This window comes from Pleurodeles waltl, chromosome 8, assembly GCF_031143425.1.
Source record: "Pleurodeles waltl isolate 20211129_DDA chromosome 8, aPleWal1.hap1.20221129, whole genome shotgun sequence".
NCBI classification, from domain to species: Eukaryota; Metazoa; Chordata; class Amphibia; order Caudata; family Salamandridae; genus Pleurodeles; species Pleurodeles waltl.
In genome coordinates this window covers 1,328,186,648-1,329,095,961 of record NC_090447.1, presented here as the reverse complement: position 1 = coordinate 1,329,095,961, position 909,314 = coordinate 1,328,186,648, and the positions used below count along the sequence as shown (strand labels likewise).

The following is a 909,314-nucleotide window of genomic DNA, read 5'->3' as shown; positions in this document are numbered from 1 at the left end:
ATTTTCTCCGGCCTTGCCGCCAAAAGTGGGGCCTGGCCGGAGGGGGCGGGCAACTCCACTAGCTGGAGTGTCCTGCTGGGTTGGCACAAAGGAGGTGAGCCTTTGAGGCTCACCGCCAGGTGTGACAATTCCTGCCTGGGAGAGGTGTTAGCATCTCCACCCAGTGCAGGCTTTGTTACTGGCCTCAGAGTGACAAAGGCACTCTCCCCATGGGGCCAGCAACATGTCTCGGTTTGTGGCAGGCTGCTAAAACTAGTCAGCCTACACGGATAGTCGGTTAAGTTTCAGGGGGCACCTCTAAGGTGCCCTCTGTGGTGTATTTTACAATAAAATGTACACTGGCATCAGTGTGCATTTATTGTGCTGAGAAGTTTGATACCAAACTCCCCAGTTTTCAGTGTAGCCATTATGGTGCTGTGGAGTTCGTGTTTGACAAACTCCCAGACCATATACTCTTATGGCTACCCTGCACTTACAATGTCTAAGGTTTTGTTTAGACACTGTAGGGGTACCATGCTCATGCACTGGTACCCTCACCTATGGTATAGTGCACCCTGCCTTAGGGCTGTAAGGCCTGCTAGAGGGGTGTCTTACCTACACTGCATAGGCAGTGAGAGGCTGGCATGGCACCCTGAGGGGAGTGCCATGTCGACTTACTCGTTTTGTCCTCACTAGCACACACAAGCTGGCAAGCAGTGTGTCTGTGCTGAGTGAGAGGTCTCCAGGGTGGCATAAGACATGCTGCAGCCCTTAGAGACCTTCCTTGGCATCAGGGCCCTTGGTACTAGAAGTACCAGTTACAAGGGACTTATCTGGATGCCAGGGTCTGCCAATTGTGGATACAAAAGTACAGGTTAGGGAAAGAACACTGGTGCTGGGGCCTGGTTAGCAGGCCTCAGCACACTTTCAATTGTAAACATAGCATCAGCAAAGGCAAAAAGTCAGGGGGCAACCATGCCAAGGAGGCATTTCCTCACACAACCCCCCCCCAAACGAAAGAGGATGAGACTAACCTTTCCCAAGAGAGTCTTCATTTTCTAAGTGGAAGAACCTGGAAAGGCCATCTGCATTGGCATGGGCAGTCCCAGGTCTGTGTTCCACTATAAAGTCCATTCCCTGTAGGGAGATGGACCACCTCAACAGTTTAGGATTTTCACCTTTCATTTGCATCAGCCATTTGAGAGGTCTGTGGTCAGTTTGAACTAGGAAGTGAGTCCCAAAGAGGTATGGTCTCAGCTTCTTCAGGGACCAAACCACAGCAAAGGCCTCCCTCTCAATGGCACTCCAACGCTGCTCCCTGGGGAGTAACCTCCTGCTAATGAAAGCAACAGGCTGGTCAAGGCCATCATCATTTGTTTGGGACAACACTGCCCCTATCCCATGTTCAGAGGCATCAGTCTGCACAATGAACTGCTTAGAATAATCTGGAGCTTTGAGAACTGGTGCTGAGCACATTGCTTGTTTCAGGGTGTCAAAGGCCTGTTGGCAGTCCACAGTCCAGTTCACTTTCTTGGGCATTTTCTTGGAGGTGAGCTCAGTGAGGGCTGTCACAATGGATCCATATCCCTTCACAAACCTCCTGTAGTACCCAGTCAAGCCAAGGAATGCCCTGACTTGAGTCTGGGTTTTTGGAGCTACCCAGTCCAGAATGGTCTGGATCTTGGGTTGGAGTGGCTGAACTTGGCCTCCACCTACAAGGTGGCCCAAGTAAACCACGGTTCCCTGCCCTATCTGGCATTTGGATGCCTTGATAGAGAGGCCTGCAGATTGCAGAGCCTTCAAAACCTTCCTCAGGTGGACCAGGTGATCCTGCCAGGTGGAGCTAAAGACAGCAATATCATCAAGATAAGCTGTGCTAAAGGACTCCAAGCCAGCAAGGACTTGATTCACCAACCTTTGGAAGGTGGCAGGGGCATTCTTTAAACCAAAGGGCATAACAGTAAACTGATAATGCCCATCAGGTGTGGAGAATGCTGTCTTTTCTTTTGCTCCAGGTGCCATTTTTATTTGCCAGTACCCTGCTGTCAAGTCAAAGGTACTTAGAAATTTGGCAGCACCTAATTTATCAATGAGCTCATCAGCTCTTGGAATTGGATGGGCATCTGTCTTGGTGACAGAATTGAGCCCTCTGTAGTCCACACAAAACCTCATCTCTTTCTTTCCATCTTTGGTGTGAGGTTTGGGGACTAAGACCACTGGGCTAGCCCAGGGGCTGTCAGAGCGCTCAATTACTCCCAATTCCAGCATCTTGTGGACTTCCACCTTGATGCTTTCTTTAACATGGTCAGATTGTCTAAAGATTTTGTTCTTGACAGGCATGCTGTCTCCTGTGTCCACATCATGGGTACACAGGTGTGTCTGACCAGGGGTTAAGGAGAAGAGTTCAGGAAACTGTTGTAGGACTCTCCTACAATCAGCTTGCTGTTGGCCAGAGAGGGTGTCTGAGTAGATCACTCCATCTACTGTGCCATCTTTTGGGTCTGATGACAGAAGATCAGGGAGAGGTTCACTCTCTGCCTCCTGATCCTCATCTGTTACCATCAACAGATTGACATCAGCCCTGTCGTGGAAGAGCTTAAGGCGGTTTACATGGATCACCCTCTTGGGGCTCCTGCTTGTGCCCAGGTCCACCAGGTAGGTGACCTGACTCTTCCTTTCTAGTACTGGGTAAGGGCCACTCCATTTGTCCTGGAGTGCCCTGGGAGCCACAGGCTCCAGAACCCAGACTTTCTGCCCTGGTTGGAACTCAACCAGTGCAGCCTTTTGGTCATACCAAAACTTCTGGAGCTGTTGGCTGGCCTCAAGGTTTTTGGTTGCCTTTTCCATGTACTCTGCCATTCTAGAGCGAAGGCCAAGTACATAGTCCACTATGTCCTGTTTAGGCTCATGGAGAGGTCTCTCCCAGCCTTCTTTAACAAGGGCAAGTGGTCCCCTTACAGGATGACCAAACAGAAGTTCAAAGGGTGAGAATCCTACTCCCTTCTGTGGCACCTCTCTGTAAGCGAAAAGCAGACATGGCAAGAGGACATCCCATCTCCTTTTGAGCTTTTCTGGGAGCCCCATGATCATGCCTTTTAATGTCTTGTTGAATCTCTCAACCAAGCCATTAGTTTGTGGATGGTATGGTGTAGTGAATTTATAAGTCACTCCACACTCATTCCACATGTGCTTTAGGTATGCTGACATGAAGTTGGTACCTCTGTCAGACACCACCTCCTTAGGGAAACCCACTCTGGTAAAGATACCAATGAGGGCCTTGGCTACTGCAGGGGCAGTAGTCGACCTAAGGGGAATAGCTTCAGGATACCTGGTAGCATGATCCACTACTACCAGGATATACATATTTCCTGAGGCTGTGGGAGGTTCCAGTGGACCAACTATGTCCACACCCACTCTTTCAAAGGGCACCCCCACCACTGGAAGTGGAATGAGGGGGGCCTTTGGATGCCCACCTGTCTTACCACTGGCTTGACAGGTGGGGCAGGAGAGGCAAAACTCCTTAACCATGTTGGACATATTGGGCCAGTAGAAGTGGTTGACTAACCTCTCCCACGTCTTGGTTTGTCCCAAATGTCCAGCAAGGGGAATGTCATGGGCCAATGTTAGGATGAACTCTCTGAACAGCTGAGGCACTACCACTCTCCTAGTGGCACCAGGTTTGGGGTCTCTGGCCTCAGTGTACAGGAGCCCATCTTCCCAATAGACCCTATGTGTTCCATTTTTCTTGCCTTTGGACTCTTCAGCAGCTTGCTGCCTAAGGCCTTCAAGAGAGGGACAGGTTTCTTGTCCCTTACACAGCTCTTCCCTTGAGGGTCCCCCTGGGCCTAAGAGCTCAACCTGGTAAGGTTCAAGCTCCAAAGGCTCAGTTCCCTCAGAGGGCAGAACTTCTTCCTGAGAAGAGAGGTTCCCTTTCTTTTGCTGTGTTGCAGTTGGTTTCCCAACTGACTTTCCTTTCCTCTTGGTAGGCTGGGCCATTCTTCCAGACTCCAGCTCTACTTGTTCACCCTGTGCCTTGCACTGTGCTCTTGTTTTCACACACACCAGTTCAGGGATACCCAGCATTGCTGCATGGGTTTTTAGTTCTACCTCAGCCCATGCTGAGGACTCCAGGTCATTTCCAAGCAGACAGTCCACTGGGATATTTGAGGAGACCACAACCTGTTTCAGGCCATTGACCCCTCCCCATTCTAAAGTAACCATTGCCATGGGATGTACTTTTCTCTGATTGTCAGCGTTGGTGACTGTGTAAGTTTTTCCAGTCAGGTATTGGCCAGGGGAAACCAGTTTCTCTGTCACCATGGTGACACTGGCACCTGTATCCCTCAGGCCCTCTATTCTAGTCCCATTAATTAAGAGTTGCTGTCTGTATTTTTGCATGTTAGGCGGCCAGACAGCTAGTGTGGCTAAATCCACCCCACCCTCAGAAACTAGAGTAGCTTCAGTGTGGACCCTGATTTGCTCTGGGCACACTGTTGATCCCACTTGGAGACTAGCCATACCAGTGTTACCTGGATGGGAGTTTGGAGTGGAACCTTTCTTGGGACAGGCCTTGTCTCCAGTTTGGTGTCCATGCTGTTTACAGCTATGACACCAGGCCTTTTTGGGATCAAAGTTTTTACCCTTGTACCCATTGTTTTGTGAAGAGGCTCTGGGCCCACCCTCCTGTGCAGGTTTTTGGGGGCCTGTAGAAGACTCTTTACTATTTTTAGTTTTGGTTGTCTCATCACCCTTCCCCTGGGGAGTCTTTGTGACCCCTTTCTTTTGGTCACCCCCTGTTGAAGTCTTGGACACCCTTGTCTTGACCCAATGGTCCGCCTTCTTTCCCAATTCTTGGGGAGAAATTGGTCCTAGGTCTACCAGATGCTGATGCAGTTTATCATTGAAACAATTACTTAACAGGTGTTCTTTCACAAATAAATTGTACAGCCCATCATAATTACTTACACCACTGCCTTGAATCCAACCATCTAGTGTTTTCACTGAGTAGTCAACAAAGTCAACCCAGGTCTGGCTCGAGGATTTTTGAGCCCCCCTGAACCTAATCCTGTACTCCTCAGTGGAGAATCCAAAGCCCTCAATCAGGGTACCCTTCATGAGGTCATAAGATTCTGCATCTTTTCCAGAGAGTGTGAGGAGTCTATCCCTACACTTTCCAGTGAACATTTCCCAAAGGAGAGCACCCCAGTGAGATCTGTTCACTTTTCTGGTTACACAAGCCCTCTCAAAAGCTGTGAACCATTTGGTGATGTCATCACCATCTTCATATTTTGTCACAATCCCTTTGGGGATTTTTAACATGTCAGGAGAATCTCTGACCCTATTTATATTGCTGCCACCATTGATGGGTCCTAGGCCCATCTCTTGTCTTTCCCTTTCTATGGCTAGGAGCTGTCTCTCTAAAGCCAATCTTTTGGCCATCCTGGCTAACAGGAGGTCATCTTCACTGAGAGCATCCTCAGTGATTTCAGAAATGTGGGACCCTCCTGTGAGGGACTCACTATTTCTGACTAACACAGTTGGAGACAGGACTTGAGGGGTCCTGTTCTCCCTATTTAGGACTGGAGGAGGGACATTGGCCTCCAAGTCACTAATTTCTTCCTCTGTGAGGTCATCATCAGAGGGGTTGGCTTTTTCAAACTCTGCCAACAGCTCCTGGAGCTGAATTTTGGTAGGTCTGGAGCCAATGGTTATTTTTTTGATATTACAGAGAGACCTTAGCTCCCTCATCTTAAGATGGAGGTAAGGTGTGGTGTCGAGTTCCACCACCTGCATCTCTGTATCAGACATTATTCTGCTAAGAGTTGGAATACTTTTTTAAGAATCTAAAACTGTTTCTAGAATCTAATTTCAAACTTTTAACAAACTTTTAAACTCTAAAAGACAATGCTAACAGGGACTTAACACACAAGGCCCTAGCAGGATTTTTAAGAATTTAGAAAAATTTCAAATTGCAAAAATGAATTTCTAATGACAATTTTGGAATTTGTCGTGTGATCAGGTATTGGCTGAGTAGTCCAGCAAATGCAAAGTCTTGTACCCCACCGCTGATCCACCAATGTAGGAAGTTGGCTCTGTATGTGCTATTTCAAAGTAAGGAATAGCATGCACAGAGTCCAAGGGTTCCCCTTAGAGGTAAAATAGTGGTACAAATAGATAATACTAATGCTCTATTTTGTGGTAGTGTGGTCGAGCAGTAGGCTTATCCAAGGAGTAGTGTTAAGCACTTGTTGTACATACACATAGACAATAAATGAGGTACACACACTCAGAGACAAATCCAGCCAATAGGTTTTTATATAGAAAAATATCTTTTCTTAGTTTATTTTAAGAACCACAGGTTCAAATTTAACATGTAATATCTTGTTCGAAAGGTATTGCAGGTAAGTACTTTAGGAACTTCAAATCATAAAAATTGCATGTATACTTTTCAAGTTATTGACAAATAGCTGTTTTAAAAGTGGACACTTAGTGCAATTTTCACAGTTCCTGGGGGAGGTAAGTTTTTGTTAGTTTTACCAGGTAAGTAGGACACTTACAGGGTTCAGTTCTTGGTCCAAGGTAGCCCACCGTCGGGGGTTCAGAGCAACCCCAAAGTCACCACACCAGCAGCTCAGGGCCGGTCAGGTGCAGAGTTCAAAGTGGTGCCCAAAACACATAGGCTAGAATGGAGAGAAGGGGGTGCCCCGGTTCCGGTCTGCTTGCAGGTAAGTACCCGCGTCTTCGGAGGGCAGACCAGAGGGGTCTTGTAGGGCACCGGGGGGGACACAAGCCCACACAGAAATTTCACCCTCAGCAGCGTGGGGGCGGCCGGGTGCAGTGTAGAAACCAGCGTCGGGTTCGCAATGTTAGTCTATGAGAGATCTCGGGATCTCTTCAGCGCTGCAGGCAGGCAAGGGGGGGGTTCCTCGGGGAAACCTCCACTTGGGCAAGGGAGAGGGACTCCTGGGGGTCACTTCTCCAGTGAAAGTCCGGTCCTTCAGGTCCTGGGGGCTGCGGGTGCAGGGTCTCTCCCAGGCGTCGGGACTTTGGGTTCAAAGAGTCGCGGTCAGGGGAAGCCTCGGGATTCCCTCTGCAGGCGGCGCTGTGGGGGCTCAGGGGGGACAGGTTTTGGTACTCACAGTATCAGAGTAGTCCTGGGGTCCCTCCTGAGGTGTTGGATCGCCACCAGCCGAGTCGGGGTCGCCGGGTGCAGTGTTGCAAGTCTCACGCTTCTTGCGGGGAGCTTGCAGGGTTCTTTAAAGCTGCTGGAAACAAAGTTGCAGCTTTTCTTGGAGCAGGTCCGCTGTCCTCGGGAGTTTCTTGTCTTTTCGAAGCAGGGGCAGTCCTCAGCGGATGTCGAGGTCGCTGGTCCCTTCGGAAGGCGTCGCTGGAGCAGGATCTTTGGAAGGCAGGAGACAGGCCGGTGAGTGTCTGGAGCCAAGGCAGTTGTCGTCTTCTGGTCTTCCGCTGCAGGGGTTTTCAGCTGGGCAGTCCTTCTTCTTGTAGTTGCAGGAATCTAATTTTCTAGGGTTCAGGGTAGCCCTTAAATACTAAATTTAAGGGCGTGTTTAGGTCTGGGGGGTTAGTAGCCAATGGCTACTAGCCCTGAGGGTGGGTACACCCTCTTTGTGCCTCCTCCCAAGGGGAGGGGGTCACAATCCTAACCCTATTGGGGGAATCCTCCATCTGCAAGATGGAGGATTTCTAAAAGTTAGAGTCACCTCAGCTCAGGACACCTTAGGGGCTGTCCTGACTGGCCAGTGACTCCTCCTTGTTTTTCTCATTATTTTCTCCGGCCTTGCCGCCAAAAGTGGGGCCTGGCCGGAGGGGGCGGGCAACTCCACTAGCTGGAGTGTCCTGCTGGGTTGGCACAAAGGAGGTGAGCCTTTGAGGCTCACCGCCAGGTGTGACAATTCCTGCCTGGGAGAGGTGTTAGCATCTCCACCCAGTGCAGGCTTTGTTACTGGCCTCAGAGTGACAAAGGCACTCTCCCCATGGGGCCAGCAACATGTCTCGGTTTGTGGCAGGCTGCTAAAACTAGTCAGCCTACACGGATAGTCGGTTAAGTTTCAGGGGGCACCTCTAAGGTGCCCTCTGTGGTGTATTTTACAATAAAATGTACACTGGCATCAGTGTGCATTTATTGTGCTGAGAAGTTTGATACCAAACTCCCCAGTTTTCAGTGTAGCCATTATGGTGCTGTGGAGTTCGTGTTTGACAAACTCCCAGACCATATACTCTTATGGCTACCCTGCACTTACAATGTCTAAGGTTTTGTTTAGACACTGTAGGGGTACCATGCTCATGCACTGGTACCCTCACCTATGGTATAGTGCACCCTGCCTTAGGGCTGTAAGGCCTGCTAGAGGGGTGTCTTACCTACACTGCATAGGCAGTGAGAGGCTGGCATGGCACCCTGAGGGGAGTGCCATGTCGACTTACTCGTTTTGTCCTCACTAGCACACACAAGCTGGCAAGCAGTGTGTCTGTGCTGAGTGAGAGGTCTCCAGGGTGGCATAAGACATGCTGCAGCCCTTAGAGACCTTCCTTGGCATCAGGGCCCTTGGTACTAGAAGTACCAGTTACAAGGGACTTATCTGGATGCCAGGGTCTGCCAATTGTGGATACAAAAGTACAGGTTAGGGAAAGAACACTGGTGCTGGGGCCTGGTTAGCAGGCCTCAGCACACTTTCAATTGTAAACATAGCATCAGCAAAGGCAAAAAGTCAGGGGGCAACCATGCCAAGGAGGCATTTCCTCACACATCTGCACCATCCTCCTGCAGGAAAGGAACCGGACGTCGCAATGCCAGATTGTGAAGCATACAGCAGGCCACGATGATATGGCACACCTTCTTTGGTGAGTACATCAGGGATCCCCCTGTCATATGCAGGCACCTAAACCTGGCCTTCAGGAGGCCAAAGGTCCTTTCGATGATCCTCCTAGTTCGCCCATGGGCCTCATTGTACCGTTCCTCTGCCCTGGTCCGGGGATTCCTCACTGGGGTCAGTAGCCAAGGCAGGTTGGGGTAACCAGAGTCACCAATTAGCCACACACGTTGTCTCTGTAGCTGCTCCATCACATAGGGGATACTGCTATTTCGCATAACATACGCGTCATGCACTGACCCTGGGAACTTGGCATTTACATGGGAGATGTACTGGTCAGCCAAACAGACCACCTGCACATTCATCGAATGATAATTTTTCCTGTTTCTGTACACCTGCTCATCGTCTTTTGGGGGTACCAAAGCCACATGGGTCCCATCAATGGCACCAATGATGTTGGGGATATGTCCAAGGGCATAGAAATCACCCTTCACTGTAGGCAAGTCACCCTCCTCTGGGAAAATGATGTAGCTCCGCATGAGTTTCATCAGGGCAGACAACACTCTGCTCAAAATCTTTGAAAACATAGGCTGAGACATTCCAGATGACATGGCCACTGTTGTCTGGAATGACCCACTTGCCAAAAAATGAAGGACTGACAAAACCTGCACCAGAGGGGGAATCCCTGTGGGTTGGCGGATGGGGGACATCAGGGCTGGCTCCAGCTGGGCACACAGTTCATGGATAGTGGCACAGTCAAGTCTGTATCGAAGTATTATATGGCGTTCTTCCATTGTCGACAGGTCCACCAGCGGTCGGTACACGCGAGGATTCCTCCTTCTCATCGCAAGTCCCAGCGGACGGTGCCTAGGAAGGACAACATGGAGCACAGAGTCAGGCAAACCACAGGTACGTACAGACAGCTTGCACAGTTAAAGAATGGCAATGGGTTGAAAGGCGTGTATGTGTGGCAATGCAAGGCCTAGGCCTGTGTGTCGCAGTCAAAATTAAGCCATGTAGGCCCTTGAAATGGCGGATGCCTGACCTGTGAAGTGGGACAATGGGATGTGAGGTCAATGCGCTGGCGGGGCACACCGTGGCGGTAGGCGGTCGAAGACCGCGGCGCAAAGCCGCATTGGTTAACATTGAAGCCTATGGGTTTCAGGAGCCAATGACGATGTGCGCCGGCGGTCGCGGTACGCACCGCCGCGGGCGTGACCGCCATTTCCTAGCTGATTGATCACTCGAGACCTGATCATCCACAGGAGAGGACCTATACTGCAAGTGCTGCTGTGACCTCGGTCTGGAAGTGACAATGGCTGCTGCGACTGGGGAAAGGGCCCCTGCCTTCATGTCTGAAGAGTTGGAGAAGCTCGTGGATGGGGTCCTCCCCCAGTATGCGCCACTCTACGGTCCTCCAGACCAACAAGTGAGTACACCGGGTGCACATGGAATGGGCTATGTCTGTGTGGATTGGGGTGGATGTAAGTTGGTGGGCGAATGAGGAGTGCAACGCACGACAGATGAGAGCATGTGCCATATGGCAAAGTTGGTGGGGGGGGGCCAATCACATCTAACATGCAGGTCATTGATGATTTCCTCCTTTCCACCCTGTACATGTCAAATAGGTCAGCGCCCATCAGAAGATCGAGATTTGGCGTGCCATCGCCAAGGAAGTCCGGAACTTGGGGGTCCACAACAGACGGGGCACCCACTGCCGCAAGAGGTGGGAGGACATCCGCCGCGGAACAAGGAAGACCGAAGAAACACTGCTGGGGATGGCCTCCCAACCTAGGAGGGGTGCCAGTCGCACCATGACCCCCCTGATGTCCCGGATCCTGGCGGTGGCCTACCCTGAATTGGATGGGCGCTTTAAGACATCACAGCAGACACAAGGGGGTGAGTATCAGCACATTCTCCTATCTTTCTGCGCAGTGGAGGCGTCTGGGTGGGGGAGGAGGGCTGTGGGTGACATTAGGCCAGGGTGCTTTCTGTAGTGTAGTCCTCTCCCTTAGGCATGGCCCTGTGCCCCCGGCCCCCACCTCTGTAGGGTGACAAGTACAGCCATTGATGGTCCAGCATCACCCATGTGCGCGTTTGACGTCTCTTGGCCTGTTGTCCTAGTCAGTAGTACTGAGTAGTGTACCCCGAATGCGCGGCTTAGTGCATGAGGCTCCTGTGTCTGTCCTCTCCGCCAACGGTGTTGACATTGCATGCACTCAACCTGGTCTTCTTTTTTCTTCCCCCACCCTTTCTCTTCATCTTCTTGTGCATGTGTGCATTAGCATCATCAGGCGGAGGAGATTTGGCATCGGAGCACGAGGGAGCTGCAGGACACAAGGCCCCGGTGGGCCCAGGAACAGACACCGAGGGCACCAGTGATCCGGAGGGCGAGGGGAGCACCACAACGGGGACCGGTGGTGAGACCAGCGACTCAGACACGTCCTCGGATGGGTGCTCCCTAGCGGTGGCGGCAACATCCGGGCCCCCCGCCTCTACAGGTACAGCCGCCACCCAGCGCACCAGGACCGCCCTCCCAGCAGCCGCTCAGCCTACGCTCCGTGCCCGCTCGCCCAGGAAGGCGCGCGTCTCCTTCACCCCAGGCACCTCAGCCCCTGCCCCTGTTGCCCCTGCTGCCCTCAGTGCGGAGTTCATTGACCTGGTGAGGACGCTCATTGTTGGGCAGACTACCCTTTTGAATGCCATCCAGGGGGTGCAAAGGGAGGTGCAACAGAGCAATGCGTACCTGGAGGGCATTCATTCGGGTCAGGCTGCCCATCAACGAGCGTTCACTGCTCTGGCCTCAGCACTGACAGCAGCCATTGTCCCTGTTTCCAGCCTCCCTCTTCTGACTGCCTCCAGCCTGTCTCTGTCTCCTGTTCCTCAGCCTATCCCATCCACACCATCAGACCAGCCTGCACACCCCTCAACACCCAAGAGCAGCTCATCCAGACACAAGCACCACAGATCCCACAAACACTCACCCAAGCAACACACAGATGCAGACATTCCAGCAGTCACAACCACCTCTGTGTCCCCCTCCTCCTCGTCTCCCTCCTCCCTCCCTGTGACATCTACACTCACACCTGCATGCACCCCAACATCAGCCAGTGCTTCCATCACCACCTCACCCTCCAGTACAGTCCACACTCGTGCAGTCACCACCCCCACTGCCATTTACACGTCCCCTGTGTCCTCTCCCACTGTGTCTGTCACCCCCTCTTCCAAGACACACAAACGCAGGCAGCCACCCACCCAACAGCCATCCACCTCACGTCAGCCTACAGCACCAGCACCTTCACCCAATGACAGCACACCTGACTCTCCTACAACCACATCCTCTTCCTCCACTCCCATCACCACTTCTCCTACCCTTTACCTTGGACCTAAAAAGCTTTTCCTGGCTAATCTTAACCTCTTTCCCTCCGATGAGCTCCCCCCTCCTTCTGCAAAGAGTCCCAAGAGCACCGCAGCCACCACCAGCCCAGCTTCGAGTGTCACTGTTGTGCATGGGTTCTGGAGTCCACCCTTTGCCAGCAGTGACACATCGATCAGCAGCAAGGACACGTCCAGCCCCCCCTCGGCAAGAGGACCCGCAAAAACAAGGGCCGCCGTGCGAGGAGTGACAGGGCTGCCCGCAAGGAGCAATGTGCGGCCACTTCACCAGCCACACCATCTAGGGGAGGCAAGGGCCCGAGAGCCCCATCAAAGGAGCGGAAGGGCAGCAGGAGCGCGGAGAAGGTGGACCCCACATGTCACATCCCAGCTGGGAAGGAGGACACTAAAGAGGCCAGGAGTCCGTCCCCGAAGGGTCCAGAAACGTCACGGTCCGAGGGCGACTGAGCAGGGAGTGCAGCACAGGTCTGGCTCCCTTGACCTGCTGGATGAGCACCGCTGAAGAGGGCCCCGCCGTGAAGATAGGCACCGCTGAAGAGGGCCCGCGGTGCAGAAGAGCACCGCTGAACAGGGACCCGCCGTGAAGATAGGCACCGCTGAAGAGGGCCCGCGGTGCAGAAGAGCACCGCTGAACAGGGCCCCGCCGTGCAGAAGAGCACCGCTGAAGAGGGCCCCGCCGTGCAGAAGAGCACCGCTGAAGAGGGCCCCGCCGTGCAGAAGAGCACCGCTGAAGAGGGCCCGCGGTGCAGAAGAGCACCGCTGAACAGAGCCCCGCCGTGCAGAAGAGCACCGCTGAAGAGGGCCCCGCCGTGCAGAAGAGCACCGCTGAACAGAGCCCCGCCGTGCAGAAGAGCACCGCTGAAGAGGGCCCCGCCGTGAAGATAGGCACCGCTGAAGAGGGCCCGCGGTGCAGAAGAGCACCGCTGAACAGGGCCCCGCCGTGCAGAAGAGCACCGCTGAAGAGGGCCCCGCCGTGAAGATAGGCACCGCTGAAGAGGGCCCGCGGTGCAGAAGAGCACCGCTGAACAGGGCCCCGCCGTAATGATAGGCACCGCCTAAGAGGGCCCGCAGTGCAGAAGAGCACCGCTGAACAGGGCCCCGCCGTGCAGAAGAGCACCGCTGAAGAGGGCCCCGCCGTGAAGATAGGCACCGCTGAAGAGGGCACGCGGTGCAGAAGAGCACCGCTGAACAGGGCCCCGCCGTGAAGATAGGCACCGCTGAAGAGGGCCCGCAGTGCAGAAGAGCACCGCTGAACAGGGCCCCGCCGTGCAGAAGAGCACTGCTGAAGAGGGCCCGCCGTGCAGAAGAGCACCGCTGAAGAGGGCCCGCGGTGCAGAAGAGCACCGCTGAACAGGGCCCCGCCGTGCAGAAGAGCACCGCTGAACAGGGCCCCGCCGTGCAGAAGAGCACCGCTGAACAGGGCCCCGCCGTGAAGATAGGCACTGCTGAAGAGGGCCCCGCCGTCTCAAGCACCGCTCCGCTGGGCCCTTCTTCTCAAGCACCGCTCCGCTGGGCCCTTCTTCTCAAGCACCGCTCCGCTGGGCACCGCCATCTCAAGCACCGCTCCGCTGGGCACCGCCGTCTCAAGCTCCGCTGGGCCCTTCTTCTCAAGCACTGCTCCGCTGGGCCCTTCTTCTCAAGCACCGCTCCGCTGGGCACCGCCGTCTCAAGCACCGCTCCGCTGGGCCCTTCTTCTCAAGCACCGCTCCGCTGGGCACCGCCGTCTCAAGCACCGCTCCGCTGGGCCCTTCTTCTCAAGCACCGCTCTGCTGGGCACCGCCATCTCAAGCACCGCTCCGCTGGGCACCGCCGTCTCAAGCACCGCTCCGCTGGGCCCTTCTTCTCAAGCACCGCTCCGCTGGGCACCGCCGTCTCAAGCACCGCTCCGCTGGGCCCTTCTTCTCAAGCACCGCTCCGCTGGGCCCTTCTTCTCAAGCACCGCTCCGCTGGGCACCGCCGTCTCAAGCACCGCTCCGCTGGGCCCTTCTTCTCAAGCACCGCTCCGCTGGGCACCGCTGTCTCAAGCACCGCTCCGCTGGGCCCTTCTTCTCAAGCACCGCTCCGCTGGGCCCTTCTTCTCAAGCACTGCTCCGCTGGGCCCTTCTTCTCATGCACCGCTGGGCCCTTCTTCTCAAGCACCGCTCTGCTGGGCACCGCCGTCTCAAGCACCGCTCCGCTGGGCCCTTCTTCTCAAGCACTGCTCCGCTGGGCACCGTCATCTCAAGCACCGCTCCGCTGGGCACCGCCGTCTCAAGCACCGCTCCACTGGGCCCTTCTTCTCAAGCACCGCTCCGCTGGGCACCGCCGTCTCAAGCACCGCTCCGCTGGGCCCTTCTTCTCAAGCACCGCTCCGCTGGGCCCTTCTTCTCATGCACCGCTCCGCTGGGCCCTTCTTCTCAAGCACCGCTCCGCTGGGCCCTTCTTCTCAAGCACCGCTCCGCTGGGCCCTTCTTCTCAAGCACCGCTCCGCTGGGCACCGCCGTCTCAAGCACCGCTCCGCTGGGCCCTTCTTCTCAAGCACCGCTCTGCTGGGCACCGCCATCTCAAGCACCGCTCCGCTGGGCACCGCCGTCTCAAGCACCGCTCCGCTGGGCCCTTCTTCTCAAGCACCGCTCCGCTGGGCACTGCCGTCTCAAGCACCGCTCCGCTGGGCCCTTCTTCTCAAGCACCGCTCCGCTGGGCCCTTCTTCTCAAGCACCGCTCCGCTGGGCACCGCCGTCTCAAGCACCGCTCCGCTGGGCCCTTCTTCTCAAGCACCGCTCCGCTGGGCACCGCTGTCTCAAGCACCGCTCCGCTGGGCCCTTCTTCTCAAGCACCGCTCCGCTGGGCCCTTCTTCTCAAGCACTGCTCCGCTGGGCCCTTCTTCTCATGCACCGCTGGGCCCTTCTTCTCAAGCACCGCTCCGCTGGGCACCGCCGTCTCAAGCACCGCTCCGCTGGGCACCGCCGTCTCAAGCACCGCTCCACCGGGCCCTTCTTCTCAAGCACCGCTCCGCTGGGCACCGCCGTCTCAAGCACCGCTCCGCTGGGCCCTTCTTCTCAAGCACCGCTCCGCTGGGCCCTTCTTCTCATGCACCGCTCCGCTGGGCCCTTCTTCTCAAGCACCGCTCCGCTGGGCACCGCCATCTCAAGCACCGCTCCGCTGGGCACCGCCGTCTCAAGCACCGCTCCGCTGGGCCCTTCTTCTCAAGCACCGCTCCGCTGGGCACCGCCGTCTCAAGCACCTCTCCGCTGGGCCCTTCTTCTCAAGCACTGCTCCGCTGGGCCCTTCTTCTCAAGCACCGCTCCGCTGGGCACCGCCGTCTCAAGCACTGTTTATGGTTCACTGTGCCCACCATGCCTCCTCCTTGACCAGTGGAGACTGTCATCCACCTGATGGACTGTGGCTTTGCACTCCCCAGGATGGTACAGTGGGCAGCCCACCCACTGTAGAGACATTGAGAGACTGTAGCTTTGCACTCCCCAGGATGGTACAGTGGGCAGCCCACCCACTGTAGAGACATTGAGAGACTGTGGCTTTGCACTCCCCAGGATGGTACAGTGGGCATGGTGGCTCCTCGTGGATCTGGCGTCGTGGACTCATGTGGCTGTGGTGCCCCCCCTCTTCCCTTCCCCCTGAGGTGCCTGTAGTTTTTACATCTGATGCCCCTGCAGTGTTCTCTGCATAGGACTCAGGTCTCCTGTGTGGGCTTTGCCCTTGTTTCTCAGAACTTTGGCCCACGGACATGATGAATTCATAGGATGTGCAGGACTTGTTACTTCAGTTATACACTGATGTGTATATCATTTGTTTTCTTGTAAATATCTTTCATGGTTGTACGATAATTTTCAGGAGCTTTTTTGTACATAAATATTTATTCCAAATTTGATTATGTCATAGCATTTTTCAGGGGTGTTTGGGTGGTGTCACTGTGACTTGTTGCTCTGCATTGGTGTGTACATAGTTGGGGGTGGGGGAGGTCGCATATGTGTGTGGCCGTAACCTTTCGTCCTCCCCCTCCCGTGTGTCGTAGGTGCAGTACTCACCGTTGTCGTCTGCGCCGGACTTCGTACTCGTGGTAGATGAGAAGGTAGGCGAGAGCAGGTAGGATGTTTAATTCGGGTTCCATGCTGTCCTCCTTCCTCCTGGAGTGCGTAGTGGTGTGCGTTTTCCCGTTCGTAGTCTGTTTCTGACGTGTTTTTATCGGCGGTGCTCCCGCCCCGGAAAAGGTGGCGGATTGGTGAGTTGTGATAGTGTGGGCGGTACATTGTCTGCCGCCTGCCTGTTGGCGGTGACCGCCGCGCTGTTTGTTTGTACCGCCGTAGCGGTCGGAGTGTTAAAGTGGCTGTCTGTGTTGGCGGTTCCCGCCAGGGTCAGAATTCCATTTTTTTGACCGCCAGCCTGTTGGCGGGTTGGCCGCCGCTTTAACACCGACCGCCAGGGTTAAAATCACCCCCTAAGTCTAATCCTAGGGTGAATGGAAATGCTGTATCCATTCCTGTTGCGAATTGTGTACTTGCGCTGTTGGGAAGGAATGTGAAAGTTCCATTGAAGTATAATGAGTTTGTAATGAACTAAGAAGATGTTTAGAGTATGTTAGGATATTAGGATTTAGTACATATATTTATTATAAAAAAATGTATTATACATTAATTATAGATTAATTATTAGGTTACAGATATGCAGTATAATCCAATGGTAAACTGCAAGGTTGTTGTTAATTTATTTTATTTTGTTAATTGTTGGGGAAGGGGAAATGTGGTATTTGTTATGTAACTACATGCTCCATGTTAACTAGCAACAAGTGGAGGGGATTCGGAAAAAGGAATGTGGGGGCTCGTGAGGATGGTCGGGGAGCAGTGGAAGGTGTTAGAGATGTTACCGCATGCCCAAGAATAAAGTAACTTGGAAGTTACCTGACTAGTGTTATGTCCCTACAGTTCGGTTCACCAACCTGGTGTGTGAAATCCACTATCTAGTCCTTTGTGACTAAAATATAGCTAGGCGTCAACAGGTGCATAGCACTTAGCAGGGCTGTGTGTTAGTACAGTGGGCCCAATTAAAATGAAGACTGCGACTTTCAGAATGCGCCGATGTGTTAGATCAAAAGCCCAGAACTAGAAAAGTTGCTTCCAGGTGACATGGTGTCATCTGCTCAGGAATATCTACGTAAAATAATATTTTGGACAATACGTGATTTCGTAAGAAAATTAAAGACTCAAACTACTTCCAAAACAAAACAAATCCTCGAGGAATTTGACATTTACCGCTCTACTTAGATCCTAGTGGGGTCCCATGTCCGACTCGGACCTAAAAAGGAAAGGAGTGGAAGTGTAACTAGTGACAGAGAGAATAAACTCGGGTAGTATGGGCATCTTCCGACTGATAAATGAAAGTTGCAACTCTCCCAAAAGTAAAATAATATATTCGGCACAAACTTGCAGGTAACACTCTACGCATTCTTAAAATCTGAACAGTATTCAAACACATTCATTTTCAAAATGCTAACTTAAAAATACTAATGGCAGAGTCGGCAACCCTGCCTAGCCGAAAACTTCATTACTATAAAGTAGCCGCTGACTTACAGACAGTGAGCAGAGGTTCTTAACTTTACTCATAACTAGTCGCAAGCACCCGTCGTTAATACGACATTTAGATTCCGTCCCCCTTTGGATATTACAACTTAAACGCTAACGCTGACAGGTGCCTGACTCCGAAATGGCCACCAGCATGAAGCGGACGCACCAACCGGCGTTGTGTCTCAACAGCAGGCGGCGCACACCCAACGGCACGTACATCAAAACGTCTGTTGCATTACGTAAAGACTCGCCAGACCGGCGGTGCCGGGCATGCCAGGATTGTGGCGGTTCGGGTCAAATTTTCAGCCGTGCGATACCCCATGTCCCAGGTCTCGCGAAAAGTAGCCAGCATGGTTCTGCCCAACGCGCGTTCTATCACCTTCGCTTGGGGCAGATGAACACGCTTAGAGGGAGGAGGAATCGCATGCCGCTCAAGCTCGCGGGATCTCGCGAGACGAGAACGTCAGGGAACATGGCGACGTCTAATCTGTTAAAGGTAAGAAAACCAAAGAACCGGAGCTACTACATATTCCCTCGAAATAGAGCTATGTAGCGGGACATCTCACTATGCCATCACCATTCTGACCCTTCTTGACTACTGTCATCTCATGTCAAAACACCTTCTGGTTCCTGCCCAACTCCCACTGGTGCCTGACACTCCGCTGCTTGTTCTAGCTTAGCCCTGTCAGTCTTGCTGTACGTTACCATTCTTGTCACTTAATTCTTTTCTGCAAGACAGTATTAATTTAAAAACTACATTACCCGCCCCTCAAACTCCCATGTGGTAACCTGCAGCTTTCATGTACACTCTGATTTATCGCTTCTATTCAGTACACCTTAACTGAGTCCTTTCCTTGGTGCGTCTCTAACAGACCCAGGTCCCGCTTGCCGCGTCTCTACTGAACTCTCTCGTCACTGTGCTTTTTCCTTTACCACTAAGCTGCTTGCCTCTAATCTTTATCTTTCTGGCATCTTATTTACTGCTCCTTAGTTTTTAGGGCTTTTAGTTGCCCTTCTGGATTCTTCCTTGCTTCCCCTCGGGGTGAGGAGGGATCTAATACTACTACTACTGCCTGGCATATTCTATGATGGCTCTGCTTCCCATTCAGCTGCCTCTTTAGTGTACCTTCCACCCTTTGCTCATTTTGTGCATTTGCTACCACTATGGTAGCTTCTCACCCCTTGCTGCATCCACAGTAGAGTCAATTCTTGCTCTTGATGCATATCTGGTGGAGCTGCTTTCGCCCCTCTCACATGCTGCTTCTGCGGGATAATTTCTTGCTTCACCCCTTTGCTGCACACTCGTGGAGCTGCTGCCACGCTGGTTTGTTCCCCTGCTCTCTGCCCTTTGTAGTGAGCTGTCTTCTGGTGCTGCCCCTGTGTTGGACTGTAACCCCCCGTGTGCTTTCTGTAATGTGCGTGAACCCGTGGCCCAAATTTCAAGCCCCTTTGGTGGGCTTGACACCCCACCTGCCATTGTGGGTCCCTGTGGTTGACTTGACACCTTCCTCATTGTGTGAACACCAACAGAGCTCAACACCCCTCACACCTCCATCCCCTCGGTGGACTCGATAGCCCCCCTCTTGTCCTCTCCCTCTGATGGTCTATGCACCCCTTCACCCCTGTGCGGCCCCTTTGCTGGGTTAAACGCTCCTCTTATACGGCCCCTGTGGTGGGTTCAACACCCCTCTTTATTGTGCACCCCCAGTGGTGGGCATACCCCCCTCCTTGTGCATCCCATATAGTCAGGGCACAAGTCCGCCCCTCCTCCCCCCAAAAAAATAAAGTGGGGGGCTACCAAGTTACACCACAGCGCGTGACATCGCATGTGGCATTACAGGAAGTGACATCACAAGAAGTGGCATCACAACCCGTGACTTTATGGGAAGTGACATCACAAGAAGTGACATTAGATCTAAAGACCTCACATATGGTGAGATAACTTTGGCGTTAACACAGTTGCTGGAAAGATCTGTGTTTTGTCTAGTGCCTCTTTTAACTCAATGTAGTATAGATGGTTAATGTAAAAACTGCAAAGTACATCATTTAACATGCATAGGGGAGATTTTTATTTTATGTAGATAGCTAAGTGAATTACTACTTTTAAAACAAAGATAATTTTGTTACTTGCAGTTCATAAATGTTATCCCTTCTAATATAGCGCAGTGAGCTATGAAGGACGATAAGTGACTCTTACACCTTGTAACCCTCACTGTCTTATGTAACATCCTGAACATTGATGTGCAAACTTGTGAGACTGAATGTCAATGTAATGAGTGTGTTTGGTTTAAAGCGCTCTGACACCCTGCATTTTGATGTGTAGCACTATAACAGAATAAAAAAATAGCAGTATTTAAATTATTTTGTGTAAATACCGGGACAGACCAACACATTTGACATTCTTGCAGCAGTGCATGCAAATCGCTTATATTCAGGGACTGTGCAAAGTCAAAGTGTGCCAGTCTTAAGTACCTGCAAAGTGCTAACAAGCTGTGAGCCTTTGTTTCCCCTCCACTACATTTACATCCAGATGATAGCCTCCAGATAGGTGCGAGGCAGGATACTCCAACAAAAGCAGGCCTGAAGGCTCCTTAAATCTGGCCTTCGTATGGACCCAGCTGGACTTTGAATTATGAAAGCCCCCTTCACGTTGTTGCTTGGATCGAAAGCAGACAACTTGCAGACGCTGTTGAATGTTTCCCGGTGTCTGAAAATTACACAAGACATGTTCAGCATTTTACAGTAGGGCCCAACTTCTTGGCAGGGTGGACGGTGTCCACCCTGTGAAAATAGTGGGTGAGCGCCGTTCACTCGCGCCTACTCCCGACTTGTTCCTTGCATTTGGTGGGCTTGGTTCCCATCCCACCGTACATCCCCACCATAGTCGGATCAACACCCACCCTCGCGTGTCCCCTGGCTTGACACTCCTCCTGCGTAGCATGCAGCCTTTGCCGTTGGTTCAAATCCCCCCTCTACCATTTGTGCGTCCCTGTCGTAGTTGGCCTCTCGCTCCTAGGCGAGACTGCTGGCTTAGGGATGACAGCACTTTTGTAGGTGACTAAGCCACTCCTACAACAAGTTGCAATTGTCGGCCCAACCCTCCCGGCTCACAAGCAGTACCTCACCGAAACTCAGAAAGCAAAGGTGATTACTGGCAGCCTTGCCCATGCACTTTAGATGGTGACATCTCAGGGAAGTCGTGGTGGAACGGAAGTTATCCTTTTCTCACGTTAGTAACAAGTCTCAGTCACACACAGGCAATGAAGGAGACTTAGGAGAGTTTTCAATAGGTTTATTGAAAAGACTGCAATCTACGATAAAATACATGAGCTGCAATGATTAGGATAATGAACAGTAACAGAAGCATAATTGTGAAGATTATAGTTGTGAATACAAAACCCCTCATCATCTTGCAATAAACATGAGAAGGAAAAAAAATCCCTAGCAAAGAGACCCTAATCTCTAACCTAATGAGAGCTTGGTATGATAAACCTAATCTGCCAGTACCATGTCCATGAGAAGCTTCCCCCCCCCCCCCCCCAACCCTTGTTACCTTGGAATGAGATCTCTAGGTCAGACTTCATGGTGACACAAAGGCTGAGCCCTGCAGCAAGGTGACATGCAGTGTAGATGGCACCTGGAAGGAATCCCTCTAATGACCTTGTCCATGTGAGATGTATTTATACAGATCATGTAGGACCCCTGACGCAGGTATGTTCCCAAACAACTGATAAGGAGGCAGACTTGTGATGGCAATTCTATAAACAATCCCCAACACGTGTACATTATGTTCCTGTCACACGTAATTGAGAAAGGAACGTGATGTGAATACCTGCGTACACCACTGACCATGATGCTGGTAATGATGCCTTCACAGAGTGGCACTGATAATGCGAATCAAAACATTTCTCTAACTGTAAACAGTGGCAGCTATCTTAAAATAAATGGACTAAAACTGAGCAAACTAGGTATGTTGAGTCACTATGTGACAGGCGCACAAGCCAAAGGGCTAAGCAAAACTCTTGAGTCCCAATAAAAACTAAACTGGATTTACCACAGCTTCTGTGGTGGGACTTAACCCCCCTGCCTCCCTACTTGTGCAGCCCCTGTGGTGGGTCATGACTCCTCCCTCCATGCATTCTCTGTGGTTGACTAAACACCATCATCCTTTTTTTGCCCTGTAATAAAGTGACCCTCTGTCGTAATCATATCTGTGTAGAACCCACTCACTTTGCCGGCTCTCAGGTGGCTCTTCTGCTTCCTGCCCTCATGGGCCCTATGGTGGAAGCTGCTTCTGTGCCCTTACAGCTCCTTTGATAAATCCACCCCTTAAAAGAATCTGCTTCTCAAGTGACAGACATTTATCCCCATCCCCTCATTGCCATTCTTCCAGATTAGTCACCCCTCAGACGTCCCTGCTGTGGAATGCTCGATAGGGTACACAACAAGCAACTGGTATGACCCAGTAATGTGTTCACCGGATTTAACAACATAATAAACCACCAGTTCAATGGTCTGAAGGGTTCTAACTGTCGTTAGAGCCATTTATTGTACCTTATATTATTGTTTAACATTTATGTGTAGTTTATTTTGATTCAGATTCATCGGACCGTAAACTGCTAATTCAAATCAGTGGTTTTCAATTTTTTAGCTTCCCTGGTTGGTTATCTGTTGTTTAAAAATGTGTGTGCATTTGTATACATACGTAAGCCGTCTTATTGAATGTTTGCCAGTGGTTTCAGAGTTTTTATTTTACAGAAACAAGTTGTTTACCTAGGAGCTATTTCCCTATAATTCACAGTACTGAATTCTTCATTTGTAGGATATTTAATTTCCCTAAATAAATAAAATAAATGGATGTTTAACACAGCATTTTGTCTTTCTTTACTGACTGGGAGGAAAAACAGCTTTGACAATGACACTGCTTTCAGAGCATTATTCGGTACACATGAAAAGCAAATTCTTGTTGGCCCATTATCAGTTCAAGCATCTACCAATTAAACTTCCCCAGTTTTTGCAAATAAAACTTGTAAATGCAGAAACCTGACAGCCAAAACGTTTTATATTGTCCCGAATTGCACTTTCTTTATGTATGTGCTACAAAAGAAGAGCATGTTTTTTATTTTCTTATAACATGCTCTGCATTTAAAATGTAACTCACAATAATACTCATTGTTTCCTTTGGCCTCGTGGTTTGTAAATGTCACCAGAGCCTCTCAGTGGCAATACAGGCTCATATTGCACATTCGCTTATTTTGTATTCTCTTAATTTACATGTTGATTTATGTTTTTGGAAGGAGTGGCTCTGAGAGATGGATTTGATGTCTAGGAAGCAGTTTTTCATGTGCAGGCGAGGTTCTTGAGCTGTTTGGTGCAATATTAAGATAACATTGGGCTCTGAAGGCAACATGGCATTGTTTAACTTTAATGAAGAGACTTCTGATTAAACAGAGCAATGAAGCTGAGCTAAGTGTTATGATCATTTCATTGTCTAAAGCACTGTTATACTTGGAGACGTCATAGCTAGGGAGAATAATATCAAAATGAAACCATTCTCTAACAATAATTCCCCTAAATTATGGAAAATAATTCACAAAAAATGATCATCCCATAAACATAGTTTTGCACATCAGTGCTTTTGTGGAATGAATGTATTTATAATGGTATATTCTAGTCTTCCATCCTTAAACTGATAGTTAATTATCACATGACTGTAAGACGCCATTACCAAATATTGCAGAGGTAAATAAATTTGCAACTACTTCAAGTCCGTTAAATACTATACAAGAGCAAAGATATAATTACATTTGCAAACACTTGTTTAATTGCTAAATTGGATGTTGTGGAAAACTAAACTGCTAGATAGCCTTCTAGACGGTATCTAGCATTGATCCTTGAAGGCTTAATTCATACCACAACGTTTGAGTACATATTGATTAATTGCATGTAACATGAACACAACCCTCATTCACCAACATTGAGTGCCCATGATCAACTTTATTTATATTAAATACATTTTTTGTTGTAAATCAAGACTTATTAGTAAGGCTGCGATGGATCCCATCATATCTGAACCTGTAGTCAAACATTGCACATACATATTTAATTTCACCACCCTCAGTCTGGCCTACATTTTTGGATTAAAGATATCAGCAAAAATGTTACACTTTCTATGGTGCTTGATAACAAAAAATCACATTTTCAACATGTTTCATAAGAAATAGGCAAGGGAATGAACACAGTTGCGAGCAGGAATGGGAATACAAAAGGGGATGAGAGGTATATGGAAAAAAAAAGTTAATTATTGGGTTTTGGGTGACAACTAAGAAGTATAATACAATAGCACTTTATGATTAAGATAAAGCCATGAAGAAGAAAACAAACTACCCCGATTCCTCATGTCAGTCTATAAGAGGAAGCAATCTGGTAGCTATCCAGTGCGTCTGCTCCATCACTCCATGTTCGTTCATACTTTATCATCCTTAACTTCCACCAGTGCTGCACAAAACCCCCTCAACCTGAACTAACAAGAACAATTTGCTCATATCTCAGATGTGTTGGGTACCATAGAGATCGGAGTCCAGAGCAAGTTCTTTTTTTGGCACCTTTTTTCATCAATTGGCTGTCTGAGAACAAGAAGCTAACTTCCCATCAGTTTGTAAGGAGTTTCTTTTGTACTGTGGCATCTGTATCATAACCCTGCAGCCTGTATCTGTCAAGACAAAACTAATCGTAATACTGCCTTTTCCAGCTTGTTTTTGTTGCTTAGTTGGTGTCTACAAATTAGAGTTTTGGGGGTCTTTGCGATCCCCAGATATGCAATAACTCCTTGAGTTATACTGTGGCTGTTCGCACCATTGTGTTGATCTGTAGTCGGTTTAGGTAATCCCCTCTAAGTTGTCATGTCTCAATCCCAGTAAATGGGTTCTCTGGGCTCTCTCATCTGCTGGGATAAGATAGTCCAGTGTGCTTTTGACATGTACTAGGATTTATTTCCACAAAGTCTCTTTAACTTGACACACCCATGATACCTGGATGTAGGTTTCAGGTGTCTGCCCGTGCCTCCAGCAGACATTTCAGCAGAGGGAAACATGCATCTGAGCTGCAACAACATTAGGTACCATTGGTTCATCTATTTGTATGGCAATTCTCTTCAGGTTAGACTGGTATATTTTAGGGAATTAACACCACAATCTCTCCCATTGCTTATTTGAAATAGTTGTTTCAGTGTCTGGTATGAGAGTTTATGGATTGGCTTGCTATTCTTAACAGATTGATATATTTTGGATACAAGGCTGTTGGAGCCTAAAAGAGTACAGAACAGTTTCTTGAAAGGGGTAAGAGGTGTTGCTCAGGTTAATGTGTTGGGAGGATAGAGTGCCCAGTGTCCCAGCTGGAAGGAGTAGGGTAAGCTGATTCCATGACATGGATCTCTTGTTTGCATTGTTCAGAAGACTTGACAGCTCCTCCCTGGAATAGATCACTCTGGGCCTAGCATTCCCCGACTACCGTTCTTGAAAGGACTTGGACATATTTGCTGGGTTGAAGTCAGGGTTTAGTGTAATCGGGGCGTTGGTTGAGGGGAATGGAGTAAGGCCCCTCTGGACAGACATGATTCCAAATGTCCAGAACCTTTTTTTATTAGGGTATCAAGATATACACCTTTCAGTCATTTTGAACATGCGAGCCAATGTAGGGTCCCAGAGTGGTCTACACAGGGGATCTTTGTCCATGTGAAGCTATTTTTTTTCACTTTCCCTGACCACCTATTCAGAAATTTAGGGTAGGTGTGCTGCTCAATAATATGCACCTAAATCATGACACTCTTCTGGGTGTCGTTTAGAAGTATAGCAACTGTTAGCAATTTTGTATTGCTCCAGATGAACGTGCTAAGCTTATTCTTGATGGAGTTGATATCTTTGATAGCAATTGGCATAGACCTAACAAGAAGTTGTGTAGGGTATGTCATCTGCTGAGATTTTCCAAGATTTACCTGCTAAATCCCAGCCAGTTTGCTTTGGTCCAGTTGTTTAAGTGCTTTGGTATGTTAAGACCTATATATCTGATTGAAGTTTTCAATGAAAGGGGGTGTGTCTTTGTAACTCATCTGATCATATGGAATCATTATAAATAACATGCGTTTTTTTTTTTTTTCTTTACTGATCTTGGTTGAGGAGATTTACTAACTCGGGGAGGTACTCAGATGGGTTAGTTGGCATAAAAAGTACTTCCGCAATATCAATAGGGCTTTCGGAGCATCTTTTCTTTTGACAGGAATGGCTGTCTAAGTAGGGTTATTTAAGTAGTTTCATATATCAAATTATGTTTTGTGGCTCCTAGTATAGAGTGACAGAAAGATACCTCTAAAAGCATCAATTTCTATACTCCTCTATCGTCCAGGACCCATTCTCCTGTTTTATTTTTTTTATGTGCCTTTGATAGTTGGAGGCAAAGTTTCTTAGCCAGTTGGATTGCCATCTTTATCTCCCTTGCCATAGAAGTGTTGTCCCAGGTTTCAGAGCAACCTTGTTTACTCTATGCTTTCAGGTGACTCTTTAGGATGACCACTTGTCTGAGTCCTCCAGTCTGGGTTCTTTTTATGCTGTCACTCTAGGGATGCAATCTCGGTGGAAAGTTTGTTGTCTAAAAGTCTCACTCACTCATGTGATTGATCTCGCTGGAAATGAGTGAGCCTCGAAGTGTGGCTTTAAATGCGTCACATATTGTTTGTGGCTCGCTTAGGGGGTGTGTCCAGAGTAAAGTACTGCTTAGTTGCCAACTCAGTGGCTGCCTTGTTAACGGGGTACCATAAAGTGTCTAATTTCATGGGGCACCAGTTAGAATCTTTTAATGGGCTCTGAACACCTTGCCGCCAAAGAAAGCCCTGTGTGCATGATCTGATATAAATTAATCTGAAATTCTCAAAGATTCTAAGGATTGAAATATGATGTGGGTAATAAGTATGTAGTTGATACATGTCGAATGTGCTTGAGAATAAAAGTAGTAGCCCTCTGTGTCAGGGTTAAAGTATCTCTATGCGTCTGAGCTTTAGCTCGAGTTTTTTTTTTTTTTTTAAGGAGAGTCAACATAGCTCCTGTTCCCTCATATATGCTTCTGTCTCTGTCTGATTACCAGACTAGGTTATAGTCTCCAGCCATTCTCTGTGTATCATTCAGTTCGTCTTTTAGTGTCTTGCACCGGAAAGGATCTTGTGTAGCATTCCTGGCATATATATTTAGGAGTGTTAAGTGGGATCTATGATGTTGGAAATGCTCTTTAACATATTGTCCCTCTTTGTCTCTATGTGAGCTTTACATAATATGGCCACTCCTGTGGTTTTCCTCTTTGCTAGTGCCCATACCTGGTGGGGAGTTTGCTTATGGTGTGTGCAGACTTGATCTTGTCATGTTAGATGGGTTTCTTGTAGAGATAACACCTGGGAGTTTTTTAAAGCAATAACTCTCTACCTGGTGCCACTTGCCCGGTGAATTCAAGCTCTTCACATGTAAAGTATTTAGTTTAAGGGAATGTATAGTTCTAATAACTAACTGGATTTGGAGCATGGAAGGGGTTACCATCATTTTGGAGTGATTCAGTAATGTATACACTCAAGTCCTCTCTCCCCTCCCCCGCCACACAAAGACATGGTGGATAAAAAGGACAACCCAGGAAACCCTATATGCAAATTACAGGAACAAAACAATCATGACCCCTAGCAAGGAGAAAACTTCAAAAGATAGGGACATCAGGTCGAGGCAGGCTGGCAGCATCCTGACTAACCCTTCCATCCCAGGAAAAAAGATAGCTGTTCAAAGTCCCACTGCTAGTTTGCTATCTTTGGCTGATATGTTTTGGTGCCAGTCCTTGGGACTCCCCTCCAGTTTCTTCAGGTGCGAGATGACAGCAGCTTTGGCCTCTTCAGTTGAACTTGTGAGTTGTGATTGTGGCTTGCTTCAGACAGTTTGTCATTCTGGACATCGCCCTTGTCGATTGGATGGGTGTGACTGGCATTAGATTCCCTGGTCAAACCCCTGAAGCCTCTATTAGTGAACAAAGGGTTCAGTGCTTCTCACTCAATGTAAAGCGATGCTAAAAGCATGGCCCCTCTGATATGGCGTTTGGTGCTCTTGAAGAAATCAGTGATGGGGTAAAAGTTTGTATTTTTTCCCAAAGTGATCACTGTGAGATCTTGGTATAACTGGATGGGACAGTTGTAGGCGAGCTCACCTTTCTCCCTTTTGATTTTCAGAATAGCTAATTTTTAAAATCAAACTAATGAACTCTCTTAATGATGTCTGGCACACTGTCGGTGTAGGGCCTTTGAGACCCTGTGTGCATGACCTAGCCAGAGGGGCAGGCAAGTGAAAGACCCTTGAATATCTCCCCTCCTCAGTCCCTGCGGTTGGTGCTATTGTCGGTCCAGGGAAGGCTCCCTTTAAAGCGCTGCTGAAGTACAGTGGGCCCCCTTATGGGGGTGCCCCTGGTCTAGAGTGTGGAGGCAGCAACAAACAAAAAAAAATGGTAGAGGTACAGGCCCAAGACCCCACAGGTACTATCTCTGCAGTTGCTCGCTGACCAGGGAGCCCGTTCTCCACAGGAGAGAAAAGTCAAAATGCTGAAATACAAGGCCCAAAAGTAAGTGCACCAGCTCTTTCCAGGTGAGACTCTGAGGGTAGATGACACAGTATCCAACATTGTCACTCTTCCCCTCACTCACCTTATCCCTGCTGCCCAGCAGAGCCTGCCCTGCAGCAACTGTGTGGGTCAGTGGCCTCTAGCCACGAGATACACGGCTGATTTTGGCTTCAACATGGCCCTCCAGTCGATGGCTCCAACTCTTGCCCACAGGGCCCTCTCTCTTTAAGAGCCCTGGGGCCCTGTTTCATCAAAAACCGCTCCTGGGTGGGCCTCCCCTTTCAAACTTCAGGAGGAATCATGCCTCACTCTGGTTCCAGGCCAGAGTGCCCTCTGCTCCTTACCAGGCCCCCAACACCACCAATGTCCACAGGGGTTCTGTAGCTAATCAGAGGCTCCAGTGTACTCTCTCCCTCTTCGGAGCACTGGGGGCCCACTACTTTTCAAGCACCAGTCGAGACGCTACCCTACTTGCAGAACAAGATGCCAGGTTCCGCCTTCGTATCCAGAAGGCAGCCTGTATTCGTGCTGTCTCTAAGCTCGCAAGTCCAATTTTTAACCTCAGATAAGTCCTTCAGTTTTTTCTTTTTTAACTTTATTTTCATTTTATACATGTTAACATTGCTGCATTGGACCAATGCATAGAAAGAGCATATACAAACACATTATGCATAGTTACTGCGATACGCCTTCGGCGAAAAGGATGTATATGAGTATGTATTACAGTATATAATATCTGTGTGCCATTACGCTAGTGTGGGCAGGGGTCCCTTTATCCAGCGCATAGCTACCCTTCAGTATCAAAAGTCTCAAAGTTACTAGTCGTCGAGTTCCACGGGGGACCACCAGGTCGTGTTTCAACAAAGCCAGCAGCAGGAAAAAGGCCACTCACAGGCCTCACCTGTGATTTCCCCCAGAACCTTAAAAATCTGCGGTAAAAATAATTTTATACCTGGGCAATGTCCTGCCATGTGCGCAAAACCAGAGTCCTACTGACCACAATGAGGGCAATAGGGGTCCTCCCTTAATCCATAGCTAAACAGTCGAGCCGGGGTGTAATAATTCCTGTTAAGGTATTTAAAGTTGATCAGCTGTTCAGAGAAATGGTACAAATGACTGAACAACAATAAGCCTGCTACTTTTTAGTAATGGGGATACCGAGATCAGCCTGCCAGTCCTGGCATGCCCTTGAGGGACCAGGCTTCGCAACGTCTTGTGTGTAAGGATATAAGAGAGACACTGCTCTCTGAGGAGTTGTCAATTGTATCAAATATGTAAATGCAGGCACCTCTGGGGGCTCCGCCAATGTGTCATTCATCAAGGCCTTCAATGCATGCCATGTCTGGAAATAATGAGATTGTGCAACTGGTCTGGCCTCGGCCACCTGCACACGGACTTGCTCCCAGTCCTCAAGCATCTTATCCTCCTAGAAGTCACCCATACGATGTATGCCAAGTCCGCGCAGTGCATCTATCGCCGCCCGCTCCCGTCCTGGAAGAAACCAGCTACACCACTCCAGAGGTAGACTCTGAGAATAAAGCAGGGTTCTCTCTGCACGTCGGCTAGTTTCTTCAAAAGATGCTTTGTTGTGCCAACTGGGTCTATTGTATGGTATCGACGCACTGGCCGGTCAAGCAGGAATAGATGTAGCGACAAAGGAGCCTCCCCATTGCGCTCCAACCAGAGATGAAGCAGATCGGGGAGCTATGTAATCAGTAGAAAGCAAACGTAGCTTGCGCAGCTCTATAATACAGTTCGAGTTCTGGCGCACCAAGGCCGCCAGCCAAATTAGGTAGTGTGAGCGTGCCCCACTGCACTCATGGCTGCACCACCTCCCGTAATATCGAGATATGCAGAATTAATTAAATTGTAAGGGGGGGAGCATATGCCACGGTAGGCGCATTACTCGCGCAGGCTAGGGGCTCTGCCACCAGTGCAAAAAGCAAGGGGGAGATGGGACAGCCCTACCGTGTGCCTCTGGTGATGACAGTTGGTTTGTATATCAGCCCATTAACCCGCATGCGGGCTAGGGGGGACCCTATACACCCGGGCAAGCCGTAAGATCACCTACCCCACACACCAACTCTGCGCAAAATGGATATCATGAATTCCCATTCAACAGAGTTGAAGGCTTTTTCCATGTCCAAAAAATTACTGCAGCGCCTACATCGGGGTCTATGTGAGAGATTACCACAAAGAGGGTCCGGAGGTTGTAACTGAAGGAACGATCCGGTATAAATTCTGACTGTTCTGGACCCACTTTGCTGGGAAGAAGAGACACCAACCTGTTGACCATATACGTGACGTATATAGGTCACGATAATACCCGCAGAACCTCTCCACAACCTGCGGGGCTCCACGCTCCGGCACCCCAGGTCGGCGTTTACCGTTATCACCTCCTCCTCCCCCACCCCACGATTGTTCTTGATAAGAGCAGCTAAAGTGGCACTCAGTCTCTCTTTTTCACCATAAACTACGGCTGTAGCGTATCTGCCAAGGTGCATCACTTTGTTTGCTAGCTCATTATATTCAGCCAGTTTAGAGCGGATCAGACCTAGCAGCGTCCTCTCTGCTGCCGCTACATGAGCGCCCTCCAGTTCCCCCAACTCCCCTTCTAATTTCCGCAGACGGTTTGTGGTGGAGTGGAGCACCCCTGCATGTTTAGAGATAGTAATCGCTCAGATATATACTTTGAAGGCCTGCCATATAGTAGCAAACTTTGGAACAGAGCCAAGGTTAGTGCAAAAAACTTTTGTCTGTGGCGTGTGCCAGCTTCCCACGGAATGCTGTGTCTAATAATGAGTATTGTGGGAAACGTCAGGTAAATATGCGCCCTTGGGGGCAGCCCAAGTCTAGGACCAGGTGCACTGGGGAATGATCTGAGTATGTGTGAGGAAAGTGGCTACACTGACGCACCCCGGCTAACACGCTTCATGAGATGAGCCAGTAATCATGGACTGTGGAATAGTTTGTAGCCTCTCTCCCGTGGTGAGCGATATTGCCATACATCTACCAGGCCACTGGCCTCAAATATTGCCACAATGGCACGGGCCGCTGCGGAGGGCCGCCTTGGGTGCCTGCAAGAGCAGTCCAGATTAGGGTCCCGCACACAGTTAAAATCGCCTCCCCAAATCTGTGGCAGGTGATCATAAGCTGCTAGCTTAGTGTGCAAGGTGTAATAAAACTGTGAGTCATCATAATTGGCCCTGTAGACCCCTTCCAGTAGTGCCTCAAAATGCTCTTTATGACAGTGTGCGACAACAAAACGACCACCAGGATCAGTACACACCTCCTGTAGAACAATTCCTGATTCCCTGTGTTCCCATATGAGAACCCCCCCTCACCCCGGGCATGGGTCGTAAACCCAGAAGCACAACAATCCGCTTGCATGCACCACACCGTGAGCAAACCAGTATTATCAGGCAAATGTGTCTCTTGTAGAATAGCTGCATCTATCTGTTGCCGCTGAAGATACAGCACCACTTTGCTGATCTTGCGGTGATCATTCAATCCTCTCACATTCCAGGTTAAGAACCTCAATTTAACTGTGTTCTCAGTCGTAGTATCCTTATTCTCCATCATGCTAGTCCCCGCCAAGCATCACAAACAGCCAATATTCGCAACCCACCACAGGCAACAACTCTAATATTGGTTCGCACAATATTATTGTCCAAATGCTGCAAAACCCACCTTCTCCCATGCCATGCCGCCCAGCAATCGACATGGCCATACATTACTTACCCTTGTCCCTCCCAACTCCCGAACCGTATTACCCAAAGACCAACAATGTGTACACACATGGAGGCAGAGAGTGCCACACTAGAATTGTGATAACACATAGGCGTAGTGAGGCCGAAACATGTGTATAATTGCTCCAATTGTGCAGGTAATGAACAAAAATTTAAACGGCAGGACGGCACTCTCACTCAGGGACGCCTAGCCCCCATTCAGCGCCCACTAATCATATTCCCACTGAGTCAGTAAAGACACTCCACAGGGCCAACGAAAAGTCCAATTTTCCCATGCACACATACATAACAAGCAGACCACCCAGTAAACTCCAGGCATATCCCTTTGCCCCAATACAACAATCAACTAGACCAACATTTAACAAGGTTAAGCAATATCCCAATCGTGACACCTAGTGCTTAAGTTATGTGACCATGAATCAGTCCTGCTCATCTTTGTCCTTCGAGGGTGCTCCCTCAGCAGTCGTAGGCGGAGACAGCATACTCCCGGCCCAGGAAGACACACATCGTTTAAGGATTTGTTGCACACTCTTAGGGTCATTGAAGATCTTAGGTTTCCTGTCAATAGTGACCCGCATTCGGGCCAGGTATAACATTGCATAGTCTAGCTTTAACCTCTGCAGTTTGCGCATCACCGGTATGACTTGTCTCCTTGCCTCATACACATGCGGTGTGAAATCTGGGAATATCGAAATGTTAACTCCCTCATATAGAAGTTCTCTAGACCTGCTAAGCGCCGCATCCTGATCTCTATAATTGAGGAGCCTTGCTATGATGGGGTGGGTGCCGGGCTCCCGGTACCCGGGGAGAGCGGGGTGGGGGAGCCAAGGAGTGGTGCGCCCTCTCCACCACAAACAATTCAGAGAAAGCCTTGTGGCCCAACAGGACTATCAGGAGGCGTTCAATAAAAGTTTCCATATACCCAATAATATCTGTGGATTCCACCAGGCCAACAATGGTGCACATTATTCTGTCAGGAGCGACCCTCCAGTTCCTCATCCCTGGCCTGCAGCACTGAAACAGTTTTCTTGAGTTGCTTCTGTGCCTCTGTTGAAGCAACCCTGTCATCCTTGATATCCGATACTCGTTCCACTGCATCCAGTCATTCTGCATATTTGTCTATACGTTATGACATTCTGTCCATTCTATAGGCAAGGGAATCGATCTTTCCGTCAGTTTTAGTGAGGCTAAGTTGCATGGTTGTCAGGATTTGGCATAGTTCGTTGCACATTTCAGGTCCCGAGGTGTCAAGGTCAGCCCCTGCAGGTGCTGCATCCTCTTCGTGTGACCTATGAGACCTGCACCGTTCGAAATGTAGTTTGGTTTGACTCTTATCCATTTTTCCCCTGGTAGCCAATGTTCCCCGAAGTGTGTCCCAGGTCAACCACTAGAAAGTGAGCAACAGTCCGGAGCGGGCGGTAGACCAGCATAGCCAGTAACTAGTGGGGTGAACTTGCCACAGGAGGCCAAAGAGAGCATGCCGGCAGTCCAATCACAATCTCAGTGTCCGTATGCATAAGCAGTTCTGCACATCAAAAGGACTAGGACAGGTCTAACCCAGCAGCCACACGCCAACCCGGCCCGGCCCCCATATCCCGCTTGTCTGCACCGCTAATGAGGAAGGCCCCTCTGTGCTCAATTAATGAAGTGTCTGCCGCTGTGAAGAGCTCTCGGGGTCAGTGCCACAATGCAGGTACAGGTTTTTGCAGGAATGCCAGCCAAATAGCTATGCCAGGTGGGCCCCATATGAGAGGGGGCAGCGCTGTGGCCTGCACACTGTAGGTAAACATGTAAGGTCAAGGATGCACGTAACCAGGCACCCTGGGCACAAGGCCAGTCCAGGCAACCAGGTGGAGCTCATTGCATTGCCTCCAGCGCACCACAGCACCTCAGTGTTCACCCCACATGCCTCCATGCAGTAATGCCCCAGAGCAGGCCCACACAGGGAGGAGCAAGGTGATTGGGGGTGGAGGGGGCTGGGGCGCCCCCAGCCGATAGGCTCCAACCCAGCAGCAAATATCATGGGCACAGATCTGTCCACAGTCTGCTGATGAGGCCACGGTCTGCTCCCAGAGTCCCGGGCCAGGCTCACCTCAACACCACTGCACCCGGCTCTGGAAGATCAAGGGCCATCACGAGGCAGCCGCAACCCGGCCAGTGTCCAGGCAATCCCAGAGCTCCCAGCCCCCACATCGCCGATAATCTCACCAGGGTGTCCCGCTCCCACTCGGCACACGGGACCTGGCCAACCCCAGGACGCAGGCCCCGCGCATCTGCTCTGGGAACTATGAATAAGGCAGCACTGGCCGCACCAGCCTCTCATGGTAATCAGACACCACGGACACCACTGAGCAGGGCCAGCCCCGAGCACCGTCCAGCACAGTAATCTGAAGCACATTGGAGCAGGATATTTTAGGATTAATACTTCGGCTTGAGCAGCTTGCCTAAGAGGTGGCCATCTTTAGGCCAGACACACTCCGCCTCCAGTCCTTCTGTTACTCTGTTTCTGGTAGACCCCAAATGGGCTAAACCTGTGGGCTGGGATGAGGTGCCTTACATGTCTTGTGGCCAGGGCGGGAGAGGAGTGACAGAGCCACAAGTTGTACTCTATGGCTAGCCTAGCCATGCCCCCTTAGTGCTATTTTTAACTGAGCTTGCTACACACTGGCTGTTTCTGCACCATAGGGTAGACCATTAATAGTAGTAGCAACTTGTTTTTTTGTATATATCTGTTTATCGGCTGTTTTGTTATCTCTAAGCATTATGAATAACCTGCCACTGTTGTGTATATAATACGTCAGTGTGAGAGAAACACACCTGACTAAATATTAATTTTAAACTTAAAATAGACTCTGATAATTTCAGAAAGTACATTATCTTCTTGATCACTCTGTCCTCAACATTTTTTTTGTATTAGCACCGTTTTGTATTATTTATCTCTGCCCAAAGTTGTGAATGGGATGAGTCAACTCTATTGAAAGTCTAGCAGTGACCATGTATGCTAAGAAACACTTTTGGTTGAATAGTAGTAGGTTTAAAGTGACCTATTGTTAATATGCTTAACAGTTGAAGTGCTGGCACATCCTTTTAGTATTTATTCATGTCTCTGTACATTACCACTGTCTGTCACTGGGTGTCCCTTGAGACCTCTTTTGGCCACATAAGGTACTGCACCCTGCAATCTTAAATTAAAAACAACCCCAATGACTTTTGTGGACCATGATGAAAAATTAACCACAGTGCCCGTTTTGAGAAAAGATTTATGCCGTGCATTCAGGTTATGACAGAAGAAAGACAAGAGTAATATGCTACTATAATAAAAATAAAGTATGAGGTCTTGCTATATGCAAATTCACATAGTCATGTAAAGCACTCTTCCGTTCCAGTTTGCGCTATATGAAACTTCACATCCTGATGTAAAGCGCTCGGACACCACAAAAAACAGCGTGCCCCAAACAAGGAAGGCGGAAGAAACAACATATGGCCATGCAGTGCGAAGTGGTGAGGCAAAAGAAAAAAGTAGTGCGCCACACTAGGGTATATGGCTGGTCGTTCAATCATCCATGTAACAGGGTCATTCTGCAAGGCGGTAACAAAGCATCAAGACGGGACAAACGTAAAGCATTTACCAATGAAATCAAGGGAATTTTGAAAGGCAGGCCAAGGAACAAATTAAAGTGATGGGTGTGGTTAAAGCCCACAGATGTAGATTACAACATGTCAGTTATCTTGTGCTCCTCCATCATTCACGCACCCACAATACCATACACAAACTCGCCAGTCAGTGAAGAGGCACCTTCAGTTATTAACAAGACCTTTGGGAGGTGTATGGATTCTTTAGCGGTGAATATCTTCTACTTTGTTTGGCTTCTGATAGTGTGTGACTACCCCTGTGATAGGTGTGATGGTTCTGTTGATAATTTATGGTGTTTTGGTTTTTTACTATAAGGGCTTTAACAGTCTTCCTCAAGTTTACATGGAGCCCAGGGCTGACTATGTGCTATATACTTATTTAATGGTGAGCCTTACGTTTTAAACAAATCTGCACCAGTTGTTTCTAAATTGATTCCTCATCTTTCACTTGTGAGATTGATGGTCTGCTTTCCCTAATGTGGTTGCCCATTAGATTGGATGAAGCGTTAATGATGACCCCAAACTCCAACTTCTTAGCATGGATCACTGATTTTCCCACACCCCAAATCATGTGCACAACCCTTTGTGTTTTCTGTTGTCACACAACACTTCTTAAACCAGGGAACAATGTCTGACATCTCCTCTCCCCTCAAGTCCTCTTAGGGTACACAGACACACAGACTGTGCTCTGGAATGCTGCATCCAGCCTTACAAGAAGATTTCTGCAGCACTTCTAACGATTTCTCTGGCTGACGCTAACTCTAGGGTGCAAATTGCAAAACCACTCTGATTTATCTGATGCTCACACACATAATGCCCCAGGGCAGCAAAGTGCTCTTCATAGATAGGGTGCAGTAAGCTTAACTGGAGCAGCTGGGTTATCGCTAGATAGGACCACTATAGTGCTTGTAAGCTAAGGAGCAAATATTCACACATGCATCAAAGAGTGCCACACTTGTACGCTAGATAAATGAGCATAGTGCAACAGTGAACCCACCCCATTGGTCATCGCACAGTGGGTTGGAGTGGCAGCAGGTCTGGGTGTAGACCAATAGTGGTTAAAATAATACATAATCAAAGCTGGGGTGGAGACTAGGAGGACACTAACAACTCAGTTCTTTGTTGCAGCACACACTGCTGACCAGCCCACTCTAAACACTGCCACAGTGATCTTACGAGCAGGGAATCCACAGTGTATTGTTATACATTGTACTGGCCTGCTGTTATTGATACATTGGAAGCTTGAGATACCTCAGCAGTTTGTGCTGAGGAAGATGGGCAGTAGAAGGCACTGGGCAATAACAATGTTCCATTGTGGTTCACATGGAGCACGGTTTGTGGGAGGATGGTCCCATGACATTTGGGAGTTAGTGGCTTCAATTTTGATAGCTGCAGCCTTTTACCTCTGGTATTGTCTTGCCACCTAAACTCATGGACCCAAAAGGAGCGCTAAGCACACCCCTTTAGCATTTGACCCAGAGAATAGTGAGGCAGAGCAGTCCAAAATTCTTAGAAAGGAAGGTGGTGCACTTTAGAAACGCAGAACTCTGCTAAGCACACAGTAACAATAAATGAATGTCTAACCAGTCCTATTATTCAGGCACAACTAAATGTAAAATTACAAATGTCCACATTGAAAAATTGTTCTCTCTGCCCTTCCTAAAAGTGACAGGTGAGTAAGAAGGTCCCTTGAAGTCAAACAATGTGGTGTTTGCCAATTTTTACAGTATTGTTCCTTGAGCTGAACAAAAACTGAAAATGTTTGTAAATTGTGCCTTAATACATTTTATTTGACCATATTTCCATCGCTTTGAAGCTTTCTTTACAGCATCTTTGCTGAAATTAGAGATGTCTCCAAAGCTTTCGCATTACACATTTTCAGGCCTACCAGGCCTTTCAAATATCATTTAACTGTGGAGTCAGTGGCACAAGGATGTGGTTCCACAGGTCGTTACTAGATGTCCCTGTAGATTCAACAGCAGAAGGTGTAGTACCACTGGTCGTGGCTAGATGCCCCTGTGGAATCAACAGAAGGTGCAGTACAACTGGAAATGGCTAGATGTCCCTGTCGAGCCAAAAGCACTCAGAGTACAGTGTCACAGAATACTTCCAGAACTTCTTCTGACTTCAAAAGCTCAGAATGTCCCCCAAACACAAAAATGGCTGGAGAAGAACCAGTTCCTCAGTGAAATGGCTGAAATATTTAGCCATGCTGTACATTAAACCTTGATCAGAAATAAACTGTGCTTGTGTATTAGCAGAAGGTGCAAAACTACTGGACATGGCTAGAAGTCCCTGTGGAGCCAACTGAGTTAGTAGTGCTTTGGGACAATTATCCTCCTTCGTCCTTCAACCCTTTGAGAGCATAGCGTATTACACATTTGCAGGCTGAGCAAGGCTGTCAGAATATTATTTAAAACGAGGCCCTTAGCATTATGGGATGAGTTTCCGTGCATACATGAAACCTTTTTCAGAAATAAACTGTGTTTGTGCATTAGCAGAAGGTGCAGAACCAATGGTCGTGGCTAGATGTCCCTGTGGAGCCTACTGAGTTAGTAGTGCCTTGGGGCAATTCTCATCTTTCATCCTTGGAGAACATAGTGCATTACATTTTGCAGGGTGAGCAAGGCTGTCAGAATATTATTACAAACTAGGCCCTTATAACACAAACTTCTCTTGGCTGTCAAAACAAAGGTTCCAACTATAAGAGAGTTTAAATATCCATTGAATGGTGGAAGAGGTTATGTTTTTGGGCCTCCTCTAACCTAGTGTGACCCACAAGATGGCCTGGACAGAAAGTGCACATAGTTGCAAATGTTTTGGTGGTGGTCCCATTGCCCTAGGACCACCACAGGCTGAGACATGGGCAAAATGTGTTGTAAAAGGCATGCCTGCAAAGCATTATGGGGCGAGTTCCCCCATTGCAGTGAATAATGCAATATCTGATGTCCCGCTGTGCAGGGAGAGGATTCATTCCTGGGTCAATTTTATGCTAAGTAAAGCCACAAAAATTTTTACAAAACACACTGACAACACAACTACTTGTAATTACTGATTTTGTAAAGTAAGGACCAAGTGAAAGGCAAATGTGGAAAACGAACCGCATGCGAAAACACAAGTGCTTACTGACAAACACGAGAGGCAGAAAACAAAGAAACATCGTCCGTCCAAACAACTGAAAAAAATTCCAGGCGTAATTAAACTGTACTTGGCTGGTGCTTCTCAGTCAAGTTCAGGAAGTGACGTATCGGCTGCCAAATCAGTTAATAGGCAGCAAAACAAACGCAACACTGCCTTTAACCTATGGTAAGCAGCAGACAGCAGCAAATGGGAGCAAAGCCTAAACTCCATCCAACTGGTGGTGCAGACAGCGCATGCACGCTGTCTAGGCTATACGTAACTACACCCGGGTGTGGAATTTAATAAAATATCTACTTGTCCATGGGATAACCTCTGATTATTCCAGGGCTACTGCTGTAATAGGACTTCAATACTTGCAATTTCAATTCCTACTATAGCAATTTCCTTGTTTTGTCACCTTTCTGCAGATCTACATACTGGGACTGGAGGAAGCAGTAAGCAATAGTTCCAGGGCTGGATTGCCTTTGAGTTTGCGAACCTACTAAAGTGCATGTTTTAAGGATTTTCACCAGCTCTCCTCTGATCTTTTCCCAAAATTAGAAAGGTTGGAAATTTACTCCTGGCAATGGCAGAAGTAGAAGTTCTTCCAGGGTGGGGGGAAAAAAAGTAGATAGAGGGGAAGTGAACTCTTAAACGCTCAATAGATTTTCACATGAGCAAATCTACACATGTATATTTGTTCAGCTAAAATACAGTTCACAAATATTTTCTAGGAGTATGATTTCCTGGTCTAATTCTGTAAGCTCTTGTGAATTTATGAAAGCCACTAATTCATATATTTTTTTAAATACTAGCATGCATCAACACATTTTAATAAATGACGCTTCAAAGAAATAGCACCTAAACTTTCATTGTAGCTAAGCGCTTTTTTCCTTACTTGCATTATTTCTGACCATTTTATTTTGAAAGCAAAGAATCATCACTCTTGCTTACAAGCTTTTACAAACATTTGCATCTAATCAGAGAGCATTCTGGGAGCATACTTGGCCTCACATTGTTAAACTTTTCAAACGTTTGTATACTTTTCTTTTTTTTTTTTTTCTGGAACTACTGTCTTAAGTGCAGTGTGAGCTTAAAACGATTATTTACGGCGGTCACCCTAAAAATAAAGGCTTTTAATTAATGAACCATAAATACAAGTCCAAACAGCATTAACTTATGGGCACACATATTAACTCCACTACAGACAGTTCCCTTCTTTGTAAACTGGCAGCCAAAGGGTCTGTGCTGTAGGGGGGTTGGGCCTGCCCAAGGACAAAATAAACATGAAAAGGTGTTGCCTTTATGTCAAGGACGTTGGGAATTCCACATCCCTGCTACATGTATTCAAATCATTGTTCCTTCTTACCTCATTCACAGTAGGGTGCCATTTGTGGAAAAGATGAACAGCTCAATAAAAAAAAAATAGCTCTACATAAGTCTTGTAGAGTACGTTTAGTCATTGTTTAAAGAAACAGATTTACACACATAAATTAATCCAGTTTTTCTGAAACCGTAACGTTTACTGACCGCGCACTCCAGACAAGTACATTACTGGAATTTATTTTCTCTGCAGCATTGATTCATACATAATCGCAAATCGTTTTAATTCTTATGGCATATTTTTGAACCTCTTTAAACACTGGGCATGTACCCATCCCTCTGGAAACACAACTTTGATTATAGGGAATGTTTGCCAAGATTTATTGAGATTCTGCTCCCTCCCTCATTCCTTTCATTTGGTCAGAGAGGGAACCCTACAATCTGCTTTTCCAAAATATGTTTTGTACCCTCCGGACAAACCTTAGTTTGAAGTACAAAACTGTGCTTGCAACAAATATGTAACGTAAAGAGTGACACAAACACACAGCCCTCTCAATTCCTTTAGCAGAGGGGGCTGACTGGGTGGCGAAGGGCTGACTAAGAGAAAAAGCAGGGCTATTTTGGGCAGCAAGATACTGGATCCTTTTTAAATGGCATTGAAATAACTGAAGTAACTATAATTTAATTAAATATATATATAACAGGTGAGTCCGTGTGCCTTTGGCAATTTCAAAAGAACCGGTTATTACTACACCATCACTGGAGTGTGTTTGGCATTTATAGAAAGTAAGAATGTATCACTACAGATCACAGCAAGAAGCAGAAGCTTTCTGTACATGGATATAGAATCTGCTTTCTTTGATCCATATTGTGTAGTTTTTTAGTCCTTAGTGTATCTCTTGTTTATAAACTAAGTAAGTCAAAGGGTAACTCTCTGTTCAAGTAAGGTCTAAATGAATACTGTGTTCACTACTTAATAGTAATTACATTTAACTTGTGTGTTACAATGGAAAGAGCTTGCCATATCTATGCAGTGTCTATTTGAAATGGAAAAAGATGTGATTCCTAATTATTGCCAGTCTCATTAATTTTAGCTACTTTTATATTGCAGAGACTCTGCTAAGATAAATCTTGATTTTGTATCCCTTCCTGAACATTGTTCATAAAAAAAAGTAAAAAATGCCTGCTACCATACATAGTCCCTACTTCAAGTATATCCCATATGTAATGTGCTTGCCAGATTAGTATGCAAGAACAACTCACCTTTTATGAAATGGATGGTTTTACCATATGTGCATTTGCTGCTTAGTTAGCTTTGCAAAATTGCCTAATACACATAGAGGGTATTCCCTTTATGATCATGATTTTGCTGTGATAATGAAGATCTTTAGTAGACCCTTTGCATAAAATATATGGATATGGAGTTTGTGCTAAATTTTGTACTATCTTCCAACTTCATTTCACACTGATAATGTTCTGATCCATGTTAAAGTGGCTAATTGTTCCCAATATATTAGATTTGATTGCATAGTTTAATGCTATTTCACGATTCCAGATGAATGAGACAAATGTTGTGCTTTTCCAGTTATCTAGCAATAGTGCAAATGTCTTGTCTTCAGCTCTACAGTAATGCAGTCAAGAGTCTAGGAGCAGATATAAAGGCTACTCTTGAGGAAGTGGTATGTAATTGCTGAGGGTGTGGCTACTACTAGGACTGGATTTCAGATATCACTTACAATGCTCAGAGACTTCTGTTCAATTTTCAGTGCCTGCTAATGTTAATTCCAAGTGAGTGTTTTAAAATAAACCTGATAAACTACAAGCTATTAGTGTATCCCATGGGAGCATGAATCTCGCAGTGTTGTGTTAAGAGTCATGTAAAATAGGTGATGTTGGTTCTTCCAACTTGATTTTATTAGGTTTCTCAATATTCTAAAAACAGAAGTCATTGTAAAACATTGCAGCATGTTTATATATAAAGCTATATAACAGAATACATGTTTCAGCAGCTGTATATCTGAAACAAATATTCAATATCCACAACAAATAGCTGTCTTCTAAGACTTGCTTGTGTAAAGAAATAAGTGTGATAGAAGGGTATATGGATTGTACAACTGGATGACATTTACCAAATCAAGTAGGAACTCTGCATGCACTTGTTCTATGCAAGCATTTTTGATTATCTAAGCTAACATTTAATAAATCGCCATTGGACACCAGTTAACTTGAACTCTGATAGATTCCGATATCAGGACAGCACTTGTTTCAGGATTGCTATTGATCCTGATCAACTTTAGACATCCATGGGCTGCCTCAATCTGAGAAAACATCCTAGGTGTTCCATCCAAGCTACTCCAAGTTATGCCCATTGAGATCAACTGTTTTTTTCCTGTTGTGTTGTACAACAAAAGCCTTGGAAAATGTAGAAGGTGCTGTTCTTAAGAGGGCACGTGTTATTTTCCTTGCTGGAGCCTTTATCAAATCTTTGCTGTGCCTTGTCAAACTGAGTTCAACTATAACGGCACCCAGGCAGGTTGAGGTATTTCTTGGTCCTTCAGAGCTAGTTTTGATCATTCTGTCCTTTCCAGTTGGTATGAGCTGTTCGGGATCCGTAAGTTCCAGTGCCAGGATAAGAGCTTTAAGCTTAGCCAACTGTGCTGTGCAGTCCCCTAGGGTCAGCATGAAGGTATGTTGAGGGTGGAATACACCATCCTCCCTCACTCTGCTCACAGCTGCACAAGCGGCTGCATTATGATGTTTTGTACCTACAACTGGTTGTGCTGAACCATCATTGTAAATGATAGTCTGATATCTGTCAAGTGTGAAGATGTTAAGAGGGGTGATGTACTCTTGTTCGTATTGGAGAAACTCTTGTGTTTGAAGTTTTGTATCAAAGATGTTATCTACATTAGTGGTAGTCAGGGAGGCTGCCCATTGAATCCAACGTGGATGTAATGCTTTAGCCTTCGGAACTCTTGCTTTGGTGACAGCCTCTAAGGCTGGCACCGGGGTAACAACAATAATGCGTTTCCCTTGGGCAACTTTATTATAGCCATCTGTACGGCAATTACATTTTTTTTCTCTGGGTACAAAGTGTTGTCAGGCATTTGAGTATAAATGTGGTTTAAAAAAAAAATATATATATATGCTATGGGTACCGTGTCGCCCTCATTAAAGATGACATAAGTGAACCCAATGGCACCAGCAATTATTCTGATGGCCAAATTTGTTTTGTTATCAAGGGTGTGTAAGTGTTTTGCTTCTAGCATGTCTTGCTGCAATCCTCTAATGATGCACATGTGTTCAACAGTCCAGTGTCTGCTTTAGAAATCTGGGCAAATCAAATGATACAGTGGTTTGATGCATTGTGCATGATCTGGAATGTAAGTTCTGCCGAAGTTACAGAAACCTAGTAACAACTGCAGTTTCTTGATAGTGTTGGTGGTTGCCATTGAGCACATTTTTCTTAAAAGTGTGGGGCCAGGCTCTTGCCCTCATTGGATAGCCTGTAGCCCAGGAACAATACACTGAGAGAGGATATTTTTGTTTTCCTAAAATTAAATTAATAGGCAAGGGCTGCAAATCCTAAAACGATCCGATCAACCCTGGCAAGGTGAATGTTGAGGTCGGCATCTGTGAGATAGATGTCATCCATATAGGACAACGCCTCAGGATCAATATCATGCAATATTGATGTTACATGAGCAGAAAACTATGCTGGGCTGTTCTTATAGCCCTGGGGCAAAAGCAAAACCATGTTTGTGACCCAAATGAGAATGCTCTCCGGTCCCGACTTTCAGACGCTACGTTTCGGCAGAAAAAACGTTGGCAATATCCAAGGTTGTTTTGTATTTTTTACGCACTATGTTGTTAATTAGTGCGGTGCAGTGTGAGTTTTGTATTGCATATGTGCGAGTATAGTTGAATACATGTCTGTAAACTAGACTATTCTATATGAATGGTCAAGTTTTGCAGTGGAAAATAATAGCTTATTCATTGCGGAGACACCGGGCCCTATTTCTCCCTGGTAATTGAGCTGAGTGAGAATCTCTCTCTCACTGGAGCTTTAGCCTTGTGTTTAACAGGATATTGGGGCTAAGGCTGGGGTGTAGATATGATAGGTATTACATGGTAGGGGGAATCTCTATCCCACCCTATGTGGTTGCGGTATATTGCGCCAAAGCCCAGTCGACAGTGTAGGCTTCTTTTACCGCTTCCGGAACAAGATCTGAGAAAGAAGGAAAAATGACATCTTCCCCATATGGGTGCTTACAGACGTGTTTATGTGGCCAGTCTCTTTCTGCCAATAGGATATCGCAATTAAGTTAATCTCAGAAAATTACACTAAGGGTGTGCTCTGTCTCCCTCACTCTGGATATTTGAATCATAGACCCTGTCAGGTGGGAGAACGCACCTGTCCACAGTCTCGACTGCAAGAAAGTAGTAAGTTGCTGTTGCACCCAGTTGATCTTTCAGACGCTGGCGACATATCGTGACTTCTGCTGCGCTGTCCAGCAGGGACACTGCCCATGTCTTTTTTTTAATTCAGCCATGTTCTCAAGTTTGGTGGCATGTTTAATTGAAATTGCTGCAACCTTTTTCTTTTTTTTTAATTGTGGCTTTTGTTGTGGGGACTTGTCTTCTTTCTTGTCCGAAGACTGCTGTAAGTCTTTCTTCTGCTTCACGTAGTCAGGACGTTGCTCTTACTGGCCCACTCTCTTACTATTGTCTATCCGTTGTGTCCTGAAAGGAGCGAGAGGGACGTGAATCAGAATATCTGCCAGGAGCCTTTAAATTTTCTTTGTTCTGAGATTATATATCCTTTTGGAGCCCTCCAGTTGTGGAGAGTCTGCTCTCTGACTTCATCTGTCTTTATGTTGCTTTTGTCGATCCCAGTGTTTTTTAGAACCCTCTTGTGCTTGTTTAGTACGATCCTTAGGGGTGGTACCCTAAATTTCAGGCTTCTTCAGCTTGACTCCCAAACCATCCCGTCCTATACTAGTATAGGTGTTGGAACTAATTTTCGCTAGTTGACGCTATTGTTCCAACTGTGGAATCTTCTCGCGTTCTGTGGGCGCTTTGCCCATGATTGAATGTATTGTTTGTGGGTTAATCTCAGTAACGGCCAATTGGTGACCAGCTGGTGCAGCCCGTGCTGGGGCGGTATTCAAGGTTCGCATAGCAGAAAAGACCTGCACAAAGATGACCCCACTGCCACGGGAGGCACAGAGGAGGGGCTGAGGCCAATGGAGGAGGTGGCACCCGTCAATGAAACAAACAGATGAGTCTCAGGAGGAGTAACAGGAAGCACACATATGAGAGCTGCTCCAGCTGCGGGACACAAACTTAGCTATGCAATATCAATTGGAAGATTTGGAGAACAGATCAACGCTCCAACATCTGAATTAAAGGGGTGCCCTTGCAAGCAATACCTGGGGACTTGGAGGAGTTGTGATCCGTCTTTTCCGCCACGTAGCTCCAGAACTCAAAGAACAAAACATAATGCTGGAGCGCGTTCACAAAGCAAGGCAACCTGCGCGTTCCCCGGGCCTGCCACAGAATATTCTCACTTGTCTGCGCTATTATAAACAAAAGGAAATAATGTTGGCTGCTGTTAGAGATAAGTCCACCATAGACTTTGAGGGCTTCAAGCTAGGGCTCTACCAAGACCTCTCCATAATGACGTTACAGCGCGGCCGGGCCCTCTGGCCCCTGATGGGTTTTCTCTGTGAGAAGGAGATCCGTTATAGATGGGGTCACCCCTTTCACATACAGTTTGTGTGGAGCAAGGAAATGCAGGGCGTCCAGACCCTGTCATAGACTCAAACCCTTATGGACATGCCTCCTTTCTCTGAGAAACCCTTGTCCCAACCTGCAGAACAAGAGTTGGACCCCCAACGGGAACACGACTGCTGCACGTGGGGAAAGGTAAAACTACGCAAGCCTACAAAAATGAGAGCCGCAAAGAAAGGGCGGCGCGGTGCGGCAACTTCAACTTCAAGGAAACGCCTTGAATGCAGACAGTGATCAGTGAGCCATTGGAGTTCCCAAGCCGTTCCCTCGGGTATTGATGGTGCCGCAGCCACCTGTGGGGGAAATGCTACCTCCTCCGCTGGTGCTGTCACTGGGTTCCGCTATAGATGGCTCTGTTGGTAATGGAGTTCCCACTTCCTGAGAACTGGAGCGGAAGATGGATACTTCTTCATTCCACGAGTTGGTCCCCACAAGTTTGACTATTAGTGTTCCCAGGCGGGGAGCAGTTTTATTCACTTGTTCTTTTTCAACCCTTCTCCTTTCCCTATTGACGACTATACAGCACTAATATGCACTGTAGGCGACATTCTAGATGCCTTTTGGGCACACAGAAGTTTAGTGGCCTTTGTTTCTCATTCCTATACACGAAGTTATGGTCCAGTCTTAATGTCAGGGGTATTAACTCCCCGGTGAAGCGGTTGGCCCTTCTCTCCCAGATCAGGGAGGCCAAATGTGAAATTTGTCTTATTCAAGAAACAAACTCAGTGAGGGCTGACTGGAGGGCTGGGAGGGCTGATTTGACCATCTGTATTTCTTGTCAGGGTTGGGTTAAGAAAGCAGGAGTAGCAATAATGTTGGCAGCACACTTTCCAGGGAAGGTGACACAGGTTCACACCGAAATACCAGGGAGGCTTCTAGCTCTGTGTATTGATCTGCAGAGGTATAGATTTACTGTAGCCAATGTTTATGGTCCTAATGATCGTCAATAATTATTTCTCTGTGATGCACTGAGCCGAATGCTTTTTTTTTCTTTTTTTCTTCAAATCTATTTTTATTTTAATCGTTACAACATTATCAAACGATGCAGATCACTGGGGGGAGTCCATTACACATGCACATACATGATTTCAGGTATACTTGGTGGGGGCCTGTGGGGAAGGAGTCCACATTACTGTAGGTTCTTAGTGGAACAAGTATAATTTATCAACAAACATTATCTCCTGCATGCCTATGTGTATATTCTCACATCGTCAGGATGCTAATTACGATGAGTGGTGGAAATCAAGGCAGCGTTCTCGCGACATTTACCATTGTATCTGTCAGTCATGAGTGTGATTATGATGAAGTAGTGCCACCCAGGCATTTCCTCGTGCACCTTGGTGTGATCCCGTTAGTGGACCTGGTGTCTCTGCCTGGGCTCCAACCTCTGTTATGTAGGGTAGCGAGTCACGCCTCGCTGTATGTTGTGTTTGTCCCTAGATGGGCAATTGGTATGAGCTGTGCAAGTTTGTATATCACCTACCCCATAGTGCCATCTCGCAAGGCAGTCTGGAAGTGCTAGTTATCACCAACGTGAACGATGGCTTTTGTAATTCAGGGGGGACATAAGTCATTTTTAGCCTCTACCCATGCAATATAAGTGTCCCAGTTTCCATATCCTGTTACTGCCACACCCCTATTATTAAGTGAGCCAAGCACTTGTGCTTCGGCTCCAGCCCATTGCTGCAGCCCTTTTAAGACAGTTGTTTTTTACGTCTGGAGTAGTTGGCGCCTTCCATTGTATAGCTGAGGAGTTTGAAGAGGACAGAGGCAAGGTCTATGAACCTATGTAATTGTTTATCCCCCTCGGCCCTAGTGTGTGTGCCTAGAAGGCAGGACTCTGGGTGGGAAGCAGTGGGTGGTTCGTCAGTTCCCCTGTTAATAAGGTAACTTCATGCCAGGTACGTTGCATGGGCAGGCAGGACCACACCACGTGATAGAAGTTGGCTTCTTGGTTTCGGCATCTAGGACTCCCGTGGGACAGTTGTGGGAACATGCAATGAATTTGTTGAGGGGATAAGTAAGTTTGATGTAAACAGTTAAATTGTGTGAAGTGAAATCTAGGATTACGGGGGACACACTTCACATGCTGGAGCGCCCCGGTCCAAGCTGACTGAGACATCGGGCTGGGTAGATCCACCTCCCACCTGGTTCTAGCTCTCACCTGGCCTGTCCCCATACTTCCCAGGAGAACACCATACAGCAGGGATACCACTCTGATGTGCCCAGCATCTGACAGTTGGAGATTAATTGTGAGTGATGTTGGGTGCTCTGTGTCACCATTTCGCCATGTGTTGTGTATGAGCTGTTTCATGGTGCAGTAGGTTAGGAAGCGTTTTGAGCCTATGTTGTGAGTGTTCTCAATGTCCGCATATGTCTGGAGCGTGCCCTCCTTAATGAAATCCCATTTCGTGGTCAGTTCAGCCGCTAGCCAGGGTCCCTTTGCATGGTGCGTGTATATTTTCCCTGCACCCTGCATACCCAGCAGTGGGATTTTAGGAGAATAAGGCAATAGTTTGCCCCCTTTCTGTACAAATCTAAGGCAGCATGTTCGGGCTGTGTCCATCAAGTGTTGGTGTGAAGGAGGGCATGTGTGATCTGAAAGCCATGTCAGCACATTCGTGCGACCCATTCTGTCCTGCACCATTGTTTTCTCTGCTGTGTGAGGTGTCCGGAGCCAAGTTAGTGGCCATTGGAGTTGCGCCACTGCATAATATCATTCAAAATTAGGCATGCCTAGACCCCCACCCCCTCTCCTCTAGCGGTTGGTTCATGGTAACTAGGACGACCCTTCCCCAAATCAAGTCTATCATCAGTCCGTTAAGTAGTCGGAAAAATGAGCAGGACAACACCAGTGGGAGCGCTGTGAAGTAATATAACAGCCTGGGAAGCACTATCATTTTTGCTTTTGCCACACATCCCAGGGGTGATAATGGTAGCGATCCCCCAGAATGCCAGTGATTCGCTGATTGAGCGCATAGCTCTTCCTAGGTTACCTTCCCTGAGGTCTTCTGTGGTGTGATGTATTTGGATGCCTAGATATGTAAAGGTGACATGACTCCAGGACAGTTGGTATACCGGGAGTGTAGGCTGCAAATGTTCCGTGATGGGTGTCAATGGGAACAGGCATGATTTTGCCCAATTCACCTGTAGGCCGGATACGTCCCCAAGCATTTCAAGGAGTTGCATGACCTCCGGTAGGGTGTAATCACTCTTACGTAGATATATTAATGCATCATCTGCGTAAAGGGAGATAATGTGAGGAGTGTCTAGCTCCATGACCCTCCCCCCCCCCCACTGCAGAGCACGCAGGTGAAGGCATGCTGCCAGGGAGGGGCTCTGTTGCTACTGGGAACAATAGGGGCGATAGTGGACATTTCTGTCTGGTGCCCCTAGGGATTGTGAAGCTCGCTAAAATAACACAGCCTATTATTACACGGGCGGCAGGGTTACAGTACAGTGTGTTAATCAATTCCATGAAGCCGGGGCAAAGCCCATGTATCTCAGCGTTGCCTTCAAGAAGGGCCATCCGAGGGTATCTAAGGCCTTTTCTATGTCCAGTGACATTGCTACTCTATCGTGCTTCCACTTGGGGTTACCATGCAATAGGCATAAGAACCTTCTGATGTTCTGGGAGGTGTTTCGTACCGGAATGAATCCTGACTTATCTTCATGGATTAAGTGACCAGTCAGTGGGTATAGCCTGTTGGCAAGTATGTTGCCCAATATTTTACAATCTAAGTTGAGTAGCGAGAGGGGTCTATATGAGTGCACGTCCTGTGGGTCTTGGCCTGGTTTAGGTAGGACCACTATAAGTGCTTCACGTTGGGATTCTGTAAGACTGCCCAGTTGTTTCACTTCATTTAACACCTCCAATAACGGACCCGCTAGGTGAGCCGAGCAAGTGGATTAGTACTCAGCTGGTAACCCATCCGTTCAAGGCGCTTTATTATGTGCCAATTGTCGCAGTTCAGTACGGGTTTCTTCTATGTTTATGGGCCCATCAAGCTCTGTTTTTTTTGTAGGAGGGTGAGTTGGGTCAGTGGAAGGTTAGTAAAGAAGTCTTCTAATTGTGTTGTGGTGGGTATTGGCCCTTCTGCATCTAACATGTGGTAGTAATCCCTAAAAACTTAAATTGTAGCAACTTGAGCGTTAACCATGTCACCAGTCTCTGACCTAATAGCACCAATGGGAGTGTGGTTCTGTCCGCTGTTAACCAGCCATGCTAGCAGCCTACTGGATCGTCCCCCCTCTGCACATAACCTAATTGTTAGAAATTGGGTTTTTGGTTGGCAGTCAGGTTACCCCCTGTCCAAGCAAAAGCCCTCACTCTAGTCAGGGTAAGTCACACACAATCCAAGATTATCCTGTGCCCACCCTCTGGTAGCTTGGCACGAGCAGTCAGGCTTAACTTAGAAGGCAATGTGTAAAGTATTTTTGCAATAAATCATACAATACCACCATATAGCACCACAAAAATACACCACACAGTGTTTAGAAAAATATATAATATTTATCAGGATAATTGTAGGTCAAAAAGAATAAAGTTGCAATGGAAAATTGTAGAAATATCACGGAAAAATGATATAAAGTGTCTTAAGTCTTTAGAATATAAACAAAGTCTCTTTCAAGCACAAGTACCTGGTTGGGAGTGGAAAAATCTCCTCAGAGGGCCACAAGAGAAGAGGTGCGTGGAAAAAGGGTGTGTGCGTCGATTTCTCCCCAGCACACACGGACTTGCGTCGTTATTTTCCACGCGGGGAAGTCGGCGTCGTTTTCCGGCGCGTGGACAGTCTCTTTCTGTGGATCGCGGGGATTACCAGATGTCCCGGGTCTGTGCGTGGATTTTCCTGCTTGTTCTCCGGCTGCGTGTCGGTCTGCGGGGCTGCGAGTCGAAATTACGATCTCACGGCAGGCGTCGCGTCGATTTCTCCTCTAGACTTCGATCTGCGGGGCTGCGCGTTGAAATTACGATCTCACGGCAGGCATCGCGTCGATTTCTCCTCTAGAGGTCGGGCGGCGTGGTCCTTGCGAGGCCGTGTGTCGGATCTTCGATCGTCCCAAGAGCGTTGCGTCGGAGTGCGGCGTTTTTCGTGCCGCGAAACAAGTTGTGCGTCTAAATTTTCGGCGTACGGAGCGTCCAAGTAAAAGAGAGAAGTCTTATTGGTCCTGAGACTTCAAGGAACAGGAGGCAAGCTCTATCCATGCCCTTGGAGAGCACTTTCACAGCCAGACAAGAGTTCAGCAAGGCAGCAGGGCAACAGCAAGGCAGCAGTCCTTTGTAGAAAGCAGACAGGTAAGTCCTTTGAGCAGCCAGGCAGTTCTTCTTGGCAGGATGTAGTTTCTGGTTCAGGTTTCTTCTCCAGCAAGTGTCTGATGAGGTAGGGCAGAGGCCCTGTTTTATACCCAATTGTGCCTTTGAAGTGGGGGAGACTTCAAAGGGTGGCTAAGAAGTGCACCAGGTCCCCTTTCAGTTCATTCCTGTCTGCCAGGGTCCCAGTAGGGGGTGTGGCAGTCCTTTGTGTGAGAGCAGGCCCTCCACCCTCCCAGCCCAGGAAGACCCATTCAAAATGCAGATGTATGCAAGTGAGGCTGAGTACCCTGTGTTTGGGGTGTGTCTAAGTGAATGCACAAGGAGCTGTCAACCAAGCCCAGCCAGACGTGGATTGTAAGGCACAGAAAGATTTAAGTGCAAAGAAATGCTCACTTTCTAAAAGTGGCATTTCTAGAATAGTAATATTAAATCCGACTTCACCAGTCAGCAGGATTTTGTATTACCATTCTGGCCATACTAAATATGACCTCCCTGCTCCTTTCAGTTCAGCAGCTGCCACTTCAACAGTGTATGAGGGCAGCCCCAATGTTAGCCTATGAAGGGAGCAGGCCTCACAGTAGTGTAAAAACGAATTTAGGAGCTTTACACTACCAGGACATATAACTACACAGGTACATGTCCTGCCTTTTACCTACACAGCACCCTGCTCTAGGGGTTACCTAGGGCACACATTAAGGGTGACTTATATGTAGAAAAAAGGGGAGTTTTGAATGCCAAGTCGAAGTGGCAGTGAAACTGCACACACAGGCCTTGCAATGGCAAGCCTGAGACAAGGTTAAGGTAGCTACTTAAGTGGGTGGCACAACCAGTGCTGCAGGTCCACTAGTAGCATTTAATCTACAGGCCCTAGGCACAGGTAGTGCACATTATCAGGGACTTATAAGTAAATTAAATAGTCCAATCAGGTATGATTCCAGGTTACCATGTTTTAGGGGAGAGAGCATATGCACTTCATCCCTGGTTAGCAGGGGTAAAGTGCGCAGAGTCTATAAACCAGCAAAAACAGTGTCCAAAAAGTGAAGGGAGGCAGGCAAAAAGTTAGGGGTGACTACCCTAAGGCTGTCAGGTCTAACATGTGTCCCCCCCAGCTGAAAGTGGGGAGAGCTACCCGACCTCCTGGGAGCTCTCATCGCTAAGGCGGAAGTACCTGGAGAGACCATCAGCATTGGCGTGGTCAACCCATGGGCGATGTTCCACCGTAAAGTCCATCCCCTGTAGGGAAATGGACCACCTCAAGAGTTTTGGATTCTCACCTCTTATCTGCATGAGCCATCTGAGGGGCCTGTGGTCTGTCTGAACCCGGAAGTGAGTCCCAAATAGGTAGGGTCTTAGCTTCTTCAGTGCCCAGACCACAGCAAAAGCTTCTCTCTCAATAGCACTCCACCTCTGTTCCCGTGGTAATAACCTTCTGCTAATAAAGACTACCGGTTGATCTCTGCCCTCCTCATTCAGCTGTGCTAGGACTGCCCCTATGCCATGCTCTGAAGCGTCTGTCTGTACAATAAATTCCTGGGAGTAGTCCGGGGCCATGAGCACGGGGGCCGTGCACATGGCTTCCTTCAGGGCGTCAAAGGCTTTCTGACAAGCCTCTGTCCAATTCACCAACCTAGGTTGTTTCTTGGAAGTGAGTTCTGTCAAGGGTGTTACAATGGTACCATAGCCCTTGACAAATCTGCGGTAGTATCCTGTGAGGCCTAGAAAGGCTCTCACCTCAGTCTGCGTTCGCGGTGGTTGCCAGGCCTTGATAGTTTCAATCTTGGCCTGGAGTGGCTGCACCTTGCCACCACCCACTAGGTGTCCCAAGTACACCACGGAACGCTGCCCAATCTGGCACTTACTAGCCTTGATGGTCAGGCCTGCCTGTTGCAGGGCCTGAAGCACCTCCTTGAGGTGAAGCAGGTGTTCCTCCCAGCTGGAACTGTAGACAGCTATGTCATCCAGGTAGGCTGCACAGAAGGCATCCTTGCCAGCTAGGACCCCGTTAACCAACCGTTGGAAGGTAGCGGGGGCATTTTTCAACCCAAACGGCATCACCCGGAACTGGTAATGGCCATCAGGGGTTGAAAATGCGGATCTTTCCTTAGCCCCCTCAGTCAGGGCGATCTGCCAGTACCCTGAAGTAAGATCAAACGTACCCAGGAACTTGGCAGCGCCTAGCCTGTCCACGAGCTCATCAGCTCGGGGTGAGCATCAGTCCGTGTGACTGAGTTGAGACCCCGGTAGTCCACACAGAACCGGAGTTCTGGCTTCGCACCTGGGGCAGTAGCCTTAGGGACCAACACCACTGGGCTGGCCCAGGGACTACTGGATTTCTCGATAACCCCTAGAGTCAACATCTTGGAGACCTCCTCCTTGATGCTGGCCTTCACCTTATCCGACAACCTGTAAATTTTGTTCTTCACAGGGAGACTGTCACCAGTGTCAATATCATGAACACAGAGGTGGGTCAGTCCAGGAGTAAGGGAGAACAGGGGGGAGAACTGCTCCAACAGCTCATAGCAGTCTCCTTTCTGGTTTAGAGTCAGGGAGTCAGACAGAATGACCCCGCTTACTGACCCATCACCTTCTTGGGCAGAGAGGAGGTCGGGGAGAGGTTCACTCTCCTCTTCCATTCCTTCATCTGTGACCAGAAGCATGTTGATCTCCGACCTCTCAAAATGAGCTTTTAGTCGGTTCACATGGAGCACCCTTAGGGGATTCCTAGGGGTTTGGAGGTCCACTAGGTAAGTGGCCTCCCCTTTCCACTCCTTTATTTCAAATGGGCCAGTCCAGCGGTCCTGGAGAGCTCTGGGCTCTACTGGCTCCATTACCCACACTGTGTCTCCAGGTTGAAACTCTACCAGGGTGGCCTTCTGGTCATACCAGTGTTTCATTACCTCTTGACTGGCCTCAAGGTTACTTTGGGCCTCTTTCCAGAAGCGGGTCATCTGGTTGCGGAAGGCCAACATGTAGCTGACCACATCCTGGGGGGGTGTCTTTGGAGCTTTCTCCAATCCCTCCTTGACAATTCTTAAGGGTCCCCTGACAGGGTACCCGTAGAGAAGCTCAAAGGGACTGAACCCTACCCCCCTCTGGGGGACCTCTCTGTAAGCAAAGAGAAGGCATGGTAAGAGGACGTCCCACTTACGCCTCAGGGCCTCAGGGAGGCCACCAATCATGCCTTTCAGGGTCTTGTTGAATCTCTCCACAAGACCATTAGACTGGGGGTGATAGGGTGTGGTGAACTTGTAGGTTACACCACACGCATCCCATAGAGACTTCATGTATGGAGACATGAAGTTAGTGCCTCTGTCAGACACTATCTCCTTGGGGAACCCCACACGGGTAAATATCCCCATCAGAGTTCTGGTCACCACCGGTGCGGTTACGGTCCTCAGAGGGATTGCCTCTGGGTAACTGGTGGCATGGTCCACCAAAACCAGGATGAACCTGTTGCCTAAGGCAGTTTTGGGGTCCAAGGGACCAACAATGTCGATGCCCACCCTTTCAAAGGGGGTGCCAACGACAGGAAGTGGAATCAGGGGGGTTTTAACCCTTTTTCCCGCTTTACCACTGGCCTGGCAGGTAGGACAAGATCTGCAGAACTTATCTGAGTGTGTCCTCATTTTGGGCCAATAAAAGTGGGTGACAAGCCTGTTAAAGGTCTTGCCCTGCCCCAAATGTCCTGCCAGGGGAATGTCGTGAGCCAGACCCAGTAGGAAGGTTCGGTAACATTGGGGGACCACCAGCATACGGGCTGCCCCAAAGGCCGGAACCTTGGGCTCACTGTAGAGGAGATCATTCTCCCAATAAAGGTGGTGATTGCCAGAGGCGTCACCTGCTGCCTGGTTTGAGGCTTGCTTCCTCAAACCTTCCAGAGTGGGACATTCTTTCTGTGCCTTGCAGAATTCCTCCCTGGTGGGTCCACCCTCAACTTGCCAGCCAGCAAGCTCAGGTAAGTCACCTAGGGTGGCAATGTCTTCCCCAGTTGGCTCGGGAGCCTCCTCCTCAGGAGCCCCGTCAGCCACTGCGGGAACTTCTGGGGCCGGTTTCCCGCGCCCCTGGTCCCTCCTCCTGGCAGCTCTCTGGGCCATCGTTCCAGGCTCCAGATGCCCTTGATTTCCCTCTTGGTCAGCCATGGACCGTGTGGTCATGCAGACCCACTCAAGTAACCCTAACATCTCCTGGTGAGACCTGAGCTCCACTTCTTTCCAAGCAGTGTGCTCAAGATCATTGCCTAACAGACAATCTACAGGCATGGCAGGACTCACAGCTACTTTCAGAGTACCAGAGCCACCGGTAGGTGACTCTTGCGATTGTCAGCGACTATGACCTGGTGGAATGTATTAGGGACTATCTGCTCTGTTGACACCAGCTGACTCTTGATAGTAGTCATACTGGCTCCTGTGTCACGCAGAGCCTCCACCTTCTGCCCATCAGTGGTGACCCACTGCCGGTACTTGGAAGTATTTTTGGGCATGTGGGCCTTGGGCACCATTTCTCCTTCTCCCAGGGACACTAGGGAAATCTCTACCTGCTCCCCAAAGCTACTTGGGTCCATCTCCCCCCCGAGCGCTACACTAGTCAACCCAGGTGCCTGTCCGGTAGTGGACGGTGCCCTCTTGGGGCACTGTGGATCGCCTTTGTAGTGACCATACTGGTAACACTCCATGCATTTGGGGCTAGATTTCCCTGACTTGTCATATGTCCCTGGCTTTTTCCCACATTTGGAAAAGGAAGGGTTGCCACCCCCTCCCTTGGAATTCTTTTGGGGGCCTTTGGATAGTTCCTTATCTGCAAGTTTATCTCCCCCCTCTTTCTTCTGTTGGGAACCCTGACCACCTTTGTGGGAGTCCCCCCCAGGTACCTTCTTGGACACTCTGGTGCTAACCCAGAGGTCCGCCCCCTCAGCAAGCTTCCTGGGATCAGTCAGCTTACTATCCACTAGGTGCTGGCTCAACTCTGTATAAGTAGTATTAAGCATATGCTCTCTCAGAATCAAATCATATAAACCTTTATAATCTGCTACTTTGTTGCCCCGCACCCATCCATTCAGTGCCTTACTGGAGAAATCAAAAAAGTCTACCCATGTTTGTGTGGTTTGTTTGGTGCTGTCCCTGAACCTCTGACGGTATCCCTCAGGGGTCAGCCCAAACTTGGCAAGTAAAGTGGCTTTCTGAAGTGGGTATGTGTTTTGATCAGGTTGATCCAATGTGAGAACTGTGTCCCTCCCCAATGGCGGCACATAACCCCACATAGCTACCCCCCATTGCCCTTCAGGAACCTCATGACCCCTTATTGCAACTTCATAAGCAGCTAACCATTTATCTATGTCATCTCCCACCACAAAACTGGGCACCACATTTTTGGGTATACGAACCTTCTTTTCTCCAGCAGGTCCTGTCTGTATGCTGCCACCATTATTGCTGGATTCAGACTGTCTCGCCTTGATCTCCAGCTCCTTGAGACTCAGTTCATGAGCCAACAATACTTTCTTTTCAGCCAAAGCTCTTTCAGCTTCCACCTGTTTGGCTGCTCTTTCAGCTTCCGCTTGTTTGGCTGCCCTTTCAGCTTCTGCTTGAATCTGTTTGGCTGTTCTTTCAGCTTCAATCTATTTGGCTGCTCTTTCAGCCTCAGCTTGTTTGGCTTCTTTCTCTGCCCTCCTTTCCTCCTGTTGAGCCTCAATTTTCAGTTTTGCCATTTGCAATTGGAACTCCCTTTCCTCTCTCCTTTCCTCTGCGGTCAGGCTTTGCATAGAGACACTGCTCCCTGGTCTGGAAGGGGGCACAATTGCAGTGGTAACACCATCCACAGATGGTGAAAATTCCTCTGAGGGGCCATGTTCTGACTCCTCTTCCTCATCATCCTCTAAATGGGCTTCTGCCCAGGCCCAAAGCGCCACTTGAAAGTCCTCCTTTCTGGATGCCCCTTGGGTGGGTACCCTCAATGCCCTGCAGAATCCTCTTAGTTGTTTGACCGTATATGCATCCAACTGGACTAGGTCAAAGTCCCCTGTCTGAGACCCAGTCAGAGACATGTTGAGTGAGGATTTAGTTTTTGAAAATTGTCAGGAAAAAAATCGGGTTTTCAAAAAGAGATAAAAACCAAGTTGACCTTCAACTGTGGGTAGGTAGTGAAATACTTAGCTACTGTATGTCACTGCACAAATACAAGTCCTATCCTCACCGCTGATCACCAATGTTAGAAATGGGGGTTTTGGTTGGCAGTCAGGTTACCCCCTGTCCAAGCAAAAGCCCTCACTCTAGTCAGGGTAAGTCACACACAATCCAAGATTATCCTGTGCCCACCCTCTGGTAGCTTGGCACGAGCAGTCAGGCTTAACTTAGAAGGCAATGTGTAAAGTATTTTTGCAATAAATCATACAATACCACCATATAGCACCACAAAAATACACCACACAGTGTTTAGAAAAATATATAATATTTATCAGGATAATTGTAGGTCAAAAAGAATAAAGTTGCAATGGAAAATTGTAGAAATATCACGGAAAAATGATATAAAGTGTCTTAAGTCTTTAGAATATAAACAAAGTCTCTTTCAAGCACAAGTACCTGGTTGGGAGTGGAAAAATCTCCTCAGAGGGCCACAAGAGAAGAGGTGCGTGGAAAAAGGGTGTGTGCGTCGATTTCTCCCCAGCACACACGGACTTGCGTCGTTATTTTCCACGCGGGGAAGTCGGCGTCGTTTTCCGGCGCGTGGACAGTCTCTTTCTGTGGATCGCGGGGATTACCAGATGTCCCGGGTCTGTGCGTGGATTTTCCTGCTTGTTCTCCGGCTGCGTGTCGGTCTGCGGGGCTGCGCGTCGAAATTACGATCTCACGGCAGGCGTCGCGTCGATTTCTCCTCTAGACTTCGATCTGCGGGGCTGCGCGTTGAAATTACGATCTCACGGCAGGCATCGCGTCGATTTCTCCTCTAGAGGTCGGGCGGCGTTGTCCTTGCGAGGCCGTGCGTCGGATCTTCGATCGTCCCAAGAGCGTCGCGTCGATCAGCGTCGGAGTGCAGCGTTTTTCTTGCCGCGAAACAAGTTGTGCGTCTAAATTTTCGGCGTACGGAGCGTCCAAGTAAAAGAGAGAAGTCTTTTTTGTCCTGAGACTTCAAGGAACAGGAGGCAAGCTCTATCCAAGCCCTTGGAGAGCACTTTCACAGCCAGACAAGAGTTCAGCAAGGCAGCAGGGAAACAGCAAGGCAGCAGTCCTTTGTAGAAAACAGACAGGTGAGTCCTTTGAGCAGCCAGGCAGTTCTTCTTGGCAGGATGTAGTTTCTGGTTCAGGTTTCTTCTCCAGCAAGTGTCTGATGAGGTAGGGCAGAGGCCCTGTTTTATACCCAAATGTGCCTTTGAAGTGGGGGAGACTTCAAAGGGTGGCTAAGAAGTGCACCAGGTCCCCTTTCAGTTCAATCCTGTCTGCCAGGGTCCCAGTAGGGGGTGTGGCAGTCCTTTGTGTGAGAGCAGGCCCTCCACCCTCCCAGCCCAGGAAGACCCATTCAAAATGCAGATGTATGCAAGTGAGGCTGAGTACCCTGTGTTTGGGGTGTGCCTGAGTGAATGCACAAGGAGCTGTCAACCAAGCCCAGCCATACGTGGATTGTAAGGCACAGAAAGATTTAAGTGCAAAGAAATGCTCACTTTCTAAAAGTGGCATTTCTAGAATAGTAATATTAAATCCGACTTCACCAGTCAGCAGGATTTTGTATTACCATTCTGTCCATACTAAATATGACCTCCCTGCTCCTTTCAGTTCAGCAGCTGCCACTTCAACAGTGTATGAGGGCAGCCCCAATGTTAGCCTATGAAGGGAGCAGGCCTCACAGTAGTGTAAAAACGAATTTAGGAGCTTTACACTACCAGGACATATAACTACACAGGTACATGTCCTGCCTTTTACCTACACAGCACCCTGCTCTAGGGGTTACCTAGGGCACACATTAAGGGTGACTTATATGAAGAAAAAAGGGGAGTTCTTGGCTTGGCAAGTACTTTTAAATGCCAAGTCGAAGTGGCAGTGAAACTGCACACACAGGCCTTGCAATGGCAAGCCTGAGACAAGGTTAAGGTAGCTACTTAAGTGGGTGGCACAACCAGTGCTGCAGGTCCACTAGTAACATTTAATCTACAGGCCCTAGGCACAGGTAGTGCACATTATCAGGGACTTATAAGTAAATTAAATAGTCCAATCAGGTATGATTCCAGGTTACCATGTTTTAGGGGAGAGAGCATATGCACTTTAGCCCTGGTTAGCAGGGGTAAAGTGCGCAGAGTCTATAAACCAGCAAAAACAGTGTCCAAAAAGTGGAGGGAGGCAGGCAAAAAGTTAGGGGTGACTACCCTAAGGCTGTCAGGTCTAACACTAATGATGTAATTTCTATAATCATGTGTATGCAGGCGAGTCTGCATCTTTATGGTTTGCACGTAATTCACAGAGAGCGTCTGGGTCCGCTGTGCCCTACATCACATCTCTTTCCATGGCGCGCAAGTCCATCTCTAGTGCAAGTAGTTTGTGCTTCAGAATGCACTTGATTGCCCCTGCGGCAGAGAGGCAGTGACCCAGCAAAACCACTTTGTGAACGTCCCATTCTATGGCTCGCGAGGAGGCCATGTGCTTGAAATAACTGCCACAGCTTTCGGCCACCTCCTGACTGAACGAAGGGTCAGTGAGCACTGGTGGTTGTAAACGCCACGTTGGTATGGTTGTGCACAATCTGCCACACTGAAGTCTAGTACTGAGTGAGCAATGGTCCGACAGTGTCCTAGCCATGTATTCCGCCTCCAGGACATCTTGTGCCAGGCATGTTGGTCCAAGTCTCAGATCTATTCTGGTGTGCATCCATGTACAGGGCAGTAAAAAGAGCACTCCCGTTTTTGGGGATGTTTTAAGCACCATATATCCTGTAGCCCTCTATCAGACATCCATGAGCGAAATCCTTGTGTGATAATTTTACTGGGTTCCCCGGGTAGGGGAGGGTGGGATCTATCTGTGTCTGCGTCCAGAATGCAATTGAGATCGCCTCCCCGTATGTATAAGACTGAGGAGTCATGAAAGAGTATGGGTGTAATGGAAGACAGAAATTCTCTGTTTTGAATTGGGGGCGTAAATAACAGCTAATGCTAGGGGCTCTCCATCAAATGTACCTTCTGTTAGCACGTATCTGCCCTCTGTGTCCACTGTGACGCGTTCTGCACTATAATGGACTGCGGGTGCCACCCATGTCAAACTCCCCTGACGAATGCAGACATTGTCGTGCCGTAAACTTGCTCCCTCCATTTAGTTTAGAGTTTTTGTAGTTCCCCTGCAATGAGGTGTGTTTCTTGGATTATTGCTATTTGCACATTATGGAGTTTCAGATAGGAGTGTACCCGCTGGCTCTTAATCGATGTTGCCATGCCCCTCACATGCCACGTTAAGATATTATATCATGTGGCTCCCATGTAACGATGATCGTGTGTTGTTTGTGCGGTCATTACCCTGTCCCATGTCTATTGCATTATCCTAATGCAATGCCTTGAGTATGACCCTACCTTCATCCCCGTGTCTTCCCCCGCCCGCGCTATCCTGTGTCTGCATCCAGGATCCCTTGTTAACATGAAAAACCTGTTCAACATCAACCATCTTAGGTCTGTGGCCAACGGGCCTACAGCCAACTGCCCCCCCCATCAAACATAACAAAGGTCAAACCAGTTAGTCGGTTGTTCGTAGTCCATTCGGAAAGTCATGTTAAGGGCATGTGTAATCTGGAATTGTGCCCATGGTCTCTCTGGCCCGTGTTCACAAACTGACCAAATTCCCTCGCCCGCGTCACCAGCCTTCTCTGGGGCTTGCGGTAATTCCGCAATTGTCCTTGGTTGCGTTTGTACCGTTAATCAGTGTTCATAATTTTGAGGTCCCTCTAGTAGTCTGAGTGTAGATGTGCTGTCGTTTGGGTGCACTGACCTAATTCGGATGGCTCTCTTCACTCTAAACTGATTGTCCTCAAGGTCTTGAGTCATGTTCAACTTTGCCTCCCCACTGCGCGAGGAGTTGTCCTCGAGTAGTTTCCCGCTGTTACCGTCCGTGGAGGCATTATCACAGGTATTCTGCTCTGCGTGGGTTAAAATTTGGACCCAGGTGGGAGCAAGTTATGGTGCTGTTGGAGTGGCATTCTGAGGAGTCTGTGTCCGGAGTGTGATCTTTATGTAGAGCGTCGTACTTATTGGACATGTGCTGTGTGGCGTCTGGTAGTGTGTGAGCTTGGCCTTCTGTCGCTTGAGCTTTCGTTTGGTGAATATTGGCCCTCGATTTCCTTTTACGACGGGACTGGGGGGGGTGGGTCAGCAATCCCTCAGAAAGGGGTTCCTCTTGAGTCGGTTTCGCTAGGCCCCAGGCGTGCAGCCAGGTCCAGGTATCTTCCGGGGTCGAGAAAATGTGGGTTTTTTCCTCGTCCACTACTCTGTCTGGCAGGAAACATCAGCGCATACTTAATGTTGTGTTTGTGTAGGTGTTGCTTAACCCTGATGGATGAGTTTCTTTTACGTTGTACTTCTATCGTGTAGTTAGGGTAGGCTGTTATGGTGGTGTTTTCGAACCTCCAGTGGCCCTTTGTCCGGAAGTTCTGAAGGATAAGATCTCTGTCCTGAAAGTTGAGGAGCTGGGCTATGAGTGGCCTGGGTGGGGCACTAGGTGGAGGTGGTCTGCCCAGGATTCGGTGTGCTCGTTCAATGGAGAAGAGGGGTGGTATTTTGTTTTCCAGCACTTTGGTCGTCCGCCATTTCTCTAGGAACAGTTTGGCGTTGGGTTCTTCTGCGTGTTCGGGGAACCCTAGGAAGCGAACATTGTTCCTGCGCGATCTCCCCTCTGCGTCCTCGGCTCTGCAGAGATGTGACTTCCTCTTCCAGTTGTTTTACCTAAGTATGATGTTCCTGTACCATTGGGTGCATGGACACCAAGGTTGACTCAGTGTTGTCCACTCTTTCCAACAGTTTCCGTTTATCCACATGGAGTAGATTGACTTCCTGTGACACAGTATCAATTTTGATCTCTGGAACGGTTTTAGTGTCCAATACGGCCTGTAGTAGCTTCTCAAATTGAGTAGAGTGGGCATGGATCTTAGTGTTCATTTGCTGGAGTGTGGCAATGGCTTCCCCCCAATAGCTGTAAGCGATGTTGGTGTTGTCTCTTCTGAGGATAGGGAGAGCTTTGCTGCCTTTTGAGTTTCTCCATTCTGTGGTCGAGCAGTTCCAGTGTCCGATAGTTTCAGATCGCAAGTTCCGGCCCCACTATCCCGAGACACACCGTTCTGTGTCTGTGTCCATCTCTTGTAGGTGCTCAGCTTCTTCCAAGATGGGTTCTCCTGCTGTGGGCTCAGTCTCGGCAGCTGATGTGAATGCGTGGTGTCTGTTAGTTCTGCGGGTTGGGGCTCCATTCCGGTGTTTCTCCCAGTTGGCCTTTTTGGCACTCTTCAGGGCGATAAGTTAATGTCTCCTGCGTTTGTTTCCCAAGCGGGCTATACATTTATGCCGTGGTCCTGTGGGTATCCGCGCCGCTGTTGGAGCTCCTGGGGTCCGGTGTGCTGTGTTGCCGCTGTTTCTTTTAAAGTGCCAATGGTCCTCTGCAAACGATGAGTGTGTTGAGGTAAGGCAGTTTTATTGCGATCGTGGGTCCCTCCGGTTGGGTAATCCCATCCTCGTGGCCTGTGCAATTAGTGGGTCACGGCCTCTAGACTATCACTGCCTCCCCAGAGGTCCAGTCATAAGGTGCGTGTTCGATCCTGTGCATGGGTCTCACCTCTGTTTTCTCTTTGGATCAGGCGCCCCCCGGTTAGGATGTCCAGCGCGGTTACTGGTGTGCCTCCTTGGTTTTATTCTTTGCTTTCTGTACTTCCCATTGCAAATCTGCACAGAAGCCGCTTCTCCGCCATGGCCGCATCCCCTGCAGCTGTGGGCCGCACTGGCCCCTCCAACTCTCCGTCACCGTCTGCCACTCACCGAGTAGTTATCGGCTTCCTCTGTGTTCTTCACGCAGGAGGCCGCAGCTAAGCCCCTCTGTTCCTTTCCACTCTGCGAATGGCGGCCTTGTGCTGTGCTCGGGCCGCGCTCTCCTGCATGTTGCGCTGTTCTACCTTGTGTGTTCGTCATCAGCAGACGTTTTGTTGGCCACGGACCTCAAGCGGTTACTTTTCCGGTCAGCTGGAGGCCCGGGTGGGGCTACTTCATCAGGATATTAGACAGGCCTGGAGCGGAGCTGATGCTGGTGGATCCTGATCAGACCTGATTTATACCCGAAAGGTGCTGGAGCGATAACCTCAAACGATTGTGCCTTCTATTGGACAAGACACAGCGAACTGGCATCCCTAAGCTTCTCATGCCATTGAAGCAGATAAGGCGTTTGACCGGGTCCACTGGTCATTCCTTAAGGCAGCACTGATGTGTTATGAGCTGGGGCCCGCTTCCGACAATGGGTTCAATGTAGCTATGTTTATCCCAAGGGGATGGTACGAGTGAATGGCCTTCTATCCAGCCCCTTCTCCATAACTAAGGGCACAAGGCAGGGATGTCCTCTCTTGCCCTTATTGTTCACTTTATATATGGAGCTAATGGCTGAATGCATCTGTTGACACCCGCAAATCTCTTGTATCAGAATAGGTGGTAAATCACATAAGATGGATCTCTAAGCGGGCGATGTCCTGCTCTATTTGACAACACCGCAAATGTCCCTGTCGGCGGTTTTAGGGGAGCTTACAGCATTTGGGGCAGGTTCGGGATTTTAGACTAACCTACAAAAATCATCCATTTTGAACTTAAATATCCCTGAGGCAGAGGTGGCATCCTTAAAGCCGCCAGCCTTTTCATTTACATGGGCAACACAGGCAGTCAGGTACTTGGGACTGCAGATCCTTGCTACTCCATCGCGGCGGCCTACAACTATTCGGAGGTCGTGGCGACTGTGTGGTTGGATATGTCTAGATGGAAGGGATACAGCCTCTCCTGGCTAGGCCACTTGGCAGCGGTCAAGATGACGTTACTGCCAAAAATACTATACATTTTGCAAACACTGCCACTCCCCTTCCCCATCCCCCCCACGAATCCTAGATAAGATGCAAAACCTGATATGGAAATTCCTGTGGGACGGAAAGAAGGCAAGAATGGCAAAGGCGCAGGCATGTTTGCCCCAGACGGAGTGTGGACTTGGGGGTACAGCACCTGATAAACTACTACCGTGCAACACAGCTGTGCTATATCGTGGAGTGGTCACGCCAGACCACAGAGAAACACTGGTGCTTTATATTCCATGGCTTCCAAAGGGACACCGTCCTCCCGGGATATACATTTCACCTGTACAGCAGCCCAACACAGAAGGGTCTGTCCACTCCTATCTTTTCTTCTGCGTATTGCATGTTGTTGACTTTCTACCACCGGCCTCCTGATGTAGGTGGGAAATGCTGTATGTGTGTTCTGTTTCTACATGTAACAATAAAAGATCTAAAACCATAAATTTAAATGCATAAGGTGTAAGACACCCTCTGTGGACTGGCTGTGGAAGTGGAAGGAGCTTGTTCTCTGCATCTTAAGTGTGATCCATTCTCTTCATTGCAGTTAAAGAAATCTTCACTGAGCAAATGTGAGTGTAGCACTTCAGTCTCAACAGCAGTTGCAGATGTGGTTGTGTATATCTGGACCCACAATTGCACACTTATAACAATTAAATAGATATTGTCTGTTAGTTGTCTTTGTCTTACTCCCACAACCTTAACCAGTGTCCAGGTATTTGTGTATGTGCACACGTGAACTTGCTTTTCATGTTAAACAAATTTTTATATGCTATTCCTGTATATATTTCCAGGTCAGTGTTTAGACATGGGGAATCTTTGAGTGCATCTGTCAGCTTTTTGACTAGCTTCCTGCCTACCTTCTGTACATGATGTGGGGTCACCTTATCTCTTTAAACTTTCTTTCTTCAAAACTATTTATTTTTCATCTTGTGTGTCATTCATCCAGCAATCTTTCAGCATCTTCCACAGCACTCTTGCCATCATAGAGCTTCCCTGATCTGTTGGTTACTTTCTCAATTCTAAGCCCAACCTTGATATTCTCTTCAGCTTCATGGTCAAAACTGCAGACAATGAAGCCTGGAAATCTTATTTCTTGAACACAACATTGATGCTGTTTTTTTAGACCCTGGTGCTCTCCAGACTTAACTGTGGGAACTCGAGATTTACTAGCATACAAAAAAATATATTTTCCTGTGAAAGGTGCCCTCCACTCTGCATCTTGTCTTGTGCCTGGCAATGACCACTTCAAGCAAATCTCCCATGTACTCCTCTAACTTCAAGGTGCGTGTTTAAAACGGCAGGCCTAGGGCATAACATCCTCAAATGCACTTCATGTATTACAATCCAAAAGTACTACTAAGTAAAAATCTCAAGGCCCTTAACACTCTGTGGATGGAATCCCTCTGCCCAGAACACTCCATTAAAAAAAAACAGTACAATATATCTCAGTAATTCTTTGTCTGTACACTTAAAATCTAGACCTTCTCTGCCACCCGCCATGCTAACTGCACTGTCCCTCCGTCACTGTATTGAAATCTGACCATAAGCTCATTCCTCTCAGGTTTGTCTTCTGTTTCCTGATTCCCTTTCTTCTGCCTCTATTTATCTTTCTAGACAATACACCTTCAAGCCTTGTGACGTCCACAGTATTGTTTTTAGCCCTGCTTCTGGAAATTTGTGCATCTACCCAATCTATCACTGCTCATGAAAGTTGTTGCTATTTGTAGCTTTGTTCTTTTTAAAGTCTGTATGTCCTCCTTATCCTTTCCTTTTGGCTTCTTTTGTATACAGTGCACTGCCTCTCTGTATGTACTTATAGCATTGTTTGATTTTAAATAAATTCTAAATTATTTCTGTCCTCCCCTAATATGTCACTTCTACATGTTTTATCATTCTGTGCTTGCACTTATGCCTGTAACACAGTGCTTCAGTGTAAAATGTGAGGAATTACATAATTATTGTTGTGAGCCATTTTTTAAAATTTTAAGATCCCTGTCCCTTTTACCACTTATGGGCTGTTGGAACTCTTTGTTTAACTTCCTTATGAGTCCATTGTAGATGGTACCGAAAATGCACCTATGGCATAGAAAGTTAAATGTCGTATGTGAGCTGCAGTGCGAGCATTTGCACCACCCATATATGTGACAAAAGTATGTCTTCCATGAGCACTAATGTGCTTTGGCTGGACTGCAGTAAGACATCTCATGGAAAAATGCTTTTGCCAGGTAGGAAGACCTTTATTATGTATTAAGTCACTCCTACAGTGTATCTTGTAAGCCTACAAGGGATGATACCTCTGTATATTTTATTTAAAAAGTGTGCCCTTACAATCACTGAAGGCCTCAAAGCCCTTTAACTATGTAGGTTCAGGTTCATTTTCCATAAGACAGCTCTAACTGGGTTTAAACTATTTAATTTCATGTGTCAGTGTGGGAAAAAGCTAGCAAAGTCCTCTTTAAATTTAAAATTCAGATTTAATTGTGAACTCCAGATTTTTGATAACTTGAATGTAAAGCTAACTTGGCTAATTTGCATTTCATTGTGCTAGACCTGATTTAAAGTGAATTCAGCTACTTCTCACACCTCCAGAGCTGGAATAGACGGGAAGAATCCCGAACAAGGAGTCGTGAACCACGAAGTCGTGGAAGACGAAAGCAAAACAACGCTTTCGTTTTCCACAACTTCCTTGTTCAGGGCCTCAACCAGGCATGTGTGAACCATGTACATGCGTAGTTAAAGCACAGAAGAAAGGCGTCGACGCGATCAAGGAGGAGGTAAGTTGGGCTGGGACTGGGGCTGTTTTTTTGGGGTGGGGTGGGGGGCTCGGGGTGAGTAAGGTTTAGGGGCGGGGGGGTCAGGGTTTAGGTTTTAAGGGGGGGTTGGGGTGCTTTAGGTTTTAAGGGTGGGGGTTGGGGTATTTTTAGTTTTTGGGGTTGGGGTGGGGGCTCGGGGTGATTAGGTGCTAGGGAGGGGGGGGCAGGGTTTAGGTTTTTGGGGTGGGAGGTTGGGGGGCTTTAGGTTTTAGGGGAGGGGGGTTGGGGTTGTGGTAATTTTGGGGGTGAGTTGTTGGGGTGGTTGTGGGGGTGGGTGGGTTGCGGTAATTATTTGAGGTGGGGACAGGGGGGACGCATGCTGGAACCATGCATGCTGATCACTAATGCCTTTACCATGAATGCCTTTACAACGAAAAATCGTTGTTAAGGCATTCGTGGTTAAGGCATTAGTGATAACAACGAGAGGTCATTGTTCCGACCTCGTTGTTCAGGCATGGGTGGTTGAAGCACTCATTGTTTCGACATATAACTGGAAAATACATCCTTGGCTGTTGGTTAACAACCCTGGCTCTGAAGGCAATGTCCTACCTTTGAGCCCAGGAAGGGCAGGGCTTGTTAACTGCTGGGATTAGCTGTCTTGGTTTAGATGAGAACTGTTGGCAAAAGACACCCTTGGAGATTACTTGGAGTGCTTTTCTTTTTGAACCAGTTTGAACCCCTGTCAGGTGTAAGGAGAATGCATTAGGGGAGTGGCTAAGATGCCAAAGACAGGCCTACTTGATGCCAGAAGGGGACTGCCATATTAAAACAGGGGCTTCTGTATAATATTACAGTAAGGCAAAGGAGAAATGCTGCAAAAGGGGGCTGGATGGGGCCATGAGAAAATAGTTGGGGCTGGGTGGCAGAATTTCTCCGGTCACTGGCTAGTGCACATGACAAGCCTGGCACTTCAGCCTCTCTCTCCTCCGAACATTCCTGATCCTGAGAAGGCAGCACCTAAAGAAGGTGGCAGTGTTGGATGAAAACTCCAGGTTCTTGCTGGAAGGAAAGGACTCGTGGACTCCTGGCTCCTTAGGACTGCAAACTTCTGATCGACGAAGTGTTCCTGGTGGCCCCGAAATTCAGTTTGTTTTCCCTCACTCAGAGTTTTTTGCACCAAAACTAGGAGCATCAGGAGGAGCTCAACAACATTGCAGGACCCTTGCAGCAACATCCTTAGATCCTTCACAAGGGCCTGATTACGATCTTGACGGAGGGGATTACTCCGTCCCAAACATGTTGTCTATCCCGCCTGCCATATTACAAATTCCATTATATCCTGCACCTTGGTCTAGTGTACTGCAGTTGTATGTGATAGCCCTGGTGGTCACGAAAGGAGACAGATACTCTTATTTTACAGCGATGCTGCAACAAACCAACATCAAGGAGTGTAGTGAAATGCGATGCAGACAAAAGAGCAAGACCCTTTTTTAAGAACACAACATAGGATGAGAGTGAAGTGGTCACTCTTAATTTTATGAAGTAGTTCTTCATGGGGATCAATGTGGACATAGGCCTAGTCGGGGGCAACTCGAACAATACCTGATAGCAGTGAACTGTATTGTTTATTTTCTTAATTTATGTTTCTGCCTACTTGTATACTCATTAAAAAGAAGCAACAGACAAGAAACCATTGGAGCTGAAAGAGTGTAGACCTTGATTACGATTTCTGCATGAGCAATGCATCAAATACATAATCCTCCAGGAAAACCAAGATGCTTTAGAAAGCTGCTCTGTAAGAACAGTGTTTGAATGAGGGGAGAACCGCTGAGTGCAGAAGGAAAAAGAGCCTTGTATTTGTCAACGGAGCTCAGAGATTGCTATAAAACCCTCACCCAAGCTAAAGATGGGAGTTCTATTTTCCAGCCTCTGTTCCAGCCCACTTCAAATAAAGTGATTTTTTTGTATTAATCCTTGCCTACCTGTGAAGAGTGAAGCATGCCGGGACAGGGTGAACAGAATGATACACCACCCGGGAAGCCAGGATTGATGCCAACGACTTGTCATGCACACTGAGTAGTGAGATTGGCCTATACAAGTCACAATCCTAACAGAACTAACTGACTGGGAGTGTGTCTCAAGCTCTCCATCATCCCTGTGTCATCCAGAACAGAGGTGCTCCCTTGCATGTTCTACATCTGGTCTCGGGGTCCAATCATTACTAAGTCCAACCGCTTAAATCCCAATGACAAGTGGATTTGAGGTCCATGCCATAAGCATGTGTTTTGTAAAAATGCTTCCTGGCTTTGGTTTGTGGCTTCTACTCAAGCCACCGCAAGTAGGCATTCACTTTTCTCTAAAGCAACTGTACACAGTTATACGTGAGATATTTCTGTGTATAAGTAGTCTGCTACAAATCATGAGTTAAACTAAAACCAATCTAAATCCAGGAAAAGACAAAAGCAAGGGGCAGCTACTATGCTGGGGCTTTCTTTCTCCGGAATGATCCATATTTTGTGTGTGTGTGTGTTGTTATTATTATTATTATTATTATTATTTACGTACTTTACAGTTAGCAGTGAGATCATAGGAGTTAGCACTCCTTATTCCCTTCCCCTTAGTGAACCATTTACCTTGCTATAAGCGGTCATCCTTTTTAACCTCACCTTCTCCTTTTCCTCTCTCTCCTTTTTTTATGCTGAAAGTATTTGTTTTAGTAAACATATTTTGTATATGTACATCCAGTACGTGCAGTGGCATATATATAAAAAATACACAAATAAATATTCCCAACATGCAAATTAACCCCTTCAGTGCTAAGGACAAAATGTTCTTGGTCTCTGCGAACTGGAACTGGCTGTGCTGAGAACGATACCATCTCATCCTTAGTACTGGAGTTTTTTATTTTTTTTATTTTTTTATATTTAAAGAAAGTTTATTAACTTTTAAGTGATCGAACAATCATTGGCAAGGCAGTTATACAATAGGAGTACTTACTTTGTTAAAGTTACAATAGTATTGTGACAGCAATTATCTAACATTTGAAGCTGTACGGGGTACTTAGTCCATTACAAGGTGATTAGATGTATACCTAGACAGACATATACAGATGTTCCGTAATATAATGCTGACGTTTTCTAATAATAAAAACAATATAGCAATTCTCCGTTCCCCCCCCCCCCCCCTTTAAACTGCCCTTTAATCTGCTACTAGCGCCATCGATATTGCCTCTAATGTGTAAGGTAGGTTGTTAGGTGGAAGGGACACACCAATAACGGAGATCATCGTCTGGGCCATACATAGGAACATCTTGGAGGATGGACGAGTACTACGATCAGTGTTTGTAATGTGCCCATGCCCAGCCCACCACAACACTCTCCACAGTGCGCTAATAAGTTAGGTTCCCTCCGCCCCGTGTTTAGCACTTCAGTGTTAAGGAGGTCAGACTAGGAAGGAATACCTTCAAGCTGAATTTCTTTACTGAGGACATCCTACTTACACTTATAAATCTGGGCGGCTCTCAAGGACCATTTGGATTCACTGCAGCCAGCTGTGCGACTCAAGGTTCAAGACTAAATAGAGCAAATCTGAAGGCCTTTTCTTTACACTAAGTCAGAAGGAAATGGATTTCCTGGTTGTTCGACCCTCCTCTCCCCCCCACCCCCCCACCCCCCAATTCAATTCAGCTAGTCCGTATAACAAAAAAACACAGTGGCTGAGGACACTGCTGGCCCATTCCCTCATGTCAACAAGAGATTCTTTTGAAAGTGTTTAAAACAAGTTTGACAGTTTGGAAACATTACGCTTTTTCTTGGGTGGGCAGGATAGTGAAATTCACAATGTTCAGTCTACCAAAGATCTTCTACATGTTCCAGACAATTCTTTGTGCTTTCACATGAAATTCATGTTGAGATAGGTATAGTTGAAAGTTAATGTAGCTTTGTAGACAGGCAAGAATAGGTAAGACCTGATACTTGTTGAGATCCCAGCAGTGTGGACTGGTCATCTTAGATCTAATAAAATATCACCAGACATCATATTGTGCTATCTTATCACTTCAACTGCATGCAATACCAATAAGGGCTGGTGCATAAAGCAGATTGCACTCTGGGAAGCAGGTCCTGTGGGAAGTGACCTAGAACTCTAGGGAGCAGACCAACTCCTAGATTAGATGTATATCTCCCATATCACCAGGTCTACATCGAAGGCAAGGGATTTGTACTCCCACCCACCCTCCACATGATTGACAAAACATCCTTTTCTAACACCCTTTTGAAGTAATGCTGATTTCTCGCCAGGGCTGGGCAGGAATTCCTTTAAGACGTGGAGACTGCAGCTGTATAATGTTAAGTAACTTAGATATTTTTAGCAGGTGAAAACTGATTATGACTTGTAGATACTGGAAAAGCTTTATATACCCGTAAGAAACTGGGTGTTAAACCCACTCCCAAAGACAAAGCTGTGAGGGCACTCAGGAGATACTGCCATTTATAAATCGGTTATGCTCTTAATACCAAATATCAAAGCCTTTGTCATTTCAGATGGCACTGGGGAAAAAACTAGAAATATTCAGACCAAGAGCACTGGGAGAATATTCTAGACAGGGCGACCAATTTAGCTTTACATCCAGGCAGGGGAAGAACCGTTTATAAAATAATCTACAGATGGTTTCTCCCACCAGAGGTTTCATGTTATTCATAAAGCCAGAAGCAGTCAGTGCTGGAGGGGCCGTGGCTGTATGCTGTGATCATACTCCGCCTTGACACATTATTGGGAAGAAGTGCTCTTTATGATTAAGGCTGTCACAGGATCAATACTAGAAGCCTGCTGGAGGTTATTTTAGTGTGTATTCCGTCTACAATATTCTAACCACTGTATTGTGTTTGTGTGTGGTGGGTCTTGGGCATGGACAAAATATCTGAGATGCACAATGGCATGAGTGAGTCTTTCTCAAGCAGTGGAATTTTCTTATAGCATACATGGCAACAGGCTTTATGGATCTGCAATGTTCTTGATGGTTTAGAATGCTGTATATCTTGGAGTATTTGGGAGATTATTCTGTCCTCATCAAACATTTAGTGTTAACGCAGGCTAGTTAGACTCAAAGGGGAAAGACATCATGATGAAATTACTAGCAGCTCTTGAGATGATAGAATGCAGTCATTCTACAGATTTGTTGTGTCTGTAAATTGTAAAAAAATTTTTTTATTGAAAGTTAATTATCCATATTCCTGCCACCCCCTAACCCGATGACAACATTGTATGCATAGATACAGTTATTCCTGAAAGCAGAAACATACATATGATGGCTCATCTTACACTTTGTGTTATGAAACTCTAACTCAGAATTTGAATCTGGGACTTGAATGGATGAGCCACAGTTACAGTTCCATAAAGGAGGCTTTTTTTTTTTTTGTTGCTCAGCCTATGTCATATGGATATAGTGTTGGAGCCCAGTTTGCCAGCTGTGTGACTTTGGTACTGTGTTGTATGCTTGTGGTATGATATGTCTGATGTATTGTATTGGATTTCTAGGTGTCAATTCTGTTTTCTTAGAAGGTCGTTTGTGATTATTGTTGACAAGCCAACCCAAAACTGTCTTCCCTAGTCCAATCCAAAACAATCTGCCCCACTCCAAAACAATCTGCCCAGCTCCAATCAGCCACACTCCAATCCAGTCCACCCCACTCCATCCAAATCCACCACACACCAATACTCCCCACCCACTCCAATCTTGCCGTCTTCAATCCAAAACAATCTGCCTTACTCCAATACAACAATCCAAAACAATCTGCCCCACTCCAACCTGCCCCACTTCAGTCCAAAACAATATGCCCCACTCCACTCCGGAGCATTCTGCCCCACTCCAATCTGCCCAGCTTCAATCTAAAACAATCTGTCCCCTCCAATTCAAAACCATCTTCCCCACTCCAGTCAGCCTCGCCCCAATCCAGTCATCCTCACCCCAGTCCAGTCAACCTCAGCCGATCACCCCCACTCCAATCTGTCCCACACCAGTCTGCCCCGCTCCAGTCCACAACTATCTGCCCCACCCCAATGCAGAATAATCTGCCCCACTCCAATCTGTCCCACACCAATCCAAAACAATCTGCCCCTTTCCAATAAAAAAACAATCTGCCCCACTCTAATCTACTCCACTCCAATCCAGTCCGCACCACTCTAATCTGCCCCGCTCCAGTCCTAAGCAATCTGCCCCGCTCCAGTCCAAAGCAATCTGCCCCGCTGCAGCCCATAACAATCTGCCCCGCTGCAGCCCATAACAATCTGCCCCACTTCTGTCCAGAACAGTCCCCCAATCCAAAACAATCTGCCCCACTCCAGTCTGCCACATTTCAGACCAGTCCACGTCACACCAATCCACCCACTCCATCCCAGTTCACCCCACTCCAGTCCACCACAATCTGCCCCACTCTAATCTAGTCTGCCCCACTCTAATCCAGTCTGCCCCATTCCAATTCACCACAATCCCACCCTCTCAAGACCAACCCACCCCACTCCATTCTAACCCAATCCACCCACCTCACCACAGTCCATCCCACTCCAATCCACCCCTGTCGAATCCAGTTAATCTTAATCCACCCCACTGTAATCCAGTCCGCCCCGCCCCACCCCACACCACCTTAATCCACCCAACTCTAATCCAGTCCACCCCACCTTAATCCACCCAATTTTAATCCAATCCATCCCACCCCTGTCCACACCAATCTAGTATAATCCATCCAGTTCACTCCCCCAAACCAATCCACCCCATTCAATCCAGTCCATCACACTCAGTTCACCATATTCAATCCATCTCACCCCATACCAGGCTAATCCACCCGCCCCACTCCAATCAACCCCACTCCAATCCCATCCACCCTACTCCAATCTACCCAGTCCAGTCACCCCACTCCATCCCAGTTTACCCCCCTCCAATCCACGACACCCCATTCCATTCCAATCCACCCCAATCTGCACCACTCCAATCCACCCTACTCCAATCCAAAACAATATGCCCACTCCAATCCGCCCCGTAACAATCTGTCCCACTCCAATCTAAAACAGTCTGCCCCCCTCCAATCTAAAACAATCTGTCCACTCCAATTCAAAACAATCTTCCCCACTCCAATCAACCCTGCCCCACTCCAGTCAACCTCACCCCAATCCAGTCCACCTCACCCCGATCGCCCCCACTCCAATCTGCCCCACACCAGTCTGCCCGCTCCAGTCCACAACTCTCCACCCACCCCAATGCAGAACAGTCTGCCCCAATCCAATCTGTCCCACTCAGCCCACTCCAATCTGCCCCACCGCAATCCAAAACAGTCTGCCTCACTCCAATACAGCAATCCAAAACAAGATGCCCCACTCCAATCCAAAACAATCTGCCGCACTCCAATCTGCTCCACTCCAATCCATTCCGCACCACTCTAATCCACTCAGTTCCAATCCAAAACTATCTGTCCCACTCCAATCCAAAACAGTCTGTCCCACTCCAATCCAAAACAATCTGCCCCATTCCCATCTAGAACAGTCTCCGCAATCCAAAACAGTCTGCCTCACTCCAGTCCACCTCATTTGAGACCACTCGACCCACTCGACCCACTCCATCCCAGTTGACCCCACTCCAATCCACAACAGCTGTCCAATCCACCCAAGTTCAATCTACCCCACTCTAATCCAATCTACCCCACTCTAATTCACCACAATCCCACCCTCTCAAGTCCAACCCACCCTACTCTACTCCAACCCACTCCAATCCAGCCCATTCTATTCCAACCCACCCTAATCCAATCCAGCCCACCCCACTCCAGTCTAACCAAATCCACCCACCTCACCACAGTCCATCCCACTTCAATCCACCCCGTACATCCAGTTCATCTTAATCCACCCCATTCTAATCCATTCCGCCCCACACCACCTTAATCCACCCAACTCAAATCCAATCCACCCCAGTCCACACCAATTCAGTCTAATCCGTACAATTCACTACCCCAAACCAATCCACTCCACTCAATCCAGTCCATCACACTCCAGTTGACCCTACTCAACCCATCTCACCCCACACCAATCTAATCCACCCCACCTCAGTGCATTCCACCTCACTCCAATTCACATTACCACACCCCAGTCCACTCCAATCAACCCCACTCCAATCTACCCCATCCAGTCACCCCACTCCATCCCAGTTCACTCCAGTCCATCACAATCCACGACACCCCATTCCATTCCAAACAACCCCAGTCCAATCTACCCCACTCTAATGCAATGTACTCCACTCCAGTTCACCACAATCCAACCCGCTCCAGTCCAACCCACCCTACTGTAGTCCAACTCATCTGACTCCAATCCAATCCATCCATTCCAGCCCATCCCACTCCAATACAACCAATCCCACTCCAGTCCAACCCATCCCACTCCAACCCACCTCACTCTAATCCAGCGCACCCCAATCCACCCACCTCACCATAGTCCATCCCACTCCAATCCACCCCAGTCCAATCCATTCCAACTCAAATCCAATCCACTCATTCCATCTCACCCCACACCAATCTAATCCACCTCCGTGCATTCCACCTCACTCCAATCCACCTTAACACACCCCAGTCCAGTCCAACCCACCCCACTCCAATCAACCCCATTCCAGCCCAATCCTCCCTACTCCAATCTACCGCATCCCATTTCAATCCACCCACTCCAGTCCACCCCACTCTAGTCCAACCCACTGTACCCCAATCCGCCCCAATCTAATCCACACCACCCCAGTTCAGTCCATCCCACTCCAATCAAATTCACTTTAACCCATCCCACTCCAGTCCAGTTCACCTTAACCCACTCCACACCATTCCAATCCACCTCACTCCAGTCCAGTTCACCCCAATCCAACCCACTCCAATACAATCTCCCACTCCAGTTTACACCACCCCAATCCACCGACCCCACTCTCGTCCAGTCCACCCCACGCCACTCTACCTAATTCAGTCCCTCCCACTCTATCCAATCTAATCCAATCCACCCCACTCTACCCAATCCAGCCCACTCTACCCAATCCACCTCACCCCACAGACTCCAATCCACCCACTCCACAATCCACTCCAGTCCAAATCACCCCAGTCCAGTCGATCACACTCCAGTCAAAGAAATCCAGTCCACCTCACACCAGTCCACTCCAGTTCCCCTCCACCCAATCCAACCCACCCCGCCCTAATTCCCCCACCCTAGTTCTATCACTTCAGTCCAATCCACCCATCCCAGTCCAAGCTAATCACCCTACTCCAATCCACCTCCCCCATTTCAATCCACCCCACTCTACTCCAGTTCAATCCACCCCACTCTACTCCAGTTCAATCCACCCCACTCTACTCCAGTTCAATCCACCCCACTCTGTTTGAATCCACTCCACTACTTCAGTCTGCTCCAACCCACTCCATCCTATTTCATCCCACGTCATTCCATGCCAATCTCTGCCACTCAACTCTACGACACTGTACTCCCCCCACTCCACTCTGAAACAATAACTTTTAGCCATGGTGAACAGCAGCCACACTAATGTACAACATGGAAAAAACACGTTGCCAATAGCTTATAGGTGAGACGTTGCCAATAGCTTATAGGTGAGACTATGCACTTTGCAAGTGTTTGTTTTGAATTCCCATACACCAGTCTATTCACCTTTTCCACTCTTCCCTCGTAGGTGTATGTGCATTCTTCCAATTCTTAGGAATGTCTTGCTTGGCCATCATATATCTCATATTGAACAATACTTACTTGCATTTGGGGGAGTCCTTCAGCCCCCAAAATCTCTAACAAACTTAGACGCGTTTCCATATCTATATGGACTTTGCCCTGACCGTGAACTGCTGAGTGAGAACCCTAGCTTATATAGCTGTATGGTCTATTGGCAAATAATTCCTCTATTCGTTGAGAAATAAAGGACATGTTGGAAATGGAGATAGCTAAACGTTCAGCAAGTTCACAGTCGGACGTAATTTATAAATTGTGAAATTCTTTCAAAACTCTCCTTTCTATCATATCTGCTAGCATTTCAGCATGCTATAGTGAGGATTTGTCAGGAATTTTTTACTTTTTCATCCCACAAATTTTGTTGCAGCTTTGCTGGTTTCCCACACCGGAACTGTTGCTAACAGCAAGATCATAGATCATACCTCCTCATGGCAAATTGGTCTAATTGTATTGATGATGGATAAATACATGCCTAAATTTAGTCATTAGTTGAGATGCCCAATTATACCTCCAGAGATAATGTAATGTAAAGAGATCCCTGAATCCCACGCTGGACAATAGAGGGTACATTTCAAAGTTTTACATAATTCTTGAATTTCTAAGTAGAGTGTTATTTTTTATGAGCGTTTTCTTATCCACACCGAGGTATCTAAAACCTCTGGAAGCCCTCTCGGGTGTTACAGGTCTGCTATAAAAAGAAGAATGTTGTTAGCGTTTAAGGAGATTGTCTTCACTCCCATCTCACCATGTAATCCTCTGTATGTCTGGGGGGAGGGGTCATCCTTGATCCCTGAAGCTAGCGCTTTGATGCCTAGCATCAATTTGATGTCGCATGGGAAGTAAGCATACGTGCCTTGGCCCATTTTAAATGGTTATATTTTCTCTGTTAGAGAAAGTTGGCTGTATCTAAAACCATAAAATCTATGCTTGGAAGGTATATTTGCATCCCAACACTCTGAGAACCCAAAAAATAAAATAGTTACTCAGTTAAGTCCAGTGCTTTCTTTGCATCCAAAAACCATATAAATCAAGGAAAACCTTGAGTGCCCTTGATTCATGTAGACCCTATTAAAGTCTGTGCAAATTCAACTTGGTACATCTGGAAGGAACAAAATCCAGTTCCTCAGGGTGAATCACACTTGGTGTAACCAGTAGCTTGTCTGTTTGTGAAAACTTTGTCCAAGATTTATTATCTGCTCTAAAACGTATTTGGGCCAGGAACCTCTTACATTTGCATCTGACCCAGTGGCGTAGCGTGGGGGGTGCAGGGGGGGCCGGCCGCACCGGGCGCAACATCTTGGAAGAGACTCGAGTGCTAAAATCCACGGGTTAGGGGGCGCAAATTACTTGCCTTGCCCCGGGTGCTGACAACCCACGCTACGCCACTGATCTGACCTTTTGCATCTCCAATCTCCGCTCCAGTGAGTTTAATCTGCATTGATATCACTTTCAGGAGGTTTTTTGTTTTTTGTTTTTGGTCATGCTATTTACGGTGTGTTTTGGCGATGGTTTTTTGTTAGTATTCATTAAACAGAAAGTTATACATGTGGTATTAGTATATTTGAGTGTTTATTGATGTTTTACAGTCATGCTGATATCGATGGATGCTGATGGGACGTTTTTTTTAACATTATTGTTACGCCTGACTAAGGGCTTAGGAACAAAATGCATTGGGTTTATATCATCATGTCACTCATGATAAATTGTGAATTTCGACATGTTGCAGAATTACGCCTGTATTGACACTTCTCAGATATTTGAAAATTGGAATTGCAATGCCTCTGTACGAGTATTGGAAGCAATGAATTCAGCAAGTAATTTGTTAAAAAAAAAATAATCAAAAAAGAAGATCCAGACTAAACTGAACGAGTTGTTGATTATGTTGGCTTTTTCTTGGGCATTGTGCATCTCTAACCACTATCTTGTTGGCAGTGTATATGCCTGTACCGGGACAAAACACGCACCAGGGTTGCACACCTAAACATTGCCTTTAAGCGTCTGTTTAAATTAATGGTTTGCATTGGATTTATATTTTGGTGTGCATTCTGCCGCTTACAGTTTGAATATAACTCAAACATGCAGAACTGTCACCCTCAAGGGGGCGTGACCTGATGCAGATGGTGTAGGGAGCAAGGATCGGGAGCACCTATTTTGGCTTGGCTTTTCCCATCCAGCTTCACCCTGACACATAACCCCATGTTAAAGCGGGAGTTAAGCAGCCACATCAAAAAGTATCACCGTGACCCGACTGAACACCAATCGACATTGCCGGAGAGTCCCAGCGTGCTCACATTGCCTGAGGGAGCCGCGACAGATAGCAGACAAGATGGCGGATGTGACTAAGAGGCGGCCAGTATCCCGCATCCAAGCCGGCCACTGGTGCTGATTTGCCCTGAGGGACTGTGCGTCCCTGTAGGGGTGGGGGCCCTGCTGGGATGGCAGCTGACACCCATGTCTCTCTTCCGGTCGTTCTCACCAGGAGGGGTGGAGTGACAGGCACCGGCGGCCCAGCTTGGAGACGACGGGGGGGGGACGGAGATCACCAAGGCCGATTGAGGGCCACAAGGGGCCCTCTGCTTGGTGCTGACATCTGCCAGCGGAGTTAGTGGTGAACAGCATGGAGAAGCGGTGAGTGTTGTCTTGCAGACCTGAACCCACCTGACGTAGTCTCTTCAAAGCATTGCATACCGCTACCGAGTTGCGGGCCGTGTGGCTCCGGCTCGCGCTGTGTCCGCAGACCATGCAGATCGGGGGTGCCAGGTGCAAGAACCGGAAGGGACAGCAGGAGCGGCTGGTGTTTAAGGCGGTGTGCAATGGGGAGGTTGCCCCAGCCATGAGTTGCATACCGCTGAGTGAAATAGCCCGAGGGAGCCTCGGGCCAGACGAGATAGCCAACCTGCAGGTGGCAGATGCTCACTACTGAGACCAGTGGAGCTCACATCACAGCTGGGGCCGCATGGAGCAACAGAACAGATGAAAGATGTTACCAAATGAGAGATGGCGATGCTGAGCTTGACTGAGGCATGGATTCTGATGGCGGCCTAATTCCGCCCCTCTCATAGGCCTCACTGAAAGAAAGCCTATATATCTACCATTGAGGGCCCCGGACGGTGGTGGACGCGGGCCCTGGTTTAGGGAGCGCAGGGCTGTGGCAAGCTTATTGGTGCACCGGAGCGGGGCCACTTGTCAGCGTGGGCTCCCCTCTGAAGAACCAATCTTAACCACCATACCAGAGTGGCGAGTGCCAAATGACTGAACTGATCGCCTGGACCCAGTGGTATCAAGCAAACAGTTAGTAACATACTGTAGCCACGGTGGGGGACCTGACCACACAAAGCACTTGCCCTTCCTGGCCACCATCATCGGGGGCCAAAAGTGGGACGCTAAGTGGGCGGGGGGGCAGTGATTATTAGTACCCACAACGACGTGAGGTACGGTGTTCACCAGCACCCTGGTATGCTACTGCCGCAATTACCCAATTAAGGAAGCTCCAGAGTACATACCCATCAAACCACGAACCTAAGCGAGTGTTGCACCTACTCTTCCACGCTCCAAGTGACTTGCCCTGTTCATTACTATCATCGTTGCCACTCATCGCTCCTAGATAGCCCTATGGGCCCAGATTGACACAGGTAAGTTAGGTGGAACACCATCTGCTCTTTCTGGCATATTTCATTACCAACATTGAGGCCTTGTGATTTGAGGAGACTGCACCCAGACGCCTAATCCGGCTACGCGCTCAGTTGGAGGCACACCACACAAGGCCTCCTTACCCACCGGGACATATTAAAAATACTTAGGGCTCTGCAAACATCTGGTCTGTGTTATAATGGGGAAAATAAGCAGAAAAAAGGACCAGGGCGTGGAAGATCAACTGCAGATGAGAGAGGGCAGTGAGTACGTTCAAGACCCTGAGGACCAAACACTCCAAGACATATTGCAGGCCATACGGCCTCTAGAGAGGTGCTTGAGACTGAAATAGATACTTTGTCAATGGACATATGTATACTGAGAGAAGACCAGAGACGATTGGTGGAGCGGGTCACCCTCACAGAGAGAGATCTGACTGAGGTGCCCACGACCCTCTTTTCAGCTAAAGATCACCTTTCCACACCGGAGCAGAAAGTGCAGACACTAGAAGCCAGTGCGGAAGATGCTGAGAACAGATCCTGCCAAAAAATATACGAATCGTTGGTTTTTCCCAAAATCAAACAGACTGATGTTGCCTACTTGTCCCGGGAATGGAAGGTGGTATGAATGTTGTATGTTTGTTCAAAGGGGAAATACTATGCCACAACCCCAAGAAGATTGTACAGCCTAAGTGGGTGCAGGAGCAGTGGATGACAGTCGTGCATGCCGTGCGGAGCTGGAAATGCGAGTATGTACACAGACATGACAGATGGCGGACTCTTTGAACTATAAGGTCATATCCTGAAACATTAGGGGCATGCACACAATGTTGAAACGTTATAAAGTGTTTTCATACTTGCAAAGGAGAGGAATCCAGATAGCACTGTTACAGGAAACGGATATGCAGAAGTGATGGAGAGGCCGGCTATACTTATACACCTACTCAGCCTATGCTCGAGGTACCCTTATATGGATCCATGCGGGAGTCCCAAAACCGGGTAGATCATAGACTCTGAGGGCCGCTACGTAGTTATGATGGGCCGACTAGAAGACAGGACTATCCCTTATTAGTGTGTATACGCCGAACACAGAACAGGGGATGTTTCTGGCGATCTTATCTGGGCCTTCGCCCCATATCTCCTTCATACAGGACCGATGGGAGGGAACTTTAATTATTTAGCCGATCCCAACATTGACAGATCTTACTCCCCCCACCAGGGAATCTGCAATACACTGCATAGCCTGCGCTTTCACAGATTGGCAGACCCAGTGGAGTTTGGTTGACACGTGGCGTCTCCTTAACCTGCACGTGCAGGATTACCCCTTCTTCTCATATATACATGAACTACACGTACGCCTGGACACTTTCCTTTGTAGTCCTGAGATACATAATCAAGTACACTGCGTTGAATGTCTGACAAGGACAATCTCTGACCATAACCCTGTATTGTTACATCTGTGTTGGGAGCGCACTAGACCAGGCATACTGACCTGGCGACTAAAGCGCAAGCCACTAGTCGACCCTATATATTGCGTGACGATAGGAAAACAAATCAGACAGTATTTTGCTGAGAATACAGAAACGGCACCCACTCCACAGGTACTGTGGGATGCCGTTAAGGCAGTGACCCGAGGCAGATGCATAGTCGAATCTATGGAAATTCAGGGTAAGCTAGTACTCAAGATAACGGCCGCAGAATGTGACCTGCGAGAACTAGAAAAGAAACCTGACCACCCTTAATTGCAACATACAGTACTAGAAACGAAAGAACGAGTAGCAGACCACACAGAACGACCCCACTGTTTTGGCTACAATAAGTACATGATTAGTGATGAAAGGGATAAATCGGGATCCCTGTTAGCATTGCTTGTGAACCCGACAAAACAGGGTTCACCAATTATAGAAATATACACTGAAGATGGATTGAGGCTCTATAGACAAAAAGAAATCAATCAACATTTTTGTTGCTTTTATACTGCCCCTTATGCCAGCGTTGTGCAGTGCTCAGAGATCGAAATATGGTCCTTCCTTGAACCGTTAGCTCCACCGTCTTTTTCCAGGGAGGAAATGGAGGCACTAGATAGAGATATTAAACTACCTGAAATTAGGGCAGCTATTAAGGGTTTAGCCCGGGGGAAAACACCTGTAACGGACGGTCTCCCCATCTAATTCTATGCTACCTACATAGACGAATTGGCTACCAAACTGGTAGAACTGTATAAAGAGTCAAGGAACCGGAAATGTCTTCTGGAAACAACTAGAGAAGCATTCATGTGATAGCAAAGCGTACAGGCCTCTATCTGTGCTAATACAGATTAACTGGTGGGAAGAAACGGGGATGGCCCCGCTCATCCTTATTGTTACGCGATGGCCATGGAGCCCTTGGCCAGCCAGGCGAGAACGGGATTCTGGTACCAGGGAATAACGCTCATTGCATTGGACTTAATGCTGACACTCTGTTAATGTTGTTACGGGACACGGATACAGACTTCGAGGCACGGGAGATCTTGCTAGAAATTTGGTTCTATGGCAGGTCAACTGGCAGAAATCTCAATTATTCCCAAAGACAGTGGCTCAGGACCCGCCTGCGGATCTGGACTTGGTCCGGTGGGAACCTCGATGCCTACCTTATCTGAGGGTAAAGATGTCCGATAATCAGGCTGAGCTTTTAGAGGGTAACATAAAGTATGTGATTAGAACACTAAAAACCAACCTGGATTTTTGGAAAACACTTCCACTGTCCATGGCAGGGAGAGTAGCGTTACCAAAGATGGTGACCCTCTTGAGGTCATTGTATCACATTGCTGTCCTCCCACTCTGGATAGCCGCAGAAACACTCTGGGAACTCTGCTTCTTGATTGTAACGTTCCTCTGGGGTTCGGTAAGGAGGAGAGTGGCGTTAACCATGAAAAGGCCGAGCGATGAAGGGGCACTTGCAATACTGGATTTGAAGTCTTATTACCTAGCAGCTGGTTCACAAAGTGGGTGGCAGATAAACAAGCTGAGGGCTGTGTAATGGGTTAGTTCATCCTGGATCTCCCCCAGTTAATTGGGGTACTACTGATAAACCAATGGCCCTGTAACAGACGGTCCCCTTGAGTTCCGGGTTGTACATAAATGCTGGAGTAGATGGCTCCAAAAAACACACACAATAATCCCTTACTCACCTGACATTCCGATGACTATGATGATGTCTATACCACGTTGGGGAGACAGGGGGATGGGAATAGCGAATGTGTTGCTACGGGGTGCAGGGACGGTAGGAGACCTATACAGAGATGGGGGGCTGCTCCCCTTTGAGTTCCAATCAGAATACAATCTTCTGCACAGACACTTTCTCTTTCACCGCGCTATCACACTGACACTCAGAAAACATTGGAAAACCAAACACCTCAAACCAAGACACCATAAAGTTTGCCAATGTTTAGTCCAATCATCCAGAACCATTAAGGTGGTAACCTGCCTCTACAAAACGATATGATCACATATGCTGCAGCCCCTACAGGCCATGTGGACTAGATGGGAAGAGGATCTAGGGATTCCCATACCTGAGAGGACCTGGGAGTCGATACTTGAAAGGACACTAAAAGTCTCCAGGAATGCTCAATTTTTACTTCTTGCATAGAGCATATCGTACCTCTGGATGGCTTAACAAACACTTTGATGTAGGAGGGGCGAAGAGCCCAATGTGCGGTGAGGCTTATGTAGAACTATTACACATGCTTTGGGCCTTTCCGTCCTTGACTGGATATTGGCTATGGGTGACAGCGATGATGATAGAGGTTACATCACAAGACATTCCCTGCACTCCAGGGCATTATCTCTTATATTGGTTCTCCCATGCCTCCAAAAACAGGGCTAGAAGTCGTTTTCAAGATCTGGCATATGTTTTAACTAAGCGAGAGTCAACCTTAAATTGGAAAGCTTGGGAGGAGGGGGCGGTCCTAGAATTTGAACCTGGAAAAACGAATTGGAAAGGTGGGTGGGATTTGAGGGAGAGATGTTGATGAGAGATGCCAGGAGGGGTAGGGGCTCCCACGACTTGACCAGGGACTGGAGAATGTTGATTGATTGAAAGAACTTGAGTGTCGTACTCCCGAGGGAACACCGGGTCCTCTCCTGCTACCTCGCAACACTTGCACTCATAACGGTCCAACCCGAGCAAATTGCCAATGACTCCACACCAGTAGCCACCGACAGAGCATGATTACATAGATACCTGACACAGTCTGACGAGATTGAATCTACACCATAGCACTACACACAACACTTCACGACACCATGGGCATACGGCATAGGGTTGGGAATTGGACATATTTGTAATGTTGCTTGGTTATTGGCACTGGTATATCCACAGCATATGTTTTGAATGTGTATGTAATAGGAATGATATCTACCAATGCAAAGGTTTAATACAGTATAATTTGTCACCCTCAAAAGTGCAGGAACCATTATGATAGCTTTTTGGAGCAGAGATCTTGGTCAATATAGCTCGGCAGGGTGCCACTAATCGGCTGGGTAAAGAACCAGGCTCAGAAGGAAATAGCACATACATACTAACCCTCCCGATTCAGGTGGGAGACTACCGATTTCAAGGCTAGTCTCACGTCTCTCGATTCCTACATGTAAAAACCCTGAGTCCTCTGCGGGCTTCAGCTGACAAGGCCTGGTCTCGGATAACTCTGAGAATGTCTGCCAAGAACCGACCCCTGCAGGCCAGTGCACAGCACTTGTATCACGCTCTCTCTACCTGCCATAGAGCTTTTCTCCATGCTCCTGACAGGTAAAGGAGACAAAAAACTTAAATTTGTGTATCTAATTTCCAATCCTGCAGCATCAGACTTACATAACCGTAACCCGAATCAGGCCCCAATAGAAGTCAATGGGGGAAATAGATTCTCCCTATTTTGTTCTAGAAACCTCTTATTTTTCTCTTCTAAAATGTTGGCATGTATGATAGCATCTTTTGAGCTCACTCAGCAGTTCAGATGAATTGGCCTTCTGGTGCAACAGTGCCTCTGAACTACTTTCTGAACAATAACTCCTTGTTTGGACCTTCAGCCCTTTTTGGTAATCAAACAGTTTGCATGTTGCTTTGTGTGATTATTCCTTTGCAACCTCTGCTCTGCATGTTAAGAATCGTATAATTCCCTGCAAGTTAGAAAATTGGTTTGGCAGATCCACACAATCAGGTTTCAGCATAGCCAATGCAGTTTCTGTTTCTGTGGTACTACCAGGCTACTTTTTCTGATCTGCTCCTAGAGATCTAGTTCAAGGGCACCAGTAACGTTATTTACATCTAATGCCTCTCCAATCTGTTTTATGGTTTTCAAGATATAGGGCCTGATTTAGAGTTTGGCAGATGGGTTACTCAGTCACAAATGTGACAGACATCCCATCCGTCGTATTGTGATGTTCATAAACTACAATAAAATCGTAATACAGCAGATGGAATATTTGTCACGTTTGTGACGGAGTTACCCCCTCCTCCAAACTCTAAATCAGGCCCATAGTCTAATTTGTCAACAGACTTCTCAAACATACCTCAGCTAGCCTGCACCTCTGACGGTTCAACGTTCTGCAAAAGCTCTGCTTCACAAAGTCATGCTTGCAGACTCCGAGGTTTCTGCTTAGTTTCTTTGCTTGCCCATTCTGAGTGCTCAGCTATGTGTTTCAAATTCTGCATCCTATCATCAGTTTGGGAGGGTTCAAGCAGGTTAGAGGTGGGAGCTGTTTGGTGTGTGAGGGGAGAAACACCAACTTCGCCAACCCAGTCACACAAATGAGGTCTCTTTGTTTCGGTCTTTTAAGATCAGTTTTTATCGAGAGCAGAGGTTTCTAGGAGTAGCTTGTAGGCTGCTTTTAAGTAGCTGCACTTAATTTTCTGTCAGCTGGTTTGAGAATATACAATTGGCCTCCTGCAAAGGCTGCTCTTTAAACGCCATATCCTGAGTTTTTTTTAGGCCTTGTAAGCTGATACTGCAGGACCATCCACCCCACCTTCTTAACAATTTTATATTTCGAGGTCTGGCGTTAGGCAAGACCTTTAGATTTTACTAAAATACGTATAATATACTTACCTATGGCAGCTTTCAGCCTCCTCTCTTCATCCATTGGTCTGTTGTCATTCAGACTGTACTCCCACCCCCTCTAGCTCACAGCATGGGGCAGTTGTTAAGACTACTTAAGCAACTAGTTAACTTCATTTTGAGTGACTGCATTTTACGCTCTCACAAGGCGCACATCTGCACATAAGCTAGTTCCTTCAGTGCCAGTGTTTCTTTTTATACTGTATAATTAATTTAATATTGCCTTTGTGTTTAGAGCCTGATGTGATAGTGGGACGCCTCTGATGCACATTCCATCTTTCTCAAATCTCATATCCTATCATTGCTGTTCTAGTTTTCTGATTGTTGCAATTTCACAGCGTGCCACAATGTGTACACATTTGAAACTGTATTTAATTATCCTCTTTACTTTTTTCTTTCTTTTCTTTTTCTTTCCTTCTTTTTCTCTTGCGTGCTTTCATTCTGCCTTCTTTCTTTCGTTCTTTTTTTCCCTTTTCTTATTTCTTTCTCTCTTCGCTTTTATCTTACTGTCTCTTTCCTCCATTTCTCTTTCCTTTAACATTTTCTTTCCTTATCTTCCTTTCTTTCCTTCTGGTTTTCTTCCCTTTTTCCTTATTTCTTTCTCTTCTCTTTCCTCTTTCATTGTTTTTGTTTTTTGTTATTTCCTTTTTTTCCCTGTCTATTGCCTTCTTCCTTTCCTGTTTTCTTTTCTCTCTCTCTCTCCTCTTTTAAATCCTCCCTCTATCATCCCTCTCTCCTCTCTCTTTGACTGTTTAAGTAGTTCCCTTCTGTGCCAGGAAGTACTATGATAATGTATGGCTTTCTTTTGAGACTAAACAAACTTTTTGCCTGTGGCAATTTTTTTTCCTGATATTGATGAGCGAGCCTGGCATATTGCCAAAGAACAAAGTTTAAAAAAAACAATAACAAAACAAGAATTGTCAGAACGCTGGCTGCCAATGCCAGACCTATTAGGTATGCCAATGCTTGTTTCTCTCTTCTTTTTCTGTACTTCTTTCTTTCATTTTGTCTTTTCTCCTCTGTAGGAGGCTGGACTGGCTTGTAGTGAGTACCAAGGGGTACTTGCACCTTGCACCAGGCCCAGGTATCCCTTATTAGTGTATAGGGTGTCTAGCAGCTTAGGCTGATAGATAATGGTAGCTTAGCAGAGCAGCTTAGGCTGAACTAGGAGACGAGTGAAGCTCCTACAGTACCACTAGTGTCACTTGCACAATATCATAAGAAAACACAATACACAGATATACTAAAAATAAAGGTACTTTATTTTTATGACAATATGCCAAAGTATCTCAGAGTGTACCCTCAGTATGAGGATAGCAAATATACACAAGATATATGTACACAATACCAAAAATATGCAGTATAGTCTTAGAAAACAGTGCAAACAATGTATAGTTACAATAGGATGCAATGGGGACACATAGGGATAGGGGCAACACAAACCATATACTCCAAAAGTGGAATGCGAACCACGAATGGACCCCAAACCTATGTGACCTTGTAGAGGGTCGCTGGGACTATTAGAAAATAGTAAGGGTTAGAAAAATAGCCCACCCCAAGACCCTGAAAAGTGAGTGCAAAGTGCACTAATGTTCCCCAAAGGACATAGAAGTCGTGATAGGGGAATTCTGCAGGAAAGACACAAACCAGCAATGCAACAACAATGGATTTCCAGTCGAGGGTACCTGTGGAACAAGGGGACCAAGTCCAAAAGTCACAAGCAAGTCGGAGATGGGCAGATGCCCAGGAAATGCCAGCTGTGGGTGCAAAGAAGCTGCTACTGGACAGTAGATGCTGAGGATTCTGCAGGAACGACAAGGGCTAGAGACTTCCCCTTTGGAGGATGGATCCCCTACGCCGTGGAGAGTCGTGCAGAAGTGTTTTCCCGCCGAAAGACCGCCAACAAGCCTTGCTAGCTGCAAATCGTGCGGTTAGGGTTTTTGGATGCTGCTGTGGCCCAGGAGGGACCAGGATGTCGCCAATTGCGTCTGGGGAGAGGGCGTCGAGCAAGACAAGGAGCCCTCTCAGAAGCAGGCAGCACCCGCAGAAGTGCCGGAACAGGCACTACGAAGAAGAGTGCTCACCCGAAGTTGCACAAAGGAGTCCCACGTCGCCGGAGGACTACTTAGAAAGTCGTGCAATGCAGGTTAGAGTGCCGTGGACCCAGGCTTGGCTGTGCACAAAGGATTTCCGCCGGAAGTGCACAGGGGCCGGAGTAGCTGCAAAAGACGCGGTTCCCAGCAATGCAGTCTGGCGTGGGGAGGCAAGGACTTACCTCCACCAAACTTGGACTGAAGAGTCACTGGACTGTGGGAGTCACTTGGACAGAGTTGCTGGATTCAAGGGACCTCGCTCGTCGTGCTGAGAGGAGACCCAGGGGACCAGTAATGCAGTTCTTTGGTGCCTGCGGTTGCAGGGGGAATATTCCGTCGACCCAAGGGAGATTTCTTCGGAGCTTCTAGTGCAGAGAGGAGGCAGACTACCCCCACAGCATGCACCACCAGGAAAACAGTTGAGAAGGCGGCAGGATCAGCGTTACAGAGTTGCAGTAGTCGTCTTTGCTACTTTGTTGCAGTTTTGCAGGCTTCCAGCGCGGTCAGCAGTCGATTCCTTGGCAGAAGGTGAAGAGAGAGATGCAGAGGAACTCTGATGAGCTCTTGCATTCGTTATCTAAGGAATTCCCCAAAGCAGAGACCCTAAATAGCCAGAAAAGAGGGTTTAGCTACTTACGAGAGAGGATAGGCTAGCAACACCTGAAGGAGCCTATCAGAAGGAGTCTCTGACGTCACCTGCTGGCCCTGGCCACTCAGAGCAGTCCAGTGTGCCAGCAGCACTTCTGTTTCCAAGATGGCAGAGGTCTGGAGCACACTGGAGGAGCTCTGGGGCACCTCCTAGGGGAGGTGCAGGTCAGGGGAGTGGTCACTCCCCTTTCCTTTGTCCAGTTTCGCGCCAGAGCAGGGCTGAGGGGTCCCTGAACCGGTGTAGACTGGCTTATGCAGAAATGGACACCATCTGTGCCCATGAAAGCATTTCCAGAGGCTGGGGGAGGCTACTCCTCCCCTGCCTTCACACCTTTTTCCAAAGGGAGAGGGTGTAACACCCTCTCTCTGAGGAAGTCCTTTGTTCTGCCTTCCTGGGCCAAGCCTGGCTGACCCCAGGAGGGCAGAAACCTGTCTGAGGGGTTGGCAGCAGCAGCAGCTGCAGTGAAACCCCTGAAAAGGCAGTTTGGCAGTACCCGGGTCTGAGCTACAGACCCGTGGGATCATGGGATTGTGCCAACAATGCCAGGATGGCATAGAGGGGGCAATTCCATGATCTTAGACATGTTACATGGCCATATTCGGAGTTACCATTGTGAAGCTACACATAGGTAGTGACCTATGTGTAGTGCACGCGTGTAATGGTGTCCCCGCACTCACAAAGTCCGGGGAATTTGCCCTGAACAATGTGGGAGCACCTTGGCTAGTGCCAGGGTGCCCACACACTAAGTAACTTTGCACCTAACCTTTACTAAGTAAAGGTTAGACATATAGGTGACTTATAAGTTACTTAAGTGCAGTGAAAATGGCTGTGAAATAATGTGTGCATTATTTCACTCAGGCTGCAGTGGCAGGCCTGTGTAAGAATTGTCAGAGCTCCCTATGGGTGGCAAAAGAAATGCTGCAGCCCATAGGGATCTCCTGGAACCCCAATACCCTGGGTACCTCAGTACCATATACTAGGGAATTATAAGGGTGTTCCAGTATGCCAATGTGAATTGGTGAAATTGGTCACTAGCCTGTTAGTGACAATTTGGAAAGAAATGAGAGAGCATAACCACTGAGGTTCTGGATAGCAGAGCCTCAGTGAGACAGTTAGTCATAACACAGGTAACACATTCAGGCACACTAATGAGCACTGGGGCCCTGGCTGGCAGGGTCCCAGTGACACATACAACTAAAACAACATATATACAGTGAAATGTGGGGGTAACATGCCAGGCAAGATGGTACTTTCCTACATCCTCTTACTTGCCTTCCTCTCCTTTTTTCCTCTCCTGTCGTTTTCTCCTCTTGTGTTTCCCCTTTCTGGCATCCTTCTTTTCTTTCTGTTTCTTCCCAGCTCTTTTTCAAATACTTTTTTTTCCTGTTCCTGTTGGAATGCCTTCTCTCTGGCTTAATTCTTTATTTTGCCTTCTTTCTTTCACTGTTTTCCTTGCTCCCTTTGTTTTCTTTCTCTTCTTTCCTCCCTTCTTTTTTACTCATCTGTTTTTACGCTCTCCATTTTGCTTTAATTTTTTCTGTCCTTTCTTTGCCTTTCTGTGTTTTTCTTGCCTTTCTTAGTTTTTTCTTGTTTTCTTTCTCTTCTTTCTTTCTTTCCTTCATTTCTTTTCTTTTTAGGTTGAGCGCACAATCACTTTGACCTGTTGTAGGCATTGTGGGCTTTTAACCACTTTCACTCGTTCATGGGCTTGCCTTTCAAAAATCACTTGATATGATTGGTAAATGCTTTACTTTTGTCCCGCCTTGCAGACTGCCCCTGTTACATGCACAATTGCCGATATACTTCAGCATGAGCAAACTACTTTTTTTATTTTGTCTCTCCTCTTTGTATTGCATGGCGGCCATCGTGCTCACAGCGTGAACAGGCACAACAGCATGAACACGATCAGCGGTATTGGAGAGCTGGTCAACATTGTTCACAATTCCCCAATCAGAGTCATTTCTTGTGGCTCCCCCTTAAAACTCTTGAAATTCGTAAATGCTTTACGGTAAAACAGAAATCCTGAAAGCGAAAGCGGCTCTCCTGGCACAGCGGGAGAGCTGATACTACAATATTCACTACAATTGGGAAACTCGACCCATAATGCTTTGCAGGGCATTACTTTTACAAAACAGTTTTGCTTATAATCCAGCCTGTGGTGGTCCTAGGACAATAGTACCACCACCAAAATATTCACGTCTACATTATCTTTGAGTCCCCACACTAGGTTGGTGGGGGCCCCCAAAATAATAACCCCTTCCACCATTCAGTGTCTGTTTAAGCTATCTCATGGCTAGAACTTTTGTTTCACAGCTGGGAATAGCTTGTGTTTCAAGGGCCTTTTTTGTAACATCATTGCTATAGGCCTTCTAATCTTGAAAATATATAATGCACCATGCCCTCTAGAGAATAAGTATATGGTTGTACTGCATTATTTATTACAATTTTCTTTTTGTGTGGCTATTCCCTCTAGGGGCTAACTATATAGTTACGTGACCATGTTTCTTACAAATGCTGTTTTGATTGTGGTGTCCTCTAGGGGCTCTTCTAAACATTCCAGTCATATCAACATATTAAAATATCCCCGATGTGAAAACTTGTCCCATAATGCTTTCCAGGGCATTACTTTTACAAAACATTTTTGCTCATAACTACTAGAACAAAGGGACCACCTACAAAACGTTCAGCACAACATGCTCTTTCTGTGTACACCATCACTGGGTTTCCATTCTAGGTTAGTAGGGACCCCAAAATAATAACCCCTCCCACCATTCAGTGTTTTAACTGCTCTCATGGCTGGAACTTTTTGTTATACAGCTGGGAGAAGTTATGTTTTATGGACCTTGGTTGTAATATCATTGTGATAGTCCTGTTAGCATTGAAAATGTGTAATGCACGACACCCTCTATGGGATAAATATATGGTTACACTATATTGCTTTCTCCCATCCTTTTTTTCATGTGGTTATCTTCTCTCAGGGCTGACTGCATGGTTACATGATCATGTTTCTTCCAAATGCTATTTTTATTATGGTGTCCTCTAGGGACTTTTCTCAGCATTGCAGTCAACATACTATAATATTGGCACGAAAACTCGCCCTATAATGCTTTGCAGGGCATTAGTTTTACAAAACATTTTTGCTCATAGCTTAGGCTGTGGTGGTCCTAGGACAATGGGACCACCTTCAAAACAATCTTTCTGTCAACATCATCTCTTATTCTCCACACTACGTTAGTGGGGACCCCCAAATAATAACCTCTTCCACCATTCAGTGTCTTTTAAGCTTTCACATGGCTAGAACCTTTGTTTTACAGCTGGGAAAAGTTTTGTTTTGAAGGCCTTGTTTGTAATATCATTGCACTAGGCGTGCTGGCTCTAAAAATGCCCTCTAGGGGCTAAGTCTATTGTTACACTACATTACTTTCTCCTGTTTTTTTTTTTTAATGCGGTTAGCTCCTCTAGGGGCAAACATTATGGTTACATACATGACTGTTTCTTACAAATGATATTGTTGTTATGGTGCCCTCTAGGGGCTGTTTTGATCATTATAGTCTAATGCCAAAAGATTATTTCTGATAAAGGTTTTTATGATGATTGTATGTTTTAATAATCTGTCCTTATTACAATTATGACCATAATTATTTTTCCCCCTTCTTTCTTTCACCCCTTTCAGTCTTCTCATTCACTGTTGTTTTTCTTTTCGTTCTACCTCGCCTCCTTTTTGTTTGTTTCTTTATCTTTGTTTTATCTTTCTCCATCTTTTGCTCTTCGTCTACCTTCCCTGTTTCTCTTCCCCTCTTTTCCTCTCTCACTTTCACTGTCTTTATTTCTCTTGTTTTTGCCTCCTTTCTCTTTCTCCCTCTTTCTTTCTGTTTTCTTTCTCTTTTTCTGTCTGTTTTTCCCTCTCGCTTTCTCTCTTTCTATTTCTCTCTCTATATATCTCTGTATCTTTCTCTCATTTTCCATATGGATTCTTTCCCAATTAGGGTCAAACTGTCGACAATCAGCAGAAGGACTGATAATAGTGGCTCTTTTGCTACTTTTGATAAGTAGTGCAAATTAGATTGTCTCCTACCTTAATTGCTTCTAGACATAATTGATTTAATTGATTGCATACAAATGTAGATATGCAAGGATATGTGGTGTATGCCATACATATATATATGTATGTATGTGTGTGTGTGTGTGTGTGTGTGTATATATATATATATATATATATATATATATATATATATATATATATGTATATATGTTATAATATTTGAAAAAAGCTAGAGGTTAAAGTAATGCTATAGTTGGGTGAAATGTTCAAAACAACATAACAATTTAAACTCTACAAACCATGGAAATTCACCATTTATAGTTATCTTAAGTAACACAAACGTGTTCCCCAAGTTAACTATAACTTGCACCCCCTCCAGCATAGTTTTCCCATCAGTAGTTTATTTATTTATCATTGCAATGATATTGTTAGAGATTTCATAGAATATGTCATGAATAGTAATATGTGGTGTAATTAGCAGTGCATGCCGAGGGTTTGAGTTATAGTTGCTTAGGACAAGTTATATTTTATGATGATAACTAGAACTGGTCAATTTGTGTGGTTTTTAGAGTTATTACTGAACATTTCACCTAGCTGTAACAGTAACCTTTGCCTTTTTTTCAGTATATTTCTAGTTTTTTTAAAGTGGAAAGTAATATTTTTTTGGCCATTCATAAATCCAACACCCTGCATTGGATAGCCATTGGCTGTGCCTGGCCTGCAGCTCACAAAGCCCCCAAAGGCAGGAAACTCCAGGCTACACAGGGCCTTCGATCGTGCGCAGTGGGAGGTTGACTGCAGGTGTAGACCCCCTCCCACAGGCATCCAACTGCACGCCGCTCATGGCCTTTGCCCATCCGCGGCAGGGGATTGAGCCATTGCCACGCTGCGTAAGGTTGGCCTTTTGACCCTGCAGACACCATCCCCCTCCCCTGGGCCAAATATAATTAAACAGATGAGTTGGGCATGCACCCCCTCCTCCCTTATTCTTCTTGGGCTCTGAAGCCAAATATAATAAAAATGGGAAGGCCGGCCATCCCCTAGGTCCCTATTTCTTTTTAAAAATAGAGGGGAGTCTTGCGGCACCCCTCTTCAAACCTTTAAAAAATCCATGGGGACCCCAGCTCCCAGGGTCATCTTTCTTTTAAAGGGAAGGGGGTGCTGTCCTCCCCCTGCCTATCATGGCCCCAGGGACCCCATCTCTTGACACTGTAATTATTTAAAGTTGGGTGCCCACCCAGTGGCACCTACCTCGCACAATGTTGTGGGCTATGTGGGAGCCTCAGGGCCCCTGCATACCTATAGGGAAAAGTTATTTATGTTGCTCCCTCTAGGCAGGAGCAATCTGTTGATCTATTTCCCTGCCCTCATCAGTGCGACAGGGAAAAATATCACAAGTCCGCTCCTAACCAGCGGGAGCATTTTTAAAGCTCCTGTCCATTGGGAGTAGACTTTGTGTTTGCTCCTGTTTTGCAGGAGGTTTAAAAATGCTCCCGCCAGTCTGGAGCCAACACAAGTTTCCCTGCCTGTGCCGGAGAGGGCAGGGAAACTGTTGTGTCCTCGAGATTTGCTTCCCAGGACACAGCAGGTGAGTTGGCCCCAGGGGATTGGGGTCACCGTATCCACTAGAGGCTCAGGGTAGGGGGCTGCACAACCCCCCCCTCCTTTTTAGGTTGAGCCTAGGAAGCGCACATGTGCTGTCTGCAAGACCTGCTGTATTCAATCTATGGGCTTTTTTTACGTTGCCCACTATTGCCATTCGTTCTTTGTTGTGCTTGTCTTAAAAGCTTCCTTTTTGTTGGTGCATTCTATTTTTCAAAATGTCCCTCCCTTTGTGTGCTTAGTTCCCTCCCAGGCGATTTTATTGAGGGAACATTATTGTTGGCCATCACACTGTCACACTTCTTCTGTTACAGCGTGTGATGGCCCCTCTTCCCATCTGGTTTCGGTTTTCCCTTTAATCCCAGCTGTGTTCCTTTCTCCACGCGGCTCGTTCGGCTTTACGTCGTGCGTGTTCTTAATTTTATCTTTCAGACATTGTTTTTCATAGCCATTAATCAGAATATATTAATTAAACATGTTGTTTAGAAGGTGCTTTACTTCAGATATTTCAGGTTGCCTTTCCCTCTTTTAAAATAAATGTCACTGTACTATAAAGTGAAGCGGGTAGGCTTGCTTGGCATTCCGTTGCGGTGCTGTTCAAATGCTGGTGTGATATATTTGAGAGGAGAAATCCCACTGTAAGAGTTGCATGCCTCTTCTCTGTTGCTCTAAGCCCTTGTCACTCAGAAAGGGCTCCGTCTAATCCGTGTGCCCCCTCCCTGCTAGTGGCCTGTCTTGCTCTGCTTTTATACATCGCGCTGAAGCACATTTTAATTCTTTTTTACTGTGCTGCCAGGACTTGAATCGGGAGGGCACAGTACAGGCTCAAACACCACCGGCCTCCCTGGCTCCTATGTTTTTCTGTGTTTATGTGGGATTTGGGGGTCGCTGGGGTCGACTATGGCTCAGTAAGGGGTGCTGCGGTTCTCCTCCACTAAATAATTGAATTGAACCCTGGGGATGGGGTCCCAGGGGCAGAAAGCGGCTCGGGCGGGTGGGCTGCAAGTAAACTCTCTCTAAAAAAAAAAAAACATTAGGGCCCGGGGAAATGGAGTCCCCAGGGCTGGAAATGGCTTGGGAGGGAGGACCACACACCTCCTCAAAAACAATCAAACATGCAACTGGCCCACTTTGGGGATTTAAAAAGAAGCACAGGAGCTCCCACGCTTTTTTTTTTTTTCCCCCTTCTTTTTTTTCCTTTTTAGGGTCGATCCTGCGTTGCTCGCGCATGCGTATCACAGCAAGACGCTTTAGTGTTTAGAGAAGGGCTTGGAGCCCTGTCTTAGTCACGTCAGTATTTTTCATTGGTTTGTGGGCCTGCCTAATAAAATCTGCTTGTTTTCATTAGTCGAAGGCATGAATAAGTCATGCCTTTTCCGGTGGCTAGTCCTCCTCGAGCTCATCGACCAAGTACAGAAAACATGCGAGGCTCGCTGTTTTGTGTCCGGCTCTTGGACTACTTTTTCTCGAATTTACTAGTGCGATTTCGCTTGGCAGAAGTCAAGCGCTTTACATAGTTAATTGCACTTTTTCGGGTTACGTACATAAATGCACTTTTGCCGATAGGTGAAAAGTCGGGTTAGGAGTTTACAACGATATCAGCTCTTAACATGAGCAAATGCGAGACACGTTGCATTGCAAATGCTTGTTTTCTTTTGCTGTGGATTTGCGGATCCTCTGTGAATTCGCAGCACTTTTTATTTAATTAGAAAAACCATAAGTATGTTTTTGGCCTCTGGCGGTCTATGTGACACCCAGCCACCAGACCTTGGGGTGAGGGTATCTCTACCCTGCCCCCTATATCTTTTTTTACTTTTTTTTTTTTTTGGTAGGACCTGGGATCGAGTCCTGACTCCGAAGATAGCTGTCACCTGAACCTGATGGAGATGGCGGCAGCCAATCAGATCTCAGTTTGAGATCAGTGAACTCTGCGCATTCTCCATGCCGTGATAAATACAATGGTTTTTTTTAACCTTATTTCCTCAAAACTACCTCATGGATTTACACCAAAACACAAAAAACGCTCTTTCTGGACCAGGATATAATCATTCTTCCAAATTTGGTGTAAATCCATTTACAGGTTTGGGCTGTAGCTGTATGTAAAGTTCCTATAGAAAAATGAATGGGGAAAACATGTTTTGGAACACCTCCCTTTATTTTGTCCCCCACTTGACGGATTGCCTGAGTCTTTCCATTTGCAAACTAGTCAAGAAGTGGTACTTTTTTGTGACGTTTTGTGGAGATTCGTCAGCCAGGGCCAAAGTTATTAGCAACACAGAAAATGCATTTTCTATGGAAACACAATCTTAACTATAACTACCCAGTGGTGAGTGTGTGTATATATACACACACACATATATTTGATAAACTTCTAAGTTATTTTTTTAATGTGAATGATTACCTGAGGGACCACTGTTCATATGTTTCTACATATTGTAGGTGGTGTGGTCCCTGACTGTATTGCAGCCCCTGAGAATGGAAGTTACCTTTGTTGCTGGAAAATATTGTAGTCTTGTAAGTGTTTAGGTGTTTCCTATATTTGTTCAGTATTAAATGGGACTAATTAAATGTAACTTTCCTCAAAATTAGGGTGTTAATTTGCAAATGTCCACTATTTCAATATCTTGTTTTTTTTTTTTTTTTTACTTGTCTCTTTAGAATAAAGGGTCCCTACAGTTTGAAGATAAGTGGGGCTTAATGCGTCCAATTGTACTAAAACTTCTGCGCCAGGAATCTGTCACAAAGCAGCAGTGGTTCGATCTGTTTTCGTAAGTAATAATGCATTTCCATGTATATATGCATATATACAATAATACATTTTTTTCAGTTCGTTCTGTAGGCAAAAACTGTGGATAAAGATTGTGAAGATCTTCTATAACAATTACCAAATGTATATGCCTATTTTATATAGCCATTGGAACATTGGCCACAGAGTATTTCGCAAATAAGAATAAGGGAATATATTGCATGAGGGAACAAAGACTAAATCTCAGTGGGAGAGTTGAGCAGTAGACGTGGATGAAATAAAGCCTGACTAGGACGTAAATGGTTCATACTTGCATTTTTAAGGCTTTTCAAAATGGAAGAAGCACTAGATTAATCCTGATTTTATAATAACAGTTGATCAAATACCAATTAAAGCATCTTGAGTGTAACCTGATAGCAACATACAAAGCTCAGAGGGGAAACGTGTTCATTTTCAGGGCTTTTTGGAATGGAAGTGTTTTGGGAATTAAGCCTAATCATATTACAGAAGTCACGGTTAAAATCTGAAAATGCCTGATTACATGTTTAGAGTGGAAATGTTAGGATGTTAGACTAATGGGTGAAATTCATGGATTAATCCCAGCCACTGGTAATTACTTGGGGTTTCATGCTAGTCCATTTGTTTTTTTTGCCCAACGTATCACATTTGACAGGAATCAGCCATGTGCAAATCTGCTTTAACTCTGCTCCAGTAGGGCCAGTCTTGCCCAGCACAACTTAAAGAGAGATTAGTTTAACTGTACATACTATCTGCTTGATTTTTGGGAGCTCATCGGAATCATTTGAGAGACTGTATGTCTCTGATCCATATGACTTTGTTTGTTTCATTCTGCGTTTGTAATGCACACTATGAAAAGCAGTTCGGACTGGATTGTTCCCATGGGGAGCAGAGTCAACACAGATTTGCATATGGCTGGGTCCAAACTGGAATGGCATGGCAAGCAAAATAAATGTGGATTTAACCCAGATCTGTGACTGGGGGTGAATGTTTGATTTGTTCAGCATTCCGTCCATCACCTGTTCTTTTTGCAGTAAACCGGTAGGCATTGCCAGGCATTATTTCCATATTCAAGTCTTGAGATGGCCAGTCCCAACAATTGGGGTGGTTTTGTGCAGAGGATGAATGAGAAGAATATCATTAGGACTTTGAGTTGTTAGATGAAGGTTTTTATTACTTGAGTTCAGAAGGAAGTTTGCATCCCTCTACATTCCTCTGTTTTGTGCTTTTGTTTTTATGGCTGATGAATGGTGTTTCTGAAAGTAATTCATTATGATGCAGTTATTCGCCATCCATACTTATAACTTATGACATGATGTCTTCATATGCTCTTTTCATTGTGTCGGACCGTTTTTCATTCCTGTCTCCCTGAATACACCTCCTTCCACATGCTCTTACTCATGTATTTCTTTCTCTACTGGCTTCCAGACCATGTCGAAAATGTCATCAGACTCAAGTTCCTTAAAAGTATGACTACTTTCTATTGTTCTATCCTCTAGAACATACATATTCACATAAGAAGCATAATTTTCCACAAGAGTCAGTCACCCCATTAGCTAGATCAGTTGCAGAGCTACTTGACCAATATTGAGATCGAGGGTCCCTAGTTGGCTTTGTCTGGTTCTGATTCTTGTTTACTTCAGTGTCCCAGGCTGCTCGGTCACACCTTCATCCAAGAGCCCTTCAAGGCCTCTATTCACTAAAAATGTTTTTACTTCTGCCAGTTCATGACGAGGCCTGAAACATCTCAAATCTCTTCAGTTGATACTGTAGCAATGCGTTTCCTGACTTAGCTCCCATATATATAACACAAAGTGTTGTTCACATTTTGACAACACTATGTTGATGATGGTGGCAACCCTATTTGCTGAGTTATGTATAGTAATATGGTAAGTGGCTGCTAAAGGCTCTACCGCCAAACTGCAGCAAACACCACTGTCTTATGTATTTTTCCAATATCCACTTTTCGTATAACAAGGCTCTAGTCCAAACCCTAGCATATAACTGTGTACAAAGAAATTCAACCCATTTTGTAAAAAGTGACCCCCAAATTAGAGATCTGAAGTCATAAACGGAAATTGTCAATACAAGATATCAAATGTCTTCTACAAGTCCAGGCCCCTGCAAAATGTTTCTCTGCAGACATCCGAAATTGCTTCACATTGGTCAGTCGTTTTAAATTGGACATTGTGCGCCTGCGAGATACAAAATCCCACTGATTAGGAATGTATCAAGGTGGGATGCAAGGACCCCGCTGACTAATTTTGGGGTCAGCATTTATCATTGAGAGCAGTCATCATGCCCCACATTCAGCTAGGTCCTTGTGTGTTTTAGGCACCTCTGCAATCTGTGCATCCCTCATGGTTTAATGAAGTACACTCACACCCTGTGCCTCCACATAAACTTCTAGTAGTTTGCCAACTAACAAGCCAGCATTACCCTTCCACTGAGTGTCAATACATCCTCGATATATGCCTTGTGCTTAAACTCCTTTTATCAGTTCCTGCACCTCCTCCTTAGTCAGTGGGGCCGGCAAAATATTCACCTCTGTGCGAGGTATTAAAGCAACAGCCTCTAACTAATTCTCAACTCCATCCAACGACAGCAATTGTGAATACAGCCATCCTAAATTAAAAACAATATTTAACACCCTCTTAGTTATTAGCATGTCTACCATCATTGTTGTGAATACGTAAGATGTTCTGCTTAGACAACTCATTATTCATTAAGCACAAAAGCTTTCAGTCTGCCTTGTCGACCTCTCTTGGTATTGATGTCCATATGTAGTTCAGGTATTCTTACTCAGTTTGTCATATGCCGATGTTCTCGTTTTCAGTCGTTTTCATTTTACCCATCGTTTCAGGAGCACTCAAAATATGACCTCTAACTGGCCAACTCTATATTCCAAAATGTGTTACTTTATTTTCCTTTTGGTCTTGCACCCCACACACCTTACCCAGACAAAAACGTCTCTCCACCACCTTTTGTGCCTCCCAAATGCAATGTTTGAGAAGGCACTGAGCCATATTTGGTAATAAGGTATCACTAGATCGCATTACGAACATCCATTCAAAATGCCACATCTGTCCAAATCTCTGCTCCAAAATGTCAAGTAGAGATCCTCCTCTTGCATTCCCCTATGGATACTCAATCTGTTTTGGGTAGCGATCTGCTGGGAAGTGGCCCAGGTATCCACTTCCAGTACATCTGCCACTGATGTTATCACTCTAGAAAAAAATAAATTTGTATTGGGAGCCCTGGGGAGCAGAGTAAAGAAAATAAACTCTCAGCTCTGATTGCTGCCTCTTCCTTTTTTGACACAAACTTTATTGCATTTAAATATAGACATAAGAAATCAACTGTCAGAAAACAGCAGACTAGTCTTGATTTTTTCCCTTAGGCATCCTTGGAGATGAAAGCAGATAATGTACAAATGTATAACGCAGGTGAACAAAAAAAAGAAAATAGTGGAGATTGGGTTTGCCATACTTATAGCTGTTAAGCAGTCAATGTGAACTTTGAACAGAATTAAACAACCCTATCCCTACCCTTCCCAAAACTTTACATTGTTACTATATTTGGCGATACATTTATGCTCTGCGAATGGGTATGGATAGCTATGTGGAGGATTTGATTCAAGAGGGAACGGAACCCACTGTGGCCCAGTATCAAGAGTGGAGTTTATTACAATCACTAGGCTATACTATACCAAGAATCCACATAGAGGTATACGTCAGGGTATTTCAGGGGAAGTGCCTATCTGGGTGAAGCAGCAACACCCAACCCAGAGGGGGCAGGAGATATATTAGATTGCTGTCAGCTCCTTACATGAACTGCTGCTTCACATTGAACAATGATCTGGACTCTGTTGTTCTGGCGTAAGATATTCCACTGGCGTCGGGGTCCTTTTAAAGCATCAGAGGCATAGTTAGTCACCTGTCTGGAACATAGGCTCTGCTGCATATATTCTAACCTACTCTAATAATCCCTGTAAAAAATGCACATCCAACACATTTGGCCAGGTTCCTGCTCATCAGTACACTAAAAAAATATCTACACTCCCAACCATCTGGAACCATTCTCTACAAAATGGAACAGTGTGCATTTCAACTCACAACACAGTGGGTATAAAGGAAGTATGAGGATAAGCGCCAACCACTCCACCTTTTTATAGCCAACTTAACTTCAGAAATATTTGGATGTGTCGTTTTAGAGATACAACATTGGTACTCTGTGGTGTTTTGATAAAAAGTCTGGCTTTTGAAGCGACTGGTAAGGTCCCTGACATTCCAAGACCACATCCCAGTCATCCTTACCATACTCAATACTTCACCCAGCCATGACTCGCAACACCTATATAACATTGACACCCGATATTATCACTCAAGGGCTAAGCATTATTGTAAGGAGTAAAGATTAATAAAGTGAATCCACCCCTTTATCCTCCCAAACCATGGGCCAGGAGTAAAACTGTAAAAGCTCCACACCTAATAACACAAGATGACGGCTCCCTTAAAGGAGAACAAACTTTCTTCTTCCCACCACACTCCATTCAATCAAAAACAAGCCATGACAATATTCTTTGGTCTCAGCAGGGAATTTATACCCACCAGCACAATACACTCTCCCTTTAAGGAACAGGAGTGATGCCAAACCAGCAAATTTATCACCAGCAAATTTCATACAGCTGTAACAGAAAGGGACCCAAGATGAAGACAAACCTGTGCCTGCCACTGTTCCTTGAAGGAACAGGAGTGATGCCAAACCAGCAAATTTATCACCAGCAAATTTCATACAGCTGTAACAGAAAGGGACCCAAGATGAAGACAAACCTGTGCCTGCCACTGTTCCCTGGAGGGCTCACTCATCAACAGGCATTACTCATCATTGAACTTGCCTATCTCCCTAGATACTGCTGATGGCAGATTCCTGTTGACAGCCATCAAGAGAGGTGCTCCAATCTCACTCTCGCTGTCGGCTGTTTCGGCTTCTTTGGCCCCAGGGCACAAATTGTATTTAAAGTTGGTTGATGCTTTAGTGTGCCTCTTAGCGCCTATGTGCCATGCTCATGTTTCTAATCTGTCCAACCATGTTTTGGGAGAACCAGAGTGTGACTTTCCATCTTGGATGATCTTCAATGTAACTAACCATATGCACTTGCACTGCTATGGTTCGTGTCTCCCCCAAGTTGCAAAACGGTTATAGTCCCCTCCTTAATACTTTCCTTATTCTACTTAAAATAAATCACGTGTTCACATTACTTTAAACTTGTTTCATGTTAAAAAAAAATAAAAAAATTATTAGCTCATGTGCTCGAAATTCATACTACTTATTTTCTTGATTATCCAGTTCTCTTTAATTACACATTTAATTAATTCAGACACAAATTTCTATTGATGGCCCTCTTCGAGCTGAAACATCCTCTATTTCTTGGTTCAGTTTCTCACAAATTTATCTTTTAAGACACTGGTTGTTTTACAATGTTAAGCATGTGTCACACACTGAAATTCTATTTTCTGGGACAGCCACTGGGTGGTGGACAGACAACACACCCCTCAAACTCACCCCTTTTGCCCCTTACTGAAGCCTGCCACCAGCTTCAGTGGCGAGAAATCTGGATGTAAAACCTGATGCAGACATTTCCTTCCTACTGAATGCTCTTAGTGATTGGAACATGTTTTTTTTCCTGTTAGGTTCATTAAAAATGTTCTTGGACGCCCTTGTGCTACAGTCTTGAGAAAGAGTGGTGCACACATTAATCACCTCAAGCACCGATTATGTTAACAGCCTTTACCTAGGCTTTCCAAAATATTTGACCAAATGACTGCAGGTAGGGTAGAACATGGTGGCACAATAAGTACTTTAGCTTCACTGTCAGACTTTGGTCTCCTGCCACTTAAAAAAAAAAAAAACCTCCATTGTTTACCAGTACATAAACGTATTCTTTTTACATCTTTGGTCTTTGCACATAGAGCATTATTTGATACAGGCCCCAACTATCTCCCTGATAGTTTTACACATCATAATATAAATAGAAATCTGACACCTTCTAATTAATCCCTTTCATATTCCAAAATTTAGACTGATCAAGAGAGGGGCAGATCTTTTGTTTGCGAGCAGCAAAGGCATGGTATAAACTTCCTTGGTCTTGTCGATTTCTCAGCGGTGAATGTCTATTGAGAAAGCAACTAAAGACCTTGTTGTTTTTCTTACTGTAATATAGATAAATGGAAAGTACCTTAAATCACAGGTTAGCACCAGGACACCCTCCAAGCAGCTATTCGCGCTTTACAAATTCTCATTCATTCATTCATCCATTAATTTGAAGCTGCTCTGGATCATGGACGGTCGTTCTTACTGATCAGGTATCAATCACGTTTTTAAAGAGCTCACTGATGAGATATGTTTGCACTCCTTTCATTCAAGTTAGTAGCATACAATTGTTTTTTGTTTTTTTGTTTACAGTTCTACCCAGGTGTTCTGTGTCCCAAAGAGAACCCTTAACTGTAGTGGGTTCGAAACGGGTCGGCAATAGGGAGCAGTTGGTGAGCGCTATTAAGGAGGAGTAGGCCTTCAGGGAGAACTTCAAGTATTGTTTTCGAATGCACATGATTCCTGACTGAGTTATAAAAAAATACTTTTTACCAGCACCTTCACTCATGATTTGCTCTCTAAGGTTGAGCTAAAACACTTGTGAATAAGTCTACGCTCCTGGTTCTTTCTTCTTTCTTCCAAATTGGTGCAGAACCTGGATTTTTATTCTTCAAGTGGATGTGTCACTGTATGTTTGTGATTTTTATTACTGTTATGTTTTATATGTTAATAATGTTTGTGCAGTCCCAATTCATTAGATTAAGCACTTGTGTATTGCTGTTTTGCTATTTTCGTGTGCGACAAGTACATTTGATATAATTTAACAAAAACATTCTTTGGATAGTCATAAATTGAATTGTGTGAGTGGTAATTTGTTTTGCCTTCTCAATGTGAATACTCTTTTCTAAGCATTTAAAGTGCTGGCTTTTGTTTTTCGTATTTATTTAAATTGGCCCAGCCTCGCACTTTTTAATAGGCTAGACCCCTTTTCTATTATACTGGATCATGCATTGGCACTGATAATTGTATGCTATCCATGTTGTGTAGGTGGAGCTTAGTCCTGACATTTGGGGGTGGAGGAGGTTTAGGGAATTAAAGTTGCTGTTACAGTCTCTACGGCTCCAGACCACAGAGACAGAGTCACAGAGTATATATGTGGTGCCCCCAAAATACTAGTTCATATTGTCTATGTGTAGTCTGTGCGTGCCCGTGAACAAAGTCTGCATCTGCTGCACCAAATCTTGTGCGGTAGTGGATTAGGTGGTGTTGGTCAAATACTTACTGTTTAAGTATTTAAAATGTATATATTTAAGTTGTGCATTGTAAATGCCTTTTATCCTTGGATAGATTACAATGCCTTGTCCCTGTCTGAGATTTCCTTGCACATGCCCTTCCCCCGACCACTGTGTGCCAAGGCTGCACAGGTAGGCTCTTCTGCTTCAGCACGCGAACACAGCACAAGAAAGCGGGGCCACTGCCATCCACCTACAGCCTAGTTATTTACTAAATAAATCTGTTATTTACTACTGTGGTATACCGTTTAAACCAGGTAACAGTTGGCATAGGAGCCCCAAACTAACTGTTGGAAAAATTCATTCTGGTCAGTCCTGTAGCCTATAGCTCCTCAGGGCAAGCTTCTAGGCACAAGATCTTTCTTCCGCTGGGTTTCCTGCAAACTCTAGCCGTCTAAGTCTGGCTGGGGCCTCTTGGTTTTAAGGGTTCTGATTTTTGTGTCCCTAAAGAAAGCAAACGAGTCCTGCCATCTGACCCTTGGAGAACACTTTCAATCCCTGGGTTTCAGTGGGCATTAAGAGTCCTTGGGCGTGCCGTCCCCTCTTCCATCCGACCTGCCTTCTTCAGGTGGGGTGTACCCAGGTCTAGGAATGTTCTGATGTGGTGGTAAAGCTGCCAGATTTATCCTGTGCACTTGCTAGTGACTGAAGAAATTCTACCACCCAATCCTCACTATTTTCTCACGGTACCTCCCACCTCTTCTTGCAGCACTTCACTGTGCTTTACTGCAAATTTACTGAGGAGCCCCTGTTTCAAGATAACTGAACCCAGCTACCACTAGGCAGGGCTTTCTTCAGCCCGTTATCCATTTATCTTGTTAGATGAGTTTTCTTCCCATCTGACAGGGTCAAAACTGGATCTCTAGCGTACTCTGTTGGTAAATGTACTTGAGACGTTCACCCTGGCATCTCCAAGTCAAAAGAGAAAGTGCTAAGGCCGTCTTTTGTTTTGCCAACTGTTCCTGTCCACTCCCAGATAGCTAATCCTTGCTAAGTGGTAAGCAGTTAGCACTCATTTGCTTTTCCTGGCCCGAGGCAGGATATTGTCCCTGGACCAGATTCATTAATTTTTCAAACCAAGAATATCTATTTCAGATCTGTGGTGGGTGACAGTGCTGTTTCTGGTAGCCTAAAGTACATTTCTGCAAAGTTACCTTCCCATCTCCAGTATCAAAAATCTGATTCCACCATTAAATTAGGTTTTGAAAATTAAGTAGGACATAATAATGAAGCTTGTTCCCTAATGAAGATAAGACCTAAAACTGTTAATCCCATTTAAGTCTGAAATGGCTTTCATGTTTTATTTCAATGTGAAAGCACACTGACCCAGATGTATGGTGTGCCATATTTTTAGATATTAGTACCCTGACCTGTGGGTTTGCTAAGCACACTTCAGAGGTAAACTTAGAATATATAATAATAGGCTTTTCCTACATGGCAAACACACTTTTCCCTCACAACTGTCACTGCAGTACATTGAAACTGCATCCCAACCCAGGCACTGTTGTGCTTCTGGCAGACCTATATTTTTGTTATAAATGTGGGTGATACAAATAAACACTGCGTGACAACATAATATTCAGCTTCCACAACAATAAGGCCTTTTTTTCTCCATCTACAATGGCCTTATTGGACAGTTAAATAGACAAATTGGGTGAGCGCAAGTTATACTACTATACTTTAGGGCTAGTGTGCACACACAACTGTGGCATTTATTAATAGTGTTGTAAGACACAAAGCCCTAATATCAGCAAAGGCAAACCATCTGTGATACTATACAGAAATGTTGAATTTGTTACATTTAATCTATGACACTGAAGATTATAGGGTATATATGTTTGTTTCCTTGTTTGTCACATTATTTTAATGTCTGCTCTGAATGAGGAAATCTGTGGTGCAAATACAAGGCATAGGAAAGCTAGATTTTCGACTGGTTCCCCCTTAGCAATCTGTACAGACTAAGTACTTATATACAAGTCACTTAGCAGCCAGGCTAACAGACTGCTCATCGTAGTCTGAGAAAATTTACCTCCTGAGAAAGGTACAAAGAGCCACGAGTCCTACATTGCCTTTCAGCACACTTCCTAAGGTTCACTTCCTTGAAGTTCTCCCATCCCACATCAGGATCTCCCACTGAGCTTGCTTTGAGATCCAGGTACAGATGGATAGATTCCCTGATTACATCTTTGAGCAGAGTCAGTTGCATTCTCCAGTCAGTATTCTATTATAGTGTACTCCTCAATTCAGCAACAGTAAGCAGGGGTCATGGTCCTAGAGTCTTGCTCTGTGTTGGTGCCATGTCACCCTACACCCTGCCCAACAGGAATGTAGACAATCTATTTTGTATGCTGTGCATAGTGTGATAAGAGTTTTCTCTATCATGAGAGTTTATTTAATATCACTCACCATGTGCAGATAGGTTTTCACCATAGATCACATGGCAGGTGAAGATTAATTGGCAAAGGAAAATGTATCAAGGTGAAGGACAAGTAGACAAATTAGGCAAAAATGCAGTTGAATTCAATCCCGTCCTCCCTCCCCAAGGTGAATGCATGCTTAAGCTTGTGGCAAGCTCTGATAGCATGTTCACTCCTCATCAAGAATCCATTCAGCTGCTAAGTGACTGGGAAGCTCATGCTGATGGGCTTCTAGAGCATTTAGGTAGGTAAGGTGACTTTTTAGAAGTACTTTTATAAAATATTTAGTACAAATCTGACTTTGCTAATGAATTGGACTAGATACTTTAAAGTCCAAAAATTAACTTTTTAGCTCGTTTCTAGGCAGAGATAACATTATTTAGTTTTCATATTACATCCCAGTGCTTTCATATGGAACAGGTAACCCTGGTACCTTGAAAATTGTTTGTAAGGCCTTGTCACTGCAATTACATGTTTAGTATAAAACCTTTACATGTTCTACTTTTAAATACCTTTACTTATTGGGCACTAAGGTGTACTTAGTGGTGACTTACTAATATTTAAAAGGAGAGTTTAGGCCTGTCAAAGGAGGTTATTTTGAACTGTCCAGCCTGCAGTTTTAAAACTTCATAGAGAGATTAAAGTGGTAGGCCTTTAGTCATGGCTTGCACTGCCACTCTAGTGGTGGCACAGTATGTGCTGTTGTGTAGTAGTGACATTTAACTTGCAGGCCCTGGGAATACTTTGTATCATATACTGAAGGCTTGGAGCTAAGTTAAATATGCCAAGTAAGAGTATAATCAATTTCGACATGTTTTAGGGGCACTGCACATATGTGGGGCACTGGATATCAATCCAAAATCCAGCAATAATATCTAGCAAAAACTGGTAGTGGCCACAAAAAAGGGCATTTTCCTATAGTGCTTATTCCTGGTTAGTGATTCTTCAGGTCAGCCGTCTGTGTAAGAAAATATCATCTGTAGACAACATAATCTGTTTGTCCCACCCTGAGTTCATTGTCCACCCCCTTAATTGAGCATCACACCGTATCCATTGTGCTAATGGTTCTGTTGTCAGTGTGAATAGGATGAGAGCTAGGTGTCGCCCCTGCCCCATTAATGCTCTTTTTGTCCATCAGTTTATTATACATACAATCTAGTCTATGCGATGAGGTTGGGTCCATATCCCACTCTCTCCAGGACTCATATATGTCCATTCTATCGAGCTGTATGATTTCTTCACTTTATACTGATCCAAATTGTGATTGAATCTTTCACCTTAGTAGCATAAGCTAGCTTATTGTGTATAGTAGTTTCAGATTGAGTCAGGTGGATCTTTATGGCATAATTCCCAACTGATCAGTGTGTATCAGTTTGGTTATTAGCGGGATCAACCTGTTGGCCACAACTTTGACCAATAGCTTTGTTTCCCCTTATCTGAGAAATCGGTCAGTAAGTCAGTTCGGACTTCCCTTCTTTATGTCTCAGGGTTGACATTGTACATCTGTGAGACTTTGATTGTCCCACCTCCTTGTGTGATTCTAAGACCATATTTTGTCAGATTGTAGCTGCCTAAGGCCTGCATGACCTCTTCAGTTGTTAACTTCTCCTCGAGTTCCATCATACTGTCTGTCTATACTGTGTTGTTTGGTGGGGACCATTGTCATAAAGTTAATTTGGGTTTTCTCAGGGCGATTGTAAGTTATTGGGCATCGGGGGTCCTCTACCTAGGCATGTTCTGCATTAAGGCATCTGTAGGTGATCCAGTAGTGCTCTATGCATTCCACCCTAATCACATCACTGTTTATGAGTGTGGTGCAATGAAGACAGCATTCAGCAGTGCAGTCCATTACATGGTTGCACGATTTTGCAAGTGAATGTGCTGTACTGTTGTTTATCTGCTTGTGCACCTACGCATGATGAGTCAAGCAGGTGTTTCAGGCCCCAGTAATTGAAATGCCTTTAATGCCGACTATAGCACCCCATTTGTGTGGCTTATTTCAAGCCAAATAGTGTGCTTGCTTTCTGTTTACACCCATACTGTTCATTTCCTATTCAATGGGACATCTCAGTGGTATGTACCCACTTTACAGCGCAGTTTACAGGGTAGAGGCAGTGCACGTTCCTCAGCTGTCTTGCTGCTGGAGGAACCCGTGGTCTGTGACCTGGACCGTGATATTGTCTTAGTTCCTTTGTTCTCTGCAGCTGATCTTTCCACCACTACTGACCTTGATTACTCCCAACAGTATGCCGCTGATATTGCGACTGGGTCGGCAGCGCCTCAGGGGCAACCCTGCTCCCTTCTACAGTCCGTCTACTTATTACCATTGTGCAGCTCAACCAGGTGGGATGGGCCAGTAGTCTGCTCCTCCAATGACACAGCTGAGTCTCACCTCTCTCTGCCCACTATGTTGCTCCCTGAAGCATGCGGCCCAGCAATCTTTCTCCGCAATGGCGGCACCTCTGCAGTGTGAAGGTGGACATAACACCTTCTCTGCTGTTTCTAATGCATTCACATTAGCATTCATGGATTGGTGGGAACGTTCTTCTTTGGCTTTTGCTGGATTACTGGTATAGCTGGGGTAGTATAGTGGATTGAGTCCTTTTTGCTATCTTGTTGCCACACCTTTGAATGCAACCAAAATAATAGTTATTCTCAGTACTGGTAGCACTTCGCGACATTAGGTTCTACCAAGACCTCTAACATTCCACTTTAGAGATATATGCACACTAAATAATACCTTGTCCATTGGCAAATAGTACTAATATTACAGCTAGCAGCCCATCGAACAGCAATAGGAGGCTTTCACTCCATCACACTACAGGTAGTCAGCATGAGCTACACAGTCGTGAACATAAAAGAAAATCGGGGTGATGTAGTTCCATCCTCCCATTCGCAGGCAACAACTAAATCTTGACAACTAAACGACAAACTCAAATTCCTCATTTAAGGTCAGTAAGTGTCTCAAGAACACAGCTCCACTCCACTCCCCTGCAGGCCATTCCAGTCCCACTGAGGCTGTTAGGGTAATCCAGTAAGGTGGCACAATACTCAGCGTGACATCATGGAAATAAAATAAAGGGGTCTGTACAGAAATTTGTATCAGTGCCAACTGTCCCCCTGCTTCATATGGCTAAGGATGATAACACCAGCCTGAACCACCCTGTCCTTTTATATTAAAGGATATGTCTGCATAATTACAGCAACAAGAGCAGGTCTGAGGTCAGTTAACGCCTTCTCCTTTCATGGATTAGTTCCTCACCACTACAAGTGATGGGCATGAGCTACCTGTGATAAGTCACTGGTAGGAGATGCTGTCGGGTTCAACTGATTCTAATTTTTTTTTGTCAAACTTTATCATTTTGCAAGTATAACACAAAAATCAACACTAAAATCATCCCTTGACACTAATTACATACTAGCAGAAGGCTAAATTATCAAAACAGGTTCAAACATATAGTGGCGCCATGATGCGCAAGTATGGCTGAACATCTGAGAAAACCATTGATCCGAGAAGAAATGACAACATACAATAGGACTGAAAACCCCCCACATCCCATATACTCCAAGGTAAGTGGGTGAGACTGAGTTGGATATAAAGTCTATGTAGATATATTGACAGGGGGTCAAGGAGATGGATTCTCATGGCCCTAGAAAGAGGACTCTTAAGTCTGAAAAAGAATCAGGTACTAGGCGGCAAAATTTAAAAAGGTGGAGTGGTCCTGTACGTGTAGGGCAGGCAACCAGGGGAAGCCCCTTCAATAGATATTCCTCCAACGGGCCCCAAGTATACTCAAACGTTTTATAGTTGTCTAGCATATTATCTGCCATTCTCTCAATGGTGATGGTCTGCCACAGCTGAGCATGCCATTGAGTTAGGAACGGAGCATCCCTTTTCTTCCAAGCTGATGCTATAGCTAACTTGGCTGAGGCCAAGCATACCCCAAGTATTGTCCTATCACCCGACGTTTGTTGTTTAGGTGAGGGTTCTCATAAGTCCAGAAGAATTAATTCTGTAGTAACTGGGATAGGATACCCAAATATGTGTTTGATTTGACCTAATATTTCAGATGGGCCGGATGGCTGTGAGTTCCACCAGATATGTTTGAAGTCTCCCTCTATGCCACACCCCCTCCAACATAGATCTGATGTGTCTGGGAAGATTTTTTCCAATTAAATACCAATTTATAATGTGCCTCCCTCATGTGGACCGAAAGATTAAAACCTAGGTATATCTTTCCACTGGGTGTACCATCTCTCTAGTGAGATCGAGCTACCCAAGGTGTGCTCACACAGGACCATATGACGATATTGAAATTGAGATGTCGTAGAGAGCAAGAGGGAGTAGAAAAAGGAAATACAACTCCTGGAGCCCCCGAATTGTTTTACAAATCTTCCAAGGGTGTAAGATCTCTGACAACCCTCATCTTGACTTCTGGGTGGAAGACCCAGTGTTTCATTTGGGTGTTATGGAAGCGTCCCGAGTCAAGGAGACTGAATTTGTGTTGGAAATTTTCAAAAGTAAGAATTTCCCACCCTTGGAACATGTCCGCAAGAGTAAAGCTACCCCCCTGCTCTCCACCAGCCAAAGGGCCTAGAGTGCATTGCTGGAGGGAATGTGGGATTGTAGTGAATGGGTGTGAAAAAGAAGGGAAAGGACATTAGACCTCCTGGTTTTGTTACTGTATCCCAAACCTGGAAAGTTGTTTTAACTGTGGTACTAATACACACATTAGGTGGTCGTTGTGGTTTGGGTTTCCAAAGTTCAACAGTAATTTGAGTCACAGTAAAATTCATCTGTCCTTTTCTGGTATATTGCTCCTAAAGAGCAACAGCATTTGACTGTTCTTCCACAAGCCAGGGCGAGGTTCAGCATGAATACCTTTGTCTATTCCTGTTGAACTTGGAAGTGTGGTCATTCACAGCACTGATACTTTCATCATCCCTCTCACAGGTGGGGGAGAAGATAACGTTTTCTACAGGGTCCCCACCAAGACTTTAGTGGTCAAAATTCTTTTTGACCACTAATCACTGGTGATGGCTTTCAATTTTTCTGGAATATCAACATGTACTTTACTCCACAATTCCAAAGATGATGTTTGAAAGATTGGTGCTGTTGTTTCACTGCCTGCATATAGTTGAGAAAGATCAGGAGTGAAATGTTCTAATGCTTGTTAAGCCTAAAATGTGTCCATAGTGCAAGTTGTTTTTCTTCGAAGAAGTCTTTTTCGAGTCATGGGATCGAGTGACTCCTCTTCGGTTCCATTGCGCACGGGCACCGACTCCATTGTTAGATTGTTTTCTTTCCACCGTTGGGTTCGGACGTGTTTCCTCTCCGAGAATTCAATTCAGAAAACTTTGCAAAACTCTCCTTTCGTCAGTATTGTATCGATCGGGTTAATATTCTTCAGTCGACACAGCAATACCGTCGGGAAACAACTTTGTTCGCCCTTTGGGGCGCGTGCGCCCAACTCTGGCCTATTGGGCCGACCGCTTGGAGAGCCTCATGGATCGGACTCACTCAAAGTACCCATATACAGACCAGCATCTGGTTTGCAACCTCTGCCTTTCTCCAGACCATCGGGAGGAAAACTGCGAGGCCTGTTGATCCTTCTGATTGAAAAAGACTTTAAGAGACAGAAGGGCAAGAAGGCTTGAAATAGCGTAGAAGAGTGAAGAACATTTTGACGTAGAGGAAGAAGAACTACTGCAGACAGCGGTCACAGTCCGAGATTCGGAGTCGGAGCAGGAATCTGAGGAAGACAGACCCGCCACAGCCAGGCCAGCATGTGAGTACGTCTGCCCCAACACCCTCATAAAAGAAAAATCAAAAGGCCTTGGGTACGCCACTGCCGGAAGGCCATGGCTCGGCCTGAAAAAATACTGTCGGTGACCGACCCTCCACTTCAGCACCGAAAACGGCCACCTCTCCGGAAACCTCAGAGTCGACAAAAAGCTCAGTTTCAGACTCCAGTAAACACCAAATTTCAGAGTCGAAAATAAGAAAAACTGTTTCGGAGCCTCAACCTTCCTCATCCTTTTTGATCCCGAAAAAACACACTTAGGAGCCGAAAAAGCCAGCATATACAGAGGAACAAGGACTTTCTAAAAGACTTTAAAAAAACCAACAAAACCTCTGAGGAGGAGTCAGAAATAGAACCAATACTTCAAATTATGGATGAGAGGCAATCCAGGATCCACATCCATAAAGAAACAGGGAGAATTGTCACAGCACCTCCTTTAAAAACAAAGAGGAAGCTAGCATTTCAGGAGGAATTGGACACTAAGCATCCCCCAGCTAAAGTGCCAAAGCAGAAAGAGAAGCCAGCACCTCCTCAGTCTTCTCCTCCTCATTCTCCACACCTGCCTATCTCTCCTCACAGCAGCCCTACACCAATGCATTCGCCAACTCATTCATATGATTCACAACAAGATTTGATCCGTGGGATCTTTATGACCCTGATCCCATCCCAAGCAATGACCCAGACAGCTATCCCGCTAAACCATCACCACCTGAGGATACTACTGTATATAACCAGGTCATAGCTGGGGCTGCAGCCTGTCATGGGGTTACAATGCATACAGAACCACTAGAAAAGGATTTTTTATTCAACTCATTATCCTCAGCTCATTCTAGGTACCAATGCCTCCCTATGCTCCCAGGCATGATAAAACATGCAGATCAGATTTTTAATGAGCCGGTGAAAGCACGCATTATAATACTGGGAATAGAAAAGAAGTACAAACCTGCACCTTCTGACCCTGATTATATCACCCATCAGGTACCACCTGATTCTATTGTGGTTAGTGCTGCCAGGAAGAGAGCAAATAGTCAGTCCTCAGGAGATGCACCCCCTCCTGATAAGGAAAGCAGGAAATTCGATGCTGCAGGGAAAAGGGTTGCGTCCCAAGCGGCAAACCAATGGAGGATAGCAAAGTCACAGGCGCTACTAGCTCCTTATGATTGAGCCCACTGGGAAGAGATGCAAGATAAAATATAGCATCTCCCCAAAGAACACAAGAAAAGAGCTCAACGGGTAGTTGAGGAAGGGCAAGCTATCACAAATAACCAGATAAGATCTGCTCTAGATGCAGCAGATTCCGCTGCAAGGACTGTCAACACAGCAGTCACTATCCATAGACCTGCATGACTCAGATCTTCTGGATTCAACCCAGAAATACAACAGGCTGTGTTAAACATGCCCTTCGATAAAAAAACATATTTTTGGGCCAGAGGTAGACAGCAATAGAAAAGCTATGAAAAGACTCTGACACAGTTAAAGCAATGGGTGCACTCTATTCCACACCATTTAGAGGGTCATTTCGTAAACCTCAATTTTGAGGTGGTTTCAGACCACAGATCTCAGAGGCATTAACCTCCCAAACAAAACCAGCCTACCAAACACAATACTAACGAGGTGGTTTTAGAGTCACACGATTCCAGAAATAGGGGAAAATTCCAGACCTCTAAGCAGCCTGCAACACACCCAAAACAGTGACTTCCCTCACTCCCTTCCACTCCACACCTCTCCTGTGGGGGGAAGACTACAACAGTTCCACATACATTGGCAAAATATTACCACTGATAACTGGGTGTTATCAGTTATACGCAGTGGTTATTTCCTAGAATTGATAAACACTCCTCCAACTATTCCACCAAGTTTTCACAAACTAGCCACAGAACACACAATTCTGTTACAAGAAGAGGTCCAATCTCTACTACTCAAACAAGCAATCGAGTTAGTTCCACAGTCTCATGTAGGAACAGGAGTTTATTCAATATACTTTGTAATTCCTAAAAAAGATGGCACCCTCAGGCCAATATTAGACCTCAGACCCCTCAATCTTTACATCCTGTCAGAACCTTTTCACATGGTAACTTTACAGGATGTCATCCCTCTACTACAAAAACAAGGTTTCACGACCGCCTTAGACCTCAAGGATTCGTATTTTCACATACCCATCCATCCTGCCCACAGAAAATGCCTCAGATTTGTCATTCAGGGAAAACACTACCAATTCAAAGTGTTACCCTTTGGAATAACAACAGCTCCAGGGGTATTCACAAAGTGCTTGGCAGTAGTGGCAGCCTACCTAAGACAGCCTACCTAAGAAGACAACATATACATGTCTTTCCATATCTAGACGATTGACTAATAAAATCAAGCAGTCATACACAATGCCAAAATCTTACGCGTTATGTAATACAAACCTTACACACACTAGGTTTCTCAATAAACTACCAAAAACACCTTCAACCAGCACAAATACAACCGTATTTAGTTGCAATACTAAATACTCAACAAGCGCTAGCATATCCAAATACCCAAAGGATACAGGCTTTCCAAAATCTAATTCCACAAATACAACCAAATCAACAATACAGTGTTAAGATTTGTCATGAAAATTCTAGGAATGATGGCATCCTGTACTGCAATTGTTCCACACGCAAGACTAAACATGCGGCCCTTACAACAGTGCCTTGCACAACAATGGTCACAGGCACACGGTCAACTCCAAGATCTAGTGTTGATAGACCGCCAAACATATATGTCCCTTCAGTGGTGGAATTCTACCAATCTAAACAAGGGGCGGTCATTTCAAGGCGCTGTGCCTCAGACCATAATTACAACAGATGCATCAATGATTGGCTGGGGAGTTCACCTAAACAATCACAACAGTGAGATGTCAAACAGAAACAGCTACACATAAACCACGTAGTTATTAGCTGTCTTTCTAGCACTCCAATCTTTTCAACCTTTTCTGACACAGAAGATTGTTCTTATCAAAACAGACAACATGACAACCATGTATTATCTCAACAAACAGGGAGGGACACATTCATCCCAACTGTCCCTTCTAGCCCCAAAAATTTGGAAATGGGCAATCCACAACCAAATTCATCTATAAGCACAGTACATCCCAGGGATAGACAATCAGTTGGCAGATATCCTCAGCGGAAATCACCAACAAACTCGCAAATGGGAGATTCATCCTCAAGAACTTCAAAAGTACTTTCAAATTGGGGAACACCAAACATATACCTGTTCGCAACAAGCGAAAACACAAAATGCCAAAACTTCTCATCCAGACACCCACATCCCCTATCCAAGGGCAGTGCTCCATGGATCAATTGGTCAGGGATATTTGTGTATGCTTTTACCCCCCTCCCACTCCTTCCATTTCTAGTCAATAAGTTACGTCAAACTTCACTCAACATGATACTCATAGCACCAACATGGGCACATCAACCGTGGTACACAACATTACTATATCTATCAGTAGTACCACACTCAACTCCTATGCAGACCAGATCTATTGACACAAAACAGAGTTCAAATCAGACATCCAAATCCCAAAGCACTCTATCTAGCAATTTGGCTCCTGAGGTCATAGAGTTTGGATATGTACAACTCCCGTCAGAATGTATGGAAGTTATTAAACAAGCAAGAAAACCCACTAGTAGACAGTGCTATGCAAACAAATGGAAAGGATTTGTATATTACTGTCAATCTAAAAATATAGACCCTCTTACAGCATCAATACAAGATATTGTATGTTATTTACTTCATTTACAAAAATCAAATTTAGCATTTTCTTCAATAAAAATACATCTTACTGCAATTTCCGCATATTTACAAAATATACAACATAGCTCTTTATTTAGAGTTCCTGTCATTAAAGCTTTCATGGAAGGCTTGAAACGCATCATTCCACCCAGAACACCACCAGTTCCATCTTGGAATCTAAATATAGTGCTTACAAGGCTTATGGGACCACCATTAGAGCCAATGCACTCGTGTCAAATTCAATTTCTAACATGGAAAGTTACCTTCCTTGTAGCAATTACTTCTCTAAGAAGAGTAAGTGAAATCCAAGCCTTTACTCTTGAGGAACCTTTCTTCCAAGTACACAAACATAAAGTTGTACTAAGAACAAATCCAAAATTTCTACCAAAAGTTGTATCACCTTTTCATACTAGTCAAACAGTTGAACTGCCAGTCTTCTTTCCACAGCTAGATTCTGTGGCAGAAAGAGCTCTACATACATTAGACATCAAAAGAGCTTTAATGTACTAAATAGACAGAACTAAACCATTTAGAAAGACTAAACAGCTATTTGTAGCTATATCAAAACAAGCTTTAGCACGATGGATTGTACAGTGCATACAAACATGCTGTATCAAAGCAAAAAGACAGCTTTCAGTTATTTCCAAAGCACATTCTACATGAAAGAACGGTGCAAAAATGGCATGCCAATGGCTGAAATATGTAAAGCAGCTACATGGTCAATACCACATACATTCACTAAACACTACTATGTAGACGTATTATCATAACAAGCCACAGTAGGTCAAGCTGTTCTAAGAACATTATTTCAAACAACTTCAACTCCTACAGGTTAGCCACCTCTATTTTTGGGAGGACAAACTGCTTTGTAGTCTATGCAAAGCATGGGTATCTGCAGCTAAGCATGGCATTGAACGGAAAATGTCACTTACCCAGTGTACATCTGTTCGTGGCATGTTCTGCTGCAGATTCACGTGCATCCTCCCTGGAAGCCTGTAGTTGTTTGTTATCACAGCTGTATAAACATTTACATTTGCATGGACATCTCTTACTTTATACCTATATACTCTAGTCCTCCTTCCTTTACCCTCTGCGGGAAAACAATCAAACAATGGAGTCGGTGCCCATGCGCAATGGAACCGAAGAGGAGGAGTCACTCGATCCCGTGACTCTAAAAAGACTTCTTTGAAGAAAAACAACTTGTTACACTCCAAGCCCAACGCTAGATGGCGGACTAATGCACAGCATGTGAATCTGCACAAACAGATGTACACTGGGTAAGTGACGTTTATATATATATATATATATATATATATATATATATATAATTGCATGTGTAGGTGCAGATACACATACTGTGCATATCTTGCCATCTAGTGTTGGGTCTGGAGTGTTACAAGTTGTTTTTCTTTGAAGAAGTCTTTTTTCGAGTCACCGGATCAAGTGACTCCTCCTCTTGGTGATAGTGTGCATGGGCATCGACTCCTTTTTTAGATTTTCTTTCCGCAGTCGGGTTAGGACATTTCCCTCTCGCTCCAGGACTTTAAATTCGGAAACTCTGTATTCTCTCAAACGTTTCTCATACCGTTGGTATTGTTTCGACTGAGGTTTCTTCTGCACTTGATCCGATAGTACTGTCTGGATCAGGGAAACACACTTTCGGGTGTTCATGCCCCCCTTGGGCTTGTTCAGGCCTACTGCGTTATACCCTGATGGATCGGACTCCATTTCGATTCTGTCCTCAGTGCCACACAAAATATCCTTATACCGACCAGCACTTGGTCTGTAATCTTTGTCATTCTCCAGAACATCGAGAAGAAAGCTATGAGGTGTGTTGGTCTTTTCGATCGAAGAAAACATTACGCAATCGAAGGACTCTAAGAGTGGAGATGGTATCCAAGCACACAGAGTCCATCACTGACACCCTTGAAGAGGAGCATTCACAAACGGCAGTTTCAATCCCATACTCCGAATACGAGCAGGGTTCAGAGGACTACAGCCAGCCAATAGCAGCGGCGCAGTATGTGAGTATACCTGCCCCAGCACCAGCTTTTAAAAGATCAGGCAAGGCCTTGGGTGCATCACTGCTGTCAAGCCATCGTTCCACCCAAAAAAAAATTATGATCGGCCGGCCCATTGGGTTCGGCACCGAAAAAAGGCCAAAAACACTCCAACAGGTTACCACGCCTGTTTCGGTGTCAGGGTCGAGACGAAAATTACATGCCTCAACCTCCGAACCGAGCCAGCGCCCAACATCATTGGATCCAAAAAGAGTACGCTCTGCTTCGAAGTCAACACCTTGTCCAACAGCTTTGGACCCAAAACATCTCGGTCCGACTTCAGAGCCAAAAACATCATCTTTTACAGGGGAGACAGGGCTTTTGGCTCGGATGAGCAGGTGCCCAAAACATTGACTGAATATTCCTCTAAGGGCACAAAATATACCTCTGAACATCAAATGGAGGAATTGGACGTTCAACCTATTTTAGAGATTATGGACAGCAATTAGAGAAGAATCCAAATCCAGAAAGGGACTGGAAAAAATATTACTTCTCCGCCTCCACAGACTAAAAGAAAGTTAGCATTTCAGGAAACTCTTGATACTGCCCCACCTCAGGCAAAAAGTTTGAAGAAGGAAAAGCCAAAACCTCTTCAGCTTTCTCCACCACATTCACTGCAACTTTCTTTTTCACCACAACCTCTCACTCCACCTCCACCACCTTCATCATCACACTTCTTCACAAGAAGAACAAAGGGGTGGTTCCAGTTACACTGTAGACCCATGAAACATGTATGATTCGGATCCTATACCATCTAATGATCCGGATCGCTACCCTACTAGACCATCCCCACCAGAGGATAGTACAGCTTATAACCAAGTAATATCCAGGGCAGCTGCATACCGTGGAGTACAAATGCATGCAGAACCTTTAGATTTCCTTTTTAATACACTATCCCCAACTCATAAGCAAAACCAGTGTTTACCAATGGTTCCTGGTATGCTTAAGCATGCAGAAGAAACATTTAAAGAACCAGTTAAAGATAGGGTTCTAACACCGAGGGTTGGCAAAAAATATACGCCTGCACCAGCAGACCCAATTTACATCTCACAGTAATTACCACCAGATTCTGTTGTGGTCAGTGCAGCCAGGAAGCGTGCCAATAGTCAATCTTCTGGGGATACCCCACCCCTTGACAAAGAAAGCAGCAAAGTTGATGCTGCGGTGAAAAGGGTGGCAACACAAGCAGCCAGCCAGTGGTGGATTGCCAACTTCTAGACCCTGTTAGCATGCTATGACAGGGCACATTGGGATGAGATGCAAGAATTCTTGCAATACCTACCCAAAGAACACCAAAAGCGGGTTCAGCAAATTGTGAAAAATAGTCAGGCCATAACAAATAATCAGATTAGGCTTCTACCTTCCATCCAAAGCAAGGACAGCAGTACTACCCAAGGGGGTCATTTAGGTGCTCTTACAGAGGACAGTGTTTCAGAGCCAGAGGAAAACTTGCAGCCTCAAAGGGTACTTCCACGCCCACTTAACAATGACTTCCCAAACATCCCACAATCCCATATGTCTCCTGTGGGAGGAAGACTGCAACAATTCCATTCTCACTGGCAAAACATCACCACAGATCAATGGGTACTCTCAATTATCCGCAATGGTTATTTGCCTAGAGCTCAACCCCACTCCACCAATGATTCCACCTCGTTCTCACAGACTCTCTCCAGAACACACTATTCTACTAAAACGAGGTACAATCTCTATTACTCAAGGAGGCAATAGAAATAGTTCCCATCTCACAGCAAGGAACAGCTGTATTCTTCCCATACTTCCTTATACCAAAGAAGGCTGGTACTCTCAGAACCATTCTTGATCTCCGACCTCTAAATCTATATATCCTGTCAGAACATTTTTACATGGTCACTCTACAGGATGTAATTCCCCTACTACAAAAACAAGATTACATGACCGCGCTAGATCTAAAAGACGCTTACTTCCACATTCCCATACATCCAGCTCACCACAAGTAGTTAAGGTTCGTAATTTCAGGCAAGCACTACCAATTCAAAGTACTACCCTTTGGAGTAACAACAGCACCAGGAATGTTCACAAAATGTCTAGCTGTAGTAGCGGCATTCCTCAGAAGACAGCACATACATGTCTTCGCTTATCTAGACGATTGGTTAATAAAATCCAGCACCATTTTAAAATGCCAACAACACACACAATAGATACCCTACACATTAGGGTTCACAATGACCAGAAATCTAGTCTTCAGCCAGCACAAATTCAACCTTATCTAGGCGCAATTCTGAATACTCAATCAGCATTCGTCTACCCAAATCCACAATGGATACAAGTATTTCACTACCTCATATCACAAATCCAGGTCAGTAAAACTTACACAGTAAGATTTGTCATGAAACTATTGGGAATGATGGCATAATGCATAGCAATAGTACCAAATGCACTGCTAAACATGAGACCACAGCAACAGTGTCTCTCGCAACAATGGTCTCAGGCACATTGTCGGCTACATGATCTTAGTGTTAGACCGCCAAACTTACAAATCTCTGCAGTGGTCGAATCACAACAACTTAACAAGGTAACGGCAATTTCAAGACCCTGTGCCACAGCCCATAATCACAACAGGAGCGTCAATGACAGGTTGGGGAGCCCATCTCAACAATCTAACTATACAAGGGGAATGGGACTCAATACAAAAAACTTATCACATAAACCACTTGGAATTATTAGAGGTGTGCTTAGCCATCAACGCATTTCAACTACAGATCATACACAAAATAGTCTTAATAAGAACAGATAACATGACAACAATGTATTATCTGAAAAAACAGGGGGGACACACTCAACCCAATTCCCTTGTAGCTCGTACAATATGGAAATGGGCAATTCACAATCACATTCACCTGCTAGGGGAATACATCCCAGGGATAGACAACCAGCTAGCGGACCTTCTAAGCAGGATGCAGCAACAAATACATGAAAGGGAGATTCACCCATATTCCTTTCAAATGTGGGGAACACCAAACATAGACCTTTTTGCAACAAGCGAAAACACAAAATGCCAAAACTTCGCATCCAGATACCCAAACCCTCAGTCCAATGGCAATGCTATATGGATCAACTGGTCAGGGATATTTGGTTACGCTCCTCCCACCCCCCTCCTGTCTGTTAATTCCATATCTGGTCAACAAAATGTCACACTTCACTCACCAAGATACTCATAGCTCCTACATGGGCACGCCAACACTGGTACACAACACTGCTAGATCTGTCAGTAGTACCACATCACAAGCTTCCAAACAGACCAGACCTGTTAACTCAAAACAGCAGTCAAATCAGGCATCCCAATCCCAGTGTGCTCAACTTGGCGATTTGGCTCCTGGGATCATAGAATTTGGATACCTACAGCTTCCATTAGAATGTATGGACATTCTAAAACAAGTAGGTAGACCAACAAACAGACAGTGCTATGCAAATAAATGGAAACGGTTTGTATACTACTGTCAACCTAAAAATATAGATTCACTTAAAGGATCAGTACACGATATTGTGTGTTATTTGCTTTATTTACAGAAAGCAAATCTGGCCTATTCCTCTGTTAAAATTCATCAAACAATCATATCAGCCTACCTACAAAACAAACAACATACCTTTCTGTTTAGAGTTCCTGTCATAAAAGCGTTTATGGAAGGGCTGAAACACATTATTCCACCTAGAGTTCCACCAGCTTCTGCATGGAATCTTAATATTATACTCACAAGACTTATGGTTTCCCCATTTGAACCCATGCCCTCTTGCGCTAATCAATTTCTAACATGGAAGGTAGCTTTTTTGGTAGCAGTTACTTCCTTGAGAAGAGTAAGTGAAATTCAATCATTTGCTCTATAAGAACCTTTCTTCCAAGTACACAAACACAAAGTAGTACTTAGGACAAATCCAAATTGTTTGCCTAAAGTGGTTTCACCTTTTGACATTAATCAGTCAGTGGAATTGCCAGACTCTACTTCTGAAAGAGCTCTCCAAACTCTTGATCTTAAAAGAGCTCTAGTGTATTATATAGACAGAACAAAGGACTTTAGGAAAACAAAACAAACTTTTTGTTGCTTTCCAATAACCTCATAAAGTTAATCCCATTTCAAAACAAGGATTAGCTAGATGGATTGTAAAATGTATTCAATCATACTACCTCAAAGCAGAAAGGCAGCTATTAATAACTTCAAAAGCACATTCCACTAGGAAAAAGGTGCCTCCATGGCATTCTTAGGAAATATACCAATGGCGGATATATGCAGTGTAGCCACATGGTCCACACCACATACATTCACCAAACATTACTGTGTGGATGTGTTATCTAGACAACAAGCCAATGTTGGACATTTGGTGCTAAAAACACTATTTCAAACTACTTCAACTCCTATGGGCTAACCATCGCGTACTTGGGAGGAGAACTGCTTTTTAGTCTATACTTCGCATGTGTATCTGCAGCTACACATGCCACGGAACGGAAAATGTCACTTACCCAGTGTACATCTGTTTGTGGCATATAGTGCTGCAGATTCACATGCACCCTCCCTCCTCCCCGGGAGCCTGTAGTCTTGCAGTAGTAATTTGTACATATGTATATACATTTGCATGAACATCTTATGTACTTTTTATATATCTATAGTTGTACATACACAATTCTTCACTCCTTACTTCACCCTCCTGCGGGAAAACAATCTTACAAAGGAGTGGATGCCCTTGCGCACTATCACTGAGATGAGGAGTCACTCAATCCCGTGACTTGAGAAAAGACTCCTTCGAAGAAAAACAACTTGTAACACTCCGAGCCCAACAGTAGATGGCGAGATATGCACAGCATGTGAATCTGCAGCACTACATACCACAAACAGATGTACAGTGGGTAAGTGATATTATTATATATATATATATATATATCTATCTATCATGCTGAGTGCCTTCCTTTGAGTAGCTTTAGCTTGAATGGGCCCCTCAGTATGTTAAGGACGCATATTTCAATATGACATATTGTATGTCATAGTGTGAGCCAGTTTCCTCTAGGAATCAATGCCTCCAGCTGTGCTCAGAGGGTTATATTAATGCAGTGCCTATAACACTGTAACTCTTATCGTGCAGCAGTTCTCGGGTTTGTTAACTCAACTTCCTGAAGGAATGTTACAGCCACCTATCACAGGTATCAAAGATCTAGGCCTTGAGGAGCACCGTCTAAACTAGTTGCAACAAATTCTCAGCAGCAGAGTGACTCCTAGTTAGGGGGTCATGAGCTTCCCCACCCTAGGGGAAGAAGCACAGCATAGATTTAGTCTTGTGTTTTTCTTTCAGTTTGTATGATTATGCTCCGCATGAGCTGTATATAACTTTCAGTGAAGCTCATCAATCACATTATTTTTTAGAGCGAAATAACTTTACTGTCTCAGTACAGTGGGTGCCCCCTTAGCATTCTGGTTAGCCTGGTTACCACACCCTGCTGCATTTTGGAAATGGCTCTCTTCAGAGGTTTTTCAGCAAAAAATCAAACGTCCAGAGACCCCTAAGTTGCCACTGGCTCCATTAGTAGTGCATGACAGCTGGGGCTACCACTTCATCCTGGCCCATATGTTCAAGTGCTTCGTGGTAAGCTGTTGAGGAAGAGGGGTAGGTCTCACGGCTCTCACAAGTCTTCAAGGCTGATTTTATCTCAGTGAGCTGATAGAAAGCCCTACCTTTCTGATTTCCATGTATAGCACCACTATCCTGGCACTGTTATGGGTGTCTTGTTCCTCAGGAGTAAATGGGAACTGAGCATGTAGCAGCTTATCACCACTTAATAATGTTGATTGAATATATAGTTATACACACACCACATTATCTATGAATGAATTCCGATAAAATCAATATAAAATTCGCCAGGGATCGGATGTACTAGAGTAGGTCAAAGTGATGCAGTTTCCACTCTTCTTTCTTCAAGACAAAGTCCTGTTCGTACCCAGAACCAGAGGAAAGTAGACGTCTTCTGGTCTGTTTCCCCTCATGTACCTCACAACCATCCCCAGATATCTATCTGCAGTGCCACAGTCTCATGCTCTCCGGATTAAACTAAACCCCAATCTATTAAAAGCCCCTTCTCACCGCAACCACTCTACTCCTTCAGAAATGTTCTACAAGTATAGGATAAGTCAGTAAGTATGATGTCAAACCCCCTCTTTGATGGTGGTGTGAAGTGTGTCCCTCGGATAAGAGTGAAGTGTTGATATTGCTTGTATTGTAATTCTCACCTGTATTATCTGAAATGCAAAGAAGGTATCACTGTCACTTTGAATGCCCCTTACACAAATGTCTCATGTGATTGCTCTTAAAAGCATTCATTTTGCGGTTCTCACTAGGAAAACAAAATAAACCTATTTATTCACACATTCATTTTTCAGGGGCATTAGAGGAAGGAATTTATCCACATAGAAAACAGATTTTCCCTGTGGAGAAATGCAGACTTCCCTTAATACTTCTACGGATAGTCTACCTCTATTGACACAATGATAGGGTAAGCAGGTGTTGATTTCCTATTGGGGACTGAGTGCTTTGAGAGTTACCCAGAGATGCAGAAAAAATATGCATATCATAGGAGTAGAGACATGATTATGTGGTTTATTGTCTTTTCTGTGATACTTTTAAATCCTGTTTTATTGTTCTACAAGGAACGAACCCCGTCTGGTTGCCTTTCTTTCTGCTTGAATTTGGTGGTGGATATTTTTCTTACTATTGCCCAAGCTTAGGGACGTAATAGTGGTTAACTACTTGTTCAGACTGTTTTAAGTGCTACTAATTGCTTACTCTGCAATTGTGTGGGCAGAAAACAATACATAATCAGTTGAAGGGCCATAAACAGCTTTGAGTGTTGACTGTATGTTTGGTATACGGCTATTAGCATTTGTTCTTCTAATCTCTTCTAATTCATACCAGTTTTCTTTATCTGGGTTATACCCACCATCACGTTTCTCACACTGGAAATAGTTGGGGAGGAAGGGGCAACAAGGGCTGGGTGAGAGGAAAAATGCAAATGTGAGGCGGTTTCTTCCTGGAGCTTGCCAAGCCTGAAATCTCAGAATGGCCCTGGCGCCTCCATGTAACTGCAGGTAAATATACAATGAACAAGTATCATGGTTAAGAATGTATCAGGATTCCGGCAACTGCTGTTGTTTCAAGTCTCCTATCAAAACAATCTTTCAGTTGCATACGCACCTCTTAAGTTTTCCAGGATAATAAAACATGTCTTTCTTTCCCTCCCAATTCTTTGGAAATGTGTTTTAGTGATGTTCATGCTGTTTGCTTATGGGATGATAAAGGCCCAGCAAAAATACATCAAGCGCTGAAAGAAGACATCCTTGATTTTATAAAGCAGGCTCAAGCTGTAAGTGCTTCACTATATAAACTGTTGTAAGTGTGTTTATTAAAATGTGCTGCGTGTTGTTCAAGTAAATAGTCTTTTTTTTATGGTTTTGTTTTTACCAAAGATGCTTTCACAATCCAGAAAACCCAGTCCGAAATACAGACTGTCCATTGTGTTTATATTTGATTGAAGCTAAAAAATGACTGGGTTGGGATGATACCTGGATTATTTTTTGGTGATCTTAATTATATAGACTCTTAATTTCCATAGCCCCAAACATTCAATCAAGAGGGTGATCCTTGATAAGCATGACATTGGCTCATCAAAAATGTTTTAATATCATCTATCGCTTCTCTGAGAGAACGTACAAAAAGTCATCCTCCAATGAGAGTTCTTGTAGAGAACCATCAATTAGACCAAGCCCCAGGCTGACCAAAATCCGTGGGGGAGTGCTTAGGGGGCATGTGGGTTAGAATGAGGAACCTTAAGAAATGATGTATGCAAATTGATATTATGCCAATGCATGAGTTCCAAAGTGCTGCATTTTGACTGAATAACAGATGGTCAGTATCTACAAAGAAATTCGTAGCCAGAATCTGAATTAAGCCTCTGCATTATCAAAACCCCAAATACTGCCACATCTTATTGCTATAACATAATTCAGTGAAGATCAGAGTTCTACTTAAAATCCTGAGTGCTAATCCAGCTAAGAGCGTTCCAGCAGTGGAAGATCTGCTGGAAGTGAAATTTATAATCTTACTTGTTTTTATGTAGCAGGCTGATTACACATAAACATTTTTGTCACTGCTGTAATTTAGTAAGAATAGGCCACAAAGTACATTACTTTTTCTTTTCAAGGGTTAGATAACTAGTAAAACATGTGACTACATTATTTGATAAAACAATATTAGCCCTTGCTAGATTGAACGTTTTGCAGTTTTGGAAAATTACAGTACACAACATGAAAAACGTTTTTTCTAAATGTAAGTGTGCAAAAGATTTTATGATAGGTTAATACTTCAGTACACAATTTAGTTTGGCAAAGGCAGATTGATGGTTTAAACCGTAGTCCAAAGCCACAAGGGTATCACACGCACATTGTAGTTAATATTAAAGGCATGTTTTAGAGAATATTTCTATTCCTTTGAAAACACTGCAAGGTTTCCTTGTTTACCCATTCAGCCTATGTGTATACAACATTGACTTATCTTTTTTAAAGGCAAATGTAGTTATGATGAAGAGTCTTTTTGCCAATTGCTTTCAACATGACTCCCCAATTCCATTTTAAGTTCCACATGGAGGGTTTATTGTACCAAGGAAAATTGTATGTTGTTCTGCATTTGCTTTTGTTTTACAAGTGTGCACTGCTAGTATACACTCAATATGTTGAGATAATGCTGTATGTTTATACATATAAATTGCTGCTTTCTAAGTACATTTTATACTTGTTTTCAGAGAGTATTAAGTCACCAAGATGACACAGCCTTACTGAAAGCTTATATTGTAGAATGGCGAAAGTTCTTCACACAGTGCGATATCCTGCCGAAACCTTTTTGTCAACTTGAAATTACATTAATGGGGAAGCAGGGCAGCAACAAGAAATCAAATGTAGAAGACAGTATTGTAAGAAAGGTAAGCAGCAGATATTCTTATTGGTTTTACTTTAATTTTGACTTGAAATTAATTTAAGGGATGGCATGCATGTCTGCAACTGTGTGCAACTAAAAATCACTTTGAAGTTAGAAAAACCTATTGACTCAATTTTCTCTAAATATTTGCTGACACAAATTAAGAACTACTTTGGATCGGGGTGTGTGTGAAGATCTATTCCAAATTTAGAACGTTTTTCAGAAGGCAAAAATAGTTGGTTCAAATATAAATGCCATTAAATTCTCAAAATGCTAAATAATGGGCTTTGGCATAGAACTCACTCTTCATTCTGCTTAAATAGCCATAACCAGGTCTGGTCTAGCACAAGGTAAAATAATGCAGAAATTGTCTAGGTATAGAATCAGTAAAAAGACTAGTGTGACGTCTCCTCACTAAAAAAAAAAAAAACAGGGCGAATTCTAGTAAACATCTCAAGAAGAGCATGTTATACAGTTTTTCAAACAGAGAATTCGCACTGTTGATATGGTGTGAAGCAAATTTTACATGCACATTACATTAAAACTAACTTGCGGAAGTGGCCTTCTAAAGGTAAAGTCCAGCTCTGTTCCTCCTTCCAGGAGCATCAGGAACAGGAAGAATAATACATTTTAAAGATACAACAAAAACAAGACCGTAAAACTACTTGAATTAATTATGTTTCACAAAATGCTGAAAGACAAATTTTATATAGATCCGAATAGTCTGAGAAATGAGAAACCATGTTTAATTTAATGTGCATCATAAAACAAATGAATTGATTGATTCCTAGTTATGTCAAATTTAAAAGCTTTATGTTAAATTCAATTCATGCATCCTACACGCACACTTCCTTTCTTCTTCTGTTCACTTCTAAGTCTAGGTTGTATCTTTGAATTTCTGAATCTCTTTTCAGCTTCCTCTTGCACCTCAATCTCTTTTGTCTTCACACAAATTTCTACTAAGTTTCACTCTTCCCTCATTTAATACTGTAATAGCCTTTTCTTCTACATCAGTCAAATTACACACACACTTTTACATTAATGTTGTCTCTGTTAGTTTCCCATCTTATGTATAGGTCCATGCAGATATATTGACATTTGATACAAGCTGGCAAAACAAATCTTTAATCATTTGATATTCACAGATTATTATTTTAGTACAACCTGCTGCACCTGCTTTTTAAATTCATCCTCCAGCACATTGTTCTGCAGATTGTTTAGTTCCTGTAAAGTCTGTAATGATGTAGACAAAAACAATTTATGCTTTCCTTTTCAGAATTACAAAATTCCTGTGATTGCTATCTGCCAGACATAAGAGCACTGTATTTTGCAACTTCATCCGCATATCAATTGCAAAATGGAACCATATCATCTTTACTGTTACGTGCAGCACATTTCACAACAGCAGCTCTTGTTGTTATTACGTCAAGTTACAGACACTTGATACAGCACTGAAACAGCTCTCTCCAAGCAGAGTATCCCAACACTAAATTCATCTAAAGAGGGGACAAAGAAAACAAAACCTCACAAATAGAGGAGATTAAAGAATAGGTTTTAACTAGCTTTTTAAAAGTGGAAAAAAGTATGGCATGAACAAATATGAACAGTTAGTTTATTCCATTAGCATATGGCAAGATAAAAAAAAAAGAGCGTCTTCTGTTTCAGATAGTTTTAATACAATGAAGGGGAAGAGGGTAAGGATGAGACCCAACTGAATGGTAAAAACAGATTTTGGAATGAAGGTACAGAGAACCTTAAAATAGACTGTTTCCTAACCAGGAGCAAGTGCAAAAATCTGAACACCAGACCTATTTGAGAACCAGCTGGTAAATCGCAAATCAGAAGTCAAAGTCTTCCTCAAGAAACCTTCTGCTGACCCCATCAAACTCGAGAAATACTGTCCCATCTCTCTGCTCCAAAGTTCTTGAAAAGGCCATCAACCGCCAACTCACAGAACACCTGGAAATCAATAATCTTCTTGACCCTTTCCAGTCAGGATTTCACTCCAACCACAGCACCGAAACTGCGTTGATCACTGCCACTGACAGCATCAGAACCCTCCTCGACCGGGGAGAAACTGCGGCCCGGATCCTCCTCGACCTCTCAGCAGCATTCAACACCGTATCCCACCACACCCTTATCAAGAGGCTTCATAACATTAGAATCCAAGGAGACGCCCTCAAATGGATCACATCCTTCCTCACTGGGAGGACCAAAGGAATCCGCCTACCTCCTTTCACCTCGAACTCAAGAACTTAATCTGCCTCATCCCTTAATGCTTGTTGCCCAGCCCAACACTGTTCAAAATCTGCATGACTTCCTTGGCTAACATTGTCAGAACCCATGGAGTGAACATCATATTCTATGCAGCAACACCCAGTTCATCGTCCCACTATCAGAAGGCCCCTCCACAGAGAAGGCCTACTTCCACAGGTGCATGACAAACATTGCCGACTGGATGAATAACAACTTCCAAAAACTCAACACGGACAAAACAGAAGTGCTGATCTTCTAGAACAACACCTCTCTGTGAAAGGACTCCTACCTAACCAGGACCAGCACCCACTCCGACAGACCACGCTCGCAACCTTGGCATCATCCTAGACAGCGAGCTCTAAGGTGAAAACCCAGATGAACGCAGTCTCTTCTGCCTGCTTCCTCACTCTTTGCATGCTCCAGAAGATCTTTAAATGACTCCCAGTCAACATCAGACATGCTGTCACACAAACCTTAGTCACTAGTCGGCTGCACCACGGCAACACACTATATTTAGGAATCACCATACACCTCCTTAAGAGACTACAGACCATACAGACTTCAGGGGCCAGACGCATCCTAGGCCTCCCCAAACGGTTCCACACTACTCCCACCTCAAGAAACCCTCTGGCTCCACATTCAGAAGAGATGTCAATCTAAGATGCTGATCCACACCTACATGGCCCTTCACAATCAAGGACCAGCATACACAGAGACCTGCGCTCTGCTCCCACTCACCCCCCCTGTCTCCCACCCCCCCCAAATATGCCAAAGCAGCAGTGGTTGATGCTCCTTCACCTACCTCACAACGAAATCCTGGAACGATCTCCTTCTCCTTCCCCTGCAGACCTTATCCTCTCTTCTGGAATTTCAGGAAAGGACTCAAGACCTGGCTGTTTAAATGAATCCCTTATCAACAATGTTCTCAGCGCCTGGATTCCTTTGCGGGTGATTAGCTGCACTCTCTAAATCATATTTGATTTGATTTGAAACCAAGTGTACCGCTGCACTCTGGACCTCATGTAAACAAGCCACAAGGGACTAATTAATATCCACCAGCAATGCATTTCCATAATTTAGGCAAACAGTTAGGAGTGCCTGTGTAACAGTTTTCCCACAGTCCAGAAGCAGCCACAGAAACATCGTCCTAAAAAGGCTGAATATACTAAAACAGGTACCACAAGCTGTATTGACTTTATCCATTAAGAAACCAAGATTTTTTTACTACCTTTTTTGACACAGCAGCTAGCCTAGTTCCAGGGCCACCAGTCTTCAGATCTATTCAGAGACACTTTCCCAAAAAGCATAGTTTGTTTTACCCCCATTAAGTTGGAGAAAAATCTGTTTCATCCATGCAGTCACTCACACATGCAGTTCCCAAATCTGTGTTTCGTTAGTTCCATGTCCTGGCTAAGCGACGGCACTAATTGGATGTCGTATGCATAGGATAGAATCTCAGTTCCGAAGGACCTAACGACTTTAGACAAAGGTGCTATTATAAATGTTAAAAAGCATTGGGGTCAGAGAGGATCCCTGTGACACCCCGCAGACATTGTTAACCATCTTGGATTTATAGGGAGGAATAAGAGCTACTTGGGAACGACCATTCAGAAAATCTCTTAACTATCCAATCCCCAAGCATGCACCCCAAAGGCAAAAAGTCTGTCAATCAGTACTGCATGTGACACTGTATCAAAGCTGCCTGTATTGAAACTAATATATATATATATATTTGTATTTTTCCCAGCAAACAAAAAATGGTGCCAAGAAGTGCACCTGTGTTAGAATACTTCCCTGCTCAGGGCTAACTTGTTTTCTGGGCTATTTCTCTTGCCCAGCTAAACACAAGATAACAACTAGATTTACAGACCTAGCCTTGATCCTGGCAAAGTGGGAGATTACAAAGAGGTGGAAAGCAACCTCCTGCCCTGTGGTGCTTAAATGAAAAGCAACCCTTTCAAAATGGTCAGGATATGGGGGAGCAGCACTGTTTCAAGATGTGAAGAAAGGGTGCAGCATTATGGAAGTGGTGAGTGAATTGGAAGTCTTGGTAGATTGCCTAAAGGAGCCAAACTCCGGCCCCCCCCCCCGACAGTTCCCTACTACCTGACTCGGGGCATGGCACTTTGTAACTTTACTTGGAACTAGAGACAGCGGGCCACACTACAACCTGAAGGAGCCCAATTAAATGCTATCATTGTTGATTATCTGGAGCGGAGGAGGCAAAAGGGGGAGTAGTTAGAAATTGTATGTTTGAATGTTAGGGCACTCCCGCAAGCACTGGGGGGGATTCTGGTAATCTAAATTTGTGTAGGCGAGCCCAGTCATAGTAAACCCTATGGAATATTTTAAATTGAATGCGTCTCAGCCTCGATTTGAAAGCTACCTCCCTTGGGTGCATCAGTGGCGCCTCCCAGTCCATATCATCTAGTTCTCCCACCTCACTGCCCCATCTTTTTCTCAATTTCTCTAAAGAGTCTGGTATGTTGTTATTAATTGTTTTGTAAATCCAGGATATTGCCTTTGTCTCCCGTGTAGTAGTCTACCCTCAAGTGGTGCATATTTAGGGATGTTGGTTATGTCTGTCCCTTCCGCTGCCAAAAACATGTCTGAGTTGTGTGTTTTTGAAGTATTGTGTAGCATTAAGCTGGTAATCTTGCTGAAGGGAGCTAAAAGGTACCAGTTCCCCCATCTTTTAAGAGATCATCTAACTTGGATATCCCAATTAAGTCCCATTCTCTAAAGCCTCGATATTTTCCTATTTCTTTCAGTCTCGACCCAAGCCAGAGCGATGTGTTCTGGGTTTCCATCTTGTCCCAACCCATGCATTTCCCTGCCTTTGCCCAGGCCTTTGTCGCCACCTAGCTTGCCAGCAGCATTTTCTTCATTGCATTCTCCCATGTGGATAATGTGTAGGGCCTTGAAGTAAATTGACTCCTTTCCAGAATATGTGGGATGCTCTACAGGTGTGTATACCCAGTCATTGATTGCTATTAAGTGTGACGCCCTGCAGTACGCCCTGTCTGGAAGGGCAATGCCAGCCTTGGATTGACCTCTTTGTATTATCTGCCCCATTCTAAAGTAATTTCAAGACTTTGCCCTCTATTTTTGTAAAAATCTCATCTGGGATCTTATGATACATATTTTGGAGAACATATAGTAGTTTCAGTAGGGTAACCATTTTAAACTTGGCTGCCCTTCCTAACAGCGTTAAGGGCAATACTCTCCAGTGGTCTACATCCCCCCTCCGAAGTTTGATACTATTCTCCAGAGATTCTGCCCTAGGCCACGTTTCCTGTCTTAAATCACATATATTAAATTCCAGGTTCTTGAATCCTTCTCGATGTGTACGCAGTCTCCCTGGGATATCCACCATGTCTAGATCTCCCCCCACTGGGTATAAGCTTGAGTTGTCCTAATTTATGGTGTATCCTGCATCAGTGCCATAACACTCAAAGACCTGGAATATCAACAGCAGTGTTTCCTGCAGTCGGTGATGTTCAGTAGGATGTCATCTGCACAAAGTGAGAGCTCCTCCGTCTCACCGGTGACCTCCCTTAGGAAAAAGCCTGCGATGTTGTAGTGGACTCGTGCTACGCTAACTAGCGGTTACAGTGAGAGTGAGAATAGGAAGGGAGACAGAGGCAGCTTTACTGTGTTCCCCTCTGAATAGGAAACTTTGCTGATAAAGTCCCATTTCAAATCCCCACGGAGGGTGAAGGGGTCTGATCCTGACCGGAGTTATCTACTAGCTGCATTAACACTCATTCTACAGACTCTATTTCCCTGTGTTCCTTCTTCCGTTTGTGTGCTATGATATTCTGTGCCCTATCTCAAAATACGGTCTTTAAGGCCTCCCATAGTGTGATTCCTGACTCTACTGACTCCTTGTTTTCCGTAAAGTATAGTTCTGTCTTTTCTAGGCACCTGCAAGACTGTCCCTTCCCTTAGCTCACAGGCATTCCTGTTCTCAGTCAATGTGTTTGTTCCCCCAGGGTGAACCAAAGCAGAGAGTGGTCAGACAGGCCTCTGGCCAGATACTCGGCCCTGGCTATCTCTCCCACTTCCCCTGCCGGGGTAAAGATATAGTTCAATCTGGAACACACTGTGTGTGTGTCAGAGAAGTAGGAATATTGTCGGTTTCCTAGGTGGTATTGACGTCATAGATCCAAGAGACCCAGGGTATTCACAAAGCGCATCATAGGTGTCTCTCTTGGGGTTGTCCGGACGGGGCTTGAACGGTCCATTTCCAGGTACATTACATCATTAAAGTCCCTCCCCTCCCCACCCATTAAGTGTACAGTGGAGTCTGCCTCTAACAGGATCTCAGCCACATTATCTTGGGTTTGTCTTTGCAGATTCAGGGGCACATACGCCTTGATATCTTTCCTGCCCCACCTACCTTGTACTGCGGCATACGTCCCATTGGGATCTATCCATAACTTCTGATTCTGGAATGGGGGAGTTTTCCCAACTAGTATTGCCAACCACCAGGATCCAGTGGTAAATCCATCACGCACCAGCACGGTTTATGCCCCTCTGTTTAAGAATCTACACTGGGAGGCCAGTAAGGTGATCTCCTGGAACAGGACTACATCTGGCTTGAGCCGTTTAGTATGTGTGACTACCAATCCCTGCTTGACCTTACTCCCCAGTCCATTCACATTACAGGTCATTATGGAGTACCCTCGTCCCCCTGGCGTCTCAACTCCTCCCATCTGTATGCCGTGACTCGTAACCTTATTTGACTGACCTCCCCGATGCTTTTCCCCTCTCTTTTTGTTCACGTCTTTTTCACACCATAAACTCAACCACATTATCCTCCAAAAACAACTGAAGTCCAATAACTTTCCCTTCTTCCTGCTTTCATCCACCCCCACTGCTTGTATCCCTGCTTATCAACTAGACAACTATGTTGCATATGGGACCAGAGAGGTCTGTAATTCCTCCCCCCATGATCACGGTATATAATCTCAAACTAAACCATTATCTGAATCAATCAGTCCTCTCTGCCACCCATGCGCTCTTTATCCCATCCCTGAACTAAGGCGGAGAAAGCTCTTCAGTCATTCACACTGTCAGTCACTCAATACAAACTCCCACCTGTACCTTGTGCATTCCTCACTCTCTCATTACGTTCAAGTCTTATGGCCCTTATTGAATTGAAAGAAGTCTAGTGGGACTCTTCCTCACTGGATAATCCTGCTCCTTGCGTGGCTCCGCCATGGGACATAATCTTCTTGCATCTTCTTTCTTGACCCCTGCTCACCCAGGTTTCAACACTTTCAGAGTCTTTCTTGTGAGTGTCCTTCCTGCCAACGTTTGTTGTTCTTTTGTTGGAGCTGGGTTCAACTCTTCCTCCTCCATCTCTTCACAATGTGTCTCTTCTGGGCTATCAGTTCGGGATTTCTGGCTTCTTCACTGTCTAGAGTCTTCCCATGAGTCCGAGGACCTCCAGCTGGCTGTTCTGTTGCTATGCGATCCTCCCAGTGCACCGCCTCTGTTTTTTCTGGAGCAATTACGTTTCTTGCGCTCCATGGATTACAGTTTGGGTCTGGCCCCCAGTAAATCTCCGCCCAATATGTGGCTGTTACTTGTTCTGCAGTGGCTTAAGCTGAGGTCTCTCTTCAAGCCAACTCCATGCTTCCTCTGGTGTGGTAAAGAAGTGGGATTTATCCTTTAAAATTATGTTCAGCTTGGTGGGGGAAAGCAACATGTATTGCAGTCAGAGCGCACAGAGCTTGACTTTCACTGCGTCAGATGTTAACCTTTGTTTTTTTTAGAGTAATCAGGGAACATCATGGTATTGGATGATTAGAATTTGATGTCCCCTAGCGATCTCGCCTCTCTGAGGATCATGTCTCTGTCTTGAAATTTCAATAGTCGGGTAGTGATGGCTCGTGGGGGGCTTCCTAGCAGTTGTCTGGCTGCCAGTCCCCTGTGAGCTCTCTTGATCACAAAGCAGGTTGAGAAGTTCTCCTCTTTAAAGGTGGATTCAAGCCATTGTCCCAGGAAGTTTGCCATGTTGGATTTCTCTACTCTTCGGAAAAGCCCACTAGTCTGATTTTGTTCCATCTTGCTCGTTTTTCTGCATCATCCACCATCTAGAGTAGGTCTTTAATCACTGCCTGTAGTCTTTTAACATCTCGCCCCATGTCTTGCGTCTCATTTTCTAGTTCAGAAACTTGTCCCTCTGCTGCTGTAATTCGATCAGCCACATTGCGAAGATCTTGTCTGAACAGCGACATTACGATCTGACTTCTCCAATCTTTGCCTCTATATCGCCATCTTAGACAGCTGTATTCCATTGAGGAGGGCCACGTTATCTGGCATTGTGGGCGATATGTTCTCTACCACTTTGGTCTATTTGTCTATCTTCCCTTAGCAGGGATATTTTGGATCTTTGTATCTTCCTATCCCTATGTGGCAGATTATGTTGTCTTCAGGTCTAGGGTCTCGTATGGATTGACCTTCATCTTCATTCTTCTGGCCTGTAGTAGTGCTCAAGGGGACGCTCTGGAATTTGGGATTACAATCAGGTCTGTTTGGGGGCGATCTACCTTCCAACTTAGACCCCTCTCTCAGACCGTAGGAACAGTGTTCTTCCATAAAGGTAGTCCACTGGGTCTATATCTATGCAAGGTTGCCCTTCAGTGCACTGGTCTACCAGTACAATCTTTGCCCTGGCCGCCCTAAGGGCCTCAGCTACTGGAGCAGGGAACAACCTTTCCGGGTGGGGCACCGTGTTCCACCTTTATATACTGCCACTCTTTATTGCTTAGGCCTGAGACGTCCACTCTTTATCCAGGACTAATTGAGTGGGGTTTAAGCCCCAAGAGGCACCGCTTATTAGTCAATACGATCACCGTATAGTCTCCTTCTGCCTCTCTTCCAGTTGTCCAGTGTCACCTCTCCCCCACCTAGGGCTCTTGTTGACTATTGCTGGGCGTTGTTTGCTTCCCCACCTCAGGTTCTATTATGCTGATCCTCACTACTGCTTACTGCACCGTGTTGTGCAGTTCAGACTGAAGGATTATCCGTCCTGGTGTCCGGGACTTCTCTCTTGTCGGTAGTCACTCTCCTGGGCCCCAGCCTCCTCTCCTCAGTGTCTGCTGGTTGTCTCCCCCCTTGCCTCTGATCCTCTTCTGTTCAAGTGGGCTCTTTTGAAGGGAGGGAGGGCTGGGTGTTGTGCCCGGCCGCTTCTTCTGTCAATTCGATTGAAACCCCTCCCACTGTGGTTGCGGAGCCCCTGCCTGGAGTAGGCGTCCCGTCTGCCTCTTACCTTCCTTTGCTCCTCTGGGGCTGCATCTTCTAGGTGCTGAATCACACCTTGATCAGCTTGGTTCTGTGGGGAGGGGGAGAGGGGTGGCTGGGGGTGGGCCTATCCTGGGGCCCAGGCCTGGCAGTGTTGCTGGGGTGCTTCCTAGATGGGCTTGCTTCCGTAGTCTACCTGGGCTCAGTACCTTCTCTCTTCCCTCGGAGGCTGGAGCCTGTTGGTCGCCATTTTCTGTGACTCTTCACTTCACCTTGTAGTCAGCATTGCTGCAGCCAGTATCACCTTCCGATTCCACCGAATTGTCGGCGAAGCATCTGGGATTATGGTGGGGTGATTTCAGGGAGCTGATGTGTTTCGGTGGTGCCGGATTAGTGCAGGTTAATGTTAGGCCCTGGTGGAGCTGCGGGGGTCGCACGTCTACTCTGCCATCTTGCTAGAAGCTTTGTCTGTATCCAAATTTGATCTAATGGAGTCTGTGACAGCTAATAAAGATGTTTCAGTGCTGTGAGCTACCCTGAATTCTGACTGGGAGGGATCCAGTATGTGGTTGTCAAAGAGGTATCTGCATAGGTGATTATTAATCACTTTCACCAAGACTTTAATGGGGAATGTCAATATAGAAATTGGCTGATAGTTGGAAAAATGGCTGAATCAGCCGAAGGTTTTTTAAGAATCGGTGAGACATAAGCAAGCTTCCAGACCTAAGGTATTTTGGCTGATTTTATATTGAATTTATCATTGAAGTGAGGCACCAGAAGAGGGGCCAGGGAGGGAAAGATCTGAACTCTGAAAGGGTCATCCAGTGATCCTGACAACGTTAGGAAACAGCTCCTGCACTTCCATAATGTTGATATGATTAAAGCTTTCTAACTGATTGGGTGAGTTTACTTGATAAGAAAATGTTCTGTCCAAGTGAATGATAGTAGTGCATCAAATTTTATCGAATTAAAATTACTGAATATTAAATCTAGCGTGTCGCCGGCCACATGTCTTGCCGCTCACCACCTCTTCCAAATCAACAGTACCCAAATCAGACAGCAGTTGAGGGACTGTCGTTAACATCTTCCCCATGGTAATTGAATTTGTGCAATAGTAAAAAAAATTATTAGCCTTCAAGATATACAAGAGTAACAGCTCTAACAACATTAATCTAAATGTGTTCTTCGAGCCCGGAGGGCAATAAATCTGAACGCCTCTCCAATTCGCTTACTTAGGTGAGTCTACTTTAAACACCAACATCTCTAACTGATTAGAAAGATGAGACCCGAGCACAGAAATATTAAGCTTGCTGGAAAAAGTAATCACAACTTCCCCACCAACCCTATCTTGTTTATACAGTTTAACCAATTTATTTTGATACAGGATAACAACTGCAGTATCTGGAAGAGCTGCCGGATGTAACCCTGTTTCCATGAAAAAAAAACTAAATCTGGGTTACAGGATATCAAGAAGTCCCTGATATCAGTTGCATGTTTAGGAAGAGATACACAACTAATGACTGACTCACCTTCATTCCTATGTTTTGACAAGAATTCTAAATCTAGCATTCATTTAAATTCTGTAGGATTAGGTAACTGGAACGACAGTAACTCGGGCATTCATGAGAAATGGCACAGAATACAGGATAAGGTCCCATTGTGTTCCTCATCTTTGAGCGTTTAAAACACTGCCCTTCCCATTTACCTGAGAAGGTCCTAGTCCCCTTAAAAAAAATTAATTCTTTTTTTTAAAAATGTTTTTCCTGTGAACAGTACCCACAGCACAAGAGACATACATAAGATATTGGAGTATTGCAGCATATATTAAAGTAGTACTATAGCGTGATCAGTCCCATCATCCCTCCCCTGAGCATCATCCACAGTTTCAGAGTCCAGTCCATCGAGCGTGTTAGACCACAGTACCATGCCATCCACTAGCAATAAAATGTAATTCCTTACCGGAATATGCCTGCCTCATCGCAAAAGCGTAGGAGAAACAGCCAGGGGTTCTGGTGTCTGGCGACTGTATGGCACAGACTGGTTTGCCTATGGTGAACCTTTGGAGCTCCATTGGCTTGCCCCCTGCACGTCGGCGCTGCTGGTTTCCTGTGAAGGATTACCCCTTGATCCTAAGGATCACTAGAGTGGCAGCAGCCCAGAAAACGGTGACTGCAAGTGGCCAGCAGAGGCAAAACCTTCCGACAAATACAAGGCTCTCTGCTAAACGGTACAAACCAAGGCAGACCAGAGAGCAATTGTGATGCTCAACAATGTTAAATTTGTCTCAAAATTAGTAGACCCCACTCCTCAAATTAAAAATAAGATCCAATTGTAAAAGTTACCAAAGCTCAATATATTAAAAATATATATTGTTTGAACTATCAGTTCTATCTCAATGAAAAGTGTAGACTGTGCAGAATAACAACATCAAGGATAAAAACCAGTTGCCTGCCTCCTTTACAGACGTGCGCCCAAGGATCACTAGAGTGTCAGCTGCCCAGAAAATGGCAGCTGAATATAGCCAGCAGAAGAGAAAATAGCTCCTGAATTTGTTCCAAAATTAGTAGATCCACACCTCAAATTAAAAATTGGACCCAGTTGTGAAAATTAGTGCAGTAGCTGTAGTGCATTTAACAAGTCTAAAATTCTTGGCCCATTTTTAATGGGTGTGCCAGAGCATGTCCAGAAACCTCTTTGTGACCGCAGCTGCCCAGAATCATGGACAATTCCAAAACCATGCTGACTATCCGTGTATATTGTAACACTCAAACCATTGGCCACGCAGCATGCCCTTGAGAAGGCAATTAATTCTACTTGTGCTGAAGTTACATTACACACGTATGATGCTTCAAAAATGTATGCTATGCTACAAACCATGTTTTCTGCTCTCAGTATTCCTGGATGGTCTCTCGGTCAAGAACCATCAACAGATAAACTCAAATCAGCCAATTCTAATGGTACATCTTGAATGCATGGTCTTGGTTTGGTACACAACTTTATTACATCAATACAGTGATGATCGCAACTTCTGCCTCAATCTTTGGTATCTTCTCCGTCATGGTTTGAGAAAAGGGAAAAGGGTGGATAGCAAGACAGGTTGCAGCAATGCTCCTCACGCAGCCTGGAAGTGCAGGAGCTACTGGATGTAGTGTAGCAGAAAAATAAGCTACGAGCCACTTTACTCCTTTGTGTTGCTGAGTGAGCACCTTTATTTCTCATGACAATACAAATAAAAATATTTTTCTTAATTGGGCATTCTAAGAGGGGGTGCAGTTCAGAAACTTTGTCTGCGCTCTAGGAAGACATTCAGTCATGCTTTGTTCCCTGGCACCTGATAACTTTCACAACTGTGAGTAAGCCTCTGTAAAGGATTTGCTATTGGAGAAAAGTTTGTAACCCACTGATAATAGTTTCCAACCATTCTAAATGATCCTCATTTCTTTCTTAGTAGTTGTTGGGTTCCTTCTCAGATTTACAGAGATGTGCTCTTTCTGCAAAAATGATTCAACAGTGCAATTGGGTCTATTCTGCAAGCTTCTTTTGTTTTACTGGGACCATCTGGTTGTCAATATATTGCCCCAGCACTGGATGACAGGGCAGCTGCAATCTCTCTAAATCTGTAGTTAAAAATTGTGAGAAAATTGAGGGACTTTCTGTACAGGATTAAACACCAGTCTATTACTCAATTTAAAAATGCAAAAAGATACTTTTCCTCTTGAAGAGGAATGGTGCGTATGCTTGACACTAATCAATATTTGAAACTGCATCTGTAGGGATTAGTAACAAAATAGCAGCAGGATTCGTTAACATGTGACTTCAATTAAGTTAATTTTGTGCAGGCCCTGTATAATGTGCCATTTTCAGTTACCTTAATCTTCTAGAGATTTCTAGTTGCAGATTCCTTACCTTAGAATTTCCACCGGGGGGTCAGACTGGATCAGGAGATTTTTCTTCAAGCAGTACTCTTGAGTGCCATCAGGTGGCGTTAGTCGACTCCGCGTGCATCGTTGGCGTCGTGGTCACCCTGATGACGTCGCAGTTGTATATAGGCGCCACTCAAGCGCGCTGACGTAATTTATTTTCTTTCCGCGCCAGCCTACGTCCAGATCCAGAGAGAGCTACCCTTAGACATTCTTCGACTAACTTAGACTGTTTTGTCCATGTTTTTGACTTTTTGGAGTGTTGAGGATGTTGTGGAAGACCAGTTTTGAGCTGTGATTCCTGTCACTGAATGATGTTGGTGACACATCCGCACCTTGTGTGGTTGTGGTGCCTGGATCGTGACTACATCCCTAAGTTGTGCTCCTAGTGCGGAGCCATGAACTCGGATGCTTTTAGGGAGTGGTCCCTGAAGTTTATGGTGGCCCGGCACTCGATTCCACATCGCTTCTGGACTTTTTCGAGGGGAAGGTCACAAAGACCACTCGCAGAGTCACCACCACTCTTTGTCATCTCACTTTAAGACATCGTGTCACAAGGAAAATAAGTTGAAGAAGGCCAGACGTTTATCGATGTCGCCTTATGGATCGGCCGATGCGACGCGGAAAGAGCGTCAACACTAGCCTCTGTCCGCGGAGTCTACTTCTGGGTTGCCTCCGTGCCTCCCAGAGTTTCCGGGAGCCAAAGCCACCCCTGCCCATTTGAGAGAGTTTTACAAGGTCATGTACCTCGTCTATGGCCCCCCGCCCGCTGCACCTTTGGCCCATGTGAGGTCAGGAGGGGGTCCCTCGGGTTCTGTGCCGGCAGCTTCGCACCGGTCACTGAGTGCCCCTCTGGATCCGTTGTCGGATCAGTGCCAACGCCGGTCGTGCCAACACAACCTTATCTGACGCAGGTAAAGATGTTGACGCTCCCGACGTCGGTTGGGCCCACAATCGATGTCTACCCAATCCTTATCCCTGATGAGCCGGAACGGGGTTGCTTGACGCCAGATCCGTCTTCCGTGGGGTCCACTCACCCTAGGTTGGATTCTGACCCTCTTTACTATGGGTATGGGTATGGGTTTGGGTACTGCGAAGGTTTAGAGGGGTCACTGGACCCTCTAGACTCCCAGCTAGACAATCCTGATTTGGACTAGGCACAGGAACTGGGCGAGGCTAGTGAAGCCCTCATGGATATCCTATTGGGTACTTGGTGCAGACCCAGCACATGGGCTCCTGTGAATAGGACAATCGTCCACCACCATCGGCCTGTGCGGAACGACCCTAAATTCCTGTCTTAACACCCTACGCCTTAGAGCCTTGTCATCCAAGCTTCATCCTCATCGGGGACATTCCCATCCGCCCCTCCGGATCGGTAATCAAAAAGACTGAATCAGCTTGGGAAGAAGATGTTTTCTTCCCCCAGTCTGGCATTGTGGTCACTGAACACTGCATCCCTCTTGGGCCACTAAACCCATTCCTTATGGGATACGGTCGCACAAGTGCTGCAACGGGTTCCGGAGACGGCTCAGGCTATCATCTCCCAAGCTGTTACTGATGGGAGGGATGCAGGAAAGTTCACGATATTTTATGGGCTGGACATGACCAACTCTGTGTGGGCAGATCAGTTGAGTCGATGGTGGCCTTACGATGCCATGCCTGGTTGACGACGTCTGGCTTTTCGGGGGATGTCCAACAATCTCTCAAGGATATGCCCTTCGATGGCACCCGGCTCTTCAGAGACAAAGCGGACTTGGCGCTTCAGCGTTTCAAGGTCCCTTGGCCTTGCAGCAGCCTCTCGCCCAGCACGGTCCACTTTTCACCCATTTTGTGCTCACAGAAGGGGCTCCCATCTGCGTCCTTTCCCTGCCAGACACCATGCTGCACAGCCTCTGTGTGGTCCCGGAATCCCACAGGCTCGTGGGTCAGAGTGCCAGAGGTCTGCCCAGTCCACCCCCGCTGCAGCCTGCAATGCAAACCATCCTAGTCAGACGCAACTTCCTGGACCAGTTGAAGGCATGATCCGTCATCATCTGCCCCACTGGGAATCCATCATGATCGATATGTGGGTTTTGCAAATAGCCAGAAGGGGGTACTCCCTCCCCTTCGAGACTACACCTCCGCCCTTGCTACCGTCTTAAAACCACTTATCAGAAGTTCGATTTGGCACTTTTCAGCGAGGAAGTCACAACTTTCTTGGCCAAGGGAGCCATATAGACGGTCCCTGCACCAAAAGTAGGTTGTGGTTGTTATTCTTGCTACTTTTTGGTACCCAAGAAGGACAAGGGCCTCGCCCTATTCTAGACCTCCAGGCCCTCACTCTCTTCCTCAGGAAGGAGAAGTTCAAAATGCTCATCCTGGCTCAGGTCCTATCAGCCTTGACCCTGGATGGTAGTGTTGGACTTGCAGGACACCCACTTCCATATACCCGTCCTGCCTGCCCGCCCATAGGCATTACTTGCGATTTGTGGTTGGTCACAAGCACTTTCAATTTACCGTGCTCCCCTTTGTTCTTACCGGCGCCCCTCGGGTGTTCACGAAAGTGATGGCGGTGGTCTCCGCTCATCTGGCCAGGTTAGGGGTTTGTCTTCCCCTTCCTCCACGACAGGCTGTTGAAATCGAGCATACCCTAGAATGTCATCTCCCACCTTCAGACTACGGCAAACCTTCTGCATTCCCTGGGGTTCACTATAAACGTGCCAAAGTCACACCTGACTCCCTCTCAGACACTTCCCCCTTCATTGGAGATGTTCTGGACACAGTCCAGTTTCGGGCTTATCCTCCTGAAAAGTGAGTCCAGGATATTCAGGCTATAGTACCAATGTCTCTATCCTGGATTTTGGTAAGAATCACTCTGAGGCTGCTGGGCCTCATCGCCTCCTGCATCCTGCTAGTGACACATGCCAGATGGCATATGCGAGCTCTGTAGTGGGACCTGAAGTTCCAGTGGGTGCAGCATCAGGGGAATCTCTCTGACATGGTCTAGATCTCAGAGGGAATTGCACAAGATCTGCAGTGGTGGCTTCCGAATCAGGATTGGGTCAACGTCAGATCCCCCTCCCTTCGCCAGCCAGATCTCTCTGCAGTGACAGATGTGTCACTCCTAGCATGGAGCGGCCGGCATGGGAGAGGCGGATATCAGAGGTTTATGGTCTGTGGCGGAGTCATACTCCACATCAGTCTTTTGGCGCTCCGAACGATCAGGCTTGCATTGAAAGCATTCCTTCCCTCTCTCAAAGGGAAAGTGGTGGAGGTGTTCATGGACAACACCACCACCATGTGGTACTGCAATAAACTGGGAGGAGTGGGGTCGTGGACCCTTTGTCAAGATGTTCTGCGTCTCTGGACATAGCTGGAACATTAGGGCATAACCCTGGTGGATCAACATCTGGCGGCTCTCTGAATGCCAGAGCAGTCGAACTCAGCCGTCAATGCATAGTCAATCATGAATGGCATCTCCATCCGTGGGTGGCGCAAGCTCTCTTTCAACAGTTTGGAGAGCCTTGGTAAGATCTGTTCCCCTCCGCAGAGAATGCGCAATGTCTGCTGTTTTGCGCGTTGGAGTTTCCTAGGCGGCACTCACTCGGTAACGCTTTTGTCCAGAGTGAAACTCGGTGTAGAAAACTGGCCTGGTGTGTAGTGAGCACCTATGATGTTATCAACTTATACCAGGTCCAAGTATCCCCTAGTAGTGAAGTGTAGGCAGTGTCTAGGAAGCCAGGCCTCTCTAGAGGTATCTGTGGATGAGCAGCCAAGACTTATCTAGGAGACAGGCAAAGCTTATGCAATACCACTGCAGTCACACAGCATTTACACACATGAAAGAACCACACAGGGTTACAAAAAATAAAGGTACTTTATTATAGTAACAAAAATACTAAAATATTGTGTAGGCAATACCCCAACTGAAGGTAGGTAAACACACTATTATATACACATTATCAATCAGTAAATAGCATAAAAAGCAATATGCATTGTAAAAGCAATAGCAAATAGTGAGGGCCTTGGGGGAGGGCCAAGCCATATGCTAAAAAAGTGTAATGTGAAAGACAGTCCCCCACCTAAGGAAGTGGAATCGGTAGAGGGGAGCTGGAGGGACTAGGAACCCCAAGAGGTGAGAACCAGAGTGACCGCCAGAGACCAGGAGAGAAGACGCAAGTACTTGGTTTTCCCTAAACCCAACAGGAGGACTTTGGAAAAGGATTGTGCAAGACCCAGACAATACTGGAAGAACCTAGAGGTGGATCCTGACAGCAGAGGACCTGCAAAGGAATGGGACAAAGTCCAGTTCAGGATGGAGTGTCCAGTTGTGGCAGGAGCCACTACCCACCCTTCAGTGGATGCAGGACCAGGTCGACAGGATGAAGGTCCGCAGTGCAGCACAGGAGCAGAAGAGAAGTTCCAGGAGTGATGCAAGTGATGTCCCACGTCGGCAGTCGGTCATTGGAGCTGGAGTACCACCAACAAGCCTTGGCAAGTGCAAGAGTCAGAGATGAGGGTTTTGCAAGGCTAAGGAGGACCAGCAAGGTCCAGGGGACTCGACCCAAGGAGCGGAGTCCTGGGTGACCCTCAGCAACTGGGATAGTCACAAGAAGATGAGGCAGCACCCACAGGTGACCCCTGGGTAGTAGGCACAGGAGTCGCAGTGAGGCCCACTTAGCACACCTGAAAAAGTGTCCGACGTCGCAGAAGCAGCAGGCGGGAAACTGTGCATTGCAGGAAGGGTTGCTGGGGGCCAGGCTACATGGAGCCTGAAGATCCCTTGGAGGAGAGGCAAACAACCAGCAAACAAACCTTGGTAGCTGCAAGAGTCGCAGTGCACAAGGGTACTGTCCTGCAAGGAGAGTCAAGGGCTTACTGTCTCCCAAGTTGGACAGCTGGTAGAGAGGCTCAAGGGGACCACTTCAGACCACCACCTGTGATGCAGGATCCAGGCAGTTCCAGAGGAGAGCAGATCCATAAAGCCGGTTGTCATTGCAATTGGTGCCTGCGCATGCAGAGGAGTGACTCCTTCACTCGAAGGGAGATTCCTTCTTACTTCTTGTGCAGGCTAAAGACTCATCGCCCTCAGAGGATGCACAGCTGGGGAAATGTTGCAGTTGCTGAAAGGAGCTGGAGAAACAGTGTTGCAGAGCGGAGTTGTTGCTGTAGTTGCAGATTGTCAGTTCCTGGAGGGTCCAGTTGCAGTCCCAGTGGCCAGAAGATGAAGTAAACGATGCAGAGGAGTCCTTCTGGAATCTTGCACATCAAATCTGAGGACCCTCCCAAGAGGGAGACCCTTAATAGCTCAGGAAGGGGGATTGGTCACCTAGTGGGGTGACCACCCATCAGGAGGGGGCTGTGACATCACCTACCTGACATGGCTACTCAACTCCCAGGGGCCCCTGCCCACCTTGGATTCAAGATGGCAGAATCAAGTGGTCACCTGGAAGAGCTTTGGGTACCACCCTTGGGGTGGTGATTGGTATGGGAGTGGTCACTTCCCTTTTGGATTCAAGATGGCAGAATCAAGTGGTCACCTGGAAAAGCTTTGGGTACCACCCTTGGGGTGGTGGTTGGTATGGGAGTGGTCACTTCCCTTTCCATTGTCCAGTTTTGCACCAGAGCAGGGACCGGGAGTCCCTGGACTGGTGGAAACTGGTTTACGCATGGTGGGCACCAAATTTGCCCTTCAAAGCATACCTGTGGCTTACGGAGGCTACCCTCCCAAGCCATGTAACACCTATTTCCAAGGGAGAGGGTGTTAACTCCCTCTCCCACAGGAAATCATTTGTTCTGCCTTCCTCTGCCTGAGCTGGTCAAGCAGCAGGAGGGCAGAAACCTGTCTGAGGGGTGGCAGCAGCGCGGATTGCCCGGAAAACCTCAGAAGACTGGTAGGAGCAATGCTGGGGATCCTCTAAGGAGCCCCCTGAGTGCATGGAATCCTACAATCAATACTGTCAACAGTATTGGGGTATGATTCCAACACGTTTAATACCAAACATGCCCAGGTTCGGAGCAACCATTAGGTTGCTGGAAACAGATCCTGTGTCCACTATACGGGTAAAATTGTTTCCCCGTACTTACGAAGTCCAGTGTAATGGAGCTGGAGTTCATAGAGGCACCTCCGCTCATGCAAAGGTGTCCTCACACACAGGTACCTGCACCCTGCCCTCCGAGCTAGGGGTGCCTACCCATAGGGGTGACTTACAGTGACCCGGTGTAATGACCTGTATTGAAGGGGTGCATGCATCTTTTCACACAGGCTGCAATGGCAGGCCTGCAGACACATTTTGCATGGGCTCCAGTGGGTGGCACAATACATGCTGCAGCCCATAGGGAACCTTGGTGCCCCAATGCCCTGGGTACCGAAGTACTAGGGACTTGTATGGGGGCATCAGTATGCTAATAATGGGGTGTGCAAAGTCCTAAGCAACCAAATCTAGAGGGAGTCAGCACAATCACTGGGGTCATGGTTAGCAGGATCCCAGTGAAAACAGTCAAAACACACTGGCAGAAGGCAAAAAGTGGGGGTCACCATGCCAAAAAGAGGGTACTTTCCTACTCTTGGGCCTCCTTTACGCCTTCCTGCCAATACCACTTCTGCCCAAAGTTCTGAAGAAGATCAAGAGCACTGGGCCTAAGTAATCCTTGTGGCTCTGAACTGGGCACGAAGAGTATGGTATCCTGAGCTTCTGAGGATGGCCACGGATCCTCTGATCAGACTGCCCCTTTGGGAGGATCTTCTGTCGCTTCAGGAGGGGACAGATTGAGCCTGTCCATGTCCAGTCTTCATCTTCTTGAGTGAAGATTGAGCGGCGTTAGTTGACAGCTTTCGAATTGTTATCTTGGCAGGCAGGCATCCTTACGGCAAATGCTATACATCTGTTGTTGGTTAAATTTGTGGCATGGTATACCCACAAAACCGTTAATCTCCTTTCTGCAGGTTTTACTGTTCATCCTCTCTCTTGCGCAGCAGGGCTCTACTTTGGCCATCCTTAAAGGCTACTTATCTGCCATGTTGGCCTTTCTCAGATTGCCAGATCAACTTTTTTTATTCAAGTCTCACATTGTTGGGTGCTTCCTTAAGGGACTCATCTATTTGTTCCCACCTACCCCGTTCATAATGCCCCTGTGGGATTTGAACCTGGTCCTTACCTACCTCATTTTTGTCCCTTTTGAGCCACTCCATAATTGTCCCTTGTTTCTCCTCACACTAAAAACTGCTTTCCTGATTGCCATCACCTCTGCTTGCAGAGTGAGTGAGCTTCAAGCTCTTTTGTCTAAGCCACCATCTTTATCTTTCCATCCTGACAAAGTGGTGCTTACCACGGCCTCCTTCCTTCCTAAGGTTGTTACGCCTTTTCATGTAGGCCAATCCATAACTTTCCCCACTTTTTACCACCCACACATCCCTCTCATGAAGAGGAGAGACTCCACTGTTTGGATCAAAAAAGAGCACTGGCGTTCTACCTCAATTGTACCAAAGATTTCTGGGTGAACAATCAACTCTTTGTAGGATATGTGGGTGCGAAGAAAGGGTGGGCAGTACAGAAGCGAACCATCTTGCGATGAGTGGTGCTCTGCATCAAAATGTTCTACGCTTTGGCAAAGAAGCAACCACCTGAGGGCTTGTGTGCTCACTCCACCAGAGCAACTGCTGCTACACGCAGAGTTCCTGTCCTTAACATGTTCCAGGCAGCAACGTGGGCATCCCTGCACACGTTCACAACACATTACTGCCTGGACAGGCAGGCCCGCAGAGACGGTTGCCTTAGGCATTTGGTCCTGCAGGACTTTCTAGTATGATCTTGGTTCGCAGCCCACCGCCGCAGATGGTATTGCTTGGGTATCTATTCTAAGGGAATGAATATGCAACTAGAAGTCTGAACAAGTTACTTACCCTCAGTAATGATTTATCTCTTAGAGACATATTCTAGTTGGGGATTCCTTACCGACCTGCTCATCCTCCCTACACTGCAAACTGATTTCTAGGGACAGGGATTCCCTTTTCAGGGCCCTAGTTCTGGCACCCCATTCTCTGTGTTCTCCATGGCTCCTCGCTACTGGTGTGAAAATTCGTGAAAAGAAACTGTTGTCAGCACGCCAGGGTGGCACCTATATACGACCGGAATGTCATCATGGTGGCCTTGATGTCAACAGCACACGCAGAGTCGACTGACGACGTGCAAGGGTGCTACTCAAAGAAAATTCTCTGGATGCAGTCTTGACCCCTGGGGGAAATTTTAAGGTATGGAATCTGCAATTAGAATTGGTCTCTGCCACATAAATCTTTACTGAAGAAAGTAACTTGTTCTTTAAGCTCATAATCAGTGAGTTGCTTGGACTAGCACGTCTTTAAAATTGTCTTCGCTAGTAAACTTGTACAGAGGAGTATGAGGATACACCACCTTTGGCTTCACTGTAATCTGCACCAGTTCTGCACTCTAAATCCAATCTCTTTTCTTGTAAAATTACAAACCTCCTTTTTCACTGTGTGCTTTAAATCAAATGGTGAATCTTCTTTTGTGAGAACTGGTAACAGATTCACTCTTGTTATTTACAGATTCATATCCTCGTCCTACGTTTGCTTTGCTACACCATCCACTGTGCAATAAATCACACAGTCAGTTTTACAAAGTAGTTCACAACCCAACAGATTAACAGGACTTGTGTTCCATATGATAAATTGATGATCATTTTCAAGTGAACCAACTTTTATAGACACATTTGCTGACACTGTATTACTGATATTTTTGTTAGCGATACCTACAATGTTTTCTCCTTTTCCCCAGCGGGGCAGGCTGAGAACCTCCATCAGTCTAATTGTAGAGTGGGTAGTACCTATATCAATAAAAAACATACACTGGGTGGTCATTCACTTTACCATCTACATATGGGCCACTTTCGTCTACTGCTAGGACTGCACCAAGCATGCAGTCCTCCTATCCCCACTCAGGCTCCGTCATTGTACTAGACGCAGTCCAGTAGGAGCTCCTAGTATAATAGCTATTTTTTGGAAAGTTTAAATTAATTACTGAAGGATTTTGTTGAAAACCAGGATCCTATTGAAAATTCGACATTTTATTCTGTATATTATGAAGTATCATTGGGGCTGAAGACCTATTTTCTTTGGCCTGCCTTTGATCCTGCACGGTTTGCACAGAAGCTAGTGGGGCTAGGGCTATTGACTGTCATCTCTGTCTGTGCCATTTGATTTATGTTCTGTCGTTTTGAGGACCCATTTGCAACTCATTTTGTGCTCTATATGAATTGTATCTACATTCTTGTTTCCAGTGCCCAAGTTTTCAATAGATCTGACAAAGTGCACTTCAGTTCTTTTTTGCATATTATGGCAATTATTGCCTAGATTTGAATTATAAGACACCCTCTACCTCAATCCTGCAGAACATTTCCAGTCTGTGTACACTGAAAATCAGTTTCCTGCATCCCAACTTCTTGCATTTCCAAATTTGTACCTGGTACAAAAATAGAATCAGTACCAGGATCTGACATGTGAGAAACCCTCTTTTCATTTTTCTGGAAAAAACTTTTCCTTGATTGTTCTCCGGATAAAATTCTAAAGTATGTGAAGTATTTAAATGATTCTTTTGATTTTAAGCAAAGACTTGGCGTGCCAACACATCACACTTAGCTGAATATACAAACTGATTTCCTGATGTAAACTCCTCAAACAAGCTTACACAAATCATCTAATACTCTTATACAGGGTCTTCAACTCCACTATAACCTCTGTAACTCCGCATCAGTGTCTTATAATATGCTTGCGATGTCTCTTTAGGCTTTTAAGTTGCCCTTATAATTTGTGACCAATTTATTTCTGTCTGTGAAATTTTAGTCTTCAAGTGATCAATCACTAATTTATGTTTATTCTTTATAATAGATGATGGACTGTTATGGAGAGACCCCTTCAGAGGCTCTGTATCTGGCAGCTTACAATTCCTTTACACTCCAGCCATAAATTTATAGGGATAATGATTTCAAATAATGTTTGAATCTATCCACAGCACCTTCAAAATAGTAACACTCCTTTCTTCTACTGTATGCCAATTATCAGGTTCTTTTCTAAGCTTTGGAAAGATTTTTTTTAAAGTATGGTACATGTAAAAATGTTCTTTTGTGCATTCATGTCAAACGGATAATACCCAACTATTCCACATTCAGATTCACTCACACGTTTTTCTTTTTCCTTTTTTTTTACGCATCTTCCCACTTTCTTTGATCAATTATCTTTAAATATATTCAAATCCTCCTAATTATACTCTTCATTAAATGTCTAATATGTATTCCAAAGCTCACAAATCCCATTACTTGTATGTAGTCTTCACCCATATCAAGTCTGTAATTTCTTTGTAATCTTCTTTTATATAAATTCACATTAAATTTGCATGCATATTCCTAAAGATGGACACACATACTACACACATGGCTAACTGCATCCTTACTCATGTAGCTTGATTCATCCAGATTACATTATAATATTTCTAAACCAGTGGTGCCATTAGCTGTTTCTCCAAATTCAACCTTAAGTTTACAAATGGCTAAGGCGTTGGTGCTCCCTCGACTGTTTTATTTTTTTTGATGCTCTGCTGATTATACTCGCAAAGGACTTTTTTCATTAATTGAACAGGCCATTACTGAGACTGATCTCGGTAATGGATGGCCAAAGACTATCTCTAACCACAGCACAGAAACCACTTCTTGAAGGTGGAATGGGGACGGCTAATTTTGAATTATACTATGCAGTGGCCCAGCTTCTATGGGTAATGCCAGGACCGGGCTCGGGTCGGATGACGGTAGCATGTGTGTGCTGGCGGATGTTTATTCAAGGATGCATCCCAATATTCCCTACCCCCCACAAATTCCACTGGACCAACTACCAGCAATGAGGGATGTAGCTACCAAACACGATGTGCCACGATAGAAAGCTGCAGGATTAGACATCCTGGGGACCTTATATTAAGAGGGTAACATTCTGGACAAATATGATCTGGGTGCATGTCACTTTTTGGCCTATCATGCCATTCAACACACTGTAAGCCCCCTCAATCCCCTGTCCTAACCACGCTCCTCATAGGTTGTGGTATGAGTAGAGCAATAATGACCTTATATATTGCATTGCTAAATATGGAACCACCAGAAATGGAGAAAGAACTAGCAAGATGGAATATGTGTCTCCCACAACCTCTAGACCACAAGACATGGACAAAGGTCTTACAAAATGTAAAAGAGGTCTCTACGAACACTAGATTCCACTTCCCCTTCACACAATTTAACTACACACACCAAATGTATCTCTCCCCCTCAACGGATTAAACGCATACTCCCATTGACAACACCAGAATGCCCAAGATCCAGGCTACCGGAAGCCAGTTTCTATCACATGGTTGAGGATTGTCCACCTCTGAAATCAAATGGCACAAGATTACTACCATTACAGCAGAGGCCACCGGTCATGCACTACATCCCGCCCAAAGTCCTGCATCCTGGGCATTCAACCCGAAGACACTCGACACGATTTCCTATTAATAGACTAGTATCACTGGTAAGCCTTAGGAATCGATCAACTCAAATAATACAAGCTCTGATACTCGTTATTGGGTATGGTGTGCAGATATACAAGATTTCACAAACATGGATATATATCTAGCAGGGGTTCTTTCTACACCCCCCCCCCGCCACCTTCCACCCTCTCCCCACCCTTAAATCCTTACAATCCCAACATCACCATGATGGAGATGTACCAAGTGGTACATTGGAACCGGGTGGCTATACTTTGTCATATAATGCTTTGTTTTGTTTTTTTGACTGAGAAACCATATTGACTGTATGGATCATCTCCAATTGCAATTACTATTTGTGAATCAATGAGCTTCCATTTACTGTTGTAAATCAAAAAGATTTGGGGAGGAAAAAGTTTACAAATGTCAATTTCTTTTTCATTTAGGTCACTCGGTGCTAACACACTAGCAAACATACTAGGTCATCCTTCATTTTCACTTTTTGCTCCCCAGTTTCTCTCTCCTACTCATGCAGTCCTGGTCCATCATTATGTGGTCTTGAACTTAACAAATCATCTAATAAACCAACTTTCTCTGCAGATGTGCTTTCTGTCTTTCTTTCCTTTCTTTTTCTCACCTTTTGCTTCATCTTTGTCATAATTTATTTTCTTTTTGTTTTAGTTCTTCATTTCTCCTTTCCACGCCTTCTTTTGCATATGCCATCTCGTATTTAACCAGTGGCTCGCTGTTTCTAGCCTGGTCTTTGTTCATTTTCTTACATTCATTTTTTATTTACTATATGATCCCACTTATTCAAAGCTTCAAGCTGTGCATGTTTAGTCTCTGGCTTCCCCTTATACATACCACACGTCAAGTAATCAATCTTTCCACATGAAAGATACATTCATAGGAAAATCCATTAGCTTGTCATCCACAATAATCTTATTTCAATCTTTGTGCCGCAAACAAGTATGAAGTTCTGACCAACATCTTGTGTGCTTTGGAACCTTCAGGTGGAATTTTATCTCCTTCACAAATAGGAATTTTGGCACGGAATTTGAATTTTTTGAAGCAGAACTCATATTCACTCAAACTAACTGTAGGAGGCTGGCCCTCTATGTAGTGTGCAAAACTAGGCACACTATGCATGGGGTCCAGGCAACCACACAGTAGTTTTTAGAGGTAACAACTAGATCACCTAATACTCTAATTTTTATGGTAGCTTGGTCTAGCAGTTAGGCTAATCTTGGAGAAGTGAAAAGCATTTCTTGTACTCACAGTATCAATTATGAACCTCACATATTCAAAAGAATAACTCGAGACCAATTTATAAAACTATTTCATATTTTTATATACATTTTAAGACCTAGATTATCAAAATTGGTTAGGTGCTTTTGAAGATATGGATTTTTGAGTTTTAATAAATGCAGTCTTTCTGTGCGTAATTATGCACCATAGGAATCAATAGGAAGACAACTTTAAAAATACATATAAAATCACAAAGTTGCTTTACCAAGTTCCGCTTTTGCAGGTTGGTCGAGGTCGTCAGTGGGCATGCTGTGCCAGCCAGAGAAGTTCAGGCAGTTCCAGCAGGAGCTGTGGTGACAAGTCTCTTAGAGCTGGTGCAGGGCCACCGAGGGGGACAACTTGGAAAAGGTCTGTTCTTGCAGATTTAAAGGTGGTGCTTTGGGGTCCCCCTGGAGAGTTGAGGGCGCAAAGGGTGAGGGACCCTTGGGGCACATCTGGTTCTTCATTGCAGAGTACAATGAGGCTGGGTGCAGAGCGAATCAATGAGCCAGAGGCTGTGCACAAAGGAGCCCTTTGGATCTAGAGGTAGATCTCTTTGAAGGTCACTTACAGGACAACAGGGGCACTCTGGCTGGAGGTCCAGGGTGTTCCTGAAGTCCCTCAACTAGGGCTTCCTCCTGGTCCTTTTTCAGCTCCTGGTGAACTGATTTTCCTGGTGTCTGACGTCAGCTGACCAGTACCTAGGGTATTGGTATGGTCCAGTCACTGTAGGGCACAGTGCCACCAAACTTGGCACACTTGCAGGATTTGTCCTCATGGTCATCATTGTGTTGCTGTGTCCAGCCGCGACTTCCGGTTCAGGAGTTATTGGGTGGTCAGTGAAGTGACCCTCACTGACCGACATCACTGGGTTGCTGGTTCTTGAATTGTTGCACTCTGGAGGGAGTTTTTGGGTGACTGGTGAAGCCTGAAGGTCCTCTGGGTTTCTTAAGGTCAGTCCAGCTTCTCCGCAGTGGCGATTGTCGGGTCCTGGGTGCAGCAGGCAGGGTTTGGCGCCTTTACTTGGTGCATCAGGTCCACAGATCTTGTGCCTTGGTTCTTCTTTGTGCTGGTCTTCTTTGTGTCCTTCGAATCAGTCTTCTTGGTCTAGAGATGCCCACTAAATACTGAATTTTGTGGGCTTTTTAGGGGATACCTGGTAGTGTCCAATAGGACACTTAACTTTGGGTGGCTACACCCAATATAGTGTCCACTTCCTGTGGGAAGGGTCACTTCCCTAAACCTGATTGGCTATTTTCCTTCCATCTAAGATGGAGAAAATGAAATTGAGTGTCCACCTCGCAGGTGGGGCCACTCCTCTTTTGTGTGGTTTCCCGCATTTGCTCCTACCAAAAGTGTGTGTTTGCAAAGGGGGAGGCCATCTGCTGTTAGCAGCAGGCCTGGGGTCGAGTTTCAAGGGCAGTAGCCCCTTGAAGGTCACCGCCAGGGCAGTGCACATTCCAGAGGCGGGGAGTGCTAGCTCCTCCACCCAGTAAGGGCATTTTTTACAAACCAGAGAGACCGTGCTGTCCCCCAAGGTTTGTATATTGGCTGCCTGGAGGTGGCAGGCTGAATAGAACAAGTCAGCAACCATGCCAGAGTAGTTGGCTTTTGCAGGGGGCACCTCCAAGGCGACCCCTGGGTACATTGAGTGATAAATCCAATACTGGTACCAGTTTGGATTTATCATTCTGAGTTGTTTGATACCAAACAACCCAGGGTTCAGAGTATCCATCTTGTAGCTGGGAAACTCGTGTTGACCAGTGTCCAGCACATGTATTAACATGGCTGCTCTGTTCGCTCACTATGTCCCAGGTTTGGCAAGGACACAGTGGGGGCATATTGTACATACTGTTATGCCCTCACATATAATATGGGGCACCCTGCTTTAGGGCTGAAAGGCCTGCCAAGAGGGGTGTCTTACCCATAGTACCTCCAGTGTATGGTGGACATTGCACACAGGCAGTGTGCCACGTCATGTTTGTTTTAGGTTTGCACTAGGTTACTCAGCCTGCATTGGCAGTGCTGGGTGTATCTGGATGGATGACCCTCGAGGGTGGCACAATCGATGCTGCTGCCCTCGGGAGCCTACCGTTAGTACCCCATGCCTTGGGTACCTTTTACTAGGGACTTATAGTGGTAGCTAAAGGTGTTCCCAATTACCTTTGCAATTTTAGGGAAAGAACAGTAGCAATGGGAAACTGGTTAGCAGGATCCCAGTGCACTCCAGTACAAGTTGCATTCAGTAACTAGGCAAAAAGTCTGGTGGGAGGTGGGGTACTGCAACAAGGTGCCAGTTTCCCACACTAACGCATACCAACATGCATATTATTTAACAGCCAACCAAACATTCACAGTTTATCTCAAAACAAAACACACCTACCTAAACAATTAATCTTACCTGAACCCAAGGAAAGGAAACCAAGCTCAGTACAAGAAAGGGAATGGTAACTTTACATCACTATAAATCGGCCAAAAGCAGGTTCTAAATCAGCGATAGCCCCCTTTTGATCAGCTCTGTTCACAAGAGGGTAAACAAACTCTAATCTCGGAGTTTGTTTGCATTCATAACTAAACCATTAACCCCTTCGCTGCCAGGCCTTTTCCCCCTCAGGTGCTATGCCTTTTTTGGGGCTATTTGGGGCAGTTCGTGCTTAGGCCCTCATAACTTTTTGTCCACATAAGCTACTGTTTTGCTCTACTGCTGACTGAGCCAAAATATACACACAGAGGGGAGTCAAAGATTCTCTGGAATGCACCTCTTAATCTGAAGAAGACATTTATTACATCTTTATGCAAGGCTCGTGAAGGAAGGCATACAATAGCCAAAAGTGTACTTTTAAAATGTGCAACAATGAAGTAAGACCATGTACAAAGAATCTTCAATCTAGAAACAGCAAATATATACATGCAAGGATACAAACACTTATATTGATATATGTGCTTCACATTTTGAGATGGTCCTTGTGTCTTATCTGTGTTAATTATCCACCCCTTATTCTACAAGAGTTCCACCACTCGCTCCAACTGAATCTGCACCTGTTCTTCTTTCTCTCCCTGAATCATCACATCATCAATGTAATAGGTCAATGGCACACCTGGAATGACAGATATTTATCCAGGTGCTCTGCCACCAGCCGGTGACAGATAGTGGGACGATGTATGTACCCTTGCGACAAAGATAACATTTTAAATTGTCTTCCTCAGTGGGAGAATGAAAATTGCTCTTGACATTCTGGCGCCAAGGGTATACAAAAGAACGCGTTGGCAATATTGACGGTGGCATACCATGTCCCTGTATGTTTCTGTATTCGTTCAAAGTGATGGTGTCTGGGACCGCGGATGTCAAAGGGGGTGTATGTTTATTCAGCTTGCGGTAATCAACTATCATTCTGGTCCGCCCGTCAAGTCATTTAACCGGCTGGAGGGGATTGTTCCATTCAGTAGTAGTTGGAGCTATTACACCAGCCTCAATCAATCATGTCTTTTACTGTATAGTTTCACTTATTTCATCATGCCCTCCAGGAATGCGGTACTGTTTCAAATGAATTACTTTAGTTGCTATAGGCACCTTCACTGGGGGAATTTTTAAATGACTCGCTTTCCTGGCTGCCGCTGAAATGTATCTTTTTGTTCCAAACTGATGACAATCATTTTCCAGATACAAAGTCAAGCCTTTCAAAATGTCAATTCCCAGTATGTATTCCAAAAAAGGCACAATCAGCACAGTATATTCTCTTTTTGCTGTTCTCCCTATTTTCAGTTGTACTGTGGTTTGTAAAGCGGGGGTCTGCCTACCTCCTAACCATGTGATGGTGTAATGCGGTCCGTTAAGCTTCCTAGGGTTTCCATAAATCAGAGACCTCCGCCCCAGTGTCAACTAAGGCTCAAACTTTTTGCACATTTTTGTGTTTACAATGTATTTCTAAATCAACATGAGGTCTGTTGTCTCGACGAGCCCAACTCTGTACCGGAGCTTGGCCAGTTTCCTAGTCTGATTTAAACCGGTCAACTTTTGCCCAAGTGAGATCGGGATATATGCTTTTATATTTGCGAGCTGGCTCGCCCCTATCCCTGTTTTCAAAAGTAAACCAGTCACTGTCCACGTTTTCCTCTCTCCCTCGTGAGTAAACATTTCTCTCCCTTTCTTTTCCTTCCCCTAATAACTGTGACTCGCTCTGCGTTTCACGCTTGTTATCTTGCTTGTTTACCTTTCTGCTGCCTTCCTTTTGATCCAAACCTTTTGTACTGTGCATTCAAGCGAGCTTTTGGTATCCATCCCATCAATCTGTTCTTCCTTGACACCATCTTTTAGTAGCACCGTAAACATATCTTTCCTGTTGTTGTCTGTGCAACCCTCAGACCTTGAAGATCTCTCTGGTTTATCCCAAATTCCTAATTCACCTAATGCTCTTACCACCTCTAGTACATCTTTCACAGCCTGCCCTGTCTGATTGATTAATAAAGTCATAATTGCATGCTTATAGGCAGGTGGAGCAAGGCAAATTATTTTGTTTCTTATTGGCACAGTAAGTGGTCCATCTAACAATTGGTGTGCATTGCCCAAGAAAATGGCAGATCTCATTGCCTCCTCCTTAATTCTTTGCATTGCATCTCTTAAGGTATACCAGGGTTTCTCATTGGGAGGCCACTCTGAATCAGTTGGGTACTTCAGATTACATCCATCAACAACTAATTGTAACAGAGTGGTCTGGTGTTGTTCTTGAAAACCCCTGAACTGTTCCTGTATTACTGGGTCAGAACTTAGAGTACTGAATGTGCGGGAGTCCCCAATATCTAACATAACACCAGAAGCACCGGTTTCAAACAACCTTACAACCCAAGCAAATAGGGACTCCCCTGTTCTCTGTTTAAAGCGATCCATAATGTCATTTACTTCTTGTTGAGTGTAATCTTCTAGAGCATGTAGTGCAACTCCTACTGGATCTTGTGGTGTGTGCTGCAATTTTCGTCTAAATATTGGCTGTGCACCCACTACAGTTTGCTCTTCTAAGTCACTCTATTCCCCACCTTTTTTACTCTCCTCTTCACTAGAGTTTGACGGATCATTGCTGGTCCAAACACTACTATCCCAGGACAAATCTGGGCACAAGTCCAAACCAGCATTAGCAATGACTAAATGAACCTTTTTCTGATTTATCCTTCCTCTACGTTTACAGTATTTGTTTTGAGCTATTTTGATTGCAGCATGTTCTGCGATGGTTTGATACGTGTCTGCCTTATCTTGCAATAATTTATTCTGACAAGACAACATGGTGACACTGTTCTTTGAATCCACAAGCTGCTTTTCCAATTCATTCACCCTTTCTAACTGTTTACATTTTACATGCATTTTTCTGTAGGCAGACCCCCATCTGCCAAGAACTGAAAGATCATTCCCTTCAATCAGTACTTTTTTTAAAGCACGAAAAAACATCTGCTGGATCTGCTTCATTCATTCATTCATCCCAACTTTCCGATAAACCAGCCAAATGTGAAAATTCATTAGTTAATACATCATAGGGTGCCCAGCACCATCCAGGAATTTGAAAAACACTCTGTTCGCGCACGTTTTTTAGAAGCAGATGTTTTAGTCTTTTTCCTAAACATATTTTCACTTTTAAATGTACACTTTCACTCTCTAAATCCTTCCCACTGCCGACCTATGCCAGAGTTTTTTGCTTTACTGCTGACTGAGCCAAAATACACACAATGAGAGGAGTGGAAAAGATTCTCTGGAATGCACCTCTTAATCTGAAGAAGACATTTATTATATCTTTTTGCAAGGTTTGTGAAGGAAGGCCTGTATAGCCAGAAGTGTAAGTAAGACCATGTACAAGGCAAACAGCAAATATATACATGCAAGGATACAAACACTTATATTGATATATGTATACATGTTCATACATAATGCAAAGCAAAAAATTAATAAAAATGCATCACCGTAGGGCCTGTCTGGAGCTTCATCTTTCACGTGCCAGCAAGTTGTTGACCCTGGTTTGACCGCAACGAGAAAAAAAGATCTCCACCCTCACGGGAAATATATCAGGCATTCAACGTCTAAATCCTGATTGAGGTCTCTGAATCCCCCACTGTTGACCTGGGTCTCTTATATATTTTTAAACAAACTAGGAAGGAGCTTTCTGGAAAAACCCCTCCCGCTGCGCAAGAAGTATTCAGAAATGCTGGCTGTTTTAGGTAAGCTTTGAAAGAAACACGTCAGAACTTGCCCAAAATCCCAAGGTGTCTTTCCCAAAACTAAACCGTTCCCTTCTGTACCATAAATATCAGTCTAGTATATCCTTATCTTTCTAACTGACTCCTTTATGTTATGTCCTAGCCCTTCAGTGAGAAAAGAAACGCAGAATAGAAAACATGTTGCATAACATGTTTTGTACGGAAAACTACTTGCACCTTTCACATGGCAATGCAGCTAAGGCTAAGCTGAATACGAAATGGAGGCTGTAACTGGTCACCACTAATGTGACGGTGGACAGCTGAGCCAAGTGCAAAGTGGTGCGACACAATGTCAGTGGTCAAAACACAAATATCACTACAGCTACCCACGCCAAATTTGCGTCCTTTTTTTTTTTTTTTTTTTCCAACATCCTAAAGGTACCCAGAGTTTTTGGGTTCCCCTGGAGGAGACGAAGAAATTAGCCAAAATACAGCAAAAATTTCATTTTTTTTTCTTTAAAAAAAATGGTTGCAGATTAAGGCTTGTGTTTCTTTTCCCTTGAGAATGGCATCACCAAAGGGTTTGTGGTGCTACAATCACCATCTTCCCAGCTTTCAGGAACAGGCAGACTTGAATCAGAAAACCACATTTTTCAACAGAATTTTAGCATTTTACCGGGACATACCACATTTTTACTATTTTTGTGCCTTGAGCCTCCTTCCAGTTAGTGACAGAAATGGGTGTGAAACCAGTGCTGGATCCCGGAAAGCAAAACATTTCTGAAAAGTTAACAAAATTTGGAATTCACCATGGGGTAATTTGTGTAGTTCCTACAGAAAATAACAGCTGAAATAAAATAAAAGATTGAAATTGAGGTGAAAAAAACAGCCATTTTTCTCCACGTTTTACCCTAACTTTTTCCTGCGATGTCAGATTTTCTGTTACGTCTGCTGGACTCTTCTGGTTGTGGGGATATATAGGGCTTGTAGGTTCATCAAGAACCCTAGGCACCCAGAGCCAATAAATGAGCTGCACCTTGCAGTGGGTTTTCATTGTATACCAGGTATACAGCAATTCATTTGCTGAAATATAAAGAGTGAAAAATAGGTATGAAGAAAACCTTTGTATTTCCAAAATGGGCACAAGATAAGGTGTTGAGAAGTAGTGGTTATTTGCACATCTCCGAATTCCAGGGTCCCCATATTTGCATGTGATATCCAATGTATTTCTCAAATAGACATATTTTTTAAACACCGTCTACCCAGAATCCTTTGCAAAGCTCACAATTTGGCCAAAAAACACTGTTTCCTCAAATTTCGGTGACAGAAAGTTCTGGAATCTGAGAGGAGTCACAGACTTCCTTCTACCCAGTTTTTCCCCAGGTCTCCCAATAAAAATGGTACCTCACTTGTGTGGGTAGGCATAGTGCCTGCTACAGGAAATGCTCCAAAACACTACGTGGACACATCAAAATTATCAAACACAAAACTACCAGTTTTTGGGGGGGTGGGGAGGGTTTTTGTTCCTGGGCTCAGCAGCCATCTAGGGAATCTTACCAAACCCAAACATTATTGAAAACTAGACACCCAAGGGAATCCAGGGAGGTGTGACTTGCGTGGATCCCCTAGCGTATCATACCCAGAATCCTCAGCAAACTTCAAAGCAATTCCCCTTACATCCCTGTCCAGGGGAGGGGGGTGCTTGAGCATCCGGGGGAACACTAGCTCTCACCTGAGGGCCCATAGCGGGACATAGCGGTAACGTCCTTGGCACCTGAGTGGTGCAGATGAGGACGTAACCATTACGTCCTGGGCACCCGAGGGTTAAAGACTCAAAAAACGTTGGTGTAGTGCATCTCCTCAGAACGCACCCCTTTTTTTTTGGGGGTAAACAACTTTACCACTATAGCATACTGATATTCTTGATATCTTTGAGTCCGCAAAACTTTTTCACATAAAGCTTAAACATAAAATTCTAACAAAAACATAACACTTCATTAGAATTCAAAACCCTAAAATGCATCACCAGTCTGCAGCATGAACAATGTTGTACAATGAAAAACTACTTTAAAACTTTGCTGCTTGAGCAATAACAAATAACAGCAGTATGTCTCAAAAGCAAGATAAAATCAAAAATCACAATAGTGAAACCTTGCAAGGGATACCTTTGTACTCACACACTTCAACTCAGAAACAGTTTCAAGAACATCAGCATTAATCCAGTTCGCTCCAAGGTAATGGAAACGGGAAGGCAAATAAATCTCTGGAATTTACTCTTTTAATGTTATTGATATTCTCCCATGCCTCCGCATTTTCCAACAAAACTGTTTGTAGTACTTTCTCAAAAAAGGTCTGACAATAAAGTAGCGCTAATTTTCAGAACTTGCGAAGATTTATTTAAAATTTAGAATCATTACAGAAAGCAAAATTAGTCTGTTCAACTCAAAATGTCTATAAGTTCTCAAAATGCAAAATAAATGGAATTCGCATAAGACTCAGACCCCCTTTACGTGGATGGTGGTCCGAGTGCCATATTACAACCATGGCGGTCGGGTCACGGTGGGACTGCCAGCTCTGCCTCCAGGCGGTCTGGCGGTAGGTGGCGGTCCTAATCCGCCAGGGCAGAGGGCTGGCAGAGAACGGGTGCACAGGTTCCCGGGGGGCCTGCACTTCCCACGCACTTGACATGGGCAGTGCAGGGGCCCACCCTTGCAATGTTCACTGTCTGCAAAGCAGTGAACATTGCAAGGGTGCTGGTGCACCCTGCATCCTACAGCATTGCTGCCAGCTCGATTACCTAGCGGGAAACTCTTAATGGGCTCGACAGGGATTTAGCCAGTGTGGCGACAACCTCCCCATCAAAAGTTCAGATGACGGTCTAAACCGTCCCCTGAACTCATAATGAGGCCCTCAGTCTATATTCTAGTGTAATAGCCAGAACTAGATACAGTCTAGCACAGGACAAAAAAATATAACGTCAATAAACAGACTAACATGGAGTCTGCTCTATAAAGGAAACAGTGAGTAATCTGGCCAACATCCAAAGGAGAGCATGTTATATAGATTTTCAAACCGAGAAATCGCATTGTTGACATGATGTGAAACAAATGTTACATCACATTTTTCAGTGATAAAACTGAAGATATATCACTTGGAAAATGAATTTCGCTGAAATGGTAGAGAATAATCTGCATGGTCTTGTGCATCTACATGTTGCTGTGGGGCCTGGCCTTTGGGGAGGAACCAGTGACGAGCTGTGCATGGGCTGCCATGTTTCAGTTCTATTGAGACCGGATTGAGCATTATGCTTCAACTAGTTTTACTCATAAACCCTCTTTCTGATGGATACAACTACCTGTGGATTCCTCACCTCATGAATACTCCCATGGCGCCAGCATTCTACGGAAATCTTCTTACTAGTCTCTGCACGTCGACGAGGACGTCACTGTCTCGCACGCGACGCCGTCTGACGTCATACAGGCAATAAGAGGTCCTCGACGACGTGCGGATGTCAGTTCCCTTTTTTCCGTGCATTCGAAACGGTTATCTTCGAGGGAGCAACTGTTACTCTTGCGGTTACAGTGTATATCTTGCTGCGTACTCTTTCTCTGTGGAAATAATGTCGCAGAGAAAGTCTGGATTTAAGCCTTGTCGTGAGTGTGGAGGCAAGATGTCGGTGACGGATCCTCATTCCGATTGCCTTTGGTGTTTGAGCTCCGACCACGACGTCTCGACTTGTGATTCATGTCAGCACATGAATCCGAAGGCCCTTAAAGAACGTGAGGCGAAGCTGTTTATGGCCAAGTCAAAGGAGAAGCATCACAAGAAGTCTTCTCCAAAACATCGGCGTCATCGAGACTCCCGGCGCCGTAGAGAATCTCGGCGTCATTCAAGGGAGGCTCGTTCCAGGTCTCCGGATCGGCGCCGAAAGACATGGGAGGTCAGCCCCACGGTGACGCCGCATCCTTCGACGCCGTTGCCCTCTCCGGCGTCACCAACTTCGCCTGGACAGGCGTCGGTGATTGAGGTATTGGAGCCTCAAGTGTTTTCTCCGGCGCAGACGCCGAGGCCGGAGTCGGGGTCGCCTCCGAGACAGGCACCCCAGTATCCGGCTTTTCCCACCCCTGGAGCCGATAGTTCCGCATTCTTGAATGCGATGTATGCCATCTTCCAACAGATGGCTCCAGGGGGTGCTCCGGCTGGGCCTTTGGCCTTTTCTTTGGGTGATCCTGCGCCTCTTCGGCCGGCACCCTTTATGCCCTTTCTCCCGTTTGGGAACGTGGGCTCGGCGCCAGTGTCGGCGCCGGTGGCCGCTCCGGTGGCTTCGGAGGGATTGGCCCCAGGGATTTCCATCCCGTCGACGTCAAGATTTCGGCCTGTGACTCCGGTGGGTCCATCTGTTTCAGCTGCTCTTCAGTCGGCGCCGAAGTTACCCGTGGCGCCGGATGCGGCGTCGGTGGCTTCGGAAGATCGGCGCCGATCTCCGACTTCGGCGGAGGCATTGTCGACTCCGCGGATTGAGCAACGACTGCATTCAAGGAGGCGTGCTCTCCGGGTACTAGAAGAGCAGGAGTACCAACGAGCCCTAGAGGAAGGAGAGCTAGAGGACTCGGGTGATGGGCTGCGTGGACTGGAGTCGGCCAGTGGGCTGGACACTTCCCCTGAGTGGGACCTTTCGTCCCCGGGGGAATATACTGAGGAAGCTGCTTCCTTTCATACAGTGGTACGGAAGGCAGCTAGTTTTTTGGACCTGCCTTTGCCGGTGGTGGAGGCAAAACAAAACCTTTTGACGGAGGTGTTGCATCCGGCCTCAGCCGCGGCGGAGCCTCTGTTACCTTTTAATGACGCTCTGCTGGATCCGGTTTTAGAGGTGTGGAAGAGGCCGGCATCTTCCCCAGCAGTTCACAGAGCCGTGGCCAGGAGGTATCGGACGGCTCCAACTGATCCTGGTTTCCTATCTAGGCACCCTACGCCGGAGAGCTTGGTAGTGCAGGCCTCCTGTTCGTCCAAGTCAGCGCCTGGTTCTTTCCCGACTGTGCCTGGGGACAGAGACTCAAAAAAGCTAGAGGCGCAGTCGAAGAAGATTTTTTCGTCCTGCAGTCTGGCGTTAAAGGCCACTAATGCGACCTGTATCCTGGGGAGGTATATTCATGCTCTGATGGATGACATCTCCTCTTCGTTTACAGAGCTTCCCCAGGGTCTTTTGGATCTTGTCTCTGATGCCCAGGCTGCTGCGACCCAAATTATCCAGACGGGACTGGATACCACCGACTCGGTAGCCAGAGCAATGGGCACAACTGTGGTGGAAAGGAGACAGGCCTGGCTCCGTAACTCTGGCTTTTCGGCAGATGTACAGTCCACATTGTTGGATCTCCCGTTTGATGGGGACAAACTGTTTGGGGCTAAGGCTGATTCGGCCTTGGAACGTTTTAAGGAGAGCAGGGCCACGGCTAAGTCGTTGGGACTCCAAGCTCCTTCTTCCACGGCCTCTTCCAGATTCTTCAGGAGGTTTCGTGGATTTGGGCGTGGCTCTTCCTCCTCTTCCTTTCGGGGAAGATATCAGCAACCTGCCTCTTCCCACCCCTATAGATCTTTTAGGGGGAGGGGTAGGGTCCGCACCAGGGGAGCCTCTCAGCAGCACTCTGCCTCTTCCTCATCCTCTGGCGGGGTGCAGCAGGGGAAGCAGCCTTAGGCTTCCACCATTTCCCACTCACTCCTCTCCTGTAGGGGGAAGATTACAGCATTTTCTCACCAAATGGGAGACTGTTACGTCGGACACTTGGGTTCTCAGTGTTGTGGGAAAAGGCTACACCCTTCCCTTTCGGGAGTTTCCGCCCCTCATCCCGCCCCGCCCCGCCCTTCGTATTGTTCACAAGAACACCTCCTGTTGCTAGAACAGGAGGTAGAAGTCCTCCTTTTAAAGGGCGCGGTGGAGTTGGTCCCGGAGCAGGAAAGGGGTCAAGGAGTTTACTCAAGGTATTTCCTGATTCCCAAGAAGGATGGTCGTTTGAGACCAATTCTGGACCTGAGGATCTTGAATTGGTTCCTCAAGCAGGAAAAGTTCAAGATGCTGACCCTAGCACAGGTGCTTTTGGCGTTGAACATGGAAGACTGGATGGTGTCTGTCGACTTGCAGGATGCTTACTTTCATATCTCGATACTCAAGTCACACAGGAAGTATCTCCGGTTTGTGGTGGGATCGCAACACTACCAGTTTGCGGTCCTTCCGTTTGGTCTTACTTCAGCACCTCGAGTCTTCACGAAGGTGATGTCGGTGGTTGCGGCAGAGCTCAGAAGGAAGGGGATAGCAGTATTCCCTTACTTGGACGATTGGTTGATCAAAGCCAAGTCCCCGGAGCTTGTGTTGCGTCATCTGCAGTCAACAACCCAGTTGTTGTTCGACCTGGGCTTTTCGGTGAACGAGCCCAAATCTCACCTGGAGCCCTCTCAGCGCCTCCTGTTCATAGGGGCAGTACTGGATACAACATTGGGTCGGGCCTTTCCTCCGCCTCAGCGGATTCAAGATATTCAGGATTTGGTTCCAATGTTTCGAAATGGAGCGGTAGTTCCAGTCCTCAAGGTCCTTCGTCTGCTCGGTCTTTTTGCCTCCTGCATTCTGTTGGTCACGCATGCTCGCTGGCACATGAGGGCTCTTCAGTGGTGCCTCCGAAGGCAGTGGTCTCAACACAGAGGGGATCTAGAGGGTACTGTCAAGATCTCCAGAGATGCTGCTGTGGATTTGAAGTGGTGGATTGCAAGCAACAATCTTTCACAAGGAAAGCCGTTCCAGCAGTCGCCACCAGTGGCCACAGTCATAACGGATGCTTCCACTCTAGGGTGGGGAGCTCATCTGGGGGATCTGGAGATCAAAGGTCTTTGGTCTCCAGAGGAACAGATTTTTCACATCAATCTGTTAGAGTTACGGGCTGTACGTCTGGCTCTCAAGGCCTTCCTCCCTTCCCTTCGTGGTCAGTCGGTACAGGTCCTAACGGACAATACTACCACGATGTGGTACATAAACAAGCAGGGAGGAGTGGGGTCGTACCTTCTCTGCAGAGAAGCTCTTCGACTATGGTCCTGGGCAAAGGACCATCGGATTTGCTTGATAGCAAACCATCTGGCCGGAGTCTTGAACGTGCGTGCGGACAGTCTCAGTCGCCACTTCTCGGCAGACCACGAGTGGCGTCTCCATCCAGATCAAGTCCGTTTAATCTTCCAGAAGTGGGGGTTTCCTCGGGTAGATCTGTTCGCCACTCGAGAGAACGCGCATTGTCCGTTGTTCTGCAGCCTTCAGTATCCGATGCAGGAAGCGTTGGGGGACGCGTTTCAAATGACCTGGTGCGGCCAGTTGCTTTACGCGTTTCCTCCCATACCCTTGATTCCTCGAGTATTGAGGAAGATTCGCCAAGACCGGGCTCTAGTAATCTTAATAGCTCCGGATTGGCCAAGGAGGGTGTGGTACTCCGACCTTCTCCAACTCTCAACGTGCCCGCCGCTCCGTCTCCCTTTCAGGGCAGACCTCCTCTCACAGTCGCAGGGGCAGGTTCTACACCCCAACCTCCAGAGTCTGCACCTACATGCCTGGAGATTGAACGGGGCAACCTGAGTTCCTTCTCTCTCCCGCCTGAGGTAGTGGATGTTATATTAGCGGCCAGGCGACACTCCACTAAATCTATCTACGCTAATAGGTGGTCTAAATTTGTTGCGTGGTGTGGAGAGAGGCAGATTGATCCTTTACATGCTCATCTATCGGACGTTTTGTCTTTAGCTCTATCTCTGGCGCAGAAAGGTTGTGCAGTGGCTACCATTAAAGGTTATTTATCGGCCTTGTCAGCCTTCATATGTCTTCCAGACCAACCATCTTTATTTAAATCCCCTATTGTTATCAGATTCTTGAAAGGTCTTCTAAATCAATATCCTCCAAAGCCATTCGTTATGCCGCAATGGGATTTGTCCTTAGTCCTGACTTTCCTTATGGGGTCCCCTTTTGAACCTATGCATTCTTGCCCCTTGAGGTATTTGGTTTTAAAAACAGTCTTCCTGATAGCTATAACATCAGCAAGGAGAGTGAGTGAGTTGCAGGCCTTATCAGTAAAACCCCCTTATACAACTTTTTATGGGGATAAGGTGGTGTTGAGGACCAAGGCTGCTTTCCTCCCGAAGGTTGTTTCACCCTTCCATTTGGCTCAGGCAATTACTTTGTCCACGTTCTATCCTCCGCCTCATCCTTCCAAAGAGGAAGAAAGACTGCACCGTCTGGACCCAAAGAGAGCGTTGAGCTTCTTTATCGATAGAACAAAGGATTTCAGGCTGGAGGATCAGCTGTTTATTGGATACGTGGGCAAGAGGAGAGGAAAGGCAGTCCACAAGAGAACACTATCCAGGTGGGTTGTTCTTTGCATTAAAATATGTTACTCTTTGGCAAAGAAGGATCCTCCTGAGGGCATTAGAGCTCATTCCACCAGAGCTAAGTCGGCCACTTCGGCCTTAGCCAGAGGTGTTCCTGTGGTCGACATCTGCAAGGCCGCAACTTGGTCGTCCCTTCACACTTTTGCAAAACATTACTGTTTAGATTCTGAGGTTAGAAGGGACGGCCATTTTGCACGGTCAGTGCTGCAGGATTTCTTGGTTTGACCATTTAGGCACCCACCGCCGGGCGTGGTACTGCTTTGGGACTCTATTCATGAGGTGAGGAATCCACAGGTAGTTGTATCCATCAGAAGAACGAGTTACTTACCTTCGGTAACGACTTTTCTGGTGGATACATTAGCTACCTGTGGATTCCTCACGGTCCCACCCGCCTCCCCGTTGCCTTTATGGTCTTGCCAAGTAATCCTTGAGTGTGCTCCTCTTGGTCTTTGAGGGTGCAATAGATGTATATATATAATATATTTATATATATATAGGTATATGTGTATATATCTTTATGTATATACTTGGTGTGTGTATATATTTGAAAAGAGAGAGTTTTATATATATATATATATATATATATGTACATAAAAAGATTTACAGTTATTCATACAATGTGGTGTATTTTTACAATATAATGGATGTTGCTTTGTTCTTTCATTGCATTGCCTGGTTGTTCTCATGCACGTAAAAAATGATTGGTACTGACGTCCGCACGTCGTCGAGGACCTCTTATTGCCTGTATGACGTCAGACGGCGTCGCGTGCGAGACAGTGACGTCCTCGTCGACGTGCAGAGACTAGTAAGAAGATTTCCGTAGAATGCTGGCTCCATGGGAGTATTCATGAGGTGAGGAATCCACAGGTAGCTAATGTATCCACCAGAAAAGTCGTTACCGAAGGTAAGTAACTCGTTCTTCTAATAGAATATCTGATACCTATTACGTAGACTCACTGCGTTTTTTAACTTCACGATCATCATTTTGATAAATTTCCTTTTCTAAATTTCCTCATCCCCATTGAACATCTTTATTTTCCTTGTTTGTCTTTATAAATGAGCCTGATAACAAATACTTTCGATGCATTGGGTTGGGGATGGGGGATGGAGGTGCGGGGGGAGGGATGCATAACTTTCTGGTGCTTCCTAGAAGTAGTGATCTTTGTGACCTGCTCATTTCTTGGAAATGATCAATTAATTTTTTTTATTTTTGTTATTGAACCAAATTTTGTTAACTAATAGAAAATCCTTTTAATGTGTGCTATTTTTTGTTGTTTCTGACGTTTAATTATATTATTATTTGCAGAGGAAGAGCATTTAGGACTTTACCCATTGATTTAGACAAACATGGGTTATCTAGACATAGACCATAAATATGTCAGCAAACCAAAGTACCTGAACAACTAGCGGTCTTATGTGGGCAGCCTTTTCTAGGTTGAAAGCATGCTGGCTGAATGGTGCCATTGAAGAATTTTTTTTCAGTTGCAGTAATGCACAACAGTTTCTCTGTCCCTACCTTTTCCCTCTTCCACCTCCATTTACTTGTAGATGGCATTGATAAAGGAAGGATATCCAGATTGTGGTGAGTTTCATTCCTGTTCAAATTGCAAAGATCTACTGCTGATTTATTTATGTGTGTCCCCCCCCCCCCCCCCCCCCCCCCCTCCCCAAAACATGTCAAATCTGAAATAGGAAGAATTCGAGGTGCTAAGGATCAGGTCCTTCCTGCAGTGGATGGTTGCTTTCCAGGAATCGACCTTCCTCCATCTTACTTATTCTTCCCCAGTCTCCTTCAACACTGGTATGCTGTCATATAAACTAGTCTACTAGAGAGAAAGGGCACAGATTAGCAGGTAGTGAAACAAGGGGTGCAGAGTGTCACCTGAAGTTTTAAAAAAGGCCACAGCTGACATTGACCTGTTTCAATTCAACAACCATTGGCTTTTACATTTGAATCTTTAGTGATGCAAAGTCCTCACTAAGTGGTGGAATTACTACAGTGAGTAATGTTTCTTTTTATTAATTTTGTAGTTCTTATTTGTTTATTTTTCTGTCTTCTAGCTCATGCTGGACACGTGGAATGAGTCAATCTTTTCAAACATAAAGAATCGATTACAGGATAGTGCGATGAAGCTGGTCCACGCTGAAAGATTAGGGGAGGCTTTTGACTCTCAACTTGTTATTGGAGTTAGAGAATCGTATGGTACGTACAGACTGTCATGTCAGCACTTGCTTTAAGAACAAATTTTGGCTGAAAATCAGTTTTACATTTCCTTCAGTAAAAGTATTTGCTACTTAAGGTTGGAATCTTAGTTGATTTGTATTTCACACAAATCTGAGGAGGATACCATATAAAAGTTTTAGACCTACTTCTGATTTTAAGAAGTTATCTTCTCTAGAACACTTACAATTCTTTTGACTTATGTTTTAATTTCTAGCATGAATGTTTCATTTATGCTCAAACTGTTGCTCAAATCCCTGTATTGTCAGCTTTTGAAGCAGCATCTTGTACTGCTTTTAGGTTCTAGTTGAGTTTAATGACGTTGGCGACGTGCACTAGGGTGTTAAGTTATGTATTTGATCACATGGTCAGAGTTTTGGATCTCAGCTGAACCACTGAGCTTTCCATCCTCTAGAGATAGATCAAATCTGTACCCTACAGGTGGACTCCAATAAACATCTGTTACTCTCCTCCAAAATACCCATGGGTGAATGTAACCTTGTAATCTGACATCCATAGAGCCTTTGGATTAGGAGTAATAACTTCACAATAAGGCAGATCTGCTGGAATTATGTGGCACATTTTGTGATAGTATTACTTCATTATTTTGACATTTATATGTGTTAACTTCGTCTGAGCAAAGATTTCACTTTATTAGTACCAGTTTAATGCCCAAAACAAGCAGTAAACAACTGAAATGTGGCTAGTTAACCTTTGTGAAGGGCCTTTCCTGTGTGCAGTAACATGTTGTCAAGTTTTTAGTAATTATTGGTCCATTTGATCTAGAAACCTTTTTTTTTGTTGAAATCTGCAAATTATGCAACCGTTAAAGGAATGGGGCAAATGCAGCAAATCCATAATTGTACAGACTGTTTGGCAGCTATAGAATCTCATAATCCTGATGGCCCTGCGATAAAGTTAACTTTATCCCTCTGTGGCACATTGTTTGCTAATTCTGAAGCCCCCCAGAAATATTTCCTGAAGTATTCAGATGCCCACCTGTGTCGGCTACCTTATAATTACAAAAAACACAATGTCCCCATTTTGAATGAGATGATTTTACACGTGTTGATTCCAAGTGGTGCAGATATCTAAACTCCTGATGTATCCTGTCTTCTTCTGAAGTCCAGACCTCTTAGGAATTATGACGTAGATGAAGTTGACAAAGGTAGAAGAAAAGTTAGTAACTTGTGCGAGCTGTTTCCACTGTGTTTGTATCTGGATCAGGTGAAATTAAAGAATAGATCTTTAATTTTATACATCCTGGCTGTGCATGGTCACTATGGAGAGCAATAGGAGATTCTCCTAGTTTAGGAAGACTGATCTGGCTGTTCTTGACTGTATTGTGTGTGTTGCAGATTTATTCAAATAAAGCAAGATAATGACGGAGTACAAAGTGTTTGTGTGCAGTCCACGAACTTGGATATAAACTGTGCTCTAAGACATTTTAGACCCTCTGAAAATGACACAGCACATAAGGTACCAGACATCTCGGATTGTTGCTGTTGTTGCTCAATCGCTCATAATTGGCAGTGTTCAAACAAGCTGTATTATAGTACATCATTATATGCCTTCTGGAACAAAGTGAGGAAAATTATTAGGCATTGTTTCCAGTTATTCAGAACCTGGGCATCTCAGTGAAAACCTTTCAATTTAGGTCTTCTGGTCCAGGCCTATTCCTTGCCAAGAGAATTTAGGTGGTGTGCCGGGTTTTGCAGTAATGGGAAAGTTGGAGTATGTGTCTCTTTCTTTAAAACTTACATTAATTTCCCAGGAATCCATGCCTCACCACGGCATAACTCAGAAAAAAATATGGTGTGTCATAAAGTTTTGTAATGACAATGAATATAGATTAAATGTATAATTCAGAAACCCTCTATATTGCAGTCCCTGTCCTTTACTTCCTGTTTCATTTGACCTGTTGCCTTTTCAGACACAAGTTCACCTTTTTATTAGATACTTAAGAAAAACCCCGTTTTAGACACAATACCTGTCCTGATGACTTGTTTAAGCTTGGTACTGGATTCCTTTTCTTCAGTTTTGTCTGTACTATGTGTTAAGTACTTCAATTCTGGGACTGTGTAGTTACAATAAAACCTTATACTTATCCATACACCTTCAAGCCACTGCTAATAAGTTTCATCTGTCACTTTCTTGGATGTTTTGTTAGACTTTTGAGCTGTCGTGACTTCTTTCATTAGGGTAACAGATAGGTTAATGAGTTAAGCTGTTGCTTCTAGCTTCTGATGTAATCTGTAGGTCACAAGTTTGAATTCTGACAAGGCCAACTCAGCCTTTCATCTTATCGACGTTGATGAATTGAATACCATTAATATTGTGTAATAGTAACACTTGTTATAAACAGTGCATGTAAAAACTCATATAAAGCTCTATACAAGAAGTGCATTCTTTCTACAGCATGAAATCTCTTATAGATTTAAATTCTTTGCACGTTTACGCCTTTTAGTAGTTGGGACCAGAAGTGTTTTTGTTTTTCTAAACTTTCTTAGTTTGTAAATCCCATGCAAACCTTACAACCTCTGACTTCATTGAAGTTGATAGGAAAAAGGCATTAGAGGAAGAAATTGATAAATTACTAAAAAGAAAAAAGATGCTTTCAAGGAAGCCACAATGCCTCACGTAAAAGATAAAACTTTGGGCTAAAAAAAAAAAAAAAAAAGACAAGCCAAGACTTTCTGGTTTCAGAGCAGGAGGAAATACAGCCTGATGCAGGACAAAGCACATACTTGGGAGAAAAGGAGTGTATTTTTAGCCTTACAGTCTCCGAGAATATAGATTTTTGACATACTGCAGGAGAAAACATTGTAGTAAGGTGTTGTGGCAGATTCATATGGAAATAGATATGTTTCTCTCGAGGTCATCTCCTCCGGATGGTAGCTGAACATACCACGGGGTGGTAAAGAAAACTGCTGACGCTTTTGGGGTGAAGATGGAGCTAGAGAAAGAGGGCTTATGCTTTCTCCTTGAGACGCTATCCCTAGTATGCAGGAAGGACCAGTTTCTGCTGATACTCCTGAGGATAGCCTAGCAGAGTGTGATAGTTTTCTCAAAGCCGCACCGGGCATAGAGAAAAAGTACAGAGCACCCACTCAGGACCTAAATATACGAGGGCATGTTGAAGCAGACTCTCCTAGTAATTATAGAGAGGGAAAGGGCCTTGTGCCCTATATCCATGGAGCCCTCGCCAGATAAAAAGAGCAAGACATTGGAGGCAATGGGCAGAAAGCTGTAGAGAGCAGCTGCAACAAATGGCGGATAGTGAACTTGAACTCCATCTTTAATAGGCATGCTTATCAACACTGGGAGGGTATGGAGGACCCAATGTTGCATCTTCCACAATGATACCAGAAAAGAGTAAATAATATAATCTATGGAGGAAAGAACATCGTTAACTCCTGCCTTAAGCCAACACTTGACACTGGAGGTACAGAAAGCAGACAGCTGGCAACAGGCTTGGTCCTCAAGAGGCATGGGTGGTTACATAGCCCAGGTGGTTTTTAACCAAAAGTACAGTCCAATGTCATCCATATCCCCCTGACTGGTAACCAGCTATTTCGCCCATGAGTGGACCATACTCTGGAGAGTAAGAAGAAGGCCACTGAAATAGCCAGGGCCTTGCTGGCCTTTCGGGTGTACCTCATTCAAAAGAGGTACTCATCCAGACAGAAGGGGGCCAGAGCAGGCATGGCTTTGTTGCACAGGTGCAAAGATAATCAGGAGGCAACCAGTTCTCACACCCCAGACAGTGGTGGCAAGAACAAAGCTTTTTATTCGAGGTATCGGGAAATCAAGAGGTGGAAACTCAAGGGGATCTGCCTCTAGTGCCTCAGTCATTCGAGCTGTCCCCCAAACAATACACACAAAATACCAGTGTGGTTGGGGGAGAATAAAAGACTTCATAAAAAACTGGACGTTCATTACCAAAGATAAGTCAATTGTAAATCTTGTACACCATGGTTCATGTATCACCGTCATACAGAAGCCAACAACAAAACCTCCAAAGCACCATCACTGCAAAAAGGACCAGTTACACGTCCTGGTGCCAAGGGTGCAAGAACTGCTGCATAGAAATGTTATTGAAAGAGTTCACCACAAGGAAATAAACACAGGTGCGTATTATATTTACTACTTAGTCCCCAAAAAAGAACTATCCTAGATCTGTGCTTTGTAAACAGGTAAATAAAGGTTCCAAATGACAGCTTGGAGGATGTTATCTGCCTGCTAGATAAGGGAAATTATCTGGCCACAGTGGCCCTCAACAACATCTACACACAATTTCTAAGATTTGTAATGGAGGGCTAACATTACCAGTTCAAAGTTCTGCTCTTCTGCATAAAGTTTGTGCAAGAGTCTTCACAACAACTTTGATAGTGGTAGCAAGACGCCTCAGGAAATAGGCTATACATGTTTGTCCTTATTCTGAATGTTTGACTGATAAAGACAAACATATTCAAACCGTGCCTACAAGACCTGACAAGGGTGGTTTCACTACTACACACACTAGTTTTTAAAGTAAATTTGGTAAAACCACCTGTCACTCAAAAACAAAGAGAGCCTTTCTGGGGTGGATCTGGACATAGCAGTAGCAATGACCTATCCAATTGAATGAAGGGTTCAAGCAATACTCGGACAAGTTCGCCTTAGCCAGATGTCAGAGACTTATGCTGTGAGGACAGTGATGAAACTGCTAGAGATGAAGGCTTCTTGCATCTACTTTATTCTAAACATTAGGCTAGACTTAAGACCACTGCAAGAATGGTTGGACAATTAATGGTCTTAGACTACAGGCAGTTGGAAAGATCTAGTCAATGTAACAGCCAATTTCATCAAGTGTATGAGGTGGTGGAATGCAGTGAGACAATTAAAAGGATGGCCTTTTACCACCCCTCTGCCACAAGCCTTCATTACCACAGACACCTCACACACGTAGGTTAGGGGGCGCACATCAATCCACTAGGGATAAGAGATTTGTGATGGACACAAAAGACAAACTCATCAACTTCCTGGAACCAAAAACTATTTTCCCAGCACTAAAAGCTTTTCATAGCCAAGTGCAGAACGAGGCAATACAGATACTAACAGATAACAAGACAGCAATGTTTTACCTTAGCAATCAAGAGGGAGACAGTATCCTACCTGCTTTTTGAATTGGCATTGGCCAACTGGAAATGGGCCAACGCAAAAGACATTTTATTTATTGCAGATCATGTCCCAGGTGTGGAAAACATGCAGACAGGCAAGCTTAGTAGACAAAAGAGGCGCAGTCACAACTGGGAAGTAAAACAATCTATACTAGATACATTTTTCCAACACTGGGGAAGGCCAGAGATAGACCTCTTTGCAACACTGGAAAACACCAAATATTGGCACTTCGTATCCAGACACTACCATCCTCAGCCACTGTGGAATGCCCTGTTGATAAGTTGGTACTGAGATATTTGCATACGCTTTTCTGCCGTACCACTAATTCCAGCAGCCCTGGAGAAATGTAGAATGATCTACATGACAGTGATCCTAGTAGCTTCCAAATAGCCTTGTCAACCATTGTTTGTTTTTACACTGATTACAACTGTCGAAGCACCAGTCTTAATATTCCTCTGCAGAAGGACACCCTGATCATGCAACAAGGAAACGTGTTCCACCCAAATACAAGGGGACCACCGTTAAGAGCGTGGTTCCAGAATAGAACAATTCTAACATTTAAAGTTACCAAAGTCAATGTTACCTATCATTAAAGAAGTGCAGAGAGCATCCACTATGAAGTGCTGGATTTTCAAGTGGAAAAGGTATATAACCCGGTATCAAGCTAGCAAGATACAACACATATTTACTATCACGACACAATCATTGTCCAATATGTAACAAAGTGTAAACTCTCCTATGCTTAACCAAGATACACTTATCTATCATGGTAGCATACCTAAAACGGTTTCATGCTAAGCATTTTTTTCAGTTCCACTAATTAAAATATTCATGAAGGGAGGAAAAGGATTGTTCCCTGCTTGGGGTGGCTACCACCCCCATCATGGAACTTCCACCTAGTATTACCTGGGTTAATAGAGACACTTTTGAATCCATGCAAAAAACCACGCTCAAACACCTTACTCTGAAGACTGTCTTCTTAGTGGCTATTACATCACTGTGAAGGGTGAATGAGCTGCAAGTACTTATAGTATTGGAACCATACATAGCCATACATAAGGACATTATGGTAATGAGAGTACACCAGAATTCTTGCCCAAGGTCATTTTACACTACCATGTGAACAAAACCATATCCTGGCAGCTTTTTTCCCCAAAGCCATCCAATAATGCAGAAAGGGCCTTACACTTACTAGATGTCAGAAGTGCTGTCATATGTTGCATATCGTCACTCAGGACTTCTGAAAAACACAGCAGTTCTTTATAGGGCACTAAGTGCACGCTCTAGGCAACAAAGAATACAATAATTACATGGATTGTTCTGACAATTCAAATGTACTATTTACTAGTAGGCAATTGTCACTAAACCAGAGGTACACTTTACCAGAAAGAAAGAAGCTACAGTGGTCTTTATGGGCAATGTTTCTATGCAAGAAAAAAAAAGAATCTAAGGTAGCGGACACGCTCATGGGCATTGTGGGATTACGATCAACGTCATTCAAGGACTCTGACTATGTCGACACCCACTGACGAACAATGAAAAGAAAAGAAAATTACTTCCAGACCCAACCACTAGAAGGCGGAATTGTGCACAGCATGTGAATTTAGAAGAGTTTCAAGCTGTAAAACTATATTTACAAGTAAGTATCTGTTTCTTTCATGACACAGAGAGACATTTGTCCTAGCAACATGTTCTTCAGTCTGGTAGAGCATTTTGTGCCTTTATGTTAAATGCAATTAAAAGTCCATGTTACAGAATTATATGGTATAAAAGCACTTTTAGTCCTTGCCCCATGAAATACCTCAGTAAAAGAAAATTCCTGTCCAGAGATTTTCATTTTTGATTTGTGTTTCTGTATCACTAGACAAGTAAATTAGCTTGGATAGACATTGCTAATCCGGTCTGATTTTCTTTTCTCTTTTTTTCTGGATGACATTTTAAAAAACGGGAGATGTATTGCAGTGACGATGTAATATTTCAGGAACCATGAGACCTATATATTTTGGTGTTAAAACATAGATTTTGGGGGTCAAGTAGTCTTACAGAGACAGAAAAGACTCCTCAGAGCAATCCTTCCACCTTTTTCTGAAATGGCAGCTATAATGGAGGAAGAAGAGACGTATTTAGAAATGAAACAAATAATTGTTTTAATCCTTTTTACACCAAAATGTTTATGATCTGAATGTGAAAAAAAATTACGTTTAACACTCTAGAAACATTTTCATAGTTAATTTATTTGTTTCGGCAATCGCTCGTGGTACATTTGTAGAATGTCGATCATTTAACAAAAGCATATCGACAGGGACATCATTTGGTAGTGTAAGAGTGGTGGGTAGAGGCTTTAGACATTTCGTAGTTTTTAGCACCCCATCAATAACTTCCCAACCATAGCCACACAGCTCTTTCTCTACATATGCATGATCCAGCAAATTTAGACATCTTCTGGTCAAGTAGAATGCTCTTTAATGTGTCCACGTACAGAATATAACGTCGTGGAAGGTCACTTAGAAGGACTGATCTCTTGAAATCTCTGTACCACAAATCGTCAAATGTGCGAGTCAGAACTCTTTTTCCACACATGCACAACGTATTTTTCTACGCCTTTTAAAGTCACATTCTTCTTCTGTCTCAGCAATTCCTTTTACAAACTTCAAGTTCAGCAGTTAAAGCTCCACGTTTTGCGACAATTTTGCTCATAGTGTCATCACCTGTAAGAATATGTGCCTTGATAAGAACACTGGGCATCTCTGGTTCAAGTTTATTGTACAGAATATGAAGCCGGATTGAGTGTCCTACGTGTCTTTTCTCGCCTGTTCCATAACTCTGACAATCCTTGACTTATGACCATTGCAACAAATCTAAGTAGCATAATAATTTCTGTGGCATTTGACAGTACAATGATTTGATTGGAACCATTTCAGTTAGCCCACTCAACATGTGGCACAACATGAAGGTCGGATTCCTCCAGTTTGCTGCTAAGCTCTTGAACAGTATGGTGTGTAGATTTCGAATATATATCTGCAGGCATGAACTCCTTATTGACAATCATTCCGCTTGCAATAATTGGAAATACAGTGTTCACCGGAGCATCAGCAATGTTTTGGCAAGTTAACATCTCCAAGGTTATCTTGTTCTATGTTGATAACCAGAATTTATCAAGTTGCACAGGTATAGGTGTTGAATTTTTGATGCACACAAGGTCAGTCGGTCGACTTGTAGACATTCATCTGATTCTCTCATATTCTTTGACAGATTGTTCAAGATAACTGTCAAAGACAATGTGCAGTTCTTGCAAGGTCCACACTGACTTTGATGTCTGTAGAACAGTCTGAACGACCTCTCTGAAGTTTTGCATGGATTAAATCTTGACCATTCACCATTGTGACATCTAGTCCACAACAACAGCTGTTTTTAATGAGGACACCTTTTCAAATTTAAATTCTTCAGGTGAAAGGGTTTTTTTTTTTTATAGCTCTCGTACAAGTTTGTGTTTCACTGCTTTTGTTGCAGCATCTCCCTCAAATAATGCGTTTGTTGGAAGAAGATCACACGACAGAATGTTTCTTGTTTTTTTGTCACCTATTTAGTACTGGTTGGTTGGATGAAACTCTTACTAAGGCAATTAAAGCGTGGAAGTTTAGCTTTAGTGACTATGTGAAGAAGCTTTTTATCTTTCAGTACAAATCTCTCCTGCTTCAGTTCTGCATATAATTTCGATCCATGTTCCAGGACATCTAGTAGACGTGTCTTTATATCATTATTCACATATTGTTTAGTCACAAAGTTGCGTAGTTGCACAGGCTCAGTCATTTCAAAGGTGTTTCCTTGCTGCTGCATGAAATGAAGTAGGCTGTCAACATGTTTATTAAAAGTTCTCCTTTCTTACCCACAAGTTTGCGTTGAGGAAGTTTCACGATGGTCCTTTAATTTTTAATTTGTCATCTCTCTGAAAACATTGCAAATAGAAAGGACTTCATGGTAAACTAGATGCCATTGAGCAACATATTCACTTTTAAGTGTCTGACCCAACAATTCCCTTGGAGATTTTCTGCGATCTATTGATCGGCTGTTCCAGTTTCATATCTAGAGCCACAACATTGAACCTTCCCTCTCTGTCTTTAACCACAAAATGTCTTTGGATTAATTTTCTGTAGAGGTAAGGTTTTTACACCTCTAGCTTCTTCACTCTTTCCAAATATCAGGACCCATATCTCAGGTAGTTTATGCAATTGAATTCCGGAAACACAGTAATCAGTGATTCCACAGTGTTCTTGTGCAGCTCCTAATCACCTTTCTGATCAGCATGTACCAAGTTTTTCACTAGAGCTATTGTGTAAAACATTTCCTCAGTACTTGGAAAGTTCTAATTTTTTTCTTCACATTCTTTGACAAACTCTATGAACTTGGTTGATTTTGAACTGAGTATATTGAACATTGCCTGGCTTTGCATTCTATCTTTTGAATGAAGTGCACCTTTCGCCTTGTTCACTTCTGAGATAAGATACGCAAAACCTAATTGGTCATTCTTTTTCCAGAAAGCATTCCAACACAATGTTTCTATAGCCTCAGATATTATGAGCATACCTTGTAACGAACGAACATAATGAGTTTTGCTCAATACTGACTGGACAGTTTTGGTTCCAAAGATTTCAGCCTCATTAAGTGCATCTTCTATGCCACATCCACTAAATACGTCCTGTACACCGCAGTGCCAATCATTGGATAAACAGAGGTGTGGAATTCCTATAGCCTGATGATGCCCAGGACATATTGTTTGGTGTCAAGGGCAAGAAGGTTTCATGTTCATTTTGTCCTTTGGACAAGTAGGCCCAACTCCCTGCAGCACAAACCCTTTGGCTGCCAGTTTACAGTACCACATTATGGAAAGGGAATTGTCTGCAGTGGAGGTAATGTTTGTGCCCATATGCTAATGCTGATGGAACTTGTATTTATGGTTCATTAATGTAAAGCCTTTATTATTACGGCGAGCGCTCTAAATACATGTTGTAAGCTCGGACTGCAGTACTGACAGTGGTACCATAAAAGAAAATGTGTACACACTGCAAAGTTGTAACAATACAAGGCCACATTTAATGGTCACAGAATGCTGTTTGATTAGATGCAAATATCTGTAGTAGCATAAAAGCAAGAATGATGATTCTTTGCTTTCAAAATAAAATGTTCACTTAAACAAAATGCAACTATTTAAAAAATGTTTCGCTAAATTATTGGGAAATGTTAGGTACTATCTCTTTGAAGCAATATTCAGTAAAAAGTTTGATGCATGCCAGTATTTCCAAAAAATATTTCGAATGGCATATCAGTAAAACCAGTTTCAACAAGATTATGGGCAACATGAAAATAAACCAGCATTGGTAAAGACAACAGGTCCGACATGGTCAGTCTTTTTGTTTTGTCAATACTTGTCTAATTTTGACATGGCATAAGTAAAATGTTATTGTTATGGGAGCTGCCAGGCCCTCACCATTGTAACAAACATTGGCAAAATGCTAAAATATTTTTGGGTCTCAAAAAGCTGCACACATTGCCTCAGCAGTTTCTGGCACTGAACAAAACTACTTTGCATGCCGGTACACACTTTGTGAAAGAGCACATTGCTATCACTTACTGTGAAGCCAGCCGATAGATAGATGGATAGAGAGAGTGAATTCTAAAATAAACAAAAGGTCTTGGTCCTAATTAGGGGCCCATTTGTTAAAGAAAGCCACAAACGTGCACCCATAGAATGTCTTTGCATTAATGCAGATAAACATATTTTATGAATTCACAAGAATTTACAGGAAATCGTATTCCTAGAAAATATTTGTGAACTGTATTTTAGCACAACAACATATGCATATGTAGATTTGCTCATGTGAAAATATGTTGAGTGTTTACAAGTTTATTTTCCTTCTCAACACTTTTTTCCCCAACCCAGGAAACATTTTAACTTCTGCCTGTGTCAGGAGTAAAATGTCCAGCCTTTCCCATCATGGGAACAGATTGTAGAAGAGCTGGTGAATACCCATAAAACATACAGTTTATTAGGTTTGCACAGACACAAAAGGGCATTCCAACCATGGAACCTTTGTTTACTGCTGCCTCCAGCCCCAGTGTGTAGATCTGTGGAAAGGTGGCAAAATAAGGAAATCGGAAATTGCTAGTATTCAGGTCCTACTTTAGTATTATCCCTGGCATTATCAGAGAGGCTGTTAGTGGAGCACTCAAATAATGAGAATGCTGCCAAAATGTGTTGATGCTGTACATGGTACCAAAGGGACAAGTATATATTTTTTTACAGTAGACGTATGAAGGAACATGTCCCATGCAAAAGTAGATATTTTATTAAATTCCACACTTCCGATCTACTGGATTGCTCATAAAAATGTCAGCTACAATACTGAACACACCTTCATCACAGAAAATTGGCAGGGTAGGCTGGTCTCTAAGCTGAGCACGCATATTTTGTATTTTTTTTTTACAGCTGTGTGCACTTGCATAGTTTGTGACTGGAGATGGTATTACTGGTAAAAACCCACACTTCAATGAAACGGTATTCTGGGAGGTCAGAGCATGAATTGTAGCCCACCGAGGAACTGGCTTTTCTTCATCTTTCAGTCAGCACCGAATGAGTGATATGATAAATTCAATTATTTCCGCAGCATCAGGTAGAAGAAGACCCATGTCCTCAGCTACTTTGAAACTTTCTGGGAGACTGGAACGTGTCAATGGCTTATAGTGATATTGCACACGTTGGCAAGGCATTTGGGTTATAAGTTTGCAACTTCATTTGTTTATGCCTACAGTTGACACTGGTTGTTCAGCTACTTCATTGGTACAGTCTTGAAAAAGCACCATGGCTTTATCACGTATGTGCCAGACAAAGAGAAGTTGTCTTCAAAATCAAAATGATCAAGAGTGGAAAATGTAATTCCTTCCCTGGTAAAGTGACTTGACTTGGAAGTGGTGTGCTGAGGATTCACAAGATTTTAGAACATGATCTGCTAACAAATTCCTGCTCCTGCTTCCTGTTAGGTCATCATAGCTTGTTGGTATACCAGTCCTATTCATTGAAGTGATTAACTCTCTACTTTTGCACTTGCCATAGATTGTGTGGGCCAAAGGGTTTTTTGTTAGTTTTGAAGCAATCTTTCTGCACTTATTTGAGGTCTGAAAGTGGGATGAAACTTTTAATTTTAGCAGCTTATTCAGATATGACTATGCACTGTCAACTTTTAAAGTTTGTTCCATTTGTAGTTATTATTATACGGTAATTGGTTGATTACCTCCGTCTTAAAAACTGATTGTGAACTGTCTTTTTTCTTTAATATCACTTTGCAGTCTCTTGAAAAATATCCCTTTGCTCATTTGTTTATTTCATTGTTGAAATTGTTGAAAACAATATGTACTTCCGTGCAGTTTGCCCGAAATGTCACAAATATGCTCAATGACGACGCAAGTAAATAGAAAGGCTGGCACCTCTGGGCAGTAATTGACACCTATGAGACCTCTAGTAACAACGTGAGGTACTGCAGCCTAGTACAGCAAGCATTTGTATTGCATTCAAGATGCCTCTAGTAAGTAGGTAAGGGACTGCAGTCTACTAGAGCTATAATTTTTGTCTGACCCCATAAAACTCTAGTAATAATCATTAGCAATGAGTTTCTAACATAGTCAAGGAATTCATGAACTCTGGCATGGGCACCACAGGCATTTCCCCCTCTACCCCCTCCCCCTGACCACCAGACCTCTGTGACAAACTTGCCAACTTTTTCCTCTGTAAAATCCATGATATATACGAAGGGTTTGAGAGCCAAATCCCATCTCCACCAGCACCACCACGGGGCCCCCCCCCCCCCCAGCCGACTCTGGGCCAGTGGACCCCCACCTTCACGGAAGACTTCCCCCCTCACCCCCCCCCAAAGCTCAGAAACTATATCCACTCAGGGGCTCCCTAGAACCTGTGCCCACACCACATCTTCAACGAGTCACTGTCATCATAGCCCCCGAGCTGTGCTGGAAAATCAACTGCTCCATTGAAACCGCCACCTTCTGGAATGATTGGAAGCACACAGAGATCAACCCGCTACTGAAGAAACCCTCCGCCGATCCTAGAGATGAAAAACTAAAGACCCATCTCTCTTCTCCCCTTGCCATCCAAGGTAACTGAAAAGGCTATCAGCATGCAGCTCACAGAATTCCTTGAGTCAAACTACATCCCAGTCCAGTTTCAGGAGCAACCACAGCACCAAAACTGCCCTCCTCGCAGCCACGGATGACATCCGCACCATACTGGACCACAGATGCTCTCATCCTCCTCAAACCTCTCCGCCGCTTTCAACACCGTATTCCACACCACCCTATGCGCCAGACTTCACGACGCCGGCATCTGTGGCAAGGCCTTGGAGTGGATCTGCTCCTTCCTCACAGGAAGGAACCAGAGAGTCAGACTCACGCCGTTCTTCTCGAAACCAACTGAAACCTGCTGTGGAGTACCCCAGGGCTCCTCCCTGAGCCCATTCCTCTTAAATATCTACATGCTCCGCTTGCCAAACGACACACAGCTAATTTTCTCCTTCTCCGATGAACCATCAGCAGCCAAGAGCAACTTCCACAACGGAATGAGAGTGGTCGCCAACTGGATAAAAAACAGCTTCCTCAACCTCAACTCAGACAAGACAGAGATCCTCAACCGGGGCTTCATTCCCTCTGCCTGGGATGACTCCTGGTGGCCAGCTGCCTTTGGAAGTGCCTCACTACCCACCGACCACGCACGCAACCTGAGCATCATCCTGGACTCAATGCTGTCCATGACCCGGTTACACACACTCCGCGTCGTCTGGAAGATCTTTAAGTGGGTCTTCACTGAGACAAGGAGGATGGTCACCCACGCACTTGTCAGCAGCAATCTTGACTACAGTAACACTCTCTATGCCAGCCTCGTGAAGAAGCTCCAAGCAAGACTCCAGAGAATTCAAAACGTAGCAGCCAGACTCATCCTAGACATCCCCTGCCAGAGCCACATCTCCACCCACCATGGAGACCTGCACTGGCTACCCCTAAACAAACGCATCACCTTCAAGCTGCTGTCACCAGCCTACAATGCCCTGCACAATATTGGACTAGCCTGCCTCAACCACCGCCTATCTTTCTACACCCCTGCCAGACAACTCTGATCTTCTCAACTTACCCTCTCCGCCATCCCTAGAATCAAGAAGAGCACATTGGGAAGCAGATCCTTCTCCTATCCCGCAGCGCAGAACTAGAACACGCTACCAATCCACCTCAGGCAGGCCACCTCGCTGAATCAGTTGAAGAAGGACCTCAAGACCTGGCTCTTTGACTGAACGGCACCCCCATGACAGCACCTCAAGACGCCATGGGTGATAAAAACAGCTCTATACAAATTGCTGATTGCTACAGTGAGGAGTTACCTCATTCAAGGGACCTTTATTAATATTTAAGGTATTTGTGCCAAGTAGAAGGAAACAAGTATGTCTTAATCGGGGGACCTTAAAGAACAACCTAAGATAATGCAGCCTGGCAATTGTCTCATTTCGTTTCATTCACTGGACACCTAGTGGGGCACTGCAGCCACTGCAGAGAGAATTTATAATAGCAGCTGTGAGACACAATTTTCTGTCTGGATTATGTGCCCTGTAGTAATGGCATAAACTGCATTCTTTAACAATAAAGTGATGATTATAGCATTTCTAAACTATGCAAGGAATGCAATAGGCAATATCCCGTTTAGGTTACGTGTTTTTTTGTGTCTTTGTATGTTTTCAGTTTATTTAAATCTGCTGTGTTTGGCAGGTGCAGAGGACGAAAAACAATTATTAGTGGGCATGCTATATGGGCAAACGTTATCAAATCGACAGGTCTGCCTTACATTTTCACATGAAAGTGAGAACTGTTGGCTTTGCCACAGCTTCTTTTTTTGTAAATCTTTTTATTACTTTTTCGAGAAAATAAATACCTCATTGGTAGTCACAAACTGATATACAGTAGCATTAGTCAAAGTATTGCACGATTGGGATGCATTAGCCAGAATATAATACATTCGTATGGTAAGTTAAATTGCAGGAGAAGCGATGGGTGTGCCCAAAGCAGCCGAGTGCAGGGATAGATGGTGGACAGCTCAATTGGCAAACGTCTGCAAAAGATGTCACTGTGTATCGCAAGGTACATTATGTCAGGTAAGAACATTGTCCAACTCGAATTGAAAATAAATAAACAAGCATGCCAGGTTCAGCAGCCCATGTCTCTCCTCCCTCGCTCATGCATCGTCTAGTACCAGTGGTTCACATGTTCGTAGACATCACAGCGGGACATATAGAGTGCACACGTACAGTGGAACGTGATGTGCTACTAACTGTTGTGTAAAGAGGGGCAAATTTGATGAAGAGGGGTTTGCAGGGGGTTGGAAATTCAGGGTGTGATGGTGATTGCCCCTCCAATATTCTCGTTCTCTTCAGAGCAGGGTCTGCGGCGTCAGGAGGGTGCTTATGGAAATCTAACAGGATAGCGACCAAGCTGGTCATGATTTGATACTTACGGAGGCCCAGATTGTCTTCCCTGTGCAAAGCTACACTCTCCGCTCTAGCCCACACCACCAAAGAGGGCACCCAGGCTGCAAGGGTGGGGTTGGGGGTGTTCATGTGCTTTCCACAGTTTGGTAATAAGGCGTTTGACAGTCATATAGCCCCAGGTCAAAGAATTGTGACGTGGTTCAATTACATTTGGTCCTATGATAAAGTCCTAGGGTGCAGACCTCCCACGTCTGAGCTATTGTGTATCCGTGTATGTTGAAAGATGGCATATTATGCCTTCCCAGGAGTTAGGAAGGGAAGGCCAGAACCATAGTACATGAAGCAGATCGAGGTTGGTCAGGGAGCAGCGTGACCAGGCTGTGTCAGTGCAGTGAAAGATGGGATTAATGTTGTGTGGGGTCAGGTATGCTCGATATATTACGTAGCACTGGATAAGCCTAAATCGCACATTGCGAGGGATGCACATGGGGTTCCTCCAGCAGGGCTTGCCCATTCCTTGTCCTTGAAGGGTAGAGAGAGGTCTTGCTCTAGGTGGTAACGGAGTAGAGTGACCAAAGCCACACACTGTGTTCGCAGTGAGTCAGAAAACCGATGGATCAGACTTTGGCTTTGCCTTAGCTTTTTAAAGTATTGTTTTCCTGCTCAGCCAGGTCTTCAATTGTGTACTGACAAAATACACTGACTTGACATCTCTAATTCTAGAGGAAAATATGTGTGAGCACTTGGTCTTCACCGTCACAGAGAGAGTGATAGTTCAAAAATATTTTGAAATCCCTGTCTTCATTTATGTCAGCTGAAACTGCTGCTCCATATATGTTTTTTGTAATAAATTGAATTATTATTTTGGGTGAGTGATTACGCAGTTAAAGTAATAAACCCTACCCTTCCCAGGGCAAACCCTTAAGGTCACTAAATTAACCTCTGAACAACTCCCTGTTAGCTATGGCACAGAGCAGACAAGCTTAGCTTAGGCCGGAACCATGTACAAAAACTGCCCACCCATTGGTTAGCAGCAGATCCTGGTTGCTATTCAACTTGTAAATCAGAATAGGCAGCGTGTAGTGATTACAAGGACACTGGGCCAGCACCAGCTTATTAATGAGGCGCCTTAAATGGGGTTTGATGAGCTTAAAGTTCAAACACCTTTTAAAGCAACAAAGCAATGAATTACCTTTTGTCACAATTCTGTCTGTGTATTTGTTGTGCTTGATCCCATTAAAATAGAAAAAAAAGCTGAACGAGCGCTGCTGCCTAAATTTGAGAATGGATAGTGTCTGTTGTGATTACATGTAGTTATCTGTTCGTATTAATTAGTTTTGCTCAATGTTGAGTCACCATTCTGTATGCCTTAAGTGTTATGTAGGCATGTTTTTTAATTTCAGAGCCTTTTTTTATGTCATGGTTAAATATGTCATGAAATGAGTATGTAAAAGCAACACAGAGTAAAATCAGATGTGAAACTACAAGTTATACATTATAAGGTGCAATGCTAATATGGATGAGCGAGGTTGGTAATTGGTTCAGTGTTGAATTGGTTATGGACCATAGTGTCGCTGGAAAGAAATAGACTGAGACGTGTTACACATCAAATTTAAAATGTCACACATAGTCACACAGAAAATGTGGCGAAGTCACACATAAGAGAAATGAAAACTTGACTGCCCCCTTTTTCTGTAGTTTGTTTGCCTTACCGTAAACGGTCACAAGGTGCCATGTTTCAGGGCATTATCAAGATGGTAAAGTCTTTGCCCACACTCACCTTGGGCTTTGAGAGCTTGGGGGTGTACTATGGTAATCCTACTTTTCTCCCACATCTAACACTAAAATTCAGTTTGTGGCAAGCACTGTATCCATAATAAAACCCTGAGGCAGGCGTCTGGTAGGACAAATGCAGGGTCCTCCAGCAAGCAGAGAGCGAGACAGTGGATAAATTAGAATTATCTCGACATCCTATTCTCGCTCTTTCAAGGGCGCCCCAAGTGTTATATGTAGCTCAACAGACCAGTCAAGCAGACATTGAAAAGTCAAAAAGGATGCCCACAGCCCCCATCTTGCACATTCTGTGGAGTTCAGAGGAATCCTCTCTATCCATTCAGGTCAGGGTATTGGTTCCTCCAGGCAAGCATTTCACACCTTTTTTTCCACACCTGTTCAAGGCTGAACACTGCTGAGAGTTGGCAAAGACATACGTTAATTGGCCTTCTGACAGTTCAGTCTGAGACCGGTAACTTTCTAGAAGTTACTTATCATGAATATATCTTAAAAATCTGAGTTCACCATTGAAATTGATTTTTAAATACTATGAAAAATAGTGGTTCAATTATTTTGTACCTGGTCCCGCTTGAGATAAAGTATTAGCATTTTAATCTGTGCACTGGTTTTGTACATAAGACATAGGCCTTGCCACTGTAGGGACATGGTAACATTAATTTTCTACATGTCCCACTTATAAATACCATTCATCTTACCTAGTTCGCTACATAGCCTACTTAAGGGTGAGTTATTCATATTTAGAAGGCAGGTTTTTACCTGCCAAATGGGGTTTACTTTGACAGGTCGCAGTGCATGTTTTGTATTGGTACAGTCTGGCTACAATAGTAAGGCTGAAGTCATGTTTGCACTGATACTATAGTGGATGGAACAGTAGGTGCTGTGGTATACCAGTGGCGTTTAACTTCCATGCCCTGTGTACATTTTATAGCATGTACTGGGAATGTAAAGGCAAAATGAATATATCAAATAGGAGTATGCTAGTATGACCAAGTGTTTTGCTTTTACTAATGACGAGCTGACAAAAATCTCTAGAATGCACTTCTTAGTTTAAAGAAGACATTCATTATTATTTCACCATGAGGTTCCTGAGAGAGGACATTAGTAGGTTGGAGGCACACGTTTAAAAATAGTCAGAGCAATGAAAGGAAAATATATCAAAGTGATTCTCAACTGCAATGTACACAGCAAATATATGTGATTATATTATAGCATAACTGCCAAGCAAGGAATAAAGTCAATATTCATCACCGTAGGGCCTATCGCTGCTCTTCATCTTTCTCATGCCAGCAAGTTGATGACCCTGGTTCAACTGCAAGAGAGTTTTTCCACCCTCATGGGAGGTCAGGCAGTTGACGTCCACTCCTTACTGACGTCTCGGAAAATTCCCCTCGCTGCTGACAAGGGACACCTTTTATAGATTAAATAATCATGGGAAAAAGCCTTCTAAAAGGCCGTCCCTCTCAGATGTGAATATTCAAAACATGCTGGCTACTGTAGGTCAGAGGTGGAAGAAACAACGTCGAAAGTTGGCCAAGTTTTCAAGGCTCTCTCTCCCAAGGCAGAGTTCTTCCCTGCACTGAAGAAAAATACAAAATATGCGCTTCCTTATGCTTTCGTGTTCGGTAAGAGAAAATACAAAAAACACAAGCTTAGTTTACCATGTGGAAAAACACAGCTCATCTGCAATGTCTAATGCCATGATAAAGCCAATAAGCAGCTAAGCTGAATACAAAATGTAATGTCTAATGCCACGTTAAAGCCAATAAGCAGCTTAACTGAATACAAAATGTAATGTGCTACTGGTGAACATTGAACAACTAATATGCACAGTGGTGAAACACAAAGTCATTGGTCAAACTTACTTATTTTCACTACACCATGTTAAAATAGAGAGAAGAGACACTTTAATACTGGTTACAGGGGTAACGTGCAAAGCATTCTAAACCCAGGAAAACAGGGCAAACTCCTCTTTCTACAGGTATAAAAGCCTATTTGAATTTGTCTTTTTAGATCGTTTTCATTGTAATTATTCATGAGATACAGGTATTTTTTCAGTAGCAAAATATTTTGTTAGTAGTATGCATTTTGTCAAATTACCTCATTAAAAATCTTCCCATCTTGTTCTCATTTATGTATTTTATTACATATTTTTCTTGTTAGCGCTCTGTTCAGTTTTGTGAACTCACTCCAGCTTCTGAAATGAGAAACAACATAGTGTGTGTAAGGGAAGTGCAATGTATGTATTCCAGTCAGTATTCACAATAGGTGCAAAAATGTCAAGGATCTCTTTTTTCTGCTCTTTTTGTATCATGTATGTGGGCAGATTGCAATAAAATATAATATAGGTTCTTGGTTTCCATGCAGCCATGAGACTGACATTCCGTAGGAGTTCCATCACATTTGTAATTGGACAAATCATTTACTTCTGCCTCACACGCGTCTTCATTCAAGTAATAAATATTCAAATAATTGGCGTATGTTTGTAGAGGTTCCAGAAACACTAACTCTTCTTACTTCTGAGTGCACTGCTCACATTAGTAAACACAGATAACTAAGCCATGACTAAATTTTGAAGTGTTTGACGCCCAAGTTAAGTGACCGGTATTACTTAAAGCAACACTGCAGCATAATGCCTAATCCTGTTCCCAGAAATCCTGAAGAAAATGAAGGGAAATGCAGTCTTAGGCAGCACTGGAAAGTTGACTGAAAATAGTGCACTGTTCCCAGCATATCTTGTACTGGCAGTGGGCTGACAGTCAGTTCCCTTTTTCTGGCCTCTCTGAGATGATGATCTCTGAACACTTAGGGTTTTTTAACACCTTACTTAAAGACTATTCTTGCAGAATCGTATTTTTCAAGCTTCAGTTGACATCTATAACCTCTTTAGGAGAGTTGTGTTTATCAGTTTCCAGCTGGATTGTTTGACTTTTTTCAGGAGGAAATTTGAGTCACTGTTTGTAAAGTGACTCCGCTGTGGAAGAAAAGGGTGGCAATTGAACAACTCAGTCTGTGTTTTTTGCATTCATTCATTTCATTTTAGGGGATCTTTCAAGGACAGGGAAGGCATTTGTTTCAGAGGAAAGTTGGATGACTTAAAGTGCTAGGAACAATAGAAGAAAGTAATAGGGTTTCCAAGGAAGGCATCCTTCTCATGCACTCATATTCCTTCTCCAAAAGACTCTAGAAGAGGAAGATTTAAGTCAACGTCATTCTTAAAATTCCTGGCTTTCCCTGTTGATTAAATAGATGAAGACTGGAGTGGCTGCTACCTGCATTTTTTTTTAACAAAAACTTTATTGCATTTTAGAGATTGACAACAGATTTGCGTGTGTGTGTGTGTGTGTGTGTGTGTGTGTGTGTGTGTGTGTGTGTGTGTGTGTGTGTATATATATATATATATATATATATATATATATGTGTTCGGTAGCTGCAGATACACATGCTGTGCACTGTTCCTGCCATCTAGTGTTGGGCTCGGAGTGTTACAAGTTGTTTTTCTTCGAAGAAGTCTTTTCGAGTCACGTGACCGAGTGACTCCTCCCTTTCGGCTCCATTGCACATGGGCATCGACTCCATCTTAGATTGTTTTCTTTCCGCCATCGGGTTCGCACGTGTTCCTCTTCGCTCCGTTATTCGAATCGGAAAAAGACTATTAATCCTCGAAAAGCGTTGGTATTGTTTGCGATTGGGAAACATCTTCCATCTACACATCGACACCGACGAGATACAGTTTTGGTGGCCCTTCGGGGGTTCCGTGCCCAGCCGAGGCCTGTTCGGCCCAACCACAGACGTCGTCGAAACCTAATGGACCGGACCCCTTTCCGTTTCTGCCCGAAGTGCCACCCGAAGTATCCCTATACAGACCAGAATCAGGTCTGTAATCTGAGTCTGTCACCGGAGCACAGAGAAGATACTTGCGAGGCCTGCAAATCCTTTCGATCCAAGAAGACCTTGAGGGATCAGAGGGCGAGGCGGATGCAGATGGCGTCAAACTTCAGAACACCTCGACGTCGAAGAGGAGGAGATGGCTATCTCCATCCAGGGATCGGACTCGGACGACTCCGACGGAGACTCACCGCCTACAGCAGGCCAACAAGTGAGTATGCCTGCCCCGACCCAAACCCACAGTCATCCAAAAAAACAGAAGGCCTCGGGGATGGCTCGACCCATAAAAAACAAAGCAGTGACCAAGCAACACCTTCGGCACTGAAAAAGGCCAAAATCGTGCCAAAAGTCTTCGGAGTCGAGCTGAGAACCCGGCGTCAAAATCTCGACACCGACTTGTCAAATCAACTAAGCTTCGAAAGAGCCTTTCGGAGCTGAGGCCTTCCATCAGCATGGGCATTTCGGTACCGAGAAAACCGGCTTCGGAGCACAGATACAGATCCATAAGGATACTGGGAAGATCCAAACTGCCCCTCCTCTCAAGTTCAAGAGAAAGCTGGCGTTCCAAACACAGTCAGAGACTGATCAGCCAAGAGCTAAAGTGGCCAGGCAAAAATCGCCAACTGGCCATTTTTCACCAGAACTTTCTCCCCCACACTCACCACAAAGGACAGGGTCACCTATTGCCACACCCACTGCACAGTCACCCACCCACACTGTGCAGTCGCAAGATGATGTAGACCCCTTGGACCTCTACGATCCCCCCTGTCTCGGACAATAGCCCTGAGTGCTACCCTTCAAAACCGTCTCCACCGGAGGATAGCACCTCATACACCCAAGTCTTGGCCAGGGCCGCTGCAGCTCATAATGTTAGCATGCATTCAGAGCCATTGGAGGACGACTTCCTCTTTAACACCCTGGCCTCCACGCATGCCTCCTACCAGAGCCTGCCTATGCTCCCAGGCATGCTTTAACATGCTCAGCAAGTTTTTCAGGAGCCTGTGAAAGGGAGAGCCATCACACCGCGTGTGGAGAAAAAGTACAAACCACTACCGTCGGACCCAGTCTTCATCACGCAACAGCTGCCCCCGGACTCTGTAGTGGTTGGTGCTGCAAGAAAAAGAGCCAACTCCCAGTCATCAGGAGATGCACCGCCTCCAGATAAAGAGAGCCAGAAATTTGACGCAGCTGGAAAGAGAGTGTGGTCACAGGCTGCCAACCAGTGGCGTATTGCAAATTCACAAGCCCTCCTCGCACGTTATGACCGAGCTCACTGGGACGAGATGAGTGACATCATCCAGCATCTCCCCAAGGAGTATCAAAAACGAGCTCAACGGGTGGTAGAGGAAGGGCAAGCAATATACAACAATCAAATTTGTTCCGTTTTGGATTCCGCTGACACTGCCGCAAGAACAGTGAACACAGCAGTCACAATTAGACGACACACTTGGCTAAGGTCCTCAGGGTTCAAACCTGAGATACAGCAGGCAGTACTGAACATGCCATTTAACCAGCAACAACTGTTTGGGCCACAGGTGGACACAGCTATCGAAAAGATGAAGAAAGACACTGACACGGCCAAAGCCATGGGCATGCTCTACTCGTCCCAATATAGAGGGACATTTAGGAAACCGCAATATAGGGGAGGTTTCAGACAACAGCCTTCAGAGGCATCCACCTCTCAAGCAAAACCCACCTACCAATCCCAGTATCAGAGAGGGGGGTTTTGCGGCTCCTTCAGGGGACAGTTCCCAAGGTCAAGGGGAAAGTTTCAGCCCACTAAGCAGGCCACTAATAACAAACAGTGACTTGCCTGTCACCCTTCCCCAACATACATCACCAGTGGGGGGAAGACTAACATTTTACCACAAACATTGGTCAGACGTAACCACTGACACATGGGTCCTATCAATTATCCAACATGGTTACTGTATAGAATTCACACATTTTCCTCCAGATATTCCCCCAAGAGCGCACAAACTGTCGGCGCAACACCTAGACATGTTACAAATAGAGATGCAAGCACTATTAACAAAACAAGCCATAGAACTAGTACCTCACCAACAAAAAGGAACAGGGGTTTATTCCCTATATTTCCTTATTCCCAAAAAGGACAAAACACTAAGACCAATTTTAGATCTCAGAACTCTAAACCTATTCATCAAATCAGAACACTTCCACATGGTCACACTACAAGATGTAGTCCCCTTACTAAAACACAGAGAATACATGTCAACACTGGATCTAAAAGATGTGTATTTCCATATACCTATCCATCCATCTCACAGAAAATACCTCATGTTTGTCATACAGGGGAAACATTACCAATTCAAGGTATTGCCCTTCGGGATAACAACAGCACCCAGGGTATTTACTAAATGCCTTGTTGTAGTAGCAGCCCATATAAGGAAACATCACATGCACGTATTCCCATATCTAGACGATTGGTTAATAAAAGCCAACACTCCACGGTGTCAAAAACACACACAGTATGTAATAGATATCCTACATAGACTAGGGTTCTCTATAAATTACCACAAATCTCACTTACAACCATCCCAACTACAACAATATTTGGGAGCAACACTCAGAGAGCGATTGCCTCTCCAAGCCCACAAAGTGGACAATCATTACAAATTATGGTATCAAACATACAACCAAATCAGCACTACACAGTCAGATTTGTCATGAAACTCCTAGGCATTATGGCATCATGCATCTCAATTGTCCCAAACGTGCGGCTACACATGCGACCCTTACAGCAGTGCCTTGCAAAACAATGGACACAGCCACAGGGTCAACTCCAAGATCTAGTGTTGATAGACCACCAAACACACTATTCGCTTCAATGGTGGAACCCTGTAAATTTAAACAAAGGGCGGCCTTTTCAAGACCCTGTGCCTCACGCCATTCTCACAACAGATGCGTCAATGATTGGGTGAATCACTTAGAACTGCTAGCGGTCTTCCTAGCACTAAAAGCATTTCAACCTCTTCTGGTTCACAAACACATTCTCATCAAAACAGACAATATGACAACAATGTACTACCTGAACAAACAGGGAGGAACACACTCATCACAACTATGCCTCCTAGCACAAAAGATTTGGCATTGGGCAGTTCATAACAACATTCACCTAATTGTGCAATATATTCCAGGCATTCACAATCAATTAGCCGACAATCTCAGTTGAGATCACCAGCAAACTCACAAGTGGGAAATACATCCCCAGATACTACAAGAATACTTTCACCAGTGGGGGACACCAGACATAGATCTGTTCGAAACAAAACGCAAAATGCCAAAACTTCGCATCCAGGTACCCTCAACCTCAGTCCAAGGGCAATGCTCTATGGATCAGTTGGTCAGGGATATTTGCTTACGCTTTTCTTCCTCTCCCACTCATTCCTTTCCTAGTCAACAAACTGAGTCAAAATAAACTCAAACTCATACTCATTGCCCCAACATGGGCACGCCAACCGTGGTACACCACACTGTTGGACCTCTCAGTAGTACCTCACATCAAACTCCTAAATAGACCAGATCTGTTAACACAACACAAACAACAGATCAGACACCCCAATCCAGAAACGCTCAACCTAGCAATGTGGCTCCTGAAGTCTTAGAATTTGGCTATCTAAATCTTCCAAATGAGTGTATGGAAGTCATTAAACAGGCAAGAAAACCTACCACAAGGCATTGTTATGCTAATAAATGGAAAAGGTTTGTTTTCTGCTGCCAAGCAAACCATATCACACCGTTAGATGCCTCCATACAAGACATTGTGGGTTATTTACTACACCTCCAAAAAGCAAATCTCGCTTTTTCTTCCATCAAAATTCATCTCACTGCAATCTCTGCTTACTTGCAGATTAAACACACAAATTCACTATTTAGAATACCAGTTATTAAAGCCTTTATGGAAGGACTAAAAAGGATCATACCTCCAAGAACCCCACCGGTACCCTCGTGGAATCTTAATATTGTACTTACAAGACTCATGGGCCCACCTTTTGAACCCATGCATTCTTGTCAAATCCAATTCTTAACTTGGAAGGTAGCATTTCTAGTAGCCGTTACTTCACTACCAAGAGTTAGCGAAATACAGGCATTCACTATCGAAGAACCCTTTATACAAGTACACAAACATAAAGTGGTTCTCCGCACAAATCCAAAATTTCTGCCAAAGGTCTTCTCACCATTTCATTTAAACCAAACTGTAGAGCTCGCAGTATTCTTCCCACAGCCAGACTCCGTAGCAGAAAGAGCACTGCATACATTAGACATAAAAAGAGCACTAATGTACTATATAGACAGAAGAAAACCATTTCGTAAAACTAAGCAATTGTTCGTCGCTTTCCAAAAACCCCATGCTGGTAACACTATATCCAAACAAGGTATAGCCAGATGGATAGTTAAATGCATACAAACTTGTTACCTTAAAGCTAAAAGAGCGCTACTCATTACACCAAAGGCACACTCCACTAGGAAGAAAGGGGCAACAATGGCCTTTCTAGGTAACATACCAATGACAGAGATTTGTAAGGCAGCCACTTGGTCTACACCTCATATGTTTACCAAAAACTACTGTGGAGATGTGTTAGCAACACAACAAGCCACAGTAGGACAGGCTGTACTAAGAACATTATTTCAAACAACTTCAACTCCTACAGGCTGACCACCGCTTTTGGAAGGATTACTCCTTTGTAGTCTATGCACAGCATGTGTATCTGCAGCTACACATGCCATTGAACGAAAAACGTCACTTACCCAGTGTACATCTGTTCATGGCATGTTCCGCTGCAGATTCACATGCACCCTCCCACCTCCCCGGGAGCCTGTAGCCGTTTAAGTTGCAATTAGAAATTGTATATATGTAAATAAACATTCCTTTAGCACAAACTATGTACGTACATATCTATTCCATTGCATGAACATCTTTACTATTCTCATTCTACCACTCCTACCTCACCCTATGCGGGAAAACAATCTAAGATGGAGGTGATGCCCATGCGCAATGGAGCCGAAAGGGAGGAGACACTTGGTCCTTCTTCGAAGAAAAAAAAATATATATATACACCCCCCCAACACACACACACCCACACCACTAAGGTTATTGAAATCGAATCAGTCCGCAATAGGGAGAAAAACACAATAAAAGGAAACCTCTCACCCAGCAAAGCAACTCAAGTCACCTGATTTTTATTGCCTGAAGGCGGTGAACAATGCATGTAGGGAAATGCTAGTGTATGAGGAAAAACAATGGATGAATATGCCTGTCATACTTGAGATTATGCTTCTGTCAAGGGAAGAGGGCAGTAGTCTGTGTTACGCATGCACATGCCACCAAGTGTTGCAAAAAATGGTCCCCATCTCTGCAATGCAGAAGGAGCCCTATCTGTTCCCATCTGGGCATGGAGTTCAACCTTCAGGTAAGTACTATGCCGGTCCATCCTTTAAGGGTTCTCACCCTATGACTTGAACCTCTATAGCAGCACATCCCACTCCATTGAGATGGGCTACCTGCAGAGGCTCTATATTCCTCCCATCGTAAAGCCATACTTTTGGCCTGTCCCCATTTCCTCTCTCGGGGACCGTGGGGATTTCCAATATCTCGTAATCTGCCGTTTTGCCAGTAAAAGTGCAAGTGGAAGCCTTGGGTTGTGGATTTAGTCCTAGTACACACTGTTTGGGTGTAATACAGCAGGTGCGTCCTGTCAAATCTGTTAGTGCTGTAGAGGTCCCCTCCCCCCAGTAGACACAGTGATGGGCAGGACTACCACATGTGCAAGAGGCCCACATCCTGTGCAGAGCATTGGGCTCGTTGAGGATGCAGTAGAGAACATATTATTGATGCTGTGTGGGGGGTCAAGAATGCCCTGTGCAATATTGAAAATTTAATACATTTATACCTTGTGTTATGCAAGACTATCTTAGGGTATTGCACCACACGTGCCCACTCCACGTGTTCACGGAGTCCCCAATGGAGCCAACGGATAAGATGCCGTCCATGTCTTAGTGTGTAGTGCCTGAAGTAACTCATGTGATTCGGGTTCCATCCCATCCGGCGCCCAGTGCATTCTGATGTATCATAGGATACTCGCATGTATCAGAAACAGTCGCCTGTAGCCCATGTGCTTCTATAAACTTAGTGTGGGCCATTAACGTGCTGACTCCAAAGAGTTTACCTAATGTTTTCTGATGGATACAACTACCTGTGGATTCCTCACTTCAAGAATTTTCCCCCACGCGCCAGCTTCAACGGAAATTTTTCTTCTAGCTCTGCACGATGACGTCACAATTGCCCGACTCCGCACGATGCCGTATGACATCATCCAGACAATAAGAAGCCTTTGTCAGTTCCCTTTTTTCCGTGCCTTCAAGTAACGTTTTTTCTTCTAGGCTTCCAGGGAGCTACAGTTTCACTCCGGTGTAACTATGTCTCAACCGAGGAAGTCGGGTTTTAAACCCTGTAACCAGTGTGGGGGTCGATTGTCAGTCACGGACCCCCGCGAAAATTGTTTATGGTGCCTTAGTTCCGACTGTGAGGTCGAGTCATGCGGCTCATGCCAACGCATGAATCTTAAGGCCCTTAAGGAACAAGAGGCAAAATTGTTTCATACCCGTTCGAAGGCGAGGCATAATCGGAGAGAGTCTTCTTCGCGATCTTCGAAGACTCCTCGGCGCCATGGGGACTCTCGGCATCGTCACGAATCACAGCGCTGATCGAGCAGGGACCGATCTCGTTCAAGATCTCCGTCATCTCGGCACCGGACGACGTGGGAGATTAGCCCGACAGTCATGCCTCCACCTCCAACGGCTCCGGCTTCTCCGACATCTCCACTGTTGGTATTTGAGGTCGAGCCACATCAGCAGCCTAGGGCTTCTCCAGAGCAGGAGATGCCTGGACCATCATCTGCTTCCCCTCCGGTGCCGGTTCCTCAGGCTTATCCTGCTTTCCCAGCACCAGGCACGGATCCCTCTGCATTTTTTTATGCAATGTTTATTATTTTTGCCACCATGGCGCCTGGTGAAGGGCATGCGGGTCCGACAGGTCCTTTAGCCTTTAACTTGGGTGCTCCGGCTCCTTACAAGCCGACACCCTTTATGCCCTTTCTTCCTTCTGGAACTGCTTCGGCGCACATGCCTTTGGCGTCGCCCAGAAGGCCTGTGACGGCGACGACGTCAGCTGTTCCGGCGCCGATCGATTCACCACGGATCCAGTTGACGGGGAAGTTGCCTGTGGTGCCGGAGGGTCCTGCGTCGGATGGCTCAGAGGAGCTGCGCCGTCGAAGATCTTCGGCGTCGGCAGACGCCGGGGCTCGAATCCAGGCTCCGATCCAGGAGATTGGCTTTACGGCTCCTGGGAGAAGAGGAGTATAGCAGGCAGCATTTAGAGGAAGGTGAGATCGTGGAGCCTTCGGGGGACCTGCATGGCTTAGATACAGCAAGTGGCCTGGACACTTCCCCGGAATGGGATCTGGCCTCTCCGGGGGAGTATACGGAGGAGGCTGCTTCATTTCATGCTGTGGTGAGGAAGGCAGCAGACTTTTTGGACCTTCCACTTCCTGCTGCGGAGGTGAAGACAAACCTGACTGAAGTGCTGCATCCAGCGTCGGCAGTGGCGGAGCCTCTTTTGCCTTTCACTGAGGCTCTTTTGAACCCCATTAAAGGCATCTGGAAAAAGCCAGTGACTTCGGCGGCCGTCAACAGGGTGGTAGCAAGACGCTATTGTGTGGCTCCATGTGATCCAGACTTTCTCACCAAGCACTCCGGAGAGTTTGGTTGTCCAGGCGTTGTGCTCCTCCCATTCTGCTCCTGGTTTGATCCCCGGTGTCCCTGCGGACAGGGAGTGTAAGAAGATGGACCAGGCAGCGAAAAAGACCTTTTCTTCTTGTAGCATGGCATTAAAGTCTACCAATGCGACTTGCATTTTGGGGTGTTATATTCATGACCTTATGGATGAGGCTAAGGGCCACCCTGGTTTGCAACATGACGTATTGAACCTGTTGTCGGACGCTCAGGCGACGGCGACCCAGGTAATTCAATCTGGGCTGGACACCTCGGATTCAGTGTCAAGAGCTATGGGGACATCCATAGCGACGAGACGGCAGGCCTGGCTGCATTCGTCAGGATTCTCCCCGGAGGTACAGACTACTCTCCTGGACCTTCCATTTGATGGAGACAAACTTTTTGGGGCAAAAGCCGACTCTGCACTAGAAAGTTTTAAAGAGTAGAGCCACGGCAAGGTCATTGGAACTTCAAGCAGCCACTTCCTCTACTTTTAGATCTTTTAGGAATTTTAGAGGTTTTGGTCGTGGTGCTTCCTTTCGTGGCAGGCTCCATGCGGCAGGACAACAATCTGCAGGAACTCTTACTTACAGATCCTTCAGGGGTAGGGGTAGAGTACGCGCTAGAGGTGCCACCCAGCAGCACTCTGCCTCTTCTTCCTCCGGAGGGGTGCAGCAAGGAAAGCAGCCTTAGTCCTCCACCACTCCCTGCTCACACGTCTCTGGTAGGGGGGAGACTTGCCAACTTTCTTCGCATGTGGGAGTCCATAACATCAGTCTCCTGGGTCATCGGCATTGTGGAGAAGGGGTATGCTCTTCCCTTTCGGGAAAATCCTCCTCCCTTCCCTCCCCGTCCCTCCTTCTGTTCGGGCGACCATCTTCTGTTATTGCAGCAGGAGGTAATGTCCCTTTTGTCGAAAGGTTCAGTGGAGTTGGTTCCAGAGCAGGAGAGGGGTCAGGGCTGCTATTCAAGGTACTTCCTGATCCCCAAAAAGGATAGTCGGTTAAGACCAATCCTGGACCTGAGCATTTTGAATTGGTTCCTCAAGCAGGAAAAGTTCAAGATGCTGACCCTGTCACAGGTTCTTTTGGCATTGAACGAAGGAGATTGGATGGTGTCTGTCGATTTGCAGGATGCGTACTTCCATATTCCGATCCTCAAGTCGCACAGGAAGTATCTCTGTTTTGTGGTAGGGTCACATCACTATCAGTTTGCGCTCCTTCCGTTTGGTCTTACTACGGCACCTCGAGTCTTTACGAAGGTGATGGCGGTGATAGCAGCGGAACTCAGAAGAAGGGGAATAGCAGTATTTCCTTATCTGGACGATTGGTTGATCAAAGCCAAGTCTCCGGAGCTCTTGCGGTGTCACCTGCAGTCGACAACTCAGTTGTTGTTTAACCTGGGATTCTCAGTGAATGTGCCCAAATTTTAACTGGAGCCCTCTCAACGCCTCCTGTTTATAGGGGCAGCACTGGACACAACATTGAATCAAGCCTTTCCTCTGCCGCAGCGGATTCAGGACATTCAGGCGTTGATTCCAATGTTTCAAGATGGAGCGGTCGTTCCAGTCCTCAAGGTCCTTCGTCTGCTCGGTTTGTTCGCTTCTTGCAATCTGCTGGTCACTCATGCACACTGGCACATGAGGGCTCTTCAGTGGTGCGTCCGCAGGCCGTGGTTTCAACACAAGGGAGATCGCGAGGATTCGATCAGGATCTCCAGAGACACTGCAGCGGATCTTCAGTGGTGGGCTGCAGTCGGCAACATGTCGCAAGGAAGGCCGTTCTTGCTGCCTCCGACAGTGAACACAGTTGTAACGGATGCTTCCACTCTAGGGTTCGGAGCTCATCTGGGGGACCTGCAGATCAAAGGTCTTTGGTCTCCAGTGGAACAGAGGTTTCATATCAATCTGTTGGAATTGCGGGCGATACGTCTGGCTCTCAATGCCTTCCTCCCTTCCCTTTGCGGTCTTGTTCCTTACGATTACTAGTTTTAAAAACTGTATTTCTAGTGGCCATAACTTCGGCCAGAAGATTGAGTGAGCTCCAGGCTCTTAGTGTGTAGTCCCCATATCTTTCCGTTTTTAGAGACAAAGTGGTGTTAAGGACCAAGGCGGCTTTCCTCCCGAAGGTTGTTACACGTTTCATTTGGGGCAGACTATTACTCTCTCTTCCTTTTACCCTCTGCCTCATCCATCCAAGGAGGAGTAGAGGCTCCACCGGTTGGATCCACGAAGAGCGTTGAGCTTCTTTGTCGACAGGACGAGGGAGTTCAGGCAAGACGATCAGCTCTTCGTTGGATACGTGGGGAAGAGGAGAGGCAGAGCAGTCCACAAGAGAACACTATCCAGGTGGGTCATTCTCTGTATCAAACTTTGTTATTCCTTAGCAAAGAAAGAACCCCCTGTAGGACTCCGAGCTCATTCCACTAGGGCTAAGGCTGCTTTGTCGGCCTTGGCTAGGGGTGTTCCTGTGGTTGACATCTGCAAAGCGGCAACTTGGGCATCCCTCCATACTTTTGTCAAACATTATTGTTTGGACTCTGAGGTTAGGAGGGATGGCCATTTTGCCCGCTCAGTGCTGCAGGATTTCTTGGTTTGACCATTCAGGCACCCACCTCCGGAGGTGGTACTGCTTTAGGACTCTATTCTTGAATTGAGGAATCCACAGGTAGTTGTATCCATAAGAAAAATAAGTTACTTACCTTCGGTAACGCCTTTTCTGGTGGATATATTATTTACCTGTGGATTCCTCACTGTTCCTCCCTCCTCCCCGTTGCCTGCTTGGTCTTACCAAGAATTCCTTGGGTGAGCAGCGGTTTCTGGTATATTTGTATATAATGATTAGATGTACATGTACATATTTATTTATCTATATGGTATTTCTTAAAAGAAACATGTTCAGATAAGTATATGCATATATACATATTTGTTTCCATATAAGTGCGATGTTTCCATTACTATAGTTTTATATTGTGGCAATAAATGTTGGTATATAATTTTATTTGATGTAATTATATTTCTCTGCAAACTCAATGTTACCTGTTCGCCTCAAAGGCACGTAAACAAGTGGTGCTCACTGATGTCTGCACGTCGCCGAAGGCTTCTTATTGTCTGGATGACATCATACGGTGTCACGTGGAGTCGGGCAATTGTGACATCATCGTCGACATGCAGAGCTAGAAGAAAAATTTCCGTTGAAGCTGGCTCGTGGGGGAAAATTCTTGAAGTGAGGAATCCAAAGGTAGCTAATGTATCCACCAGAAAAGGCGTTACCGAAGGTAAGTAACTTATTCGTCACTCCTACCTGATCCCATGTAACCAGTCTACGTGTGCCTGAATGTGTGGGCAAACTGCATGGTGGAATATTAGGGACGTAAGAAGCCTGTGAGGTTGAGTATTTCATAGCCATTCTCCAGTAGGCTAGGCTTGTGGTCAGCAGAAGGAGACCTATGCCCTATGCTGTGCGACCTGGTTCTGGCAAAAAGAAATCTGTGTAAACCCCACCCCCGACCCCTCCACCTTTAAGTTGAGCGGCTGTATAGCCCATCTCTTGGAGATTGTCCGTCCAGCCAGTAGGCTAACCACTGAAGCTGGCCAGCTGTACAATATGCTTTAAAATCTGGGGGCCTTAGGCCCCCTCTTGTGGGCAATTGAAGCTTAGCTAGACTAACTCTGTGGCACCCCTGCCCTGATGCTAGTTCTATCAATATAGTATTCAGTAGTTTGAAACCCATGCTGGATTGTTGGGTGAATTCACGAAATTATACAGTAACCACAGCAGCATTACCATTTTTGCTAGGGCCAGGCGACCCGCCACCGACAGATGCAGCGTGTTCCAAAAACTCCCTTGAGATTTAAGCGATGGGATTGTACGTATAGGTTGCATCTAATATCTGTTGTGGCTCCTGATACACCTGTTTCTGCAGATACCGAGATGTGCGGGTGCATCTGGATCAGGGTATAGCCGGAGCCCAGCGATTTGTTCCACATAGGAGCCAGAAAAGGAGTACGAACATGATTTATCCACATTGATTTGAAGGCTAGACAATCACTCAAATTCTGATAGCAATTGAGCCACGCCCTCAGGCCTTACCCGGAAATTCTTAAAATAAAAAATCATATCATCTGCATAAATTGATAAATGCGTTGTATGGTCTATAAAAATCTCCACACCCCCAGCTTCAAAACGTATCCGTTGTGCTGTTGGCTCAATCACTAGGGCAAAGAGGAGTGGGAAAAGAGGTTACCCCTGCTGTGTACTGTGCGATATCTGATAAGAGTCCAAGATGAGACGCCCGGTCCTGGCTGTAGCAGTGGGCGATGTACAATAACTTAACCCACTGGATATACAATGGGGGTCTCCCATAGCGAGCCAAATCCGCTAGCATAAAATCCCAACCAATCGTATCAAAGGTCTTCCAAACATCTAAGGACATCCTGCATATGGGTACTGATCTTGGGTAGCATCCATTAGCCCATCCAGCCACCGAATATTTAGAGAAGTATTACTTTCGCGGGACAAATCCACGTTGATCTATGTGTATCAACTGAGGTAGTAGAGGTAACAGTCGGCATGGCAAAATCATTCTAAGGATTTTATATTTTGTGTTCAGTATTGACAGTGGTCTGTATGAGGTTAGTTCTGTGAGGGATTTGGCCAGTTTCAATAGAGACGTCACTGAAGCTTCCCTTGTGGACTGGTGCAGTATACTCTTATTGAGGGAGGTATTGTAAAGTTTTTCTAGGTGGGGGACCAGTTTATTGACATATGTGGCGTAGAATTCTATAGGTTTTTTGGTCAGATTCCCTCACCCTTGGCAAGTTTGCTTGGCAGAGGAAATCTTCCATGTCAACGGCATCAGGAAGTGTGGGATCTGTGTATAATGCCGAGTACAAATCCTGGAATGCCCTCTTTATGCCCAGTTGTGTCATTATGAGCCACAGGCTGTGGTGTGTTCAGCGCAATGATTGTTGTGGGGAGAGGGGCGAGTCTGGTTGAATCAAGCGTGCCAAGAGTGTGCCGGATCTGTCTGCCTCAGTGTGTATTTTCTGGATATAGACTTTGTGGTCTATTACCCTGAGTCGATCCAATAGGTCAGCATATTTAATCTTGGCCTCTTGTAATTGGGTCGAGGTCTCAGCGTTCTCAGCATCCTCTGCTTACACTCTCTAGGAGGCCAAGGCTATTCTTGATTTGTAAATGTTCCTGATGGACCTCCCTCCTAGCCCCGATCACAGCACCAATAGATGTGCCCCGCACCACCACCTTAAAGGTCTCCCACTCAACCAAGGGGGAGAAGGACGTATCGGTATTCTGCGAGAAGTAATTATCAATAGTTGTGACTAGGGTCTCTCTAAATACTGCATCCTCCTACAAACTGAACTGTAACCATCATGTCAGAACTGGGGCTGGACGCCGGCCCCATGAGAGTGTGATTTCTAGGGGATTGTGCTCAGAAATTCTTTCCTAAGTCAATGGCTTGGGTAACGCTTTGTTTGGAGATGTGAGGGACAAAGAAATCTGTCCAGTTGGGAATGAAGTTCATGGGGGTACGAATAGAAGAAGTATTCCCTCATACCTGTGTTGCGGGTTCGCCATATATCTCGGAGACCCCACCCACTGCCGCAACATCTTAGCCTGGCGTTCGGAATAATTACCTGGCAGAGGTGGTGTGTGAGCGGTGTAGTGTTGTATGTATGTATGTTGAATTCTTCCCTAGCAACAACCATGGCAAGGAAGCCCAGTCCACCAGCATTGTTGATAGGTGCGAGAAGACCACCTCCTGCTCAGAATTAGGAGTGTATATACATCCCAGTACAAGCTGCTCACCATCAATCTCACCCATCAGTAATACATAACAACTCTGCGCATCTATGTTTGAGTCTAATACCTTGAAGGGGACCCCAGCCTGCAGGCAGATCGCTGCACCCCTCAAGAAAGCAGAGTAGGATGTAGGATGTGATCCCACCATATACTTTTGGGCCTCTGAGGTCATGTGGCTGCTACCTGCGCAACGTTACAATCTGGTATGGAAACATTGTCAATGTCTTTTGTTAAAGCAGAAGCATAGGCATGGGTCAGGCAAACTCTGGAGATGATACAGTCATCTGGATACTCCACCAGGCATTCTGTTTCAAACACTTGACACACATCATTACATTCTTGACATATAGGCGTTGCATAGATTAATGTCACATAGATTGCTGGTGACCCACAGATCTTCACCATTGATGTGGGATAATTTTTTGCTATTGCCACTGATACTCATGTCTCTTCTTCCAGCTATGTCTCCTCGTAGTGGTTCATTCCCAACATTGTCATTTCCCCAGGGTGTCCTATAGAGACCAAGTTTCTCCTCTTGCAGCTTTCACTCTTACCGCCAAGGAATTACGTGGCTTCATCTTCTCTGTCCACTGATGTTCTTCTTAGAATCCTGGAGTTGTCAAGATGAGGTATACCTCAAACATCAGCCAAGCTTACGCCTTCTGCACCTCCAGCAATAAGATGTAGGAGACTGAGGGATGTAGGTGTTTCAGTTACAGATTTATTATTCACCTATTATGCTCCCATTTCTCCAACAGGTTTTTCTATGAGGATTTTGCCAGTTACATTATTACATTCCATGATGTTCTGCCTACAAGAGCCTCCAAGCTCAACATTTCTCAGGAAACACTTTAGGTATCGTTGTCTATGATCGTAGAAATACTGTAGCCTAGAGATCCTCCCTTATTCTTAATTTTGGTACATGGTTTTGAGGAAATGACACAGAATTTTTTTTATTTCTCCTGTCACAACCAACGTTGCAGTGAAAAATGCAAAATAAGTAATGGATAGAATGCTTGAATTAATCTCAGCCACTTGTAACTACATGAGTCCGCATTCCATCCATTGTGTTTTTTTTTTTTTAGGCCCACCATTCCACCTCAAATTAGACCCAGCCATATGCAAGTCAGGCCTGGTCCTGCTGCTATAAGAACAGTCCAGCCCGAACTTCCAAGTTGGGTCTTCTCCAAACCGGGATACAAGCTGTTTTAACCTAATTGGGCGTCTTCAAACAGGTGACGCTTGGCTGGGTCTAATCTGAGTTGGCACAGTGGGTAAAAAATATGATGAACTGTGATGCGGTCCGAGTAATTACCAGTGGCTCCGATTGATTCAGGCATTCCATTTATCTTTTTTGCATTTGTCATTATAAACAAAGTTGCAACTCCTAGATTGTTTAAAAACCACATACCCAGGGCAAGAACCAATTTTTCTACCCATAGATCTGATGATACCAGACAATGACATTTCAGTAGTTTGGAAATGTCTTGCCTCTTCTTCAGAGATGGTTATGCCATGAGATAAGGAAAGCAGAAGGTTAGATCTTTTGACAGGGAAGAGTGCTGCACGTGGGGAACATCCCTCAAACAGCATACCTTTCAGCTCCTGTGGACAGTGGTCTGTTGAGCCTGTGCTTTGAGAACGACTCTCCTAAGAAAAGAAGGAATATTTTGCTGAAGTGGTTTGTGAGGGTCTTAAGGTATCTAACCAGATTATCAGTGCTTCTTTCATCTCCGCTGACCTTTCTTCAACGGACAAGTGCCATGGCATAGCCTTAAGAAGAACAACCTAAGTCTTGCATCACTAAAACATAAGAGTCACCCAAAAAATTATGTTTTCTGATTCTGTACTGTGTGGTCCACATGTTGAAGAAGAGGTGCAGCGGATGATGGTTATGCTGCTCGCTTCAAGACTCATCGAACATCCATTCCACAAATAGCCACACCCAGTATTTTCCAAAACAGCCATACCCCTGAACTGGTCCCTCATGAAACATGAAAAGAGCTTTATTCCATGTACTTCCTTGGATGAAGAATGACGCAAGGACATAATTCCAACTTATTCAGGAACTAAAACTTACAACTGAATCAAGAGGGGGAATTTCTGTGCCTTAGCTCTTTACCAAATATTTCCTCAGTTGAATGGAGGAGACAAAATGTGTGCAGTAGACATCGGGGTTGCAGATTTCCATATTATAATAGCAGAGAAACACAAGGAGTTCCTAAACTTTGTGGGGGTTGAGGTTGCTTCATCAATACCGCCTGCCTTTCAGCTCCGAGAACCATCTCTAAATGTAAGGCAGTTGTGGCAGTGCACCTGTTATCTTATCTAGGAGCACATTCGGCTACAAACTAAGGGGTATTTACTTCGGTAGAGAGTATCCTTAGTCTCTCAGAAATGTTGACAGATACTCCAAATATTGCCACCTACGTGTCACAAATGTAATCTTCAATAAGATCTTTGCTTTCAGTGCCAGACTCTGTGATATGTTGTGCAATCGTATCTGAAGGATTAGTGGAACCACAAGGAGGACAGACAGGAAGACTAGGTTCAGCTAACAGTCACTTCTGCGGAACGAAAATGAAAAAACTTGTTGTAAGGAGTTTGGTTTTTATCCAGTATTCATGTCTTATACCTAAAAATCCAAGTCATATATCTTGCTTTCAAGGCGTTCCTGTCTTCTCTGAAAGACCAGATTATTCTAATACAGACTGATATTACCACCATGATTGAACAAACTTGGGATGACCAGATTAGGACCCGTTTCCCTAAAAGTACAAGCAACTTAGAATTCTCTACCTTCAAAAGACCTGCCTAACAAGGCAGTTAGTCTGCGAGAGCTGCACAACATTCAGGCAGACATAAGTAGGAAGAACACAAATCGATCATCAGCAACCCTGTTCTGCTAGACCTCTTTGCAGAAAGGGGGTTTTGCACAACTCAGAACGCAAGATGCTTAGATTTCTTATCCAGGTTTCCAGAACCAGTCTTTCTGGGCAATGCTCTTTTATGAACTGCTCTTTAAATTTCCTTCACGTTTTTCCTCCATTCCTTCTGATGCTGTCAGTTCTAATCAAATTGCTCTATTCCAAGACCAAATTGATTCTGATTTTGCCAGAATGAGTTGTAGAGCATTCTCTTTTCTGACAGCTTCCTTCTCATGGACCTAGGATGCCTTTCCAGCTATCTTGATGTTAGGAGAAAATTAAAACCTACCTCTTCAACACAGTCACTTTTAGGTCTCGCCTGTCACAATGCATGTGCTCTCACTTGTGAGACGTATTGTAAACAAAAATGTGCTTTCAAACTTCCATTGCTTGCCATTTGTGACTTTGTCACTCTTATTTCCTGCCTTGAAATTGGGCTGTGTGTGCCATTGTCATCGCCTCTTCTTCGGGTGGATCATGGACCACGTACAGATTGCTTTTCAGCTTAATTGCTGTCCTTCCCCTGATTGAGGCACTATGTTTATTTATTTTTATATATTCCCTATGTTGCTTCCTCTCCCGCGCACGCCTCACTTTCCTGTTGTCCGTGTTGCTTCTCCCCCGCAGCCCCATCATAAGAAAAATAAATTGCTATGACGTGGCCAGCGCTGGCTGCATCATAGCACTTTTTTTTTAAACATCCTGTTGCCCATTTCCTCCCACACACTCCTGTTTTTCCCCATTTCTCACTCCCTCCTGCCATAGGGACAAAAAGGGCTATGCACTGACCGTGTCAAAGCGCTTTTTATTTTTTTTACTTATAATTATTATTTTTTTAACTTCAAGCCATGCTGCACAGCATGGCTAAATGACAGAGGCAATGGGAAGTGCTTTTGCATGGGTAAGATCTGTGGCATTGCCAAGGATTGTTAGGACTTACCTTATAAATTGTTCAGTGCCAAGACACCATCTGTTAAGCATGTGCTCAACATTGCTATTTTAAATAAATGAGCCAGACAGTGTTGGTAGTTAAATACACTTCATAAGTTTTAGGAGACCACATAAGAGGTTTCATGTGGACCAAATCGCCTATCTCAACTCTAATGTGAAGTGTTCATCCTAATTTTGTAACATTACACTATTGAACTTGGCAGCATGACTCCTGAGTTTGCACAATGTTTATATTTGAACCTGCCACTGCACTATATGGAGTTAGGTCTTGTGAGAAGCGAAAAGGATGTATACAAGGGCGGCATATTCTTTCAAGTAGAAGTGATTTTACTTGTGGTGCTAAAACAAATCATGGACCCAATTACTTGCCAAGAAAAACAATACTGCCATGTCTTCTGTGCCTCGTGCCAAGTCACAGCTACAAGGTTCACCAGACAGCTCAAAATGCATATAAGAAAGGTCCTTCTAAAGATCTTTCTTTACCATGCTAGTTGTAAAGGATTTTATTCAGGAAAACCTTCCCCTCAGTGGGAACTCAATGTGATTCTTTCAGAATTTATAGCATCTCCATTTGAGGCAGTATGTAAACCCGCATTTCAGCATATGACGTGGAACTCCGCGTCCATTGTGGCAATCTCTTGTGTTTATAAAGTTAGAAACCTTATCAGTTTGTGAAACCTACTTGTTTCAGTCTGATAGGGTAGTGAGAACTCATCTGTCATTTCTTCCTAATGTGATTTCTGGTTTCCAAATTAACTAGACTTTGCAGTCTTTTAGTAATCTCTCAACTCCAGGTCAAAGGACCCTCCCTTCTTTGTAAGTGAAGAGACTTGTCTTTCTAGACAGGACCAAAGATGTAAGAAAATCTAATCCGCTAATCTTCCCATAATGTACCGGTTCTACAACATCAAAACAGTCTCTAGCAAGATGGGTTTTTACTGGTGTCCTATTTCCACATAACGGACCAGTAGCAGGAAAGCCTAGAGCTCACTCACAATTAAAAATGTTTCACTAAATAAAATGTGTAAATCCACTACTTGAAATTCTGTCCATACCATTACTAAACATTACACTTTAGATTCACATTCCAAAGCAGTTATCATTGTCTGTCAAGCTGCTTTGGAGGGTTGAAGTATGAAAGGCAAATATCTATGTAGGTCGGTTCTGGTGTCATTCTCTCTTGGATACACATACTAACGGGAATGCACTTTCTACCCTATTATAATATTTGTCTTGTTTCCGTGAATCCTGTGATGCAAAAGGAAAAGTTACTTGCTTGTATTCCAGGTTCTGCATCATGGACATCTTCATTGAATTCCTAAATGACCCTCCTGCCTCTCAGGTATCCACTTCATAAATGGTACAATTTTCAGTAGTAAAGATCTGCATTAAAGCTTTAAAAATAACTGACTCTGTGGGTCTGCTGGAAGACAGCAAATGGAGAGAGACCGTTATGGCACCCAGGGAATTGACAATCTTCTCTAGGCGCCGCCTGATTCACTTTAAGTACCTGCATGCCACTTGACACAGAGACAGCTCTAGAGGGCCCGTCAGTGGACCTCGCTTCATGCCCAAGAAGTGATGAGGAATCAGCAGATTTGTTCCATGTCATGGTCCTGTCTCCTGCTTATCTCCTACTAGGTGGCAGTGTCTGGGACGCTCTCACGAGTGTTGGAGTGTACTTTTGAACCACACCCCGAATTGCTTTGCTTGGCCTGATGGAAGTGATAGGGTAGCAGAGGGAACAAATTCCTGGTAGAGCTGGGCTCCTAGATTGCCAAAAGAGAAATTGCTCAAGTATGGTTCTCTGTGATTTCCCCCTCCCTAATCAGTGCTAGGTGTAAGGCAAAGGACTGACACGAAGTGATGGAGCAACCCATCTACAAAGCTCGAAGCTGTCCACACAAATAAAAGAAAATATGGGGCAGATGGTGGAATCATCCATTACGGTTTGGAATGGCTCACTGTGATATTGTTTTTATTGGTTGACGCGCGTGTGCACTTGGATACCATTGCTGTAATGTTTACATTGTATTGTACAAATTCTGTGAACTCTGGTAGATTAAAAGAAATTAGCTGACTCTGTGAGCCACCATTAGCAGCAAATGTTTTAATATTTATTATTTGAGTGAATATGCCTACCATACAAGACATGGAATGCAGTTAAATTACTGTAATCCAGTTTTAATAAAGTGGATCACCTTCCATCAGTGATGTGGCGAACAACCTCTAGGTCTCATTAAGGCTTTTATAGAGGAACTCAATAGCAGAGTTGGAGTTTGAATGAGGATGTTAGTGTAGGTGCTGAATGTCTATATAAACATTGCTCCAGCTAAAGAGCTTGCCTTCCAAAGGCTTACCACTTTCACATGCATTTTAAATGCACCACTCTAAGTGCACAGCTTCTAATTCAGAACCGCAGTTTGCACAAGCAGTGTATGCAAACTTCTTTCACTGACTCCTGTCTGGCTTATGTATCTTCAATTTTCATATTCATTTCTTGAATTGAAAAATATTGAAAAACGAAAGGTTGCTCATAATTGTAGTAGACATCACTTTCCTTTTGTAGTCCATTGCCTAAACTATTGTATACTTGGCTCTTTTGAGTCTTCCACTTTAGAATTATTCATCCTGCCACTCCAATCGTGATAAGTTAGTTAAAATGCACTGCTTATCATGTGATTTTTAAAGGTGCAGAGGAGGAAATATGATAGGGGTGCATCCTGCGTTGTGGTTGGTAAATATGGGAAGGATGATCTAGTGCCCTGGCACATCTGACAGGTTTCACTCATTATGCGAAACAAGGGATGCACATAGGCTAGTGATTTGTTCTACTCACCTGAAACTAAAACTGTGACTTTTGACAAGGTCATTCCACCAACTAACTTTGTTGAAATTAAACCCGACCTATTTTTACTCATGTTCTTCCATGTGTTCTCTTTGCAGTTAACCTTTGTTCGAACCCAGATGATAAGTTACAGATCTACAGGGACAATTTTGAAAAGGCTTATCTGGATTCAACTGAGAGGTTTTACAGAACTCAGGCTCCTTCTTATTTGCAGCAGAATGGTGTTCAAAATTACATGAAATATGTAAGTCACATATTACAATCTTAATGAACAAAATGCGGATTTCAAAATTGGCAATACATATAAAAGAAATCCCCTTTTCTTTCTGGGCAGGCAGATGCCAAGTTGAAGGAAGAAGAAAAAAGAGCATTACGATATTTAGAGACACGCCGAGAATGTAACTCTGTACAAGCGGTAAGTATGGTCCAGTTATAGATATTTTATTTGCTTGCTTGTTCATAAAATACCAGATGGACTAAAGTGTCCACATGCCAGCACGGATTTTTTCTTCCACTTTCAGGCATAAATAAAGTTATCATAATACATCAATATTTTATTTCATTTTCAAAGAAGGAAAGGCATATTTGACACAACTGCTATGTATGAAACAGGATAATAGAAACAATGTTACGAGAATGAACTTTTCAGTTGTAAGGAAAATCTAGACCTCAACAAATTACATAAAAATCTGAGATTAAATACAACAGTAGAGTACTTTTATCAGGCAATGTTGACTGATTTTGAGACCCAGTTTCCAGAGTGTAGCCTTGATGATGTAACTGGTATTATAAGCAGTTCTTCCAATTTTATTCTAAATGATTAAACAAATGTAGTTTGGCCATTAGATTATAAAGATTGGTGGATACTTAAGGCTATGCCTATCATACTATATGGTGACCTCAGACTCCATTGAGTCTGCCTAGCAGTTCCAGATAAACCATGCACCTCCAAGCTCCGTAAATTGCCTGTATTCAAAGTCTCCATATCCCCCAATTCAAGTTTTCCTTTTAATCTGGAATGTGATTCAGTTTGGAAATCCATATCTGAACTTGCAGGAAAGTTCTTTATTGTCACCAAAGTTGCAGTCCTTAAAAAGAAAATACTTTGGGTGTTAATTAAGGGGCATAATTGAGGTAAGTCTTGATGCCTAACATGTCCATTCAGGGTAAAAGCAGTAAAAGCTCTCCCAGCCTTTTCAGTAATATTTCCTCTTGCAAGATGTCTAATTTCCATGTATACACCGGAATCTTATCTGGAAAGCCACATTAATTACGAGCGACCCAACAGTATTCACAGGATCATGATCTTGGCCAAGATGGCTGCCACCAAGACTCTCACAGTGCAAAGAGGGTTCCTATGATGATTATCCATATTTGTATGTTTTCAGGCCATCTTCCCCACTACTGTACCTTCTTTAGGACATTAAATTACAATCATGCAAGATATCCGCTCCATGAGGTTAAACATTAGAATCCAGCCCGTAAAGATGTACTGGTGACCAGCAAAACTGAAATATCATTCTTCAGAACACTATGACAAGTACAACGGATAATTCAGTTGATATCCAGTTACCTTCTACTAAAGGAGATGTTAAGTTACTAATGCAAGAATCTAACAAGCATTTGCAATGCAGTGGGTCTCGCATTTGCTCGAGTTAGGGCTATTAGCGTTGTAAATTCCTAACTGGACTTTTCTTGCCACATAAATTGAAAATTAAAAGTAAAGTAGTTTACATAAAAGAGCTGGTTCAAAGCACCATGGCTGCCATGAGCATGAGCGCGAAGGAGAGACACAAAAAGAAAAAGAAGTTCGCTCACAGTCAAACGTATCAGCAGTTGTGCAATTATCCATATAACAGGGGTAGTCTCCAAGGTGGTAACAAAACTGCCCCAAGGAAGAGCAAATGTAAAGCATTTACCAATTAAAACGGATTTTTGAAAGGCAAGCCCACGAACAAGTGAAAATGATGGGCGTGTGGGGGACGTGGTTAAAAGCCCACAACAAGTCAAAGTGTTTGCATGCTCGACCTAAAAATTACATTTCTGCACTGCGAACAGTTTTTGCGAAAGCGCTGTCTGACCCTGACCACTCGCTGCTTAAACCCTGACCACTCACTGCAAAAACTAGAACAGATCTTTTTAGAAATGAATGAGGCATGTGCAGCTTTGAAAAGTGAGAATTGCTGTCAGAAGAAAAGTGTTAGAATTCAGGGCAATCAAATGAGTAACTCGGAGTTGGAAAACCATGCCCAACATTCTGGAGGCTCCTGCAACCTACAAACTAATACTGGACTGGATTCAGCTGAGTTCTCTTGATTCCACGCAGGCATCAAACTTCACTTTGGATGGCCTAGCAAGGATTCTTTTCTTCAAGAAAAAAAGAAGTGCTTTTAGCTGATAGGAAGAAAAGGAACTATTATTTTGTTTCATGATGTCTCCCACATCCCGCTGGCAAGGTACAGAGAATTGAAGAGGAAATCCCTCTACAGATAATGACTTCCCAGTGTGTTTGATATTCATAATGGACAGTGTAATATGTTGGCAAAGATGACATAACAATGAAGGTTTGAAGTGGGTGAATTGTATTGGCTCAGTGTGTATATATACAGGGAGTGCAGAATTATTAGGCAAATTAGTATTTTGACCACATCATCCTCTTTATGCATGTTGTCTTACTCCAAGCTGTATAGGCTCGAAAGCCTACTACCAATTAAGCATATTAGGTGATGTGCATCTCTGTAATGAGAAGGGGTGTGGTCTAATGACATCAACACCCTATATCAGGTGTGCATAATTATTAGGCAACTTCCTTTCCTTTGGCAAAATGGGTCAAAAGAAGGACTTGACAGGCTCAGAAAAGTCCAAAATAGTGAGATATCTTGCAGAGGGATGCATCACTCTTAAAATTGCAAAGCTTCTGAAGCGTGATCATCGAACAATCAAGCGTTTCATTCAAAATAGTCAACAGGGTCGCAAGAAGCGTGTGGAAAAACCAAGGCGCAAAATAACTGCCCATGAACTGAGAAAAGTCAAGCGTGCAGCTGCCACGATGCCACTTGCCACCAGTTTGGCCATATTTCAGAGCTGCAACATCACTGGAGTGCCCAAAAGCACAAGGTGTGCAATACTCAGAGACATGGCCAAGGTAAGAAAGGCTGAAAGACGACCACCACTGAACAAGACACACAAGCAGAAACGTCAAGACTGGGCCAAGAAATATCTCAAGACTGATTTTTCTAAGGTTTTATGGACTGATGAAATGAGAGTGAGTCTTGATGGGCCAGATGGATGGGCCCGTGGCTGGATTGGTAAAGGGCAGAGAGCTCCAGTCCGACTCAGACGCCAGCAAGGTGGAGGTGGAGTACTGGTTTGGGCTGGTATCATCAAAGATGAGCTTGTGGGGCCTTTTCGGGTTGAGGATGGAGTCAAGCTCAACTCCCAGTCCTACTGCCAGTTCCTGGAAGACACCTTCTTCAAGCAGTGGTACAGGAAGAAGTCTGCATCCTTCAAGAAAAACATGATTTTCATGCAGGACAATGCTCCATCACACGCGTCCAAGTACTCCACAGCGTGGCTGGCAAGAAAGGGTATAAAAGAAGGAAATCTAATGACATGGCCTCCTTGTTCACCTGATCTGAACCCCATTGAGAACCTGTGGTCCATCATCAAATGTGAGATTTACAAGGAGGGAAAACAGTACACCTCTCTGAACAGTGTCTGGGAGGCTGTGGTTGCTGCTGCACGCAATGTTGATGGTGAACAGATCAAAACACTGACAGAATCCATGGATGGCAGGCTTTTGAGTGTCCTTGCAAAGAAAGGTGGCTATATTGGTCACTGATTTTTTTTTGTTTTGTTTTTGAATGTCAGAAATGTATATTTGTGAATGTTGAGATGTTATATTGGTTTCACTGGTAATAATAAATAATTGAAATGGGTATATATTTTTTTTTGTTGAGTTGCCTAATAATTATGCACAGTAATAGCCACCTGCACACACAGATATCCCCCTAACATAGCTAAAACTAAAAACAAACTAAAAACTACTTCCAAAAATATTCAGCTTTGATATTAATGAGTTTTTTGGGTTGATTGAGAACATGGTTGTTGTTCAATAATAAAATTAATCCTCATAAACTTGCCTAATAATTCTGCACTCCCTGTATTTACATTTTAAGTATGTGGTTCTGTCTCCACTGTCGTATTTTCCGTTGCTAGTGATGCTACCTGACTTCTCCCTGCTGTCTCCTTGTTGTCTTGTAGCCCCAAGCTCTGTCATCCCTCGAGAGAACACACAAAATAGACGGGCCTTAAGTATTGGCCTCTCTCATTTCCATTCTCTGTCCCCTCACCAACTCCCGTGACAGTACAGTGGAATGATCAGTCTTCACTAACTTCAGGTGAACACGTGCTGATAATGGCACACAAATTAAGTGTTTACTTGCCTGTCTAAGTTTTTTCCACTTGCTGGTGTTCTCTGTGCTAATCAAGCACTCTCACCAAAACAACCAAGTTCTAAGAAAACCCCACACCAGTTACCTGAGGCCACGGCTCTGCTCAAGAGCCATGGCAGACAGGACATTCGCGTTCTTTCCTTCAGGTTGTCAGCTGTGTGCTGCTGCACTTCCGACTTGCCTCCTGGTTCCACACAGTCTCGTCCTTCCGTGAGTGCTTGCCACCTGCTGCGTTTCTCCTTTTTGGACAGTGCCGTAGGCCTTGGACATCTTGTGTCTCTCCTTGTACTCCCGGATTTCACTTCCTCTCCATCTCCCTTACTCTTCCTGAGTCTGTTCTCCTCATTCATCTCTCCTTCACAAATTGCCCCACCCCTCAAATTGCTGCCATTTTATTTCAATTGGTGGGGACAGTTGGACCACTGGAACGCTGCTGCCCTAGCAGCCATAGGGCTTTCTGCTGTGGCCACGTTAGGTGTTCCTTCTAACCTGGGATTACAGCCAACAAGCAAATTCTCTCTAGAACTACAGTGGAAGTAAAAGATTTCAAACCTCAGTAGCCCAGAAGACAATGAAAGTATACAACCACTGCCAAAGCACAAGACTGGGATGGACAGAACCGCTATCAAGGAGATCCCCCGGAGCAGGCAAAAGACCAAGGAAGCACTAGAATGTCAGAATGAGACAAATGCAATATTGAGGAAAGACTAATACCAACGACTTGAATGTCACATCATGATTGGTCATGGCTTGGGTAAAAGTCATCTCAATAAAAGATAGCTTCAAAGCATAGTGAAACATGAATCAATCATTCATACATAGCCGAGGAAAGCGAAAGCCTTATGACTGCATCCCTCCATTTGTAACAGAAGGAAGTCCTCCATTTGCATGGATAATCAGTCTTGGCAAAAACTCACCAGGTGAGTTGTGGACTACCTCTCAGCCTATTCTTTTTTTAGGCCTTTGTTATACGCAAAACTTGCATGGGAAGTATGTAATAGAAATTTGCATTAACAAACACAAAGAAAGTGTACGGTATGAAAAAAAAACAAAAAAACATTATGTTGACTTTATCATATTCCTTACATGATCTGGCCCTAAATGATAGCTAGGAACCTGCCACTAGCAGTGATAAAAATACAGGTGCTGCATGCATTAACGAAGGCTGAGTACGGTTAGAATAAGGGCTCCCAGCATTCATCGTACCAAGCTATGTCTGAGGAAGGTGTATAATATCTCTTGGGACCTTGCCTCTTTGATGGATGCTTTTGCATTTATTTTCACAAGGTGAAAAGGTGTGCCAGTGTATGTCTTCTCCTCATTATATGTAAAACTATTGAACAAACAAACAGGTGAGGGGCACAATCTGCAGTAGAGAGCTAAAATATTACTCACAAAAAAAGGCCAACACGTGTTGTCAATAATAGCAAATTTAATTTCCAAAAGCTAAGTATGAACACTTTTTTCGTTTTATAGCTCATACAGAATCTTACGATTGACCAAGTAATTACCTATATACCATGAGAAAAAGAAGTAAAAGAAAAATAGGAGAACCAACAATCTTTACACGATCACTGAAAATGTTCTACATTTGCTAAAAATGTTCATGAAAAACCTGTTCCATAATTCTCAATATCTAACTAGACGTATTCAAAAACTCAAGCCCAGCTCAAACCCATGATTACTCTCTATTCAAAACATCCTTTGCAAAGAAAATTTAATTTCATCCCACAAAACTTAGTTATAAACCATTAGTTCACAATTGACTAAAGTAAACGTGGAATTCTCAAAATTATTTTTATATCCTTGTTCCCGAACCAATAAAACGACTCATTAACTATAGTAACAAAATATTATTTAAAAAACAAATGATAACTTAAAAACCCTTTCATAACAAACCCTTTACATTTTTAATTGGTTGCAGTGTGAACTATGAAAGGAAAAGGGTTTTACACTTATCTTTTGGAGATTAATGTTGTTATTATTGACAACAGTGGTGGTGGAGGATTAGTCATATATGCTTACAGAGGTCCTCCAGCTGTCATCTATTACTGCTGAATCACTTCTTTACCGTAGGAAAGCACTAATCAAAACAATCATAGTGATTTGGGAGAGCCCGTTTATGGCCTATTTCAGTTAGTGGGGAAGTGGCTTGGTGTCAACGATCTACACCAGTGGACCCTAAGTTTCGCATGCCCACCCTTAACTAGAGAGCCTTGTGGTACTGGTGTATTCTGCCAAACTGAGCCTGAATTTCTTCCCCGATTCTCTAAGATAGGAAGTCAAAGTGAGTAGGGACCATGCTATTCAGTGTTCAGGTGGTCTCATTAAACAAGGAAAGTGCCACATGCCTGCTCGAATGTTACACCCACAAATATCAGAAGGGTAATGTGCAACCATATGCCTACCCGAACATATCAACATAAGAAGGCTTTGTTTACTCAATATGATGGTCATTATGTAGTAAAACAGATTCAAAAGACCACCATTGGCACAGCAGACTTGATAGAGTTCCTTACAAGATACACATGATTGTTTTTGTATTCCACCTACTTCTCAGGTGATGGACCACGCCATTTGATGGTAAGTGGGTAAACAGGCTAACTCCTTGCCTGAATGATTAAAGCAGAGTAGAGCTACAGTGGAGTCCCCAGTTCTGGCCTCATCAACCATCAAAACAGAGCTGAGCATCTCAGCAGTTAAATCTTCTTCTACTTTTTATTTTCATCCCGATATTGGTAGATCAGGTGCAATAGGTATATGGCAGCAGTAGCATCAGTCTTTATCCTCATTTGCTGCCGTCACTCCCTTAATATTGCATTAACGTTTGTCAGAGTCACCTAGTTGATGGATGGGTGGATATAATGGATTTCGAACCGTTGGAATATACCTTTGTACTATTGGGTCTGTCGGATCATTCAGTGGGGTTATTTTCTACTGTTGTTGCCTGTTCACTGCTGATTCCTCACTCTAATTCTCCCCCCCATGCAGTAGTGAAGGTTCGAGAAACAAAGTGGAATATGGGATGTGATTCCAGTTATTTTCTAGTTTCCATAAAGGATGGTGTGCTCCCATACACATCAAGCTTCAGAATCCTCAACTCATTCCTGAGGAGAGGAACATTTTAATGCTTTCTCTAGCGAATGTCTGCAGGCCTTTGACCAGCAGGATAGGATGGTGTCCTCAGACATACAGGAAATCTAGTTCTATATCCTACAATCCCTTTCCTATTATCTACAGTTTACAGTGGGTACAGATTGCGGCCAGTTGATTCTTTCCCTCTTGGGACTCGAAGTTACCACAAGTCTTTAAAAAAGGTCCTGGATGTGGTTGCCCTCCATCACCGAAAAATCAGGCGTGCATGGCTTTCTTTACCTGGGCAGCTGCTGAATAAATTCAACCTCACTTCAGCTGGCGTCTGAATACCTTTTACAGAATGCCACCCTGTTCCACCATCTAGGCACCCACAGTCTCCTGAGAAGTGATTGCACAGCGTGTTCCTCAGAAGTGTAAATATATGGGGGAAAACAAAAATCCAGAGGGACCTCCTTAAGTTTGAGGCGTTGCTGGTAAAACACCCATTGCTCCTACCAGGCAGGAACTGCGAACTCTGTGCACTCTTTTGTCTAGCACTAAAGCCTGCATTTGTAGAGAATAGTGCAGTGTTAATTTTCATAAAATGGATCTGCTGGAGTGAGTTTCCAGACGAACAAGTTACAGACTTCAGTAACATTCTTTCTGATGGATATGACAACTCTGTCTTCCCACCTTCCCTTCTGACAATGCATTTTTTCCTTTTTATTTGTCTCTGCACTGTGCGTCCATATCTTCTCTAAGGGGGCAGAAAACATACCAAACTCCTGTGGCAACTTATTTGGACCATCAATTTCACTTGTGGTTGAGTTGCGCCATTCTATTACCAACTTTGAACAGCATGATATGCTTTTACTGGAAAATCTCCAAATTCACTGTGGCACCTGGGAGGAAGGTTCAAATGGTAAATTTGCGGGCACTGGGCTGTCTGTCAGAAAGAACATTACTGAAGGTAGGTAACTTGTTTTTTCCCTTAGTTAATGAAACTTCCTATGAAGAAGAATAATACTTTACTCATTTTATTATATTACACAGCTCATGGAATGCTGCGTGAATGCCCTAGTGACGTCCTTTAAAGAGACAATTTTAGCAGAATGTCAAGGCATGATCAAAAGAAACGAAACTGAAAGTAAGTTACTGTGACGATCTGTATATGTTACATTTTCTGGTTGTCTTGAATTAATCAAGTGATTGCAAATACTTCATTGTAATGTAAATGTTCGCATTATATGTCAAAAGCATTTTAATATATCAGTGTACTCCTTCATTAAAATCTTTGCACTAAGTAATAATTCCCTTTTTCTTCCAAAAAAACCCCACTAAACTCTGCTTCTTGCTTTATATTTTATCCCTTCTATTTCGTTTTAAACCTCGTTGTATGTTAACTTCCCAAAACCATAGTTCTTGAGGAAAGAAAGGGATGGAAAGAAATTTGTGAAAAAACTAAACTACAGCATTAACTCTGCGTTGTTGTGTATTTTATCTAATTGATCCATCCATGTTGGAATTCCCTCAAAGCTCTGAGGAAACCACCACATATGTGCATTTAGAATTTTTAAACATCAGGTAGTTTTTCCTTCAGCCTGTACCTTCCATTCACTGATGATCTTGGAGTTGGCTCTTCTTTAACCTGGGCATGTGTCGTCACTGGACATCATCTCCCAAGACAGCGTAAGAATGACAGCTCGCAACAAATCTCTAGGTTTACCCATGTTGGACTCCACAGCAGCATCAGAATAGAGAGACCTCTCCCAATACCATTTCATAATCTTGGCTTCAGTTGTAACTACTGTATTCTGTGAGAGGTGCACTAGAAGTAATTAGGGATTAGTCCACCCAAAACTGCTGTAAGAATCTCTGCCGGTCTTTTTTTCCCTGTTGATCTAATTTTTCCCTGCTCACTCTACCCCTTTTCTTCTTTCCTTTCACCTTTCTTCATCTGTCTTCCGCTGTTATTTTCTCACTCTCCTCTCTTTTTCGTTCACACCATCTAGCACAGAAGCATCTTGGCCTCTGTGTTCAGAGGTGCAAACCTCTCTAGTAATAACCTTCATGTTTGATCCCTTCTGCTTCTGATACAGCACTTTGCAGTGGTCAAGTTGCAGGTCTGGTATTCCGTAGTTTGTCTTGATTGCTCAACTTTTCTTGAGTGGTGTACCTAATAGCAGGTCAGTCAGTTGATGTAGAGACTTGACACAGCCGCTTCAAGGAGACTTGAGCACTTTTGCTCATTGTTCTCTGGAGTGGAGAGCAGGTATATAAATGAATGTTCCACCAGCAGTTGTTTACTGGGAGAAACAGTGTTCTGAACTATTGGGTGTGTAATATTGCTAAATGATGTAGTGATTGTAGTGTTTCATAGCAGAGAAGCACATTGCACATATTCACAGCAAAAACATGTCACATTGCTCGATGGGCCCTTGTTAAGACCGATTTCATAACAGAATTTGAGTAGAGGTATACCAAGGAAATCTTAATGATAGTAATGTGCAGCAAACTCGAGACATTGATAGGTGGTAGCTCTTTTGATAGTAGATATGAAACTTGACACGTGTTTTCCCTGGAGTAATGTGTATCTGGAGCGGATATCCTGTTACTTGGGATGTTGTCTTCTTTCAAAGTAGAAGACTTTGGACCTGATTTATATTTCGGCAGATGAGTTGCTCCATCACAACGGTGGCGGATAGCCTGTCTGCCAATTTATAAATCCAATAGGATATAATGGAATTTATATTTCGGCAGACAGGATATCGGTCACCCTTGTGACAGAGTAACCCGTCCGCGGAAATATAAATTGGGCACTTTATCATTTTGTCCATTCTCTACTCAAAGGAAAATATGAAGGACAAGTGTGTCCCTTTTTTGGCATAGTGTGTCCTATAGGCACACTTGCAGTGGCCCTGTGTGAAGTTTAGCAAATCTTACTATTAATTTGTAGAAGGCAAGCTAAATGTCCATTTTGCACTACTAGAGAAAACACAGTCCATAACTCTCCCCTGAGCACTTAGTTTAACAGAACTTTGGTGAATTAAGAACCTTGGTCTTCATACTTTTTTTTTTTTTGGAACTGCCTTTTTATTTAATGGCAGCTACCCTGTTCAATCAATCAATCAATCAATCAGAATTTATCAAATGCAACTAATCACCCGAAAAGGTATCCAGGCGCTTGCAGATCAGAGGCTCATTCACACAGCCAGGTCTTATAGGCCATTCAAAATTCTGGAAGTGGGGTGATGTCCAGAGTTACTGCGGGAGGCTGTTCTAGGTCTTTGCTGTGATGTGAGAGAAGCAGCGCTCTCCACTTCTGCTTCGGTAGATGCTGGGCAATTGAAAGGGAGGTGGAACCTAGTCTGTTGGAAGTTCCCTTTTGGGAATATGCACTGATCATTGTGACACTGTTCACATTTAGTTACCAACTAAGGTATTCTTCAGCTTTTACTGGTTAATTTCCAGACTGTTTTTGTATTTCACCCGCCTTTCAGGCCATTTTGTCTTTTTGCATTTGATAGTTTCTGCTTGCAGTGAGGAAAATGAATACTACTGTGTTTAAAACCAAAGCAGGAAGTGCAGAAAGTCCAAGAATGGGCCTTGTGACAATGTCACAAAAATGGTTAACAGCTGTTGTGAAATAGTGAACCAGGTTCACATAAAATGAGACACCCTCATAAATGAGGGATATTGCTGTCCATTAATGGTATTTGATTTTCTGTGTCATCTGTTTTTGCCACAATACTTACTGATCAAAACATATTTAGGGTAATAATCACCCGTTAACAGCAACACAGTACAAGATCGCTACTGTGTAAAACAGCAAATAACCTTTGGGATTCCAGTAAACTAAAAGAAATGAAGCATTCTGTAAAGTTAATAGCACACCCTGCAGGTAGGTAAACTTCACAAAGTTTATTGATGAATAAAGAAACCACCCCGACAAACAGACACTGACCGGCAGCTCCTCGGTAAACCGCATCCGTCTTTTCCCGGCTGTTCTTCACTTCAGAACGTTATCAATCGAACGTCCCTTGTCAACCCGGTTCGCGAGATCAGCGCGCGACTAAATAAAAGTTCAGCGCGCCAATGTCGCGAGATGGTCAACCTAAGGGATATTACACATTCATTAAGACCCTTGGAGGATTTTGTAGTGTGCCTAATGATATGTTACTGAAAAAGTAGATAATATACAAACAAACCCAGTATAAGAAAGCAGTGTTGCAGGTCAAGTTGTAGCCAGTAGAAAAAGTAGTTAGAGCTATTTATAGTCTGCAAAGGAAGCTGCCCTTAATTTTGGATTTACTTCAGTCAGTTTAATGAAGGGATACAAAGTGATGTCAACTGATCTTGTAAACAACTTTTTAAATTATACTAGGTCTCTAAATTATTGTTTCAGAAAGCTTGTTTGTAACTTTATCTAGTGACTGGGTCTGTAAGACTATGTATTGTATTCACTCCTGGGACAAGCCTGACCCAATTGGCATACCCACAGTAGCATTCAAAGCTAAGATCGTTCATAAAAAGTGTTTGCACACTTCCCTATTTAACTATCGTTTAATTGCTTTATTAAATGTTTACGTTAGAAGTTATACTAAACTGCTATTGTGGAATTTAGAGTCCTAGGTAAAAACACCATTGATAACGAAGTGGCACTCCGGACATGACGATGTTGGAAAAAACCCTGTAAATTGTGTTTTTTATTTTTTATTCTGGTCTTTGACCACGTGGTCAGAGAATGGACACTAGCAGGGTGATGTTAGTGAGAAAATCCCTGCTTTTACATCTCCAAAAGGATGGTAAGCATCCCTTTTAGGTATTGCCCAAAGTGCCACCACTAGATCGTGCAAAAAGGCAAGCACAAATTGTGCAATCTACGATTACCCGAAGACCACCAGATAGAAGGGTGTCAAATGTGTGTGGTGTTCCTCCCCAAAGCCTCAAGGTAAGTGTATAACAAAGGTTGGCTCGTTACGACGTGGCACAGTCAGACCCTTCCCTTAAGGATCTAGAACTCTCCAGCGACTAGGAAATTGTCAATGACCTCACAGTCATTCAATGAGATCAACGGTAAGGCATAGAGAAATCAAGGGCATACACAAGAAGGCACGCAGAGGGCCAGAAATCCTGAAGAAGTTCACTCCCACACAATAGCAGCAGTACAAAACCAAGGCATTTGATGCTGACATTGCCCCAAAACACCTAAAGGCTGAAACAAAAGGTAGTCAAACGTAAGTTCAATGGAACTTTAAGGATCTAAAGGAAAGGACACTGCTGGGAGCACATCTTCTCAACCTGGCTCGACACGAACAAGGCAAAGTACAAGGAGCTGAAAAAGCCCTATCTCCTCTGAAAAGGAGTGAGATGGGTAAGGGTGAGTGCCAAACAAATGGCAACTGTTGAAAATAAGATTTTGGCTTGAAGCTGAAATGACGGCGCTACTTCACAAGAAAAAGCACATAGACAAATCCTCAAGGGAAACATAATGGTGGACCGATCGCTGTAGGGACTGAATGGTAGGTGGGACACGGACATAGGGAGACAGATGACAGACGCTGAATGGACTCGCGCCCTGGCTCACCGCACAAAGTCTTGCGAAATACACGCTTGAAGTATTCCCAGTATAACTGTGTTCACGGGACCTACCTTACTCCGCATAGAATTAACTGGATATATGGTATATCGTCCTGGGTATGCCCACGGTGTCGGTTGTGCGACACTGACTTCTGTCACATGACTTGGGGATGCCCGAGGTTGCAGCAGTTTTTGAGGGAGCTTATTGCTCTACTCAACAGCACCATGGACAGGCAATTGGATAGCAGCCCGGCTGTCTGCTTATTGGGACTTTATAATAGGCCCTCTCAAAAAAAAGGTGGGGAACAGATTTATCGACTTGGGACTGACACGTAGGATGGTGGCGATGGCCTGGAAGAAGAGCTCTGGACCTAAATTGAGTACATGGGTGGCAGACGTTACCTGCTGGGCCAGAGTCGGAAGAGCGGGCTCTGCAGAAGGAAGAAATGAGGGATGAGGAACAGACCGATAGCCCCCTTGTGGGCGGAGGTGGTAGGAACATGGGACACTCCTGAGGCAACTACAGACCAGACTGCAAATGAGCTGCTCAACTAAAGGTATTAGGATCATAATCGTAGCTGTTCCCTTGGAACCCCATAAACGTTTATACGCGGTCTCCCGTCTCTCTACCCTCCTTGCCTCCTCGCCTCTCTACCCTCCTTACCTCCTCGCCTCTCTACCCTCCTTACCTCCTCGCCTCTCTCACCCCTGACACAGGAGCCCAGCAGCAGGAGGAGGAGGAGGAGGAGTTCTGTGAGGCAGAAGATCTTTTCAGAGGACCTATTACTGATGTAGCACAGGAACAAAATACATAGGAGGGTCTGGCACAGAGTCCCCATTGGAGGTATTTGATGCTTCTCTCTTCAGGCCTTCCCCACCAGACGACCTCCGTGTTCAACTCATTGATAAAAAGGGCAACAGACACCTGCAGGGTGCAGTTGGAAGAGAAACAAGCAGAAACATTCACAACTGTATTGCCATCAAAAATACAATTATATCCCTTAGTGTTCTACTTAGCATCATTGATTAAAAGTTTTTTAGAGAGACCGCATCCTTCGCACCTTTTGACACCAAGGATAGAAAATAAATATAAACCCTCCAAGCAAGGCTTTGTGCACACTAATTATAGCACACACATATAATAGTGTTAACAGCCAGGAAAAAATGAAACACTCCCTCCTCCACGGGACCACCACAACCAAACAAAAGAGAGCAGTTTGAATTGACATGGTAGACAGAAGGATGGTGAGATCTGCAGGCACATAGTGGAGTATCGCAAATTCAGACACCCTCTTGAAGTTGTATGGCCAGAGACAGTGGGAGAGAGAAGGAACAAACTGATGCAGCACCTACCGTATCAGTAAGAAAAAGACCAAAGAGCCATGTTGGAAGGTAAAAGTGTAGCCAACATGTGCTTCGAATCTGCTTTGCGTGCTGCTAAAACTGCAAGCAGACACGTGCACTGATAACCAGAAGTCATACCTTGCTGATAGTTATGGGATTCAAAAAGGAGTCTCAAGCTTCCATAATTAACATGCTCTTCACAGAGGAGAGCTTATTTGTGCCTGTTGTGGGTGACTCCCTTCAACAGATAAAGAACATAATACAATGAAGCCCATTAGGGTACTGCATTTCAGAGGTACAACACCCCCAACGAAACCGATGGTCATGGGATCTTTCCAGTCTCCCTACCACAGGAAAATATAGTGAAATCCACCATTTCCCAGGGACCTGGCATATCATGGAAGTACCAGCGATACCCAAAGCAGCAAGACTCTTTCCTCTTGCCCTCTCAAGAGAGCAAGAGGTAAGAGTCAGGGCCCCAGAGGGTCGGCACCAACCTCAGGATGACAGTTGAGGGTAGGACCTCTGACCCAACACCTGTTGAGGGCAAACTAGTAGGGTTCCTCAAGGAGTGGAGAGCAGTCACCTCCGACTAATGGCTACTAAACATAATACAATATGGGGTATTGGGTGGAACCTGAACACTATCCACTGATCATAAAACCAAAGAAAAGATATTACAAGGGGCAGAAACTCATAAAGCTGCAACAAGAAGTGAAGGAACTGCTAAAAAAAACAAGCCACATAGAAAACACTCTTCATGGGATGGGGTGCTACAAGGTGGTCCATTCCTTATATTTCCTTGTCGTGGAACTGGACCAAAAGTTGAGAACAATCATAGACTTGAGATTCCTGAAAAGATACATAACAAAGCAAAAATTCAAAATGACCACACTTTTGGCGGTAATACCCAAACTAAAAGGAGGAAATTACATGAAGACCATAGGCACAAGGGACCTCTATTTTCGAATACAAGTGAACAACAAGCACACAAAATATCTCCAGTTTATTATGATCAACAGCTTACATTACTATTTCCAAGTATTACCTTTTGGGATTAAGTCAGCTCAGAGGATATTTACAAATCCCTTGCACTAGTGGTAGCTTGCCTAGAAGGCATGGGATACATATGTACCCCATATTTAGAGGATTAGATGCTAACGGGGGCTCCATGAAGAAGTGAGGAAGTTTAAAGAGAAAGTAATAAACACCCTGCAGAGGACTACGACATCACTCCGGGACAATTCCTCACCTACAAATAGGCAATTCATGTTGGGTCCTCTGGTCCACTCGATGAAGAACCGAAAACCCACACTCTCATGCAAACTCTGCTTAACATGGGGGGACGTCGCCTAATCACCTGGATTTATAAGGCAGTACTGGAACTCACCAATGTTCCCTTGACAGCCTTGCAGGACAAACAGGAAGATGACTTCAGGAGGGTGCTGAATGGCACTGAATTGGGAGAAAGCCCTGGCGTTCCTCCAACTGGTCTCTTGAAATGCCCCCTTTAAAAGTATGCAATTCTCTATTCTTCATCGAGCCTTTTTGACCCAGCACATCTCAGACGATATTATCCCACAACAGGCCTCCATTGCTGCTCAGCAGACGCGGGTTTAATCCATATGCTGTGGTCCTGCCAGGCCCTTATGACAAATTGGCAGGCTATCCATGACATGTGGCGAAATTGTCACAGCACCCATCGACATTTACACATGAGAGACCTGCACCATAGGCATCTTTAAACATAGGAAACTTTGCACGGTGACAACATGCTTCGCAGGCATGGTACTATTTACTATCTAAGAGGGCACTTACCCTTCAGTGGAGGGCCCATTCAGCACCACCAGTGGCGGCATGGCATGTGGCAATGCAAAAATGGGGGAAAGCTAGAGAAGAGGCCCTACATTATGAAAAGGTTCACCATTTTCGCAAACACCCGTAAGCTACACCGGACCCAATCAGGCTCTCATTGGCCCTCCACGCACCTATGTGTTACTCCCCCCCCTCTCTTTAACCACACAATGTCCTGCTCTAACACCCCCCCCCCCCCCCACACCCTCACCACACCAGCAAAAAAAAACAATCAGATATCTTGCAGCACTGTCATATCCGCAGGTGGTGTTACCCTGACACTGCCCCACCCTGCGGACCAGCCTGCCACCACCTCCAAATCTCTTCCCCTCCTCCCCTTGTGTAGGGGTTCCACCCTATTATTTGGATGGTTTCACGAATCTTCGCATTCTTATCTACACCCTTTTATGAGAGGATGGATGAGTTTCCTGCTCTCAGGATATATTCTTGTACACCAGTGATTGCTTTTCATTGGAATATATTGTAATGTCATAAATGACCTTGTTACCCCCATTCTTGGGCAACTTGACTTTTATGACAAAACCTAATAAAAAGAAATAGACACCCTGTAGAGACCGGGTTTCACCCCGACTATGGAGAAATCCTCCCCAGAAGCGGAGAAGCAAGGTTTGTAGGTCTTGCCTATTAGACAGCACATGTGCTGTCTGTTGAGAGATGTATTGCTAGCTTCCTCTGGGCTTAGAGTCTCCCCATTGTTTAATATCAGGCTGGTTAAATTGTTACTGATTTACTTGCTTCTTGTTTGTTAGCTTGTGTGTGCTTTCCTTCTTCTTGTGTTTTTCATGGATTGCTTGTGTCCTTCACTTGCTCATTTTTGAGGTACACTTTTTTTTCTCCTTTTGGGTAAGTGCTTCACAAGAGTGCATGTGTTTTCCCAGCTGTGTCTCTAGTGGGATGTATGACATTACAGCATATGCCTTTAATTTGATTTTGTGTTGGGGGGGTACCTCTCTACCAATTCCCTTTTGTTAAATGTATTCCTAACCTATCTTTATCACTACCCACCTCTAAACTCTAATTTTGATATTTAATTTAATTATTTTGTTTTGATTTCTTTTTGGAGGCTACACCCCCAACCACCCTCCCTCGTTTTTGTATTTTTTAAAATTTATATGAACATTTTATTTAATTTTATTGTCTTATACAACAACGTGAGAAGGAGGAGACTGGCAGCGGTTAATATTGCAACATTGCGGCACAAGCAGTTTACACTAGTGTTCAGTATAGACCACAATAATGTAGTCATTTTCCCCCAGACCCTTTCATGTTTTTGCGATTTGTAGATTGGTTCTTCAATTGAGACACACCATTCCATTGCAGAACTCAAGCTCATCAGCGTCGGAGGGCGGTGGGGAGCACCAGCATATAGCAATGTTGCACTTGGCCAGCACTGTCTCAATGGCCAGGAGTGGGCGGTCCTATAGTCCTCTACAATACCCAGTAGGGCTATTCTTGGGGAGAGTGCAATATTCTCCCCCCAGCACTGCTAAGATCTCCACAAATAGTCTTCTCCAATAGCTCTGAATAATGGGACATTCCCAGGTGACATGACAGAAGTGGGCCCGTGCCCGTCGACAAAGAACGTAAGGGTGCATCCAGTTTATTGGCCCGGCACAAGTGCAGTGGTGTAAGATAGATCATGCGCAAAAAGATAGGTTGGAGTATTGATGGTATGACCAGTACTCTTGGACATGTAGCTGTCCCTCCAGTCTGGTTCGTCAGGGGGACCGACCCATTGCTTCCATTTGTCTTTCAGGTCTTTCATGGGTCCGGGGAGTTATTAATTAGGAATTTGTATATCTGAGAAATGCCACCCCTTACCTATGGGACCTATAAGAAATTGTGTCTTGAGGGGATTGTATTCTGGTGAGGGTTGCAGGAGTCTCTATTGGGGCTGGTGGGTGTGTTGCATCTGTAAATATTGGTGAAACTGTGATTGTGCAAGCAGTATTTGTTCTGCCAAATAATTTCCTTTTTAGAGATCCCAATGAGGTCCCATCCTCCGAAACCTTGTAGATGTGGAGTGTGGGATAGTGATGTGCCTGACCATAGAGGGGTTTTGATGGTGAATTTCTGGTCTCAGCCAGTTCATTTTAGGGCTGAGTGCCATGACCCTAAGACTACTCTAGTACTGTTGGGCAGGGTCTGGGGGAGTGGCCTCCATAAAGCATATGAAGTTTTGTTCCTGCCCAGTTCTGGCTAACTCAAGGTGAAATGATGGATCATGCCCCTGCCACTCAGCAAGCCATTAACTTTTAAGATCTGTGAGGCACAGTTGTATAAGTGGATGTCTACTATGCTTATCATACAATCATATGTGGACTGTACACAGGTACCAAACACCACTCTGGCTAGCTTGTTCTGTTAGGGAAAGGAACGGTTTTTGGCTGTTGATTTCCTGCACCAGACCCAAGGAATTGGATGAGGTAAGTGTTGGAGTGTGTACAGAGTGCGCAGAAGCATAACCATTTTAAATAATTCCCCCATGCCAAGTATATGCAGCAGACGTTTGGACCATGTGGTGAGGCATTCAGACAGCCTGGATTCTATGGGGATCAAGTTGAGGCTCCATGCGAGGATTGGCTCTAGGGAAATATGGGTGCTCAAGAATTGAAAGCTGAATCGTCGGATTAGTATCTGTTCCTGCCAGCCCACTACACTCAAATAGCCTTTCAGTGTTACTGGGTGAGACTTCGTCCAGTTAACCTGCAGCCCAGATGCACCCTCGTATGAAGTGAGCATCTGGAGGAGGTGGGGACCCTTGAGGGGCAGCAGCGCTATAAACAGAAGTACATTATCTGCATGAAGGGCTAGGCGGTCCTCAAGCACCAGCTCCCAGTCAAAGTCTCACACCTGGGCATCGCATTGAACCTGTAGGAAAGTAGAGTAGTATGTGGTGCTGGAGTTAGTCCTCATCATGTAATAATCTCATAATACCCCAGAGATGTTCCTTGGATTCACGCTAGTATCCCTATCTCACTTCTGGTAGTTTGGCAAGAGCAGTCAGGCTTTGCTTAGAGGAACATGTGTTAAGCATTTCACTGCACAAACATGGGTGATAAGTAATTGACACGACTTGAGAGGAATCAACACCAATTTATGAAAATAGAGCTTATTTTTACATCAATTTAGACAAAAAATTAACAGACTTTGATAAGTATAACCAGAGTTACAGATTTTAGAAGCAATATTAAATAACAGCAGAACTGGCATTTAAACTTTGCATTGAAGTCTATGGGAGAAATATCACTGGCTGCAAACGTGTCTATAAAGCAAGTTGCATGGAACCCTTTCGGGGTTAAGGTTATGCAGTCCCAAGGACCAGAACACGATAGTCAGTGCAGTTTTACCTGGCCTGTGCCATCTGGTTGCAGAGTTGTCCTGGCTGTCCCTGGTGCTGAACAGGACTCACATTGAAGTCAATGGCAGGGAGCCACTGCTGACAAAACGACCACTAGGCCACAGCAATCCGTTCCCTTCTTCCTGGTCTGTGGGGTCCAGATGCAGTTGTCCTGGCTGTCTTTGGTGCTGTATAGACGTGCGCTGGTGCTGATTTTACCACTTACAAGATGTTGCTGACAAAGGAATGCAAAATCTCCGCAGGGGCTGGTTGCAGACGTCGGGTGCAGGTTGCACGCTGTGCCCCGCACCGGCAGTGTCAAGTGTAGGTGTTAGTTACCGGACCGGCAACCAACAAGCCTTGGCAGCGGTAAGGGCACAGAAATCTTTTAGGAACTTTCTGGAGTCTGAGAGAGCGGTGTAGCAGCCTGAAACGTGGAGGCAGGCTGGACTACAACCCCCAGAAGACACTGGACCAGCGGATTTTCGATGATCCCACGACTGGCCCGATGGGCAGGGAAGATTCAGAATGTGGGGCTGTTTTTACCTGCAGTTTGCAGAGGTCTAGTACCACTAGTCCAAGGGAGACTGAAGGGCCTCCGGCATCCACGGGGGTCCCTCTGGTCTGGAGTGATGAGTTTCAGCCAAGGACGAGGGTTGATCACATGTCGATCATGCAGTTCCCAGTCTGCTGCCTCAGGGACCAAGTATCCCTCTTTTGCCTCGGTGCAGTGGGCAGAGTACGGTTGTTGGTGATGCAGAGCTTTTCCTGGTCCTTCTTCAAAGTTGGTCGATCAGATCTGATCAATGGTGTACCTTAAATCCTAGATTTAATTAAGTTAGGGGTGTGGAGACTAGTGGCCCATGGGCACCTAGCTCCTACTGCTAATCTGCCCCTGAGGTGAACACATCCGGTGGGACAAGTCACCTTTTAGCTACCCAGAACCCTCTATTCTACCACTTCTAAGATGGCAGAAATCAACATTTAGTGCACAAACTGGGCTGCCCACCCTAGAGGTGTGGCCAGCCTGCTGGGGGTGTGCACAATCCTGGATATCTAATGTCCTGTCTGTCCACAAGCAAATTGTCCTGCGGGGGCAGGATGAGGGCTGTTTCCTCCGCTGGGGGGGCAGCACAGATGGCTATCAAGGGCAGTGAAGCCTTTGAAGCTTACCACCCTGACGGTGGTATTTCACAGTCCGGCTTGGGGGCGGGAGGTGTCACCTCCTTCCTGCTTCAGCCTTTGTTTTTGACATCTGGAGCACCAAGGCTGCCTGGCAGGAGGTCAGAAACCTGTCTTGGCTGCAGCAAGCGCGCAAACATGTGCGGGCCGCTCAGGCAGAGCCCAAAGAATAGTGGCAAGCAGGTGGGCAGCGTCTAGTGTCCACCTGGGTGCATGCCAGGTGTCTCAACACCAGATTTGTGTTGGGGGGAGAGAAAGCAAGTTGCTTGACACCAGACTCGACATGTCTAGACTGTACCATAATGGAGTGAGCAGCCCTGGTCTGCTATGGCTTAAGTGCCATGCTATCCTGTGGACCCGCCTGCACTTATAGTGTACCTTAATAAAAAGGACACTATATAGACAGAAGTTTGTGCTTATATGTCTGCCCCTTATAATACGATGCACTGTGCCTCCTGGGCTGCAGAGCCTTTCCTTAGAGGTGTCTGACATATATATATAAGGCAGTGCTTGGGACTCTGCCACTCATGGTGCTGGCACAGTCAAACTTGAGCAGTTGTCACCGTTCTGACAGTCTAAAATGGCAGGCCTGCCGTCAGTAGTTTGCATGGGTCACCTAAGGTGTCAGAAACTCTTGCTGCAGCTCTAGGGACCCCTTTACCACCCATACCCTGGGTACCTTTTATTAGGGTTTTACAAGAGGGTAAAGTTTTGCCAATTTGGGAATTACCATGTTGACAAATAATTTAAGGAAAGAACACACATGCTGCAGCCTGATTAGCAGTGGGGGCAAAAAGTGGGGGGCATCTGCAAAGATCCATTTTTCTTGCAGAACCCATATTGCCAGCAGCTCTCCCTTGTTTTAATTTACTCCTAACCTTCTGTTAACACTACCCATCCTAAACAATAAAATTATGTGTACCTCCCTTTACCACTACCCAACCCTAAACCATAAAAATGCTAAATTTACCCTTACCTTCCTTTACATCGATCAAACCCTAATCCTTAAAATTAACCTTACCTTCCTTTACCACTGCCCACCACTAGATCCTAAAATTACCTTTGTCTCCCCAGAGAACTATCTGCCCCAAATTCTAAAAGTTGCCCTTCATTTACATATACTTACCATGCCTGGTAAAAGCTTGAGCGGAAAAGACTGCGCAGTGTAGGATGTTTCCATTCAGTTTGGTTCTGTTACCCCCTTCACTCCGTGTTGAGTGCTGTCTTGCTAGTGTGCTTCTTTCTCCCATGTCCACTTCCATTGCTCTTTTGCCGGTTTATTTTTTCCTCCCACACCGAGCTCCACGTTGCTCTGGCTCCCTATTAGTTTCCTTACCCGCATCCTCTGTGTTCCTCCCCTCCTCCACAGCTCATATTGCTTCCCCACACCCTTTCTGTTGTTTCTTTCTGCCCTTCTGATTGCTGTATTGTTCTCCCCACCCTCCCGTATTCCACGTTCCTGTTACCTGTGTTTTTGCTTTTCTGTTTGACTCCCAGAGAAGCTGAGGATATAAATCTCATTCACCATTGAGCAAATGACCTGCACAATTTTTGGATCAACTTCTGTGTTGAACAGATATTGAAGCTCCACATCTAAAGAGGTCCAGTGGAACCAAGAGCTCCAATGCCGACTATCATGGCTTGGGGTGTCACAGTAGAGGATGTATGGCCCTTGCCTTTCTTTCACTAGAGTATGACACTCACCCCTCTGATGCACAACACCGGTTGTTCTGCTGCTCTCCCAGAGACACTGCAAAATGAGTGCCACAGAGAAGCAAAGTGGTTGCGCCTTCTTTCTGCCCTGCAAGTTTTAGATTTGACTCCAAGGGCTCCTCAATTTTATACTACCACACTTTTTAGATCTTGTGGACCATAGTACTTAATTTGAGATGAAAAAGGTGCTGAGGGGTATATAAAGGACAGTGGCATCAATACTTAAAACCATGGTTTAAAATGTGAATTAAAATCCTGTGATTTACACTGCAATCTGCCTGACCAGCATGCAGGTGCCTCTTCGTGTGCTTTCTGCTATTGAGATCAGACTTATCAAACAACAACCAAAATGCCTAAAGCAAGCAAGACCCATTACTTTTGTGAGTTCTTGTTAGCAGTTCGATATAAATGAATAACAACAATGCTTTTGTTGTAAATAATTAGCATCTGTAATTACAGATGGCCAGATGTGATTATCAACGTGTGTGCACTCGAGGCCAAGGATGGGGCGAGTATTTTATCTGAACACTATTATGGCTCTCACACTGTTTTCAGTCTCAGCTCCAGAACTTTGTCATTCTCCATTATGAACACCCTTCCAGAACTCACTCGGCTACTTAAATGCAACTCAGCTCACATGTACTATGCAAGGACTGGAAAAAAATATTAGATCAGCCTTTTAGAGCCAAGACCTCTTGGCTTTCCAAATGCCTAGTAAATAAATTCCAATACAAAATTGTGCTAAAGCTAAGAGTTTACACATATTAACACATTCAAAGTCTTATGTAAGATATGCTGTGTATATTGGCAAAGTCAGTAAGCCCCAATGGCAAGACATATTGGCCTTGCCAAAGCATTTTCGGGCACAGCCCTGAACTCCAAAAAAGGGGGGGCTTTCCCTGTGCAGAAGAAAATCATAGCAATAAAAGAACAAGCTCGCCTCTACCAGAAGGGGCAGTCTCTAACAGTGAGAATAGTTGCTGGGTGTGATTACATTATATGAACCTCTAATCCCATTCTCCAGATTACACATGAGATCTATTCAAGAATGGATGCAAAGCCAATGGTCACAGACAATGGGGAACTGGGAAGATCTAGTGATTGTTACAGTGTGCATAGGAAAATGCAGTGGTGGAATGTTAAGAATGTGTCAAAAGGCATAATATTCAAACAACCGTCTCCCCCAGTAACCATCACAACAGATGCATCTCACACATTTTGGGGGGCTCACATATGGACAATGAACATCAGGGACAGGTAGAGGACTCTGGAAGCAAGCAAACACATAAATGTGCTGGAACTCAAGACAGTATTACTCACACTAAAGTATTTCATATATTTATTAAAGAAAGAATTGTACAGCTAAAAATAACCAACACAACAACATTTTTTACTTCTGCAAACAGGAAAGCTCTTGTGCAATATCCAAGCCTAAAACAAGAGATTTGGAAATAGGCAATACTAAAGGACACATTATTAACAGACGTTCATCTGCCTGGCTTCCCAAACAAAGAGGCAGTCATACTAAGCAGATTAAGACAGTTGCACTCAAGGGCAAACTCAAATAAGAAGAGGTTTGTGAAATTTTCCAAGATTGGCACATGCTACTCTTAGATCCGTTTGCACCGTCCGCATAAGCAAAATGCCCAGGTCTTGGTCCTGGGACCCTCTCTACCTATCTCTGTTCTTTGTATACACTTTCCCAAAAATAACACTAATGCCCTTAGTGATAACGAAGTACAGACAGTATCCCTGTCAGAGATGGTAACAGTACCACAATTGGCCAGACAAACTAGTTTCAGACTGTTTTTTAAAAGAAACAACACTAAGCAGATTATTTAGACCTCTTAATTAAACAGAAGAGACAAGTTGGTTATCCCGAGAGAGGAGCCTCAGCCTACCACCCTGGCTCCTGAAAGAAAAAGCTGATACAACATGTAATTGGTACCTCACATACCTGGTAGATGAGATGAGAAGGTCTTGTATACGTCTATAAAAGTAGCCATAGTGATATATACCAGGAGAGCCACAGGGAAACGTTTCTTTACCTCAGTAGTTATTAAAAGGATCCTAGAAGAAGTGAAAATAATTGCACCACCAAGGTCAGCATCTCCACCAATGTGGTATTGTAACCTGGATTTAATGCAACTGATGAAAACACCATATGAGACCATGCAATGATCACGACTAATGTTTCTACTCCTGAAAATGTCTTTTTAAAATGTATTTTTATAAAAAGAACATTACGAAAGAGGCCCAGTCAAAAGAACTACCACAAGATGGATAAGGAAAAAGGATTTTCCTGTAAGAAAAACCCTCACCCAACAGGGTTACCCCTTGGTGGCATGCTTCATCATTGGGTTTCTTCCCGTTCCACTATGAAGCGGGATGTGCCATGACTGGATGACTGGGAGCACTGATGCAGCAGTCTTGTCAATGTGAATCACAGGAGGGATATGAGTGGTGGGGTCTTGAGTGAGTTAAACATACCTGTCTCCTATTGATTCACATGAATTCATAGATCTCTTGGAGGGGGTATGATTAAAAAGGGGTCTACGGGAGTCGGGTATGTTACGTACCTTACTTCTTAGTCTACATGTTTAGGAGCCTTACCCCTAGGCTCCTCTTCAAGACCAAGGTTGACTCCTTGGTGCCACCCCTTGTTTGACTACCACTAATGAAAGCATTAATAATACATGCAATGTGAAATGGTGCAATTCACCTAAACAATGTGGTGTCATAAGATGATACCTATCGTTTATGGAGTCCGTCATTAATACTCAGTAGTATTTGGAATCTCGTATCGTAGATCCTCCAGGCGGGTGTTTGTGCTTGAAGTCACACTTTCCTCAAAGCAACACTCCCTCTCAGTACCTCATGCTCCCCTCCCCAGGGTCTGAATCTGCGGAGCAGGAAGAAACCCAATGATGAAGCATGCCACCAAGGGGTGGGTGAGGGTTTTTCTACCATCCTGTGGTAGTTCTTTTGGCTAGGCCTCTTTTGTAATGTTATATAGGCTATAAAGAGGAAAGCCCCAGCCCCATACCATCGTCTCCCTCTTTGATTTTGTTTAAAAAAAATAAAATAAAAAAAAACAACCATTATGTCACTCGGTAGAGTCAGGGAATTACAGCAAGTTTCCATACAAGAACTATTCCTCCAAGTTCTCGAAGACAGGGTAGTTCGAGGGCAAACCCAAAGTTTCCCCCCAAGACTATATCATGTTTGCACAATAACCAAGCAGTCCAGCTCGCAGCCTTCTTTCAGCAGCCAAAGACACACGCTGGACATCAGACAATTAGTAATGTACCACCTAAAAGAAACAAAACCGTACAGAAAAGGAAATCAGTTCTTTATCCCATGAGGAGCAGGGTCCAGACTGATTTGCATATGGCTGGGCCCAAACTGGGGTGGCATGGTGGGCAAAAAAACAATGGATTAAACCCACATCTTTGTGACTAGAGGGTGAATATTTGCATTGTTTTTTTTAAAACTCTTTTTATTAAACGAAGCTCAACGTGCATTGTACACATCAGACTTCACAGGATTTCTTAGACAGCCATACTTTTTCTTAACATCACGTAACATCATGTTAAATACAAATGGCATAAGACCATTCAGACGTCTTCCCACTGTTTTCCGTTCCTACCTCTCCCTGCCTGCCTCCCCCATTGGGCTCCTCACCTCTTCTCACTCCCCATATTCTCTAAACGATGACCATTGCAACCATATTTTCTTGTATTTCCTGGGACAGGCCCGACCCTGATAGACCACCTTCTTGGCCCCTTGGCACCAATCCAGATCCCTCTGCCACTCAAGACCCCAGGAGCCTCGACCGCCCCCCCAGCATCTCGCTACGTTTCATTTTTCCACTCCCGCCGCCACATTCAACCAGATTTTCATATGCTTAGGCCATGGTTCTTCCCCGAAGATATGCAGCAGGGCCCATCTAGGTTCTAGTGGAATTTGTATAGCTGCCACTTGTGACATAATTTGTATAATCCTCCTCCAAAACTCCTGTATCCGAGGACACTCCCACAGAATATGAAAAGAGGACCCAGTCATACTACAGCCCCTAACACAAAGATCACCACCCCAGCTTGTGGAAGAGCGTCCTTGAGTTGTATGCCCTGTGAAGGACTCTTAGCTGTATCGACCTGAATCGCGCCCTAATAGCAATCTCTCTGAGGCTCTGAATGGCCTCTGCCCAGTCATCATCCTCAATCAGGCCTATATTCCCTTCCCATACTGCTCGAAGGTGCTGTAGAATATCACGTAAGTTATTAAGTAATGTTGCATAGATTAATGAGATGGCTTTACTTGACATTGGGTCCAGTAATAATCTATCTTCCAAGGGCGTCGACTCTGGGAGCTGCTCTCCCTCTGTTACATGACTCCTTAGGGCATGTTTCAGTTGCATAAATCATAACTGTTCAGAACTAACTAATTCATATTCTCTAGCCAGATCAGTAAAGGGCACCATCGTCCCCCCCTCTCCAGAAATCTCCTAGATACTTAATTCCAATTAGTCTCCACTGCTAAAACCCTGTCAACCCTATCACCTCACGCAGCGCAGTGCTGTTCCATAGGGATGTTTGATTGGTCAGCTTGTTTTCCCAGCTGAGAAGCCTACTAGCCTCTCTCCAAACTCTGATCACTGTCTGAGTATGTTGCGGTTTCCGCTCTCTTCCCCCATCCCATAAAGGAGAGACAGGTACCCTCCACTCCCCAAGCCTCTCTATCCACCCGATACGCCGGGTCATCCTGTTCTGCAAAGACCCATTCGTTGAGTATACTTAAGTGAGCTGCCCAATAATATAAGCATATGTCTGGTATAGCCAATCCTCCTTCATATACTCCGCGCTGGAGCTTAGGCAAGGAAACACCGACCATCATATAGGAGCTGACGAAGCTCATCATTTTTTTGCCTGAACAATTCCAGCGGCACCAGATAAGGAGTATTTTGCAAGACGTATAGTAGGCGCAGGAGGGTCATCACCTTAAAGAGGTCCGCCCGGCCATTCAGATACACCGGCAGTTTCCGCCAATGCTCCACATCTGTACGTAGGCGTTCCAGCTGGTGGTATATATTCTCCCGCAAGAAAGCATCAACTGCTCTGGTAACGTATATGCCCAATTACTTGAAGCCCTCGCAAACTATCTGGGCTTTACTCCTCGCTGGAAGGGGAGGGTCCATCCCCGCCAGTGGAAAGATCAGAGACTTTTCCCAATTAATTTCATACCGTGAATAAGAACCAAAAATCTGGAAAATATGTAGTAATCTATCGTGGAGCATGGTCTGGTTACATACAGCAGGATATCGTCCGCATAGAGTGATATACGCTCCTCCCATCCTCCTGCACTCCCTATGCCTGCCGCCAAGGGTTCATTCCTAACTCAAGTCGCCAGCTGCTCCAGCGCTAAAGCGAAGAACAGCGGGCAGCGGGGGCAACCCTGCCTCGTACCCCTCCGTAGTGCAAAGGGGCAGGAATGTATGCCGTTGACCCGCACCCGTGCCAGTGGGGCCCGATAGAGGAGCCTAATCCATGCACAAAAGGAGGTTCCAAACCCATCCTGGACAGGACCGCAAAGAGATATGACCATTTGATACTATCAAATGCCTTACGGGCATCAAGGGATAGTAGGACCGCATCCTCGTGGTCCAACGCCTCCGTCATATGCAGGACTCCGTACAGTCTCTTCAGATTAAATCTGGTGCCTCTATGTGGTATAAAACCCGTTTGGTCTGGGTGGACCAGGGACGTTATGACCTTATGTAGCCTGTTAGCTAGGACTTTTGCAAGCACTTTAACCTCTATATTCAAAAGGGAGATGGGCCAATATGAGCTACAAGACTCTGGGTTTTTGTCCGGTTTCAAAAGCACCACTATTGTGGCCAGACGCTGGTCTTGTGGGAGAGTCCCCTCCCTCCTGCTCTCCCGAAACATTGCGTTCGATGGCATCTGTCGCTGTAGATACACATGTTGTGCATAGCCCGCCATCTGGTGTTGGGTCGGAGTGTTACAAGTTGTTTTTCTTCGAAGAAGTCTTTCGAGTCACGGGACCGAGTGACTCCTCCTTTTGTCTCCATTGCGCATGGGCGTCGACTCCATCTTCGATTGTTTTCTTTCCGCCATCGGGTTCGGACGTGTTCCTGTCGCTCCGAGTTTCGGAACGGAAAGTTAGCTAACTATCGGAAGATTACGTCGGTATTGTTGCGTTCGGGATCGGCTTAGATAGAATCGACACCGCATCGAAGTTTGAAGAGCTCCGGTGCCCTTCGGGGTAGCTTTCGATCCCCCGTCGGGGCCTGGTCGGCCCGACCGCGTGTCAGACAACACAGATGGAACGGACCCCGTTTTGTTTCTGTCCCAAATGCCACAACAAATACCCGTATTCAGACCAACATTTGGTCTGTAACCTGTGCCTGTCGCCTGAGCACAGTGAAGAGACTTGCGAGGCCTGTCGTGCGTTCCGGTCCCGAAAGACACTCCGTGACCGTTGAGCCAGAAGACTTCAGATGGCGTCCACGCCGACAGCACACCGAGAGTTCGAGGAACAAGTGGAGGAAGAAGCCTTCTCGATCCACGAATCGGACTCCGAGGAATTTGACGATCAAAGAACTGTGAGTAAGACGTTGAAGGCAACACACAAGAAAAGTGACAAGGCCCAGGGGACGCCACTGCCACCAGGCCATGGCTCGACCCATAAATTCGGTGACCGACCGTCGGCACCGAAAAAGGACGAAACAGTGCCGAGATCGTCCGACTCCGGTCGAGACACCGGCACGCAGCCTGTCGAGACAGTGGCACCGAGGAAGATCGACGCCGAGAGGTTTCGACTCCAAAAAAGAAAAAAGTCACCTCGGAGCCGAAAAAGAGTACAAACAGGGTTTCGGTGCCAAAACGAGCCGCAACCGACCCAGTTACCGGTTCCTATTCAGAGGAGCAATCACTGTCCTCTCAGATGCGAAAGCATAGATTTGAGGAAGAGTTGCAATCCACCGAAGTGGACCATACGCAGAAACGTATTTTCATACAGGAAGGAACAGGGAAAATAAGCACCCTTCCCTCAATTAGGAGAAAAAGGAGACTGGAGTTTCAAACAGACCAAGCACCACAAACAAAAATGGTGAAAAAGGTAACTCCGCCACCCTCTCCTCCACCTGTAACTAACGTTTCACCAGCACAAACTCCATCACATTCCCCGGCTCACACCACCGCGAGCCAAGGTGACCAAAACCAAGACGCTTGGGACTTATACGACGCCCCAGTGTCGGACAACAGTCCAGAGGCGGATCCCACAAAGCCCTCACCACCAGAAGACAGCACGGCTTATTCACAAGTGGTGGCTAGAGCGGCAGAGTTCCACAACGTAAACCTCCACAACGTAAACCTCCACTCAGAACCAGTCGAGGATGACTTCTTATTCAACACCCTCTCCTCCACCCACAGCTCCTACCAAAGCTTGCCTATGCTCCCAGGAATGCTTCGGCACGCAAAGGAAATCTTCAAGGAGCCGGTCAAGAGTAGGGCAATAACACCAAGGGTGGAAAAGAAATATAAAGCGCCTCCCACAGACCCTGTTTTCATCACCACACAGCTGCCACCAGATTCCGTCGTAGTAGGAGCAGCTCGCAAGAGAACCAACTCCCACACATCTGGGGATGCACCACCCCCAGATAAAGAGAGCCGCAAGTTCGATGCAGCCGGAAAGAGAGTCGCAGTACAGGCTGCAAACCAGTGGCGCATCGCTAACTCCCAAGCACTACTTGCGCGCTATGACAGAGCCCATTGGGACGAGATGCAACACTTCATTGAGCATCTACCCAACGAACTGCAAAAGAGGGCGAAGCAGGTGGTTGAGGAAGGACAGAACATATCTAATAATCAGATACGCTCCTCTATGGACGCAGCGGACACAGCTGCGAGAACAATTAACACATCTTTGACTATAAGAAGGCACGCATGGCTACGAACGTCTGGTTTTAAACCAGAGATACAGCAGGCAGTGCTCAATATGCCATTCAATGAAAAACAACTGTTCGGACCAGAGGTGGACACGGCAATTGAGAAACTGAAAAAGGACACTGACACTGCTAAAGCCATGGGCGCACTCTACTCCCCGCAGAGCAGAGGCACTTACAGCACCTTCCGCAAGACAACCTTTAGAGGGGGGTTTCGGGGTCAGGCCACACAAGCCAGCACCTCACAGACAACACCGTCCAGCTACCAGGGACAGTACCAGAGGGGAGGCTTTCGGGGCCAATACAGAGGACAATTCCCTAGGAATAGGGGAAAATTTCAAAGCCCCAAAACCCCTACAACCAAGCAGTGACTCACATGTCACTCATCCCCTCCACACAACACCAGTGGGGGGAAGAATAGGTCAGTATTACCAAGCATGGGAGGAAATAACTACAGACACTTGGGTCTTAGCAATTATCCAACATGGTTATTGCATAGAATTTCTACAAATCCCTCCAAACATACCACCAAAAGCACAGAATTTATCAAAACAACATTCAGACCTTCTGGATACAGAAGTTCAAGCATTATTGCAAAAGAACGCAATAGAACTAGTACCAGAAACACAAATAAACACAGGAGTTTATTCACTGTACTTCCTAATACCAAAAAAGGACAAAACACTGAGACCAATCCTAGACCTCAGAACACTAAACACCTACATCAAATCAGAACACTTTCACATGGTCACGCTACAAGAGGTGTTACCATTGCTAAAGCAACAGGACTACATGACAACCTTAGATCTCAAAGACGCGTATTTCCACATACCAATACATCAGTCGCACAGGAAATACCTCAGGTTCGTATTCAAAGGAATACATTACCAATTCAAAGTATTGCCGTTTGGTTTAACAACTGCGCCAAGAGTCTTTACAAAATGTCTAGCAGTAGTGGCTGCACACATCAGAAGGCAGCAAATACACGTATTCCCGTATCTAGACGACTGGCTAATCCAGACCAACTCACTGACAAGGTGCTCACACCACACAAATCAGGTCATACAAAACCTCTACAAACTCGGTTTCACCATCAACTATGCAAAATCACACATTCTGCCGTGCAAAGTACAACAATACCTAGGAGCCGTAATAGACACAACAAAAGGATTAGCCACTCCAACTCCACAGAGAATTAAAAATTTCAACAAGATCATACAACGCATGTACCCAACACAGAGAATACAAGCAAAAATGATATTACAACTCCTAGGCATGATGTCCTCATGCATAGCCATTGTCCCGAACGCAAGACTGCACATGAGGCCCTTACAACAGTGCTTAGCATCGCAATGGTCACAAGCACAGGGTCACCTTCTAGATCTGGTGTTGATAGACCGCCAAACATACCTCTCGCTTCTATGGTGGAACAGTATAAATTTAAACAAAGGGCGGCCTTTCCAAGACCCAGTGCCACAATACGTAATAACGACAGATGCTTCCATGACGGGGTGGGGAGCACACCTCGATCAACACAGCATACAAGGACAATGGGACGTACATCAAACAAAACTGCACATAAATCACCTGGAACTGCTAGCAGTTTTTCAAGCACTAAAAGTATTCCAACCAATCATAACTCACAAGTACATTCTTGTCAAAACAGACAACATGACAACAATGTATTATCTAAACAAACAGGGGGGGACACACTCACCGCAGCTGAGCCTTCTAGCACAAAAGATATGGCGCTGGGCAATTCACAACCACGTTCGCCTAATAGCACAGTTTATTCCAGGGATCCAGAATCAACTTGCAGACAATCTCTCTCGAGATCACCAACAGGTCCACGAATGGGAAATTCACCCCCAAATTCTAAACACTTACTTCAAACTTTGGGGAACACCTCAAATAGACTTATTTGCAACAAAGGAGAACGCAAAATGCCAAAACTTCGCATCCAGATACCCACACAGGCAGTCTCAAGGCAATGCCCTATGGATGAACTGGTCAGGGATATTTGCGTACGCTTTTCCCCCTCTCCCTCTCCTTCCATATCTAGTAAACAAATTGAGTCAAAACAAACTCAAACTCATACTGATAGCACCAACATGGGCAAGGCAACCTTTGTACACAACACTGCTAGACCTATCAGTAGTACCCCACGTCAAGTTGCCCAACAGGCCAGATCTGTTAACACAACACAAACAACAGATCAGGCATCCAAACCCAGCATCGCTGAATCTAGCAATCTGGCTCCTGAAATCCTAGAATTCGGACACTTAAACCTCACACAAGAATGTATGGAAGTCATAAAGCAAGCTAGAAGACCATCCACTAGACACTGCTATGCAAGCAAATGGAAAAGGTTTGTTTGCTACTGCCATCAGAATCAAATTCAACCATTACACGCATCTCCAAAGGATGTAGTGGGCTACTTACTACACTTACAAAAATCGAACCTGGCCTTCTCTTCCATTAAAATACACCTCGCAGCAATATCTGCATACCTGCAGATTACCCATTCAACTTCACTATTTAGGATACCTGTCATTAAAGCGTTTATGGAAGGCCTCAAAAGAATTATACCACCAAGGACACCACCCGTTCCTTCATGGAACCTCAACATCGTCTTAACAAGACTCATGGGTCCACCCTTTGAACCTATGCATTCTTGCGAAATACAATTCCTAACCTGGAAAGTTGCATTTCTCATCGCCATCACATCTCTAAGAAGAGTAAGTGAAATTCAGGCGTTTACAATACAAGAACCTTTTATCCAACTACACAAAAATAAGGTAGTCCTAAGGACTAATCCTAAATTTTTACCGAAGGTTATTTCACCATTCCACCTAAATCAAACGGTAGAACTACCAGTATTCTTCCCACAGCCAGATTCCGTAGCTGAGAGGGCACTACATACATTAGATGTCAAAAGAGCATTAATGTACTACATTGACAGAACAAAGAACATCAGAAAAACTAAACAGCTATTTATTGCATTCCAAAAACCTCATGCAGGAAACCCAATATCAAAACAAGGTATAGCCAGATGGATAGTTAAGTGCATCCAAATCTGCTACCTTAAAGCAAAACGACAGCTGCCCATTACACCAAAGGCACACTCAACCAGAAAGAAAGGTGCCACCATGGCCTTTCTAGGAAATATTCCAATGCACGAAATATGTAAGGCAGCCACATGGTCTACGCCTCACACGTTCACCAAGCACTACTGTGTAGACGTGCTATCCGCACAACAAGCCACAGTAGGTCAAGCCGTGTTAAGAACCTTATTTCAAACTACTTCCACTCCTACAGGCTGAGCCACCGCTTTTGGGGAGATAACTGCTTACTAGTCTATGCACAACATGTGTATCTACAGCGACAGATGCCATCGAACTGAAAATGTCACTTACCCAGTGTACATCTGTTCGTGGCATCAGTCGCTGAAGATTCACATGTGCCCACCCGCCTCCCCGGGAGCCTGTAGCAGTTCGGAAGTTAGCTTAAGCTTTGTACATTTGTAAATATATTATTTAAACCTTAAATAGGTACATACTTAGTCACTCCATTGCATGGGCACTATTACTACAACACAACTCCTACCTCACCCTCTGCGGGGAAAACAATCGAAGATGGAGTCGACGCCCATGCGCAATGGAGACAAAAGGAGGAGTTACTCGGTCCCGTGACTCGAAAGACTTCTTCGAAGAAAAACAACTTGTAACACTCCGACCCAACACCAGATGGCGGGCTATGCACAACATGTGAATCTTCAGCGACTGATGCCACGAACAGATGTACACTGGGTAAGTGACATTTTCATTCTATATGTTCCGCTTCTTCTTTTACCATGCATTTGTACAGTTCTACAGGTAGACCGCTGGGCCCAGTTGCCTTCCCCCCCTTGAAGGGCCCTAATAGCATCTCCAACCTTCATAGTAGATGGCCAAGACCTCAGCCATGGCCTCCCCGGCTACATGACTTCTCCCCTCATGATCTCTCAATGTATTCACCCAACTTCTCTCTCTAGCCCTCTGTTTAAGCCAGGCTGAGTTTATTTGCATTGTCTCCTGCATCATAGAGGCAGTGCTGCATCGCTAGTGCATAGGCCCTTGCTGTATTTTCAGTCAAATCTCGCAACTCTCGTTGCTTCACTTGGATTCGATGACTCTGCTTGATACTAGGTCTTCCCCCTTCCAAAACCTCTGCTTCCAAGGTCGCTATTTCTTTTTCCAGTATGGTACATCGTGAATTCTTTTCCTTTTTCATACCCCCAATCAATGCTTGTGCGTGACCCTGAAGGACCGCCTTGAATGCTTCCCATAGATCGCTCTGCGCCTCCACCGTTCCTAAATTCTCCTTGAAATATTGTGCTGCCCTTTCCCTCATCCTATCCCGAAAGGACCTGTCTTTAAAATGCCATGAATCTATCTTGTGGGGTAGAGCCGACCATGATCCTGTGCCAGTCAATCGAACCACGACTGGGGAGTGGTCCGATATGCCTCGTGAGAGATGATCCACCCCACTAAACTGTGTTACCTGTGTAGACTGGGTGAAGATGTAATCGAGTCGGGAATAACTATTATGTGCATGTGAAAAGTACGTGTATTGTCTGTCTCTTGGGTGGAATTCCCGCCACAAGTCTACCACACCCATTGCATCTGTAAACGTTCTTAATGGTCCTCTGTCAGGCCCCCCCACCACTGCTGGTTAGTCGCTCCCATTGTGGGTCCATTGCGTCATTCATGTCCCCTCCCATCACCAATATTCCCATAGGGAATGACAGCAACACTTCAGCTAGTTCCTTAAAGGTTTTGTTATGCAATTTTGGTGGGACATACTCTGAGCATAGGTTGATCATTCGTCCTCCAAATGTTCCAGATTGTGCCACAAACCTCCCCAACGGATCCGTCCAGGTCTCCCCAGGGATGTAAGAGTCAGTCGATTTTACCATGATCCCTACCCCTCTTGAGCTGGCAGTGAAACCAGAGTGCGTCTGTAAGGAGTATCCCATCCTGTCAAGTGCCTTGTACCTGTTACCCTTCAGATGGGTTTCTTGAAGTAGGACAAAGTCAGGTGAATATCTGCGAAGGTATTGGAGGACTATTGTGCGCTTGATCTTATTCCGAAGGCCATTTATATTCCAGGTCATTATCTTTAGCTCCACATTGTATTTAGACATATTCATTTAGTTATCATTAATGCAATGTATGGTCGCCACCCCAACCTGCCTGTCTGTACCTCTTCCTTGTATTTATCCCCTATTTCCTGTGTCGTCATATACCTACATTGTGATCTTGTGAACAACTTCCCAACTGCCGAAACTAACTTTCCCTTCCCCACCACCCCTCTCCCTGTTACCCTGCATAGTAGGCATAAGATAGCCCACCCCCCAACTCGCAGAATGCCTGACGCCCCTTCTGTAACATCTAACTAAAGTAGGGTTTACTGGCTTTGCCAATCAAGTTAACCCACTTCCAGAAATACTTCAACCCCCGTCTTTGACACAACAGTTAACAGTGCACATCCAGCAAGATTGTACAGCAGTAAAAAAGAAGGTAATGCTGAGGAGCATTCTCTGTCACCAACTTCCCATGTCAGTGCCCCTTTACCATCCTTTAAACTCAGTATATTGGCAGTGTTTGGTCCTACACCTTTAAGTCAAGGCAGTGTTCCATCGTGTGAGCTCCCTGATTTAGGAGGCCTTCTCTACATGAACACCTCCGAGCTGGCCTGTGTCCCCTCCCGGGTCAGTCCCGCTTTCAACAGCTGCCCCGGGGGTCCACCTTCTTTAACTGCTCCTCCGTTTCATTGAGGTCCCTTGTGGGCTCTACTTCCAGTGGTACGCCATCCGTCCATCCACTTCCAGGCCTCAGCCGGTGTATTGAAGAACCAGGATCTGTACCCCGACATGACCCGCAACCGGACAGGGAAGATCATCATGTACTTAATGTCTTTGGCGCGCAAGCTCTTTTTGACTTCATCAAAGCACCGGCATTTCTGTTGCACCTGAAGTGTGAAATCCGGGAAGAAACAAATCGTTGTATTCTCATATTTATTGTCACCACAGGAACGGGCTGCTTGAAGGATAGCATCTCTGTATCTATACTAGAACATCCTTGCAGTGATAGTTTTCGGTGGTGCCCCCGGATTTGGTGGCAGCCCCGGTACCCTATGCACCCGCTCGATGGAAAAGAACTTCGATAACCGCTTTGGGTGGAGGGTATTAGTGATTAGTTCTTCCAGAAATAGGTCAATGCTTGGCCCTTCTGCTCCTTCCGGGATCCCTACCACCCAAAGATTATTTCTCCGTGCTCGACCTTCTTGATCTTCCAGTCATTCCGTCATTATCTCCTGCTGCCGTATCAGACATCAGACCTGCTCCTCCAGCTTTTTGGACATTGACTTCAGTAAGTTAATATGGGTTTCTGCCAAGGTGACCTTTTCAGACATCTTTTGAAAATCAGCGCACAACTGGGACACATCCACCGTGAAATCGTCCCGTTTGGGTTCTAAGGTAGTCTTTAGATCTTGGAAGGGGTGTGGAATTTAATAAAATAACTACTTGTCCATGGGACAGGTTGCTTCTTAAATCTAATTGTCCTGTAAAAAAATCTATTTATCCCTTTGGTGCTATGTAGTGCGGCGACAAATTATAGCAGCAAACCATTATGTAAGCACTATGATATTAGCCTCTATGATTATGCCAGGGCTACTACTATAATAGGGCTTGAACAATCCCTACAATAGCAATTACCTTATTTTGCCACCTTTTTGCAGATCTACATACTAGGGCTGGAGGAAGCAGCAGTAGTTCCAGGGCTGGAAAGCCTTTGAATCTGCAAACCTACTAACTTGCATGTTTTAAGGATTTTTACCAGCTCTTTTCTAATCTTTTCCCATAATGAGAAAGGTTGGAAGATTACTCCTAACAATGGCATAAGTAGAGGGTCTTCCAGGTTTGGGGAAAAAAGTGGTTTGACGAAAAGTGAATTTGTAAATGCTCAATATATTTTCACATGAGAAAATCTACACATGCATATTTGCTCATGCTAAAATACAGTTAACAAATATTTTCTAGGAGTATGATTTCCTGGTCTACTTCTGTAAGTTCTTTTGTATTCATGAACACAACTAATTCAAAGACCTATACCATGGGTGGACTTTTGTGATTCTTTTTTTTAGGAATTGGGTCCCTAATTAGGTCTGGCGTTAACATTTTGTTTTTATTAAACTTCTATTTCTCTATCTATCAGCTGGCTGTATTGTGAATGATAACATTCTGCTCTTCCACAAGGAGCATATTGGCACACAAAGTAGTTTTGTTCAGTGCCAGAACTACTGTGGCAATCAGTGGCATAACAAAACTGAAGGGGTCCCCCCTGCAAAGAATATGGATGGGTGGCCCTCCTCCAGACTCACTGAAGGTAGGTGCTTTGCTGTGGGGGGGCACCTATAGGGGGCCTGCAGGGCCTTTGTTACGCCACTGGTGGCAATGTGTGCTCTTTGAAAACAAAAAGCATTTTTTCTTTCTGCCAGTGTTTGTTACAATGGTGAGGGCTGACAGCTCCCACAGCAACCAAGTGTTACAAAAGCCGTGTCAAAACCAGACATGCATTGAGAAAACTAAAAGACTTCACAAATATGTTGGATTGGTTGGCTTTGCCAGTGCTTGTTTATTTTCCTTGTTTCTATAATCTTGTTGAAAATGGTCACAGTGATTTTCCATTAGGAATATTTTTTAGAAATACTAGCATGCATCAACACATTTTACTAAATGACGCTTCAGAGAAATTGCACCTAAAATTTCATACTAGCGAAACATTTTTTTTTTTCCTACTTGCATTTTTTTCCGAACATTTTCTTTTGAAAGCAAAGAATCATGACTCTTGCTTACAAGCTTCTGCAAATATTTGCATCTAATCAGAGAGCATCCTTGGAGCATTACACTTACCGTCATATTGTTAAACTTTTGAAACGTATGTACACTTTTTTTTTTTTTTTACTGAAACCACTGTCAGTAGTGCACTGTGACCTTAAAACGTTTATTTACAGTGCTCACCCTAATAATGAAAGGTTTTCATTAATGAAACATAAATACAAGTTTGAACAGCATTAACATATGGGCACACATTACCTCAAATGCAGACAGTTCCTTTCTGTGTAAGCTGGCAGCCAAAGGGTTTGTGCTGCGGGGGTTGGGCCTACTTTTCCCACGGACAAAATAAACATGAAAACTTGTTTCCCTTGAACCCAAACACTATGTCCTTGGTGTCGGGCAGTAGGAATTCCACATCTCTGTCTTGGATTGCCATCATTATTTCCCCCAGTGAGGGCTCCTGCACCCCCCCCCCCCCCTTTGCGAGTCTTCCTGCGGTCCCATCACCTGCCCCTCCGGCATCTTGGACCACTGTGTCTCCCACTCCCGGGTCAGCTCGAGACCCGCCACAGTCAATCTCTCAGCCACCGCCTCACCTTCTCTCGGGTCCCAGTTCTTCTCGCCTCTCCTTGGTCCTCTTCACCCCTGCTTCGGGTTCCTCTGCAAGGCCGCTCACTGCCAAACTGTCCCGGCCCCGTGTCACACTCTCGTTCCCAGCCTCTTGCTTCCTGTTAGACTTTTCATCCTTGGAGTGGTCTCCCTTAACTTTATGCCTCTGTTTCCCAGGTTGTTAATGTGTGCTGGACTCTGATTTTGCTGTTTTTGTTACTCTGGGCACTTTACCACTGCTAACCAGTGCTAGAGGGCAAGTGCTCCTTTACAAAATGTGTATGTAATTGGCTTATCCACGATTGGCATATTTGATTTATTAATAATTCCCTAGCACAGTGCACTAGAGGTGCCCAGGGCCTGTAAATCAATTGCTACTAGTGGGCCTGCAGCACTGGTTGTGCCACTCACATTAGTAGCTCTATAATCCTGTCTCAGACCTGCCACTACAGTGTCTGTGTGTGCAGTTTTAACTGTAAATTCGACTTGGCAAGTGTACCCACTTGCGAGGCCTAAACCTTCCCTTTTCTTACATATCAGACACCCCTAAGATAGGCCCTAGATAGCCCCATGGGTAGGTTGCAGTGTATGGTTAAGGTAGGACATATAGTAATGCATTTTATATGTCCTGACAGTGAAATATTGCTAAATTTGTTTTTCACTGTTGCAAGGCCTGTCCCTCTCATAGGTTAACATGGGGGCTACCTTTAAATCTGATTAAAGTGTAGATTCCCTTTGGGAGCGAATGTACATGTGGAGTTTGGGGTCTCTGAGCTCACAATTTAAAAATACATCTTTTAGTAAAGTTGATTTTAAGATTGCGTGTTTGAAAATGACACTTCTAGAAAGTGAGCATTTTCTTGCTTATACCATTTCTGTGACTCTGCCTGTTTGTGGATTCCCTGTCTGGGTCAGTTTGACAGTTGGGCTGGTTGCACCTCACACTAGACAGTGACACAAAGGGAGCTGGGGTGTAGTCTGCATTTCCTGATGAGCCATCTGTGCTAGGAAGGAGGGGAGGAGTGGTCACTCACACCTGAAAGGGCTGTGCCTGCCCTCACGCAGTGCAGTCTCCAACCCCCTGGTGTCTGGGGTCTGCCCTGGGTAAGGCAGGATTTCACATTCAAGAGAGACTTTGCTTTGAAGTAGGCCTACTTCAAAGGAGAAATTGGGTATAAGAAGGGCACCCAGAACCACAGACTTTAGAACACTTCTGGAAACCAAGAGGAACCTCTGCCTGGAGAAAAGCGGAAGAGCTGAGGAAGAAGAGCTGCCCTGCCTGTGACTGTGCTTTGTGGATCTATCCTGCAGTTGTGCTTTTGCCAGGGTAAGAGGGCAAAGACTGGACTTTGCGTGCCTTCCATCTTGTGAAGATCTCCAAGGGCTTGATTTAGAGCTTGCCTCCTGTTGTTTGAAGTCTCAGGGATAGCAAAGACTTCTCTCTGCCAGCACCTGGAGTCTCTGGAGAGACTAATACTCTGCCAAGTGGTGCCCATCCAGTTCCTGGGACCCTGAAAGAAGAAGCTGACAGCCTAAGAGGAAGAAATCCACGCACAGAACGCCGCCCGGGGAAAAGATCGACGCGACTCCAATCGATTTTCCTGTTTTTGTTACTCTGGGCACTTTACCACTGCTAACCAGTGCTAAAGTGTAAGTGCTCCTTTACAAAATGTTTATGTAATTGGCATATCCAGGATTGGCATATTTGGTTTATTAATAAGTCCCTAGTACAGTGCACTAGAGGTGCCCAGGGCCTGTAAATCAAATCTACTACTGGGTCTGCAGCACTGGTTGTGCCACCCACATTAGTAGCTCTGTAATCATGTCTCAGACCCGCCAGTGCAGTGTCTGTGTGTGCTGTTTTAATTGTAAATTCGACTTGGCAAGTGTACCCACTTGCCAGGCCTAAACCTTCCCTTTTCTTACATGACAGACACCCCTAAGATAGGCCCTAGGTAGCCCCAAGGGCAGGGTTCAGTGTATGGTTAAGGTAGGACATATAGTAATGTGTTTTATATGTCCTGACAGTGAAATATTGCTAAATTTGTTTTTCACTGTTGCAAGGCCTGTCCCTCTCATAGGTTAACATGGGGGCTACCTTTAGATATGATTAAAGGGTAGATTCCATTTGGGAGCAAATGTACATGTGGAGTTTGGGGTCTCTGAGCTCACAATTTAAAAATACATCTTTTAGTGAAGTTGATTTTAAGATTGTGTGTTTGAAAATGCCACTTTTAGAAAGTGAGCATTTTCTTGTTTATATTCATGAGAAGCAGGGTCAAGTTTGATTTGCATATGGCTGGGTCCAAACTGTGGTGACCTGATAGGCAAAAAATGGATGGATTAAACCCGGATCTTTGTGACTGGGGTTAAATGTTTGCATTGTTCAGCGTTGCGTCCATCATCTGTTTTTTTGTGCTTTTTATCATTACCCTCATTCACAAAACACTTTTGAGTAGACATTCAAGTGAACTGGAAGGCAAGAGTAGGGCAGAAGGTCTTGCAACACCTGCTCGCAAACACACTCACTTCAACCCAACCTCCTGATGGAGGTGAGTATTACTACATAATAAGTGCACAGTGTGTAAATCCAGAAATGATTCATGCTGCAAAAGAAAATGGTTACTTGTAAAATTAGTTTTGCAGCTTGAAGCCTTTTCTGGATGCACATCCAACCTTCCCATCTCCCCTACAAGAGGTGTGAGTTTTTCAAACCTTGTAAAGGAACCATTTATGCTCAGAGAATTTTATGAAGCCCTAAGGAATGGCAGGTCACCAAAAAGGGAAAAAAGAATCAGAAGATGGTGACCACACACTGAGGTTTGTCAGCCTGCATAGGAATGGTTTAGGCCTGCCTACTGGTTGATGCCCAATAGGAGAAAGAAAGAAAAAAATACATTTTTTACTTAACCACTGAAAGATGAAATAATGCACACCTTGTGAACTCTCTTTCAGGCTCATTTCTTTTCAAGCTGATGGTTGTGGGGCAAGGAACAGATGGAGTGCTGATTAAGTTACAGGAGTGACTGGGATGCTTGTGACTGAGAAGATAGTGGCATTGAAAGTGATCATTCTTGTTTAAGGCGCTGTTTGCAAGATGGTGGCAATGGTGACGTGATGTTTCGGTTGCATTGTGCCGATTGAAATTGTGCCTATGACCTGCTTATATTTCTGACATTCTATGAATTCACAGTTCCTGTAATACTCATGGAAAGCTTCTACTGTTCAGGACTCTAAAAGAAAATGGGTAGTTAGTGATGTTGAAAGACTTCAAATGTACTAAGAACTCTTGGATGCTCCAGCCCTTCCCATACCCACATAACATCAGTGATGTTAGAGGATATGAGCCTACAAAAGAGAATAATGCTGAAAAGCTAGCGTAACAGATAAGTAACATTTCTTCTATTTCAAACAAATGTCTATTTCTGGCGGTTTCTGTAAAACAGCGAGGCCTTAATTTATTTTTCTTTTGTTTTCATTCATCCCTAGAATTACATTTAATGTTCTCACTAATGGATAAGGTACCCAATGGAATAGAGCCCATGCTTAAAGATCTGGAAGAACATATTGTTAGTGCTGGATTAGCTGATATGGTCGCAGCTGCAGAAACAATAACTACTGTGAGTAACACATGTGACATGCCTCTGAGAATTATTTTTTTTTAGTAGCGGTTCCATTCACATTTAGTGAAAAGTGTAATTATGTAATGTAGTTTACGTATTAAAATAAGAAGGTAGCATGTTAATCCTGATATAATGGAATTTTTTTTATTGACAATGGCCATGTTAGTTGTTTTATCAGCAGTTTTAATTAACATTTGAAACCTCCTTTCCGTTTTGTGATTTGCGGACTGTACTCTCTAGATTTATAGTAACACGTGGCATGCACTTTTGCTAAAATTAAATGTTTGAGAACTTGTGGTAAGGTGTCCATTTTGACAGCTGCTTCTCCTGGATCTATGAAAACTCTGAATTGAAGATAAAATAGATGTAGGAGCCCTCCTTTTGTGCACTGCCACTGCATGGGAGGATTCCCTCCCCATCAGAAGTAGTGCAACAGGGTGAGAACCATGTGGTGTTCAGTAACTAAGTAAGGATGTTGTATTCTAGAACGCCGAGTTGGTTCCAGGTTAGAATGTGTACGCGGAGAAGGACGACAGTAGCTGATCGGGAAGGTGGGTGAGGTCTTCTTTGAGAGTCTCTTAATAAACATGGAAATGTATATGAAGTAAGCGGAACGATCTTTCTGTCCACAGACTCTAAACATGGCCTTCTACCCGGGACATCCCTTATTATTAGCAAAGTGCCTGTCGTTACCACTCTGGAAACACTTTCCTTGCACATGTTTTATACTGGAATTAACCATCACTGATGCCTTATTAGACATTTTACTACTTTGTATTACTTTTACTAAGTTTCCTTTTCTGTCTCGCTCCTGTTGCCATTAGACGTTGCATCTTTCCTCAAAACATCAACACAAGCTTTTGAATGTTCCAGGACATATTGAAGTGAGAGATTCTTTTTGCCACATACTTTCCCAGGCTTTGTCTGATGCACACCCAACATAAGTTGATCCTTCAACCTTTCACCAAGGGACGTACCAAAATTGCATGTAGAAGCAAGTTTTCGCAGTTGAGTGATGTATTGTCCCACATTCTCTCCCGGACGCTCCACTCTCCATCCAAAATGGTATCTCTCAAGAACACTACTGAGCTTTGGAAGATAATGCAAATCTAATTTCTTAAGACCTATTTCATATTCATTCACATTTGCAGCGTCCTGATCCGAAAGTTCAGGAAGATGTTCAAATACTTCCTGTCCCTTTACAAGACATCTTTTTTTCTTTTAAATAAGAGTATTTGTAAATAAGAGTCTTTACATAAGGGTATCGCTGTTGAACAGCTGAAGAGCGTGTCGGAAATTGCAATGCAACAGCTCCACACGTTTAAATCCCTCTGCTTAGTGAAGGGTCCCCCAGGGTGGCTCTGCTACGCTGATCACCGGCTCCGTACGCATTGTCTCCATTGTTACCATAACACAAAGATCACGCAATGCTGTCCCTGTGCGTTGTGCGTCTCTTACTCGAGATAAATCTTCAGCAGTAGCTGCAGCATTCCAAGGGCGAGGAGTGCACAAGAGCAGTAAGCGCAAGCGTCAACCTGTTAAATTGTTAGCTTTTGAGTCTGAAAGCGCAAGTGTCAGCCCGTTAACTTTAGACTCGCCCCATCGTCATCAACACGCTGAAACAGTCAATATACATTCACCCCGTAGAGCTCTACTCACGCAGTGGTGCTCCGGGACGTTTTTTTCAGTGCACTCGACATTGTTCATTCAAGGGACGGAAAGGTCATGTTACCAGATGCTGCAGATCAGCAAAGGATTCTAAGAAGGTGCGAGAAGTAGAAATTAATGACTATGATGGAGATGATGTAGAGGACAGTCACATTTTTCAAGTGAAGGGTTTTTCTAGTAATGGCCCTTTAGAGGTGGTTAAAGTGAATGAAAATCAGGTCAAAATGTTGTTTGACTCTGGTGCCAAGATATCTCTTATTCCAAAAGTTTGTTATGAACAGACTCTATGTGGCAAAGTGAGTTTATTCAATCCAGACTTTAAACCGAGGGGTTATGGGGCGAACCTATATATATATTAGGCTATTTCTGGGGCACAATTGAGTTTAAAGATAGGATTAGATCAGGGAAAATATGTTTTAATGAAAGGAGATTCTCATCAGCTGGCTTCACCAACGTGATCTGAGCATGTATTTGGATCCCAATGAGGACCCCCTCCCCCACCAGTGTGTGTGTGTGAGAAACAAGCCTGTTATCAATTCTGTATCGAGTGAGCATGTTAAGTGGACGAAAGAATTTCCAGAGGTTTTCTCTAACAAGCTAGGTTGGTTGAGAAATGACTATCATTCCATAAAATTGAAATCAGCCACTTTACCTAAAGTAGCTAAAGTCAGGAACGTACCGTTACTAGTAAGAAAAAGCATGAGGAGTGAATTAGACAGAGTGGTTAATGAAGGGATTATACAAGAGGTGGAGGCTACAGATTGGTTATCTCCCATTGTATTGGCTTGTAAGGCCAACGGGGAGGTCAGACTGTGTGTAGACTTGAGCGAACTCAACAAGGTGCTGTGTTGGCTGTAGATCATTACCCATTCCCAAATATTTGCAAGATGTTATGCTCTCTAGATGGGGCAGAACATTTATCTTCTCTAAATCTTGCTTCAGCATGCTATCAAATAGCTTTGCATCCACATTCTCAGGATCTAACTGCATTTGTAACCCCATTTGGTACATTTACATTTGTGAGAATGTCCTTTAGATTAATTTCAGCAGCTTCTGTATTTCAGAGAGTGATGGAGCATGTTCTTCGGGGAATTGATGGGGTTAAGATTTTCCAGAATAATGTTTTGATAGTTGGATCACACGATAAGGAGCATGATGATCGGTTAAGGAAAGTTTTGACAAGGTAATGTGATGCTGGCTTGACTTTGAAGGCTGAGAAGTGTAAATTTGACATGCATGACTTAAAGTATTTAGGTCATGTGTTGAGTGCTTTGGGAATCAGACCAAAATCTCATCTAGTCAACACGATTTGTAATCTTAAAACTCCACAGAATAAGGACAAACTAATGAAGGTTTTAGGTATGACTGAATTTTACAATACATTTATTCCCAATTTAGCTGATAAAACATGTATGAGGAAAATATTGCTGAAAAGGAAAGAATTTGAGTGGACTGCAAAATGCAACCAAGAGTTTACTCTAGTAAAGCAGTGCTGAAAAACTGCTACAAATCTTGGAAGTTTTGATCCCGTAGGTGAGTCATGGATATTGACAGATGCAAGCTCGAAAGGGTTAGGAGCAGTTCTTATGTAGAAGAAAGATGGTGTGGAATGGACTGTTTTATTTATTTCTCGTGCACTGAGGGGAGCAAAATGTAATAACTCAGTAGTAGAGAAAGGGGCACTTGCTGTATTCTGGACTGTACGAAAACTACAGAAATTCCTGTGGGCAAAGAAGTTTGTAGTTAAAACTGGTAACAAAACTCTTAGGGAAGTGTTCTGCAAGAAGGGAATAGATTTAGTCTCTTACAGAATATGTAAATGGGTAGTGGCGCTGCAGGAGTTTAACTTTGAGGTATTATACATGCCAGGTGTTGATAACATTTTAGCAGATTGTTTATCAAGGATGGGTAACATAGAAAGTGAAGAGTCAGATGAAGGAGATAGCGTTGGTGAGGAAGACTCAGAAGAAGAGGTCAACGTGTGTTTGATTTCGGAAGGAGTAGTCTCTGAGAAAGTTTGGAGTGATGATAACTTACAAAAGGTGGTATCGATGATTAATACCGGATGGTGTGAGAAAAATAAATGGGACGGTGATCTGAATGAGTTTTGGCAGATTAAAGATGAATTATCAATTGTTGATGGTTTGCTTATGAGAGGTAGTAAATTAGTCCCACCAATCAATGAGCGGGGGAAATTATTAGATCATGCTCATTTAAGTCATATGGGTATAGGCAAAACTGAGTGAGGGAAGGTTACTGGTGGCCTGCAATGGACATGACTATTGAAAGAATGGTGAGGAACTGTGTGGAATGCTCATCCTTTAATGAAGGGTTGAACTGTAGAACACAACCAATGGTATTGAGAAAACAAGCAAGCAGTCCCTGGTCTGACATCGCAATAGATATCATGAGACCTGTGAGAATTTATTCCTATGATCGTTATGTGTTGGTGTGTATGGATATGTTTTCATGCTGGCCTGAAGTCAAGATAGCTGGATCTGTGTAATTATTTAATTTTTAGAAGATTTCTTTGAGATGGAAGGGTTTCCAGCATCTCTGCTCTCAGATAATGGAGTGCAGTTCACATCAAGGGTAGTATAGAAGTTTCTGCAAGAAAGAGGTGTGAAACATAAGAAAGTGACACTCTATCATCCTGAGAGCAACGGTGCTGTGGAAAGGTTTATTAAAGTTTTGAAAGAAAATGTGCAACAAGCTCTAACATCAGGAGGTAATTGGAAACAGCCATAAAGAAAAACTAAGAGAATATTGTTTCACACCACATTCATCAACTGGGGTATCTCCCTTTCAATTATTCAGAGGAAGGAGGGCTAACACAGAAGTAATGCCTTTGTGGGTGTCTGAAAAGCAAATGATGGTGGACAATAAAGTTGAGGTGACAGAAGATTGGAGAGTGAAAGAAAGGGAGAAGATGGTGCAAAGAAAGAAGTTGTATGACATGAGGAAGGCTGTTAAGGATACAGTAGTGCATGAAGGAGACTGGGTGAGAATAAAATCTCCCAGGAAGCGGGGGTGGGGGGTCTCTCTAAATACAGCCAACCTTTCAAGGTAATCAAGGTTTTTAAAAATGCTATAAAGCTGAGTGACCATAGGATTTGGAATTTGAATAGGGTAGCAAAATATACACCATTGTCTGATGAGGGGTGGATGAATGAGGGTACGCAGAATAATGGACTCATGGGGAAGTGTACGCCTCAACGGGTTAAAAAAGACCCACTTATTTGCAAGACTATGTAAAATAGTTACCAAAACCTATGAATGTTTGTTTGCAATGAAACCAGATAATGTTAGTATATAAGGAATAGTAGATGCATTGGTGAGTTTTGTTATGTTATTTTGTTAGTATCGTAATAGGTTTCATGGGTAGAAAATGTAAGCTGTATATTATGTTGCAAGGTGAGGGAGGTGGTGTGGTGAATAGTAACTAAGTAATGATGTTATATCCTGGAACGCCGGGTTGGTTCCAGGGTAGATTGTGTACGCGGAGATGTGCAACAGTTGCTGATTGGGAAGGTGGATGAGGTCTTCTTTGAGAGTCTTTTAATAAACATGGAAATGTATATGAAGGAAGCGGAATGATCTTTCTTTAACATCACAAACCCTTTCTCTATGCTGGGTGCATGTGAATTATACACGTTGTACAAGAGCCACATTGCCTTGCACAGTGGTGAAATTCTGTTCTCAGGGTAAAGGGAGAAGATGGCGTCATGTGAACATTGTGAAGAGAGTTAAAGGGGTAAGCAGTGAAGTTGACTACCAGAAAGAAAGAGATTATTTCCTATAAAGTGAATGCGTAAAGAATGGATTGAGAGGATCATCGATCTGTAGATGCTGTGACCATCTCTAAGTGCTGGATGTTCGGTGTGGTTTCTGCTCAAACAGCTCTTTCGTTTACGATTGCAGAGCTGCTTATAAAATTGCATGTGCAAGGCAACATGAAGATGTATATATTTTTTTTTATTATTCTTTTTTAAAGATTGACTTGGGCCAAGTCATCTTGAGAAGTTTGAGTTCTTACTCCGGGTCATTTTCTGTTTGAGAGATAGGGCAGATATGCTTTGCAAGGGGATCCTTCGTCATGTGAGAATTAGGGGATAATGTTTCTGGAAATAGTGGGCTGCTTTGTTTAATTTGTTCCCTCTCTCCACGTCACTCTTCCTCCATCAGGCTTTGTGATAACTTCACGAACATCCATGGGGATTTGGATGTAATATACACATTGATACCTTGGATGTTTTTAAGCATTTCCTTTTATCCTGAACAGGGTCTGTTGGGCTGGGATATGTTGGTGAACTGTTATCTGTTGGCCATAACTAGTAGACCTTAATCATGGGGAATTTTTTCTATTAGAAAAATGTTTATACCTAAAGTTTTAACTATATTTTTCTTCTGTAAGAATATCAAATGCTAAAAATGTAATATGGTTCTCTGTTCTCTAGCAGTTAGTATAGGCTCATATGACCCGGAAATGGACGCTGCAATGCTGCACTGAAGACTTGTATCTAAATGGAGCTTATTAGGGTCTCCAACATATTATTTAGTGATACCTCGACCGCTACATCTTTTACCTTTAAATTTAAGCTAACTGAAAACTGATGATTTAAGGGGTTGCTAATTTACCTGCCCCCGGTCCTCTTTAAAAGTATATTTTGACATGCATTTATCTAACTACAAGATTTGAGTAGATTTTAATTTTCACTTAGAGGTACTGGCTAATAAAGACGCAGAACAGCTAACTGATAATATGCTATGATCTGACCTTGCACAAAGGTTCAATACGGCGACTTGTCACTCTCTTGACTTGGCTGCTAATTTGGTCAGACCATAAAGGGATAATCTTAGTCATAAAGACTTCCAGTAAAACAACACCAGGTACTAATCCCTCACAAATGGCCAAAACACGTACTTGGCTTAAAATTGACAAAAACAAGCTGAAAAAAATCTTATTTGACATGCATCCAACTCTTAAAAATGATCTGGATTTAGCAGCGATAAATTACACAAATTGGATAGACTAAGCACTTTATTAGCTAGCCCCCCCCCCCTAAAGACCCATAAAAATCATAGAAGTAAAGTCTCAGCTCCTTGGTACTCTCTTAAATAGAATTACAAAAACAAATGTGTAGAAACAGGGAAAAAATGGAGGACTCATTACAGCTTAGTTGAAAGAGACAAATATAAAGAATGCATTAAAGAATACTAAACAATGATTGTAACTGAAAATTCAAACATTTACGCTGAAAAAATTAAAACCTCAAAAAAACTTGGCCAGAGAACTCTTCAAAACAGTCTATACTCAACAACAAAAATAGAACTGATCTTAATTTTTCTGGCACAAGCTGGCAGATTCCTTTCAATTAAAGGTCAATGGAGTCTATTGTGAGTTTTCCTCCAACACGAAAACAAGCTTAAGTGACTCTATAAATAAATGCCCCTGCGCCACAACCTTCCCTAATAATGTTTTTACCCCCCTAAACGAAATATTTAGACCAAGTCGGAAGTCCCTACAGATCAGTGACTCCCCCACCCCCCGAATTGCTGTCGTACCATTAGTAAAAAAATAAAATAAATAAAAGCCCTCCCTTACGCCACAAGATATATACAGTTATTGTCCCATCTTCCCATGCCAGCAAAAATAGTGAAAAAAGCTATGAACTTTGAACTCTCCTTCTTAGATAATCATCTGTTAGACACCTCACAGTACAGCTTTAGAAGTAACCACGGTACCGAATCTGCCCTGATCGTAGCGACTTAGGAAGTCAGAACAGTAGTAGACAATGATTGAAAGGCAGCACTGAGCCTGTTGGACTTGTCAGCAGCTTTCAACACCGTTAATCACAAGATGCTCATAGATGGTCTAGAAAGCATTGGAATCAGGGCCTCTGCTTTGTCCCTCCTAAGTTTCTTCCTTACCAATTGAGATCAATTGGTTCCCTTGGAGACTTTCCATCCAAACCCCTTTTTCTCCCCTGCGGAGTTCCTCAAGGGTCTTTATTGAGCCCTCCATTATTCAGTATATATGTCACACCACTGGAAAAACTGATGCGTTCATTCGATTTCTCTATAGTTTTGTATATGGACGAAAGTCTTGTTGTAATTTCAATCTCAAGCAACATCTGTGAGGTAGCAAAATGTTTGAACAACTGCATGCTGGATGTAGATAGATGGACGAAAAACAACTGCCTCAAACTGAACTTGTGTAAAACCGAGGTTGTTCTGTTTGGAAATGATACTTCTTTCTGGGTCCCCAGTTGGTGGCCCCATGATTTCAGCCCTCTTTCTTCTACTGCCTACGAACCTGGAAGTTTTCTTTGATCGAAAGCTAACTTTTGCTGTTCAAATCAACCAAGTCACTTCCACTTGCGTCTTTCTTCTAAGAGCTCTGCGAAAGATATTCCCCTTCATCCAGTTTGAGCTTAGAAAACTGTAATCGTTGCCTTAGTAATATCCAGGATTGATTATTGTAATGCCCTATATGTTGACATTGAACAGTGATTATTGAATAGACTTCAGATACTTCAAAATATGGCTGCTCATCTTCTCCTAAAGATTCCAAAATGTCAATTTCTCAAGCCATGGTCAATCTACACTGGCTACCAGTCAGAAAATGAGTTGCCTTTAAAGTTATCTGTAAAGCTCATAAAGCACTTCATAACTCCTGCCCGGAATAACTAAGGAGAAACTTTCAGTGGTACGTTCCGGCAAAAATATTGTGATACCCAGATCCAATGGGGTACTTTGGGGTGGCAGAAGCTTCCTTTTGCCAACCTGTAAACTGTGGAACAGCATACCTCTGCACCCCAGATGCCGGTCCAATTCAACACTATTTGGGAAATTGCTCAACTTGTTTTTTCCCCACTCTTATAGTTCCTGTAGCTTCACTTCGTTTCCATAGCATTCGCTATCATGAAGATGCCTTCTGGCATTTGTTCACTCTATAAACCATTCATTCTATGTAGTATCTCAGTTTCCTCACTATTAGGGCACTCTTCCACTCCACTGCCAAACAAATCTCAAGCAAGAAAGATGTTTATCTCATCTCCCCAATCAAAGAAAAATCTAGGCTGGTTACTCCTAGAAGCAATGATCAGATTCAATATTTGCTGCCTCCCTCAGCCGATACAGCCTGTCATATTTAGCCAAACCACTCACCATCACATGTAGCCAAAAAAGAACTGAATGAATGAATAACTTATAAAGTGCAATGCCACTCTCAATGGAGCTTCCTGGCGATAACGTTTGAACCTGATAACCCAGATGAGTGGGAAAATTAGAGGAAGTAGGGAATGAGGGAATAGCAGTGTGCATCCGGGACAAGGAAGAGCCAGGTCTTCAAATGCTTTTTGAATGAGGCTTCCGATTCTATGAACTGCAAAGAGCTGGGGAGTCGGCTCTATGCCTTGGATCCTAGTACTGTGAAGGATTTGCCACCTCAGGTTTTAAGTCTAAATAGGGGGGAAGCATGAGAAGATTAGCGTGGGAGAATCTCAGAGTTCTTAGGGTTGTATAGTGAGTGAATCTGCACCAGGTCCAGTGGTTTTAATTGTTCTAAAGACCAGTATATGGATGTTACAGAGGATCCTTTTGTGTACCCTTTAAACCCAGTTCTCCTAGTCTCCAACCTCTTCCTGCTGAATTATTGCATTTTCAACACATTGAGCTTCATTCATCACAAGCACCTACTTAGTTTGAATAGCGACCAGATGGTTCTACAATGGTTGTTCAGTTAATTATGTATGTTGGTTGCTTATAAGGTGAACTAGTACGACTTAGTGCAGATAGTGCTACATAATATTGTTAAATAAATAACCAAATTCGTGATCGTGAAGTGTTAGCTGAAAAGGTCATCTACATTTGAAAGGTCTTTGCTCAGAAGCTCCAAGAGAAATGCAGACTGGTAGCCAACTACTTCAGTCACTGTGTCCAACATGCTTGTAGCGCCATTGGTAAAGAAATAGAATTGAAATATTTTCACTGTTTCAAAAGAACAGACAGCAGTGTTAAGGTGTGGTATGTGCAGACTTTGATGGCTCCTCTGGGAAATACTTTGTTATTCTTAGGGGTGCAAAAATGGGACAAATTGTGAAAGGCTGTCTGCAGTAGTTTGTCACTGCTTCCGTTGCAAATTGCCAATTATGCACCTGCCATCATTCTAGAATGTGCTTCACCATTGCTAGCAGCCTGCCATTGTCCTCTCTCTGTCGCAGCTGGTCAGTTAGCAAAGATGGTGGAGTGCCTTTTATGCTGCTTATGCACAAGCCAGGAGCATAGTTTTTTGTACAGCTAAATACTTGTATCAGTAATGTTAAAGAATCTCCCACAGTGCAGGAAAAGAAGAGAGGTGAGATGTAGGATTTGGATTACGTTAGATTTTATGGTGATGTTTGTTCCAACTATATTCTGTCTATCATTTGGTGACTGAAAGATGTCTTCTGTAGAGGAGGTAGTCATGCATGCATCCTGCTAGCTGGGCCTTATTTTGCTAGAAAAACCATTTAAAGAAGTGCCTAGATTGGCCAGCGGTTGACTGAATGCTAGTACAGAGATGGTAGATGGCTATAGGTAATCATCACCAAATAGGAAATTATATGTTTGTGCCATGTGTAGTTGTAGATGCACATGCTGTGCATACTCCTGCCATCTAGTGTTGGGGCCTCCTATGTTGGCTTACACATGTCCTTAAGCTGTGGCAGGAATTTGGTGGCCCGCTACATATGAGTGTTTCCATTAGGAATTCCTCCTCCTTAGGTATGGAATGCAAATCCACCTTGTAAAAGGTGGTTGCACTCTAACCTCATGATACAAGGTGGTGTCATCCCAAGGGTCATCCTGTGGGTCTTGGGTATGCGGAACCTCATAAATCTAGTGGTGGATGGCTTCACTCCCCAGAAGATTAATGGGTAGACCGCTGAGGTGAAGGGGGCTGCTGTGGAGGTGGTTGAGGTGGCAGTTATGGTAGTGATGGGAGAGGAGGAGGAGGTGGTCTAGGAGGAAGAGATGGATGAGCAGGTCTTGGGGGGAGTGGGCTTGTACCTCTGACTCTTCAGCTTTACAGGCGGTGGGGGCTCCAGCGTTAACTGCTCCTCAAATGGGAGCTACCTATTGTGAGGGACAGTCGCTGCACTTGAGATGGAGACTTAGCAATAATCGTACCTGTGTGCGGGTGGCTAAACAGCCATTGCAGCAGAGACCAGTTTCTCCTGAAGACGCTGAAGGATGGGGAGGTCCTAGCTATCGGAAGCGGAGAACTCAAGAGCCACCAGTGAAGGTCACCACGCGATGTTCACTCAGAGCCCCAATAAAGCACGTTCAGACCCAACAATGGAAGAAAACAATGTAAGTGTGAAGTTGACTTCTTCGAACAAAAACAAGATGTACACGTCTAAGCCCAGTGCTAGAGGGCAGGAGTATGCACATCATGTGAATCTACAGCACCACATGCCATGAACAGATGCTTACAGGGTAAGTAACATATTCCTCATTTGACGGTCAGAACCTTTGATAAATGTCACTGGAGAGTATTGGGAGCTATGCTGGAGGGATAACTGACTGACTCCAGGCATTTAAGTCAAACAGTATACCCTGAATAGACTCTCCAGGCATAGGGCTGGAGTATTAGAGAGCGGAAAAGTTCATATGACGGAAAATAGATATTCCTAAATAGCAGTTATATTATGTGACTTCCCTAAGGTTAACCTGCACTTTTGATTCTTTTTTTAGGACTCTGAAAAGTATGTGGAGCAATTGCTCACATTATTTAATCGCTTTAGTAAACTTGTTAAAGAAGCCTTTCAAGATGATCCACGGTTTCTTACTGCCCGGGATAAGGTAGGTTTGTATTTCTTGTTTTTCAGATATTTGGTTTACATACACAACTCTGTTAACTCTTCAAGAAGAAAATTAGTTTGCCTGTAAAATAAAACAAATCCTATGATTAACTCGCCTTTCAAGCAATCCTAAAACATTAAATGTGTCTTGTTACAACCCCGCAAATGTCATGGTCTGCACAATGCGTATGCCTCACTCTTCTCATTATCTCTCCCCTTTTCTACCCCTTGTGTCTTGCCTGCACTTGATGAGTTATGGTATAACTTAGTATTGTACGGCTACAGAGACTATGTACTGTACATGTCTCTACAAAGTTGTTGTAGTTTATTTTTATGTATGAGAAAAAAGTGATTAAAGTATTTTAAAAAACATCCTAAAAAATTAACATGTACCATTAGTGCGAGTGATGATGAAAGCTTTGCACTGCATGGTTGCCTAGGTAGTTAATTGCAGTTCTTACAGCAGTAGCATTGGTGCATTGATAACAGCCCTTTTGTTTGTTTTGTAGATATACATACTGCTGTGGACTCTCCATATGCATAGCATTTCACCTTTTTTTCAGGAACATTTTATGTTCTCAAAGATGTTTCACTGCCCCTATGTGCATTCTTGAAGCTTTCCTTTGTCATAGCCCTTATTTCTGTGACTAATACACATCACTCTTCCAGCTTCTTGTGACTTGTGCAGTGGCTGGTTAACTAGGATGTCTTCCCTACTTGGGTGTTTGGTTTTTCATCCATGATTTCACATCTGTTTCCATCTTTAAGATCTCAAAATGGACTGTTTTGCTATAAACTGCTGATTGTTATCCATTTTTTGCTGTAATGTTCCACAGCAATGAGGGATTATTCGTATAGCGGCTAGTCCACTTACTGCATGATAAACCTCCACGAGCAATAAAAACAAGTGTACAAAAGGCTGCAACTCACCTGGTTGAAGGGAAGCAGCAGAGGTGGTTCTGTTGGGGCAGTAGGAGGAGCTAGCACACTTGGATGGCAAAGGAAAGAGGAGGTAGGCATCTGTAGTAAATAGTTGCAGTGCTTGGAAAGGGGGATTTAGGTGCTGGTTGTTGTAGACATTGACTATTCAGTGGAAAGAGGCACCTCTGTGTTTGGTAGAAACCTCTTTCTTTTTGAGCTGGTGAGTATGGGCTGAGATATGTGATTGTGGGATTATCATTACAAAGTTGTGTTCATCCTTGGTTTAGTTTGAGCACTGGAGTGGAAGTTCACCTTGTGTTTAACAGTAACCTGAATGGTTCTATTTTTGGTTGGGAGCTGATTCTGGTGGCATGCTAGAGTGCGGTTCTAAGGATATGCTAAACTTCTGAATTCTCTCTCAGCTGCCATTTAGGGTTTATGTTAATCAGATGGTTCAAGATTCTATGAACAGGTCCGCTTACGTACTGGTGTGCCCCAGATAGAAGATTGGTAGAGCACATTCATCCATCAACCTACATGTTTGTAAAGCATCCTTAATGGGGCTAACTTCTACCTAGGGAGGAAGACTTTCAACATATTGTGTGTATGGGACTGTCCCCTTCATTGTAAATAAGTATTTACCCATACCCGTGTGAACCAACTGCATGTAAGCTCTAGTATTATGAATTTTTGTTGCCCAGTTTACATGCTAATCTAGCTGCAATTTGAGGACTAAGTCTATCCTTTGACTATAAGGTCCAGAGCCTGATTCGCAAACGTGGAACAGCACAACAAACATGCTCTTTAGCTGACATGGGGCTATTGTTCATATCCTGGGTTGTCAACATTAAGCAGTGGTGACAGCTGGCCGTTTTTATACTTCTAGTACTCGATAGTTTTTTTTCTGAATTTCGGTAGGAGTGTGGCACCTATCAGCTCCACTCGTGTAAAGTTCCATTTGTATGATATACCCAGACTCTTGCCCTGACTTCCTGCACAAACATCTTGGGTACATGTTGAGTGCATGTGGTGTAAAGCGTGTATGGTGGATGTGAGTGCAAGATTAGGATCCATTTTGTATTGCTGCTGGTTTTACACAGCAGAAGTTGGAGCCTTCCCAGGCAGCGGAAGTGTATTGTCTGCATTCCTGACCTGGATAGTGTAACCCTAGACACTGAAGTGTGAGAAAGTCTGTGGTCTCCTTTTAACAGGGGATTTCTGGTTAGTCCATCCTGAGCAAAGTCATTGGGGTTAATTATGGGGGACTCGGGTTGAGTTAGCAGACTGAGCGGTTACAGGTACAACATGAAATATGAAAAGGATTCATCTCAAGCTGGTTCCTGGGCATGGCGGTCGGCTTAATATTCCTCTGTCAGGGAAGAGTATATGAAAGTTGGACTACCCCACTTGTCAAGCACTTAGGCTTAAACATGAGCATGCCGATACCCAAATGACCGCATCGGGTACTAGTTCTAAGTTCGTCAAGACCATAAATGTGAGTGCTTCACAGGGTTCTTGGAGAAACTGCTGAGATCCAGGGCTGGCATCTGTCAAACATCAGTCTCCCATAGGTGAGCGGACATCTTACTGGAAGAGTTGTGGGTCTAACTGTGATCTTGGAGCTTGCTTGATCTACTGAGGAGGGGGGAATGTTTGACTGTCATCACAGGAGCGGACTACTAGAGTAAGGAGAACCCCAGCTGCAAAGCTCAGAAGTACAGCAGACCAGAATCGCGGACTGTTTCTGTGAGAGTTGACTGAAATTGACAGGAGAGTGCCTGATGGTGTCCTGGCCTCCTCAGTGTTTCTGTGCTCAAGCAATGTGAGGTGCACCAGCTCATCCACAAGTCCACCTGCCACCAGTATGTCTGCTCCATAGAGCACAAGCAGAGAAGGGGAACACACTTCTGTGTTCTGCCTTCTGTGCACTGAGACGGGGGACCCCGGACCAGAGGACTAAAGCCGACCTGTAGGAGTGCCCGGGTCTACCAAACCGCTCTGAAATCCCCAGAGCTGCTTCCCCTACACTGGGCTCGGCATGATAAGGGGGCCCATCTGGCCCAGCCTTTACGTCTCCAAGCACATCTGTATGGCTGTATCCTGCACCTCCTGCTTAGACAAGCACTTGAAATCACTTGACCTATAAGGTGAAGCTATCGCGTGTACTGAACTATTTACTGTGAGTTTTACTTTGAATTTTGTGTGATCAGTGCTTTAATAATAACCCCAATTAAAGAGAACTGCCTAGTAAAGGACATTTAGACTGTCCTATGGGTCATGGGAACCAGGGTTCTGCATTGCAGGATATTCATGGATGGTCATAAACAATAGAATAATTCACAGCTGTGTGCAAGGATGCCAGCGTACTTTTCACGGACATATATTGTCTGATAGAGAGTTCTAGCCGCATATTCCTTACCTTAAAATTATTCAGAGGCGTCGGACTGGATCCAGAAATTTTCGAGCAGCATCATTGTGCGTCATTAGGAGGTAGAGTTCAGTACTGTGTCAACTGTGCTAGAAGTGACCTACTTTGTACTTATATAAACGCCACCTCATGCGCTGACATCAGTTTTTAAGTTCCTGCACCAGATAGCGCAGATCTTTAAAGAGCAACCCTCAGTCACTTCTTGACTGGCTTTTTTCAGTGTTTTGTAGATTTATTTTTGAGAAAAAAAATATTTTTCCTGGTGTGACAGATGTCTCCAAAAAATTCTGACTCTTTTCAAACCATGTAGCACCTGTTAGCGATAGATGTCTGTGACAAAGCCCCACTTGGTCTGTCTATGGTGCCTCGAGAAAGATCATGACTCGAAGACCTGCAAGGATTGGTGTGCCATGCCCCCGAAGACACTCCCCAATGTCTGGCGACCCAGTGACTATTAAGACCCTGGTCAAGTGGAAGGTCCTATGACCGCTCTTGGAGTCACACCAGATGGTCTTGGCCCCTGTCTAAATAGTTGTCAGGTAAGTCACACAAAAAGAAGAACCTTGAGAAGTCAAATAGGTCTTTGGCTTCTCTGTGTCCATCCAGATCTTCCGACAACACTAGAGAGCAAAGGCTCTCCTGGCCCTGGGCCTCCCCGAACAAGGGTCAGCTCTGCACTTTGCCAATTTGTCTGGGGCAACTGCTGCCAACTACATGAGTTCTGCAAGGCCATGCACCTCAGTTTTGGGCAGCCTGACCCTTTGAGAATACGTTTGGGCTCCATGGGTTCAGTAGGGGCCCCTGCTGGATTCCCATCAGAAGGTACGTCCTCCGCTCCCGTTTGGCACCATGGATCCAGTGCTGGATCCGGAGCGCCACCATCATTGAGACAGAGACCTTCTCTGGTGCCCATTTCCATGCCGATGCCCCCTGCTCTATCAACGACACCATACCCATCGTACTTGACTCCAACATGGAGTAGGACCAGAGCCGCATGACACTGGTTCTAGTGCTGTCCAGGGTCTTTTGTCTGAGAGGCCTGGCACAGTGGATAAAAGGGAGGGGTCCTGATGACGACCTTGTGAATATTGCCACCCATTAGGTGATACAGAGGACACCTGATAAGAGGAGCTGGTGGATACCCTTCGATTAGTCTCCTCACCTGACATTGGCTTGGTCTCTCCTCCTATTGTGGCTACAAAGGAGTTAGCCTCTTTCGCTATGGTGGTGCATAGGGCAGCTGCACTCTGACATGAAGACTAATGTCTTGACTGAGGTGGGGGATTGCCTCATCTAAACCCTTGATCCCCTTTTATGACACACTCACCGATGTCCTCCTCAGGGCCTGGTCCATTACCTGCAAAGGGTCTCCTGTGCTCACCGCCACTGCCCTGCTCCAGGAGACCCTGGTTTTCTCACCCAGCACCCCGCTCCACAGAACTTGTTAGTCCCAAGCCTCCACTTCCAGAATTAACTCTGGTGTGTTCCCTTCCACACCACCCGATAGGGAGATACAAGAGGCATGATACATTTTGGAACAGAATGTTCTCTACCACCAGCCTAGCACTGCAATCTGTGAACTCTGCATGCCTCTTGGGCGTGACTCGGTTGTGCAAGGGCTGGCAATGGTGTCGGAGAAGGCCCAAGTCATACTTTTGCTGGCAATTGCCAACAGGAGAGATGTGGCAAAGTACCTGTTGATTATGGTCTAGACACGACCGACTCGCTGGGCGGAGCAATTTCATTGTCAGTGGTCCTTTGGCGCCCATCCTGGCTAAGGACTACTGGCTTTTCTGGGGAAGTCCAAGCTTTGCTAATGGACAGGCCGTTTGATGGCTCCAGTCTCTTCAGACAGAAGGTGGACTCAGCACTAGAGTGCTTTAAGGGCTCAGGGGCTATGGCCAGGTCCTTGGGTCTCTCTGTGGCCCCATCACCACCTGTAAATCAGTCTTTTGCCCCTTTTGTGGCCATGGAAGGGGTTTTCAACTGTGTCAATACCCTCCCAGCCACCACGGCCAGCAAGCTTTCCGCACCTTTTCGAAGCATAGACCACGTGGGACAAGTAGCCAGAGGTCTGGCCAGTCCACCACTCTCAGGCAGCTACAGCCTCAAGCCCCTTTAGCTTACCCTCCTACCATCATGAACATCCAGCGAGTGGCAGGATATTCCATCTCCTGCCTGACTGGAGGTTAATAACATCAGCCCGTTTGGTACTACAGATTGTATAAAGGGGCTAATCAATCCCCTTTGTGTCTGCTTCTCCACTCATGCCACCCACTTAGACCCGGTTGATGCAGGACTATCTTTCCTTTATCTGCCAGCAAGTGCTGGCTCTCTTGGCCAAGGGAGCTAAAGAGAGGGTGCCAGCATCGGAAGTAGGTTGTGGTTATTGTACTTTCTGGTGCCCAAGATGGATTGAGGCCCTCGTCCTACCCTACCCCTGCGCATTTTAAATCTCTTCCTTAAACAGGAGGAATTCAAAATGCTTACGCTTGTTCAAGTTCTGTCTGTCCTAGACCCAGGAGACTGGATGGTAGGTTGGATTAGCACAATGCATATTTTCACATTCCCATCTGCCCACAGACGTTACCTGAGGTTCACGATAGACCACAAGCACTTTGTTGTGTTCCCTTCAGCCTTAACAGCGCCCCTCAGGTTTTCACCAAGGTTATGGCTGTGTTTGCAGCATGCCTGGTGTGGTCTGGGGTTCCATTCTTCCCTTTTTGTGACGATGGACTGTTGAAGGCGAGCTTGCTCCAGGCAGAATTACCCCACCTCCAGACTATGGGGAACCTTCTGCACTTCTTTGGGTTCACTATCAATTTATCTCTTAGATACTGCCTTTTATCTAAGCTGATCTTGACATGGTGCAGTCTTCAGCCGAATCTGGACTCCACATAAACTTGTTGGAGCTTCGGGTGATTTGCTTGGCATTGGAGGCCTTTTCACCCTCCATCAAGGAAAGGCTAGTGGAGGTGTATAACATCACCGCCATGTTGTACTGCAGCAAGCAGGACACTTTGGGTCATGGACCCTTTGCCAAGAGGCAGTGCGTCTCTTGACATGGTTGGAACACCAGGGCATTTCTGTGGTGGTTATGTGCCTGAAAGGCTCTCTAAATACCAGGGTGAACAAAGTCAGCCGTTGATGCCTTGCAGATCACAAATGGCATCTCCAGCCAGACTGGAGACCATGTGGTACCACATAAATGTTCCATTGTCTGATTTACCATGGATCATGTGGTGCAGAACTGCAAATGGTGCAGCTGATCCAGGTTCCACAAAAAGGGGCTTCCACAATAAATGAAAAATTTACATGCATCTATATATAATAATAAAATAGTAATATAAGGTTATGATATGTATTAATGTTGGGAATACAACAAAATTAGAATCTGGTAACTGCCACACGTGCAAACGTAAACAATTGCAGATCTGTTTGGATCATTAGCTGACTAACTGTGCACTTCACAAGATGAATTTGAAAGATATGAAGCATCCACAAAGGAAATGCTACCAGATGTTGATTTCATGGCAGCTCAAACTCACAGATGTATCAGAAAGAAGCTACCCAGTGACCGAGATGCTGCACCAGAAGTAAATCTGAATGGCATAGATAAATTTTGTATCACTACCTTTCACACAATTGATGACAAACTTGAAACTGAGATGAGAAAAAGAGGAGAGAGAGAGATAAAGAAATATCAGAGAGATTTTATTTTCTAATGGATGTGCCACATAATGTCACTTCATCATCTGCTGAAATTGAAAGGTATTCAGTGTTGTCAAAAACTGATTGATGCTTACCTAGAGGACTTGAACACTAATTTCTCAGCTGAACTTCAGCAGTTTCACTGGTATTTGTGTCATAAGTTCAGTGCAACGAATAATGTAAAAACATGATTGAGTCATGCTGAACTCGATAAAATGATTGTTAGAGACAATATAGAGTGTACTTTTCCAAATGCAGACACTTGCTTTTGTACATTTTTAATATCAATGGTCACAAATTGCTCAGCTGAGCTTTCATTTTCCCAGTTGAACAGTTATGGAAAAAGGCAGGCTGGATGCCTCATCTCTGCTAAGTATAGAAGTAGATGTGTTACACAAGATTAGTTTTGAGGATCTGATCAAAGACTTTAAGATTACAAAAAGTAGGAGGAAACCTTACAAATATAAATCAAGTGGAAGTATACAAAAATAAACATTATTTTGACATTACTGTACATTTTGTTTCATCTGAAAAAATAAAAAATAAAAATACATTATTTCACGGTTTATTATTGTTCATATTTTGAATTGGATGAATATGGGGGCACCAAAATCTTTTAAATGCTTAGGGCCCCTCAATGCCTTTTCCAAGAGTGAGGGGAGCATTGGTTAGATCTATTATCTACCAACAAGAATGTGTGATGTCAGTAGTTCTGCACACTGGATTTTCCAAGACCGCTCTCGCTCTGAGACACTTTTGGTTTCAAGTGGAGGTCCAGCCTGCTGTACACCTTTCCGCCAATACCACTCCTGCCTAGAATTCTCAAGAAAACCAGAAACAACTGGGTCAAAAATCATTCATGTGACCCTGGACTAGGCACGGAGAGTCTGGTATCCTGAGCTGTTGAGCATGAGCATCAGTCCTCCTATCAAGCTACCTCTTCGAAAGGATCTTCGGTTGCAGCAACAGGGAGAGTTCCGCACCCAGACATGCACACTCTCTGCCTTCATGCGTGGAGATTGAGCGACGACAGTTGACAATCTTCGACCTTCCTCCCAAAGTCTGTGATGTTATTCTGAGCCAGGCATCCCTCCACCAAATCAGTATACTCCTGCCAATGGGACAAATTTGTTGCCTGATGTTTATCAAAAAGCATTGACCCCCCTGTTTGCTCCTCATTCTCCGGTCCTCTTCTTTGGTATTTCTTTGAGCCGGCAGGGCACTGCTCTGGGTACATTTAAGGGCTATCTTTCAATTATTTCTGCGATTTTGCAGTTGCTCGACCAACCTTCCTTATTCAAGTCACCCTTTGTGACGAGATTCCTCAAGGGTTTGCAGCACGTTTCCCCCCTGGCCATTCATTATGCCCCAGTGGGACTTGAACCTGGTCCTTACTTTCCTGATGTACTCTCCTTTTGAGCTTTTACTCAAATGCCCTCTTTGGTTATTAACCATCATAACTGCATTTCTGTTGGCCATTACATTGGCCAGGAGGGGTCAGCAAGTTGCAGGGTCTCTTGGTGCACCCGCTTTACACCAGTTTTTATCCTGAGAAACTGGTCGTCTGAACATGTGCCTCCTTCTTCCCGAAGGTAGTCACCACTTTCCACATAGGATATATAATCACGCTGCCTCTACCTTTTTTGGCCCCCCTCATCCCTCCACAGAAGAGGAGAGACTTCTCTGTCTGGATCCAAAGAGGGTGTTTCTGTTCTACCTGACTGCACACAATAATTCCAGGTGGCTGACCAACTTTTCGTAGGGTCCAGCGGGGCCAAGAAAGGGAAGGCTGTGCAGTAATGAACCATCTCCCGATGGACAGTGCTCAGCATAAAGATCTGCTCTGCATTGGCCCAGACTGCAGGAAGCAGGTTTCAGTCACAGACCCGCACAATATGCATCTCTGCTGCTTGGGTTTTGATCACAAATCACATTTGTGGGATAAATGTGCCGTCTGGGAGGCAATTCTCTACTTTGCTGAATATAAGAAGTAGTCACAGTCACAACAGAAGTCCCACTTCAAATAGCAAGGCCTCTCACATTCTCGTTTGACAGGCACAAAGTCCCTTTCTCACTTCATGTCTTATGGTAAAATCGAAGTTGAAAATGTGCCATAAACACAAGAAAGCTAAGTGGGACTCAACACTACTTGAAGTCAGATGAGAAGATGTGTGAGGGCTTCAGTCAAATGATTATATTATCCTTCACAAGCATCTTCTAATGTTGACCTGTCCCACTAACCCCCGAAATCCAGAGACCATTGTCAACCATACAGCTAATGCAGCTGTCAAGGAAACCATGCTGCATTTCTTTCAGATATTGTCTGCTCCCTTCTGTGCACCTATGGAGCTGCTGGGTCCACCAGTTGGTCTTTGGCAGTGGACCCTACCACTAAGCTTACTTGAGAGTTGCAACGTATTTATGCGTTTGGCAAGAGAATTATCTCCTTGGCTAGGATAGCCTAAAGATCCTTAAACATGACGTGCAATCTGGGACCATATGTTTTATAGGACCTGGTTAAACGAGATCTTGCCAGTGTCCCTGGAAAACCTCAGAGCCTCGCTGGCTTAAATGATGGGTAGGACGTAGCGACCTCTTGTGTGCTGGCTTAGAAACCACAGTCTGTATATGCAGGGCTATTGGCATCAGCATGATGCTTAGAAGGCACACAAGGATGAAATTAACCAAGTTTTCAGGAGAAGTTGAAATGTATTTGATGGCTCCAGCTTGTTGGGGAACAAAGCCTGATTTGGCACTCGAATGGTATCAGGACAGTCACTCCACAGCTCAATTCTTAGGGCTCTTGTTTCGCATCAAACAATTCCATGAACAGTACAGAAAATGTGGAGACTATTCTGGGAGGGCTAGCTTACAATGGTAGCCATTTTTGAAACGTATTTAAAGAAGCTATACCACATTTTTTTTATGTCCACCTCCTTTGAGAACCACTTTGCAGTCTTGATACTAGAAGTTCAACCATCTGGCCCGGGGTGCTTCCAAGAGGGTACCAGTCTATGAAGAGGTAAGAGGGTATTGTTTGTGCTGCTTCCTCATACTGAAGAAGGAAGGAGGCCTCTGCTTGTTGAATGCATTTTTTGAGGGAAGACAAATTCCAAATGCTTACCCTCTCTGTGTCTAGGAGACTTTGGTATCTCTAGACTTGCAAAACGTGCATTTTCATATATACCTGTTCTGCAGTCCCACATGTGTTTTCTGCAGTGCATGGTAAGGTTAGCACAATTCGATTTTGCAGTGTTCCCCTTTGGCCATAGTTATGCTGTTAGTGGTAAAGGACGTGATAAAGGTGCTCGCTGCTTTCCTTCGAAGCTCAGGATGCATGTGTTCCTGTACCATGACAACTGACTGCCAAATACAGACTTGCCACAGTCAGTCATACAACACCTCTTGACAACAGCTAATTTCCTGACCTCTTTGGGTTTTCCATGAATAATGCAAAGTCTCACCTGAGTCCCATGCAGAGAATTCTCTTCATTGGAGCTATTCTGGACACAGTGGCATGAAGCCATTTTCACTGCCCCAGCGAGTATGAGACATTCAAGCAATGTTTTTGGTTCAATCCTATGTCTCACTGAGGATGGTTCTGAGGCTTCTTAGACTTCTGGAAGCCTCCTCCTGCAGGTGGTATGTACGGGCCTTGCACTGGAACCTCCCGAATCCATTGGACCCAACCTCAAGTACACCTCTCTTAACTCGATTCAGATTTTGCAGGAGATGACTCCAGATCTTCATGATGGCTGACTGGTACCGACCTGATCTGCAACAGAGTGGTCTCTCTGTCCAGCTGAACTTCATAGTTGTGAGAGATTCATCACTGCTGGGTTTGAGGTTAGGAGTCTCCAGGGAGAGGCGGCGATGAGCGGCCTCTGTTAACCAGCAGGGAGCCAGCTCCACATCATTTCCCTAGAGCTTCAAGTTATCTTATTGGCTGAGAAAGCCTTCATCCTGTTAGTGCAAATTCTCACAAACCACACAACTATCATGTTGTACTTCAGCAAGCATGACTGAATGGGGTCCTGTATCATGTGCAAGAGACTCTACGTTTCAGGAGGTGACTGGACCAGCAGAACATGTTTCTGGTTGCCAGCCATCTGGCGGGGTCCTTCAGTGCCAGGCCAGATGAGCTGAGTAGATGTTGGCTTAAGGATCACAAATGGCATCTCAATTCTGAGGTGGTATAGAACATCTTCTCTTCAGCCAGTAGGGTAAGCTCTTGCTGGACCTGTTCACCACCATTGAACCTGCAGTATTGAAACTGTCACGCACCAGACATTGCTCGAGGTCACTCACTAAGAGACTCATTCTGTCTGCAAAATAGCAAGAGTATGTCTTTCCCCTTCTATCTCTTCTGCCTCCAGATCTTAGTAAAATCAGGGCAGACAGGCCCAAGTCATCTTAATTGCCCCAGACTGAGCAAGATCAGTTGGTAATTGGAGCTCCTAAGCATTTGCCTTTCAATCTGGTTATAACTTCCGGATATCTACCGTCTTAGCATCAGAGGAGGGTCCTGCACCCCACCCAAGCCTCTGCAACCTAACATTCATGCTTGACGAATGATTCACATTTAATTGTATTTGATTTGTCATCCAAAGTAGTTGATGTCATCCTTGCAGCCTGACGTCCGTTGGCAGTTTCCATCTCTGCTGGGCACTTGGATAACTTTGTTGCCTGTTGGGTTGTATGTGATATCCCAGAAAAAACGACTTCATGGAATATCATTACTAAGGGACTATTTCACCTAAACTGTCTATTGGAAATTTTCAGAACAAATGGAATTTACAATTTCATAGAAACCAATTCATATAATTTCTTTCTGTTCGAAATTAACGTTTGCATGCTTATTCTTTAATGTGTAAAAACAAGGGTTGCAGATCTTACTTTCAGAAACTGTTTTCTCAGAGGTATTTACCTTGTTACTTAACTTCAAAGAACATTATTTCAGGGTTATATCTTTTACACTGTCAAACAATTACTTTGGGTGCTTTTAATTTGCTGATCCCTCACCACACCATGCCATCGATCCCTGACTCCTCACAACCTCTAAACGCCATCAGTTCCTGTCCCCTAAAAATCCCTCACCATATCTAAACTACACTCATCCCTGAACCCTAAAAGCCCTTTCCACACCTAAACTCCACCCCTCCCAGAAACCTAAAAAACCCTCACTACACACATCCTTGACCCCTAAGCTGCACCTTTCCATGAACCATAAAACCTTTCCTTATCCTACAAGCCACCCGTTCCTGAACCCCAAAAAAACGTTCTATGCTTAAACCTCACTCATCTGTAAATCATTCAAATGCCTCACCACCCAAACCTCTGCCCATCTATGAGCCCTAAATCCCCTCAACACCCCTACTCTTCACCTATCTCTAAACCTTAACACTTCACACTCCTAAAATCCATTCATCAGTGAAACCTAAAACCCCCTCACCAGATTTAAATTCCATCCATTCTTGATATCTTAAAAAAAAAAAAAAACCTTCACCGCTCCTAAATTCCTCCCATCCCTGAAACCTAGAAACCCCTTTCTACGCCTGAACTTCAATCATTCCTAACCCATGCTCACTCCTAAACATTACTCATCCCTCAACCCAAAACACCTCACTAGTCCTAAACTCAGGTTTAATGTACTATTGGATTTTTTTTGTTTAAATGATCTTTCCTTTAAAATGTTTCCTTTAGTTCTCGATTTATTTGTATTTCCTTAAAATTGTCTTACTTTATAATTGGTTTTCCCTGATTTGGTTTCCTTCAATGTGTTTTCTCAGTTTTTTTTTTTCCGTTAATTCACATACATCGTCCTGGTTTAGTGATTGTCATACTGATCCTCTGTAGGCTACACTTTCAGATGTGTTATTGTTTGTTTCATTGTTGATCTTATTTGTCTGTTCTTTCAGGTTTTTTATATTTGCTTGATCAAATATCTCTGAATCACTTATTTTCATGCCCTTTATTGAAGATCTCTTAGTCACAGGTTCCATTATAGCTGTTTGTTATGCCATAGTTGGACTCACACTTATTGCTGACATTTCATGTGTATGCCTTCTGAACCGATACTCACTATGACTCCTGACGTTCAAAACAGTTTTTAGAATTGCAGTTACCTGCGTGCACTATGTGAGTGCACTGCAGGTGCTTTCGGTGTAACCGCCATACACCACCCTCTTCTCACACAAATTGGTACTGAGGATCGAGGCAGCGTTCTTATCTTAGTGGTGACACCTTTTCAATCTACCACTCTGCCATTTTTTTTTTGCTCCCCCTCGCCTTTAAGAAAAGTGAATCCATCGGCTCAACTCTAAACGGTTTGGAGCTTCCACAATTACCAGACAGTAGACCCCTGTGTGAATGCTTAGCTTTTTGGAGTATTTAATAGAGCAAAGAAATGAAATTGTGTGCAACGGACTGTGGATTGTTCCCTGTTTTAAAATCTACTATGCACTGATCACAAAGCAACCCCCTCAACGCCTGCAGGCTCATTCCACAAATGCCAGAGCCACTATGAAGGGAATGGCGAGGGAGTTGCTGTTATAGACATCCGTTAAGCAGTTACTTGGGCATCCATACACATTTAGGAAGCACTACTGCCTTGACAGTCTGGTTTGATGAGAAGGCCACTTTAGCTGTTCAGTCCTGCAAGACTGAGTCCATTACCCAGATCATACCTCTGTTGGAAGGCACGCCTGTGGTATATATTTTAAAGGTGAATAATCTGCGGGTTAGAAGTATCCATCTGAAGAATAAGTTGCTTACCTTCAATAATGCTTTTTCTGGTGGATACTCTATCTCACCACAGATTCCTAACGGCCCTCACTCCACCCCATGCTGTGGAGTGTACTCTTGAGTATCATAAGCCCCAAAGCTTTGGTGCACTGTCATCTACAGTTTATCCAAAGAGTTCCATATCGCTGAAGTAGAAAATGTTAAGAAACTAATGTCAGTGTGCAGCGATGTTCTTATATGCATTTCTTCTCTGTCACTTCCGGGGCAATACAGATTCAATGTGGAACCCGACAGCATCACTTGTTGGTACATGGAAACATTGCTGAAGAATTCTCTAAAGTCTGCGTGTGGATATTGTACAGGTGAGGAATCTAGTTAGAAACAATATCCGACACACAGATCCGTAAGGAACATGATGCTTAGGAGAAGTCTGTGTGAATATTCCTTTAGCAGTTACTGTTAGATTTCAATCTTGAAAGATTAACAAACAAGACAATCATTAAACAAATGAAAATATAGGAAACTTTTTTTCCAGAGACAATGTTAAGTCACTGCATTGGATCAGACAAATGAGGTGGTAGATTTATTCCTGAGCAGCAAATGTTATCCCATTATCAATGGGTTTGGCTGGGGTGCCAGTATTTTAAACACTCTTGCACCAGCCTTGATAGTACTAATTTAAAAAGTCACATACGCAATATTTTTGTGTGGCTTTCTCCAAAGCACATGATTTTCATATCTATTTTTTTCTTTAATTTCTTTTAGGCATACAAAGCTGTTGTGAATGATGCTACGATATTTAAACTTGAACTACCATTAAAGCAAAAAGGGTAAGGAATATGGATATAGTACAATTTCATTGTATTAAAATGAAACTACTACTACTTCAGTTTCACTACTGTAGCTACATGTTTCAGTAAACGTCAACCATTATAAAGATTTTGCAGTTATAATTAAATTGATACAAGCCACACAGTTCATTAAGAGTGCAGAAGACATTACTTTGGTTCCCAGAACAGAATCCATTTGACAACACTATGCATCATGCACAAGGTTTTATATATTTGATAAATCCTGAATCAAAGAGAGATTTCAGGAACCTATTCCTCTGTGGATTATACAGTCCATTTCATAGTTGCGTCTTTTGGTCTGCATGATAAAACTGATCTGTGGTTTTGGTCGTTCGCTTATGTTTGCCTCAAAATGTGGAGTGGTCTGCCCCTAAAATCTTAATGAGTAGCAAGTTCTCTGCTGTGTAGGAAAGAACTCAAGACGTTGTTCAGCTACTTTGTTTTTCTGTCTTCTTCCCAATTCTTGCTGCTCACCCAATGTCTTCCTCCCCATGCTCACCTCTGCAGTGCTTCTCAGTACTGTTAATTAGGATTTGCTCTTGATACCATGATGCCCTTGGGACTGTGCATGTGCTTTACAAACAAGTACTCTATTTTGCTGCTGTTCAGTTTATTTAACGTTTAACCATTGTTGCAGTATGTTACATTTTGGAAGTAATTATCTTCACATCTCTTGATAAACAACTTAGTTGTATCCATTATGAGTACATTGACATTTTGAGTGTGAAACTTTTGCTTTGTGATTTCAGATTTAAACATTTCATTTATAGGAATTACGATTTAGAAATCCTGACATTAACTTTCCTAATTACACAAATGTTCATATGTTAAAAAAAAAGGTCATTGCTATCTGTGTTTTTGTATGATAAAGTACTTCTTCACCCACATAGTTCTGATGCACACTAAAGCACAGAGAGCAGGGTGGGTGAGTGTGGGGTCAGTTTCGTAGATCGAACAATATTTCCATATCAGCAATGGAATCATAGTAGCATTATATTCCCAAAGATCAGTTACTGTCTTGTTTTTATGAAGTTATATTTAAATAGATTCCTAGTGTGTAATCTAATACCAGCCTATGTTGGCTCACAATGTAAGAAAGCTTAAATTAGTGCCTTGGGGCCCCGTTGGTTTCCCCATTCTTAAGTTTTAGCAGCCGCTTCAGTTGTGGGGCCGAAGTTTGTTTCAAATGTGGTTAGTGATTTTTCATTCACCAAGACTACCACAATCACCATCTAAGGTACTTGGAGCAAGTATCTTTACAAAACATAGACAAGGGAGTCCTAAATCTTGCTGCCGCTTCTTTCTTATAGATGCTATTGTGAAAATGGTGGGTATGTTCTAATTTAACACGTTTGTGTTGCATGAAAGATAATGAGGTTCACTTTTGTGAAATTCTAATTTCTTTGAAAAGATAGGTTTGAACATTAAGGAAATGTTTAAAATATGGGGCTCGGGTGAAGAGGTGTTTAGGAAACAAGGAGCCACCAAGTTACATTACCTGTATTTTACAACCTACTGGATGTGGAATTGGACTTGCCTTTACCTCTCAGTGCTGTCATTCACTGCAAATCTTCCTTACAGGGGTGGTTGTAAATTATCAGGCTTTCATAAAGTGCACACACTAATTACTTGGCCCCTTCCTGCCCATTATTATTGTTTTCTGCTCTATGCAGAGCCTTGAAGTAAATTTATACATTACTATTAAGAAATCTAAAGCCTACGAATTTCAGATGAGCAGCTTTTGTTTTAATTTTGGTAAATCACTCCAGGGCCTGTTGAAACACCACACACTTTTAGAACACATCAGGGAGGAATCACAACAAACTAAAACGCGTGTATGTTGCAAGACTGAAATCACTCACTTAATTTTTTTAAATCTAATTGATATTTTTTTTACATTGCTGACTTTCGTTTTAAGTTTATTATCTGTAGGTAAATTAGATGTAGAGTTAGCTCTTTTAAATGTTTACCATTTTGACATACTACAATTTTTAGGTATGCGTTTTAAGAGCACAGCTGTAAAACGTGCCTATTGTTAGCAATATACAGAGTGGGCTTAGGATCCACCTAGTTTAACCATTGGATTTTTTAAACCAGCCTCCTCCTTTGACCATTGAATTGAGACTTTGTTTGTGATGTCTTGGCTCAGCCTAGTGGAGTATTCATGTCACATAACATTGGCTGTATCCTGTACTGTCTACTGTGGTGCTTGCTCTAATGTGCTAACACTACCTGCGTCCAGGGGGCGCCCAAAGTGCTACTCTCATAGTGGTGGAAGGCTACCGCCTTCTCCAAAAGGTATTCAGCACAAGCTGGCTGGTGGCAACATACTGTGTAGTGATCAGTAGTAGTGAACAGTTCATTTTTACCCTGTGTCACTGGAGTAAGGCCTACAGGCTCACTCACCTTTTAAAATGTTCTGCTGTTGTCTGCTTTACTCACCCTTGGCCTGCATCAGGAAGATGTGAAGTGCTGTGCAGGGGGGGGCGATTCTGCACTGGTTGTATGTGTACCTGGGAGAGCTGCAGTACAGGGATACAGCAGTACTGTGTAGTACTTATGTGGGAGCAGGTGCCCATGCTCCCCACTTAGCTGCACTGGTCCTCCAACTAGTCACTGCCCTTTTGGATCCAGCTCTCTGCTCTGCAACCGCTGCTCCTCTTCGTGAGCCCCTTCCTCCTTCTCGTTCCCATCACCCTCTTTGCCCAGCTTCTGCCGATCTTTACCTGTTCTCTTGCACTTCTTCCCACCGATTCTTCTTCCTGCCTTCTGTAACCCTGTCCCTCCCATCTCCCAGGACCTAGTTAATGGTGTCCACAGTGGACGCACGCAGCGGACATGCTGCTGATTCTGCAAGCTTGTTTGTGCCCATCCTTGCCTGGACCACGCTTAGCCCCATAAACCCTACTTCCTCTGCTGCCCAGAGCTACACCACGGCCGATCTCTACTCCTATGACACAGGACACCGCAACGAACACTGGTACCGCACTGATCCACACTCCATGTTAGGACCATTTACCAGCACCCACTGCCATTTAACCTGCAACAACAAGTTCACCAGCACGCTGCCCAGTCCCTGACCTGACTACACTGCTGACCACACCAACATGGGCACATCAGCTCTCATGCGCATTTCTCAGCACACACTCACTAGACAAACCCCACCAAGATCTTAAACTTCATCACCCACATCGCACAGGACATCCTCCTCACCACAGACCTGGCTGAAGTACACATCTTTCCACAACATCACCACTGCGTGCCAGAAGGATACAAGGTCATCCACTGCGACCACATCTACAAGTCAGGCAGAGGAGTCACCATCCTACACAGGGAATCCATCCAGTGCACTGCCACGACAAATGACATCGCCCCACCCATGGCACTTCTCAGTTTTCGTGACTGGGGACCACACATTCAAGGCCCCCTCACAACTCTGGATCTTCCTACAAGCACCACCGCCTTAATTTTAACCAGCTCACCAGACACCTCCGCTCTGCCTCCCTATTACTAGAAACACCCCCCTCCCAACTTGCATCCAACGAAGCAGGAGTGGAGGAAGCTCATTTTCTCCAGACAGATGGGAAAATCACCATCAGAGGCACCCTCTCCTTCCGCCACAGGACCATGGCCAAGGTCACGCAACTTAATAGGCAACTTCACCCCGCCTGCCTTGCCATACACTTCAATGACTACATATTCCTCATTAACCTTAACTTCCATCTCGACGACCACAGCGACAGCAACACCAACAAACCTCCTTGACAGCATGAACTCCATCAGTCTCACCCATCTTGTCAATGCACACCACAGGCCACAAGCTTGACCCCCATTTTCACCACCAGTGACCACATCAAGTAAAGCCACACCACAGAACTCACCTGGACCGACCACTCCATCGTCACTTCAACATCACCAGCCCATGGCTCTCCTCCCCCAGTCTGCCCAGCACGCCCCACCGCACCTGAAGCAAAGTCTCAGAGGATCAATGGATGAATGCCCTAAACACCTCCCACCCCATGCCGGCCACAACCTAGACAAGAATGTCAGAAACTTCAAGCGATGATTGCTAACTGCACAGACAGTCGCTCCTATTAGCAACAATAACACACACAGAAGATCCAGGAAACAGGCAAGCTGGTACACCGAAGAGCTCAGAATCGCTAAATGATGCTCTAAACAATTGGAGAGAAAGCGATGCACTCGCAAAGATACCACCGAAAAGACCTCCTTCAAGACAACCCTCTACCACTGTCAGATAAGAGATTCAAAGAACAAAATCATAGCTTCACGCATCGAATCAAGCTCCAACAACCACAAGAAATTCAACATCGTCAAGGAATTTTCGCACCCCTCAGCTGCAGCAAACATCACCCCCTCACAGGAACTTTGCAACAACCTTGTAAACTTCTTTCACGACAAGATCGCCAAAATCATAATAGTCTCGCTATCACTGCAGACAACCGACTGACCAACTGGAACCAGCTTCCCCCTCCCCCGTCAACATTTTCATCATGAGCTCAATCCACTCAGAGACTCGCACCGATGTGTGTTCTCACCACATCTTCAACCTAGACAAAGCCAGAATTAGCTATGAAATCACCAGCCCGTTCAACACCTTGATAGCCACTGACACTTTCCCTGAGGACTGGAAACACGCAGAGGTCAATGCCCTACTAAATAAATCTTCAGCCGACCCCAGCAAACTCATCAACTACTGTCCAATCTCCCTGCTCCCGTTCTCAGACACAGTACTAGAAAAACCCATCAACCAACAGCTCTCCATTGGAACCAAACCATCTACTCTATACCTCGAAATCTGGATTCTGCAGCAACCACAGCACCAAGACAGTCCTCATCACGGCCACGGATGAAACACGAATCCTACTCAACCAAGGAGAAACAGTGGCTCTGATCCTCCTAGACCTCTCAGTGGCATTCAACACGGTCTCTCACTACACACTCATCACAAGGCTATACAACATTGGTATCCAGGGAGCCGCTCTCGGATGGATCACTTCCTTCCTTACCGGAAAAACCCAAGACGTCTGACTACCACCATTCACCTCCGAGCCCAAATAAATCATCTGTGTAGTACTGTAAGGATTCTATCTCAGCCCCACCCTCTTCAACACATACATGGCACCACTGGTCAGCATTGTCAAAGCGTACAGACTCACCATCATGTCCTATGCTGACTACATACAGTTCATCCTCTCCGAAGACACCACCAAGACCAACTTCCGAAACTGCATGACAGACATCGCTAACTGGATGAAGGACAACTGTCTGAAGCTCAGCACAGACCGGGCAGGCACTGATCTTTGGTGACAAAGGTTCTTCGTGGGACACCTCCTAGTGGCCCATGGAGCTCAGACCCACGTCCAACCCCAACTGACCACGCCAGAAACCTCAAAATCATCCTGAACAAGTTAACCATCTTCTTTTGGATGCTTCATAAGACCCCAAAGCTCAAGGCACACCATCACCCAGGCCCTCATCTCCAGCTGACTGGACTACAGCAACGGTCTTTACACAGGGATCACAGCCCAACTCCTCCAAAGACTACAAACCATACAGAACGCTGCAGCCAGAATTGTCCTCGACCTCCCAAGACGAGCCTACATCATCCCCACCTCAGGGAAATCCTTTGGCTGCCTATTCAGAACATATATCAGTTCAAGCTCCTCACCCACACATTCAAGGCCCTACACAATTGTGGGCCCTCCTACATGAACCACCACCTTAATTTTAACCAGCCCACGAGACACCTCTGCTCTGCCTTCCTATTACTATAGTCCCCCCCACCACCTCGCATCCAACGGAGCAGGAGTGGAAGAAGCTAATTCTCCTACCTGGCAGGGAGGGCATGAAATGAACTACCCCTACATCGCCGAACCTTCCCATCTCTTCCAGAGTTCCTTAAGTCGCTGAAGACCTGGCTCTTTGACTGATCCCCTGGACCTGGCCAGCGTCTGAATACTATCACAGGTGACAAGCTGCATTCTACAAATCAGCTGATTGATTGGTATTAGTGCATGTGCTGAGTGTACCTATATGCATGCAAGGAATACATGACATTAAATATGTAGTGCTGTACAGTGCACGTGCAATGAAAGCATGTACTTTGTGTATTTGTACTTGCATGAAGTACAGTACATGAAGGGTGAAGTGATGTGCAGCACTTAGTGAGTGTGTGTGCTGACAGAATGTGTGTTTGCAAATAGCACACTCTGTTACAGTATAGAAAATCTTCAGTGCTGAACAGTGCATGCAGCCTGAATGTGTGTACTGACTATATGTGTACTTATAATGGTGCAGTGCATGGAGGTAACAGTGCTGGACAGTAAGTGTGCTGTGAGTGTTCACTGAGTGTGCCTGCATTGGTACATCACATGGAGAGCCCTGGGTTCCATTGTGGGATGCCTAGGCTTTCCAGGTGAAGACGTGAAGAGTAGAGGAATCTCCCAGACATATTTGTGTATTGCTGCATTCTTATAAGCTGGATAGGACACACTGAAGGAAGGGAAGGAGGGGCCATTCCTTTACACTTCAAAAGGTTGCTCTTTGATTCAATAGATCACAAGGAAGGGGTCTGGGCACATCTCACAAACGGAGATGGAGGTTATAACTAAATCATAAAGAGTAAGGCTGGGAAGCCTGAGAGTAACCTTTTGAGCACATATCACTGTGGCTGACATCCAGGTGTGAACTTTGCTCACTCCCATGAATTTTGCTGTGGGTCAGTCGGCTTCAGAGTCTTGTCTGCTGTGACAACCTTTCATGGGGAAAGAAGAAAAAGACGTGGACTAAATCACATTTTAGTGTCTGAATAAGGACTATAAGAAGGGGAAGCTTAGACCCTAAACTTTGTCATCTACCAAACAGTCAGATGGGCTGTGTGATAATTGGAAGCTCTGCAAGACTTTTGCCTGTGACCAGGACTGTGGACCAAAGTCTGCAAGATCCCTGCTGTATGAGGGGACATAACCCAGGGAAAACCAAGAGCTGCCCCAGAGCCTAGAGCACAGTGCTTGCCTCATTGCCAAGACTAGCTTGCCCTGTGAGGAAGAGGAGAGTGTTGGAGGGGGGTAGATCCCTATCAAGAAGGCACCCTGAGCTTGGTGTGAGGAGGACAGCTGAGCACCGATTAGGTCATTGTCCATGTGAAGGAATGGTCTGGCGAACCCTGTATGCCAGGAGAGGGCACCGTGATCTAAACTGTGTGAAGAGTGCCATGCCGGAGGTGTGAAGCCTACACCAATATGCTGGGGTGACCCCGTATGCCAGAGGGGGCTACTGTTGAATTTATTTGGGTCAGTAGTGTGAGACTTGTGTCTGCCAAAATCAACAGCTCCATATGCCAGGAGGGGTCACTGTATTGAAGGAGATCACACTGGAAGAGTCTGTGCCCCAACCATGAGTATCATGGTAATCCGTATGCCAGGAGGGGTTGCTGGGTACCACTGTGGCCAAGTATTCGGGTCATGGCCCGACTGAGAGGGTTACTGCCCTGAATGATGGTTCAAACCCTCAAAGTGCACCTGACTGATTCCCTGAGGATCACAAGTAGCCACTGAATATGTTGCCCTCTTGTTAGAGCTCCAGTCGGGAGCTGGAGGATTCCCCCACCCCTTGTTTGGGGAATACTAAATTACCTTGTGTTTGCTGAGTGGGAGCAGCTCCGATCACTGGACGAGCTGCAGAGCTTCTTTAAGAAGAGAGCCTCCACTAGCCGGGTGCTACCTCTGGAACTGTGCGAGGCCCCCTTTGCTGAACAGGATCTGGACTCAGGAGCGTCCACTGAGGTGGTCCTCACTCCACTGCTGAACACTTCCATACCGCCAGAGTGGGTAAGACTGGACCCGGGCTTTTGGGACCCTGGGTGACTTGCTGCTAAGTCATAAACACTTTTGACTAATAACTAAGGAGTCAAAGGGGAACTCTTGGTTGTGGTCTACTTGTATGCATTCCCTGGAATAGCCCAAAACACATTACAAGGAAGATGGTGGGGCAAGGATTTGCCTGACAACTACTAGTGCCCCCACCCTTAAGGGGAATGTGTTACTGCATGTGAGTATCGTTATTCCTTTGCATGTGTAGAGTTAGAAATAAAATACATATTTTTCCTATTTAAAAAAGTATTGGACTGGACACTCATTTATTATTGGTACTGTGTGCAGTTTGAGTTAGGAGTCTTGTTACCTTACCTGTATCTATCCCCACATCGCCTCCATCCCCCCTCCCCCCCCCCCCCCCCCCCCCCCCCCCCCAATTCTCCCTTCTGAGAGTCAAAAGGGGTTCTTGGCCCAGTTGCTCAGGATCCATAGCAGGTCAGGCTCTGGGATATCATGAGTAAAAGGCCTCAAACACCACGCTTGGGCCCATTGCCCCCTGTGTGTCCCGTGTGTAGGGTGTAGGAAGCTGGCTCTGTACATACTATATCAAAATGAGAAATAGTGTGCACAGAGTCCACGGGTTCCCCAGAGGCTTAACAGAGGCTAAAGTAGATAATATGAATGCTCTCTTTTGTGGTAGTGTGGTTGAGCAGTTAGGCTTATCAGAGGGTAGTATAAAGCATTTGTACACACAGACAACAGAAGAAGCACACACTCACTGACTTAACTCCAGGCCAATTGTTTTTATATAGAAAAAATATCTTTTGAACCACAAGATTCAAGTTGTAAGTAAGTACATCAATAAATACGTATTACACATATGAATCAATATGACTTTGTTTGGAATCGGTAAGTTATACAGTTGTAGAATAAATGGCAATAATCTGTTTTAAAAGTTGACAGTGCAATTTTCAGAAACAGTTCCTTGGGGGAAGAAAAGTTAGTATGATTTGCAGGTAAGTAATTGACTTACAGTTCCAGTCTCCAGGGGTTGGGAAGTTTGCAGGTTGGGGTTCAAGTTAACCCCAAACACCGATCACCAACAACACAGGCCGGCCGGGTGCAGAGGTCAAAGATAAGCCAAATTTAACATGGGCTCCAATGGAGGCTGGGGGCACTCTGTTTCAGATCTGCTGGCAGGTAAGTGCCCGCGTCTTCGGAAGGCAGACCCGGGGGATTTAGAGGAGCACCGGGGGGCCACAGATAAGCACCATACCCACACCCTCAGCGGCACAGGGGCGGCCGGGTGCAGGGTGCAAACAGAGCATCTGGCTCCCAATGCTTTCCTATGAGGGGACCCCATGGGTCACTTGGATGCTGCAGGCTGGGTCCAGGGGATTGCTTTTGGAAAACTACAGGCTGGACAAGTAGGAGGACTGCCTGCTAAACTTTGCTGCACCGGAGGTCGAGTTCCAAAAGGCCAGGAGGCTGTGGGTGCAGGGGACCTTTAGGCAACGAGTATCTTCGTTCGCAGGTTTTGTGGTCGGGGCTGTTCTGGATTTACACTGCAGGCGTCGTCGTGGGGGACAGGAGAGGTCAGCCCAGAGTGGGCACTTGCTCTGAATGTCCTGGGGAACCTCTCTAGTCGGTTGGGCCACCTGGACACGGGCCGTGGGTGTCAGGTGCAGAGTGTTCAGGACTTGCGGATCCGGGGAGGCTCTGGAGTCCTTAAGTGTAGTTTTTTCTGGGACAGGGCCGCTGTTCACTGGAGTTCTTAGTCCTCAGTGATGCAGGCAGTTCTCTGGAGGCTTGGCAGAGGTCATTGGACCTGCAGAATGCTTTGCTTTCTTTTTGCAGGTTCTCTGAAGCAGGAGACAGGCCGGTAGGGCTGGGGCCAAGTAGTCAGTTTTCATCTTCCTACCACTTCTCTGCTGGGGTTTCAGCTTAGCAGTCCTTCTTTCTTCTTGTGAGGTTGCCAGGAATCTGATGAACTGGGTTCAGGGGAGCCCTTAAATCATGGATTTAGTGGCATTGCAGGGGTCAGAGGGCAGTAGCCAATGGCTACTCTCACTGAGGGTGGCTACACCCTTCTTGTGTCCACTTCGTTTGGGGAGGGGGACACAAACCTAACCCTATTGGTCCCTATCCTCCAAACTAATATGGAGGATTCTACAAGGAGGGGGTCACTTCAGCTCTGGACACCTTAGGGGTGGTCCCAGCAGAAGGGGTCACTCCTCCTCCTTGTTTTCCCTAATTTTCCTGACAGACTTGCCGCCACAAGTGAGGCTTTTTCCAGTGGGTGGGCAACTCCACTAACTGGAGTGCCCTGGGCACTGTAACGGGAGGACTGAGCTTTTGAGGCTCACTGCCAGGTGTTACAGTTCCTGCAGGGGGAGGTGTCAAGGACCTCCACCCAGAGCAGGCTTTTGTTTCTAGCCTTAGAGAGCACAAAGGCCCTCACCCCATGGGGTCAGAAACTTGTCTGCTAGTGGCAGGCTGGCACAGACCAGTCAGCCCTAGACTAGAGGACTGGCATTAGTGTGGGTTTATTGTGCTGAGAAGTTTGATAACCAACTTCCCAGCCTTCAGTGAAGCGAACATAGAGCTGTGGAGTTCATAATAACAAACTCCCAGCCCATGTATTTAATATGGCCACACTGCACTTACAATGTCTAAGAATGGACTTAGACACTGTAGGGGCAGATTGCTCATGCAACTATGCCCTCACCTGTGGTATAGTGTACCCTGCCTTAGGGCTGTAAGGCCTGCTAGAGGGATGACTTACCTATGCCACAGGCAGTGTTTTGTGGGCATGGCACCCTGAGAGGGATGCCATGTTGGCTTTGCCTTTTTCTCCCCAGCAACACACACAATCTGCAATGGCAGTGTGCATGTGTTTGGTGAGGGGTCCCTTAGGGTGGCACAACACATGCTGCAGCCCTTAGGCACCCTCCCTGGCCACAGGGCCCTTGGTACCACTGGTACCCTTTTCAAGGGACTTATCAGTGTGCCAGAGGTGTGCAAATTGTGGACACAATGGTACAGTTTTAGGGAACAAACACTGGTGCTGAGGCCTGGTTAGCAGGATCCCAGCGCACACTGTCAAGTCAGCATCAATATCAGGCAAAAAATGAGGGGGTAACGGCAACAAGGGCCATTTTCCTACAGAAGCCCATCCACCCACTTCTCCCCCCAGCACACAGGGCAGGAGACTCGGACAAACCTGGAAAGTCTTCCTAATCTGTCAGGTAAGAAAGAGTAGGGAAACCGGCTGGTTCGTTACAGGGCATACTCTGCCTTACATCCTCCTGTCCAGGTCATTCCCTCTGGGGAACTTACCTACCACAACAGTAATAGGACCCAGTCTGAATTGCCTCTTGCCTGTGTTTTTAAGCTCTTTACCTATTCTTTTTAGCTTGGGGCCAGAGGTATCCACCTCAGCTTACTCAAAGAGGTTACCCACGGCTGGAGTAACCCCACCATGACCAACAGGGTCAGGGGGGGCTATCTTGCTATTTGGCACGGGGTCAGACCACCATGCCAAGGACAGTGCAGACATAAAGGCTAACAGCCAGCAGAGGCCACTGACAGCTGTCAGTGTCTAGAACCATACCTTTAGCTCTTCACCAACAGGGGAAAGGGCTAAGACACAGGCTTCTTTGGGTTCAGGGTGCCTGTCTGCTGTGGTAGAGTGGGGGATTGCTACATCATGTAGTAAACACCCTCCTTCTGTTAGCAGAGGAGGCACCCACTCATGATTAACAGTTGCCTGACTGGTCAGGACTTCCTGTGGATCAGGCTGGACTGTACCAGTGCCAACGCTGGAGTTCTCCCCTACTGGAGCAGAATCTCCTTGGCTTACTGGAACCTTGGCTAAATGCTGTCCACCTTTCCTGCACTGCTTTTTCTTCTTTTTCTTCTGGGGCCTACCTTTAGACACTGCAGTGGCAGCACCTCCAGTATCCTTGGGAGAGGACTGTTACTGGACCAGCTCCTCTTTTGGGCTCTGACCAATCTCCTGGTTAGTCATTTCCAAGGAGACAGTCAAGGGGGAGGTCTGTTCTGACTACCACCCTTCTCCAGCTCAAAGTCTACCCACTTCTAGGGGCACTAAAGCTATAGGCCAATTATTGACCTCCTCTGGGCTAATCTTTACCCTGGCAATCTCACCTGGAATGTACTGGTTTGAGAGCACCAGCCTGTAATGCACAATTGTGTGACTGGCACACATGACTCTCCGGGCAGTGGCTGAGATTCCATTCACCAGTAGGTGGTGGAAGTGTCTACTCCCCTCTGGAATCTCCAACTCACGTGTGGGGGCAAGGCTATCAGGACTTACTCATCTGAAGAGTAATCTCCAATGGCTACACTGGCTACCCCTGGGGGTTTGTTTTTTGGACAATGTGTCCTGGGTGTGGTGCCCTGTCTGTCTACATTTGTGGCACCATGCCTTAGTGGCATCCCCGTTTTTACCCTGGTACCCACTTTTGTTTTGGGTTGTGTCTTGGGGCCCACTCACTTCGACTGGGTTTTGGGGGCCTACATAGGAATCTTTTTCTTTATTTCTAGGAGTCACCCACTTTCTCCTGGGAAGGCTTTGTAACCCCTTTCTTTTGGTCACCCCCAGTGGAATTCCTGGTCACTCTAGTCTTGACCCAATGGTCTGCCTTCTTTCCCAATTCTTGGGGAGAAATTTGACCTAGTTCTAGCAGATATTGATGCAACTTGTCATTAAATCAGTTACTTAAAATGTGTTATTTCATAAACAACTTATGAAGCCCATTATAGTCATGCACTTCATTTCCAGTTACCCAACCATCCAATGTTTTCACTGGCACTGAGTAGTCTCCAAAATCAACCCAGTACTGGCTTGAGGTTTTGTGAGCCCCTCCTGAACCTAATTCTATACTCCTCAGTGGTGCATCCAAAGCCCTCAATCAGAGTAGCCTTCATGTGGTCATAGGATTCAGCATCTGCACCAGTGAGTGTGAGGAGCCTATCCCAGCACTTACCAGTAAACAGTTCCCAAAGGAGAGCCCCCCAATGAGACTTCTTTAATCTTCTGGTTCTACAGGCTCTCTCAAAGACTGTGAGCCACTTGGTGAGGTCATCACCATCCTCATATTTAGGGACAATCCCTTTGGGGATTTTAGGGGTGTCAGAATACTCTATGTCCCTAGTTCTTACGTTGCTGTCACCATTAATGGGTGCTAAACCCATTTCTGTTCTCTCCCTCTCTGTAGCCAGCAGCTGTTTCTCCAAAGCTAATCTTTTGGCCACCCTTGCTAAAAGGAGGTCCTCTTCATTGAGGATGCCCTCACTTTTCCCAGAGGAACTTGACTCCCCTGTGGGAGACCCAGATCCTATGTGTACCATCCTTGGAGACAAGGGACCTTTGGACCCTGTCCTTCCTAGGTAGGTTAGGAGGGGGGGAGTTTATCCTCCTGACCCTTAATTTCTTCCCCATCTGAGGGGCGGTCTTCCTCCTCAGTAGGGTGTTCCTATGCATACTGTGACAAGAACTCCAGGAGCTTAGTCTTGGTAGGGTTGAAACCAGTTTTGATTTTCTTGAGGCTGCCGAGATTTCTTAGCTCTCTCGTCCCAAGATAGAGGTAAGGGGTGAGGTTGAGTTCCACCACCATATCCTCTATACTGCACATTTTGTTACTAAAGTTGGAGATTACTTTTAGGAACTAAAACCTACTTCTAGTTACTAACCCCTAACTTAAAATAACATTTACATCTAAAAAGAAATGCTGAAGGAGACTTAACCAAGGCATGATTTTTAAAGATTTAGAAACAATTGCCAAATTAAAAAAATGAGTAACTTAAGGCAATTTTGGAATTTAGTCTTGTGATCAGGTATTGGCTGAGTAGTCTGAAAAATGCAAAGTTGTAGACCCCACCGCTGATCCACCAATGCAGGAAGCTGACTCTGTATATACTCTATCAAAATGAGATATAGTGTGCACAGAGGCAAGTGTTTCTCCAGAAGCTTAACAGAGGCTGAAGTAGATAATACTAATGCTCTCTTTTGTGGTAGTGAGATGGAGCAATTAGGCTTATCAGAGGATAGTGCAAATCATTTGTTATAGACACAGACAATAGAAGAAGCACACACCCAATAACTTAATTCCAGACCAATTGTTTTTATTTAGAGAAAATATATTTTGTTAATTTATTTCTAGAACCACAAGTTTCAAGTTGCAGGTAAATACATCAATAAATAGGTATTTCACATATGAATCAATATGACTTTGTTTGGAACCGTTAAGTTATACAGTTTTAGAATAAATGGCAATAATCTGTTTTAAAAGTTGAAAGTGCAATTTTCAGAAACAGTTCCTGGGAGGAAGAAGTGTTAGTCCAATTTACACGTAAGTACTTGACTTACAGTTCCAGTCTCTGGGGGTTAGGAAGTCCACAGTTTGGGGTTTAAGTTAACCTCAAACACCTACCACCAGCAACATGGGGCCAGCTGGGTCAGAGGTCAAAGGTAAGGAAAATTTCACGTGGGCTCCTATGTAGGCTTGGGGCACTCGGTTTCAGATCTGCTGGCAGGTAAGTACCAGTGTCTTCAGAGGGCAGACCAGAAAGTAGAGACTCCAAGCTGTAAATTCCTCATTCCTTAGGGATAACTTAGACCCGAAGGGGGAGGTCCCCGACTGACTGGACCAGCCATTATGGAAGTATTTTTAATCTAGAAAATAAACAAGTGGTTACTTCTCCGGGGGAAATGTATTTCTCACTGTTTGTGCCATTAAAACCAGTAAGTTTGGAATAGGTAATTTCAGCTATTGAGAAACAGGAAAGCTCCCAGCTTGATGGCATCCCAATAAATACCTTTAAATATTGTAGCACATTATGGACTCCAACCATGATACAGCTATGCAATGCAGTAGCACAAGGATGTACCCCTCCACTAAATGCTACAGTCCAATATCCCTTCTGGACTCATGTGCCAAACTAATGAGTAGATTTGTATCAGAGAGACTAGAAACCTGGGGAACAGAAAATCATCTGTTGACACACACTCAGTGCGGGTTCAGAAGGGACATTGGTAAAGTTGAGGATTGCATGAACTTAAACCTACATATCAGTAAATACACCTTAGCAAAGCAGGGGCATATCCACCTTTGTTTTGCAGATATGTATATAGCGCCTTTGATCTTTTAAACCACGTTAAGTTGTGACAGTTTATGAAAGAAAGGGGTGCCCCAGAAGATGATATATCCCACCTGCCCCAAATGTATGCTTCGCTGACATCACAAGTGCATTTTGGCCTAAATGGAGGATGTACACGAAGCTTTAGGGTCACTAGAGGCATTAGGGAAGACTGTTCTCCTCCTTTTTTCTTTTCTCACCATACATAAATGTAGCGGACAGAATACTACAACAGGTTCATGCCGATGCCCCAAGAGTGGGCATCCATCCAACTCCTGTGCTCCTATTTGCTGACTATGCGGTATTGCTATCTAGAACCACAAACGGTCTACAACATCAGATCAATACATTTGCCCCATATGTGGAAGAACAAGATTTGAAACTCAACCCGACTAAAACCTTTGTAATGGAGTGTGGAAAGCGAAAGGCAAGGAAAAAGACTCTTAAGTGTGGGGGCATAAATTTGAGGAAAAACAACATGTCAATTATCTGGGCATTCTTTTTTCAGCAGTAAGTCTCTCTCCGGGGCCCCCAGTTAAGATCTTTAAAAACTAAAATTTATAAGAACAATCAAAGTCTTGTTCCGTTTTGCAAAAAAAAGATTGGAAGTAAACCCATGAGAGAAATGGTGCAATTATATTAGAGTAAATGCATACCAAGCACCATGTACGGGGTAACCTTGTCGATTATGGCAGAGAACATGATTTTGCAGACACAAGCAAATTCTTTCTTGCATAGACTTTTGGCAGCTTATTATCAACTTATAATATCCATAGAGAACTAGATGTATCATATTTAGAAGATTCAATCCACCTCAGTGCATTTATTAGCTGGGATAGCATCTAGAGCAGGGGTCTCCAACCTTTTCTTTACTACGAGCTATTCATGTTGATTGAAACTCACCCGAGCTACTGATTATTATTGTTGTAATAGTGACCACATCAGACACAATCACATTAGAGACCTTCTCATGCAAGATGCAGTGACTGCCAGAAGTATTGTAAATAAAAAATGTTTTATCTATTTGGAATGACTCTGCATGGGTAGCCATAGATGCAATGCACCTAGCGCCAAGATAATCCTAGTAGTAATAAATCTTGCTTACACTGCACAATCTATCACTCAAATATCTGTATTTTAGAAATTCAACTATTGAATTATTTTTCTCCTAACTTCAGGTCATGAGTTCTGGAAATACACACATTTTTATCTCGAATACCCACTTTTCAATGTAGGTATACATATATTAATTAAAACAAGCAAAAGCTCCTAATTTAGTAAGCTGAGCGGCATATTGGAGAGCTTCTTAGTCATCTGGGGCGCTACCAGTAGCTCACAAGCTACTGGTTGGAGAAGCCTGATCTACAGTAAGACAGGCACCACATTTACCAAGGAAATAATTGAAGACTGTCTTAGCCTTTGGCACTGTGATAAAATCCACTGGATGATGTATGTGGGTAGTTTAATAAAGGTGATCAACAAAAGTATTAGCATTTTGCAGTATAGCAAAAAAGGACTAAAAATGATTTTTATTGGGAAACGGGGGACTGAAAGAGAAATACGAGAAAGTTTAAAACCCACTGTAACTTAGATACTTTACAGGCCCCTTACTACAAGGTGTACCTAGCTATTGTAACAAACATATAGAGCAGATTTTATCTTACTAGATTACTGCTGGGTATCCTACATTATTTAGTAGTGTTCCCAAAAAAGGAGGGCACAGGCACAAAAATTACCTAAATGCTCACGCAATGGTAAAGCTACCCAATGTGTACTAAACTTTATACTGTTTTGTAAGTTTTATAAAGATGTTAGGATTCGGTTTTTGCACCTCCATTCTTAAAGAAATTTTATAACATCAGGACTATTTAATTTCCTGTTCAAACTGGAGGACAATGGTATATGTTTGCAGTTTTGGCATACATCTCTTTTGCAGGAAATCTCTTATACATTTGGATAGATTAACATACGAGACAGACTGGTGGAGTAAATTTGGATCTGGCTTTAATATCACCAGTGTGCAGAATTTTGAAAACAATTAGCTCTGTTATATTTTTGTGCAACTTTTTAGTTCAGTGGAATGCTCATAATGCTTACTTTTGACTTGCTTGAAATAAGTATGAATTCATTTATTTCCCTATTTATACTCATAAAGTTCTGACTAACTGCATTCTCCAATACCCTACTTACACCTCTATGTATCATTATATTGATGGACATATGTTTAACTGTTTAGTTTGTGTTGTAGTTAATTAATATGCTTTTGTCCAAATATGATTGACATGAAACTGTGTAATGACGATGGACTTTTTATGACTGTTCTCTCTATTTTATCTTTTTATTTTTCTGCAATTTTAGCAAATTTATGATAGATTGCATAGTAGATCACTTGTTTTAATCTGATCATATAATTTCCCTGTCCGGTTGCCACATGGTGAAGCTCTAAAAACTGAATGTCAAGGTTATTGTAACATATATACTGCTTTTTATATTTTATCCTTTTATGATTCTTACAAAATTTGAATACATTTAGGTTGATGAAGTCGGTCATCACAAGTTGGGGTTCCGCAAATATGTTGGCAGTGCCTTTATGAGAAACTTGTAGTCTTGCCAGGTACAACACAGCATATTGTATGTCGAGGTCCCTTAGTTTCATTTTTGCTGGCAGAATCATGTGGCGCACTTCCTGCACTGCTAGCATGAAGTTGGGGTAGAGAGAACTCTGATCTCCTTTGTATTGAAGATCTTTGTTCTCCAGCCAGACTTAAGTGCAGTGTCTCTGTCCTGATAATTGAGTAACTTAGCTTTGATGGCCCTTGCAGGTGCTCCCCGTTTGTGGGGATGAAGCGTTAACAGTGATCTGTGTACTCTCTCAACTATAAACATCTTGGAGATGGATTCCTCGCAAATAGCGTTGTTAATATTGTCTTGATCAAGGTTATCATTTTTTTCTGTTAGGTGATTCAGCCACTCAAAGTATGCATAGATTATTGCTCATGGATATCACTTTGAAATCTTTGCTTTTGGCAGCAATTATTTTCAGTCCATTTTCAAAAGTTTCTCTTTAATGGTTTGCTGTTCATCTTCCACTGTTGAAATCTTCTGTATTGCCTCAATTATGTAGCTCTCTTCCGTGTCCACTTTGGATGCAATGGTATCAATTTGCCCATTTAGAGTCTTTCTTTTTTCCTGGCTGTAGAGATGAGGCTGGTTTGAAGCTTGTGCAATAATTGTCTGACTTCCAAACTTCTGAGCTAGTTTGTGAATTTTCTTAAGCGCCGGAAGGGCATGATTATCATTCTTTAACCCTCCTAAATAGAACAGAAAACTGCAAGAAGGCTTTCTGCCCATCACCTGCTCTTGCCAGACTCTGCTCACAGTTTTTTATTAATGAAAGCCAATGTCCCAGTGAGTTCTTTTACCACAATAGTTAGGGTTTGGAGCACATCAGGCTTTTGGAGGTTGGTTAATAATACTATAAGAGAGCACCCTACTAGGAAAAGAACCATGGCATAAAGATGTGTGAATTCAGTCTTGAGCAGTAGGAGTAAAAAGCCAGATGGCAGAAGTGGTGTGCTTTAAAGGACTGTGGAGCCATATCTATATTATAATATCTTTAGGTAGGAGTTTACCAACTGCGCAGGTCTTAACACAAAATATTCCCTACCCTTTGTCATGGTGTTTTAATTAGGAAACTCATTGGGTGTGTTTGGACATTCTACATTGTTTTATTTGTATGAAATAAAGAAATATGGACTTTTTGAATGGAGCAGACCTCATCTGTGCCGCTGCGTCATGAGTCTGGGAGGAGGCTGCATGGAGAAGTAGATGTAATGCGCTCTTCCTCAAGCACGCAATGGCTGGCGCTGGGAGGCGAGCAGCGCAGCAAAATGGGTAGTAGAATGATGAAACACAAGACTGCAGCCCTCCACCATGATTAAGGAGAAGTGTGGGACGTTGGATACACACAAGGGGACCACTCAATGGGATATATTGGAAACCAGAATATATCATGGTGACATTTGAGGTAGTGTCACTATATACCTCAATCAATCATGAACATGGAATACGAGCTTGTCAGTATTTTTTGAGAGACAGACCAATAGAGCACCCGAAACACACCAGAATGACGATTGAAATGTTGAGATTTTGCCTTTCCCATAATGTGTTCATTTTTAACAAGAAATACTACTTACAACAACAGGGCGTGGCAATGGGCACTGCCTTTGCTCCCACCTATGCAAACTTGCTCATTGGGTGGTGATAGAAGGAGGTTCCCTGGGCCAAAGATAATGATCATTATGTGAGGAACGTGGTGTTATGGACCCGTTTTATTAATGATCTTTTTATCCTATGGGAAGATGGTGAAACAGAACTGCGGAGCTTTGTAATTTGAAATCTTGAATAAACTTAATATTCACTTCACCAGTATTTATAGTAAATCACACTGTAACTTTTTGGATGTGGAGTTGGATGTACTAGATAATGAGCTGGCTGCAAAAATACATAGGAAACAAACGGCCATCAATTCAATTTTGCACGCTAACAGTGGCCATCCGGGGGTTCTAAAATAGAGCATTGCTTGCAGCCAAATGTTAAGGGCCAGGAGGATATGTTCAACTGATGAGGAATTTGATAAAGAAGTCATGAATATGATGAGAAGGTTCTCTGAACGTGGGTATCCCATGAGTGTCTTGAAAGATACAAGAGAATGAGCTGGCAAGCATCGGAGGGATCAATTATTGTAAAAGCAAAATGACAAGGTGGCCAGTGATGATAGCACTAAGAGGATCTTTTTAGAATATAATACAGCCCAAACTATTATTAAGAAGTTTATACAGAAAACCTGTCATGTTTTAGGTAAAGATGAACATTTAAAGAATATTATCTCCAGGGGCCCACGGATCACATCAAGAAGTCTGTATCACTTGTGATATCTTGACATGTAGTTGCTTTGAGCCTGGTGGACAGAAGAATTGGTTACAGAACTGTTCTAAAGGCTTTGTTAAGTGCTATATGTGTAAAGCTTGCCAATAGGGTATAAACCAGAAGGCGTATCAAACATTTGAGGGCTGTCATCAAAATAGACTGAGAGTAAAGATTTTATGGCACATTCAAACCATTAAGAATGGCGATAGGAGCTACCCAGTGGTCTGTCATTTTGAATGATATCACAAACGATCATTGGACAGCTTTAAGTATTTTGGGATTAAGCACATAAGAGTTCGCCCATGAGGAGAGCGCGAAAAAGAGCTAAGGAGGGAAGAGTTGTGGCTGATTATGGTATTGGGCACAGAAGCCCCAGGGGGACACAATACTGATGCAGAGTTGTATGTCCATCTTTTAGTTAGAAAGGGTGTGAGGTTTTTAAATGGAATCCATGGGTGGTGCTCTAAATAAGTAATAATAAGGAACCATTAGTGTATTAGGCCCTCCATCCTGGTCCTCCTCTGGGTTTAGGTCATGATTGATCATGATTAGTTGTGTTGTGATGAATTTAGGACTGTTTATCTAATCCGCTCTGCCTGACATTTTAGATCATCAATACATTTATTTGGGCTTAATTATCATGGAAATTGCAATTACCCCCTTTTTTTTTTTTAAATAGAGCCTGAGTTTCTTTAGCACTCTTAAAATTGGTCATGATTAACTGTGTTGTGAAGAAGTTTATATATGCAGTCACTTTAGGACTGTTTCTGTCTGTTCTGTTTGATACCTTGGATCATTGAAGTATGTAGTTAAGCTATGACTTTAGGGAGATTACAATAGCAACCTCCATTAAGATTCTCTGAGTCCCTTTAGCACTTTAAGTACGGTATACTCCTTAAGAAAAGATTGTTTGTACTATATTAAATACCAGTCTATTGACTATCACAGAAAGGCACTAGTTAGTTTGTCTTTTGGAGTATTTAGTTTCCTCTTCAGTGTTTTAAGCTGTATATGCAATTTTTTGGACCTCTAAGTACTGTATACTCCCTAAGGAAAGATCATATTTGTACCATAGTAAGTACCGGTCTATTGAGTACCACAGAAAGGTGGCAAGTAGTCACCTTAGGTCCTTTGGAATGTTTAGTTCCCTCTTCAGTGTTCAAAGCTTCATATATAATTCTTTTGACCTTTAAGTACTGTATACCCCTTAAGGAAGGATGATGTCGGTACCATAGTAACTACCAGTCTATTGAACACCACAGAAAGGCACCAGTCACCTCTGGTCCTTTTGGAGAGTTTAGTTCCCTCTTTTAAAAAAAAAAAATTTAAGATAGCTTTATCAACATGGATCAGCACCAATGACATTTCACAAATATATGGCTATAACATTTCTTTAGATAGTGAGCATAATATCTGACATATCAACATATATATGCCGGTCTAAGCCCCTATTACTTGTGTGGAGAAACTTGAATTCCTGGGCATTAGCTCATAACCGATGTCTCATCTCACTAATATGTGTCATCCTATCATCTCTAAAATATATGCATGTTGATAACTCCCACCGATGGTGGAAGAAAGGGGGATTCAACAGGGGTTTAGAAACAACTGTACTAGTGTCTGGTCCAGTAGGGTACGAGACGGCGAGAGTTCTCCGCCCCAGGAGGGGGCCTCGTGTCGCAGGAGCAGCGCAGCGGGGGGGCGGCCAGGGGGAGCAGCGACCGTCCCCACCTCGTGGTTTGTGGTGCCATTGTTTGTGGGGATTGTGGGAGGAATCATGTCCCGGATTGTGATGTATAAGGAAGAGTCTGATCAAGGCTGTCATTGGGATGTCACTAGTGGTGAGGGTGATAAAGGCGCTGCTGCTGTTGGTAGTATGTTCTGGGTTCCGGTCATAGCGGCTGCCTGTGAGGCTTGAATGTCCGTTAATTTGAGTACGTAAGTGTCCCATAGTGTGGCCACCCCATTCCCGCCCCGGGGTCTGTATTCTCGTGCTACTGCATTGATTTCTGCGGTGGTCCTTCTCAAGGTTGCATGCACCCAGTTGGCAATATTGGGTGGTTGTGTTGCCTTCCATGACATGGCGATGAGCCTCTTAAACAATATTAAAGCTAGGTCTACAGTTGTCTTAGTTCTTTTTGTCAGCCCTAGAAGAGACAGCAGTGGGTCCAATGGAAGCGGCGTATCTATAATCTCTGACACATACAGTAAGACTCTGGACCATACGGATCGTAACACAGGGCATTCCTAAGTCATGTGTAAAAAAAAGTGGCATCTTCGTACCCACATCTAGGGCAGTGGAATGAGGAGCCTTGAAATATCCTATGTAAACGATGCAGTGTTAATTATGTTTGGTGTAAATAATTGAATTGTGTGTATTTCAGTCTACTGTTGCGCGAGATATACTTCAGATCCCCTAAACAACGTACCTCACCAGTCTCTCAGGGCGTGAAATTGTACCACCGCCGAAGGCGTCACAATAGAGGTATTTCCCATAATGGGAGTCGCGGGGAGTAGGGCTTCACCCTCTTAGGAAGTTGAATATATCGCTTCTATACCAACCGTGCCGTTCGCATAAGTAGGCCGGGATCAGGATGTCATAGCCCAGCGTCCAGCAGCCATTCAAGCACCTCTCTCTCACCCAGTGCGGCCCACACTATATTCCCTTCTGACGTCTGGTCACCAGCTAACCAGCGCATGGGCCACTGTAGTTGCGCTGCTGCAAAATAGCGTTCCATGTCAGGGACTGCCATTCCTCCCTCCTGCACTGGTTCCTGAAGCGCATTCAGGGATACCCTTTTCAGCCTCTGAACCCGTATAAGGGCTGTTAATGAGCTTCCCAAAGTTCGCAAAAAGGATTTCAGTGGGATGACCGGCAGTGCCACGAAAAAATATAAAAGTCGGGCAGTACCAGCATCTTAGCTACAGCCGCTTGTCCCATAGGAGACAGGGGCAGTCGTGTCCAGAAGGGGAGTGAGTGGCGCAGTGACGTCAGAGCTCTGCCATGGTTGCCTTCGAGTAGATCAGCCTATGTGTGACCACGAAAGTCGCCTGTGACCCAAGTGGACCTATTGAGGGCTATCCGCAGCTGGCAATGGGAAAACACAGGATTTCCCCCAGTTTAGCCGTTGGCCTGATGCCTCAGCAAACCCATCCAGCAGGCCAAAAAGATTCAGGAGCGAGCCCTCTGCATCTCTCAGGTATATCAGAACATCGTCCGCATACAGTGAAGTAATGTGCCACTGACGTCTCACCTGGATTCCCTAGTCAACTCCCCTGTTTCTGAGACATATTGCCAGGGGTTCCATTGATAGGGCAAATTACACCGGCGGGGGGGAACAACCCTGGCGTGTGCCCGTTGTATAGGAAAGGAGCGAGAAATCTGGGTGCCTGTGTGCCCCTGTGTGCATGGGGCAGTGTATAACAGTGTCACCCATCGCAGAAAGTTTGGACCCATTCCAAGTCGCCGGAGGACCAGTGTTAAATATGACCAACCCAAAGTATCAAACGCCTTTTCAAAGTGTAGAGAGACAGCCACTGGATGGCCCGTCTCCCCTGACATTGCATCCATTATATGGCATAATCGTCTAATGTTATGGTGCGTGGCTGTTTGCGGCACAAAACCACATGGTCAGGGTGGATCAGATGGTGAGTTAACGGCATAAATCTACTTGCTAGGATTTTACTCAGGATTTTGTAGTCAATGTTTAACATTGACAGGGGGCGGTAGGAGCTTGTGCTAAGGGGATCCCTACCCGGTTTAGGTAGTACTACAATGAGTGCCTCCCGCAGCGAGTCTGGGAACTCCCCTCATTGGTGAGCAACTTCACACATGTCTTAAAGTCGTGGCGCAAAGATATCTCCAAAGGTGGAATAGAATTAAACTGGGAGCCCATCTATACCTGGTGTCTTTCCTCTGGTCATTTGGTGGATTGCTAGCTTAATCTCATCTGTTTCAATGGGTTTATCCAACTCATCTCTCTGGGACTGTGTTAGATGAGGTAAGGTGAGATCTTGCAAGAGCACTTGGGCATGATGGGGAGAGGAGCAAGCGGGTGAGGAGTAGAGTTGCTCATAATAAAGGGCAAAAGTTTCATTGATCGCCTCCTGCGTGTGTACTACCTGGCCTCTGCAGTCGCGAATCAAACCCAGAATAGTATGAGGGGTTTCAGAACGCAGCAGCCATGCCAAGATGCGTCCAGGTTTATCACCTACCTTGTGTTGTCGAGCTAGATATGACTTATAGTCGATATTGCAAAGGCGCTTTAGCTCCTCACGGTACAGGCCCCGTTGAGCTGTCAGAAGGTGGCGTGCCGGGGGAAGTGGACCGCTTCCTTTTCTAGCTCCCGAATGCTATCCTCTAAGTCTGTTATGGTGCGTAAGTGGGATGCCCTTCACTCCCCAGGAGGTTGCCATACACTGGCCTCTTAATACCACTTTTATGGCATCCCACTCCACTCTTAGGTCATCCAGTGAACCTGAATTGATAGTGAAGTAATTTGAGACATGGTTCCTTATCTTTTCCCTATATGCAGTGTTCCGCAAGGCCTCAAATCTCATTCTCCTCATCTGTATGGGCGGTCTGACACTTCCCCACTGAAATTTAAGTCTGAGTGGTTTGTGGTCTGATAATGTCCTGCCCAAATACTCAGTCACTCATCATAGGCCCCCCCCTCTCTGAATTACAAAAGAAATAGTCTAGTCGGGTATGGATCTGGTGTCCCGGAGTGTAATAGGAGTATTCCCTGTCGCTGGGGTGATGCAGATGCCAGACATTGTGGGGACCTGGAGAGGAAGACCACTGCCCGAAGTGTATGGTAATCTGTATACCTGGGGTGTTCGGAAGGGGAGAAATTGACCGATCCAAATCAGTGTCATGTATGCAATTGAAGTCCCCTCCCCATAGTCCTGGTGCTTCAGGGTGCTGTAGTAGGGCAGGAAAGAGCATGCTCAGGAAGGTGCTTTGGACAATATTGGGAGTATGGATTGACGCAAGCATAATAGCACATCAGTCTAGTGTGCCCTCCAGAAGGACATAACAACCCTCTGTATCTATATGAGTCATCTTTTGAACAAAGGGCACCCCTGGGGCTACCAAAAGAAGTTCTCCTCTAGCATATGCAGAGTATCCTGTGCCATATATCTGCCCTCTCCACCTACGACTTAGTTTAAGCAGTTCGCCATGTGTTTCTTGTAAGTACGCAAAATGTACCTGCCTGTGTCTGAGATATGCGTACACCCTGTGTCTCTTAGCCAATGTCCCCATTCCCTGGACATTTCATGTTAAAGCAGTGTAATCAGATCCTATGATAGAGATGGTGCTGGACATGATACTTCGCTATCTCCCCCTCCTCGCCTCCGTCCCTGGCGCCGCCAACGTCCCCAGCGAACCAGACACATCTTAACTATAAAAAACGTTTTGAACAACTCCCGGATCCCAGGCGTGAACCACAACAAGCCGCATGCTAAAACTGCCCAAACTGTGCATCTGATATAAAACAGTAGTCATCGAACACTGTTAGTCCATGTTGGGGGGGGGGGGGCAGTGGACCACACACTAATCCACACTTCCTTGGTGCAACAGAGGTCGTACCGTCAAGAGAGTACAGCAGAAACGGGGCCCCCATGTGAAGGGCATCGAGGCAGCCGGCGCTTATACTGGGGAGCACAGGCATTGAATAGGTGGGCCCATCGCAACCTAGACACCGCACTATTAGGGAGGCCTTCAATCAATCAATCAATTATTTGTAAAGCCCGCTACGTACCGTGAGGGTTTCAAGGCGCTGTGTGGGCGGGGGGGAGGCGTGCTGCTACTGCTCGAAGAGCCAGGTCTTGAGGACTCTTCTGAAGGAGAGCAGGTCCTGGGTCTGTCTTAGGTCAGCCGGGAGGGTGTTCCAGGTCTTGGCGGCGAGGTACGAGAAGGATATTCTGCCGGAAGATTTGTGTCGGATGCGGGGGATGGTGGCAAGGGCGAGGTTGGAGGAGCGGAGTTGCCGGGTAGGGGTGTAGAAGCTGAGTCTGCTGTTCAGGTATGTTGGTCCGGTGTTGTGGAGTGCCTTGTGTGCATGGGTGAGGAGCTTGAAGGTGATCCTCTTTTCAACAGGGAGCCAGTGAAGGTCTCTGAGGTGGGGGGTGATGTGGCTGTGGCGAGGGATGTTGAGGATGAGTCGGGCGTAGGCGTTCTGGAAGCGTTGTAGGTGTTTTGATGGGATGCCGGCGTAGAGGACGTTGCCGTAGTCGAGTCTGCTGCTGACGAGGGCCTGGGTTACTGTTTTTCTTGTTTCTGTTGGGATCCATTTGTAGACTCTGCGGAGCATGCGGAGGGTGTTGTAGCAGGAGGAGGAGACGGCGTTGATCTGTTTTGACATGGAGAAGGATGAGTTGAGGGTGAAGCTGAGGTTCCATGCGCTGTCGGTGGGGGACCCAGCGATGTCGGCTCCATTCGAGGGCCTGGTCTTGGATTCCTGCTTCGCCGAGGCGGGCTTTCAGGGTGTGGTGACAGACAGTGTCAAAGGCGGCTGAGTGGTCTAGGAGGATTAAGGCTGATGTTTCTCCGTTGTCGAGGTGGCTCCTGATGTCGTCTGTGGCTGCGAGGAGGGCGGTTTAGGTGCTGTGGTTACGCCTGAAGCCAGACTGGGAGGGGTCGAGGATGTTGTTGTCTTCGAGGTACCGAGTGAGCTGAGTGTTGACGATTTTCTTGATGACTTTTGCCGGGAAAGGGAGCAGGGAGATGGGCCGGAAGTTTTTTAGGTCCGTGGGATCCGCTTTTGGTTTCTTGAGAAGGGTGTTGATTTCGACGTGTTTCCAGCTTTCCGGGAATCTTGCAGTTTCGAAGGAGATGTTGATTACTCTCCGTAGGTGTGGAGCGATGGCTGTGTCTGCTTCATTAAAGATGTGGTGAGGGCAGGGGTCTGATGGTGATCCAGAGTGGATGGAGTTCATGGTCTTGCGGGTCTCGTCGGCCTTCGGGCATAACATGGTTAATTGATCCGGTCACTATAGGTCATCAGCTGTACGGGGAGTGAGCACCGGTCCATCCCCCTCAGAGACCTGTGAGGAAGCCGGGGTGGCCACCTTGGAGTCCAGGTCTCCCGCTGGTTGGTCATCCAGTACATGGAAAGGATTAAGTGATAACTGAGAGGCCTCCAGTATTGCCTCCGCTCTTTCTTTAGTCACCTGTGCTCTGGAGGGTTTGAGCCTAGGTGGTCTGTGAGGTCGCCGTTTACCTAGGGAGTCAGCCAGGTTGTTTTGTCCCGTTCCTTCTCTAGAGAGCCTGCCAAACCCTTGGTGTGTAACCATGTCCATTCATCCTCAGGAGCGGAGAACAGCTGAGTAGCCTCGCCATCGACTAATTTCATTCTGGCCAGGAACAAGAGTGCATATTTGAGGTGCAACTCCCTTAGGCGCTGCTTCACCTTACCATATGAGCTACATTGTCTTTGTACCTCTGCGGTGAAGTCCGGATAGGCTGTTATCTCTGCATTCTCGTGTCACCATGGACCGGTTGTTTGGACAGCTGGAGAATCTGATCACGATCTCTGAAGTTAAGGAAGCGAGCTATGATGGGCCGTGGTGGGGACCCGGGCTTGGGGGGCCTCCCAGGTATCCTGTGAGCCCTCTCCACTGAAAAGAACCAGGAGAGGGTTCCTCCTAGCACATTGTCAATCAGCCATTGTTCCACAAACAGATCCACACTGGGGCGGGCCCTCAGTTCGTTCAGGGAAGGTCCGGAGTCTACTACTGTTACGCCTAGATCTCCCCTCAGTGTCTTCCGCTTGCTTGTGCAAAGCAACGGCCTCTTCCTGGAGCTGCTGCATTTGGGCTTGAAGTTCCGTGACTGTGGGTCGCAGAGAGGTAAGCGTGGACTCTGTCTCTGCAACCCACTCCGCCAAGTTGCGATAATCCACCCTGAGCAGGTTCACATCCATGGAAATTGCATCAATCCTGGACTCCAAGGAAGTCTTTGTATCCAGGATGGCTTGGAGTACCTTATCAAATTGTGCAGAATGCATCTTTAGAGTAGATTCCAACTGCATAAAGGCCACCGTCGTAGATTTTTGGGTGCTCAGTGTGTCGGGACCCTGCGAGGGGGTTTTACTGCCCCTGGGCTTTCCCATCATGGTGGCGTTGCAGGACCAACACCACCTTTATAACGGTCGAGCAAGTGGAAGCGGTGTCCCCTGGATGGCCTGCACATTGTCACCGCCTTCTGAAAGTCCCTCCAGGAGTGTCACCCGGTCACAGCACTACCCCCTGAACTCCACTCACCTCCTGGCAGGGTGGGAGCACTGTGCAAGCAGGATGCACCGGGGCAAGGAGGTGCCCAACATTGGCAGGGGGGTGGCTGCCGCTCTCACTGTCCAGGGAAGGCGGGGGCACCTCGCATAGGACCCTCGTGTAGTAAATAGGGCAGTCCACTCGCCCCTGCAATAGGCCAGTAGTGGAGGCCACCCCTGCGTGGTCTCACACGGGTCCTGAGGCCAAGGGTGCCAGCATCCCACCTCTCCACTCACAGCAACAGCCAGGCGGCGAGTGCATGCCCGGCAGCAGCCAGCTTGCGCATCCTTCCACCGGGTTGCCGAGTCGGCCCGTCACGCCGCAACCACTCTGTCCTCCTCACTGCGGGGCGGGGTGCACGGCGTCCTCCCCGCGCCTCACCTCCGCAGCTCGCTGCATCAATGATGGTCCTGCAGTCTTCCGCGTGCCACCCGCAACGTCCCAGGGCCTCATCCGCTCCGCTCCATAGCCTTGCCGCCTCTCTGCTCGCTCTGCCCGTAGGCCCCATACCTGACGGGGGCTCGCCCGTTTACCATCTGGGGGTCACCACCTCATCGCTCGGCGCCCCAGGCCTCTTGTATTTGTGTGGCCCCATCGGCGCCGGCTGCCAGCCGATTACAGCATATTTAATTAAATATTTAACAGGGGCCCACGTGGAACTCTGGTTTATGCGACTGCTCTGGTTGCCATCTTGGCACCGCCCCTACAGAGTTCCGCCCGAGTTTAGTTCCTTCTCCAGTGTTCCAAGCCCTATATGCATTTCTTTGGGCCACTGAAGTAGTTAGCTCCCTTAACATCTTAATCCTCAAGTGCAATTGGAGGAAAAGGATCATCGCCCTACTGGGAGCATTTGACTTTGAAATGTGAGATGAATATAGTTAATCTAACATCATGAGTGGAACTGAATACCGTAAACATCTACCCTTTATATAACTGTGGAAAGAGGTTATCCTCACCATTGAAGCTTGGGTCTTTTGGAACAAGGCATTAACCACTTAAGTCCCCTTACTAGAGCACAATGAGCACTTTATATGAGTGTATTGTTTGCAAAAGACCATGAATATGTATTATTGACTTTTGAAGATTACTCCATTATCTTGGCCATTTACCTATCTTGGGTAGCAGCATTAGAGTTACAATTAATGGAATGGGATGGGGAATGAGATATGTTACAAACTTAGATAGGTCTCCGTTTGAGAATTTGCACCTCGAAATGATGGTGTGGTTACATTCGCACAGCACAAGTCACTTTACTACCAACAGTATGATATAAAATGGAGAATGTGGAGCGACGTCCAAAATACTGGTGGATTAGCTGGATAGTGTATGAATTATGTATGTGGAGGGTTAATGATGCAGTATAGTTTGCACCGCACATGTCACTGTGAATTGAACAGTAGGGTTAAGAAAGAACATTGTGGGGCGGTGTTGAATATGTTGATGGATTACAATATATTTTATATATAAGACACCAATATGAACACAATTGTGTTGAAAATATATATGACACCATTTTGTATAAATTACTATGCATTTGTGCATTCAATTGGAGTTTGTGCACAGCGCATCGAAATTGAGAATGAACTGAGCCACTCGTTTGAGTGGGTTTATGCCTTGGTATATGTGGGGGCTGTCACTCCGATATGATTTGCACAGGACGAGTCACTTTAAATTTAAGAGTATACCTTTTAGAAAAATGGTATGGAATGGTGCCGCAGGTACTAACCATCATAGCATTTAAAATGTGAGCAGGACTTCTACAAGCATACTTATAAAGAACGAAATGTGAAGAATATGGAATATTGGTTTAGCGATTGAGAGGAAGGGGTTCCGGCAAATGGAGGTTAAATGTTAATGTTTGAATATTTGTAGCGTAATTGAGGTACAGTGTTGAAAATAGGGAAAGGAATGTGCCATGTATACTTGTTGTTCACTGCTCTAATGTTTGGGGGACATTGACATGGCAGAAGGACTATATGTATTTTTAATGGTTCTTCCGTGATGTGAGGAGAGGCCCAGTGGAAGGCATTCAGCCGAAACGCATTGGACGGTTATGTTTTTGTTATTTTGTTTTGCACACGTTTTGGAAAATATATGGGTGTTCACTACATATAAGAAATGAAAAAAGAAATATGTACTTTTTGAAAGAGCAGATCTGTGCCGCTGCGTCATGAGTCTGGGAGGCGACTGCATGGAGAAGTGTATATATGTTCGATGGCATGTGTAGCTGCAGATACACATGCTGTGCACATCCCGCCATCTAGTGTTGGGCTCGGAGTGTTACAAGTTGTTTTTCTTCGAAGAAGTCTTTTCGAGTCACGAGATCGAGGGACTCCTCCCATTTCGGCTCCATTGCGCATGGGCGTCGACTCCACCTTAGATTGTTTTTTTTCCGCCATCGGGTTCGGACGTGTTCTTTTTCGCTCCGTGTTTCGGATCGGAAAGTTAGTTAGAATCTCGGAAAAATCGTCAGTATTGTTTGCGTTCGGTATCGGGTTAGTTACAACAGGTCGACACCGACTTTTGAAGAGCTTTGGGGTTTTCTTCGCTCCCCCGTCAGGGCCTGGTCGGCCCAGCCACGTGTCTCTTCAAGGCTGATGGAACGGACCCCATTCCGATTCTGCCCAAAATGTCACAACAAGTATCCGTATACAGATCAGCATCTGGTCTGTAACTTGTGTTTTTCTCCAGAGCACAAGGAAGATACTTGTGAAGCCTGTCGAGCGTTTCGGTCCAGGAAGACATTAAGAGACCGAAGGGCGAGAAGACTGCAGATGGCGTCGGCACCGACAGGACAGGGGCGTTTCGAAGAGGAAGAAGAAACCTTCTCCATCCAGGAGTCGGACTCGGACGAGCTCGATCCCGAAGAAACGCCGAAAACCGTGAGTAAGACGTCGAAACATAAAACTCACGAGAAGACCACAAAAGCCCAGGGGACGCCACCGCCAACAGGCCATGGCTTAACCCGAAAGATAGGTGACCGATGTTCGGCACCGAAAAAGGGCACGCTGGTGGCGAAGTCATCCGACTCCGGTCGAGATACCGGCACACAGCAATCTCGGGCCCGAGACAGCGGCTCAGGGCAAGTTCAGCACCGAGACAGCGGCACCGAAATGGGTTGGCACCGAGAGACCACAACGCCGAAAATAAAAAAAGGTTTAGTCAGAACCGAAAAAAGCAGCCGAAAAGGTTTCGATACCGAAACATCCGGCTTCGGAACCGAAATCAAGTTCCTACACAGAGGAACAAGGACTGTCCTCACAAATGAAAACACATAGATTTGGACAGGAACTGGAGACAATGGAGCCAGACTACACCCAAAGAAGGCTCCACATCTAAAAAGAAACGGGGAAGATCAGCACTCTCCCTCCGATTAGAATGAAACGCAAACTTGCCTTCCAAGAGAAAGACAAGCAGCCACAGGCAAAGGTGGCTAAACAAGTAACCCCGCCACCGTCTCCACAGCGCTCTCCGCAACCATCACCGGTAGCCACACCACCAATGATGCAATCCCCGACTCATACAGGGATGAGTCAAGACGATCCAGATGTGTGGGATCTTTATGATGCGCCAGTGTCAGATAATAGTCCTGACTGTTATGCAGCTAGACCGTCACCACCAGAAGATAGTAAAGCCTATGCACAGGTTGTGTCAAGGGCAGCCTGCACGCAGAGCCAATCGAAGACGACTTTCTATTTAATACACTATTGTCCACACACAGCCAGTACCAAGAGTCTCCCCTTGCTACCTGGAATGCTAAAACACTCCAAACAAGTGTTTGAGGAGCCTGTAAAAGGAAGGGCCATTACTCCAAGAGTGGAGAAAAAATATAAACCGCCACCAACAGACCCCGTTTACATCACACAACAGCTAACACCGGACTCAGTGGTAGTAGGGGCAGCTCGCAAGAGAGCAAACTCCCACACTTCAGGAGATGCACCACCTCCAGATAAAGAGAGTCGTAAATTCGACGCCGCAGGGAAAAGGGTGGCGGCACAGGCAGCAAACCAGTGGCGTATTGCAAACTCACAGGCTTTGTTAGCCAGATACGATAGGGCTCATTGGGACGAAATGCAACACTTTATAGAACATTTGCCCAAGGAGTTCCAAAAGAGAGCACAGCAAGTAGTGGAAGAAGGACAAAGTATCTCAAACAATCAGATACGGTCAGCAATGGATGCAGCAGACACAGCTGCTAGAACTGTAAACACAGCAGTCACAATAAGGAGACATGCATGGCTGCGTACATCAGGATTCAAGCCGGAAATACAACAAGCTGTGCTGAATATGTCATTTAACGGACAGCAGTTGTTTGGGCCGGAGGTGGACACTGCCATCGAAAAACGTAAAAAAATACACTGATACAGCAAAAGCCATGGGCGCACTCTACTCCCCACAGAGCAGAGGCACATTTCGTAAACTACAGTTTCGAGGGGGGTTTCGAGGACAAAGCACAGAACCCACATCCTCACAAACAAGGCCCACTTATCAAAGCCAATATCAGCGGGGAAGTTTTTGGGGACAATATAGAGGGGGACAATTCCAAAAAAGTAGAGGGAAGTTCCAAAGTCCCAAAACTCCACAAAACAAACAGTGACTTACACGTCACAAATCCCCAACACATAACACCTGTGGGGGGGAGGATAACCAAGTTCTACAAACAATGGGAGGAAATAACAACAGATACTTGGGCCCTAGCAATTATCCAGCTTGGTTATTGCATAGAATTTCTCAATTTCCCTCCAAATGTCCCACCGAAAACACGCAATATGTCAAAACAACACATAGATCTTCTACAACTAGAAGTCCAAGCGTTGTTACAAAAAGAAGCAATAGGATTAGTACCAGTTCATCAGAAAGGAACAGGAGTTTACTCTTTGTACTTTCTCATTCCCAAAAAAGACAAAACTCTAAGACCTATATTAGATCTCAGAACGTTAAATACCTACATCAAATCAGATCACTTTCACATGGTGACATTACAGGACGTAATCCCATTGCTCAAACAGCAAGACTACATGACAACACTAGACCTAAAGGATGCATACTTCCATATACCGATACATCCTTCACACAGAAAGTACCTAAGGTTTGTATTCCATGGGGTACATTACCAATTCAAAGTGTTGCCATTTGGGATAACAACTGCGCCAAGAGTTTTTACAAAATGCCTGGCAGTGGTAGCTGTGTATATCAGAAGACAGCAAATACAAGTGTTCCCATATCTAGACGATTGGTTAATCAAAACTGACACGCAAAATCGGTGTTCACAACATACTACGTATGTTATCGAAACCCTCCACAAACTAGGTTTCTCACTCAACTACACAAAGTCGCACATTCAGCCGTGTCAAACACAGCAATACTTAGGGGCGACAATCGACACAACAAAAGGGGTTGCCACTCCAAGTCCACAAAGGGTACAAGCATTTCACAAGGTAATACAGGTCATGTATCCAAAACAAAGAATACAAGTCAAGATGGTAATGAAACTACTAGGCATGATGTCCTCCTGCATAGCCATTGTCCCAAACGCCAGATTGCACATGCGGCCCTTACAACAGCGCCTAGCATCACAATGGTCACAGGCACAGGGTCAACTTCTAGATCTAGTGGTGATAGACCGCCAGACATACACCTCGCTTCTATGGTGGAACAATATAAATTTAAACCAAGGGCGGCCTTTCCAAGACCCAGTGCCTCAATACGTTATAACTACAGACGCCTCCATGATGGGATAGGGAGCTCATCTCAATCAACACAGCATCCAGGGACAATAGGACACTCAGCAAACAAAGTTTCACATAAATCACTTAGAACTACTGGCAGTATTTCTAGCGTTAAAAGCATTTCAACCCATAATAGGCCACAAACACATCCTTGTCAAAACAGACATGTCAACGATGTATTATCTAAACAAACATGGAGGAACACACTCAACTCAGTTGTGTCTCCTAGCACAAAGAATATGGCATTGGGCGATTCACAATCACATTCGCCTAATAGCACAGTTTATTCCAGGGATTCAGAATCAGTTAGCAGACGATCTCTCTCGGGATCACCAACAGATCCACGAATGGGAGATTCACCCCCAAATACTAAACACTTACTTCCAAAGATGGGGAACACCACAAATAGACCTATTTGCAACCAAAGAAAACGCAAAATGCCAAAACTTCGCATCCAGATACCCACAGGATCAGTCTCAGGGCAATGCGTTATGGATGAGTTGGTCAGGGATATTTGCATACGCTTTTCCCCCTCTCCCACTCCTTCCATATCTGGTAAACAAATTGAGTCAAAACAAACTCAAACTCATACTAATAGCACCAACGTGGGCAAGACAACCTTGGTACACAAAACTACTAGACCTATCAGTAGTGCCTCATGTCAAACTACCAAACAAACCAAATCTGTTAACTCAACACAAACAACAGATCAGACACCCAAATCCAGCATCGCTGAATCTAGCAATTTGGCTCCTGAAATCTTAGAATTCGGACACTTAGACCTTACACAGGAATGCATGGAGTTCATAAAACAAGCTAGGAAACCAACCACTAGACATTGCTATGCAAATAAGTGGAAAAGATTTGTTTATTATTGCCATAATAATCAGATCCAGCCATTACACGCATCTGCTAAAGACATTGTAAGCTACTTACTACACTTGCAAAATTCAAAGCTAGCTTTTTCATCCATTAAAATACATCTTACCGCAATTTCAGCTTATCTGCAAATTACGCACTCAACTTCATTATTTAGGATACGAGTCATTAAAGCGTTTATGGAAGGACTGAAGATAATTATACCACCAAGAACACCACCAGTTCCTTCGTGGAACCTCAACATTGTCTTAACTCGCCTCATGGGTCCACCTTTTGAACCTATGCACTCATGTGAAATGCAATACTTAACATGGAAAGTTGCATTTCTAATTGCTATCACATCTCTAAGAAGAGTAAGTGAGATACAAGCATTTACCATACAAGAACCATTTATTCAAATACACAAGCATAAAGTAGTCTTACGAACAAATCCTAAATTCTTACCAAAAGTCATATCACCGTTCCACTTGAATCAAACAGTAGAACTACCAGTGTTCTTTCCACAGCCAGATTCGGTAGCTGAAAGAGCACTACATACATTAGACATCAAAAGAGCGCTAATGTACTACATTGACAGAACAAAACGAATTCGAAAAACAAAGCAATTATTTATTGCCTTCCAAAAACCTCATACAGGAAATCCAATTTCTAAACAAGGCATTGCTAGATGGATAGTTAAGTGCATTCAAACTTGTTATCTCAAAGCAAAAAGAGAACTGCCTATTACACCAAAGGCACACTCGACTAGAAAGAAAGGTGCTACCATGGCCTTTCTAGGAAATATTCCAATGACCGAAATATGTAAGGCAGCCACATGGTCTACGCCTCATACATTTACCAAACACTACTGTGTGGATGTGTTAACAGCACAACAAGCCACAGTAGGCCAAGCAGTACTACGAACATTGTTTCAAACAACTTCAACTCCTACAGGCTGAACCACCGCTTTTGGGGAGATAACTGCTTACTAGTCTATGCACAGCATGTGTATCTGCAGCTACACATGCCATCGAACGGAAAATGTCACTTACCCAGTGTACATCTGTTCCATAATTCAGTGGTAAAATGCATCCACTTCAGCTATCCGTGTTTTACCTGTTGGTCACAGGTTAAAATCCTATTTGGTCCACTTATCCTTTCATCTTCCCAAGTTTGATGTAAAATTAGTATTACTGGGTAACTGAAGTAGGTTATGTTGGGCACAAGTAAATCCTCTGAACTGTAGCATATTGCAGAAGATAGACTTTCTTTTCTAGATGGACAGAAGTATACTTTCAGAGTTTGGCCTGGTCACTTACTTGAGATCAATCTCCTTTGAAATACAGCAGCAGATCACGCTCCTAGGGGCAAAGTTGGACACATTTCAATCCAAAGCCTTTGCCTAAGAAGAGAATGGGAAAGCTGAGGGTTCTAGCACCTCAGATCCATGTTCTCTAATGTTTCTCATATTCCGGTGATTCTACAATGTTGATGGCTAAACTCCATGTGCAGAAAGCTTCTGCAATGTAAAAATCACATTAACAATGAAACAAGCTCCTGAATGGAGGTGCAGTGCCCGGAATATCTTAGTTGCTCTTTGAAAGACCGACATTCATCCAAACCACTAATGCCTACATAGATATCTAGGTTTACATCTGCAAGACCTTTCTAACAGGTGACACAGGTCCTCAAAGATAAACTGTTACACATGAGCATTCTGAAAGTGAGTACTATCCACCAGGAAGGATGCAGCCATTTTTACTTGGCATCAGGGGTGCACCAGGTCTGATAAAACTGGCAGTATGATATCTATTTATTATATTGGAAAGCAAGGGAAGTCAGTCATCCATCTGTCATAAGAGGCACAACTTTATTGGCAATAAGCCTCCGCAATGCAGTTTTCATCTGGGCAGGACATCTGCCATTGAAGTAAAAGGAGTGAGAGAACAGGCTCCTTAGAGACAAAGGTTCCTACCTTGAGACCTAAATCTTTGCCAGCTCCAGGTTATGTTTGAGAAATTGACTGAACCTCTGCTTTTTTGCAATCATACAGGGCAGGAAATCCCTATGTGTCGCCAGCAAGTTCTGGCAGTGGGAGACAACGGGTTGGAGAAAGATGTCAAATAGTACTTTCTTGTATGATTAATTGAAATCTTTACAATATGAAAAAACATTGCAATATTTAACAGATGCACCCTTGTGCGTAACGTCGATAAGACCATGGTTCTTGAAATTGTCTTGAATGCTGGTCCTTGATGTTTGCATAAATGATTTTCCGAGATGAAGCAACTGGGCACAATTCTCAAAGACAGTTTGCGATTTTTTAAAATATTTTTTTGCTACAGAGATTTACACCAGCTGCCCATGAAACCTGCATTCAAGATGGTCTGGAATATACACAAAGGAGGATTAACCCAGCTCTCTTAAATCCTGTCCAATACTCAGCTATGTGTGTGACCTCACCCGGGTAAATTAGTGCTCTCACCACATTTCTTTGATATATTTGTTGGGCCCTCATCCACAGGTACCACCTGTGGCCTTCATCATTGGACCCACACCCACATCACCTAGTGTGAGCAGGTGGGCTCTGCATGTTTGTAAGCAAAGCGCTTAGAAATAAAAGGCAAAGAATTTTGTGAATTAAATTTGCCTCATAGATCCTAAAACTATGATTTAATGAATAAGATCTTGGGCAAAATTAAAAACAGTGAGATGTCACAAGTATACTGTTGTCCTTGATATGAAAAGGTTGATATGTTTCAACTGCTCCGAGGGTCATCAGCTTTCTTCAGGACCATATAATGTTATGTCCCTGTGTGATATGATCAAATCTTTCAACCTAAGTCAATAATTCATAACCAATTAAAGAGGCATGCACGTAAAATTCAGACCATACCTGGGACCCTTTCTTTGGTAGGGTCATAGCTGACGAGAGAATATATGAACATTATGGCCATAAACTTATAAGACATTCCCTGTTGAATGTCATATCAATTAAGGTACAATATCCATGTAAAGTCCGGTAAAGCATGCCAACATGTGTGATTCACCCCTTAAGCTGTCAAAACGAGTTCCTCAAAGACACAAATATATACAATTAAAAGGCACTCTGGACAGACGAGAAAGTAAAATTAAACGAAACCTTTAAAAATGATATTGTTCACATGCCCACACAGTGTCATTCTACCTGCATGGCTTAACTAGTAGTAAGGTATCCTAGGGTTTCGCAGGGGGTGCTGGTCCCTGTAGTCAAACACTGAAGGGGACAACAAATAGTTTGTTTTAAAATAAACTCTGTCAAATTGTCCTGCTGACAAAAGTAGGGACAAGAGTTTTAAGACACTTCATCAAAGGATCATGTCCGTAGCATGACCTAAAAGTATCCCTGCAACCCTGCATGTTAGGTTGCCTCACGCTCAATGGTATTTTGAAAGGCTCTGCAGCTCACATCACATGATCGCATTCCTTGTTACGTGATCGTGTTTCTGATTGTGAATCCGCCCTCTCTGATGGTGGTTGTGCGGAGACACGTCAGCCATACATCAGAGGGAGGATGCTGGGAGTTGTAGTCCCTGCGCCTACCTCCTTGGTATCCTGCTATTCTCAACGAAGACAGTAGAGCGCCATACATCGGAATGGCAAAGGAACTTACTATAGTTTGACATTCATTCATTTCATCAGACGGTACCCTTTCATGGAAATGGGGATCTCTGGCTACATGATGACATGCTCTCCTTGATGGTGACTGATATGCAAGTTCACCATGCATCGGAATTTCAAAGAAATGTAATGCTGCCAATGTCAAGTCAGGTGGCACAATTGCATATGGGGTTACAAAATATTCAACCATGGAATTTCATCAAGACCCCTAATATAGGTGGACAATTTGTAAATCCACCTTTGTTCTTTTTCGAAGAGGATTATTTTTAAGTTCCTTGTCTCTCCTCCTACTTATTCTAGGATAGCCCATCTACCGTCATTTATTTGCAGTGATAAAATGGTCTGCCATTTTAGTGCTATTCCATCTACAGTGTATATTACTCCTAATCGAAAACGATTTCAAAACAGCCAGACGTCTCGCCAAAGATTTGCATGATGTGCATTAGCCTTGGACTTGTAACATCCGGGTCCGAAATGTAAAATAGGACTTCGTCTGCATATAAGGCTATCCTATCCGAGCATTCCGAGTTCCACTCAAATCCTCATATCGAGGCATCCCTCCTGACCCACTTGACCTGGGGCTCAACAACCAATGCAAACAATTAAGGGGGCAGAGGGAATCTCAGACGTGCCACCCCCCCCCCCGGATGGGAAATGGGTCCGATACCTGACCGATAACTCTAACAGATGCTGTCAGATCTGTGTATAACAAGCGCACATAAGAAAGGGACCTGGGACCCAAATTCAATCTCCAAAGCTGGACAAACAGATAATTCTAACTAATTGAGTCAAAAAACCTTGTCTACATCTGCGAGGAGCAGTGCCGCCGGCTGCCCCAGGCTATCCGCAAGGGTGAGGGCATGCAATCCACAACAGATTTTGTGTTGTGTGGCCTAGCATGTAGCACGCTTGGTCTGGGTGGACCAAATCAGGGAAGCTAGGTAGTAGTCTATTGGCTAGTGTCTTGGCAAGAAGTTTTGCTTCTATATTCAGAATGTGATGAAATGAGGAGTGTTCATCCGATGGGCTACCCAGTTTGGGGAAGCCCACAATTTCCCTGTGTCGCTACTCCAGCTCTAGGAACGTGGCATCTCTGGCCGTGTGAACCGTCACAGGTAAATGCTTCCCAAATTTAGGGATGAAGGCCTTAAGAAACCCATATGGGAGTCCGTCATCGCCCGGAGCCTTATCCGGACGGATGCTACAAGAGAGCCGTCGAGATCTCCGCCTCTGAAATTATCTCATCTAGTTGGGCTTGTGCAATGTCGTTAAGTGTCTTCATGGGCAAAGCATCTACAAACTCAATCACCTGTTCCAGGGGAAGTGTCCCTCAATGGGCATATAGGGCACGATAATTGCCACAAAGCTATTGGCACTCTCCTGAGGGTCCACCAAAAGTGTCCCCTGCAGGATGTGAAGTAACAGGAGCTTGGCTGAATTGTATGTGGCTTGCACAGTTTATTGAGTAACCTGCTTGACTTAACGTGCCATTGATAAATGTGACATTGTACTGCTTGCCTGGTGTGTTTGGCCTCATCGAAGAACAAGTGTCTGTATTGTTGCAGAGCCAATCCCGGTTACCTCCGCTCTACACCCCCACCTGTCTGACTGTGTTCTTCTAACTCCTGAATCGGCGCCTCTAGATCTATTAAGCGTTGCATCATATGACCACGCTCCTCCATGCAATACCTAATATCTGTTCCACGTAGGCCGGCTTAAATGCTTCCAGGAGCATTACTGCGGATGTTGCTATGTCTTGAATTGAGGGCAAAGTACTCCTCGAGGAACCCGTATAAGGTGCAGTCTGTATGCAGGGAGCTGCAAGTGCCAAGGTGACAGACTCATCCCCTTGGGACGACACCTGGTGGCCAGTTGCCCTCGGGCAAACCCCGTCCCCTACAGACCATGCAGCAACCTCAGCATCATCACAAGGGACTCACCTTCAAACATCATATAAACACAGTTGCAGCCACCTGCTTTCCTCATCCTTTGCATGCTGCGTAAGATTTTCAGATTGATCCCTGTAAACACCAGAAGAACAGTGACCCAGGGTCTCATTTTCAGCAGATGGGCCTACGGAAATGCACTCTGTGGGAGTCACCAGCCTACTCCTTAACCGCCTCATAACTATACAGAACTCTGCAGCTAGACTCATGCTAGATCTCCACAGGTGCACCAGCATTACCCCACACCTCACAAGCCTGCAGTGGCTGCCTGCACAGAAGATATGCAAATTCAAGATCCTGACCCTTGCCTTCAAAGCCCTCCACAACATCGGACCCAAACACATCAACTACTGGCTGACCTTCCACCAACCCACCAGAGAACTCCGGTCAGCCTCCATCACCCTCGCCCCACTAGTCCGCCACAGCGGAAGTCGCTCCTTTTCATACCTCCCTGCTAAATCATGGAACGACCTCCCCCTTCACTTGCAAAATGCCCACTCCCTCCCTGGTTTCAGGAAGAAGCGCAAGACATGGTTTTTCGACACTGAGAGACCACCATCACCAAATGCCTCCTCCCCGTGCCCCCAGCCTTCCCAGCACCTTGATACCCCTCAGGATGATAAGCCGTGCTCTACAAATACCGATTGAGGTGCCAGCAGAAGTTGGAGTCGCACGGCCACCAGGGAGTGATCTCACCCTGTACATATATCAAGTGGGGATATGAAAATAACCCAACCTGAATAGGGACCCATGGGTTGCGGAGAAATGAGTGTAACTGTACTCAGACAGATGGTGAGCCCTCCATATGTCAGTGAGGCCCAAGACAGAGGTCAAGTCTGCAAGCCTGGATCTGCTCTGCTCAGTCACATCCCCCAGTATACGCCACCTGTCTACTCATGGGTTCATGACCTCATCCTAGTTCCCCCACCCCTCGCCCCCCTCGATAACTGACAGACCACGAAGTTCGACCCACAGATGTACAAAATGATCAACAAAGGTCTATCCAGTGAGAAATTGGCTCAAGTTAAGTTTGCATTGCCATCTTTTTGTGTTTCTCTTTTTGTGTCAACTTAAGCTTGACCATGTGTCAATAGCTTTGCTGGCTCTCTGTGAAACGAAGTGTTTCAAAATCATCTTCATCATGTACATGATATTTTCTGGGGCAGAAAAAAATTGTCTATAAAGCAGTCTGTGAAGCGTAACCGAGCACAATCTCTACAATTTAGTTTTCTCCCATTATTAAAAGTGTCTCGTTACTAGCTAATGTGTGTTGAATGTTCTCGAAGATATCAAGGTCAGAAACTGGAACAACCTGTTTCTCAAACTCCGTTAGCTGCACAATCTCCTTTACCTCAAGCAGCCCCTAAAAATCTTTGGTATGCTTTTGTCTTTCTCTACTCAATTTTGCGCACCAATCTACCTCATCTTGTTTGTATCTGCTGCCTCTTCTCTTAGTGACTGCCCTAAATAAACATTCGAAGTGAATTCAAGCAGTCTTTTCCATGTCTGTTTTTATTTCGAAAAGTGGGAAGCTACAAGGAAAACCATTGCTATCATCAAGCCCCCCAGATTCTCGGCGCTGCCTATTAACCACATACAAAGTGTACCAAAAAAAAAAGTGAAGGCTGTTGCGTGTAGTCTTGCTCTACATTCCTTTCCAGTTCCCTATCCATTTACAATTCGAGCCAGTTTAACTGTGCTGCTGAGCTCCACCTGCACCTTATATTTCTAAATGAGGTAGAATGCACTGTCCATGAGGTCTTACTCATGTACTCAAAAATACTAGTTATCCAAGTCGTTTTTTAAATTATTCACATAAATGTGGAAAAATAGTTGCAACTTTTTTTTTTTTTAAATAAAAAGTAACTATGGATAAATATTTATAAAATTATTTTAAAAAAATAGCTTAGGCTAGAATCGGAGAAGAACTCGTGGGGGATGGACCACACAGTAATACAGAGGTCCCTCTGGGACTTAGTTTGGCTGAGCAGACTCCACAGTCCTCCCAACGCATACATTAGTACCCCTGTATTTACAACCGTCAAGACATGGGGCCTATATGTGGAATTGTGCGGGCAAGTGACTTATTATCCATCCCCCTACATGTATAGACTACAATCCTTCTTTCACACCCACGCCGGAAGGACTGACTTTCCACAAATACATAGAGGGGGGCTGTACAGTTATTTCAGATATGTATGACAACAGTATCATCATATCATTTATACAGTGCGAAACTGCGTTTAGACCCTGGCATTGGGCAACTCATCCTGCTCTCCATGCGGGGCAACTAGAGCTAAAACCAAAAAAAAACTTTGAAACGTTTTTCCCCTAAGCTCGTAGGCATGTAATGTCCATCCTCAGCACTATCTAAACTCCTTATCGGACGGGATGCACCCCCCACCTAGAGACATAATAAAGAATGCTGGCATATTCAATACTTCTCACTTCAGAAGTGATGCTCCTGGGTCTAGACCAACAAATCTGAAAGTAATAACAAACCACAAATAGTTTATGTGCCTCCAGTGCCTGGGAGTGCGAAACTGACCATGGTTTACATCTGGAAGGGGATGGAGAGTCCAGCTCCTCCACAGTGGTACCATCGACTGTGGACAACAGTAGCTGTGGAACGTCTGACAAGTAACATGAATGTTCCTCGTCTTATATTTGACCTTCTGCGGAAACCACTTTATGAGAAACTTAGTTGGGGTCGTGCCAACTCTGCCCTGCCACTCTGCTGGAGAATCTTGAGCCTCTTCTGTTAATGCAGCACTAATAGTTCACCACCCGGCACATAGTATAGAATTTGTGAGTGCAGAGACATGCATCCTTGACACTAGTTGAATAGACTGTAACCTTTTGCCTGATGGGGGGAGCTTGTGGGAGGAAGAGGGTGGAAGGAATCCTCTCCTCTGCTGGTTGGGGTTTGCAGTGGTTGGAAGGGTTAGTAACAGGAGGACTATGTAGACAAAATGTACGTATTTTCAAGAAGTCTCTGTTAAGTTAAAGTGATTTCTGAAACCGCAATTTGCATATTGCCTAAGTTCGAATCCATCCTTGGATGAAGGATGGGTGATGACTGTCTTCTGGTTTCTTTAAAAATGCTGATTAAAAAAATATTTTAAAAAATTGCTAAGTCACTGTTGCTGAAAGACCCTAATAATTGAGAACTGTATTTAAAGTTCAGTATATTTTTGGGTATAGTGCAATTCCTTCTCAACCCACACATTAAGTTTACTTTGAGATCTTGATACTCCTAGGTATGAAAACTAGCATTTACCTTTGAGAGGTGTTAGAAATGGCCAACCATGAGTTTTACCATGGCATTGTACAGACGCATCACCACGCTTGCTTATGTAATGATGCTGTGGTAGCCATTTTTTATTTATGATTTTGTTTTTTCATTTACCCTTTCGAGATGGTGGACCTCTGTCTTGGAGTGATAATTAAGCAATTAAAAACCAGGGTCTGTAATGAGACATTGTCAAGAAAGGAATGTAGAGTAGGAAATCACAGCTGCAGGGCTCTCAAAAGAAACAACACACTGGAAGAGATGTGGAGCAGCAGAGGGAGGAGCGGGTGGTTTGAGCAAGCAACTCTGCACCACCATCCAATGTGAAGCAACAGTGAGTGTGAAGTTGTGAGGACAACAGAGGAACTGGAAGGGGGAATGAATGAAAAAGGGAAAAAGCCAAGACGAAAGGGGAATGATGGAGGAAGCAACGGGCAAACTGGGGGGATGAAACATGAAGAAAGCGGAATGTGAGAGGGCAAGAAGCACATGAGGGGTAGAGAGCAAGGGAACACATGCACTCTCCTGATAAATGTATGAAGTAGAAATGAACAATTCATGCTATCAAAAAAATGGTAAAGAAGATGTGTTCCAGGCTAGAAACAAACTCGAGAAGAGAAAGCATAGCCATTTAATAAGAAGCAAGCAAATGCGAGTGGCAACAATGCCAACTAATGATAATCAGAAGACTGACCCACAGCCTACTGTAAGTATTGGCATTGTATACAATAGATTTTTGACAACAGAAAGCTCAGGCTGTTTACAGGCGAGTCCTAAAACGTTCCCTGTAATAAATACTGAACACAGTGAATCTGTTTATGAAAGTAAACAAAATAAATCGGTTGAAGCTGTTTTTCATTTGCAGTTTATTTAGTCATCATATAACTACCATTTGAAGAATTGGATCACAACATCTACTTATAACCAGAAATATTTGTAGTAATGTTTTTGGATTTTTGAAAGTGGATTGAGATCATGCATTTTGGTACTATATGGACTTTCCTTAATTAGTAGCTAGCTACTGTTTTAGATTCATTCATGAACTTTTATGACGTCTGAGCTTAGCTCTCTTCCTTTGGATTGTTATAGTCTAGGTTGTAGTGATCTCTGAGGTAAATCATTCCTCAGTACCTCCTAAGTATTCTTTTAAATATAAGAACAGGTTCAGCTATAGTGTATTTGGCCATGCTAAGGCGTTTTAGTGAAAACATGTCTATGTTATGAAAAGAATCCTTCTTAACCTTTGTCAATTAACCTTTCCAGTAAGCTGAATTGTATTTGCCTTTTACAGTGTCAGAGTAGAGGTCAGAGTGTGGCCATGCTTGGTGTTCTTTAACTGGATGTGCACTTCTGCCTAGATTTAAAAATAAAGAATTTAGTGTACTAATTGTTCTCTCACTGTTTTTGCAGGAGTAATAGGCTGATTTTTGCCAGATGTGACTGACACACAACATCTTTATCCTGACAGCCATATAATAGAACAGTAAGGCATCCAGGTAACAATATTTCCTCAAAATAGACAAAATTACAATTTTCTGAGTGGGTGACACACTGATTTTCCACAAACATATCCCATGGTCTGCCACCTTGCCGCTGCAGTGCCAGGATTGGTGCAGTGCATGATGCCTAGAGATGTTGAAGACCCTGCGTGATTGTGGCCAAGAAACATTTATGCGAGAATAGTGTGTCACCTATTGCTACACGTTATTTTGTCTAGTTTCAGAAAATATAAGTTGTATCTGGATACCTTATTTTCACTGTTTTAGCAGGAGCAGTTAGTAGGCAGTGATCCCTTGATGCCAAGGCGGAGCTGGGATCCACCCCTTGTTTTCCTTGCAAAAACAGTAAGAGTATAATAAGGCATCTAGGTGAGGCTTACATTTCCTAGAAATAGACAAAAACATTTTCTCTTTGGTGGGTGATCCATATCTCATTAGATACATGTGTTCCTAACCATAGCCACAGCGATGTTTCTCATACATCTATTTAGTTGGCAATAACTAGTATATAAATATGTATGTGTATATATTGATTTAGTGATAGCTGCCATATAACCCATCCTAAAGTGAGTAGAATCAAATTATGGAGTAAAGCCTGTCAACTAATCAATTAAAACAAAATTTAGTTTAGTTTAGCTTGTCTTTTTGTTTATGTACTGCGTCCAGATACCTTATTGTTCTCGCTGTTTTCTCGGAAAATATAGGCAGTGGACATCTGGATGCTATGACCTCGCAGAAGGGGGCTAGAGGATTACATTATAAGTGATGCATATATAGCTAATGTGTCATTGTAGAAAACCATGTGTGACACCCATTGGTTCATCTTTGGTCCTCTGCCCTGCAATATCTCTAATCTCTCCACTCCCTTGACAGTGATAGCCCCAGTGCAACAAAATGCCAAACTCTTGCTGGTGCCTCCCTGGCTTTGCCAAGGAGTGTCATCAGGTGGGATGGAGTCTTCTGCAGCTCTGTCATCTTGAATAATGCCTAAAAATGTCAGGCCAATATGTTAGGATGCGAGTCCAGGTCCATGCAAGGTGCATGACTTTGATGTAATTTCAACCCATATCTGCAGAGCGTTGCCAGAGTGTAGTACATGTGATGTATATACTGGAAATGCAACAGCCAGTGAGGACTATGCAAGAACATTCTCCCCATCTAGGCTAGAAATGATGTGCTAGAGTTCAGGGTAGGTCTTAGGCTGGAGAGAGGAGGTTATATGCTGGGGCACAGCGGAGAGCTTCATCCTTCGCACTGGAGAATACCGTGGTCTCCAGAAGAGGCCTAAAGCCATGAGTTGGGATGCCTTATTGGAAGCCTTTGAAGCCCAAACAAAATCTGAGTAACATTCATTGCTCAAGCTGCATAATGCATGATCGAAGCAACACACACAGGTTACCCTCCCCTGTTCCTTACCTTCATAATCAACTGATGTAACCATACCCCCAGTAGACATCCCTATGCAAAAAGAACTATTCTATTAGGCTTTGTACAACTCGCATTGACCTGGATGACAGATTGGGGTTCGGACGGGGGAGTTTCGATTCGTTGGGTTTCCTTTTGTTTTATTTATTCTTTCTTTGTTGTGGCAACACTAACACAGTGTAAATTAAGCATCTGATGGAGATTTCAAGTTGCAGATTCCTTACCTTTTGAATTTCCCCAGACGTCAGTCTGGATCCGGATATTTTTCTTGAGTAGTACCCCTGCTGCCGTTAGGTGGCATCGATTGGCTCCACACCCATTGTTGCCCATGCCGGATATGACGTTGTAGGTCCTACATAGGCCCCACCCCGACACACACTGACGTCAGTTATTTTCTGTCTTTGCCAGCCAGCGCTGGTCCAAAGAGAGCTACCCCTCAGTCGTTTTTTATCTGGTCTTTTCCAACTTTTCTCAAGTGCCTTTTCAAGTTGTATAACTCCTGGTGCATCAAGGATGTCCTCTAGGAAGATCAGGTTTAAGCCCTGCGGATTTTATCAGGTGATGTCGGTGATGGATCCGCACCTTGTGTGCTTTTGATGCTGGAGTGCGACCAAAACCGAGGGCCGGTAATTCAAATGCTTTGAGGGACCAGTCCCTAAAGCTGATGACATCCCGGCGCTCCACTTAAGTCCCCATCTCATTCAAGAGGAAAGTCTCCGGATCTGTCGCAGAGCCCCCCCCATCATCTTCGTCCCACTCCAAGTCCTCGGGGCGTTCTGGTAAGTCGTGGAATAAGAAGTTGAAGAAGGCCAAACGGTGTTAGACTTCACCCCGTCTGTCGGCTGACAAGGAAGAGGGAGAGTCGTCGCTCGAGGCCTCCATCTGCGTCTAGGCCAACTTCACGCTTCCCTGAGTTTTTTTTAACCAGCGCAACCCCTGTCCGGCTGAGAAACTTTAATGATGCCATACGCCTCATCTTTGGGCAGTCTGATTCAGCTGGTGCACCTTCTGGCCCCACAAAGTTTGAAGAGGCCCCTTTGGGTTCCGCCCCAGCGACTTCAGCCTCCGCTCCAAGGGGCACCCATGGATCCATTCCTGGATCAGAACAGGCACTGGTCGTACCTCCACCCGTCGTACCACCACGACCTGCAGGTGTTCACGGACAACACGGTACTGAGACACGGTACTGAGACAAGCAGGACGAAGTGGGGTCGTGGATTCTTTGTCAGGAGGCTCTGCACCTCTGGATGTAGCTGGAACTTCTGATGGATACAACTACCTGTGGATTTCTCACCTAATGAATTCTCCCCATGCGTAGCATTCAACGGAAACTTCTCTCTAGCTCTGCACGTCGGCGAGGACGTCACAATTGCCTGACTCCATGCGGCTCCATGTGACGCCATTGTGGCAATAAGAGGCCCTCGCTGGCGTGCTGACGTCAGTTCCCTTTTTTCCGTGCCTTCGATAACTGTTACTTTTCTGGCTACCTGTATCGTTCGCTCTTCGGAAGAGATACTTTTTTTTTTTTTCTCTCTCTCGATGTCGGCTCCAAAGAAATCTGGTTTCAAGCCCTGCCGGGAGTGTGGAGGTAGGATGTTGGTGACTGACCCTCACAACGACTGCCTTTGGTGCCTCAGTTCAGATCACTACATCCAGGAATGCGGCTTCTGTCAGAAAATGAATCCAAAGGCGCTGAAGGAGCGTGAGGCGAAGCTATTTTTAGCTAAGTCAAAGAAGGAAAGGAAGCAGCACCATGGATCCTCTTCAGGAAAGTCGTCTCATAAGAAGCGGCGTCACTGTGACTCTCGGCGTCGATCCAGGTGTCGGTCGGAGTCGAGGTCTCCTTCGACTCAGCACTGCAAGTATGGGAAGTGAGTCAGACGGTGCCCCCACAGCCTGTGATGCCACAAACGTCCCCGGCGCCGTCTGTCTTCGAGGTCGTGGCTTCTCCGGTGCATCCAGGCGCCCAAGAGTCCCGCCCGGCTCCGGCTCCGCAAGGTTATCCTTCGTTCCCAACTCCAGGTACAGATCAGGCAGCATTTCTTAATGCCATGTTAGCCATATTTCAAAATATGGCTCCGGGAGGTGGTGCGCCGGCTGGCCCCACCGGTCCCCTGGCTTTCAATCTCGGCGTTCTGGCTCCATACAAGCCGACGCCGTTTATGCCTTTCTGTTCGGCTGGAGAATCTGGTCAAGCACCTCTGCCGGCAGCGCAGCCGTCGAGGGAGAGACCTTCGACGCCGTTGCCGGAGGAGATGGAGCCTAGAGGTCGGATGGCCTTGTCGTATGCAAGAGCCTTGTCCATGGCGCCGATGGTTCCATCTGCGGCGTCGGGTGGATCCGGAGATCCTGTCATGACACCTTCCCGGCGCCATTCACCGACGTCGTTGCACTCCATGCCGGGGCTGGAGGCCAATTTGAGGTCTCGGCGAAAGGCCCTTCGGTTGCTGGAAGAAAGAGAATATCGGCAACAATTCCTTGAAGAGGGTGAAGTCACTGATCCCCAGAGTGAGTTCCCAGGACTGGATATTGCAAGTGGACTTGACACTTCTCCAGAATGGGTTCTGGCCTCCCCAGGAGAATATACGGAGGAGGCAGCCAGTTTCCATTCAGTGATTCGGAAGATTGCTACTTTTTTGGAACTTCCCATACCTACAGCACAGGTTAAGACCAACCTGTTAACAGAAGTTTTGCATCTTGCTACTGCCATGGAGGACCCTTTTTTACCTTTTAATGGCGCTCTAATGGAACCAATCGAGGAAGTGTGGAAGAAGCCTGTCACCTCTTCGGCGGTTGGTAGATCAGTGGCCAGGCACGTTATAGGTCTGCGCCTGGGGACCCGTAGTTTTTGTCAAAACACCCTTCGCCAGAGAGTCTAGTGGTGCAAGCATACTGCTCTTCGAGGTCGGCCCCTGGTTCGTTTCCGGGAGTCCCATCGGACCGGGACTCCAAGCGAAATGGACCAATCGGCCAAGAAGGTGTTTTTGTCATGCAACATAGTGCTGAAATCTGCCAATGCTACTTGTATTCTTGGCTGGTAAATACATGCTGTAATGGATGCAGCAAAGAATGTTCTTCCGGACATGCCCCAGGACTTGCATAGCCTTCTTTTGGACGCTCAGGCGGCAGCTATGCAAGTTATTCAGTCAGGGCTGGATACCACGCACTCTGTTGCAAGAGCAATGGGGACTTCCGTTGCCACCAGGCGTCATGCATGGTTACGCACTTCTGGTTTTTCATCTGACGTCCAGGCCAAGCTATTGGATTTGCCTTTTGATGGGACAAAACTATTCGGATCAAAAGCGGACTCTGCACTAGAACGCTTTAAAGAATGTAGGGCCACTGCTAGGTCTTTGGGTCAGCAGGCTGCTTCCACCCTGTTTCAGTCATTCAGACGGCTGCGAGTTTTTGGTAGAGGGGCTTCCTTTCGTGGGAGGTCACAGCACCCGGGGCAGCAGTCTTCCAGCCTCCCTTATTGATCGCTTAAGGGGGGGGGGGTAGAGTCCGCACAAGAGGGACCACCCAGCAGCAGCACCCTTCCTCTTGCCATTGTCTCTCATGTCTCTCCGGTAGGGGGGAGGCTTTCTCTTTTTCTTCCCATATGGCAGTCCATAACATCAGATTCCTGGGTCATCAGTGTGGTAAGAAAAGGTTATGCTCTTCCCTTTCGGGAGATTCCTTCCCTCCCCATCCTTCCTTTTGTTCAGATCATCATCTCCTGTTGGTAGAACAGGAGGTTCTCTCCCTATTGTTGAAGGGCGCAGTGGAGTTGGTTACGGAGCAAGGGATCAAGAGAGGGGTCAGGGGTGTTATTCCAGGTACTTCCTGATCCGCAAAAAGGATGGTCGTCTGAGGCCTATTTTGCATCTGAGGGTTTTGAATTGGTTCCTCAAACAGGAGAAATTCAAAATGCTGACTCTGGCACAGGTGCATTTGGCGTTGAACAAGGAGGATTGGATGGTGTCGGTCGACTTGCAGGATGTTTATTTTCACATTCCCATTCTCAAGTCGCACAGGAAGTATCTCCGGTGTGTGGTAGGGTTGCAGCACTATCAGTTTGTGTTCCTTCCTTTTGGTCTTACTTCCGCACCACGGGTCTTCACGAAGGTGATGGCGGTTGTTGCAGCACACCTCAGGAGGAAGGGAGTAGCAGTATTCCCTTACCTGGACGATTGGTTGATCAAAGCCAAGTCTCCGTTGCTTGTGTTGCGTCATCTGCAGCTGACAACCCAGTCGTTGTTCAGTCTGGGTTTTTCAATAAATGTGCCCAAGTCTCACATAGAGCCCTCTCAACGCCTCCTGTTCATAGGGGCAGTACTGGACACGACATTGAATCGGGCCTTTCCTCTGCCACAGCGAATGCAGGATATTCAGGCGTTGGTTCCGATGTTTCAAGAAGGAGCGGTAATTCCAGTCCTCAAGGTCCTTAGTCTGCTCGGTCTGTTTGCTTTTTGCATTCTGTTGGTCATTCATGCACACTGGCATATGAGGGCTCTTCAGTGGTGCCTCCGCATGCAGTGGTTTCAACACATAGGAGATTTCGGGGAGTCGATAAAGATCTCCAGAGACACTGCAGCGGATCTCCGATGGTGGGCTGCGGAAGGCAACCTTTCTCAAGGAAAGCCGTTTTCGCTGCCAACTCCGGTGACCACAGTGATAACGGATGCCTCCATCTTAGGGTGGGGAGCTCATCTGGAGGATCTGGAGATCAAGGGTCGTTGGTGTCCAGTGGAGCAGAGGTTTAATATCAATCTGCTGGAACTGCGGGCAATTAGTTTGGCCCTCAAGGCCTTCCTCCCATCCCTTCGCGGTCAGTTCAGATTCTGACGGACAACACTACCGCAATGTGGTATATCAACAAACAGGGGGGGTCATACCTTCTTTGCAGAGAAGCTCTCCGGTCATGGGCTCGGGACCATCTGCTTTGCGTAGTAGCAAACCACATGGCTGGGGTCCAAAACGTAAGGGCGGACAGACTCAGTCGCTTCTTCTCGGACGACCACGAGTGGCGTCTGCATCCGGATCTCACTCTTCACCTCTTTCGGATGTGGGGTTTTCCCCAGATAGACCTGTTTGCCACTCGGGAGAACGCACACTGTCCATCGTTCTGCAGCCTTCAGTATCCGATGCAAGGAGCATTAGGGGACGCGTTTCAGATGTTCTGGTGCAACCAGCTGCTTTACGCGTTTCCCCCCATACCCTTGATTCCTTGGGTTTTGAGGAAGATTCGCCAAGACCGGGCCCAAGTTATTCTAATAGCTCCGGATTGGCCACGAAGGGTATGGTATGCAGACCTTCAACTCTCGCTGTGCCCCCCGCTCCATCTCCCTCTCAGTGCAGACCTCCTCTCGCAGTCGCAGGGGCAGGTTTTAGACCCCCACCTCCAGAGCCTGCACCTTCATGCCTGGAGATTGAGCGGGGCAACCTGAGTGCTTTTTCTCTCCCACCAGAGGTGGTGGACGTTCTTTTATCGACCAGGTGACACTCCACCAAATCGGTCTCTGCGAGTAGGTGGGCTAAATTCGTTAGTTGGTGTGGAGAGCAGAAAATTGATCCCTTAAGTGCCCATCTTTCAGATATTTTGTTATTTGCATTGTCGTTGGCTCGGCGCGGTTGTGCTGTGGCCACTGTTAAAGGCTATCTTTCGGCTCTTTCGGCCTTCTTATGTCTTCCAGATCAACCCTCTTTATTCAAATCTCCTTTGGTTTTACGATTTTTGAAGGGGCTTACTAATAGATTTCCTCCCACTCCTTTTATTATGCCGCAGTGGGACCTGAATCTAGTGTTGACTTTTTTGATGGGCTACCCCTTTGAGCCGCTTCATTCTTGTCCCTTGAGGTATTTGTTTTTCAAAACTGTGTTTTTGACAGCCATTACGTCGGCTAGACGTGTTAGTGAACTACAGGCCCTTTCTGTTCACCCGCCTTTCACGACTTTTCATAAGGACAAGGTGGTTTTGAAGACCAGGGCGGCTTTCCTCCCCAAGGTAGTGTCTCAGTTTCCCTTGGGACAGTCCATAACTCTCTTGTTGTTCTACCCTCCCCCGCACCCATCTAAGGAGGAGGAAAGACTCCATCATCTGGACCCTAGGAGGGCTCTAAGCTTTTATATCGACAGGACGAGAGAGTTCCGGTTGGATGAACAACTCTTTATCGGATACGTGGGGAAGAGGAAGGGGAAGGCCGTCCACAAGAGAACGCTCTCCAGGTGGGTCATTCTTTGTATAAAAAGATGTTACTCATTGGCGGAGAAGGATCCTCCTGAGGGGATCAGAGCCCATTCCACCAGGGCGAAGTCGGCCTCATCGGCTTTGGCCAGAGGTGTTCCGGTGGCGGACATCTGTAAGGCCGCGACTTGGTCTTCCCTCCACACCTTTGTAAAGCATTATTGTCTGGTTTCAGAGGTGCGGAGGGATGGCCATTTTTCCCGGTCCGTGCTGCAGGAGTTCCTGCTGTGACCAGACGGACACCCTCCTCTGAGGTGGTACTGCTTTGGGACTCTATTCATTAGGTGAGGAATCCACAGGTAGTTGCATCCATCAGAAGAGAAAGTTACTTACATTCGGTAACGCTTTTTCTGGTGGATACATTAGCTACCTGTGTATTCCTCACGGTACCTCCCACTTCCCCGGTGTCTGTCTGGTCATACCAGGATCGCCTTGGGTGTGCACGAGTGCCTTAATTTCTATATTTCTATATAGGTATATATGTTTATAGTTGCAATTCAGGTTATTTCCAAGTTTGCAAACTGTTCATGATGGTATGCTCTTTTTAAGGAGTTTTGTAAAAGTTTTTATATGAAGATTCTCTATAAAGTTTTATTATTTATGATCATGAAGTGTTTAGATGGTCTATGTTCTGTATATGTTTCAAAGGCACGTAAAAAATGGTGTAAATTGACGTCAGCACGCCGGCGAGGGCCTCTTATTGCCATGATGACGTCACACAGAGCCGCGTGGAGTCGGGCAATTGTGACGTCCTCGCCATCAAATGCAATGCATGGGGAGAATTCATTAGGTGAGGAATCCACAGGTAGCTAATGTATCCACCAGAAAAAGCGTTACTGAAGGTAAGTAACTTGCTCATCAGGGCATTTCCCTGATGGTTTAACATCTGGCGGGCTCTCTGAATGTCAGAGTGGACAAACTCATAAAACAATCCTTAGTCAATGCAAATGGTGTCTCCTTCCGAAGGTGGCACAAGGTCTCCTTCAACAGTAGTGAGAACTTTGGTTAGATCTGTTCGTCTCTGCAGAGAAAGTGCAATGTCAGCAGTATTGCATGTTGGAGTTTCCAAGGCTTTTCATCTCAAGTGGAACTTAGGCCTCCTGTACACCTTTCCGCCCATACCACTGCTGCCCAGAGTTCTCAAGAAGATCAAAATCGACTGGGCCCAATTAATCCTTGTGGCACCGGACTAGGCACAAAGAGTCTAGTACCCTGAGCTGTGGAGCATGGCCATTGATCCTCCCATCAGACTGCCAGAAGAGGATCTTCTGTCGCATCAGCAGGGGAGGGTTCGACACCTGAACCTGTCCAGTCTCAGCCTTCTTGCGTGGAGATTGAGTGGCGGCAGTTCACAGCTTTTGACCTTCTCCCCGAAGTCTGTAAAATATCTTTGCATCCCTCCACCAAAACGGTATACGTTTGTCGTCGGAAGAAACTTGTAGCATGGTGCACAGACAAGTCAGACAACCTTTTTGCCCCTCTTTTTGATAATTTCTTGTTTATACCTTCTCTGGCCTAGCAGGGCTCTGCTATGGGCACTCTCCAAGGTTACTTATCTGCTATCTCTGTTTTTTTGATGTTGCCTGATCAATCTTGTTTGTTTAAATCTCCAATTGTAAATCGGTTCCTCAAAAGCCTTACTCATATGTTTCCTCCATCCCCATTCATTATGCCCCAATGGAATTTGAATTTGGTTCTGACATTCCGAATGTGCACTCCTCTTGAGCCTATCCACAATTGTCCTTTCAGGCTTCTCACCTTGAAAACAACCTTCGTTGTGGCCATTACATCTGCCCAATGGGTGAGTGAGCTGCAGGCATTGTCACATAAGCCAGCCTAGCTTTCCATCCATCCTGACAAAATGGTGCTTAGCACTAGTTTTGTTTTGCCAAAAGTGGTCACGCTCTTTCATGTAGGCCAATCTATCACCTTTCCTAATTTTTAGGCACCCCCAGATCCTTCTAGGCAAGAGGAGAGACTTCAACACCTGGACCCAAAAAGAGCATTGGCGTTCTACTTTGATCGAATCAGAGTTCCGGGTGGATGATCAACTCTGTCTGTTATGTGGGTACCGAGGAAGGTCAGGCTCTGCAAAAGTGGGCCATCTTCTGATGGGTTGTGCTCTGTATTAAAATCTTCTACGCACTAGAGAAGAAGCAACCACTTGAAGGTTTAAGGGCTCTTTCTACTAGAGCAACAGCTGCGACCACTGCGTTAGCACACAGAGTTCCAGTCCTTGATATCTGTTAGGCAGCAACGTGGGCATCCTTTCACATGTTGACTAAACACTACTGCCTGGACAGTCAGGTCCGTAGAGATAGGTACTTTGCCTGTTCGGTCCCGCAGGACATTCTAGTTTGATCTTGGTTCGCCGACCCACCTCCGGGGATGATATTGCTTGGGTATCTATTCAAAAGGTAAGGAATATGCAACTAGAAGCCTCTATCAGATGAACAAGTTACTTACCTGCAGTAATACCTTATCTGGTAGAGACATTTTCTAGTTGCAGATTCCTTCCCGACCCACCCATCCTCCCCGCTCTGCAAACTAAATTTTAGGGACAGGGACTCCCTATCAATGTGTTAGATTTGACGCACCATTGGTCAGTGTTCTTTATGGTTCTGCGCTTCTGGAGTGGAAAGTTGTGAAAAACTGATGTCCGTGCGCTGGGGTGGCACCCATATAGGACCCGCGATGTCATATCTGGCGTGGACGACAACAAACGCAGAGCCGCTTGACGTCACCTAAATGCGCACAAGGGTACTGCTCAAAAAAATCTCTGGATCCAGAATGATGCCACAGGAAATTCAAAAGATAAGGAATCTGCAACTAGAATGTCTCAAACGGATAAGGCGTTACTAAAAGTAAGTAACTTGTTCACCGTTGACCTTTCAACTACTGTAGCAATGTCAATACGCAATACATTTATTTTCAGATGGTTTGTATAATTCACTCTTACTGTATTGCCAAGTGAAACGATGTATCATACAGTGGCCAGTAAAATGCAATAAACTGTTAAAAAAAATATATAGTTCAGAGTATTGATCTAACCAATCAGAACCCCCTTAAGTAGCAGATTCATCTGGGTGGCCCGCTCAGGCACCTGCAGTGTATGCTTCAGTGTAAAGTATGAAAACAAATCCAGACTAATCATTCCCTACCTACATTCCGTGAATTGAGCCAGTTTCATGAACCTTCCATTAGGGCACTACCTCTTCAATCTGGTAAGTCACACGCAGATAAGCTGAGATAGTACACCTTATGCTCATTAGACACTGGCAGCCTCTGATTGTATGGCAGTTGAATTTCAGGTGAAAATAAAACCATAGCTTTAAAATATTGGGCCAACCTGTGTTGCATCTACGCCATGCAGACCACTGTGCATATCTGTGCAGTAGGCCACATCACTGGGCCGATAGCAAGCGTGTTTAAAGGGCATGGTGCAGCATTCTTTTTCCCCTTGTCCAGGCATTTGTTGATACCAGTGTTGGGGCGATTTGAGCTTGTGCTACATAGTCAAATTCAGGGTCAATTATGACTGCCCTTGGCATGCAGTTTTATAGGGCAGGTATGGCAGCAATTGCATTACCATTGCAAATTGTTATGGAGGTGTGATCGTGTCCATGGGTCTATGGGACAGTAACTTCAATTGTACATTATAGGGGCACCTGAACAGATCCTCGCTCAGACAAGATTGGAAGCATCCCAGAAATTACAAGAAATAATACTAGAACACAGGTTCATGGACGCCTGGAGATCTAAAAACCTTTTGTGAGAAGGAGGGCACATTCTATTAGGTGGTGCATGATATGTGGTCTAGACAGGACTACTTGCTCTGGCTGGTCACACCTGATGGGACAAACATACATGATATACAACATCTGGAACACTCCCTGGTTCTGCTCAGCCTCTCACTACCAGAGCCACTCGCATTTGGGGGCCTGTGGCATATAAATACTAACTTCTAACAGATCAAATATTCCAAGACTAACTGCAAAAAGAAATTGAGTAGGAGTATTTTGCAGATAACCTGGGTACGGTTGCTCAGATTCATAGTTTGCGAAGCTTTTAAGGTGATAATTAGTGGAGCATGTATTGTAAAGCAGATCGAAGTTCACAAGACCCTCTTCCGCCTCTTGGAAAACATTGAGCACAAAAAAAGCAACTGGAGAGCAGCCTAGCCCTCAGTGAGAACAACCCAATTCTTGAACAAAATAGATCTAAAAGCATCAAGTACACAGAAGTTTAGAAAAAGAAAGAAAATAGCTGAGTAAATATATAAGAGCCTGCGCGCATGATGAAAGTGAACAACCAGGGAAGTGCTTTGAGACACTGATAAAGTGACCATAAGCCACTAACAATATAATGGAAATAGAGAATGCATGAGGAATCCACCACCAGACTACAAAGCAGATTCTGGGGTTATTTTCACATTTTTTTACTGTACTATACACATCGAAAACAAGCAGCTCTTCAGCTCAGATAAGTTAATATCTCGTAGACACTGCTATAGCATAGCTAGGGGATGCTCACGGGCTGTTCCTAGCACAGCCTTTTGAAATAGATAAGATCAAAATGGTAATTGCTGTCCTTCGGACAGGTAAAACACCAGGGTAGAATGACCTACCAGGTGAACTTTTAAAAGCGCTATGTCGATCTTGAACCACACCTTCTAGCAGCATATCAAGAAGCCCAAATTTACAGAATTCTCTTTGCCTTCCATGAACTATGCACTGCTGATAACACTTCTAAATTCTGATAAGCTGACTCACAGATGTGAGTCCTATAGACCTCTGTTGCTTATTAATTGCAGTGCCAAGATTCTAGCCAATCTCATTGCTAACTGACTAGTTCTATTACTACATGAACTTAGTAAGATGAGATCAATCTTGTTTTGTACCACTCTGCTCCACATCTCCTAATTTGCGTACCTTGTTTGCATTAATAAATGATTTAGATCCGGAACTGGATGCTGTTGCGGTGTTAGACTAAAGCATTCAACTCCCTTGAATGGAACTATCTATTTACCATACTCACCAGGATGAGAGTGCTGCAGACTTTCCTGGAATGGATACGATAACTCTTCAAGGCCCCACCTGCCAAACACCTTATCAACAATGGCACAACCCAAATCCTGCGCATTTCTCATGGAATCTGTCAGGGGTGTCCCTGTTTATCCATTCTTTTTGACATGGTGTTAGAGACACTAGTGGCCAAACTTGATTAACACTACTCAGAAAATGCTTTGCGATAATCTAGCTGCCCTTTCAATCTTCCTGTGGATGGATGATATGATGCTATATCTCAGGAGCGCTATCATACGCCTAAATGTAATGTGGGAATACATCCATTTCGGAGCCCTGACTTGAATAACAATTATCTTGCAGAAATCCTGTATCTTCCTGCTTACCAACGGCACAGTAGCTTTTACCCCAAATTTTATTCTAGAAAGGTGTTAAGACCTTCTTGAATACCTAGACATCTGCTTATGCTGAGACAGACAGTCGGTTATATACTACAAGTGTGGGGTGGAAGTCATGAAGATCACAGAGCAGGTCATGCACTGGATAACCCTCCTGCTATTGGATAGGCTTCATGAAAATGTCAATTTTTCCAAATTTCTGTATGTTTGTCAACATACCTACACTTCTTAATATAACCTTATTTTGCACACTCAAAACACATCTGATATATTTGACGAGGGCAGGCCAGGATAGCTGTAACATACTTAAACTTCCTTTTATCATTTGAGGATGTGAAGCCCCTGGCCTAGAGCTTTTTTATGCTCACCGGCACACTTTGCCCACTTTTGATACTGTCCAACCCCCTGCATGCCACATGTTGCAGTGGAGACAGATGAAGTGGACTCTTATCCTACTTGGCTTACTGATCAGCATGCCATTCTCCTGCTTAAACTACTAAACTTCCACTGTTGTATGTGTTATAAATGCCTTGGAAGGTTTGAATAGGAAGGCTAGTCGAGATATTATCTATTCCTAATGGTTGGTATTTCACTACCATTCCTGAATACCAGCAACACATGAACCTAAGGCAAGAACACAACTGCAGCAACTGTGCTTTCACAATTGGGGCGCTATATACAAAAATGTCATTTTTATCACACTCCAGAGCTTTATGGGTTTCCTCACAGTGTACCGTCTTAGATACATATCTGTAATACTGCCTAAGAGAGTGCAAGTAGGTAAGCCATGCTAAGCTTTCCTGTGGAACCGGACTGTTTTCAAGAACTGGACACATTACTAAAAGCCACATCCACTAGACACTTAAAATTTGCCAGGCATTGGGCACCTCAGGGTGAACTAGCTCTAAATGAGAAGAGGAAATAGAGAGGACCTAGCTCTAAATGAACAGATACTTTGAGGTTTATTCAGCCAGACAGGTATGATTTCTCAAGCAGCGTCTGCACATCATACATTACAAATTCCTGCAGCTTGCTTATTTATTTTCTTCTGACCCCATAAAGTTTTGTTCTCTAGGAGAACTCACACAGCTTTCAATAAAGAGTGCCAAGGGCCAACTTCCTGCACCTGGCAGAGTCCAGTGGCATAATGCTCGCATATTGGATAGATGTACTGGCTGCCCTGTCCTGTACAGTTGATTGTGAAATATCGTTAGATCTCGGGTGGCCATGCTGGACTAAGACGCTGAAGCTTCTTGCTTTGATGCTGTTGCTAGCTAATCAATGGTTTGCCTGTTGTTGGAAAGAGGAAGATGTTCGAAGTTCAAAAATTGGCTTGGCTCACTTATATACTATAGCAAGCAACTTGAACTTTATGCAGAACACATGCCTCCCTCTTCCAGAGACAAATTTGGAGCCCATTGAGATTTTACATGCTACAGTCTACAATATGATACAAGAGAGAGCACCTTCATGTAATTTCTGATCACACTTATGATCTGTATGGGTTTTTGGGACGAAACAGTGTGATTATTAGGTGAAGATATTGAGTTAGCGGGGGTGGGGATCTTGTGATAGGGTGTCTTTGGTGGATTGCTGTATCCTGGACCAAGGTAATGGGACTCTGTTCTGTACAGACTACTAATAGTGTATTATCTGCATTCTTCCTTTGAAAACCGGCTGTCCTCTGGTGATTTTGTTAAAACTATTCAGTAATTGCAATACTTACCTTTCTGTTGTAATGTTGATTTGGAAAAAAAAGAAATAAAACATATTCCCGAACCCTGATTAGTGTTTGGGAGTGACAAAAGCTCTTGAGCAACTCATAGTTGTCCACCTGCCTAAACCAGCCTGGTAAACAGGGACTGGATAGAGTAAGAATGATTGGCATATAGGGATAGGGATATTGATAAATATGTATAGCAGCTAGGGAAGTGTCACCATCTTGATAATAGCTGTTTAAGAATAGACAAAGAGCAGTATCCACTTCTTCACTTGAGCTTGGGTTTTGGAAATCATAATTCTATTATTATCATCACAGAATTGCATTCCTATGTATTTGAATACCTAGGCACCGTATACATTTTTTCCTGTACTGCAATAGAAAATAAAGCTAGGGTTGAGTCATGTTTTGCATAAGTAGGAAGGTTTCTGATTTTCCCCAGTTTATTCGGAGACCAGAGATTCCTCCCCCCCCCTCCAATGTATTCGCTCCCTGACTTTGAAGATAAATTCCTAGCAAGATGCCTTTCGCTATGTCTCTTTTAGCTACCCCTGCTGCTAGCATTAGCCACATCCGATGACATTGCTGCCACCTCGCTTCGCCTGCTATATGTAGTATTAACCAACGGGCCTTCAGTGGAATCGTCAGGCCCGTGACCCTAGTCATGATGCGGACCACTCACTGCCAGAAGTCTTGTATGCACTGGCTCCACAGGATATGAAAAAAGGAGCCCTCCTTGTCTCACCCCCTCCTACACAATGCCAACTCAGTTCGGCCCATACGGAGTAGCAAAGAGCTAGAGTAGTATGATCTATGTAGGATTCTAAGTTGTATTAGACGGAATTGGGCCTTAATTCCCACTACATGTGGACTCTGTAGAGCCTCCTGCCAGTCCTCCTCTTCTGTTTCTCCTAAGTTATCCTCCCAAGACCTTTGCATCGACCGTCCGAGTTCCGGGGCATTGTTTATACGTTTTTTTTTATAGGTCAGGGAGATTGCATTCTCCTGTAGCGGCTCCGATAACAGTCGATCTTCTAGCAGGGCTGACTCCAGGAGCTGTTCTCCCACCAGTATGTTTCTTTAGTGCATGCTTCAGCTGAAGGTATTGGAAGTCTATCTTCGTCCCCATTGTTAATTCCTTTCGTAGGTCCTCTAGGAGATTAGACTCCTGACACTCCATATGTCCCCTAGATGGTCTATTCCAATAAGACCCCAGCAGAAGAGCCCTTTTAAACTACGGACTTCGCTAAGCTGATCGCTTGTCCAGAGAGGGGTCATGTCTGTGAGTCTGCCCACACATCCCAGGAACTTGGAGGCTTCTCTCCACGCTCGTGCCACTGATTCCGTGTGGCTCAGGGGCCGGCCCTCTCTTTTCTCTCATACAGCACCGATAGGTGCCCACCCTTCCGATGGCCGCCCGATCTACTCTATAGGCAGGTTCATCCCTATCCGCAAATTACCACCCATTCACCACTGTCAATTGAGCCGCCCAATAGTATGCTTGGATGTTAGATATCTCCAGGCCCCCTTCAAATACCCCTTTCTGCAGTTTACCTAGTGCTATTAGAGGGCTGCCCCCATCCCACAACAGTGTAATTGACCTGGGCAAAGAAGGTCGGCAGTATCTTATACGGTGTGCTCTGGAGCACGTATAGTAGCCATGGCAGGGACATCATTTTAAAAAGCAGCGCAGCCCATCAGTGACAGCGGCAGTCTCTGCCAGTGCGACACATCTCCACGGAGACAATCAAGTTGTGGGTATAGGTTCCTTTTATGAAATTCCTGAGGGTGCCTTGTTACATAGGAGAATTCCTCCCTCTCCAGTGGGGCTACACATCTCGCCAGGATGCTCAACTCTCCGTCCATTAATGGGTACATTTTTGATTTCTCCTAGTTTATTTGATGCCCTGAATATGTTCATAAAAGCTGGAAAATGTGCAACAATCTGTCTTTGGAGCAACAGGGTTTTGTTACATATAGAAGGACGTCGTCCGCATACAGGGAGATCCTTGCCTCCCACTCTCCCCCTTCTGGAATACCCCACACAAGAGGGTCTTGTCGCACCCATGTGGCCAACGACTCTAGCGCCAGAGCAAACAGCCACAGGACAGTGGGCAGCCATATCTTGTGCCCCTGTATAGGGCAGAGGTGCGAGACCCCGTTGACCCTCACTTGTGCCCACGGGTCGCTGTACAGCAATTGGATTCATGTACATATTTGTGGGCCAAAGCCCAATCTTGTTAGGACTGCCCTAAGGTAGGGCAATTCGATGCTGTCAAAGGTCATCTTTGCGGCACGCGCAAGCAATGCTGCCTCCTCTGCCCTCGGGGCTCCTATCATGTGCATGATCCCATATAGGAGCCTCAGATTTAGTCCAGTGTTCCTGTGCTGCATAAAACTTGTTTGGTCACGATTGATCAGGCAACCCATTTCTGGCCTTAGTCTATTCACTATAATTTTAGCCAATACTTTAACCTCTAGGTTTAACAGCGATATAGGCCTGTCTTAGCCACACTCTGTGGGTGACATGCCCTCCTTATGTATTATGACAGTGGTTGCTATCCTTTGATCCAGAGGTAATACACCTTCTGCCTTAGCTGCTTGGAACATTGCCAACATATGTGGTGCTACAATATTTGCCATACACTTGTAGAGCTCCACCGGTAGCCCGTTAGTGCCCACCGGTTTCCCCGACCTTGTATCCATGATTGCCCCTCGTACCTCCTCTACTGTTACATCTTGGTCGAGTACCTCCCTATCGTCCACTCGGAGCTCTATCATCAGCAGGTTACCAAGGAGTTCCATACAGTTCTCATATGGCTGGTCCATCTTTGTGGAGTAGACTTGCTCATAATATGTGGCAAAAGCCTAGCTATATCATCTCCTGTGACACGTTGCTCGCCAGCTTCATCTCTAATCTCCCTCACCCAACTCCTGTCTTGGTCTCGTTTTTCCAGCCAGACCAATGTTTGCCTTGTCCCGTACGTCGTGCAGACGTTGCTGCATGGCCAGAGCATGCGCGCGTGCCTTATTGTCCACTAGGTCCCTCAACTCCTGTTGCTTAAGTAAGAGACTATGACAGTGGTGTGGCTCTATTGGGCCCCCCAGCTAGAATTTCTACCTCCAACTTACCTACTTCGCCCTCCTTCTATTGTCTCACATTTGAGACAACGCTCCTTCTTAAGACCCCCTATTAATGCCTGTGCTTGTCCTCTAATGACCGTCTTGAAGGCCTCCCAGAGTATTCCTTCCGAGGTCACACTTCCCAAGTTATCATAGAAATATCTCTTAGCCCCTTCGCATAGCTTGTCGGGGAATGCATCATATATTTCAGTTCTTTCGCTCGGAGGGTTTTCTTTACTTCATCAAAACTGCATCTTTGTTTTTGAATCTGGAGGGTAAAGTCGGGGGAAAACCGCACTGTGGCATTGTCTAGGCGTACATCTCCGTGGGTACAGGCAGCTTACAGTATAGGGTCACGGTCTCTGTGGTTGACACTTCTCGCTATGATTGTTCTCGGGGTGGCCCCCGGTTTCGGCAGAGGAATCGGCACCCTATACACCCTTTTTACAGGAAAGAACTTGGATAGGCTCTTCGGGTGGAGAGCGTTGACAATGAGGTCCTCCAGAAATAGATGCACGCTAGGACCTTCTGTCCCTTCCGGAAACCCAACGACCCTGATGTTGTTTCTTTGCGCTCACACTTCTTGGTCTTCCAGTCTGGCAGCCAGCACTCCAGTCTGCTTCGTGAGGTATTGTGCTTGTTCTTCAAGCTTCTTAGACGCGCCTTGCAATACTTGAATGTCTGACTCCACAGTTGATACAGACATTTTTTGGAAGTCTGCTCACAAAAAGGAGACATCTGCCGTCACAGTATCTAGTTTAGGCTCCAGCGTTCTTTTTAAGTCTGATATCACTGCCATGATGGCCCTCAGTGAAGGTTCCCCTTCCTCAGGCGTGGCCACCTCTGACCCATTAGATGTGGAAGACTGCATTTACACTGCATGTTTGACCATTTTGTTGGATTGTGTGGGGGCCTGGCCCTTTGGCTTCATCTTGATCTCAGCAGAGGCGAGAATCCCATCACATGCTCCCCCCTTCATCCTCGGGGGGCCCTCTCCTCCAGCCGAGCCTTCAGTGGCGAGTCTTCCTCCCCTGCATTCCTGTTGTCGTGGCCAGTCACCACCTACACCACCACGTGGCCGGGGGGCAGGGCTTTCACCCTCCTCACTCCACTGGTCCGGCCTGCAGTCCCCACTGGCCCTTCTTCCTTCTGGGGCCTCACTGCCTGGCCCACTCACCTCCAGATCCTGGCCTCTGCCGCTGTCTCACCTCCCTTCCTCCTTAGGTCTGGCCTGGACTGCCTCCGCACTCCCAGCCTCAGCCCCAGGGATCCCAGTCTTGGTCGCACTCACCCCGGGGCCCGTGTTCTGTCGCGGCTTCTAGTTCCAGGGCCTTTGCTGCACTGGTCCACCTGCAGGCTCCTCCCGCTTCCGTTCTTCCGTGTGCATCAGGCCGGGTCCCACCATTCGCCTGATGTCTTTATGGGGTTTGGCTCCCGGGCTCATTCACTCTCCCGGGTCTGGCATCAGGGGATCTTTAATCTCCATTTGGCTGGCCGTACTCACCTCCTGGGCCACTCTCCATCGCGCTTCCGGCCTGTCACTACCCAGTCCGTCCCCGGGAGCCGCTGGCCTTCTCGCCGTCACTCCCTTCAGGGCCACGGCCCGGGTCACTCGATCCACCGGATCTCGACTCTGGGCACAGGCCGCGGGCCCCCGCCTCAACCTCCGGCCCAGACCCTGGGGTTCCCCACCGTCTTTTAACGGGCGAGCCCTGCCTCTGGCTCCCAGCCCGATCGGATCTCACACGCGGTCCGCCTCAGGAGATGGCGGTCCGCCCTTCCAAGGCTCCGGATTCGATCAACTCAGGTCTCCATGGTCCCGACGGCTCAACTCTTTTCCCCCCTGTTTACTGTGTGGGAAGCTGCCGGATTATGCCAGATGATGTATTTAGTCGTTTAGGAGCTGCAGAGCTCCTTTAGATGGCAGCCATCTCTGCGTGAGCCTAGCCACGCCCTGTGAGCGACATTCTTGAAAGACCCGTTAGGGGCTTCATCACATTCCCAAAAAGCAGCAACTGATGACCTCTTCTCGTACTGTTGACATTTTCTATGGCGTATTAACTCCTCTAACAAAATCCTCTGCATATCTATCCACTGAGCACAGTAAGGCACGCCAAGGGGCACCCTGACAAAAGTTTAATAAATACTGGATTACGTGCTGCCGTAGTAGTTGATATACCTCACAGCGGAGATGCCACTATTGAGTGGGACCCAACAGGTTACCTTGTCTTTGCTCAGGTTCTTTGTGACAAAGGACTCAGCCAGGAGTTCCAGACAGTTGATTTGGAGCAGTAATTCATTGTCTGACTTTCTGCCACTTGTTGGCAGCTCTCCATATAGTATTTCAGACCCACTTGCTGGCATCAGACTCAGTTATCATATCAGTGTCTACTTAAATGGCCTTCAGGGTCCAGGTCTCCATGTGGTCCAGTCACCAATATATGTCCACATTATCCTCCTCACACATCAGTTGCAAGTCTGTTAATCTTTGCAAAGGTGAGAGACCTATAATGGAAGGTCCCTAGAAACATTTTGTGGATGGGCAAAGCCAACAATTACAGCCCAAGAAGACCAGTTGTCTAACTCACTGATGATTCAGCCAGAGAGCGGTGTACAGATTCTACCTGATGTCTGCCATTTTCTTCATGGGTAATTGAAACGTCTATGAAATGAAGTTGATATTGAACCCTAAGGGAATCAATTGGCTTGGTCGTAACTCTGACTTGTTCCAGTTTATGATGAATCCTTGCTCTTGTAGCAAGGATATTGTGTGTGTCAGCAATCTGAGTCTACTGCATCATTAGGGAGTTGCCATCCAAGTAGAAGATAAATCTGATCACTCTGGATCACAAGGACTTCATCACCGGCTTCAGCAGCTTCGTGAAGCACCATGGAGCAGAGGACTGACCACAGGGAAGGGGTGCAGATTCGTAGTCCTTGTCCCTCCAAGCAAATGTGAAGAATCTGATTTGTGGTGCAAAAAAATAAAACTTAAGATGACCATCTTTGAGGTATGGAGGCTTTATCCAGTTGTTTACCATGAGAATATCTCCCAGAAGGAAGATTCTCTCAACCTTGAAGCGACAATACACCATCCATTCATTTAATTCTCAAATGTTGATCAGCAGGCAGCTTTAGTTTTCTGAACTAAAATAAATGTTGCTTAAAATGTTTGGGTGGAGAACAGTTTCCTTCATGGTACCTTTCTGCAGTATCTGTTTGACATCTGATCTGTGAGTGACTTTTCTCCACTCGAAAAACATAATCCTGGGGAAAAGCCCTGTTACTTTGAAGGTCAATATATCTCCATGTGAAAACCATTTGCAACACCCTTGGTTCTCCTTTCACTTGTCCCCGCCAGCTGGAGAGTGAGGCCAAATGCCCTCTCAATCTTAAAGTATCACTTTTTCCTTTCTCACTGTAAATTTTCTAGTGTGTTAGCTGCTCTCTGGAACCCCCACTATTGCCTTGTCTTTATACTGACTCTCTTGAAGGAAAGGATCCTCTGACTCTTTTAGGGTCCTGCCAAGAGACCGCCCCTTTTTCTGCCTTGGACCCTTTAGCGAGCCTTCGTTTGCTGGGCTGGTTGAACGGCCCTAACTAGACCAGGCCCTGTGAAAACATGAGGGTCTACAGCTTCGCTTTGTCCTGCCATATGAAGGACATACCAGTTCACCCAATTCCTTTAAGAATGGGTCACCACCGAGACATCCTTGGGTGACAGAACCTGCGTCTGACTGAGGAAGGGGTCCCAGCATGGGGGTCGATCTTAATTAGGAGCGACCAGCATTTATACATAGACAGTGCACAGTTTGTGTTCCCCAACAAACAAATCACCCTGGGAAATATCCAGTATCATAGCTAGGAGGACAAGGATGTCCGAGAGCTTGTCCTGGCATGCCTTCCGGGATCAACCAATCCCTTTCTTGGAGTCTTTGAGGAATTTTGCAAAGAAAGTGGCCCTTGGTGTCTATTCCGTGAGAGTTGGGAGGCGTGGTTAAGTGCCACCTTAACCTCCAACAAGATTCTCTGGCCTTTTGTCCATACTTAACCCATTATTTTCTTGTCTAAGGGCTTTTTGATCTTACACATTAGTTCACACTGACTTTCCCCATCAGCACCCATTCTGATGGTCTGCGGTGGAACAGGTCATCTGGTTTGAACATGTTAGATGGGAAGACTCCATCTGGTTCTTCTTTGTGAAAATGCTTGGTTTCAGAACCCTGTCTTGGGTTGCTTGCATTTAGTTTCGGAAAAGACCTGGTTTGGCAGTTCTGGCTGGACTGTTCCCATCAGAGCAGGGTGAAGACTGATTTTCATGTGGCTTGGTCCAATCAAATTGTGTAATAGGGTGTGCAAAATAATGATGGACTGGGGTGCGCCACTATGCTTCAGGCACTTAGCATGCCTTTGCCTGGAACCTGCAAAAAAAACAGTAACTCGGCAAACCATGTGCTGTGTGCTTTCCATAACCTAATCCCTCCAGAAAAAATGCCTTCCTAAAGGACAGAACTCTTGCACACTGCTTCTCCAGGGAAGAAGCAAAAACACCAAGGCAGAAGAGGGATCTGATGGTTCAGAATCACACAACCATGAACCCAAAAGAGAGGAATGCACCTATCTGACTCCTGAGCATTACAGAAAGAGGGGAGTGTTTGTACTCGTGGGGCTTTTGATAGACATGTCTTGGCATCGATTGCTACTACCTGATGACGCTGCACTAAATCCTCAGCAGTCTTGCATCCTTTTGATAGTTGTCTTTTGTTGGCAGAGGGATATAGATGATAAGGTGAAAGATACATTTTACATTAATTTATAAAGGTCCCAGATGTCAATGTGCATGTGAGTTCACCTTTTTTTCACCTTCACAAGACCCTGAAATCCAACAGGGAATACAAAGATAACTACATTTTTATCTCATATTTGCTCTCTTATCAAATTTGCACCATCAGTTTTTTAAAGGACATCTCTGCATGCCAGTCTCTGATAGCTTGTTAAATAGCACAAAGCAATGTCTGAACCAGGCTGTAAAGAGGCACTAACATCCAGTGCCGTTACATAAGATGTAGGAAAGTGGGACTGATTAGGAAGTACCTTTTTGCTTCTTTGCATCTTGAAAGTGTATTTTAGGCTGCAATGAAGTTCCGAAAAATACCGGCTATGGCAAATACATTTGTTCATTGTGTAGCTAACAGATTCATTAACAGGGTGTAATAAATTGGCTAATTATTTGGGGTGGGTAAATACCACAATCACAACCCTTGTCAGGGTATAAACCCACAAAGTCATTAAAATAAGGAGAACCTTGGTGATATGTAGTTTTAAAATTTTAAGTAGAAATCTGAATACTGAAAACGTGAAAAGGGTGTTGCTAACCCCTACCCCACTTCTAAGCAGTGACAAAAATCTGGCTGGTGACTGCTAGTGACCAAGATGCTCTACTACTATGACTGAATGCAAATCATTATTTTTACACGTCAAAACCCTATTTTTTCACCTCCATAATTCTGAAATTCCCAACAAAGAAAACGTATGTTTAAAACAGTGAAGAAACCCTCTGCCCCAGATAGAATCACTCAGAAGATCTCTCCAACTCAAGAGTTATGAGATTTAGTAAATTGGGTATTTTATAGATAAAGTAAAAAACATTAAATATAGCGTCCCCACTTGACATACTGATACTCCACCAACATCAGCAGATAATAATCCAATAAAATAAATGGTTTTCCCCAAATCAATGAAGAACGGGTTCTTTCTTTGATGCCAAAGATAAAAGGTAGGTTACCTTTAGACCCCAGCCTCTTCTGTGTATTTTTAAAGCTTTTCTTATCCTAAGGCTTTAATGATCCTTACTGCATGAATGAATCTCTTTCTCAAGGGATAGTACCAAATTCATTGAAAGATGCAATGGTAATACCTTTGCTTAAAAAAAATAAAAAAATAAGAAGACTTGAAAAAAGAAAAAGAACTGTTGCCCAGTTTCTCTCCGTCCTTTTCCCTCTAAAATGACATAAGCATGTGGCACAGGAATGACTTCACCATCTTCAGGTGACCAATTTCCTTGATTCTCTTAAGGCTGGCGTTTGTCCAGGACACAGCACTGAATCCGTCATGCTCTCCCTACTTGCCAGCATGTGCTGTGTTGAGGACAAAGGACAAATATCAGTTCTAGTCCTGTTAGATATGTCAGCAACTTTCAACATGGTCAATCACAATTTATTGGCTCACTGTGTGGAAGCCGTTGTCTGCAATGCCCAGACCTTAACTGGATTAAATCCTTTCTGGATAATCCTACTCAAACTCTCCATCTTGGCCCTTTTAATGCCACTGCTGTACAAGTGTACTTTGCGGTGCCCCACGTTTCCTCTCAATCCCTCCCACATATTTGATTTGTATGTCAGACCATTAATTAAGGAATTAGATAACAAAGACTGCAAACCTTACAACTACAAAAACCACTCCCAATTCGTATTTCGACTCAAAATTTCTGCTGCCTCTCAGGATAGATTTCAAAATACCATGTGTTTATCAGGAAATGGATGGGCAACAGTTATTTGAAACTTAATTCAGAAAGAAAACGAAAGTTATTTTTAATAACAAATCTTGCCTCTGGATTAGACAATACTGGTCCACTAAGATGGGCACTGTCCTCAGCTCCAAGAAACAAGCCTAGGAGTCATAGACGGCAAACTATTTCTGAAACCTCAAATTGGAGAAGTAATCTCTTCCCATCTTTTCATGTTGAGAAAAATTAAAATTATCGCTGTGGTTCTCACACAGGATACTCTGAAAACAGTAATAATGCCCTTAGTTGCATTCAGATTGAATTGTGCCAACTCAATCTACATTTGCCATCCAAAGACTGTGCTCCATAGTTGGCAGACTATCCAGGTCAAGCAGCAAACTGATTTGCACACTCCCTGAGAACGCCTTCATTACTTCACTGGCTGCCTTTTGAGCCAAGAATTAAATTCAAAATATGCTGCCCCACTTTTAAGGCACTTCCTTGCGAGTACCCCAGTTAATAACTAAAAGGATTAACATGTATTCTCCAACCCTTGCTCTTCACTCTTCTTCATCCAGTTTATTAACTAGTCTGAAATTTAGGATGAAAGGACTGGGTGGACTAAGTTTCTCGGTTCAGACACCCTCCAATTGGAACTCCTTACCATTATTTCTACGATCACAAACTGATTTGGTTACCTCAGGAAAAACATAAAGAACTGGCTCTTCAGACAAACCTGTTAACTGTGCCTTTTATTACCCTGTAGCGCCAAGAATACTTTTGGTGAATGAGCACTTTATAAAATAATAATATGATTGCCATTGTTGCAGTAGACTGGGACCTAGGCACAACTTGAGGCTGACTGTAATGGAGCGGGGGTCTAATACGCCAACCAGGTTCGTTCTGGTCAAAGCTTTTATCTTCTGATTTAGTCCAAATCCATCATAATATTGCCCTGTCGAAGCCCCGCAGAACCTCAACGGAGGCACTTAGGTCTCACAAGGTGCTGAGCAGAGGCCAACAGTAGGGTCAAGTTCAGGTCCAGTTGCCACTGGTCAGCTGAGTGCGTCCAGGAAAAGGCCTCTAATGCTTACAGAGATACAATATTCAGACCCTGCAACAGGTGGACAAGCCACACAGTGCCCTACAACACAGCAGACAGGCCAGTGTTCATTCGCCACAGTGTATATGAGTGCGAAAGGATGCACCTTTCCCATGTGCCCTAAATCTCTACCCACTGAGTTCAAAACCTATTGCATTTGTGACGCATACTAATAAATCCTGAAGTCCATGGCCCCAGTCCCACCATCTTAATATGGCAGTCTCAGCAATCTCAGTGTTTCCCTTGATGCTTTTCCATTCCAAAACAAGATTAATCATAACCTGTCAACAGCTTTGAAATGATGATAATCAATTATGTAAGTTTGCATATTCAGAAATAAACCTATGACGTAAAGGGGCATTGCCACCTTAGAGATGGTCACTAGCTCCATCAGTGATAATTGAAATTCTTGCCAGGATGACACCAGTTTACATAGTTTTTAGTCTGTTAGCTTTAAATTACAGGGAATGTGGCTGTATTGAATCCTAAGATTTTTAAATGGGTGCACTAAAATGTCAATTGGACTCCACTGCCTCCTCTACAATGAAAGAACCCATTGGGGACATTATTGATTTAACTTCACTCAATTCTAAGCCTGAGCACATCCCAAACTTGCCTTATTAAATCTAGTATCTGAGGATCTACTCCTTTAGCTCCAATGGGCTTGTGTCATACAATAATATATCGCTCAGATACTTAATGTTTGATTTAGCATTTAATAAATAATCCATTCTTCAAACTGTTGTATCAACCTGCACATTACAACTGCAACAAAGTCTTTGCAAGACGTTCCTACTTCACTGCCAAGCAATTTCAGCTTCTTAAGTTGAAAACAATTTCTTAATCAATTGAGAGGTTTTAATATGCCGACATATTGTTCAAACAAAGTTCCATGGCTGATTCAAATGACCATGGATCAAGTCTTGAGCAACTTAACCCTTTTCATAAGTATTGTTTTCCATTGCATTTTCACCATTAACTTGAACAGATAATTCCAGTCAAACAAATCTGAGAGTTCTTCCATCCCTGAACTTATGCATCGTCTAAAACTCAATCCTGTTGAACTTCCTTCAAGTCATGCCTCTAGGTAGCCTCGCTAACATTATGCTCAGAAGCTGCACTCCCACATTCATTATTCAGAGTGGTTTTTATTAGCTACAACATTGTCTTTCCCTGATATGAATGTTGCTACTGTATGCTTGCCAGAGGCGGAGTATTTCTGATGGATACATCTTTTCCCAGAATTCCCAATTAATAAATACTCTTCTCTGGCCCCATACTGGCCTAGAGAGCGTTTTCTCCCCGACCAGTGACTCTCCAGCATCCCTTCTGAATGTGACATCACTAGCATACGTTAGGCACCAATGAGCATGTTGACGTACGTTCCTTTTTTTTTTCTGTGCTACATCTGTGAAGTTAAACATTTTAATGAAGTTTTCAGCCCTCTGCAATCTCTTCGGTGTCCTTGCTTCCTTACTTCCTTACTTCCTTTTGACAGGACACTTCTAGACCCACTAATGGCTGCATGGGTGACACTCTTTTAGGGACCAGCAGTCCAAAGGCAAATTAACAGCTGCCGTAGGCCAGCTCCGGATGGCCAACACTTTTTGTCCTCCCACCCATCTCATCAAACCAGAACTCAAATGCCTGTCCTACTGTCAATCAAACATAGAGTCCAAGAAACTTAACACTTTGGATCTCATAGTTTTGGCTTTACACACAGCAAATAGCAGCTGCCTTACGGGCAGTTATTACCATGCCTTATAGGAACTGGCAAAACCTGTGGTTAACATCCTTCCAGAGCACATGAAGTAGCCATTCTTAGACCTACTGAGTGGTAGACTGCATGCTTCTAAACAGATTCTCAACTGTGATTTTGCCTGTACAGGCTACATCTGTAGGTGCAGCTGTCAGTCTGCGGGGACATGGCTTGCATACTTTCCTCTTGATTTTTGGAGGACGTCCATGATATGCATATAGACATGCACTCTTGACAGAGAATGACTGTTTGGGGAGAAAGCAGATGAAAGAGCTTCTAGAACAACAAGGAGTCAGCCTGAGCCCTGGACCTGTCCTCCATCAGAAGTTTTGTAGCTACTCTAGGGCTGTGCAGTCCTTTCTCAGTCCGCCATTTTAGTCCATTCAAAGGCCTGCACAGAGTTATTGCTTCTTGCAAGGTCGGTGAATCTAGAATGTGACAGGTGCAACAGGTCCACTCTCAACCATCCTCTGTGGGTTCTGGTGCCCCTTAACTTCTCTGATTTCATTCTTACCCACTTCATGCCGCGATCTTCTGCTAGGGTAGCAAATCACTTACTTTGTCCCCAATTGGGAGGAGATGACAAACGTAAGCTGGGTCATCCAACTGATCTGGATTGCCTGGAGCTTGGAGTACAGTCAAAGATCAGGAATCAGCTGCAGACTACAATATCCACCAGAAGCACATTTGCTGAAGGTAAGTACTTTATTTTTCAATATATTCAGTACATCCAGATGGGCTGCTTGTCTAAAATTTGAGCACTGGTTCAGAATTTTATTACCACAACACAATCTAACCTCAATTGCCCAGCCACAAAATTGGTGGTGGAGGTAATGGCCTTAAGTATCACAAATCAAAAAAGACCATTCAGTGTTTCACATGACATTAGTTTTCTGATACTGCCACAGTAACCAGGTTTATCTACATAGATAAATATTTCTAAACCATGTGCTTTCAAAAGGCTTCATTAGCTTACAAAATGCTAATATTTAGGGCAATATATTTTCCAAAACTCGTAAGCTATCCTGGTCATAGGACAACTGTACGTCAAGGTCTATAATACTTGCAAGACCAACGCTCATCTATCCTTCTGAAAATGATAGTTTGTGCCATGAGGTGAATATTGTGTCTTTAGTGACGCAGGTTATTGTGTGATATGCAGCATGTATGTGATATAAAATACATATATATATATCTGTTTTGAAGGCATTATAATCATATTTATATTTTGCGTAATATTTTACACATTGTTTCATTTTCAAATAGTTTTTTGCAAATTCTTAGGTATGGCTAGACAAAGATTTAGACACAAATTTAACTGTATCTCATCCCCTGTAATCACAGAATATGAATTGAAATAGATCAAGGAGAGAGAGGCTTTAGCTCTGATGTTTTTTTTTGTGCACATTTTCCTAACAGGGTTTTGATTGGGCAGATGTTCTGTTACCCCCATCTGTGCAGTAGTTCCAGTCCTCATCACAAGTAGAGACATTGTTAAGGCAAACACTGTCAGGTTGTATAGGAAGGGGTTTGTCATGGTGTAACCGTATGACAAATGCATTAAGAAGTGGTTTTAAATTATGAATTCTGACATGTACATTTAGAAGGAATTTCATTTTGTGAACTCCATAATAAACAATATAGGAATGAGGTTTACATTGCCTCTCAGAGACCTTCATAACACATACACGAGGAATTAGACAACACCAGTCTTCAATGCCTACATTTGTAATTTCACGTTTAGTATTTAGTGATGTGTGAATTAAAATAAGTTTACTTTTTTAAAATAAAAATACTGTCTGGATATTGAGATATTATGTTTGGAGTTTGGAGTTTCTAATCGCCACCACCTCACTCCCTGTGACTTGCTTCCTTTAGGGTAACGTGCTAAAGGGTTGTATCTTGTGCTCAACTAGGAAGTAGAAGTAAGGTTGCACTAGAGCACCAGAGGTAATCATTCCCATTTCTCACAGTTGGAGCCCAGTAACCACTGTGGCTCCTTCCCTGTTTTCCTCACTAAGCCCCTTCCCAGGTGAACTGCAGTGCTTTTTTTGTTTAATTTTTTGAAAACACTTTGAGTTTTAAGATAACAAATGTTGCTCTCACAAGATAAGTGCAAAAGTTACAAATTCTCTCACATAAATACATCCCGCCCAGCGGACCCATAGTTATCACATCTGACATTGTCTTGATTGTCCACGCCTGCTCTATCCCTCAAGACCATGATAGTCCCACCACTTTATCATATTTACGGTGGCAAAAATGTGTGTTTTGTTTGTTGGAAGTGCTTTATTATTACACACTGCTAGTCCGTGCTGAGAAAACAACAAACGCCCATGCCACAGTATCAACGCCAGCAGGCCCGGCACAATGTGACACACTGTAGATTCCCTGATCCTACGTAATAATGATGCAGCAAATGTACGTGTTGGCTAGATGAGTGGTGTTCTAAACAAATAAATGGCCACACCACTGTTTTATGCCCCCGTCCCTCCTGCAGAGTTGATTGTGCCATGCATTATATTTTCATTTCTTTTTTATTTATGTATCTTTTTAATATTTTTAACACACACATTAAGCTTCACAGGAGGATTAGTTACAAGTCAAACTGTAAACATTACATAGAGATGGTTACAGAAGCCATGCTCCCTCTTGAGCAGTAACCCCTCCTCCAAGTGCACCCTTCTACCCCTGAAGTTGTCTCCCCCTCCAACCCATTTCAAATCAATGTTAGAAGGTTAGCTAAAATTCAGTCTTCGTGGGTTCATCTGGGATATTTCTAATCAATCCACTAAATTCTCAAGGCTCCCAAAGATCTGGGACAGTTATGCATAGTTTAGATTGCAGCCAAAATTACCCCAGAACTGCCACTACTCCATCACAGTTGACAGCAACAGTAGTGAGTGGGTCTGCGGTGGGTTTTGCTGGTTTATCATGAGTAAGGCACTTTTTGATGCATGTGTGAGCCTATGCTTTTCGGTACATATGCAGAACTCTGATTCTGCCTGATGGCAAACCAGCTGCTTCCATCTAACCCAGTGTATCACTCATGCACCCTGCACATGAAGGGCACTTTAGTGAGCTCGAACACTCTGTGTTAATTCAGATGAGATGGAGTGGTTTTGCAGTTGTTGCACTGGAAACTGTCAACCAGGAGAAAATCTGCCCAAAACTGCTACAGACCTATTCATGTGATGGCCTAGCTAGAGCCCTGGAGCAGAGGGGTGTTATCTGGGAGCACCAAAGGTCTTGTGGGAGGGACTGAAACTAATCAATGGTGTACCTGGTGTTTGATGAGGACAGTACACTCAGTCAGTTATGCTCTTGACATGAGGGTCACTGATCCTTGCAGGGGGTGGGTGGGAATGGCCTACCACTGGGCTAGATCTCTTGAAGAATGTAAAAGCACCAATTGAGTCATTAATGTCCCACCCAGTCTTTAAGCAGCTTTGTTAGGCAAATTAGACTGGCACTAGGCAAGGCTCACTAGTGGAGGAAATACACTGTGCTTACGTATGATTGCTGCATCATTGTATCTGATAGAGACTTCTAGCTGCAGATTACTTACCTTTGAATTCTCCCCAGGCGCCAGACTGGATCTAGAAGCAGTACCCTTGTGTGCCAGTAGGTGCCAATAGCCTGCTCTGTGTCTGTCGCTAGGATCATCCACGCTGGAAATGTCATTGCTGTCCCTATATAGGTGCCACCCAGGAGAGCCAACATCATTTCTTTTGTTTCCGTTCCAGAACTTGCGCTGATCTCCAGAACAACTACCCCTCAGTCATTTTTTGACATCGGCCGATGTTGACGGATCCGCACCACGTGTGTCTGTGGTGTTTGTAGTTGGCTATGACGAAGTCGTGCTCCAACTGCGGTATCATGCATCTGAAGGCTTTGAGGGAACGGTCCCTAAAGTTGATGGCGGCCTGAATACAACTCCACACATGTCGAGGTCCTGGTCGAGGGGAAGGTCATGGGAACGGTTGTGGAGCCTGAAGTCGTCGTCGACCCACTTAGAGTCCTCAAGGCGATCTGGTAAGTCCTAAGCACAAGAAGAAGAGGAAGAAGTCAAAGCGGTCTTCGACTTCTTCTGCATCACCTGACGCAACAAGGAAGTGTCAGCATTCTAGGCCTCGTTCCTCTGGTGCTGCGCCTGAGTCGGCTCCATACCTCCCTGACTTTCTGGGTGCCAGAGCGACCCCAGCCCAACTTGGAGTTCTGTGAGCCCATGCGCCTCATTTTTGGACCGTCCGACCCTGTTGGCACATCTTTGAGCCCCACGGAGTCGTAAGGGCTCCCCTCGGGTTCTGCACCATCAGCTTAGGCCTCAGCACTGATGGGCCCCCAGGGATCCAGTCCTAGATCCCGACGGCCACCGGTCGTACCATCTCAACCTTCCCCAGCACCAGTCGCAATGTCGATACCCCCGTTGCCACTAGCGCTCACTGGCGGTGCCATCCCCATTATCATCCTGACTCCAGCACAGAGCGACTCTGGCAGCAGCTTTGCCTCTTAGATCAGATCCTGAGCCCTATTCCCTTGTGCTAGGCCTCGGGGAGGATTGGGAGGGGTCACTGGACCCTTTAGAACACTAATACTCAAAGTACAGCCCGGGGGATGCATTCAACCCCCCCCCTGACCTTTACATGTGGCCCCCTGGTGTACAGCAGCACTCTGCTGCTGTTTAATGAGAGAGATGCTAACAATAACAAAGATGGTAAAGAAACAGGCAAGCATTTATTTAAAGGATTAGTGTTAAAGAAAGGAAGTAGCTGTTGAGTCCTGCTCACTTACCTTAGGAGCACCTTTAATTTTATACCCATCTTGCAGCAAAGTGTAGACATGATAAAGTCTCTTCAAAATTCAAAAAAGTATATCTAATTAACATGCAGAACCTTTTCACTTTAGTACATCAGATTATATCCGCACATTGAGAAGTATTATTTTAAAAGCGATCGTTTTCAAACATGAATTTAGGATCATCAATTTTTTCCCCCCTCGCTGACAACAACGCCAATAGTGTAATGTGGCACATAGGTTATCATGTGCACCCTTTGGGTGACCTGGATTCCTATAATACCAGTAAAACTCTTTATAGTTGCCCCACTGGCAGCCCATAACATCGGACCAGTGGGTTTTGCAGGTAGTCCGGAGGGGCTACTCCCTCCTCTTCAAGACCACCCCTCCACCCATGCCACCATCTCACGATCGGCTGATGGAGGATCACCTGTCCCTTCTCCACGAGGAAGTCACAGCCCTCTTAGCCAAGGTAGCTATAAAGAGGGTTCCGGTGCCAGAACTAGGTTTTGGTTGCTATTCCCATGGCACGCTGTCCCCACAAAGGACAAAGGTCTTCGCGCTATTCTGGATTTACAAGCCCTCAATCTCGGTCAGGAAGGAGAAATTTAAAATGCTTATGTTGGCTCAGGTCTTGTCTTTCTTGGACCAGGGAGACTTGATAGTAGCGTTGGACTTGCAGGATGCCTATTTTCACATTGCCAGCCTGCCTGCACATCAACACTACATGTGGTTTACGGTAGGCCATGAGCATTTTTAATTCGCAGTGCTCCCTTTTGGTCTTACCAGTGCCCCTTGGGTGTTCACCAAGATGAAGGTGATGGTTACAGCTCATCTGCGGAGTCTTCCCCAATCTTGATGACTGGCTGTTGAAGGCAGGCTCAAAACAGCCTGTAGTCTCCCACCTCCAGACTATGGTGAACCTCCTGGATTCACTGGGGTTTTCTATAAACGTCCCAAAGTCACACCTGACTCCCTCTTAGATGCTCCTTTTCATTGGGGCAGTTCTGGACACAGTGCCGTTTCAGGCTTATCCTCCCGAGCGATGAGTCCAGGATATTCAGGCTATGATACCAATGGTTCAGCTTCTATCCTGGATTTCAGTGAGACTGACTCTGAGGCTGTTGGGACTCATGGCCTCCTGCATCCTGCTGGTGACACATGCCAGATGACAAATGCGGGCTCCGCAGTGGGACCTGAAGTTTCAGTGGGCGCAGCATTGGGGGAATCTCGGATGTGGTCCAGATCTCGGAGGGAACTGCAAAGGACCTGTGTGGTGGCTAACAAAACGCAATTGGGTCAGAGGCAGACCCCTCTCGCTTCCCTAACCTGAGTTGACTACTGACCGATGCGTTGCTTCTGGGATGGGATGGCCATCTGGGAGAGGTGGAGATCAGAGGACTCTGGTCTCCGGTGGAATCTGGACTCCACATCAACTTGCTGGAGCCCTGAGCAAGCCGGTGCAGGTGTTTAATGGCAACACCACCGCCATGTGGTAATGCAACAAACAGGGTGGGGTTGGGTATTGGACCCTTTGTCAAGAGGCTCTACTTCTCTGGACATGGATGGAACTGCAGGGCATATCCCTGGTGGTTCAACATCTGGCCACTTCTCTGATCGCCAGAGCAGACTAACTCAGCCGAAGATGCCTAGTGGATCACGATTGGCGTCGCCACCCAGAGGTGGTGCAAGGTCTCTTTCAGCAGTGGGCAGAGCCTTTGTTAGATCGGTTTGTCTCGGCACAGAACGCACAATGTCAACAATTTTATGCTCTGGAGTTTCCAAGGCGACTTTTGTTTGGAGACACTTTTCTTCATGTGTGGAACTCAGGCCTCCTGTAATCCTTTCCACCCATACCACTTTTTCCCAGAGTTCTCAAGAAGTTCAGGAACATCCGGGCCCAAGTCATCCTTGTGGCTCCGAACTGGGCACCGAGAGTCCGGTATCCCGAGGTACTGAGCTTGACCATCGATTCTCAGATCAGGCTGCCCCTTTGGGAAGATAGTCTGTTGCAGCAGCAGGGGTGGGTTTTTCACCCAAACTTGTCCACTCTGCCTTATTGCATCGAGATTGAGTGGCAGCAGTTGACAGCTTTTGACCTTCCTCCTGAAGTCTGTAACTTCATCTTGGCAGCCAGGTGTCACTTCACCAAGATGGTATATGCCTGTCGTTGGAAGAAATTTGTCTCAGGGTGTGCTGAAAAATCTGTTTAATCCTCTTTCTGCTTCTCTTTCTGTTGTCTTACTTTTCATTCTTTTCCTTGCCCAGCAGGGCTCTGCTTTAGGCACACCTAAGGGCTATTTATTTGCTACTTTGCCTTCTTGCCGTTGCCTGATTAACCTTCTTTATTTAACTATGTATTATATTCTGCATAGGTCTTCCTCATCTCTTTCCCTCTTCTCCAATCATTATGACCCGGTGGGACCTTAACTTGGTTTTAACATTTATGAAGTGTGCTCCTTTCAAGCCTCTCCACTATTGTCCCCTCAGGTTTCTGACACTGAAAACGGCCTTCTTGTGGCAATTACATCTGCCTGCCTAGTGGGTGAGCTGCAGGCCTTGTCATCCAAGCCACTTATCTCTCTATATATCCTGACAAACTGGTGCTAGGCCTCTTTTCTGCCAAAAGTGGTCACACCTTTTCATGTAGGCCAATCTATCACCATGCCTACCTTTTACGCACCCCCACATCCTACTTGCAAAGAGGAGAGACTCCACTGGTTGGACCCAAAAAGAGTGTTGGCTTTCTACTTTGACCGTACCAGAGATTTCCAGGTGGATGACCAACTCTTTGTGGGTTATGTGGGTGTGAAGAAAGGTTGAGTAGTGCAGAAGCGAACCATCCCTCTTGGGTCATACTCTGCATCAAGATCTGCTGTGCGCTCGCCAAGAAGCAACCAGGGTTGCATGCTCATTCCCCTAGAGCTAACACACAGCGTTCTGGTCCTGGACATTTGCCAGGCAGCAATGTGGGCATCCATGCACATGCTTACCAAACATTACTGCCTGGACAGTCAAGTCTGTAGAGATGGACGCTTTGCCTGTTCGGTCCTGCAGGACTTTCTTGTTTGAAATCGGTTCACAGACACATCTCCGGGGATGGTATTGCTTTGGGTATCTATTCAAAGGTAAGGAATCTGCAGCTAGAAGTCTCTATCAGATGAACAAGTTATTGAAGGAAAGTAACTTATTCTTCAAGAGTAAAATGAATTCATCAATAAATATGTGCACAATACACCACAAGCATTTTCACACCTCTCCTATAGTACCAGTCACATTTTAACTTCAGCACTCTTACATCCCTCATAAACTAGCAGTGTCACACTTCCAACAGCACATCTAGACCATCAGTTGCGCACAACCAGGAGCACTTTCGCACCCCTCACAGACTACTAGTCACACTCATTCAGTCATGGTACCAGAATCTCATTCACCTCACAAATGAGGAACAAAATGAATAGGTCTTGCTGATAAGGGCAGTTTCCCCTTCATTACTTGGTGAGTTTGCGTGAGTTGTAGTGTGGATGACCCAACAAGTGTGTGCTTTAATCAATCAGTGGGTGGATGAATAAATGGATAAGTGTAAAAAATGACTGGCTGAGAGGGCATGGATGATGAGTTATTGAGTACAAGGACGGATGGATGGTATGTGATCAGAAACATCTAGGCACCTTTATTTATACGCCAGACCAACTCTATCTATGAATGCTTGTAATTTTTTTTTTACCAGAGCCTTATATTTTTGTGTAATATTTCAGTTTAATGTTTTGACTTCCAAGATTTCAGTGGCCCCTTAGCCTTGTCAGAGAAAGATAAGGGAAATCTGTTGAAAATTACTATACACAAATGAGGATAACACAATAGAAGATAACATAGTGTTATTGTTTATTCCATCTCTCTCAGAAAATGAATCTGACCTGATACAGCCACGAGTGATAAAGAGCTGAGATAAAACCATTGTGGTCACAAATTCAGCTTATCATACAGATTAAAATATAGTGAGCGCTTGCAAAATAATCTAATTTTAAAAGCAGTTTTCTTGTGGGCAGTTCAACCCACTTCAGCTATACGTTGTACTGCCTTCTTCTTCAGGTCAATTTACGTCCTGATTAAAAAATCTGAACAATTGATCAGGAACATAATCTTCTCACTGTCAAATGGGAACGTCTCAGTTTAACAAAAACAAATATAGTGCTTGTGCACTATGATCGCAGGTGTGGGAGCTATATTGGAAAGCTTTGTTTTCATTATCACTGATGTTTAGTTAATCTTGTTCTGAAGGAGACCGATCTGGCAAAGTAGTCTTTCTTGGCAGGATAAATACCATATGTAATTAGAAAATGTCATTCATGTTCTTTCACTTGTCCTTTCTATGTGTGCAGGGTTGGCTTGAAGACTCAACCAGAATCAAAGTGCCCAGAACTGCTAGCCAATTACTGTGACATGTTGTTAAGAAAAACTCCACTCAGTAAAAAACTGACATCTGAAGAAATTGAAGCAAAGCTTAAGGAAGTGGTATGTGAAACAATTTTGTGGTATCATTCAAATTGTATTTTAAATATTTTATTAAACCTTGTTTTTGTTGCAAAATGCTTATGGTAAGTTAAAGTGTGTTATAAAGCATATACGTCACTCATATGTTTTTGTTGACATCTGGTTCCTAGTTGTTGGTTGGTTACTGAGCACTCTGTGGTTATTCCTGTATTGCAAAAGGAATGCTTATTTGTTTGAAAGCCCCAGATTGAAGGCACTTTGATTTCTGGTAAATGACATGGTCATATATGCTTAGTAATTCTCTTATAATTGATTGTTGAACATGAATCTTGCAAGTATTCATCTTTTTTGATGAATAGTTCCCTGGCATGAAGTGAAAGTCCCTCAAATGCTGGCAATAATGAATAGGGACTACATTTCCACTGGTCATGCAAGACATAACACTTGCTACAAACCCTGTACTTTAACCACAGTTTTAGACTTAGTTTTCAACCATAAGAAATTTGCTGAGTGGCTGCTACCCCTGCTAAAACAGACATTGCAGATGATTGACACTGAATGTAGAAGAAGAGGTTTTGCCACCTGCAGGATGAGACTCGAGTCTTTTGTTCACTGTTGCAGTGGGCCACACTTGTGTCGCACTGTATTATCCAACACTGACTAGTACATCATTTGCGCCACCTCACCCGAAAACCTGTGTTCCATTTTTCATTCCCATATAATGAGACTCCAGGATGCGCTATAGGTCCAAGGATTATGCAAGGTTAAATGTGTTTGTCTTTATTCTGAATCTTGGATGAGAAATAGGCATTCTGCATACAAGAGTTTGCAGCAAATGCAGAAGGGTGATGTTAAAAAGTAAAACGCAATATGACTGTATGTGATGTTAGGATGTTTAGATGTTCATCATGTCAGTCGAAAATGTAATATTTGCCTTGGTGTGACTATGAAGTCCTTGCACTTGTGACAGAGCCACAAAATTGATGGCTGAGGATAACCTCCACTTCCCAAAAGACTTGTGGCCCTGAAAATATGGTGAAAGCCTTATGCACGGACTTGTGTTACTAGGTCTCCCTTCAGACTCTCAGCTGGCCAACACCAAAGAAATATAAGGACCCAAAATCTTGATCTTGGTGTATCTCAATCTTCCAGACATAGGCATTACTCTGAGGAAAAGAGTTTGAGAACAACACGTTTTCTAGACTAACAGGAAGAGTTGATTATGCACATGAGCTGCTACTTAGTTGGAGTAGGATTTTGTCCTGATCTTGGATTTAGTGGAGACATCAGATACAATTATTCTAGCAGTGACATTAAATGCACAGTTTGAAGGACCGGGGGAGAGATTTTTTCCTTTATGCCTTATCACCATTGTAAGTAAATGTTGCAGAGCATAGACATAGGCTTGCAGCATCACTATAATCTGACAGGTGTGCAGCTTTGTATAGTCTGACCACTGATGATACTGTAGAAACTTTAACAACAACAAGGTGATGGATGAAATGCCAGAATTAATCTCGGCCAATGGTCACATTCCAGTCCATCATTTTTCACCCACCATGCCACGCTAGACAAAGGCCCGCTTCATACAAATGCATTCTGATACCTTATTCTCTTGTGAGCAGTCCGTCCTGAAGCACTAGGCAAGGCCCCTTTGAGAAGGGGCCTTAAGCAACCATGAGCCAATTAGGACTTACTTAGGTCTCCTCAGTGAGACATAACTTGAGTCCTATGGCTAAGTGAGTTTGGAACCCACATCTGGGCATACCCGTTGCACTTAGGGCATAAACTGCAACAGAAACATGATGAATGGAAGAAATGCTTGAATTTATCTCAGCCACTGGCAGTTTTTGTATATGGCCAAACACAAGAAGTTGAGGCCTTCATTGAAGAAAGTGCCCCTTTTTGACATAGTCCCCCCCCCCCTTCACACACACACACACACACACACACTTTTTGCCTGGTATTTGATACAGTTTTGACTGAAATTGCACTTGTAATCAGGTCTCCAGTGCCAGATCTTTCCCTAAAACTGTGCAGTTGTTCCCCAATTGGCAATACCTTGGCCCCTCTATAAGTCCCTCTGGCACTCCTGGTACCTAGGGCATGTGGGCCAAAGAATGTCCCCAAGGGCTACAACTTGCATTGTGCCACCCTCAGAGACCCCTCACCTTGTAAATGCAGACTTCCACTGAAGGCTGTTTGTTTTGGTGCAGCTAAAAGTGAAAACACAACATGGCACACAGCCTGTGTGCCATGTCCCCAACACTGCATGCAGTATATATGTCACTCCTACAGCAGGCCTTCCAGCCCGAAGGCAGGATGCATTATATTACATGTGAGGGCATATCTGCAAAAGCAGATATGCCCCTGCTATGTCTTTGTCGATTCTGAGACATAGTGAGTGAAAAGTGAAGCCATTTTAAGTACATGTGCAAGATAGTGGTCAATACGAGTTCCCCAGCTACATGAAGACTTCACTGAAAGTAGGGATGTTTGGTATCAAACATCTCGTATTATTAAACCCTCACTGATTCCAGTGATGGATTTATTAATACATTCACCAAGAGGGCACCTTAGAGGTGCCCCCTGAAAACCTACCAGCTATCATTGTGCGGACTGACTAGTTTTAGCCAGCCTGCCAACACCAGACATAATTCTGACCCCGAGGGTGGCAGCCTTTGCTCTTGTGCGGTCAGAAACAAAGCCTGCTCTGGGAGAAGTGTTTACTCAACCCACCCAACAGGATGACGTGCAAATCTGCATTCTGAGGCAGGGGGCCCATGGCATGCAGATCTGACTTTATTCAAAGAAGAGTTGCCGTACCCCCCCCCCCCCCCCCCCCCTCCCCGTACCAGGACTCATTTCGCACCTCCAAGGTGTGCTTCCTGGTGTGGACACTTAACCAAAAGGGGAACCCTTTAACTCAACCCAGCCTAGGGTAAATAAAGCATCACAAAACAAGAATTGGCGGGTAGAGACAGATTTAACCTAAGTTATAAGCACAGTCTTGAATTCTGTTACTATTGAGTTTATTTCTTACTCAGAATTATTTCAATAAATACCGCAAATTCTTGTTTTGTGATCCTGGTGTGGGCACAACATTTAGAAATCTGGCTCTTGCCTATATAGGGGAGCCCCTGACACCAGGAAATCAGATTCCTGCTGACCTACGAAGAAAGACACTCAATAGCCGCAAAACCCAAGACCAAGGAAGAAGCACCTGACTTGGCCCCAGCCATGTCAACCTGTCTGCTGTTCCTGCTGATTTTCACCAAAGTCGACTTGTCCTGCAAGCTGCTGTGCCTCCACAGCTGAGGAGGACTGCCTGTTTTCAACAAAGACCCAGGAACTCCAGAGGAGCAGCAGATCTGCTTCCCTGCATTTTGCAGGCACCCCAGGAGACCTACGAGGACCCCGAAGACCAAAAACCCAACACCGGTAAGCACCACTGCATCTGCGCCGCCTAGCCCGAGCTGGAGTGGACCAGTGGTGCCAACATGGTTCCCCATCCCTCCAGAGACAAAGCCCACCTTGGACATGCCCACTGTGGACTCACCGACACCCCCTACAGCCTCTGCCCGCTGGTCCCTTCAACCAAGAGTGCTCCTGGTGAAGAAAACCGGACGCCTCAGAACACCTCTGCACCCATTGCCCCTGCCCCGTGGAGAAGCTGGCCGAAGGTGTCTTTCCATCCCCGAGCATCTCAATACTTGAACCCACCTGTCGGTTCTCCTCGATTGGACTCCTTGTCCAAGCCTGCAGCCTCTTTTCAACTGGACCGATTCCCATTGACTAACCTTTGGTTCAAGGTAGGCCAGAAGTAGTTTCAATTTGTCGTACTTCCTCTTCGGCCTTACCAGCATCCCTTGTGAGTTCACAAAAGTGACCGCGGTGGTCGTTGCACACATTTGGAGGTCAGTTTCTCTTACCTCAACGACTGGCTGTTGAAGGCAGGCTTGTCACAATCGGTCTCATAGGCCATATCTACATAACAGTGACCATCATTACATTGTTTGGGTCCACTCCCTTGTAGATTCTTCTATTCTTTGAAGTTATCCTGAAAGCAGTGCTGTTCATGGAACAGTGCAGTTGATGGCTTCCCAATGAGCTGTGGGCATACCGGTTATGATCTTGATTTGGTGATGGATGCATCCCTGCTAGATGGGGGATGTCATCTGGGGAAGGTGGAGATCAGAGGAGCCTGGCGTTCAATGGATGTGAAGCTCCATATCAGTCTGTTGGAGCTTCATGCTATTCGTCTGGCTCTGAAGGCCTTCCTGCCTGCTGTACATTAAAGGGAGGCTGGTGCAGGTTCTCATCGACAACACCACCGCCATGTGGTGTTGCAGAAGGCAGGGCAGAGTAAGGTTCTAGGCCCTGTGCCAGGAGTCTCTGCACCTCTAGAGATGGTTGGAGCACCAGAGTATTGCTCCGATCGGGAACCATTTGGCAGGGTCACTGAATGCCAGAGTGGCCGATCTGTTCAGACGGAATCTGGCAGATCACGAATAGCTTCTATTTCCCAAAGTTGCTCACTGAACTTTCCAACAGTGTGGACAACCTGGCTAAATTGTTTGGCATTGTCGAACATTTTGCATGTTGGACTTCCTTCAAGAATACTCGTTAAGAGATGAGCTCTGGCTGGAGTGGAACACTGGATCTCTGGATGCCTTCTCACGCCTGCCTTGAATTCTCAAAATGATCAAGAACGACTGGACCCAAGTCATCCTAGTGGCTCTGGATTGGGCCATGAACTATGGAACTTCTGGCCATGAGCATATCTAACAGGCTATCATTTTAGGAGGATCTTCTGTTGCAGCAACAGGGCAGGGTCCTCCACTATAATCTATACAATCCACACCTTCATGTGTGGAGATTGAGCAGTGGCAACTGACTTAGTTTGATCTGCGGTCTGAGGTAGTGGATGTCTCCTGGCTGTCAGGCACCCTTCAGCAGTTTCCATTCATGTCGGGTGCTGGGAAAAATTTGTGGCTTGATGTGGCACTCATAAGACTGATCCCTTACAAGCAAAGTTGTCAGACTTTGTTTTTTTTATCTTTGTCTCAGCAAAACCTTTCAGTGGGAAAGGTTAAAGGTTATTTGTCAGCCCTTATTGGCATCTCTGCGTTTATCTACCAAATGTCCTTGTTTAGTCATTGTTTGTTTATTAAAGATTCAACAGATATGTTTCCTCCCAAAAAGTTTTTGGTGCCACAATGGGACCTTAACTTGCTCTTGACGTTTCTTGTGTGTTCGCCCTTCAAGTAGATGCACATTTTGTTTTTGTGCCTCCTGACATTGAAGACTGTTTTTCTCATTGGAACTATTTCAGCTTGTCAAATCAGTGAACTACAGAGACTTTCGTTGCCATACACCAGCTTTTTCTTGGACATGTTGATGCTGCGGACTCGAGCAGCATTTTTGCTGGAAGTGGTGACTCCCTTATAGGTTGGAAAACCCATTACTGACAGCCATCTTTAGGCCCCATCACCCCTCACAAGAGGCGAACGTGCTTCAGCGACTGGACCCCACATCCATTGTATAAAGGTACACCGTGTGGATGATTAGCTTTTATTTGGGTTCTCTGGGGTGAAGAACGGGAAGCTGTGCTTAGGACCCTCTCAAAGTGCATAGTCCTCTGTATCACGAAGTGGTGCACACTGGCTAAAAAGGAGCTTTCAGAAGGTGGGAGTGCTAATTTATTCCAGGGCTAAGGCTACTACCACTGCATTGGCTCACGGAATCCCTGTCCTTGACATTTGCCAGGGTGCGATATGGGTGTCAGTGCCATTTTTATGAAGCACTACTTTTTTGTTAGCCAGGTCTTGTGAGAGGGGTACTTTTCCTGCTTTTCTTGCAGGGCTCTGTGGCCTGAATGCACTCCACAGGCACTCCGCCTGGAGACTTACCGATTTGGTATCTATTCTAAGTTGAGGAATCTGCGATTAGAAGTATTAATCAGAAACACAAGTTATATACCTTTGGTAACACTCTTTCTGGTGGACACTCTAACTGTAGATTCCTCACTGCCCTCCCACCTCTATTTATTGGAGTGGTTTCTTTTTAATGTCTAAAAATTAAACAAGTTAGCTTTCAGCACACCTGTACAAACAGTTGTTTATGCTGTGCGTCTAAGGGTGCGGAAAGGGAGCAGACACAAAACTGATGTCAGCGTGTAGGGATGGTGGTTGTAGGAAAGTAGCATCTTTCTGGCATAGTACCCCCCAGTTTTTGCCTTGTGTCAGTGTGTTTAGACTGTAGTACACTGGGACCCTGCTAATCAGGACCACAGTGTCTGTGCTCTCTCCTCTAAATGTGGTTGCTGGTAAACTTTTACACCGCACAATTGGCATAGTGGTGCACCCATGTAAGTCCCTAGTATATGGTACGTAGGTACCCAGGGCATTGGCACACCAGGGGTCTCCCATGGCTCCAGCATGTATTATGCCACCCATGAAAGCCCAAGCAAACTGTGTCTGCAGGCCTGCCATTGCAGCCTGCGTGAAGAGGTGCATGCACCTTTCACTCCAGATATAAGGCTTGCCTTATATTGCAGTCACTACAATTGGACACTGTAAGTCACTCCTCTGGTAGGCCCTTCAGCCCAGGGACAGGACAAGTGTGAGGGTCCTCCTGCATGAGCAGGGTACCTCTACAAACCCCAGACTCCATTCCCTGGGCTTTGGAAGTGCGGGGAAGCCATCTTAAGGTCTGTAGTGGAAAGTGGTCAACACGAGTAGCCCAACTACATAATGGCTTCTCCGAACCTAGGCATGTTTGGTATCAAACATGTTGTAATGATGCAACTACACTGATTCCAGTGCTAGTTGCATGATCCCTTGTACGCTGGGGTTTTCTTTGAGGATACCTCAGTTCTGCCTGTGCAGCCTTACTGAGTCTGGCTGCCAGCCCACGCTGCTGCTAACCCCAAACACTGTTCTCCCCTCCGGCTGATGAGCCTTAATCCGAGCAAAGTATTGGTTATGCTGATGGTTCTCACCTCCTTATGTGTGCATATCAACGTATTGTTCATATAATGAGCTTATTCCAGCCAAGGGTGCCCATCAGTACTGCACCCAACCACTACGGGTGCAATTTAGTTGGTGAAGAAACCAGCTTACAACATGAAGAGAATATGTACCGGGGCACACCGAAGAGTCCTAAAAGTCCAAACTTTACTGTGCTTGCAAATCAGCACGTAACACGGATCTGTGGTGCATCATGAGGATTTTATTCAACCGTTGTACAGGATTCAAACCAAAGCAAAGGTAAGTCAAATGGAAAAAACAGCCAAACAGCCGACGTGTTTCGTCTAAAGAGACTTTCTCAAGGCTGACAAGAAAAAGCATGAACAAAAATTGTGCAGATTATGGTGAGTGTCCTATATTCTGGACATACCATGAGTCCAATGTGTGTCATGTGTGAAAATAGCATATGATATGCTCAGAATCAGTAAAAAGCTATGACCTTGATAAGTCGTAAAATCCCCGCGTTTCTCGAATACTGGGAGAGACCCGATTTTATGACTACAAAAAATCCAGCTGCAGCGGACCTGTTAGCCCATGGGACACCCAGCTCGATAAGTCTGCACCTGGGTGCATGTGGGATTTCTGGTTCTTACGTCTGGTAATTTCTTACTCCTCCAGTCCCTGGGATTCCAACAATCTTACCTTGGTTGGGCACCTCCATTCTTATACCACTTACTTAGTATATGGTTTGATCTCCCATAGGGCCCCATGTATTTGCTATTCCTGTTTGTTTCTAAGTGTATATTCTGTGTATAGTATCTCCAAGTGGAGATATACCAATGTTAGAATAGCAGTAGTGTTGTAAAAAAGAATACTTTATTTTTGCAACACCTGGTGTGGTTCTTTCTTGTGTGAGAGTTACTGACTGACTATTGTGGCATTGCAAATGCCGTACACTTTACTTAGATAAGCTTTAGCTGCTCACCACAGCTACCTCTAGAGAGCTTTTGCTATCTGGACACCTAAACACTATCACTAAGGGTTCCCTGTACTCCGTATAGGGTGCCACGCAATAGGTGTACACTATAAACTGAGCCAGCCTCCAACAGCGGTTATATGTGACTCTGCTCTGTCACTTTCAGCTGATGCAGGGCCACACCGTTCCAACTAGAAGCACATGGGAGCAATGTTGATAAAAATGTTTCCTGATTTAATCTGACACATGAGGAGTATTTTACGGTGAGGAATCTGCAGTTTAAAGAATCCTACTGAATGAGTGTTACTGAAAGTAAGTAACTTGTTCTTTCAGTTTATAAAAGGCCTCTAGACATAAATATGAATGGCAAGTTTGACAGAGTTGGACTTTTGAGTCTTTACTTAGTTCCCTCCAAATGAGCACCTACTTTCCAGTTCCATAGTACAACAAAAGTGATAAGTAATTAAATACATAATTAAAATAATAAAAATGTATGTACTGAATGCAATGAACGTAATTGTCTCGAAGTGCTCATTTAATGAATGACCTTCCCTAACTTCAAAGTCATCATTTTTTTTTTTTTTTTACCTTAGGTGGACGGGAGGCAGAGCTCCTGTTTGGATATGTGGCCAGCGTTTTTTTTTTTTTTTTTTTTTGCTAGTTCTTTACCCACTGAACTGTCACTAGTCAGAACATGTATGAGTTAAGCTCTGTATTCATAACATAATGAAGGAAATACGAATTTTAAATACATCCAGTGCACCCCAGTGGTCTTGATTACTATCACGCTACTCACTTTGCCTAGACCTTGTTTTTTTTTAGCTTGGTGAACTGATGGATACATGCTTAGGTATGACATTAGGTAATTTCCTTTTTGAATGATTAGACAAGTGGACCTTTGTGTGTGCTGCTGGTGGAATGTGTTGATAATATCACATGCCGTCTACTATTAACTTTAGAGTGTTTATATCAGCGTGCCCTTCTGATATTGTAACAATCCAAAATAAGCACCCGAACTTGGCTCTTATAACATGGAAGTAAATCTCATTCAGTATTACAAACAATGGTTGTGCTCCAATAATAAATATATGTAAAAGGCAGTGTGTGGTAATGTGTGTTACAAGTTATACTTTGGTGCTGTGTTTAAGACGCTGCTATTTCTAGTGACTCCGGTGACAAATTGATTGTGCTGGTTATCTGGCTCAATCTGCTCAATGTTGAAAGTGTATGTTGTTTGTGACTCATGATGCAGAAAAAAATACTTCAGAGTCGAGGACTTAGAAGTAGAAGATAAAGAATCCAAAGGAAAAAAAGTGAATTTTTTAGCCAGCTGAGATTAGTCCTTATGATTAAAGTATACTGTATATAATCTGCCCTTGGTTTGTAAGCTTGTTTTGTTGATTTAAGAAAGCTGAACAATTTAAAATGTTTTTTCTTGCAGCTTCTTGTGCTCAAATATGTACAAAATAAGGATGTCTTCATGAGGTACCATAAAGCTCATTTAACAAGGCGGTTGATTTTAGACATCTCGGCTGATAGTGAAATTGAAGAAAACATGGTAGAGTGGTTGAGAGTAAGTACCCCAAAGCCTTGTCTGAGTGTGTTTGATTGCTCATTTTATACATATGTAATAAGCTACGGAATTCTTGAATTTCCTGGCTCCCCCTGTAATTGAGGGTTATGAAATAGTAATCCTTTTTCCATGTGTGTTACACAGGGCAGTCAGAATGGCATCCTTCTCAAAGATTGTGTTTTCAAAGTGTTATATACCTGAGAAGCTAAATTGTCTCCTACTGTTTGGCATGTTTTTGTTCTGTCCATTTCAGAATGCCATTACAATGTACAATTCTGTATAATTTTCCCACAAATGATGTGACTACATACAGCAATGTCAATACCGATGTCACTTAATGCCAGTAGGTATGAAAGTGTTCCACTCTTATTCCCAATTTAAGATAAATTCTGTCTGAAGGGCTAAAATTCACTTTCACTTTACGAACAAGAACATTTAAGGTGAGTAGAGGAATATTCTAATTTAAGAGTTGGCTTGAAAACTCTTAGCTGCCTCCTTTTGTTAGTTTAACTCTAACTTGCTTTACATTAAGGCATCTTCATCCCCTTTGGAGATCCCAACACAGCTTAGTCTTGTTTTGCGCCAAATAATTGATAATGCATGTTTCGGTCTAACATATTAAATTCTTGTTGCTCCAGTAAATGATTTTGGGGGTAAACTTATGACCTATTCCACCACTTTACAAATTAGACTGTGGCCCTAAAATGTATATTGCTACATTACAGCTTGTAATACTTATCACAGATTTCTACCTGTTTAGACAGAAGTTATAGATTTAGAATAGATTTTACCCACAGTGTCACCAAATGCATCAACGCTAAGGTTTTTTTAACCAGTAATTATACATTTTTAGACACAAAACATAACAATCAGCACTATCATAAAATGCATGATTTCATGGATGCCGAATGTAGCCTGTGCTGTGCCATTATCTGGGCTTACATCACTTTATTTCTCTTCTTAGCTAGTGCTGCCAAAAGTTCACCCCAAGACTGGGTTGAGTCAGTTCTGTTCTGGCTCCTCTTTCTATGTTCATTATTGTGTTTTCTAACTCAGCCAATGCCTTTGCCGTCAGTCGTTTAGTCAGCAGCAAAGCTAAAGATATAAAATTACAACTAGATTTAGATTTGGCTGACCCCAAACGGCACGCAGGGTACTGCTTGAAAAAAAAACCTCTGGATCCAGACTGACGCCTGGGGAAAATTCTAAGTTAAGGAATCTGCAGCTAGAATATGTCTCTACCAGATTGCTTTGCAGTCTCCGTGAAATGGTGTATTCACGTTTCACCCTAGATATAAAGTTTACCTTATAGCACGCCCACTGCACTTTGACCCTATAAGTTACCCCTAAGGAAGGCCCTTCAGCCCAAGGGCAGGGTTCATGGTTCTACGTGTGAGGGCAACCCTGCACGAGCAGAGGTACCCCTAAAAATCCCAGACTCCATTTTCTGGGCTTTGTAAGTGCAAGGAAATCTTTCTAAGGTATGTAGTGAACACTGGTCATCACAAGATGTCCAACTAAATAATGGTTTCTCCGAACCTAAGCACGTTTGGTATCAAACATGTTGAAATCATGCAAGTACACCTGTTCCAGTGCTAGTGGCATGATACCATGTACTTTGGGGGTTCCTTAGAAGATCTCCCATGTCTGCCTGTCCATCCTTGTAGGGTCTGTGTGCAAGCTAGTGCTGCCGCCGACCCCAGACACTGTTCTGCCCTCCAGCATCTGAGCTTGACTCGGGAAGAGAAAGGCAGAAAAAAGGAATTCCTTTAGAGGAGAGGTGTTACCCCTCTTCTTCAGAAATAGATGTTTCTGGGCTAGGGTGGGGGTGCTCCTTAGCACCACCAGACTCCTTTGAAGGGCACATTTGGTGCCCTTTTGCTAAAACCAGAATCTTCCAGTGCCGGGCCCCCAGGCTCCCGCTCTGGTGCAAAATACACAAAGGAAAGGAGAGTGACCACCCTGTCCAGCTCCTGCTCTAGGTAGGTGCCCAGAGCTCTGCCATGTGGCCACTTGATTGTACCATCTTAGAAATAGGATGGGCAGAGGCCCCTGGGAGCTGCTGACTGGTCAGTCCAGCTGATTAGCTTCCCTGAACGCCCTCCCTGATAGGTGGGTCACAGCAGTAGTTGTCCAACCCCCTCACTGGGTTATTTAATGGCTCACCTGAGGGTGGGACCCTAGATTCACTTTCACGACTTCTTCTGCAACCTGGACACCTGATCCTGCTGCTGGGCTTTGCCGGGGACCAAGACAAGGCTGCAGCTGGTAGGAGGGCTCCTACTGCAACATTGTCCTCGAGCATTTCAAGAACTCTGCAATTTCTGTGGCTGTGCATCCTTCGGAGTTATAAGGACTCTGCCTACACTAAGGGCATCCAGACGGAATTTCCCTTGGAGTGAAGGAGTCACTCCCCTGCACCTGCAGGCACTTTGACGGCTACGACCGGTTTGTGGATTTTGCTGTCCCATGGACTCCTCAGGGCGCTACAAAACAGGTGGTGGTTCTGTGGCTGTCCAGAGATCTGACCTGTCTTCTTTGCAACCGGAAAGACGGTGGTCATTAGTTGGAATTATTGGCACAGAACCTGTGTGCGCTGCGTCTGTCATCATCAAGGCTTGTTGGCTCTTCAGCTCGAAGTCCTCCTACTTTCAAGAAGCCCCAGCCTCAAGCATCACACACCTCCAAAACCGACATCCTTCCTGCAGCCTCTGCAACGTGGGCATCCATCATCTTTCTGCTGCGGAGGCATCCTTGCGACTCCCTGTGCCTGCTGCCAGACCCCTCGGCAATCGACAACCGGCATGGGACAGCTCGTGGATGAGTCCTGGGACCCTTCTGCGTTGCCTGGACGCCACAGCTGCATCTTCACAACAACCGTCATCACAGAAAACTATCCATGAGAAGGGTGGGCATTGCCCTCCTGCACCCCCTGAGCGTCTCTGGGTGGTCTGGACTCTGTCCGCTCTCGTCGGAATCCATTCCTGGGTTCCAATGACCTGGTCCATGGGTCATTGCAGCAGCTGGACAGCCAAGGTCCCCATTGACTTCAATGGGAGGTTCCGACCCAACTTCACCCCTTTGCACCTGCACTCCCTGGTGTAGGTACTCCACTTTTCTGGGTGTCCACGGGTGGGGGCGCACTTGAACCTTCCTTATTCCAATGGGTTTCCTCAGGGTCCTCCGGGAAGGGTCCATTTCCAACCTTTCCCTTACCTCAACTTACCCAATGTTATCCTATGGGACACCACTGCATTCGGGCTTCTGGGGAATACCTCCTGCTTGGTGTTCTAATACTTCCCCAGTACTTAGGATAGCTTGAGTGTTAGTCTTGTTCAGCTGTGAGTTTACTTACCTGTTTATTAGTATACGGTTTGCCCCCCACACCCCAGGGGCCCATGTAATTATATGCTTGTACCTTCCTATTTTGAACTATATATTTGTGTGTTTATATCTCCTGTTAAGAGATATATCAAAGTTAGTTTAGTGTCTCTGTGTTAATAAACAGCTTATTTTTCTAACACTTGGTGTGGTTCTTTGTTGTGTGTAAATCATTGACTGACGTTGTGGTTATTGCAATTGGTATATGCCCTCTCTGATAAGCCTTAGCTGCTCTTTAAAGCTACCTCTTTCTGAGAGCTTTGGTTATTGGAAAGCATCTAACACTATCACTAAGGATTGCCTGGACTCACTGCAGGGTGCCTCACCCATAGGTGTACACCATATACTGAGCCATATACTGAGCCAGTGTTTGTCAGTTGTGGTGTTATATATTTGGTGCAGTAACATAAAATACAAGTTGGGTGGCACACTATGGGAATCACAGAAATTTATTTTACATGTTCCCTTTTAGAGATTCCTCTACTTTGTTCATCCCACTTACCTGGCTGCGTATATTTCTATGCGATTGTAGCCAGCAGCTGTGGGTGCTTCCCGAAGCCTGGTTAGAGCGTGGGCAGGTACACACTTTAAAGGGCCTGAAGTTGTTGCGCTATGCAATTTGCACATTACAGTAACTGTGGGACATATTAATGCAGTAAAGTATGGGGCAGTTTTTAATGTGTATAATATTTAATGTGTATAATATTTCTATTTCGCCCAACCACCTTCAAATGCCACTAGCCGCCACTGCTATTCCCCACCGCTAAAAACGTGGAGTGTCAGCATTTTTGTACACTGGAACTTCCAAAGCAGTTCTCGCTAGGAGACACGCTTTAACTGGAATACAGAATACATGGCTCCCATACTCCATTCCCCTGATACCTCTTCTTCCCATAGTTCTGGTAAATTTCCGAACCAACTAGGGCCACGTTATCCTGGTGGTCCTGGATTCGGCGAAGAGAGTGTTGTATTCAGAATTCCTGAACATTAGCATCCGTCCTCCAATCAGGCTGCCTTTTCGGGAGGATCTGCTGTTGCAGCAACAGGGTAGCGTCCCACACCCGAACTTACAAATGCTCCACCTTCATGTGTGGAGATTGAGTGGCAAGAGTTAAGCGGCTTAGCCCTTCCTCCAGAAGTCTGTGACTTCACCTTGGCAGCCAGGCATCCATCAACAAAAAATTTATACACCTGCCATTGGGACAAGGTTGTGACTTGGTGTGCTGAGAAACACATTGATCTTCTTTCTATGCCTTTTTTCCAAAGTGCTGCTGTTTGTTTGTCCTTAGCCCAACAGGCTTTACTCTTGGCACAGTCATTGGGGTATTTTTTTGGCCAACTCTGCATTTTTTACGGTTGCTTGACCAACCCTGTACGTTAGTTACCTGTTAAGACTCGTGTTCTTAGAGGCTTTCAGCATATGTTTCCTCCACCACCTTTTGTTATACCCCAGTGGGACCTTCGTCATTTTTGATGTCTTCTCCCTCTGAACCCATGCATAGCTGTCCTCTTTGACTTTTCACAATCAAGACAGTATTCTTGATGACCATCACATCGTCCTGTTTAACCTCCATACATCAACTTCTTTCCAAACAAACTGGTTCTCCGAAGGTGAGTCAGTTGTTGTGACACACTTTCACGCTGGCCAAATCATCATGGAGCCGACTTTCTTTGCTCCACCTCATTCCTCTGAGGAGGAAGAGGGGCTCCACCACATGGATCCTAAGAGGACCCTGTCTTTCTATATATCATTTGTACTAAATACCATTGGGTGGATGATCAACTCTTTGTAGGGTTCACTGGAGCTAAGAAGGGGAAGGCAGTGTAGAGATGGTGTACGGAAATACCTCCCTTGGCATGGTTACCCCCTAACGTTTTACCTTTTGTTGATGCTAGTTATGATTGAAAGTGTGCTGGGACCATGCCAACCAGGCCCCAGCACCAGTGTTCTTTCCCTAAACTGTACCTTTGTTCCCACAAGTGGCACAGCCCTGGCACACAGATAAGTCCCTTGTAACTGGTACCCCTGGCACCAAGGGCCTTGTGGCCAGGGAAGGTTTCTAAGGGCTGCAGCATGTATTATGCCACCCTGGGGACCCCTCATTCAGCACATGCACACTGCCTCACAGCTTGTGTGTGCTGGTGGGGAGAAAATGACTACGTCGACATGGCACTCCCCTCAGGGTGCCATGCCCACATCCCACCGCCTGTGGCATAGGTAAATCACACCTCTTGCAGGCCTTACACCCCTAAAGCAGGGTGCACTATAACACAGGTGAGGGCATAGTTGCATGAGCACTGTGCCCCTACAGTGTCTAGGCCAAATGTTAGACATTGTCAGTGCAGGGTAGCCATAAAGAGTATGTGGTCTGGGAGTCTGTCAAACACGAACTCCACAGTTCCATCATGGCTACCCTGAAATCTTAGAAGTTTGGTATCAACCTTCTCAGCACAATAAATCCACACTGATGCCAGTGTGGAATTTATTGAAAAATGCACACAGAGGGCATTTTAGAGATTCCCCCTGTATACCAGTCCAAACACCAGTGTTGGGCTGACCAGTTCCTGCCAGCCTGCCACAACCAGACGAGTTTCTGGCCACATGAGGTGAGTGCCTTTGTCACTCTGTGGCCAGGAACAAAGCCTGCACTGGGTGGAGGTGCTTCTCACCTCCCCCTGCAGGAACTGTAACACCTGGTGGTGAGCCTCAAAGGCTCATACCTGTTGTTACAGCGACCCAGGGCATCCCAGCTAGTGGAGATGCCCTCCTCTCCGGACACAGCCCCCACTTGTGACGGCAAGTCTGGAGGAAGCACAAAAAGGGTGTATCCACCCTACAGGACAGTAGCCATTGGCTACTGCCCCCCAGACCTAAACACACCCCTAAATTTAGTATTTAGGGGCAACCCTGAACCCAGGGATCAGATTCCTGCAACCTGAAGAAAGAAGGACTGTTGACCGGAAAGCCCCACAGAGACTACTGAGACAACAACTGACTTGGCCCCAGCCCTACCGGCCTGTCTCCAGACTCAAAGAACCTGCACAGCGACACAGCCAGCGCGACCAGTGACCTCTGAGGACTCAGAGAACTGACCTGCTCCTAAAGGACCAAGAACCTCCTGAGGACAGTGTCTCTGCCCAGAAACAACAACAAAGAAACCAACTTTAAAGAGACTCTAACTTCCCTCCAGAAGCGCGAGTCTTCACACTCTGTACCCGATGCCCCCGGCTTGAGTTCAGGACAACCAACAATGCAGAGAGGACTCCCAGGCAACTCCAACGACGTGGACATCCTGCGTCGACCTCCCTGCACCCCCACAGCGACACCTGCAGAGAGGATCCAGAGGCTCCCCCTCACCGCAACTCCCTAGTAACAAAGGAACCCGACGCCTGGACCAAGCACTGCATCTGCAGCCCCCAGGACCGAGAGGAACCACCTACAAGTGCAGGAGTGACCAGCAGGCGACCCTCATCCTGGCCCAGTCGGTGGCTGGCCCGAGAAGCACCCCTGTTCCCTGCCTGCATCGCCAGAGTGACCCCTGGGTCCCTCATTGTTTTCTATGGCAAACCCAACACCTACTTTGCACACTGCACCTGGCCACCCCTGTGCCGCTGAGGGTGTGTTTTGTGTGCTTTTGTGTGTCCCCCTCCAGTGCTCTACAAAGCCTCCCCCCCTCCCTCCCCCAGAGCAGTTCTTTAACCTATTAGTATAATTTCCAAGCTATATTATTTTTGTCTGGCTCACAGCTTGATTTAATAGTTTATTATAATATTTGCATTCAAGCATCGTCCCTGCATATATTTTTGCCAGCAAGCCATCACATCTGTGCCAGATTGCCAGCATCTCTGCCCGGCAGCTTGTCAATCTGCTATCCCCACCTTATCTATCTGATGGAGAATTCTAGCTGCGGATTCCTTACCTGTGCGTTCTCCCCAGGCATCAGACTGGATCCGAAAGATTTTTCGTCAGCAGAACCCCTGCATGCGGTTAGGTGGCGTTGATCGGCTCCACGTTGGTCAGCATCCTGCACTGTAAATAAAGTTGCGGTTCCTATATAGGTGCCACCCAGGCACACCAGTGGTAGTTCTTTTCTTTCCGTGCCAGATCAGTCAATGATCCGGAGAAGAGCTACCCCTCATTCGTTTTTGACTGGCCTTTTCAAATTTTTCATTGGACATTTTTGAGGTTTGCCTCCTGTATTGCATCATGTGGATGTCGTCATGCAAGACAGGTTTTAAGCCCTCAGGATCCTGTCATCTGCCGATGTCTGTGATGGATCTGGATCTCGTCTGTTCGTAGTGTTTGGACCGCAACCCCAAGTCGTGCTCCGAGTGACAGGCCATGTATTCGAAGGCTTTGAAGGAGCGGTCCCTAAAGCTGATGGAGGACTGACATGCGACTACGCACAGGTTAAGGTCCTGGTCATGTGGAAGGTCTCTGAGTCTGAAGTCGTGGTCGTCCCACTCCAGGTCCTCGGAACGATCAGGTAAGTCAAGGCAACAGAAAAGAAGCAAGAATTCAAAGCTGTCTTTGACTTCTTCTTGCCTGTCGGCCGGCGCAATGCAAGGGCATAGTCAATCTAGGCTTTGTTTTTCAGAACCTGAGCATGGGCTGCGCCTCCCTGACTTTCCAGGAACCGGAGCGATCCCTGCCCAGTAAAAAAAAAATAATGAAGCCATGCGCCTCATTTTTGGGGAGCCTAGCCCTTTCGACATGCCTTTTGGCCCTTAGGGTCAGAGGGGGCCCCATCAGTTTTCCTGCTGGGAACTTTAGCCTTTGTGCCGATGGGCCCCAAAGAGATCCATTCCTGTATCTGGACCAGCACCGATCGTACCACCTTGACCTTCCCAGGCGCCGGTCCTGATTTCGACGCTCCTGGTGCTCATCAGCAGCACCATCCCCATTGTCCTCCCTGACTCCAGCGCCAACAGGAGCTTTGCCTCCTAGATGTGATCCTGAGCCCTATTCCCTTGGACTAGGTCTCGGCCAGGACTAGGAAGGGTTTGCAGGACCCTTTACAGTACCAGCCATAAACAAGGAGGAAATTAACTGGCATGAGGATCTGGGTGAAGTCAGTGGACTGGACACTTCTCCAGACACTGGTATGCTTTCTATCATTACTGTGGCTACGGAGGATGGAACTTTCTACACTATGGTGGTGCGGAGGGCAGCTAAAGTCCTACACCTTCAGTCACCATCAGTGGCAGTTAAAACTAACATTCTGACAAAAGTTCTACAACCGGGAGTCTTCACATCCAAACCCCTACTCCTGTTTAATAATGCACTAACGGACGTCCTTTTGGGTACCTGGTCCAAACCCAACACCGGGGCTCCTGTTCGCCAACCCTGTTCGTCCTATTTTTAGAACCCTCAAACCCTCAATCTCTTCCTCAAGAGGTTGTTCAAAACACTCACATTGGCTCAGGTCTTGTCTTCTCTGGACCCAGGAGACTGGCTAGTAGTGCTAGACTTGAAGGATGCTTAATTCCATATCCAAGTCCTGCCTGCCCACAGACGTTACCTGTGGTTCACAGTACACCACGAGCACTTTCAGTTCACTTTGCTTCCCTTTGGCATCACAAGTGCCCCTTGGGTGTTGACCAAGGTGATGGCGATGAGTGCAGCTCACCTGCGGAGATCAGGCATGTCAGTCTTCTCCTAGGTCGATGAGTGTCTTTTGAAGGCGAGGTCGTCCCAGGCTGTCTTCTCCAACCTCCAGACTACGGCGGACCTCCTGTATTTGCTGGGGTTCACTATGAAAGTGCCAAAGTCGCACCTGACTCCCTCTCAGACACTCCCTTTCATCAGAACTTTTTTGGACACAGTGCAATGTCTGGCTTATCCTCCTGAGCGGCTTGTCTAGGATATTCAAGCTAGGATACAGATGTTTCAGCCTCTATGCTGGATTTCAGTGAAACTCACTCTGAGGCTGTTGGGACTCATGGCCTCCTGCATCCTGCTGGTGACACGTCAGATGGCATATGCGGGCTCAGCAGTGGGACCTGAAGTTCCAGTGGGTGCAGCTTCAGGGGAATTTCTCCGACATAGTCCAGATCTCAGAGGGAACTGCGAAAGATCTGCAGTGGTGGTTAATGAACTGCGACTGGGCAGAGGCAGATCCCTGTCCTTTCTCCAAACAGAGCTAACAGTAGTGACAGATGTCACTCCTGGGATGGGGTGGCCATCTAAAAGATGTGGAGATCAGAGGACTCTGGTCTGGGGCAGAATCTGGGCTCCACATCAACTTGCTGGAGCTCCGAGCAAGCCGATTGGCATTGAAAGCCTTTCTCCCCTTGGTCAAGGGAAGACTAGTGCAGGTGTTTCACGGACAACAGCTTTGCCATATGGTACTGCAACAAACAGGGCGGGGTGGGGTCGTGGACCCATTGTCAAGAGGCTGTGTGCCTCTGGACATGGCTGGAACAGCAGGGCATATCTTCGGTGGTTCAACACCTGGTGGGCTCTCTGAATACTAAAGCAGTCGAACTCAGCCGGACATGCCTAGTGGATCACGAATGGCGTCTCCATCAGGAGGTGGCGCAAGGTCTCTTTCAGCAATGTGGAGACCCTTGGTTAGATATGTTCACCTCCACTTAGAGCATGCAGTGTCAACAGTTTTGCGCGCTGAAGTTTCTAAGACGGCTCGCGCTCTGAGATGCTCTTCATCTCGAATGGGACTCTGGCCTCCTGTATGTCTTTCAGCCTAAACCATTCCTTCAAGAGTTTTCAAGAAGATCGTGAACGACCGGGCCAAAGTCATCCTTGTAGCCCCTGAACGGGCACTGCGAGTCTGGTATCCCAAGCAGGTGAGCATGTCGATCGAATCCTCCAATCAGACTCCCCTTTGGGAAGATCTGCTGTTGTAGCAGCAGGGGTGTGTTCTTTACCTGAACCTGTCCACTCTCCACCTTCTTGCATGGCGATTGAGCAGCAGCAGTTGTGACAGCTTTTGACCTTCCTCCTGAAGTCTGTAACGTCAACTTGTCAGCCAGGTGTCCCTCCACCAAGACGGTATACGCCTGCCATTGGAAAAAAAATTGTGGCCTTTCTGTCCCTGGCTTTCTCTGAGGGCTCTGCGTTTGGCACTCTTAAGAGTTATTCATCTGCCTTTCTTGAGGTTGCCTGTTCAGCCATCCTTGTTTAAGTTTCTTATTGTTCCCTACCTCTCCATTCATTATGCCCCAGTGGGACCTTAATTTGGTCTGACTTTCTTGATTTGGGCTCCTTTTGTGGCCTTCCACAATTGTCCCCTCAGCCTTCTTACATTGAAAATAGCTTTCCTGGTAGCTATTTCATATGCCTGCAGAGTGAGTGAGATGCAGATTTTATCATCTAAGTAACCCCGCCTCTCTATATATCTTCACAAAGTGGTGCTTCGCACAGCAACTTCTTTTCTGCCAAAAGTGGAGACCTCTTTTCATGTAGGCCAATCTATCACCTTGCCTACATTTTACGCACCCCCACATCCTTCTAAGGAAGAGGAGAGACTCCACTGCCTGGACCCACAAAGAGCATTGACGTTCTACTGTGATCGTACCCATGAGTTCCGGGTGGACAACCAACTCTTTATGGAGTATGTGGGTGGAAAGAAAGGTTGGGCTGTGCAGAAGCAAACCATCTCTTGTCGGGTTGTGCTTTGCATCAAGATCTGCTAGGTACTAGCCAAGAAGCAACCTCCTGAAGATTTGCCACCTATCTGCACACAGGGGTACTGCTCATGAAAAATCTTCCAGATCCAGTCTGATGCCTGGGAAAGACTTCAGAGGTAAGGAATCACTTGTCCTTTTATACACTTTAAGTGCATTAAGGTTTGTGGAGTAAGTGGTGGGCCTTTTGCAGTTGGTTCTTTATTTGTTATGCCAGGCAGAAAACAATAATTATTTTAGCTAGTTAGCAAACAGACCAATACTAATGTTATAACTTTCATATTCTTCCAGCATGGAACTTGCACAAAGTCAGTCTGCAAGCAGATTTTAAGCTACTGGCTTTTTTAAAGTCAGGAGCAGAAAATGGATGAGTTCTTAGCACATACAAACTCTGTTAGCCTGCGCAAGAAATGAAGCTAAACCCATGTTAACGAGGCCTGGAGCAGCAGGCCTAACACATTTGTACTCATTAATTCACACACAGATCCTTTCAGTCTACAAACTATGAAAGACTGTTAACATTCATCAAGGCCTATGACACATATAACATTATCAACCATATAGGAAATGTGTGATCAGATGTGACGCTATTCCAAAATGTTTTTTGTGTTGAAAAGTGTTTTTATTGGGTCTTACAATGCATACAATAGTTACGACAGAGTACATCATCCTCAGGTGCTGTAACAAAAAGATATGTATGAAAACATTAGCATGTTAACATGATACAATAACAATAATTAATTCAAATAAGTGTATTGAGACTTTTATAATGAGATATGCAGTAGAGGACTCTTACAAACAGTGAGTATATATCTGTGCCCTGTTTCTGCAGTACTCACTGAGGGCTGGGGGGAGGGGAGGCATATATCCTGCGAGGAAGAGGGGGTAGAGTACAGGCATGGTGGTGACAGGCAGGGATGTCTGAGGGGCTCACAGGGGTGTTGACAGTGTTGTATACGAGGGCGATGTCAAGGCTGGTCAGAACATATCAGCCATGGATGGTTGGGCCATCAAGACAGGACTGGGTAGTGGGGAAGGCCCATGGGTAGGCATGGATGATCCTCAGAGGGCTAGTTATGCTGTAATAGTCAGGGCAGAGAGCCACATATCTCTGGTGATGCGCAATGAAGGAGGTCACTAAAGTTTTCACAGCCTGTGACGGTTTTGATGTTATCAGCTCAACTTATGGTGTGAGATCATCTGTGTTCACACCATGTAGGAATTCTGCAAGGAGGGTGGCCCGTTGAGGGGAGATAAGAAGTTTACATAGATGCTGAACCTCCTCATATTGGAGGGCCTCCTCCACAGTTCCCCATTTGAGCATCACTCTGTGCCAGGCAGCTACTGGTGGAGTGCCATTGAAATCTGATACCACGCCTGGCCTGGAGGAGTGCCAGGGCCGCAAAGCGAGTTTGTACCTTGTTTTTTTTCCCCCCTACATCTGAAAATATCTAGGGCTCAAGCCTCCCATGTGTTCAAGTCAGGTAACTCCGTGACCTCCTGTAGGGTGTTGTGCACCAACTGCCAGTAACCTTGTAGAGCTGTGCAAGACCAAAACATGTGTTAGAGATCCGCATTGGGTGAGAAACAGCATGGGCATGGACAATATTGGTTCAGTTGGGTGGAGATGAGGTATGCACTGTGCAGAGTGACAAATTTAATAAAATATTCTTGAACCAGGAGTTGCAGGAGACCTGCTGGGGGTATTCCAGTTCCTGCTCCCATTCCTTGTTGTGAAGCACCTTCCCAAAGTCGCCTTTCCACTGAGTTCTCAGAGTTGTGAGGAGTTCTCAAATGGCCTTGTACTGCCACGTGATCTGTCGACCAGCCCCCTTTGTAAATATGGTCTGTAGGGCCGAGTGGATATCTGGTTACATCTCCTGTGCGTCCCATAAAGTGTGGCAGGTGTTGCGATGTTGTCGGTGTGTAAGAAACTGACCCAGTGAAAGGGCATGGTCTATAGTCAGCTGGTCGTATGAGAGAGGCTGGCCCTTTGGAGAACAGGTCGCCCACCCTTAGCAGTGAGTGCACTCTCCAGGCTCCCATGCCTGCAGACGTGAAGAAACCAGGGAAGCTTGGGATATAGGTTGGTTTCCCATGTGACAGAGCATACATGCATGGCAATCGCCACCCACAGCTGACAAGGTAAAAAAGGTAGAATCCCTGGAAAAAGTAGATTGCACCCTGTGGCTATAGGCACGATCCTGCAGTTGCTGCTAGTTTCACCAATGTAATGTGACCACTGCTGCAGCGCACACACAAACACACACACACACACACACACACCCTCTCTCTCTGTCCCTCGCCCTGTCCCTCTCTGTCTCTCTCTTCCTCCCTCCAGAGTGGGATAAATCACTCATTTGGACCAGTTAACCTGCAAATCCGGAGGCCACTGCAAAGGCAGCTGTTGGAATCATGGAGGCAGGAAAGGTCAGAGGTTATGTCTTGGAGGTACAGGAGCAAGTCGTCAGCATATAATGATTCAGTATGTGTTCTGTCCTTGAGGGGTATACCCCATTCCCAGTCCCTTCTGCATAGTTGGATGGCTAAGGTTTCCATCGCTATTGCAAAGAGAAGGGGGTATATTTGGCACCCTGTATGGGACCTCCGGTCACTGGAAAGGAGGGTGAGATGTGGCAGGCCAGGCAGACTTGAGACGTGGATTCATATCAATTAACCGGGTGTAGGCAAACAACCACTTTCTGACACCCATTCAATATATGGAAAAAGATTGCCCCATGACAGCGTATCAAACGCCTTCTCTAGGTCCAAAATAATGCAGCTGTCCATTGGTAAGTGGCCTTGGACTCGATCCTGGATGTGAAAGAGGGTTCATATGTTTGGGGAGGTGCTCCAGCCTGGGGCAAAGCCATTCTGATCAATGTATATTAATTTTGGAACGATCTGGGAGTATCAGGCAGTGAGAATCTTACCTAGTATTTTGTAATCAGCCCAGAGAATACTGATAGGTCTGTAGGACCCTGGAAGTGAGGTGTCACAGCCTGGCTTGAGAATAGAAAGTAGGAGGGGCTCTCGGAGAGACTGTGGTAGCTCACTGGTGAGGTGGTGGTCTGCTTTGAGCATCTCCGTGAGCCACGGGGCCAAGAACACTGAGAAAGTAGTATAGTATTCCAGTGGCAGTATTCCAGTGGCAGTCTTCCTAGGCTGGGAGTTTTGTTATTCACAAGATCACAAATTGTTTGTACCACCTTGAATGTTGTTTTAGGGCCGTCTAGGGAGGTTCTAGTGTAGTCAGGAATACGGGGAAGTGTCTCCTCTGCAAGAAAGGCAAGGCTGCTTTCACTGTGTCTCCTGATGGGAGTCGGTAGATAGAGGAGTAATAGATGTGAAATCCCTGTAGTATTTCACCTTGGAAGCACACCAGGTCACCCAAGTGTGAGTGGATTTCTGTGATAGGACTGGCGTTGTCCCATCTGATTAACCAGGCTAAGAGATGGCCTCATTTAATCTCCTTCTCTGTGCAGTGCGCATGTGCCAAGAAATTAAACCATCACCAGCGTTCAAGGAGGGCAGTGTAATTGGTCTTTGCGGTTATGTCAGTCTGGGCCTCTGTTTGGGTCTCTGTCTGCCATCTTCCCAAGGTCCACAAGAAGACGTTTGGACTCCACAATCTCCCTGTCCGGTGTCCTTCATACCGCCACTGTCTTTTGCATACATGTCCCCATGTTCCCACCTTGAAGACTTCCCCTTCTAAGGGTCAGGTGGAGGCCGTGCCTTCATTTTTGGTGAAATACTGCCAGATACGTGCTTCCTGCACTGCACGGAAGGCAGAATCTTCCAGGCTGCCCCAACGTTGGCATCAGGGGACTCAGTGGTAGCCATCCTTTATCCACCACATGGACATCATGGTCCGAGATGATACACCTCAGATAATCTGAATGCTAGATGAGGGGTATTTAAGAGATTGGGGGGTATGGAGTGGAAGGAATAAAGTTTGGTTCTGGGGTGCATTGAACTCCAAGCGTCTGCTAGGGACCAATGCAGTGCCCAGTTCTGGAGGCGGGTCATACTGTGCAAACGGGGGTAACGTGGCAGCAGGGGGGGGTGGGATCTGCCCAGGTTTCAGATGCAACACGTAGTCGCCTCCAAAGATCCAGGGTACCAGAGTGTGGTGGGCTAGTTCGGCAGAGAGAGCACCCCGGAATGTGTCCTGATCTACATTGGGGGCATAGATGCATCCAGTAAGTACGGGACGAGCATCTAGGCTACGCACTTGGAGGACATACCGGCCCTCTTTATCTATGGTTATTCCGGTTTCCTGAAAGGGTACACCAGGGATAACCCATATCAAGGCACCCCGAGCAAAAGCGGAGTAAGTGGTGGCGTGGATGGTACCCCGCCAGCATTTGCAAAGTCTGTCTAGCTCCTTGGTTGTTGTTGTGTGACTCTTGAAGGAGGACTGTGTGGGCTTGTTGGCGTTTAAAGTAGGAGTAAAGTGCATAACATTTCTGGGCTGTATGCTTTCCACACACAGGGTAAGGGTAAGGGCAAGGATTCTGATGTCAAACAGGCTTGTCATAGCACGTGAAATGCACAGTAGCTGATACCTATGATGTGAAGTCTCTCAGAGGTATCCCTGTCCTGTAGGAATACCCTGTCCCAGTTATGTAATACGTGTATGATCTGCCTGCCGTTGTTGAACATGCAGGGGGAAGGTAAGATAGAGGTGAACTTTGTCGTAATATGGTGGGAAACAACATGAAGAGCCTACCGCAACTGGTAGTATGCCCAAAATGAGCATTGTCAAAAAGTAAACCCTAGTGTAACATGTGGGTGTGACCAAGATCGGAGGGGCAGCATATTATACGAGAGGCCCTATGTATCAGGGGGTGTGGGAAGTGGGATCCTGCTCCAAGATCGCCCTGGATCTTGCTCCACAAGAGAAAACAATGAGTTAGCATAAATCGGTCAGTAGTCTTGAAGAGGTGCGTCTCATCTGAGCGATGCATGTGAAGGGGTGAAGATCAGTAGTGGGGAAGGTCCCGATTTGGGCTGCAGTAGAAGACAATAGAGGCCATATTGAGGGTCACGAGCAGGACCGGCCGCCTAGGTCTGTGAAGAGAAATGAAGAGACCAAGGAAGAGGTTTAGTCGACAAGGACATGAATACTTATGGTATGAAGGAGAAACTTAATGTCCCTGCAATATGGAGAGAAACACAATCAGATCAGACGGTCTGCAGTTTGTGGGGTCACCAATCAGAGAGTTAAGGGATTCTGGAGGAGAGTCATTGGAGGAAAGGAGGTCATCCTCTGATGTAAAGATGTGTGGACCCTTCTCTTAAACAATGATTTCTGCGGTGGCCCCCAGGTTTGCTGCAGCCTGCAGATCTCATCTGTGACCCTCAATGATTTGTTGGAGAACAGGGGACGCAGCCATGGCACGAGCACACCTTTCCCTTTCCTCTGGTGGAGCTTGGGTGGGGACAAGCCCGCCTCAGCAGCAGGTCCCCATGTGTTGGTCCCCCAGAACCAAGCTTCCTTAGGGTCCTTAAAGAACGTGGCGGTCCGGTTTGAGATAACCTTAAGTTGGGCTGCAAACAGCAATGAGTACTGGACCCCCCAACTGTCTCAGGCGGTGCTTTACCTCTAAAAAGGAGGAGGGTTGACGCTGTACAGTGCGCGCAGGTAGTCAGGGAACAGCATAATGGACTTGGCCTCCACTCGGAGTGGGCTCGCCCGTCGGGCCGCCTGCAGGATAGCATCCCAGTGTTCATAGTGTAGAAGATTTGCCGGCATGGGGTTGCGGAGCCGCACCCAGAGGGGATTTGTGAGCAGGTATTCTTTGCGCTTTCTCCAGAGAAAAGAAAGGAGTGATGTTGTCTAAGGGGTAAATGATTTGAATCAGGACTCCAGTTGCGAGAGGGGGTGCTGGCCTTCAACCCCTTCTGCCAATCCCAGGATTTGCACATTGCTACGGCGGGAGTGACCTTCCACATAGTCTACTCTGTCTTCAAGATGTCAAACACAGACTTAAACGTCTCAAGTCGCCTCCTGGGTGTCAGCCCCCAAGGGTTGCAAGGTATCGAGGGCCTTTTCCCAATCCAAGACCTTGTCGGCAAGCTTGCAGTGATCGTTCCACAGAAAGCTCAGCTCGCTGACCAGTGTTGTGAGCTTGGTTTCCATGAAAATCCAAGAATGTTTGATGGCAGCCAGCACCTGTTCCACCTTGTCCAACATGGAAGGTAGTGGGGTTGCTCCCAAGAATGACAGAGGAAGGAACCACCAGAAGCGGCGCGGGTATAGCAATGCCTGCCCATTGTCTGTGGTTTAGTGGGAATAAGGAGCAAAGGTGAGACCAGAGCTGTGCAATATACTCGATAGGGCAGCGGGTGTAGGCTGGTTCGTATGGGTAGGCTTGGGCTCGCCAAGACTGAGGAGGCGTGTCCAAATCAAGCAACTGGAATGTCCATTATAGTGGATAGCCCTTCCTGTAGTGGCAGTGGGATGGAGAATCCAGAGGGGAAGCTGCAGTGCTGACCAGTTGGGAGAGGCCAACCCAGGGTTCTGCAGGTGTTGATAGTAAGCCAGAAGGAGGCTGTTATTAGTCTTTAGTGTGCTACTCATTCCTCCGCGCACCTTGAATTGAGTTCCAGCAAGGTGTGGGGGGGGGTCCATGGATGTGGGGACAAAGACAGCAGCAGGTTGTCACTAGTCGGCAGGGAAAGGGGACAATGTATTGCACCCCTGTTTCACAGCGTGGCCATTGTCATGCAAATGGAAGGGGGGTGTGGAGGGCTCGACGCCACCTACTTACAGTTGTATCCAGAGTTAGATGGAGTCCAGGGACGTACAGGTGCAGGCCAATGTCCCCCTGGGGCCCATCGCCATGGGGCAAGAACCTCAACAGCAAAGTGATTGCTTCAGGGCCCGCCTTCCTGGGCAATGCTCAGAGATGGTGTAGGGCGCCTTGTCTCTCCAGTGCCTCAAGACTAGCACCGACAAGGGTAGTTTAGGGGTTCAGCAAATGTAGGCGAAGGAGTGCAGCAGCGCTTGTTGTGACTGAGGCGACTATCCCCCAGGGCTGGCTCCCTTAAGCAGTGGAAGCCGTCTTCCAGGCCGGAGCAGGGAGCGTCACGGCCTGTGCTGTTTCTGCCAGGCCCCACGGATTACAATGAGGAGGGGGCAGTGAAGGGAATCATTGGAGCGTAGGTGCAGTGGGATGGTCTCCCAGGCCCAGCTGCCAAACCAGCCCTTGAGGGAGTCCCCCAACTGGGCACAGGACACTGCTCCTAAATTGCGTGCCAGCGGTCCGGCTGCTCGTCAGCGTCTCCCGAGCGCAGGGCTGGAGTGACGGGCCACAGGAGTTTGGGCTCGTCTCAGAGCACTGCAAGAATCTGGGAACTCCAGACTTCCATCTCAGTCAGATGAAGTGGGGAACTCCAGTGCGCACCAGGAAGCACACGGGGACCCGATCAGTCAGGCCCTTTCACTGAAGGCTGCCAGCGGCCATCAGCTGCCACAGAAGGAGCCCAGAGTTGTTTACCAGTGTGACGTGGGGGCTTCAAAGCAGCATTTTGTCTTCCCCGCCAGGTCTTTGACCCTAATGGAAGCAGATGTTACTGGTCAGTGCACAGAGCATTATTGGGATGCGTCCGCCACCTTGGCTGGCTTGGCCACCCCCCACACACTATTCCAAAACTGTTAGTCTAAAAAAGTTACCTTTTGAGAGATTGCCACACAGAACGTCTCTCTGCGATAACAGGTAAAATAATTTATCAAACGCAGTTACTTGTGGCATAATCACTTGTTTTTAATTTTACAAACTGGACAGTCCCCGTTGTCTCACATTGGAAACACCCCCTCAGGATGCCAGAAGACCTGCGGCTCATGCTTGTTACATTTTCATATCAAAGTGTCTTTCTGTAGGCTGTTCGCTAAGGTGATATGTTCTTTATTTACTAAATGTTTTTACATTCTAGAATGTGATACCTTTCAGATTCTGAACATCTTGCAATATTAACTGCTCATCATAGCAGTGATGGTATTCCCATGTTAGATTACCAGTTAAGTATAATTTTGAAGGGGCTCAAAAGTAAATTTTCTTTTGCTGAAATATGAACTTCTTTGGACTGAAAGTTAGACCAGCAAACCATAATGTTGCATTTGAACTTATATGCTGATATTTGATTAAATTAGCCTTAGCAGCAGGCTTCTAACACTTCTGCACTTAGATGTTTATTCTGTGTAAAAACATTGCAGTTGTGCAAATCTGTAAGATGGAAAGTGGCTCTGATGGATAGTTCTAACTACAGATTCCTCACCTTTACAATATTCCTCACGCGCTAGATTGGATCCTGGAACTTTTCATAACAGTGTTGTCACAATTGACTTTGCTCCTCCCTAAAAGAGACAAAGCGGAGCCACATATTGCACCACCCCTGCATGCTGAAGTCCATTCCTTTCTTTCTTTGCCTTTGAATGCAGATCAGTAGCTTCAATTCAGCTTTCTTCTGTCTTTCAACAACTCCCAAATGGTGAAATCTAGTGTGCAAAGGAACAATGGCCCTCATTATGACCCTGGCGGTGTTGCACCGCCAGGGCCAACGGGGGCGGGAGCACCGCCGACAGGCCGGCGGTGCTCCCTTGGGCATTCTGACCGCGGCGCTTTGGCCGCGGTCAGAAATGGAAAACCGGCGGTCTCCCGCCGGTTTTCCGTTGCCCATTTGAATCCCCCATGGCGGCGCAGCTCGCTGCGCCGCCATGGGGGATTCTGACACCCCCTACCGCCATCCTGTTCCTGGCGGTTCGCCCGCCAGGAACAGGATGGCGGTAGGGGGTGTCGCGGGGCCCCTGCAGTGCCCATGCCAATGGCATGGGCACTGCAGGGGCCCCCGTAAGAGGGCCCCGCTAGTATTTCACTGTCTGCATAGCAGACAGTGAAATACGCGACGGGTGCAGTAGCTCCCGTCGCACCTTCCCACTCCGCCGGCTCGATTACGAGCCGGCTTCATGGTGGGAAGGTCGTTTTCCCCTGGGCTGGCGGGCGGCCGCCCGCCAGCCCAGGGGAAAAGTCAAAATACCCGCCGCGGTCTTGCGACCGCGGTACGGTATTTTGACGGCAGGACTTTGGCGGGCGGCCTCCGCCGCCCACCAAGGTCCGAATGAGGGCCAATGTCTCTTCCCAAAACTACTTATTTCAAAATATGTTGTGACTGCAGAAAACTTGTCAGTCACGGCACTGAGGTGTGGCTTTGATTTTTGGGCTCTGGGTTAAACTCTCAAGTCCTTTAATAAATGAGCCCTCATGCACTCAAAAGCAATACAGTACCATGAAGTGAAGCTGTACGTCACCAAATGTCTGAAAAAGCCATGGACCTTCAATAAGCCCCAGCCCAAATCTACGTTGAAGAGGGACTTAATCCCTTCTCATTACTCTCTACCTAAAGAGGATTTGCGAGGCCATCGAGGTTCCACTTAGTCTCGCTCCCAGTCTTTGATTGAGGAGTAGATTCCACAGTTGCTCTCAATGAGCTGTGTTCCTCAGGCAATCATCAGACTGGAACAGATCGATAAAGAAGGTCATTCTATGCTCCTCTGGCACCCTCTTGTGCGCCTTTGGGCCCAAAGGATCTGCAGCGAGGCACCATTTGGATTGCTACCAGGGGAAACATCTTCATCACCATCTGAGAACCCTGGAGCCCACCTCCAGGTGCCAACTGATCTGGCTAACCCAAATCCGGCTTCTTCACCATCCTGAACAGGCTGTCACCACTTCCTTGGCATGCTGAGTACCTTTTCTTGGTACATGAATAGCCCTGACGTAGGCATCAGTGACCACGTTCACACCACACTGCTGCCTTGACAGTTGAGTCCAAATGGGAAGGGCATTTCACTGTTTGGTCCTGCAAGATTTTCTGATCCGAGCATATTCCACAGAACCACCATATTCGGGAAGTAGTGCTTTGATATTTGTTCTAAAGCTGAGAAATCTGCGGTTAGAAGTAAACATCAGAAGCAAATGTACTTACATTTGGTAATGCTATTTCTGCTGGATATTCTGTATAACTGCAGATTCCTCACTTTCCTCCCACCTCCCCATTCTCTCTTTTCTGCATCTAAAAAGGTAAAAAATTAGAGATCTGCACACTGCTACTGACAGTTGTTGGTGCTCCATGTTCAGGAGCATGGAGAGAGTCCAGTAAGTGACTTGTGTATGCAGGTGTGGCCCTTTTGTGCAGCTCTCCTCTGACACTTCCGTTACAGTACAAATCTGATGCAGAGCTGCATGGCACCACCTAGCAGCAAGCAGGAGTATTGGTATGGATCCAGTCTGGCTCCTGGAGATTATTCTAAAAGAATCTGCGGTTAGATAGAGTAACCACCGGAGATAATGTTACTGAAGGTAAGTAACTTATTTTTCCAGCCCTCACCAATCACTGTTAGTATTTTGTCCCCAATGCTGATGTCCATTTGAGTCAAAGTACGTTACAAATTTTAACAAGTCATTTTATTTTGCCTCAAGCCCTCATACTTGTTTACCACTTGTTGCAAGTATTTTTTTATACAGTAAACATAACCTTGCCAAAGAGAAGAATAGGTATTCTGGTAAGTATTTACCCCTGAGAGTGTAGGGAAGGTTTCTTGAGTGTTATTTAATGCTTTTAGTGATCATTCCTCAATGTCCTCCTTTCCATGGATATTCACTGTTGATTACTGTAGTTTATGTGCGCATACTGAAGATGCTAGAGAAGCATATGTTCTTACATGTCTTGCTTTTGTATCTTCTGCACCTTATCAGTTGACATGTACTGGTATTCTAGTGCCATAGTCCTACAGTACTGATCTGCATCATTTGACCTAGACTGAATGGCATGCCTAATGATGTGGTTTGAATCATTTGCCAGAAAAGTACATGTGTACTTATTTGTAAGGAACCAGTGCAAGCTCATTTCCATATATGGTGCATTTTTATATCAATTTTTTTTACTCTAGTATGGATTTCTGTTTGAGTATGTTAATGTTTAAGAAATGACTTTAAACTTTTTTGTTTTTTCACAGGAAGTTGGTATGCCTGCTGACTATGTGAATAAATTAGCTAGAATGTTCCAGGATATCAAAGTGTCTGAAGATCTTAACCAATCCTTCAAGGAAATGCACAAGAGTAATCGTTTAGCATTGCCAGGTATGTTTGCCTTTTAACTATATTTTAAGGCTCTTCACTGGTTTCTTTTCTTTCAAATAGGTCAATGTCTTTCAGTATACCTATTGCCTTGTTGTCTGTCACTTTTATCCTAACATTTTGTGTTTTAAGGAATATTATTATGGAACCTTAGTACATTGTATTACTACAGTGTACATTGGGTTAGAAAAATGTTTTTTTATCAATTTGAAAAGTTTTGTTTGTGCTCAGCTTTTAATATTTCATTTTATTCAGCTGATTCTGTGAACATAAAAATTCTAAATGCTGGTGCATGGTCACGAAGTTCTGAAAAGGTGTTTGTGTCGCTGCCTACTGAATTGGAGGACCTTATACCAGAAGTCGAAGAATTCTACAAAAAGAATCACAGTGGCAGAAAACTCCACTGGCATCACCTCATGTCAAATGGAATAGTGAGTCAAAAAACCTTTGTTGGCATACTGTGTTTTCCATTATTTCATGCTTTTCAAATACAGTCAAGAGCCCTATGAACTAGTTTACAGAGCTATAAAGGAACATTTCCTTTGATGTTAAATTCCAAATTATTGGCGTCTGTACTGAAACAAATTCATAAATTTCAATGAATTCCTAAACCATTGATTCATCCAAATGTGACTCTTCGTTACTCCTTCAAACACACCGTAGTAATCCTCCTCTCTAGTGGAAAACATACTGTTTAAATATGCGCTGCTGGTTTGCTAGTAGGGCACCATCAATCTGCCTCTCTAGATAGGTATGTCATCAACTTCCCACCATTCCACATCTTGGCTAAAGATTGATTTCCTGCTGCCTACATTCTTGTGGAGATTTTTTGGTTTGCTTCTACAGAGGATTGCTCCATTTCCTCCATGCAAAGGTTCCCTTTCTCTAACTGGTGTGTATTTTCAAATATTTGTGACAAGCATTTCACGTTTTGATATATTTAAAAAATATATATATTAAACAGTTGCTCAGTGCACAGTACATACAGATGATAAATCAGTTGTGGAATAGGCATCACGGCCACAGGTCATGGTACAAGCAGAAGAACTGGCCACATCATATATAAAAGCATTTACATTCATGTGATGAAACCACATTCCTATAGCAAACAGGGATCAACATGCCCAGCCCTACCCCCAGGTGCATCTCCCTTGCCCTTCCTGCTTCATCCCCTGTAGGCTCGCCAATTATTCCATACCCTCACCCATTTCTTAAGGCAGCCTCTACTCTGTTATACCACATGTTCCACCTGTTGGCACCAGTTCAGATCAGATTCCCAGTCTTTAACAGGGGTCTGTCTGCTCCCCAGGATCTTGCTAAATGGAGCCCACTGCCACTACCAGCCAGATCTTCGGATACTTAGGCCACACATCCTCGCCTGTTGTTTGCAGTAGATGCCATCGAGCCTCCAGCGGGACAGTGAAACCTCTCTGGCCCATTGGGGGCCGCAGGGGGGTGGAATAGCCCACAGGTGGAACCCTTTCACTTTGTAGATCGCTGGGGTGCCAGGCACTTACTTCGGGCTGCCTCCGCGTGGCCAGGGGCTTCTTCCGCCAGATCACAGGCACTCCACTCTAAGCAGTCCACGACCTGTGTAGGCCCTCCCGCACCACTGCCGGTTCAGTCCAGGAGCCGATTCACGTGGAGGGAGAGGCCCTCTTCTTCTGGCCTCTCCTGTGAAGATATTGCGCCGGGGCCAATGCTTTCTTGCTATCCGGTGGTCTAGCTTCATAAGAAGAGGGGGAAGGGAGCAACAGTGTCGGTGTTCACCGCTGCTGGTCACCAGGTCACTCAGTTGGGCATCACCACCAGCCTGGTCCTGATCACTTGTGCGGTGCTGCAGGTTTCTATCTGGCCTGTTTGCTCTACACAGTCCGTCAGCCACCCCTGCAAAGGCACGGCCCGGTGCTGGACGCAACGCAGTCCACCTCGTCTTGCTGAGTTTTCAACTGCAGCTGTCTCTCAGGATGAAGTGGTTCTCCTCAAGCCATCCACTTAGTGTTGCTATTCGGAGCTCGCTTCACAGAGATTGCGATGGCATGCTGAGAACGGAGATTTGAGCGGATGGTGGCGTTTTTCGAATCTGTGGTTGCGGGGCTCAGCCAGTGTGCAGCCATCTTAGGTGGTGATCGGCCACGCCCCCGGTTTTTCATATATTTTGTGCACTTTTTTCTCACTGTGAACCTTTTAAGGAGTGCCCCTGCACTCCTAGTACAACACAAGGCAGCAGGATGTGGTGGTTCTTACAATAGTCCTTTCAGAACCAATAGGAAACTAGTTACAATTGAAAGTGTACAAGACATTTCCATGACCAGGAGGCTGGAAATGGATCTCTGAATTCACCCTGTGTGGCTAATATATCGGCTCTTGTATTCTCTGACTTTTACAGTTCTAAAACACATCAGAAAAGATACATGTTGAATCTCCATAAGGGAATTTTCATTGGTAGCCATAAACACTGAATAATCCCCCAAATGTGCAACTCCTGCAGCATGTTGCAAAGTCTATTTTTCTTCATATATGTTTGTATCTATATGCATCTATGTATATGTTCGGATTAGTGCTGTACACTAAAAAGGGGGTGTTGAAGAATGATGCAAGGTCATGTAAATATATATAGTTAATAGTTATAAGTTCTACCCTGCTAAATATATTAATTACATTTTGTGTTTTTTATTATTTTAAAAAGAAGCCAGTAACAATAAAAACTGTTTGGGGTGAAATTGAATTGTTGACCCAATAAAAATGTGCTTTTTAAAAGGAAAACAGAATTTTAAAAAATGAGCTCAGGTATGCAGCAACTTTACTAAGCCAAACATTTAGCACTATACATTTAAAGTAACTTGTACACACACACTCTTGTGGCTGGGTCAACAGGCAGCAGTCAAGATGGCACTGCTCCCAAAACTGCTCTATGTCATGCGCACTTTACCACTGCAACCCTTCCCCTTCCCCCCCAGGTATTAATAAACTGCAGCACCTCAATGATGATTTTGTCTGGGGCGGGAGAAAGGCACATATGGCAGAAAAAAAAACTACTTGGCCCCTGCGGATGGTGGATGGGGCATTCCCTATTCGGTATATTGTGGAATGGACCAGTTTCTGCACAATACCCCGGCTACCTAAACCTCGTTGTCAGCCATTGTATATATTTCGCCAGTCGTGCGGGCCACCATGGGAGTCTGGGATGCAGTGCAGTTCCAGCATAAACTCTCCTCCCACATATCACCCCTGGCACCCTTTTATAGGCAATCCCGATTTTACACCAGCAGCACAGGGCCCATCCTTCAATACTTGGCAAACGGCTGGCTGTAAGAAGCTGGGAGATGTCTTCAACCTGGAGGGCATCATGGATTTTACACAACTTAAAGATCATTATGGCCTCCCCTCCATTGTTTACTGGCAATATATGGCGTTTAGGCACTGGTTACAGCAGCCCCACATTTGGCCTCACGCAAGTCTCCACCTGTCCTCGCTTGAAAAGTGTCTGATCACTCGCTCAACTGATAAGCGCATACTCTCAGACATATATAAATTCCTTATCGCTCCCCTAGAACCCTGCAAATCCCCAGCGCAGAAGCCCTGGGAACTTGAATGTGAATGCACCTTCACCGTCAAGGAGTGGAGAGTCGTTTGGCGCAGAGCCAGCACATCTGTTTGCAGCGCCATGGATCGATGCTTAAGATTGTCCACTACTGGTATTACACACTAGCTAGATTAGTCAAATGGAAAAGGATAGCAACTGGAGGTGTTGGAGACACTGCGGACAACCAGGTACGCTCACACATATATTGTGGCACTGCCCCAAGATTCAGCCATTCTGGGAGGATGTGTTGTCAGATACTATAAAATATGGAACACATACCTACACCGATTACCCCAGCTACATACTCCTAGGGCTACCTAACCCGCTTAAAGTCACCGAAGGGGCGAGCCATAATGCTAGCGCTGGGGGCGGTAAAACAAGTCTTATTGGTACACTGGGGATCAGACCAGGTACTGACCCACCTGGACTGGTTCTATAAACTGTGGGATCTTTTAGGCATGGAGAAGCCAACAGCAACCACGTCACATACATTGCCGCGTTTTAAGAAACCTTGGGAGACTATATACACTTTTTGTCCGATGAAATCCGAGAGCTCACATGTCTGGTATAATTACAAATCCTGGGTCTCACATGCACGCCCCACATTACCTACTGAATATCAGAAATGGCACCCTGTACGTTTTTATTGCCCACCTTTTAGGGGCATCTTGCTAATAGCTATGAGGAACTATCAAGGATTTACCTCTTATCCTTACCTTTTACTTTCCCTAGCCCTGCCCCCTACCCACTGATGCCTCTTTCCCTCCCTTTCTTCTCCTGTTATTGTGCTTTCATTCTTTAATCCCTCCGGCCTTTGGTTGTAGGTGGAAGTATGTTTTATAATCTTTTTAAAAAACATAAACTGACTAAAACCATTAAGTAAGTAGTACCTCCTCCTCCATCCAATATTAGGTACTGGTAGCTGATCCTGCAGGTGTTTGTTTTATTTTTTAATAACACAATTGGAGTAAGCTGGCCTGGTGTGTGGTGGGTACCTAAGGTACTTACACCTTATATGAGGTCCAGGTATCCCCTATTAGTGAAGTGTAGGCAGTGTCTAGAAGCCAAGCTCTCTAGAGGTAGCTGTGGATGAGCAGCCAGGGCTTATCTAGGAGTCATGCAAAGCTCATGCAAAACCACTGTAGTCACACAGCACTTACACACATGAAAGAAAATACTTGGTTGTACAAAAATAAAGATACTTTATTTTTGGTCACACAATACCACAAATTACTAGAGAGGCAACCCTCCAATAGGAGATAAGTAATACACTAATTATATACACTAGTAAATAGTAGTGGACATAGAAAAGGTTAGAAAACAGTGTAGTTGCAAATAAACAATAGTGACCCTAAGGGGAGCCTAAGCCATATAAAAAAAAAAATTGAATGTGAACACAGGACCCCCACCTAGGTAAGTGTAATGTGTACAGCTTAGCTGGGAGTACTAGAAAACCACAGATGTAAGTAACACAGTAAACCCCAGCAACCAGGAAAGCAGGAGTAAATCACTGGAATTTCCCCAAACCACCGAAAAGGAAGGAAAAGAAGACACCCAGACGAGACTGCAAGAAACCAGTGGTATCCTGGAGAGGAAGACTTTTGGAGAGAAGGGGCCAAGTCCAAAAGTCACAGTGGAGTCCAGGAGGAGTAGGAACTACTTCCCACCCAGCTGTACTTGCAGGAGTTGGTCGACGGTGATGAAGAACAGGTCAGCACTGCAGACCTGGAGCCGGAGAAGAGTTCCTGAGGCATGCAGAAGACGGCCCACGATAGAAGGAAGATTGCAGACGGGTGTCTGTGCAGGAATTCCACCAACAAGCCTTGGCAAAGATGAATATTGCAGTTGGTGAAAAAGTGGTGCTGCCTGGGGACCAGCAAAGCCCAGGAGGGGGAGTCACAGGGGATCCTCAACGACACAGAGGGCCCACTGAAGCATAGGCAGCACCCACGGGAGTCCCACAGGACGGGGACACAGAAGGAGCCCACTCAGCACTACAGAAAGGGATCCCATGCCGCAGGAGAACCACGCAGAGGGCTGTGGGTCGCAGGAAGGAGTGCTGGGGGCTGGCGCTGCATGTAGCCTGAAGTTCCCTTAGAGGAGATGCAAACAAGCCTTGGCAGCTGCACGGGGGTACTGTCCTGTGTGGGAAGGCAAGGGCTTACCTCCACCAAAGTTGGCAGCTGGCAGAGAGGACCAAGAGGACTACTACAGACCACCATCCGTGATGCAGGATCCACGCAGCTCAGTAGGAGAGGATATCTACGCAGCCAGTTGTCGTTGCAATTGGTGCCTGTGGATGCAGGGGAGTGACTGCTTCACCCCAAAGAGATTATTTCTTTATTCTAGTGCAGGCTGAGAAAACGCTGCCCTCAGTGGATGCACAGCCAGTGGAAATGTTACAGAAGATGATAGAAGCCGTGGAAACAATGTTGCAGAAGAGTTCTTCTTGGAGGGTCCAGTCGCAGTTCCAGAAGTAGTAGCAGATGTTGCCAAGGAATCCTTCTGGAATCTTGCAAGCAGAGTCTGAGCGCCCACCCCAGAGGAAGACCTAGAGGACACAGTCAAACACACTGCCAACAGGCAGAAAATGGGCTAACCATGCCAAGAAAAGAGGGTACTTTCCTACAACAATCCAGTTGCACTGGGCTTCGCCTTCACATTCTGTCCTTCACTTGACAGTTCCAGTGACTTTTCCAGTGAACTTGAACTAAAATAGTGTGTACTTTCCATTTCACCTAGGGAAGATCAACACTGTGTTTGGTTTTTGAGTTGCACTTTCTACAACAAAAATAAAGTGGTTGAGGATGGTTAAGGCAGCTGTGTGATGTTTGTCAGACTGTCACACTCCTGAAGAAAGCCTAATTTGCCAGAGCTCATCCAGAAGAACTGTGAAAGAACAAAGTCGAATTTTCAAGGGAGGGTGACAAGACATCAGGAATCATGAGTTATGGGTAGGATAAGTTAAAGCAATGTACACCTGCCTAATGGAGAAGACTGACCAGTATACCTAAATGGTGTAAGTCTTGTGTCACTTGCTTACAAGTCAAACACTGCAACACAACAAAAGATGTTCCGGGATGCTTAATACTGATGTCAGGTTCCCCATTCCCTTTGAATCATCTATCCACTTTATGTTGAAATCTTATCAACAAAGACAGTGACTCCATTACAGTTTGCAATTACGAGACGACCGATTTTATAAATTTTGTTTGTTTAGTAGAGATGTCATGATAAAAAAAACTGAAATTCCTGAGCAAGAAACCATCCTTACAGTTTCCATTGTATGTGCCAAAACTGTGGTTATTTCTGACCACACGTTCTTCCAAGTATGTCACTAAAAAAAGTAAAGATCTACAAAATAGCGTTCAACACATTCTCTTCATTGTAGGCCATGACTTAATTCTGTGATCCAGGGGGTCATGGAATTCTGTAATGATTAAGAACCTCTATGTATTCCAGAAACCCAGTTCCTACACAATGACCTAAGACTCCTTGGTAACTCAAAACACCTCAGCAACCAAAAAATAACACTAAATAAAGGCGATACATGGTATGGGTGCAGCCAGGCACCATATGCACCAGGCATAGACTCAACTCTCGAACCTCAGTGGGATGCTTACTTCCTGATTTCATCTGACCCAGCCCCCTACCTGCTTTTCATCAGTGCAGTGTCCTGTTGACAACATGAAAATCTTTCAAGACTTGTTTTGTGCTGGAGGCAGCCAAAGTAAAAATTGCAGTCCGCACCTTTGAACAAGATCTATTATTTTTGAGACTGTTTTCAAACTGAAGATCTGTTTTCACTGGTTCCAGGCCCTCTCAATCTGCCATCAACCTCTGTCTGCAGTATCACATAAGGTAAAATGGCGGGATGGGGATTCAAGAATCAGTTTTTTTCTGAAAATTAGTTCTCTAGCAGACTATTTCTTTTATAAGAAAGAGATGCATTGGCTGCACCAACCCCCACCTCTAATAAAAGGAGCAGACAGCTAGATGCTGTAGGCTGTGGATACACACAGTAGATTTTCTATACCCAATAAGTCTCATGCTCTAAACATTTACCTTTTCTGAGTCATGTCAGTCACTAGGAAATATCTGTACTTCCAGGGTGCGTCTTCCCAGAAACAGACAGGCAAACTTTACCAACTGAAGCTTGAGATGAGTGGAAGGAAGTCCATGAAAGTACAGTTTAGAATTACAGATATTCCCCTTGATGGGCAGAATCGTTTTGGCTACAGTCGATAAAAATAAATACTCGCACTAAGATATCTCAGGGCCCTGCATTGGTGTGAACTTTACTCAGCCTACAGGCAACAGAGCTAGAAACAGAAAGTTAAATCCAATCCTCTTCTGGTGCTTCTCAAGCACATAAGTAGAAGGGATACTGTGGCCAAAGAGAGTCCAACACACAGTACATCATATCATGACAACAAAACAACAAAGCACCGCATAAAGAAAGAGGGGTGGTCTTGTCTGGTAAAGGTCATGACCATGCTAGGACAACCGAACTCCCTAGACAGATTTCCTTCCTGTCTTGTCCATATTGTGGCATGGGGGCTGGTTACCGGGGTTCCGCTCAGTACAGCTAAGAATAATCTCCAACTTGTGCATTCTAGACATAGTTCTTCAAAATACTCTAGCCAGGCTTCTGAGGAAGGAATTCCATTTACATTGACTCACCTTGAAAGGAAGAACTGAGTCTCCTTGAACACATAGTGAAGTAAGTATCAGGGGTACAAAGGAACGTAAGCTTCTTTTCAAGGTTTGTGAACAAGAAATTTGGAGGGTGGTGAATGTTGAAGCTGGCTATATATGTAGTGTACCAATATAATGAGATACTATACAGATAGTCCAGGGCAACCCTTATTCGCGAACAGGGGTTAAAATATTAACCCAGAAAACTCTTTTGTGGTAGTGTGGGTGAGCAGTTAGGCTTATTAGAGGACATTGTTAAGCATTTATTGGACACACAGAGCCAGCAAGGGAGACACACACTCAATAAAGAAATCTGACACTAATTTTTTTTAAAAAATAACACTTATCTTCATATAATTGTAGGCACCAAGATCCTCACGATCAGGTAAGTACGTTTTGAGATATTAATTTTTACGGTTCTGAAAAGTTGACACTTAGTGCAATTTTTGGGTGTGGTTATGTTATCCAATGGGGAAAAAACATGTACTGCATTTGAGCGCTTAACAGCGACGTACTGGACTGTTCTTCGGGACTTACGGTGAGCATGGGGGAAAGTCCACAGCGACTCCAATAGGTCACTTCAGGAGGCTGTGGCGCATCCGGTTGCAGAGGTGTGCTATGACTGAGTGTCCCATTCACGGGAACGTTCCGGTCAGGAAGCGGCCACAAGGTGGGACTGGGGGGACAGTCTGTCTGAACCAACAAGGGGGTGCAGGTCTCATGATACTTGTGGGTGTAGGGACACCTTTGGTCCTCTTCTCCTCGGGCCGGTGCGGCTGGGTGTAGAGGTGTCCTGAAGCGTTGGGTTTTTGTCACCGGAGGCATCCACGGTAGAGGAGGCCTGCACAGAGAGGCAGTAGGCGGCATCAGAAAGTCCAAAGTTGGCAAACCCATGGTGGGCTTCAGATCTGGAGGGCTCGGGAACCACTCTGTCACTGTCTGCCCACTTCAAATCTGTGTAGGGGCCACAGGTCAGTGGTGCTTTCTGGTGTCAGATATTGGTGGTCTAGAGTCCTCATACCTCTTCTGGGGTGCCTGCAGGATGCAGGGGAGCAGTTCCGCTACTACACAGGAGTTCCTTGGGATTGAGAGTAGGCTGGCAGTCCTCCCAGGCTTTTGGATGTACAGGCAGCTGCAGAACGAGTAGTCTTTAGCACAATTGTCGGACAACAGGCTGGCCGGCAGGGTTGGCGCCAAGTCAGTTGCTGTTCTTCTGTACTTATTTTTGCGTCTCTTCAGTGTCAGTCTTCTTCTTTTAGGTTTGCAGGATTTGCTTTTCTGGTGCCAGGGACTCCCTTAAATACTAGATTTAGGGGCATTAGGGGGTGTAGGGTAGAAGCCAATGGGCTACTTTACCAGCTATCCTGTTGGCAGAGATAACACCTCCTTCCAGAGCAGGCATTGTTTCTGACCTCGGAGAGCAGGGGCTCTCCACTCCAGGGAGTCAGAAACTCATCTGTGGTGGCAGAATGGTCAAAACCAGTCAGCCAGCACACTAGGGACCAGTAGGTTTCGGGGGGTGTCATAGTTGGAGTCTCGTTCCTAGGCGACACTGCTGGTTTAGGGATGACAGCACTTTTGTTTGTAGATGACTAGGCCAATCCTACGACAAGTCACAACTGTTGGCCCAACCCTCCCGGCTCACAAGTAGAACCTCACCAAAAGCCCAAACAGTAAAAGGTGATTTCTGGCAGCCTTTACGCATGGACTCTTAGAGTGCGACATCTCAGAGGAGTTGTAGTGGAATGGATATTACCCTTTTCTCACATGCGCAACAAGTCTCAGTCACACACAGGCAATAAAGGAGATGCAGGAGAGTTTTCAATGGGTTGCAGTGTACTGTAAGATGCATGAGCTGCAATGAGTAGGATAATGAACAATGCAAGAAGCAGAATTGTGAAGATGAGTCGTAAATCTTGCAATAACATGAAATGTAAAATATCCCTAGCATGGGGAAACCTAATCTCTAACCTGTCAAGAGCTAGGTGTGCTAACCCTTATCACTTGGTTTTGACACTGATAGTGGCGCCTTCACAGAGTGGCACTGATCTCACAAATCAAAACATTGCTCTAACTATAAACAACGACAGCCATCTTAAAAGAAATAAAATAAATGAGCTAAGACAGAGCAGGATAAGTAGGTTAAAAGTCACCAGGTGACAGGGGCACTGGCGTGCAAGCCAGAAGGCTAAGCTAAACTCCTCCCTTAAAACTAAGTAGGATCCACTACACCCTCCCTATTGCCGAAACAAGGATGAGGCCATAATGATGACACCACAGAAGGTGCACGAATCCCAATTAAAATGCTCTGAACTAAAAAACATGTTAGAATCTAAACAAAACTAGCTAAAAACATACAAGACAAAAAATGTCAACCATGACCAGCACAGTAGGCCAAAGTTAATATCATCTAAGAAGGCAATTTGGCATAAACTTTTAAACTTTGGAATAAAGCCAATGGTCAAATCAGTTAACAATTATCATGATCCTGAAGAATGTCTCTGAAGTCATCCAAAGGAAATGCATTTAGGAATGACTCCACATCGTCAGCTGTCAGATTGATGACCAGATTGGCAGACGGATCCACGGAGCAGAAGTGCGCAAGAGCCTCAAGCGCAGGATAACCCGCGAAGGCAGCACCATCCAAAGTGCTGGAAGAAGCCAGATAGTTGACAAGGGGTGGCTCATAGGTGGCTTCGCGAATCAGCCTTAGTCTCATGGGGTACGACTGTGAATGAACCCTCATCAGGAACATTAGCAGCTCTTGGTCCACAGGAGGAAAAGCAAGGAAGACGCTCAAAGAGGCACCAGGTTCAATGAAAGACTGGTTGCATGCACCACAGGAGTGGTCGGAATAACAGTGACCAATCATGCCCCAATTCTTCTAGCAACGGAGTAGCAAAGAACTGCACGATGTGATCACTGCACAGCTAGGCTGGTGGTAGCAGCTCTATCACTACGCTTAGATGAGAAGGCACAATCACTGCGTATTAGGAGCAGCAGCAGCAGTAGCAGTATTATGCCAGTCAGTCCCATAATTGCCAGAAAGCCGCCAAACACACTTGAAAAGAGTGAACGGCTAGCTGATGAAATGACTCCGAAGAGAGTCTGGAAAATAGAAGCAAATCCAGACCCAAAAGACTTAAAAAAGTGCACAATCTCCGCAGTGATCAAAGTATTGAATATTCTGGAAACCAGCTCTCCAAAGTGCTTGGGGAAGTTGGTATTTAATAGGGATTGTATCTTGGCTGATGATCTTGCTAGCTGGAGAGTATACGTATCTCTGGCCAGTGTCAATGCCATTTGTTTTTGGAACAGCAGCACCTTTAGTCTGCTCAGCTTGTCATAATTTACCTTAGTAGTATCAATGTGAGGCCACATTTCTGCTACTCTTGTCTCTTGTGTGGGAGCGAATAGAACATGTCCACAACAAGTTACAATTTGAGAGAATGAAATTGCGTAGGCAATTCCTGGTCTCTTACTGCAACAGCTCTATTTGTTCACGACCACATAACTTCCATGTAAAAGTATATGGAATACTAGACAAATCAAAGGGACGAGAGTAGCCTTCAGAGAACAGGCCAGGTTTGTGACTCCTGCATTGCAAAGACCGTGAAGGGACATCTGCTTGCAGATCATTGAATGAATGACTAACAGTAGTCTCAAATTTGCCTCAGCTCAGAAATACCTTTGTTTCGCCGTTCAGACACTTGAACTCGAAAGGCAACTCCCACTCCCATTTAATAAAACTATCTCCTAGCCGCTCCTACCTGCCCACAGAAAAATGTTTCAAACATTTTGTGAAGTGAAAGGTGGAAATTGGCAGATTAATGATGCCATTTACAAGCCATACTGTTGAAGGACTTTCTGCTACTGTGAAAGGCAGCTTTTCTAATTTTTCTATATTAAGCTTAGTATAACTTGTTTCTTTTTTAGCCACTGTCTGGATACATTAAAAGCAGAGAATTAGTCACTAGTGTTAATGTATTTCCATGGGACGTGGCCATTTTTCAGAATCTGTAGTGTCCAACCTAGCTGCATGATGCAACGCAGCTGACTTTGCCCATGTTGTAAAAGGGACATATCATTCTAAATGATGTCAATCGCAGATGACACTATGTTATTAAGTGTGTATATTCTGTTGGACAGAGTATTCATGCCATTGTCGACAACAGCTAAAGCCTTTTCCATATTCTCTTTATCTCTCTGCAAGAAACCTTGCAAGTCTACTTCTTCTGATAGGAGATTAAGGTGCTCTTTAACTGCTGCAAAGGTGTTGACACAGTTTATCTACACTGTATGTGGTAACTATACCTGAGTGTTGACCAGAGACAATGCGAGGGTCCGGCCGGCTAATCTTGAAACCACTTGAGGAATTAACAAAACACCCCTGACACCCATTTGTGTCTGTTGGCCACAATAACCACCTGTCGAGACTTGAAAGTGTGGAATTATATGTACCATCCTGAACCTTAGCATCTAATTCTTCCTCAGTGACATTTAAGAAGGATTGCCAATTGGTGAATTTGGCTGGTGTGGGGATACTGGGCGCATAAATTTCTTTTATTTTTGCTAACCCTAGGCAAGATGTCTGTTGAACTGTGTCATTTAAAAAGATAATTTGTACAGGAATAAGGCATGCTATAACCAAAGCTTCCCTACCCTGAATTTGCCAATCTTGTGTTCCCTGTAAATTTTTTACATCAATAGTGTTCTTCCAGTATTCGTATCCTTCAACTGCAAGTCAGGAAACAAAGGAATGTGAATAGATCAATTTTGTATCAGTCAGCTGAATTTTCTGCATCTTGGAAGGTGGTAGTTTGAAATAATATGACTTTTCATTTGTAGTGTCATGCACAGAAAAGTATGCTAATTTGTCTATGTAGCTTTTGGGTCTCCCCACAGGTGGAGTTGAACAGTGTTCCCACTGTGTGTAATTAAATACTGATCTATGTCTAGTTGCTCGGGGCAGATAGTAATGTCCCCATTGATTATAACAGAACACTTCCCCATAATTTGCTGTCTTATTGTACACATCGTTACTTTCAAATACAGTACAATCCTGCATTTCAGCAAGCATTGAATCAACTGTTTTAACATCCCAGTTATCAGAAACAACACCAGATGTAATTACATCAGTCATTGAAATTTTGAAAACGTATGGACTTTGTAAAGCCTCAGTAGGCCTGTATACATATAAGTGAACCTTATCCCAAACAATCCAATCTGGAATTGGTACTGATGAAATGTTCACAAGGGACAAGTCTCTTTTGGACCTTGTGTGAGGAAAGATAGGGAGTTAGAACTTCATCCACTGGCTCGACAGAAGAGCGTTAAGGAAGATAATGACCATTTATCAAGAGAAAGAAAACAATTACAAAACCCATGCATAACAGAAAGGCAAGTAATGTCAGAAATGTCCACGAATAAATCCATGGATAAACCAAGTAGTTATTTTTAAGCCATATGCACAGCTTACGTGTCTTTGAAATACTTTCAGTTGCAGGTGTAGATGTTGATAAAGTAACCATAAGCAGTCTCTGCAAACACAGGAGCCGGTGCATTATGTCTGTGTTGAGTGGAGTAGAAGATAGCCACTTCTTGGACAGTTCTTGTTGGTGAAGTGGTAACAGGAATCAGCAGCATCTCATTTTCTGCCCTACCCATGCTCGAAGAGACATTTGTAGCTTTGTTGTACATGCTGGTGTATTCAGAAGAGTTATTTCTTCTTTGAAGAGGTATGTCCTGTTGGGTAGTGACAGGGAACCAGGGACTACCCAAGGGACCATTGGGTCTCCTGTGCTGGATCGGTCACATGGTGTAATTTGATGTTGTCGATGGAGACAAATCTGTTCCCTTTGGAACCTGGCATCAGTGGTAGGATGATAGTTTTGGTGCCTTGCATTTCCAGGACTTGTACTGGTGCTCTGTACGATGCACTGAATTCCTTCTTCACAGCAATCTTCTCGCAAACCAGATCCCCAACTTTAGGAATCCAGCCTGTAGAAGTTGTTGTCAAATCCCTTATTTCTAAGGTGGCAGCACTGATGGATGAATTATCATCACAAAATGGCTAAAGCTCCTGTAAAACAGTGAGTCGTTCATTTGTGTGAAAAGGTGTGTCTAGAGTGGTGTCCCCAACATGGCACCCTGATCAGGCGCAAGACCGTGGAGCTCTGCTGCTGCGATAATAAACACCGGCGATCCAGGGCCCTGCCGTGGCCCCCACCCACGGAACACACACAGTATTGGGAGGTGAGAGAGGCAGAGGAGAAGAAATGACGTGGGGTTGTCCACCTGGCACGTGACGGCGGACTCCGAGTCGAAGGTTCGCTGCAAAAGTAAATGGCGGCCACGACTGAGCCCTGAGGTGCACTAAACGTGCTGTTGCCCCCATGTCTCGGGGTGGGCCCTCAGAGAGGGGCCCGTGGGGGCCTAGTGGTGCGGCCCACTGGACATCCTCCCATGACCAGAGCACCAGGTGAGAGAGGAGGCTGCAGGACTCTCTCACTCACTCACTCTCACTCACTCACTCTCACTCACTCACTGACTCACTCACTGACTGACTGACTCACTCACTGACTGACTGACTCACTCACTGACTGACTGACTCACTGACTCACTGACTGACTCACTGACTGACTCACTGACTGACTGACTCACTCACTGACTCACTCACTGACTCACTCACTCACTGACTCACTCACTCACTGACTCACTCACTCACTGACTCACTGACTGACTCACTGACTGACTCACTGACTGACTGACTCACTGACTGACTCACTCACTCACTGACTGACTCACTCACTGATTGACTCACTCACTGATTGACTGACTCACTCACTGATTGACTGACTCACTCACTGATTGACTCACTCACTGATTGACTGACTCACTCACTGATTGACTGACTCACTGACTGACTGACTCACTGACTGACTGACTCACTGACTGACTCACTGACTGACTGACTGACTCACTGACTGACTCACTGACTGACTCACTGACTGACTCACTGACTGACTCACTCACTGACTCACTGACTCACTCACTGACTCACTCACTGACTCACTCACTGACTCACTCACTGACTCACTCACTGACTCACTCACTGACTCACTCACTCACTGACTGACTCACTGACTGACTCACTCACTGACTCACTGACTCACTGACTCACTGACTCACTGACTCACTCACTGACTCACTCACTCACTGACTCACTCACTGACTGACTCACTCACTCACTCACTGACTGACTGACTCACTCACTCACTCACTGACTGACTGACTCACTCACTGACTGACTCACTCACTGACTGACTCACTCACTCACTGACTCACTCACTGACTCACTCACTGACTCACTCACTGACTGACTCACTGACTCACTCACTCACTGACTGACTGACTCACTCACTGACTCACTCACTGACTCACTCACTGACTCACTCACTGACTCACTCACTCACTGACTCACTCACTCACTGACTCACTGACTCACTCACTGACTCACTCACTCACTCACTGACTCACTCACTGACTCACTCACTGACTCACTCACTGACTCACTCACTGACTCACTCACTGACTCACTCACTCACTGACTCACTCACTCACTGACTCACTCACTGACTCACTCACTGACTCACTCACTGACTCACTCACTGACTGACTCACTCACTCACTGACTCACTCACTCACTGACTCACTCACTCACTGACTGACTCACTCACTGACTGACTCACTCACTGACTCACTCACTGACTGACTCACTCACTCACTGACTCACTCACTCACTCACTGACTGACTCACTGACTGACTCACTGACTGACTCACTCACTGACTGACTGACTCACTGACTGACTGACTCACTGACTGACTGACTCACTCACTCACTCACTGACTGACTCACTCACTGACTCACTGACTGACTCACTCACTCACTGACTCACTGACTGACTCACTGACTGACTCACTGACTGACTCACTGACTGACTCACTGACTGACTCACTCACTGACTGACTGACTCACTGACTGACTGACTCACTGACTGACTGACTCACTCACTGACTGACTGACTCACTCACTGACTGACTCACTCACTCACTGACTGACTGACTCACTCACTGACTGACTGACTGACTGACTCACTGACTCACTGACTCACTCACTCACTGACTCACTCACTGACTCACTCACTCACTGACTCACTGACTGACTGACTCACTCACTCACTGACTGACTGACTCACTCACTCACTGACTGACTCACTCACTCACTGACTCACTGACTCACTCACTGACTCACTCACTGACTCACTCACTCACTGACTCACTCACTGACTGACTCACTCACTGACTCACTCACTGACTCACTCACTCACTGACTCACTCACTCACTGACTCACTCACTCACTGACTCACTCACTGACTCACTCACTCACTCACTGACTCACTCACTGACTGACTGACTCACTCACTGACTGACTCACTGACTGACTGACTCACTCACTGACTGACTCACTCACTCACTGACTGACTCACTCACTGACTCACTGACTGACTCACTCACTCACTGACTGACTCACTGACTGACTGACTCACTCACTGACTGACTCACTCACTGACTGACTCACTCACTGACTGACTCACTCACTCACTGACTGACTCACTCACTGACTGACTCACTCACTGACTGACTCACTCACTGACTGACTCACTGACTGACTGACTCACTGACTCACTCACTGACTGACTCACTCACTGACTCACTCACTCACTGACTCACTGACTGACTGACTCACTCACTCACTGACTGACTGACTGACTCACTCACTCACTCACTGACTGACTGACTCACTCACTCACTGACTGACTGACTCACTCACTCACTGACTGACTGACTCACTCACTCACTGACTCACTCACTGACTCACTCACTGACTCACTCACTGACTCACTGACTCACTCACTGACTCACTGACTCACTCACTGACTCACTCACTGACTCACTCACTGACTCACTCACTGACTCACTCACTGACTCACTCACTGACTCACTCACTGACTCACTCACTGACTCACTCACTGACTCACTCACTCACTGACTCACTCACTCACTGACTCACTCACTCACTGACTCACTCACTCACTGACTCACTCACTCACTGACTCACTCACTCACTGACTCACTCACTCACTGACTCACTCACTGACTCACTCACTGACTCACTCACTGACTCACTGACTCACTCACTGACTCACTGACTCACTCACTGACTCACTGACTCACTCACTGACTCACTGACTCACTCACTGACTCACTCACTGACTCACTCACTGACTCACTCACTGACTCACTCACTGACTCACTCACTGACTCACTCACTCACTGACTCACTCACTGACTGACTGACTCACTCACTCACTGACTCACTCACTGACTGACTGACTCACTCACTCACTCACTGACTCACTCACTCACTCACTCACTCACTGACTCACTCACTGACTCACTCACTCACTCACTGACTCACTCACTGACTCACTCACTGACTCACTCACTGACTCACTGACTCACTCACTGACTCACTCACTCACTCACTCACTCACTCACTCACTGACTCACTCACTCACTCACTCACTGACTCACTCACTCACTGACTCACTCACTCACTCACTGACTCACTCACTGACTCACTCACTGACTCACTCACTGACTCACTCACTGACTCACTCACTGACTCACTCACTGACTCACTCACTGACTCACTCACTGACTCACTGACTCACTCACTGACTCACTCACTGACTCACTCACTGACTCACTCACTGACTCACTCACTGACTCACTCACTGACTCACTCACTGACTCACTCACTGACTCACTGACTCACTCACTGACTCACTCACTGACTCACTCACTCACTGACTCACTCACTCACTGACTCACTCACTCACTGACTCACTCACTGACTCACTCACTCACTCACTCACTGACTCACTCACTGACTCACTCACTGACTCACTCACTGACTGACTGACTCACTGACTCACTCACTGACTGACTGACTCACTGACTCACTCACTGACTCACTGACTCACTCACTCACTCACTCACTGACTCACTCACTCACTCACTCACTGACTCACTCACTGACTGACTGACTCACTCACTCACTCACTCACTCACTGACTGACTGACTGACTGACTGACTCACTCACTCACTCACTCACTGACTGACTGACTGACTGACTGACTCACTCACTCACTCACTCACTGACTCACTCACTCACTGACTGACTGACTGACTCACTCACTCACTCACTCACTGACTGACTCACTCACTGACTGACTGACTGACTGACTCACTCACTGACTCACTCACTGACTCACTCACTCACTGACTCACTCACTCACTGACTCACTCACTGACTCACTCACTCACTGACTCACTCACTCACTGACTCACTCACTCACTGACTCACTCACTCACTGACTCACTCACTCACTGACTCACTCACTCACTGACTCACTCACTCACTGACTCACTCACTGACTCACTGACTGACTCACTCACTGACTGACTGACTGACTCACTGACTGACTGACTGACTCACTGACTGACTGACTCACTGACTGACTGACTCACTGACTGACTGACTCACTGACTGACTGACTCACTCACTGACTCACTCACTGACTCACTCACTGACTGACTCACTGACTGACTCACTGACTGACTCACTGACTGACTCACTGACTGACTCACTGACTCACTGACTGACTCACTGACTGACTCACTGACTGACTCACTGACTGACTCACTCACTCACTGACTCACTCACTCACTGACTCACTGACTGACTCACTGACTGACTCACTCACTCACTGACTCACTCACTCACTGACTCACTCACTCACTGACTCACTCACTCACTGACTCACTCACTCACTGACTCACTCACTGACTCACTCACTGACTCACTCACTGACTCACTCACTGACTCACTCACTGACTCACTCACTCACTGACTCACTCACTCACTGACTCACTCACTGACTCACTCACTGACTCACTCACTGACTCACTCACTGACTCACTCACTGACTGACTCACTGACTGACTCACTCACTCACTGACTCACTCACTGACTGACTCACTCACTCACTCACTGACTGACTCACTGACTGACTGACTGACTGACTGACTGACTGACTCACTGACTGACTCACTGACTCACTGACTCACTGACTCACTCACTGACTCACTGACTCACTGACTGACTCACTGACTGACTCACTGACTGACTGACTGACTGACTGACTCACTGACTCACTCACTGACTGACTGACTGACTCACTGACTGACTCACTCACTGACTGACTGACTGACTGACTCACTGACTGACTGACTGACTGACTGACTGACTGACTGACTCACTGACTGACTGACTGACTGACTGACTGACTGACTCACTCACTGACTGACTGACTCACTGACTGACTGACTCACTGACTGACTGACTCACTGACTGACTGACTCACTCACTGACTGACTCACTGACTGACTGACTCACTCACTGACTGACTCACTCACTGACTCACTGACTGACTGACTCACTGACTGACTCACTGACTGACATCGGGCGATGTAGAAACCTAATGGCCGCTGGTTGAGAGGCAGGTGAGGAGCAGGGCCTCGCTCGCCCACCGGAGCGGCAGACTTGAAGGCAGTCAGTGATCAGCCGGGGGTCACTGTCACAGACCGTGACAGCGGGCACAGCGCATGAGGTGCACCTGTAGACAAGATGCCGGTCGTAGCGAGGCTCCAGATGAAATTGGACTTGCCGTGGCCTATGCTGAGTTGCACGGCCCCCGGGGGGGTGGCCGGTGGAGACTTGGACGAGATTGGCCCCGTCTCGTGTTGCCTGCCCATGTGGATCAGAGAAGGCAGCAAGTAGCGGGGCGGGGATCAGATGAAAGCATGGCGAGCATCGTGGGCCTCTAGAGGGCAGGACTGGACTGATCTGAGGGCACAGGAGAGAAGGACCCCCAATACGAAGGGAATGGGTCAGTGAGGGACATCGGTCTAATGGAGAAGTTGGGGGAGGGGAGTAGGGCGAGGTTGGCACAGCTGAACCCAGAGGCCGAGGAAAATTCGTCGAATATTGGCCCACACCTGGGGTCAGGGCCCTCCAGCAAACAGCGCAGCATGACCCTTGGTCTCACGCTGCAAAAGAACAGGCAGAGTTTAATACACATCTGCCCTAGGCGAACTAGGGGTGTCCCCCAGAGAGATAAGCAAAGCCTTACCAGCCGAGGGTCAGAGAGGTCACCCCGGAACAACTTTTCATACAAATTAAAATAGCCAGTCAGTATCAGGAGGCGGCTCTGTTGGAAGGGGATTCGGCGGGGGCTCAACACTTGCTGGGGGCTGGAGAGACAGGGTGAGAGAGGTGGAATAAAGAGGGCATTGGGACGCGGACATGGAATTCTATGCCCCGGACCATTGATAGTTAACAGGTAAAGCCGGCAGGCGGTGCCTCCCTTCCACCGCTCACCCCGCTCCGGCTGCCCGTTCAAGCAGCATGGCGAATGGTTGCTCAACGCGGAAAGACTCCTCCATCAAAGACATGTTTACCAACAGGAAAGAAGACAGAGCAAGCTGAGAAAGGCTCCCACGACACTGTGAGCCCCGCAGAGGCTACATCGGATGTCTTCTTGGAATTGGATGCTCCTGTTACACAGTCGTTTCTCGAGAGTCTTTTTACCACACTGAGAGACGACATAGCCGCCCTGAAACAAGATTTAGTAGCAAATGTCAAAGACATTAGAAATAATATTGGCGAATTGGAACAAAAAGTCTATTCTCTGGAGCCAGTACCCGACAATCGAGATGAGGAGTTGGAGGAACATAGGCGCGAGATTCTCACTCTTAGAGACAAAACAGCAGACTTCAACTATCAGCTGGAAGACCCTGAGAACAGATCTATGTGCTACGATATACACATCAAAGGTGTCCCGCTACAGGCCGATGCTGGGAGATTGGAGGACTACGTCCTCCGCTTATTCCGCCATGTGGCTCCAAACTTGGCTGAGCAGGACATTAACCTAGACCGCACATATAGGGGGGTCGGCTGGCTAGCTCCCCGGGGCAGCCACAGGACATTCTAACATGCCTACATTGCTACTGGTAAAAAGAAGTCATCATGGCAGCGGGGAGGGATAAAAACTTCATTGACTTTGAGGGCACCAAAGTATGGCTCTATCAGGACCTCTCCTCGATTACCCTACAAAGATGAAGAAATATTTGGCCCCTCACCGGCCTCCTGTGTGAAAAAGGGATCAAATATAAGTGGGCACACCCTTTACGCATCACCTTTGTGTTGAACAATGAAACGCACAGCCTGCGTGCTATGGAGGAGGCACGCTTGTTGCTGGACAGGGAGTCACTGGTTCCGGACTAGCCCCCCCTGCAACTGCCCAGAGAGATCCTGGGCCCCATCAGCACTGCTGATGGCCATTCGCCAGGTGGAAAGGAAGAAAATCTACATACCAACAGCCCAGGAGACAAGCCGTAAGCGGTTGGCACTGCTCCAAAAGCTACAACAGAGGGGAAGTGCCTTTGACCCAGACAATGACTAAGGGTCATCCTACCGAACAGCAGTCCCTGCGCTTGGCCTGATCATGGAGAGGGACGCGCAGTGCAACACGGATGGGGGGCCCGGTTCACTTTGCCCCAGTAGCAGCCAATAGCCGTTGGCGGCGGAGCTCACCCCTGTATCCCTGACTTGGTGAAGGACTTTACCAACGACACGGACCCCAATGTTACATCACCTACACAGGTTCCCAGGCAGGAAACCACATGGTTAAATTGTTGTTTGGTTGATTTTATGTTTTCCTCACACATGGCTTACATGGGTATGGAGGACACGCACTACCTATACACGCACTACCTATACACGCCGCAGACCTCAGACAGGCCAGTGGGATGGGCACTATTTTCCTCCAATAAGGCGAGCGGACCAGGCAGCATGCCTATGGTTAAGGTCCTAAGCTTAAACGTCGGGGTATGAATGACCCGGTTAAACGCCTGGTGCTCCTCTCATTCTTAAGAGAATCGCGATGCAATATCTGTCTCATCCAGGAGACGTACTTGCTTGCGGCTGTTGGAAGTGCTTGCGCTCAAAATGGTTTGACTGTTGGTACTTCACCTCGGGCCCTAAGAAAGCGGCTGGGGTGGCGATCTTCTTGGCTATGCACTTTTCAGGGAAGGTGGTCTAAACTCAGTTTGAAATCACGGGCAGGGCACTCTCCTTGCGCATTGCCATACAAGGGTATACATTCACACTAGCAAACATAAACGCCTCTAACTCCCTTCGGAAAGCAAATACTGACCACACCAGACAGGGACACTATGATTGGGGGTGACTTTAATCTGGTCCTACATACAACATTGGACAGGTCTACGCAAAAGGCAGACTGGTGCACACTCCCCTACATTTCGCCCATGGCTGGCGGAGGCGGGTCTGGTGAATGTCTGCTGTAGGAAGGTGGCTCTGTATATACTATTTCAAAGTAAGAAATAGTGTGCATAGAGTCCAAGGGTTCCCATACAGGTGTAAGATAGTGGCAACAAGAGATAATTCTAATGCTTTATTTTGTGGTAGTTTGGTCGAGCAGTAGGCTTATCAGAGGGTAGTGTTAAGCATTTATTGTACACACACAGGCAATAAATGAGGAACACACACTCAAAGACTTACTCAGGCCAATAGGTTTTTTATATAGAAAAATATATTTTCTTAGTTTATTTTAACAACCACAGGTTGAAGATTTACAAGTAAAAGTTCAAATGAAATGTATTTCACTCAGGTGTTCTAGGAACTTTGAATAATCACAATAGCATGTACAGTTTTGACAAAAATGGCAATAAGCTATTTTAAAAGTGGACACTGTGCAAAAATCAACAGTTCCTGGGGGAGGTAAGTAATTGTTAAGTTCATAGGTAAGTAAAACACTTACAGGGTTCAAAGTTGGGTCCAAGGTAGCCCACCGTTGGGGGTTCAAGGCAACCCGAAAGTTACCACACCAGCAGCTCAGGGCTGGTCACGGGCAGTGGTCAAAGAGCTGCCCAAAACACATAGGCTTCAATGGAAACAGGGGTGCCCCGGTTCCAGTCTGCCAGCAGGTAAGTACCTGCGTCATCGGAGGGCAGACCAGGTGGGTTTTGTAGGGCACCGGGGGGGACACAAGCAGGCACAGAAAGTACACCCTCAGCAGCACAGTGACGGCTGGGTGCAGAGTGCAAACAGGCGTCTGGTTTCAGATAGGAATCAATGGGGAGACCCGGGGGGGTCTCTTCAGCGATGCAGGCAGGCACGGGGGGCTCCTCGGGTAGCCACCACCTGGGCTAGGCAGAGGGTCGTCTGGGGGTCGCTCCTGCACTGGAGTTCGGTTCCTTCAGGTCCTGGGGGTTGCGGGTGCAGTGTTGGTTCCAGGCGTCTGGTCCCTTGTTACAGGCAGTCGCGGTCAGGGGGAGCCTCTGGATTTCCTCTGCAGGCATCGCTGTGGGGGCTCAGGGGAGTCAACTCTGGCTACTCACGGGCTCGCAGTCGCCGGGGAGTCCTCCCTGTAGTGTTAGTTTTCCGCAGGTCGAGCCGGGGGCGTCGGATGCAGAGTGGAAAGTATCACGCTTCCGGCGGGAAACGTGGAGTCTTTAAAGTTGCTTCTTTATTGCAGAAAGTTGCAGTTTGTGGAACAGGGCTGCTGTTCTCTGGAGCTTCTTGGTCCTTTTAGATGCAGGGCAGTCCTCTGAGGCTTCAGAGGTCGCTGGTCCCTGTTGGATGCGTCGCTGTTGCAGTTTTCGTCGAAGTAGGGAGACAGGCCGGTGGGGCTGGGGCCAAATCAGTTGTTGTCTCCGTCTTCACTGCAGGGCTTCAGGTCAGCAGTCCTTCTTCTTTTTTAGGTTGCAGGAATCTGTCTTCTTTGGTTCTGGGAGCCCCTAAATACTGAATTTAGGGGTGTGTTAGGTCTGGGAGGGCAGCAGCCAATGGCTACTGGCCCTGAGGGTGGCTGCACCCTCTTTGTGCCTCCTCCCTGTGGGGATGTGGGCACATCCCTAATCCTATTGGGGGAATCCTCCTTCTACAAGATGGAGGATTTCTAAAAGTAAGAGTCACCTCAGCTCAGGACACCTTAGGGGCTGTCCTGACTGGGGAGTGACTCCTCCTTGTTTTCCTCATTATCTCCTCCAGCCTTGCCGCCAAACGTGGGGGCAGCGGCCGGAGGGGTGGTCATCTCCACTAGCTGGGATGCCCTGTGGCGGTGTAACAAAGGGGGTGAGCCTTTGAGGCTCACCACCAGGTGTTACAGTTCCTGCAGGGGGAGGTGAGAAGCACCTCCACCCAGTACAGGCTTTGTTCCTGGCCGCAGAGTGACAAAGGCACTTGCGCCATGTGGCCTGCAACATATCTGGTGTGTGGCAGGCTGCCAAAAACTAGTCAGCCCCCACTGGAAGTCGGGTATGTTTTCAGGGGGCATCTCTAAGATGCCCTCTGGGTGTATTTTACAATAAATTGCACACTGGCATCAATGTGCATTTATTGTGCTGAGAAGTTTGATACCAAACTTCCCAGTTTTCAGTGTAGCCATTATGGTTCTGTGGAGTTCATGTGTGACAGACTCCCAGACCATATACTCTTATGGCTTCCCTGCACTTACAATGTCTGTTCTGCCTAGACACTGTAGGGGCATAGTGCTCATGCACATATGCCCTCACCTGTGGTATAGTGCACCCTGCCTTAGGGCTGTAAGGCCTGCTAGAGGGGTGACTTACCTATGCCACAGGCAGTGTGAGGTTGGCATGGCACTCTCAGGGGACTGCCTTGTTGACTTAGTCTTTTTCTCCCTACCAGCACACACAAGCTGGCAAGCAGTGTGTATGTGCTGAGGGGTCCCCAGGGTGGCATAAGACATGTTGCAGCCCTTAGAGACCTTCCCTGGCATTAGGGCCCTTGGAACCAGGGGTACCAGTTACAAGGGACTTACCTGAGTGCCAGGGATGTGCCAATTGTGGAGACAAAGGTACAGTTTAGGGAAAGAACACTGGTGCTGGGGCTTGGTTAGCAGGGTCCCAGCACACTTTCAAATCATAACTTAGCATCAGCAAAGGCAAAATGTCAGGGGGTAACCATGCTAAGGAGGCATTTCCTTACATCTGGTGACAACACCATCCACTCAACAAGAGCTACACATTTTTTTACTGCAGTCCACCAGTCTTACACTCAGATTGACTATTTTCTCCTCTCCCACCATCTAAGCACAAACATTACAGCAGCAGACATCGGGGTGGCAGCTGTGTCGGACCACTCGCCCATCTCCATCGCCTGTCGCTTGCCAGGACCATCGGCACAACAACGCTCCTGGTGCCTAAACCATACACTCCTGCACCAGGACGAGACGATTTCAGAAATAACTTCAGCCATCACAGAGTTTTTACAGACTAACAATCACCCAGATGTCCCAGTAGCCCTAATTTGGGACACAATGAAAGTGGTGCTCTGCGCAGCTTCATTGCAAGAGTGGCCCATCTGTAAAGGGATAGGAGAGATACGAGGGCTCGATTGGAAACTGAGGTCAGGGACTTGGAGGAGGAACAGAAGCGCACAGGTGCCTGTAGAGTCAGGAGGCAGCTAACTACTGCGCGCAAACAGCTCAAAGCAGTGGACCTGAGCAAAGCGGAATACGCTCTCCTACTCTTAAAGTAGAAATTCTGTGCTGGAAGCAACAAAGCTAGGCGCTTATTAGCGCACCGGCTTCACACTCAAACCCTCCGGCATTGAATAATGTATGTAGAGGACTCCTGGGGCAACCGGGTAGTCAAAGATAAATACTAAACACCAGCATTTGAGCACTTCTACACCACATTATACACGTCCGAGCACTTAGACCCCAGTCAAGCAGAATCCTATCTGGATCAGCTGCTGAACTGCCTTTCCGATCTCAAATCTGCAGCTCTAGACAAAGATATCAGCATCGAGGAGTTGCTGCAGGCCATACAAAAGCTTACCTCCGATAAAGCACTGGGTCCTGATGGCTACACAGCAAACTTTTATAAGATCTTCACCTCAGCCCTAGCCTTCTGTCTTAACTAGACTCCGTAACCCTTTTAGCATAACCGGCACGCTCACAGACTCCTTGCTACAAGCAACCATTATAGTCATCCCCAAACCTGGCAAGGACCCTGCCTTGTGTTCATCCTACCGGCCTATCTCACTATTGAACGTAGATGCCAAGATCTATATGAGAATCCTGGCTGCCAGGCTTGGCCCATATATGCAGCACCTGGTTGAGCCAGACCAAGCAGGGTTTATACCAGAACGTAACTGCAGTGGCAACACTAAACAGCTCTGTCACTTATTCTACAAGGCCCACCGGTCCCACAGTCCTATGGCACTTCTCTCTGTCGACACTTAGAAAGCGTTCAACAGAGTTCACTGGCATATCTTCTACTGGTCCTCACTAAAATGGGCCCTGGGTCGAGATTCTGTCAATGGGTGTGGGCCAGTTACAAGCAACCAAGAGCAGTGGTCCGCGTAAATGGCACTTACGTGTCAACATTACTCTACCCAAAGTGACCACGCCACCCTGGAGCACCGATTCCCCTTTCCATGGGCACCTCGGGGCATAACTTATCTGGGCCTTCAAATACTTCCAACGTTGGGCTGCATGACAGACAGCAACTACACAAGGCTCTTGCAAGGGGCCAAGACAGACTTAAGGGGTCATTATGAACACAGCGGTGTTTACCGCTGTGTTCATGCTGGTGGTCATTTCACTGACCGCCAGCCCCCCTGGGACCCCACCGGCCGCATAATGAACATTCTGCTGGGCCGGCAGGCAGAAACATTGTTTCCGTCCGCCGGCCCAGCAACAGCTCGTCGATGATTTTATCTGGGGTGGCACAAAGGCGCAGATTGTGAGAAAGTATGCCTATCTGGCTCCTGAAGAGGGTGGACTGGACATTCCATACTTAAAGAAGTACTATCAGGCTACTCAACTGCAGTTGAAGGTGGAATGGGCCAGACCCCGCACGGAGAAGCATTGGTGCTTCATCGACCAACCAGTGGCAGGCATCCACATATGGAAAGTACCCTGGTTACCTAAGCCTCATACGCCACCTGGCGTCTACATTTCACTTGTCGTGCGAACCACCATGGGAGTCTGTGACGCAGTCCAGACCCATCATAATCTATCTTCTCGCATCTCACCCCTGACTCCCTTTATAGGTAATCCAGAGTTTCCCCCAGCAGCACGAGGTGCCTCCTTTGTCACTTAGCAGACGGTGGGTTGTAAGAGGCTGGGAGATGTCTTTGATATGGAGGGCATCATGGATTTTCCGCAATTTCAAACCCATTACGGTCTCCCCTCCAATGTTTGGTGGCAATACATGGCATTGAGGCATTGGCTACTACAACCAAATATCCGCCTTCATGCGAGCCGCCCTCTGTCCGGTTTTGAAAAGTGGCTGATTACCCGCTCAGCTGAAAAGCGCATACTCTGATATCTATAAATTCCTTCATACTCCCGTAGAGCCCTGCAAGTCCCTGCGCAGAAACGCTGGCAACTTGAGTGCGAGCATCCATTCACCGACAAGGAACGGAAGGACATCTGGCACAGAGCATTTAGCTCTGCAACCAGTGCGATGGGTAAAGAAATGTTGATTAAAGCAGTGCACTATTGATAGTACATGCCAGCTAGATTAGCCAAGTGGAACATTGATGGGCTGTGCTGGAGACACTACCGACAACCGGGCAGCCTTGTGCATGTGTTGTGGCATTGCCCCAAAATTCTGACCTTTTGGGATGAATTATTGGCCAACATTATTCAAATCTGGAAAATGGTCCTAGCCCGATTCCCTAGCTACATTCTCCTGGGCAGTCCGAACCCACTCACATACCCCTTACAATCGCTGAGGGGGCATGCTAGGGCACAGATAAAACACCAACACACCTGAATTGGCTCTAAAAAAAAATGTGGGACCTCCTGGACATGGAACCGTCAACTGCTAGTGTGACGCATGTACTGCCACCGTTTGAGAAAGCATGGGGAGACTGCATGCATTTTCTGTCCAATGAGTTTGGAGAACTCGCATGCCCCACCTACTTATGCATCTTGGGTCTCACGCAAACGCCACACACCAACTACTGAGTTAGAGTGGTTGCACCCACCACAGCCCTTTTTCCACATCCTAAGGTTTCAGGACAACAGCTATGAGAATTAGTGAGGTTGTTTATTGTTCTTTTCCCTGTTCCCAGGGTCTCAACCTGTTCCTTTCCCCGCATCTCACTCCCTTTGTCTTTGGATGTTGGTGGATGTATGTTGTATTCCCTTGTTATATTAAAAAACAGATTGAAACCAGAAAAGGTGTCTGCTGCCACCATACCAGGGCCATCTAGATCTAGGACATACATAGGTATCCCAAAGAGGACCTCGTAAGAAGTGTGTCCTCCCAAGGACCATCTTGGCAGATAACTCAGTGCTCTCTGGACCCCATATAGATGATGAAGCCAACTGGGACCTGAACCTAATACTCTAGCTGTAAAGGACTGCTTTAGATCTCAATTCCTCCTCTCCACGACCTAATTACCCTTGGAATGGTCCAGTGAGTAGCAATGGAGTTAAACACCCATCATCCTTATGGGGTCCCTAAATGCCTTAGAGGCAAAGGCAGGACACTGGTCCGAATGGAATGCTGCAAACGCATATGTACAGATAAAGATCAGCAAGTCTTTTATAACAGATCGAGCGTCAGCCAACTGCTGTGGCCATACCTACAGGAATCTAGAACAAGAATCTACAGCGACTAAGATATATTTATATGCAACATCGGGTGTAGGACCACAATAGTCCAGGTACACACATTGTAGCGGCCTGTGGGGCGCTAAGAGATGTCTGCGGTGGGCATTTAATGTTGGTGCCCTTTATCTGCCGGGAAATGTCACAGCAAAGAACATGTTGTTTGGTCTGTTTGTATAGACTTGGCCACCAAAAACGTTTCTGTAAGAGTGATATTGTGGTAGCGACACCAGCATGAGCAGATGCAGCACAATAATGCTCTGATTTGATGAGATCTAATCTCTGGTCTTGCTTGGGGATCTCCAACCATATGAACTGTCCCAAAAGCAACATTCTATGCACTGATATGGTAAGAATACTTGGTAGGGTATGCTATTGGGAGAGGCTTTCCTTCATATGAAGCTTTCATGGCAGCCAGAATTTCTTTATCCAGTCTTGTGTGGGAACTAGTCACTGCAGCAACAGAAGCTGTAGCTACTGCGGATTTGGCTGTACTCCTACACATTCGTGGCCCAATGTATGGACTACATGAGCCTCAAGTAGCTTAACCTTAAGATCGGCCACCCTCCCCTACAGAGTTCTGTGTTTTATGGTGTTCCCTTTTGAGTCTCTGAACCAGTTCAGCCATCAATGATTGAGGTAATCAGTGTTGTACTGGACACAGTAAAACGAAACACATACAATCAGTGTGAAATGTCCTAGATCCATATATTCTAGCGCTAGGATAAGAGCTTTAGGTTCATCCATCGGAGCTGTGCAGTCCCCCAGGGTCTGCGTGTAGGTATTGTGAGGGTGGAATATGCCATACTTCATCACTCCGCTCACATGCAAGTGGTTGAGTATTGATGTTTTGTATCTACAGCTTGTTGTGCTGAACCATCCGTGTAAATGACAGTTTGGTATCTGCAAGTGGCAAGATGCTAAGAAGTACTGGGTACTCCTGTTTGTAATGCAGAAATTCTTGTGTTTGAAGTTTTGGATCGAATATGTAATCAACATCAGTGGCAGTCAGGGGGGTTGCCCATTGAATCCAATGTGGAGGTAATGCTTTAGTGTTAGGAACGCTTGCTCTGGTGACAGCCCTTAAGACTGGCACCCGAGTAACTACAATAGTGCGTTTCCCTTGGGCAAGTGGCCTCTCCTTGATGACATCCATCCGTACAGCAGTTAGAATTTTTTCTGTGGGTGCAAAGCGTTGCTCTGCATTAGATTATAAAAGGGATTTATATTCTCTGGGCACCGTTTGTTAGTGTTTTGCTTCTAGCATGTCCTGTTGCAATCCTCTAAGGATGCACGTGTGCAACTGTCCAGTGTCTACTTGAGAAATCTGGGCAAATTAAATCGTAGAGTGGCTTAATGCGTTGTGCATAGTCAGGAATGTAAGTTCTGCCAAAGTTAAAGGAACCAAATAAGGACTCTAGTTTCTTGATTTTGTTTGGTGTTGGAGTTGAGCACGTTTTTCTAAAAGAGTGCCTGGCCAGGCTGTTGCCCTCATTTGATAGCTCATATCCCAGGAATAATACACTGAGAAATGCTATTTTAGTTTTCCTGAAATTGAATTTGTAGCCAAGGGCTGCAAATCCTAGAATGATCAGATCTATCCTGGCAAGAAGAATGTTGAGGTTATCATCTGTGAGATGGCTGTCATCAACATAGGACAACGCCTCGGGTTAATATCATGCAATATTGATGTTACACAGGCAGAAAACAACCCCGGGCTGTTCTTATAGCACTGGGACAAACGGCAAAACCTATTTTGTGAGCCAAATGAGAATGCATTCAGGTCACGACTTTCATGTGCTAAGTTCTGGTAGAAAAAACTGTTGGAAATATTCAAGGTAGTTTTGTATTTTTTTTTACACAATATGTTGTTAATTAGTGCAGTGCTGTGTGAATTTTGTATTGCGTATGTGCATGTGTGACTGGTTAAGTGTCTGTAGTCTGAGACTATTCTATATGAATAATCTGGTTTTGCAGTGGGGAATAACGGGTTATTCATTAAAGGGACACAGGGCTCTATTCCTCCCTGGTACTCGAGCTGAGTGAGGATCTCCCTCACTGGAGCTTTACCCTCGTGTTTAGCAGGGTATTTGGGTTGAGGTTGAGGTGTAGACCTAAAAGGTATTATTTGGTGAGGAGAGTCTTTATCCCCACCCCACATGATTGCAGTATAGCACAGCTGCCTGCGCTAAAACTCAGTCGACAGCGTAGGCTTCTTTTACTGCTTTGGGAACAAGATAGGAGAAAGAAGGCAAAATGACATCTTCCTCTTGTGAAAGCTTACAGACATGTTTGGTTGGCCAGTCTCATTGTGCCAATACGATATCACAATTAAGTACACCAATGGTGCGCTCCTTCTTGCTCAGTCTGGATATTTAGATCACAAACCTTATCTGGTGGGAGAACACGCCCATCCTCAGTCTCAACTACAAGAAAGTTGTAGCTGCTGTAGCATCGAGATGATCTTTCAGACTCTGGCGACATATATTGTGACTTCTGCTGCACTGCCCAGCAGTGTCACTGCCCACATCTTGTTCTTCAGCAATGTTCTCAAGTTTGCTGGCATGTTTAATTGATATTGCTGCCACCTTTTTCTTTTTAAATTATGGCTTTTGTTTTGGTGACTTGTCTACTTTCTTGTCTGAAGACTGCTGTAAGTCTTTCTTTTGTTTCATGTAGTCAGGAAGTTGCTCTGACCAGACCACTCTCTCCCTACGTCTATTCGGTGCATCCTGAAAGGAACGAGAGGGACATAAATCAGTATATCTGTCAGGGGCCTTTATATATTTTCTGTTTCTGAAATTATATCTCCTTTAGGAGTTCTCCACATGCAGAGAATCTGCTCTCTGACTTTGTCTGTCTTTAATTTGTTCATTTATCCCAATGCTTTTTAGAACCCTCTTGTGCTTGTTTAGTACCTTCCTTAAGGGTGGTACTCTTGATGTCAGTTTTTTTCGGCTTGACTCCCAAACTATCCAGTCCTATACTAGTATAGGTGTTGAAAATAATTTGCGGTAGTTGATGCTCCTGTTTCAGCTGTGGAATCTCCCAGAGCCACTGGCGTATAGCCAACGCTGCCGCTTACCCTTTAATGTTACTGAGTATGATTTAGGAGACCGTGTCGAAGTTACGCATCAGTTTCATCCCCAAATCCAATGCTGAGCAGCCCTGTTCTCATTTTTAATTTGTTTTAACACTTCCGGCAAATTCGCAAGTGTAGGGGTGCCATGTGTGGTAGTGTAAATTGTAGCAAAGACTGTACCCCATGTGGTGCAGTCATCTACTGAGGGAACCATTCCGAAGGGCAAGCACATCATCAGAATTCTGTTTTTCCTGGGGTCCCCTATGGGGAAACACAGTTTCCAGCTGATTCGTTTTTTGTGCTATCCATAACTGGATTTTCTTGCGTCTCGTGGGCACCTTGCTCATGATAGAATATACTGTTTTTGGGTTAATCCCGAAACGTCCAATTGGTATCCAGCTGGTGCTGGGCGCACTGGGTCGTGTTCAAAGTTCGCAATACGAATTAAACAAGTCGTCTATGTAAAGTTACTAGCTCATTCTAAAGATTGCGCAGTTCAATTGCCTGCATGATTTGTACACCTGGGTGTGGTGTATACCTGGCAAACATTGGCCACTTTAGTCCATCATTGCTTAAGGGACCTAATCTTATGGGTTGTTTTACATGTGGTAGGGGGCCATTAAACCAGTTCTGATGTTCTTGATAGGTAATCAGTATTTCAAGATACTGGTAAGCTTGGTACCGTTGTGGTACGTTCGTTATTTGTGGTACGTGTTAAATGTGTATGTTCTATTGTCTTCCTCAGGAAAAGTGACCCAGTAATAGAATGTTTCTGTTTGGTAAGCTTCATTGACTTCTACAATAAATGTAACATCCCCATCCTCATATTTCAAGCCAAGCGCTATTAGATGTAGTGTTAATGCATGTCTAGCATTTTCTGTAATGTCTATGGCGTTAGCCATGGTGGATAATGTGTAAAGAGAAGGAACATCAAATGGGGAGTATGTTTTTTTAAAGATTTCAAGCTTGAGCAACCTACAGCCTAGTTATGTGCTCCCTGTTCAGCTGAGGAGGATCATCCCCAAGACCACAGACGTCTCCGTATAATGGTACTTGGGGTACCTGGTGTGTGTGAGACAGATACTCAGGGTATCTGTAAATTAGTGCCAAAACACCATCATTGGTGGTGCCATGTTGCAGGTGGACTGTTGCTCCTAGGCGAGACTGCTGGTTTAGGGATGACAGCACTTTTGTTTGTAGACGACTAGGCCAATCCCACAACAAGTTGAAACAGTCAGCCCAACCCTTCTGGCTCACAAGCAGTACCTCACCAAAAACCCAAGCAGTAAAAGGTGGTTTATGGCAGCATTTACGCAAGGACTCTAGAGTGCGACATCTCAGAGGAGTTGTGGTGGAACTGAGATTACCCTTTTCTCACATGAGCAACAAGTCTCAGTCACATGTAAGCAATAAAGGAGATGCAGGAGAGTTTTCAATGGGTTTATTAAAAATACTTCAATCTATTGTACAATGCATGAGGTGCAATGAGTAGGATAATGAACAATGCAAGAAGCAGAATTGTAAAGATGAGTCATGAATACAAAGACCCCCACTACCTTACAATAAACATGAAATGTTAAATATCCCTATAATCCTAGCACGGAGTGTCAGAAAGTGCCACTGTTGGCATGGTTACACTCCCCTCCCCCCACACACACTTTTTTGCCTAGTGTTGATGTCAACTTTGATTGAAAGTGTGCTGGGGCCCTGCTACCCAGGCCCCAGCAACAGTGTCCTTTCCCTAAAACTGTACCTTTGCTTCCACAATTGGGACAGCCCTGGCTCACAGTTAAGCCCTTTGTAAAAGGTACCCATGGTCCCAAGGGCCCTGTGGCCAGGGAAGGTTTGTAAAGGCTGCAGCATATATTATGCCACCCTAGGAGACCCCTCACCCAGCACATGTACACTGCCTGGCAGCTTGTGTGTGCTGGTGGGAAGAAAAAGGCTAAGTCGACATGGCACACCTCTCAGGGTGCCATGCCCACAAACCACTGCCTGTGGCATAGGTAAGGACCCCTGCTAGCAGGTCTTACAGCCCTTAGGCAGGGTGCACTATGCCACAGGTGAGGGCATAGCTGCATAAGCAATATGGCCCTACAGTGTCTTAAGTCCATTCTTAGACATTGTAAGTGCAGTGTAGCCATTTCGAATATGTGGTCTGGGAGTTTGTCATTACAAACTCCACAGCACCATAATGGCTTCACTGAATACTGGGACACTTGGTATCAAACTTCACAGCAAAATAAACCCACACTGATGCCAGTGTGGGATTTATTGAAAAATGCACACAGAGGGCATCTTAGAGATGCCCCCTGTATTTTAGCCCAACTGCTAGTGTAGGACTGACTGGTATGTGCCTTTGTGCACTCTGTAGTCAGAAACAAAGCCTGCCTTGGGTGGAGGTGCTTCACACCTCCCCCTGTAGGACTGTAACACCTGACGGTGAGCCTCAAAGGCTCAAGCCTCGGTTTAAGGTGCCCCAGGGCACTCCAGATTGTGGAGACTTTCTCCCCCCCCCAGCCCCCCTCTGCCCCCCTCCCCCCTGACAAAGCTCCACGTTTGGCGGCAAGTCTGGCTGGAAAATTAGGGGAAACAGAAAGGAGGGACCACCCAAGCCTGGACCACCTCTACGGTGTCCAGAGCTGAGGTGACCCCCTCCCTGCAGAATCCTCCATCTTGGTTTGGAGGACAGGGACCAATAGGGGTAGGAATGTGACCCCCCTCCCCAAAGGGAGTGTGCACAAGGAGGGTGTAGCAACCCTCAGGGACAGTAGCCATTGGTTACTTCCCTCTGACCCCTAACGCGCCCCTAAATGTAGGATATCAGGGCTTCCCTGAACCCAGCTCACCAGATTCCTGGTGACCTACAAGAAGAAGGACTGCTAAGCTGAAAACCCCAGCAGAGAAGAAGGAAGGCAACAGCTGCTTTGGCCCCAGCCCTACCAGCCTGTCTCCTGCTTCAAAGAACCCCCAAAAATAACAGTGGTGCGTCCAGCGGGCCCAATGACCTCTGAAAACTCCAGAGGACTGCCTTGCACCCAAAAGGACCAAGAACTCCTGAAGACAGCGGCTCTGTCTAAAGAAACCTGCAATCAAAGACTCCCACCTCACTCCGGGTGCATGAGTCCTGACCCCTGTGCACCCGACGCCCACAGCCCGTGTCCAGGTGGTCCACCCAGCCAGAGAGAGTCCCTGGGTGATTGCCAGAAAGTGCCCTGCCTTGGTTGACCTCTCCATACCTCCACGACTACGCCTGCAGAGGGAGTCCAAAGGACCCCCCCTGACCGCGAGCTCCGGAAGAAGATATCCGACGCCTAAAGGACCCACTGTATCCGCAGCCCTCAGGCCTTGGAGAACCTGACTCCTGGTGCAGCATCGACCAGCAGGCAGCTCTCTTCCTTGCCCAGCTGGTGGTTTGCCTGACAAGCCCCCCTGCACCTTGTCTGCAGCCTCAGAGTGACCCCCGGGGTCCCCTCATAGAGTTTTATTGGAAACCCGATGCCCTGTTTGCACCCTGCACCTGTCCGCCCTAGTGCCGCTCAGGGTGCGTGTTTGGTGCCTACTTGGGGCCCGTCCAGCGCTCTCCTGAAACCCCTTGGTCTGCCCTCTGAGTCGCGGGTACTTACCTGCTGGCTCACCGAATTCTGAGAACCCTCCTGTCTCCATAGGAGTCCACGTTAATTCGGTGCCTCTTTCACCTCTGCACCCGACTGGCCCCGTGTTGCTTGTGGTGGGTGTTTAGGGTTAACTTGAACGCCAAGCGACGGACTACCTAACCCCCAGAGATAAGAACTGTAAGTTGAATACTTACTTGTAAAACTGTACTACTTTTTCCTCCCCAGGAACTGTTGAAAATTGCAGGGCCCACTTTTAAAATAGCTTTTTGCCATTTTAAAGAAAACTGTGTACATTATCGATTCCATTCGAAGACCTAATTATACCTATGCAAAGTACCTTTCATTTTATGTACTTAGCTGCAAACTGAATCTTGTGGTTCTAGAAATACATTAGCAAAACATATTTTGCTATATAAAATCTTATTGGTCTGGAGTTAAGTAATGGAGTGTGTGTTTCTTCTATTGCTTGTGTGTGTACAACAAATGCTTAACACTACCCTCTGATAAGCCTAACTGCTCGACCACACTACAACAAATAGAGCATTAGTATCATCTATTTTTGCCTCCGTCAAGCCCCTGGGGAACCCCTTGACTATGTGCACACTATGGCCCTCATTCCAACCCTGGCGGTATATGACCGCCAGGGTGGAGGGCCACGGAAGCACCGCCAACAGGCTGGCGGTGCTTCAGTGCCCATTCTGACCGCGGCGGTAAAGCCGCGGTCAGAATAGGGAATCCGGCGGTTTCCCGCCGGATTACCCCTGGCTGGGCTGAATCTCCGCGCCGCCATCGAGATTCCGACCCCCTTCCCGCCATCCTGTTTCTGGCGGTTTTTACCGCCAGGAGCAGGATGGCGGGAACGGGTGTCGTGGGGCCCCTGGGGGCCCCTGCACTGCCCATGCCACAGGCATGGGCCCTAACAGGGCCCCACCATGATTTTCACTGTCTGCTTAGCCGACTTCATTGTTGCAGGGCCTTTCCCGCTGGGCCGGCGGGCGCTCCTTTGGCGGGCGCCTGCCGTCCCAGCGGGAAAGCCAGAATGGCATCCGCGGTCTTCTGACTGCGGAGCGGCCATTTGGCGGTGACCGCATGGCGGGCGGCGACCGCCGCGGTCAGAATGACCGCCCATATCTCATTTTGATAAAAGATATACAGAGCCAGCTTCCTACATGGAGAACCTAATCTCTAGCCTAACAAGAGCTAGGTGTGATAAACCTACTCTGCCAGTACCATGTCCATGAGAAGCACCCCCAACCCTTGTTACCTTGGAATGAGGTTTAGGTCAGACTTTGTGGTGACACGAAGACTAGGCCTGCATCAAGGCAACATGCAGCATAGATGGATGGCGTCAATGGCATCTGGTAGGAATTCCTCTGATAACCTTGTCTTTGTAAGATGTATTTATACAGATCTTGTAGGACCCCTGACACAGGTATGCTCCTAAACAAAAGATAAGGAGGCAGGCTGTGGCGCCAATTAGGTAAACAATTTCCACATAAAGTACATTATGTTCCTGTCACAAGTGGGAAAAGGACATGATGTTAATACCTATGTCCATTACTTGTTTGTTTTGATGCTGATAGTGACGCCTTCACAGAGTGGCATTGCTCTAACTCTAAACAAAGGCAGCCATCTTAAAAGAAATAACAAAATAAATGGGATAAGACAGAGCGGGATAAGTAGGTTAAATGTCACTAGGTGACTGGGCACAGGCCTGCAAGCCAGAAGGCTAAGCTAAGCTCCTGATTCCCATTAAAAGTAAGTACAATCCACTACAGGGGCACCCCTAAGATGCCCTCTGGGTGTATGTCATAATAAATCCAATACTAGCATCAGTATGGATTTATTAAGACAAGGTGTTTGGTGCCAAACACCAATATTTTCTGTGCAGCCATAATGTAGATGGGCACTCATTCTGACTACTGTTGAGTACGTGCTTTAAGATGGCTGCCCGGTCACTTGCGAGGTCTAGGAATAGAACTAAACATGACAGGGGCATATCTGCTTTAGCAGATATGTCCTCACATATATTATAATGCAATCTGCCTTAGGGCTCCTAAGACCTTCTGTAGGAGTGGCTTACATGTAACGCATGCAATGACTTTGGCATGACACACGATGACTGTGCCATGTTGTATGTTCACTCGGGGCCTGCACCCTGACATGTAATCTGTGATGCCAGGCGGAGTGCAATTTGTATGTGGGTTCCTTACGGTGGCATAAGATATGCTTCAGCCCGTAGGGGACCCTCTTTAGCTTTAATACCCGAGGTACAAGGGGTAACATTTACTAGGGATTTAAAGGGGTGCTAAAGTCATTTGCCAGTTGTAAATCAATCATACATCTTTGTTTTAAGGAAAGAGCAAACGCACTGAGGTCTGATTAGCAGGCTTCAGTGCACTGTGAGTCAAAAATCAGCATCTATTAGTTCTAAAAGGGGGCATCTGCCAGGAAGCCCAGTTGCCTACAGTGAATCATCCTGGATCTCAGGGTGTTCAACAAGTAAATAAAGAAACACATATTTTTATTTCTTGCACTCCTGTCACATGAAGTACCTCATTGTCATGGTGGATGGACATAACTATCAATTCAGGTTCTTTCATTTGACCTCTGTAGGAAGTTGGCTCTCTATATACTGTCTCAAAGTAAGAGATAGTGTGCACAGAGTCCAAGGGTTCCCCTTAGAGGTAATGTAATGGCAAAATTAGATAATTCTAATGCTCTATTTTGTGGTAGTGTGGTCGAGCAGTAGGCTTATCAGAGGGTAGTGTTAAGCATTTGTTGTACACACACAGGCAATAAATGAGGAACACATACTCAAAGACTTACTCCAGGCCAATAGGTTTTTATATAGAAAAATATAGTTTCTTAGTTTATTTTAAGAACCACAGATTCAAGATTTGACGTAAATACATAAAATGCAAGTTACTCCACACAGGTAAGTTAGGAACTTTGATTTAAAGCAATATAATATACAGTCTTTGTTAAAATGGCAATAAGCTATTTTAAAAGTAGACAGTGCAAAAATCAACAGTTCCTTGGGGAGGTAAATAAAGGTTAGATTGTGAGGTAAGTAAGACACTTACAAGTCTCAGTTCCTGAGCATAGGCAGCCCACCGTTGGGGGGTTCAAGGCAACCCCAAAGTTACCACACCAGCAGCTCTGGGCCGGTCAGGTGCAGAGGTCAAAGAGGTGCCCAAAACACATAGGTGCTACGGTTCCAGTCTGCAGTAGGTAAGTTCCCGGGTCCTCTGGTGGGGGGGGGGGGGGGGTGGGGGGGGGGGGATTGGGGTGGGGAGCATGGGGGGGCCAGACCAGGGTGGTTTTGTAGAACAATGGGGGGGACACAAGTAGGCACACAAAACGCACCCTCAGCAGCACAGGGGCGGCTGGGTGCAGTGTGCAAAGCAGGCGTCGGGTTTCAGATAGGAAACTCTAGCAGTGCAGGCAGGCACAGGGGGGTTCTTGGGACAGTCACCACCTGGGCTAGGCAGAGGGTCGCCTGGGGGTCACTCCTGCACTGAGGTTCGGTTCCTTCAGGTCCTGGGGGCTGCGGGTGCAGTGCTGGTTCCAGGCGTCGGGTCCCTTGTTACAGGCCATCGGGGTCAGGGGGAGCCTCTGAATTCTCTCTGCAGGCGTCACTGTGGGGGTCCAGGGGGGTCGTCACGTGCTACTCACGGGCTCGCAGTCGCAGAGGAGTCCTCCCTGTGGTGTTGGTTCTCTGGATCTCAAGCCGGGGGCGTCGGGTGCAGAGTGTGAAGTCTCACACTTCCGGCGGGAAACGTGAGTTCTTTAAAAGTTGCTTCTTTGTTGCAAAGAAGATGCTGTTGTTGAGCAGAGCAGCTACTCACAGGAGTTTCTTGGTCCTTTAGTCCAGGGCAGTCCTCTGAGGCTTCAGAGGTTGCTGGTCCCTGTCGGATGCGTCGCTGGTTGCAGGTTTTCGAGTCAGGAAACAGGCTGGTAGGGCTGGGGCTAAAGCAGTTGTTGTCTTCCGTCTTCTCTGCAGGCTTGTAGGTCAGCAGTCCTTCTTGTTTATTCAGGTTGCAGGAATCTGATTTACTGGGTTCTGGGGTGCCCCTAAATACTAGCTTTAGGGGTGTGTTTAGGTCTGGGAGGGCAGTAGCCAATGGCTACTGTCCTGGAGGGTGGTTACACCCTCTTCGTGCCTCCTCCCTGTGGGGAGGGGGGCACATCCCTAATCCTATTGGGGGAATCCTCCAAAACTAAGATGGAGGATTTCTAAAGGCAGGGTGTCACCTCAGCTCAGGACACCTTAGGGGCTGTCCTGACTGGTGGGTGACTCCTCCTTGTTTTTCTCATTATCTCCTCCAGCCTTGCCGCCAAAAGTGGGGGCAGTGGCCGGAGAGGCGGGCATCTCCACTAGCCGGGATGCCCTGGGGTGCTGTAACAAAAGGGGTAAGCCTTTGAGGCTCACCACTAGGTGTTACAGTTCCTGCAGGGGGAGGTGTGATGCACCCCCACCCAGTACAGGTGTTGTCCCTGGCCACAGAGTGACAAAGGCACTCTCCCCATGTGGCCAGCAACATGTCTGGTGTGTGGCAGGCTGGCAGAAACTGGTCAGCCTACACTAGAAGTCGGGTTGGTATTCAGGGGGCATCTCTAAGATGCTCTCTGGATGTATGTTACAATAAATTGCATACTGGCATCAGTGTGCATTTATTGTGCTGAGAAGTTTGATACCAAACTTCCCAGTTTTCAGTGCAGCCATTAGGGAACTATGGAGTTCGTGTTTGACATACTCCCAGACCATATACTCTTATGGCTACCCTGTACTTACAATGTCTAAGGTTTTGCTTACACTGTAGGGGCATAGTGCTCATGCACATATGCCCTCACCTGTGGTATAGTGCACCTTGCCTTAGGGCTGTAAGGCCTGCTAGAGGGATGACTTACCTATGCCATAGGCAGTGGGATGTAGGCATGGCACCACGAGGGGAGTGCCATGTCGACATAGTCATTTTCTCCCCACCAGCACACCAACACTGTGAGGCAGTGTGCATGTGCTGAGTGAGGGGTCCCCAGGGTGGCATAAGACATGCTGTAGCCCTTAGAGACCTTCCCTGGCATCAGGGCCCTTGGTACCAAGGGTACCAGTTACAAGGGACTTATCTGAGTGCCAGGGTTGTGCCAATTGTGGAAGCAAAGGTACATTTTAGGGAAAGAACATTGGTGCTGGGGCCTGGTTAGCAGGGTCCCAGCACACTTTAAATCAGAAGGTAGCATCAGCAAAGGCAAAAAGTTAGGGGGTAACCATGCCAAAGAGGCATTTCCTTACAACCTCAAATTGGCTTCACCTGTCTTCATAAGTGCTTGGCTGAAGTGGCAAGAGGTGTGTATCTTCCCCCGATTTACACAACTGTCTTCAAAAGGCACTTTTCCATTTTCAAGTCAAATGACCAGTTGAAACTACGTTGCATTTCTTTTAAGCTTCAGCAGACACTGTATTGCTGGCCCAGATATGCATCAAACAGTTGAAAGTATACCAGTCGGTTAAACAGGGTGATCGTGATACTAATGTTGATACAGACTGAGTCTTTGAGTACCACCCGCAAATAAAAGGCTTTCTGGACACAATGTTCTCGAGCATTCTTTGACCCACAAATGCCTCCTGACCAAGTGGCCCCTTCAGAAAGAGTTGGATCAGCAGTGTAAACAATCTACAAGTCACTGGGTCAACCACAATAATCTTAGGTGCAGCATAGTATGCCCTAATAGGATGGGCAGAAGAGGGCCACATTTATAAAGAGAAGGCCCTGCATCACAGGGTAGGCATTTTCATCTCATTATGAACCCCTCAATGAAAGATTTGGGAGCTAATCTCCAGGAGCTAACCTAAACTAACACTGGTCACCTTGGTAGTAAAAACTTCACATAAAAAATGTATTGGAACTCCGCAGTCAGGGTGGCCTTTAGGACGATCGTACCTCTGTTCGAGAATTCACAAATTGTAGTCAGAACAGACATCATGACAACACTATTCTATATATCTAAAGTCAGAGGGCACAAAATCATTTGTTCTACTGATGGACACAGGGTGAAAACACATAATAGCATCAGTGTAACATGTACCAAGTCTACGCAAATGTTGTGCAGATACATTGATCAAACAGGAGCCCTATTGACTATAATGGGAGTTTGACTCAAGACCACTCCAACTCATACTTAAAACAGAGGTGTGGAATTTCATAAAACATCTACTTGTCCATGGGACAGGTTGCTTCATAAATCTACTTGTCATGTAAAAAAAAAAAAAAAAAAAACTACTTGTCCCTTTGGTGCCATGTGGTGCAGTGATAAATTATGGCAGCAGCCACATTACATAAGAGCTCTGATAATAGCTTCTCTGATTATGCCAGGGCTCATACTATTGTAGGGTTTGAATACTAGCAATTCCTCTGTTGGCACATTTCAGCAGATCTACATCCTGAGACTAGAGATAGAGGTAAGCAATAGTTCTAGGGTTGGAATGCCCTTTTAGGCTAGGCAAACCTAATAATATGCATGTTTTAGGGGATTCCACCAGCTATTCTGTTATCTTTTCCCATACAGAGAAAGTTTGGAAATTTACTCCTGACAAGGGCAGAAGTAAAACTACTTCCTGGGTCGGGAAAAAGTGGTTGGAGGGAAAGAGTACATTTATACACTCAACAGATTTTCGCATGAGCGAATCTACACATGCATATTTAGTTATGCTAAAATGCAGTTCACAGATATTTTCTATGAGTGCGTTTTCTTGGTCTACTTAGGTAAATTCTGTGTGTCGTAAACCTGCACTAAGGCAAGAACAGATTTTGTGATTCTCTTTAAGAAGTGGACCCCTAATTGATTATCCAAGACTTTGTTTTTATTAAAATGAAATTTCTTTCTCTATATTTATTGGCTGTCTTCACTTTGAGTGACAACATTCTACTCATTTACATTCAGCATACTGGCACATAAAGTAGATTTCTTCAGTGTCCTGAACTTGCGTGGCAAGGTGTGCTTTGTGAGACCAAACATGTTCTTGCTTTTTCTAATGTTTGTTATGACGGTTACGGCCCAATAGCTTCCACAACATTAAAGTTTTACAAAAACGAAGTCAAAACAAAGACAAAAGCAAAAGGCTAATCGGAAACATCAAACCTATTGGCTAAGCCCAGTGGTTGTTTATTTTCATGTTCCCATAATCTTTTTGGAACTGGAACTGATCACACTGACCTTTCCAGTATTTATATCTTTGGGGAAATACTAGCATGCATCAACATATTTTACTGAATGATGCTTCAAAGAAATGGCACCTAAATTTCGCAGTTGTTTTAGCAAAATGTTTTGTTTCCTGGTTGCAGTCTTTAGTGAACATTTTATTTTTAAAGCAAAGAATCACCAATCTTGTTTTCAAGCTTATACATATGTTTACATCAAACCAGAGAGCATGCTGGGAAGTATTATACAGAGACTCATATTATCAAACTGTGCAAATGTGTGTGTACACATTTTTATTCTGGAACCACAGTCACTAATGCAGTCTGAGCCTACAACATTTTCTTAGAGTCCCCACCCTAATAATAAAAAACTTTCCATTTGTGAACCATAAATACAAGCTTGAACATCACTAAAATATGGACACAAATATTGCCTCTTTCCTCATCCATAATGTGGTACTGTAAACTGGCAGCCAAACGATTTGTACACCAGGGGCTGGCCCACTTGTCCTAAGGACAAAATAAACATGAAAACTTGTTGTCCTTGATCCCCAAACAGTATTTCCTGAACGTCAGGCTATAGGAATTTCCCATCCCCTTTAAAAGATGGGGATCATCTATGTGCTAGATGTTCATAACGTCTCAGAATGCAGAATTGCCAGATTTTCAATACGTTTGTGGTAGAGGCTAGATGTTTTTTGATTCTTTGATGTGGAATAATTGCATATTTATTAATCTAGAGGAGGGAGGCAGAAACAATAGAGGGGTTCACTCAGCTTACATAAATAATATTGCACAAATCAGAAATGGTAGTGAACCACCCCCGTCTTGATGCCAGAGTCTCTCCAGAGTAATTTTGGAGAACCACAACCACTATTTACCACCAGCAGTGTATATTATCTCCACTGGGGTAATCTAGTGGGTAGTTTCATCATCGAGTCTGTTACTTGGGTACTAGATTCCGGAAGTGAGTGACCCCTCTACCAGAGGGGGGGGATAATCTGGATGAGGGTATTGGTTGGATCTCTGAAAAAATAAAATGACCTCCTAAATTTTTTTATGTGAATTTAATTTGTAGTGGAATAGCGTTAAGGTTAAAAACAGAGATGTTCTTTGGATGTGTTTCCAATCCTTAGCAGTTAGTGCTATTGTCTGGTCTACATGTTTCGCCATAGGATCCTCTGTGGATCTGTTGGCCTTTGCAGGACCTTGTCAATCAGATCCCTAAATTAATAGATACTGATGGGTTACTCAGGTAAGTACTTTGTTTCCTCATCATTACTGGCCTGATTGTTAGCTGTAACCTGGAGAAAAAAGGGGGAGTTACGAAACATGAAATATGACAAAAGTCACATTTCACATGTCAATATCTTCATCTTAGCCTGATGTGCAGTACACCTCAAGTGCACCATAAACCAGAAAGTGTAGGTCATGTGGTAAGTGTCTATAGGTGTTGTGTTCAGCTATTTTAGACATGTTAATCAATCTCTTATAGATAGTTAATCCATGTATGTGCTGTACTGACCGTGTGCTGGTCTTTGCAAAACAGTCTTATTTGGGTATCCAGTGCACATCCTCACGCACTCTGTAGCACCATCACTCGCCTGCTGTAGTGTGTAGTAACAAGGAGGTTGAGTGCACCGTGGCACACAGCGACCCCAACAGTCAACAGCACGAACACCTGGAAGCCAGCCTTCCAGGTGCACCTCTCAACCTTGGCACTCCGCAGTCCCATTGGCCATCAACTGCCATGGCTGGCCACTACAAATGTTTGTCAACAGCTGAGGGCCACCTCATGTCCAAAGTAGTCTTGCGACTACAAATGCACAGCAGGAGCGAGTCTAGGGATAGATCAGAGGCACCACTGAAGCGTCCCAACTGCCCCCCTCCACACTCCAGGAATCACCCCCACCGCTCCCTCATCCCACCTTTTACCCCTCCTGGAGCATTCACGCTCCTTTGCTGAAGCTCTCAACAACTCTGATATTGATGGAGCAGGAGACTGTGTCGCCACAGAATTCCACAGGCCGTGGCCAGCTGTGACCTCTGCTCACCGCGGTTTGGACCAGGAGTACCACCCAGGGCCAGAGACTACTCCACTGATTTCCCACCATGTCCTCCACACCATTCACTGATTATGCTAGGACTCCATGGGGCAGAGAGATCCTCATAATGAATGTCACATTCAAGCGCCATTCTTGCTGCACAGTGAGGTGCCCCAAGAAATTAACATTTGATACTAAAACTGCTGAGGTCATTCATTTTGAATGAAAAACTGCTACTATTAGCTTTCTTACTTAAATCCTCAAGTGAGATTGAGTTTTCAGTAGTCATTAGATGTGAAGAATAATTAAAATGTTTATATCAGTAGAACAAAATACTTTCAGCTATCAGACAAACTTGTTTCCTTTGGCAGTTGAAACAAAGAACAACCCCTTTCAAAGCAAAAGTTAACTCACTGGATCACAGCCTGCATTACCTTCTGTCATGCCACGAAACAAAGTAGGTGCTCACTTCACCAGAGGCCTAACCACTTCAGCTGAATTTGTTGTGGGTGTATCACTTACAACAAGAGAAAAAAACCCCACCTCTTGAAAATTGCATCACACACGTAATGTGTTAGGAGAATACGTCTGATTTTGTATTATTCCTAGACTCGGTCATCCACTTATTGAGTGTTCCTACACCCCTAGTGAGTATACATGCATATCAAGTTGTGCAAGATGGTTGCAACCCCTGAGTCAACAACACAGGTATAATAAGAAAACAGATGGGGTGAGATATCAACACTTATGGGTGTGCCCCCCTGTGCGCTTATATTAGCTGTGCTTCAAATAATAAAGCCAATTGTTACAAATAGAAAAAAGGAAAAAGAAAAGGAAATAAGAGAGCTAGGAGTGAGCTTACCCTCTGTTTCTTTCTTATGATGTTCTTTTATGGTAGACAGGTCTCAATTTGTCACATATATATCTCTCATATGGGGAAAAATAAAATCTCTATAGAAATCAACAGAAACTAATTATCACTACTTATAACACAATCCTCACTGCTTTCCAGCATTACCGACAGTCCCATCATATTACGTATATAGACAACATTTGCTTCCAAATGGCTCGCTTGCTAACGTAGGAGCGCTTTCTTTGTGTGTATCTCTAAACCTGTGACTTAATATGGGCCCAACTACGGTTGGCTATATGGCAAACGAGTATCTTCCTCATATTTATACCAAAGCTGAGTAGGCTAATTATCTATAAAGAAGATTATTTCACTTATTATGTACTTACTAAGGTACAAATCTCTTAGCTTATAAAGACAGGGCACATATTCTGCACTGAGTGGATTAATAACAAACTTCCAAACCAAACAACACTACGCAGGATCTCCATTACATATTCGCGTCGGTCACAAAAACTGAAAGGAGAATATGTAATTTCTTTGAGGAGCTGTATTGGGGAACCAACCAAAGCGGCCTGAAATGAAGAGGTATTGCACTGATATCGTCTATAAAAAAATTCAGATATCTGAACCCTGAAAACACACTTCTCTAAGAAGTAGCTGTGCCCCCCTTTATCTCTATTGTTGAAAATTCAAAGACCATTGCTTTATATGCATCTATAGATCTGTCGTTCCATATAGGTCTATCTGGGCTCATCAAGTTATTGGACGTATATCTCGCTCAAGTTTCTACCAGGGCCGAATAGACTAAACTTATAAAGAGAACAATGTTCCCCATGTTGTGTGCTTATCTTTAGCCAAGAACATCTAACTTCTGAAGATGAAAGCATTCGCATAGACCGAGTATTCAAATACCAAACATCAGGGCTGAGCAAGCCGCTTGCCATGCATGTCCCCTCGACGCGTAAAGCCCGCGTAACATATGTAAGCCAGTGATAGAAACTGAAAGGGAACTATAGAAAAGAAGCACCATTTTGAGGGACAAGCGTGGCGGCCATAGTGGAGGAAGTATCCTACCAATACCTTTTATTGAAATTCAAGTATCTGAACACCAGGGATTACACTTCTCTCGGAAAAAAAACTGTATTTCCCTAAATCTCTACTGTTGAGAATTCTAAAATCCTTACTTAATCGTAGATTTCTGTCATCCTCCTGGCACCAAATATGAAAACAAAGAAGGGATTGTTAAAGGTTTCTATCTGATCCTAAAAAACAGAAAAACTATGTAACCTTATGCTAACGTGGGCCCGTCAATTATCAATTTAGTTCCACTGTATAAAGACAAGGAATTAAAACTCTTAAAGAATGGAAAGAAGTTAGAAATAACCAGTGACTCATGGGTAAAGTTAGATATATACTAGACTCAATGTAATTCTATTGCCTGTGAGTATGTACTAAAAGCATTTTCCCATGGAATTCTATCATTGAGACCTTTCTCCACTGTGTCCCAAAAAAATATCCAAAAAACGTCCTGTTTCTTTCTGTAGGTATCTACATGAGTACCACCTGTCAGGCTCATTTTTTCTAAGATAATCCATTTCAGTTCACTATCCTTATGTTTATATTTGCTACCATGAGAAACTAAAGGAGCTTGGAATTTAGAATTCCTGATGGCTAATTTGTGCTCACTGAATCTGGTCCTAAACTGTCTTCCTGTTTCTCCCACATATCCTAAGTTACAGGGACAAAAAATACAGTATATCACATACTGCTCTGACAGTTGGTCATGGTTTTAAAGCTGATGTCTCGATTATTGTAGGACAATTGGTCCGATACTATCGCTTGTAGGCAGGCATGACAATCTCCACAGCGATGGTTCCCTGGGATGGGATTTGTTCCAGTTATAATGCTCTGTATGTATGCACTTTCTAGCTGTAGCCTTGCCTTTACCAGTTTATCCTTATATTATAATTTCTCTTGTATGCAAATAATGGGGCGGAGAGGGGAACCTCTCCTCTGTTGCTATTTAATATACTCCATTGGGTATTAATTATTCCTCTAATTTTGTTGTTGATATTGGAGTGTTTAATAACCAGACTAATCTTTGTTGTTACGTTTTCTGTCATCCTTCAAACATCGTCTCTCGTTTATAGTATTTGACTCTTTTATATGCATCCCAAATGAGCCTCCTAGTATAACCTCTATGTAAAAGTTTCTCCTTTGGGTCATTGGTGTTCTTATCATACTCTGCCATATTACTGCAGTTCCTCCTAATTCGTAAGAATTGGCTGACTAGATTACTCTGAAGTTGACTTCTCGGGTGGAAACTTTCAAAATATAGCAGAGTATTGCGAGCCGTAGGCTTCCTATAGAGAGACACTTGAAGATGTCCTTGATGTGTATAAATGAGAATGTCCAGGAATTCTGCCTGTTGTTAAGGTTAGGAGTGAATCTAAGATTATATTCACAGAGATTTAACCATTCCACAAATTCATCTAGTTCTCTTTCTCCCTCCCATACAAAAAAGATGTCATCTATATATATTGCCCAATGTTTAACATTCTCAAAAAAAAGAGCTACCTCATCATAAATTAATCTCTTTTCAAAGAGGCCCATATAGATGTTAGCCCCACTTGGAGCACAGGCCGCTCCCATACTGACGTCTTTTACCTGTTAATGTATGTTTCTATTGAATTCAAAGTAGTTTTCCCATAAGACTATTTTCAGACAACTTAATATGAAGTTGGTAGGCATATATGAGACTTCGTCTCTCAGTACCTTTTCTACAGCATTATATGCTCCCTCTTGGGAGATGTTAGTATATAATGCTTCAGTGTCCATGCTGACTAGGAATTGGCAATTATGATCAAATGTGTGTCCCTCCGCTATAGAGATCATATGAGATGTGTCCTTGATATAAGAAGAAAATCCACAAACCAAAGGTTTAAAAAAGAAACAATATATTTAGATAAGGGCTCATTAACCGAGCCTATGGTGGACACAATCGGTCTTAGAGGTGAATCTTCAGTTCTTTAATGGGTTTTAGGCACTCCATATATGGTAGGAAGTTTAGGATTTCCTACTTGGAGAAAAGTAAACTCACTCCTGGAGATGTAGCCTTTATGAATACCTTCTTCTCATATAGCCTTGATCTTGGCATTGATCTGAGTAGCAGGGTTACCTCAGATTTTTTTGATAGTGATCATCGATGATCAACATATACTCCATCTTTTGTTTGTAGCAAGCAGTATCCAGGATAACTATCCTGCCCCCCCCCCCCCCCCCCCTTTATCACACGCTTTAATAGTGATGGCTGTGTTCAGTTGTAATTCCCGCAAAGCCCTCTGGTGTTCTAATGTAAGATTAGGAGAAGGGGAGGGAACAAATCTCAAAATGTTGTGTTCTTTGTTCATAACTATTCTTTTCAAAAATGTCTACTTCTGGGCCAACTTGGTCAAGACTAGGAGTAAAGGTAGATCTAGGTCTTAGACCTGAGATGTTATTTTCAAGTAGTATCTCTTTATGTAAAAATATTTTTTTTTAGTCGAATCCTACAGAAGAAGGCTTGAAGATCTTTGATCTGGAACCTATTTAAGAAGTGGGGGTTTTCTCCTTTTTTTCAGGTGTATCACTTACATACATTTCTAAAGCAGCAATTACTGCTTATGGGGTAAAGTCCTCAGAACCTGGGTGCAATATTCAATACAGGCAACAAGGGTTCATATAAAGCTGTTGTAGTGTTGTGTAGTCATTTTAGCTACCGCTTTATACATGTTATTTTAGCAAACTAGGCCCGCGGTTGTGCACTTTAATCTAGATATGTTTTATTCTGGCTTCATACATTATTTTAACAGTAGCCACATTTATGGTCTTGTTTTATTTTCTCTATCGAGGTGTTTTTTGCCTAGGTCAGCACTACATTCTTAAACAAGACATTTCTTTCACTCTATGCTTTTCTCAAGGCTGCAGTAAGATAGGTTGCCGGCAAAAGTGGTTCGATTTGTCTCCAGTGTCCACAGAAACATACACACTCTTACGTGGGGATCCTTTCTGGCAGCATCAACTGTTTTATTATAAAAAGACTATTTTGACCCATGTATGTTAGAGGGAGATTCCAGCCAGATGCCCACAACTGTATGCTGATTGCTTCGCTGCAGCTGCTTATGTAGACCACAGGCCTGGTGCTCAGTTATTAGGGATGATGTCTTCCCAAGGGGAACCTGAAATGCAGAATTAGAGCTTAACATGCTGTGCTCTAACATAGCATATGTAGGAAATATCTTCACAAACCCTAGTGACAATATGGTAGTGTTATTCTTGTGTTTACTCTCCTTGTCACCATTTTAATCCTGTTGTGCTTCATCGCCCTAGTCATTGCAATACAAATTGTTACTTCAGTAAAACCTTATTGAACTTTACTCTGCCTCTGATTGTCCTTGCCCATGTGAGACTAATGTAACTGAGAGAAACTGATGAGATCTGAGTGACCATGCTTCCCCTGAGGAGTCATTTATGTCATGCACCCAGTTGCCCTAATCATCCCTGCTCTTAGGTGGAGATGAGGCACTGCTAGTTAGCCGCAACAAGTCCAGATTAGGCCGACGGGTGTCACATGGTGCGGGTTCAGCCTCAGTCTCCCGCAGTACAGGTGATTCTGCCGCCCAAATCCAATAGTCTCATTAGGATAATGAGAACCTATGCGACCGTAGCACCACACTTGTTCTCTTAGCTGAGGCTAATTCAGTTATCATGTAATGATGACTCATTCCAAAACTACAACTGTTAGCCCAAAGATCAAATGTGAGGATAAACAATAAAGATTATGAAAAATGTGTCTATGTTAACCATTCATAAAAGGACAGTGGCATGGATCAATATTTATATTAGATATATGATAGGGATGAAATTCGTACAGTCCACATGTGTATAATTTAACGTTTGGACCCAAAGGAAGGACATATTTTATGCCAGGTCCTCATCAGGAGTAACATATATGAGGCACCATTAAGCACTTGTAAATGGATGTCATTGTAATTATAAATGGTATTTATATAGGACTTACTTCCCCTGGCATGAGGGATAATTATAAAGAGCACAATTACTCCATTGCTTGTAGTGTGATACAACCCAATAAGAATATTACTCTAGTCATCATGAAAAATACCAAAACACTCTTTAACAGACATATGACTCGCTATAAATGTGCTGCTACAATTTGGTAACATAATGTCCAAAAAACTAGCAATATAACCTAAAGTTTCTGTTTCATTTGATACATTGTCTTCTCTGTGTTAGTTTCTGTCGATAAACTGTGCATGCTTTTGTCATCAGTGTGAGGTAAGCTTTTATTTGAAAATGTTTTAAAAAACACTTTTGATTTTTAGATAACTTTTAAAAATGAGGTTGGCCAGTATGATTTGGAGGTGACAACGTTTCAATTGGCTGTATTGTTTGCATGGAACCAAAGGCCAAGGGAGAAGATCAGCTTTGAAAACCTTAAATTGGCAACAGAGCTCCCTGATGCAGAATTACGGCGGACTTTATGGGTATTTATTTCATTATTATTTTATGATTAAGCTGAACCTTCAAAGAAAGGGATTATCCCTGAAACTACTCTCTACTAGAATTTTATTTTGTGTTGGATGTAGAAGACTACTAGTATATTCCCTGTCACTGAAATTTCTCTTTGCAGGTTTCTTAATATCATTATGTATTAGCTGTAAGAGCCCATACAGTGATATCCACTTTTTATTTGTCAGAAATTGCTCAATACAAGAAGGGATAAGAATATTTGTCAGTCACATCCAGAAAAGCTGAGTGCATGAGTGGATCCTGACCAGACCCCACCCTCAGCACCAATGAGTCTGGCTGCTAATTTAGTATATTTACTCTGAGGGAGCTTGGTTGCAAGAAAGCTGAAATTAAACTAAGCTATCACCTTTTTTTGCTTATTTTTTCAGTTTGCTTTTAATCATAACTTCCAATGTGACCTAACTCTGGATGTGATCAAAGAGAGTCATAATAGCAAAATTTACTCTTGGCACCACTTGCTTATCTTCCACAGGTGTCTGCTAATATCTTGACATTAGGAAACCCTCTGATTACATCACTGCTTTTTTAAAATCTTATTGCTAAACAGTAAGAGGCAAAGCAACACAGTAATGCTGTGGCCTCAGCAGCGTCTGCACCAAACAGATGCTCCAAAACTGTGCCTACTCTTCCCTTCCTGCAGGGTCCCAGGATTCAGCCTCCCTTTCTAGAGGTTGAATCCTCACTAGAGAGGTGAGGAGTTCAGTTAGTTTTTATTTTGGCTCAGTCCCAAGAATCTAGACTTATTAGGAACTGGCCTTGCTATTCACAACTTAGAACTAAGGTTCTCTTGCATTGGTTATTTAATAGATTCACATGTTTGAAATATTTTCCGTCATGCTATGAACATGGGTAGTAAATGTTAAAATAGCAGTCTATACATATATTAAAAAACCATGGAAACAGCTACATGTTGCATTGAGAGCTGCGGACATATGGGTGCTGTCCCCTTTGGAGTCAGAGAGTGACCTACCTTCACCCACATATCTGCTGCGCTTAGCCTCTTCGTTATGCCTCAACACCCTACCATAGTGTACTACTCACTAGCATTGTTTGATCTACGGAAAAGAAATACAACTGATGGACGGGGGAGGTGATGTAGGGTCCTCCCTGGGACCGGGGATATTGTTCGATCCCCTTCATTTAACTGTTAAGTACAATTTTGGAGTGCAATGTATATTAAATCTTCCTGATAATTGTATTTCCCGACGATTATATCTAGCCTGAAATGTGTGTTATATCTTTATTTCCTGCAAAATGCTAACTAAAGTTGATAAAAAAAAAAAGAAACAACCACAGGCTATCTGTGGCATGACCACCTTATTTTAAGACCCACACATTCTGAGAACAAGAAATCCTCAAAGCTCAGCTTTTTCCGCCAGCATCACTTTTTTTCTATTACATTCTGGGGGTGAGCTTTCTCCCTGCGACCTTCCTGCCTCTGTGCCTGATTCTGTAGAAAGTAAGCAGCTTCTTCCCTCATTCTGGGTTGCTGAAAACTGGCCGATTTATTGTTTATTAACAATTCAATGCCATGTCTCTCTTTAGGACAGGAAGACCTCGACAAAAAGAGTTGTTTCTTGAGTTCTTCAAAATAGTGATTTGATCTGATGACACAAAAATGACTTGTTAACAACAGAAATCATTCATGGAAAGTTACTGATCGACCAAGAACCATTACTTTTACTTTTAATGTAAAACAATTTGTTGCAGATAGTCAAAGTTGTAAGAGCAATAAATGAATAATGCAGGGTGTGATACAGAAGAGTGGTCTAACACCTAATCCTTCCTTAATTTCCTTTTAAACTTGTGATCTAACGTATGTTTTTCTACTACATCAACCAGTATTTGTACGAATACTTGTTTCAACCATATACTGGTCACTATTTTGTCCAATGTTAGCAGTTCTGATGAATTTAATAAAAAAAAGGCCTAAATGATTGATTACCAAATCCTGATGTAATATAATTCCAGACGGTGAGGATCACAAGACTTTATTCCTTTATGGGTACTACAGGCTTTCTTGATGCCAGTCAATGAGATGAGGCTCTTTGGCAAGAAAACCAACTCCACCCTGGAGAGATTTAAGAATAGCCATGCAATGGTGCGCTCTGTGAATTTAGCCTCACCAGCACATCAGTTCCACCAGCAGCATTGCAAGTGTTGAGGTTACTCCAAGGACCTCCCTTTCCATCAGTGTTAAACATCATAGCCTATCCAGCAGGGCATAGTGAACTTTCAGGAATTTGATGACTAAACCAACGGGTCTTGCAAATAATCTAAGTTGGTTTGGCCTACCCTTTTTGGATGCCGCCTCCGCACATTTTCATGCCTACTTCAGGAAATTGCCCAAAGTGTGGAGGGTCAGGTATTATTCCTGTTTGTCTGTGATCTCCGATAAGAGAGATGTGCACCTGATTCTGAACCTCAGAGCACTGAACTGATTCCTCACGAAGGAGAGCATAAATACATTATAGCACTTGGGCATCCTGGACCTGCAGGAGGCATACTTTCCTTTGCTAGCCCTACACTCCCACAGGAAATACATGCATTTTGTTGCTTGTTCCACTCACCTCTAACTTTCGTGGCTTCTGTATGACCATACAGCAGGTCCCTTGATTCTTCACAAAGGTCATGTTGGTGGTCATAGACCATCTTTGCAGTTCGAGAGCACATGTAGTCTTGTATCTTGGGCCAAATCACCTCAACTAGTCCTAGACCACCTGACGAGCACAGTGACTGTTGCTTTTTAATCTGGTGCTAGCCATCAATGAGTCAATCATTTTTCCTACCCTTGTGGAAGCTACTATTCACTGAAGCACTCTTGGACGCAGTTCCACTAAATGTCTTTCTGCCACTACGGTGTGTGTGGGATTTTCAGGTTATGATCCTGATGTTTTGGATTAAAGGGTTGTAGGAAGTTGGCTCTGTAATACTATCTCAAAGTAAGAGATAGTGTGCACAGAGTCCATAGGGTTCCCCTTAGAGGTAAGATAGTGGCAAAAATAGATAATTCTAATGCTCTGTTTTGTGGTAGTGTGGTCAAGCAGTAGGCTTATCAGAGGGTAGTGTTATGCATTTGTTGTACACACACAGGCAATAAATGAGGAACACACAATCAAAGACTTACTCCAGGCCAATAGGTTTTTATATAGAAAAATATATTTTCTTAGTTTATTTTGAACCACAGGTTCAAGATTTGAAGTAAACACATAAAATGCAAGGTACTTCACACAGGTAAGTTAGGAACTATGAATAAAAGCAATATCATATACAGTCTTTGTTAAAATAGCAATAAGCTATTTTAAAAGTGGACACTGTGCAAAAATCAGCAGTTCCTGGGGGAGGTAAGTAAAGGTTAGATTGTGAGGTAAGTAAGACACTTACAAGTCTCAGTTCCTGGACCTAGGCAGCCCACTGTTGGGGGTTCAAGGCAACGCCAAAGTTACCACACCAGCAGCTCTGGGCCGGTCAGGTGCAGAGGTCAAAGAGGTGCCCAAAACACATAGGCGCCTATGGAGAACAGTGGTGCTCCGGTTCCAGTCTGCCAGCAGGTAAGTACCTGCGTCCTCGGGGGGCAGACCAGGGGTTTTTGTAGAGCACTGGGGGGGACACAAGTAGGCACACAAAACACCCTCAGCGGCACAGGGGCGGCCAGGTGTAGTGTGCAAAGCAGGTGTCGGATTTTAGATAGGAAACAATGGATGGACCCGGGGGTCAATCTAGCGGTGCAGGCAGGCACAGGGGGGTGCTTCTCAGGACAGCCACCACCTGGGCTAGGCAGAGGGTCGGCTGGGGGTCACTCCTGCACTGAAGTTCGGTTCCTTCTAGTTCTGGGGCCTGCGGGTGCAGTGCTTGGTCCAGGCATTGGGTCCCTTGTTACAGGCAGTCGTGGTCAGGGGGAGCCTCTGGATTCTCTCTGCAGGCGTCGCTGTGGGAGTCCAGGGGGGTCGTCTGGGCTACTCACAGGGTCGCAGTCGCCAGGGAGTCCTCCCTGTGGTGTTTGTTCTCTGGATCTCGAGCCGGGGGCGTCGGATGCAGTGTGAAGTCTCACGCTTCCAGCGGGAAGAGTGAGTTCTTTGAAAGTTGCTTCTTTGTTGCTGTTTTTGAGCAGAGCCCCTGCTCACTGGAGTTTCTTGGTCCTGGGGGTCGGGGCAGTCCTCTGAGACTTCAGAGGTTGCTGGTCCCTGTTGGATGCGTCGCTGGTTGCAGGTTCTCGACTCTGGAGACAGGCCGGTAGGGCTGGGGCCAAAGCAGTTGTCGTCATCTGCCGTCTGTGCAGGAATCTGATTTCCTAGGGTCCTGGGGTAACCCTAAATACTAAATGTATGGGTGTTTTTAGGTCTGGGAGGGCAGTAGCCAGTGGCTACTCTCCTGGAAGGTGGCTACACCCTCTTTGTGCCTCCTCCCTTAGGGGAGGGGCGGCACATCCCTAATCCTATTGGGGGAATCCTCCAAACTTAAGATGGAGGATTTCTAAAGGCAGGGGTCACCTCAGCTCAGGACACCTTTGGGGCTACCCTGACTGGTGGGTGACTCCTCCTTATTTTTATTATTATCTCCTCCAGCCTTGTGGGGGCAGTGGCCTGAGGGGTGGGCATCTCCACTAGCTGGGATGCCCTGGGGCGCTGTAACAAAAGGGGTGAGCCTTTGAGGCTCACCGCCAGTTGTTACAGTTCCTGCAGGGACAGGAGAGAAGCACCCCCACCCAGTAAAGGCTTTGTTCCTGGCCACAGAGTGACAAAGGCACTCTCCCCATGTGGCCAGCAACTTGTCTGGTTTGTGGCAGGCCGGCAGGTACTGGTCAGCGTACACTAGAAGTCGGATTGGTATTCAGGGGGCATCTCGAAGATGCTCTCTGGGTGCATGTTACAATAAATTGCACACTGGCATCAGTGTGCATTTATTGTGCTGAGACGTTTGATACCAAACTTCCCAGATTTCAGTGTAGCCATAATGGAACTGTGGCATTCGTGTTTGACAAACTCCCAGAGCATATACTCTTATGGCTACCCTGCACTTGCAATGTCTAAGATTTTGCTTAGCCACTGTAGGGGCATAGTGCTCATGCACATATTCCCTCATCTGTGGTATAATGCACCATGCCTTAGGGCTGTAAGGCCTGCTAGAGGGGTGACTTACCTATGCCACAGGCAGTGTGAGGTTGGCATGGCACTCTGAGGGGAGTGCCATGTTGACGTAGTTTGTGTGTGCTGGTGGGGAGAAAATGACTGAGAGACAGTGCATGTGCTGAGTGAGGGGTCCCTAGCGTGGTATAAGATATGCTGCAGCCCTTAGAGACCTTCCCTGGCATCAGGGCCCTTGGTACCAGGGGTCCTACAGAAGTAAAAAAAAAGTTCAGAACTGCTGCTCTAAAAATCCACACATTGGACAAGAACAATGCTCAGAGAGCACCACACCAGTTACAAGGGACTTACCTGAGTGCCAGGGTTGTGCCAGTTGTGGAGACAAAGGTACAGTTTAGGGAAAGAACACTGGTGCTGGGGCCTGGTTAGCAGGGTCCCAGCACACTTTCAAATCATAACTTAGCATCAGCAAAGGCAAAAAGTTAGGGGGTAACCATGCCAAGGAGGTATTTCCTTACACTGATGTTTTGAGGCGGGAGTTTCGGACTTACATCTTCCTATGGGGCAATTGTCTATTGATCCCTTGTTATCTTTTGCGCCGGTTCAATCTGACACCGAACCAGTTCTGCCTAATTGCGAGGCTGTCTACGACATCCTTCTAGATGTCTGGACTCTGCCTGTCTCTGGGCCTTCGATGTATCATTCTGTTTCACACAGGCATCGGCCGATACAGGCAGACCCTTTGTGTTTTCACCACCACCATACCCCTCGGGGGTTTGTTACTCATACTGTTTTGGGCCTTCCTACTCTGGAACATGTTCCACCTACTCCACCGCACAGGGACTCTCGGCAGCTGGATGCTGCTGGCAGGCATATTTTCGCTTTGTCTAGTTCCGATCTTCGTTCCATCAACACTTCCTGTGTGTTGGCCCGCTTTTCCCATGCTCTTCAAGACTCTGTGGAAGGCTTACTCCCATCACTTTCTGATGATGTTCCCCCTGCTCTGACCGGGATGGTCAGCAGGCTGCTCGCCTTGCAGTTTGCTCCGGTAAGTATTCTACCAATTCCACTTGCTAGATCATGGCTGCTTCTGTTGCCATACGTCACAGGGCTTGGTTAGGGGCTTCCAATTTGTCTTCTCCAGTGAGAGATGCTCTACTTGATGCCCTTTGATGGAAAGTCACTTGTTGAAGCTCATGCTGATTCTGCCTTGCATTGTTTCCGTAATTCCCATGGTGGGGACTAGTGGCCTTCCTCTTCTATCGCACGTCCTTGACTTTCTGGGGACTTTTATGTTCCACTCAAGTGTGGCATTCTCACCCCTTGTCTATTGTGCTGGCGTTTCTCTTGTTTGTTGAGTTGTTTTGGACTAATTTTTGGGTTGCGCTTTTGTCATCCACGTTGGATTTTGTTGCGCTTCCTTTGGTGCGCACAGCACCTTTCTTTTCTGCCACTCATTTCAGCGGAGCAGTGATTCTGGAGCATATCTTGTGCCTTGGCTGGTGCAGCCTTCTTTATTCAGGGGGTTGCTTCTGCTGCCATAACAGTATGGTCCTCTGTGGTTAATTGGGAGTTTCAACTCCCCCTTTTGTTTCCCCTAGGCATCTGGTGGAGAAGGCTACCCCTGTACAGGGGTTCGAATCCAGCCAGCACCCTTAAAAGTATATTTAAGGCTTGGCCATGATTGGTGTGTCTCTACTTTTGAGATGGGCAGGGTGCCCCTTTTTGTGTTTGGCCCGATTCCTAGCGGACAGACTGCCTTTCCTTGGTCAGTTCCTGGGTGCCTTTCTGTTGGACGTCCCTGCCCCATTGCCCGTACATTTCACCTCCATCTCCGTTGCTAAGAGATTAGGTTGGACATTCGCTCTTTGAGCTTTGGTAGTAGATTCTGTTTTGCGCATTCTCTTGTTTGATTGCCCTTGTGGAAATACATTTTTGTACTCCTTTCGGCGCCACTTCTTGCCTACTTTTGTAGGTTATTTACTTCTGGATCCCTTCCTTGGAAGGTTTCTTTTCCATGTTCTATTTTGTGTTTTCCCTCTGCTACAGGCTTATATTGTGCCTATTTCAGGTTCCACTCCCTGTCTTTTGGGCTCAAGGCGCTGTGGCAAGGTGGCGTGGTCTTCTGCCTCTAGCGGTACATGCTCCTCCGGACAGGGGTTCCCTCCCCGCCACCGCTGTCAGGGTTTGCAGGACTTGGTGTTTGCTGTTACTCACGTTTCTTCCTGGTCCATTTTGCTCTGGCTCACTGATTGTGCTTTCTGCCTTTCGGGGCACTCCCTCCTGTCTCCTGCAGGAGCTGTGGCTCAGGGGTCACGACTTGCGCCTTTGGTGTCATGGACACCGGTACGTCAAGGGTTTATATCCCTCCTCTGGCATGGTACATTTGGGTTACCTTTACGAGGGATTCAGATCTGTGGTGTTTTGACATGATACTGTAGTGCTATACTGATGCTGTACACTTCTTTATGGGCTTTTTTTCCTCTATCCCCATCCTCCGCTGGGCCCTTCCTGTGCTATCGTTCACCGGAACTTCCTTTCTTTTCCACATGTTGTTGTGGTTCTTTTCTTGTACTTCCTCTTCTGGAGGCAGTGTGATTCCTCTTTATCACCTTCACGGTGGTATCCTTCATTCTTGTATTTCATCACCGGTGACGCTTTCTCTCCCTCCTCCGAAACTTCACTAGTTGGGGTGTGGTGTTACCTCCACTACTGTCTTCAGCTGGGCTTCCACTTTGCTTGGTGCCCTTTTGGTCCCTAGCCTTCCTTGTTCATTCTGATGGGCTGGATGGTGTCATACCTTTTAGGTCCCAGGTCTGTTTACCTTTCATTGGTAGTTATGGGACGGATCTCATGAGTTGGTCCTTTACTGGGCATGCTTCTAGGGTTTCTTCCCTAGTGGTTTTGACTATTTGGTCATTCTTGTTTGCCATTCCTCCTCACTGATTTCTCCCCACCCTCTGTTCCTTTGCCTCCGGGATGGATCTGTGTTTTGTTTCCTACTGCTGGTGTTCTTCGTATCTTGCTTGTTTCCTGTCTTTTGTCCTTGGCGTAAGCCGTGAGGGTCTTCCAGTGTCTTTTCCCGTTCTTCGGGACCTATTCCCCAGACCCTCACTATTTTTTTACCTTTGTCCCTTCACGGGTCTAATATGCCATATTTTCCCTCCCTTCATATTCTTTGTAGGGTGCCATAATTGGTGGCTTTGTACATTAAGGACCTCTAGCTTGGTGGCTAGGTCTACTGTTTTGGTGTCGTAGGCTATCCTTCTCCAGGGGTTTGCATCTCGCTACCACTCTTACATTTTTGTATGCTCCTTCCGTTGTACTCTGTGCTTCGAGCTGCACAGTTCTTTGCCTTGCTTATTTTGCATCCAATTTCCCTGCTAGATGGTTTTCTAGCCTACATTTTTGCTCTGAGTTCATAATTCATTGTCTGCTCCTTTTCCCCGTTCTTCATTCAGTGCTCATTACCCTTCTTGGTGTATGTCTATACACTTTGCACTTGCACCAGACCTTCCTAGTCTTTCCCAGTTTCTTGTCCCTTTTGGGCCTGGTGCTGTTTCCTTGCACCGTCTGAGCCACCATCTGGTCTTAATTTGCTTCTTTAACTGTAGTTCTTTCTCCTGCCTCTGAGTTTGTTGTATGTCAGACTTGTGCTTTGATTCTTGTACACATTTCTTTCACATGTGTGTGTGGCATTCTGGTGCCCCTTACAGGGTTTTCTTTATTCATCCTGCTGGTTTGTTCCCAGTGTGCCTCTCCTTCTGGAGTGGTACCTGCCTACTCTCTGGTGTTTTTTTTTCCTACCCGTCCCTTCCTCAGCTTTTTCTCAGCGGTATTGCAGTTCACTTGTCTCGTATGAGTCATTTCTATTTTTCTCTTGCCACTCTGTCTCGAGCCTGGTTCTTCCTCTGTGTTACCAGGTTGTTCTTGCGAGACTGGTGTGGTCCATTCGTGTCCCTCCGCATTGGTTGGGATTGCTTGGGTATCTTATTTCAAGATAAGGAATCTGTGGCTAGTTGTCTCTATCAGATGAACAAGTTATTTACCCTTGGTGATACCTTTTCTGGTAGAGACACAGACTAACCGCAGATTGCTTATTGACCCACCCATCCGCCCGCTTGTGAACTGTGTACTTTTCAGTCTCTCATATGGTGGTTTTGGGTGTTTTGTTGTTCTGCTCTCTCTCATGACCTCTTTCTTTTCTGGTTGGCATATACATTATTGCACTGTTTTTCTATTCCATTGCCAGTTTACCTGCAGCTTCACATCACCGAAAAAACTGACGTCCGCGCGTCAGAGGAGGGAATATATGGACTCCACTGACAACATGTCCTGGGGCGATATCGCTGTGAAGTCGCTCAACGCCCTCTACCAACGCACAGAGGTACTGCTGAAGAAAAGTTTCCAGATCCAGTTTGACGACTGGGGGAGAATTCTAAGATAAGGAATCTGCAGCTAGTCTGTGTTGCTAAGCGTTACCGAAGGTAAGTAACTTGTTCGTCAGGAATCAATTCATGCAGCATGCTGGAGGACCAGTCGTTTAAAACAATATTTGGATGCTCTTTTTTTAGATCTCGCATACCAGAATAATGAAGCCGTCTGTTGAATAAAATACCTGTTACCAGCTTGCAGTGAGCTTAAAGCCTGCCCATTGCCGAAGATTGATTGGCTTTGTCACTCTCATTTGCTTGCTTCATATACATCAGCTTATTTGGGTTTTACTTTCTCACGTACTGATCGTTCCCCCCCCTCTGCCACCCTCGAAGTTGCTCTCTCGCATTTGTGCTTCTCAGCCCGGACACTCCTGATGTTGTGCTTGCCCTTGTGTGCATCTCCCCCATGTTACTTTCTCATTCCCCCAATCAGTTCCCTCTTCCCATCTGGCCCATGCGCTTTTCTTCCTCCCATAATACACGTTTTCCTCTCTCTAGCCTGTGCTGCTTCCACCGCCTCTGCATTGCTTCAACCACCTATGCCCTACTTGTTGCTTCTACCTTCCCTATGTTGCTTGGCCTCGCTGCATTGTTTCGTTTACCGTCTGAGCCCTCCATGTTCCTGCTTCCCCTTACCTGCGCCTCAAAAAAAAAAAAAAAGATATATATAGTAAATAAAAAGGAAGTTAAATTCTTGTCATTTTGTAGGCTTGAACATGCATATTGTGCCTGCCAAAAAACAATGTAGGTGAATACGTCATAGCATTTTATTCTGTCACCATCTGTAAAAATCATTGGCAAAACCAATAGTCCTACAGGCAAGACCTATTGGCTTTGCCTATATTTTTTCTTGTATGGATTATAATGTAATTGTTTTTAGAAAATTAGTAAAGTTGTATAATATAGAATGTTTTTTATATTTGCTGTTTTATTTGATTTGTCAATAACTATGCACGATATCTGTAAATAATGCAACTGGTTTTCATCATTATAGAGGTTGATCTATATGTTTTTTTTGTTTTGATCAGTCTCTTGTAGCTTTTCCAAAACTGAAACGTCAAGTTTTATCATATGAACCGCAAGTGAACTCACCTAAGGACTTTACAGAAGGAACCCTTTTCTCAGTGAATCAGGAGTTCAGTTTAATGTAAGACACATCAATGAGTTTTGGCACTAGAAATGTTTATTTATGAATTTGCAATACCTTACTAATACTTCAGCACTGAATTGGTTAATCATAAACATACTTTGCAGATTCCAAAGGGAAGCATGTAGAGTAACTTATTATAGAATTTTTCTTAATAAAAATGTTGTGGATTCTTTTTGTTTGCATTGTAAATTCACAATTAACAGACAGTCTGGATGTGTGCTACTGAATGAAATGGTCATGCCGCTTTAGATGCAGATGTGAATTTAACGTAGTTTGTGAAGCTGAATAAGTTCTGCATTTTGTTTTTGTTTTGTAGCACGGCTTTTCAGAGCAAGGATTGCACGGTGCATTGTCTGGATCTACTAGCCTTATGAGACAAAAATTACACTTTACATTTCCAATTTCAGTAGTTCACCATGAATATGGTCATATTTCCAGGAATAAGTATTTATAAAACGCATAATTTTAAGCCTGTCATACACTATTTACTGTTAGATTCAACCTCCTGTCCTAGTGCTTCTTGGGATAATCTCACCTGAAGTATTTTTTGCACAGCACTAAATCTTCTTAAGTGGGTAGTATGGTACATGTGTGGCCTGTCCCAGGTTTACTTCAAATATGTGCCTACTTCTTAAGCCAGAATACCACTTCACCACTTGTAGGTACTGAATGTTTTTCTCAGTTCCTTCAGTCCTCAGTGTGCTCTGAAGTTTCTTGGTCCAACTTCTCCCAGATGGCTGCCTATGCAGTACTGGCCTCCTGATTATGGCGGAGACCGTCAACTGTCGTTCGAAGTTGTCCTCTAAAATCTGCCCATGCAGTGCATGTGCCTGAACATCTTGGTATGATTGTACACTTTGATTCTTTCTGGTTCACAAAATTGATGAAGGTGTTTTGGGTGGACAGTTTTCTCGGATATCTAGCCACCTCAGAGGTGCTAGGTTACTGTTGTATGAAAGATGAAATGACAGGTAAAAATAGCTTTGTTTTTACAGGCCCTTATAACAGTGCCTAACGTTTCACATATATGTTATTTTAAGAAACAACAGTTGTAAGGAAATGCCTCCTTGGCATGGTTACCACCTAACTTTTTGCCTTTGCTGATGCTAAGTTTTGATTGAAAGTGTTCTGGGACCCTGCTAACCAGGCCCCAGCACCAGTGTTCTTTCCCTAAACTGTACATTTGCTTCCACAATTGGTACAGCCCTGGCACTCAGATAAGTCCCTTGTAACAGGTACCCCTGGTACCAAGGACCCTGATACCAGGGAAGGTCTCTAAGGGGTGCAGCATGTCTTATGCCACCCTGGGGACCCCTCACTCAGCACATGCACACTGCCTCACAGCTTGTGTGTGCTGGTGCGGAGAAAATGACTAAGTCGACATGGCACTCCCCACAGCGTGCCATGCCAACCTCACACTCCCTGTGGCATAGGTAAGTCACCCCTCTAGCAGGCCTTAAATCCCTAAGGCAGGGTGCACTACACCACAGGTGAGGGCATGTGTGCACGAGCACTATGCCCCCACAGTGTCTAAGCAAAACCTTAGACATTGTAAGTGCAGGGTAGCTATAAGAGTATATGGTCTGGGAGTTTGTTAAACACAAACTCCACAGTTCGATAATGGCTGCACTGAAATCTGGGAAGTTTGGTATCAAACTTATCAGCACAATAAATGCACACTGATGCCAGTGTGGGATTTATTGAAAAATGCACACAGAGTGCATCTTAGAGATGCCCCCTGTCTGTTAGCCCAACTGCTTGTGTAAGACTGACCTGTCTGTGCCAGCCTGCCACTTTCAGATAAGTTTTTGACCATATGGGGTGAGTGTCTTTGTGCACTCTGTGGTCAGAAACAAAGCCTGTCCTGGGGGGAGGTGCTTCACACCTCCCCCTGTAGGAACTGTAACACCTGGCGGTGAGCCTCAAAGGCTCAAGCCTCGGATTACAGTGCAGCCAGGGCACTCCACCCAGTGGAGATGCCCGGCCCCTGGACACAACTACACTTTTGGCGGCAAGTCTGGCGGGAAAATTAGGAAAACAGAGATGAGTGACCTCCTCAGCCAGGACCACCCCTAATGTGTCCAGAGCTGAAGTCACCCCCTCCCTGCAGAATCCTCCATCTTGGTTTGGAGGACAGGGACCAATAGGGACAAGAATGTATCCTCCCTCCCCAAAGGGAGTGGGCACAAGGAGGGTATAGCCACCCTCAGGGACAGTAGCCATTGGCTACTGCCCCCTGACTCTAACACGCCCCTAAATTTAGAATTTAAAGGCCTCCCTGAACCCAGCTCACCAGATTCCTGGCGACCTACAAAGAAGGGCTGCTAAGCTGAAACCCCAGCAGAGAAGGAGGAAGACGACAACTGCTTTGACCCCAGCCCTACCGGCCTGTCTCCTGCTTCAAAGAACCTGCAAAAAGAACAGCAACGTATCCAGTGGGCCCAGAGACCTCTGCCAACTCCAGAGGACTGCCCTGCGCCCAAAAGGACCCAGAACTCCTGAGGACAGCGCTCTGTCCCAAAGAAACTTCCTACCAAGGAATCCCGCCTCACTCTGGATGCGTGAGTACTGACCCCTGTGCACCCACGGCCCATGTCCAGGTGGTTCACCCAGCAAGAAAGGGTCTCCAGGTGATTCGGAACAAGAGCCCACCCTGGGTTGACCCCTCCAAGCCCCCACAATGATACCTGCAGAGAGAATCCAGAGGACCCCCCTGACCGCGAGCTCTGGACGAAGATATCCAACGCCTAAAGGACACACTGCACCCACAGCCCCCCAGACCTTGCAGAACCTGACCCCCGATGCAGCATCGACCGGTAGGTGGCCCTCTGCCCTATCCCACCAGGGGTTTGTCCGAGACACCCCCTCCCCCCCAACCCCCTTTGTATGTGTACAACAAATGCTTATCACTACCCTCTGATAAGACTAACTGCTCGACCACACTACCACAAATAGAGCATTAGTATTATCTAATATTGCCTCTGTCAAGCCTCTGGGGAACCCCTGGACTCTGTGCACAATACATCTCATTTTGACGTGGTACATACAGAGCCAGCTTCCTACACCTGCCGTAATGCCTTTTCTGGTAGAGACTAACTAACTGCAGATTTCTCACTTTTTGATTATCACCGGACATCAGACTGGATCCATAAGTGTTTGTACAGCAGTATCTTTCAGTGTTGGCAGGTGCCATCATGCAACATCATGGTTCCGCTTCTGACTCCATCGTGTGCGTTCCTGACGTCCACTTACGTCTATGTATGACACCTGCTTGCACTTGTCAGTTTCTTTACGTCTTCCATCGGTACCAACAGGCGAGGAACATTAAAAAAAACTAATTTTAATAGTCTTTTGTGTGCAAATGGCCAGTATTGAAATTGTTTTATCAACAGATTTTCATGAGACAACTCAGAAGAATGGGAAAGTCGGAAGGTAGGTGGGGGATCTGGGGTTAGATTGAGCCTCCACCAGAAAAGGCATTACGGAAAGTAAGTAATTTCTTCTTAGATTTCTAACCGCATTTTCTTCACCTTTCGAATCAATACCAGAGCAGTACCTCCCAGGAGCTGGGTTTGCGCAAAGGCTAAAACTAGGCATCCTGAGGGACAGATTGGGCAAATTTTCGTTCCCTCCGGACTTGAATATCTAGTCAAAATGTGTAGTGAATGTGTGCAAAGATGCCCCCATAGCAGCCTGACAAATTTCCAAAACCTGCACACCCCGAGCTAATGCCATAGTAGCAGCTTTTGCCCTAGTAGAGTGTGCATGCAACTCTTCTGGTGGTTGTCTACAAACTAGTTTTTAACAAATCTTAATACATAAGACAATCCATCTAGATATTGTGCTCTTTTTCTGTGCCTTACCCTTTTTAACTCCAGAGTTTCTTAGCCTCTCCAGATAAAAACTGAGAGATCTCTTAGGATGTAGACATTGATTGTTCTTCTTTTTTTGAGCAATGAGGCAGGACATCAAAAACGACAAAGTGATGGATTGCCCTCCATAAAAAGGCATAACCACCTTCGCAGGAATGCTGCCCTCGTTTGAAGGGTCAACTTATCAGCAAAAAATGAAGCATAAGGAGGCACTGATTCCAAAACCTACCTGAAACTCACTTGCATGCCTAGCAGACGTAATAGTGAAAAGGAACACAGTTTTCAACATCAGCAGCCTCAAAGAACAACTGTCCATAGGCTCAAAAGGCGCACACAATAATATAGGCCAAAACTACATTTGAGTCCCACAGTGGCGTTCTAAAAGGAACAGGCGGAAATATATGAATCAACCGTTTAAAAAACATATCACAATGATTGTTGCTCTGGCAAATGTAAGAAAGCTGAAAGGGCTGCTAAATAACCTTTAGCCATAGACACAGCATGGACTTGCTGTGCCAGAGATAAAACAAAACAAAACAAAATAAAAGAATATCAGAAATAGAGGCTTTTAGATGCTGGATTTGATGTGAGGAACACCACACCACAAACATTTTCTAGTGACCATCATAAACAGTTTTTTTAAGATGCAAGCCTGGGTGCCAGCAGCACCCGAGCACTTCTGGAGGAAGATCAGATTTCATCAACTGCTACCGCTCAATTTCCTTGCATGGAGGTATAAACTGCTTGAGTTCGGGGGAAAACTCAACCCTGCTGCCGTGACAGGAGATCCTTCCGAAGAGGCAGCCAAATTGGAGAAATGATTCCCGTGGGCAAAATTTCTAGGTACCCCTGGTCTTTTATCTTCTTGAGCCCTCTGGGCAGGAGAGGTAGAGATGGATAGGCATATAATAGCCCCAAACCTGAATGCAAGCGGAAGGCATCTCCTAGGGAAGACTTTCTTGAGTACTCCAACCCAAAAAAGACACTCCACATTCTCTATGCTGTCACATAGATCGAGCCAGGGCTCTCCCAATCATGGAAGATACTGTGTATCACCTTTGAGATTAAATGCCATTCGTGATCCACTAGGTATCACCGGCTGAGTTTGTCTGCTACAACGTTTAAAAAAACCCACAGATGTTGGATGATAAGAGATATACCATGATCACTCAGCCACTTCCAAAGACTGAACGCTTCCAAGCACAGAACCCCTGACCCCACTCTGCCCTGTTTGTTGCAGTACCACATGGTGGTCGTATTATCAGTGAGTACCTGCACTCGCTCCCCCTTGTTCCCTGGAAGGAAAGCTTTTAAAGCCAAACTGATCACTCGAAGCCCCAACAGATTTATTTGAAGTCCAGCTTCTGCCGGATATCAGAGTTCTCTGATCTCCACCTCCCCAGCCAAGTACCGACACACCCGTCACAACGGTCAGCTCTGAGTAAGGTAAGGAGAGAGGCCTGCCATTGGTCTAGTTGCATTTGAGTAGCCACCACTGCAGAACTTTTGCAGTCTCCTCTGACAACTGAATGAATTCTGATGGATTTCCTTGCTGTTAAGCTCATTGAGACTTCAAATTCCACTGCAGAGGCTGCATATGCTACCTGGCATGGTCCACAAGTAGGATACAGCATGCCAAGAGACCTAGAAGTCTGAGTGTCTCTTACTGAGACCCAGGCTGCAGACTGAAACAGTAGAATCATAGCCCGAATTACCTTCATGCGAGGTATAGATTGAAACAAAACCATATCCAGAAAGCCCGGATGAAAGGTAACCTCAGCAAAGGAGTTGAGTATTACTTGGGGGACATTGACGGTAAAACCCAACAATGTCAATATGTCGGCTATCACCTGGTGATGGTTGACAACTGCTTGAGGTGAATCTGCCTTTAACAGCCAGTCGTCGCAGTATGGAAAGACTGGTAGTCCCAACCTCCGAAGATGGGCTGTGACCATCGCCACCACCTTTGTGAACACTCAAGGTGCACCGGTCAGCCCAAAGGGAAGGACAAAGAACCAAAAATTCTCCTGTCCTACTTGAAAATGCAGATAAAGTCTGTGTAATTGTAGAATGGGGATGTGAAAATGTGCACCCCACTGATCTAGCGCCACCATCCAGTCTCCTGCATCCAAGGCAGATAGAACTAAAATGGGGTGAAGAACCCCCTCCTTTTTCAGTATTAGAAAATAGCTGGAATAACAACCAGTCCCTCTCCTCAAAACTAGGATCCTCATTATCGCCCCCTTTGCCAAGAGAGCCTGAACTGCTTTTCGAATAATAGACAAATGGTCCTCTGACAGATGTTATAGTAGTGGAGGAATGCCCAAAGTGAATGACTGAAAAGGCAGAGAATATCATTGTACCAAGATCTGAAGCACCCATTGATCTGACATTATGCTCTTCCATGGCAGTAGTTAATTGCTGATGTACTCCCAAATCGGCTGATCGTAAGGCACCAAGTTCAACTTAAAGAGTCTCTGTGGTTGCTGTGGGAGATTGGGAGCTGGAGTTTGGGCAGAATGTTGCATCTGAGTGGTTGTATGATGTCTGTCTGCTGCACAACCACATCTCCTAAAAGCCTGGGTGGTCTGTTGCACTGGTGGCATAAACCGTCGGCCTCTGAAGTTGAAATCTTCAAAAACCTTCAATTGAACGCTGCTGCTGTGATAGTTGAGGAGCCTGAGGTGCCAAACCTAAAGAACGGGCCGTGGATTTGCTCTCTTTAAATCTAGGTCTACCTGCTTTTTCCCCAAACAACCTTATACCATCAAATTGCATGCTCATGAAAGAATATTGGATAACTGAGGAAGAACCAGTTAAGTGGATCCAAGCATGCCATCTTATCACCACACTGGTCCCCAGTGCTGTACTTAAACAGTCTGTGTTATCAAGACCACTTTTTATTGAAAATTGTGCTGCATCCTGTTCATCCGCAACCAACTCTGCAAGATCTTTCGAGTTTCCTCTGGGACTGCAGGTAAAACATCAGCCACTCCATCCTATAAAGCATGGGAATATCTTCCCAGCAGATAAGAAGTTTTCACTGACTTTAAAACCAAAGTAGCTAAAGAAAATACCTTTTTGGTATAAGCCTCCATCTTTTTAGACTCTGCATCAGGCGTGGAAGTAGGCAAAGCATTAGTACATCTTGTTGAACTATTAAGCGTTCTCAAGTTGGATGTTGTAGCAAAAATCCCGCATTGCCTGGGTGTCAAACAATGTCTCTCCTCAATTTGTTGATTAACTGAAGGACAAGATCCTGGTTTAGCCCAGGTGCCTATTAAAACATACATCAAGGCCCTATTAAATGGTAACAAGGGCTCCTGTGAAGCACTTGCTGGATCTCTGTCAGTAAAGTTGTTTTAACCTCTTGTGTGGGCAAAAAATGATCAAGTTTCTGCTTCCCTACGTATGACAGTGGCAAATGATGCTGCCTCCTCAGTAGTGACGATTGTTGTAGGACATGACAATCCAACATCAGGAGAAGTGTTGATCACTTGTATTTTGCAAATCTTGCAAAATATCATCCTGAAGATACTCTATATCAAAAAGAATCTCCTCCCTTGATAAAACCAGTTCTGACCAAGCGTAAGCCAAATGCGATGCTAAATTGCTTTTAGAGTCCAAAAGACCGATCGGACCTAGTACCAGCATTGTCAATCTCTTCATCACCTGTGGCCTTGAATTGACAATCTGCAGTGTCAAGCATGGCGCCAAAAGTAAAGGTGTCAAAGGTTCCATATTCAATGGACCCAATGTTGTTGGCCTCACAACCAACCCAAGAATCACTTTTAGTGTTGAAGATGGATTCACTGACGATTGATCAACCAGAGGCCCCTGGAATCCATGGAGCCAGAAGGAATGTCAGATTCATCGGAACACTGCTAGTGATGGTCTGTAGCCTTCTGAAGCTGCTGGCCCTGATCTGGCTTTGCTACCTTACTGGATGAGAGATGAAAACGTAAGGATGCCGAAGGTTGTCCTAACATAGAGGAATGACCTAGGGGAGCAATTCCATCCCGAAGACTCTAAATGGCGGGAATGATGAGAGTAGCGTGACACAGTGGATCCATGTTTGCTCTTCTTATGGCTCTTCCTAGATTTGCTTGACTCCAATAAAGTTCTATCTTTTGAACGACCTCTTGATGGTGAACAAGATAGTCTTTTTTTGATAAACGTTTTATTAATTTTCCAGCCACAGTTTGGTAGTATCTCTTATCACAGCTATAACATGTGGCAGTGTGTATATCATCATTACATATCAACATTTCATCCATATATATTGAGCAGGCAGAATTCGGATTCGGAATAAACATCAAATTCTTATCACTATCTCCTTCCACTCTCAGCCGTTTTATACCCATCACTCCTAATGCTTTAGAAACCCTAAATTACCCTCTTGGTCTCTCTGATGTGCATGGTGCTTCTGATTCCAAGCTTGTACCTCGTGCCTCCACCCACCCTCCCCATGCAAGAAGGTCTTCTTGACCGCAACACAAATCAACGCGCCATTGACATTGAACAAGTTTTTGACTTTCTCAATTCGGCTACTGTGAGCCTTGTTCATCTTGGCACATGACGAACATGACTTTGAGTAATGTCCCAAACCAAGACACCATAGACATACATTGTGTGGGTCTGTGACCAACATCTGCTGGGTACAGGTCATACAAAGTTTAAAACCTCAAGATTTAGGTGACATTTGTACACCACAAGTAATATCTAATAGAAATTAAAAGACAACTGTTGAATGACAGTTAAAAATCTGTATCCATGTCAGTTGGTGTGAAAAGAAAGAAACGGACGCTAGCCCAAGGTGTATATATATTTATATATAAATGAAAGCTGACGTCATGAACGCATGAGATAGTTGTAAGCAGAGCCATGATGAGACACCTGTTGATGCTGGAGGATATTGCTGCACTAAAGTTTCTGGATCCAGTCTGATGTCTGGATGTATTAGATAGGTGACAAAACTGCAGTTAGAAGTCTCTATCAGACATTAGTGAGCTGCTGCTGTGTTACAATATTGACCACACAAGTCACTCTCCCTGAATATTAGATGTAAACACATTTCAAATTTTAATGAGTGCGCCTGTGCACTGTCAGTTTCTTGGCCTAAGAAAGTAAGAAAGAGAAGAGCTGAAGTTGGATCATAAATTCGAAGCTGTTCCAGAGAGGGGTCCCCAAAATTCTTAAGATGTCCTTAGCTCCGCGTCAGCAACATCTGTGCTGGAAATGACATGCTTCACGCCTGCTCACTGATGTCAGTTCTTACCTTTCTGCACCAGATATCTCTGATTCATGAATACCTACCCTCAGTCGTGTTTTATCAACTGTTGTCAAACCCTTTTTTGAAGGATTTTCTCTCTTGATGTGACAGGCTGTTCTCCCAAAAAACCGACTGGTTTCAAACCATGTGGTGCTTTTTACAGACAGATGTCTGTGACAGACGCACACTTCATTTGTTTGTGGTGCTTGGAGAGGGACCCAACTCCAAGACATGCAATGACTGCCTTGCCGTGCCCCCAAGGCACTAATGAAGCGATCCCTCAAGCTCCTAAGGTCCTGATAACATTTGCGGAATCGAACACCGCGATTGTCATCCTGCTCAAAGTCATCTGGGAAGTTGGGTAAGTACCACAAACATAACTCAAAGAAGTTGAAGAGTTCTTTGATTTCGCTGGGCCCATCAAAGTCTTCTGTTGAGGCATTGGAGCACTGGCACTCCAGGTCTCTCACCTTGGCAGCACCTGGGTCATGGTCCACTCTGCCCTTCCATGACTTTTCCGGAGCCAGAGGGGCTCTTGCTCAGCTTAAAGATATTTTTTTGAGGCCATGCACATCATAATTTTGCGACTGGCCTAGCCCCTCTGGAGGGCTTTTGATCCCCCACAGAGCTGGAAGGGCCCCCCTGGATCCTCACCAGCAGGTTAAACATCGGCACCAATCGGATTTCAAGGATTCTATTTTGGATTCAAAGCACTCCAGTAAAACTAATGTACTGTGACAGGATTGAATGAAACTGAAGCTCTTTTGAAAAGGCCACATATCTCCTGTTTAACAATTTGCAAATGTGACATCACCAGAGTTTTGTAGGAATCAACCGGGGCACTAATATCAGATATTGATTGTTGGCACCCATTTGATGTGGTCCGTAGGTCTCTGTGTCACTGACTCGAACGTTCCTCCACTTCACCTGAGTCTAGGCCAGATCTCTCCACAAAAGATTTTAGGCTTCAAGTCTTTTGGAAAATGCCGCAAGGAGATCTTTCTCTCAGACCCCATTATATCTACATGTGGTGTATGGTGTTCAAGCATTCTGCCACAGTCTGATTCTTATGCCTCCTTGCACTCAAAGGCCCTTAAATAGTGGGTAGCCAAAATATGTTTCCACACAGACTCGTTAGTCGTGAAACAGACCCACTCCCAGTACGTTTCAACAACGTTCCCCAGCAGCAACTAAATCTTATTGTTGGGGAAAACTTGTCATCAAAAATGTTAAGACCTGAGTTTCTGCATCCATGAGCCGACACTTCATAGGTCAAGCTTGCAATGCTGGATCTCTTCAGAATGGCTGTACCACCCCCTGCACCACTTCTCAAGAGGAAGCCACTTCTGTGGGGATGGTGACTATAGCGGCTCTGACCAAGATGCTTTGTGAAGTTGCACCTCAGTTGAAGTAGAACCTAAGGAACCATCCCCCCATTTGTTTGGGTCCTCCCTGGGCACAAGCGCTGACCAGGGAGGGGCTTTAGTTCCATCAAAGCAGTAGATTCGGGGACAAAATATCCATAGAGTGAAAGACTTGGTCAAAGCTAATTTTAACGACATACTATATTTATAGTCCTCCCTCAGGGTCACCCTTTTGGATGAAACCTTTGGCTCACATTCAGATGTCTTTGCTATTGAGTACGACGACTATTGCACTAGGGACTGGCTGGTCTTGATCATTAATTCAGCAGTAAGATGTCCGACCACTTGCTGGTTAAGGTGCAAGCCAGTGAGAACAACCTGAACTCCCTAGTGCACATTTCAGTTTTTAAAAAGAAACTTGAAGAAATTAATTCAGATCACACACAATAGAAGGAGTTTCTCACCAAATCCAAATTGACCAAATTGAGGAAGTATGTGCAGAAATTTAGCTATGAGAAAACATTCCTATACACTGCAGAGGATTATTATGAAAAAACCCAAACTTCTACCCAGGCACCAAGATGCCAACCTAGGCTCAGGGCGACTCCCCAGAACTTGACTTTTAGTTTAGACAAAGAGAGAAGTAGTGGTAGCAGTGATGAGGATAGCTATGGGGGAAATTATAGACCATTCCACCCTGAAGTGATGACAAATCTCCCTATGTTGCCATTTAGATACTGGCCACAGGTGTATCAGGGGCGGCCTCCTTTTTCATACACAAGCAGAGGCCACAACAGAAACAGACACCCAGGGTTCAATGGGAAGGCGAACAGCCACCACAAATAATGGCAGAGAGCAGGGGGAAGGAGACTTTCCCATCTACAAGCAGAGACATGACATCATAGATTCTGAGCACTACTGAGCTCACAGCTGAGGAACATAAGGTCCTGTCTAAAGGATTAGGTTTTGTCCCCACTTCAAGCACTGATATGTTCACATGGCATACTGAACAGGCCCAGTTTTTCAGACGCCTCAGGCTTCAAGAAAGAAATTGTCCCCAGTGAAGACTCGAATACTGGCTTGAAAAACGAATCCAAGTTTCAGCTGCCCACTCAAACACTACCATGCAAGATCCTTTTTCTTTGAGCAGGCTATTCTGAGGGAGATTGAAGACATCAATCATAATGACAGACATATCTTTCGTAACCTTACACAGAGAGTCCCAGGCACTAGCAGCCTTGAGAAGTAACAGCAGCCTCATGATAAAACCTGCAGACAAGAGGGACGCTATTATTGTCATGAACAAAACTATGTACAGTGCTGAATGTAATTTCCTCTTAGCTAACATGGGTAACTATGAAATACTAAGGAAAGATCCTACTCCAAGATTGATTAATACGTTAAAGCCGATGGTGGAAGAAGCCAGTTCCAGTGACTGGATTACCCAGCACAAATCCAAATTACTCGTAGCAGAGAAACCAAGAATACCTAAGTTTTGTTTTGCACCCTACCAAAAATACAGCAAACTTAGATCATCCTCTCTGGGTAGACCAGTACTGTCTGGTACTGGGTCACTGTTATAACCATTGCCACAATTTGAGCACTACTGAGCTCACAGCTTAGGAACATAATGTCATGTCAGGTGCATCTGACCAGTGTATTTAAAGGCAATGCAAAGATAACAATGTATTTTCGGGAGGAAGAGCTGCAAATACTAGGTTAACTGAGAGGAAAGCACCTTATTGAAGTAAGCGGGATATAGAAGGGCTAATGACTGGTTCATTTTTGATTGGGGATCATGGCACTCTTAACTCAATTTTTGAAATCCCCTACTCTGACCCAAACTGTGATCAAAGGGGTTCCTGGGGCTTTCCTCCACGTGGTTCAATTGATCCTTAGCTTGGGTAAGAGCAATGTTCAAACATTTCATTGTGTGATACTGCACATATATTGTGAATGTATGTGATACACATGTGGTGTGGAGCGACATCACTACACTGCATGTGGTTCTAGTTTTTAGGTCGAGCGCACAAGCGCTTTGACCTGTTGTAAGTATTGTGGGATTTTAACCATGCCCACCGCACGCCCATCACTTTCACTCGTTCCTGGGCTTGTCTTACAAAAATCCTTTGTTATCACTGGTAAATGCTTTACATTTGTCCCGCCTTGGGGCGGTTTTGTTACCACTTTACAGACGGCCCCTGTTACAGGGATAACTGCACGATTGCCAATACGTTTGACTGCGAGCAAACTTCTTTTTCTCTTTGTCTCTCTCCTTCATGCTCATGCCGGCGATGGCCCTTTGAATCGGCTCACTTATGTCATCTGTTTTACTTTTCATTTTCAATTTAAGTGGCAAGGAAAGTCCAGTTAGGAATTTACAACACTAATAGCTCTAACTCGAGCAAACACAAGACTCACTGCATTACAAATGCTTGTTTACCTTTATGTTGGACTATCTTCGTACAGGTGACCAGAGGACCTGAAAGAAATGGCTGTTACAATCATAGTTTTACTTATATCAAAATTGTATGCAAGTGGTGTGTGCTCTAATGAGATCCTTTGCATGTCGTGGACTCTTAGGAGCCACCTTGGTAGAAACATGACAACACTTTTGTGGTGTTCTAGTTCTCTTACACTCCACGCCCAGTTTTTAATAATGAGTGGTACTCCAGTAAGTAAAATTCATATTGGTTTACCACACTGCTTTTGAGCCATTTAGTGAATACATAGCTCCATCAGAGCTGAGAAAGTGCCTCTTTGACTTCATGCTGTAGGCCCACTCTCCATCAAGCCAGGGTTTTGGAGAGCGTGGGGTTGCCCATTGATGAAGCATGACACATGGTAGATGTGTGAGGACATCCAGTCAACTTTGTGTGTTTCAAAAAGTGATTAGATAGACGGGAAGAAGCTAGTAGATAGAGACGGCGAAACAACCCTGGGTAGAGCTTTCCCGGGACACTTTCACAGTTGACTCAGGTGGCCTTTTTGTGAAAAGAACAAATACTTTTGCCATATGGAGGATGATGATCCAAAAAGCTGATTATCTCCTGCTGCCTTATAATACCGATGCTGGGACATGTTTGGATTTTAAAAAAAAAACACTAATGGCTAGGCAAATTCACCAGAAAATGATATTCCCTACTGCAGTAGCACCACCGTGGAGGTGGTTTCATCTTTTATGACAATCACTCCGAAGGTGGTAGAAGCAGTGGAATCAAACTTGTATTCAACAGAAGTAAACACAAACACTCAGACAGCAATTTTACAATCAACCACAGCAACAGCACATCCCTTGCTTCCGGTTAGTGAGGCTGCATTGAACCGCACCGTTGCTCTGTGGAAGAAGCCACTTAAACTCTTCACCCTCATGACACCACCTTCCAGTGGGAAGGAGATCTTTGCATTTAGTTGCCAGGTGGGAGGCAATCACACAGAATGCCTGTGTCATTCAGGCTACATCACTCCCTTCTACTCTGCCTTACTAAGCCACTGCCAGAATGTACTGTACACAACACACACACAACCATTTAGATCCTTGCTTTGCTGGAAAAAGGAGCCATAGAACTGCTTCCTCCAGAGGAAAAGGGCATGGGATTCTGCTCCCTTTGATTCTTGGCCCCTAAGAAGGAGGGAGGCCTAATTCCCATCCATTATCTCTGACTTAAAGACTTTTTCATACAGCTTTACCCCATCCAGGAGCTCTGCATTCTGAACTTGTTAACCTGGCAGAACAAGTTCAAGATGTTGTTAATAAACCACATCATATTGGATTTAATTTGTAGAGATTGGTTGGTATCTCTGGACTTCAGGACACCTGCTTTCGTATTCCTTTTCCCATAATCCACAGGTATTATTTGATCTTCATAGTAAGGTATCAGTGTTGTCAGATTTCAGCCCAGCATTGTGACTGACAACATCCCATGCGTCTTTACAAAGGTGCTGCCAGTAGTGGTGGCTTCACTACAAATATGTCCATATATTTACATACTAGAACGAGAGCTTGGGAAAGCAGGGTCTTCAACACTGGTCAATCAGCTTCTCCAAGGAATGATGACTATGCTCCATAACCTGGGCTCTACCATCAATATCCAGACGTTCAACTTTCTCCCATGCAGAGGTTGGCCTTCTTTGGGACTGTACCCTACACAACCTTCTCTGTGTTCAGCCAGGCCTTCTCTGCTTCTTAGATGATTACGGATATTCAAACGATGTTTCTGATTCAAGTTTAGATCGCTGCACTCCAGGTCTTCCTGCGACTCAAGATCTTTTGATTTCTATTGGTGCCTCATGCCAGATGGTGGCTGAAAGCCCTGTAGACGTGCCTTAGGAGTTAGTGGTTTCATCATGGGGAAATCCTTGCAGCTCATCTACAGATCTTACATTCTGGTCATCTAGATCTGTAATGGTTAGTGGATCCCTCCAGCCTTTTGGTGGAATGTCCCTCAGTCCTCCATTGGTGCAGGCTACTGTAGTTACACACGTAAATATCCTTAAGCTGTGGTTGCTCCACCTTGCTATAAATACCCTTCCATGTTAGGGAGTGCCATTCAAGTTCTGTCTGACAACATCACCTCCATCCATTACATTAACCGACCCCTGCTCCCAGCTTCCCCCCCAAAATGATTAGTTGCTTATTAATCTCTCTTAGACATTTTTATAACACCCTAGTGGATTAGTTTTCAGTCACCCCAAAAGTGTTCCTTTTGTTCACAGTGACTTTTGTACCGATTACGCATTTTATATTATACTTGCCAGGTGCTATCTTGACCTTAAGTAGTATACTTAAGTTGCTTGTTTTGACTTGTATTGTCAACACTGGCATGTTTTTGGGACCTGCTGTTTTTTTATGTGAACTGCTGTGTTTTGGGGACTCCCGTAATTGTGTGAAAAAAAGTGATATTACACAATGTCAACTCTCGGCTCACCCTGCCACACAACTAACTTCATATCCAAAGGGGTGCTTACTGATTATCTTGAATGAAAACTTCTTGAGGCAATGCCCTATAGCCTGTTGTCCATGTTTCAGATAAAAACACATAAGGCCTTATATTTCTCATGTCTACTCTTGATCTGTTGAATTCACTTCTCATTTGTTTTAGGAAACAATATTCAAAAAGCTAATTATTCACAAGTTCTATGTTCTTTTTCTTCAGGGTACATTTTGCTATGTAAAGTCTACTCCCAAATCACACTACTTTCCTTTTTAAAAGGAGTTAATTTCACATGATTTCTTATGAAGTGGTTATGCCTCTGAGACCACACCTGGGGGAGCCCCCTTTTAATGATAACCAAGAATGCTGTGGTGAGAGTATGTAATAGTGATCTATTATCTTTCCTGTAAAACCTGAGGTGTACCAAAATGTGTACTTCTGCATGCTCATAAGAATCTACCAAGTAAATTATACAACAAATTACTAGTCTTCAGAAGTAACATGACATTTACAGTCTGGTAACTACCCAGGTGAGAGGATAGTACACCTAAGCATAACTAAAGTAAGCAGTAAAGGTAGTACCAGATGTATATTACATAAGTTAATTTGTTTGCTTAATTTCATTACTCCTTTCTTTCCAGAAAAAATGCTAAAGTTCAGAAAAGGGGAAAGATAAATTTGATTGGAAGATTGCAGCTCACCACAGAAAGAATGAGAGAAGAGGAGAATGAAGGAATAGTTCAGCTAAGAATATTAAGAACTCAGGTAAGTAAAATTGTGAAATACTAAGGGCCTACCTCAGTTTCGTTTATATAAATAAATATTCATATGTATGTTTCTTTTTTTTAAAAACAAATACAAAACCTATACTTCAGCTTTATAGTTTAATATTAAAAATGTATACCAAGAAGGGTTTAACCATTGTGTGTGTGCACTCCCGCATTGAGAGAAATGTTAGAAAGTTTTGCTGTCCATTACTCTGAAGAACACAACTATACCAAATTTTAATGGCTCAGTGGCATTTCCTTCCCTCTGTCTTTTCCTGGTTTGATGATTGTTCAGTAAGCTGATTTTGAGATATAAGCCAAATTGTGAGGCATCAATGTCAATGTGCCTGAGCAGTTTATTTGATTGTTTGCAAACACCAGAACAAAATGGAAAGTCAATTGCCAACCATAAATAATTAAAAACGTGCAGTTGACACTGACTGGCCAATCATGTGAACGTTTCACGAATGTGGCAAGGAAAGTAGAAAGAATGGCTGCTTTTGAAGGCTTCATAATAAACCTCCTCTAGAACCTAAACTATACTTTGTCTTATGGAGGTAAGCAGTTCATCCATCCAAGCTCAGAGATTTCATCTTTGTGAGATAGTCAGTAGCACTGCTAATTTTTCTTAACTTTCAACTTTTATGTTCTTCTGCAACCAGTTAGATACTAACCTCCGAAGGATATATTTGCATATTAATATCTATAGATTTTACGCATCTTGAGTTGCTATACATTTTAACAAAATACATTTGAAAGGTGTAATTGATTTATCTTGTATATATGTTGGTTGCACCCTCTTACAGGTTTATTGCATCTGCACCTACAAACAATTTCTGATAGATACATCTTTCTGCATATTCTTCACAGTAAGAGTATGGCAGTAGGTGTCAGACCAGTCCATGAAAACCTTTCCCTAACAGTAGCTCTAGAGTGCCACCTGGTTGTTCCTTGGAGGTGCGACCATGGCTCTGTGTGCCAGACTTCTTATCACTTGCATATAATAAGCTCCAACCTGTGCTTTGACATAAGTACCTGATTTTCACACCATATTGACATGATCTTGAACCCTCAGCTGTAACAGCGACTAGGGTAAATATCTCCAACGAAAATTTGATTGTTCAAACCTTGCTGTAAGAGCAGCAGCAGCAGATATCTTTATCGGATCCTCATAACAGAGGCTTGTGGAGTCTTGGATACAACAATAACTCTCTGTGGCATGTGTGTTGTGGTCTTTAATACACATGAAGGTCATCGGGAATTAGGAGGCCACGGAACGAAATGAAAGCCTATGGGTATCCTTTCTCCTACAGGCTGGACTCCAGTGAGTGAATGGTATCCCAAAAAGATATTTCTGAAAAAGTTACACAGAAAGGTCAAATTCTCTTCTTCAGGGAAACAATCCCGTTCTCAGAACCATTCTTGGTCACAGCATTATCCCCAGAAGTCAGGCTCTTTCTCTGAGCCAATTATGGCGTTGCAAAACAGTACCCTAGTATTTCTAACACCATCTGCCAACCACAGTCAGGTCAAGGCCTTCCATCTGGCTTTGTTAGGTATCTTCAGGACCGCTTGAATACGCTTTTGGCCACTCTCTTAGGGTGGATTCCCTTACAACGACTTTGGAAGCTGCAACGCAGATGCCTCTGAATTCTCCATTTTCACAGTCTCTGTACTCTGCACCTAAGAAGTTGAAGACTGCAACACCATCCCATCTTTGTCCTGCGTCATCCACATTGCCACTCCCAGAGCAAGTGTAGGACTTGTATTTGGAGTGGTTGCCAGCTCTGTCTCGAAGTTGGCTGAATTATCTGAGTGGCACAAGAGAAATTTGCCCTGGTGGAGAAGTTATTCAGCTTTGGCTCGGACACCATTATTATGCTTGATAAGAATTATGGATGTATGGAAGAAGGTGATTCAGATACACCACCTCTGCCCCCACCCCACCCCACCCCCAAACAGGAAAGCTATCATCTTCTGACAGTGAATTGTCTTCCACTTTTCCACCAGTTGGGACTAGATCATGACATACCAATTGGTCATGCAGTTGATCTGCAAGAGTTAAGTTCTGCCCTTCTAGACCCTTCCTCCGGACTCTCTTCACTTCAACAGGATATGCTCTTCGGTCTACACCTCAATTTTGTAGGCAGAGGTCCTTGCTGAAGTAAGGAGTCTTACACATGGTGCTTCAACAAGACAAGGGGCACAAGATTTTACTCCCTTTACTTTTTGGTCTTCAGGGAGGACAGAGGTTTCAGACCCATTGTGGATCTCTGCCCTTGAAATTTTTCATTTGGCAGGACAAGTTCAGGATTTTATTTCTGAGGCAGGGTGCTGGCCCTGATTGTGATAGATTGATTGACTTCTTGGAACATTTATGATGCTTGCTTCCATCATTCAAACCTCCCTTATCAAAGGCTTGTCCTGATATTCTCTGTGGAGGTCCCAGTACTATCAGTTTGCAGTCTTGACACTCGGGCAGAAGACTGCCTTTAGTTTTTTCACTCAAGTGCTTGCAGTTGTGGCAGCTTCACTGGGGCTGTCAGAAGTCTGTGTTTCCATACTCTGCCAGCTTGCTGGTGAAGACTAATTCCCCAGTACTGGTTGCATAACCTCTTCAGTGCATGATGACTCTTCTCCTTCAGTTGTTCTTCACAATCGGTGCCTTAAAGTCCCTCTTCACTTTAATCCAAAGGTTGTCCTTCATTGGTGCGGCTCTAGACGCATCCTGCATAAAGGGCTTTCCTCCTCCTCATAGGATGTTTTGCTTTCACTAATGACCGAGCTGACAAAAGTCTCTGGAATGCACTTCTTAGTTTAAAGAAGACATTTATTATTATTCCACCACGAGGTTCCTGAAAAAGGAGATTAGTAGGTAGGAGGCACACGTTTAAAAATAGTCACAGCAATGAAAGGAAAATATATCAAAGTGATTCTCAACTGCAATGTACACAGCAAATATATGTGATTATATTATAGCATAATTGCAAAGCAAAGAATACATTCAAAATTCATCACCGTAGGGCCTGGTAATGCTCTTCATCTTTCTCATGCCAGCAAGTTGATGACCCCTGTTCAACTGCGAGAAAGAGATTTCCACCCTCATGGGAAAATGTCAGGCATTTGACGTCCAATCCTGGCTGAAGTCTCTGAAAATTCCCCTCACTGCTGCCCAGGGACACCTTTTATAGCTTAAATAATCATGGAAAAAAGCCTTCTGAATGGCCCTTCCCTCTCAGATGTAAATTATTCAAAAATGCTGGCTTGTTTAGGTAATCCTTGAGAGGAATGTGCCGAAAGCTGGCCATCGTTCCGAGACACGCCTTTCGATGTCAAACTGTTCTCTTGCCTATGATAAGCACTAGCTTGTTACGGCCTTATAGTACTAACTGCTCACCTCCTACATGTCGTGTACCAGCCCTGGCTCTTCAGGGAGAAGAAAAACACGTAGAAGTAGAAAAAACACATTGCATAACATGTTTGCACGGAAAAATACTTTAACGTGGAGGCAAAGCTAAGCTGACCGCAAAATGGAGTCTAGACTGAAGACAAAATTTTATGTCCAACGCCACGATAAAGCCAATAGGCAGCTAAACTGAATGCAAAATGTAATCTGCAACTGGTGAACCTTGAACAACTAATATGTTCAGTGGCCAAACACAAAGTCAGTGGTCAAACATACATGTTTTCACTACAGAGGATCATGGAGATTCTGGAGATGATTGAGATTTCTAACTCACACGCACCTCCCAGTTCTACAGGTTTCATACATGCTTGGCTCTTGGCCTAATGCATCCTGCTGGTTCTTCACACCAGATGGTGGTTGAGGGCCTTTCAGTAATGCCTGCGAAGGCACTATCACCAACAGCAAAGTGATCCCTTGCCTCAGGTGCAGATTTTCCAGTTGGTTGACCCAGACCTTCCCTGATAGATGAACACCTCCACCCTCTGCAAGCAGAGTCTACTGTGTTCATTATGGAAGTCTTGGAATTACTACTTCCTACTGTAGAGACTAAGACAATCTCCTCAGGAAGATTGTGCATCCTGGACCTTCGACCTTTGAACTCTTGTTACCCTTCAGCAATACCCTGATTGACTCAGTCCTGGCTACTTGATCTAAGCAATTCTCAGACTCCTGCTCCATTTGAGGCACCACTGGGAACCAACAGATCTATAGTTTTTAATTCTACATCTGATCCAAGAGAGTTTCGTAGTGTATGCCTCTATGAGGAAAGATTATATGAATTATTTTTCTACTTCGCCTCAGAGATTGTAAGACAGTAACCATCTTTGCCAAAGCATCTCAGCAACATTTCACTCATACTGTAAATTATCAATTGGTTGTATGTTTCTGATGGATACTTCTAACCACAGATTCCTCACCTTGTGAATATTCTTGAAGCATCAGACTGGATCCAGCAACCTCAAAGGAGTATTCTGGCACGCCAGTATGCTTCATTGAGTGCCTCACTGCTGACATCATTGTGCTCCAGAAGTGAAGAGCAGAGCCAAATATAAGCTCCTGCCATGTGTGCTGTAGCAGTTCCTTTCTTATTACGTCTTCAGCCATGGATCCAGAGCTACTCTTTAGTCTTTTCAAGACTTTCTCAAGATTTTTCCATTGTGCAATCGAAATGTCACCTCCTAAGAAAACAGTGCTCAATCCCTGGTTGAATAAAGGCATGTGACAGACCCTAATGAGGTATTTCTGTTGATGGGGGCAGAACATGATTTCAAGGCTTGCTAGTGACTGCACCCAGATGAATCAGAAGGCCATACAGATTCTCAAGTGAATGTTTTGTGTTACTAAACATTGGAAGACTCCATGCTGTGACAGGTCGAGGTCAAAAGGTAAGTCTCTTTCTTGCTTCCTAAGTTGTTCCTGCAGCAGATCTTTACTGCGGTCGAAGTCTTCAGGTAAGTCCAAGAAGAAGCATAAGAAGTCTAAGCGGCAGTTAGTTCCTTCCCACCCCTCTCTTGAACCCACCTTGTCTCTCTCCCAACCTCTGTTGGAGCTGAATCCGAGCCTAGTCCTGATGTAACCTGATTTTCCGGAACAGTTGGCCGTGTTGTAGCAAGTGGATGCCTTTAGGGATGCCATTTTGTGCATTTCCAGCACTTTACTAGTTTCTATGGTGTGCCTCCCCCCTCCCCCCCAGGATCCTCAGAGGGCCTCCAGTTGGACTTCTGACAGTGGGCCCACCCTCTGAGCAGTCTGTGCACCTCGAAGCTACTTCGGGCTCAGTCCTGGTGTCACTCCCTGCACCAGTTCCTTCTGCATTCACATCAGTGTTTTCCATCCCTGATATGGCGCTCTGCTCCCAATTTCATCTGCCTTCTGACAACTCCTTTAACAAAAATATCCAGTGTGCTAGGGAACAATGTCCCATCCCAACACTACAGATCTCAAATCATGCCACAACTGTAGAAAATAGATTTTGGTCATGGACCTGCAAGAGGAGGGTCTCTGGTATCTGGCATTTTGACTCTAGACAAGACTTGATGTCGTGCAGCAAGTGAGACTTAATGCACTCAGACATTCCAGGACCAAGAAGCAAAGCTGCACATCACTGGACACAAAAGGAAGTCTCTGGCCTTATGGAAGTCCTGTTCCATGTCAAGGGCCTGGATTGGCTCCCACTCCTAAAGTTGTCCCTGCAAGTGTTAAGCTTTGTGTCCTTCTTTAAGTCAAAATCGAAGTTCAAAAGTAAGCATGAGAAAGTGAAGCAGGACTCCACCCTTTCCCTCCACTTTGTAAATAAAGAGGAGATATAAGTTCTTCTCAATGTCATTCGGCCTCCTTCTGTATCTCGGTTTGTGGAACTACTTCCTCAAATGGTTCCAGTGTGCCCTGAATATTTCAGGCCATTGTTGACGACGCAACCAATATAGGCTTTTCCGACTCACACTGACACTCCTTCAGAATCGACAAGGACTCTGTCAGGCACCCCTGGAGAATCCAACCTCTGAGCTGTCTGATCCCCTTGGACCTGTTATGGGCACCATACTGGCTCCGGTACTGGTTCCAGCCTGGCCCCACGGCCTGCATTGGTCCCTCCCTCATTAACGCTGTTATGAATGCCACCATCTCTGGAAGAGGACCTTGTGCTGGTTCCTGTGTTTGATCCCTGAACTGATTGTAGCATGATCCCGGCTGATGTCACTCTATTAAGCGCCACTAGTCATCACAAAGCCTGATTTCAAATTCTGTGTCCCTCCTAGAGCAGTCATGCTTTTAGAGGTTGTATTGTCTTTTTGGCTCCAGATCAGATCAAAGTTTGCCACCACCCAGAGATGGTGATGTTGGAAATAAGGATGATTTAACCCCTCTTTATGATCATAATTTTCACATTGACATGCAACAGGCCAGTGGGCTTGATATGTCCCCTGATACAGGTGTAAACTCTGCATTTGGGTTCCAACTGACCTCTGTTGCATTTAAGACAAATGTCCTTCCGGAAATCCTATAAACTGGGTCAGCCACAAATGAGCCCTTTCATTGAGGCCCTCCAACACCTTAATAGGCACCTGGTCAAAGCCACTGGTGAATAGGCATGTAGCCAGACCTCACAGACCGGGTGTCTGCCGACTCTTGTTTTCTCACTAAACATTCTGTTCCGGAGTCTGGTTGTTAAGGGATCAACCAGCAATGTTAACACCAATTCTATCCCCTTAATGCCTCCAGATAAGGGGGTCTTAGTAGATTGAAGTAGATTGAAAAAGAATGTTCTCTCTGACTAGCCTTCCTTTGAAAACAGTCAGTTTTTGGGCCAATATACGAATGCCGTTTGGGACATGGCCAACAAGGTCTTGACGGTTGTCTAAAAAGACCTTCAGGCCTAACTGCTCAAACCATTCAGGATGGTCAAGATGTGGTCAAATACATGAGTCTTGTTAGCCTTGATGTTAATGATTGTCTGAGAAGGACGGTTGACATTAGGGTGGTGCTAGGCTGCCATGTGTGGATGCGCTCTGCAAAATTCTCTGGAGATGTTCAGGCCCCTTTCATGGATATATCTTTTGATCACTCACCCTTGTTCAGCGAAAAAGGTGATTCTTCCTCAGCACATTTCAAAGAAGGTAGAACCACATCATTCTCCATTGGTCGTATGACCCATATCAAATAGTTTTCTCACCAGTTTAGGAAATTCTGTGGCTTATCTAGGGACTGGCATACAGGCAGTTTTGAGTCTCCACAACCTCTGCTGAAATCAACCCAGTCTTTTTGAGGTCAGGGATGTGGATCTGGTAGGTAATATGCAGGTCACAAAAGGCATCAGTCTTCCCAGTTGCCTTTCCCTGCAACAACAATCACCAAGCTGATTTTGCTTGCCATTAGTGGTACACAGCCACACTTTGGTAGGCAGGATCCAATACATTCTCCTAGGATGATCATGTCCAACAGCTGTATCCTTCAAATGGTTCAGCTTGGTTATGCCCTAATTTTCCTATCTGCTCTTCTGACTCTTCTCCCACATCAGAAAAAACCTCAATGGAACACCTAACCATTCTGTTGCAGGAGTGCTTTGGATTCAACAGTATGGGAGGGTTACCACTATCACTATTTACTTGAGGTAAAAAAAAGAAAAAAAAAAGGATAAGGACCTTTGGCACATCTTAGATCTTTGTCCTCAGAATGCCTTTTTGTGGGAGGACAAATTCAGACTGTTGACTCTGGCCCAGGTTCTGTCTGCCCTGGACCCAAGCAACTGAATGATGTACCTGCTGTATGTGTACTTTCATATACCCATGCTGCAGTCCCATAGACCTTACCCGTGATTCCAAGTAGGCCAGAAGCATTTTCAGTTTGCCATGCTCCCCTTTAGCCTCTCCTCCCCTCAAGTTTTCCCAAAAGTGATAGCGGTCCCCCAGGCCTCCAGAGTCAGAGTCCCTTGTGGTTTCACCCCTTCTGGACTCCCCGACGACTCCTGCCATCTCTGCACACAGCTCCCCTCTACTGAGCACTCTGGCAAAGAAAACCCAACACATAAGGACACCTCTGCACCCGTCGCCCCTGAGCTGTGAAGAAGAGGACCAGAGGTGCCTACCTGTACCCGAGCATCATGAGGCTGGAGTTCTCCTATTGGTTCAGTCCGACTGACCTCCTGACCAGAGCCTGCAGCCTCTTTTGGAGTGACCGATCCCCATTGGAACGCATTGGGCACCCAATGCTGTTTAGCACCCTGCACCTGGCTGCCCCTTTGCCGCTGGTGGGCTACTGCTGGTGCTGCCTTGGACCTTGCCCACTACTCACCTTAACTCCTGGAGATTGGTCTTGGCAGTTGCTGTACTCTACCATTTTGCAGAACTTCTTTTTCCTCCCATAGGATAACATTACAGAACTTAGTAATTTCACTGTCCTCTATTTAAAGTGAAAAGAATTCTTATTTAAAAACGTACTTACCTAAACGATTTTTCTCTGATGCGAAACATATATAAAGATACTTGCTGTAGGAAAGTAGCATCTTTCTAGCATTGTGACTCCCACTTTTTGCCTGGTGTCAGTGTGTTTAGACTGTAGTACACTGGGATCCTGCCTGCTGACCAGGACAACAGTGGCAGTGGTCTCTCCCCTAAATTTAGTTGTAAGGTAACATTTACACCCCACAATTGGCATACTGGTGCACCCATGTAAGTCCCTAGTATTCGGGTACTTGGGTACCTAGGGCATTGGTACACCAGGGATCCCCCCCATGGGCTGCAGCATGTATTGTGCCACCCATGGGGGCCCATACAAACTGTGACTGCAGGCCAGCCTGCGTAAAATGGTGTATGCATCTTTCACTCCAGTTATAAGGTTTGCCATATATCATGGTCACTGCACTCTGACCCTGTAAGTCACCCCTAAGGGTAGGCCCTTGAGCCCAAGGGCAGGTTGCATGGTTGTTAGTGTGAGGGCACCCCTGCATGTGCAGAGAGGCCCCTAGTAACCCCAGACTCCATTCCCTGGACTTTGTAAGTGCGGGGAAGCCATCTTAAGGTGTGCAGTGGACACTGGTCAACACAAGTGGTCCAACTACATAATGGCTTCCCTAGGGGATCCCCCAGGTCTTCCTGTACAGCCTTGCAGGGTGTGCATGCCACCCTGTGCTGCTGCTGACCCCAGCCATTGTTCTGCCCTCCTGTTGCTGAGCCTAACTCGGGCAGGGGAGATCAGAACAAAGGATTTCCTGTAGGATAGAGGTTTGACCACCTTTCCTTTAGAGATAGGTGTCTCTGGGCTGGGTGGGGGGTGCCTCTGAGCTCCACCTGACTGCTTTGACGGGCACATTTAGTGCCCTCCTTACCTAAATCGGTTTGCACCAGTGGAGGAACCCCCGGTTCCCGTTCTGGTGCGAAACCACACAAAGGACAGGGGAGTAACCACGCCCCAGTCCACCTCCTCACCTAGGGAGGTGTCAAGAGTCCTGCCAGGTGGCCACTTGATTCAGCCATCTTGAAAATAAGATGAGCAGAGGTTCCTGAGAGCATCTGACTGGTTAGTCCAGCTGGGTGACATCCCTGACCCCCTTCCTGGGTTACATAAGGTCTCCCCCAAGGGTGGGACCCTAGTTTAGTCTGCAAGTCTCCTCTGCAAGACACTTCTGCAACCTGGACACTGGAACCGCTGCTGTTCTTCATTGGAACCAGAAGCAAGAGTGTAACCAGTAGGAGGGCTCCTGATGCAATTTTGTTTGTACTTACTACAGAGACTTCTGCAACATCGTGGCTGTGCATCCTCCAGAGTCACTGGGACTCTGCCTGCACTTAAGAAGGAATATCTCTTGGGGTGAAGGAGTCACTCCCCTGCATCCGCAGGCACCTCAACTACGATGACCAGCCTGTGGATCCTGATGTCCCAGGAATGCTCCAAGGCTCTGCAACATAGGTGGTGCTTCTGTGGCTCTCCAGAGGTCTGACCTATCTTCCTTGCAACTGAGAAGTTTGTGGTCCCTCGCTAGAGCTACTTGGCTGGGAACCCCTATGCACCGCGTTTTGTTGTTCCCAAGGCTTGGTGGCTGTTCAGTCTGATGACGTCCTAGCTGTAAGAAGCCCTGTCTGCCAGCACTCTCCAGCTCCCAGAACAACGTCCAAACTGCAGCTCCTGCAACATAGGCATCCCTTTTTGCTGTGCCTCCCTGTGACTCCCTGTCCCTGCTCAAAGTGGATCCTGCTGTGGGGCCGAAACGATTCCTGCTGGCTCTCCTGCTTGCTGAGGGCTGGCCCAACGTACCTGCCAAGGTTGGGTCATCTGGACCTTGCTGGTCCCCAAAACACTTGCAAACTTCACATAATACTTCTTTGCATTTGCCAAGACTTGTTGGTGGTCCTGCTGACCACGGATCTCTCTGCCATCTGACGACTGGTGTGGGACAGCTCGTGGATGACTCCTGGGATCCTCCTGCATCACCTGGACTCCACAGCTTCACCTCCTCGTCCACCGTTCTGCAGGGAGCATAAGAAGGGTGGGCATTGCCCTCCTACACAGCCTGGGCCCCTCTGGGTTGTCTGGACTCTGTCCCCTCTCTCCTTGGGTCCTCTTACTCCAGAATCCAGGCGTGGGTTCCACCAACCTGGTCTGCTGGTCGCGACAGCAGCTGGACAACCGAGGTCCCGATTGACTTCAGTGGAAGGTTCCGACACAACTTCACCCCTATCCACTTGGGCTTCCTGGTGTAGTTGCCCCACTGTTCTGGGTACCCACAGGTGGGGGCACGATCCAACCTCCCTTACCCAAACGGGGTTCCTCAGGGATCCTCTGGAAAGGGAGGGAAGGGTCCTAAAAGGTGAAAATTTAAAATGTCCCCCATGTTATCTTATAGACACTGACCTGAGATTTTTACACTGCACACAGGCACCTGGGAAATCCTACATTTTTACCTTTGGGGTGTTAGTACTTCCCCGGTCATAAGGGTCATGAGTGTGGTTTTCACCCTTCCATTTTTTTTAGTGTATGGTTTACCCCACCCCCCCAAGGGGCCTATGTTATTTTGTACCTTTATGTTCCTGTTGCTAAGTGTATTTTTGTATGACCATATCTCTAGTTAGGAGATATACCCAAGTTAGTGCTGGAGTGTGTGTTATCATAAATATTACAATTCTAACTGGTTATCTAGAACCCCATACACGATCACTAAGCGTTGCCTAGACTCAGTTCAGGGTGCCTCACCTATAGGTGCACACCATATACTGAGCCAGCCTCCTACACTTGCTATTTTTATAAATTGGTGTGGATCTCCTTTTTGAGTTGTGTGTCTCATTTATTGCCTATTGTGTGTAGATGCCTTGCACTCCTCTGTATTAAGCCTAAGGCTGTTCCACCACACAATCCCTAAATAGAGCACTTTGGCATTGCATAGCAAGCCCTGTCCACTCACTGGGGAACCCTGGACCCTTTACACAGTGTTTATCACATAAAGGGTCAGCCTCCTACATCAGTCTTTTGGAGTTGTAGGTTGTTCACCTGGCATTGAAGGCCTACATGCCATCCCTCAAGGGGTGGCTGGTGCAGGTTCTCAAAGACAGCACCACTACACCACTTCCAACAAGCAAGATGGAGTGGGGTCCCGTCCCAGAAAGCACCGCTCCTCTGGAGTAGAGTCATATCATTTCTCTCATTGTGAACCACCTTTTGGGGGGGTGGTGGGGTGGATACTTGAATACCAGGGTGGACAATCTAAGCCAGTAGAGCACAAATGGGTTCTACATCCCTGCAGGGTGCCAGAGCGTCTTCTGGCAGTTGGGGAAACCTTAACTAGATCTTTTGCCACAGTAAAGAATATGCAGTGTCAAACGTTTGTACTTTGAAGTTTTCGCGAAGACACTAGGAGATGCATTTTGGCTTTCCATGCCTCTCTTGCCCCGAATTAAAAAAATATCAGGAATGATGTGCCCAGATCATCCTAGTTTGGATTTGGCCAGGAGAATCTGGTTTCCAGAACTTCTGGGCATAAGCATCGACCCTCCATTCAGGCTACCACTTCTGGAAGGTAACAGCAGCAGGCAGGGTCCTTCACCTAACCCTGTGCAATTTATACCTCCAAGCTTGGAGACTGAGCGTTGGCAGTAGACTGTGTTTGATCTGCGACCCAGGGTGGTGGATGTCATCCTTGCCGCCAGGCATTCCTCAACTAATTCATTTACACCAAGCCTGGTGTGGAGTCTGCAAGACCAGACCCTATAGACACCAAACTGTTGGATGTGTTATTGTTTGTTTTGTCTTTAACCCAGCAAAACTGTGCAGTGGGTATTATTAAAGGCTATTTGTCTGGCCTTTTTGCATTTGCCAGACCAGCTGTCTTTGTTTAAATCGCCTGTTGTGATGCAGTTTATTGAAGGGTTCACACAGGTTCCTTCTCAAAGTGCTTGTGATGCCACAGTGAGACCTAAACTTGGGCTTAGCATTTCTCATGTGTTCGCCCTTTGAGCCGATGCACAGGTGCTCATTGAATCCTGTGATCTTAAAGATTGTCTTCCTCAATGCGATCACTTCAGCTCTTCGCTTGAGCGAACTTGAGTCACTGTTGGTGCAACCACCGTCCATCCTCTTTTTCCCCAGTTAAACCTGTGCTCAGGACTCGTGTGAACGCCTTGCTAAAAGTTGTGGTGACTCCTTTCCACTCTTTCAGTCCTACCTACACTTGTCCCCCCGATTTGGCGACGGAAGCTATCTCTTCGCAAATGTCTTGAGGCGGGTGTCTGAAGTTTAGAACTTGCAGCTTCCTTGTTTTCCTCTGCTACAGGCTCATATTGGTTCTTGTTGCAGATTCCCTGCCCTGTCTTTCAGGGTGTTCTTGCTTGCTTCTACCATAAGCTTACATTTCTTCGAGGTGCATTACGCACTGGCTCAGTGTTAGCGTCTTACCTTTCGTGGCGCCAGCTCCCCAATACCGTGGTTCTCCAGCTAGCCAATGCAACAATGTTTGGGTCCTTCCTGAGTTTGTGCTCTCCCTTTGCTGTTGTTCACGGGTTCTTTTTTTCTCACAGGATTATTTTGTTGTACTCCCTCTTCTTGAGGCAATACCTTTCCTCCTTCTGGCCTATGCAGGGGTATCCCTTGTTCTTTGATTTTTCATCCTGCCACCACATTGAGTCGTTCCCCCCCCCCCCCCTCCCCACACACACACACACACACACACACACACACTTCGACTGGAGGGGTATGGTGTTCTTCCTGCCCTGGCTTGTGCAGGCATTTTATGGCTTGCTTGGTGCCTTTTTCCTCGCCTTCTTTGTTCATTGTGATGGCTTGGGTAGCGTGCTACTGTTTGCTTCCTGTTGTTGGTCTTCCTTTCATTATTCTTGGTTGATCTGCTGACGACACGTCATTTGGTCCCCTTTTGTGCACGCCTGCAGGGATTGTTTCCTTCACAGGTGTCTCTTGTCTACTTGTTCTTTGTTTCTGAGCACTGATTCTGTCCGTTCCTTACTGTATGTTCCACCCTTCTGGCTCAGGGAGAGTTCTGTGTTTTCCCTATAAATCTGGTGTTTTTGACACCTTGCCTGATTCCTATCTTTCTTCCTTGGCCACGGCCAACGGTTGTCTTTCCTTGCTTCCATGTCCTCCTGGACACGGTGATAGCCCCTCGCTCTTTCATGGAGTGGGTCTTTTCAGACTCTTGTCTCTTACCATGCCTTCAATTTCATGTTCATTTCCTGCCCTCGTCCTTCTTCGGGGTGCCCTGATTGCTTTGCTTTCGGTCATGCTCCTTTCGATATGTTCTGTGCTTTTCTGCTGCACATTTCTGAGGGCTCCTTTATGTGTGGATGCTTATTCTTTCTCTGGTTCACATGTCAGGCGTCTTCCTTGTTTTCAAGCCTGTTTTCATTGTCTGGGCTAGTGTGTTCCCCTTCGTTTCTTTTCTCTCTTTGACTTTCTCTCATACCCTGCCTTGTGTATGTCTTACCCTTTGCACTTTTGAGCAGGGCCTTGCTGGTCTGTTCCCCTTTATTCTTCCATTTGGCCCTGGAGCTGTTTCCCTTCTTCTTCTGATGCAACCATTGCTGGTCTGCCTGTACTCTTTCGGTTTTTCATTCATTCTTTTCCTGACCCCGTTTTCTGTCTTGGCTTGTGTGTGTTTCACATATGGCCTCTGCTAGGGTACTATCTCATTCTGACTGTGAGATTGTTTGTATAGCACGCTTACGCTTGTCCTACTTTGATTCTTTTACACGTTTTCTGTCACATGTTTTCTGGTTCTTCTCCGCCTGTGTTTTTTCGCAGTTCTCACTCCCCTATGGGTGTGGTCGCTGCCTAGTTTCCTGTGGACACTTTCCCTTACCAGTCCTCACTTAGCATTTCCCCTGTGGATATGCTAGTCATTTTTTCATATGAGTAACTTATGTTATTCTCTCGCCCTCTCTGTCTCAAGCCTGGTTGTTCCTCTGTGTTACTGGGCAGTTCTTTGTGAGACTGGCGTGATCAGTTCACACCCCTTCTTCAGGGGGATTAGGGGTATTGTTTGGGTATGTAAGATAAGGAATCTGCGGCTAGTTGTCTCTATCAGATGAACAAGTTACTTACTTTCGGTAGCGCCTTATCTGCTAGAGACGCAGACTAGCCATAGATTCCTTATCGACTCACCCATCCTCCCCGCTTGCGAACTATGTACTCTTCAGTCTCACTTGGGGTGATTTGGGGTGTTTTATGGTTATTGTACATCTCCTGACGTGTCTTTTCTTTTCTGGTTGGCATATGCACTATTACTCTATTTTATTATTTCACTGCCAGTTTTTCTGGGGCTCCGCGTTCTGCGGCTTCAAGTCACGGAAGAAACTGACGTCAGCTCGTCATAGGAGGGAATATATGGACTCCACTGATGTCATGTCCAGGGACGACGTCGTTGCGGAGTCGCTTGACGCCCTTTACCGACGCGCAGAGGTACTGCTGAGGAAACCTTTCCGGATCCAGTCCAACACCAGGGGAGGATTCGAAGATTAGGAATCTGCAGCTAATCTGTGTCTCTTTACTGATAAGGCGTTACCGAAAATGTAGGAAGCTGGCTCTGTATATACTATATCAAAGTGAGAGATAGTATGCACAAGTCCGGGTTTTCCCCAGAGCCTTGACAGAGGCAAAATTAGATAATACTAATGCTCTATTTGTGGTAGTGTGGTCGAGCATTTAGGCTTGTCAGAGGGTAGTGCAAAACATTTGTTGTAGACTCACAGATAACAGAAGAAGCACACTCAAGGACTCAAATCCAGACCAATGGTTTTTATATAGCAAAAATATATTTTCTTAGTTTATTTTTAGAACCCAAAGATTCAATTTGAAGGTAAGTACAGGAATTAAAAGGTACTTTGCATAGGAATAATCAAGACTTTGAATGGAATCAACAATGTACACAGTTTTTCTTAAAATGGCAAAAAGTTATTTTAAAAGTGGACACTACATTTTTCAACATTTTCTGGGGGAAGAAAAGATAGTAAAGTTTTACAGGTAAGAATCAATGTTTCATCCTCCAGGGCATAGGTAGCCCACCGTTAGGTGTTCAAGGTAACCCCAAACACCCAACACCAGCAGCAGGGGACCGGTCGGGTGCAGAGGTCAAACAGGAGCCAATTTAATGTGGGCCCCTATGTAGACAGGGGGTACTCCGGTTCCGGTCTGCTTGCAGGTAAGTACCCACATTGTTGGAGGGCAGACCAGGGGGTTTAGAGGAGCACTGGGGGGGAGGGGGTGCAAGTCGGCACCAATCCCACACCCTCCGTGGCACTGGGGCGGCTGGGTGCAGGGTGCTTTCAGGGCATCGGGTTTCCAATTAAACTCTGTGAGGAGACCTCAGGGGTCACTCAGGCGCTGCAGGTAAGATACAGTGGGGCTCCTCAGGCAAGCCACCGACTGGATAGGGAGGAGGGCTGCCTGCTGGACAATGCTGCACCGGGGGTCGGTTTTCTCCTAAGCCTGGAGGCTGCAGGTGTAGTGCTTCTTTATGCGTCTGGTATCTTCGCCTGGGGCAGTCGCTGTCAGGGGGACCCTCGGGATTCCCTCTGCATGTTTCGTCGTGGAGGGGTGGAGAGGTCAAACCTGGCAGGGCACTTGCTGGCAATTGCCTGGGGACCCTCTCTTGCTGGGTGGACCACCTGGACATGGCCCATGGGTGTCGGGTGCACAGGGGTCAAGACTTGCGCTTCTGGAGTGAGGTCAGAGCCCTTTGTTGTTGGTTTCTTCAGACAGAGCCACTGTCCTTGGGAGTTCTTGGTCCTCTTTGGGTGCAGAACAGTCCTCTAGAGTAGGTAGAGGTCACTGGTCCCGCTGGATGCATCTCTGGTCCTTTTGCAGGTTCTCTGAAGCAGGAGACAAGCCGGTAGGGCTGGGGCCAAAGAAGTGGTCGTCTTCCTTCTTCTCTGCTGTGGGTTTCAACTTAGCAGTCCTTCTTCTTCTTGTACGTCGCCAGGTATCCGACGAGCTGGGGTCAGGTGGCTACACCCTCTTTGTGCTCACTCCCTTTGGGGAGGGGGACACATTCCTATACCTGTTGGCCTTCCTCCTCCAAACTAAGATGGAGGATTCTACAAGGAGGTATTCACCTCAGCTCTGGACACATTAGAGGTGGTCCTGGCTGGGATGGTCACTCCTGCCTGTTTTCTGTAATTTTCCGGCTGGATTTGCCACCAAAAAGTGGGGCTTTGTCCGGGGGAAGGGGGTGTGGCATCTCCACTAGCTGGGGCACTAACTCGAGGCTGGAGCCTTTGAGGCTCAAAGCCAGGTGTTAGAGTTCCTGCAAGGGGGAGGAGTGAAGCACCTCCACCCAGGGCAGGCTTTGTTTCTAACCAAAGCGGGTACAAAGGCACTCACCCATGTGGTCAGAAACATGTCTGGAAGTGGCAGGCTGGCACAGAACATTCAATCCTACACTACCAGGATGGGTGACATACATCTAAGATGCCCTCTGGGTGCATGTTTAAACAAATCCCACACTAGCATCATTGTGGGTTTATTGTGCTGAGAAGTTTGATACCAAACTTCCTAGTATTCAGAGAAGCCATTATGGAGCTGTGGAGTTCGTAGTGACAAACTTCCAGACCATATACTCAATATGGCTACACTGCACTTACAATGTCTAAGAATGGACTTAGAAAATGTAGGGGCATATTGCTCATGCAGCTATGCCCTCACCTGTGGTATAGTGCACCCTGCTTTAGGGCTGTAAGGCCTGCTAGAGGGGTGACTTACCTATGCCACAGGCAGTAGTTTGTGGGCAATGCACCCTAGTAGGGGTGTCATGTTGTCTTTCTTTGTCTCCCCACCAGCACACACCGGCTGCAAGGCAGTGTGCATGGGCTGAGTAAGGGGTCCTCCAGGGTGGCATAATACATGCTGCAGCCCTTGGGGTCCTTCCCTGGCCACAGGGCCATTGGTATCACGGGTACCTTTTAAAAGGGACTTAACTGTGTGCCAGGGCTGTGCCAATTGTGGAAGTAAAGGTACAGTTTTAGGAAAAGAACACTGGTGCTGGGGCCTGGTTAGCAGGATCCCAGCACACTTTCATTTAAAGTTGGCATCAACACTAGGCAAAATGTAGGTGGTCAAACATGCCAACAGTGGCATTTTCCTACACACACACACACACACACACACACACACACAACACCCTCCCCCCCCACCCACCCCCCCCCCCCCCCCCCAAACAAACGAAAGAGGATGAGACTACCCTTTCCCAAGAGAGTCTTCATTGTCTATGTGGAAGAACCTGGACAGGCCATCTGCATTGGCATAGGCAGTCCCAGGTCTGTGTTCCACTAAAGAGTCCATTCCCTGTAGGGATATGGACCACCTCAAAAGTTTAGGGTTCTCACCTTTCATTTGCATTAGCCATCTGAGAGATCTGTGGTCAGTTTGAACTACAAAGTGAGTTACAAACAAGTATGGTCTCAGCTTTTTCAGGGACCAAACCACAGCAAAGGCCTCCCTCTCAATGGCACTCCAACGCTGCTCCCTGGGGAGTAACCTCTTGCTAATGAAAGCAACAGGCTGGTCAAGGCCATCATCATTGGTTTGGGACAGGACTACTATTCCATGTTCAGAGGCATATGTCTGCACAATGAACTGCCTAGAATGCTCTGGAGCTTTAAGAACTGGTGCTGAGTACATTGCTTATTTCAGAGTGTCAAAGGCCTTTTGACAGTCAAAAGTCCAGTTTACCTTCTTTGGCATCTTCTTGGAGGTCAGTTCAGTGAGGGGAGTCACAATGGACCCATATCCCTTCACAAACCTCCTGTAGGAACCTCCAAGGAATGCCCTGACTTGAGTCTGAGTTTTTAGAGCCTCCAAGTCCAGAATCTTCTGGATCTTGGGTTGTAAAGGCTGCACTTGGCCTCCACCCACTAGGTGGCCCAAGTATACAACTGTACCCTGCCCTATCTGACACTTAGATGCTTTGATAGAGAGGCCTGATGTTTGCAACGCCTGCAAAACCTTCCCCAGGTGATCCTGCCAGCTGGAGCTAAAGGCATCAGTATCATCTAGATATGCTACACTAAAGGACTCCAAACCAGCAAGGACTTGATCCACCAACCTTTGGAAGGTGGCAGGGGCATTCTTTAAGCCAAAGGGCATAACAGTAAACTGAAAATGCCCATCAGGTGTAGAAAATGCTGTCTTTACTTTGGCTCCAGGTGGCATCCTAATTTGCCAGTATCCTGCAGTTAAGTCAAAGGTACTCAGAAATGTGGCTGCACCTAACTTGTCAATCAATTCATCTGCTCTTGGTATGGGGTATGCATCTTTCTTAGTGACAGAGTTGAGTTCTCTGTAGTCCACACAAAACCTCATTTCTCTCTTGCCATCTTTGGTATGAGGTTTGGGGACCAAGACCACTGGGCTAGCCCAGGGACTGTCAGAGTGCTCTGTTACCCCTAACTCTAGCATCTTGCGGACTTCCACTTTGATGCTCTCTTATCTGTCGGTAGATTTTGTTTTTGACAGGTAAACTGTTTTTTGTGTCCACATCATGGATACACAGGTGTGTCTGACCAGGGGTCAAAGAGAAGAGCCCAGCATACTCCTGTAGGACCTGCCTGCAGTCAGCTTGCTGTTTGGCAGAGAGGGTGTCTGAAAAGACAGCTCCATCTACTGATCCATCCTTGGGGTGAGTCGAGAGGAGGTCAGGGAGAGGCTCACTGTCTGCTTCCTGATCCTCATCTGTAGCCATCAGCATGGTTATGTCTGTCCTATCATTGTAGAGTTTCAGGTAGTTAACATGGATCACCTTCATGGGTATCCTGCTAGTGCCCAGGTCTACTAAGTAAGTGACCTGACTCTTTTTATCAAGAAGTGGGTAAGGCCCACTCCATCTGTCCTGAAGTGCCCTGGGAGCCACAGACTCCAAACCTCCGACTTTCTGCCCAAGCTGGAATTCAACCATTGCAGCCTTTTGGTCATACCACAACTTCTGAAGTTGTTGGCTGGCCTCAAGGTTTTTGGATGCCTTTTCCATGTACTCAGCCATCTTAGAGTGGAGGCCAAGCACATAGTCCACCACATCCTGTTTAGGCTCATGGCGAGGTCTCTCCCAGCCTTCTTTAATGAGTGTCAGTGGTCCCCTTTCAGGATGGCCAAACAGAAGTTCAAAGGGGGAAAACCCTACTCCCTTCTGAGGCACCTCTCTGTAGGCGAAAAGCAAGCATGGCAGGATGACATCCCATCTCCTTTTGAGTTTTTCAGGGATCCCTATGATCATGCCCTTGAAAGTCTTGTTGAACCTCTCAACAAGTCCATTGGTTTGTGGATGGTATGGAGTGGTGAACTAGTAAGTCACCCAACACTCATTCCACATGTGTTCTAGGTAAGCCGACATGAAGTTTGTACCTCTGTCAGAAACCACTTCCTTAGGGAAACCCACTCTGCTAAAAATATCAATCAGCGCCTTAGCTACTGCAGGGGCAGTAGTTGACCTAAGGGGAATTGCTTTGGGGTATCTGGTAGCATGATCCACTACTATCAGTATAAATTGGTTCCCCGAGGCTGTGGGTGGTTCAGGTGGACACACAGTGTCCACACCAACCCTTTCAAAGGGTACGCATACCACTGGAAGTGGAATGAGGGTGGCCTTTGGGTGACCACCTGTCTTGCCACTCGCTTGACAGGTGACACAGGAGCTGCAAAACTCCTTTACTTTCTGGGACATATTGGGCCAGTAAAAATGGTTCACAAGCCTGCTCCATGTTTTTGGCTTGTCCCAAATACCCAGCTAGGTGGATGTAATGGGCCAATTTGAGGAAAACTCTCTAAACTCCTGAGGCACTACCACTCTCCTAGTCGCTCAAGGTTTGGGATCTCTTGCCTCAGTGTAAAGGAGTCAATCCTCCCTGTAGGCCCTATGGGAGCCACTGACATCTCCCTTTTCCTGTTCCTTCATGGGTGGGACAAGTCTTTTGTCCCTGGCACAGCTGTTCCCTTATGGGTCATCCTGGGCCCAAGAAGCACTACCTGGTAAGGTTTCAGCTCCATGGACTCAGTGCCCTCAGGGGATAAGACATCTTCCTGGGAAGAGAGGCCCTGTTTCTTTGGCTGTTCAGAGGCTGGTCCCCACCATTCTTCTTACCTTTTTCTCTTGGAAGGTTGGGCCATTATTCCGGGCTCCAACACTTCTTTTTCACCCTGTGCTAAGCTCTGTGGTCTGGTTTTCTCACACACACGTTCAGGAATTCCCAGCATGGCTGCATGGGTCTTGAGCTCTACCTCAGCACCTGCTGAGGACTCCAGATCATTCCCTAGCGAACATTCCACTGGGAAAAACCAGTGTCTCTGTCACCATTGTGACACTGGCACCTGCATCCCTCGGGGCTTCTATCTCTGTCCCATTGATTTAGAGCTGCTGCCTGTATTTCTGCATGTTAGGTGGCCAGGCAGCCAGTGTGGCTATACCCAGCCCACCCTCAGAGACTAGTGTAGCTTCAGTAAGAAACCCTGATTTGCTCTGGGCACACTGTTGATCCACCTGGAGACTGGCTATTCCAGTACTAACTGGAGCAGTGCTAGTGGGATTTTTTTGGGGATAGGGCATGTCTCCAATTTGGTGCTCATATTGCTTACAGTTGTGACACCAGGCCTTCTTGGGATCAAGGTTTTTACCCCTGTACCTATTTGTGGACTGTGAATAAGCTCGGGTCCACCATCCTGAGCAGGTTTTTGTGGCCCTTGAAAAGACTATTTGTTTTTGTCCTTAGGTGTCTCACCATCCTTGCCCTGGGGTGGCTTTGTGACCCCTTTCTTTTAGCCATCCCCTGTGGAAGTCTTGGTCACCCTAGTCTTCACCCAATGGCCTGCCTTCTTTCCCAATTCTGGGGGAGAAATTGGCCCTAGTTCTACCAGATGTTGATGCAGCTTGTCATTGAAGCAGTTACTTAATAGGTGTTCTTATAAACAAATTATAAAGCCCATCATAGTCATGCACTCCACTGCCAGTTATCCAACCATCTAGTGTTTTCACTGAGTAGTCAACAAAATCAACCCAGGTCTGGCTCGAGGTTTTGTGAGCCCCACTGAACCTAATTCTATACTCCTCAGTGGAGAATCCAAAGCTCTGTCAGGGTAGCCTTCATGTGGTCATAGGATTGTGCATCTTTACCAGAGAATGTGAGGAGTCTATCCCTACACTTACCAGTAAACAGTTCCCAAAGGAGGGCTCCCCAGTGAGATCTGTTTAACTTTCTAGTTGCACAAGCTCCCTCAAAATCTGTGAACCAGTTGGTGATATCATCACCTTCTTCATAGTTTGCGGCAATCCCTTTGGGGATTTTTAGGATGTCAGTATCCTCTCTGACCCTATTTATGTTGCTGCCACCATTAATTAATGGGTGCTATGCCCATTTCTTGTCTCTCCCTTTCTAGAGCTAGGAGTTGTTGCTCCAAAGCTAACCTTTTGGTGTCCTATTCATTAAGGCTGCCCTCAATGTTCCCAAAGGAGCTGGACTCCCCTGTGGAAGATCCAGATCCAGTGAGTTCTATCTTTGGAGACAAGGGTCTGGAGACCCCAGTCTCCCTAGTTAGGTGAGGAGGGGGAGGTCATCCACCTCATCTCTAACATCTTCCCTGTCTGAGTGGAGTTCTTCCTCCTCAGCAGGGTGGTCCCTGGTGTATTCTGCCAAGAGCAGCTGGAGCTTGACCTTGGTAGGGTTGGAACCAGTTCTAATCTTTTTCAGCTTACAGAGGAACCTTAGCTCTGCCATCCCTAGATGGAGGTAAGGAGTAAGGTTTAGTTCCATCAATATTTCCTCTGAGCTGCCCATTATGTTACTAAAAGTTGGGATTACTTTTTAGGAAACCACAAACTACTTCTAGTAACTAAATCCTAACTTTTACAAAACTTTTAAACTTAAAAAGAGATGCTAAGGGGACTTAACCAAGGCCCTAGCAGGACTTTTGAAAATTTAGAAAAAATAGTCAAACTCAAAAATCAGTTTTCTAAAGGATTTGTTTTTAATTTGGTGTGAGTAGTCCAGCAAATGCAAAGTCGTTGACCCCACCGCCGATCCACCAACATAGGAAGCTGGCTCTGTATATACTGTATCAAAATGACATATAGTGTGCACGGAGTCCAGGGGTTCCCCAGAGGCTGGACAGAGGCAAAAATAGATGATGCTAATGCTCTATTTGTGGTAGTGTGGTTGAGCAGTTAGGCTTATCAGAGGATACTGAAAAGCATTTGTTGTACACACACACAGATAATAGAAGAAGCACACACTCAAGGACTTAACTCCAGACCAATGTTTTTTTATATTGCAAAAATATATTTTCTTAGTTTAATTTTAGAACCCAAAGATTCAATTTGCAAGTAAGTACAGGAATTGACAGGTACTTTGCATAGGTATAATCAGGACTTCGAATGGAATCAACAATGTACAGTTTTTCTTAAAATGGCAAAAAGCTATTTTAAAAGTGGGCAGTGTGCATTTTCTGCAGTTCCTGGGGAAAGAAAAGATAGTACAGTTCTACAGGTAAGTATCAAACTTACAGTTTCAGTCTCAGGGGCATAGGTAGCCCACCTTTGGGAGTTCAGGGTAATCCCAAACACCTGTTAGACTTATCATCCTTGGTATGGTCTCCCTTACCTTTGCCAAGTTTCCCAGGTTGTTGATGTGTGCTGGACTCTGACTGCTGTTTTTGTTACTCTGGGCACAAGTGCTCCTTTACACAATGTGTATGTAATTGGCTTATCTATGATTGGCATATTTGATTTATTAGTAAGTCCCTAGTACAGTGTACTAGAGGTGCACAGGGCCCGTAAATCAAATGCTACTAGTGGGCCTGCAGCACTGGTTGTTCCACCCACATAAGTAGCTCAGTAATCATGTCTCAGACCTGCCACTGCAGTGTCTGTGTGAGCAGTTTTTAACTGTACATTCGACTTGGCAAGTGTACCCACTTGCCAGGCCTAAACCTTCCCTTTTCTTACATGTAAGAAGCCCCTAAGGTAGGCCCTAGGTAGCCCTAAGGGCAGGGTGCAGTGTATGGTTAAGGTAGGACATATAGTAATGTGTTTTATATGTCCGAACAGTGAAATATTGCTAAATTCGTTTTTCATTGTTGCAAGGCCTGTCCCTCTTGTAGGTTAACATGGGGACTACCTTTAAATCTGATTAAAGCGTAGATTCCCTTTGGGAGCGGATGGACATGTGGAGTTTGGGGTCTCTGAGCTCACAATTTAAAAATACATCTTTTAGTAAAGTTGATTTTAAGATTGTGTGTTTGAAAATGCCACTTTTAGAAAGTGAGCATTTTCTTGCTTATACCATTTCTGTGACTCTGCCTGTTTGCGGATTCCCTGTCTGGGTCAGGTTGACAGTTGGGCTGGTTGCATCTCACACTAGACAGTGACACAAAGGGAGCTGGGGTGTAGTCTGCATATCCTGATGACCCATCTGTGCTAGGAGGGAGGGGAGGAGTGGTCACTTAGACCTGAAAGGGCTATGCCTGCCCTCACCCAATGCAGTCTCCAACCCCCTGGTGAGTGTCTGGGGCCTGGCCTGGCCTAGGCAAGGCAGAATTTCACATTCAAGAGAGACTTTGCTTTGAAGTAGGGCTACTTCAAAGGAGAAATTGGGTATAAGAAGGGCACCCAAAACCACAGACTTTAGAACACTTCTGGAAACCAAGAGGAACCTCTGCCTGGAGAAGAGTTGAGGAAGAAGAGCTGCCCTGCCTGTCACTGTGCTTTGTGGAGCAATCCTGCAGTTGCTGCTTCTGCAAGAGTAAGAGGGAAAAGACTGGACTTTGTGTGCCTTTCATCTTGTGAAGAACTCTCCAAGGGCTTGATTTAGAGCTTGCCTCCTGTTGTTTGACGTCTCAGGGACAGCAAAGACTTCTCTCTGCCTGCACCTGGAGTCTCTGGAGAGACTCCTACTCTGCCCTGTGGTGCCCATCCAGTTCCTGGGACCCTGAAAGGAGAAGCTGTCAGCCTAAGAGGAAGAAATCCACGCACAGAACGCCGTGCGTGGAAAAGATCGACGCAACTCCGACCTGCGGCTGAAAAATTGACGCACCACCTGCTTCATGGCTGAAAATTGATGCTCGTCTGCAACGCAACCGAAGAATCGATGCATGGAGCTGGAGAAACGACGTGCAGCATCGCTGACGGAGGCTGTTGAGATCGCAACACGTGCTGCGTGGTTTTCAGATCGTGCGGCTGGATTTCTGATGCAAACACCGCTGGGTGTGTTAAAACAACGCAAGGCCTGCCCAGACCCGAGAGTGCTGACCGGATCGATGCATCACTCTACTGGCGGAGAGAAGAAACAACGCGCCTTGACCCAATGAAAGGAGAAACGACGCAAGGTCTCACTTGTGAGTGAAATTGATGCATCGCAAGCCCTTTTTGACGCACACTCGCCCGTGCGGGGTTATTTTTGACACACCCAAGGTACATTTTTACACTAACAACTACATGAAGACTCTTTTTGCTTTTTAATTGATGACTTGTGTATTGTCGTTTTGGTCTTGTTTTGTTTAGACAAATATTCTCAATTTTTCTAAACCTGTGTTGTGTAATTTTGTAGTGTTTTCATTGTTACTGTGTGTGTTGGAACAAATACTATACACCTAGCACTCTGAAGTTAAGCTTTCTGCTCTTGCCAACCTACCAAAGGGGTAAGCAGGGGTTAGCTGAGGGTGATTCTCTTTTACCCTAACTAGAGTGAGGGTCCTTGCTTGGACACGGGGTAACCTGACTGCCAACCAAAGACCCAATTTCTAACAACACCCAACACCAGCAACACAGGGCCAGTCAGGTGCAGAGGTCAAACAGGAGCCAATTTAACGTGGGCCCCTATGGAGACAGGGGGTACTCCCATTCCAGTCTGCTTGCCGTTAAGTACCTGCATTGTCGGAGAGCAGACCGGGGGGGGTTTAGAGGAGCACTGGGGAGGGGTCCAGGTAGGCGCCAATCCCACACCCTCAGTGGCACTGGGGCGGCCAGGTGCAGGATGCCACCAGGGTGTCGAGTTTCCAATTAAACTTTGAGGGTACCCCAGGGTCACTCGGGCACTGCAGGCAAGGTACAGGGGGGCTCCTCGGACAGGCCACCGACTGGATAGGGAGGAGGGCCCGTCTGCTGGATGATGCTGCACCGGGGGTCGGTTTCTCCCAGGCCTGGAGGCTGCGGGTGCAGTGCTTCTTTTGGCATCTGGTATCTTCGTCTGGGGCAGTCACAGTCAGGGGGACCCTCGGGAATCCCTCTGCAGGCGTTGTCGTGGAGGGGTGGAGAAGTCAACCCAGGCAGGGCACTTACCGGCAATCTCCTGGGGACCCTCAATTCAATTTTTTTAATTTTATTTTATTTATGATTTGGAACTCAACTGAGGTCCACATAAAAAAGAACAACAAAAGAAGGAAGAAAAAAAAAAAAGGAATTTATATTACAACCAAACAAAAAATCAAATTTACCCTTTACATCTTGCTAAAAACCATATAAAAGTTTATAGTATAGATAAACAGAGTCATAATTACTATTTATACTTTACATCCAATTGAGTACAAAGAATTAAAATTAAATAATAAATACAATAAAATATTACATCGAAATCCTATGTCATGGATACCAGCTTTGTATATACACACTCAATGAATCACCAGTTCGAAAGAGGTAAGAATACCGGAGTGTTGGAAGACAGAACTGCGTTAACCATACTATTGGTGGTATATACCTGTGCAAAAACAACATTTTCACGATCCAATCTCACGCTCCATCAAAAGGTGCCTGCTTTCTTCAGTCCCACATGTTAGATCATAGTAATATTATTATTATTATTATGATGGACAGGTTAAAAAAAATGATGCTATTATTTAACCAAGCCACCTGACTTGCCATACGGCAAGAATTTCTTAAATTAAGTTTAAAATACATTTAAAAAAATTAAATATTTAAAAACAGAATCTTTCATTCGGAGGATTGTACAAGGCTTGGAGAAACTCCGGCACTGACAGCAAAAAAAGCTGAAGACAGATTGGTTTTAACCATTTATGCCGAAATGGGACAAGAGAAGGGCAGACAAATAATACATGACGTAAGTCTTGAGATTCTGCTGGACTAAAGGTGCACTCCTTTGCGGTACCATACCATTTTGCTAATAGTATGTTCAAAGGGAGCAACCCCTGTCGAAGTAGCGTCCAAAAGCGCCTAACACTATGAGGGATGTTCCAAGTGAGATACGGTTGTGTTTATTTTATTACTAGAGTGTTAACTATATTAGCAAAGGAGCTTCTTTTTTTTTTACAACTCTCCAAGTCTTGGTGGAAGCTCAGGGTCCACGTTGCATTCTTCAGAATCGCCCTCAAATGCAATGGTGAAAATTCTAAAACTTGGCTACAATCCAGCTCCAACCTTTCCATAGCAATGGAAAAATTCTTACAAAAGGCTGATTTGGCCTTGCTGTTATCTAAAAATAGCTCTTTCTTTAATAGTGATCTTATAGTGTTTTCTTCACTCTTTAAAATTGAGGTGGCCAGTCGTATAACCCCCCGGTAATCCTTGAGCATACGCGCTTCTAAGCCCCATTTCCAGCCTCAGAGCCGCCACTGAGGCTGCGTGTTAACAGATAATAATTTTCTGAGAATTTTACCCTCTGCTTGATTTAGGAACCCCCATTTGGAGATGTCTGAGTTCCACCCCATATAACAGGGATGCAGGAATTTTAACTCGATACGCTGATAAAAGGTAAGGGAAGCCCCTTCTCCCTGTGGCTGTATTGTATATAGAGCCCCCAGACCTCTTGCCTGGCCTTCGGCCTTTGCTTTATTAGAGGCGATGTGGGCAACATCGCTAAGGTTCCCGCTTACAATTTTCCCTAAAAAGAGATAAGATTTTACGATTTCAAGATTTTGGTTGCCCAGTATCCAACGATAATTGGGGAAAGTCGTCTTTTTTTTCCCCAAGAGACAGAGAACCTTACATTTTGATACATTGATCTTAAGATAATGTGAGTCAGAATACTTTGACAAATGCTGCAAACGATTCTGAAGGCCTTTCGGGGTTAAATCAAAAATTAAGATGTCGTCAGCGTATAACAGGCAGCAAATTGGGCACCCGCTCACTAGTGGGGGAAAACCCTTACCCTTAGACAAAAAGGAGGGGAGATATAGAGGGAAAAGAGCAGGGGAGCCAGTAGACAACCCTGTTTTAACCCGTTAGATGTAAAAAATCTTGTGGGATAAACCTCTATCACCCCCCAGGAGGATTCTACACCAGGTATTGGAGTGGAAAGCTATTATTAACTCGAGGAGGGGTAAAGGTATCCCCAGGCTGCATAGCTTAGCCCATTGAAGATCTCTATCTACTTTATCGAAGGCCGTGGAGAAGTCTATGAAGGCGGCATAAACAACCCCACCTCTCAGTTTTACATATTTTTCCATAATAGTTTGAAGCACCATGATGTTATCTAGGGTACTATGATTGCGCCTGAATCCAGATTGCTCCAAGGGGATGATGTCATTCTCCTCTGCCCAAGACATTAGTCTAGAGAGCAGGCATTTGATAAAAAAAAATTCCCACCACATCAAGGAGGGCAATCCGACGATAATTACCAGGACAGGATTGGTCGCCCTTTTTATATAAGGGTACAATTATGCTACCAACCCACGAGGGAGGAATACATCTAGAGAGGAAACATCTTCTAAAGACCACATATAGGATCTTAGACCAAGAGCTCCTGTCCTGTTTTATAACTGATAAAGGAAGTTTGTCTGGTCCCATTGCAGCAGAAGAACGCATCTCACCAATAGCACAGTCAATCTCTTTTATTGACGGGGGAAAGAGACTGAAAATTCCTGGAATTTTTGGGAGCCGGAAGGGTGCAACCCCATTAGAGGCATACCGGGAGGAGATGGATTCTGACCAGCGGGCTTCGGTGATTGCAGTGGGGGGGAGGGGGGAACGCTTCTTGACCCACAACTTTCACCCACTAATGCCCAAAAACGCCTTGCCTGGCCCTTTATTGCGGCTTCCCGAAGCTGGATCCAGAGCCTGTCCCCCGATTCTTTTGCAAGGCGAATCTTCAGCCGCTTCTTTCTCCTTTTTAATATAACAACCCTGATTTTCCTTTCCTCTGGGAAAACTAAATACTGGGCCCTAACTAAGTTATTTATTTCTCTAATTAAGTCCAGCAATACGCGGGGGATAGTTTTCTGGGATACTTTATGCCCCCCAGACAAGTTGTTAGTCACCAATTGCTTCAGGAGATCAGAAAGGTTTTGCAACTCCATTCCCTCCCAACTAATAAGATTAGCAGCCACGGGTGCTAAAATGGCAGAAACACCAACAATTCTCTTAAAATTCCACTGGGTCCTCCCAGTCTTATTAGAAAAACTCTGGGTAAACCCACCAGATTTCCAAGAGTCTAACGACAATATGGAGGTTTCTAAGGTGATAAAAAGCAAGTTATGGTCGCTATAGGGGGTACTTATTATCCTAAGATCTTCCAATAGACCGAATGAGGAGTAACCAAGTACTAAATAGTCTAAAATGGCCATTCCCCCTGGAGAAATATGCGTAAAAGAGGCGGCGGAATCCGAAGTGGACCTGCCATTAGCAATAATACAGTCATTTTTTTTAAGAAGACTAAGGAGAAGCTTACCCCTTTTGTTTATTTTAGAGGGGGAAAAACACATTCTGGGATACGCAGCGCTGCTTCTCTCTCTACATCGCGCATTTGACTTAGGGCAAAGTTGGAAATTTTGCAATTTAGATCTCCCATTAGTGCTATCAGTGGAGGGAACTTGGTATCTAAGGCGTCCTCTGTAAAGGCAAAGACCCTTTCTAACAAAGAATCGTACATGGCCTCTGGGGGCACATACGCATTAATTAATAGCAGAGAAGTAGAACCTCGCGAGGTATTATGCAATTGAATCTTAAGAGCCAAGAAGAGGTTGCTGGGGTCTTTATAGCAAGAATAATCCCATATGAGAGTGTTGGGCAATAAACAAGCTACCCCCCACGCCCCTTTTAGCATGTCCCCTTCGAGACGAAGAGGCCTTACAGTCAAGTACAAAATAATTATCCCACAATAAGTCTGTGTCTGCCCAAGTCTCCTGAAGACAAATTAAATCTGGGTTGAGTGTGCTGAGGTAAGATAGCTTTTCCCTGCTAAATTTTACCCCAGCTACATTTCAGGAAATTATTTTTAAACCTCTATTAGGAAGAAGGCTGGAGTGGGGACCCTCTCTTGCTGGGTGGACCACCTGGACATGGCCTGTGGGCGTCGGGTGCACAGGGGTCAAGACTCACGCTTCTGTTGTTGGTTTCTTCAGACCAAGCTGCTGTCCTTGGGAGTTCTTGGTCCTCTTTGGGTGCAGGGCAGTCCTCTGGAGTAGGCAGAGGTCGTTGGTCCCACTGGACGCGTCGCTGGTCTTTTTACAGTTTCTCTGACGCAGGAGACAGGCCGGTAGGGCTGGGGCCAAAGCAGTTGTCGTCTTCCTTCATCTCTGCTGGGGGTTTCAGCTTAGCAGTCCTTCTTGTTGTTGTAGGTCGCCAAGAATCTGACAAGCTGGGTTCAGGGGAACTTTTAAATACAAGATTTAGGGGTGTTTTAGGGGTCAGGGCAGTAGCCAATGGCTACTGTCCCTGAAGGTGTCTACTCCCTCTTTGTGCCCACTCCCTTTGGGGAAGGGGCCACATTCCTATACCTATTGGCCCTGATCCTCCAAACCAAGATGGAGGATTCTGCAGGGAGGGGGGGGGTCACTTCAGCTCTGGACACCTTAGGGGTGGTCCCGGCTGGGGTGGTCACTCCTCCCTGTTTTCCCTAATTTTCCCACTGGACTTGCCGCCAAAAAGTGGGGCTTTGTCTGGGAGGCGGGCAGCTCCACTAGCTTGAGTTCCTTGGGGCACTGTAACTCGAGGCTGGAGCCTTTTAGGCTCACCACCAGGTATTACAGTTCCTGCAAGGGGGAGGTGTGAAGCTCCTCCACCCAGGCCAGGCTTTGTTTCTGACCACAGAATGTACAAAGTGCACAAAATGTGGTCAGAAACTTGTCTGGAAGTGTCAGGCTGGCACGGACCGTTCAATCCTACACTAACATGCTGGCTGACATACAGGTGGCATCTCTAAGATACCCTCTGTGTGTATTTTTCAATAAATCCCACACTGGCATCACTGTTGGGTTATTGTGCTGAGAAGTTTGATACCAAACTTTCCAGTATTTAGTGAAGCCATTATGGAGCTGTGGCGTTCGTAGTGACAAACTCCCAGACCATATACTTAATATGGCTACACTGCACTTACAATGTCTAAGAATGGACTTAGACACTGTAGGGACATATTGCTCATGCATCTATTCCCTCACTTGTGGTATAGTGCACCCTGCCTTAGGGCTGTAAGGCCTGCTAGAGGGGTGACTTACCTATGCCACAGGCAGTGGTTTGTGGAAATGGCACCCTGAGAGGGGTGTCACGTTGACTTTGTCTTTTTCTCTCCACCAGCACACACAAGTTGCAAGGGACTTAACTGTGTGCCAGGGCTGTGCCAATTGTGGAAGCAAAAGTACAGTTTTAGGTAAAGAACACTGGTGCTGGGCCCTGGTTAGCAGGATCCCGGCACACTTTCAATTAAAGTTGGCATCAAAATTAAGCAAAAAGTGGGAGGCAACCATCCCAACAGTGGCATTTCCCTACAGAAGTTAAGTAACTTGTTCATCAAGATCTCCTATGCAGTGGCCAAAATGCAGCCTCAGGAACGACAGAGCCCATTCCACCAGGATTAAGGATCCAACCATTGAGTTGCCATGTGGAGTGACTTTCTATGACATCTGACAGGCTGCGACATGGGCGTCTGTACACACATCCACAAATCACTACTGCCTTGTATGAAGAAGAGGAGCAGAGCTTTGGGCCATCACTTGAAGGTGGGAAGAGAAAGAAACTGACGTCAGCGTGCAGGGGAGGTGCGTATATGCAGCTTCGTTTTTCAGTTCCTGAGTGGAATGAAGTTGTTACAGAACTGCACGACCACACCTACCGGTGCACAGGAGCACTGCCTTTTGAAAATCTGGATCGAGTTTGACACCTGGAGATACTAGCAAAGTGAGAAATCTAAAGTTACAGTATCTGTAGGGAACTGGGTTCTGGTTGCAGTATCTCCCCTTCATCCCCCCCCCCCAAACATACTTTTTGCCTGTTTTTTAGATGCAACTTCGACTGAAGTGCACTGGGTTCCTACTAATCAGGTCCCCAGTTCCAGTGTTCCTTCTCTAAAACAAGGCACCTTGTCATTTGATTCCTAAGTGACCTGGCACTTCAGCCGTGTATAAGTCCCTAGTAAATGATACCCCTGGTATCTAGGGCATGGATACTGAAGAGGGCTCCTCAGAGCTGCATCACAACTTGTGCTACTCTGAAGGACCCAGCACCAACCTTTTGCAGACTATCATTACAGGCTACGTGAATAGGTGCTCCCAAAATTGAAGACACGACACACAGCCTGTGTGCCATGTCCCCAACACTGCATGCAATATATGCAAGTCGTCCCTCTAGCAGGCCTTACAGCCCTAAGGCAGGGTGCATTATATTACATGTGAGAATATATATGCATGAGCAGATATGCCCCTACTATGTCTTTGTTGATTCCTAGATGTAGTAAGTGTACAGGGAAGCCATTTGAAATGCATTTGCTGGACACTGGTCACTACGAGTTCCCCAGCTACATTATGGCTTCTCTGAATCCCGGGATATTTGGTATCAAGCATCTCAGAATAATAAACCCTCACTGACCTCTGTGATGGATTATTAAAAAATGTTCACATAGGGCATCTTAGAGGTGCCCCATGACAATCTATCAGTTACTAGTGTGCTGACTAGTCCTGAACCGTTCAGCCACTACAGATGTGTTTCTGGCCCCCAAGGTGAGAGCCAGCGCTCTAAAGGGCCTGAAGCAAAGGCCTGCTCGGGCCAGAGGTGTGACCTCCTCTCACAGGGAGGATGGACATTCCAGAGTGGAAAACTTCAAAGGCCTTGCTGCCTTTGTAATGCGACTCCGGTCTCTCCAGATGGTAGAGGTGACCAACCACCCTGTCCTGACCCTGATTCTGGCGGCAACATAGGCGGGATTATTAAATTAGTTGGAGTGTCCACTTCAGCTCGTCCACCTCATGGGTGGGATCGGCATGAAGTGGACACTACTTTTTAAATTCCTCCATCTTGTTTGGAAGGAATTAGGTCACTAGGGTTAGTGTTTTGCCCACTTCTTAGCGGAAGTGGTCATAACAAGGGTGTAGTCACGCTCAAGGTGGTCAGCCTGTTGGCTGCCGCCTGGCACTCCCCATAACGCCCCTAAATTGAGTATTTAGGTGGCACCCAAAAACCCTAGAACTCAGATTTCGACAACCTTATAGGACCCGGACAAAGAAGAGTTGCACCTGCAGAAGAGAAAAAGAAGCAGCAGCTGACCTAGACCTAGCCCCTATGGCCTGCCTGCTAACCTCGAAGGATCCTGCATAAGAAGCCAACTTGTCCAGCCTTCAATAAAGACTCAAGACTCCCGTGGGCACTGGACTTGCCCTACAGAAAGAAACCCAAAGAAAATACTCTGCGGCTGCTGGAACCCTGGAAACCTAACACCAGAAGTGACCACTGCACCTGACATCCACGACCCGAGGTGAAGCCACCTGACGGTGCCAATGCAGGTCCCCAGCTGCCCAGAGACTGAGTCCAGTGTGGTCTCACCCATCTTGGACTCTCCTGAGACGCCTGCATCCTCTGCACACAGCCCCCCCCTCCCACAGGCTTGTGGAAAGAGAAAATCGAACAGCTACAGTAACCACTGCAGCTGTGACCCCTGACCTCAGCTGAGGTGTGTCACTGGTGCCAATACCGTCCCCCGGCTTCTAAGAGGTCAAGTCCACCCAGGGTCCAATCATGCCGGACTCCCCAACAACGCCCTCAGCCTCAACACACAAGACCCACTGACCGTGAGCACACCCAGACGTGAAAACCAGACGCCTAAAGACACTCCTGCATCCATTGCCCCTGGACAAAGGAGAAGAGAACCAGCGGTGCACCTATGTTCCGAGTCCCCCAAGTCTACAACCTACCTGTTTGTTGTCCCTGACTGGCTTCCTAGTTAGAGCCTGCAGCCTGTTTGGCACGGGGTCAAACTCCCATATGACACCAGTGGGATAACAACGCCTTACTGCACCTCTGCAACCGGCTGCCCCAGTGCTGCCCGGTGTGACCTGTTGGTGTGGTTCTGATCAGTGCCCAGTGCTTACCTTAATTCCTTGAGATTGACTTTGTAAGACTTTGTCAACTCTGTTTGCTAAAGGTCGTTTTTCCTCCATATGATAACATTGAGAGAACTCTGAAAATTGCACTGTCTGTTTTTTAAACTGCAAAGTATTTATGCTTAAAAGTCTAATTATCTGATTGAGGTTCTTGGGTTTGAAACATCTATAAAAAGAATTGTTATTTTTCTACATTGGTCTCATATTTATTCGTTGAGTGTGTTTCTCATTTATTGCCTTTGTGAATACAACAAATGCTTAACACTACCCTCTGATAAGTCTAACTGCTCACCCACGCTACCACCAATAGAGTATTAGTCCCATCTACTTTTGCCTCTCCAATACCAACTGGGGATCCTCTGGACTCTCTGTACAGTGTACTTCATTTTAGTGCACTATATAGAAACCAAGCTTCCTATAGTATCCTCCAGAAGTAGTGTTTCTCAAGGTAAGTACTTAACCAGATTACTCATTGCCCGCCCACCTCCCTATTTTATGCAGAAAACTTTCATGTATTATTAGTGCACAAAATTAGCAGTCACACTCTACTTGTGAAAGATGAGCTGTGTGCGCTCCCAGGAATGGTGCCTTCATGGGGCTCTCTGTTGTCATGTCTGGAGGTGGGAAAACGTCACAGCTGAGGTCAGTGGTGCCACCTGTCTGCACACAAGAACCACGGCCATTGAGAGGGCTGAAAGATCATCATGTCATGAGCATGTTTTTTCAGACCCCTATGGATAGATTTCTATACTGAGGCTTTAGGATAAACAGTCCATATTTGAAAATCCTTCAGGAATGCGCCCATCTTTAGGTCTCAAACCTAGCGAATGGAGACCAGTGGGGTGTGATGGATTGGACACTCTACCAGCATAGCCCCCAGTGCAACCTGTACCTTCCTTCTGACTACAGCACCTCCTATGAGAGTTGTTTTGCCTTACATTCGAGGAAAACCCTAAAGAATCAATGAGAAAGGTGATGTACCCATTGCAAGATGCACCAACAGTCATCATGCGAGACTCCAGATATCTTTGGCTATTAAGATCTCTATGACAGAAAAGAGGTCAAAGAGGCTGGCCCGCTCTGAATCCTGGCAGCAGAGGCAACACTCAGGCCAGAAATGGTTTCCTTGAGTCAGTCAGACCATGAGGAGGAAAAGTAAATCAAGCCAGCACCTGATACAAAGACCTCGCTCAGGTTTGTAAGTACTCCATCCAGACCTGAGACCCGTGCTGCCAAGCCAGGGTCACACAAATAGGCTCACAGTGAAGTATAGCACCACTCCCATGTTATTCAGGCATCAGGCCCTGTGCATAGACACAAAAGCCTTCCCACTATAGGGCCCCCACCATCTCATGGCTTTGGTTGGCAATGGGACATGGATTGCTCTTGTATCTGACACACACAGAGTGGTGAGCATCCCCGTTTACACCGAAAAATAGCGCAGAAGACCCTATCTGATACAGGCTTCTTGCTGCAGATTCCTTACCTTAGAATAATTCTGAGGCGTCAGAACTGGCTCGGCAAGTTTTTGAAGAGTACCCCTGCAAGCTGGGAGGTGGCATCGCTCGGCAGCGTCGTCCTTGCCGGAAGTGACGTGCACAGTACCTACATATGTGCCACCCCAGGGTGCTGATGTCATTTCTTTCTTTTCCACACCAGATAGCACTGATCCTTTTAGAGCTACCGTCAGTCGTTTTTTATGACTGGCCTTTTCTTTTTTTCTTTTTTTCATTTTTTGTTGACTTTTTTTTGAGAAATTATCTCCCCTGCTGTGACACGTTTTCCCCTAAGAAACCAGCTGATTTCAAACCATGTAGTACCTGTCACAGGCAGATGTCTGTGACAGACACACACTGGATGTGTTTATGGTGCTTGGAACACCTGCGAGGACAGCCATGTCATGCACCCGAAGGCACAGAGGAAGTGACCCCTCAAGCTCCTCGCCACGCAACTGGGGACAGCTCAAGATCTTGGAAGAATGGAAGGTCCCTGGGCTGTTCACTGAGCCATACCTGGCTATTGTCGTCACACTCAAAATTGTCTGGTAAGTTCAAGAAGTCTTCGACTTCACTGCACCTTTCTAAGTCTTTTGACAAGGCACCGGAGTGTGGGCACCCCAGGCTGTACGCTTCAGCGTAGCCTTGGTCACAGTCCACTCCGTGCTTCCCTGACTTCCCCGGAGCTACATGGGTCCAGTTTAAGGACTTTTATGAGGCCTTGCACCTAATAATTGGGTGGTCTGGCCCCTCTGGAATGCCTTTGGGCCCCACGGGCGTGGGCGGGATCCGCACTAGATCCTGGCCGGCGGAGTCGCCCTCTGTGTCAGTTGGACTCCATGGATCCCATGTTGGATCTTGAGCAGAGCTGCTGCTGGACTGAAACCTTCCTCTGCGTCCACTTCGGTGCTGACACCACCGATGCCCCACAGCAGTGTCACCATCCCCCTCGTCATTGTCGATGCCGACACAGATCTTGCTAGGCACCACCCAACACCGGTACCACCACCGACCGGGACAGTGCTCTCCGGATTAGACCTAGTGCCTTTTACATTTGACAGGTCTGGCGAGGGAGACAAATGGAAGGGGTCTGAGTATTCCTATGGATACCTACCAGCATCCTCTAGATGAGAATGAGGACAACTGTTATGGGTACCTGACACTGGCATGGTCTCTTCTCCTACCGTGGGTATGGAGTAGGGAGACTCTTTCGCTTTGATGAGCATAGGGTGGTGTGTAGGGTGGCTGAGTTCTTTGACCTTCAGCTGTCCACAGTGGCAGTCAAGACATACGTTTTGATGGAGTTGCTTCAGCTGGGAATTGCCACCTCCTAACCTTTGCTCCCATTTAGTGAAGCCCTTACGAATGTCCTACTTGACGCCTGGCCCAAGCCCTGCACAGGAGCCCCTGTGCATAGTATACTTGCCGGCCTTCATCACCCCACAGCTGGGGACCCCAGTTTCCTTACCTAGCACCCTTTTTGATGGTCTAAGCTTCCTCCTTTAGGATCATCCCAGGCACGTTCCCTACCGCTGAACCAGATAGGGAATACAAGAGGCTGGATACCTTTGGGTAGAGAGTGTTCTTTTTGCCAGCTTTGCACTGGGATTAGTGAACACTACTTGCTTTTGGGGCGATATTCCCATGATATCTGGGATTCAGTTGCGCAAGGCTGACTGTGGTCTTGGAGAAGATCCAAGCCATACTCTCCCAGGCTATTGCTGACAAAAGAGACATGGTAAAGTTCACCATACAATTTGGATTCGACACGACCAACTCACTGGGTCGATCGATTTAATCATCAGCAGCTTTGTGGTGCCACACCTGGCTGAGGACCATTGGCTTTTCAGAGGATGTCCAAGCCTTGCTTATAGACATGCCCTTGGATGTCTCATCTTCTTGGTGAGAAGGCAGACTCAGCACAGGAGTGCTTAAAGGACAGCAGAGCCATTGCCAGGGTTTTGGGCTTGTCTATGGCCCCTTGTCATCCCCAGGCCACCTTCTGCCGCTTTCATGGCCATGGAAGGGGTGCCCAACTGTGTCCATGCCCTCCCAGCCACTACTGTCAACAGGCTTTTTATCCTTTTCCTAAGGTCTCAGGTTCCATAGACCACGTAGGACAGGTAGCCAGAGGTCAGGCCACTCCGGCAGCCACAGCCACCTAACCCTTTTAGTTTGCCCTACAACAATCCTGGGCATCCAGCGGTTGGCAGGATATGCCATAACATGAAAATCGTCCAAAAGGGCTACTCCCTCCCCTTTGTGACTACCACTCCACCATGGCACCCACTTATGACCAGTCTACAGAGGACCACCTCTCCTTGCACGATAAGGAGTTGCTCTCTCCCTTGGCCAAGGGAGACGTAGAGAGAGCGCCAGCATCAGAAGTAGGTGATAGTTGCTCTGGTGCCCAAGTCGGACAGAGGCCTTCATCCTATCCTAGACCTGCACAGTATCAATCTCTGCCTGAAAGAGGAGAAATTCAAGATGCTCATGCAAGTTCTGTTTATCTTGGAACCCGGGAGGCTGGATGGTAGCGTTGGCCTTGCAGGACACATTTCCACAACCCTGTCTTCCCTGCCCGCAGACATGATCTATGGTACACGGTGGGCCAAGAGCACTCTCCTTTGCTGTGCATCTCTTCAGCTTTGCCAACGCACCTCAGGTGTTCACGAAAATGACTGCAGTGGTTGAGTCTCATCTGCATCGGTTATGGGGTCCTGTCTTTTCATACCTTGACATTTGCTGTTGAAGGCGGGCTCTCCCCAGGTAGTCATCTCTCACCTCCAGACTACAGTGAACATTCTGCACTCGCTGGAGTTCAGTATCATTATGCCAAAGTCACACCTAACTCCATCTCAGATGCTCCCTTTCATCGGAGTCATTCTGGCCACAGTGCAATTTCAGACCTATACTCCTGAGTGGCAAGTCACTGCTATTGAGGCTATGATACCAATATCTGATAGAGACTTCCAGTTGAAGATTTCTTACCTTAGAATTTCCCACAGGCATCAGTCTGGATCTGGAGATTTTTTCTCGAGCAGTACCTCTGCACGCTGTTAGGGGGCATCAGTGGGCGCCGCGTTCGGCATTATGCGCACCGGAAATGATGACGCTGGACCTATCTAGGCACCACCCTGGTGCGCTGGTGACAGATTTTCCCTTTATGTAAGCCAAGCGCAGATCCAAAGAACAGCTACCCCTCAGTCACTTTTTGACTGGTCTTTTTCAATGTTTTGTCGAAGATTTTTGAGTGACTACACTCCTGGTGCATCAATGATGTCATCACTCAAGACCGGGTTCAAGCCTTGCGCTTGTAATAGGGCAATGTCTGTGACGGATCCACACCTCGTGTGCTTGTGGTGTTTAGAGTGCAACCAAGACCCAAAGATGTGCTTCGAGTGCTGGGCCATGAATTCGAAAGCTTTGAGGGAGCAGTCCCGAAAGCTCATTGCGGCCCGGTGCTCAGATCCGCGTCACTCCTGAACTCAGTGGAGAGAAAGGGCATGAGAACTCTTGCGGAGCCCCCATTTTTCATCGTCCTACTAAAAGTCCTCTGGATGGTCAGGTAAGTCGAGGCACAAAAAGAAGTTGAAGAATAATAAGCGTTCTTCGACTTCACCCTGTCTTTCGGCCGACGCAACAAGGGAAAAGGAGCGTCATAGTTCCAGTCCTCGGAGTCTGGGTCGACTCCAGCCTCCCTTAGTTTTCAGGGGCTGGAGCGCACCCTGCCCAACTCTTTGAGTTCTATGAGGCCATGCGCCTCATCTTTGGGCAGTCTTACACTGCTGGAGAGCCTTTGGGCCCCTCGGGTTCCACACCGGCAGCTTCAGGTCGGGGGGGAAGGGCACCCATGAATCCGTTCCTGGATCCGAACAGCTGTAGTTTGTACCAACTTGACCTTGGAGTACCAGCTAGAAGATCCCGTGGACTGGCGTACGGACCTGGGTGAGGCCAGTGGTCTGGAGACTTCTTTTGACATGGGCATGCTTTCTCCACCTACGGTGGCTAGGAGGGAGGGAGCGTCCTAATCCATGGTGGTGCGTAGAGCGGCCGAGGTCCTGAGCCTCAAGCTGCCTTCGGTGGCAATCAGCACTAACCAACTAACTTGGTTAGTGCTGACTGCCTGGGGCCTGCTTCAGCCTGGGGTTTCCACTTCGGAACTCCTTTTGCCTTTTAATGAAGCCCTCACTGATGTCCTGCTGGGGACCAGGTCCAAACCCAGCACAGGAGCCCATGGCCATAGACCAGCTCCAAATGACCCAGTGTAATGCAAGACCTGACCCCTGAGAGCTTGGTTATCCAAGCCTCGACATCCCCAGGTGCATTCCCTTTGGCACCCCTCAGTTAGGGAATCCAATAGGCTGGATCAGCTTGGGAAGAAGATGTTTTCTTCCTCCAGCCTGGCATTGTGGTCTGTGAGCACTGCTTGCCTTTTAAGCCGTTACACCCTTACTGTCATAGATCCCGGTGGAGGGCTGGGCCATTCTGTGCAATTTTGGGTAAAGAGATCTTGCACTGAGGACCTGTTCAGCAGGGACCCAGTACACATTTAGTCAAAATTGCACCAGAAACCAAGCAAAAAGTGGGGGACTGACCATGTCAAAAGATGCACTTTCCTAAAGTAAGGAATCTGTCAAGTGCTACCTTGAGGGTGAAGACCCTCAGTAAGTAGCTTTGTGAAGTTTGTGGGTCATGGAATGAAACATTTGAAAGAGTGTCAGACCTCCTTTTTCTGATGAGAATGAGTGTTCATCTGGTTATGGGCTGGCGATGTGAATAGTACAGTTTTAAATGTTTTAGTTTAGAACAGAGGCCAACTCAGATTATTAAACGTCAAATCAATTCTAATATTAAATGCTTGGGTGACAATTTTATTTATCTGCTCATGCATTGGTCTCTCAATTAATAAGGCTTGTATTTTCGTACATGAAGGGCTTAGACCAACATGGTTTATTTTACCTGATAATTCAAAATTGTGATTTGCACAGTGCACATTGCATTGATTTTAAGTAACAAAAGCAGTAACGTTTTTTAATATGTATATTATGAGCTAAGGGGTCATTAGCAGATCCTAAATTTAAACAAGATGTTCTTAAGGTGTAAACTTCTGGAAAGGAATGTTATTAATCCCCCAATACTCATTGACAAGGTTATAAACATAATTGGTATCAAGTGGCAAACTTGTTACTAGAAGTATTTTGATGGAGCAGGGTTCTGCACAGTATGAGCTGAAATAGCATTGCCAATCCTGGCCTTCAAAAGAAGCAACATTTGACGAGGACCATTATCATCAACTGGTATCAAAGTGTATATGTATTTTCTGCGTAAAATGTGGCATTTTACACTAAACCTCCTGTACGTTGTTCAGCATTATCATGCATAGTAATCTATTTTCTATTTTAGGAGGCTATTATCCAAATAATGAAAATGCGGAAGAAAATTACTAATGCTCAGCTCCAAACTGAACTTGTAGAAATATTGAAAAATATGTTTTTGCCACAGAAGAAAATGATCAAAGAGCAAATTGAATGGCTTATAGAACACAAATATATCAAAAGAGATGAGTCGGACATCAACACCTTCATATACATGGCATAATTCTCAGTGAGGATCGCAGGGCAGCTGTTTCGTACAGACATTATGTGCTTTGAGCAGGCAACTACAAACATTTGGGCTAAAGGACATATGCCGACTCTTTCATTGCACAAATAACAATCCTGCCTTATCATACCAGACACTATTTTGCCAATTGAGATAGCATGACGGCGTTCCCTTCATGTTGCACTCTTTTAACAGCATGCTGTTTGTGGGACATTTGTTTTCATGAAGAGCCTGTTGTGAGCTTTTTAAGTAGATTTGAATTTCACCAACCAAGAAGATTACAGTTGTCCTTTTAGTTCATCAATACCCTACACGAGAAAAATAAAAACAAATCTTGAAATATTCATGCACTGAGGAACTGCTATCATTTTGTTTAAGAAAAGTAATCAATTGGAACTTGAAGTAGCACTTTCACTTTGGAATCCTCTTCAACAATTCTGTATGTGTAACATAAGAGACGTTAATTTTCTCATCACAGATGTGATACTTGCTGCGGTAATAAACCAGTTGGCTCAAGCAGTGCTCGGATATAATGAATGGATTTTAATGGTAACAAAATGTTGTGAATTATTTTCAGTTTGTGAATGTTAGTTTACCTTCATGAAAGATTACTGTTTTATATTCTTTTGATGTACATACAGTATGGATTTGCCTTATCCTGTTCCATCCATATTAGGCCAGATTGGACGATTCTGAATAGAAATCCATTGGAATCAAGGAAGCTTTTTGACACATTGCTTCCTGTCTGCATACAAGGTCGAAAATGATATTTTTACAAGAAAAAATTGAACAGTGAAATGAAATGTATTTACTTGTACATGCTATATTATTTGTATTCCAAATGTTTGGGGTTAAAATGGCTTTAGAAAAGTGTCTTAATGTATTAAAAGATGAGTTGTTGCACAACTCGTGTTAATTTGTATTGTAACATGGTGTTTATCCCTTTTAATAAACTCCTCAGCAGTAGTTTTGTATTACATTACTAGATATAAACAATCACTTATGCTTTAGTACTGGATCTCCATAACAGCCCAAAGAAAAAGGTTTATCTTTTAAGAATTTTGGATTTCCCGGGAGTGTATTCAGCAAAAGGTAGCCTCATTCCTTTTATATTATTGATTCAAGCTTTTTTGAGATTCAGCATAATGGTGCTTTGTTTTTAGCTAGCAATGTTAACAGCAAATAGAATACAATGTACACTATATTGCATACACTAGAAGTTATCTAAAGGTCAGTTTTGGCAATGTGCTTGTACTTTCAGAGAGATTGGGAGTCCTACTCTTCCTCTTGAGCTCACTGGAAAATGCTGCATATGAAATACTTTTGAAATAGCAAAATGCAGTGGTTTCTTCGTACAGTGCAAATATGTTCTAGTGTCCTTTTTTTCAGCTTGAAAAGCATGAATCCTTTTAAATATGTGGATTTTTTTTTTTTCCCTTTTTGTTAGTCACTATACCGGAGGGGACGATAGTTGGTATGGTGGTCAAAGACACCAAAGTAAAATCAAGCTAAATGATCTTTCCCTAACCCTTTCTTCAGAAAAGTTTCTTCCAGTTGTTTTTTTTTTTTTAGAGCTTATTAGATTCTCAGTAATATTGTTGGATATAATTGGACTAAGGTAGCTATGCCAGGCATATGTGGCAACTGAAGGTATTTACTTGCAGATTTTGTTCTGGTTATGTTTGAATGCAGACTGTCATTGTTTTGTGGAATATGAACTGTTTTCTTTGTGTTCCACGTGTGTGTGTGTGTGTGTGTGTGTGTGCAGCCTTTAAGACAGTCATTTATATGTGTTTGTACTACTAATCCAGGAACGAGGTGACTGCAGCATTTCACAACACTTAAGTAAATTCTTTTTGTACATACGTTGCAACAGTCACCTTTAATTGGTAGAGGTTTGCCATTATTTTTTTTTAGTCTCGTTCCATCTGGTTTACTTTACTAATGTACACAACTACTTGCCATCAGAAAGTATGTTACATGAATCATTTAAAATGGTGCGAGCTAAGCTAAAACATTAAAAATATATTTTTTTAGAAAATGTCAAAAAATAATTTTTATTGCTTAATATTTAGTTTTGAAATGTAGCCTCTAAAGACCACGGTAGAAGGGAGCTGTATAGTTTGAAAAAGTATTTTGACTTAAAATTATACGGCTGGGAATCGGTTATAGGATCATATTCACAGTAAGTTGGAAGTGAAGGGGAAGGCAGCATTGTTTTTAATGTTGGTATCAGAAATGGAATTGAGAACCCTTATGCTGTCCTCCCTCCCCTCAGCATTAATTTGGTGTGGTGCTCACAAGGAAACGATGTCTTTGGCAGCAAATGGAATGGTATCTTTTGTGAATATAGCATTAGTCTAGAAGGATTTATGTTCGAAGCCTTCCACTTTCACCATGTTAACTTTGACATAATTTATTCACGTTTTGAACAGGTTCTCAGTATATTTGTAGTTCAAATAGAAATGAAGTAGCTATCAGCTTTGTTTTGTCCTCACATTTTTAAAATGTAGTACAACATATAAATATATTTAGTCAAGATAAATTTTATATTGTTTGACCTGGGAGTTAATAGTCTCTTCTGGTACATCTTTTAACAGTTCAATTGGGCTTAAGAATTGAGAGATTTACTGGAAGGTGTCAGATGAGAACTACTTCTATATATAATAGTCCTGACTCGGATGTTATCTCTTTGTACATTAGTCCTTGGTCATGTTTGTGAAATAAACAGTAGTACATGTAAATATATATACTTCTAGGTTGTAATCTTTTGTTATGGGATTTACAAATTTACTGCTTTGAATGTGTTACACTACAGAGTCCAATGAATAATGCTGTACAATTGAGAATGGTAACAGTTTGTGTATAGACGTTAAGCTGAACTGTTTTGATGTACTGCTTATTTTTTTAGTTTTATTTTTTAAGTTGTATAATTTATTTTCTTGCAAAATAAAAATGCAACATAACACTTGTCCATCTTACCCTAAACATTTTGATGTCCATTTTAAGCTATGAAACTTTAAAATTGTGCACCCGATGGGCATGTGTATAAAGGTTGCTTCTCTTTGACACAATTGGCACAGATTAAAAAAACTCAGACCATTTTACTATAGAATTTCTTATGACCTTTAAAGCAATATTTCATTATTGATTCTCAGTCTTGGCAATCCCTTCTTATCTACTGCAAACATTTTTAGACTAACATACAAGTAAAGCAATATTAACAATGTGATTAAATTGGAGTTGCAGCAAGATGTTGAATGCCATAGCCCTTAGATCAGTTCATCTCCATTGCTACTTTAAAAATGGACTTTCTTGGTTACAAAAGTATATTTCTTCCTGCAAAAGCATAGTGTTTCTAAGTGAGATTACTGTTGGAATGTTCACAGCCAGTTCTGTTTATTTGTTGTCTTTATTTGCTCTGCCATTCCTTATCGCTGCTTTGTTGGGTGTGGCTTTCATAAAAAGTTGTTAATGTAAACAATGTATTCAACACCAGTTTTCTACTGCTCTAACATCAGAGCAGTGAAAAAAAAAAAAAAATTCATTTTTGAAAGCTCTGGCGTCGGAAAAGTGAAACAGTGCTTAAAGCAGGTTCCCTGAAAGGTGGTGATTCACCGCTTCGCCTGAGTTTATGAAGACCCGAGTGAAACATTGGAATGGCAGTCTACTGACTCACTTGCCTTCTCCTGACTCCCTTCTTCTTCCACAGACTCAAGTGATGCAGAGGAATGCAGGTGGTGCTCTTGAACTATACAGTGGTCAGCCTAAGGCCTGGCCATACCAATGATAGACATACAAGTGCAGGTGCTATTTGGAGCAGGCTTTCAGAGAGTGACTTCAGACTGAGAACAGGAAGGAATGTCTATATGGTAGTAGAGGACAAACACCGAAGTGTAATATATATATTTTTTTTAAATAGTAGGATTGGTTGTTGTTAGGTGATATCTAATAGAGACTTCTAGCTGCAGATTCCTTATCTTTGAATTCTCCCCAGGTCCCTAAGTGGATCCAGAAGATTTTTTGTGAGAAGTACCCCCTGTGCACTGCTAGGTGGTATCAGTCAGCTCTGCGTCCTTCATCACTGTCGTCTGCACTGGAAATGACTTTGCAGTAGCCATTTAGGCGCCACCCAGGCGCACCAGCATCAGTAATTTTCTTTCTGCGCCAGCCAGTGCCAATCCAGGGAGAACTACCTCTCAGTCATTTTTTGACTGGCCTTTTTCTCAACTTTTGTTGAACCATTTTTCAAGCAATTTTCTCCTGGTGTGTTGAGGAATGTCTTCTATCGTGTCATCAGGCGATGTCCGCGCCTCGTGTGTTTGTGGTGCTTGAAGCGCGACCACGACCCAGTCATACTGCGAGTGCCGGGCCATGCATCTGAAGGCTTTCTGGGAGCGGTCCCTAAAGCTGGTGGTCGCAGATCGAGGTCTCCGTCGAGAGGAAGATCCCGGGACTGGTTGCAGAGTTCGAAGTTGTCGTTCTCCCATTCAAAGACCTCGGGCCGATCGGCTAACTCGAGGTATAAGAAGAAAAGCAAGAAGTCAAAGCGCTCTTGACCTCATCGGTCGACGTCACAACAGAGTGTTGACATTCTAGGCCTCATTCTGCGGAATCTGTGCTTGGGCCGACTCAACGCCTTCAAGAGTTTGCAGGAGCCAGTTACCCATGCCCAAATCAAGGAGTTCTGTAAGGCCATGCGTTTCATTTTTTAGCAGTCCAGCTCTGCTGGAGCGCCTTTAGTCCCCGCGAAGTCAGAGGGGGACCCATCAGTTCTGCGCCTGTGTCTTCAGCCTCGGCTCAGATGAGCTATCAGGGATCCAGTCCTACATCTGGACTGGCGCCGACCACCTCAACCTTCCCCAGCGCTGGTCCTGATGCCATTGCTCTCGGCGCCGCCGGCACTCATTTTCATCCCTGACTCTAAAACAGAGCCCGATGGGTGTCACCGGATGCAGATTCGGGAGAGGGGGACCTTTGGCCCCTTGTTCGGCTCTGAGCCCTGTTACACCGGGCTAGGCCTGGGGGAAGAATGGTAGGGGTCACTGGACCCTTTAGAACACCAGCCCTAAGACACTAAAATGACTTGGCGTTACAGACTTGGTCAAAGCCAGCGGACTTGACACATCTCCAGATACTGGCATGCTTTCTCCCCCTACTGTGGCTGCAGAGGAGGGAGCGTCTTATGCAGTGGTGGTGAGGAAGGGTGGCTGAGGTCCTGGGCCTTCAACTGCCCTCGGAGGCCATCAACCCTAATCTTTTAATAGAGGTGCTGCAACTGGAAACTTCCACCTCAGAATCCCTGCTCCCATTCATTGATGTGATCACTGGTGTCCTATTGGGTATCTGCTTCAAACCCAGCAAAGGGGCTCCCGTGAACAGGACGACTCCCCACCACCATTTACCTGCACCTGGGGACACAAGTTTCCTGACGCAACACCCCACCCCTGAGAACTTAGTGGTCGAAACCTCTGCCTCCCACTCTGTATTGCCGACCACTCCCTTTTGGGGGGATGTCCAGGTTTCTTTGATGGACATCCCCTCCAGTCTGCCTTTCACCCCATTTATGGCTGCAGATAGTCCTAAGGGGCTACTCCCTCCCCTTTGAGACTACCCATCTATCCATGCCACCATCTTACGATCAGATGACGGAGTCTCATTTCTCCCTTCCCTGTGAGGAAGATGCAGTTGTCTTTACCAAGAGAGCCATAAATGGGGTTCCAGTGCCAGAAGTAGGCTGTGGTTGCTATTCTCGATATTTTCTGATTCCCAAAAAGGACAAGTACCTTTGTCCTATCCTAGACCACGAGCCCTCAATCTCTTCCTCAAGAAGTTCTAGGTGCTCATGCTAGCTTAAGTCTTGTCTGCCCTGGATTCAGGAGACTGGATGGTAGCGTTGGACTTACGGGAAGCTTATTTCCACATCCCCGTCCTGCCTTCCCACAGACGTTACTTGTGGTTCACATTAGGCCACAAGCACTTTCAGGTCACCATCCTTACCTTTGATCTTACCAGCACCCCTTGGGTGTTCACCAAGGTGAGTGTTGCAGCTCATCTGCGAAATTCAGGGGTTTCAGTCTTCCCCTATCTCAACAACTGGCTGTTGAAGGTGGGCTTGTCTCAGGCTGTCATCTCCCATCTTCAGACTATGGCAGACCTTCTGCATGCGCTGAGGTTCACAATAAACGTGCTGAAGTCACACCTTACATCCTCTCAGATGCTTCCTTTCATCTGAGCTGTTTGAGCTTCTATGCTGGATTTCAGTGAGACTGACTCTGAGGCTGTTGGTCCTCATGGCCTCCTGCATCCTCCTGGTGACATACCAGATGATATATATTTTCAGGCTGTGCAATGGGACCCGAATTTCAGTGGATGCAGCATCAGGGAGACCTCTGGCATGGTCCAGATCTCGAAGGAACTGCAAAAGATCAGCAGTGGTGGTTAACGAACCATGATTGAGCCAGAGGCAGGCCTCTCTACCTTTCCCAACCAGATCTGACAGTAGTGACAAACGCTTCACTCCTGAGCCGGGGCAGCAATCTGGGAGAGGTGGAGATCCGAGAGATCTAGTCTCTGGTGGAAGCAGAACTCCACATCAACATGCTGGAGCTCTGTGCGAACCGACTTGTATTAAAAGACTTTCTTCCCTCTATCAAGGTAAAGATATGGTGTAGGTGTTCACGGACAACCCCACTGCCATGTGGTACTGCAATTAGCAGGGTGGGGTTGTGGACCCTTTGTCAAGAGGCTCTACATCTTTGGACTTAGCTGGAGCAGCAGGACATATCCCTGGTGGTTCAACATCTGGTGAGCTCTCTGAACATTGGAGTGGACAAACTCAGCCGAAAATGCTTAGTGTGTCACAAATGGCGTCTCCATCTAGAGGTGGCACAACGTCTTTTCAGCAGTGGGGAGAGCCTTGGTTCGATCTTTCCGCCTCTGCCGAGAACTTGCAATGTCAGCAGTTTTGAATTTCCAAGGCAGGAGTTGCTTGGAGATGCTTTTCTTCTCGAGTAGAGCTCAGGCCTCCTGTGCGCCTTAACACCCATACCACTCCTACCTACAGTTCTCAAGAAGATCATGAACGACCATGTCCAAGTCATCCCTGTGGCTCCAAACTGGTCACAGAGAGTCTGGTATCGCGAGCTGCTGATCATGTACATCGATCCTCCAATAAAACTGCTGCTTTAGGAGGATTTTCTTTGACAGCAGTAGGGGGAGGGTTCTTCACCTGAACCTGTCCACTCTCCGCCTTCTTGCGTGGAGATTGAGTGGTGGCAGTTGACAGCTTTTGACCTTCCGCCCGAAGTCTGCAACAGGGGTGGCTTCCCTTGTAAAGGGGCGGGGCCACAGGGGTGACGTGCTCTCAGGGAGAATGCTTGGGTAGTGCTCAGCACTCCACCTCAGAGCGCATGTGTGTTTGGCCGGCTGTCACGGGCCAGCCAAACACACATGCACACAAGGCTCTCTCCAGGCCAGAAACACTGTTGCTGGGCTGGGGAGAGCCTGTGCAAGCTCCCAGTCTGCCTGGGAGCACCCTGTGCCTGTGCCTACCTCCAGCCAGCAGGGGAGTGGCACGGGAGCCAAGGTAAGTTTTTTTTATTTTTTATTGTTACTATTCTCCCCCTCGCCACTCCCTGACACCCCACCTCCCAACCCCCGACCAGCGCGCTTCAACCAGCTCCCTTCAACACCGCGAGCCGCAACTGGTATGTAAGTAACTTTAGCAGCCGGGTGTCCCTCTTTAGGATGCTGGCCTGGTGTGTGGTGAGCACCTATGGTGTTATCGCTGTACACCAGGTCCAGGTATCCCCTATGAGTGAAGTGTAGGCAGCGTCTAGGAAGCCATGGCTCTCTAGAGGTAGCTGTGGATGAGCAGCCAAGACTTATCTAGGAGACATGCAAAGCTTATGCAATACCACTATAGTCACACAGCACTTACACACATGAAAGAACCACACAGTGTTACTATAATTAAGTGCCTTTATTTTTGTAACACAACTGATAAAATACTGTATAGGCAATCTGCTAACTGGAAATGAGTAAACACATTATTATATACACATTAGCAATCAGTAACTAGCACAGAAAGCAATAGGCAATGGTAAAAGCAATAGCAAATAGTGAGGGCCCTAGGGGAGGACCAAACTATATACTAAAAAAGTGGAATGTAGAAGGCAATCCCCTACCCAAGGAAGTGGAGTCAGTAGAAAGAAGCTGGAGGAACTAGGAACCCCATGAGGTGAGTACCAGAGTGACCCCTAGCGTCCCGGAGAGGAGACCCCACAACCAACAGGAGGACTTTGGAAAAGGATTGTGTAAGACCCATCCAAGACTGGAGGAAGCCAAAGGTGGATCCTGACAAAAGAGGACCTGCAAAGGAATGGGACCAAGTCCAGTTCAGGGTGAAGTGTCCGGTTGTGGCAGGAGCCACTACCCACCCTTCCGTAGATGCAAGACCAGGTCAACGGTGGGTGAAGAAGGTCAGCAGTATAGCACAGGAGCTGAGGAGTAGTCCCAGAAGCAAAGCAATTGATGTCCCACGTCTGCAGTCGCAATGCAGTTGGTCAGTCGTGCTGGAAAGCTTTTGCAAGACTGAAGAGGATCAACAAGGTCCAGGTGACTCGACCCAAGGAGAGGACTCTGGGGTGACCCTCAGCAGCTGGGAGAGTCACAAGAAGAGGAGGCAGCCCCAACAGGCAGCCCACTGGCAACAGGCACAGGAGTCGCCCACTCAGCACACCTGAAGAGAAGTCCCATGTCGCTGCAGCAGCAGGCAGGGAGGAGTCTGTGCTCTGCAGGGAGGAGTGCTGGGGGCCCGGACTACATGGAGCCTGAAGATCCCTTGGAGGAGGAGCTAACAAGCCTTTGTAGCTGCAAGAGTCGCGATGCACTGGGGTACTGTCCTGCAAGGAGAAGCAAGGGCTTACTGTCTCCCAAGTTGGATAGCTGCTAGGGAGGACCAATGGGACCACTCCAGACCACCACCTGTGATGCAGGATCCCTGCAGCTCCAGAGGAGAAAAGATCCACGCAGCCGGTCGTCGTTGCAGGCGGTGCAGATGCAGGAGAGTGGCTCCTTCCCTCCAAGGGAGATTTCTTCTTACTTCTTGTGCAGGCTGAAGACTCGTTGCCCTCAGAGGATGCACAGCCGGGGAAATATTGCAGGTGATGGAAGGAGCCAGAGAAACAATGTTGTAGAGCGGAGTCATCGCTGGACTTGCAGATTGTCGGTTCCTGTAGGGTCCAGTTGCAGTCCCAGTGGTCACAAGATGAAGTAAACAATGCAGAGGAGTCCTGCTGGAATTTTGCACGTTGAATCCGATGACCCACCCAAGAGGGGAGACCCTAAATAGCCCCATGAAAGGGTATTGGTTACCTAGAAGGGTGACCACCTACCAGGAGAGGGCTGTGACGTCACCTTCCTGACCTGGCCACTCAGCTGCACCCAGGGGGCCTCCGCTCACCTTGGATTCAGGATTGCAGAATCAAGTGCCCACCTGGAGGCACTCTGGGCATCACCCTTAGGGTGGTGATGGACAGGGGAGTGGTCACTCCCCTTTCCTTTTTCCAGTTTCACGCCAGAGCAGAGATCGGGGGGTCCCTGGACTTCTGCAAACTGGGTTTATGCAAGCAGTGAACCAAATGTTCCCTTCAAAGCATACCAGTGGCTTGGAGAGGCTACTCCTCCCAAGCCATGTAACACCTATTTTCAAGGGGAGAAGGTATTGCCGCCCTTTCCCACAGAAAATCCTTTCTTCTGCCTTCCTCTGCCTGAGCTGGTCAAGCAGCCGGAGGGCAGAAACCTGTCTATGGGATGGCAGCAGCACCGACTGCCCTGAAAACCCCAGAATACTGGTAGGAGCAATGCTGGAGGTCCTCTAAGGAGCCCCCAGAGTGCATGGAATCATACTTGCAACAGTATTGGGGTATGATGCCGACATGTTTGACACCAAACATGCCCAGGTTCAGAGTTACAATTATGTAGATAGACACAGGTAATGACCTGTGTCAAGTACAAGGGTAAAATGTCTTGCCTGCACTTACAAATTCCAGAGTAATGGAGCTGGAGTTCGTAGGGGCACCTCTGCTCATGCAGGGGTGCTCTAACACACAGGTACCTGCACCCTGCCCTCTTGGTTAGGAGGGCCTACCATAGGGGTGACTTACAGTGACCTGGTGCATTGACCTGTAGTGAAAGGGTGCATGCGCCTTTTCTCGCACGCTGCAATGGTAGGTCTGCAGACACCTTTTGCATGGGCTCCCATGGGTGGCACAATAATGCTGCAGCCCATGGGGAACCCTTGGTGCCCCAATGCCCTAGGTACCTTATACTAGGGACTTATATGGGGGCACCAGTATGCCAATTGTAGGATATGCAGATTCCTAAGTAACCAAATTTAGAGGAAGAGAGCACAATCACTGGGGTCCTGATTAGCAGGATCCCAGTGAAAACAGTCACAGTACACTGACAGCAGGCAAAAAGTGGGGCTAACAGTGCCAAAAATACTTCCCTACATACCCCCCACATAAAGGACAATAAAACCTAACCTTGGCCAGATGAGTCCTTATCGACTAAGTGTACATATCTGGAGGGTACCTCTGCATTGGAGTGTTTACTCCCAGTATTATTTCCAACTGAATTGCTCCTTCCCTGTGAGGATATGGACCACCCTATCAGTTCGGGGGTTTCTCCTGTAATGTGCCTAAACTGTGGGCCCTCTAGTTCCCTAGTTGGAGGTTGTGGACTTAAGAGTATTAGAGCAGGACAGGATTGTTGTCCCTTTGGCTCTATAGTAGAGCAGGGTTGCTGTCCTACGGGGTGGAGAGCAGGACAGGGTTGGTTGCTATCCTAAATGGCGTGGAGCACGACAGGGCTGCTGTCCTAAAGGCTCTAGCAGAGGACAGGATTGCTGTCCTATGTTTTCTGGGCTGGAACAGAGTTGCTGCCTCAAAGTTTCCATGTAAGGACAAGATGGCTGTTCCAAGTTAATAGGACAGGGTTCCTGTTCTTCTCTAGGTTCCTTCCAGATGGATTCTTTTACCCCTAATAGCTCAGCTGTTATAGCCTTAGGCTCCTATGGAGTGGGATCCTCAGTGGGAGTTTGGAAAGGAGGTAACTGTAGGAAGCTGGCTCTGTATATACTATATCAGAAGGAGCTATAGTGTGCACAGAGTCCAGGGGTTCCCCAGAGGCTTAACAGAGGCTAACGTAGATAATGCTAATGCTCTCTTTTGTTGTAGTGTGGTCGAGCAGTTAGTCTTATCAGAGGGTAGTACAAAGCATTTGTTGTACACACACACACAGACAATAGAAGAAGCACACACTCAATGACTTGACTCCAGACCAATGGTTTATATATTGGAAAAATATAATTTATTTCTAGAACCACAATATTCAAGTTGCAGGTAAGTACATCAACAAATAAGTATGATATGAATCAATATTTACTTTGCTTGGAATCAGTAAGTTATACAGTTTAAAAATGTATGGAAATAAGAAAAGTTAGTTTGATTTGCAGGTAAATACAAAACTTACAGTTCCAGTCTCTGTTTTAGGAAGTCCACAGGTCAGGGTTCGTTAACCCCAAACACCCACCACCAGCAGCACGGGGCCAGCCAGGTGTAGAGGTCAAATTTGAGGCAAATTTATCATGGGGTCCTATGGAGACTGGAGGCACTCTATTTCAGATCTGCAGACAGGTAAGTACCTGTGTCTTCGGAGAACAGACCTGGGGGATTTAAAGTAGCACTGGGCGGGCCACAAGTAGGCACCAACCACACACCCTCAGTGGCACAGGGGCAAGCAGGGTGCAAATCATGTTGGTCTTCCAATGCTTTCCTATGAGGGGACCCCGGGGCTCACTTGGATGCTGCAGGCTCGGTCCAGGGGGTCGGTTTGGGAAAACCACAGGCTGGACAAGTAGGAGGGCCACCTGCTGAAAGTTGCTGCACTGGAGGTTGGATTCCCCAAGGCCAGGGGGTTGCGGTTCCAGTGGATCTTTAGACGACCGGTATCTTCATCCAGAGCTTTCACAGTCAGGAGGATCCTCTGGATGGACTCACACTTTAGGTGTTGTCGTGGGGGACAGGAGAGGTCAGCCCAGGGTAGGCACTTGCTCTGAATCGCCTGGGGAATCCTCTCTAGTCTGTTGGGCCACCTAGACATGGGTCGTGGGCGTCTGGTACAGAGTGGTCAGGACTCATGGATCCTGGGAGGCTCTGGAGTCCTTGGATGTTATTTCTTCTTGGACAGGGACACTTTCCACAGGAGTTCTTGGTCCTCTGTGATGCAGGCAGTCCTCTGGAAACTTGTCAGAGGTCGCTGGATTCTCGGGATGTGTTGCCTTCTTTTTGCATGTTCTTTGAAGCAGGAGATAGGCCTGTAGGGCTGGGACAAAATCAGTTTTCGTCTTCCTTCTTTGGGTTTCAGCTTAGCAGTCTCCTTCTCTTCTTTCTTCTTGTGAGGTCGCCAGGAATCTGATAAACTGGGTTTAGGGGAGCCCTTAAATCCTGGATTTAGGGGTGTTACAGGGGCCAGAGGGTAGTAGCCAATGGTTACTGTCCCTGAAGGTGGCTACACCCTTCTTGTGCCTACCCCCTTTGGGGAGGGGGGACACATACCTAACCCTATTGGTCCCTGTCCTACAAACTAAGATGGAGAATTCTGCAGGGAGGGGGTCACCTCAACTCTGGACACCTTACCCAGGATAGGCCTTGTTTCTGGCCACAAAGAGCACAAAGGCTCTCACCCCATGTGGTCATAAACTTGTCTGGGAATGGCAGGCTGGCACAGACTTGTCAGTCCTGCACTAGCAGTTTGGCTAACATACTCTCTAAGATGGCCTCTGGGTGCATTTTTCAATAAATCCCAAACTGGCATCAGTGAGTTTATTGTGCTGAGATGTTTTATACCAAACTTCCCAGTATTCAGTGAAGCCATTATGGAGCTGTGGAGTTCGTAAAGACAAACTCCCTGACCATGTACTCAATTTGGCTACACTGCACTTACAATGTCTAAGCATGGACTTGGACACAGTAGGTGCATATTGCTCATGCAGCTATGCCCTCAACTGTGGTCTAGTGCACTCTGCCATAGGGCTGTAAGGCCTCCTACAGGGCTGACTTACCTATGCCACAGGCAGTGGTTTGTGGGCATGGCACCCTGAGAGGGGTGCCATGTCGACTCTGCCTTTATCGCCCCACCATCACACACAAGCTCTAAAGGCAGTGTGCATGTGCTGACTGAGGGGTTCCTTAGGGTGGCAATACATTCTGCAGCCTTTGGGGGACCTTCCCTGGCCACGGGGCCCTTGATACCATGGGAACCTTTTCCAAGGGACTTAACTGTGTGCCAATTGTGGAAACAAAGGTACAGATTTTGGGAAAGAATACTGGTGCTGTGGCCTGGTTAGCAGGATCCCAGCATGCTTTCAATCAAAGCTGGCATCAATATCAGGCAAGAAGTGGGGGGAGTAAACATGCCAACAGTGGCACTTTCCTACAGAAACTCTGTATCCTGCCTGTCTCTGTTGTTAGGAGTGTCCTGGGCCATTATTCCAGGTTCTAGGGTTCCTTGCTCTTTAGCCTGTGTGGAGGTTAAAGCAAGGAGGTTTTTAGGGATGCCCAGCATGGTTGTGTGGGCTTGAAACTCCACTTCAGCCCAAACTGGGGTCTCCAGGTCATTACCCAGGAGGAACGCTACAGGTAAGATAGAGGACACTACAACCTGTTTAGGGCCAGTAACCCCACCCCAGCTAAAGTCTACCACAGCTATGGGGAAGCACTGAGTGTAGTTATTTACAACAGTGACTTGGTACCTGTGACCAAGTAGGTGTTGTTCAAGTGACACTCGTTTTTCAGTTACTATGGTGACACTGGCACATGTGTCACTGTAGGCCTCGGCACCATTTATCAAGGGGTGCCGCCTGTACTTACCCATATTAGGGGACACGCAGCTAGGGTGACAAGGCCACTGCTACCCTTAGAGGCAAAAGCTCTCTCAGGGGGTTCTATTTCTACCCCAGGGCATTTTACAGACCCATAGGCGAGCCCAAGTACACTTTTAGGCTGACTACTGCTACCACTGTTGTTTCTACTACTAGGGGTACTAGTGCTAGTAGTAGTTGTAGCAGGCTTGGTGCTGTTTTTAGGACAAGTGCAGTCACCTGCCCTGTGGCCTGGTTGCCTACAAATGTGGCACCAATCTTTCTTGCTGGAAGAGGACTTAGACCCACTCACAGAAGAGTTTTGTGGGCCTGTGGAAGATTCTTTTTGTTTGTCTTTGTCCGCACCTTTGTCCTGGTACTCCCCTGCTACCTTCTTTTTGTGGTCACCCCCTGTGTGAGCTTTTCTACTCATCCTGGTGTGGACCCACTTGTCTGCCTTCTTTTCCAATTCTTGGGGAGAGGCCAGATCAGAGTCCACCAGGTATTGATGCAGCTGATGAGATATACAGTTATTCAAAATGTGCTCTCTAGGAATCTAACTGTATAAACCCCGGTAGTCACTCGCTTTGCTCCCGTGCAACCAACCTTCCAGAGCTTTAACTGAGCAGTCCATAAAATCTATCCAATCTTGAGAGGACTCCTTTTTTGTTTCCCTGAACTTAATTCTGTTTTGTTCAGTGGTCAAGCCAAAACCATCTAGCAGTGCATTTTTGAGTGTTATATAATTATCTGCATCTTCCTCTCTGACTGTCTTTTGGGGCCTTTCTGTACTTTACAGGTCCTCTCCAAAGTAGTGAACCATTTGTACGTAATATCTTCTGCCTTGTGGCCACTCCCCTGTCCATCACCATCCTAGGGGTGGTGCCCAGAGCTCCTCCAGGTGGCCGCTTGATTCTGCCATCTTGAATTCAAGGTGGGCAAAGGCCCCTGGGAGCAGCTGAGTGGCCAGGTCAGGTAGGTGACGTCAGCCCTCTCCTGATAGGTGGTCACTCTGCTATGTGACCAGTCCCCCTTCCTGTGCTATTTAGGGTCTCCCTCTTGGGTGGGGTCCTCAGATTCGATGTGCAAGATTCCAGCAGGACTCCTCTGCATCGTTTACTTCATCTTGGGGCCACTGGGACTGCAACTGGACCCTCCAGGAACCGACAGTCTGCAAGTCCAGCGATAACTCCGCTCTGCAACATTGTTTCTCTGGCTCCTTCCAGCAACTGCAATATTTCCCCGGCTGTGCATCCTCTGAGGGCGACGAGTCTTCAGCCTGCACAAGAAGTAAGAAGAAATCTCCCATGGAGTGAAGGAATCACTCCCCTGCATCACAGGCACCAACTGCAACAATGACCAGCTGCGTTGCTCTTCTCTCCTCCAGACCTGCGAGGATCCTGCATCACAGGTCGTGGTCTTAAGTGGTCCACTGGGTCCTCTCTACCAGCTGTCTAACTTGGGAGACGGTAAGCCCTTGCCTCTCCTTGCAGGACAGTACCCCTGTGCACCTCGACTCTTGCAGCTACCAAAGCTTGTTTGCTCCTCCTCCAAGGGATTTTCAGGCTCCATGTAGTCCCGGCCCCCATCACTCCTTCTGTGCAAAGCACAGTCTCCTGCTCCAGCGATGTGGGACTTCTCTTCAGGTGTGCTAAGTGGGCCTCACTGCGACTCCTGTGCCTGCTACCGGTGGGTTGCCTGTGGTGTCTGCCTCCTCTTCTTGTGACTTTTGGATTGGGCAAATTTTTTTGGTGGTTTTTCAGCACCACTGACTAAAGGCATCATGACCGCTGATGTGGGACATCACTTGCATCGCTTCTGGGTCCCCTCTTCAGCTCCTGTGCTGCACTGCTGAGCTTCTTCGTCCACCGACGACCTGGTCCTGCATCCACGGAAGGGTGGGTATTGGCTCGTGCCACAACCGGACACTCCTCCCTGAACTGGACTTAGTCCCCTTCCTTTGCAGGTCATCTTCTGTCAGGATCCACGTTCGGGTTCCTCCAGTCTTGATTGGGTCTTGCACAATCATTTTCCAAAGTCGTCCTGTTGGTTTTGGGGAAAACTAGGTATTTACCTCTGCTCTCCTGGTCACTGGGGGTCACTCTGATACTCACCTCTTGGGGTTCCTAGTGCCTCCAGCTCCTTTCTACTGATTCCACTTTCTTGTGTGGGGGACTGACGTCCACATTCCACTTTTTTTAGTATATGGTTTGGCCCTCCCCTGGAGCCCTCACTATTTGTTATTGCTTTTACCAGTGCCTATTGCTTTCTATGCTCTTTACTGATTGCTAATGTGTATGTAATAGTGTGTTTACTTACCTCCAATTGGAGGATTGCCTATACAGTATTTTAGTAGTTGTGTTACTATAATAAAGTACCTTTATTTTAGTAACACTGTGTGGTTCTTTCATGTGTGTAAGTGCTGTGTGACTTTAGTGGTATTGCATAAGCTTTGTATGTCTCCTAGATAAGTCTTGGCTGCTCATCCACAGCTACCTCTAGAGACCCTGGCTTCCTAGGCACTGCATACACTTCACTAATAGGGGATACCTGGACCTGGTATAAAGTGATAACACAAATAGGTGCTCACCACACACCAGGTCAGCTTCCTACATTGATGGCAGCGTTGGGAAAAGACACTTGCAATTTCCTTACCACTTTGTCACTAGTCCCTTTCCACAAGAAATACCATTACTAGCTGTTAGGTACACACTACACTTAGTTTTCAGGATTTCTAGTCTCCTAAGTTTGGGTAAGCTAGGGGTCTAACATAGCCCTTGCCCCAAACTTTCCTAGGGAGCCTAGTTGTTAAGAGTAGTTAGCTACACCTACACCACTCTAGCAAGAATGTCTTCAGTAGAGCACACCTCTCAGGCTCCAGACTCTCACTGTGAGGGTATTACCTTCCAAGAGTTGAGGGAGGTATGTGCCTCTGGAAAACAAAAGACCAGGAGAAATCCAAGTAAGAGTCTGCTTCTGTGGTTACTTTTCCAGGCTGACCAGGACAATGCAGGCAGCCAGGAGGAGGAAGTAGAAACTGACCCTCCGATCCTAGACAGGGAAGATTTAAGCTACACTGAAGGGTGTCAAAAAGAATATGGGAAACTCCACAGCCTTGTTAGGAGCACTGCAGGTAGTGAGAAGGGGGGATCATTTCAGTAGGTCCACCTTTACTCCTAGGGGGTTGGTTAAGAGAGTTCCCAGGAAGGGGGAGGGGACAGGTCCTCCTCTGTCAATACCCATGTCTTCTCAGTATCTGAGGGGACCAACTGCTCCAACTCAGGGGAAGATTCCTTAGACAGGGAACTTAGGAAACTAAGGTTGGAGGAGGCCAAGCTGAGGCTGCGCCAGCAACAGCTAGCCCTAGATAGGGACGCCTTAGCAGTGGAAAGAGAGAGACAGGATTTGGGGTTAGTTCCCCATGTTGACAGCAGTGTTATCTTTAGGGACACTAGAGTTGGGGAGGGCTCCTAGGATTCTAGGAACCTATGCAAGGAGGAAACCAAATGTGCCCTTCAAAGCATACCGGTGGTTTAGGGAGGCTACCCCTCCCAAGCCATGTAACACCTATTTCCAAGGGGAGGGGTGCTGCCTCCCTCTCCTACAGGAAACCCTTTGTTCTGCCTTCCTCTACCTGAGCTGGTGAAACAGGAGGGCAGAAACCTGACTGTGTGGTGGCAGCAGCGTGGGCTGCCTGGAAAATGCCAGAAGACTGGCAGGAACAATGCTGGGGGTCCTCGAAGGAGCCCCCAGAGTGCATGGAATCATACAACCAATACTGGCAACAGTATTGGGGAATGATTCAGACATGTTTAATACCAAACATGCCCAGTTTCGGAGTTACCATTATGTAGCTGGACACAGGTGTTGAGTACATGGGTAAAATGGCTTCCCCGCACGAAGTTCAGTGTATTGGATCTGGAGTTCGTAGGGGCACCTCATGCAGGGGTGCCCTCACACATAGGTACCTGCACCCTACCCTCTGGGCTAGGAGGGCCTACCATAGGGGTGACCTGGTGCAGTGACCTTTAGTGAAAGGGTGCATGTACCTTTTGACACAGGCTGCAATGGCAGGCCTGCTGACACCTTTTACATGGGGCCCCATGGGGGGCACAATACATGCTGCAGCCCATGGGGATCTCCTGGTGCCTCAGTGCCCTGGGTACCAAGTACTAGGGACTTATATGGGGGAGTGGGGTGCAAAGTTCTAAGGAACCAAATTTAGAGGGGGAGAGCACAATCACTGGGGTCCTGGTTAGCAGGATCCCTGTGAAAACAGTCAAAATACACTGACAGTAGGCAAAAAGTGGGGGTAACCATGCCAAAAAGAGGGTACTTTCCTATACTCTCCATCAAAACAGCATACGCCTTTCATTGGAAGAAATTTGTGGCATGGTGCGCAGACAAGTCTGTTGACTCCTTTTCTGCCCTTTTTGTTGAGATCCTATTGTTCCTTCTTTTCCTTGCCCAGCAGGGTTCTGCTTTGGTCACTCTTAGGGGATATTTGTCTGTTATTTCAGCTTTTAAGAGGTTGCCTGCTCAACCTTCCTTGTTTAAGTCTCCTTTCGTAAATAGGTTCCTCAAGGGTTTTACTCATATGTTCCCTTCCTCTCCATTCATTATGCCCTAGTGGGATCTGAATTTGGTTCGACCCCTCCCTAATTGTCCTCTCAGGCTTCTCACATTGAAAACCGCCTTCTTTGTGGCAATTACATCTGCCCGCAGAGTGAGTGAGCTGCAGGCTTTATCATCTGTCTACCCTGACAAATTCGTGCTTCGCACAATGGCCTCTTTTCTGCCAAAGTGGTCAGGTCCTTCCATTTAGGCCAATCCATCACCTTGCCTACTTTTTACGCACCCCCATATTCTTCTAAGGAAGAAGAGCGATTCCACCGCAGGCACTCAGAAAGAGCATTGGCATTCTGTCTTGATCATACAAAAGAGTTGCGGTGGATGACCAACTTTTTGTAGGATATGTGGGTGCACAGAGAGGTCAAACAGTGCAGAAGCGGACCATCTCCAGATGGGTCATGCTCTACATTAAGATCAGCTATGCACTGGCCAAAACAGACCCGAGGGTTTGCACGCTCATTCTACCCAAGCTCATTCTACCTGACCACTACGTTAGCAAGTGGAATTCCAGTCCTGGACATCTGTCGTGCAGCAACGTGGGCCTCTCTGCAAATGTTTACCAAACACTACTGCCCTGATAGTATGGTTCATAGGGAGGGGCACTTTGCCTGTTCGATCCTGCAGGACTTTCTTTTTTTTAAATTGGTTCACAGACTCACCTCCGGGGATGGTATTGCTTGGGTATCTTTTCAAAGGTAAGGAATCTGCAGCTTGAAGCCTCTATCAGATGGACAAGTTACTTATCTGCAGTAATACCTTATCTGGTAGAGACTATATCTAGCTGAAGATTCCCTACCCTAACCATCCATCCTCCACACACTGCAAACTGATTTCTAGGAGCAGAGAATCCCCTTTCAGAGCCCCAGTTTTGACACACCAGTAGTCAGTGTTCTTCATGGCTGTGCGCTTCTGGCGTGGAAAGTTGTGAAAAGAAACTGAGGTTGGCGTGTCTGTGTGGTACCTTTATAGGGAACACATCGTCATTTCCAGCATGGACAACGACGGATGCAGAGTTAATCGTCGACACCTACCAGGGCACAGGGGTACTCCGGAAGATAATCCTCCAGATCCAGTGCACCTGGGGAGAATTTAAAGGTAAGGAATCTGCACTTAGATTTAGTCTCTACCAGATAAGGCGTTACCAAAGGTAAATAACGTGTCCATCTAGATGATTTGAGAGGGGTGGTAAGGCCCTAGGTATTTCCTTCCTAAAATCTTGGTGAGGGCTTTGGCAAGAGTTAAGGGGAAAGAAGACACACCTTCATTTATTTTTTTCTGCTCTTACAGTGATAGGAGATATAGCCAGATGGTGATGGGGTGAGTGGCATGATACCTGCCTATTTTTAAACTACAGCTAGGTGGAGGAGGTACTGGAGGAGGTAATGTGATGTGCATAGCTCACTCATAACTTCTTTTCCCCCTGTTTAACTAATCCAGGGAATCAGGTGGATACAGGGTTAGGATTTTTTTTATTTTTTATGTGGGGGGAGAAGGGGTGGCATACATAAAATTAAATAGTACATGGGTACCTCTGAATGTGGAAATTTCAAATCACTATTCCCATTGCTTTGCCACTGTTTATATCTGATAATTCTCTGAATCCCTTGGTGAAAAACAACCTCATTATTTACAGCTACCCATCTATAATTCTGCATGTATCTTTCCAGATTGAGCAAATCTCTAGTGCGCATAAATTCATTCTCGTTTTCTTTGTGCCGCAGGTGTTAGAATTTAGAACATGTCGAAAAAGTATTGCCTGTGGCACCTCTGTATAAGTTTAAAAAAAAAATTGCATGTGTTTCTATGGATTGACCTTTCCTTTCTACCTGTGAAGCCTATCACCACTTGACAGACTAAGCACTTTGAAATAGCGAGACAGAGGTTTGACTTCCCATCTTCTGGCCCCATAGCACAATATCTTTTGATCTAGAGAGCACAGGGAACACGTGTCTCCATGAACCTGAAGCTTTGGTGTGCTAGAATGATAATTACAGAAAGAGATGCCGATTTTAGGTTTCTCTCGGTTTCCTCTGGCTGCTTCTTCATCTAAAAGATGTGTATCCTGAAAGCTGTCCCTATCAAGACAGTGGGCACCATGCCTTTTAGTGGCCAGATTGGAAACTTCTTCTTAAAGTAGTTATAAATCAGAGCTTTCATGTACGCATGATCATACACGCACTAGTTCCCCTTTTCACTAATTGATGCAGTCGGAAACAATTTTGGTTGAATTTCGTACGGTTTTTCCTCAGTGAGTCTATTCGAACAGCTCACTGTTCAACATAAGAGTGGTTCCCAGCAGTTGAAAAGCAAACAAAAATGGAAGTCTTGCATGGGAAACCGATATCCAGTCAACGGCTATGCTGTCTTTTTGACAGTTGTGATAAGGGCATCGAAAATAGTCTATTGTGCATGCTGAGCAAAGGAGAGCTCATTTCAGAAGAATCATTTAATTTTATTTTTAAGGTGAGTCTTAAGCCACATATGGGGCTTAGATGTAGTGTGCGAGTAAGTTCTCCTTCAGTTAGTGAGGAAACTCGCCAACAAAATCACTGTCCTTTCAACTCCCAACTAAAGGTCATCTTCAGTGGCAAAACGTTATGCATATTAGTAAACCTCTGGAGGTAGAAAACCATGATCAAAGGACATATTTCCCCTCTGTACCTGGTGATTTGTTCTGGTTCGATCTTATCACAATCCAGGGAGGATAACACACTGGAGTTGAAAATCTTCTAAGGACTAAGCCTTCTGACGTCTGTAAAGACTTGGATTTTGTTTTGCTAGTTTCTGTCTGGTTGTAGTAATGCCAAGAAAGAGCTGAGGTGACACAGGCCAATTTGTTCCTCACTTTGTTCCAGGGCACTGTTTTTGATGGGTATTACTAACTGCAGATTGCTCATTTTGTGAATACCCCTGGTGCTAGACTGCATTTAGATTTTTTTTAAGCAGTCACTCCTGCGCACTGTGAGGAGTCGTCACCTGACTCTGCAGTAACCCCTAATTGCCTTCAGAAGTGATGGCATGGAGCCATATGTAAGCACATTCCCTGTGTGATGACATTAGTTCATTTTCATCCCATGCCCTTCGACACAGAATTGATGCTCCGCTTACAATTTAGTTGGTTATTACTAATGCCAAAATGCATTTTCCAAGACGGTGTGCCAGGGCAATGTCCCCTCCATAACCCACAGGCTTTAATCTGTTTTGCAGCTGTAGGAAGCAGATGTCGGTCTACATGTTTGCCTATGATGCACCCAGAGGCCATCCAGGAGCAGTAGGCAAAGCTACATGTAAACAACAAATAAAATGAAACGGATTCCACTTCAAACAGTGGGCCCACTCCTAGTCACATATCTGCACCAGGTCTTGCTGCAAGTCACCATCCTCTGGTAAGTCAAAGGTGAAGTCGTGCCACACACAGCGCACAAGGTAGTCAGCATTCCAAAGGCCCAACTCCACCCCCACCATCAGACTACGAACCTTTTCTGAGGCTGGTGCCAAGCCTTCTTCAATCCCTGCAGAGTGTGGTCTTGAGGAAGGCTATGTTGCAACTTTTCAGGATGATGTTGACTACATTTGGTGCACTTTGGTGCTCCACCTGGCCACAAGGGCCTTCAGTCGGACCTCAGCCAGTGGGTTCTGCCCCATCAGTCCACTGTCCAGCTCGTTGCTTGTGCTGGTCCATCCTTCCACTCCGGCACCAGAGGCCCCATTGGATCCAAAAGCTCTGGCGCAGGCTCTATCTGTACCCATGCCAGATCTGACACAGTCATTAATTTCTGATAGAGACTTCTAACTGCAGATTCCTCACATCTGATAGAGACTTCTAGCTGCAAATTCCTTACCTTTAGAATTTCCAGGCACCAGGTTTGAATCTGGAACTTTTGCTGAGCAATATCCATGCGCCGTCCATTGTGTGGCATTGTTCAGATCTGTGTTGCAGTGCTGGAGCCGTCTGTGACGTCACTGTCACCTATAAAGACACTACCCAGGCGCGCAAATGTCAGTTAATTTCTTTCCATAGCAGTTAAGAGAACATCCGGAACAGAGCTACCCTCTGTCTTTTTTGACAGGCCTTTTTCAACCTTTTTGTTGAGTCTTTTTGTGTTTGTGCAAGGATGACCACGAGAAAGACTGGATTCAAGCCGCGTGGCGCCTGATATTGCGCCATTTCGGTGAGGGGTCCACACCAGGTATGTGTATGGTGTTTCGAGCGCAGTCACGATTCAAAGTTGTGCTTGGCAGTCAACATCGCCCGGCGTGACTCAGAGGTCACGGTCCCGTCGAGGAGAAGGTCGCAGGACCGCTCCAGGAGCCCAAAGTCCTCTTTGTCCCACTCAAGGTCCTCCGAGCACTCAGGGAAGAGGCACAAGAAGAAGTCTAAGAGGACTTTGCCTTGCCCGTCGGCCGACGAAGTGACTCTGAAACGTCAACATTCCATGCACGGTTCCACGGAACTGATGCCAGGGCCGACTCCGTGCCTTCATCCCTTTCCAGAAGCTGGAGCGACCTCTGCTCAACTTAAGGAGTTTTATGAAGCCATGCGGAGGTCGGCAGAGGCTTCAGCCTCTGCTTTGGAGGGGCCTCCTGGATCTGGAACGGTGCCGGCTGAACACAGTCGACCGTCTCCGGCACCGCCACCCACCAGTGGTGCGAACCCCATTCTTATCACTGACGATCCGGAACTGGAACAGTGTCTCGTGATGCCGATTTCGGCACCGACAGCACCCACAGGTGCCAGATCTATGTCTGAGCATTTACTTGAACAGCCAGGCACTGGTGAGGAATGAGATGGGACTTTGGGCCCTCTAAAAACCCACATGGAGCCATTGGACTGGTATGAGGAATTAGGAGAGGCCAGTGGACTGGACAACTCTCCAGATACTGGCTTGCTGTCCCCTCCTACAGTGGCTATGGAGGAGGGTACATTGTATGCAATGGTGGTGCATAGGGCAGTGGTGGTCCTTGATCTGCCTACAGTGCTTGTCAGGACTAACTTCCCATGGCACCATCTTTTCCGCACCTCTGGATAAGGAATCAAAGAGGCGGGATCAGCTTGGGAAGAAGATGTTTTCTTCCAACAGCGTGGCATTGAGGTCGGTAAACACCTCATGCCTATTGGGCCATTTTCCCCACACCTTGTGGGATCAGGTGGCGCAGGTGCTGCCTCAGGTCCCGTAGAACGCGTAGGCCATTCTTTCCCGATCAGTTAAGGATGGGTGGGATGCGGCAAAGCTTACCATAAGGTGTGGTTTGGACACAACTGACTCGCTGGGTAGAGCGATTTTGTCGACAGTGGCCCTTCGTCGCCACACCTGGCTTTGTACATCTGGCTTTTCGGGGGATGTCCAGGCAAACCTCATGGATATGCCCTTCAATAGGTCCCGCCTATTTGGTGAAAAGGCAGACTTGGCTCTGGAGTGCTTTAAAGGCTCCCAGGCTACAGCTAAATCCTTGGGCCTCTCGGCGACCCCTCGCCCAAAAGTCTGGATTGCCCCTTTTGAAGCTTTGGAAGGGGCGTGGCACCACACCATCCACAGACCAGCCACCGTCCTACATCACGCCTGTATCTTGTACGGGGACACGGTCGTGGTGTCCTCAGACCCAGAGGGTCTGGTCAGAAGTCATCCACCACTCAGCACCCCCCCCCTCCCTCTACAGCTTCCAACCCTCTGAGTATGATTCTGCAAGACCATGTACGTCCAGTAGGAGGGAGGATTCAATTTCACTTCCCTCACTGGTGGTCAATAACCTCGAACAAACGGGTCTTGCAGATCATACAGAAGGGCTATTCCCTCCCCTTCCAGTCTTTCCCTCCCCCAATGCCTCCACAAAAGAATGGCTGATGGAGGATCACTTGGTTTTGCTCCACGATGAAGTTGCGGCTCTCTTGGCCAAGAGAGCCATAGAAAGGGTCCCGATATCAGAAGTAGGTGCTGGTTGTTATTCCTGCTACTTTCTGATACCCAAAAAGAACAAGGGCTTTCACCCTATTCTGGATGTGTGTGACGCCAATCTCTTCCTCAAAAAGGAAATATTCAGAATGCTCACTCTGGCTCATGTCTTGTTTGCCCTAGACCAAGGAGACTGGATGGTAGTGTTTGACTTGCAGGATGGATATTTGCTCATCCCCATCCTGCCTGCCCACAGGTGCTACTTGCGGTTCAAGGTAGGCCATGAGCACATGCTACCCTTCGGCCTCACCAGTGCCCCTAGGGTGTTCACCAAGGTGATGGCAGTGGTCGCAGCTCAGCTGCGCTGGTTAGGGGTTTCAGTCTTCCCCCTACCTTGACGACTGGCTGAAGGCTCCTTTTTCCCAGGCTGTTGTCACCCACCTTCAGACTACAGCGAACCACCTGCATTCACTGGGGTTCATTATAAGCATGCCGAAGTCGTACCTGACTCCCTCTCAGACGCTCCCTTTCATCTGAGCTGTTCTGGACACAGTGTAGTTTCCGGCCTATTCTCCTGAGCAGCAAGTCCAGGATTTTCAGGTTATGATTCTGATGTTTCGGCCTCTGTCCTGGATTTCGGTGAGACAGACTCTGAGGCTGCTGGGCCTCATTGCCTCCTGCATCCTGTTAGAAAAGCATACCAGATGGCATATGAGGACTTTGCTGAGGGACCTGAAGCAACGGAAATCTCTCTGACACAGTTCATATCTCAGAGGGAACTGCAAAGGATCTGCAGTGGTGGTTACAAGTCAGAGGCAGACGTCTCTTCCTTCCCCCTACCAGATTCTACAGTAGTGACTGATGCGTCACTTCTGGGATGAGGTGGCCATCTGGGAGAGGTGGAGATCGGAGGTCTGTGGTCTCTGGTGGAATCCGGACTGTATATGAACTTACTGGAGATCCGGGCAATCCGGCAGCATTGAAGGCATTTCTTCCAGTTGTCAAAGGGAAGATAGTGCAGGTGTTCACGGTCAACACCACTGCAATGTGGTACTGCAACAAGCAGAGCGGTGGGGTCGTGGACCATTTGTCAAGAGGCCTTGCATTTCTGGACTTGGCTGGAACAGCAGGGCATAACCCTGGTGGTTCAACACTTTGCAGGTTCTCTGAACATCCAGGCGAACATACTCAGCTGTTGGATCACGAGTGGCATCTCCATCCAGAGGTGGCACAAGGACTCTTTCAGCAGTGGGGAGAGCCTTAGTTAGATCTGTTCATTTAAAAAGAGAGCATGCAATGTCAGCAGTATTGCGTGCTAGAGTTTCCAAGGTGGCAGTCGCTTGGAGATGCTTTTTGGCGCGAGTGGAGCTCAGGCCTCCTGTACGCCTTTCCGCCCATACCACATCTGCTCAGAGTTCTCAAGACGATCAGGAATGACCGGGCCCAAGTAATCCTTCTGGCTCCGTACTGGGCACAGAAAGTCAGGTATCCCGAGCTTCTAAAAATGAGCATCGAACCGGTCAACTCTGCGCCTTCATTCGTGGAGATTGAGTGGTAGCAGTTGATAGCCTTTGACCTTACTCCTGACGTCTGTAAAGTTATTCTGGCAGCCAGGTGTCCCTTCACCAAGATGGATTACAGCTGCCGTTGGAAACTCTTTGTATATCATTGTACAGAAAAATCTATTGATCCTCTTTCTGCTTCTTTCTCTGATACTCTTCTTGATCTTGTCCCTTGCCCAGCAGGGCTCTGCATTGGGCACTCTCAAGGGTTATCTTTCTGCCTTATCGGCTTTTCTTCGGCTGCCGATCAGCCTTCATTATTCAAATCTCCTATTGGAAATAGATTCCTTAAAGGGCTTGTACATATGTATCCTCCTAAGCCCTTTGTCATGCCTCAGTGGGACTTAAATTTGGTTCTCACTTTTCTAATGGGTACTCCCTTTGGGACTTTACACAAATGTCCCCTCTGGCTGCTCACCATCAAGTTAGCCTTCCTGGTGGCAATAACATCTACCTGAAGTGTGAGTGAGATGCAGGCTCTCTCGTCAAAACCTCTGTATCTCACTATGTTTTCAGCCAGATAGTGCTACGCATTCGTGCCTCTTTCCTCCCTAATGTGGTGACCCCATTTCACGTGAGTAAGAACATCACCCTGTCTTCCTTCTTTGCTCCCCCACATCCCTCTAAGGAAGAGGAGCAACTCCATCGACTGGACCCAAAAAGAGCGTTGTCGTTCTACCTTGACCGCACAAAAGAGTTCGGGTGGATGACCAACTCTTTGTGGGGTACGTAGGAGCAAAGAAAGGTCGGGCATTGAAGAAAGGAAACATTTCGCGCTGTTATTCTCTGCATAACAATCTGTTATGCTCTGGCCAAAAAGCAGCCTCCTGAGGGTATGAGGGCTTGTTCCACCAGGGACAACCACTGCGTTAGCAAGAGGTATACCAGTTCTGGACATCTGTCAGGCTGCAACATGGGCGTCTCTGCGCATGTTTGCCAAACACTACTGCCTGGACAGTCAGGTCCTCACAGATGGGCACTTTGCCCGTTCGGTCCTACATGACATGAGTTTGAGGACCATTTGTCCACATCCCACCGCCAGGAGCTTATGGCTTGGGTAGCTATTCTAATGGTAAGGAGTCTGCAGCTAGAATCAGATGAACAAGTTACTTACCTTTGGTAACACATTATCTGATAAAGACTCGATCTAGCTGCAGATTCCTTACACCCACCCATGCCTCCCCACTCTGCGGCCTCATTTCCTATAGTTAAGGGTTATCCCTTTCAGGGCCCTAGTTATTACGAACAGACAAAACTGTCGGTGCTTTCCATGTCTGTGCTTCTAGGGTGGAAGTTTGTGGAAAATTACTGATGTACTTGTGCCTTGGTGGGGCCTTTATAGGTGACCGTGATGTGTCAGACAACGCCAACGATGCCACGTGGATCCGAACTATGCCATCCAACGGCGTGCAAGGGTATTGCGCAGCAAAAGATTCCAAGGTGATGCCTGAAAATGCTAAAGGTAAGGAATCTGCAGCTAGACAGAAGGTAAGTAACTTGTTCTTTAGAATATTCCCCAGGCGTTGGGTTGTATTTCATAATTTTTTTCGGCTCATTGGTGTCTACGTCGAAAGTGACGTCCTGAAAGCACCCCCCTGGTGCGCTGACATCAGTTCCTTTTGCTCTGCGCTAACAGTGCATATCCAGAGAGCTATCGCTGTCACTTTTTTTTACCATGACTACCTTTTTGTGACTTTTGTCAACCTTTCTTTTGGGCTTTTGCTCCCAGAGTACCAGAGACCTGTCCCCTTCCAAACCTTCCTTGGTTTAAGCCTTGTGGGGATGTTTGAGTCTAATCCCCACTTGGTCCTGTCTCTAGTCCCTAGGATTGATGCGGGTGATGGCACTCCTGGAGGCAGAAGAAGGAGCTGCGCTGTTCTCAGCCCAGTCCTATTCTCTGAGCCACTCACAGGGCTGTACTTGGAGTCGCTCTGGGGGACGGTCGTCTTCTAAGTCCGGTAAGTCGGATAAGCAGAAGTAAAAAAGTCAGAGTGGATTTTGCCCTCAAAACACTGTAGTTCTAGGCCTCAAACCCGCACTCCACCTGTAGAGCAAGTATCAGGGCCTGCTCCACGCTACCCTGAGTCCCCCAGGACCAGAGCGACACCCACACAGTTGACGGATTGGACTAGGGAACCTAGAAAGGACATGGGAGCCAATCCCAGCATGTTGTCCATTCCTCTGCCCCTTTAGCTGTTGCAGCCTCAAAACATTTATAGTGTGCCTTCCATCCAGCACAGCCATCCTGTTTGCAGTAGAATCCAGCATCACCTACCCCAGTAGTTGACATAACATCCGACAAGTGGGTCATTTGAAACATTCAGAAGGGGTATGCCCTACCATTCTTGGAAACACTGCCACCCTTCCCACCAGCTTAAGAACAGCTGATGGAGGACCATCTCTGTTTGCTTCACCAGGATCTGCCACTTTCCAGATCCAGGGAGCCATCAAGAGGCTTATTGTATCAGAAGTAGGGCATGGTTATTCCTACTACTTCCTGCTGCCAAAGGAAGACAGAGGCTTCTGCTCAATTCTAGACCTGTGTCCTCTCAACTACTTCCTGAAAAAGGAGAAATTCAGGATGCTCATGTTGGCTTATGTCCTGTCTGCTCTGGATCAAGGAGGCCGGATATTAGAACTGGACTTGCAGGATTCGTATTTTCACATACCTGTCCTTCAGCACACTGGCATTACCTGTGATTCACAGTAGCCCACAAGCGCTTTAAGTTCACTGTGCTCCCCTTTGGTCTTACCAGTGATGATGGTGGTGGCAGCCTATCTGCTGAGGTCGGAGGTCCCAATCTTCCCCCGTCTTGATGACTGACTGTTAAAGACAGGCTTGCTCCACTCAGTCATCACTCCCCTCCAGACTATGGCAGACCTTCGGCATCACTGGGGTTCACTATCAATGTGCTGAAGTCACAACTTGCTCTCAGATGCTTCCTTTCATCTGAGACATTCTGGACTCACACCTATCCTCAGGAGAAGCAAGTCTGGGATATTGAGGCTATCATTCAGATGTTTCTGCCTCTATCCTGGATTTCAGTGAGACTGACTGAGGTTGCAGGGTCTCATGGTGTCAGAGTCAACAGATCCTCGGGGTCTGTGCACGTTCCCAACATGTCCACCACTGAACAGCTCCAAGACTCTGATAGATAAATCACAGAGACTGAGAGAGTTCAAGAGGGGATTAGGAAGGGAACAGCTGGGAAGGAGACCTGTAGTAAGAAAAAGGTTAGAACACACGATATGAAAATGATATCTCCTGAAATCAATACTAGACTATGATTCTAAGCCTAGTCACTCTGAAAACATGAACGATCTAAGAGTTAAGTTTAAAATGACTAAGTTTCAAGATGGCCGGATACCTGTAAGGGAATCAAGATGAATTAAATGAAAACTTTCTTATTCAAGTACTTTCCTTTACATGAGAATCAGAAAAAACATTCTGACAAAATTTTAAACCAGTCATATAAATCCTGTTTTGAGAATGTATACTAGGACCATACAATATTGCATCTAGAAAACTCTGGCCTTCTGTGTACTCTTAAAATGTTTCAACACAAATTGCGCATATTGCAGAGATATATATACTGTATACTGTATATATATACAGTAAACACCATAAAAGGATTGTGCACCATGAATAACACATTATGGATTCAGAAAACAAATCACATAACTTGTCAACTTGAATATTACATAATAAATATCTTAGAATAGTGGCATACAATAAACAACATGAAATAAACTCGAGGAGAGAATTGTGCGTCTTGCCGATTCGAGTGTCACCATGTAAAATACCAAGAAATGGTAGCACGCAATGAATATCAAAGTCAAATCATCATTAATCCAATCGCGCGTCTTGCCGATTCGTAAAACACGATGTAAAGGTCAAGAAATAACAGCTCACAATAAATAACAAGATCAAAGTACAATGAAACGAATCGCGCTTCTTTTGCCAATTCTTAAGCCACCATGTAAATGTCAAGAAATGGTAGCACGCAATGAACAACAAAGTTAAATCCTCATGAAACGAGTTGCGCGTCTTGCCAATTCGTAAAACATCATGTAACTGTCAAGAAATAATAGCGCGCAATGGACAACAATGTTTAAACACCATAAAACGAATTGCGCGTCTTGCCGTTTCTTAAGCCACCATGCCAATGTCAAGAAATGGTAGCACGCAATGAATAACAAAGTCAAACCTTTATTAAACAAATCACGCGTCTTGCCTATTTGTAAACTACCATATAAATGTTAAGAAATGGTAGCACGCAAGTAATCTGTTACTCATTTAAGAATTAAACCAAGAATATGAAAATTCTCAATAACGGTGTCGGAACAGTCCAACCACCGTCTTACCGCCTGGAACAATGATCACCAATGAAGGATGAAGGGCAGAAGACTGGAAGATCCAAATAGGCTGCCGGGACAGGAGCTCAGGAAGAAGCTGCTGCTCTGCACCGGGACCTCTGAATAGTGAGCACTGGGAGTTGGCTGGTTCTCTTTTATAGAGTCTTGGCCCACCCCAGAACCACGCCCAGGCATGTTGCAGGGAAAGTCTCTGGAAGGCCCTGGAAAGGGGCCACACCCTAACACACTCTGAAAACCTGCAGCAATACATTGCAAAGGAACAGTATTTGTAAGCATATTAAAAATAAGTTTTCAGGATTGAACTCTGCAATGCAAAAGGTTAAACCACAACACATCAGCACAATGCATAAATTACGTTGTTTTGAGAGTGCTGGGTTTTTGCATTTTTGTCGCCAATAGAGCGCGTACTGCTCTGGTGTTGACAGTACTACCCTCTCCCAGACGCGCTCTAGGGCCTGGTTTGCTTGGATTAAGACGATGAAAGCATCTCACAAGTACTGGAGCATGAACATCAGATGCGGAAACCCATGAGTTACTTTCAGGACCATAACCTTTCCATGAGATTAAGTACCATAGATTACACCCTCTCAGTTTAGAATCCAACACTTTCTTCACTTCGTATTCTTCTTCCCCTTGTACTAGAACAGGAGCTGGATGAGGGTGGAGCTTTTGGACTGCCTTTTTCAAGAGGGAAGTGTGGAACACTGGATGAATCCGTAAGGATCTGGGCAATTGTAGTTTATAGGTCACCGGATTGATTTGCTGAAGGACAGTATAAGGACCTATGAATTTGGGGTTAAACATGTGCTTCTTCTTGAAGTCTGTATGTTTTGTGGAAAGCCACACTTTGTCACCTGGTTGATATTGCGGTCCCTCACAATGTTTCTTGTCATAATGCATCTTATATTTTTGTTTGGCTTTTTCTAAATGCTGTTGAATCAGTTTCTGGGTTTGATGTAAATGCTGAATGGTTTCTGACACAGCTGGAGTAAGAGAACTTTCTTGAGGAATTGTGATGGGCAAGGTATCAGGATGATAGCCAAATAAACCAAAAAAGGGTGTAACACCAATAGAAGTGTGGAATGAGTTATTGTAAGCTAACTCAGCTAACCAGAGACTAGATGTCCAAGAATGAAGTGCCTTTTCAGCGTAGGCACGTAGGTATTGTTTCAAAGTCTGATTTAGTCTCTCCGTCTGACCATCTGTTTGAGGATGGTGACTAGTAGATAGCGTAGATGTCACTTGGAGTGTTTTAAACCATGTCTTCCAGAAATTGGAGGAAAATTGTGACTCCCGATCGGAGAGGATAACCTTTGGCAGTCCATGATAACGAACCACTCTGTTCAGTAAAATATTGCCAATTCACTAGAAGTGGGCAATTTTTTAGAGGCGATGAAATGTCCATATTTCGTGAGACTATCTACTACCACCAGAATTACTGAATGCTGTTGAACCACTGGCAGACCGGTAATAAAGTCTAAAGAAATGTGCTCCCATGGACGACTTGGGGTTGGAAGTGGATGTAACAACCCTTTTGGTTTTGAATGACTAGTTTTAATGCGAGCACAAACTTCACAGTTGTTTACCGTTGCTTTTATATCTTTTGTTAGGGTAGGCCACCAAAAATAGTGTTGGATCAGTTCAAGAGTTTCAGGAGTACCTGGGTGACCTGCCGTAGGTATAACATGCAACCAATGAGACACTATCTTGCGAAGTTTGGTAGTGGGTAAGAACAAACGAGCGTCATGAAAGGGTAAACCTTGCTTGATTGACCTTTTGGGATCTGCTCGGGCCCATGTTTGCCATTTTTCAACAGTGAAAGAGTTGCGAATTTCTTCAAATAAATCTTCTGTTTTTATGATACATAGAACCTTGTCAGGAGCAATGATAGCTCTGGGGGCTTGAAATGCAGGCAACGTGGTAGACTCTTGACAGGACAAGGCGTCAGCTTTGCGATTATCTTTACCAGGCCGGAATATTTCTACAAAATCAACTTCGGCAAAAAAAAGCATCCAGCGTAATTGCCAAGGGGTCAAAAGTCTGACGGAACTCATGAATTGAAGATTACGATGATCAGTATATACTGTGACAGTGTATTTGGCACCCAACAAATGATGTCTCCATTCTTTAAAGGCGTCACGAATCGCCCGAAGCTCTTTTTCAGCAATGACATAGTTCTGTTCGGCTTCGTTCAACTTCCGAGACATATAAGCTACAGGATGAAGTTGACCAGTGTCTTTATTTTGTTGTGCTAAGACGGCTCCTATTGCTACATCTGAAACATCAGCTTCCACTATGAAAGGTTGATTCGCATCAGGATGAGTCAAGACTGGGGCAGTGGAGAAAGCTTCCTTCAAAGTCGAGAAGGCTTGATCAGCTTCTGGGGACCATACAAACTTTTCTTTTAGTAGCTTAGTGATTGGAGCCACTGTCTGGGAGAAATGATTTATGAACCTCCAGTAAAAATTTGCAAACCCCAGGAAACATTGTACATCACGAACAGTCTTTGGGGTGGGCCAATCAGATACGGCTTTTAATTTCTTTTCTGCCATCACCATACCATTAGGGGTAAGAATAACCCCTAAAAACTCAACTGTGGTAACATGAAACTCACACTTGGTTAGTTTGCAATATAAATGGTGTTTTCGAAGCGCTGCAAGAATTTTCTTGACATGTTGGACATGTTCGTTTTCATTGTCTGAGTAGATCAAAATGTCATCGATGTAGACTATGGTAAATATGTCGAGGTACTCTCTAATAACGTCATTCAAGAAAAATGTAAATGCTGCTGGAGCATTACACAGACCAAAAGGCATGACGATGTATTCAAAAAGGCCATATCTTGTCTTGAACACTGTTTTCCATTCGTCACCCTCTCTCATTCTGACCAAATGATAAGCACCTCGAAGGTCAAGCTTCGTGTAGATTTTTGCTCTCTTTACTTGTTCCAATAAGACCGGAATTAGGGGTAAAGGATATTTATTCTTGATGGTGACTTTGTTCAAACCCCTATAGTCGATGCAAGCTTGAAGTTCTCCATTTGCTTTTGGAACCAAAAACAAAGGCGAAACTGCAGGAGACTTAGAGGGGCGAATGAAGCCATTCTCCAAAAATTGATCTAGGTATTTTCCTAAATGTTGATTTTCATGTTCTGACAGGGCATATACACGACAATTGGGAAGTATCGCACCTGGGGCTAGATCAATTTGACAGTCATAAGATCTATGAGGAGGTAGTCTCTCTGCTCCTTTCTCATCAAATACATCTTTGTAAGATGAACACTGTTTGGGCAGCTGAATTTCTTTCTCCACGGCAGTAGCTATGTAAGAGTTGCAAACTTTTGGTACTTGAATCTTTTGGAGACATTGTTCGTTACATAGCGCAGATGAGAACACGATTTTTCGTTCTGCCCAATTGATCTCCGGATTGTGATGAATTAACCATGGCAAGCTGAGGATAATCCCATATTGGGGAGCATGGATCACGTCAAGGATGATTTTCTCTTTATGTTTCTTTCTTTGATTCTTATCTTCACAAATCATCGACAAGGGGATAGTGTGAAGAGTTACCGGACCTCCGGTCAAGAGTTTTCCATCAACTGCCTGGATGATTTCTGGGGTCTTCTTTTCAAAACATGGGATCCCCCATGCATGAACCAATTGGACATCAACAAAGTTCCCAGTAGCCCCAGAATTGACTAGAGCTTTTTTTGAAATAGATATTTTTCTTGACCTGAACTCTTATTTCCAGTTTAAGATGTCTAGATTGTGAAGGGTCCACGGTGACACCCAATAGCAACCCTTCTCTGCATCTTGGGTGTTTTAATTTTCTAACTCGACTGGTGCATTGGCTGCGACCTTCTGAACTGGACCTTGCTTGTTCTTTGGTTTGATTGGACAATCTTTGGCAAAATGACCTTTTCGCCCCCAATAAAGACATTGTCCATTTTTTCTGCGTAGGTCTTTTTCATCTTTGGTCAAAGGTCTTCCGATGGTTCCAATTTCCATTGGTTCCGGCGTTCTTTCTTTCGGAGTTCTCGAGTCTCTGTTATCATGAACGCGCCATGAATATTTTTCAGAACGCGCCATGAATATTTTTTTATCTTTTTGCGCGTTCCTTTACGTTCTGCTAAACGATGATCAAGTCTCAAGACAAGATTTATTAATTCTTCACAGTCTGTAGGTTGTGGGTCGATTTGCGCTAAGATATCTTTTAGTTCCTCTTTGAGTCCTTTGTAAAACAAGACCGCTTGTTTTTCTTCAGGCCAGGATGTCTCGGCAACCAGACGGTTAAAGTTGGCTAAATACGACACTAGGTCTTGATTCCCTTGGCGTAAATCTAATAATTCACAATCTGCTGACTGTGTTACAGTTCTACGATCAAAAACTCTCTCAAATTCACGAACAAAATTTCTGCAGTTGTACAACAAGGGACTATTTTTACGCACAAGAGGAATTGCCCAAGTAGCTGCATCCCCAGACAGATATGATAACAAGAAAGCTACTTTGGACTGGGCATCAGGAAAAGTATTTGGTCTGCAGGTGAAGTGTAGTTCCACTTGAACCAGGAAATATTGCGCTTTCAAAGGGTCACCTGAGAAACGTTCTGGGAGAGCTAAAGGAATTGCAGAAGGAACATTTAGGGAAATCGGATTACTTCCAGAAGCCTGAGAAGAAGTACCTGGCCAAGACACACCTGTGGGACTTTGTTCCTTCTTCTCTACCTTATCTTGCAACTGACTCACTCTCTCTGCTAAGCTAGTTGTCAATTCTTTGGATGATACCACCTCTGCTTGGAGCTGGGTGAAAGCCTTGACTAACTCGTCTAGCGTGGCCATGCTGAGAACATACACAAGCCAGGAGGATAATAATTCGTGGGCTCACTATTCTGTCAGAGTCACCAGATCCTCGGGGTCTGTGCACGTTCCCAACACGTCCACCACTGAACAGCTCCAAGACTCTGAGAGTTAAATCACAGAGACTGAGAGAGTTCAAGAGGGGAAGAGGGGATTAGGAAGGGAACAGCTGGGAAGGAGACCTGTAGTAAGAAAAAGGTTAGAACACACGATATGAAAATTATTTCTCCTGAAATCACTACTAGACTATGATTCTAAGCCTAGTCACACATGAACAATCTAAGAGTTAAGTTTAAAATGACTAAGTTTCAAGATGGCCGGATACCTGTAAGGGAATCAAGATGAATTAAATGAAAACTTTCTTATTCAAGTACTTTCCTTTACATGAGAATCAGAAAAAACATTCTGACTAAATTTTAAACCAGTCATATAAATCCTGTTTTGAGAATGTATACTAGGACCATACAATATTGCATCTAGAAAACTCTGGCCTTCTGTGTACTCTTAAAATGTTTCAACACAAATTGCGCATATTGCAGATATATATATATATATATAGTAAACACCATAAAAGGATTGTGCACCATGAATAACACAATATGGATTCAGGAAACAAATCACATAACTTGTCAACTCGAATATTACATAATAAATATCTTAGAATAGTGGCATACAATAAACAACATGAAATAAACTCGAGGAGAGAATTGTGCGTCTTGCCGATTCAAGTGTCACCATGTAAAATACCAAGAAATGGTAGCACGCAATGAATATCAAAGTCAAATCATCATTAATCCAATCGCGCGTCTTGCCGATTCGTAAAACACGATGTAAATGTCAAGAAATAACAGCTCACAATAAATAACAAGATCAAAGTACAATGAAACGAATCGCGCTTCTTTTGCCGATTCTTAAGCCACCATGTAAATGTCAAGAAAGGGTAACACGCAATGAACAACAAAGTTAAATCCTCATGAAACGAGTTGCGCGTCTTGGCAATTCGTAAAACATCATGTAAATGTCAAGAAATAGTAGCGCGCAATGGACAACAATGTTTAAACACCATAAAACGAATTGCACGTCTTGCCGTTTCTTAAGCCACCATGCCAATGTCAAGAAATGGTAGCACGCAATGAATAACAAAGTCAAACCTTTATGAAACAAATTGCGCGTTTTGCCTATTTGTAAACTACCATATAAATGTCAAGAAATGGTAGCGCGCAAGTAATCTGTTACTCATTTAAGAATTAAACCAAGAATATGAAAATTCTCAATAACGGTGTCGGAACAGTCCAACCACCGTCTTACCGCCTGGAACAATGATCACCAATGAAGGATGAAGGGCAGAAGACTGGAAGATCCAAATAGGCCGCTGGGACAGGAGCTCAGGAAGAAGCTGCTGCTCTGCACCGGGACCTCTGAATAGTGAGCACTGGGAGTTAGCTGGCTCTCTTTTATAGAGTCTTGGCCCAGCCCAGAACAACGCCCAGGCATGTTGCAGGGAAAGTCTCTGGAAGGCCCTGGAAAGGGGCCACACCCTAACACACTCTGAAAACCTGCAGCAATACATTGCAAAGGAACAGTATTTGTCGGCATTATAAAAAATACGTTTTCAGGATTGAACTCTGCAATGCAAAAGGTTAAACCACAACATATCAGCACAATGCATAAATTACGTTGTTTTGAGAGTGCTGGGTTTTTGCATTTTTGTTGCCAATAGAGCACGTACTGCTCTGGTGTTGACACATGGCCTCCTCTACCCTGCTGGTCAAACATGCCTTGGTCAAATATGGTGGGCTCTGCAGTGGGATCTGAAGTCCCAGTGGACACAGCATCAGGGTAATCTTTCTGACCTGGACCAGATGTTGAAGGTGACTGTGAAAATCCTGCAGTGGTGGCTAATGAGCCCTACTTGGTGCTGAGGCAGACCCTTCTTCCTTCCCCACTCACAGGTGACAGATGTGTCATTCCTGGGGGTGGTACAGCCATCTGGGAGAGGTAAAGATCAGAGGACTCTGGTCTCTGGCAGAGTTTCAGCTCCACATCAATTTGTTGGAGATGCAGATGATCCACCTAGCTCTGAAAGCCTTGCTTCTATCAATCAGGGGAAAGCTTGTTCAGGTGTTCACGGACACCACCACAGCCCTGTGGTACTGCAACAAACAGGGCGGGATAGTGTTGTGAACCCTGTGCCAGAAGGCTTTGCACATCTGCCCATGGTTGTAACGTCAGGACATTGTCCTGGCCGTACAACACCTGGCGGGATCTCTGAACGCCAAGGCGGACAAACTCAGCTGTCGATACCTTGTGGACCACTCATGGCAGTTACCCCCAGAGTTGTTGCAGGGTCTCCTCTGAGACTGGAAAAAATCTTGGTTAGATCGATTTGCCGTCTCCGAGAACACTCAGTGTCAGCACTTCTACTAACCGGAGTTTCCAAAGCGGCACTCATTTGGAAAGGTATTTCGTCTTGAGTGGGACTCAGGACTCCTGAACACTTTTCTGCCAAAACCATTCATGCTCTGAGTTCTCAAGAAGATCAGGAGTGACTGGGCCCAATTTATCTTAGTGGCGCTAGATTGGTCACGGACAGAATCTGCCCTCCGGTCCGGCTGCCACCTTCAGGAGGATCTCCTCTTACAACAACAGGGCAGGGTTTTGCACACAAACCTGTGCACACTCCACCTTCATGCATGGAGACTGAGCGGTGACAGTTGAGAGTTTTCGATCTCCCCAAGTTTGTGATGTAGTGTTGGCAGCCAGGCAGTTTTTCCACCAAAACTGTCTATGCCCGCAATTGGGATACGTTTGTGGCTTGGAGTAGCTCACCCCATGTTGACCCCCTTTCTGCACCTCTTGCCGAGGTTTAGTTGTCTGTTTTTTCCTTAGCCTGGCAAGGCCTTTTCTCTGGGAAACATTAAAGGTTACCAGTCTGCCATTTTGTATTTCTTGCAGCTGTCGGATCAACCCTCCCTAATTAAGTCACCCATTGTGACTAGGTTTGCAACATTTGTTCCCACCTACTCCTTTTGTGATGCCCCAATGGAACCTCGATTTGATTTTTGCTTTTCTTACATGCTCTCTCTTGAAGCCCCTGCATAGCTGCCCTCTGTGGCTTCTGACTTTAAAAAGGGTTCCTAATGGCCATTACATCAGCTACCAAAGTCAGTGAACTTCAGGCTCCATCGGCACAGCCTCCATACACCACCTTCTTCTCCAACAAGCTGATTCTTCAGACACGTCCCTCTTTCTTCCCAAAAGTGGTCACCCCTTTCCACGTTGTCCAGAGTATCACTTTGCCTGCATTCTTTGCTCCACCTAATCTGTTCAACGAGAAGGAGGGACTCCATCGTTTGGACCTTAAAAGAGCTCTGTCGTTCTACATTGATCGCACCAAGGACCATCGGGTGGGCAATTCTGTTCACCAGATTGTATCCTGCATAAAGATCTCCTGTGCATTGGCGAAGAAACAACACTCCAAGGGTATGCGGGCTCATTCCACTAGGGCCAAAGCTGCCACTACTGTGTTGGTGCGTGGGCTACCCGTTCTGGGCATCTGTCAAGCTGCCCTGTGGACATCCCTCCATACTTTCATAAAGCACTACTGCTTAGACAGTCGGGTCCATCGTGGTTGGCATTTTGCCTATTCAGTACTCCAGGACTTTTTGGTCTAATCCAGTTTGCAGGCCCACCGCTGGTTTCATGGCTTGGGTGTGTATTCTAAGGTGAGGAATCTGCTGTTAGAAGTCTATAACAGAAGAACAAGTTACTTACCTTCGGTAACGTTGTTTCTGGAAGAGAGACTGTCTAACCTCAGATTCCTCACCAACCCTCCCATCTTCCCCAGACTGTGAAATGGACTTTCTTTTTCCCAGAAAGATCCCTTAAAAATGCATCAAAACAGTTATATTCATTTTTACGTGCCTCTGCGTTTTTGTGTGGGACTAGTCACAAAAGAAACTGATCTCAGCGAGCTGGGGTGCTTAGTATTGAGAACAGAGCAAAACCTATTGATGGAAATCCTCCAGCCTGGGTTTGCTACATCGGAGCACTTGCTGCCATTCCCCATGTTCGTGCCCTTCAGTTTGTCGTCCTCTAGCTAGGCATCATAGTTTTAACCCATGGTTACCTGACCTTTTCGACTTTTCACCCAAATCCAGAGTATGGTCATTCAGGCTCCCACAAGAAAGGTCGAACTCAATGCATTCCCTACGGCACAGAAAATTAAAATGTATTGATGCATTCATACAGAGAATCTTTTCTTCCATCACCTTGGCCCTGAAAGCAGTGTATACGGTTGGTCGCTCATGCCCTTTGAGACATGGTCAGAGAGTTCTTGTTTACTGTCCCTTGACCAGACAATCTGAGATGGGCAGAATGCAGCGAAATACGTTTTGAGGGCTGGCGGCCTTGACACAACAGGCTGTGTGGTTTGGTCCGTGGGCACCAGGGTCATGGTTAGACATCATGCCTGGATGTGCGTAACAGGTTTGTCTCCTACGAGTATGTAATTTAACGGTTCCAATCTTTTCATGCAAAGGCTGACTCTGCTCTGGAGCGTTAGATAGACACCTGCATTGCAGCTCACTCTTTAAGTTTACTTTCACCAGCCCATCAGATCCTCTAACGGTACCAAACATTTGGAGGATACTCAGAGGATCTTGCCTGGTGCCAAAAACAGCCCTTGCAGGTTGTGCAGCAGCCAGCACAGCCTTTTCAGAGCTCTAGTGGATGTGATGGGTGGCAGAGGCTGTGGACATCACCAACTGCAGCAATCTTTTTCCTTGTCTCCTACCACAGCTGGGACCAAGCTACTTTGAATCCCCATCCCATGGTCATGCCTGAGCAGTAGGGGGCAGAATCCGATTTTTCCCGCCTGACTGGCATATTATTACCCAAGATCAATGGATGCTGCAAATTTCACCTCCGAGGTAACGCCTTCCCCTTCATATCCACATCCATCATGGTTTGCCTGTTACTGCTCAGACGTCAGCCAAGCATGCATGCATTCTTGTCCATTACTGGCCAAGGAAGGCAGAGATTGAAATGGCAGGTGTTGCTACTCCTGCTATTTTTGTGGTGCCCAAAGAAAGACAGTGGTCTGAAGCCAATTCTAGAACTTAAGCTCCTGAACACTTTCCTGTAGAAGGACTGGTTCAGGATGTTGATTTTGGCCCAGGTTCTTACTGCTGTGGATCCAGGAGTTTGGAGAGTGTATTTTGACTTGCAAAATACATACTTTCATGTGCCCATCCCGCCAGTCTAGGGACTCTTCCTTTGATTTGTGGTGAGGGTCAGAGCATTAGCAGTGTGTCCTTCTACCCTTTGGTATCACCACATCTCATTTTGTGTTTGGAAAGATGATGGTGGTGGTTGCAGCCCATTTTTGCATGTCAGTAAAAGATGGAGGATGAATACAGCTTTCCCTGAGACTGAAAGTGTATTGCCTGTATTCTGTGACCGAAGGGCGGTGACTCAGACATTAAAGTGATGAGAACAGACGCAAAAATAAGTTTAGACATTTCTTGAGAACTTTTGTTAGCTAGGGACTGCTGATTATTTCTTCCTGAGCAATGTGATTTGATTGATGGAAGGGGTTAAAGTAATCTTTGTGTTAAGTGAGGATATTTCTAGGTCAGGCCTTCCCTTTGGGATTTTTCCAGACTACTGCTTCTGACAAGCTGATGACAGCCAGGAGCAGAAAACTCACACTTCATTGTGCCTCTTATGGGTACTCCAGTTTGGAGAATGCCCCTGTGCTACATGCTGTGAGAAGCATCGCTCTACACAAAGGCTGTGTCTGGCGAACAGTCTGAGAAGCACACTTGAACAGAGAATCACCCCATAGTGGTTCTGAACCAGTGGATCCACATCCCCTGTCTAGAAAATGTTAATAAAGGTAGGACCCAAATCACTCAGTTTTCTTCCAGTTCAAACTCCCTCACAACAAATGAAGGAAGTGCATAGACTGCCGTGTGACCAGGGCTGGTATCTGCTTTTTGCTCACTCAACTTAGTATTTCTGTAGCCTGGCCCTCAGCCTCGGGTTAAAGGCCTTGCAGAGAGTTACCTGTGAATGCATCGAGTTCCTGTTAAGTATTCTTCAGTCACCATCTCTGTGTTCAATTAGTTCAGGATCCAGTGAGCGAATCATGCTTGGTTATCTTTGCAGATAAAATCAACATCTGCATTAGGGGGAAAAGGAAATAGTCTAGAAAAGGAGTATCCTAGCCTTTAACCTTGCTTTGCACTCTGTGCCTAATAGTGATCCTTTTATGGGATCTCTTTTCTGCGCATGCCCCTTGACCACCTCGTTCATGCAGTTAGGTGAAGTATGGAAGAGTAATCGCCAGCTCTATATATCCTGCGGTGTATCCTGCATTCACTGCTAATTTTCATGATGTGCATCTTAGAAAGCCGTACTAATTTTCCACTTTGTGCGTTTTTTTGTAAAAGCAGTATATCTGATCTGGCTTTTAGAAAAGTTCACTATAGGCTTCCTTTTTGACTTAATCTCGTGGACCACTTACATTCCCTGGTATGTAGTTAAGATATTTGTTGTTGCTTTCCATTTTCCTATCCCCACCTTAGCTACAGGGAATTTTCAGACACAAGGTATAACATTAAACATTTGCTGTCTCACCACCATACTCTCCCGTGGTCATCAAGCACAAGTTAACCGTACCTCCGATTCACCTACCCCTTAACTAACACCTCTGAAGCATCTGTAGTTTCCACAAACCCCATATCAACTAAATGCAGACCAGTGATTTCAGAACACTTCACAAGCATTCCCATATTACGGTACCCCTCATCTTCGTTGTTTTTCTCTACAGTTCCTTTACCCCTTTTTTCTGGTATTTTGTACATGGGTGCACTAACCTTGTACCACGTGTTTTCCTCCTGTGGGACTAGTAGTTGCCTACTCTTTTACTCCTATTGTTCACACCAATCCCCAGTCTTCGTGGAAATGTAAAAGGATACAAAAGGGTCTGAGAAAGGACTTCTCAGGATCCAAAAATCTGTATTCTTTAAAGCCCAACACCCCTCATCTTCATAAAATAGTGTTGACTTCTTAATCTGCAGTGTTGTCTAGGAAGTGGTGTACAGGGCTGTTCGCCAATTTTTCGTGGCCGGCTTTTCTCACTATATAGATAATGTAGGAAAGTACCATCTTGCCTGGCATGTTACCCCCACATTTCACTGTATATATGTTGTTTTAGTGTATGTGTCACTGGGACCCTGCCAGCCAGGGCCCCAGTGCTCATAAGTGTGCCCTGTATGTGTTCCCTGTGTGATGACTAACTGTCTCACTGAGGCTCTGCTAACCAGAACCTCAGTGGTTATGCTCTCTCTGCTTTCCAAATTGTCACTAACAGGCTAGTGGCCAATTTCACCAATTCACATTGGCATACTGGAACACCCTTATAATTCCTTAGTATATGGTACTGAGGTACCCAGGGTATTGGGGTTCCAGGAGATCCCTATGGGCTGCAGCATTTCTTTTGCCACCCATAGGGAGATCTGACAATTCTTACACAGGCCTGCCAGTGCAGCCTGAGTGAAATAACGTCCACGTTATTTCACAGCCATTTACCACTGCACTTAAGTAACTTATAAGTCACCTATATGTCTAACCTTCACCTGGTGAAGGTTGGGTGCAAAGTTACTTAGTGTGAGGGCACCCTGGCACTAGCCAAGGTGCCCCCACATTGTTCAGGGCAAATTCCCCGGACTTTGTGAGTGCGAGGACACCATTACACGCGTGCACTGTACATAGGTCTCTACCTATGTACAGCGTCACAATGGTAACTCCGAACATGGCCATGTAATATGTCTAGGATCATGGAATTGTCACCCCAATGCCATTCTGGCATTGGGGGGGACAATTCCATGATCCCCCGGGTCTCTAGCACAGAACCCGGGTACTGCCAAACTGCCTTTCCCGGGGTTTCACTGCAGCTGCTGCTGCTGCCAACCCCTCAGGCAGGTTTCTGCCCTCCTGGGGTCCAGCCAGGCCTGGCCCAGGAAGGCAGAACAAAGGACTTCCTCAGAGAGAGGGTATTACACCCTCTCCCTTTGGAAGTATGTGTCAGGGCTGGGGAGGAGTAGCCTCCCCCAGCCTCTGGAAATGTTTTGATGGGCACAGATGGTGCCCATCTCTGCATAAGCCAGTCTACACCGGTTCAGTGATCCCCCAGCCCTGCTCTGGTGCGAAACTGGACGAAGGAAAGGGGAGTGACCCAGGGGAGGTGCCCAGAGCTCCTCCAGCTTGCTCCAGACCTCTGCCATCTTGTATTCAGAGGTGTGCTGGCACACTGGACTGCTCTGAGTGGCCAGGGCCAGCAGGTGACGTCAGAGACTCCTTCTGATAGGCTTTTACCTTTCTTACTAGCCTATCCTCCTTCCTAGGTAGCCAAACCTCCTTTTCTGGCTATTTAGGGTCTCTGCTTTGGGGAATTCTTCAGATACTGAATGCAAGATCTCATCAGAGTTCCTCTGCATCTCCCTCTTCACCTTCTGCCAAAGGATTGACCGCTGACTGCTCAGGACGCCTGCAAAACCGCAACAAAGTAGCAAAGACAACTACTGCAACCTTGTATCGCTTCATCCTGCCGGCTTTCTCGCCTGTTTCCTGGTGGTGCATGCTCTGGGGGTAGCCTGCCTCCTTCTTGCACCAGGAGCTCTGAAGAAATCTCTTGGGTCGACGGAATCTTCCCCCTGCAACCGCAGGCAACAAAAGACTGCATCACCGGTCCTCTGGGTCCCCTCTCAGCACGACGAGCGTGGTCCCTGGAACTCAGCAACTCTGTCCAAGTGACTCCCACAGTCCAGTGACTCCTCAGTCCAAGTTTGGTGGAGGTAAGTCCTTGCCTCCCCACGCTAGACTGCATTGCTGGGTACCGCATGATTTGCAGCTGCTCCGCTCCTGTGCACTCTTCCAGGATTTTCTTCGTGCACAGCCAAGCCTGGGTCCCCGACACTCTAACCTGCAGTGCACAACCTTCTGAGTTGTCCTCCGGTGTCGTGGGACTCCCTTCTCTGACTTCGGGTGGACTCCGGTTCACTCCTCTTCCAAGTGCCTGTTCCGGTACTTCTGCGGGTGCTGCCTGCTTCTGTGAGGGCTCCCTGACTTGCTGGGCACCCCCTCTGTCTCCTCATCCAAGTGGCGACATACTGGTCCCTCCTGGGCCACAGCAGCATCCAAAAACCCTAACCGCGACCCTTGCAGCTAGCAAGGCTTGTTTGCGGTCTTTCTGCGTGGGAACACCTCTGCAAGCTTCTTCACGACGTGGGACATCCATCCTCCAAAGGGGAATTTCCTAGTCCTCTTCGTTCTTGCAGAACACCAAGCTTCTTCCACCCGGTGGCAGCTTCCTTGCATCCTCAGCTGGCATTTCCTGGGCATCTGCCCACTCTCGACACTGTTGCGACTCTTGGACTTGGTCCCCTTGTCTTACGGGTACTCAGGTCCGGAAATCCACTGTTGTTGTTTTGCTGGTGTTGGTCTTCCTTGCAGAATCCCCCTATCACGACTTCTGTGCTCTCTGGGGGTTGTAGGTGCACTTTACACCTACCTTACAGGGTCTTGGGGTGGGCTATTTTTCTAACCCTCACTGTTTTCTTACAGTCCCATTGACCCTCTACAAGCTCACATAGGTTTGGGGTCCATTCGTGGTTCGCATTCCACTTTTGGAGTATATGGTTTGTGTTGCCCCTATACCTATGGGCTCCTATTGCAATCTATTGTAACTTTACACTGCTTGCATTACTTCCTTTTGCTATTACTGCATATTTTTGGTATTGTGTACTTATATCTTGTGTATATTTGGCATCCTCATACTGAGGGTACTCACTGAGATACTTTTGGCATATTGTCATAAAAATAAAGTACCTTTATTTTTAGTATATCTGTGTATTGTGTTTTCTTATGATATTGTGCATATGACACCAGTGGTATAGTAGGAGCTTTGTATGTCTCCTAGTTCAGCCTAAGCTGCTCTGTTATAGCTACCTTCTATCAGCCTAAGCTGCTAGAAACACCTCTTCTACACTAATAAAGGATAACTGGACCTGGTACAGAGTGTATGTACCCCTTGGTACCCACTACAAGCCAGGCCAGCCTCCTACATTGGTTGTGCAGTGGTGGGATAAGTACTTGCAACTACTTACCACTTTGTCATTGTGTACTTCTCATAAGAGAATAATATACAAAACAAGTTCAGTGTATGTACACCTAACCAAAAGGTTTTGCTTTTCTTCTCTTACACTATCTACTAAGTGCTGAAAAGTACTTCTAAACTTTCTAAAAGTTTCAAAAAGTTGAAAAAGGTTTTTTTTCTGTTTCTTTAAAAAGTCCTGAAACTTTTTCTCTCTTTTATCTGTTTCTAAACCTTTTTCTATCATGTCTGATGTAGGAACTTCTCTTAAAATGGTCAATACAACATATGACAATCTTAACTTTAAGAGCTTAAGAAGTCTCTGCATTGATAGAGGTTTAGTGGTAGGAAAGAACCCTTCTAGAGAATTTCTATCGAACATGCTCATTGAGAATTATAAGGCCCAGGGTGGGACTTCATCAGAAAGGTTAGTAGATATCTCACACTCTGACCCAGGGGAGACCCTTGTGGGAGTGGTACATGGTTCTCTTCCAAACCTGCCCCCTAGCAGACATCATAGCAATGCTGGTAGTAATAGAAGCTCCCATCACAGTAGGGATGTTTTTGTTCCTGAAGGCCAGGTAGTTAGAGTGCCAGCTGTTAGGGACAGGTCTCCCTCTGTTCATTCCAATATTTCTTCTGTGTCAAAACATTCCCAACCCACCCACCCTGATGACAAAATGTTAGAAAGGGAACTCAACAAGTTGAGAGTGGAAGAGACCAGGCTGAAGCTTAAACAGCAACAGCTGGCTCTAGACAGGGAATCCCTAGACTTAGAGAAGTAGAGACAAAGGTTGGGGTTAGGACCCCATGGTGGCAGCAGCAGTATTCCTGATAGCAATCCTGTGAGAGAGCATGATTCCAGGAATCTGCATAAGATAGTTCCCCCTTACAAGGAGGGGGATGACATTAACAAGTGGTTTGCTGCACTTGAGAGGGCCTGTATGGTACAGGGGGTCCCTCAAAGGCAGTGGGCTGCTATCCTATGGCTATCTTTCAATGGAAAGGGTAGGGATAGGCTCCTTACTGTGAGAGAAAGTGATGCCAATAAGTTTGCAGTTTTGAGGGATGCACTCTTGGATGGATTTGGCTTAACCACCGAGCAATACAGGATTAAGTTCAGAGAAACCAGAAAAGAGTACTCACAAGAATGGGTAGACTTTGTTGACTATTCAGTGAAGGCCTTGGAGGGGTAGTTACACGGCAGTAAAGTTTCTGACTATGAAAGCCTGTACAATCTAATCCTGAGAGAGCATATTCTGAATAACTGTGTGTCTGATTTGTTACACCAATATCTAGTGGACACAGATCTGACCTCTCCCCAAGAATTGGGAAAGAAGGCAGACAAATGGGTGAGAACAAGAGTGAACAGAAAAGTTCATACAGGGTGTGACAAGAATGGCAAGAAGAAGGATGGTAAGTCTTCAGACAAGGGTGGGGACAAATCTAAAAATTTGTCTTCATCAGGCCCACAAAAACACTCTGGTGGGGGTGGTGGGCCCAAATCCTCTTCTAATCAAGTAAAAAAACCTTGGTGCTATTTATGTAAAGTAAAGGGCCATTGGACAACTGATGCCAGTAGTCCAAAGAAAAGCACCAAACCTCCCACTACCACAAACCCTACTGCAACCTTTAGTGCCCCTAGTAATAGCAGTGGTGGTGGGAGCAAACCTACTAATAGCCAATCCAAGGGAGTAGCTGGGCTCACTTTTGGTAATTTAGTTGGGGTTGGTCTTGTTAGGGAGACCACAGAGGCTGTGCTAGTCTCTGAAGGTGCCATTGATTTGGCCACCTTGGTTGCTTGTCTCCTTAATATGGATAAGTACAAGCAACTTCCCCTAATAAATGGTGTTGAGGTTCAGGCCTACAGGGACACAGGTGCCAGTGTTACCATGCTAATAGAGAAACTGGTACACCCTGAACAACACCTAATTGGTCACCAGTACCAAGTGACAGACGCTCATAACAACACTCTTAGCCACCCCATGGCTGTTGTGAATCTCAACTGGGGGGGGTACTGGTCCAAAGAAAGTTGTGGTTGCCTCAGATTTACCTGTAGACTGTCTACTAGGGAATGATTTAGAGACATCAGCTTGGGCAGAAGCGGAGTTGGAGGCTCATGCAGCAATGCTGGGCATATTTTTGCTTTAACAAGGGCTCAGGCCAAAAAGCAAAAAGGACAGGGTGACTTGGATCCTGGAACAATGGACCAAGTGCTCCCTAAAGCTAGGGTTAGTAAGGGTAAATCCCTACCCACTAGCCCTCCCTCTACAGATGATTCTACTTCTGAGGAAGAAGAATGTCCTCCCTGTGCAGAACCTTCACCAGATGAGCTGGCAGCAGACACTGCTGAGCTTTTGGGTGGAGGGGGTCCTGCCAGGGAAGAGCTGAGTGTGGCACAGCAGCACTGTCCCACATTAGAGGGTCTCAGACAGCAAGCTGTCAAACAGCAAAATGGGGATGTCAGTGACTCACATAGAGTTTACTGGGAGGACAACCTCTTGTACACAGAGGCAAGGGATCCAAGACCTGGAGCAGCCAGGAGATTGGTCATTCCCCTGCAGTACAGAGAGTTCCTCCTAACTCTGGCACATGACATTCCTTTGGCTGGACATTTGGGTCAGATTAAAACATGGGAAAGGCTTGTCCCCCTGTTTCACTGGCCTAGGATGTCAGAGGACACAAACGACTTTTGTAAATCTTGCGTGACCTGCCAAGCCAGTGGCAAGACTGGTGGCACTCCAAAGGCTCCCCTTATTCCACTGCCTGTGGTTGGGGTTCCCTTTGAAAGGTTAGGGATTGACATAGTTGGCCCCCTTTAGCCTCCTACTGCTTCAGGCAATAGGTTCATCTTGGTGGTAGTGGACCATGCCACAAGATATCCTGAAGCAATTCCTCTAAAGACCACTACAGCACCTGCAGTGGCAAAAGCCCTCCTGGGAATCTTTTCCAGGGTGGGTTTCTCAAAAGAGGTTGTATCAGACAGGGGTAGCAACTTTATGTCTGCATACTTGAAGGCCATGTGGAAGGAATGTGGTGTAACATACAAATTCACCACACCTTATCATCCACAAACAAATGGACTGGTAGAGAGGTTTAATAAAACTCTCAAAGGTATGATAATGGGAATCCCTGAAAAACTCAGGAGGAGATGGGATGTCCTGTTACCTTGCCTCCTTTTTGTTTACAGGGAGGTACCCCAGAAAGGAGTGGGCTTCAGCCCCTTTGAACTCCTCTTTGGGCACCCTGTAAGAGGTCCCCTAACACTTGTAAAGGAGCGTTGGGAACAACCTTTAAAAGCTCCTAAGCAAGACAGAGTGGACTATGTACTCGGCCGAAGATCCAGAATGGCTGAGTACATGAAAAAGGCCAGTAAAAACCTTCAGGCCAGCCAAGAGCTCCAAAAGCAATGGCATGACCAGAAGGCTGTTCTGATTCAGTACTAACCAGGACAGAAGATGTGGGTATTGGAGCCTGTGCCCCAAGAGCACTCCAAGACAAATGGAGTGGACCACATCTCATTGTTGAAAAGAAGGGCGAGGTCACCTACTTGGTTGACCTGGGCACTGCCAGGAGTCCCCTTAGGGTGCTCCATGTCAATCGCCTAAAACCATACTATGACAGGGCTGATCTCACCCTGCTCATGGCAACAGATGAGGGACAGGAAGAAGAGAGTGACTCTCTCCCTGATCTCTTTTCTTTCACAGAAGAGGATGCTCTAGTGGAAGGTTTAGTTTTGGCAGACTGTCTTACTGCTGAGCAGAAAGACAACTGCATAAATCTCCTTGGACAGTTTTCTGAACTCTTTTCAACTGTGCCAGGCACCACATCTTGGTGTGAACACACAATTGATACTGGAGACAGCTTGCCTGTCAAAAGTAAAATCTATAGGCAGCCTGACCATGTCAGGGACTGCATAAAGCAAGAAGTTCAGAAAATGCTTGAACTGGGAGTGGTTGAACACTCTGAAAGCCCATGGGCCTCTCCTGTGGTGCTTGTACCAAAGCCTCACTCAAAAGATGGAAAAAGGGAGATGAGGTTTTGTGTAGATTACAGATGTCTCAACCAGGTAACAAAAACTGATGCTCACCCTATACCCAGGGCAGATGAGCTCATAGATACACTGGCATCTGCTAAGTATCTAAGCACCTTTGATTTGACTGCAGGGTATTGGCCGATCAAGTTATCAGAGGATGCTAAAGCAAAAACTGAATTTTCGACTATTGGAGGGCACTACCAATTCACAGTAATGCCCTTTGGTTTGAAAAATGCACCTGCCACTTTTCAGAGGTTGGTGAATACAGTCCTGCAAGGGTAGGAGGCTTTTAGTGCAGCATATCTGGACGATATAGCTGTCTTTAGCTCCACCTGGGATGATCACCTGGTCCACCTGTGGAAAGTTTTGGAGGCGATGCAAAAGGCAGGCCTCACTATCAAGGCTTCAAAGTGCCAGATAAGGCAGGGGAAAGTGGTTTATCTGGGACACCTGGTAGGTGGAGAACAGATTGCACCACTTCAGGGGAAAATCCAAACTATCATAGATTGGGTTCCCCCTACAACACAGATCCAGGTGAGAGCCTTCCTAGGCCTCACTGGGTATTACAGGAGATTCCTTAAAAAGTATGGCTCCATTGCAGCCCCACTTAATGATCTCACTTCCAAGAAGATGCCTAAAAAGGTATTGTGGACAGCTAGCTGTCAGAAAGCTTTTGAGGAGCTGAAACGGGCCATGTGCACTGCACCTGTCCTAAAAAGCCCATGTTACTCCAAGAAATTCATTGTTCAAACTGATGCATCTGAATTAGGGGTAGGGGCAGTCTTATCACAACTCAATTCTGAGGGCCAGGATCAACCTGTTGCTTTTATCAGCAGGAGGTTGACCCCTAGAGAAAAGCGTTGGTCTGCCATAGAGAGGGAGGCCTTTGCTGTGGTCTGGGCACAGAAGAAGTTGAAGCCATACCTGTTTGGCACTCACTTCATTGTTCAGACAGACCACAAACCTCTACTTTGGCTAAAACAAATGAAAGGTGAAAACCCTAAATTGTTGAGGTGGTCCATATCTCTACAGGGGATGGACTATACAGTGGAACATAGACCTGGGAATACCCACTCCAATGCAGATGGACTCTCCAGATATTTCCACTTAGACAATGAAGACTCATCAGGTCATGGCTAGTCTTATTGTCCTTCGTTTGGGGGGGGTGGGGGAGAAGGTTGTGTAGGAAAGTACCATCTTGCCTGGCATGTTACCCCCACATTTCACCGTATATATGTTGTTTTAGGGTATGTGTCACTGGGACCCTGCTAGCCAGGGCCCCAGTGCTCATAAGTGTGCCCTGTATGTGTTCCCTGTGTGATGACTAACTGTCTCACTGAGGCTCTGCTAACCAGAACCTCAGTGGTTATGCTCTCTCTGCTTTCCAAATTGTCACTAACAGGCTAGTGACCAATTTCACCAATTCACATTGGCATACTGGAACACCCTTATAATTCCCTAGTATATGGTACTGAGGTACCCAGGGTATTGGGGTTCCAGGAGATCCCTATGGGCTGCAGCATTTCTTTTGCCACCCATAGGGAGATCTGATAATTCTTACACAGGCCTGCCAGTGCAGCCTGAGTGAAATAATGTCCACATTATTTCACAGCCATTTACCACTGCACTTAAGTAACTTATAAGTCACCTATATGTCTAACCTTCACCTGGTGAAGGTTGGGTGCAAAGTTCCTTAGTGTGAGGGCACCCTGGCACTAGCCAAGGTGCCCCCACATCGTTCAGGGAAAATGCCCTGGACTTTGTGATTGCGGGGACACCATTACATGCGTGCACTGTACATAGATCTCTACCTATGTACAGCGTCACAATGGTAACTCCGAACATGGCCATGTAATATGTCTAGGATCATGGAATTGTCACCCCAATGCCATTCTGGTATTGGGGTGACAATTCCATGATCCCCCAGGTCTCTAGCACAGAACCCGGGTACTGCCAAACTGCCTTTCCTGGGGTTTCACTGCAGCTGCTGCTGCTGCCAACCCCTCAGACAGGTTTCTGCCCTCCTGGGGTCCAGCCAGGCCTGGCCCAGGAAGGCAGAACAAAGGGCTTCCTCAGATAGAGGGTGTTACACCCTCTCCCTTTGGAAATAGGTGTCAGGGCTGGGGAGGAGTAGCCTTCCCCAGCCTCTGGAAATGCTTTAATGGGCACAGATGGTGCCCATCTCTGCATAAGCCAGTCTACACCAGTTCAGGAATCCCCCAGCCCTGCTCTGGCGCGAAACTGGACAAAGGAAAGGGGAGTGACCACTCCCCTGACCTGCACCTCCCAGGGGAGGTGCCCAGAGCTCCTCCAGCGTGCCCCAGACCTCTGCCATCTTGGATTCAGAGGTGCGCTGGCACACTGGACTGCTCTGAGTGGCCAGGGCCAGCAGGTGACGCCAGAGACTCCTTCTGATAGGCTCTTACCTTTCTTACTAGCCTATCCTCCTTCCTAGGTAGCCAAACCTCCTTTTCTGGCTATTTAGGGTCTCTGCTTTGGGGAATTCTTCAGATACCGAATGCAAGAGCTCATCAGAGTTCCTCTGCATCTCCCTCTTCACCTTCTACCAAAGGATCGACCGCTGACTGCTCAGGACGCCTGCAAAACCGCAACAAAGTAGCAAAGACGACTACTGCAACCTTGTATCGCTTCATCCTGCCGGCTTTCTCGCCTGTTTCCTGGTGGTGCATGCTCTGGGGGTAGCCTGCCTCCTTCTTGCACCAGGAGCTCTGAAGAAATCTCCCGTGGGTCGACGGAATCTTCCCCCTGCAACCGCAGGCAACAAAAGACTGCATCACCGGTCCTCTGGGTCCCCTCTCAGCACGACGAGCGTGGTCCCTGGAACTCAGCAACTCTGTCCAAGTGACTCCCACAGTCCAGTGACTCTTCAGTCCAAGTTTGGTGGAGGTAAGTCCTTGCCTTCACACGCTATACTGCAAACCTGGGTACTGCATGATTTGCAGCTGCTCCGGCTCCTGTGCACTCTTCCAGGATTTCCTTTGTGCACAGCCAAGCCTGGGTCCCCGACACTCTAACCTGCAGTGCACAACCTTCTGAGTTGTCCTCCGGCGTCGTGGGACTCCCTTTTCTGACTTCGGGTGGACTCCGGTTCACTCCTCTTCCAAGTGCCTGTTCCGGTACTTCTGCAGGTGCTGCCTGCTTCTGTGAGGGCTCCCTGACTTGCTGGGCGCCCCCTCTGTCTCCTCATCCAAGTGGCGACATACTGGTCCCTCCTGGGCCACAGCAGCATCCAAAAACCCTAACCGCGACCCTTGCAGCTAGCAAGGCTTGTTTGCGGTCTTTCTGCGTGGGAAGCTTCTTCACGACGTGGGACATCCATCCTCCAAAGGGGAAGTTCCTAGTCCCCTTCGTTCTTGCAGAACACCAAGCTTCTTCCACCCGGTGGCAGCTTCCTTGCATCCTCAGCTGGCATTTCCTGGGCATCTGCCCACTCTCGACACTGTCGCGACTCTTGGGCTTGGTCCCCTTGTCTTGCAGGTACTCAGGTCCGGAAATCCACTGTTGTTGCTTTGCTGGTGTTGGTCTTCCTTGCAGAATCCCCCTATCAAGGCTTCTGTGCTCTCTGGGGGTTGTAGGTGCACTTTACACCTACCTTACAGGGTCTTGGGTTGGGCTATTTTTCTAACCCTCACTGTTTTCTTACAGTCCCAGCGACCCTCTAAAAGCTCACATAGGTTTGGGGTCCATTCGTGGTTCGCATTCCACTTTTGGAGTATATGGTTTGTGTTGCCCATATACCTATGTGCTCCTATTGCAATCTATTGTAACTTTACACTGCTTGCATTACTTCCTTTTGCTATTACTGCATATTTTTGGTATTGTGTACATATATCTTGTTTATATTTGGCATCCTCATACTGAGGGTACTCACTGAGATACTTTTGGCATATTGTCATAAAAATAAAGTACCTTTATTTTTAGTATATCTGTGTAATGTGTTTTCTTATGATATTGTGCATATGACACCAGTGGTATAGTAGGAGCTTTGCATGTCTCCTAGTACAGCCTAAGCTGCTCTGCTATAGCTACCTTCTATCAGCCTAAGCTGCTAGAAACACCTCTTCTACACTAATAAGGGATAACTGGACCTGGTACAGAGTGTAAGTACCCCTAGGTACCCACTACAAGATAGGCCAGCCTCCTACAGATAACATAAAAGAGGTTAGGTGATGACTTTCTGGTTAGGGTTTTGTGTGCTGTCTGTAGTGTGAAGCCTAATCACAGGTTCCCCAAGGTATTACCCAGCCATGGTCTTTTTTTTGTTATCAGTTCATTCTGCCCGCAAGAGAAACTTCTGCTACCCTCCTATCCATTCTGCCTCAGCTTCTGTGTTCTAATCTCAAAGCATTACATATTTGTTTGTCATTGAATCTTTAACAATAAACAATATGTTTGCTCTCTTTCCTTCACTTTCTGGACAATTGTGTGCATGTCGTAATGCAACAGTGCCATGTTTTCAATAGCTGATCAAATCCTGCCCTCTAGGAGTTCTCTAAACTCATTTTTGTCTTCAGAAAGCCTACATTGGAGACTCCTGTTGGTACCTCATTCACTTAAATCTTGATACGTTTTGTGTTTGAATGTACTTGTCTATTTTCACTTCCCTCTCACCTGTCAGGAATTGATATGCTTGATCTTACTTTCAGCATGATTGTTCCACTTTCAGTGTTTAGAATCCCAGTTACCCAGCTCTTCTGGGCAGAGTTCTCTAGGCCTTACTTCTGAAGAGTGATATGCCTCTTTCTTTCATTTGAGTATTAGGTATGGGAAAAATATTGGGATCAGCAAAATACATGGTGGGGAAATTGAAGATGGAAAAATTGAGACTGAAGAATGAATTGGTTATGGAACTGGAAAGAAATGAGAATTACATATTTGAAGTAGAGGATGGGGTGAGAATTGATGAGAGACTTGGAGAACAAATTAAGACAATTATTTGGAAAAGGAAAGGCGATCTTTGATGATGAGTGGAATTTATTTGATGTTTTGATTTATTAAGTGGTGATAGTTTGGGCTGTCCTGGAAAATTAATCTAGTCAGGGTTGTTCTGCGTTTGGAGGCTAGCAGAGTAATTTGCTTGGGTTTAGATTAAGGTGAGGCGGGGTGGCAGTGTTTCTCCCAACTCTCTTGGGGAGAAGTGGGACAACGGAGCAGTTACACTCCAGAAAACCACTATGTCTGGAAACATTAGGATAATGTAAACGCAGTCCTGCATTCCCCCTATCAAATCCACCAATGGGTCGGTGCCCGGCAAGTGGGTGCAGGACCTGCTAATTATAAAAGAACAAATCCTTTGCTGATATACTTCAAAGGAAAGAGCCCGTACTCCAGGATGATGCTTTCAACAAATTTATTAAAGCGGACATGTATTGACCAGTCAGTTTTGCATGTGGAACACGGCATTTTTTTTTTTTTTTTTTTTTAAAAGGCACACATTCACATCACGTGCAATAAACATAAACAGAATAATAAGCAACTGCCAATGAATTGCCCAAAAACTAAGCAGCTACGATGGCCAAAATGTGTCATGATACGTATCACAAACAAAACAAAAGGGGGTTTTCAAACAAATACAATATGGCCATATGAGAATTTCAGCACTATAATTCAAGCCACATTTTTTTTTTTCAAAAACGCCCCAGGGGCTGCCAATTATGTTTAAAAGCCCAGTGTCTTATGAGCGCAACATGTTATACCCTATAGAATCTTTTTGAGAGAATAAGTCAAGTGACCGTAAACGTACATGGGCAAAAAAGTAGAAAACACCACCCTAAAACGTGTCCTAAAATATATCAACCCACACATAATCTGAGTTGAATATTTCAATTACATGCAATCAAATATTCAAGTAAAATATACGGAAACAATGTCTTCACACCACCACCGTAAGAAGAGGAGAGGAACAAAGGGAAAAATCGGGGACAAAACAAATGAATATACTTATATATTGCCGCATGGGACAGATTCACCTTAAATGCACATAAAGTTCCTTGTCCATATGGAGGCCTCCAGGATACTTGCTCTCAAGCTTGATTATATATTCAGACTCCAACCTTCTTGGGTTCTCCTCCCTGTTGCCTCCTCTTACATTCAAGGGTACCCTATCAACACCAAACATTTAAACCTTTTCAGTACTTGGTTCCTGTACCTTGTGCAAATGCCTAGCGATAGGGTAACTGGGATCCTTCTGTGCAACAGCATGATTATGTTCCAGGATCCTCTTTTTGGCAGGAAAGATAGTACTTCCTATGTAATTCAGTCCACAGGGGCAGACCAAGAGATAAACAACATGCTCACTATTACAATTAATTAACCTTCTTATCCTAGAAGTTCTGCCTGTGGGTAAGGTCCATTGGTGCTGTAAGTACAGGCTTTACACCTACCACATTTGAAAAAACATAGTTGTTCTTTTAACCACTGGCTTTTGCGCTTTTGACTGAAGTGAGTATGAACGAAAATATCCTTCAATGAGCTACTTTTCTTATAAGTAACCAAACTACATGGAGTTACCAGCCCACCAATCACCTGATCCGATTTCACAAGATGCCAATGTCTGTTTAAAATATGTCTGACATTCTCAGATTCGCTGCTGTATGTAGTAATCAACCTAATCTTGTCAGTAGTTTTGTCTTTCTTTTTGGTTATCAATAGGTTGTCCCTAGAGATGTGTGTTACCTTGTCACACTCCCCCTTAATGACATTCCTAGGATAGCCCCTAGATCGAAATCTTTTTATCATTATGGCTTGTTTTAAATTATAAGCTACTGGGGTACTGCTGTTATGTTTAGCTCAGAGCATTTCTCTGTAAGGGATGCTCCACTTAAGCTTGGGAGGATGATGACCTTGGGCATGTAGAATACTGTTAGCCACAGTATTCTTCCTTAATAAACTGATTTGTACAACTCCACCCTCACCATAACATCTAAAAAGTCCATCTCTGATTTATGAGGTCTGTAGGTTATTTTCAAATTCAAATCATTGGAAATGAGGGATAAAAAGGCATTCAGTTTACTCTGTGATGCTTCTTAAATGACAAATATGCCATTGATATAGTGTGTCCAAAATATCAAATGTTTGGTCCAATCATCTCTGCCCAAATTAACTGAGACTTCAACCATCCAATGAAGATGCAGGCGTAACATTAGGATAAATAGAAGGACTTGTAAACCGTAGATGATGAAAACAGAAGATTGAGGACTGCTAGGACTAAGGGAGTTAAGGTGTAAGGACCGGAACAGTTAAAAAGAGCACGTGCCTTATGGCCAGTTAGTTGGGGTCAAATAAGAGGAGGAAAATGTTATCAACCAGTTAGATTTCATGTTAGTTTATAAGGCAATATGGTCCGATGTGCAATTCCGCAAATGCACACATTAAAGCAGCCCTTTGCACACTTTTGGAGTGACTTGTGATTGTACGGTTTTGTCAGAGGAGAACTTGAAGAAAGTAAGCGTAGCTCCACCTCCCACCAGGCAGTTTGAGCAAGGGTACAGTCTACGCCATATTAGCCTGGATTCGGGTCTGTTTTTTCTGGGAGTTTGTCGGGTGATTTTACAGGGTGAGTTCACAGGGTGTCTTCCTCTTTTGCTTCTCATGTGCACCGTGGCTGCTATATTACTACCCTACCGCCCACAGAGTTTTAATAGATGTTTGAGATACCTTGTAGGATTTTTTTTTATTTGGGTGTTTTGATTTAATGGTCATTTTGTTGTGATGTGTAGGTCTTTGAGAACCTTTGGTTGTAATTAGTTAAACTGCTGGTGTAATGGGTCAGCATGGTTTGTTTTTTAGGTGAAAGTTGGGACATTTCATGTTAGTTGTGTCTATTTATTTTATTGTTGGGAAGTTGGTCATGTTCTTGAATAGCCGGGCCAGCTTGAAGCAGGGAAGTATGAGGAGGGGATAGACTCTGAAGGATCAATAGGTCTTAAAGGTATTCAGTTGCACAGAGAGTATATAAGAAGCTTTAGGAGTGCTGGTACATTCTGATACATGATTTAGGACTGTAAATTGAATTAAGGTTGGATGTCTAGAAAGACTGAAAGGGGGATGTAGGTGGCATGCCCTTTTGGATGGGATCTTGCGTAATGTGCAAGTAGGGAATTAGGATAAAATTTGTGCGAGCTTTAATGCTAGTCCATGTAATGATATTCCAAGTATATTAAATGTAGTCTTGTCACACTAAAGTGGCCTTTTACATAATCAGTCTCTTTCATAATTATTGTATTTAAGTCCTTGATGTCTTCCTCATCAGTAAAATGTACAGCTTTTGATATGCCTTTCCTAGAAAAATACGAAGAAAACAAAAAGATAGTGGTAGGTGGATGGCTTGAAATAATCTAACCCACTTGTAATTACTTAGCCCATCACTGTTTTCCTCACAATGCCACCTCAGACAGGAACCAGCCATGTGCAAATCTTCCTTGGTCATACTCCAATAGGAACAGTCCATCCCAGAAAAAAACCCTTGCTACTTGTCTTTAGGGACTTGAGGGGAGAAATCATGTGTATTATACAGACATCTTTCCTATGATCTAGAGAAATCAATAACTATAGGCATCCTGGTTGTCCCTCAACAAGAATTCTCTTTATTTCATCCCACAAAATTGGAAAGAAATTGTCACAGATATTGTTTACAGTTTTCTATGTACAACTCACACAGGGAGGCTAATTACAGACACCCCGTCAAATTTATATCCGTAGCCACCCTCATTAACAATGCATTATAATTCTTATGCAATAATTTCATGCCTGGAATGCTAAAGCCTAATGAATCAGTAATTCTTGGAATGTGAAATTAACGAGCTGTTACAAGTATTTCCATATGGAATATACATGTTATTTCACTTATTTTTGCCTGCCAGTAACTCCCCAATTCTAGGCATTTTTTTCTGGGGACAAAATATGCCAGGTATTGTTGGAAATGGCCTTTTGCATGGTTACCTCACAGGTTTTTGCCTTGACTGTTTTTGCTAGTTGTAGAACTCTGTTTACTTTACCCCTGATACCCAAGGGTTAAGTGTCTGTCCCCCCACCCCTACCCTTTTTCTACATGACAAAATTGACCTACACCTAATTGGTATTTTTGACTTACCTCTAAGTCCCTAGTATATGGTGCTCAAATTGTACCCAGGTCCTGTAAGATAAATGGTATCAGCGGGCTGCAGCACTTATTGTGACATCCACTGTAGTGGCAATATGGACATGACTGCCGGCCCTGCCACCAGTAGCCTGATACATAGGTTTAAAATGAAAAAGCGACCTGTCAAAATAAGCCCTTTGGCATGCCTAAAGTCATCCCTTTAAATATTTGTCTATGCTAAGTAAGAGTTACTACCCATTATGCAGGGTCCATGGTATTTAAAAATAGGATATTTAAAGGTTAATATCGGATAGAAACAACTAGCCGCAGATTCCTTATCTTAGAATTCTCCCCCAGGCATCAGACTGGATCTGGAAATTTTTCCTCAGCAGTACCTCTGTGCGTCGGTAGAGGGCTTCGAGCGACTCCGCAGCGACGTTGTCCCCGGACATGATGTCAGCGGAGTCCATATATTTTCTCCTCTGATGTGCTGACATCAGTTTCTTCTTTTCCGCACAGCAACGTGGATCCAGTGTTGCGGTACCTCAGGCCGTTTTGGCCTTTCTCCCAATTTTTTTGGGTGTTTTTTCTTGAATATAGTGTATATGCCTTCAGGGTTTAAGCCCTGTGGGTCCTGTGCCCGACAAATGTCGGTCACAGACCTCCATTCAGTATGTTTGTTGGTTTCTGGGTTCCCATCATGATGCCGACGACTGCATGCCTGCCATCATCTGAAGCCCAAGTCCTTGAGAGAGCATCGTATGAAGCTCCTAGAGGCGCGGGCGAACAAGTCGTCTTACCGGCAGCGTCGGAATCCGTCTTTTTCCTTACGGTCCTGGGAGCGTTCCAGAAGTCATTCGTGTATGGTTCCGTTGCCATCCAGTGGTCTATCGGCATCTCCAAGTAAGTCTTCCCGGGTGCCGTCACGCCCTTCGGCGTCCCCACCCTCGCGCTCTCCTCCAGTGGAGTCCACGCTCGTGTCCACCCCTTCCCTTCCTCTGTATCCCGGCGCCGGGGCGACTCTGGACCAAATGCGGGTCTACTCCATGTCCCTGCATTCCATCTTTGGGTCCTCCCCTACCTTTGGAGCGCCTTCGGGCCCTAAGGAGGTGGCGAGTGCTTTGACGGGGAATTCGCCGGCGGTTTCGACCTCGGTGCCCATTCAGCCTCTCAACTCCGAGTACTAGGTCAGATCGGCACCGGTGCACAGCCTATTGCGACCTCCGTCTTGCATGCCTGATCCTATTGCCTCAACTCCCCTCAAGGTGCCGTTGGCCCAATCGACTCTATTCGACACTCCTATTTTGATTTCCCCGGAGTCAGATGACGATGCTTCAGAGGAGGCTTCTCCCACTCGACGTCGGCCAATGCCAAGAACGGTGCTGTTCGAATTGGATGTGGCTACTGGGCTGGATCCATCTTCTGAGCCTCCTGCACATTCTTAGGCTCCTTTTACAGGCCCCCTTCCGGGTTCATCCTCTGAGTGGATGTTTGACTTAGCCACTGCAAATGGTCTGGACTCCTCGCCAGCATCCAGCCTACTGTCGTCACCTGGATTGGCAACTGAAGACAGTACTGCCTTCACAGACATGTTGAGGCGGGTGGCGGCTGTTTTGCAACTGCAACTTCCAATGGTGCAGTTATCTACAGGCCTCTTATTGGATTTTCATCCGGATCAGTCTTCCACTGAACCCCTTCTGCCTTATTGCAAGGCTCTTTATGACATCCTCTTTGGTGTCTGGAACCAACCTGTCTCTGGACTTTCTGTGGACCGCTGTATATCCCACAGGCACCGGCCGGCACAGGAGGATCCCTTATGCCTTCACCACCACCCTATTCCTCAGAGTTCTTTGGTACAAACCACTTTGGGCCTTCCTGGTGTGGTGCAGATTCTTTCTGCCCCGCCACACCGAGAAGCCGGACAGCTGGACGCTGCTGGCAGGTGCATGTTCGCTTCATCTAATGCTGCCCTTCGCTCCACTAACACCTCCTGTGAGATGCTCGCATCTCACATGCTCTGTGGGACTCTGTGGAGAGTTTATTGCCATCTCTCATTGAGGATGCTCGTACTGCCCTGTCACCTTAGATCAGAGATCTAAGATCAGAGATGGTCAGCAGGCTGCTCGGATCACGGTTTGCACTGGCATGGATATGACCAATTCCGTTGGTCGGCTTATGGCTGCGTCTGCTACCATACGTCGCAGGGCTTGGTTGTCGTCTTCTAATTTTTCAGCTCCTGTGCGGGATGCTCTACTTGATATGCCATTTGATGGCAAATCTCTTTTTGGTGCGCATGCAGATTCTGCTCTGCGTCATTTTCGGGATTCTCATGGTGGTGATTGATCCACTTCCCCACTCCATTGCAAGTCTTATTGATCTGCCAAGTTCCTGCCAGATGTGGGTTCTGTTTTGTACCCACCCTTCCCTGTTACAAGTTTTTTGCACTTATTGCAGCCCTCTGGTTCAGGTTGGCTCCAGAGTATACTCCTATTCTTAGTTGATGCCTAAATCCATGTTGGATGTTTTGCACTTGTTCTGATGGTGCACCGAGCCCTTTTACGGATGGGTGGACTAGTAATTCAGACCATGTGCTACGAATTCTTTTGGGGTGAGTTCGAACCCCACCCCTTCATAATTGTTTCAATTTCGGTGGTGTATCTCTGTGTAGAGCAGCGGCTCTACTTCTGAGGCATAACCTTGAGCCCTACTTATCATTTGACCATCCCCAGTGGTGGATCATCTCTACCACATCTTGGCCTTTTTATACCACGTATTGTGATTCTCTTTTTGTTGTGCTATCCGACAACGTTTGCCTCTACCTTAGTTTGCCCTAAGCGGATCGCCTATCATCTCTGTTGGTTAGAGATAGTGTTTGACATTTGCTCTTTCGAGCTTTTTTGTGTAAGCTATTAGCTACATTTTCCTCCTTCTCCTTACCAAGTAAGGATATGCTCTTGTACGCGAAAGGTTTTTTCCCCATCTTTTCTTAAGGTTCTATATTACGGCTTGTCTTTCTCTGTTTTCAGGCCCATTTGATGCATTTGCAAGTTCCCACCCTGTCTTGGTAGTAGTGTAAGGAGATTTAGCTCAGAGACATGGTCAACAGCCTTTGGTGCTTTAAGTCCTTCCAAGGCAGGGGTCCGAATCCATTCTGTAACACTTACCTTGTGTATATTTTTTCCCCAAAACAATATATATATATTCAGTACATTTAGGGAAACAGTACTATCCCCCGGAAGGTCACCTTTCCACATTTCCATTTGTTTCCTGTTGGTTCATGGTTTCATTGTTACCTTTCGGCACATTCCTGGGGCTTGTAGTTCCCCAGTGGTGTTTTCCTCATGGTCTATTTCTCTCATGCAAGATATTGTGTGTTCTATTGCAGTACTACCTATTTCACAGGTTGTACCTTTCTTTTCCTGACTGTACAAAATATCCCTTTGTTATTCTGTATGTTATTCTAGTACCATGCTTTACCGTTTCCTCTCACTCTAGCAGAAGCGGTGTAGTATTGGTTACAACCCTGGGATGTGCACGCTTTCCTACAGCTTTCTCATAGACTTCCTCCTTTCTTTCATTATCCACTGTGATCGCTTGGGATATGTGCTATCTCTTTATTACCATTGTCGGTATTCCTTCCATTGTTTCTGGTCGGTTAGATGTTCTCAGATCGGTTGGCTTCTCTTTTATGCACACTTTGGGGGGTTGTTCCCACCACGTGTGACTCTTGCCTGCATGTTCACCTGTTTATTGACACTGTTTCCTACCGTTGCTTCCCGGCCATTACATCTTTTATGGCTCAAGAGTGGTAATGTTCTTCTTCTATGCACTAGGTGTTTTCCCTTTTTCACCTTCCATGTTTCTCAGGCCAGCCGCTGTCTCATCCTCCGGTTGTTCTGCCCCTCTGGATTTTCTGTGTCCTCATGGCCATGGTCATACTCCCTCACCCTTAGTGGCGAGGTTCTATGCTGAGTCTGTCTCCATTTTCTTGGTTACTTTCCTGCCCTGGTCTTCCTCTCTGGTTGCAATGGCTGGTCCGATTCCTCTTCCATGGAATACATTGCTTTGCTTCTTTCTTCTGTTCTGTGATTCTGTGCTGCACAGTTCTGTTGGCCCCTTTTTGAGCGGATGATTATACCGCCTTCTGTTCCAATGCATGGCTGCATTTGTTGCCTCTTCATGGCTCTTTTCGTTGACAGAGGGGTCCCTTCTTCCCCTTTATTTATTTTCTCAGTGTCATTCTTGTATTATGTACACACAGGTTCTTTTACCCTATGTTGTTCCTGTTCCACTTTAAGGGTTCTGCCTTTGGCCCTTACATAACGCCCTGCATTGTTATTTTGTACATCCAGGCTACACTTTATGCATGGGCCTTTTTTGGTCCCTTCAACTCTTTTGGACCATTGGGTTGTGGAACTATGTTTTCCCTGGTTCTTCTGGGGCACACATTACTGATTGTCTTTGAGTATTCCATTTTTTCCCTCGGTGGATAGCGACCTCCTGCTTCAGCTTGTGTGTTCTTCACATATATGCTCTGCCGGGGTGCTGTTCCGTTCTGCTGTGAGATAATTCTCCCTTGCATATTCCGCTAGTCATTGATACCCTTGTTGGTCTCTCTGACTTCTGCTGCGTCTATTCTTTTCACATTATCTTTCATGTGTGTTAGGGGCCTATCTCTTCAGGTCAATTGGACAAGTTTACCATTTTACTTCCCTACCTCTGTTTATTGCGGCTCTGACTGCCCCATTTGTTGTGGCCGCGTCCATGTTCCCTGTGGAGACTAACCTTTCCAATCCTGACTTCGACTATCCCGTATTGATACGTCAGTCATTTTGTCCTGTGGGCCACTTATGTTATCTTCTCGCCCTCCCTGTTTCGGGCCTGGGTATTCCCTATTTGTTGCCAGGTTGTTCTTGAGAAACTGGTGAGATTCGTTTGCATCCCTCCTCCTGGATTGGGATTGCTTGGGTATCTAAGTCTAATATAAGGAATCTGCATCTAGTTGTCTCTATCAGATGGACAAGTTACTTACCTTCTGTAACGCCTTATCTGGTAGAAACGCAGGCTAGCCGCAGATTCCTTATCAACCCACCCACCCACCCTCCTTGCTTGCGAACTGTGTACTCACCAGCGGTGATTTTGGTTATTTTATTGTTATTAAACGTCTCACGACGTGTCCTTTCCTTCCTGGATGACATATACACTATTTCACTGCCAGTTTCTCTGTGGCTCCAGGTTGTTCTGCGGCTTTTAGTCACCAAAGAAACTGACAACAGCGCGTCAGAGGAGGGAATATATGGACTCCACTGATGTCATGTCCGGGGACGACATCGATGCTGAGTCGCTCGACGCCCTCTACCGACGTGCAGAGGTACTGCTGAGGAAAATTTACCGGATCCAGTCTGATGCCTGGAGGAGAATTCCTAGATAAGGAATCTGCAGTTAGTCTGTGTCTCTACCACATAAGGCATTACCGTAGGTAAGTAACTTGTCCGTTAATCGTCCTTACAGAGACTAACACCTCAAAGCTATTTCCACTGCAGCATGGTTTGCTGTTCCATAGGAAAGCACTGGGATACAATATGCTGTCTCTGCCAGGGGAAACAGCTAGAAAATGTATTTTTGGACTTTTTGGTATATTATTTACATTCTCAATTCACTTGGGAAGTTGGATTTGTTATACATAATTTTGAAAGATAACTTTTATAAAAAGTCATTTTTGCCCTGCCTGAAGTCCATGGAAATTAAGTCTGCATTTTGCTCTCCCTTGTGCAAGCCTTTAATTAGAATTTTAGTGGTTGTGAAAGAGGTATAAACATGCTCCCTGGACAGGCGCAAAAGGCATTGGGTGTAAAGAGGTAGACTTGTGCTCTTGATGGGATGGCCTGTGGGCTGGAGCCAAGTATTTAAGTTCAAAGAGGCCTACCCTGTCACAAGCAGATGAACCTAACACCCTTCTTTTGTCCCTCCAGCCAGGCTGGCCTCCATCACAGTGTCATATCCTGCTAGAGTTTCAAGACCTTCTTGACATGTCTGCTGGGGTTTTCTATACAACATTGGGAAGCACATTTTAAAGGAGGGAAATATAATATCAAAACAATTTATGTGTATCCACTGTCTGGTTGCTTAAAGCTCTGCTTTGTCCTACCAGGCATGTGTCTCTGAATTTATTGGGAGTATCAGGACTGCCTAAAACTGTATTTTAGTGTTAGATGTGGTAGAACATTAGGCTTATCACAGTGCACTCCCCAAACACACTCCCACCCCTCAGAGCCCATGTTAAGTGTGGCCAAAGACTGCATCCATCTTGAAAATGCCCAAAGTGGGTAGGGTTCACCATGGTAACCTTTATCCCATTGGTTAGATCATCCACAGGGGTCGTCCTACCCACTAGCTTGCACTAAACGTAAATATGGTATCTCCAGGCACCAACACTCCTTCACATCTGAAAAATCAGAAGAGTACCGAACCTGCTGTCTGAGACCTGGGAAGAACCTAGAAGGCTTGAACTGCTCACTGTCTCTGAACCAGAGCAAAGAAGCGGAATCCAAGGGCCATAAGACTGACCCGCTAAAGCTGACCTTGAATCCAAACAAATAGACAGTTTTGGCAAAATAATGTTCTCATCCATGAACCTTGCTCTACGATCGTCTGGCTGTTATATTCACTCCCTTTGAGATAAGTTGGTTCAGAGTTTACAGGCTGTTCTGGGCAACTTGGGGAGTATGGGGAAGGAGAAAAGCTCTCATGCAACCTATTCAGTACAGCCATGATGCAGCGAAATTTGTCATAAACTCAGTCCGGATACAACTAATTGTCTAGGACATACCAGTGGCACCAAGGTGCCTTTCCATCACCATATCAGGATGAGGTCCAAAGACCTTTCTCTGGAGATGTCCAGGGATCTTTAATGGACATGCTTTTTGATGAGTCTCACTTTTAGGGGATAAAGCGGACCCAGCCTTAGAGAGTTTTAGAGAGATCAGAAAAACAGGCAGGTTCCGTGGGCTTTTCTGCTCCCAGAAGGTAATTCCACCAGCAATTTTGACTTCCTCATGGCTACAGTAGATGTTTCCCCATCTGTCAATGCCAGACCCTCCTCCAACACACCAGGCTTTTCAGTCCTTTTGTGGCCGAGGTTCCCAGAGACCACGAGGACGTAAGGGTCAGTCCCCCGCCTCTCTAGCGGGGACCATGTGCGTCTCAGTCCCTCAATCCTTCAGAATCTGCAGTCGCAAATCTGCTTTAAGGTGTTCCTGTTGGCACACAGCCACCCTATTGGAGGCATGGGCCAGTATTTTACCAGGAGTAGAAGTTCATCATGATGGACAAGTGGGTCCTACAAACTGTCAGCTGGGGCTGTGCCTTTCCCTTCATTTCTACCCTTCTAAAGCTTCCACCACCTGCAGGGCAGCTGACAGAGGACCATCTGTCCATTTTACAACAGGAAGTGCAAGCCCTTCTGACCATAGGGTCCAGGCCTTGGAAGGAGGAACTTGGTGTTACTCCTGCTGCTTCCCATTGATGATGAAGGACAGAGGCATTTGTTCTATGCTAGATCTTCGTCTTCTGAACACCTTTCTGTGGATGGGCAGATTAAATATGCTCACACTAGCCCAGGTCCTGTCTGGCCTGGACCTTGGGTGGGGGCTTTGGGCATGCAGGATGCTTATTTTCACATCCTGGTCCTTCAGGCCCATAGCTACTAACTGCAGTTTAAGGTGGGCCAGAAGAGTTTTCAGTTTGCAATGCTCCCTTTTAAGCTCACAAGTGCCCCTTGGGTATTCACAAAAGTGATGGCTGTGGTTACAGCACATCTATGGAAGTCGAGGGTACCAGTCTTCCACTACATTGATGCTGGGCTCACCGCAGGTTCACTATCAATGAGCCAATGTCATACCTGACTTCTTTCACAGACACTCTTTCACCTTAGACATTCTTGAAATGGTATGCTTTTCTCTCAAAGAAGCGTCCTGGCCATTCGGGCTATGATCCCAAAGTTTCAGCTTCTGTCCTGAATCTCAGTGTAGATGCTTCTGAGGTTACTGGGATTGTTGGCCTCCTGCTGGTGTTGTATGTTTGATGGCATGTACTTGCTGTGCAGTGGAACCTTAAATTCCGGTGGACATAACATCAGGGAAATTAGTTTGATTGTATCCAGATTTCAGAGGAGACTGCATAAGATCTGGAGTGGTGGCTACTGGACCACGACTGAGACAGTGGTAAGCCCCTCTCCTTGTACCATTAAAAGCTGCTGGTGGTCATGGATGCACACTGCTGGGTTGGGTAAGCCATCTGGGAAAGGTCAACTCTACATCAGTTTGAGGGTGAGTTACTTGGTGTTGAAAGCCTTTCTGCTCACCAGAAAAAGAAAGCTAGTGCAGGTGGTCATGAACAACACAGCTGCCATGTGGTACTGCAACAAGAGGGCCAGCAGGCCTTGTGTCTTTGAATGTTGCTGGATCACTAAGGGATGTCCCTGGTGAAGAACCACCTGGCAGGATCTTTAACCGCCATGGTGGGCAACCTCAGCTTGCAGGTGCCTAGTAGATCACAAATGGAAGTTACACCCAGCGGTGGCACCTGCCATCTTAAAGCAATAGGAAGAAGCCTAGTACAATCTTATCGCCATTGCCAAGAACTTGTAATTTCAGCACTTCTGTGCTCTGGTGTTTCCAAAGCATTTCTTTCTGCGACGCCTTCTATCTAGAGTGGAGTTTAGGACTCCTGTATGCCTTCCCGCCACTGCCTCTTCTGTCCCGTGTTCTGAAGAAGATCAGAAATGACTCAGCCCAGTTCATTGTTGTGACATCAGATTGGGCCAGGAGAGTGTGGTACCCAGAACTCCTGGGCATGAGCGTCTGTCCTCCGATCAAGCTTCACTTCAGGAGAATATTTTGTCGCAGGGCAGGATGGTTTGAAGTGGGCCTGCACACGTTGCTTCTCCATGCTTGGAGATTGGGCAGCGACAGTTGATATTGTTTGACCTATACCCTGAAGTCATTGATGCCCTATTGCCAGCAAGGCTTCACTCCACTAAATCAGTGTACTCCAGCTGTGGGGACACATTTGTGAATTGATGCTGCAACTGAAAAAATTGACACTTAACATGCAAAGTTTTCTGAAGTTTTACTGTTCTGTTCCTAGCCCGGCAAGGACTTGCCTTGGGGGCCTCTTAGGTTCTACTTATAGTCTCTTTCTGCTTTCAGTGGTTGCTGGATCCACCTTTATTATTTAAATCCTTAGTTGTGAGGCGGATTTTGAAAGGTTTTCAACAATTGTTTTCACTTAAACCCTTTGTGATGCCCCAGTGGGACTTGAACTTAGTCCTCTCATTCTTGGTGTGCACCCCTTTTGAGTCATTGTACAGTTGACCCTTGAGACTTCTGACCTTAAAGACAGTCTTTCTCATCACCATCTGTAGGAAGTTGGCTCTGTATATACTATCTCAAGTAAGAGATAGTGTTCACAGAGTCCAAGGGTTCTCCTTAGAGGTAAGATAGTGGCAAAATTAGATAATTCTAATGCTCTATTTGTGGTAGTGTGGTCGAGCAGGTAGGTTTATCAGAGGGTAGTGTTAAGCATTTGTTGTACACACACAGGCAATAAATGAGAAACACACACTCAAAGACTTTACTCCAGGCCAATAGTTTTTATATAGAAAAATATATTTTCTTAATTTATTTTTAGAACCACACGTTCAAGATTTGAAGTAAATACATAAAATGCAAGGTACTCCACACGGGTAAATTAGGAACTTTGAATTGTAGCAATAGCATACACAGTTTTAGTAAAAATGGCAATAAGCTATTTTAAAAGTGGACACTGCAAAAATCAACAGTTTCTGGGGGAGGTAAGTAATGGTTAGTTTGTTAGGTAAGTAAGACACTTACAAGTCTAAGTTCCTGGGCATAGGCAGCCCACAGTTGGGGGTTCAAGGCAACCCCAAAGTTACCACACCAGCAGCTCAGGGCCGGTCAGGTGCAGAGGTCAAAAAGGTGCCCAAAACATATAGGTGCCTATGAAGAACAGGGGTGCTCTGGTTCCAGTCTGCCTACAGGTAAGTACCTGCGTCTTCGGAGGGCATACCAGGGGGGTTTTGTACAGCACTGGAGGGGACACACGTAGGCACACAAAACACACCCTCAGCGGCACAGGGGCGGCCGGGTGCAGTGTGCAAAGCAGGCGTCGGGTTTTGTATTGAAATCAATGGAGGGACCCGGGGGTCACTCTAGCGGTGCAGACAGGGCAAGGGGGGCTTCTCGGGCCAGCCACCGACTGGGCTAGGCAGAGGGTTGCCTGGTGGTCACGCCTGCACTGAGGTTCGGTTCCTTCTGGTCCTGGGGGCTGCAGGTGCAGTGCTTGGTCCAGGCGTCGAGTTCCTTGTTATAGGTAGTCGCGGTCAGGGGGAGCCTCTAGATTCTCTCTGCATGCGTCGCTGTGGAGGTCCAGTGGGGTCGTCTTGGGCTACTCACAAGGTCACAGTTGCCTGGGAGTCCTCCCTGTGGTGTTGGTTCTCTGGAGCTCGAGCCGGGGGCGTCGGGTGCAGAGGGTGAAGTCTCACGCTTCCGGCGGGAAGCGTGAGGTCTTTAAAAGTTGCAAGAAAGTTGCAAAGTTGTTGTTGTTGTTGAGCAGAGCCGCTGCTCACGGGGGTTTCTTGGTCCTTTGGTTCAGGGCAGTCCTCTGAGGCTTCAGAGGTTGCTGGTTCCTGTCGGATGCGTCGCTGTTGCAGTTTTCTTCAAGTCAGGAGACAGGCCGGTAGGGCTGGGACCAAAGCAGTTGTTTTAAATTTAGGGGTGTGTTTAGGTCTGGGGGCAGTAGCCAATGGCTACTTTCCTGGAGGGTGGCTACACCCTCTTTGTGCCTCCTCCCTGAGGGGAGGGGGGCACATCCCTAATCCTATTGGGGGAATTCTCCAATCTCAAGATGGAGGATATGTAAAGGCAGGGGTCACCTCAGCTCAGGACACCTTAGGAGCTGTCCTGACTGGTAGGTGACGCCTCCTTGTTTTTCTCATTAGCTCCTCCAGCCTTGCCGCTAAAAGTGGGTGTAGTGGCTGGAGGGGCGTGCATCTCCACTAGCTGTGATGCCATGGGGTGCTGTAACAAAAGGGGTAAGCCTTTGAGGCTCACCGCCAGGTGTTACAGTTCCTGCAGGGGGAAGTGGGAAGCACCTCCACCCAGTACAGGCTTTGTTCCTGGCCACAGAGTGACAAAGGCACTCTCCCCATGTGGCCAGAAACTCGTCTGGTTGTGGCAGGCTGGCAGAAACTGATCAGCCTAGCACTAGGAGTCCGACTGGTATTCAGGGGGCTTCTCTAAGATGCCCTCTGGGTGCATTTTACAATAAATTCCACACTGGCATCAGTGTGCATTTATTGTGCTGAGAAGTTTGATACCCAACTTCCCAGATTTAAGTGTAGCCATTATGGAACTGTGGAGTTTATGTTTGACAAACTCCCAGACCATATACTCTTTATGGCTCCCCTGCACTTACAATGTCTATGGTTTTGCTTAGACACTGTAGGGGCATAATGCTCATGCACATATGCCCTCACCTGTGGTATAGTGCAGCCCGCCTTAGGGCTGTGAGACCTGCTAGAGGGGTGACTTACCTATGCCACAGGCAGTGTGAGGTTGGCATAGCACTCTGAGGGGAGTGCCATGTCGACGTAGTCATTTTCTCCCCACCAGCACACACAAGCTGTGAGGCAGTGTGCATGTACTGAGTGAGGGGTCCCCAGGGTGGCATAAGACATGCTGCAGCCCTTAGAGACCTTCCCTGGCATCAGGGCCCTTGGTACCAGGGGTACCTTTTACAAGGGTCTTATCTGAGTGCCAGGGCTGTGCCAATTGTGGAAGCAAAGGTACAGTTTAGGGAAAGAACACTAGTGCTGGGGCCTGGTTAGCAGGGTCCCAGTACACTTTCAGTCATAACTGGCATCAGCAAAAGGCAAAAAGTCAGGGGGTAACCATGCCAAGGAGGCATCTCCTTACACCATCCGATTGGAGGGATGTGTGAACTTCAAGCTTTCTGTGTAAATCCACCTTACACCACCACCTCTACTACCACTGCGTTAGCATGCAAAGTGTGTGCCCTGGACACCTGCCAGGCAGTTACATGGACTTCAGCAGTACACACATTTACAAAGCAGTACTGCCTCCACAGTCAGGTCCATTTCCGGCATTTTGCCTGCTCGGTCCTGCAGGACTTTTTCGACTGAGCCAGTCAACAGACCCACCACTTTGGGAGGTGCTGCTTTAGTATCTATTCACAAGATAAGGAAGTTGTGGTTATAAGTATCCATCGGAAGAACGAGTTACTTACTTTTGATAGCAGGTTTTCTGGTGGATAATCTATCTAACCGCAGATTCCTCAGCGAACCTCCCACCCCCCTGTTCTGTGAACTTGTCTGTTTTTTCCATCTAAAAAGGTCCCAGTCTAGGTATCAAATCAACATAATGAAGCCTATCCTCTGTGGAAAATTGGGTATTTAAACTTGATTCTCCCTCCTTCTGCCTGGTGTGTGTACTCCTATATAGACCCCCCCTAAGTATGCAAAATGTTCCTCAACACTTAGCAGAGTCAGTGCCCCCTCTACTCATTGACCAAGCCAATTTACTTCTAATCTGTGATTTCAATTACTGGGTTAATGAGAGGAAAGGCCAGCAAGCTGCTGACCTTACAGATATCTTTACTAGCCTAAATCTATAACAACAGGTCTTCCAGCCCACGCACATTAAAGGTCATACACTGGATCAAATTTGGTCCACCAAACCTGTTAGAGTCACTGAGAATTGTCCGTTGTGAATGGTCCGAACACCATCTGATTGAATTCTCCCTAGTCAATCTTACTCTACTTAAACCTTTGCCCTGTCCCGATATAGTATCAAGGAATTGGTCTTGAGTCGATCTGAAATCCTTTTGTAATCATTTGGACGCTTCCTGTCCTACTTCTTTGGAAGACATTGATGGCCATGCAAAGGCAATCATGGGATAGTTAATGAAGGCCAGCAAATTAAAAATTAAATGGAACAGACTTCATGATGCTACCAAATGGTTCTTAGAGGAGCTAAAAGCAGCTGAATTAGAACTTGCGAGGTCTAAACGCAGAAGGCGTAATAACTATTCTGCGAACTCTAAAGACACTTTTGTAAAAGAACTTAGAAAGTATAAACACCGGCTCAAGCAAGCTAAAACTACCTTCTCTACCAATAAGACCTGAATTCTTCCAATCACTCTAAAGAGATATTTAAAATTGTCTCTGAGCTCTCTAATCCGGACAGAACCATATTACCCATCACACCTTCCCAACACTTATGCAATTCCCTAAATTCATTTTTAATTAGTAAGATTGAGACCATTTACAGTATTCCTCCTAGTACGGGGCATAACACCATAGTGCATAATACCAATGCTAAAAACCCTTGTCATCTCTTATCTTTTCCTGAGATCAGTAAGTAGGACCTAATGGACCTACCATCAAAAATTAAATCACCCTCCCCTTACGATTCCTGCCCCCTGCACATTTTAAAAGTGGTATTTATACTTTTCCATGATTTGGCACTATCTCTCTTCAATAAATCCCTTAACCAAGGAACTGTTCTTAGCTCTTTTTAAGATGTAGTAGTAGTTCCACTACAAAAGAAAGCAGGTGAGGACCCCCTTAACTTACAAAATGATTGAAGAATTTCTTTACTTCTGTATCTGGCAAAGATTCTTGAGGCACATGTAGCTATGCACCTCTTCTCCTTCCTCAAGAATACAGACTATCTTGATCCTCTCCAAGTGGGTTTTCGACCTGCGCACTCCATGGAAGCAGTTATCTTATTGTTAGTGGGCGACTTGCTTGAAAAGATGGATAAAGGCTCGATTCAGGCCCTTGTCCTCCTTGATCTCTCAGTGGCATTTGACACGGTCAACCATAATCTTTTGGTCGACCGTGTCAGCTACAGGACTTTGGGATTCTGCAATTGACTGGGTGGTTTATTTTTTAAAAAGATAGATCACAGTCGATCAGACTGCCCCCCTACAAATCTCCTCAAGTATAGCTAAACTGTGGAGTGTCACAATGGTCTTCACTTTCTCCACATCTCCTGAACTTAAATATTCGCCCCTGGTCCATTGTCTTAAAAACATGAACGTCAAATTATGTAATTATGCCGATGATATGCAGCTTCTTTTTACAATCGACAACACCCCCAGTTCCAAAATGCATTTCCAAAACACCATGCTGTTCATCTGTAATTGGATGAGCAGCATTCAACTAAAGCTCAACTCTGACAAAAAAACAGAGATAGTTATAACCAAGAATAAGCTTAGTCCTTGAACCTATCATTTTGGCTTTCCGAAATGGATATTCCCCCCTCCTCCAAAGAAACTAGTAAAAAGTCTTGACTTAATTATTGATGAGGATCTATCTCTGAAACCATAGATTGGCACTGTGGTTTCTTCCTGCTTCTTCCAACTCCACAAAATTAAGAAGACTTACTGTGGAGGCCGTGGTCCAAGACATCAGAGCCTTGGTACTATCTAGAATTGATTGTGCCAACTCACTGTATCTGGGTCTCCCCAAATATCTCATGCGCAGGCTCGATTTGGTTCAAAACCAAGTGGCACGGTTGATTTATTAACCTCCTAGTCGATGCCATATCCCTCAAGCCACAAAAGATATCGACTGGCTCCCAGTGGCTCAAAGATCTGTATTTAAATCTTTCTGCATAGTCTTTAAAGCCCTGCATATGAAAAACCTACCCTTTGTTAAATCCTGTATCCATAACTACACCCTGGACAGACTCCTCAGATCTAGTTATTCACACTTTCTAGTTACTCCCCCAATTCAACAGGAAATGGATAGGTGGAGTTCGCTTCGCAGCTACGGCTCCTCGCATCTGCAACTCCCTGCCTTTAGATATCAGGATTAACTCCAGCTATAGGAGTTTCAGACAGCTACTGAAAACTTGGGTCTTCAAGCAAGCCTATCAATAGATTTCTGGAGCAGTGATAATTTAGTTACTCTAGCGCCATGAAACCGTTTGGTGTATGATCGCTTTATCAATTTCAGTAACATAACAATGTAGGAAAGTCACTCTTTTTGTCATGGTTACCCCAATGTTTTGCTTGTTTTTCAGTGTGTTTAGACTGTTTTCATTGGGATCCTGCTAACCAGGACCCCAGTGATTGTGCTCTCTCCTCTAAATGTGGTTGCTTTGGTACCCTTAACACCTCACAATTGGCATACTGGTGTACCCCTGTAAGTCCCTAGTATATGGTACTTAGGTACCCAGGGCTTTGGTACATCAGGGGTACCCCATAAGCTGCAGCATGTATTATGCTACTCATGGGAGCCTATACAACCTTTGTCTGAAGGCCTGCCATTGCAGCCTGCGTGAAAAGGTGCATGCACCCTTTCACTGCTGCACAGGTCACTGTAAGTCACCCCTATGATAGGCCCTCCTAGCCCAGAGGGTAGGGTGTAGGTTCCTGTGTGTGAGGGCACCCCTGCATGAGCAGATGTGCACCCTATGAACTCCAGTTCCACTGCACTGGACTTCGTAAGTGCGGGGAAGACATTTTACCCATACACTGGCCACAGGTCATTACCTATGGTCCAGCTACATAATAGTTACTCCAAACCTAGGCATGTTTGGTATCAAACATGTCGGAATCATACCCCAATTCTAATGTCAGTACTGATAGCATGATTCCATGCACTCTGGGGGCTCCTTAGAGGACCCCCCAGTATTGCTCCTACCAGTTTTCCAGGATTTGCGGGCAGCACCTGCTGCTGCAGCCCTTTAAACAGGTTTCTGCCCTCCTCCTGCTTGACCAGCTGAAGCAGGGGAAGGCAGAACAAAGGATTTCCTGTGGGAGAGGGAGGAAACACCCTCTCCCTTGGAAATAGGTGCTAGAAGGCTGGGGAGGGGTAGCCTCCCTGTGCCACTCCCTTGGGGACCCCTTCTCGTTTGCAAATGGTTGCCATCAGCTTGAAGTTGGTGGTAACTGCAAATGGTTTGGGACCACATTCACAGTCATAACACATTCATACATCCCAGTGCTATTTGGTTTTAGTAAGGGATGCCCTAAACACCCCCTTCCTAATACTGAATCGCAAAAGCAAAATGCGATTCGGTAAGAAGTTACTGAATTGCATTTTGCCTCTTGTACATGGCAAAATGCATTTTACTCGTTGCAAACGGCCTGGCCGTTTGCAACCATTATATAGTTTGTACATCTGGCCTGAAGTTACTGTCTGACTACTGTGGTATTTCTTGTGCTTTACATTCCTCCTGGATAAGCTTTAGCTGCACGTCTCAGCTACCCGTAGAGAGCTTTTGCTATCTGGACACCTATTCCCTATTACTAAGGGTTGCCTGGACTCAGTATAGGGTGCCACACCATTTGTGTACACCATAAACTGAGCCAGCATCCTACAAACCTTCGCTAACGCAAGAAGAATGACTGAGAACTGAGGTCATTGAGTGAACAACCGGGTCCGGAACCAAAAACCGAGATGAATGGTTCAGCGGCAGTTACCCATTCTTCTGATTCGATTGTGAAAGAAGGTAGAGACGAGAGGCATCATAATACCCAGACCTCCAGAATAAAGGTCATTACAAACCATATTCAATATAGATGGGAGGGAAAAACATCAACAATACAATTGCATATATCATTGCATAATATTATTTTGTTTAGTTGAGAAATGATAGGGTGGGATAATCCTCACCTCTGTGTCCTTAATAGAATTGAAAATTATTGAAGAGTTAACTAGAATTTTTTTAATTCTCTGTCAGGACCGGATGGTTCGGATTATGCTTGTTCAAAGCTGTTGTAGGACTATAGAAGCCACATCTAAAATCGTTCTATAATAAAAAGTCCTAAATGGAGAATTGGCAAACCAATCCGCTGTTCTCAATATGTCCTGAAGGTGGGAGCCGAAGCTAAAAGATTTTGATACCATGGCACCTCTCACCGAATAAGCGCCAAACTTGGAAGTATCTATGCCTGCTTCAGAAAGAATCGATTTCACCCAACAAGCCAAGGTGGTAGATGACACAGTGGAAGGGTTAATGGAGAGCAATTAGAAGCTGATCCCCATTGGAGTGGCAGAATTCTCTAGTGTGGTTTTCATATTTCTTCAGGCAATGAACAATACAAAGTTATGGGTCGTCTGGAAAGCTAGGATAAGTAATTTGTTTAGAAAGGGTTTTGGTCCATCTAGTTCAGGGAAAAGGTGACTCCATCTGGAGAAAAGAACTCTGCCTGCAATGTCTAAGACCTAGACCTCTGACACTCACCTGCAAGACACCAGGCATAGTAAAATAGTCAGTTCAGCTGACAGTTGGTTTTGAGACTGATCACTGGTGGACGGTTGTGGTGCTGAATAGGTGTGGTCTGACGACAAGGAGCAGGACATGCGAGTTATAGTTGCAGCATGAGGCCAGTCAGATGACTGTGGGGTATCATTGCCATGTCGACGAGGATGTATCACTGGAGGTTCTGGGCCATAAGGGGGAAAAGATAGAGCGTACCTTTTTAATTGGCAAGCGATTGGCTGAAGGGCAACTGCCAGTGCTCTATTGACTGACTGGGTGATGGACGCATCCAGTGGGTGAACAATGGAGAACTCGTGTAATGCTGCTGTAAAGGAAAAACACACTGTTATGACCTAATAATAAATGGAACACTTATCTTTGTTGTTGAGCACAAAGAAAGAGGATGAAGATGGCGCAAGGAGATCTATATGTGTATGAAGTGGTTTAATTTCATTGGCTTCTGTGTGTTTTGAATAATAAACACAAACAAGCATAATTCGAAGCCTCCAGTCCTGACATAGAATTATCTAGCTGAGACAGGCAGGCCCAGATTGGCAACGCAAAGTAGGGAGAACATGAGCATCGGGCCATAGGCAAAGATAGAGGACTATGGGGGCATATTGAAGTATTCCTGATCCACATGCAGTAATGGAATCAGTTTCACAGGCTGAAGGCCAGCTTGCAGTGAAGTACTGTGCTGCAGGGGAAGGGTTTGCCTACAGGGAAGGTAGTGTAATGGCCGCAAAGGACCTGAATTTGTGCCTAAGGTCAAGACAAAGGGCTGTTAGTATGGGAGAAAGAGAGAATTGGGGGGCTGCCTACCTTTATATTCCAATGTATATTGTGAACATTTTCCCGAACGCTGGGTGGCATTATTTAAATAAATTGATGTAGTTTGTTAACGTTGGTGCTTGGGCATGAGTATGGTATGAAGAGGAGTTCAGGGCACGATTGGCAGAAGATGCGGACAGAGTCTAGGGACAGCTGGACAATGAATTGTTTTTGCAGAAAATGACAACATGAAAGGTTGGCTCCAATGACATACTCTGCCAGTGGATGGACAGTGATTTATAAGCCCTTTCAAGGCCGTCCCACTCAAGGATGTGTGGGTACAGTTGGCAGGGGACAGACAGGAAGTGCAGGTGCATGGTGGGCCTTTAACAAGGGTTCCTGCATCAGGGAGTTCTGCTGTTTCAGGCACAAAAGCTCCAATTGCGCCAGGAAGCACACAGTTATGCAGTGTGGGCTACAAGCAGTGTGGGTACTAGGGTCCAAAGTGACAGAGAAGAAATTGGCAGTCCAATAGCGAGGGAGGCAGGAGAAGGGGAAGACAGAACAATATGGGAAAAGGCTTGTACACCAATTAGGATTGACCTATTGAGACATTGGATGTTATCGGTTGGAGACTTTGGAGAGACAGCTTTACTGTTGGAAGATTTTGAACTTGGTCTTAAGTTGAGCTATGAGAGACTGAGAGTACGGTGCTGGGCAGAGAACCTGTGTTTCATGAAGGGGTATGAGTTGGTCTGGGCAAAACTCATGAAGGAGGTTTGAGAAGGAAGAATGGAAGGTCCTTTTTCAGACTGGCCTTTGCCAAACTTGTTTCACCCATTGGAGTTATCCCTAAGAAGTAAATGGGGGAATTTAGGTTGAAACAGCACCTTTCATGGCCAGAGGGACCCTTTAAATTATTTTATTCCAGAGCAGTTGAGCAGGATGCACTATGCTTCTGTCGATTCTGCCATTGCGTTAATAGGCCTGGCCCAACGACACTTATGGTGAAGTGTGACATTAAGTCTGCCTTTCGATTAGTGCCAGTGCACCCCCTGGATTCTGTGTTGCTGGGGGTTCAGTTTGCTGGTTTCTTTTTTGTGGATAAAAAATTGCCTATGGGCTGTTCTATTTCCTGTTCTTTGTTTGAGGTTTTTAGAAATTTTCTACAGAGAATGTTTGTTTGTACCAGAGACTGACAATAGGACCCATTATCTGGATGATTTTTTCATAGTGGCTCTCCACTTTCACCAGAATGTGACTCTCTGCTAGTAAGTTTCAAGAGTCGATGCAGGATTTTGGTATGCTGTTGGCCCAAGATAAGACAGTCTGCCCAGAAGAAGTTTTTATGTTTTTGGGGGTGGAACTGGATTCACAAAAAATGGAAAAGAAAGAGAGGTTGATTGACCGTTTGGATAAGATGTTGGAAAAAGACAATGCCCAAGCTAGGGATAACCAGGTTCTTGTTGATCATCTGAAGTTTGCTGCAGAGCAGTGAGTACAAGGTGGACTGTTGCTGGTGATTGAGATTGGCTCTTTTGAGGCCTAGCTTCCTCATCATTGAGTGTGTTTGACGTCAGGGATGAAACAAGATTTATGAGTGTGGACGATCTTCTTGAGAGAGTGTTTCATTGCTTGCCAGTGGCAGGGATGGTGAGGAAGGCTGAGTGTTCTTTGGGATTGTTTTAGATGCAGCAGGTGGCTCTGGCCTCAGCGTGTTCTGGCAAGGGCTTTAGTATACGGAATATTTGCCTGAACAATGGAAGGGCGGGGGGGACAGCATTGCTTTCCCATTGGTGGTGGTGATTTTGTCCATGGGGTCAGCATTTTGCCAGTAAGAAGATGCTCTTCAATGTGGATAGCATGTCAGTGGTTGATATCGTCAACGGGCAATTAGCCAGAGACATAAAAGTGTTTCAGTTGTTACGTATTTCTCTGTTGGCATGATTGCGTTTCAATGTGATGATCAGGGCAAGTCACATTGAAGGAGTGGACAATGACATTGTGGATGCTCTCTCTCGTTTGCAATGGCAGAGATTCTGTGAGCTTGCACCATGCCAGGGCACTTGTTGATCATTGGAGGAAGCAACTGATCCGTGTTTAGAGTTTTTGGCTTCAGGGGTTAGGAGCTGGATCATCAACGAGTGGGAGGCTCTGAGAAGGGAGGGCGTGGTAAAAGTCATAAACGTTGATTGAGAAAGGTTAGTCAGCAGTGACTACTGCTAGTAAGTTGGCTGGGTTGGCCTTTTTTTTCGGGAAGCTCTATTGGGGCTTTAAGCCATCAGTGGGAGAAATGGGGAGAAGGAAATTGAAGGGTTGGGCATAGAAAAAGGGGACATAGGGAAAGGATTCAGAGACCATTGATGTTGAGTATTGTGAAGGGAGTCATTGGTGTCCTTCCACAGAGGTGAAGGGACAGGCATGAATGTTTGCTGTTCTCTGTGATAATGTTTTTGCTATTCTTTGGAACATACAGAGTGGCAGAGGTAATTGGGTCAAGGGGAAGGGAAAGAATTCAGAGAGAGGACTTCCGGCTTATGGATAAAGTGGTGCGGGTAGGGTTGCCCTGGTAAAAAACAGATCAGACAGGACAGGGCAAATATGTGATTTTGTAGTTTTATCCCTAATAGGGGATTTGTCCTTTGTGATGGTGGGAGAATTCTCAAAAAGGGGGATTAGACATGCAGAGGTTTTTTGACATGCGGAAGATGGTAAAGGTTTGGCATCCCAAGTTCTAGGGATAATGAGGAAGGCGTTATTTGCAATAGGTTTACCCCGGGCAAATTTGGTACTCACTTATTTCAAATTGGGATGACAAAGCTGAGCTGTTATGATGGTCCAGGGAAGATATACAGTGCCTAGGGCGGTGGAGGTCTGATTGTTATAGGCGGGATGTGAGGTTGGGCTGGACGTTGCAGTGATTGTCATTTTTAACATATTATTTGTTTTGTTGCAAGATGCATTAGAGGTGCTGGGTGCAAGCACATTGAGGCCTGGATTTGTGAGCACTCTTTCGTTAATTGGCAGTGTGTCAAGCCAAAATGCAGAAGTTTGGCAGACAACTCAACTCAGATAACCTTAAAGTTCAAATAATTAATTGGTTTTGGAAAGGTGGGATGCCCAGTATGAGCTGTTACCAAAGTCAGAGCAAATGATGAGAGCCTCCCCTCTCCATATGTATTAATTATCCATTTAGGGGTAAATTATCTAGTAAAAATTATGGATCTGGCTCTATTAAAATGCCCAAAAGTGGGAGATTGCACCCCGGAGCAAACAAGATGGCTGCTCATTAACGTTGCCACCGAGCTGCTGAGGAGATTTCTTTTTCGGAGGAGCAGATCATTGACAGCTGATGCTTATTTCTTTTCCGAAAATGTTGTGTGAGCCTGCAGGGAGCAGTATGGTGAGTTTTTTAAAATATTTTTATCTCTGGTTTCTTACAGAGTTCAATTCTTTCAACCTGCTGCTCCCCTCCTCACAGGAATGCGGCCGACAATTTGAAAGGACAGCCCATTTTTATTCCTCAATTTTTTTCTTTGCTTCGTTCTCAACTTATTTGCAATTTATTCTTGGCACCCTCATTTAACTTTGAATATTCATCCTTTGAGGTGACCTAATCGCAGGACCTGTGCAGGACCATTAACCTCAATATTGTATTAAATATTCATAGTATTGCTAAAATTGAAGCTCCACATACTTCAAAAATCTCTGTATCCTCTGTTTCTAATTCTAATGGTAGCAAAGATTCCGGGGGCAACAATGGAGATAAAAAGGATCCATCCTCCCCTACTTAGTCTCCATTACCACTCACATTGGAAGACATTATGGATGAATTAAAGTTAATAAAGCCTTTTGTCATGGAGACAAATATTGCGTTACAACAAATTGAAGAGAAATGGTCGCGTCTGGATTCTAGACTTTCTGAGGTAGAACAGAGGATCAATGATGTACAGGATACTACTGTTAAAGTTGATAATTTGACCAAAGAAGTCATGTAACTTAAAAAACAGACAGAAGATTTGGAAAATCGTAATCGCCGTAATAACCTTTGCATTTATGGAATTCCGGAAGGCTCCGAAGGCCAAGAATTGATAACATTTTTGCAAACTCAAGTCCCAAAGATTGTTGGTTTACAGAATACTACGGTCCTCAACATCCAGCGAGCTTACCGTATTGGTCCTCCTTCTACATCTAAACCAAGAGGAAATATCGCCCTCTTTCTACAATGCTCGCATTTAATGACAGTTTGAAATGCCGCCAAACAATGTAAACAAATGTTATGGTCAGGCCAAAAGATTTTCTTTAGTCAAGATGTATCCACGGTGACAGCTAAAAGAAGAAAATAATTTCTGGATCTTCGACCATCTCTAAGATCTATGAATACTAGATTTGGCCTTATTCACCCGTTTTTCTTTAAGGTTACCTTCAAGGGCAAGAAAACTACTTTTGAGAATCCCTCAGATTTGAAGCAATTTACATATACCCATAAAGGGGAGGCAATGGAACTCAGCAAAACTTGATTAGTTAATATGGGATTCTTAACTTTTCTATTTTTCATTCACAGGTATTGAAATTGCTGAAATGTCAAGTTGAGAAAATCCTCTTTCCAAGTGTGTCTGTATTCTTGTATATCTCGACATCACAGTGTTCTTTCCCTTGTTGGTAAGTCACATCGTCAGTTGTTTCTATTGTAATGTACTTATTTCTGTTCTCGTTTCTCTCCTTCCCCTTGCCATCTAATTATTTTAATTCTTTGGAGGTACTGTTGCTAACTGGTCTCTAATTTATTTTTTTTACTCCTCCCTTTTTCCCATGCAAAATATATTTCTTCTTTTCAAGACAATAATGACTACAGCTATTTGGCTTTTCGTCATCTTTTTTTTCTTCTATCATTGGGCTGCTTTTGTTACCTCCTTACTTTTTTTTTCCTTGTATTTTCTTCTTCTTCTGTCTCTCTTTCTTTTTTCATTATCTGTTTTACCTTATAATGCATTGTTGGCATCAGCAAGCAACCACATATATATATGTGTTCATAATTTTCCTTTCCACCTCATTCTGTGTTTCACATGTTGTCTGTATTTTGGGATTAGTTATGGTTCTGCTGTCTAACTGTTTCCCATTATTCCATAAATGACCAGTCTCCGTATTATTTAATGGAATGCCAAGGGTTTGCATAATCCGGGTAAGAAACAAAGAGTGCTCCAAAGAGGTTGCTCTTGTACAAGAAACACATCTTAAGGAACAGGACTTTAAAGGTCTGAATAGAAATTGGGTAGGTCATGTATTTGGTTCCTCTGCAATTCACAACAAGAATGGGGTAATAAGTAATAGAGGAGATTAAAGATGTTACAGGCAGATGGATTTTACTGACTGCTAAAATTAATGGAGTGCTATTTTCCATCTGCAATATTTATGGTCCAACTGGAGTGGAACCTCAATTCTGGGTTAAATTTTCTTCTTTATTACTGTCTTGCAATTCAGAAAATCTTGTGGTGGGAGGTGATTGCAGACAACTTTTGGATCCTTTTGTGGATCGTAGTTCTCAAACTCGTTATATTCCTAATAAAATTCAAAAAGCATTTCATCAAGCAATTTCCTCCAGAGGTCTACACGATGTATGGAGAACTGCTCATCCAGATGTATTAGAATTTACGTTTTATTCTTCAGTACATCACTCATATTATAGAATAGATTGTATATTTGCTACACATTTATTCTAATCAATCAATTTCACATGCTGATATTGGGTCTATTCTTATATCAGATCATGCCCCGGTTATTATAGATTTGCATTTTGCAGGTAATTCTCCCTTTTCTAATCGCTGGAGGTTTAATAACGCTTTACTGCAAAACCAGTCACCTGTTGAACAATTTACAATGTTTTCTAAATATTTTTTTTGAATAATTTACCTTCTGACACTCAGATGAATTTTATATGGCATGCCTTTAAAGTCACAGCTAGAGGCTTTATTATAGATTATGTTGCCGCTAAAAAGAAAGCAAATCTTAAAGCTTCCTCCCAATTGCTTGCACAAATTAAACATCTTGAGCATCTTTGGAAAGTGCATGTGGTACTCTATTAAAAATTAATTCAAAATTTTACCGGGGGTAAAATAAAGCAGGTAAATTATTGGACAATTATTTAAAGATTAAAAAACAAAAGTCTAAAATTAGTGTTATTACAGACAAATTTGGAAACAAACACACCAGTGACTCAAAAATCCTGGAATGCTTTACAGATTACTCTACCACATTATATACTCCTGAAAGTACCCCTCATATAATTGATGTTGATTCTTTCTTCCAATCTATTCCCCTGACACGTAGAGTGGATTTGTCCCAGTTGGACTCTGAACTATCTGAGACAGAAATTAAAAATGCCATTACCAAACTTCCAAAAGATAAGGCCCCCAGTCCTGATGGCTTTTCAATTGAATTTTATTCAACATTTGCATCTATTCTAGTTTCAAAGTTATAATCCCTTATACAATTTTTCAAATCATAAGATCAAGCATAGGGCACTTTTTCTGAAGCTATGTTGTGCTTGATTCCTAAAAAGGATAAAGATTTATCCAAATGTGGTAATTATAGACCTATATCCCTTATAAATATTGATTATAAAATCTGTGCAAAAGTCTTTGCCTTATGGATTAATCATTATCCCAGATTTAATAGACATTAATCAGTCAGGTTTTGTTAAGGGGTGATACATATCGGATAATTCTAGAACTTTCCTCAATATTATCCATCTCGCTTCTAAGTCTAGGGACCCCATAGCTGCTATAACTCTAGATGCTGAAAAAGCATTTGATCGAGTTTGTTGGGATTTTATGTTTGGAGCATTAAAATGGCACGGTTTTAGTCTTCATATTATTAAACCTATCAGTATTTTATACTCCTCACCCTCTACATCTATTTTAGTCAATGACAAACAATCCCATTACTTCCCCCTACACAGAGGTTCTAGACAAGGTTGTCCTTTATCACCTCTTTTATTTATATTAGCCCTTGAGCCTCTAGAGAAAATACGTAGGTCGTCTGATTTTTATGGCTTTAAGCATAAAGACATGGAGATTAAATTCACAGCATATGCTAATTATATTTTGCGTTTTATTTCTAATCCTCAAAAAACTATTCCGGATTTTTTTCATTTATTACGAGAATACTCAAGTGTCTCAGGGTATAAGCTTAATGTAGACAAATAAGAGGTTTTGCCACTAAATGCTTATTGTTTACCCGACATGTATAAGGATACTGGTTTTGCTTGGAACTCTAAGCATATCAAATGCCTGGGCATATCCTACTGCAATTCTATTAATGACACTATTCAAATTAATCTCAAAGAAGTCGAGTCAATGATTTTGAAATTGCTCGACAGATGGTACCCTCTTTATTTAACTTGGTGGGGAAGAGTGCCCACAATCAAAATGATGTTGTTGCCCATTTTACATTTTTATCTATCTATGCTCCCAGTTAAACTGCCCTCTGTGTTTTTTTAAGCTATAACTACATTAGTTATGACATTTTTATGGAACAAACGTAAATCTTGTATTTCTTTCAACAAATTACAAGAACCTAGAAATAATGGAGGTGTCAATTTTCTGTGCCTTAAAATATATCACTCTGCTTTTGTTTTGAAACAAATATGGTTGTCCCTCTCTCCCACCTTTCAGGACAGGACCACTATATAGAGTCAATTGGAACACTCACAAACTACACCATTTACTTTTAGAGATGCAATTTGGCTTTCAAAACCCCTTAAATCCCTTCTCTCTTCAATAATCACTCATTCTATCTCTATTGCCAAACCATTACTTACTGCCTCTCATTCCTCATATGAGAACCTTAAGCAAACTCCTATATGGTACAATAATGATATTACATTTCATAATAGAACTCTAGTCTGGAAAGAATGGATGCATAAAGGCATTATAACCCTAGAGCATGTAATTTTAGACAATGCTTTACTTGAATTTCAAGATATTCAACAGACATTTCCTATTTCCTCGTATTATGCTGTGTAGTACCAAACTCTCTATGCTATCCTCTATAAATTGTTATCTCGTTCTTTAGATACTCCCCCTTCTACACAGCCTATTTCCCAGCCTCATAATTTTTCCTCAGACCAAAGTCTAAAATAGAATTTGCATGGGAGCAAGATTTGAATCAAAACTTTCCTATATCTACATGGAAAAAAATATGGGCAAAACTCCATACAACATCCCGTTCAACATCTACAACCCAGACATTATTTTATTTTTAGAATAGGCTGTACTATACTTATATAGATCTTTATAAATTTAAACTTTCTACAGACAGCAAGTGTTGGTCGTGCTCTAAAGAAAATAGCCATTATATGCACATGTTTCTTATTGCCCTTCAGTTCACACTTTTTTGGGAACAAGTTTGGGATAAAATGAATCAGATTTTGCCCACCAATGTACCTTTCTGTACATTACATATTTTTTTGGGTAGTATCTCATCTATTTGGCATTCCTGAACCCTGCTTGGTAAACTGGTTGATTTACTCATTGCTAGTGCACTGCAAATTATAACTTCTAATTGGAAAGATGCCACAAAAACATCTGTTGTAGCTTGGTGGAATCTGATTTGTTATAATCACAGAATGGATCGAGCAAATGCTCATACTACTCAACTGTTAATTAAAAAAGACAAGCTATGGCTTCCTCTCACCTCTTTTCTTTCACAGCATAATACCTTTCATACTACTGTTAATACTGTTTTTGATCCTCTTTGAATGTTCTTTTTTAGAATTCATGGTTGCTCTATTGTGAACATGTGATTTTCATTTTACACTGTATTAACTTTCTTTTCTTTTTCTTCTCTCTCTTATCTTTCTTTCTTTACTAAAACATAACAAAAATGCTAGTATTTTGTAGTGCAATATTCTATGCTGGTTGCAATTATAAATTGTTTTTATAGGTACAATTATCTTTATGTTTCTTCAGTTCAATATATATATCGTATTGTACTAATGTATGCTAACTTATTCAATAAAGCATTATTAAACATAACATGCACAAAAGTGGATCTCTTAGGGATAAAAAGGATGTTGGCAGGGACGATGATTGTGCGGATGTAGATTTTGACTCAGAGGGAGTGGAGAGGCCCAAAGAAGCCTGGGGCTGTTGAAAGGATGAATTGGAAGTGCAATAGAGTGATGAGAAGGTTTTGTAATGAACAAGGTATTTTAATGTTCTAGCACCCATATAGAAATACAAGGTAGTTCACTTCTTTAAAGATGATAGGGTCTATTTGGAATGGAGCTGTATTTTGCATCACTTGCAGAGTGTGCTGGCTGATTTGCTGGGGGTATCTTTGCAGGGGATGTGTCTGTGGGGCAGAAAAATGCTAACAAGGTTTTTTTAGTGGCAGTTTGTTGCAAAGGTTTCAGGCTTTTTCAAGGAAAGTTGGTTATGTTGAGGCCCAGTTGAGGGATGCGTGGGAGAGGGCAATTAGAAATGTAAAAGGAAGGCAACACTTTGGGTATACACAGTGATGTTTGGATGGGAGAAGTTTGGAGTGAGGAGAGAGTGTGCTTGATTTGAACTTGTTAAGGTTTCTTTAGGGAAGGGGTGGTGGCTGGTTAGATTGTTCTTAGGTTTAGTGAGGCTGGTGTTGATCTATTTTGTATGGCTGATTGCCAAGAGTTATTTACCTGATGCTTGCACCTGTTTCATTAAAGCTACCTTTTCCACACTTAATACTGATGGGGTTGCGGGCACTAGAACCCTAATTCCCTGGGCTTTTTGGATGGGTGGTGTAGTCCGAGGTCCGTGGGGGCAGCTATTGGCAGGGAGTGCAAGGGGGCAGGGACATAATCTTCAAAGGAGAGGACAGTGAGAACTAACCCCTCCTTTTTTCTGGTACACAGACATGCTGGTTAGTAGGGACAGTTGGAGCTTTCCTGCACTTCCCGTCTTTACAATAGGGATTTGTATTTTAGTTTTTTTCCCTGGGGATTTGTTTTTTTCCAACATATTGAGGTTTTGTGATGAAGGCATGTTGCTGGCTTCCATTGCGGGGGGAGGGGTACTGTCGCTAATGAGCTGGCGCATGAGGTAATGCAGTTTGTGGAACAGGTTTTAAAGTTATTTCAAGGAAAGTTGGTTATGTTGAGACCCACTTGAGAGATTCAGGGAAAATGGGGGGAATTCGGAAGGCAATAGAGTTATGTCAGATAGATAAAGTTTGGAGTGAAGAGAGATTGTGCTCAATTTTGACATATTAAGGCTTCTTTAGGGGACGGCGGAGGTGGCTAGTTAGGGAATGTTTAGCGAGATCAGGGTTAATTTAGTTTGTAAGCTTTATTGCCAAGGGTTGTTTACCTGAAGTTTGCAGCTGTTTCATTAAAGCGCCCTTTTCCACCCTTAAAACTGACTTGTGTGGTTTCCGCCCGATGAACCAACTGACACACATTTCTCCAGCTCTAGAACTAGTGTATAACACCGCCGATGGATAACCACTGGAAGGGACGATAAGGAGGAGGGCGGTCAGGGATCAAGAAAACAAGGGCCATGGGCAGGTGTGAGGAAGCCTGAAGGTGTCCTTAATGTCATTGATAAGGCCGAGTTTGTTTTTATGAGCAGTTCCTAAAAGCACAGGGGGAGTCAGAAGAGTCAATCAACTGCTACAAAAAATGCTGTCTATATGAGGACGAGAATAAAATATATTTGCAATAGATTTAGAGAGACCTCTTACCTGGCGGTGTCTCTATTGACACTGGTAATGTGGAGATTGTTTGTAAAAATTGCTTTCTTAAAAACAGTATATTAAAGATGATAAGAAATGTAATAAGTGAACAACAAATAATTTGTTCCTAATATTCTCACTTGAATTCGTGTTGGCCATGCTGCTGACGAAAAACATCATGATAAAACCAAGAATTGAGGATGAAATCTAGCAACAATAAGAGCTTGACATCTCTCAATAAAGTGGTGTGATGTAGTATAAGCCTGCAGCATATGTGCAAAATTGAGGATGTCACAAATGGCTTTTTAGAAGCTGCATCAGCTGTTTGTGAAAGTCTAGATGTTGCTGCTGAAATGCAATTTTTCATGCAAAATTCCAAAATGCTTTGATAGCAGTCTAGATACTGTTGTACATTGAACTTTACAGACCTTTTACCAGACTGAGATTGTGGAAGTAATGGATAGTCTGAAAATGGAGCACCATAATGCACACTAGCTACTGTTTGAGCTTCTCAAGCCCATACTAGTGCTCCTTTATGAGAACATCCAACACAACTTTGGATAATTTCAAGAATTTATGTCACCTTTTCCTTGACTACTTGAAGGAATCTGATTTGGATATTTTGCAGATGGAAGCCAAAATGATGAGTAGAGACATTACTAAATCGGGAAAAAGTACTATGTATGAAGCTCACGTGTGGTAAAGATAGCATATACCCACACCTTACAAATTGGCACTTCTTGTATCAGTTGCCGTCGCCAGCAATGAGTATAGATTTAGTTGATTAGAACTGGTAAAGAATTACCTTTGAACCACAATTTATGGTTTAGTTCCTCTGGCCATTTACAATTTGGGCTTGGATGGCTTAAATGTTTACCAAGCCAAAAAGAAAGTAATCCACAGAATACCAGTCAGGGCTAGCTTTAGGGTGTTGTGACCGGTACAGTGGCATCTGATACTGACCTTGGGTGGGGGGAGTCACTGTGTTTAGAAATAACATTAGGGTTTAAGAGGCCCTGCTCCTTGTCTGATCAGCCGTTTTCAGGCATTCCAATGTAAGACCTGGCATCCTTGGTGTGGTCTCCCCTGACCTTTTTGCCTTCTCACCTTCTGTTTTGCTGCCTTAATTTCTGCTGGCTTTAGGGCTCTGGGCACTTTACCAGTGCTAACGTGCAGGTACTCTCTACTTAAAATATGGTAACATTGGCTTATCTGCAATTGGCATATTTAATTTACTTATATGTCCCTAGTAAAGTGCACTACATGTGCCCAGGGCCTGTAAGTTAAATGTACTAGTGGCCCTGCAGCACTGATTGTGCCACCCACTTCAGTAGCCCCTTTAAACATGTCTCAAGCCTGCCACTGCAGAGCCTATGTGTGCAGTTTTAAACTGCCATGTCAACCTAGCAAGTTAACCCTCTCACTATGCCCAATCCTTCATTTTTAATACGTATCAATCACCTCTAAGGTAGGCCCTGGACAACCTGAAGGGCAGGGTGCAGTGTATTTGAAAGGTTGGACATGTACTTATTATTTTTACATGTTCAGATAGTGAAAAACTCTTAAATTAATTTTTCACTACTGCAAGGCCTATCTCTCCCATAGCTTAACATTGTGATTACCTTATTACATGTATTAGTGTCATTTCCAATTGGGAAGAGATGGGACCACCAGGTTTGGTGCCTCTGGAATCACGATTTAAAATCTCAACTTACGGTGAAGTCTAATTTTATACTGCAATTCTATAAATGCCACTTTTACAAATTTGCATTTTCTTACTTTAATCATTCTGTGACTTCTGCCTGTCTCTGCATACATGTCTGGGGTGGGTGACAGCTGGGCTTTGTGCATTCCCTCCAGACAGCCACAGACAAAGGGAGCTTAAGTGTGACTGATAGGCCATCAACATCCTTATGAGGCATCCTGGGCAGGATGGGAGGGAAGAGCTGACACTTAAACCTGAATAGGCTGTGCCTGTCCCCACAAAAAGGACTGCATACCCACCTGTAGTGAGTCTGGAGCTAGGACAGGAAGGGCAAGAACCCTCTGCACATCAAAGACATCTTTGAAGTCTCCCCCACTTCAAAGGCAAACCTGGACATAAGTACTGGACCTCAGACACCACCACTTCAGTACACTTCTAGAACTGAGGACATTCTATCAGGAAGAAGAACTGCTGTGCTGCTGAAGGGACTGTCACTCTGCTGGACTGTGCTGGACTTACTGGACTCCTGCTCTGCTGTACCTGCTATGCTGCCTGCTGACCTCCTTACCTGGGAATGAGAAGGACTGGATCTGCACTTCTACATTACCAGAACCAAAGTGACTCCAAGGGCTTGCTGTCTTGCCTCCTGTTCTGAATTCTTAGGGGCATCAAAGACTTCTCTTCATCTTGCAACAGCACCTGGACCTTGCATGTTGAAGGTCGTGTCCTGCCAAATGGTGCCATTATAGTCCGATACCCTTGAAAGTGGGTATCAAGTGCTGCAGCTGCCAGAACCTGCGCATCAATGCTGTTGCGCCGATTGGAACCGACCCATCTCCTTTGGCGCTGACATATCACATGCTTGGAGGACATTTTATCGCCTACATCCGAGGAAGCTGCCACCGACGCATCTTAATTTGCATGGCTCGGAACCGACACATCGCCTACATCCAGTGGGATTAGAGCTGATGCATCGCCTTCTCTGCTCCACGCGTTGGGCCCTGCCGACAGCGCAGTCAGGTACTCTTTCAGCAGTACAAGGTTGGGCCCTGTATCCGACCTGCACTCCACTGCAGTCAGCCTGAACTTTTGGATTTACTCCATTAAGCGCAACCAGATCGCCCTGGTGGTGTTTGCACATATTCTTTAAAAATTCATATTTGGGCTTCTACTAATTGGATTTTTGTCATTTTTGGTCTTGTTTTACTAATAAAATGAAGCTCTATTTTTCTAACCCAGGTGGTGTCTTTTTGTATGGTGTTTTCACAGCTTTACTGTTTTAAGTGCTTCACAAATATATTATACATTGCCTCCTAAGTTAAGCCTGCCTGCTCTGTGCCAAGCTACCAGAGGGTGAACACAGGTTAATTTATGTTCTGTAACTGACTTACCCTCACTAGGATTGTGGCCCCTACTTGGACTACCTCTGCAAACTAGGGAGCCAATTTCTAACAGTCAAAGTAAAGCTGGTGATTCATGTTCTTGCTGGAGTGGGATCGTGTTTTGTCTAGTGGCAATTTTGACTCAAAATGCAGTGGTACAGAGGGTTAACAGGCCCACTGTAAAGAACGTGCACCATGCAGGTCACAGAACTGTATTTTAAATAGCTCAGTGCATTACTGCTTTTGTCACAGAAATCTTTTTGTGACTTGCAGTTAATAAGTCTGTAAGGAAATGCCTCCTTGGCATGGTTACCCCCTAACTTTTTGCCTTTGCTGATGCTAAGTTTTGATTAAAAGTGTGCTGGGACCCTGCTAACCAGACCCCAGCACCAGTGTTCTTTCCCTAAACTGTACCTTTGTCTCCACAATTGGCATAACGCTGGCACTCAGGTAAGTCCCTTGTAACTGGTACCCCTGTTAACAAGGGCCCTGATGCCAGGGAAGGTCTATAAGGGCTGCAGCATGTCTTATGCCACCTTGGGGGACCCTCATTCAGCACATGCACACTGCTTCACAGCTTGTGTGTGCTGGTGGGGAGAAAAAGACTCAGTCGACATGGCACTCCCCTCAGAGTGCCATGCCAACCTCACACTGCCTGTGGCATAAGTAAGTCACCCTTCTAGCAGGCCTTGCAGCCCTAAGGCAGGGTCCACTATACCACAGGTGAGGGCATATGTGCATGCGCACAATGCCCCTACAGTGTCTTAGCAAAACCTTAGACATTGTAAGTGTAGGGTAGCCATAAGAGTATATGGTCTGGGAGTTTGTCAAACATGAACTCCACAGTTCCATAATGGCGACACTGAAATCTGGGAAGTTTGGTATCAAACTTCTCAGCACAATAAATGCACACTGATGCCAGTGTGCAATTTATTGTAACATACACCCAGAGGGCATCTTAGAGATCCTGTCAACACCAGGACAGTGCGCGCTCTACGGGCATCTAGAATATAAAAACACAACACTCGCAAGATAAAATAATTTATGCATTGTGATGATATGTTATTGCTTAACCTTTTGCATTGCAGAATTCCATCCAAAAGATTCATTTTTAAGGTGCTTATAAATACTGTACATTTACAATGTGTTGCTGCAGACATTCAGAGTGTGTTAGGGTGTGGTCCCTTTCCAGGGCCTTCTGGAGACTTTCCCTGCAACATGCCTGGGCGTGGTTCTAGGCTGGGCCAAGACTCTATCAAAGAGAGTCAGCCCAACTTCCAGTGCTCACTATTCAGAGGTCCCGGTGCAGAGCAGCAGCTTCTTCCTGAGCTCCTGTCCCGGCGGCCTATTTGGATTTCCCAGTCTTCTGCACTCATCTCTCATTGGTGATCACTGTTTCCAGGCGGTAAGACGGTGTTTGGACATTTCCCAACACCGTAATTGAGAATCTTCATATTCTTGATTTTAATTCTTAAATGAATAACAGATTACTTGTGTGCTGCCATTTTTTGACATTTGTATGGTGGTTTGCAAATAGGGAGGACACGCAATTTATTCCATAAAGATTTGACTTCGTTATTACATTATTGTTCATTGCGCGCTGATATTTCTTGACATTTACATGATGTTTTACGAGTTGGCAAGACGTGCAACTCGTTTCATGAGCATTTAACTTTGTTGTTCATTGCGCGCTACCTTTTCTTGACATTTACATGGTGGCATTCGAGTCGGCGAAACGCGCAATTCACTTCTCGTGTGTAATTCATGCTGTTCATTGTGCGCTACCATTTTCTGGCATTTACATGGTGGCATTCGAATCGGCAACACGCGCGATTCTTTCCTTGAGTGTTTTTTCATGTTATTCATTGTGCGCTACCATTTCTTGGCTTTTGTATGGTGGCATTTGAATCGGCAAGACGCGCAATTCTTTCCTCGTGTATAAATAATGTAAGTTACTGTGCGCTACCATTCTGAGACAGTTTCTTGGTAGCATTTCAAGTTGATACGTCACATGATTTATTCCTTGAATCTACGTTGTGTGATTTCATGGTGCACAAACCTTTATGGTGTTTAATACTCATATAAAAATCTGCAGTGTGCGCAATTTACTTCCCAATGTTTTTTCTGAGATAAACACAACACAATACCAGAGTTCTAGATGTAATTCTGTGTGTTCCTGATATGTATTCCTAAAAGGAGATTCATAGGGTTGTTTAGAAATTGCTCAGAGTGTTTCCTGATTCTCATGCTAAAGAAAGAACTTGAATCTGAAAGTCCTATTTAACTTTTCCTGTTTCCTCCTCAGGTATTCGGTCATCTAAAGCCTAGTCAGTTTTAGAATTATTCTAGGGTTGTTCATGTTTTTCGGAAAAGACGAAGCTTAGAGTTGTAGCATGGTACTGATTTCATGAGATGTAATTTTGATGTTGTGTTTTAACCTTTTGCTTCCTACAGGTCTCCTTCCCAGCTGTTCCCGTCCTAATCCCCTTTTCCCCACTTGGACTCTCTTAGACTCTGTGATAAATCTAATCAGAGTATTGGAGCTGTCTTGTGGTGGAAGTGTTGGGAACGTGCACGGACCCCGAGGATCTGGTGACTCTGACAGATCCCCCCTGAATACCAATCCGACTTCTAGTGTAGGCTGACCAGTTTCTGCCAGCCTGCCACACACCAGAAATGTTGCTGGCCACATGGGGAGAGTGCCTTTGTCACTCTGTGGCCAGGAACAAAGCCTGTACTGGGTGGAGGTGCTTCTCACTTCCCCCTGCAGGAACTGTAACACCTGGCGGTGAGCCTCAAAGGCTCACCCCTTTTGTTACAGTGCCCCAGGGCATCACAGCTAGTGGAGATGCCCGCCCCTCCGGCCACTGCCCCCACTTTTGGCGGCAAGGCTGTAGGAGATAATGAGAAAAACGAGGAGGAGTCACCCACCAGTCAGGGCAGCCCCTAAGGTGTCCTGAGCTGAGATGACCCCGACCTTTAGAAATCCTCCATCTTGAGTTTGGAGAATTCCCCCAATAGGATTAGGGATGTGCCCCCCTTCCCACAGGGAGGAGGCACAAAGAGGTTGTAGCCACCCTCAAGGATAGTAGCCATTGGCTACTGCCCTCCCAGACCCAAACACACCCCTAGATTCAGTATTTAGGGGCTCCCCAGATCCCAGGAAATCAGATTCCTGCAACCTGAAGAAAGAAGAAGGAATGCTGACCTACAAGCCTGCAGAGAAGGAGGAAGACGACAACTGCTTTGGCCCCAGCCCTGCCGGCCTGTCTCCAACTTCGAAAACCTGCAACCAGCTACGCATCCGACAGGGACCAGCGACCTCTGAAGCCTCAGAGGACTGCCCTGGACTAAAGGACCAAGAAACTCCAGTGAAGAGTGGCCCTGTTCAAAACCAGCTACTTCATTGCAACAAAGAAACAACTTTCCAAGACTGCATGTTTCCAGCCGAAAGCGTAAGACTTCTCACTCTGCCCCCGACGCCCCCGGCTCGAGATTCAGAGAACCAACACCTCAGGGAGGACTCCCTGGCGACTGCGAGCCCGTGAGTAACCAGAGACGACCACACTGTGCCCCCACAGCAACGCCTGCAGAGAGAATCCAGAGGCTCCCTCTGACCGCAACTGCCTGTAACAAGGGACCCGACGCCTGGAACCAACACTGCACCCGCAGCCCCCAGGACCTGAAGGAACCGAACTTCAGCCCTGGAGTGACCCCCAGGAAACCCTCTGCCTAGCCCAGGTGGTGGCTATCCCGAGAAGTCCCCCCTGTGCCTGCCTGCACCGCTAGAGTGACCCCCCGGATCCCTCCATTGTTTCCTACCTGAAACCCGATGCCTGCTTTGCACACTGCACCCGGCCGCCCCTGTGCCGCTGAGGGTGTGTTTTGTGCCTACTTGTGTCCCCCCCCCAGTGCTCTACAAAACCCCCCTGGTCTGCCCCCGAGGACGCAGGTACTTACCTGCTGGCAGACTGGAACCGGAGCACCCTTGTTCTCCATAGGCGCCTATGTGTTTTGGGCACCTCTTTGACCTCTACACCTAACCGGCCCTGAGCTGCTGGTGTGGTAACTTTGTGGTAGCCTTGAACCCCGAACAGTGGGCTGCCTAGGCCCCAGAACTGAGACTTGTAAGTGTTTTACTTACCTCCTAATCTAACCTTTATTTACCTCCCCCAGGAACTGTTGATTTTTGCAGTGTCCACTTTGAAAATAGCTTATTGCTGTTTTTACAAAGACTGTATATGATATTGCTTTTATTCAAAGTTCCTAAAGTATCTAAGTGAAATACCTTGCATTTAAAGTGTTTACTGCAAATCTTGAACCTGTGGTTCTTAACATAAACTAAGAAAGGATGTTTTTCAATATAAAAACCTATTGGCCTGGAGTAAGTCTTTGAGTGTGTGTTCCTCATTTATTGCCTGTGTGTGTACAACAAATGCTTAACACTACCCTCTGATAAGCCTACTGCTTGACCACACTACCACAAAATAGAGCATTAGAATTATCTACTTTTGCCACTATCTTACCTATAAGGGGAACCCTTGGGCTCTGTGCACACTATTTCTTACTTTGGAATAGTATATACAGAGCCAACTTCCTACAAAGTCACAATCATAATATAGCACAGTGAATTATGAACTGGCATGAAAGAGGTGTATGCAAACTGCAAGATATAGCTTAAAATGTTTCGATTTCCCCCCAGTTTCTCATTATCCTCATGGTGGTAACAATTATTTGTTTGGGTATAAATACATTCTTATTAATAAAGCCAACCCGAACCAGTGTGTTACTTTTAAATCCTAGTTTTTGCTTTGTCGCCCAATGGATGATAAGTGACTTCTACACCTTGTAGACCTCTTAATCTTATGTAACATTTCCTATGCACTGATGTACACATGTATGATTCATTGTTTCTGTATTATGCATGTTTGATGTGAAGTGTTTGACACCCTGCACTGGTATGAGTAGAACTATAAAACAAATACATGTGAGGCGGGTGCTATGGAGAGATGAGGGGCACCGTTGGAAGGTGGTAGTGAGGGAATCTATGAAGCAGCAGGTCATTGGGGAGGGGGGTGCCAACAAAGGCTATCGCATTGAGCAGCATCATTGCTAAAGCTGGCCCTGATACCAATATGTTCATAAACCAATGTAGGCTGACAGCAGATGATTTTAATGCTGATATGGAACTAGTTAATGTTCTGTTGGGAACACCATGTTACTTGTAGGGAAATCTGAGACTCGCATCCCCCTAACATTATTGACTAAGCTACACACTGGGCCTTGCATACGGCTATTAGTCTAAATACCAGCCAGAGCCACTTCCCCCTGAGCATACATGGTTTAATTTAGTGCTAAGGAAAGCAGCTGATGTCTCCTAACTTCCCTTACCCACTATCAACCCTAGGGCCAACATCTTGACAGGTCCTGGAGCATACATCTAACACCTCTGAGCCCATACTTCCCTTTTGTGCCGGCCCTTTCAACCCAGTCTTATCAGCATGGGAATAACCTAACACTGCTTAAGCAGTAAACAGATTAATTGGGAGAAGACATAGTCCAGCACAAGGGGACCCAGTTTTTCATCTTAAAGACCACATTGCTTAGGTGGTTTGGAATGGTCAGCATGTCTCTAGGTAGGTCATTGGAGTGAAGATTGATACACATATTCTGTGCCAGGGACTTGGAATCTTCTTTCACTCTGACTGGCTTATCTGGCAATGTCCAGTTGATGTTGATGGATATGCCTTTTGATGGATCAAAGTTTTTTGGGGACAAAGTGAATCATAGAAAATGAGTATGCCCTACTCTTCCACCAGGCTGTCCCGTTCATCCCTCCCCAGTAGACCCTTCAGTTGGAATACCGCATCCGGCTCCTGCAGCATTCAGTGGCAGCCCTTCTGAAAAAAGGAGTGGTGGAGTTAGTGCCATAGCAGGCATTTGGACAGGAGTGCTACTCTTGATGTTTTCTGGTTCCCAAGAAGGATGGCAATCTTCATCCAAATCTACATTTAAGGCTCTTGAACATTTACCTCCACAAAGAAAAGTTCAAGATGTTGTTCATTGCTATGGTTCTTTTGACACTGGAAATGGGAGACTGGAAGGTGTTACACAACTTCCTGAACACGTATTTCACAAACCAATTCTGCGATCACACAGGTGGTACCTGTGTTTCATTGTAGAGTCCACTCACTACCAGTTCACAGTCCTCCCATTCAGATTGACATCAGCACCTTGACTCTTCATAAAATTAGTGGCCCATGTCAGGAGTCCAGGGATCTCTGTGTTCCTGTACCTGGATGACTAGCTGCTCAAAGCTGGTACGCTGGAGAGGGTCTTATGTTATGTGTATTTGTAAAGCACACTTTTGCCTGCAAGGCTATTCTGGTGCTGTGCAGGAGTGTATGCCTAGCCGTGCCTTTGGTAGGTTGGTTAATTAAAAAGCCAGGTCATTCATTTAGGAGTGATGTAAGAGAACACCCATCCTGTTGATCTGGTTCTGCATATGCATGGGATGTGTGCGAGTAGGAGTCCTACAGAACAGAAGTGCCTGAGTGTTTGGTGGAAGGAGATGTGATTGTTCAGGTAGGTGGGGCCCAAGTTGTGTAGTGGCTTGAATGTGTGTGAGGAGTTTGATTTGAGCATGTTTACCCAGGCAACAGCATCACTGCTGTTCAGTTAGGCCTTTTCCATCAATGTGCCCAAATCAGGGTTTTCTAGTGGGTTGAATCAGCCCTCACAGCCTGCCCAATAACAGGACAATCTCTGCAGGCAGTACAAGCGCAGAGGCTATAGGCAGGGTGCTTCAGACTCAGCAGTCCTTCTCATCTCTTCTGCGCCACCAGTCACTTTAGAGTCTTAATTTTGATAGATACTTCGAATCGCAGATTTGTCACATTATGGATTCTTCCTCAGACTGGATCCGGAAACCTTTTAGCAGCACCTCTGTGAGCTTTCAGGTGGTACCAGCAGCTCTGCATTGACGTTGTTCCACATTAGATGTGACCTGCGCAGCCTATATAGGTGCTATACATGTGCTGTAACGTGAGTTCCTTTATTTCGGCACCAGTAGACGTGGATCTGGAGCTACCCCTTGTTTCATTGAGACTCTTTATTGCCTATATTTTTCAGTGTGCAAGGGAATTATGTCACCTCTCAAGTCTACAGGATTTAAACCCTATGGGGAATATCACAAATAAATGTATGTCACTGACCCACATTTGGTTTGCCTGTGGTGCCTAAGGTTTGCTGGCACTAGCGTGGGCAAGAAAACATGTTTGCTCCTACCTGGCGGGAGCATTTTTAAATCCTCTGCCAAACGGGGGCAAACATGCTGTAATACAGTGTTTGAGGAATCCAGGAATTCCAAAATGCCCACTTCAGAGAGTCCTGTTACTACTGGCTTTCACGCATCAGACACCCAACACTGAGAGTGGGCGCCACCAGTTGATATGACAACTGAAAAGGAAGCTTTGATGGCAGGAGCTTCACTTAAAAAGGAAGAAGGACAATTGACTTGAGACAAGTAGGACTCAGAGGCCCGAGGAGCGGAGACAGAGGATTCGCTGGTGACATCCGGGAGGGAGGAAAGGGAACCGTCTGGAGACGCCAAAGGCGGAAAGGCCTAAGAAACAAAGGGAGTGATTCCGTGGTGCGATGATGCGAGGAAGAAAGAAGTGTCGGAAAGGCAGACTACGACACAGCTGTACACCACGAGTGAAAGAGGACACTGCGGGCCCTGACGCCACAACCCCAAAGGGTCGTGGCCTAAGGCAAGTACCGGGGTGGGAAGGAGGCATGAAAAGGTGGTAAGCGGGGCTCTGGGCCATGAACGGAAGTGTATAACAAGTCTCTGCATGATTCATGAAGCACTTTTGCACTTGCATGTTCCCCGCACAAGAACAGAGTGACCATAGGGGAAAGAAGTGGATTGTTTTCTTTTGGTATTAGCTCCATACTTAGGGCTAATAACAGTGTTGTTATTTTTCCGAGGGTTGTGTCATTCCTGAGCTGGGACCTATTAAAAAAGGAGGGCTCCTACCATCTGACCAGAGCCAGAACCTAGAAGATAAAGACACAAACTTAAAGGAAGTTGGAGAAACAAAACAAAGGGAGAAAGGGACCTCGCTATTTCATTTTTGGTGTGTCTTCTTATAGTGAACAATAAACCACTTTGCCCTTGTTCATTGGTACTCTGCATTTCTCTCCTGAATGGCGGGAAGAAGGGTGGGACGACTCTATACACCGACGGGCAACTTGAAAGTACAACACATGCCTTCCCTGCCTGCAATAGAGCATGCACGGAGGGCAAGTCTACTCTTAGCTGCCAGGACATTGAAACATTGCCTGCCGGGTGGGAGCAGACTTCTGTATCTCTGCCCACACTCCTGCGGGTAAGGAAACAGAACAGATATTGCTCTCGCCTGGAGAGAGCAAACATAGATAGCTGCTCCCTCCTTGTGGGAGCAATACCAGTTCCTGCACTATGTGGGGTGCTGGCTGGGACCTCCGGGACCCTCAGGCTTCCCCTGCGGCCTGGAACCTGTGGTTTGTGGGTTCCCCAGGTGGGCATCGGGCCATCTACCTCTGACCCCGGTGAAAGAGTCCTCAGGCCTAATGAGGCTCAGGGAGGGGACTGTGTTTCCTTCTCCCCTTATTAGTTCAATTTGGCTGGGGTCCCCGTGGCATAATAAGGATAGTGGAGGGGGGGCCACAAGGCCCTCTCTCCTTTTTATTTGGGGACCCGTGTGCATTTTAAGGCTTGTAGAGAGGAGCCACGTGCCTCCCTTCCCCTAATATAAATGTTTTGGCCCCTGGGAGGGGGTCTCTGAGGCCACTAATGGCTTGGGGGGGTGTTCGCCCCCTCACCCTAACATATATGGTTTGGCCTCAAGGGTTTGAGATCCTTAGGTCACTGTTAGCTCGAGGAGGGGGGTCGTGCGCCCCCTTAAGCTTAAAGGCTCCACGGAATGGGGTCCGTGAGGCTCAAGGGTAAGAGCCATGTGCCCCCCTTTCTCTTCTCTTTACAAATATCATTTGGCCTCAAAGAATGAAGTCCCTGATCCCCAAATCGGTTTCAATTGGCTTTAAGAAAAAATGACCTGGGGAATGGAGTACCCGCGTCCCAAAGGCCATCGCTACACCCCACACACCAAAGGCCATGTGAGGCATTAGGTTGGCAGTCTGCAGCAGCTGGCTGCAGAGTCTGGCCACAAACCAGGCTGTGTGGCTAACTCCTTGCCATGCATGGCCAAAGGCTGTGTGCTGCATGAAGCTGGCTGCATTCAGGGTTTGGACGCAGGGCCTGTCTGCAGCCTTGGCCCTGCGTCCAACCCTGTGACCATGCACGACCAAAGGCTGTGTGTGGTGTGAGGTTAATTTCCTCTTGGAGGGGGTGTCTACAGGACCTGGCCACCGGCCAGGCCTTGCTTCCAACCCTCTACCGCACATGACCAAAGACCATAAATGGGTGGGGGGGGCTCAGCTTTATATATGGTAACAAAATATTACTTTACATAAAAATTAAAAAAAACTTGAAATTCACAGAAAAAACAATGGTTAAAGTGGCATTATAGTTAGGAATTGTAATTATAGTTTAATTTACATTAAAAAAACGTTCAAAATTCATGCAAAAAAACAAAGGTTAAAGTGACGTTATATATGGGGGAGACCGTCAGGGCCAATGTAACGTTTTGAACTCACAATTCACCTAATTATTCAGCTAATTATACCTTGCACCCTCGCCGTGCACCTTTCATGACCTGACATATTACATCACTCATGACATGCGCTATGGCATCACTTATGACATCACAAATTACATCACTGATGACATCATCCAATTAATGAGTTTGTTTTATAGTTTACATAGTGGGGAGTCCATATTACTTCTCCTCCTAATTGTATACAGCCTATGTCCAGCTAGTGGTAGTAAGTGCTGACAAAACATGTGTTCTAATGCATCATAGGTATGTATAAGTATTAAGCACATTGTAAATCTTTGTATTCAGGAATAACTATGTGTACAGGTGACAGTTGACTTGTGTCCAGTATTTTCCACACAAGATTTTTAGTTCTGTAGAAGAAAATTTCCAACAGGGCAAAGAATATATATAGCTGGTAGCCGGAACGTTTGCCACATCAGCGCTAGTGCTGTGCTGATGGGAGCCAGTTGCCCACTTCAATATCCCCACAACAGCCATTGCAACAAAGAGCAGCACATACTTCCAGCGTGATGACAAAGAACTTTCATCTATTGCAAAGGGCCATCTATTGCAAAGTGCCTTTATTGTGCATGACCACCCGTTCACGATTTGTATCAATACATAACAAAACCAGTGGGAAAGTGAGACTGCACACTGTTCTTTGTTGTAAAGGAGATGGAGAGATAGGGTGTGCTTGTGTTTGTAAATATATATGTGAATGGTGCATTCCCACAATCCTAACAGAGTGATTGGGGAGTCTTTCAACAATGTGACTTAGTTAACATTTAAAATCCAAAACATAACTAATGAATGACAACAAAATAAAGTGACAGAAAATGCTGCTATCAGAGCAATAATGTGCTGCAAACTTTCACATATTTTGCCTCAAAGTTTCCTTGTCTGTGCAGCAATATCCTGGAGGGTGTTATTGCATCAGCGTGGTGGGTCAGCAAGCTACAAGCCCTTTCTGTTAACTTGCCTTATATCAACGTGTACCCAGACAAACTAGAGCTCCAGACACAAGCGTCCTTCCTACTAAAGATCGTGGAACCATAGCCCTTCCAGTGTTCTTTGCTCCACCTCACCCCTCCAAGGAGGAGGAGAGAGTTCACCAATTGGATCTGAAAAGAGACCCCAGCTTCTATATTGATTGTACCAAAAACAATTGGGTAGACAAACTGCTCTCTATCAGGTTCACTGGATTGAAGAAAGGCAAAGCTATTATTGTTATTTATTGTTCAGTATAAGACACACCAAGAAAAAGTTACTTATCTTCAGTAACTAACGTTCTGGTGGATATTCCATCTACCTATAGATTCCTCATCTACTGAATATCCTCAGGTGCCAGACTGCATCTGGAAATTTTTATAGCTCTCTCTCACTTATAGGGAAATACTTGACTCAAACTAGGTGCCCGAATCAATGCCACTGTGACATCACTGTAGCCATAAATTGTCCACCCTGAAGCATCAGTGTCAGCTTCCCATCCATATTTTCCGTGCACTGAGAGACAAGAAACAATATAAATTAGGCAGCAAAGTGTAGCAATCTAATTGGAACCTTTTTACTGAGCGAGCCCTAGGACCATCTTTCAGAGAGAGTATCCACCAGAAAGATAGTTACTAAAGGTAAGTACTTTTCTCTTCTGAATGATACTTCTACGTGCAGATTAATCACCTATTGAATAGATTCCAAAGCACTACCTTTGAGGTGCTTGGTATGAAGGATTAATCAGATGAGGAAATCCTAGAGCAAAGAGTGTGCAAAATACCAATCCCTTCTTACCTCTGATTCCAGGAAGTAATGCTTGGCGAAGTTGTGAAGGGAAACCTATGTCACTGCCTGACAAATCTCAACCATGTGAACATGGCTGGCCAAAGCCAAGGTGTAAGTCTATGTCCTGCTGGAATTGGCCCAGATCACTTCTGGCGGTTCCTACATTGCAAGGGTGTAGCAAGCCTTGAAGTACAAGATTATCCAAGGGGACAAGGTCTTCATCTGCATTGTTTTCCAGTTCTTGATGCCCATGTATCCCCAAAAAGCTAGTCATCAGACCTGATGTGTTTTTTAAGGTTGATGTAATAACGGACCACTGTTGGTGGGATGAGGAGGAAGGTTAAAATGTGCCCCAGATGGAAAGGGGTCACAATCTTGGGAAAGACAGCAGCTTTAGTTTGTAGGAAAAACTTATCTAGATAGAAGCATGTGTAAGGCAGATGAACGCTCAGCACTTGCAACTCACTGACATGCTTCACCAAAGCGATAGCAACCAGAAAAATGTTTTTCAAAGTCCCCAGTCTTGAATGACACCTGTAAACGAGCTTGAATGGAGCACACATTTAAACCATTAAAATGTCTGTAGACAATGGTAAGAAAGTCGCTCTACTGTTATTGGACCTCTCTGAGTCGCTCTACTATTATTGGGCCTCTCTGCCACATTCAATATGGTTTCCCATTCGATTCTGATACATCGCCTGCAGGATATGGGCGTAGGTTCAACCGTGTTGGCCTGGTTGGGCTCTTTCCTATCAAACAGAGGCCAATCCGTTTGGATGCCACCTTATGCACCTAACTCCAAAATTCTTAAGTTTGGAGTTCCTCTGAGCTCAGCCTTGAGTCCAACATTGTTTAATGTCATCCTTGGCCCCCTGGTGGACTCCTTTGGAGTGCAAGTCATCACTTACGCTGATGACACGCAGATCTTTTTAACATGGAATCAGAACGTCTCCATCATCCATCTTAAATTTGAAGTTTGTCTGTCAGCTGTGTTCCAGTTGATGTGTTTAAGTAAACCCCAGTATAACGCGAGTAAAACTGAAGTTCTGGTATTTGGGCCCCCCATCTTTGTGGGGTGGTGAAGTTTGGCCTAGCTCTGCACCTTCTCCTCCTCTTCTGGCCAAAGTTGTCCAGTATCTTGGAGTGAAATTTAATAATAATCTGTTATTCAAACCTCAGGTAGAAAGGGTGGTTGCATCCTGTTTTAGTCTTTTGCGGCTCCTCAGGAAGTTCTTGTTCTTAATTCTGATTTCTTGTCAGAAGACTGCGGTCCAGGCACTGATTACCTCGCCTCTGGACTATGCTAATGCACTATACTGGGGTCTTCCTTTGTACCAACTTAAGAGACTCCAACTAGTGCAGAACGCTGCAACCCGACTCCTGTGCAACATTCAGAGGAAAAGCTCTGTTAGGGCCCACCTCAATGTACTTGCTGCCTATTCAGGAGAGAGTGAGGTTCAAGGGGATGGTTTTAGCACACAGGGATTTCTATGGCTTTGGACCCTCCTTTTTAATCAAGAAAGTTTCCCATTATCAGCCATCTAAAGTTTTATGCTAAACCAATGCATTTCTGGTGACAGTGGGGTGGTACCTCTTTCTCTGCACTGTCTGAACCTGGGTGGAATGCTCTTCCACTACATCTTCGTGCCATAAAGGAGTTTGACTCTTTTAAACACCATTGAAAAACTTTTGGCCAGCTAACCATCGACTGTCGGGACACTCAGTTGAGTAGCTGCGTGCTTTAAAAGTACCTTAAACTTAAACACATCCAAAAGATCCACTAAAGATTTAGATTCCCCTGTGGCATGACAAAAGGAGCAAGTGAAAATAGGTTTGTGAGGCCATTCAGAAATCTTATTATTGGGGACTTGAACAGGGATGGCTTATCAGGAGGCAGAAGACTCCTGAAAAGCCCACAATTTACTCCTTGGCAGTGCCCACCATACAGCTGTTCTGGGCCAGTGAAAGGGCAAACAGGAGGTATTCCGATAAGCAAATCTTCATTAGGTACAAATAGTTTGCAAAGAAAGCAAAAAACCTATTCCACCTTGTGACCCCATTGGTGAGAATATGATAGACTAAAAGGATGACGTCAACCACCTCCATAGACAAGTGGAAAGAGCTTACATGCCCCTGCTCAATTACCAGGGAGGAAGGTGGATACTCTGAAAATAAAAGTGTAGAATCTGACCCTCTGGATTGGAAGGCCCACTCTGAGGGAAAGAGGGAGCAGATGCAGAGGGAGAGGTGGAGAAGGTCTTCGTACCACAGACTTCTTGGCAAGTCCGGACCAAATAAAAAAACTTGGGCCCAGTCCTGACTAATTTTCCTCCGAATCTGAGGAGTCAAGGTGAAGTGGAAAAGTCCACTTTTATTGAAACACGGCTCCCAAATCTCCCTACAATGGATACTGGAGAGCAAAGAATGGCAGACATGGGCACAGGTGAATGACAAACAGATCCACCTGTGAGTGCTCCATACAGTGAAGATGTTCTGAACCCCATTAGGAATGAAACGCCACTTGTGATAGGCAAGATAACACTGATAGAGGCTGTTGCCCGTGGTGTTCAAAGAGCTGGCTTGGGGGTTGAAGATACCCAGATCCCATGATAGTGCGCCTATGCCCATACCCTCAGCCCTTCCTAACAGAGAAGCCCCTACTCCTCCCGACATGTTGATGTACCACATCACAATCATTTGTCTATCAACATCTGGACTGACTGACTGGGAAGAAAAAGGAGGAAAGTGTTGAGTGCCAGCTGATTGTACTCAGCTCGAGCAGACAACAGAATGTATTGTTCTGGAGATCAGAGGCATCTGACCACCAGTTCCCTCAGATGTGCAACCCAATGAATGGTGGATGCATTTGTCACTACTGTGGCCACCGCTGGTGGAGGGCACCACTAAAGAGCCCTCATGTGCCAGTGTGCCTGAATGAGCAGGAGGATGCAGAAAGCTTACAGACCCAACAGGTGTAGAACCATCAAGACTGGTATTTGAGCTTCAACCTGAAATATCTTTGTTTTATTCTGAATGTCACAGATCCTTTGGGGATAAAAGAGAGCTCAGAGCAATGTATACAGAACTGCCTTCATGAACAGAAAGTACTGTGAGGTGAGACTTGTGCATGTTGATGGAAAGGCCCAAATTGAAAAACAGGAATATTGTTGCCTGCAGGTGTTAAACCACCCTCTGCAGCATACCAGCATTCAGCAGCCAGTCATCCAGGTACAAACATAAAGAGATCCCAACCTCCTGAGATGGGCTGTGACCACTGCTGTTACCTTTGTGAAGACTCAAGGTTCCGATGTCAATCTGAAAGAGAGGAATGTGAATTATTAGTGAGTGGACTCTCCCGTGAAACACAGGTCCCTCCTGTGTGATTGCAGGATTGGTAAGTAGAAATATGTATCCAGCAAGTTGGGTTACACCATCCAGTCTCCTACTTCCGGTGCCAAAAGAACCATAGCCAGGGACAGCATCTTGAACTTTTCCTTGTGGAGGTAAAAGTTAAAGAGCCTGAGGTCTAGGATTGGATAAAAGTTGACATGCTTCTTGGGAACCAGGAAGTACTAAGAGTAGCATTCCTGCCTGATTTCCTGCTCTGGCACTAACTCTACCACTTCTTTATGCAGCATAGCTGCCACCTCATGCTTCAGGAACTGATTAAGGTCCTCTTACGGAAAGGACTACTGGGGAGGAATGAAGAGGACAGGCTGGTGGATAGGTAGGGCATACCCTCTTGCTACAATCTGTAGTACCAACTGGTTCAATATTACAGCCTTCCAAGCTTATTTTACTGTAGAATACGTTGTTTCCCTTCAGTAATGGTTTTTATGGTAGAAACTCAATCTAACTACAGATTCCTCGCCTTTTGAATACTTCCTAAGTCATCACACTAGAATGGATTTTTTTAGCAGTACCCATGTGCAACGGCATGGGGTGCCAGTTGCTCCATGTTGATGTAGTTCTACACCGGATGTGATGTGTGGGGCTCCTGTATAGGCATCTCCCATGCTTGCTGACAATGGCTTTCTTGACACTTCTTCATCAACAGACTTGGATCCATACAGATTGGTTGTGACCAGTGTACAGGTTCCTAATTTGGGATCTTTTTATGCATAGAGATCAGTTCACGAATGATGTCGGGGAGGGTAATTGAGGAAGCCCCGGTAAGATAAAGCCTCTACCAGAAAGAAGATTACCAAAGGTAAGTAACTTATTCTTCAGACAGAGGCTTCTAAAAGCAGATTTCTCTTCTTTTGAAAATATATCTAATGTGGTGGGTCCAAGAACTGGATCAATGCAGAAAGTCCTTAAAAACTAAGCAGGCAAAATGCCCTTCTCAGCAGACCTGGCTGTCCAGACAATAGTGCCGTGTGAATGTATGGAGTGACGCCAACCTAGCAGCTTGACAAATGTCTAGAACAAACAAGCCATGGGCCAACGCAGTGGTAGCAGCCTTGACTCTAGTATAATGAGCACCAATCTCCAGGAGGCTGATTTTTGGCTAGTGCATGACATATTTCAATGCAGAGTACATTCCAGCCCAAGATGGTCCTTTTCTGCATAGCCTTGCCTTTCTTCAATCCAGTAAACCTAATAAAGAGCTGATCGTCTACCCAGTGGTTTTTGGTACAGTCAATATAGAAGCTGGGGTCTCTTTTCAGATCCAAGTGGTGAACTCTTTGCTCCTCCTTCTAGGGGTAAGGTGAAGCAAAGGACATTTTCCATGAATTTCTAAACATTTTTTAATGTGAATTAAACTATAATTACAATTCCTAACTATAACGCCACGTTAACCATTGTTTTTTTTTCAGTGAATTTCAAGTTTTAAAAAAATGTAAAGTAATATTTTGTTACCATACAAAATGCCAACCCCCCCCTCCATGTACGGTCTTTGGTCATGTGCGGTGGAGGGTTGGAAGCAAGGCCTGGCCTGTGGCCAGGTCCTGTAGACAACCCCCCAAGAGGAAATTAACCCCACACCACGCACACCTTTTGGTCGTGCATGGCACAGGGTTGGACGTAAGGCCAAGCTTGCAGATAGGCCCTGCGTCCAAACCCTGAAGGCAGCCAGGTTCATGCATCACACAGCCTTCGGCCATGCACGGCAGGGGGTTGGCCACACAGCCTGGTTTGTGGCCAGACCCTGCAGCCAGCCGCTACAGACTGCCAACCTAATGCCACACATGGCCTTTGGTGTGTGGGGTATAGGGATGGCCTTTGGGGCGTGGGTACCCCATTCCCCAGGTCATTTTTTCTTTAGCCAATCCAAGCCAATTCAGGGATCGGGCACCTCATTCTTTGAGGCCAAATTATATTTGTAAAGAGAAGAGAAAGGGGGGCACATGGCTCTTACCTTTGAGCCTCAGGGACCCCATTCCATGGAGCCTCTAAGGTTAAGGGGGCACACAGCCCCCCTCCTCGAGCTAACAATGACCCAGGGATCTCATCCCAGGGGCCAAAACATTTATATTAGGGGAAGGGAGGCATGTGGCTCCTCTTCACGAGCCTTAATATGCACATGGGTCCCCAAATAAAAAGGGGAGAGGGCATTGTGGCCCCCTCCCCTTTCCTCATTATGCCGCAGGGACCTCAGGCCTTGTGGCCCCTTTCCTCATTATGCCGCAGGGACCCCGGGCTGAATCGACCTAATAAGAGGAGGAGGGAACACAACCCCCCCCCCTGAGCCTTATTACGTCTGAGGACCCTTCCCCCGGGGTCAGAGGTGGATGGCCCAGTGCCCACCTGGGGAACCCACAAACCACAGGTTCCAGGACGCAGGGGAAGCCTGAGGGTCCCAGAGGTCCTAGCCAGCAACCCACGTAGTGCAGGTACTGGCATTGCTACCACATGGAGGGAGCACCTATCTACGCCTGCTATCTCCAGGCGGGAGCAATATCTGTTCTATTTCCTCACCCGCAGGAGTGTGGGCAGGGATACAGACGTCTGCTCCCACCCGGCAGGCAAATGTTTCAATGTCCTGGCAGCTAAGAGTAGACTTGCCTTCCCTGCCCGCTCTACTGCAGGCAGGGAAGGAATGTGTTGTAGTTTCAGGTTGCCTGCCAGTGTATAGGGTCGTCCCACCCTTTTTTCCGCCAATCAAGAGAGAAATGCAGAGCCCAAATGAACAAGGGCAAAGGGTTTATTTGGCCTCCAAAGCGAGAAAACTCTGAGTCGCCTGCAGACTATGCACTGCAGCCGAGCATGAGGCAGACAAAGCCACCATTACTGCGCCGGTGAGCCAAGGGCTGGGTGGGATGGTGTGAGGCCTGTGAACCTGTGGGAACGCAACTACCTTGCAGAGGCCTGGCGGCTGCTCTGCCTTAAGCAGGCCTCTGTGGCATACTGAACTGTGGATCCGGCCCATGGAGGTACTGCGCGACCTCGATCGGGCCCTCTCCTTACTCTGCTAGGCCCACGACCACGTACAGAGCCTTTGGAGGACCTGGATCTGCCATGGGGGAAACCTGATTACTGCTGCTGAGGGGGTGTGGTGCCTCCCCTTTCAGAAATAGCAATAATTAGGACTGGGGGGGGGCCTCCCCCTTGAAACTGCGCTTACTTGCTGGTAAGGAGGGGCTTCCATCCAGCCCCCCAATCCATGGGGAGCTCTATCTGTTGCCATCTTGGGGCCAGGGTGGGTGGTGTGATTTTACTGCTGTAATGTTATTACTGCTCATGGGACCCTCCTGCACCTCAGGGGACCTGCTACACTATTGATTTTCACTGACCCACCTTGACGGGTGACTGGTACCTAGTGGAGTCGAACCGTGCGGAAGTCCCTGTCTCTGCTTGGTTTCTTGCGGATGGCATGCCTCACCATCAGCACTCAGACAGTGCCATTGAGCTCACTTGCCAGCAAGGGCCCTTGTTGTACTCAGGATATGAGTCACATGACTGGAGCCTGGTGATTATACAACCAGGAAATGAATGACTCAGGACCTGAGTCACCCAGGATACTTTATGCTCATGTGCTGGCAAGTTCGCAACCTTTCGGCCACCAGCTTAACTGGACCGGGCCTCTAAGAGATACGCCCAAACCACACCCACTTTCTAGGTAATTGGGAGTCAGTGTGGCTTGAGTCGTATCTTTCAGAGCAGCTCCAGACGCCATTGGATGTAAAGACATTGCATCACGCTGATCCTGTATCAAGCACCCGCATTGGACATCAGCACTCTAGACTGTACAGTTAGTTGTGTGCAGCAAGTTGCGCACCGCAAAGAGGGCATCTAAAAAACGAGGGCCCCATCTCAGGGTAGACCACGTGCCTCTTGTACCAATACTTCCACAAGGTTCACTCCAGTTTTAGTTGGCACAAGTCCCTCTTGGCGATTGAGACATTGTAGTGCTTCGTGAATTCGTGCCCACCTTCAGCAGAATCAAACTCCTAATTGCGCTTGGACTTGTTGCTCAGAGACAGTATTTGAGGCTTCTAGCAATAGAAATAGTATTACACCCCGTAGTTCAAGCTAGGGCAACTAAATATGTTACATATGGACTACTACTGCTAGCGCTGTTGTATGCATGCTTCTACAAACATTGTCGTCAGTGTTCATGCTCTGCTTAGCTGCTAGGGATAGTTGTCCCATTCTCCCAGTCCTTTCATCATGACACAGGCTGGCAGAAATGTGGGCTGCATCCCGGTAAGGGACGTAGTAGGTCAAGAATGAACAAGCATGACCATCATTCCCGCTGGGTCAGGATAACTCAGGTTAGTGTATTTGACACGGGCCCACAGTTCCCTGTCCAGATTACCCCACCGGAGGCTCTGACGCACCCCTTGATTGCCAAGATTCTCAACTTTCGAGACAGGGATGTAATCCTCAATGAGGCCCCTATAATGGTCTTCCCTGACTATATCAGGGCTGTCCAAGAACGCTGTCGCTCATTCACATAGGTTAAGCAAAAACTCCGGACAGTTAGGCCCTCATTATAACATTGGCAGTAAGTGTCACTTACCGCCATGCTGATTGCCACCAACATACTGCGACGGTATACCGATACGTGTATTATGACCCACACATAGAAATCCGCCACTATACAGACACACAGAAGTCAGCCAGCCTAAAGGTCAGTGATAAATTTCGGTAGCAAAACCCACATCGTTACGCCAACAGAAATACGCCCACAGCATTATGACCCACGAATCACAGCAGCGGATATTCAACTGCGGTAAACCATTGGCGGTACATACCGCCACATTCAAAATACACACACACTAACAAAACAACACCACATTGGGCAATTCAAACTACATACACCACATCCACACACCCACACCACTAGAAAACACACACACACACACATTACCCACAACCCTTTACCACTACAAACAAGTTACAACAGAGAGAGAGACACACCAGGAGCACCCACAGAATCAGAGCCACAGAACACCATCACCCATACACTATCCACGCACCTCACAGCACACACCCCAACACATCACCCCATACACACTCACACACACCACTCACACTACACCCATGGCATCACAAAGACACCCCAGGTTCTCAGAGGAGGAGCTAAGGGTCATGGTGGAGGAAATAATCCGGGTAGAGCCACAGTTATTCGGATCACAGGTGCAGCAGACATCCATTGCTAGGAAGATGGAGCTATGGCGGAGAGTCGTGGACAGGGTCAACGCAGTGGGACAGCACCCCAGACATCAGGAAGAGGTGGAACGAATTACCTGGGAAGGTGCGTTCCGTGGTTGCAAGACACCAGATAGCTGTACAGAGGACTGGTGGTGGACCACCTCCCCCTGCAGATGGAGAACCACCACGCAAAAGGTCCCTGCGGTCCAGGCAGAAGCCAGAGAACATTGCCAAGACACCCGCCAGGAAATAAGTATGGAGTCTGTCAATTGATTGAAATATGTATTAGTTTAACAAGCTGTAAACATTGCAATTCAAATGTACAGTTATATATACATAGTTTGACCTGCAGTGGGCAGCAGTAAACACACCAGGAGCCAGAGTGGGGCACAGATATCTGAAAATAGAGATGCCAAAGGGTACAGTAAGTGGCCATAAAAATTGGAAAATCAGGCTGCCATGTACAATGTCCAACACAAAACAGCAATGGAAGGTGAGAGTACAGTGTCTTACCTGTGTGTCACCGGAAGTACTGTTGAATTATAGTTGTTCTGTTGTCTACATCCTCTTCTTCTGCCTCCTCTTCGTCACTGTCCACAGGCTCCATCGCTGCCACACGATTATCTGTAGCCTCATCCTCCTGCAGAAAAGGCACCTGGCGTCTCAAGGCCAGGTTGTGCAACTTGCAACATGCAACATGCAACAATGATTTGCATACCTTCTTGGGTGAGTAGCACAGGGATCCACCTGTTAGATGGAGGCACCGGAACCTGGCCTTCGGGGGCCAAAGGTGCGCTCAATGATCCTCCTTGGTCGCCCATGTGCCTCATTGTAACGATCCTCTGCCCTTGTCCTGGCATTCCTCACTGGGGTCAGTAGCCATGAGAGGTTGGGGTAACCAGAGTCACCTGTAAATATTGAGGGATACCTGTTAGCCAGAAACTCACCCTTAGGGCCAAACCCACATCCATTTACCAACAGACACTGGGTGGGGACCATGGGCTCACCTATTATCCACGCCCTGTGCCTCTGGAGTTGAGACATCACATATGGAATGCTGCTATTCCTCAAAATAAAGGCATCATGCACAGACCCAGGATACTTTGCATTGACATGGGAGATGTACTGGTCCACCAGGCACACTATCTGCACATTCAGAGAGTGAAAGCTCTTTCGATTTCTGAACACCTGTTAATTTCTCTGGGGGTGGGTGGGGGGACAAATGCAATATATGTACCATCAATAGCCCCAATGATGTTGGGGATATGTCCGATTGCATATAAGTCAGCCTTCACTGTGGCCAAATCCTCCACCTGGGGGAAAACGATGTAGCTGCGCATGTGTTTCATCAGGGCAGACAACATTTTGGTCAGCACGTTTGAGAACATAAGCTGTGACATCCCTGCTGCCATGGCCACTGTCGCTTGGAAGGACCCACTTGCCAAGAAATGGAGCACTGACAGGACCTGCACAAGAGGGGGGATCCCAGTGGGGTGGCGGATAGCTGAGATCAGGTCTGGCTCCAATTGGGCACACAGCTCATGGATTGTGGCCCTATCAAGTCTGTAGGTTAGGATAATGTGCTTGTCCTCCATTGTCGCCAGGTCCACCAGGGGTCTGTACACGGGGGTATGTCTCCATCTCCTATTCATCCTCACCGGTTGAACTCTAGGGTGAAAAACGGTGAGCAGATGGTCATATTCAAACATATCCCCAGATTAATATGCCTTGCATCTTTTTTACAGAAACAGTATGTGAACGTGTAGGTCCGTTGATGTGCCTATGTCTGCTGTGACACAGTTAGGTGCCATGGCCTGTTCCCCCCTGAAATAGCGGCCGCCTGACCTGTGAGGAGGGACAAGTGGAAATGAGGTAATACCGCTGACGTTGTGCGCCATTGCGGGCAACACATCATTGGTTATCATTGGGGCCTAAGGCTTCCAGTAGCCAATGCTGATGTATGACGGCAGTGACGGTAAGCACTGCCGCGGACGTGACTGCCATTTTCAATCTGTTCACTCACTTGCTACCTGACCTTCAACTGGAGAGGACCTACACTGCAAGTGCTGCTGTGACCGGTGTCTGAAAGTGACCATGGCTCGAGTGTCTGGGGAAAGAGCCCCCTGCCTTCACTTCCGAGGAGTTGGAGAGACAAGTGGATGGGGTCCTACCCCAGTGCCCTTTACTTTATGGTCCTCCAGACAAACAGGTGAGTACACTGTGAGCACAATGCATGGGGCATGAATGTATGGAGTGCTGTGTGTGTAAGCCTTGTGTGGGGGTGGGGGGCTGAGTGGTCCTGGGCAGAGTGCTGCATGTTTGGTGGGCAATGTCTGTGCATAAGGGGATGGCAGGGATATGGTGGGCTGTGAGTGTAACAGTCCGGACGGTATGACTAATACCTTTTCTTATGTATCTTTTTCTGCAGGTCAGTGCCCATCAGAAAAAAGGTATTTTTGGCGTGCCATCGCCAAGGAGGTGCAGACCCTGGTGAGACGGACCTGCGCCGCTGGGCAAGGAAGACGGCGGAGGCCCAGCTGGGGATGGCCTCCCAACGAGGAAGGGGTGCCCATCATACCCTGACCCCCCCTGATGTTCCGCATCCTGGCGTTGGCCTATCCGGAGTTGGATGGGCGCTTGAAAGCATCACAGCAGCCACAAGGGGGTGAGTACAGATTCAGAATCATGAAGTTGCGCGTGTCGAGGTGTAACCTGGGTGGGGGAAGTGGGTCTGTGTGTGCCCCTAGGCCAGGACGAACATGGCAGGGGAGGTTCCATGATGGGCAGGCTCAGATGCACTCCAACCCCATTAATGATAGTCGGCATCTACTACTGGGCAGGGTCCTGTGGGTTTCAGGTGTGCAACACCTCCTCTGATGGAAGCTCCCTGGCGGTGGCGGACACCTCTGTGCCCACCCCAACTACAGGCACAGCCGCCACCCCCTCTACCAGCACCGCCCTCCCAGCAGCCCCTCAGCGAGTGTCCCGTGCCTACTCACCTTCGCCCCAGGTACCTCAGGCCCTGCCCCAGTCAGCCCTGCTGCCCTCAATGAGGAGGTTATTGACCTCCTGAGATCCCTCTCTGTTGGGCAGTCAACCATACTGAATGCCATCCAGGGTCTAGCAGGGCATTTGCAACAAACAAATGCATTCCTGGAGGGCATTCACTATGGCGTGGAGGCCCAACAGAGATCATTCCAGGTTTTGACCAACTCACTGATGGTAGCCATTGTCTCTGTCTCTAGCCTCCCACCTCCAATTCCCTCTACCCAGTCCCATTCCCCTCAACCCCAGCCTATCCCAAGCACACCTTCAGACATGCATGCACCCAAATCAACACACAGAAGTGGCTCAGGCAAACGCAAGCACCACACATCATCCCACAGGCACTCACACAGTGGTCGGTACATTGTTTTCCACCTGGCTGTTGGCGGTTACCGCTGCAGTGCTTGTTGCTACCGCCGTGGCGGTCCGAGTGTTAAAGTGGCTGTCTGTGTTGGCGATTTCTGCCGTGGTCAAAATTCCATTTTTTTTACCACTGGCCTGTTGGCGGTATTACTGCTGCTTTGTAACCAATCGCCAGGGTTGTAATGAGGGCCTTATTCTCCAACATATGCTCCTTTTCCCAGCAAAATCCTCTTCGACTCTACACCATACTTATTTGACTCTCCTGAGCAGGCCTGGGAATAAGTTGAGGAGAGAAGAGAGAAGAGTCCCATTAGCCCCCTCGGACTGAACAGGCCCTGGTGGTGGGTTGCACTTAGGCACTGCAAATTACCTTCCAAAATCTCATAAGAAGAGATGGACCCACTCCTGTAAGCACTGCACCAGTGATGATGAAAAGAGAGGGTTTTCAGACTCTGAGCCCCCTCCACTTAGGATGACAGGGACTGGTGGACAACCTAGCAAGGCCCCACCGGCATGGACCTCCGAGGGAGAAACTCCCAAGCCTGATTCTGTTTAGGCCTGTCTCCGTTGTTTCTGGGAATAAAGAGTTGGTGGTTGTGCCCCATAGAGAATTTTCATACTCCGTGGTAACTGTATGTCACACTTACCCTAACGTTCTCTGGTATTGCGTCCTACTTGGATGGAAAAATAGGGGGGTGGTTGGGTGGAACAAAGGGAATGGTTTGTCGTATTGGTTTTTGTTTTGTTTATTTTGCATCCACCAGCGAGCTATCCAGCGCCTGCACTGCACCTCACACGTGACCCACCAAACACCCCCCTCCTTCCAAAGCTATTCTGCCCATGCTCTGAGCCGGGTTTTGCTTCAATGCCACCCTGCAACATCCCAGATGTCTGACATGCCCTCACTTAAATTGATGTCCTGGAATGTGAATGGCCTTCTGAGCTTCATTAAACATACTGCTGTCCTGCCATTTACCAAACGCTTTCAGCCTGCCATTCTCATGCTTCAGGAAACTCACTTGCTAGGAACCCAATGTCTCTTCCTCCAATGATATGGATGTGACAGAGTGTCTGCACAGGTCTGGGTCAATGGCTCACTGTCGGACAGCTTCCCTATTTGTAGGGGCACATGTCAGGGCTCTCCCCTGTCTCCATTACTATTTGCCCTCGCATGCTCAACTCAGCAGGTGGTCATGGCGTGGGGGGCCAGAGGAGAGGATCGCTCACTGTGTGGATGAAGTTTTTATTGTTTTTGGCTGACCCCTTTTGGGCCCCCCGGTGTCTTGAAATTGTTGCATTATTCAGTGAGGCCCCTGGCCTCCAGGTGAATATGTCCAAATCTATACTGGTCCCGACCAGAGGCGATGCAATCACCCACTCTTGGCAATCCAATATCCCGGTGAGACGTCACTCCTTCAAGTACCTAGGGTTTTACATCTCCCCGATCCCCGACCTCACAAGACACCTTAACCTGACCCCATTAGCATCCAGGATGAAAAGTGACATCCAGAAGTGGTCACAACTTACCCTGCATGTAATGGGCTGTATCACCCTCTTCAAGATGATGGTTCTCTCTCACTTTCTGTACATATTCCAACACTTCCTACTCCCAAATTCCCCCATGTTGGTTCCACGCACTCAACTCCACTCTCTGATCCTTTCTCTGGTCGGGTGGTTGCTCATGAATCGCATTTCCCAATGGTAGGCAATCCCTGTATGATGGTGGGCTAGGGATGGTGAACCTCTAATGCTACTACCTGGCCTACCACTAATTGTTATTAACGGCTGGCTCAGTGGTGGGTGGGATAATCCAACCTACAGATGAGAACTCTCTTCACTGGAAATTGACCACATCCTGATCTGTTATACGGTGCTCCCATACCCCATCGCCTACCCGGCATTACTTGCATGGTCCTCCTTTACTGTAGAAATGCATTAAAACTCCTATGCTGGAACTGTAAATTGATGGAGATGACCCACCTTTGGAGGGGGCGATGGCTCCACTACCCAGCCGGATTAAAAGGCTTCCATAAATGGGACATGATAGGCATCACAGTCCTTGGAGATATCTGGGCAGGGGAACACATAATGACTTCTGAGACCTACAGGATCACTGTAATCTTAAAAACACCTGCAACTGCGCCACACCCTCATAGCCAGCATCCCACCTGACAATGAGGTCCCTGAATTTAGCTCCCTAGGGGCAAACTGCAAATGGGCTGCATTGGTAAAGGCGTAATGTCCCAAATCTATTGATAGCTCACTGTGAATGCCGCACATAATTTTGACTCACTTTGACACTGCAGAAAGGGCTGGATTGGCGAACTCGACAAGGCGGATTGGAGGGAGGCAAGGCTAGCTCCACGCATGCTGGCCATCTCCACATGCCTCTGGTTAATTCAACTAAATGACCTACACACAACATACCTCACCCTGATATGCTTACATCATGCTGGCAGGATCCCCCAACCTGCCTGCTTCCGATGTTCCACAGCTCCAGCTGACTTCTACCAGAGGGGGCCTTAGGCCTCCAGCACCCTGGGGTAATCATTTCCCAAACTGCGAATTCCAGTTAGGAATTCGCAGTTTGGGAAATGCAAAAAATTCACAAATATGGGCCTACAGGCCCATAGGTGTGAATAGGGTCGGAATCGCTATTTGCGGTTCGGTAATAGCATTTGCGATTTTTTAAGAAATCGCTATTACCGAATCGCAAATGATACATACTATTTTGCATTTCTGAAATAGCTATTTCTTAAAAATCGCTATTAGAGAATCGCAAAATGGTTTGTTGATACATTTGGTCCTATATTTTTATTGGTTTTCAGAAATAAGGCAATAATGAAAGAAAAAACATGTAAGATAATAGGCAGGTTCCAAGGCAATACAATGTAAGTATCCTCAATGCAGAGATATTGAGACAGGTGTTCAGGAACAATGGGTAATGGACATTGTGTACTGTTCTGTCATATAGCATACGGTAATAGCATGCTGTGGCTCGGATGACCTCTATGTTATCCCTATGTGCGCCCACCATGGAACCCAGATTTTCCCACTTTTTGGGGCACCCTCTGCTGCAATAGATTTTCTCCTCTGCCAGCTGAACCAGTCCATATCTTTACTCGCCTGTCACACCCTGAGCACGACTCGTTCCCCAATTTCTGGCTAAATCACACTTTGGCACTCCCAACCCCAAGACAGGCACAGCTTGCTATATCTAGGCGGGGGTTTGTCTCCCCAAATATTGAATACGTAACATTTGGCTGAATTGGGCACAGTGTAGCCTGATAATGTTTGCTTCATTATCAAGCACACGTGCATTGTATGGGATATTTCTCTCCCTACCTCCTACATCTCTCTGTAGTGCAATGCTCTTTTTCCATCTGACCTCTATGTATCTCACCTCTATTTACTTCACTCACAGAACATCATCTCTATCTTTACTTCAGCTCGCCGCATTCCACACTGTTCACCCCCTCACTACTCCACCTAACCTCTTTATCTCCTTTCTCTCTTCATCTCATATCTACTTATCTCAGTTCTCTCTTCATCTAACATCTCCCTCACATCTCTCTTCACAACTGATCTCTCTTAATACCTAGCCTCTCAATTTAGTTAACCATTCCTTAAGTTGTAAGGGTGTGCACAATTTGCGTAATTTGCATTTGCATCATCACGTGAAATTTGGGGAAATTAAATTAAATTATGCATATTTTTACAAAATGCAAAACTGCCATTTGGCACTGTATTTTAAGGTGAAATGTGTCCTTGTGTCCATTTTGAACACAAGAAGGCGTTTTGCAGTACAAACAGCTCAAAAACAAGCGTGGCAAAAGCAGCCACTCGCGTGGTGGTTGTTCAAGTGCATGTGCTCTGAATTTTTGCAGCAAATACTAGGCAATTACACAGCATGGTGGAATTTCGTGTCACAAACATAAAGCAAAATTACAAGAGGTTACGCGGTTGTAACCCCTGTGTCGTGCTGGCCTCTTCAATACCTCACTGCTCCACCTTCCCTCGCTCTTATTCTACCTCTGTTCTCTCTCCCTTACCTCTCTGAGTATCCCACTCCTCTCTAAATATCCTACTTCTTTCCGGCTACCTGAATTTCTCTACCCCCACTGGTTTTTCCCTACCATCAACTCCTCTCTCTTTGTCTCTCCCTCTCTCTGACATACAAATACATAACCATCTCTGGACATCATTCTCCCTTTCAGCTCACCTCCTCCTCCCCATCGATCTCTCTCAACCTTTCTTTATCGCTCTACCTCCTTACCCTCTCTCCCTACCTCGGTATAACCCTCATGTCTCTTCTGTTTCACAATCTATCGGCTTTCTCTTTTCGCTCTACATAACATTTCTCTTTCTACCCTTCATTCCTCTCTACCGTTCTCTCTCGTGTCAACTACTCTCGTTGACTGACTTGTTTTTCTATACATCTTTCTAGTTTTCTCTCCCTCAACCTTGCATCTTGTTTCACCTCAGGTTTGCGGCACAGGAAGTGAGGGGTCCCCTGCCATATCCCACTTCCGATAATATGCTGTATTAGTCCGGGTGCGATGTTCTGACAGAATTCAGCACTACCTACACGTCGTCTGCTTTCTGCAGGCAGATTTTTTTATTTTCACTTCCAGCTGGGTCCAAAAAAAGGTTTATTTTAAAGGGCCATCGGCCCTTCCTTTGTCAAAGTATCACACTCACTGGGAGCTATCTGGAGCCTGTCATCCAGATGTTATCACAATGAAAGGAAACCGGGGCCCGCAGCTTGTCACTCCACAAGCACTTAAGAAAATCTGTGACTGGAGACAGGATGTTGACCTTTTGACCCCCACCCACGTAAGACACGTTTACGAATGCCAGCGGTATCTGTGTGTAGGAGTAATTACACAAATAATGATTTAAATGCCACTGATTTATTTTTGTATTTGATTCTTTTATAGTGCTACTCATCCCAGTGTCGGGTTTCAGAGCACTTTGCATCACACACAGAGACAGGAATTGGTACAAGTGTGTGCATCAATATACAGTAAATGTTACATAGGACAATGAGGGTTATGAGGTGTAGGAGTCACATGTCGTTCATACTTGTAGAGATTATTTGGTAAGAGTGCATGGTTGGGAGAAACAATCAGGATTTAAAATGTAATAGTGATTTGAGTTGTTGTCTTTACTAACAAGGCTTTATTACTACCCAAAGCAACCCTTTCTTTCTAAACTTAAAATATCAGATAGAAAAAAACATCAAGGATGCAAACCCATGAATTGAGGTGGTATGCAGCTCCTTGGTGCCAGTTCATAGCTCACCCTGCTATAATAGAAGCATTCCACCCTAGGAACTGGAAGTAACAAAAGGATCACTGTGTCAAAAGCAGTAAACCACTTACTAGTCCACATAAAATACAAATCTGTGATCTGCATGATACAGGATGTGCTTTGAAACACAGGCACACTAACGCTCTGTGCTACTTCATGAGTCAAAACTGGACAAAACATAGAAGTCTCCCGAAACTGCATTAACCACCAGTTACCTTACCATTGTTATAATCCCCTCAAACTGCTGGCCACACAAATATCTATGCAGCAATTGTTGTAAACCTGTAAGATGTTTGAAAAAGTAGCCTCTTTGTGACCAATTAAGCCAGAAGAGATTAACCCTCACAATTGTGGCTAATTTCTTTCCAGCAGATTAACAAAAAAAAATCTATAAGCTAACTGCCACACTTCGCTTTTTTGTGACTCCAACCCCTTTCCTCTGCCACATCTCGACTCCCAATTTATGGGTTCCTGGAGTAGATTGTTTTCAGTTTCATCAGTGCCCCTACCTCTTCCTCCGCTGCATTTAGTTCTGTCTAATTGACTTATTTTTACCTCACCCCTTGGAGTACTGTACTCCTACACTGCTCTTTATATTCCCTTCTCCCTGTCGTGATCTCTCGCTACCTCTTCAACACACTCTAAAACCTTACCTATTTCTCTACCTCTAGTTACCTGGACCTTTCTTTCTCTCTCTCTTTATTTTACCTCTGGCTACCTCACATTTCTTTTTTTACTTTACTTCTCTCCTTGCCTCACATATTTTTCTACATCATCTCTTTTTCTACCCCTTTTCTTTATGTCTCAGCCCATTTCCTGTATCATGATCCATCTCATTTATCTTACTAAGCAAGGGCATATGTAACCGTCGAGCCATAGAAGTGCAAATGTATAAAGTGAGGAAGAGGGGCAAGGCAGGGGTAGAGAACTTAGAAATTAGTATTAGAAAGTTATACGATTTTAATGGAATAGTGAAAGTCCACAGTGCAGCACTTTATAACTATTGCAGCAAGAACGCTAGTAGTGATGGATGAAATATTTGTGGCTTTATGACAGAAACATGGATGAATGAAGCTGTGGGTCCTGATATAGCAACTGCTATTCCAAATGGGTTGTCCCTAGTGCATTTGGACAGGGTTAATAGGAAAGGTGAGGGGTAGGATGACTGCTTACAATTAGGCTTTTTACAGTACTACTGTTAAGGGATTTTCATATTCAGACAGATAATCTTACTGACAGACTTTTTTGTGCCTTGACAGGCCAATTGGTCTCCCTTAATCTGACTCCAGTAGTAACTTCTCCTACCGACCAAGCCAGTCACATCATCAATCTGAAATTTTGTAATCTTCCTGAGTTGGTTGAAGAATCCCAGGTGGTTGATTGGTCAGACCATTTTCTGACTGATTCTTCGCCGCCAACTTTTAAGAGACTAGGCAAACCAATAGACACACCACCCTGGCTTGGATTATGAGAAAGGCTAAGGAGTTCATTGTTTTTTTTCCCAACACTTTCAGGCGCCACTGAACATGATGCTGACACAGACACCGGCTGGCTTCAGGCAGCTTTTGAGACTTTGGCCCCACCTCAGTTTGGGAAGAAGTGCAAGTGTGGCCTTTCTGCCCTTAATTTTCTCCCTTTCTTGCTTTAGAAAGGAGGGCCTACAAGAAGTTGGAAAGAGAGTGCCATAAGGATTACTCTCTGGGAAGTAACGCCACTTATAAGGCAGCCTTGAAGACCTATCATGCTGCCATTTTCTCAGCCCAGGCATCTTGTTTTGGAACTAAGACCAACTCAGCTATCAATAGCCTTCAAGACATTTTTCAGATTGTTAATACCTTCTTGCCACCTAAGGCATGCATTAGGCTGCTATTCCCTCCCAGAAACTTTGTGACGGGCTTGCAGATTTCTTTGAGCTGTCTTTTACCCCGGATAGAAGGCTGCTGGAGGATGAGATCACCTGCAAGCACTTTGAGCTTTCTCGGTGTTATATGTTATACGCTTTAGGACTAGGTCATTTAGTAATGTTAAGTGTTTTGGAATATTCATTATATAAAATTCTGGAATGGAGTGTAGAATGAAGAGACGGCCAGGTATGTTATTGGAAACTGGGCGAGACTTGGAAGAGGGATTATGGTGCTGATGAGGATTAAAGATGCCATATTTTACTTTACGAGCCTGAATTGAATCTTTTACACCCAGTTTAGCCCTGTTTTGCTTGAGGAGTCTGAATGGCTTTACTAAACTGAAAACCAGGTTCTTCATCTGACTCATGTCCTCCCTGTATATGGTGTCTGCAGTTAAGGTGGTCAACCCAATCATAAATGAGGTTTTTAACACCTCAATCTCAACAGCTATTGTGCTAGTATCTTGGAAGTTGGTTATGGTTGTTCCGCTTTCTAAAATAAATCTTCCCTAGACTCTAACCTCCTGTCCAACTTCCGGCCCATTTCACTCCTTCCAGTCCTGTCCAAAAAGCTTGTCAATAGCCAACAAACTGCTTTTGTGGAGCAGCACAACCTTTTACACCCCAGTGAATCTGGGTTCCGCCCCTAACATAGTACAGCGGATCATATCAAATTAACACTCAATCAAGGGAAGAATGCCGCCTTTATCTTACTTGATCTTCAACAGCATTCAATACCATCGCTCATTCCATCCTTCCTCGTGCTAAATTTGTGGCAGAGTATGTTTGAACTTTACATCCCATAGTGTCGGGACACCCCCTGAAGTAGCTACACAATTTACAAAACACCTTAATGCATAAACACCTTAATTCATTCATTACAAGTATTCAGCTAATAAAGCTACAATTTCAAGTGTTTTACGTATATGTCATATTTTAATATTATGCACTACTTCACTAAACATCTAACTAGTCACTATTAGAAGGTTTTTCCTACAATGGGAGTAACAAACTGGCACACTGAATCTTAGATAAAATGCTTGTTGCAAGTAAAGAAATCTAGATTCAAACTCAGAAAGAAATGGCTTTATCAATGATTGTTCAATCCTTCTTGTGGTATAACTTGGTTGGTGGACACCAAGCAGTGTGCGCTCTTCACTGGTTGTTACAGGCCCCCATTTGAAAAACTTTATATATATTTTAATGTTGTTTGGCATCACAAGGTCGTGAATGAGCCAAAAAGTGGTAATAAATTCAAAGTTGTCCCAAACAAGGGACCAAATATATATCTTGCCCATGGTCCCACAAATGTATAAGATGTCACTGGTGATATTATTGGGAATCTTAGAGATTTCCCCCAATTTTTAAGTGAGGGCAAGAATGTAGATTGGCCCAGGGAGAATGCACAGCAGCATGATGTGATCAAAAGTTAGAACACAAATTCCTTTTGCCAATGAGAGGCCAGTGGGTGTTCCTATTACTGTGACCTTAGTACCATGTCTCAAGATCATCCACCATAGTTCTTTAATTGGTTTCCAGTCCCCAAACAAGAGATGCTTCTGGCAATTCTGAAACTCTGGAGTGGACTAGGTATTCCTGCCAGTTGTGATGCTGACTAAAGTGGTTACAGGGATCAGTAGGTAAAAGGCCTCTCTAATGTATACCACTCCCTTTGGGTAACACAAGTGTGGTTCCATGTTCTTCAGGAATTCCTACTTCCCTCTTCTTCAGCTGCTAAATCAGAACCTGGTGAAGGTTCCAATGGGGAGCTTCCCCAACTACCTGTAATTAGTTTCATAGAGAATTTCAAGGTTAGAAGGTCCACAGAGATTGTTGCATTTCTCAGTCATAGGCACTGTGCATGTGGTTGTATTAATCAATGCAATATTCGGTTTCAGCATCTGTAGTGTACATGTTCAATTTATGGCCACAATTAGTGAGGAAAGGTAAAGCTTACAGATCAGTATACACCTTCTGGTTGACAATTTCATCCAGACTTGAACAGTTGGAAGGAAGACCAGTAGAGCTACACACATTTGTTCACAGGCTCCTTAAAGAGAAAATGGCATTGAAAATAATGTGTTTGCAGATATTCTTACTTCTGAGATGTGAGCACATTTTTATACTGTTTATAAGTTGGGTTGATAACATAGACTTCTCTTTGAAGTAATCATCAAGCAGATTTATCCATTCATCTTTGGCAACATCCTTACAATTGTAACATTCCTAGCCATTGAGTGGTACAGTTTTTTAGAGCAGTGACTTGATATTGTCATAAATACACCCTCATGACGGGAAGGCAAAGTTGTATATTTCCAAACACAAGAAGAAGTTGCGCCCTTTGTACAAATCCTGCTGCATCTCCAAGTTGCAGGCCCGTTCATGGTCCTGGTCACAGGGTAGTCCCTGGGACTCTTTCACTTCCTGCTCAAAGTCCTCTAGTAAGTCAAAGCTAAAGTCTAAACAGAAGCATAACAAAGTGAAGTGGGGCTCAAACCTATCCCGCCACTCTGACCCCAAAGAGAAGGCACGAGGGTGTCAAGATGTCAGTTGCATTACATCGAGGTCATCAGTCACGCAGCTGTTCTCCCAGTTGATCCCAATGTACCCCAAGTTTTCCAGACTTTTGTCGACCTCGCAACAGATTGAGATCTTCAAAAAGGCCATGCTACAAATTTTCAGTGTGCTTTCGGCTCTCATTGGAGTCCCTTCATGCCCCGTAAAACCACAACGGCCTTGGCTTGGGTTAGTATAGACGGGTCCCATCCCTGAGACTGTCTGTCTCTGTTGGGCCCGTTACTGGGTCCGTACTTCCTACACTAGAGACTTTCACTCTGACCCCAATTTCCACCTTGGTTACCGTCGCCCTGACATCCGAGCTAACATCATCTGCACCAGTGGATGACCCGGTGCCATGTTCAATCTCAAACTAACACTGACTCAAGCTCAATTGATGTTGTGCTATGAAATTACTAAAGTGCAACCTATTGTCATGGACCTCGACTCTAACCCTTTGCCTGTACCATGTTGTAGTTATCAGCAGAGCCTCCATCATATTTTTGGCTCTGATTCTGACACTGTGCCAGAGCAAGGTACACTCAAGGATATTGATTATGATGATTGGGAGGAGGATGGTTCCCACCCCCCATTACACTAATAATGCCTTATACCTTGATTTACAAAATGCCACTGGACTTGATACCAGATCTGAGCCAGAGCTTGACTCACCACATGGGCCACCAATGGAAGACATTTTCTGGTTTGCAGTGGTGGGTCTTAGCGCAGCCAGGGTATTAGAATTACTGCTGACCTACATTGAGTCTAAAATAAATGTTTTGACAGAAATTCTACAGCCTGGGCCGGCAATATTTGAGTCCATGCTCCCAGTCAATGATGCCCTCACAGATACTCTGATGGTTCTCTGGTCTAAGGGCCTGATTTAGATCTTCACAGGACCAAAGGTGAAAGACAACCCAAGTCCCACTGACTCTGCGAAGAATCTCCAGCCACCTCAATGGAGGCTTTGAAAATAGGGGCTGACAGCGGGACTCCAGCCACGTTTACCGCAAAGTAGATGTGGATGTGCCTTACTGCCAAGCCAACTGTGACGGTCTGACCTCCACACCTGAGTTACTGGATTGGAGGGGGAAGGGGCACAAAACCTACCTTTTTCCACTTTTCCTCTTCTGTTTTGGACAAAACCCGATTGGACATCACCTACCATCGCTGCTGCCACTGAACCACAGAGGACACACGACTCCACCATCGTGGACTCAAAGGTAGGGATACTGCAGGTACTGTGTACATTGTGTGGGCACTGCATATGAGCTCAGGACCTCTGCAGAAATATACATGCCACAGGTATTTATTTTAAATACCTCTGACATGCATATATCGGGAACACATTTGTGTCAGAGATTGATGGGTACACACTGGTACAGGACACATATCACACACATACACAATTGTTATTGTGATGTCAGTATTCAATGCCAAATGAATGCTGGCATCACATTAACGATTGAATCACACTTGTCACCAAATCTATGTGTGCTACCAAATCTGTACTTGTGATATTGTGAGTCCAGTTGTGTATGTGAGTCAGTACGTGTATGTGTGTATGAGATTGGATTGGTTAGTTGAGGTGGAGGGAGATGGAGTGAGTGATGTGGTTGTGTCTGTATGTGTGCCACGTGCATGTGGGTTCGATGTTGTGTATGTTTCGGCATTTACATGTTGTGTGGTGTTGGAATGGCAATGGGTTATTGTGTGTGTGTGATGTGTTGCGCAGGGGGACACATATGGCTAAGGTACAGTGTGTGTGTGTGTGTGTGTGTGTGTTTGACTTACCTCTACTCCATTGCCACTTCCATTGTACGATGTCCATTGGGTCCAGTGACAGGCTCCCTCCATCAGCAAACCACTGCGAGTACACTGCCTGCAGGACTGTAACATCTAAAGATGGTCGTCGGAACCCGCCAGCCTTCCAGCTAGGAAGAGCACTCCGATATTGCGGTCTGCAGCTCAGCCACAATACATCTAAATACGGCGGGTGGAACACCGTCAACTTGACGGTGTTTTTAGGTCTGCCACCGGAGCAGATTGGCGGTAATACTGCCAAGATCTAAATCAGGCCCTAAATCATGTTCTTGCCCACCTGTGAACAGGCATCATAAATCGGTGCCTGGTGATCTGGATTTTCACACCAAGCACCCCACTCCATAGATCCTTACTATCCAGGTTTTGACCCGTAAATTGAACCCTAATTAATTTCTCATTTCCAGGCAGAGGACCTAAAAGGACTGACACCTTTGGAAAATGTGTTTTCCTCTGCTAGCTTGCCACAATGATTCATAGGTGCAGGGTGCCTTTTGGAGTAATATGCCTTTGGGACATGGCCAACTAGACCTTGCTGACAGTACCAGAGGATCTTATGGCTTCTCTAGCTCAGACGATACACAATGAGCAGGATGTGGCCTGTATTGGCAGGGCAGTTGGTGCCAAAGTTATCCTTTGTAAGCCTGCCTGGATAAAGTCTGATGTGTTCTCTGGTGATGTACATGCTTCCTCTTTCATGGGTCTTGCCTCTTTGGAGAGTAGGTGGATTCTGCTTTGGAATGCTTTAAGCATAGCAAAGCTATAGCATGTTCTTTGGGGCTGTTGACAGTTTCTTCACTAGTTCAGCATGGGCTATTCAAGCGGGAGGCATGTAGGCAGAGAGCTTTCTTAGCCTCTTTTGCATCAGACATTCCAGGCCTTTCAGGCTGTGGACATAAATCTGGCAGATGTGTGGGCCAGTAGGAGCAAAAGCCTTCCAATTCCTCTCCCTGCTAAAACCACCTTCAAACTGCTTTAGTTTGCCCTCAGCAGCACATGCCGAACAGTAGGAGGATCCAGCACTTGCGTCACTGTTGGCAATTCAGGCAGATCTGACAGCTGGGTCGAGCAAATTGTTGAAAAAGGTTACACCATAACTTTTTGTCTCCTGCTCCTTGGGTGCACCATGGCCCAACGCTGGACATAGTTATTCGACAGACAGTGTTAACACATTGAGCTCAATTTAGGTGAAGTCTAACCATGTTTACTGTTTGTGCTTACTTGATTCACAGGTAGTATCTTTCATTCCTTGTAACATGTTAAAGTGACTGAAGGTGTCGTCTTTTTAGGAGATAACAGGAATTTAGACTTATTGTGTGAGTAGGAATCAGAAGAGCCCAGTAACAAAAATTATATATGTGCAAATCTATGGTTTAGAGTGAGTGGGCTCTAGAAATAGTGTGGGAACGGGGATGATAGTCAGGAGGACCCGAACTCAGTCCTTGAAGGATGAATGTATGCAAGAGAGAGGCCCTCTGATCCAGCCATTCCCTCTAGGCACAAAACCAAAGGTCATCCGAACACAAGGGGATATCTGAATGTGAGTGTACAATACCTTTCCTTTCACCCTCCACAAGAACAGTTAGAAATAATTAAGTCAGGGAAATATTACGCTGCTTCCTATCTCCTTTCCACCATCCACTCCATGGAATGAGCTGTTGGCACAAAGCCAGCAGACCTTTTTCCTGTTTAGTGTATGTGAAGAAAGAAGCAGTGATGTGGTAGAAAAATCTAAATGTAGCGAACCTGAAGCAAAAGGGACGCTAGGTCATGCTATGTACCACGACAAAAATGAAGCCATAGCCAAATTTCTGAATCAGTGGGTGGGTCCCGCTAACAACAATGGTAAGGGTAAGAAATCTTTTCCTGTATAGGGTCTCTTTGATCTGGAGGGATTAAGGCACTTGGAAAAGACATTACAGGACTCTCAGAACAAATCAGAGGCAGAACAGTGGTGGCTCTTTTTACAGTAGCATGAAGAGGCAAGCAGGAGTCCCTAGTCTTTGATATGAAATAGACCCAGGAGAATCATCCCCGTTCCCACACTATTTCTAGAGCCCACTCACTCTAAACCATAGGAGAACCTGGAATACCAAATAAGTCACCTTAGAGACAGAGTTAGGGCTTGTGCTCCTACAGCTCCGCCTCCTCCCTATTTATTCCCGCAGATCCCTGAACCACAAGGACCTCAAGAACCCAAGGGAAGAGGATTTTCCCCCATGCTAACCAATGGGGCTGAGGGTGCGGCTGCAGATATACTTGGAAATGGAGCAGAGCTAGCAGGACAATCTTCAGAAGGAGCACAAGAAAGTAAGAAGCAAATGAGCGCTGCAATGCGAGCCACTGACAGCAGAGCACCCAACAAAGGGATGCAAATAACCAGGCATGATGCAGTCTCAACTACTGTGGAGCAGTCTAGACTGAGAGTGCGTTCAGTCCCAGCTGGGAATAGAGATTCCCATGAGCACAGTCCCCTCCAACCTGAGAAAGTTAAGAAGGACCGCAGGCTGCTTAGCTGGAAACCGAATTCAAACAGAGAGGACAGTATCTTCTCCCTCTAGTGATGCAGGTGATCCAGACCCCATACATTACTAACAAATATCTTACCATAAGAGACTTTCCTACTCCCAGGGGTACATGCCCCATCCACTTCCCCTTCTGACTTAATGAGCGTTAATAAACCATTTTCCAACATTAGAGAAAACACCACCCAGTTCTGTGAAGAGTTGTAGAGCATGTTTGATATGCATAGACCAAACTAGGCTGGTGTAAATCAGTTAGTGTGTTAAGTGGTACCCAGTGAAGTGAGAGAAAAATTGAAAAGTTGACTTGGTGGAGAAAAGACCCCAGGAATGATTGGACCCTAAATGTGGCAAAGTTGACTGAAACATTGTTGAATGCTGTTGCAGATGGGTGCCCAGTGAATAGAATTGGACCAAGATTTCAAATGTTAAACAAGAAAAATGTGAATTGCCAGCAGATTATCTAGTCAGGCCTGTGTTTGAAAAGTATTTGGGCACTGTCCCACCAAAAGAGATGGCTCGGGAGGCTGTAGGGGGTGCTTTTGTGCAGGGCTTGTTACAGAATGTGAGAAGTCAATTGATGAAAATGTGTATTGGATGGTAAACTAAGAAAATAGCTGATTTAGTGACTTCTGTGGTTATCCGTAGTTTCCTTGTGGTCCCTAACTCTTCTACCATCCTTTCTTGTATCCTCAAAAATGCCTGGTGGTTTACTGTATTTGATCTCTTTTCTATCGTCTCCTCCATCCTCATACACAACGAGTCAGATCCTCGCCGCGTTTTCATTCAGAAGTTCTCAACTTTTGTGGCAGAGGCTCCCTGTAGTGAAATATGTGTTTTTGACCACTGACTCTGTGTTGCACAACCTTGCACCTTAATTAGTTGTTCAGTGTTCACCAACTGCAGATTACATTTTGTATTCAGTTTAGCTGCCTATTGACTTTATCGTAGCGTCAGACACTGTCATGTTAAATATGTTAGGAATTTTCCACATTGTAAACTGTGCTTGTTTTTGTATTTTTTCTCACCGAAGAGCTAGGACATATTATCACCGAACAGTTAGTCAGTCATCATGATAGGAATGTACCAGACTTCTGTTTTTTGTGCAAGCAGGGAACGGTTTGGCCTTGAGAGAGACAATTTGGGAGACTGGCCAGTTCCAACCTGTTTCTTTCAACTCTGACCTACATTAGCCAGCATGTTTCAATATTTCTTTTTTATGGGAGGGGTTTTTCTAGAAAGCCCTTCGGTTCTTTAAGATATAAAAAGGTGGCCCTACTCAGTAGCAGTGGAATTTCCAAGACCTCGGTCAGGATTAGACTTCAAATGCCTGACATATCTGTCCCATGAGGGTGGAGATCTCTTCCTCACAGTTGAACGGGGTCATCTTCTTGCTGGCATGAGAAAGATGAAGAGTTTGGCAGGCCCTACGGTGATGAATTTTTACTTTATTCTTTGCTTTGCACAATCATAACTACATATATTTGCTGTGTACATTGCAGTTGAGAATCATTTCGGTATATTTTCATTTAATTGCTGTGACTATTTTTGAATGTGTGCTTTCTATCTACTAACCTCCTTTTTTAGGAACCTTGTGGTGAAATAATAATAAACATCTTCTTTGAACTGAGAAGTGTATTGCAGAGATTTTTGTCCCTCAAGGATTTACGAGGTCTCTGTCAGTCTTTTCCAAAGCTTTAAAAAAGGTTTGTACAATTTCCAGAGGACTGTACCTTGGTTCAGTACATTGATGATTTATTGTTGGCATCTGTTACTAATGATCACTGCAAAGTTGACTCCTTACTGAATTGACTAAGAAGGGGCATAAGGCTTCAAAGGAGAAGCTACAGTTCTGCCTTTGCCAAGTTTAATATCTTGGACCTGAAATCTCTGCCAGGGAGCACCACTTGTCACCTGAGCAAACTGAAGCCATTCGTATGTTGCCACGTCCAGTCACCATCTCCCAGGTATGAAATTTCTTGGGCATGGCTGGGTCCTAGGTTAGGCGCAGTGGTGAAGCCAGTGCAAGATTATTTCAGTATAGATACCCCTGAACCTTTGCAGTGGCCTAGAGATGCATTTGTACAGATAAAGCAAGACTCTTACATCTGCACCTACCTTGGTGCTCCCCGATAATGCCAAATCGTGTACTGTGTACTGCCATGCACACAATGGTTTTGCCCTTGGGGTGCTGGTACAAGTTTCTGTGGGTCAGAAAAAGCCTGTAGCCTATTATCCTTTCATGTTGAACCACATCATGGTGGGATCCCTCCATGTATCTGATTGGTAGCAGCAGTTGCTGTCTTGTTAAAGCATCTGAAAACATTGTATTAGTACCACTCTAATTGTAGCTGTGCCCCATGCTATTGCTGACCTTCTCCTCACCAGAAATTCACAACAACTTTCCACCGTCACCTTGTCCTTATAAAAAATCTTGTTGTTTTTTTTGTCTCTCATATTCCTCTTGTCCACTTCCCCGCTATGAATCTGGCATCTCTCACGTACCAGTGAATATGGTGAATCTTGTGATTCTCTTGCTAACTGAACATGCAACTAAGCCTTATATGAACCTAACAGATGCACCCGTGCCAAACTGTGATTTGATGTATTTTGTGGCTGAGCCACACCACAGATATGACAAATGTGCACTGATTGCAGGTTACGCTGTATATACTGTACATCAGGTTATTGGAAGCTGCTGCCTGCCCAGTCTAAAGTCTGCCCACTGTGTTATTGGACTGAAAGTATGCATTTGGAGTTACACGTGTGACTTTGGACACCTCTAGATGCAGAGAGTATTCTTTAAATCCGCTGGTACCCTCACTAAAAACAGTGTGTTTGTAAAAAACATTGTTGAAGGCTTTATTGTTGCCATAGAAAGTTGCTGCAGTGAACTGTGCTGCTGCCCGCCAATGTTCATATGACAAAATGTCCTAAGGGAATTCTCTTGCTGATTTAGCTGGTAGGCAGGCTGCTTTAGCACAAACTAATGATGCTGCTGTATATGTTGTACAGGGCATTTTTTTTCACATCCCCTCCCTACAAGAGTTGCCTCTGTTGCAGAAGTGAGCTTCTGAGGCTGAGAATCAGTATTGAATCAAGTTGAAGTGTACTACGGAGCAGGAAGGAGTTGGAGAGACAGCTCAGAGTGTGTGGTCACATCGAAGTTCTACTCCCCAACCTTGCACTGTTGTACCATGAAACTGCCCATGTTGGCAGGTATGGTATGATATGTGCCTCCTGAACAAATTGGTATGCGCCCATGGTTTCCACTATGGCACAAACGTATTGCCATTCCTGTGCCATTTGCCAGTCCCATAATACTGGGAAAAGGGAGTAAGACCACCACCACTGTTCACCCTCCTATATGGGGCCTCTCTGTACACTCATTCTTATGTGATGGCGATTGCCTGTATGTTTTCAGGGTGGGTTGAAGCTTCTCCATGTGTAAAGGCAGGTGCCATTACAGTTGCAAAGTGCTTACTTAGTGACTTCATTCCACGATGTGGAAGCCCAAGTTGCATCTCGAACAACTGAGAACTACATTTCATTTCATCTGTAGTGCAGGAGATTTGCATAGCTTGGGGGTTGATCATCACTTCCACTGCACCTATCACCCCGAGTCAGAGTACAAAGCAGAATGAAAACAAGGTACACTTAAGGAAAAGATAGAAAAAATAATTTCTGAATTACAATTGAAATGGCCTGTGGCCTTGACCCTAGCTTGGTGGTCCATCAGGGCCATACCAACTCAGAAAAACATATTGAGCCCTTTCCAAACCCACCAATCCTAGCTTCTAAATTAGACCCACAATTGAATGATGATGCTATATTTTAATTCTGCAGAAAGCATATACGCTGCCCCTACAGTTGCTGCTCTCACATTCAGGCTGCCTTATCCGAGTGTCCCACTGAACTTTGACATTTCCTTTCGAATCTACACCCACATTCATCAGATACAGATCACAGTGTAGCCAGACTGATGCGGCAGGTGCTGCTCATCACGAATACAGCCGTCAAGTGTCTTGGGCTGGCAATGTGGATCCACTCCTCCCAGTGCAAGCATGCTGCACCTCCCTGAGACACCTGCCCACTGCTGCTCCATCTGGACTTGCATCAAGCCTTGGGCTAAGACCTTCTGCCAGAGATGTGGCTGCCTAGAGGCCTGTCAATGGGCCAGATTTCCAGTGCCCACTTTCTTTGTCTGCACCACCACACCGGCACAGTGCTGCGCCTTTCACCCCTCATCGTTCTCACTTCTGCACGAGGTAAGCAGCCATCTCCTGGATACCTCTGTGTCTCTGGACTGCTGCCTTTGACAATGCCCTCAGTCTCTCTCTGGCACTTGCTCGTATACTTCATTGCTTAGGAATGGGGAGTTTACTATACTGCAAGTCTCCCCGAGTAGAGCAGCTGTTCTGTGTATGAAAATAACTCCTAGTTGCTGGTGCTTGAGAAATATGTCCAAACTGTCAATATTTCCTCGTGTTTGATCAGCACGCACTTGCCCACCAATATCCTGGAGGGTGTACCTTTGATTGGAGCACCCTCTAGTAAAAATAAAACTTGCCTTTATCTGTTCTGTCATGAGCAAAAACTGTTTGAATGAGCCAGCACCATCTGATAGTCTTTGTATGGCATTAAAAACAAATTGAACAATCCCACTTGTCGCAACGAACCTCATGTTATTCATTTGGCTTTTCGAAAAGGAGGCAGTTCTGTGAACATCAAGAAACAACTAATAGGAGTGACTTTGTGAGCCAAAAGGAGTGTGACGTTGTTGTAGAGACCATTCATTATGTAGCAACCCCCTTTGATCATCATCTTCCTGCTAGCATGGTGTTTCACAAGCATTGATGTCAAAGAGACTATGCACTCTTCATGTACAGAAAGAAAACCTATTCATGGCTGTTTCACGAATGTGCTGGGGTCATTTATCATGGATAAATTATCCACACTATCAGATACTGTGATGTTCATCTTTTCCAGCAACAGCAGAGACAACGTGAGGTCTCCGAAATTAACAGATTATTTTACATTCTAGTCACTAACTATGGTGTAAAACAGGCCACCCTAGAGACTAGACACAGTGCTCAGATACTTGAATTAGTAGCCAATGCCACCTGTATGAATAATCTTTATTCGATCAAATAAATAGATCATAAAAGAGTTACATAGAATGCAAAATTTAAAAACATGTAAAATATACAAAACATTATCCATAAAAACGGCCAAAGCCCCCTCCAAAAAAAGAAACATCCCATCTTGTTATTAAAACAGCAACTTCTTACGCCAGGCCACCGCTCCTTTCAGGAAGTGGCCCACTAAGCAGCATACATCATAATCATTTAACTGGTGAAGGAACAGCAAGGCGAACGTACAATTAGTGAAGTTCTGTTTTCGTAACAATGGTACCAAATACAATTTTCTAAAGAGCTCGTAATACTTACAAAAAAACATAAAGTGCAACAGTGTTTGTGGTGAGTGTGCATCACAGGGGCAGGTGCACATAACACTAGAGGAAAACTGTCCTTGGGGAAAGGACAGCATCCAATGTAGAGAGCCCAATCTAAAGTGGGTTAAGAGCATTCGCTCATACGCATTATGGACAAACAGTAAATAAGAGGCTGGGCCTGCGGACATTTGAGCCATACAGTAATCCTTAACCGTTGCCTTGCCCACTTCGTTTGTCTCTCCGTCCGTAAGTAGTAATAAGATGCAGATTCTCTAATAAGTGCGGGCAACCCAAATCGGTCAGAGAGCCCTTAATGTATTTCAACCATGGAATTGAGCAGGCAAGAATACTAGCGAGAAAGTCCTTAATAATCAGCTGATTGAGGACGGCTTCCTTATTAAGCCAGATCGCGCACCATAGCTCCAGCAGAGAAATGCAAATTCTATCCTGTAAGTATTCAAGACCCAGTTCCTGGTGAACATAAAAGTGTGGTGTGGAGGGCCGGGTGCCCAGCAGCCGGCAGCAAAACCAATTTTCCTCAACCTGAAGGCTCCCTACATCTTTATAGCCCCACACCATAGGTCACAGCCGGCAAACATTTTCTTTTATAGAACTCCAGTAGGTGGGCAACCGGCCTTATCCCTATATTAGCAGCTAAGGAGTAGGTGATGCCTACTGTGAGCCAAAAGCATGAGACCCTATTTTTCAGGCAGTGGCGCCAGATACATGCTTCATCAAATTCTAACCCCAAGTATGGAAAGGAGCTTACTTTTGTCAGGGTACGTCCTCCTATGTGCATAGGGTGTGTCTTAGTGTTTTGAGGCCACAGACCATTACAAGGGTCTTTGAACAGTTGGTTTCGAAGTCCAAGTTTCTTATGAATTCAACAAAGCTATCAACTAGCTGCTTGATCCCATTTGCTGTCCTCGCCAGTAAGACTGCATCATCCGCGTATAATAGAGCTGGAATAGCATTATTAAGTATGCGGGGGACATCAGCTTCGGTGGAGACCAGGGTTTTCTCCAGATCATTAATATATAGGAGAAATAAGATAGGGGCGAGAACACACCCCTGGTGTACTCCCCGACTGACACCAAAAGGAAAAGTGGTCTCGCCATTTGGCCCTTGTACCCAATATTAACCTTGAAGCACGCCACCAAACCCCCTTTAGCATGACCAGACGGTGAGGGGGAGGCAAAGTTACTAAAACTGGTGTACCCATCAAGAACCAGTTCCAAAACCGCCCAGGTTTCCTACATAAAAATAATATAAAAATTTTATATAAACAACCGCCAGCCCCCAACCTCTAACTCTGAGGCCAAACCAGCCACATTCCAGCTAAGAAATTTCCAATGCAGTAACTTACTAGTTGGTAAAAGCGGATTAGATGGCAAATTAGCCAATTCCCCTGAGGCATTTACGGATGGACTAGTCTCAGACCCAGTATGGCGATGATATATTCCTCCTCCACCAGCTCCCCGCCAGCGGCTCCCCTGGGCACATTTGAAATTGCAGGTGATTGTCAGTGATTGTCAGTCCACATCTTCCAATTCATTCAAAACAGAATAATGGTTACTGGGTGGGAGATGGGTAATGGGAACAACTCCCTATGCCCCGTAGGGAAACATGGTAAGAAGTTTGAGTGTTGACAGGGTCTCCCATAGGGGCTAGATGTTTATTTAAAAAAGCCCAATGGTAGGATTCTGATCTGCATAAGCCTCATCATACTGGCTTCTGCGAGCGCTAAAACTTCCCTAGAAACATTGGGATCACGAAAGTTGATAATTACGAGGTCACCAGGTAATTGCCTCCTTAATGGGCCTATGCCTCCCACCTGGCGAACAAACAAGATCTCTTTACAAATGTCCCACTTACAGCTTACATTTGTGTTTAGCCAGAAAATGATTTTATTTTTAAGAGCTGAAGTAGATTCCATTATGGAGCTTTGAGGCCTAGGCACATTGTCCACGATAACCACATATGGGCATGAAGCTGGTGGCAAATCTATGACTGGGAGCTGGGGAGGTGGGTGCTCAACCCATTGTTGTCTAGGCTGGCTGCCAGAATGTAACATTTTATTTGTAATTTGAAAAGTAGGTTCCTGTGTACGTCTTGGCCCAGTCTTTGCCCGGGAATGCGTTAACAGTCTGATGACATTAAGGATAGTGTGAAGAAATTATACAAGATTCAAACTGTCTTTGACTCTAAGCTGAGTGACATCTGGTCTTGGTTATAAGACATATTTGGGAACTGCAGAATAATGATTTTCAAAATAATGCTTGCAGCCATTCTTGCTATAAAACACTTTACATTGTGATTAACTTGCGTATGTGTATCATCTAACGTGCTTGGAGTAATAAAGGTGTTCCCCATGCATATTTACTTGTCATTTTAGAGGGTGCTGAAGGATGTGATAATGAAAAATTCAAAGACTGAAATGATCTGATTATATGCTATTGATTGGTTTGCTGGGCTTCACCTCTTGCTGCAAAAGGGGGGCTTGAGAATGTAAAATTTACATATATCACACTGTTTGTATTAACACATGCCCATATACAACTCTTTTCATATTAATAATTGTGGTTTTGTTTTTATTATTAATTGTGATTTTGTTTTTATACCTGCTTGAAGCTCACTTACCTACATTTTAAATGAAATGCCATTTTGCTTTCCTTTGTTGTACATTGCACATTGTAGCCCAACCACTCCAATAAGTGTAACCTTGTTCTGAAGTTGACAAAATGAAGCGAGTATTGCCAAAACTAGTGGAGTCAACTTTTTGCACAAGAAACTTGTATCAGACTTCGAAAGTCTTGCTGCATTTTTCCCTAGAGAAGATTACTGGGACCGTTTTCACCCTAGATAATAGCATGTCCATGCTGCTGTGAGCATACAAAGTCACAGTATTTCTAAAAGGGCAGACAAAAGGTGGCCATAGGCAGAATGAAGCTAAATTTGTACCGGTCTCTGCGGCCACTTTGGCTAGATGGGTCAGGTGGTTGCTGGGGGAGGCTGGAATAGACATTACTAAATTCAGAGCACATTCTGTTCGTGGGACCATGGCATCTAAAACTTTTTGTACAGGTTCTCATTTAGAGGGTATAATGGCCACAGAGAATTGGTCTTCGGACTTTACTTCCAAATTATTCTATCATAAACCTATTGTTGATGTAGCATTTATGGTGGTTGAACAGCTTTAAACAACATAATCCAAAGCCTCCAGTACTGCTATAGAAAAAAAAAATGTATAGCTCACGTTTCAAGAATTTTCAATTCTATTAAGGACATGGAAGCGAGGATTATCCCACCTGTAAACTGAATATATGTCTATATATAATTCTGTTGATGTATAATGTTATTATGATATTCTCACATTTGATTTCCTTTTGACAAGTTCATGATTATTCCCATAGTTCCATTTTGTTGTCAGGATCTGACAATAAAGGAGCGTGGGTGGTTAAGAAGCTCTTAACAGGAAGTCTTGGGTTGATGCTTCAGGTCGAGCTGCAAGTTGCAGTTTAGAGTTCTCCGCTGGATGGTTCCAGTTTTGAAGGGATTCAGGTTGTTATGCTGTCAGTTGATTACAAAGAAAGGAAGGACTGAGGTCTCAGAGATAGATATACTAGGACTGGACCTATGATTGGACAGAGTATGGACTACTGGGGAAATTGGGAAAAGTAGTTTTTGTGGTTAAAAGTCGTGATTGGCTGCTGTATATTTCTCAGTAAAAAAAAAAAAAAACAGAAGCATAATCCTCACCTCCATGTCCTTATTAGAATTGAAAATTCGCTGTCTTTCGAACGTGACTACTATTGGTTACGTTGAAGTCGATATGCACGAGTGGTGGGTGGTCTCCAAGGCTAAACGCTAGACTGCGGCTATCAGTAAGTGGAACCACGCTCGCAAAGTGGCCATTTTAGGTGTGGATAAGCACGCCTTTTCTCCCGGGAGGGGGCGTGTCTACTGGGAAGCCTTTCTGCTCTGGTGAAACAGTGGCTGCTTTTCCCTTCTTTCGACCCCCTCACGGTCGAAGCTCTGCCCGCCCACTTCAGTGTTCTATTGGTTGATTTCCGCTAGGATACTCTCATTGGTCAGAACGAGGGAGGCGTCTTTGGCTACTTTTTAGTTGAGTTGTGCGGGGAGTGACCACTGTCAGTGGTGTTTCGCACAGGTACCCGAAGTCAGCATGGCCACCCTCCGAAGCCTAAGTTCGACAGCAAGGCGGTCGCAGCCGGTCAGTACAAAGGACATCAATCCTTTCTGTGGGGATGGGCTGTGGCAGAGGCTGGCGCAGTGCCAGCGTTGCCCTTAGAAGGCTGCAGAGCGCTGCGTGGCCGGGCAGGTGTTCTCTGTGCCACAAGGTGGTCCTTGTTCCTGCAAGAAACCTCTAATAGCAGGAGCCGATTGTGAATGTAAAGAGCTCAGGGGGCCAGGTTCTTTAATTGTAAGAGGTCAGTGGGCGGCCGCAGAAACTCCGTGTCTCATTTATATTCGTAGGAGGTACATTGTTGTGGGCAGAGGTCGAATAGGTCGAATTGGGCGGCATCATTGTGGAACGGCGTGTCCTTGTTTTGTTAATTGCCCTAAAGCAGTTCACATACATTTTACTAAAAGTGGGGCGGGCTGTGACTCCAACAAACATCTTTGGTCGATCACTGATGCAGAAGTTTATTTAAGTTCTTCTATTAAAATTGAATAAACAGTAAACATCTTAGTTTCTATCACATAACATGCATTCGTGCTGCATACAGTAAACCATTGAATTTCTGGTGGCACGAGGTTTCTAGGCTTCAATTGACTGGCAGCTGGTCGCTCCATATGGTCTACATCTCAGGGGTTCTTTGCCTGCTTGTGCAAAATGGTCGCTGTGTTTTAGGGGGTCTCTTCCTTCAGAAGGTGTTTTTGCTGCTCGGAATCTGTAGGTACAAGGCCCATCCACGCAACTTCCAGCTGCATGTAGTTTGCAGCTATTGAGATCTGTGTGTGCAGGAGGTCTGAGGCTAACAGAAGTCTGCTTTTATAGAGCTGTATAGCTGCAGGATGTCTGTGGCGGCAGGAGATTTTTGGCTGAAGGAGGATGTTAAAATTATGTAGCCAAATAATTTAGAAATGTTTTCCGGGCTGTCTGTTTGCTGAGTGGTGGATGTTTATTTTACACAGCCACTAGTTGAAATTCAGACAGGGCTATAGCCTATATACTTTTGATGTCAGGAGGTTGTTGAAACCCTTAGCATGTCTCACCTCCTGCGTCTGCAGTACAAATCACCAGGTATCATGCTTCTCTGCATTCTATCCTGCGCCGCATAGAATGCAAATAGTAAGCATCTTTTCTGTTCAGTCGGTGATCACTCTACTGCCCCATGAGGCTTTCAGGAATTGATGATTTAATTTAAGGGTTCCTGCTAACAATAGCTCGAAAAATTAAGATCTTCTGGGCCTCGGCGAATAACAGATTGCAGGCTGCAGTTTAAAGTCATCAGAGACTTGCTCCCTCTTTCATCCTTTAAAGGTTACTGAAACAAGAAATAGTGTTTGGATAAAAAAATAGCGACATGGGAACATTGAGCTTGTAGTGTGTGTTATAGAACCAGATAGTATTACTACTCCCAGGTTTAGATTTGGCCTGTGTGTTTAGCCTTTTTCCTATGCAAATTACTGCCCCATATTTATGGAAAATGTTTTGCTTCCCATACATGATTGTGTTATGTTAAGTGTGCTGCATGCCATCTGGCTTGTTTTTTGAGTACCAGTTCGCTGTAGGATCTCGAATTGGGTCCGGTGACAGCAAAGTAACCTTTTGCAAGAACAAACGAATGTCCAATAGCCCTATGTGGAAAAAGGGCGACTTTGATCTCTGTACTCCTTTGCTCATAGCAAGATTATTTTCCTTATGAAAAAGAAAACAAGTTTACTAATTACATAGACTCCGGCTTCCAAATATAAAAATTTAAATCGATATTCAAGGCATCATTCTAGGCATTTATAAGTATATTGTATTACTTTTTGCAGCATGTTTTTGCAGGGAAGTTGGTATTGGGGAAAAGAAGAAGCCTCTGGTGCATAGTATTGGTCTGTCTTTGAAGTGGAAGAACTAAGCAACAGAAGGTAGAAAGTACACGGGAATTGTAGCAAGAAAACTAAGCATTTAAATAACTGAAACAAGAGAATGAGAGAGAGAAGTTTGTCCAAGTACCACTTGGAGAGGTGCCCAGAGTGGTAGATAAAGGATGCCCAGTGCTGGACAAAAGAGATATAGGATTTACCTGAGCTTGAGGAGTAGTTTGTACACTAGAATGATGGAGCTGTCAGTATGTAATATGGTAAATATGTACATGATAGGGATGATCCCTCCTTCTTTATCACTATACATCATTCTTTCTGTCCTTTTTTCCATCCATTACTTGCCATCCTTCTCACCATCCATCCATCATACAACCTTTCTTCATTCCTTTGCCACTCTTCCTTTCTCACTCCCCTATTTCCGTGCTCTCTTGATTGAGGTCTTACTCTTCATTTCTTGTTTCTTCCGCAGTGTCCTGTTGTCGTAAGACCCTTACCATGGGAGTAGGACTGCATGGTTTAGGGCGGCAGCACCACTGCGTGTGGGTGACTAATGCCAGCTGCCGGTCTGACATTAACGGCTAGCTTACAGCACCTCACCCACATCTAGAAAGTAAAGGTGATTGTGGCAACCTAGAAACATGACATTCTGACTCCTTAGGGAAATCGTTGTGGACAGATCTTACCCCGTTTTGTCAGTTACGGTCTCACAGATGCAAATGCAGACAAAGAGATGCAGGATAAGTTTCAATGTATTTATTGAAGTGACTGCATTGTATGATAAAAGCATGAGCTGCGATTATTAAGAGGATGAAACGTAGCACTGATGATTGTGATAATTAGGGTGAAACATGTAAACAGTCCTAACATCTGACATAAGTATGAGATCTAGTAATCCCTACCTACACCCTAGTGTCTAACATGAGAGCATAGCAGTGGTATCTCTTCTGGCTGTCCCGGTCTATGGAAGGAGCTCCGACCCCATACCTGAAAGAAGGCAAAGGTCTGCCTGTTGTTCTGCCTGTTGTTCTGCTGACAGTCCTCCCAGTTGGCTGAAAAGACAAGGGCAAAATCAGCAAAGCTGGCAAAGTGGCGCACAGCATAAGATGGCGCTGGCTGGAATGCCCTCTACCTTTCTTAGGGCTGTTGTGGTGTTTATATAACAAAACATTTTGTTTTCTGCGAACAGGCCTAACATTATAGTATGTCTATGGTTAGAAGGCTGACTCCATAACCCTTGGAGCGGCAATACTAAGTAAACTATTGTGTATAAATAGAGCCTTGAGCAGGACACAAGGTAAAATGCGTGCAAGGGCCAGATTACTGTAGAACTCAAACAAATATATTTTCTAACAAAGGCAGCTGATAACATATAAAGCAACGAGCTAAAAGTGAGTTGTGCTAAAATATAATAAAATGTATACACGTCTTAAAGACACAGGCTGTGGGTCTAAGAGCTAAAATATGGGTGCCCAATCTAGACGCTAAAAGGAACCCACAACACTGTGTTTACAATTATGGAACTTTTAGAATTGTGGGCCATTGTGATTTCTATTTGATATCCTGGTCCTTTTTTGCCTTTATACTTTATAATGCCTAGAGAGATGAGTACATGTTCCCAGACGCCCTCCGTGTCCTCCTAGTTTGCTCCCTTTCCCATCTGTGTAGAGACAGCTGCACAGGGGAGAATTGTGACCCGTTCCGCCTAGGGCATGATGAAAAGCTTGATTTCCAGCTCCAGCTGAGTTGGCTTTCTTGATATCCCATGATCAGTGTCATCTTCCCAGTGGCTTCCAAATTAGCTGGTCGGGTCTTTGTTACTACAATTGCACATAGGACTGCATCTCTTTTCTCCGCTGGCCTAGTGTTGTGCTTGAGTCCATCCCCCAAATTCCATTGCCATGTGGTCAGACCACATTGCTTTTAGCTCTTAAAGCTCATCACCAATTTTCCATATCAGCTAGGCAGGGACAGACTTCTAAGTCAGATGTGAATTTGTATTGCTATTCCTTGCAGGGGTTACAGGGCCCAACCGTGGGGGTTGAGGCCTTTTACTTCCAATGTCCTGGTGCCCGACTTGCTATGGATCCTGAGCAATTGGGCCAAGCTCACCCTATGTACTTGACTCTCAGTGATAGCTATAGTTGAGCAGTCCAAGGCTCCCTGGGGGATAGAGTGAAGTATAGAGACAGTTTAGTGAACACGACTCCTAAATCAAAGAGCGGACAGCAATGTCAATAAATCGGTGTCTAATCAAACAGTTATTTTCAGATTAAAAATAATAATTTTGTTTCAAACTCTTTGCATTTGAAGAAGTAATACAACACTCATAAGCAATAACACTATCTCCTTGAGTTTGGGGATTTAGTGTTTCAGTGGCAAATCCCTGTCCTACCGCTTCTCGTACTGCGGTTGGGGTTATTCCCCATTCACTGGTGGTCACATCCAGGAAATGCTCACTAGTACGCCTTACTCAAGAGTCCAATCCAACTCTTAGAAATTAGTCAAAAGTGTCATCGGTGCCAAAGCACCTATAGCAGGGAGTACTCTGTGGCCCCGTAGGACCGTTTCAAGTCTTACGAACTCTTCCTTTCTGCTGGAGAGGGTATCTCAGCGGGTGCCCCAACTGTGGGCAGTCATGTTGCTCCAGTTCTGATTATTCGAGTTGGGCTGCACTCAGTAGGTTCTGCAGCACCCGGCAGGCGCAGGATTTCCACTGCTTGCACTGCCGACTCCATCTGCGATCGGAGGTCCTCCAGTGCTTCCTCCTCCAAGGTAGGTTCAGCTCTCCCCACTGGGGGAGGAAGGGTTGATCCTGGTGCTCCTGATCTGGTCCCAGGGAGGTGGATGCACACATGGTGTCCTCCTCCATCCATGGGTGAGGTCAGGGGTCAGTTCCTCGATACTTGATATCGACCCGTGGGTCCCAGCTCAGTTCACTAGCAGTGGTCGGAATTCCGAAAGTCACTTAGTACTGGCAGCCCCTCCTGGCATACCGCGTTGTCATGGTACTTGCACACAAGGTTTGTCCCTCTTTGCACTTAAGTCCACACCATGTTGGCCCTCTCCTGACATACGTTGGTCACAGACCTGATTCTGCACATGGTCAACTACCCACTCTGTGCAGCAGACGTCTCCTGACACCTTGCATTGGGAATTCTCTCTAAAGGGCTTCCTAATGGACCTTGCTTCCTCCAAAGCTCTTCTCTCTCTCCAGGACACACTGGTCTTGGCAGGCACTGGTGATCCAGGTTCCACAGCAGGTGGTCTTGGTTTCCCTGGGTGATGTCCCCTCACCTAGCAGGGAGACTTGCAGGCCTTTTCCCCCTGGTTCTGGTTACAGGCAGAAGTCTTGCAGAGCTTTCCCTTCTTACACAGCCCATCTGGCTGCTTGGCAGATGACAATATTTTTACAGTCTGAACCTTCCCTTCTTATAGTCCATTTCCAGTCACCAAACGTGATTTAGGGTCTGGTCTTTGAAGGTCGGCTTCTTTTGAAGTGCACTCTTTTCCTCCCTCTTCTTCCTCTTAAAAGGCTGCCTGTGTCAGCAAGAGAGACTCTGAAGCTGATAGTCCCAAAACACAGGCCATTGGAGTTCATTTCACACCGAATGTAAGCCACAGTGATACGTGAGTCAAAACGTTAACCTCGGGCTCCCCGTCCCAATCTCTATGATTCCTTTATCAGCCTCATCTCCTTCCTGGGATGTTTCTAGGCCCCTTCCTTGCTAACTCGTGTACAGGGGGAGTCACTCTCTCCCTTCCCCAGTGTATCCAACCCAGCTCACAGGAATGCATCAATACACAAATCTGTCTGAGGGGATTCATCTACTCCTTGTGTCTTCACCAGGCAGGCATGGGCTTCCCAAATTCGAAAACAGGGCCCTCCATGCAATGTACTATTACAGGCACACATGTACTCATTGTACGTACACAGAACACACACTGTTCAATGCTCCTACTTCCATGTATTGCTCTACACCAGGGACACATACATTCAGCACACACATTCCCTCTGCACACACTGCTCACTACTGTACCCTTACTGTATTATAACATGGTGTGCTACATGCAAACACACACACACTGCTAGTACACACATTTCACATGTGCACTGCACAATACTTCACCCTTCATATATTGTACTTTTTGAAAGCACACATACACCCAGCACATGCTTTTACTGTGCAAGCACTACATCTCTTTTTTTCTATTGAGAGTAAATACATCAAATCGAAAAACTATTGAATACATCTTGGCAACCTAAATTCATTGTATAAATAATACATTATGCAGATAGCAAATACATCATAGCAATGTGTACTCATCATATAGATCAAGTTGTCAAATAATCCCTCATTTTGTCCCAGATATGATGGAATCTAACAATTGATCCTCTGACTTTAGCTATCTGGAATCGCAGTTCATATGCTTCCTTAATTTCCTTCCACCATTCCTCATACTTGGGCACAGAGTCAGAGTTTCATTTTATAGCAATAATCAATATAGCGATAGTTAAGGCATAAAAGACCCAATCTGCAACCCCAATGCCCAGCAGCATAAATTTTGGCGTGAATGATGACCCAGTAGGGTGTATAGTAGATATTTGCAGCAAAACAGAAGACAAGAATGTTGTGAGTTTGCAGCATGCAACAAACGTGAATATTAGCAACCGCTGCCCTTGAACAGGGTGGGCAATTGTAGGGTATATTTTACCACTTACAAAGTTTAGAAGGGCGTATATCAAAAGAGTGTGATAAACCTCTGGTGGATGAAATAACCTTACATAAGCGAGCAAGACTACCAATCAGCTCTTGCTCCGGAACAAGCTCACCTAAGCTTGTGGACCACTTGTGAACCCATAGTCCGAAATTGCTTGAAGAATGTTGAATTAAGCAACTATACCTATCGAAGCTATTAGATTGGCCGTTACCAAAAATCAATTGTGCAACTTTCGACTGGGCCAAGGAAATTGTGATGCTAACGGCTCTGCTGAGTAGAAAGGTTAGAATCTGTAAATATATATATTTTTTTAATCATTACGACGTAATGAAAATTCCGCCCATAGATCTAAAAATGATTTAACCACAAAATCATCTACCAGATCGCCTAAGCACCTGACACCAGCCTGGCTCCGGGTACAAAAATATAGGGAAGCAAAACATTGGGGCAATTCAGGATTGTTCAATAACAGGGTATGTGCATGGAATGATGGAATTCTCAAGAACCTTCTAATGTTGGTCCAGATCTTTTCAAGGGCTTCAGTAGTCTTCAATCTAACTTTCTTGAAAAATCTCTCACTTTTGAATGTTCTTACTAGTGCAGGGATTTTTCATAGTAAAAATGGCATAAAGCCAGTTATCTGGATTAAAATCATATAGCAATCTGATATGATTAGACATGCTGGCCCAGTGATACATGTGCCAATCCTGTAAGTGCCCATCCAACCTTAATTAGTGGGAGTTTTAAAAATGTTGTGGCTCTCCGCTTTTTCTTCCTTTTCCATTTAAATGTAGTCACTATAGAATCTAGCTACTTGAAATATTTGTGGGGAATGTACAGGGGTAGGCAAAAGCATCCACTTGGCCAATAGAGCCCTGCTCTATTGTAATTCCGAGATATAATTATATTCATAACACATTGTGATAGGAGGAGCACCAGCTAATCACAACATACCTGGCTCTAACTGTCACTTGGGGATCACGACAAGTAGCCCTGCCCACCAAAATGAGTTGCGTTTTGTGAGCCTTTAATTTATAACTAGAGTTATGTCCAAAATATAGGGCTGTTTGTTGAACAATATCAATTGTTGGATCAGAGCAATGTGAAAATGCTAGTACATCATCTGCATAAACGACCAGCGGGGAAGCCAAGAGTAGGTTTAGATTACATGGAATATTTTTTCCATTAAAGTCTGATGTATGGCTCCATATATAGAGCATACAGAGCAGAAGACAGTGGGCAGCCCTGTAGAGTGCATTTGCCTTAGTGGAATAGAAATAAAGGGATTTGGCTCCTGTTGTCTGATACTCTGGGACCTAGGGGCTATATATAGTTTGAATCAGTTTAATGAAATTGGTCCTAATTTTAAACTGCCCTAATAGTTTCCAAAGTAACTTCCAGGACATCCAATCAAATGCTTTCTCAGCATCTAATAAGATGATACTTGAAGGTTCTTGCAGAGTCTCAGCCCCAAATATCAGTGTAGTAAAAAGGTTTGTATGTGAGATCGTATTCTTAACAGGAATGACACCTTGTTGTTCTGTTCAGATGATGTTAGCCAGGAGATAATTCTATTAATCCTGTTAGCCAGGATGTTAGTAAATACATTAGAATCGGTTCTAAGAAGTGCTATAAGCCGATAAAATCTACACTCTACTGGATCTTTGTCTCTCTTTAAAAAATATTGTTATTATGGCCTCTTTCCAAGAGGATTGAGCACCACCTCTATTTTGGATTTGTTTTACACCTCCAGCAGCAGTGGGATGATTATAGGTGCCAAGTTCTTATATATTTCAGATGGACTATAATCCGTCCAGGGGCTTTTCCTGCTGGTAAATTACAAAATAATATTTATAACCTCTTTCTCTGAAAGCTCAGTGTCAAGCATATCATTATACCCAATATCCATTTTGCGCAGGTCTAAAGGGCTCAAGAATGCCCAAATATCTGTGAAACTTCCCTCTGACTCCTCCTGATATAATGTGGAATAATATGCACTGAAAACGGACTAGATTTCAGAGCGCTGAGTGCAAACCTCCTCCCACTGAATCCTTAATCTTGGTAATTTCAGTTTTTTGCATGTTAACCCGAATCAGACATGCCAGCAACCTCCCTGACGTCTCGCCTATTTCATAAACAAGAGCTTGCGTTTGAAAGGCCTTTTTGTTGATCTGGGTAGTTAATAATGCAGCAATGCGGCCTCATAACCCCATAATATTTAGGAATATTGCATGTGCTGTGCAAGAGCGAGAAGTAATCTGTGCCATATGACACTGGATAAAACAATTTAACTGTCACCTAGCTGATCTCTCTTCTTCGCTATCTGTTTTTGAGATCTGAGTAATAAAAGATTGTGACACTCCTGTAATAAAGGCTCTCATAATATCCCAGTTCACAAAATGGTGGGCTGAACCTTGATAAAATATCCCAGTTGACAAAATGGTGGGCTGACCCTTAGTCACTATAAATTCCTGCATGAGTGTGCGTAGGTTCACAAGGTTAAAATGATTGGCTACAGGCTGGTCAAGTTTCTCCTGAATTATTGCTGATTTGTGGTTCCTGAATTGTGTACGGTGGTCATTCACTGTTTGGCCTACACATTGTTTTTTACAGCTTTGGTTTTGCACCGACGCGCATAAATAATGCATGTTGAGTAGCATATAAGATGTCAATAAGTCCTTTTCGTAACAGAACTAGTTACTAATGATGTTTGTAAAAGGTATTCACATGAATCACCCTTCCGCTCTCAACTACAGAAACATAATGAAAAAAACATTTCCTTTACTATCCACTTCTAAAAAAAAAAAGTGAAAGATTTTGCTGAAACCACCAGTCATTGCTTACCGCAGTTGTCCAAATTTACAATCTCCTGGTGTGAGAGCTGAACTCCAGCAAGCTGTAACAAATGGAAGGGTTAATTGATGTGATCTTAAAAGGTGGATCACGTGTCTGAGGTGTAAAGATGGATAATTCCTGAGTATATCCAAATGTGGACTAAGCCTGCTGGATTATGTGTACTTGGTGAGTATTTTGGATTTAAACCTGGCCTGGGATGAGCCCTTACTAATGTAAGTCTCCCCATAAAATGTGACCTTTCAAAGCAAGGTGATCTAGTTTGCCCAAGTGGAGTTCACTACAGTGCACACAACAGGCTTGAAGTGGGTTCTGGCAAGGCAAGTTGCTTTTACTGAAAAATATTTCTTTAGCGCTCCATAAGCCTAGGTGCATTGTGCAGCTGTCCACAATAGAAGGCAACAACTGATAATGGAGAAATCCCACAGTCTTAAAAATAAGTCAAAGTGTAGGAAAGAACGTGTTTTAAAAAAATAAAAATGATCAATCTCCATGATATTAGCAAAGAATTCCACCTCACTGTGGACATACCTGTAAATGACTAAAGGATCCCCACATCTGCTGCTCCAAACCCCTTTGAATGTTTCCAGTTTTCTTCTACATATTAACAACTTTCACGGTAGGGGAAATGCCAGGGAAGTTCTTGCAAGGTAGAGTAGGTGTGTTTTAACTATGTTTTTGTTCGGTGATTAGTCTATATGCTGCATGAAAAACGCCTTTGATTTGTATCAGTGAGGAGACTAGTAAATGTGTTGCCTCCAACACTGTGATGAAATGATGGCTTGGACCATGGGCCAGGAGTTCACAGAAGGGAAGAAGGGCTTGATTTTCCTAAAGATGCCAGCTGGGCCAAACTGTTTGTGCTTTCTGTAGTATTGTTCCTGAATAACTGAGAGTGGTCAATGAGAAAGCTTCTGGATTCAGTGTAACGTGACAACTGTATGTATTTTGAACAATTATTTCATGCGATCCCCGGAGATCCAGATTGAACAGTGATGGAGCTTGACTGCTCATGCATATTGTTCTCAGAAAAAGACCTCCCTGCCTTACACGAGTCCTATTTTTCTAAATAATGAAGTCTGTCATGGCAGTAGCTCTCATAGAGAAGTAGGAGATATCACAGACTACGGGGATCGCAATATATCACTGAGCTGCACAAATCTTTATAAGGTAGACTTCTGTCTTCAAATACATTTTCAAAAAATAAAAGAGCGGCGTGGCTCTTACTTGGAAGGAGGAAATTCTACCTCCTATGAATCTAGAGGAACACAATAATGAAGACGTGGATGCAAAAGTGAAGCTAACGAAAACGTGAATCATTTGAGCTGTTTTAATGGAATAGATAAAATCACAAGAGGTGAAAGGACCATGAATCTTTCAGCAACACAGAAGAAAAAGAAAATTACAGGACATACGAGGCAACCTCTGAAAAATAGATCTGTTGGCAGTGTTATTCCCAGTCGATACCACAGGCACTAAGTTTAAAGAAATGGACAACTGTCATGGAAACGGTTGGGAGAAAGGTTTTTGCTGTTTTTGGGGGGTAGGAAAGTTTTAAATGTTCCACATGATATGTGTGGGCGGAAGGGAGTTCATTATTGGGGCTTTGAGAGATTAAGCTGACTATAAGTAAACATTTTGTACAGTAGAGGAAATGCCATACCATTTGGCAAACATTTCCAGGCACAAATGTGCATAAGTAAGCCCTGTTTTCTAGTCGTATTGTGACTTTTATTGTTTTGCAGCAATCCATGTTGTAGGCACACATTAAAAAATAGGTTCTGCAATTTTCACGTTTTGGTCAAAATTTTCACCTCCCACTACCTGTGAGGCCAAACTAGGCTGAAACTAGTCTTGGGTTGCTTGCTTTCATGTGCTGCGGAAACAAGACGTATTAGTTTAGGACTGATTGCCTTATTAGTAAGCCAAATGCTGCTTTTGCCTCTGTTTGGTCGCCTTCTGTAATACAATTTATCATAACAACATGAATGACTGTAATGCAACCTTAAAGATGCCGAATAGGCGAGAACCGTTGCTTCAAACATCTGCTTCCAGTTCTCTTGTATGTCTTCTGCCTTTGTTCTGTGCACGCTCTCTAATGGGAATGACACACACAGTTATTAGTTGGGATTCTTGGATAGGAACATCTACGCTGAACTTTCAAAGCTGTACTAATCAGAGGTTAGATTGAACACATTTGGCTTGGGCTGCGTATGTTAGGGATCAACTTAAGCGAAAACCAAACATTTCAAGAGAAAAGGGAACCCTTAAATGTTGTGTGTTAAATAATATAAACTTCAGAGAAGGGAAAGAAAACGAAGTTATTTGCGGCACAGTTTTATTCAGTTTTTAGATGGTACCAGATGTATAGCATCCCATGTTCTGGATCTGAAGCAGCCTCCAAACCTTCACCCAGGTGATTTTTTCCCAGAAGTCCCTGTTAGTGTGGCCTGCTTTCTCAGAGCCAATATCCATGAAAGGGGAGCAAGAGACGGACTCGCAGAGAGGGATAAAAAAAATTCTAGCTTATGCGTCAAGAATTATTAAGGACACGGAGGCGAGGATTATGCTATCTCTTTCTTTACTGACTTAAAATAGCAGCCAATCAAATACAAATAAACAAAAAACTATACATCCCATGATGCCTCACATATAGTCACATGGTCCAATCACCAATCATGACCTTAGTCCATAAGTATCTTGACCCTCAACGTCACTTCCTCTTCCTTTAGTCAATCAGATACAGTTCAAATTGAAATCGAAACTTCTTACATAAACTCGAAACAGTCCCAGGAAGTAACTTAAGCACGAAAAATCTCACGAAGTCGTGAAAATTCAGGAATTCTTCTGATCAGAACCTATAAATAATAAAACAGGTAGGTAATATAAAAAATAAATGGAATAAATTTCATTAAAATTGATATTCATATAAATAACATTAACTTAGGTGGGTAAGATATAACAATAGATCATTATCTTCAACAACTACTTTTGTATTCAATAAATAATTGTTCCTACGGGTGGGATAATCCGAATTGAATAGAATTGAAAATTCTTGACGCGTAAGCTAGAAAAAAAAATTAAATTCTATTTCAGGACCGGAGGCTCCGATTATGCTAGTTTAAAGCTGCTCCATTACTACAGTGGCTACATCCAACACAGGTTTGTGATAAAACTTATGAAAAGTATTTTCTGAAGACCAATTCGCAGCCTTCATAATGTCTTCCAAGCGGGAACCCAAAGCATACGATTTAGAGGCCATAGCTCCTCTAGCAGAATGAGCTCCAAAATGTTTGGTATCTATACCCGCTTCATTCATTAACCATCTCATCCATCTAGCTATGGCAGCTGAAGTAACTGGTTTAAAAGGCTTTAGCAAATAAATTAACAATTGACCTTTAACATCATGTCTAAACTTTTCTGTAACAGCTTCATATTCCTTTAAACATTGAACAACACATAACTTAGAATTGACAGGGTACATTGGATATGATACTGACCTGTAATTCGTTTTAGTCCTTCTCGTCACTGTAAAGGTAACTCCATCTGGGGAATATACCCTACCAGCTAAGTCTAGCGCTCTGATATCCGACACTCTCTTACAAGAAATGAGACATAAAAGCATAGTAAATTTTGCCGAAAGCTGTTTGCGAGACAAATACCTATTGGCAGGCCAAGAATCCAAGAATTTTAAAATAACATTAACATCCCATAACACTAAATATTTTGCTTGAGGAGGTTTAGAGAGACGTATACCCCTCAACAGTTTACAAATTAACGGATGTTCTCCAACAGGTTTACCTTCAACTTGGATATGCCCTGCTGAAATGGCCGATCTAAAATTATTGATCGTCCGATATGCTAATCCTGAACTCGCTAATTCCGCTAGGAAGTTAACGTTCAACTCAATATGTGCTTCCACCAGATTGGCACCTCTTCCATCACACCAACTATTCCATCTGCGCCAGGCTGAGGCATATCTTTTATGGGTACTACCGGCCAAGGCCTGTTGAGTGTAGTCAGCAGCTTGTTGCGAAATGCCTGGGGCACTCCATCTTGACCTGAAATCAACCAAGCTAACAGAGTCAACTTCCCTGACGAGATCATTGGATGTTGAAGGCCCTCCGGATTCAAAAGAAGATTCCGATGAGGAGGGATGAGATGAGGAGAGGCACAAGCTAAATGCAGAGCTATGGGGAACCAAGGTTGTGCTCTCCAGAAGGATGTCTGTCTTCTGTCTCTGAACCTGAGACAACACCCTGGCATTCATCAGAAATGGCAGAAAAGCATAACCCCGAAACTGAGACCAGTCTTGGAGAAATGCATCCGTCTTCATTGCACAAGGATCTGGGCGCCAACTGTAAAATTTTGGTATCTGAAAATTGAGCCGAGAGGCAAACAGATCCACTTCGCAACTGCCCCATTCCTTGATTATCTGAGAGAAAATCATTGGATCCAGTTTCCAGTCTCTGGAATCTGTCAGGTATCTGGAATCCCAGTAAGCTATAATGTTCTGGTCTCCCGAAGATATTCCGATATAACCACTAGGCGCTGTGTCAGACAATAATGCCAAAAATCCTTGGCAATCTCTGCCAAAATTCTGGATTTCGTCCCCCCAGTTTGTTGACATACCTCACTGCTGAGACAATGTCCATCCTCAATAGTATTCAACAATCTGTCTTCTGAGGGGAAATACTTTTTATGGCAAAGGAACCCGCAAGAAGTTCCAGGCAATTGATATGCAAGGTTTGTTCCCATTGCGACCATCTGCCGCCTGTCACGAGAGAGTTGCAACGGGCTCCCCACCCCCAACGACTGGCATCGGATTCAATCACCAACTCTGGGTGAGCCCCGAAAATCGCTCTGCCGTTCCAGGCTTCCATATGATGAAGCCACCATTGAATCTCCGATCTTACCTCAACAGTCAAAGGAATCTGTTCTTAGTAACTCAGACCCTGTTGAAGATGTCTGATTTTGAGTCTATCTAAAGCACGGTAATGTAACGGGGCTGGGAAGATCGGCTGAATAGACGAGGCTAACAATCCCACTACCCTGGCTATGTTCCTCAAAGAAACGGTCGGGCTGATCAGAACCAACCTCAATTACCTCTTGATGTTGCAAATTTTTTGAGAGGGAAGAAGAAGCTGACATAGGACTGAGTCTATCACCTGAGTCAGTTTCAACAATGACTTCTGCACATTGATAAGGAAACCTAAATCTTGCAGAAGACTGATGGTCCAGTTCAAATGAGACGGAAGGACTTAGGGAGACTGAGCCATCAGTAAAATATCGTCCAGATATATGATCAGTCGGACTCCCTTGGCTCTTAGCCATTCCATCACAGGCCTCAGTAGCTTCGTGAAGCACCAAGGGGGCTGATGACAGTCCGAAAGGGAGAGCAAGAAACTCCAGACACTGGCCTTTCCACTGAAATTGAAGAAATCTCCTGTGAGGAGGAAAAAATTGAATCAACAGATAAGCATCTTTTAGGTCCAGGCTGACCATCCAATCTCCTACTAATAGAATATATCTCAACATGTGAATGCCCTCCATCTTGAAATGCCTGTACAGAATCCAATGATTGAAATCCTTTAGGTTCAAGACTAGGCGGTGTCCTCCCCCTTTTTTGTCTACTACAAAAATAGGGCTGAGAAAACCATAAGGGTGAGGGGAGGAAATCTGTACGGCATCTTTGTCTAATAAGGCCTGCACCTCTTTGTCTATAAAAACTTGATTTGCGAGGGAAAAACACATCTGGAGAGGCGGTTTGTGTTTGGGAGTACTGATAAATTCTAGGTGAAAACCCATGACCGTTTGGAGGATCCAAGGGTCTCCGGTGATCCCTCTCCAATTTCCTAAAAACAGTGCCACTCTGCCGCCAAGTGTGACCTGAGAGAAATGAATAATGCTCACCTGCGAAACTTGTGTCTTGTATGGCTCCTTGTTGTCCTCTGCGAGAGCCTCTGCGGAAGCGAGGATGCCCTCCTCTGGGACGAGTGGGGTAGAAGGCGGAATCCTGTTCACCATACCAACCTCCTCTGCCTCTGGGGTAATAGTTCTGAGGACTATTGAATGTTCCTCGGCCGGGCATGCGTCCTCCATAACGACCGGCCCTGACAAAAAGGCCCCGTCTAAAAACTTTTTTGAGAGACATCTAGGCTTTGTCTAATGATGAAAAGGTGGAACAGAACTTGGCCAGATCCTTAATAAAGGAGGACCCAAAAAGAAGTCCATTGGCAGAAGGACCCGCTTCCGAAGTTGCTAAATCTGACAGCTTAGGGTCGATGCGCATCAGAATAGATTTCCTATGCTCGGAAGAAATAGCGCAATTAGTGTTTCCTAGTTGACAAATGGCTCGTTGGGCCCAACCCATAAGGACATCTGTGTCTACAGGAGATCCTGATTCTTTAGCCAGATAAACCATCTCGAGAATCTTAGTCAGAGGACCGGACAGGTCCAAAAGTTTGTCCTGGCAATTACGCCATGATCTATCCAAACCTTTTTTAGGGTCCTTCGCAAACTTCCTCATAAACGTAACCATAGTGGGGTCTATTTCTGGGGTATCAGAAACTTTACCTTGTAGATCTGGTCTGGGACATTCAGCTCTCAATCGAGTTCGGACCTCCTTATCGAAGCTTTTTCTAATGTTGGACTGAACATATTGGGCCATCTCGGGAGGAGGAACCCAATTGGAAACTCTGGGGTGCATAATTTCCGTGGGATCAAAGTCCAAAACATGACAAGGCGGAACCGCCTTTTTAGATTTCTTACTGGGAACCGTAGCATCCAAGACTTCCGAATCCTCAGAAGACGAATCTTTATCAGAGGAAGAAGGGGAAAAGGAGACATCCTTTTTAAAACTATAATTATGCTCTCCACTACACTTCTTGCGAAGTTTCTCAAAGGCGTCGGCATGAATCTCACTAACATCTGCTCAATTCTCTTCCAAATGTTTTTCTTTATCTTTTGCCTTTTTGCCTTCGAGTTGAGGTTGTTGTCCTTGCACCCAACCCTGTGAGCGTGCGTAATCAAAAAGTTGACCTGAAAAAGGTCCCAAGGCTCTCACTAGGGCATCATTCACGGATTTCTGGACCCTAGTATCAAGGGCTTCCACTAAATTAACTTCCAGCTGATTACCCAACTCTTCTGTGTAATATTCTGCCTCTTGGTCATCCCACTGAGCCATGATATAAAGTACCACTGGACAATACATGTTAAAAATATATTAGGTAATATAGAGAAACAGATAACTTTTTAAATATCTTTTTTAAAAGACAGGGGGGAGTGCAAAAAACCCTAATCAGGTAAATAACTAATGCCCAAACTAAAGTGTGGAGGGAGCTGCCTGATAGCACTCTAGGCAGAAGCCTTGTTAATATTTTACAACCCACGCTATTATCTTTATATCGGGGAGTCTGCGAGCACGAGGAGTGAAAGGATGGTGTATTCTGGCACACGCGTGCTGCAAATCGACCAGCCGATCACTCAGAAATGAAAGATGAGGATTGGCTTGTTACGTGTGTGTGTGTGTGTGTGCACAATAAATATGGAAAAGAGACTGTGTGGAGCACACGCAGCTCCGCTCCCACTCCACCAAACGGGCATATAATAAATCGGAAAAAGACAATAAACACACAGCTTAATAAACAATGAAAGCGCGCTAAATCGCGACGCTTATATATAAAACTAAAACATTTAAATACATTGAAAACAATCACAATATATTGAGGAGATAAATTTGAGTAACTTATCTGCTGCGAAGCAGCAAAGAAAGAGGAAGTGACGTCGAGGGTCAAGATACTTATGGACTAAGGTCATGATTGGTGATTGGACCATGTGACTATATGTGAGGCATCATGGGATGTATAGCTTTTTGTTTATTTGTATTTGATTGGCTGCTATTTTAAGTCCGTAAAGAAAGAGATAGCATAATCGGAGCCTCCGGTCCTGACATAGAATTCTGGGGTGACCTTGAGGTGTGACTATACTTTCCATTACGTTAGGTGGCTGAGTTCTCTGCTATTTACGTAGGGTTGTCAGCTTAATATTTTGGAGGTAAATGTTCCTTTAATGTGCTAAGAGAGCTGTCACTTCACCATAGTTTTTCGTTTCTCTTTTGCTTTGACAATCGACGACACCCTGTGCCCCCCGAGCAAGCATTTTTTGAACTAGTCTTAAACTAGCTCCAACAGATGCAATTGCTCAGGGCCAGTGGGACACAAATCCTTACCTCTATCAAAAGGAAAAACCCTTCATGTAGGTTTATAGGAAATCCTGTCTTTTTTTCTTTGTGGGAATCTAATCACACACTTGTGTCGTGTCTTACGAGTATTGTTGAGGCAATCGACACTTACAAAATGTACTGCACAGGACTACACACACACACACTGTGCACAATAAAAATAGTTAAAAGAGTAAGGTTCTTTGCTTGTGGATGTATGCAAAAAAGGTTCTTACAAGAGAAAGACCAGTGAATGAACTGTTTTGAATATGTATTTTACAGTTTAGAGGCCATGGAGCCCTGTAGAATTATTTCTAGAACTTAAGTTTAGTTATTTCAAAACTGTTTGGTTACTGAGAAGGTTAGAACTAAAACTTTGGACTGCTCTGTGCGCTCGATAAACAGCAGACGTTTTAGGCCGTTCATGGAAACCACAACCAAGTGTTTTCCTGATTGAGACCATAATGTTTGGTCAATTCTAAATGCCAGTTGTTGGCAAACACATCTACGCTTCTCTTAAGAAATCAAAGTGTTGGGGATACATCTGCCTTCAAGTGGGGCTCTTGCATTTATGAGAAACCATTTAAAAAGGGCCTGGGCTAAGGCCAGACGAAATATAAAATTATCAGCGTACAGCTAACTGCACTATAAACCGGATGGCTTGGCGTTCCATGGTCTGGAATACTATTATTTCTCAGTCCAGATACAATTCTTCCTTAAATGGTTGGATACACACAGGGATTAATTTATGAAAGATTGTGTCGGGACCAAAGGTTTGCTCAGCAGCCCTTGGCCCACACTAGTGAATGCCACAGTGCCAAATACCAAGGCTGCATAGTTTTCATTGCAGCCTTATGCCTCTTGAATCCACCACCAGACACTCCCTGTCGCTTTGTCTCACTCCGATAGGCTAGTTTTTATCTCTGGTTCTCTCTGTTGAAGCTTTATTTGACATCTTTCTCTTCCTCCTTCTTTTCTCCTTTTGTATAGTTCTCTTTCCAGCTCAGACTCAAAGCCTCAAGAGAAAAACTAAGTTCTGGTCCACAAAAACGAGTGCCGGTGGGCCCCACCTGCAACCACAGCTCAAATTAAGCACTGGATACGCAGCCCCCTATGGAGCACTGTTGGCAGGTTCAAGCAGATGGACACCCATACCCCTATTCTTTTCTTCACAACAAGAGAGTCCAGGGACGCCCTGCATAGTAACCTTGGAGCCCTTTGGTACTAACAAAAAGAGGAAATGTGCAGGAAGGATATTAAAGTGAGGGACTGGAGCGATACACACATGAGGATGAATTTAGAGGGTCTTGGGTCTGGCACAAATTAGTGAGAGTGATGATTCTTAGAACCCCATTTCTGGAGGAAGCCAATATCTGGGGGTTGTCTCGTTTTCAAACTCCAAGAAAAAGGTCTAGGTTAGTGGACCGGAAAAAAAGGGTTAGTTGCAATAAGATGGCAGCGCTGTATAGCGAGGACCTCTTCCTGACATCCGATCAGACACAGGAGCGCTCTGGGGTGTGACCCGGCCATGTCCTCCACTATGCTCAGCTTGTGGGAAAGGGTGTTCTCACCTGATGAGTCCTGCATTGCTTCTCAGCCTTTTGTTGTATTGTTCTGTCTCTTTTATTTACTTTTTTTACCTGCAGTTTGATCCAAAGCCTGTGAGGATGTATGTGATGGTTTTTGAAAAATGCAATAGAACTTGTTTACACACACAACCTTTCTATGGCAAGCCTCGCTGAGTGCAATGGAGCGTTATCTATTGAGACTTCATGAAACATTGATTCGAAGTGGTGGTGCAGGAAGGAAGGAAGGGAGGGTGTGGTAGCCCTTATAAGTTTATTAGATATCTTTTAAAAGATAAAGCTTTGGATTTTCCTGATGTGCAGTGGTAAGAGGACAAGCCTGATTTGCAGAGGGATGTTTTGGTATGCTGAATGTGTAGGTGGCAAAGATTTGTATTTAGGACTGTGTCTAGGAGCTTCACTGGATTTGGACTTATTTCTTTCGCTAGTTTCTTAATATTTTAATATGGACGTATAGCTGGGCTACTTGGAATTGGAATAATGTTTGTGGCTTACTACTTTAGAGTGTGATACTAGTAAATAAGTTACTGATACAGATAATAATTCCAACCCCCCTGAGCCTAGCAATGCTGCCAACGACTAATCCTAAATACAACCCTTAAAATGAACCCAATCCACTAGACCTGGGCATATGCATAACTCTTAAGCCTGAATCCCACAGCTCAATCAACGGAGCCTGGTCCCTTAGTACCTTTGACCTAACTCTACACATCTGTGGCTAACTAAATTATGTGCACCTTAAATTAAATCCAATCTTAACACCATGAGCACAGTCCTGAACTACTGATAACCAAAACTGTGAGCCTAAGCATCAATCCTGAGCACAAAGCTACCAAAAAAGATGAACTAAAGTACTGTTAGTTCACACGACGATGTCCAAATGAGGTTATGCCAGATTTGGTTCAGCCCATTAAATTAGTCCAACTTATTGTTTACCCAGTCTGGGGAAGACTAGAGACCTTAGCCTTCTAAAGTTACAGCTACTGTCACAAAATACTTTGTTTCTCCCACAACCCCCATTATAGTTATAACTTTATAGCAACCAAAAGCATTCTGGGAACTGTAGACTTGGTTCGCCTAATTTGAAGCAGTAGGCTAAAAACTCAGAACTAATTTGGAAATGAAAATTCCAAACTGGAGTATGTGGTCACTGCTGACGTGGTGAGACATGTCCTAGTGGCTAGAGCTGCGGAGCTTGGAACATGGAGACCACCTGTTAATCCTCCCCTCATCACAACATGTTGCGGTTGTGGGCAAATCATGTAACCTGCCTGTGTGTGAAAAAAAGCTAATGTAGGCTGTTTCTGTTTAAAGGGCTGTAATGCATTTGGGACAGGTTTGTTCTATAAATAACCTGGTAATCCTAGTTAATGTATTTGATCTTTTCACTAATTACTTGCACATTCATCCCATCCTCTGTTGGTTACAGATTTAGGACAACCTTTTATAAAACACCGCTCATGATGCTGACTGAAATCTTCCAGATAGATCTGCATCTATTGGGGACGCCCAAACCTTCTTTCAGGAAGTATTAGGAATTTGTGGCAGATGCAATATATTTAGACACTTTTCTTAAGCATTGGCAAAGCCAATTTGTCTGCCACTGACAGCCAACCTTTTGGCTTTGTCAGTTCTTGTTTGGTTTGATTTTATAAAACATTGTGGGAGCTGCAGGGCCCTCACCAATATTTAAAAAATGAACAAAAGCAATTGTTTTGTCACAAAAAGCCCTCATTGCCCTAGTTCCCTCTGGCACTGAAAATAACTACTTTTTTTGTGCGGATGTGCCCCTTGTGAAATGGCAGATTGCCATCACTCACAGTGAAATTACCCAGTGGCTAAAATGGGCTGACTCTGTGCCCCACACTGCATGCTGTAATGGGCAGAAGAAAAGGTGATTGACTCAATAACAGAGCAATGGATGAAGAAGGCTGGATAAAATCTCCTATATGTCAAGCTGTTATATATAGAACATACAATTTTCACTAAAATCAAAAGGTCCGACCTAAATATTGGAGAAACCAATGTTTCTGATCGGGGGACTCGTGGCGTCTTGAATATATGAACGTAGTTAGTGTCTGCATGTAATAAGCTTATTGCCCTCAGTCGAGGCAGTTTACCTAGATGGACCTTTGACATGGACCCCACCTTTGTTTGTAACGAAGCCTTTTGTTAAATCCACAAAGATTATGTGGTGAGTCAGAAGGAATGGTGAAGGGCAAAGAGGTTAGTGGAGCAAAGGTGTAAGCCATAGCAGCAGCTGATGGGTAAACCAGTATTTCTGGGAAAGGAGGCAAAAGGTCACTAGAGCAAAAAGCACCAGCAGAAGTAAATTGTAAAACCCATAAGGCGAAAAACACAGACCTTTCTGTTTGTGTGTGACACTTTTAAAAGAATTTGAAGGCTTAATTTTATCAATAACCTGTGTGTAGATTTAGTAGTTTCTACATGAATTAAAACAAGGTGGACAACTGTTACACATTTTTTGTAGAGTAAATCATGATAAAAGTGTGTGCTTTTTAACACTTTTTTATGCACTTATTTTGTAGTTTAAATTTTCAAACCTTACAAAAGGAAGCATTAAGTAAACTAGAGAAGCTAGCCTTACGAAAATCCCATAAAGGAATATATATATGTATTAGTAAACATGGGAACATTTTGCTGAATGGAAAAGTGCAGGAACAATATTAGAGGAATTGGGGAGCAGAGGAATGGCATGTGCACAAGGATGATTGTAGACTCAAACTGCAAATCATCCCACCAGTTTTTAGGGTCGAGTCTGCGTCGCTTGCGCATGCGTTTCGCTAGCGAGACGCTTTAGGAATTAAAAAGGGCTCGGAGCCCCGTCCACATCACGTCACTGTATTTCATTGGTTCCTGGGCTTGCCTGTTAGAATCTGCTTGATTTCATTAGTGGAAGGCACGCATCTGTCATGCCTTTTCCGGTGGTTAGCCCTCCTCGAGAGCATCGACCAAGTACAGAAAACGTACGAGGCTCGCTGTTTTTCGTCCGGTTCGTGGACTACTTTTTTTTTAAAGTGGGATCAGTCATAACATGCCTGATACTGTTTTCAAAGGAGCCCCAGAAATTAAATATTACGTTTTAAAGAAAGAATTGCAAAAATCATTGCACGGAACTAAGAAGCTCTGGAATAAATGCTGCAGGGGTTCCTGGAAGGTGAGTAGTTGGACATGTGAATTCCAAATTGAACATTTACAATGCAGGCCTCTACCTGCTCTTCATACCTACCTAGTGCCCTACTCAAGAAGTGAAGCCATTTCTAATGCTTCACACACGGGAAGACATTTGTCTTGTCCAAAAAGAGACAATCCTAGACGAGTTTTACATTTAAATGTTTTTTGGTGTTCTGGTCTTCACTTAGTACCGCTTCGTGTTGTCTCGGTAAACTGCAGGATTCCATTACCGCTCTGCTTGCACCTCCACCTCAAGGGTAGTAAGCGCTATACAAACGTAACTACAGTGAATTACATTGCTTTTTGACAACCGTGAATGTCCTCTTAGAGGTTCTTCTCGTCGCTGCCCTACCCTGGCACTGCGTTGTGCGCAGTCCCTCCAGCAGCGTTCACTACAGGTCCGTGCACGCAGCGCCTCGCGCAGAGTCGACACGGCCAGGGATTGACACGGCCTTCTGGGAGATTTCTGATGTGGAAAATCTGGTTATTCTTCAAAATTGAACAGAAATGTTTCCATTCACATTTTGCCAGGCGAGTCGTTAAACTCGCCAGCTTCTGAAAAAAAATGTGCCAATGGGATGGAGTGTCTTGAAGGTAGGTGCTTAAAGCACGGGTACGTGTCTTCTCCAGAAACAAGGCCTATACCAGCGGAAACTGCCACCAAGGAAGTCTCTGATAAATTCTGACCTCTGTAATGGTGGGCAAGACTGATGGAGGATGAATATTGCGCTTCCCCTGCACTCGTGGTCTCTATGCGCAGAGCCCCTGGAATTATGCGGGAGGAGAGGGTCAAATTATGCGGTAGGATTGCATAAATTATGCAGTGAGAAAAGGCAAATTATGCTACATAATGAGGCACATTTTGAAACAGCATTTCAGTATTAGTTTATCATTTTTAGGTCTTGCCTAGGTAGCGCAGGCAGGGTCTCTTCCAGAAATGCTGTTTCTATTCTATGGATTATGGGCATGCCCAGCACTTTCCACTGGTTTTCTTCTGCCTTTCGAAATTCCTTTGGTTTCGTTGATGAATAGTTTATATTTGTCCCGCCTTTTGGCTGTTTTGTTAAGCCTTGGAGAATGCCCCTGCTACATGGATCCTTTCACTACTGGCCATATGTTTTAGTTTCAGCACACTACGTTTTAGACCCAGCATAGCAGCGTGCAAGCGCTGCTTTTCCCACGTGTTGGTATGTGTCTGGGCTTTTAACCACGCCCACCTCATGCCCATCACTACCACTCGTTCGTGGGCTTGCCCTTCAAAAGTCCTTTGATGACATTAGTAAATGATTTACCTTTGTCCCTTCTTGGGGAGGTTTTGTTACTGCCTTGGCCATCACCCCGTTACATGGCTAATTGCACTTTTGCAGATAAGTTTGACTGCGAGCGAACTTCTTTTTCCTTTTCTGTGTCTCTTCATGATGATGCTCATTGCGGCCGTGGCGCTGTGAATCGGCTTGCTTATGTGAAACTGTTTTACTTTTAATTTTCAATTTATGTGGCAAGAAAAGTTGGATTAAGAGTTTACAACGCTACTAGCTCTAACTCGAGCAAATGGGAGACCCATTGCATTGCAAATGCTTGTTTTATTCATTTTCAGAACGATGGCGGAAGGTCACAGATGAGCCTTGGAAGTTTAAATGATGTTGAGGCGAATGCCGCCCTATTTACAGCAATGGTGATACAGTTACTGCCAATGTTAAGTTGCTCTGTGCATGGTTCACGCTTCATACCCGATGTGAGGATGAAAGTATCCACTTTTTATGGTGGTTAGTAGCATCATGCTATGCATCATTTTTGCATGTTCTGAATTACCCCTTATTCTCTGTGACAAGCTCTAAATTTTATGTCTCATTAGCAGAGTGCTAGATTCTTTTAGTTGCGGGAGACTGAAATTGAAGCCCCCAAACCGTTGTCCAGGATGGTACAGACCCCTTCTTTGCAGGAAACGATGGTTGGTGAGAGAGAGACTGTAGTTCAAGAGTTCAAGATTCATCCCTTTTTTTTTTTTTTTTTTTTTTTAACCTGTCTGTCACCTGGCCCTCTTCGCAAAATTTGTTTGCCTCTTTTAATTGGAGTTCTTTGCATCCCGAGTATATCGAGTGAGGGTGTGTCTTTGAGCATAGGGGAAATGGTGGTTAGCACAAGGGTCTGTCCCTGCACAGATGATGTACTTGAGTTTTAGACTATGGGTGCATTATGGGGAATGTCTCTTTGAGTTTTTACCACAAACCAGGCACATATCTGGCATGGAATATGAAACTTGTCCCTCCACCTTTGCCAGTTCCGTTCTGAGAATAAAGTCCAGAAAGTAGCCAACATATTTTAATCTCTGCTCTACTTGACCGCTTGTTTCAAATTCAAACCAGCCATCATCGCCTCTTTAGACACTGGCTTTCCACGAGATCCTCTCAAAATTGAATACTTAGAATAGCCCTGAAGCAGTATTTACTATCCCTATCACCCGTGATATCAGAATAAGTCTCTAGAAGACAGCAGATAAAGTGGGTATGGCAGGAACGAAGCACTGTTGACATGCCTGACGAGATTGGGATGAAGCCTCAAGATCTTGCAGTAACCTAAAGCTGCTGGGCCCTTGCACGAGATGAGCGTGTTGAGAGAATAAGAGCTGGCTCTTCACAAGGACAACAGTCGGCCAACGCTCAGTAGTCCCTTGTCAGACCATGGAGTATGAAAGTTACTTCAAAGATTCCAGCACAAGTCGTAAGGAAGCACAGCCCAACTAACCAGGATAAAGAAAACGATCCAAGGAACACACAAGATGCTCAGAAGTAGTGACTGCCTTATGAATGTACTCTCTTAACTTAACCTTCCCTGTACCTCAACATACTGCTGTGCTTGACATGGACTGTCCAGAGCGTGGCCTTAAGGACACAAATGCCACCATTTCTTTACCATGCTCTGATGTCATTGGTAATCCTGCTAAGAATGAATTATCTTTGTTTAGTTAACAAACCACGATTAATGTGTATATAGAATAATATTAATTAGTAGGATATCTCACTTGCTTACTTTGGGTCCTGCATCTGATTGTCAGTGACCTTAAAAGTGTTCAAGGTAGGTAAAAGACCTCCATTGTTCCATATGGCTGCTGACGCTGCCTGTGCTGATTCTTCCACCATCACCATTTCAATCAAGTCCATTCAGCCTTTTGTTCCAGTTTTACAGCAGGTCAGGGATTAATCCCAACCAGACATCAAAGCGAGCACTAGACCTACTCTTTGGGCGTCCCCTGTTTATAGCACCCCTACACCCTAGAATCCAGATTTGACCATGATTATTGCGTATACCAAAAATGGCATGGCAATTTAACAAGCGCCCCATGGGTGCTAACTGCAAGGCGTCATCTCCATCGCATACTTTGGGGACACCCTTTGCTCAATCTGTGGCAAAGAACTGGACCCTCTTTCGCCCTCCTTTGTTGACTTCCACCATAGTGAGCCAAGAGGTTTCCGCTGGCCCCGCCAGAATACCACTTAATCTGTTCACTACTGTTTACTTTTGCATGGATTTTTGAAACAATTTCCACATTTATGAGAGAAGACTGTTAAATCATTTCTTTGCTGTCCAGGAATCGAGGGCAGTAAGCCAGACTTATACTTATTAACAGAATATGAGAACCAAAAACTCGAATATTTTTGAAGGTGTTTTCAGAGGTGTAACCAGTCCTTTGATGTTTTGCCCAGAACATCAGCCTAACCAATGACCCCATTTCTCAAACCTCGGGGAAGAAATTGCATGTCCCTCTGATGGACTCATTTTTCTTGTGGCATTTCATCAAACTTGTGTGGATGAGAGAGAATTTCACAACATTGACAGCTGTGTTTTTGGTATTAGGACAACCAAGTTCAAATTCATAAATCAATTTCTTTTTTTGAGTGTGGATAATGGGCCCAATAACCTTTTTTCAGGTTTGTAAATATCGACCATACTAGCTAGCATTAAAACAATTCTAGCTACCTCCCTCCCGTATTCTCTACTGTAAGACATTAAGTTATTACATGAAGTGGGTGGAAGCCCACCTCAAGCAACAACCACAATCCTTGTCAGGGTGAACCACAAAAGGCACTAAATTAACCTGTGCTTAATCCTCTGGAAGCTTGACACAAAGCAGACGGGCTTAACCTAAAGGCAATGTGTGAAGTATTTATGCAGTACACAAACAGTAATAAAGTGAAAACACAAAACCAGAAAAACACAAAACCAATTTGGAAAAATATAGTAAATGTTATCAGAACAACAAAAATTGAATCAGTAGAACCGAAGATGTGCTGTTTCAAAGTTTTTAGTGGAAAAGGCACCTAAAAGCACAGTGTCACTCCTGATTATCTGGTCACGCTAGACCAGCGAAGAAAGTCACAAGTTCAGGATGACCGCAGTAAAGCGTGGGTCTGATACAGGGACCAGGTAAGTCCCACAGAAAAGTTACTTCTTAAGTCGAGAGTGAAGAGTTCCGTTCGCTTTGGCGAAGGCTCTGAGGAGCAAGTCAGGCATAGTGGACAGTCGTTGCTGTAGCAGGAAGAGCAGGTCAAGTGTCTCAAATGGTCATCACTGTAGTGCGAAGAACCTGTCTGACATTGCCGACCGTCGTTGCTGTAGTGGTAAGTATGGGTTTTGTTTCCATTTGTCGCAGGTGGTCTCTGTTTAGGCAAAGGGCAGGCCTCACCAGATCTTAGTATTGGCGGCCCCCATGGGTGACAAGAGTCTTGGCCTGAACAGAGAAGAATAAACTTCTCACTTACTCGCGGACTCACTCCAGCAGAAGCCAGCAGGACTCGGGCAGGTCATCTGGGCAGTCTCAGGGAGGCCTCTGAAGCTTGTAGTGTCGTCCATCCAGCTCACACAGGTGGTCAGCCAACTCACCCATAGAGCTAGTCTGGTTAGCCTGGGATGAAGACAAGCAGGTACAGTCTTTCTTCTCATGCAGCATGCAGTCCTTCAAGTTGCAATGCAGTCCTCAGACAGCAGGGCTGTCCTTCTTCTGTAACTTCCATTGGTCCAGGAGTGTTCTAATGAGTGGCCATGGGTGGCCAATATTTATACCTGGAGCCAGCCTTTGAGTGGGGGGACCCCCTGTGGTACCCCCACATCTGGCCCTAGAAGGTTCTTCCTTTTCCCCTGTCAAGGTTCCAAACTGGGGGTGACAAAAGAACGGGCAGGCATAGTGTCAGATACCTTTGCATGTGCAAGAAGCAAGGCACTTTGAAATATAAGTGGGACTGGGTACAGACCCTCCCAGTCATTCTGCCGGAATGGCCCAGGCTGTCCACACCTAAGCTTCCTTTGTATTACTGCCTGGAAGCAATACACAAACTCCAAAAACAGAACCATTCACATTCCTGTGACCTAGGACACTGGCATGGGCACAAATGGTTGAGACAAGAAAATGCCAACTTTCTAAAAGTAGCATCTTCTCAGAAATGTGACTTAAAATTGAGCTTTACCATTAAAGAGGTTTTTACATTACAATTTGAGTCTAAACAGCATATCTCTATTGGATACCAATCCAAAGTTAGCACTTACCAAATGCAGTAAGGTAACCCAGTGTTAGTCAATGGGAGAGACAGGCCTTACAACAGTAGAAAATGACTTCAGTAGAAAATGACTTGGAGTTTTTCACTGCCAAGACGTGCAAAACTTAAATATGTATACTTTATAAATACATTGCACCCTTACTATGAGGCCATATCACGTATAAGTATTAAAAAGGAATGTTGAGGCATGGCAAGAAGTTTATGTTGCCAGATCGACATGCCTGTTTAAAACTGCTCTACAGGCTGCAGTGGCAGGCTGGAGCCATGTTTAAAACGGCTAGATTAAGTGGGTGGCACAATTAGTGCTGCAGTCCACTAGTAGCTTTTAATTTACAGGCCCTGCATACGTGTGTACAATTTACTAGAGACTTACAAGTAAGCTAAATGTTTCAATTAGGTGTAGGCCAATTTACTGTGTTTGAGGATGAGAGCGCAAGCGCTATAGCACTGGTTAGCAGGGGCAAAGTGCACAAAGTCCAAATGCCAACAAATATGGGTTCAGCAACAGAGGGCAAACGTGGGTTGACCCTGCAAAAAGAACCAGTTCCAATATCTAAGCATTGAACAATGTTGCGTTCCATGGAAGAAATTTAAGTTTCCTGGCCCCCATGTGGGTGATCTATCTTTGGCTCTTGGGAAAATCTGCCTCGTGTTTGGGGGCTTAAACATGTGCAATATGAATGTAATCTGAAATATTTAATTCTTGTAGCTTAAAACAGTCTTTGCAGATGCCTTTGTGGAATCATTCTGTACATTCTCCCATTTGACATCTGTCAGTTCCTTGCCAAGTTCAGTTGTCCATTTATTTAATCTCAGTGTTATCCAGGCCGACTTTGAACATGAGTCTAGTTTCACCTTGTATTAAACTGTAACTATTCCTTCAGTGCTTTGATGCTAACTGAGTGGTCATTGTGGGACTAAAAACCCTCAGAACTAGTAGAAGCTGCATCAGTTGGTGATATATTCAGATCTGTCTAAATACATATAGTAGAGCACTTTGATGTTACCAGCCTGATATTGGAGCTCTGATAACGCAAGGAAATTATTATATTAAACCTCATGTAATGCCAGAGTTCCAATGGCCGTAATGTTTTGATTATGCTGTATTTCTGATTATACCAGGGTCTGGACATACCACGACCCTAGTTGTGCCAGGCCTTCAACTATTAACTGGTTTTACCTATGTGGGGTTTTACCCATGTAGGGCGTTGTATGTTTGGGCTCTGTTTGGACTAGCAGTCTCATCATAGTAGGGCTCTGAATGTGCCAATACTGTTCAGATTATTGTAGAGGTCTGGATATACCAGACTTCTGATGTAACACAAAAAGATGATGGGCTGAACATTGTCAAACATTTTTCCTCCGTCACAGATCTGGCTTAAATCCATCGTTGTTTTGCTCACTGTGCCACCCCAGTTTGGAGCCAGCCATATGCAAATTAGTCTTGACCTTGCTTCCCATGGGAACAGTGCAGCCTAAACTGCCAGGCCAGGTCCTCCCTGGGCCGAAGACATGCATCCTGGGAACGGTTTCAGGTTATCACCCCCCATCAGCCAGGCTAGCTTGAATCCAGTGGCACTGAGCATGGGACCCATGTCTGGGCATACTGTTCGAACTTCTGATGCGCCACAAAGCTTTCTCATCTTAGACTTTGATGACGGGTCTTTTGCATTGATTTGACAAAGATTGAGCCTACCAGACGGTACAGCTCTCTGGTTCCGAAAAACATTTTGTGGGCTTACAAAGAACATATGGGGGTTTGAGACTTGCCTGTTGCTTACCATCGTTTGCCTTTCCTGTCACTGACCTTTGCCTGCTTCTTCATCCTGCCCCAGTTTGTAAATCGTGTGTTTGTCCCTCCCATGAAGCATAGTCTCTGTACCATCTCTTTCGCTTTTGATTGGCTGGCTTCTATGCTTCCACTACTTACTTTTCGAGTACTTTTTTCTTTTTAATTAAACTCTCCACAGAAATCCATGTGTTTCCCAGCTGTCTTCCTTGTGTACTTCTCTCCCTTGTACTCTTTGTTGCTCACTGTCACCTGTGTGCGCCTCCCTGCCACCCCCTGTGTTGCCATTGCTCTCTCTGCCTGTTGCTTCTCCTCCTTACTGCCGCGCATCATTACTTCTCACCTGCGTCTTCCTTCTGTCACCTGATGCTACTCCTCTACACCCCTCCCACATTGCTTCCTTCTTACCAGCTGCCACCAGCGTTTCAAAAATACACTTTTATTTTGTTTTTCCTTTAATTGCTGAGTCAACTGAGATTGTCTCTGTTTTACTGTGTTGTATATTTATACAAAAGAACTAGTCAGGTAATAGGACTGGAAACAAGAAAAGTGTTCCATTTGAGAACAAATGTTACTTTATTTAAAGTTTCACCACTTGGAACTCCTTTATTGATTTTCATTGATACACACATTTCCAGAGGGAAAAGGGGCTGTCCTGTTTTTATGTGATTGAGTTGAGTGCCATAAAATTATACTATTGTAACGTGATGTTTCAGTCAAGTTCAAGTTTAAGTTTATTATGTTACGGAACTCCGATGGAGATCCACATAAAATAATACATAAATATACAAAAAGAAGAAATATAAAAGTAGCAAATGGATTAAACTTTGGTAAAGAAATTAATTAAGCTAATACAAAGTTAAAAAAACACTTAAAATAGTTAAAAACTCAAGCACAAAACATTTCATTAGGCGGAATAAATAAGGCTTGTAATAGATTAGAAGCAGAACGAAACAAAAGGGATAGGCAAACAGGGCGCAGCCACTTACGGCGATAAGGCAATAGGGCCGGGCAAATTAAAACATGTTTCAAGTCTTGATGCCATTATGGCATAGGTTACAAATAGCAGAAGAGCCAAACCATTTTGCTTGTAATGTGTTCAGGGGGAGCTGCCGCTGCCGCTGTCGCAGCAGGAGCCAGAATCTTCTCACCCAATGAGGCAAATTCCAGATGAGGTAGGGCTGTGTGATCCTTGGCCTTAAGGAATCAGATATTATATGAAAACTCTGTCTGTGTGCGCAGGCCTGACTGTTCTGGCAGAAACTCACTGCCCAAGTTGCTTTCCTAAGTGTGGATTTAAGCTGTGCTGGGGCGAGAGTAAAAATTGCAGAGGGATCTAAATGTAAAAGATCCATGGCATATAAAAAGTTCTTGCAGATGGTATATTTTACTTTATGACCAGCGAATATTTCTTTTTTTAGCAGTGACTGCAAAGAGTCGTCACGTAACGTCATCAAATTAAACATCCAACGGATTATCACACCCAGGCCTTGGATAAAAGAGCTACGCAGGCCCAACTTAAGTCTTAGTAACGGTACAGAAAAAGCAGAGTTTACAGTTAAAATATTTCTTAAGACACGTCCCTCGAGTTTATTGAGAAAGATCCACTTTGATACCGCAATATGCTCTATACCATAATCAATCAATCAATCAATCAGTAATTTGTTAAGCGTGCTACTCACCCGGAAGGGTCTCAAGGCGCTGTGGGGGCAGAGGTGGAGGGTGGGAGCTACTGTTTGAAGAGCCAGGTCTTGAGGTACTTCCTGAAGGTCAGGAGGTTGTGGGTCATACGTAGGTTGACGGGAGGGAGTTCCAGGTTTTAGCGGCAAGGTGGGAGAAGGATCTGCCGCCGGTTGTGGTACGGTGAGTGCGGGGGACGGATGCAAGGGCGAGGTTGGCGAAGCAGAGCTAGCGTGTAGGGACGTGGAAGTTGAGACGCTCATTGAGGTAGGCCGGTCTGGCGTCGTGGAGAGCTTTGTGGGTGTGGATTAGGAGTTTGAAGACGATCCTTTTGTTGACGGGTAGCCAGTGGAGGTCCTTGAGGTGGGCTGAGATGTGTGCGTGGCGAGGGAGGTTAGAGTAAAGATGGAGGTATTTTTACCCGATATACCTCTAAGAGATGTTTAAAATGCCTTCTGACCGTTGCCCTATATAAGGTGTTCAGACCTTTGGCTTGGGATTGGGCCTTCCTTTGATCATGCTCTCTGTCTTTGAGGTTCCCACAGACAATCTTACCCAAAAACGCATAAGAGGTTACTCTTTCGAGGGGTTGAGCTCCCAAGGTCCAGCTAAATTGGCTGTACTTTAATCTTTTGTTCCTGTGAACGCACAAGATTTTGCTTTTTGAGCAATTTATCTTTAAAAAGTGAGCTTCAGTGTATTGTTTGAGGCCTTTTAGTCTGTTATTAAGCCCTGCTGGGGTACGATCTAAAATAATTATGCCATCTGCATAAAGTAAACAGCACAGCGATCTACCTCCTAGTTTGGGAGCAAAGCCCTCACATAGAGTTAAATGTGCTGGTAAATCCGAAAGATACAGGGAAAATAACAATGGAGACGAAATACATCCTTGATTTAGGACGTTTTTGGTTGAAATAAGATGAGATAGACCTTGTTCACCCCCTAGCAAAACTCTGTACCAGGTGGATGAGTGAAGAGCTACCACAAGGTCAAAGAGAATGACTGGCATGCCTAGTCTTAGGAGCTTCTTCCATAACAGGACACGGTCAACCTTATCAAATGCTGTGGAGAAATCTATGAAGGCTGCATAGATCACTTCCCCTTTCAATGAGACAGATTTTTCATTAATAACTTGCAAAACAGAGATATTGTCAATTGTGACATGATTTTTCCTTAAGCCTGACTGCTCTAAGGGGATAATATTGTACCTTTTTACCCAATCGTTAATCTGTGACAACAGGAATTTAGCAAAGATATTTCCGACTGCATTCAAAAGTGCAATCTGGCGGTAATCCCTAGGACAATTTTGATCCCCTTTTTTATACAGAGGGACCATGACCCTACCCTTTCAGGATTGTGGGACATTCCTGGCTTCATAGCAATACTGGAACACCGGAAATAAAATTTGCACCAGCAGGATATATCGTGTTTTATTACAATATTGGGATTGAGTATGAGGAATCGACTCTGGTTTGAGGGATTTTCACTGTAGTCCCATTAGAAGCATAAAGTTCAGATAGTAAAGCCGACCAGTTTAGTTCACTATGGATATTGGGAGGGGCCTGTTTCTTGTACCACACCCCTCTGCGATCAAGGACCAAAACTGCCTATTATGGCCGTAAGAGGCTGCTTCTCTTATTGGAACCCAGGATCTATCTGTGGCATCCTTTTTTAGGCACACTCTTAATCTCTTTCTTCTTCTTTTTAAGATATCTAGCTGGGATTGCCTCATAGAAGAATGATCCCTATACTGTTTACGAATAAGAGCATTAATTTATCTGTTTAATAATAAAAAGGGACGAGCTTTTACCATATATTTGTTCTAAGGCTTTTGACTGGGGATTGAAACAACCAGTTGCGTGAAACTCTCAATTACGTTTCCTACCCAGCTACCAAGATCATTCAGGGTACTTTCCAGAATTCCTTTGAGCCCCTTAAAACTACTCGGGGGCCAATATGTTCTACCATTTTTAACATTTAGCTGGGGGTGCTGCCCTGCTAGACTCCATGAATCAGTGAGTTGCGCCTTCAGATCAAGAGATACTACCGGAACTTTGTGATCACTAAGGGTAATCTGTACTACTGTTATGTCCTTTAATAGAGAGAATGACTGATAGTTTGTTACCACGTAGTCCAGGATTGCAGCACCCCTATGCGATTTATGGGTCAAATGGGCTGGGGAGTCAGATGGGAGTCTACCATTATCAATTAATTATACAATCATTCTCTTTCAAGTACTCGAGAAAAAGTGTCCTGCGCTTATCAAGCTTTGTTTGGTGGGAAAAGTACAAGGCAGTAATCCAAATGCTTCTTCCTTTTCCTCATCCTAGAAGGATGCAAGCCCTACTATTGTAACGTGATGTTTGAGTCAAAGCTGTAGCAACACAAAGCAATTCTTTGTTTTCTACTTTTAAATCTGTTTATTGAACAACCGAGTGGAATGTGGTAACCTGAACATAAATAGCACCTTAGGTTTAATATTGTATCATCCACTACATTCAACTACAAAAACACACATTATATAAATAATTGTCCCTAAAGTCTAGTGCACACAGGGGTGTGGAATTTAATAAAATATCTATATGTCCATGTGACAGATTGCTTCTTAGTTCTCTTGTCCTGTAAAAAAATCTACTTGTGCCTTCGGTGTCATGTTTTGTGGCGACAAATTATGTCAGCAATCTCATTATGTAAGAGCTGTGATAATAGCCTCTCTGATTATGCCAGGGCTAATACTATAGTAGGGCTTGAATACTAGCAATTTTAAGCCCTACATTAGCAATTTCCTTATTTTGCCACCTATTTGCAGATCTACATATTGGGCTGGAGGAAGTATTAAGTAATAGTTCCAGAGCTGGAACGCCTTTGACTCTGTGCAAACCTACTAACTTGCATGCTTTAAGGATTTTCACCAGCTCTTCTCTAATCTTTTCCCATACTGATAAAGTTTGGAAATTAACTCCTGACGTGGGCAGAAGCAGAAGTTCTTTCGGGGTTTGGTAAAAAAATGGTTGGCGGGAAAGTGAACTTGTAAACACTCAATAGATTTTTGCAGGAGCAAATCTACACTTGCATATTTGGTCGTGCTAAAATACAGTTCACCAATATTTTGTAGGAGTGTAATTTCCTGTTCTACTTCTGTAAATTCCTGTGAATTAATGAAACCCACCAATGCAAAGACCTACATGGGTACACTTTTGTGACTTTCTCTAAGAATTGGACTCCTAATTAGGTCTGGCGTTAACCAAGAGATTTTGTTTTTTATTAAAATTCTATTTCTCTCTCCTTCCATCTATCCGCTGGCTTTACTGTGAGTGATAGTAGCATTCTGCTCTTCCACAAGGAGCATATTAGCACACAAAGTAGTTTGGTGCATTACCAGGAACTACTGTGGCAGTGTGAGCTTTTTGAGACCAAAAAATATTTTTGCTTTTTGACAATGTTTGTTGGAGGTGTGAGCACCCGGGTGCTCCCACAACAATAAAGAGTTACAAAAGCCATGTCAAAACAAGACACACTCAGAAAACCAAAAGACTGACCGCCAACGTCAGATCGGTTGGCTTTGCCAGTGCTTGTTTATTTTCTTGTTCCCCGTAATCTTGTTGAAAATGGGTACGCTGATTTTCCATTAAGAATATGTTTGGAATTACTAGCATGCATCAACACGTTTTACAAAATAATGCTTCAAAGAAATAGTACCTATATTTTCACAGTAACTTAGCAAAACGCTATTTTTCCTACTTGCGTTTTTTTCTGAACAGTTAATTTGTAAAGCAAATAGTAATTCATCTTGTTTACAAGCTTATGCAAACATTTGCATCTAATCAGAGAGCATTCTGGGAGCATTATACGTAGCCTCATATTGTTAAACATGTGCATACTTTTTTTAATTTATTTTACTCGAACCAGTGTCAATCGTGAAGAAACGTTTATTTAGAGCGCTCACTCTAATAATAAATTCTTTGCATTAATGAACCATACATACAAGTTTGAACAGCATTAAAATATGAACACAAATATTACCTCTACTGCAGGCAGTTCGCTTCCCTGTAAACTGGCAGCCAAATTGTTGGTGCTGCAGGGGGTTGGGCCTACTTGTCCCAAGGACAAAATAAACATGAAAACTTGCTATGTTTGACCCCAAACAATGTCCTGGGCGTCGGACTATAGAAATTCCACACCCATGTACACATTTAACCAAAAAAAGTGGCCCTCTATATCCTCGGAGGAAAAGAGAACAACCAAGAGACAAGCCATTAGCAAAAACAATACTTGTTATCCTAGAACTGTTGCACCAACCCAAACCTCTCCTAGCCCATTTCCTGGAGGGGCTACTCCTGGCCCAAACCTGAGGATCATGAACACCCAACTTCTTACTCCAAAAAGCTCTAGGCCCAGAACCACACCAAATTAAGTCATGTATTTCTGAATGGAGTCCATTCAGTATGGCATTGGCCTACGAAAAAATGTACTTTTTACCCAGATGTTCCACCTTCAACTACCTATGGAAACCCACTGATGTTACCAATCCATGAGCCACTAACCTACTTCTTTACTAGGACTACACTGTGCTCTTGATTTGTACCAGTCTGCATACAGAGTATTTATGAATCCTATTGGATTTTTTTCTGTAGCTGTCGGTTCAATAATCTTTTGAGTCATCAACTAACTCTGTTTGGCTCAACTTTTTGGCTGACCCTTTTGGTTGAAAGAAGTCATTCTTTTCTTTTAGCCTGCTTGACTAATGTACCCTATCCTGGACTGCGTCTTACTTGTGGCTCGGTATTCTAGGGCAGAACACTCCTACAAGCACCACTTGTTTTTGTACACTGGGCATAGGTCTGCTGCCAGGTTGGATATAGCAGGCAACTCCACCAACTACCCACACTGGCAGCAAGGTTCCACTCTAACCCCCTAAGAAGGTTCCACTCTAACCCCCTAAGAAGGTTCCACTCTAACCCCCTAAGAAAACTCACTGAATTCTACTCTCTATGCAGCTGCAGTGATGCACCCTTGCCACCTGAGGAGCACTGGTGTTGCAAGGAATCGGTGACTCTTTTTGGAGCACCGTGACATTGTGGCACTTTGGAACCTAGCAGGCCCCACCCCCAAATTCTTTTATCCTAACGTAAACCCTGCAAGGTTTAAGGGGGACGAAGTTGGACCAAAGATACACATATCACTGGTCATAAAAGAGAATGACGGTAAATGCATAGTCTTGTCAACAGTACATTTCTGGAAGCAGATAGAGAAGACTGTAAATACCCACAAATGTGTAAGGTGATGGGTATGCACAAACTTGCATGAGTTTCGGAATAACCACACCCTCTCCCCTGGTAGTAGACCCATACAAAAATCTTTGGACAAGTAAATCGCTTACCAAATGCACAGCCTCTTCTTTCCAAAAGTGTTTTTTCACCTGTTAATGGGTGATGTAACACTTATATAATCCGAAAGCTTGGTGAACCCTCTTGGGGCTCACATACTGCTTTGTGTGATACAGTATTGCTACTGTCTGAGAGTACATGAAATGCCCTTTCTTCAGCAAATTCTTCTGACATATATTCTCATGGAAAAATTTTATAATGTAAATTGGGGTGTCCATGTTCTTGTATTCTTAGTTGGTTCATGCTGTTGGTGTCCAAACGATTGAATTTGTAGTTTGTATTCAGCAAATGTTAACTTTCACTCTGATAAAGTAGATGATGTGGTAATATCTATATTAATTTCTAATAGTGTTTCCTGTTCTTTGCTTTTTTTGTCTTTACCATACATTTACTATTCTAATGTGTGTTTTGTATATGTGCAACATTCACCAATTCCTTTACCTAGTGGTGCTTTGTGGGTTACGGCATGCCAGTCTTCGTAGAGGTGCTTGGATGAGAGAATCTTAAGACGTGTTTATTCACCACACCACAGTCTACCAGCAAACAGCAGGAATGTCTGCTTCCCTGGCCCCAGTGGTCAGCCTTCTTCAACTCACTTAACAGTCCCCACAAGACCACTTGCAGCATGCATACTGTACAAAAAGAAACATACATTAAACTTAACACTCCACATGACTACACATATGACATGACTCTAGCAAAATCCTTGCGAGTGGGGATCAGTGGGTCTTTTTACAGTTGTGGTTTGCCTGTCCCAGTGTATAAGTCTTGTGCATTATATATATCTGTGTATTTGAAACCTAGATGTGGTGAACCTTCCCCTTGTGAACACATTGCCCAAGTCATCCTTGCCATTCTAATGTGTTTCACTCCATGCCTTATTTCCCTTTAGTATCCTACCTAGTGTCAGTGTCCTTCCTACTCTATAGTTGTGCTTGTTTCCTTGCTGTGTAAGTGCATTGATAGTTCCAGTTTTAAGTGTATTTTCTGCCCTGGCTTGAGGCTACAGTGGCATAAATGGTGTACGCTCTTTCCCTAATTGATATAGAGGGAAGAGAGGGTTGAAGCGAGGGAGAGGTAGGCGTTAAACCTCCCTGATTTGTATACATGCTTGGGATATCTGAGAGTACATAAATATATTGACTTAAGGAGGAATCACTACCCTGTGTGGCAGGAGGAGTGGAAGATGTATTTAATGGTACAGAGTGTGGGCAGGAGGGGAAAAGAAGGAGGGCTGTTTATATTAATGGAGGGAAAATGTAAGGGAAACTGAGAAAGAAGGGAATTGACATCCCAGTGATGGACTGAAGAAGTTAAGGGAGAAATATAGAGCTTGGCAAAATGGAAGTGTATGTGTGGCCCGGATATGTAGACAGACGTAAAGAGCAGGGGGCAGTAAAGACCAGAGGAGGCAGCATAGAAGGTAAAAACAAGCATGGGCTGGCAGGATAGATGGAAAAGGAGTCTATGTCCATATGAATGGCATTTTTAACATAGGTTTCTCTTCTTTGGGTGTGTATGAATGGGGTTTGAGGTCACTTTATAAATGGATCTAAAGTTTGTTTTTGATTATCTAGGATCTCTCTTTTACACACGGTAAATGTTAGACCTGTCAGTCTTAAGATGGACTTTCCACCAAACTTTTTGCCTTCTTTCATGTTTGCTGATCTCGTTTTGCTGGCCTTAAAACTATTCATTCTGTGTGACCAGTACTAAAATGCATGGTAATGTAGACCTATCCCAAATTGGCAAATTTTATTAACTTTTAAGCCTCTAGTAAAGTAGTACTACATTACCCAGGGCCTGTAAATTAAATGCTACTAGTGGGCTTGCAGCACTGATTGTGCCACACAGGGATGTGGAATGTGGAATTCCTAACGCCCAGGACATATTGTTTGGGATCAAGGGCAACATGTTTTCATGTTTATTTTGTCCTTGGGACAAGTAGGCCCAACCCCCTGCAGCACAAACCCTTTGGCTGCCAGTTTACACAGCAGGGAACTATCTGCAGTTGAGGTACTGTGTGGCCATATGTCAATGCTGTTCGAACTTGTATTTATGGTTCATTATTGAAAATCCTTCATTATTAGGGTGAGCACTATAAATAAACATTTTAAGGTCACAGTGCACTACATCACTGACAGTGATTCCAGATTAAAAAAAAAGTGTACACACATTTGAAAAGTTTTGCAATATGGCGCTAAGTATAATGCTCCCAGAATGCTCTCTGATTAGATGCAAATCTTTGCTGAAGCTTATAAGCAAGAGGCATGATTTTTTGCTTTCAAAATAAAATGTTCAGAAAAAAATGCAAGTAGGAAAAGAAATGTTTTGCTACAATGACATTTTAGGTGCTATTTCTCTGAAGCGTAATTTATTAAAATGTTGCTCCATGCATTTAGTATTTCCAAAAAATATTCCTAATGGAAAATCAGTGTAACCATTTTCGACAAGATTATAGGAAGCATGAAAAGAAACCAGCATTGGCAAAGCCAAGCGGTCCGACATATTTGTGAGTCTTTTGGTTCAGCCAATGCATGTCTTGTTTTGACATGGCTTTTGTAACACTTTATTGTTGTGGTAGCTGTCAGCCCTCACCATTGTAACAAACACTAGCAAAAATAAAAAAGCTTTTGTTCTCAAAAAGCACACATTGCCACCAGTGGCGTAACAAAGGCCCTGCAGCCCCACTACAGGCCCCCCCCTCAGCAAAGCACTTACCTTGAGTGAGTCTGGAGGGGGGCCCCCTCTATACTCTTTGAGGGGGGGGCTCCAGTTTTGTTACACCACTGATTGCAACAGTAGTTCCTGGCACTAAATAAAACTACTTTGTGCGCCAGTATGCTCCTGATGAAGAGCAGAATGCAATCATTCAAAGTAAAGCCAGTTGATAAATAGAGAGAGAAATAGAAGTTTAATAAAAACAAAATGTCTTTGTTAACACCAGACCTAATTATGGACCTAATTCTTTAAAAAAGTCTCAAAAGTGCACCCATGGTGTAGGTCTTTGAATTAGTGGTGTTTATGAATGCAGAAGAACTTACAAAAGTAGACCAGGAAATCGTACTCCTAGAAAATATTTGTTAACTGTATTTTAGCACGAGCAAATATGCATGTGTGGATTTGCTCATGTGAAAATATATTGAGCATTTGCAAGTTCACTTTTCCCCCAACCACTTTTTTCCTAACCCTGGAAGAACCTCTACTTCTGCCATTGTCAGGAATAAACTTCCAACGTTTCTCATTAAGATTAGAGAAAAGCTGGTGAAAATCCTTAAAACATGCAAGTTCATAGGTTTGCAGACTCAAAGGCTTTCCAGCCCTGGAACTTCTGCTGCTTCCTCCAGCCCTGGTATACAGATCTGCAGAAAGGTGGCAAAATAAGGAAATTGCTATAGTAGGGATTGAAACTGCAAGTATTCAAGCCCTACTATAGTAATCAGAGAGGCTATTGTCAGAGTGCTTACCTAATGGGATTGCAGCCATAATTTGTCGCCGCACTACATGGCAAGCGACAGGTAGATTTTTTTCACAGGATAAGTAGATTTAAGAAGCAACCTGTCCCATGGACAAGTAGATATTTTATTAAATTCCACACCCCTGCTTAGGTAGCCCTTTAAAAATGTCTCAGGCCTGCCATTGCAGTCCGTGTATGCAGATTTAAACAACCATTTTTACATGGCAAAATATACATTTTTCCAGGCCAAAACCTTCCTTTTTAATGTATATACGTCACCCCCTAGGGTAGACCCTAAACAGCTCCCAGGGCAAGGTGCAGTGTATTTAAAAAGTAGGACATATATGTTTAAGTTTTGTATGTTCTGGTAGTGACCAACTCTTAAATGTATTTTTCCCTTTTGCAAGCATTGGATAACATTGGAGTTTCCTTATTACAATTAATAATCTGTAATTTCCAAATGGGAGCAGGTAACAAGCTCTCATGGTAAAGTCTAATTTTAGATTACAATTTTGAAAATGCCACCTTTAGGAAATTAAATATTAAAATTATTCGGTCTTCAGGGAGAAGTATAAGCCTACAATTCCACAGCACCTTTTAACTGTCTGTTAAGAGGTTATTCATAACCAAACATACCATCATTAAATCAATATATATTACTTTTTATTTTTATCATCCTTGACAAAATCATTTTACAATTATAAGAAAATATTCCATTTATGGATCACAAACCTAAGATGCTCACAAATTGTAACAACGCAGTGCAGTGATAATGGTGATAATTTGAGTGAAAAAGTGTTTGATTAAAATAATGTGGTTGAAAACCAAAATGAAACAGTGGACTTCAAAAGGACCCCTTCATTCCAGGTGTCTTGAAGTCACGTTATATGTTATATAAGAATAGATGAGGAAATGTGTCCCTACAGATTCAAAACCACATTTTATGGCAATCTGTGGAAAATAGTCTATGTCCAGAATATGCAGCAAATCAGTAGAACAAATCTGGCAGGATATCCAAAGGAAAGGCATAAGGTTCTGGCTCACCCTCAAAAACACATACTTGTATAACAAATTTTACCATGGAAAGCATTGACAATTGTCATCATAAGGGTCAGCAAATGTAGCAACACCTTATCGAATCATATTAGAGCATGAAATAAATCTCATATAATAAAAACATCCTAGCACTGTCCCTCTAAATGAATACTGATGAATCTCCTCTGTCCTAATGTCATTGAATGTATTAGCACAAATATAGTTACATAAACAATAGCATCCTTCTGAGTGAGTAAACCTAGAGTGAATGACCAGGAAGAGTCATTGGAAAGCAATGATTTAACTAAAGAACTTCCAAGGCTCCTCAGGAACAGCATGTCAACACAAAGCATCAGTGCACATTTTACTGCCTGTTGTATCAATTAGAAGTGAAAATATGGAGAAATAGTGGCTCCTAAATCTAAGATGGTTTCGAGGTTTAATTGAAGCCTAATTCAGCCTATACCAAGAAAACACAGTTCTGTACATTACAGCTTTGCCCTTCTAATTGCCAGAGGTTCATATTACTAAGCAAATATTTAAACTAGAAATAACACTAACACATCCTAGGCACAAACTGTGTCTCCAATGGGGCTGTAGAGCCATATATTTGGGAGAGGTCCAGACGTTGTTCTCCTTGCAATGAGGGACACTGATAGGGGTGTGTCTGAAGAGGAGATCCGGTTTAGGATTAGATCTGCTGTGTGGTCTGATGAGGTTTGCGTTGGGAACTGAAGTTGTATCGTATGCTGTACCTGTCTAAATAGGATGCGTCAGGTAAACAATGTGCATATCCACACAATCTGGGTTGCCCGTGGCCCTGACGCTGAAGTCAAACAATAATGCTGGAGGGCTGTAGATCTCTCAGGAAAAGCAGTGGTATGCTGCCTTGTATTCTATGATGGTTGCCAGTACTGAAAGGTAGAAAAGGTAAGTGTAGCTTTCTGCCAATAAAAAACATCTATTTCAAAGCTTAGTTTTGTCCTAATCGATATGCATTTTTCATAAGCGATGGTTGTAACTCTTTACTAGTGTGTTGAGAACTGACTTGTCATCACTTCTGTTTCTTAGGTCCTGAAATATTTTCACAGAGGCTATGCAGCACCACGCACTTGCAACGTAAGTAAAGTAGCAAAAACATGCTCCATTTGTAAAGGTTTCTTGTTTTTTTGTGTGGATTAGAAGTACTCTGTTCTTGCTTTACCACATACCCTGTCAGGCAGGGACGTTACCACCGCTATTACACTATAGCAATATAGTTCGTGGTTCGAAACTTGAGAATCGTTCAAAATGATATAATTTAGGGCATTGGTGTCAAAGGAAGTCAATTGTGATCGAACAGCTGCATTCATGATGACGTAAAAAAGAACAGTTTCTCAGAAGTCTGACCTTGTTTTTAGGACCAGACTGACTGCAGCCAACATAAACTATTCTTATTGCAAAATCTTTTATGGTTTATCGAAAATGCTTATCTATGGAGTAAAATGAAATAAACCAAATGTTTCAGTATATTCAGACGAAGTCAGGTGTCCTGTTTTTATACGGTTCTTAAATCTGAGGAGTTTTGCAAATACATATGCACAGAAGTATAGATAGCTGGTAATGTAACATCATCCAAGATTAACTTCAAGAGGGCGCTTTGTGACATCACACACCACTAGGCTGAAGGCCAAGTGGTTTGCAAAAGTCATCAGAGCTCCATAATTGCAACATAGAATAATATATGTACAGGGAGAATTCTGGTGACAACAAAAACCATTAGGCTGAAAGGATCATATTGCACATTAACTATTGAGTATTTTTATATCACATTTTATGTTGTTATAGTTAGCTTGGAAAAAAGTGTTTTCTGAAACCCAAAACTGTTATTGAAAATAGTTCCTGGACTGGACTATTTGGTTGTCTGCAGTAAAAAGAAAACAATACTTATTGTGTTTAAGAAAAATATCATTTGCAAGAAATACGCTCTGTCTTTAGAAGGGAGATTCGTAAAGTTGTTTTTCTGAATATGCAGAAAACAATAGAAACAGATTGGAATCAGAACATTTAGATCTTATTCACGTTTCTTGAGTAGATTGTTCATAAAATAATGGGTAATGGTAAGAATTATGTGAGGCGGTTGCTTGAGTGTTTACTCCATAATTTAATTTACCATACATGCAACATAATTTATAGCATTATTTTCAGAGTTTAACAAAACTGTTGTTTCTGGCTCAGAAGGATCAGAATATTGCCGCCAAAGAATGTGTTGCATATTGCCGTCTAATGTGCTTTTTCTTGCAGTCTTGTGTTGCCGCATAATCCTAGTGGCCCAGACAATAGTAAAGCTCCATCTTGTGTTATTGGTGCCATCAGTATGATGATGAAACCCATATTTGAGAGGAACCCATGAAATATTGTCCATATTCCATTGGTCCCTGTGAAATATGGGTTTTATACCATTGCATTTTGTGCAGTAAAACCACACCGACTTCCTCACGTCAGAGCCGGTACTCCAAACAGCACAGATATTATTTTGCCAGGGCCTTCTTCACAGGTAATTTTATATCAATGAAAGCTGGACGTCAAGGAAAAGACAACATCCTTAGCAACTATACAATATTTACTGCTTCATCTAATGTGCTCCTCTATGCTCACACAGTGATAAAAAAGAGCAAAAAATAGTGTGTATAAAACATGAAAATGGGACCATTTCAGTTGATGATACGTGACACTGTCTATACAGAGTTTATAGATCACTGCGTGATTACCTCCAGAACAAAAGCTCAATTTTCTGTGTCGAAGTCTCAACCCTCAACTGTTAATGGGTAATCATTGTAGGTATTTGTAGGTAGGTATTTGAGGGAAGCAGTTTACTTTATGATTTTAGTTTACGAGTTTTATAATGCGCAGAGCTACCTGAAGGGGTTTCCCGGCGCACAGCAGAAGCTGGGTAGAGTGTAGTGATCAGTTAATTAAAAAAAAGCCAGGTCTTCAGGCTTTTACGAAAAGTCAGTAATGAATTACAATTCTTCAAAGCTTCCGAAAGAGCATTTCACAGTTAAGTTTGAGGTAAGAAAAGGAGCGTGCTTTCATATGGGAAAGACGGAACCTTAGTACAGTAAACCAGGAAAGGTTGGAGGATCGCAGAGCACATGTGGGATGATGCGGTCTGACCAGTTCCTGAACGTAGTGTGGTCCCACTCCTTGTTTGAGTTTGAACATATAACAGAGTGCCTTAAACTCAATGCGTTTCATAACCTTAAGCTAGTTGGGTTCCTGGAGCAGTTGAGACAGTGAGGCTGATTTGAGTAGATGAAGCAGTCTGGCAGCCGCATTTTGAACTATCTGCAGGTGGTGAATTGTTGTCTTATCGGCGCCTTTATAGAGTGTAGATGCTCTAGTACTCTAGTCTTGATAAAATCGGGGCTTGAATTACCGTCTTCTGAGCTGTAGAAGGAATTAGCCACATCTTCTTTTTTTTTAGTCATCTGAGAACAGCAAAGCAGGTGGTAGTTACTTTAGTCGCCTGCAGTTTCATGGTCAACTTGTCAATCAATCAATAATTCACTTTTATAGATAGAGTAGGTAAGGCCCTTAGGGCTGCCGGCCAATTTCTAGTACCCCAGAGAGAGGTGTTTTTACCCAGAACCATGACCTATTTTTTCATCCCGATTGAGCTTGACAGAGTTCTTACTCATTCAGCCAAAGATTTTGCTCAAGCCCAGGTTCAAAGCCAAAGGTTCTTGGTTTTGGTCCGATGACAGAGAGAAAAAAATCTGCATGTCATCAGCATAAGAGAAGAGGTTAGCCCACAGGTCTCTATTAAACATGCTAGGGGTGAACATAAATGTTAAATGGAAGAGGGCTTAGAACAGAGCCTTGAGGAACTCCTGAGGTCAAGGCTTGTGGCTTAGATTTAGCGTCAGTTGAAAAGACCTGTTGTCTGTCAGGAAGGAAACAAGCCATCTCAGAGCTGAATCGTCAAGACCCAGAGCTTCCAGTCTTTCTTTTAATATTGAGTCGGATACAGTTTCAAAAGCCGCACTCGAATCCAGCAGAATGAGTGCAGCAGTTCCACCGGCATCCAGATGTTGTCTTAAAAGTTCTGTGAACCATGTACTACAAAAGTTAACAGCAGTGAACCCTGTGCTACAAAAATGAAAAGTAACATAATTAGAATTGTAGTAAAAAAAAAAATTAAAAAAAAAGAAGGCAAAGTGTATGTGAAGTGTGCTGTTAGGCTGCAAACTATTGTTATTGTTTTGTGGTGTAGTAGTTGAGGACCATGTAGCACTAAGAATGAATTAAGAGGCAGGGAACCAATAATGATTACTGAAGGTTGCATAACAGTGGGTGGCCATTAAACAAATCAAGGGGAGGACATTCCCCTAACCCTCATTTCTCCCTTCACCTCCAATAATTATCTCTACCTTTGCAAAGTATCAGGATGTAAGACAGGATGAGTACTATGTTCTGTACATGTGAAGACGTATTTTTGTCTGTCGTGGCCAACACAATCTTCTCCCAACATTCTGGGTAGTGTGAGGCCACCATCACCGTGTCAGCTGTAGCCCCTTGGCATCCCTTCAGCTGTTAAGGATTTTCAAGAGGGGCCATATGCGTGTGTCACTAGGCACATACAGTGCTTAATTTGTAAAAGATTAAGTCCCTGTGCTCAAAATGTTTCTGAGAAGGCTGCCGCCACCTCTTCCAGTTGTCCACCTACATTCCTTACACCACTCAACTGTACCGGTGTCATGGCCACTGCTTACGTGGACAGTGCAAAAGCAGTCAAAATCAAAAACATACTACTGCTTGAGAATCATGGCATGGATTATAACAGGCAATTTATTTGACAGCAACATACATTAAAACAAAAGATGTTTCACCGAGGTAGAGGTGTCATATCTACCAAAAACCACAACACCTTAACAAGCTGCAATGCCTGTACTGTGAATTGATGTCTGGAACTCTATAGGCTTCACGGCCGCACATTTGCATCAATTCCAGACGCCCAAACACCATATAGAAACACATGCCATGGACTCCAAAACTAATGACGATACTTAAAATGGGCACAGAGGACACTTCCAAAAGCCATTTAAACAATCAAAAAGATCCCAAGAGCACAGCACAGCAACTCAAATGGGAAGTAAAACATCCCCATAATGCTGCAAGACCCATGCAGCTCAGCAATTGAGCTGCGCACACTGACGGGCCTAGTCCCGCACACTGCTAAAAGGAGGAGTGGCGGGAACAGTGGGCCATGACTGTGACAGATTGAGGGCAGTTTTATGATCAGTACTGTGCACTGGGCTAGTCAGCAAGACGCGTGAAAAGACTGAACTTTTATTTCTTCCTCACATGGCCTCCGTGCCAAGTCTGTCCTGCGCCCGTGCTTTCACAGAATTTCGCGCTCAGCTCATCGGTGAGCCGGCCCCTGCTGCGGATGTGTAATGGTAGGCACAGACACGCCCCGCGATGAATAGATTAGAGAGCACGGCACAGTTATTTAGTAATTGACCAGGGGTCGTGACAACGAGGCGTGATGACATCACTATCATGATGAATAGTACACGTTCATCATGCCTAAACCAGGGTAGGCCAGTCTTTGGAGGCACACCAGGCAGTCTCCCAGCTAGTTGTAGTTATTTTGAACAGTTATCGGGTGTTCCGAACGAGGGAGAAAAAAATGTATAGTCCTGGCCCTGTGAATTAAGTGTCGTTGCTGAGCACCGGAAACCACCTGCACAAATTAAGCACTGAGCACATATTTTAACTGCAGATCTAGCAGGTCCCAGGCTGTTGTCTAAGTTCTTTGCCCAGCGAGCCTCACGTATTCAATAATGGGTTATCACACAAAACTAACCTTGTGCTCTGAGCCCAAAGGGAGCGACGCACTTTTCCACTCCTCACCTCGTCCACTATTTACTATCTCTGTGTAACACAACAGAAACGATTATGTACATGCTTATTTTGCCAGTTGCTCAGAAGTAGTGCACTTTGTAGTGCTCTACCATGTGATCTCTTTTACCCTGTATTCAAGTTGCTTAGGCTGTCCACCCCCTATTTTCCCTTATTAGCATTAATGAAGCAGCCTCAGGCTTGTCTACCATATCTTCTACCGGTTAATTCTGCACTGAATTGGGAGCATTTTATCACTGAAATATTCCATTCATTTGTTTAAAGATATAGCAATTATCGATGCCCTCGAGGAGATATGTGGTGTTAAAATGCACTCTTAAAACCTCTGCTGGCTGCTGCTAAATTAAAACTCTAGTTTCTCCATTCACACCTACTAGATGTTGCAATCAGTAAAGTACAAGTCTTGTAGAACTGTGATTCAGCATCTATGGGAGAAACGTCATTCGAACCGTGTAGCCATGTAAACATAAAATTGAGGCTAGCCACCATCTGTAGTAGCAGTCTCCACATTCTGATTGTCTAAAAGAGCTGGCAGTGATCTTGAAGTACAGTGAGAACCATTTGCAATAGTTTGGTACATTAGCTAACTGTTTGATGCAAGTCTGTGACTTGTACATCTTGGCCTGTTAGTGATGCCATTGAGGGTTTTGCAACATTGCAAATTACTCCAAACGACTTTTTTTATATGACAACATTTTTGATACTTTATACCTTTTATACTTTTCAACAGCTTAGATTCATGGTTGAGAGAACAGCGGTGGAAGTACAGCGTGGGGCACATTAAAGTGATTGCCTATGTACTGTGCACCAGTGCTTAATTTGTAAATAAAACGTGCCAGTGCCCAAAGCCCTCATTTTAAACACGCGGCTGCTGTAATTAAATGTGCGAACACTGAATACTGAGGCCGCGTAATCCTGAAGCCATGTCAGGCCTCTTTAATCCATTTAAAGCCACTCCCTGCCCCTTCAGCTCACTCTTGCAGCTTTCTGCTTTCTCCCTTTGTGACGCTTTTTTGTTTTTCTCTTCCTCTGTCTTTCCCATAGGTGTCTTCTGTTCGCAGTAAATGCTTCAGGCAGAAAAATAAGTTCCGGCCCTCAGAAATAAGTGTTGGTGCTCCGCACCATAAATCACAAGCACAAATTAAGCACTGTTGTGCACTGTAATATTGCTGTAAATGTTGTCATTGCATTTCCTAGGCTGTATTTAAAATTGTCAGAAATGGTCTGTTGTGTTTTGTGTTTACTTCCGCTTGGAGATGAAGGTTTTCAAAAGATAGCAGCTACAAGCAGTGGTATTTAATTTGTTTTTTCTCTAATAGGAAGTAGTCATAGTAAGCGCTGTACGGACACCAATAGGATCTTTTCAAGGAAGTCTTTCGTCTTTGCAAGCGACTCAGCTTGGTTCTATCGCAATTAAAGCAGCAATTGAAAGAGCAGGTACGAGTATGATTTACACTTTTATTGTCCATGGTATCAACACGTTAGGTTGATTTTGATGTTCTGAATTTATCCTGTGACTGAATTCATGGATAGTATAATTATTGGACTCCATAATAACATAGGTTCAGTTTCTTTTGTTTGAGGGCATTTAAATATGCATTTTAAGAGAATAGTTGAGTGAATTCTTTTTAGCAGTCAGGGCCCAGTGTTACACACATGGATGGGGATCAAAAAGAAGTGACATGCCTGCCTCACCCCAGACTAAGAGGTCTTAGAATGTTTGATTCAACGGGAGGCTCTAGAGGATGCATCCTATACTGTGAGGATATTATGTGGATGATATTGTGGGCACTATGCTCTTGCATTGTTTGGGATATGTGTAAAGGGCTAGAATTATAAATGGGTGGATGTGAAATAGGAGAGTTTATGATCCATATGGGTCAGGGAGGGCTTGATGATGGTTATTAATGATATAAAAAGGATGACGGTGTTAACTTAATGAACAGAGCAGTTATGATACTGACTCATTGAACCAACAGAAAATTCAGTAAAGAGTATTTAAAAAAGACAGCAAATCAGTGGGCTGTGTCCATGTGTGTGCGTGTGTATATTCACTGAGAAAACCAAAGGTTACAGGGACTGTTCTAGTTAGGTTGACGTTTTACGCACACAAAACCATAGAAATAAAGAAACTATGGGCCTCATTATGTGTTTGGCGGTCTGCCAATATGACGTTGGGGAGGTGGCCACCAAGCTGGTGGCCTCCCCACCGGGCCAGCCGGCAGACACAGTGCGACGGCATTGGCTTCTGCTGTCAGGGAGCCAAGGCCAATGCCACCGCACTGTGTGCTGATGGCGGGGGGCCCTGCACTGCCATGCGAGTTATAGTTTCTTCAGATAAGTATAACTATAACTGCTGAATTTCCATGGTTTTGTGTGGGTAAAACATCAACCTAACTTTAACCCCTTCGCTGCCAGGCCTTTTCCCCCCTCAGGTGCCAAGCCTTTTTTTGCTATTTGGGTCAGTTCGCACTTAGGCCCTCTTAACGTTTTGTCCAAATAAGCTACCCTCGCCAAATTTGCGTCCTTTTTTCCCAACATCCTATGGATTCTAGAGGTACCCAGACTTTGTGGGAGACCAAGAAATTAGCCAAAATACAGCGAAAATTTCATTTTTTTTTTAATGGGGAAAAAGGGCTGGAAAAGGCGGCTTGTTTTTTTCCCCCTGAAAATGGCATCAACAAAGGGTTTGCAGTGCTAAAATCACCATCTTCCCAGCTTTCAGGAACAGGCAGATTTGAATCAGAAAACCCAATTTTTCAACACAATTTTAATTTTGGCATTTTAGTGGGACAACCTCTTTCCAGTTAGTGACAGAAATGTGGAACCAATGCTGGATCCCAGAAAGCTAAACATTTCTGAAGCGTAGACAAAATTGTGAATTCTGCAAGGGGTAATTTGTGTAGATCCTACAAGGTTTTCCTACAGAAAATAACAACTGAAATAAAAAAAATATCGAAATTGAGGTGAAAAAAACAGCCATTTTTCTTGCAATATACCATTATGTCTGCTGGACTCTTCTGGTTGCGGGGATATATAGGGCATGTAGGTTCATCAAGAACCCTAGGCACCCAGAGCCAATAAATGAGCTGCACCTTGCAGTGGGTTTTCATTCTGTACCGGGTATACAGCCATTCATTTGATGAAATACAAAGAGTGAAAAATAGATATCAAGGAAACCTTTGTATTTCCAAAATGGGCACAAGATAAGGTGTTGAGAAGCAGTGATTATTTGCACATCTCTGAATTCCGGGGTGCCCATACTAGCATGTGAATTACAGGGCATTTCTCAAATAGACGTCTTTTTTACACACTGTCTTACATTTGGAAGGAAAAAATTTAGAGAACTACAAGGGGAAATAACACTTGATTTGTTTTTCTGTGTTCCCCCAAGTCTCCCGATAAAAATGGTACCTCACTAGCATGGGTAGGCCTAATCCTCGCGACAGGAAACGCAACATGGGCACATCACATTTTTACATTGAAATCTGACGTGTTTTTTACAAATCAAATCAAATCATTAACATTTATAAAGCACGCTACTCACCCGTGCGGGTCTCAAGGCGCTAGGGGGAAGGGGGAGTTACTGCTGCTCGAAAAGCCAGGTCTTGAGGAGTCTCCGGAATGCGGAGTGGTCCTGAGGCTGGTGGGGAGGGTGTTCCAGGTCTTGGCTGCCAGGAAGGAGAAGGACCTCCCACCCGCCGTGGAGCGGCGGATGCGAGGGACGGCAGCGAGCGCGAGGCCAGAGGAACGGAGGAGACTGGTGGGGGCGTAGAAGCTGAGGCGACGGTTGAGGTATTCCGGTCCCTTGTTGTGGAGGGCTTTGTGTGCGTGGGTGAGAAGTCGGAAGGTGATCCTTTTGCTGACTGGGAGCCAATGCAGGTGTCTCAGGTGTGCGGAGATGTGGCTGTTGCGGGGTACGTCGAGGATGAGGCGGGCCGAGGCATTTTGAATACGTTGCAGGCGTTTTGGGAGTTTAGCGGTGGTCCCAGCATAGAGGGTGTTGCCGTAGTCCAGGCGGCTCGTGACGAGGGCGTGGGTCATGGTTTTTCTAGTGTCGGCGGGGATCCAGTGGAAGATCTTGCGGAGGGTGAGGAAGCAGGCGGAGGACACGGCGTTGACTTGCTTGGTCATGGTGAGAAGAGGGTCCAAGATGAAGCCGAGGTTGCGGGCGTGGTCTGAGGGGGTCGGTGCGGTAACAAGGGCCGCGGGCCACCAGGAGTCGTCCCAAGCGGACGGGGTGTTGCCGAGGATGAGGACTTCCGTTTTGTCAGAGTTCAGCTTTAGGCGGCTGAGCCTCATCCAATCTGCGACGTCCTTCATGCCCTCTTGTAGGTTGGTCTTGGTGCTGGCGGGGTCCTTGGTGAGGGAGAGTATAAGTTGGGTGTCGTCGGCGTAGGAGGTGATGATGATGTCGTGCTTGCGTACGATGTCGGCGAGGGGGCTCATGTAGACATTAGTTTTAGTTTAGTTTTAAGGATTTATAAAGCGCGTAGTGACCCTAAGGCATCCCAGCGCTAACCTAACCTGACCAGTGCTGACAACCGGAGAATTCAGAGAATTACCTACAGAAAAGAATGGTCTTAAGTTTTTTTCTAAAAAGCTGCTCTGAGGGTTCATAACGGAGTTCAGAGGAAAGATCATTCCAGAGACGAGCGGCCTTGGTGGAAAAGGAGTTGGCCCCCCAGGCTCTCTTAGACCGCAAGATGGTCACAAGTCAAGAGGAGGAGGACCTAAGATTTCGAGAGGGGGTATAAAGATATAGCCGCTTTCTAAAGAACATCGGACCCTTATCTTGAAGGGCTCTGTGAACAATGCATAGGGCTTTGAAATGGGTGCGCTGCTGAATGGGGAGCCAGTGAAATGTTGAGAGAGCAGGCTTAGCGGATAAATGTCTGGGAAGATTGATAAGAAGCCTGGCAGCTGCGTTCTGGACTGCCTGCAGCTTTTTTATGACATAAGCCGGGGCGCTGAGAAAAAGTTAGTTCCCATAGTCCAGACAGGAAAGGATTAGAGTTTGAACGAGGATTCTTCTGGCCGTAGGGGGAAGAAGATTAAAGATTTTCCTAAGGACTCTTAAAATGCCAAAGCATGTAGAGGAAACTCTTTTTGCTTGATAATCCATGGTCAGGCGAGAATCCAGCCAAAAACCAAGGCTTTTTACCTGGTCCTTGGGAGGAGGAAGATTGTTGAAAGCCTCAGAGTACAGTGAGAGGGGAGGGGCTGAGGGAGCATTGCCTAGTACAATGACTTTCCATCATTGAATTTAAGTTTAGACTGGATCATCCAAACTCCAATGTCTTTCATACAACGCGAAAGGTTGGCCGCCGACGAATCCCCAGAACTAGATAGTGATACCACAAGTTGAGTATCGTCGGCATAGGTGACCAAAGATAGATTGTAGGGAGCGATCACTTTAGCCAGCGGAGATAGATAAACATTAAAAAGAGTTGGACTCAGGGAGGAGCCCTGAGGAACTCCACAAGTCAATGGAAAGATATCGGAAAAGTAGGCTCGATCCAGGACTTGAAAAGATCTACCTTTGACAAAAGCGGACAGCCAGGACAATGCTAAGCCTCCTACCCTAATTCAGAGAGCCTACAGCAGAGAAGGTTGTGATCCACCGTATCAAAAGCTGCGCTGAGATCAAGTAGAATCACGGCTACATGAGACCCTTGGTCCAGAAGTTGCCGGGCTGACTCCGTCACTGTAAGGAGGGCTGACTCCGTGCTAGATGGGCTCTGAAGCCCATTTGAGTGGGGTGGAGGAGTTCATGGCTCTCTAGGTAGCTGGTTAATTGGTGGTTAACATGTTTCTCCAGGATTTTTGTTGAAATGGGAAGGAGAGCAATCGGTCTATAATTCTCCAGCAGAGATGGGTCCAGTTTCGGCTTTTTTAAAAGAGGCTTAATAATGGCATGCTTAAAAAGTGGGGGAAGAGAACCTGAGGATAGGGAATGATTCAATATGTTTGTAAGGGGAGGTAAAATAATATCTGAAGCTCGCGAGAGGATGGAAGGAGGAGCGGGGTCTAGGGGGAGCCCGATTTAATTTGAAGAAGAAGGTTGGTAGTAGCAGTATCCGTGAGAGGTGCAGAGGCGGTTAATATGCTTCCGGAGAGGGAGTGATCCATTGTTTGGTACTCTACTGTCCCTGGGGAAGGAGAAGAAGAGAACCCAGAGTATATCTTGATGACTTTGTCATTGAAGTGAGATGCCAGGAGATTACTGTATTCAATGGAGGGCTCTGTGGGAGGGGTGGGCATAGGGGTTATGGTTAATTCTTTAAAAATCTGAAAAATTTCCTTTTGTGAGCAGGAGGAGTTTTCTATTCTTGTTCCGTAGTAAGAGGACTGGGCGGCTTTAATGTTTTGGTGGTAGAGTCTGATAGATTGCCTATATATTTCTCTATCGGTGGGACTCTAATTCTTTCTCCAGGATCTTTCTAACTTTTTGCACTTTTTTCTTAATTCTAATAGAGGAGGAGAAAACCAAGGTTTAGCCTTATGGGGGGGCTTGTTAGGTCTTGACTTGATGGGCAGAATACCGTCCAAAGAGGAGGAAATCCACTCATTAAATAAGTCTGGGGAGGTGGGGGGGCTGCTGACCCCAAAGGAGGTCTGGAGAGCAGCGCGCCAGTCCCTAAGAGCCAATTTTGACCAAATACGACCAGAGATTGAGGAGGTAGACTGCACATCTAGCGTAACCTTATAAGGGAAAGAGAAAGATAAAAGGCAATGATCCGTCCAAGTTAAAGGCAGGGACGGCAGGGTGGTAAGAACAGGGAAATTACTGAATAAGAGGTCCAGCGTATGGCCTTTGGTATGAGTAGGTCCTATTACGTGTTGAATTAAATCAAGCGCAGAGAGGGACGCCAGTAGAGACCTGGCGTGCGGACAGTTTTCATTATCAAGGTGGATGTTGAAATCCCCAAGAATAGTAAAATTAGGGGATTTACAGATAAGACTAGCTGCGGCTTCCGGCAAGGAATCTAAAAAGCGAGTGCAAGGTCCTGGGGGTCGGTAAAGGAGCATACCGGAAAAGGTAAAAGTGGGGGAGAGATAGAGAGAGAAAATTAAGCTTTCACAGTCCAGGATATCAGAGGGGTAGGTGATACACCGAAAGGTATTTTTGTAGATAATGGCTATACCACCACCTCTTCCATGGGGTCGATCTACATGCACCATAGAGTAGGTGGAGGGTAGAGAATTGCAGATATCTACCGCTGAGTCATTGCCCAACCAGGTTTCAGAGAGAAACAGGGCGTCCGGGGAAAAATCTTCTATGAGGGTATAAATGTGAAGGGAATGCGCTGGTAAAGAGCGACAGTTGAGGAGCAATATTTTGCTCATTTGGGGTGGGGGGGTAGAGCGGCCTTAGAGGAACTAGGGCAGGCCGGGCAAAAAGGAGAGGCATAGGACCCAGGGGGTATTGAGAGGGGTGGGCCAGATCCTGCCCCTCTAAGTGCGTGAAGCTGCAAGGGAGAGTAGACTAACCTGTCTGTAGTAGAAAGAGCAGCATTTCTGGGCTCTGGGCACTTCAGGGCGCGGATGGGCGCAGACGGGCTTGCCTTTGGCGCGCCTTAGGCGCACCAGCGGTGCGCCCGCTGCGCGCGTCCGCTGCTCGGCCTGCGTCCTTCCGGCATTAAATGAGCCGGGGGAGCCGAACGAGGCTCAAGGGCCTAAAAACAACTAGACCGCTAACAAAAATGGCGGTCTAGTCGGTCCCAACCAGGAAGTAGGGAGGTGAAAAAAATGAGCAACCGGAGACCACTGAACACGGGCCCCGAGGTTGCTATCAAGCAGAAAAACCAAGTTATGCCCCCAAAGACACACACAAAGACAAGGATGTGCCCCCAATACAGGTGAATCCAACAAAGAAGAAAATATTCTTTTTTTTCGTTCCCTTATATTTTTAAAAAGAATTGCCCCAAAAAAGAGTGAAAGCCAAAAATATGGCCTTTCAGAAGTTAAAATGCCCAACAACAGTTAAAAAAACATTTGTATCTTAAATATAATAAAAGATGCTTACACGGTCAAATCAGGTGCCCGGCCTGCGTCCTTCCGGCATTAAATGAGCCGGGGGAGCCGAACAAGGCTCAAGGGCCTAAAAACAACTAGACCGCTAACAAAAATGGCGGTCTAGTCGGTCCCAACCAGGAAGTAGGGAGGTGAGAAAAAATGAGCAACCGGAGACCACTGAACACGGGCCCCGAGGTTGCTATCAAGCAGAAAAACCAAGTTATGCCCCCAAAGACACACACAAAGACAAGGATGTGCCCCCAATACAGGTGAATCCAACAAAGAAGAAAATATTCGTTTTTTTCGTTCCCTTATATTTTTAAAAAGAATTGCCCCAAAAAAGATTGAAAGCCAAAATATGGCCTTTCATTGAAGAGTGTCGGGCTGAGCGATGAACCTTGAGGTACGCCGCAGATGATCTCGGTGGGGTCTGAGCGAAACGATGGGAGGTAAACTCTTTGAGAGCGGTTTGAGAGGAAGGAGGCGATCCAGTCCAGGGCCTGGCCTTGGATCCCGGTGGAGCGGAGGCGGGTTATTAGGGTGCGGTGACAGACGACTGTTTCACCGTTGTCCATCAGGGTTCTGATGTCGTCTGTGACTGAGATGAGGGCGGTTTCAGTGCTGTGGTTGGTTCGGAATCCGGTTTGTGAAGGGTCGAGCAGGTTGTTGTCTTCCAGGAAGGTGGTAAGCTGTTTGTTGTCGGTCTTCTCTATTACCTTGGCAGGGAAGGGGAGGAGCGAGATGGGGTGGAAGTTTTTCAGGTCGCTAGGATCAGCGGTAGGTTTCTTTAGTAGGGCGTTGACTTCGGCGTGTTTCCAGCTTTCGGGGAAGGTAGCAGAAGAAAATGAAGAGTTGATGACGGCCTGGAGGTGCAGGGCGATGATGTCGTCGGCTTTGTTGAAGATGAAGTGAGGGCAGGGGTCCGATGGGGCGCCGGAGTGGATAGAGTTCATGGTGGTTTTGGTTTCTTCAGTGTTGATGTGGGTCCAGGCGTTGAGGGTGATGGCCGGGGGTGTGGGTTCGGTGATGCTTGGTTGGGTCTGGTGTCCGAAGCTGTCGTGGAGGTCGCTGATCTTGCGATGGAAGAAGGTGGCGAGGGAGTTGCACAAGTCTTGTGAGGGCGTGACGGCGTTGGCGTTGGGGTTGGCGAACTCTTTGACGATGCTGAAAAGTTCTCTGCTATTGTGGCTGTTTTTGTCCAGTCTGTCGGTGAAAAAGTTCCTTTTGGCTGCGCAGATCAGGTGGTGGTGTTCGCGGGTTGCGTTTTTGAGGGCGGTCATGTTGTCGGCGGTGTGGTCCTTGAGCCATTCCTTCTCGAGGGCGCGACAAGTTTTCTTCGATTCTTTAAGGGTGTCAGAGAACCAGAGAGGTTTTTTGGTGATGGCCTGTTGATGCGTGTGTCTGAGGGGAGCAAGGTTGTCTGCGCAGTTGGAGATCCAGTTCGAGAGGCTGAGGGCTGCGTCGTTTGGGTCGGTGGTGAGGGTAGGTTGGTTGATGGCGAGTGCGGAGAGGAGTTGCTCTTCAGGGATTTTGTTCCACTGTCGACGAGGGATGGGTTGAGTGCGGAGGTGGCGGGTCTCGCGTCGGAATGTGAAATGGACACAGCTGTGGTCGGTCCAGTGTAGAGCGGAGGCGTGGCTGAAGGAGACGTGTTTGCTGGCGGAGAAGATAGGGTCAAGCATGTGTCCGGCGATGTGGGTGGCGGTGTTCACCAGTTGCTTGAGGCAGAGGTTGGCGAGGTTGTCGAGCAGGGCGGTGGTGTTGGGGTCGTTGTTTTGTTCCAGATGGAAGTTGAGGTCGCCTAGGAGGATGTAGTCCGGCGAGGCGAGGGCGTGCGGGGAGACGAAGTCGGCGATGGAGTCGCTGAAAGGGGCGCGCAGTCCGGGGGGACGGTAGACTAGGGATCCTCTGAGGGTGGTCCTGGGGTCGGTGCGAATCTGGAAATGCAGATGTTCAGCGGCGAGAGGGGTGTCTTCGGTGGAGGTGGTGACGCTGATGGAGTCTTTGAAGACGATGGCGATACCTCCTCCTACTTGGTTGGTGCGGTCTTTTCTGGAAATCTTGTAGCCTTCGGGGATGGCAGTGGCGATGTCTGGGGCCGAAGAGGCGTTCATCCAGGTCTCCGTGATGAAGGCGACGTCCGGTGTTGTGGAGTCCAGGAGGTCCCAGAGTTCCACAGCGTGCTTGTGGACAGATCGAGCGTTGACCAGGATGCACTTGAGGTGGTTGATGGCGCGTGGGCTGGTGGTCGTGGTAGTTGCGTGGTGGAAGATGCGTTTGCAGGAGTTGCAGGCGAAGGGTCCAAGGGTGCGTTTGGGGTGAGCTTGGAAGCAGGTGTTGGAGCGCCCTGGGTTGAGGGCGTGGAGGGTGGTGGGGTCGTAGCGGAGCAGCAGGGTTTGTGAGAGCTGGGGACCAGGGGTTGTGTCGCTGTGCGCGGGCCAGTCGCGGACGGGCGCAGACGGGCTTGCCTAGCTGTAGATTCTGGCCTCTAGCTAGCCGGCACCTAGGGAAACCTACAAAACCTGTGCATTTTTTAAAACTAGACATCTAGGGGAATCCAGAATGGGGTGACTTGTGGGACTTGTGTTACCCAGAATCCTTTGGAAACCTCAAAATTTGGCCAAAAAGACACGTTTTCTCAAATTTTGGTGACAGTTCTGGAATCTGAGAGGAGCCACAAATTACCTTCCACCCAGCGTTCCCCCAAGTCCCCCAATAAAAATGGTACCTCACTTGTGTGGGTAGGCCTAGTGCCCGTGACAAGAAAAGCCCCAAAACACAACGTGGACACATCACATTTTCCCAAAGAAAACAGCTGTTTTTTGCAAAGTGCCTAGCTGTGGATTTTGGCCTCTAGCTCAGCCAGGACCTAGGTTAACCTACCAAACCTGTGCATTTTTGAAAAGTAGACACCTAGGGGAATCCAAGATGGGGTGACTTGTGGGGCTTTCACCAGGTTCTGTTACCCAGAATCCTGTGCAAACCTCCAAATTTGGCACAAAAAAACACGTTTTCCTCACATTTCGATGACAGAAAGTTCTGGAATATGAGATGAGCCACAAATTTCCTCCCACCCAGCGTTCCCCCCCAAGTCTCCCAATACAAATGGTACCTCACTTGTGTGGGTGGCCCAGGTGCCTACAACAGAAAAAGGCAAAAAACCTGTAGATATTGAGAGGATAGCACAGTGAGTTGATAAGCACATATTTTTCTTTTACACATCTTTAGGCTGACTCTGCTTTGGGGACCCACACAAGTGAGGTATCATTTTACTTCAGCGACTGAGTGAAATGCTGGGTGGTAGGAACTTTGTAGGATAATCGCTCTGGCACAAAGACAAGTGAGAAAAATATGCTTTTTTAAGCAAATTTTGAGGTTTGCAGAGGAGAATGGGTAAGAAAATGTTGGGGATCCACGCAAGCCACACCTCCTTTGACTGTCCAGTTGAAAACAAATGTCCGGGTTTGGTAGGTTTCCCTAGGTGAAGGCCGCACCCGGGACCAAAAACATAGGTGCCCCCACCACCAAGCACAGGTAGTTTTGTCATAGATCATTTTGATGTGTTCACGTACTCCTGTGATGCTCCAAACACTAAAATTGTGAAAAGAAATGCACTTAGGTTATGTTGAAAAGACCCCTCACCCACCAACCAAGTTGGTGGCATGCTTCATCATCTGGGTCCCACCCAAGACACCTAGCGTGTCACGGGTGTGCTGCGACGCCTGATTTCAGCAGAGCAGGTTTTGCCATTTTAAACACAGACTGGTTGGATTTGGCACAAGGGTGGGTGATGGTTCAGTAGATCAAATTTTATTAACAAGAGATTTCACGAAAGTGAAATGCACTGTTAATAACTGAAAGGCCAAAAAAACGGAACCAGTGACTCACAGCTCGTGAGCTGTAAAGCCGTGTCAAGGCACCAACCCCTTTACAGTCCATTCACACACCTTTCATGCATGACATGCACTAGACCATTCCGCCGCCAGCTGCGGACCCAGCACATTACAGCACTCGCATCAACAGACGGCGCCATTCAAGGGCCCATAACTTTTATACGCCCACATGCCTGATATAGCAATCACACCAGCTGGCTCTGCCAGCCAAGCATTACCCCACGCACACTGCCAGCCAAGCTCCACCCCACACACACACACACTGCCAGCCAAGCGCCACCCCACACACACTGCCAGCCAAGCGCCACCCCACACACACTGCCAGCCAAGCGCCACCCCACCCCCACTGCCAGCCAAGCGCCACCCCCACCGCCAGCCAAGTGCCACCCCACACACACCGCCAGCCAAGTGCCACCCCACACACACCGCCAGCCAAGTGCCACCCCACACACACCGCCAGCCAAGTGCCACCCCACACACACCGCCAGCCAAGTGTCACCCCACACACCGCCAGCCAAGTGTCACCCCACGCACGCTGCCAGCCAAGCACCACTCCACACACACGCCAGCCAAGCGCCAGTCCATGCACACCGCCATCGCTTTTTTTGTTTTGTTGTTAAACAACAAGGAAACCACTATTTATTAATAAGTACAAATCTACAAACCCAAAAGCTCTTACTGAATACGTGACCGTAATGGCAACCGTGAAACTGAACATATGAAAATATAAAACAGCAGTTAACGCTCACGGTATTTCCCATTAATTCTTCTATGTGTGGTAGCTCCTGAAGCAACCACCCACACACAGCCCAGGCTTTGAAGGACAATCTGGGCAGTACATCCTAGTCTCCTTCCTGATACCTCTTCGAGCACAGACTCTACATCTCTTAGCAGGAAAGTATTTTTTGGCCAGGGAGGAATGTGCTCAGCAAAGTGACGCTCTTTCAATCTAGCCACATCTCCACCACTGCTTCCCTAGGAACTCTTGCCTGTTCCAGCACAACAAGGCTCACTATGATAGACTCCTGAAATTTCACAAATGTCAATCTTGACTCTGGAGAACTATTCTTGAACACAACAAAAGCATTAAAAGTTGCCAAGTGAAACAGGTGAACTGCTAATTTCTTATACCAGACATAAGCCTTACGAGCAGTAGTGTAAGGTTCCAACTTCTGATCTACTCTGTCAACACCACCCATGTGCTTATTGTAGTCTAAAATGCACACAGGTTTGCGCACTTCAGCAACTTAACCCCAAACAGCCACAGGTGAAGTACTCTCATCATGGATGGTAGTTAGCATGTAAACATCCCTCCTGTCTACAAATTTCAGAGCTACCAGCTCATCATTCCGTAAGGCACTGCACTGTCCCTTCTCAGGTTTGTTACAGACAAGCTCTCTTGGATAGCCTTTCCGATTAGAGCGGATTGTGCCACAAGCAACAGTGTTCACTCTGAACAAATCTTTAAATAACTGAACTCCAGTGTAGAAGTTATCTACATATAAATAGTGACCTTTGTTAAACGGTTGTCTACTAAGTTCCCACACAATTTTCTCACTAACTCCAAAAGTGGGCGGACAACCAGGGGGGTCAATACTGGAATCCCTACCAGTGTAGACCTGAAAATTATAAACATATCCTATACTACTTTCAGACAGCATATACAATTTAATTCCATACCGTGCCTTCTTGCTAGGAATGTACTGCATGAAAAAACAAACGATCCTTGAACAGGACTAAAGACTCGTCTACAGATATTTCTTTGCCTGGAACATAGATCTCTGAAAACCGATCTACAAAATGATCAAGGACAGGTCTAATTTTAAAAAGACAGTCCGAATCAGGCTGATCTCGTGGCAAGGCTAAAGCATTATCAACAAAATGCAACATCCGAAGAAGCTCATACTGGTTACGACTCATGATTGCAGGAAATATAGCAGTTGCCATCAAGGGACTAGTAGACCAATATGAAGACAGTGATGGCTTCCTTATCAGCCCCATCAAAAAAGTTAAACCCAAGAACTTTTTCAATTCTTCCAGATTTGTGGGAATCCACCGGATAGCTCTGAAGTGTGGCCTAAGTCTGGCAGTGTCGTCCCTCAAATACTGCTCCATACTGCTCTGCATACAAATTAGTCTGCTCAACAATCTCTTCCAAAAATAAATTGTCCATAAACAACTCAAAGAAGTTGACAGGCAAAAAGTTTTCTGTATTTACTCTACACACTGGGAAACCAGTAAAGGCAGGCAACTGTGGCTGCTCCATGTTTGGTGCATCCCAGGTGTCAGGCCTTCCAGTGGGAAGGCTTTCAGCCCCTGGCTGCTGCACCATTGGCACATCAGTGTCCTCCTCTAAAACAGGCACTTCATCAGCACTTCTACCCCCCCTGGGGGCAGATGGGCCTTAGAAAATAGGCTGATCTGCCCCCAAGAGGGGCAGAAATGGCATGGGATATTTTGCCCCCTTTGGGGGACAACCCTTGCCCAAGGGGCCACCCCCCACACACAAAGCACACACACATGATCCCTGGCGCTAAGTGGATTCTGCCCCCGTTGGTGGCAGATGGGCCTAAAAACAATAGGCTGATCTGCGCCCAAAGGGGGCCAGAACTGCCCAATAGTGCTTTTTGCCCTTTGGAGGTGACCCTTGCCCAAGGGGCTGCCCCCCCCCCCCCCCTACACAAAAAAAAAAACCACACAAAAACAATCCCTGGTTTCTAGTGGCTTCTGCGTTCTACATTGGCCTCCTAAGGGGAGCGACCCTTGCCCAAGGGGTCGCTCCCCCACACTATAAAAACACACAGAAACACACATACAAATCCCTGGTGTCTAGTGGACATTCCTGCTGCCCGATCGCGATGCAATGCTGAAAGAGACATCGAGGGAAAGGAAAATCCTTTCCTTTTCCCCGATTCCTCTTTTTTAGTAATCCCCACCGGCCCAGAGGAGAAAAACTCACCTCCTTTTTGTGGATGCACTGGAAGCAAATGACTTCCAGTGTGTCTGGCACCCTCTGATGTGAGCGAGCAATTGCGTGCCGACATCATTGGGGGGGGGTGGGGGGAATCTGGGTGGAAGGGGAAGCGATTCCCCTTCCAATCCTGACCTGAGGGTGTGGGGGCGGCCCTGGGGGGGACCGCTAGGGCATTCCCCGAGGGCTGGTCCCAGGACGTAATAGTTATGTCCATGGCACCTCAGCGCGGCAGCCACGGACGTAACCATTACGTCCTTGGCAGGGAAGGGGTTAAATGTCCCTGTAACCTTTGGTTTCCTCAGTGAATTTCTATGTTTTTGTTAACATAAAGTATGCGCAATGGAGATTGGCTCACAGCCAACCTCTCTGCATGCACCCAACTCCACATGGCGGGGTTTTGTGTATGGGTGGGTGCTTTTTTTTTTTTTTTTTTTTTTTTTTTTTTTTTTTTTTAGATCTTCTTTGGATCCATCGCAGATTTACACTACACTGGGGATCACGCTCAGCCCCGCAGTAGATCTGCAGATCCACAGGTTGACCAAAATAAATAAATAAGACCTCTCCATGTGTCCTATGGAGTCAGGATACTTGTATCCTGACCCCTTATGTGGTTTTCCCCTCTTTTCACCTTCCACCACCCAAGCAAGAAAGAAAATGGTGGCCGCAACGTTCCTGTCAGGTTGTGGCCAGCCAATCAGGGCCTAACTTTTCCCCAGGATCCAACGATCCCTGCGAGTGGATCTGCATCACTAGATATCTATATTTAATTTTCCTTTAAAGTATACTGCCCTTTTGATCATAACTTTATCACCATTTCAGTCAGCCTTTTTCAGCTTTGAGCTCACACACTTATGAATGTTAGCTTTGAATAGGCGACCACACAGAACACCAATTTCTTCCAATGCACAACACAGATTTCAGTGCTAGGCAGATGTTTATAAGGAGCCATGTTTACCCAGTTCTGAACAGTGTTATTTCCTAACTTTTTATTATTTGGTTCCTTAGACATCTGAAATTTTCGAAATATTAAAATGAATCAAACACTGATCAGTTCATGAGATTATTTTGGGAGACCTTACTTTACCACAGTCATAAGTGTGAAATATAAGTTCCAAAGTGTCTCACTACTTGGGTTAATCCCAGTACTCCCTGATTATATAGTAAAGTATTGTCAATTATTTGAAGACCAAGGGCCTGATTACAACTTTGGCAGAGGGTGTTAATTCGTCCCAAATGTGACGGATATCCTACCCACCAAATTACGAGTTCCATAGGATATAATGGACTCGTAATACGGCGGGTGGTATATCCGTCACATTTGGGACGGATTAACACCCTCCGCCAAAGTTGTAATCAGGCCCTAGATGGCCAGTAGATATTAAAATCTCCACCTACCAATAGGTGTTCCTATTTGCCATGGTATTGTGCTACAAGATCATGTGATCATGCAGAATAATCTTTAGATCGGTCATTGCATTACCTTCAACTTCTTTAGTGGACAGTCAGAATGCCTTTGCACCTTTGAATTGCTTGCATGTTTTATTAGATATACCTATAGCATTCACTCTCAGTGATGACTGGGAGGGCTATGCCCTTAAAATTTCCAAAGTTAATTGGCAACATCAGTAAAGGGCCTCAAAGTCCCTACTAGGTGGCATAGAATCAGTTTCTTAAAGGAACCCATGACATCAGACAGATATTGGATCATTACAACCTGAACCATGTGGTGTTTTCCACAGGTTGACTGTAGCCCCAGTTCTAGCGCTGATAATAGCAGAATAATTGAATGACATCATTGGATCGTGTGGATGTTTACTGTCTCATTGCTATCAAGATATCATTGATATCTGAATTTCTTTAAAGGAGGTACAGCATAATCATCACAGAGGTCTTCCCCTTGGCTCCACCATATGTGGAAGCCTAGTCTCCAGAAGAAGCCTAAGAAATGTATATTTTGCAACACTGTCCAAAGCCTATGTCTTACTAGTTAAAGAAATCCTGGCTTCTCATTTCCGGGGTTTTGCCTTTTGATTAATTATTTTAAAAGTGTGACAACCGTCAAACAAATAGCTCTCCTTTTCAACTTATTAGGTGTTTTCCTGTCACTTTTGTGAAAGAAAAGTTTAATTTGTTTATCTTTTAATTTTTACCTGCCCAGAATTAAAACCCTAGCAGGTGAATCTCTTGAAGCCTATTTGTCATACATAAGGCAGTATACCAATAAAAGGTTGTGTAATCCTGTGAGGAGGAACAAGTTGTTCAGATAACTGGTAGAAAAATTACATTTGGGGGTTTGCCCTAAATTATATTTTTATAAAGTGGAATAGAAGGTGGTTTATGTGAAGTAGGAGTATTTATTGTTGTTTAATGTTGATACATCAGCCCTAACATTCTATTACTATCACCTCCTCCGCTTTAACTGCTATCTTTTTAGTCTCATGACATCTTGAATTTGTTTGGCTCCTCTTCTCTTTCTGTAAAAAGCCTGTGTTCAACATCTTATGGCCTTCGTTGGTGTCAACGCAGCATTCAAAGAACATTAGGCTCTTGACCACATCAGACAGTCTCTTGTTTGGTGGGCTCGGAAGTCCAACCTACTGAAACCTTGCATGAGGATGAGTCAGGACTAATACAATTGTTGCATCAAAGCAAAATCTTCAGTTGTTTCTTAAACTTGAAAGGGTTTAAGAACTTTATAACAGTGTTAGACTGGCTTTTCAGAATTCTGCAGCAACCACTTCACAGACCCTGTGACCAGTGGTAGATTTCTGATTTTTAACTAACCTAAAGTAGGTGCATAGCTAATGAGCACAATACTCCGCTTGGATGGTAGTAGGTAAACATATCCGAGCTGAAACAAGGGCCCTGATGATAAGCAGCACAATGAGTGATTATGTACTTCGAAATATACACTTTATTACTGTGAGATAGTGCAAATCCTTTAGACTTTTAGTTTTTCTTAAAACACTGGTGGAGCGGGGGATTTCATGGTGGCTACCTAACTATTTTGCTCTGTGAATTTATCATTGGGACCTGGGGTTGAGTGGGGCAGGTTTTTGTCCCGTGATGTAATTCGAAATGCATTTCATCTACATTTGGGCTGCGTTTGTGAAGTTGGGCATAGCTCCACGGCATGTGTAGGAATCGTCATATGCCACAAACATCAACATGAAAAGCAGAGCTTAGCGGGTGGGCAGAAGCACGGTTATGGCTAGACAAGTCACAGGAGGTATGAATTTTCATGAAGCAACAGGTGACTGAATGGAATGCAATGCGTTTTGAGTTAAGCCACAACGTGCTCCATTATTGGGTGTATTGTGGTTGAGACCACTCGGAAAAAGGCAGGGAAGGTTGGAGTTTCTCTGGGATGCTGGTGGGGGCTGCTTGGTGGGTATCATAGGGCGGGATTGCTGGAGGTGGATCACATGGGGAGGGCGGTTGGTTCAGCCCATTGAGCGGAAGTGCCGAGCAAGGATGGTGAAATTCACTGAGGTCCTCTTCCACAGTTGCTAAGTGGGTAACATTCGTCCTTCTGTGACTTGGCTGTCTATGTGAACGTCCCATGCAAGAATGCAGTATCGCTGTTGTATTTACTGACCAGGCGAAATATGGATGGGCATTACATTGAGTCTGCCCTCATGTAAATTGTCATTAGTAATTGACATCACGAACTAATTTGTATGTCATCACTTTTACCACATTGTTCTTTACATAAAAAAAATATCAAGAAATGTATTTAAAAAGAGGTTTAAGGATTCTTCAGTCTCCCCCATTACTTTGCTTTTTGTGATTTGAGGTGGCTCCACGTAAGTTTTATTTTCAGATGCAAAGAAAAAGTCATGGTTTGTTAGTTTAGCGCTAGCAGAGCGCACAATGTTGTTTACCAGAGCGCCATTTAATTCAAAGTTAGTTTAATACGCGAGTTTAAAGCTCAATATGAGTTCTAATCTGCTTTCTTGGGACATGTCTGTTTTCTAGATTGTGAAATGCACTGCCAGCTGTTTTCTCCCGCTCCTTAACCGGTTGTTACCTTCCCCCCCAGGCATTCCGAAAGAAGAGGTTAAAGAAGTGTATATGGGCAATGTCCTGCAGGCAGGAGAGGGGCAGGCACCCACACGACAAGCCCTTCTAGGCGCAGGTATGTCTCACTAATTGTGTGTACTGTGTGGCTCAGCGCCTGCCTGGGCTGAAGATACAGTGCATGGTTTGCTGTTTGTCTTTCCTTTGTCTGCTGAAACCAGGTTAAAGGGCATTTCCACCGTCTCCTGACTTCACCACTTGACAGAGTGAATGCTCTGACTTCAGCAGGCAAAAAACATAACAAGCACTGGCCAAGCCAATAGGCCTGGCATTTGCATGGCAATTGTTTTTGTCCCCTTTATGTATTATTTTTACATAATATGTTGCTTTAATACAAAGAGGTGGTGGAGGGCTAGTTACAGAACTATTGGCTTTGCCGAATCTTTTATAGATGAGAAATATGTAAACAAATGTTAAATGGGGTTAAGGCAGTGTATAATGAGAACTAAAAACAAATCCATGAGGCAGATGGACCTGCTGCAGCAACAGCGAGTTACTGAGCGGGCGAGAGACCAGAAAGGTGCCCTGGCTGACTATACTTTTAGGCGAGACGCCCATGGTGGCTGTAGCATCATATTTGTGAAAAGTGACAATCCTGGGTCCAGATTAAGGCTGCCTACGTTCAGCAGGGCACGAGAAGAAAATGTATCCTTATTTCCCGCCTTGCAATGTCAGTACCCTTCTGAGAAGCAGATGTACGCTCTAAGTAACAATTGTCCAGTTCTTTTCCGATCTAACAGTATGTTCCCCATGAAGCAGAGCATCTGTGCTGTGCTGAGCTGCGCCTACTTCATTACAGGCAGATCCGCAACGTTAAGAGTACAGCAGACTATTTGGAAGTTCGAGTGCTTTCCTGCTACACGTGGCCATATTTAAATACCCTCTCTTACAGCTGCTGTGCTGAGATCTTAAACTGTCCCAGCTTTGTAAGAGATCTCTTCTGAGAAGTGCTATGACTCTCCCTATAAAATGGTTAGTGAAGTAAATTCTATTATATTGCACGGATAGCAATCACACTAAGTACTATGCTGATAAATGCAGGTGCTGTCACATTCACAATTATATCAACTCGCTGGGATGGATTTGGTTCTTTAAAACAAAAGCCAACATTGCAAAAACACAAATACTTTACATGCATACTGGCGAAACCATGTACAAGACCCCCAGACTATGCCCATTGGATGGAGCGTACAGGCAAGTGTTTGAATACTGTACATCAGTGGTTCCCAACTTGTGGTCCGCGGACCCCCAGGGGTCCGTGACACATTCCCAGGGGGTCCGCAGGCCTGGGCTGGGAGGAAGGCACTTCTCCAGCTGGGGCCTCTGACAAACACATGCTTGCGTGTTTTCATATTTATTACTTCCTTTGTTGAGCAGTTTTAAACAGACTGCAAAGCTCCTTGTACTGCTAAATTAAAAGCTTCAAGCTAACTCAAGTGATTAATGTATCTGCTGGAGAGAGATGGGAGTTTTGTGTAGTGGCAGTTTCGACTCAAAGGTAGCGCAGATGGTTAATATGCCTGCTGTAAAGAATGTGTATCATGCAAAGAACAGTATTTTATGTGCATGGCACAGTGGGTTATTGCTTTTGTCACAGAGATTCTTTTGTTACTATGCAGTTCATAATCATAATCCAGCACAGTGAGCTGTGAACTGCCATTAAAGAGCTGCATGCAAACTGTATGGAACAAATAAGAAAGTTGTTTTTTTCCCTAGTCTTTCGTTTTCCTTATGCTGCTAAAAAAGGTTTGCTTGTATAGAAGTACATTCTTATTGCTAACGCAGTGCTTAATTTGTGCTTGTTGTTTCCAGTGCTGAGCACCAGCACTTATTTTTGAGGGCCGGGGCTTATTCTTCTGCCTCAAGCATTTGCTGCGAGCCATAGACACATATGGGAAAGACGGAGGAAGGGAAAAACGAAAAAGTGTCACAAAGGAAGAAAGCTGCTAGAGTGAGATGAAGTGGCAGGGAGTGGCTTTAAATGGATTGAACAGCCAGAGATGGCTTCAGGATTATGCTGCCTCAGTATTCCGTGTACCCACATTTAATTGCAGCAGCCACGAGTTTAAGAGGGGGGCTTTGGGCACCGGCACGTTTTTATTTACAAATGAAGCACTGTGCTAACGTCATGTGAATCCTACACCTTGCAGTCCCCTGTAAAGTGCCCTGACACCCTACAGTGGTATGAGAGGTGCTATAAAACAAATGAAGTACATGTGACAGAGAGGCTAGGGAGAGATGAGAGGGCCCCTATGGTTTACTTCCTTTCCCCTTCACTTATTTATGTGAAAACTCTTTCTCAGATCTTGTATACCTAAAAAATAAAAACTGAAATCGCTCCGGAAATGTAGAATCTGACCTGAGGATTCACCTTTCCTAAATAAAACCAAACACTGAAAAGGTAGTTGACGAGATGCAGCGCCAACCTTCCTAATAAAATGTTTTGATTTTTGCATATTTTTTCAATATAAAAGAATTTTATCTTTAGTAATTTGAGTATTTGTTTGGTGTGTACTTGTTATATGTTTTGCGAATTACTGTTTTAATGTTTGAAAATTAAATCGTACAAATTGCTGGGGGTCCCCGGCTCCCAGTAATGATTCATTGGGGGTCCTCAGGAGTCGAAAGGTTGGGAACCACTGCTTTAAGGAATACATAGGGAATAGGGATTACCTATCTGCATTTACTTTTCTGATGTACCATGCATTTCCAAAATGTGATTTGGCCATTTTGGAGATGCAATTACCACTGACTTGAAGTCATTGGTAACCAGGTGCAATTTTAAAAAAGCTCCCCAAACTTTTTGATTTTTTGGCAAGATCGCTAGAAGGAAGTGGGTTAGTAGATCTCTCGTTTTTTTTTTTTAAAAGAAAGAATGGTCCAGGAATTAGAAATTAGTTTACCAGTATTTATTAAGATAGCTTAACTGCAAAAGAGAACAAGGTATAAGTCACTTAAAGAGAGGGACAACCGAAAAAAACAAATTGATTATCTCTAGAACTGAGATGAGGTATTGGAACTCACGTGGCTTTACGGAGCTTGGCCATTTTATTTTGAGAGGCAAACATGTTACCTGGCAAGAACTTCTTGCGCATTGCGGGGATCAGTGCACTAGCTTGCTTCTTTTCAGCAGATTATTCACTTTTTAAATCAACAAATGTCAGGAACGAAATTAAGATGCCCACCCAGCCATGTATACGCTAGTAAGATCCAAGCTCCAGGTAGTTGGGAATTGTTATAGGTTGCTATGTACTCATGCGGTCCAGGAATAAGTGACTAGTTTTCTCGAAAAAATGTGGCTGCAAACGCAACGTCATCTTTCTGAAAGTGATTGGCAGATTATCTCGCTCGGAGTTTGAGTTCAAGTCTTTAAGAGTGGCAAATTTTAAGAGAATGTCTTTTTTGTCTCGATGGATGGCACATTATACCCCCACAGCCCTTCATAGAATGTATCCGTCAGCTTCTGATCATTGTTTTCACTGCCATCAGGCAGGCACTGGGGATTGGGCAAATGACTGACTCGGACAAAGAGAAGACGTGTGTATGGCTCACTAGGAGTATCCATGTACATTTTATGGTGTTGGAAGGCCAGCGCAGTCGCTCACTTTTTAATATCTCCTGTCAATACTCAGGCTTTTGGAGTGGCTGCAAGTGAAACAAAAAAATAAAACAAGCATTGGCAAAGCCAAGAGGTCTGATGTTGGCCAACAGCTTTTTGGCTTTGGTAACTGTTGCTTGTTTTCTGTGATGGTTTTGTCAAAACCTTTTTGTTGGATCAGGTAGTGGGCTCTCATCAAAAGCACACATTACTATAGTAGTCCGTGGCACCAAAGAGAACTGTTTCTTTGAGCCGATGTACTTCTTGTGAAAGTGCAGTGTGCTGTAACTCACAGTGAGGTCCGCCAATATCTCAAGGAGACTGACTGATTGGCCCAAGAAAATGTGAATGCCACAGCAACAGACTATTGGATGAAGTCAGGCTGAAAAGCCCTATAACTAACTGTTACACACATTATTTTGGTAAAATCAAAAGGTCTTGTATAACACCAGACTTTAAAAAAAAAAAAGCCAAGTGAATTGCTGTTGGCTTCCAGCCTCATTGCTAATTCTTTTTTGTAATGTTTTTGTAAATTCCTTTTACAAATAAATAAGAAGCATTGAAAAGATAGGTAAAAAGGGTGGCCCGCAAAAGCAAATGACAGAGATGGATGGATGGATGGATAGATAGATACGAACAGCCAGATAGGCTGATAGATAGACAGAAGGGTAGCTAGACAGAAAGGATGATCGATAGGTAGATAGGGCAACAGACAGAGAGGTAGAGAGGTCCAAAGAGGTAGCTAGAGCCACAGAAGTACAGGTAATTCGACAGAATGGTAATTAGGTAGACAGATGGCGTTGCATAGATAGATAGATACAGACAGCCAAGTAGATAGACCCGTAGATAGACAGTCTGATAGATAGACAGGCGGACAGACAGGAAAATAGGGTTAGATAGATATATAGATAGATAGATCAGGAAGTTGAATAAACGTCACAGCTAAAATTAGTTATATTAAAGTTACATCTCCATATAAGTACTGCCTACAAGGCTACCGAAAGCTAACTAGAAGGCCATGCAAGCATGACGTACATAGTAAATTAGTTTACAAATATAACTCTAGTCATCAGTTAAAATACATATCCACATGATATACAGGAGTACAGTTAGAAATGCACTTAATTGGCTGCATACTTGCAGCTTCGTGAAGAACAGTTTGAAATGGACACAGTTTGGTATGTTGTGAAATAACAGCATTTAGATGAAAATGCCACTCCAAAGGGAATTTACAACACCATCAGCAGGAGATTAGAACTGATAACGCTGGAATGTTCCCTGTGATCAACATGGAGAGCTGGTAGAAAGCCTCCTGCTAGCTCATTAGACTCAGACTCTAAACATTAAGGCAACACCAAAGCAATAAAGTAAAAATAAAAACCGTGTGTGTAGAAGTGCTCCTTGTGAAAGAGCAAAATGCAGTCCCTCAAAGTTATCCAGTGACTGTAGTGGACTGACCCTTGCCCCTGTATTCTGTAATGGTTGGAAGCAGAATGTGAATGACACACCAGTGGATGAAGACATCTGACTGAAAGTACTGTTGAATAAGTATATTGTACATATATATATATATATGTTCGATGGCATGTGTAGCTGCAGATACACATGCTGTGCACAGTCCGCCGTCTGGTGTTGGGCTCGGAGTGTTACAAGTTGTTTTTCTTCGAAGAAGTCTTTTCGAGTCACAAGACCGAGGGACTCCTCCCCTTTCGGTTCCATTGCGCATCGGCGTCGACTCCATCTTAGATTGTTTTTTTTCCGCCATCGGGTTCGGACGTGTTCCTTTTCGCTCCGTGTTTCGGGTCGGAAAGTTAGTTAGAATCTCGAAAAAAATCATCGGTATTGTTTCGTTCGGTATCGGGTTAGTTAGCACAAATCAACACCGAATCTTGAAGAGCTCCGGTGGCCCTTCGGGGTATTTCGATCCCCCGTCGGGGCCTGGTCGGCCCGACCGCGTGCGACTTTAAGACTGATGGAACGGACCCCGTTCCGCTTCTGTCCTACATGCCATAGCAAATATCCGTATACGGATCAGCATCTGGTCTGTAACTTGTGCCTGTCCCCGGAGCACAAGGAGGATACGTGTGAAGCCTGTCGAGCGTTTCGGTCGAGGAAGACGCTCAGAGCCAGAAGATTACAAATGGCGTCCACGCCGACAGGACAACATCGGTTCGAGGACGAAGAGGAAGCGTTCTCCATCCCCGAGTCGGATTCGGGGGAATCCAACGCCGAAGACATAACAACCGTGAGTAAAGCGTCGAAAATTAGGACTCACGAAAAGTCCACAAAAGCCCAGGGGACGCCACTGCCAACAGGCCATGGCTTAACCCAAAAACTAGGTGACCGAGCCAAGGCACCGAAAAAGGGCATGCTGGTGTCAAAGTCATCCGACTCCGGTCGTGATACCGCCACACAGCAACCTCGGCTCCGAGACACCGGCTCCGAGACAATTCGGCGCAGAGACAGCGGTACCGAAGATGTTCGGCACCGAGATACCACGCCGAAATCCAAGAAATCTTCTTCGGAGCCTAAAAAGCCTACCGAAACGGTTTCGGTACCGAAAAAAGCCTCGGAACCGAAAAGAACTTCCTATACAGAGGAACAGGGACTAAACACCCAATTGCATAGATTTGGTGAAGAGCTTCAAACTGTAGAAACTGACTACACTCAAAGGAGGCTTCACATCCAGGAAGACACAGGGAAGATAACCACTCTTCCCCCAATCAAAATGAAAAGGAAACTTGTTTTCCAACAAGGGGACAAGCAACCACAAGCAAAGGTGGTAAAGAAAGTAATACCACCACCTTCTCCACCACAATCAACACATGCATCACCGGCGCAAACTCCACCACTAACGCACTCACCAGCTCATACCACAATGAGCCAGGATGATCCCGATGCATGGGACCTCTACGACGCCCCAGTGTCTGACAATAGTCCAGACTCATATCCAACTAAACCGTCACCACCTGAGGACAGTACATCATATGCACAGGTGGTCGCAAGGGCAGCCGAATTCCACAATGTCTCACTACATTCGGAACCTATTGAGGATGACTTTCTCTTTAACACCCTGTCCTCCACCCATAGCCAGTATCAAAGCCTTCCCATGCTCCCAGGAATGCTGAGGCACTCAAAACAAATATTTCAGGAGCCAGTTAAAGGCAGAGCCATAACTCCAAGGGTGGAGAAAAAATATAAGGCACCTCCCACAGACCCAATATTTATTACAACACAACTAACACCGGACTCAGTAGTTGTGGGGGCGGCTCGTAAAAGAGCCAACTCTCATACATCAGGCGACGCACCACCTCCAGACAAGGAGAGCCGCAAATTTGATGCAGCGGGAAAGAGTTGCAGCACAAGCAGCAAATCAGTGGCGTATCGCCAACTCGCAAGCACTCTTGGCAAGATACGACAGGGCTCATTGTGATGAAATGCAACATCTCATCGAACACCTTCCCAAGGAGTTCCAAACAAGAGCGCAACAAGTGGTGGAAGAGGGACAAAGTATCTCGAACAATCAGATACGGTCTTCCATAGAGGCAGCCGATACAGCTGCAAGGACAATAAACACTGCAGTCACAATACGGAGACACGCTTGGCTGCGCACTTCTGGGTTCAAACCCGAAATCCAACAGGCTGTGCTCAATATGCCGTTTAATGAACAGCAATTGTTTGGGCCGGAGGTAGACACTGCCATTGAAAAACTAAAAAAGGACACCGATACAGCCAAAGCCATGGGCGCACTCTACTCCCCGCAGAGCAGAGGCACATTTCGGAAGACACCTTTTCGGGGAGGGTTTCGGGGTCAACCCACAGAAACCAACACTTCACAGACAAGACCACCTACCTACCAGGGTCAATATCAAAGGGGAGGTTTTCGGGGACAATATAGAGGAGGCCAATTCCCAAGAAGTCGGGGAAAATTTCAAGGTCCCAAAACCCCTCAAAATAAACAGTGACTCACAAGTCACACAACCCCATCACAGAACACCAGTGGGGGGAAGACTAAGCCAATTCTACGAATCTTGGGAAGAAATAACAACAGACACTTGGGTCTTAGCAATTATCCAACATGGCTATTGCATAGAATTTCACAAATTCCCTCCAAACGTCCCACCGAAAACACACAATATGTCAAAACAGCATATAGATCTTCTAGGACTAGAAGTTCAAGCATTACTACAAAAAGACGCAATAGAATTAGTACCAAGCCTACAGAAAAACACAGGAGTTTACTCACTGTATTTTCTAATACCAAAGAAGGACAAAACTCTGAGGCCAATACTAGATCTCAGAACACTAAATACCTACATCAAATCAGACCACTTTCACATGGTCACATTACAAGACGTAATCCCACTGCTCAAACAGCAAGACTACATGACAACATTAGACCTAAAGGATGCGTATTTCCACATACCGATACATCCTTCCCACAGGAAATACCTAAGGTTCGTATTCAAAGGAATACATTACCAATTCAAAGTGTTGCCATTCGGAATAACAACTGCGCCAAGAGTCTTTACAAAATGCCTGGCAGTAGTAGCTGCACATATCAGAAGGCAGCAGATACACGTGTTCCCTTACTTAGACGACTGGTTAATCAAGACCAACACGCTAACAAGGTGTTCACGTCAAACAAAGTATGTCATACAGACCCTTCACAAGCTGGGTTTCTCCATCAACTATGCAAAGTCACACCTTTTGCCGTGTCAAACACAGCAGTACTTAGGAGCGACAATCAACACAACAGAAGGGATAGCCACTCCAAGTCCACAAAGGGTTCAAACATTTCACAAGGTGATACAGGCCATGTATCCAACACAAAAGATACAAGCAAAAATGGTATTAAAACTCCTAGGCATGATGTCTTCATGCATAGCCATTGTCCCAAACGCAAGATTGCACATGCGGCCCTTACAACAATGCCTAGCATCACAATGGTCACAGGCACAGGGTCAACTTCTAGATCTAGTGTTGATAGACCGCCAAACATACATCTCGCTTCTATGGTGAAACAGTACAAATTTAAACAAAGGGCGGCCTTTCCAAGACCCAGTGCCACAATACGTCATAACAACGGATGCTTCCATGACAGGGTGGGGAGCACACCTCAATCAACACAGCATCCAAGGACAATGGGACATACATCAAAGGAAGTTTCACATAAATCACTTAGAACTGTTAGCAGTATTTCTAGCGTTGAAAGCATTTCAACCCATGATAACCCACAAATACATTCTTGTCAAAACAGACAACATGACAACAATGTATTATTTAAACAAACAGGGGGGGACACACTCGACACAGTTGTGTCTCCTAACACAAAAAATATGGCATTGGGCAATCCACAACCACATTCGCCGAATAGCACAATTTATTCCAGGGATCCAGAACCAGCTAGCAGACAATCTCTCTCGGGATCACCAACAAGTCCACGAATGGGAAATTCACCCCCAAATACTGAACACTTACTTTCAAATTTGGGGAACACCTCAAATAGATCTATTTGCAACAAAAGAAAACGCAAAATGCCAAAACTTCGCATCCAGGATTCCACACCATCAATCCCAAGGTAATGCTCTATGGATAAATTGATCAGGGATATTTGCGTATGCTTTTCCCCCTCTCCCTCTCCTTCCATATCTAGTAAACAGATTGAGTCAAAACAAACTCAAACTCATACTAATAGCACCAACATGGGCAAGACAACCTTGGTATACAACACTACTAGACCTGTCAGTAGTACCTCATGTCAAGCTACCCAACAGACCAGATCTGTTAACACAACACAAACAACAGATCAGGCATCCAAACCCAGCATCGCTGAATCTAGCAATTTGGCTCCTGAAATCCTAGAATTTGGACACTTAGACCTCACACAAGAGTGTATGGAGGTCATAAAACAAGCTAGAAAACCTTCCACTAGACACTGCTATGCAAATAAATGGAAAAGATTTGTTTGTTACTGCCATGATAATCAAATTCAACCATTGCACACATCTCCAAAAGATGTAGTAGAATATTTACTACATTTGCAAAAATCAAATCTAGCTTTCTCTTCCATAAAGATACATCTCACCGCAATATCTGCTTACCTGCAGACTACTCATTCAACTTCCCTATTTAGAATACCTGTCATTAAAGCGTTTATGGAAGGCCTAAAGAGAATTATACCACCAAGGACACCACCTGTTCCTTCATGGAACCTCAACATTGTCTTACAAAGGCTCATGGGTCCACCTTTCGAACCCATGCATTCTTGTGAAATGCAATACTTAACGTGGAAAGTTGCATTTCTCATTGCCATCACATCTCTAAGAAGAGTGAGTGAGATTCAGGCATTTACCATACAAGAACCATTTATTCAAATACACAAGAATAAGGTAGTTCTAAGAACAAATCCAAAATTCTTACCAAAGGTTATCTCACCGTTCCACTTGAATCAAACAGTAGAATTACCAGTGTTCTTCCCACAGCCAGATTCGGTAGCTGAAAGAGCACTACATACATTAGACATCAAGAGAGCACTAATGTACTACATTGACAGAACAAAACAAATTAGGAAGACAAAACAACTATTTATTGCCTTTCAAAAACCTCATACAGGAAATCCAATTTCAAAACAAGGCATTGCTAGGTGGATAGTTAAGTGTATTCAAACCTGCTATCTTAAAGCAAAAAGAGAGCTGCCTATTACACCAAAGGCACACTCAACCAGAAAGAAAGGAGCTACCATGGCCTTTCTAGGGAATATTCCAATGAACGAAATATGTAAGGCAGCAACCTGGTCTACGCCTCATACATTTACCAAGCACTACTGTGTAGATGTGTTAACTGCACAACAAGCCACAGTAGGTCAGGCTGTACTAAGAACATTATTTCAAACTACTTCAACTCCTACAGGCTGAACCACCACTTTTGGGGAGATAACTGCTTACTAGTCTATGCACAGCATGTGTATCTGCAGCTACACATGCCATCGAACGGAAAATGTCACTTACCCAGTGTACATCTGTTCGTGGCATGAGTCGCTGCAGATTCACATGCGCCCACCCGGCTCAACGGGAGCCTGTAGCCGTTTAGAAGTAGATCTTAAACAATTGTACATTTGTAAATATATTACTTTAAACCTTTATTATGTACATAAGTATTCATTCCATTGCATGGGCGCACTATTACTAATATACACAACTCCTACCTCACCCTCTGCGGGGAAAACAATCTAAGATGGAGTCGACGCCCATGCGCAATGGAACTGAAAGGGGAGGAGTCCCTCGGTCTCGTGACTCGAAAAGACTTCTTTGAAGAAAAACAACTTGTAACACTCCGAGCCCAACACCAGACGGCGGACTGTGCACAGCATGTGAATCTGCAGCGACTCATGCCACGAACAGATGTACACTGGGTAAGTGACATTTTCCATATATATATGAAAACAAACTGGTCCTGCTTCTGGCGCGCTCTTTCATGTTGGTGCAGGTGTGAGGAATGGACCATTTCCTCTCATGAATCCAAAAACAAACAGTTGCAAGCAACTTCACCACCGCACTCCAGGAGGAAATTATTTCTTTTTATTGCAGTCAGGATTAAATCACCATCCTTCACCACTGACGCGTTTCGACCTACTGGTCTTGATCACAGTAAACAGTGATCAAGACCAGTAGGTCGAAACGCGTCAGTGGTGAAGGATGGTGATTTAATCCTGACTGCAATAAAAATAAATAATTTCCTCCTGGAGTGCGGTGGTGAAGTTGCTTGCAACTGTTTGTTTTTGGATATATATATATATTATGGTATATTAAAAATCTAAAGGTCTTGGCTAATGCCAAGTTCCATTCAGCCAGAGAGAAAACACCCTTGTGTCGTGGAATATAAGTTATAGATACTTAAAGATGGTTCCAGAGTTACTTTCCAGCCGATGTGCACACAAGGGTGGTCTACAAAGATCCGAATGTGCAGCCAGTTCTGTTACCTTGACTGGGACAGGAATGCTAATGTGCATATTAAACAGTGCAGGGGTGATAGTAAAAGCACCCGAGACACTCTGCACAATACTGTTTGTGTGGATATTTATTCAGTAATTTGCAGTGGGTGTATCTGTCAGAAGTCAAAGCCGGACAGATAGTGTTGTGCCACATGTTCATGCGGTTATTTGGTGACGTCTCTTATAGATCGCTCAGTAGATGGGATCAACCCTGTTTTTCTTCAGTGGTAGGATGACACCTGCATGTTTCATCTATACAGGGTGAATAGATGAGGCTTGTGATGTCCGTGATTAGCACCCGAAAGAATCTACTAATGCATGACACTTGATGCTTTAATTTTGTGTATTAAATAGCCAGGCCGTGTTAATTTTTTTTACGTATATTTTTATTGGCATTTGAGGTTATTTCAGTGAAAGTGTAGTACATGATGTATTTCTAGGTCGCAGTATAAACATATAGGTCACATGCAAAAGATTGACTGGGTTCAATCAGTAATTAACAAGATCTTCCCAAAGACTGGAATTTACATCATGCCAATGGATCGCAGTGCTAGCAATGGTGGGCTCTGGGCGAGCACACTGCTTCCCGTTTCTGCTTATGTGTAATCTTCACCCGTTGCATTTGATGTAGGATGAATTAAACCATTTGTCAATGCCAGCTTAGTAAGCAAGTAATTTAGTAAAACAGTGAACTACTGTCTAACTGAAGCTTATACCAAAATACTAACTCAAATGTAACAAAAGAGGGGGTCTTTGGGTGGGTATGAGTGCGATCATAGCATCATATAGTAATAGGGTGGGGGGGTATCGTATGGGTTCTCGGCCTTGTACTAACACCCAGGGATTCCATGTGTGTATATGAACATCACGTTCTTTTGGGGGGAAGAAGGTGTAGCTACTATCACCTTAGTAAGTTCCCAGTGCCCAGCGTCCATCACAATCAGGATTTGGTAAGATTCGTGCATGGCGGGGTTTGGCCTTGCGTGTCTCATTCCACCCCCATCTGGTTCCGCTCTCTATTCAGCTGTCTCCTCTCCGCCATCACTGGTGGTGCTCAGTTCTGAACTTGTCTCCTTCTGGGTGCTCCCAGCTCTCCAGGAACATAATCTGGCTACGGGGCGCCTCCTGATCCACCTGGCATCTTCCCGTCTGAGTGTGCTCTCCTCCGCCCTGGTCCACAATGTGAAATCTCTAGCCCATGCCTCTACTGTCGGTGACACCCTGGACTTCCAGGTCAGTGCGATTCTGAACCTAGCTAGTGTAAGGTCCAAGAATCTAGTCCATGGCTCTGGAATACTCTTGAAGTAGGCATACTGCTATGGAGCAGGGCGGGGCGGGCCCCAGAACCACTCAGAGGTGGCCCAGTACTTTGCTCCAATATGTCTGCAGTGTCGGGTATCCCCACATCATGTGGGTAAAGTCAGCCTCAAGCAGGTGGCATGTGGGGCATTCTGCAGTATGGTAAATTGTATGTATTTCAACCTTGTGTTTTGGGAAGCCTTGAGGGGTAGGCTAACATCCTGCCCCTTTCTCTGTCAGTGGTGTCCCATACCAACATTCTGTTGCATCGAGCCCTAAGGGCTAGCAAAGGTCCTTGTCCCATCTTAAGTAAGAAGTGGTACAGCCATGTCACCCGGCGCTGTGCCGAGCCAGCGAGAGCAGTAACCGGTGCACTGCGTTTTGGGAAGGCTTTTCCTTCCCCTTGTCCCAGAGGTCAGTGTAAGTCCTTGCCAATGCCTCATAAATTAAGAACTGACCACTCGGCAGGGCAAACTGTTCCATCAACTCCTGCATTGGCATTAGGGCGCTGAGAGAAAAACAGGCCTCTACTGTTTTCACCCCACCCTCAGTCCAGGCTTGTAGCCGGGCTGCGGTGAAACATTCAACAAGGGTGGCTTGAGGCAACCCTAAGAGTGGCAGGCCTGGTGCATACTGTAGTGCCATCGGTGTTCTCACAGTGCAACTGCGCCAGCTGTATAACGCCACCTGGAGCAGAATGCTCAGCAGTGTTATTTTCAAGTCTGGACGCAATAGCATGGCTACTAAAAGTCCCTGGTGCGGTCTCAGCCCAATGAGGACCAGGGCACTTCTGTGGGTGTCGTTCAGCTGCTTTAAAACTCTTTGCAGCTGTGCTGCCAGGTAGTACAGAATCGGGGGCGCCTAGGCCACCGTCTTTAGGAGGGCGCCTCAGTGTTGCATGCAACACCCTGTCGGTTGCCATCCCATATAAGGTCCTGGAGGAGGACGTCCAGCTGCCGGAACCATGCCACAGGGATCCTGACTGGGAGGTTTGCAAAGAATTACAATAAGCGTGGAGGCATTACCATTTTGCAGATGGACATGCGAGCCATAAGTGGCAGCCTCAGTGATCTCCAAAAGGCCACATTGGAGTAAAGGGAGCGCATCACTGGCCCCAGGTTACCCTCCTGCAGGTCACTGATGATATATTTGATGCTCAAATACTTGAATCACAGTGCTCAAGTAAGCCCTTCAGGGAGGTCGGGGGCCTAGGAGTTCCCCGGATACAGCCAAACAGGCACCCAAATTTATCAATGCGATGTATTGCTTCTCGAGCCTCTGCAGAACTGTTGGCCAGATACAGGAGAAGGTCGTCCACGTAAAGGGATCTAACATTCACGTGCCCATCCAGTGTTATTCCACTGTCCCTACCCTTCCCCTGGAATATGTCCGCCAGTGGTCCGATGACCAGTGCAAATAATAAGGGAGACAGCGGGCACCACTGCCGCGTACCTTTAAGGAGGCCAGGCCATGTTAATAAATGGCAAACTCCAGTCAACATAAATCCGTTCTAGGTTTCAGGGAAATCTCATACCATTCTCACGTTCTACAGTTTCTCCCCAAAATAAAACCTTTTACATTCTTAGCAATTAAGGGAAAATGTTTTTGCTTCTGATGGCACTTTAGACAGTAAGAGGTGATATCTTTCTCCTTTAGTGTGGAGCCGTGCTCACTCACTTATCGCCTGATTGTAGAAATTGGTGAGAGGGATATGTTTGTCCACTTCAACCCGGGTATATATGCCTTTCACTCTTTGCTCTAATCATCGAGTCTTTATTGTTAAGTGAAAAGTTGGTTCTCTTAATTGACGTCCTCTGTACTCATTTATGTGTTCTCTTTTTAGTCTACACATTATTCTCTTGTTAGTAATCTTCTGGCTGTGCAGGATAATGCAGGCCTACTGTGTATTTTACTGGACAATAGGCATCTTTCAAAAATGTGGCATTGAATCATGGTTTATCTGCTACAAAGGACGTGTTTCAAATCAGTGTAATGGCCATCTGTATCCCGTGCATTAGCCAGGCTCCCCCTCAACAAATGAAATGTCCATGTTGACATATTTGTTATAGTTCGATATCAAAGATGACACCTATTGTCTTAAAGCTCCAGTTCTCTAATTGCTATTTTTTTAGCTTCCGTTTGAAAAGTTAAAATAACCCAAATGCATTAAAGGTACTCTTTAAGGGGTTAAAGCCTATGGCTGCACTAAGAAAGACTTACCAGGAAAAGAGCTAAACGTGACCCCCTTCCGTTGGATCACCGCTCAATGCGGTGAACCCACTGCCCTGCTCGACCTCTGCCGGCCCCAGACCCATAGCAGTGCCCGGTCTGACCAGTTCTCTGGGGTGCATGCCTACATTAGTGGGCTGTCTGTAAGCATGAAAGCTGCAGGTTAAGCACATAGCCCCTTTCAGGACTGTAGACATGATTATATAGGCTGTCAGGGGGAAAGTCCACGTATTTGTGTCTGGTGAGTGAAGTCTACTTGGACATTGCAGCTGACTTTTCCAAAGTAAATTGAGTTTTTATTTTTATTTTTATTTATTTTTGTACAAATATTTTTGTTTATTTGATTTGTGAGCATTCGGCCAAAATTTTTTAAAAAAGGCTTAAAACTTGTGGTTGTTCATAAAGCACGGTTGTATGGGACAGCGAGAGGCATGTGGGACAATACAAAGAGAAACCGGTAACATACACCATTTTGTCACAAGGTTTCCGTGCTGCAGAGAGTGGTTTGCTGAGTAACCATTGGGGATCTTGGCACAACCAGAGGCTTTTGAGGTGCTGCTCTGAACCGGGAGTACTGAAGTCAATGCCCTGCATATCCAAGGGGAGAATGTCCTGTAGATGGGGGCACCAAGTTCACCATCCCCTAGAGATTCAACCTGCTCCTCATCATTGAGGCCGAACAAGGCCAAAATGCGCCGTGATTGTCTGTGTTCTCGTGCAGAGAAAAAGTGGCCTATGGGTTTGTGCTGACTGTAAAGCCACCAGCTACAAACAACTGACGTGAATAATCATACGGTGTTCACCAGTGATTCACAATGATTCAAGTATTTTGATCCATTGCATTTTCATGTATTTAACCACAGTGGGGTCTAGGCAGCTGTTTAGATGAAGTAGATAGGGAAGTTAAGCAAAATTCCAGTGGCAAAAGTTAGAATTGTTCTGAATAGGAGAAGTAGTGTAGGTGGCCGATGAAAAACGATCTGGCAGGGCCCACTCTGCTTAGAAGTAGGGCTTAGCTGGAGATTCTATGAGGGAGAAGATGGAATATCCCGGTTATAAGTCGCAGGAATTGGGTGAGTGTTGCACTGTGAAGCCAGAGCATTAAGTACAACTGACCAAGTAGATTCCAAGAATTATTGAGGAATAGTGCAGTATGTTAATGGTGATACGATGACATGGGGGCGGATATATTACTAGTAGATATGCAAGTGTGCACTTTTTGATTTGACAGTGCAGCGCCCATTCGCAATGCCAATCTCTAGCTGAAGATGAGTTACTTGCTGTTAGAACTGTTTGTTGGAAGATGTGATTTCAATAAATACATAAAAGCCAAAAAAAAAGATGATATTTTGTTGACAGAGGTGTGATGTAGAGAGATGAGAATGTCCATAACCGAGATGTAAAAGATGTCCGCGAGTAGGGTGGCTGTGGAGTTAGAGATGCACTTTGACATAGAGTAGAATCAGAACACATAGTGAACCAGGCAAGTGTGTGGCCACAAAACCAAAAATAGACATGGTTATTAGTTGGGTGTGAGAGGCAACCATGTTAGGACTGGGGGAGCATCTGTGTGCAGGGTGGATGGTTACGGGGAACCATAGTGTGACGTATGAATGATACACTGACATATGCAAAGAAAGAAACCCTCTTTTATAAGGTATTGAAGTCACCTGTTTGACATATTTTGGCCAGGTTTACCGGTCTCTACTCCAGCCACAACCATCAACAAAGTATGCGCGTCTGGAATGAAGTCCATTATGATGGCAGCTCAAAGTCTGATGTGTGGGCATCAGGTGAGAAAGTTTTGTATCCTTTTCATCCTCAAAATGGTCAGTTTGCAACCAGATGTGCTTTATAATAGTGATTGTTTACAAAGCAGCCTTGAACTATTTAAAATAGAAATTATTTACTTGTATCTGGCTGCAGGAAATCATTATAACATAGTCTCCGCCTGTGCACGCCTAACATGATCCACCTATTTTTGTTTGAGCAGCATGTGATGGTGGCTGGAGGAATGGAGAGTATGTCTAATGTTCCATACGTAATGAGCAGAGGAGCCACGCCTTATGGAGGAGTAAAACTAGAAGATCTGATCGTAAAAGATGGGCTGACAGATGTCTACAACAAAATTCACATGGTAAGCTGTCTTTTTAGATGATTGGGAGTTTGTCTGTGGAGCTGCACAGCTTGCTTGAGCAACATGCTGCTTTACAGCAGCCATAAGTAACTGGGTTCAGATACAGTGTAGATGTAGTGTCTGTAATCAGCTGCTGGTATGGGACTACCTTGGTAGTTGATATAGTTTCGTTAGGAGCGCAGTGGGCCCTGCTGGGAGTGATGTCCATATCCAGTAGGAAGCTCAACTTCCCACTGGATAATAGAATTCTCTTACTTGTAAAACAATTTCTGGATGTTTTGTATACAAAGGAAAAATTAAAAAAAAATTATTTGCATGTGGTAATCGTAAGAAAGCGAGTTCACAAGCCCCGGGGATAGGTATACATGAAGATTTAAAGCAGACACGTGTTTCACTCTGGTGAGTTAGGCTGTGATACCTTCCCAAGGCTGTATTTATGTAAAAAGAGAGAAAAGGATAAAATAAAATCACATTAAAATCCCACAAAGCTGTATTTTAAATTCTTGTTTCCAGTGAAACTCACAATAATGGTCCAAAAGCCACACGCAAAGGCATGTGTGGCTTGGCTAAGAGTTGGGGAAAATTGATATTCATATGCAAATCAGCCAATTTACCAAGCAGTGGTTGGAAAGCCAAATAGATGAAGTACTACCCCAAAAAATATGTAATATATTGAAAGGTACATTGATGGACAAATCTGATTGACTTTATCCCAAACTTGTTCCCAAAAAGTATGAACTGAAGGGCACTCAAAAAACATGTGCATATAATGACTGTTTTCTTTAGAGCACGACCAACACTTGCTATCTGTGGTGAGTTTAAATTGATAAAGATCTACAGGAGTATAGTACAACCTATTATAAAAGTAAAATAAAGTTTGGGTTGTAGATGCTGAATGGGATGTTGTATGGAGTTTTGACCATATTTTTTTCCATGTAGAAATAGGAATGTTTTGATTGAAATCCTGCTCCCATGCTAATTCTATTTTAGACTTTGGTCTCACAAGACTGGTATGTGTAAGGGTTCTGTATATAAAGGACGCTGGGACTTGTGAGGAAAAATTATGAGGTTGGGTAATAGACTGTGTAGAAGAGGGAGCCTCCAAAGATTGAGACAACAAGTTATAGAGGATAGCAAAGAGAGCTTGGTATTGCACAGCGAAATAAGTGGAGATATGAAATGTCAGTTGAATATCTTGAAATTCAAGTACAGCATTATCTAAAATTAAATGATCTAAAGTTATAATGCCTTTGTGCATCCACTCTTTCCATACTAAACTTCTATTATGAAATTTAATATCATTATTGTACCATATAGAAGTTTGCCTAAGGTTCTCATATGAGGAGTGAGCGGCAAGAAGTAATGGCCTGGCAATAGAAATAGAATGAGTTATTATCAGAGAGAAAAGAGATTTAGGAGGTTTTGAAAGCCGAACTGCATCCCTAAATGTAAATGGTGTAATTTGTGAGTGTTCCAATTGACTCCATAGAGAGGTCCCTTTATGAAAAGTGGGAGAGAGAGACAACCATATTTGTTTTAAAACAAATGCAGAGTGATATCTTCTAAGGCATGGAAAATTTACACCTCCATTATCTCTAGATTCCTGCAGTTTGACTAGAGATATACGAGATTTACGTTTGTTCCATAAAAATTTCATAAATAATTCATTTATAGTTTTTAAAAAACTAGAAGGAAGTTTAACTGGGAGCATAGATAAATACAAATTTAAAATGGGCAACAACATCATTTTAATTGTGGCCAATCTTCCCCACCAAGATAAATAAAAAGGATACCATCTCTCAAGTAATTTCAAAATCTTTGACTCTACCTCTTTGAGATTAGTTTGAATAGTGTCTTTAAGAGAGGTGGAATAGGATATGCCCAGGCATTTGATATGCTTAGAGTTCCACGTAAAACCAGTATCTTTAAACATGTCTGGTAGACAATAAGCATTTAATGGCAAAACCTCTGATTTGTCTACATTAAGCTTATAACCTGAGACACTTGAGTATTCTTGTAGTAAGTAAAAAAAAAAATCCGGAATGGTGTTTTGAGGATTAGAGATAAAAAGTAAAATGTCGTCGGCATAAACTGTGAATTTAATCTCAGTGTCTTTATGCTTAAAACCATAAAAATCAGATGGCCTACGTATTTTCTCTAGAAGGGGCTCAAGTGCTAATATAAATAACAGAGGTGATAGAGGACAACCTTGTCTATTACCTCTGTGCAGGGGGGAGTAATGGGATTGTTTACCAACAACCAAAATTGATGTAGAGGGTGAAGAGTATAACATTCTAATAATATGAGGACTAAAACCATGCCATTTTAATGCTCCAAACATAAAATCCCAACAAACTCGATCAAAGGCTTTTTCAGCATCTAGTGTTATGGCAGCTATAGGGTCCCTGGACTTAGAGGCAAGATGGATAATATTGAGAAAAGTTCTACAATTATCCGATATGTATCGCCCCTTAACAAAACCTGACTGATGCATGTCTATTAAGTCTGGGATAAAATTATTAATCCGTAAGGCTAGGACTTTTGCAAAGATTTTAAAGTCAACATTAATAAGGGATATAGGTATATAATTACCACATTTGGATAAATCCTTATCCTTTTTAGGAATCAAACACAACATAGCTTCAGAAAAAGTGCCCTTTGCTTGATCTTTTGCTATGAAATATTGTATAAGTGTAAATGCATCCCATATAAAATTCATCTGAGTATCAGAAGGTAAATTGGGCATAAAAAATTCTTTAGAAAACATTGTAAATTGTTCAATAAAAAAATGATCTTGCAATAAAGTGTTATTAAACCTCCAGCGATTATAAAAGGAGGAATTTCCTGGAAGGTTCATATCAGTAATTACTGGGGCGTGTTCTGATAAAAGAATAGACCCAATGTCAGCATGTGAAATTGTTTGTTTCACACTTTGTGTAGCAAATATATAATCTATTCTAGAATATGAGTGATGTACTGGAGAATAAAACGTGAATTCTAATACATCTGGGTGAGCAATTCTCCATACATCACGTAAACCTCTGGAGGAGACTGCTTGATAAAATGTTTTTTGCTTTTTATTAGGGATATAACGAGTTTGAGAGCGACGATCTACAAAAGGATCCATAAGTTGATTGCAATCACCTCCTACCCCAAGATTTTCAGAGTTGCAAGATAGTAATAAAAAATAAAGGTTAACCCAAAATTGAGGCTCTACTCCAGTTGGACCATTAACATTGCAAATGGAAAACAGCATACCATTAATCTTAACTGTCAGTAAAATCCATCTACCTATAACATCCTTAATCTCCTCCACAACTTGTATTTGTAAAGATCTATGAAACAAAATTATTACCCCATTCTTATTATGAGATGCAGAGGAATCAAAAACATGACCAACCCAATTTCTATTTAGACTTTTAAAGTCCTGATCTTTAAGATGGGTTTCTTGTACAAGAGCAACTTGACAATTCAATTTAGAGAGATGTTGGAGCACTCTGTTTCTTAACTGGATTACGTAAGCCCTTAACATTCCATGAGATAATACAAAGACTGGTCATTTAACTAGTAGAAGACATTTAGACAACAGAACCTTACCGAAACCTAAGAGACAAACAACATGTGAATCATAGAAGAAGGTGGAAGGGAAAATTATGAACATATATCTAAGTGAGATTACGTGTTGATGCCAATCTTGCATTGTAAGGCATAAAAAATAATAAAGGAAGAAAGAAAAGTAGAAAGAGAAAATACCAGAGAGAAAGAAAAAGAAAGAGGTAGCAAAAGCACCCCATCGATAAAAGATAAAAAAGATGACAAGAAGCTTCAGCCATAATTGTCTCAAAAAGAAGAAAAATATTTTGCATGGGAGAAAGGGAGGAGCAAGAGAAAAGGAAATAAAAGGCCAATCAGCGACAGTACCCCGGAGGAACTACAGTAATTGATTAACAAGAGGAAGGAGAGACGATGATACAGAATAAATACATTACAATATGAACAATTGACAACGTGACTTACCAACAAGGGAAAGAACACTATGATGTCGAGATATACAGGAATATAGACACAATCGAAAAAGGGGGTTTACTCAATTTGGGATTTCAGCAGTTTCAGTATCTGTAAAGAAGAAATAAATAATTTAAGAATTTCACATTAACCAATCAAGTGTTGCTAAGTTCCATTGCTTCTCCTTTGTGAGTATATATAAACTTTTTCAGATCAGAGGGATTTTCAAAAGTAGTTGTTCTGTCCTTGAAGGTAACCTTAAAAAAACAAGGGTGAATAAGGCCAAATCTAGCATTCATAGATCTTAAAGCTGGTCGGAGATCCAGAAATTCCTTCCTTCCTTCGTTTGGCTTTCGCTGTGGCCACATCCTGGCTAAAGAAAATCTTTTGACCTGACCACAACATTAGTTTACGTTGTTTGGCAGCAGTTAAAACAGTTATTAAATCTGAGTATTGTAGAAAGGAGGCGATAATTCCTCTTGGTTTTGATGTAGAAGGGGGACCAACACTATGGGCTCTCTGAATGTTGAGAGCGGTAGTATTCTGTAGACCAACAATCTTTGGAATATGGGTTTGCAAGAATGTTATCAAATCTTGGCCTCCTGAGCCTTCCGGAATGCCATAAATGCGAAGATTGTTTTGTCGATTAAGATTTTCCAAATCCTCTGTCTGTTTTTTGAGTAGTATGACTTCCTTAGTCAGATTATCAACCTTGGTAGTAGTATCCTGTATGTCACTGATCCTCTGTTCCACCTCAGAAAGTCTAGAATCCAGACGTGACCATTTCTCTTCAATTTGCTGTAACGCAATATTTGTCTCCATAACAAAGGGCTTTATTAACTTAAGCTCATCCATAATGTCATCCAATGTGAGAGGCAATGGAGACTTAGTTGGAGAGGCAGGGATTTTTTTTAAACTCTTTTATGGCCCCAGGAGTCTTTACGACCATTAGTATTAGAAACAGAGGATACAGAAATTTTTGAAGTGTGAGGAACTTCAATTTCAGCTACACAGTGTGTATTTAATACAGTAATTTAGTTGAAATTACTGCAACGTCGATTAGGTCACCTCAAAGGACAAAAATTGAAAATTATATAAAACAATTCTGAATAAAATGTCAGCAATACCTTAAAAAATGACTTCCAAGAGTGTCAAAAAAGTATTCAGTTCTCCACATTAATTAAAATCACCAAAATATAAAAATGAAAACATTTTGAAGCAAGTGGAAAAAAAAAATATATATATTCCTCTCAAAATGGCGGCCGCATTCCTGTCAGAAAGGGAGCAGCAGGTTAAAAAGATTAAACTCTGTACAATAGAGTTTTCAAACAGTACAAAACTCACCATACTGCTCCCTGCACTTTCCACCATCGAAAGCTGGGGAAGAAAAAAAACGTCTGCCGTCAAAAATGCCTCCTTCCGAGATGAAATGTCCTCAGCAACTCGGGAGCGCCGTTACCGAGCGGCCATCTTTGCTGCTCCGACGCACGATCTCATCCAATACAGGTTTAAGATTAACTTCAGGGCAATGCATGAATAGTGCTAGTTAATTGTAGGCCCCTATGAATATGCTTCTCCTGCAGGTGGCGCACCAGGGGATCCATTGCAGTAATAAAAAGCAAGGGAGAGTGAGGCATCCTTGACGTGATCCACACCCAGCACAAGGCAGCAATCGTATCGTGGTGGGCAGCCGGGAGCCCCAAGTTTGAATGGTGGGAATGTTTAGCTTCTGAACAGCAGTGGGGTGTGAACTGCACCCCTCTGCTAACAGAAAGGTGCCTGGAGAGCAGCCAGTACTTGTTTGTACATCTACCCCATGGCCTGGCAGCAGCACGGTATCATGCATGCCTCCGTTCCTCCTACCTCTGCACCAGTCAGTCTCCTGGGATGTGCTCCATGGCTAAAAGAGGAAAGGTAGCCTGCTGAATGCAGGACACACCACAAGTGACGCCAGGGAGCAGGCTGCGTTGGGCAGCGTTGCAGCTGCGGACGTCCTCCTCTGCTCACAGCAGGCCCACAGGGGGCCGCACACCTGCGACAGTGGGTGGATGGAGGAAACAAGCCGGAAACCGGTGTTTACTGCCAGCACCACGTTGCCCGTTCGACCGCGAGGCTTGTGCTCACCTGAGGCCCTTATCGCCTCTGGGCCTCCGAGCCTCCGAAGCACGCTAGTTGAATGAGAGCAGGCAGTCAACCAGCATGGTGCCTGCTCTTGAGTGCTGCAAAGTGATACGGCCTGCTCCCCCACCTCAAGCGACGAGGAGCAGCATTCCCCACCGTTCCCTTTCGTGGATGCCGCCCATTCAGTCTGGGATTCCGGGGTTTGCAGGCAGAGCTTCACTGCCGAGCGGCCATCATGGTTGTCTGCGTGGCCACGCCCCTGGTTATACATTTAAAATAAATATTTGAAATTAACTTACATTCAAACAGGAGGTGTATTCCACATTACTACGTTTATTGGAACATCCTTTATACATCCAAGTTAGACATTTGCTCTACAAGTATTCTTGTGAAGATGAGTTCCACCAGATTGGAAGGCCTATTCCTCTGGGAATTATTCCTGTCGTTATAGGACTTTAAAGAAGGAATGGGATGCACCCCATTGCCTTTCTCCTATGCTACAGACTCAGACATGCAGCAAAAGTAATACAGCAGGAATTTTCACAACCCCCACTAGAGTGCAAATTCCTAACCACAGAAACAGGGAGAGAGCGAGGGAAGACACAAAACCATTAGTTGAATATATGTATATATGCTGTGATTATTAAAACTTGCCCACATCTTGGATGTAAGACTAAACAACAGTGAAAGACAGACTTGGCGCCCACCTCAACAGAAGCTAAGTGGAAGTGCTGATTGCAAGTGAGACAGATGCAGGTTAAGAGGTGGTACAAATTAGCACATTTCAAATACCTTCATAGGTTATATGTTACACCTTTACCAACACAACAACCAAACACCAAGCGTCTGCCGTAGATGTAGAATGTGGAGTTTATGCTTCTAGCCTCAGTGTTCGAGAGCTGAGAGATACTTGAAAGAGGTGTTTAAGACCCTGCATGAGGTGACAGTTGTGGGACTCACTGGCTACCCACTAATACTATTGCTGGGGGATGCAGCTGAGGTCCCCAAGTACTACAAATACTTTAAAACTGTGGCATTTCACCTGGCAAAATGCATGATGGGCATGAGGTGAATGATTGCCTCTCCCCACAACACAGACTGGATTCATGATATGGTGTATTGTAATGTAATTGTGGAGGATTATTCAGTTATTGTTCACCCAGTCACCAGACCAAAAGGCTTTCGAGACCTTTTGAAAACTTACATATTTCTGCTAGTGGGAGGAAATGCAGAATGTCTGCGAAATACAGCTGGAAGGAGCAGAGGACAACTCAGGGCAACCAAATCACTCTGAGTGACTTGAGTAGAAAATATTTCAACCATGTCTGTCTTCACTCCCCTCTTTCCCCTTTCCTTGAGCCCTTGGAGACATGCGACCACCGAAAGTTATATCTGCTAACAGAAGGCATACTAGTGGCCACGTTTGGGAGTGGCGGCGGGGACACGGTGAACATTAGCACATTGTGAATTAAAAGCCTGTGTTCTCTTTGCAATAAGTGAACTGGTCACATGGAATCTTTGTCAAACTAGTGTGTCGAGACCAATTAATAAAGTTTAAAAAAGAAGAAAAGATCACAACTTAGTAGAACTTACAAGGTGACCATTGCTCTCTTTCCAGAAGAAATAATGACCACTGTGGAGTAGTAGCATCCTCATCCTGAGTCCTGCCTCAAATACCCGGGAGGGAAGTGTATGAGAGACACTACTGAACCCATCACTAGTTAGTTTTCTGTTATGTGAAGGTAGAAGCCTTCAAAACTCAAATACAAAGGTCTGCTGAAGACAGAATGATGGCTGTGAAATGCTTTATTACAGTTGATACCAATTTGTACATAATTAAGCTGTCCAGAATTTAACCAAAACTATACAATTAGCATAATCACTAATTTATTTGATTGACTATTGCTGCATTCATCTGCTCCATGGTACACCATGATAGAAAGCCATTATCTTTCTTTTTAGGGTAACTGTGCTGAGAATACAGCTAAAAAGTTGAACATTACACGAGAGGAGCAAGATGCTTTTGCTATAAGTTCGTACACCAGAAGTAGAACATCGTGGGAATTAGGAACTCTTGCAAATGAAGTTGTTCCTGTTACAGTATCACAAAAAGGTATTGTGAATGAACTGTTGAAAATATTGCATTTGAGTTTTTTGGTTTGGAACAAGATTTCATAGTCCATGCCCTTGCAAATATTAAAACGCAAAATTAAACGTCTGCAAAAATTTGATGAACTTGTAATTCTATGTGTTGAAATTAATCCCTCATTCTTGTAAGGAAGTATTCAAGTCAAAGGGCTAATTACATCTGTTAGACCTGACAGCCTGAGGGTGGTCATCCCCCAGCTGTTTGCCTGCCTCCCTCCACTTTTCTGATACTGTTTTTGCTGGTTTTAGGACTCTGCGCACTTTACCACTGCCAACCAGTGCTAAACTGTGTATGCTCTCTCTCCTCAAACATGGTAACATTGGTTCATACCCAATTGGCATATTTGATTTACTTGTAAGTTCCTAGTAAAGTGCACTATATGTACCCAGGGCCTGTAAATTGAATGCTACTAGTGGGCCTGCACCACTGGTTGGAGCATTTCTCTGCATTTAAAATCCATCTGTGCCTTACAGACTTTCTCCAGTCCACATCTGGGCAGGGCTGGTTGACAGCTCCCTTGTGCATTTCACCCAGACAACCACAAACACAGGGTACTCAGTCCCACCTGCACTCATCTGCATACTGAATGGGTCTTCCTTTGCTAGGAGGCTGGAGGGCCTGACAATTACATTTCAAAGGCTAGTGGCCTGCCCTCACACAAGGACTGCCAAACCCCCTACTGGGGCTCTGGAAGACAAATATGTACTGAAAGGGGACCTTGTGCACTTCAGAACCACTCTTTGAAGTCTCCCCCACTTCAAAGGCATTTTTGGGTATATAAACTGTGTCTCTGACCCTACCAAATCAAACACTTCTGGACCTGAACGAGCAACCTGTCAAGAGGAACTTCCTGGCTGCCCAAAAGACTCATCTGGACTGCTTTGCTGAGAAGGACTGCTGCCCTACTGTTGCCCTGCTGCCTTGCTGCCCTCTGACTTTGCTGAGAAGTGCTCTCAAAAGGCTTGGATTGACTTTTCCTCCTGTTTTGTGAAGTCTCAGGGTCAAAAAGACTTAGGGGGGTTATTACAACTTTGGAGGAGGTGTTAATCCGTCCCAAAAGTGACGGTAAAGTGACGGATATACCACCAGCCGTATTACGAGTCCATTATATCCTATGGAACTCGTAATATGGCTGGTGGTATATCCGTCACATTTGGGACGGATTAACACCTCCTCCAAAGTTGTAATAACCCCCTTAATCTCTTGAAGAAACTCCTTGTGCGCCGAAAATCGTCGCAAAGCCATCCGGAAACGACGCAGCCCGACTTCCTGAGTAAAGATTCGACACAGCACCTGCCTTGCAACCGTAAATCCAACGTATAGCCCTACTGGATCGATGCACAGCCGAATTGGAATGGCGCAGCCAGACTTCCCGAGTGAAGGATCGACACAGCGCCTGCCATGTGACAGAAAATTCAACACAATGCCTACCGGATCGATGCAACGCCTGTGACTTCTTCCCTCACGCCCAGGATTTTCAATGCATCGTCCTGGGCGTCAAAAAGATCCCTGCATTGCAGTGAGGAACCAAGACTGCGTGCTGGAAATCGCCGCAAAGCCCCTTGTCGCGTGGAAAGAAACAACACATCGTCTGTGCCGTGCCATTAATAGCAACGCACGCCCTCTGCGGTCTACGTGCATATGACTTTTGACGCAAAACAGGTACTTTGTGCAAACTGTAGATTTCTGAGATTTAAGACTCTTTGATCTTGCAAAAGTGATAATCTTTGTTGTTTTGACCTTAATTTAATCAGTTAAATGCCTATATTTCTCTAAACCTTTGTAGTGTGTGTGTACGTTTGTGGTGTTTTCACTGTGTTAGTGCATGATTTATTGCACAAATACTTTACACATTGACTTCTAAGTTAAGCCTGACTGCTCAGTGCCAAGCTACCAGAGGGTGGGCACAGGATAATTTGGATTGTGTGTGACTTAACCTGACTAGGATTGTGGTCCCTATTTGGACAAAGGTGAATAGAATACCTCTGCCAATTAGAAACCCAATTTCTAACAAAATCTGTGCATTTTTCTAAAATTTGAAGTCCACCTGCAACCCTCATTGTAAGTAAGGCATGAGCTTACATCATCCTCCTTTACAGCTCTTCACTTTGTAAATCAGCATAAAGTTTCCAGAATTTTTTTTTTTTCAAATTAATCTAAAATGCAGGGTTTACAGACCTTTTCTCCTGTTTCACCAGCGCAGAGCTATTAACCACTATGACTTTCTGCAGACTTATTTTTTATAAACAGTTACTTCTGCAAAGTCACAATTGGAGTGAGAATGCATATATCTCATGAAAGTCATTTAGGGGGTGCAGTTGCAACCCATGACTTGACCTTTGCGACCCTTGGCGCTACCTCTGCAGCCCCTGGTCTTAGATGTGGTAAAGGCAATGCCCAGAATAGAAAATAGGGTGTCATGTGCACTGCTTACTTTCTGCAGATCCTGCTGCGAGCCGAGGCATTCAACTCTTAGCTCAATAAAACAAATATCTCTTCAGCAGTGCTAAGTATACTGTGCTGAATAAAATTTAAAATGTGAAATAAAAATATACATTTTTAAGCAGGGTGATGCAGATTTTTATTATTGTAACGATATCGAAAATTAAGCATTTGAATAAATAAAATATACCTATGTGCGATAGTGAGTGATATTTTCTTACACGTGGTGACAATCAAAATGCACTTACAGTGCTAAGGATCTATTTATGTCAATAACATTGTTCACATTGGTCTACGTAAATAAATACAATACAGTGCACAAACAAATAATGTTTTCTTTTAATCTTTTTGTGTGTCTTTGCACTTTTTCAGTATATTTTATGCTTAAGGTATATACTATGGAAACTCCTAAATCGTGAGTTTCAGGAGTAAATAATTTGGTACCCCAGTGCTATTTTATGTTTTAGTGGCACTATATTTTCCTTTTCCAGTAAACAGATAATGTTTCATGCAATAAACGAAATAGAAATGTGTAATGTTTCTATAATATCAGAAGCCTATTCTAAATGTAGTTGGTATATATTATGGGCATTTATCTATGTTGCTAACTTGTGTTATTATATAATTTGCACTCATGAGTCTCTTAACTTCAGCAGTGTCAGTTATTGTGATGTCATCAGGATTAAGGCCATGTGACATCACTTCCTGACAGGATTCAGGGTCCGAGATCACCAAAGTGCCAACCAAGGTAAAAAGGGACTAGGTATTATGTGTAATGCCATCAGCAAAAGGTATATCTGCAAGTTTTAGGAGGCACCACACATCCCTCTGTCTTCTTCCGGCAAAGGATTTTGGAGCACACCATATGGCCTGTAGTTACTGAGTCAAAATACCTTACTTTTTTAGTAATTCCTTGTGTAGAACTTTACTGTAAAACAAGCCCAGAATGTGGCCATATGTGCCTACAATTGTGATGTTGGCAGTCTCACTGTTCAAATCCCTTCACCTTTCTACCGAAATAGTACTTTTATTTCAGACCTCGAGTCTCACACCCTCAAGGGTATTCTAGTCTGCTTCTTGTAGTGCTCTTTGTGGTGGGTGTTGATGGGGCCAGACTTAAAAGTGATTCAGAACTGCTGCTTTTTGTACTACTGAATAAACTAAAATGCTCAAGAGACAATGGATAGATTTCTCCTGTTCCTTCATTATTTTCATATCACATAAGATAAAATATAAGAGAAATAAAACATAATTGGCTCCTCAGTGTACTGGGTTCTGGTTTACATTTTGGATGATGCAGACTTCAGAATCCTCACCACAGTTCTTTTTATGGGACTCCTCCTCTGCATCGGTTTTCATAACCTATGCCTGGCTTTAGAGGTCCAAGGTAGTCAGCATTTACTGATGTTTAAATCCATATTCTGCAGCTACCAACCTAATCTTGTATTGTCCTCTTTAGAGGCACTAGTAGACATCTGCTCTGCCTCTCTTCTTTGTATTCTTTTCAGTGTATTGTACCACCAGTAGAATTCCTTGAGGCAACTTTGAGGTACTAGGTGTGTCAGGCGGTGTACATACACACGCAGTAAACTTAGAGATTGTGGTTTCCCTCTCAATTGAGTGAATTGTTGTTAGGTGAACTCATAGTCTACCAGAATTTGTTGAACAGTACCTTGCGAGTGCGGCATCAGTGGACTGTCAGGTGGGGGATACTGCTCCATATGGCAGAGGGTCTGTATTTAACCCTTTCCTGAAAGAACAGAGATTGGCCAGCTTTCTCGGCTTATCAAGCCACCGCTTTATACATTGATGAATTTTCTCCTTTGCTTTTGCTGATGAAATTAATTCCTGTAGGGTGATCCGAATGAGCAGAAGGAATGCTTTTGTATCCAGCTTCAGTAAGTTAAATGTAGTATTTTTGAGAAATGTTGGAATTTGAGGTGCAAAAGGGAGATCAGGATTAAAGGTGACAACACCCTCTCTCTAAGAGCTTTAGTTTTCTGTGAGGAGACTGGTGCCTCCCATACTTCTTCTAGCCAAGCAAATAGTATTGTCCTCCTAGCCACATTTCCTATAATTAAGATTAACATTTTGGATCTGTTCAGGCAGAGGGCTTTCTTTTTAATCGAGGCATAGATGTTCTTAAGTTATTTGGCTGTCATTAATGGCAGGTGTTTTGCCATGCTAGTACAATTAAAAGTGGATTTGGTGGTGACTATTCAAGTCTCCTCTGGCTTGCAGTTATGCTTTGAAAAGGTTTGGTGGTAACAAAAAGTCTTGAAGCACACCATGTGAACTAATTTATGTTAAGAAAATGGTCAAGCAAATCCTGTTTGTTGTCATCATCCATTGAGGACTGATCAAATCTATCCAAGGATTAATGACGTTCCCCAAGGCATGCCTCTAGTCCATTTCCTGGTGCTGACCCTGCACAGAATGTTTCCTTCACACAGGCCATGCTGGCTGTCTTTTGCTGTACCAGAGTGCCCATTGGTGTTCCTATCGGTTCCAAGAAACTTTCAGGGTCTCTGATCCACCAGTGGCTCCATCCCCAACCCTGGTCAACCACTCACCATCCTCATGATGAATGTTCTGGCGCCAGTTGAACAACTTCCTTTGCCAGAAGCCTTTCAAGTGACACTGTCATTGGTGCTGGCACCATCTGATCTATTCTAGAACTTGGCACATTTTCTGAAGACTAAAACCATTTAGGACAGATTCAGATGAAAGGCACAACAGTTGTTAGGCAAAAAGTCAACTTATAGGCCTTTGCCTGGTTGTTGTCTAAATAATTTGTGGTGAAATCTACTACGCTGTTTCCCCTGGTCAGGTCGAGAATGATGTTTATGCAAGCTTCATGTTGTTTTTGCATTTTAACACCCACCCAGATAATGCTTATGTCTTTTTTTCTAATTCTACATTCCCACATGATGTCAGGTTGTCTATATTTACATGTTGTAGGATATACAAGATTGTGACCATGTTTTTGAGATTAGGTCATAACTTCTGATCTCCATTCACCCGGTTTATTTGGCTGACACGACCTCCATTTTTGGTGACTTCTCGGCAGATCTTCAGTCAGGACACCGTCAGGCTGGAGAAGAAGCTGTGTGAAAAAGAAAGAGAAAACAGGACAACTTGTGTATGCACCCGGAATGTGGAATGGCACCCTTTTGTCCTCAAAGGCCTCCCACAATTCTTCTCTAAGAAAGAGTTTAATAAAAGCATCTTTAAAAAATGCATTACATCATGATACAATGGCAGTACACTTCTGCTCTTGGAATCCAGTTATCACTCAAATCACTTGTTGAGTGTACCTTTTCCTTGAACCCTATACAGTACACCTGCCTTTGGGCTAGGTTTCCTCTATACAAATACCACTAAAATACATACAATTCCTGCCAGCACCTTCAGCATCTTTGACTAGGGGGATAAAGTGGGTCATGTGACTGGTTGAACTGGTGGTTTTGGGGTTGCATAGGTCTCGGCAAGCAAAGGTGTATACATTTTGTAGGTGGAAGGTAGAATTTAAGATATTCTTAAAGTTGTGGTTATTGTGTATGCACCTCTTCAGTTCAAATCGGACAGAAAATTTATAGTGGCCTGTGCGAAAGGTCCCTACCGACTATGATTTAAAAGATTGCAAGTCTTTTTTCTGATTGGACTCTGTGTCGAGATGCAGTTTGGAAGAAGAGGGATTGCTTTTGCATATCATTACGTCTGTTCAAATGTTTGAATTGACTAGAAATGGATACATATTTCATGATCCAGGCTCGACAGTTGTTAATATTATCATTAGTAGTCGTCGTATTATACTTTTTTCCTTTGATGTTTGTTCACTTTTCGCGTAATGGATGTTGTTCTTTGCTACTGTTCACTGAAGTACTTGTGGTTCAAGACCCTCATCTGTGTTTTTCAATTACATTTAGGATCGAAGTAGAAAAGCTAGTAGTTTGTTCCCTAATGTGTGTTTAAATGACCTATAAATTGTATTGCACAAAAGCATATTGAAATTACTGTGTGCCTAAAATCTTGAATTCTGCTCGCTTGAAAGCTGTTCTGCGCATGTAAGATTCCTGTCGCGTTCGGTACATTATTTTTTTAAGCATAATTGCTACATAGGTGTCATGTGAGATGTTCTGTGCTAATTAAAATTGTTGTTTATGCTTCAGGCAAACCAGATTTACTTGTGCAAGAAGATGAAGAGTACAAACGAGTTGATTTCAGTAAAGTGCCAAAGCTTAAGGCTGTTTTCCAAAAAGAGCATGGTAAGCACTTGGTGTGAAAACAAATATTTCTATTTTTAAATGACCTGTTCAATAAATAGTTTAGCATAATTCATTTCAAATCCATCAAAAGTGTGCCATTTTGTGTTTGAATTGCTCAAATATAAAAAATAAAAAAAAAAGATATATCATGTGCTAGTTGGTGAGGGTGTTATCTTAAGATAATTATATTCTTGAGGAATGATGAGAACTTTCATCCCACATGAAGGAATTGTTTTTAGGTTGAGCACGCAAGCGCTCTGATGTGTTGTAATCTCTGCGGGCTTTTAACCACACCCACCACACACCCATCGCTGTCACTCGTTCAGGGGCTTGCCTTTTAAAAATCCTTTGTTATCTTTGGTAAATGCTTTAAGTTTGTCCCTCCTTGAGGTGGTTTTGTTACCGCCTTGTCCTTCGTCCCTGTTACATGGATAATTGCACGTTTGCCAATACGTTTGACTACGGTCGCACTCCTTTTTCCTTTTGTGTCTCTCTCTTGTGCCTATGCTCATGGCGACTGTGGCACTTTGAATTGTCTCGCTTATGTCAACTGTTTTACTTTTCATTTTCAATTTGTGCCAAGAAAAGTCCAGTTAGGAATTTACAACGCTATTAGCTCTAACTCGAGCAAACACAAGACCCATTGCGTTGCAAATGCTTGTTAATATTTTATGCCTGGGTTGTGTTCAAGGTAGGTGTAGGAAAGTCACTCTTTTTGGCATGGTTACCCCCATTTTTGTGACTGTTTATCAGGGTGTTTGGACTGCTTTCACTGGGATCCTGCTAACCAGGACCCCAGTTATTGTGCTCTCTCCTCTAAATGTGGTTGATTTGGTACCCTTTACACCCCACAATTGGCATAATGGTGTACCACTATAAGTTCCTAGTATAATATGCTTAGGTACCCATGACATTGGTACACCAGGGGGTCCCCTATGGGCTGTAGCATGTATTATGCCACCCACGCAACCTATGTCTGCAGGCGTGCCATTGCAGCCTGCATGGAGGGGTGCATGCAACCTTTCACTGCTGGTCACTGCACCAGGTAACTGCAAGTCACCCCTATGGTAGGCCCTCCTAGCCAAGAGGGAAGGGTGCAGGTTCCCGTGTGTGAGGGCACCCCTGCATGAGTATAGGTGCCCTTACGAACTTCAGTTCCAATGCATTGGACTTCATAAGTGCGGGGAAGCCATTTTATCCTTGTACCGGTCACTCACTACCTGTGGTCCAGCGACATGATGGTAACTCCGAACCTAGGCATGTTTGGTATCAAACATGTTGGAATAATACATACCCCAATACTAATGCCAGTATTGTTGGCAGGATTCTGTGCACTCTGAGGGCTCCATAGATGACTTCCCAATAATGGTCTTAACAGTTGTCAAGGGTTTGCAGGCAGCCCATGCTGCTGCAGCCCCTCAGACAGGTTTCTGCCCTCCTGCTGCTTGTCCAGATTTAACAGGGAAGGCAGAACAAAGGATTTCCTGTGGGAGAGGGAATGCAACACTCTCTCCCATGGAAATAGGTGTTATAAGCCTGGGGAGGAGTAGCCTCCCCACACCACTGGCTTGCTTTGAAGGGCACATTTGGTGCCCTCCTTGCATTATCGGGTTTGCACCAGTCCAGGGACCCCCAGACCCTGCTTGTAGGAAGCTGGCCTGGTGTGAGGTGGGTACCTATGGTACTTACACCTTATACCAGGTATCCCCTCTCAGTGAACTGCAGGCAGTGACTAGAAGCCAGGCTCTCCAGAGGTAGCTGTGGATGAGCAGCCAAGGCTTATCTAGGAGACATGCAAAGCTCATGCAATAACACTACAGTCATATAGTTCTTACACACAAGAAAGAAAACACTTGGTTGTACAAAAATAAAGGTACTTTATTTTTGGAACACAGTATCAGAAAACTCTAGAGAGGCAACCCTCCAACAGGAGGTAAATATATATATATGAATGTATGTGTATGTATATATATATATATATATATATATATATATATATATATATATATATATATATATATATATATATATATATATATATATATATATACTAATAAACAGTAAGAGGCATAAAAAGGTTAGAAACAGTGTAAAATAGCAATAAGCAATAGTAGCCCTAGGGAGAGCCCAAACCATATACTGAGAAAGTGGAATGCGAATACAGGGCCCTCACCTAGGTAAGTAAATCATGCAGAGGGGAGCTGGGAGTACGAAGTGCCTGTGGAGTCCAGGGGTAGTAGGAGATACTACCCACCCAGAGGTACCTTTTGGAGTTGGTTAATGAAGAAGGAAGACGGGTCAGCACTGCAGCACAGAAGCTGGAGAAGAGTTCTTGATGCGTGCAAAAGGTGTCCCATGCTGGAAGCTGGATTGCAGATGGGTGTCGGTGAAGGATTTCCACCAACAAGCCTTGGCAGAGGCAAACTTGCGGTTGGAGGAAAAGGGGTGCTGCCGGGGACCAGCAAGGGGACCCTCTACATCGCAGGCGGCCCACAGGAGCAGAGGCAGCACCCACAGGTGTCCCACAGGAGAGGGACACAGAAGTCACTGAAGCAGCCCATGCAGCACCATAGAAGGTGCTCCCACGTCGCCAGAGGACCACACAGAGGCCCAGGAGTTGCAGGAGGGAGTGCTGGGGGCTGGAGCTACATGTTTCCTGAAGTTCCCCCTGGAGGTGAAGCAAACGAGCCTTGGCAGCTGCAAGGGACACGGTGCATGGGGGTACTGTCTTGCGTGGAGTGGAAAGGACTTACGACCACCAAAGTGTGACAGCTGGTAGAGAGGACCAAGGGTGACTCTCTGGACCACCACCCGTGATGCAGGACCCACGCCACTCAGGACGAGGAGAGATCCACACAGCCGGTTGTCGTTGGAGCGAGATACCTGTAGTTACAGGGGAGTGATGCCTTCACCCCAAGGGAGATTCCTCATTCTTCTTGTGCAGGCTGAAGAGTTGCAGTCTTCAGAGGGTGCGCAGCTGGGTAAATGTTGAAAATCTGGCAGGAATTCTGGATACAATGTTGCATAAGAGTCTTCCTCATAGACCTTCAGCTTGTAGGTTTCTGGAGGGCCCAGTTGCGGTTCCAGAGGCCAGATGTCAAAGCAGAGGTTGCAGAGGAGTCCTGATGGAATCTTGCAAGCCGAATCTGAGGACCCACCCCAGAGGAAAACCCTATATAGCCCAAAAAGGGGGCTGACGTCACCCACCTGGCTTGGCCACTCAGATGCTCCCAGAGTTCCCTGGCAACCTTGGAATCAAGATAGAAGAACCCAGGGACCCTCTGGAGGAGGTCTGGGAACCATCCCTGGGGTAGTGATGGACAGGGGTGTGGTCACGCCCCTTTCCATTCTCCAGTTTCGCGCCAGAGCAGGGACTTGGGGTCCCTGAACCAGTGTAGACCGGTTTATGCACGGAAGGCACCAAATGTGCCCTTTAAAGGAAACCAGTGGCTTGGGGAGGCTACCGCTACCAAGCCATGTAACACCTATTTTGAAGGGGAGAGGGTGTTACTCCCTCTCCCAAAGGAAATCCTTTGTTCTGCCTTCCTGGGCTTGATCAGATCAAGCAGCAGGAGTACAGAAACCTGACAGAGGGGTGGCAGCAGCTGGGTTGCTTTCAAAACCCTGTACGACTGGTGGTAGCAATGCTGGGGGTCCTCTAGGAGCCCCCAGAGTGCATTAAATCATACTCCCAATACTTGCAACAGTATTGGGGTATGATTCCAACATGTTTGATAACAAACATGCCCATGTTCGGAGTTACCATTATGTAGCTGGACATAGGTAGTGACCTATGTCCAGTACACATATAAAATGGCATCCCCACACTCACAAAGTCCAGTACAATGGGGCTGGAGTTCATGGGGGCACCTCTGCTAGTGCAGGGGTGCCCTCACACACATGCACCTGCACCCTGCCCTCTGGGCTGAGAGGGCCTACCACAGGGGTGACTTACAGTAACCTGGTGAGTGACGTGAAGTTAAACCAGGTGCATGCACCCTGTTCACGCAGACTGCAATGGCAGGCCTGCAGAACTCTTTGCATGGTCTCCCTATGGGTGGCAGAATAACTGCTGCAGCCTATAGGTATCCCCTGGAACCCCAATGCCCTGGGTACCTAGGTACCACATACTAGGGACTTACACTTGTGAGGATAAAAAGTTACCAGCAACCAAATTTTGAGGGGAGAGCACAGTCACTGGGCTCCTGGTTAGCAGGATCTCAGTGAGCACAGTAATACAAACTGACAAACAGGCCAAAGGTGAGGGTAAACAAGCTAGAAAAGGGCTGCTTTCTTACACTGCTCTAGTGCGAAACCCTACAAAGTAAAGGGGAGTGACCACTCCCCTGTCTAGCACCACCCCCGGGTGGTGCCCAGAGCTCCTCCAGGTGGCCACTTGATTCTGCCAACTTGGAAAGAAGAAGTGCAGAGGCCCCTGAGAGCATCTGGTTGGCCAGGAGAGATGTCTGGTGTCAGTGACCCCCCTCTGTTAGGTGGTCACCTTGCAGATTGACCAGGCAACCTGTTAGGGCTATTTAGGGACTCCCTTGCTGGTGGGCCCAGATTTGGCTTGCATGTCTCCACCAGGACTTCTCTGCATCAACCTCTTTTGCGCCTGTCCACTGGAACCGCTGCTGGACTTTACAGAAACCAAACAAGCCTGTAACCCCTGAGACGACCTCACCTTGCAACATTGTTTCCCTGGCTCCTTCCAGCAATTGCAGCATTTCCACAGCTGCATCCTCTGGGGTCGGCAAGACTTCAGCTGCACCAAAGAAGCAAGAAGGAATCTCCCTTGGAGTGAAGGGGTCACTCCCCTGCATCCGCAGGCACCCAAGGCAACAATGACTGGCTTCTGGGATCCTCAAACACAGGTGGTGGTTCTGAGTGGTCCTCTCTACCTTCTGTCCAACATGGGGGACGGTGAGCCCTTGCCTCTCCTTGGAGAACAGATCGCCTATGCAACTTCAACCTTTGCAGCAACCAAGGCTTGTTGACTCCTGCTCTGAGGGATCTTCAGGCTCCAAGTAGCCCCAGCCTCCAGCACTTCAGCCATGCAAGGACAGTCTCTCCTCTGCTACTCCAGCGACGTGGGACTTCTCGCCAGGTGTGCTGACTAGGCCTCACTGCAACTTACTGTGCCTGCTCAGTGGGTTGCCTGAGGGGGATACAACTGCTTCTTCTGGCTCACCCAACTGCTGACGGTCAGCCCAGACTCCCCTCCATGGGTTGACTCTCCTGGACCTTGCTGGTCCTCTTCTTATCTGCAAATCCTCAGCTGGCCTAGATTTCCATTTCCCAAGGCTTGTTGCTGTTCTTCCTTACCACTGACCTCACTACGACCCGGCGACAGGCGTAGGACAACTTCAGGGACTCTTCAACTCCTGGGCTCCACAGCAGGCCTTCATTATCCACCGTCAACCCGTATCTTCATCCACCGAAGAGTAGGTAGTGGCTCCTTCCCCAATGGACACTGTGTGGACTGGACTCTGACCCCTTCTCTTTCAAGTCCTCTTCTGCTGGAATCCACTGTTGTGTTCCACTGGACTGGTCATGTTCTTGCAAAGTTCCTTTTTCAAGTCTCCTTGTGAGTCTTTGGGAAGACCAGGTAACTTACCTCCTGGTTTCTGGGGGTCACCTAGGTTCTCGCCTCTTGGGGTCCTGAGTTCCCCCAGCTCTCTTTTAACTATTCAACATCCTTGGGTGAGGGACCTGACTTCACATTCCACTATTGTAGTATCTGGTTTGGCTCTCCTATAGAGCCCTAGCTACTTTCTCCTGTGTCTAGCCAATGCTTGTTACTTTTCTATGCTAATGCCTAATACGTACTGTGTGTAGATATAGTGTGTGCCTACCTCTACTTGAGAGACTGACTATAAGTAATCTAGTTCAGTGTTACTGTAATAAAATACCTTTATTTTTGCAACACTTTGTGGTTCCTTTCATGAGAGATAAGCTACTATGTGACTACTGCGGTATTGCAAGTTCTTTACACTCCTCTTAGATGAGTCTTGGCTGCTCATCACAGCTACCACTAGAGAGCCCTGGCTTCCTAGCTACTGTTACCCTAACTGATAGGGTGTTGTCTGGACCTGGTATAAGGTGCAACCACCATAGGTGTCCACCACACACCAGGCCAGCTTCCTACTCAGTAGGTGAACATCCTAGTTAGAGCACAGTGGATGGGGTGGCTTGTCTTGTGTAATGTCTGGTACATAAATGTAGTTGTTTGCAGTTAGATATCCACTGTTCCTTTGGCATACAAGTCATTAAAGTCCTATACCTAAGTCGTTGTCCCAAAGCATGGGCAAGAAAGTCAGTAACAGGGCGGAGGGCCTTCAATGACTGGTAGAGCCCGAGAATACTATATTGATATTAGAACATTCCAGCCTGGAAAGGTAGAATGATATCAATTTACCAGGAAAAAAACTGAAGGACATTGGATCAATATGTATTGCTCTTGCAGACAGAGCCAGTAACGTGAATACCAGCTTGAATCCGGTTATTTACTGCTACCACATAACAGCATTGTGAAATGGTTGTTTGCCGCTGCGGTACGTCAGAGAGCGCGTCCCCTCCTCTAACTGCCACATTCCACTGTCCGTGTGGACCCCCGCACACTCAGAGGCATTTCAAACCTGTACTGAAGTGGCTGTGAGGCAGGGCCTCTGTCGCTGTCTCCTCTGTGGGGAGCAGGCAAGAGCAGAAGGTGGGAGGCTCAGAGGGTGGTTGGGGTAGATGGCCGGATATCACGTTTTTGGTTTTTTTTTTTTTAATTGGGCAGATGGAGCAGAATAAATGCAAAGGATGGTAGGATTGGGTGGCAGGACGCCAGCTGTTAATTATGTTTATTATTTGGAAGAGGAAGAGTAATGTTGGGGATGGTATGGAAAAGTGATATCTATAAAATGTGGGTGTGAGAGAGGAGTGGTGGCCGGTAGGTGGTGGGGTACCTGTTTGGACACCAGGTTTAAGAAGAGGCATGGGATGTACACAGTTGAGGCCATGTTATGTATGGCTCCCCCGTTACTTTTCTGTGTCTGCACTGCTGATGTCAGCAGGGGAGATGAAATGGCAGTGTCATACATTACATAGAATTAAGGATGTGTAACTGAATAACAGGGATGTTTTTCACTTCAGGGGTTTAAAACCACATAATTGACAACACAAGCTTTACTCTTGTTGCCTACTTGATGTCTTTATAACCCCCAATAAAAAAATCCTTGTTTGAGCAGAAGGCCTATGCAAGCCATTAAAGCCCTCTGTTGTCTGTCTTCAGTATCATTCTTAATATCCTAGTGTGTATTATATCATTATATTATGCTAGTGAGGGCTATTCTGGTCGTTAAATGCCATCTCCAACAAGTATCCACAGGTGAGGGTCTACAATGGAGAAAGGCCATTTAACAGCCAGGAAACCTTAATGCATTAAGCCTATAACATTCCACCCACCAAAGGAAACAGAAACGTTGGACTGTTGGAGCAAAAGGTTGTATCAGGCATTATTGTCTCTTTGCCATTCTATTGTTTTCAGTGATGTTTTTATATATTCAAGTGCTCTTCTATAGCCCTATGGGTCCTAGTAGTGGGCTATGCTGACCATTAAAAGCCTTATCCAGTGTTATAGGTCTGAGCCCAAGGCAAGGGCCTTTAACGAGGAAGGGGGCGTTTGATGGCTGGTCTAGCCTGCCTTGGTGGGTTATAATGCTATTAGAACATTCTGCCCCATGAAGATGGAATGTCCCCTTTTAAAAAAAAAAAAACTTTAAAAAAACAGTCTTTCTATAGTCACTGGGGGTTTACAACCCCTCCCTCCTCCGAAGATTCAGTGTCTTTCACTGCTTTTGCTATGTGATCAATTGCTTCCATGTGTGCAGGGCCATGACAGTAACAGCATAAGTTGTGAAAAAAGGCAGAAGTCAGACATACTCTCCCTTGTCTCGGGCAAACTGAGGGAGGTACCGTAGCTGATGAGATTCCCTCCCTCCCTTCCTTCGCAGATTCACTGACACTATGAGCTACGGGAAGGGGGGTCTCAAAGTATGCTCTTGTTCACAGTCTCTACCTCCCTCATTCCCCTTCGCAGACCACATATCCTCAAGAGGCAGGAGAGTGGGAGTTTGAGTCTGCTGGTTAAGGCATTGGAAAGTTGACAGAAGCAATTATAGCCAGCTGCTGCGCCATTGTCTTGAGTAGAGCTGCCAACATTCCAGTGTTCTAATATAATCTTTGACCCATCTGCAGATGGACACACCCACCATTAAATGTCCACTCCAGCATTATTGTCACAAGCTCAGTGTGAGGGCCAGTACCTGCTTTGGTCCAAATAGGAAAGTGACCAGCAGAGGCATTCCCGGAGGTTGCACACTGAAAAATGGTGTTGGCTGGGACACATACATTGAGCATGTGCACTATGAAGGTCCTTCGCTGACACCAAATTTCAAACTATACATGAGGGACACTTTGGGTACCTGCCTAGACCTATCCAAGTGGCTGAACTATAACAACACTTACTCACTGGGAAGTCTAGAAAGTAATAGGAGATCCCTAGGCTTCTGTTGCACACTGAGATCGTGCAAAGTGAGAATGCACATGTCTCAAGTTGCCACTTTATTTCAGCACTTACATGAGGGGGAAAGGGCACTTTGTGAACTTCACCCAACCTGCTTCTAGTTCGCTTGCCTCACTGATTGTGGAGAAAAAGTACCCTACTGCTCTGCTGCAGGCTTCCAAGTCAGTGCGCCAGATGTTGGACTCTAGCGATTCTGCGGCGTATGTAATGTTGGATCTCAGTGCTGCTTTCAACACTCTGTCCCACAGCATTTTGATTGAGAGACTGTTGAACTGGGGTATTGGCAACCAGGCTCTGCTTTAGTTTGCCTCTTTCTTGCAGGGATGCACCTTTCTCAAAAACCTTTCCAAGGTTCCAAACCTGTTCCCTCTGCTGCAAGGAGTGCCTTAGGGTTTTTCCCTGAGCCCATCTCTTGAACATCCTCGCCTGCCCTTTGGCTGAGGTAATCGAATGCTCTGGGTTTACCATCAAGTCATATGCGGATCACACAAGCTGATTATCATTCTCTTGCAAACAGCAATCAAATGGCCTCTTCTCTATGCCTGTGTCTCTTGGAAGTTGCCACCAGGATGGACTTCTGTTGTTTAAAATGGAACGCAGGTAAGACTGAGGTGCTGATCTTGTGTAAGCAGCCTGATATCTGGTTCACTGCCTGGTGGCCCAATAGCCCAGGCCCTCTACCTTCCCCAAGTCCAGGGTAAACAAATATGGGTATTTGGTTCAATGATAAATTATCTTTTGGTAATCAAATCACTGCATTAATGGGGAAAATTCTTCGGATTGTTAAAAAAAAAAACCCTTAAGAACATTCTATTTTCTGCCAGTGTCTGCTCAAGAAACTCTAGCCCAAGCTCTGATTACATCTAGGCTGGACTAAAGTAATGTCCTCTACGTAGGTTTATCCCAGTCACTACTGAGCAGATTACAACTTGTCCAGAATGCAATGGCCTGTTTACTGCTTAACCTTCCTAAATGTGACTCCATCTGAGCTGCCCTTGGTAAGCTGCACTTGCTCCCGATGAGGCATAGAGTTGCATTTAGCTTTTGCTACAAGGCACTATATAACAATGGCCCCCACTATCTTCAGTCGCTGGTTAAACCATATGTTCCATCTAGGAATCTAAGGTCAGCTGAAGCTAAGCTCACGATTATTCCTAAATGCAAAAGAGTCCGAATCTGGCAATTCTTTCAGCTATCTGGCACCTAAAATATGAAATTCTGTTCCTTTTACTGTCCGAAAGGCTGCATCTGAAGCTTTTTTTTTTTTTTTATAAAAAAGCTAAAACCGTGGGTTTTAATTTGTGGTACAGCTCTGTGTGTCCTCTTCTCTCACGGGAGCAAGATACTAGCTCTAGGACAGTACATTTGAAGTAGCTATACGCTCTATAAATTGCATTATTATTACGAAGGCTCCCTCCTGCAGCTCCCACTCACCTCATAACAGACCGTGGGAGCCGCGGAAAGAGCGGGAGAGAAGGTTCCAACTCATTTCCGTCTGCCTGTTCTCATTTTTACACTGGGATGTACTCCGTATTGTTGAATAATAGACTGCTGCCGAGTGCTAACCATATTGTCAGAGGCCCTCTGCCTGGGTTATAGACCCTCCCGGAACGCAGAAAGAATATACAAAGTTATTGGGACATTCCACTCACTAAAGGTGAAGAGAAGAAACAAAAGGGAAAACAATTTTGGTCCTCAGCCATTCCGTTGTCCTAAGTGAAACTTTCAACAAGGATTTTTGTTTTTATCCTAGAACAGCAGTTCTTAACCTGTGGTCCAAGGTCTCAAGGGGGTCTGTGAAGCTCACTAGGGGGTGGGGTCGAGGGGTCTGTGAGTGCTAGAAAATGAAATCATATTAACCGATTTATAAATTGTGTGTGTATGTATATATGTATATGTATATGTATATATATATATATGAATAAATATATATAAAAACTGAAACATTTAGAACTTTCAGTAAATGTGGAGAAATTTGAGGCAAATTAAGTTGGTGTCCTCAGATTGATTAATTTTGGCAGTGCAAGTTGATTAAACAGAATATAGTATGGACGATGGGTTGCTTTAATTAGACATAAAAAAAATCTTACCTCTCTTTTAAGATTAAAATTGTGAATCTCTCAGAGCGGGGCCCCCTGCTTCAGTAATGATACAGTATGTCCCTGAATTCCAACAATTTTTAAGTAGGGGGGCACCGTATTTCAGTAATGATTTATTTGAGGTTCACAGAAATCAAAAGGTTACGAACTGCAGCCCTAGAGGAATAAAACCTACTGTATAAAGTAGAGCAGCCTTCATTAAACCGTACATGAGCAAAGTCCTAACCCTCACATCAATATCTTTATTCAACTGGAGTTGCAAAAGAAAATGTGAAGATGTGATTTTTCTTCAGATCTGCGCAGTATTTATTTGCCTAATTTCCCAGCTCTTCTGCTCACAAGGGTTGTTGCCTTCCATCAATAAATTGTTGCAGAATCGCTGTGCACTATTCATTTGATGTCAGATGTTACGTTTCCTAATTCAGTGTGGTGGTCTCTGGACTTCCCAACCGTTTTTTGTGTTTAAACAGTAAAGGAAACTGAAATGTAAACGTAAAAGCTGTTAGTTCGTCTCTTGGCACCAATAGTTTCACCAAGAAACTCGGATATTCCCTTACGACGGACGGTCTGTAAATTGCCTTAAAATGCAACAGATGTTGTTTTCCTTCATACGTTTTTTTTTCCCCAAGTCATCGACGATACCTTACCTCTCTACTTTTTATGCGGTTACTGGAATTGTGTATTGAAAAAAACAACACAAAATTAGAGCAGACAGAGGGATTGCGAGGTATGTTTGTGCTTTCTGAAAAAAGGGGTTATTTGTGAATTAACTCTTTGTGCGCAGGCTGCCTTCTCGTTCTGCCATGGTGGTAAGTGAAGAAGGCAGACATTTTGGAGCATGTCGGTGAACTGATTTATAGAACAGGTAGATGGTTGCAAAATGCACTCGGACCTTATAGGGAGTCAGTATGGCAAATGTAGGAGGGAAATTATGTGACCATATCGACATATGCCGCAGCACGAAGAGCAGCTTTGAGGGCCTCATCTGATTTTGGGGTGACGAGTAGTCCGTCCAGTTTCATCTTCATCTAAATAATCGGATACAGAAACAAATACCTATATTATTCACGGGTAGTAAAAATAATGCAGACAACAGAACACCACAAAAATGGTTCTAAATGTAAAAAAGTAGTGCAATCATTCTTCGTCGATTTTAGACGCTGCCATGGCGCAGGGTATTTTGGGAATTGTTCATCCTAGCAGAGCTTTAATTTGGAGGGGAAGGCAACTGCTGAAGTCTGGAAACTTTTTGAGATAGAGATTGAAATGATGTCATTCTGCTACTGTCCCACGGGCTGGAGGGCACCTTGTGAATTTCAGATCCATACACCGTGAAGCGTTCAGTCAGACGCCACAATGAGAGGCTAGCGCAGATATACTCACTCACCAGAGTCCAGTCCACATATCTGAAGCCACAGAGCCTCAGGACGTGTTATACATATTCGTTTTACTTACAGCAGCTCTGTGCTGCATGCACGTTTTTTCCCGTACTTCTCTTCAGCACTCATGTCTTTCTGTTCCAGGAACTGTGACTGCTGCCAACGCCAGCACTCTGAATGACGGAGCAGCTGCCTTGGTCCTTATGACTGCTGACGCTGCCAAGAGGCTCAATGTCACACCGCTGGCAAGAATCCGAGGTACGCTGTTTAACCCTAGTAAATGAACACTGCACCGTGGGGTTGTTTTCTGGTCGAACCTCTTGTTTGTGTATCTGTCTCAGTCCTTAATTACTGCGCATCTGCTCCACGCAGGATGGCTGTGTTGATGCATGCCTCTTTTCTGTCATAGGGTTTGCTGATGCAGCTGTTGATCCTATAGATTTTCCAATTGCACCAGCATATGCTGTTCCTCAGGTAAGGATTTTGCAAAAAATCGAGCAGTGCACACAGTTAGCAAAAGGTACCAATTACACATTGGTAAACAATGTGTTTAGTTTGAAATAATTTATTTTTGCAGCCTACCCATTTAGTTTTAGACAATAGCTATTTGACATAGGGACTTGTATCCAAAGTTACCTGTGACCAGTACCTTGTGTGGGATGAAAAATGTGGGGTTAGCTAAAGAAATGTAGCTAGGAATCTTTCACAAGATGCATAGTCTGTATGATGAAGTACGTGGTCTTAAACAAGTGCATAAAAAAACATACACCTAGGACACGCCAGACATTTTGCTGTCAGGCTTGGTAGCATTAATGTTCAGCCTGAAGACCGCTTTAGCGGTCACGCCAGCCTCCTGTGGTCTCAAAAAATATAAATACAAAAATAGGTACATTTAGAGGAGCCTTCCTCAGTCTTTTTTATCTGTGGGCTGTTCGAATGTCACTCAAGTTTTATACTTCCTCCCACCAGAGCACATACTAAAGGACAGTGGGTCAACTCATTCAGCCATTGGATGCCTTTACTTTGGGGGACTGTAGATGTATGCACCCACCGAAGAATAGCCCCCGGAGGTTAGACACTTGAAGGCACTTGTATTTACCAATGACTGCCTGTACCTATGTACAATTGGGTGTCGTTACCTACTTACTTAACCAAGACTTTTATTGAAAGCTTCAATATTGATTCGTCCTCAGAAACCAATGCTGGCATATTTATTTGTCCTTAAACAACTTGAGGTACTGCCGGCTTGTGAATGTACTGCTGGCTTCAGGTTTTCTAACAAAAAAAATCATAGTAAAAATACATGCATTCGAACGTATAAAAGAACCTTTGTTCAGATTTCTTAATCCATCGGTTTACACAGCTTACACTGACCTTTTTGCTTTCCCTACCACAACACACAGGATAGTGCAGTAGATTTGCACAGTTCATCCTTAGACAAGCCTCCATAAAATAAACTGCAGTTTACTGGCACATGTGTAGCACCGTCGTAAAAACAGACCACAGGAAATAAGGTTGAAGGCTCTTGAATTTACCAGCGACTGCTAAACACGTCGGTATTTTGGGTTGTCATCACAGTTTTCCATAGCTATCAGGTCATTTATTGAATGTTCCAATATTGACTTACCACAAACCCGCTTTCACATGTTTATTTATCCTATAGAAAACAAACGCAAATCATTAGAGTAGCAAAAGTGTACATGGAGATTTATATGTTGAAGCCACACCACCTCAGCTTTGTGAATCACATTTTAAGCTGTTGGATCTGACCCAAGGAATGATTCTCATAGCCACTTGAGGTGCTGCAGCGTCCTGAATGACTTGGCATGAAGGTGTTGCCTCTGACTCGAAAGGGACCTTTAGTAATGACATGAGGTATTGCAGCTTTTTTCAATCTTGACGCAGTTGGACTTTACTCAAGAGGGAATTAGTATCAACCTGGAGTACTGCAGCTTTGTGAACACTTATTAAAAGTTGGATTTAATTTTAGAGTAGCATCTAAGAAAGAACTTGGAAGTATAGCAAATTTGTGAAAGACTTGTCGGACTATTGCACCTGACTCTAAAGGGACATCTATCAACAGCTGCGGTACCGAAGGTGTGTGATGTTTTGCAAGCCTTGAGTTTTCCAAAACTTCACAGGGAAAATTCTCTCTCTCTCTTTCTCTCTCTCTTTCTCTCTCTCTCTCTCTCTCTCTCTCTGTCTCTCTCTCTCTCTTTCTTTCTCTTTCTTTCTCTTTCTTTCTCTCTCTTTCTCTCTTGTATTTTTTCAAGTGTCATTAACATTTTGCATCCTCCTGCACACAGGATACAGCAAGGGATCAGTACAGCTGAGCTATAGACTAACTTCACTATAGGTAACTACATTTTACTGACACACATATATCTCCAGTGAAAAAGCAGTTTATTAAGAATAAGATGGAGTGCACCTGAGTTTACCAGTGACTGCTAGTGCCTAATTATATTAGGGTGTTGTCATGTTGTTCCATAATAATAAAGACATTTATTGTAATTTGCAGTATCGATTTGTAATCATCATAAACCCGTTTTGCTATTTTTTCAAAATATTTTTCATTTTCATCTATATAGCAAACAGACATATGTCTAATAATGATACTGTGTCAGTAGTCGGGTATACATAGCGAGTGATTACAGTAAAGTTGCACTAAATGGTAGTTCGCTGATCTCACAATTACATAAAAGTGCAGGTTACCCAGACAGTTGCGCGAGGTTTTGGTCATTGTTGTTTACAGAACAGAAAACATGCTAAACTAGGGGGTATACAACCACTAGGGGGAAGGCTCAATCAGAGCCCCAGTTTGTCCAACATCACCTTCAGAAAGGGCCACTCTAGCCAATCAGATGCCTTCTCCACATCAAGAAGGACAACAACCGCAAGCAATTCTGGGGATAGCTGGTTCAGTACTGCAAAAAATTGTATGCACATTTATGGCAGTGGATCTATGCAGGACAAAACTTATTTTAATGGATCAAATTATATTGCCACTACAAACAGCATGATTGTAGGAAGTTGGTTCTGTATATACTATTTCAAGGTAAGAAATAGTGTGCACAGAGTCCAAGGGTTCCCCTTAGAGGTAAGATAGTGGCAACAGTAGATAATTCTAATGCTCTATTTTGTGGTAGTGTGGTCGAGCAGTAGGCTTATCAGAAGCTAGTCTTAAGCATTTGTTGTACACACACAGGCAATAAATGAGGAACACACACTCAAAGACTTACTCCAGGCCGATAGGTTTTTATATTGAAAAATAACTTTTCTTATTTTATTTTAAGAACCACCTGGTCAAGATTTACATCAAACACTTTAAATGTAAGGTACTTCACTTAGATACTTTATGAATTTTGAATCAAAACAATATCATGTTCAGTCTTTGTAAAAATGGCAATAAGCTATTTTCAAAGTGGACACAGTGCAAAAATCAACAGTTCCTGGGGGAGGTAAGTAAAGGTTAGATTAGGAGGTAAGTAAAACACTTACAAGTCTCAGTTCTGGGGAGTAGGCAACCCACCGTTGGGGGTTCAAGGCAACCCCAAAGTTACCACACCAGCAGTTCAGGGCCGGTCGGGTGCAGAGGTCAAAGAGGTGCCCAAACACATAGGTGCCTATGGAGAACAGGGGTGCTCCGGTTCCAGTCTGCCAGCAGGTAAGTACCTGCGTCCTCCGGGGGCACACCAGGGGGGTTTTGTAGAGCACTGGGGGGGACACAGGTAGGCACACAAAACACACCCTCAGCAGCACAGCGGCGGCCGGGTGCAGTGTGCAAAGCAGGCGTCGGGTTTCAGGTAGGAAACAATGGAGGGACCTGGGGATCACTCTAGCGGTGCAGGCAGGCACGGGGGCTTCTCGGGACAGCCACCACCTGGGCTAGGCAGAGGGTCGCCTGGGGGTCACTCCTGTACTGGAGTTCGGTTCCTTCAGGTCCTGGGGGCTGCGGGTGCAGTGTTGGTTCCAGGCGTCGAGTCCCTTATTACAGGCAGTTGCGGTCAGGGAGAGCCTCTGGATTCTCTCTGCAGGCATAGCTGTGGGGGCTCAGGGGGGTCGTCTCTGGTTACTCACGGCCTTGCAGTTGCTGGGGAGTCCTCAATGAGGTGTTGGTTCTCTGGATCTGGAGCCGGGGGCGTCGGGTGCAGAGTGGGAAGTCTCACGCTTCCGGCGGGAAACGTGAAGTCTTTGGAAGTTTCTTCCTTGTTGCAAAGAAGTAGCTTTTGAACAGGGCCGCTGTTCACAGGATTTTCTTGGTCCTTTAGTCCAGGGCAGTCCTCTAAGGCTTCAGAGGTTGCTGGTCCCTGTCTGATGCATCGCTGGAGCAGGTTTTCAAAGTTGGAGACAGGCCGGTAGGGCTGGGGCCAAAGCAGCTGTCATCTTCCTCCTTCTCTGCAGGCTTGGAGGTCAGCAGTCCTTCTTGTTTCTTCAGGTTTCATGAATCTGATTTCCTAGGATCTGGGGAGCCCCTAAATACTGAATTTAGGGGTGTGTTTAGGTATGGGAGGGCAGTAGCCAATGGCTACTATCCTTGAGGGTGGCTTCACCCCCTTTGAATCTCCTCCCTGTGGGGAGGGGGGCACATCCCTAATCCTATTGGGGGAATCCTCCAAACTCAAGATGGAGGATTTCTCAAGGCAGGAGTCATCTCAGCTCAGGATACCTTAGGGGCTGTCCTGACTGGTGGGTGACTCCTCGTTTTTCTCATTATCTCCTCCAGCCTTGCCGCCAAAAGTGGGGGCAGTGGCTGGAAGGGCGGGCATCTCCACCAGCTGGGATGCCCGGGGGCGCTCTAACAACAGGGGTGAGCTTTGGAGGCTCACCACCAGGTGTTACAGTTCTTGCAGGGGGAGGTGAGAAGCACCTCCACCCAGTACAGGCTTTGTTCCTGGCCACAGAGAGCACAAAGGCACTGGCCAGCAACATGTCTGGTGTGTGGCAGGCTGGCAGAAACTGGTCAGCCTACACTAGAAGTCTGGTACGTATTCAGGGGGCATCTCTAAGATGCCCTCTGGGTGTATGTTAAAATAAATTGCACACTGGCATTAATGTGCATTTATTGTGCTGAGAAGTTTGATACCAAACTTCCCAGTTCTCAGTGTAGCCATTATGGAACTGTGGAGTTCGTGTTTGACAAACTCCCAGACCATATACTCCTATGGCTACCCTGCACTTACAATGTCTAAGGTTTTGCTTAGACACTGTAGGGGCATAGTGCTCATGCACATATGCCCTCACCTGTGGTATAGTGCACCCTGCCTTAGGGCTGTAAGGGCTGCTAGAGGGGTGACTTACCTATGCCACAGGCAGTGTAAGGTTGGCATGGCACTCTGAGGGGAGTGCCATGTCGACTTAGTCATTTTTTCCCCACCAGCACACACAAGCTGTGAGGCAGTGTGCATGTGCTGGGTGAGGGGTCCCCAGGGTGGCATAAGACATGCTGCAACCCTTAGAGACCTTCCCTGGCATCAGGCCCCTTGGTACCAGGGGTACCAGTTACAAGGGACTTTCCTGAGTGCCACGGTTGTGACAATTGTGGAGACAAAGGTACAGTTTAGGGAAAGAACACTGGTGCTGGGGCCTGGTTAGCAGGGTCCCAGCACACTTTCAAATCATAACTTAGCATCAGCAAAGGCAAAAAGTTAGGGGGTAACCATGCCAAGGAGGCATTTCCTTACAATGATGGATAGCAATGATCTTGGCTAGAATTTTATTGTTGTGATTGAAGAGCGAGAGGGGACGTTAGGATGTACAGAGAGTAGGTGCGTTACCAGAGTACTGTGATTACAGCCTCTCTACGTGTTGACTGGAGAGTCCCAGCCTCAAGTGCTTTGGCATATGTTTTCAGAAGATGAGGGACAAGTAAATGATTATAGACCTTGTAAATGGTACCTGGGAGATCATCCAGCCCAGGGCTTTAGATCCAAGCATCCATCTTCTGTATGATTTATTCGCAAAAGATGGGTTCACCTAAGAATTGCCTCTGCCTATCTGTCACCCAAACCATCGCATTCTCTGCAAGGTATTCTTCAATCGCATCATTGTTTCCCACTGTCCTGGTAATGTACAAACTCTCATAATGGTGCCTGAGCTTATTGATGATGCTCTTGTTATCCATCGCTCGTCTTCCGTTATTAATTCAGTTATGTGTCTGGTCTGCCTACTAGGATGCAGTAGCGGGGCCACTCCACAGCCAGGTCACCCCAAAATCTTTGAGCTTGTGCGTATTTCCCCAAAAACTTGTTTGCCTTTGTGGGGGATGTTAAGCCCTCTAATTTTCCATGTCACACAGGTTAAATCTGCCACACCCTCTGCTCTATTTGGGGGCCCCCCATCATCAAAGAGTGTAAAAGGGTCTATCCCCATATGTGTAGTCGAAGACAACGCAGTGCAGCCTGACAGCAGATAAAAGAATAATAACCAAACATGCACACAACACCCCAGAGTGTGGAGCATCTGGTGAATCCCAATTGTAAGTATTGTGGTATACACTGTGGAGGTGGGCAACACCACAGCAGTTTGTGCTCCTATAAAAGGAGATTCAGCCTTTCGCCTTGATGGTCCAGTTGTTGGTGAGAGAGTCCAAGGGTGCATCTTCGGACCTGAACCCAGCTTGAAGTTCTGCCATTATTGCAGCAACTACACATTTGGGGATAGGACCTTTCACGCTCTTTGACGATGGGGACCCTCCCGACTAGAGGAGAGTGGATGGCAGAGTTAACCTGTGTGACATAAAAAATTAGAGGGCTTAACATCCCCGCAAAGGCAAACAAGCACTCGTCCCTCCTCCGTTTACCTTGTGCGCCCCAGGCCCATTTTCAGGAGCCCGCCAGCCCCTGTTCTCAGCTGCATCGTAACCTGCGTCAGCCCTTTGCCACTCATCATTTGAGATGCCGGCCAATTGACCCAGCGAGGCTCGGCAGCCTCTGCCCCAGGATCACCCACAGCCCCTGTTGCCAGTGGGCCTCTGAGGACCGTGCTGGGCTGCTCCAGCCAACTGCCTTGATGGATCCTCCTCCGCATTACCACGCCTCAACCAGAAAGCACAACCAGGACCTCCACCGATCAGCTTCATACTCTCATATCATATTAGATGAGACGTATAAGATGTATGGCGCTTGCCGCATCCCCATAGTACCGAGGGCACATGTATCACCTTCACACATAATACCTGGTCTAGAATTGACAACTTGTACCACAAATGTTACTCACCTCCCTAGAACTCTCTCTGAACATGCACTGGTCTTGTTGGAAATTACTCCTCCCCACGCTCACTCCCAGTCCTTCACTTGGAAATTCGAATGGTGATCCTAGACTTTTTCACCCACAGTAAGGGTTCGCTTGACTCCCTCCACTCTATGGGAGGCGTTCAAAGTTGTCATCAGGGACACTTGCAAATCAATCAGGTATACTTAAGTCAATCCACACACAACGTGCCACACTAGAAACAGAAATACGCATGCCTGAACTCAAATTCTTCACAACCAGAAACAAGCAAACACTAGCTGCTCTCAGAGAAAAGCTTTCAGAATATGGTGAAGAGGCGACCATGGAGACTCACTATCTCAACAGGAAGGCTGTAGTGAGACGGTGAGATTGATATATCCCGTAAGACGCTGGCGAGCCTTCTTCGTAAACCTTGGGCAAGCACGTACATTACAGAACTTTTAGATGCTCAGCTAACGACTCGTACGAAGCCAGATGAGATTGTGCAGGTCATTACGTCATTGTACTCTAATTTATATACTGCCTCTATAGTTATGGACAAAGTGGCCCTTGATGCATATCTTGACACGCTTCAATATCTATGACTGGAAAATGTGCACCATATTTATCTTGATATCCCTTTTATGGTAGATAAAATAGCACAGGTCATCTGTACCATGCCTAGGGACAGGTTGCAGGGTCTGGACGGACTCACCACATCCTTCTACAGGAATATGCCCCATGCCTTGCCTCCATTCTACAAGGAATACACCCCACGCCTCGCTCCTCATCTATTAGCAGTGTATGACAACTCTTTATCTCGGGGTCCCGACCACCCTTCCTGAGAGAAGCAGTTATCGGAACTACATTGAAACCAGGCAAGCCAGCAAATAGATGCAACTCTTATAGACCACTGCCAGTGATAAATGTTGACCATAAGATCTTTGCTAAATTAATAGCCAACCGTCTCCTACCCTTTTTGCCTAACATTGCCTGGTTGACCCAGTCTGGATTTGTACTGGGGAGGTCAACTGCACACTACTTCCCCACGATGTTTGCACTTATGCACACTATAGATCCTCAACTTGAGGTAATCGCAGTATTTCTGGATGCCACAAAAGAGTTTGATTCCTTAGAATGGCCATACCTCTTTCGCCTCCTCTCTTGCCTCGGCATTAGCGCACGCTTCCTGACCCTGATTCCCCCCCTTACACACCTCCCCTACGGCGAGGTTACATATTAATGGTGACACTTCCGCTCTGTTTTCTGCCACTAGAGGTACCAGGGAAGGATGTCCCTTATCACCTATCCTTTTTGCAATAGGGATGAACCTCTGGTGGCCCTGCTACATCAACATCACACAGATAGGGGTCTCCATTTCGCTGCTATGGGGATACGTGTATGTGGATGATATTACATTGTGTGTCCGCTACCCCTGGACTAATCTCTCCTCTGCCATTCGGGAAGTGAACCACTTCGGTGGGTTCTCCGTAATTCTCATGACAGTCAAAGTCTCACTTCAGCCACTGGTCACTTTGAGTCTGAGTACCAGCGCCAGTTTGCAATAGACCCAGTCAGATATCTGGGAATATGATTCAGAAGGGATGTTGACGACCTGTGGAGTCAGCTACGGACAGGGCCATGACCTGGCTCCTGGAGCGCATACCGGCCTGGTCCAGACTGCCCCTGTCCATGGCGGGCAGGATCACCATTGCAAAAAAATGGTTATACTCCTTAAGTTTTTCTATATTTTCATCAATATCCCAATCCTGCACACTTTCTTAAATGACTTTGCCATTCTTACAGGGAGGGCTTAAAGCCCCTTGCATGCCCAATTCATACATTTCTGGTTACACCCATCTTTTTTCAGCCACACAGTGTGGTGGAGACTGATCAGGTGGCCCGTGCCCCCTCGCTACAATGCTGTACCAGGCGTATTGACCTTCATGCACTGAGGTAGACATGGTTGCTTGCACTCTGGGCTTTGGGGAGGTGAGCTGTCTTAATTGCCTGTATGCACTCAACATGCCATTGGCTAAACATGCTCTGCTACCCATGATGTCGGATGAGGGAGCCTGTCGACGAGCTGGCTTGCTAGAGCCCCTTATGTTTAGTGATCTTTACCCTGCTGAGTGTTTCCTCCAACCTTATAGCACTGAAAATCACCCTTCACCCACAGTGCTTTGTCCTTTTATACCACCAGGTCCAGGCTGCCCCTGCACAGCACATTCCTGGTGCCCCCAAGCTCCATGCCTTAGAACACCTCATTGCTAGTCCCTCCCCCCCCACAAGCTTATGACCCTTCCATACACCGTGATGCACGAGAAGGCAGCTGTGTGTGACCCTGGGGCTCAGACTGTCTGGGAGGTGGACATAGCCCACCCCCCATTTCTGAGGCACAGTGGCGCTATTGCTGCACCTAGACCAGTGCCCTGTCTCCGAACTACAGACTGACTCATCCACTTTAAATTCCTGCACAGACTATATCGCATATCAGCCCAGCTGCATAGAATAGGACTTGTGAATGATGCATGCGGCCTGAGATGTGCTGCTCCATGAGCCATATTTCTCCACCTTGCCTGGGATTGCCCCACATTGGTGAGTTTCTGGTCCAGTGTTGATGGTGAGGCGGCTCAGAACACTGGTCATTTTGCACAGCAAACACGGTTGGTGGCCCTATTAGGTTACGTGAAAGAGATTCCGAGACTCAACTCACCACAATGCTGTCATTGCTGGCTAAATAGAGAGTGGCTATCCACTGGAGGAGGCGACCTGTGCCTAAGGGTGCTGGTTGGCTGCAGGATGCAACATATTGCCAGGAATAACTTGCAAACTACAGGGAGCTTATGCCGGTACGATCACGGCCCACAGACGTCAGGGGAGGGCCGGCTTCAGCGCTGGTGGCACCCTGTGCAACAGTGTTTTGTGGCACCCCCACCCCATGACAACCGCCTCAGATTCACTCACCACCACCCAGCAAATTTTTCACTCATCTCTCCATAGCCCCCTTTCACATACATTCATTTATTTTAAAGCGCTTGTAAAGGCTGGCTTTACAAATCCACATAAAATATAGTTCTGTTCTTTGCAGCAGGTACATTAACCATCTACGCTACTGTATGGCGAGTCACAACTGCTGCTAGACAAAACCCCAATCTCTCTACCAAGCAGCAACATTAATCACAAGAGGTATCTGGACATTTTAATTGTTTCCCGAAGGCTGGACACACAAGGACATTTTCAGCAGGTGTTTTTTTTTTTTTTTTTTTTTTTTTTTTAAATCGCAAGTTTCGTAAGCTATTGCTAAACACTGCGCCCCCCAATCCAGGTCAGCACCCGGTGCGGTCGCACCGCACTACAGCTGGCCAGCGTCAGGGCCACACTAGCTCTACATTTGAGACTGAGAGGGGTGGCTGAGGACCTGAAGGACACAGTGGGATGCTGGCCCTCAGCTCCGCTTTTGTCCTGTGAGCCCCTACTGCAGTCATGCCCTGCGACTTGGGGAGTCCCCTTGTGCTTCACCAATGTCCCTGACCCCGCCTGTTGAGCACTAATACAGAGGCTGTATCCAGTGTGGTCTCCAATCACTCATAACTGCTGGATACTGTACTATGACACTCCTCTTGTGCATGTAAGGCATGCTTTTCCTTCCCCCACGTATTCCCCTTCTTTTGTTAGCTGTTCAAAAGCCAATAAACACAATGAATAAAAAGTTGCTGCTACCTAGTACTAAGAGTCCTATAATAGTAAGAGTTTTCTGCTAGACTGGTTGGAATGAGCTAACTTCTCACCCTGGTGTAATGTCCCAGGAAGCCAGCCTCAGTCCATTAACAGATGCACTTTGTCTGGGTGCAAGCCTGCTCACATCTGTGCCTGCGCTGCGGTCTTCCTCCTTAGGATGGATGTTGGGGCCTTGCCTGATAACTCCAGCATAAAGTGCCTCTCTCCGACTGCAACACGGGTCACGGTGTAAATAACAAAACACCGACATTCTCTCATTCTGCTAAAGACACAGAATAACAAAAAAGAAAAAAGTGGTCTCCTACGAGCACACAATAAAACAAGGACATTGTGTTCTGACATTTGTCCCTGGAACTAGTTGTGCGGACTACAGAACAAGAATGTCTGAATGAAATGCGTGCGTGGCATTCTTCTCGTGTTAATAAAAACATGGCCATATTACTATCTGAAAAATATCTGAAGCTAAAAAAGAAAACTAAAATCGAGAATAAAGGCAATCCATGAAACAAGATACTGCAGTCATGAAAAAGGTGTTTTTCCCAGTGCTTGTTTTTATTTATCTAATAAATGAGTAAGGACGACACTAGGGTGAACAACCTGAATGCACAATGTCTCAGTTCTAAAATATGAGATTCTCAAAAGTTCAGAAATTCTGAGCTTGTGCATGAAACATGACAAAGACCAGTGGAATGAGCAGGGTGCTTCTGAATTCTCAGCCACTCCAGTTCTTCCCTTAATATCACTGTGCTAGGGAGTTGCTCCCTCTGCCTCAGCACTTACGCCCTTCTTTCTTCCTTTGGCATATCTTTCTTTCTCAGGTCCCTCCTGCTGCATTTTCAAAGTGCCAGTTCCTTCCTCTTTGCACTCTCTCCTTCTGCACAAACTTTCTACACATGCTTTCTCTCTCTCTTTCTAAACACTACATTTCCTTTTTCTTAGGCACTTTCAGTTTTTCAACAGCTCTGTGCCTCTTTCACACAGTGCCCAGTAGAATCGTAAGTATTTTTTCCACACGCATTGTCTCTGCTCTGCGTTTTGCAGAGTCGTAGGATTGAATGAACATGTAGCCTAAGCGTCTTCTTTAGTCGCGGAAAGACTTGCACTTCCTCCACCGCCAGCTCCAGAGCTCCCAATCTTTCCTGTTCATTCACCCCCATAGATAGCCTGAACTCACCCAGTTACTGAGGGCTCTCCCAGTTTGCAGTCTGCTGTGTACAAAACTTTATATGTTGCATTAAAAACAAAAATACAGAAACACAGCAGATGTGGAAAAGGATCTACCCTTGGGGAATAAGGACATACATATTTTCCATCATCTCATGAGGTAAAACGTGTGAAATGTAAACCGATTTCATTGCGAGCTTGGAAAGCTTTAGGGTTCTTACACTGTTCAGAACAAGATCAGCATCATGTTTTTGCTTGGACACTTAAGCAGTGGCGGCCGGCAGTTTTAGGAGGGAGGGGGGCGGGCAGCACACTTGCACTCATTCTTACACACACACACACACACACACACACACACACACACACACACACACACACACACACACACACACACACACACTCACACTCCACTTTGGCTGACCTTAGGTCAGCCAAAGAGGGAAGGCAGCAGTCCCAACTTAATCACAGAGTGGGATGGGGTCAGTGAGACTGCTGAGCCCACCCCACTGTGTGATGAAGTGTTGACACTTGCCCTTGGCGCTTCAGGGCTTAAACCTGAAGCGCCCAGGTCCAAGTCAATGGGTGACGCTTCCCCTCGTCACCCGGGGGAGGGCCTCGAGGCACCTTTGCTGAGCCGAGGAGGTCAGGCCCACAGGAGCTGTGACCTCTTCAGTCCAGCAAAGTTCAGCTCAGGCAGCCAGGAGTCTGCGCAAATCGTGCATGTCTGCTCCAGGCTTCCTGACCTGAACATGAAGCGTGTCTGTCAGGCTGATCTTTGTTCAGCCTGACAGACACTCTTCATGAGGGGCAAAAGGTGGGGGGGGGGGGGGGGGTGTGGCCCCTCCACCCTAAAGGATGGGCTGTGCCTCCACTTAAGGACACAAGCATAAAAGCGGGTAGGGTTTTTCAGTGTTAGTGTTTTGTATTGCTGCTGATCACTTACATGTCTCCCTCTGCCTCTAGAGCCCTGCTTGAGACCGCTCATAAAATGGGGAATTCATACATGAAAATTGAAATCATATAAGGAAGAGCATACTCATTTTTAAGCAAAATAAAACCTTTTCATTTTATTTCTATTATCCTCATTCAATCTTAGTCAATACTCTTTGAATCTTAGTAAATCTACCTGAGTGTTTCCGACTCGTTCCCGGGTAGCAGCTCCGTTAGAGATCTTCATGTCCTCTGAAGCGGTGCATACCTTCTTCAAAGTCCTTTTTGAATATCACTGAAACTTTTGTGATTTCTTTTTTTTTTTTTTTTTTTTTTTTTTACTGTTTCTTATGGTACTACATAGTTCATCATCTTCTCCCCCTGAGTAAACTCCATTTACCATAAGACTCCTTTTGCAATCCCTGAATGCTATGTTATGGTTACTAAGCCGGTCTGCGAGCCTTCTGAAATAATACATCTATCGCTCTACAAAGGGTCCTTCTCCTTTGAGGTGGGCAATGGGACTCCATGTAGAGTCTCATTTCTTTCACCACCCGACACCATCCACATTGTTCCCATCCATTTTCCCAAGGTCCAGAGACTTCCTTTGAAACCTCACCATCAGAAAGGGATGTAATACTCAGAAGAATGCTTGCAGAGTCCTTCAGTCTGTCCAGTGTACATTCAAGAGGTCCAGGAACTAACTGCACAGTTTATAAATTTGAGAATCTACTCCTGATCATTGTCCAGGAAGGCTAGTTTAGATGTCACCGCACCCATCTGCTGAGCCACCACTTGCCCTTTGTGCTCATTCACTCCTTATTGGTTTGCAAGGCTTAGACCCTGCCAGCTACCATAGTGTCTATACCTTGGGAGGCTGACTGCAGCTATGTGATTGCTGCCCTTAGGAGGGATTTCCCATGCAACAGCATCGATTATGCTGCAACCTCTGCAGCAACAACCTTCCATCTCCTGGCTTTGAGGGTTAATCTCCCCTCACACATTCTGGATTTCCCTTTATCCTTTACTGTGGCTTGGGTCATTTCTTCCCAACAGTTACTCCCAGTCCACATCAGTCGGCGATGCTCCAGATTATTCTGTCCACACTTGCAATTATCCAAATAAGGAGAAATCAGGATCATCCTCCAACCTCAACCGTCATCATCAATCCATAATATGTCCTGCCACCATCTGGCGGTCTTCCAACGAGGGACAGAGAAAAGTAGTAGTACTCAACCTGTGTCTTACCTCAGGAACTTATTTTCCATACCACTCCCAACCAGACATGAAAAAGCATGGGTATCTCTGGGCACTTGGTCACTTTAGCAAGAATGAGCTATCACCAGCATCCACTGTCATCAGTCATTTCTGTTGAGCCATGATGCTAGGGTGCTTGTGTTACAGGCAAGATTGTTTTGTGCTGGAAGCGGCACCTTCCTGCACAAAGACAATCATTTTAGGTATTTGCAAAATGCAGCTCAAGCAGAAAGAGGAAATAACGAGGGCAGATAAAGATATTTCTCCTCATTACCCCTTTGTTGGGAAGGTGTACCATTTTGACGCATTCCGAGGTTTACAAGTCTTTGTAAATCTGGGAATATGTCAAAATTAATGGGCGGATGCGTGGTAACACCCATGCTGTACACGTCGAGTGCCTTCCCAACGCAGACTAACGCAAGGAAGGAATTTGCAGTTCCTTGCGTTACTCTGGATTTACAAAGCCACTCAGAGCCACACAAGGGGCGTTTGTGTGGCTTAGTAAATCTCACTTAAGTCCTTGAGTTGCCTTGCATGACGTAAGGGCTTTGTAAATCTGGCCCAGAGTCTTTAGTCTGTATTGCGCTTTAAATTGCCACAGGGACTGGGAAATGCACACCATTGGGTGTCAGTTTGAATGTTAACTCTCTCTCCACTTACTTTTTCTTCTCTCTTATTCCACAACAGAAGGGTGCATTCAGAACCTTCATTCTGCTCCAAGACAAAGTTTTGCTCTTTATCTCACTATATAGTCTCTAGGGGAGGTGCCACGTTCTCCCTTGGACATACGTCTCTTGCTTTCCATTCAGTTAGTGCACATAAGCTTTTTTCACACCGTCGATCCCTTTTTAACAGAGAAAACTACAAGTGTCATATTCAGTTGTTGGCTGAGTTTGCCCATCTGCAGGATTTAGAATGAAGTTGCATGGTCATTCAGATCAAAACATACTCTCCTCCTGGGAGACATTCGAAGACTTCTTCTTTAAGTATAAATGTAGAACTCGATATGGGCTTTCCCCACGCCATTATTAATAAAGCACTAGGATTGGGCTACCTCTTACCAATTGCAGAGAAGCTGGTAAGTTTATCCAAACTTGACTTAAAGTATTTAACATCTCTCTGGTTAATTTAACGGTGAGATAAAACACTAAGTTCACAGCTATACCAATGAGTACACCAACCATGCACAACAAATGGAGAGTCCTCTTAATCGACTACCCAGAATTGTTTTGGGGACTCCATGCAGGTATGAAGTGTTCTAGAAGTACTGCCATGCAAAAAAATACTATTATTAATCACTTATTTGATTTTGGGTGGTATTTTCTCAAGTGGATTTAGGACATATGTTATGCATACATCTAACCTGAGAAATGTGTCATTTTATTCAGGAATTTAAAATGGGTTGTGCCCTAGCAGTTTAGAGGTCTAGTGTTTTTCTTAGCACATATGAGCTAGATTTGGAGTAAAGGTTTTGACGAGGATGATAAACAAGCTTGTAATGGTCTGATTACTTAGTAGGAACCTTTTATTATTCACAGATAAAATACTTCACTCGCTGACAGTCTTAATTACTCCAAGTACTAGTCTTCATTGTCACAGTCCTGCATTCCTCCACTTCCAAAGTCCTGTAGTCCCCACGTTCCATGGCCTGCATGGCCTGGTATAAGGTACTGGATAGTGTGGAGCACATTTATGATGACTGAAGGGACCAAGATAAAACTAAGAGATACTGGTCTAATTCCATTGAAACTAAGTGAAAAAAAAATATTTTCTAAGGGGTTATGACTGCCTGTGGTGTGAGGACTCTATCTTATAGCGTAAAGACTGTGCAGAAGTACAACGGAAATCTGAGTAACGATAATCATCAGTGAGCAATTTGGCATTAAATGTACAAACAAATTTACAACATAATTAACGTATTTGCTTTCTACTTTACAGGTTCTTAACTATGCAGGCCTTAAGAAAGAAGACATTTCCATGTGGGAGATTAATGAAGCCTTCAGTGTTGTGGTTTTAGCCAACATCAAAATGCTGGGGATCGATCCTGACAAAGTAAATGTGAATGGAGGGGCAGTCTCGTTGGGCCATCCAATAGGGTGAGTATATTTGGATTGGACGTGGACACCACCAGAGTTGAAGAAATGTGACAGTGGCTAATTAGAAACTATGTAAATGTAGCATTTTTGGGATTGTAGCTCTCATTAACATATAGAAAGTACACTCTAGTGCCACCTGCTAGACCTTTGAAAGAGTCATGTAAGTTGCGATGGCTTTTAAAATGTGTACATTTAAAAAGCTATAAGGTGGGTATGGCCCAAACTGTCCTTTACTCTATTAAGAATGCTGGATGCCGCAGAAAAGAGAGTACTTTGTGGAATAGACGTACTAAGGTTACAAAGAGTTGATCATTTCCCTTATTTCCACATCTAATCCTCTACAGGTTATACTTTAATTGTTCAGTGTGATTGCTAAATATAAAAAATTGAGGAGACCCTCTTTCTGTTTTATTACATCCGTAGAGTGACCCTTTGTCATGGAACGTGTGTAAATGGGATCATCTGACCTTTTGAACATGATTAATATAAGAAAGTGCATAAACATTTAATGATGCAGACATACTTTCTTTTCCACATATAAAATATATTGATCAACTCCATATTATCACTCACTTATCACTAGCTCTATTCTTGGCTACCCTGTGAAAGTTGTGCCACCACCTGGCTGGTATTGGAATTATTCATACAGCAAGTGGGCAGCGAGAACCCAAGGTTTTACATGCAGCCTGCCATGTAGATTATAACACGCCACATTAGGACATCCCTTAACAGGTCATTAGACAGTGGTGTGGAATGGTAATAGAATTGTGCCACAGCTGCTGGATACGACACTAAACGCATTGGCCTCTCCCTGGACACTGCCAAATATATCCCTCATCAATAGTTGTAATTTTTTGCAGCCAATTAATGTTCACTAGAATCTGTGCTGTGGTATCAGGGTTAGATATGTAGGGGTGTGTGCCTGCGTGGAGTGTATCCTCTCCCACAATAACTTGTTTATTGGACCTGAGGAAACTTTGTCAGAGCTGTGTGTGTTCACAGCAGCATGCAGTACACTCGAAAGGAAGCCATGAGCCCAATTTGGAATTGGTGCCAGCAGACCTGTGATCCTACACTACTGCTGCTGCTGTCAACGTGGTTAAGTTGAATGTATATATGCATACTCTAGACCGGCACAGCCTTTTACTTTCATGCCAGGCAGCATCATGTGAGTTGATAGAGGAGGAGGAGAAGGCCACAGAGCGGATGTGGTCATCATGGTCTTCTTTTCTAAATTCATACAGCAGGCTGAAAATGCAACTCCCATGTTGCATGAAATTGCTGCACTCATATTTCCAACACACTGTGTACTTTAGTTGATTCATGGGAGACAGACCATCTTTCTGACTGGTCCCAATCGTTTTGACTGTTTTTGTCTGTTGGCATAGTACACTGGGTAGTAAGAGGTTGCTGAATAGCCACCCAGTGAATGTGCAATGAACCCTAAAACATGCTGAAGTATTGGTTTAATTCCCATTAGCATAATTATTTTTATTTAAGGCTGTGGTACTATGGAGTAGATAGCGCTTCTCTAGCACACAAGGTAAATATGGCTGCAATATGCATACACACCACCCAGATGGTATGTCTTGATTGACTGCAGTCTGTCAAAAGCAACAGTTTTGAGATGTAGAAAAGCCTGCAGTATACATTACTCCCAAGTAGTGCACTGAAGAACACAGGGTATAGGTGCATAACGGTTAAAAGTGGGAAATACCCAATAATGAATTGCCATGTCCTCTGTTGTGACCAGTTTAGAGATATAATTTCTCTGTGCAATCAGCAGTATTAAAAATGCCCGCTTTGCAATAAAAGTGCTAATTCCTCAAATTGGTTGGTGGAAAGCTACAAAAATCATCCCTCACAGCATTATAATATTTATCCAAAGTCCAATTCAATTGATAAATATACTTCCTATGTGAATGTGCAAAATGTAGTTTTTCTCTGCTTGAGGTTATGGCAATAATTCTTCTCATTTGGCCAGACTCTCTCGTCTGCAGTGGCAGTGATTACCTCTTTGAAGAGGTTTGCCATACCTTCCTTGGGGAAGGACAAACATCAGAACCTGTCTGGAGGGTCTCCATTACTGGTCAACTACCCTACTTACCATAGCATACCTGGGGTGACAAGTGAACAGGAATGTAGGGAAGTACCCTCTTTTTAGCATGGTTACCCCCACTTTTTGCCTGCTGTCAGTATGCTTTGACTGTCTTCACTGGAATCCTGCTAACCAGGACCCCAGTGATTGGGCTCTCTCCCTCCAAATTTGGTTGGCTAGGACTTTGCACACCTCACAGTTGGCATACTGGTGCCCCCTTTTTAGCTTCCCAGTGTATGGTACTTAGGTACCCAGGGCATTGCGGCGCCAGGGATTCCCCCTGGGCTGCAGCATGTATTGTGCTACCCATGGGAGCCCATGCAAAATGTGCCTGCCATTGACGCCTGCATGGAAGGGTGCATGCACCCTTTCACTACAGGTCACTGCACCAGGTTCACTGCAAGTCACCCCTATGGTAGGCCCTCATAGCCTGGAGGGCAGGGTGCAGGTCCCTGTGTGTGAGGGCACACCTGCATGAGCAGAGGTGCCCCTATGAACTCCAGCTCCATTTCATCTCCTGTGCTACACTTCTCGTGGTGTTTTCCCACGCTTGAATTTATTTGCTGGGGAGAATCGGCCAGCCCAGCACCTGAGGGACCAAACCTGGGCAGACAAAGGCAGACCTGCACCTCCCAGGGTAACACCTTGGGCCATTATGCAACCCCTACACAGCAGCCCCATGGCAAGACCGTGCATGAGCCCACTGAGGAGCGTACTAGAGCAGAGCTGCTTGCTGCCATCCACAGATCAGGAGAAGTATTGGAAGGCAAAATTGAGACGGTAGTTATGGAAGTCAACCTTTTGTGCACAGCCCTACGCAAGGTCTCCAACAAAGTACGTGTGGTGGAGAGGTCCATTACAGAGTTGCAGATAGAGGTGGTCACTCTCCAAAAGCCGGTAGCAGCAGTGGCATTGAAGAATGGTGAATTGGAGGCACGGATAGAGAATGTGGAAGGTTGGTCCGGCCCTAACAATGTGAGACTCCTGGGTTTCCCAGAAAGATCCTAAGGGGCATCTACTGAGCATTTTGTAGAGAACTGTGGTCAAACATCTGGGCAAATCTGATCATGCTCACGTACTGTTGGAGCTGCAATAGGGGATTAGGAAGGAGGTGTGATGCACTTGGCGCATGCCTCCAGACTTTCTTTCAGATCCCGAGGGCCATGCAGCCCTGGCAGCATCTCTCCAGGAAATGAACTAGGGGACCATGCAGTGCAGAGAAGTGGAATGAGAGACACTAAAGGCAGTCCTTAGGGGGACATGTCTAGGAAGTTTTTGTGGAGTATGGAGTCCAAATGGAAACTGAACTCAAAGCACTAGAAGGGTGGTTGGCAACACTACAGGGAGAAGAATCTTGTTCAACCCCCGTACACGGGCAACTTTTGCAGGTCCACAGGGACATGAGTGAGCTCTGGGATAGGCTTGACAGGATGACTTTGCGGTCGTCCCAACAGAGGCTCCACAGGGAGGGGGATAAGTCCAGACACCTATTGGCTTAGATACCATGGCGCGATCAGTAGCAAAGTAGGAGAGGGGTTCTCCAGTAGCAGTGTGATTCTAGCCGTGTTTATTGAGCACCTATGCACTGTTTATGCAGCGGGCCCCCCCAACCAGGATCAGGAGCTGGAGGCATGTTTTGCAGATGTGGCTCTAACCAACCTGGAAGTGGCACAGAAACAGGAGCTGAGGGAGGAAATAACACTAGAGGAGCTAAATGAAGCTGTGAAGGCATTTAAGAGGTCTAGAACCCCAGGGGGGGTGGATTTCCCTTGGAGCTTTATCAAACATATGGGGCTACACTTCTCCCCAAATTATTGGAGGTGTTTCAGGAAACTCGGGAGAAAGGTATAATGCCTCATGTTGAAACTGGGTGGGACGGGGCAGATCCTTCCTCTTAAAGGCCTCTCACCATGTTAAATTCAGATCTTACAATCCTCTGTAAAGTCCTAGCGTCTAGATTAAGAGGAGTGATCCGTGACTTTGGTTCACGCTGACCAGTGTGGATTTATACCCTCCTGCAGCACTAAATTCAACCTGAGGCAACTTGGAGGGCACAGGATCTGGCCCTGGTATCTTTGGATCTGGAGAAGGCCTTTGATTCGATTGACTGAGGATACTTGTTGAAGGTACTTAAGAGTGTGGGCTTTAGCTCTGATTTCTGTGCTTGGGTATGCCTCCTTTATTACAAGCCCTTTATATGGATAAGAGTGGGGGGTACAGCTTTGCAAAGCATGGGGATTTGGCGGGGGAACCAGACAAGGATGCCCTCTCACTGCTCCTATTCATACTGGCGATTGAACCTCTAGCTCTATTGTTGTGACGGGATATGTCCGGCTTTGGGATTCGGACGCAAACATGCGTCATCTCTTTGTATGCAGACGACACCCTTGTATACCTTGGAGCCCTAGAAGAGTTGGTTCCAATGCTGATGCAAGTACTGACAACTTTCAGTAAATTCTCTGGACTCAAGATTAATGTCCAGAAATCTTTACTTTTCTCCTTGGGGAATCTGATTGGGAAGCCCGCTGCCCAATTGCAAGAGGTGGGGTTACACTGGGAACTGGAGGGATTCGGCTATTTGGGTATATGGGTCACAGACACACAAAGAAGGCACATAATCACCTCAACGTGGAGAGGGTGGTGGAAGGACTGACTAACTCTGCCGCCTTCTGGAATAGACTCCCCCTCTCTGTTATGGGCAGGGCGGCGGTTGCCAGATTGGTTTTCCTGCCCCGCTGTCTGTATTTAGTCCAGTTTCAACTTGATTCCCAAATCTTTCATAGGCTTGATGAACTACTGAGGTCATTAATATGAGCTGGTCATCGAAGTAGGGTTTCCCCTCTCCATGTTGAAAAGAACTTTAGAGGAGGGAGGTCTTGCCGCTCCTGATATTACGCAGGCTCACTTACAAAATGTGGCTAGATGGATGACTAACACAGATGGGTGGGAGAAAAGATTGTTAGAGGGCATACTGGGAGAGGATACATTGCCTCAGCTCTTGATGAAGGGGGGGTAGCTCCCCACACCCAATACCTTACCTGGTGAAAGTCATGGCTGAATTATGGGAGCAGGTGCTCCATAAGATTATTCAAAGAGTCCCCTTTGTTAAGGAATTGCCTTTGTGGGATTTGGTCCCTTTCCGTGCCATTGATGGCTACATATCAATGGAGCAGTGGAGAAGGAGAGGTTGCTTGTTGGTAGGTTGTATTTACCCAAGAGAACGGTTCATAACCTTCCAGGAGGCACAGGAGTCCTTCGCAGAAGGGCCACGTCAGTTCCTACAATATGCCAAATTGGAGAGTGTAGCATAGGAAGTCTGGAGTGATTTTCCGACTGGATCACGAGCATCAGAGGTCATGGGAGGACATATACATTGGGGAGAGGGGCGCCACCTGATTTCCCGGTTTTATAAAGCGCTCAACAGTAATGGGCAGAAAACTCCCTGTACAGCACGTGGGAGAAAGAATTAGAGGACCCACTCTCTGACACGGACTCAGGACAGGATCTGGAACTGGTCCGCAATGTATCATGCAATATTAGGTTTAATCTCCTACATTTCAACTACCTACCATATATGCTGAGTAAGATAGACCCTGCGGGGGGGCCAAGTACCAATAATGTGGAAAAGAGGGGGCTACGTTCTGCACCTGGCATGGAAATGTGCTGAAGTGCAGGCTTACTGGAAAGAGGTTATCCCCCAAATAGTAGCTGCTACAGAGCTAAAACTTACACTGACACCAGTGGCCTGCTTGCCGGGAGTGATACCCAGGCCCAAGGGGTGGAAGATCCCTTACGAACTGGCCCTGTTGCTGGCTAAGAGATGGGTAGTCATTTGTAGGATGGGATGCAGGAGCCCACAATTGGAACATTGGCCGAAAGATTTGATGGAGTGGGGGGTGGCAGAGGTACAGCAGATGTTGTTGGTGCGCACTGATGACGGTGCAGCTGCCAACATTTAGCCTGAGGGTCTGTTGCTTGAATGATTCACAGAAGGGAACAAACCTCACACAGAACCCCTTGCAGATGAGGAGGGGTAGAACTACACAGTTGGTATCGTATTTGTGACAACTAAATGAGTATGGGACCTCAGTGGTCCATCGGGATCAATGTCAGCTTGGAGATTTGGTTCATGGAATTATTGTGCAATAATATCAGCGTGTGATGTACTGTGGAGGCCTAGTTGGACATGATTGTTGTGGCTCACTCCTATGAGATCAGAACCCTTCAATCCCCACCCTCAGTAGGCAACAGGAAACCATGCATTGGCACTGTATGATTGTTTTATGTTTTTGTCGTGGCTTTAATTGCACCGTTATAAGTGAAAATCTAAAAATAAAGTTGTACAAAAAATTTATGTTGCCACAGTATCATACTAAAATGTTTTGCTGTTTTCTCTAAACATCTGTTTTTGTTAAATGCAGGTTGGGAAGTCTTAAAAGTGGTGGTAAAGTTGTGTTATATTTTATTTCTTGTCTGTACACTTATTTTCATGCGATTTATTGTACATTTCCTATGGTGGTAAGTGACGATTTGCAGTACTTAATATTTTTTTCTGCTTATGCCTAGAATGTCTGGAGCAAGAATTGTCGCTCACATGGCCCATGTGCTTAAACCAGGACAATATGGTCTAGCTGGAATTTGCAACGGGGGAGGTGGAGCTTCAGCAATACTGATTGAAAAACTATAGACTTTTTGCAGAAATTGAGCCTAACACATCCTTGAAACAATTCCCTGATCAGCATACTTGGCATTGGAAATTCTACAACACTCTGTAAAATTATTGGGCAATTGTGGTTGGAGGTGGTGACCTGTCAGCTTGCTCCAAAATAGCACCATGGGAGACATTTGTGTTATTTTATTAAATCACATGAATGCGTTCATACTGACATTTAGGTTGGGTGTGTGATTTTATTTTTTGTACAAATCTTGTAAATATTGCAAATAGCAATAAAGCATTCTCTTCTTCATATGATTGTAGTTCTGACATCTCTTAAGTCGATAAACTCTATAAATTAAAGACCATGATAGTAACTATGTAATGATGAAAGTACTTGTGCCATACTGCCTTTATCTAGAAGTCTGGTGCCCAACCATGTCCTATTGTTTAAATCTGTTCATTGAACAATAGCATTGTGGAGCACAGTACATAGCTTCGGCATAACAACTGTCATGAAACATTTCCCACACAATTGGAAAAAGAAAGTAAACACTCCACGTTACTGCATAAATCCTTCACAGTAGCCACTTAGCAGCAAACCCTCTGTGCTTGAGACACTGAGGCCCAGTGGTTTTGAAATCAGGAAAGAAAAGGAGATTCAATAAGCAGCATCATAATGTCAGCTAAACTTCGTACCTACCGCAGACACTCCCGTGCCGAGTCCTTCCAAGAGGAGAAACTCCTAGGAGAGTCAGCCTTATACTGTTCCTTGAAAGAAAAAGTAGTGGAGCACTCCTGTCATATGTCTCACATATTCGTTACATTATGGTCCAGAAATACTAACAAAAAGTACACTGATAACTGACACAGACATTGAAGTAATTAAAAAAAAGCCAAATATTACAGTAGAACATGTGCTTTTACTCAATAACAGTTTATTTTGTATATATATATTTTGAACAGTTCAACAAGATATGTACAAAAGTACAAACAAGATTGTATATATGTTGACAGTCTTGTGCCTTAGAGAATTCCAGCCGACATGTGTTTTGCCCCTGCCTGGGGACTTCTTCAAGGCTGATGTTAAAAAATAAATAAATAATAATAATTGAACAATTTCTTATAAGAAAAATCACAAAGTAAAAAAAAAAAAACAACTATATTGACTAAAACAAAATATCTCAACACCCCCCCTTCAAAAGTTCTGAATACTATCATAGCAAGATACCAGTGTGTTAATCATTCCTGAGAATACAAAAGACCCTAAGGAATGATAAAGACGTAAAAACAGAGAGCACATGACTAAGAAAACTCCCATGTGCATGTAAAAGAGTGTGTGTGGTCGCCACCTAGACCTAAAAACAAAGTCCCTCATTTATGAGGAAGTGGCGCAGCGCCAGGCTGCGTCACTTCAGAAATGCAGGGATGCACCATATTTTCAAAAATACGGCACACCCCTGTGTTCCCCCTAGCGTGCAAGGGTGCATGCGTTGCAGGAAACGATGCCCCTTCCTGCACATAAACAATCAATAATGGCAATATGCTAGTTCTACGTGTGCGGCAGAATGCCACATACATAGAAAAAGTAAAAACGAGGAGAAATGTAAGTAGTTCTCCTCGTTGCGATATGCTAATGCCACCCCTTGCATGGCGTTAGTTTTTGGCACTGCCTTAGATTTACAATTCCTCATAAATCTGGGGTAGAGTCAAAATGAAATGAGTTTTGCAGTGGAATGCCCAAAACAACATTCATTGCACGCCCCTTCCACATTAAGTGATGCTTGTAGGAAGCCGGCTCTGTATATACTATATCAAAATGAGATATAGTGTGCACAGAGTCCAGGGGTTCCCCAGAGGCTTAAGTATTTAATACTAATGCACTTTTGTGGTGGTGTGGTTGAGCAGTTTGGCTTATTAGATGGTAGTGCAAAGCATTCGTTGTATACACACACACACGCAATAAAATGAGGCACACTCAATGACTAACTCCATGTTTTTATATAGCAAAAATATATTTTGTTACTTTATTTCTAGAACCACAAAATTCAAGTTGCCGGTAAGTACATTTGCAAGTAAGTATCCAGCATATGTATAAATACCACTTTGTTTCAATTTGTCAAGTTAAACCTTTTTCGAGAAAATGGCAAATATCTGTTTTAAAAGTTGACAGTGCAATTTTCGACAGAGTTCTAGGGGGGGAAAAGTTAGCACAGTTTCAAGCTAAGTACAACGCTTACAGTTCCTGTCTCTGGGGATTAGGATGTCCACAGGTTGGGGTTCAAGTTAACCCCAGACACTCACCACCAGCAACATGGGGCCGGTCAGGTGCAGAGATCAAATTTGAGGTCAATTTAACCAGAGCCTCTATGGAGACTAGGGGCACTCAGAATCAGGCCTGTTTGCAGGTAAGTACCCGTGTCTTCGGAGGGCAGACCTGGGGGGTTTAGAGGAGCACTGGGGGAGCCACAGGTCAGCACCAAACACAACCCTCAGTGGTGCGGGGGTGATCGGGTGCAAACACAGCCTTGGGCTCCCAATGCTTTCCAATATGGGGATCCTGGGGATGAGAAAAGATGCTGCAGGTTGGGTCGGTTCCAAAAAACAAAGGGTGGACGTCGCTGGACCAGTGGTCTGATTCATGCATTTCCACTAGCTGGAGTGCCCTGGGGTACTGTAACAGGAGGCCTGAGCCTTTGAGGCTTTCCGCCAAGCGTTACAGTTCCTGCAAGGGGGGAGGTGTGAAGCATCTCTACCCAGTGCAGGCTTTGTTTCTGGCCTCAGAGAGCACAAAGGCTCTCATCCCATGTGGTCAGAAACTTGTCTCTTGGTAGCAGACTGGTCAGTCTTGCACTAACTGATTGGGTAAAATACAGGGGGCGTCTCTAAGATGCCCTCTGTTTTGCATTTTACAATATATCAGTGTGGGTTTATTGTGCTGAGGAGTTTGATATCAAACCTACCAGACTTCAGTGTAGACATTATGGAGCGGTGGAGTTCATGATAACAAACACCCAGTCCATGTATGTAATATGGCCACACTGCACTTACAATGTCTAAGAATGGACTTAGACAATGTAGGGGCATATTGCTCATGCAGCTATGCCCTGCCTTAGGGCTGTAAGGCCTGCTAGCGCGGTGACTTAACTATACCACAGGCAGCGGTTAGTGGGCAGGGCACCCCGAGGAGGATGCCATGTCGACTTTCTCTTTCTCCCCACCAACACACGCAAGCTGCATTGGCAGTGTGAATGTGTTTAGTGAGGGGTCCCTTAGGGTGGCACAATATATGCTGCAGCCATTAGGGACCCTCCGTGGTCACAGGGACCTTGGTACCACTGGTACCTTTTACAAAGGACTTAGCTGTGTGCCAGTTGTGGAACAATGGTACAGTTTTAGAGAAAGAACACAGGTGCGGGGGCCTGGTTAGCAGGATCCCAGCATACACTCAGTCAAGTTAGCATCAGATATCAGGCAAAAAGTGGGAGGTACTGCAAACAAGGGGCCAGTTTCCTACAATGCTTGTAAAGGGGCCGAATTTACAAAGTGCAGTTAAGCCACAAAGAGTAGCTTACCGGCACCTTGTAAATATGGCACAAGGCATTGCGCCACCAGAGGGTCATAAAAGTGATGCTCCAGTAGTGCTAGGGCCTCTTGAGGCCTATAATGTGTAAAGTTGTGTTAAGACCTATTTATAAGTAGCTCCAGAGATTTAGAAATAGGAAAATAAAATATAGAATAAAATGTGCACTCAATGAGTACAACCACATGCCCCTTAAAAAGATGATAGTAATAATCCCAACATCTGTGAATGATGAGCATTAGATCTTGAAACTTAGGAAGGGAAAGATTTAGTAAATTACCTACACATGAGTCAAGTTATGGTGAAAACAAATCCTTGAAATCTCTAAATTTGAACCTTAAAGTTAAGTCAAACGGCAACCGAATGTCACAACACAAAACCTGAAAGGACAATGTATGTCATATATTGTTAACATAAACAGTCCAAGAATGAGGTCCAACTCTTGTCACACAGAAAAAATGGCCATTCTCTCCTCAACAAACCTGGGCCCTGTATTTGTTTATCCTGTTATTAGCTCTTAAGTAATGACCTCCAACGTAAGTCAGTGGTCCGTACAAGATCTGAATCCAGTATCGCACTTATACAATGTCCGGTCGCACAAGTGTAACGACTGTCAAAAACTGAACTTCCTACAGCAGTAAAGATCCAGTCTGTAAAAAGCAACAGACCTTGATACGTCCATGCAAAGGATCTATGGTTATAACAATGTATCATGTATGTTTTAGTATGCTTTTATAAAAAGGAAGTATGTAATAGCTATTAAATAGACATAACTATATGGTCAGTGGGAGTAGACACATCGCTTGAAAGAGACATCTTAGGCACCATGTAATTATTATTGCCACATTGTCTAATATGTGGGCGGTAAATGTATGTAAAAGGGGGCAAAAGGCACTGGAGGCACCAAAAGACCATCCAGATAAATTTATAATAGTATAATATACCATTTTTGTAACACATAAATAGCCATATCCTTATGTGTACCACAAAAGAAATTGGTGTAAATTAAAGGCTTATGACAGATATGTACATAAGCTCAACCTTAATATATAAAAAATATTCCTATTCATCAAAATGGAGCTATACTGACTAAAGCCTTTAGTGACTTGAGTAACAAAACAGATATGGTTATAATTGCTCAGAAATGTGAAGATTCTATCCGAAAGATTTGACAAAAATGCCAGTCATCACTAGTTGGAGCATAGTCATTACAGCATACCCAATACAAAATGTTAATCATCTGAACGTGAGACGCAATTGTAGTGTTTTGAGCACCATTGTTTTAAACATTACTTTAACCAGGAGAGATGTGCGACTGTTATAACACTGTTGCCATGTTCATAGTTTCATTCATACTGTATCTTGCCCTTGGCGGTGAAACTCCAGATACTACAGTGCAGCTAAAAAATGTGTGTCAGCCAAAACATGTGGGCACTCATCAGAAATGCCCTTGCAGGCTTGACTCAGATTTACTAACGTTTAGTGCTTGTGCAATGCAAAAGGCAACATCTATTTATTTTTTATGCATGGGTCTCATAGAGAGCCGATAGTATGGATATATAGAATTATATTAACAAACAAGTTACTTACCTTTGTTAACACCTTATCTGGTAGAGACTTACCTAGTCACAGATTACTTTCCTTTGAATATCTCCAGGTGTCAGACTGGATCCAGAAGATTTTCAAGCAGTACCAGTGCATGCTGGTAGGTGGCATAGTCGGCTCTGCATCTGCCTCACCGGCAATGACATGCACAGTAACTACATAGGCATTACTTTGACGCACAGATGTCAGTTACTTTGGTGACTTTCCTCGCCAGAAGTCACAATGAGAACTGACCAATGATGTGGAAAAGACTAAGGGGCAGATTTAAGAACCCTAACGCCACCTTAGCGTCATTTTCTTTTTTTTTTACATTTACCATTATTTATATTGGACCCCTATGTACTCTGCAGGAGTAGTGCAAAGTGTTGGCGCTACTCCTGCAGAGTACGTCAATAGCGTCACAATATACAACACTACTGCACCCTACCCTGCGCCATGGTGCGCCATATTTTAAATACAGTGCACACATGGTGGCAGTAGGGGGTCGCTAATGGGAGCAAGGAAAGTTGCGCTGGGTGCAGTGCCACTCTCCTTAAATCTGCCCCTAAGGCCCTGAATAGGGTGTTTCTTACACATGAACCAGTTCACAGAGCGGAGAGGATTGGAGGGTCGATGAGGAATCTGCGGCTAGATCGTCTCTACCAGATAAGGTGGTTCCGAAGGTAAATAACTTGTTCATCTTATAGAGACCTCTACCTGCAGATTCCTTACCTTTGAATAGACACCCAAGCAATACTTCCCCGGATGTGTGTTTGCGAATCTGTGAAGTGCCCGTTGTGACAGATCTGACTGTCCAGGCAGTAATGTTTCGTAAATGTGTGCAGGGATGCCCACATCGCAGCCTGACAGATATCCAGGAGAGGAACAAAAGCTTGAGGCCAAAAGCATCTCTGAGCATGAGCTGCCTTGGGAACTCCAGCACGCAGAACTGCTGACAATGCGCGGTCTCAGCAGTGGCGAACAGATCAAGCCTAGGCTGTACCTACTGCTGAAAGGGACCTTGCTCTACCTCCGTATGGAGACTCCTTTCATGATCTGCTAAGCATCTTCAGCTGAGTTTGTCGGCCCTGACGCTCAGAAAGCCTGCCAGGTGTTGAAAGACCAGGGAAATGCCCTGACATTCCAGCCATGTCCAGAGGAGCAGAACCTCTTGACAAAGGGTCCACAACGCCACCTTGCCCTGTTTGTTGGAGTACCACATGGCAATGGTGTTGTCCATGAAGACCTGCACTGGCCTTCCCTTGATGGAAGGTAGAAAAGCTTTCAATGTCAACCGGATCGCTCAAAGCACCAGCAGGTTGATGTGGAGTCTAGGTTCCGCCAGAGACCAGAGTCCTCTGATCTCCACCTCTTCCAGATGGCCATCCCAGCCCAAAAGTGACACACTTGTTACTACAATCAGCTGTGCCTGTGGAAGGGATAGGCGTCTGCCACTAACCCAATTGCAGTTTGTTAGCCACCTCTGCAGGACATTTGCAGTTTCTTACGAGATCTGGACTATGTTGGGGGAGATTCCCCTGATTCTCCATCCACTGGGCCTTCAGATCCCAGTGCAGAGCCTGCATATGCCAGCAACCATGTGTCACCAGCACAGTGCATTATGCTGTGAGGCCCAATAGTATCGGAGTCACTTATCAAAATCCTGAATAGAGGCTAAAACATTGGTATCATAGCCTGAATATCCTGTACTCGCAGCTCGGAAGGATATACCCGAAACTGCACCTTGTCCAGAACAGCTCAAATGAAAAGGAGTGTCTGAGAGGGATTTAGGTGTGACTTTGGCATGTTGATAGTGAACCCCAGTGAATGCAATAAGGTCACCATAGTATAAAGGTGGATGATGCCTACCGTGGGCGAGCCCGACTTCCACAACCGGGCGTCGAGGTAGGGAAATCCCTGACCTCTGTAGATGAGCTGCACCAACTGTTATCACCTTGGTGAATACCTAATGGATGCTGGGTAGCCTGAAAGGGAGCACAGTGAACTGAAAGTGCTTGTGGCTCACTGGGAACTGCCATCTCCCAGATCCAGCGCAGACAAAACTTGAGCGAGCATGAGCATTTTTAATTTCTCCTTCTTCAAGAGAGGTTGGGGAGGTACAGAGGTAGGATAGGACAAAATCCTCCAACCTCCTTAGGCACCAGAAAGTAACAGGAATACCAACCACAACCTACTTCTGATGCAGGCACCCTCTATGTGGCTCCCTTGGCTAACAGCCTGCACTTCTTGATGGAGCAAAGAGAGGTGGTCCTTTATCAGGTGATCATAAGTGGATGGGACAGGTCGTGGGTGTGCCACAAAGGGGAGGGTATAGCCCCTCTGGACTATCTGTAGTACCCAACGTTCTGATGTTACTGACCGCCAGTGGGGGAGGTGATGGTATATCCTGTCTCCCACTGAGTGCCCCTGATGTTCTAAGCGGACTAAAGAGGTCAGGAGGCTGTGGCTGCCACTTGTGTGGACTGACCTGACAGCTGTCAGCCTGTCCCACGTGGTTGGTGGAACCTGCACCCTCAGACATAAAAAGGCTGGAAAACCTGCTGACCGGGAGGGTATGGGCATGATTGGAGACCCCTTCTGTAGCCACAAAAGGGGTGCCAGTGCTGAATCTGCCATGTCTCCAAAGAGGTGGGAGCCATCGGAGGACATGCCCATGAGGGTAGCCTGGACATCCCCTGAAAATTCAGATGTTCTCAGCCAGGCATGGTGCTGCAAGGCAGCTGATAATGAAATGGCTGTACCTAGTGAGTCGGTCGTGTCAAGTCCACATCTGATAGAGAACTTTGCTGCATCTCTCCCATCTGCAACTGCCTGAGAGAGTATAGCATGGGTCTTCTTAGGGACCATACGCAGTACTTGTGCAACTGAATTCCATATTGTATGGGAATAACGGCCCAATAGGCATGTGGTGTTCACAGTTTGCAGTGCCAGGAGGCTGCTGGAAGAGAACATTTTCTTACCTAAAGTGTCCAGCATCTTGGACTCCCTATCCGGTAGGTAACTCACCAGGGTAAGTGTGGGACGAAGCGGATTGGACCACTAAATTCTCTGGGGTGGGATGCTGGTAATGTAACTGAGATCCCTAGGAGTGGGATGCTGGTGGTGGGCAATCGTCCTATTCACAGGAGCCCCTACGCAGGGTTTGGACCAGGCCCCAAGTAGGCCATCCTAAAGGGATTCATTAAATGTGGGTAAGGGCTCTGAGGGGGGGGGGGGGGGGAATCCTGGCTGAAGCACCTTTGTCAACACATTAGTCATGAGTGCCACTGAGGGTCGATTAAGGTTCAGGGCCTCAGCCGAGCTGCACACCACCATAGCAAAAGAGGCTCCCTCCTATGTAACCACAGAAGGAGAGGACACCAAACTAGTATCAGGTGAGGTGTCAAACCCACTGGCCTCACCCAGTCCCTCATACCAGTTGTTCTCTTCAACAGGGTCTTCTCTATAAGGGTCCATAGACTTTCCCCAAATGTCTCCCTCTCTGGCATATCCATGAAGTAAGGCACTAGCACCGCTCCGAGGAGGATGTCCTCGGGCAGCGTCAGACGCCGCCTATGTAGTTCTGTGTCCCAATCGGGTATGGAGATGGTGGCACCGGGGGCATTGTATCTTGGTCTCATTTGCGGCTCTGCTCTGGATCCAATGAGTGTTCCTTGGGGCCTGACTGGCGCAGAGGGCGAACCCCACCAGTGTGGCCTTATGTGGCTTCATAAATATGACAAGTTTTGCATTACTCTTGCACCACATTGTGTGGTGTAAGAGCGACGCAAACCACCTTGTAAATTGGCCCGTAAGTCCTCTAATTTAATCACCAACCCACATGAAATAAAAAACAAAAAACATCAAAAGGACAAAAGAAAATGTATACTTGTAATAGGGAAGCAAGGTCTATAAGGGAATCCCACACAGGAAAAATATACAAGCTGCTAGATCATTAACCATCCATTGGAACAAGGGGAATCGCAAAGTGAAGGCAGAGCTCGTAAAACCTACACAACCAAACCAATCGCTGGAAGTGGGAAAAAAATAACCACTCTTTACAATGCACACACAAAAGAGACATCCATTGGCGTGTATAAATCGGTAAAAATAGATGCACTAAACAGCAGCAAACCTCCCAAGGAGAGAACAGTCATAATTTGCATATGGCTGGGTCTGAACTGGGGTGGCATAGTGAGCAAAAGAACGATGGATTAAACCCAGATCTGTGAATGGGGGTGAGAGTTTGCATTGTCAGCACTCCATCCATCATCCTTTTCTGTTACTAATGTTGCCCTAAGTGGGAAGGGTATGCCCAGACGTGGGTCCCTTGCTCACTGTGCCACTGGAATCAAGCTAGCCTTGCTGAAGAAGGGTGATACCCTGAAACCGGTCCCAGGATGCTTGTTTCCGAACCAGGGAGGACCTGACCTGGCAGTTTGGGCTGGACTGTTCCCATGAGGAACAGGGTCAAGACTGATTTGCATATGGCTGGGTCTGAACTGGGGTGGCATGGTGAGCAAAAGAACGATGGATTAAACCCAAATCTGTGACTGGGGGTGAGTGTTTGCATTGTCAGCACTCCGTCGATCATCCTTTTGTGTTAAGCGCAATGGCAATGCCAAATCTAAATCAGATTTATCAAGCCACGCACAACCAGAGTGGCTTGATAAATCTGGAGTAACAGTTCTCACCCATCCTTCCATGGATCTTGGTGCATTCCCAGATTTACGAACACTGGTAAACCTGGGAATGCTTCAAAATGCTAAGTGTGCTGCTTTCTGAAGCACACTTAGAAAGAGATAAATGCCTCTGATGAATGTTCTTGTGCTGGAAGGTGTCCCACAAAAACAATCTGCCTGCAACGCTGGCACCCTTGAACCATGGTGCAAGGGTGCTTCCATTGGTGCAAGGCAGACCATTGTGCGCCAGCGCAAGGAGTAAGCAGAAAAGCAACATGCCATGTTAAATATGGCACATTCTTGCCTTTTCTGTTTTACAGTGCATTAGCTAGCCAGCAATAATGATACATCTATCACCAAGTGAACACAGGGTTATAGCACCGGGGAAAACTGGACCACCAAGGACAGTGACCGACAGCCAAGCCAAGAAGAAAAACAAAGGTATCCAATCGAAACTATGCATTTGCTAATTGTAGTGTGCAAAAAGCCAAATGTAGCCCAAACTGCTCCCATAAAGAGCAAAGGGCAGTAGCATACAGAAATGAAGAAAAATCGCCACCAGTGAAAACATGCGTATCCTATCATGCATCAACAGAAGCATCTTCCTAATCCAGAACACTAATGAATTGAACTCCTGAGACCAACACGCAGTATCTTCACCAGGTGAAACAGATGTCCTGCGGAGTAACAAAACAGATAGGTCACCTGTCCACCAAGCTGAGAGACATCAACCAAAAATCTTAGGCAGTGGAACCAAACAAGACTGCATCAGAAGCATCATCGGGTCTGAAGCAAGACTCTGCACTGCTCTAACATTACGGTATGAGACTGCAACAGCCTTCAACTACAACTGCCCAAGGACTTCACAAAAGAAAGTCTCCAGAGACCAGATGTCACTAAGAGGCTAAGAATCAGGGAGAGAGTCTAGGATGGCCAAGCAGCACGTCACACACCATGCAGGCACAGTGCACCCTTTTGCTGTAGTAAAATAATACAGTCTCCTAATATATAGGAGAATGAAACAATCACCAGTACCAAGAGTGCAGTGGATGTACGCAACATAACTTATAACAGGATCATCAGGTTAGTCCGTAGCGTTAAAAATACCAACCCTGGGCAACATAAGCCCACAAACTACAGAATTGGGTTACTAGTACAAGAAAATTATAGTAAGGGGAAGGAAATTCATATAGTGGAAGGGAAACAACCAAAAATAACAACCAAAACATGGCATCTTATGCTAACCAGAGCAGACTTGACCTACAGGAAGAAGTCTCAATAGGCAGTGTCCTCAACAAAGGAACAATGTTGGCTAAAATAATGTAATGAACGCCAAAAGAAATACAATTTTTTAAAATCCATAACACATGATTTTTAGATACACGAGACTCTTGCTAATGAGAGGGCAAAGCCCAGCTGACAGCTTCAGGGACTCCCCAAGATATGATAATTCACTTTAGCACTAGAGAACACACTTTAGGCTGCATAAATATTCAACAAATGTTTGCATTCTGCATGTCCTAACCTGCAGCATTCCAATGTATCTCTATCCATGCCTCTCTAGGACATGGTCAGCTCCTATTCTGAAAACAGCATAGTCAAAAGCTAAGCCAACAATTCAGCCCGAGTAGAGTCTGAGAAGCCCATGGATCAACGTACTGAATCCACTGTGTTAAGGCCAGCCCTAGGAAACTTTCTAGTAATTCTACCTCTAAAAAGTACCCATTCGCATGAAATGAAAGCAGAGACCCCCATTCTGCACCATCTTCCAAAGAGTATGCTATTAGTGGGCCATCAAACACAGAATTAGAAGGATCAAGGGCTATATTTCCTGAAAACTCAGAGCCAAATTTATGGCCAAGTGGCTTAGGCCTGTATTTATACTTTTTTAGCGCTGCATTTGCGTCATGTTTTGACGCAAAATCGGCACAAACTTACAAAATACAACAGTCTCCATGCTGCGCTGCGTCGCAGGGAAAGGACAGGAATGCGCTCCATTTAACTCAATACAACGGATTCCTGTGCTTTTCCCAGTGCTGGTGCCCATTGGGCTGCCTAGCACCAACGCAGGCACCCATGCACCATGGTGCAAGGGTGCCTCCTCTTCATGTAGGATTGTTCTTGTGCAAGAAGGGGCACCTTCCTGCACAAAAACAATCCCATTACATTTTTGTTTCTATGTGTGCTGCAGAATGCAGCACACGTAGAAAAAGGGAAAAAAACGAGAAGAAATAAAGATATTTTTTCTCGTTATGCCTCTCCTGGGGAGGTTCTGGTAAATCTGTGAATGTATCAAAATCCATGGATGTTGCGTGGCAACAACCACACAACACCCATGGAAACGCCTCCCTGGTGCATAGTAATGTAACAAAGCGATTTGCGCTGTTACATTAGTCAAGATTTATGAAGTCACTCAGGGCCACGCAGGGTAGCCTCGCATGACATCAGAAATCTCACTTTTCTGTTGCGTCGATCTTGCACCACATTGCATGGTGCAAGAGTGACACAAAGAGGCTCGTAAATATGCCCCTTACTTCCCCATTGCATCAAACTACTTTCATTCCACATCCAGCTGAACAGATGTCTGTCATCAATTATGTGATCTAAGGAGGTTTCCAACCCAATGCTGTCAGACTGAAGATAGAAAGTCAAACTCACCAGGAGTCAGTCAGTATCAATGTGTGACTCAACCACTTGTTGCCAGAATAGAGGCTGCTTGATTCAAAGGGGCAGATTTAACAAAAGTGGCGCCGCAGCCAATGCAGCACTACTTTTCTTGCACCCCTTAGCGCCCCCTAATGCCACCATGTGTGCGCTGTATTAAAGGTACAGTGCACCATGGCGGTAGTTAGGGGACTGTGTTCCAAAAAAGGGGGGGACCCTATAACTCTACCTGACCTGGGTACAAGGGGACTAGCATCAACATTTTTTATGCTAATTTGGGCCCGTATTTATACTTTTTTTGTGCCGCATTTGCGTCGTTTTTTGACGCAAAAACGGCACAAACTTGCAAAATGCCATTGTATTTTGTAGGTTTGCGCCGTTTTGCGTCAAAAAGCGGCACAAATGCGGCGCTAAAAAAAGTATAAATACGGGCCTTGGTGTTTTACAGGATTAGCACCAAAAATGTTGACGCTAATCCTGCAAAGCACATTGAAGCCCATTATAAATATTGGTGTGCCTACTTTTAAAGCCTGCTCTGTGCAGGTGTTAAAAATGGCGCAAATAAATCTTTTAGATTTCTTTGTGCCATTTTTTTCGGCCACCCCTAATGGGGGAACACCCTTCTTGCATACATTATGCTTGGCACAGGCATAATGTGGCACAAGGGGTTACAAAGTGGCGCAATGCATGCATTGCACCACTTTGTAAATATGGCACAGCGATTTTGGCCTCGTTGAGCCCCACTAGCGTAAATAAATGATGTTAATGTGGCTCAAGGAGGCTCTAGGCCCTCTTATATCTGGGCCTAAATATAATTAGTGAATTCCATTGGCACCTCATTAAAGGACATAAAGAGATGAGGAAGGGCCAGATTGCAAGATTTCAATTAAAAGATTAGCTCTAAAGTCATGGTGAGTTGAAAGTCCAAGACGACTGCAGCTTTGAGCAATCCTATTAAAGAAGGAAATGTTTTCCCAAGAAATATTTGAGGCCCTTTTAGGGTCAACCACAGCTTCATCTACTGGCATTATAAAAGGCACAGTAGAAACCTCCCTATGACTCGGAAGATGAGAAGGGTCAACACGTTCCTTAATGTCATCTACATCCTCAAACACCAACTCCATAATGGAGTCAGTGGGGGACCCAGGGGAGCGAGCAGAGTGCCCTGGACTCTGCAGTTGAGATCACGAGACACATCACCAGCATCAGTACTAAATTTCAACTTCAACCAGCAGAATATCCACCGCCTGTAAAACCAGGAGAGGGTACTGCATTAGCACCAGCTTCTGTGTCATCATCAGTACTAAAACAAAAGGTCTAAAGTGAACACACATGGTGGCCCTGGAACAGCTGACCAACTGCCCCAGACCAAGCACACCAGGGCAGGGAAAGACAGCAGATGGAATAAAATGAGCTGCTTCTCAGGGCCTGAGGGTGTACTAGTGGATATCCTAGGGGGTCAGAGCCTAGAAATCAAAGCCTGAATGAATGGCTCCACTTGAACAGGGTCACCACCAGGGACCAGAAAAACAGGGTATTGGTCTTGCAGCACCTGGCATGGAACTGAAACAGAGCAAGACACTAGGGGGCATATTTATACTCTGTGCCGGATTAACAGCAATTTTTTTTTTCACGCGAATCTGGCGCAAACTAAACTCCATATTTATATTTTGACGCTAGACCCGTCTAGCATCAAAATAGTTTGCGTCATTTTTTGGATGAGTGAAACCGCCTAGCGTCACTGAGATGCAAGGTAGGCGTTCCTGTCCAAAAAATGACTCAAACACCCGCGCGCCATATTTATCCAGCCGGGCAAAAATGCTGCACGGGTGGGAAGCGGACTCGAAAAATGATGATCATTGTTCAAGAAGGACAACATGGAGGTGCTACTCATGCAGCATGCCAGACGACGCAGAGCACAGGACCAACAGCAGCAGCTACCACCACACTAACGTGGACCCCGAAAGCAACGCCGAAGGCAGGCGAGGGTCTTCAGGACCAGGACAACCCTCCTGGGCCTCAGGGAAAAGGATATCATCCAGAGGTACAGACTCAACTGGCAAGCCATATGGCAGCTGCTGCGCCAAATTGAGCCACAGACCCCACACAATATTCCACCGGTGACCAAGCTGCTAGCTGTCCTGCACATGTTGGCAAGTGGCTCATTCCAAACAACGGGAGCCCTGGTTGCTGGGGTATAAAAACTGTAAACTTTGCACTTGTATAGCGCACTACTCACCCGTTAGGGTCTCAAGGTGCTGTTCGCATACCGCTGTGGAACCCCTCCTGGCTTTTTCCTGTGAGGCGCCCACTCCTGGAAAGCCCCAGGCTGAATCCAGGCATCCAAGCACTGTGAGGGCCATTTTGGAGATTAAGCAAGTTATTGCCCAGAGTTACAGAGTGGAACCCATTAATTAGATGAGGCAATGAGACAAGAATTATCTGGTCCAAGGCAATTGAGTCCAAAACACAAGTTGGGAATTGAACCCTGGTCCTGGGCCAGATATCTGCATGAGGGTCTGCCGCTCTAACCATTGTGCCACACTTCTCCACAGCCTTCATTCTCCGCTTTCCTTCCCAAGGTCCTTGATGCCATCATCTCCCTCACACCCCACGACATCAGCTTCCCCAACACACAGCAGAAGCAACAGGAGACCAAACAGGGGTTTTAACAAATACATGGCTTCCCGCATGTGCTTGGTGCTATTGACTGCATCCAGGGATCGTTTACCAACATCTTGGCCAAGTATCCTGGGAGTGGACAAGATTCCTTCATCTTCCGCCACAGCACCATCAATCTGCACTTCCAGGACGGATGATATAGCAATAGCCTTCTTGTTGGTAAGTCCATAAACCTAGCAATATACACACAGCACAGCAACCCTGTAGGACATACAATACATACACTACTACATTGGCAGGTGGTCAGGAAGACACTGAGGTGTGACACAGGTAGTTATGTTGGACACCCTGACGCAATGGGATATACACCTACGGACAAATGACGGCTGCCAATAACAATAGATGTCACTTCTAGAGCTACAAGGGACCAATGTCAAAGCACACAGTGACAATGACATGGCCTGCCCTGGAAGTACAATTTGGAAGATGGACCATATACCATTACATTAGGCCACATAGCCAATCTCACACCCTCCCAAGCAATAAGTACTGTGGAATGGGTGTGCAATGTTTGTTGCTGTAAGTCAAACACCATGACACACATAGCATGATGATGCTGACTCACATGTAGGTGACATGGATACTGAGGCAGTCCCAACATCACACATCACTCCTGGGGGGACGTTGCCAGCTAGAAATAAGTAAGTGGACTGTGCTATGAACACATATTGATGTGCCACAAATGCAAACTGCACGCTGCTACACACACTGAAAGAGCCAATTCTCCATCAAAGTAACAGATTACAGGGAGATGGCCCTTCCTGTACAGATACATCCACCTCCATAAGGCAGTAAGCCAGGTTACCTGGAGCAAGTTTGGTAGTGTAGGTGCACCCGGTTGCACATGAGCCACTGGCAGAGGGAACCACAAAGGTCAACATAGAACCAGATCACACATGGGACAATTGTGCATTGTCACTACTGAACACCTCCGTGCTGCCAATTTAAGGAGATGTGTTGGGCATTGTCCACAAGCCTAATCAAAGGGCCTCACTTCTGGATTTCATCGGCAATTACATATGTCTAAGTGAATGGGATGTCCTGGCCACGTAGTGCAAGCATGTTACTACACATTGGAATCTATTGTGTGTGTGGAAGTATCATGTCCCCTCCAGTGAAAGCACATTAAAGCATGTTGCTCACTACACAATGCGTGGTACATACATACTGAACTGCAGTTTGGAAACTAAACCATAGATATCAGGTCAATGAGCCAAACACAAGTTGTCAAGTCAAACAACCCAATACAGAAAGAACCTCACTGAAGCCCAGGATCTCACACAATGCCACAAACACATGAGTCACAGACGACACAAGATATCAACTGCCATCCTACATGACATTCCTGGTGCAAGCAACAACAAAATAATTACTCCTATTTTCCTTTTCAGCTACTCAGGGTCATGGGATCCAGCTATGAATCATGACCCCATTCCCTCAACTCAAGCAAAGCAGCAGAGCGTGCCTATAATGAGGCACATCGGAGGACACACACCATTGTGGAACGGACCTTTGCCATCCTGAAGTCCAGATTCAGGTGCCTGGACATCATCGGAGGCAGCCTCCTATATTCACCAGAAATGGTCTGCAAGATCATTTTGACTCGTGCCATCCTGCACAACATTTGTGTTAAGAGGAACATCCCCCTATATGAACCCAAACAAGAACTGCCTTAGGGGGCGAGGAGGAGGGGGATGGTGCCAAGGAAAACGAGGGGGAACATCCAAACACAGCTGCAGGAGTGCTTCGCAGATAGTTCAAAACTTTTTTCAACAATAGTCACTATAAACACATTGTATCAATATGTAATTAAACACCTCACTTTATCACTCAATCCTGCTCTGGTTACTTATTTCTGTATCACACGTCCTTTAGGAATGTGAGTATTACCTCAGGGAACATGTCACAAAGACAAATCTGACTACTTCTGATGCAACATCACGTGATGTGTAGGATTGTACAGCAGACATCACACACAGTTTAAAAAAAAACATCTTTTCAATTTCACATATGAAGGATGAAATCATAGGACCACAGCATATGACAGACATCCACATTGCCAATATGGTCTATTGTAGCACGACACACAACTATGACATCTTCAATCATAAGGTAAATAGGAGCATCATACATGAGGCAGTGGAAGTGAAATAGCATAGGTAACAGGAATGTATGAACAGACCCCTGACATTATTAAGTGTGACATTTGCTATCTCTGCAAGGGGCTTGTGTGACAAGAGGTGCATCAATCCTGAAAATGGATAGCATGAGTGTCCCAGGTAGGACAAGCAATGGTCACAACACATTAGCAGGGAAGGACTGCACAGGGCTTAAGTCCTGCCACTGCCATGTGTTAAGTCTCTGCCCTCCCTTCTCTAGGGGCGCTGTACATGGACTACCTCTACCCTGAGAATCATCATTAACACTCACCCAGACTCCCATTCAGACTCCTGTTTGCTTCCCTTTTCTATATGGCATGCTATAGAACAACTACATTAGCCTGCATGGACTTCAGGTCCCATAATGCACTGCCTGGTAGTAGATAAGACCTGCAATCTTCTGTCCATAGCTTCCTATGGGAAAAGTCCAGTTGTACCCTTATACTGGATTCTCTCCTCCAGGACTTGTGAGAGACTGAATCTGCACACACCTGTGACCTCTGTTGTGCAGCCCAGCCATGTGACTCTGCCCTGGCCTTGCTGTTGCCTGGAACAGCTTGGAAGCTGCCACTCCCTGAACCTCCTCGTCGTGCATTGGATTACCATTAATTTGTGTACCAGACCCTATGTTGGATTGTGTTACAGTCCTGATTACGCCTGAAACTGCTCTCTGTTTACACAGTGCTGTTCCTGCTTGTTCCAGTCAGACTTTGCTCCCTGTTTTTCAGCCTTGTTCATGTTTGTTCCTGACAGAGCCTGCTTTCTGTTACCCAGGCCTTTTCCAGTCTTTGCGTCAACCAGCACCTGTTCCTTGTGCCTGCATTTGCCTCCTAGTTGGTTCACTTGCCCTCCGTTTCCTCTTGGGTATCGTGTCTGGTAAGTGTACTATCAGTCCTCAACTATATAGAATTGTTTAATTTTGTATTTGTTCTGGCACCTGGTTTCCAGGAGGCTAATCCAGCCCCCATCCATTGTCTAGTGTTGCATGTATTCATTAGTGCCTAACAGTGACAGTGTGCTATGGCTGTATTCCAGGATTTGTTACTGTGTCTCCGGCCCGACAAACAAGGGCTAGGCTTGTGTATGTAAAGACAATCCATGTTTGTGCCCGGAGGGTCCAGACACAGATTCACTTCTACTGCCACCTTTTGATGGGGCTTATGTGGTGACTAGCTGTGAGATTAATCTGCATAGAGGCACTGACTTTCCCTGCTACTGTGGGAAGTTCTGATCCCTACCCTGTGTACAAACGTAGCAATGAGCCCTGCGTATTTGTCCATTACTGACCTGTTACATATTTGTCCACACTAAGGTTGCTCTGTATTCACTCTTCTGTATCATCTGCCGTACCATAGCTGCCCTATTCCCTTGAATGCCTTTAGCTGATCTTCTGCTTTAGGACATATCTGCCTTGCAAGATACTCTGTGAACTCAAGGGTTGCCCCAACAGACTCCTGACTAGACCTGCACGAAACCGTAACACTATGGAGCCGAATACTGACACAGGGTACACATGCCCGCACTCTTGAACTGGACACGTTTGTGCAATGCACCTCGGAAAATATGTGAACACATGCAGCCAGGGCGGCAGGGCCACCACAGCCATAGGAGGAATATAGGTAATTTACATTAGTCAAACTGACGTGTACATAACAAGTGTCGCAAACACTGTACCTACCAAACATGTACAAATACCCGACATATGGGTAGTTTACACACAAGTCACCATGAAGTCATAGCCAACAATTAATGACATGTGAGGGGTAACATATCCTGCATAGCCCTCATAAGTCAAGCAAGTACACACATCAAATGAGTCGACACATATTACAAACACATATCATGACTGTTGTACATCATTGATTGCCATCTGATGTTGATACCCATTTGTAACACATTCATTCATGACCATAAAGCCAAATGTATTGCATGCTGTTTCATCAGAAGCACACATATAGTTGTAACAGTCAATCCACATAAAACACGTAGGCCATGATTTATACTTTTGTAGCGCAGCCTTGCCATAATTTATTGATGCAAACAGCGCAAACTTACAAATTACAATCGAATTACCTAACTTTGCGCTGCTTTTGCGTCAGAAAAAAAAGGAAACCCTGCGCAAAGATAGTAGAAATGTGGGCCGCAGTTGCATGGTCTACCACATGTGGCCAAACACTGTAACACACACTGCAGGCCATACCATCCTATCTTCGTCTAGATACAGGCAGCATGCATGTTAAATAATTAAAAATCACGCAAACACATTTTGAGTCAAAAAATTTGGCACAAATGCGTCGAAAAAACACGCAAACGCATACTAAACATCAATGGGCCCCTAGCGTTAATTCAACCAGCGCACCCCACACATGCGGATATCCATAAAAAATAGTAGTTTGCCGGTAATGCATGGTATTTTGCCGCACATGTAGGTTATGCGTCAAATATATTCATGCAAGCTACGTAATGCGGAAAAAAAATACACGCAAGATGGAAAACGGGGCACAAAGGGGACAGGAAGTGATGTAATAGGAAATCCTGTTCACAGACATGGTACAGTGGGTGTACTTTCACTTCCACTTTGCAGTCTAATTTTTCTTGATTGTGTGGCTGTGTGTTGGTGTTGCTCTCATTTGGATTGTGTATATAGTATCTTGTGGTGTCTTTTGGTGTCTTTTGGTGTATCCTATTTCTATAGTGTACCTGTGTAAGTGTTTTTATGTATTTTATTGTATTCTGAATTGTATTTGTACTGTTGGGTGTCTGATTGGGGGTTAGATTAGTTGGGGTCTGTAATTTGGGTTTGTAAGTTTCCTTTTTTCTTTTTGCTTTTCCTTTATTTTTCACTTTTTTTTGTTAAAATACTGTTCCATATGATATTGGGAAAGGCGAGGCTGAGCCGCATGGGTGAGGAGGAGCTTGGTGCATTCGTGTGGCTGGTGTGCCACTTTCTTCCAATGATGCTGGAGGCGGGGGGCCATGTGATACAGGGGTATCACACGGAGGCAAGGCGTCTGCGTTGGGCGAAGGTGCCCTTCCACCTGAAGCGTGTCTTCAACACCTCCCAGAACGAGCACTAGCTGAAGCATTGCTGGGCTGACCTGGTGGCATGAGAACAGGATCTGCTGGACCACCTAGGTGTGGTGATCGGTGTCCCTGTTTGTGAGTATCACATTGACAAATGTGTACAGTAGAATGCTCCTGAGTGACAGTAGCATATGTCTTGCCGTGCTGCATGCAATGCTTGTGGCCATGTGGAATGCAAGTTGAACTAACTGTTAGTGTACCAGTACTGAGATGTATTACACATGTTTATACATGTTAACAATGCAGTCCAGAGTTTCGTTGAGCCATGTCAGACTATTAACTTTCACAAACGGCCAGGTTTTCTGAATTTTTATGTTTATGTCAGGACAAATATTCTTTCAAAGGCACACCACAATTTTGCCATTCTGCTATCACATTGCACAGTCACAAAACAGGGTTTTCTAGTGACATTTAGGAATAGGCATTCCTATCCTATTATTGAGTCACAGGCGGCTAATTGTTTTCCCTTCCTCTTTGTGAATGCATGGCCAAAAATGTATTCTGAGGAGGAAGTTGTGACCCAGACCACTAGGTTTTTGAAATACTTTCTGTTTACCCCTGCTGAAATAAGGCTCTGATTAAACGAATATTTAAATCTCAATACGAAAGCAGTAACAGACATTGTGGCCTGCTGAGCCCAGCAGGCCAGCAGGCCAGCATCCCTGTGAGTGCTGCCATTCCCAAGGGGTTTGCAAAATGAGACCTACCTCCTCATTATTCAAGAGGTAGGTCGTTTGCTACCCCATTTTGGAATTGCAAGCAGTGTAATTTTGAGTGTTCTACCTCAGGTCCTCCTACTTGCTAATTGCGAAGTCTCACAATGTGTGACTAACAAAACCTGATATAGGCACATATGGCCCTGAGTGACACAATTCAGGTGCAATGACTGCACCTGTGCCCATGCATTCTCTCAATGATGATCAGCTAAGACACTGTCAGCATAGCATATTTCACAGTTTTGGGATAGCAAAGTGGGCTATCCATGTTTAGCGCTACATTGTCATCATTACACACACATGATCCCTGCCATCATGTTGGTATTGGGAGCATATATGGCTTAGGGGACATTCCAATGGGGCATTTGTTACCTACATACAACTGTGACACATCTGTTATGGACCACTGAATGCACGATAATTGCTGACTGAAAATTGACCCACATGTCAATCACAAAGTTAATTCTTGTCCCTTGATGCACAAGCCACAATATCTGAGTCACTTCTATTGCAGTGCACCAGGGAAGTGCCATTGCAATGGTCACCCAATTACACATCATGACATGGAGTACCAAATGAAATGGATTAGCCACAAAACTTTGTTGTCAGGTTTAGCACCACATGATTGTTAGGCCCAGTGCATGTGTGCATATGTGTGTCTATCACTCACTGGAATGTCAGTATCAATGCAAGTTTGCAGTGGTATGTCTGTTGGAGTGTCTACATGCCGGATCAGCATCTCACTCATATAAAATGTCACACACTGTGATATGTTGTCCACACATTTGTACAGTGATCAGACATTGAGCATATATCTCCTTTCCATGTATTACAGGTGGACCGGCTCACTATACCATCGGGGAAGTGGCTCGATTTGAGGACCCAGACGTATCCAGTAAGTGTGAAAATGTCTGTCCTATGTAGTGATTAGATCTGTTGTGTGATTGACTCTTGTTTGTTGGACTCATTGCAAGATATGATGAGCTGGCACGTGATGTGATGTATGACTTGACCGGAGGTTGACAGTGTTCCATGCGAGGGTTAGACATTCCCAGGCAGAGAGTCATAACTTGGGAATCTTGTGCTGCACAATAGGCAGCAGCATGTGAACAAGCTGATTGGTAGCCACATGTAGGTGATGCATCACTTTTCCACACAAAATTGCACATCCCTGTATTGTAATGTACATGTAGGATTGTATGGGTGACTGTCCCCCAGCATCTAGCCCCAAATGTTGTACTCCATTTACGTGGCACTTATGTGGTATGGTATAGGCATGCATGCAGGCCAGATGTGTGACTGCATCAATAGGGGTGATTTTGAAAATGTGTTGGCAGATCAGATGTTGATGGTTGCCCACAAATAGAAACATGAATGTAGATGTGATTGACCAATGGATACCTCACTCCTAGTTGGCAGGCCTCGTCACATGTGTTCCACTCACTAAATCCATGTACAGCTGGACATGGCATTGTGGTTGTCCTTGACGGTTATGATGATGTATTGCATGCCCGTCCCCCCCTGAGGCACAGGGGTAGGGGGAGAACATATATGTAGGTAGGTGTGATGGTCACAGTGTAGATGACAGACATCTTATTCAAGCATGCATGTGTCCCAAACAACAATGACCCGTTATGATTAGCAACTGCCTACCATCCTGCCAATTACATACACAAATCACAGATCTTGGGTGCCTTGAAGTTGATCCAGATGATAGGGATTAGTCGGCCTGGCCCATGTTAAGTACTTGCTGCATTTGCATTGTGACACATAGCACTACATAAATGCACAGATCACTTTATTTGGTACAAACCTTGTTGTGCTTTGCTGTGCTGTTAAATACTTGATGGTTAGGCCGCGTTGCCATGTCATTCCTCAGGGACAATGTGTCATCTGTACTATGATTTAGACTGCATGTGCAATTTGCGGGAGTATTAAATAATCATCTGTACATGCATCACACAATGATGACACTAATGGTTGCCTGTCTTATTTATACAGCTGCCAACATGAATGCCGCTGAGATAAGGGAGTTCCAGAGGCGGGCAGTGAGATACAGGCATATCCTGGATGTGGAGTCTGGGTTTAGAATGATGGCAAGACGCTATCGTCGGGAGAGAGCCACAGGAGCATGGCGGGCTTTCAGCCAAGGGGGCCCGGCATTGGCCACATCAGGTGTCGCCATCACCACGACTGCAGGGAGTGGCAGAGTGGCCAGAGTACACCCTCAACCTCGAGAGCTACAGCCACAACACCTGCTGCACCTTCACTTCCAGCCCCCAGACCATGGCAACTGCAGGAGCGACAACATCAGGGATACAGACCACCACAGCAGCTGCTTTGGACATGGCCAGAATCAGGCAGCTACAGACGGACATGAGAAAGGACCTAAGGAAGATTGATACTCTCCAGCGGAATGTGGATAGGAATAGCTGGAGGCTAAAATCTATTAAGAAAACTCTCAAGAGGGCAAACCTCTGAACTCCTGCAATGCCTCACCCCTAATTCCGTTCCCTCCCTCATCTTTCCTTATCCTGTTTATTAGGGGGTTTAGTGATAGGTTAGAGTAGGCTAGTAGTTTAGCTAGGATAAGTAGGTGGGGGGTGGGTGGGTTATATTATTACATGTTAGTTTGTGGGTGGGGGTTGATGTTGGGGCTTTTGTGTATTATAATTAATATATATATATATATATATATATATATATATATATATATATATATATATATAAAGTTTTAAAAAATACAAAAAAATATAGATTTGTTTAGTATTAGTTAGTATCTGTTTAGGTTAGTATATGTTGTCCTACATGTGTCCTGTCATAAATGAGGGGGTAAATGTTTAGAGTGTAACTAGACATGGCATAACTGCAACAAGGAGAAGCTGCCGATTATTGCGTATGGAAGAAACATCCCTGTGGTAGGCAGCCATGTCTGTCCCAAGGGAGTCCAGCTTGTTGTCCTGCATGCAGCTGCAAGATTGGGAGGGCGGGTGTTTTTGCAACTCCCTCACATCAGTGGTGAGGTCTCTCACACAATGTTGGACTCTGCAGTTGTGATTGGGTGAGTTGTATGCCTGTTGACTGTTCTGCGGATGTCATCATGCACTTGTGCATCCCCCTCAAGGCTGGCTGCCATAGTTAGCATCCCCACCCGCACCTCCTTGGCCAGCTCCTGCTATATTCCCACAACTGTCCTCTCAAAGGTGGTCCCAGTGTCATCAGAGTCCTCAGCTGTGTTTGATCTGGCAGGTCGTACAATTGGGGTGGTGGGTGGGTCCTCTGGGTTGGCTGCTACATGTGTGCTCCTCCTTGCGACTGGAGGTGGTGTCTGGAGGATTCCCAGACATCTTGGAGTGTTTCCTGGCTGATGGTTGTGAGCTCATCATTCATGTCATCAGAGTAGTCCAGGACAGGCAGATCTACAGGAGAGCCATCGTCCTCTGCAATGAGATATTGTCCAATTAGTGTGTCTGTGTTGTGGCAATTGTAATGTGGCGTCACTGACTTCCTATTGATGGTACGTTGTAATCTTGGTTCCCATGCATTGTTCCTGTCATTAATGTTTTTAATCTCTCAGGTGTATGCCCCACCTGCATGTCACATGTAGTGTGGTCAGTTTGGGGATTTGTCTGCATCACATCTTCTAGGTGTGGTTTCTGTTCAAATTTTGCCATGCCACCTTCTTGTCCTGATCAACCCTCCCTCTGCTACCATCAGCATGGTGAGGCCTTGCAATGCTTGTTGGTGTGCTGATGCCACATGCACCACACATAAACATTAGGCCCTGTCACAGTCTATCATTTGTCACATACACCTATACAGTGCTGAAACCTAGCACCATACCATGTATTGCATTTCCATGAAACAATACAGGTGTCACCATTGGTATTTTCTCATGTTGATGTTTGCGTATGTGTGCTACGTTGCATTGAACTGGTGGGCCATGGCAGAGTTCCATTTCCTCTTATGACTGTGAGGGTGTGGTTTCGTAGCTACACACATATGTCCACCACCTCAATGCAGTTGTCTAAGCACTATGACACCTGAGATGTTGCATGGTGGCATTGCAGCTATTGTGACACAGCACCAGGGTAGACCCTGGAATGGCCAGCATGGGTATGAGATTACTGCTGTGTACTTCATAATGTATGTAACAGTGCCTGATGTTTATTAGGTCTATGGACATGAGCAGTTGACAGGAGTTGCACCTGGATAGGGATTGATGGGGACTGACCACCTAGTCATACTGATCCCTCATTTTGGGTGTGTTTGAGCCATGGGCACCTAACCGGCATTTCCTATTTGACCAGCACACACAACACAGGTAGTAGTGGCAAGTGTTGTCAATGGTAAATGCAGCTTGAGCCAATGGCCTGAGACTGGGCTTTGTCCCCTAGCTTTACATTCTGACAATATCAGCTGTCCTGTGACAGCAGTCCAGTTTTATGTTCTTCCCTACCCTCCTGGTCTTCTTTTGCATTTTCAGCAGCCTTGGCATGGCAGTGTACCCCCATGCAAAGGTTGTCGATGTTGTGTTGTGCTGTACCCCTGGATGGCCCTGCACAGCCCATGCACCTATGCCATGCCCCTGTGCCCTTTCCACTGCCTGATTTTCAGGGCTGACATGCATTGTGTAGTAGGTATGTGCCTCCCCTTTCTTGCACTTGACATTTAGGCATTTTTGTCCCCCATGCAACTTACCTTGCATATGTCTTGTTTCCTGGTAGTCTGCGCTGTCCTGCGATTCCTGTGACTATCTCCTCTGGGATGACAGCTGCAACCATCTCCTCCATCTCATCCAGGTCCTCTTGGGGTGCTGGACTCCCACCTCCAGTCTGCAGTGCTGCCTTTCTGTTCCCTGCCATTTTCTCCTTTGTCCTGCACTTGCAGTCATGCCAACGTTTCTTACACTCGGTGACAGTTCCCCTGACCTCTGTCACACTGTTTAGCTTGTCCACAATTTGTTGCCAAATTGCCTCTCTCCTCCCAATTGGCAATTTAGAGGTGATGAATAATTGATGCTGGTGCTTCGTCACCGCTCTGACCAGAATTTCATGCTCCTCTGTGCTGAAGTGAGACTTCCTCTTCTTCTTGTCTCCCCTGCATCTTGCCTGTGTCCTACTGGCTGGTTCCTGGTTGATTGAGGTCTCCCTGGTGTCTCTCCTGGCTTCTGGAATCCATTTTGGGGCTCCTTAGCACTGTTTGCTGCGTTTGAGTCGCTTTTTGACGAGATTGCAGTGAAAAATGGCGCACATCCGTTTTGCGACGATTTCCATGTCGCAAACCAGATTAGAGTAATTTAACCTGTTCTTAGCGCCCCTGTGCGTCAAAGTATGAATTTGAGGCACAGGTGGTGTGAAGAAATGGTGTAAGCCAGTGTTAACATTTTTGACGCAAAACTGCGTTGGTGCAGTTTTGCGTCAAAAAGTCTAAATCTGGCCCTAGTTTTGCATCTTTACCCAGCCGGGCAGGAGCAGGGTCTGGAGCGGAGTGGTAACCCCCCTCCACTGAAAAGACTACCTACTGAGAGGTCAAGAGCAACATCTGATAAGAGGACCACATCTCAGCCAGATCACCGTAAAGGGGCTGAAGGAGAGCAACTCCTACAAAGAGGACTAGTCTAAGAAATTTCCTCGGAATTTGGATCCAGAACGAGATCTGTACCAACAGCACACTTGCTAGTCTACACGGTTCATCAGAGCATACAACACCTGTCCACCCAAGTTTGCAGAGACCAAGGCCTGATCCCAAACCTCAGAAATTTACTTCACCTGTGGTGAAAAACAGAAGACAGCATATCAGATTTGTCCGGTAGTGACATATGACTCAATTACATCGCGTACAGAGAGCTGTAGGAGTCCAATTTGAGAAATGGTACTACTTGTTAGCAAAAGAGGATGCCTTCAAATTTTCCAGATCCAGTCTGTTGCTCGGAGGGGATTCATGAGATAAAGAATCTGCAAGTGGAAGTGTCCATCAGAATGGGCCCCCGATTACCATCTCCCATTTACAGCCTGCACATTTTAACGTCCTGTGCAAAGTAGGGTGCAAGGCAGAGAAAAACCACAGATAGATCTTGCCTCAGTTCATATTTCTGCAATCACAGACTTTTTTAAATTTTTTATAAATCACCATTTGAAGAATATTCCTTCTTCAGTTAACAGAGCTGAGTCACCAGTACTATCTCCACAGCCGTGTTCCTCTAGGGCCCTGGTGAGGAGCTTGTACACGTGTATTATTATAAGGGGGGCAAGGGAAGAAGGCTGATATCAGTCTCATCGAAGTGGGACCCAGCTTAAAGCACCAAACGTTGCATTTGATGTGTTGCTGTTGCCATTAGCAGTCCACTTCTGGTGACCACAGCAGCTCCCTCAGGGCATTGTGATGGTTTAGTTAAGGGGGATCCAGCCAGGGGCCCTAAGACCATGCGGACATCTTTATATTTGGTCCCTGTTGGTCAAGCTCAATCACCCCCAAACATGTGCTTTTATAGGGCAATGTCTGTGCATGATGACCAAAATTCTTGAAGAGGGTTTTGGAAAGGCTGCATTTACTTACTGTACTGGTGGCAAGTTATAGTATTCACCTTAATTGCAAACCTAACTAGACCTAGCTAAGTTCTGAAACATGCCGACCTGCTAAAGTGGTAGAGCAAACTGCCCTACAAAAGCTGTATGTTTTAGTGTTAGCCTTGCAGCTAGGGGTATTTATAAAGGCTATCACAGATGCAATAACAACAGCAATGAACATGCCATTTGAAAATATGAAGGTCCAAATAAAAGTCATAGCATTCTGGAAAGAGTTGATGTATATGGTCGCCAGGAGTTGTCATTGACTTGATGTCCTCCACCAACAACAGTTTTTAAAGATGTATATCACTCTACAAACCAGTGTGTCCAAAGAACAAGAGCAAACCATGAACTATGGTAGACACTCAACAATAACTAAAAAAAGGGAAAAGCCAACTTGACTGGTAAGAAAAAGTTACTTACCTTCAGTAAAAATCTTTCTAGCTGAGTCACAATGATGTAATTGAGGGCACAAAGCACTGTTTTTGCTGTGATTTCTTAGGTGTAATAGAGAAGACAGATAGTCAAGAAGTGGTATATACAGTACTTATTGGAAACTTATCAGGAAAGGCACAAAGCTTTCCAGAACACTGAGAAGGTAGGGTTAGCGCAGAATCTGCAGTAGCTGTACTATCCACCAGAAAGATTGTTACCAAAGGTAAATAACGTCTTCTGATAGGTCCTTTTACCTGCAAATTCCTCATCTTTGAATAGAGTCCCAAGCAATACTCCCCTTAGTGGTGGGACTGGAGAACCAAACAAGAAAATTGTGAAGGACAAACCAGGCAAAGTAGCCTACACTTCTGAATCAAATCAATTCTGCTTTGTGAAAGTATGGAAGGAGGCCAGCATAGCTGCCTTGCAGATATCAGCCACTGCCATGCATTGATGCCTTAAAGTGACAAAAGTGGCCACTGATTTTGTCACGCTCTCTGCAGTTAGGGTGACTACCTGACCTGGAGGCAAATTCTGGACACAACTGTAAAAATATTCAGCACAAAGGGTCCAAATTAAGGACAAAAAGTTAGGACAAAGGGTCAAAATTCAAGACAAAAATTCAAGAACAAACATACATTTTACAGGCGCATCCAAGGAGAAGCCATACCCCACTACTGCATTTGTTTACTATTTTCTACATAGCACTATTCACTATGGTATTTTTGTGATTGCCTCCTGGTATGCTACATTCAGGTGTCACATTACGCCCTTGTTCAGTAGTAAATTAATGCCCTTCAGCACTGTGTCAAGGTCATCGCCTGTACCCAAACCTACACAATCTTTCTTGGAGAGAAAACAACAGCAAAATTCTGATTATGTTTCTAAACATTTTAAAATCCCTGGCAAACTGTTGGGAAACATTAGGGTAAGTAACCTTTGGCTAGTTCAAACAAGTTGAACAAAAACATCTGGCTTACCTCAGCCCCCAGTAGACTTTAAAATAAAAAAAAATAATAATGAGGCAGAGCAGATGGCGTGGGCAACAGTCTCACGCCTAAAGTCAGGATGTGAGGTACCCACAACTTGTCGGTAGTCTCACAGCACTAGAGTGTACGCCCGGGACTCTTCATTTATCTCAGAACTGGGAGCCCAGACTACTAACCAAAGAGATAAAAAGAGGAGGATTAAATTGAGATCAGATAGGAGATCCAAAGCACATTTTCAAAGGGTTGTTGCGAAGAACTGGATAAATAAGGAAGTGAAGAACAAGGTGAGACAATTCCTAAAATCAGAGCAGATGGCTCCATCAAGAGTATCGGAAGGAATTGCGTACCTGGGGAGTTGTCTTAACAGAGAGGAGGGAAACAGAAGAGGCACCATCAAGTTGTTGAACAAGCAGCACCCACCACCCTGGCAAACTCTTCTGCTCTGCTGTTCATGCTTGTGAAGGGTGAGCAGGGGCCAGACCCCTCACAAGGTTGTGCTAGACAACTGACCACTCTGCCCATGTTATGGTTTTGCAATTGAGCAAAAGCCAAACCAGTGATCTGGCCCAATCCTAAGTGTCAAAGTACACGGAGAATCTTCAAAATATTTGGAATATAAATTGCACAAACATAATGTAAGAACATGATAAAGATTTAAAAATGTAATTAATATTTTTTAATATATGGTACTGGTTTCCCTTTTATATACAATTAGACCTCAGATTGAACTGGGAGCAAGTTACCTTTCGATACCTAGGGATTAATATCTACCATTACCCCATTGCTCCACTTAATGGAAATCTGAGCAGAGAGACATGGTCCCTCCAAGCCTAGTTTGCTTTTCGGTCTTCTCTTCCACTTCCAGTAATGGACCACGTGGCACTAATGAAGATCGTGTGCTACCCAAATTATTGTATTATTCTGCAAACCTTCCCCTGCTTATCCCTCATTCCTTCTTCAGACACGCCACACATCAGATTTGGTTGCTGGGGTGCTGTTGGGCAGCCCTTTTCACTCTAAAGCTACCTGTGACTGCAGGTGGATTAGGCTTTCTGTACTTGAGATGTTATTATTTAGCTGCACAGCTCCAAAGTGTGGCTCACGGGTGGTCTTGCTGCGCCCTGAATGAGATGGGGTTTATCCGTAAAGACTTTAATGAGAGCTTACTGCACTACTTAGGGTTTCTTACTGACCATTCTACGGAACATCATCTGGGGTTATCCTGCCCAGCTTTCTCTTGCCTTGCTAGAACCCCTTAACTCACTGACACAAAGAAACCCTATCCTCTTGCACTACCTCTGCTAGGCCTTCCCACTCGCACAAGATGGCTGTGCTCAGGGCAACTCCGTCAGTGACATGCTGCAAGTGTCTTAGAATTGGGGGATTTGTTTGTGGACGGCAAGATACTAGATTTCCGAATCCTGTGGAAGACTACCATCTTCACCCGGGTCAACTCCTTACTTACAAACACCTTATTGCCTTAGTTCATGTCCGCTACCTACCACTAACTCCACATGAGGTGTGCCAGAAGCTCTACACTGTAGGGACTGTTGGCAGACTGAAAATATGTGTGTTGAAACCTTTCCTGCAACATGGAGACCACTGCAGGGCTTCTCACCATACTACCTGGGAGACGGATGTGGCAAACCTCTGCAAGATACGGAGTGGGCTAAAATACGCGACTTCCCCCACAAAGTATCCTGCAGCTCCCACTTTAAGTACATTCAGAGATCTTCCTTGGGAATGTATTTTGCCTGTTGCTTGCCATTGGCTTTGTAACTCACATTCATTGCTTTCAATTTGATGGCTTTAAATGTTTTAGGCTGTCCAGTTTGAGTTCATCCTTTTCCTTGCCCAAACCTTATTTACAGTATTCTTTTGAGTGCTCCTTTCTGTAAACAAAGGCCCGTAAATCTTGTTCTTATCTTGTCACATTTGCTGTCCATTCAAAGAACACAGTCAAATGTTTGGCTCTCTCTTGGTGGGAGCTTGGTGTTTACTTTTCTTTCTCTGACTTCAAAGTGAGAGTATTTATGTGACAATCTTGCTGGATACTTGGGTAGGAGAGAGGTTTTTTCTATCACATGACAACATTTAAATGAACTGTGGAAAGATTTTTGAATATATCAGAATTAGGAACACAAATGAAGCACACTTTTGTAAATTCTGAAATGTGCTGGAAACAAATACCTTAATATGATTAAAACAAATCATTACATTGGGTGATGCAATCCCCACACATCATCTATGCACTGTATAGTTTTATTAGTAAAACTGTATGCCTGTGCCAATGTAATGGTCATTTTTAATCAAAAGCATGTTGTCTGTAAAGGCAGTGTGCTACGACATCATGCATAAGCCACTCCAATCTACTCTGCACCACTCCACACTACTCTGCACCTCTCCACTTTACACCACTCCATGCCACTGCACTCTGGGACACTTCACTCTACTCCACTCTAAACCGCTCCACTTTATGCCACTTCACACTATGCCTCTCTACTCTACTCTGTACCACTCTACTCTATGCCACTGCACTCTACACGACTGAGCTCTGCACCTTTGCACAAACACCACTCCAGTTTAGGCCACACCAATCTACTCTGCAGAACTTCACTCTATGCCACATCGCAACACTGTATTGTATACCACTGTACTCTATGCCAATACACTCTATGCCAATACACTTTACTCTAACACTCAACTCCAGGCCCCTGCACTCTACGCCAGTACACTGTACATCACTCTAATCTACTCTGCACCACGTCACTCTACACCACTTTATGCCATTACACTCCATGCCACTCTACACAACTGTACTCTAACTTGTACCTCTCCACTCTATGCCACTTAACTCTACTCTGAAACAATTTAATCTACAGCACTGCACTCTACCAAGCACCTCTCCACTCTGTGCCACTGCACTCTACACTGAATCAATCTACTCTACACTACTGCACTCTACTCCTCTCTGCCCCACTGCACTCTACGCCAATGCACTCTAAACAGCTGTGATGTGCACCACTGCACTTTTTTCTGCACCACTGTAGTCTACGCCCCTGCTGTCTATGCCACTCTACTCAGCAACACAGCACTCTCCACCACTGTAACTCTGTACTATTCCATTCTGTACCAATACACTCTATGCCAATCTACTCTGCATCTGTCATGACCACACAAACTTGCCAAGTCAAATCAAAGAAGTGCATGAGAAAAGCAAAGAGATATCCTCAGTGGAGACAGCAAAGCCCAAACTGGAAGAAGGTTTGCAGAGTAATCTTGCGCTTATTTCAAAGGAAGAAACAAGAAGAGAAGATCCAAGATGGCCGCTGTGAGTCCTGAAGGTTAGTTACAGTTCTAGTCTTGCAATCGGTTGGTTGCTAGGTTATGAGCTCTCCAGCTGGAAGCCTTGCACTTCAACTGAGGTCTGACAGGAATCAGCTGTGTGGAGAGAGAGCGCGCTTCAGAACAGAAACTCCTGTGAGGTAAAATTACATTTGAAGATTATATTACAGAAAACGGATAAATATTGTCAAGATTTATTCAAAGAGTTTGATAGTAGACCGTTCCCGTGAAAGTCGGCAAGGCTACAGAGTTAATGTATGAATTAACCTTATGTTTACAAGGTTCTTGTTTAAGATATTAAAGTCAAAGAAAAAACAAACTTTAAAAAAGCAAGTATCTACAAATGTCAAGGTTATAAACAAAGGCCAAGTTTAAAGGAGAAACGAACTGTTAACAAATAAGCATTTACAAATTCAATGGTAATAAACCAAAATAGAGTTTAAAAGAGAAACGAACTTAAATAAACAAGCATTTACAACTACAAGTTATCGACAGATGTCGAAGTAAGGAAGGAGAAACTAACTGTAATAAACAAGCATTTACAAATACAAGTTATCAACAAATGTCGAAGTAAGAAAGGAGAAACGAACTTTAATAAACAAGCATTTACAAATATAAGTATTGACAGAAGTCATAATAAGACAGGAGAAATTAAATAACATCAGCTGATTTGAAGAACGCATTATCACCAACTATATATATATAGCAACATAAAAACAATCTCTAACAAAGGTTGAGAAGTTCTTCCAGAATCAGTAATAAGCATTTTTTTAAGAAGAGCTATCATTTATAGAGAGAAGCAAGGCTACAGAGAACTCAGGCCCGTATTTATACTTTTTGATGCAAAACTGCGCTAACGCAGTTTAGCGTCAAAAAATTTAGCGCCGTCTAACGCCATTCTGAAGCGCCATGCGGGCGCCGTATTTATTGAATGGCGTTAGCCGGCGCTACCAGACCGGCGCTGCCTGGTGTGCGTGGAAAAAAACCACGTACACCAGACAGCGCCGGCGTAGGGGGAAAATGGCGTATGGGCGTCTTAAAATGGGGCAAGTCAGGTTGCGTCGAAAAAATCGTCTTAACCCGACTTGCCCCATTTTTTAACGACGCCCATCCCCCATCAACATGACTCCTATCATTGTAAAGATAGGAGTCATGCCCCCTTGCCCAATGGCCATGCCCAGGGGACTTCTGTCCCCTGGGCATGGTCATTGGGCATAGTGGCATGTAGGGGGGCACAAATCAGGCCCCCCTATGCCACAAAAAAAAAAAAAAAAAAAACTTACCTGAACTTACCTTAATGTCCATGGGATGGGTCCCTCCGTCCTTGGGTGTCCTCCTGGGGTGGGCAAGGGTGGCAGGGGGGGTCCCTGGGGGCAGGGGAGGGCACTCTGGGCTCATTTTGAGCCCACTTGTCCCTTAACGCCATGCCTGACCCAGGCGTTAAAAAGCGGCGCAAATGCGCCGTTTTTGGCCACGCCCACTCCCGGGCGTCATTTTTGCCCGGGAGTATAAATACCACGTAAAGGCCTGGGAGTCATTTTTTAAGACGGGAACGCCTCCCTTGCATATCATTAACGCAAGGAAGGGGTTCACGCTAAAAAATGACGCACACTCCGGGCACTTTGGCGCCCGAAGCGTCTAACGCCATAGTATAAATATGGCGTTAGTTGGCGTTAGTTTAGCGTCGAATTTGCGTCGAAAAAAACGACGCAAATTCGGCGCAACCAGAGTATAAATACGGCCCTCAGGCCCGTATTTATACTTTTTGACGCAAAACTGCGCTAACGCAGTTTAGCGTCAAAAAATTTAGCGCCGTCTAACGCCATTCTGAAGCGCCATGCGGGCGCCGTATTTATTGAATGGCGTTAGCCAGCGCTACCAGACCGGCGCTGCCTGGTGTGCGTGGAAAAAAAACACGTACACCAGACAGCGCCGGCGTAGGGGGAAAATGGCGTATGGGCGTCTTAAAATGGGGCAAGTCAGGTTGCGTCGAAAAAATCGTCTTTACCCGACTTGCCCCATTTTTTAACGACGCCCATCCCCCATCAACATGACTCCTATCATTGTAAAGATAGGAGTCATGCCCCCTTGCCCAATGGCCATGCCCAGGGGACTTCTGTCCCCTGGGCATGGTCATTGGGCATAGTGGCATGTAGGGGGGCACAAATCAGGCCCCCCTATGCCACAAAAAAAAACTTACCTGAACTTACCTTAATGTCCATGGGATGGGTCCCTCCGTCCTTGGGTGTCCTCCTGGGGTGGGCAAGGGTGGCAGGGGGGGTCCCTGGGGGCAGGGGAGGGCACTCTGGGCTCATTTTGAGCCCACTTGTCCCTTAACGCCATGCCTGACCCAGGCGTTAAAAAGCGGCGCAAATGCGCCGTTTTTGGCCACGCCCACTCCCGGGCGTCATTTTTGCCCGGGAGTATAAATACCACGTAAAGGCCTGGGAGTCATTTTTTAAGACGGGAACGCCTCCCTTGCATATCATTAACGCAAGGAAGGGGTTCACGCTAAAAAATGACGCACACTCCGGGCACTTTGGCGCCCGAAGCGTCTAACGCCATAGTATAAATATGGCGTTAGTTGGCGTTAGTTTAGCGTCGAATTTGCGTCGAAAAAAACGACGCAAATTCGGCGCAACCAGAGTATAAATACGGCCCTCAGGGTGAGTGAAGAAATAATAGAATTAAAGAGAATTACGTGTTGAGAGTAGAAAGTGAAAAACTGATGTTGTGGGCCGTATTTATACTCTGGTTGCGCCGAATTTGCGTCGTTTTTTTTGACGCAAATTCGACGCTAAACTAACGCCAACTAACGCCATATTTATACTATGGCGTTAATGATATGCAAGGGAGGCGTTCCCGTCTTAAAAAATGACTCCCAGGCCTTTACGTGGTATTTATACTCCCGGGCAAAAATGACGCCAGGGAGTGGGCGTGGCCAAAAACGGCGCATTTGCGCCGCTTTTTAACGCCTGGGTCAGGCATGGCGTTAAGGGACATGTGGGCTCAAAATGAGCCCAGAGTGCCCTCCCCTGCCCCCAGGGACCCCCCCTGCCACCCTTGCCCACCCCAGGAGGACACCCAAGGACGGAGGGACCCATCCCATGGACATTAAGGTAAGTTCAGGTAAGTTTTTTTTTTTTTTTTTTTTGTGGCATAGGGGGGCCTGATTTGTGCCCCCCTACATGCCACTATGCCCAATGACCATGCCCAGGGGACAGAAGTCCCCTGGGCATGGCCATTGGGCAAGGGGGCATGACTCCTATCTTTACAATGATAGGAGTCATGTTGATGGGAGATGGGCGTCGTTAAAAAATGGGGCAAGTCGGGTTAAGACGATTTTTTCGACGCAACCTGACTTGCCCCATTTTAAGACGCCCATACGCCATTTTCCCCCTACGCCGGCGCTGTCTGGTGTACGTGGTTTTTTTCCACGCACACCAGGCAGCGCCGGTCTGGTAGCGCCGGCTAACGCCATTCAATAAATACGGCGCCCGCATGGCGCTTCAGAATGGCGTTAGACGGCGCTAAATTTTTTGACGCTAAACTGCGTTAGCGCAGTTTTGCGTCAAAAAGTATAAATACGGGCCTGTATGTCCCTAGTAATTGCGACTGTGACTCTTGCAGGTGCTGTATCCAATCTTAGATGTGAAGAGGCAGACTGAGTACTGGCGTTCATCATCTCTGTGGCAGTCTCTCTACCATCCCATTCCCCTTCCCCCTCCGGGGTACTCAGCACGAAGGATTAATATTCGTTGTGAGTAGCTCGGGTCGGGACTGAGGAGTTATCTTCTGCTTCTGAGGAAATCGAGTTGAAGTATCCTGACAGATTGAAGTGCCAACACCCTAATTTTAGGGAAAAAACAGATTTCCTCCTGAGCAGAATGGCAGAAGGAATTGATATAAAAGCATTAGCCACCATTCTGGAAGGGTTACAGAAACAATTAAATAACACCATAGAAGAAACAGTCCAAATAAAACAGCGAATAAATGAGTTAGAGAACACCGCTAAATCAAATGAATCTGTGTGTTCACAAATCCCTAGCCCTTCACAGTCTGCAGGTATATCCACTCAAGTAATTCATGCGGTTTCCCCTATTATTCCTTTGGCTCAACCCGAGCGCTTCGGTGGGGATCCAAATAAGGTGCAGATTTTTCTGACCCAATGCTCATTGCATTTTTTATGTCGACCAGTCATTTTTTCCGAAGACCAGTCCAAAGTGGCATTTATATTGTCTTATCTGACAGGAGATGCGGCCGCATAGTCCATGCAAATAATTTCCAGAAATGATCCTGTTTTATTTAATTTCCAAAATTTCAAGGAAGAGTTCTTAAGAATATTTGATCGGCGAACTGCAGCTCAAGCCACTGACAATGAACTACTGGAAATCAGGCAAGGTAATAAAGATCTAGTAGTCTATCTGGCTCATTTCAGTAAACTCATTTAAGAGACTGCCTGGCCGGAGTCAAAAAGAGCCGCCATATTTTATCGTGGACTGAGAGATGAATTGAAAGATGCCTTAGCACAAGTTCCAAATAGACCCACCGAAATTTCGGAGTTAATTGATAGTGTGTTACAGATTGACCACCGGTTAACTGAACGAAGAGCAGAAAAGAGAAGAGAGTATCGACCATTTCCCCTGAGAATTGATCGTGTAAGAAATGATCATACGAGAGCCGGAGAAGGGATAACGATAGAAGAACCAATGCAAATTGGTTCCATCCGAGGTCCTTTATCTAAGGAAGAAAAAGAGAAAAGAAGAGTCAATCAACTATGTTTATATTGCGGTGCATCTGGGCATTTTGTTAAAAACTGTCCCAAGAAACCCAAAGCTCTTCAGTCGGGAAAAGGTCAGCTTCATCAGTAGAGGGAGTTGCCCTGATGAAAGCAGAACCCAAGACAACTCCTTTAGATCAACGAGTGGCAAATACCTTACAAACCGCAGCGCCACATTTGGTACAAACAGTATCAGTTAAGACCCTTGAGAAGGAAATTTAAGGGATCTCAGTTATGACAGACTCTGGAGCTACGGGCAACTTCTGTGATATCAAATACGCTCGTAAAATGGGTATTCGATTTATCAAGAAATCTACTTTGGAAGTAGTAAGAGCTGTGGATGGAACCAATCTTTCTTCAGGACCCATTTCCCATGAGACCGAACCAATTCAGATGCCAGGTTTTGGTGGACATCAGGAGCAGATAATCTTTAATTTGATAGATGCTCCACAATAACGATCAAGATGAATTCCTCTTACTGCAAAGAGAATTGCTTTCATGATGGAGTGGTAGTGTCCACCAAGTCCCAAGCGGCCTGTTTATCATCACACTCTTCAATGATCTGTGCACTAAAGACAGCAGAAATCCCAAAAGAATATGAGGATTTAGTCGCCGTTTTTGATGAAAAGGAGGCTGAGAAATTGCCAACACATCGACCCTACGACTGCAAAATTGAACTGGAGCCAGGTGCGATATTGCCATGTAGCAGAATATACGCATTGACCGAAGCAGAGAATCAACATTTAAAGGAGTATTTGGATCAATATCTTGCTAATGGTTTTATTCGTCCTTCTGACTCTCCAGTGTCATCCCCACTATTTTTCATACCAAAGAAGGATGGGAGTCTTCGAACTTGCATTGATTATTGAGCCCTCAATCAGGTTACCATCAAGAATCGATACCCACTGCCTTTAGTGTCAGTTTTATAAGATCAAGTAAAGAATGCTAGAATCTACACCAAATTGGACCTGCGAGGAGCATATCATTTGATTCGAGTGGCTTCAGGGGATGAATGGAAAACCGCTTGTCGGACTCAATACGGATTATTTGAATATCAAGTGATGCCTTATGGGTTATGTAATGCTCCCGCTGCCTTCCAGCATTTCGTTAATGATATATTACGAGAATTCCTCGACCGGATTGCCGTGGTTTATATAGATGACATTTTAATCTTTTCCGACAATCTACAGGAGCACATTTCCCATGTTCGATCCATCCTCACAAGGTTGCAAGAAAACCATCTCTATGTAAAATTGGAAAAGTGTGCATTTCATGTGGAACGAGTTGAGTTCTTAGGATTCATGTTGTCACCAGAAGGAGTTAGTATGGATCCTGCCAAGATAAAGACAGTGCAACATTGGCCTTCTCCTTGCAATGTCAAAGAGATCCAGAGTTTCTTGGGGTTTGCTAATTTTTATCGAAGATTCATATCCAATTTTTCTCAAACAGTTACACCCATTACTCGATTGTTGAAGAAAGGAGTGAAGTTTGAGTGGACAAAAGAAGCTGAAAATGCTTTTAATTTTTTGAAGAATTCCTTCGTCTCAGCTCCAATCTTGCTCCACCCCAATCCAGATGAGCCATATTATGTGGAGGCAGATGCTTCAGATGTTGCCATAGGAGGTATCCTTTCCCAGCGTCATAAAGATACAGGTCAATTACATCCAGTGGCCTATTTCTCTCGAAAATTAACACCACCAGAGATAAATTATTCAATTGCGGATAAGGAGCTATTGGCAGTCAAAGAAACTTTTCGTGAGTGGAGGCATTACATTTTGGGAGCTAAGCATAAAGTGACCGTTTACACGGACCACCGAAATTTACAGTTTTTAAAATCAGCTCGAACTCTAACAGCTAGACAACTGCGTTGGTCCCTATATTTTGCAGACTTTGATTTTGTTATCACTTTCAGACCAGGAAAAGTAAATGGGAAGGCAGATGCTCTATCTCGAATTGATACCGGTGCAGTTAAAGAGCCTCCAGAAAAAGCATTGATTATTCCACAAGAGAAGTTCATATCTGCCATATTGTATGAAAATTTAACCAAAGAAATTCAAGAAAACTTAACATTCGAAGGAATGCTGAAGTGGTCCAAAGAAGGCCAAGGAAGAGAAATCAAAAAAGGTTTGCCATACTTTAAAGGTGCACTGTATGTTCCGATTGTGGAGCTGCAAGAAAAAAATCTTCAGGCTTATCATGACGATCAATTGGCTGGACACAAAGGAATTCAAAAGACTCAAAATCTAATACAACGAGAATTTTGGTGGCCAAAAATGAAAACTCAGATAAGACAATATGTGTCAACTTGTGACAAATGTCAAAGAGGGAAATCAAATAGAACAGCTTCACAAGGTCTGTTAAGACCTTTGCCCACTGCACCCCATGCCTGGCATACTGTTACTATGGATCTTATAGTGGACCTCCCTAGTAGCCAAGGTTTTAACACTATCCTAGTTTTTGTAGACACTTTCACTAAAATGGCGCATTTCATTCCTTTGAAAGAAATCCCTCGAGCCCCACAGGTTGCACAGTTGTTTACACAACACATAGTACGCGCCCATGGTATCCCAAAAATTCTAATTTCAGACAGGGGATCCCAATTTGTTTCTCGCTTTTGGAAGGCCTTTAGTAAAAGATTAGGAATTGATTCTCGTTACTCTACCAGTTACCATCCTGAAACCGATGGGCAAACATAGAGAGTGAATCAAGAGTTAGAACAGTATTTAAGACTCAATTTATTCGATAAAGAGAAGGAATGACCCGAGTTGATGTGGGCAGCTGAATTTGCTTACAATAATGCTGTTCATTCCACCACTGGGTTCACCCCCTTTTATCTGAACCATGGTAGACATCCTAATGTAATGTTGGGTAAAGAAGATGATTCAGTGCCTGCAGTAGAAGAGATGGTGAGGGATTTGCAGACCACGTTAGTTAGGGCTAGAAAAAACATCATTCAAGCAAAAGACTCATATAAGACTCAGGCTGATAGAAAAAGAAGAGAGAGCCCCATTTATTCGAAAGGAGACAAAGTTTGGTTATCCACTCGTCATTTACGTCTCAAAGGAAATCGCAAATTTCAGCCACGATTTATAGGCCCATTCAAAGTTGACGAGATGATCAATCCAGTGGCAGTTAAATTGCAGTTGCCAGCTCATCTAAAGATACATCCTGTTTTCCATGTCTCCTTGTTAAAGAACAGTCCTCCAAATTTACGTCAAAACTCCCCTCCAATTCCTATCCAGATTAGCTCTGTAGAAGAGTATGAGGTCAATCAAATCTTAGATTCCAAAATCCGTAATGGCCAGCTTTATTATCTAATTGATTGGAAAGGTTATGGTCCAGAGGAACGATCCGGGGAGCCGCACGAGTATGTACATGCTTCAAGATTAGTGAGAAACTTTCATAGAACTTACCCAAGCAAACCTAAATTGGAGAACTGTTCCTTGAGGGGGAGTACTGTCATGACCACACAAACTTGCCAAGTCAAATCAAAGAAGTGCATGAGAAAAGCAAAGAGATATCCTCAGTGGAGACAGCAAAGCCCAAACTGGAAGAAGCTTTGCAGAGTAATCTTGCGCTTATTTCAAAGGAAGAATCAAGAAGAGAAGATCCAAGATGGCCGCTGTGAGTCCTGAAGGTTAGTTACAGTTCTAGTCTTGCAATCGGTTGGTTGCTAGGTTACGAGCTCTCCAGCTGGAAGCCTTGCACTTCAACTGAGGTCTGACAGGAATCAGCTGTGTGGAGAGAGAGCGCGCTTCAGAACAGAAACTCCTGTGAGGTAAAATTACATTTGAAGATTATATTACAGAAAACGGATAAATATTGTCAAGATTTATTCAAAGAGTTTGATAGTAGACCGTTCCCGTGAAAGTCGGCAAGGCTACAGAGTTAATGTATGAATTAACCTTATGTTTACAAGGTTCTTGTTTAAGATATTAAAGTCAAAGAAAAAACGAACTTTAAAAGAGCAAGTATCTACAAATGTCAAGGTTATAAACAAAGGCCAAGTTTAAAGGAGAAACAAACTGTTAACAAATAAGCATTTACAAATTCAATGGTAATAAACCAAAATAGAGTTTAAAAGAGAAACGTACTTAAATAAACAAGCATTTACAACTACAAGTTATCGACAGATGTCGAAGTAAGGAAGGAGAAACTAACTGTAATAAACAAGCATTTACAAATACAAGTTATCAACAAATGTCGAAGTAAGAAAGGAGAAACAAACTTTAATAAACAAGCATTTACAAATACAAGTATTGACAGAAGTCACAATAAGACAGGAGAAATTAAATAACATCAGCTGATTTGAAGAACGCATTATCACCAACTATATATATATATAAATATATATATAAATATATATATATAGCAACATAAAACCATCTCTAACAAAGGTTGAGAAGTTCTTCCAGAATCAGTAATAAGCATTTTTTTAAGAAGAGCTATCATTTATAGAGAGAAGCAAGGCTACAGAGAACTCAGGGTGAGTGAAGAAATAATAGAATTAAAGAGAATTAAGTGTTGAGAGTAGAAAGTGAAAAACTGATGTTGTATGTCCCTAGTAATTGCGACTGTGACTCTTGCAGGTGCTGTATCCAATCTTAGATGTGAAGAGGCAGACTGAGTACTGGCGTTCATCATCTCTGTGGCAGTCTCTCTACCATCCCATTCCCCTTTCCCCCTCCGGGGTACTCAGCACGAAGGATTAATATTCGTTGTGAGTAGCTCGGTCGGGACTGAGGAGTTATCTTCTGCGGAAATCGAATTGAAGTATCCTGACAGCATCACTCCACGCCACTGCACTCTACAGCGCTATACTCTACTCTGCACTGCACTACTCTATGCTACTCTACTGTGCACCTCTCTATGCCATTCAAGTCTACTCTGCACTCAATGCCATTGCACTATACACCACTTTACACTATTGCACACTCCTCCACTCTGTTGTATGGCACTCTACTCTGTGCCACTACACTCTATGGCACTCTACTATGCACCACTTCACTCTGAAACACTCTATTCCTCTGCATTCTATGTCACTGCATTGTACGCCACTGAGTTCTAGTCAGCTGCACTCAATGTGTCTACACCACTGTATTCTGCAACACTCTACACCAGTCCACTCTACTGTATGTCACCCCTAAACACAACTCTCTCTGCCACTCCACAACACTCTACTCTTCGCCATTCCAATCTAGGACACTCCACCCTACTCTCCTCTATGCCACTCACTTTTAGCCATGCTGAACAGCAGCCACTCTGATGTAGAACATGGCTAAAACACATTGGCAAAGCCAATAACTCTTGCACAGACAGGATCTATTGGCTTTGCCAATGTTTGTTAGTACTATGAGGTCCCTGAAAGCACTGTGAATGTGCAAGTCATTATTTTCAGAAAGCTTCAAGTGACTCCTTCCTTTAAAGCCAAAACAGGCTTCCAAGCCCCTTTACACTTGCAGATTTAACAGTTGTCTACATTTGCATTTCTTTCAGGGAGGAGGCACCCTGGCAAGAACGACTGCTTCTTAACTGCTTCTTATCTGTCTGCCCCTCCCTTGGGATCAGAGCACAGAGACCCCCTCCCTTACATTCCAGCAGGGGAAACTAAATTGTGAAATTAACTTTTGTGCATTTGCTGAAAGGCTAAAATCACGGACAAATGCTTAAGCCATCTATCACGGAGAACGAATGGCAGGGCTAAATTAGGGTCAGTCCGTGAAATTTACAGACGGGTGGTCACCCTATCTGCAGTATCTAAGCTAAGCCCGCAATGTGTACCAATAAGTCTTCTGCCCCTCCCTTCTGTCTTCTGACAAGCGATCCACCAGTCTGTGAGATTCTGAATTATCATGGCCGTCATGTCCCAGAGGGCATAGGACTTACTTCCCCAAGGGGCAGGCGGTGTTTAGCGAACAAAGGGCTAGACTGCTGGGGGGGTGGCCGGCAGCCGATGAAGCTGCACGTGTAGAGCGGCTCTCCGGGGCCAAGAACGGGACCCGGACTGAAACCTAGACATCAACAAGCCCCGAAAACCCCATCAAACTCGATCCCAATATTGGCGGTCCCCGGAACAGAACTTGGAGCAGTGGCGGCACTCTCGAACAAGTAAGAAAGAAGAAAATATGATCGAGCCCCGGAGCTCCAGAAAACCAAGATGGCAGCCGCGTGGGGAACCAGGCCCCACATTGTAGAAATAACAAAGTTCTACGACCTTAAGACATGATCTTGACAACCCGATACCCCAAACTGATGCAGTGGGGAAGCGGCGACCCCTACGGCCACATTAGGAGAGAGGTGAGAAGCAGCGGCGTGAACGTATCGGCGCGTAGCCCGGAGGCCCGAAAATCCAAAGGGGAATTTGCACCGGGGCGAAGGGGCTCACTGAGACGCCAGGCTCCCGGAGGCGGCGGCACCAACTGGGAGCCCCCATCCCGACACAGCTGGGAGCTTGCAGCATCGACTGGGACCTGAGCGAGCAGGCGGGGTCCATCTGCGGCCTACAACGGGATTGCAACCTAGATCCCGTGAACCCGAGCGACCAACCACCCAGAGATCGGAGACACGACAATGGAAACGGGGGAGCAAACTGAGCACTCAACCAACTCAAGCGCAGTGAGTAACCAATGATCAAATCACCTCCCAGAAGCATAAACCCCCCCAAAGGACCCCCGAGGGACTACTCCAGAATCTCCACAGTAGCGACCGGGCCCCAACATCAGAACTAATAACATTAACGTAAACCAGCCCACTGGGGGCCCCCATCCCGACACGGCTGGGAACTTGCAGCACCGACTGGGACCCTGAGCGAACAGGGGAAGTCCATCCGCGGCCTAGAACAGGATTGCAGCTCGGATCCCGTGAACCCGAGCGACCAACCACCCAGAGATCAGAGAGACGGCAATGGAAACGGGGGAGCAAACTGAGTACTCAACCAACTGCAGTGAGTAACCAATGATCCAACCACCTCCCAGAAGCATAAACCCCCCACCTGAAGGGCCTGACCCACTCCAGAGTCTCCACGGTAGCGACAGGGCCCCAACATCAGAGCTAATACCATTAATGTAAACCGACCCAGCCGCGCACTGGCCTAAGCACCCCTGTCGAACTAAGTGAATTGCATGCCGACTGCAACTTATTTTGCCCACCAGCGCCCCAGTGGGTGGCCCCTCCGCATAGAGGGCTGCACAAAACGCTAACCCCCTCGCTTAAAATCCTAATCATCTATCTGACAAAAGTAACGCCGTATCGAAGGTGTGCCCTCCAAAGACCATAATCGGACGCCCATATCCTAACCTGCCGCAAATAGACGTCCTCGCCTCTAGCAATACATGACAAAGCTAACAAAATGGGCAAGCCCAAAAAACGCGATGGTCAAGACCAAGAAGAACCAACGACAGACAAGATGTCCGGACAGCCTCCCCATTCGGCCTCCCAGAGTACAACAACTCAACAAGAAACAACCGTGGATACAATCCTACAAGCCATAAGGGAATCTCGCGAAGCACTCGAACAAAAAATAGACAATCTAACGGTGGACTTATCACTGCTGAGAGACGATCATCGAAAACTCACAGAAAGAGTGGGGGCCATGGAAAAAACATTAAACGCGGTGACATCCACACCAAAGACTTTGGTTTTAGAGACGTCCGAATTAATATCCAGGATCAAAACCCTGGAATCCAGAGCCGAGGATGCAGAAAAACGCTCCCGGAGGAGCAACCTAAGAATAATCGGAATACCGGAAGGTATGGAACTCTCAGCAGCGAACACAGAGACATTCCTAGAAAATTGGCTCAAAGACACAGTCCCACCAGAAGGCTTTTCAGCATTCTTTGCGATTGAAAGAGCACACCGAGTTCCTGGCAGACCCCCTCCACCGGGTTCCAGACCCCGCCCGATAGTAGCAAAACTACTGCACTTTAAGGACAGGGACTATATCCTTGCGCAAACTCGTATTAAAGGGGAAATCATACTAAACAACCAGCGTATTATGGTATTCCCCGACTTCACCAAAGAAACTCAAACTCAGAGAGCTTCATACAATAACCATAAACGAACCCCACGCGAGAAAGGCATCAAATATGCAATGCTCTTTCCGGTTAAACTGAGAGTTGAACACAAGGGCAAAACGCACTTTTTCTCAACCCCACAGCTGGTAGGAGATTGGCTAGAAACCCTAAACTTTACGTCTCTAAGCGAACCGAGTAGATCATCCCGCGCCCCTGGCAGGAAACGTAGTAGATCCTCTAAAAGAGCACTAGAAACTGCACCCTCCAGACACCAATCACTACAAGGTATACGCGAAGCAGTATATGCAGTAGCAGCCTTGAAGAGAGGAGCCCCACACCGCTCGCAAACCTCAGGTGATGCCTCGGACCATGACTCGAGCTGCGGGAGTCTTTCAATCTCATCCCAAGACACTTGCACTAATCTACCAAAAGTGACCCCCAGAATGGCGGAAGAACTCCTCTAACTCTGCAAGAACGTGACAGTGATCACCCAATTTACCAGGCGATCACCCCCTATATACAACCCCTGCAGAGGTGAACCCTCTAGGCAACCACTAGGGTGTAGTAAACCTTGAATATTCACTCACGGGCAGCAAATACACTTCAGCCGGGTCCCCGGAACGTCCCGGGGTGTAAGCTCTCAGCCCTGACGCACCTCCCACCTTCAATAGGAAATAAGATAATTTGTATGGTTTGGACGGGAAAAGTTTTGCTATCCGGTACTGGGGAGAGGGAGTTGGGGAAAGTTAGAGTTAGAGTTAGAGTTGGGAATGGGACAATTCATGCAAACACAATTTCTTTAGAAGGCAGATCTCAAACTAAATATAGGTCCACTAACTTAGCCTCACTCGCCGCAAAGCCCGTGAGTAACTCTGTCAACACAACCAAGATTAACCAAGATAATGACAACTCACTATAAAATAATAACCTGGAATGTAAGAGGCCTAAACAATATGTCCAAATGATACAAAATCCACAACTACCTTAAACGAAGGGGAATACACATAGCCCTACTACAAGAAACTCACCTGATTGAGCAGGAAGTTAAAGCCCTTAGCAAAAGATTGAGAGGTCAAATAATTGCCACTAACTACTCAGCCTATGCTAGGGGAGTTCTTATGTGGATCCGTCCCGGGGTCCCTTTTCAAATACTCCACAAGGTTATCGATAAAGAGGGAAGATACGTGATAGCAAATGGAAGATTAGGTGGCAGAGAAGTGACAATAGGAGGAGTATACGCCCCCCAACCACGACCAAGGCAAATTCCTCAACAGATTATGGCTAGAATTAGGTCCTCTTCTGGCTGGCACAAATATAATCGGAGGGGACTTTAACTGCATTACTAGTAACACCCTGGACAGATCGCACCCCCCAGTATCACAATCCCAATTGCTGAAAACGGCGAAGCAATTCATAGAATGGCAACAACACTGGCAATTAATAGACAGTTGGAGAATACTTAACCCACACTCTAGGGACTACTCATACTACTCACCTGTACATGATCTACATGTTAGACTCAATTCCATCCTGGTATCCCCTGAAATACAGAGCGAAGTGGTGTGTGCGGAATATCTTAGCCGAACAATATCTGATCATAACCCCTTGATAGCTTCACTATCCTGGGGCAGAGAGAGACTGACAATCCCAACTTGGTGCCTCAGAGCGGAAATGCTTGAAGACAAAGCATTTAAACATACATTACATACAGCTATTGGAGAATTTTTCAAACACAACAAGGGTACGGCATCTACTAGATCCACTGAATGGGAAACTTTTAAAATAGTAATCCGGGGAAAATGCATTGCTGAAAATATAGGTGCCCGAAAGTCAGTCGTAGCAGAAATTCTTCAACTGGAAGACTCTCTCAGAGACCTGGAAAGAAAGTACCCCCACACAACCTAACTTACACCCTGCAATAGTGGCTACTAGGATGAAAATTCACGTAGCTGCTAATACATTTGCCCGCTTCGATTATAAACAACACGTAACCAGACTACACTCAGAAGGGGACAAAGCTAGCGCTTTACTAGCCTGGCTCACGCAACCCCCAAAAAAACAAACTGTAATAGTCGAAGTCGAAAACTCACAGGACACACACGTTTACACCCAAAAATACATTAACTCTGTCTTCCAAGAGTACTATGCACTTTTATATGCCCCCCCACCATAACACTGACCCCTACCCAGTTACGTGAATTAGAGACCTCACCACCCCTAACCTGTCAACAGAAGACATTTTGACTCTAGCGACGCCTATATCGATCGCGGAAATAAAAACTGCAATCCAAAGTATGGCCAGGGGTAAAGTCCCAGGAGCGGACAGGCTTCCACTAGAATTTTACCACCAGTATCAAGACCTACTAGCCCCCCACCACTGCGCATTATATGCAGAGGCGTGGAATAGTAACTCCCTCCCCCAATCCACCAACACTGCTATTATGATCCCCCTGCTGAAACCAGATAGACCCGCCACAGACGTTCGCTCCTATCGCCCCCTATCAATGCTCAACATAGATTACAAAATATTAAGCCGGATTGTAGCTGACAGATTACTCCCCCATATGCCCTCATTGATTCATCAAGACCAATCGGGTTTCATACCCAATCGCAGCACATCCCAAAACATTAGACGCCTCATATCAATACTCCACTCCTTGCTCCCAAACTTACCACAAGCAGCGATCATCTCGGTAGATATAGAGAAGGCATTTGATAGCTTAAGATGGAACTATCTGGAACAAGCTATGCTAAAGTTGGGGTTGGGCAAAGGATTTGTAAGGTGGACCAAACTACTATATACTAACCCTACTGCAAGAGTAAAAACAGGCAACTACATATCTCCTTCGTTTCAGGTTGGCAGGGGCACAAGACAAGGATGTCCATTATCCCCCCTTCTTTTTGCAATCGCAATAGAGCCCCTAGCGCATATGGCAAGAACAGGCCTCTACTATAGGGGCATCCCAATAAATAATTGGGCCCACCACATTGCATTATATGCAGATGACATGTTGCTCTTCCTACAAAACTTAGAATCAGACTTACCTGGGGCCATGAGAATGATGGACAGTTACGGAACTGCCTCCGGACTTCGGATTAATTGGAGAAACTCCACCATCTTCCCACTGCACAAAGAAACCCCAGAACCAAATGACACAGGAGGCCTCCCCTGGTCACCTAACGCATTCAAATACTTAGGAGTAAAGATTTACCACTCAGTAAATGACCTACTAGAAGGAAACATACAAGGAGCACTCAGAGGGATCAGAGCCAGTATGCGCTTCTGGGAAACACTACCACTAACAGTCACAGGCAGAGTGGCTCTTCTTAAAATGATAGTGCTGCCCAGACTGCTGTACTATTTATCAACTATCCCACTCATAATCCCGAAAGCAGTATTCGAAGAGATAGAGTCCATGTCTACAAACTTCATTTGGGGTCCGAGTAGACATAGAATGGCACTAAGAACACTCCAGAGACCTACAGCTGAGGGTGGCCTAGCCGCCCTGGATATGGAGTTATACTACTGGGCAGGACAACTTCAATGGGTCGCAAAATTATTATGCAGCCCTCCAACTGACCCTAAACTACGCCTTCCCTTAAACTGCCCCATAGACAGGATACTGGGCATACTACTGAACCCCTGAAAAACCAAACAGCTGCTCCCGATAGAATGGGAGTCTGCTAGACACTGTTGGTCCCAACATCTGAAACGCTCCCGCATTAATACTCCTTCCACCCCGGAGGCCCCACTGTCATGCATGATCCATATCTTAGGGAAGCAAAATATTTCAGGCCTCAATAAACTGATTTTGCATAATATTACTAAACTAGGAGACCTATACGGTGGAGGGAAACTCCTCACCTACACTGAGCTACAAACACAATATAACCTCCCCCCCCCAGGTTTATTCATTACCCACAACGACATCATTAAAATCGCTCAAAAAACCTGGAGAATAGGAAACCTTGAACCCCCCACTCATAATAGCTGCAATACCATTTGCTCCATTGGGGATCTAAAAGGTGTAGTATCTGGAATCTACAAAGCACTACAAGCCAGCACATGCCTACCCCTAGAAAAACTTAAAACCAAATGGCAATCGGACTTGGATGTCGCTTGGGATGAAAAGCAATGGGATCGGATCGTCTCTCATATCTATCCAGTATCCAGAAATGCCTGGTTCAAATTAATAAACCTATACATCTTTCACAGAGCTGCCCCCAACTTAACACATTCTGGGAAGAGACTTTTGCTAAAACATCAGCCTGCACTGATAGATGATTAATTAAATCCCCGGCAGTGGCGCTACTGTGGGACTTTCCACGCCCGATAGCCCTTAAAATCTCCAACAAATTTATAGACCTTGCTCTAATCCTAGCAAGACGGGAAATAACCACAAACTGGAAATCACCAACGGGCCCTCAAATATCCAGATGGCAAAACTCTTTAGTGAAGTGGGCAGAAGCAGAAGGAACGACACTGCTTCGCAAGGCATTACGCGAACTCTGACCAAGAGACGACGCATCCCAATGGGAATTAATCCTGGAAAAACTAAAATCACCAAACGCATTCTCCGAAGAAGCAAACAGAACCACTACGGACTCAGATACAGACTCAAACGCAACATAGGAATCCTAAGGCTCTGCGAGCGAGGACTGTAACAACTAACTCTATTGAGACCTGCCAACTGTGAATAACTTTTATATAATCTGTAGCATGAGGGGAGGGAGGGGGGAACAGTTGATCTAAGCACCTTTGCGAAAATGTTATTGTTATATTCAAAAACTGTAATAAAATCTTTTCCAAAAAAAAAAAAGGGCTAGACTGCCAGCTGAAAGGTGATTTTTTTCCTATGGCTTCCAAGCGCTTGGATTCCTTATCAGGAGGATGCATAGGAAAAGCTCCAGAGTTGAATCTGGATGCCAAGGAGCTTTGTATTACTGAGTACTTTGGCGAGAGGTGAATGCTTAAGAAGGCCGGATGCCCTGATGCTGGCCTGTGCCAGGAGGCAATGCCCCTATTAACTGGGCACGAGGATGGTTTCGTTCAGGGCTCCTTTAAGGAGTTACGGAGAGCTTCGTTAAATAGAGACTCCGAAGTGGACGGTGCCGTCTGTAGGATATACTTAGGGATACTGGCTTTCCGCTCCACTGCAGGCAGTGGCAAGCTGAGGACATCGTCGGCCTTATATCCAGGGAAAATGGCCCGGTACGGGGTTGATGACAATGTTTGAAGGCATACTCTCCTTTCTCCAGAAGGTGGAGTGCTTCCCTCCTGGAGTGATGGACTTTTACCAGCAGAGGGGTTCAGGTAAAGGTGGCAGTGCCTCTGCCGGCACCAAGGGTGGTGCTGCCATCGACTCAGAAGATGGCGTTGCACATAGAGCCCGACTAGGCTGAGGCACCAAGTCCCACCCCAGTGTTGGACTGAACGTTGGGTCAACCCTGACCGGAGCCCAAGGGTCTCATTTACAAGGCCTTTGCGCCACAGTTTCATCATTTTTTTTTTTTTGGAGGCAATGGTGGAGCAAGCAGTGCTCTACACTGCTCCACATTTAAAACCTGCTGCATCGGGCCCAAAGCCATGCATCACATTATACCTGCGCCAGATATAATGTATGCAAGGTAGGCGTTCCTACAGGAAAAGCCAGGCAGATCTGACACAGTGCGACTTCACTGCATCAGATTTTTACTGCCTGCTCAGAGCAGCATAAAACTGATGCAGGTCTTTTCTCAATGGGGGCCTCCTGGCATTGTTGGAGTAGCTTCATATTTTTTATGCTAGTCCAGCAATGCATGAGCTTAGCACCACAAATGCATCAGAATTTCTGACGCATCTGTGAGAACGTGCCCCATGGAACAAAAGAAATCTGGTGCATTAGGGCTGATGCACCATATTCTTGTAAATTAGGCCCTAAGCTTTTAATTGGTCAATCCCACAGCCAGACAGCATAGGAGGCTCCCAAACGTCAAGGATGGCATAAGATAGAATCTGTAGAGAGCCAACGCATCCCTGTGATAAGGTGACAGGGACTAGTGATGAGGCCGTAAGGCCCAACAGGGCTGCAGAAGGGACAGCCCCCCTTCCCAAAGACATTCATCATAGTCTACATAAAGGCTGAAAAACCTGTCCTCGGCGCCAGGTACTTTAAAAAAAAACAAAAAACAAAGCAGGTACGGACACCAGTGGAGGAGAAAGTAGGAGTGAAGACTGGGGTGTTGGGGGCACAGCTGAGGAGAGAGCTCCACTAGCTCCACCTCTGGAAACAGGGCCAGAGGCTATTTGGAATTACCTGTTGATTTTGATCTGTGAGAAAAAGAGGAGTGTGTTTTCTTTTCCTTGTGCCACCTCTTCTCTTTCAAAGGCCTCGTTGACAAGGACAACCTTGATAGTGACCTGGACCTTAACCGGAAAAGTGACAACCCTCTTCAAAGCAATCCAGGGACAGTTTGGACCTACATTGCTTAATGGCCTTTGGGTGCATCTGCTGATAGCAGTCACACGTTGTCCCTCAACCCGAGCCATCATTGTGCGGATCTGTGATGCTCATTTGGCCATCGTCCCTTGCTTGAAGCCCAAACTCTTTGGAGAGAACATGTCTCTATCTGCACTACTTGAGAGACAATTCTCATTGATTTTGAGAGAACAAATCTCCTAATGCATCGAAAGACACTTAAGCAAATGGAACTGAAGTCAGGGCGCCGCGCCTAGCAATATGTGGCCCCGATTATGTCATCACAACTCTGGGCCTGATTTAGAAATTGACAGACAGGTAACTCTGTCACAATAGTGACGGATATCCTGTCAGTCAAAATGTAAATCCAATTATATTCTATGAGATTTAGATTTCAGCGGATGGGACATCCATCACCGTTGTGACGGAGTAACACGTCTGCCGAGTTCTAAATCAGGCCTTCTTTGTCTGTCAGAATGGAGCCTGCACCCTCTACCAGAGCTGAAGAGCTATCGCTGATGTTTTCCTGACCCGTCTGGTGCCTCGGGAGTATACAAAGGTGAAGAATATTTTGGTAGAAGTATCCATTAAAATTGTACATTTTGTTGTTGAGGGGACACTTTGGAGCAGAGTCTGTGCAGGTAACTAAGAAACTGTGATGACAGTGGGATATATGATTACTGGACTTTGCACTAAAAAAAAAAAAAAAAAAAATTCCGCAAGCTCATACATTTCAGGATCCATTTTGAGAAAGCCTTTAAGTTATTATTCAGATAAAATGTAGGTATTCATTTGTTACATCCTAGACTAGATTTTCAGACATCAAGAATGTGACCTCAAGAAACTTGGGTTCATTACTGGGCATCAACATTACGTTTTAAAACCATTTCATTAGTGGTTGGAAAACAAAAGCTAGCACTCACTGAGTGACTGAGAGAACCTAGGGGTTGTGCAGCAAAATACTGTAGAATCTCTCCAAGATAGACTTTCTTCAGAAGTAACCTATGAAGAATCAAAACACGATACCTGGCAAAGAAATGTACACCTGTTAACAACATCATATTAATAGTACATGTATGTACAATTATGGTTGTAAATGTAAGCACAGATGTACAAGTTACTTACCTTCGGTAACAATATATCTTGTAGAGACATATTTTAGTTGCAGATTCCTTACCTTTGAATTTCCCCAGGCATCACACTGGATCCGGAGATTTTTCTTTGAGCAGTACCTCTGTGCGCCGTAAGGTGGAGTCGGTCGACTCCGCGGGCGTCGTTGGCGTCGTGTTTGCTGTGATGACGTCCTAGTCATATATAGGGCCACCCTGGCACGCTAACGTCAGTTTCTTTTCACGACTTTCCACACCAGTAGCGGGGAGCCATGAAGAACACAGAGAGTGGTGCACCAAAATTAGGGCCCTTTAGGGGAAGTTCCTGTCCCCAGAAATCAGTTCGCAGAGCGGGGAGGATGGGCGGCTCGATAAGGAATCTGCAACTAGAATATGTCTCTACCAGATATATCGTTACCGAAGGTAAGTATCTTGTACATCTGATAGAGGCTTCTAGTTGCAGATTCCTTACCTTTGAATAGATACCCGAGCAATACCATCCCCTGTGGTGGACTGCGAACCAAGATCACACTAAGTAGTCCTGCAGGACCGAACGGCCAAAGTAGTCGTCCCTTCGGACCTGACTGTCCAAGCAGTAGTGTTTGGTAAAAGTGTGCAGAAATGTCCACGTCTCTGCCTGACAGATGTCCAGGACTGGAACGCCCTGTGCTAGCGCTGTGGTAGCAGCATTAGCTCTGGTGGAGTGAGCGCGCAAACTTTTAGGAGGTTGCTTTTTAGCCAGAGCGTAGCACATTTTGATGCATGAGTACCCATCTTGAAATGGTCCTCTTCTACACTGCCTTTCCATTCTTTGCACCCACATATCCCACAAAGAGTTGATCGTCCACCCGGAAGTCTTTGGTACGATCAAGGTAGAACACCAATGCTGTTTTTGGGTCCAGATGGTGGAGTCTCTCCTCTTTATGAGAGTGATGTGGGGGTGCATAAAAAGTAGGCAAGGTGATGGACTGTTCAAGATGGAAGGATGTCACTACTATAGGTAGAAAAGAAGCCCTCGTGCGAAGTACCATTTTGTTAAGATGTAAGGTCAGGATAGGTGACAGAGCCTGCAGCTCACTTCCTCTGCGGGTAGAGGTAATGGCAACTAAAATGACAATCTTGATGGTTAAGGACAGTTGTGAAGCAGCTCAAATGGGGCACACAGAAGGTATGTTAATACCAGGCTTAGATCCCACTGGGGCATGATGAATAGGATAGGAGGAAAGAGATGTGTGAGGACTTTAAGAAACATCCCAACTATGGGAGATCTAAATAAGGAAGACTGATCTGGTAACCTCAAGAAAGCAGAGATAGCAGAAAGATATCCCTTAAGAATGCCCAGGGTGGCGCCCTGCTGAGCAAGGGAAAGAATAAAAAAAGAGGACTCGAGAAAGAGGAGCAGATAGAGGATCTACAGATTTGTCGATGCACCATGCCACAAATTTCTTCCAATGACAGACGTATACGGTTTTGGTTGAGGGACGCCTGGCTAACAAGATAACATTACAGAATTCAGGTGGCAGGCCAAAAGATGTCAACTGTTGCCGCTCAATCTCCACGCAAGGAGGCGGAGGGTGGACAGGTTCGGATGGAGGACCCTCCCTTGCTGCTGCGACAGAAGATCCTCCCGAAAGAGGCAGTCTGATCGGAGGAGCTATGGCCATGCTCAACTCCCTGATCCCCGGGGGCATGGGATCCCGCATCCGCACAGGGGCTGTACAGCATGTGCGGGTCGATGGCCAGGCGCGAAAGGACGCAGTTGGGTGCCTCTTCCGTTGCCATGAAAGGGGCGAAAGGCAGACTGCTGGGGTCTAGAAGTGGGCACGAGGCCAAGGGACCGGGCTGTGGCTCGGGAATCCTTAAAGCACTCGAGTGCTGTGTACGCCTTGTCTCTGAAGAGATGTGTGCCATCAAAGGGCATGTCCATCAAGGATTGCTGGACATCCCCTGAAAAGCCAGATGTTCTCAGCCAGGCATGGCATCTCAATGCCACATTCGAAGCAACTGATCTGCCCAGAGAGTCAGTCGTATCCAGTCAACAATGAATCATGAACTTCGCTGCATCCCTCCCATCTATAACGGCTTGGGAAAGGATAGTCCAGGCCTCCTCCGGAACTCTAGGCAGCACTTGCACGACCTTATCCCAGAGAGTATGGGAATAGCAGCCCAAAAGGCATGCTGTGTTCACGGACCGCAGCACTAGACTGTTGGAAGAAAACAACTTCTTCCCCAAATTGTCCAGTCTTTTTGATTCCCTATCCGGGGGTGCGGCAGGGAATGCGCCAGATGAAGAGGAAGCCTAGATGACAAGGCTCTAAGGCATGGGGTGTTGGGTGAGGAATTTCAGGTCTGTTGGCACAGGCCAATAGCAGCAGGCAATTGTCCTATTCACAGGAGCACCTGTGCTGGGTCTGGACCAAGTACCCAAAAGGACATCTGTCAGTGCCTCATTAAAGGGAAGAAGGGTTTCGGAAGAGGAAGACCCCGGCTGAAGCACATCGGTTAGGATATTAGGCCCAACCTCCACAGAAGGTAGCTCGAGGACCATGACCTTCTTACCACCATGGAGCATGCAGCACCCTCCTCTATAGTCACGGTAGGAGGAAAGAGAATACCAGTGTCAGAGGAGGTGTCTAGACCACTGGCATCACCAAAATCCTGCACCCAGTCAATTTGGGGGTCATGCTGGTATTCTAAGTGGTCCAGCGCCACCTCCATACTCTCCCTGTATCCATACCACTAAGCATAAAGGTCTGGATAAATCCTGGGCCCAGGAGAGCCCAAAGAAAGCAGAATCAGCGTCAATTGTGGGCCCAACCGACGTCAGGAGCGTCGACGTCTGACCTGACGGTGGGGAAGGTCGCAGTGGCACGACCGGCACCAAGACGGGTCCACGATTTGATCTGGAGGGGCTCTCCGAAGCCATGGCTCAAGCCAACGACTTCGAACTCAAGGGGGCCCCCACCAACTCACCTGTGCCCGAGGGCACTGAAGGTGGGTCGGTCTGACCAAAAATGAGGCGCATGGCCTCATAAAATTCTTTGAGCTGGGCAGGGGTGGCTCCGGCTCCCGGGAAGTCAGAGAAGCGCAGAGCTGACCCAGATGAAGGCTCCGAGGAGGGAGGTCTAGAGCGTTGAAGTTCTTCCCATCCCAAATCGTCCGAGTGACGGGGTGAAGTCGAAGAACACTTGTCCTTCTTCGTCTTCTTCCTTTTGTGACCCGAATGTCCCGATGACTTCGAGGATAAAGAGTGGTGGTGACTCTGCAGCCGGTCTCGAGACCTTCCACTCGAACGAGACCGTGAGTGCTGCAGAGTCGAGTGTCGGACCGCCATGAGCTTTAGGGTCTGCTTCCTCAAAGCTTTCGGGTTCATGGCCCGACACTCGGAGCACGATTTGTGGTCGTGATCGCACACCAGGCACCAAAGACACACGAGCTGCGGATCCGTCACCGACCTAGTTCGGTGACAGGAGTCGCAGGGCTTGAATCCAGTCTTGCAGGACATCCCCCGACGCATCCATGAACTTGTCAAAAGATTTCCACAAAAGTGTTGACGTAGTCAAAAAAAATTAGGTAGTTCTCGGGATCTGCGCGTAGGCTGGCGCTGAAAGAAAAAAAAACTGACGTCAGTACGCCGGTGTGGCACCTATATGTGGCTGCAAAATCATCACGGCAAACACGACGCCAACGACACCTGCGGAGTCGACCGACACCACCCGACGTCACACAGAGGTACTGCTCGAAGAAAAATCTCTGGATCCAGTCTGACACCTAGGGAAATTCAAAGGTAATGAATCGGTAACTAAAAGTCTCTATCAGATTATACATTTTGCATGAAAATTACATCTTAAATGAAAAGACCAAAAGACAGCTCAAAACGTAATGATTTCAATAAAGTAATGGTGCAGGTGCCACAAAGATACTGAGGCGACTGAGATGCAGATGATATTCAGCCATCAAAATCTAATTGTGTTAGAATGGTCAAAGGGACATACCAACACAATGAGGTGTTTATCTTACTAGAAAAACATAGGATGCTTCAGCGTGTAAGAATCCTCTGGTTAAAAAAAAAAAAAAAAAGCATCTGAGGTACAGTCTATTTTCAAATGTGTGTGTGTGTGTGGGTGGGATCGTATCAAAATCTGCATTGGGAATTATCAAAGAAAGATACACTGGATAATCCATGAAACCTGCATGACTAAAAGGCTCTTATCAGCAGATTTAAAAAATCACAATTCCTTATCACTAATCCAGGACTGTACTCTCCACTGCTTTTCTCCAGGCCCTCCATGTTTCACTCTCCTCTTTTACTTCAAACTAGTGAGCATAGAGGAGGCGGGTAACCCAGCCTAAACAATCAATGCATCTAGCATGGAGGGGGAGCCTGCCCTGCATATCCCACTGGCCAACACTTCCCTGCACTAACAACTGACATCACAATATTGTAAAGACATACATAAGGAACTGTACTTGATCACAAGCAACACACCATTGCCACACCTTTCTGAGGGAACCAACAGCAAACCCACTCCATTAAGCTGGTGAGCAGTCAGTTCCTAATCTACTGTAACCCAAAAAACATAACAAAGGGGGTAAAAAGGATCAGGCAGGTACACAAATTCATGAACCTCATCACCCCTGAAGGTATGCAAACCACTATAATTATCCTCAAACTCGTAGCAACCTGTTTCTGTGCAGAAAGAAGGGGATTGACAGCAGTAGAATAGGCCTGCTCCATCTTCCAGAACTGAAGCCACAACGTATGCATTGCATCCGATGCATCGACTCCTAATGTCTTCTTCAGGGGTTCCCACTCTCACATCTTCCTTTCCAATATCTCTATCATTCAACTGGCTATAATACTTGAAGTGATCCGTATAACTCCATATAAACGAATACTAAACCCATACCCACACTCAGGTGAATCAAAATGCCAGACAAACCTCAGAAAAAGGAGTGCTTACACTGAGTCCTGTGACTTGATGGAACAAAGGTATGGATAACATTCCTTTGGAAAGACTTACGCCTGGAAAACGCTAAAGCCACATTAAAAAAAAGCAACTGAGGGGAGGGCGCTCTGGTGGAAGAATGCACTTTTCCATGGCCTCTTAAAGATCCAGCAGCCTAATCACGCAGTTTCATTCGCTGGACTCCATGCAGCCTGATCTTTTACTGTCCTTTAATGTTCTTCTAGAAAAGCAGGATTCTGGAAGATGATCTTTTGATAGGCAAAGAATACAGACCTTGTGGGGGTCTGTCTGTGCCTTTGTTGTTCCACAGGAAGGGCACTTCACCAACAAAAAAAAAACACAAAGTGAAGGCAGCTTGTGAAAGATTTTTTTATGGTCACTTTCCTATCGCTGACTGGTTTTTATATTTGGTTTTGTTTATATGAAATGTTGCCTTTTTATAGGTTGAAAACATATGTATTGTGCTATGGTACATAATTATATAAAGATAGATCTCTGTCTCCACTGAAGAAAACAAAGGTTAGGGTGATGTTATAGTTAGCGGAATTTGTCAATTACAACATTAATGTTTTTAACAAAAAATACAACAGAAGTTCACCAGTTACAGTTAGCAGATATAAAGTGTGCCTTTGCCATGCACAGGTTATGACTTCACATATTACATCATTCATGACATGTTCTATTACATCATTATTGGCATCACGGATGACATCATCCAAGCTTCTTTTGTATACATTGCTCTATAAATGGGTATACTATCAGAGCTCTGAAATTAAGTAGAAAATAGCTCAGAAGAATATGAGGCATCACTAATGCCATCACAGAAACAACGCTCTTAAGTGTAGAAAGCATAGATTATGTGCCACATTGACAGGTAGCATAGTTCACATTAACAATCAACTACAAAAATATATAAGAAACCCTCATTTCATACAGTGTTCTGTCTATATACAACTGTTCAGAGAAAGCCAAGTTCCTAAAGAAGAAGTTATTTACCTTCAGTAACGCATTATCTGGTAGAGACTATATCTAGCTGCAGATTCCTTACTTTTTAATTTCCCAGGCATCAGACTTGATCCGGAAACTTCTGCATGAGCAGTATCCCTACTCGCCATTGGGTGGCTTTGGTCGAATCGGCGCAAGAAGTGACATCACGGTCACCTATGGCAGATATCCAGGACTGGAACTCCACAAGCTAACGCCATGGTTGCAGCTTTTACTCTGGTGGAATGGGCTACTTTTTAGCCAGGGTGTAGCAGATCTTGATACAGAGAATGACCCAGCGTGAAATGGTTCGTTTCTGTACTGCCCGTCCTTTTTGTTAGCTCCTACATAGCCCACGAAGTGGTGGGTGTCCACCTGTAACTCTTATGTGCGGTGAAGGTAGAACAACAACACTGTTTTTGGGTCAATACGGTGGAGTCTATCCTCTTCTTTAGAGGGATGTGAAGGAGCAGAAGAGGTGGGCAGGGTGACAGACTGTCCCAAATAGAGTAGGGTGACCACTTTCGGGAGGAAAGAGGCCCGTGTGCGAAGCACCACCTTGCTAAGAAACACAGTAAAATAGGGACACTTTGATGATAAAGCCTGCAGCTCACTCACCCTCTGGGCAGATGTTATTGCCATTAACGAAGGCTGTCTTGATGGTAAGCACCCAAAGGGGACAATTGTGTAGCGACTCGAAGTGAGCACACATGAGGTACGTTAAAACTGAATCAAGATCCCACTGGTACATTATAAAGGGTGTAGGAGGAAACTGTCAGTGTCACCAGATCCTCGGGTCTGTGCACGTTCCCAACACTTCCACCACAAGACAGCTCTAATACTCTGATTAGAATTGTCACAGAGTCTAAGAGAGTCCAAGTGGGGAAAAGGGGATTAGGAAGGGAACAGCTGGGAAGGAGACCTGTAGGAAGCAAAAGGTTAAAGAACAACAATCTCACACTTCTATCTAGGCTTCAAGATGACTGGCTACCTGTGAGGGAATCAAGATAAGTTAAATGCAACTTTCAAATTCAAGTACTATTCTTTGCCTGATTTCTAAAGCATCATATGAATCAGGTTTTGAGAGAACATATTAGGAACACACAACATTACATCTTGAAACTCTGGCTTTTTGTTCCCTCAAATTGCCGGAACATGAATTGCACACATTGCACATTTTCACATAAGGAGAAAATACCATTGAATGATTTGTGCACCATGAATAACACAAATTAGACTTGGGAAATAAATCACACGACTTGCCAACTCGTAAGCCACCAAGTGAATACCTTAAAAATGGTAGCGCATAATGAACACCGTGATTTTTTTTAACACAGAAAAGGAATCGCCCTGGTTGTTGATCCGAAGGTCACCAAACGAATGCCAGGAAATGATAGCGCACAATGAATAACATGAATTACATGCAGGGAAAGAATTGTGCGTCTTGCCGATTCAAGTACCACCATGTAACTGCCAAGGAATGGTAGCGCACAATGAATAACATGAATGAAGCACGAGAAAAGAATAGCGCGTCTTGCCGATTCGAATGCCACCATGAAACTGCCAAGGAATGGTAGCGCACAATGAGTAACATGAATTAAGTATGAGAAAAGAATTGCGCGTCTTTTCGATTCGAATGTCTACACGCAAATGCCATTAAACGTCCTAGCGCAAACTCACACGCACCAGACTCAAATCATTAATCATCCAAAGATTAGGCCCAAGAACTCGAGCGTCTTCGATAACGGAGTCGGGGGCCCAGCCCGACCTCCATCTTACCGCCCTGATCTAGGATCACCAAATGAAGTGAAAAAAAGGGCGAGGCCTGGAAGATCAAAGTAGGCCGCCGGAACAGGAGCTCAGGAAGTTGCTGCTGCTCTGCACCGGGACCTCTGAATAGTGAGCACGTGGAGCTGGGCTGGCTCCCTTATATAGAGTCTTGGCCCAGCCCACAAACCACACTCAGGCATGCTGCAGGGAAAACTTTTAGAAGGCTCTGGAAAGGGACCACACCCTGACACAGTCTGAAAGCCTGCAGCAGTACATTACATGAGAATAGTATTTATGTGCATGCTGAACATAAGTCCTCAGGATTAAACTCTGCAATGCAAAAGGTTAAACAACATCACATCAGCACAATGCATAAATTATGTTAGCTTGAGAGTGCTGGGTTTTTGCCTTCTAGTCGCCTGTGGAGTGCGCACTGCCCTGATACTGACAGTACTCCCATCTCCCAGACGCGCTCTAGGGCCTGGTTTGTCTGGGTTGAGAGGATGAAAAGGCCTCACAAGTGCTGGAGCATGGATATCAGATGCAGACACCCATGAATTACTTTCAGGGCCATAACCTTTCCATGAGATTAAGTACCATAGGTTACGCCCTCTCAGTTTAGAATCCAACACTTTCTTGACTTCGTATTCTTCTTCCCCCTGTACTAGAACTGGAGCTGGATGAGGGCGGACCTTCTGGACTGCCTTTTCCAAGAGGGAAGTGTGGAACACAGGATGAATCCGTAATGATCTTGGCAATTGTAGTTTATAGGTCACAGGATTGTTTTGCTGAAGAACAGTGTAAGGACCTATGAATTTGGGGTTGAACATGTGTTTCTTCTTGAAGTCTGTATGTTTTGTGGAAAGCCACACTTTGTCACCTGGTTGATACTGCGGTCCCTCACAATGTTTCTTGTCATAGTACTTTTAATATTTTTGTTTGGCCTTTTCTAAATGCTGTTGAATCAATTTCTGGGTTTTGATGCAAATGTTAAATGGTTTCTGACACAGCTGGAGTAAGAGAACTTTCTTGAGGGATTGTGATGGGCAAGGTGTCAGGGTGATAGCCAAATAAGACAAAAAAAGGTGTAACACCAGTAGAAGTGTGGAATGAGTTATTGTAGGCTAATTCAGCTAACCAGAGTATTGAGGTCCAAGAATGAAGTGCTTTTTCAGCGTAAGCATGCAGATATTGCTTCAAAGTCTGATTTAGTCTCTCCGTTTGACCATCTGTTTGAGGATGTTGACTAGTAGATACTATATATGTCACTTGGAGTGTTTTACACCATGTCTTCCAGAAATTAGAAGCAAATTGCGACCCCGATCGGAGAGGATCATTTTTGGCAGTCCATGATAACAAACCACTCTGTTCAGTAAAATAGTTGCTAGTTCACTAGAGGTGGGCAATTTCTTACAGGCAATGAAATGTCCATATATTTAGTGAGACTATATACTACCACCAGAATTACTGAATGCTGTTGAACCACTGGTAGACCGGTAATAAAGTCTAAAGAAATGTGCTCCCACGGACGACTTGGAGTTGGAAGTGGATGCAACAACCCTTTCAGTTTTGAATGACTTGTTTTAGTGTGAGCACAGACTTCGCAGTTGTTTACCATTGCTTTTACATCTTTTGTTAGGTTAGGCCACCAAAAATAGCATTGGATTCATTCAAGAGTTTTTGGAGTACCTGGATGACCTGCCGTAGGTATAACATGCAACCAATGAAACACAATCTTGCGAAGTTTGGTAGTGGGCACAAACAAACGAGCATCATGAAAAGGTAAACCTTGCTTGATTGACCTTTTGGGATCTGCTTGAGCCCATGTCTGCCATTTCTCAACAGTGAAAGAGTTGCGGATGTCTTCGAAGAAATCTTCAGTTTTGATGATACATAGGACTTTGTCGGGAGCAATGATAGCTCTAGAGGTTTGAACTGCAGGCAACGTGGTAGACTCTTGGTGGGACAAGGCGTCAGCTTTGCGATTGTCTTTACCAGGCCGGAACGTTACCACAAAATCAAATTCGGCAAAAAACAACATCCAGCGTAATTGCCTAGTAGTCAAAAGTCTGTCAGAACTCATGAACTGAAGATTGCGATGATCAGCATATACTGTGACAGTGTGTTTGGCACCTAACAAATGATGTCTCCATTCTTTAAAGGTGTCACAAATCGACAGAAGCTCTTTTTCAGCAATGACATAGTTCTGTTCGGCTTCGTTCAACTTCCGATACATGTAAGCTACAGAATGAAGCTGACCAGTGTCCTTGTTTCGTTGTGACAAAACTGGTCCTATTGCCACATCTGAAGCATCAGCTTCCACTATGAAGGGTCGATCCGCGTCAGGATGAGTCAAGACTGGGGCAGTGGAGAAAGCTTCTTTCAAAGTTGAAAAGGCTCGGTCAGCTTCTGGGGACCATACAAATTTCTCCTTCTTTCTTAATAACTTTGTGATTGGAGCCACTGTCTGGGAGAAATGATTTATGAACCTCCGGTAAAAATGTGCAAACCCCAGGAAACATTGTACATCACGAACAGTCTCTGGTGCGGGCCAATCAGATACAGCCTTTACTTTCTTTTCTGCCATCACCATACCTTGAGGGGTAAGGATAACCCACAAAAATTCAACTGTGGTAACATGAAACTCACACTTGGTTAGTTTGCAATATAAATAGTGCTTTTGAAGGGCTGCAAAAATTTTCTTGACATGTTGGACATGTTCATCTTCATTGTCTGAGTAGATCAAAATGTCATCAATGTAGACTATGGCGAATATGTCGAGGTACTCTCTAAGAATGTCATTCAAGAAAAATTGAAATGCTGCTGGAGCATTACACAGACCAAAAGGCATGACGGTGTATTAAAAAAGGCCATATCTTGTCTTGAACGCTGTTTTCCATTCATCACCCTCTCTCATTCTGACCAAATGATAAGCACCTCAGAGATCAAGCTTTGTGTAGATTTTTGCTTCTTTTACTTGCTCCAGTAAGACCGGAATCAGGGGCAAAGAATATTTATTCTTGATAGTGACTTTGTTCAGTCCTCTATAGTCAATACAAGTTCGAAGTTCTCCATTCGCCTTTGGAACAAACAACAAAGGACAAGCTGCAGGAGACTTAGAAGGGCGAATGAAACCATTCTCCAAGAATTGATCTAGATATTTTCGTAAATGTTGATTTTCATGTTCTGACAGGGCATATGTAAGGAAATGCCTCCTTGGCATGGTTACCCCCTGACTTTTTGCCTTTGATGATGCCAAGTTGTGATTTGAAAGTGTGCTGAGGCCTGCTAACCAGGCCCCAGCACCAGTGTTCTTTCCCTAAAACTGTACCTTTGTTTCCACAATTGGCACACCCTGGCATCCAGGTAAGTCCCTTGTAACTGGTACCCCTGGTACCAAGGGCCCTGATGTCAGGGAAGGTCTCTAAGGGCTGCAGCATGTCTTATGCCACCCTGGGGACCCCTCACTCAGCACAGACACACTGCTTGCCACCTTGTGTGTGCTAGTGGGGAGAAAATGACTGAGTCGACATGGCACTCCCCTCAGGGTGCCATGCCAACCTCACACTGCCTATGGCATAGATAAGTCACCCCTCTAGCAGGCCTTACAGCCCTAAGGCAGGGTGCACTATACCATAGGTGAGGGCATAGGTGCATGAGCACTATACCCCTACAGTGTCTAAGCAAAACCTTAGACATTGTAAGTGCAGGGTAGCCATAAGAGTATCTGGTCTGGTAGTCTGTCAGGCACGAACTCTACAGCACCATAATGGCTACACTGAAAACTGTGAAGTTTGGTATCAAACTTCTCAGCACAATAAATGCACACTGATGCCAGTGTACATTTTATTGTGACATACACCCCAGAGGGCATCTTAGAGATGCCCCCTGAAAACATACCCGACTTCCAGTATGGGCTGACTACTGTAGTTTTTCCAGCCTGCCTCAGCAAGGGCTGAGGCAGAACTCAAAACCCATGCAGCCATGCTGGGTATCCCTGAACTGATGTGTGTCAAGACAAGGGCACAGTGCAAGGCTCAGGGTGAAAAAGTGGTGTTGTAGCCTGGAAAAAGGGCCCAACCTTCCAAGAGAAAAGGAAAGAAGACTGGGGAACCAGCTTCCACAAAACAAGAGAAAGAGAACCTCTCTTCCCAGGAAGAAGTTCTGCCCTCTGAGGGAACTGAGCCCATGGAGTTGAAACCTTATCAGGTTGAACTCTTAGGCCCAGGGGGACCCACAAGGGAACAGTTGTGTAAGGGGCAAGAAACCTGTCCCTCTCTTGAAGGCCTTAGGCAGCAAGCTGCTGAAGAGACCAAAGGAAAGATCATTGGAACACATAGAGTCTATTGGGAAGATGGACTCCTCTACACTGAGGCAAGATACCCCAAACCTGGTGCCACTAGGAGAGTGGTAGTGCCTCAGGTGTTTAGGGAGTTAATTCTAACTTTAGCTCATGATATTCCACTTGCTGGGCATTTGGGACAACCCAAGACTTCGGAAAGGTTAGTTAACCATTTCTATTGGCCCAACATGTCCCAGAAAGTAAAGGAGTTTGTGTCTCCTGTGCGACCTGTCAAGCCAGTGGTAAGACAGGTGGACACCCAAAGCCCCCCCTCATTCCAGTTCCAGTGGTGGGGTCCCCTTTGAAAGAGTGGGTGTGGACATAGTGGGTCCACTTGAACCTCCCACAGCCTCAGGGAACCAGTATATCGTAGTGGTAGTGGCTCATGCCACTAGGTACCCTGAAGCAATTCCTCTTAGGTCCACTACTGCCCCTGCAGTAGCTAAAGCACTCATTGGTATCTTTACCAGAGTGGGATTTCCTAAGGAGGTGGTGTCTGACAGGGACACCAACTTCATGTCAGCCTACCTGAAACATATGTGGAATGAGTGTGGGGTGACTTACAAATTCACCACACCATACCATCCACAAACCAATGGCCTTGTAGAAAGATTTAACAAGGCATTGAAAGGCATGATCATGGGGCTCCCAGAAAAGCTCAAAAGGAGATGGGATGTCCTCTTGCCATGTCTGCTTCTCGCCTACAGAGAGGTGCCTCAGAAGGTAGTAGGGTTTCCCCCTTTGAACTTCTGTTTGGCCATCCTGTAAGGGGACCACTAGCTCTTGTAAAAGAAGGCTGGGAGAGACCTCTTCATGAGCCTAAACAAGATATAGTGGACTATGTACTAGGCCTACGTTCCAGGATGGCAGAGTACATGGAAAAGGCAAGTAAAAACCTTGAGGCCAGCCAACAACTCCAGAAGATGTGGTATGACCAAAAGGCTGCTATTGTTGAGTTTCAGCCAGGGCAGAAAGTCTGGGTTCTGGAGCCTGTGGCTCCCAGGGCACTTCAGGACAGATGGAGTGGCCCTTACCCAGTGCTAGAAAGAAAGAGTCAGGTCACCTACCTGGTAGACCTAGGCACTAGCAGGACCCCCAAAAGGGTGATCCATGTGAACCGCCTCAAACTCTTTCATGACAAGGCAGATGTGAATCTGTTGATGGTAACAGATGAGGACCAGGAAGCTGAGAGTGAACCTCTCCCTGATCTCCTCTCCACAGACCCTAAAGATGGCTCAGTAGATGGAGTGATCTATTCAGACACCCTCCCTGGCCAACAGTAATCTGACTATAAGAAGGTCTTACAACAGTTTGCTGAGCTCTTTTCCCTAACCCCTGGCCAGACACACCTGTGTACCCATGATGTGGACACAGGAGACAGCATGCCTGTCAAAAAAAACATTTTCAGACAGTCTGACCAAGTTAAGGAAAGCATCAAAGTGGAAGTCCACAAGATGCTGGAATTGGGAGTCATTGAGCACTCTGACAGCCCCTGGGCTAGCCCAGTGGTCTTAGTCCCCAAACCTCACACCAGAAAGAGAGAGATGAGGTTTTGTGTGGACTACAGAGGACTTACTTCTGTCACCAAGACAGATGCCCATCCCATTCCAAGGGCAGATGAATTGATTTACAAACTAGGTGCTGCCAGATACTTAAGTACCTTTGACTTGACAGCAGGGTACTGGCAAATCAAAATGGCACCAGGAGCAAAAGAAAAGACAGCATTCTCCACACCTGATGGGCACTATCAGTTCACTGTTATGCCCTTTGGTCTAAAGAATGCCCCTGCCACCTTCCAAAGGTTGGTGAATCAAGTCCTTGCTGGCTTGGAGTCCTTTAGTGCAGCTTATCTTGACGATATTGCTGTCTTTAACTCCAGCTGGCAGGATCACCTGGTCCACCTGAAGAAGGTTTTGAAGGCCCTGCAAGCCGCAGGCCTCTCTATCAAGGCATCCAAATGCCAGATAGGGCAGGGAACTGTGGTTTACATGGGACACCTTGTAGGTGGAGGCCAAGTTCAGCCACTCTAGTCCAAAATCCAGACTATTCTGGACTGGGCAGCTCCAAAAACCCAGACCAAAGTCAGGGCATTCCTTGGCTTGACTGGGTACTACAGGAGGTTTGTGAAGGGATATGGATCCATAGTGACACCCCTCACAAAACGTACCTCCAAGAAAATGCCCAAGAAGGTAAACTGGACTGTAGAATGCCAACATGCCTTTGACACCCTGAAACAACCTATGTGCACAGCACCAGTTCTAAAAGCTCCAGGTTAATCCAAGCAGTTCATTGTGCAGACTGATGCCTCTGAACATGGGATAGGGTCAGTTTTCTCCCAAACAAATGATGATGGCCTTGACCAGCCTGTTGCTTTCATTAGCAGGTGGTTACTCCCCAGGGAGCAGCGTTGGAGTGCCATTCAGAGGGAGGCCTTTGCTGTGGTTTGGTCCCTGAAGAAGCTGAGACCATACCTCTTTGGTACTCACTTTATAGTTCAAACTGACCACAGACCTCTCAGATGGCTAATGCAAATGAAAGGTGAAAATCCAAAACTGTTGCAGTGGTCCACCTCCCTACAGGGAATGGACTTTATAGTGGAACACAGACCTGGAACTGCCCATGCCAATGCAGATGGCCTTTCCAGGTTCTTACACTTAGAAAATGAAGGCTCTCTTGGGAAAGGTTAGTCTCATCCTCTTTCGTTTGGGGGGGGGGGTTGTGTAAGGAAATGCCTCCTTGGCAGGGTTACCCACTGACTTTTTGCCTTTGCTGATGCCAAGTTATGATTTGAAAGTGTGCTGAGGCCTGCTAACCAGGCCCCAGCACCAGTGTATTTCCCTAAAACTGTACCATTGTTTCCACAATTGGCACACCCTGGCCTCCAGGTAAGTCCCTTGTAACTGGTACCCCTGGTACCTAGGGCCCTGATGCCAGGGAAGGTCTCTAAGGGCTGCAGCATGTCTTATGCCACCCTGGGGACCCCTCACTCAGCACAGACACACTGCTTGCCAGCTTGTGTGTGCTAGTGGGGAGAAAATGACTAAGTCGACATGGCACTCCCCTCAGGGTGCCATGCCAACCTCACACTGCCTATGGCATAGATAAGTCACCCCTCTAGCAGACCTTACAGCCCTAAGGCAGGGTGCACTATACCATAGGGGAGGGCATAGGTGCATGAGCACTATGCCCCTACAGTGTCTAAGCAAAACCTTAGACATTGTAAGTGCAGGGTAGCCATAAGAGTATATGGTCTGGGAGTCTGTCAAACACAAACTCCACAGCACCATAATGGCTACACTGAAAACTGGGAAGTTTGGTATCAAACTTCTCAGCACAATAAATGCATACTGATGCCAGTGTACATTTTATTGTGAAATACACCCCAGAGGGCATCTTAGAGATGCCCCCTGAACACATACCCGACTTCCAGTATGGGCTGACTAGTTTTGCCAGCCTGCCACACACCAGACATGTTGCTGGCCACATGGGGAGAGTGCCTTTGTCACTCTGTGGCTAGTAACAAAGCCTGTACTGGGTGGAGGTGCTTCTCACCTCCCCCTGCAGGAACTTTAACACCTGGCAGTGAGCCTCAAAGGCTCACCCCCTTTGTTACAGCGCCACAGGGCACTCCAGCTAGTGGAGTTGCCCGCCCCCTCCGGCCATGGACCCACTTTTGGCGGCAATGCCGGAGGAGATAATGAGAAAAACAAGGAGTCGTCACTGGCCAGTCAGGTGTCCTGAGCTGAGGTGACTGACTTTTAGAAATCCTCCATCTTGCAGATGGAGAATTCCCCCAATAGGATTAGGGATGTGCCTCCCTCCCCTCAGGGAGGAGGCACAAAGAGGGTGTAGCCACCCTCAGGGCTAGTAGCCATTGGCTACTAACCCCCCAGACCTAAACACACCCCTAAATTGAGTATTTAGGGGCCCCCAGAACCAAGAAAGATAGATTCCTGCAACCTGAAGACGAAGAAGGACTGCTGACCTGAAGCCCTGCAGAGAAGACGGAGACACCAACTACTTTGGCCCCAGCCCTTCCGGCTTGTCTCCCCACTTCAAGAAAAACTGCACCAGCGACGCGTCCCCCAGGGTCCAGCGACCTCTGAAGCCTCAGAGGACTACCCTGCATCTAAAAGGACCAAGAACTCCAGAGGACAGAGGCTCTGCTCCAAAGAAGAAACAACTTTGCAACAAAGAAACAACTTTTAAAGGACTGCACGTTTCCTGCCAGAAGCGTGAGACTTTCCACTCTGCACCCGACACCCCCGGCTCGACCAGCGGAGAAACAACACTACAGGGAGGACTCCCCAGCGACTGCGACCCTGTGAGTAGACAAAGTTGACCGCCCCTAGGCCCCCCCAGCGACGCCTGCAGAGGGAATCCAGAGGCTCCCCCTGACCGCGACTGCGTGCTTCTAAGAACCTGACGCCTGGTAAAGACACTGCACCCGCAGCCCCCAGGACCTGAAGGATCCGACCTCCAGTGCAAAAGCGACCACCAGGTGGCCCTCTCCCTTGCCCAGGTGGTGGCTACCCAGAGGAGCCCCCCCCTTGCCTGCCTGCTTCGCTGAAGAGACCCCCGGGTCTCCCATTGAACTCCATTGCAAACCTGATGCCTGTTTGCACTCTGCACCCGGCCGCCCCCGTGCCGCTGAGGGTGTACTTTTTGTGCTGACTTATTTCCCCCCCTGTGCCCTATAAAACCCCCCTGGTCTGCCCTCCGAAGTCGCGGGTATGTACCTGCTGCCAGACCGGAACTGGAGCACCCCCTTCTCCATCGAAGCCTATGTGTTTTGGGCACCACTTTGACCTCTGCACCTGATGGCCCTGAGCTGCTGGTGTGGTGACTTTGGGGTTGCCCTGAACCCCCAACGGTGGGCTACCTTGGACCCAACTTTGAACCCTGTAGGTGGTTTACTTCCCTGCAAAACTAACAAATACTTACCTCCCCCAGGAACTTTTGAAATTTGCACTGTGTAGTTTTAAAATAGCTTATCGCCATTTTTGCCAAACCTGTATGTGCTATTTTGCTGATTCAAAGTTCCTATGATACCTAAGTGAAGTACCTTTCATTTGAAGTAATTATTGTAAATCTTGAACCTGTGGTTCTTAAAATAAACTAAGAAAATATATTTTTCTATACAAAAACCTATTGGCCTGGAATTGTCTTTGAGTGTGTGTTCCTCATTTATTGCCTGTGTGTGTACAACAAATGCATAACACTACCCTCTGATAAGCCTACTGCTCGACCACACTACCACAAAATAGAGCATTAGAATTATCTCTTTTTGCCACTATCTTACCTCTAAGGAGAACCCTTGGACTCTGTGCATGCTATTTCTTACTTTGAAATAGTACATACAGAGCTAACTTCCTACAGGCGTCAACAAAGTTCCCGGTAGCCCCAGAATCGACTAGAGCCTTCTTGAAGTAGGTATTTTATATAACCTGAACTCTTATTCCCAGTTTGAGATGTCTGGATTATGAAGGGTCCACAGTGACACCCAAGAGAAACCCTTCTCTGCATCTTGGGTGCTTTAGTTATCCGACTCGACTTGTGCATTGGGTGCAACCTTCTGAACTGGACCTCGTTTGCTCTTTGGTTTGATTGGACAATCTTTGGCAAAATGATCCTTGCGTCCACAATAGACACATTGTTCATTCTTTCTACGTATGTCTTTTTCATCTTTGGTCAATGGTCTCCTGATGGTTCCAATTTCCATTGGTTCCGGCGTTCTTTCTTTCGGAGTTCTTGAATCACTATTATCGTGCATACGGCAGAAATATTTTTCAGTCTTTTTTCGTGTTCCTTTTCCTTCTGATAAACGATTATCAAGCCTCAAGACAAGGTTTATCAATTCTTGACAGTCCGTAGGCTGCGGTCGATTTGAGCTAGGATTTCTTTCAGCTCCTCTCTGAGTCCCTTAGAGAACAAGGTAGCTTGTTTTTCTTTAGGCCAGGATGTCTCAGCGACCAGCCGATTAAAGTTGGCTGCATATGACACTAAGGCGGTCATTACAACCCTGGCAGGCGGTATTAAAGCGGTGGTAATACCGCCAACAGGTGGGCGGTAAAAAATGTGCAATTACGACCGTGGTGGAAACCGCCAACAAAGACAGCCACTTCAACACTCCGACCGCCACGGCGGTATGAACAAACAGCTTGGCGGTCACCGCCAACAGACAGGCGGGAGACAATGTACCGCCCACACTATTATGACAAGCCAATCCGCCACCTTTTCCGGGGCGGATTCACCGCGGATAAAAACACGGCGGAAACAGGAATCCCGAAGCAAAACGCTCACCTCTATACACCCCACGAGGACGCCATGGACCCGGAATTCCAAATTCTCCCTGCAATAGTCTTCCTGCTCCTCTACCAGGAGCATGAACGCCGACGGCGAAGACCACAGTGGGTACTGCACCTACGACACAGGGGAGGGGGGAGGCAAAACACAGGGACACACACACACGCAACACCCCCACCCTCACCCACTACAACACACACACTAATGCATATCAATACATCACAGTTACAACCCCCAAGCCCCCCGGAAGAATGCAAAGACAATAGAAAATGAGTGCAACCATTGTAATGTATTAAAAGCAAGTAGGCAGAAATATATATATACACCATGTACAAAATATATACCAAGCATAGTAGTCCAGGTAGTGCACTAAGAAAGTCCGTGGAACACTGGGACCACACAGTATGGGCGAGGCCCACACAACATCCTCGACCATGACGGAGAGAACACTGCAGGGGCATCAAAGAGCAACTAAACAGGCACCTCAGGGGGAGGGAAAGGGGGGCACCTCAGCCGCTTGAGTGCACAACGCCAAATCCACGAGGGGGCCACATTCCCACTGTTCAATCCTGGGGAGTGCAAAGCCACAGTCTCACAAGTCTCTACAGTGGGTGGCTTGCCCACTGTTCAATCCTGGGGAGTGCAAAGCCACAGTCTCACAAGTCTCTACAGTGGGTGGGTTGCCCACTGTTCCATCCTGGGGAGTGCAAAGCCACAGTCTCACAAGTCTCTACAGTGGGTGGCTTGCCCACTGTTCAATCCTGGGGAGTGCAAAGCCACAGTCTCACAAGTCTCTACAGTGGGTGGCTTGCCCACTGTTCAATCCTGGGGAGTGCAAAGCCACAGTCTCACAAGTGGATGACAGTCTCCACTGGTTCTGGAGGGGGCATGGTGCCCAGAGTGCTTCATCCTGCTAAGGACAGAGGTAGTGGATGGATCTCTCCACTGGTTCTGGAGGGGGCATGGTGCCCAGAGTGCTTCATCCTGCTAAGGACAGAGGTAGTGGATGACAGTCTCCACTGGTTCTGGAGGGGGCATGGTGCCCAGAGTGCATCATTCACCCCATAACGGACTCAGTTGCATCAGTGCCCCTGCCGCTCATGAGCTAGCAGTGCTTGAGACGGCGGTGCCCTGTTCAGCGGTGCTTGAGATGGCGGTGCCCTGTTCAGCGGTGCTTGAGACGGCGGTGCCCTGTGCAGCGATGCTTGAGACGGCGGTGCCCTGTTCAGCGGTGCTTGAGACGGCGGTGCCCTGTTCAGCGGTGCTCGAGACGGCGGTGACCTGTTCAGCGGTGCTCGAGGCGGCGGTGCCCTGTTCAGCGGTGCTTGAGATGGCGGTCTCCATTGCAGGGTCTCAGCTGCTGGCGGTCCTTCATGGCCCAGCGGAGCTTTTGCTGGCGGTCCTTCATGGCCCAGCGGGGCTAGTGCTGGCGGTCCTTCATGGCCCAGCGGGGCTAGTGCTGGTGGTCCTTCATGGCCCAGCGGGGCTAGTGCTAGTGGTCCTTCATGGCCCAGCAGGGCTGGTGCTGGCGGTGGCCTCCTGGCCAGGTGGGCTGGTGCTGGCGGTGGCCTGCTGGGCAGCTGGGCTGGTGCTGGCGGTGGCCTTTTGGGCAGCTGGGCTTATGCTGGCGGTGGCCTTCTGGGCAGGTGGGCTGGTGCTGGTGGTGGCCTCCTGGGCAGCTGGGCTAGTGCTGGCCTCCTGGGCAGCTGGGCTGATGCTGGCGGTGGCCTCCTGGGCAGGTGGGCTGGTGCTGGCGGTGGCCTCCTGGGAAGCTGGGCTGATGCTGGCTGTGGCCTCCTGGGCAGGTGGGCTGGTGCTGGCGGTGGCCTCCTGGGCATCGGGGATGATGGCGGTCTTCTCCGCCGTGCTGCTCTTCCCAGAGTTGCAGGGTTTCTTCTGGCCCTTCCCCACCTTGGAAGGTGTCACAGCTGACTCCACACTCCCACCTGTACCCCTGGGAGCAGCTTTGGTGGCTGGAGTCTTCCCCCTCTCCCGCCGGGCCCTGGCAAACTTCTGATGCTTCACAGGTGGGGGACTGTCTGTGCTGTGGCTCCGTGCCACACTGGCTGCCCTGGTGGATGGTGCACTCCAGATTCCGGTGACTACAGGCACCACTGGTCTAGGAGATGTTGTGGCTGAGGTGCTAGTTCGGGACCTATGAGACGGACGGGGTGGGGGAGGTGTGAGAAAGAGGTCAAGGTTGGACAGACTGGGACGGGTAGCTGGAGGGGGTTTGGGAGTGGAGGAAGAGGTGGTGGTTGTAGGAGGTGTACATTTGGTGACTTTGGGTGAAGGTGCATGCGCTGGAGGCTGTCGTGAGGTGGATGACTGTTGGGTGGGTGTGTGCCTGCGTTTGTGTATCTTGGGAGGGGGCGTCACAGACACACTGGGAGAGGACACAGGGGACGTGTGAATGGTAGTGGGGGTGTTGACTGCACGTGAGCGGGGTGTGGTGGTGGGTGTGCTGGAGAGGGACGTAGTGGCTGTAGAGGTAGTGCATGCAGGTGTGAGTGTAGACGAGACTGGGAGGGAGGAGGAAGACGAGGAGGAGGGGGACACAGTGGAGGCAGTGGATGTTGGTGTGTCTGCATGTGTGCGATGCTTGCATGAGTGCCTGTGGGATGTGTGGTGCTTATGTTTGCCTGAGCTTCCCTTGGGTGCTGAGGTGTGTGCATGTTGGTGTGCTTGGGATGAGCTGAGGTACAGGGGATTGGGTCGAGTGGAGGAAGTTGGAGGGAGGAGGCTAGAGACGGGACAATGGCTGCCATCAGTGCTGAGGCCAGAGTCTGAAAAGCTCGCTGAAGGGCCGCCTGACCAGAATGAATGCCCTCCAGGAATGCATTTGTTTGTTGCAACTGCCTCTCTACACCCTGGATGGCATTCAAAATGGTAGACTGCCCAACAGTGAGGGACCTGAGGAGGTCAATGGCCTCCTCACTGAGGGCAGCAGGGGTGACTGGGGCAGGGCCTGAGGTGCCTGGGGCGAAGGTGATGCCCACCCTCCCGGGTGAGCGGGCACGGGGCAAAGGCTGAGGGGCTGCTGGGAGGGTGGTGCTGGTAGGGGGGGTGGCGGCTGTACCTGTAGATGCGGGGGCACAGATGTTGCCGCCACCACAAGGGAGCTCCCATCAGAGGACGAGTCTGTGTCGCTGGTGTCAACTCCTGTCCCCGCCGTGGAGCTCCCCTAGCCCTCCGTCCCACTGATGAATTCAGACTCCGTAGTGTCGCCCTCCAGGACCATGTGGGATGCAGCTCCCTCGTGCTCCGGTGCCACTGCTCCTCCGCCTGATGATGCTAATGCACACAAGAACAGGGAGACCACAAAAAGGGGGGGGGGGACAGAAGAAAGACATGTTGAGTTCATGCATTACCGCTGCCGCTGGCGGACACGACAGACACAGAAGCCCCCTGCACTATGCCGCACTCCTGGGCTCCACTGTTCAATTCCTGGGAAATGGCCTACAAGGCTATGGACGACATCTGCACACATAGATGACACAGGGGCATGACTAGGTGTACTTGGCACTCGACAGAGGTGGGGTGGGGTGCCACATGGCCTGCCTTACGGAGGGGCCTTGCCTACGGAACTCGCCCTGGCTTAGGGAAACCCACAGCACACCTCCCCTACCCAGACAACTCCACTGCGCGCAAAGTCAGCAGAATGAGAGTATACTCACCCCCTTGTGGCTGCTGTGATGCCCTCAAGCGCCCATCCAACTCTGGGTACGCCACTGCCAGGATCCTGAACATCAGGGGGGTCATCGTGCGACGGGCACCCCTCCCACGTTGAGAGGCCATCCCCAGCTGAGCCTCCACCGTCTTCTTGCTCCAGCGGCGAATGTCCTCCCATCTTTTCCGGCAGTGGGTGCTCCGTCTGTGGGAGACCCCCAGGGTCAGGACGTCCTTGGCAATGGCACACCAAATATATTTTTTCTGGTGGGCGCTGACCTACATGAAATGTACAGGGGAAAAAGAGAAGTTATTACCAGCTGCACTGTCAAAGTGATTGGCCCCCATCCCTACCCTTGCCATGTGGCACATGCATTCACCGTCTTTCACACATGCAGCACTCTCCCCCCTTCCTTCTTACATCCAGCCCTCTCCACACAGGCATAGCCCATACAACATGCTCCCTGTGTACTTACCTGTTTGTCTGGAGGACCATAGAGTAGCGTGTACTGGGTGAGGACCCCATCCACGAGCTTCTCCAACTCCTCCAATGTGAAGGCAGTGGCCCTTTCCCCAGACACTCGATCCATTGTCTCTTCCAGATCGAGGTCACAGCAGCACTTGCAGTGTAGGACCTCTCCTGTCGAAGATCAGGTATGGAGTGATTGAACAGATAGAAAATGGCGGTCACGTCCGCAGCGGTGCGTACCGTCACCGCCGGCGTACATCGTCATTGGCTCCTGGGACCCATAGGGTCCAATGTTAACAAATGCAGCATTGCGCTGTGGTCTACGACCGCCTACCGCGACGGTGTACAACGCCAGCGCAGTTACCGCACATCCCATTGTCCGACTTTAGAGGTCAGACAGCCGCCATTTCAGGGCCCCACAAGGCTTCATTTCCAACTGCGTCACACATACCTAGGCCTAGACTCAACACACATACAGGCCACCTTTTGTGTATGATTGGTGTTCTGGGTAAACTGTGGCTACGTACCTCTGAGTTGTTTGACTCTGTGCTCGCTCTTGTCCTTCATAGGCACGGTCCGCTGGGACATGTGAGGAGATGGCGGCATCCTCCGGTATGCCGACTGTTGGTGGACCTGTCGACAATGGAGGAGCGACATTTGATTATCACATACAGGCTTGACCATGCCACAATCCAGGAACTGTGTACCCAGTTGGAGCCAGACCTGATGTCAGCAATCCGCCATCCCACAGGAATCCCCCCTCAAGTGTAGGTGCTGTCAGTGCTCAATTTCCTTGCAAGTGGGTCTTTTCAAACAACAGTGGCCATAGCATCAGGGATGTCCCAGCCTATGTTTTCCAACGTATTGTCCAGAGAGTTGTCTGCCCTTCTGAAACACATGCGGAGCTACATTGTTTTCCCTCAGGTGGAGGATTTGCCTACAGTGAAAGGGGATTTCTATGCCTGGGACACATCCCCAACATCATGGGTGCCATTGATGGGACCCATGTGGCTTTGGTCCCCCCCCCCACAGGAGTGAACAGGTGTACTTCCGATGAATGTACAGATGGTATGTTTGGCAGACCAGTACATCTCACATGTGAATGCCATGTTCCCTGGCTCAGTGCATGACGCCTACATCCTGTGGAATAGCAGCATCCCTTATGTGATGGGTCAACTCCAGAGGCACCGTGTGTGGCTATTAGGTGAGCACCTGGAGGCAAGTCAGAGGGAATGGTTGTCTGGGTCTGGGGATATCCCTCCAGGTTAGTGCGTGTCTAACAGTTGTCCCTCACCATTTGCAGGTGACTGGTCATCCCAACCCGTCATGGCTACTGACCCCAGTGCAGAATCCCAGGACAAGGGCAGAGGAATGCTACAATGAGGCCCATGGGCGAACTAGGAGGGTGATCAAGCGGACCTTCGGCCTCCTGAAGGCCAGGTTCAGGTGCCTCCATATGACAGGTGTATCCCTATTCTACTCACCAAAGAAGGTGTGCCAGATCATCGTGGCCTGCTGTATGCTTCATAACTTGGCTTTGCGACGACAGGTGCCTTTTCTGCAGGAGGATGGTCCAGATGGCGGTGTTGTTGCAGCTGTGGAGCCTGTGGACAGTGAAGACGAGGAAGCAGAGGAAGAAGACATGAACGGCAGGGACTCAGTGATCCAGCAATATTTCCAGTGAGACACAGGTAAGAGTACAGACCTGCCTACTACATGTACTTTAACACTACTACTTCTCTACTGTGTGTCGTTTTCACCCAGTGTATGGTCACAGAGTTGCCACTTTCCCTTACGATTTCACAGATGTGGGCCCCACTGTGTGACATCTGCTTAGATTCCTCATGGACTAGAGCTGTGTGACATAGGTATGTTGACATTACAATTGAAAGAGCATTTTTTCACTGTAATTGCTAATACACTATTTCAAAATCACAGACCGGCTCCAGATTGTTTTGTGCTTTAAGTGTGTTTATTTAAGTGCTCAATATTGGAGGGGGTAGTGAAATGGTGAGGGGTGATGGCGGAGGAATGTCCATGGCAGAGTCCAGTCTATTAGTCTCACAGGTGCATTGCCCAAATGGGCATAGGAAGTGAAGCTGGGGCAGTTAAAGTATGGACAGGGTGACAAAGTGGATGACAATCAGGGTGGTCTAATTTCTTGGCGGGGGTCTTGGCATCATGCTCTGTCTTTGTCCTGGATCTCAGGGACCGTTTGCGTGGTGGTTCTCCCTCTGCAGGGGGTAGGGTGCTGGTGTGGTGGTCCTGTGGCAGGGCATCCTGTCCACTGGCACCGGCAGAGGTGGTGGGCAGTTCATCGTCCATGCTAGTGTCAGGGGCCCCTTGTAGTGCCACAGTGTCCCTCCTGGTGTTGAGTACTTCCTTCAGCACCCCTACGATGGTGCCCAGGGTGGCGCTGATGGTTCGGATTTCCTCCCTGAAACACATTTACTGTTCCTCCTGCAGCCGCTGGGTCTCCTGAAACTTGGCCAGTACTGTTGCCATCATCTCCTGGGAGTGGTGGTATGCTCCCATGATGGAGGAGAGGGCCTCGTGGAGAGTGGGTTCCCTTGGCCTGTCCGCCCCCTGTCGCACAGCAGCCCCCCAGTTCCCCTGTGTTCCTGGGCCTCCGTCCCCTGGACTGTGTGCCCACTACCACTGCCCCCAGGTCCCTGTTGTTAGGGTGGTGGGTTATCCTGGGTTCCCTGTAGTGGTGGACACACTGCTGATTGAGGTGTCCTGGGGACGGAGGTATGGGCCCGCTGGGTGGGTGCTGTGCTGGTGTTTCCAGAGGGGGGAAGGTCTGTTGTGGCCTGTGACTGGGTGAGGTCCCGAGGTCCCAGATGGGCCGGGCTGGTCATCTAGATCCAGTTGGACAGAGCTGCTGTCATCACTGTGGGCCTCTTCTGTTGGTGGTGTGGACATGTGTGGACCTTCCTGTCCGGTGACGTTGGGTAGGAGTCCTGCAGGGGTATAAAAGGATGGTTATTACATCTGTGTGTGTCATGGTGTGCAATGGGTGGGTGACCATGTACCCCAGTGCTTGCATTCCTGTGTGGGACCTTGTGTGAGGATGGTTTAGGGGGTTGTATGGGTATGTGCAGTGGCCATGCTTTAGTGATGGGTCGTCATGCTTTGTTGTTGCATGCAGGGCTTGGTGTTGGGATGGGTGGTTTGTGATGTTGGGACATATGTGAGGAGTTGGGGTGCTGGGGGTGAGGGTGAGGGTGGGGGTATGTGCTGGCATGCAGGTAGGGTGGGGGATGTAATAATTAAGATTTGTCTTACCAGAGTCCATTCCTCCACCTACTCCTGCGAGGCCCTCAGGATGCAGAATCGCCAAGACCTGCTCCTCCCATGTTGTTAGTTGCGGGGGAGGAGGTGGGGGTCCGCCGCCAGTCCTCTGAACCGCCAGGTGGTGTCTTGAGACCACGGAACGCACCTTCCCCTGTAGGTCGTTCCACCTCTTCCTGATGTCCTCCCGATTTCTTGGGTGCTGTCCCACTGCGTTGACCCTGTCCACTATTCTTCGCCATAGCTCCATCTTCCTTGCAATTGAGGTGTGCTGCACCTGTGCTCCGAATAGCTGTGGCTCTACCCGGACGATTTCCTCCACCACGACCCTAAGCTCCTCCTCCGAGAACCTGGGGTGTCTTTGCCATGCCATGGGGTGGTGTAGGTGATGTGGAGTGTGTGGTCTTAAGTGTGCTGATATGTAGTGGTGTGTTGTGTGAGGTGCGTGGAAGTTCTGTAGGTGATGGTGTTGTGTGCCTGTGGATGCTGTTGTTCTTGCTGGTGCTATCTCTCTCTGGCCTTCTTTTGGAATTTTTTGTCGTGGGGGTTTGTGGGTGATGTGAGTGTGTGTTTTATATTGTAATGGGTGTGTGGGAGTGGTGCGTGTATGTGTATCAGGTGTGTGTATTTGGAATTGTCCAATGTGGCTGTGTTTTGTAAAAGTGTGTGTATTTTGAGCGTGGCGGTGTGTACCGCTAATGGAATACTGCGGTTGAAAGACCGCCGCATGGATTCATGTGTCGTGATAGTGTGGGCGTATTTCTGTTGGCGTGACGGTGGAGGTTTTGTTTTCGCCAGTTTATCACTGACCTTTGGTGTGGCGGACTTGAGTGGGTGTCTGAATTTTGGCGGATTCCGAAATGTGGGTCATAATAGCTGTGGCGGAATTCCGTGGCCGCTCTGGTGTGTTGGTGGTCTTCTGCACGGCGGTAAGCGGCTTTTACCGCCAATGTTGTAATGAAGGCCTAAGTCCTGATTCCCTTGACCTAAGTCTAATAGTTCACGATCTGCTGACAGTGTTACAGTTCTACGCTCAAACTCTTGAACACAATTTCTCCAGTTGTACAACAGAGGACTATCTTTAGGCACAAGAGGAATAGCCCAGGTAGCTGCATCTCCAGACAGATATGATAACAAGAAAGTTACTTTGGACTGGGCATCGGGGAAAGTATGTGGTCTGCTGGTGAAGTGTAATTTCACTTGAACCAGAAAAGATTGTGCTTTCAAGGGGTCACCTGAGAAACGTTCTGGGGGAGCTAAAGGAAGGCTGAAGGAACATTTAAGGAAATGTTTGTAGGATTACCTCCAGAAGTCTGAGAAGAAGGACCTGGCCAAGACACACCTGGGGGATTTTGTTCCTTCTTTTCTAACTTATCCTGTAACTGACTCACTCACTCAGCTAGGCTAGTTGCCAAATCTTTTGATGATACCACCTCTGCTTGGAGCTGAGTGATAGCCTTGACTAGCTCGTCCAGTGTGGCCATGTTGAGAACATACACAAACCAGGAGGATAATGATTTGTGGGCTCACTATTCTGTCAGAGTCACCAGATTCTCGTGGTCTGTGCACGTTCCCAACACTTCCACCACAAGACAGCTCCAATACTCTGATTAGAATTGTCACAGAGTCTAAGAGAGTCCAAGTGGGGAAAAGGGGATTAGGAAGGGAACAGCTGGGAAGGAGACCTGTAGGAAGCAAAAGGTTAAAGGACAACAATATCACAATTCTATCATATAAATCAATAATAGACTACAACTCTAAACATTGTCATTCTAACAGCACGGACAACCTAAGCATAGAATTAAAATGACTAGGCTTCAAGATGACTGGCTACCTGTGAGGGAATCAAGAAAAGTTAAATGCAACTTTCAAATTCAAGTTCCATTCTTTGCCTGAGGATCAGAAAACAATCTGAATTATTTCTTAAGCATCATATGAATCAGGTTTTGAGAGAACACATTAGGAACACACAACATTACATCTTGAAACTCGTCCTTTTTGTTCCCTCAAATTGCCGGAACATGAATTGCACACATCGCAGATTTTCACATAAGGAGAAAATAACATTAAATGATTTGTGCACCATGAATAACACAAATTAGACTTGGGAAATAAATCACACGACTTGCCAACTCGAAAGCCACCAAGTAAATGCCTTAAAAATGGTAGCGCATAATGAACACCGTGATTTTTTTTAACTCAGAAAAGGAATCACGCGGGTTGTTGATTCGAAGGTCACCAAACGAATGCCAGAAAATTATAGTGCACAATGAATAACATGAATTACATAGAGGGAAAGAATTGTGCATCTTGCCGATTCAAGTACCACCATGTTGTAGTCTAGCAGCGATTAGATTAAGCATTAGCAGAAGACTTCTTGTTTTTAGTAACTATTGTGAACATTTTGCGGAATCCATTTTGTATTCATGGCAGCCATTGTCTCTGCCACATGCTGCCATGTGCTCACCATGTGCTCTGTCCTACCTTTCTTTTAACTACTCTTGAAAATCTGCCTAGTGAGAAGTTATATTTAGCATCTCCCACTTTCGCACATGCTCAGTAAGGTCTGAAGCTGTTAGTCTTTGAAAACTGTTAGCTCCTCCTACCTGTCGACTGTGCATTTCCACATGACCTTACATGTATGCAAGTCTTGCTTCTATAATTGTACCACCTCCTTTTAGCCCCTGCGTGGGTATAAAGGGACCATGCTCTCTCAGTTCAGTGTGCTACTTCAAACATTACTGAAGGGTGCTGTTTGAACTGTAGTACCACCTCATGAGGTTTAATAAACTTTGGGGGTTATTACAACTTTGGAGGTGGTGTTAATCCGTCCCAAAAGTGATAGTAAAGTGACGGATATACCACCAGCCGTATTACGAGTCCATTATATCCTATGGAACACGTAATACGGCTGGTGGTATATCCGTCACTTTATTGTCACTTTTGGGACAGATTACCACCTCCTCCAGAGTTGTAATAACCCCTTTTGTCTTTTATTTCAGTTTCTGTGCCAACTTCTTCCTACATGGTCTGAGGACTTCATGCAGAGAAAGGTGACTCCCTTGCACTAGTAGGCCTTTCTGAGGCTTACTTCAACAACCATATAAATGCCAAGGAATGGTAACGCACAATGAATAACATGAATTAAGCATGAGGAAATAATTGCGCGTCTTGCCGATTGGAATGTCACCATGTAACTGCCTAGTAATGGTAGCACACAATGAATATCAAGGGTTAAATTACAAGAAAACAAATCGCGCGTCTTGCCGATTCGTAGGCCACCATGCAACTGCCAAGGAATGGTAACACACAACGAATAACATGAATTACACACGAGAAAAGAATAGCACGTCTTGCCAATTCGAATGCCACCATGTAATTGACAAGGAATGGTAGCGCACAATGAATTTCAAGGGTTAAAGTACACGAAAATGAATTGCGCGTCTTGCCGATTCGTAGGCCACCATGTAACTGCCAAGGAATGGTAGCGCACAATGAGTAACATGAATTAAGCACGAGAAAAGAATTGTGCATCTTGCTGATTCAAATGCCACCATGAAACTGCCAAGGAATGGTAGCGCACAATGAGTAACATGAATTAAGCACGAGAAAAGAATCGCGCGTCTTGCTGATTCGAATGTCCACACGCAAATGCCATTAAACGTCCTAGCGCAAACTCACACGCACCAGACTCAAATCATTAATCATGCAAAGATTAGGCCCAAGAACTCGAGCGTCTTCGATAACGGAATCGGGGGCCCAGCCGGACCTCCGCCTTACCGCCCTGATCTAGGATCACCAAATGAAGTGAAAAAAGGGGAAGGCCTGGAAGATCAAAGTAGGCTGCCGGAACAGGAGCTCAGAAAGTTGCTGCTGCTCTGCACCGGGACCTCTGAATAGTGAGCATGTGGAGCTGGGCTGGCTCCCTTATATAGAGTCTTGGCCCAGCCCACAAACCACACCCAGGCATGCTGCAGGGAAAACTTCTAGAAGGCTCAGGAAAGGGACCACACCCTGACACAGTCTGAAAGCCTGGAGCAGTACATTACATGAGAACAGTATTTATGTACATGCTGAACATAAGTCCTCAGGATTAAACTCTGCAATGCAAAAGGTTAAACAACATCATATCAGCACAATACATAAATTATGTTAGCTTGAGAGTGCTGGGTTTTTGCATTCCAGTCGCCCATAGAGCACGCACTGCCCTGATGCTGACAGAAACATATGTACAAGCCCTTTGAGAAACCTATCTACAGTAGCAGACTTAAATAAAGAGGGTTTGGTTAGGCAACCACAGGAAGGCAGACAGAGCAAAGATAACCCTTAAGAGTGCCCAGAGCCCTGCTGGGCAAGCGTTAGAATGAAAAGAACAACATCAGAAAGAGAGGCAGAAAGAGATTCAATAGACTCTTGTAAGGAAATGCCTCCTTGGCATGGTTACCCCCTAACTTTTTGCCTTTACTGATGAAGTTTTGATTGAAAGTGTACTGGGACCCTGCTAACCAGGCCCCAGCACCAGTGTTCTTTCCCTAAACTGTACCTTTGCTTCCACAATTGGCACAGCCCTGGTACTCAGATAAGTCCCTTGTAACTGGTACCCCTGGTACCAAGGGCCCTGATGCCAGGGAAGGTCTCTAAGGGCTGCAGCATGTCTTATGCCACCCTGGGGACCCCTCACTTAGCACATGCACACTGCCTCACTGTAAGGAAATGGCTCCCTGTTGCAGTTACCCCCCCACTTTTTGCCTGATACTGATGCTGACTGAGAAGTGTGCTGGGAATCTGCTAACCAGGCCCCAGCACCAGTGTTCTTTCACCTAAAATGTACCATTGTTTCCACAACTGGCACACCCCTGGCACACAGATAAGTCCCTTGTAAAAGGTACCAGTGGTACCAAGGGCCCTAAAGGGCTGCAGCATGTGTTGAGGCACCTGTTTTGCTTTCCTACATATCTCCTATCGGAGCTTACAGAACCTCTCTGGAATGCACTTCTGAGTTCAAAGAAGACCTTTATTGTTGTTAATTCTCCCCACCCACAAGTTCCTGAGAGACAAAATTTGTAGATTTCAAGTACACGTTTAAAAGAGTAGTCGCAGCAATGAAAGCAAAATATATCACAGTACTTCTCAGTTGCAATGTACACAGCAAATATATGTATGATTATAGTATAGCAAAGCATAAAAGTCAAAATTCATCACCGTATGGGCAAGTAGGGCCTATCTTCAGCTTCATCTTCATCTTTCTGGGGTCTGCAAGTTGATGACTCCGGTCAACTGCGAGAAAGAGATTATCTACCCAAACGGGAGACTGGCAACTGACGTCTAGCTCCAGCCTGAAGTCAAGCAGATTGGAATCCCCCTCTCTGTAGCCCAGAACTCAGTGTGAGATTTGAACGACCTTGGAGAATGGCCAGTTCTCTTGAGCCATTCCGGTCTCAGACTGGATTGCGAGGTAAACACAAAATCTACGTGCTCTTATCAGCTAAGGTCTGGTGTGAAGAAAACAGCGTGGTTCATCTTGTGGAAAAACACAGCTTGGATTCTCAACTGCAATGTCTAACTCCACGTTAAAGCCAATAGGCAGCTAACCTAAATATCAAATGTAATGTCTAATGTCATGTCAAAGCCAATAGGCAGCTAACCTAAATATCAAATATAATGTCCAATATCATGTCAAAGCCAATAGGCAGCTAACCTAAATATCAAATATAATGTCCAATATCATGTCAAAGCCAATAGGAAGCTAACCTAAATATCAAATGTAATGTCTAATGTCATGTCAAAGCCAATAGGCAGCTAAGCTGCTAATGTCATGTCAAAGCCAATAGGCAGCTAACCTATATATCAAATATAATGTCTAATATCATGTCAAAGCCAATAGGCAGCTAAACTGAATACAGAATGTAATGTCTAATGCCATGTCAAAGCCAATAGGCAGCTGAGCTGAATACAAAATGTAATGGCTAACTCCATGTTAAAGCCAATAGGCAGCTAAACTGAACAAAACATATAATGTGCTACTGGTGAACATTGAGCAACTAATATGCGCAGTGGTGAAACACAAAGTCATTGGTCAAACACAATTAATAGCATCACACCACCCTAAGGGACCCCTCACCTAACACATGCACACTGCCATTGCAGATTGTGTGTGTTGGTGGGGAGAAAAAGGCAAAGTCGACATGGCATCCCCCTCAGGATGCAATGCACACAAAATGCTGCCTGTGGCCTAGGTAAGTCACCCCTCTAGCAGGCCTTACAGCCCTAAGGCAGGGTGCACTATACCACAGGTGAGGGCATAGCTGCATGAGCAATATGCCCCTACAGTGTCTAAGTCTATTCTTAGACATTGTAAGTACCGTTGTGGCCATATTAAGTATATGGTCTGGGAGTTTGGGGAGGAGGCACAAAGAGGGTGTGTACCCACCCTCAAGGACAGTAACCATTGGCTACTGCCCTCCCAGACCTAAACACACCCCTAAATTCAGTATTTAGGGTCTCCCCAGATCCCAGGAATTCAGATTCCTGCAACCTTAACAAGAAGAAGGACTGCTGACCTGAAGCCCTGCAGTGAAGACGGAGATGACAACTGCTTTGGCACCAGCCCTACTGGCCTGTCTCCCAACTTCGAAGAAAACTGCAACAGCTACGCATCCAACAGGGACCAGCAACCTCTGAAGTCTCAGTGGACTGCCCTGCAACCAAGGACCAATAAACTCCTGTGAACAGCTGCCCTGTTCAACAACCTGCAATTTTCTTGCAACAAAGAAACAACTTTAAAAGACTTCACGTTTCCCGCCGGAAGCGTGAGACTTTCCACTCTGCACCCGACGCCCCCTGCTCGACCTGTGAAAACCAACACTTCAGGGAGGACTCCCCGGCGACTGTGAGCCCGTGAGTAGCCAGAGGCGACCCGCCTGCACCCCCACAGGTGACGCCTGCAGAGGAAATCAAGAGGCTCACCCTGACCACGACTACCTGTAACAAGGGACCTGATGCCTGGAACCAACACTGCACCTGCAGCCCCCAGGACCTGAAGGAACTGAACTTCAGTTCAAGAGCGACCCCTGGGTGACCCTCTGCCTAGCGCAGGTGGTGGCTGCCCCAAGGAGCCCCCCCTGTGCCTGCCTGCATCGTTCAAGTGACCCCCAGGTCTCTCCATTACTTCCTATACAAGACCCGATGCCTGTTTGCACACTGCACCCGGCCGCCCCTGTGCCGCTGAGGGTGTACCTTCTGTTCCTTATCGTGTCCCCTCCGGTGCTCTACAAAATCCCCCTGTTCTGCCCCCGAGGACGCAAGTACTTACCTGCTGGCAGACTGGAACCGGAGCACCCTTGTTCCCCATAGGCGCCTATGTGATTTGGGCACCTCTTTGACCTCTGCACCTGCCTGGCTGTGAGCTGCTGGTGTGGTAACTTTGGGGTTGCCTTGAACCCCCAACGGTGGGCTTCCTGTGCCCCAAACTTGTGACTTGTAAGTGTTTTACTTACCTTCAAAACTAAACTTTACTTGCCTCCCCCAGGAACTGTTGATTTTTGCACTGTGTCCACTTTGAAAATAGCTTATTGTCCTCTTTACAGACTGTACATGATATTGCTTTCATTCAAAGTTCCTAAAGTATCTAAGTGAAGTACCTTACATTTAAAGTATTAACTGTAAATCTTGAACCTGTGGTTCTTAAAATAAACTAAGAAAATATATTTTTCAATATAAAAAACCTATTGACCTGGAGTAAGTCTTTGAGTGTGTGTTCCTCATTTATTGCCTTTGTGTGTACAACAAATGCTTAACACTACTCTCTGATAAGCCTACTGCTCGACCACACTACCACAAAATAGAGCATTAGAATGATCTACTTTTGCCACTATCTTACCTCTAAGGGAAACACTTGGACTCTGTGCACACTATTTCTTACTTTGAAATAGTATATACAGAGTCAACTTCCTACATTGGTGGATCAGCGGTGGGGTCTAAGACTTTGCATTTGCTGGACTACTGAGCCAATACCTGATCACACGACTAAAATTCCACAAATTGTCATTAGAAACTGATTTTTGCAATTTGAGCTATTTTTCTAAAGTTTTTAAAAGTCCTGCTAGGGCCTTGTGTAAATCCCTGCTAGCATTTATTTTAGAGTTTAACCCCTTCACTGCCAGGCCTTTTCCCCCTCCTGTGCCAGGCCTTTTTTTGCCTATTCGGGGCAGTTCGCGCTTAGGCCCTCATAACTTTTTGTCCACATAAGCTAACCAAGCCAAATTTGCGTCCTTTTTTTCCAACATCCTAGGGATTCTAAAGGTACCCAGACTTTGTGGGTTCCCCTGAAGGAGGCCAAGAAATTGGCCAAAATACAGTGAAATTTTCGTTTTTTTCAAAAAAATTGGAAAAAGTGGCTGCAGAAGGAGGCTTGTGGTTTTTCCCCTGAAAATGGCATCAACAAAGGGTTTGTGGTGCTAAACTCAGCAGCTTCCCAGCTTTCAGGAACAGGCAGACTTGAATCAGAAAACCCAATTTTTCAACACAATTGTGGCATTTTACTGGGGCATACCCCATTTGTGCAATTTTTTGTGCTTTCAGCCTCCTTCCAGTCAGTGACAGGAATGGTCATGAAACCAATGCTGGATCCCAGAAACCTAAACATTTCTGAAAAGTAGACAAAATTCTGAATTCAGCAAGGGGTCATTTGTGTAGATCCTACAAGGGTTTCCTACAGAAAATAACAGCTGAAAAAGAAAAATATTGAAATTGAGGTGAAAAAAACATAAATTTTTCTCTACGTTTTACTCTGTAACTTTTCCCTGCAATGTCAGATTATCGAAAGCAATATACCGTTACGTCTGCTGGACTCCTCTGGTTGCGGGGATATATAGGGTTTGTAGGTTCATCAAGAACCCGAGGAACCCAGAGCCAATAAATGAGCTGCACCCTGCAGTGCGTTTTCATTCTATACCGGGTATACAGCAATTCATTTGCTGAAATATAAGGAGTAAAAAATTGCTATCAAGAAAACCTTTGCATTTCCAAAAAGGGCACAAGATAAGGTGTTGAGGAGCAGTGGTTATTTGCACATCTCTGAATTCCGGGGTGACCATAGTAGCACGTGAATTACAGGGAATTTCTCAAATAGATGTCTTTTTTACACACACTCCTATATTTGGAAGGAAAAAATGTAGAGAAAGACAAGGGGCAATAGTACTTGTTTTGCTAATCTATGTTCCCCCAAGTCTCCCGATAAAAATGGTACCTCACTTGTGTGGGTAGGCCTAGCGCCCGCGACAGGATATGCCCCAAAACACAACGTGGACACATCACAGAAAACAGAGCTGTTTTTAGCAAAGTGACTACCTGTAGATTTTGGCCTCTAGCTCAGCCGCCACCTAGGGAAACCTACCAAACCTGTGCATTTCTGAAAACTAGAGACCTAGGGGAATCCAAGGAGGGGTGACTTGTGTAGCTCGGACCAGGTTCTGTTACCCAGAATCCTTTGCAAACCTCAAAATTTAGCTAAAAAAACACATGTTCCACACATTTCTGTGGCAGAAAGTTCTGGAATCTGAGAGGAGCCACAAATTTCCTTCCACCCAGCGTTCCCCCACGTCTCCCGATAAAAACGATACCTCACTTGTGTGGGTAGGCCTAGCGCCCGCGACAGGATATGCCCCAAAACACAACGTGGACATATCACAGAAAACAGAGCTGTTTTTAGCAAAGTGACTACCTGTAGATTTTGGCCTCTAGCTCAGCCGCCACCTAGGGAAACCTACCAAACCTGTACATTTCTGAAAACTAGAGACCTAGGGGAATCCAAGGAGGGGTGACTGGCGGGGCTCGGACCTGGTTCTGTTACCCAGAATCCTTTGCAAACCTAAAAAATTGGCTAAAAAAACACATGTTCCTCACATTTCTGTGGCAGAAAGTTCTGGAATCTGAGAGGAGCCACAAATTTCCTTCCACCCAGCGTTCCCCCACGTCTCCCGATAAAAATGATACCTCACTTGCGTGGGTAGGCCTAGCGCCCGCGACAGGATATGCCCCAAAACACAACGTGGACATATCACAGAAAACAGAGCTGTTTTTAGCAAAGTGACTACCTGTAGATTTTGGCCTCTAGCTCAGCCGCCACCTAGGGAAACCTACCAAACCTGTACATTTCTGAAAACTAGAGACCTAGGGGAATCCAAGGTGGGGTGACTGGCGGGGCTCGGACCTGGTTCTGTTACCCAGAATCCTTTGCAAACCTAAAAAATTGGCTAAAAAAACACATGTTCCTCACATTTCTGTGGCAGAAAGTTCTGGAATCTGAGAGGAGCCACAAATTTCCTTCCACCCAGCGTTCCCCCACGTCTCCCGATAAAAATGATACCTCACTTGCGTGGGTAGGCCTAGCGCCCGCGACAGGATATGCCCCAAAACACAACGTGGACATATCACAGAAAACAGAGCTGTTTTTAGCAAAGTGACTACCTGTAGATTTTGGCCTCTAGCTCAGCCGCCACCTAGGGAAACCTACCAAACCTGTACATTTCTGAAAACTAGAGACCTAGGGGAATCCAAGGTGGGGTGACTGGCGGGGCTCGGACCTGGTTCTGTTACCCAGAATCCTTTGCAAACCTAAAAAATTGGCTAAAAAAACACATGTTCCTCACATTTCTGTTGCAGAAAGTTCTGGAATCTGAGAGGAGCCACAAATTTCCTTCCACCCAGCGTTCCCCCACGTCTCCCGATAAAAATGATACCTCACTTGCGTGGGTAGGCCTAGCGCCCGCGACAAGATATGCCCCAAAACACAACGTGGACATATCACAGAAAACAGAGCTGTTTTTAGCAAAGTGACTACCTGTAGATTTTGGCCTCTAGCTCAGCCGCCACCTAGGGAAACCTACCAAACCTGTACATTTCTGAAAACTAGAGACCTAGGGGAATCCAAGGAGGGGTGACTGGCGGGGCTCGGACCTGGTTCTGTTACCCAGAATCCTTTGCAAACCTAAAAAATTGGCTAAAAAAACACATGTTCCTCACATTTCTGTGGCAGAAAGTTCTGGAATCTGAGAGGAGCCACAAATTTCCTTCCACCCAGCGTTCCCCCACGTCTCCCGATAAAAATGATACCTCACTTGCGTGGGTAGGCCTAGCGCCCGCGACAGGATATGCCCCAAAACACAACGTGGACATATCACAGAAAACAGAGCTGTTTTTAGCAAAGTGACTACCTGTAGATTTTGGCCTCTAGCTCAGCCGCCACCTAGGGAAACCTACCAAACCTGTACATTTCTGAAAACTAGAGACCTAGGGGAATCCAAGGAGGGGTGACTGGCGGGGCTCGGACCTGGTTCTGTTACCCAGAATCCTTTGCAAACCTAAAAAATTGGCTAAAAAAACACATGTTCCTCACATTTCTGTGGCAGAAAGTTCTGGAATCTGAGAGGAGCCACAAATTTCCTTCCACCCAGCGTTCCCCCACGTCTCCCGATAAAAATGATACCTCACTTGCGTGGGTAGGCCTAGCGCCCGCGACAGGAAACGCCCCAAAGCGCAACGTGGACACAACCAAAATTTTTGAAGAAAACAGTGCCTACCTGTGGATTTTGGCCTGTAGCTCAGCCGGCACCTAGGGAAACCTACCAAACCTGTGCATTTCTGAAAACTAGAGACCTAGGGGAATCCAAGGAGGGGTGACTTGCGGGGCTCGGACCAGGTTTTGTTACCCAGAATCCTTTGCAAACCTCAAAATTTGGCCAAAAAAACACTTTTTCCTCTCATTTCTGTGGCAGAAAGTTCTGGAATCTGAGAGGAGCCACAAATTTCCTTCCACCCACCATTCCCCCAAGTCTCCCGATAAAAATGATACCTCACTTGTGTGGGTGGGCCAGGTGCCTGCAACAGAATAAGGCCCAAAACCTGAAGAGATAGAAGGGAGAGGTATTTTTGCAATATATCATTTTGATGTGTGCACATACGTCCGTGATGTGCCAAACACTAAAATAGTGAAAAGAAACACACTTAGGTTATGTGAAGAAGACCCCTCACCCACCAACCAAGTTGGTGGCATGCTTCATCATCGGGGTCCCACCCGAGGCACCTAGATTGTCACAGGTGTGCTGCGACGCCTGATTACAGCGGAGCAGGTTTTGTCATTTTTTACAACACATACTGGTTGGATTTGGCACGAGGGTGAGTGATGGTTCAGTGGATCAAATTTTATTAACAAGAGATTTCACAAAAATGAAATGCACTGCTAATAACTGAAAGGCAAAAAAGTGAACCAATGACTCACAGCTCGTGAGCTGTAAAGCCGTGACAAGGCACCAACCGCTTTACAGTCCATTCACACACCTTTCATACATGACACGCACAAGACCATTCACACCGCCAGCCACGGGCCCAGCACATTACAACACTCACATCGACAGACCGCGCCACTCAAGGGCCCATCACTTACATACGCCCACATGCCTGATACAAGAATCACACCAGCTGATGGGAGAGTGGACTGCCGTTTGGCTGGCACCGCCAGCCAAGCGCCACCCCACGCACACCGCCAGCCAAGCGCCACCCCACGCACACCGCCAGCCAAGCGCCACCCCACGCACACCGCAATCACTTTTTTTAATTTATAAACAACAAATAAACTACTAATTATAAAATAGGCACTAAACTACAAACACAAAACCTCAAACTAAATACACGACAGATGCCAACCGTGAAACATATGAAAATATAAAACAGACAGCTTACGCTCACGGTATTTCCCAAAAGTTTTTCCTTGTGTGGTAACTTCTAAAACAGCTGGGCACACACAGCCCAGGCTTTGAAGGGCATTCGGGGCAGTACATCCGGCTCTCCCTCCGGATTGATCTCCGGGCACATACTCTACATTTCTTTGTGGGCATGTCTTTTTTGGGAGTGGGAGGAATGTGATCTGGAAAGTGCCGATCTTTCAATCTAGCCACATCCTCCACCACTTCTACTCTAGGAACTCTTGCCGGTTCCACCACAATAAGGCTTTCTATCACCGACTCCTGAAATTTAACAAAAGTCATCCTTGACTCAGGTGAACAATCCTTGTATACAATAAAGGCATTAAAAGTTGCCAAATGAAATAAATGTAGGGCCAACTTTTTATACCACACATACGACTTACGAAGAGCAGTGTAAGGTTCCAACCTCTGATCTACTCTATCAACACCACCCATGTGCCTATTGTAGTCCAAAATGCACGCAGGTTTGCGCACTTCCGCAACCTGACCCCAAACAGCCACAGGGGAAGTACTCTCATCGTGGATGGTCGATAGCATGTACACATCCCTCCTGTCTGAAAATTTCATAGCTAACAGCTCATTATTCCGCAAGGCACTGCACTGTCCCCTCTCAAGTTTTTTACAGACAAGCTCCCTTGGATAGCCTTTGCGGTTAGAACGGATTGTGCCACAAGCAACAGTGTCCACCCTAAACAACTCCTTGAACAACTGCACTCCAGTGTAGAAATTATCTACGTACAAATGGTGACCTTTGTTAAACAGCCGTCTAGCAAGTTCCCACACAATTTTTCCGCTAACTCCAAAAGTGGCCGGACAACCAGGAGGGTCAATACTGGAATCCCTACCAGTGTAGACCCGGAAATTATAAACATATCCTGTACTGCTTTCTGACAGCAGATACAATTTAATCCCATACCGTGCCCTCTTACTAGGGATGTACTGCTTAAAAACTAAACGCCCCTTGAAAAGGACCAAAGACTCGTCCACACTTATCTCTTTGCCTGGAACATAGACCTCTGAAAACCGATCCACAAAATGATCAAGGACAGGCCTAATCTTAAAAAGGCGGTCACAATCAGGGTGATCTCGTGGCAAGGCTAAAGCATTGTCTACAAAATGCAGCATACGAAGAAGAAGCAAATACCGATTACGTGTCATAGTTGCAGGAAATATAGCAGTTGCCATCAAGGGACTAGTAGACCAATAAGAAGCCAGTGACGGCTTCCTGATCAACCCCATCAAAAAAGTCAAACCTAAAAACCTTTTCATCTCTTCCAGATATGTGGGAACCCAATGAATAGCTCTAGACTGAGGCTTAAGTCTGGCAGCGTTGTCCCGCAAATATTGCTCTGCATACACATTTGTCTGCTCCACAATCTCTTCCAAAAATACATCGTCCATAAACAAGTGAAAGAATTGGACAGGCAGAAAGTTTTCCGTATTAACTCTACACCCTGGGAGACCAGTAAATGCAGGTAACTGTGGCTGCTCCATGTTTGGGGCAATCCAGGTGTCAGGTCTTCCAATGGGAAACCCTGCAGCCCCAGGCTGCTGCACTCTTGGCACATCAATGTCCTCCTCTAACACAGGCCCTTCATCTGCACTGAGAGTAGCTTCCTCATCAGAAGAATGCTCTTGGACAGAAAACTCACTTCCAGAATCTCCTGCTTCCTCCTCTGCCTCAGATGCAGAGTCAGTGTCGTAATCATGGTCTGAAGACGACTCAAAGAGCATGCGAACAACCTGCTGAGCGGTCACTTTGCGGCTAGCCATGATCCTAACAACAAATGGATTGCCAACAACAACTAGCACTAAAATAAGTAATGAACAAAGTGTAGCTTTATCACAAAGAGTTATGTACTACAAAAAACTATACCACACAGTTGCCTGAAATAGCTACTCACCAAGCAACTACTCTGCAATCACCAATGATATCCCACTAAAAAGAAAAAAGAAAAAAGCAATTTAGACATATGACAACACAAACACCACTGTGCTCAAATCTAAGGACAATGTCAAACACACAATACTGCATTTAGTACACCACCTACAAACATGTCAACAATACTCCTTTGGAGTAAATTGCGTTCACTTACCTAAAACATGCAACTATGCAAACCACTGGACAACTACTGCCAAAACCTCAAAGATCCACAGCAAAGGAAGCAAAAGCGTTGAACTAGAAGAAAAAGAAGAAATACATTGTTATAATCACAAATACAAATACTTTGCCAGTTGACAAAGACCCCACCACCAAGAACTTAGAAGTTGTCCCTGGTACCTAAGTGGATCCTGCCCCCCTCGGGGTAGATGGGCGTAAAAGAATTGGCCAATCGGACCCCAAGGGGGGCAGAAATGGGCAACACCTCTGTGCCCCCTTTCAGGGGGCGACCCTTCCCCAAGGGGTCGCCCCCAAAAACACACACAAAAAACGATATCCCTGGTGTCTAGTGGTTTTCGCCCCCCCCTGGGGGCAGATCCGCCGAAAAAACGGCCGATCTGCCCCCAGGGGGGGGCGAAATACAAATAAAAATTGCCCGGGGGGGGGGGGGGCGACCCTTGCCCAAGGGGTCGCCCCCAAAAACAAACATAAAAAAATATATCCCTGGTGTCTAGTGGTTTTCGCCCCCCCCTGGGGGCAGATCCGCCGAAAAATCGGCGAATCTGCCCCCAGGGGGGGGCGAAATACAAATAAAAATTGCCCCCGGGGGGGGGGCGACCCTTGCCCAAGGGGTCGCCCCCAAAAACACACACAAAAAACGATATCCCTGGTGTCTAGTGGTTTTCGCCCCCCCCTGGGGGCAGATCCGCCGAAAAAACGGCCGATCTGCCCCCGGGGGGGGCGAAATACAAATAAAAATTGCCCCCGGGGGGGGCGACCCTTGCCCAAGGGGTCGCCCCCAAAAACAAACATAAAACAATACATCCCTGGTGTCTAGTGGTTTTCGCCCCCCCCCTGGGAGCAGATCCGCCGAAAAAACGGCCGATCTGCCCCCAGGGGGGGGGCGAAATCCAAATAAAAATTGCCCCCGGGGGGGGCGACCCTTGCCCAAGGGGTCGCCCCCAAATTTAGTCAAACAGAAAATCCCTGGTGGCTAGTGGAGATTCCTGCTCCACGATCGCGGGCCCTGCCCGCGATCGTGGAGCAGGAATCTTGAGAAAACAGACACAGGGGGAAAGGAAAAACCCTTTCCTTTCCCCCCATGTCTGTTTTCTCAAACCCCCCGCCCCCCAAAAACGGAGAGGACTCACCTTAGAGCTCCTGCTCCGAAGACGCGCTGGAAGCAAATGGCTTCCAGCGCGCCGGCAACACTCGATGACGTCAGCGCGCTGAGCGCGCGCTGACGTCATCGGATTGCCGTGGGGGGGGGCGGGGGTGGAAGGGGAAGGTCTTCCCCTTCCATCCCCGCCTGGAGGGGGAAGGGGGGTGCACGGGGGGCGCGCTAGCGCGCCCCCAAGTTCCCCTGTGCCATGGACGAGATGATCTCGTCCAAGGCACAGGGGAACTGTAGCCTTGGACGAGATCATCTCGTCCAAGGCACAGAACAGGTTAAAAGTTTGTCAAAGTTTGGATTTAAGTTCTAGAAGTAGTGTTTAGATTCTTAAAAAGTAATCCCAACTTTTAGAGTGATAATGTCTAGCACAGATGAGATGGTGGTGGAGCTCAACCTCACCCCTTACCTGCATCTAAAGATGTCAGAGTTAAGGTCTCTCTGTAAGCTAAAAAAGAGAAAAACTGGGTCCAACCCTACCACAGTAAAGCTCCAGGAGGTTTTGTCAGAGTTCAAAAGGGACCACCCCTCTAAGGATAATCCTTCAGGTGGGGAAATTAGTGAGCAGGAGGATGACTTCCCCCCTCCTGTCCTAAATAGGGAGAACAGGGTCCCTCAAACCCTGACTCCTCAAATCCTAGTCAGAGAGACTAGTTCTTCCATAGGGGAGTCCAGTACCTCTGAAAACATTGAGGGCAGCCTCGGTGAAGAAGACCTCCTGTTAGCCAGGAAGGCCAAAAGATTGGCTTTGGAAAAACAGCTCCTAGCCATAGAAAGGGGAAGAAAAGAGATAGGATTAGCTCCCATCAATTGTGGCAGCAACTTAAATAGGGTCAGGGAGAATACTGACATCCTAAACATCCCCAAAGGGATTGTAACCAAATATGAAGATGGTGATGACATCACCAAATGGTTCACAGCTTTTGAGAGGGCTTGTGCAACCAGAAAAGTAAACAGATCTCACTGGGGAGCTCTCCTTTGGGAAATGTTCACTTGAAAGTGTAGGGATAGACTCCTCACACTCTCTGGTAAAGATGCAGAATCCTATGACCTCATGAAGGCTACCCTGAATGAGGGCTTTGGATTCTCCACTGAGGAGTACGGGATTAGGTTCAGGGGGCTCAAAAATCCTTGAGTCAGACCTGGGTTAATTTTGTAGACTACTCAGTGAAAACACTGGATGGTTGGGTAACTGGAAATGAAGTGCATGATTATGTTGGGCTTTATAATTTGTTTATGAAAGAACACATTTTAAGTAACTGCTCCAATGAAAAGTTACATCAGTATCTGGTAGACCTAGGTCCAATTTCTCCCGAAGAATTGGGAAAGAAGGCAGACCTCTGGGTCAAGACTAGGGTAACCAAAACTTCCACTGGGGATGACCAAAAGAAAAGGGTTACAAAGCCTCCCCAGGAGAAAGTGGGTGACACTAGAAATAAAGAAAAAGATTCCTCTGTAGGCCCCCAAAAACCAGACCAGTTGGGTCGGTCCCAAGACACAACCCAAAACAAAGGTGGGTACCAGTGTAAGAACTGGGATGACACTAAGGCATGGTGCCAAAACTGTAGACAGACAGGGCACCACACCAAGGACACTGCTTGCCCCCAAAACAAACCCCCTAGCAAAGTCCCAGGGGTGACCAGTGTAGCCACTGGGGATGACTCCTCAGATGAGGAGGTCTTCATAGCCTTCAACTGGAAAAAGGGCCCAACAGGTGAGTTGGAGATTCCAGAGGGAAGTAGACACTTCCACACCTACTGGTGAATAGAAACCCAGCCACTGCCCTGAGAGACACTTGTGCCAGTCACACTATTGTGCATGACAGGCTGGTGTTCTCCAACCAATACATCCCAGGTGAGACTGCCAGAGTAAGAGTTAGCCCAGACAGGGTCACTGATAGGCCTGTGGCTTTTGTGCCCATACAAGTGGGTGGGACATTTAGCTGGAGAAGGGTAGTAGTCAGTACAGACCTCCCCCTTGATTGTCTCCTTGGAAATGACTACCCAGAGGTTAGTCAGATCCCAAGAGAGGAACTGGTCCTGTGCCAGTCCTCTCCCAAGGATTCTGGAGTTGCTACCCCTGCAGTAACTGCAAGTAGGCCCCAGAAGAAAAAGAAACGAAATCAGTGTAGGAAAGGTGGACAACCTTTAGCCAAGGTTCCAGCAAGCCAAGGAGATTCTGCTCCAATAGGGAAGAACTCCAAAAGTGGCAGTGGTAAAGTCCCTCCTGACCCACAAGAAGTCCTGGCTAGTTAGGCAACTGTTAAACCTGAGTGGGTGGCTCCTCAGTTAACAGAAGAAAGAGTGGAAGCACTCTATCACAGCAGGCAGGCATCCCTGAACCCAAAAAAGCCTGTAACTTAGTTCCTTCCCTTGTAGGTGAAGAGCTAAAGGTGTGGTTCTGGGAACTGACAGCTGTCAGTGGGCTCTGCTGGGTGTTAGCCTTTATGGCTGCACTATCCTTGGCATGGTGGTCTGACCCCCTGCCAAATAGCAAGTTAGGCCCACTGACCCTGTTGGTCATGGTGGGGTTACTCCAGCTCTGGGTAACCTCTTTGGGTAAGCTAGGGGTGACCCTGACTAAGATAAGATTAGCAGAGGTTGATACCTCTAACCCCAAAATCGAGGGAATGGGTGAAGACATTAAAAGCACAGACAAAAGACAATTCAGATTAGGTCCTATCACTGTGGAAGTAGGTCAGTTCCCCAGAGGGAATGACCTGAACAGGAGGATGTAGGGCAGAGTAGGCCCTGCAACAAACCAGCCTATTTCCCCTGCTCTTCCTCGCCTGACAGACTAGGAAGACTCTCCCAGCTTTGGCTGAGTCTCCTGGCCTGTGGGCTGGGTGGGGGCTTGTGTAAGGAAATGGCTCCCTGTTGCAGTTACCCCCCACTTTTTGCCTGATACTGATGCTGACTTGACTGAGAAGTGTGCTGGGACCCTGCTAACCAGGCCCCAGCACCAGTGTTTTTCACCTAAAATGTACCACTGTTTCCACAATTGGCACACCCCTGGCACAGAGATAAGTCCCTTGTCAAAGGTAACAGTGGTACCAAGGGCCCTGTGACCAGGAAAGGTCTCTAAGGGCTACAGCATGTGTTGTGCCACCCTAAGGGATCCCTCACCTAACACATGCACACTGCCATTGCAGATTGTGTGTGTTGGTGGGGAGAAAAAGGCAAAGTCGACATGGCATCCCCCTCAAGATGCCATGCACACTAAATGCTGCCTGTGGCATAGGTAAGTCACCCCTCTAGCAGGCCTTACAGCTCTAAGGCATGGTGTACTATACCACAGTTGAGGGCATAGCTGCATGAGCAATATGCCGCTACAGTGTCTAAGTCTATTCTTAGACATCGTAAGTACAGTTGTGGCCATATTAAGTATATGGTCTGGGAGTTTGTCAAAAACGAACTCCACAGCTCCATAATGGCTACACTGAATACCGGGAAGTTTGGTATCAAACTTCTCAGAATATTAAACCCACACTGATGCCAGTGTTGGATTTATAAAAAAATGCACATAGGGGGTATCTTAGAGATGCCCCCTGTATTTTACCCAATTGTTCAGTGCAGGACTGACTGGTCTGTGCCAGCCTGCTGCTGAGAGACGAGTTTCTGACCCCATGTGGTGAGGGCCTTTGTGCCCTCTGAGGCCAGAAACAAAGCCTGCACTGGGTGGAGATGCTTAACACCTCCCCCCTGCAGGAACTGTAACACCTAGCAGTGAGCCTCAAAGGCTCTAGCTTCGTGTTACAATGCCCCAGGGCACTCCAGCTAGTGGAGATCCCCACCCCCTGGACACAGCCCCCACTTTTGGCGGCAAGTCCAGGGGAGATAATGATAAAAACAAGGAGTCGTCACCCACCAGTCAGGACAGCCCCTAAGGTGCCCTGAGCTGAGGTGACCCCTGCCTTTAGAAATCCTCCATCTTGGTTTTGGAGGAGTCGCCCAATAGGATTAGGGATATGCCCCCCTCCCCACAGGGAGGAGGCACAAAGAGGGTGTAACCATTGGCTACTGCCCTCCCAGACCTAAACACACCCCTAAATTCAGTATTTAGGGGCTCCCCAGATACCAGGAAATCAGCTTCCTGCAACCTTAACAAGAAGAAGGACTGCTGACCTGAAGCCCTGCAGTGAAGATGGAGATGACAACTGCTTTGGCCCCAACTTCGAAGAAAACTGCAACAGCGACGCATCCAACAGGGACCGGCGACCTCTGAAGCCTCAGAGGATTGCCCTGCAACCAAGGACCAAGAAACTCCAGTGAACAGCGGCACTGTTCAACAACCTGAAACTTTCTTGCAACAAAGAAACAACTTTAAAGACTTCACGTTTTCCGGCGGAAGCGTGAGACTTTCCACTCTGCACCCAACGCCCCCGGCTCGACCTGCGGAAACCAACACTTCAGGGAGGACTCCCCGGCGACTGCAAGCCCGTGAGTAGCCAGAGACGAGCCCCCCACAGTGAAACCTGCATAGGAAATCCAGAGGCTCACCCTGACCGCGACTGCCTGTAACAAGGGACCCGACGCCTGGAACCAACACTGCACCCGCAGCCCCCAAGACCTGAAGGAACTGAACTTCAGTGTAAGAGCGACTCCTGGGCGACCCTCTGCCTAGCCCAGGTGGTGGCTGCCCCAAGGAGCCCCTCCTGTGCCTGCCTGCACCGCTAGAGTGACCTCTGGGTCCCTCCATTGAAACCTATACAAAACTCGACGCTTGCTTTTCACACTGCACCCGGCCGTCCCTGTGCTGCTGAGGGTGTGTTTTGTGTGCCTACTTGTGTCCCCCGCATTGCTCTACAAAACCCCCCTGGTCTGCCCCCGAGGACGCGGGTACTTACCTGCTGGCAGACTGGAACCGGAGCACCCCTGTTCTCCATAGATGTCTATGTGTTTTTGGCACCTCTTTGAACTCTGCAACTGACCGGCCCTGAGCTGCTGGTGTGGTAACTTTGGGGTTGCCTTGAACCCCCAACGGTGGGCTGTCTATGCCCCAAACTTGAGACTTGTAAGTGTTTAATTACCTTCAAAACTAACCTTTACTTACCTCCCCCAGGAGCTGTTGATTTTTGTAGTGTCCACTTTGAAAATAGCTTATTGCCATTTTTACAAAGACAGTATATGATATTGCTTTTATTCAAAGTTCCTACAGTATCTAAGTGAAGTACCTTGCATATAAAGTGTTTACTGCAAATCTTTAACCTGTGGTTCTTAAAGTAAACTAAGAAAATATATTTTTCTATAAAAAACTTATTGGCCTGGAGTAAGTCTTTGAGTGTGTGCTCCTCATTTATTGCCTGTATGTGTACAATAGATGCTTAACACTACCCTCTGATAAGCCTCCTGCTCGACCACACTACCACAAAATAGAGCATTAGAATTATCTATTTTTGCCACTATCTTACCTCTAAGGGGAACCCTTGGACTCTGTGCACACTATTTCTTACTTTGAAATAGTATATCCAGAGCCAACTTCCTACAACTCTTCTGTACAATATTTTACAAATGTTTGCCAATGGCAGGCATATACCATTTTGGTGGAGGAACACCTGACCACCAAGATAATGTACAGACTTCGGGAGGAAGGTCCAAAGCTATCAACGGCTTTCGCTCAATCTCAGTCAAAGAGGCGGAGAGTTGACAGGATCAGGTGGAGGACCCTTCCCTGTTGCTCTGACAGAAGATCCTCTCAAAGGGGGATTGATAGTCATTTTCAGAAGTTCAGGATACCAGACTCTCTGTGTCCAGTCCATTGCCACAAGAATAACTGGAGCCTGGTCGTTCTTGATCTTCTTGAGAACTCTGGGAAGGAGTGGTATGGGTGGAAATGCATACAGGACAGCACCCCACTCAATACGAAAAGCATCGCTGAGCCAGTGCCACCTTGGAAACTCCAATGAGCAATACCGCGTACAGGAGGCCTGAACGCCACTCAAGATGAAAAGCATCGCTGAGCCAGTGCCACCTTGGAAACTCCAATGAGCAATACAGCGGACATTGAGCTTTCTCTTCGGAGGCAAACAGATCTAACTAATGCTCTCCCTACTGCTGTAAGAGTTTGAATGGAGACGCCACTCGTGGTCTGTTAGGCATCGACGTCCGAGCTCGTCTGCCCTGGCGTTCAGGGAACCAGCCAGGTGTTGAACCACCAAGGTTATGTCCTGCTGTTCCAGCCATGTCCAGAGAGGCAAAGGCCTCCTAACAGAAGGTCCACAACCCCATCCAGCACTGCTTGTTGCAGTACCACAAGGCGGTAGTGTTGCCCGTCAAAACTTGCCTAACTTCCCCTTGAAAGAGAGAAGTGATTTCAGTGCTAACTGGATTGCCAGAAGCTCCAGGAGGTTGATGTGGACAGAAACCAGAGTCCTCTGATCTCCACCTCTCCCAGATGGCGGCCCCATCCGAGGAGTGACACATCTGTCATCACTGTCAAATCTGGTTAGGGAAGGGAGAGGAATATGCCTTTGACCCAATCACGGTTCGTAGACCACCACTGCAGGTCCTTTGCAGTTCCCGCTGAGATTTGGACCACGTCGTAGAGATTCCCCTGATGCTGCGCCCACTGGAACTTTAGGTCCCACTGCAGAGCCCACATATGCCATCTAGCATGATTAACCAGTAGGATGCGGGAGGCCTTGAGGCCCAGCAGCCTCAGAGTCATTCTCACTGAAATCCAGGATAGAGGCTGAAACATGGATCTCATAACCTGAGGATAAGCCAGAAACTGCACTGTATCGAGAACAGCTCAGTCAAAAGGGATGTCTGAGAGGGACTCAGATATGACTTTGGCACACTCATAGTGAACCCTAGCGAGTACAGGAGGTCAGCTGTAGTCTGAAGGTGAAAGACAACAGCCTGTGGCGAACCCACCTTCAATAGCCAGTCGTCGAGGTAGGGTAAGATTGAAACCCCCAACCTGCGCAGATGAGCTGTGATCACTACCATCACCTTGGTTAACACCCAAGGGGCACTGGTAAGGCCAAAGGGGACACGGTTTACTTAAAGTGCTCGAGGCCTACCTTGAACTGCATTTAACACCTGTGGGCAGGCAAGACGGGGATGTGAAAATACACATCCTGAAAGACCAACTCTTCCAGCCAGTCTCCTTGGTCTAGGGCAGGCAAGACCTGAACCAAAGTGAGCATCTTGAATTTCTTCTGTTTGAGGAACAGAGTTACGGTTTTCACATCAGGAATAGGACGAAGGCCCTTGATCTTTTTGGGTATCAGAAAGTAGAGGGAATAACAACCACTGCCTACTTCTGATATCGAAACCCTTTCTATAGCTTCCTTGGCCAAGAGAGCTGTAACTTCCTCTGGGAGCAGAGACACATGGTCCTCTGCCCTCTGTTCCTGAGTTGGTGACATTGGGGGAGGGTAGGATTGGAAAGGTAGGGAGTAGCTCCTCTGAATGATCTCCGATGTTATGGACTGCCAGTGGAGGAGATGATGTTGGATTCTCCTTCTAACTGGACACCCATGGTTTGCAGTACCAGACTAGGAGGGTTTAGAGGCTGCAGCTGGCAGGGGTTAGTGATGGACGACTTCTGGCTACCAGACCCATGGGGTCTGAATCCATTGTGTCTACTTCCTCACACAGCTGGGAAAATTGCACAGGATGGTGGCTGGCATAGGGCTGACACTGTGGCACGCCCCTCCTGTAGCCACGAAAGGGACAAAAGGCAGACTGGGGGTGAGGTGTCACTGAGACCCAAAGATATGGTCGTAGCCCACGAGTCCTTGTAGTGCTCCAGCGCAGTCTGCCTTTCCTCCGGAGAGATGAATCATGTTGAAGGGCATGTCCATGAGGTTGGCCTGGACATCCCACGAAAAGCCAGATGTTCTCTGTCAGGCGTGGTGCCGTGAGGCCACAGCCGACAAAACCGCTTTGCCCAGTGAGTCAGTCATATCCAAACTGCACCTAATGGTGAACTTTCCTGCATCCCTCCCATCTTTACTACTTTGGAGAGGAGGGCTTGGGCCTCCTCTAGGACCTGTTTCAGCACTTGAAACAGTATACCACAGGTATGGGAATAACGGCCCAAAAGGCATGCAGTGTTCACCGACCACAATGCCAGGCTGGCAAAAGAAAACATTTTCTTCCCAAGTGTGCCAGCCTCTTGGATTCCCTGACTAGGGGAGCGGCAGGAAATGTGCCATGGGAAGTTGAGGCTTGAACTACCAAGCTTGCAAGGGTGAGATGTTGGGTGACGCAGAGGCAGGGTGGTGGCGGCGAGCAATTGCCCTGCTCATTGGAGCCCATGTACTGTCCCTGGACCATATTCCTAGTAGAACATCGGTCAGTGCATCATTAAAGGCCTATAGGGGTTCAGATGAGGAAGCCCCAGGCTGAAGCACTTCAGTCAAGAGATTAGTCTTGACCGCCACCTAGGAACGGTTGAGGTCAAGGACATCCGCTGCCCTCTTCACCACTAGTGCATAAGATACTCCCTCCTCTGTAGTCACGGTGGGTGAAGAGAGCAAGCCTGTATCTAGAAAGGTGTCCAGGCCACTGGCATCTTCCCCATACCAGTCCAAATTCTTACTAGGAGTGTGTAACTGGTCTTCAGTGATCCCTCCCACTCTTCTCTCATGCCTAGCTGCTCCGCAAAATGCACATGCAACGACTTAGGACAACTGGGCCCTGTGGGTGCTGGAATCGATTGATGACGTTCCGACTGAGTCGTCGGGAATTAGAATGGGGCTGGTTCCCGCCACTAGCACCGGGACCATCAGGAATGGCACCACTGAAGGTTGCGCTGGCTCACTGGAGCTAATCCGGGATTGGATCTCTGAGACCTCAGCTAAGCCAAGGCTGGAATCGGATGTGCGGAATGTGATGGGGCCTCCTCTGACCTCACAGCGCCCAAAGGTGCTCCGGAGGGGTTGGCCCACTCCAATATGCAGCGTATGGCCTTGTAAAAATCTTTAATTTGAGCTTCACTCCGGCTCCCAGAAATGGAGGGAGGCACAGACTGTGACCTGGCAACAGTTCCAAAGAACCGTAACTGGAACAACCATGTTTCCGACTTGTCATGTCTGCTGACAGATGATGTAAAATCGAAGTTTGTTTAGACTTCTTATTGTGCCTCTTCCCCGAGGACCTCGAGCTCCTGGAGCAGTCCAATGACCACCTTCTCGATTGGAACAGAGACCTCCTAGGAGTCGAATTATGAGGCGTGCGACTGCCGGGTCGCAAGCAGCTTTAGGGACTGCTCCCTCAAAGCTTTTGGGGCCATAGTCTGGCAGTCCAAGCACGATTGAGGAGTGGTCATGCTTGAGACACCACAAGCACACAAGGTGCTGGTCCATAACCAACATGGTGCAGTGTCAGGAGCCAAACAGCTTACATTCTACCTTTTTAGATGAAATTCTCAACACTGAAAAATATTCAACAAAACGTCAAAAAAAAGCCTGTCAAAAAGCGACAGAGGTTTAACTCTTTTCCGCATCAGTGCTAACTGGTGTGGAAAGAAATGAACTGACATCCACACGCCTGGGTGGCACCTGTATAGGTAACTGTGACGTCACTTCTGGTGCCACAGACGGCAATGCTGCCATGCAGAACCAAACAAAGCCACTTGACACACACACACAGGGGTACTTCTTAAGCAAAAGTTTCCGGATCCAGTCTGATGCCTGGGAAATTCCAAGGTAAGGAATCAGCAGCTAGTAGTCTCTATCAGATAATACTGAACGTCTTTTCCAAAGTAAATGACAGCTTTTATCTGTAGCAGACTCCTGACAGTCACCAACCTACATTAATTAATAAAGTTGATAAGAGTAGAGAAGTGGGTACTGTAAACAGTATTAACTCTAGGGAGAGAATTTACCTTGTACCACATTGTTTGCAGGTAGTGAAACTCTCATAAGAAATACACCATAGAGTATTAAAAAATATCTAATAATACCACTGTATACTCTAAGCAACAATTGGCAAAAAGACACTATTTGCTTACAATAAGCAAAGTCTGAAGGTACTAAAGTTCATACTACCAACAGCCTTCTTCATATTGTGATGAAAACTTCACAGATAGCCAATCTTCTGAAGTAAAACAAGCACATGTATATAGCTAAATACCTGGTTCACAGGGTTTTCTATATTACGTAGGGATTTTCCTGCTGAGATAATTACGTCTAATAGCTCAAGACTGTTTACAATAATAAGGGGCATTTTTTTGAAAAATGCAAGCAGAGCAGCGCCGCAAGCCACCTTATTGCACTGCGTGACAGGGAAATGGCAGGAATAAGCCATATATAGGGCAATACCCAAATTCCTGCCTTTTCCCTTGCACAGCCTCCCTTTTGGCTACCTAGCGCCAATGCAGGCACCCTTTCACCATAGTGCAAGTGTGCCTCCGTTGCATGCAGGATTGTTTTTGTGCAGGAAGAGGAACCTTCCAGAACAAAAACAACCCTGAGGCATATTTCTCTGCTTATGTTTGCAGCAGAATGCAGCACGGATAGAAAGAGGAAGTAACAAGGAGAAATAAAGATATTTCACCTTGTTACGCCTCCCCTAGAAAGGCATAGCATTTTGGCGCATTCCCAGGTTTACCATTTCTGGTAAATCTGGGAATGCGCCAAAATCTATGGGAGTTGCATGGGAAAACCTACCTAACGCCCATGGAACGCCTTACCTGGGGAGAGCAAGACAATGCAGCAATTTGCACTGCGTTGCTTCACTACAGATTTATGAAGCCTCTCAGGGCCACACACATAAATTGCATTTGGGGTTAACGTTGCGCATGTACCATGTTGCTTGGTGCAAAAGCTATGCAAACCCCCTCATAAATATGCCACTTAGTATATGTTGCACGTAGAATCTTTGCTGTGTTGCAAACATTTTCTGGAGAGCCTAAAAACTGGTGTGGAACAGGACTTGTGGTAGGAGTTTTTTTCTAGCCCCAGAAAAGGTCCCAACTTTAGTGCAATAATGAGTACCTTACTGGTTGTGGCAAAGGAGGTCTACCTTACCCCTTACCTGCAGCTTTCTTTCAAACAGTTGAGGACCCTCTGCAAAGGGTCCAAAATCAAAACTGGCTCAAACCGTACCACTGAAAATCTTCAGAAGGTGTTGGTAGTGTATGAGCTGGTCCATCCTTTGGATGAGGCCACCAACCCTGACGTGAGTGAGGAAGAAAATCCAGATATCCCCCCCACTTGAGGAAGAGATTGTGGATCCTGCACCCAGCACCCATTAAGTGCCAAGGGTACCTACATCTAGCGAGGATGGTTCAGGTCACTCAAGGGGTAGTGGATGAAATCTCTGAGGAGGAGTCTCATCTTGACAGATTGGCCCATAGAATTGGTCTGGAAGAAAGGCTAATGGTGTAGGAAACTGGCCCCTTGTTGCAGTAACCCCCACCCCCACGTTTTGCCTGAGATTTGATGATAACCTGACTGAGTGTGTGCTGGTAGGATCCTGCTAACCAGGCCCCAGCACCTGTGTTCTTTCCCTAAAGCTGTACCATAGTTTCCACAATTGGCACATCTCTGGGACACAGATATACCAGTGGTACCAAGGGTCCTGTGGCCACAGAGGTTCCCTAAGGGCTGCAGCATATACTATGCCACCCTAAGGGAGCCCTCTCCAAACACATGCACACCGCCATTGCAAATTGTGTGTGGTGGTGGGGAGAAAAAGGTAAAGTCGACATGGCATCCCTCACTAGGTGCCATGCCCACAAGCCACTGCCTGTGGCATAGGTAAGTCACCCCTATAACAGACCTTACAGCCCTAAGGTAGGGTGCACTATACCACAGGCGAACGTGCGTGGCTTAAATGATGGGCGAAAGGTGCAGCTCATGTCTGCTTATGCAAAGCGCCAGGAAATTGATATATGCATGCTACAGGAGACTCATTTGGTGCCAGCTACGCTGCACCGGTTGAAAGCCAGCTGGATTGGAGAATCTCATGGGTGGGGTTCTCGAGCTATGCAAGGGGTGTGGTGATTCTGCTGCGTAAGGGACATACCCAGAAAACGATAATAGTCTGGCCAGGGTGCAGAACGTTGCTGCTGCCAGGGCTCTATCGACTGTGTTGGCTGATGGTGCCCTGATAGATCTATGGAGGGAGAAGCATGGGGCTGTAAGAGAGGGCACCTGTGTTAACTACGCACACAATAGCTGGTCCCGTATTGACCGTTGGCTGGGTACAAGGGATGTGGAGCTCTGGACTCAGTCTGTGGAGCACATTGCTCGCACACTGTCAGACCGCTCGCCGGTTAAGCTGGTGCTGGCGGTGCCTGGAGGGCCTGGGCGTGCACACATGTAATGACTGCTGCACGTGGCGCTTTGCGATGGGGCGTTCCGCGGGGAGGTTCGTGAGGCCATTTCTCATTATTTCACTGAAAATAGTGGGTCTGTGAGTTCGGCTAGAATGTTGTGGGAGGCGTTCAAGGTGGTTATTCGCGGAGTATGCCTCTCGAAACAACATGGTGTATTACAGCTGCTGCGTCGAGAGCTGACTGATTTAGAGACGCAGATAGCGGATCTGGAGAGACGTCTGGTGTCGGATTGGTCTAGCGCTACGCTTGCGGCTCTTCGGAGTGCTGTATCACAATACGAAGAGGCCTCCCAGCGAGAGATTTGTTTTCTGGGGAAGTTTGCCAGGGCAAGGCACTATGGGGAGGGTGAGAGGGCCAAGCACATGCTGGCGAACTTGTTACATAAGCCGTGGGACAGTAATTATATTAGTGAAATTGATAGCTCGGAGGGTGAGCATGTGGTGGAGACGGATGGTGTCATGCAGGTTTTTACCAATTTTTTTGCGGATCTGTACGCTCAGCCTTCCGAGCTGGACGACGAGGTGGCACAGGCTTACTCTGGTTTGATGATGCTCACCGCTCTTGTTTTGACGTTCCCTTCTCAGTTGAGGAGGTTAAATCAGCGATTCGCAGCCTGCCTGGAGATAAGTCTCCTGGCTTGGATGGACTGACTCCTGCGTTTTACAAGGAATACTCTGATATCCTTAGCCGCACAAAAATCTTGATGTTCTGCTTGATGAGATCATACGCTTCGGCGCTTTCTCTGGCATCGTGATTAATTGGTCCAAGTCAGTAGTAATGCCCCTTTCTGAGGGGTTGGCGAGATTTCTCTCCTGGTATCCGATGGAGTAGGCGGATGGTCCAGTACGCTATTTAGGAGTCTGGCTGAATCGTGCAATGGAAACACTCTGGTTGGCCAATTATGGTAGGGCTATCTCGTGGCTGGAAGACAGGGTCGAGGTGTGGCGCTCACTGCCGCTGTCCCTTATTGGACGCATTGCTATTGCTAAGATGGTAGTGCTGCCTAAATTCCTGTACCTGTTTGTGAATATTCCTCTCATTCTCACTGCAAGCTTTCTGCTGCACCTACGTTCTGCTTTGATAAGGTTGGTCTGGGTGGGGGGGTAGCCTAGAATTGCCTGGGAGAAGCTAACGTTACCCTTTGAGCTGGGTGGCCTTGCTGCTCCTGACTTGGAGCTCTACTATTACTGCTCTACTATTACTGTGCACAGGTCCATTTAGCGTATTACTGGTTACGCCCGGTTCTTTATCTGCCGCATCTGGCACCTGAAAGCGATGCGGTGTGGCCGGACGGCCTGTCATGAGTCCTTGGGAGCCCCTCCCAGCCCAGGCCGCGTGGTGTGAATACTGTGGCATGTACTGCTAGGGCTTGGACTGTCCTACTGCGCTGTGCTGATGCGTGTGAGCCCTTCGCTCCCTCGATGCAGGTGCTGGCTGTCGCAGATGAGAGGATGCATCGCGATGTACGGTTGCGCGATTTCACACGGGACTCGAGTTTGACTGAACTGGGTGATTGATTTGTGGAGGGGTGGTTGATCTCCCCGAGGCGGCGCTTGGGGATGGGCGTGATGACTTGTTGCACCGGCTGTACGTATTGCATGTCTGCGCAATGCTCCGTGCGCATTTTCCCGCTCTCCCTGCGACTCCAGGTCCTGGAGGTGATATGTGGGGTGCGGTCCCCGCACAGACTCATTACCAAGCTATATAACTGTTTGAAAGGTCAGCAGGGTGGTGCCGCAGAGTCAGCTAAAGCTAAATGGGAGGCTGATATTGGTGAGACCATTTCTGAAGATGAGTGTAAGAAATGCTGTGCGCATATGAGAGCTCTGTCCCCTAACTACAGGCTGAGGCTTATTCATTTCAAATTTCTACATGGGTTATATTACACCCCTCGAGGTTTGCGCGCGTGTAGGAAGTTGGCTCTGTATATACTATTTTAAAGTAAGAAATATTGTGCACAGAGTCCAAGGGTTCCCCTTAGAGGTAAGATAGTGGCAAAAGTAGATAATTCTAATGCTCTATTTTGTGGTAGTGTGGTCTAGCAGTGGGCTTATCGGAGGGTAGTGTTAGGCATTTGTTGTACACACACATGCAATAAACGAGGGACACACACTCAAAGTCTTACTCCAGGCCAATAGGTTTTTACATTGAAAAATATATTTTCTTAGTCTATTTTAAGAACCACAGGTTAAAGATTTACAGTTAATACTTTAAATGTAAGGTACTTCACTTAGATACTTTAGGAACTTTGAATGAAAGCAATATCACATACAGTCTTTGTAAAAATGTCAATAAGCTATTTTCAAAGTGGACACTGCAAAAATCAACAGTTCCTGGGGGAGGTAAGTAAAGGTGAGTTTTGAAGGTAAGTAAAACACTTACAAGTCTCAGGTTTGGGGCATAGGCAGCCCACCATTGGGGGTTCAAGGCAACCCCAAAGATACCACACCAGCAGCTCAGTGCCGGTCAGGTGCAGAGCTCAAAGAGGTGGCCAAAACACAAAGGCGCCTATGGGGAACAGGGTTGCTCCGGTTCCAGTCTGCCAGCAGGTAAGTACTTGTGTCCTTAGGGGGCAGACCAGGGGGGTTTTGTAGAGCACCGGGGGAGACACAAGAAGGCACACAAAGTACACCCTCAGCGGCACAGGGGCGGCCGGGTGCAGTGAGCAAAGCAGGCGTCGGGTTTCAGGTAGGAAACAATGGAGGGACCCGGGGGTCACTTTAGCGGTGCAGGCAGGCACAGGGGGGCTCCTTGGGGTAGCAACCACCTGGGCTAGGCAGAGGGTTGCCTGGGGATCACTCCTGCGTCGAAGTTCGGTTCCTTCAGGTCCTGGGGGCCGCGGGTGCAGTGTTGGTTCCAGGCATCAGGTTCCTTGTTACAAGCAGTCGCGGTCAGGGGGAGCCTCTGGATTCTCTCTGCAGGCGTAGCTGTGGGGGATCAGGAGGGATCGTCTCTGGTTACTCACGGGCTCGCAGTCGCCGGGGAGTCCTCCCTGTGGTATTTGTTTTCTGCAGGTCAAGCGGGGGGCGTCGGGTGCCGAGTGCGAAGTCTCACGCTTCCGGCCCTAACCACCAAGCTCCGATACAGACCCGCAGACAACCACATCAGCTGCATTCTGCTCAACCCCCACTCCGTCCACAAGCATGCAATAGAACTCTGGGCCCTACTTTCCTCATAACCTGACATCACATTTCTCACCAAAACCTGGATGAATTCGGCCTCGGAACCAGACATAGCCATAGCCATACCTGAAGACTACAATATCACTAGAACCAACAAACCAGGAGGAGGAATCGCCATAGTCCACAAAAGCACCATCAGAGTCTCCACCAGCTCCCACGACACCCTCAACTCCGCCGAGCACCTCCATTTCAAAATCCACGTCAACACCACCCTCAGAGGAACACTGGTCTACAGACCCTGGGCCCCCGACCTCACTTCTGCGACGCCATCGCCGACATCATCAGCGCCCAAGCCCTCGCCTCAACTGACTACATCCTCCTCGGCACCTCGTCATGTCACCCACCCACACTGCAAGACACACTCGACCCCATCTTCTCAGCCAGCAACCACGTCTCCTTCAGCCACACCACCGAACTCCACTGGACTGACCATCGCTGCATCCTTTTCTCCTTCCAGGAGCCAGTCACTCACCACCTCACCACTCAACCACCCTGCCGCTACTAGAACAGAATCTCGACAGAAAAGCTGTTCTGCACCCTCGCCCAGGCACCTCCTCCTAGGACCCGGGACCCCAACTCAGCCGCCACCAACCTGCATCAATGGATAGACGACTGCGCCAACACCCTCGCGCCACTCAAACAATCCTCGGACATCCACCACAGATCCAAGGCCAGCTGGTTCACCCCGACCTACAGGCCTCCAAACTGGAATGCTGAAGAATGGAGAAGACCTGGCGCCTTGTACCTACCGAATCCAACCACATCGCCCTCAAAACTACCATCAGCAAACATCACCAGCTGATCCGCACCACCAAAAGAACCTACTACAAAAGCTGCATAGACACCAACGCCCACAACAACAGAGAGCTCTGAGGCATCATCAAAGAACTCTCCAACCCCAGGACCTGCTCCTACGAACCCCATCCATCACATGAGCTCTGCAACTCCTTCGCCACTTATTTCCGTCGAAAGATCGAAGACATCCACAACAGCTTCAAACACCAGACCCACCAGCCAACCACAGACAGCCACAAACCCAACGCACCAAGCAACACCAACCTTCTATGCGCCTGGACCCACGTCAACAATGAAGACACCATCAAAACCATGGCCTCCATCCACTCCGGCTCCCACTCGGACCCCTGCCCACACCAGATCTTCAACAAAGCCAGCAACATCATCGTCCCCCAGCTCCACGCCATCAACAGCTCCTTCGAAACAGCCACCTTCCTGAAGAGCTGGAAACACACTGATGTCAACGCCCTGTTGAAGAAACCCAAGGCGGACCCAGATGACCCCAAGAACTACCGACCCATCTCCCTCCTCCCCTGCCCAGTGAAGGTCAATGAGAAAGTCGTGAACAGCCAACTCTCCCGCTTCTTGGAAGACAGCAAAGCGCTCAATACCTCCCAATCCGGATTTCGCAAGAACCACAGCACTCAGACCGCTCTCATTGCTGCTACAGATGACATCAGGACCATGCTTGACGAAGGCGAAACCGCAGCGTTCATCCCCCTGGACCTCTCCGCAGCCTTCGACACCGTTTATCACCACACCCTTCGAACACACCTCCACAACGCCGGGATCCGCGGCAAGGCCCTCGACTGGATTTCTTCTTTCCTCCCGGCAGAGCCCAGAGAGTCTGCCTTCCGCCTTACCTGTCCGAATCATCCTAGTCCATCTGTGGCGTCCCCCAGGGATCCTCCCTCAGCCCAACACTTTTCAACGTTTACATGGCTCCTCTGGCCAACATCATCCACAATGGACTTCACGCCATCACCAACTGGATGGAATCAAGCCGCCTCAAGTTAAACACAGACAAAATAGAGATCCTCATCTTCGGCAGCAACCCCTCTGCTTGGAACGACTCCTGGTGGCCTACCTCCCTAGGAGCCGCACCCACACCCACCACCCAAGTACGAAACCTGGGAATCATCTTGGACTCCGCACGACTCAGCAGGTCAACGCAGTGTCCTCTTCCTGCTACAACACCCTCCACATGCTCCGCAAGATTTTCAAGTGGATTCCCGTAGAAACCAGAAAGACAGTCACCCACACCCTGGCCAGCAGCTGACTGGACTATGGCTACGCACTCTGCAGGAACCACGGCCAAACTACAAACAAAAATGCAACGTATCCAAAACGCCTCTGCTCAACTCATCCTCAACGTCCCACACCGCGACCACATCTCTGCCCACCTCAGAGACCTACACTGGCTACCTGTATCAAAGAGGATTACCTTCAAACTACTCACCCATCCACACAGACCCTCCACAACACAGGTCCGGCCTACCTCAACGACAGACTCACCTTCCACACTCCCATCCGCCAGCTCCGCTCCGCTCCGCCAGCCTCTTTCTCGCCTCCGACCCCACATTCGCCGCACCACTGATTAAGGAAGACCCTTCTCCCACCTCGCCGCGAAGACCTGGAACTCCCTACCGCTCCACCTCCGCCAGACCCAGGACCTCTTGACTTTCATGAAACGCCTCAAGACATGGCTATTCGAACAGTAGCTCCCCCCCCCCCCCCAAATGCCTTGAGACCCTGACAGGTGAGTAGCGTGCTTTATAAATTACGTGATTGATTGCTTGATTGGCTAAGCGCAGGGTTGCAATGTGTTGCGCTATGCCTCTTTTTGTCAAGAGCAATTAATGATCTTCTGGGAATTGGTCCCTGAGGGTTCCCGTGCCCGGGACATCTGGGCTCCGCTGCGCTCCTTTTTGGAGGCATCTCTGTGAGGCTGCTGCTGCGAGTCACCTTAGCCACGCACTTGGCAGTTCTGATTTCAGTCTCCTTTCTCATGCATCATGGCTGATATGCGTAAATGGATGATTGCACAGCGCTCCCGCGTCTTTCCTCTGCCCCTCTTTTCTTTCTTGCTTTGTTGGTTGCAAATTTGTCTTTCAGCCCTCAGATTGTGAGTTATTCTCGAGCTAGTCTCTAGCCTTGTGCTTATCAATGCTTTACGTTCCTAATGCTAATGCTATACCCCGACATGCCTTTATTGAGATGGGATAATTCCCCCTGTGATTCTGAATGGTTGTTGCGATCAGCAAGGGGATTTGTACACTGTATGGGACTAGCTTTATATTAACTTTGTAATTCAGTTCATTGGGCTCTCTTTGTTGTATGTGTTCTTTTACACTGAATAAACAAATAAAAAAAAAAAATCCTTGCAACAACTATTTGCATTTGCAAATGCTTGTTGGTGGTCCTGCAGGCCACTGACCCTCCTGTAATCCAGTGACTGATGTGGGACAGCTCGGGGGCAACTAAGGATCTCATGCATCCCCTGGATTTCTTCAATCACTGTCCTGCAGGAACTTCACCTCCAAAAGGGTGGGCATTGCCCACTTGCAGAGCCTGGACATCTCAGAGTGATCTGGACACTGTCCCCTTTGTTTTCAGGTTCCTCACGTTTGGAATCCACCCTTGGGTTTCACCGCCTGGTCCACGGGTCACAACAGCAGTTGGACAATCGAGGGTTCCATCGACTCCAATTAAGTCTTCTGCTGTCAATTGTAGGGAAAATGCTTTGATGGCATGGTTACCCAACTTTTTGCCTTTTGTTGATGCTAGTTATGACTGAAGTGTGCTGGGACCCTGCTAACCAGGCTCCAGTACCAGTGTTCTTTCCCTAAACTGTACCTTTGTCTCCACAATTGGCACAGCCCTGGCACACAGATACATCCCTTGTAAATGGTACCCCTGGTACCAAGGCAAGGGCTGCAGCATGTATTATGCCACGCTGGGGACCCCTCACTCTGCACATGCACACTGCCTCACAGATTGTGTGTGCTGGTGGGGAGAAAAAGACTAAGTCGACATGGCACTGCCCTCAGAGTGCCATGCCCACAACCCACTGCCTGTGGCATAGGTAAGTCATGCCTCTAACAGGCATTATAGACATAAGGCAGGGTGCATTATACCACAGGTGAGGGCATGTCCATGAGCACTATGCCCCCACAATGTCTATGCCAATTCTTAGATTGTAAGTGCAGGGTAGCCATAAAGAGTATATGGTCTGGGAGTCGGTCAAACACAAACTCCACATATCCATGATGGCTACACTGAATACTGGGGAAGTTTGATATCAAACCTCTCAGCACAATAAAGCCACACTGATGCCAGTGTGGGATTTAATGAGAAATGCACACAGAGGGCATCTTAGTGAGGCTCCCTGTATACCAGCCCAACTACTAGTGCTAGGCTGACCAGTTTCTGCCAGCCTGCCACATCCAGATGGGTTTCTGGCCACATGGGGTGAGTGCCTTTGTCACTCTGTGGCCAGGAACAAAGCCTGTAGTGGGTGGAGGTGCTTCCACCTCCCCCTGCAAAAACTGTAACACTTGGCGGTGAGCCTCAAAGGCACTCCAGCTAGTGGAGATGCCTGCCCCGCCGGACACAGCCCCCACTTTCGGCGGCAAGTCCGGAGGAGATAATGAGAAAAACAAGGAGGAGTCACCCTCCAGTCAGGACAGCCCATAAGGTGTCCGGAGCTGAGGTGACCCATGCCTTAGGAAATCCTCCATCTTGTTTTGGAGGATTCCCCCCACAATAGAATTAGGGATGTGCCCCCCTCCCCACAGCGAGGAGGCACAAAGAGGGTGTAGCCACCCTCAAGGACAGTAGCCATTGGCTACTGCCCCCCAGACCTAAACACACCCCTAAATTGAGTATTTATGGGCGACCCTGTACCCAGGAGATCAGATACCTGACAATTTACAACAAAAAGAAGGACTGTTGATCTGAAAACCCCTCAGAGACAATGGAGACGACAATTGACTTGGCCCCAGCCCTACCAGCCTGTCTCCAGACTAAAAGAACCTGCACAGCGACGCATCCAGCGGGACCAGCAACCTCTGAGGACTGAGAGGACTACCCTGCAACCAAAGGACTAAGAAACTCCCGTGGACAGCGGCTTTGTCCAAGAAACAATCATCTTTAAAGGGGCTCCAGCCTCACCCTGGAAGCGTGAGTCCCCAACATTCTGCACCCGACGCCCCCGGCTCGTGTCCAGAAGAACCAACACTGCAGAGAGGACCCCCAGGTGACTCCCACCACGTGGACACCCTGAGACGACCTCCCTGCACCCCCACAGCGACGCCTGCAGAGAGAATCCGAAGGCTCCCCCTGACCGCGACTGCCCAGTAACGAAGGAATCCAACGCCGGGAAGAAGCACTGCACCCGCAGTCCCCAGGCCCGCGAGAAACTAACTACTGGTGCAGGAGTGACCAGCAGGCGGCCCTCATCCTTGCCCAGTCGGTGGCTGGTCCGAGAAGCCCCCCTGTGCCCTGCCTGCATCACCAGTGAAACCCAGGTCTCTCCATTGATTCCTACCTGAATCCCAACACCTACTTCACACACTGCACCCGGCCGCCCATGTGCCGCTGAGGGTGTATTTTGTGTGCCTGTTTGTGACCCCCCTGTGCTCTACAAAACCCCCCTGTATGCTCCCCGAAGACGTAGGTACTTGCCTGCTAGCAGCCTGGAACCGGAGCACCCCTAATCTCCCCAGGCCCGCGAGAAACTAACTACTGGTGCAGGAGTGACCAGCAGGCGGCCCTCATCCTTGCCCAGTCGGTGGCTGGCCCGAGAAGCCCCCCTGTGCCCTGCCTGCATCACCAGTGAAACCCAGGTCTCTCCATTGATTCCTACCTGAATCCCGACACCTACTTCACACACTGCACCCGGCCGCCCATGTGCCGCTGAGGGTGTATTTTGTGTGCCTGTTTGTGACCCCACCGTGCTCTACAAAACCCCCCTGTCTGCTCCCCGAAGACGTAGGTACTTGCCTGCTAGCAGCCTGGAACCGGAGCACCCCTAATCTCCATAGGCACCTATGCTATTTGGGACCTACTTTGACCTCTGCACCTGACCTGCTCTGTGTTGCTGGGTGTCTGGAGTTAACTTGAACCCCCAACAGTGGGCTGCCTATGCCCCGGAGACTGAACTTGTAAGTGTTTTACTTACCTGAAAAACTAACCAATACTAACCTCCCCCAGGAACTGTTGATTTTTTGCAGTGTCCACTTTTAAAATAGCTTATTGTCATTTTTGCCAAAACTGTGTACATTACTGTTTTAATTCAAAGTTCCATATTTACCTATGCCAAGTACCTTATAATTTATGTACGTTCTTGAATTCTGAATCTTATGTATCTATATAAAAACCTATTGGCCTGGAGTTAAGTCTTTGATTGTGTGTAAGGAAATGCCTCCTTGGCATGGTTACCCCCTGACTCTTTGCCTTTGCTGATGCCAAATTATGATTTGAAAGTGTGCTGAGGCCTGCTAACCAGTCCCCAGCACCAGTGTTCCTTCCCTAACCTGTACCTTTGTTTCCACAATTGGGACACCCTGGCATCAAGGTAAGTCCCTGGTACCAAGGGCCCTGATGCCAGGGAAGGTCTCTAAGGGCTGCAGCATGTCTTATGCCACCCTGGGGACCCATCACTCAGCACAGACACACTGCTTGCCACCTTGTGTGTGCTGGTGGGGATAAAATGACTAAGTCGACATGGCACTCCCCTCAGGGTGCCATGCCAACCTCACACTGCCTATAGGTATAGCTAAGTCACCCCTCTAGCAGGCCTTACAGCCCTAAGGCAGGGTGCACTATACCATAGATGATGGCATCAGTGCATGAGCACTATGCCCCTACAGTGTCTAAGCAAAACCTTAGACATTGTAAGTGCAGGGTAGCCATAAGAGTATATGGTCTGGGAGTCTGTCAAACACGAACTCCACAGCACCATAATGGCTACACTGAAAACTGGGAAGTTTGGTATCAAACTTCTCAGCACAATAAATGCTCACTGATGCCAGTGTACATTTTATTGTAAAATACATCCCAGAGGGCATCTTAGAGATGGCCCCTGAAACCTTAACCGACTACCAGTGTAGGCTGACTAGTTTTAGCAGCCTGCCACACACCAGACATGTTGCTGGCCACATGGGGAGAGTGCCTTTGTCACTCTGTGGCTAGTAACAAAGCCTGTACTGGATGGAGGTGCTTCTCACCTCTCCCTGCAGGAACTGTAACACCTGGCGGTGAGCCTCAAAGGCTCACCCCCTTTGTTACAGCACCCCAGCTAGTGGAGTTGCCCGCCCCCTCTGGCCACGGTCCAACTTTTGGTGGCAAGGCCGGAGGAGATAATGAGAAAAACAAGGAGGAGTCACTGGCCAGTCAGAATAGCCCTTAAGGTGTCCTGAGCTGAGGTGACTCTGACTTTTAGAAATCCTCCATCTTGCAGATGGAGAATTCCCCCAATAGGATTAGGGATGTGGCCCCCCTCCACTCAGGGAGGAGGCACAAAGAGGGTGTAGCCACCCTCAGGGCTAGTAGCAACTGCTTTGGCCCCAGCTCTACCGGCCTGTCTCCCCACTTCTAAAGAAACTGTTCCAGCGACGCATTCCACAGGGTCCAGCGACCTCTGAAGCCTCAGAGGACTACCCTGCATTTAGAAGGACCAAGAACTCCAGAGGACAGCGGCTCTGCTCCACAAAGACTGCAACTTTGCAACAAAGAAGCAACTTTGAAACAACACACGTTTCCCGCCGGAAGCGTGAGACTTTGCACGCTGCACCGACGCCCCCAGCTCGACTTGTGGAGAACAAATACTACAGGGAGGACTCCCTGGCGACTGCGAGCCCGTGAGTAGCCAGAGTTGACCCCCCTGAGCCCCCACAGCAACGCCTGCAGAGGGAATCCCGAGGCTCCCCCTGACCGCGACTGCCTGCTTCAAAGACCAGACGCCTGGTAAGGACACTGCATCCGCAGCCCCCAGGACCTGAAGGATCCGATCTCCAGTGCAGGAGCGACCCCCAGGTGGCCCTCTCCCTTGCCCAGGTGGTGGCTACCCCGAGGAGCCCCCCCCTTGCCTGCATCACTGAAGAAACCCCTTGGTCTCCCATTGGATTACATTGCAAACCAGACACCTGTTTGCACCCTGCACCCGGCCGCCCCCGTGCCGCTGAGGGTGTACTTTTTGTGCTGACTTGTGTCCCCCCTGGTGCCCTACAAAAGCCCCCTGGTCTGCCCTCCGAAGACGCGGGTACTTACCTGCTGGCAGACTGGAACCGGGGCACCCCCTTCTCCATTGAAGCCTATGTGTTTTGGGCACCACTTTGACCTCTGCACCTGACCGGCCCTGAGCTGCTGGTGTGGTAACTTTGGGGTTGCCCTGAACCCCCAACGGTGGGCTACCTTGGACCCAACTTTGAACCCTGTAGGTGGTTTACTTACCTGAAAAACTAACAAACACTTACCTCCCCCAGGAAAAGTTGAAAATTGCAGTGTCTAGTTTTAAAATAGCTATATGCCATTTGTGTGAAAACTGTATACGCTATTTTGCTAATTCAAAGTTCCTAAAGTTCCTAAGTGAAATACCTTTCATTTAAAGTATTGTTTGTAAATCTTGAACCTGTGGTTCTTAAAATAAACTAAGAAAATATATTTTTCTATATAAAAACCTATTGGCCTGGAATTGTCTTTGAGTGTGTGTTCCTCATTTATTGCCTGTGGGTGTACAACAAATGCTTAACACTATCCTCTGATAAGCCTACTGCTCGACCACACTACCACAAAATAGAGCATTAGAATTATCTCTTTTTGCCACTATCTTACTTCTAAGGGGAACCCTTGGACTCTGTGCATGCTATTTCTTACTTTGAAATAGTACATACAGAGCCACCTTCTACAGTGTGTGTTCTCATTTATTGCCTGTGTGTGTGTACAACAAATGCTTAACACTACCCTCTGATAAGCCTACTGCTCGACCACACTACCACAAAATAGAGCATTAGAATTATCTAATGTTGCCACTATCAACCTCTAAGGGAACCCTTGGACTCTGTGCACACTATCTCTCTCTTTGAGATAGTATATACAGAGCCACCTTCCTACATCAATTCACCCCTATGAACCTGGGCTCCCTGGTGTAAATACTCCGGTCTTCTGGTTATTCACAGATGTAGGTACTATCCAACCTTCTTTGTGCCAACTGGTTTCTTCGGGGTCCACTGGGAAGGGTCCTGAATCCATAAAACTCCAACCACGATGGTCCAATGTTAGCCTATGGGATACCCAGCTCGATAACTTAGCACCTGTGGGATTTCTAGTACTGCTCTCTGGTAACTTCTTACTACCCCAGACCCTGGGATTCTAACACTCTTACCTTGGTTGGGCACCTCCATTCTTATACCACTTTCTTAGTATACGGTTTGCCCCCAATAAGTCTCCATGTATTTCTATGCTTTTCCTGCTTGTTGTGTGTGTAGATATCACCAAGGAGAGATATACCAACTTTAGTATATTCTTAGTGTTGTAATAAAGAATACTTTATTTTTGCAACACTTGGTGTGGTTCTTGCTTATGTAACAGTTACTGACTGACTACTGCAGTATTGTAAGTGCTTTACACTCCTCCAAGTTAACTCTGAGCTGCTCTCCACAGCTACCCCAGAGAGCTTTGCTAGCATCAAAACACTATCACTAAGGGTTGCCTGGACTCAGTATAGGGTGCCCCACCATAAACTGAGTCAGCGAAGCAGGTGGTCCGCCGTAGTCCGAAGGTGGGAGATAACAGTCTGGGGCGAGCCTGCCTTCAACAGCCTGTCGTCGAGATAGGGGAAGACAAACCCCTGATCTGTGCAGATGAGCTGCGACCACTGCCATCACCTTGGTGAACACCCAAGGGGCGCTGGTAAGGCCAAACAACAGCACCGTGAACTGAAAGTTCTCATGGCCTACTGGGAACCGCAAGTAACATTTGTGGACAGGCAGGACAGGAATGTGTAAGTAAGTATCCTGAAAGTCTAACAGTACCATCCAATCTCCTGGGTCCAGGGCAGACAGAATCTAAGCCAGAGTGAGCATTTTGAACTTCTTCTTGAGGAAGAGATTGAGGGACCAAAGGTCTAAATTAGGGTCTAGGACCTTGTCCTTTTTGGGCACCAGAAAGTAGCAGGAACAACAACCACAACCTACTTCTGGCACAGGGACCCTCTTTATGGTTGCCTTGGTCAAGAGAGCCGTAACCTCCTCGTAAAGAAGTGCCAAGTGATCCTCCTTCATCAGATCATAGGATGGTGGCATGCTTGGTACTGTCAAAGAGGAGGGAGTAGCTCCTTCGGACTATCAGCAAAACCCACCCATCTGATGAGATGGACTGCCAGTTGAGCAGGTGATGGAGACTACTGCCTCCGTCTGGCCTCTGGTGGGGACTCATCAGACTGGGAAGGTTTGGAGATAATTGCAGTAGGGGGATGAACTGGCCAGACTTCTGGCTCCCTGTTCCACGAGGACGGTGGATCCCATGTCCTTGACCATGTAGAGGCTGGGCAGCATGCGCGGTATGGTGCTGGAAGGGAACGGACGTGGTCGGAGGCCCCTTCTGTAGCCAATGAAGAGATGAAAAGCAGTCTGAGGGAGGTGAGGGGCAGCTGCAAGGCCTAAGGACCTGGCTATAGCTGAAGATTCCTCAAAGCTCTCCAGTGCTGATTCAGCTTTCCCTTCGGAGAGATGGGTGGCATCAAAGGGCATATCCATAAGGTTAGCTTGGACATCCCACCTGAAAAGTCAGACATCCTCAAACCAGGTGTGGCACATTAAGGCCACTGATGAAGCAACCACTCTGCCTAGTGAGTCTATTTATGTCCAGTCCACATTGGATCGTGAACTTTGCTGCATCTCTCCCATCAGCAACTGCTTCAGAAAGTAAAGCCTAGGGGACCTGTGGCCGCACTTGCGCAACTGTACCCCACAGCATGTGAGAATAAAGGGTATGCAGTGTTCACTGACCGAAATGGCAGGCTGGCAGAAAAAAACATCTTCCCAAATATGTCCAGCATCTTGGTTTCGCTATCTGGGGGTACAGAAGGGAATGTGCCATGGGAGGTGGAGAGTTGGATGACCAAGCTTCTCAGGGGTGGGGTGTTGCCTCAGGAAGCCTGGTCACTCGGGAAAGGGCGATGGTAGCAGGTAATTGTCCTGTTAACAGGAACCCCTCTGCTGGGTTTGGATGTGGTTTTGCAAGAAGACCTCCCTCGATGCACCAGGAGTATAGCTACTCAAAAAACATTGACACAAAGTTGAAAAAGACCAGTCAAAACTGAGGGGTAATCTTTTTTCGGATCAGTGCTGGTTTGGCGTGGAAATAAAAGAACTGACGTTAGCACATCGGGGTGGAACCTACATAAGACTTGCAACGTCATTTGTGTCGCGGACACCACTGACTGACTTGGAGCCGATCAATGCCAGCTAACGGTGTGCAGGGGTACTGCTTGAGAAAAATCTCCTGACCCAGACTGACACCAAAGGATGGCTCTGTCTGATCAGTATGACCAACAAACGTACAAATGTTCATGTAAACTATGTAAAATGTAGCCATAATGCTCATTCAATCAATCCATCAGTGCTTGTAAAGCGCAGCTACTCACAAGTTAGGGTCTCAAGGCGCTTGGGCGTGTAGCGTTTACCGATGAGGTGGTTCTTAAAAAAGCCATGTCTTCAGCTCCTTCGTGAAGCTGAGGGAGGTGGTTTGTCTGATGTGGAGAGGAAGGGTGTTCCAGGTGGTGGCTGCATGGTAGGAGGAGGAGCGTCCTCCTGTTCTGGTTTTCCTGATGCGGGGTACTTCTCCAAGAGCGAGCTGGGCTGAGCGTCGGGACCTGTAGGGTGCGTGGAAGTTGAGTCGCTGGTTCAGGTAGGTTGGTCCGGTGTTGTGGAGGGCTTTGTGTTCGTGGGTGAGGATCTTGAAAGTGATTCTTTTCTCTATAGGGAGCCAGTGCAGTGTGCGCAGGTGTTGCGAGATGTGGCAGTGTTGAGGTAGGTCGAGGGCCAGTCTGGCAGCGGCATTTTGGTTGTTTTGTAGTTTGCAGGTGAGTTTTTTTGTTGATTCTGGCGTAGAGTGCATTGCCGTAGCCCAGTATGCTGGTGATGGGGGCGTGTGTGATGGTCTTTCTATGTTCACGGGGGATCCACTTGAAGGACTTGTGTAGGAGGTGGAGGGTGCGGACGTAGGTGGAGGTGACTGAGTTAATTTGATGGTTCATGCTGAGGTCAGAGTCCAGAATGACTCAGAGGTTGCGGGCTTGGCTGGAGGGGGTGAGCGTGTTTCTGAGGGTGGGTGGCCACCAGGAGTCGTTCCACGCATTGGGTTGGGGGCCCATGATGAGTACTTCTGTTTTGTTTGCGTTGAGTTGAAGGCAGCTGTTTCTCATCCAATTGCCAACTGCTTCCATGCCTTCGTGGAAGTTGTGTCTGGCTTTGTCGGGTGCGTTGGAGACCGAGAGGATAATTTGGGTATCGTCGGCATAGGAGATTATGTTTATTCCGTAAGCTTTAGACGAGGATAGCTAAAAACAACGTGGGGCAGAGGGAGGATCCCTGGGTCACTCTGCAGGTGGTGGGTATGGGATCTGTGAGGAAGGGGGTGAGTCTCACTCGTTGATTTCTGCCAGAGAGAAAGGATTGGATCCAGTCGAGGGCCTCGTCTCTGATGCCGGCTTCGTGGACTCTACTTATCAGGGTGCGACTGTGTCGAAAGCCGCCGAGAGGTCTAGTAGGATGAGTGCCGCCGTCTCTCCCTTGTCCAGCAGGGAGCGGATGTTGTCTGTTGCGGCCAGGAGGGCTATTTTGGTGCTATGGTTTTTCCTGAATCCGGATTGGGAGATGTTGAGGATGTTGTGGTCTTCTATAAACGTGGTGAGTTGGCTGTTTACTACTTTTTCAATGACTTTCACAGGAAATGGAAGTAGGGAGATGGGCCTGAAGTTTTTGAGGTCGGTGGGGTTTGCCAAGGGTTTCTCTAGAAGGGGGTTGATCTCGGCGTGTTTCCAGTCGTTAGGAAAGGTGGCGGCAGCCAGAGAGCGGTTGATGGTGAGGGAGAGCTTGGGGGCGATGGTGTCTGCGGCTCGGTTGAAAATGTGATGGGGGCATGGGCCGTGGGGGCCCCCAGAGTGTACGGACTTCATTGTTCTCAGCGTATCTTCGGTGATGAGGGAGTCCAGGTGGTGATTGGTGGTTTGTTGGTGTCGGGATTTGGCAGAGGGGGTTCTGCGTGTCGGTTGTCCTTGTTGAAACTGTCGTAGATGGTCTTGATTTTGTGGTGAAAGTACGTGTTGAGTCTGTCACAGAGGTCCTGTGAGGGTGGGATGTCCGTTGTTTCATTAATGGGTTGGGCAAACTCCTTGATGCTGAAGAGTTCCTTGCTGTATAGCTTTCTTTCTGGTGTTTCTGATGAGTTGGTAGTGTGCAGTGGTGGCAGCTCTGACGTTGCTATGGCTTCTGTGGATTTGGTGTTTCACCAGATTTTCTCAAGGCAGCCACAAGTGTGTCTAGATTCTCAGAGTTCGGGGGTGAACCAACTGGCTTTCTTGGCGTGGGTGCTGTTCTTTTTGAGGGGGGTTATGGTGTTGGCGCAGTCAGCGATCCATTTGTGGAA

At 45.6% G+C, this 909,314-nt stretch overlaps 2 protein-coding genes across 3 annotated transcripts; both read left to right on the top strand.

Moving 5' to 3' along the window:
• The first annotated feature begins 17,871 nt into the window (after positions 1–17,871).
• CUL5 (cullin 5) lies at positions 17,872–515,333 on the top strand. 2 transcript variants are annotated; one of them, XM_069202325.1, is made up of 19 exons: positions 17,872–18,257; positions 97,634–97,743; positions 126,449–126,548; positions 127,983–128,159; positions 171,021–171,162; positions 212,992–213,137; positions 213,228–213,308; positions 221,476–221,569; positions 255,403–255,533; positions 266,943–267,050; positions 281,619–281,683; positions 363,358–363,490; positions 372,858–372,989; positions 395,038–395,161; positions 395,414–395,589; positions 446,490–446,651; positions 457,246–457,364; positions 473,451–473,574; positions 514,170–515,333. In XM_069202325.1, exons 1-19 carry the CDS (start codon positions 17,901–17,903, stop codon positions 514,362–514,364), a joined length of 2,676 nt encoding a protein of 891 aa, XP_069058426.1. In that variant the 5' UTR covers positions 17,872–17,900; the 3' UTR covers positions 514,365–515,333. The 2 variants fall into 2 exon arrangements, with proteins under 2 accessions (XP_069058426.1, XP_069058427.1); XM_069202326.1 differs by lacking the exon at positions 17,872–18,257 and adding an exon at positions 97,419–97,489.
• A 136,605-nt stretch (positions 515,334–651,938) lies between these two features.
• On the top strand, positions 651,939–786,017 carry ACAT1 (acetyl-CoA acetyltransferase 1). Its single transcript, XM_069202324.1, has 12 exons — positions 651,939–652,088; positions 694,463–694,510; positions 700,618–700,735; positions 718,227–718,322; positions 735,076–735,176; positions 735,377–735,520; positions 743,609–743,759; positions 750,410–750,505; positions 762,700–762,813; positions 762,965–763,029; positions 778,795–778,952; positions 785,617–786,017. The coding sequence occupies exons 1-12, from the start codon at positions 652,041–652,043 to the stop codon at positions 785,735–785,737; spliced, it is 1,260 nt and encodes a 419-aa protein (XP_069058425.1). The 5' UTR covers positions 651,939–652,040; the 3' UTR covers positions 785,738–786,017.
• The last annotated feature ends 123,297 nt before the right edge of the window (positions 786,018–909,314 follow it).

Coding starts and splice junctions, on each gene's coding strand:
- CUL5 (XM_069202325.1), top strand. CDS start 17,901: ATGGCCACCAGCATGAAGCGGACGCACCAACCGGCGTTGTGTCTCAAC. Junction 372,990..395,037: donor ACATGGTAGAGTGGTTGAGA/GTAAGTACCCCA, acceptor GTTTTTTCACAG/GAAGTTGGTATGCCTGCTGA. Junction 446,652..457,245: donor AATTACGGCGGACTTTATGG/GTATTTATTTCA, acceptor TGTTTTGATCAG/TCTCTTGTAGCTTTTCCAAA.
- ACAT1 (XM_069202324.1), top strand. CDS start 652,041: ATGGCCACCCTCCGAAGCCTAAGTTCGACAGCAAGGCGGTCGCAGCCG. Junction 735,177..735,376: donor GTCTGATGTGTGGGCATCAG/GTGAGAAAGTTT, acceptor TTGTTTGAGCAG/CATGTGATGGTGGCTGGAGG. Junction 735,521..743,608: donor TCTACAACAAAATTCACATG/GTAAGCTGTCTT, acceptor CTTTCTTTTTAG/GGTAACTGTGCTGAGAATAC.